Genomic DNA, 1,127,626 nt, shown 5'->3' on the forward strand with positions numbered 1-1,127,626 from the left:
GTATCCTGGAAACCCTATTTCCAAAATACCTGGGAGGCTTACACTATTCCTAACCCCTTCCCAACTTTAAAGTATACAATGGACCATCCATCCCATATGACCCCAGAGCAGTTCTTTCTGCCCCAGGAGTCTTGTCTTGCTTTAATAAAACCACCTTTTTGCACCAAAGGCATCTCAAGAACTCTTTCTTGCCCATCAGTTTTGAACCCTAACTTCTTTTCTACATCACTTTGGAAAAAAGAAAAGAACCATTTCATTAAACAGTTGAATGGTGGGGGTGGGGGGTGGCGTCCAGCCCTTGGTTTCCACTTAGGTCATGATCTCAGGGTGGTGAGATCTAGCCCTGCATCAGGCTCGGGCTCAGGACCTAGTCTGCTTGTCCCTCTCCCTGTGCTTCCCCTGTCCACCCTCCAACCGCTCATTTTCACTCTCTCCTTCAAACAAACAAATAAATAAAATCTTTAAAAAAACCACACAGTCGGATTGGTTTCTGGGAGAATGAAGTTGCTAAAATAAACCTCAAGATTTTGCTGGGCCTTTGTGCTTCTACAGAAGTTACTGTTCAGCTGAACAACTTGACATGCTCAGGGCGAAAGCAGCAGAGCTGCAAACAGGGGTCAAGGGAGATGAATAATACTGTGGGTACTATACTATAATCAGTTAAGATTCTGGAGTTCAGGGAGTGGTATAGAAGGAAGGAAAAGGAAGATAACCAACAGAGGCTGGAGCAGAGTTGCAGAAATGGTTGAGAGACAATATTTAAAGGATAACTAATATTTAAATTTTAATTGTTTTATCCCAAGCGTTTGGTAAAGTTGGCTTTAGGCAAAACATGAATATGAGCTGTTCGGATAAAATCCTAATCAGGAAATAATAATAATTACAACAGCAACAATGGGGCGCCTGGGTGGCTCAGCGGGTTAAAGCCTCTGCCTTCGGCTCAGGTCATGATCTCAGGGTCCTGAGATCGAGCTCCGCATCAGGCTTTCTGCTCAGCAGAGAGCCTGCTTCCCCTTCTCTCTCTGCCTGTGTCTCGGCCTACTTGTGATCTCTGTCTGTCAAATAAATAAATAAAATCTTCAAAAACAAAACAAAACAAAAAACCAACAACAATGATTAAAAAAAAAAAAAAAGATGTCATTTACTGAGGGTTTGGTACGTCCTGGGCTTTGTGCTAACACAGACAGCTACACTATGCATATCACAGTCACTGAAGGAGACAGTAATTTTCCCCCTTTATAGGTAAGGAGGCTGAAGCTCAGACAGTTTAAGTAACTCCGTCAAGGCTACAGAGCTAGTACACGGCAGGGCCTGGATTTGAAACCAGGCACTAGGCTCTTTTCATTACACCATACTGCTTTCCTGTAATCCTCCCTGCAGTGTTATTACAAAACCGCTCTAGATGCTAATGATAACTGACAAGAACCCCCTGGTACTCTAGGGCTGCCAGTTCATAGTCAAACGGTGATAACCATCCAAAGTTTTCCCATACATGAGTCAGATCTGTTTCCTATGGTTTCTACCCCTAAGACTCCCATCAGCTGTTTCAGCCACTCAAAACAACTCTAATCCTTCTTCCATGGAGGAGACGCTCTAATATTGGTGTGGTATAAAATTCTTCTACCATGTCAGACCCTACAGTATATGCTTTCTAAGAGCAGGCATATCTGAATTGCACGTGGCTTTATTCCCAGCCGCCCAGAACATTGCCTGGTACCTACAGGAAGCATTCAACAAGCATTCACAGAATGAATGAAGCAAGGCCAAATTTGGAGGATACAGAGTATTTCCGGTGGAACAGCAAAGGTATGAAAGATACCACCTCTTACTTTCTCTACATATCTCGTCTTATGTTCATACTACTTCCTCTAAGGTATTTTCACCAAAGTCATAACAACAACCATGTTAATAGATACCTGAAAAAACTGTAAGAGGCACGGCTTTCAGAGACTATGTTCAGGTGCTGTTTCCACCCCATTCCCTCAACTACCTACCCCTGTTTCCAGTTGGGCACTCTTCTCCTTCAAGCTAACCTTGTGGGACTAATACAGCCTAAAAAGAGACTGTCATCTCATTCTTTATACATATACTTTATATAACCCAAGACCTGACCACTATGGAGAAATGAATTGTTATTCTACACCAGTAACTGCTGGAGATATAGATGTATACATGTTTTATCGATAAACTACCCATGAAAAAGTAATTTTTCAAAAGTTAAGACATACCAAAGCCCTGGCGATGGATATATGGGGAAGTAGCCCTGGAGATAAGGGAGTGCTGTGGGGATTTTCAGCATAGATTGCTGCCTTTGCAGCTCTGTGGGGTTAAAACAATACGAGAAATTGTCTAGTCTTGGATTCACTACAGACATTTCCCGATTTTCAACAGTTCAACTTACGATTTTTCTACTTTACAAGGGTGAGAAACTGATACTCATTCAGTGGAAATCATACCTTGAATTTTGATCTTTTCCCAAGCAAGCTGAGATGGGATACAATATTCTTTCGTGATGCTTGCAGCAGCAGCAGCAGCAGCTCCAACTCAGCCCTACAATCCCCAGGGTAAACAACCCACGTACAGCCATTCTGCTTTTCACTTTCAGGGCAGTTCTTCAGTAAAGTGTTATTATAAAATAGGCTTTGATTTAGAGGATTTTGCCCAACTGTTGGCTAACGGAAATGTTCCGAGCACGCTTAAGGTCGGCTAGGTTAAGCTATGATGCTGGACAAGCGTATTAAATGGATTTTCAACTTACCATATCCAACCCCATCGTAAGTTGAGGAAATCTGAGAAGAGGAAAAGCTGGAACAGGCAAACTGTGAAGCTGAAAAGACGTTAAGAGAATGTCAGTCAAGGGGAGGGACCCCTCATCGTGGTTGCTGACCGTGCCTAGAAGGCCTGCACATGAAGCTTCAAGCTGGGCTGCCAATCATCATCTGGGTCTGCAGTCGCTGGTAATATTTAGGGATACGTTCCCTTGGCTTCATTTGCATTTTTGTACCGCTGCTTGGCAAGGGTCAGATCTTGAAGCTCTCTGGGTCTTGGCCTCTTTTTACCTGTGAAACGTGGGGCTTGCCTCCCAGTGGAGTTTCTGGCTCGCACTCGGACTCGCAGCAGCACACCGTTGTGGAAAGCGGAGCGCGCGGCCCGGTTCTTGAGGCTTTCGGCAGAGGCTGGGGAGGTACAGGGAGCAGGAAGGTGTGGTTCGCTCCGAAAGAGCGTGGGAAGGGGGCGCACCACAGGGCGAGCCCGGCTTAGCAGCCCCGGCGCCGCCGCCACCTGCGGGCTTCCCAGCTGCGCGGCGGGGCGGGGACTGCGGGGACCCATCGCTATCCAGCTCCCGCGGCTGCCCGCCCGCAGAGCTGCGCGCACACTAACTGTTCCGTGGCTCACCGGCCCCGCCCCGGCGCGCGGGGGCTGGACTTCGGCCCATGGGCGGACCCCGCGCACGGTCCCGCCTCCCTCCCCGGGTCCCGCCCAGCGGCGCAGGGGGCCGGGCTCCGACGAGGGGGGCGGCGGCCGCGGCGGTGACAGCCGCTCCCCGCCCCTGAGGGTCGCCACGTCCCTCACGTACCGCCCGGCCCAGGCGCGGAGCGGCGACCTGGCGGCCGCGGCTCCGGCACCTCCGGCGGGGCTCGGCATGAGGCTGGCGCGGCTGCTGCGCGGAGCCGCCTCGGCCGGCCCGGGCTCCGGGCTGCGCGCAGCTAGCCCCGCCGGCGCCAGCCGCAGCCTCAGCTCGGATTCGGGCTCGGGGCCGGCGCCCGAGAGCGGCGTTCCGGGCCAGGTGGACTTCTACGCGCGCTTCTCGCCGTCCCCGCTTTCCATGAAGCAGTTCTTGGACTTCGGTGAGTGGGGCCCGGGCCTCGGGCCTTTGTGCGCGGCCCTGCGCGGGGAAATGCGGCCCCTGACCCGGGCCGGGCCGGGCCCGGCCGACGCGGGCCCCCTCTCACCTCCGGCGCACCCCCTCCTCCGTAACGTCTCTCCCCCAGCGCTTGAGACGCTTCCTTCCCCCCTTGCGGACAGATCCTCTAGCTCAGGTGCTGGCGCCGGCGGGCGGCACAAATAACAGGGGGCGTGTGCCTTTTGACTGTGTATTGTTGAAAAACAAACCGGGAGGGCCGCGGGCGGAACGACCTCCCGCCTTTCGGCGCACGTGTGCAGAACCGCGCGCTCTGCCAGATCCCTTCTAGAGGCAAGTGTGTGCACACCTCCGGGAGTCGTGTTCGGATTCTTCACAGTTATGATAAATTCTCAGCTTTGTACAATGATGATTGCATAAAATTGACGTGATGAACGGAGAAGCAAGTTATAACTGGCCCGAGTGTTTCATAGAATGTTTTCCTTGCCGCTTGCCTAATAGCGTTTCCACCAACAGCACATTCATTTCATCAGCAGCAGTCTTGAGCACGTGTAAAGTGCGTGAACACTAGTGCTGTGGGGATTGCCACATTTCACCTTGCAGAAGCGACTATCCACTTCGCTCTTCCTCTGGTGGACGCTTCTTGATTTTCTCTGGAAAGGATGCAACGGATTGCAGAGAAATTTGCAAAGTTAGGCTTTTAACGTAGACTTCTCATAGAGGGGTTTGGAGGGGGAAGGAAAAACTAATAAACCAATAAAGTAAAATTTCAGTAGAAAAATTTATCTTCTGCATTGTGAGTACTGACTTAAGTCTGTAAGGGATTATTAGTGGGCTTAAAAGATATCAGCATAGCTGGCAGCTTTATCTTAAAATTGTGTACAGTGGCAATTTTGGGGGACATGGGGGGGCAAAGCCCTGGGTTTTTTGCTTTTACCTTAAAATGATTGTAGTGTGATTAAGGGGTGAGTTTGGTCTTGTTCACAGTATCCTATTAAATTTTCACAAGAAAATGCTTTCCTTTAATTCGGCAATTCCTGCTATGGACAATCTAGTTTTTGTTTTGTTTTGTTTTGTTTGTTTGTTTGTTTTTTAAAGATTTTATTTATTTATTTGTCAGAGAGAGAGAGGAGCGAGAGTGAGCACAAGCAGACAGAGTGGCAGGCAGAGGCAGAGGGAGAAGCAGGCTCCCGGCTGAGCAAGGAGCCCGATGCGGGACTTGATCCCAGGATGCTGGGATCATGACCTGAGCCGAAGGCAGCCGCTTAACCAGCTGAGCCACCCAGGCATCCCTGGACAATGTAGTTTTTGCTAAGGTTGCCTCTTGCTAAAACAGCAAGATTAAATTCTTGAGTTTAAAACACATTGCTGAAATAACAAGTTAGTTTTACTTCATATAGAACTGCTTGCCAAAGGCTATTCTACAACTGTTCTGCTTAGCATCTTGATGGGAGTGGAAGAAGAGCAGACTTCTTTCCAGGAATCACACAATTGAATAAAACCAGGTAGGGGGCGGGCAGTGAGTGGTTGGGGAGCGGTGCTGCAGGGATTCAAAGCTTGAAGATTGTTGCTCTACAGGCATTGGTATTTTTTGCTTTCTGCTGCCTGAAAGCCCTCCTCTACATTGAGTCTTGCTTTTCATGGTTCCCAAGCATCTGATAACATTTCTCTGTTTATCTTAGACAGGTATTCGTTTCTTATAAAGCTGGAGTTAGGAAACAGATTTTCTAAATAATAGCAGCAACAGGTTACATAGGGTAGGCTTTGGCAGGTTCTACTCTCAATTAGATTCCACGCCTTGCTCAGACTTGCTCAGGTTCCCTTGGTTCTAAGATGATCCCAGTAAAGATGCAAGTGATGGAGACAGGAAAGTATCTTCATCACTCTACAAAGCAATTGGAATGTCAGGAATTAGGAGGTCATTTAGGATGCCTCACAACCCTGGGTTATCTTGTCCCTTGCCTCCTCTTCCTTTCCCTCTCATTATGGTGATGCTGCCACTCCGACATTGCCCAGTAACTGTGTTTCTCCCTGCCTCTTGGCTTCTGTGCCTTATGGCCTCTACTTATTGCTGTTCCTATCGTGTTTGGTTTTAGGATCTATGAATGCTTGTGAAAAGACTTCATTTATGTTTCTGCGGCAAGAGCTGCCTGTTAGATTGGCAAATATAATGAAAGAAATAAGTCTTCTTCCAGATAACCTTCTCAGGACTCCATCAGTTCAATTGGTACAAAGCTGGTAAGATTCCCATTTTGTGTTTGCAATTTCAGTGGGCTTGTAGACTTCATGTAGGGTGAAAGCAAATACTTTTTTTACTCTTCAGTGGAGTCTGTTAGTAAGAGTATTCCCCTTCCTTTTATGGGTATATCTAGGCTTGTCCCTTGAATCTTGGACTCTACCATAACTTGGCTTTGGAAAAAAAAAACCAATCAGAACTACACAGAAGTACACATACTAAACTTAGGATTTGTGTTATTGAATATGCAGGATGTTACAATAAAAAATATCTACCATGTGTTGATGGTTAGGAATTTATATATATTACCTTTAATCTCTTCAACAACTCTGCTCATTAATCATTTTTATGGCCATTTTATAGATGAGGAAACTGAGACACCTACAGGTCTTTTGCTAAAGGCAGTACCAATCATAGTGGAGCTGAGATTCAAGCCCAGATTTGTTTCTTTCTACTATACCATGTTATAGTCAGAATGATAAAATGTATTAAAGCGTGTATATATTTTTTAATAAACTGAATTTGTTTTATTGCAGTATATCTTTATCGAACACAAATGTTAAAATCTTTTTTCTACCATTTAAAACTAATTAGAAGTTAGAGGAATCATATAAGAAACTATGATCTCTCTTCCGAAATATGACAGTAGGGGTGCATAAATATGTGGTCACTTAAATACAGCCTTTCTTGGTAATCTTATTAATTTAAGAGTACTAGTCTCTTAAGCACTATACATTTCAAATGAATGAGTTTACCACTGTTCAGTCTTAGATAGAAAACAAAAGGTAGGTGCAAGATTTTTTTCCAGTTATTATTCATGGAGATCTTAGCCTTTTTTTGTAGGTATCATAGTTTGTAGGAGAAACTGATAGAACTTTAATTTTAAAAGACAAGTGAGGGGCACCTGGGTGGCTCAGTCATTAAGCATGTGCCTTCAGCTCAGGTTATGGTCCCAGTGTCCTGGAATCAAGCCCCACATGAGGCTCCTTGCTTGGCGGGAAGCCTGCTTCTCCCTCTCCTGCTCTCGCTGTCTTTCTCCTTGTCAAATAAATAAAATCTTATTAAAAAAAAAAGCAAAAGAAGTATGATTGCTATAATACGTCTTACTGAGATGCTTGCTATCTGTAGTTCAAATACGGGACAGTTATAAATATGGTTTAAAGAAGAGGCATTTGTTTAGGAAGTATGATGGAATATAAGTGAGAACATGTAGCTTTCTGCATATTCCTGTTTTAAAAATTCTTTGCTAAAAATAGAATATGCTACATTTTGAAATCTAATCTGCCCTCAAAACATTGTAGGTGCTCAACTGTCTTTTGAATACAGAGAATATTTTTTTTTTTTGCCAGTGAAGAGAAAAGTGAGGGTTAAAGCAAATTTCAGAATCACTTGACTTTAGAATGCTTTGGACTGCAGAGAGGCGCCATGCTTGTCAAGAACAGCTTTCCAAACCAACATATGGATTTACAGATTTTTAAAACACTTTCATTGCCTGCTGGATCCCTACTAAAGATATTTGTAGATCAAGTGCCAACCGAGCAGCCAAAGCAGACCCTGTATGTTTGAAGGTTACTGAAAAGTAGTAGTGAAGTGTTTTCACCTCTGGCCCTGTACCGCTATTGTGCCTGGCAGCATGTCCTTGATGAAGTCATTTGGCTCTCCTCATTTTGCTCTGTCTTTAACAGGTGATTTGCCACCTTGAATTGTTAGGTAAATTAAAAACCTGCATTTTCATGACTTTTGTTTTTGTTCAGCTCTGTTTAAAAGAACTATGTGGTAAATTATTTTAACAAGTGTTTGTTGACTGGATGTTGACTGGACATAAGCTATTAACCTGGAGCGTGCATGCTTCCAAAGGATAACCGCCTTCAGCGCCAGCCGATCATTGCCAATGCAGAAACCCTGTCCAGATCATCTGACTTTTGTGTATTTAAAGAAGAGTCAAAAGTCTAGATTTTTAATGTAGAATCTCCCAGTTTTGAAAGATTGCAACTAATTAAACATTTTTTTTTTTAAAAAAAAACACTCAAGTCCTGTAAGGCATATAGGTTTTAAAGCTCAAGTGTTAAGTTAGACTTCTAGACTGAGGTAGGCAGGCTTGCACATTTTATTGAAACTGAGACAAGGGGCGCCTGGGTGGCTCAGTGGGTTAAGCCGCTGCCTTCGGCTCAGGTCATGATCTCAGGGTCCTGGGATCGAGTCCCACATCAGGCTCTCTGCTCAGCAGGGAGCCTGCTTCCTCCTCTCTCTCTCTCTCTCTGCCTGCCTCTCTGCCTACTTGTGATCTCTGTCTGTCAAATAAATAATAAAAATCTTTAAAAAAAAAAAAAAAAAGAAACTGAGACAAGTCATTTGCCCCAGATCACATAGTCATGGTAACAAACTCAGTTCTCATGACAATCAGCATTTATAATGTAGAGTGGTAAATTTAAGATAATGAAAAACTAATTTAGAGTATATAACTTAAAAAAAAAGAAGTTGGAAATCTTAAAATTATTATTTTTAAAGATTTCATTTATTTATTGAATTTATTTGAGAGAGTGTGCTCACGCACCAGCTTGCACAGAAGTAGGGAGAGGGGCAAAAGGGGAGGAAGAAGCAGACTCCCTGCTGATGGGGTGGCTCCATCCCAGGACCCTGAGATCATAACCTGAGACAAAGGAAGCCACTTAACCAACTGAGCCACCCAGGTGCTACAAAATCTTGAAATTTTTTTTTTTTTTAAGATTTTATTTATTTGACAGAGAGAGAGAGAGAGACAGCACAAGCAGGGGGAGTGGCAGGCAGAGGTAGAAGGAGAAGCAAGCTCCCTGCAAAGTAGGGAGAGCCCGTTGTGTGACTGGATCCCAGGATGCTGGGATCATGACCCAAGCCGAAGGCAGTCGCTTAACCAACTGCATCACCCAGGCACCCAACATCCTGAAATTCTTAATTTAACCTATGTTTTTAGGGAAAAAGGCACTTTCTACTACTTTGTGCCAGACTTTGCTTAAATGTGAATGGGTCTAAAAATCCTACTTCAACCATAATTTGTAGCAGTATTGTAAATTAAAAATAAAAAGATGTTAAAATTAAAAATACCTTTTTTAGTATTTTTATAATATTGAACTTTCAAAACGTAAAAGAACAAATTTACCCCACTGATTTGCATTTTAGGTATATCCAGAGTCTTCAGGAGCTTCTTGAATTTAAAGACAAAAGTGCTGAAGATGCTAAAACTATTTATGAGTAAGTTCACTATTTTGATCCTGTTCTGAATATAATTTTTATACTCTTTAAATGTCATATAAAAAATATAAGTATATCGAGCTTAAACCTGCTATTGGGTCACTTTAGGGAAATGAACTTTCAATTTCTCTCCCCTCCAGAACATACGATAGTATGTGTCTATAGAAGCTCATGTAGGTATGACAAATACCATAAGGCAGTAAATACAAGAAAAGACACAGTTAAAGTGTGGTGATCAGTGGAAATCTAGATGTGGCCTCAGAGCCATTTGGAACTGGTGAGGACTCAACCTGGAGAGTGCATGCCACCTTCAACTCTGGCAGATTATTGCCAATGCACAAACACTATCCAGATTGTCTGATTTTTGTGCATGTGTTTAAAGAAAAGCAGTAAACTTAGACTTTTAAAATCTCCCAATTTTGAAGATTGCAACTAATTAAAAAAATTTTTTAAAATACTGAAGTCCTATAAAAACATATCTATGAGTCTCACTTTATGACCTTTGGCCTGTAAGATAATGAAAGAAATGTAACCAGTTTAATAACCAGCATAACAGAATTGATAAACCCAGGTAGTCCTCTAAGAAGTTACCTGCTTATTCCAATGAATGTTGCTCAGAACTTAAAGACTACTTCTTTCACTGTCCTCAGAGTTCACTACACTTTTTTTTTTTTTAACTGTCTTTAAAGATGATGGCAACATTTCACTTTTTAAATGTGTTTTGGTCTGAAAATAAGATCAAGGATTTACTCTCTGCCTACGTATGAAGCACACTGTGTATTAAATCTTTAAAACAATGCTATTGAGTTAATGCTGTCTGTGCACAAAGAAGTTAAGAAACTTAGGTAGCATTGAACTCAAATAGCCAACTAGTGGTAGCATCAGGATTTGAACTGAAGCCCTATTTCTTAAAAATAAATGTTATGCTACGAAACCTTCTGAAAATGGTTAGAGCTGAATCTAAAAAAGACGGAGAGCGATCAAGCAAAATAATACTGTTTGGGGTTTTGAGAAGAGAGAAGTGAAATAAAGGGTGACTAGAAATGATGAGTTGTTTGTTGTTTTTGAGGAGTTTTCTTGTTTGTATTTGAGATTAGCGGTTTGGTTTTGAAGCAGATTACAACTAGGAATTCCAAAAATATTCTGAGCCGTGAGAGCATCATTGGAATAAGTTAATAGTACTCAAGATGATGACTTTGAATGGGAAAGCACTCATTCAGAAGTGTAAATTCTCATGGGTATGTTGCAAGATGGATTTTATTATTTCATAATTAAGACTTTTCTCTTTTATTTAGGTCTTTAAATGCAATAATGTCTTCTAAATGACGGAAGTGGGAAGGCTGGGTGACTCAGAAATTTTTCTTTTAACACAACAGTAGACTCTTCCTCTCCCATTTTTAAATTTAATAGATTCAATGAAATTAGAATTTCTTTTACTTTTCTCAGTGGTTCTTTCTCTCTTGGAACCATAGGGAATAGTTCCCCAAACAGGCAGGCTTTATTGGTTCATTCATCTTTATTCCTTACAGAGCATGTGTTCCCTAGAAGCAAGCGCTCTGTCTTCTCTTAATGCTGAACATCCCAGGAATACTATCCTTATTGGGAGTGCTTAGATGATCTGAGATAGTAATGGTTAAAGAAAACCCTTAACATTTTTAGGATTGTGTTTTGTGGCAGCCTTATTTTTTAGGAGTTCCAAGAAAATAAGTTTCAAAAGTTTTATTTTGGAGAATTTTGTACTGTCATTGATTTTGTGTATTTATGATCTAAAATTTATTTAAATAAGCATAAGAAAACATACACCAGTTGTCTTTTTTATTGTATCAGGAATTTCTTGCCTAGTATAGGTTAGTTAAACTTACATTTTAGTATTAAATTCACTTGTCTAAACATTTGGCAATTTTGACAAGTCAGGTTTGTTTAGCTTTACAGATACTGTGATCCGGATCAGGAACCGACACAACGATGTTATTCCCACGATGGCCCAGGGTGTGATTGAATACAAGGAAAGCTTCGGGGTGGATCCTGTCACCAGCCAGAATGTTCAGTACTTTTTGGATCGTTTCTACATGAGTCGAATTTCAATTAGAATGTTACTCAATCAGCACTGTAAGTATCCAGAAGTCAAGAGAAAAAGCAAAATGAAATGAATATATACGTATATTTTAAACTTATTTAGAAAACTTCTCTTTAGAAATATTTAATTTCGCTTTTTTGTATATTAAGTAAATTACCATACAAAGGAGGTATTTTCATTGAATGTAAAATACTATGTGGGTATTTAAGGAAAATATCTACTGTTTGGTACCATTTAGAGAAACAGTCTTCAAATCTGGAAAAGGCAGTTATAGAGAGTTATAGCTTATTTTGTTGTTGTGTTTTTTTTGTTTTTTTGGTTTTTTTTTTGATAGCTTTATTGTTTGGTGGAAAAGGCAAAGGAAGCCCAGCTCATCGAAAACACATTGGAAGCATAAATCCAAACTGCAATGTAGTTGAAGTTATTAAAGGTAAATATTTATATTTCTCCTTTCAGGAAAGATGCAAAAATTAAAATTGTTGAGTTTTTCTTTTTTTTAAGATTTTATTTATTTATTTGACAGACGGAGATCACAAGTAGGCAAAGAGAAAGGAAGGGAAGCAGGCTCCCTGCTGAGCAGAGAGCCCGATGTGGGGCTTGATCCCAAGACTTTGGGATCATGACCTGAGCCGAAGGCAGAGGCTTCAACCCAGTGAGCCACCCAGGCGCCCCGGGTGTTATTTCTTGCTATTAAAACAATTATTTATATCTTGAGATAAAATGTTAGGGCAAATATATGGATTTGAAAATAAGTTTATGACGTTAATTGTACATTATATATAGAATGAATATTTTGTTGATACACTTTGTTAGGCAAAGTATGGTGATACTGTGCGGGTATCTGTTTCACTTCAACAAGTATATATCACCCTATACGAGGAGCCATAATTCATAATAGTTTGGTTTGCATCTTTCCACACTTTTTCCTCTTATGCCACGTATACTCCTATACATATGTAATTGTTGGTCTTACATTGTTTGTTTTGGAAAATGGGTGCTATATGTATATTTCTCTACAAGGTTAGAGCCATCATTCCATGTTCAATATATATCGATACACTTCAGGGTTTTGAATGGCTTCATGGGTATATCAGAATGTATTAATCTATCCTTCTGTTGCTTCATGTTTAGGCGGTTTTCATTTTTTTTTTTTAATTACCAGCAGCAATACTGCAGTGAACATCTTTAATATCTGCTGACTTTGCTAGTATTTTAGAAGGAAAGATTCCTAACATTCAAGACATTTAAAATGCATTTAAAATTTTGATACCTCCAAAAAGGTATCAAATAATGAATGAGAGTGTCTGTATTCTAAACTTTCACCAACTCTACATGTTTGTTACATGTATTGTAAATAGTTCCTTCACCTTGCTGTTTTTACTTTGTTTATGGTGTCTTCTATTTTGATGTCTTTATTTTTATATAATCATATCTGTCATTTTTCCTTCATGGGTTTTAGGTTTTGTCATGTCATACTTAAGAAGATCTTCCCCAAATAAAATAATTGAAGTATATTTTCATCTATAGACAGTTTTAAAATTTCATTGATCAATACTATTGCCACCTTAATGCATGATATAGAAGTAAATTTATTTTAATGCTTTTTTTGTTTGTTTTGATTCACACTAGATGGCTATGAAAATGCTAGGCGTCTGTGTGATTTGTATTATATTAACTCTCCTGAACTAGAACTTGAAGAACTAAATGGTAAGTGTGATGGTGTCTTTTCCTCAATGATTAGTGTTGTAATTATCTGAGAAGCAGTGATAAGAAGAATTTAGATGTGTCTTAATATAAAAGGACTTTTCATCAACTTCTTTACTGAAGATGAAGGCTGAGGGAGAGCAATCATGTTAAGAATTATTCGCGTGCGCGCGTGTGTGTGTAATTTTGTTGGATTCTGTTCGAAAAGCATTTGGGCTCTTCTTCCCCATTTTGTTTATATTTAATTGATGATGTTAATTCTTTCCTTATTTTTGTTTCTGTTTTGGTTGTAGAAAAAATGATGCCAAGAAAATTACATTTGACTGTTATATGTACTCCAATAATGTAAAATTCACCCTTTAAGAATTCTATTTCCTGAGTAGTGAATCATTTTTTATTGTTGAGGAAGTAAAAAGACTGGCGGTATAAAAATGAAAGAAAAATGCTCTTCTGTTTGAGAATCTGTTTATCTCTGATGATCTTTTCACCCTGACTAGTACCTTTTCAGACGAGATCGGGCGCGTTCAGGGTGGTATGGCCGTAGACGACTAGTACCTTTTCAAAAAAAAAAAAAATTCTGATGTCTTGGAAGGAGGTTGATAAATCTGATTGTGTTTCTGTGGGGGTGGGGTAGTTGGGTAGAGGGAAAAACAGTTACTAAGTTAAGATGTCCCTTTAAGAATACAATTAAATAGGCTTTTCCTAAACTGTATTCTGGACCTTACAGTGGGAGAACAGTGGAAGAAGTTCTTCACTTGAAAATAGAATTGCTTGGTGTTTTTCTAAAGCCATATTAACTCTTTTGTTTCATAACAATACCACTCAGTAAAGAATCACAATGCACAAATGATAGTTTAGGAACCTGAACTGTGAGCAGTTTCCAGGTGTCCCATCCATGTTTCCATGGGGCGGTTTATTCAGAGGAGAGTCCAATTTATTGGATCAATTAGAATTCTAAGGTATGGTGAGTCTTACTCCTTTGCTCTACTTAAAGTTCTGTTTTACATACTTCCTTCTTGCCGCCCTCCCCCTGCCCTGCCACTGCATCTCCAATTGGGCTTCTAAATTTAATAAAATGTTTGTAGAATTCATATCCCTTGATACATTGATGCTAGCTTAATTTAATTCAGATCTGTATCCATAGAAATGCCTGAAATAAAACAGAAAACATTGCATATGGTGAAACATTTAAAAAATGGCTTTTTAAAAAAATAGTATATTGATGTGACTTGGACCATGGAACTTAGATAAGACTTTAACACTTTTGTTTTGGAAAATAAAATTCTGACCTTAAGGCCCAGAGTCCTTTTAAAAGACTCACCATCATAGTGAAAATGGGAAGCTGGGTTGGCTAGACAGTTATGCAGGATCACAAGAATGACTGCAAACTCATGTTGTCACCCTCAGTTATAAATCTTTGTGAATGTGGGGTCAAACACTAACGCAGTGAAGAACCGGGATGGCAGTTCTCCCCCAAATAATACTACCCTCCATAGTAAATGTTTTCTTTTCATCACTACACAATATATTCTTGAAAATGCTTTAAGCACATCTCTCTGTACTTTCATATTTTTCTCTTCTGCTCTGTAGCAAAATCACCAGGACAGCCAATACAAGTGGTTTATGTACCATCCCATCTCTATCACATGGTGTTTGAACTTTTCAAGGTTTGTAAAATAGTATTACATAACCTTTATCAGTCCTTTCCTGAGGTTAGGGATCTGCTCTACCAGGTTTTCCTCCCTTGCATTTCAAGATGTCATTTCATGCTCAGTGTCATGTCACGTTGCTGGAGATCAGCGTTTTATCCATGCTGATGGGAACTTCAGTGTAGTGGTAAGCTTGTACTTGGAAGACAGGAAGAGTTGGGCCTGAATTCCAGTTCTGCCATTTAATCTCTGTGTGACATTGGACAAATCAGTCAACGTTTTTGAGCCTATGTTTCCTCTTCTATAAAATGAGGATAATACTATCCAGGTTGTTAGGAAGATTGGGAGTAGCCTACTAAGTGTCCAGAACAATGGTAGCTCAGTGTAAGTGTTCAATAAAGTTCTGTTTTTACAAAATAGAATATTTAGAAGAATGGTTCTCAATTTTCCCCCTTAGAAGACCAGAGTCCAACTATTATATATTTGTGGGGGGGTTTGAGAAAGTCATTTATATTGACTTACAGGGCTTTTGCTATTATATTCGCTCTTTACAACAAATTTCAAAAACCAAATAAAATTATGCTAGAAATGTTGAGTACTTTATCCCCCAATAACCCACCAGTGACACTTGGTGATACACAGAAAAGTGAGTGATGAGGAGTGGTACAGGTCCTTGTAGCTGAAAATGACTGCCCTAAATCGAGCCTATATAGTCAGTTTCTCTTACTTTAGTTACCGTGTCTTGAGCCAGTAGTCATCTAGTAGAGAGCAGAGGTGACTTTCAGTCTGATCGTGTAAAAGAAAAATACTCTGAAACACAGAAAATCTGACTGAATTCTTAGAACAACAAGAGTTCAAGAATGGTCTTTTGTTGCTAGGACAGCAAGAATGTATCTAATACCTTAAAAAAAATCTTTCTATCCAACTGTTTAAATAAATAAGCAATTGGTACTTAAAGGATTAAAATTAATTTTTTCCTTAAAATTTCAGTTACTAGAGATCTTATTCCCCATGATGCTTAATAAAAGAAGTATCATATTCTATAATATATTTTACATAGTGTCATTAATAATGGCTTTCATTTGGAACCAAATCTTAAATAGCCTTTGGTAGAAACGGTAGCATCTTTTCCCCAGGGATACTCAACCCTGATGGGTATGCCTTGGTCACACACTCCTATTTCCAAATTCAGTCCCATCTTTTGCCTTTTTAACCGTATCAAGTTTTATCAATTTCTATTGCAATGCTACATGTCATGTTATCTTTTCGTGCTTATACTATTTTGGCATTGTGTACTGTTTATCCTTTAGGAATTGATCAAAAGAGTTTCACAGTGTAAATATCCTTAGTTTTAAACTAGTGGAGAATTGGATTAGTTTCTACATCATAGTAAGACCACTGCTGTGAATACTACATGAAAAAAATTTTTTTTTCCTTCAAAGTAATCTGTGGCCATTAAAATGATTCTTAAAAATAGGGACAAAACTTTTTAAAAATAAGGTTTGCTTGTTATCTACTAAATTATAGATGTATTTGGATAGAATCTTCAGCTTCAGTGTAAACTAGTCAAAGTGATGAGATGCCTGGTTTTGGAAAATGTGCAGAATTTAGTTGAAATCTTTAAATCAGAGTATTTCAAAAGTCCTCCAAAATTGACAATAATTTTTAAAATTCTTCAAATATAAGAATTGTGATACTTTGGCCTATCTCCAACAAATTAAAATTTTTTAAAATTTCATATTATATATATATATTTGAAAATTATAATTAATCTTTTTTTGAAGTTGTATTTTGAATGGAACCCTAATATATTTCAGAATGCAATGAGAGCAACGATGGAACACCATGCTGACAAAGGTGTTTACCCTCCTATTCAAGTCCACATCACACTGGGTAATGAGGATTTGACCGTGAAGGTAAGTGCTTTCTGGCTTGTTTGTTTGTTTTAATTGATGCACAGGCATGTACATAATTTCCTGAAGACATAACTTATTCTTGGGAGAAAGAAATCCTACCTCTGATCGTTAATAAGCACATTGCTTCAGGGCACCTGAGTGGCCTTCTGCTCGGGTCATGGTCTCAGGGTCCTGGGATCGAATCCCACATCGGGCTCTCTGCTCGGCAGAGAGCCTGCTTCCTCCTCTCTCTCTCTCTGCCTATTTGTGATCTTTCTCTGTCAAATAAATGAATTCTTTAAAAAAAAAAAAAACACATTGCTTCATTTATCTGGCAGAGTCTGGAAATTATCCCCTGAGTCTGTTTCTATTCTGGTCCATAATCCAGATTATTCAAGGAAAAGTAAATCCTGAAGACAGACAGGTTAGCAGTGATCTTGAATATCCACTTGGATAAGTAAAAGCTAAAAAATCAGAATGTTCACAGTGTTATATAGATAGTATATAATGTTGCATTTTTAAACAATGTTTTTCGATCTACTTTTATTTCATTTGCTTCTCATAAAAGCTCTTTACTTAGGAGCACAGATAATCTTATTGTTGATTTTACAGATGAGGAAACTAAGACACAATGTGTAGTTCATAATTTCAGAGCAAATAAATGCCACAGAACATGAAATCAGGCTCTGACTCCAGGGTTTTTCTACTTCATCGTTCAGATAGTCCAGTTTCTTAGAGTATGATGATTCTCTTTTTTAAATAGTCATTGTAAATTTTGTTTTAAAGTAATAAATGCAAAGAGTTTAAAAATCAAATATATTAGTTCCTGGCCATTTGTGGGTCACTATTTTCTTTTAGTTATTTTTTTCTGGGACTTATTGGGATATTTTTCAATTAGCAATAATCGCGCCTCGGATAAACCTCATTGGCTACGATACTGCCACTGCGCAAAGCTTGGGATATATTTCAGTAGTACACTGATATTACAATTTCTGAAACACAAAAATTTTCAAGAGCAAATACTAGCCTTCTGTTACAATAGCTGAGGAGTTAGCTCTTTTAGAGCACCTCCCCTCCCTGACCTAACCTCCCCTGCTCTTTTCCCAGTATTTAAGTTCATACTTGAAATTCTAGATTGAAAATAATCATCTTGGAGAATTTTGAAGGCATCTACTGTTCCTTATTTCAAAAGCATATAATTCAGTTACTCAGCCGTCAAAAAAGAATGAAATCTTTGCCATTTGCAATGATGTGGATGGAGCTAGAGTGTATTATGCTAAGCGAAATAAGTCAGAGAAAGACAAATACTGCAAGATTTCACTCATATGTGGAATTTAGTGAACAAAATGGATGAACATGTGTGAGAGGGGGAAAAAAGAGAGGGAAACAAACCATAACAGACTCTTAATGATAGAGAACAGCAGGGGGTTTGATGGAGGGAGGTGGGTGGGGTGTGGGTAATGGCAGATGAGTATTAAGGAGAGCACTTGTTATGATGAGCACTGGGTGTTGTGTGTAAGTGATGAACCACTGAATTATATTCCTGAAACCAATATTGCACTGTATGTTTACTAACTAGAATTTACATAAAAATTTGAAAAAAATGTTAAAATATGTATAATTCAGTGGTTTTTAAGAATATTCACCACTGCATTATTTCAGAACATTTTCATCACTCCCAAAAAAACCTCCATACCCATTAGCAGTCACTCCCCAATTTCTCCTTCTCCCCAGTCCTTGGCAACTACTAATGTATTGTCTGTATATGGATTTCCCTATTCCGGACTTTTCATAAAAATGAAATTCTGCAGTATGTAGTCTTTTGTGACTGACTTCTCCCACTTGATATAATGTTATAGCAGGTATCCGTACTTCATTACTTTTTGTGGTTGAAGGATACTCTGCAGTATGGGCATGACACATTTTGTTTATCCATTCATCACGTTGATGAACATCTGGGTGGTTTCCATTTTTGGGGTGTTACGAATAATGCTGCCATTCATGTCAAAGTCTTTGTGTGAACATAGGTTTTCAGTTCTCTTATGTATACACATAGAACTTGAACTGCTTATAGGTAACTGTGTTTAAGTTTTGAGGAATTGCTGAACTGTTTTCCAAAGTGATGATACCATTTTACATTTCCCCCAGCAACATATAGAAATTCCAATTTTTCCACATCATTGTCAACATTTGTTAGAATCAGTCTTTTTGATTATAGCCATACTAATGGATATGAGTGATATCTCACTGGTTTTGGTTTGTGTGGGTCATAATTTGAGTATCTTTTCATATGCTAATTGGCCATTTGTATATCTTTGAAAAAGTGTCAGTCAAGATCCTTTGTTCCTTCAGTTTTTATGTGGATTGTCTTTTCATTGTTGCTAAGAGTTCGCTTCCTGTATTTTTTTTTTTATCATAGATACTAGTTCCTGATAAGATGTATGATTTGAGGGCGCCTTAGTGGCTCAGTGGATTAAGCCACTGCCTTCGGCTCTGGTCATGATCTCGGGGTCCTGGGATCAAGTCCCACATCGGGCTCTCTGCTCAGCAGGGAGCCTGCTTCCCTCTATCTCCCTCTCTGCCTGCCTCTCTGTCTGCTTGTGATCTCTCTCTGTCAAATAAATAAATAAAATCTTAAAAAAAAAATGTATGATTTGAAAGTGTTCTATTCTGTGGCTTATCTTTTCACCTTTTTTTTTTTTTTTAAGGATTTATTTGAAAGGAAGGAAGAGAGTGCGTCCCCCTGCAAGGGGAGAGAGGGAGAGAGAGACAGAGCACATGAGCAGGGGGAGGAGCAGAGGGCAAGGGAGAAGCAGACTCCCCGCTGAGTGGAGAGCCTGATGGGGGTCTCTATCCCAGTGATCGTGACCTGAGCCAAAGGCAGATGCTTAACCAACTGAGCCACCCAAGCACCCCAGTTTTGTTCTTCTTTAAATGTTTGGTAGAATCCACCAGTGAAGCCATCTGGGCCTGAGTTTGAGAAAATTTTGATAACTAGTTCAGTCATTATCAGTTTGTTCAGATTTTCTGTTTCTTTCTTTCTTTTTTAAAAGATTTTATTTATTTATTTGAAAGAGAGAGAGAGAGAAGACTGTGCTGGCAGGAAGCAGGGGTAGAGGGGGAAGGAGAGAAACTCAAGCAGACTCCATGCTCAGTGGAGCCTGATGTGGGGCTTGATCTCATGACCCTGAGATCATGACCTGGGCTGAAAGAAAAAGAGTCGGGCACTTAGCCAACTGAACTACCCAAGCACCCCAGATTTTCTGTTTCTTCCTGATGTCGTTTCTGTAGTTTGTGTCTTTCTAAGAATTTGTATATTTCACCTAGATTGTTTAATTTTTTAGCATAGAATTGTTCATAGTGTTCCCTCATAATTCTTATTTTTGTAGGATTGCTAGTAATATCCCCACTTTCATTTTGACTTTATCAGTTTGAGTCTTCTCCCTTTTTTCTTGGTCAGTCTAGCTAAAATCTTGTCAATTTTATTAATCTTTAAAAAAACCCCAAATTTTGTTGAGTTTTTGCCATTGTTTTCTATTCTTTATTTCATTAATTACCCCTCTAATGTTTGTTATTTCTTTCTTTTGCTTGCTTTGGAGTTAGTTTGCTCTTTTTTTATTTTCTTAAGGTGGAAATTTAGGTTATTGATTTAAGGCCTTTTATAGCTATAAATTTCCCTCTACTGCTTTCTCTCTATCCTTAGTTTTTTTAGCATTTTCATTTATCTCAATGTATTTTCCAATTTCTCTTGTGATTTCTTCTTTGACCCATCTGTTCTTTAGCAGTATATTGTTTAATTTATATGTATTTGTTAATTCCCTCACTTTTTTTCTGTTATTGATTCCTAATTTCATTCTGTTGTGGTCAGAAATATAGTTTGTATGATTTCAGTCCTTTTACATTTATTGAGACTTGTTTTATGGCTAGCGTATGGTCTATGGAGAATGTTACATATCCTGGAGAATGTTTCATGCATACTTGAGAAAAATCTGTATTCTGCTGTTGTTGGATAGAGTGTTCTATAGATAGTACTTAAGCCTAATTGGTCTGTAATATTGTTCAAATCTTTTGTTTTCTTGTTAATCTTCTTTATAATTGTCATATCCATTTTTTGAAAGTGGGATATTAAAGTCTCTATTATTTTTTTTAAGATTTATTTATTTATTTATTTGACAGATAGAGATCACAAGTAGGCAGGCAGAGAGAGAGGGAAGCAGGCTCTCTGCTCAGCAGGGCTCAATCCCAGGACCCTGGGATCATGACCCGAGCCGAAGGCAGAGAGGCTTAACCCACTGAGCCACCCAGGCGCCCCGTTACTAACTATTGTTGTGACTTGTCTATTTCTCTTTTCAATTCTGTCTGCTTTTGCTTCATGTATTTTGGAGTTCTGTTAAACTATATATATATTTATGATTTTATGTCTTTAATATAGTGGCCTTTTATCATTGTAAAATGCCCTTCTTTGTCTCTGATAATAATTTTTGTCTAAAAGTGTGTTTTTATCTGATTTTTATATTACCATCCCAGCTTTTTTTTTTTTGTTTTCTGTTTCCATAGTGTATCTTTTTCCAAGATTCTACATTTTTTTTTTAAGATTTTTACTATTTTTTAAGTAATCTATAGGCCCAATGTGGGGTTTGAATTCATAACCATGAGATCCAAAGTCACATGCTTTTCTAACTCAGCCAGACAGGTACCCCCCCAAGATTTTACTTTCAACCTGTTTGTGTCTTTAAATCTAAAGTATGTCTCTTATAGACAACACATGGTTAAAGAATGTTTTTTTTTAATCCAGTCGGCCAATGTCCACCTTTTAATTAGACGGTTCAAGTCAGTTTCACTTAACATAATTACTGTTAATGTTGAATTTATATTTGCCATTCTGTCATTTGTTGTGTATGTATCTTATGTCTCTTTTGATTATTTCTCTATTACTGATGCCTTTTTTGTTAAAATGATATTTTCTCCCATTTTCATTTCCTCCTTCTTTCTTTTATTACATTTCTTTGAATTATTTTCTTAGTGGTTGTCCCAGGATTACAATGAACATTAATTTATCTATAACAACCTAGTTCAGATTAATACAAACTTAATTACAATAGTATACACAGGCTTTGTTCCTATATAGGTCCATTCCCTCTCCCTTCCCATCCTTTGTACTGTTACTGTCATGAAATCTACATTGTTAAACTTTGTATATTCAGCTACCCTGATTGAGAATTATGTCCTCTGAAACTGCCTTTTCAATAAGATAGGAGAAGAAAGTTACAAAAAATACACCTACAGCATCCTTTGTATCTACCTATGTAATTACTTTTCCTGGTGCTCTTTATTTCTTTATGTGGATTTTACTCTCTTGTGTTCTTTCATTCCAGGCTAAAGGATTTCCTTTAGTTTCTGTTAGGCAGGTTTACCAGCGATGAACTCTCAAGTTTTGCTTATTTGAGAATGTGTTGGCTTCTCTTTCATTTTTAAAGGACAGTTTAGCTAGATATAGAATTCTTAGTTGACTGTCTTTCTTTCAGCACTTTGAAAATTTGAATCCTACCACCTCTGCTGTCTATGATTTCTAAAGAGAAATCAGTTGTTAATCTTACTAGAATAGAATCCTTTCTATGTAATGAATCATTTCTCTTACTTCCTTCAAGATTTTTCTTGGGTTTTGACAGTTTGATTATGATTTGTCTAGTTACGGATCTCTTTGAGCTTATACCGGAGTTTGATTAACATCATTTTTTTTAATCAAAACTGGGAAACTTTTATCTTTGATTTTCAGGTATCCTTTCTGCCCCCTTTTCCCTCTCCTCTTCTGGGATTCGCAGCTTGTACATGTCAGTACACTTGTTGGAGTCCCACAGGTCTCTGATACTCTTTTTCTTCATTTTTTTCCCCCATTTTTCATTTTTTTCTTTCTTTTTTTCAATTTCAATTGACTTGCTTTCACTAGCACTGATTCTTTCTTCCACATGTTCAGATGTGCTCTTGAGCCCTTCTGAATTTCTATTTTAGCTATTATCCTTCTCGACTCTAGAATTTCAGTTTGGTTCTCTTACATAATTTCTGTGTATTTTTTTATTGCTGTTCTCCATTTGGGAAAGCACCAACCTTGTCCTTTAGTTCTTTAAAAATGGTTTCCTTTAGTTCTTTCAAAATATTTAAAGTAGCTGATTTAAAGTCTTTGTTTAGGGACTCCGGGGTGTTTGAGTTAGTTAAGCATCTGCCTTAAGCTCAGGTCATGAGGGGTCCTGGGATCGAATCCCATATTGTGCTCCTTGCTCAGCGGTGAGTCTGCTTCTCCCTCTGCCCCTCCTCCACTCATTCTCTTGCTCTCTCACTTTTCTGCACTCTCTGTCAAATAAATAAATTCTTTAAAAAATATATAGATTTTGTTTAGTAAATCTAAGTTTCCTCAGATATAGTGTCTATTGATTCTGTCTTTTCCCCTTTGCATAGGCCATACTTTCTTGTTTCCTCTCATCCTTATAGTTTTTGTTGAAAATTAGACATTTAAAATAATACAGTGTGATGACTCTGAAGATCAGATACTTACCCTCTCCCCAAGATTAGTTGTTATTTGTTTGTTTAGTGAGTCTTCAAGCTATTTGTCTAAAGTCTTTATTCTTTAAATTGTATGGCCACTAAAATTTATTTTGTTAGCTTAGTGGTGAACTAATGATTGGACCAGAAGTTCCTTAAATGCTTGTCATCTCCCAGTCTTTGTAAAGGGTCTACATCTGCATATTGGGGCACACCTTCAACACTCAGCCAGGCACTTGACAACTCTGACTTAACCTTTGGGTCCTGTGTACAGAACCTCAGTCTGCCAGAGATGAAAACTTTCCTGAACAGGAACAGAGCCCTGGGTATACATATGACCTTTTAGATTCCCAGGATATCCTCGAGCTTTTCTAAGCCCCTAAGGACATCTGATTTGCTAACTTCCTGTTAAGGTTTTTGTTTAGTCTGTTGTTTGCATAACTGTTGTACACTGCCCTAGGCAGCCTTCAAATTAATTAATTATCTCTAACTGTTTTTGATAAATGTTTCTGAGGATGGGAAGTGGGTGCACACAAGACTTTCTGCATTGGTGAGTATAGAATCAGGCCAAAGAACGATAGCCTTCCCAGTGGATACCATGCTGCCGGTTTCACTCTTGATGGGAGATGGGGGTGGAAAGAAGCCAAGTTAAAACACCACAGAGTCTGTTGTTTTTCTTGACTAAATGCTCCCCAGGTTGCTGCAAGCCTTTGGTTAATTTCTAGAGTTCTGATCAAAGTTGACTCTGACAGTATTTGCCTTTTTCTTGGTGCTTTGATGGATGAGACACTTTTCCTTTTTCCACTGTTTTTGCTGACGTAACTCCTGCTATTCCTTTTGAGAAGACTTCTGCTTATTCCAATTCCTGTTCTTTTGTATACGACCAGTTTTAAGTGTCAGGTTTTGTTGTTTTGTCTCTTTTAACTAAAGCTTTTAAGATCTTTTCTTCAGCTCTGTTCTGATATTTCTTAATGATGTGACTTGGTATGGGTCTTTTCTTACTCATTGAGCTGGGCCCTTTAGAATTTCCACTGTTTCCTTGGTGCTTTCTTCCCTACTGCTTCATTTTCTGATAGTCCCATTTGGAGGATGTTGGGCTTCATGAATTGATCCTCTGATTTTTCTTATCTTTTTTCTGCTGCTTTTTATCTCTTTAAACTTTTCATTCTACTCTGTGAGATGCCCTCAACTTTGAATTCCCAACTCTTGTATTGAATTTTTGTTTCTATTATCTTACAAATTTCCGGGAACTTTTTATTTTTTATTACTCCTTTTTTATAGTATTCTGTTTAGTTTTACCTTCTTTTATCACTCTGAGGATAATAATAGCTGTTTTTTTCTAAAAAAATTAATATGCCTTAACTCTCTACACTGTTTCCTCTGAGTTTCTTTTTTCTGTTTATCTCTCTTAGCTGTTCATTTAAAAAGAGTGATGCACACATAAATGTATGGCAAATACCATCTGTTTGCTAAGAAAGTAATGTGAATGCATCACTTTTTTTCAGCCTAGATGCTAATGTATGTCTATTTTTTGGTTGGTTATGTGTCAGCTACTTGCTTGTTAAGGTTTACTTGATTCAAAATAAATCCCACATGTCTTCTGCTTGGGGACCTCAGTTGTGCTACAGCATTGCCTTTCTCCTAATCTTTTGCTGTTTTGTCTTTCATGTGCTTTTGCATGTTGGTCTGTAGCTGTTTGCTTTTACTTGCGGTTATCCATCACAGTGGATTAAGAGTCACTGAATTCTTAGACACTTAGCAGAGACTTGGCCTGTGCTGGTGGGCAGGATTTGTTTGGGGAATCTGTCTCTTTAGTGTCAAGAAAGTTTCATAATGACCCAGCGATTCCATTCCTAGGTATATACCCAAAGAAATGAGAACAGGTATTCAAGCAAAAATTTATACAGGAAGGTTCATAGTAGCATTATGCATAATAGCCAAAAATTGGAAATGTCCCAGATGTCCATCAACTGATGAACAGTTGAATGAAATGTGGTACATCCATCTGATGGAGTATTGTTGGGCCATAAAAAGAGATGAAGTATGGGTACCTGCTCCAGTGTAGCTGCTAGCTACAATACTGAAAAGATTACACTAAGTGAAAGAAACCAATCATATCATACAATTCTATTTATATGAAATGTCCAGAATTGGCAAATGTATAGGGACAAGAAACGGATTAGTAGTTGCTTAGGAGTCTGACCAAAAAAGAGTCCAGGGTTTCTTTTTGAAGTAATAATATTATAAAATTTGTGGTGAATGTTGCACATATCTACTTATATATTAAAAACTATCGAGTTTCACAGTTTAAATAGGTGAATTTTATGGTACATGAATTACTTTAATAAAGCTGTTAAAAAAAAAGGAAAGGAAGACTCAGAAGGGTCTTGAAAAGGCTGTTCTAGAAGCCCCTGTAAAGGCCCTACCCATATTAGGCTCTTCCTCCACACATCCAAGGTCACATGACCAAATCTCCTGTTAAATAGATGCTTGCTTTAATTTCTTCAGTAGAGTTTTCATCCCCATCACTAGTACTGGATTTTCAGGATCAAGATCTGTTTTTAATCCCTCTATAGAAACATAGAAAACTAGGACTAAATGATATATATTAGAAAGTCAACAGGATGGCTTATAGTTGAGTTTTTAAATAGTCTTTATATAGTCTTTCTTTCCATTCTTTTAGTTTATTCAATTTTTTGATATTTTTCACCTTTTTTCCGTTGGCTAAGAATCCTGTGAGAGAGTTGTTTTTTTCTGGCTGATGACTCTAGCTGCTCTTTTAGATTTGGTGTTTGTGCTATACTCAGTAAATAAAATAAGTGTTAACAGCCACATGTCTTTCGAATTAAAATGTCAGTGTCTTGATTCATTCCCTATTAGTGATTTTACAAACTAGACATTGAGAAAGCTGTTGAGGAGGAGACTTCAGGAGCTCTGGGTGAGTTCAGGGTTAGTAAATCTCCTGCCTTTAGAGCTGTCATCAAGTTAGTGGTTCATTTCCCTTGTATCTGAAATTCCCACAAATTACCCCAGGGAGGCCAGTGTCTTGGGGAACAGGAAATTAGGGATGGCAACTCTTGGTTAGATGACATTGCAAAGTGGTGATTTCATACACCAAAGAGAAAACTTTAAAAATAAAAATTTTGGCAAACTTCTCTTTCTCAGCCTTTCGGTTGACATTACTGTGTATCACCCATCTCTTTTGTAATATCTTTACATTTCCTTGGCATAGGCTTCTTCTGATGATTCTCGATTTTTTCTTCAAATTATCTTGATCAGAAGTTTAATTTTCACATATCTTTCTCAACATATTTCTCATCAGACTGCCATTCTTCTTAAATATATACAGACCAACTGTCTGTCCCTCTCTGCCATTAATCCCTTTTCCCCTTTTTTCAATGAATTCAAATCTTCTGGCATAATATCATCTGTTACAATTCCATTAGAAACTCTTTCGACCTCTTTAAAAATCTGGCTCCACTTTATTATGTCTTTGGCTGCAAAGCAAAGGAGGTTAGCTTTATCAGTTTTTAGTTACATTCTTATGGCTTAGTTTACCCCCTTCACCTGTAAGAAGAAGACGCTTCTCGAAGTCACCTTTGTCCTTTCTACTCAGCTCTCTGCTTTTCTCATACTGGCCTCTAGCGAGAAATTACTTCTTGTTTCATTTGATTGTTGTCGCCTTTCTGGCCAAAGGTTAAGGAAAATCAGGAAGTATTTACTGAAGTCTACTTTTTATCTTAATATCTATTCTAATACATTGTTTACTTACTTAATATTTACAGAACACCCACACTTCTTACTCACATTGCCAGTAAATGTGCAGCAGAACATTAAATTAAAGGATGAGTAATTAACAAATTGATGGATTCCAGAAAATACCCAGAGCTCTTTATTAATTTTATGAAAATAAATCTCTTCACTGGACTTTGAATTCATAGCCAAAAACAATTTCAAGCATGCTTATGTTCAAGTTCTAACTAAAGTCTTTGTATATTTTTATACTGTAATTTTCTAATTGTGGATGTATCAGAGGCAAGCCCTCAAGTGGTATTTCAAAACATATTTTTATTTTAAAAATTAAAATCTATGTCATTTTCACTATGAAAGTAATATATATGCATACTGTAAAGATATTTAAAATTCATATAAAAACTCAACTATAAGCTATCCAGGCTTGACCTTTTTTTTTTTTTTTTTTAATAATGCTCTTTTAAACTTATTTGTGATCAAGTTTTTGATTTTTTTGTCTCTCTCTCTTTTTTTTTTTTTTTTTTTTTGAGTAGTCTCTACACCCTGCGTAGGGCTCAAATTCATGACCCTTAGATTAAGAGTTGGATGCTATACCAATTAAACCAGCCAGGCACCCCCAGCCTACTGACTTTTTAACTGTTCAACACTATCTATCCATCTACCTACTTATTCACTCATTCACATATATGTGTACCACACATGCACACATACATGTACACATACACGTTAAACCAGATTTGTTTGTATATTAATGTTACACATAGTAGACTCAATTTAGATTTTGTGACAAAGGAAAATGTACAATAATTTGGAAAATAAGGCCCCATTAACTGTAAAGAAAAACAGAATGAAAATAGTCTCTAAATAAATTACTAAATTCAGCCTAACATGTGATTTGAGTTGAGAAATGACATTAGAACAATCCAAAGACCAGTGTACTCTAAACTCAAAAGGAAGTTGTCTGGGGGGGGCGGTCTGTGCTGCCGAATAGTATTATGTGGACCTCTTTCACCCCGGTACCTACAGTTCTACACAATATTTCATGGCTCAGTGGTTTTCTATTTTAGAATGTGCTTTAGTTTACTTCAGTAGTCCCCTTTTTAGGTTATAATCCAGTTTTAGCTATTCTGCATAGTGCTGTGGTGGATATTCTCATACATACTTTGCATACTTCTTTGATTATTTTTTTAGGATAAACACTGTTGGGTCAGAGGGTTCATGCATTTTGAATCTGATTGCCAGACCACCCACCAGAAAGGAATAACAAATTCATTGTTACATCCTGGGTAGACTTAGTTTATGCCCCGTTCTATGCTCACTGCACTGTGGATGTGTGGCCAGTGAGAGGCAGAGCCACAGCACTGACTCTGTATTATGATGGAGCTTATTATGCATTAGAATTGTGCACATTGGAGGAGTTCTATGAAGTCTACCAGTGAGGAAAACGTTTACACTCACAACTTGGATTGTATAGTACTTGTTTTGAAAAGCAGTACTTTCTTTGGGCACCTGTGTGGCTCAGGTGGTTAAGCAGCTTCCTTCAGCTCAGGTCATGATCTCAGGGTCCTGGGATCGAGCCCCGCTCTGGCTCCTTGCTCAGCGGGGTCTCTGCTTGTCTCTCTCCCTCTGCCCCTGCTCTTGCTTGTGTGCTTCTCTCCCTCTCTAATAAAAAACAATCCTGAAAGAGAGAGAGAAGGAAAGAAAGAGCAATACTTTCCCATCAGCAGTTAAACTGTGATTGTGTCTTGGTGTTTTGCTGTTTATGGGACTTGGTCATAAGGCATGATCCTTTCTCACCTTAGATGAGTGACCGAGGAGGTGGTGTTCCTTTGAGGAAAATTGACAGACTCTTCAACTATATGTATTCAACTGCACCCCGGCCTCGTGTTGAGACGTCCCGAGCAGTGCCCCTGGTATGTGATCAAGAAATAACAAAGTGTAAAAAAAGAAGAAAGAATTGAATGTGTTTCTGTGATTTGGAAAAAAAAAATCAAATGAATACCAAATAAATTACCAAATAAATCAGTTAAGCAATTGTGTAGGGTATCCATGAGGGAGAAAGGAAACTATTAGAAAAAAACACTTTACTCTGAATTCAAACAGCCTGTGGCTCATTTCTTCATTTGATTGAAAAGAGCACAAGACAGCAAATATTGTTTTACAGTTCTTACTGCCAAGCTGGATAGTGATATGTCAGTAGTTTCATGTGGTTAACCACATTTTGATATACTATGTCTAATAGGAAGACTGAGTTACCAGTTTTGCTAGCATTTGGTCAACACTGATTGAATCTTCAGTGTTGATTTTTTTTTTTTCTCATGTACTTATAATTAGAAAAAAATCTCATAATCTGGACCCAGAAAAAAGCCTAGAGTTCTCATCACTTAATTGCCCACCTGGAAAAGGCTCAAATTATAATTGTTGTGGTGGTATTTTTTATTGATTTCAGTCACCTGTTCTCGGGTTTCCTTGCTTTTAAAGCGTTTTGCCAAATATCTGACCTGTAACTTGGGGAGAACTATTCTTTTGGGCTTTGAAACTTCTCTGGCATATGTGCTGGAATTAGGCTAGAACAGATGAAATGCAGTATAAAATAGATGGATCTATTTTAGATTCTTCCTAAGAAGTTACTAGAAGGACTTAGAGTTGTACCTGTTACACAGCACAGTTTCCGTAGCTCAGCTGTAATCTAGTTCATGTCTTACCATACTTTTAAAATGATTACGCCAGGACTGCGCTGCTCACACACAGTTGTGTATGCCTCCATGCACTGGCAGACAGACACAGTCAAATAACAAACATGAGCCCCTTCTTAGATTCTGATCTTATTGTAAGAAGTAAGGGAGGGAGGGGTGTATAAATCACAGAGCTGTGGGTAGGGATGGTAAGGAATCCAGGGCTAGGAACAGGAGAGCTGTCACCACCCTGAATTGAAGGGAGAAGTTGTTAGCGGAACCCAGAAGAAAGGATAGTAACCAAGCAGCTGCTTACACTCAAGGGGTCTAATCCCAAGGGAAGCTACCCTCAGCGGGAAGGAAACAGAGGAATGACTTCTGTGACTGGACTCCCTCTGAGCTCCTGCTGGGTTCCCCATTGTCTGGACCCACTGGAAGCAGAGGGCAGGGGAATCGTTGATAGCATCCTCTCAGGGCAAGGAGCCATGTGGAGAATGGGTAGTTGATTTGGAAGGGTAAACAGAAACTCTGGTCAGAAAAGCCAAGGAATAAACAAATGGGAGAGGTAGATGAAACCAGAGCCTACATTTGTTAACAGCACTCTGATTCCTGAATCTGCGTAAGCTCTTAACTAAAGTGTTACATTGGAATATCATTGAACGTCTGGCTTGGTGATAAAAACTGTTTTTACACTTGTCCAAATGTTCTGCTTTGTATTAAAGAATTTTAAGATTTATTCAGGTAAAGAAGGCCATTCCAGGAACTGGAGACAGGATGAACAAAGACACAGAAATGAAAAATAACATTTGTTTGAGGAACTTAAGAACTGGAGATTTGGTCCAGCTGGACTAGAAAGTGAGAGGCAGAGACCTGAGGTCTTGAAAGTTCTTTTTAGAAGCTTGAATTTTTATCTCAAGGCAGTGGGTTGGGGATGGTAGGCAGGTAGGTCATGGTGTTAGTGGCGATGTGCTTTGAAGGTTTTTAAACAGGGGAGTGATTCGTCAGTGAGTGACAGTGGACTTACTATTGATCTATCCAGGTTCAGAACACAGGCTGAAAATTCATGGTATGAAGTCAAGAGATGTATCTCTGAGACTGCCAACAAAGCTTTTTCTACTCTTGCTCCTAAAAGAGAGAACATGTTTAATATGATATTGCCAAAAGCAGTATTGGGATACCCTAGAGGAAGGCAGCAAAGAAGAGCAGTGTGCTGTTCTAGGTCTACATGAGTCATTTTATAGAAAAAAGAAAAATGAGTTTTAAATGACCAGAGGGGAGCCATCTAATGTAGTACCCCAACTAGGCTTCAGCTTGATCTGTATTAGTGGTTAGGTATTAATGAGCTCTTAGATGCAGGCTCTGATAGCTTCAGGATACTCAGAAGCATTCATTTTAACTAGAAAAGTATTTCACTGTGTGGCTTTCTGAATAGAATTTCACTTTTCTCATCTCACAGGCTGGGTTTGGTTATGGATTGCCCATATCACGTCTTTATGCCCAATACTTCCAAGGAGACCTAAAGCTATATTCTCTAGAGGGTTATGGGACAGATGCAGTCATCTACATTAAGGTAATAACTGTAGTCTTTTTGATTTAATGATAATTCTTTTGGTTATAAGAAAAGATGCCAGTATTTAGCTGTAATGAAATTTTCTTCTACCTCATCACTGTTAAGATGTAAGAATATGGTTTTTACATAGGATTCCATGTATTTTCAGAAATGATCTCCTTAACTGGGGGAAAGGACACACTCTGACCTGTGATGATCACAACTATAGCTGTTAACAGAAAAAAAGTCGGGCTGAAGTGGGAAATCACGTTATATGTTACACAAATTTAATGTTAATGCAAAACACATGAATGGGCATTGATCCCCCAATCTTTTGATGTACTGCTAGGGTCTTTTCTCTGTATATGAGTCTGCAGATTCACGTTTCAGTTGTCTCTCCTTCAGAAGCTATACTTACCATGCATTGTTTTGATTTCTTTAAACAAAGAAACAACCAACTGCATAGTCTTTTTATTTATATGTAGTCCTTTACAGATGTCTTCTGACTCAGATCTGACAGCAATCTGTATATAACTTTTACTTCATGAGTCTTTCCAAAGCATTCATCTTAGTTTTCAAAGCACCTCCACCTACCCTCCATCTATCCATCCATCCGTCCATCCATTTATTTATTTGTCTGTTTATTTTGCATTTTGTTTAAGCAATACTTGATTAAATTATGTGATTACAGTAATAGATGTGAGTGCATAAACATATTTGGGAACAAGCACAGGGGACGCTTGTCTGACATATAGCTTACGTGGTGGGAGCAGAAGCACTTAACCTGCTGGCCTGTGATGTTCCATGTGTTTATCTGAGTTCAACATATTTTACAGGGTTGGAGAGCCACCGAGCCCCACCAGCCCCCTGGATTGGTTAAGCAGTGGGCAGTTGGTGCCTAACTTAGTGACTCCACGTTTCTTGTTCCGGCCACTAGATGGCACCTGTTTTATAGGAAATGGTGAAGACTGTAATGTAAAAAATAAGTTTATCCAAAAAGGTTAAATTTTTTCAAGATAATAATTCTTTCTCTTTTCTTTTAAACCATCTCAATTGTGAATAACTTGAAAAGGGCAACATGAAGGTAACATTTTTATCACCAAACATAACATTTTTTATCTAGCCCATAAATCAAGTTCCGGTAGTTCTGGCATATTTAAAGAGAATATGTAGGTGAAAGGGGTTTTTTCCCACTTTGTAAAAAAAGCAGAAGACCAGAATCTCATAAAATCATTAAAATAAGGGGCCTCCTCAGTGGCTCAGTCTGAATCTTGATACCACCTCAGGTTGTGATCTTCAAGTCCTGAGTTCAAGCCCCCATTGGGCTCCACAGTGGATGTGGAGCCTACTTTAAAAAAAAAAAATTTTTTTTAAATCAATGTCAAAAATTTCCTTACCATTATCAGAATGAAATTTCCTGTTCAATATTTTCTACGTCTTGGGAATACCCATGACCTAAGGTCAGAATCCTACTAAAATACCTCAACTTGAAAAAGATAAGGAGGAACATGGTTTATCTCAGGTTCCAGAAATTTGCAGGAAACTGAAACAAAACAGTGTGAATCAATGGTAATGATATGTTGGAAATGTGAAATGATGCACAATGCAGGTATCCCATCCGCTATAACTGAAATTGGTAGCTTGAATGGCAGGAGGAGAAGACACAGGGTCAAACCCAAGGCCAAGAATTTGTCAGTCAAAAGCCTTAGACATAGTTTTGTATTTATTGATAATGTTGTTAAGATGACTTTTCAAAGTCCGTGACTATGCTGGAAAAAATAGTATTTTTTCTAACAAATAATTGAAATAGATTTCATGAAATGATTTTACAAATATGTATATTAAGGTGCATACGTCAGTTTTTCTGCATTTACACTTAAATGGCTTTTTTAGTTAACCAGCTTCTGTTCTGGGTCATGTTTTTATAAGAAGCATCTCCTATACCTATGTAAAATTTCATTCCAGCAGCTTCCAGGCTGTTTGGACAATTACTGCAAACAAAAAACTCAATCAATGTGCACACCAAGCAGTGCCATAGACTTAGTCAATAATGCATTGCAAATATGTACATTGTTTCAAAATGTATATAGATGGTGTGAATGATTAATAAAGTACAAATTCAATAAAGCACTGTTTAATTTGGAGTAACCTTTTGCCACTGTATACTTTCTCAAATAGTGGATTCTAAAAAAAAAAATGCCAGACTTAGGTCCCACTTTTTCTTTCAGGCTTTGTCAACAGAATCGATAGAGAGACTCCCAGTGTATAACAAAGCTGCCTGGAAACATTACAACACCAACCATGAGGCTGATGACTGGTGTGTCCCCAGCAGAGAACCAAAAGACATGACAACATTTCGCAGTGCCTAGATACGCTTGGAACACCTGGAAAATCCAGATGTGGCTTTTGTATTAAATTTGGAAGGGATGATGTTCAGAACTACATTATACCAAATACTTCACATGTTTTTTTTTCAAAATTAATTATTTGGGTAGAATAAATGGAAAGTGAATTCCATTTATATCTGTTAAACCTCCTAAAGAATGAAATTGTACCTATTTTGCACTTATATTTTCACAGTTAATTGAGCATATTTTTAAACAACTGCAGTTTTGGTCAACTTTCCTCTTTATGGTAGACTTCAGAAGCATGGGAGTCTTTGGGTTTCTGCAGAAAGCTGTGTGGTCTTTTCATTTATGTGTGTTGGAAACCTTTCCTTAATGATTCTGATTAGCTAGTTAGCCATCCACCTGTTTTTTGGAATTCTGCCATCCTTTTTACTCTGTAATGACAGCTGTAATAAGATGGTCTTCAGATGTACCAGTGAGTAAGTAGAAAACAGTTGCCATGTAAATGGGGCACCAGCCCCCTTTCAGCATCTACATGCATCACCTTCACTCTGAAGTTGATTTTTCATTTTTTAATTCCATTGCAGAGGATTGTAATGGGTTCCCTGTGGAGCTAAGCCAAGATCATAAGCAATCTACTCTGAATGTGCTTGTGATTAGTGCCGGGGGAAATTTTTATACTAAAAACAAATTAGCAGCGGCTAAAATTCTAGAGAAGAAATTGAGGTGGAAGTAGTGAGTCCACAAAATTGAACTATTGATTATTGAGATTACCTAGGGGAGCTTTTGAGAGACAGAGTTTTTTGGGGGGGTCCGACTCCAGACATACAGAATCAGACTCTCAACTGAGTCTGGGGCCCAGAAATATCAATTTTTAGAATGCTTTCCAGGTGAGTCTGTTGCCTCACCTAGTTAAGAAACCACCCTTTTAAAGTGAATGTTATAAAGTAACAGAGATCTTTAGGTTTTGATTTTCACTTACTGCAAGGTCAGGCTTCTAGACTCCAGGAGAGACCAACACTCTCAGGCCTGGTGCAATTAAAAGCAGGTAGACAAAGTGCATGAGAACAGTCAGGTAACCGAAAAATTAGAACCATAAAAGCACAAGTATTGATGAAGAACATGTATTTTATAAGAACTATTTAGACTTTGTTATCAGGAAAATTTCAACCAGGGTTTATCAGCAATTCTTTGCATTCATATGGTGATTTCTAGTTTACAAATACTTTGGTGTAATATGATAACTCTGTTGGGCTTTACAACAGATGTAGAGCAGGTGGTATCATCCTTGTTTTGAGACTCAGAGTGTGGCCCAAGGTTGCACAGAATTGGAGTCAGGGCCTGAGTGGTCTCTGCTGATCACTGTTAGCTGCCAGGTCTGGGAAGCCGTGAAATTAGGAGACTATGTTATTAGTCAAACCTCGACTTTTAAGGTAACAGGGAACTATATTGAAAATGAATTTTAAAGTAAGATTTTAAATATTTAAAAAACAACCTTAATACTTAAAGGTGGGAACTTTATCTGGAAAATGCATTGGGCTGAAACACCTCATTCTCAAAAGGATTATGTAAGTTTAACAATTCTGTATAAATTTGTAAATCAGAAGGGATGGAAGAGGGCAGTGAGTCCGGACCGCTATGTGAGAGGTGATAGTCCCGAGCCTCAGGGCGGATGGTTTGCCTGGGCCTTCTTAGCCAATTTGACCAAATGTTGGAAAAAGAGAAGTTTTACCCAATATAGCATTCCTTAATTATGGATTTTGTGAAAAATAATAGAATATGCTAATGGTGACTTATATTAGTCCAAGGTGTTACAGTTTATTAGCTTTAAATTACACTTTTTTGGTAATGATGAAATATTTTAGAATTCTTTGAATCAAAATACTTTCTTTCCTAAATGAGACATTTGTATAACTGACATAAACTTGATGCTTTACTTATAAAACACTTTCCCTCCCTCCCCAAAATTAAAGTTTTTCTCTATTTATGAGCTAACAATAATGTTTTTAAAGCAAAAGTGAAATGTTTTCCTTTAGCTTCTTTTTAAGCTATAGCCTCTTTTTTACTTTGTTATATGGTAATGGACAGAAAATTACATAAAAAAGTGTTGGAGGGGTAGCATTCTCTTCTATGGTTTCAAATCATTGTGCTACCTAGAAAGTTTTTAGATTCTTAACCTGTTTTCTCCACCAGCATTTAGTGTGATGCCATGTAGATACAGAAGTATATACAAGGATGAGAAGTGGATACTAAGTGATTTCTTCTTATAACCTGGGCATTTAATAAATGTGCCAACATTTTTTAGGAAGATTCGCAAAAATATTCTGCCCTATCCTTAAAATACTGGCTGACTTTAGATATCTTGATACTTAATAGTGATCACTTTCTTGCACTGTGAAGTTTTTACATGAACATGTTGAAGTGGAAGTCTACCATATGATATTATAAAATGTTTTGTGTGTGGCAATAAACTAAAAACGTGGACCAACTCTTACTTTGAAAATTAATTGGGTCAATTTAGGGTTTTCTAATATAATTATATTTTTAAAATTAAAATCTCTTTCATTACCAAGTGTCAGTGTTCCATAAACATTCAAATAGTTGCAGCTAGGTGGCTCACATTGAGACACTGTCTTCAGTAGAGGAAATGTTTGGAACTTAGGTCTCTAATGTGTATATTCTAATGGAGAAGGCGAGAGGTAGAATTTGTATGGTTTGAGTTATACCAGGTTTTAAATATCCAAAATCTACTGATGACTGACTCATTTCTTAAGTGAAGATCTTCTGTTGTGTGATTTTTGAAAGGTTGTATTAATGTGCTCTTTGAATAATTTCACAGTATAAGTAATATAGGAAGGGCCTTTATTTGACTAGCATTACCCTCTGTACCCTCAGTTGAAGAGTCAGAACTAAATTTAGTCAAAGGTAGATTCCTGTCTTTATTCCTGAATAATGGAACATGATGGCAACTTCCATCATTGTTAAATCCAGCAAGCTCTATAACCAACTCCATAGGTGAAAAAGTGGAGAAACCAACCACTAGTGTTTCTGTTCCTTTGTGGCCCGTGAGTGACTCATCAGAGAGGAAGCCAGAAATCAGTCAACCAGTTTCAGTTTGTGTCTTCAATTGCTTTGTCATAAATGTAAAGTTTTCACAGATGGGTAATCGGGATTGAGCTAGCTGGTTTGCAAATAGGGCTTTTCCTGGAGGAACTTTACATCCTATGTGATTAACTTCTGACCCCAGTGATTAATCTTCTTACAGCCAAGCCCAATGCTTGAAAAAATACTATAATGAGGTATGAAGGATTTTATATATGTCAAAAAAGAACACACGCTGGTTTGCTGAGTTTAGGCATTCTAAAACTAGACTGCCCTTTTGTTCTATTTACGTGTTTGGAAAGAATTAGACATCACCACACACTTTTTTTTAATAGTCTTCACATTTCTTTACCAATTTCTAACCATAGGATTTTAGCAGGAAGAGACAAGACTGCCGTTTTGTTTCTTTAATTTATAACATAAAATTTAATCTGTATGTGTGTGTGTATTTATGTATATATAGATACACACACACAGTATGGGACACCTGGGTGGCTCATTTGGTTAAGTGTCTGCCTTCAGCTCGGGTCATGATCCTAGGGTGCTGGGATCGAGTCCCATATCAGGCTCTTTGCTCAGTGGAGAGCCTGCTTCTCTCTCTGCCTCTGGCTGCCACTCTGCCTGCTTATGCTCTCTCTCTCTCTCTGTGAAAAAAATAAATAAATAAAATCTTTAAAAAAAAAAAGAACAGTGCTTATCACTTAGCGCACATGATATAGGTGTATATTATTATTCTTATTAATACTCTTTCCTCACTGGGGCCAGTATTGTACATAGTTATACACAGTCCAACTGTAATTTTAAAAAGTTTTTCAGCAGTGAGGTTATGTTTTAATGGGTTTGGAATATGTTTCTACGTCCCTTCATTCTGGTGTAAATGGCCCATTTTCCCTGCAAAATGTTAGCCCTTTTTTTTTTTTTTTAAGATTTTATTTTTTTATTTAGCAGAGAGAGATCACAAGTAGGCAGAGAGGCAGGCAGGGAGAGAGAGAGGGAAGCAGGCTCCCTGCTGAGCAGAGAGCCCGATGCGGGACTCGATCCCAGAACCCTGAGATCATGACCTGAGCCAAAGGCAGCGGCTTAACCCACTGAGCCACCCAGGCACCCAGCCCTTTTTTTTTTTACCTTGCAAAAGCTGTTATTTTTATTAGGGAATGGTAAACAGCTATCTTTTACTCTATTAAACTACAGATTTTTGAGCAAAAATAGACAGTTTTCTTTCCAGGAAGGTAAACTAGAGAAACTTTCCTCTGAATGTTACATTCATTTGGGAATTATTTTCTCAAAGTCTAAAAGTGTACTTCCTGCAGTTGTCACATAGAATATTGCGAGGAATTCTGTAGTTTGGAATGGAAATGTTGACATTTGATTATAATAAGTTCAAAGTGGTGAAAATTTCCTTTCGGAAACAGTTTATGAAGCCAGGACATTTTAAAAGTTTAACTCATATGTAAAAGGCCACAGTATTCTTGCCTTGATTTTATACTTTGATGTCTTCCATTATAGAATCCAATATACAATGGCTATAGAATTATAATACTGCTTAAAAATATGTATTTGTCTAAAAACTTTAAAAAGTCCATCTGATTACATAACTGAAATAGAACGAAATAGAAATTGAGTGTCATTTATTTTACTCTATTACAGTATAAAAATAATCTGATTTGATACAAACTATTTCTTTTCATCATTTACTCTCAGTATCTCCCATAATTCCCAGTACATAGGAGTCACTTACAACTGTATGTTCTGTGAATGTGTAATGAATCATGAATTCATCATGTGCCCTTTCTCAAAATGAACTCACACAAAAAGGAATCAGTGCAATAAAGAAAACTCTAAGTAGTAACCAGCACAAGAAACCTAGCCAAAGGATAAAATACAGAAGAAAAGAAGTTGAAGGAATAGCAAAGCTGCACTACTAAAGCTATGGGTTTCTTTTAAAGTATAAAGAAGTAAGTGAGTTGAAAATGGAGCTACCCTATGACCCAGCAATTGCACTACAGGGTATTTACCCCAAAGATACAAATGTAGTGATCTGAAGGGGAACATGCGCCCCAATGTTTATATCAACAATGTCCACAATAGCCAAACTGTGGAAAGAGCCCAGCTGTCCATCAACAGATGAATGGATAAAGATATGGTGTGTGTATACACACACACAGGAACATTATGCAGTCATCAAAAATGAAGTCATACCATTTGCAACTATGTGGATGGAACTAAAGGGCACCGTGCTAAACGAAATAAGTGAATCAGAGACAATTACCATATGATCTCACTGATACGAGGAATTTGAGAAACAAGGCAGAAGATTGTAGGGGAAGATTGCAAGGGGAAGATTGTAGGGAAAATGAAACAAGATGAAACCAGAGAGGGAGACAAACCATAAGAGACTCATAATCTCAGGAAACAAACTGAGGGTTGGTGGAGGGTAGTGGGGAGGGATAGGGTGGCTGGGTGATGGACATTGGGGAGGGTATGTGCTATAGAGAGCACTGTGTATTGTGTAAGACTGATGAATCAGATCTGTACCCCTGAAACAATACATTATATGTTGATAATGAAATTTTTTTAAAAAATAAACACTATCCTTGAAAAAAATTTTAAAATAAATAAAAATAAAAATTTTAAAAAATAAATGAGCGAACACTGTTAGGGTAGGTGTGGCAGCAAAAAGCAGGAGGCGGTACCTCTGGGGAGCCTTTGTAAGCTGCCTCAAAAGGGCTACTGCCAGTAATGAATCATGGAACACTACATCAAAAACTAAGGATGGCTCACATAACATAATATCAAAATAAAATAAATGTAAAGAACATTCTGTGTAAAAGCAAAAAAGGGGGGGAGCAGACAAACCAGTAGCAAGGACTAATCAGGGGAAAAAAGGCCCAAATGAACCGTATTTAGATAAAAACAAGAAAATACAACTACAAGTAGAGATTGAAAATAATTGTAAGAATACCATTAACTGGGGCGCCTGGGTGGCTCAGTGGGTTAAAGCCTCCGCCTTTGGCTCAGGTCATGGTCTCAGGGTCCTGGGATCAAGCCCCACGTCGGGCTCTCTGCTCAGCGGGGAGCCTGCTTCCTCCTCTCTCTCTGCCTGCCTCTCTGCCTACTTGTAATCTCTGTCTATCAAATAAATAAAATCTTTAAAAAAAAAAGAATACCATTAACTTTCTGATCAAAATTTTGAAAATGTAAAAGAAATGGATTCATCCAAGAGATTTTGGCAATTTAAATCAACCAATAACTACTAAGGAAATAGAATTAGTAATAATTAGTAATCATAATGACAACTCACCAAAGAGGAGAAGCGAGATGGAGGAAATCAGAGAGGGAGACAAACCATGAGAGACTGTGGACTTTGAGAAACAAACTGAGGGTTTTGGGGGGGGGGGGTTGGGTGAGCCTGGGAGGGCACATATTGCATGGAGCAGTGGGTGTGGTGCATAAACAATGAATTTTGGAACACTGGAAAGAAATAAAATGAAAAAAAGAGAAAAGGAAATGACATCCAAAAAAAACCACAAGAAGCCGATAATTCCTTTTTTTTTTTTTAAAGATTTTTATTTATTTATTTGATGGAGACACAGTGAGAGAGAGAACACAAGCAGGGGGAGTAGGAGAGGGAGAAGGAGAAGCAGGCTTCCCTCTGAGCATGGAGCCTCATGCGGGGCTTGGTTCCAGGAACCTGGGATTATGACCTGAACCAAGGGCAGATGCTTAACCAACTGAGCCACGCAGGTGCCCCCAGTAGTACCTATGTTAAAGAAACTTCTAGAGAATAGAAAAAGAAAACCACCTAATCCATTTCATAAAGTTTGTAAAATCTCAAAGCTAAACTTCGTCATGAACAGTATGGAAAATCAATTTATATACTAATCTTATGAACATAGAGGAAACGTTTTCTAGTAAAATAGGAGCAAACTGACATAATAGTGTATAAAAAATAATACGTCACAAACTAAGTGGGGAATTCAAAGATGTTTCAGTATCTGAAAAATTTTATAATTTATCATACTACCAGTTAAAATTCAATATTCAATTATCATATGGTTTCACTTATTTGTGGAGCATAACAAATAGCATGGAGGACAAGGGAAGATGGAGAGGAGAAGGGAGTTGAGGGCAATTGGAAGGGGAGGTGAACCATAAGAGACTATGGACTCCGAAAAACAATCAGGGTTTTGAAGGGGCGGGGGATGGGAAGTTGGGGGAACCAGGTGGTGGGTATTAGATTGCATGGAGCACTGGGTGTGGTGCAAAAAACAATGAATACTGTTACACTGAAAAAATAAATAAAAAAAATCAATATTCAGACAGAAAATTCAATACCATTTTATTATTTTGAATTAGAGTTTAGTCATAAAAACAATGGCTTGACTCACGATACAGGCCACTGCTGGATGTTACAATCAACTGGATGGTGGTAGTCAGATGTAAGACATACCCTGGAATTGTCTGTTGGCTTGAGTCCGTGTCAGCCCTGCCATGGACAATGTAATTAGTACCAAGTCCAAAGCTTCACCGTTTGCCAGGCAGAAGCTCTTGCCTGGGGCTTCCTCCTCCTAACTCTGATCCAATACTTTGAAGTATGGAAGACAGAAACATCCAATGTCTTTGTGTTTGGGCAAACAAAGTTTGTAAAGAGGCCTAGTGTTTTTGACAAGCACAAACTTTTGTGCTTTTGATAAAGCTTAACCTTTCTCAATCTGTAGTAGCAAATCTTCACTTTGGAGAAAAATCTCTTCCATCTCAAAATCAACCTTCAGTGACCAACAAAAGCAACCAACAGGAACAATCACCAATGAGGAACTATCAGGCAATTGCACTTTTTCTGTAGTGCCCAGCTGACCTTGATTTTTGCTCTTCGGTCAGGGTATGTTTTCACAAAGCCTTAGTTAACAAATGGAAGTTACAGTTAAGTCCTTGTAAGCAATGCTTCTCAGACATCCATGTGCACAGATTCTTGAGAAGGCACAGATTCTGATTCAGCAAGTCTGAAGTGGGGTTTGAGATTCTGCATTGCTAACAAGTCTCCAGGTGATACTATTGCTGCTGGTCCATGGATCACACTTTGAATAGCAAGGGTTTAGAGACCTTGGGATAAACTGCTATCAGTATCCCAAGAGACTAACTGAAGAGATTAAACCAGTTGCAGTGTGAGTGGGGAGCCAGGTAGATCTGGTAAGATGTTAAAAGTACCCAGAAGGGCTAGGTTGGATCCATTCCTGATACTCAAGAGTACTTGGCAGGTGTTGCCATGACCTTGAGATCCAAACTCATTAATTAACTCTGGTAAAATCTGGGTTATAAGGATCTTTCCTAGTGGAACATGTGACTAGTGAAGTCCTGATTAATGCAAAGAAGTGATGCCCATGTGTAATATTCATCATTTCATAGGAGGTTATGGGTGATGACAGCAAACTTTGGTGGACAATGATAGTTTCACTAGCCTCCTTATTATCTGCTCTAGGCAATAAGCAAAGTAATGGGTAGTGGGAAACAAGGGACCAAGACCTAAAGAGCTGGCACTGAAGGCAGTGTGAGATAGGCAGGATTTGGTATAGCCCCTTACAGGAAGGTCTAAGTGATGGTTTCCCATCATGTGGATCTAGTCTCCAGGATATAGATCTTGACAGAGTATAGATCTTGACAGGGCACAAAAGAAATAGCCAATAAGAACTCTTATACCTGTGAAAGTAATGTTTTGCAATAATTTAGCAGATGATGCGGTAATTGAGCATAATCTATTACATGACTGTCCCGTGAGTGGGTGACTTCTGAGGGTATAGTGAAAGAGATTTAGTTTATAACCTGGCTGGAACAGTGGATGTCCTTGTCACTATTAATAGGCAAAAAACATTCAAATCGATATGTGGAAAAATCCTCCTGAGATTTTGATTGTGGTATGTTAAATCTGCAGATCAGTTTGAGAATTCACATCTTGACAACACTGAGTCTTTCGATCGATAAATCTCAATTTATTTAGATCATCTTTGATGCTTTCATCAGCTTTGTAGCTTTGAGCATACAGATCCTGCACACACTTTGTTAGATTTAATCTACGTATTTAATTTTTGAGAGCTAATATAAATATTCTTTAAAAACCTTTTTGTTCTCTAATTGCTCATTGCTAGTATATGTCACCCTTAAAATCTCCAGTATATCACCTCAGAATAAATCATGCTTCTGAAGTTTTACTGAGGACTGGAGATAGCCGAATAAGATACCTTCCCATTTATTTCATTTGGTCCTTGATGTGGTCTTCATTATTGAGTAAATGGCAGTATGTCCAATGAATGTCATGACCTTGCCTGCCTTTGTAGTCCCCTCCATCTAGACTAGCATTTGTTTGACTTCACTTGGGAGGGTCAGCAGTATAATTTCACCATCCTGCCTTAGGGCTGTTGAAATTTTCTTATGCTACGATATGGGCTCACTAGACCATTTCTCTAGTTCTGTCTTTAACTGAGGTTACTTGGAGCTTTATATTGATTATGTCCCTATCCATGCATCATCAAGGGCATTGATCGCTGAAGCCCTTCTGTCACTCATCTCCATAATGACAGACAGGAGATGGCTTATTAAACAAGTACAAGTGGGCGCCTGGGTGGCTCAGTGGGTTAAAGCCTCTGCCTGCAGCTCAGATCATGATCCCAGGGTCCTGGGATCGAGCCCTGCATCGGGCTCTCTGCTCAGCAGGGATCCTGCTTCCTCCTCTCTCTCTGGCTGCCTCTCTGCCTACTTGTGATCTATCTGTCAAATAAATAAATAAAAATCTTTAAACATAAAAAAAAAATTTCTTGGCAAAGCAAGTACAAGGTTTGAAATCTTAGCCCCACAGCGATTTGTAGGTGTCATGCTTGACATTCTTGAGGCTTTTAGAGAAAAATTTTGCCTCTATGGACTCCCTTCCTGAAGAAGGAGACACGGGCTGGGGCGCCTGGATAGCTTTGTGGGTTAAGCATCCAACTCTTGATTTTAGCTTAGGTCATGGTCTCAGGGTTGTGAGATCAAGCCCTACATTGGGCTCGGTGCTGGTCATGGAGCCTTCTTAAGAGTCTCTCTCCCTCTCCCTTCTCCTCCCTAAAAAAAAAAAAATTAGGAAACTTGGGATTGGTTGGCCCATTTAGTTACTAGCACAACTTTATTACTCTCCCCAGCATCTTACTTCAATCCATCTATTTGTTCTATGTCAGTCTTCTAACCTATAAGTGAAGGCCCAGTCAACAGGAGGCACAGGTCAGAAGTGAATATCATAATGCATCCCTCTATTCTACTCTGAACACTCAAGGACACTGGAGACCTTTATGTAGGATACACATGCCTACAGGAGTCTTTGAGCTTAAAGATATGTATATGGACCTACATAGACCGCTCACTAGTCCACCCTCTTCCTCTGAGTCAAGGCACTGTGCTCATTAAAGCTGTGCCTAATAGGTTTCCTTAGATTTTAATATTAATCTTTGTCCTGTTAATGCCAATATTAATTGTTACAAAATAAAATCACCTACCTTGCTTCCCTCTCGCCAACACAGGGGTGGGATCGTGGAATGATATTTACCACCTGTTTGAAAAGAAGTAGGTGGATATCAGCATGTAGATATTCACTAATCACCTGCTCCCCTTAAGAACATGGTAGATGCCATAACCTTTTAAAAAATTTATTTATTTATTTATTTATTTATTTGACAGAGATCACAAGTAGGTAGAGAGACAGGCAGAGAGAGAGCGAGGAGGAAGCAGGCTCCCCGCTGAGCAGAGAGCCCAATGTAGGGCTCAATCCCAGGACCCTGGGATCATGACCTGAATGGAAGGAAAGGGCTTTAATCCACTGAGCCACCCAGGCTCCCCATAGATGCCATAACTTGTACTGCCCAGATCACCATTCTCCCCAAAACCTATGTGTCACATTACACCTACACAAACCACACACACAGAGTTTGTGTGACCATAAAACTCTTCACTATTATAGATATAAATCATTGACTTCTGTGGATATCCCAAAGATGGCATCTCTGGTGCCCCTGCTTAGTCCTATGCCTAAATGGGTCAATGATCAATCATACTTGATGGGAATTTGATGCCTGGGGGAAGAATTCAAGCCGGTTTAACAACAGATGACAGATTTGAGTATATAGTCTAATTCGGAGTGTATACTGCAAATATTGATTTGTCCCAGTAGGAAGTTGGGTGCTGTAGCAAAACCAAGCTTTTGTCTGCATCATCTGGGAAGTAAAATGTATAATATCTCCTCTCTCTTAGAACTTAATCAGATGTTTAGTCAGTATCCACAGCATCCACATGCCAGGGATGATGTAATAAATGCTTGCTATTTTTGTGGTAGCCCACCATCTTTTGAAGGGTCTTTTGGTATCTGAGTAAAGCTCCATGTTATGAGTATTGTTCCCTCAGGTCTCCTTTGCTGCTAGAATACAGACAGCAACTTGGTTGCAAGGGCAAGCCATCTCTCACAATTAGAAACATCAGCAGCATGAGGAACAAGCTCTGTGCAGTTTCTCATATCGCTGGCATGATCTGTGGCACCTCTATCTTGCTTTCAGAAAGAGGTCATTGTGGTTGCAAGGTTAAGTTCCTGAATCAGAAATGGCGACAGTGCTGGTGTTGGTAGGTGTGGCAATAAAGTTGAGTTCCCAGGGTTCTCAGTGGTGACAGAAAGAATAGTAGTGATTTTAGCCCCCCTCCTCTTTTTTTAAACTTTTTTTCCTTGTCCAGGTGAAATTCACACAACCTAAAACTAACCATTTTCAGTGCAGTTCAGTGGGAGTCAGGACATCACAGGTTGTACAACCACCACCTCTATCCAGTTCCAAAGCATTTTCATCACCCCAAAAGGAAACCTTGCATCCATTAGCAGTGGTAGTTTCTTTTTCATGTTAGTTTTGTAGGATGATTTGGGATATTATTCTTGGGAACTTACTGAGAATTTCTTTTCTACAGTGGTATAATTATGCAAAAGCAAAAATATGCAAGGGTAAGTCTATAGAAACAGTTTGTGCCTAAATTAACTCTTGGACATATTGTCTTCAAAGGAATGTTTCAAACCAGCCAAAGACTAACATCAACATGCTTACATTTGAGTCAATTTTAACTTAAAAATCCAAAATCGTAAGGGCATTGGTTTTTTTATGAGTTTGGAAATTGAATCAGAAAATTGTGAAAATAGAATTGGTTAAGTCATGTCTACGGTTCTGTCTGAAACCACCGTAGGTCACACTTCTCTCTAAGGCACAGTTTGAACCAGTTGAGGATTATGACTTTGACATGCCTCCCGTTGTCTTGCACCCCTCAGCCTGCCTCACACCAAATGAGATGCGCTGTTGCCCCTGGGCAAGCCAGCTCTCACTGCCTGGGTAGTGCCATCACTGTAGCTGCAGGCCTTCAGCCAACGCCAAGTTCCCTGTTCCTTCTGACCACGCAGATGGACTGAGATGGGAGGGGCAGGCGTGGGATAGCAAATCCAAAACTATGGCACTAGGGATGAGATTGGCCAAACTCCAAGTCGAGGATGATCCTCTGTCTGGCATAGCAGATCCAGCCCTAGGGGAGTAGTTTCAGTACAACCAACTTCAAGGACCCCCAGGCAGCAGGGGAAAGAAGCAGTGGGTGAGGGAGGAGTAGTGACTGAAGGAAATCTCAGGAGGGGAACAATAATTAGCAACTGACATTGTATCTGTAGCTTCCATTTCAGGACAGTCTACCATATCCAGGGGATACTCACCCTCTAATGTGTTTCTTGGGCAATTATCTAGAAACGAATATTTTTTACAAGAGCTGTGTTCAGTATTAGACTATAGTTGTTTAAGCAGTATCAAATGATGTGCAGTTTTTGTAGTATAAAGCAAAAGTCTGAATTAAGGATCATTAATACTAGCCTACTTAATACTTGACTCAGCTGTGGGTGAACCCCCAATGCAAAACGCTAAAAATAAAAGGTAAATTTAAAAGTCCCATCAAGCTAAATTGTGCAAGTGTTTATGATTCTTTGTGCTTTTAGTCTGTCCATGTGAAACCCAATCCATAGATTTACCAATCTATGGTACCCAAACTTATTTTTTATTCTTTTAGATTTTATCTTTTCACTTACTCAATTATCTTCAATATGATTAAAATCTCTACTATTCTCTATTATAGGTTATTCATTTTTGTATGAGGCACTTAAGCCCCTTAAAAACAATTAAAGTATATTTATTTTATGATTGCTTATCTATTGAAATATATTTTTGAGTGCCTACTGTATACCAGGCATTATGAAAGGCACTGGGACAAAAGGATGGCTTTTCCACGTCATGGAATTAAACTTCTCTTTCTCCAATTCATTTAATAGCCACTCAGTTGATTGGGTTTCATTTTCAGTTCGAAAATTTGGAGGCTCAGCGCACCTGGGTGGCTTAGTTGGTTAAGCGTCTGACTCGATTTCAGCTCAGGACATGATCTCAGGGTCCTGGGATCTAGCCACATGTTGGGCTCTGTGCTTAGCGTGGCGTCTTCTTGTCCTTCTCCCTCTGCTCCTCCCCCTGCATGTTCTCTCTCGCAAATAAATAAATAAATAAATAAATAAATAAATAAAATACTTAAAAACAAATAAAAAGAAAGAAAAAAGAAAATTTGGAGGCTCATAGATAATTGGGTATTTTCTCTTTTTAAAAAATAGTTTTAATTAATTAATTGATTGATTTATAAAGATTTATTTATTTGGGGGGCAGCGGGAGAGAGAATCTCCAGCTGACTCCCTGCTGAGTGGGGAGCCCCACAAGGTACTTGGTCCTCCAACGCCTGCATATTTTCATAAATTACACTCAATTGTATAACTTTGAATTTCTATAATGAAAAATCATATTAAGTCCCAAATCATGGAAGGTTATTGTGACTTATTACAGCAGGCAAAACTAAAAATATCCTTGCCTTGGAATCTGTTTTCTTACAGGGTTGGAATTAATAGTGGGTGTTTTGAAGGTTTACTAAATGCACTTTCAGTTTCAGATCAGCAGATAGCAGCACTTGATTTCAGTTGGAGGGAAAGTTGCAGAGGCATTCTGTGTAATGTTATGACAAGTACACTCAAAGCCTCCAGCAAATGACTTTTTTTTTTAATTTCTTTTCAGCGTAACAGTATTCATTGTTTTTGCACCACACCCAGTGCTCAGCAAATGACTCTTAAAGTGAAAACTTAACACATTCAAATACAAGATACCATGTTTTGTCTTAGAAGGGGGAACACAGTGGTACTTTGGCCAAGTACCTTTATGAGACTGACGCGCTCAGTTGCGCTAAGGAGGCAACTTGGCCAAGTACCTTTAATTTAACAAGGTAAGAGATACCTTTTATTACTCTTCAGTGTAAACAACAGGACTTCTCCTGTTAAGGAGCATATAAAGCACAATCTGAAATTTTATTTACTATAATAGAAAGAAAGTGTTATGTTTTTCTCTGATTAACTTTTCTCAGGAGCATTCTAAGTGACATGAATTTGATTTACTGCAATTTGCTGTATTACTGCTGCAGACGCTAAATTAAAATAAAGACCACACAGAAGAGGTTCTTCCAAACAACCCAAAGAAGTAAAAGGAAACATTCCTGTGTACTAGGTTTATAAAACGAGTATATGCATTTTCTTAAATGCTCATCACCATTGGAAGGCATGACTATCCTGCTGTTCATGTTTGTGGTATTGTCCCCAAAAGGAAACTGAATTATCCATTCAACAAATGTGCTAGGCCCTATGCTAAATACACAGCTTCCTGACATTGGGTACAAGTTGCCATACACATTCATTTTCAATTTCCAGCTGAATGATCTCTTGTCCAGTTATATTTTCATTATGATTTCTGGATTAGGTCCATTCAACAGTGGCTTTTTTCTTTTTGTAAGATCTATTTATTTATATATTTGACAGAGATCACAAGTAGGCAGAGAGGCAGGCAGAGAAAGGGGGGGGAAGCAGGCCCCTCATCGAGCAGAGAGTCCAACGTGGGGCTCAATCCCAGGACCCCGGGATCATGACCTGAGCCTAAGGCAGAGGCTTCAACCCACTGAGCCACCTAAGTGCCGCAATAGTGGCTCTTATTGATTTGTCTTCCCTGAAATGGGTCTACTATGTCACCGATTAGTTGCCCCTCTTGTTCCATAATTATCATTTGACAGACAAATAGGCATCCAGTGTGTTCAGGCATCCCATCTCCAGCCCCATGAGGCCCCGGTCAGACCCCTGAGCACCAGGCACAAACACCTCCGTAGGGATCCCAGCACCATCCGTGTGTGCTCCTATCACACCCCAAGGTTTTGTAGCCTCACATCTTCCCTTTTGTTCTCCAGTCCTGGATGGGACTGAAAAATTCTCTTTTTTTGCAGGTATGAATCTTTGAGCCACCCCACAAGGGTCTTTGGTTCTTTCAGTCTTCCATCACCTGTGTAGTCAGTTCCCCCACATTAAATCTCCCCTGTTTGAAATACTTCTGTCTTCATTATTCTCCTTGACCAATACAGCTGTGAAAATAGCAAACATGTATCTGAAGCTTTATTTCAACAGCAGAGGAAGGTTTTATTTCCTAGGCTATGTGTATGATTTCAAGTTAAATACTTGACAGGATCTTGGGGTGTTGGTGGCAAAAAATGGAATCATTAACTTTCAAATAATTTTAAAATAGGGTCAATAAAATCAAAGATTTAGGATGGAAGAAGAAAAAGCCAACAAATCCCTCACATTGCATTCATCACTAGTTTGGATTCATGATTCCAAGTCCATTTAACAAATTAAATCCTGAGTATCAAATACTTTACATTTTATAAATGTAAATGTAAAATCAGATTACTACTTAGATCTTCATATTTTCTGTGGCCCTCGCATTGAGCATTTTCCTTTGTCCCCTCAAAATAGCCAAAATGAGGAGAGTGGGAGATACAAGATTCCAGTTATGGAATGACTAAGTTATGGGAATGGAAGGCATAGCATAAGGAATACAGTCAATGATATTGTAAGAGTGACGTAACAAGACAAATGGTGGCTACACTTGGGAACATTAGGCTAACATTGGGCTAACTTGGGAACTTAGCATAATGTAGAAACTTGTCAAATCACTAAGTTGTATACTTGAGACTAATGTAATTTGTGTGTCAACTATACTAAAAAAAAAAATAGCCAAAAGGTGAATCACAAAATACTAAAATTTAACTGGGATGAACTAGATAATTAATCTGCTTTGTCCTTTAACCATTACAGAAATGGAATGTGTAATTAAAAATTTACAAAAAAGAATCTCCAGGCCCAGATGGTTTTGCTGGAGAATTCTATGAAACATCAAGAAAAGTCAACATCAGCTTTACACAATCTCTTCCAAAAAATGGAAGAGCAGGGAACACTTCCCAATTCATTTTATAAGGCTAGGATTACTCTAATACCAAAACCAGACAAACACAGTACAAGAAAGAAAACTAAAGACTAATACCTCTCATGAACTCCGATAACAAAGTTCAACAAAATATTAACAAATCTAATCCAACAATGTATGTAAAGAAGTATATAACATGAAGTATATACTATATGGAGTGGGATTTATTCCAATATATAACACTGGCTCAACATTTAAAAAATCAACATGAACCACTATATAAGCAGGCTAAAGAAGAAAAATCATATGATAATATCAACTGACACAGAAAAAGCATTTGATGAAATCCATTCACATTCAGAATAGTCAGTGTCCCTACTTGGGATCTGATAGTGTTGACTCCACCCTTAGGCAACTTACCCATCCTTGATACTCCCCTATGTAAAAACAATGCTTTCATATTTTATGAAGTAAGAGGTTGGATTTTTTTTTAAAGATTTTATTTATTTATTTGACAGAGAAAGAGAGATCACAAGTAGACAGAGAGGCAGGCAGAGAAAGAGGGGGAAGCAGGCTCCCTGCCAAGCAGAGAGCCTGATGTGGGGCTCGATCCCAGGACCCTGAGATCATGACCTGAGCTGAAGGCAGTGGCTTAACCCACCGAGCCACCCAGGCACCCCGAAAATAGTACTTTTCTAAATAAATAATGTAGTTAGAAAGTTTGTAATTATTCCTATGGTATACACTTGTTTGGATTAAACCAGTAATACCATAATATTTCTGTTTCCAGGATCAAACATTATACTTTAATGTTTGAATGAATACATTCATTATATAACCCGGATAGCAATTTCCAGTTCTAGTGCTAATGTACTTTCTGGCTAAAGCTGAAATTCTTAAGAGCAATTAACTAATTCATGAATTAATATTGCTTAGGCATCAGCCTCTAGAACTAAATGAGATGATGTATGTAAAATGCTTATCACATTTCCTGCCATATTGTAATAATAATGCCACATTGTAACATAATAAATGACGGCCATTATTATTAGTACTGTAAACTAAAGATGTCATGAGTTTTTCTACAGTGATTATGGCCACAGATAAATTTTTTCTTTAAAAAATGTAAAGCATTTTCAAGCTATCGATAAGTTTCTCAAATGCAAGGTCCCATATGCTGGGACCTCTTTTATGCTTTTGTAAATCCTATTAATTCTGTCAATCTAAAGTCTGATTAGAAAGTTTACCAGTAGATTTTTTTCCATAGTGGATGGACATCAGCCATATACAGGCTGCATGTGCATATCAGTAAAAACAAATACTGCCAGCTTTAATTAACTAGTGCTTTAATTAAGCCTTTGGTACAGAGAAGTTGTGTCATTTGGGTACTGTGCAACACAGATGCTGAGACAGAGTTAGGAAGGCAAAGGTCTAGTGAGAGTTACCTAGAACAAAATTTAGAGATGAACTGGGGAGGAAACAATATGGGACAGAAAAAACCTCTGACCATGTTGCAGGCCTGACAGTCTTAATTGAAATAACAGGCTGGCTAGGAGCAAAGATTGACCATGAGGACGCCCACTCAGGGCAGATATGGCTGGGACCCTCTCCACACTCAGTCATTCAAGGCGAGGGGGGCTGGGGTAGGGTGCTACCTTGGGAAGGAGGCCTTAACTTAAATACTAAACCAGAGCCAGAAGGTACCAACAGATGGAGCATGTGGGCTAACTGCATCCTTTACAGCTAGCCAGGAAGTCCTTGGGGGAGGAACTGAGGAGCACACCTCCATGAATTCCTCAGAACACACGCTGGAAAATCATAGAAGCAAAATCCCTGTTTGACCTTTTCTTGCTGCCTTTCTAGGACTCACTTCTTTCTGTGTTAAGCCTCCATGTTAGCGTGACTTTCACCACTTCCACGCCGCTCTCAGGCCCAGGGGAAATCATTCTGCTCTTTCCCAAGTTGCTCTGGGAAGAGGCAGGATTTGTGAGGTTGACCTGGGTTGCCTGGATCCGTAACTTAGACACCTCACTCACTCTTCTTCTGGGCATAAGAAAACTATCAAGCCTTGCCTCTATCCTGGGCATGCCCACATTCTCCTCTGTTCTTGGATTTCCAAACTTATTGAGTGTTTCTCCTCTCTCTTTCTCCAGTCTGAGCAAATGGATGCAGTTCAATGAATCACAGGTGAAGAGGAGAGGAAGCAGAGGGTGTGACAGGATCGACAAAGGCAGACCCTGACTGAAGACAGCACAATTCCCCCCCGACCATCTAATTTTTATGGCCTGAGTTCCGTCTGGGCCTAGAATATTTTTATGTCCAAAGGCACAAACTTTAGTATATGTGATGCTGAAGCGAGGACAAAGGCACAAGCTTTAGAAATGTAAAAAGCCTTTCCTTCGCTTTTCTGCTGTGATAACCTTGCCTTTAGTCAATGAATGCATTTACTAAATGCATTAAGAGCAAAGAGTAAAAGAAACTCAGAAAAGAAAAATCTTAGGTAACATCTCAAAATATTATGCCGCCACAATGAACATCCAAGAATCCTATCAGGACCTGTGGATGAGGTCAGTGAAACTTTGTTATAGTCTTTGATGATTTAGGGAGAAGGGAAAAAGACCAGATGATCAAAGTCAGGAAAAAAATAAAATCTCTATTTTTTTTTTTTTTTAAGTCAGAAGAAAAAGGATGCTGCGAATCATAGATTGGTAACCAAATGTTCCAATTTGTCTGGGGTAATTCCAGACAAAACTCATCTCATTTCCTTTTTTTTTTCATAGTTTGTCTTAGTCAGGCAAAGGCCTTAAAATAAGATATCTGGACGGCAGGAAATAATTTGACAGTCTCCAGAGATATCTCTATGAATAAGATGCAAAAATGAAGACCAGAAAACTGAGGGGCTGGTAGATTTGTGATACAATGAACCACTATTCCCAGTGAGACTGGGACATGGCCAAAGTCAAGTGGTCAAGATGGAGGTGGCTATGGAGATTATGACACATAAAGAAAGTTGGATGGAACTGAGAATATGAAGCCTGAAGAAGTCTCGGGGAACACGTGGTAACCTAAAGATGAGAAATTAAGCACCTGTGATGTGTAGGCTTGTTCCGTGGGGCTGAAAAGAAAAACTGGGAAAATTTCTGGTAATTAGAATTTGTTTCAAAAGCAAACAAAAAAACAAACAACAGAAATAACCCCTAGGACATTGTGAGGTAGTATGTTTATCAGCAGCATGACATTATGGAAGAGATTCATTCATTCTATTCAATGTACAGATTGCCTACACTCCAGACATAGAGAAATACAGAATGAGATTAGATGACTTCCAAGAGCTCGCACAATTCTGAGCAGCTATGATTCTATTCTTTAAAAAAAGGAGAGTGCTAAACCACAACGAAGAGAACTGCCAGGTTTTCAAAAAAATGTTTTATATGATTTACAGAAAAACTAGTGATTCAGAAAGAGTTTTATAAAAGTTCGTGGATATACCCAGAGCCAATTTTATGGCTCACTACTGGCAATATTAATGGAAGCTCTAATAAAAGTTATGATATATAGTAATAAAACACCTAAGCATGGACTCATAAATCATATTCCAACAGCATAAGGAGGTCATTTTTCCTTTGTGATTTAATACAGTTTTCCACAGGAGACCTATAAACCCCCAGTATAGGCTAAAGACTGAGGTTAAACCATGCCATTTCAGAGATAAAATAGCAATGAATATGTAGGTATGAAAAAAAGTGAACTCTAGATTTACAATGTGGAAATTGTTTAGTCACCCCATTTGATAGCATAAGAACCCAGGAGGTTGCTTATTGGGTTCTCCTAACTTAAGATTTAATAAGTTGACTTTCCCTCATTCAGCTCTACCAAAATTCTAGACGGATGTTTGAGGAAGCATTAAAACCTACTAGGTTTGCTCACCATCATTATTTTTGCATCTCATCCACTTACCCTGCCATCTGATATCACACAGCTACCTTATTCACTCAGGAGCTACTCCTCTGATCCCTGATAGGGCTGTCAATCATAAGACCTCCCCACCCCTGCATCTCAGGTATGACTTTGGCGGGCCAAGTTTTCCCATCCACCTCGTGGTGGTTAATTTTATGTGCCTATTTGATTGGACTAAGGGATGTCCAGATGGCTGGTAAAGCATTGTATCTGGGTATATCTGTGAGGGTGACTCTGGAAGAGATGAACATTTGAATTGGAAGACCAAGTAAAGATCCTCCTCACCAATTTTGGTGGGCATCATCCAATCCATCAAGGGGCCAAATCAAAGAGGCAAAGAAGGGCAAACTGCTTATCTCTCTGCTTGAGCTGAGACATCCATCTTCTCCTGCCCATGGACATCAGAGCTCCTGGTACTTGAGTTTTTGGGCTCAGACAGGGAGTTACCTTATCAGCTCCCCTGCCCCCCTGCCATTTCTCAGGCCTTTGGACTTGAGACTGAGTTACACCACCAGCTTTCCTGGTTCTCCAACTCTCCCAGCCTGCAGTTCATGGGACTGCTTGGCCTCCACACCTGGTGGTTCTATTTCTCTGGAGAAATAGTGACTTGTCCAGAGGGTACCCCCATCTGGCCCTAACCCTAACCCTAATCCTCTCTCAGCAATTTTTAAGGGATGCAAAGAGAAGTCTTAGGGGAAGCTTGTTTCCTATTATCACAAGCACTAGAGACTGAGTCTGGAGATATGGGGGACCCATCTTTATCACCACAAGAAAAGAGCTTCCCTGGGAGTAAACCAGTGCAGAGAAAAGAAGAGTCCAGAAATGGGAAGAAACAGAGGCCTAATAACATCCTTTGAGTTCCTGAATCCAGCATGACTGAATCCGTATGAAGGCCTGGACTTTTCAGAATCATGAGACAACGAATTCTCACCTACTTAAACTAGTTTGAGTTCATTTCTGTCACTGGCAACCCAAAGAGTCCTAATTAATTGGATATGACAGTTACTTTTATGTCACTGGTTTAATTCTAGTCATTTTTTGGTAATTATCTTCAAAGAACTAGTCATCTTGAGTAAGAGATCTTTTCATTAGGACTTATTTCATTTACTTATTTTTGAAAGGGACCCATGTAGGCACACTAATTAGGAAGGAATAATGTTGAGCACCAAAGCCATCCTGGGATTTGAGCTTCTTTCCCAAGTTAAAATGAGTTCGTCATTGTGATGCGATAATAAAATATATTTATCCCATCTCCCATGTTCTTGAGAGATGTAGCTAACACCCACCAGAGATAGGATCTAGATACTCTTTCCTTGAGTCCAGATGGGGCTTGTACAGCCCTGATTAGTGGGGAAGAATGGGAGAGATACCATGCAGCTTCTGAAGCTGGGCCATAAGAAGGACACAGCTTTTGCCTGGCTCTCTCAGGACACTTGCCCTTGGAACTCAGCTTCTATGCTATGTGGAATCTCAAACCAGCCACAAAGAGAGGCCCATGAAAGGGAAACTGAGGGTTTCAGCTGACAGCTGATATCAACTTTCAGACATGTAAGCAAACAAGCCTTTAGATGACTCCACTCCCAAGACTTGGAGTCTTACAGCTGAGGCCCTCATGCTTCCCACTGTGGCCCGTCTAAAATCCTGACTCTTCCAAACCATGAGAGACAACAAAAGATTTTTTATTTTAAGCCACTAAGTTTTAGAGCAATTGTTAAATAGTATTAGATAACTAACATGGTCATCTTAGTTGAGATGACAGACGACCAGAAATACTTATTTTGCAGAAAATACTTATTTTGCAGAAAAGGAAAGCTTTATAAGGATTGAAATGAAGTAACTGGTTTTCTGGCTATAGTTTGGAAATTCATATAGACATTGATTTCTATCATTTGAACGGTATACTTTTGAAATTGAAGCATCATGTGTTACTTGGGAGAGGTCATTACTTTATGTAACGAATCAGTTAAATAAAAACAAGAAGGTACACTAATTTCAAAGATGTCATGATAATACCTTGGGGGAGGTGCAGTAAAATACAACAGTATCTGATTGTTTTCTTTTGCAGCTCTGAACACTTTTTCATTTGTAAAAGATTTACAAGATCAGCTTCTACATAAAGGGAAAACAAACAAACAAACAAACAAAAACAAACAAACAACAAAAAAAACACAACTCCACAAATCCATTCCTGAAAAATTCTAAAAGAGAGAGGAAATGAGAGAAAAGAAAGAGCCGGAGCCTGAAAAAGCTTCAAAGTTGCCATAGGAATCAAATCCCAGGCCCAGTCTCATGATTATGCAAATCATTTCAGGTTCAGAGGATTAACTAATACACTCAGCTGAGAACCTTGTCTAAAAGAATAGTATCTAAACCTGCACCCAGAGCAGCTAATGAGAGCACCTGTGAACTGTCACCTGCTCTGTTCTTCTGGACCCTTCTGCTCTTCAGTTCTTACAGTTTCAATTCAGTATTCACATATTTTCTACAATAGAAGTTTCACAAAGCATTATGTTCTTTAGGGAAATACCGGAATGGAACATAAAATATTCTGTTGTGCAAAAGCAATAGCAGCGGGTAGAGTTCACAGAAACTAGTAGAGACCAATATAATGAATTATAAGCATGCCTGTGTTTAAAGCAATTACTGATTAACAGAAGCAACAGAACACAAAATATGCTTCTGTTTAGCTCATAAAAATATACACAGTATCAAGAAAACCATAAATAATGATTAGATGATCCAGGGAATTCAAATGCCAGGTCACATTTTACTCCCCCCTCCTTTGAACGTCAGGTGCAAAGAAGCTAGGTTAATCATATTCTTTCACTTATGTCATACTATAATCGGTCTTTTTTTCCAGCCATTGCCTCTATTTTTACTCCTTTATTCCTGCTCCCTGCTCCCCTCTCTACCCTCCCCCCTTCATAGCTACCAAGAATAATATGCTTGGTATTTGTCCTTGGGTATCTAAGTATCTTGAAAAATCTAATACTGTTTTTGTGTCACTTGATCTTGAAAACATACGTTAGTAGGATTACGCTACACATCTCAATCTATTTCTTGCCTTTTCCACCAAACACTGGGTTTTTAAGCTCTTTCTCTGTTGCTGTATGTAGTTCTGGTTCATTATTTCTGACTGTAGCCAAGTATTCCTTAGTGTACTTCTGCTGCACTGTAATCCTCCATTTCCACCATATGAATAGCTTCCAAATCTCTATCATCATAAACAACCTCATGATGGACATCTGCCTTCTTCATGACATATATGTGAGCTGTTCTACAGAAAGTGAGGTGGATTACTTGGTTATTTGATATATGCATCCGTAATTTCACCAGACTGTTTTCCAAGATAGCCATAGGTCTACCCCAACCTTCAGCAGTAAGTGAGGGTTGTTTTCCCCACATCCTCACCAACACTTGGTATTGACTTTTGACCTTTTCAGCTATACTATGTTACTATGTTAGTTTGCATTTTTCCTGTTACTTGTCATTTTGGATCTTTTCATGTGATTGTTGGCAATTCGGGCTTCCCATTCTATCAACCTATTTATATTTTTCTATTGGACAATCTTGTATTTCTTTTATTGATTTGGTAGAGTTCTTTTAATATTTCAAGACTAGCACTGTCCAATAAGGTAGCCATTAGCCACATGTGGCTATTTAAATTTGAAATAATTTAAGTTTAAAAATTAAAAACTTAGTTCTTAGTTATATTATCCCCATTTCAAATGTCCAGTAGCCTGATGTGGGTAGTGGCAACCATACTGGATAACACAGACACAGAATGTTTCCTTTATCACAGAAAGTTCTAAGGGACAGCACTGTTAAATATTTTAAAATATTTAAATAAAATATTTAAATAATTCCTTGTCAATTTTTAACATTGTAAATATATTGTCCGAAATGATCAACCAACTATAAATCATACATGGTGTCTTTCATTGAATAAAAACCAATAATATTCATATAGTCATATCTATTTTTTAAAGATTTTATTTATTTGAGAGAGAATGTGTGCACTGGTTGGGGGGAGGGGAAGACAGAGAGGAAATGGGGGAGGGAGAGAGAATTGAGCATACTCCACGCTGAGCACTGAGCCAATGGCAGGACTTGACCTCATGACCCTGAGATCACCACTTGAGCCAAAACCAAGAATCTAATGCTTAACCAACTGATCCATCTGGGTCCCACTCATTAAAGACTTTTAACTAATTTTAATAAGATTTTCCAACAAAAGTCCAATGCATTCTTTGTTACGTTAATTTGAGATGGAAGATCTAGAATACCATCTTATTGCATTTTACCAATTCCAAGATGTATTTTGTTTTGTTTTGCTTCATATTTGAACATCTTTGGAATCAGGATTCCTCTTTAGATCAATGACATCTAGCAGCCGTACTGGCAATATTCACCTCCATCTTGACCCTTAGTGATATATAAAATAGTGCTACCTTGAACCATAGATGGTTTCCCATGTTAAAAAATAATAAAATATATTTTTTTAGTTAATATTTTTTTACCTGTTGATTTTCTTTACCTTTTGTTTTCTTTTGTTTAGTCTCTTGAAATCTCCAACCGATCAAAATCAAAACTTACCACCATTTAGAAATACTCATTCACTTTCCAAATTATTACATGCACTACTTATTCTAATACTTGATAATAAGTGGGCATTTCTACATTTTTCATAGACAGAGCAAGTTTATTTTCTTGTTTTGCTTGTAGTTTTTTAAATGAAGTTTTTTTTTTTAAAGATTTTATTTATTTGACAGACAGAGATCACAAGCAGGGAGAGGCAGGCAGAGAGAGAGGAGGAAGCAGGTTCCCCGCTGAGCAGAGAGCCTGATGTAGGGCTCGATCCCAGGACGCTGGGATCATGACCTGAGCCAAAGGGAGAGGTTTAACCTACTGAGCCACCAAGGTGCCCCTTTAAATAAAGTTTTTGACAAGTATAATAGATAATATAACAAATTCTCATAAGCTGACCTCCCAAATGAATAAATGCTGACATTTTGTATGTGCTTCAATTCTAGTTCTTCTTTTCTTTTTAATAATAATCAATGGTAAATTTTCTATTTTACTGATCAGTTTAATTTATTTTTACTTGATAACAAATTATTATTACAAACAAAGTTAAAGTTCCCTGTTTTTCTCTTTCCATTTTCAAATCTCAACCTCCTCGGAGACAACTACTCTCTTGAATTTGGAATGTCACCAGTCCATATTTTTTCTACTTTTATTACATAACACTGGATTCCAAAGTAACATGAAGTATTGTGTTACAGATTTTAAATTTTTACTTGTATGACAGTGCTGCAATGACTTTGAATGTACTTCCTTGTTCATGTTCAGGTGTAAAAATTTTTTAACCACATCTATTTCTTCAATAAAAGCAATCTGTTCCTTAAAAGACAAAAAAATAGGGACGCCTGGGTGACTCAGTCGTTGGGTGTCTGCCTTCGGTTCAGGTCGTGATCTCAGGGTCCTGGGATCGAACCCCGCATTGGGCTCCCTGCTTAGTGGTAAGCCTGCTTTTCCCTCTCCCATTCCTCCTCCTTGTGTTCTCTCTCTCACTGTGTCTCTCTTTGTCAAATAAATAAAATCTTTAAAAAAAGAAAAAAGAAAAAATAGATAAGTTCTCTTACTCTTTTCAAAAACAAAATATAATTGACAAAACTCTAAGAACGTCTTTTCTCCCCTTTGTATAAAATAACTACAGTGTGCTAGTGCATTGTAATGAAGACAGTCATTGTAACTACATTCCATGAAAAACTCCTACCCAAATGTCAACTTTATTCAGTTGGAAATGATTTTTTAGGGAACCCCCTGTGTCCTCTTTTCCCCCCAAAAGCAAGCATAGCCTAATCATTTTCCATAAAATTCCTTTGGCAAATACAGATTTGCATGACTGTTACATCAAACATATTAAAATTTCTGTGATCTGTGCTTCTGTCTACAATATCACTGCATCGTTCAGTATGTAAATCTAGTATGTGTCTGAGCATTTATATTATACCCATTTCTATAGCAACAGAGTAGATTTTATAAGCTACATATATTTCATGGCAATATTTAATTGTACAAAGAATTACTACATTTCTATCTTCTTCAGAAAGTATACTGCAGTGTCCTCCAACCACAGTCTTCCTTTTTTAAAAATTTAAAACAATGACAATGCACGTAAGATAAAAGCCAAAGTGTGTCAAGGGGCAAACAGTAAAAAGTAAATCTCCTTCCTACTCCAGACTTTAAGTTCCCCAGAATCTGTCTCAATTTACAATAGAGTAGCTGTTTCTATGATGCTTTATGATAGTCGATAATAGGGCCGAAGTAACACTAATGAGAAAAAAATAGTCTAAGATAGTCGAATGAATCTGAAAATAGACCTGACTTTAATGATTTCCATGCATGGCAGCCTTACCAGATGACTTCAAGGAATGGTAGGTGTTCAGGTTTTTACAAATATTTCTTGGTCCTCACGTGGACCAGTTCCAGAGTGGCTTGTTCTCGTCAGTGGTTTGGTACCCATTTTGGAGCACAGTATCTAAGAAATGGTTCCTCATGCCCATACTGGAACATACCACACTCTTACCCTTGAGCCCCCACACAGATCATTTACTACTATTTACTCTGCCAACTTCTATTCATTGACTGTTCTTTCAATGTCTACCAAACACTCTCAGGTGACCCCATGCTAGATAAACCATAACTCCTTTCAAATGTATTCTCTTCTCAAAAAATGAATAAATGTTGGTACTATTTGGTCCAGGGAATTCTTTACTATTCTTAGGAAACTTTGAAATTGTATCCATAAATATTTTTTGTTTTTTCCCCATTTTAATTCATTTCTCTGTTTTATGCATTTAAGTTTAATTAGTTTAATGTAATTAAATTTTAATTAAGTAAATACATAAGTTGGTGCTCCTGTTCTGATTTGTTCCATTTTCTACTTCTACATCGACAGCCTGAATTTATTTTTTAAAAAATGGGGTGGAGGGAGGGCAGATAAAATGAACATTATGGTAAAGACAAGAATTCTATAGCATTGGTTTATTTTCATAATTGTTAATGGGATAGAGACAGTCATGCGTGGGGGAGCCTGGGTGGCTCAGTGGGTTAAGCCTCTGCCTTTGGCTCAGGTCACGATCCCAGAGTCCTGGGATCAAGCCCCGCATCGGGCTCTCTGCTCAGCAGGGAGCCTGCTTCCTCTTCTCTCTCTGCCTACGTCTCTGCCTATTTGTGATCTCTGTCTGTCAAATAAATAATATCTTAAAAAAAAAAAAAAAAGAAGAAACAGTCATGCAAGGAATTGATGAGCAACCAACATTCTAAGCATGGTCCCAAAAAGGAAACACCATGGACTTCTGCAATGGTCAGACATGGCATTTTTATTAAAAAATGAATTCACAAAGAAAATGGCATTTCATAATCATGCATAGATTGCCTTGGGAGCTATCATCCCTTACTACATACCATAAATAAAAATAAATAAATAAATAATAAAGCAAAACCAATGTTTAATTGTTCTTTTGTGTTTTTCTCCCACACATTTCCAAAGATAGAAATTTTCCCTCCTATGAAGTCAGTGAAAAGAAAAAAAACTATTTTTGAAAAGTATTCATTGAATCCAGATGAAATATTAACATGCAGACAATATTATTTCTTTAATAAAATTAATTGTAAAGGCAAAGTCTGTATAATGGTTTTTATCCACAAAAGAACTTGTAGTATGATATGTAGCATGAAACTCGAAAATATTCATACTTAAATCTCTTCAATAAATCTTTGAGCAACCATTTGGTTTTTAGCTGTAATGTGTCTGTAAAACTGTACCTCTCCTTTCAATTACCCATTGTCATTTCAGTTACTTTCTGTACTCATTCACTTAGAGATTGAAAAGACATTATCTAAGGGCAAAGGAAATAATTTCAAGTTTCTGAATTCAATTCATGCGCCTTCATTTCTTTCCTCTTTCTCTCCCTGCTCCCACCTCTATCCCAGTCCCTCTGTCCCATTTAAGGGGTGGGCTAGCATAAAACTCGGAAAAGGATTATCTGAGTCTCTCTCTTGCAGTAGTTTTAGGTGGCAATGTGAAGAGAAGGAGTCAGTTGGGACCAGGCAAAGAAATTAAAGACATACAGAAAGTCCATGAATTAGCTGAAGTTAGGACAATTTGAGAACCCAAATAGAGAACAAGATAGTAGGTGGCAGCAGCCAGAGCAGTAGGAGCAGACACAGCTGGGCCACATGGCGAACATGTTTTCTGCTAGTGATGGGACCAAAGCCAGCTTCATGAACATGTGACCATGAACACAGTTCAGCCCTTGATTTAATGTTCTGTTGTCTCTGTCTTGAAATTTTCATTAATTTTATCATTGAGATAGCCTCAGTAAGCATGTCTGCCACTCCTTACAGCCTCATTATATACCATGTTCACAGAGTCCCAGGAGCACAGAAGCCTATGGATCTGTGATGCTTGGGAGTGTAGAGACTCAGAGCAAGTACCAGGTACCATGGTATGTTTAAGGCTGAGTAAACAGGGCACTCACAAAGGGCCACACTTACCGTCAGAACCAGAACTGTTTTGAAAGCACAAAGAATGCAACATGTGGGTTTTGTTTTTTTTTTTTTTTAAGATTTTATTTATTTGTTTAAGAGGGGCAGGGAAGTGCAGAGGGAGAGGGACAAGCAGACTTGGCACTGAGCGCAAAGCCCTATGTGCAGCTCCATCTCACGACCCTGAGATCATGACCTGAGCTGAAATCAAGCGTCTGGTGTGCTCAACTGACTGAGCCACCCAGGCACCAAGAACGCAATGTGTTTTAAGAAGCATAAATGAGCGGGGAAACCTATCATTTCCCTTCTTATTCATGTTGCTTCCCCAAGATGGGCAATCACTTCCACTGAAAATGATGACATGGAAGGAAAGGAAAGCAAAGACAATCCAGTCCTTTGTCTTTCAGTCTTTCCCTGCTCATCAGGAGGCTAAAGGTAGAGGCTGTTGGTAGGATGTGCACAAATGAAGAAGTGAAATAAAAACAACTGAATTAGTTTTGCGTGGCATGTTCACTGCTCTGGTAAGAATGCAGTATATATGCCCATAGGAACTACAAAATAGGAAGTGCGCAAGTTTGATGATTGCACTATGAGTTAAATGCTCTTATATTTACATTCAAAACTGACATTGCCTCATATAAAGATGAATGGTAAAAACCATGCTGATGCTTTACTTAGAATGATGTTAAATAACATATTTTTGAAAACTCATGACAATTTGAGAGAGAGAGATAGCAAAAGAAAGGAAAAAGCTTTAAATCTTAGGACATAGAATGGCAGTTTCCTTGCTTTTTGATTTAAAGTCTCCACATTTTCAGTTTGCTCCTGCAAATTATGCAGCCAGCCATGGAGGGGTCTGCACAATTACACGGATCTAGGAGCCACCTGTATTCTGAATGGCTCATGTGTCCAGTCCCCTCAGGGTTGGCTGATATCTTATTCTTCTGTGAGGTTTAGGAACTTGATTTTTCTGGGTCCCCATGTGTCCTAGCTATGATGTCCCTGTTTCCTTATTTGGGCAAGAATACTTACAATAGACTTCCTTAATCTGAGACAACCAGAGTTCTCTATTTTTTTTTTTTTTTTGGCTAGGATATATATTTTTAAAGATTTTATTTATTTACTTGTCAGGGAGAGAGAGATAGAGAGTACAAGCAGGGGGAGCAGCAGGCAGAGGGATAAGCAGGCTCCCAGCTGAGCAAGGAACCCGATGAGGGACTCAATCCCAGGACCCTGGAATCATGACCTGAGCCAATGGCAGATTCTTAATTGACTGAGCCACCCGAGAGTCCCCAGAGTTCCCTATTCCTTACAATTAAAAGCATCTAACCGAAAAAGCACAAAATATGGTATGAATTTTAGTTAGTAAATCATACATAAATATTTTCATTCTCAAAGTAAGTGATGCTAACTTAAACATGCTGCATTGGAAAAAATAGATTTTTGTTTAAAATAAAAATAATTTAGCTTGAAAAATCTGTATGAAAAGCTGTGCAAGTGCAATATTGCTAGACCAAAATCCTTTAAAAAATCAGCAAAATGAATGAGGGCCCTGGTCCTTTCATCAGACATGTGCCCTGAGGGATGTCAGCCTTTATGTGTGTTTTAGGGGAGACATATCAGGTATCACATGATCACTGTGGCTTTGGTCATAAACAGGACATGGCCTTCAATGGAAGCTGAGTCAGTGAGGACATTTCCCTCAGCACAATCAATAAGAAGAAGGAGAACAAATGTGTGGAATTTGATTGAGGAGGCCAGCGATGTTTTGTGGACACCAGCGAGCAAACCAGAAAGCTTGAGAAATATTGCAAAATGTACAATATGATAGAGGCCATGAACCACTACCAGAAAATTTGTTTTATCTTTATAATTGATCCTTTTGGGATTTCCTCCGTCTTGAAGGGGGCAAAATTTACTTACTGGAAAATTTGAACATTTTAGTAAAGTTAAAGCTGTAAGGGCTTATTTAGCCAGAGCAATTCCATCCAGTTAAACAGTGATTTTGTTGTTTATGTAGTAAAACTTAAACTGACCCTGCCCCCCATCCCCAATCAGGAGAACCTACTTAAAAACAAGTCCAGGAAACCAGTAAAATACAGTCGACCAGTCCCAGATAACAGAGCCCAAATACAAGGGTGGGTCAGGTCAGGTAGAGATAACAGAGCCCGGATGCAGGGATGAGTAGGGCCAGGTGGAGACATCCAATCAGTGGGGGGCGCATACTGTCTCCCTAGCTACCAAGGAGTGTGGGCTTATAGGTGGCCTAGTCACCCACAGTGACTTGTGTCCCACCCCATTATATGAAATTTGAACCTTCAGTTAACATTACTGAGTTCCATGAGTGCCATCTATGAACGATGGTTAATAGCAAACAGTCCTTTAGGAATTTAACAGGTGGCAGCTTTCAGCTTCACTTGGTTTCTTTAGAGATCTATGCTGAAATACCAGCGGTCTGTGTTTATAATATGTGGCTTTCTTCTCACAGCCAGTTACATAGGTGCTGGTCCTTTACACAGAGAAGTAACTGTATTTGTTAGAGTTAATAACTTTTAAAAATAGAAGCAGCAAGAGTTTAGGTGACATCACAAGGAACAAATCTGGAGGAGTTAGAGGTGTTCGGGTGTAGGAGGCCATGGTAAGGCTTGAGATGAGGACCAAACCAGGCCCTGACTTGTGCCTCCTTTAAAGGCTGAATAGCCGAACAAAAGGCTTAGATCGATAAAGTCGAGTAGCACTGAGAAAGGGTCTGTGCTGTGTGTTGTGCACTCACCTACATGACTTCCCACACGTTTGCTAGTCAGATAGAGACGATTTGGTCGGGGTCCGAAATTCTTGGCTGGTCCTTGCTGTCCTTGCACGGGCTATAGACGACACCACTGTAAGACCGTGCTGTGCTTACATAAACTTTGTCTTGAGTGGCCTTGAAGTCAGTACATCTGGCACTAGAAGGTCTGCTATTGGTGCTTGGGAAATAAATAATGGGAAAGCTTGAAGGATTTTCTGTGCATGTTGCAAACTCTTTAGTAATCAGCTAAAAATAGATGATTGTCTCTGTTAGCTATAGAATGCTTCACAGCCTTGAATATAATTGGCACTATTGGACATCCTCCTTGGTGGTCCTCCTGCCCCCATCTCTTTGTCTCTTAATTTCTTTTCACCATCCTCTTACCCTCACGTTCCTGGTCGATTTGTCATGCCGGCCGCGACATTCGGGTTATTTAGATTAATTACAAAAGTCAGTATTTTGGACATGAGTTCCCATAAACCATCTCTGGGGGGTGCTGCTGTTGAGGAGGAATACAAGGCTGAATGGAATGTCCAGGGTTTTCTTTATAGCAGAAAAGTATAGGAAGAAAGAAGGTATTAATCATTCAGACCTTTAAAATTGGCCATTAACTCGATAAACTGTATATAGTTGTAACATTTTCTTTTTCGGGTATAAATTGCTTACCTAGTTGATTTTAATCTCCTATATGGTTACTTGGTAGGAGGATGGGCTACCAGTTATGTAACTAAGTAAGTGGGAGGAGAAGCAATGATAGACCAAAATAATGGTGTGAATACAGTACATGCATGCCAAAAAAACGCTAGAGCATTGGTTCTCAAAGTGGGGTCCTCTGGGAGCTTGTTAGACCTGCAGATTCAGAGGCTCCTTCCCCCGACTTCTACTGAATCAGAAGCTCTCAGTGTGGGGCCCAGCACTCTGCTGCATTTTTGACAAGCCCTCCAAGTGAGTCTGTTGCATAAAAAAGCTGGAGAACTTCCATGCCAGAGGGCAGTGTGAGCTGAGCCTGGTTGCTTCTTTGAGACCTCCCCACACAGGAACCAGTCTTGGTTTCAGGTGTGTCCGTGCTCTGAACCCCCAACCATGGGCACTCCTTGTCTGTGTCAAGGTACTTACTGGCTTTATTCAGTTCTGCTGCTGAGGCTTAGCAAATTTAAGGATCAAACCTTTAATCTTAGGAGATCATCTGCTTTTACACTCAAGTGAACTAAAAGAAAGAAAATTACTCAAATAATTTACATATTCAAGAGAGGAGCTTTGGAAGGACCAGCACTAAGTAAGTCAGATTATATGTAAGAAAGCGTTGAGGAGCCGTCTACTCATTTAAAATGAAGTTCTTTTTGGAATGCCATAATGCTTATTATAAGCAATTAGCCAAATTGGACTAATCTGCATTAATTTTCACATTGGTCTTGTTGACATTAGGGGCTGGAAAGGTGAATTTTAGCTCATAATGATGGCAATTTTTATAAATATTGGATTGCTACCTCACTTTGCTTCATCTCTTTGTCAAATACTAGAATCATTCAAAATTAATGTTCAAAGGGTCAAAGTGGCCTCAGGAAGAACACATTCAAAAGCTCCTACCATCAGTACTGACTAAATGGATATAAGAGGCAACTTGACCCTGAGTCCTATGCTATGCAGGCTGTGCTCAGGCTCCACTCCAGACTCAGGGGCTCCCTTGGTGCCTGAGTCTTGGAATTACCTGCCTGACAGCCCTGAACTCACATCCAAGGCCAAAATAGGCCTCCTTCTTTGGGCTACCTTCCTGGTGTGGGCTACAGTTTCAGGGTATGTACCCCTAGAGCCAAGGAGTGTCTATAGGGCCTCTTTGCTGGGGAGGGGGCTCAAGCTTGGGTGTGTGGGCTGGGGGTGGGGTCCACAATCATGTGTTTAAGGAGAGAGCTGGAGGGTGGGAAGAAAATGGGCAGGCTTTTTTGGTGAGGGGCCAGTTTTCCCTGTTCTACTATGAGAAACTTGGAGGAATTCAATAATTCTCATATTAAAAACTGACCTCCTAAAGCACTATGAAGACAGAGTATATTCTTTTTTAACAGCTTACTGGCTTGATTTATAATTCTAAATATTTAGATGAGTAGTGTATGGACTTCATTGGCATTGTTGCTCCATGCCTCTCAATTCTTATAGGTGGGCTAGTCACCCACAGTGACTTGTGTCCCACCCCATTATATGAAATTTGAACCTTCAGTTAACATTACTGAGTTCTATGAGTGCCATCTATGAATAATGGTTAATAGCAAACAGCATCGGGGGTTTGTAGGTGAACTTGAAGAGCAGTCCTGGGGTAATGAGGAAGCATGTCAGCTCTTCTGTTCACAGTGAACACCTGCTTTAGGTAAGACAAAGGGAGCAAACCATGGATAAGTCAGAAGAGAGGCATTTAAAATGTACCAGAAAAGTACTTCAAGGACTATAACATGGAGTTGGGCTGCTGGCATAAAAGATCAGCCAGTGCCTTGGCATGGAGTATCTAGGGGCAAAAGGGAATAACATCATGATCAATAAGAGTTTAGGCTCAAAAAACATGCATGTTTCTTCAACCTTGGACCTGATGGTTATTAACTGTGTGATTTGGTGGGGGGAGGGGATGTATTAACTTCCTCTGTACTATAGTTTCTCCACATGTAAAATGGCAATAATAGTGCCTACCTTACAGAGAGGTCGTGAGAATGAAATGCAATGGAAATGAGTGTAGAGTGCCTGAGTGTAGAGTGTAGAATGTAGGGTGTCTGGCACATTGTAGGCATCCAATCAATGACAACTGCAATTCCCATTATTATTATGATGATGATCATTATTATTATTATTCCCTAAGGAAATATTTGCCCATAGGGATCATAGGCAAACTTTCAAGTAAAAAGCAAACTCTTTAAAATGGATACATTCCTAGAAACATATAAACTAACAAAACTGGAAGGCATCCATATCGGCAAAGAAGAAGTCAAACTCCACTCTTTGCATAAGAGTAGATACTCTACGTAGAAAACCCAAAAGACTCCACCCAAAATTGCTAGAACTAATACAGGAATTCAGCAAAGTTGCAGGATATAAAATCAATGCAGAGAAATCAGTTGCATTTCTATACACTAAAAATGAGGCAGAAGAAAGAGAAATCAAGGAATTGATCCCCTTTACAATTACAACAAAACCCATAAGATACCTGGGAATAAATCTACCAAAGAAGCCAAGAATCTATTCAGAAAACTGTAGAACACCTATGAAAGAAATTGAAGAGGAGACAAAGAAATGGAAAAGTGTCCCATGCTCATGGATTGGAAGAACAAATATTGTTAAAATATCTATGCTACCCAAAGCAATCTACACATTCAATGCAATCCCTTTCAAAATACCATAGCATTTTTCATAGAGCTGGAACAAACAATCCTAAAAATTTGTATGGAACCAAAAAAAGACGCCGAATAGCCAAAGGAATGTTGAAAGAGAAAACCAAAGTCAGAAGCATCACAATTCCAGATTTCAGGCCATATTACAAAACTGTAATCATCAAGACAGTATAATACTGACACAAAAAAGGACATGTAGATCAATGAAACAGAATAGAGAACCCAGAAATGGACCCTCAGGTCTATGGTCAACTAATATTTGACAAAGCAGGAAAGAATATCCAATGGAAAAAAAAAGGCAGTCTCTTCAACAAATGGTGTTGAAAAAACTGGACAGCCACAAGCAGAAGAATGAAACGGGACCATTTTTCTTACACCATACACAAAATAAACTCAAAATGGGTGAAAGACCTAATTATGTGATAGGAATCCATCAAAATCCTGTAGGAGAACACAGGCAGCAACCTCTTTGACCTCGGCTGCAGCAACTTCCTGCTAGACATGATTCCAAAGGCAAGGGAAACAAAGGCAAAAATGAACTATTGGGACTTCATCAAGATAAAAAAGTTTTGCACAACAAAGGAAATAGTCAGCAAAACTAAAGGGCAACTACAGAATGGGAGAAGATATTTGCAAATAACATATCAGATAAAGGGCTAATATCCAAAATCTATAAAGAACTTATTAAACTCGACATCCAAGAAACAAAAAATCTGGTCAAGAAATGGACAGAAGACAGGAACAGACATTTCTCCAAGGAAGACATACAAATGGCTAACAGACACATGAAAAAATGTACAACATCACTTGGCACCAGGGAAATACAAATCAAAACTACAGTGAGGTACCACCTCACAACAGTCAGAACGGCTAAAATTAACTACTCAGGAAATGACAGATGATAGAGAGGATGCAGAGAAAGGGAACCCTCTTACACTGTTGGTGGGAATGCAAGCTGGTGTAGCCACTATGGAAAGCAGTATGGAGGTTTCTCAAAAAGTTTAAAATGGAGCTACCCTGTGACCCATCAATTGCACTACTAGGTATTTATCCAAAAGATACAAGCATAGTGATTTGAAGGGGCCAAATATGGAAAGAACACAGATGTTCATTGACAGATGAATGGATAAAGATGTGATGTAGATATATAAAATGTAATATTACTCAAACATCAAAAAGAATAGCCAAAATATGGAAAGAACACAGATGTTCATTGACAGATGAATGGATAAAGATGTGATGTAGATATATAAAATGTAATATTACTCAAACATCAAAAAGAATGAAATTTTGCCATTTGTAACAATGTGGATGGAACTATGCATCCACATAGTTGCTATGCAACTATTTATGCTATAACATATTTATGCTATGCAAAATAAGTCAGAGAAAGACAAATACCATTTGATTTCACTCATATGCGGAATTTAAGAAACAAAACAGATCAACATTGGGGAAAGGAAAGAAAAGTAAAATAAGACGAAAATTGAGAGGGAGGCAAACCATAAGAGATGCTGAACTCTAGGAAACAAAGTGAAGGTTGCTGAAGGGAAGGCAAAGTGGGGAGATGGGATAATTGGGGGATGGGCATTAAGGAGGCACTTGATGTAATGAGCACTGAGTGTTATATGCAACTGATAAGTCACTAAATTCTACCTCTGAAACTAATTTAAAAAAAAAAAAGTAAGCTCTTCAATGAATTCAACTCTCAGTCCCAGGATAAACACACACTGAACCTAAGAAAGAAAAGACTTTAGGTCACACCACAAGAGAGCAATGGCTTCATGTTCTAATGGGAAAAAAGCCAAAATCTAGAATGGTTTTGGTTTATCTAGGAATATTCACACAGGAATTGTAATAACTCTCCATTTTACTCCACTTTTGCTAATGGAATTTGCCATTAGTTAGTTTAATGCAATGCTAGCTTTAACCTCACAGAGCCCCAGGTTTGCATCCTAGAATTACCATTTACCACCTGACTCTGAATAAGTTACTTAGTTTCCTATTCTCTTAGTTCTCTCATCTGCAAAATGGACACGCTAATAATAAAACAATAGTTTTGCTACTACTTCATAGTCTTGCTGTGAGGATTGCATGCAGTGGTGTATCGAGTCAGCTCATATTATCTTGATCAATTGTTAAATTTTCAGGATTTTTCTAGATCACTTGTTGAGCCATTGGGTAGCCTGAAATTAGCCATGTTTGGAATATTTCTGCCATGGAGATCTGCAAATATGCAAATCAGTCCCTTTTCCTTCCTGAGAGGTATAGTACTGATTATATGTGATAAATATTTGAAAGACTTAGCACTGTACACATCACAAAATAAGACCTACATTAAGTTAAATATTTTTAATGTTTTACTGAGTTCTTAATATATCTAGACATCTATTTTAGGTGCTGTATAATGTACTACTAGAAGAAGGTAGGCTATGGACAGATGAATCAGGCAATTGTGGGTAAACTTGGCCAAAATACCCAGTAGTATCCTTTCCTTTCTTAGTGTGTACCTTTAATAATGAAGCAAATAACACCTACTTTTAAAATACAAAATAAAATAGCATAATTGCACAGTGCATACTGCCCCAACTGGATTATTATAATTTATTGCGGGATTTGCCATGGATACCTGATAATGTACACAATTGATAAATTAAGACATAATAGGAAAGAAGATTTCTTTTTTCTTTTTTTAAGATTTCTTATATAGGTCTGTCAGAGAGTGATTCTCATTGTACAAAAATTGTTTAAATTAAATGACGACTTAATTCTCATAAACACTACATTTTTTTATTTTTTCAGCATTGTTTCTTGTATGAGAAGGACACTGTAAGACAAGAGAAAGAGGAAGTGGTGCTCGGTGTTGGAATGTGTGTTTCACTCTTTGCAAACAAGAATCCACTTTTTCCTCTCTAATTTGACAGCTTTTTAGAAGCAGCAAGTCATACATTTGGAACAATTTGGATGATACCCAAGAAAAATAACAGACTGGATTATGAGAATCTTTAGGTACATTCCAGGAAAACAAAACAAAACAAGTCAACTGGGAGTAATTGCTTCAGGTAGGGTTTAGGCCAGAAGGATGACTGGTGTTTATCTGCCTGTGATTTTTTTACCAGCTATAACAAAGTATATTTGCAGAGCTTCTCACATTTCAGTGTGCATAAGAATTTTCTGAAGAGCTCATTTAAATGCCGGTGCCTAGGCCCCACCTCAGAGAGTCAGCTTCCTTAGGTCTGATAGGGGTCCAAGAACTTTTTTTTTTTTAAGGTTTATTTATTTATTTGAGAGAGAGGGAGAGAGAGAGCATGTGAGCAGGAGTAGAGATAGTGGGAGAGGGAGAGAACGAATCCTCAAGCAAACTCCTCGCTGAGTGAGAAGCCCAATGTGGGGCTCAATCCCAGGACCCTAAGATCATGACCTGAGCACAAATCAAGAGTTCGGACGCTTAACTGAGCCACCTGGGTACCCCAGGAACTTTCATTTTTAACATGCTCCCAGGTGATGCCAGTGCTGATGGTCTGTACTTTTTAGGAGCACAGCTAGGGACCAATAAAAAAATATACTCCCATAATTTATAGAATAGGACTTCCAAACATGGTCAGCTTTAGAATCATTACTTAATGAATTTTTTATAAATTCCAAATTGAATCCCTACATGGGACCTGCTAAATCAGAATCTCAAGAGGTGGGCCCCCAAAATATGATGAATCTGAGATACTGTAATGTTAAGGGGCTCCCATCTACTTACTCTTGAGAAGCCAATTTCTTGGTCAGGACAGATGAGATTTAATGGCTATCGCATTTTGAAACACATGTTGGAAAGAGATAGACCATAAAATTCAAGTAAGAAACGTATTAAAAGGGCACAGAAGCCAATCAATGGCAAAAGGAGTACTAATTTTGAGCAATAAGATGAATGACAATACCTCATTACAACCTATAGTTAAATATCTATGAGTCCATATATATATAAATTATTGAATGAATAAATAAATGAGATAACTTTAAAGAAGAATCCCAATTAATAAATGTAAAAGAAATGAAGGAAAAAGAAAATCCTGTTTTCTATGTTGTAGTGTTACATAAACACTACAGGAGTAATCATTGTAAGCAAGATTCTCTGATGGATATTAATTGGTGGAAGAAAATTTGATGAGAAACAAGATATTTGCATAGTGTCAAAGTATTTGTCCACAAGACAAATATTTATTAGTTTCTAAGGAAATATAGTAAGTTTACAGTGGAGAAACCCAGAAGACACTTCCCTAATCAAGTGTCAAGGTGAATATCAACAATAACAATTTATCATCATACACCTCCTCACACGATGCACTGAAAAGGACACACTTCTCTAGTATTTGTGCCAAAAATGATTTACTTCAATCTAGTTGTAAGAAAATATCAGACAAACCCAAAATGATATAACTGACCATAACCTTCAAAAGTTTCAAGATCATGGGACACCTGGGTGGCTCAGTCAGTTGAGTGTCCAATTTTTGGTTTTGGCTCAGGTCATGATCTCAATGGTCATGGGATCTAGCTGAGTGTCACATGCTCCGAGCTCAGTATGGAGTCTGCTAGAGATCCCCTCTCCCTCTCCCTTTGTCCCTCCTTCCACTCACTTTCTCTCTTTCCAAGTAAATGAATGAATGTTTTTATAAAGTGTCAGTGGGGCCCCTGGATGACTCAGTGGGTTAAGCTGCTGTCTTTGGCTCAGGTTGTGATCTCAGAGTTCTGGGATTGAGGCCCACATTGGGCTCTCTGCTCAGCAGGAGTCTGCTTCTCCCTCTCATGCTCCCTCTGTGCTCTCCTGTCCCCCTTAAATAAATAAATAAATAAACAAAATCTTTTTAAAAAAGTGTGCCAAGGTCATGAAAGACAAATAAATACTGAGGAACTATCACAGATTGGAGAAGACTAAGAAGAAATGAAAATCACATGCAATGTGGTATGCTAGATTGGATCCTGGACCAGAAAAAGGACATTATGAAGACCTATTATTATATTCAAGTAATAGTCTATAGTTTCATGCATAGTACTGTAACAGTATTAATCTCCTAGTTCTGATCATTGTACTGTGGTTATGTAAGATGTTAACATTATGGCAAGGTGGGTTAAGTTATATATGGTAACTCTCTGCACTCTTTTTGTAACTTTTTGGTGTAAAATTATTTTGAAATAAAATTTTAAAGTTTCAGCTTGCTCTACCTTATGAAAACCCATTGCCTAATCAACTCTACTACTTGCCTCACCAATCTATGGATAAACTACAGGAATAGTTTCACTTGGGAAGTGGTCTAACAAAAAGCAGAGAAGGCTTTACAAACAAGAGTCCAGTGGCCTTCTGGAGATGGGGGTTTTCTCACTACACTCAGCCAGCCCCTCCCCATGAGTTGCTACTGCATAGGCTAAAAAAGTGTGGGAGCAGCCACAGGTTCCTATCAGAATTTCCTGGACTTTGGACCATATGTGGAACTTCTGTAGCCCCTGACCCACAACTTTGGGACACTTGCCACTGAGCCTGCAGCACCATCCCCCAGGCATTGTTGCAGGAGCCAGCAGATTTCCACACCTGGGGCTCTCCGCTTTAAGGAGATAACCGGTGTCCAGTAGCAGCTTTAATATTCTATTTCTTTAGATGGCATTTTATTAAATGCAAAGCTCCTTAGACAGCAGTGTTCATGTTTTCCCCACATCGATACTGTGTCTCACATCCAGTCATTCAAAGTCAATCTGATTTATTTCCAGTGGTTTCACTTTGGTTGCTCTTTGCTATTCTCACTAATAGGAAGAGCTCGTTTCACTCCATTAGATTTCTCATTTACATAGCGGAGCTTATATTTAGTTTTACCTAACTTGGTCTTCATGTACGAAGAAGGTGAAAAGATGTTCATCTGCGTTTTCCAAGGTAGAGGATCATTTCCTGGTCTTTCTGGGAAGTTGTATAATGGGGAAATTAGTGGAGGTTGTGGAGATACAGATTGAGTTTGATTTCTGGATGTGACTTTTACTGATAGTCTGACCTTCCACAGGTCTCTTCATGTTTCTGAGTCTATATCTCCTCAATGACAAAAAAAAGACAATACAAGTAAAGTTTTTGAATTATTATGAGAATTACATGAAACAATATATGTGTAGAATTAAAGCTTAGTCTCTTATTTACTAGATATTATAAAAACAATCTAAGCTACTTTTTGGCCTGGACTAGGAATAAGGAAACATCTAAAGATAAGGAATCTTGCAGAGAGAGAAAGCTGTCTCTGTCCTTGTTGTATTTTATTTGTACAAATGATTTGCAGTCAGTGGCCTTACTTTGAGCCAAAAAGGAAACAAACAAAACCAAGAGCCAGTTTTTAATAAGCCTAATGTAATTATCCTTTGTTTTATATTTCAAGTGACTAACTTCCTCTTGTTGTTAATTTGTTTTACTAAGACTATCTTTAAATTTCTGTTGGGGAACCTTTAACCTCTAAGTTAAGAGAATTGCTGAAAATCACTAAATACATCTTTGGTAGGAAATAGTGGAACTCCTGAGATTTATGTCTGACTCTTCCCTTAGGTTGTAAATTTCATCACAGAATTAAAATTAGGGGATGGATTTTGTTTGCACATTTTTGTTTGTTTGTACTCCATACATGTTGAAAAATGGGAGAAGTGGGGCGCCTGGGTGGCTCAGTGGGTTGGGCCACTGCCTTCGGCTCAGGTCATGATCTCAGGATCCTGGGATCGAGTCCCGCATCGGGCTCTCTGCTCAGCAGAGAGCCTGCTTCCTCCTCCTCCTCTCTCTCTCTCTCTCTGCCTACTTGTGATCTCTCTCTGTCAAATAAATAAAATAAAACAAATAAAATCTTTAAAAAAAAAAAAAAAGAAAAAATGGGAGAAGAAAGCATTGAATCTATTTTCCTTCCAGCAGCTTTAGTGTTTGGAGTAAAGAAGTAAGTCTAGCTTGTTTTTGATACAAATTCAGTATGAAGTGTGGTTTCTTTATGACACCCAAACACTTTAAACACAGTAGGTAGTCAATAAATAAATAGTTTTATTTCTCTGTACCCTTATAGTTTGTGGCTAAATATCACTTTGCTTTTATTAGAAACTTTGTTGTCCCCATTAAATCCACTCCAATTTGTTTCCATCCTTCTCTCTTCAGGGCTTAACATTGTCCTTAGGTACAATAAGGCAACTTTATTTTAGAACAGTGGATTTCAGAATTTCTTTTTTTTTTTCTAAAATTTTTTTCAGTGTTCCAAAGTTCATTGTTTATAGACCACACCCAGTGCTCCATGCAATACGTGCCGTCTTAATACTCACCACCATGCTCACCCACCCTCCCAACCCACTCTCTCCAAAACCCTGTTTTCTCAGAATTCACAGTCTTTCCTGATTTGTCTCCCCTGCTGATTTCCCCCAACTCACTTCTCCTCTCCATCTCCCAATGTCTTCCCTGTTATTCTTTATGCTTCACAAGTAAGTGAGAACATATGATAATTGACTCTCTCTGCTTGACTTATTTCACTCAGCATAATCTCCTCCAGTCCCATCCATGTTGATAAAAAAGTTGGGTATTCATCCTTCCTGATGGAGGCATAATAATCCGTTGTATATATGGACCATATCTTCTTTATCCATTTGTCTGTTGAAGGGCATCTTGGTTCTTTCCACAGTTTAGCCACTGTGGCCATTGCTGCTATGAACATTGGGGTACAGATGGCCCTTCTCTTCACCACATCAGTACCTTTGGGGTAAATATCCAGTAGTGCAGTTGAAGGGTCATAGGGTAGCTCTATTTTTAATTTCTAAAGGAATCTCCACATTGTTTTCAGAATTTCTTTTTTTTTTTTTTAAACTAAAACACTTCATTGAGCCTCCTGATGACAGTGGTAGAATCACACGTTAAGAAAATACCTAACAAATTCTTCCTCTAGCCCTGCCTGACTTATGCAATCCTTTTGCAGTAAGTTATTGAAGGCTTTTTGTTAAACAGCAACCCTTTTTCAGGGAAGAGGGTATTTTCAAACTAACGTCAATCATAAACCCTTTAGTAGAATTAGCCAGCTAGATTACTGGTGACCTGCTGGATGGAAACCTAAGTCTAGTGACTTAGGTTTCCATCCAACAGGAAAAAGAAGGAATGAGATACAGGGATGAGGATGTTTTGATCCTGCATGCAAGTTCTGCTTATTGTGGAATCTGGTAATCATTCTGGGCAACTAGAGAAAATAATGGAAACCGGGGGTGTAGGCCAAGGTTCCATGTGCTTGAAAGAGGCCAGAATTGCTTAGTAGTGCTTTAACAGATTGATTGGAAATAATAGGAGTGATTTTTGATTGATAGATCAATGTATTCATCTAATCGAGCTCATAATAGTTGAGTAGATGGCCATACAAGTTGGTGATAGGTTAGGGCCAAAATGGGTGGATGTTTTTATTTATTTATTTTTTAAAGATTTTATTTATTTGAGAAGGTGGAGGGCGAGAGAGAGAGAGAGAGAGAGAGAGAGCAAGAGCAAGCTTGTGTCTGTGCGTTCGGGGGGGGGCGGGTAGATGGAGAGAATCTGTAGACTCTGTGCTGACTCTGTGTAGACTCTGTGCTATCTCTGTGTAGACTCTGTGCTGAGCCTGGAGCCCCATGCCAAACTCCATCTCACGATCCTGAGATCAAGACCTGAGCCGCAATCAAGAGTCAGACACTTAACTAAGTAAGCCCCCGGGGTACCACTGGATGGATGTTTTTAGAGATTAAAGTAATAGGTCATTAAAGAAAGATGCTGACAATGGGTTGGTGAGAGTGGGAGTTGGTGCAGAAAGAGAATAGGTATACTTTTTTTCTGAGTGGAGAATTAATTCTTTAAGTCAGGGTGTTTAATTAAAATTAATTAATTAAAAGAAACACAGTCTTGTGCTTATAATTTCTAGGTTTGACTCTGGCTCTACTGTTAATTTTTCATGTTTCTAAGGGCAAGCAAAACGCTTTTACTTTTAAGTAAGTTTTTTTCAACTCTAGAATAGAAACTGTAATACCTGTCCCATTTCCCTCACAATGAAATAATTAATGTGAAAGTGCTTTATAAAATGCCATAAACCTTCACAATTCTATAGATTTTGATAATTTCTGAATTTATCCTAACATGAGTCTTTTGTTCTTTAAGAGCAAAAGCTAAATAAACAAAAACAACATCCATGCAATATAGAATTATCCCTGCTAAGAGAAATCGTCTTACTACTGTTTAAAAAAAAAGAAAAGATGGGCAATACATCATTAATACCCATTTTATGCATGTTTTTGCTTGATCCCATATTTATGGAAATAAACCTAGTAATTTTGATCATGCTAGTTATACATACTTAAATGGTTTATAACTGGAATGGTGTTTTGTAACTCAACTAATGGGGTAAAAATCTGTCTGTAGGGAGGTTATAAATCAAGAGTTCTGCTACTACTAAAGTAGTGATTTTAAACTTTCTTCAAAGTTCTGCTGGAATTACAAAGTCAGACATTAGCCTGACTGGTTGCCAATCAAGGAAGCAATCTTCACCAGGGTTGGCTGACATCTGCCCACAGCCTGCAGAACAACCATCCAATGAAACCACAATTTCCCATGAGGTGAGAGTAAATGAGAAACTAAAATATTTATTAAAGTAACATTTTAGATACACTAATACCCATGCTTTTGTCTGTAGCTAAGCAGCATGAGTAGGCTACTTGAGTTCAATTACATTGTGAAGATGTATACAGTTTATTTAGTTGGAGAAAAATAATAATCACAGAATGGAATCACAAGGTGGATGACTCACAGATAATTACTGTTTTTTTGTTCTAGGAAGTACAGATATAAGTGGCATATCTGGGAACTAATAAGGATATGACCCTGAAGTTTTCTTTGGGCCTATTAAATTTATTTATTGCCAAAAAGTAGAAAGACCAATAGCTCAGGGTGTTGGGATTTTGCTAATTGCTCTGGCGGTGGTTGGCTTGCAGTTATTATTGATGCTTAGGAGACTAACAACTGTCTAGATTTCAGTCACACTTGCCGTGATTCATCTTTGGGAAATAATTCAATAGGACACTGCGAGTCCAAAAGGCAGAATAACTGGGGGAGACAAACCATATGAGACTCCTGACTCCAGGAATCACACTGAGAGTTGTGGAAAGGGAGGTGGGTGGGGGGATGAGGTAACTGGGTGATGGGCATTAAAGAGAGCACGTGATATGATGAGTACTGGGTGTTATAGTCACTAATGAATCACTGAACACTTAAAAAAAAAAAAAAAGGCAGAGTGGAGAAAATTCTTCCTGGCATGTCCCTTGAGTTTCCCAGAGTCAGTTCTTTTGAATAGGCTCCTGATTTCTGACCACAAATGAGATGATTTTTATCAAAAGTTTACTATTTAGATACTCTCAAGAGCAGCTGCATAGACTTTTACTTTGGTCAAAGCATGATCTTCTTGGATAACACAATGCATTAGGAAGCAAGAAGGGTAGGGTCAATTCCTAGTTTCACCACTGGTGAACTGGGCTGTCACTCGTTGCATTTAATATTTTATTGAAAGTCTCTATAGCATTCATTAAACCTTATTTATTGAGGGCTCACAAGGCAGACAGCCCAATACCAGAAGTTTTATTAATATCTGATTGTATGTAGATTTTAGTTTATATACTTAGTAGAGAGCACTACAGAATATAGTTACCTTGTGAATGAGCTTATATCTACCAATAAAAGGAAATTGAGGTAACTGAAAAAAACGTATATAAATGTATTAATGTACATAATGTATATAAAAACCATGTTTTCTAGTGTCTGTATTTGAATCTTTACATCTGGGACTTTGCTGACCCTGAAGATAGCAAACAACTCCTCTTTCATGTGCAGTCATCCGGTACAGAGCCCTTACTTCCAGCCTTTTTAAGGCTCTTACACTCTAGACCACTATTTCCCTAATCACTCTTGCCTTAATCATGCCAGGGCCACCCCTCAGACAACTTAGGACAGCCTCTATGCCCCCGAGCCTGCTGAAATTATTCAAACTAGCCTATCTTAAACTGGCTTACTCTTGTCTCTTCTATTCCTTCCCACAGACACCACAATAAATGTCCCTGGCTGCAGTTTCCCCTGCTTCCCCTGCCTCCTGACCAACCCTGGTACTTTCTCTTGTGGCCCTACATGCTGTGCTGTGCCTCCTGTGTTTATGTGGCTATAAAAACATGACAGTCATTTCTGCATCTCTATGTCTTACCATACCTGAGTAAAACAAATCCTGGGTTTACTTTTATAACAATATATTTAAAATGGAGAAAGCAGGCATAAAATATTTAGATAGTTTAAGATTACATAGTTCATTTGAAAACGAATTACTCCTTACCTCAAAGCTTATTGATTCAGTCTTCCACTCAAAAATAGATTGGGCACTTCCGACATATAAGGAATTGTTTTAGGGAATATAAGTCCACCTTGTCATAACAAACAAAAGAGACAATCTGTTATTTAACTCAAGCATTTTCCTACTTTATTTTCAATTTCTATTTGATATTTTCTCTGGGTTTTCCTATTGGAAGCCCTCTCTACCTGCTGTAACTTTCTTTCTGCTCCCCTACCTACTGTTTTCCCAAATTAGCACTTCCCTGCTTACCTTCCTCTTCCCCCTAGCATGTGTGTATCACACTGTGGTGCACCTACTCCCACACCGGGCATGCTCATGCCCCACTCACACACCCCTCACTGGTACATTACAACCCATCTGATGCCTGGCTAAGCAAATTTGTATTTCAGATCATGACCTATAGATAAATAAATTTATAAGAAACTTGGCTAGTTACTTGTTTTTATAGGCATTTAAACCTTGCTTATTTATAACTGATAGGTGGGATTATTGTCAAAGGAAAATATAAAACAAAGAAAAGTTCACAGGTACCTGAAGAAATGTACCTGTGGGGATGTTTATTATCTATCTACACTCTTCTGATGGTGTAAATCTTGGGTCTCTTAACATATAACTCATGCACAAAGAAAGCATATACAGCAGGTTATGTTGACCCTTGACATGGTGACCTGTGAAAATGATCATCTCTTCACCCCTCCTGAAAGGAGAAAATGCCTCAATAAATCAAGGTATTGATCAGTCAGGGTTTATAGAACTCTGAACAGAGACTTGACAAAATGGTGCCTTAAACAAGAAAAGGGCTTAAATTTCTTCCAAAACCAGAAATCTGGGGATAGGCAATATAGGGCTCATGCAGTTCCTCAAATACTCAGGCTTCTTCTATTTATCAATTTCATCATCCTTAGGTTTTGGCTTTTATCCTATGGTCATAAGATAGCTGCTGCCACTCCAGACATCTTGTCTGAGTTCCAGGAATTAAAAAAAGGAAAGGGAAAAGGGAAGAAGGCACTTTCAGGTGAGTCTAACCATTTCTACTGAGGTACAGGCTTTCCTGCAAAACCCAACCAGTAGATTTCTGTTTGTATCTCTTTGACTAAATTGTCACTTGGCCACAGGAGCATAAAAGTTGTATAAGACACAAAAGTACCCAACAACACAATTAGGTATTTACTTTCTTCACTACAAATCAAGTTTTTGGTAGCAGGTAAGAATGAGAGAAAAATGGAAACTAGTAGGCAACTCTCAGTGTCTGCCATACTTTTCAACAAAAATGAAATCAATGGTCCTCTTGTTAGGTCAGATAATGGTGTCAGCATCACCACCTGCCCCCTCATGTAGCCTCCCTCAAACAGTACAAACATCAGAAAGAAAAAGTAAATTTATATGCAAATAATATTTCAGCACAGCCTGGAGATAGACAATGTCCAAACTTCAAAAATAACTATGAATAAACAAAGAATAGTCAAATCCCAGAATGCAGCTTCTCCTAGTATCACCCCAACTTTGTTGCCACGAGACTCTTGGGTGAGCAAAAGCAGACTCAGAACTATAAGGAAGGCAAAATAGGGAAATTAGTGAAGAATCCTAAGTTTGAATTATCCTACGACCAGAAAGACTAAGTCCACTCTAAGCCTGGAAATACTAAAAAAAGCATCCAGGGTTGAGCATGGATATAAAAAAGGTCTTCATGACAGTCATTTCTCCATCTGTGAGTCTTGCCATACCTTATTAAAACAAATGCCTGGTGCCCTTCTGTAACAATACATTATTCAAAACTGGAGAAATTAGGGAAGGAATCTTGAAGAACGGTGATTTAAAGGGACCAGCAGGGGGCGCCTGGGTGGCTCAGTGGGTTAAAGCCTCTGCCTTCCGGTTGGTCAGGTCGTGATCTCAGGGTCCGGGGATCAAGCCCTGCATTGGGCTCTCTGCTCAGTAGGGAGCCTGCTGCCCCCCCTTCTCCCTGCCCCACTGCCTGCCTCTCTGCCTACTTGTGATCTCTGTCTGTCAAATAAATTTTTTAAAAAATCTTTTAAGGGACAGGCGGGATTTAAAACGGCAATCCTTGAAGCTCATAGCTCTGGGGGGAAAAAGAAATATGAAAAAGGAAGGGAAAAAATCCCTTTTGGCAAGTACAAGAGGGAAGAGGGAAAAAAGAAAAGGGAAAAACAAGAAAAAAGAGAAATCTTATGTTTCTGCAAGATAAAGGAAAAACATAAAAACAAAGGACTCACAGCCTTATTTACCCCATAAAAACACACCCCCAAAACTGTCAAAGTACCTGAGCTTTGATACACCAGTATGAAATGATGCCATTAAGAGGTGCCTGGGTGGCTTAGTTGGTTAAGTGTCTGCCTTCAGCTCAGACAATGATCCCAGGGTCCTGGGATCAAGCTTTGCATTGGGCTCTCGGCTCAGCAGGGAGGCTGCTTCTCCCTCTGCCTCTGCTGCTTCCTCTGCTTGTTCTCTCTCACTCTCTCTCTGTCAAATAAATAGATAAAACCATTAAAAAAAAAAAGAAAAAAAATTATGCCATTAAGCTGAGAATCTCTAAAACACCCCAATTCCATAAATATGAACAAATGGAAAGTAAAGTCCATATAGAAATATAGTGAAAACAAAGAAATGAAATTTCATGGCTATCAACTGAGGCAAATTCTCCTCTGATAAGACAACCAATAATAAGAAGGAAACTATAAAGAAGAAAACTGTAAGTTCACATATCAAGCAGAACTGAGTACCTTCATATAAGGATTTGGAAATATGAGAAACTGTTTTAAATTAGAAGTACAAAAAATAAAAATAAAATGAACAAAATTAGAATAAAGGAAAAGCTTGATTGCATTTAGAAAAAAAAAATAGAAGTAAAAGGTAAAATGAAGAATAAATTACAAGTTGCCCAAGGGAGAATAGATTCAAACAATTTAATAAGTAGTATTGAAAGAGAGTGAGAAAACCCTGGAGAGAATGAAAATGGCTTGAATAAAGTCATAAAAAGGACCAGAGGGAGAGAATCAGACTTGAAAGACAGGCAAAAAGGGAATAATTTTCATGTTAACAGAGACCCTGAAGAAAAAAACAATAAAGCTGAGCTAATATTTTAATTTTTTTTTTTTTTTGAGAGAATGAGAGAGTACAAGAGCAAGGGAATAGGGAATAGAGCAGAGGAAGAGAGAGAGAATCCCAAGCAGACTCCCTGCTGAGAATAGAGCCCAACATGAGGCTCATTCTCATGACCATGAGATCATGACCTAAGCTGAAATCAGGAGTTGGATGCTTTACTGATTGAGTCACCCCAGTGCCCCAAAAGAGATAATATTTTAAACTATAATTCAAGCTCACTTTAGAGAATGAAAGACTTATATCTATACGTTCACTGGGTACCAGAAAAAATTAATCCAGAGTGATTAAACTCTTAAGACATATTCTAGTAAAACTCATTAGATTTTAAAGACAAGTATAAACCATCAAGGTCTCTAGGCAGAAATATCAAATAATTTACAAAGATAAAAGAATTAGACCAACTGCAGAAATTTCAAAACTAACATACAAAGCGAGGCAACAATAAAACAAAAATTTTTAAAACCTTAGTGAAAGGAATTGTGAAACAAGTATTTTATATCCAGCTAAACTGTCCTTCAAATATCAAGCATATAGAAAAATCAATTTACATAATTTTAGGGAATTATGTGCCCTTTTTCTTTTTTAGCCATTTTTTGAGGAATTTGCTAGAGGATAAATTTCATAAAATCAAATCATGACTAGAAAAATTTCAGTGCAAGGATGGATGGTGAACATTTAAAAATATATAAATGCCCCTGTAAGACTCAAACAGTAGGGGCAAGGTTGGAGAACAAACATGCAAATGTTACCTGTTGTCACAAAATAGAAACATTGTTTCAAAATGAAAAGTTATAAAGTAAAATTCATGACTGCTTTAGAGCTGACATTAGTGAAAATGAAATTATCTTTATGGGAGGCTGGTAATAGTAATATTTCAGAATGTAATGTTGTATGGATCTGGAAATGAAAAACCAGAAATAGCAAGCATGGGTAGTATGACCCAAAGAACTGCTCTAAAGATGAATCTTTTTTTTTTTAAGATTTTATTCATCCATTTCACAGGTAGAGAGACAGAGAGAGCGGGCACAAGCAGGGGGAACAGAGGGCAGAGGGAGAAGCAGGCTCCTTGCTGAGCAGGGAGTCCAATATGGGGCTCCATCCCAGGACCATGGGATCATGACCTGAGCCAAAGGCAGACACTTAACCAAATCTAATAACAATGATCCAAAATGGAATAGAGGTCATAGGAGTTGGCCCTGAATGAAATCTCCCAGAGTGATATTAGCTACATGGTGCATGAGTCAGATTAATCCACCACATGTCAGCCATTGGATCCTCATCAGAGCTGGCTCCAGGGCAACGTTGGTCATCCTAAATACAGTGTATATCTCCATTTCTCCACCGCCTGTTCCAACCTATCCGTCTATTCATCCTGTCTCCTTGACACCATATTTATCTAAGAGATTTCACCTTCAGATATAGATCAAGAACATAGCCTAAAGAAATAGCCAAAAAGCAGTATGGTACTTGTGATAATGGTACCACATTTTTACTTTTCTTTCTTTTCTTTTCTTTTTTTTTTAAGATTTTATTAATTTATTTGACAGAGAAAAATCACAAGTAGGCAGAGAGGCAGGCAGAGAGGCAGGCAGAGAGAGAGGGGGAAGCCGGCTCCCCACCGAGGAGAGAGCCTGATGAGGGGGCTTGATCCCAGGACCCTGAGATCATGACCTGAGCTGAAGGCAGAGGCTTAACCCACTGAGTCACCCAGGCATACCCTTTTCTTTATTTTCTAAGTGTATGTACAAATCTTAGGGTATATATGGATGTTTTTTGTTTGTTTTTGTTTGGTTGTTTGAATGTGCTGAATACACTTGCACTGGCCTTAATTCCTAGGTTAGTCACAGACTGTGGGCAGCCACTGTAACTATTCCAGCAATGACTTCAAGTACCAACAGCAAAACTTTCAGAATTTATTTTTAGAAAAAAAAATCACTGTTCTGAAATATGGAGGATGACAATTTTGCATTGATATGGTGTATTTGCTTATATTATGTACTGTGTTATTAGCCACTTGTAATTTATGGGCATCCTATTATTTCTTTTTCTGTTTTTAGATGAGAATAATTTTTAAGTATCTTCATATTTTTACTCTTGCTTGTCTTCCAAAACTATTGGCACAAACTAAATTTTTCTAATTTTCATGTCTCAAACTCATTGGACAGAGTTTCCTTTGTTTTCTGTCATCAAGCAAAGTATAACAAACAAAAAGTATCATAAGGCCACAGGATTCTTCACATTCACCCTGAGGAATTATTGGGTCCTTTGAGCTTTGCACTATTATTTTTCTAGATCAACTGCTTTGGAGCCCAAAGCTAGACTTTTACTTTTTTTTTTTTAAGGGTTTTTTTTTTTTAAGATTTTATTTATTTATTTGGCAGACAGAGATCACAAATAGGCAGAGAGGCAGGCAGAGAGAGAGAGAACAAAGCAGGCTCCATGCTGAGCAGAGAGCCCGATATGGGGCTCTATCCCAGGATGCTGGGATCATGACCTGAGCCGAAGGCAGAGGCTTTAACCCACTGAGCCACACAGGCACCCCCAAAAGGTAGACTTCTTAAAAAATTAGTTTGTAAATACAAATTGCCATGACCTAAAGTTTTCATGTTGATAGGCAAAAAACTGTACTCAATATAGTATAATCAGAGACCAGTATAATCTAGGGTTTCTTAAAGAGAACATTTCTATAATATGGACTACCCACAAAATTAATGACAATTGTGCCTTAGAATTCCAAAACTCCGTCTCCCCACTTCAATATAATGGTTCAATGTGTATACACTACTCTCCCTTGGGACATTGATTTTTAAATGTTGTACATGATATCTGCACATTTCAGTGATTGAAGCACCTTAAGTTTTTTGGCTACTCATGATATAGGGAGACATGGAAAACAGTTTGGGTTTTCTCATTTTGTAGTATTTCATCATTGTTAACAAGTTGCTTAATGCCCAAAGGACTCCTGTGTGAGGAAAGGAATGCTAACCATTTGTACTTTGTCTAAAATCCAATTTAGAAACTCTTAGACAATTAACAAAACTCCAAATATTCATACATTACTAAATAACGTATAAATTAAAATTTCATATATTTAACAAAATAAATTTCTGTATGTAAATATTGATGCTAAACTTAACATTTTTTCTTTCGTCTGAAGCCACAAGTCTAAAATACTAGATTTTCTTAAATGTTCTAAACACATTGAAAAACAGAAAAACAAAAATAATATTACAATAATTATAACACTGATCAGCACACCTTGTTACAAAAGTATTTGTACAGTATATGTAGATTTCTTTCTATTTTTTAAAGATTTTATTTATTTATTTGAGAGAGAGAAAGAGTGAGAGACAGCATGAGAGGGAAGAAGGTCAGAGGAAGAAGCAGGTTCCTTGTGGAGCTGGGAGACCAATGCAGGACTCAGTCCCAGGACTCTGGGATCATGACCTGAGCTGAAGGCAGTTGCTTAACCAACTGAGCCACCCAGACGCCCCTGTAGATTTCTTTCTTACTTGTCTTTATTTATTTTTAATTCTTTTTAAGGTTTACTTCTCAAGATCTCTAGCATTATGAGAGGTTAAGGGCTTGAGATAAAATATCAGTGTGGATGCCAAGGTGACTTACCTGAGTCCATCATCCAATTGGATAAGCTTTTTTAAACAGTTAGACTTTATCCATTGCCTCAGGAACTAGCTACATTGTTAAAATTATTAACTTTGATTCATCAGATATGTTCTAAGTTTTTTATGATCTAATCTTTTCCCCCAAGTGGCTTATCTTCATAGTACAGATGTTAAAAAAAAACATACTTTCCTACTCTGTTTGGGTGTCTTTTAAAAAATACAGCTTTATATGTCCTTTTTGCAATTGTTATTATGAGTATTTTTCTTTTTTCTTTTTTTCCCCTTTCTTTATCATACAATGTAGGAGAAGTCTATTTTGCAACTACCCATTTTGAGTCATTCAGATCTTCCTCAATTAAATCATTTGCCTTTGAGTAACTTCGTTTTCTGTCTCACCAACCACTGAGACATTGAAGATTTTTTTATCTTCATATACAAATGTTAGAAATAATTATAATATAATTATAAATAGTTGATGTTTGAATGATAAAATATATAGTAGATAAATAATTGCAATGATAAAATTCCTGCTTTTTAGGAATTTTCAAACTAAAGTAGCTAAAATAGATTGGAATATATCTATAAGACAACACCTTGGATTTTTAAAACTCTTAATATTTTAGGCCCCAGTTGCTTTCCTCAGAGAATAATAATACTTGTTCCAACTATTTTGAGGGTTATCATGAATTCATGGCTATGTGATCCTTTTGTAGATTACTATCTACATTATTATATTTGATATAAAGGCTAATCTTGATCTAGTGCATACTGATAATGCAATTAAACCACACATCTGGACACAATGAATAGCAAAGGGGTATGTACATCCCTCTGTGTCCACATGTCTATGGTGAAACATGACTAAAGAAGGAAAAAAGAAGAGTCATAAAAGAAGATTCTATTGTCACTCTCGGGATATCACCAGAAAGGATATAAAAAAAGAGAAGACAAGGAGTAACATAGTAAAAACTTAAATACATTTAAGAGGAGGGGGAAAAAGGTTAAATGTGAACTTCAAGAAATATGGATTCTCAGTGAATGATTATTCCATGAATGAACAAATTTGGATAGGGTAGCAGAAAGTCAATAGCTTTTCTTCTTGTACCATTTCTATAGAAAACCTTAGGAATAGGATAACCACAATGAGTTGGTTGAGGTAGGAGTATTGATAAAAAGAGCTTACCTGCTTTTGACAGAGAGGAAAATTATTCTTGGAATGGAAGTTGGTCTGCAGGGAGGAAGGCTAATGTGGCTCCTTCCTAAAACTACTGATTTTATATTCTTTATCTTTGAATCAGTTGAGATTTTCATTTCAGACATTCATCTCACTTTTCAAGCTGTTTAAAGTTTAAAATTAGCATCATTACATCAGAACAAAATCTCTTGCTAAGTCATAGCTCAACTTTATATATTCAGTGGATTTTTTAAATCCATGAATCACCATATAGTGTTGATGGATGACATACCTTCATTCCTACACTCCTTGCCAAGTAAATTTGTTTTTTTTGTTTAAATGTTTGTTCTTGTCATAGTCTAAATTTCAAGCATATTTCCACAACTACTAAGGAGTTGTGGTTTTAGATCATGATTAAAACAAAGATGGATCTCCCTATATTTTTCTTTTGTTCCAATGTGTTTAATTGTGTCATTTTTGGAGAGTGTAGCAAGTACCACATATGCTTCCTTGGGAAGAAACAAAAAATTCAGAGATTTTATTAATTAGGGTACCAGCATGCTGTGCTTCTTTCTTCATATATTTCACTTCCTGAAGTCATTCCTCCAGTAGCTGGCTAAAGCATATTTGTTGATTCCTTGAATGTATTTATTCTGCCTTTATACTCAGGTTGTTCAGCTGTGTTTTTAAATGTAAGGAAAAAATAATTTTTTAGAATTTGAAGAGAAGTCCCAGGACAACATGTCCAGAGAGCACACGGGTTCGGAGCAGAAGGATGGAGGGCCCTAGAAACAATGAAACCAAGGGAAAAACCATCTGACATGTTTGAGCATTTGGAAGAATTGTTGCTTACGCATTGCACAGCTTTGTTAAAGCATCTGGGAAAAATAAAGGTGCACAAAAATTTAATTTTTAAAAGAGGCAATTATTAACTCCAGAAAAAAACAAAAAGTTATATGAGAAAGAAGACATCACAGTGAAGTACTTGGGTTACATCAAGTTATACATATAGCCAAAATAGGATGAATATTGATTATAGAATTTGACCCAAAATATTATAGCTCAATTGGGAGGATGAATTCAAGGGAAAACAGAGGGTATAAGAGACCTCAACTACCATAACAAAAGTTTATAGTTCCCTAACCCTGTGTTTTAGCAACAAATCATGATGATTCATTGTAAGTAGAGTAGTCATAATTTATCACATTAAGACACTTTTGAGAGTAAAGGAGACCGTTGGTAATAATTATGCCAAGATAACAAGCATAAACTGGAATTGGCTAGCAAACTTGGTATATGTCATTGTAATTATAAGCATATTATTTTAGAGGTAAATGCTAATGAGACAGCAAATTAAGTTGAAAATGTCTCTAGGGAATGGGATTGGTGGGGATAGAGTAGAACAGGAGACTGGTGATTTTTAATATAAGTTTTTTAATGTTATTTGATTTAAAACAATGATTATGCATCGTTTTGATCAACTTAAAAATTAAAATTTAGAATTAGATTAGTCTTGCCTAGTTGTTTTTGGTATGAACCAGAATGTCTCTTACTGTCAGCCAGAGGCCATATCTGAGTTCTGCTGTAATATTTATTTATTCTATTCATTTGATGTTTCTCCCTCTAAGAAAAGATGTAATTGGCTAGTAAATACTCAGTTCTGTTTGTCTTTCAAAAAGGGATTTGCCACAAAGTAGATGCTTATTAAATAGTTGTTAATGAATAAAAGAAAGATTCGGTAATAATTTCAAAGGCAGAAGAACTTTCTTGAAGCCAGGTTTATGGACGATATTTTCAAGTACAGGTGTAATGGTCAGGCAGGCTTATTCTGAGTGTCTGGGATTCACCAGATGGCGATTCTGTAGACAACTTGGAAAAGGGAGACATCTTTGCAAAATTTAACTTTAGAGAGAAGAATTTTGACATTCTTGCAGATATTCCTTTATGACAATGTTACCTAAAATAATAAAAACTAAACTTTTAGAAATCATAGCCTGTAATGTGTGCCTTTAGGGATGAAGGGTTTTTGTTTTTACAGCCAAATTGATGCTTGTTAGTTTGTAACTTCCCCCAAATTTTTATATTCAGTATTTTCTTCCTTGTTATTTGAACAATAAGATTAAATCTTGGAGGAAGAGGGACTGAACATATTTTCTTTTGGGAACCATTTTCATAACCTAATGTACTATACTAGGAGAGCTTGGATCAGTGATGAACACCAGAGGGTAAACACCCAGTTTAGAGTATTTGCAGTAGAAATAGGACCAACAGGTCATGAAACTGCAGCTCACTATTTCTCAGGATATTTGTCCTCTAAATTGAAATTATTATGGAAAAAAAGTGGAGAGAGAAAGAAAAAAATTATGACTGGAAGTAAAACAGAAACAAGAAAGAAATGAGGGCAGTAACACAGATACATCTTTTGGAAATCAGATTGAACTCAGCATACCTAACTAACATCTTACTTTTTTAAGGAGAGTCCTCTGTCAGAAACAAGCACAAAAACTTAAAAAAAAAATGTAAAAACCACTCTTCTTAATCTGAAACCATGCTTTCTCAATGTGTAAGTATTTATATTTCATCAGTTCTTCGAAGTAGGGTTATTTCATGATGTTTTCCTTGATCCCCAAAGTCTATCTCTGATATAACAAATTCTGGCTAAGTGTTTCTCTAATGCCTAGCATCTTCGGTGACAGCTTTTATTACTCATATGTAATTTTCTGTTTACTTGTCAGTATCTTTCACTAAATTTCAAGCCATGGGAAGATGCTATTCCGTTTTGGTCACCATTGAATGCCCCATGTTCAGGGCTTGGCACATAGGGAATGTTCAATCAATATTTGCTGAATAAATGAATAAATTAATCATGTTATTCTTTTTTACTTTATATCTACAGGAGCCACTGTCTCTGAAAATAGCGTGTGTTCACTGAAGACTTGACTCAGACAATAAATTTGTGAATTTGGCTACTGTCAAAGCTCTCCAGCCAGACAGAACAAGACAGTGGATATTGTGACAGCTTGTAGGCATTTCTCCCAGCTTAGGGGAGCTTAAAGCAGGTCTCAGGAGCAACTACAGAGGGCTGGGCCAATTAGACAAAGGGAAAACCTAAGATTAACTTTAGCCCTTGACACATCCTTTTTTTTTTTTTTTTTCTTCTGTGACTGTTAGCTCATTGCCTAAGCTATGAAGCAACTCTGGGGAAATATAAATTATAGCAAGAAAGTACACTATATCCTTCACCTGGCAACAGGCTTAGTAAATCTGGCTTATTTCTGAGCTGGTATGTGCTGCCTGGATATTGTGATCTGAGCTGTTTCAGACTGTAATAACCAGGAGGGTTTTTCATTATCTTTGGTAAGAATTCAGTAGCAATCACTTAGATTAGCCACAGTATTTAATTTATTGAGGGAGGAGGTGGTGGTCACAGAGGATAGGACTCAAAAGAAGGGTAAATGATGCTCTGAACCAGGGATGATGTCCCTATTTCTTGCATAATGTGCCCCAATCCCAATGAAGGTAACACTACTTATCACTAGTAGCAGACATGTACATTATTTTATTTTGATTATTGTTGTTATAATGAGGATAGAATTCTACCAGACTATTAGTGCTCCCTTTCTTGATTACCTTTGTGTGATTTGGCAGATATATTTGAGAAGTAGTAGTTCCTAATCAGGAGATGGAATTTGAGCTATCATCATCAATAAGGATTGGGCCTTGCTCTTGGTTCTGTCATTCAACAAATATTTACTGAACACCTATTATGGGGCCAGACATTATTCTAAGTACTGGGAAAATAATAGTAAATAAAAGAGAAGTTTTATTTATCAAGCAAGACAGACAATAAACACTAAATAAGGAAATTGTGTGGAATATTTAAAGGTGATAAATGACAGAAAAGAAAAATCAGGGAAAAATGTACAGGCATGTGAGTATGCAGGGTGGGGAGTCACAATTTTAAATGGGGAGAAAAATATAGGCCTTATTGTAAGATGGCATTTGAGCAAAGGCTTGGAGGTGGTGAGGGAGTAAGTTTGGAAGGCATATGGAAGAAGAGGCCCTGCAATGGGCACTTTACTATTGTGTTTGAGCAACACCAAGTTGTTGTGGTTCAAGGGGAGAGAGTGAGGTGGAAGGTAAGAGAAGAGATGAGGTATGGGGAGCCCCTAGAAGACTGTGAGTAGAGGAATGACTTATCTGAGTTTCGTTCAGAAGTCTGAGTGCTATTTTGAAAATGATGTCTAGGGAGTATGGCAGAGATGACTGGCAAGTGACCCAAATCCATTCTCCTTCTTCCTCAGTGTAGAGTTGTCAGTGGAAGTGGCATTTCCTAATCATCTTGGAATGCAGATATGGTCATCTGATGAGGAAAGAACAGAGGTGCCATTGGCCAGAGAGCTAAATGTGCACTGGCAAAAGGCTTTAAAGACTTGAAATTGGCCTCTGACTATTGCATAAGAAAGAAGTCAAGGTGCTGTTCTTTAAGCCACTGAGATTTGGGGGTCCATTTGTTATGGCATCCCAGCCGACCCTAACTAAGAAAAACGTCAAGGACAAAACCAAGAAGACCTATAAGAAGCTATGGCACTAATTTAGATGAGAGACTATGGTGGTTTGAACCACGTAGAGGTAGCAGAAAATGAATCCTAATATATTTTGAAGTTAGAGCCTACAAAATTTCATGACAGACTGGATGTGGGGTATAACAGAAAAAGGGGAGGCAAGTTTGATTTTATGATTTAGGGATTGATGCATTATAAGTTTGGGAAGACAGCAGATGAAACATTTGAAGGGATAAATTGGAATTGAGTTGTAGATCTATAAATCTGAAATAATTTTTAGTCTCCAAGTGAAAATGTTGAATAGATATGTAGACATATAGGTTTGAAGTTCAAGGAAAATGTCTGGCCAAGGATATTGATTTGGAGTCATCAGTGTGTAAATTGGTGAGGTCACCACGAGAGTGAGGACAGCTACAAGAAGAGGTCAAAGGACTGGGGCCACTTCATCTTTATGAGGTCGGACAAAGGAGAGAATCAGCAAAATGACTAAGTAGGAGAAATGAGAAAGAAGGAAAAACAAAAGTGTGGTGTGCTGGAAGATACTGACCTACTATGCTTGGATGTGCAGAGGTCCATGCTAAAGATCATGACCCACAAAATGTTTCCTTGCCTCTTAGGAACAAGGGAAAGACATGACAACCAGTGAGACTATGAAGAGAACAACCTGTGGCCCAATAAGAAAGAGCTGAGAGAGCAGAGAACACTCTGGAAACAACAGTGGTAGGCTGGGAAATGTATGGATTCTGTTCTGTGAAAGAAAAGAGGGAGATAAAAGACATTTTTTGAGCAACGGTGATAATCAGTTTTATGTTTTAGATGCATTTTGGAGAAGATGAAAATTTAGTAGGTATTTCTGAGACCAGTAAGCTGAGCAGGAGATGAATCCTTCATCTTGAGTAGACTTGGGATCAATATCCCAGTGACTTTAATCAAGCTGGGATTAAGGGGTTAACTGAATCCAACCTTCCCTTCCACCTCTAGTCCTTCATCTGTGCCCTTGATCTCAGCAAGTGACATCATATTCTACTCAGTTGCTTTTGCCAGAATCTGTTAATTATTTTTAATACCCCCATCTCCCTCATCCTGTAACCAATCCTGTAACTAACTGCTGAAAATTTGGGTCTCTTAAATATTAAATACCTCTCAGGTTTTTCTATTCCCCTTCAAAAACTATGCTGCCCTCTCACCTGAATCCCTTCAAAATCTCCTGGCTGGTCAGTTCAAAACAGATATTTCCCACCCTGCCCAGTGTTCCTTCTGTTCATTGATGACATTGGAGGCAGCAGGGCTTTTAAAAAACAAATCTTGTCATATCACTTCCTTGCTTCTCTTACTCCTGGGTTAAAATCCCGAGGCTGACCTTCTGGGCCCTATATGGTCTGATTTCTGCCTCCATCACCAGCTCTGTGCATAAACAAAAAACACTTTGCTGAATGAATGAAGGAAGGAAGGAAAGATGTCTTTTGAGCTAAGGCTCAACTTGAGTAAGTTATTTACATATTCAAAACCCCAATTTCCTCATTTATAAATTGAGAACCATAATATTTCCTTCACTAGAATGCTGCTAAGTTAAACAGTAAGATACCATGTTAATAAAACCTAAGCGTTTAGCATTGCATGATAGTTTTGATCATTGTAAGTGAACCAAATTGGCACTTGGCACAGAACCTGATACATACACTCAATATGTACTTGTTGTTGATGATAAATCAGCACTTTGGAATCGTAATCACCTTGGTGACTATTTCTATAGAATTACCTATAAAACCCCATACCATCTCATTTGATGCTGAACAGCAAGGTATGCATGGCTACTTACAGCATCATACTGCTGCTCATTGCCTCCAAAGACGGAAATCAAGTTCAAATTCCTCAGCTTGGCATTCACATTTGTAGTCTCTTTAATATATATCCTATGCTCCTGAGAAATTAATCTCAAACAAAACTTATTGGATTTCTGCTTGTGTTAGGTGCTAGATATTTAAATTTAACTATTGAAGGCTTGTATGATGTGGTTTCAGTACCCCAAATCCTGACCCTGAAAATACACCCCATTGTCTGTGGTAGCCATGGAGGTACACTGCTCCAATCGCCCTTCAAGACAACATACTGTAGGAAGCACAGTTGACTGCTGCCTCCAGCTGCCACAGCTTTGGATTCTATACCATGCTCATGCCAAGACCACACTTTTGCCAGGCTATACTTAGCCCATGAATGACTAGGAAGGGGCACTAGAGCAGTGCACTAAGGGCTAAGGCTCTTTCTGTCCATCTTTCTTCCTCTCGTATGTGTCAGACCTGCATCATGGTCTAAAGGTGCTCTCTGCTTCCTTCTGTGCTCTCCTCTTTTACCCTTGACAGGTGTCCTCCACATTAATCCTTTTACATATCTAATCCCATTTTAGCATCTGCTATGTTAAGAACCCAAACTAACACAGGTGCTACCAGGAGTTGTCCAAGGTAATTGGTAAGATGGGGCTTTTTTAAGTCAGGGAATTATATGTCACTGTGTCCTTAAAAAGAAAAAAAAATATGTGTGCCTGGGAATGAAGAGCAAAAGCAAAAGTGGCCCCACTTAACCACCATTTTTTTTTTCAATTTGTTTATTTTCAGAAAAACAGTATTCATTATTTTTTCACCACACCCAGTGCTCCATGCAATCCGTGCCCTCTATAATATCCACCACCTGGTACCCCAACCTTCCACCCCCCCACCACTTCAAACCCCTCAGATTGTTTTTCAGAGCCCATAGTCTCTCGTGATTCACCTCCCCTTCCAATTTACCCCAACTCCCTTCTCCTCTCTAACACCCCTTGTCCTCCATGATATTTGTTATGCTCCACAAATAAGTGAAACCATATGATAATTGACTCTCTCTGCTTGACTTATTTCACTCAGCATAATCTCTTCCAGTTCCGTCCATGTTGCTACAAAAGTTGGGTATTCATCCTTTCTGATGGAGGCATAATACTCCATAGTGTATATGGACCACATCTTCCTTATCCATTCGTCCGTTGAAGGGCATCTTGGTTCTTTCCATAGTTTGGCGACCGTGGCCATTGCTGCTATAAACATTGGGGTACAGATGGCCCTTCTTTTCACGACATCTGTATCCTTGGGGTAAATACCCAGGAGTGCAATTGCAGGGTCATAGGGAAACTCTATTTTTAATTTCTTGAGGAATCTCCACACTGTTCTCCAAAGAGGCTGCACCAACTTGCATTCCCACCAACAGTGTAAGAGGGTTCCCCTTTCTCCACATCCTCTCCAACACATGTTTCCTGTTTTCTCCACATCCTCTCCAACACATGTTGTTTCCTGTTTTGTTAATTTTGGCCATTCTAACTGGTGTAAGGTGATATCTCAATGTGGTTTTAATTTGAATCTCCCTGAGGGCTAATGATGATGAACATATTTTCATGTGTCTGATAGCCATTTGTATGTCTTGATTGGAGAAGTGTCTGTTCATATCTTCTGCCCATTTTTTGATATGTTTGCCTGTTTCGTGTGTGTTGAGTTTGAGGAGTTCATTATAGATCCTGGATATCAACCTTTTGTCTGTACTGTCATTTGCAAATATCTTCTCCCATTCCGTGGGTTGCCTCTTTGTTTTTTTTGGCTGTTTCCTTTGCTGTGCAGAAGCTTTTGATTTTGATGAAGTCCCAAAAGTTTATTTTCACTTTTGTTTCCTTTGCCATTGGAGACATATCTTGAAAGAAGCTGCTGTGGCTGATATCGAAGAGATTACTGCCTATGTTCTCCTCTAGGATTCTGATGGATTCCTGTCTCACGTTGAGGTATTTTATCCATTTTGAGTTTATCTTTGTGTACGGTGTGAGAGAATGGTCGAGTTTCATTCTTCTACATACAGCTGTCCAGTTTTACCAGCACCATTTATTGAAGAGACTGTCTTTTTTCCACTGTATATTTTCTCCTATTTTGTCGAAGATTAATTGACCATAGAGTTTAGGGTCCATATCTGGGCTCTCTACTCTGTTCCACTGGTCTATGTGTCTGTTTTTATGCCAGTACCATACTGTCTTGGTGATCACAGCTTTGTAATAAAGCTTGAAATCAGGTAACGTGATGCCCCCAGCTTTATTTTTGTTTTTCAACATTTCCTTAGCGATTCGGGGTCTCTTCTGATTCCATACAAATTTTAGGATTATTTGCTCCAGCTCTTTGAAGAATACCGGTGGAATTTTGATCGGAATGGCATTAAAAGTATATATTGCTCTAGGCAGTAGAGACATTTTAACAATGTTTATTCTTCCGATCCAAGAGCATGGAATGGTCTTCCATCTATTTGTGTCTTCTTCAATTTCTTTCATGAGTGTTCTGTAGTTCCTCGAGTACAGATCCTTTACCTCTTTGGTTAGGTTTATTCCCAGGTATCTTATGGTTCTTGGTGCTATAGTAAATGGAATCGATTCTCTAATTTCCCTTTCTGTATTTTCATTGTTAGTGTATAAGAAAGCCACTGATTTCTGCACATTGACTTTGTATCCTGCCACGTTGCTGAATTGCTGTATGAGTTCTAGTAGTTTGGGGGTGGAGTCTTTTGGGTTTTCCATATAAAGAATCGTGTCACCTGTGAAGAGAGAGAGTTTGACTTCTTCATTACCAATTTGGATACCTTTTATTTCTCTTTGTTGTCTGATTGCTGTTGCTAGGACTTCTAATACTATGTTGAACAAGAGTGGTGAAAGTGGGCATCCTTGTCTTGTTCCTGATCTCAACGGGAAGGCTGCAAGCTTTTTCCCACTGAGGATGATATTTGCTGTGGGTCTTTCATAGATAGATTTGATGAGGTTCAGGAATGTTCCCTCTATCCCTATACTTTGAAGCGTTTTAATCAGGAACGGATGCTGGATTTTGTCAAATGCTTTTTCTGCATCAATTGAGAGGACCATGTGGTTCTTCTCTCGTCTCCTATTAATTTGTTGTATCACATTGATTGATTTGAGAATGTTGAACCATCCTTGTAGCCCAGAGATGAATCCCACCTGATCATGGTGGATAATCTTTTTAATGTGCTGTTGGATCCTGTTTGCTAGGATCTTGTTGAGAATCTTAGCATCCATATTCATCAGTGATATTGGTCTAAAATTCTCCTTTTTGGTAGGGTCTTTGCCTGGTTTGGGGATCAGGGTAATGCTGGCTTCATAGAAAGAGTCTGGAAGTTTTCCTTCTGCTTCAATTTTTTGAAACAGCTTCAGGAGAATAGGTGTTATTTCTTCTTTGAAGGTTTGGTAGAATTCCCCAGGGAATCCGTCAGGTCCTGGGCTCTTGTTTTTTGGGAGGTTTTTGATCACTGCTTCAATCTCGTTATTAGATATCGGTCTATTCAGGTTGTTGATTTCTTCCTGGATCAATTTTGGTAGTTTATATTTTTCCAGGAATGCATCCATTTCATCTAGGTTGCTAAGCTTATTGGCATATAACTGTTGATAATAACTTCTGATGATTGTTTCTACTTCCTTGGTGTTAGTTGTGATCTCTCCCTTTTCATTCATAATTTTATGAATTTGGGCTTTCTCTCTTTTCTTTTGGATTAATGTGGCCAATGGTTTATCGATCTTATTGATTATTTCAAAAAACCAGCTTCTAGTTTCATTGAAAACTTTCTACTGTATCTCTGGTTTCTACCTCATTGATCTCAGCTCTAATCTTGATTATTTCCCTTCTTATGTGTGGAGTTGTTTTGATTTGTTTTTGATTCTCCAGTTCTTTAAGGTGTAGAGAAAACTGGCGTAGTTGGGATTTTTCAGTTTTTTTGAGAGAGGCTTGGATGGTTATGTATTCCCCGCTTTGGACCGCCTTTGCTGTATCCCATAGGTTTTGGTCCGATGTGTCTTCATTCTCATTGGTTTCCATGAATTATTTCATTTCTTCTTTGATCTCCTGGTTGTTCCAAGCATTCTGAAGCAAGGTGGTCTTTAGCTTCCAGGTGTTTGAGTTCCTTCTGAACTTATCCCAGGGATTGAGCTCCGGTTTCAAAGCATTGTGACCTGAGAATATGCAGGGAATAATCTCAGTCTTTTGGTATCAATTGAGTCCTGATTTGTGACCCAGTCTATGGTCTATTCTGGAGAAAGATTCATGTGCACTTGAGAAGCGTGTGTATTCTGCTGTTTAGGGTGGAATGTTTTGTATATATCTATGAGGTCCATCTGGTCCAATGTGTCATTCGATGCTCTTGTTTCTTTACTGATTTTCTGCTTCGATGACCTATTTCTGACAGAAGTGTGTTAAGATCTCCTACTGTTAGTGTAATCATATCAACAGGACTATTTGTCTTGATTAACAGTTTTCTTATGTAATTGGCTGCTCCCATATTGGGAGCATAGATATTTACAGTTGTTAGATCGTCTTGGTGGAACGTCCCATTAAGAATGATGTAGTGTCCTTCTGTATCTCTGACTAAAGTGTTTAGTTTGAAGTCTAATTTATCTGATTTGAGAATCGCTGTAACAGCCTTCTGTTGAGGCCCATTGGCATGAACGATGCTTCTCCATCCCTTCCCTTTCAGTCTGGGTGTATCTTTAGGTTCAAAATGGGTCTCTTGTAGACAGCATATGGATGGGTCCTGTCATTTTATCCAATCTGCAACCCTGTACCATTTTATGTGTGCATTAAGGCCATTCACATTGAGAGTGATTACTGATAGATACGTTTTTACTGACATCGAGTTACCTTTGAAGTCTTTCTTTGTGTAGACTGTCTCTATATTTCTGTCCAATGCTATTGTTGGGATTTTTACTCTTTTATAGAACCCCCCTTAATATTTCCTGCAGTGTCGGCTTGGTGGTTGCATAGTCTTTTAAGCCTTGCCGGTCTTGAATAGTCTTTATCTCTCCATCCATTTTGAATGTCAGTCTTGCTGGATAAAGTATTCTTGGCTGCATGTTCTTCTCATTTAGTGGCCTGAAGATATCTTGCCAGCCTCTTCTGACTTGTCAGGTCTCTGTGGACAGGTCTGACGTTATTCTGATGGGCTTCCCTCTGTAAGTAAGGAGCCTCTTTGCCCTGGCGGCTTTCAAGGGATTACACCTACAATTATAATTCCTCAATTTGACTATCAGGTGTCGTGATGTTTTTTTGGAATGTATCATCTTGGGTGGAGACCATTCGGCCTCTAGTCCATGAAGGCTGGTTCCATTCGTGAGATCGGGAAAATTTTCATGAAGGACTTGTTCCACTATATCTTCTAGACTTCCTTCTTTCTCCTCCCCTTCAGGGATTCCAATAATTCTGACGTTGGAACGCTTCATGGCATCATTTATTTCCCTGATTCTGTGTTCGTGGTTTCTAGGCTGTTTGTTCCATCCTTCCTGCTGATGCTTTCTCTCTATCTGTTTGTCTTCCAGATCACTAATTCTATCTTCTGTCTCCGTTACCCTAGCTTTGAGAGAGTTTAGATTAGATTGGAGCTCATTGAGAGCATTGTGAACCTCCTCCCTGGTAGCTTTAAGCTCCGCCCTAACATTGTGAACATCCTTCTGGTTGCTTTCAGGTCAGCCCTAATCAATTCTGTTTGGTCATCCGTGGCTTTCTCCAACCTAGCTATTGCCTGGATAATTGTTAGCCTGAATTCTCTTTCTGACATATTGTCTATGTTGATAGCCGTTAGCTCTGTTGCAGAAGGTCCATCCTCTGTATTGTTCTTCTGTTGGGCATTCCTCCTCCTAGTCATTTTGGTGGGAGATGACGAACAGATGTAGCTGGATGTATCATCTGTGGTGCAGTCAAGGTGCACCCTGGAACACTTCTGAGCAATCAGGATTCCCCACCCAAACGAGAGACAAAAGAAAAGGAAAAGAAAACGAAAAAGAAAAGAGAGAGAGAGAGACAGGAAAGAAAGGGAAGATGAAAGAGAAGGTTCAGCCCAGATGGTCCTCAAGGTAAGATTTATGAGTAGACAAATAAAAAGAGAGAAGAAGACTGATACAAGTGTATTGCAAGAGAAAAAAAATATATATATATATGCAAATAAAGGAATAACCTCATCAAAAAGAACCCCAAGTGTAAGATATATATGCTATCACAAAAACACAGAAACACTAGTGGAAGAAGAAGATGGGAGAGTTCTTATAAATTCTGTGTGTGCGAGGATGTTTGTGTTGATTCTTCATGGATGTATCTTGATATATTTGTTAAAGGACTCAACTTTCCTAAGATAAAGGGGATTACAAATTGGTTTATCTATAGGGGTATTATTGATTGGGGAAAGGGCAATACTTTGAAGCTTAACTCTATATGAATATTAAAGGATAAAATAAAAAAGGAATAAACTAGGCTAAACTAAACTTAAATAAAAAAGAGGACTTCAAAAAATAAAAATGCAAAAGAAAAGCATAGGTGTATGTATCAAAAGTTCAGGTTAGAAGGGTATTATGGAATTTGATGTACTGTACAGCTCGCTGTGATGGTAAATACGTTAAAAGAATTATCTATGTGTAAAAAAAATAAATAAATAAACCAGAATAGTGGGAGTCAGTGAACAGTAAAAGTTTTCCTATGAAGTAGTGGTTGTTCTCTTGTAGTCCTTTATTTTTTTCCTCTTTTTTTTTTCTTTTGGATTATTTTCTGGGGGAGTGGCCTGCCACGTGGGTTGCCAGTCAATGAAGTTTCCTGAGTTGAGTCCTACAGCCCCCGCTAGGGGGTGGGCTCTGAAGAAACTGTTTTTTTTCAGGTTTTGGTTCTCTGGCGGTTTCTCTGTTTGTTCACTTTTTTTTCTCTCACCTTTACCGCCTTTGATGGTTTTTGTAGTTTTGGATGAAAACAAATCGCACCCTGATCTCCCTCTCAGAGAGACGCCTCACTCTGGGTGTAGAGCCTAAATAAGTTCCCCCTTGGCCACTGGCAGAGCAGGTTGAAAGTTGCAGACCCTGGGGACGCAGGATCTATTGCTTGTACCCAAAGCCAAGGCAGTGGAGTCTCTGGGAGCTCCCGACCGCCAGAGAGGTTCCAAGCAGCAATTGCACCCTGAGAGTTTGCCGCTGGCCTGGGCTGGGAGTGCCTGGTCTTGCTGGGTGTAAGAGAGCCCGGCTTGCGCGGGCCTCTTTCAGGGGCGGCTATTGGTCGCGCGCGCGACTCAGGCACTGAAAACGGGGCACAGATCCAAGTGCACCAGGCTGGGCTTTTGCACACCTCTGTCAGGGGAGAGTTTGCGACGCACGGCTTAGGCTTTGAAACAAAGGCGTGGGTCAAAGAGCCGGGATTTTGTAATTCTGTCAGGGGAGTATGAGTAACTTGCGTGTGAATCTCAGGCTTTGTAGTAGGGCTCGTGCGTTCTGCTGACCGGCGTGGCTCCCATCCCCACACAGGAGCCAGAACCCACGCATTCCCTGGTGTGCTGGCAGCTTCGGGACCAAGAGCTGGTTGCTCAGCCACACTCTCTCTGCCTCAGCGCCGGGGAGGCTGTCCTGGGACCAGAGACTTAAGCCCCTGTCCCTAGCCGCCCCGATTTCCACAATTTACCCCCTCGATCCTTTGCTCTTTTGGAGTGCTTTCAACCAGTCTCCATGTTAATGCTATTCCCCAAATGCAGGGCACTCTTGCTTGTATTTGGGTATTACTTTCCAACTGGTCGCCTCTGGTGGCTCCTTCCCCCTTTTGTTTATCTTCCGATATCAGTCCGCCGTTCCCAGTCCGCTTTACCTGCCCACTGGCGTCTTCTGCCCCTGTAGAGATCCAGACCTGTATGATTCTGATCTCAGGCTGATTTCATAGGTGAATGGAGTTTTTTGGTAGGTAATCAGCTCACTTTGGGGTACCGGCTGAAAAGGCGCCTCCTCCTACTCCCCCGCCATCTTGTCCCCCTGCCTTCCCACCATTCTTTTTTTAAAAATAATTATTTTTATTAACATATAATGTATTATTTGCCCCAGGGGTACAGGTTTGTGAATCATCAGTCTTACACAATTCACAGTACTCACCATATCACATATTCTTAATGACCCATCATAGCATTATATACTTTTCATCCCCACAATTCCGGACTCTGCAAGGTTGAAGGTTCTAAGTCCCATAGGAGGTGAATGTGCAGGGGAACACTGAACTACAAGTTATACTGCTGTCAATGAAATTTGAACTCTGTTTTCAGGAGCCCCTCACCACAGTAAAAGCCAAAACCATTTTCCCCTCCTTGATCTCAAGCCCTTTCATTGTTGCTTGGGAGATTGCCTTGCTCTCCTTGGAAAGACTTATCATGTGAGATATAAACTTTTTCATATCCTCTTCATGCATGGGTGTCATCACTAAGATGACACTTCTTATTTTTCACACTTCACACTTCTCACACTTCATCACTGGAACCAATTTAGAGTGAGGGGTCTGTTGCACCTCTGGGGTTGACCACAGCCGGGAGATATGAGAGCAGGAGACAAAGGAGGGAGAGATCTAGCCAGCTGCTCTTGGTCCTTCCTTAACTCTCTATACCCTCAATTTTAGGAAATAAATTCCCCAGTCTCCAGAGTAAAAAGATGTTCCTGATCCACAGCACTGAATTAAGAAAATTGTATTCTGTACTTCCTTCAAGTAAGTATCCTTCGCTAATTTAAGGTAATATTCCCAAAGGTGTAAGACTAGAAGAGACCCCTCAAAAATTTAGGAATTTAGCATCCTGAATTTATGTATTTTTTTACAGCTGCCATTAAGATCCTGTTTCTTCAAGGAACTTAAAAAAAAAAAAAGGAATGGAAAGATAGGAAATAAAATAAATGCTCTATCACACTGTAAGGGAAAGGGAGGGAAGAGAGGGGACAACGGAGTTGATTGTTATGTACTGAGGGCCTACTATGTTCCAAGCCCTGTTTTCTCTTCATTTAAACGCACACAACAGTCTCTTCAACAAATAGTTTTTCTGAAAACCACACAGCTACATGTGAAAGAATGCAACTCTATTACTTTCTTACACCATACAGAAAAATAAACTCAAAGTGGATTTAGGACCTAAATATGAGACCTGAAACCATAAAAATCCTAGAAAAGAGCACAGGCATCAAAATACTAGAAAGAGAGACATCAGTCATAGCAACATTTTTCTAGAAATGTCTCTTGAGACAAGGGAAACATAAGTAAAAGAAACTATTGGATCTACATAAAAATAAAAACAAAAACAAAACCCAAAAATCAAAAAAACTTCTGCACACCAAAAGAAACAATCAGCAAAACTAAAAGACAACTTACTGAATGGGGGAAGATATTTGCAAATGACATATGTGATAAAGGTATTACAAAATATCCAAAATATATAAAAAAATTCTACAACTCAGGGAGAAGCAAGGTGGCAGAGGAGTAGCAGACTAAAATGACATCAGGTCCCAGGAGTTCAACTAGATAGTTATCAAACCATCCTGAACATCTACTCAACAGGAGAGAGAAGAGAAGAAGAGCAGCAATTCTAGGAACAGAAAATTGACCACTTAAAGTAGGACATGAAGAGAAGTGAATCCGAAGTGATGGGAAAATAGGCCACAGGGGGAGGGGCTGGCTCCCAGCAAGCAGTGGAGCACAAAATCAGAACTTTTAGAAGTCGGCTCCACTAAGGGACATTGCTCCAGAGGCTAAGCAGGGGTGGAGCCCTCACAGGGACAGTGTGGTCTCAGGTCCTGCGGGGTCACAGAAAGATCAGGGGTTTCTGAATGTGGCAGAGCTCCCAGGTTTTGAGTGGGAAAACCAACTACAGAGACAGAGCCAAGGAGGGAGTGTTCAGAATGGGGTTACCTTAAACTGTGATCTAAGGCACAGTTGAGCCACTGCTCTTTGAACAGGGACCCCACAAGTGGCAGATCCGGAGAGACCCCTTCCTTCCTCCTCCAGGAGGGATGGTGTGGGATCCAGGAATCTGCTGGTTTTGGAGAATCCAAACAGGGCTGTGCGCCAGAGTCAGAAATGCTCAGTCACAGGCTGGATGAGTTTGGAGTGTGGCCAGAGACTAGGGAGGTGGGAGGGACTGACTGCTTTTCTCTGAGGCCACACTAAGGAGTGGGACCCCAAGTTCTCAGCCTCTATGGGGCTGGAGACTGGGAGGGCACCATTTTCATTCCCATCATCCAAAACTGTACAGAAAGCGTTCAGGGAACAAAAGCTCCCAAGAGTGAACCTGAGCAGATTACTTAGTCTGGCCCCTGGCAAGGGTGGTACAATTCCGCTTGGGCAAAGACAATTGAGAATCACTGCAAAAGGCCCCTCCCCCAGAAGATCCCAAGAATATCCATCCAAGACCAAGTTCACTAATCAGTGAGAACTGTTGAACCCTAGATCTAGGGGAAAGCAATTCATGGCTTTTTTTCCCATGATTCTTTAGTCTTTCAAAGTTAAATATTTTCAATTTCATTTTTTCCTATTACATTAACCAATTTTCCCTCTTTCTTAATTTAATGTTTTTAAACTATTTTATCTCATCAATACCTTTTTAAAAATCTTTTTAAAATTTTCATAGTTATATATTTTTTAAAATTTTTTTATTTTTTATTTATTATAAACATATAATATATTTTTATCCCCAGAGGTACAGGTCTGTGAATCACTGGGTTTACACACTTCACAGCACTCACCAAAGCACATACCCTCCCCAATGTCCATAATCCCACCCCCTTCTCCCAACCCCCCTCCCCCCAGCAACCCTCAGTTTGTTTTGTGAGATTGTCACTTATGGTTTGTCTCCCTCCCAATCCCATCTTGTTGCATTTATTCTTCTCTTACCCCCTTAAGCCCCCATGTTGCATCACCACTTCCTCATATCAGGGAGATCATATGATAGTTGTCTTTCTCTGCTTGACTTATTTCGCTAAGCATGATCCGCTCTAGTTCCATCCATGTTGTCGCAAATGGCAAGATTTCATTTCTTTTGATGGCTGCATAGTATTCCATTGTGTATATATACCACATCTTCTTGATCCATTCAACTGTTGATGGACATCTAGGTTCTTTCCATAGTTTGGCTATTGTGGACATTGCTGCTATAAACATTCGGGTGCACGTGCCCCTTCAGATCACTACGTTTGTATCTTTAGGGTAAATACCCAGTAGTGCTATTGCTGGGTCATAGGGTAGTTCTATTTTCAACATTTTGAGGAACCTCCATGTTGTTTTCCAGAGAGGTTGCACCAGCTTGCATTCCCACCAACAGTGTAGGAGGGTTCCCCTTTCTCCACATCCTTGCCAGCATCTGTCATTTCCTGACTTGTTAATTTTAGCCATTCTGACTGGTGTGAGGTGATATCTCATTGTGGTTTTGATTTGTATTTCCCTGATGCCAAGTGATATGGAGCACTTTTTCATGTGTCTGTTGGCCATCTGGATGTCTTCTTTGCAGAAATGTCTGTTCATGTCCTCTGCCCATTTCTTGTTTGGACTATTTGTTCTTTGGGTGTTGAGTTTGCTAAGTTCTTTATAGATTTTGGACACTAGCCCTTTATCTGATATGTCATTTGCAAATATCTTCTCCCATTCTGTCAGTTGTCTTTTGGTTTTGCTCACTGTTTCCTTTGCTGTGCAAAAGCTTTTGATCTTGATAAAATCCCAATAGTTCATTTTTGCCCTTGCTTCCCTTGCCTTTGGTGATGTTCCTAGGAAGATTTTGCTGCGTTTGAGGTCGAAGAGGTTGCTGCCTGTGTTCTCCTCAAGGATTTTGATGGATTCCTTTCTCACATTGAGGTCCTTCATTCATTTTGAGTCTATTTTCGTGTGTGGTGTAAGGAAATGGTCCAATTTCATTTTTCTGCATGTGGCTGTCCAATTTTCCCAACATCATTTATTGAAGAGGCTGTCTTTTTTCCATTGGACATTCTTTCCTGCTTTGTCAAAGATTAGTTGACCATAGAATTGAGGGTCTATTTCTGGGCTTTCTATTCTGTTCCATTGATCTGTGTGTCTGTTTTTGTGCCAGTACCATGCTGTCTTGATGATGACAGCTTTGTAATAGAGCTTGAAGTCCGGAATTGTGATGCCACCAACGTTGGCTTTCTTTTTCAATAACCCTTTGGCTATTCGAGGTCTTTTCTGGTTCCATATAAATTTTAGGATTATTTGTTCCATTTCTTTGAAAAAGATGGATGGTACTTTGATAGGAATTGCATTAAATGTATAGATTGCTTTAGGTAGCATAGACATTTTCACAATATTTATTCTTCCAATCCAGGAGCATGGAACATTTTTCCATTTCTTTGTGTCTTCCTCAATTTCTTTCATGAGTACTTTATAGTCTTCTGAGTATAGATTCTTTGCCTCTTTGGTTAGGTTTATTCCTAGGTATCTTATGGTTTTGGGTACAATTGTAAATGGGATTGACTCCTTAATTTCTCTTTCTTCTGTCTTGTTGTTGGTGTAGAGAAATGCCACTGATTTCTGTGCATTGATTTTATATCCTGACACTTTACTGAATTCCTGTACAAGTTCTAGCAGTTTTGGAGTGGAGTCTTTTGGGTTTTCCACATATAGTATCATATCATCTGCGAAGAGTGATAGTTTGACTTCTTCTTTGCCAATTTGGATGACTTTAATTTCCTTTTGTTGTCTGATTGCTGAGGCTAGGACTTCTAGTACTATGTTGAATAGCAGTGGTGATAATGGACATCCCTGCCGTGTTCCTGACCTTAGCGGAAAAGCTTTCAGTTTTTCTCCATTGAGAATGATATTTGCAGTGAGTTTTTCATAAATGGCTTTGATGATATTGAGCTATGTGCCCTATATCCCTACACTTTGAAGAGTTCTGATCAGGAAGGGATGCTGTACTTTGTCAAATGCTTTTTCAGCATCTATTGAGAGTATCATATGGTTCTTGTTCTTTATTTTATTGATGTGTTGTATCACATTGATTGATTTGCAGATGTTGAACCAACCTTGCATCCCTGGAATAAATCCCACTTGGTCGTGGTGAATAATCCTTTTAATGTACTGTTGAATCCTATTGGCTAGTATTTTGGTGAGAATTTTCGCATCTGTGTTCATCAAGGATATTGGTCTGTAGTTCTCTTTTTTGATGGGATCCTTGTCTGGTTTTGGGATCAAGGTGATGCTGGCCTTATAAAATGAGTTTGGAAGTTCTCCTTCCATTTCTATTTTTTGGAACAGTTTCAGGAGAATAGGAATTAGTTCTTCTTTAAATGTTTGGTAGAATTCCCCTGGGAAGCCATCTGGCCTTGGGCTTTTGTTTGGAGATTTTTAATGACTGTTTCAATCTCCTTACTGGTTATGGGTCTGTTCAGGCTTTCTATTTCTTCCTGGTTCAGTTGTGGTAGTTTATATGTTTCTAGGAATGCATCCATTTCTTCCAGATTGTCAAATTTGTTGGCGTAGAGTTGCTCATAGCATGTTCTTATAATTGTTTGTATTTCTTTGGTGTTAGTTGTGATCTCTCCTCTTTCATTTATGATTTTATTTATTTGGGTCCTTTCTCTTTTCCTCTTGATAAGTCTGGCCAGGGGTTTATCAATTTTATTAATTCTTTCAAAGAACCAGCTCCTAGTTTCGTTGATTTGTTCTATTGTTTTTCATTGTTATATTTTATCCCTTCACTGAATTTAACCTGATTTTTTGTATACATATAGGTTTTTTTTTCTTTAAAATTTTGGGATACACTTTCTTCTAATAGATCAAAATGTGCCCTAAATATACCCGCCTGATCATATTCTTTCCTCTTTTTGTTTTATTTTATCAACCAACTTCTTATCAATTCCTTTTTTAGAATCTTTTTGAATTTTTATCTTTACAGTCATATTCCATCCCTTTATTGTGTTCACCCTTATTTGTGTGTGTGTGTGTGTGTGTGTGTGTGTGTGTGTGTGTGATTTTCCACCTATAAATTTTGGGAGGTTGTTTCTTCTAACAGAACAAAATACACCCAAAATCAAGTGTGTGGCTCTCTTCTATTTACCAATTTAATAACTCTCTCACTATATATATATATTTTTTTTTTTCTTTTTTCCCCCTTTTCTTCTCCTGGTTTCAGGTCTCTTTTGATTTGGCTAGTGTATATTTTTCTGGGGACCTTGCTACCCTTTTAGTATTTTGTTCTCTCATTCACCTATTCTTATCTGGATAAAATGACAACGTGGAAAAACTCACCACAAAAAAAAAAAAAAGAAAGAAAGAAAGAAAAAGAAAAAAGAAAAGAAAAAAAAGAAAAAAGAACAAGAGACAGTACTGATATTTAGGGATGTAATTAATACAGACATTAATAATATGTCAGAACTAGAGTTCAGAATCACAATTATCAAGGTGCTAGCTGGACTCAAAAAAAGTATGAAAGATATTAGAGAATCCCTTTCTGGAGAAATAAAATCACTTTCTGGAGAAATAGAAGAACAAAAATCTAACCAAGTTGAAATTAAAAAAAGCTATTAATGAGATACAATAAAAAATGGAGCCTCTTACTGCTAGGATAAATGAGGCAGAAGAGAGAATTAGTGATATAGAAGACCAAATGATGGAGAATAAAGAATTTGAACAAAAGAGAAATGAACAACTACTGGACCACAAGGGGGAGAATTCTAGAGGTAAAAGATACCATGAGATGAAGCAATATTAGAATAGTTGGGATGCCAGAAGAAGAAAGAGAAAATGGGGCAGAGGGTATATTGGAGCAAATTAAGGTAGAAAATTTCCCTAATTTGGCAAAAGAAACAAGCATCAAAATTTAGGAGGCATAGAGAACCCTCCTCAAAATCAATAAAAATAAGTCCACCCTCTGTCATGCAATAGTAAATCTTAAGAAGTCTTAGTGACAAAGAGAAAATCCTGAAAGCAGCTCGGGACAAGAGGTCTGTAACATACAATGGTAGAAATACTAGTTTGACAGCAGACCTATCCACAGAGACTGGCAGGCCAGAAAGGACTGGAATGATATATTCAGAGCACTAAACTAAACTAAAATATGCAGCCAAAAATACTATATCCACCTAGGCTATCACTCAAAATAGAAGGAGAGATGAAAAACTTCCAGGACAAACAAAAATTTAGGAATTTGCAAACACCAAACCAGCCCTACAGGAAATATTGAAAGGGGTCCTCTAAGCAAAGAGGGAGACTAAAAGCACCAAACCAAAAAGGAACAGAGACAATATACAGTAACAGTCACCTTACAGGCAATACAGTAGCACTAAATCCCTACCTTTCAATAGTTACTCTGAATGTAAATGGACTAAACGCTCCAATCAGAAGACACAGGGTATCAGAATGGATAAAAAAAATAAGACCCATCGATATGATGTCTACAAGAAACTCATTTTAGACCCAAAGACACCTTCCTATTAAAAGTGAGGGGGTGGAAAACAATTTACCATGCTAATAGACATCAAAAGAAAGCTGGGGTGGCAATCTTTATATTAGATAAATTAAGCCAAAGACTATATTAAGAGATGAGGAAGGACATTATATCATACTTAAAGGGTCTATCCAACAAGAAGATCTAACAATTTTAAATATCTATCCCCCTAAAATGGGAGCAGCCAATTATATAAAGCAATTAATCAACAATAAGAAACACATCAAAAATAATACAATAATAGTAGGAGACTTTAACATCCCCTTACTGAAATGGACAGATTATCTAAGCAAAAGATCAACAAGGAAATAAAGGCTTTAAATGACACACTGGACCAGATGGACATGACAGATATATTTAGAACATTCCATCCCAAAACAACAGAATACACATTCTTCTCTGGTACACGTATGGAACATTCTCCAGAATAGATCACATCCTGGGTCACAAATCAGGTCTCAACTGGTACCAAAAGACTGGATCATTCCCTGCATATTTTCAGACCACAATGCTCTGAAACTAGAACTCAATCACACGAGGAAAGGTGGAAAGAACTCAAATACATGGAGGCTAACGAGCATCCTACTAAATAATAAATGGGTCAACCAGGAAATTAAAGAAGAATTAAAAAAATTCATGGACACTAATGAAAATGAAAATACAACTGTTCAAAATCTTTGGGACACAGCAAAGGTGGTCCTGGCAGGAAAGCATATAGCAATACAAGCCTTTCTCAAGAAACAAGAAAGTTCTCACATACAAAACCTAACCCTGTACCTAAAGGAGCTGGAGAAAGAACAGTAAAGAAAGCCTAAACCCAGTAGGAGAAGAGAAATAATAATGATCAGAGCAGAAATCAATGAGATAAAAGTCAAAAGAACAGTAGAACAAATCAATGAAACTAGGAGCTGGTTCTTTGAAAGGATTAGCCAGACTTATCAAAAACAAAAGAAAAATGACCCAAATTAATAAAATCATGAGTGAAAGAGGAGAGATCACAATGAACACCAAAGAAATACAAACAATTAAAAGAAAATATTATGAGCAATTCTATGCCAGCAAATTTGACAATCTGGAAGAAATGGATGCATTCCTAGAGATGTATAAACTACCAAAATAATACAAATAATACATTTAATTGCACTAATAATAATTAATTAATTATTTGCATTAACAATAATGCAAATAATACATTATATGGTAATAAAAATAATTTTATTTTTTAAAAAAGATTTTATTTATTTATTTGACAGACAGATCACAAGTAGGCAGAGAAGGAGGCACAGAGAGAGAGGAGGAAGCAGGCTCCCCACTGAGCAGGGAGCCTGATGTGGGGCTCGATCCCAGGACCCTGGGATCATGATCTGAGCTGAAGGCAGAGGCTTTAACCCACTGAGCCACCCAGGCACCCCTAAAAATAATTAAAAAACAAAAAGAAATTCTCTAACTCAACATCAAAAAAACACATAATCTAATTTAAAAATGGCCAGAAGACTTGAACAGACATATCTCCAAAGAAGATATGGCCAATAGACACATGAAGAGACTCTCAACATGACTTATCATCAGGGAAATGCATATCAAAACTACAATGAGATATCACTTCAGACCTGTCAGAATGGCTAAAATTAAAAACAGTGGAAACAAATATTGGTAAGGATGTAAAGAATAAGAACCCTTGTGCACTAATGGTTGGAATACAAACTGGTGCAGCCACTGTGGAAAACAGTATGGAGTTTCTTCAAAAAGTTTAAAATAGAGCTACCTTACAATCCAGTAATCACACTACTGGGTATTTACATGGAAAATATAAAAACACTAATTCAAAGTGATATATGTACCCTTGTATTCTTCCCCAGTTGAACCCCAGAAGAGAGCAAAACTAGGCCAACACCTTGAATGTACACTTATGAGGCCCTGAACAGAGGACTCAGCTAAACTGTACCTAGACTCTTGATCCAAGAAACTATGAGATAGTATGAGAAACTATGAGATATTTACTAGCCTAAAACAAGTTCAATTTTGGCCTTGCTCCCCTCATTATGCACCAATAGATGATAATACATTGCTAAACTACCCAAAAGATGTTAAGCATCTTCTAAATGTTCATTATTTAGTGATGTAGAATTCTACATAACAACTTAACAAAGTGTCAATACAAGGCATCCTTTTTTATTATTATTAATTATTTTCAGGTTTTGCCCCAGGGTACAGGTCTGTGGATTGTCAGGCTTACACATTATATAGCACTCACTATATCACATGTCCACAACCCAGTGTCCACAACCCAGCCACCCTCTCCACACCGCCACCCCCCAGCAACCTTCAGTTTGTTTTGTGAGATTAAGAGTCTCTTATGGTTGTCTCCCTCCCGATCACATCTTGTTTCATTTTTTCCTTCCCTAACCTCCAAACCCCCCACCCTGTCTCTCAAATTCCTCATATCACGGAGATCATATGATAATTGTCTTTCTCTGATTGACTTATTTTGCTCAGCATAATACCTGCTAGTTCTATCCATGTCATTGCAAATGGCAAGATTTCATTTCTTTTGATGGCTGCATAGTTTTCTATAGTTTGGCTATTGTGGACATTGCTGCTATAAACATTCGGGTGCACGTTCCCCTTTGGATCACTACATTTGTATCTTTAGGGTAAATACCCAGTACTGTAATTTCTGGGTCATAGGGTAGCTCTATTTTCAACTTTTTGAGGAACCTCCATGCTGTTTTCCAGAGTGGCTACATCAGCTTGCATTCCCACCAACAGCGCAGGAGGGTTCCCCTTTCTCCTCATCTTCGCCAATATCTGTCATTTCCTGATATGTTAATTTTAGCCTTTCTGACTGGTGTGAGGCGGTATCTCACTGTGGTTTTGATTTGTATTTCTCTGATGCTGAGTGATGTGGAGCACTTTTTCATGTGTCTGTTGGCCATCTGAATGTCTTCTTTGCAGAAATGTCTGTTCATGTTCTTTGTCCATTTCTTGATTGGATTATTTGTTCTTTGGGTGTTGAGTTTGCTAAGTTCTTTATAGATTTTGAATACTAGCCCTTTATCTGATATGTCATTTACGAATATCTTCTCCCATTCTATCAGTTGTCTTCTGGTTTTGTTCGCTGTTTCCTTTGCTGTGCAAAAGCTTTTGGTCTTGATGAAGTCCCAATAGTTCATTTTTGGCCTTGCTTCCCTTGCCTTTGGCGATGTTTCTAGGAAGAAGTTGCTGTGGCTGAGGTCAAAGAGGTTACCGAATGCAAGACATTCCTATAGAGTATCTTTGGCTGTGGTCCATTTTGGTTTAGTTGCTCTATAATCAGCTTGAGAGGTTGATTGTTGAGGAAAAGTGCCTAACAGTCATAATATACTTTAGTCTGATCAGATAGGATCATTGATGTCTGAGGATTTAAAAATATCCAATTGACTTATTTTCTTCCCATTCATACACTCCATCTCCTGTAACATTTCCCCAATTTCTCTACAGAGACTAAATTTAACTTTATTGTTTTATTTTTTATATTGCTCAAATTCTTCCAATCAACATCTTTCATAAAGAGTTCTATGAAGTTTCTCAATCTCCTCCACAAGACTACTTACTCTTTACATTTAAATATCTTTGAATGCATAAAATTACTTTATTATGAAAACTATATATTATATATATAATATGTATTATAAACTATATATAATGTATAAACATATATAATATAGAAAAGAGAGGAAGAATGGTAACATTTGTATTAGTCAACCAAAAATTTAGAAGTTACATATTTTAACTTATTTCTATATCTCTACCACAATTAGTATTTTTTCTGTCTCTTTGCTAAACATTTAACTATTAATATAAATCCATTTATCCTATGGTTGTGTAATTGACAAGTTATTATAAGAGATGTTTTTGGCAAGTTATTATAAGAGATGTTTAAGAACATATTTCCTAACTTATCCTTTTAATGACATTACCTTAATAGAGAGGACTTTGTGTCAATGCTACTCATTTTCTGCCCTAAGGAAATCTAGTTCTCTCATTTGTCAACTTCAGCTGGGAAAACCCACTGGGCCAAAATCATTAAACCAACAAATAATTCTGCTACCAGTTCCCCAAGAGATGTGATTGGCCCTATCTGTACAGTGTCAGAGAAACACCACAGGAAGACTTAAAGATTAAATAGTTTAGTATTAAACTTGCTGACAAACTATCCCGGCAGATTCCTGCCATTATTTTATCCTGCAGAAATCCAGTTTTAACAACCTATGACATTTCAAGAAGAGTATTTCTCCTGTAGATTTTGATTATGAGTACAGCACTCAACATATTCATTATGATGGATTGAGCAACAGCCCTCCTTATCTTTAGAATATGCTGAGCCCTGATGCTTTAGATTCCAAACTCAACTCCAAATGTCTCTGCAAATTAAAATAGTTTTCTGAGATAGTTTGAGATGTTAATTAAGCACAACAATTAAATAGATTCTCCCCAAGATTGGGGGGGTCCATTTAAAAACAATTAGTATCACCTTCTTTCTTTTTTTAGTATCACCTTAATCATTCAATAAACATAGGTAATCTTTGTCTTGAGACCAAATGGTGGAAGAAATTTCCCCACTTCCAACATACTGGCTCCACTCAACAGGAGTTGAACTGCCTGTGTATCATTTGTATTATAGGCCACAAAGTTATTATTTTAATAACAATAAAAATAAAATAATAACAAAATAATACAATACAAAATAATACAAAAATAACAAAATAATAACAAAAATAGTTATTATTTCAACAAAATCTGTACAGTGGAATCTCACTATTTGCCACTTGCTAATAAAAAAACATAATTTAAAATACTGTCCAAAGGGACTTAGCATGAACTATCAGAATGTCACAATGGAAAGCTGAAAGTCCTATAAAATGATCAAAATTTCAGCATTTGCTCATTCTGAAGTATAGCCCAGGTATGAGATGAATGATCCTATTGCTGCTTCAAGGGACTCCCCATCTACTGTGTAACTTCTATGATAAGGAAAAAAGTCATTAGGGTCTCCCTTCATCAGAGCTAGATGAAATTATTTTCTAAAACCAACCAATTTAGTTTTTCATCCTGTTTATGTGCATCTACATGAAGTTGTGCCTCAGTGCTCCCCACTTTGTTCTACCAAACATTTAGAGCTCCAAATTTTGATGCTTACCAGATTTCCAATCACTTTCCTTCTCCTTCCTTTTCTATCCAAAGAATCTGGCTCATTTCATACAAAAATATATAAGGTAGGTTGGGTCTAGTTTGCTAGTGTGACTCACTTCACAAAAGTATGATGAATCCTGACGGATTTATGAAGATATAAAAAGAATCTTCATCAGCAAGTCCTGCTCTTGCACCCAGACTATGACAGAGCTTCCTACACCCCAGGAAGAGAGCCCATCTGGTTCCATTCTCCCTGATGCCTTAACGTCATTCTCCTGACAATTCCTTTTTAAATATTCTTTTAAGTCTAATGGTTTGAACTTCAGTGAGTCCCAAAATCACCTGGAGGGCTTGTTTATCAGTTTATCAGGCTCCTCCCTCAGAATTTGGGATTCATTGCGGTGGGGGAGGCCTGAGAATCTGTAGAGGCAATAAGTTCCCAGGTGATGCTGATGCTGCTAGTCCAAGGACCACACTTTGAGATCTATGGTTTTAGGTGATGCTTCTCAACTCTGACTGGACATTAAAACTATCTGCACACATTTTTTCCCCTTTACTGTATTTATTTTTATTTATATAGTTTTTTGTTTCAAGTCTTTGTTTTAAATTCCAGTTAGTTAACGTACAGGGACTGGAAGAGATGATGCTGAGTGAAATAAGTCAAACATACAGTGTAATATTAGTTTCGGGAGTAGAATTTAGTGATTCATCACTTACACATAACACCCATTGCCCATCACAAGTGCCCTCCTTAATACCGATCAGTCATTTAACCCACCCCACCTCCACCTCCCCTCCAGAAACCCTCCACTTGTTCTCTATAGTTAAGAGCCTCTTTCATGGTTTGCCTCTCTTCACCACCCTTGCCCCCACCCTGGATGTATGAGAAGTCACATGTGACCAGGGTCCTCCCATGACACAGGAAATCAGAATTTCTTAGGCGTGGGCCCTAGGGGCTGGGTTTTTTTTTGTTTGTTTGTTTGTCTTACTCTTTTTTTCTTTTAGCAGCTCCCAGGGGATTCTAATATGTGACCAGGGTGAGAATTGCTGCAATAGGAGGAGCTGGTGCTAAAAAGAGATGCAGTTTGGGGAGAGATTTTTAAAAAATGTCTTGACGCAAAACCTTCTCCAGAGCTTTTGCCTTTTAAGTAAAGAATGCATCCCTTAATATTTTAGGAACATTAAAAATATTTCAAAAGCCATTATACATTAGTTTATGTCTCTTATCCCTGGAACTTATTGGTGTTCAATAAACAATAAAGAATTATATTAGCCATAATAACAAATCTTTCATTTCTGGTTGCTGCAATTAGGTGACTAGAAATTTAATTATGCAATTTCTTATGGCAAGATAAATGTACCATTTTCTATGAGAGAATAAAATTTGCAAGATATGAGCATACCAAAGACTTAATAAATGACATGGAAAACTTAACTATCAAGAGAGTAATTATCAGGAGACCTCAGCTGAGTAAAATCAGAGCCTCTCAGTGGATCTGAGCTATGAATAAATGTGCACTGGGGTATAAGTCTCAATTCCTCCTAATAGACAATGGGATCTTACATATTTTTTCTAAGATACCTAATTTTAAATATAGACCTTGTCTGAAATTTTAATACTCTGACTGTGAAAGTTAGAAGCAATGTACTGGATTCTCATTCCACAAGACTATGCAGATTCTATGGGAAGAAATCAGGTTATTGTGACCTGTTTGCTTGCAGGTCAGGTTTTTTTTCCTGTGGCCGAGCACAGCACTGGGCATGTAATAGATGCTCCAGAAACATTCGCCACATTTAACTAAATATTGTTGCTCTTTTTCAGAGGAAGTAAATGTACTTTTAAGGAATTTTCCTGTTTAATTTTTATTTTTTAAAGATTTTATTAATTTATTTGACAGAGAGAGATCACAAGGAGGCAGAGAGGCAGGCAGAGAGAGGGGGGGAAGCAGGTTCCCTGCTGAGCAGAGAGCCCTATGCTGAGCTCAATCCCAGGACCTGGGATCATGACCCAAGCCGAAGGCAGAGGCTTAACCCACTGAGCCACCCAGGTGCCCCTTTTAATTTTTATTTATAACGATGTAATAGATGCACATAGTTTAAAAAGTCATGGCTTGTGATAAAAATGATCAGTCATTTGTTCCATCCTCCCTCAACCCCCAAATTCTGCCCCCCAGACACTATCATTTTCTGGTCTGCCAACCATTTCTTCTGAAGTTTCTACCCGTATTTGTGCATCAAAGTCCCTACAAAAAATTTCTTGATAGAAAACTAATAGTATATTTTGATTAAAAAAATTTTAAAGTGGAGTTTGATAGAAACTCATTGGGCAGGAGGCAACTGTCCAAATGAATTCAGTCAAATGAGTTCCTTAAGGGCTTTTGTCCTTGGGTTGTACTAGGTCAGTTGCAGAGAAGTTAGTCATGGGGTGGTTTAAAAGTTAACAGGGTCTGGGGAGGGATTGGTGAAGTTTTGTAAACTCACATTTATCTGGGGCCATTGGTTTGGTACCTGAGGCAAGACTAGTTGTTGAAACAGTGTGTGATGTATGCTTCCAGAGCACGTGAGTCCCTGAGAGCTGCTATTTAAGGAACTCTTGAAGATACTGACATTGAAAGTGCAAAAGATAACATATTAGAAACTTTTATAAATTTATAAATTAGCCAAGACACAGAAAAGATGCTTGTTTCCTACTGTAAGTTCTACAACACTAAGGCAAGCACTGTTCAAAGTACTCTTGATAACAAAACTGTTTAACTCAATGTTTCTAATTTTTTAAATTATAATGGGCTATATAGATACTAATGTTACTATTATTTCCTTTCCTCTTATGTTTATAACTAACAGTAAGAGTTTTAATGTTTTGACAAAAATTTTACAGGTCATGGAACAATCATAATTTTCCCACCAGCTTTAAGATTGCTTTGCAGAGTGTAGCACCTACAGGGAAAGCCAGAGGGAGATGGATGTTGAGAGAATGAGAAGGAAGGGGGAAAAAAGGCATCCATGGATTACAGTACCTACAGCCAAGCTGCAGCCCAGAAGGGCTACTGTGCATACACTGCCAGGCCACTCAAGGATAGGCACATAATCCCCTGGTAGGTGGGCAGAAAATTATGGAACCTATGGACAGCCCACTGATGTCAGCTATACCCAGGCACAGTCCACTGCAACCTATGGACAGACCACCTTGCAATTTTTTATGGACCTACTCCTGCTGGTTATACTACTCCAACTGCCCCCCACCCCCACCCCAGGTTTATAGTCAGTCTGTCCAGGGGCACAGGACTGGTGCTTACGATACCACCACTGCTGTGGTCACTACCACCCAGGCCTCCTATGCAGCTCAGTTTGCATATGGCCGTCAGCCTTCTTACCCAGCCTATGGGCAGCAGCCAGCAGCCACTGCACCTGCAAAACCACAGGATGGTAACAAACCTGCTGAGACTAGTCAACCTCAAACTAGCACAGGGGTTTACAACAAGCCCCACTTAGGATATGGACAGAGTAACTACAGCTATCCCCAGGTACCTGGGAGCTACGCATGCAGCCAGTCACGGCACTACTGTCTTATCCTCCTATTAGCTATTCCTCTACATAGCTGGCTGACTACTTATGATCAGAACAGTTACTCTCAGCGAACACCAATGGGCAGCCGAGCACAATGGACAACAGATTTCCTATGGCAACAAAGCAGCCATGGGCAGCAGCTGCCCACTAGGTACTGCCCCTTGGCCCTCTCCTCCCCACCAAACTGAATCCTACAGCTAGGCTCCAAGTCAATATAGACAGTAGAGTAGCAACTACGAGTATCAGAGTTCATTCTGACAGGACTACCACAGTAGCATGGGTGTTTATGGTCAGGAGTCTAGAGGATTTTCCTGATCAGGAGAGAACCAGAGCATGAGTTGCCCTGATAATCAGGGCAGGGGAAGAGAATTTTGTTGATGGAGGCATGAGCAGAGGTGGGCGGGGTGGAGGATGCAGTGGAATGATGGCTGGAGAGCAAGGTGGCTTCAATAAGCCTGGTGGACCCATGGCTGAAGGACCAGATCTTGATCTAGGCCTACTTGCAGATCCACATGAAGACTCTGACAGCAGTGCAATATATGTGCAAGGCTTATATGACAAAGTGACTAGAGAAGCTGGCAGACTTCTTTAAGCAGCATGGAGTTGTTAAGAATAACAAGAGAACCAGACAATCCATGATCCCTGTCTACTTGCACAAGGAAACAGGAAAGCCCAAAGGTGATGCTACAGTGTCCTATGAAGAACCACCAACTGCCAAAGTTGCCATGGAGTGGTTATCTGGGAAAGATTTTCAAGGGAGCAAATTTAAGGTTTCTCTTCCTTGTAAGAGGAATGGCATGTGGGGTGGTATGCCTCCCTGTGAGGACAGAGGGATGCCACTGCCACTTTGTGGAGGTCCAGGGGGCCCAGGAGGTTCTGAAGGGCCCATAGTCACATGGAGGCTGTGGAGGAGACAGAAGTGGCTTTCCTTCAAGGGGGTCATGGGGTTCCTGAGAGAACCCATCTGGAGGAAGAAGAAATGTCTAGCTGGAGACTGGCAGTGCCCCAGTCTGGGTGTACTGAAACTTTGCCTGGAGAGCAGAAAGCAGCGGTATAAGGTCCTGAAGCCTAAAGGCTTCCTTCCATCATCCTTTCCACACCCTCCTGGGGGTGGGAGGTCACTGTGGCAGAGGTGGCCCTGGTGGCACGCTGAGAGGAAGAGGTGTCCTCGTGGACCACGGTGTTCCTGGTGGAGTGTTCAGAGGTGGCTGTGGTGGAGACAGAGGTGGCTTCTGTAGTGGCTGGGACATGGACTGAAGTGGCTTTGGTGGAGGAGGGCAAGGTGACCCTAGTGGGCCCCTTGGACCTTTGATAGAACAGTTGGGAGGAAGAAGAGGTGGGCATGGAGGACCTGGAAGAATGGATAAACGCGAGCACCATCAGGAATGTAGCAATGCAGAAACACGCAGAGCTGCGTTGACTGCCAGATATATATATTTTTTAAACCAGAAAATGTTTTAAATTTGTAATTCCATATTTATAATGTTATTATGATTACTCCTTACTGTACTTTAGTATTTGCCACCATTTGTGAAGAAGCATTAAAAGAAGTTAAATGGGGAAAAAAAAGATTGCTTTCCAGTTTCAGCTTGCATGGCCATGTTTATGGTGCCACGCTACTGTGCAAAGAATAGCCTGTAAATGAAATGGAGAACCGCGTTTCCTCTCTTTTCCCTACACCTGCCTGCCCTCTGCTGGAGGTGCCAAAAATTAGTGATATTGACCAAAGACTCGAACTACACTGTACAGGTGGTCTTCAACCTTTTATTCTTCCCTGCCCTACCCTTCACTGCCAGCCTTGAGGGGATGCAAAGCATTCCCATCAGAAGCAAGGATGTTCCAACTCTTAGCTGAATTAGTTGTTATATCCAGATTGTGGAGAAGACTGGTGCCATTAAGCAATCACAATCATATAACCTAATTCTCTTAATTTAATTCTGGGCATGGAGTGTAACCTTCCAATAAAGCCTACTGTTGGAAGAGATGTTGAAAGTTATTTTGTTCAACTATTTTTACTTTTATTTCTATTGCATAACTAAAATTTTTTCCTGCATTCTAAAAGTAAGCTCAGAGATGATAACTTTTCAGCCTGGACTGAATTTTTGACTTGTGCCAAATTTTTATTGACATTTTCTTCTCTCATTCAATCTCTGTAATTGTCCTCATAGCTTGGACAATTACTCCCAGAAATGTGTAATATTAAGAGTGATGTAAAGACATCTGTTATGACTGAGATTAAGAACTGTGTAACCCTTTGGTGAGTGCTGTGAAGTGTGTAAACCTGGTGATTCACAGACCTGTACCCCTGGGGATAAAAATATATGTTTATATAAAAAATAAAAAATTTAAAAATTATTTTAAAAAAAAGAACTGTGTAACCTTTCAGTTTCTTTTCAGAACTTCCAGGTCCACTTCCAGACTCTGAATTCTGAGATACTGCATTTATCTCCTCTTTCACTCCTGGTCATATCTACACCACACCCTCCACAGTTTACCCTCCCATATAAGGTGATGCCATTTCTCTGCCTAGTGCTTTAGCTCTGGCTAAGTCCACAGGAAATGCTGAACATTCTTTCCATTAAATGTGTGAATAAAATAATATATTTCATTTCCTTAAAGAAGAAGCTGTTGTTCGTACCACTTGGTCATCAGAACTGGACTTGAGATCCAGGCAATCTATGTATCTATAAACTTCTAGAATTCTGTTAAGAACTCTTGGCTCAAAACGAGGGGCAGAGATTATAAAACATTTAAAGATATGAAATTTAAAAATCCTTCATCTGCCTATCTCATGTTTTATTGTTGTTAGTAGTTTACATGTAACTTAGCATACAATGTTGTTTACTCTTAGTTTTTTTTTTTTTTTTTCTTGTATGAATTCGACTCAAATCTCTGACCACAAGGAAAACTATTATCATGCCCATTTTATACTTGGGGAAATTAAGACAAATGGAGAAATGAAAAGAAATATCTGATTTTATAATAGATCTGGGAACAGAATACTGAGGAGCCACTGATTTATTTCACTTCTTTAGAGTAGCAATTTTGTTTTGTCTTTCTCTTTCCTTCCCTCCCTTTCCTCTCTTTCTTCCTTTTTCTTTCTCCCTCCTTTCCTCTCTTTTGTTTTCTTTTTTGTTTGTTTGTTTGTATACTCCTTAAAGTAGTTTTAAAAAATCATGTGACTTCTCACACATTTTTATGTTAACATCTGAATTTTTTGTCCTAAATTTAAATAGTAGCAAAGAATGTAATTATATTGTAAATATTGATATATTTTTTAATTTAATTTTATTTTTTTCAGTGTTCCAGAATTCATTGTCTGTGCACTATACTCAGTGTTCCATGGAATACGTGCCTTCCTTAATAACCACCACCAGGCTCACCCATCCTCCCACTCCCTTCCCCTCCAAAATCCTCAGTTTGTTTCTCAGAGTCCACAGTCTCTCATGGTTTGTCTCCCCTGCTGATTTCCCCCAACCCACTTCTCCTCTCCATCTCCAATGTCTTCTGTGTTATTCCTTATGCTCCATAAGTAAGTGAAACCATACAATAATTGACTCTCTCTGCTTGACTTATTTCACTCAGTATAATCTCTTCTAGTCCCATCCATGTTGATACAAAAGTTGGGTATTCATCTTTTCTGATGGAGGCATAATACTCCATTGTATATATAGACCATATCTTCTTTATCCATTCATCTGTTGAAGGGCATTTTGGCTTTTTCCACAGTTTGGTGACTGTGGCCATTGCTGCTATGAACATTGGGGTACAGATGGCCCTTCTTTTCTCTACATCTGTATCTTTGAGGTGAATACCAGTAGTGCAGTTGAAGGGTCATAGGGTAGCTCTGTTTTTTTTTTTATTTTAAGATTTTATTTATTTGTCAGAGAGAGAGAGAAAGCACAAGCAGGGAGAGCAGCAGGCAGAGGGTGAAACAGGCTCCCCACTGAGGAAGTAGTCCAATGTGGGACCTGATCCCAGGATGCTGGGATCAGACCTGAGCTGAAGGCAGACATAACTGACTGAGCCATCCAGGCACACTAGGGTAGCTCTATTTTTAATTTCTTAAGGAATATCCACACTGTTTTACAAAGTGGCTGCACTGACTTGTATTCCCACCAACAGTGTAAGAGTGTTCCCCTTTCTCTACATCCTCTCCAACACATGTTGTATACTGTCTTGTTAATTTTGGCCATTTTAACTGGTGTAAGGTGGTATCTCAATGTGGTTTTTATTTGAATCTCCCTGATTGCTAATGATGATGAACATTTTTTCATGTGTCTGTTAGCCATTTGTATGTCTTCTTTGGACAAGTGTCTGTTCATGTCTTCTGCCCATTTTTTGATGTGATTATCTGTTTTGTGTGTGTTGAGTTTGAGGAGTTCTTTATAGATCTTGGATATCAGCCCTTTGTCTGTCATTTGAGAATATCTTCTCCCATTTGCCCCTTTGTTTTGTTGACTATTTCCTTTGCTGTGCAGAAGCTTTTGATCTTGATGAAGTCCCAAAAGTTCATTTTTGCTTTTGTTTCCTTTGCCTTTGGAGACATGTCTTGAAAGAAATTGCTGTGGCCTATGTTCTCCTCTAGGATTTTGATAGATTCCTGCTAATGTTGAGGTCCTTTATCCATTTTGAGTTTATCTTTGTGTATGGTATAAGAGAATAAGAATGAAGACACATCAGTCCAAAACCTATGGGATACAGCAAAGGCAGTCCTACCATCAAATATATAGCCATCCAAGCCTCACTCCAAAAAATGGAAAAATCCAGAATACACCAGCTCTCTTTACACCTTAAAGACCTGGAAAATCAACAACAAATTAAACCAACCCCATGCACAAAAAGAGAGATAATCAAGATTAGAGCAGAGGTCAATGAGGTAAAAATGAGAGATACAGTAGAACACATCAATGAAACTAGAATCTGATTTTTTGAAAGAATCAATAAGATCGATAAGCCACTGGCCAAACTAATCCAAAAGAAAAGAAGAGAGGACCCAAATTAATAAAGTTATGAATGAAAAGGGAGAGATCACGACTAACACCAAGGGAATAGAAACAATCATCAGAAATTATTATCAACAGTTATATGCCAACAAGTTAAGCAACCTAGATGAAATGGATGCATTCCTGGAAACCTATAAACTTCCAAAACTGAATCAGGAAGAATTTGGCAATGTGAATAGACCAATATCTAGTAATGAGACTGAAGCAGTGATCAAAAACCTCCCAAAAAACAAGAGCCCAGGACCTGATGGATTCTCTGGAGAATTTTACCAAACATTCAAAGGAGAAATAATACCTATTTTCCTGAAGCTGTTTTTAAAAAAATAGAAATGGAAGGAAAACTTCCAGACTCTCTCTATGAAGCCATCATTACCGATCCCCAAACAAGGTAAAGACCCCACCAAAAGGGAGAAAGACCCCAACAAAAGGGAGAATTTCAGACCAATATCCCTGATGAATATTGATGCCAAGATTCTCAACAAGATCCTAGGATCCAACAGTACATTAAAAAGATTATCCACCATGACCATGTGGGATTTATCCATGGGATGCAAGGGTGGTTCAACATTTGTAAATCAATCAGTGTGATAGAACAAATCAATAAGAGAAGAGGGGAGAACCACATGGTCCTCTCAATTGATGCAGAAAAAGCATTTGACAAGATACAGCATCCGTTCCTGATTAAAACGTTTCAAAGCATAGGGATAGAGGGAACATTCCTCAACTTCATAAAATCTATCTGTGAAAAACCCACAGTGAATGTCATTCTCAATGGGGAAAAGCTGACAGCCTTCCCTTTGAGATCAAGAACACGACGAGGATGTCCACTCTCGCCACTGTTGTTCAACATGGTACTAGAAGTCCTAGCAATGGCAGTCAGACAACAAAAAGAAATAAAAGGTATTCAAATTGGGAAAGAAGAAGTCAAACTCTCTCTCTTCATAAATATTGATATTTTAACAAAAACCTATTACATTAATCTTTTATGTATACAATATAATTATGAGAGCAATTTTATATATACTGTATTACTTTTAAAAACGTATGAACAGGGGCGCCTGGGTGGCTCAGTGGGTTAAGCCGCTGCTTCGGCTCAGGTCAAGATCTCAGGGTCCTGGGATCGAGTCCCGCATCGGGCTCTCTGCTCAGCAGGGAGCCTGCTTCCTCCTCTCTCTCTCTCTCTGCCTGCCTTTCTGCCTACTTGTGATCTCTCTCTGTCAAATAAATAAATAAAATCTTAAAAAAAAAAAACGTATGAACATGTCATTTGGGATAACATGGATGGATCTTGAGGGCATTAAGCTAAACAAACTAAATCAGAGAAAAACGAATACTGTATGATCTCATAGACAGAACACAGTTTGGTTGCCATGGGGGGGGGGAAGTAAGGGATGGAGAAGTAGGGGCAATGGCAAAATGAGTGAAAATGGTCAAAAGGGATAAATTTCTAGTTTTAAAATAAGCACGGGAATGTAATATATAGCTTGACAACCATATATTAATGAGATTATATGTACAAAAGTTGCTAAGAGGGTAGATCTTAAAAATGCTCACCACAAGAAAAAAAAATATAATGATGTGCAGAGACAGATGTTAATTGGATCTATTGTGGTGATCATTTTGTAATAAATACATATACCAAATCATTATGTTGTACCCCTAAAACTAATGTTACATGTCAATTTTATCTTAATATAAAAAAATGAGTAGTATCTTTTCTAACATTAGGAAATATTATTTTGTTCCTTTCTCCTTGAACTTGAATTTTTACTTTATTTTACCCACAAAATTTTGTTCTTTATATTTGAAAGCTTAAAAAAAATTAATCATCATACTTTTTTCCACAAAAAATATGTGTACGTTGAAATTTAAAATATATGCTTCCAGGTGCCTGGGTGGCTCAGTTGGTAAAACAACTGCATTTGGTCATGATCCTGGAATTCTGGTATAGAGTCCCGGATTTGGTTCCCAGCTTCATGGGGAGTCTGTTTCTCCCTCTGACCTTCTCTCCTCTCATGCTATCTCTCACTGTCTCTCTCTCAAATAAATAAAATCTTTTCAAAAAAATAAAAAAATAAAAAATAAAATATATGCTTCCTGTATTGATAAAGCTGAGTGTTATACAACTGAACATAACATAAATGCATTGTTAAATTTAATAATTATTTAAAAATGTGAAATGTTACTAGAATTGTATCTCTTTTTTTAAATTTAATTTTGTTCTTTTTTCAGTGTTCCAAAACTCATTGTTTGTGCACCACACCCAGTACTCCATGCAATATGTGCCCTCCACAATACCCACTCTCTGCCCCATCCTCCAAAACCCTTAGTTTGTCTCTCAGAGTCCACAGTCTCTCATGGTTTGTCTCCCCCTCTGATTTCCTCCAACTCACTTCATAGATCTTCTTTTTCCTTTTTAAATTAGTGCATATATCAATAGATATATATTATTTATTGCTAGAATGTGACTGGATTCTGTGGAATTGACAGCAAAAATAAGTTATTAGTTATTTTTACGTGGAAGGCTTTCAAAAGATGTATTAATGACTGTTCACTGTAGAATCCACAAACCATTCTTGTTAAGCTAATGTACATCTGAGAAATACATCACAGGATAAAATAAACTGGTAGTAAGTGGTTGACCAATGAGAACAAGCAGGAAATTAAATGCATCCAAGTAAAAATTGAATATAGATTTTCCTTAACTAAATATCTTTATGAAATATTTAATTACAAATTTTCTCTTATGAATCCTAATGAATGTGTAAGAAAATATAAAATAATAAGTTGCAATACTCTCTAATGCTTGAAAAAGTAATATTGATCAGCAGAAATACTCGGGGGGAATTTTCATCTCCTCCTTCTTAAAATTATGCAGCTGAGACATAGACCACTGCTTTGATCAAGGTGGATTTGCTGGAGGCACTTGTAACCAGGGGATTCCAAATGAGTAAAGGATTTGCCTTTAGTTTATGAAGTTAGGAGAGGGTGACTAGGAATGAGAAGCTGGGAAAGAGACTGGGCACAGTGCTTTGACCAAGAACGTGTTCTCAGGCAGATTAGATATAAGCATGATTAATATGGAATTTGAGGACCTGGAAATGAATTCCGTTTAAACCCACACAGCTGCCCTATCCACCCCAATTTGAAAAGCACAATAGAGACCTAAGAGACCCACAGCGTATTTTATCTAAACTTTTTAGAAAGCCCAGGAACACAAAGCCTGGCTGGGCTGTTCTGTGAAAGACCTTCACACAAGCTTGAAACCTTATGTGACAACAGCCTTGCTCAGGGAACTACATTTCGGACTGGATACTGAAGTAGTAGGCTAGAATGCAGAGCAAACAAAACATGGTAGGAGACTATATCCTTGTTTTTAATATCTTTCCATATTTGAGTGAAAATTTATTTCCATAAGGAAAGAAATGAAAGTTGTTATATGTGAACTGGTTGCCCAGCAAGTATTATAATAAAAACCAGAATGTGAGGGCAACATCCAGACAAGATCGTAATCATCTAAAAAATGTATCTGCTTTAAGAAACTTTGAAGGGCTGGACTTCAATGGTTAAATATGCGTTCTTTTTAGTGATCTAGAGATGAAACAAATAAAACTATCATGCTATTTTTCTAAGGCATTTAATAAATGTATATATTATAATATAGAGTATCACAATTATGATTAATACTTTTTAAGGTGCTAGAAGACATTTCATTATATTTTAATGATTTTTAGCCTCAATTTTAAAATTGCCACAAATTTGTAAAGCATTTATAATTTTTTTGGAAAAAAGTCAATCCTGCAGCAAAAATGAATAAAATTGAAAACCTGTCCTTGAGATTTAGGAAATGTAGTTGTGTAGATGGCATGCTCATTGATAAGAAAAAGGTGGAAATGTGTTGGAAATAGGGCTTTGATTTTTTTTTTAAATGTTTACTTGGCCTATACATTCACCTTTATTTTTGTCATTCTATACCATTTCCACATGTGTGGCTAAGATATACTTATTAAACTCTCTGATTAGGGTGGCCTAATTCTTCTTCTTCTTCTTCTTCTTCTTCTTTTTTTTTTTTTTTGTTTTACTACTGATTTTTTAAATTTATTTGTTTTTTCCAGCATATCAGTATTCATTGTTTTTGCATCACACCCAGTGCTCCATGCAATCCGTGCCCTCTCTAATACCCATGACCTGGTTCCCCCAACCTCCCACCCCCCACCCCTTCAAACCCCTCAGATTGTTTTTCAGAGTCCATAGTCTCTCATGGTTCACATCCCCTTCCAATTTCCCTTAACTCCCTTCTCCTCTCCATCTCCCCTTGTCCTCCATGCTATTTGTTATGTGGCCTAATCTTCTAATTTAGAACTTTTTTTTTTATTCCTGGAATTACTATTTTCGTATGAGTTCAAAGAGTGTGTTTTTCAGATTTACTCATACTTGTGATAATGTTAAATGAATAAATCTAAAATACAGAGATAAAAATAGAAATCGAATGAACTGTGATTCTGAGGCTAGATAACTAAACTAATATTTCCATGTTGCTACCGAAGGGTGTCTCCTTAGTTGGAATAATATTTTATCAATGTTTTCTGCTCCTCTAAGTTCTGTGAAATAATCTGCTACAATTCAATAAAATTACAACCTGAATATAGGTTGGCATACTTGTATTTATAAAGAGATTCCTGCCTGTGATAGTCTGGCTTCAAGATGGCATCAATAATCCCTACCTCCTGATAGTCACAGCTTGTGGAGTCCCCTCCTATCTTGTACCAGGCTTGGTCAATAGACTATGGCAAAAATGATGGTATGTTATTTCTGAGACTATATTATAAAAGACACTGCTCGGCTGTCTCTCATCACTCAATCTAAGGGAAGCTCTGTTGTGAGGGGCCCAGGTGTTGCTAAACTTATTCTGTGCCCATGTGAATGAGTTTGGAAGTGGATCCTCAAGCTCAAGTAGGGGTCTTGAGAAGGCTGCAGTTTGGCTTGGTTGCACTCTAATGGGTAACCTTGAGCCAGAAAAAAACTGGATTTTTTCAAAAGAGTATACTAGAGGATTGAAAAAAAATTGTATGACAGAGTCCCTGTCTCATTTATCTTTTTATGCAATTACTTACTGTTTTTTAATGTAACAGTTCTATGAATTTGGATAAAAGCCTAAAGTTGTACAACTACCACTACACATTCAAGATATAGAATGAGTCTATCACCCAAACAATTTCTTTTGTGGTCAAAACCTCCACATAACCCTAGTCCCAGCACCCTCTGATTTGTTTTCTGTCTTTATACTTTAGTTTTTTCCAAGAATGTCCTATAAATGGAATCACACAGTATACAGCTCTTCCAGCTTTTCTATTTTTATTTAACATAATGCATTTGATATTTATCCAACTTTCTGGGTGTATCAGTAGTTTTTTCTTTTACTGCTGAGTAGTATTCTTTTGTATGAATACGCTATACTTTCTTTATCCATTCACCAATTGAAAGACAATGGGCAGTTTCCAGCTTTGGGTAGTTATGAATAAAGCCACTATAAATATTCACATACAGGTTTTCATCTTCATATTTGGCTGAGCCATATGGGCTGGGAATATGAAAAGTCTCAGACAAAAATTATGCCTGGCATACTACTAGATGTACTCTAGTGTTATTACCATTCTCCTGTCCCATAAGAAGCCATGGAGTTTAAAGGAAAAGTTCCCCTTTGTGGGCAGAGATGCTAGCTGACCACCAAACATTTATGCTCCCTTCTATACTACAGTGCCATTGGGAAGAATTTGCCCTGTCATGAGCTATACTTTCCTGTCCAACTTAGTTAAGTATAGCCATGTAACTATGTTTTAGAGAATAGAACATTGCAGAATTGCTGAAAGTCACTTTCAGGCTTGATTAATCAAAGCTCCCCATGCTCTTTCTCCTATACCAGCTAGATGCAAATGTCCACAGTGTTCTGGAAATTTGGGTATTTTAGATGGCACAGTCTCCACCAGCCTGGATCCCTAATGACTGTGTAGAATGGAGCTCACATCCTTCTATCCCCACATCCTGGAACCAATTGGATTATTTCATAAGCAAGAAATGAACTTCTATTTTGTTTCAGCTATTATATAGATTGAGGTCAATTTATCACAGCAAATAGCTAACCTTAAGTAACATTTTTTCCTTTCTTTCCTTTGTCCAATTACCTGGTCAACATGCTCTGATTATGAGATTTTTTTTTAACCAGATCTACCAGTTGTCTGTCAGTCATTCATAAGAAGCATTGTTCTACCATTTATATGCAGGTGAAGGTGAGAAGCTAAAACCTAGATGATATTTATCTTATTTCTTTTCAGTGTTATAAAGATCTTATGTGATGCGTTGAATCCAAATTATTATCTATGGTTGCCTATAATGCTCTGTTGGAAAAATTTCTAAGGCAGTGTCCAGGCTAATAGAAAAGAACACTGTGGTTCATTGGCAATAGTGTCATGGGCAAGTGAGGTAAGAGTGATGGCCCAGGTTCAAAAACTCCATCATCGCTTGGGTTAAATCAATGTCCATGGATACATTCAGTAGAATGTTCCTAGAAATATAACCCAGATTTTTAAGTCTCAAATAAGAGACACTTACATTCAGACAACATCATTGCCATAGCTTTTTATTTATATGAATTGTGTGATTTATTGGCAGCCTTGATAGGTGATGTTATGCATGAAGTTTAGACTTGCCTCTGCCTAGATTCTGCTTGTTTAGTCTAGTAATCAGGTATTTTCAGGACTCAAAATTTCTACTAAGACACTTTGAAGGCACACAGACTGCCCCTAGCTGAGCAGTGGCTCAGCAAATGGTTTTATTTTCCAAAATTACAACCCAATATCTTTAATTCTATGACCAAGCAACTCTTGGTCTGGCTTATAGACTGGCCTAAAATACAAGGCAACAAAGAATAGGAAACATTCCTTAGTCAAGCTGTAAGGGGTTAAAAAGCAGACAGATCCCTAATTTCTACTGTGGGAACTAGAAATTACTTACAGAAGTTCTCAAGTACACAAGCAGGGAGAGTGGGAGAGGGAGAAGAAGGTCTCCTGTGGAGAAGAGAGCCCAACGTAGCCCAATCCTAGAACCCTGGGATCACAACCCAAGCCGAAGGTAGATGTCTAACGACTGAGCCACCCAGGTGCCCCAACAAGTGCTTGGCTTTCTTAAGCTATATTCTCTTAGTTACTATTTTCTAGATGATGAAATGATAAAGTTTAGATATCTATATCTGAGTCCAACTAATACTGTACCCCTCAAAAATATTAGCACAATCTGTTAAAAAAACACATTAAAGATTTTCCATTTTCATGAGATAGGAAAATATTGGCAGCATTGGAAAGAGTAATATCTTTCAACACAAAATAAGATTGATGTTAGCCAAGAAATTCAGGTAATTTCTAATCATGAGGAAAGTCAAACATATCTATATTGAAGGACATTCTGCAAATAACTGGCCCAGAGTCTTTTAAAAATGTCAGTCTCAGGGCACCTGTATAGTTCAGTGGGTTAAAGCCTCTGCCTTCGGCTCAGGTCATGATCACAGGGTCCTGGGATCAAGCCCCTCATCGGGCTTTCTGCTCAGCAGGGAGCCTGCTTCCCCCTCTCTGCCTGCCTTTCTGTCTACTTGTGATCTCTGTCAAATAAATAAATAAAATCTTTTTAAAAAATGTGTCATGAAGGAATTGGGAAAAAAAAACTCTGAAGAAGTTGCTTTTGATTAAAAGAGAACTAAAAAGGTATAACAGCTAAATGCAACATGTGATCTTTGAATCTTGGATAAAGCAGAATAAAGACAAAAAAGAGGAGTATTTTTTGGTATGTTGGAGAAATTGGAACATAAATTTTATATTAGATAATAGAATTGTATCAGCGTTAAGTTTCTTGAGTGTGATAACTTTAGAAGAAGGTAGAAGAATGTCCTTTTTCTTAGAAGATACATGCTGTACTATTTAAGACCATGGTTTCAAAATGTCTATCACTCTCTCAAATGTTTAGGAAAAAAATATGTGTGTGTATTATACATGGAGAAATAAAACAAATGTGGTAATAGCTAGTGAATCTAGGTGAAAGGCATATAGGCATTTATTGTTCTAGTTTTATAACTTTTCTGTAGGTTTGAAAATTTCAAATTAAAATTTGAGGAAAATAAATGAACTAGGAAAAATTTAGATCATTTATATTTAACTTATTTTTATCAAATTTCAAGTTTGATGGCAATTGGTAATCTTAGATGTTTTAAGTTATAAAAATATATGGAAAATTTGGCAAGTAGGGAGAGAATTTATCCATTACCCTATCATTTCTAATACAGATATTATACTTTTTTCTTCCTTCCCAATTTTTTCCTATGTGCATACATAAATGACATCACATTGCAACAATTTTAATTGGATAATCTGAATCATTTTCACCTAGTTTTCATCTAGTTTTCCACCTAATATTATATCCTAAGTATTTTCTATAATATTATATGTTAAGCACTCACAACAACCACTTTTAATAATTTCCTGGTAACTTTTGAGGAAATACATGCTTTCTTTAACAATTCCATAATTCAGGTTTCTAATAAGTTACTTTCAAAGAGTAGCTTTTTCCATATAGTGGATTCTAATCTTGGCATAGATTTCCACAGCTGAGGTGGCTGGATCAAATGACCATTTATGGAGGACTAGAAACACTCTGCCATGATTTATTCTTTTAAACTCCTAGTGAGTTAATGAGAGCTTACTGAAAATGAGTCATTCCAAGCAGTTACATTTCTTTGGGCCTAAATACTTTTTAGATTTCTAACACCTCTTCCTTGTCTTGTCCCTGTCAACTAGTTGGGGGACTTTGCGTCTTTCTTTGCCACAAACCATTCCTTTAGATGGCTTCTTTCAAACTAAGATCCTGGACACCAGAGGTCAATGAGAGTGGTAGAGGGTCTTTAAACTTTTCAACATTTCACCAGCCTAACAGAAATCATACATTTACTCACAATGAAGTTCATGTGAGTGAGCTTAGACCTGCAGTTTCTGGCCCCAGCTGAGCCTTGATATAACAAAATCTTGCCCGACAGCTCAACTGCAACCTGAGTCTCTGAGCCAGAACCCAACCCTGCTGCTCTCAGGTTCCTGATCCCATAAGATTTTGTGAGATAATACAAGTATGTTGCTTTCAGCTGTCAGTGTATAGAGTAATTTATTACATTGCAATAGATTAACTAATGCAGATTTTGGAAATGGGATGTGGCCTTAACAAAAACATGAAATAGACAAAAGACTTGAACAAGTGCTTCATAAAAGATGTCTAAGTAATTAATGAGCTTGTGAAAAGGAGCTCATCATTAGTCATCAGGAAAAGGCATATTAAAGCCCACAGTGAAATACCACTACACAAACACAAAAACACAAAACAGAAAGGTTAAAATTAAGCAGATTGACTATTCCAAGTGTTGCCAAGGATGTAAAGTAACTGGACTCTTATACATTGCTGGCGGGAGTATAAAGTGGTGCAACCACTTTGAAAAACTGATAAAATTAACAAAGACCTACCTAGAGCCGGTAACTACACTCCTAGGTTTATACCAAAAGAACTGATTGCATATATCCAAAAGGATAAGAGTACGTAAGTGTTCTTAGCAACTTCATTCATTATATGCCTAAACTCCAAATAACCAGGAGAACAGGTAAACAAAATGTGATGCAGGCAATGGAATACTATGCAATAAAAACAGGTGAAGCATAGTGCAGCAACTTGGATGATTCTCAAAGACATCATTTTGAGCAAAAGTAGTCTATCCTGTATGAGTCCATTTACCTGATTTTCAAAATCAGGTAAAACCAATCTGTAGTGATAAAAGTGACAGTAGTGGTTCCCGCAGGATTGGTAAGTTGTATTGGCTGGAAGATAAGAGGGAAGTCTTCAGGGTGATAGAAATGTTCCATATTTTGATCTGGATGGTGGTCTCAGTGGGCTATACATGCATGTCTTAGCCCATTCATGTCACTATAACAAAATATCAGAGACTGGGTAGATTATAAACAATGGATATTTATTTCTCACAGTTCTGGAGGCTAGAAATCTGTGATCAGAGTGCCAGGATGGTAATGGCCCTCTTCCAATGACAGACTTCCTTTGTCTTCATGTAACAGGAGGCAAGGGAGCTCTTTTGGGTCTTTTTTATAATATATATGCCCTCATGACTTAGTCACCTCCCAAAGGTCCACCTCTCAATACCATCACCTTGGGGATTAGTTTTTAACACATGAATGGGGGGCATATTCAAACCAGAGCAATGTGTAAAAAAAATTTCACAAAACCATACCCATAAGATTTGTTCATTTTACTATTATGTGTAGATTACATCTCACTGATACCTTGTTAAAAAAATTTAAAGTCTTCGCTGTGGTCCATAAGGCCCTAGGGATAGCATCTTTGGCTCCCTCTTTGACTTCATTTCTTGGCACTTTTCTCCTTATTCATTCTCCAAACACACTAGCTTTCTTCCGGGTCCTCTAACACATCAAGCGTGCTGCCACCTTTGGATTGTCTTCCCTGTGTCTGTAATCTCTGTCCTCAAATACCATCCTTCACTTTATTCAGGTCTTTGTCACAGTCACAGTTCTCTGGAAAACAGAGCCTCAGGCATGGACTGTTAGTGCTTTATTTGGGAGGTAAATCCAACATAGCTGGTCACTCAGTGTGTTTGTTTCCTAGGGCTGCTGTAACAAAGTACTATGAACATGGTCTCCCTAAAACAATAGACATTTATTGTCTTGCAGTTCTGGAGGCTAGAAATCCAAATTAAAGATGTTGGCAAGGCCACATGCCCTCTGAAAACTGTAGAGGAGATCCCTCCTTGCCTCTTCTGGCTTGTGGTGTTTGCTGGCAATCCTTGATGTTCCTTACCTGGTAGATGGATCATTCCAGTCTTCCTCTCTGTCATCATATGGCCATCTTCTCCCTCTGTGTCCTGTCTTTTCTTCTTACAAGGGCATCAGCTGTATTAGGTTAGGATCCACCCTGATGATCTCATCTTAACTTGATAACATCTGCAAAGACCATCTTTCCAAATAACATTCTGGGGTTAAGACTTCAGCATATCTTTTGGGGAACGAAGTCCAAATTATAACCCTTGGGAAGCAAATAAGTTTGGTCACACAGGTTGACTTCAGAGATGCTGTATGGAGAAACCAAATACTGGAACAGTCCATCAGAGGGAAATAAAAAGAGGAAGTTTATCTGCCCAGAATATCCAATCTCCTGTCTCCCTCTGGCCAAAGTTCATTCAGGGGAAATTAAATCCTCTGCATTTCTGTATTTCATCCTTTAGCCCCAATGGCAGTTGCTCAGGAGGCAAGGCCTATGACTTGGCATTTCAGCTGAATTTGGAGAGGGTTGGGAGAGCAGTCAGATATTCTAGACCTGTGGCTTGTGATCCTCAGGCAGAGAAACTACAGGGGTCTGCATGGAGTCTGTTAGCTGCTATAACAGCCAAGAAAAGCCAGTGGCTAAGGATGAGACAGGTGTTGTGTACATAGGCCCGTGCTCTGCTCAGACATTGCATTATCAGGAAGGTCTTTTCTGACTACTTTATATCAAATAGAATCCCCTTCATCATCTCTGTATTCCCTGATTTTGCTTAATTGTCCCTTGCAGAGTATCCCCACTGGACAGATCCTATATTTATATATTTATCTGCCTATATCTTATTTTCCCACTACAATATTCCATGCAAGTTGGGTATTTGTCTGTTCTCTGCTCCTCCTTCAGTGCCTAGCATAGTGCCTGACACATTTGTAGGAGCTCAATGAGTATTTACTGACTTAAATGACTGGATGAATTAATGGTGTAAAGAAATGAAAAGGGTTCCATCTCTACAGTCTTTTGGGAGGTAACTGAGTGGGTGGCAGTGCCCTTATCTTAGGCACAGACACACCTATCACAAACAGGTCCAGGTCTAGGTTCACCTGAAGGCAAAGCTCCACTGAGGAGCTGACAGAATCAGGGCTGTGAAGTCTCTGGTCCATGAGGCAGAGGAAGGGCTGATAGAGTTGGAATCTCCCCCTTGTAAACTCGAAGAGTTGAAAGGGTGTGGTCCCCCCTGCTCTGCAGAGACACAGCAAAGAATCCAGTTATTTCTTCTTGGCATCTTCCTAAGCCTCCTGAGTTATTTTCTGCCTCTGGAACTGAACTAGTACTTCTAATCCAGAAATGCTAATAAATGTATCTTCTTTAGTAGTGTGGCACTACCATATTTTTTTATGTGAAAATTGGCGCACCTAAACAAAAGAACTTAACTCATTATTTTATTGTACAGCCAAAATTTGTAAATGAAAACCCTCTGTCTTACTTCCTTCAAGTTCTGCATGCTCTTGGTTTAATATAATCAATAAGATTTTTAGTCACAAACTCTCTTTTCTGTACTTATTTTCTTTACGGAATCCACTATATAATCTATTTTTGAAATATGCTGGAGCCCATGTTACAGATGAAACGGAGATTACAGATGAAAAGGAGATTGTCACAAATGTTAGGTGGCTGTAATTCACTTGAAATTGTTTTCATGGTAATTTTCCCTATTAATGTGAAAAATGTGTATAATAACAAAGGCAGAGATTTTTCTGAGTTGGATAATATACTATGCTTCTCTCACATAATATCAAAAAGCAATGGCAGCTTGTTTTTTCACCAAAATAGATTTACTCCACTGGAAAATAGGTCTAAGACTAATGCTGTCACATGGTGACATTTTCATCCCCCCAAACTATTTACCCAAGCTTGTTATTGCCACTTTACCAAGTCAACTTGAAGAAGTGGCATATGGAACACTTCCACACATAAGGTGGCCTTCGTTCAGGCTTTAACTCTGGTGTGGTGCTGAACCTGATTAGTTCCGCACCTAGTTAGAGCAGAGCAATTTGCTTACCAATAATCACTGGTTCCTGGTTGCAGAGGAACTGTCCCTTCTGAAAATATGGCCAGGTGGAGGATTCAAGCTCTTTCACAGGCAATTCTCTGTAAGCAGGGGGCTCAGTGAACTGATAGAAATCACTGCCAGTTTTCTTTACAGAGATCAATATGCTTCTTTAGAATATAATTTTACTTCTGGAGCAAAAGACTTTTCTTCTCTTTTAGGACTTATTTCCATAACTAAGTCATAAATTCTAACTCTCAATAATATTTTTTTCCAAGAAGGTTTATTTTAACTATGCCTCTTGACTGTGTACTTTAATTTACCTTTCAGTAAAACAGAAGACTATTACTGCACATAGCCTCTTTTTAGGTAATATAAAAACTGACAACTTAAAATTTTACATTAGTTCACTCTGAATCTGGAAACTGGAAGGCAGTCACTAGATAAGCCCCAAGGCAATTTTTCGTTGTTTTACATATTACATTGTTTACTTAATTCCAGTGCCCCCAGACTGAATATATCTAAAATGAAATTAAAACTAATAGCTAATTCCTTGTTAATTGGCCCTTCTATGCCATAATGATAAAAATACCAAAAATAAACAATTCTGCTTCTAAAACTCACAAAGAAGCCTAATATTGAGCTTCTAAATATGGGTCATTTATGACTTTGCCTTATTGATAAAAATTTTTATGTTATCATAACCAAAATGTTAGCCACTTTCTTATCTCTGCTTATTGTTGTTTTAAGATTTTAATTCCAATAACCTCCTTCAAATTGACCAATTTTTGAAGTTTTAAACCAAGACCACAAATTTTATTAAAACCCACAAATTTGGCCTCTCCTAGTCAGTTATTTTTAATTATGCATTTCTTTTTCAGAAAGCTCAAGAGACCATGTGAGCTACACTTTCCTAATGAGTGTGGTATTCCTTACAGCTCCCAGATGAATAGCCCTGCCTGGAAAAGGCAGTTGTGTTGGTTGAGTAGGCACTAATGTTGAAGGTATGGAAAAGAAGTTGGCTTGATTCAATTTTCACTAGCCTGTCACAGATGCTAAATTCAAGTTTCATCTGGGGCACCAAAATAGGATAGATATGAAATTCCAGAGGGAGGTGCTAAGACGCAGGCTTTCAATGAAAATACCAAAGACCAGTTTCATGAGTCTACAACTTCTCACTGAAGGAAAAAATAAAAGTGCCTAGGAAGTGGAAACTGAGGGAGGATTTCATAAGGAGTATTTTCTTGGTGAGAGCAGTGTTATGACTCCTACCACCAAGAGTGGGTTAAAGAAGGGCTTCAATGGGCCACTTAGAGAACAGTTCCCTAAAGTTGAGGGCATGGGGACCATGCTCTCATTTGAAGAATGACAGAGATAGGTAGACATAGAGTGAATGGAGAAAAGATTGTGAGACCATGTCTGAAATAATCCTCAGGAAACTTTAGTGTTTCTTGTGGAGGCAGACCTTCCCTTATATCCCATATAGTCAAAATTCATATTTAACAGATGCCAAGACCCTTTAGTATAACAGATCTCAATTGATTGTCACCAGGTTCCCATGAAATTCAGAGGGCAGAGGCTATTTATCTGGATTGTACAGAAATTAATCATCACAACGGTAGTTAAGAGTTATAGAGCATACATTATGTGCCTGGAACTTATGCTGAATCCTGTTATCATCCTATTCATGCATAATACCATTAATGTCTCCACTTTACAGACGTCAAAACAGGGTCTTAGACTAAGTAATTCATGTAAGGTAAAACAGTAGAGAATGGAGCTACAACTTAATCTTGACTGTCTCCCAAATTCCTAACTTTGGATCTCTGCTCAGATGAACAAAATGGAACTTGGACATTAAGTAACTCACTCAAAGATCTACAACTAGTAATAACTGGCATTAGTGAACTTGGGTCTTGTAACTTTTTCTCATCTCATTGGAGATCTTCAGTGAAGATATCAGCTTTCTTATAGTAAAAGAATTCACTAATCTATAGGAAGAAGATTAAACAAATATTTTTTGTCAATGAAAAAACAGGCCTCAAAGGAAGATACTTTAAATAAATTATATTTTGTAGTTATTACATTTTTTTTAAAGATTTTATTTATTTATTTATTTGTCAGAGAGCGAGCGAGCGAGAGTGAGCACAGGCAGAGTGGAAGGCAGAGTCAGAGGGAGAAGCAGGCTCCCTGCAGAGCAAGGAGCCTGATGTGGGACTCGATCCCAGGACGCTGGGATCATGACCTGAGCCAAAGGCAGCTGCCCAACCAACTGAGCCACCCAGGCGTCCCTAGTTATTACATTTTAATGAGGGTATTTTTAAATATGTATAGCACTTTTCCCTTCCAAGTAGAAAAAGTAGCCTATAAAATAATGCTTTCAAGTTTGTATGAATGCATGTATCTCTCTGTCTATCTATAGTTGAGCCTTGAACAACATGAGTTTGAACTGCCGGGGTTTCACTCATATGTGGATTTATTTAGATAAATCCAGATGTACAGTAAATGTACTTCCTCTTATGATTTTCTTTTTTAAAAAAATACTCATTTATTTATTTGAGAGAGAGCATGCACATGCATGTGTGAGCAATGGGAGAGGGAGAGAGGGTCTTAAGCAAATACCATGCTGAGCACTGAGGCAGAGCCCGAGGCAGAGCCTCGGCAGAGCTGATCTCATGACCTCCAAGACCATGACCCCCAAGATCACGACCCCGGCTGAAACCAAGAGTCGGATGCCCAACGACCGGACAACACAGGCATTCATTCCTTATGATCTTCTTAAAAACTTTTTCTTTTTCTAGAAGAAAGAAATTCTTTGTTGTAAGAATATAGTGCACAATACATATAATATACACAATGCAGGTGAGCTGACTGACTGCTATTGATAAGGCTTCTGGTCAACAGTAGATTATTGGTAGGAAAGTTTTTGGCGAGTCAAAAATTATATGTAGATTTGGCCACACGGAGGTGGGGGTTTTGGGGACGCAAGGGTGGGAGGGTGGAGGTGTGTGTGGTGTGTATGTTTGTTCCCCTAACCCTGTCTTGGTATAAGGGTCAACTGTATACATAATTGAATGTAAGTAGCTAGTTATATGCATATTTTTATGGGTGTATATGTGATTGTACTTTTTTAAAATAGAAAATTCAGAATAAAATGCACTAAAGTATTAGAGTTAAATTATTATCTCTAGGTGGTAGAATTATGGGGAACTGTTACTTTTTCTCCTATAGTTTTCTTTGTTTTCCTCCAAAAGATCAATGCATGTTCTTTTTATTTCTTCTACGAGACAGGTTTATTATTTTTTATTATTATTTACTTTTTCAGTTTTGAGATATAATTTGTATATCACAAAATTCATCCATTTTAAAATACACTACTCAATAACTGTTAAATTTACAGAGTTGTGCATCCATCACCACAATCCATTTTAGGACATTTCCAGTTCCAAAAAAAGATTTCTTGGGCCCATTTGCAGTCACTCCCCATTCACACCCTCCAGACCCAGGCAATTCCAAATCTACTTTCTGTCTTTATAGACTTGCCTATTCTGGAAATTTTATCTAAATGGAATCACAAAGTATGTGGTCTTTTTTAGTCTGGCTTGATTTACATTCTTTGAAGGAAAGAAAAAGAATAAACATTCTCTGGTTTTTTGCCTTTCCCAACAAAACCAAAAAAAAATCCCTTATTTTCTTCCTCTTCTTAATGGAATGATCATGCAACAGCTCCTTTACTTTTATAATTCTTGACCAGCAGTCAAATCCCTTTTAGACTACAGGAGTAATTTGTAGAACAGCAAATTTATTCCTGACATTTAAAGGGTTTCTTCTATCTTTCTTCCACCCAAGTTTCCCTATTTTTACATATAAAATTATAACCATTTTGTTCTCACCTGGGCATCATTTTTTTACTTGCCTTCTATTCTCATTCTTTTGACTGAACCAGTGACTCCATCTCCAAGTGCAAGGGCTTTGGGACCCAAATCTGGTTCAAGAATCCTCAGTATAGCAGCTGGGCTCTTGAGAGCAAATTATCAATCTTTCCTGAGGCTTAGTGTCCTTGTGCTAGTGAGTATACTGGAGTTACTGGTACTTACCACTATGGCTGAATGGGGACATATGAGGGCTCTGGGTAAACCAATGATCCAACTGCTGCTCCCTTGAAAGGATATTCTTTAAATAATTCTTCAACTTCTATTTCAAGGAAAGGCAGATTCCCCATAGAGAAAATAGTGGCTTTGATGTTCCATGCTCCCTGGAATACACATTAGGATCCTTGAGCTCTCACTCCCACTCCAAGTAGCTCATCAGTGTCTTCCTTGCAACCCAATCAATACTCTCTCTGAAAGTACTGATACATACAATGTACTGTGTTTCATTACATTTTCAGAGATATTTGTCCCTTTTTGTGGAGTACTGCCTTGGGCAGCTGTCCTTCTGGCTTGGCTTCATAGAATGTTCTGAAGATTAAATAAGATAACACTTGTAGAGAACTCTGCATAGCATCTAACGCTTGGTGGATGTTCAATAAATGATGACTATTATTAGTATTATGGCCAAAAACTATGTCAACTCAGAACCTCTGGTAATGACACGTCATATGAAGTCATTTTCCCTCTAATTCCTTACATGTATTCTGAGTGAAGGCATTTTGAGAAAGCATTTGTTTGAAATGTTCTCAATAGCTCTTTATAAATGAATCTTAATAAATACAGGAGACCCATTTCCTCCTTCATACCTCTCTCATTAAAAAAAACAACAACAGAAATACATTTGGTACTCTCTGTATACTATAACATTTTAAATATTACTTACTTAAAACATGATAGAAATGAACAGGATGGAGGTCAACCCAGGACAAGTGCTGAGCAGGGAGGGTTGCTGAGGGAATATGCTGGCAGGTCTGAAACCAGATCCTGGCTATTAAGCAGAGGGGAAAACGGCAAATTCTTTGGAGCAGTTTTATTAGGATAAAAGAAATCCAGAATGCACCTGCTGTTTCATTCTCCAATCCTCTGGAAACTTCTCTGAGCAGGGGACTGAGGGCAGGGCAGAAGAGAAAAAAAACCAAAGTGAGGTTAGCTATGCGATGTTTCTTTCTCCATTATCTATCCCTAAATCACACCATAAATATAAACAGCGTTTGGCAATAATCCAGAAGATTTAACTTGTCCCCAAATTCCTAAATAACTGTTAGAGCTTAATTTGATTTTTGGCAGAATGTAAGCAAACAACTTCTAGGCACAACATTTGTTGTGTGCTCCCTACCAGAGACAAGCCCTAGTGACATGTGGGGCCAACCATCCAAGTTCACCTGAGGGCCTTGGGATCTTGCCGGCCCTCCCCAGACCCCCAAACCTCAGTTCTGCGTGTGGCTCCACTACTCCCCATTCTTAACTGTGTTTCTTTTCATCATGCAGGTGATGGAAGCCCCGGGAGGTCCCGGGCTCAAGGCCAGAGGCTGGGGCTTACCATTCCCTCAGTCACCGCTGATCACCACTGCAGCCCACTGGCTTCCCTTCCCTGCTTCCAACCACGCCTGCACCGGCTCTCCATTCCATTGCAGCCCTACCTCACCCTTCAGGAAAAACTGTCCCCTGGATTCCACCCTCGGTGACTAGAGTAGGTATTCCCACCCCAAGCCACGGTAACCTCCTCTTCATTCATTTTTAAAGCGGAAACGGGAAAGGTGAGCAAAAACCTCCAGCAAGTTTTGACACCCGCTGAGGAAGACTAACGGGTTTCTAAGGAAACAGAGAGGCAGCAGCCATTTTAGTGGCATTCGCCATATGAAAAATATATACTCTGACAGCCACCCCCTCGCCCCCTCCCCACGCGTGGCGCCTTCCCTCCGTCCACGCTTCTGAGGCCCGGAGGTGAGGGGCGCGGCCCAGGTCTCCCCGAGACGTTGCGATCACCTGTCGCAGGTGGCGGGCCACGCAGGGTCGCCCCTCGTCCCCTCCCCGCAGCGGGCGGGACCGCGGGGCTCCCCACCCCCCGGGCGCCGCAGTGCAGCGGCGGGCGGGCGGGCGGCTCGGGCCCTCCCGGTCCCCGCGTCCCGCCCCTCGAGTCCCCTCCCTCGCGGGCCCCCCGCCCGGGAGGCCGCGGGAGCCCGCTGGGAGGGCGGGCCCGTCGCCGCCGCACAGGTCTCGAGGCGGGCGGTGAGGAGCGGGTCCGCGCCGCGGGCTAGGCGGAGGCGGAGGCAAAGCGAGCGCGGGAGGTCGCCGCAGCCGGGGACACCGCGCGCCGCTGCCCAACATGGTCGCTGCGCACGCTGCCCATTCTTCCTCTCCAGCCGAGTGGATCGCCTGCTTGGATAAAAGGTAGCTCCGGCAGGGCCCCCCGCCGAGCCTAGGCTCTGCGGCGCTGCCCCTGCCCTGAGACCGCCGCGGGAACTACCGCCCGGGCCGCGGCCCCTCACCTGGGAGCCCCCGGCCGGGCCCCGCGCTGGGGAGGGGGCTGAGGAGCCGCGTCCCGGCCGGGGTTGGGGCGGGGGGGGGGGAACCGGGACCCCCGCCTCCCGTGGGTGCCACCCGCACGAGATTCTTCCACGTGGTGGAGAAAATGCAGGGCAGTGGGGTGTGGAGGCAGCGCCGGCGCTGCAGTCCCCCCAGCCCTTCTTCACCTTGTTGCCCCCCGCGCGCGCCCGCCAGCCCGCCGCCGGCCCGCCGCTCGGGGCTGCGCTCTTGGGTGGGGGGTTATTCTCCCTGGGCATCACGGGACGGAATAGCCTCGTACCTTCTTCCGGGTGTTCAGACCGTAGGGGTAAATGTAATTTAAGTTTTAAGGAGGGGTGCGGGGGAAAGGCAGGTGCGGAGTAACATTCCTTTTTTTGTTCCTGAAAGCAAAGTGTGAGGGACCCAGCGGAGCTGTCAAGTGCCTCGCTGAAATTCTCAGCTCCTGCCCCCGCAGCCGCTTGCTCAAGGGCTGTGTTAGGAAGGTCACGCGGGAGGTATTCTTCTGAATACCTGCTTCTCGGGAAAAGACCCTTACTCTAAAAAATTAAAACCGTAAAACACTGTAACTCCCGACGGAAGCTCTATAATGAGGAGGGTGCCCCGATGTAACTGCGAGCTGCAATTGTTTCCAGGCTCTGACAGCATAATTTTCTGTTTGTCCAGATTGTGGGTTTAACAGTAAACATTACACAGTATGTTAGCAATTATACTTTATTACCCTGATTAAAAGGTGATGCATCTGAACTTTTAAGAACTGAGCGAGAGATCTTGCGGAGTGAACTGCCTCTGAATTTTTGAGTTGGATGCGGCAGGGCAATGATTCATGTCTTGCAGCTATCTGCATGACATCTCTATTTGCATTTGTGTGAAATATTTTGGGCTCTGCCATATTGAAATTTTTACAATTAGCAGATTCGTAACCAGATCAAACTTGAAAATCTTCAGTGTGACATGCTCTGAATATTTTACTATTATAGGGCTTTGTCGAAAAAAATTAATTTGAGAAAAGCTAAATGTGGCTCATTTGAAAAATTAATATATCTGAGAAATAATCTTTACTTTCAATTACCACACAGTAGCAAGATTTTTTGGCAGGCAGTGCCCTATTTACTCGAAAATGATATGTACTAATATTAGAAGAATTGGTTGCAATAAATAGTAAGAGAATTGAAGTGATGGTTAAATCATACTGAATTATATAGAGGAACTAAGAGCATATTTAAGTGAAGAGCCTGCTAATGTGATAAGTAATCTAAATTTAATAGTTTAGGAAAGATGAATTATAAAAGAAGAGAAAAATCAAGCTCTTGTACTTGACATATAAATAGTAATGCTTCCTCACGAGTGAATTTTTTTAGATAATAGATTACATATTTCTATTTTCAGAAATGCACGACATGCCATTTTTTGAACAGTCGGTGATTCACTGGAAATCCTTTAGTCAATAAGTACTTATGGCAAAATCATAGAGCAATACTAAAACAAGTGGGGTATATTTGATTCTGTCTTTTCATAATGTGTATCTGCCCAAAATGATTTTGTTTGAAATGTATTTTTAGAACATAGAGCACAGTCTAATGCCACCATTCATAATAGGGAAAAATAATCTATCAGAAGTGGGAAAAGCCTCCACAAATACTGAGCCTAGCATTCACAGAATGCAGAAAGTGGATAATCAGTAAGTTAAGGGTTTTAGGCCCAGAGCGGACAGCTCCGATATTGGACATGTCACTTTTATTTCCTTGAGTGTCTGAAAAATGGAGATAGAACTATCTGTCTTACCAAGGATTAGTGGACCAAACAACAACAGCAAATGGCGAAAGTACTTTGAAAACTGTCAAGTGCCATGTAAATATTTTATTTTTTGGTGTTAAGATAACCTTGCATTTTCTGCAGTGTTGATGCTGGAATTCCTTTGAAGAACAGTTAAGGAGTGGCAATCTCATTTTAGAGGGCCACTAAAGGGGTACTTGTTTTGAAGTTGAATTTTTACTTAAGTTGTCTGTTAATTTTGTGGGGGAGGAAGAAGTTAGGACTTTCTAACTGATGGCAGTTAAGACTGCTCTTGGTATTTCTGAGAAATGCAATCTTGTTTGCTTATTCCAGGTACTGTGTTGGCATTGGGGATGCATGAGTGGTGAGGAGGGAAAAAAAAATGATGAGTTGCTATTTACCTGGGGGATAGGTGGTAGGGCTGGGATATCTACACACACAACCAACCACAATGCAATGACAAGGGCTTTCACGGAGATGTATGAAATGCTTTGGGAATGCAAAGGAGAGAGTCATCAGCTCTGCTTGGCCGGGATGCTTCCCCCTGGTGCATGCCTGGACCTTGGAGGTTGAGGGAAATTTTATCAGAGAATTTGGGGAGAGCATGCCAAGCAGAGGGAGGAATGTGAACAAAGGCACACAGGTGTGGCATATAAATATGCTAATTTCTTCCCAACCACAAATTCCTCTTGTGACCAAATCTAGAGCATAGGAACGTATGCTCCATTTTTCTAAAACTTTGGATTACAGACATCTCAAGCATAAAACACACACAAAAAAGAGGGTATGGCACAGGAACCCCTATGTACTGTTTGGGGATATGATGCTGGGACCTTTTCCATAGCAGCGAAATATGGTTTAGGTATAAGCATCAAGCAAGTGGCACCTGTTGTGGACAGCTAGAAAAAGAGGGACCCTCTTGGGAATAATAAGAGGAGTTAAAGTAGAAAATGCATGAGTACAGAAGTATATAATACAAGATGAAACAAACAGAATAAGAAAAATAAAGCCTTAGAAATGTTCTGTAGTAATGCCTAGAAGGTTGTAATAGACGGGCAATGCTATATAAACTTACACGGGGGGAGGGAACTGAAAAATATATAGATATGCAGATTAGGTTAAAGAAAGAAAGCCCAGAGTTTTTCATGTACCAAGTGTCCAAGTTCTTGGACTATGGTGGAATCAAGGGGATGAGATTGTATAAACACCAGTCTTACAATCGGAAAGACATTGAACATTTGGATGGATAAAAAGATATTGAAAAAATTCTCAGCAGACATATTGTTAAGCAAAACAAACTTACCACTGTTTCTCTGATCTTAAAATTTTTTTCTAAGCAGGGGCGGTAATTAGAAACATATTACATGGTACCCACTATTTGGGATTTAGGATATGTAAAATGTCTTTGTGTATGTGTGGGTGTGTCTTTGTGAGCTGATCATTGTTTAATTTTAGTGAAAATATTTTTCCCTTACGGATTTAAGTTTGCCACCTATGAATTTAAGACCCATTTGTAGGTCATAATCTTCATGGTTGGTAAGGCAATATTTCGAAGATATCACACACATTCACATATGTATAGTGAATCACTGCCAACATTCATCACTGTGGAGCAGGGGCCAGATCCACCAGCTGCTAGCGTGTCTCCTGAGCTAAGAGTTGTTTTTAGATTTCTGAATGTTTGGAAATAAACCAAAAAGAGATTACTGTTTTGTGACCCATTAAATTTATATAAAGTTGCAATTTCAGTGTCCATAAACAAAGTTTTATTGGAACACAGACACACTTATTTGGTTATGTGTTGTCCATGGCTGCTTTCACACTACACTGGCAGAGTTGAGTAGCTGTAATGGAGATTGTGTGGCCCACAGAGTTTAAGGTATTTACTGCGGGCGTGCCTGTGTGGCTCAGTCGGTTAAGGTCTGCCTTCAGCCCAGGGCATGATCCCGGGGTCCTGAGATGGAGCCCCACTAGGGCTCCCTGCTCAGTGGGGAGTCTGCTTCTCCCCTTCCTCTGCTCCCCTTCCACCCCTGCTTGTGCTCTCTCTCTCTCTCAAATAAATAAATAAAATATTTTAAAAAATAAAAGAAGTATTTACTGTGTAGATCTTTGAAGAAAAAGTTTGCTATGTCCCATTACAGATGAGAGAATCTGGCTGATTGACAGAGAAACCACTGAAAGTAAGGGAAATGGTCTTCATCTGGGAAGGAGTTTACCATATTTGATTTCTCATTCTGCAGTTAGAAGTGTAGCTTTGTGGGACAACCTCAGTTGATAGGCTTATTTGAGGATCACCGGTGATCACAGGCCAAGGCAGAAAATGAAGTCAACGTATAAAAATGTATAAAATGTAAAAGATGTATAAAAAAACAAAACAGCTGAGGAATCCTTTAAATTATTGATGTTTCATTTTTAAAACATGCTTCTTCTACAGTGTCATTGCATCTGACTTAATCCCCAAATAGATGTTGAGTTAACTCTATTGATGTGATTGAATGAAAGTGAAAGAAATCAAGGAACAAATTTGTTAAAAACCAAAATGCTTTGAGGCAGACATGCTGAAGGGGATGACTCAGAATCAAAGAAGACTCAGACACGGCCCCACCATTCAAGAAGACTGAAGATCAAAGAAACATGCAGAGCAGAAGACTGTCACTGGGGAAGGCAGGTGTCGACCCACACCCAGGCATATCCCAAGGGGGATAACGCTGGTGAATTTCCAGTGTTCACGGCTGGTCTTGCAATCTCAGATGCCTGATTTGTCAGCACATCAATAATTAATACATTTTTTTCAGGGGCCTATACAAAGGCACCAAACTCTCAGAGATTGTAAAACCAGAAAGACAGTTTATTAATTTGAAAATAGGATGAAAGGGGAAGACACTCACATCCTTTGGCTGATGTACTCCTTCTCTAGGCAAGCTGTGTGGGAGATCCACTTGTTACCAGAAGCTGGTGTTGTACTTTTACAGTGAGAAACAAAGCTGCCAGGAGATCAGGACACTTACAACTTTTGGCCAACTCCCTCTCTTCCTAGAGGAACAGAGCCCAGGAATTGAATTATAATCAGAAGATTGTTCTGGGAATCCTTCAGGACAGCTTGGCTGTCATCTCTTCCAGTTAGATGACCATTACAGGTGCTCCCAGAGCACACTTTGTCCAACACTATAATATCACAAGCCAGACTCCATCACAATTTCCTATTTCCTTCTTTTGCATCCCTTGATGTCGGTTTCTGTGTTTTATTCATCATTTTACCTTCAGTTTTACTGCAGCACCTTGACTGTAGATAAGGTGTTTATCGGGTAAAGGTGAGATGACCAGATGCATCCTTCTTCTCCGGGATGGAGTGGCCTCTGCAGTCTTGCAAGTGAGTCCTTGCACTGGCCCCACCTTTGTCTTGGAAAAGGCTTGGATGGGCACCATGAGCATCTGTCTCTGCTGCTCCTTTTGTGTTTCCTTGTCTGTTGTGACTACTTAAAAAAAAAAAAAAAGACATTGCATAATTCTATTCTGATCTATTACAGAAAAAGGTTATTATGGAAAATTTCAAAATACACAAAAAGAAGAGAGAACAGGATGTTTCTCTTATACAGCCCCCCACCCAACAATTATCAACTCACAGCCAATCTTGTTTCATTAATCTCTCCATTCATATCCACTACCTCCAGGATTATTCTGGTGCAAGCCCCAGAACACAGTATTATTTTATCTGTAAATATTTTAGTATATATCTAAAAGGTAAGGACGCTTTATGATGAAAACAATATCACTGTCACACGTTGAGAAATTTGACCTTGGTTTCCTAATATAATCAAATACCCGGTCAGGGTTCAGATTTCCCCATTTATCATGTAACTTTTTCTTTCTTGCAATTTGTTTGTGTTAGGATCCTCATTGTTTCTATTTAATTGATGATGTTTCTAAGTCTTTTTTAATTTCTGGGTTCTCTTTCTTTTTCTTCCTTATAGTAAATTTGTTGAAGAAACAGGTTTGCTTTTTTTTTTTAAGTCTGAATTTTAATTATGCCTCCATGGTGTCTTCTAATACGCCCCTTTATCCCCTGTATATTCTGTGAATTGATATTTGGATCTAGAGCTTCATTGGATTTAGATACGATTTTCTGGGAACAATACTTTACAGAACTGTTATATACTTACATCAGGAGGCACATAATGTCAAGTGATCACTTTTCATGATGTTAGTGATATGTTGTTTTTAAAGTTTTCTTGGTGCCTGTCTTATATGCAACTTACTGGAGGACATCTCACTGTAGCCCCAAATACATGGGAGCACATGACATATATGTGTGGAGCAGAGGATAACGCAGCCTACTCTGTAATCATGGTTAAATTCTGTGGTGCTGATCCTGACTGCCCTAGGATTTTCAGAAATAGTCAGGCAGAGCTGGACTCAGACTGGAGACACGTGATACATGGTATGCCCATGGAGTGGTGGGCCAGGAGAAGGATGCCTAAGGTCCATCACACCCTCGGCCCTGCTACCTGGTCTGAACATAGCCTGGGTGCTTTGAAGAGTATTCAGAAGAAGAATGGTACTCAGCAAAGCAAATTCTGCCTCCTTGTTTTAGTTTATATTTCCCCAGATAGACTCTGGCTATTCCAGTGAGGGCAGAAAGAACAGATTCTTTTTAGTTCAAATTTCCTGTGATTTTTCTATGAATTTTTAAGATTTAATAGCCTTTTCATAGGAGTTGCTTATTTTCCTGGATCACCTTTCCAACCCCAGGCAGCTAGTTTTCCTTTAGTCAGATTTAAATACAGCTTTATCCATCTTGAACAGTGGCTGTGAAGAATGAATTTTCCTTCCAGCACCTCTAATTCACAGATGAGGGAAAGAGAAAGGGAGAGGAGAGATATTGTTGGGAGTACTGAGCCCGAGGAAAGAGAAAAAGGATGGATGTAACTGGGTGGGGAAGATGACAGAGAAAGACCTAGCCAAGCTTACAAAAGCAAACACTGACTGGTTGGAGTGGAGGGACCTGGCTACCGTGTTTACTCAGCTGTGTCCCTGTACATCCGTTTGCTTCCCCTGCACAAAAAGAGAAACAGAGTGTTGTTATTACCCTCTTTTCTTTTCATGCACGCTCTTTCCTGAAGTACCCTTTCGTTTCCTGTGCTTTCACTATGCAGATTACTTAAACCCCGTATCCTTGCTTTATCTTCTAGACCAGATGCATTTTTGTCTCTCCACTGGATATTCCCACATCAATGCCCCATTCATATTTTGGAGCAGATATTGTTTTTCCTCACCTACCTCTGCTATAGGGTTGGGAAAGCAAAATACTTACCTCTTAAGCCACCATAGAGGCTAGGTGACTGTGTGACATAGTTCTGGCCAATGAGACATAGCAGAGTTCTGCTATAGAATTTTGGGAAAGATTTTGCTTTATTGATGAAGAACAGTTGTATTTGCTACCCCCATTCTTCTTTCTGTCTGGAATTATGACCTGAGGCCTAGGCCTTTGGCAACCATATTGTAATCCCAGAAAGTAGAACCAGGAGAAACACAGACTCTAGTTCTGACTTTAGGTACTAATTTTAGATTAATCATTACCTACCTTCAGATTTTTGATTTTGTGAGGAAACAAAATCCTATCTATTATTGCTGTCGAAAGTATGCCTAATGTAACAAGTTTGTATTCAGCTTGTCTAAAACTGGCTTCTTCTTCCTTGGTCATCCTCTCCGTTAGTTTCTCCTCCTTACTCCTATTTTATGAACACTAATCTAATTCTCAAAACTTTGACCTTTCCTATGTCCCTTTTTACTACTAACCAGTCACCAGTTCTCTTGGCCTTTATATTCTACTGCATTATTTCAGGGCCGTACTATCTGGATCTGGATTCTCTCATTGTTTCCCTCTCCCACTTTGGAACATGTGATATATTCAGATCAGCTTCGTTTTAGGGTCAGCCAGACCTATTCAAATTCTGTCACTTTCATCCCTTAGCCATGTAATCTTGGTAAAGTTATTAATCTTTTTGAACCTTAGTTTCCAAATCATCAAATGAGACTACAAAGGCGAAGTATATGGCTGTGTTGACGTTTGTGGGCTAATGCAAGTGTAGCTGCATGATCCTCTCTAAGTAGAGAGCACAGTGTGGGGTTAAGAGTTTGGGAACCAGGGGTGCCAGGGTGGCTCAGTGGGTGAAAGCCTCTGCCTCAGCTCAGGTCCTGATCCCAGGGTCCCGGGATCGAGCCCCGCATCAGGCTCTCTGCTCAGTGGGAAGCCTGCTTCCTCCTCTCTCTCTACTTGTGATTTCTGTCTGTCAAATAAATAGAATCTTTAAAAAAAAGAGTTTGGGAACCAGACTGTATTGGTTCACATCCTAGTTTTGATTTTATTAGTGGTATAAGTTTGGGCAAGTTATTCAATCTAGTCGTTGTTTTGTAGATTCCTCAGGATTTAAAAAAATTTTTTTAAATTAACATATGTTTTATTTTTATTAACATATGTTTTATTAACTTACAATGCATTATTTGCAAGGTACAGGTCTGTGAATCATCAGTCTTACACAATTCACAGCACTCATCATAGCACATACCCACCCCAATGTCCATCACCCAACCACCCAATCCCTACACCCCCTGACCTCCGCAGTAACCCTCCATTTGTTTGCTGAGATTAAGAGTCTCTTATGGTTTGTCTCCCTTCCAGTCCCATCTTGTTTCGTTTTTCCCTCCCTTCCCCCTACAAACCCCCACCCTGCCTCTCAAATTCCTCATATCAGTGAGATCATATGACAACTGTCTTTCTCTGACTGATTTATTTTGCTTAGCATAATACCCTCTAGTTCCACATATATATAGCTCCATATATATATATATCTACATATAGATATATACATATCTATATCTAGAACATATATCTAGTACGATATATATATAGATATATATATCTATATATATATACCTATATACCATTATCCATTTATCTGTTGATAGACATCTAGGTTCTTTCCATAGTTTGGCTGTTGTGGACATTGCTGCTATAAACTTTCAAATACAGGTGCCCTTTCGGTACAATACATTTGTATCTTTAGGGTAAATACCCAGTAATGCGATTGCTGGGTCATAGGGTTTCCTCAGGATTTTCTATGTAGACCATCTTTTTGTCTGTGAATACTGGCATTTTTATTTATTTTTTCTGATCTTTACATCTTTTATTATTTACTTTTCTTACCTTATTACATTGGCTAGGATTTCCAGGGCAAAGTGGATTAGAAGGGTGAGAATGAACTTCCTTAAATCAGAAAATACTTCTTTTTCTTCTATTTGTTCTTTCCTTTATTTTATTTTTAGATTTTATTTACTTATTTATTTGGCAGAGAGAGAAAGAACAGACAGAGTGGCAGGCAGAGGGAGAGGGAGAAGCATGCTCCCCACTGAGCAGAGAGGCTCCCCTCTGAGCAGAGAAGCTCCCCATTTAGTAGAGAGCCTGACATGGGGCTTGATCTCAGGATGCTGGGATCATGACCAGAGCCAAAGCATACACTTAACCAACTGAGTCATCCAGGTGCCCCCAGTTGGTAGAGCCTGCAACTCTTTTTTTTCCCCCCTTATTTAAGATTTTATTTATTTATTTGACACAAACAGAGCGTTTCCTCTATTTTAAAAAGAGATTGGACAGTATTGATTTTATTTATTTTTAAAATGTTTTATAGATTATAAAACATATCATCTGGCCAGGAGTTTTCTTTTTGGGAAACTTCTTGATGACAAATTCAATCTCTTTAGTAGTGTGCTACTCAGATTTTCTGTTTCATCTTATATCGGTTTTGATAAGTTATTTCAAGGAGTTTATCCAGTTTTTCTAAGTTATCCAACTTATTAGCATAGAGTTGTTCGTACTATTCCCTTATTATTCTTTCAATGTCCTTAGAATATGTTGTGATGTTCCCCTTCATGTCTCATATTATTTAATTTGTGAATGCTCTTTTTTTTTCTTAATCAGTCTTGCTAGGAGCTTCCCAATTTTCTTAATCTTTTAAAAAACCCAACTTTTAGTTTGAGAAATTCATTGATTTACGTTGCCCACCCCCCCCACCATTCTTATTCTACTTTTAGATTCAACGTGATCTTTTTCTGGCTTCTTAAAGATGGAAATTTAAAAATTAATTAAAAATTTTCTTTCCTAATATAAGCATTAAAGCTATGGTGTTTCAAGGTCAGCACAAAGAAGGAAGCACAGTTATATCATTACTTAGCATTTACCAATGGAAACTATTTCTTCCAGAGAAGAACAATTAATCAAGAAGAATTAATCAAACAGTGGGTAATTGTTTGATTAATTGACCCCTTTAACCTCATGAAAAAGATACCGTGCAATGTGATGAACAGTATCCTCCACAATATCCCAACAGTGAATTCAGCAAGGAGTTTCCTAGGGCTCTCAGTTTATCATGATAGCATAATACCAAAGAGACATTAAAGGAGAGTATTTCTCTCATGGGGCCAATATAATAATATAGCTTTCTGATGGTCTGATTTAATCCCAGGATAGTGAATCTTGGAATTCTGAAAAAATAAAATTAAAAAAAAAAATCCCAGGATAGATTTTAAGATATTTTAGAAATGGCTGAATTACTTCACTTCCCGGAAACCCTCCATAAACACTGTTTTTCACATCTGAGCTATTGATAATTAACTGAGCAGCAATGACTTGGAAGTAATATTTCCAATAGATACCTGACATGCTGATATTTTGTGTTGTTGGTTAGATGAAGAGTAATATGACTTTAAACTCAGCCAAAGTAGATGGAAAATTACATCCTTATTGACAGCCAAACAAGGATATATGTCTTAATTGTGGTACAGTGCTTCTTTTTGAGGATGTGGGGACAAGAGTGTATCCTCAAGGAGGAATGTTGGTGCCACTCTTAATGCACAGACAAATGGTGGTCGACAACCCATGGGTTATGCCACAGAGCATGTTACCATGTTCTTTAATTGTTAGGACAAAAAACAAGAAACATGTGTTAATTGCAGTGAAAAAAATTTGTTTAAAGTGTGGGGAAAGGCAGAGAGAGAGAGAGGGAGAGAGAGAATCTTAAGTATGCTCCATGCCCAGTGCAGAGCCTGATGCAGGGCTTGATCTTATGAACCTAAGATCATGACCTGAGCTGAAATCAAGAGTTGGATGCTTAATCGAGGCACTCCTGCAGTGAAACAATCTTAAAATGAGTAGTATAATTTTCCAAAACCCTTTCATTGAATAAAATTGTAACATGTAAATATTAAACATATTAAATAGAATGAATTGCTCTGTAGGATTATTACCTATAAGTTGGTTAAAAGTTCAGGAACCTCTCTTTAATCTAATTAACTGTTGGAAATGTTGAAAACAAATAGATGTTGATGGAAAGCAGACGTTATTTGGAACCTAATAATTTGATTCTTTTTTTTAAAAGATTTTATTTATTTATGTGAGAGAGAGAATGAGCATGAGGGGGCAGATGGAGAGGGAGAGGGATAAGCAGACTCCCCACTGAGCAGGGAGCCTGATGCGGGGCTCAATCCTTGGACCCTATGATCACAACCTGAGCTGAAGACAGATGCTTAACCCACTGAGCCACTCAGTGAATCAATATTTCAGAAAATCAATAATTTGATTCTTGATATTATATGTGACATTTCAATTCTGTTTAAATTCCAAATGAAGGCATGAATGTCTTGCCTTCAGACATTCAGACTCAGACATTTAGGTATTCAGACTCTGACAAACTTATTCTTCTAGTCATTGATCGGTTATATATTGGTTATATATATATAGATTGGTTATATATATTTAGTGCCTGTGATTGGTTATATACTGGTTGTCTATATATTATAGAAAAAGTTGTGTTCTTGAATTTTACACATTTTTTTTATCAATTCTTTAAACAAACTTGGAATATAAGAAAGTTATATCTTGAACATCCCTTGTCACTCCTTTTATCACTCCTCTACCTGTATCCTTCTCCTTGCCTCCTGTCCTCTTCCTCTTTCCTCAGCCCAAATGTGCTGTAGGGAAAAGATCTGACCTTAGTTTTCTACTTTCCTGCTGTCTGTTCATTCATTCAGAGTTTTTACGCTCTCCTTTCCAAGTTTATACATTCTTACCAGGGATAGATTAGTAATAAAAACTGACAAGGTCTGTGACCTCGTGAATTTAAATACTAGCTGGGTAGACATTAATTAATTCAGTCAGTCTTTGAAATTGAGTATCTATAATGTGCTGGTGCATGGTAGGGATGGAGTAGCTACTATGTGCTACTGTCTCAGGTGATAAGGAATCCAGTGATGAAGAAAACAGGAAAAAGCAGGTGCTAAAAAAATGCTATGAGGCCAAAAGTAAGAGGATTTGGAGTGATGGAGTAAGAGGACAAACAAATCTGTATGACAATGTCAGATTATAAGAGCAGCAAAGGAAAACAAAGCAGAGACCAGGGGAAGAAACTCAGGCATGGTGCTGTTTTTAAAAAGGTGATGAGGGGTGCCTGGGTGGCTCAGTGGATTAAGGCCTCTGCCTTCTGTTCAGGTCATGATCCTGGGGTCCTGGAAATCGAGCCCTGCATCGGGCTCCCCACTCAGCGGGGAGCCTGCTTCCCCCTCTCTCTCTGCCTGCCTCTCTGCCTACTTGTGATCTCTGTCTGTCAAACAAATAAATAAAATCTTAAAAAAAGGAAAAAAAGAGGTGGTGAATTCTTTCGGCAAAAGCAACATCTCATCAAAGATCTTGAATGAACTGAGAGACCACTTAATATGAATTTAAATCAGTGTAATCATGCTTTACTAAATAGGTAAATGAAGTATTTTAGTGCCTGTGATAAGGACACAAGCTGAATAAATACGATGCCACCCCTTTGTTTGGTAACAAGGCCTTATTTTGCAAAAGTGCCTTATATTATATAGTAAATTAGTGTCTATGGTAATATTGCAATATATTATACAGAAGCAATATATGCTACAGATAAAGATAATTTCAGAAATTGGTGAAAGGGATAAATTGTGAAATTTTGGTTTATTCTTAAATATTATTATTTAAAGCTATATTTGAAATATTGTCCACTTCAGGTTTTTAAAATTTTTAAAAATTTAAAATATTTTTTATAATAATTTTTGAGGAAAAAAGAAAGCTACTCCTAGAGAACTAATGAATGTAATACAGATCAGGAAAAGTATGATTATTTAAATGAACTTTAAAGGATTTTGTGTATGTGCTTTTGACTGGCTGCTGACAGTTAACAAATAATGGTATCAATATCCCCATTTTACTGATGGAGTTTTGGGTTTCATAGTTAGCCAGTTTCACAAATTCAGTAATGAATTTGTCTGATAACTGTGGGGTCAGTGTTCTCTAAAACAGGCCTCTCAGATAAATATACCAGAGCAAGAAAATGGTTCTGGAAACTTAGAAATCCGAACAATTTCTCATTTGGGGGATTTGTTCGGTATCTTAAACAACTTTTCTGTCATGATTCCATCCTCTGCTTTTTGATAGTGTTTTTAAATTGAATTCTTATCATATTTTCCTCATCAACTGATTAAATGACATGGTGATATGTTTGTAAGTTTTTTCATGTTAAAAATTGAAGACAATTCGAGAATAGTCTCTGGTGATGCAGCACTCATCGTAAATATTCCCTAATGGTAGTTAAAGATCTGATTTGTAGAGTTAGAGCTATCTAGTCACTAACCAGGCTTTAACATTTTATTTACTGAAAAGAATTCAAATACTTAAACCAGGAGTACCTGTTTAATTATTCAGATCATCAGAGCATAAAAGGGGAGCCCTCTATTGATACAAGAAGGTGCAATTATGAAAAATAGCAAGGAGATCATATAACAAGGCAGCTTCATCTGTAAGACAGACCTCTGAAGCATGGACAAACTTGGATGCCAACTGAATGAGAGTACACTTTTATTGTGCTGTTTCATTTCCTTATGCTGTAACTGTACATTATCAGCTTGTGAATGCACCTTATCTTTTCCTCAATTGAATTTTACTTTATCTCTGTTGCTTTGTTCCTACCTTTTCAGTACTTCATTGGATATTTATCTTAACAGCTTTAGAGGTTCATTTTAGAACTCAGCATTCAATACATTATGGATATCAAAGTGAAACTCATTTAAAAAAACCCTTTGTGTGTAGGTGACTAATACTCTCTGTCTCTGTCATTAGAAGTCCTAGCCTTGAATGCCCACAGGTAAAATGAACAACAACACTGCTCCTCTGAGGAGCTTATGGAAATCAAATGTGGACACTGCTGAAGTCTGATATTGTTTTGGATTATCTGAAAGAGAATCAAAGATAGTCAAATTGCAAACTGAAATAATTTTAAAATATGTACATTTTATTCATCACTTTTAGGGAAAGGGTGTAATTATTAGGGAGAAGGGATAGTAAGTGGCAATAAAATAAGACAATAGGATGGAATGATTTTGAAAATTTTGGAAAGTATCTGAATAAGTAGGATAGCATTTGAACCTATTTCTTTTGAATCAGGACAAGCAACCCAATCATAAAGTTGATGTTGTGTCCTGAATTCTACTTATTTCTATAATTACATAGCAGGAATTTCATTGATGGGAGTTTTATCTCATGGGATTTATATTGAAGGAATTAAAAGAGATTTAAAACAATGAAAAATGAGCAAGGAAGGAAATTATAGGGGAAAAGGAAAACATTAAGAAAATAAATAAAAGCCCACTAATGTTTACATGCTGAAACAGCATGTTAGCAGCATGGTTCCTTGACGTTACTTATGACATGCTTGCTACTCTCCTTACCCCCACCCTCCCCTTGGTTTGTGAGAGCTGTTGCTGGCTTGTGGCTGGGAGCTGACGGTTCACACATCCCCTGCTTCTTTCTGAGAGTGTTCCCAGTTGACATGTATTGACATGTATTTCTCCTTCCGAGAAGAAAATGATAGGGGCTCCTGAAAGGTAATGGACTATGATTTAAACTATATTTTAATTGAGACCAAACCAAAGAATTTATGCCTTATAGTTATTAATTTACTTCTACAAACCCTATTACTGGGAATTAAATGGTCATAAATTTTAGTGTGTTTTCCTACAGTATTTTTTTCTGAGTATTTTTTAAATTGTTTGAGCTCATACTTTTAAGACTTCATGCCTCTTAAAATTAACATTAGAGGATGATCATTTTTCTAAGTTATTAAAATTCTTTATAAATATAATTTTTGGCTGAAATGATGTAGATCATACAGCCTAAGTTTTTCCTTGTTGTCAGACGAGTAAGACATTTAAACATGACTGTCGCTATTATCAATAATGCTTTAACCTTTTATATTAAGATTTCCTGTGTTTTGGATTATTTCCTTAGGTTAGAGATGCCCATAGAACTAAATTAGTTAATGTATGTGAGGAGATTTTAAGATTTTTTATACATATTTTCAAATTGATAGTTGCTATCATTCATATTTTACAAATAAAGAAACAGAGGTTTGGGTCAGAGTCACAAAGAAGTTAAGTGCCAGGGACCAACATGGGATGAAACCCCATTGCCTTTTGACTATAATGGTGTCCCAACTATGTTCCTCAGAATATTAGTAGGTAATGCAGGAAAAAAAGGCTCAAGATTAAAAAATATATATGTAAATGTCTAGTTAAAATTAAATAAGATCTTTTTTTTAATTTTTTTTAAAAGATTTTGTTTATTTATTTGTTTAGAGTGAGCAAGCAGGGGGAGGGGCAGAGACAGAGGGAGAAAGAATCTCAAGCAGACTCCATAATGAGTGTAGAGCCCCACATGGGGCTTGATTTCACAACCCCCGAGATCAGCCAAAATCAAGAGTCAGACACTTAACTGACTGAGCCACCCAGGAACCCCAAGTAAGTTCTTTTTAAAAGTCCTCACAGCGCTGGACGTCACCATAAAGATGATCTGTGACTATAGAACACTGGAGAACTGTGTGCTCTAATCTCTCTTCCTTAACCCTCTGCTTTCTCACTGCACTCTGTCTTACTTCCTGAATCTCCTTATAGTGTCTTAAGTGCCCTGGGGTTGCCAAGATGACAGTCTCCTTTAACTCTTACTCTTAACACTGCTCTTCCTACTCTGAGTGAGCTTCCAGGGGCCATGTAAGGGGCCATCAACCCATTGGATTTGCCCAAGTAATTCCTAATGGGTTGTTTCTTGTCTACCTCTCTGTCTAGTCTTTTTGGATTCACATTTCTCCCCTGACCTCTGTCTTGTACCCCTCTTGAAGGCCAATCTCTTAAACAGAACAAGTAGACGGACACCTGGGCCCATGCCTTGAGGTGGGCACAGAATGCTAGGGCAGTGCCTTATATTTCTCTTCTTCATCTTGCATCTCTTTCTTTAGAGTCTTAGTCACAAACTCCCTAACAATTGATAAAGTAATTTGAGCTAATGTGTTAAAGAGTTTAACATTTAAAGGATACCAAGAGATGGCAAAGCTTTAACCTAAAGGAAAATGAGATGAAACTCACACAATGAGACTATTTGCCTGGTGGCTCTTTTTGAGTCATATCACCTAGATGTGCACTTTCTAATGTAGCCCTAATCCTAGCATATCTACCCAGGACATACCATTTCTCAAGTGTTTTGTCCCATTAAAGACTTACTGTACATGGTTTCTAAATTATAAGAACCTCAGGTTACTCAGAGTGCTGAAAACCTGATGAAATCTTAAAGTTGATGAGGCTAATCTGTTTTAGAATACAAGATTCAGTTCTGGATATACAACAATAAGCAAACAGCTGAAAGCCAAACAGTATAGTTGTCTATAGTGAGTCTTTAGTTATCCAGGATCATAAATTTTATAAAAATTTATTTTTATTAATCCTTCAAACTTGGTGTAATTTAATAATTCTAGTATAAATGGTCTTTAATGGTATTCACAAGTGGTATTTAATATGATTGGTTTTCTAAAGTATACTGAATATAATTTTTCTTTTACTTGGTGATTGAGGCTCAGTATACTGAACATAAATTTGTATACTGTGTTATAATGCAATTTTGAACTGTGTGGATGATCTGTTTCAGCATCAAATACTCCAGTGTTGCTCCCCCTCCTTTGCTCCCCCCACTTTAAAAATGTTTTAGCCTGCTTTTGTTTCCTTTACCTGACTCTCCCTTATTGCCCAGCAGCTGTCACTCTTTGCTTGCTGCCCTCTAGCTGTCTCTCCTGTCTCCTTCCCTTGCACAAAGATGATATCCTGCTTCTAAGCCTTTGGACTTAAGAGTCCAGATTAGCAGGTTTCTTAGAGCTGTTTGTATAGTATGAATGTATCTATTTTGCCCCTGAGGATTTCTCTTCTGAGAAAAGTATATGAATTTCAGAATTTTGATATTTTAAGACAGCCATTTTGGTTATACAAAGACTTTTAGGCTTATTTGCTATACGATCTCACAGCTGTGATTTTTTTCTTAATAACTGAGATTTCCAGATAAATATCTTTTTAATAATTGAGACATTGCTTTATTCAGCAAATATTTATTGAATTCTTAGGATTCTTTAGGTAAGCAAAATAGAAGATCCCACCTCTCCTAGATCTTACATTCTAACAGAGGAAACAGATAAAAAACAATAGACATAATAAACAAATAAGTTACATGTTCTGTTTGAAAGTAATAGGTGTCATGGGAAAAAACACAATGAAAATAAGAAATCAGGAATGCTAACTGGGGTGGTGAGGATTGTAATGTTAAATAGGTTGGTCAGAATAGGGTTAATTGGGAAAGTGTGATTTAAGCAAAGAGGCAAGGGATTTAACCAAGCATATGTTTAGGATAAGAATATCCTGGCAATGGGCATAGTCAGTGTAAAGACCCCAGGGTTATCATGTATGGATTGCTCTAGGAACAGTAAGGAGGCTTTTGTGGCTAGACTGTGGTGAACAAGGGAAAGATTAAGAGAGAAAGTGAGCAGAGAATGAGGGCAGATCATATAGGAACAGCTATTACAAAAGCCTCAGCCTTTACTCTGAGTGAAATAGGGAGCCACCAGAGGGTTTTGAGCAAAGGAATAGTATAAACTGACTTTCATTTTTTTTTTTAAACTGACTTTCATTTTTACAAGATTACTACGATCACAATGTTGAGAAGAAACTGTTGGGAAGGGAGCAGTGGTGAGAAAAGGGAGACTGTTAGGAAGCTATTGTGGTGATCCAGGAGAAAGGTGATGGTGATTTGGATTAGAGTGACAACAGTGGAGATGTTGAGAAGAAGTAGAAGGCATTTGTGAAGTAGGACCACTAGGACATGAAATGAGTGTGGGAATCTGTCAGAAACAGGAGTCAAGTATACTTTGAAGGCATCCTTTTTGGTCTGAGGAATCAGTAGGATTGTAGAGCCATCTGTTATGATGGAGAGGGTTAGAGGTAGGGCATATTCAAAGGGAATGAGAAGTTGAATTTTAGACATGTTGAGTTTGAGATGCCTATTAGACATTCAACTGGTGATGTTGAGTAGGAAATTTGACATGTGACTCTGAAGTGTAGAGGAACAGTCTGAGTTGAAGATGTAAATTTGGGTATCATTAATACATAGATGACATTTAAAGCCTTCAGACTGGGGAACACTAAGGAAGTGAGCTTTAGAGGAGGACCAAGGATTAAGTACTGCCATCTTCCAACAAGAATTCAGGGAGAGAGGAAATGACCAGCAAAAGAAACCGTGTGGGAGTAACCAATAAGGTAGGAGGAAAACAAGGAAATGTGAAATATTGGGGTACCCACTGGCTCAGTTGATGGAGCATGTGATTCTTATTCTCAGAGTCATGAGTTCAAGTTTATGTTGGGCATGGGGCCTACTTAAAAAAAAATGTGGAATATGTCTTGAAAGGCTACTGAAGATGTTTTCAAATATTCAGATCTTCAAATGTCAGATACCATGTTGACAAACATGTGGAAGAAGAAAGACTACAGCCTGGGTTTGCATTTGAGGTTTTGTATCTTACAGATGACATAGCTAATAGGTCTACTTTTCTAGCCTGGTTGACAGTTGGGAGGGTTGCAGACTCTGTGCCAGGTCTTGGAATGTTTTTATGAGGAAGACAGCAGGACTGAAAACAAAAATAAAATACCTCTCACACAGGGTGCAGGGCAAATGGAAATCCTGCAGCCTAAACTAGAATGAGGTCATTTGCCTAAAATGTGGTTATATGGAAAGTCCATGTAAGGAAAGATGAAACATCAATGTATAGAGGTGTAGAGGACAAGAGGTAGTATGACGTGAATACAGTTATGAAAACTTATAGGGTGTTATTTCTCCCTAACAGATGGAGAAAAGAACAGGGAGTCAACATCACTGTGATAAATACTGAACAGCAAGGAAGCAAACTATCACAGCTGAGGCATTCAGGCTGCTGTGAAACTCAGAAGTGATATTATCAATAAAGCCAGAGTTGGCAAGTATTTAACAAATAAACAACATATGGCTCATTGGTTGCCATGTCCCTGGAAACATCTCCTCTCAGGAGAAAAGTATGCCTCTGTAAATGAGTTTCTGGTTGGTGTACATTGCTTTTGATACATATGACAGTTGTGAAATTATAATTACCCAGTTTACTTAACCAAAAATTCTGCTTAAAAGACAACTATACAGTTGTGGACAAAGAGACTCAATTCTTCCTATTTCTTCCATTAAATACAACTAAAAACCTTGGATGTTATATATAAAAGAAACAGAAAAAGACTCTGGAAGGTGGAGAGAAGGCAGACTGGCTTGGGACTTCTCTATCTGAAGAAGACATCATAGTGAGTTCCTTGAGTTTTCTTCTTGCTTTATATATTCCAGAGTGGATACTGGGAATAGACAACAATCCAGAATACCAATGGACACAAGCCACCCCCCCCCCAAAAAAAGCTTTCAGAAAAACCTGCTCTTTTGTGGTAAGCAAAGGAGCAGCCTAGCAAGACAGAAAAAAATTTAGATAATAACTGCTTTAAATAATTAAATAAATACTCTGCTTTAACCAGACACCACAGAAAACACTGCAGGCTCACTTGAACCTCCATCAGTGAAGACAGTGCGGAGCCTAAACTTTGACCCTTGCCTAAACTTACTGTGATGAAGCAGCCCTTCCCACCTGGAGTTTAAAGGAACGATCATAAAAATGCTTTTGTAAGCAATTATGAATATACTTGTAACAAATGAAAAATAATGTATAAGCAAAAACAACTTAGCAAATAAATACAAAAAATAAATAAGAACTGCATGGAAATTTTAGAACTGAGAAATGCAACAACTGAAATAAAAATTTCAGTGGTTGGCTCAACATCAGAATGGATAAGACAAACGACAGAACCAGTGAACTTGAAGATACACAATAAAAACTACCCAATTTGAACTATAGAGAGAAAATAGACCAAAGAAAGGAAAGAGACACAGGGGCTTGTGGAACCGTAACTAATAATCTAACATTCATGTCCATTGGTGGCTTGGAAGGTGAGGAGAGAGTGGTGCTGGAAAAATAATAGAAGAAACAATGGCTGAAAATTCACCAAATCTGGCAAAAGAAATAAAACTACAGATTCAAGAAACTAAGTGAATCCCAAAGAAGATAAGCCTAAAGATATCCATGCGAAGGTAATCAAACTTCTGAAAATTAAAGACAAATAAAAAGTATTTCAAAACAGCAAGAGAGAAATGATACATTATTTAGGGGAAAAACAATTAGAATGACAGAAATTTTTCATCAGAAATCATAGAGCTCAGAAATGGAACAACATTTTTTCAGTGTTTAAAGAAAAAGTACTGTCAACCCAGAATTCTATACCCAGTGAAAATAGCCTTCAGGAAAGAAGGGGAAATCAAGACATTCTCAGAAAAAGAAAACTAAGAGGATTTGTCATTAACAGATCTAACCTAAAAGAATGACTAAAGGAAACTGAGAAAGGAAGGAATCTTGGACTATCAGGAAGGAAGAAGGAACAATGAAAAGAGTAAAAATATGGGACACAAGAAAGAAAGGAAAAGAAGGAGATTGAATTAAAGCTGCATAAATGTTCATAAAACAAATGAACTTGGAGATCAGTGGATATTATGATGATAACTCTTCATATTAGTGCCTTTCTGTTTACACTCTTTATAAAACACATTGTTTTCTTTTAATACATCAGAACCCCATCTTCTAAAGAAGCCACCCTAAAATGTTCTTGTACCACCTACTTGGGGTACAAGAATAATGTTAAGTGATGAATGTGTGTGAAGCCTCTTCTGTTTACTGTCATATCCAGCAATTCTCCCTCTTTAGCAATCCAGCCACCCCTCATGTAAGTTTCCCAACTCAGGTATTGACTACCCTTACCTCGGCTCTGCTGTTTCTTTTGCCAGACTCTGACAAGAGCCACACTTTCATCGCTGAGAACTCTTTATGGAGTCTCAAAAGTGGTTAAAAATAAGTTCTTTGGCCAAGGGGTGTCTCCTCCATTCAGCCCTTATTCTCACATACCCTCTTCAGCTAATAATTATGAATGATCTGGGATTTTTAGAATCTCCAGAGGCTGAATTTGTCCATATAGTGAGACCTTCTGTCTGGGGCTGGGGCTCCACCTATCCCCCATCAGAGACAGAGGACATAAGAAGAGATGGCCAACAATGGACTTTCCCAGCTGATAGATGATAATTCAATTTCCCCCTGGCTTTAGGCTTCCCATATCTCTACTTTGCATTTGGACCACGCCACTATCTAACTCAAGATCATGGGTAGGAATCACATGGTGTAAATTAGTGCATGTGAATGTGTCCACTGTTTTAGTTGATGTGCAGATAGAGAAGGGAGGAGTGAACCAATGACAAAACATTGGCTCTTGACCTGGGAAATTCAGCCATTACTATAAGATACACAGGGAGGTAACAACATGCCTGTGGGACCATGGAGGCCAGTGTGTTTTTTTGAGAGTCAAGTGGTAAATTCAGCCTTGTCTTCTAGTTATTGAAGAAGAGAAGGCTTTAACTTAATATTTTTTTTTCTTGAGCCAAGATCTCCAAGATGAGAACCTAGCATGAGCCTGTGAATGGCAAAATGAGCCTTGTTTTAGCTGCAGGAGCCAGTCGGTTGGAGAGATCCTGGAAGAAGATCAAGGCCTCAAATCCCAAAACCTCACTTTGCCCTTATGCCTTCCTTACTAGTGTATATCCTCTTCTGCAACTCCTTGCACTGTACTAGCCATTTTCCTTCTCTTTTACTCACACAGAAGCAAGGGAATAATTTTGTAAAGCATCCTTTATGCAATGCATATTAATTCATTAACCTTACATCAAGCAATACATTATGTGTGACTCTGATGCTGAAGCTCATTTCTAAGAAAGGACAGAGAATATATGGAAGTTACCTGAAACACAGAGACTGGACGAGTAGTCAGAGGAGTGTTTAATATAATGTTCCTATTGCTATGAAGGACCAGATCAGACTCTGAGAACACACACAGGGTCGTCATAAGTCTGAGAGATCAGATCAGATTTCCTCAGAGTAGGGGGAATGAAAGCAGTGAACTCCATTTATTCAGGAATACATAAAATATGAATTGATTACTTTGACTCAGTGATATATAGATTAGGAAAAACTGGCCTGCAAATTTCTATGTCTAGATAATATAGGTAAATTGTTTGAAGGAATTTGTTATAAAGAATTTTTTAAAAAGTTGACTTTTCTGGTTTTATGTAATGAAATATTGTCCAGTTCATCCTTTTTAAAAACTTTTGTATGTTGATATATATTATAAAGTTTTGAATGTATACATATTCATATTTTTGGATTTTTTAAATTAACATATAATATATTATTTTTGCAGGGGTACAGGTCTGTGAATCATCAGGTTTACACATTTCACAGCACTCCCCATAGCATATACCCTCCCCAATGTCCATAACCCAGCCACCCTATCCCTACCACCCCATACCCCAGCAACCTTCAGTTTGTTTCATGAGATTAAGAGTCTCTTATGCTTTGTCTCCCTCCCTATCTTGTTTCATTTTTTACCTCCCTAACCCCCATGACCCCTCACCCTGCCTCTCAAATTCCTCATATCAGAGAGATAAAATTATTTGTTCCATTTCTTTGAAAAAAAAAAGATAGTATTTTGATAGGGATTGCATTAAGTGTGTATATTGCTTTAGTACCATAGACATTTTCACAATATTTTTTCTTCCAATCCATGAGCGTGGAACATTTTTCCATTTCTTTGTGTCTTCCTCCATTTCTTTCATGAGTACTTTATAGTTTTCTGAGTACAGATTCTTTGCCTCCTTTGTTAGCTTTATTCCTAGGTATTTTATGGTTTTGGTGCAATTGTAAATGAATTCAACTCCTTAATTTCTCCTTCTTCTGTCTTGCTGTTGATATGTAGAAATGCAACTGATTTCTGTGCATTGATTTTATATCCCGACACTTTACCGAATTCCTGTATGAGTTCTAGCAGTTTTGGAGTGGAGTCTTTCGGGTTTTCCACATAAAGTATCATATCAACTGCAAAGAGTGAGAGTTTGACTTCTTCTTTGCTGATTTGGGTGCCTTTTATTTCTTTTTGTTGTCTGATTGCTGAGGCATAGTACTATGTTGAATAGCAGCAGTGAATGGAGGAAATCCCTGCCATGTTCCTGACCTTGGGGGAAAAGCTCTCTGCTTTTCTCCCATTGAGAATGATATTCACTGTCAGTTTTTCATAGATGGCTTTGATGATACTGAGGTATGAACACTCTATGCCTACACTCTGAAGAGTTTGATCAAGAAAGGATGCTGTACTTTGTCAAATGCTTTGTCAGCATCTACTGAGAGTATCATATGGTTCTTGTTCTTTCTTTTATTAATGTATTGTATCACATTGATTGATTTGCAGATGTTGAACCAAACTTGCAACACAGGAATAAATCCCAGTTGGTCATGGTGAATAATCCTTTTAGTGTACTGTTGGAGCCTGTTGGCTAGTATTTTGGTGAGAATTTTCACATCCAAGTTAATTAAGGATATTGGTCTGTAATTCTCCTTTTTGATGGGTCCTTTGTCTGGTTTTGGGATCAAGGTAGACCGGCCTCATAAAATGAGTTTGGAGGTTTTCCTTCCATTTCTATTTTTTGGAACAGCTTCAGGAGACTAGGTATTAATTCTTCTTTAAATGTTTGGTAGACCTATGACCCAGCAATTGCACTACTGGGTATTTACCCTAAAGATACAAAGGTACTGATCTGAAGGGGCACATGCACCCCAATGTTTATAGCAGCAATGTCCACAATAGCCAAACTATTGAAAGAACCTAGATGTCCATCAACAGAGGAATGGATAAAGAAGATGTGGTATATATATACAATGGAATACTATGCAGCCATTAAAAGAAATGAAATCTTGCCATTTGTGATGACTTGGATGGAACTAGAGGATATGATGCTGAGCGAAATAAGTCAATCAGAGAAAGACAATTATCATATGATCTCCCTGATATGAGGAAGTGGAGAGGCAATGTGGGGGACTTAGGGGTTAGGAAAGGAATAAATGAAACAAGTTGGGAACGGGAGGGAGACAAACCATAAAAGACTCTTAATCTCAGAAAAACTGAGGGTTGCTGGGGGAAGGGGGGTTGGGAGAGGGTGGTTGGGTTATGGACATTGGGGAGGGTATGTGCTATGGTGAGTGCTGTGAACCTGGCGATGCACAGACCTGTACCTCTGGGGATAAAATACATTATATGTTTATTAAAAAATTAAAAATTAAAAAAAAAAAGAAGTTTGGTAGAATTCCCCTGGGAAGCCATCTGACCCTTGTTGGGAGGTTTTTGATGACTGCTTCAATCTCCTTACTGGTCATGGATCTCTTCAGGTTTTCTATTTCTTCCTGGTTCACTTTTGGTAGTTCATATGTCTCTACGAATGCATCCATTGTCAAATTTGCTGATGTATATATAGTTGCTCATAATATGTTCTTATAATTGTTGTATTTCTTTGGTGTTGGTTGTGATCTCTCCTCTTTCACTCATGATTTTATTAATTTGGGTCCTTTCTTTTTTCTTTTTGATAAGTCTGGCTAATCCTTTCAAAGAACCAGCTCCTAGTTTCATTGATTTGTTCTACTGTTCTTTTGACTTCTATCTCATTGATTTCTGCTCTGATCATTATTATTTCTCTTCTCCTACTGGGTTTAGGCTTTCTTTGCTGTTCTTTCTCCAGCCCCCTTAGGTACAGGGTTAGGTCGTGTATGTGAGACCTTTCTTGTTTCTTGAGAAAGGCTTGTATTGCTATATGCTTTCCTCCCAGGACCACCTTTGCTGTGTCCCAAAGATTTTGAACAGTTGTGTTTTCATTTTCATTAGTGTCCATGAATTTTTTTAATTCTTCTTTAATTTCCTGGTTGACCCATTTATTGTTTAGTAGGATGCTCGTTAGCCTCCGTGTATTTGAGTTCTTTCCACCTTTCCTCGTGTGATTGAGTTCTGTTTCAGAGCATTGTGGTCTGAAAATATGCAGGGAATGATCCAATCTTTTCGTACCAGTTGAGACCTGATTTGTGACCCAGGATGTGATCTATTCTGGAGAATGTTCCATACGTGTGCTAGAGAAGAATGTGTATTCTGTTGTTTTGGGATGGAATGTTCTAAATATATCTGTCATGTCCATCTGGTCCAGTGTGTCATTTAAAGCCTTTATTTCCTTGTTGATCTTTTGCTTAGATAATCTGTCCATTTCAGTAAGGGGGTGTTAAAGTCCCCTACTATTATTGTATTATTTTTGATGTGTTTCTTATTGTTAATTAATTGCTTTATATAATTGGCTGCTCCCATGTTAGGGGGATAGATATTTAAAGTTGTTAGATCTTCTTGTTGAATAGACCCTTTAAGTATGATATAATGTCCTTCCTCATCTCTTATTATAGTCTTTGACTTAATTTATCTAATATAAAGATTGCCACCCCAGCTTTCTTTTGATGTCTATTAGCATGGTAAATTGTTTTCCACCCCCTCACTTTAAATAGGAAGGTGTCTTTGGGTCTAAAATGAGTTTTTTGTAGACAGCATATCGATGGGTCTTATTTTTTTTTATCCATTCTGATACCCTGTGTCTTCTGATTGGGGTGTTTAGTCCATTTACATTCAGAGTAACTATTGAAAGATAGGAATTTTGTGCCACTGTATTGCCTGTAAGGTGACTGTTACTGTATATTGTCTCTCTCTGTCTCTCTTTTTTTTGGGGGGGGGGTTTGGTGCTTTTAGCCTCCCTCTTTGCTTAGAGGACCCCTTTTAATATTTCCTGTAGGGCTGGTTTGATGTTTGCAAATCTTAAGTTTTTGTTTGTCCTGGAAGCTTTTTATCTCTCCTTCTATTTTCAGTGATAGCCTAGCTGGATATAGTATTCTTGGCTGCATATTTTTGTTTAGTTTAGTGCTCTGAATATATCATGCCAGTCCTTTCTGGCCTGCCAGTCTCTGTGGATAGGTCTGCTGTCAAACTAGTATTTCTACCATTGTATGTTACAGACCTCTTGTCCCGAGCTGCTTTCAGGATTTTCTCTTTGTCACTAAGACTTATTAGGTTTTACTAATGGATGACAGGGGGTTCACCTATTTTTATTGATTTTGAGGAGGGTTCCCTGTGCCTTCTGAATTTTGATGCTTGCTTGCTTCACCAAATTAGGGAAATTTTCTACCTTAATTTGCTCCAATATACCCTCTGCCCTACTCTCTCTTTCTTCTTCTGGGATCCCAATTATTCTAACATTGTTTCATTTTATGGTATCTTTTACCTCTAGAATTCTCCCCTTGTGGTCCAGTAGTCATTCATTTCTCTTTTGTTCAGCTTCTTTATTCTCCATCATTTGGTCTTCTATATCACTAATTCTCTCTTCTGCCTCATTTATCCTAGCAGTAAGAGGCTCCATTTTTTTACTGTATCTCATTAATAGCTTTTTTAAATTTCAACTTGGTTAGATTTTAGTTCTTCTATTTCTCCAGAAAGTGGTTTTATTTCTCCAGAAAGGATTCTCTAATATCTTTCATACTTTTTTTGAGTCCAGGTAGCACCTTGATAATTGTCATTCTGAACTCTAGTTCTGACATATTACTAATGTCCATATTCATTAGGTCCCTAGCTATTGGTACTGTCTCTTGTTGTTTCCTTTTTCTTTCTTTCTTTCTTTTTTTATTTTTTTGTGGTGAGTTTTTCCACATTATCATTTTATCCACATAAGAATAAGTGTATGAGAGAACAAAATACTAAAAGGGTAGCATGGACCCCAGAAAGATATACACTAATCAAATCAGAAGAGACCTCAAACTGGGGCACGGGGGAAGAAAAGGGGAAAAAAATAATATATATATATATATTAGACTGGTAAATAGAATAGAGCCACACACTTGATTTTGGGTGTGTTTTGGTCTGTTAGAAGAAACTACCTCCCAATATTTTATAGAAGGAAAATTATACACACACACACACACACACACATATATATATATATATATCACAGAAAATAAGGGTAAACATGATGAAGAGATGGAATATGACTGTAAAGATGAAAATTCAAAAATATTCTAAAAACGGAATTGAGAAGACAAGAAGTTGGTTGAAAAAAGAAAAGAAAGAAGAGGAAAGAATGTGATCAGGCTGGAGACTAGAACAAAGCCATGTGGTAGATTTAGGGTACATTTTGATCTATTATAAGAAAGTGTATCCCAAAATTTTAAAGAAAGAAAAAACCTATATGTATACAAAAAACGAGGTTCAATTCAATGAAGGGATAAAATATGACTATAACAATGAAAATTTTTAAAGATTTTTTAAAAGGTATTGATGAGATAAAATAGTTTAAAAATTTTAAAGTAAAAAAGGGGAAAAATTAATAAATGTAATAAAAAAAGAAATTTAAAATATTTAACTTCAAAAGACTAAAGAATCATGGGGAAAAAAACGTGAATTGCTTTCCCCTAGCTCTCAGGTTCCACAGTTCTCATTGATTAGTGAACTTGATCTTGGCTGGATATTCTTGGGATCTTCTGGGGGAGGGGCCTTTTGCAGTGATTCTCAATTGTCTTTGCCCAAGGTGGAATTGTACCACCCTTGCCAGGGGCCAGACTAAGTCATCTGCTCAGGTTTGCTCTTGGGAGCTTTTGTTCCCTGAATACTTTCTGTACAGCTTTGGACAACAGGAATGAAAATTGTGTTCTCCCAGTTTCCAGCCCCGTAGAGGCTGAGAACTTGGGGCCCCACTCCTTAGTGTGCCCTCAGAGAAAAACAGTCAGTCCCTCCCGTCTCCCTGGTCTCTGGTCGCACTCCAAGCTCACCCAGCCTGTGACCGAGCATTTCTGTCTCTGGCGCACAGCCCTGTTTGGAGTCTCCAAACCCAGCAGATTCCTGCCATACACTCCCACATTGCTCCTCCTCGAGGAGGAAGGGGGGGCTCTCTCTGGATCTGTCACTTATGGGGTCCCTGCTCAAAGAATAATGGCTCGACTGTGCCTTGGATCATAGTTTAAGGTAATCCCGAGCTGACACTGCACTGCACTCTGATACCTGGGATTTCTGCCACCCTGAGACACCCCTGGTCTTTTTGTGTCCCTGGGGGTCCTGAGACCACACTGTCCCAGTGAGGGCTTCACACCCCACTTAGCCTCTGGAGGGATGTCCCTCAGTGGAGCAGACTTCTAAAAGTTCTGATTTTGTGCTCCTCTGCTCCACTGCCTACTTGGAGCCAGCCCCTCCCCCACGGTCTATCTTCCCATCGCTTCAGATTCACTTCTCCGCATGTCCTACTTTCCAGAAAGTGATCGATTTTCTGTTCCTAGAATTGCTGCTCTTCTCTTTTATCTGCTGTTGTGTTTGTAGGTGTTCAGAATTGTTTGATAACTATCTAGCTGAACTCCTGGGACCTGATGATATTTTGGTCTCCTACTCCACCTTCTTGCTGCTCCCCTCCTTTTGGGGCATTTTTTGATCATGTTAATAAAGAAATTCTGTATACAAATTAGCAGAAATACTACTCAACTTGTAAAAACTAATGCTAACTCCAATGTCATGACCATTACCATTCAGGATTCCTTTGTTCACCAGTAAATACAGTTTATTTCCTTACATGCATCTTAAATAAAGTAGATACATTTTTTGAAAAGACTTTACTTATTTATTTGACACAGAGAGAGTATGAGCAGGAGGAGAGGCAGAGGGAGAGAAAAAGTAAGAAGCAGACTCTCCACTGAGCAGGGAGCCCAATGCAGGGTTTGATCCCAGGCTCCTGGCATCATGACCTGAGCTAAAGGCAGAGGTTTAACCAACTGCACCATCCAGGTGCTCCAAAGTAGATAAATTTTTATTTGAAGTTGAATAAATATGGAGCCTGGAGAAGTATCATACCCCAAAGCCTATAGCCCTACAAAGATTGGTGAATTCCTTGCCTTTATTTTGTTTGGCTTTCCAATGGAAATTTATTCAAAGGATGGTAGGTGAGATGGGTGTGGCAGGATAAGGGTGGAAAATATGATCTCACCTGTCGAATAAAAGGGTAGTAGTTAGACAAGATCCTGTTAGATATAGCTGAGAGTATACTAGTGGAAAAGACCTTAATTTAAGGTTTAATTTCTGGCTGAACTCCAGAAAGCACTGACCTACCCCCTTTTCAGGGACTCCATTGGGGAGTTGTATTCTATGATGTGTGGACACAGCATCTGTCTAAGGTGCCTTCCTTTTTGGTAATGGAGACTGACATAAAGCTCAATCTGTCCATAGTGCTTTCAGTTTCACTGAAGAAGCAAAACTTTGAAAACCTGGCAGTGGGCAATCTGGTCAGCCACATCAGAGCTGGAGCCAGCAGTGAACAAGGATCTGAGGATTTGCTCTGGAATGGGGAATTTCTATGTGACCACACATTCATTTGTATAGCTGCTGCAACAAATTACCGCAAGGATTCTCTAAACAACAGTATTGTCTCACAATCTTTGAAGTTAATAGTTCAAAGTCAAGAGGTCTGCAGGGCTATGCTTCCTCTAAAGGTTCTAGAAGAGGATCCTTTCTTGCTTCTTTCTACCTTTGGTGGGTACCGGCAATCCTTGGCATTCCTTGACTTGTGCTGCACTGCTCCTGTTTCTGCAGCCATTGTCACATGGCCTTTTTTCCTCAGTGTCTGTTTTTGTGTGTCTTCTCTTATAAGGACATCAGTAATACTGGATTTAGACTCCACCCTAGTCCAGTATGACCTTCTCTTAACTCATCCCATCTGCAAAGACACTATTTCTAAATAGGGATACATTCTGAGTTCCAGGTGGACATATATTTTTGCAAGACAGTATTCAATCTAGTACAGACAGTGATAATAAAACTCAGAAAAGAACTGACCCACTCCATTTGCCCAAACTATTCTCAAGACCTCTGTTTACTATTCTGCAAACCCAACATCTGCTTCACTTGTCTCAGGAGAGAGAACAAGGGCAGTCTTTTTGTCTCCAGTGCCTTGTCATCTCTCCAGTCCAGAGGGTCGAGATCAATATGGCTCTGGGGAGGCTGATAGCTGAGATCAAAGTGATTGTGCCTATGCTAAGTATATACAGCTGGATGCTGAAGTTCTCTGTGTATGTGAGTTTGGGTCCAGACATGGCAATGACTTCCTCCTGTTTTCTACTGACCTGAGGAACATCAGATGTGGATAAAGCTAGCAAAATCAGCAGAGAACCTGGAGATGTCTTGTCTACTGCTTGTGTCCTGGCTTCCCTTATCTTACATTCTGGCTGCCACCATGAGCAGGAGAAAGTGAAGATAGCTGAGTGGACTGTCGGGGTTTGTGGGGAATCTGCATATTGTTAAGAAACTTCCTGTAATCTTCAGACCTTGGGTTCTGGGTTGTGAGCGTCAGGGGAGGACACGAAGTAGCTGTCACTTCTGAACCCTGTGCATAGCCAGACTTTCAGAAGGTCAGGATTTTCCTGGACTGGGATCTGAAGGCCATTTTGTGTTTTAGGGCTGTATATGAATTAGAGCTCTTGTCTCTTATCATTTCTAATTTAAAAAGACTTTTTGCAAATTTATTGTATCTTATAACATATTTTGGTTGAATTAAGGATATGAACTCTCAATTTTATTTTATATGTTTATTAAAAACAGCTTTATTGAAATAAAAGTTCATACAATAAAGTACACATGTCTAAATTACACAATTTGGTGAATTTTGGCTTATGTATCACTTGTGAAGCCATGGTCACAATCCAGATAGCAAACCTACCCCTCACGCCTAAGTTCTCCAGTGCACCTTAATATCTACTTTGGTCACTACAGATTAGTTTGCATTTTTTGAGTTTCATATAAGTAGAATCATTTAGTAGGTAGTCTTTTGCGGATGCTGTTTTTGCTCAGCATAATCGTTTTGAGATTTACCAATGTAGTATGTAGCAACAGCTTCTATCTTTTTATTTCTGATTAGTATTCCATGGGGTGGGATATGCAGAATTGGTTTCTTCAAACATCCATCGGTGGACATCTGGGTTATTCCCAGCTTGGGGGCTGATACAAATAAAACTACTATGAATATACATGTAAAACATATAATAGACTACTATACCATAGGGAAAATAATTGCAAAATAGCAACAATATAGTGTGTATACCGAAGGACCCATACTCTTCTCACTTTTCCACAGAAGCTGGTCTGGCCAAAGTTACCTGTGAGTTCGTTATGGCTGAATCCAGGTAACCTGTGTTGGTGCTCATGTTACATTCCCTCCGTAGTCTTCGACTCCTGCAGCCCCCTCTACCCTCAGCTTCTGTCAGTTTATTGTCTCACTCTCCTGCAGCTAGTATGAACTCATTCCTTGTCTTCATGCTAGCACCTGTATGTGTGGGTGTTTTTTATTGTCAATAATTCTCTTCTTTCATGTTTCAAACTTCTTGTCACTGATTGTTGCTTTCTTTTTCTTTTTCCCAGTCTGTGCTTGATGTTCATTGATAGCTGACTTTGAGATAAGATTTTAAAAATTCTTGCACCCTCCATGTCTATGGACCCTTATTTCTATGGTGTTGAAAATTAAAAAAAAAAAAATAGCTGGCAACGTGACCACTGTTACCTTTGTTTTCTGAGAAAGCAGAAAGAAAATAGTATTCTCTGGGGTTTCATTTTCAACTTGTTTTTCTTATGAGGCAACTTTCTCGAAACCATTTCATCTTCGTCATGGATTTAACAGATGTGTCTGCTAGAACTCCCAAGTTTGAATCTGCAGCGCAGCTCTGCAGACCCTCAGGCTTTATGATAGTTCTGTTTTTATCTGTCATTAAGATGTGTGTTGTTGAAAATTCACAACCAAGTATTGTTTCTTTGTTCATGTGTTTATTTTTAACCCTCACTGATCATGTCAATATATGTTTAATCTACCCCCATTTTAACTACTTGCAAGAAATGATTTCTGTTCCTGTTTTTATCCTACTGCTTGATTAAAAAATCATGTTAACCTCTGACTTCCAGTCAGTTCAGCCATACGTTTTGAACTTAGGCCAGTTTGTTGTTTGATGGAATTATCTAATGGGAGTATCTCTTCAGTGTGTTTGCCTCTTTTTTTGACCAAGAAAAGTTTTGGACATAACTATTGGGTAGCATGTTTTACCCACTTTTTCCTATCATATGCATTTTTACCTTTCAAGATGATTCTGAAACCATCCTCGAGGAAAGCTACAAGCAATTTCTGCATTTCTTGTTTGGTTTTGGTTTGGATTGTTTTGCTTTTAGCCAAGTCTGCTGTCTTTAGCTGCAAAAAATTCTGGCAACTTTCCTTCAAAATGTGCATAATTGAATGTTGTTGTAAGAGTCACATTTCTGTATAGTTATAGCTCAGGATTTTCCCAGGCAAGATATAAAAAGGTTTGGGCTCATTTTTATCTCCACAATGATAAAACATGTATCTGAAATAGACATACGAACACATCTTATGCTTCTTAGATCTACCGTTGTGTGTACCAGTAAATAATTGTCTGTGGCCTGAGTGTGCCAACATCTTCACTGTCAAGTTCATTGTGGAAAGTTTAAAGAGTGACATTAGGTACCATAGTCTTCAGTGATTCCTGATGTGTTTTTTTTTTAATTTTTAAAATTAAAAAAAAAAGATTTTATTTATTTATTTGACAGACAGAGATCACAAGTAGGCAGAGAGGAGGGTAGTGGGAAGCAGGTTCCCTGCTGAGCAGGGAGCCCGATGTGGGGCTCCATCCCAGGACCCTGAGATCATGACCCGAGCTGAAGGCAGAGGCCCCAACCCACTGAGCCACCCAGGCGCCCCAGATTCCTGACGTTTTGATGGAGGAATTTTTTACTGACTTGGACAAAGTGTATGCACTGCTTGTGCACAGATGGGTCTAAATTTCTACCAGGTGAAATCTTGGAAGCTATTTCAGTCAGGGAGCTCATTCAGTCAAGGTCATTAGAGGATGAACGCAGCAACAGATAGTCACTCATACAGGAGATGCATTGTCATTTTAAGATGGAAAGAGGAAAAATACATCTATCATTAAAAAAAAAACCTTAATTTTGATTGCTTTTGTTATGGGGACACTCACTAAAACAGAAAATGTTTTTATAATCTATTTATAATCTCATGTTTGTAAACAAAACATTTTATTTATCACATTTTAAGCAATTCCAGTAGGAAGTTGCACTAGTTTGTGGAAGCCAGTAGATTTTTTACAGCCAAAAGGGGGGAAATAAAAGCTTCTATGGATTCATCAAGAAATCACACTTTCTGGAGTGAACACTCAGGCGGAAGAGTGCCAGCTGTACGCGCTGGTGACGATAGCATAATCAGTTCTCGCCAAAGACATTGCTCACTGTTTCTGCACTGCAGGGTTGATTCTGGGGATTCCCATATAACGTCAAAGTACCAAATGTGCAGTATTTTTACTGACATGTAAAAATTTTTATGACCTACTGGTTTTCAGGAAGAAACTTGACGTTGGCCAAGATGGAAAGCCAGAAGTCGACTGCATATTCATGTGATAAGTTCTTTTAAAAAAAATCAAATCTCAGAAATTTTAAAATTTTAAATGAATTTTTTAAATCCCAAAAATCTTTCAGGAAAATTTATGCTCTGAATAGAAGCTCCCTCTGTCCCATGGCTGCCCTTTCATTCTCAGGCAGTACTGGATATCACTAGGGATGAGTATATTTCCTGAGAAGCACAAACAGCAGTGGGGAAACACAGGCTTTAGATCTCTATTTCCACTTCCTGTGTGTGACTTCAAGGCAGTTGTCATGGGGCACCAATCTAGAAGAGGTTCTGAAACATCAACAGAAATAAGAAGTGGAGAAAATTGGGCTTACCTAGGTTTCCCAGATGAAATGTAAGACACTCAATTAAATTTGAATTTCAGAAAAATGACAAATAATTTTAAAATATAAATATGTTCTGTTTCGTGCATTGGGACATAATTATACTAAAAATTATTCATTCTGTATCTGAAATTCAAATTTAAATGGGTGTCCTGTTTTGTATTTGCAAAATCTGGCAACTCTAGACTTACCACACTCTTAATACAAAGGATGCTGTTTAGGACTGGTAGATGCACTATAATGAGGTGCTGAGAGAGTGGATTAGTAAGGTGCTCATGTCTAACCACAGACAGTTTAACTCTCTTCTAAAGAAGGTGGTACTAATTAAATGCAGGCTTAGTTTTTGTTGGCATTATTCATGGTATGTATATGTACAGTTTGGATGTAGGCTTGCATTTTCACTGAGTAGGATATGCAGAGCTGGGCCATGGCCGAGTTGCTTGAGGGAACACAGGAGTAGCTAAGGGTTGCCAATGCCTGGTCGTCCTGTGTATTCCCCTATCCTGCTCTCAGCCTTTCTGCTAAGTAAACAGTGAACTAATATAGCCAGAGAATGTCTGAAATGGCCCCCAGTTGTCAGCTTGCCTGGGGCAGTCACACATCTCTGGTGGACCTGATTGAAAATAAGGTGGGTAGGAGTAGTCAGTGGACCAGGTTCCAGTTCTGGCTCCTTCTTCTGACTGAGAGATTGGGGGAAAGTTACTCAATACCTCCAGGCTCAGTTTTCCCATCCGCAGGATAATAGTACCTACCTTAAAAGAGTATTGTGAGGATTAAATGAATTAATTTATGTAAAGCAAGTGTTGGCTTCTAATAAGAGTACAATAAATGGCAGATGCTCTTTTAATGTTATTTTCCAAAACAATGTGTGCCAGATTGTATTGAATTGTTTGCCTATGGTGTTATTGTTTGCCTTATTTGAATGTACCCATCTTGAGGAGAGTATCATGGTGACATACAGTAGGCACTGGATGAATGCTAAGGTGAAGACTGTTACCATTTACTGTCACTCCCCCATTGGTTCCTGAACAATCACACTTGCAGACCTGGTCCCTTACGCCACAACTTTCCAACTGAAATGTTGGTCCTTCGGCCTGAGGAATTGATTCCCTCAGCCTTTGAGGTGGCCTGAGCATTAGCAGGTAGTTGGGGAACATTGATCTGTTTATCTCAGCCATTTTCTTTCTTTCTTTCTTTTTTAAAAATTTTTATTTATTTTTTAAATTTCTTTTCAGTGTTCCAGGATTCATTGCTTATGCACCACACCCAGTGCTTCATGCAATAAGTGCCCTCCATAATACCCACCACCAGGCTCACCTAACCTCCTCCCCTCCTCTCCTCCAAAACCCTCAGTTTGTTTCTCAGAGTCCACAGTCTCTCATGGTTCGTCTCTCCCTCCAATTTTCCCCAAATCCCTTCTCCTCTCCATCTCCCCATGTCCTCTGTGTTATTCCTTATGCTCCACAAATAAGCGAAAGCATATGATAACTAACTCTCTCTGCTTGACTTATTTCACTCAGCATAATCTCCTCCGGTCCCGTCCATGTTGATACAAAAGTTGGGTATTCGTCCTTTCTGATGGAGGCATAATATTCCATATTATGTATGGACCACATCTTCCTTATCCATTCGTTCGTTGAAGGGCATCTTGGTTCTTTCCACAGTTTGGTGACCGTGGCCATTGCTGCTATGAACATTGGGGTACATATGGCCCTTCTTTTCACTTCATCTGTATCTTTGGGGTAAATACCAAGTAGTGAAATTGCAGGGTCATAGGGAAGCTCTATTTTTAATTTCTTAAGGAATCTCCACACTGTTTTCCAAAGTGGCTATATCAACTTGCATTCCCACCAACAATGTAAGAGGATTCCCCTTTCTCCACATCCTCTGCAACACACATTTACTGTCATGTTAATTTTGACCATTCTAACTGGTGTAAGCTGGTATCTCAATGTGGTTTTGATTTGAATCTCCCTGATGGCTCGTGATGATGAACATTTTTTCATGTATCTGTTAGCCATTTGTATGTCTTCTTTGGAGAAGTGTCTGTTCATCTCAGCCATTTTCTATGAGTGCCATGACTTTTAAAAAGGTTGGAAGTCTCTGTTAGGCAGTAGTGTAAAAGGTTCAGTGGTTACAGAGTTATATATATATATATATATATATATATATATATAGTTTGGTACAACTTGTGAGAAGTAAAACAGGTTTTAGATTTTTGCTAGCTAGCCTGCTAGATAAAGATTGGAAAATATGCAGTAGATTGAGGTTGTTTGAGGAGGTTACAATTGTGGGTGAGATTTCCCCCTAATATTTTTCCCAATGCATTTCTGTAATTAAGAGGGGAAATAAGTATTATTTTTAAAACTTTTTTATTTTTAGTGTTACTTTTAAAATGTTAATTTACATGTACCTTCACGTAAGTTGTTATAAAAAGTACAGTTGTTATATCATAAACAATAGAGTGGCCTAGGGTGAGGGTTAAATAAAAGTGTACATTTAATCTATGAAGAAAAATGTGTTTCTCAAGGAAAAATAAAAAATGTTGTCCGTTCATGAGAAACTAATAACTGTTGAAATTTAGACACTGATACAAAGAGAATTTTTGAATTCAGAGGCTAAAAAAAAATCAACATATTTAAAATGGACTAAAAAATCATTTCAAAATTCATTATAAAATGGACTAAAGTCCATAAAAATGGACTAAAAAATCATTTCAAAATTCATTATAAAATGAATTTAATGAGTTAAGGATTCACTCAATACTACTGTGTTTGTTGAGTGACTATGTGAATAACCAAGCACCAATTGTGTGCCAGGCCTCTGCTAAGCAACCATAGTGTCAGATATGTGGTCCCTATTCCAAAACTGCCCATGATCTGGGAGAAGAGTCAAGTTTATTTTTCTTACCAAAGCATTTTGTGTTTTTTGTTTATTTGTACTAGTTGGATTATAAAGCCAGGATTACTAATTTGTCTTAAACACCTGCTTCCTGGATTTGTTCAGGAAATGAGCATATTTCCAACTCTTCCAGGAAATGTCGATAACCACCTTTTTATCTCTTTCTTGGATTAAACTCATTAAATTTACTTCCATTTGAATGTCTAGAGTGTTCTCCTTTCCATTTAGTATTCTTGGCCCACCCAGAAATGTAGTGTCACTTTTTGCACATTTACATTGCTTTTCAAAGATCGTTTCTATTGGTGTGGCATTTTTTCCCCCAAAAAGTTTATTGGTGTCTGAAGATCTCAGATTTTTTACTGTAGATGATATATTAATACGAGAAGAAATCAATATTGTAAACAAGTGGTCATGCCACATGAGTAAAAAACCACAATTACAAACACATATAGAAAAATTACTATTATAATCAAATAAAACCATAATAAAATGATCTGACACATTTCATGATTTACATATCTGTACTTGGACAGCAGTGTAATTAGGGACAAATGGTTCATATGATGTTCAAGTAAATGACTATAATTAGGATTACTTTCATGCAGTTAAGCCATATTTTTAGTCATTCTGTGTACCCTTTCATCATCTTCACACGCCCACTGACACTTGCAGATGGGAAAAGACAAAGGTCTGGAATCTTACTCATACAGCTGGTGGGCCCTGTCATCCATCTTTCCCTGCCTTAGCCCTGAGAGTCCCTATGTCCTCTTGGTGTGTCCCCTCAGCTCTCAACCTCCCTTCTCCCAACAACAGTGCCTTTTCACTCAGAACTACATTCTGCTCTACTCTACCATCCTGGAGTGGTGGAATGAGGCAGCAGACACTTGAGAGCCAAAAGAATGAAGAATGCCTAGTTACATGAGGAGGGAGACAAATGGTGAGTGAGGAAGGAAGTGGACTGTGAATTATATAAATTTTCTGTGCTTCCCTGATATCTGGGAGAGCACCTGCAGAAAGGTAAAATGAGAGGTTGTCTAAGTTAAGTGCATGTATAACTTATTGTCCAAACTGGGATACTTTCGAGAGTGAATGGGGGAGTATTAACAATTTCACTGGGACCATAGGTATGAGCCATGATTGTCTCAGGGAAAACTGGACTTAGTGCCACACTATTTCTAAGTGGGCAATGGAGAGAGAAGAAGAGAGTTATAGTTATTGTCACACCTGAATGAACATGAAATATGGAGCTCTAGGGCTCTGTCCTAATTAGTCTCTATACCTTTTGTCCCTTTCTCTTCCAGTTCATTCCCTGTGAGAAGACAGATTTTCCAAATTAATGCTATAGTTTTTTCAGGGTCTTTAAAATCTCCACTGGTCCCCCATGGTTAGCAGAATAAAGTCTGTACCCTTACCAGCTGGCTTTCCAGCCCTGCCCCATAGGGTTTCAATCTTATTTCTCAGTTTTCCTCTTTGAGAAACCATTGGAGCTTCAAACCATTGAAACTACTGACAACTATTTACCTGTAATTTGTTACTCCATGTCTTTGCTCGTGCTTTATCACCCTGTTGCCTGGAAACCTACCTTATGTTTTTACTTATACAATTTCTGTCCACTTTCCATGACCCAGTTCAATTTTCAGCTAAAATGCCGTGGAAAGCTGAGAACTGGAAGAAAAACATTCTCTGTGAAGCCTTCTCTACTCGCTCTTGTCTTGTCCAGCTCTCCATCCCCAGGAGTTTGTATATAGATATCTGTGTACCTTTATATGGACCCACAAGACTGCTTTCATCCTTGCATTAGCATCATTTAGACAGAGGTCTTAGATCCCCTTATAGATCAGAAGTTGCTTTAGGGCATAATCAAAGTATCATTCTTCCTGTAATTCTCAAAAGCTTTGTACTTGGTCCACACACAGTGGACTTGTTGAATAAAAGAGGTTAGAGACTGAAATTCAGAATTCTAATAATGTTCTTTATCTTTGCTTGGGTGAAGAAAAGCTCTGAGACAAAGGTAATTCCTATTTTGCTTGCTCAGAGACTTGGGACTGGTGTGGGTGTGAGCATCTAATTCTTGCTGGCCCTGAGGAGTGGCTCCTTATTCCTTATAGGAGGACTAGAAGAGGTGGACCAGATTCTGGCATTTAGGAAGGCTGTTATGACCTCTCAAACTAGATCTATTTGTTAATCGTAGACAGTCACAGTATTCTGTTACTAAATGGACTATACATGACTGTCACAAGGCCTCTCTCTGATACAGGCATCAGTCTGCCACTGGCCCTTTGGGAACTCTGTCTGTAGGCATCTTATTGCCTGGGTAGTCATAATCACTGGATGCAATCATTCAAACTTACCTGAAATTATATGCAGGGGTGGCTTTCTTTTTATGAAACCAGCACTCTAGATAACAGCCTACCTGGTTTGGACTATTAATTCTGATCACTTTGGAAACCAAAATGACTAACACTATAAAGAAAGACTGTCAAATTGAATCTTCACCCCTGACTAATCATAATCTCTGCCATATGTCCTTGGCACAAATTGTGTTGCTGCCTGGGGCACTTCATCCTCTGCAGTGAGGCATGCTGGAAATTTGTATTGGTGAGGACTGCTCTTGCCATTTTACACTCTGAAAGGGTACCAGAACCTAGTTCCAAAAAGAATGAAATTCAAGGCATCTATTTTCCCTAGTATTCATGGGGTTGGAACTATAGATATAAGGTGTCTTAGATTTGGTGGGTATGACACAGTTTTAGCTGACAGGACCCTATAGTACATAATCTCTAGTTTATAAGCCATAGCTATACCATATAGAAAACATTATTGCAACCAAATTCCTGAGTGTACTTTGACTTAGCCCTAGATCTGGAAGCCCCAGTCCTATTTGGTCAAGGTATTTAGATTCTAAGATGCAAAGTACCTGATTTATTTTTATTTATTATTTACTTGTTGGCTCTCTACATAATTTCTCTAGACTTTTCTAAAGATGGACAGAATCAGAGAGATAATTTAGCCTCATGGCTCCCTTTTGGATAGGAGGAAGCCAAAAGTAGAGAGGTTAAGGAACTGCTTGAGGTAGTACAGCTTGTTAGTGGTAATGCTTAATGTAAGTGACATGATAACACTTCCACCACATTCTTTTGGTCACAGAGTCAGTCTGGAGCTATTAGGAGGGCAAATAAGTCCCAATTCTTGATAGAGATAATGGCAAAGCATGTGTGGCCATCTTTAACACACCATACTTATAAAGTAGAAATTTTGCTTCATAACATTTACTCCCCTTTTAATTGAAAAAAAATTTCAGCTATTCTTTCTTCATTTTTTTTCTTTTCTATTTTCTCTCTTTTTTCTTTCTGAAACATGCAAGTTAAACTCTTAATATTTTTCCACAGTTCAGTGAATCTCCATTTATTACTTTTTATCCTTTTTTTCTCTCCGTGCTTTAATTGGGATAGTTTCTACAGCCTGCCTTAAGATTCACCATTTTGTTTTTCTGCAGTGCCCAATATACTCTTAAGCCCACCCAGTGAATTTTTGTCCTCCTTTCATATTTATAATGGTTGTTTCAAAGTCCTTGTTTGTTATTTTCACCATGTCTGGGTCATCTCTGGGTCTGTTTCTCTTGATGTTTTCTGCTTATGAGTCACTTTTTTGGTTTGTTTCCTTGCGTGTATAGTGATTTCTGATTGTATGTTGGAGATTATGAGCTCTGATACAGAAAGTCTCAGATTTGTTACTTTATTTAAAGCCTTTTATTAAAGCTTATTTTTGAGCCTTGTTGGTCTAGATCTTGGGCTAGAATGGCTTTTTTGGAGTCTCAGTTGAATGTCCAGGCTGATCAGTGAGATCTGTCTACCCTAGCTGGCCAGAGCTGTTATCTCTCAGCACTGTGTAACCTCCAATATCCCCATTCGGCTTCTACTACCTAGGAACTATTGTCTACCAGGCCTCTCCATGAGTATTGACCTGCACATTTGCAGTTAATGACTCAAGAAGACCCCTATGCTGAATTTTGGAGCTCTTTCTATGAATAGCTCCCTTCTCTTTAGTTTACTGCACTGCAGATTCCAGCCACATCAGCATCCATCAATTCTGATTGTTGCCCCACCAGCCCCATGAGACTGCCATGCTCTAATTGGGTTCTCTTTCTTTGCCTGTATTCCAGATAGTGACCCATGCAAAACTCCAGAGTTATTTTTTGGATTACCATTTGTATTCCCCTTCTTTCTGGTATCATAGTCATGTGTTACCATTATCCCAATACCTGAAAACAGTTGCTTCATGTCTTTTTTTCAACTTTATGTTGTTTACTGTGGGAAGGTTAGTCTGGCACCAGTTACTCTTCTTTTTATATCGAGACAGTTTTTTTTTTTAAACAAATAAGACATTTATTTTATTTTTAAAAGTATAAATTGTCATTCTATATCATGAAATGACTCATCTATAGCATCAAATATAGAGATGATTTTGCTAGTGAACTAAAGACACCTATAGAGTGGGGCACCTGGGTGGCTCAGTCAGTTAAGCATCTGCCTTTGGCCCAGGTCACGATCCCAGGCTTCCAGAATCGAGCCCTACATCAGGCTTTCTGCTCAGCTGGGAGTCTTCTTCTCCCTCTGCCTTTCACCCTGTTCATGCTCTCTCTCTCAAATAAATAAATAAAATTAAAAAAAAAAATAAAGACACCTACAGGGCTTTCTTTGTTGTCTTAAAACCCGTTAGTTTGGGGCACCTGGGTGGCTCAGTGGGTTAAAGCCTCTGCCTTCAGCTCCAGTCATGATCCTGGGGTCCTGGGATCAAGCCCCATATCAGGCTCTCTGCTCAGTGAGGAGCCTGCTTCCCCTTCTCTCTCTGCCTGCCTCTCTGCCTACTTGTGATCTCTGTCTGTCGAATAAATAAATAAAATCTTTAAAAAACAAAAACAAAGACAAAAAAACCCTGTTAGTTTTAGGTCAAAATGGTACGTATCTACCTTGACATGCTAAGTTCTTTGTTCTGTCTTGAGTTCTTTGCTGAAAGCCCTGGAATTCTGTTATCTAGTCTTCCTTATGAGAACTGACCACTTAAGCCTTCAGAATCTCATCACCGATGCAGAGACCTGTCTTCATCCAATGGGTCTACATACCAGTTTTTTAATTCCTATCTACTATATATCAATTAAAGTAAAATATAGGCCCACTTCCCCTAATTTAAATATACTTATATCCATTACAAGTATTGTGGGGCAGGAGATATTAGGTACCACAACAGCCTGAGTATCTCCATGCAAGAATAATAAACTCCCTTGTAGTTGTTGGTGCTATATTGTGTATTCTAGTTTAGAACAATTTTGAATTTGGGCCTAATTCAGTGGACTTTTCTGAGAGCATCTTGCTTGAAAATGGTATCTGTTCTCTTTGTTTCTGGGATATAGCTTGAGAACTGCCTTATTTCCATTTCCCATGTAGTTTTTACCTTCAGAAAAGGCTGAGTAATATTACATTTGTGAATATTTAGGTTTCCTTAATTGGTCATGAAAATTAGCAGGGGCTCACATGAAGAAAAATATAAATGGATCCTCTAAGAAATCTTCATGTGTACATAGGCTGTTATTGAAGTGGTTCTTTGTGCTTTCTTTCACTGAGAACACCAGCAGTCTGAGGACTCATTATTACTCTGATCTGCTAAGTGTGGTAGAAAACAGCAAAAGCTTTGTGAAACAGATAGTTTCTTATCCAAAAAGTGATCTGATTTCCTTTAAAATAGTATTAACTTTTAATAATAATCCACTCACATGTACAAATACAACAAGCACAAAAGTATATTTATTCTTCAGCAATGTTCATTGGGCAGCTACTCTATACTAGATACTGTTCAAGGTACTGGAGCTATAGCAGTAATCCAAACAGAAAAAAAACCCTGCCTTCCTGGAGTTTACATTCTAGTGGAGACGATCACCCAAATAAATAATTTTTGTTACTATAAATACTATGTTAGGAAGTGTCCAGTGCTATAGAAAAAAAAGAATCTTGGGTCAGGTATTGTAGAAAAAAAAGAAAGTGGGTCAGGAACTGCCAAGAGAGCTGAGTTAAGGTGGGCAGCCAGGGCAGGCTCACTGAGAAGAGAATTGGTACTCAGGCTGGCAGTAGGTGAGAGGTGAGTCACACCAGGATCTGGGGACAGAGCAACCCTGGCAGAAGGAATACCCATCGCAAAAGCTCTGAGGTGGCCCATGGCCTTCAAGGTGCAGGAAAAACACACACCTGTGGGTCTGGAGAAGGGATTTAAGGGGAGTAGTTGAAGAGGAGGTTTCAAAGGAAAGATATCAAGCTTGGGGGCCAGACTATTCACTATTGTAGTACCATACCCACTTCTCTTTTAAAGCCAGAGATTTCCAACCAGCTGATCCAGCAAGGGGAGGTGTTTTCAAAACTCCCTGCTAAATAAAATATTTTAAAAGTGGGGAGGCAACGCCTGAGCGGCTCAGTTGGTTAGGCATCTGCCTTCCACTCAGGTCAGGATCCTGAGATTGAGCCCCTTCCTTGGGCTCCCTGATAGTTAGGGAGCTTCCTTCTCCCAGTCCTCCCTACTTATGCTCTCTGTCTCTTTCTCTCTGCCTCTCAAATAAATAAATAAATCTTTAAAAAAATCTTTTAAAAAACCCTCCCTGCTAAATCTTTAAAAACAAAACAAAACAAAACCTCCCTGCTAAAAATGTGCTTCTCTCCAGTGCTTCTCCTGGGCTTTGTATCCTGCACCTCAGGCTGGTTGGGAGTGATGAAAGATTGAGAATCATTCTTCTTAGGTAAACTAAAGTCCTCCTAGCCTCTGCCCCCATCCTCCATATTTTTCCTTTCTTTCTGCTTCAAGGGTGTCCTTCAAGTTGCCCAGTAATAGAGAGCACTAAGATAGGAAGTTTATCAGAAGGCTCTGATTCAAGAGATTCCTATTTTCTAATCCTCGTGACCCAAAGCCCCGAGAGCTCTCCAAATATTTAATTATACCAGTGGCAGTTTTCTGAACAGAGTTGTCTCAAATTTGAGTATAGCATTAGGTATGTGGAGTGATTTTTGAGAGCCCTGTTTATTATAGAAGAAAAAAAAGTCATCACTTCAAACTTACCTGGAAAGCATTTTAAAGAAGCATTAGTTATCTGAGTCATGCTAAAAGCCATTTAAAAAATTTAAGTAGCCAAAAGAAATTATTTTTAACTTAATGCTGGTAGAGCAGGTGTATTGCTTAGGGAAAATTATGAAAACTTTATGTGCTCTTTGGGGTCCAGCAGGCAATTTGGCTGGGGTCCTGGACCTCCGGCTGGGGGTGTGTTGTAGAGAGACTTGGGCCCAGCATGAAGATCCTGTACTGAGTTTAGATGCTCAGGTACCATCAGAGAAAATTTGTTTTAAAAGGGTCTGTTACAAGTGGACAAGCCTGTACTTTGATTTTATATTTTCATTTTAATTGTAATAAGACAAATGGCAGCACACTGAGCCTCATCTAAAAGGTTTCTCTCTTTCCTTTCTCACTAACAGCAGCAGGGTGGGCATTATTCAGATGTTAGCGGGGCTGTCTCTGCCCTCTGCCTGAAGGCAGGCTCTTTCAACTGTCTGAATAGTCCCGGGCCCCAGACCTGGCATCTCACACCATGGGACAGATGACAGCGTGGTCGTCTGTGAAAGCGAGGTGGCGGTATTCTGACCCCTCCTCTTTCTCTGCTAGGGCCAAAATGGTAGTCCAGAGAGACCTGCAGGCACAACTCTCTTCTTTGGGACACCAAGGGGGCAGTTTTCACTTTATTCTTTCATAAAGACATAAAAGCAAGCAGGCCTGATTTCTAGCCAGGGAAGCACGAAGGCCAGGAATGTGCAGACTTCACGTGCTCTGCTCCCTGACGGCGGATGTGCGGGCCATATTTTGGAAGGGTCACAGAGGTCTTGGTGTGCCTTGTGACAGTCAGTCTTAGCTGTGAGGATAAAAAGCTGTAGTTGCTCCTGGGTCTCAGGATCCATCAAGGGGATTTGTTTGAGAGTCACCCTGAACACGGGCTGAATCAGGAGCCTAGAGAGGATTTCGGCCATTGATTGAGTCAAGGGGTGTGTGTGTGTGTGTGTGTGTGTGTGTGTGTGTGTGTGTGTTTAAAGAAAAAGACATTTTCACGGGTACTTCTTAAAGATGGTAAGCAGACTCTATACAGGACAATAGGATTTTACAGTTGGAGTGAGAGATTAGGTTCTACTCTGAGTATAGCTCAGGATACAAGAAGCGGGGCAGGGGGTGGTCAGGGGGTAGAACATTACTAAGAGGAAACATCAGGTGTAAGGGGGGATTGGGCCAAACTGACCTAACAGGATTCTTGCTGAAGACAAGGTTGATCAGATATCACCTGGGGGATGTGGCAGGATGAGAAACCAGAGCCTATGTCAAAGTGGTCAGATATGGAGGGTGGGAGGTTCTGTTGTTCCATGAACTTAGTAGGGTTCTTACTAAAACTGCATTTCATAAGGAAGGGCACAGATGGACCTAGGAAAAGATTCAGAAGTCTAAGTAAATTTGGTCAACAAACAATCCTTATCCTTATAAGCATGTATGTGTGTGTTTGTGTATGTGTATGTGCACATTTGTGTGTGTGTATCTCTGTGTGTATGCATCTCTGTATGTTTGTGTCCCTGTGTGTATGTGCCTCTGTGTGTGTGTGTGTGTGTGTGTGTGTGTGTGTGTGGTGATGGGTTGGTGAGTAAGAAACTCATAGGGAGAAGAGTCATTCAGCTGATCTCCAGGGGGAGGAGCTGTAGCTATACACTACATTTTTAGGACTAAATGAACAGTGATGGGTCTGTAGTCATAAAAAGACAAATTTAGGAAAGGACTGATTTTAGGAAGAATATACAATAATGCCTGCATTAAGTCTTTGTAGAGTTTTTGTCCTTGAATGATGTCTTTTCAAGCTATCACTTCTTAAGTGATGTTCCTCTTCAGAACTCCCATTCCCTTCTTTCCTATTTTAATTGTGTTTCTTATCACATTTCACCTTGGTAATTGATGTATGTGTACAAATCTTCCTAATTCAATTTTAACTTCCTTGGGGCAGGGGTCAATGCCTTGAGCGCCTTATTCTCCTCTCATATACTAAGTAAATATTTGCAGATTGAATGTATTTTCAACAACTTCTTTCTGAATTTTGTTGACATTGTCAGTGAAACTTGTAATTAGTAAAGAGTAAACCTTTCAGTATTCTAAGTGGTTAATAATCATATAATTAAAATTATAACATGATGAATGGTAAACATCTTGAGTTTCCAAGACTTTTGATATATCCGTGTTATCATCGGCAGTATAAATACACATGATTTTAGTATACTAATACTCATCTCACCTCCATCTCAAATGTTTTTGCTGGTAAAATACTGTTCATAATACCTGCTTCATCTGACGGGGCTGTGATGATGACAATTTTCAAAGCCCTTTGGAAAGTAAATTTTGTTACAAAAAGATAAGATTGTCAATCACAAGGTGTTTGAGATCCTATGGTTGTTATAATAAGAGAGAAAAAGAAAAACACACATGCACATTTATCTATAAAGGCTTCAAAAGGCATATGAGAATAATAGTACATGTTTTTAAGTACTTTATTCCTTGTTTTCATTAAATACTTTTTTTAAAAGGTCTTTGAGACTAATAATGATAATGATGAAGATGATGATACTAATAATAATGATAGCTTCTGCAGCATTTTATAATTTATAAAATTATAATATTTTGGTGTTATCTTGGATTTAACAGTTTATTAGGGGAGAGGACCTGCTCTTTATAACCCAAAGTTACTGTTAAAATAAAATGAGTCAAAACCAACCGTGAAGTCATTTTAATGCAAATGGACTTAACATTACACCAAATGTTCTGAAATACATGTACTGATTTTCACAAAACATCTGGAAATTTAAAAAAAAATGCAAGTAAAGTATTTGAGGAAAGAAAGCATTCCATACATTCCCACAAGATGACAATATTACTATAGTACGTTAGTGTTTCTTGGCTGAGCCTTCTGCTTATGATAGTGGGAAGGCAGCTGGGTAGAGAGCAGTTCTGCGTGTGTCTCACCCATTCCCTCCTCTCTTCCCACACTTTGCACGCCCACCATTCTGATTGCTAGGTGTTGGAATCTGCTCTCCTGGAGGTCTCCCAGACCTTCTGCAAGTGTTAGCACTGAGGGTTTTACTTAGCAGATTGACAAGGAGTTGGCCTTCCACATGACAAAGGGTTTACCAATATTGATTATCACATTGCCAAACAATAGAAGTCATTTAAGGGGAGATGTTTTTGCTGATTTTATGGTTATTGCATATTTTTTCTCAAATGTCTATGTGTTATTATTTTGTGCTTTAATTAGTGCCTAGATAATCCTAAATTGACTGTATTAGTATTCAAGAGCATATTAAACTTTCACACTGCCTAATGAATGCAGGCAGCACTGGGAATCCAGAACATTTACTATCCCTTGCACGCCCAACTTCAGTAGTTCCCAGGTGTGCCTTTTCTGTGCCATAAAATAAGGTCCAGATCAGAATATAATGGGCACCCTCATTACAGTACTTACCATACAGTATTCCAATTTTGGTTACATGACTCCCTCCCCCAGTGGATTGTGAGCTTCTTGCGGATAGGGTTGTATCTTGGTTACACTTGTTCTTTCAGGGAAAGGTATCTAATATACAGTAGGAAAGCAATAAGCAAATGTGCAAACATAAAAGGATGTGTTTGGTGGAGAGTCATTTAAAATTCCATAGATTTTGATAATTCATACTGCATTGTGAAGTCTTATTTATTTGAATGCCATTAATTTGAAAGTTAGATGTAATAAAATGTTTTATGTTAAAACCACTCCTCTCAAGATCATAAATACATTCTAAGGAAAATGATATTTTTTGATACTGCTAAATAGACATTATTAACCTTTATAATTTATACAGCACTTAACATAATTACATTTTAATAGAAATATTTTTAGTTGTGCCTTTTGCTAACTTAGATGGGTTAACATCTGTCTCACCTTGCCATTGGATTTAGGAAGTTTTCAATGACAGACTGAAATTCATTCTGGAAGAATCAAAGAACCACAGAAGAAAAATACCAAAGCTAAGTAGGAAAACAGTGGATCAGTGGTTTATAAAAGATGAGAACCAAATAGTATATCCCAAGTGAATGAATAAATGAATTACAGTATCTCCAAGAAGACAAAATTTACATGCATAAAATGTGAACTATTAACATCATGAAATAAGAGGCCAAGAAGCAATGTTATCTATTGGATTTCAGAGAAGAGAGACAAGGTTGTAAGGAAGAGCTCCATGAAGGAAGTGAACCCTGAACTGGACTTAAGGAAATGAATCAAAGTGAGAAAATAACTTCCTATCTGCATTGTTTCTTTATTGCGGTGGAACGCACAAACTTAGTGGCTCCGAACAGCCTACTTTTATTATTATCTGGCCCTTTCCACGGGGCAGGATCCAGGACATGCTTAACTGAATCCTCTGCTCAGGGTCTTAAAGGCTGAAAGCAAGGTGCTGACTTGGTGGCGTTCTTTCCGGGGCTTGGGGACATCTTTTATGCACACATATTGTTGCTAGAATTCAGTTCCTTGCAGCTGTAGGGTGGAGATCCCTGTTTTCTTGCTGGCTGCCAGCCAGCGTCCTCCCATATTCTTCACCTTGCCGTTCTCCTCCAACATGGCTGCTTCCTTCCTGCAAGCCACCAGCAAAAGAAGCCCCCACTTCCTCCACCCTCTTTCAAATGATCCACTTGATTCCGTCAGGCCCAATGGGAAAAATCTCCCACTGATTAGAGACCTTCATTATATTTGCAAAATCTCTTTACTTTTGCCATTTATCATAACAGAATCACGGGAGTGAGAGCTTTGCACTTTTGCCATGCTCTGTTGACCACAAGCTAATTACAGCTCCTGCCCACACTCAGGGGGATTGTACAAGGATGTAGGTCACGAGGGGTCACCCTACATTCCTGTCTACCACACTGTCTTCTTCTGTAAATGACTCTTATTTGAACATGTTTCAAAAGTGAGGTGTGATGGTTTTTTGTTTTTTGTTTTTTAAGATTTAAAAAGACTGGGCCCTGGGTGTCACATGCCAGGCTAAGCAAAAGAACTTCTTGAACTTGGAGCTTATACTTAGTTCTACTTGGGGGACCAGCTGTACACAGTTATTAAGGGAATGGAAACCATCCTAGAGTGAGTTATAATTAGAGAAGCCCACATCATCATTTTAAAAGCAAGAGCTTCCTAACTGATCTCTTACCTGCTGGACTTTACTCTCTCACATCTGCCTTGACTTGTCAAGATGATCTTTTCAAATGCACATCCAACCCCGCCATTATCCTTCTTAAAATTCCTGTCCTGGCTACTAGATGGAACCAAGCTCTCCAGCCTCCTAGGAAGGGGCTGCCATGTTGTTCAGCTTCATGTCCCACCCAGCACCAGCTCCATGTGCCCTTCATGCACACTCAGCTGGGGCAGTAGCAGAAGAAGCTCAGAGAGGGGGATGGATTTGAAAGGCATTGAGCTGGTAGAATTACCTGGATGTGTGGGGGTGAGGATGAGTAGCTCCATGCATGCGAAGAGGAGTGCATGTGCAGTAGCAAATGTAGGAGAGAAGAAGAGTTAGTTTGAGGTCACCCTATAACATCACCACACACCAACGACTTGTTGCAGGCATGACCCTCTACTGGGTACTGTTAGATCTGTAAAGAAGTGCCAAGCATGACCTCTGCAGAGAGGAGAATCCATGTGGCATTAGGAAATTATGGATTCACAAGAGAAGAGGGACAACAGAAGGATTCCCACCAGTGGTGGATTACAGAAGTGGAATAGTAAAGATGTTAGTTCACAGCTGAATGCAGTTTTCTGCATTCCACCAAGAACCCAGTAAAAGCAATGACAGATAAAACATTGCTTTTCATTGTTTTTGAGGCTTAAATGTGTAAACAGTGGATGACATCATTAGGACCTAATTTGGGGCAGCTTAAAGAACATATCAGGAAGAGAGGTTTCAAAGTTGTGCTGGTTATTTCAAATTAACTTTGTCTTTTCAAGTGTCTTTCGTCACTTGACCTTACACAATCTGGTTATGAATCTTGAAGTTCTTTTGTGCTTGTTTTGGACTGTATGAAAGTACCTAAGTTTTTCTTCTGCTGCTTTCTATTTCTTCTGAGGGATTTGGCCCCAAAATGTGCTTTCCTGTCCTGGTCTGCCTTCCTGATATGAGGCACATTCTAGGGAGAATGCACAGAATGGGATGCTTGTTTTCTTCTTAACAGAAGATAGATTCTAATCTCCACTTGTCTTTTCTCCTCTGTAACAAGTGGAATCCACCCTACCAATGCCACGTCCATTTCCAGCTCATCTGATTCTTGTGTTCCTCCCGTGGTTGTTTGAATGCTGTCATTGCTTTGGGCCTGCAGGCTAGTGCCAGTGCTGCTGTGGCAGCAGCCTGTGGAGGGCACACAGCTGCTTGCTGTGACTGGGTGTGACTCCCTGCTGGTGCCAACACTGCTTCCCATGAAGTATGCCCTGCTGGCATGACTCCTCACCAGGGGGTGCCTCTGCCGGTTGCTGTTGCCCTAACTGCATGGGAAATGCATTCTAACTGGGCACACAAGGAACTTGCTGAAAGTCATTTGTACCCCCTTGATTAACTGCTGACGTTCTAGCCCCTCCTTCAAAGCCTCTTCACTTTGGGATCATACCTTTTGGTAGGGAGTTGATAAAGCCCTCACAAAGGGCCAATAGGTGGAAGGAGGCACTGGTCCTGCTGTGCTGCTATACCTTCCCTGGTGAAGCCTGAAAACATAGCACTTCTTCCAGGAACTTGGCTATCTCATGAACTGGACAATAATGTGTCAGGATTTCTCCTCCTCCTCCCTGGAGAACAGGATCCAAGTCCTTTCAGTAGAGGTTATTGGGAGGCTAGTTGTAGGCATACTCTTTGAGTCTAATTTTCTTGGACCTGAAAGTGTCATGGAGGTAGGTGAAAAGCCTCTTAAGTAAGCTTTCATGAGTTCAGGTCTTCCTTTTAGTGACAGGTTATCTGCTCATGTCCTCCAGAAATGGTCCTTTCTCATGGTGGGATCTGTCTTCCTCCTACAATGTCCCAAGTTCTTGGGACCCTGGCACATCCAGTCCTGATCTCTGTGTTAGTGACACTGTGGTAACAATCCGCCAACCCAACACACACACACACACACACCCCAAATCTCAGTAGTTTCACACAATGGAGTTGTATTTGTCACTTGCACAGTCTCCATCTTGGGGCTATAGCATCTGAAACACAGGTCTTCTGTATTAATTTCCTAAGACTCTCAAACAAGATACCATAAGCCAGATGGGTTTAAAAAATAGAAATATAGGGGCACCTGGGAGGATCAGTGGGTTAAAGCCTCTGCCTTCAGCTCAGGTCATGATCCCAGGGTCCTGGGATCGAGCCCCACATCAGGCTCTCTGCTCAGAGGGAAGCCTGCCTCCCCCTCTCTCTATGCCTGCCTCTCTGCCTACTGGTAATCTCTGTCTGTCAAATAAATAAATTTTAAAAAATCTTAAAAAAAATTGAAATATATTCTCTCACAGTTTGGGAGACCAAAAGTCTAAAATCAAAGTGTCAGGGCCATGTTCTGAAGGTTCTAGAGGAGAATGCTTCCTTGCTTCTTTCTAGCTTCTGGTAGTTGCCATCAGTCCTTGGAATCGTTGGTTTATAGATGCATCATTTCTATCTCTGCCTCTACCTTCACATGGCCATCTTCCCCATGTCTCCGTGTCTCAATTTCCTTCTTTTCATAAGAACAGCAGTCCTTAGATTATGGCCCACCCTAATCAGTATGACCTCATATTAAGTTGATTATATCTCCAAAGATCTTATTTCCAAATAAGGTCACACTCACAGGTATCAGATGTTAGGACTTGAACATGTTTTATAAAAGGGAATGCAATTCAACCCATAACACTGCAGAGTTGTGGCTGACACAGAAGACATCCCATGGCTTTTAACAATCTCATCTCAGAAGTGATATATTCTAGTTTTGTTCACAGCCCACTAGCCACAGCATGACTCCAACATAACTGCAAGGGAAGATGGTAAATTCAGGGAAGCACATGGGTATTTAGTGAGAATTACTGTCTCAGTCACATCCTTGACCAGCTCATTTATTCTGATCCCAGAAGGCTCTGGAGCACATGAGACTGGATATTTCTGTGTACTGTGAAATATCTGTCAAGGAACACCATATGATCCTGCAAAGCATATTGAAGAAATAGACTTGGAAAACTGAGCAAAGGAAAGAAAGGAAACAGTTTATATAATCTGCAAAACTATCCCATATTTGTTTGGTTCTTTGGTTCATCTTAATCCAGAGAATACAAAATCATGAGCAACAGGTTGGATCTAGTCCATAGATACTATATGTGTGAACTACACAATGTTTAAGAAATGTAAACAAAGATCTAGATATCTTTCCATAAATGATTGGAAGATACGACAGCATCTGGGCCCATGTTTCCACAGAAAAGCAGTAATAAGGAAAACCCTGCTCATTTTATACAATTCCATCTTTGCAGTTAACTCTGCTCCCCACCATTCCCTCTGGTATTGCCCACATTGGGGCTCAGTATCAGCTCTTATTTGTCTTTGTGCTTTTACCATTGTTTTCATGTAAGAGAGATCCCCCTCCCCTTATATTTGCTTCTTTTTGCCCACTTGATTTATCTGATTGACCACTTCAGGCATTTGTGTTTGTGACTTCAATGTTAAGTATTACATAAATTTTCATATATTTTATCACATTGGGGTGCTTTTAATGGGTTAAGCAACACCCAAAAGCTTGAACTGTACTTGAATTCATGACTTGGAGGCTGATTCCTGCTTTAGCCATCTGCAGAGGAAACACTCCACCTATGTTTCCTTCACTCTCTCCACTACTGTGGTAACACAACACTCTGACACTGACCTGTGAGTTTTCCACACCAAGCAATTCTGAGACACTGGATCTTTTATAGTTCAACTCAACTCAATTCCATTCCATTCTGACACAGTCTACCTAGCGATAACATCAGATCCCACAAGTTATGGGCTCAGTCCCACAAGACTGTCCCATTGGACACACCTCAGATGCCAGTCACAAATCCAGATTGTCACCTGTGCTTCTGATCAGTGGGCTGTGAATCAAAGAGATTCCTAACCACCTCTTCCTCAGGTTTAATTTGTTAGAGTGGCTCACAGACAGCAGTTTACTAGATTGCAAATTTTTTTTTTTTAATAAAAGGATATAATTTTGGAACAGCCAGACAGAAAGATGCACAGGGCAAGGTATGGGATGGAGCACAGAGTTTTCATGCTCTTTGTCAGCATGCCATGCTCCCCAAATCTTTACATGTTTACCAACTGCAAGTTCTCTGAACCCCACAGTTGAGGAATTTTTATGGAGGCTTCATTATATAGGCATAGTTGATTAAATCATAGGCCTTCAGTGATTGACTCAATCTCCAGACTTCTCCCCAGAGGTTAGGAAGAGGGGCTGAAAGTTCTAACCCTCTAATCATATGGTTGGTTCCCTTGACAACAAGCCTCCATCCTTAGGTTACCTAGGAGTTTTCAAAAAATTACCTTAGTAACATAAATGCAGTTGTAAAGAGAGGATCTTTTTATGAATAGCAAGACACCCATTCTACCTTTATGTCTCTGAAACACTTCGGGAACTAAGGACAAAAGATCAACTACAGTAACAAAAGATGCCCCTATGGCTTCTATATAGGAAATCACAAGAGTTTTAGGAGCTGTGTGTCTGTTTGATTTGTTTGATCAAATCTGACTTGAGACCAAATATGCATTCCTTACTATAAATCAGAGTATCACACCATCTGAAATAATTGTGACTTAAGATGAATGGTTGACAAAAGCCTGGAAATACCTGTGATGGGGATAGGTGTATAAATGTTTGCAGTGAAATACTTGCAATTGGGATGGCTGCATAAATTTGGGTCTAATTAACATAATGCATGTTGACTGAAGTAAATCCTTATTGATACAGCTTTTTCTGCCTTTTCTCCCCTTTATAGACCATTGGAACGATCCAGTGAGGATGTGGATATAATCTTCACAAGGCTGAAAGAAGTTAAAGCTTTTGAGAAATTTCACCCAAATCTCCTTCATCAGATTTGTTTATGTGGTTATTATGAGAATCTGGAAAAAGGAATAACATGTAAGAAATGCAGCTCCAGGGGTGTATTTTCGTGTATGGCTTGTGATCATTTGTAGTTATCCCATGGGGATAGATAGTACATGGAGTATTTATGTGCCCAATGTTTGAGCTTCAACCTAAAGTATTAGGTTGACATTTCCCTTTACTTTGTTAATTCAGTTCCCTGTAGGCTATTTCCTTGACTTTGTTCACAGCATGTAAATGTTCTTCCAGGATAGCCTGGAAGATGGAACTGGAAGGATGTACTGATTCATATATTCAGCTAAATCCTTAGAAACTCAAATAGTTATTTATTTATTTTTTTCAAATAGTTATTTTCTTTACCCCAAGGAATATGTGAATTTGTAGGATATTAAATAAAGATAAAGGACTCTTAAGGAATGTTAATAGTAATGTCTTGAATTAGCCTGAGTGGTATTTATTTCAGGTGGGAATAAGGGGCAGGGAAAGAAAACAAGAGGGTGGCAGCTGCATTACCAAAAAAATTATTTTCTTATTAAAAAATAATGCTTTTCCATCTGTTGGGAAGCTTTTATGATGCAGTAACAGAAAGCTCCCATCTCACTGGCTCGGATATCTATTACTTCTAAAAGGAGGGGAAAATCTATTACTCATTCAAGAAGTCTTGAGATAGAATGGCTTCAGACTTCTTAATTAAATGACTTGAAGACATTACCAATGTCACATTTCTCTCCCATTTTGTTTTTGTATATGTTTTGCTGTGCATCCTCAGGTGTTGGCTTTTGCTCTCAGACTTGACCCAAGTGATTCTAAGACAGCTATAGCAATTAGAGGCATTACATGTTTTGGGAGGGGAAAATTCCCACCTACCCCTCATGGTTCTTTTGACTGGACTAATAAACTGACATAAGACAGATTAATGGGAGAAAAAATATCAAATTAAATTTCATACATTATGGTGGTCTCATACTTACGGGACCTAAGAAGTGACCAAGACAGGCTGTTTATGTGCTTTTTAGATAAAGAAACAGTACGTTTGTGGAAAACCAACAAGACAAAGAAACTTAGACTTAGGTACTAAGTAGTGAAGAAATAAGCAGAGTTTGCTTATATAGCTTCTCAGTTGGGAATTCTCTATGTCTTGTGATAATGATATCTACCTCTTGGTGCAGCAAGCGTTCCTTTCGCATGGGAGACTTACTTCCTGTTTCCTAGGGGTCAGAGAGGAGGGTAAGAGTGTCCTTGCACTGGCTGTTTCTCAAGTAACTTTGATTCAAAATGATCAATATGCCACTTTGGAATATTTTGGAGTAATCTACCCTGAACCCCATCACATGACAATATAAAGCTATTCTGCTGAAGGTCTATTTCTTCTTGTATCTGTTTTCAGAAGTCTCCCAGTAGACTTCCTGTTTCATTGGCCAGAATTACATGCTTACATGCTTACAGTGACTAGTGGTCATATGGTAAAATCAGCTTATATTTGATATATTTACCTTACTGTTTCTTTTTCAGTATTTCGCCAGGGTGATATTGGAACAAACTGGTATGCTGTCCTGGCAGGGTCTTTGGATGTCAAAGTGTCTGAAACCAGCAGTCACCAGGTAAGATACTGTATTCTTTTCTTTTCTTTTTCTTTTTTTAAGTAGGATTTATAGGAAGGGGTTTGACAAGTGTTTGTTGAATTCTTTTATTAAGTTCTTCAACAAACATACATACTGCATGTCTTCCATGGTTTGAGTATGGTGACAGGTGTTGGAACATGAAGTGCAAGAACACGATGCCTGCCTTCCAGGAGCTTGCTATCTATTGGGAAATGCAAACGACTCAGTTGCAATGCAATAAATTCTGTCATATAAATTGAAATGTGAGCAGAGGGGACAGAGAATCAAGTTTTTCTAGGTTTCTCCTCAGATCCTTCCTCCATCTGGTATCCTCACTTCTCTTTGTTGTAGAAGTGGTCCCCTCGTCAGCCTTGTAGGCACTGCAGTGCTACAGGGGAAATGCGATTGATGCAGTCCCTGTAAATCTCTCTCTCTCTCTCTCTCTCTCTCTCTCACTGTTTCTCTGCCTCATCTTATCAAATGTGGAAGGGCCAATAATATATTTTCTTTCTAAAGTGTGGAACGTGCTTGCTTGATCTTCATTAGTGACCTCTGAGGAGCTTAACATCCTAGTAGATAGAACTCATTTTATCTCCTTTCCCCCGACAACATTTGTGAATATTTAAAATTGGACCTAGACTCCCCTTTCACATCTGCAGTAACCCTTGCTCATCCTTACTTCATGAGGTCCAAACGTACAGAACTTTCCTGTTTGGAGCCAAGAACCTTGAATCTCAAAAGGACAGCCCCTAATTGCCACCTTTGAGCCTGAGTAGGAAAATGGCCCAAGTTTTCTTTCTGTGTATTCAGGGTTCATATAAAAACTACAGGAAGAGAATTGGTGAACTGTAACGTCAGAAAGAATTATCAAGAGAAATTTATAAATCAGTTAGAGGGACAAATAGCCTGCAGCCAAATACCACGTTTAAGACAGTGCTTCTGAGCCTATGTAACACACTTCAAATGTGAGAAACATTTATGATGCCCTAAATTTGAGATTTTAAATATTATAGGAACATATGTGCATAGTGGAGTTATGGGCAACCAACCACCGAAAAATGGAAAAGTATCCTAAAGACTATCGGTAAAGTGGGCATTTGGAATTTGGACCATAGTTGCCAATGTTATTCCCATTGTTATGGATGGTTAGAGTCTCAGGCCAGTACCCAAGTCCTGCTTAACCCATAGATACTTTTTCTGTGGATCACTGCATAGAAAGTTCCATTAAAAAACTGCCTGGGACCTGTGCCTTTCAACCTTGTTGGGACTACCCTACTTTCCCTCTCTCACAGAGTCAGTTTTCTCCTGGAGTTCAGAGGGTCAAGGTGAGAGGTGAGTTTTTTATTCTCGTAAGATGCTTCAGTTTCTTAATGGAACTGAGACCAAGTAAGCATTTCTGGATATCTTTCATGTGCAGGGTGGTGTTCTAAGCACTTAATAGGTATTTATTTCCTCCTTTATTCCTCACAGCACTCTATAGTTCCTATTACTGTTCTTGTTTTCCAGATAAGGAAGTGAGGCCCTGACCCGTTAAACAACTTGCCCCAGGTAACAGCCTAGAAATTAGGGGAACCAAGAGTCAAACCCAGGAAGTCAGTCACCTGAACACAGTCTCTTAGGCACTGCTCTGTGCTTTTGACTCAAAAGAAATGTGATGACTCCTGCATCTTCCCTCGCCCTGCTATTCATCACCTTTTCAGATTCCCCCTTGTCTCTTATCTCTGCACACCTTCCACCTGCAGACTGCTGGCCTGGTGGGGCCCCTCATTCCTTGCTCAGAGCTGTTCCCGATGCTCACTGTGATGAGGGCTCACCTTGTGGAGGTGTGGAAGGGACAGGGCCTAGTAGAGGATGGTTCTCCTCACGCCCCTGGGTAGTCCCGAGTGGGTGATGATGGAGAAAGGGGAGGAACTGAAAAGGGAAGGTGAGGAAAGAGAGGAAAGGGGAGCAAGATGAGAATTAAGGAGGAAAAAGGTGAGAAGGGAAGGAAAACACAAGGAGGAAAGAGAAGAGGAAGAAGAAGAAAGGCAGAGGAGATGTTCCTAAGGAATGATAAATAACATCAGCAGGGATGTGCTGAGACATCAGATGTTCAAAGCTGGCATGAGATTGTGATGGTATTAAAATAGGATTTGGCCGGGGGCTCCTGGAATATTTCCCTGGACCAGTTCTCTCTCAGCATGGGGTTCTCACAAAGAATAGCTGAGTAACACTTTGTTTTTACCTGTGGGGTTTTTAAAATCTTAACAAACCTTTCACTTCAACTGTAGTTTTGACCTTAAACACATGCTGAGAACTTTCCTAAGCTGGGCTTGGTCTTGTCTTAAGTTGCTAAGAGTTTTAACTTTATACCAAAGCTGCCTTACTGCCTCTGTGTATGTCACCGGACATTGTCCATCGAGGGTTTTCTGGACTAATTTCCATCATTAAGCTATATAGAAGAGAAAGCTCATTGACTTCTACATCCTCCAACCCTCCAGAGAAGAGTATGAGAAACACGGAGGGCCCGGCTTCCATCCAGCTCAGACAGTCACCTGCACGACATGGTTGCCCCCTTGGGAGGAAGAAGCTAAAGAGAATGAACAAGGTGGCTGAATCTCCTCCCGTGGCAAGTTGTTTGACAGGGAGAAACAAAAAAGCCATTTCCACCTGTGCTGGCCTTGTAATGGGCTCTGGATCTCTGCCTACTAGTGATGTGGCCAAATCAGGGTAATGAGTTAGCCTATAAGAATAGGACAGTCTCTAAGTCAGAGTTCTCCAGAGAAATGGAACAAATAGAAGATGGGTGGATGGATAGATAGATAGATAGATAGATAGATATTTATCTTAAGGAATTAACTTACATGATTGTGAGGACTGGTAAGTTTGAAATCTGTATGGTAAGCCAGTAGGGTGAAGATCAGGCAAAACTTGATGCTGCAGTCTTGAGTCTGAAAGTTGGAAACCTAGGCAGAATTCCTGTGTCGCAGTCTGAAAGCAGAACTCCATCTTCTTTGGGAAACCTCAAGGGAAACATGTTTGCTCGTAAGTCCTTCAACTGATTGGATGAAACCAACCCATATTAGAGAGGATAATCTGCTTTGGTTAAAGCCTACTGATTGTTAATGTTAAACAGTATCTGTAGATTACAATAAAATGTAGGCTAATGTTTGACTGAACAACTGGTAAAGTTAACTTAAGTTAACTTAACCCTGGTTAAGCCAAGCTGACATATAAAATTAACCATCAGTTACCCCAATGGGGAGTGAAATGAGCTTGGGCCATGGGAGAAGCAAGGGAAGACCTAAAATTGCTACCCCTAGAGACCAGAAGCAACTTTGCTAAGTGCCTTCAGTGTAGCTTACTTGCTAGGGGTTCTGTGTGCATCATCTTTCGGCATTCATGCTCTGTTTTACAGCTGGGCTTGAAAACAAGGCTCAGTGACATTAGGTGTACATTTCCCTGGGCCACACAAATGTACATGGTCAATTGAAGATTTGAATTCAGGTCTGACAAACTCAAAATTTCATGTTCTTCCTGTTGCTCACACAGGAAAAAGGGTAAGCAGGGCAGAAAAAGAAAAAGAAGAAAAGTTAAAGGGACTAAGAGTGGATTAAGGAAAGAGAAAAGAGGTAACAGCACAGAAGAGTGAATCTTTAAAAGTGAGTAGGGCTGTTGCTAGCCTGTCCCTCCATTTTCATTCAAGTTTCTCCCTGGCCTGTGTGCCTTTCTTCTCATCTGAGAGTCAGAAGTCAGAGATGGTAGTGATAAATTCCAAAAATTATCTCTGAGTTTCAGAGATGCCCTTTAACCCCTCAGTAGGATGTTAGCTCGGCGGGAATATTGGGATAAGAGCAGACATAGATCGTGGTAATAGAGCGCCCCTACAGGTGTGTGAAAAACACTTTTCATGCATTATTTCATTGGTTGCTCAACTACAGGGCCCTTCCCCCTTTAGTGCTATCATTAGTGTCATTTTACAGGGCGATGCTAAATAAAGGCCACACAGCCATTAGGTATCAGAGCCAGTTCTTTGTGGTTGTGCGGCTCAGGTCCTTGACCATTACGGTTGTACAGCTGCCACCCAGAAGTAATAATGAATGTGGAGTGAAGCTTTTCCCCTGTAGCTCCCTCAACCATCCACCTGATTCTAGCTCAGAGCTCCACATGTCTCACCTCCGAGTCCACCTTGCAGACGTTTGCTCCACCTAAGACAAGCTCTGCTGGGATGTGGGGCTCTCTTTACACCACCTTTTAGATCATCAGTTAAATGAGTGTGGCCCATCTCTTCAAAAAGGTTTCTAGGTTACAGGGTGGGATAGGTACGTAGGGTTGCTAAGGGAGGGAGATTGAGGCCCTGTGTACAAGGTGGAGGTGACAGGATTGGAGTTTGTGTTGATGGGATGTATGGGGCCTGAAGGAAAGTGAGGATTCTGACTCAGAAGAAGGGGTAGGTGGTGATGCCAGTAATTGAAATAAGGTGCACGTAAGAAAGACAACCCTTCACAGATTCTGAAATAGTATTTTTATGTCATACGTTTATTAGGCATTATTGATCTGATGGAATTTTTTTCTGAAGAAAATCACCCTATTTCTTTTATATGGTGATAGGAAGATAAAACTACACATAAATTTGAGGAATACGAAGAGCATAAATATTTTATTTGGCTTATAAATTTCTATTACCTTTCTGCCTGCCTTAGGATAATACTTTTTCTCCTTTTTCATCATTCCCTTATACTTTTTTGCACACTGGGTTAAAAAAACACAGCTTCTTGCCTTCCCTATGGTTGGTTTGCCAGATTCTTCTTTAGTTCTTTGGACTCCAGGCTGAGGGTCACTCACACTTCCTTCTCACTGGTGGCATGCTAGGAGGGTAGCGGCAGTAACTCTCCTCATTTAGAAAGCATTTCATTTACATTGTTTTGTTTGAGCCATCCTAGCAGGCAGGCCCAGCTGGATTGTATCTTGCTCAAGTCCCAGGTGAATGAGTGGTCTGCTCAAGATGACACAGTGGTGACCCACAGAGCTAGAAATCACCATGACTTCATTACCCAATCCATGCCCTGCTCTTGGCATCCTTACCTTTAACCGGCATGTGCAGCCATTTGCCTGGGTGTCTGCAAGGGGTCTTCAGTGGGCACTTGCTCCCGAGAGTCTCTAGTGTCCGTGGGTGGTGGTGGTGGTGGATAGATCCTTCTTTGCCCCCTTGGATCACTGGTGCCTAAGATTCTGACAAAGAGCTACTGATTCCACATTTCGGAAAAGTATTAAAATACAAACACTCCACTTAGTGGTAATATAAACTTCAGGCCCTTTCCTGGGAGGGGAGGATAAAGACAAAAAGCCATTGGACTGTGGGGAGCGAGGATGGCTCACCTCCCAGTTTCGCCTGGAGCTGGTCCACCCGGTTAGTTTAGAAACCACAAGTCTGCCAGCTGGGGAGGCATGACCTAGCAGACAGACTCTGGATCGCCCTGTGGGTCTGCTCCTGACTCAGGACACATCAGACAGTGGTATAAAATCCTACTGAGTGCTGGTTGGAACCAACTTCTCTCCCTCTCACACACTCCCTTAGCAGAGCCCCAAGCCAACACTGTCCTGCTTCCCTACTTTCCCTTCGGGTGTGTCCCCCCAGTCTGAGGTTTCAAGCCGGACTGGAGGAGAAAGACAAAAGCCTCTGGATGAAGAAAGAGATAAAGGGCCCTATGTCTCAGAGACCTTCCCTGAGGGGCTGATGTTACATTGCTTTCATTTCTTTTGCTATGGCCTTGAAACTGTGTTTGTGCTGAGGATTTTGGGAAAAACAGACTATTCGAGTTCTGTTATTTTGATGAACTTTTAGAGACTGCTATCCTTGGAAATATCTTCCTGTAAATTATATTGCTTCCACTACTCCATAAACAAAACCTTCTCTCAAAACACCCATACCCCATGTCCATGTGTAGTTGTCAGAAGCACCTCTTCCAACTTTGCAGGTACCTTTTCTGCCTTGGCTATTCTTTGTCTTACCCCTTGAAGCTCCGTGTGCTTACCAAGGGGACCTGCCCACAGACCATGCCACCAACCCACAGTATCCAACCTGGCTCACATGCTCATGTAATTTCCACTTGGCAGCACCAATCCCATCAAGGATTCATCCTCCCAGTTTCCACTGATACCTGTCCCCATGCTCAGTCTCTCACCTACGCCTAACTGGGACACAAAGCCTTCAGATGCCCACAGCTGAACTTTGTACTCAAGAACCTGCCTGTCTTTGGCTACACTTTTAACTTAATGGCTTCTAAGTTGGAGATTTTACATTCCTACTAGAATGAATAATGCTATAGGTGTACGCTTTTCTTGTTAATATTTGCATGGATTTTGGGTGAGAAGTGAACATTGGAACAAGTGATACACAGTGAGTAGCAAACTCAGAAACAATAAATAAGCAGCCATACTTAATTCTGTGACTGTGTGTTTCAGAAAGAGAAAGATAGGGCCCTGTTTTTCTCTGCAGATTTTATAAATGAATGGCTTTTGTTTTTGCATGGTAATAAATATTTAAATCCTAGAAATATATCAGGTTTAATAATTAATATTTATACCCAAAAAGTGCATTTTTCCAGTCATGTGAAAGAATTTCTGATGGCTGTTTAGTGACTAGGAGTCCATGCTACAAAATACAGAATAAGATGATGTATTAATTCATTAAAACTTCTACATCTCTGTAATAGACGCTTTTTTAAAGTGTGTTTACCTAATACAACACAGCAGTTAAAATCAAACCTCTTTTCAAATCCTCTCTACCACTTCATTGCTGTGTGACTTTAGGCAAGTTAGATTACCTATAAGTTGGGGATAATTCCTACCTTAAATGAGCTAAAGTCTATAAGCCACTTAATACAAAGCTTGCCACAGAGCAGGAGTTCTGGTACTTTTTTCTTACTAATTCCTAAAGGAAGTATTTGTAGCCCAGAGTGGAGGGCTGCCTGTTGCAATGCCTGCAATGTTCTCATTTTATCACAAGAGGGCAGTGCTAGCATAGAGAAAGCAGGAAATGTGCGCCGTATTGGAATGGCAAGACTTCAACGATCCATATTGTTCAGCCATTCCGTGGGATCCGAGAGCCCTGGCTGCTGTTGGCACGTGGATGTTATCCACCCTCTCATCTGTTTCTGTGACATTCTCTGGCAATTTTTGGTCCAGTTTTGGAAAACTATCTCTCATTGGTACTTCCCCTAAAGTAAAATGTGGTTTTATTTGCCCTCTCTTTGTCTCTACATCAAAGACGTTTGTAAATGTTGGGGTTTTGTTTATGAAATTTGAAGGACGGGCATGTCTCTCTGTCACATGGCTCTCTCTGCCTTTCTGGCTTAGCCTGTCTGACATTCTCATTTACTCTCATTTCACCCCATTACTTTCAGGCAGAGAACATGCTGTCATGAGGGAACCTTTTCTAGACCATTTAATGAGCCCTTGAAATGTGAAAGCTGCCAACTTACCATAGTTGTTTGTCATGTCCTGTGACTTGTCTGCTCAGGTCATGCTATTGGTTAGGGACGTATCAGGAGTTTAGCTAGCATCCTTCGTGAGGCCCGCACGTGCTGTGGTTTGTTTTGTTGCCATTAATTCCTTGTTTGGGTGGATGCAGCACTGGCTCTGCAGCAGTGAAGCTGGCCTCTCTGATTCAGTTATCAGAATGCTAATGCTGGTCCATTCTCATCCAAACTTCCTGCAGCCGGCTTGAACGATCTTGCTAAGCTGCTTGGAGCACCCTGATGCCAGCCACGTGCTGTCAACGTAACAAACCTGTCTTCGCTGTCTGTTAGGAAAAAAACACATGTCACTTGGGAGTATTTTGCCTTTGTGCTTTGTAATAAATTCTTCAGAGAGCACATGCAGTTTTAATGTCTTGACAAATTCAGAGCTTAGGTATCTTTACATTTTTATATTTTAAAAGGATTTGGAGCACTCAGTAAATTCCTGTACTTAATTGAAGCTCATGAAATAAACCCAGGCACTACCAGACTTAATGACAAGTGCTGCATACAGACCTAAAATAAAAATCGTAGAAACACCTGCTTTGTAAGAATTTATGTTTCAGGGTCTACGCACTTAAAGGACCAATTTGTTCCCTGATGTTAAACCCAACGTGTGGTCAAAACAGTACACATGCTATGAGACAGTTAATTTTTCTTGAGTCATTAATATATAAATGATTAAAATATGCTTGCTTAAAAAATCTGATATCCCTTGAAGTTACAGGAGAGTTAAGAAAAAACCTTGATGTACTTATCACAGAGAATTCTTATGTCTGTTTTGATGACTGTTAGTTATTTTAAATTTCGTCAGATTGCCTGTAACTCCTGTAAGCTGGATTTCAGCAGATGTGTATACACATTTGCAAGGTACACTTTTTTACCTCAGGTATCAGTGATGCGTAGCCTTTGGCTTAACACTATTCCTATTCTCATAGTGTAGCTATGTTTATAATGCAACAAACAAAACGTTTCATATGACAACGCCTGCTTTAAGAAAACCTAGTATATCATAATTCAGATGTACAAAGCAGACAAATTAAGGGGTGATTAGTAGCAGCACAAAAGGATTCTTTGATTTGCAGCAGGATTCGTCAGAAGGGTTCCTTTGAATACAAGCTCCCCCAGAGAGCTGAAGTGTTTTGCAGATCATTCAAACCACTTGACATCCGGACTGAGAGACAGAGAAACTTGGAATTTAAGTGTTGAAAAACCGTCGTTAATTGAAGATTAACACAAAATGAATGTGGAGATTCTCTGTTCCTTAAATAATAGAAAAATATAATTTGCTCTTTAGAAATGTAGTTAACCTATACATGTACATCAATATGACTAAGTCAGAAATCTTTTCCATTATGTATGGAGCATCTACTGTGTGCCAAGAACATACCAAACTGTCTACATATCATTTTATTTATATTGAATCCTGCTAATAATCTTAACAGAAAGGTGGTTCCCATTTCATAAATGAGGGTATTGTGCATCCTGGGATCATTCTACCCACAGCTACAATTGGCAGAGAAGAGTTTTGAATGTAGGTCTACAATGCTTTGCTTTGCTATGCTTATAATACAAATGCTATGCTTTCCTCACCGCACTGCCTGCAGGGCATTTTCCCCACCAGGAATGGAGCTATCGGACTCTGGGCACCTCCAGGTCTGTGTCTTTTGTCCACTGTCCCCTGCCTTCCATCAGGGTAGCTTTGGTGACATGGTTGCTAACTTACTTGACACTAACTTTTGTGAATGGAGATAATCAGACCCAGCTTATCCCACTGAAACACATATTGTGCCGAGATAGTGTTCATGATTTCAGCTGGTGCATAGCTGGGTAGAGGAGGAGAGCCTGGAAACTGGACGCCATTCATGGTGGAGGTAGGAGTTGTCTTGAGGGCATGTTCAGGCATGCTGGGCAGGACATAAGAGGAGGCTGAACATTGGAGCAGCATGGCCCCCGGGTTAGTAGGATGAAGGGCTGAAGAGGTCTAACTAGTGGTCACATGATGGGCAGGGAGTCAGGCCCAGTGATGGAAGAGGGTAGCCAGGTGTGCTGATGAACAAGCCTGGCCACAGAAGGGTTCTGGGGAGGGACTGGGGCCCAGAGAGCACGGTCAGAACCAGGCAGTTGGCCATTTTGAAAAGAATTAAGATACTAGGCGGTTACCAAAGGAAAGCCATGGAAAGACAGAAACTCCGTCTCCCCAACCGAGGTAGGAGCTCTATAATCAGAATTGGGGCAGAGGATCAGAGTGGGGGGAAACTGATGATTGTTTACATTTCTTCTAATGAGAAAGAGAGTTGGTGCCCCTGCCTGCATTGGATTTGATCCACTGGTGAGGATCAAGCAGACCCCAGTATTGGAATTGGAAGGTTAGAGGGGGAGCAGTGCTATTTTCTATTTTCCTAGAGACTTGGACTCAATATATGTGGATAACTATATCTATCTATCTATATCTATCTATCTATCTATCTATAGACTGGCTGATTGAAAAAAAACCTGTGTGGGTTTAATTATCATTTAATTGATTTTCCTACTGAGCCTTGGCAAGCAGTACTTCAATTTCATATGGTGATTAAAGAGGTATACAGAGAGGTGTTTAAACTGACTAGTTCTAGTCTTAACTCTTCTGCTTGCTAGCCAGACCCCTGGACAGGTTCCTGAACATCTCTGGGCCTGATTTTCCTCAGCCTATGAAATAGCAGTGATGTTGCAGGATTGTTGTAATATTACTGTCAATGAGAATATCCAAAATTTATTGAGCATTTCTTTTGAGTCAGGCTCCATGTGAATCAGTTTTTTTTTTTTAAGATTTTATTTATTTATTTGACAGACAGAGATCTACAAGTAGGCAGAGAGGGAGGGAGAGAGAGAGGAGGAAGCAGGCTCCCCGCTGAGCAGAGAGTCCCAGGACCCTGAGATTGTGACCCAAGCTGAAGGCAGAGGCTTTAACCCACTGAGCCACCCAGGTACCCCGTGTGAAGCAGTTTAAATAAACTGTTGTGAGGAATAAACAAGGCATCATAGTCGAGACACCTGGCCCAGTGCATGGCACATGGTACTCCACTAGCACACACGGATTCCCGCCTGCAGGCCCACACAGCGTAGGCTGTGTACTGTTAAGGGTAAGTGGGTGAATAAGTGTTCTAGAGGATAGGAAAAGGAGGGATCAGGTTGACTGACAGGTGAAAGACAGTTGCATCAGATGAGATGAAGGAAACAGATGACATGTCAGTGACATGCCACAGGTCACTCTTTTGTCGAGCTCCCTCACCCCTGATAGAGTGGAATTGGCCTCAGAGACCCAGTATGCTCTACTAACACAAGGAATCTTTCCATGTGTCACCCAAGGGGTATTACACTTACTACGTGTCTGCTGCAAAGCAGAAAGTGATAAGCTGCCATCTGTCCCGATTGCAGAAGTCCCCTTTGAGAATGCTGGTTCAGCCCAGCACCTCCCCAGAGGTCTCCGTGTAACCCAGGACTCGCACAGCCATGTCTGGCTAACCCAGTCTCTTGTTCTGGGTTGCCCCAGAAGCTGACCTAGAGTCTAGGATTTAGTCGCAAGTGGTTTTTTTGAAGATGACCCCAGGAAACCTTGTAAGGGAGTGGGGACGTGAGACGAGGAGGAAGGAAAGCCAATAAAAGTGTGGTGAGAGGATTTCAACTGGGCTCAGTCTTCCAGGCAACCGTCTAAGAAACCATGTAGGGTTAGGAAGCCAGTATACTTATCTTCCTACTTACTCTCCTGCCTCTTTGGCGGAGGTCACCACTTACAGGCCTTGACTGCCCACCACTCTGGCCTCAGGTGGGGCAGTGCAGATGCCCGAGAGAGCCACACGTGTGTATGGCAGCTGTTCAGAAAGCTGTGGTGACCTCGGGGGTGGGCTGAGGCCAAGAGTGGGGGAGGTCCCACAGGACTTCAGCCGCATCGGCTACATCTGCCTTCCTATGCTGCAGACATTCCAGGTTTTAAATCTACGTTTCATGTTTGAAAATTCTTAAAAGAAGTTGCCATCTTATCACAAAGTAGAACATTTCTTGGCTGTTGTTAATATTTTATATTCCCTGAGCGGGTGCCAGCCAGTTTTTTCAGCCTCTGTGTCACCGTAAATATTTTCTTGCTGGTGGCCTTTCTGTACCTTCATCTGTGAATGAGCAGAAAACAAAACAGCCTGGGTAGTAGTCTCTGTTAAATAAGTACGGAGACATGAGCAGATCTCTAGAGTATGTGTAAGCTTTAAAGAAACAGTGGTATTCCGTTCAGAAATGGACACTTTCAGCTGCAGGCAAAGGCACGTGATGAGCCTAAGTGTAGAGGTTCCAGCTTGGAATTCTGACCGTAGGGATCTGGTCGGATGTGAGTGTGGGCCCGAGTAAGACTGCTTCCACTGCATGGACTCACATTCATCCTGCCTTTCAGTGTACATACTGAGCAACCTGTCTGAGTTCTGCTAAGTGAGGGCTCACAGGAATGCAAATGTCTCTTTTGGATAACTCTCTCCTTAGCACATCGCCATGCCCTGTCTGGGAATCAAAAAAAAATATATATATATATATATATATATATATAGAGAGAGCACTCTAAAGTGGACTCCAAAGGTAGCGAGTGATCTTTAGAGCGAAAATGTTCTTCTTAGGACCCTTATCTTTCCAGTGCCCAATCCATACTTCCCAAATCTATTCAGATTTCTAAGTGCATTTGTCCTAAAAATACTGAGTCTGCTGAAGGTTAAGTTTGAACTTAGAAGCAGTACTCCTTTCAGGTGAGGTTTTCCAGTCCTACTTTCAAGATCCTATCTTGTGTTTGTGACGGCCTGACCTTAAACTGAAGAGGATGGTGCATGAAGGAGGAAATGTGGAAGGACGGATCCCATACTCGGTTCTGGTGGCAGAGCGAGGGACCCTGGAAATGAGCCAAGGTGCTTGATCAAAGGGCCAAGGCTAGGAGTGTCCCCTTGCAGAGGTCCTGACCTATGACCTGCGCTGACAATGCTAACAGGACTAATGTTATCTATGGAAAGCACAGGGAATGTTAAATTCTCCCAGGGACAGCCAAGAATGCCTTCAGTCTTTTGTCACAAGAGCTGTTCACTAGCAAGAGGCCAGGCTCATGTGATTTTTCACAGCCTGTGTCATTCTTTGTATACCTTTTGGTGACAGACTACATAGTCAGAGGTAGGAGGCAAGAGAGAAGTCAGTTCAACCCATAAAAATCTACAAGTAGCTCACGAATAACAGATCTTCTTAGTTCTTTTGTGTTATACTGTGTGGATAACCTTATATATTTAAGCTACAAAGATGGTAGCAGGAGTGTTATTATTGGTACATCCCTGTCAGGTTTAAAATAGAATTTTACACTGGAAAATACAAATTAGACAAAAGAATCCTTTCTGAAGTGTCCAGATGAGAAAGGAGGCAAGTGGGATTCTCAAGGGAACCTGATAGTCTAAAGAATTTATGGAAGTCCGTGATTTATCATAGATCCTTTCACGCTTTTATTAGAATTTGAAAATTACTCAGTTACCTAACTCACTGAACATTGATACTTCAGTTCTGGGGATATTTTTATGACTGAATTTGTTTGCAGTTGCCTCTTTGGAAAATTTATTAACAGGCTATTCTTACACTTTCCCCCAATCTTTCTTTCTTTTCTGAGATATTGATTTTATTTTCCTGAACACAATTGTATATGGTAATATCTGGGCAGAAGCAATTTTCTATGGTTCAAGGAACTGGATTCTTACGGGCATTTGTCTTAGTAATGTGATTACAGAGTCACTAACTTGATCTTAATAACATTTGCCTATTATCGTGTATTAGATGCATGAAAGGAAAACTGTGCTTTCTCACTCAGAGATTTTCCCTTGTGTATCTCCCTTAGTGGATAACGCCCTGCAAAATTAATGTCCAGGTGACTTTGAGGGGCTATTTCCCTTATTTGAACTAGTTAGGATTAAATACAAATATTATCACCAATGTCACATGCAGATTGGGAGTTGCTTTTTTAAGTGTACCTTGAGAAACTAAAATCATTGCTTCCCAGCATTTTATAAACTAGCCACTACTGTCCCTCTTCTGAAGCTGTTTTTACTCTGCTGTGGCTGCAGGAGGCAGCACGATACAAAAAGCTTGGAATCCACAGCCAGAGAGCCGTGGTTAGACTCTGACTGTATCCCTTACTGTGTGTGTGGGCAGGGGCCGTGTTAATCAACCCCCACCCCGCCCTCAGTCTCCTCATCTCTTCAAGACAAGGTGACGGGACAGCCCCCCTATTCCAGTTACCTACTGAAATATCATAACTGGATCCTCTCACTAAAAAACTCCATTTATTTTCAAAAGATTCCCTCTTTTTTTTCTTAAAACAGAAAGTAGTCCTATGGAAAGATAGTCCTGTCCGCAGAAAGACTTGAACAAGGTTACTACTCGCAGCTTTATTCATAATATCCCTAAACGAGATCAACTGAAATGTTCATCCAGTATGATAACAGATAAGCAAAGTGTGGCGTATCCATGCAGTGGAAAAGTGCTTGTCAGTAAAAGGAAAAAAATTACTGATCCATGCGACAATGTGGATGAATCTTACAGACATGATGTTGAGCAAAAGGAGCCAGACACCAAAGAGGGCATATTGTCTGACTCTTCGATTTTTTAAAGATCTTATTTATTTATTTGAGAGAGAGAGTATGAGAGGGGGGAGGAGGCAGAGGGAGAAGCAGACTCCCTGCTGAGTGGGGAGCCCAACGCAGAGCTCCATCCCAGGATCCTGGGATCATGATGTGAGCCGAAGGCAGGTGCTTAACTGACTGAGCCACCCAGGTGTCCCTCATCTGACTGATTTTGCATGAAGTTTTAAAACCAGCTAAACTCTGGGTGCCTGGGTTGCTCAGTTGTTAAGCGTCTGCCTTCAGCTCAGATCATGATCTCAGGGTCCTGGGATGGAGCCCAGCATCAGGCTCTCTGCTCAGCAGGGAGACTGCTTCTTCCTCTTCCTCTGCCCTTCCCTGCTGCTCATGATCTCTCTCTCAGATAAATAAATAAAGGTCTTTAAAAAAAAATAAATAAAGCCAGCTAAACTCCCTTATGGTAATAGAAATCAGAACACTGATTCTCACTGAAGGGAGGGTCTTGACTGGAAAAGGGCATGAAGGGAATTTCAGAGTAATAGGAATGTTGTATGTCTTGATTTTGTTGGTGATTACATGGGAGTATGTAGTTGTCAAAACTTGGGTGCAATTGAATCGAGTGCTTTATTTTGTATAAATTATGCTTAAATTCAAAGAAAAGGCAACTCACCCTTATCAGTTAAATGTTTAATTTTCTAATGACCAATTTTGGGGATTCTCAGGATGCAGTGACCATCTGTACTCTGGGAATTGGGACAGCTTTCGGAGAGTCCATTCTGGACAACACACCCCGCCATGCGACCATCGTTACCAGGGAGAGCAGTGAACTGCTCCGCATCGAGCAGAAGGACTTCAAGGCTCTATGGGAGGTGAGCCCCAAGGCTTCTTTGTCAATTAACGTAGTTGCAGAAAAGAAAGGGAGCTGCCACATGGATAATGGCATTACAGTCAAGCCTTAATGTGTTCTGTTCTGAGTCGGTAGATGGAATTTAATTTTCAAAACTTGTTTTTGAAATGAGTGAGTGAAAAAGCCATTTTGACACAAGACATTCCCCCCCCTTTTTTTTAATTTAGTGCTTGCTCAATTTTCTGTGGTTTGACATACCTTATAATTATTTCCTGAATGACCATAGAGTGTTTTATGTATTTCCTCCCTCCTATTCCACAGATGTATTCTTAACCAGCGAACAAAATACTTTGACATTTTCTTTTGCATTTTAAAAATCATCGTTGACATGTTCCCTGGTAAAGTGGAATGAATGGGGTTAACATCTGCTTCATTTAAATGCTTTTAAAAATGATGGGCCCTATAATAAGGTATGGGAAACGAGGGACATAAAGATGTCTGGTGACTTGCCAACTTCAAAATGCATAGGTGGCACAGCGGTGGATGGAGCCAACGGGCACTGGGGGCTTTTGCATTTACCACTGCTTACCAGCGCCTCTTAGGGGCTTCATTTACAAGAAGTGGGGGGAATAAATCATCTAATATGCAGTAACGGCAAGTGAAGCACTTAGAAAGGCCCAGCTAAGCCTTGCATCTTTCACGCTCATTCCTTTTCAGTTCTGCAAGCTTCTGATTTTAACCTGTGGTTGTTCCTTATCTTTGTCCTTGGCTCAGTATGTCCAAGTGTTAACCCATCGAGCTGGCAGGCTTTGCAACTTGTCCCGGTGTGGCTAAGATTTTAAACTTGATCTAAAAAGAATTTTGTGTAATCAAATAGTTTCCTCCAGAGCCAAACAAATGACAGATGCATTAAGGGAGCCAACCTGCAGGTGAAGGAGTGATGCTTTGCCTTAAAAGTCCTGTAAAGCCTTGGAAGGCCTTGGTGGTGAAACCTGTTACTTTTATTCTTGGCAGTAGTGAATAAATTGCGGGGTTGCTTGTTTGAAATGTTCCTCTTAGAAAATATTAAAGAGCTCCAACTGCTCTGTAAAGTTCAGAGACAAAAGCTAGTTTTAGGAAGGCAAAGCCAAAGTAGGTTTGCATGAGGTGTGTGCGGTGAGGTTTTCTGTCAATTAAAAGGGACCAAGCTTGAGGCAAATAAGTCTTTTTTTTTTTTTTTTTTTTTTTTTGGATCTTTCATGTTTAAAAGGTAAACTGAAAAAGTCTTTTCCAAAAAAGAAAATTTGGAAAACCGGTTTAAGAACAAAAATGATTTCCACCTGTGATGTATGTCATTATAACTGCTTTTGTCTGTCATGATTTCTTCAGGTTGCTCATTGAGGATGGTTTGTGGAAATATTTAAAATTTTATTTTAATTAGGAGCTCTCAGTACTATGAAGGAAGTTCTTGACAAGCTGCTATCTGTGAACATTTTTAAAAAATTTATTATTAGAAAAATTGTCAAACATACAGAAAATCCAAAAGGATAATACAAGCTTGGCAGTTGCTAACATATACAACTCAGCTTCGCAGTTGCTAACATATAGCCAGATTTGTTTCATCTTTGTTTTTTGGTTTTTTTTTTGCTGAACCACTTTAATGTAAATGACAGACATTATGACATTTCACTGTAAATATTCAGCATAATCTCCAAAAAGTTAGAATACCCTGCTACATACCCATAACACCTTCATTTCACTTAACAAAACTAAAGATAATATCCTAATATCTAATACCCAGTCCACAGTTCAAATTTCCCCGTAAATACCCATAAATATTTAGTCAATAACTATCTTTGATTTCTGTTTTATTCCAAACCATGTTCAAATAAAGAATCCCATATTACATTTGGTTGTTATAGCTCCGTCAGTCAGTCAGTCAGTCTCTTTCTCTTGCCTTTCCTCCCTCCTTACCCCTCTCTGTATCTCTCTTTCTCTCCATGACATTGACTTGTTAAAAAGGCCAGGTCAGTTTCTCCCAAATTCAAGATTTGTTTGATTGTTTTCTCATGGTATCTTTTTGCACCCCTACCCCAGGGTCTCCTTTAAATGGAAGTTAGAGCTAAAAACTTGATGAGATCAAATCAAACATTTTTTGGCAAGAAAGTGTCAAAGGTGCTACTGAGTACATCAGGAAGTTCATCACATCTGCGAGCTTTATTATGGGTGATGTGTTAGTTAGATTAGTGTGATCCTGCAGTTAGAGTGCACTTGAGTGCATTGCAGGGCTCTTTTCCACAGATATTTCCCTTAAATGAAAATCACTAAATGGGGATATTGATATTGAGGGTGGTCTTTGATATCCCAAACCTTGCCACGTGATTCTGCAGCTCGGTGGGTCCAACCCTTCCTCTGTGACCTCAGAGCAGATTTCTGATCTCCCCCGCCAGTGTCTTAAGTGAGCTGAAAAGAATGAACAGAGTTTTTGTCTGACTTCTTAATTTACAGGCAGGGGACTGAACCTCACAATGAGTAAGAGATTAATCAGACACTTCATTTATTTGCCTGTTCATGTAACTCAGTACAGAGTGCAAACTAACTGCTCAGTCATCATTTTAACTGGCTAAAATGAAAATGCAAGAGACTCCATTATCTAGAAATCTGCATGAGTCAGGAATTTATTAATGGGCACAACGATGCACCTATACTATGGGATAATCCTAAGAAATCATAAAATTCTAAATTACCTTCGAAATAGAAAAGACCGACTTAAATTTATTCTACCATTCATTTCTCAACACACATTCGTTGAGCATCTCCTGTGTGCCAGGTGTGTATATAGCAGAAAACGAGATTGGCTGGGCTGGTGCTCTCCAGCAAGGGCTTCTGTTCTACTCAGAGAATGCCGAAAATAACCTACCGAGTCATAATATTATTTCAGAGTAGAATATATCATTATCATTAAATAGATTTTGTCTGAATGAATGGTCTACTTGTACATATAGCACTGATCTGCTAGCAAAATATCTGATATTCAGAATACCTATTCCTTGATTATGTCAGATAATTGAGTTTATAACTCAGCCATTTATTGCACTCAATTGCCATTAATTACTCATTGGCAAAATTAAAATTCAAGCTCGCACTCTCAGCTGAAGTCTAAGATAGATCTGCCCACCAAACATTAAAGGGAGAAGATTATGTCAGGAAGGGTTCAGGTAGGAGCCTCACTGCGCTGTGAGATGGTGGGAAGAAGGCAGCAGAAAGAGAAGCCAGATAATGCCTCTCCTGGTAGCAAGGTAAGGAACTCAGTGTTGGGTTATAGGTCAGGAATAGTAAAAATTAGATAACCTGAATCAAGGATCTAAATGTGTGTGTTGGAGCGCCTGGGTAGCTCAGTGGGTTAAAGCCTCTGCCTTCGGCTCAGGTTGTGATCCCAGGGTCCTGGGATCGAGCCCCATATTAGGCTCTCTGCTCAGCAGGGAGTCTGCTTCCTCCTCTGTCTCTTTCTGCCTCTCTGCCTACTTGTGATCTCTGTGAAATAAATAAATAAGAGCTTTTAAAAATAAATGAATGAATGAATGTGCGTGTTTATCTCATTTGACTACTTACTTTTGGAGAATGTTATGGTGGGTCCACTGTGCAAGCACCCTCTTGTTTAGCTTTGTCTCCTTATCTATGTCCTGTTGTCATTTAAAAGGGCTGGCAGATAAAACTTGAGGGCTAGGTTTCTAAGTTACCTCTTCTAACTCTAAAAATTATGATCTGTAGCCACTACTAGGTAGCATAGTCTGAAAGTAGCTCTTTAATAGGCTGAGCAAATAGTCTATTTTAAATCTTCCACTTGGGACTTGAATGGCAACACAAAGCTAGGGAATCCTGCTTCCTTTCCTGACCAAAGGCAAGTTTCGCCGGCTACTCTGCAGGAAGAGAACAAATTCAGAGAACTACATGTGAGATTTTGAAATCCTATTCAATTTAATCCCAGATACCTCTTGCTTTATATTGTCTATTATGTTGTAAGTTAAATTCGTAGCACCCAGTGTATTTTAAAAAGTTATTCCCATAAATGTAACCAAAAGCATTATTCGATAGCCTCTACAAATACATCAAAGGAAGTATTCCCCAAGATGGAACTGAGGTCGCAGCTTGATGCTTTTCTTTGCATTCTCTGTCTTTCCTAATGAACGCTGCTTTCTCTCCTCCTCTCCTTCCATGTTCCAGTTGCTAACTTATGGTCAGATTTGAGAGCATTGGGTTGCTCCATCTTAAGACATGGTCATGTTTTCTTAATGTAAGTGGATTATGGTAATTTTATTCAGAGTTGGTCAATAATGCATCCCCCTTCTTATGCATCTGTGGTATTAGGACTTAATAAAATACATGATCCAGGACATAAAACATCTCATTTTTCAGTAGCGTACGGGGGATGGAGAAAGAAGGAAAAGGAGAGGAGACGGGAGATAGTTTTTTTTTTTTTAATTCAGTTTTTTTTAAAGATTTTATTTATTAGTTAGTTAATAATTTGACACAGAGAAAGAGAGCGTGAGCAGTGGGAAGAGCAGAGGAAGAAGGAGAAGCAGACTACCCACTGAGCGGGGATGGGGGGACTCGATCCAAAAGCAGCTGCTTACCTGACTGAGCCATGCGGGCGCCCCCATCATATTTAGTTCTTGAGGCAACTGTAATTTCAACTTTTTGGCACTAATGTCATTGCATACCCTCAGTAAGGAAGTTAAATGGCAGAGTAGTGAAGGGTAGGCTTGGGAGTTTAAAGCCAATTATTAATATTTGGCCCAAGATTGTGGGCATTTATGATTGCTTGTGGCTCTTGGACTAAATAAAGAACTGGTTTACTGTCCAAATCCATGAGTTTCTTCCCAGCAAATATAGGATCAAGTTCCCAGTGCTTACAAATGACTACAGCAATGGGCTTTTTGTTCTTCTTGTTGACTTTCTATCTAACGTCGTGTCTGTATGAGGACGCTTCCAGCTTTGCAGCATGTTTTGACATCTGTACATTGAATATCCCAAATACATGAAATTGAATGATGAGGTGAGTCCAGTGTATTCAGGAAAGCAGATTCAAGAGGTACCCTCAATCAAATTCATAAAAGACACTACTGAGAGGTCCTTGAACGAGTGGTCTGCCCCCTGCTTCACTGTGCTTCAATTGCATGAGCATCTTCTGGCCAAAAGCTTTCCTTCACAGTGAGCCATGTTTGAGCATGTTCAAAATAATAATACGTGTTTATGAAGAAATCATTTGAAATTTAAAGACAGCAATAAAATGACAGAGTCTAAAAATAAAGGCAATATTTAAAATTTATAGTCTGACCCATGCTGTAATAAAAGTGATTTCTTAGCTGTAATTGTCACTCAGAAACTTCTTGGCACACATTGTGATTTTATTCTAACTAAAGGATCCCATGTCACCGAGAACCATTGCTCAGACATAATGATTGATACAGGAGAGTTTATTTCCCAGATGTGTCTGCGGCCTCAGTAAATATCATTAAGTGACCAAAAATCTATTTCAAGCTTTATGGGATATAAAACTGAATGATAAAATGAGGAAATAAATGCATGTTCTGTCTTAGCCAAAGAATGCAACTTCTAAACAGGAGTATTTCTAAGAGTATGAATATTGTTGCAGAAATATGTTTACATCTGTCTCTACTGCCTGATATTTAAAGAGTTTTATTTCTCGATTCTACCAGTTATGTTGATAGTTGTGGAACTGAAAAGCCTTTGAGTTATTTCCATTCACTGCCTCTTCTTGGACTGTGCAGGGAGAAAAAGTCCTTTTCCATTAATAATCTTCAAGGCACTGTGAGAATGGGAAGTATTGAAATAACAGCAGCTTAGCCTTTGCTGGCGCGCTTTAAAACCCTTATTAGAATAGTATACTTCTCAGAGGCATCTGCTCCTGCCTTGAATAGACTTGATGTTCCTGTCAGTCTCAGGCTGTCAGAAAAATTAAAGCCAAATACTTAAAACATAATATCAGAACATAAAAATCTCAGAAGTCCTTTATTTATCATGCACATCATTTCAAATTTGTTCACTTTTACTTAAACGGGAGGCTTCCAAGGTGGGCTGGTATTTCAGGTAAATATTCAGTGGCCCTGAGCAGGGAGACCAGACTGCATGACCCAGCCTCAGACGCACAGTCTGCCTGTTAGTACACCTCATCGGAGGACTGGCTGGAACCTAAAAGCCAAGGGACGTGCTTTCTCCCAAGTCAGAAGTCTGTGCTTACTTTTGGCAACTTTGGAGCTTGTACTGTAGGGTTACTTCCCAGGCCAGAAATTTGCATCAAAGGGCTAAGAAAAATACATCCAAAAATAAACATGAAAGCCAAGATTTCATGCCAGGAACTCCAGCCACACACATCCTGTTGGCTGGTTGTCTTGACTCTCCTCACAGTTGTGATTCTTTTAAACGAAGCGGAAGCCTGCTCCGATGACTTGGACCTCATGTCTGCTCCAGGGTCTCACTCCTCTGTCCTCGAGCTTTTCCATAGCGTGGCGCAATGATTCAAATCCAGAAAGGAAGGGAGTGAAGTTATTAGGAGGTAACTAAAGTTAAATATATGTGTATGTGTAGAGGAAGTCTTTTCCTACTGTCTTTGGCTGCCTGAGCTTTTCTGGAGAACCACCAGCACCAGACTGAGATCCTTTTAACACTAACAGATACAAACAAGGAGTTATCGGCAATGAAGGTGTATTTTGTTGTCCAGATAAAGGACAGATATTCACTGGATGTCTGGGAACTCTGAGAGACTGGAAAAGAAGGACATATGCCCTATCAGGTCAGAATGGATCTTTATTTATTCTTTGGTGGGGAGATGTTCTATGTCCCAGTTTGCATTTTGGTTTGAGGAATTACACTGTGAAACATCTCTGGCTTTCCTAATTATGTTCCACCAGACCTAAACGTAAAACGGGACTGACATAATTTGATTTCATCTTTGTTTGTGATGCATGTGTGTGTGGAGGGAGGAGTGGTGGCTCATCTTTTCCTAATTGTGAAGGGTATGTTTGTTTAGCCTGATGATCTTAAATACGTTTCTAGATAAACAAAGATAGTTGTTCATAACTAGCCAGTTACATTGATCACATTGATATTAAATATATGTAATTATCTGGTGACATATTTAATGGTACATATTAAAAATGACTTTGGGCAAGATAACAGATTGAGAGTGATGGTATTTTGTCCCCTGGATGCTCAGTGGGTATTTTGCCTGTGGCTCTCAGACTATATGAATTCCTTAGTGTTTATGGGAACACTGTTACATTATTGATGACTTGAAGTCATACCAGCTCTGCAAGCTATGATTTTACTATTTCTCAGAAGATGATCAGGGGGTCTGAGCAGATCAAGGCTTGGCTGGCAGGTGCCAGCAATGTCCAGATGCTGTGGGTAAACCTGTAAGCAGTAGTCATCGCTTCTTAGCCGGTGCTCTTCTGGGGGTTCATTTCAGGAGTGTGTGCCCGATCCTAGGATCTTGTAGTTGTTGTTAGCAGAGGTTCTGGAATGCCTCCCATGGCCGTGCATTTGCCAGCTCACCTTGGACCCCTCACCACCCCCCAATCCCCTGGGATTTTATCTTGCAATGGCCCTCATTACTCTCCCAGCGAACCTACCCCTCCGTGTGGCTGCTAAGGAGCTTCTCAACTCCCTGCTGATTGAAGCCACTTTGAAAATGTCATCTTTTAGAAACTCCTGTCGTAATCAACAAATATCTTCTTGGTTCCCTCCAAGTGCAAAATGTATCACATCTGTCCTGCTTTACAGTTTAGTGCAGGGGACAGACAAGCATAAATATTAATCACCCCAATATAAGACAAACTGGAAAGTTCTCTAAGGAAGATCCAGGCCAGAGGGAGTGATTCATTTCCATCCGGGGTATCATTTCAAACGAAGACAAAGAAATCGGGCTCTGAATTCTGTGGCTAACAGGGCTATTTTTCAGCATCCCTGAAGGATTGGGGTCAGTTAACCAAATTATGGCATTTGAGGCAGTCTTGTCCCAAGGGACTGACCACACAGAAGAGGCAGGCTTCTTCACTCCTGCTGTTCCGTGTTCTGTCCTCTCCTCCAGTGACAGGCCCCTGGGCAGGCTTGTAGGGGTCGGCCTGCCCTCTGAGGGTGTCATGTGTTGCATTCCCAAATACCTGGCTTTGTGTTTTGTTTGTTGTTTGGTCATCATCTAGAGAAATCCGCTCTGAGGTTTAATGAGTCCCGCAGGCAAAGGCAGTTCTAGTTGGGAAAACTTTAAGAACTTGAGACTCAGAAGGAACTCGTGGTATGGACTGGGGGATATTGTTAAGCTCTTTATGTGTAGAAAGCCCTGTGGTCATGGGACTCTTCTGTTCTCAATGGGCCAAATTCCACTCCTGTGTAGTCTCTAGGCTGCTGCGGAGAGGTTAGAGCCCAGTCACTGGGGCAGGGTGTCTGACACCGAGGAAAGAGCAGCAGGAAATCCTGTCACAAAGTCAGCCTCTCCAAATTCCTGCAGGCTTGCCGTGGTTGATGTTACTAACCTCAGTGTTTTGAGCTGTCTGGCCCAAACCAATAAATGCAAGACAGACCTTCTAAAGGCTATTGATGTGGTCAAGTGGTCTGGCCTGAAATTCTGATCTATTCCTGGTTTATCCCAGCTTTGCTAGATAACTTTTTGGAAAGCTCTCCAGCTCCTGGGCCACCTATCTATAAATGCAAAGATAGCTTTATTTAAATGCTGCCTTGCTGTCAGGAATACTCCAAGTTAATGTTGATTGCTTACTTAGGTGCCTTATGAATTGGAAATTTTAGTACCCCCCCCCCTTTCCTTTAGGTTTGCAAATTCAAGAAGGCAAAGCCACAGATTATGTGACTGGAAAGTACAAAGTCTAGGCAACAGCTCATACCGTATCAAATTATATCATTAGAAAGGCAGGAACTTATTGGTATTTTTCCTCATTGAAAGTTGTAATTCTTAAAACTACTTCCACATTAGAATTACCTGGAAAGCTAGTTAAACATTCCCATGTGTGGGCCTTCCCTAGAACAATGAAACCAGAATCTCTAGAGGAGGGGCCCTGGGTATCAGTGGCTCCTTCAAGCTCCCCAAGGAGGCCTACTGGGCAGCCAGGGTTGAGAACCTCTGTCTTCCAGCAGCAGGCTTTGGTAAGTGGGCACTGTGTCCCTTTGCATCTGCTTCTGCACTTACTTGCCTCGTGTTTTTGTTCTGTGCTAAGGCTGTATGATTGAATAATATGCCTGTTCTTATTTGTGTTAAATCTCCTAGTGTAATTCTTCCTTCTCTCATATAGACATTCTACTTCCAAATCATGGTTCCTGCCAGATTTAAATAATAATGGCCATCAGTACTTTAGAGATAGAGTGAGTGGGGTTTTTTACTTGGGGGTCTGTGATTAGAGGTTCCTATGTGGTCTGGTTATTAAAATTGTGAGAATCGGGGGACCTGAGTGGCTCAGTGGGTTAAAGCCTCTGCCTTCAGCCCAGGTCATGATCCCAGGGTCCTGGAATCGAGCCCCACATCGGGTTCTCCGCTCAGCAGGGAGCCTGCTACCCTCCTCCGCTCTCTCTCCCTGCCTCTCTGCCTACTTGTGATCTCTCTCTGTCAAATAAATAAATAAACTTTTTAAAAAAAATTGTGAGAATCAAGTGCAAAATCCACTCCCACTACCCCCCCGGCCAATTCAACCACCCTACAAGCACACATTCTCTCAGCTGTCAGAACAATCTTCTCATTACACATCATGTAGCTCCTGGAAAATTCCACACTGTACCTTTGCACAAGAATGTGAGTGAAAAAGGCAAGTAATATCATAGCACTATTATGAAGAGAGTTTTGAGCCCATGGGCCCCCACAGAATGTTGAGATCCCTGACCTGTCCCTCAACTATACTTTGAGAATGACTTCTTTAAGATAAATTCCCAGAAAAAGAATACTAAGATGAAGGGTATGAAAATATTTATGTCTCTTGATAAATATGACCACATTTATTTTCAGTTGCTTTTATTCTGCCACCAGGAGTATTTGAGCATGCCTATTATATCCAGCCTTAGCCAGCATAACCCTTATATATTTTCCTCTGTTAGAACAGACACTGTTATTGTCATTGTGTTTCTTTGATTACTGCTGGGATGGCTGAGATTTTCTTATATATACTTTTTCTGATTAGATTTCCTCTTTCAGAGACCATGTTACTCACCCATACATTGACACTTATTAATCAGTTTATATGAATGCTTTATTTGACCAAGCTATTAACCCTTTGTTTTAATTTCTGCAAATATTTTATCTCGGTTTGTTGACTTTTCATTTGTCATGACTTTAAAGTACATAAATTCTGGGGCACCTGGGTGGCTCAGTGGGTTAAAGCCTCTGCCTTCGTCTCAGGTTGTGATCTCAGGGTCCTGGGATTGAGCCCCACATCGGGCTCTCAGCTTCCTCCTCTCTCTCTGCCTGCCTCTCTGCCTACTTGTGATCTCTGTCTGTCAAATAAATTTTTTAAAAAAGTACATAAATTCTAAATCCATAACTCTCCAAGGAAAAGACTATTTTGTGGGTTAAAAATTTTAAATTTGTTTTATAAAGATATTTTCTTTCATTTGTAGCTGATTTGAAAAAAAATCACATGATGTAGGCAATAACAGTGTTTTTAGTCAGTGGTGCTGTCGGCATGAATTGAATGAGTTTTTAAAACTTTCTTCATTGCTTCTCCTGCTTCAAAACATTTATACATGCTCTTACAAATTCATATTATTGGCCCCCATTGTTTCTTATAACATCTATGTTTATAACCTATGTCTTATAACCTTATTTTAGCAAGAGTATCACAATTTTCTTCAGATTTCTTTTCTGGATATTTGTACCATGACCTGTGTCCCTTCCACTGCTCTTCTGCTTCAGTTTCTGTGAAGATCCCAGTGATTTAAGGGTGGAATCCTCCAGCTCTTAGTTCCCACTGACCCTCCCCTCCACCCCCCATACCCCAAACATTGCTCTAAGCTTTGAGTCTGAGTGAAACATCAGTGTTACTGGGATACCTTCTGAAGTTAGTGAATTGAGTCCTCTTTTTAAACTTTATTCTATTTATTTATTCATTTGAGGGGGGAGGTGCAGAGGGAGAAGGAAAGAATCTCAAGAAGACTCCCCCTGCTGAGTGTGGAGCTTGACCTGGGGTTCAGTCTCATGATCCTGAGATCATAACCTTTGCTGAAACCAAGAATCGGGGGCTTAACTGAGCCACCCACACGCCCGAAGTGAGTCCTCTTCTTTGAGCATCTATAACTGTTTGTTTTCTTTTCTTCTCTGCCCAGAATTGTATCTACCTCTTTAATAGTTCTAGGGAAAGCACTGCTCTTAGCAGTAAGTGTTAATGAAAATGGCTTTTCATTTTTAGTTCCTTGCTATTTGTTGTGGGTTTTACTTTATTTGTTTAGAGGATATTTTTGCTCATGCTTCACTTTATCTAAAAAATTCATAGAATTGCCTAGTACAAATATACTGAAAAAGGAAAAAACCTCTCTATAATAGCTTACATTATATCTAATCCCTGCTAAAAGCCTAAAAGAACTTGGAAAAGGGAAAATGTAGTAAAATGACCAGATACAGCATTTAATAAAAGATCTACCTAGTCAAAGTACCTGGGTGGCTCAGTGGATTAAGCATCTGACTTTTGATTTCACCTCAGGTCATGATCTCAAGGTCCTGGGATCAAGAGCATCTGGCTCCATGTTGGACATGGTATCAGCTTGAGTCTTTCTCTCCCTCTCCTTCTGCCCCTCCCCCCTCTCGAATAAATAATATTTGAAAAGCAAAAAGATCTCCCTACTTAGGAACATACACAACTTTGTGAACAGTGCTGCAAAAAGTATCTACTTATCAGTAAGTCATGAAGTTTTTAAATAGCTTTAAAAAAATGTTAGTGTTCTACTTCTCTGAAAATGGTATTGCAGAGCACACTACCGCCATTGACATTTTCTTTCCTTAATTACCAAAGGTTTGGTCATACATAGCAGATGGCATATTTAATGAGGTTAAAATTAATAAATGAAAATTAATAAATTAAAATCATTGCATGACTTCCTGATAGTAATAATTGCAAGCATGTACATAATAGTCTAAACTAGTATGAGTCCTGACATGGTTAAGAAATTTTTAGAGACTTTTAGTAGAGTTGGCATTCCATCTTCATGACATTCTCTTTCTTGCATTCTGCCTGTGGCTTCATCCTTTCTTCTCCTTCATTCTAACCCCTTCTCCAGACTGCATTTAGGTCTGAAATGTCAGACTTCTCTTTTTTCCCCTCCAACTTTTTATTCAAAATTTGAACACTCAGAAAATTTGAAAAAAAGACCAGTAGGAAATACTAAGTTTACTTGAATATTTTAGGTTGATTTTTTTTCCCCTCCCTGCTTCTCCCTGTCCTAGCCAGCCTCCTTTTATAATCAATTGTGTGTTTATCTCTTCCTTCTCAATTCCACCTCACCTTCTCCATGACCTCCCTTGCCTTCCCTCTTGTCTAGCCAGTGTGAAGGGAGGCAGCATGGTTTTTTAAGACCAAGGAACGGGAATCAGCCCAGCTCTGTGCCCAGGCAAGTTACTTCACTGCCTAAACCCCTCTCCCCATTTGTAAAAGGAGGTTAACAATAATCCTATCACAAATGGTTGAGAGGATGGAAAGGATCTAAAGCCAGCAAACCCTTAGCCCCACAGATCCATGCAGATGGAGGAGTTCAGACAAGTGCATGCTTGCTCAGACACCTAGTGTGCTGTCTCTGCTGCCCAGGGATAATGTTCAAACCATCTACTTTGGCATCCAGAACTTTCTAAATGTGGCCATACATCCTTTTCCAGCCATATTCCCTCTATTAACTTATCCAAATATTTTTCTCAACCTAAATCATATCTGCAAGCACTAGTTGGGCATTCGTGAAATGCCAGGTGCTATGCTAGGCACTGGGCACATGGATGTGAACAGCATGTAGCCCTCAAGGAGCTCACAGTCGAATGGAGGTAAATATGTGAAAATACATTTTAAAATCAGATGATATGGGGCGCCTGGATGGCTCAGTGGGTTAAAGCCTCTGCCTTCGGCTCAGGTCATGATCCCAGGGTCCTGGGATCGAGCCCTGCATCGGGCTCTCTGCTCAGCAGGGAGCCTGCTTCCTCCTCTCTCTGCCTGCCTCTCTGCCTACTTGTGATCTGTCAAATAAATAAATAAAATCTTTAAAAAAAAAAAAAAAGAAAGAAAATCAGATGATATGAGCTATCGCAGAGGCACATACAGGGGCTGGAAGTGGAGATGGTACCTGCCAGGGAGAGTCCCAACAGTTTCCAGAGAAGGTCTCCTTGTGTGTATGGTCCTCCTAAGGCTGACAGGAAGGTGACTGACAGGAAGACGTCACCAGACACAAGCAGAGGATATAAGTGCTACCATGGGAACATGTCTGTTTTGGTGGAACACGGAGGAGGGGTCGTAACAACCCTCTCACTTCCAGGACAAGCTTGCCTCCTTCTCAAGCTCTTCATGGAAAGAAGAGCCTGTCCGAGCCGACTAGCCTTTCCTGAGGACAGCAAAGGATTTTCATCTCCTTGTTTCCCATCCCGGAAGATAACCCCCATGCCCCCACCCCTTCTCAGCCTCTCACCCCCCAGTTCTTCTGGACTCTAGTGCCATGCCTGCTTGCTCCCTGGGGCAAAAACACACTACAAGCCCCCAAAATGTTAAGGCCCCTTTACCTCCACTCACCTCCTTTCCCCACCGGTCCCAAGACCCAGTCCAATTGCTGTCTCCCTTAACATCTGCCCACCCCAATGACTAAGGACCATTTTCTATAGAATCAGGATACACATCAGACCGTATAGTCTGTTCCCTCTTCATGTGGGAGAATTCTGAACATTTATTCTGAAAAAAGTCTTTGCAGAATTTGTGATGTGAGAATGGAGAGGATGGATAATTTTCACTGTGGCTTTCAGGCTGAGACATTGGTATCCAGAAACTCTTCTTGTAGTGAAAAGAAATCATTAGGAAAAATGCCAAGTTCTAGTCTCAAAACAGAAATGCTTTGCAGTAAGAGGTTCTACCAAAGCCCGTTTTAAAACAAATATTTCTAATCCATGGATCCATCGCTCCTCTAAATAGAGCACATTGAAGTATTTTGTATCCAGTTCCAAAATGATTAAACTTTAATGATAAGTCTTCATGGAAGTGTGGTTTTGTATTTTCAGTTCCATACCTCTCCCCCAAAGCCACATATAATCATGCCCACACTGCTAAGTAGACACCTTCAGACAATGGTACTCCTAAAAATTAACCACAGCATGGCCCATCATGCAGAACAATAATTGTCTTTGTTTTTTATTTAAAGTAATTTAATTTACTGAGACTAGGTAATACATACACATGGTAACTAAATTGGCTAATTGAATTTAAATTAAAAAAAAATACAGCAAAATGTATATAATGAAAAACATGCTTTTCTCTCACCCCAGCCCTAACCACCAGCTCCCTTGCCAGAAGCAACCCACTGTTACTAGTTTCTTCTCTAGAATATTTTATGCACAATATTCTCTTTGCTTGGTTATTGGGCAAGACGTCCAAAGCTTGCATTTGATTCTTTTTGTCAACCTCTTGAGAAAGAAAAAAGTTTTAAAACTTCTAAAATTATCAAGACATTTTGAATCAGTCTTCACACAAATTGACTGTGACATACCTACCAGGAATTGAGGTTACCTTTTCCTTTTCCTTTACTATTTATTTAAATTCCAACAATTTGAATCTGCTGTCAGCATATTGTGTGACGTTATAAATCTGAGAACGTTATTACAAAATGTGACTGTGTTTCAAATAGAAAACTCTAACCAAACTTGTAGGAGTCTTTAGTACAATTTGTTTTAATTTTTAGTTGCTACAAACAAGTAAATGTGTCAAAAATTCAAAGTAATATACATGTTTAATAATATTGAAAGTATAAGAAGTAAATAAAGAAATAATACCTCCCTCAGTTTAAAGAGAGGTGTTTAATCATTGTAGCTATGGGATATCACATTGATACCATGCTAGTAAATAAAACATGGGAAATCCTTTTGCCATTAATTTTCCAAGTATTTCTCCCTGTAAATAACCTCTACATATCTTTTACATTTCCTGAGTAGATGTATATGTACCGATCAAGACATACATCCCTTGTGGTGTAGATGACCTTGCATCCATGGCCCTTGAGAGAATAAATATGTGTGTCGACAGTGCAGCTGTCATGAATTGAGTTCATAAAATTGGATTTGTTTTTTTTTTAAATTTGACATATTATTCTTGCTTAATTTCATTGTGCTGACCATGGTTTCAGTGCTATAAATCAGGGAGAATGTTTGCCCACAAAAGAAAGAGAGAGCAGCAGTAACAATATGAAATATTGCCTTTGTTTTAATAAAAATATTTCTTTTGGGGGGTACCTATCTTCTTTCAGCTGTGTTCTCTGGGACTTATTTTTTTTATAATTTTTTTTTAAACAAATCTATGTTGACTTGATGTAAGGGATAACATAAAGCTCATAAAACTTAAATGTGAAACAGAAGAATGGGTGAGGTATGGTAGCAAGAAAACTATTTTTAAATGCAAAAAAGTAGGACATGTATATACATGTTCAAGCAGTACACACAGAGTTGACTATGTAATTTGTGGGGCCTGGTGCAAAATAAAAATGTAATATCCTTTATTCTCCCCAGAGGAAGAAATTGTCACTAACGGTACTAAAATACAAAGCTTTTTCCTTTCTCTTGCATTTTCTATCTCAACCGTCATGCTGCTTATTTGCCACTTAATGTTCTAAGTAAAGAAAAAATTAAATTACTAGCACAAATTTTCTGTTTGTCTTCCTATGGTGCAATGCCAGTTTTAAATGCAAATATAAGGACATTTAACTTATATGTGGAATCACCAAAGTGATATAATTTCTATTTCCTGACTTGTACATGCACATGTATTATATTCTTACTGGAACAGTAGAAACCATGCACAAAACTAATTCAACTGTTTTTACTTCAGTTCTTGATGCACATGGCTTCTACCCACACTCTCAATCTGCAGCTGACAGATCGCTAATGCAGGACTCAGGAAGAGGAACTATGGGTTGGCCCAGCTTTCTTTTCCCTTCATGTCATTATTTTCAGCGTAAGTGGTTGGCTCATACAGGGAAGTAATATGAATAAGAACGGATATGATAAGAGTTTCTTTGTCAATACTACCGCCCTCCTTCTGTATTCAAAGCAAGCTCTGATTAGAATGGGAATTGGGACCTCTGGGGCCCGTCAGCACCTGAACATGCTCATTGGCAGATGTAACATGCTCACTGTGTAGTTGGGTTGAGCTGTGTGGAGCTCCCAGGCCTCACGAGTGCACCTGAATCCTGTTCTCACCAGGCATCGTGAATGTTCTATGTGAAAGGGGTGTCAAGGAACCGTGGACAGGCACATGACCCTGTCCCTGCTCACCTACATGCCCCAGTGTTCCATTACACTTCATTGCAGAACACAGGTTCAAAGATAAAATCACTAAGAATTCCAGGATGGTGATAGCAGAGCATTACACCCAGGGCTCAGGCCCTTGAGCATGGGGCCCTGTGTGCCTGTGAAGCCAGCCCTGAGTATAGAAATTCATTAACTGAATGACGCTCACATTCCCAATTATTTCAATAGCTTCTTCAATAACATTTCCAACTGATATAGCTATAGAGAGGTAGATATGTACATATATAGAGTGGTAGATTAAATATGGCCACCAATTCACCAACCAAGAGGGGGAGTCTGCTTTCCTCCTCTTGAATACCAACAGGCTCTGAGACGTGCTTTCACCATGAGAATGCTATGGGAATGACTGTGTTTGACTTTGAGTGTTGGCCTACAGAGGCCTACAGTTTTTTTCTTGCCCATGGGGAGCGCTTCCTCTTTTGTGTGACGACACCTGAGAAGAGGAACCATGTGGGTCATTCCAGCCTTTTCAGCTATACCAGCTGAGGACCCAGAGAACTGAGTCCATTCAGTCTCAACCGCTCCCAGCTGGTTGCAGCCTCCTGAGTCAGCCCAGGTAGGCTTATTAACAGAAGAACCGCTCAGGAAACCCGCAGAATCGTGAGAAATAATAAACAGTCACCATCCTACATCATTAAGTTTTGGGGTGTTTTATTATGAGCAATAACTATATAATAGTATTGACATTAAAAACATTTAAACTGGGGCACCTGGGTGGCTCAGTGGGTTAAGCCTCTGCCTTCAGCTCAGGTCATGATCCCAGGGTCCTGGGATCGAGCCCTGCATCGGGTTCTCCGCTCCTCAGGGAGCCTGCTTCCTCCTCTCTCTCTCTGCCTGCCTCTCTGCCTACTTGTGACCTCTGTCTGTCAGGTAAATAAATAAAATCTTAAAAAAAACAACAACAACATTTAAACCTATATTCTTCCACAAATGAGATTACATCATTCATATTATCTCTATCTTGCTTTTTTCTATTTAGTGGATCTTAGAGATCCTTCTGTCTCAGTGCATTCAGATTAGCCACGTTATGCTAAGAGTTTTTCATCGTCTGGATTACCATAATTTATTTAACCCATTCGCCTGTTCATAGACAGTACATTGGTTTTCATTCTTGTAAACAGTGCTGCCCTGGACAGTCTTCTACATATATCTTGATGTATTTTTATGGAGTAAGTCCTTACCTGCGAACATTTTGTGAAATTTACAAGTTGAATTATTTTCTAATTACACTTTCGAAAGTTAGCATCAATTTATACTTCACTGCATATTTCAACAATGTGTAATTTCAAACTTTGAAAATTTTGCCAGGAAAAAAAATTGGTATCTTCTTATTATTTTGTTTACCTAATCATGAGTGAGGTTAAGCATCTTTAAAAATATTTCCTGGGGCGCCTGGGTGGCTCAGTGGGTTAAAGCCTCTGCCTTCAGCTCAGGTCATGATCCCAGGGTCCTGGGATCGAGCCCCGCATCGGGCTCTCTGCTCAGCGGGGAGCCTGCTTCCTCCTCTCTCTCTCTCTCTGCCTCTCTGCCTACTTGTGATCTCTGTCAAATAAATAAATAAAATCTTTAAAAAAAAAAATATTTCCTGGTGGTTGTGGGGTTTTTGTTTTGTTTTGGTTTGGTTTGGTGTTTTTAGTTTGTTTTGGTCTGTGAGTGAGTGACTAGTTTATATCTTTTGTCCAGTAGTCTACTGGGTTGTATCTGCAGTTTCTAATAGTATAAAAGCTCTTTGTAAATTAAACATGCTTCCTTTTTGCCATATGTATTAAAATATTTTCCAAGTTTTTTGTTCAAGATGTATTTTGTGACCAGACACTTAGGACTAGAGAGACATTTTTTTACTTGCTTTATGATTTTTTTTTCCCTCAAGGCATTTCATTCATTAATTTTTTTCCTCTAATCTCTTTTCCTTGAACTATGCCCCAGTTGTACCTCCCTAAGGACATATTACTATAAAAAGAAAACTTTTAAAAGATATTTTGTTGTCTATCACTTCCCTTGGAAATTAATTTATCCGTTTAATGTTTTTATCCTTTTGCTACTTCAGGGAAGTAGCAGGTACTACAGGAGGTGAATCCTGAATTGGTTTGTTGCTGGATCTTGTTGACTACAAAATGCAGTTCCTAGCACTGATTCATCCTTATCTCTTTGGGGAAAACTGAAGAGAAGAATGCCTTTAAAATTATATCACATACTGTTTTTCTTGGCCAGATCAATGGCTTAGCCATTTCAGTACATGGTCCCTCATTCTTTTTACGGATCAGATATTTTTAGTGGGACATCTTAGAGGGTTGGAGCTAAAGAACCTGGATGCAGAGATTAAGTAATTCCACCTTCTTGCCTGGATCTGATAATTCCCATACACAATGCATTGCTTGTCAGTGGTTCTAGGAAAATGGGATATAGTCATGTGTGGAAAGAGCAGAGGCAGCTCCAAAAACCTTGGGGGAGGAGATTGATAAGAATGTCTATCAATTGGGTGCATATTATTAAGGTAGGGGAAGAGAACTACTTTTAATTAAAAACTTGATTTGGAGAAGCAAGCTAAAATGGTGGTGGAAAGTGCTGATAAACAGTAAGAAAGAGCTAGTGAGCTCCTCTTCCGGAAAAGTTTGGAGACCTCTTTTAATACATAGCAATCCCCCTTGGAAATAGATTAAAATATTTGTCAAAACCAAACAGCTTTCAGCCTCTTTGAGAAATGAGAAGGCTGTCAAAAGATTGGTTTTCAATAAAGGGAAATATTCTTCCTTTAAACATCAAAATATTTTGGGGGGCAGTTTCAGTAGCTCAGTCAATTAAGTGACTGACTTGATTTCTGCTCAGGTCATGATTTCAGGGTTGTGAGATTGACCCTTGCGGCAAGCTCCATGCTGGGTGTGGAGTCTGCTTAAGATTCTCTCTCTCCTCTCCTTCTGCCACTCCCCACCCATTCTCTTAAAAAAATATATTTTGGGAAGAAATTTTTATAGATTACTTTATAATCTCCTTCTCCTACTCTGTCTTAGGTAAAATACTATATTTTGTTTTCTTCTATCATAATTACTGTGTCATCCTGATAAGTTAATGTCCTTATATTGTGCTTTAGTTAGCTGGTAGAAGCCCTTAGGGGCTTCTAAGCTGTGTGGCTTTTGCCCCATGCTAGAGTACAACACTGTGTAACAGAATTCTATAGTTTTTCTGTTTTCCCCTTTGTTCCAAATTCCTGGCTCTCACTTTTCATAGCAATCAATATTCTTGTCTGTAGAAAGCCATCTTTATTACTTGTCCCTCGTGATCTTTCTCTGATAAGTGTTTGGAAACAACATATTCACACTTTTAGCGTGGTGTCTAAAGCAAGAGTGAATGACCTTGAAGAAGTGAGCTGTTCACTCTTGTTGCAGGGTCATCTACCACCTCTGATGTGTAAAATACATGGCATATTTGGTTTGGTGACTTAGGTGACTTATTTGCAACTCTTAATTGTGTTCAGATTGATTAGGAGACCTCTGGATTAATGATGTATGACTGAAGGGATTTAAATCTTTATAATACATTATTTCTAAATTATGTGTCAACCTATAAACATTATCCTATGGAAAAAATATATATATGCACACTATAAATATACAGGATATGTCCTATGAATCTACATATAAACACACACATATATCTATGAATATATATTCATTAATACATAGGGGGGCAATTTCTAGGGTGGAAAAGCACATGGCCTGGCTGTCATATGAAGTTGAGTCAAATGAGATTTTACTGCTTTTCGGCTGTTTGATATTAGGCCAGGTGTTTGTACCTTAGTTTTCTCATTTATAAAATAAGATAAAATACAGCTTTGCATGGTTGTAGAGTATCTGAGCATCTAGCACATGGGTGAACATTGAGTGAAAGAATTTCATTAAATGATAACAATTTTAGATATATATATAGATATATATATATGACTTCATATTCATTCAAATGTTTTATTAATGTAAACTATTAGAATACATTCTCAATAGTTATAATAAACTAGTCTTTTACCCTTATTAATATAAATATATAATTATAAATCACCAGAACAAAACTCCACACAATTGTATAATAATAATAAGCTCTCTTAACAGTTATCCATTTCTGATTCAGAAGTCAAATTATCAGTGGCCGTGAAAAACTGGAGTCATGAAGGAGCTCAGGCTAGCCAGTTTCTCATTCCTCTAAAGTTTCCATTTCCAGATTGGAATGTCAGTCTAGGGTGAAAAGAGGATGAGATTGAGTATCAGTCAATCTTCCAGACTCTCCCTGTCCTGAAAGAAGGTGATATTTCTAGCAACTCCAGATCTTCATATATATATATATATATATATATATATAAACTCCAGTCATATATATATATATATATATATATATATATATAAATAAAATTGTTATCAGGCAAGGTAACTCCTGACCCATTTGTAATGGAAATAGACTCTCCATGCAATTAAAGATGTCACATCTCAGTGTAGATGCAGGCTTATTTTGAAAAATGCAAATTGATAAATAGCAAACAATCTTGCCTACAAAAAATTTCATAGCAGCTTCCTTTGGGTGCCAAAACTTTCTCATGTATAGACATGTAGGCTTGCATAAATATGTGCAAAACACACCCACTTCTATGTACCTACATTTAGTTCTATGTACCTACATTTACTAATCCAAGAGATTATGCCAGAGTAAGCTGAAGAAGGCTTTGGTCTCTGTGCTTTGAGGTTAGAGGTTTGGTGCTTTGGCACGACCAGAAGTCAGCTGGAAGGGGGTCAGTGGAACAGCCTCTTGGTTGTAGCTCTTGGTCACATGACGTCTCAGATGTGAGACACTAGTGTAAACTCACAGCCCTGATCTTCCTTTCAGTTGGTGTGATAAAACAGACTCTGTTTGGGTGTTGCCTGGTAGATGAAAATAATACACCGCTGAGTGAGAACAGTATTGTCCTGAGGCGTGGCGTCCTTTTGACTTCCTCCCCCAGATGGAGCACTTCCTGCTTTCCAGCTGAATGATGAGTCATGTGGAGAGACTTGAGGATGTGACACAGGAGATGGGTCAGGCCCTAATTATTTGAATGGTATGAATGACAAATATGTGCATATTCCATCCAGGTAAAGCCAGGAAATGAATGAAGGGCTGGAAATAGCTCATGGCTACATGGCAGCATCTCCCAAGGCGAGTGGTCTAGTGCCTTCAGCCTCCCAAAGTGCCACATCAAAGTAGTAACGTTTACCAGCATTCTCACTGCAAATCTGAACATTCTGGTGCTTATTTCTATTTCTTTTTTTTTTAATCTTTTTTTTTAAAGATTTTATTTATTTATTTGACAGAGAGAGATCACAAGTAAGCAGAGAGGCAGGCAGAGAGAGAGAGAGAGGAGGAAGCAGGCTCCCCACTGAGCAGAGAACCCGATGTGGGACTCGATCCCAGGACCCTGAGATCATGACCTGAGCCAAAGGCAGAGGCTTTAACCCACTGAGCCACCCAGGCGCCCCTGCTTATTTCTATTTCTTGTGATTTCTGGTCACTGGTAAGTGTCTTCTGAGTTACTTCAGAGGGACAGATTTGTGAAGTGTCTGTGTACCTGAGCTATACCTATGTCTGTGCTCTAATAGTGACATGTGGTCAGAAGAACCATCATGCAAGAACACTCCCTGGGGTGTGTAAGGAAGATGACGCATACTGCCTACTAAATCCTGTTCTTCTAGAACATAAGCATTAGCATTTGCTATATGTCAGGAGGCACTTATATATATTATTTTGTTTTATCCTAATTATGACTTAATGAGGTAATAATAATAAATAAAATTAGTGATATACCTAATAAGATAAGAAAGCTCCTGTTCTTATTTTATCCCTTCATGCTATTACATATCATTTCCTACAAGAAGTAGCCATGTTGGAGGGATTCCCTCTGGTTTCCCGAAAGCTGAGATGTGTTTATTATTCTGTATATATCACAGTGTGAAAGAACATCCTCCTAAAAAATGGCCTCCCCATTTCAATCTCAGCACACTTCACAGAGAGTCATGTTAATGGTCCATCTTTCTAAGATGATCAAATAGTCCAACCTCTAAATACACTGGGAAGTTGGGGTGAAAGGTAATCTACCATTTCCCACCTTTGTTCTCCCTGCAACTTGTTTTTTGTTGAGACTGACCTAGAGAAAATGAAGTATGGTGTATTATATGAGTCAGCTTTTGGATCTTTGATTTATGAATAAAAGTAAAGAAGAATCCAGAGGCAGTTTTTTCTAAGGAACTCCTGTGTGTGGTATAAAGCGAATATCTTTAAAAAATGTAAGATCTTTCTAAGCATGCCAGTGATGAAAAGCTTAGCTCCAGAGCACCTGGGTGGCTCAGTTGGTTAAGCGTCCGCCTTCTGCTCAGGTCATGTCATGATCCCAGGGTCTTGGCATTGAGCCCCACCCTGGGCTCCTTGCTCAGTGGGGGCTATGCTTCTCCCTCTGCCTCCGCCCTTCGCCCTGCCCATGATCTCTCTTGCTATCTCGGTCTTTCTCTCTCTCAAATAAGTAAAATCTTCTAAAAAAGAAAAGTTTAGGTCCTTTTACCACATAGGCATGTTTTTATTGTAGGAAATCTCTTTGGAGATGATTCCAGAGGACTTTGTGTATACGTTTTTGATACAATTTGAAGGTACTGTGCACACCAAACACTTTTGCTGCCCTATGCATTTTGTTTACACATGTGCAAATTTATTTAAAGTCCAGAATGGTATTGCACATACATAGTACACCACACACACAGTCATGGGAGAGGTTAGAAAGAAGAATTACATGAACCATGTATTGGAGAAAATCAAACCCCGTTTATTTATACCATATGTTGTTCTTTACTACTCTTATTTTTTTCTTAAGAGCCACAAATTATGCCAGTTTCCAAATATGGGCAATAAATAAGATTGTCTCCTTACCCTTCTCCTGATCCCTGTATACCAAAAAACAGCTCCCTCCTGATATAGTTCTTCAACTTATCCAAATTATCAGTAACAAATTGAGGATCTCCATCTATACTTTTGTTTTTCATGAAAGAAATATATTGTGGAAATTATGGATAGTTAGAAGAAATTATTAGTTTCCTTATAAAGCCACTTTTTTTCTACCATCTTAAGCTTCAAGGAGAAACTTCCATTTATTCATTCATAGCATATTTACTGAATGTTTAGTAAGGGTACATCATAATTCAAATGACACCCAAAAACTATGACATATGTGCCTTGGGCCCAAGGAGGTGACTCTCTAATTCAGGAGATAAGTCACATACATATGAAAAATTGAGTATTAATATAAAATTAGAAGTACTAACATTAGGGGGAAATTAATGGTCCACAGAATGATGAAATGGTCTATGTCATACTTTCCATCTTCTTAAGTGCTGAATACCTGTTTTATTTCTAGTACTTTGTCTAATACTTGTGTTTCATCTGTAATTCAAAGCCTGAATAAAATCTTACTTCCTCCATTGAAAACTTTGAACATGAGGAGAATTATGGTCAGATTATCCTTGGGTCTAAAGTACTTATTATGTGCCTTCTTTTCCATTAAGCATTTGTGTTTAATTGCTTTTTGCTTGTTTATTACTCTACTCATGTGAGAACTGGTAGCGGGAGTATAGCTACTTACACATCTTTAAAGAAAGATTTCCCTCTAGGAAAAATAAGCTATGCTCTTAACTGAGCATGCCATTCTGAAAGGCAAAGGAACAGGTAGACATCCACGTGACAGGACAGATCAGCTAAATCAACCTGGCTATCAATGGAGTACTGTGTTTCTACTAGGTCTCCTACGCAACACTTGTTCTACCCAGTTAGCGATGAATCACTGATTCTTTGGTCCTCTGTGCCTTTCTCTTCATGTTTGATAATTTTACTGACCACTTTACTTCTTATCATTATGTCATTGGTGGGGTGGACTACTCAGTGATGGTCAAGTCTTGACTGAGTGGAATGTCCATAGTCAGTGACTATCACATTGTAGGCACTAAATTAATATTTACTAAATAATTAACTGTAAACACTTAGATGTAGATTTTAATCAAAATTAATATTATAGTTCCTTTATAGAAAAGAAAATCCACTGGAAAAACACCAAAAGAAGTAGCCCTTTCCTTCCTCTTTATGCTGTTTCAGGGAAACTATTTTGAGATGTCTTGGTAGCTCAAGGACATCCTCTTGTCTTCCTAGTTGGGAGCTCCAGAACCAGCTCCAGAGAGCTTGGAAGGATTTCCCCAAGGCTACCATGCAAGGCAGTGGCACAGCCAGGCCAGCTTTGGTATTTCCCCATTGCTGGCCCACACCTGTCCCTTTAGAAGAATCTCTGGACAGGAGTTAAAAGCACATGTGATAAGGTAAAGCTTTGTATTAGCTATGTTTCCAAAACTATTTTGAGAATCTGATAAGAGTCACGGACCTACCCTCTCCTTAGAAAAATGCATACATACAAAGCTTTGTATATAATTTTAGGCATGAACTTCATGAATCTCATCCAATGACAAATATCTAAGTAGGTTTCATGATGCCCATTTCAAGAAGTCATGATACAGATGGTATTTGACAGGAAACATTCTACCTATTTCTTAACTCTCCTATACTCTAATTATACTTGAGTAATTACAAGACCATGCAATGTGGATAGTTACTACCACTTCCCAAAATGCCCATTTAGAATTTAATTATTAACGAGGGAACAATTCCCAGAGCAGACATCCAAATCTACGTGTTGGCTGAAAACACACCCACCCACCCACACACACACACAAACCCATTCCTGAGCATAAACTATTAATTTAAAAAGCATCTACTTTACTCAATATAAAGTCAGTTTAATGACTTGAAATTTTGGGTTTCCTGTAACTACCTAGTCCTCCACTTAAAACTTTTTATTGTCCCTCCCTTTCTTTTTTTTTTATATTAATCACTGTCACAATGTGTATCATTTATTAAGTACCTAGTCTGGAGCCTAGAACGTTAGTTGTGAGGCGAGTATATATAAATCATTTGCTATGTGTAAAATATTCCGAGAGACAATGGGAACAGCTTCCCTAGAAGATACAGTCATGATCTTTTTCCTCAAGGAGATTATGTAGGTCTTGGGTATTTACTGAGTGCTAGTCAAGCTTCAGGCAAGAGAGACAGAGACAAAAATAACTTTTAGGTAGGGTTAACAACATGGAGGAGGTGAGGGGTCTGTACTGGGCTTTGGAAGGTAAGTGAGATTTGAGAAGGCTGAAAAAGGGGAGGGTATTTTAGTCAATTCCAGTTATCTATTGCTATATAACAAACTACCTTAAAATTAGTCACTTAAAACAAACACACTTTTTTATTTTTAAAATTCAATTTAGTTAACATATAGTGTATTATTAGTTTCAGGGGTAGAATTTAGTGATTCATCAGTTGCATACAACACCCAGTGCTCATTATATCAAGTGCCTCCTTAATGTCCATCACCCAGCTACCCCATCCTCCTGGCCCTCTCCCCTTCAGTAACCCTCAGTTTGTTTCCCAGAGTTAAGAGTCTCTTATGGTTTGCCTCCCTCTCTGATTTCAACTTATTTTGTTTTTCCTTCCCTTCCCCTATATTAATCTGTTTTGTTTCTTAAATCCCACATATGGTTTTTGTCTGACTGGCTTATTTCACTTAGCATAATACCCTCTAGTTCTATCTACGTCATTGTAGATGGCAAGATTTCATTCTTTTTGATGGCTGACATGGAGAAAGGGGAATCCTCTTACACTGTTGGTGGGAATGCAAACTGGTCTAGCCACTCTGGGAAGCAGTATGGAGGTTCCTCAAAAAGTTGGAAATAGAACTACCTGATGACCCAGCAATTGCACTACTAAGTATTTCTCCAAAGGATGCAAACATAGTGACTCGAAGGGGGCACCTTCTCCCCAGTGTTTATAGCAGCAATGTCCACAACAGCCAAACTATGGAAAGAACCCAGATGCCCATCGACAGATGAATGGATAAAAAAGATATGGTATACAAAACAACCACACTCTTATTTTTCTCACAAATGTGTAGTTTGGATAGGGCATGACAGGGAGGTAAGGGTGGGAGAGAACAACTTATCTCTGTTCCACTTGGGATCATCTGGGGACAACCTAGAGGATAGCTCTGCTAGAATCAGCTGCAGGCTCACTGTTGGCATGTCCCTTGGTTGATGCTGGCTGTCAGCTGACCTTTCCACATGGCTGCTTGGCTTTCCTCTAGCAAGGAGGCTAGAAACAAGAGTGAATGTCCTGAGAGAAACAGGCAGAAGTCCCTTCGGTTTCATGACTTACCTTGTAACTTACCTATTGCTACTTTGGTCATATTCACAAGTACACCCAGATTCAAGGAGAGGGAACATAGTCCCAACCTTTGACTCATTAACCTCACATTGTAGGAAGAGCATGTGGGATGGGAGATATTGCTGGGGTCCTTCTGGAAAACACAGCCTGCCACACAGGCCATGGAGGTATAGCAGTGAGGTTATAGTGGTGGTGAATTTAAAGGTGCTGAGGAATCAGTTTGGGTGGAATAGAGAATTTGTAGCTAGCAGCCTGGGAAAATGGATAGGAATCCAAGCAAAAGAATGTGGACTTGGATCTGTTGACACAAGTGAGTCTTCAGAGTTTTTGCTGGGATCACAGTGACAATGAGAATGATACAGCTGTAGAATATTCTGTCGTGTGAGTGGAGGTTGAAGATGGTACCATAACCGAGTATGTCTAAAGTCTGGATATGCTGTGATAGGGCCATGCCTTGGGGGGTATAGTCTAGAAAAAGAGAGACCTTGCCAGGGAATATAGGATGTTAAAAATAATTGGATAAGCGCAGTAAAGGAAAAGAAAAAGGGATAATGTCACTCTTTGGAGCTAAGTAGAAATATAAACTCTATTCTCGAGGACATGAAGATATTTATAATCCTTATCCCATTTGTGAACATTCATATTCATATATTTCATTGCAGCCATTTTGATTTTCACTTTGTGTTTGATTTTGAGATTGTGGGCCTGAATCCCCATTTATAGAAGAGAAAATTAAGTAATTACCCAAGTGTCCTATACTAGGAGCTCTTCTCTGTTAAGGCCAATCTGTGAAGGCCTTCTCTGTGGCTACCAACTAAATCTTGAAATCTGTGCACATTTAATATTTACAGAAATAGATCTTGTTCTGACACCAGGTGGCTGGCTGGCTTGTATCTGACAGCTGCTAGTACTTTTGCCATTAAATTGTTCATCCTTTTAAGGCAGGGTTTGTGTGGTGTTTGTGTTATTTGCCTTACACATAGAAGAAACTTCTTCTTTGAGGTTGAATACAATTGATGTATACGTAAGGCGAAGACTCTCCTTGAACATATAAGTTTCTGGTGGGTCAGTATACACTGCTGAGTAAGTCTACTTGCTCCCTCCTGCCCAGCCCCAGGAAGAGGTAGAGCAGACACAGCCTCCCAAGAGTAGAATGGCTGTGACCTCACCCTGTCCCCTCTTGGAAATCTCATCTCAACATCCTAAGCTGGGGTTGTGGGACCTGGGGCAGAGGCTAGGGTTCAGGCTGTAATTGTGTTGATAGTCGAAAGTTTTCAGATGCCACACAGGAGAATGGGTCTGAAGGATAAGAACTCCCTTCCATCTCGGGCTTTTTTACCGTGAAGGCAGTCTGTGCTTTTCATGGAGCAAAAATTACTTCTGGACTTCTCACCTCCTCTTATTTGCCTCCTTCCTCTCCTACACCCTATGGTGAATCAGCTGTATCCTCTCAAGCATGAGATTCAATTACTTTTATTGTTAGGCTTGGCTATGATTGTCTTTAATAGTCAGAAAATTATCCAGCATCTAAAAAGCACAATTAAAAAATTCAGCCACAGTGTGTCCCTGTGAGTATTGGCTGGCAGCAAAGAAGTAATTCTTCTGAGCAGTTCTTATAGACATTTGGCATTTAGTACTTGCTCTCCAATTTTTTTTTCCCCCAAATGGAAGCCTGGGGTTGTTTCTTTGTTTCCACTCCATTCAATTGCAGGCATATTTTAACCAATCTCAAAATGAAAGGATCAGTTTAAAGTCATCTTTGAGGTAGAAAATGTTTTGTTGCTGATAATCCTTACTTTCTATGTACACCACCAATCAGACATATGAACACTAAGCATGTTTAGACCCTGGTTCTAACCCTATATAAATTGACATCCTTGGGAAACTTACTTAATTCACTAGCAACTTGTCTTCTTCTTGGGAAAAAGGAAAGAACATTCTAACCAGCCTTATAGATAGGCTGATACTAGTGCAAATGATACTGGTGAAAAAAGTACTCTAGGAATCATTGTGGATGATAGTAACTTAGGGCATTTGCAGTAGGGATCATGTGGAAGTCCTTCCAGGGCACGCTGGAGCTGCTTTGGATTATATGGGGACAGGGAGTCCTAGAGCTTTATGGACCTAAAGTATTTCTGACAAACAGCAAGTGTTTCATAATATGCCATGGCTCAATCCATGTCAGAAGAAGTCATTGCCTCCTACACTTTCAGGGAGCAGGAAGCCAGGGTAGCAACACTTAATGAATGGCCAGACAGCTCAGGGAACGTCCCTGCCTATGTTGTTTTGAAGGAGGCCAACCAGTTTCAAGTGGGCAGGATTAAAATGCAAACCAAGCCCAGATTTTTTTTTAATTAATATTTGATGTTTGCCAATCAAAGGAAAGGTAATAGAGTACAGCAAACAGACTTCTTAGAGCTATGATGTCACCTGGACTAAGACATCCTGCCTTGAGATGGCTAGGGACAGCAGCTGCCACCACCACCCCGCCCCTGTGGCTTCTAGGGAATGAATTTGGCAAATGAAAGAGAAATATGGAAATATTCCTCAGACATGGCCACAACTTTTGGTAAAATGCATAAACATAAAACTGACCATTTTAGCCATTTTAAGTGTACAACTCAGTGGCATTAAGGACATTTGTCATGTTTTGCAGCCATTACCACTCCTTCCAGAACTTTTTCATCACCCCACAAGGAAATCACAGACCCACTTAGCAGTCACTCCCTGTTCCCCCCTCCATCCAGCCCTGGCAACCACTGAGCAGGTTTTTTAGGGAGAGCACTGAGGTTGGGAATTAAGAGATGGGGCTCTTTTCAATTCTGAGCGGACTCCTGGCTTTGTGTTTTCCAACAACATAGCAGCCCCCTCCTAACAGCATGATGGCAAACTTATAATTCATGACTCCCTTCGCAAAAATTTCAAAACAACTGTGTTGAGTGTAGTTATGTATCATAAAATTCACCCATTCAAGTGTGTAATTCAAGGAGAATCTTTACAAGATGGCGCAGCTATCGCCACCGTCCGGTTTCAGACCAGTTTCCTCTTCCTGCTTCGATCCCTCATGGCTGCTGGTAGTTAATCCCTTCCCACCGCCCAGGCAGTCACGGATCTACTCCCATCTCTAGAAATATGCCTTCCCTGGACATTTCTTATCAGTGTAATACTGTGACACGTGGTCTCCATTTCTGACTCCTTTCACTGAGTAGAATGGTTCTGCAATTCACCTGTGGTGTAGTATATGTCAGTAGATTTTTTTTCATTGCATTATTCTGTTGATTGAATGTACCACCTTTTATCTATCCACTGACTTGAAAACATTTTACGCACCCACCATACTTTGTTCATACAATTCTGCGACTCTGTGCAAACATTTTAGAGAAAGTTTCTTGTCTGCAAATTCTAGAGGGTTATAGTGTCCTCTGATATGCCCACTCACTAAGGTTCTGTCCAACAAAAGTCCCCAGGGCAGATCCAGATTCTTAGATCATTCATTTATTCAGCAGATATACGTTGAAACCTCACAGCATGTCATGCTCTGTGCTAGACACAACAGATACGTTCAGCGCTCTGGCAGTTTCTGCTCGAAGTCCAGAGACAAAGCTCTCATCACACTGTGCACAGCTCCCCTTCTGGTGGGTCAAAGGAGCAGTAACCGATGTTTGGTCACTGGCAACTTTCTTTGTTTCCCCGCTCCCCCACACTCTGCCCTGAACCTCTCACTCCTCAAATACTGGATGCTCCTCCACAGTGCTCTCAGTTCACCCCGCGTGTCCAGCGCATTTTGTTTGATGTCTCCTCTATCTTAGAATGGTGTCTCTGTATATACCTTAAGCGTGGAAATGACTGATGAATGAATGACTCTTACTGATGAACACATGAGGGGATAAAGGAGCAAACAGAAGAATTAGGGACACTGGCCCCTTCAGATCTCTTGACTTCTAGACATGACTTGTTCCCTCTCTAGTTGGGGTCAGCAGTTACACGATTGCCTCTCCAGAATGAAGGCGCGAGTACACAAGGGAAAACACAGTAATCTGGAATTCTCCCTGCTCCTTGGAACATAGGCTTGACATAAACTTCTTATCACTATCATTGATATTTTAATAGTATCCCTAGGGTCACTCTCCAGGCAGACTATTTAGGGAAACAATATGAAAATCATCTTGCATGGCAGGGTGACCGGGCCCAGATGCCAAAGATAGTGACTTAGAATGGCTTCTCCAGCCTGTCTCCAGGCCCCTCCCTGCTCTGTTCTGTCACCACCCGGCTCACACTCTTAGCTTCCTGCCCTGGGTCATCCTGCCTGACCAGAAAGCCAGGAGCCAAGGGGACAGGACACATCCTGTGTATTCTTGTGGGACGCTGGGCAGAAGGTGGAAGAGAGAAGACCCAGGAGGCTCCACCAGGCAAGGTGTTTCATGTGGAGAAGAAAACAGGTGGTTCTTGAGGGCTTTGCTACTTGCCAGTTCTGGTGGCTGGGGTCTAATCAGAGTCCCATTAAAATTATGGGGATAAAACATTAAAAAGGGAAGAGACATGGAAATGCCTAGTCTTGGAGATTACTTAAGGTTACTTGAAGCTTTAAAAATAGGCTATAATTATTTTAAGATTATGTTCTTTTGTAGGACTAAATACCTATGTGTTATCTACTTTAATAGGACCATGTTTTAACCTCATCCATCTCAGGATAACTGTGGAGATTTATTTCCATGGTCATTTTTATTCCATGGTTGGGGCTCAGTGGTTTGGTCCATCATAGAAACATAATTCATGGCTTGTGGCCATCGTACCACAGTGGAGGGTCTACTATGGGCTATCATGTCCCTCCACCCATTACAGGAGGACTATTCGGCATTCCTGGATGAACCATAGCCTGCTGGGTTCCATGTCTTATTGGCAGAGAAAGATTGAAATGCTAGTTGGAAAGAAATTACCTTGGGTTTGGGTTTAGGTTGATTCTATTTTTGCTTAGCATCTTTACCATTTAAAATGTGCTCATGCTTGAGGCACCTCAAATACATTTTATCAATTCTAAATTCATATACAGAGATACTTTTCTCTGAGTGAGCTCCAGTGAAAATGCAGTGACACCTGGTCCTAATCTTGTGAATCGAAAGTCAGAGGGAACAGTCTTTTTTTTTCCTTCTTGACACTTTGCTTTTAATTCACACTGGATCCTTTCTGTTGAGTTAGTAATTTCATTTTAAGTATAGAAATCAAGTTTAATTAAAGCTTTCTTGCCATTTAAAATAATAATTTGTTTATTTAGCATTCTTAATTACCTTGAGTAAATTGCCTATAGAAGCTCACCTAATTCATTTGTTTGTTCAAATTATTACTGTCATTTGCATATTTTGAAAGACACCACTTTAATGAAACACTGGGGTGAAGGCAGGGCAGATGATACTTTCTGAGGCAAATGCTCAGGCAATGGTCTTTCTGCTCAAGTCTGTTTGATCAGCTGGAAGGTTTGTATCATCCTACTGAGTTTTCACAAAAGATCAAAGTCTTAAAAAGCTTTAGTATCGGAAAATCATTAGAAATGAAATGGGGGGGGGGGCAATATAATGAATGTGAACAGCATTCAGCCAGAAACTGCCACTTAGGCCTCTCCGGTTAACTTCTTATAACAAATGCAGATATGCCTCTCCTTAACCTCAAGATTTGTTCTTGCAGGTTGAGGGTATATGTAACATTTCTAATGCATTTGAGGACCTTAAGATAATTTGTTGAAAGGCTTTCTGTTAATAATGGAAAAATGTGATGTTGAATAAAGGCAACAATTTTGTTCTGAGGGTATTAGAAACATTTATCAGTGTTAATAGCCAGCTATAGGAGAGTTTAGAGAACTTATATTGATAAATAGGTAAGAATGATTTTTTTATTTGGTTATCAATTACTTTACATCTTAAGAATGGATCTTAGCTCATAATCTTTGGGAGTGCTATTTTTTACTGTTCTTTGGGAACTTTTCTCTTTTTTTAGCATGGAGGAATGAGGGATTTCTTCACAGTTCTGCACAAGTTTGCAGGATACTTTGATTGAATCAGTTTCTGATTTACTGATTTTAAGTAAATCCTGAGCCTCCTAAACTTTAGAAACTGACTCATAGTTCCCACTATAAAAAAAAAACCAGTTTGATAGAGCATAATAGAATACATTGCATTAATTTAAGTATCTCCAGCTTTTCTATTGCCTATAACTAAAATGTGGAAAACATTCTAACAAGAGCCCTTCATTAGTGTTTGTTATATACTAAGAGCATCTCTGAATGATGTGGCCAGAAGGCATATCTCAAATAGGAAACATTCTCTCTTTTGTACTAATGGATTATTTGTAGAGAAAGCACATATGCATCTTAGGAAACACTAGTATTAAAGGAAATGAATAACAGAGCCAGTTTTTGATGTTTGCACTCCAATTTAAAGGTCTATGATAAAGACAGGATGATTGTTCCTTTTGAGCCTGGTTGAGCCTGCGTCCTACTCTTCTGTCTTTGTTCATGAAGTCACAGCCCCTGGTCTGCCATTAATAGGGCTTGGGCTTTTAGACCTTCTCCCTGTTGTAACAGAGAGGATGCTGACCTCATTCTCCAGAGCCTTGCCAGGGTGACTTAGTAACCCGATGACCTTGGGCAGGTTACTTCCCTGGACTGGTTTCCTCATGTGGAAAGTGGTCATCTGTAGATGAATTTTAGACCCTTTTTAAGGGCATTCTAATTAAAATTCTAGGTTTCCAGTGGTAATGGATTATCTCTGATCCATATTTCTACCCACGGTCTCCATGCACCCAGGTGTGGGATTTGGGGAAGCCAATTCCTGGAGTCCAGGTGGAGTGAGAAGGTATGAATTAAGGTGAAGCAGGTGGGCTCACAGGGTCATCAAGCCTACTGCCTTACCATGCTCTCAGTTCTGATAAACCCACCTATGTCCACACACTGAACATTTGACCGCACCTGGGCCTGTAACTCTCCCCACTCCTCTTCTGGGGTAGAGGAAAGTAGGGATGCTGGAAGGATCTTAGAGATGCAAATATCTGGAATATGCTCTTGGTGTCTAAAATAAAATTCTACCTTTGTTTAAAGAACACAAAAGAATTATTTTCCTCTTGTTTGACTTAGAAAACAAAAAAACTCTAAACATTGTGACTTGTAAATGTTTATTTTTTTTGCATTAGTAAAGTATTTTATTTTTTAAGCTACAAAGTAAAACTATCAATAAATATTCCTAAAAATTCAAACCTTATACAAAAGATGTTAAGTAAAAAAAAATGAAAGTCCTTTCTACTACTATTGGGGTGGGGGGTGGGGTGGCTATCCACTACTAACACTTCTGTTTGGATATTTCCCAGACATTTTCCCATGCACCTATCAATGCAGTTACCATATATGCCTGTCTTTTTGCCTTAAAAATTGAACTATACTGTAAACACAATTATACAAACTACTTTTTTTTTTTACTTAAATGTCTTTCATAGATATTCGACTGTGAGAATACTTATAGATCACAGCAAGGTATGTGTTCATTAAAAACAGCTGGACTTGTTTGTATAACTATGTAGACATAATAAATCATATAAAAGCAGTAGCTCAGTAGATAGTGTCAAACTGTAACATACTTCATCTTTCTGTTTTAGGAATGTTAGTGAGAACTGACCATTCTCTAGGCAGCCTGGGGTTACTTGCCCTGAACTTTGTTATAAGCTGGTTCCCAGAACGAAGATAACCTTGTTCCTTAAAGTAGTTCTCTATTAGCTATTCTGATGAATAAATATATACTCATTGTCCATAAGCTAATATGTAACCCTTCCAGATTTTATATTTAGGTATATGCATTTTTAAATTTTGCCTGTGCTAATGCCATGCTTACTACATGTCAGGCTCAGTTCTAAACACATTCCAAATTTAAACTCATTTGATTCTTATAACAACTCTATGAGGTAGGTACCCTCATCCCATTTTAGTTTCTTGTGATTTTTCCATCTAACCAATTATGTTATCTGCAGAAAATGGGAGTCTTATTTCTTTCTCTCTAACCTTTATTCCTTTTATTAATCTTTTCTGCCTTGTGCTGGTTAGGCCCTCCAGCACCAGGTGAGTAGGAACTGGTGAGAGTAGACATCCTTTTCTTGTTACTGATCTTGGGGGAAAGCATTCAATACATCATCATTAAATAAGATTACAGCTGTAGATTGAGGAAATCTCCCATCCATTTTTAATTTGCTGAGAGTTTTGATCATGAGTTCATATTGAACTTTGTTAGATGCTTTTCTGAGTGTATTAAAATTCTTTATGCTTTTTTCTTTTTTATTCTGGTAGTATATCTATTATAATAATTGATTTTTAAATGTTAAAACTGTGTTACATTCCTAAGATAAACCCTAGTAGGTCATGATGTCAAACAGGATGATTATCTTTGTATATTCCTAAGTTTTATTTGGTAATATTTGTTAAGGAATTTTTGTATCTATATTCATAGATGCTGAGCTGTAATTTTCTTTTTTCATAGTATCTTTGTCAGATTTGGCATCAGGATTAAGCTGGCCTCATTCAATGAGTTGGGGGAGCTTCCATCCTCCTCCATTTTCTGAAAAAAAGTTTGTGTAAGATTAATATTATCTTTTCCTTCAATATTTGATAGAATTCGCCAGGAAACCAGAAAACCTAGAGTTTTCCTTATGGGAAAGATAGTGTGTTCAATTACTTTAAGAGAGATTGAGCTATTAAGATTTGTAATTTCATCTTATGTTGATTTAGTTAAGTTCTATTTTTTAAGAAATTTGTCCATTTTACCTAAGTTTCCAAGTTCATTGACATAAAGTTTTTATTATAGTTACTTATTATCTCTTCAATATATTCAGATCTCTAGAGACATCTTTTTCATTCCTGATACTAATTTTTATTCCCTCATTTTAATTTTTCTTGATCAGTCTAGCTACGAATTTGTGAAATTTATTGATCTTATAAAGAACTAAGTTTTGGTTTTCTTGATTTTCTTTATTGTTTTTGTTTTCTTTTTCATTATTTATGCTTTTTTAAAAAAGAATCATTATTTCCTTCTGTCTGTTTCCTTTGTATTTAATTTGCTCTTTTTTCTAGCTTCTCAGTTGAAAACTTGAGTCACTGCTTTTTGCCTTTATCCTTTTCTACTATGAACACTTACAGCTATAAATTTCCCTCTCATTACTTAACTATGGCACATGAATTTTGATATATTGAATTTTCATTACTTTTTATTTCAAAATACTTCCCTCAATTTCTTCTTTCATTCACGAGTTGTTTAAAAGTGTGTTCTCAATTTTCAAATATTTGGGGTTTTTAGGTATCGTATTGTTACTATTTTTAGTTTAATTAAATTATAGGTAGAAAATGTATTTGGTAGAATTTCAGTCATATATAATTTATTGAGACTCTGTTTATAGCACACCAGTTGTCTGTGTTGGTGAATGTACCATGTACACTTGCAAAGAATGTGTATTCTGCAGTTGTTAGGTGTAGTGTACTGTAAATGTCAAATCAGCCAGTATAGTTGATAGTGATATTCAGGTCTTCCATGTTCTCACTCTTTTTTTTGTTTGTTTTGTTTTTGGTTTTTGTTTCGTTTTGTTTTTATCTTGTTGTTCTATTAATTACTGAGAAAACAGTCTTAAAATCTCCAACTATGATTTTGGATTTGTCTATTTATTCAGTAATTCTGTCAATTTTGTTTCAAAATATTCTATTATTAGGCACATATCCATTTATTCTTTTTACTTCTTTCAGATGAATTCCCTTTTTTATCATTATGAAGTGTCCGTATGTCTGGTAATACTCTGCTTTAAAATCTAGTTCGTATGATAATATAGTCGCTCCAGCTTTCTTTTTTCTCTTTTTCCATGCTTTTATTTTCAAACTATCTGTTCCATGTATTTTCCATGTATTTAAAGAATATGGAGAACACATAGATGAGTTTTAATTTTTTACCCATTCTGGCAATTTCCATTTTTAATTGGAGTATTTATCTGTTTACATTTAATACAATTATTTATGTGTTTGGATTTAGATTTACCAGTTTGCTATTTGTTTTCCCTTCATGCCACTACTTATTTATTCCTCTCCCTTCCTTTCCTGCTTTATTTTGATGTAACTGAATACATTTCAGAATTCTGCACTAGTTTGGTTCTTCAGGAAGCATGTGCCAAGATGAAGTTATATGTGCAAGATAAAGAGGAGAGAGGCAGGCATCTGACATCTGTGAAAAGAGGGAGCAAGAAAGGAGAATAGGTAGAAAGAACCTCAAACTGCATTATGATTTTTAGAAAGTCTCTGCCAGCCTGCTGTACGATTTTGGTCAAAGATTGTTGATAGATGAGTGTTGCACTGGGCAGAATTAGCCAAGTACACATATCCCTGTCATGTTCAGTCACTGACTAACTGCAAAGAACATAGCTTTGATTCACTGACCGTGGATCACAAAGGGGCTGCCGTTGGATGGTGTCAGCAAAGTGCACTCCTCACAGCTGATTGTCAAGTTTCTTCTAGAAGGGAAATCCAAGTGTGGCACCTTCATAGCTACCATAAATTCCATTTTAGTTTTTCTATTGGCTTTTTAATTGTCTCTCTTTACATTCATTTTTAGTGATTGTGTAGAGATTACCATATATATTGTTAGCCATTCACATTCTACTTAGAGGTGACGTTGTGCTGCTTCACGTCAAGCATTGAAATATTTCAACCACATCATTCCTCCATCCTCTGTGCTGTTTTGGCCACGTATTTATGTTACATCTATTTATGTTATAAGCCCCATGATAAAGTGTAATAATTTTTTTTAAAAAGTAGTTGTATGTCTTTGAAAGCATTTCAAAGGAGTGTGTGTCTATGTTTCTGTGTGTGTGTTTTATACTTACATATTTACCATTTACCATTTTCAGTGATCTTCCTTTCCTTCCATAGACCCAAATTTGTGGAATTTATTTTTGTCCTGTAGAATTTTCTTCATCCTTTTAAGTAGTGCAGATCTGCTGGCAGTTAACTCTTTTAGGTTTTATTTTTCTGAAAATGTCTTCATTTAGCCTTCATTCTCTAAGAATATTTTTGCCAGATATAGAATTATGGCTTGACCATTAATGTTCCTGTTGACATTATAAAGATGTCATTCTTCTATGTTCTAGCCTACATTACCTTTGATGAGAAATTAGTATAGTTTTATCCTGTATATAATATGCCATTTCCCCCTGGTCGCTTTCAAGATATTCTCTTTGTCTTTGAATTTTAGTAGTTTGAATATGTGCCCTGGCATGGGTTTGTATTTTGTTTTGTTTTTACTTATCCTGTTTGGGATTCACAGAGGTTTTCAAATTTATAAATTTATATCATTGTTTTTACCAAATTTTGGCAAATTTGGATTATTATTTTTTCAACTTTGTTCAATTTTTTTTTTCCTTGTCCATTCTTTCTTCACCTGTCATTCTGGGATCTCAATTACACATGTGTTATACATGCTATTATATCCCACTGGACCCTGAGACTTCGTTCATTCTTAAAGTTCTCTTTGCTTTTTCACAAATTGGATAATTTATATTGTTTATCTTCAAGTTCTTTGAGAACTTTTTATTACTTTTTTCCTAATCTGCTGTTAGATCATCCAATGAATTTTCTTTTCAGATTTTTTTGTTTAGTTTTGGAATTCCCAATTTTTTTAATAATTTCTCCTTCTCTGCTGAAATTTCTATTATATTCTTTAGCATAGTTATAATACCTGCTTTAAAAATCCTTGTGGGCTAATTTCAGTATCTGTGTCATCTTAGAGTTGGTCTATTTCTTTTGAGGATGGGCTTTCCTGTTCTTTGCCTATCTAGTAATTTTGGAATGTATCTTGGACATTGTTAGTGACATGTTATAGAGATTCCAAATTATGTTACATACCTTTTAGAGTATTGATTTTCTGTTTTAGTAGGCAGTTAGTCTAACACTCAGATTCCAAGTTTGTCTTCCCTGTGATAGACAGCAGCAAAAATCTGTTTAGTTCTTGCCATCTTAGCTGGGATACTTGAAGTCTGCTACATGTGTATATAGTATTGGGAGGAGTCAGAAATTTGCTCAGATTATATGTACTGAATTTGGGGCTTCCCTTCTGTGTCTCTCTTCTTTCTGGGGCTTCCTCCCACATTTTATAGCTGCTGCATCTCTAATTTCTCAAATAGTAAGAGGGCAGAGATCTAACCACTATGTGGAACTGACTGACTGGGTCTCCCTTTAGATAAAAAGCTCTAGAACATGAGTAATTTATCAAGGGCCATTCTTTCAAGTGTTATCCTCTCCACACCCCCGGCTCCCCCTCTCCCATTAGCTCTTTCCTGTTCTTGTCACTCTCCAGTGCCTTCAAGTAGCAGTTGTTTTTTAATATTTTATCCAGGGTTTATGATTGTTATTTGTGAGAAGGTTGGACTGATATGAGTTATTTTTATGACCAAAAGCATTTTTATGACCAAAACCCACTTTAGAGATGAATTTGAAAGACACATTACATTAAGTTTAAGTACCTTACCCAAGGTCACACGGTTGGTAAGTGGCAGGGCTGTTATTTGAACTCAGGCAGTTTGGTTTCATAGTCTTAGGGTTTCTTCCAAGGGTAGACTTTAATGGTATGAATTTTCAGGACAGTGGCAGGAAGTATAGTCAATACACCTGGACTCGTGGGGCCTTACAGTGTTACTCTCTTATGCATTGGGCCATTGTCAAGATCTTATCACTCCGTGGATACTTCTCATGTCTTTGGGCATTTACATTATTTTATATGTAAGTTTACACATAATTTGTATTCAAGGATTATGTTGTTCTTGGTTAATATGTTGTCTCTAGTTATGAGAAATCTCATATACTCAAGATCTTGTGATGTTACTTAGAAGTTAGTGAAGTTTATCATGTGGTTCTTTTAGTGATTAAAATAAAGAAAACTTTTGAAGGAAAGTAACATCAACAGTAATATAATGAATGTATAGAAATTATTTATTGAAGAAACTCAGGACCATAATTATGGAGTAGTTGGCTTTTAAAAATGTAAATCTAAGATTAATTTAGCTGGTGCAAACCATAGACATTGGACCAAGCTAGAGTATACTTTGTTTTAGAGTTTCTGCTCCTTGTTTCTCTTTTCCTCCTCCGGCCCAAGTCAGTTTCAGTTAACATTCATGAAATGATTCCTTTTATCTTATTCCTCTAAACCTTGATATTATCTTCACTTTGCATTTACAAATCTGACTTGCTTCATATTGATTCACCATAGTTTGTAAGCTGGTTTGTAATGAAATCTTATTTGTGGATGTTACTCTCAAACTAAAGGAAAAGGCCTATGTAATTTGCTTTTGGAATTCTCTCACATCCCACACCAGTCCTCGGGTACCATATTTATGCTGACCGGCCAGTAAAGAGCAGAGGTTCAATACTTGATTGATTGATGGTTCTGAATCCCAGCCAGTCAGTTCTGGGAAGGTGGGCTTATCTTCTAAGTTTAATGAAACTGAGCCCTTGAAGGCCATGATAAAGATTTTGGCTTTCATCCTAAGACTAACCGGAAACGATGCAGAGTTTTAAGCAGTGGTGCGACAAGCCAGATTTAAATTTTTAAAATAATTACTCTGAATGTTTGTAGAGCAGTTCAGTATAACCAAGTTCTAGAGGATAGAAATTAATATAAATGATTAAAGTTTCACCGGGATATCATCTAGAGGAACTGATATCCCAGAGAGTCTTCAAGCAGAACTCCCAAGTGTATTTCTCTCGACTGCAGTGTTGAAGAATGTTGAGAAACAGAAAGTTAGAGACAGTTTTTTTTTTTTTTTTGGTCAAGGGCCTGGAATGTGAGTATTTTGCTTGTCTGAAAAGAAACATTATATTTTTATAATGAAAAATTAAAGCAATGTAAGTATCAAGGAATTAGGAATTAAAATTAAAAAACTACTAAAAATGGCAAGTCTACATTTTATGCCTATATGGAAATGGATATCATAATTTATTAATTTTAAAAAGCAAACTTGGGGCGCCTGGGTGGCTCAGTGGGTTAAGCCTCTGCCTTAGGCTCAGGTCATGATCCCAGAGTCCTGGGATTGAGCCCCCGCATCGCATCGCATCGCATCGCATCGCATCGGGCTCCCTGCTCAGCAGGGAGTCTGCTTCCCCCTCTCTGCCTGCCTGTCTGCCTACCTGTGATCTCTGTCTCTGTCAAATAAATAAATAAAATCTTTTAAAAAAAGCAAAATGAAAGATGTAATATGTGTATAATTATGAAAACGATCATATTTTCTCTTAACAAAAATATACAAAAATGAAGTTGAAACTTGTTATACTTTATTATCCACCAAATTCTGTTGCTTAACAGCTGTTAAAAAGTTATGCTGCTTAAAATGAGAAAACAAGCCTAATATTATTTCAGTAATCATGAAAATCTGGGCTAAAAGCATTGAGATCCTGCTAAGAGAGCAAAAAATTTGGAAAGATTAAAAACTTTCATATGAAAATGCACTCTGACGTGTTTCTTCTTCCCAAACATTTGTGGAGATTGAGGAAATTCTAAATGTGTCTTAAAGCAAGGAACTGACAACTCCAGAAATAAATACAGTTTTGGCTCATGCTTCAGCTGCTACTTACTAACAGGTTATAGCAAGGTTAATAATGATTTGTTTGATTGATTCCCCCAAATTTTTGTAGATTTTTGTCCTTCTCATATGTAACTTGCTAAATTATAGCACTCATGTTCCTCATTAAAATTAACACTAAAGGATGCATATATAAAACAAACATGGGTGGAAAAAGAAAGATTTCTCAGGAATAAAAGTCAGCCAAAGGTACACTGCCCTATGGGCAGCAAGTGGGGTATCAAGTTACTGTGGTTTTGTAAACAGTGTCAAGTCTGTATTCTGGGCTGAAAAACTGGCAAAGGACAGCTCTCCCTCATATTTCCTGAGGTCCTTTGCACCATTTTAAAGGATAAATCATAAATAGACCTTTGAACTAAGACAGTCTCGCTGGACCTATCCTTTTGCGACTGACTTCCAGTCTCAATGGGATATTGAAGGGGAGGCTGGATAGAATAAACAGTGGAATCCTTGTCCGGGAATGACTGCCTGGCAATTGTTTCATGGAAAACAGGGAGGGGTGGGGGACAACAACCCTGCTCTGTTCACTGGCTCTTTAATTTAGATTACCAATGATAAAGCCGGGGCTACGGCTAAAGAAAGGTAGGATGCATACGCAGAAACATTAGTGCTAATATGCTGCAGAAAGACAAGATAAATCAGCCCAGCTCTCATACATCACTGAGGGAGAAGCTGATTGCAACTTGACCATGTGCCTGAGTAGTCCCATCAGTGAGAAGAACAGAACATGGATTAAAAAAAACTAGAATGTACCCTTAGGGCTACTGCCGTGCTGGACCTGGAGGAAGTGTCTGGTGTAAGTTTCAGCTTGTTTTATCCACGCATTTACCAGTGTGTTCCCACGCAGGGAGCTTGTTTCTCTTTCTGTGTTTTCATGAGAGCTTCAAGCATGTTTATTTACAGCCGTAGACTTCATTTCGTACGGATTTAATATCAGCCTAATAAAGTTCTTACCAGAGGACAGTTTAGCCCAGTGTTTGTCCAGGAGAGAGAGAAACGTGAAAAAGTGATGGTTCTCCTTACTGTCTATAGGAAGCCTGTGGGTGAGTTTTTGGTTTTTGGTTTTTGTTTTGTGGGGGAGGTGAGGGGTTAGAGAGGCAGATTTTAAACTAAAAACTCCGTACTTTTGCCATTCACTTAAAAAAAAAAATGTATTGGTAACCCAGCATTTCATTCCTCCTGTGGTCTTTTGTTTTTGAAAAACTCTGTTTGAATATGTAAGCCAGACTGCTCGGAACGCATTATATTTTATGACTGGGATGTTTGTATTGTTTCATATCTGTTATTAGACAAAATAATCATAAAGGGTGTTTTCTATGGACCTTTTTATATTCCAAAATTAAATACAGATGGTAATTTCCAGCAGTTTTAAAAATTTGTCAATTATTTAATTTAGCATCACTTAAGCATCTGCACAGGGAGAAAGCTGAGATGGTACAGAAGCTGAATAAGCATTGATTGCTCGTCTGAATTGCATCTTTAAAATTTTTGCCTCAAATCTCTGATTTCACAGTTTATTTTTACCAAATTAGATTATCATATTTCATTATCAAGACTGCAAATGGGTGGAACCCTCTCAGATATCCTACATTTCCCGTTAAAACAGTGTGCAAAGCGCCTGCTGATTGTTAGTCTGAGGGAAATTCTCATGCGGGCTCCCCGAGAAGATGGCTTAAATAATGCATGGGTAAGAGTGAAGCAAGATGGAATTTATGGCCCCAGACACTGAGTTCGGGCTTTTGTTCAGAGGAGAGACTACATAAGTGTGAGCATATAACATACTCCCAGGCTCCAGGGGAAGGGCGTAACTGAATGAAATTAGTGGCCACATGGTGCTGTCCACATGTTATTCAAAACAAGCCTAAAACAGTCCACAGAGCCTAAAGTGTAGTTTGAGGAGGGGAGGTAGGGGAAACTGGAAGTGTCAACGGCAAACAGATTCCCCTGACTGAAAATTCCATGGGACAGACACAGGAAGTGAGCGTTCGGTAGGGGGCAGGGTGACCCTAGAGAGAATGGATGTGTGGCTGATGAAAAGCAGCATGGCAGTCTTGTTAGGAAAGAATAAACCTTGACCAAACTGCAGCATTCTATATATTATGTCTTCCATCTTGTCCTAATTAGAGGAATATGTCTGCTGAATCCTAATCTCTTTAATTGTTGATAGAGCAGGCATGCGATTTGCTATAAATACACATGAGCATTCATTTCTGAAATAATGGCTGTTGCCAAATATATTAGACCGACAGGAGTGCAGGACTAGGGAAGGCTGTGCTGAATAGTTGAGTTTTGGAGGTAATGGACCAGTTGAGATTCATTGCACAGCTGGGCCAGCAGCTGCACCCAGTGCTCTGTCAAGTTTGGCCTCCAATTTCCTTGAACTTGTCCTTGTTTGCCAAAATGATGAACATAGCAAGAGCTCGTTTCAAATGAGCCTGCCGCAAGCAAAAAAGACCCTTTCCAAGGCGTCTTTGTCAAGGTATGTAGTCAACAGCAGCAGTGGCCAAATGAGGTATTGATTAGGGAATGGGAAGTTTGAATAGTCATAAAAATAAAAACCAAAGGCAAAGTGGTAGAATGAGGTAAGCTGGCAGAAGACCAGAGGACATTAAAAGGCTGCATTGGGTCATCACTGTCCTAACTAAAGGACATATGGAAAAATCCCATAATAATATCCAGCAATAATTATCTTGTAGTTAGGAAAAAATAAATAGGCCCGTAGGTTGGAAGGCAGCCCAGTAATCTCAACGCCTTTTTTCCTAACATTGTATTGTTCTGATATTCCTTGGGACCGGGTCAAGAGGAAGTGTCGTAGAAAACATTTTATATTAAGATGCATCCAGTGACTAAACAATGTGATTAGTGGCAAGCCAAAATAAGAGTAGCAAGGACCCTCCCTCCATTTCTTGGTCCTGGTTTGAGCAAGTATTTATTTAGCACGTGCTACATATCCAGCATGTTCTAGATACATACTCTAACTAAGTGGGTTATAAACTCTTTGAGAGCAGACTAGTGGATTATACTTCTGTATAAATCCCATTTCTTGAAAACCATTGCCTTGATATTGTAATAATAGCAAGTCTCTCTACTTCCTTGACTTTGGAGAGATTAAATATCAACTCTTTGCCATGCAAATGCCTTATTTTCCTGCTCCAATGAAGATGACTCTCTTCTTTTCGGATTTGAGAGCTAGTGACTTGAGCATTTATAAGATAGGTGATTTGGGACAAAATACTTAACCTCTGGGAGAGTCTGTTTCCTTGTATGTGAAATGAAGAAAGTAACACTCATTATGCAGGACCGGGAGGAGGAGAGATGCTTAGCGCAGAGGCGGTGTTCTCCTCCTTCACAGGGAATAAGCAGGATAAGTCACCATATGGACTGAATGCCCGCTGGGCATGGAGGTGGGCATGGGGAGAGAATGAGGAGGGCAGGAGAGAAGCTGGCTAAGAGTCTGTTACAGAACCTTTGGTGAGAATATAACCTGAGACAGGATGGTTCCAGTGGAAACACAGAGAAAAGGATGAATCTGAAATATGTTTTAAAGGGAACATTGACAGAATGTGACAGCTGATTACATTAAAGTAGGATGAAGAAGAATATTATAAAGAAGAAATAACCATGGTGCCAAGGGAAAAGGATTATGGGTTTGTGATAATGGCAAGGTTGGGTGTGTGTGCACGTGTTCCTGTGTATGTGTCGGGGAAGGGGCGGTGTTTGTTCTCCAAACCCAAAAAGCTGAAACAATACGGTTCTTCAGGGACTCATAAACCAAGAAAACATAAGAAGAAAGAAGAGGAAATTGGAATGCCTAGTTAACTTATGTAAAGGGAAAGAAAAAAATCAATAATAAACCAATAATATAAGACTATTGCTGACAATAGAGTGAGAATTCAAAGGAATTGCTTAAAATGGCAAATCTATGTTTGGAGTTTTTCCCAGACAAGACCCACAATCATCAAATAATAAGGCTCTTCTGCAATCTTGGAACTTATTTAAGTTTTCCTGAGTTAAAAAAAATGCTACCGAGAGGATACAAATAGTGTCAGGGTTGGGAAGAAAAAGAGCGTGAGGAATGAAAATTCTCAAAATAGCTTGGTTCTAAAGAGGCGATGGAAGCCAAAAGGTAGCTGGTTGACCTTTCAGAACTTAACCATTCATTATGACTTGTCAGAAAGTGTCAGGAAGTTTGACAACTGTTATTCCTTAAATAATTTGTTGTGATTTTTCAGGAAACTCAAGCAGAAATCAAAACTATGCCAAACCAAATGGTTGTGGACTGGCAAATAGGTTGTGGTCCAAATGCTCATTTGTAAACCCTTTATCGGAACAATGTTGTAAACGTCTTCAGGTTCCTTTACGAACGTCTATACAACTCATCCTATAGTAGAAGTCATGTACGTTTGCAATAAAAATTGATAGCTAAAAGACTTTTATGTTAATAATTAAAATACAAGCAGTATCTTAAGAATGGAAAATGTTTTGAATGCCAGTACTTGGAGAAGTGCAGCTTAATTACAAGATGGTGTGGGATGTGGCTTTTTTGTTGTTGTTGTTATTTTTATATCTTTTTTTTTTTAATTTCTTTTCAGCGTAACAGTATTCATTGTTTTTGCACCACACCCAGTGCTCCATGCAATACATGGGTATTGGGGAGGGCACGTATTGCATGGAGCACATATTGCATGGATGTGGCTATTTTAAAACTTATGTCCACTTTCATTGGTTTTAAGAGACTTTGATTTCTTTAATTTTGAAATGTAGCGATTTTCTTGTCCTTTTTTAATGAATTTTACCCCTAATAGTACCTGCCATGTTTTCACCCATTGAAAAAAGAAGGTGAATGAAGATGAGATAAAGAGGTGAAGAAGGGGGACACCTGGGTAGAAGGGGGACACCTGGCTCAGTGGGTTAAGCCTCTGCCTTCAGCTCAGGTCATGATGTCAGGGTCCTGGGATCGAGTCCCGCATCGGGATCTCTGCTCGGCAGGGAGCCTGCTTCCTCCTCTCTCTCTCTCTGCCTGCCTCTCTGCCTACTTGTGATCTCTCTTTGTCAAATAAATAAATAAAATCTTTAAAAAAAAAAAAAGAGGAAGAAGGAAAGAATGATTTACCTAAGGTAGCTGGGACAAAAGTTAAAAGAAAGAGGAGAAAGAGCAGGTTTGAAGAATGGGTGAGAAGGATATTGCATGAATGGAAATTAAGGGAGTTCTGACATTGAGAAGAAGAGTGTATGAGAATGCGCATGTCGCCCTTAAGGAGTGAAAAGGGGAGACCACTGGGCCTGATAGCTCACTGTATCAGCCACCAGGGGGTGCTTCAGACTCAGAGACGTTCTTTCTTGAGTAGGCGACATGCTCATGTGACTGATAGACTTGAGGATAGGAACTTTGGTCCCCTTAAGTTTCCCCCTTTTAGCCCCCTCTTGTCCATGCCTTCCCTGTTTGGTGTGGATACCATGGCCCATCGTTTCAACCACCCTCTTACCAATATTTTCAGTTCTCCCATTCATTCATTCAATAGAGATGTATGGAATGATTCCTATTTGTCAGGCATTGTAGTATTAGGTACTTAGGAATGAACGAAACAGATCTTGCCAGCCCGCAATGCCTACCAGGCCAAATACCATCCCTTAATCAATGCAGTTGTGTGCTTTCTCCTGCCTACAACCAGACTGCCAAGCACTGCTTGAGAAGATCATACCACTGTCCATATTGATGCTGTGATACATTTATGACCTCCAATCTCAATTGGACCCCTCAGTATAGCTCAGTGATCCTTATATGTTTTCCTGATATATTACTGACATTCTCTCCAACACATGTTTGAAGACTTTCAGCTTTTCTCCAACCTTTGATCAAGCCACATCAGTAGATAGCCTCTCATCTCCGCATTCAGGATTTCAACTTCCTGTCACCAGACGGATTACCTGCATAACCCAAATGAAACTAATTGCCTCGAGGACCAATCTGCTTGGTGATAGTCAAATCTGACTCCAGAAAGCCTTGGAAGAGAATGGAGGTCTTTACTGATAGTTTCTTGAGGAGTCAACAAGACCAAAAGAGGAACTAACCCCAGAACACATAGTCAGATTTCCTAAAAATTGTTTTTATACATCTTCCTCTCCGAAGTCTGGCTCCTTGTGGCAGCTATCAATTTGTAGATGATTCCTGACTTAAAGTGGTTCAACTTAATGATTCTGTGACTTCACAGTGATGTGAAAGCAATATACATTCAGTAGAAACCAAACCTCGAATTTTGAATTTTGATCATTTCCCAGGCTAGGGATATGTGGTACCACACTCTCTTGTGATGCTGGGCTCCCAGTTGCCATGTGATCACAAGGGTAAATAACCAATACACTTAGAAGCATTCTGTGTTTCACTTTCAGTACAGTAGTCAGTAAATTATTATGTGATGTTCAACACTTTATTACAAGATGGGCTTTGTGATAGATGATTTTGCCCAAATGTAAGCTAATGTAAATGTTCTGAGTGCGTTTAAGGTAGGCGAAGGGGCTCAGCTAAGCTATGATGTTTGGTGGGTTAGGTGTGTTAAATGCATTTTTGATTTATGATACTTTCAACTTCCAGCAGGTTTATTAAGATGTAACCCCATCATAAGCTGAGAAAGATATATATCCTCTTTTTCTTCTCTGCCTCCTCACTTGCCCCCACATTAATTAATCTCATCTTCCTCCTGTCTGCTCTCATTCCTTCATAGATTGAACAAACTATCTTGGTGTTTGCCATTTTCCTCCCACCCCTGACCTCAGTCAGCACAAGTCCTAGATAGTTCAGCAAGCAAATTATCCTTTTTCTGAGTAAGAGCAAGGCATTGCAAATATTGGTGACTTAACACACACATATTTTTTAATTGTCCACTTGTGTTCATGTATTCCACCTTTCCCCAGGTTAAAATAGAAGAGGTTTTCCCTCTTCTGATTTCTCACCTGTGTTCTACACCTCATTCACTCCATATTTTGGGGGTGCTAGCTTTGTGCACACTTTGCTCTGTTTCCTGTATCTTTCACCTTTTTATCTCTCGTAGAGCCTTCTCATCAGAGTGTCCAGGGATGCTAGCTGCTCCAGTCTTAAGACAAAACAAAATAAACCAAGACACAACAAAACCTTCATCTTTCTTACATACTCTTTCATCTCCTCTCCTAACTTTTTCTCCCCTTCTATAGCTCAACTTCTCAAAGGGTCTTTCTACCTTTGTTGGGTCCTTCCTTCCCAAACACTCCTCAAGCCACCATGATTTAAATTCTACACCAGCTACTTCATGGAAGCCCTCTACCTAAAGGCATCCACTGCCTATTTGTTCTGAATGTGAAGAGGTTTTACAGTCATTAATCTGTCCATAGCATTTGACACTGTAGATCACCATCTTTTCTGAAATACAGTTTTCCTGTAGCTTCTCTGTTCTTTCCTATGTCGTGGTCTCTGTGGGTTTATCTTTCTCTACATACTATTAAAATATAGATGATATTCAGGGGCCCTGTTCTTTTCTGACTTTGGGAGGAATAGGGTGGGAGTTCCATCCATTCCCAAGCCTTCTGTTAATACTACATGCTACATTGACTTCTGTGCTTGGGTCACAGATTTCTGCTTGGAGATCTCCTCCAAACTAGGGATTTGACCCCAGAATGGGGGATTCAGGAGGTCGGCAATAATTTGCTAAATGCTTCTTCTCTCTCAACACACTTCCCTTAAAGGCACCCCACCACCATTATTTATTCTGTTACAATGATCTCCTTTGGGGCTGAAACACTAACTCTGAAATCTTCTTTCATTCTTTCTTACTCTATTACTTATAGATAAACTTGATAGAATTTGTTCCTTTAATAAACCAAAGTTTTGGAACTCAAAAGCCTTTCTTGTATGAAAATTGGTTTTTAAAATAAAAAGTGCTTTGACTTCCTATGCTTTGGATTAAAATATATACATGTATATTTTTATATATAAAATTATATATATATAATTTTATTTTTATATAAAAATATATAATATATAACATTATATATATAATTTTATATAATGCTTTATATAAAATTATATATAAATGTTATATAATGCTTTGGATTAAAATATATACATGTATATTTTTATATATAAAATTATATGTGTATATAATTTTATATATATACACATATATATATGTATATATATATATAGATACCCACTTGGCTCTTTTGTTTCCTTGAGGTAATTGAGTGATCCTGAAATAATGCAGGGGTTCAGCCGGGCAGAATGTCAGAGGAGCAATGGGACACAAACTCTTTCATATTTTAACCTACACTGGAAAGCAGAAGGTAAATGATTTGGTTTACTTATGGGGTGAGGCACCATCCAAGAGAAAAGACTTTTGAGCTTAAACATGAAGGTCCATGAAGTATTCTTTTGCTTATCTGAACAGATTTCTCATCATCAGAAATTGTATCTGTATCACTTGATAACCAGAAATGATTGGAAGATTCTAATTTTCAGCACTTTGTGAGTAAAATGGATTTACAAGTGAGGATGTGGCTACATTTTGGGTCTTTCTAATAAATTGTGGTGAAAGAACGAATTGAATGGCCTACTCCAGCTTCACCCTGATCACGTGGGCACAGACTAATGTTCATCCAGGCCGATCTATAAAGGCAAGGGGGTAGATGTTTAAGAAATTGTTTGGGGGTTTTTTGCTCATTTTTTTAAATTTAATTTTATTGTTTCATCATTCCAAGAGTCATTGTTTAGGAAACTATTTTGAACCTTTGAGCTTTAACTACATTTTGGAAAGGCTTCATGGGACATGAAAGAAGTCTAATGACTTAGGACAGAAAAATAAATTTTTCTGCTTATTTAAGCTCTAAAGCTGTTTTGTTGAAGAATATAGAATATATTTCAAATTTCATGAGAAAAAGAACGTGGAATATCTTTCATAAATTCACATCGTGTCATACCTAAGTTAATCCCAATTTTAACTGTTAATCAGTGATGGAGAAACTGGAGAAGGTGGGACATGCTTCAGTTGCTGGGCTCTTATTATCCAGGCATGCGACTGCAATTTGAACAGATTGGACTCAAATAAGCAGATTATTGGACCACCTAACAAAATCAGCATCCCAGTAATCAATATCTGAAATAATAAAAGCATGAATTAAATGTTTTTTGATCAATATTATTCACACAACTCATATCCTTAATGATAATGCTTAACTGAAAGAAAGACCTTTGCTTCAAGGTTCATTTGCAATCCTCTCAGAACTCTAAATTTGTTTTGACATCCCAGTGCTTCTGGAAAATATGAGTCCTGTATTTCATTTTGTGGAATTAGAGCAGACTGCATAATAACATGCTCTTACATAACACAGACCATTTCTACTTCTTCATTCTAAGTTTTAAAAAGAGAGCTGTGGAGGGGCACCTAGGTGGCTCAGTCGGTTAAACCTCCACCTCCTGGTCTCAGATCAGGTCGTGATCTCATGGGTAGTGAGATCGAGCCCCACATCAAGTCCCACATTGAGCATTATGCTCAACGGAGAGTCTGCTTGACTATTCTCTCTCTCTGCCCTAACCACCCCCCCCCCATCTCTTTCTAAAATAAATAAATAAATCTTTAAAAATACAAAACAAACAACAAAAGGAAAAATGTAGGGTTTCAGGCAGAGTAGAAGAAACCTTGGAATGGGGAGAGGGGAAGAGCCATGCGTATCATTCTCTCCGGTTCATTGTGCTCATACCGTCTTTAAAGGTTCGCCTTTTGCATAGAGATCCAGAAATTGAAAGCAGCTATTTGTCTGAAGCTGACCTTCCCTGTTAATTAGAGGACAGAATTATAGTTCAGCTTCCCCATAACTAAGAACTAAGAGTCCTATAGTTTTTCCTAATCTAAAAGGAGAATGTAAGAAGGGCTTTAAACTCTTAAAAAAAAAAAAAACCTAAATTCTAAAATTCAGCATTGAAATAAATCTAAGTCTCTATTAAGTCACACTGGGAGCATTGCAGTAGGAAATGTCTGGGGAGGTGGTCTTCCCAAAACACCAGCGTCAGGGCAAATCTGTAGACATCCTCAGCTCATGCCGCAGGAGAGCAGCACGCAGAGCTGCAAAGACAGCCAACATGTCTCCACCACTTAGTGTTTCCAGCAAAATTTAGCAAGGTTGCAAAATGAGTCCTGCTGGTATTCAGGCCCTTCTAGGCCTCTGGTAAGGATGGCAGCTCTTCTGGAGACCTGAACCGTGCTGTAATCATCACGTATGTTATTTTGCCGTTAGAACTAACGGAACTTCACAGGAGTTTCTGATGTTCTTTCAGAAATCGGAGGGCAGGTGGAGGGAGAACCATTCAGACAAATCCATACAACAGTTGAGGCGAGTCCTAAGTTGGAATAAAACAGAGGCAACCTTCCACTGCCCCTGATGAACTACAGTTCACAGCATCAGACGAAGACTTTTGATTTATTTTGTCATTTTTGAGACCTAACAAATGCTACATTCCCCAGCTAATAGTATTAGCCAACTAATTTCTTTCAAGGAGAAGTTACAGAAGAATATTTGTCCTTTGAGATGTCTGTCAGTCAGTCTTGGAGGAACTGGCTGAGAGGGACTGACACTTTACCCCATGTCCTTTTCGGTTATTCACATGCTAGTTTCCAGTCAGGCATTGACTCCTATTGTGTACTAGGCATTATTCTGGGCACAGTATTTAGAGCAGTGAGTGAGACAGATTTATGATCATGGTAAAGTGTCCACCCAAGAAAGCCTCTTCAAAAGGCACTTTTATTAGCATGTGAGCTCGGTATCATCACTTTATATTGTCTATAGCTCATGTGAAAAAGGAAAATTTTCTTTGTTTTAGTCACAGGAGGTTTGGTTTTTTAAAACCCCAGGAATGCCTCTTTGACTTGAGGGTACACAAGGACATTTAAGTGACACAACCCAGGTCTCATCTGTGCAACTCAGTCTTGAACGTGAACGACACTTGCAAGAACTGAAAGCAGGCTACATGTAGAGGTAGAACTCTTCAGATATTTTTTTCTAGAAGCAGATCCATCTACTTTTGATTCAACCAAATGTCGTGACTCCTAAGTTTTTACGTACTTTAGAAAGGCTTGACTTCCTGCAAAGTGTTGCCAAAAAATGAAAAGTAACACCAAGAAAAAGCCCCAGTCAAGGGCCTGGCATCTTGTAGGTGCTTAGAAAGTGTTTGTGGTACAGACTCTGAAGCCAACCAAAATCTTTTTCTTTTTTTTTTTAAAGATTTTATTTATTTATTTTACAGAGAGAGATCACAAGTAGGCAGAGAGGCAGGCAGAGAGAGAGAGAGGGGAGGAAGCAGGCTCCCTGCTGAGCAGAAAGCCCGACGCGGGACTCGATCCCAGGACCCTGAGATCATGACCTGAGCCGAAGGCAGCGGCTTAACCCACTGAGCCACCCAGGCGCCCCTACCAACCAAAATCTTAATCAGATGCCAAAGGTGGGGTTCCAAAACAAAACTGGCTTTCTTTCCCCCTAAGTGAATCCCTAGAATGATTCATTTCTTTCTGTAAAACGTGAATACTAATCCTCACCTCATGGAGCTTTTAGGCAAATAAGATAACCTGGGAAAGCTCTTCATAGACAGCTAGAAAGTTTACTATGAAAAAAAAAAAAGCCCAAGGCCTTGATAAATTCTTATGCATTGTGTTCTTGTTGAATAGCAACAAGTTAAAAAGCAAACAACTAGTATGTGGTTTTTTGAGCCTTTCCAGTGAAAATATTAGAAACCTTTTTGTTAAAAGTTCCTTCCCTAAGGGTAATTCTATACTTATATATTTTGAGGAAAATAGTAGGAAACAAACAAAGTCCAATATCTTGAATAGAGTTAAGGCAAGATTTTGTGTATTGAAAATCACAGAAAACTGGTTTCTGATACTTGGATATCTTCAGTGTTGCTGTGTAAAGCCTGTGGGGCTAGGCAGTGTATTGAGATTGACTCAATCTTCAGATTGTCAGCGCAATTGCTAAGCCGTTTGGCTCCTTACTCATTTGGTGATTTTTATTGAGCTGAACCATACAAAATTCCAGATATTCAACAACCTTGGGCCCACAAAAATGACAATTTCATCCATTTAGCCTAATATCATTATAGTTCTTTTACTGAATGGGGGTTCTTTTGTTTATCTGTTCAGCCTGGTATAGACATCCAGAGGACAGAGATTGTGTCCGATGTCTAAACTGAAGTCTGGGCGTCTGAGCTCAGACAATATAAAATATGAAAAGGAGGCATTAAAGGTCTTTTCATATGAGTTGCAGGTGCCATTTCTGGCACCCTTCTTGGAGACAATGCAATGGAAATCATAGGTGCTTGGTCACTGGGGACGCCTTACAGGGGAGCTCCTCACTCCCAGCGAATGTTCAGCTCAAGCTAGGAGCCATCCCAGAGGCTCTGGTGTCACCTCAGGTGTACTGCTCCAGCCCAGAGTCCCCTTCTCCTTCCTATTTCCACCTCCATCCTTCCTAACCTCACCCTGCTGTCTCTGCTGCTTTTGCCTATAGCTTACCCAATTAAAGGGATTTAGGGTAACCGCTGTGCTGCTTTTTAAGCCTTTTTTATGGTATCCTGTAGAATGGCAACCCATAGTAGGAATGCATTTTACATCATGACCCTGTACTGCTGTATTACAAATTTAAATAGTGGATTTACCTATATCCGCATCTTGTATACAGGTTACCAAGCCAATGACCAGTTTTGAAAAGCTGTCCAGCTTGTCTTTTTTGAAACAAGGGTCCAATTAAACTTGTGAAGACTTTAAAGCTTCATGGGAGAGAGAAAAAAATGCCAGCTCAATCTTTAAGCTTTTTATCCCCCTTAAGCAGCTGTGGTCTGTATCGGTTTATGTCAGGATTTGTTTTCCTATTCCTGTTTTTGAGAGGCCACTACCAAGCCGATGAACCCTAAGATGGGGCTGTGGGTCTGTAACAAAGTTCTGAAACCCATATAATTAATTCTGGATGGCAGTGGCTCATTCCAGTTGCCGTGAACTGTTTTAGAATGACCAGGAGTGTTGCCGGCCATCTGCTTCTCTGTGCACGGATGTAGCCAGGTGAGGTTATTTACCTTTATGCCTGTATCTTATTCCTAAAATGACATTATGATTTTATCCTATCTATAAGTTGAGATTTAAGTTTATAAAAATCCCATGCAAAGCTATCTAACTGTATACCAAAGATTATGCTATCTGGATGAGCAGCTTGGGAATATGTAGGTTTTGATCCAAACCTTTGAAATGGTTTGAAAAGGGCCATAGCACCATTAGGTCAGTTAAAACATTTAGTATAAGAATTAAGGAAAATAAACACCCCTTGCCTACCTCAGGGTTCAGATAACTTACCTAAATGTGGCTTGGCTAGTGCCCCACTGCTTTTAATTCACAGAAAGTCACATGTGTGTTCTGGGGTGGGGTGTTGGGGGCGGGGGAAAGAGACAGTTACTTCTCCCTATGCGGCCCCATCATTATCAAACTAGGCGATGGTATCCGAAACCCTGCTAATTTGCAGGAATGAGGGACATGAATAAGACTTTTCTTATTTGGGTGACTTCAGAATGGATTCAGAATGTTGCTCGAAAGGGAAACTGGTGAATTCCCTTTTCTTCCATTTGTCCTGATTTTGGAGGTGTAGAGGCTCTTGACAGACTGTTTTAATGGGTATTGGCATGCCGTCTGCTGGTGAGAGAGCTGACTCAAGTGAAATGTGGCAATCATAGGAAATTTCTTTTTAAGAACTTGGAGAAATGCCTCACAGAGTTCAGGGTTCGAAGGAGTGTAGTTGAGGGCAAGGCACAAAATCTAGGTGATTTAGCTCAGCTTCTTACCCATTCTATATCACTGAGCAAATCACTTAACTCTTTTGTGCCTGGGCTTTCACTGGTGAAATAGAAATAAGGTCCCTGTTTCCTAGACCTCCTTTAAAGGGATATTATACATTTTGACAAAAGGAGGAAACCAATTGCTTTTGGTACTGAAGGAAATTCTAAAGGGGAGTTGCAACAATATTTTGAAATGATAACATTACAGAGATAAGAAAATGACCACCCAAGGCAAATATATATTAAAACTAGGGTAGGTCCTTCGAATCCAAAAAAACATTCATTGGGAAGTTACTATACTTCACACACTTTCCCATTTATTTTTCCCTGGTTGTTTAATCTTCCCAGCAGGCTGGGTGGCAGTTGGTTACTGTCCTATTTATGATTGTATAAATAAAGAAACAGGCTTAGAGAAGCTAACCAACCTGTTTGAGAGCCACACAGCAGGGAAGGAACAGAGCCCAGGAGCCAGCCTTCTATTGACAGGTCCTTTTCATGGTACACCACCTGCCTTTGAGGTGATATTGAAAGACAATAGAACTAAAATAAAATAAATCTAAAATTTGATTTTGAAGTAAACAGGGTAATTAAAATACCTGTATTTATTTATTTTTGCTTTTTCTATTTTATTTTCTTTTTCTTTTTTTTTTTTTTCAGTGTTCCAGGATTCATTGTTTATGTACCACACCCAGTGCTCCATACAATATGTGCCCTCCATAATACCCACCACCAGGCTCACCCATCCCCCCACTCCCCTCCCCTCCAAAACCCTCAGTTTGTTTCTCGGAATCCACAGTCTCTCATGATTGGTCTCCCTCTCTGATTTCCCCCAACTCACTTCTCCTCTCCATCTCCCAATTTCCTCCATGTTATTCCTTATGCTCCATAAGTAAGTGAAGCCATATGATAATTGACTCTCTCTGCTTGACTTATTTCACTCAGCATAATCTCTTCCAGCCCTTCCATGTTGATACAAAAGTTAGGTATTCATCCTTCTGATGGAGGAATAATACTCCATTTTATATATATGGATCATATCTTCTATATCCATTTGTCCATTGAAGGGCATCATGGCTCTTTCCATGGTTTGGCGACTGTGGCCATTGCTGCTATGAACATTGGGGTACATATGGCCCTTCTTTTCATTTCATCTGTATCTTTGGGGTAAATCTCAGTAGTGCAATTGCAGGATCCTAGGATAGCTCTATTTTTAATTTCTTAAGGAATCTCCACACTGTTTTCCAAAGTGGCTGCACCAACTTGCATTCCCACCAACAGTGTAAGAGGATCCCCTTTCTCCTTTCCAGAACTTGTTGTTTACTATCTTGTTGATTTTAGCCATTCTAATTGGTGTAAGGTGGTATCTCAATGTGCTTTTGATTTGAATATCTGTATTTAGTTTCTAAGTTGTATCTCAGTTTCCGCCTTTTTTTTTTTTTTTTTTTTTTTTTTGGTCCTTCTCTCCTGGAGTCAACTATTTTCTCTTTAAGGTATAGATAATCAGATTGTTTCAACCAAATACATCTGTTGGTTGTTAATGCTTTTGACTGGTACTTTTAGCCCCTGTTAATAAAACTCTTCAGAGGCACATAGGTGCAATAATTTCATTCTCTTTTAAAATATATGGCTGACCGGCTTCTGATGCATAATCTTAACAGCATTGTTATGCCTGTCTTTATAATTTACAACTTCTAGGTTAAGGAACTTTTTAAGCCAGCTGGATGGACTGTCAGTTGCCAAGCCCTAGTTCTATATTTTTATGATGTATGACTTAATACTTCTGGGGGTTCTGTTGCAATCATACTGTCCTGTTCAAGCATGTAAATCTGTTGTTTCACCAAATGTGCCCTTCCTTTGCCATGAGTTGGATATTATGTTTTTGAAATCTTCTCCAAGGCGATGAAAAGCCGAGCAAATACTTGCTTTTCTTTCCAGTTTCCCAAGCAGCAGTGGTGTTGCAAACCCTATTTCTCCTAGGCTCTCTTTGTCCATGAACAGTTCAGACTGACTAGAACACATTTATTGAATGCCCATTACTTGGGTGCATTAGTCAAATGCAATTGATTGTTATAATACAGCACCAGCTCAGGGGAGGTAATGGGACTCTTTAATTGAAGATGCTACTTTAGAGGACAGAGTGTAAATCATTGAATACAAAATCCAATGATTTTTTTTCACAGAAAATACAGTGTGTCTATGATTGCATCCTCAATACAGCCAGACAAAAGAGAGATGGCTGATATTCAAGACTAGGCATTAGGAGATTCCTAAGAACCTTTTCTAAGATTCATCCTATTTTCGTCTTGTCTTGAAATATTCTCATGTTTCCTACTAAAACCTTGGTTCAGAGGGATGCCACTATGTATATGCATACATGCACATTTAAGATTGCAATTAAAATATAGGAGAATTTATTAGATAATATTTTAGAAGCCAAGAAGTCTCAACTGTCTTCCATTTGTTACAGCCTTGACATAGTCTTGGGACCATATTTTTAGAAAATATTAGCGCAGCTCCAAGTCTTTCCTCCTGGCCCTTCAGCTGCTACCTTTCTTTCCTAATCCAACAATTATACAGAATCATTTAGCATAAACTAAAGATACATACAAGGGCAGCGATTTAAATCAAGATTTTCTTGCTGCCATTGAGTTTAAAGAAAAGAATTTAGGGGCTCCTGGGTGGCTCAGTTGGTTAAATATCTGCCTTCAGCTCAGGTCAAAGTCCCAGGGTCCTGGGATAGAGACCACACTGGGCTCCCTGCTCAGCAGAGTTTGCTCCTCCTTCTCCCTCTTTGTCTCCTCCTCCCTGCTGCTGTTCTGTCTGTGTCTCTCTCAAATAAATAAATAAATAAAATCTTAAAGAGGGAGGAAGGAAGGAAGGAGTTGAAAGGCCAGTCCAAGACCTGGAAGACAAGCCACTCCCTACTCCAGCCAAACCTTGTTCTTCCAGGCTTCTTTTTATACTTTTTGGGGCTGCGGCCCCAACTGGACCCAATCCCCTCACACACTCAGGACTGACCTCTCAGAGCAAAGACCTCTCCCTTCTGCCCTTGCTTCCTGCGCCTTGGGAAACACCCAGCTGAGGGCTGGTCTGAAGCTCTTCCTTAACTGCTCTTAAGACCCTGGAGAGCATTGGGTGTGAGGGACCGCCCATCTTGGGAGACAAGTAAATCTCCCTAACTATTGAAAGCTAGTGCTGTGTGATTCCAAACGTATCAAAAGCCTGTAGTGTGAACAGATCCTCATTATTTTTTGTTCCCTTGCTCTAAGATGATTCCTAAGAATAGAGGCAAATAGACGAAGAAACCTTGTCTGTGACCCCTCCGTGACTCAGCCAGCATTGCAAATTGGCTGTGGGAGTTGGGCTTTGAATCTGTTAGAACAAATTTCTGAAGTTGGTGCTCTTTGCATTAGAATCTGCACTTCCAATGAATTAATTCTGCACCCACCTTGTGTGAAAAACAAAACATAAAGTTAGAGAGGCGGCAACACACAGCTCGAGATGGAGAGGTTGTGACACTGGGGCTCGTTTTTCTCCCTTACTTTTGCCTAGGTCCCTCCTTCCCAGTCTCCCCCACTCATTTTCTTTTCTCTTTGTCCCACTCACCCGCAAAGTGCTGATGAATGGGTGCTGATGTGCCCATTCACGTTCTCATCTCTCCCTTCACTCTAGACATTCTCATGTCCGGGTGAGTTTGGACCCAGAAGGATTCAGTGCGCGTCAGCAGCAGCACACCTATTTCTAATTTGTTCATTTCTGGGAAGGACTGAAACCGCAGCTGGGGTACATGGCGACTTTCCATCTTTTAACTTTGTTTTTACAATAAGAATGTATTATTTGTGAAATTCATTAAACATATATAAAAATAGGAAAGTTGCAACTAAGTTTTCTGGGAAGAGCACACTGAAATTGCTTCCCAAAGAGACTGTTCAGGAAACCAAAGGTGGGCGTGATGGAAGTTTTTCTTTTTTTATTTTGGTAGTGGTTGGTCTATTTATATGATGAATCAGGAGAGGTTTTTTCCCATACTTTTCGGGAAACATACCTGCTTAGCCTGCAGATGAGGCAGGAATTGTATGCCGCTGGCCAAGGAAGCCACGTATCTGCAGAATGAAGAGAGTGGGGACTGTCATGCCCAATTGCTGACTGGAATCAGAGGGCCCCTCATCAAAGACGGGTAAACGTAAAGTGGTCCTCAGATCCTACCGCCCACATCCCTTCCCTGCTGCCTCCAGAGCTTTGGTGGACTTAGAGCTCAGGGTAGCTTAGGGAAGCTCAGGGGTCAGGGCTATTCTTAGCTTCAGGAAAGCGGGTGCTCTATAAAGAGTGCTTCTTTAGGCTACTGACCATCAGGCATAGTCCTGCATCTTCCTGGACACCACGGTTTCTGTCCATAAATGCAGGTTTTATAGTAATTACTTGTTTGTATGTCAGTCTCCCTGTTACCCTGTAAGCTCATTCAGAGCAGGAGTTGTATTTTGTTCATCTCTGAATCTCCAGCCCCAGTACAGTGCCTGACAGTTGATGCTCAAGAAGTGACTGTTGAATGAATGATGTAAGGTCTGAAGTTCAAACAATTGGTTTACAAATGAACTTTTGAGAATTGGAATTTTCCTGTGGTTGGATAGAAGAGAAAGGCCTAGAAACATAACAGTTAAAAATTGCTACAGTTAAATTCAGATGGCTAACTGGTTCAGTGTTTTGGCTTTGGATCAAGCAGCCGACGTTAAAATCCTGGCCCCTCTATTTACCAGCCCCTGACTTGACCTCCCTCCTCCTCAGTTCCCTCATCCGTAAAATGCAGATACCAAAATTATCTACCTCCCAGGTCTGGCTGTTAGGATTCAGTGAGACAATTAATGTGGAGCTCTAACAGCAGGGGCACACAGACAAGTTCATTCATGGTTCATTCTTAGCAATTGTTATTATCCAGAACCTTTAAGATATGAGTCATTCTAGTTGGTCAAGTTTTCTGAATACCCCTTTAAACACCAAAGTGTTTCTTACCGAACTAATTTTGAGACAGAGCTTTTAAAAATGGCTTCTCTTTCCTGAAACAATGTAACGAACATCTTCATCTTTCACTCGGGAGCATTATCATAAGCAAGCATTATTGTCCTGTGCCTGACAAAAATACCACCCCAGCGTGTAAGCATGTGTACGGTTGATAGGCTTTCCAGCTTCTCTGCGTCTTGCGCTCTTCTGTCTGACCTTCTAGAACAGTCTACTGACTACTCTCAATGGCTTGCTTTTAGTACCTTCTCTCACCTCTAGAATTTTCTTTCCTAATATGCTGTACTCAGACAACCAAGGATATTTTAATTGTATATTAATAAGAGTGATTTGATAAGGCTCTGAATGAGCTTCCTGATGAATAAAGGGAGTGATTTTTGCAGATTCCATACTGGTTATCTCCTATTTGCCATCAATATTCAACATATTTATGACAGATGAAGTCTTACCATATATGAGAGTTCTTGTTCTATATTCTCTCTTACAGTCTTTGTTTTTAAAAGAGTTTATTTGTTTGTTTTAGAGAGAAAGCAAGTGTCAGGAGAGGCAGAGAATCTCAAGCGGACTCCATGCTGAGCATGGAGCCTGACACGGGGCTAGATCTCACGACCCCAAGATCATGACCTGAGCCAAAATCAGAGTCAGACATTTAACCAACTGAGCCACCCAAGCTCCCCAATTTTCTGTTCTATAGTTTTAACTGGAACTCAATATAATGCCCTTGGGCTGGGTTAGACTTTTTAGCACATCTCCTTAATAGAAAGAAGCAGCCTGTGCTACTGGGTTCAAGTCCTAGATGAGCTACTTGATTTCTTTAAGACTGACTTTCAGTTGTCAGTGGGGCTTAATAAGAAGGACTTTCACTTATGTTAATGTATATTGTTACTGTAAAGTGCTAAAATTGTGTTATTAGCATTGGTGCTACTCTACCATGTTTGCAGTTTTGCTTATTGTATTTCCATGGATCTGGAATGAAAGAGAACACTATATATGCCTCCTCAGAGAAATTCATCAGCAGCCTTGAAATGAAGTACCTTCCTTTAAAACGTGATAAAACCATTGTGAAGTGGGTAATGAAAACACCACCCTGTGGTGTTCAGTAGGCAAGAAGAGGAGGAGAAATCCCTTTTTCTAGTACATTTTGCCTGTAAGCTTTTTTGTGCATACAGATGATAGGAAAGTGTTAAAATACATATGTGGCGTGTTTATGGATTTTAATCGGGAGCTGTTGATAATTAAATAGATCTAATAATTTTTTCTAAGTTTATATTAAACTTCTCAAATTTAAATTTATTAAGCTTATTTCTGGACTAGCCTTTCCTGGTGTGCACAGTATGAAATCCTTAGGAATTATTTAGCTAATGTTCTCTTTCTCAGTTTTGAATTTGTTTTGCTTACGCTTTGTTTTCTTTCTATATCTCTCTCTCATATTCACTTCCTAATCTCTTTAAAGCTTTATGGGTATCCACCTGAAATGAATTCCTCTTTGCTGTCCTATGTCTCCTCAGGCTAGCTAACCTTGTGGTTGCCTTCAGGAGGGACCCACTTTTGCCTTTATTGTACAGTTGACAGGCCCCATTCAGGGCCTGTTTTACTCTGTTATTTTATAGAGTGCAGGAACTTTAAAGGTGGTCAGGACTAAAATTCATGTATCGGAAAGACAAGGAGACTTAATTTAAACCACAGAGAATTTCAAAATGTACTATGAGAAGCCACTGGAGGAGGAGGGGGTAGGCCGTGTACTATGAGGGAAGCATATGGAATTCAGAATCTCAAGGTCTGCACTTACACATCTTGGTCCTGCCAATTGATAACTGTGTGAGTCACTTCAGCTCGGAGACTCAGTTTCTTGCTTGGTGAATGTGGGGATAATATCTGTTCTATCTGTATTGTAAGGCTGGGTAGAGTTCAAGTGAGCTGCTCCACCATCGTTAGGAAGGCATACGCTAGTTCCAAGAGTTCTAAGGGGCCAGCTCCTTGGAGCATCAGGCCATTTTCCTACTTTTAATTGCTTTAAGTCAAATGACTGCACTTACCCATGTTACATCATTAAATTTTAAACTTAACTTCTGATTGTCCACTGATTTGGAAGGATGGAGAGGGGCAGGGAAGCAGATGCCCAGGCACATGGTAAGACATCAGACCTAGGCTTGTTTTAACGCAGTGAGTTTCGGAGTGGCTGGGCGGTTGAGCATGTCTTCTCGGCTCAGGTCATGATCCCAGGGCCCCGGGATCCAGCCTCACATCAGGCTCCCTGCTCACAGGAAACCTACTTCTCCCTCTCTCTCCCTCTCTCCTTCCCCCTCTCTCTCTCTCTCTCTGTCAAATAAGTAAATAATATCTTTAAAAAAAAAGGCAGTGAGTTTTATATGTATAAAAAAAGAAGCTTCTCTAGCTTCAAGGACCTTAACGCCATGCTTTTCTGCTAAGAGCTCAAAACCATTTAAGTCAGAGATGAAGACTCTTTAACAGAAAGATCTTCTCTTTGGTCAGACATGTGATAGAAGAAGGACAATAGGGCCTGTCATTAAAAAGTCTGCTGGGTAATTACCTGGTGAAGTTTTTACCCAGATGTTCTTACTCTCCCAGAAGATGTCTTTGAAAAGGGTGGGTTTGGGTGGAAGCCTACTCCAGCTAGCAGCGCCTAAGGGAGGGCTGAGAGACACAGAATCAATGCACTCAGGATTCTCAGGACCACGGAAAGCCCAACCCAAATCTAACCTCAGGCAGTGTGAAAATGAGATGCAAAGTATGGTGTGGAAGAAAGCAAGAGTGTCCAGTCCTTCCTTAACTTGTATTTAGGGTAGTGAAAAGAACAAGCCACATCTAGAGTCAGTTTTGAGTGGAAAGGGAGAGTGATATAGCTCGTCAGTGAAATAATTGGACACAGGGTGCCTGGGTGGCTCAGTGGGTTAAGCCGCTGCCTTCGGCTCAGGTCATGATCTCAGGGTCCTGGGATGGAGTCCCGCATCGGGCTCTCTGCTCAGCGGGGAGCCTGCTTCCTCCTCTCTCTCTCTGCCTGCCTCTCTGCCTACTTGTGATCTCTTTCCGTCAAATAAATAAATAAAATCTTTAAAAAAAAAAAAAAAGAAAGAAAGAATTGGACACATGGTGTTGGAACAACAGCTGGTACCAGACCAATTTTTGTCTTCATCAATTAGGCATCTTCTAGTAACTAAACTGCTTACCACAGCAATTTTGTTACAAGCATGACCTGTGATCACAGTCTTTAAATTCCGCTCTACCCATGTAACTCTACCCCAGGACCAGGAAGCCAGCAGTGAGCTGTTAAAAAGTAGAAAGCCGTTCCTTACTGGGGGACCACTATGATAACAGTGTCTCCAAGTTGGAAGCCATGAAAATGGTTTGAAATATTTTACCTTCAGTTACAAGACCTTAATCTCATGTTGACCTTGGACTGTAATTTGGATAACTTGCACTCGTATTTGCCATTTGCAACAGGGAAGTAGATTGCTTAGAAAACTTGTGTTTGCAGTCTGTAGATGGTGTTCATGCATTGGAACCTACATCCCTGTCTTGGGTTAATATTTGTCGTGTCAGTGCTGAGTTTGCCCAGAAGATGGGCTTTTTCTTGAAGGAGCTCATGCGAGATCCCTCTGGCTTCTTCATGCCACTGTGTCAGGCAGTGCTTTTTTTTTTTTCCTTAAGATTTTATATATTTATTTGAGAGAGACAGAGACAGAAAACACAAGCCAGGGAGGAGAGGGAGAAGCAGACTCCTGGCTGAGCAAGGAGCCGGAGGATAGAGAGCTCGATCCCAGGACCCTGAGATCATGCCCTGAGCCGAAGGCAGACGCTTAACCAACTGGGGGCCTCCAGGTGTCCATAGGCAGCACTTTCTTACTTAAGCCTTACCTAGCTACACATCCACAAACATTGCCCCTTACATTAAAAGCCTACATTTGTATTTGAGCCATTCCTACCACACTCCAGAAGCACTTTTTGAAAATATAGCAGGGCTGGTATTCAGCTGGTCCACACCTATCGGCCCTGGAAGAGTTTTTAGGGTCAGGGTCCATTTGGAATGGTGAGTGTGTTTGCTATTTCATTTGTTAAGTATTTTGAATATGGTCCCTGTGATACGGTATTAATTTTATCAGGTAAAATATATATCCAACATACTTCAGCTTAGCGGAGTTCAGTTTTGATAAGAAGAGGGACATTTATTTAGGGAATTTTATGGAATTTGAAAAATCATTTGTATTTTTCTTGCTTTATCTAGTCTCCAGTGAAACTGAACAGTAATTTGTAGCAAACCCTATTTTTGCCCAATTCCATATACTTTGGCCTATTTCTGAATTCATCTGCAGTGGCTGTGGCCTGTCCCTCTGCACATGGGCATTGAGCTTCTGTGGCTCTCTTCTTCTGTCTGGTGGCTTTCTTTGGTGCTGAGGGATCGTCACAGTCAATGAGCCAACAAAAAATTGTCCGAGATTGATGCCTGTGGGTCAACATCCAACATATGAAGGGTAAGGGTGGATGGGTAAATGCCCCAGCTTCCTCGTCCCTCCCCAAGACAACTTTGAGGTATGTTCTGGAGGCTGGAAAGGTCCCAGAAGGTTCCTGAGTCCACTTTTCCTCAGTGGGTGCCCAGGGGGATGGAGCTCCAGTCACCCTTGGCAGTAATCCACTTGTTAACACACCCATTATCCCCATTATTGGCTTTTCTCTCTTCTCTGCCTCACTTCCCCACTTTCTTCCATGTGCTTCTTGAGATCACCTCCCAAATACTCCCTGAACCCAAGACCTTATCTCAGGGTCTGTTCTCAGTAGAAGCCAATCTAAGATACAATTGTTTCCTACCATACCAGGTTCCAGCTTTTGGCCACCAACACCACTACATCTGTTAGAAATGCAGATGATCAAGTCCTGCCTAAGCTCTAAACCCTAAGTGGTTTTCTCTGAATCCAAGATCGCTGCCGTAGCTTATCACCCTTGAGCAGCCTGGCTGCTTCTGCACTCCTGAACTGCATCTGAGATATACTATGTGTTTTCCAGATGCTTCCATCTCTTCATTTCTCATTCCCCGACGCCCCCTTGTCTCTGCTTCCCTGCAGTGCTGCTCCTCTGTCTGGGCTGTTCTTCCCACTGTCTGGCTTATCCACTCCTTCAAACCCTCAGCTTCCCAGGAACCTTCTGGAACCTTTCCAGCTTCGCCCAGCCCCTCTAACTTGTCCCTAGACTGTGCCACTCCCTCAAGAGCTTTGCATATTTCAATGATGTGACTTATTTTCAATGATGTATTTAATGTCTGCCTTTCTCTAGACAAGGGATCTGCAAACGGTTATAGCTTTATGCAGTCAAATGCTCTACCACTGAGCTATACCCCCGGTTATAGCTTTATGGAACACACCCACACCCATTTGTTTTCATATTATCTATGGGTACTTTGGAGCTATAATCAGAGAATTGAGTATTTACAGCCGAGACCATACAAATCACCAAAATTCTCAAATATTTGCTATCTAGATCTTTACAAAAATGTTTGCTGATCCCTCCCCTAGACTAAGAACTCTGAGGGTGCAGTCTCTTCCTCATTTTTGTGACTTGGCTCCCAACACAGCCTCTGACAAAACAAACAAACAAACAAACAAACAAACGAAAACCCAGGCATAAATAAATACTTTTTTTTTTAAAGATTTTTATTTATTTATTGAGAGAGAGGTAGCGAGAGAGAGCATGAGCAAGGAGAAATCAGAGGGAGAAGCAGACTCCCCATGGAGCTGGGAGCCCGATGTGGGACTCGATCCCAGGACTCCGGGATCATGACCTGAGCCGAAGGCAGTCGTCCAACCAACTGAGCCACCCAGGCGTCCCAATAAATACTTTTTTACTATGTGACTTGAAACAAAGTTTCCGCAAATGTTACCCTTTTGCACCCTTCTCTTGTGAAATTTGCACGTGTGTTGTGACAGTGCTGTTCATAGCAGGTAAAGTACTTCCAGACCTTTAGATGATGATGTCATTCCACTTACAGCTCTTTATCAGACAGAAGACAGATTCCTATCTCCATTGTAATGTTGACTAGTTTTTTAAGCAATGTTTTTACTAAAGAAGTAAAGATTTCGCTACCCTCCCCCCCCTTTTTTTTCTCCAGCCAGGAGTTTCAGACCAAATGGGAGGTGATGTGTACCATATAGAGTGTTTTCCAGAGGACTACTTGGTTAAAAAGAACCCCACTCCTGTAATTTTTGGGGGGGGAAACACGCCCTAGCTAGATTTAATTTTAGAATATCAGTGTATAATCAAGTAAAGAAAGATAATAGCTTTTATTTGAATGATACAGGGTGTGAAAATGTACATGCTTCATGCTGCTTTTACAGTTTTTCACATACAAATTTTATCATCTCACTCTTTTACTAAAAAAAAAAGAAAAGAAGAAGAAAATGAATTACTGTTTCCCTGGGCATCTCTGTGATGCCCAGAGGAATTTCTTGAATCTGGTTTATAACTCGCCATAACTATCTCCTGTTATGCTCTAGGATAGGGCGTGTAAAACTAAGGCCTGTGGGTCCAGTTGACACTGCTGCCTGTTTTTGTAAATAAAGTTTTATTGGAACACAGCCACACTCATTTATTCAAGTATTTTCCATGTATTCCAAGTATTTTCAGGTATAATGGCAGAGGTGAGTGGCTGTGACAGATTGTGTGGCTTGCAAAGCCTCACGTATTTACTCTCTGTCCCTTCACAGAAGAGAACTTGATGATCCTGCTCTAGGAAACTTCTATTAACCATGACCATCTGCTCTCAAACTTTTTCATGTCTCTGAGCCTTTGCACATACCATGCCCTCTGCCTGGAAAAGCATTCTTCCCTTTCCTGCTTAGAAAACTCATGCAAGGAATGTCTGGGTGACTCAGTTGATTAATCGCCTGCCTTTGGCTCAAATCATGATCCCAGGGTCCTAGAATCGAGTCCCACATTGTGCTCCTTGCTCAGCAGGAGACCTGCTTCTCCTTCTGCCTGCTGCTCCCCCTGCTTGAGCGCTCTCTCTTTCTCTCTCTCTCTCTGTGTCTCTCTGGCAAGTTAGTACATAAAATCTTTTTTTAAAAATTTAAAAAAGAAAAAGAAAGAAAGAAAATAAAACTCATGCAAGCTATCAACGCCCTGCATGGTTTTCACCTCCTTTGTAAAAGTTCTGAATTTCCCCAAATGCATTTTTTTTTCTTGTCTGGGTTCCCATAGCACTTTGTACAGATGTATAAAGCACTTATCATTGTTATTTGTACCATAATTCCTAGTTTTTTTCTTTATCTCCTACTAGAGTATAAGCTATAGGGGATAAGAGTGTATATCTTTATTCAGTGTATCCTCCAGGTGCTTAGCACCAAGTAAATACCAAGAAGTGGTTGATTAATGTCAGAAGGTTGTATGTTATTAGCCAGTGCACAGGAAATGTATGATGTTAAAACAGAGACACATAGAGCAGTTGGAGGAATTATAGAATTTTTAAAAATATTTTATTTATTTATTTGAGAGAACGAGCATGAATGGGGGCAGGAGGGCAAAGGGAGAAGGAGAAGCAGGCTCGCTGCTGACCAGGGAGCCCAGCTCCGGGCTCGATCCTAGGATCCTGAGATCATAACCTGAGCTGAAGGCACTTAACTAACTGAGCCACACAAGCTTCCCTAGAATTTTTAACTGTAAAGTATTTAAAAATTGTCCTGCCCTTACAGAGGGGGGAAAAAAGGTGGGGGCGTGGGGAGACTTGCCCACGCCGGCTCAATGGCACCCCCTCACAGAGAACCTGGGTAGGGGGCTCAGCTAGACATAGTGTATTAATTGGAGAGTGAACTGCTTATTAAAATTATTAATACTTAATTCCATGGTCAAGGAAGCAGAGAATTTGTTGGTGGGCAGGAAGCAGATCAGAGAATTTTATAGCTCCACCTTTCATTTGCAGACAAATAAGTTGATTTTTTACCTCCCTTAGTTTTTATTTTCGGTAAATCGGGATGGTTCTCATTCTTTGATATTGTTTCTACCTTTATCTCTAAGTGTCGAACTCAGTTTTTAAACTTGTTTTGAATCCATCGTGGGCTTTGCAATAGCAGTTTTGATGACCTGGCTTGCCACGACCAACTTAATGGTTTTCTTCTCTTCTATGAAAGATTGAATTCAAAATGGAAAGCAGCTTTTTTCAAGAGTTTCCCATATTTATCTGAGGGTTGGTGATTTCATGTTGCTAGAGCCTGTTACCTGCTGGATGCTTCATACCCTCCAACTGCCTAATGGGGAGAATTTGATCTGGCGAAGAGCCCAGTCGTCCATCTTCCTGGGGCTGGTAACCACTTATGGGGTGATAAGGATGAACTTTAATCGACTTCCTAGACACCCCTTCATTAAGAGAAAGAAGAGGAAAAGACAAAAGGAAAGAGTGAGAGCTGACAAGCAATTTCGGAGATTGATAGTCAGTTTGGACCCAATTTTAAATACCAGTAAAATCCTATTTGTCATGTCAAACATCTATTTGAATGAGAACTCACAAACTAAAATCTCTTTTCTAATATTTATAAAGTTATGTTTTAAGAGTTGTGACACTCATTTTTTCCCTTACTACTTAGCAGAAGAGGTCACATGACATTGTCTGCTTTCAAGTTAATGGGCTTTTAATATCTTTTGTGCATGTTTTATAATGAAAGAAAACCATTTTTGCTGGATTTCCATTGTTAAAGCTTTGGCAGTAATACTTATGCATGGTAATAATGTCAGTAGAGAGGTCTTGTTTGCTTACAAACAGATTTCAATTGTTGAGAGACCAAATTATGTCCTGTTGCTATAAACATGGGCAGTATTTGGTCTCTGTTCATCAAGCTACTTTGTAATTAGGATTGCATCCAAATAACAAGTGCCTCTTCTCCCATGGAGGTCATTTCAACTTGCAATTTTCACTGACGGAACAAGGTTTCATAAGAGGACATGTCTATGCACAAGGATGAGCTTAAATCAAAAGTACACATGTATATATACATTCAGACTTAACCAGTGCTTCTCTGATTGTGTCTGGCTTATTAGTTTTTAGTGTCAGTGAGCAAGAATGTTTTTAAAATACGGATAGTCATTTTATAAAATTCATTTCAAAGCCAGTATTTAAACTTTTAGATAGTAAATGAATTCTCTCAGCAGCTTTTGTCAAGGAAAACTTACTATAGTTTGCAAAACTATTTAAGGTTTTTCTGTGTATCTGGAGTTCTATCCACCAGTTTTTTCTGGAGAATGCCCCAGGGTGTGCTGCGTATTTCTCTGTAGCCCTAAAAGAAAGAAGAATATATGCTCTAATGCTTTACAGCTGTCAAACTAAAAAGCCACCAGGGCCATCTCCCAAGATCGAAAGCAAGACTTGAACAACCATCCTAATGGTAAACAGTGAACAGAGAACATGTAAGGCAGGAACTGAAAATAATTTAGAGGGTTTTTATTTTGGCAGCTGGGGTTTTGACGCCAAATCCCTGATTTTGTCCTAGGAAAGCTGGTGGTGACATTTGCAGTGGCTCTATTTAAGGAGAGGAAGTTTGATGACTGATAAGAACCAAGGCTCAAAGTCAGGGATTGGATGACTGGCGACAGCCATTTCCACAGCTGTCCTTGGGGACCACTGGGAGACCTTTTGTTGCTTCTTCTGCCTTGTTTTAGGAAAGCAGATTTCTAATCAGGCTGTCCTACAGGAGACCCTCAAAACATTTTCTTCACAATGAAGTTAGGCTCTATATAAATGAGTCTTACTTTGAAGTGTGACCAGTCGTGATTTTTTGAGGTATTATTCTCCCACTTCTGTAAAGAAGGAAAGTGGTGAAGGGGGTTAGAATAGCATGCATTTAGGACTTCATCCATAAGCCTTCCTATTCTCAGGGCTACCCTACCAGGGTGCCGATTCCCTCCTCCATCTCCCTGATCCCAAATATTAGCTCACTGGATGCATATGACAGGCACATGGAAATCTGACATTCTGAGCGTCTTTAAACCAAAAGAGACCACTTACTGTGAGTCCGTGAGAAGCAGCGAGTGAGTGCTTTGAGAATATCCCCACAAATCCTTCCCTGTTTTGCTTTATCCTGCAAGGAAATGATCTTGTCTCATATTTCCTATCCTTTTACTCAGGACCAGATACATAATTTGTCCAGCACGAAATGAAAACATGAGGCCTTTGTTAAAAATTATTAAGAATTCTGAGCCAATAGCAGCAAGCATTAAACTAAGCACAGCACCCTTCTGAATGTGGGGCTTGGCGTGACTGCCTGGGGCGCCCATCCCTGAAGCCAGCCTGGATTTTATCTTTTCTTATCTTTCTTATTTAAGACCTTACCTGAACTTCAACAATAGGCCCTATGACATCCCACTGGTACTACATTTCAGGCATGTGTCCCTTGGTGTTTTCTGATCTCTCTCAATCTCTTGATGCATATTTTGTGTCCCTTTGCTCCTATTCCTTCTCCTCTTTTTTCTCCCCACTTACTAATTTTTAAAGTACACTTTACTTCTTAGAGCAGTTTTAGCTTCACAGCCAAACTGAAGGGGAAGTTCAGAGCTCTCTCGAATCCTGCCCCTCGCCCACACACAGCCTCTCCATTATCAGCATCCCCCAGCAGGGGGGTAACATCTGTTACCACGAATGGATCCTCACTGCACCCAATCAGCACCCAGAGTCCCTAGTTTTTATCAGAGTTCACTCTTGTGGTTGTATATCCCATGAATCTGGACAAACGTTGTCATCATTATGGTATCATACAGAATATTTCCACTGCCCTAAACATCCTCTGTGCTCCTTCGTAAAAGATATTTCTTTAGAAGTCAGCTTTGATTTCTTGATTTTATGTCCCATTTCCTCATCTCACTGCCATGACATCTGTGTATCTCAAAATTCCAGGCCAGTATGAAGCTAAAAGGCTCATGTTGGAAAAGTGAGACTGATTGCAAGAAACAAAGGGCCAAATTTATTGACAGTTGTTCTGCGTGGTGGGAGCAGAGCAGATGGGGCGCATCAATGGAGGATGCACGTGCACGGGGGGTGGGGGGGCGGCAAGGGGTGCCTGACGTCATCCTTTACCCTATAAGCAGACTGTAGTACAGAGGCTCAGGTAAAAAATAGCAAAAACTCTGCAGTCGGTCTGTCCTTTTTCCCACTGGCATAGAAAATTCTGGTAACAATGAATGCAAGAAGCTTTATCCAATCTACCTGGAGAAAGCGGAGTTGTGTAACTTTGCTGTCCTTCGGAGCAGGTTCCCCCAACATGGAAGGTGAAGAGGAATTCCTCCCAGGCAATTCTCAGAGCCCGAGAGAGGAGAGGGGAAGCTTTCTTTAAAAACGCTGGAACTTATTCGGATCAGCAGGGCCCTCCTTCTTCCCTCTTTGCTTCTTCCTTCACTCGTGTTTTATGAAATGACCACCAAGACCAATTTACATGGTAAAAAGAAATCACAGCGACCGAGAAAGAATATATGCAGTTGTCCTCCCTTTGTTTGCCCTGTGAATGGTCGGGGATGGAAAGGAAGGTAGAGAGTGGGAATCAGGGCTGGTTGGGAGTCTGAGGGATGTTACTGGGTTTAAGCTGGCAAAGTCACCTGGTCCCCTGGGACCTCTTCCTCAAGGTCGAGCAGGGACATCTACATCATCCCATGAAGCACGTTCTTTTTATGGATTAATGGGTTGTGTTTTGGAATCAAGTTATTTATTTGGCTGCATAATCCTGGAAAAGATGATGTCAGACCTTATTTAGTTACTTTCGTTAAATGTGTTCGTGGCCTACCTTCAGGCGCAGCTGGGATGGACAGCTCCTACGCACATCAGTGCCCCCCCCAAACTATTCTCGGCCTCCATACCCCAGGACTTCTTTATAAACCACAAAAGCTTGCACAACCTAAGCTCAGGATAGTTGGGAAGTTTGCGGGGAGTTAGTGAGCTGGAGGTACCCCTCGAATAATGGGGGATGAGAGTCTGGAGATCAATCTCCAGACTCCCGTGCTTTGGAGACCGAACTCAGATGCACTCTCCAAGGATCCCCAGTAAGAAAAAACCAGCTCAATAACGCAGTCATTACTGTCTATCCCTCCCTCCTTGACTCATTTTTCCTGTCCTTCACTCCTGCTTGCTGGTTCACCTCCCAGGAAGCTGAATCCAAGTCCTAGTTTCAAGCTCTTCTTGCAGGGGAATGCAAATTAAGTGCCAGGCTAGCATGCATTTCTGCCAGCCTTCTGTGTGTCTTGGTTTAGCTGTGGCATTCTTTCATGTACAGGTCTTCAGACTTTGAGCTGATAACAACTAAAAGTGAAAATCAGAAAATTAAAAATATTTTTATGTTGAAAAATTTCCCAGGTGTTGATACCATCTCATTATATATATTCACCTAAGCAGTAAACTTGATCAGGGTCCCACTCTTTGTCAGGCACCAGGATATAGGCTGGGGCTAGAAGGAGAAGTAAGGAGTGCTTCCTGCCTGATGGGAGTATAGGGTCTACCAGAGAGAGATGACGCTAGAAACCTGCACAGAGTATAATGAGAGCACGATGGCGGTGGTCAGTTATGCGTCTATGGTTAGGGGTTGTGAAGGGTGAGTGGTGAGAGCCAGTGGTGCAGAGCGGGGAAGGGCATGACAGGGCAGGGTGAAGCCTAGCAAAGACATACTTGCCTGGAGGTGCGAGCAGGGGACCACGGCAGGGGTTGGGACACAGTTTGAGGTTCAACTTAGAACCAAGAGATGAAATCGACCACTGTGTGAAAGACAGTGGAAGTTGACAAGGAGCTCAGGAACATTCCAGAGACATCATGAAACAATAGCACTTGGCAAAGCAACTCCGCGGATGACTGCCCTAAGCATGGGAGTGGAGCATAGGGCTTCTCACTCAGGATTCTAAGCTCTCTTTTTCTTTTTCTTTTTTTTTTTTTTTAACCCTTTTTAATGTTATGACAACTGTATTTCTGTTTTTCTAAAATGAGTTTCTTGATTGAGTTAGGACCTCAAGGGCACAGGACAGCCGCTGTCCTGTTCAATAGGATGCATTTGTTCAGGGCAGATCTTAACTTTCTTTGTCTTCCTCAGAAGAGGGGGCTCGAGGATTGCCTGAAAGGCTTGAAGAAATGTGAAGCAAAAGCACCTTTACTGAAACTTGGGTCCTTTCGGACACAGTTGCCAAATCCCATCAGCATGCTTTTTACTTCCAAAAGTACTCCCCAGTTTCAGCCCCGCTTGTTGGAACATTGACATTTATAGTGCTATGGTCTTAAGTTTTAGGTCCAAGCCCGCAGGAGATTCTGCCCCAGTCCTTGGTAAAGCTGCTACTTGAAAGTTCCTGCTTTACTTCATTGTTCCAAAGACCTCTTTGACACTCTCGAGTTTAAAGACATGAAGAATCAGAGAAAACATCTCTGTGTGCCGGAAGGACATGTCGAGGGCAGGACCTGTCACAGTTGTCAGTTCTCCGTAATTTCCAGGGTAATCCCTAGCCTCATCTATAAGCCACTGTGCCATGCACCTTTTTTTCCCCACTTCTTCCTTTGCTTCACGGAACCTTCTCACTACCTATTTGAAGTGGAGTCATCTGTGGAGAATGTTAGAGTCTGAAGGGTACCTGTACAGATCTGTATCAAGGCCTTTTTGAGTTCATGTACAACTTCATCGTGGATGCTTTCATGTAAAAACATGTAGTACATGTCTGCCCAGGGATTCCAGATTCTTTGCATTTTGCAATTTTGCTTTCTTAAAACGACTTCCAAATTTTAAATCCCTTTTACTACAAGGCTTACAGTAGATAATCAGAGATAAGCTTTATAAAAATTCCAATTCTGGTTCTTACACTTTTCCTTCTTTCTCTTTTTATTCCAGGGGAAAGGGTTTAGTGGGAGTAGAAAAATTATTTTGTAAAAAATGGAAAAAAAAACCCTGAAGGTTTATTTTGGAAGCACATATAAGTGACTCTGTCCGGAGAAAAAGGGGGAAAAAATGATAGACTCATTTCAATCTGAATAGGGATTTAGTCTGCTATGAGCTATTAGACTGACTACAAGAATGAAGATTTAATGAGAAGAGAAAACTCATCTGTGACTTTGTGATAAGCAGGTGCTGAAATCTGTCATTGCTTTGAGGGGGCATTTCAGAGAAATCCAAAATAATGGTATCAATGTCTTGCCATCTGTTTTCTTATTCCAGTTTGTACCAACCTTTTAAAAAACACTCATTCTTACACAGGCATCTGCACACACTATTTTGGCCTTTGAAGTGGGCAATGAACATTGCATAACAATTATCATAAAATTGGACTTGAACTGTCTTGAACTTTCTGCGTGTTCATTGGCTGATTGAGGCTTTGTACATTGAGTCGTCTTCAAAGAATACCAAACAGAAGAACTGAGTTTTGAATTTTCTCTAGAGAGCTCCCTATAGCTTCTGGTATGTGAGGGAAGGTGGGAGAGAGGGGTGATTCGTTGTTACTTTCTGGGTCTGTTTTAAACGCTCTGTGGTAACTTCCCTTTAGCCCAGTGGCTTTCATGTTTTCTGTTCTTTGTTTTTAATCTTTTGGAGACAACAGCTGGATTCTGCTTTTAGTACTTACTCCCGATTCCTGTCCTGTTGTGAGCCATTCTGGTGGGGTTGGTTTGGTTGGTTGGGGGAGGGGAGTTTAGCACGTGGCATGATGCTACTTTTCCATAGTATTTAATTAAAAGTTTGGTTTTTTTGGAACTTGTTATCGGCAGACTGCTAGAAAATGGAGCCAGTGGATATTTGCAAGGAGTCTGAGATCCCATTTTACCCTTGTAGCCTCCCCATCCAAGGGTCAAGTGCTTTCCACCAACTGCTTTTGGTAAAAGTCCACAGTACATGCTTCACTTGAGATAAACCACATGTGTTGATTTGTAACTTACGTGAACAGGCCAAAAGAAGACGTATTTCCTGAAGTTTTGTTCACAGTTTTCTGTGATTTTAGTTTTTACTAAAATGGTTGAATTTTAGGTACAGCAGATCTACTTCTAACTTGGTTCTCTGAGACTGCCAATTGTGGATTTTATGCTGACATAATTTGTCCCTAAAATATATATGCTTGGGTCACCAAGGGCATTCAGAGATGATTATCTTACTTTTGTATATGGGAAGGAAGTGGTTGGGGAGAGGAGGAATATAAATAACACTTCCCCCCAAAAAGGAAAAAAGTCAGTAAGAATTTGCCCCAAGGTCATTCAGAATGATCGTCTTGTCCAGATTATGAATTTATAGGATAAGCTATATATTTATGACAATTTTAAAAAATTAATCCACTTTTGATCAGAGTTCTCACCTTTCCCATTGCCATGATATCCTCTTCTATCACAGATTTATTTTGGAAAATTATAGTGAAAATGGAGCCTTTTCTGGGAAATAAGCCAGCAAAGAGAAAGAGATGCTGTTAAGACATTTTCTGAGAAATCAAATTTTAAACTTTATTTTTTAATCCTCCATTTTATGCCAGATTATGTGAACTGCTGAACTTCATACAGAACTTAACATACAATAAGAAAACAGAATCTACAGAAACTATCAAGATTTATTAACCTTCTTTTGAGGTCTTTGATTCATAATGTCCTTGTCAAAAATAGGACCGAATGAAATTACCCAGCGAATGAAGCATTTTAGGATTTGTGAAAAAAGTTATCTTAATCAGTTTTAGTGGTTTTTTTTGATATAACATATTTTCAGGGTAGATCATTATTGCACACTGAATTATAATCTACAAATTAGAATATAATTGTGCAATTTGTGTTTAATTCTCTTGCTCACATTTTATATTAGGCTTATTTCTTTGCAGACTTACAGTATTGTGAGTTTTTCATAAACAGCTATTTAAAGCCATTCACATAATCAAAATAATATTTATAGATATTCAGAAAATGATTAATCTCAGGATTGTAGCAAAGCAGAAAACCTTACTATGTAGGTTTGCCACCTCCCCCAACAACAACAACAACAAAAATTCGAGTTCTGGTCAAGTTCCCTGAATGAGTGTAGTGAAAATTAGTTTCTTTTGGAAAGATCATACAATTGAAAGACTAATTTATATTAGGAGGGCACACTGGGCTTGGCAGAGGGCATTGTGAGAAAGCAAAGTGTAATTTTCCTCCAAACAAAGACAAGCTTGTTGGAGAGCATGCTTTATTGCCTGGAAATTCTATATATATGCAAAGTTGCTCATCAATTCACTGTTGGGTTTTATGTGCTTGGTTTCTCCTTTTGTTTGGAAAAATCAAATGCTGAAGAAAGTAGGCGTAGCTCTGCATGCTATAGGCACAGAGAAACCCACACAGGCCAATTCTCCTGGTGTGCGGTGTTCCTGTGTGGGGAGTTGCCTGTGGGAGGGACGGCCAGACTTGGCTTCCTGCAGGTAAAATCAGGGTGTGTGCTTCAGCAGAGCCCACCCAGAATTTCCAGAAAATGACTTACCGGCATTTTTTTTCTGATCCCTCCCTCTGGCAGCCAGGTGGATAGATTTGGCGGGTTTAGTTTCACACCCCGAAGTCCACAGTGTTCTCTCTTTCTTTTTTGAGCTGCTTTATGGAGGCATCATTCACATACCATACAATTTGCCCACTTGAAATGTACAATTCATTAGCTTTTAGTCGGTTGTGTCACTATCACCACAATCAATTTTAGAACATTTTTATCACCCCGAAAAGATAAACCACACCCCTGTTAGTGGTCCCTTGAGAACCAGATTGGGATAAATGAATTCAGTGAAACAAAGGTGAACATTCATTTCAATGGGAGGCTTTCAAATGAGAGTTATCTTTAGAATCGCCTTCTTCATTCGCTATTTTAGCCTCCCGGTGTAGCAGCTACATCCAATACTTATAAATAGCTCGTGGACTGAACTGTACAGTGTGCAAAGTGCTGTCTGTCAAACTGCAGGTAAGAGGCCTGACGGGTAGCATGATAGGTTGGGGGCAAGAGATCCCCCAACCTCCCCCGGCTCAGGCCACTGGCCTCGGGGAGAGGAGCTGTGTTATTTAGCAACATTGTAGGGCCAGGCTCACAGGCTGAAAACCTGGGCATCTGAGCGACCTGAAAGAGCGACCTGTAGAGTCTAGTCTGGGGAAGTAGATCCAAGCTGAGAAGAGGGATGTGGGTACCAGAAGATTCCCTTACAAGAATTGTGGGTTTGGTGGTCAAACATCAAGATGGAAGATGCAGGAGACAAAGATCTGAAAGGTGGAGATCATGGTCAACATCCAGATGGGGATGAGGTCCATGTCTGAGGAAGGAAGAGCTGGAGTGGACGTAGGAGAGCCAGGAAGAAGTGCCATGTGGCTGCCAAATCCTGTCCCCTGTGAATGAACCCCACGGGCCAACACTGCATGCACCTTACACTTGGTATCCCCTAGACCACCATCTCTTTGCTCTGTTGATGTAGCCCTCGTTCTTCCTTTCTTCTCTCCAATCTCTCCACCATCCCCTTCCCTTCATCAGGGCTGCCTCACTCTGTGGGCCCATTTGGACAGGCTCTGGTCAACATAATCTCTTAGACTCAAGTCCTTCCCTTTAGCCAGCTCCTTACACCCATAGATGAGACCAAGAGGCACTTAGCCAGGCTTTTCAGCTCACTGGGATGCAGAGAGGCTGGAGTAGCCCACTTCCCCCTGAAGGAGAGAGCAGAGGATGAACCAGAATGTCATACTTGGAAGAGTTGAGAGGTGGGTGGAGGTGGGGTCCAAATTTAGAGTCCCTCACCTGGCCGCCTTCCTCCTGGGCTGTCCACCTGTCTGTCCTAAAAGGTGTCATTTTCCGCTTGACACTTTCACTGAAGGAAGGAAAAATCCCTTTTGTCTGGGTTAGCTGTGTACCGTGCAGGAAAGTGGTTGGCAGTATTTCCTTTCCCAGTGAGGCTGCTAAGGAATTTTTAGTAAGGCACTCCTCTGTTTTCTAAAGTTTCTCCTCTCAAGATTGTTCTCTCTGAGGCAATATGGTATGATTTTTCCCTAAAGCTTAAATATACATCACTGTATTCAATAGATGTTACTTATAAGGTACAGATATATTGATTTGGGGGGAATGTAATGTTATTTTTAAAACGTCAGGAATTTCATTAAAATCTACGACAAAAATCAAGAATATCTGTACATTACAAATATTGGAAAGCACACATTCATGCTTTGTGCTTTGGGTCTCCAGAAGCATTGCACGCTTGTATCATCTTGTTTAGATGTTTGTGTTGACTGGTAGAAATGTGTTTCTCTCCTTCTAACACTATAGAGATCATTTATAGGAAAGTCTGGTGTAAGCATATTCTGAATGGGTAACTGACATCTGAAGTTGAGGTTCTAGATTGCAGCAGAAATCTGTTTTTGTGTGTGATCAAAGGTTAATCTGTGTGGGACAGTTAGACTCTTCAGCTCTGTTAGCATTAGAGATGGGACATCTGGTGTCCTTGGGCGTCATGGGAGCTGAATGCACTCCCCAGAAAATCTAGTTACAAAATCTTTAAGGGCAGTGGCCAACAACCAGCATGACTGCTGAAAGAGCCTAGAAAATTCTAACTTGATAGAGGATGGCATTGAGGCCAAGGGGATCCTCTGACCTGGTGAGTAGGGCCTGGAGAAAAGGCTTGCCAACAGTGAAAGAACAAAAAAATTGAACTAGATGAGTGCATCGCAGCTTTGGGTCATCTGTAAGGTGTGGGCGGTATTTCAGGCTAGAACTAGCAGTGTAAGGGACAAGAAATAGCCCTTATGGAAGAGAGGCAGACAAGGGCAAGGCAGGCTGGGGACTGCACCGAGGGCCAGCGGGAAGGGGGGGAATTATATTTATATATATATATATATATATATATATATATATATATATTCCTATATTCCTATATTCCTAAAGGAGTAAAGGCAGGAGGAAGTCCAGGTATGGGAGTCATGTGAGGCGGGACTCAGAGAAAGCTGTGGCTTTGCAGCCCTGAGGTGTCATCTTTCCACCCTCTGCATCCTCTGCCCAGATACGTGGACACCTGGCACCCAGGGGCAACTCTGGACCTTCCCAGCCAGTGGGGACAGAGCGTCCCCTCCAATGAGGACTTGCTGGAGGGGCAGAGGCAGTGGACCTACAAAATGCAAGCAGAATCCGGGACTGAGCCGAGCTGGGGAAGGCAGACGTTAACAGAATGAATGCATTAACAGTAATCCTTTCAAGTTTCAACTCCCAAATTCTTTTCATTTTTTGGTAACTTACAATTTTGTCATGATTTAAAGTATACCCAGGGAAGTTGGAAAAGAAGTATAAAGAACTCTCTCAGACTACTCTGTTTCTGCCCTTTATGTCTTGCCGCACTTGCTTTAGCATGCTCTTTCTTCCTCTCCCTCGCTCTCTATTTTTTTTCTGAATCATTTGTAAGTTAAGACATCGTATTCCTTTACCCCATAAATACTAAATATTTCAGGGCATGTTTCTTTAGAGCAAGGACATTTTCTTATATAACCACAACACAATTGTCAAAAGCTGTAAATCTGGAATCCTTTTAACACTAATAATATTCAAACACCACCTATAATGTTCCACAATTTCTGTTCTATTCTTCTTAAACTGACAGATTGAAATTTAATTAAATTTCTTTTTTCTTCTGACAGTGTTAAAGGAGAGCACACACACAATATTTTTTCTTCAGCGGTATTACACGGGAAGACTTTGCCAAGGTTACAAATGTACAGTTGGCAGTCAGTGAGTTACAACATAATGACACCAATTAGATAAAGCCATCGGAGAGATCAAAGAAATTTTCTGAGTGATACGCTTGCATATTTGTTTGCCTTGGAATTAAATTTTTATAGTGCTATCTCATTTTCATGATTATAACTGAAATCACCACTTGATAAGACCTGTGTATATGATCTTTATCTTCTTGCTTTATGTAAGGGAAGATATTTTGATGATGCAAATTCAATGAATTTTCCAGATTTCCCCCAATTGGCCCCCAAATGAGGTATCTAACCAAAAAGCAATGGGGAAATATGTTCTGATTGCAAAAGCCATCCAAAATATATTATTAGAGGTGAGGGGGCGGGGCGGGAGGATAAAACATCATGTACCAAAAGATCTCATTTTTTTAAAGCCAGTAGATGGATAGATAGATTGATAGATAATGGTGTGTGCCTGGAAACATTCTGGATGTTACAGAAGAAATGAGTATCAGTGGTGATTAACTTGACAGTGGATAGGTGAAGGGTAGTAGGTGAAGGGTAACAAGGGGACAGAATTACTTTTTTCCATTTACACACCTTGTAGTATAATTTTTTATCACATGCTCTGACTTATTTTATAGAAATAAAAATTTATTTTTATAGATTCTATAAAGGAGAGGAGGGTGGGGTATAAAGAGAGACAGGGAGAGAGAGAGAGAAGAGAACAGTAGTTGGAATAAAACCAAATGGCAAACTTATTAAAAAACTATAAGCCCTAGAGGTAACAGCATTTGGCAGAATTATGAAAAAAAAAACAAGCTGAATATGTAAAACGTATCGTTTTCTACCTTCCATTATTTACATATAGCTGTCAGTGTTTTCAGCAAGATTCATGCATGGGTCTCTTAAAACTGAATTTTCACTAGTGTGTTTTGATGCTAATTCTGGCGGAGCCGACTGACCGCTTTGTTCCTCTGTACTTCCTTTTAAATTACAAACTTGATTAGTATCATAGATCTTGATGAGTTAAATTTAGGTTTTGTTTTTATCAACATCAACTGACCTTCATGCTCCCACTGCCGCCTCCCTGAAAGCAAGAGGCTTATTCATAAAGAACAGACAGACATCACAGAGATACTTGACCATGGACATCATATGATTTCAAGTGGCTTCTTTCATCGCATCTTCAAGTCATTAGACTTGCTTTTGTAGATCTTCATCTCCGTGTGTTAGATGTGCTTTTCTTTCAAGCCTTAGTTTTCTTAAATGGAAATGACCCCTTAGCAGAATCGGTGTGAGGAAAAAAAAATCATGATGTAGAGGGAATGGGAACCAATACTCATGGTGTACTCAGGCTGCGAGAAGGTCTGCGCGGTTGGCTCGTGCAGTCCTTCCATCAACCGTGTGGGGTATGTGGTAATAGTTCTGGTTTATTATTGAGGAACCTGAAACTTGGAGTGGTTAACAAATTCCCTCAGTTATTCATCCACTCAACAAATATCCACTGAAGTCCTGCTCTGTTGTAGGCTCTGTGCTCAGTTTGGTGCACGCAGGGAGAGAGAGCGTAGCCCTCTATGAGCCTGCAGCAGAACCTCTATGAGCCTATGGAGAAAGGCACGGAGCCAGCACAGGCACATATGGGACGTAACCGCACATTACCTGGGCACACCAATGGCAAAGACATGATGCCAGGAGAGGGAGTAACAAGAGACTCACATGAGCTGGGGGCTTGGCGGGTGCCGTTCTGAAGAGGCCATATGTAAACATAGGCGAGCAGTTGTTGGCAAGGCCAGTGGCAGGAAGGGCTTCCCAGACTGTAGGAAGATGCAGGAGATCCCAAGGGGAAAGCTCAATGTGCTGGAGTATCTGAAAAGGGCCAGTATGGTTGGGAAACTGAGGTGTGGGAACTGAGGCTGGAGGGGCAGGCAGGAGCCATGTTGGGTGATGCCTGGCAGGCCTCGTTAGCACCAGTGGAGGTTTGCAGAACTGAGAGGAGGTACCACACTTGCCTGGATCTTAAAGCTTGTGTCCCCCCAACTCTTTCAGGCTTGCCCCCTCTCATATGCCCTCAGACACATGGCACTATACTGTTCTCTTCTACAGTGTTTTGCAGAATGGCTAAACCACTGCTGCCACCACTGATACTTCCTAGTGTTCCCGCTAGGAGAGTTGGGGCCTAATCTGTTTTCCTGGGTGAGACCCCTGCATACTCTGTAGGGGAAACAGAGTTCAGATTATCTGAAGTGGAGAGATAATAGAAACGAGGTGCCATTCAAAGGATTCAAGGCATGTGATATTGCACGCTGATCAGAAGTTTCCAAAACCGCAGCTCTATGCCATGATTCCAAGATATGTGCAGTAGGGATATACTGGACTGGATTGACAAGGATGCCCCAAAGCTGCGTATGGTAGCTGGGAGCAGAAATCACAGCAATGATGATAATGAAGGGGGATGAAGAAAGCAAGTGCAAAAATGTGTGTGTGGGTGGAAAAGATGCAGGAGTTGGCAATCACTCAATGTGGATAGTCTCCAGGGGTCAAGAATAGTTGAAGTGAGAAGTAGCCTACTCCAGGCTCTTGAGCCCTAACAGTGTGCAAAACAGATAAAAGTCGCTGTCCTTGTATAGTTTCCATTCTAGCGACCAACGTGCATGCATATGGCAAAAGCTGGGATACTGTATGCCCCCAGGGGTCAGAGGGTAGGATTGAAGTTAAGGAGATAGAATAGGTGAGTTATGTATGGATGCTTCTAGAAAAACTTGCTCAGAAAATAACCAGACAAATGCATAGTGCCTATGCTCCCTTGGTTTCAGGTTTGAGAGATAAAGCCAGAAACTAAGGAAAAGTCTCTAAAGTGGGATGTTCCAATATCTACTTGGGCAGTAAGGTCTTCCTGCTTCCCTTTCTTAGTCCCTCTGGGCTGCTATCATGAAACCTGCATGGCTTCTAAGCAACAGAAATTTATTTCTCACAGTTCTAGAGGCTGGAAGTTTGAGGTCAAGATGCCCCTGACACTTTTGTGTCTTCACTCAGCGGGGGTGAGGAGGGGTGGGAAGGGACCTCTGTGGGACCTCTTATAAGACCCATTTCTGAGGGCTCCACCCTCATGACTTAAGAACTCCCCCCAAAGTACTCATCATCACATTAGGTGTTAGGATTTCAACTTACAGATTTGAGGGGATACATCCAGACCATAGCACCCCTTGAATCACAACTTACCGTCTCCCTCCTGCTCTGCTACTACTCTTCGTGCAGTTTATGGTGGAGCCAGAAAGCAAAAGCAAAACGGTGGTGCTTTGCTCTAATGGAATGATAGTCATGGGCTATTACTTACTGTGAAATGATCCTTAATTTTAGGTTTTTAAGTGATCAGTGCATCCTAATTTTGTATGATCAAGTGCTTAAATAGCACCTTCTTAGAATTTGCATGTTTCCATGATATGTATTACTGGTAGTACTGTTAGTTTCATAAGTGCTGGGCTCGATCATTCTAATTCAGAATAACTATATTAATATCCATCACCCTTAAAGATTGATAAGGTTAAATAAAATGTCAATCAACTTCATACACAGGAGGCAGAAGCTATTTATTTCAAGGTGCATAGTCACATTTACACATTAGATAGACTGTAGTAGGTCCAGGCTTAGTGAAAAGAGAGCTGTAAGGATCACTTGGGCAATACCAGCTCTAGAGCAAATTAATGTATAACTCAGTTAAGTAGCATTGACCTACTGTGTATGTGTCTTAGCATTAACCTACTGTGTATGTGCATTCTTAGCATTGACCTACTATATGTGTGTATGTCTTAGCATTGGCCAACTGTGTGTGTGTGTCTAGCATTGACATACTGTGTGTATGCATCTTAGCATTGACTTACTGTGTGTGTGTGTCTTAGCATTGACCTACTATACGTGTGTGTGTTAGCATTGACCTACTATATGTATGTGTATCTTAGCATTGGCCAACTGTGTGTTTGTGTCTAAGCATTGACCTGCCGTGCGTATGCATCTTAGCATTGACTTACTGTGTGTGTGTGTGTGCGTGTCTTAGCATTGACCAACTGTGTGTGTATGTGTTAGCATCGACCTACTGTGTGTGTGTCTTAGCATTGACCTACTGTGTGTGTGTGTTCTTAGCATTGACCAACTGTGTGAGTGTGTGTAATTTATCATTGATCTATTATGTGTGTGTGTTTTAGCATTGGCCAACGGTCTGTGTGTGTGTGTGTGCCTTAGCATTGACCCACTTGTGTGTGTGTTCTTAGCATTGACCAGCTGTGGGTGTGTGGCTTAGCACCGACCTACTGTGAGTGTGTGTGTATTAGCATTGACCAGCTGTGTGTGTGTGTGTATGTGTGTGTGTGGCTTAGCATTGACCTACTTATGTGTGTGTTCTTAGCTTTGACCAACTGTGTGTGTGTGTCTTAGTACTGACCTACTGTGTGTGTATTCTTAGCATTGACCTACTATGTGTGTGTGTGTTAGCATTGACCCACTTGTGTGTGTGTCTTAGCATTGACCAACTGTGTGTGTGTGTCTCAGCATTGACTGACTGTGTGTATGTGTGTGTGTCTTAGCATTGACCAGCTGTGTGTGTGTGTCTTAGAATTGACCAACTGTGTGTGTGTGTGTGTGTGTTTTAGCATTGACCAACTGTGTGTGTGTGTGTGTATCTTGCTTTCAATTTGAGTTTTCCTAAGAGAAGCTCATGGCTAATTTAATTACTTGAATATGAGAGTACATACTCACTTAAATTATAATCATCCCAGGGAACCCCCCAGAAGTCTCCAAACCTTTTAGTCATATTAAAGTCATATTAAGTCATATGTTGAGTGTGCTTCAGCAAGAAATCTGAGCATTTAATATCATTCACTGTAGGTCATTGGAGATTGTTTCACCTCTAGGAATCAAGTAATTTTACTCCTACTTCATATCCCCCTCTCTTACATTACCTCCAGATTCAGGTCTGCCCCCTTAAGGGCCCAGTGTGTTCCTTGTTTTTCCATCAAAACGATTCACCAGGCAGCAGCCAAAATGATCTTTTAAAAATACGTATCTGTTTTTGTCACTTCTCTACTTATATTGCTCCCTGTTCCATGAGGGCGATGTTCAGAATCTTCACTGTGACCCACAAGGCCTTACCTGTCCATCTCCCTCATACCGCTCAGCCTTACCACCATCCCATACCGCCAGCACACTTGTCCTTACTCCCCTGCCAGACCGGCCTCATCTCTAACATTAACACCTTTTCCCCCTCTACCTGGAAGGCTGTTCTCCATGCACCCTGCCCTGTACCCCCAAGGCTCCCCAACCTCAGATTCCCTGCCTTGCCCTGACTCTCAAATCTGAATTTGCCCCACACTCCATCACCCACCAGTAGGAGAGAGAATTTCAAACAGGTGCTTCTCCAGTGAGACTTATTTGCTTACCTGCAGGGTCATCTTGCTTGGGCTTTAGCCTAGACCTCTTAAACAACTCAGGGCTGGAAAACTTCCTCCATTAGAGCTATTATTGTGATTATCATGCTCCAAACTACTGCTCTTGGCAGGTTAGTCATGAATTAAAAATGGCCAGGAGTTGGCAAGCAGAATTTTGCCTCCATTTAGAAATATCTATCTTAGGACCAAAGGATATAATTAAATATCATTGAAGATGTGGCAATGGAAGTTCTTTGAGCCCTATTATGTGGATGCTATAGAAATTGAGAAACAAGGAAACAGAATAAATTGGCATAAGAGGTAAACCCAGGCCAGCCAAGGATCTGCTGTGGGAGAAGTGGTACATATGGCTTTAATGGACATTGGGGAAGGTATGTGCTATGGTGAATGCTGTGAAGTGTGTAAGCCTGACAATTCACAGACCTATACCCCTGGGGCTAATAATACATTATATGTTAATAAAAAAAATTAAAAAGGTAAACAGAAGAATTTTGCTTGAAGATTTCCATTTACAACCACTTTACTTTTCCCCTTCTTTCCTACTCTTCTTCACATAGTTGAGAATTCTCTGACTCTCTGAGAATTTAGAGCAATGTAGCATGTCCATTTTCACATTACACATTACACATCATACAGAAGTTACAAAAAAAAACTCTTGCCAAGAAACAGACAAAAGGGCACCTAAACTTTAGATCGCTATTACAAGCTCTTCTCCCAAATAATCCTAAAGCTTTCAGAGAAAGTACAGATGACCTGTTTGCCATTACATTTTATGAACTTGGCTTTAATAAGTTGATAGAACCTATAAGCTGGCAGATATAATGAGTGGAACATTAGGACAAGACATAGCCTCAGACCCCCAGAGCAGCCGTCTTCTGTTCTGCCCCAGTCCTGGCCACTAACTGCCGTGAGCCCTCATTAGCATGTCCCTGTTCTGAGCATATCCCCCATCCACCCCCATTTTCACAGCAATGCCTACCCATCATTCTTGGGGCTTCCTGTTTTTAATGCTGTTCTAGCACTCCTATCCCAGCCTAAGGATGCTACTTATGCTCTCCTTGCAACCTGATGATCTCCTAGGCAAGAGGGGTTGGGAGCAGGCGGGCTGTTGCTGGGAAGGGGTGTGCCCAAAGCTTATGGCTCGGCCTGGCTGCCTCTGGCCGGGCAGGAATGTAGTGACAGTCCTGTCCTGCCCTGGCTCCACTGTGGAGGCTTCTGCTAGCAGCCTGGAGAAGTCTTGGCAGCAGGCAGCAGCTTGAAGTACACTCAGAAAAGGCCTCACAGTGTGTCCAGAAGACCTTCACCTCCAGGGTAGGGAATCTTGCTCCACCAGGACCCCATCTTCTCTTGACATACAGGGCCCAGCTAGGGTTCCAGCTGCCAGCCTTCCTTTATTCTCTGTTAGTCTTGCTTTGTAAACTGAGACCGGCCTTTCAGAAGGGGACCTATCTCTGGTATGCCTCCTCCCCAAGCTGAAGCCACCCAGCTTCTGTATTCTGGCTTCTGGACTGCGGCTAGGTCACTTGGCGTCTTTGTGAAAATCAGCCCCTGCTCTGGGTAGGAGCAGTCCCAGGCAGGGGCTCAAGCCTGTGGTGCAGAGCTGGATTTACCCTCAGCCCCCTTTCCACCAGGTGGCCACTCTGCCAGGCTTTCGGCCAGCCCTCTTTAGTGTGGGGTCAGCTGAGAGACGTACCAGGTTTTAACCTTTCTGGAGACTGTCATCTTTTGTCTCTTCCTCAATAATATTAGCATAGCCGGTAGCACATCTCCACCTAGATTTAGGGACAGGCATCTAGCCTCACTGACCCAAGCATGCCATCCGTCTCCTCTACTGCATCCCACACCCCTCCTACTGCTTTCCTTCCTCCCTCCGTTCTAAGCCACAGACACTGACTTGGCTTTAAAAAACTGGCCTGTTATAATCCACAGATTCATTTTAAAAAATATTCTTTGACTATAAAGCAGTTCCGATGGCAAAAGGCTTTACTTATTTTTGTGAAATTACTTTTGGGCTTGCTCTCTTATGCCCTTCCTTTCTCATTGGACAGTTTCACCTTGTGGATATAAGAATAGGCAGTATACTATAAAATTACTTAAGAAAGTCTGTAACTTCGGGGCACCTGGGTGGCTCGGTCACTTGGGCATCTGCCTTTGGCTTGGGTTGTGGTCCCGGGGTTCTGGGATCCAGTCCCTCATCAGGCTCCTTGCTTGGCAGGGATCCTGTTTCTCCCTCGGCCTGCTGCTCCCCCTGCTTGTGCTCTCTCTCTCTGTCAAATGAATAAATAAAATCTTAAAAAAGAAAGGAAGAAAGAAATTCAATTACTTAAATTCCTCTTTCTCCACAGCCTCATTTAACAGACAGGCCCATAGATGTCGTGTAGGTCTTTACATTGTGTATATCCATAGCCTCGGGAATTGTCATGCAGAAAAGGTTCTTTCCTATAGCTGAAAGCTGTCTGCTTGGGAAACTCATCAGATGTAAGGTGATTATCTTGATTAATCCTTGGTTGTTTATTACTATTTTCAGCAACTATTTATTAAGTGCCTAATGTGTGCTGGGCACTTTTATAGATCTCATCTTCCCAACAGTTCTGAAAGATGGGATTTTTTATCTAGAAAACTGAGGTGACCAATTTACTCAAGTTCACACAGGTAGCAAATGGTAGGATCAGATTTAAGACCCTGTTCTTGTGAGGTTTGGATGTCTGCACGCTTTTCATAGCATCAGAGGTTCTTGGTTTTTTCCACTAAAGTTCTCCGAATGTAGAGGAAATCAATACATCCTGCCTGGGGTCTAGACCCTTTGTAGCTAGAAGTAGCCAGCAGCAAGCTCAAAATTTCTTTGAAGTCTCATGCTTTAATCTTTAAAATTTATGCAAATTTAGCTTTCTACTCCATAATATGAAAGTAAAAAAGTAATCCTTTAAACTACTTGACATAAAATAAAATTTAAGCTCCAGGAAGACCTTCTGTTAACCCCTCTCGTGTCCCCTTCTGCGCTGCCGGGTGCCACTCCAGGGATCCACACACCTCAGTTGGAGAAGGTCAGCATTGCACTGTGGTACGTCTCAGTTAAATTCTCTGAGAAACCTTCCAGGTATAGAGCAACCTGTTGCTTGGTCAATTCTCAATCACAGAAGTCTTTCTAACAGAGAGTAGAATCCTTATTCCTTTGTAGACAAATCCTAGATTGGTCTTTGTTGATTCTTCATGGAGATCTTTGAGGGACATCTGTCTGGCAAGAAGTTCAGGGATTAGACTTGTGATTTGTAAACTTTATTTTTTAGAAGCAAATGTCATCTTTCGGATGAATTTGCTCTTGGAACTCTAATTTATAAACCAGTTAGAAGGGAAGACACTCTAGTTGCCATAGGGGTAGAGGTTCTGCGTGCATGGTGCCCTTGCCTGAGGGTCCACCATGAAGCCCAGAGTTCTGCCCAAGGAGCCATGGACCTCATTCAGAGCACCCATTTTATGGATGGGGAGATTAAAGTCAGAGAGCTCAGAAGACTTGTCTGAGTTGACCCAGCTGACTAGGGACAAAGCCAGGAGTAGACCTTAAGAATGAAGTCTACCAAATTCTTCAAGGTCCCTTGAAGGCCCTTGTGGTTTTCTTGTCATGTGAACTGATTTCTTAACCACTCTAGAGGTCCTGGAGGGTTAGGGAATGGGAATGGTGAAGAGGCCTCCTGCCGGGGGCCTTCCACGGTGAGGAGAAGTATCTGTGGCAGCTAAAGGCCTAGCTCTTTCCCAGGTACATATTAGTGATATTTAAAAGGTTGAATGAGGCCATTTAAACTATTGATGTGTTAGGATGCATTGGGATGCAGGAAAGGGCTTTGCATGGAGAAGTCAACCAGGGCCTCAAGGAGGACATGGTCAAGGGACTCAGTCAGATCACTGCACGCCCCCTCAGCCCAGGTGTGGGAGGCATGTGGGAGTGACATTGCATAACCACCATGAAAATGTTCTGGGTCGCCTCTGAAAATCTGCTGACTCCAGTTAAAGCTGGCCTTGTGCTGACTTTCATATGGGAGCCTTGGTGAGTTCCTTTTGGTTTTATTCTATTTCTCAGAAAGCTTGGAGTGGCTTTTAAACTTCGATGAAGATATGAACCAACTCCACAATCTAGTTTTACTAATCAGTCATCTCTCATTTTTCAATTCATCACTGTAGCACCAATAAACGCTATTACAAAGCAGCCCAGTATCTAATCCCCCATTTCTCCCACTCTGGAGGATTTTATGGCCAAAGGGAATTATTCCCACCTACGTTCAAGAGAGAAGGGCTGTCTGCTCATTCCATTGCCATAATCATTCCGTGTTGCCGGGCCAACCACATTCTGATGATTGACACCGAATGCCACCGCAAGGCAATGCCACCAGTCCAGCCCCAGGCAGGCCACACAGTGGGTGATGGACAGGGACAACTAAGTCTCTCTCCCTCAGAGATCCTCAGCCACCTAGATCTCTTCCCTAGAGGCAGTCTTTGCTACAACTATCTTGTGTATGTGTCCAGAGATAGTCTATGCATTTACAAATCTTTATGAATATTCACATACACACATTGATTCTTTTGTCCCCACAGAATGGTAACCTACTCTACATATAGTGTGTGGTTTGCCTTTTTTAAAATGTCATGACATAATGTGGAGATCATTCCATGTCAGCAGGTAGTGCTCCTTCATTCACGGCTGCATAATTGTCCAACATCATCTCTTCATCTGGAAGTAGCCTGGGTGCCATCCACTTGTGGCCATTTGAGTTATCTCCTGTTTGATGTTGCTGTTGTTTTGTTTGCTGTTAGAGACAGATACGCATGTTGGCATATGCATTCAGGTATTTCAGGAACCCTAAGGGAGGTTCTTTGCTCAGTCAAAGGGAACAGACATTAAATGTGATGGGGGATACTTGCAAATTACCTTCCACCGAGGTGGTCTCATTTTACACTCCCAGAAGCAATGTACGAGATAACCAGCTGTGTGTTAGTAAATTTTTGGAAACTTCACTGGATTTGACAAGTGAGAAATGACTTTACATTATAGTTTTAATAAGCCTTTCTGTCATGAATGAGCTTCTGCATCTTTTCATATGATGTATTCTTTTATAGACTGCTTTTTAACTGGCGTTTGGAAAAAGAGATACTGCCCAAAGATCAGCAGTATGCAACTTATTTAGGAATCCCAATTATCTGATATTGGTTTTATTTCAGTTAGCTTATTTATCCTAATTAATATAAGATGCTCTGTATGGTGCTACATAAAAAATCAATTTTCCTGTTTTAGTGAATGTTTTCTTAAAACTGTCCCATCAATTTCAAATTTATAGGTATTAAATGTTTTTGAAAGATTTATTTATTATCATTATTATTTATTTATTTATTTATTTATTTATTGTAGAGAGAAAGGGAGTGTGTGCATGCACATGTGTGCCCATGGTGGGGGGAGGGGCAAAGGACTAAGAGAATTCAGGCAGACTCCCTGCTGAGTGCAGAGCCCAATACAGGGCTCGATCCCACAACCCCGAGATTATGACTAAGCTGAAATTAAGCTTAACCGACTGAGCCAACCAAGCACCCTATTTATAGCTATTAAAATTTCAACATTGTTTTTGCAATCTCCCCTATACCAGAAGTTATTCTGCTGAAACATCAAATGGAAATTATGGAAATGTTACATTTCTTAGTTGTGATAGTCATATTGTAATTTTGTTTGGGGGAAAAAAGAGTCTTTGCCTTTTAGAGATAACTACTGAAATATTTATGGAATAATCCCAGAAAGGGCAGGTGGATAGTAGTGTAGAGGGAAAAACATTTGGTCATGAGTTCATAATTTTTGAGGCTGGACATGAGGTAGGCCTTATTCTGCTTTTTTTTTTTTTTAATTTTTTATTTTTTATAAACATATATTTTTATCCCCAGGGGTACAGGTCTGTGAATCGCCAGGTTTACACACTTCACAGCACTCACCAAAGCACATACCCTCCCCAATGTCCATAACCCCACCCTCCTTCTCCCAACCCCCCTCCCCCCAGCAACCCTCAGTTTGTTTTGTGAGATTAAGAGTCACTTATGGTTTGTCTCCCTCCCATTCCCATCTTGTTTCATTGATTCTTCTCCTACCCACTTAAGCCCCCATGTTGCATCCCCACTTCCTCATATCAGGGAGATCATATGATAGTTGTCTTTCTCTGCTTGACTTATTTCACTAAGCATGATATGCTCTAGTTCCATCCATGTTGTCCCAAATGGCAAGATTTCATTTCTTTTGATGGCCGCATAGTATTCCATTGTGTATATATACCACATCTTCTTGATCCATTCATCTGTTGATGGACATCTAGGTTCTTTCCATAGTTTGGCTATTGTGGACATTGCTGCTATAAACATTCGGGTGCACGTGCCCCTTCGGATCACTACGTTTGTATCTTTAGGGTAAATACCCAGTAGTGCAATTGCTGGGTCATAGGGCAGTTCTATTTTCAACATTTTGAGGAACCTCCATGCTGTTTTCCAGAGGGGTTGCATGAGCTTGCATTCCCACCAACAGTGTAGGAGGGTTCCCCTTTCTCCGCATCCTCGCCAGCATCTGTCATTTCCTGACTTGTTGATTTTAGCCATTCTGACTGGTGTGAGGTGATATCTGCTTTTATACATGTTTAATCTTCTCCATAAAAATTGTAAAACTAAACAGGTAAGTATCAAGTTCCCATTATGTGCAAACCTTGGTGCTCTCCGCTGCAGAAATAGTTAATAAGTGCAAAGGGCCTGTCTGCTTGTTCTCAGCAAGAAGCCCAGTGCCTAGGACATTGCCTGCAGATAGTAGGTGTTCAGTACATACCTGTCCTAAAATCTGGCCCACCTTCTGCTTGCCCAAGGGCTGCTCTATTTTCTGTTCCCAGAACAGCAGCCCTGATGCAGCGCTCCATGCACGAACAACGGACCAATTGCTACAGAACTAAAGAAAGGCAAAGGCCCATTCATTTAAAGGGCAGGGAGGTGCTTCTGTGGAGGTGATGGCGACTGGCATTGGGGTTCCTGAGACAAAGGACACTCACCCCATCCGAAACATTTCCTAGCAAACCAAAATTGTTTCTTTAATTTAACACAGGTTATTTCTTTTAAAAGCCTGGTGTAAAGAGTTGCTAATAGTAAGAACTCAAAAGGCTGTTGGGGGGGGGGGTCAAGAAACCTTCTCAGAACACATCCCAATCCCCATCTGCTTTTACGAGCCTGCTTTGTTCAGAGTCCGGCATGACATCATGCCCAGTAATGTGCTTAATCAGTGCTCTCTCGTGAGGAAGAAGAGAGATGTTGTCATAGAAAGAAGAAAGTCACAACTAGGAAGCTATCAAAGGAAATGTCAGGAATTCAGGGTGATAGATTAGTCCTGTGGGTATGTTTGAGTGATTAGTTAACTCAGAGGCGGGAAAATCATGAATTTTAATGTTTGCATGCAGGTGTTAGTATAGTTGCCTCAGAATGGAAGAAAAAAGGATTAGAAGGGGAAAAAAAAAAGCTAGTCCCATCTTTACTAGAAGAAAACTCTTTTGAGGAACCGTCAATGTTACATTACAAACACCATTCAAATCTACCAAATGGGCCAGATGTTTGCTCAAACACTGCATGTCACCAGCTGCCCATTGCTACAGATGAGGCATTTCTGCTGACGCCTGTGTAACCCGCAAGCACATTTCAGAGTGTTGATTCTTTTGATGCCATTTAACACTTATGTGTCATCATAATTAGATACCATAAATATACATGACACCATGCAATAAATAAAATTGCCTGGCTTTCATTCTAAGAGGGGAGGAGGCTGTGTTTATTACCTGAGGAGACAGGATGTCTAATATCCATTTTGCATTCTTCGTAAATGTCACCCCTCTCTCGCTGGAAGCTCTAGATGGCTTTATGCTCCCCAAGCCTCATCCCTTCAACACAGCACAGACTTTGGGGGCTACTAGAGATCGCTGAGCCCCAGGTTTTAAGGCAGGCCTGAACCAAAAGTCAGGTGGATACAATTCAGAGGAATCCAAATAGTTCTAAATGAAGTCAAACCATTCTATTTGACAACAGACCAAAAGTTCTTTAGAGGTCACATAACGGGCAGGTGTCAGTGTAAAAGGAACTAGTTAAATGGAAGTGAATCAGCTTCTTTCAAAACAGACATCTTCCAGAGATGCATTTCTTTTTCCTCTGAAAGAAAGCTGATTCAGTACCATTCACCTATTAAGAAGGCAGCACAATTATTTGTATCTGCATCTATAAAAACCAAGTGTCTCTGCCTTCCACAAAAACCCGAGCATGTGTTTGCCAGAGTGAAAAGCAGGGCAAGAGGTAAAGGGAGAGGAAAGAATCCCACGCAATCGGGTTTGTCAGTCACGAGTACCTAAATGAACTGGCTCGCGTATTACCCCGTCCCTGGGCAGGGGCAGGGGGCCCTTCCAGTCTTATCCACCAAGACCCCTTATAACAGAGCGTCTTTATTTCAGAGCACAGACCACATTTGATGGCTTTGCAAATACTAGAGTCAGGGGCTTCCTGACACCCAGTGTTTTGGCTTTTTAGCGTGTAAATAAAGAGTGCTCCAAGTGAGTAAATCTCTGTGTGCTGAGTTTACAATCTTGTCTTTCAGAAATATCGACAGTACATGGCAGGACTTCTGGCTCCTCCTTATGGTGTTATGGAAACGGGCTCTAACAATGACAGTAAGTGAAAAATGTGAACATTTTGTATCTAAAAATTTGTCGTGCGGTATGTGTTTTCGTGTGACAAAAATTATGCCCTACACCAGCTTGACAGAGTAAGTCTCCAGACTCTTCTGTGGATAAACAGACCTGCCAGCCCACACTTGAGTTATTTTTAAAAAATTGTTCACATGGTATTATTTTGTGGTCCTTGCTGATTGAGGGAAGGATGCTCTGATACCAGTTGGAACTTCATACTTAAAATGCTTTCTCAGAATCTCTTCGTTTTATGTTGAAATCTAGTGGTTCTGTCTCTTTTAAAAATGGGATTTATGAAATGTATTTGTCTCAGTCACATCCAGACACCTGAAAGCGCAACCTCTTGCTATTTGGATGCTTTTGGTCAAGGAGAGAAGCAGGGCGAGCCGTTATTGATTCTTCACACATCATGGCCTCCTCTCACTCCAGGCCTTTTATGTGACCAGTCTCTCACTGATCATAAAAGACAGGAAGTTTTCCTCTGTGATATCCCTTTCTCATGGCTGCCCACTAGATTCAAAGAAACCCTGTGTCCTGAGTCTCTCTGTTCAAGTGTGTTGAGAGCATCTTTTTAGCGTTCCTGACTGGCCCTGAGACTTGCTTGTTGCCGAGTCCCTGTTTTGCGCTCTTGGATGTATATGCGTAGCAAGATACCCAGTGCTGAGGGTTTTGGAGCGGTTAGACACTGTGATGAGCCAACCAGGCAGTGCCTCCACACCAGGACTCTTCTGAGTAAGAGTCCCCCTTCAGATCTTCTCTCTAGTTCCCCTAGTTCCCACTCATTGCCAGACTTGTCACTCCAAGGTGACCCCCCTCTCTACAAGATCATAAGTGAGCTTCCTCACGTTCCCTGCCCTTTAAGTTATAGCTTCTGTGTAGCCTCTGGCCCCTCTCTCTCAGTTTCTCCTCCGTCCTTGGGGTGGGGTGGGGGGTTGGAGGAAGACAGGTCTCCCTTTCCGTTCCTTTCCTTTCCTTTCCCTTCCTTTCTTCCTTTCCTTCCCTCCCATGTTCTTGATTTTTCTTTCCTGGTTGATGTAAGGATGACCAGCTCATGAAGAGTCCTTGACTTGAAAGCCCAGCTGTGCTGTCTTCTATCTGTGTGGCCTCAGGCAAGGCACTTGACTTCTCTGTGCCTCGGTTTCATCACAAGATTGTTGTGAGGATTGAAGGAAGCCAAGCATGTCAAGTGTTTAGAGGGTGCCAGGCATGGAGTGAGCACCACTGTGGTATTAGCTATTATTTCCTCACCACTGGTCACTCTTAACCCCTCCAACTCTGGCTTCTGCCCTATACGTCTTGACTCAAACCATCTAAAGACTCCAGTGACCATCCAGTGCCAGGCTCCATCATTACCATTCCCCATCTCTCTGACTTTGAGTATGACTTGCCATGTGCAGGCTCCATTTTTCTGAGTTCCCAGGCTCCACCCCGCAGCCTTATCCTGGTTTTCTGGTATCTCTCTGGCCACATGTGTTTGGTTTCTTCCAAAGTACCTCTTCCTGTCAGTTTAGGTATTATCCAAGAGTCCAGTCTTGGCTGTTACACTTTCCCCATGACCATCCTTTCTTACAGTGGATACAAACTTCCTGAACCAATACCTCTGTTTGATTCTTCCCATGGCAGCCAAGCTTTCCAGAAGACTGCTGGTTCTCTTTCCGCCTGGATGTTCTGCTGGTCTCTTAAACTCACAGTGTCAGCAACAGAACACATCCTTATTCCCACAAAGCCCATCCCTCCTCCTGAAAGCCACATTTCCATTCCTACCTGTACTGTTCTTCTCCCATACCAGCCTCTAAACCTCAACCATTTTATGTTTTTTTTAAAGATTTTATTTCTTTATCTGTCAGAGAGAAAGAGAGAGGGAGTGAGGAAGCACAAGCAGGGGGAGTGGCAGGAGAGAGGAAGAAGGAGGCTCCCCGCTGAACAGGGAGCCTGGTGTGGTGCTTGATTCTAGGACCCCAGGATCATGACCTAAGCCAAAGGCAGATGTTTAACCAACTGAGCCACCCAAGAGTCCCTAAACCTTAACCATTTTAGAGTTTTTCCTTATGTCACCTCCATGCACTGAAGCTAATCACCCATCTGGTCCTTTGCTCCTTCCTTTGCAGGGTTCATGTTTTTCCTTTCTGTTCCCTCTGCAGCCACTTGCCCAAAGGCCTCATCACTCCTGACCTGAGGACAAGAATGACTCAGCTGGCTGAGTCTTCAGTATTTCACCTTTGGTCTATCCTACACCTGACTTATACCTGACTTAGACAGAACTTTTTAAATTTACTTTGTATTGTGAAAAATTTCAAACATACAGAATGACAGAGTTAACATCCATGTCTTCATCACTTTAATTACCATTAGTATTTTAATACTTAAATCTGATTTGTTTATTAATAACAATATGCACTAATATTTTAATTTTTATATTTGCCTTATTTCCTTCTTCTACTCACATACACACATTTCACCCCAAATACTTCAGCAGATAGTTTTGAAAATAAAGACTTTTCCATACACAACCCTAACACCATTATCACACCTGATATAACTGATCTGACTTTCCTTAATCACATCATCTACTGAGTCCATACTCCGATTTTCTCCTCTGAATGTCTTTGCTCAAACTGGACCTCGAGGACCATGCTCTTGCATCTGATTTTTATGTTTTAAGTGTCTTTTCATTTTGAACAGACCCCTCCCCAGCTTTTTTCTGGTCCTATCACTCTGTTGCTCAAAACATCTTAACGATTGCCCATTGCCTACCATGAAAAGTGAAATTCCAAGACTGCTAATGCCTTACCCCAACATTCAAGTTCCTGCATATCCCCAAATCATCTTTTCAGTGTTATTTCTCTGCAAATATCCTAATCTCCAGCCACTCAGATATGGTGATTTGTGCTATGTATTTATCTTATTGAAACTCCTAGAAAGGAAGCTTCTTACACTCTGTATCTCCTCATACAATCAACTCTGGTCTTTTCAAATGGTTGTTGACCAAATGGATCAAATAATGGACGGATGGCTGGGACTCAAAGTTTCAGAGTGCTGATATTAGGCCACCCTTACTGCTTCTGACAGATTTGGGAAATGATGGCGAACCTGCCCATTAAGATTCTGTCTGTCACCCTGCTTCCTGCCTAGGATTTTTATGTCCTGGGACTATCCCAGTGTGGGAGTCAGACTTTAACTAGGGAATGTTTCCAGATAGTCTCTTCCATTCTTACCCTTTCTATGTATTATACTACTGTCTATTAAAATGGGCATTCAATTCTTCTAAAGCCAGTAGTATACATCTTGTGTACCCCATTATTAAACACAGAATGTGCTGTTTACTCAGAATTTGGAACTACTTTATTTTTATGTCACAAACCACTTCAAACTGCCCTGAGGGTGAGCCATACAGACAAACCACCTGTGGTTCCGTTTCTCAGTGGAAAGCCACTTAGTCCACTGCACTGGAGGCATTAAGCTCTATGGGGCTGTGGGCCTTCCTGTGTGGCCACCCTGATCATGTTCGTCAGAGTCAACAGCCCCAAAGGAAGTACAAAGGACCAGGGCCTGCCTGTAGCTCACAGAATGTTCATAAATGAATGAACAAATGCATAAATGGATGAATGGTGAACTTTCTCACTGAGAAAACTGGGACACCCCTGGAAACAGACACAGCCACGCTCAGACCTGACTTCAGAGAAGCAGGAATTTGCTTTGCCCCAAATGGAAGTTGTGTTCTGGTGGGTTTTATGTAGGGCTTAAAGCTAGGTTTACAGCCCGGAGCATGGTGAGGTGGTCTGAAATATAAAAAATACGGTATGTGCCACTTAAGAGTTGACATGTCTGTTCCAAATTCTGAGTGTTCTGTGCCCAGCATAGAGGAATTAGTTGTTTGCATGGTGTAAATGAATCAGAGATGGATTTTTACCTCTGGCAAAGTAAAGCATATGGTAGAAAAACAAAATAAGCATGAGATTTTGTTGTCTGGCACACAGCCCTGCTCCTGATTCATTCATTTACTTATGTGCAGATTTTGGTGGATGCTGCTATTTTTCTAAGCAGCATTATGTAAGTTTTGATGGAAACACAAATTAGAAACACCCGAATTTTACTTTGTTTGATTCAGCAAAGGACTTCAGTTCCATTTTACAGATTAATCTTAAAATTCGTGCTCTTTCTCTCTCTTTTTCTTCCTCTAGGGATTCCTGACAAGGAGAACGTGAGTAGCACTCTCTCTGCCTAGCCTCTAAAAACTGTCCTAAGGTAAAAAAAAAAAAAAAAAATAATAATAATCGTGGTAACCCTACCAGTAAAGAGAGCTCTGCATCCACATTCAACAGAGCAATCAATATTTGTCTAATCTTATTCTGGCATCTTGGTGAGTCCCATTGAAATATGAGGGGGAGAAGGTCAATTGCTCTGACATGGTCGTCACATGTCCTTGATGTTAACTAGTCTGCAGAAAGGTTATTCTAGGGGCAAAGAGTACAAATACTAAGGGTTTTTCTTTTTCCCATGATGTAAACAAGCAAGTGAGCAAATCATTGCTTTAATAACATACAAAAAATTCATTGTTTTTCCTCAGTGGGAATACGAGATATGAAATATGGGGTCCGTTGATTTGATAATGTATCCAAGCTGCATGAAAGTCAGTATTTCTCTATGGAAGCTAAAATAAGTAATTGCTCTAATCGTTAAGGGCAGTCAGGTAAGAGAGTAGGTGTAGGACAAACTTTTCACCAAGAACCAGTACCGAGTGCAGATTCCAAGGATGGTAGTGGTGTAGTGGCATCGGCTTTGCATGCAAATAAGAATATGAATTATATATTAACTGGAATCTTAATTTACTCAACAACCTAGAAGGGTTAACGGTGGAAGAGTATATGGTGATTGATTTGAAGCGGTGCTTGGTGGCTCTCAGATGCGTCCCCTTTCATTATGTTCCTCTATTGCTGTACCCAAGTGGCAACATTACAGAATCATTACAGAATGTTCTGCTTTCCTTTCCCTGCTTTTAGTCCTGTGTCTGTGGACAGAGATACTGATTTCATTCAATTCAGATTATTTCTGTATCCCTTTTCAGAGATCAAACTCTGGTTTTCCTTATGTCTCCTTTCCATAATGTTGGCTTCAAGGGCCTACTGAGATTCTGGCCCACGGTTGTACCACCACAAATTTGGGTTCCAGACCCAGCAATGTCACTATGAATGTTATACCAAAATTTCACATGGCTTGGTTCGGGCAGATGATTTCAGTTCTAGGCTATGGGACCTCATAAGCGATTTGGCTCCTTGAAACATCCTTGCCTCATCTTTAATTGTGGATGTTAGTCGTGACCACCTAAGTGGCCATTATGAATATTGAATGGGATAATCTGTGGAAAGCATAGAGACTAGTCCAACAGAGCTCGTAAATGTTAAGACTATTACTGTAATTATTATCTTGTCAAGATTTGTATCATTTTCTCGAGATCTTTCCTCCTCTGAAAAATGTCGTACCCTTTTATGAAGTAACTATCCTTCTCTCGTTTATGGTTTTCCTCAAAATACCTTTCTTCAATGAACTTTTCCATTGATCTTTTGCCATTAAAAAAAAAAAATCTCTATATGTTGAACAAAGCTCTAGATAATCAGGTTCAAAGAAAGACAAAGCTTACAGTCTATAGTAACAGACTCATCCTGCCATGATTTTGGATACGGATGTCCCAAAGCACTCCAAAACAAATAATACATGGATCACTAGCCAAGGAAAGAGGATGAAAGAGCCTGGTGCTTCCTCATCAAGGAACCATCAGCGATGTGGAAGGCACACACAGAATGGCCAAGCCCTAGGAGGTCTAAAATGTTCTAGGCTTCAAAAGGAAGCTCTGTCTCTCTTAGGTCCCTCGTGACCTTTAGATTAGACCTCCCCACAGAGGGACAACAGGCACAATGTTCTGAGCAGAGGCCTACCAGCTGTCATCCTGAGGCTCACTTTGTAACAAAAATAGGAATTTGAAGTTTATGGGAAGTTAGATATATTGAGTTGTTAGCATGTTGCCCTGTAAGATTTAGGGGGCAGGCCAGGCTGTCTCCCCTATATTATTCATTACATATGTTCATTTGTATTTGTTTGGGTCATTCATTCTATGTCAAATTCTCTAGCAAACAGTAAAGCACCTTCTTTCTCTCTCCGCAAATAGCATGGATGTAATATCACCATGAGCTATTAAGAAAGCTCTCCAATGCCATCAGTCAAAGTAAAGCAAATGAGATGAAAGACATTCGAGAATAGAGTTGAAGCTCTAGAAAGATAAAAAGAAGCCTAAGAGCCTTAAAGTGGGTGTTAATTGGAATTTTTCCTTTATAAGAGACAAGTTGTGTTATGATGATTTCTTTTATCCTTTACCTTCTTTAACTACATGCTGGGAAATCTTATATTCCCTTTATGTTTCTAAATAGCAATAATATGCCTGTGGACTGAAATAAAAGCACTTAGACTATTGTTTCAGTGTCCAAACAGCTTCTTTGTGGAGAGAATATATTCTCCTCTCCAGCTCCTACGTTTGATTTCGTTAATCACCATGTTTAACTTTTAACCAAATATGCAGGCATCAGTAAGTGGGGTTTAACTGCCTTGCCAGCTCTGTTTTATTTCCAGATGCAGCCTCACCTTACAAAAAAGGAACTTTCTTTCTTATTCATAAATTGTGCTTGTGTAGAAACAAATGGGCTGGCAGTTAACTTGCTACATTATTTTGTTTACTACTTGCTGTAATTGATAGAGACATCATTTAGCTTGATATGACACAGGATACTGGAACCTATAAACTAATGGGTAAAGTATTAGAAAAATGACCATTGCGACAATAAAGTAAGTAGACTATTTTGATAACGTTATGAGTGTTTGGGGCTGTTGGTTGTACAAAAAAAATTATTCTCTTTGGTCTGTTCCAGTTGTATTTTTTCCGTCTTCTGTATATGCCCTATCAGATGACCATGTTTAACACAGATGCTAAAAATCACAATTACAAGAAAGCTTCATAGTTGAATGTTACCGTGGCCCTTTGGCAAAATGAGCTAGTCTATGATTTTCTGCTACTTCTGTAGATTTTGTTCCTGTTGTGCTTCATCCTTTTGACAGACGATTGCTATGGAGTTATGTAGTTTTAGAAGTTTATCCTTTTCTTCCTCAGTGTAGAAAGAGCCAGAAAATAGGCTCAGGAATATATTACAAAATAATCCCATTTCCATATTTATAAACATCTAGTTTCCAAAAGGATCATTTGAGGTCCCCATTTTTTAAGGCAGTTATAGCACTGACAGTGTGATTAGTGAGGTTCCTACTAAGTGTGGAAGAGTACTTTCCCATCGTAAAACACTAGTTGATCCAGCAATTCAATCAGTTATGGAAAAATCCCAAGTGTCCATGGACTGATGAATGCATAAAGAAGATATGGTGTGTGTACACACACACACACACACACACACACACACACACACACATACACACGTGCTGGAATATTACTCAGCTGTAAAAGAGAATGAAATCTTGCTGTTTGCAACATGGTTGGAGCTAAAGTGTATAATAACTAAAACAAGTCAGTCAGAGAAAGACAAATGTGATTTCCCTTGTATGTATAATTTAAAAAACAAAAGAAATAAAGGGAAAACGAGAGAGAGAGAGAGAGAGACCAAAAAGCAGACTCTTAACTCCTAAAGAAAAACTGATGAGTCCCAGAGGGGAGGTGAGTGCGAGGATGGGTCAAAGAGGTGATGGGGACTGAGGAGGGCACTGGCTGTGATTGCACCGGATATTGCATGGAAGTGTTGAATCCCTATATTGTACTATGGAAACTAACATTACACTGCATGTTAACTATCTGGAATTTGAGTAAAATCTTATCATCAATTCAGAACTCTAAGGTTTCCTAAGTACTGGAAGAACTGTGTGCTACCAATTAGTAATGGGCAAGCTCAGGAGTCTTGTAAAACTATTTGGTAGGTCTTATTTTAAGATGACTGAAATCAGCAGTTTGTCAAACCTTTAAAAATCATGGGTCATTTATATAAAGAAGAATTTTTAGAAATTATTATAAAGACACAGACTTTAAATGGCAGATGGGGAGGAAATAATTTACACAGCTGGAAAGTTCTCATTATGGAAAGGACAATAGGAGAATAAGAAGAGAGTAACTATTAGTGTCAAAAGGTTAGGAACGTTAGGCACTTCCAGGGAATATAATAACATTTATTGCTACTCTGTTTTAAGGTTAAAGAAAACAAATTAAAACTTTTCCTACCTATTAAATAACAATATCTTATTTTACTATTATGCACTAGCTATAATTCTGGGCCAGATGAAGGAAACGGAAATTGTGCATCCTCAAACAAACTTAAAATAAAAAAACTTGGGGCGCCTGGGTGGCTCAGTGTGTTAAGCTGCTGCCTTCGGCTCAGGTCATGATCTCAGGGTCCTGGGATCGAGTCCCGCATCGGGCTCTCTGCTCAGCAGGGAGCCTGTTCCTCCTCTCTCTCTCTGCCTGCCTCTCTGCCTACTTGTGATCTCTCTCTGTCAAATAAATAAGTAAAATCTTTAAAAAATAAAATAAAATAAAAAAACTCAGTGAAACCCATAAAAACCCTGTAAAACCTTTTAACTCCAGCTTTAGAACACCTACTGAATTCAAACCAACAGTTTCTGGGAAACAGTTCTTAAAATCCTGCTTTTAAAACATGATTGATAACGCGTCCAGAGCTTATCAAGACATCTTGGCCGGAGTTCACAGGTTTACAACCCGCGGCTGATCCCGTCTGCTCTAGCGCGAGGACAGTTAGCTAGGAGTGCTCTTCCAGTGCGTCTGTAACCGGCCGAAGGCGGGAACCTCAACAGACAAGGGCAAACCAACCAACTGTGAAGGACAGAAAAATCCTAAGCCTGCTCATTTTGGTTTTTTTTGGTTTTGTTTTGTTTTTGAATTTTATTTCTTTTCAGTGTTCCAAAATTCATTGTTTATGCAGCACATCCACTGCTCCATGCAATACGTGCCCTCCACAATACCCACCAGGATACAAAATCAATGTAGAGAAGTGAGTTGCTTTCTCATTTTGCTTTTAAAGGACACACTGCTTACAGCCCAGGTGAAGATTAGATTTTGCAGTGTTGCTGGCTCGGTCCCTCCCGGTGTGGGGAGTGTAAACACTCATTTCTTGAGCCGGCCTATGGGAACACGGGGCTGGGTGAGCCCACACTTACCCCACCCCACCTCCTGGAGAACACCAGCAACTTAATGTCGAAGGTGCCAAGGACAACATCAGCTCTTGGTCTCTGAAGAAATGTTTGTTTTTGTGTTTGTGAGCTATGTATTTTATAGGGCAGAATGCCCTTGCTGAGTCTCTTCCTGCTTTTTTGTTCCATCTGTTCCTCTGCTCTGTTACAAAGCTGATGGTGCCATCTCTCTCTCTCTCTAACTCCTGCAGTGGTACAGTGATTGAATATTTAAGATGAGGCATAGTTGCCCTTAATCTAAATAGTGAACAGTAAATGTGGGTAACAGCCTCAAAACCTCATCCCTCTGGTATCAGTTAAGCCATGTGTTTGTTTGTTGCATCTGAATGTTACCGGCAGTGTTCCCAAGACCTGCTTACTGTGAGTTTGGGGGGGCGACATGGCACATCTTGGGCTGTCCTGGGGTGCTGGTTCGTTAGTATATTTTAGAATTACTTTCCTGAGATTATGAATTACACTTGCTGATTATCTCAGTGCTCTCCTTTCGGTTTCTCTACAGTTTTTAGGTTTTTTTTTTTTTTTTTTTTTTTTTTTTAATGGAGTAGAACTTTTCACTGTCGCAATGCTGATGGTTTTCTAGGATTGCATGAGTTTTTCCTTGTTTTACCCAGCTGGGGGTCCGTACCTCCTCTCAGGTTTCTGTGTAATCAGAATTTGACTTCCACAAAATACCATGGAGAACCCAGGAGTGCTTAATTGTTAAAAATAGTGATAATAGAAGAAACGAGATTCCCCCGTCTCCCTAACCAACAGCTTCTCCCCTGCTCTCTTGAAAAAATGACACGGCCTTGAGATGAGGCCGCTCCCCACGGGGCCCTGCTGCTGAGAATTAGTTCCACTAGGTAGCAGGGGCAAGGAACACAATGTCATGTTAATGGTAATGTACGAGAGTGCTGATTTCAAAGTCATGGGAGAGTAGATTGCTGTCTCCAGAAATATTTTATCCTGTGCTGCAGGCAATTATGCTCATCACCAGTAACTTGGGGCTGCTGGCATGTTATCTCAATTGACGGTGAGAATAAATTAGATGGTATCATTTATGTTTGATGTATCTGAATTTTTATTGTTCTTCTTTTGAGAAATTGGAACCAAATTATTTGCAAAGTATGTCTTCTGTTTAGGAGAGCGATCTGTAGCATTCTCAGGTTGGATAAATTAATAGCGTGACTACGTGTCATTTAGGATTTGGTTTCTTTTCTAATAACAGTTCTGTGTCAGATAGCCTCCCCTGAGTCCATAGATATTAAAATATCCTGTGGTCATTCTCTTTACCTTTCAAAAAAATTACTTTGAAGGTAGATAAGTGATAGAGATGCACATATTCACATAGATATATAAACACATACATAGGTATGTATGTAGGCATATATATTTAACTGTTTTCATTCTTCAAAATTTCCAGAAAACGAAATGATAAAACCACCTTTGCTAATATGATCTAGCATTGTTCAGAATTCTTATTGCCAGTTTTTTTAAGTGTTTAAACTCTGTTCACTTGAATTTAGTTTTATTTTTTATTTTCCTTCAAAGAATGACTCAAAAATACCCACAGAAACATGCCATCTGTTTGGCTGAAAATCTTTAATTTAACAAACATGTGGTGATCGATCCCAAGCCCCTTGTGGTGCCACGAAAATAAAGAAAGCTTGGTTGATTCCTTCAAGGAGTTAGAGCCCCTGGACAGAGGCAGACATGTGAACACAAGCGTGTAAGGACAAATCATGGGCACACATGGTCGGGAGAGGGTGGGACAAGCAGTTAAGCTCCGGAGTTCTTCAGCTGAGTTACAGTCCCAACTCTGCCACTTACTCACCCCAGGAAGGTGGACACGGTAGTTAAGCTTACTCTTCCCGTTCCCTCTACAGAGCGGAAGTGACCGTAGTGTCTTACCCTAGGGGGCTTCCAGAAGGACTAATGAAAAGATTTATCCCAAGTGCTTATTAGCCAGTGCTAAGTACCTGGTATATACTCAGAGGAGACACATGGCGGAGTGTGCCCCCTGCCCCATGCACACACACCCTTCTCTTGAGTGGATTCTCCTTGGGGAGATGCGGAGGAGTTCAGAGCAGGCCTCGCAGAAGCAGCAACGCGTGTGTGCACTCCTGATGGAAAGGAGACGTTACCCAGGTGAAAGGGAAAGGATATTCCAGGCCAAGAGCATTGCATAAATAAAGGAACAGAGTACAAGAATTTTCTCTTTCAAGGCTAATTTCATCAGATCTAAAATAAAAAAACTTTTCATTATTTTAAAAGCTATATTTTGTACGATCCTTTTCAAGGTTCTCAAAACCCGGCTTCCAAGCTCCGAGTATTTTGGGAACCTAACAAAACATCGTATTTTTTTTTTTTTACTCTAAAACTTGATCTTTTTAAAATTGTAGATGGGGAATTAGTTTGAATTCGTTTTCCCTGTATTTGTACCTCCCAGTACCATGCCTTCTCTTTTAAAAATGACAGATCTAGATTGCTAATGTCTTTAGAGCCCATTGGTCACTCGGACCTCCAGCTCCTTTCTGCTTAATTGCCCAGTCAATGCTCCCACATTTCTGTGGTTCTCTTTTGTTCATTCCACCTCGCCCCCTGCCCCATGCACACACACCCTTCTCTTGAGTGGATCTCTCTGCAGGGCTTTCCATTGAATTTTGTCTTTTTACCTTTTTCACTTGTTGAGGTCATTTTAAATTTTATTCCACTTCTCCTAAGGGCCAGCCATCCCCAGCCAGTTGGGTATCATTGTCAAAATTATTAAGAATGCTTTTGAGTCCGTTTTCAAGGCATTAATAAGCATGTTAAATCTAGCAGCATTCAGCGGAGGACCTAACCTTGTGGAATTTAATTTGTTTGTGTTAATTTATTTGCATACATCATAAAATTATCCCATCTGGACATGAAAAAATAACATAGGAAAGCATACCATGAAAATACTGGGTAAAACAAGTGCTAAGTCATTAAATTAATGTGCTGCCTTTCACTTATTTGTAACGTGAGGGAAAAGGAAGGTGATAATTTTGTATCTCAGAAGACATTGGTAGGACTGAATTAGTACTTAGTCATTGTTTTAGTCTGTGTCCCCAAAAGTGCCTAAGTTTCTGTCCCTGACACTTGACAGCCTGCGACAGGACACAAATACGTCCCTTACCTCCATGACCTGGTTTCCTCATCAAGAACATGGTGATCCCTGACCTACCACAGTAAAAGAATTGTTGGGAGATCAAATAAGATAAGGCAGGCGGAAAATTCCAAAACTCCATAGCGCTCAAATCTAAAACAGATTAAGTTTCCCTGGAGTTTGATTCTAAACAAGATCACACCCTGGTCTGTCGTCTCAGCCCTCATCTCTCCAGCCTGGAAAGGAGATCCCTGAGGTTGGCAGTAGGTTCTGATTTGGTTTTGTTTTGTTTTGAAGATTTTATTTGTTCACATATTCACTAATTAATTTATTTATTTAGGGAGTGCAACAGGGGAGGGGGAGAGGGGGAGAGAGGATCCCAGGCAAACTTCACCCTGAGTATAGAGATCCAAGCAGGGCTCCGTCTCACGACCCTGAGATCATGACCCAAGCTGAAATCACGGGTGGGACGCCCAACCAACTGAGCCATCCAGGCACCCCAAGGGGAGCTTGGGTTCTGGGGAAGCATTATAGAGGTCCTCTTGAATCCTGTTAGGACTTAGTCCAATGCTCAGTTCTAGGAAGACTTCAGGATGCCAAATGGAAAGTCATTCATTTTAATGTCCATATAATTTGGCTCAGCCAGGAGGATGAAAAATTCCCATGTCACACCAAGTGCTCACTCAGTGCTGTAACTTGATAGCCTGGTTCCAAACAAAGTGAGGAAACCACACCCAGAGTTGACTACAAAGATGGACCAGGATAGACTAAGAACAGGAAAATGAAGATAAGCTGGAGAAGAGGCCTGGCCTGTTTGGGGGACACAGCAGAGCATCATGGATGTTTTCACGACCGCCTATCCTGGACCTTCTAGTTTTAGGGTATGTGAGGTTTTTAAATATGTTTCACCAATTCTTCCGCTCAAAGTATGAAAGCATTGCAATGTAAGACTGCCTCATAAAGGCATTTGCAATATAAATGCAAAAATAGCTCTGTCATTCTACAAGAAATTATTTTAAGTGCCTGAAAGAGGTAATGGTGGGTCTTCTGCCCAACCTCCCCGCCTTCCCTTAGGCTTTGTGTTTTCTCTCAGTGCTGGCTGGTTTAATCAGAAAAACACTTGGGCTCCCTCTGGTGGCCATTCCGGTGTTTCTGCACGTCTAACCTGAGAGCTGAAGATTTAGTTGTGTCGCATGCAATGTTTGGATGAAAGTGAAAGTGATAATATGAATAGTAAATATTATTTTCTTTTGTAAGATGACTAGCACTTGGAAGCCTCCAAATTAGTCAAAGTATCCAATTCATGCACTCACCCATTTATGTCTCCTCATCCAATATGTGATATTGTTGAAACTTGACTTTCTTAAAAAAAGAGGTATCTGGTCTGTAAGTCCACAGAAAGATACTGAGTGCCAATTCTGTACATCAAACAGATTTTCCCAAGAAGTGATTCTATTAGGTAGCAAGTTTTTGTAGAATGCTGCCTGTGTATTAGACCAGCATTAGTCTTTGTAGGAGCCAATCTACTACTTACCATTTTGAAAAACTATGACCACACTCTTTTTTAGCAGTTAGTAATATTATATTATTTCTTTTTCTCCTTTAAATCATATTCCTGCTCTGTTCACTCCACAGAATTTTATCCTATTGTAATATTTTTTGTTCCAGACAAGGTTACTTTTTAATTGTCTCAATGTGTTAGTTAATATACAGATTCAATCATGGTAACAAAGGCTCACGTGTAACAGTGTCTTAAAATAAGAAGATAATTTTTCTTCATATCAGCTGTCCCAGTGTGAGCTGTCAGGGATTAAAAGGCACCTCCATGTTGTAATGCATTTTTATGACTGAAAGTTTCTTATTGATTACCCTCTTACACTTTCATGTATCAAAAAGAAGTATATACATTTAAATTTAAGGGTTTTGAAATTTCTTATGACTCTAATTATCTATTAAAATATTTCTTCTGGCTTGAGTTATGACAGTAGTTGTACACAACTGTCAAAACTAATTTTTTTATATTTTTATAAACAATTATTAAATATTAAGTTAAATTATTATTGGAAATGCTTCATTGAATGACTTGGATGCTTTTTAAAAAAATGAGTTCGTTATCTATCTGCAATAAATTTAACTAATTGTGTTCTTCGTCATGGATATTATATATGTAGCACTGGGAAAGCTCATTCATATAAATCAGTAGATGAAAAGGAAATAGTTTTACATAGCAAGGGCACTGAATTCTTTGACTCCTAGGCAGCTAGGGTGGTACCTCCTGGAGAGAGAGATGGTGGAGTAGTCACAGGAGGGCTGTGGGAAGTGTTGCATTCTGGATAGATTGTGAAAATAAGAGTGATGGATTAGCCACGAGGTGAGAGAGAAGGAGAGGAGTTAAGGATGACTTCAGGGTTTAGGGTCTGACCATGTGGAAGTATGCAGTCACCAACAACTCCAACAGGGAAAGCTGAGGACAGAGGGGTCTTGGAGATCCAGTTTGAAAGTCACTGTCACTAGAAAGCATGCAGGATTATAGTTAGGCTTTTGTTGTGTCCCTCTGTCCAGTCAATAGTTAATGATAATAAACATCAGAGAGTGAAAATGAGATTAGATGTTGAGTATTTATACTGAGTAACATGTGCCTGGGGCATGAATAAAATTAGAATGTATCTTAAAAAAATAAAAATAATGAGGCAAAAATTAGTAAGGGTTTTATTAAGTTCATCTTCCCCCCTCTGTTATATTTTGTAGATTTTAGGAGAATTTATGTGTGTAAGTAAACTCTGTGTACAACAGCATATATCACCTTTCAAATTAATAAAAGGTTGATTTATGGGCTATATCAAGTACAAATAGTAAATGAATCAAGCTAACAAAGCATCGCTTAATAGACATCCTCAGGGACCTAATATAATGAATAGGTAGAGGGATGTTATTTGTAACTGAGCCCACAAATTATTTCTATATGAATCAGTGATTTTAAATGGCTATGGCCTGCTTGAAACAATTTGTTTTCTTAATTAGTTTAATCATTCTCTTTTTATAGTTTCTTATACTACTAAATGAGTTAATAACCCCCTTTTTCTTAAATAAATTAATCTTATCAGCCTAGCCACAAATATCCAATTACTAAAGCTTGAAGGATTGAAATAATGCCATAATAGGAGGAAAATGATCATATTTTGTGCAATCCTTTTAAAATCAACTAACATTTAGTAAGTGCCTACTATGTGCCATGCAGGCACATGCTTGGCTCTACAGAAATGAAATCCAATAAAACTAATTCTTGACTTCAAAGACCAAAACAGCCCAACAGCCTAAACAGCTTAGGAGAAAAATAGGTAAACATGTAATTATATTAGAATGGAGTACTGAGAGAGATGGGAATTAAGGCTAAAATCCTCTGAGCATTCTAAGAGCCATGTCACTGGAACACAAAGGATTTCCGAGAAAATGTTTCATTATTCACCCCCCAACATTCTCCCTCTTCACAAGAATGTAGTAACTAAATTACTGTGTAACTCCGGACTAGGTGAACTACAGGTAACAGAAATCCACATCAAGCCACCTCAAAAACAAACAAGAGGGCAAGTTGAGGACTCACATCCCTAGTCCATGAGAGGCACAAGTGTGGAGCTGGCCCTCTGCTAATAGAAGCCAAGGGCTCTACTTCTTTCTCCTTCTCCCCAAGCCTGGAAACATGGCCTCCACTGGTCCCTAGTTCTTTCCCCGCAGCTATAGTTAGAAAACCTTGGAGAAAGACACTGACTGATCTAGTAGTATAGGTGAGGCGGCACTTTCACCCCAACTCTGAGCAGTGTGGGTGAGATACCACTGTGGGCTCGGGTCTGAAGATGGGGTGAAGGTCCGTGCCCAGAAGAAGAGGGAACAGGAAACGGTAGCTGTTCACCACTCCCTCTCAGGGAGGCACATTCAGCTGACTGCTAAGAAATCAGTCCTCTTCCTCTAGTGTACTCAGATAACAACATAATGCAATCAATATCTCATTTGGGGTTAGTCTTCATCCCTTGTTTATGAAGAAATAGGACAGAAGCACTTACGAGAATAATGTTGACATCACATCTTGCAATAGCTTTGATTGCAATGAGCATTGTGCTTTAGAAATTCCATGCATTCCATTCAGTCAGAAGCATAATTTCTTTTTCACTGTCTTCTTAACATGTATGATGTGAAATTAACAAGATTTGATCTTGTTAAGTCTTTTGAGCTACTTAGATGTGGGTTCTGAACCAGTAGATGACATAAGCAATCCCAGTCCTCCTAGAATATTACAAGGATTCTTCCTTTTTTCTATCTATTTGATTTTAAGTCCTTAAATCCTATGAGCCAAATTTACATTCAGATGATTCATTGAGACTTATATTGTGTGCCTAAAAGGAAATGTTTATGCCAAGAGTCTCAAATGAAGTCTAGTGAAAGAGTGAATTTTTAAAATAATGGTTATCTTTCACTGATCATAAATGTAATAATGCTTATGTTGAATATTTGGAAACATAAATGTATTTTTAAAAATCTCCCATGGATGCCACCAGCCAGAGCTCTATGTCTTTCTATATTTAACATACAGAAACAAATATACATATAGAAACAAAATTCAGTTCACACTGCATAGTTTCATAGTCTACTTTTTTTAGTCAAGTTTTTTTAGCAGATTTTATTATCTAACATTGTCTCAACCATATTGGGAATGAATTTACTCTGCAAATGATTTATTTTTTCCAGTTATCTATATCTTGTCAAGGTTAGGTTTCACACCATCCCCTTCCCGTTTCCGGAATCATTTTTAGTTATCTTGCTGTTGTTCTTCCTTCATTTTTGATGTTCTAAGATTCCCTCTGGTATTATTTCCCTTCTGTCTGAAGAACTTCCTTTAGAAATTCTTGTAGAACAGGTCTGGTGGATATTAATTCTCCTAAATTTTCCTTCATCTGAGAATGTCTTTATTTTACCTTCATTCCTAAAGGATATTTTCACTGGATAGAGAATTATGGGTTGACAGTTTTTAAGCTTTAAGCATTTTCTAATGAACCAATATTGTTACATTAATGTTAGCTGAAGTCCATTGTTTACATATCTCCGTCTTTTTTTTTTTTAAGATTTTATTTATTTGACAGAAAGAGAGAGACAGAAAGAGAAGGAACACAAGCAGGGGGAGGGGGAGAGGGAAAAGCAGGCTCCCGGCTGAGCAGGGAGCCAACAGTGGGGCTCAGTCCCAGGACCCCTGGGATCATGCCCTGAGCCAAAGACAGACACATAACTGACTGAGTCACCCAGGCGCCCCTCTCCTTTGTTTTATGTGGCGTCCTTTTTCTGCTCCGGGATCCCATCCCAGATACCACTTTACATTTAGTGATTATGTCTCCTTAGGCTCTTTTTGGATGCTATGGTCTCTCAGATTTTCCTTGCTGTTGTTGACTCTGACAGATTTGAGGAATAATGACCAGGCATTTTAGAGAACGTCCCTCAGCTGGGATTTGTCCGATATTTTTTTCAGATTAGACTCGGATTATGGATTTTTGGGGAAAGACCACAGAGATATAGTCCATTTTCTTCATGTCATATTAAGAATACATGCTATCGATTTGATTTACCATTGACTTTGATTACCTGGTTAAAGTGGTATTTTCCCAATTTCTCCAGGGTAAAGTCACTCTCCCCCAAACCCATTTCCATACTGAACTCTTTTGAAGGAAATCACCGTGAACAGCCCACACTGTAGTATAAGAAATTATACACTACCTCCTTGATAGTGAATACCAACATCAATTATTTGGAATTGTTCTGCATGGAAGATTTGTTTCTCCTCTCACATTACTTAATTAAGTAAGTCAGTCCGTTATTTATTTGTATCAGTGTGGCCTCATGAGTATCTATTTTATACTTTGGGTTATGATCCATTACTACATTTCCTACTTATTTTGTTTCTCAGATTTTTTCAGTTTTTGGCAATTAGGAGATCTTTTGATTGGCTCCTGTGTTTCCTTAACATACTCCCATGATTGTGTTTTGTTTCGTTTTGTGATTTTAGATACTTCCTTACTTCCTGACACAACTAGATGCTTGTATATTCCTTGCCCCATCTTGGCAACTGCCATTGTGCCAAAGATTTTTGGTTCCTTTTATTGAAGAATGGTATTAGAAACCAAGATCTGGGTGGTAGGTTTTTACATCCCTTCAACTGAGACGTCAAGGAAATAGACAGGGTTTACTAACCTGTGCATATACACAAATTTATAAATATTTGTATGTGTACCTATATCTAGCTACTCATGAGTTCACACTCATTTCTCTAATTCTAATCCATTAGCACATGGATCAGTCCTTGCTTATCTGTACTTCCCACTCCAACAGTGAGAAATTTGACCTAAACTCTCTGCCATCTATTTGTCTAATTCCAGCATATATGTATAGTGGTTTTAGACTGATTACCTGTAACCCATGAAAAACATACTTTATCAACTAGAATAGAGTGCTCATATACAGAGTGTTTTGCATTTATTTTTACATAATCCAGTCATTTTGAAATGATTTAAGTCAACACCTTCCCCACCTCCCTCACCCCACTTCCTTCAGTGAGATTATGTCATGCATTTTTATGATCATCAAATTCTTTTTGTCACAGTCTGCATTCCATCCTGGGATTCCTAACTTCCTAATGATTTTTTTTTTTTTTACCCTGCATATATTGTTTTACTCCATGTGCTGTAAAGTTCTGTGGGTTTTGACAAATGCATAGTATTATGTATCCTATAGAATAGTCGCCCATGCTTCCCCTGTCCATCACTCCATATCCGAAGCCATGGCTATCACTAATTTGTTTATTCTCTCTATAATTTTACCTTTTTCAGAAAGCCAAATAAATGGCATGATATAGTAGGTAGTCTTTTCAGACTGGCCTCTTTCACTTCGCAGCATATATTTAAGATTCCATATTTTTGGATGGTTTGATAGTTCATTTCAGCAAGTGTTTCACACTCACATCCAAAGTCAGACTAGTCACATTTCAAGGGCTCAGTGGTCACTTCTAGGACCAGCTCACAGCTATACCAGCACCTAATAGTGGGTCTGGCACATCTTGCTGAGATGAAAGTATGAGGAAGTCAGGAAAAAGGAAGAGAATGCATGCTAAAGGCAGAGGAAGTGGATTGGGCAAAACCCCCCAAATGGAAGAGTTTTGGTGTCTTTGAGGGATTGGAAAACATGCTCAGCAACAGGAGCAAGGGGGAGAATGGTGGAAATGAAGCTGGAGAGATAGGCAAGAGGCAAAAGTATGAAGAAGCTTTTAAACAGCATTAGGAAGTCTGGATTTGTTCCAAGAAGAATAGGGAGCCATTACATGTTTTAAATAGAAAAGCTACATGATCAAGATTGGCTCTTTTTAAAAATCAGCATACTTTATGGGGCAGATGGGCAGGGGCATTTCCCCCACAAGGCAGTAAGGGTGGTGGCTAACCAGAAGGTTTATTTACCAGAGCTGCCCACCTGCTGGTCATATGGCCCTTAGCCTCAGTTTCGTTATCTGTGAAATGGGAATGTTAAGAGTACCTTCTTCAGAGGGACATTGTGAGTATTCCGTAAGATAATTCATGTGACTGATTTATTTTACATAGGCTAATACTCTCCAGCTCCATCCCTGTTGGTGCAATTGGCAAGATTTCATAAGGCAGTCAGAGAAACACAATACCACGTGATTTCACTCATATGTGGAATTTAAGAAACAAAACAGCAAGCAAAGGGGGAAAAAAGAGAGATAAAGCGAGAAAAGAAAACCAAGAAACAGATTCTTAACTATAGAGAACAAACTGATAGTTACTAGAGGGGAAGTGGGTAGAGAGATGGGTAACAACTTAAAAAACAAACAAACTTACTATTACCATATGACCTCCCTTGCAGAAAGGTAATTCACATGAAGCACTGAGCACATAGCATTCAATAAATACTCATTCTTATCCTCCCCTGAGATTGGAGTAGTCTCTTGTAGGATGAAGCTACAAACCTTCCTTCTTTCTCTTCTTTACTAGGCTCCTATTCTGGAGGGCCCTAAGCAGATAAGAAGAGAAAAGAATGGAACAGCTTTCCTTACCTCATAACCCCAAGTCAGAAAAGAAACCCACTTTCATTATCTTGTCCTTCACCCCAGTTTGTGATTACTTTTATATCCTGAGAACATTTTGCATACGAACCATAGAGTCCCAGTGTTTTCTCTGCTCTATACCTTCACGAAGATTTCCTATGGGCTCCTTTTTAAAAAATACTGTAAGATCACCGAGGCTTAAACTGCTAATGATAATTAGAGAGAAGTAATTCTCAAAATGGCTGTCTAAGTAAGAAAAAGCAATGATACTACCAACTAATAACAGATCAGCTGTTTATGGTGTGTTCAGGCATAATGAACCACCCAGGACATTTGACTTGCAGTTTTGAAATAAGATAATTTAGTACAGGATTAAATCACATGCAGAGTGTTTCCCTCGCTTCTTGCAAAAACATGTGAACAGCTGAGGCTGTACCCTTCCTTCCTTCCTTCCTTCCTTCCTTCCTTCCTTCCTTCCTTTCTTCCTTTCCTGCTACTACACCCTCCTCTGCATTCTGAAGGGTCCCCCACTGTGTAAAAAGAATGAAACTTTCATGGGCGCCTGGGTGGCTCAGTGGGTTAGCCGCTGCCTTCAGCTCACGTCATGATCCCAGGGTCCTGGGATCGAGTCCCGCATTGGGCTCTCTGCTCAGCAGGGAGCCTGCTTCCCCCGTCTCTCTCTGCCTGCGTCTCTGTCTATTTGTGATTGCTCTCTCTCTCTCTGTGTTAAACAAATAAATAAAATCTTTAAATTAAAAAAAAAAAAAGAATGAAACTTTCAGGCTTTACTCAGAAGAGATTTACTGTAAAATGCAGTCTACCAGGGCGCCTGGGTGGGCTCAGTTGGTTAAGCGTCTGATTCTTGATTTTGGCTCAGGTCACGATCTCAGGGTCTGAGATGGAGCCCCTGTAGTCTCCCTGCTGAGCAGGAGGACTGCTTGAGACTCTCTCTCCCGCTCTGCCCTTCCCTGCCCCACAGTCTGTCTCTAAGATAAATAAATCTTTAAAATGCAGCCTACCATTTCTTTAATTTTAAGCTGCACCGAGCAGAGATTTGTAGTGTTTCTAATGCCAGGTAGACATTGAGACAAGAAACCGGGTAGGCCGTGGAGTCCTCTCTTACTGTCTTGGGTGGGTGCCCAGAACAGGCCTGCGTTCCCCCTACAGCAAGTCGTGACCACGTTCCCACACTTAGGCTGTTCTATTTCATAGTTGCAAACAACCCTTCCTGAATCTGGAGCTTCCTGTACCAGCAGCAGACGGGAACGAGCTACTTGGTGTTTTCTCTAAAAAGAGCCTCTTAATCACCAGATCTTATACTGATTAACCTCAGTCTGGCTGAAAGCTTTAACAAGGGGCTAGAGTAGCTTTGCTTTGTGCAACCCAACATTTCATCTTACAAGAGATAGTGTGACAAGACGTCCAGAGGGGAGCTGGAATCTTCATCTTATTCCCTTTCCCCCCAAAATTATGTCCCCAGTTTAAGTTTCTAGTCAATAAAAGAACACAATAACATTTGATTCCTACTCATTGTGGTTGCAGATGTTTCAAGTATTTCTAAAAGCCTTTCAAATTACTTTGAATAAAAAGCTGCCGACCCTGAGGTAGAAATGGCAGGTTTCTAAAGTGTGATTAAGTCTCCATAAGCTTATTACTTCTCTAGTCATAGTAAGGCTTTAAAATTTGGGTTTCTTGTTCTTACGTACTCTCCAGAAAATTAGAAAAATACAGAAAGGGAAAGGAAGAAAAATATGAGTGTAATGAAATGTTAAAAGTTTCATATATTACACTGCTCATTTCTTTGGCCTTTGAAGATACACAGTTTGTGGATCTCATTGACATTGTCATCTGTACTCGTGCAACGTGATGATTAAAAGAGAAAAAGGAAGAAGACTGTGTTGAGGAGAACCTGGTTTATAAGCCAGCTGTGAAATGAACTGTTATCTTAAAGTAGTATGTGTGCTTCCCTGGCTCGTTTTCATATTTTACAGGATAGGCTTTTTAGGACTTGGATGTTTTTTGTTTTGATGAGTTTTGTAAAGGCTCAAAAGGTTTCTTGAAAACATTAATAGGTTTTTGCTATTCCGGGAATATCGCGTAATGTAAATCAGAGGTACTGCTGCTGTCAGGTTCCTGAGCCCTTAAAGGTTATCAAAATCATTGTATGTTCCTGGCCTGTATGGGTACTAAAATAGTGTTTATTATAGCGTTAGCCTACTGGATTGCTTGAGACAGAAAAAGAAATCTTTTAAAATTTCTAATCGATACTGACAAATACACCTACATGCAGAAGGCTGTTTAAAAGTCAATTTAGTGCATGATTTTCAATTCTAAGTGTAGGACAAAGAACTCTTTTTTTTTTTTTCATGGTAATTATTTTACCTTTCCCAACTGGGAGTTAGTTACTATGCTATTAAAATAATGGCTTGGGGCATTTTGCAAAGCATGCATTTAAAAGCCAGGGAAATGTATTTGTGTTTTCCTTTGGAAATTTTTGCCTTAATTGATTAATTTGTTCCACATTAATATTTATTAGTTTTACTACAGAAACCAATGGCTATATTCATATTTCTAGGACAAACTGCTTTGTAGACCTTCCTTGATACAAAGGAAATACAAAGGTCAACTTGAATGCTTCTCCCTTCCAGCCTCAAACACCTTACTTTAGATTTTGAACTGAAGACAAATGTTATTCCCAGGAAGGAAGAAGCAAAACGAAAATGGTCCCTAAGTTGATCGCCAACAGCCAATAATGTTATTAGTCTTTCTGTGTCTAACCCTGGAGAGCAAACCTGGAATTTGAAAAATGAAAAGAAGAAAAATTCCTTCCATTCTTTTCATAACGCTACCAGGTGAAAGCTCCACAGAGGTTTCTCCACGTAGTAATCAAATAAATATTTAATGAATAATCTCTATGAACAAAGCACCACAGGGACTCCGAGATAACAAGGACACAATTTTTTATGTTAAGGAGCTCATGTTGTACTTGGAGAAACAGATATGCTCATCACTTGGCACTAGCAGTTGGATGTTTGCGGTAATGGGGATTCAGGACGCGCAGAGCGGCGCAAAGGTCAACTCAGGACACAGCTGAGGTCTGCAGGAAAGGTACTCCATAGAGTTCCTCAAAGTCAAGACATTCAGGAACACTTTGACCTGAGGCTGAATCCCCCAGATGGTCATTGAATTTGCTTCATCTAACACATTGATTATACATCTTCAAAGCACAAAGAATGAGAAAAATCACCTGTCGTGGGCTCATTTTTCTTTTTTCAAGTGGTTTCTGTAGCTTCTTAGATTGTATCAGAGGGTGTCTCTAATTGGGCCAGTCTCATTTTTTAAAACATTTTATAATCCAAACCTAGCTTTATAACCAAACTTAGCATAATTTTACAAGACTAATTCCCTTTGGATTCTAATGCATCATTTTAGCACAGTACGGAGGACATTCTCAAATAACTATGGAATAAATTGATATTTACATGTTTTTATTCAAAATGGAAATATATAATGTGGTAGTTTGTTACATTATATGTTATTATAATTGTGTTATGTTACATTATTTTAAGGATTAATTTATACTAAATGGGATTGTCAGAATTATTGTTTGAAAATAGTTCCAGATTTTTAAGAGATGGGAATTTTGCCCTTTTTTTTCAGGATATGTAAGATAGATGTAATTTTGTGTATATATTATATAATATACATGTTTATATGTATAAATCTCTACATTCAGGTTTTAACAACCCAGGTTAGTAGCCATTTTTCCTGTTTTTTGTTTTCTTTTGTTTCTGTTTTTAGTTTTGGTTTTTTTTTTTTTTTATGAGAAGAGGATGCAAACTTTGGAATTTATTAAAGTTCAGATTTTAGAAATTTCGCACCACAAATTGAAGCTCAAGCGTGTGACCCAAACTCTGCCGGTCTTTGCAGAATCCTTTTCTTTTGTTGAAGGTAGCAGGGGAAAGTCTGGGTCTTAGGGTGAGTGGCAGAGTTTCTGGGATCCACTGTGTACGCTTGGTAAGTCTCAGTGATGCCCCAGGGCAGAGGACATGAGGGTGGGCCAAGGGAATGTGCACTGTGGTTTGGGGCTGGTTCCTGGTGGGGTCGCCTCTCAGCTTGTCTCTCAGGTCTTCCAGAGAGTCTCTGAATTTTTTTTTTTTCTTAAAGATTTTATTTATTTACTTGAGAGAGACACAGTGAGAGAGAGCATGAGCGAGGAGAAGGTCAGAGGGAGAAGCAGACTCCCCGTGGAGCTGGGAACCTGATGCGGGACTCGATCCCAGGACTCTGGGATCATGACCTGAGCCGAAGGCAGTTGTCCAACCAACTGAGCCACCCAGGCATCCCTGAATTTTTTACTATCCCTTAATAAATTCCTTTTCTGCCTCAACCATCTAGTATAAGGACAGAGATTAAGCTACACAGCAAATTCTGAACCTACTTTATGCCATTAATATTTAGATTCATATTGTAAATACTCCTTCATTTTCAAATACTAATTTCATAAATATTGAATGCGATTACTTTTCACCTTATTCCCTGAGGCGGATAATATAAGGTTATATCCATACTTGGAAACCTTATTAAGTGTTTATGTAATGAATTTGGTTGAGATGAGTTATTTGTCATTTAGAAACCTTAAAGTGTATTATTTGTGAATGTTAAGTATATTATTCAAATACCCCTGAAGACCAGATATATTTTCTTTAATAAATTATAAGCATTTAATTTTCTTGGAAGGTCCTTGAGTATATAAAGACAAAATAAATAAAAGTGGTTTGGAAATTATTCCCTTTAACTAGAAAACATACTAATTTATTTGGGTAATATAAATGTTGTTAGGCTGATGGCCTTATGATTACATCAACTTGACCCAATCTCGAGGAAGCACTCATAGCATTTTATAAGGGATTATGACATTGTGGATTCAAAGGGTGCTACTCGTAGTCATCTAATTCCCGGATGCTGTAAGTGTGGTTCGCAGCCCAGTAGCATCAACATCATTTGGCAGAAATGGAAAATTTCAGATCACACCCCAGACCAATGGAATTAAAGTCTGCATTTTAATGAGACCCCCCATGTGATTCATACAGATATTAAAATTTGAGAAGCACAAAACCCAGCCCATTGAAAAAAACTAAAGGCAGGGGGAGAGAAGCATAACTTAATAGTCCTCTCCATCAGGAAGTTTCTACTCAATTTCAAGTCCTTGAACCCACTTCTTCATACCGCAGTGGCAAAGGAAACAGCCAGTCATTTTCTTCTCAACACTCCTTCGTATACTTGAACACATAAGTTACCTTTTACCAACTCCTCACAAACCCCCAACCTGAAAATAAATTACCCCTTCCCATCTCACACAGAATTTTCTTTTCACTCACCTACAAATAAAATCTACTGGAAAGAATGAATCAATGAAGGAATTCTTCCATTCATTGAGTACTTATCGAGTAACTGCCGAGAGGTGTGGAATAGAACAGTGAGCAAAACCAAGTTCTTGTCCTTATGGAGCTAACATTTCAGTGGAGAAGGCACATATGAAAGAAGTATATAAAATTCGAGTGTGGTAATGCTGTAGGAAGAGGGACAGAGAGTGCCAGATATGGGGTGGGATGGGGTATACCATAGGACAGAAAGAGCATGCAAGATGTGCCGGCCTCATCTTACCCATGTCCTGCCCCTGGAACCAGCCATTTCTCCCAGGAAGACTTGATTTCCAAACTCAAGGTGTTCATTGTTATTGGTTTGGCCACTGTTTTGAAGCCTCATATATCTCTTTTCTTCCCCAGTGAGAATTCTGGGTTTTCAAGGACACAGGGATGATAAATTTAGATATCTCATAATTTTTTATGTGCTTTATCCTTCATTATGCATACAGTAGATTCAGGTTAACAATGCTATGTGTCTATCAATAAATGATTGTTAAATACTTATCTATCCTATGTATGCAATAGTACCCAAAAGGGCATGGAGGAACACCAAAAAGAGGGTGACGTAGCTTTTTTGTGCTCTGATATGAAAAGATTTTAAGACACATTAAGTGAAAAAAAAAGCAAGGTCAGATCAACGTGTATACTATTTGTATGGAAGAGGAGTAGGGGACAGAATATATATTTATTGGGTTGTATGTGTCAATTAATTGAGCATCTTCAGCACAAGAGATTTTTCTGGAATGTGCTATGCAAATTTTCTCCTGCTTTTGGACGATACCCAGCAAGATTCTGACCTCCTGTCTTCAGGGAAAGTACAGTTTTGATCAGAGCGTTTCGATATCATTCTATTTTTTTAGGGCTGGGGAGGGGCAGAGGGAGAGAGAGCAAGAGAATCTTAGGCAGTCTCCATGCCCAGAACGGAGTCTGATGCGGAGCTTGATCTCTGAACCCTGAGATCATGATCTGAGCTGAAATCAAGAGTCAGATGCTTAATCAACTGAGCCACCCAAATGCCCCTGTATTCATTCTATTTTAAGCTATTAAATACATGTCAACTTCCAGTATACACCATGCCCAGATTTAAATTTGATGTTATAAAGGGAAAGACTAGAGTGTTCTAGATCTTTTATTAACAAGCACTAATCTCATAAAAGTTTTGAGAATTGAACCATGTCTCTAAATCTTACATTCACTTTGTTTCCTAAAATTGCTCAACATTCTATTCCCAAAATAGGGAGCAGGCAGTGCTTAATTCTGACATTATTGACAGGGTTTTTTATAATGGAAGAGAGGGCAAATGATGAACAAGGCTTAAATTTGCAGAGAGAAGAGGAAAAGGAAGTATAATACCCCATAAGTTTATATTTTCATGAAAATCACAGTTGTGGGGGGTAAACAGGCCACAATGGACAGTGACCTCAGTGAAATATTATGGTTGGCTTATTTTGCATCTCTTTGCTCCTATTACTGAAATGAAGATTTACTAGTAATATTATTATCACTATGTTATTATCACTAGTAATAGTATTAGCACTGTGAGAAAATCTGGGCCTAATCCGGTTAATTCATAAGGAGAAAAATGAACCACTTTCTGTATGATCTCAAAGAGAACGATTTCGGCTGATAAAAATGGGTGCCTCTACAAAAAGTTGGCATTTCATTTTTTGCCTCCAAATACCTGGCTTAGGAGTATCTAATAGACAATGTAGACACACCTCCTAGAAAGCAAACACTGAGAAGATCCTATATGTGAAAAGAAAGATTAGTAGCTAATTAAGGTTCTCTCCCACCACTAGAAGAAATTAGAAACAATTTTTATTGTAGATTAGGGCTTGACAGAATCATTCTAAAAACATGTCATCTTGCTGCATTGCATTGAGATATGCTGGAGAGAAACTTGAACCATTTGCTACCACCTGCTAGAGAGCAGCAGTCCCAGACTAGTTAACACAACAAGCATCTGGGCAACCTTTTTCTGTAGGCGCTTCTTTGTTCCAGTTTCCTGGTCTCACCAAGCAGCCTTCAGACACTCGAAGTCTCTTCTGATCTATAAACCTGACCAAACAGACTACAACCTGAGGCTAAACTGTGGACTTCACTTCCCATAATTTAAAAGCCACTTTTTAAAAACATGAATATGCATATTAATTTGGTTGGATTGAGGAGTCTCAACTCAGTAAGATATACACATGAAATAATCCCCTCTCTCCAATGACCACTCTTAACTGTTGAATGGCACACTCTTTCTCACTGGTATTTGGCAACCATAAAAATACCTCCGTCTTAATCCATAAATTCTCATTTCTTTGGTCCCTAAAAATATTATTTCAGTTATTATGGATTAGTCATGTCCATTTTTTTACATTAAGACCTTATTTTTTAGAGCAGTTTAAGATTCACAGAAAAACTGAGGAAAAGGCAGAGATTTACCATATACCCTCTGCTTCTACACATGCATAATCTCCCCCATTATCAACATTCCCCACCACAGTGGTACATTTGTTGTAACTGATGAACCTGCATTGGTACATCATAATCGCCCAAAGTCCACAGCACGGACTATGGCTCACTCTTGGTTTTGTACATTCTTTTTTTTTTTTTTAAGGATTTTTATTTATTTATTTGACAGACAGAGATCACAAGGAGACAGAGAGGCAGGCAGAGAGAGAGGAGGAAACAGGCTTCCTGCTGAGCAGAGAGCCTGATGCTGGACTCCATTCCAGAACCCTGAGACAGTGACCTGAGCCAAAGGCAGAGGCTTTAACCCACTGAGCCACCCAGGCACCCCGGTTTTGTACATTCTAATGGGTTTAAACTCATGGATATATAGAGATACACAGATATATAATGACATACATCTATCATTATGGTATCACACAAAGTATTTTCATTGCTCAAAAATCTTGTGTTGGCTATCATCCCTCCCCTGCAATCCCTGACAACCACCGATCTTTTTAAATTAATTTATTTTTTAAATTAATCTCTATGCCCAATGTGGGGCTTGAACTTACAACCCCAAGATCAAGAATTGCATGCTCTATCCACTGGAAAAGTGAGGCACTCCTGATATTTTTAACAGAATCTACATGGTTTTGCCTTTTCCAGATTGCCATAATAGTTGGAATAACATATCATAGGCCTTTTCAGATTACTTATTTTACTTTTTTTGTGTGTGGACATTAGCTTTCAATTTCTTTGGGTAATTGTCAAGGAGCATGACTGCTAGATCACATGATAAGAGTACATTTAGTTTTGTAAGAAGATGTCAAATTTTCGAAGTGGCTTTCAAAGTCTTTCAAAGTGGCTACACCATTCCACGCTCCTACCAGCAGAGAATGAGAGTTCCCACAGCTCCACATCCTTGATGGCATTTGGTGTTGTCAGTGTTCCGGACGTTGTCCATTCCAATAGGTATGTAGTGATAGCTCATTGTTGTTTTCATTTCCATTTCCCTGATGACATATGATGAGGAACACCTTTTCTTATGCCTATTTGCTATCTGTGTATCTTCTTTGGTGAGGTTTCTGTTGAAGTCTTCAGTACGTTTTTAAATCAGGTTGTTTTCTTACTGTTCAGTTTTAAGAGTTCTTTGTATATCTTGGGTTATAGTCCTTTATCAGCTATGTCTTTTGCAAGCTTTGTCTTTTACTCCCAGTCTGTGGCTTGTCTTCTCATTCTCAACGTTGTCTTTCACAAAGCAAAAGATTTTAATTTTAATGAATCCAGTTTATCAATTATTTTTCTCATTATTCTGCCTTTGGTGTATCCAAGAAATCATCATCATACCCAAGGTCGCCTAGGTTTTCTCCTGTGTTTTGCATGTTACATTCAGATCTGTGATCCATTTTGAGTTACTTTCTGTGCAGGGTGTACACACATTCTTTTTGTTGCATGTGCATGTCCAGTTGTTCCAGCACCTTTTGTTGAAAAGACTGTCTTTGCTCCATTGTATTGCCTTCGCTCCTTTGTCAAAGATCAGTTGACTGTATTTGTGTGGATCCATCTCTGAGCTAACTATTCTGTTCCACTGAGCTATCTGTGTGTTGTTTTGCTAACACCATACTATCTTGATTACTGTAGCATTATAGTAAGTCTTAAAAAGTCAGACAGTGTCAGTCCTCTAACTTTTGTTCCTCTTCTTCAATATTGTGTTAGCTGGATCTTTTGCCTTCCCACATGAACTTTAATATCAGTTTGTGAATATCTACAAAGTAACTTACTAGATTCATTTTTAAAACTTCTAGCTTTTGTCAACATCTAGTCTCTGAAGAAATGTGACTGGTGTGTAGAGAGGTGTAGTTGGCCTTCTCCCACATCTGCCCCATTCTGCTCTGCTTCTCTGTGCTGGTCAATGGAGGAAGAAGGAAGGAAGACCTTTCTTTCTTGGAGTTTCTATCTCTCTGTTTACATTACCCAATCCATTATTGCATATTGTCTACCTTTTTATTAGCATTATTAATGGAATACAATTCCATTGTTAATATATTAGTCATAGTAAATTTAAAATTCCTGTTTGACAATTCTAAAGCCTATGTCATATTTGAGTCCGGCTCTGATGCTTACCATGTCTCTTTAGACTCTGTTTTTCCTTGCCTTTAGAATGCCTTGTAATTTTTGGTTGAAAGCCAGATATGATACACTGAGTAATAGGTACTGAGATAAATAGGTCTTCAATGTGAGGTTTTATGTTAATCTAGCTAGAAGCTGGGCATTGTTTAATGTTTGTTGTAACTATAGATACCAAAGTTTTCAAATTCCTCTAGTTTTTGTCCCTGTCGTATTTGGGCTTCCCTAAGAAACCCCTCCTTAGATAGAGCCTGCATGTTGTAACTCCTTTGGCTGTGATCCACTGTTTTTATACTGGTATGTTAGGAGCCTGTGGGGGAAAGGAGAGTGTCCTGTAAGTCATCATTAAGTCTCAGTCGTTGAGTAGGTATGTGTCTTGCCCAGTGACCTTCACAGCTGTTTCACAACATTTTTTTTTCCTCTTTAGGAGAGAGAGGAAGACTAGAGGGGGCTCTAGTCAGAGAAATGCCCTTCCCCCAAGTGAGATAAGACTCTGGTGAAATCTTCTCCCTGGAGACTAGGCCTTTGTTATGGAGAATGCTCCGCTGTATTTCACAGTGCTCTTCCCTTCTCCTGCCAGAGCCCCTAGAAGGTCTTTTTTGGCTCTTCACCCAGAGAACCTGGTGGAGTTCCAGGAGGTAAAACTCACAAAAGTGTGGGGGCCCACCTAAGTCACACCCCCCCTCCCAGAGTGTCTCACTCTCAAGTCACTTCAGCAATTCACCAAAATTACCTCTTTTAAGACATAAACTGAGGCATACTAAAAGGTTTTTTGTTTTTGTTTTTGTTTTTGAGCAAAAATTGATTTGAATCTGGCAGAACCAAACTGAATGATCAAGAGCGCTCTGCTGATAGGATCTCAGGGAGATACTTTGATAAGAAAAGGTAGAAGCAAAGTAAGGAAATTATTGGCTCACTAGGACTCCAAACCTAGTTAGTTGCCTATTGGATTGCTTATGCCTAGGTTTCAATCTCATAACCTGGAGGCATTTATAGGCTTGGATTTTGGTTTGCTTAAGTAAGCAAGTGTCTTGGCATTAGAGCCACATCCGTCTAAAGCTTTCTCTTCTAACTGAACATCATTTGAGGATTCCTAACAGTCTGTGGCTTCTGCTCCAGATGGGCAAATCTCAAGTTTGACCCTGGATTCCCTTCTCTCTCCAGATTTGGGGGCAGCAGTTTGCCCTGAGATCTCTATTCTCTGCCAGGCCCAACAAAAGCCATTTTCACCTCGTTTAGCTTTTTCTTGTTGTAGGGACAGGAGTAGCAGCTTTCTGTCTTTGCACATGTAGAAGCTGAAACTGGAAATCTATAACCCAATTTTGAACTAAAAACTTTAAGAAAGACTTAAAAAAAAAAAATGGCCTACAGATAGAAGCCAAAGAGCTCTTATAGATGATTTTTCCATTATTCAACAAGTGGAAAAACTTACGTAGTTATTTCAGAGTGGTGAAATCTGTTTATAAGTCTGACTTAGTTCTTCCTTTAATTTTGTCTGGTCAAAGAGTGCTGACACAGATGATAATTATTATAAGAATGAGATGTACCTTTTTAAGGGGACTTAGTTGTATTATTCCAAAATTCCAAGGAATGTAACTCCTAAGAGTATATCGTTTTCACTAAAAAATTGAATATAATTTTCCCCAGCTCCTGGAGCTTTCCTCACTTGAAATTGGAAAGGGGACTTTGAAATCCAGAATGTTGTTGCTTCTATTCCTTGACTCATATTGCCTCCCTCATGGTTTAACCCATAGAAGTCTTGCTCCCCGTCAAGATCAAGAGCTCATTCAGACCCAGTACTTCGTCTCTACTTCAGCCTCGCCTGTCGCTCCGCACACAACACACCTTCAGTAAATACTTGCATGAAATTGGACGTAGACTTCTGTGACTTTTTATGTGCCGGGTTGCCAGAGCTTGCCATGAGCTTTGGTCCCAATCTAGCTTGTTACTCTTATCTCTTGGCTTAAAATATTGTGCCTTGCAAAAGGCTTCTGTGAGCAAACACTTGAGTAAAATGAATTACCCCCTTTCAAAAGGGCCTGAATATGGTTTTTCACAAGACCTATTACCATGCCTTATACCTCATTGTAATCTACTGGGGAGTTATTGTGCGTTTTGTAATGGAGGCTAAATTCCTATTTTTCATCACCTGATTAGTATTTCTGAATTGGCTCTGGTGCCAAAAGGAATATTTTCCCTTACTGTTTCTCCTTTTCAGTAGTAATATAAATATAATAAAAAGCAGTAGAATACATCCCCTCTCCAGAAACAAACAAAAACCAATTACAGTCAATCCTGAGGGAAGTCTTCGGTAGAGAAAGCCAAGAAAAGCATAGAGGAAGCTGAATACCTCTGCTTTTCTCTGTTCTCTCTGTCTAGCTTTTTAGGATCATATTTTCACAGACCAGTTTGGATTCTTTCATGCCCAGGTGGGGAAGAGGAATTTTTCTCCTCAACGCATGATTGATGTGTTGAAATGTATGCAATTTAATCGGAGAGAGGTCCGCTCGTTTTAGGGCTTATTTGTGATGTGTGTTTTCTGGCTATAGGACAAAACTCTGGGCAGCCCCAGCAAACAGACCAAAGAGGCATTAATGAAGGCTCAGCCTGCTAGCTCATCGTCCACCTTCCTTGCCTGTGGCAGACAGGAAGAGTGCGTGGGAGGATGTGGAATCGAGGAAGGGGGATTCCCTGTCCCTGCTCTCTGGCCACTGCCGCCACCCTGCTGTGCACGTCCTGGATCCTCGGGTCCTTGAAGCAGCTCTTGCCCTTCCCGCCCTCAGCTGTATATCACGAGGAGGGCAACTTGGCAGAGAGTGTATCCCAGGCTGCTCTGCCATGGTTTTGCTTTGAGGGCTAGTTTTCTTGCTTTGATCATCTCACTACCCTAATACCACTGAGCTACTTCTTTCCCTCTTCTGTGTCACCTAATCATTTAGAAATGAAATTCCTTTCCTTCTTTCTCTGGCTTCTGGCTGGAGGGAGATTGAAGGCAGGCGGGTTCTCCCCTCCCTCTTGGAACTGGGAGGCAATGGCTTTCCCACTAGGACGTGGGGATGCCGGGGTTCCAGCTTCACCAGGATGCCCGACTCAGGCTCTGGTCCCTCTGTCCCCCCACCAGAGGGCTTCCTGCTTTGCTGACATCTGGTTTTGGCTTCGCGGTTGCCTGTTTACCCTTGCAGCTCCTCCACCATCCATAAAGCCTGTTTCCAGCATTGAATTCCCTCTGTGGGAGATCCTGAGTGGTTTCATTATCCTGCTTACTCTTTGACTGCTACCCATATCCCTGAGTATGTATATCCCTACCAAATATACCCTGGTATATTTGTCTCAGCCCGGGAAGGACAGCTCCTCGATGCCACATGTTTTATTGTCACAAACATGTTTTTTAGAAAGTTAATTCAGACCAAGCATGATGCATTAATGCTAATGTGTCATCTCAGTGGGTCACTGTGAATACTTATTGCTAAAAACTCATAAGGTCAAATCTGATATCTGATCTCTTAGAAGGGCTTAGATGCACTTTTCTCAATAGACTTGAATCAAGCAGAACATTAGCTCTTCAAAGGGTGAGCAAAGATGTCTCTCAAAAAAAAATGAGTGTGGGATCCGGTCATTGTACCTGCGGCATAGACACGGGAGTGGGGTAGACCTGCATCCCACCCCCGGATCTTCCAGGTCTTAGCTGAGTGAGCCCAGTCCCTATGTGTCTCTGGCCTTAGCGTTCTTGAGGAAAATGAGATAGCATAGACAGAGCTATCTCATAGGTGCACATGTGGACAACACGTGTAGAAAGCCTGGCATAGGAAATGCTTGGTCTTGCCTTTAGAAAGGCTGCTTTTCTTGTTTTGATTCTCACTAATGTTACCATGCTGCTTCTTTCCCTCTCCTGTTTAACCTAATCAGTTGTAAAATGAAATTCCTTTCCTCATTTCTCTAAAGCACAGCTAAGGTGAAATTCTTAAAAGGAACTTTACTTGAAAGCCAAGGGAAACCAAAAAGGAAGTAAGCGGATCCCAAAGCAATAAAGCCACGCTCACAATGGGGGAGGGGGGTCCCTGAAAGGCACTGGCCAGTGATTTTTTTTCTCAGGGACCTGGACTGCCTGTCACAGATGCCCTCCGTCTCACCACCTCTGGCTGCGAGGCATAGAACATGGATTCTCACCTAAGTAGATATAGTGTCCACTTTCAAAGACAGATTTTTATTCCCCCAAAATAAAACTTACCCTGCTTTCACCCTGCATGGGTTCCTTGGAGGTTTTATTTAAATAAAAGGACTGTCCCCTTCTCAAAGCATCCATTCATTGTGTTACTCCTGAACCTACAATCTTTGAGCCAGAAAAGGTTCTGAGAACGCTGCCTTTCAACAGATTAAACAGCCTCTGGGTCCTGGAACCGGTACTGGGATTATCAGGTTGAATGGCAACCTTGCGTACATTTTTACCTCTTTAGAAGTTGCAGATCAAAGGAACAATTCTGGTTGAAGCCTGAGGTCTCCCTTGCTTTCGTAATACTTTCTTTTGAGGGTTCCAGGGAATCAAAAAGGGAGCTATAGAAATTAACTAATCAAGGGACCACTTTTAGCATTCTGTTCAAATATAGCCACTTCTGCAGACACAAATAAAAAGATTCAATCTTCAAATAATGTTTTCTTGCTCCTACCAAAGAATAAATATTCATCAGTAATCCTCAAGCCTGGGCATCTTCTGGACCTCTCTCCCAGCCAGCCTCTCAAATACTACTGCAAAGGAAAGTTAACTTTCCTAGGAAAGAAAAGGTCCCCTCAGAAGCTCATCCCACATTCCTCTACTCTATTCCTCTTCTAAGACAAGAAGGAGAAATGGGTTTCTGTTATCTTCAAGAATAACCAGAAGCTTCTACAACTTACCTACATCACCAGGCATAGTCCTAGACATAGAAACCAACCCACTTAATGTAAAGAAGTGGGATACATGACTGCTGGGAGCTCCCAACTCGGCAATGATCAGCATGTTTTAACCGCTCACATTTCCAGAGCCCTGGTGCATGCTGGTCTGGTGCTTTTGAACAGGTTTTCAGGTGACTTGGGATCACACAACTCCGTCTTCTTTGAGGAAGTCGTACAAACACAGGGCATCGTCACTCTCCCAGCTGAAGGCCTGCCCTAAGGGAGTGTGGACGATTTCTGGGCCAAGTCAATCTCTGTTGAATTGAACCAGGCTGACATTCCTTGGCCTGTGCTGGTTGTAAGCAGTATGCTGCTGAAACACTATAGCTGTGCTTGACGCCTGTGCTCTAGTGATTTCAAGAGGAGGGAAAATAAGTCTCCTTGATGCATGGGAGGGGGTGGAAATGTTTAAGTAAGTCAGTGAGATTTCAGTCATTCAGAGTAAATCTGCATCTCATCTATGCTCTTAAAACTTTGTATTCTGTCCCCATTTCCTTAATTCTATTATAATGTCAAAGCAGCAACTCATCTGAAATTTGCTGTTGATAAAAAGGGAGGCGTATATTTATACATGTATATTTACATTTAGGTACATATTTTTAATTAATATTGACTTTTATTTCCTCCATTGATTCTATTTTTTTTAAATTAGGACTAGAGGGAAGATCTACCAGTTGATTTACAGTGTAATGGCTTGAATTTGCAAGAAGTAGGGTTTTAGTATAATGTGTAATAATGTCATATTAGGGGTTTTTTTGTTTGTTTGTTTACTGCTATAATGAATTACCACAAGCTTAGTGGCTTTAAACAACACAAATTAATAATTCCATAGTAGTGTAGGTTAGAAGTCTGAAATGGGTCTCACTGGGTTAAAAATAAAGGTGTTGGCAGCCAATTCCTTCCGGAGGTTCTAATGGAAAAACCGTATATTGGTTCACCTTTTCCATCTTCTAGAGGCTGACTTCCTTCCTTGGCTCTTATCCTCTTCCATCAGCAAAGCCATCAAAGTCAGGCCAAGTCTGACTCACACGGCTGTCTCTCTCTGATAACACTTTCACTTCCCTCTTTCATCTTTTAAGAGCTCATATGCTCACACTGGACCCACTGGGAAAGACCAGGATCATCTCCCTATTTTGAGCCTTAACAATCACATCCACAGAGTCCCTTTTGTCATGTAATTTAATATATTTACAGGTCCTGAAGATAAGGGTGTGGACATCTTGGGGGGGGGGATATTATTCTGCCTGTCACAATCTCATAACTAAAAATGCTGTCATTTCCTACCTTCTAGAAGTAGCATAAACCACATATTGATGGTTCTGCCACTATCTGTGGCCACACATATCTTTCTCCTCCATTTGGAAATGCCATTGCCAGATATTACAGAGAACTAGAGAGAGGGGTTTGGTAGCACTAATGGACTTACCTATGTAGCTGTGTACCAAGAGATTTTCCTGGGATCCTAATTCAGCAGCTTCATCTGAAGAATGTAGATAATGGTGGGAGCTTCATGCAGATCCTAGAGCTGTTCTGACAGCCACAGAATCCTGAAAGCTATACATCACTTTACAAATGAAAGGGAGGGTGCAGTAGCTATCCCAGTGTGTTCTAGGAACTTGAATACATAAAACCACCAAGAAGGATCATTTAGAAATTTAAAGTTTTTTCCTAAAATTACAAATTGCAAAAAAAAAAAGAATCTTAACTACATGACAGGATGAAATCGCTCATTTCCATTCTAAATCAATATCCCTATCTCCTGAGATAGGTCATTTTAATCTCCATACATGTTTATCTTATTTCGCTTTTTCTTCTGCTCTGATGTTTGTTGTGCTTTGAGTAGATATTGATTCCCTTCTCATTAAGCCTGCAAACATCTAGTCATTCCTATCTGTTTGGTTTTTTTCATTTTTAATAATTTATATTTAAATTCTGGCAAATTGAAGGTCTAATTTTGCCCTTTGAATGCCTCTGCATTCAAGTTATTCAGGCAGATTTTATCTCTTGATTTTTTTTTAATTCTACTTTAAGTTTTATAAAAATGGATATTTCTTATTATCCCCAACCCATAATTTTCTTTAGCGAACTTTTTGTTTAATTTTCTTTTGCCTTAACATTTTATTTTTCAGACACCTCTCATTGAACCTCACGTTCCTCTTCGTCCTGCTAACACCATTAGCAAGGTAATGGAATGTAGGTGGGTTGATGAGCCGTCAACTTAAGAAGTGGTTACTTCTTAAGTAACCGCTGGAGGTGGTCCGTATGTCAGAGCATCATATCAGGAAACCTTGGATACATTTTCTAGACACAGTAAATATCCAGTGTGTTTCAGTTCTTAAATAAAACTGTGACATGTCAGACAAGCGAACAATGTAAATGTGTGAATGAGTTGTATTTGGTGAAGCCAGAGTCAGAAAGTGATTTAAGTATTCATCTGGGTTTGTTTGTTTTTTTTTTTTTCCTTATATAATTTCTCTTTCTTCTTCTTCCTCGCCTTTCACTGGATTAAAATCCAGGTCCCTTCAGAGAAGATCCTCAGGGCTGGAAAAATTTTACGAAATGCCATTCTCTCTCGAGCACCTCACATGATAAGAGATAGAAAATACCACCTGAAGACGTACAGGTATGTGCAATAACCCCAAATCCCTGGGCCCTTCAGACTCATGTCCAGGGAAATTGGAACAAACTTGCATTTTCTTGTTTTCCATCCGCGGGCAGCTTGTTTTCTAATCCTCCAGGTTCTGGAACATCTAAGCTTGTTTTTGTCCCCTGCTTAACTTTAATTATCCTTCATATTCCCAGCAATTACTCCTAAACTAATTTGCTTGGGCATTAGTTTAATTGTGATAAACAAAGAGAAGAAAAATTTTTTTATTTATGATTGCTAATTTTTTTAGGCAAATCACTTACTGAGCATTTATTTACTCTTGAAGCCCTCTGCCAGACCAGTTTCCATACATTATCCTATTTCATCCTTACCACAACCCTGGTGGTAGGTGTTAGGCTATTTTTCAGACGATAAAACTGAGGCTCAGAGAGATTAAATAGTTTTCCTTGTCCAAGTCACAAGTCTAGTGAGTGGCAAAGCCAGGATTTAAACCAACCAACCTTGGTTGATGTCCAAGCACAGTGATCTTCAGTTCCTTCTATTATTCATTCATTCCTCAAATGTATTAAGTACCTACTGGGCACCAGATGCTATTGTGTTCTAAGCCCCAAGGATACAGGAGTGAACAAAATGGTTATATAATGTTCTTTACAGAGTTTATTTTCTATTGTAGGGTTTCATTCTAGTATAAATATAGTGAGATAGGCAACTCTGTATCACATCTATAATCATTTACAGTAAGGACTCATTAGAGCTGTCACTGGAGTTAAGACCTTATTTAGCTGAATCTTCTGGGATGACTGAAGAGTGGAGGTCAACTGAAGATTCATGTCTGATTTGGGTTTTTTTTTTTTTTTCAATTTGACAAGGATTTAGGAACTGGAATTGTCTATGTATGGCACACAAGTCTTCACTCTCTCTTTTCACCCATGGATCACCCTCATAACCCTCTCTCAGCAATCTCTCAACTCTCCCATTTAGCCTAGACATGACTTCAGAAACCGTCAGACCTGGCATGAGCCATGACCCATTTGATTCACATGAACCAAATTCCTAAGGCACAAGGAGAAGCTAGATGATGAATTTTAAAGTTATCATGAAGGATATATATCTTCCTAGTGACTATCAACTATGATAGAACCTGTAAAATTAGACCTGATTCACCCTACAGCGAACCTTCGAATACATGTGCCTGAAGATCCAGTCTTTTTCCCAAGGACGGAGAAAGAAAAACATGGCAAACTCTTCTCTGTACTCCATGCAAACAAACCCTCTTCAGCTCGTGCTTGTCATGAACATGTTTACAAGACCCAAACTGACAGTATATTTATTACATTAATTGGCCTCTTCTTGGATAGAATTTTGGAAATGAGATAGGATTTGAGAAACAGTTCAGTCTTATCAACACATTCCATTTCTTTTTTTTTTTTAATTTTTTTTTTAAGATTTTATTTATTTATTTGACCGACAGAGATCACAAGCAGGCAGAGAGGCAGGCAGAGAGAAAGAGAGAGGAGGAAGCGGGCTCCCTGCTGAGCAGAGAGCCCGATGTGGGGCTCGATCCCAGGACCCTGAGATCATGACCTGAGCTGATGGCAGAGGCCTAATCCACTGAGCCACCCAGGTGCCCCAACACATTCCATTTCTTAAGACAGATTATTCATCTAGCCCTTTGCATGTTGATATTTACCAGCTACCATTTTGGATTACTGCATTTGGAACTCCAACCCTAGAGGTTCATTCTTTTGAGTCTGTGGTCTCTACACACTGCTATAATTTTAAGAGAAGTAAAGGTTTAAAAAAAAAAAAAATCATGTGTCACATGTTCCCAGAGAGTTAGAACACCTTAACTCATTAAGAAATCTCAAAATCTCATATGGCTAAAGGACCTTTTTCTTTTGAAGTCTTTATTATTTTTTTTCCTGACTTAAGATATGACTATGCTTTTCCAAGTGTTGACTTGCATTAGGGAAATTCCATTAAAATATGTCATCTTTGTGACAAAATGGAAACCAGTAGTCAGAAACCATAAACTCTTTCTTGCTCCATAGTGTTAACATTTTAAATCCCTGAAATATAGGTGTCATGTCTGTTCCACACCCTATGACACAAATTAATGATCTGTTGGTAATAACCCATGGACTCAATTGAAAGCTGAAGGGATGATTTCTTTTTTCTGTATCCCAGTTTGAGTTCCTTGCCCCCACACCTTGTACTTCCCAGTTCCATCTCTCTCCTTCCTATTCTCCACCTCCTTATGTCACTGCTGCACTATTAGAGCTTTGAAGTCTCCCCAGATGCAGTATCATCCCCAGTGATCACCATGCTAAGGTCTGCTGTTAATTCTAAAGTGGCTAGAGATCATTAATGGAGGGGAAACCCAGTGATTCCATCAGATGCAAACGGCAAGACCATGTGTCTTTGCTCTGCTTCTGATCGCAGGATTCTCATACCCTGTACAAGGGCCCAGGTGCTCTGGGATCATCTCAGATCCTTTTAGTAAAGATAGTCATTGAGTTAAAAGCCACATGGATTTAATTTTTTATTCTTTTATATGACTTTTCCCATTAAGAAATTCTCAAATTAGAAGAGGCATGTTTCGACAGGTCATATGTTTAGGATGAATAGTAACTAGGTGCCCCCTTTGCTCATTGAAGTTCTTTATGGAGATATAGACTGTTTTCAGGGCAGCCCTGGAAACCTGATGGCCTTCTCAGTACATTTTCCTCGTGAAATATTCCAGGGTTGGACCTGGATCCGGGCATCCCAGGAGCTTGGACAGATCTCAGAGTGCCTAGAATATTAGAACTGGAAGTGGCCTTAGAGGCCATCTTTTCTTCCTTGTTTTTTTGTTTTTGTTTTTTGTGTTTGTTTGTTTTGTTTTGTTTTGTTTTGTTTTGTTTTGTTGCAGATGAGAAAACCAAGAATCAGAGAGTTTAAACGATATGGCCCTAGTCACATGGCTACTAAGTAGCAGACCCACTGCTGTATCTCATGACCCCTCCCAGGCTAAGCCTCTTCCTAAAGTGCACAGTGCCGGGAAACTTCCAAAAGGTTAAACTAGAGAGGAGCTCCCTGAACTTCACCCCAGAGATGGTGCCATCCTTAGCTGGGGAGGGGAGGCCACTAGTGACACAGACCCAGCTGCTCTGTGACTTCCTGTGTTGTCCCATAGGATCCACTCCTAAGGCTTCAAGATTCCATTTCCACCTTTGAATCATCATGCCCCAAACACCTGCCCTTCTCTCCCACCCCAGTGTGTGTGTGTGTGATTATATGTTTCCTAACTAATGCACAGAGTTTGCCCATCCCAGCAAACTTACCACTGAGGGGCAACTTGGGGGTGAATGTGTGACTATTACAGAAAGCGTGTGGAGCTCCTCAGATGACAGGCTCTGCCGCAGTGCTGATGCTCATTATATAGGACTTTTTTCAAAGAGATTTGCATCGCTAATTGCTTGTTTCTCCCAACACCCCTCTGAGGAAGATCAGTAGTATTACTTGAAAATATAAAGTGCTATATAATTTTGCACTTATACAGCGCCTTTTATGGAGCACCTCCAAGTGCCTCACAAACATTAACCCCTTCCTCGCAAGGCTCAGGTGAAGGAAGTCAGAATTCCACTTTGCCTTCCTTTTACACAGATTTTCTGGGACGGCCCTGAGGCGAAAAGGTTTCTGTCCCTGGGATTAGCTTGTTACGTCATGTTCCCCATCTAGAGCTGCAGTTGGTAATGCTCTTTTATTGCCTGCAAGGTTCCCCTGTGAGCCGAGTGGTTTTACTGTTCTGTGTGAAAATTTGAGAACCGGAGGCCACACTGTGCCGTGATTTGTTGGCATGAGGCCTCTTATGGTGGAAGAACGCAAGCATTTCAGGAAGGTCTTTCAAAAGCCATCTCCCAGCTTTCGTCTGCAAGGGGATGACTTCCCACCCTTTGTGTCCCCCTCTCCCTAGGCAGTGCTGTGTGGGGACCGAGCTGGTGGACTGGATGCTGCAGCAGACTTCATGCGTTCACTCCCGAACTCAGGCTGTTGGCATGTGGCAGGTGCTGGTGGAGGAAAATGTTCTCAACCACGGTAAGATGAGCCACGGTCCCGGGAAAACCCTCTGCAAGGGCTAAGTGCATTTCCCCCATGAGTTGTTGCTACAGTCCCACATGGTCAAGAACTATGATCCCTTCAGGGGCCTGCAGAGCTAGGATCCTCATTTAGCAACACAAATGCAGCAAGTGGAGGCGATCCGTTGCTCTGTTCCCCCATTGTGCCTTCCTAACTTGGGAGAATGTAGAAGGGAAAATGAAATTGTGGCCAGAGTGCATCAGTTCCAATTATGTTTATTAGTTTGCATTCACGGCTCATTGATCGTGTGATTATACTCTGAGCACAGCCATCCTGTCGCAGGGGCGGAATGAAGAGCAACGAAACGTGTGGCTGGGCTGATGGTGTGAAAGAAAGTAATGAATTCCAAAGCTGCCTTTTAATGGGGGTGTCATCTGGGAGGGCCAATTTGTACACACACAGGATGACCATATGGCTCGAATGCAGATTCTGATTCAGCAGCTTTGGGACGGGTCTTGAGGGTCCGTATTGCCAGCCCGCTTCTACCTGACGCCCATGCTGTGGTCTGGGATCATATATTGAGCAGCAAGAATCTACTCCTCCCCTGCATCTTTCTGTAGTGTCGGTGCTCCATCCTGAAAGGGGGCTTTAAAGCCTTAAGATATAGCAATAAGAGATTCTGAGCCAACTGACTGTCCCACCAAGATCTAAGTCTTTTTCTTTAAAAGGAATGAGAAAAAAAAAAAAAAAACTTTTAAAATCTCAACTGTTCCTTCTAAGGTTATATGACCTAGAAGCTTGGTCTAGTCAGTTTTGTTCAAACAACTAATTTTACTCTAAGTTTTTTTTTTTGCCCCCCAGTGCAGACAGACATGTTTACAAACAGCACACACAGAAAGAAAGGCATGAATCCTGATCCCTATTAAGTAGGGTTGTTTGAAGTCTGGGCTCAAAAACCAGTATAGAGCATCATTTAGCAGTTAGTTATTTTCCTGTTAGGGGCACAGGGCCCACAGGCTAGAAAATGTCACCAGAGCAATTTTTGCGGGTAGAAGTGCTCATCTCCGAAAAGTTGGCAGGCTCAGCATCAGACAGGGGCAGGGCGAGCTGGAACCGGGCGGGTCCGAGAGGGCGGCGAGGTGCCGGGCCGCGGCGTGGGAGGTCACCTCTTCCAGCTGCACGGCCATGGGCGAGGCGGAGGGAGGGCCCTAGGAGGCTCAGCACTTCGCTGTCACTTGGCTCTCGCGGCCGACACCGTCCCTTTGCTTCTGGTAAACGGGGCTGGGAGGCCGAGGGACACCGGGTGACGCCTGCCTTCATGTTCCATCTAGTGGACCAGGAGCACCACTTCCAAGACAAATATTTATTTTATCGATTTCTGGATGACGAGCACGAGGATGCCCCCTTGCCTACTGAGGAGGAGAAGAAGGAGTGTGATGAGGAGCTGCAGGACACCATGCTGCTGCTGTCGCAGATGGGCCCTGACGCCCACATGAGGATGATCCTCCGCAAACCGTGAGTGAGGGCGCGCTGGCGCCCCCTGCAGGTCCCCGGGGCCGCGGCGGGAGCGAGGGAGCCGGGCTGCTTTCCAAAGTCCCGGCCTTCACCAGGGGCCCAAGGAAGAGGCTCTGAGGGGCGACACAGCAGCGTTTGACCCCCCTCCGTCTTATTTTTGAGCTAGAGAATTCCATTTCCCTTCCGCATGAGTTAAAACCGTACAGATTTTTAGCGGTTGGTTCAGGATGTCAACACGGAATCCACCTATTAAACGACCTTTGGGCGATGTCGAACAGAAACTGCCCAGTTTCTGTGCCAGACTGCGACAGCCCCTTTCTTTCTAATGCAAGAGGACGAGGGTCATCAGAACGCCTTCCATCTCCCCCTTCCCTCTCAGCCAAAATCGCCCCCCCGCCCCCGCTTCAGTTACAACCCATCAGCTATGTTGGAGGATTCTGAAATGTTTAATCAGGTGGATTCGGGAAGAAGTTACTGAGCCCCTCTTTTACTCAGGGAGCTCTCCCGGTTGCTCTGGGGCATGCAGAGAAGCATATGCCACGGCCCCAAGCTGGGGGAAACCTTTTCAATAAGGGATGACTGGGCACTTGGTTCTGAGGCCACCGCATACAGGCTTGTGTTTTTCTTCTGGGAATAAAACGGCCCTCCACCCTGCGACCAGGGCGAGCAGCCATGGATGTCACTCTGAGTCACCGGCTTGGCCAGCCTCCGTTTATTAGCGGGCCTTGACAAGAGCATTGAACTTTGCATGTCTTTTATGTCCACTGGGCCCTTTCCAAAAGTGCCAAGTCCCTCAGACCAACTTCCCCAACATCTGCCACTTAGACCAACTTACAGTACTTCTCAGTGCTCCTGTTTCCTTCCTTCAGTGTATTTTATTTTTTTGTCAAGGTATGTCCCCTTGGTCAGAACTTTCTCTTGAGCCTTCATGTGCACACCATGTGGATCAAAGGTCTGCCCTGATTCCAGTTAGCACCATCATTTTTAGCTTTAGTACATGGGTTCTGATTTGGTCCTTTTAGCCTCAAAACCCTTCCTTCAAACAAAAATTTTATGGAAAAATCCAAACCAACAAACAGAAAAGCCAGGACTTCACTGACCTAATTATAAGTAGCATCTGAGAATATTGCCCAGGCAGTGGGTGCCGTATCTGCAGATCACAGGGGTGGAGGACTCAGATGAACACTGTGCTAACCCGTGTTTTCTTTCACATCAGCCTGCATCCCCTCTCCCTGGATCCATCCACTTCTTGCTGCCACTTTCATTCAAGCCAACACCATACAGTGGTTCTGAATCAGAAGTGGGACAGCTCCTAAGGGACATTTAGGAAGGAGAAGGGTGTTTTGGTTTCATCAGTGCTTGGGGGAGCACAGTTCTGCCATTCACCTGGCGGTGGCTAGGACCAAAGGATGCTCAACACACCCAACAAGACCTAGGACCCTGCACAATAAAGAGCCATCCTGAAACTAATGCTGCTGTTGAGAAACATTTCTTTAGGCTGGGAGTTTCTGAAAGGCAAAGGCACATCTCATTTTACTTCATTCATTCATTCATTTAACCAATATTCAATACACACCTATTTTGTTTTAGAAACTATGTTAGTTGCTAAGGCTGAAGCATCAAATAAAAGGGTTGCATCTCCTTGCTGGAGCTTTCTGCCTAGTCCAAGAGACAGACCTTCAACAATTATGCAAGGAATAATTTTATCATAGCTGTTGTACATGCTACAGAGGAAAATGTAGTGAATATTAATAGAATATAATATGGAAAGGGGGATTTAATCTGGCATAGAAGTTAGAGAAAGCCATATTCCTAGCTCTGTGCATTCCACCCAGCAGACCATCATTAACATTTGCTGGGTGAATGAATGGTCAGACGAATATATAGTCCCAGCTAATGTGCCCTCAGCTCTTTAGTTGCTTCAAGGGAAGCAGAAATGCCATTCGATTCACAGAGATTTTTGAGTATGGGCCAAAGAGGTTTTGTTTTGTTTTGTTTTAAGTAATAAAATGGTTCCTGCCTTTGGAAATTTTATAATCCAGTAGGGGGAGGCATTCCCAAATTAGATCCTGATGCAACAAACATTTATTGAGTGCCTGCTGTGTGCCAAAAACATTCATGCTAATTGCTTGATTCACCCCCACAAGAGCCTGAGAGCTGTTTTCATTGAATGACCCTTAGAAATAGGAACCTTGTTCTTGTGCTTCTTTTCTTCACTGAATTGCATGATCCTTGGCAGCCTGAAGATTCTTCAGAGAAAACTACATTCCAAAGGTTGGATTTTTCCTGTCAATCACTGGAAAGTACAGGTTTCACTAGTATTCCAAGACACATCTCTTGGGTGGCCTTGGGATTTTTCCTGTCTTTCCGGGTTCTGTGAAACTACAAATTGCAATCGAGCTGGTAGTTCTTCTGACTCAGTACTCCTTTTCTTTCTGTTGGAAAGACAGCCCCTAAGAGATGAGAGAGGAAAGTGAAAAAGTAGGAATCTCAGGGGACAGACTTTCAAACCCTACACACACACACACACACACACACACACACACACACACACACTTTTAGAGGAGAGTCTGATAATGACTTGTGGAGCTTCTGTTTTATTTTATCTAAGTGGAAAGGCAATATGCTTAGTTGACCAAGAATTGCCAGTATCACTGTTACCCTTAAAGAGACTAGCTAAGCACTTTGCTCCTCGAAACTTGAGGGCATGTTCAAAGGTCCTAGAAATGTGGACGTTTTACTGCCCAGACAGCCAAGTCATTAGGAAATGTGGAGGCAAGAGATGCATTGGCTCCATATCGACCAGGGCAGGACCCCCCCAATTTTTTTTAACTCAGCACAGCTGCATTTTATAATAGTCACCACTGCTGGAGGGGCTGCAGAACTCTGATAATTACTGGGAAAGAAATAACACAATATTCTTTGATGAGAAGATTACTTTGAGAATTTGATTGTATAATGAAGATGTTGCTTTGAAAGGTACTTCCCATTGTTCTGAATCTGAGACTCGCTAGCAAAAAAAAAAAAAATGTCACTTGTTTTGACAGCCTACTTAGAAAAATTCTCTGTTTATTACATTAACTGCAGCATTTTAACTGTCAGACTATGAAAGAATGTTCTGTAGTTTAAAAAACAGAATAGAGCTTCAGGGGAAATTTTTTGGCATACTCTTGTTGCTATTGGTATTGAAAAAAAAAACATACATTCTGAATGTGAAATTAGCTTTTTGTGTGGTGGCAGGCAGAGTGACTCACAATGCCCATCCTGGTTTCACAGGTGCAGACCTGGATGGCATTGGGGGGCAAGTACTATAGAACAGTGACAGTTTGACGGTACTATTGTTGTAGCTCACAGACAGGGCCATCAAATCTCAGATGAGCTCTCGGAGCTAATTGTTTTGATTTTGCTTTGTTTATAAGTCTAAAGACAAGAGGTTACCCTACAGCAAGTAAATACAGTGGAATTCCTTGCCAATAGAAATGTTCCTTCTGCTTACGTTTGAGCAGACTTCGGATAGGGGCCACAGGCAAAAAGATGTACCCTGACCAGATAAGCAGGGATTTATAAGCTCAGGGTCCCACTGGATAAAAAGAGGCTTCAAGGACACAAAGAGGGCTCTGGTCATACTTATATGCCCCTCAATCTCTTCTTCCAAGAAAAGTGAGTTATGATGTCCCACTGTTGGCATGATCCGTCCAAACCCAGCCTAAAGGTGGGAGGGAAATGAAATAGATGCCATTTGCCAAAGGTAGGTCTGCAGTTTTGAAATTCCTTACAAGTCTAGAAGCTTAACTAGTAGGGAAAGGGTTAAGTTACTTGGCTTGAGCAGAAGAGGGGAGAGAGATATATATATACATATATATATGTATATCAAAGAAATAATATATAAATATGTAAATATGTGTAACAAAGACATGATATATGAATACACACACACACACGCGCGCGCGCGCAGAATTCTTGGCAGATTCTGGAATCTTCCTAACAGGCCAGGAACTCAGAAAGTTGAGGTCCTTTATTTCACAGGATAAATTAATATTTTCTAACATATGCTATGGGGCATAAGTTTAAAAAGAAACAAATTAGATGATTAAATGATATGAGAAAATACGCGGTGGGAGTGGGGGTGTTAATCGGATCAGTTGGCTGCATTAAGGCAACCCCCACCTGCTGTTCCACACACTTGCTCTAGAGGGCATTTGAGAGGCTGTGTATTTTCTCTAAATTAGCAGAGCCTCTTTTAATTGGGTCTTTATCTGTCCAAACTGTTTTGAGGGTGTGAAATTTGAAATCCTGATAATTACAGGGAAATTTGCTTCCTCAGGGGAGCCCAGATTAGCAAGCCTAAAATCAGTGGTGCCTAGGGCTTTGATTTCTGTTGGGCTATGCCAAGAAATGTTCAAAGTTATGAAATTCATTCTCAGATACAAATCAGATGAAAAACGAAACATGACTTACAGACCCTAATCTTTATGAACTGAGAAATTCATTGTGAATCTTTTCTTTCACTGCATGACAAACTCTGCCTTTGTTTTTTTCTGGAGAGATTGCTGTGCCCTAAGTGAAAGCTTGTAAAATTTACCAGAAGAAATGATTGCATTAAGTGGGCCATTTCTTGGGTTTGGATTTGTTGCCTCTCCCCTATGAAGGCAATTTACTACTTAACCCTCCTGTTTACGTGCCCAAGCAGCCAACCACTGGATTACTGCCATTGAGATTCAGATTTGGGAGAGGGGAAGATGGGTGTAGCTGCCCATTTACAGCGTAGGCCTCATTATAAGATTACCTCAAGGTTTTAATGACTTTTTATTGTTAAAATCAATGTGTTCATTGCAAAAAATTTGGAAGCTACCTTAAAGAGTTAAAGAAAAATAAATAGCACCTGCAATCCCATCTCCCAGAGATAATTATCAGCATTTTGGTGCATATCCCTGTGGTCATTTTTCAATTCCTAACTTTTTGCCCTTAAAAATACATTGTGGTATTCTCCCTTAACCTTAAATATTCTTCCAGGATAGGATTTTTAATAGGTGCATAGTAGCCAGCCTTCTGAATGTCCCTAATACATTTAGTCCTTGTTGAATGTTAGGCTCATTCTCAAGGCCTTTCTTTACAGCAGCAAAATAATAATAATAATAATAATATCTTAGTGCTCTTTTTCCTGGAACAAAGAAAGAACTCCTAGCCTGACAGGAGTGCAGGGGTGGGCCTGGGGCCAGAAAGATGTCAGGAAAGTTCCAGCAGGGAACAATAAGCTGTTTCACACTGAATGAATGCCCAGACCATGAGTGCTAGTAAATGGGACTGGAGAGTTTGGCCCAGGTCAGATTGCAGGGGTGGGGGTGCGGTGTCTACTGTGTACCATTTGTGCGATGGTACAAATGCCATTCGGGGACCACTGAAGAGCCTTAAAGGGAGGTGTGGTTTGCAGTGAGTAGGTTTCTCTGCTATCTGTGGAGATGCTGAGACTAAAGACGTGATGCCAGATAGTGAGTTCTTTGAGCTTAAAAATTAATTCTATCATGAGAAATTAAGGACAGCATTTGAGACACATGCATTTGACCCACAAGACTGCTGAATAAAGTGAAGGTTAAGACGGAGCTCCAGAGCCCTGGATTCTAGTCTCACCAAATCACCAGTGAGTACCTAACATCTCCAGATTACAAATCTCTTAAATTGCAAAGCGAGTGTAAGAATACCTGCTTACCCTCTCTCAACCTCACAAGCAGACTGGAAACAGAAAAGGAAGTGCAGTTATATTCAATCACAGCCAACATTTATTGAGCACATGTATGCGAGGGACTGTGCTCAACAAATCTAATTCAATTTTTTCAACAGAACTGTGAGGTAGGTATTAATATCATCTCCATTTTGTGGATTCGGAAACGGGCGTAGGTTGAATCACTTCCCTGTGTTGGACCCAGGATTTGGTCCAGGTTTGTCTGGCTCCGGAATCTGTGTTCAGGACTGTGGTCTATCACCTTTCTCGGGCCAAAGAGTGTTCAAAATGTCCTCCGGGGTTTATTCTTAGAGCATTGATGAGGAAAGATGTCATGGATACTTTATTTAAAAATAATTATTACAGACTAACCTCATCTTACTCAATTATTACCTTATAGACCTGAATGGAATACAAGTGTTATCATCTACTTAGAAAAATATTCACATCAACTCGCTAGCCAGGATTATAAACAAAACTTAATAATTATTAGATGAATCACACTACATAGTATATATAGGGAACTTATATACCTCCCATCCTGAACCTCAAAACAACTTTATGAAATGAACAGGACTTATATTATCCACCATTTATACGTGGAGAAATTGAGCTTAGTAGATGTCAAGGGCTTTCCTTGACATCACACAGAAGTATATGTAGCTGAACTGTGTACCGAGTCCTCATGTCTGCTTACTCCAAATCCAGTTTCATTCCATTTTTTTTTTCCATGAAGAATATTCTTTTCTCTGTTAGGTTGCTTCAACTTCATCCTCTCTAGTGTATTTATTGAATGAGGAGTGAAATCCAAAAAAATACGCATAATCCCTCTGTCCCTGATTAATTAAGAATCAATTTTTGCAAGGAAAAAGTAATACTGCATCTACACAGCATCTCCCCCAAAACGTTTGTATTTTCTGTCTGCGGTATATATGCGTCAGACACAAGGGCAAGCAAGTAGCTGTCCTCTCTGACGCCATCCAGATTTGTTTTTCTCAACTTGCTGCTTAGGTGTCCTAAAGGAAAATATCTCTACTTGCATCTTTTCAGAGGTTTAATATTAAACTTCTAGTGTGCCCCTGTAGTAACCGCTTGTGCTGGTAGAATGCTGGGCATATTCAGTTTCTTTTTTGGAGGGGGACGTATTCAGTTTCTAAATGTGAAAAACCTTAAATTACATTGTCCTAAAAACACTTAGCACTCGGGGCTTTAATTATGGAAACTTACCCCATACCCTGATGGAGATGACTTCATTTCTCAGAAATATTCATAAGACATCTGCCCTTGACTGCAATGGTAGACTGTATTCATTTCTAACCTCACAAAGAAGGAAAGAATCCCCATGTTCCCAGGCATTCCTATCAGAACTAAAAAAAAAATGCCTGCTTTCATTGGAAGTAAACTTAAAAGTTCCTTTCTGGGTTAAAGATAAGGCAAAGGGGTGGTGGTGTGGCAGGGAAGTGAGCAGCTAGAGCGGGGCAGGACACTTTAAAGGTCCAGTCCCCAGTTTCTGGAGTGGCTCCAACCCTGAAGATCCAAGTCTTAAGAAGCGAGGGTCCTGGGAGGTGAAGAAATGAAGCACATTTCTTTGGTTTATTTGACAAGAGGGTGTGATTGACCCCAAACTTCCTTTAAGGGAAGTGGAAGAAGGGATATCTAAGATCTTAGGAGTGCTGGAAAATGTTCCAAGTCTGAGAAATGACTTAAAAGCTGGACAGTCAGGTGGGATGAGGTGGAGTGTTGCAAGAAAAATAAAGCGTTCCCACCCCACCCCTCAGGAAAAACAAATAATAAAGCATTTCCTTTATTCTGAAGCATGACCATGGGTTACTAAATATTTATAACATTGACTTTTCTGGGTATTCTCCCCACGCACCAGGGACAAAGTCTACTGGTCAACGGGTCTAGAAGAACTGGGTTATTTACTTTCTCACCAGCATATTTTACCACTGGCCACGCCAACGTGCTGCTTGGTGCCTGGACGAATCCCTCATTTTATCCACGTTCCAATAGCTGGGGAGCTCTGTCTCTGACCTTGATAAAACTGTATTTACCAGCAGCTTCCAATATCACCTGAGCCCTCCCATCCTTTAATGTATAAACTGCTTCTCCATCCATCCCCGTTTATTATCTTGTCTGTAACTAGACATTGCTGGCAGAATGCATCCCCTGCAGAAACTAGGCCTTCCCACAGCAGGATCCGACAAATCCACATCAATGCGGCACCACGCAGATTTGTAAAGAAGCAGGGATGCCTAATATCTCTCCCTGTGACATCTGGAGAAGGACAAGTAAAGACCAGGTCCATTCCCCGGCTGCCACTCAGAGCAGCGAAAGACTCAGTTCGCTTCCCCGGCCTCATCGGTTACTCTGTGAAGGTGCTTGGGAGTTCCCTCCTCCTGCTTGGGGCACAGTGTTCCCTTGACTCTTGAAAGCCAAATTGCCTTCAGTCCTTGGGACCCTTTCATTACTGTTTGAACAGGCTGGGGTCTGATTTGCAGGATCTCTTCTCCATTTTTTTCCCCTGTCACCCCCGTAAAGACCAAAGCACGAGAGGTGCTTCATTGCCACTGTTTGCCATGAGTAACCCGCTTTTAAAATGTGACTCTGTGCAGTGATTGTGGTGGGGAAGGCTCACTTGTAGTTGTTATCAGGTGCCCTTTGGTGGGGTGGGGGCTGGGGAGGACTACAGATCAAGAGCAGAGAGGTGAGTCTTTCCTGAGACGCTAGATGGCACAGCAGCTCTGAGCTGGCGGCCTTGGGAGAGGCTGGGCTGGCTCTCCTTGTCGCCAGCCACAAACCAGAAGAACCACCTGGGGCGGGAGAGGGACTCATATTGTGATTGACTCCTGTGGGCAGAGGTTGGCCGCCTGTGCTCCAGCTGACCTCCTCTCCAGGACTTCCCTCCACTTTCAGTCGTAACCATAGGCTGACGCCCCAGGAACATCAGTGAGTTTGCTCGTGGCCAACCTCCTGCAAATGCTTTTGTGGCTTTGTTAACCAGGAATATACTCATGTTTTTAGAGTAAGTCCACTCGCACCTTGCAGTCCTGACTTCTGTCACCTCATTAAAACATCTGCTGTAAACAGGACCGAAAAGTTCACTGCTACCTGGGTGGATGGCCAAATGACAGTGGCTTGCCCTGTGATCACGCTGACCACGTTAGACCACGGGGTTGTGTCTTTCTTTCTTTCTTTCTTTCTTTTCCCCCTTTCATTTTGAATGTTATTTAGGACTCAGAGACTAAACTGTTTTTAGGCTTTGTTCCATTCTGTTTCAAACAGCTGCCGTGGGTTTCTCCACAGCACCCAGCCAGTTCCTGTGGAAGCGTTTGCTTCTCTGGAGTAGTTATCAGTGACTGGAAGACTGGGTGGAGAATAAGCCAGCCACATGGATTTCTGTGCAGGTGTGGTCTAGATTCCCAACAGAGCCGCCTCTAAAGGCAGCAGAGACCGTGTTTCCTGGGAGGCTTCACTTTATGAGAGACACATGGGGAGCAGGCTGGCCGAAGCCACCTCCCTTCCACCCATTAGTTGCCAGACTAAGGAGAGTTTCCCAGGAGTGGAGCCTTTCTGGGTAGAGCTGCTATTCCTCCTCTGTGCCTGGCAGGAGGGCCCAGGTCTTCTCTCCCAGGCTTGTCCCTGGGCATTTGTCTTAGAGAGCAGGTCTTAAGTTTTAGCCCGACTGGAAATTCTGCACTGCCTCCCGCTCTGAATGGGGCATAGGAAAGATGGCCAACTGCCCACTGACCTGAGAGAAGCCGTCTTTTGGTGAACCACTCTGACCCTCTCCTGCCCTTGTCTTGTCTGTTGTCTTCCCCTCGTGGTAGTTTCTGGGAGGGTGGTGCTGTGGTGGCTTTAGTCACTTCTCAGACATTTTCTTCCTCTCTACTTTCCGTCACCCAAGAATTCCTAAAACTCTCTGGTCTGCCCATAGTACTATTTTGTGGTTTGTGGTAATGGTGATACATGTTTGTTTTCAGTGCTGTTTTGGATTTTAAAATACCTTTCCCATCGGACTGTTAGTATGGCAGACAAAAATATGGCCAAAAAACGGCTGAGCCCCACAAATGTTGCTTGGTCTGCGATGGCCCCCTCTCTCCAGGCTACCACTGATCTTGATTTAGTTAGACAGAGTGACTTTCGCTGGTCTAATGTGGTGATTTCCTCCTCACAACTGGATGAATAAAATCTATAATCCTATAGAAAATGTGTCTTTTCTATCATTTTATGGGATTTGAAGAGGTGAGGTTCAATATTCACATCCTATCTCCTTCATCCATTATTAATTTAGTAATTCATCATGACACAAACCCGTGCCATATCAAAAGTGAATTGTGTCATGGGCATTTCATCTGATTTGACCTTTATTAGGAAGGATAGCAGAGCACAAGCCCCCATTTCCCTTAGGCCACAGAACAAGAACTGGTCCAGAGTACTGCTGCCTTCTTCTTTGGGCAGACCCTGAGTTCAGCATGAATTGTAAGAACATGTGTGTCCATTCATCTGATGAGTTGGTAATAACGCTTTCCTGCACTTGGGCTGTATTTCCAATGTGTCGATACTTTGTGTATATTAACTCATTCAATCTTTATGATAACCCTGTTTATTATTCCCATTTTACAGAGTCAGAAACAACAAGGCATTACACCAATCACGTACCTAGGAAGTTCCCGATTTAGATCTCCAATCCAGTTGCCCTTTGCACGACCAGATGCTGCTTATCTTGAGAAGAGCAGACTGGAGTTATGGATATTTAAGCATTCTTGACTGTATGTGGTAATTACCACAGCAGCAGGACCATGTGTCATGGAAGAATAAGGGTTGCAGAACCAATTTTAGCTCGGAGAGATGACATCTGAGTTGGGCTTGCAGCAGAACAAAATACAGCGAAGAGAGGGGCATGTGGAAAGTCGTGGAGGCGCGAACAAGCCTCACATGTTGGAAGAATGCAGAGGTGTCTGGCATGGCTGGAGCAGAGTGCAGAGCCATGAGGGAAGGGGTGAAGGAGGGGAGACAGAGGAGTCCGGGAAAGTAGATTGAGGTCCGCCTTCCCAGAGCCTTGTGGGGGGATGAGGGAGCCTTTCTGGACCAACTGACCTTGTGGTACCTGTGGCTTATCTGGAAGGAGATGGCCAGGAAGCTCTTGGAGCTCAGGGACATCTGTTTGGAGACAAAGATTCAGGTCTCAGCATTACATAGATGAAAATTGGGGGGGGTTTCCCCAGGGAGAGAAGGGAGAACACACTGAGCACAGAGCTGACAGCAGCCTGGGGCGTAGCACAACCCAGGAAGTGAACAAAAGAACAACAGACCAGAGAAGGCATGAGAAGCAGCACTTTGGAAGGCAGGAGAGAGCCAGGAGGGCATCGGCTCGGAAGAGCAGGGAACTCCAGGCAGCGCTCAGCTGGCCTGGGGCAGCAGGGAGTGGAAGAGATTGCAAAAATTCTTTACATTCTTTCCCATCCTCACCTCTCCGCTCCCACACTCAGCGAAGGTCCTAGGATGACCCAGTGGAGACCCGGCTCAACAGCAGCCTTGAACCACTGTGTCAAATGCTGCATTGAGAATCTGACCACGTTCTTCATGCTAACTTCATGTAACTCTTGGATGAAATAGAACCATTTTCATTTTTTTTAATTGAAATATAGTATGAACAGTACAGAACTGAAATATCCATTCAATATGATGGGACTTATAGATTCTAAAGGCAGCGCTCTTTTTTTTTTAAATCGGTAAGAGTTGATCGCTATGGTGCTCACATCGAGACTATCATAAAAACTCCTCCTCAACCCAGAGACCTGCTCCCAAAACTTTGAAGCTGTCAAGATTTTACAGCTAAATTCCAACCCTTTCTTTCCCCAACTGAGTTTTCTTCTTCCCCACGGAGGTGAGAATGAGGCTTGCCAACTGTTTTCCCTTTTAGCCAGGCTTCTAGGAGGGTCCGTGCTATTTGCCGCTGATGTCAAGTAGCATGAACAGCAGGGCTGCTCCTCGTGCTCGAGAGCCATAATCCTATTACGCCCACCTGAGACTTTCACATTAGCTGCCTCTGTCGTGGGAGATGGGCTGAGGTGACTAAATTGACTTTTAAATCCCTGAGGGTCCCAGTTTCAAAATCCCCAGGTCTAAGTCAAGTAGTAGATTAGGCCCCTTACTGACAAGGCCTGGCTCCCTGAGAGCCCGAAAGGCCTTAGCTTTCTCTTCTGGTGTCTTTGGGTCCCACACTTCCAGAGTTCCATCCCTAAGCACCAACCAGGTTGGTACACAGTTGTGTCCTTCTTTGGTGAAGCTTCGTAGGAGGTGAAGCTGCCTGGCGTCCCCCTGGGTCATGGATTGGATACCTGTCCCTTTGAATAGTCAGGATTAGAAAACATACCCTCTGTGATGCTAGAAAAGAAAGATCCTATTCTTTTCTTATGTCAAAGCTGCCCTTCAAAAGGTAATGCGGGAGGTATGCAAAGAGCTTTTCTTCCTCCAGGTAGCCACACTTGATCTGTCAAGTCCCTCCTATGACATAGACTATGGCTGCAAAAGCATTTTATCCAGGCAATTATTTTAGAATATTTACAATTCAGTTTTGATTGCTCAGACTACTTACCCAATAACTCATGAAGTTTCAGATGTAATTTGCTGGCCCAAATTTCATACTTTATCTGTAAATTTGTTTAACTTCTTAAGCAAGGGTTTGAGCTTTGAATAGCACTTTGCTGGTTTGTTGGGTCCCCCCCCACGCCCCCCCCCCGGCTTAAATAAATATGCAGGTACTTTCATATTCACTACCTCTTTAGCTCTCACACCTGTCTCAGGAAGGTATTGTCCCCAATTTACAGATGAGGCTGACACTAATGTCACATGGCTGGTGAGTGGTTGCACTGAGGTTAAAACTTGATCTTCGGACTCAAAATCCAGTGCTCTGCTCAATACACCCACACCCCCGTATTTATTTGAACAAGGAACGCTTTTTAAAATGTGACATAATTAAGGATGAAACACCATCAGAAACACTTCATTGAGGTTTAAATGTTTAACATACAGTGACATTGAGGAATATCATAAATTGTTGAAATTTTAGAACAAAATACATAGACTGATGGTTATATAAAAGGTTACATATATGACCACCAGTTAGCTGAGAGTAAATGCTGTTTGTCCATCCATATAGCATTTTGAGAATTAATAACCCATTTGTTTGTTTTTTAAGTTTCAGAAACATGTTTGCTAGGGTTTCTTCTATTGCAGAGAGCACAAAAAACCCAGATTATTGACCAATCGTATCAATGATCACTGGTTTATCATTAAACACTATTCGCGATTCCAGAAAATCACAGACACAGAAGAAGACTAGGAATCTGCTCCGTCCTCTTCTGCCAAAATGTCCGTGATACCTTCATATCCTATCCTTAGAGGCAGGTAATTAAATATTAGTTTTATAATAATTAACAGAAAAAAATGTAGATACAACACTGATTGACATCTCATGGAAGACTGGTCATCCATGGGGCATCTATGGGTCTCATTTCGGAAATGAGAGTGTATACCTTCCTTCTCTCCCTTTCTTACTAATTAATCCCAGACATGACTATTTGCCTCCTGCTCATCTCATGCCCTCATTTCCTCAGGGGCAGGAGAGAAAATATTGAGTCTGTATTAACCCTCTATTTGAGCCCTGCGCTGGATGCATGTTACATAACCCAAAACAGCGACGGGAGCATTCTTCTGTTAGGCTAAGACATCACACAGGATCCCAAATCATTTGGATCAATCATCCAGTTGATGAAATCAATTGTTCCTAGATGTGTTAAAAGACAAGTTTTGTAGCTATTGATTCAGAGCAGTCATCACAAAGTGAGAGATAAATTAGCTGATTATAATGTGAGTAGGGATGTTCTTCCCTCAGATTGGAAGGGAAGGGTACTATGGGCACATTCTTTCATCAAGGAACCCATTCATTTCAAAAATCCCTTTAGGGATTATAATGGCATGATCTTTCCCTTTGTCAATATCTTTTTGCAGAAATTGCTCCTAAGAAATCCCCTTAACACATTACTGATCCCTGAATCCCATTTCTGTATTTCAAGTTTTTGCAATGACTTTCTTTCTCATTGTTTTCTTTTTACTTTTTCTCTTTGTAGACCTGGCCAGAGGACTGTGGATGACCTAGAGATTATCTATGAAGAGCTCATTCACATTAAGGCCTTATCCCATCTGTCTACCACAGTAGGTTGTCTCCTGGTTGAGCATCCTCGAGGAGGGTGTGGGGTGGAAAATGCACTGTTAGCAGTGGAGAAGAGTATTATGGTATGGGGGTGGTGGTGAAGGAATACCTGAATGCTACCTCATACCTCATAAATCACCCCCACTCTCCCTCATGAGATGCTAAGGAAGTTATACCCAAGAACAATCCCCAAACGGATCAAGTATTATCCTGTTGTTAGTGGTTGTCCACATGCCCTAAATCCTAAAGTAGTGTGAGTGAGTAGGACCAAAGAACGAACTTCATCCTTCCAAAACTGAATCTGGGTTAGACAAGAGAGCTAGGCCTTAAGAGGACCTCTGAGACACTTTCATTGAAATAGAGAGCCAGAAGAAGGAGAGACATCGAGATGGCCTGTCTTGGCCCACAGGGCCAGCTTTGCCCAGCTTTGCTGCCCTTTCAAAAGGAAGCAGAAGTTTCGAGAGAACATTGCTTCAGATGTTAGAGCCCAATAGCAGTACCCAAAAAATGTAGCGGAAAATGGCCCTATTGCTATATCAGACTCTGAACGTTTACATGATTAGGTTATTTAAGAGGGCAGTGGACAGAAATTTGGCCTCTAAATAGGGACAGAAATACCTCCTCCCATAGAAGAAATGCAGGAATGTGATTTCCAGGTAACAAGTCTCCTATATGCTAGTAATTCAGCAGCAATATAAACAGAAGTTGTTTCAATATCTGCAGATCATATTCTAAGGCCTCTCAGCAATATCTCCGTGTCTAATTTGCCTTTCATTCCCAGCTCACTAGATGGCGTTATGACATCACTTGCCGTGCCTAGGGTCATCCGGTGGTGGTGGTGGTGGGGTGGGGGTGTATTAGGTCTCCTGACAGCAGTGAGGAACTTACTTTGCCACAGCTCCAAGCAAAGGGCTCCAACCCTTCCCTCTTCAACTCAGAAGGAGCCGCCTTCCCATTCCTCACCTGCTGCACTTCTGGGGGTCTAGCAGCTGGTTTACCTACCTGCCTGCGATACTCAGGGGTGTGGTCTAGCCCAGCCGCCCTTCTCCCACACCACTGCCTGGTCATCCTCACTCTGTCCATTAGGGTGGGCCGAGGTCTAATGCCTGGGTGCCTCAGCTGGGGTAGTAGGCATCATGAGTTCGTGCTGTAGAGGGAAGTGAGGGGAGACTCCTTTCCCCTACCTGTGCTCCAGATTCCCAGCATTCCCCTGTTGGGACCTGCCCAGCGTGGTGGGATTTGAGAGGATGGCAGGGAGTCTCCTCTTCCAGCTCAAACCCCAGGGGCCCTGGCATTGTGGGAAATTCTCAGGTCACTTCGTTCTTAGGGAAATAGAGCCAAAATCTGGGGCTATAATTTAGAATTTTTAAAATAATCAGCTGTGTGGGAATATAAATCCTCTCACACATTAGGCTTAATTATTCACCTCTGAGGCATTGACTTGCCCAACACATGGGTAGCTGACTCAGTATGTGTGAGGAAAGGAAGGGCCTCTCACAGCAACAGAGTCTGATGAGATCGTAGATGTTCCCACCTTCTCACCCAGGCAGAGAAGCTGGCTAGTTCGTACACATGAAGCTGTGTTTTACATGGCTTCTGGGGAGATCATCTTATATATGAGTTAGCCTACAAAATCGCTCTTGTCAGAGCCTTAAGAATCTGGTGGCAAATCTAGTGAAAGTGGTTCTGCATGAGAGGAGCTGCCAGCAAAATGGGGGGTGGCTGTCTGGACATAAGGGTACAGTCAGCACTGCTTGGAAGGAGAACAAGTCCCACCCCACCCCCCAAATCTACCCATTCTGAATTCTTTCTCTTTTTCCTCTAGGTGAAACGAGAGTTAGCAGGGGTCCTCATTTTTGAATCTCATGCCAAAGGAGGAACTGTGCGTAAGTAAACGTGATGAACTTGTGCCCAGCGAGCCTCTTCGTGAGCACAGGCCCCAGGAACCTGACTGCAAATGCTTTCTTTTTTTGGGCTCAGGTCAGACTTAGTAGAATGTCGCGTGGTGGTTTGGTTTCTCCAGGACCTGGTTTGTTCTCAGCATGCGTTTGTTCTGCTACTGCATGGGGGTTTTCCTTTCCAGCTTGGTAGCTCTTGGTGGCTGAGTCCCCACTTGCTCCCTGCTGACTCGAGACAGTGTTTAAAGGCGGGTCGGGGGAAACAGTGACTTCATCAGGAAAGGACCCCACGCAGGACCTTTGCACAATGACTTCACTTCAGTTTGGTTTTCAGAGAATAAGTCTATCTTTCGAGATTCCTGTTAAAGCGATAAATGACCCTGCTTGCTTTTTATTCTCTCACTTCTGCGCTCAGCTCCAAGAGAGAATTTCTTTGCTCCAGATACTGATGCAATGCTAGTATATCATCTCTCCAGAACCCAAGCTGTTTAGTTCTATGCTGGTTTTTGGAAGCAAGAAACTGAAATTTGATATTAATAAATGTGAACAAAATTGTCTAGGCCATCATTTTCCCCGAGTTCTCCAAAATCACTCTTGAGAAACATGGTTCATGGTCTACTCAAGTCTGCCTTCTCTAATCTCCCAGGAAGAATCAGAAAGCACGTCAAGATGCTAAGGTTTGCAGATGTTCTGCAATAAAGAAAAATGTTCACTCCATTTAAATGGATACTTTTTAAACTTAGTGAAACACAAGACACCTTTTTAAATGGACACCTGTTAACTTTTCAAGAGATGTTCTTTGGAAAACCTTGCCCTTTCTTCAGACTGTGTTAGTCAATAAAGTAGGAACATGAATCATAAAAGCAAAGAGTTATAAAGACTGTATTTCAAAATGTTTTACTTTCAGTCATCAAAAGTGGTATTCCTAACATGTGTATTTATTTTAGTAAGAATGCTTTTCTCTACATTTTAAAAGTTCATTCAAATATTTTTTATTTTATTTAAAAAAATTTTTTTTAAAGATTTTATTTATTTATTTGACAGAGAGAGTTCAGAGGTAGGCAGAGAGGCAGGCAGAAAGAGAGGGGGAAACAGGCTCCCTTCTGAGCAGAGTGCCAGATGCGGGGCTCAATCCCAGGACCCTGAGATCATGACCTGAGCCAAAGACAGAGGCTTAACTCACTGAGCCACCCAGGCACCCCGAATATTTTTTATTTTTATCATCGCTGATGACTTACAGCATTCATTTTTTTCATTCAAACTCTTGATTGTTTTCATTTTATTAAAAATAAAATATTTAAGTATGGTGTCTGGGTAGCTCAGTTGGTTGCGTGTCTGACTCTTGGTTTTCCTTAGGTCCTGATCTCAGGGTGATGAAATCACCATACTCAGCATAGAGACTGCTTGAGAGTCTCTCTCTGCCCCACCCCCCATCCCTGCTCGCTCGCTCTCTCTCTCTCAAATAAATAAAATCTTTAAAAAGAATAGAGATTATTACAAGCACCTTTTTCATCTTCATCAAACACTAACATTATCCCATTTTTTTCATGTTTTCTAAAGAATGAAATTATAGAAACAATTGAAGACCCCTTGTTCCCTCCTTTATCTCATTCTTTTCTTCTCTCCCCAAGGTAACTCCTACCTTATATGTAGTGGGCATCATTCCAACCGATTTTTAAATAACGTGTCGATATGTATCCATAAACAATATGTAGTTCTGATTTGCATGTTTTCAAACTTTACCCTGGTGGTAAGATTAATTTTAAAAACTATTTTCTATAGCATCATAAGTTTTGATGAATGGTGGGAGAAAGTGTATTTATTGCTTTAAGAAATGGATTGCTAGTGCACTGAATTCTAGTAAATTCATATCGTTTAGAGCATAGCAAGTAGCACAGTGTTTCTGTTCCTTTCCTGTTCTATAGAAAAGGAGATACTATTCCACCTGAATAAGTTAGTATTTGCCAGTAATTTTTTTTTCCTTTTGGAATAAATGCATAATTCTGGGGACTTAAAAATGATGATTTGATAAGCTGTAATTTATATTGATGTGCTTCTATTCTTGTCACAAGTCTTTTCATCTTTTTGTATCTAGTGTTTAACCAGGGGGAAGAAGGCACCTCCTGGTACATTATTCTAAAAGGATCAGTGAATGTAGTCATTTACGGCAAGGTATATATATATATATATATATCTTTTTCTTTTTGAAACTTTGTTATGCTCCATTTACTAGTGTGGCTATAAGTATTAACAAAACAGTGCTACAATTAAACTTGCAACAACATTGTTACTCAATCTAGAAAAGACATTATGGCATCTCCAATCATAGATTATCTAAATTACATTCAGTAGAATTGAACCTTCTGGGACTCTTCTCCTCAGAGATGTATACATTTTAAATAAATACATAAAATATATGCATTTAAGTTAGGCCATAATCCATATTCCTCAATGAAAAAAAATAAAACATTATAGTGTAATTATGTAACTCTCAGCCCATTTATATATACAGTGTGTGGGAGAAAGGGGGTCTTGTGGTGTGAGGCTGAGTGGGTGTTTGCTCAGATTCGGGGACCCTCTTCATCAGAGTGTTCTGCTCCCTCCAGGGTGTGGTCTGTACCCTGCATGAAGGGGATGACTTTGGCAAGTTAGCACTGGTCAATGACGCGCCAAGAGCTGCTTCTATCGTCTTGAGAGAAGACAATTGTCACTTCTTAAGGGTAGACAAGGAGGATTTCAACCGGATCCTGAGGGTAAGTCCAAGGTGAAGTGTGGCCGAGGGGCATCTCCTTTTTCCTTATGCCAGACAAGCAAAGATGGTAGTGTGGTGCTTATCGAGCAGTACTGTTAATACCGAATGCTCTAAGAGTAAAGAGCCTTGGTTACATACCTGGTATGGTCTCTGTGCTTTTGTGCATTCTGGGACCCAAAGAGGGTATTCCAGTAAAGCTGCAAATGGAGTGTGTGCGCTGGACCAGATCATTCCACACATCCCTACCGGCCCCTGAGAATTAAAGAAAAATAAGGATTGCCTTGGCCAAATGTCGAAGTCTGAGACATTCTCTTCGGCAAGTCTGGCTTTGCCATGTTGTGTCCTTCCCCGCCTCATTCTCCAGCTCTTTCTCCATCCTAGACCCTCTTAGTCTCTACCTCCCATCTCTTCCCAAATCTGAACCTCTCCTGTATCATCACGCCCTCTCCTGATTTACTGAGTGATTACATGTGAGTGGGAATTTCCATCACTCATGGTTACCCCAACCAAGCATTTTCATTTCAAGTGTTTTATGTCAAATTGATTCGTACTACAGGAATTTCAGACTTCAGCCGGTAGGTGAAGAATAATTGGGGTGATGAAGATATGAAATCGTACTTAGGGTTGGTTCTGCAGATGGGCCTAATCTAAGCTAATTTAAGTATTTGTGAGTGTGGGTGATGTTGAAGAGAGGTGGTCCCTGGTCTTCCCCCCCCAAGACACATGCAGCACGCATGCGCCCATGCATGCACAACCCTTGGTCCCTTAGGAGGGATGACAGAGCTTGGGCTGGTGGCATGATTGTGGCCTTCTGGGGATGATGGTGATTTCCTACCACCCTTGGCCTGCCCAAGCTTGAGTTCACGCTGAGAGACTGTCCCTCGAGGATCACTTTGCTCTTCTCCCTTCCTGCCTCTCCCAGCCTTAGCTTCTTTCTCTAGCCTACCCTGATGTCCGAAATGCAGTTTCTGTGCTTTCTGGTACATTTGGCATTACTTCATGATGATTTGCAATTCCTTCTCCATTCCTTATGTAGGAACACCTATTTGTACACAACCTTATTAAGCATTTGCCTTTGGTAGTAGAATTTCTGACAACATTTGGGAATGCTTTTGTTTGTCTTGGGAATGCATTCCCTTAATGCAAAGGAAGTTAAATTTAAAATTATATGCCACCAAATAATATAGAGAAAAATGCCTCATGGAATTTGACATGGTTCTTAACTGATTTCTTTTAAAATGGGGGCCAAATGATGAGAAAAAGCATATTCCAATTTTTAACTTAATTGTTTAAATAACATTGAAATTTAGAGGTAAACTTTCATAACTCTTTGAAACTTACACACACAAAATTTGCACTCACCCAAAAATAATTCTTTGAAAGAATCAGATTGGGATCATTATGGATACAGTTTACAAAATTGGCCAAAATAACTGACAAAAAATTTTTAATACATTTCAAACAGATTTGTTAAAAAAGTAAACAGAGTTTTTTGATGAGAGAGAAAAGGTACAAACCCGTGAAAACGACACACCCTCAGAAGACAGTCAGAATACAAAGCCCACCACCTATTTTTGTAAGGATGAGTGCCCTTGCTCTCCTGTCTTCCCACAATGCCACCTCTCCGAAAGGTTTCTCAGAACACAACCCCCTCCTCTCTCCTCGGCTGTTTTTCTGAATCTGGGGTAAAAGCACAGCTTTAAAACCACGAGATGCAAACCTCATCTGGTCCTCTCCCTGACCGTTCCAGCCCTGACTTTGAAAATGACTTAATTTGTAGATGCAACAATTAGCATCACAAGCACCAAATGAGTTTCTGAAGCATTTGAAATTTTTTTCATTGTCTGAGAAAACAGCAGCATCTGTATGTGGTGTAATTTGTATTTACAGGACGTTGAGGCGAATACAGTCAGACTTAAAGAACATGACCAAGATGTCTTGGTGCTGGAGAAGGTCCCAGCAGGGAACAGGGCTTCTAATCAAGGAAACTCACAGCCTCAGCAAAAGTAGGTTTGCATCCAACACTGCAATTGCCAGACTATGATTAACCTTTTCACATGGTATCATCATTTCTACAATAGCATGCTCTCCTTTTTTGTGGAAGACAGCAGTGTGTGTGACTTTTTTCTCTCTATTGACTAATCACACATCTTGTGGAGGATAATGTATCATTTCTGGCACTGCGTGGAGTGTGGTGCTGCCTGGAGGAATTCAGAGGAGACTGTTCCCCTACTCTGCAGACGCTCTCTGTCTACGGTGTTCAGCTGTAATAGCTTTGGAAGAGAAGACGGGGAGAACAATGCAAATAAGAATGCCAGCCAGTGCAAAGGATGGGAAGGCCCCGAGGTGATGAGAACCTCTGGTATTTGAATTTCATGTGTAGGATTTCCCAAGAAGTGCTTTCATCTTATCGGAATGAGCATCTTGGCCGGGAACCCAGACTTCAAATATAAGACAGCCTATTGATTGCAGCCCAGAAACATCCATTTGTCCTTATCAATACCCAGTCCTGCTAACACTGAAAGGAGGTCTGCTCCCCATGTCTCGGGTTCCCTGTCTAACTTGAACCTTTTTCAGCTCTCTATGCTCAGTTCCATCTTTTGTTGCAACTCCTTGCATGAGGCTGTTTTCCCCATCAAAGGTACCAACACTCAAATAGGAAGACAGAAGAACAAGGAAATGTAGCTTTAAGAAATTGTAGAAGATTGCAGAATCTTGTTTTTAGTGTAGAGATCAATCTTCAATCTTGGAATAATAAAAACACCCATTCTGTAGCTAAAGAAGTGTCACCAAATAATATATTGAAAAAGAATGCCTCCCAAGTAATTTCCCTTTGTTTGCAACAAAAATGGGGTGTTCCTTTAATCAGGCTACTCACAGTAACTGATGAATTTATACTGTTTAGACTAGAAAAGCCCAAAGCTCAGACATTTTCATCTGGATGAATCAACATATTTTCAAAGAAGGCGGGAAAAAATAGAATAATGTTGGATAGCCATAATGTATTTTGCATGTTTTGTGTAATTCTTACAACAAACCCCTGTTAACAGATGGGAAAAACTTAGGCTCAGAGAAGCAAGTTACTTGCCCAAGATTACAAAGCTTGTAATGACAGAACTGGTGCCAGGTCCAGCTTGACTAGTTTAAATGCTTTTCTGCCTTCGACCATGAAGTTTACTATAGCCAAATACAGTATGTAAATACTGTATCCTCAACACTATCACCTAAACTTTGCAGACCAATATATTTCAAAAGGGCTGACATAAAACAAACTTTATTTAAAAACTACCCTTTCACATATAAGCTTATAAATTGCCAACCAGAGTTCTTTTTTTTTTCTTTTTCTTTTCTTTTTTTTTTTTTTTTGCTACTATCCATTCTTAAAAATGTTCTTACATAAATGTTTTTAAAAGTCATCCTTTGAGCCCATAGGGGATGAGATTGAAAACATTTTTTATGTGAAAGTTTGGCCCCTCCCCGTTGATTTTCCTTAGGGTGCTTAAATATATCTAGACCATTTTATAGTGGCAATCTGCATTCTTTAATAATGCCTACAATGTCTCAGGAAAAGTTTGCTACCAGAAAAAGGAAGCCTTGAAAATTCTCCTTAACCTTGAAACATTTGACCAAGAAGTCCCCTGGAGGCCCGCTTCCTTCACCTCTTCATACCACAGGGGGATGATCAAAAACGTTTGCTTGTTACAACATAGTCCATTCAGAGCGCCTTCCAAATATAGATTTTTTTTTTTTTTTTTTAGAAATCAAACTAAAGGGAACAGAAGAGGAGAAGCCCATGTATTCAATTTATTTTAGGCCTGGATCTGATTTCCGTTATATCTCCTTTTTTGTGTTCTGCAGACCAATCCAGATTTCTTATATAATTCAAAAACGTGTGCATGTTCACAGCAAACCATTTAAGAAATATCAGTCAGCGCAAAATAATGCAGTAGGCAAGATCAGCTCCCTGAAGAGGAAAAAGCCATTCTCTCAAGGGGCCCCTTCCCATGTTGGGCTTTCTGAAGCCAGACCAGAGTTAAAAGGGGGCACCATGTGAGTGAATTTTGGCCTGATGTTCTGGATAACTTTGATAATATGCCAACAATGCTGTCTATGGATGGACTTAGGAACTTTGAGGGCCTCTGTCTTTTCAGAAATCATCCTTTTTGAGCTCAAAGGGGGTCACCACATTGGTGCTGATAGTAATGTTATTTTTCTGATTCGCTTTTCCCCTGAGAAATCCAGAACAGTTTTTTATGTATGCATTTTAAACTTTCAAAACTGCCTGACTACCCAAGCCACTCAACTCTGAGGATGATATTAAAACGTCAGTAGCAGGACAGTGTTTCTCGTGATGAATAAACTATCTGAGGCTCTCTAACGTTTACCATTTTGGATATCTTCTGCTCTGTGGTTACGTGATTTTAGGAGGAAAGAGAAAATTTGAAGGGACTATTCCTGTTTTAGTTCCCGTGTTACTTTTTCCCGAGACTATCAATTTCTCAGCTCCATCCTGTTTGCAGAAAGATAGTCTCTTTTAGGCTTTCCTCCTTCCCCATCCTTTATTGTTGTTGTTCTAGGTGCAGAGAGAAGTGTCCTCATTTCTAGACTCGGTGTTTGGAAACGATTTTCTGTCACAGGCTTAAAAGCCCACAGCTTGGATAATGTAACCAATTGAGGTTTTCTTTAACTTAGACTAGAGGAGCTCCTTCATGCAATAAACTGAAGGGAGCCATGCTGTCTGGTGTTCAGGTCGCTCATTTAAACAGAGCTCAAGCAGAGGGCGTCTGGCAGCGTTCAGTGTGAGACAAAGCAGCAACATGATGTTTCAGCAAAGCTCAGAGCTGCAAGGTCACAGATGGCTACGTCTGGCCAGGAGCTCCTTGGCCCTCCCTCTCCAGAGTTCCCTACCCTAAGAGAGTGTCCACACCTGTACTACCCTCTGTGGAGCTGGGGAGGGAGAGGATGGGCGAAGGCAGCCCCCAGCTGTTACCACTAGAGGGAGCCATTTGTAGCAAAAACAAGATCCCGGGGCCTCTGCGATCCACTGGGTGGACAGTTAGAGATATTGTTTCTCTCTGATGAGATGATAGTTTCCTATCTTGGCTGCCCCCCACACACGTCTTTATTCTTCTTGGCCTGACATAATACGCTAACTAAGGAGTGTCCAAACCAAAAACACCAGAATGGGAAGCCAACCTGGCAGAGCTAAACTTCAGAGGCAGGAACGAATGTCCAACTGATTCCACATCTGCTCTGTAGCAAGCTTTAGAGCCCGCAGCCGCCTAGCAACAGCTGCCCAGTGCCCTGTCCAGTCCACGTAACTGGTGTTTGATCTGATGTATTTATACACTTAAGTAAATAAAACTTGTTTTCGGAAACAAACAAGCTCCCGTTCAGCATGTGTGGCCGGTATCTAGACATAGCCTCAATCCGGAGCATCTTGGATCCAGGTACCCACCCGGAGTGACACCACAAGACGTACACCTGTGCTCCAAAGCCAGCCCAGGCTCACAGCAGACCCTTAGTAACTCTGACCACAGGTCTGCAGCCTCCCCTTGCCAAGTAGTTTCTCCATCTGCAGAGTGATGATCATATTTAGCAAGCAGGAATAAGCCTGACGACATTGTTCAGTGCCCACCCAGCTGTTTGGGGCATAGTAAACACTCCACAGAGGCTGATGCCCTCTGTAACCCGGTTCCTTGTTAACGTGGTCAGATGCTACTCATCTCCCAGCTCGTGTGGGAAGCATGACCCGAGAATCCTGTGTTTCAGGAATTATTGAAGGACCTCAGCAATTTTCTCCATTTATGTGTCTGAGTCATTATAGAGACACCCTCTCTTTTCCTCGAATAGGCACCACCTACACAAGGAAAAACCCTTGTCTTTTGCCTTATGTATTCTGAGAAAAGAGTGACACTTTTGAGATTAAAATCGATTATTTTTCTATTCCCCCTTTCCTCTTCCAGACTCCAAAGCCAGGCTTCCTCAAAGATGTAACTCTTCAGCTCCTTTCTGGTCCTGAGTGCATGTATACACTCGCAAGCACCCACAGCATAGTCCTGGCTAATGGTCACCTTACCTTTCAGGGAGCCGGCATTTGCTGCCTCATTGAGTCCCAGGCTCACGCCACCCAGTCTCTGTTTTCTCGTGCACAGGGTTATAAGTTGGCTTGCTCCTTCTATACCCCTACAGGCAGGAAGTAAAGACCTTGACAATTAATACTTCACAATATTCTTGGGATCTCAACACACTTCCTGCAAGGTCTCAAACGGGCAAGGAAAGGGTGTTGGTGAGGAGAAAAAGAAATCTGGGCTCTTCTGGAGCTGAATTATACCACTGCTTTCTGAACATACGCGAGTTTTATTTTCGTTCTTGTTTTTCTTCCCATCATTTTGTTTTACGTGAAAACCCAAGCAGAAAAGCAAAGTCTGAGTTTTAGAAGAGGATCACTCAGATCATCTTAACGTATTTTGCCTATAGCTTTCATTCACTGTTTTATTGCTTTCTTTAATATGACTTTGAAATAACCCACATTCAGTTTAAAACATAAATCCTGTCCGGTGGATTGTTGAAACCCATGGATGGATCTTCTGAAATAATGACTAAAACCCCCACTCTCCCAAAATACAGATATTTGATAGTAAAATAAATTCTGTGAATTTTCTACTGTTGATTTATTTCCTATTCCGATGCTACTGGAGTTTATTTGCTCACTGGTGTTTAGGTTTTTGTTTTCCTTTCTCTTGTTTTATTCTTAGCTATGTTTCCAAAGCACATACCAGTGTACAGTTGGGAAAGACAGAACATTCCAGAAATAGGCAGGGGAATCCAATATGGGACTGAGATTTTGCTACAAATAACCCATATATGGAAACCTAGTTTACTGTCACTTCCCCTCACCATCTCCCCCTGCCTGACCTGAACTGCCCTGTGATTTACATGATCCTTTCCATTCCCTCAGAGCAAGGCTGAAGTTTCTCGGTTCCCAGCCTGCGAGAGCCACTTTCCAAGTTTTCTTTAGTTCCATGTAGGGAAAAAAGAATAATGTTTTAGTAACTACTTCAGTTTGTGGGAGTTTTCTTCATTGCCTTCCCGTGTGGCTTTGGCAAGGTACATGGTCCCTCTTACCATAAGGAGACTATAGGCCATAAGTTAAGTCATGATGGTTCACTGGGATTCCGAACATGAACAAATACATGAAAACAAAATAAAATAGAAAACATAAAAACCTTAGGCATGTAAAAAGTTATTCTTTAATGATTTGCCCACTTCTGAAAAACTAATGGTTTTTATTTCTTATCCAGGTATACTGTGATGTCAGGAACACCTGAAAAAATTTTAGAGCATTTTCTAGAAACAATACGCCTTGAGCCAGCTTTAAATGAAGCAACAGGTAAACACCGAGCAGTTTTGTGTGTCCATTAAATCCATGCAGAGCACTGTTTAAAAAAAAAACCCAAAAAACCTGAATTCATTCTCAGTGTGTGTAGCCACACAGTTTCAGGAGGAAGATATGTGTATTAACATTAAAGAACCTTCCTCTGTGGCCAAGTCAGGGAGCAATCTTTCTGACCCTCTTCAGCCCACCCCAGTTCTGGCTGTCCTTTGTAGATGGCACAGACTTGTTCATGCATTTTAGGAATAGCCTTCCATAGACTAGATTAGATTATCATTTAAGTCCTATGTATTTCCATAAAGGATTTGTGCCAGCTAAGAGTAAAATGGTTCTGTCTGCAGTTGCAGATTCTCAGGCTGCCCCAGGGTGGCACTGAACACCCCCACCTGTGCAATCCTGCTAGGGCTGTCATAACAAAGACCGCAAACCGGGTGGCTTAAACAATAGAGGTATATCATCTGCGAGTGCCGGAGGCTACAAGTCCAGGATCAAGGTGACAGCAGGGCTGGCTTCTTCTGATGGCTGCGGAGGAGAATCTGTTCGTGCCACTTTCCTAGCTTCTAGTGGCTTGCCAGCGACCGTTGGCATTCCTCGTTCTGTAGCTGCTTCTCTTTGGTCTCTGCCTTCATGTTCACATGGCATGTTCATGTTCACGTGGCATGTTCACTATGTGCCTTTGCACATAGCCTTCCCTCTGTACATCTGCCTCTGTGTCCAAATTTCCCCTTTTCATAAAGGATACCACTCATATTGGATTAGGGCTCAACGCTGATGCCTCCTTCTTAACTACATCAGCAAAGACCCTATTTCCAAATAAGATCACATTCTTAGGTAGTGAGGATTACAATTTCAACATATCTTTTCAGGGGGGAAACATTCCACTCATAACACTGCCTTATGGTGAACCAGTCTTCCTAATTACAACTCAGAGATTTGAGGATGAATGAGACAAATCACACCACTGAGCTACATGTTCAGAGTTACATACTGTTCTCCATTTCAGTTACCATCTTGTACATGACTTTGGAACAGCAAGTATTCAACTTAAAAAAAAAAATCCTATGTTACAAGCCTGTCTCAGAATAATAGGTTACTATTTTAAGCATGCCGAGCCCGTAGAACATTTATCACTAAAAGAAGTTCAAAGATTTATGTCAAATACTTAGTGACAGTTCAAAGCCCAGTTCCATCACCTTTGCAATATATTCAAGGTAAAGTCATCATTATTACTATATACCTCCGAAAAGTATTTTGCCACTGATTTACTTCTTATTTGATCTCCTCCTTCTAGCTTCTCATTTATACAGAGATAATTGGATTTGTTTTCATGCAGTACCTTAATTGGGGAGTAGTCTGTATAAAAGCCAGGATCTCTGACTCTAGAGCAGTCATTTTCAGTTCAATATTTGTTGAGTCTCCTGTAGGGCAGACTCAAAGCTGGGTGCTAGGCAAGGTGAACCCAAGAAGCCACCTTTCTGTCCTCAGGAAGTTTATAACCTGCCAAAGGACATAGAGAGATGTGCAAATAACTTGAGCATAAGGCAAGTTCTTCAGGAGGAGGACCAGCTGAGGGGACCAGGCAAAGTGTCATGGAGGATATAGCCTTGGGAGTGGCCCTCAGGAAGGTGGGAGGCTAGTAACGAGACACTGGGGACTAAGCCTACCGTACTGAAGGACAACATTAGTACTGACCTAGACCTAGAAGGACCAAGTGGTCTGGTTCTGCCTGACTATCATATATATAAGTGGGAGGAGGAAGGTAAGGTCTAGGAATTTAAAGACAGATCTTACAGGGTCTTCAGTGCAAAGCTAAGTAAGCACTAGGGAATGGTTGAAGATGTCTGAGTGAGAAGAATGTGAGAAAAACTTTTCTTGAGAAAGGAAAACCCTCAATGGACCCATTAGAAGGGGAGTCCTTACTTCTTAGAGGCATACATAACCTCTAATAAACCAAATTTCTAGAACCTGGCATCAAGAAAAATACAACTGATCTTTCCCCTCTGTTTAACTATTTGCCCAGAATGTGTGATTGCCTAGTGTAAGAAACAGCAGATTCTGTAAAGTGAGTATTGATTGACAAGGAAGATTCTGGTACATGAGAGACCATGGCATCTAAGGAAAGATCTGTAAGATCTTAATTACCCATGAAGAACAAATATATCCTTCCTTTTAAAGTCACCTCTGAAAGAGGTGGGGACTAGATTATTGCTTCTTCAAAAACTGAAGCCTAGAAATCAGTGCATTCCGTAGCTGGCATGGAGAATGTGATTCCTGACCCTTCCATTTTTGTTGTTAGAACCAGGTCAACATCATAATCTAATATTGAACTTCATTATCTGTGTTTTTTTCTGATTCCATTTTTCTTACATAGAATGTTCATGACTTGGAGATAAAGAACAAATCAGTATCTTCCCATCATCAAGAATATGAATGTTCTATACAGTCCTCCTCGACACTCAAAATAACCCTAGTACAGGCCCATGAAACATGGATGTTATAGGGTGGGAGACCTTGGCATTTCTGGGCTTCTAATACAGTGAGAAATGTCAGAGTCAACAGTGAAACTGGTTTTCATCATAGAAATGTACACCCCTGGGTCTGACAGTACCTTCTCTTAATTTACCAGAACATCTGTTTTCTGCCTAAGACCTATTAGTTTCCTAAACTTTTTACTTCTATGACTAGCATTAGTCATTTAGTGACTTGAGAAATTATTTTCTAGTAGACAATGATTTTTTAAATCAGTTCTCAAGTGTTACTGCCTGTGAGCAGAGAATGAGAAAGCCACATTGAAATGTGGGTGCTGGCTGGATACTGTGCTAGGTGACCAGCTCGCCAGCCTTGGGGTCCCCTCCTCAAATCTCTGCTTTAGCAAAATTTAAGCTACTATGTAGCATAATTCTTGTGAGACTCTTATAGGAGTTTACCCACCATCTGTAAAGAATATCTAAAATTTATACAAAGGTGATCCTAGAGATTAAACTTAGTCAAAGCCGAAGTTCTTTTGTACTTAAGGGGAAAAGTTCCATATAGTTTGTCTGGCAACTTCTCTGTGTCTTCTCTGGGACTGAATAATGGGACTAAAATAGCTGGTAACACCAAGTGAGGACAGTGTGAGATTACACTCATCAGTTACATGTAAATGAGTCTAATGTCGTCATGTGACTTAGTAGGGTGTTAGCAAACAGGACAGTGATGATCCTATTGTCACATGTAAATATATCAAATCAACACATTGTACACCTTAAATTTCCACAATGTTACATATCAGTTATATCTTAATTTTTAAAAACTGTAAGATCATTTAAAGCATAGACTTTGGAAATCTAATATATTCAATTAAAATTTGTACATTTTTTACCATTTTCTATTTGAAAAGTGACATGAATGTCACAAAGATCTCAGCTACCATCTTAAATGTGTCAGAGAGCTTCTGTTTTGTTTTTTGTTTTGTTTTGCTGCAGTTCCCACTCCTAGCCTTTATCTTGTCCTTTTTTTCCCCCTGCTTTTGTTTCCCTCACCAACTTTCTGCTCTTACCGCCTCCTTTTTCTAGAATTCCATTGTCCACTCATCTTTCATTGCTCCCTATGGAAACAAGGGGTAGAAAAGACATAAAGGAAAACAGATGTTGACAAAAGATGTATGGTGTAAGGTAGACAAAGAAATGACCAGATGTGAATCCTGCACATGTGGAAATGCCCATGGGTAGCTCATTAATTATAGGTATTTTTAAAATATGCATTGTGGCTAAGGTGACCAGCACTGTCTCTTTAAAATACTGTACTTTTTTGTTCACCGTCCTAAGACGTTGAGTTTTGATCTCAAGCTTGTGAACATTATTATTTTTAAAATGTAGTACCTCTATGTACAGTCAAACTCAAATCCCCCAAGCCAACGCAGAAGAACCATCGACCAAGAACAAATGAATAGATACTCTTGCCTTTCTAAAGCTTTCTGCAAAAACCTAATTTCTTTTTCTGCTCTGCTTTTCTGTAGATTCTGTTTTAAATGACTTTGTTATGATGCACTGTGTTTTTATGCCAAATACCCAGCTTTGCCCTGCCTTGGTGGCCCAATATCCTTTTGTGGTTTGAAGTCTCTATTCCCTTGAAGACACCTCGTATCTATCTGGTCATTATCTCATTTCATTCTCTGAAGGTAAGTCACAGCCCAGGCAGGGTCATGCTCTCCACCACTGTCAAACTGAAACACCCACAATTTTCCCCCCAGCGTAGACACCAGCCCTCTCTAGCAGGTTTGGTCGTGCTGTAAGGATCTCCTCCCTGTTACCTGTGTAGAGAAATGTGAGCCAAGTTACCTCAGGAAGGTGATACATAACTGGGAGGTAGGTTAAAGAAAGTTATGGAGAAGAGTATTCTTAGAGAATTCTTAGAGAGTAGGGACAGTTCCCTGACCTTGGAAACAGACACTTTACCTCTGCAGGATACCTGACAGCATGACCTGGGGCCTGCCTGCATTCTTCTTCCAAGGTCCAGGATTAATCCCTTTGCGCATAAATATGGGTGACCATAATGGGGTAGCTTTTCTTTCACACCTGTCCTACTCCACCCTGTCCTCCAGAAACCAAATGTATTCCTTCATTGCCATTTTTATTATTGTCACACTGACTGAAGTCACACAAAGTTGGAAATTCTAATGGCAGTTCCCCTGGGCAGCTGGAGCACTGACTTTGTTTGGGGCAGCTTTTCAATAGTCTGTTGAATTGACCAATTAGTACATGGTATCTGGCACAGAGAGAGCATCCAGAAAATCAGGTTGAATAAAAACGGTGAATGTTATTGAGTTACACCCTCAACTTCAGGGATCATGGGAAAGTATATTTTCCAATTTTGCTTTATATTTAAAGCAACAAAAATTTAGACCCCAAAACACTTTGACTTTTTGAGTAGTTAAATCTATTGAAGGAGAATGGCTTTTTTTTTCCCTCTGAGCAATCCAATCAATGTTGCATGTTTTTCTTTTTCAGAATTATAATTGCGCTACCTGATTCTCATTTTCTTGTTCACTCATAATTCTCTTTGAAGTCAACAGAATGTGTGAGGATGGGAGATTTGAGTTGAATGTGTTATTCAGAAGCAACTGCAAGAGTGAGATTTGGGTGTTTATTTGCCTGGAAACTATCTTTCCAAGTAATGACAGCTTAATGAGACTCACATACATTATATATTCTTTCTGGCTTATATTCCGTTTTTCTCAAGTAAAGTTAACACATTCAGGATCTCTCTGTGCTCTTTTAATCCACACATGGTAATCGTTATTAGACCTTTGAGACTTGTTAGAAGGAAAAAGAAAAACCACTACTGAGTTCTTTTTTTCCAACAGTTAGCATATCGATAAGATTTAAGCCAACAAAATGCAGAGAAGAGTGAGGGAATATAGCGGGCCCCATCATGCCATCTTTACAAGTAGGAACCCCAAGTCTTTGTTTTTGCCCATTCTGCTTTCTTCATTTATTAGCTTGTTCTGCTTTAGAGCTGATTGAGGATATTCATATCACTGATCTCTGTTTTTAAAACAGAAGTTCCTAGAGGGGAAGTCCATGCTATGTCCAGGGCGGGAGGGGTGGGGAAAATGGTAGTAGGTAGAGGAGAGAAAGTCGGGAAGGTGAACAGTGGAATCAAGGGAGGCCTATGATATCTGATCCCGGCTCTTCTCTCAGTAGACGGAGGGAATCCAGGATAGCTGGTGTCATCTAAAGTACCTAGTGCCCTCAGATCACCTCCTTCGTACTTGGCCCTACGAGAAGTTAGATTCTCTTCATTGCTCTATTTTGAACCAACTCTCTGTGTTAGGTATCTTGCTAACAACATTGACCCATATTTATCCTTCCAGGTGTCTACTGGGTTAGTATTAGCTTTGTCTTACAAACGAGGCTTCTGGGACTCAGAAACAGTGGGGTGACATACCCAAGGCAAGTCAGTGTCAGGATTCATCCAGGTCATAGGATTCTGAGCCTGGAGTGCGTCACTTTTTTTTCTCCACATATTATTTCTTTAAGAGCTTATCCTTTAGAGTTTAAGAACATTTCTTGACAATGCATTGCAGGATACATGTTTATCTGTGTTTCAGTTGACTCAAAGCAAAGTAGGCCTAACGTACTGAAACCAAATATATGAAACGTTCAGTAGAACTTTTCGCAATCATAGAAATATTCTGTTTCTGCTAGACCAGGATCCACTAGCCTTGAAATTCGCTACTGTGACTGAGGAACAGAATCTGTGATTTTACTTAATTTTTATTAATTTACATTTAAATAGCCATGTGTGGCTTGTGGCTACCATATTGGACAACATGTCTAGTCCTTAGATGGGAACAAGAGCCTCCAACAAAAATTGCTGTCATGTGATGCCGACCGAGGGAGGGTATCCCAGGGATGCCAGAGGCTTACCCTGCTGCAGGCTGGCCAACAGAAAGGGCTCGGTCCCTGAAGATCATGGCAGTGCTTCTATATTATGGTGAGGACTCAATTTTTAGTTCCCCTTTCTCTGTAGGAACATCTTACGTCGGCTTCTTACATAGGCTATGTTTGTTTGGTCATTGGTAACATAAACCAACTGTGATTGTCTTAAAGAATATAGGAATTTCTCAGAGGGATTTGGGGTCACTCAGAGAATTGAAGGGATCCTAGAAGAGCCCAGGCTTTCAAAAGGGGCCTTGGGGGCAAGAAATAAAGAGCTGCTTTGGGGCCAAATCTGCTCCAAGCATCCTAGGCTGATTCCCACATCCCTAGGAAGGAGGGTCGGGTTGGCCTAGCTCGGGTCCCTGCTGACATCTTGGTCAAAGGAAGGCAAAGCACTTTCCCAACAGTCCCCCAGAGCTTGTCTGTGAAGAAAAAGAGAGGAAATGGAGAAGTAAGTGATGAGCAGACCAAACAACTATTACCCATAAACTGCTAACACTTCATGCACCAGCCACAGGGAGAAATCAGGTAAAGCTGAGCTGGTGGGTTGATCCCCATATTATTAACATGAGAGAAGGGAGAGTAAAATACTTAACCTCGTTCCATTAAAGCACTTGGATTAAAGTGAGTTGCTTTGGCTGAGTCTTTTCAAAGTACTTAATATCTGTGACTGTGCCTAGCAGCCCTATGAAGAAGTCAGTACTGTCACTGCTCTTTTTCCAAATCAATAAACGAGGATAATGAAAAATTATGATTTGCTCAGAGAAAGGTAATTACTAGTACAGAAAAGATTTGAGCCCCGAGCCACTGACACCTATTTCTGTCCTTAATCCACATTGTATGTCACCTCCAATTTTGCTTTTAGCGCAGAGGAAGATGGTAGAACTCTCTTTAACATTAATATCTCAGGCCTTTTATACGCTAATGAGAGAAAAATCTCTATTCATTAGATATGCTTGGAACACGATTTCACCTGATGAATACAAGTGCTTTCTAATGAGTTTTTAAAATTATATTTGTTCAATTTCTGTACTTTTCATCTTCAGTTTCTTGAATCTTTTTAAGATTTGCACTTAAAATTCAGTAGAGTTTTCCACTGGTCTTTAAAAAAGAAAATAAAACCACCCATAACCCTGTCAGGTATTACCATTGTTAACATTTTGGTATGTATCCTTCCAGTCTTTTTTCTTCACAGGTAGATATATATTTTTATTTTTTTTTAATTCTTTTATATTTTTAAGTATAACAAGAGAATCATACTATAAGTAATTCTGTGTACTTTGTCATTAAAAAATATTTTATGAGTAGCTTTCTCTGCCACTAAATACTTCTCTGCAAATTTTTTTCAAAGTATAGATATCTTATAAAAGTGAGATCATGTTGTATATGCTTTTTAATAATATTTTCTTCTTCACTTAATAGCATGCTGTGGGTATCTTTTCAGACATGTATGTGTATGTTTATATTTATAAATGAAACTACTTTTTTTAAAGATTTTATTTTACTTACTTGACACAGAGAGAGAGAGAGATCACAAGTAGGCAGAGAGAAAGAGGGGGAAGCAGGCTCCCTGCTGAGCAGAGAGCCTGATATGGGGCTAGATCCCAGGACACTGAGATCATGACCTGAGCTGAAGGCAGAGGTTTAACCCACTGAGCCACCCAGGTGTGCCTACATCTTTTTTTTCCAACCAGTTCCATAAACTCTTATTAAACACAATGTGTCATATAGTGCTGGGCAACAAGGTGACGCAGATGCATGAGAAAAACATGCTATCATTTTCATTAACTCACAATATTATCTGGTAGATTTGTCGTAGTTTATTTTCTTAGCCTCTTTCTATTGGATATTTACTTTTTTTTTTCAAATTTTTTTTCCTATAACGAACACAATGGGCTGAATCAACATCCTTCCAGCTCAATCTTTGCCCACATGTAAGATCATTTCATTACTTTGAAAGTAGGCAAGGAGTAAGTAATGTTTTAATGCTTTTGATGTTTACTACAGCATTGCTCCCCTGGTGTCTTAATTATGTGTTTTATGATTAAACTCTAGCCTATTTTTTTTTTTTGTACAAATGCATGTAGTCCTGGGGCGCCTGGGTGGCTCAGTGGGTTAAGCCGCTGCCTTCGGCTCAGGTCATGATCTCAGGGTCCTGGGATCGAGTCCCGCATCGGGCTCTCTGCTCGGCAGGGAGCCTGCTTCCCTCTCTCTCTCTCTCTCTGCCTGCCTCTCCATCTACTTGTGATTTCTCTCTGTCAAATAAATAAATAAAATCTTAAAAAAAAAAAAACAAACAAATGCATGTAGGCCTTAGTTCAGTAAGTGATCACAACTAAGTTAATATTATTTTGAATTTTAATAACTATGTCCTTGATTTGGAGCATTTTTCGTATCATTTACTTTATGTTTCCAGCACCCAGCCCCCACATGTGAGACATAAAAAGGACTAGTGTGATATTTATTTCATTTTACATGTGGGAGAAATCAAGACACATAGAGCCAAGAGAGCACCTAAGATCACACACATCCTGGCAAATGTTTAGAGAAACTCCATGTAGCCCTAAATAATTCCAACTGCAGGGGACATTGTCCTTGTCATCAGTGCCATCTCAGTGGGTCAGTCTAGCTACTCTGTAACAGGCTGCCCTTGGCCATGGTTTGTTCTCGTATTGCAGGCCCAAAGTAGACTGAGATTCAAAGAGAGACTTTCTTGGGCTTCTCAAACTTTAGGAAAGAGAACAGGAAGCCTACAGCCCCAGTTGCCAGTGATGGCCTTCCTAAAATGAGTAGGGGAATAAGTCATATGTCAAAGCTGAAATGCATGGAGAGTCAGGAAAAAAAAAAAATGGTTCTATGATGGCATCACTGCACTTGTCCAACCCTGCAGCTTACCCTGCCGAAGACTTCTTGTTATGTCAACAAATACAAGTCTTTGTGACTCGGGACAGATTGTCATTACAGCTGAAAGCATCTTGAATGATTATGGCTTATATTTAAATTCATAAAAATGTAAATACAGCAATAATTTTGGCCAAATATTTTTTCCTAGTGTCTTAATTTCTTTTGGCTTAGTATACACAAATTCTCTGCTTTTGGCATGGAAAAAAATTCATTTCATTTCTTGAAGCAAAGAGGAAAAAAGAGAATACAGATTTGCTACGAAGTTTCAGCTAAAACTACTTCTCTATATATTGTATCCCTTATACAGAGACATAGCAAACGCAATAGCTTCCTTTACTGAAAAGGCAGGGCCTCCATCATTTATTTCACTGTCATATTGAGCTGGGACATTCTCTTTAGAAGTTGACTGAGGTTCCCTAGGAGGAACCTTTTTCAAAATTTGCTTTTCTTCTTGATGATTTACAAAACAGCATCGGGTTCTTATTCTCCAGATTAAGCCAAGTTTTTAGGAATATTATTTAGATGTCTAAGGAAAATTGTCAGCTTAAATTTTGTTGAAGCCAAATTTTACCATTGTAGTCCCCCAATTGTTTCTGCAAGTGTTTAATCCATATGCTACTCTCAGTGCAATTTATTTCTGCAGATATGCAACTTAAGACTTCATTTCCAATAAGGAAGACTTGCTTTGATCATGATATGATACGTCCTCTTTCTCAGAAAATGACCGTGTTATCAGATATTCTACAAAGTATTTTATGCCCATTTCTCAGCCTCATATCAACACCATGGGATGCGTACTCTTTTTACGTGAGGGGATGAGACTGAGGAGGTATGCCGTTTTACCCAAGTTCCATTGCTGGCAAGTGTTAGAATAGTAGTGGGTTGAACCCAGCAATGGGTTGTTAGTCCACATCCTACTTCTCTGGTGGGAATACTAGCCCCTGAGTTAAGACTAAAAAGAATAGCCAAGAACGAGAGGCTTCTAAAAATGCAAAGAATTCTGAAAATCAATGAGAAAAAAAAAAGTTCCAAGCAAGAAAATGGGAGGCACATAAAGAAAAATGACAACACAGAGAGTGGTCCTGGGAATTTCAAGTTCATAGGCTCACATAGACACAGGAGCAGCTGATGTGATGGGAATAGCATTACAGTTAAACCCAGAGAGGCCAGGTCTCATGGAAAGTTCCCAAACCACCCATTTAAAAGATTTCACTTTATTTCCAGGGGGCGGATCAATAATAATGACGGTGACTAACACTTGCTGAGCATTTAATATGTCTGCGATACTGTTCTGTATGGTATACCAGTATTGTCTCAGCTCATCTGTAACAGCAGTCCTCTGACATTTACTGATGAAGAGACTGAGGTTCTAAATGGCCGATTAACTGACCGACGGCCTCACGTTTGTAAGTAGGGAAGCGGGGAGATGAACCCAGGTGGTCTGATTCGAGAACTTGCCTTCCAAGCACATGTTGCGTGAAGGAAGGGATAGATTCGCAGCCCAGAATGTTGGGATGCTCCACGAAGGCAAGCAGGGTAGTAAAGAGACCCCATAACACGGTGGGAAAAGCACAAGGTCTGAAGTCAGAAGACCTGTGTTTAAGACCTGAGTCTTACAAGCTGTAGTACTTGGCAATTATCCTTGACCTTTCTGAACCCTGTCTGTATAATAGGGGTAATTATACCTGTCTTGCCCAGTTCATCAGGTGGATGTGAGGATCAAATGAGGCTCTGTGTGTGAAAGTACATTATAAACCTTCAAGCCCCTTATAAATAGTGCCCCATATAAATGCATTATTGTACCACCATGAAAGGAATCTAGCATCATGTAAAGGATATACCAATGCTTTGTCTAGTCAGTGGGCAGATGACCCCCAAAGTTTGTTTTCGGCTACAAGCAGCAATCTTGTATGCAAAGCAGGGCTTAAAAAACAACAACATTGAAGGGTATCAGTTTGAATGTTGATAAGTGTTTTATAAATAGCTGCATAATTAGCATGTACTTACTACAAAAAATATACATAATATTTTATTCCCTGTTGTAGGCTGTAATGAATCTGCCGCCTCTCCGTCCTAGGAGGCTTTCACTTACTTTCTCCATGATAATTTTAATATGTGGAACCATTATTAGCTGAATTAAGAATAAGTAAATGAGCAGTAAAAAAAAAAAAAATACAGAAAAATTACAGGTGCCTGTGGTGAGTAAGATAATAACTAGGTAAAAATATATGAAATAATTACAGTGTTTGAACGGCACAGCCGGCATGAGGAAAATGACTCAATGGAATATTAAGCCAGCTGTTGGCAGGGTAGAAAGACTGTAGCCTACACCGTGGCCTTCACCTCTTCAGATCCTCAGCCCTGATCCACACTGAAAACATTCAGTTTGTCCTCAGTCACAGTTGAGTGATGCCGAAGGAACCGGTCCAATTCGACAAAGAATTCAGTCATTCTGAGAGGCTGTGTTCCTATAGATTAAATACCCTGTAACTAAAAGATTCTATTTCAAAGATGCACCTGATATCTGGTACTTGTGTGGACCTAGCTCCTGATGACATTGAATATGAACGTCCTTAGAATGTATCCATGATCTGTATTTGACATCTTTTTTTTTTAAGATTTTATTTATTTATTTGAGAGACAGAGATCACAAGTAGGCAGAGAGGCAGGCAGAGAGAGAAAGAGGAGGAAACAGGCCCCCCGCTGAGCAGAGAGCCCTATGCAGGGCTCAATCCCAGGACCCTAGGATCATGACCTGAGCTTCGTGAAGGCAGAGGCTTTAACCTACTGAGCCACCCAGGTGCCCCTGTATTTGACATCTTGACAAAACAGAATTTCAGATAATTTAGATAAAGCTTTTAAGGAGCCATGATGTTTGTCTGTTTTTGAAAACTGTGTTATATATAGCACTCCAAACAGTGTAATTGAATTAAGGTAACCAGTCAATCAACAAACATTTGAAGCTTTTTATGATTCCCATTTCTGCTGTTAAGGATTCTGATTTAATGTTCCCAGATGGTGAAAAATCTTATTACCATAACAAGAGAAACCTCAAGTTAGGATTTGAAACCTCACGAATGTTTGGTTAATAGTGGTGAGTCACTGCTTTTTTTCTTTTTATGTAAGTTCTATGCCTAACATGGGGCTTGAACTCACAATGTGCCGCCTCCTGAGCCAGCCAGTCACCCCCAAGCCGCTTTCTAAATCAAGAGGTACTAGTTGGAACTATGGCAGAGAGGATCTAGTTCAGACATTAGGAATCCTATGCCTTCCTGACCATCAGATTGTCAGGGAGCTGCAGCAATTAATTCTTGATTTCCTGTATGTGCTTTGTCTTCTTTGTGGATTTTTTGGGATCAGTTTCCGCATCTCAGACTGATTTCCCCATTATCCGATAAACTTCAAATCCCCTAATTCTGCTGCATAATACATGTTAGCATAAAGAAATGTTAATATCAGACAAAATGTGCCAACAGAGACAGGTAAACAATGTCCTGGTGAGAGATAAGAGAACTGAGTTCTGGGACGCCTGGGTGGCTCAGTTGGTTGGACGACTGCCTTCGGCTCAGGTCATGATCCCAGAGTCCCGGGATCGAGTCCCGCATCGGGCTCCCAGCTCCATGGGGAGTCTGCTTCTCCCTCTGACCTTCTCCTCGCTCATGCTCTCTCTCACTGTCTCTCTCTCAAATAAATAAATAAAATCTTTAAAAAAAAAAAAAGAGAGAGAGAACTGAGTTCTAATATCAAGAATACTTTTGGTAGATTTGGAAAAACACTTAAACTCATTCTACCTCAGTTTCCTTACCCTCTGAAATTGTGGCATTAGAGATACAATCAAAGGGCTTTTGCAACTCACAGATTCTGTGATTCTGTGAATCATCTGAAGTCCACTCAGTGTGTCAGTGATGACTTTGGCCAACATTGACTATTAAGGCCTTTCCTTAATTGTATTTAAGATAAAAATGTAAGTAATTTTAGATTCTCTTACAGACTTTTTTTTTTTCACTTTATTTTATTTTATATCTTTTCAGTGTTCCAAAACTCATTGTTTATGCACCACACCCAGTGCTCCATGCAATAGTGTCCTCCATAATACCCAACACCAGCTCACCCAACCCCCCATCCCCTCCCCTCCAAATCCCTCAGTTTGTTTCTCAGAGTCCACAGTCTCTCATGGCTCATCTCCCTCTCCAGTTTCACCCAATTCACTTTTCCTTTCCTTCTCCTAATGTCCTCCATGTTATTCCTTACGCTCCACAAGTAAGTGAAACCATATGATAATTGACTCTCTCTGCTTGACTTATTTCATTCAGCATAATCTCTTCCAGTCCCATCCATGTTGATACAAAAGTTAGGTATTCATCCTTTCTGGTGGAGGCATAATACTCCATAGTGTATATGGACCATATCTTTTTTATCCATTTGTCCATTGAAGGGCATCTTGGTTCTTTCCACAGTTCGGCAACTGTGGCCATTGCTGCTATAAACATTGAGGTGCATATGGCCCTTCTTTTCACTTCATCTGTATCTTTGGGGTAAATACCCAGTAGTGCAACTGCAGGGTCACAGGGTAGCTCTATTTTTAATTTCTTAAGGAAACTCCATACTGTTTTCCAAAGTGGCTGCACCAACTCATATTCCCAACAGTGTAGAGGGTTCCCCTTTCTCCACATTATAACACTTGTTGTTTCCTGTCTTGTTTCTTACAGACTTCTATCTAACACTTTATTTCTCTGTGTCTTTTTCACCATAAATTCAAGCAGCCATATTGCTTCTTACCTGAACCCAACCGTCATGATATCAGGAGTCATGGCCATGCTTAATATATGTATGTCCTTATCATTTGACAAAATCACAGGATTGTGATGTAATTTATTTTCTCTGCTAACTGCACTTAACATAGACACTAGCCAAGTATATATTTCATATAGTGTGGTTAAAAGTATCTTATGTGGGGGGGGGGGGGAAACGTATCTTATGTATGTGGTTTCCATGGATCATCCTTTCTAAATGGTTGCTTGTCCTGGGGAAGAGCCAGGTTTGTATTCCCATGAGACTTTCTCCATCAAGTGGTTAATGGGTTGTTCTGGTTCTAGCCAAAGAAGGTAATGGTTTCTATGACCTTCCTGTTGTGTTTGAATTTATGAACAAACTATATTTGAAATGTTACTCTTTTTAGGTTTAATTGTTTTACATCATATTGAAACAAGGGACCTGGTGGGATGTTATTTCCCACCCCTAGCCCCCAACTGCTGTCTGAAGGGAATATAGTCTTTTCCCCTCTCTCCATCTTTTTTGTAAATGTTAAATAAAATCTAAAAATAAATCACATAAATCTTCTAAAACCTGGGGAAAGTGTTATGGGAATCAACAGAAGCCCCAACACATCCTCTATAACCATTTCAGGTATCATCAATTACATAAAGTCTTCTCTGTGTCCCTTGAGAATCTGATTCAACAGACTGTTCTGGAATGGAACAATCTGTTGCCTGTGGAGGGGCAGAATGCTTGAGCATATGCCTGGATTCAGCTTATAAAAGTACTATCACTACCACCTCCAGTAACATCTGTAAAGGGAAAGGGAGACTTTATGAAACAGCTCAGTGCTTCCTTTTATTTTTCCAGAGGCAAAAACACTTAACTTTCTTGAGAAAAGAAACCAAGCCTTATTCTAATCCCTGTGGATTTGGCCATTGCTGGATCCCAGGGGCCTGTGGAGCTATTCATTAAGAGCAGAGGACACTCAACTCTGGTTTAGGTATTCATCAGCTCTGGGAAACTTAGAGCTTAGGCAAAGGAAAAAAAAGAAAGAAAGAAAGAAAGAAAAAGGAAAGAAAGAAGGAAAGAAATCTCTTTCTCATCAGGATTTTTGCTTCCCAGATGCAATCATTCTCAATAATTTCATGAACCCAAGTGCTAACATCCAGTCACTGTTGGGGAATGGGGGTGATGACAATGGAGAGGGCCCTGTCTGGATTTATCAACCCTCCATTTATTTGCTGAACAACCTTGGGCAGATCCCTTCTCTCAGTTTCATCTGTAAGTATTTAGAGAGAGTGTTACGTGATCATGTCAGCACATGGAGCACATTTATTATAAACTATAAAGCTCCATGCAGGTTTAGAGTGTTACCATGTTAATCCTTCCAATCATGTGTTCTTTCCTTGTAGAAAAAAGACAGATTCCCCCGGAGGAAAGAAGTCAAGACAAAGTCCTGACCCACAGAGATAACGTAAATTTAGTGTCCTGTCCTAAGGCCTTATAGATTAGCCTCACGTGTGCTCCTGGTAACACTGTACCCAAGTCACAAGTGTTCACATTGTTTCCTGAGTCCAAGTCAGGATAACCTGGAGGGGCAGCTGGGTGGCTCAGTTGGTTAAGCCTCTGACTCTTGGTTTTGGCTCAGGTCATGATCTCAGGATCTTGAGATCAAGTTCCATATCAGGCTCTGTGCTCAGCACGGAGTCTACTTAAGGTTCTTTCCCCTCCCTCTCCCACCTCCTCTGCTGCTCCCACTGCTTGCTCTCTCCCTCTCTCTCTCTAAAGATAAATAAGTAAAATCTTAAAAAAAAAAAAAAAGATAACCTGGAAAGTTAGCATTATATCTGCTTGATAGCAAATTTGATAGTTCAAACCACCTCAGCCTCGTGCAAGTAAGAAAGACTCAATCTCTCTCTCTCCCTCTCTCTGACTGACTCTAAGGTGAACCTGCACACATTTTTCATTCAGTCAAGAATAACTTACTTGGTGCCCACCACATGCCAGATTGTGTTGCTAGCCCTTCCCCCCCAAAATAGTGATAAAATGTTGTGCCACACTGCAGTTCTTTGGAAAGAAAAACTGAGTTATGTGTGCTAGAAGCAAGAGGCCTAAGGGTTAATCAGAAAAGAAATAATTTTCACATAAAGTGATCTTTCTTCCCCCTTTTTTTTTATGGTAAGCTCAGAGAGAATTGTAGTAATACAGGTTGAGCAATTTTCTTTTTTATGAATCCCGTGCTCAATTTATGAAAGCCATTTTGCAACACATTTACATGCAGTAAACCTTTGCTTTAAGGTTCTGTCATTTACCTTGATCATGATTATTTATAGTCCCTTTAGAAAAGGCCCTTTACAGGTTTAGCTCTCAAGTACATCACTGCCACTAGGCAGTTCTCTACTGAGCCTTTGAGGTCATGGTCATAAGCTAAGGCACAGCCAGTCTTGCAGCCAGCTCTGAGGACAGAGAGGGCTGTTGTGTAATTAGAACTAGTTGGAATTAGGAGTCTTGGTCAAAACCAACTCCATACTCTCATCGTGTGATCCTGGCCATTTGTGCACCTTTACCATCAGTTTGCTCACTGGTAGGAAGGGAAGAATGCTTTTGTCACAAGACTCTAAAGTAGAATTTAACTAAGGTATGCTACTGCAAGATACAGGGTTAGTTATAAAGAGGAAAGTGTTCCATGAACTAATTGTCAGCAGTATGATCTATTATAAATCAGTGAAAAACAAATGCTATGCCTCTTCTAAAATCTTTCTTGATCACATATTCTATTCTCTCTAATGTGACACACACACAAATGTAAACGGAGAGCAGAAGCCTTTACCTGATACATTGGAAGACACTCAATTAAGTATTTATTGTCTTGATGGATAAATATAATTGCCAGCTGAAAGTCACTGTGCTGGGCATGGTACAGAATACAAGGCAAGTAATTTATCATCCCTAGGCCTCCAGGAGCTTATCCTTTTGTTAAGATGTCTAGCCGTTAAGTGCACAAAAAGCCAGTATGAGACAGAAGAAGGAGTTACAGTGTGTCGAAGTCCCTCCCCATATGCATACAGCAGGAAACTTTGCTCTTCTGAACACTAGGCGAGCCAGGCTTCCTCCAGCCCCATGCGCTCTTGCTGTCCAGCAGAACGTAGATGCCCACCTGGAAGGGTTTCGCTGAAACGCATACAATGAAGTGGTTCTATGGAAATAGGTGCAGAATCGTGGGAACCAAAAAGGGCAGGCAAGGCCCCACAAGACAAGCAACAGCAGGAAGCACTGTGTCCCCTAGAAGTGAAGGGCCAGGCGGAGGGCTGGCAGGGGGTGTGCTGGGAGCTGGAGCGAGGTGCAGTGGGAACCCTTGTCAACACGCAAGGCCAAGTGGGGCTGTGCGAGTCGGACTCCTGGGACCAACGCCCCGTCAGGGTCAGCAGACCCAAAGAGGGCTCCCTAGGCACTGGGTCCAGAGTCTTTCTGTGGGTGGCGCTTTTCTTGAGGGCCTGAGGAGAGAATCCTATCAGCCCAAGAGGCTGGCTTTCTGAACCTGGGATCGATCATTCTCGGCTTTTGCAAGCCGCTCAGTGGCGTGAGTGTGAATGTCTCGATCAAGTGTCTTCCTTGACTCCGCGGCACTTACCACGCCCAGCCCTCACAAGGTACGGAGCAGGAGAAAATGGATTACACCCTCAACAACAAGAGGCGTGTCATCCGCCTGGTGCTGCAGTGGGCCGCCGTGTATGGAGACGTCCTACAAGAGGATGACGTGGCCGTGGCTTTCCTCGAGGTACGTGGAGACCTCCCTTCCAAGAATACATCTTTGTCCCACTGTAGCAGGACTCGCCAGAAGCACGGGGCTTCCCGTAGAGGCTAGGACTGCAAATTCTGGTCTCTGTTAACATGTTCATCAGAAAGGTACTATGAGGGGCGCCTGGGTGGCTCAGTGGGTTGGGCCTCTGCCTTTGGCTCAGGTCATGATCTCAGGGTCCTGGGATGGAGTCCCGCATCTGGCTCTCTGCTCAGCGGGGAGCCTGTTTCCTCTCTCTCTCTCTGCCTGCCTCTCTGCCTACTTGTGATCTCTCTCTGTCAAATAAATAAATAAAATCTAAAAAAAAAAAAAAGGAAGAAAGGTACTGTGAGAGGAGTAGAGAGCAGCATCAGCTGCTGTCCTGCCCTTTTAGCCCAATAATGCAGCCTTGTCATGTATTTTCACTTGCTCCCTTTTCCTTTGCATTTTTTTTCTGTGATCCTAATCATGGGGTACCCGTCATGTTGTAGGCTGCTTTTTCCACTTTATATAAGGATTTTTTTCGATGTTCATGCAGTCTTTCTAGTAAAAATTCTTAATGACCTTTGAGTAGCTCTGCCACAGATGTGCTTGTTTTTCATCATGTTGAATATTTACATCATTTCTGGTTTCTACATTCCTTGGGTAATAGTTCAGGGAACGTTTTTGTGTAAGTAGGTCTGTGTTTGGTCACATTCCAAGAAGTGGGATTGTTAGATCCAACAGTACCTCTTTTTGAGTGGAGTGAAACCGATTATATTATTGAGGACTTTCTAGGACCACGAGGTAGTTCCAGAGGGATGTGATTTATGTCATAAACACTATTTTAAGCTGAACTTCCCTTTTCCTTCCCATGGCTCCAGCCCCACATTGCAGCATGGGCCCTGGCATTGAGCCCTGAATGACTCGCTCTATCCTCTGAAACTTAGATGAGGATCTTCGATGCAGGCAAAAGGCAATGTGGCTTCTATTTCTAACCTTATCAGTCTGTGTGTTCAAGACTGAATTATCAAAAAAAAAAAAAAAATTATCCTTTCCCCTCTTGAAGCATATAATTTGGCAGGCAGAGAGATGGGGAAGGGAGGAAGGCATCTGTAAGTGACCCTCAAGGCTGCAGAATGAAGTATTTTGAAAATATAAAGGAATAACTGTAGCTTGGGTCATACGTTGACTCCTGGCCACTACCAGTTGAAGAAAGGACTGTCTTGCAGAGGAAGCAGAGTGGGGTAAGTTGGCAACACCACAGCTGTCGTATTCCGCTGTGGAGGTCACTGCTCCTGAGCAAAGCAGGCCCAGCTGCTGCTGCCTGGTGGTCAGGATTGGTCCCAGGGCATCCATAAATTGTCCCTGAGTTGATCACACACTCAGCATGCATCAGTTCCCGTCCTGAAGACCATGCCTGCCTTTTGCCACCAAAAACTAACCACACCTAGCAGGAAAAAGTAAATAAATAACAAATGCTAAAATAGTTATTCAGAATAAATGTTAAAATTTCCCTGAAAAAATCTGAGGTGAAAAAGTGCTCTGACAGTGTAAGCTCTGAAGTAGCCCATTCTGAAACATCTTGTGACATTGCCTTTCATATAAATACCCTAGAAACAGTTCATCTGCAATTAAAAAAAATTTTTTTTTGAGTTTTTGCACTGTGGTGAAATATATCAAACATAAAATTTGCCACGTTGACCATCCTTGAGGGTACAATTCAGTGGTATTAATTAATTCACAATGTTATGGCACCATCAAGACCATCCATTTCCAAAACCCTTTCTCACTTGCAGTTCTGAATTTAGACATATGGTAACATTTTCTTTTTCTTTTTTGGTCTCCAGGCCATGCAACCATGGTCTAGAGATGCTAGTCAAGCAGATGACATAGGGACATATCTTTGTTGCTCGCGACAGAATCGTGTACCTTGGCAATTCCCATTAAAAGCCTGTGACCTTTGCCAATTACAGGAGTTTTATGTGTCTGTGTCAGATGATGCCCGGATGATTGCCGCCCTCAAGGACCAATTGCCCGAGTTGGAGAAGATTGTCAAGCAAATGTAAGGAAGGGCCTGGCTTGGGGTGTGTTTTCACCAAGTAAGTGTCTGCATCTCCGTCAAAACATCTTCCAAAATGTCCTTCGCCCCACTCCCCCATCACCGGAAGGTGAAAGCTTGGTTTTTCAGCAGCCACGTGGTGTTTCAGTTTGAGTGGACCGGAGCCTCAGGCTTGGGTGGTGGGAGAAGACCAGGTGAAGAGGGGAGGTTCTGCTCCGCTCCTTCTGTGGCGGACGGCTGCCAGGAGAAAGCGTGGGACAAGGCGGAGGTCCTACTGTTGGGCATCTCACGCAGTAAACTCGGGTTCCTTTGGTTTAAGGCAGTGAATCCAGTAATAGAATAGTGACATTTAAAGAAAGATGAAGGTGAATTACTTATATGGAAAATTCACTTTCTGCCACCAAGGTTGTTGCTGGTGAATGTTTGCTTCCCCTCTGCGAAAACATGGAAGGTTTCACAAGCTGTACTTTGAGCCTTCAGTAAATACCGGAGAGAATGTGTGCAACTAGAAAGATCTTAAAAGCTAGAAATCTTGGCTTTCAACATCAGTTCTGCAAGGGGTCTGCCTGGGATGTGAGCCCATCTCTTCGTGTGTCCTCTGTGCTTGGTCCCTTGGTCTCAGTATGAGGGTTGCTCAAGGACTGCTGTCATTTCGTTCTGTAATTTAAAAGTTCTATGCAAATGAAGCAATTCAAAATAACAGTACCGACGGTGTCAATTAATATGCTTTCTCTGTTTCTCGTAGTTCAGAAGATGCAAAGGCTCCACAAAAGAAGGTACATGCCCACAATTAGGACTCTCTAATTGTACCCTGTTAAGTAGCAGTTCTCCGGAAGTATCACAGTGCAGTAACTGAAAGTGATGTGTTTATAAATACAAAATATGTTTTCTCATGTCTTGACTCTGCTTCTCAAGTGTGTCTCCTCTGAGCTGCAAACATGCACCGGTCACTCTCCCCTTCCCGCTGTGGTTATTTTTACAGCACAAAGTTCTTTTGCAACAGTTCAACACAGGCGATGAGAGAGCCCAAAAGCGCCAGCCTATCCGCGGCTCGGATGAAGGTGAGAATTCTCTTCTAACTCAGAATCGTGTAGATTACTCAAAGTCCCTAAAATCTCTCCCCTGGGAACCCTCGGACTCTCTTAGCACCCCAAATGGTTCGGCGGAAGGTGCCCTTTTGCATTTCAGTTATTAATCCTCTTGAACTCTGGGCCTGGAGTGGAGGTGCTTGTCCACACTTCCTGGATTCTGCCTCTCCCTCGCTGCCTCTGTTCCCGGAAGGAAGGAAAGAGTATCTCAGGAAGTAGTGGTCAAGGCTGCCCACCTCCGGGAAGAGCTGGCAGGCAGATGGCTGGCACTTTGCGATGCTGTGCAGGGCAGAGATAGGGTCATCTGCAGAGCAGGACTCCAGCCCAGAGAGGGCAGTCTGGCCCCGAGCCCAGTATTGTTGGCAGCCACGAGGGAGGTGCACATGCCGACAATGACCATTTGGTTGCTTAAGCTTTGTCTCAGGAATCGCAACCAAAATAGAATGAATGATCATGACAAAACTCTCATCTTAATCACAACTGAGTCCTGTCATTCAGGAGCCCACAAATTACAGGAGCCGAAATTGCTTCCAGGGTTTACATTCAGAGGTGAGCCTCGAGGTGCCATGTTTGGGTTTGCTGAGCTCGACATTGCCTGAGCTCTGTGGCCCAGCCAGCCCCAAAGTACGCTAACCTGTGAACAAGTGTGTGGGAAAGTCAGTGTGTGTTCATGTCCCGGGCAGAAGCGCTCCTGTTTGCAGAGCTGTTAGCATTAGTTCCCCACCCCTCACTCCCTTCCCCCTGCCCAACCCCCCCACCCTCCTGCCCCAGCCAGACAGCAGCAATCTAGCAATCTGCCTACTGCGCAGCACTTCCTGGATTATGAAAAAGAAACTCTCAGGCAACGGCAGACCCGGCAGACAGGCCTAGATATCCTTCCTTTGTTCCATGTCTTCTCTGTGGCTTGTCCTCAAGCATGTGCTATGGTTCTTGGAACTGGAGGCAGCAGCCACGTACATGTGTACCTCTCCTTAGACCAAGGTGAAGGCCAGGAGTTTTGGAAGTGGGTGAGCTGACAATCCTGAGAGCGATGAGATGGTGCAAATTTGGGATGTTAGCCAAACATTCCCCCTTGCTGATGGTTTTCCTAAGAACTCCCAGGACAGATTTACCATATTGTTCCTGCCTTCCCAACAGTTCTGTTTAAAGTCTACTGCCTGGACCACACCTACACAACCATTCGGGTGCCAGTGGCTGCCTCGGTGAAGGAAGTCATCAGCGCAGTTGCCGACAAACTGGGCTCCGGGGAAGGCCTGATCATCGTCAAGATGAGCTCTGGAGGAGGTAACAGCCTCAATGAGCACCTTGGGTTTCCACAGAATGGAATATGCCATCCAAACAGAGAGCCTGCCAGGAGTTAGCGTGGCCCTTCCTCGCAGGCCCTGAGGGACTGGTGCTGTGTGTGTGCCCATAAATAACAAAATAATATGGTTAGAAGTGGGCTGGGTAAGTATCCAATATGCCCTATTTTGGAGTTATCCACTGTAAAGCAGGAGGTAAAGCGACCGACGGCAGCTGGAGCTGAGGACTCTGGGGTGGGTGTTGGCTTGGAGTTATTCCTATATAAACCCTAAGCAAAAAGCTGAAGGTCTTGGAGTTCTGAGACATGGGGACCCTAAGAGGGCATCTGGCTTGACAGGCTCCAAGACATAGGTTTCCAAAAGTCTGAAGTTGGAGGTGATAGTAGGCTGGTTCTTTCCAGCTGATGATGGTTTCCCTCCTTAACCCGTAGAGAGGGCAAGAGGCCAACTCATCAAATAAAATGAGGACGATTTTTCCCCATGGGACCACTTAATTGCCGTGTGCGTTCTTGAAATGTCATGTATTCATTTGCCATATATATTTACTGGCCAAGTTAGTGTGACTGGGACGGAAGGGATGTGTTGGGTGCAGCCATGTCCCCAAGCTGTTGCTAGGCAGGCACGGAGGTAGACAGTAAGTGGACAATTACAATCCATGCTGGCTAGAGGTTTGGAATGGTCGGCCTGTGTTGCATTGAGAGCCCAAAGAAGAAACGGTAAAGCTAATTTATCCGGAAATGATTTAGTAGCCACTGGAGGATCCTTGCTTCAGGATCGGGTAAACCATTTTTTTGCCATGTTTGAAGGCAAATGGTTCCCCTGATGCAGGATTTTTAAATGTATCAAGGATTCCCAAGATTTCCTCTCCCAGTCTCATAGGACCCAGGGTGCCTGCCTTCGCCAGTCCCTATGGCACAGTCTTTCCGCGGCTGTCCCGCACCCCTCCTTCCCCTCCTTTGGGCTGTGACGCAAATGTCTTGTCTACCTGAGGCCACCTCCTCCCTTTCTTTGATTCCCCTTCTAAAATTGTATCCTCTCTCACTTACGTATACTTTCTAGCTTCTGTCCCTGCTGGCTTTTCTCCCCGTGGCAGCTCACTCTCTGATCTGTCTTGTTCACCGTCTATGTCCCTCGCTGTGATACAAGCAAGCTCTTATAGGACTGGGATTTTTTTCTTTTTTCCTGTGTTGTTCCCTTCTGTATCTTCAATGCCTGGAGCAGTGTCCAGCATGTAGTAAATGCTAAATAAATATTTGTTGAATGAATTAATTTTCAAAATATAGGAGGCTTAATCTAGGCCAGGCCATTGCCCTCCAAATTTGGGAACCCATGAAAAAATACTAATGAATTTTACTTCTAAAGTCATCTGGGATCTCAGAAACCCCCTAAGTTTTCTAGAAGGGATCTTTCCATCTCCAAAGCGCTGGGCATTATTGCCATCTGGAAACATAATTTGTTATATAAATAGTAAGTGCGGTTTTTGAAGATAATTACAGCTGTAGTGCCGAACTGGGTGAATTGACCCGCGGGTACTTCCATTCCTGCTTTGTGGTCATTTTCTGATGGCATCCTGAGTGTCCTGTGCCTGCGTGAATGCTGGGTCTTTCCTATTCAGTGGGTCCCTTCAGTCCTGTGTTTTATGCAGTCGCTCTGCGTGTTCCGGTAATTCACCGAGCCGGCAATTTGTTGGTGTGATTAGGGCAGTGCAGCAAATCTCAGATGCATTTAATAGGCAATCTCATGCTTTTTATGTTCACAGAAAAGGTGGTGCTCAAACCTAATGATGTTTCAGTATTTACGACGCTCACCATTAATGGACGCCTATTTGCTTGCCCGCGAGAGCAATTCGATTCACTGGTAGGTGTGGATGGCCTCCTCGGAGCCGTGTCTGCAATCAGAAAAACTTGTCTGCAGCTTAATTTCGCAGTTACGTTGAACTGAGTTGCTAAAAAACTCCTGAATGCTCCTTGGCTGTTTCTTTTTCTGTGCTACGTGAGGTAAGCCTCAGGTGTTCATTTGATATGCTCAGACCTTTAGATTTTCTTTTGTGGAAATGAGTCAAAGTAGCCCCACTATCGGGGCACAATTCAGCTTTTAGACCCCCTTGTGGTAAATAACCTCCTAGAAGTCCCCCCAGTTTAGATAGTAATATTTAAAATCTGAATGCTGAAACCAGGAGAGGGAAAAAAAGAAACTTTTAAGACCAGACCTTGCGATCCATCACGTCCTCCGTGGGCTGTAGGGCAAAGCCACTCTCAGTTCTCCCTGAAAGCGCTCTGACTTGTGTAGGAAGTACCGGAGGCCAGCAGTTTCTTCGCTATGTCCCCCAGGCCTTTTTCCCAGGCTGCACAGAACTCTCTTCAAGCAGAGGATTAATCGGCCCATGCTCACTGCTGAGTAGCCTTCATCTGTTATGGAGACGGTAGGGTTCATTTCTGTTTATCCTCCAAAAATTAGACATGTTGGTGAGGAGCTCTCGCGCTATCTTGGAAATGCTGCAGGGCCAGCGCAGAGGAGAGGGAAGCAGTTTTTTCCATCTCAGGACACACGGGGCTGATTTTACTAAGAGAAGTGCAACAAGAGTGAGAGGTAAACAGCATCACATTCCAGGGCAGAGTTCAGCCACGTGAGTGCTGCGTAAATGCATTCATGTGTCATCACATCAGACATTAGAAGTAAATCAAGATTCCTCTCCTCTCGAGAACGTTCTAAAATTTTTTCTTAAGATTGTATTTATTTTTTGAGGGAGAGAGTGAGCAAGATAGAGAGAGGACACAGGCAGGGGAAGTGGCAGGCAGAGGCAGAGAGAGAAGCAGACTCCCTGCTGAGCAGGGACCCTGATGTGAGGCTCGATCCCAGGACCCTGGGATCATGACTTGAGCCAAAGGCAGACACTTAACTGACTGACCCCCCAGGAGCCCCCCAGGAGCTAGGTGGATTGTTGCCATGTCTTGTATCCCGGTGGAGGGGAGCTTAGCAAATGTGGCTTCGTTCTCTGACTGTCCTCATCCATCACAGCCCACGAGCGCCCTGCTGGCCTCCTCCACAGCTGCTAGAAGAGCCGTCTGCACACAGTCCTTTCATTTGTATTTTCAGTCACCTACATTTACTTCACTGCTTTCTAAAAGATCACTATTTCCCAGCACTGAGGGATTGGGGGGGGGGGGGGGAATGTCCTACGTGAGGCGTGCTGCCCTCTCGTGGAAATGAACACCATCAGAAACCAGGTGAGCAGTGGGCCTGCCACAGGTGCGGCACGATGTGTTTGTCCCACGGCCTTCCGCCTGTCTTGCCAGCCGGTTCTTGGCCGCAGCAACAGATGACCTGGCGTGTGGATGGGGTGTGCAGACCGTTTCCAGCTCCTTGTCAGGCAGACACTGACTTCTGAGGCCTCTGTTTCTTTGCACCTTGTCCTGCAGCCTTGCGAATTCTAGTCCTTGCCAGCCTTCCATGTTAAGGCCCAAGTAGTTGAAAGGCGTTTACTTTGCCGCAAGTCCTGGGGAATGTGAGCCTGTAAACTTCCTCCACGTGGTGCCCTGCCATTCGCTGGCCAGCGGCTTACATCATCGTACTAAGGAGTGGTTGAACCCCACCTGCCTCACCAAACTGGAGACGTGGAGCCTTTTCCAGCTTTCTAAAGATCTCCCTGAGGACAGTCTTTCTAGGAAGAATGGCACACAGGATGACTGTGCAGTACAGAATGTTGGCCAAACCCTTGGATCTATCAACACGTACTTATGAAGTGTCTGCTTTGTACTCAGTGCTCTGCTGCCTTCTGTGTGACTCTCAACCAGTCGTCCCAGAGGCTCTGTCCTTGCGATGGTTACGGTGACATTAGGGAGATGAGACTAAAACAGCCTGGAACAGAACACATTGTAGGGCTACGCTGTGTTGTCTAGAAATAACGGAGTGCCAGCGACTTACTCTCTGCCCATTGTATTTGAGCATAAATGTTAGTGCAGAGCAAATTATAATAAAATCCCACTGTACTGTAATTTGGTTGTACTCTTACCCACCCGCTAGTTCCTTAGAATTTTGTTTAGGGCTTGTGATCTCATCCAGGCATTGTGGATGGTTCTGGCTCTGGGATGGTCTTGAAGATGAGTCCTCCCTGTGCCTCCAGGAACCCACAGTGTAGTGAGGGACTCCAGGGTGTAAGAAGGCAGGGTGACAAAGGCCACCACAGAGCCAGGCACGGGGTGGGGGAGAGAGGGATGCTGGGGTGGCAGCTGACTTCAGCCATCTCTTTGTCACTGACGATCTGTGTATCCTTTTTATGTCTTGGGTTCTTGACTTGGAAATTGGGAGGGTAACGATGCTGTTCTTCCTGAGGGAAAGTACATGGGAGTTCTATGCCTCTGGGCAGGCAGTTGTGCCTGTTGTGCCTCATATGATGGGAAAGGGCCCCAGGACTATTTAGGAGAAAATGGAGCAAGGGGGTGCTTCCTGGGGGCCCCCGTGTCAGCACATACATTCCCCACTTCAGACGGAAGAACAACTTCGGCCACTCAAATCGCCTCTTCAGTGCTGCATGGGGGGAAGAGGCCAGCCTGCCCTTTGTCAAGGAGGGAGAAGGCTTTGGTCAGCCCTGCCCACTCGGAAAAAAAAAAAAAAAAGAGATTCTATGACTTTCAAAAGGGATGCAGGAATGATAGACCACCATCCATGACTGAAAGAATTTTACTTATTTCTTAATATTGGCATCTTCCCTGTAGTTGCTTGGTTTATCCCCTCCATGAAAAGCCGTAAGGCCTCAAGGAAAAGAGATGGGAGCTGGGTGGCTCAGTCATTAAGCATCTGCCTTCGGCTCAGGTCGCGATCCTGGGTCCTGAGATCAAGCCCCACGTGGGGCTCCCTGCTTGGCAGGACGCCTGCTTCTCCCTCTCCTACTCCCCCTACTTGTGTTCCCCCTACTTGTGTTCCCTCTTGCTGTGTCTCTCTCTGTCAATAAATAAATAAAATCTTTAAAAAAGAGAGAGAGAGAGAGATGGGAGCTGGGGAGCCTATGGAGGAAGAGACCAAAAGGGCAGTTGCATGGAGCAGAGGGCTGTGCACACAGCAGGAGCTGCAAGAGGGAGCGGAGAACATGGAGAGCCTGAGCCTGACAGGGTGTCCTCAGACCCAGCGTTTAAAAGTGTCCCCAACTTCAGGGGTGCCTGGGTGGCTCAGGCAGTTGAGCGTCTGACTCTTGATTTTGTCTCAGGTCATGATCGGTCGGTCGTGGGATCGAGCCCCACCTCGGGCTCCTCACTCAGCACAGAATCCCTCTGTTCTCACTTATCCCTCTCCCTCTCCCTCTCCCTCTGCTTATCCCTCTCCCTCGACTTCTCACTTCATGCTCTCTCTCTCTCTCTCCCTCTCAAATAAGTAAAATCTTTTTTAAAGACTGTCCCCAACTTTCTACCTAAGACTCACCCTGCTTGGAACCATTCTCCTTGCTTGTTTCCATAAACTACTTACCCATAACTTCAGGCCAGTTCCCTAAGTTTCCAAACTTTGGAATTAACGTTTTTCTTCGCTATTGTCTGTGCCCTGCATAGAGCAAATCAGGAACAACTGAGCTTAGCTCCCATGTCCAGACATCACTTGCATCATACTTTCCTGTGCATTTGCATCACCGTAGCACTTGTGGGGAGGGAACTCTTTTGGAAGGGGTTGGGAGTGGGGACCTCCTCTGTGCCAGGCACTCTGCTTATGTGATACAGGGACATTCTTCCCAGTCCATCCTGTTAAGAAGCGTGCATATCCGGTACTGCGACACCAAGTTTCCTGAGCTGGAAACAGACATGCGAGAAACTAGGGAATCGATCCCAGTCTGCGTAGCTAGAGTGGGGTTTGCATTTAGTCTGTTGCCCTCGAACACTGCTCTGTTGCAAAACCCCAGCTCTTTGTCTGGCACTCACAGACTTTCTAAAGCTGTCTGGGCTGTCTTTTTGGTTCCCCAAGGCTCTCTGATCCTGACAAACAGGTCCACTGACAGTTTTCTAGCCTTCCTGCATCTGTACCCGTCCTTTAGCAGACCAACCTGGGAGCTCAGGGGAAACCTTGCTGTTCTGACCCACCCAAGTTTGTCTGTTTAATCTTTTATAGCCTGGCTTCTTTCTCCAAGAACCTCTCCGACGTACATTCATCCGACATGCCCACTAACTCTCAAAATGCCCGTCCAGTCTTCCCACACGTTTATCCGTGTATCTGGGCATTGGGTGTGTGTCGATGCGTCTGTCTGTCCTTCATAGCCACGCATGAATGCCAGCAGCTGACTGTCGATTGAGTGTCAAGAGGGACTCCCTGATCAGAGCTTACCTTCCCTTAGCCTGTAAACTCGCAGAGACCACCTACATCCTGAATGTGTCATTTCTCTCGTGCCCAGAACCCAGTGAGCATTTATGGAACATAATGGTTATGGGTGCGACTGCTGATAGTCATGCTGGTAGAACTTGCATAATATTGATATTTCCAACTTAAATACCGAATATCCCAGTGTGGCTAGCATCATATTAGGGAAATCCTCTTTCAATTCATGTCCCTTTTGCAACTTTGGACATATATTACAGATCCACAAATGTCCGCATAGTATACGTAAGTTTCCAAGGCATACGAATCATACATTTTACTAAGGGAAAGCAGTCTCCGTCATTTCTCATAAAATACAAATGAGATCGGTGAGTCAGGTAGAAAGTTTTGAATGAGAGCCTTCCAGAAAGTAGCAGAAGCCCTCACCCAGAACGCCATGACTTTGTGGCTATCATTTCTAGCTCAGCATCGCTCCAAGAGTGGAGGGATGGGCCAGCATGGGTCATGTCGGTACCCAGAGCCCTCTGTCCGCCAGTCAGCTCAGGCCGTGTGTTATACGAGCTGGATAAGCAGGAACGTCACCGCAGTCAACAGCCCCACCACAGTTAGTGGTGCTGTGGCCAGATGTCCAAAAGGGCCATCCTGGTACCTGTTCCAGAACAGCTAGTGGAAAATAGGAGGAAAACATCTCCAAGGACTTCTTATGCCTTTACCAGAGAAAAGAGACTGTTTCCAGGGATCTCCCAGGCCCCAGGGTAAGGGGGACCCCCATAGGTCACTCCTCACCAAAGCTTATTTACCACAGTCCACGTTTTTCAGGCAGTGGACTTGATGATAGTGATCACGATGACTCTAAGGGTGGCACTGAAGGAAGTGAGCATTAAGAATAAAGGTGTCTTTCTCCTCTGGGTGACACTGGAGAGGTCCTGAAAGCCCCTCCAGAATCCTTTATCCTCAAAACTCCTTGAAGCATTCAGCATGGAGTACTTCTCTGTCCTGAGAGTCTGATCTATTTTTGCCTTCTTATTCACAGACTCCCTTGCCAGAGCAGGAAGGCCCAACTGTTGGAACAGTGGGAACTTTTGAACTGATGAGTTCCAAAGATTTAGCGTACCAGATGACCATTTATGATTGGGAACTCTTCAACTGTGTGCACGAGGTAAGTGCTTGCTGAGAGCGAGAGGAGGTACCGTTGTGATTCTGGACAAAGACTGCTATGCAGCCCGGTGGCAGACATGGATGTATGCAGCAAGATGGAAACCACACGATCGTTTATGGAAATACCGAGCTTATTAATAAAGCCTGTTACAAAGTCTTTGTGTCTTCAAGAAAAATCATAATGATTTAGAGTATCCTTCCTGTGCATGTCAAGCCAACAGCCCCTCGTCAATGGTTCTATATTTAAGAAGACCACTGAAGCCCCCTCGCCCCGTAGTACATAGCTTGAATCCTGGCCAGTGATGGGACTCACATTTGCTGACCCCCGTCAACTTGTAGTGACAAATAAAGAAGCCTCATTGGTGTTTTGATTGAGGAACAAAGAAATGAAATTGTTTTCTTTTCTTTTCTAGCTGGAGCTAATCTATCACACATTTGGAAGGCATAATTTTAAAAAGACCACAGCAAACTTGGATTTGTTCCTGAGGAGATTTAATGAAATTCAGTTTTGGGTTGTCACTGAGATTTGCCTTTGTTCCCAGCCCAGCAAGCGTGTTCAGCTCTTAAAAAAATTTATTAAGATCGCAGCCCAGTAAGTATCATTAGCTTAGAAAGAAAAAAAATGTTTGAGCTGCATTTTCATTTTTTCCTATTAGGGCTACATCTTTCAAAAAAGAAAGAAAGAAAGAAAGAAAGGAAGGAAGGAAGGAAGGAAGGAAGGAAGGAAGGAAGGAAGAAAGAGAAAGAAAGAAAGAAAGAAAGAAAGAAAGAAAGAAAGAAAGAAAGAAAGATAGATAGATAGATATAGGATCTCTTTAGGCACAAGGAACAACAATGGGGGCTTTAGAATAACTGAACTCTGGTAAAAGGTTAATTTCATCAGGCTTTTGTAATACCGGACATCAGTATATAAATAAATTAATACCTCATAGCATGGATACCAGAGTCAGAATCATGACCTCTTTGCTCTGAACTGTCCTGACTTTGTGCCTCCTCCAGTTTAAAGAGTCCTTCAGCAAAGTTCCGTCGTAGAAAACTTGTGTTGATGAGGCCTTTCGAGTGGCTGTCCCACAGGACACCTTCTCACCAGTAGAGGGCAGTGGAAACATGCAGGTACATGAGCACATAAAACTCAGCCAGAATGAAATCAGTAAAAGGCATAAAGGCGAGCTAACCTGGGACATGAAAATCATCTCCATCGACATCAGAAAAAGCAAGCAGCTTATAAATATTCTATTTAATAGCAGTTCATGGGAAACAATTTATTTACTGCAGGGGCCGGTTAGATTTCTCCCTGACATGAATTTAATCTTCTGCTATTTAGATATGCCTGACAACCTCTGTTTACTTCCATGTTTTTGGTATCACCACAATGCTAAAAATAAAATGCTAAATGTGGCCCATGGCTGGGAGACTTCTTTCTAAATGCAGGGAGCTTTCGCACAGGAAGGTGGGGAGCACAAGTAACCCCAGCTAGCAATTTTCTTGGGTCAAACAGTTTAGATCCCATACAGAGTCTGATTTCCAGAGCTAAACAAAGAAGTAAACACTGCCTGACATTTCATATGTATTAGCTTGCCAAATGCTTCAAATTATTTTGCCAAAAATTTGAGGGTTCAACAGGATATCCAAATTTTCAGATTCAAAGGCTAATCTCTCTTCATTTGGAAAAGCTGCCTTTCTGAAGAAAGATTTAGTAAGATGTTGCTTACAAATTTCTGGATCAAAGGATAGCCACTTTGCCGAGGAGACCGAACAGCCTTGTTGCAAGGGGCAGGTGCCTTGGCGTACTGGCAAGGGGAGGATTACGGAAACTGTGACGATACGTGTTTTCCCGCTATGAAGAGCACATTCTCCCTTCGCCTTAGCCTGGCAGTGCCAAATGCAACAAGGAGAAGAGAATGGCAAACTGCACCCCAGTGTGGGGGATCAGCAGGCCTTCGGGGGCCTGATCCTGTTAGTTGACAGTGGCAACGTAAGAGAGGCTTTCCATAACTTAGGAATTCTTTTTTAACGTTTATGCCTTTTTTATCTTTCTTCCTTCTGATTATGGGAATGAGTAGGCAGCTTTGGCCTTTGGTATAAATTGGCTTATGTTATTCAACCTTTCCTAAGCTGGTGCTGTCCCACAGTGGAGCTGTGAGCACGGCCCTGCTGGAGAAGATTGTAGACTGTCCTAGAGCAAGGTCTACAAGAACGAGACTTTTAGAGAACTTCAGCAAATTCCATGTAAGCTCTTTGACCTGCCCAGAGCTTTATGAAGTCGGGGGGGTTCAAGTACTATCATCTCCTTTCGCAGGGGAGACTTAGGCATGGGGACAGCTTGTGACTTACCTAGGGTGATGAGGTTAGTTGGGAACAGTTAACAGAGCAGTGACCAGAAAAGCAAGTCTGTATTCCTGCATGTGATTTCAAGAGCACATGGCTAGGACAAAGGCAAACACGTGCATATGATTATTCTCCCTGCCTTCAGCCCCGTGGAGGGGGTGGAGGGGGTTCCTCTGAAACTGCTTTCAGCCCCTGACCTGAGAGCCACTGCCCCCGCACAGCAAAGGCTTTGCTGACTTTTCCACCAGTGGTATAACACATCTGATAGCTTCTCTGAAAACGATTTTCCTCTTTCCACGCAGACCATTTAAGAACTACTCATTGCTTCCCCTACAAAGAGAACGCAGGCAGCAAAAGCAACAATTTAATTAGCCTTTCACAAAAATGTTCATCCAAACAGGATTTAATTATGATCCAGCTGACTTAGATAACCATATTGATTTGGGGTAAAGGATTTGCACTTGTTTCAAAATTAATTCTTTCCCTTTTTGAGGAACTGCTATGTAGGAGCTGGGGAATTCCCTTCTTTTTTCCTTTCTTTTCTTTCTTTCTTTTTTTTTTTTTTTCTTAAGTTAAATGAACTACCTGGGCTAAATATTGCCATTCTTTTTTTTTTTTTTTTAAAGATTTTATTTATTTATTTGACAGAGAGAGATCATAAGTAGGCAGAGAGGCAGGCAGAGAGAGAGGAGGAAGCAGGCTCCCTGCTGAGCAGAGAGCCCGATATGGGCCTGGATCCCGAGAACTCGAGATCATGACCTGAGCCGAAGGCAGCGGCTTAACCCACTGAGCCACCCAGGCGCCCCAAATATTGCCATTCTAATAAGAATCTTTGATCTTGCTCCACAATAGTCTTATTCCCAAATACATATTCATAAAGGCTCACAGTTGCCAAAGTGCATAAAGGGATCAGCCTCGTTAACATCGGTAAAACAGAAAATAAGGTTACTTTTTGGTCAATTGTTTGGGTTCTTTGTCAGCTTCATAGGGATCATGACTTGTAAGCTGATATTTCTCAACAAATTAGAAGGCTTCGAATGGCAGGTTAGAAATTTCCACGGGGGCAGCAATTTGACTTCCTCTTTCCTTTCTCAGGGGAAGGAGGCCTCAGGCTCAAAGTCCAAAAGTCTTCAAGGACATTTTGCTTCCCTCTTAACCTCATGCGATGTTTCCTTCCAGGTCCAACAAGGCTTTTAGGAAGCTCTGAGAGCATCCTAAGGATCCCTAGGGAAGGGGTCTTTAAATTCCTTCTCAAAACCTGAACCTAGATGGCTGGAACCATCCCCTTTCTAAAATTACCGTAGGAAGCCAGATAACTGAACATGGTCACCCGAGTGGAACTTACCCAGTGCATTAAATCTATCATTGCCTGTTCTCCTAACAAGTCCTGACGATTATTAATGACTATCAGAAAATAGAACTCTAATTTTTTTTTAATCGCACTCGAAAGTGTCATTTTACTCAGCCGTGTGCCTCTTGTGTTTCAGCTGTAAGGAGTACAAAAATCTGAATTCCTTTTTTGCCATCGTCATGGGACTAAGTAATGTTGCTGTGAGCCGCTTGGCACTCACGTGGGAGGTAAGCCTCAGCTGACATCCAGCTGTGACTTTTGCCTTAAGAATAAAAACACAGGCTCACCAGTGAGCTTTTTAAATAGAAATATCACTCACACTGGTATAACAATGGAAAAGGTGGGACCCTTTGAGGGAAGTGACCTGTCTCCTTTTTCCAGTTGCCTGAGAGTGTGAATTTCAAAAGGTATTGTCCTTTCGTGGAGAGGAAGGGAAATGCGGGGGTCTCAGCTTCTTGGTCTGTGCAAGGTAAATAATAATACATCTAGCTCCTGAGTAGAACATGAATCAACAACATTGCTGGGGTGATTTCAAAGGTTTTGCTCATGGATTCTGTTGTTTTCTGGAATGTCTGCTTATTGCCTTATCTGTAATTAAGAGAGGACAGAAGATCCATTTTTATCCAAGTAGTCATTTTGCTCTGGGGAAAATTAGCCAGAAGGCCAGCTGTTTGGCCCTGCTGAGTACTAAGTATCTCTTAACCGCCTGGCCGACCTCTCTGTGTGTGCAGGCACAACAGCTGGCTAATATTCAGGTTGCGGCAAAAGTTCCACAGGTGTGTTGTGAACCTCTGGAGGAAATACCATTATTGGTTTGTTGACAGTTGGGTATTTGTGCTAAACATCTTCGTTTTTCATCAGCTAAGTTACTCAAAATGTGCCCGACCCCTTACGTGTGGTATATAGTTGAAGAAATACTAATCTCTCATAGAACATACACACAAAAATAGACTCTTACTAAAAATAAAAAAGTATGTGTAAGTGGGACACAAAAAGAGGTCAAGGAGTAGATAACAGAGATTTCATCTGCGAGGGTGCTTTAAAGAGGCACCAAAGGCAGCTGTTTGCATCTCTAAATATTTTCCTCAAAACATTTCCTTCCCCATTTGCCTCTTGAAACTGTTTTCTTTCCCTGTCCCTCCTAAATGTTTCCATTGTTTATAGGACAGGTCCTCACAAGTTCCTCTGTCTTGGGTTTCTCTTAAAATTCCAGGCTGATGCGGCACACAGCAGCTCATCCTCTGAATATAGGAATGAGGGAATTGCTGAGGCCTGCGTGCCACGCAGCTGGTATCATCGTCCAGCGGGTAGAGGGATGCAGTTAGGGCTGCCACGAGGTTGAGGCGAGGAAGCCACACAGCAGGCTCCCCTGTCTTGAAGCCCAAAGCTCCTGGAATCTCTGGAAACCTAGGGTCCCCGTGCAGGCAGTCTGCCTTCCCCAGCCTGTTTGCAGCTTCTGATGCCTCCACTGAGTCCATAGGATTTGGTGGGGAGGATCTCTTCCAGGGGTCCTGGGGGGAGCCCCAGAGCAGGTAGAGCATAAAACAGCAGCCAGACGTTCAGGCCACAGAATGAGGGGGGCACTCTCTGAGTCTCCGGTCTTGGTCTCAAGAGAAACACTAGAGGCTGCTCAGGGGGGTGGGAGGGTGTGAGCTGCCGAAGGAGAGAGAAGGCCTGAATGGGCCCGTCCTTCGTTTTCCTGGGGAGGCGGAGGAGCCCCGCGGTCTGAGGGCTGCCCTTCTCCTCCTTGCGCGTTGCTGAAAGAGAAGATGAGCGCAGGCTCACTTAGAAGTCTCCGTTCTTTAAGGTGAGAGGTAATTACACCATCCTGTAGGAAGCACGTTCATCCGTCAGCATTTCTGATTTGAGTTTCTCTACCTGTACTTGCCGAGAGCCTCCCACGCTGCCCACATGGCTCCGGTGGAGAGCAGGAGGGCCCGGACACGAGCAGGGTGAGAGACCAGCCTGACCTCCCAGGAACACGCAGGAATCTGTCAGTGAACCGAACGGAGGGAAAGTGAACCGCACGGCAAAGGGAATGGTTCAGCATGGGAGGGAAAGACCAATCAGACATCAAGCAAATGGGAGTAAAATCCTGGAGCGGTTTCTCGCCCTTGGCAGTGCGCCCTCGGCAGGGCAGGGTAGTTCCTCACTGTGGGGCTGTCCTGTGTAACTGAGGCTGCTCAGCGGCCTCCCCGGCCTCCACCTACTATGTCAGTAGCTCCTCTCACTCTGCTCCACCCCAGTTGCGACAATTAAAAAAAAATGTCTGCAGACATCACCAAATGTCCCCCAGTGGATGCCGGTGAGGGGCGCAAAACTGACCCCAGTTGAGAACCATCGCTCTGGAAGCACAGGGTGTACATAGATTGTAGTGTTAAGACCCACAAGATTTGTATTACCGTATACCATCCGGTCTTTGACCCAAAAGTCAACTAAGTAAAGGAAGACGGGTAGAGCAACAGATCTAACCCAAAACGTAATCCACTTGTAGTTTTTCTAAAGTAGTCTATGTCCATGGCAAGTTACCACCTAAAGAGGTGATTTGGATACCACGTGTGGAATGAGATCCTTGCATCCCTTAATGCCCATCCTGGCTCTCATCCCGTTGGACATTCCCTCTGAGTGAGCTATCAGCTTCTCCCAAAACCTAACTCGAAAAGAGATACTAGGAAAATGGGCTTGGAAGATATGTGGGAGACTCGTCCTAGAAACAAAATAAGATTTTTTACAGATGCTTGAATGGGAATAGGACAAACTCATTCAGCCATGAGAGAGACAGAAGGGAGAGGAGCTCTTTTGTGAGTGCAGAGGCCTCACGGGTCAGTCCGTTGTTGCCAGTAGACTTCCGTGTGGGAAGCAGAGCTGAGCGGGGAACCTCCGAGCCCTAGAACTCAGTCAGGGATGCCATGGTCTCTGGAGCAAGGACACATCACGCTGCTCTACCTTGGTGTGGCCTGTCAGAAGAGAATAGTTCAAGGTCTCAAAGATCCCAGGACCCAAGCAAAGAGAGAACCAATAGACAGAAAGATGGCTTGATAATGGCCGATGGGCTATGTGGGTACAGCCAGTGGCGCTGAAGCAGGAACCACGGCGGGAGAGCCATCTGTGCTCCTATGACAGCAGGGCAAAGAAGTCTCGTGAGGAGTCGCTCGTGTGGAAAAGCGTAGCACGTGTGAGAGAGGCATAGGAAGGAGGCAGGGGATGTGAGTTCCACGTTAGACCGTCATCTGCTGTGTGACTTCGGGCATGTCGCTTAAATTATGAGACCTAATTTCTTCCATCTAGGAAACATGGGTTTAATCTATTCAAATAAGTGTTTAGGGAGTAGTGACTACATCCATGACACCCATCCAGGCACTGGGGTTATAACAATAAACACAACTGGCGAAAATTTCTGTTCTCATGTAGTTTACATTGCAAGGGAAGAGGAGGATTGAATGGGTAGTTTCTAAAACATTTAATCCTACTATTCTCTGGCCTAAACTCCTAATTACGGGAATCAAAGAGTTTAAATGGTAGGAGGAGGTAATCCCAAATCACTTGTGGTCTGAGAATGCAGTCCTCTGTATGAATAATTAGAAAACATCATAAAAACACAAAGACCAAAAAGCATCTGTCATTGCTTTTGTTTCAGTGAGATTAAGCGTGTTAAAAGGTAAGTTCTTTATGTTCCAGATGATGTCCAAATGATAAGCCAGATTACAGCCTAGGCTGTTTTAGAGATGTTTGATTAAGAGCTGGAGGAATACGTTATCCCTAGAAATGGTAACACATGGTACTTATCTAGATATCGAATCTGACATATGAGTGTGGCATTTTCGTGTCATTAACAGAAACTGCCAAGCAAGTTCAAGAAGTTCTATGCGGAGTTTGAAAGTTTAATGGTAAGTGACAGTGGCTCCTTGATTCTGTTCACTGTCTACGTTAATCCAATTTCTGATTAGGTGAATTGAAGTTCTCATTTCAGAAATTTTACCTGTCCTTGTATGACTTTAAGAAGTTTATGATCCCGTTTTAGTGCTGCTAAAACAAGCATGTCTGACTAATGAATGGTACCCGCAGGAGTCAGCTTAAAGAGGACTTATGTCCCACATAAGGTCAATTTGTGTAACTAAGAAAAGCAGTATAATAGGATCCTTTCCACCTAGAAAAGGTGGGCTCTGAGTTGGAAGCTGCATTTTCCTTGCCTTGCCAAAATTATTGTTCCCCATTGGCTGGGAGGTGTTTGCAGACAGAAAAGGAGTGAGTGGGAGCTGGTAGGAGTGAAGGGATGGTTTCAGGGAGGGAACAGGGGGCTGGCAGGGAAAGAACCCAGAGAAGTCCATGAAGGAAGGAGGCAGTGCTGGGGGCGGGGGGGGGGAGGGGGGTGTCCCAGGAAGGGTCCCAGGAAGGAGGCGGTGCTTCCAGAGAGGGGTTCCCAGAAAGGAGGCAGTTCTTGGGGGGGGTCCTAAGCTGGAGGCAGTGCTTGTTGGGGGGGGCGGTTCCAGGAAGGAGGCGGTGCTTTGGTGAGAGTAGGTGGGTCCCAGGAAGGAGGCTATGCTTCAGGAGTGGGGGGCTCCCAGGAAGGAGGTGGTGCTTTGGTAGGGGTGGGGGGTGTTCCAGGATGGAGGCATGCTTCTGGAGGGGGATTTGGTGGAGGGGGTGTTATTTTACATAGGTTGTGTTTGCTCACAAAGGGACTCTTCCCTCAATCCCTGCAGGCAAATCTCCCTCTCAGGCAAAAAAGCAAATAATTTTCATGTCAGAAGGGAAATTGTTTTAAAACAAAAATCAATTTAACTACATCTATAGCTACAGCTTCGTTGAAAACTATCTGCTTGGGGCAAAACAAGTCTAGGTGTGTTAGAAGGTAGAGGGGCTGGCATATGTGTCATTAGTCATTAACCAGCATCTCTCTGTTTCTCCTAAGGATCCTTCTAGAAACCACAGGGCCTACAGGCTGACTGTAGCTAAGCTGGAGCCGCCTCTCATCCCCTTCATGCCTTTGCTCATTAAAGGTAATTCTAAGGGAACACACAGGTCAAACCAGGGAGGGGTACATGGGGAAGAACATGGGCAAGAACCGGATCAGACCGAGCTCTTCGGAAAGAATGGTCCCATCCTTCCCCCTTCCTCACCTCCTCTGCCCCTTGACTTTTTGGAAAGGCTTGCGAAGATTATTGGAGGAGCAGGGATCTAAGATTTGGAAACACTTGATAGTGAAACCATGGGTTAGTTTGGAAATTTTACTAATCTCAGGTAAAGTGCTTTCAAAAGTTAAACACCCAACATAAAAGGAACGATTATCAGCTTTTTCCAACTGCAGTGTTATGCAAATCTTCCAGCATAATCTAATGGTGCTATTGTGGTTTCTTGGTATGACATATTTCTGTTAGTGATTAGAATGTGACTTTTATTTTTGTGCAGATATGACATTTACTCATGAGGGGAACAAGACGTTCATTGACAATCTAGTAAACTTTGAAAAAATGGTACGTACGGTATTATAACCTTATCTGCAATGTTTTATTTATTTTTTTTAATCAATCTGGATTTGCCCTAATGAAGGAAATAATTTCCATATACGCTGCCGTGTTAAAAAGGTAGTTACACATAAAGGAGCTTTGAAAGATTTGGTTCCAATTGGCTGCCTATTTTAGTCTGTCGATTCTCTTTTGTCAAACTGAATGGCGTTTGTGCTGCAGCTCCCAGCAGCCACTAGCTTCTGTGCCGCGTGCTTGGTCCTGGGCTGCCTGTTGCTAAAATGTACGAATGTTCCAGAGTGACTTCTATGTTGCTATTTTGTTGTAAGATTCCTAGAGCTAGACTTCCCCAGGATGCCTTTGAGTTATCTGCTGAGCACGTAGGTAAAAGGCAACGCCACAGCAGATCCTTCTTAAGTAGTAGTCATTGAAATGTATAAATAAATAAAATTTGCCCAAGTTCAGAGAAGGAACTTGAGAGTCTTCATAACAAAGACCACTTTTTGAAAAAGAAAAAGAAAAACAACAACACAGATGTGGAACTGGCGTGTATCTTCGGTAGTTTGCAGCTCCGCTCAGCCAGAAAAAGCCGTCATCTGGCAAGAGTTGCCTTGCCATTCGTTTTCTTATCTTCTGTGAGGCAATAAAGCAGGTCATGCCAAAACCTATCTTTAGCTACATAGTGCATGTTCATGGAATGCTCCATTGTCTTCTAAATCCTCTGGCTGCGGCCTGGATGGCTGGGGTGTTACAGTGTGATCTCTGCGTCGGTAAGCATCTGCCCAGGGTTACACTTTGCAGTGGGGAGTATGGGCTCTGCAGGAAAAGCTCAAGCCTGGAGAGTTAGGGAGACAGGAGGCTCAGTTCTCAGCTTCGTTCCTTTGTAGCGATCTCTTAACTTCTCTGTGGGTCCGTTTACCCAAGAGTAGATAGGGGTCCTGCCTGCTCCTTCTGTGTCTGGAGATTGTTGATGGGTCCAGATTCCTTTAAGCCGTATATAGTGCTACAGAAGTCTCCTCAGAAAAAGGTTCTTCTGGTTTCTTGAAATTCAGCTGGTATACTCGCTCCAGGAGAGCTGGAAACCTCCGGCAGTGATCTGTAAGGATCATACCATCCAGCTTTGGGAACGAGCTTAATGCAAGCGCAGCCTGGTGAAGAAGTCCAACAATTGTCAGGGAATTGAATTTCCATGCCTTAAGCTTGTTAGGAAAGAGCAAAAGAGTCCACACTCCTCAAAGACGCCCTGTGCTAGAGGGCAAGTATTTCCTCAGCAGTGTTCCCATCCAAAGGCAGAGTATGAGCATCTCTAATACTGTCAGTTTAATAAATCTTTGATCAAAGTAAAAAAATATTCTTTGCTCACTTATTAGTATGGAGAATTAAACATATTTCCCTGATGTCTCAAAATCTGTTTTCCAGAAATGAAAGATTTAGCGAATAGGTAAAGAACCTTCCAGATCACGTATACAGAAATGCAGACGAAGGGATAGCTAAGGCAACTATTTGACTATAAAATATACGTGTGCACAGAGGCGTAGAAGGCAGGGTTTCTTAAAGAGTTGACTGAGCTTCTTTTGATCATTAAAGTGAACAGAACAGGACAAACAAGAATAGCAAAAATACCTGTCAAGGAGAATGAAAGTTGTTTCTTCTAGGCTCTTAGATCTTGGTGTCGCCTCCATAACCTTCAAAGGAAGAGTATTATCTGATGGCTGTTGAGAGTTCCCCTCTCCCATTTCTCCTCTCCATGTCCACAGCAGTGGGCTCTTACACGCCTTGCCGGGAGGAGAGACCCGGCTCCTCACACCCATCTCTCAGAGATACTCTACTTTAACTTACTTAAAAGCACCTGAACCGGGGGTGCCTGAGTGGCTCAGTGGGTTAAAGCCTCTGCCTTCAGCTCAGGTCATGATCCCAGGGTCCTGGGATGGAGCCCTGCATCAGGGTCTCTGCTCAGCAGGGAGCCTGCTTCCTCCTCTCTCTCTGCTTGCCTCTCTGCCTGCTTATGATCTGTTAAATAAATAAAATCTTTAAAAAAAAAAAAAAAAAAAAAAGCACCTGAACCCCCGAGCTAGCAGTTGGGCTGTGATAGCAGGAACCTGAATTAACAGACTGACACAAGTGAAGTGTGTTTCTTTCTCTTGTGACTGTCTGAGCAAGTGGGGTGTCTCACGAAGGGGTCAAGGTTCCAGGCTTCTCCTCTCTTGCCATTTCTCCATCCACACTGTCCAAGATGGCAGACCACCACCAGGCCATGTCAGGTGGAGGGAAGGGGAGACAGAGAAGGTGAAGACACGCCTTTCCCTGTAAGGACGTGACCCGGAGTGGCACTCACCATTTGGTTCACTTTTGGCTGGCTGGAAACTTTCTTAGTCACATGAAAGGAAAGTTGGAATATGCGGCCCTGATTTGGGGTATCCATGTACCCACTAAAAATTAGGGGGTTCCGCTACTGTGAAAGAGAAGGGTAAAAGGATATACCGAAAGAGAACTGTTAGTGTTCCACTCTAGCAGCTATAAACTTTATTTCATTTGGTAAGTCACACCATGAGAAAGTTTAATTTTACAGTTGCCTTTTGTTAGTTTGATGTTACTGGAAAATGACATGGAATTTCAAAACGATTTAATTATGTTTTTTTAAACCTGGCTTTGACCAACCTGGCACTTTTCAGCTTTCCAACCTTCTCTCCCCGTAAACAAACCCACCCTCTGCCCCCAGAATGCCACCACTGCCACTTATAACTCCCACTAGTGGCCGCTGTTGTCCCCATGTGTCTTGAGGAAGGAGACATCTCTCTTTTCAGGTTGGTGTCCATGCCATTTCCCAATCATTCATTGCAAGGCCAAGGTGGTGAGCAGAGCTGGCAGCCTTTATGGGGCTGGGAGGCGGTCTCCCTGGAGGGAGACCCTGCCAGGGGCAGAAGTCACCAGGGTAGCCAGGAACACAGATGCCTGTTCTTGGTGGCAGCATTGCACAGACACAGCGAACTACTGTGCCAGCCCTAAGGATTTTTATTTTGAACCTTTTTACCCTTGAGGTATGAAATGAGGATTAGAGAATTTGTTGCATATTGGTTTTCAGGATTTATGAGTACGAACAAAAGAGAATTCACACTCTGATCCTTATGCAAAGAAAAAAAAAAAGCAGACATTCTTTCATTTGGGGGAAACATAAAGGAGTATTCAAAAAAATGTTTGAATAAAGCCCTTTGTAGCTTTCTATGGCATACATGAATATTTATAACATTTAGGAGGTAGACTAGCAATGGATTAGAGGATAATATGCTGGCTGGCTGCCACTATCCCAGGCTGCATAAAGCATGCTGATAGCCACGCTTGCTACTGTATTAGGAGGTTGGTTCTATTTCAGACATACCCATATTTAGGTGTATTTATTTATGAACATTATTTTAAGATAGTCATTTTATTTGGAATGAGAAGCATGGGGCAAAGCTTCTACACTCCTGGAAACATTAGCAGAAGCTAATTCATTGAGGAAAGAGAAATGCTTTGAATTCTTTTATTTCTGTGTCACTAATTATGGCATTACATAATTAGCAACGATATGTTTTCTATCACCAATAATATTATTACAAGATCCGTGGAGAAAGCACTAGGCTTATATCAAGCTATGGAAAAAAGAATCTCCAAGTAACAACTGAAATGTTCAAATACATCCAATTCTCAGAACTTTTCACACAATAGAAATCTATAAGAGGACCTTGAAAGTTTATTTCTTTATCTAGACCTCACAAACTGGGCTAAATGCGATTTTCCAAAAGATATGTTTCATAGCAAAGCAATCTGTGTTGACTGTTCAGGCAAAGGATTTCACCAGGAAATATAAAGAAATCCAATAAATAATCCTTGGCCTTTTGGAGATTATATATAGTTAAGAAGGTAAAAGCATAAAGACATGAAATATTAAAAGAAAAAAAAAGATCTAAGAACTAGTTCACAATAGTAATAAAAGAGATATCCAAAAGCAAAATGCCAGGAGAGGTAACTTCATACAGCTATATCAGGAGGAAAACAAAACCATGTTAAATACAATAACATAATACAATCAAATCCAGACTTGTTACTCTGAGCACCATACAGCCTCACCTCACTCTTCATCTCCTCTGTACTCAGTCCAAGTTGGCAAGACCAACCTTCTTTCTTTTTTTTTTCCCTGCCTCAGGGCCTTTGCACTAGCTGTTACCTTTGCCTGAAACTGTCTCCCTGCTAGTCTTCACCTGTCAGACTCTTTCTCATCACTCAGGTCTCTGCTCATGTGTCCCCTCCCCCGAGTGGTCTTTCCTGACCGCCCTTCAAACATTCTTCTCTCTCCCACACCCAGCATTCTCAGACAGATAACCTTGCCCTGGCAGCTGGTTTCATAATCTGAGACAACCTTCACTTGCCTCTCCATTGTCTGTCTTCCCCACTAGAATGTAAGTGTCCTGGACCAGGTATTTATCTGTTTTGTTCACTGATATTTCTCCAGCTCTTAAAAAGGTGTCTGGCACGTTGTAAACATGCAAGAAGTACTTGTTGAATAAAAGAATAACCCCATCCTATTTCAGTGTTGGACCTAGTGAGATAGGACAATACACTGAAGCATTTGTTTTCTTCTGAAACATTTTTAAAGGATTTTATATAGGGTCACCTGGGTGGTGCAGCTGGTTAAGCATCTGCCTACACCTCAGGTCATGATCCCAAGGTCCTGGGATTGAGTTTTGCATCAGGCTCCCTGCTCAGTGAGGAGCTGTTTCTCCTTCCCCCTACTCTTACACTCTTGCTCACTCTCTCTCTCTCCCTCTCAAATAAATACATTAAATTCTTTAAAAAAAAAAAAAAAAAGCACTTTGTAGAACAAAGATTTTATCCAGAAATGTTTTCTATTTTATTAGAAAATTTGATTAAGCAGAATGTCCCAGGCATTTTTCATTATTGACAGTTTCTGCAAGATGACTCCCTTAGCCTTCTGTTCCAGCGTGGACATTCTTCTTCTCCCCTGCTCTCTGTGGTGCTGTGTCCAGTCTTCACCATCCTTTCCTGAATGCAGAGATGCATGTGCAATACTCTGCATATGCCTGGACAGGCCCCTGAGCCACGAGGTCCTGTGGCTGGGAAATGTACAATGTATCACGAGCATCATGTACATTTCATGTGTGTGTCTGTATGTCGCATACCTCTTGGATAGAAAGATCTGTAGCCAGGGGATGGGGCTCAGGGCTCTTCCTCTGTACACCACAGAGGCTGGCTGAGCTCCTGGGCCTTTTTGTCTTCTACTTCTGGTCCTTACTGTGCACTTAATTTCTCTCGTGGACATGATCTTTGTATGTGAGAACTATATACATTTCTAGATCTTGTGGGAAAAAAACTCCTGTCCAAAATATATGAGGATCTGAGTAAAATAACCAGGTGATGTAAGTGTGGTTTTACACATGCTCGGCAAGGAATAACTGATGGAGATTCTTTATTTGATAACACACAGATGGGGACAGAGTCAAATCAGTAGGGACAGAAATAAGAAAAGAAGAGGCAGTGTGGGAAACAGGAAGAACACGGTTGGCAAAGCTCTAAGGGGAAGAGAAGGAAAGACAGAATCTGCTCAGGGTAGGCATTTAGAAGAGGCCTGAAGTCCAGGAGCGGCTTCTCAAAGGCCTCAGAGCAGAGAGGCAGCCTGGCCTCAGAAGAGGGAGGCTGTTCTGGAAGCTGTCTCTGTGTGGGAGGGAGGTCAAGAAAGTATAACAGGGCAAGATGGCATTGCCTGCAGGGCCTGCTGGTCTGAACTTGAAAAGAGACATGAAAGTCTGCTCCTCTTCAGGGATAGGAGAGCTAAGGGTCTGGACAGAGGTGGCCAGAGAAGCTGGAGACAGCTGTAAAGTCCTGCCGGGCTCTCGGCTTATCTGGACAGGCGTGAAGGTGTAAGTTGGCCAGCTCACTCCTGCAGGCTGGAAGCCGCCTGAGAGGTAAAAAGGGAGGCCCAGTCCCAACGGCCCAGCCTGAGATGAAGCCCCTCCGACACTTCATCGGGTTCAAGGGGAATAACTTAAGGAGCTGGAGGGAAATTTGTGCTTGGGACCATAGCCTCAAGGCCTCTTGTCTATGCCAGGCTGGATGGCAGACAGCCCCTTCCTTGGACAGCCTCTTTGCCTGTAAGCCTGACCCCCAAGAAGGACATTTCCTTCCGACTTGCTCTGTTTTCAGTTAACAAAATAAACACACGAGGATAGGTACAGAGCCCTACACTTGCCACCTGCTTTTCCTTCCTGAGCTTCCCTCTGCGAGTTCACATCCAGAGGGAGAGGTGTCAGCCTTCGTTTGGGCCTGTCTCCCAGCCTCATGGGTGAAGAACTGCGTGAACATATTAATTTGTGCAAATAAACCCCAAAGACCTAGACTGAGACTGGGTCTCTGGAAAAACGGTGGCTGTGTGCAATTTAAAACCTTTTCCATGGTTCTGACTGCGGACTGCTTTCTTGGTGAGAGGGCCCAAGCTGGCCATTGGCAGAGCAGAATCTAAGGTGGTGATTCCCAGCAGGGGGTGGGGGGAGCCCATGGAAGTCCTGTCCGGTGTGGAGAGTGGGGTTCACACTGCCCCCCCTACACTGGCTCAGAGCACCTTCTAAATAAAAGGAGTGAATTCTCCTTGCTTGGCCCCTAGCTTACAAACTGCTGTTCTCATAAGCCTGTTGCTAAAGGGCGTGTGTCATAAACCTCAGGTTTGCTGAGATGGGGAAAAAAGATGAGAAGCTTTGCCTTGGAGTAATCGAGTATTTTCTCACTGGCCCGGCCCCACTGCAAAGCTGACTGGCCTGCTCCAGGCAGGCCAACCGGCTCAGGCACGATCGTGAAACCTAGGGTGTAATCTTTGGCTTCATCCCTGCTGCAGCCGTTGGATAACAAAGCCTGTGTCTCTTTAAACTTCGTTTCTGCCAACCTTAACTGAGAACACGGGCAAATACGTGGCTGTCCGCCGTCAAAAACAACATGTAAGGCTTAAGTCCCTGAAGGACTGAAAGACTCTTAACTAGATAAATGCAGAATCCTCCACTGTGGTCCAAGAAAGCAAGTGCACGGCAACAGAGAGGGAAGCTGGGTCCAAACAGCAGCTCATGAAACAGGCTCGAGGTTTAATTCGCTAGTAGTTCGACAATGCCAGCAATGTGACTTTTTTTACATTGTGGGCTCAGATATATAGCCTCATTCAGACCAGGGAAGGAAGATAATCATTCTTCGGCTATCTGCTTTGCTTAATCTAGGGCACGATGCTAGAGGCTGCCCTAAAGAGACCCACAACTGTCAAATTGTTAAACTGAAAATTGTTAAAGAAACTGGGAATGTTTAGACCAAACCAGAATAGACCTGGGGGCAGAGGGGTGAGGAGATGTCCACAACGGCTGTCTTTAAGTGTTTGAAGAACTGTCCTAATAAGGAAGAACTAAATGGGGCGCCTGGTGGCTCAGGTGGTTAAGCTTCTGCCTTGAGCTCAGGTCATGATCCCAGGGTCCTGGCAGTCCCACATAAGGCTCGCAGCTCAGTGGGGAGTCTGCTTCTTTAAAAAACAAAACAAAACAAAAAGAACAGGAGGAACTAAATGTGCTTGTTGTGGCTCCAGAGCTCACAACTAGGATCAGTGGGTGAAAAGCAAAGGGAGACCAGCTTTGACTCAGAATGATAAAGAAATTTCTAATAGTCAAGAGATGTATAAAAATGAAGGTGGCTGTCCTGGCAGGAATGAGTCCCTCTCTGTGGATGGGTCCAAACAGCCGGAAGCTGGTGTTGCTAGGCAGGCTCTGAAAGGGATTGTGTACCTTGCAGACACCTGAAGAAGGGAACCTCTGAAGCCTCTGTCATGGGGGGTGGTGGGGGCTGCTTGTAGGTGCAGTGATTAGCAGCTTACTGCAGGTGTCCATGGGTGCAAAAGTGGGTGGAGTTAGTGTCCAGCTAACCCTTCTCCAGCCTTGCAAAAGCCTTCTGCAGGTGTGCGTCCCCTGGGATGCCAGCGGGGTTCACGCACGCTTATTGCACCATTGCCAGGGTTTACGGGGGGCAGCGTGACCATGCAGACCTCACAAAAGAAAACCACGGGCCTCATTGCAAAAGCCAGATTTGGATTTCAAACTTAAACTGAAGTTACCTTTGAGGACAATTAAAAAGGAAACGTCAAAATTAAAACCATTGTTAAAATTAATCAAAGATTTAGAAAGGTAGAATGAACTCCAGAGCTGGAAATTACTGATTTAAACAATTGTTCTCACATTTTAAACCGCATAATGAGCTAAAAAAGATGAAGCCTCAGAGTATAGCTGTAAAGAGTAGTCTAAAACCAAAGTCAGAATGAAATGTTTTAGCTTTCAAAACTAAAAAGCAGAACAATTACTCCCTGCAAAATGGTATAGGAAGAGGTTTCTGACCCCTGCTAATTGTTTTATTATTCTTCAGAGGGGCACACTGGCAGCCTTTCCCGGGGTTTTCGGTAATTACACTCCATTCAATATCTGAAGAATTACAATAATTCTACGCAGAATATACTTGTGCCCTTCGGATGCAAAGCCGAGAGAAGTGAAAAAACAACTTAAAGTAAATTAGCAGGGAAATTATCATGATTCCTGTTTATTTCAGGGCTCCATATATCAGAGGCTAATTATACATTGTATGTTACATTTTCTTAGAGGTATTTGTATTTCTGGTGCTGATCAACGGACACGCTGGTTTCTAGGGCCCTTTATGAAAACGAAATTCCAACTTTTCCAACTGCCTCTTTGTGTGTGAGAAATGATCCAGTGCAGACATGTGGCACCCAATGTTCCCAGAGTCCTCAGAGCAGTTGGGTTCAGCAGAACACTTAGAATGCTAAGTGTTCACATGTACGTCCTTCAGAAGCTTCCACTCTTCTGTGAATTTCTTTTCCTGCCAAGCAAGCTGGGGTTTTTTGCTTGTTTGTTTGTTTTTACCCGTAGAGAAGCTTTCTCGAAGTCATTTTCTATACTTTGGCAAGCTAAGGGCCCATGAGAGACAAAAGCAAAGACTGGAATTACATAGCCACTCAGAGATAAGAAAATCTCTTTTCCTGGCTGGAGCCTTATCAATTTTCTGCTGGTGTTAGAATTAATCTACTATCTCTGCTGGACCCCCTTTAGAGTCTGAACAGCAAAGGGGTCCTGAGACAATACACAGAGCCTGGGGGGCCCAGCTGCCGTTAAAATATCCCGAGCGAGAAATGTACATCCTAGCTGAGAAATGGTGCGTGGGTCTCACCGATGTTTTTCCTCATGTATCTGCCTTTCCTATTTTTTCCTCCTTTTTCCTTTTGTCTTAAACTAAGTTGAGTGTAGTGTAAAAAAATTCGCTTATAAGTCTTTATGGCAACCAAAACATCAAGAAACTAAGAGGATCACTTAGTGACAAAATTTAAAAATGTTACCTAAATTATGATCTGCTCATAAGATCGAATACCAACTCATTTTTTTAATGTTTGAAAATGCACGTGGCATGGAAAACAGTCACAATGCCAAAATTTCTATCAAAACAGAAAGATGTATGTACACTACGACTTCAGTTTTCTGAAAAAGATGCTTTTACATATTTATTTTAAAACATTAGAAAGAGGGGCGCCTGGGTGGCTCAGTGGGTTAAAGCCTATGCCTTCGGCTCAGGTCATGATCTCAGGGTCCTGGGATGGAGCCCTGAATTGGGATCTCTGCTTGACAGGGAGCCTGCTTCCTCCTCTCTCTCTGCCTGCCTCTCTGCCTACTTGTGAACTCTGTCTGTCAAATAAATAAATAAAATCTTTTTTAAAATAAATAAATAAAGCATTAGAAAGAAATGTACCAAAATGTAAATGAGGTGATATCCTAAGTGATTTTTACTTTGCTCTTAATGTTTTCTGCATTTTCTCATTTTCTAAAACGGGCATGAGGAAGTGTGACAGTCAGAAAGGGAAAAAAAAAAAAAAAGGAAGGAAGGAGGGAGGAAATCAAATAATGAAGATTAACATTAAAGCACATACATTTCCGGGGTGCCTGGGTGGCTCAGTGGGTTAAGCCCCTGCCTTCAGCTGAGGTCATGATCCCAGGGTCCTGGGACCGAGCCCCACATCGGGCTCTCTGCTCAGTAGGGAGCCTGCTTCCCCCCACCCTGCCTGCCTCTGCCTACTTGTGATCTCTGTCTTCCAAATAAATAAATAAAATCTTAAAAAAAAAAAAAAAAGCACACACTTCCTGCTGGCAGATTAGAAGGGTCGGTGATGCACAGTGTTTACCCAAATGTGTAGGTAGGATAGTCTGATTGTATTCAGTCAGTAGAATCTAATACCTCATTACAGAGTCCTGTTTACTGGGAGGAGGAAAAGCTAGCCCTTTTCCCCATCTTGGATAGTTACAAATTCTCTGACAAAAGTTTACCATGACCTTGGGAAGGGATGGTGAAAACTAGGCCTGAGGGGTAAGTCTCAGAAACAACAGGCTGATGTTTATGTCAGAGGCACAAGCGAACAGCTGGATGAGAATTATGTCGTGAGGATTCTTCCTGTGGGAAGCACCTTGCTTATGTGACTGTAGGTCCCTCTTTCAAGTCATTAAACCGGTTCTACGTCAGCCAGTGGCCTCCAGATAGTCAGTGTCTCAGAACAGGCTTTTTTTCATGGTCCCAGGTATTCCCACGATAGATAATGGCTTGTTTTCTTTTATGGATTATACGCTAACCTTCCCTGCATTTCACTTCTTTTTTTCTTTATTCTTTCTAGCGCATGATTGCAAATACTGCCAGAACAGTGAGATACTGCAGGAGCCAAGCCTTCAGTAAGTTAAATGCTGCTGTGTGCCATAATCTTGATCTGGGTGATCGAGTCCTTTTTAATGAGGCTATGGAGATATTCTAGAAGTCTGGACGATATCTGATCTTGTCAGGGACACTTTGGACCATGAATGCCCATGAGATAGGGGCCTTGCGTTGAAGGACTTTCTAGTTGTAAAACCTGAAACTAACCCTAGGAATATTGTTTTATGAATGAACTTCAAGAGAATAAATGTGCTTTTTCTGGTGTGGCTAGAGACAGCTAAGACACCATTGCCAACAAATCCCGCCTCAAACCAACTGTGTTTATGACTCACTGCTTGATGTTGAGAAATTCACATCAATTTCTGATGACTCAGCTCTGTCGTTTATAAACCGGGAAAGATATTATTTATTGTCTCTTGGGATGTTGCAAGAACGCATTTATATGTATAACTTGTTTGCAAAAGGCCCCATAGCAGGAATTCACTATTATATTTCTAGTATTCCCAGGTGAATTTAAGATGTTCCTCCTAAATCTGAACATATGGCACCGTAACTGGTACCATACAGTGCTTTAATATAAAACTATTACTACTAATAAACAGTGATCTTGAACTGGTGGGGATTAAGTTGCATCACAGCACCAGATCATCCTGCCAGACCAGCGCTACCGTCTCCTGGGCTGGGACTTGGGGTGGGGTGGAGCTTCGGGTCCCTTCAGCTGGGCTGGGAGTCAGAAGGCCGCCCCTATAAAGTTCTTTGCTAAATTCATTGTATGAGTCACTTGAAGTCATTTGGCTTATTAAGCCAACGTGATAATTTGAGATGGACGTGCTGTGGGGCTTACCTCCCCCCCCCCCACCGCCAATCAAGTAAACCTTGTTCTAAGAGACTAGAAGTTTCTCAGCTTACGAATCTGAGCTATCTTTACCCTTCCTAGCCCAGGACTGGCCCAAAGTGAGGGTTGGCTAACACAGGATGCCAGACCTGCTAAATGTTCATTTGTTAATGTATAAAGGAGGAAAAACCTAGGAAGAATAATCTTAACTCAGGGAACAAGTAGACCTTTAAAATTCTTATTCAAGTGGTCATGCTTCCTCTTCCTTCCAAAGTGAGAATAGTCTTGTACATCAGCAACTATCGCTGTGTGGATTCTAGAATTAGAGTGTCTCACATCTCTTCACCTAGTAATTTACGGTCTGTGTAAAGACATGGTCTTCAAGCCGTTATACAAGTGAGTATGAGAAAATCTAGGTGATGTCAGTTTACAACAAGACCCATGAATCCAGGGCCCTTCAGGAGGTCCAGGAAGGTCCTGAAATTAAACACAAAGTTTTTGTGCCTGCGAGGGTTTGTAGCTTTGAGGAGATTCTTAGTGGTTTCGTAGAGCAGAAGAGCTGCTGTAGACTATGTTTTGTTCCATAAGCCTCTTGGGAAGTACAGCCTACATTCTCCTCCATCTCCTAGAGAAGTCGGGGGTGGGGTGGGGTGGGGAATTACATAGCTCTCCGTAAGATGCCCACTGCGTTGGTTGAAGTTATCAGGAACTGCTGGTAAACAGCAGCTGCTCAGCGCTGAAGTCAACAGTCTATAGATAAAGCTATAGGAATAGATGCGTAAACATTGTGGGAATATGTACAATGTAATTACAGTATATTGTACATGGAGAGTACACTGCCAGGGAAAAGCGAGGAATTAAACACTGTGGTATTATTTATATGTGATAATTATACTGATGAGTTTTTTCTTAGAGTGAGTAGGGGCCTTTGTAACTTTGCTCTGCTTTTCTGTGTTCAGACCTGCACCCCTATCCTCCACCCCTGATGCAGATGGCATTCCAACGGTCTCTGCGAGTGATGCGTGGATCTAAGCAGAGCAGATGGACTGCAGAAGGCAGTGGGTTAGGAGGGGAAGAACCCTGGCGGGGAGGCTAGACTCCAGCTCGGTCACTCCCAGTGTCCTTCTAGATGACAGCCCCATGCTGCTGATGCATCTGTGGGGCGAGGTGGCCCGGGGCCCGGAGCACAGGTGCTGGGTCTAACCCGAGCATCTTCCCCCCTCTTGTCTGGAAATAATGTCACCGTTGTGAAATGAAGAGATTTCCCAGGAAAAGAAATCCAGATCGCACATTTCTCTAGAAAAGTAGGAAGATGGGGCAACTCCGGGAGGTGCCCTCCTGGGGGAGCTGAGGAGTCCTTTCCAAAGGGAGCCGTGGTTCCAGTTCCCCACCGTCAGATTTGGCTTTCCTCCTTCACGTAGATTCTCTGCAGAAGGCTCTGGGCCCCTGATGCTTCTTTCAGCCTGGTTTTAGAGAAAGCTGTTAACTTCCGAACTCCCCGGCTCACATGCGGGAGAGGGGGAGTGGATGAGAATAGAACAGTAACTGGGATTTCAGAACAGGTCGAACCAGGGAATCGAAGGTCTAGCGGACCTTGTGATTTCAGCCCGCGTGCGCAGCCTCAAAACGCACACGTGGGTGCAGGAGTGCTGCATGCCAGACTCCAGTAAGGAGGAGAGTGGGACTTGCTAATCTCACTGCCTTGTTTCAGTTCCACCAGGGTGTTCAGCGCTTTTGCTAGGGGCTTATGAACACCATGTCTTTTTGCCATCAGCCCTCATCCTGTATCAAAGGGGGCAGAGAGCTGAGTGTGAGACACAGGTGGGACGGAAAGAGGAAGCAATTTTAATGTATAACCGATGTAGAGCCATCAAGTGACGCTCTCACTTTTATTTGGTGCCATTTTTTTTTTTTTAACAACATGCAGTACAAAGGAAAATGATCAAATAGGTGATTCCAGGGAAGGAAAGGGTGAGAGAGAGGAGATGGACATCTATTTCAGTGAATATGGTATGTTGAAAGATTGCAATGGAACCTTGGAATCCACGATAACTGTAATAAGTAATTGGAGGAAACAGAGCTGTGTCTTACATGCATATATTACGCAATGCCAATTTGCTCTTTTCTCCTTCAACAGACCCCGATGCAGCACAAGCTAGTAAGAACCATCAGGATGTCCGGAGTTATGTACGGCAATTAAATGTGATTGACAACCAGAGAACTTTATCACAGATGTCACACAGATTAGAGCCTCGTCGACCATAGACATTTAAAGTGCCCAGAACAATGGTTTGCCTCCAGTCCACAGTTTTTCAAAAATGCCATTTACGCTACTACTGACTGTCTTGTCACTAGAAAATTCTACAAAACAAGCAGACACGCAGCCGGAGACATCTCAGGGCTGCGGCTTACCAGCGTCCTGACAAGAGAAGAAATTCTTTGACTTGCATAAAACGTTCGCACTCTAGCTTAGGACCCTCCAATTTGTGGTCACCCTATTTTATTTCCAATTGTGCCATCCTCTTTGCTGAAATATAAATTAAGTCCCACACGAAGAGCTTGGTGGGAATACCATTGTCAAGAGACATAGCACGTCCCTGATGGTTCTCCTCAGAGAACTGGCAGGGGAGATACGCTACAAATAGCGTTTACGTGACTACGTTTGTGGTGGTCTAGTTTCACAGTTTTTAATCTCAACACCTTGATTTGGAGCATGAGGTTGGAAGGTGTTGAAGAATCATGTAAATCTAAATCATAAGCTGTATTCTAGCATCTTCATAGTCTTACCTCTGAAGGAGTTAAACCCCACCACACTACTATAAAACATTATGGCTATTTATGTAATTTAGGGAGGACTGGTCTGTAATTTCTGAATGATATCTAGAATAATATTTATGTTTACAATGTAACTTTTTTAAACTTAACAAGTCAGGATTACATACATAAGAATTCCACTAAGAAACTCCAAGGTTCTAAAAATTGCCAGCGTTAAAATAAAAAAAAAGAAAGAACATTTCAAAAGAGCACAATATGCACAAAACATTTTTCAAAATTAAAATATTTTCCTGGGCATTAAAAACCTTTACTATTGGCTAATTATTATTACTGATTTAAAAAAAAAACACATATTTTCTGGACTTAAATGTTATTACAAATATCTTAATTTTCAGCAATTGTTTTGCACTTTCAAATAGATTGTAAATAGTTCACTCAATCAATGGTATAGAGTTATTTATTTGCTATATAATAGATATTGTGCCAAATGATTACTTTTTATTTATTTTATTTAGTATGTAATTTTGGAGTACATTTTTTTCCTCTTTTCACAGTTAGGCTACATTTAATGTGTAGGAATTGTATGTATGTATATCTTCTGTAAATAACAGCTAGTATCTTCATTAAATATAATTGTTGACAAGAAAAGGTCGTGTTATTCTTGATTCATGTAATATGGAAAGGGTAACCTTTTGGTATGGGGGGGTCCCAGCTTTTTTTAATTGAAATAAAATTCAGATACTATAAAAATCACCCTTTTAAAGAGCAAAATGCAGTGGCTTTTAGTATATTCACAAGGTTGTTCAACCATCATCACTAATTCTAGAACATTTTCCGCATTCCTGAGAAAAAAACCCATATCCATTAGCAAACGCACCTCACTCTCCTCTTCCCCCAGTCTTGGGAAACCACTGTCTGCTTCCCGTCTCTGTAGATTTACCTATTGTGGACATTTTGTATAAATGGAATTATATAATATGTGGCCTTATATGTCGGATTTCTTTCACTTGGCATAGCATTTTCAGGGTTAATCCAGCATGTATCAGTACTTCATTTCATTTTATGGCTGAATAATATTTGATGATGTGGATATAACACTTGTCAGTTGATAGATACTTGGGTTGTTCCACTTTTTGGTTATTAGCAACTACGGAAAGGCACGATTTTAGAACTGCCTGGTATGGGGCCTCATACCATTTCTCAGTGATTTAAGCACTTAGTAAATATTTGATGAAGAGATTTCTAAAATTCCTTAAAGTCCAAATATGTCTCTATTTTTTCTTGTAGCATTTTCCAGAGTGTGTTCCAGGCTATACTAGTCTCACAAGCTCACAAACTATTCCTCCAAAAACAGACACACAACTGCAAAGCAAAAAACAAAACCAGGATGGTATCTTCAAATAAATTTGTGAGCCCCTGCACAATACACAGCCCATTCTTAGAAACGATTCTCAATATTCATTAACATATTAAAGGCTCTGAGAAGTCCCACTGCAATCCCTCCTAACACACAGTGGAGGCTCATTTTGAGAAATGCTAAAGCAGGCAAATGACTTTCTGTGTTCATTCATATCATAGTTCAAGGTCCCCAAGGGTGTTGTTTTATGCAGTGTTAATCTCCTACTTAGTGGAGCATAATGCCTGGAATTTACTAGAGAATTTTTTTTAAAAAGTCACTGAATAAATTTTTTTTGAAGCCATCATTTTTCAGCATTTCACTGATAGGCCTCAGTATTGGCTGCAAATTTTCACCATTATATAGTTTTCCTTTCCTAGATAATTTTGAAAGCTGAGAAACGAAGCTGATAGCCTCTCCCTTGGGCATTCTTGCTCTTGTTTACTCTTCTTTACTTCCTTCCTTACTCTTACTTTGTTACTTAAAAGTTGGTATCCTAGGTGCGCCTGGGTGGTCCAGTCGGTTAAGCATTGGCCTTTGGCTCAGGTCATGATCCCAGGGTCCTGGGATGGAGTCCTACATCGGGCTCTCTACTCAGCAGAGTCTGCTTCTCCCTCTCTCTCTGTTGCTCCCCCTGCTTGTGCTCTCTCTCTCTGTCAAATAAATAAAATCTTAAAAAAAAAAAAAAAAAAGCTGGTATCCTATGTCTAATAGCCTCTTTCCCCCAATTTCATGGTGACTGACATCTTTTGACCTTTTAATTTAGTTTCAACATTATTCAAAATTAATACATATCCCCTTAGGCTTCCAAATGAGAATAAGGTAGCTATGGCAAAGTAAAAGAACTCACACTCTAAATATGAAGAGTAGTAGCCAGGCAACCTTTCCTGAAGCAGGAGATGCAGTTAATATTTTAAAACTTGCAAATGAGCCAAAAGAAAATGAGAGGCCTACAGGGTCACAAGAAGGATAATGAGGTTTGCTAGAAGACATGAAAAAAGAAGAAAGGATGTTTTTACCAAAAATGCCTGCAGAAAATTATACATGTGAGCATTTAACATATCTACTTAGCAAGGTCACTAGCACGATGTACAAGAGCTAAGCCTTTCCAGCAATTTTGGAATACGATACAGGTTAAATAGATTGCTCCTAAACTCAATGGCATTTCCTCTTAAATATCAATGCAGATCAATGACCACCACTTTGAGGAAATTAAAAGAAATGTATTCTGGTTTTAAAATGTGCTTTTATTTTTTTTAAAGTCAGCATAGGATATGCAGTGTGGTAAAAATGAACCCCTGCCTCGAATGGCTTTCTTTATACTGTCAATCTACAATGTATGACATTCCTTGCTGTGGAATAATCTTCATTTTCTCTATTTGTTTTATGTTGGGGAGGAAGAATTCCTCTGCCCTTCACGGTCCTTGTAGCTGGTCTAAGAATCAAATTGATATGAGACAGATTAAAAGGAGAAAATCAAATTTAATGGCTTACTTAGGGGGAACACCCACACAGACATGGAAATTTTAAAGACAGTCGAGCAAAATGAGGTCTATGTGTCATCTCAAACCAAGAAAGAGGGAATAGGAGGCTGCAAATGGAAGGGATGAAAAAAGAATGAAAAAGAGTAAATGTTTGGTAAACCCGCGTTTGCTGGGCCACTCAGAAACAATGGGACAAAGAGAGGGCTTTGATCGCGCAGGTCTTGCTGGGTTTCTCCCTGTCCGCAGTACGCAGTTCAGTATACCGTGGTTATGCTTGGTGATCGCTGTCTTGCTAGAGCAACTCCTCTGTTTAAACTCTTTCAAGCAGTTGAGAGGAAGGTGAAGAGCTTTCCCTGAATTTGCTGGGGTTTGATTGCTTTTTAACTTAAAATCATCTTCATGCCAAAGTTGCCCACCTTGGACAACCTGCCCTTGGGCCCTACACCTACATCGAGAACAGCATGGTGTTAGATGGTCAGGTTACTTATAAACTGACTTACAAACTTAACTTAAAGAACCTTTAACTTAATTAGACATTGTCAGTTAACTTACTATTCACTCGTTCATTAGCAAATAGTGGTTGAGGGACTCACTGAGTGCCAGGCCCTCTATGAGCTCCGCATTCAATGGTGAGAAAAACCAGAAAGTCCCTATTCTCCTGGAGCTTATCACCTCCTAGGGGAGACAGAAAGTTAATCAAAGAATCAAACATAATATAAAAACACTCCCAGGGAAGCATCTGGTGTTCACGGACATGTAATAAGGGGATTTGCACTGATCCGAGGTAAGGAAATATTTCCTGTGGAAGTGACGGTTGACCAGTACTCCGAAGGATGAAGATGCTAATGAGGCAAGAGAGAGAAGAGTATATCCTAAGCAGGGAATAATCTTGGCAGTGTGAAGGGCAGAAAGCTCACTGTGGCAGAGCCGAGAGGGCGCCGGGGAGCGTGCTCCAGAATGTGCTGGAGATACTAAGAAGCCTCAGAGCTGTGAAGACTTCCAGGGCTTTACAAGGAATCTCATGTTTGACTAAGAGCAGCGGAAAGTCACCGGGGTTCTGGAAGGGGGGCGAGGTTGCATTCCTCATGGTAGCCCTTGGAGGGCAAGGTCATTGCTTCATGTTACCACATTGCGGGGACATGTGGTGTCATCCCGAAGTCTTTAATAACTGTATTATGCAAGCCTGAAGGTAAGGCAGAGGGAATTGTGGATAATGACAAATATTAAAAGCAGCGGAGAACCCAGACACTCTCACAGAGTCAGACCATCCCCCCTCCTGACTCAGTCCACACTGGACCACTTTCTAATTTGGGGGGACAAGACATAAATAAAACATCATTTTAACCCTTTTTGAGTGTACAAGTCAACGCTATAAGTACAGTCACATTGTTGTACAACTCTCACCAGCATCCATCTCCAAAACTTTTTCCTCAGTCCATGCTGAAACTACCCTTCACACAAAACTCCACACTTGTCCTCCCCCAGCATGCACAATTCTACTTTCTCTCTCTCTGAATTTAGAGGTTACCTCCTATACATGAAGGAGGTTCTTTTGTGTTTGGCTTGCTTCACTTAGCATTATGTTTTCAAGGTTTATCCCTGTTGTAGCATGTGTCAGAATTCCCTCCCTTCTTAAGGCTGAAAAATACTGCCTTTCATGCATATACCACATTTTGCTTATCCATTCATCCATCATTTGGTTCGTTTCCACCTTTTGGCCTTGGGAGTAATGCTGCCGTGAGCCGGGGTGTACACGTATCTGCTCGAGTCCTAGATTTCATTCTTTGGATCTGTACCTAGAGTGGAATCGATGAATTGTACGGTGATTCATGTCTACGCTTTCGAGGAGTTGTCCTACTGCGTTCTGTAATTGCTCTACCATTTTATGGGCTACATCTGACACGGCTTCTCCCATATCCTCTCCTTGGAGACTGAGTCTGCCAGTGCATGGTATGGCTGCTGGGAAGAGTAGTGGCCAGGGCACCCAGGGCTCCATATGTAGCTCTCCAAGCCTGGAGCAGGAAGCTCCCATCAGCCTCAGGGTCCTCCTTTAAGCCAGCATGGCCCATGAGACAGTCTCAGCCCCAGCCTTTGGTCCACCCCTACTGCTTTGTTGGTTACCGTGTCAGAAGACCACTGCCTGTGGCCTGACATTGAATGACTGGAGGAAATGTTACTAACCCCAAGAGAATAAGGGCATGGGAATGGGAAAAGTGCCTGCCTTGCTTTGGCTCCTTTGCACGTGCTTGTCCAGCAGTTAGGGAAAGTCAAGGATGAAGCTACAGGAAGCCAGCATCTTTGTTCTTGGGCCAATTTAAATTTGGAAAGATTGCAGCCAGGCCCAGCTATAAAGGGAAGTAAGCACAAGGCACTGCGAGCTCATGGGCACCAGTATGGGAACTCCTCCAGAGCTGGCGAACAGAGAGAGGCTGGGGCCAGGGCATGGGAGAGATGTCAGATGTGCAGTAGTCCCCTCTCCTCAGCCTGGCAGGGCGGGTTCAGATTCTACCTTGGCAGGAAGAGTGAAAATTCCATAGGAGGAGAACCAACACAAGAGAATAATTGGAGCAAAAGTTGGCATAAAATTCTTCAGGACATGTTTTGCAGTACCTGAGAATAAAAGAGGATGGGAAGGCCCTCATAAGGTTTCCATCCGTTTAATTGCAGGCATGTGGTGAGAGCGAGAGTCTCTAGCAGGCTAAGGACAAGGACCTGGCCGGAATGGAGACAGCTGATGGTTCCAGGAGGAGTTCTGACATTTCAGGGCAGAGAGACAGAGTCTAATAGCTCAGTCTCCCCAGTGAGGAGAGGAGCTCATGGTGAGGAGAGACAGCAGGCCTGAGGGCAAACAGATTCTGCACCAGCCAAGATAAAGCAGCTTTAGAAGGATGAGGAAAGCAGTGGTTCATTCACACTGTGGAAAGATAAACCACAGCAGCAAGGGTATCAGTTGTTGCGTGTAATAGACAGGCTTCTTCAGAGAAACAGCAGGGATGGAATTTGTGTGCATACGAAAGGAGATTTATTTTGAGGAACTGCCTCACACAATTATGGAGCCTGAAGCGTCTAAAATCTGCAGTGTGGGCGAGCAGGCTGGAGACACAGGAGAGCCAGTGGTGCAGATTAAGTCCAACCTGTCTGCTGGAGAATGTCCTCGTGCTTGAGGAGGCCGGGCTTTTTGTTCAGTTCAGGCCTTCAACTGTTTGGACAAGGCCCACTCAGTTGTGGAGGGCTTTCTGCGTTCTCAAAGTTTACCAGGTTAAATGTTCACCTCATCCAAAAAACAAAACAAAAACAAAACAAAACAAAACAACCAATAAATTAACATGGAAAATGAACCATGGCCCTTAGTAATAAACCACCCCAAATTTAGTGCCTTAAAACAACAATGATTCTCTGGGTCAACTGGATCGTCCTGCCAATCCAGGTCAGGCTGGGTGGATCAGGGTTGGAGTCAGTCATGCATCTGCAGTCGACTGGTATAGGCTGGCCTCAGGTGGACTCAGGGATGCAGTCGGCTGGTACAGGCTTGACCTCAGATGGAATGGTTCATCTCTGCTCCACACAGCCTCTCATCCTCCAGCAGAGGAGGCTGGACTTCCTTACTTGCAGGCTGGGAAGGGTTCGCAGGGAGCAAAACCGGTAAGCGGTAAGTGAGAACTCTTGCCTCCCAGGCTCCAAAGAGGCTCACCCTCACTCTGCTGGCCAAAGTGGGTCAGGGCACCTGCCACGATTCAAAGAGTGGAGGAATGATTCTGTGTCTCGATGTGCAGAGCTTCAAAGTCCCACACACAGACAGTGGATACAGGGAGAGGAAAATGGCTGTCATTTTCACAGTCTGCTAGAGTGGGGCTAGCCCCAAAAGTGAGTGGCTAGAAGGAACACTTCTCTTGTTTGGGGCCAGTTTTTCGGGACCTGGTGCTTCTGTGGGAGAGAATCGAGCTCTTGGGGAAGGAACATGGAATATCAGAAAGATAACGGACTCTAAAATCAGGTGGATCTGGGTTTGACTCAGCATTTTCATGTGTATAGTCTAAAGCGGGTGCTGTCCCACTGCAGAGCTCTACTTCAACCAAGCTTCTTCTCACGGCCACAGCCTGCATCCCGACATGCGGGAAGCCTCAGCTGTGAGCTCGGGAACAACGTTGGTTAACCTCCGAGCTTCGATTTCCACCTCTGCTCACGGGCATCCTCATTCCTCCCTCATGAAGGCTGCCTGGGAATTCAATGAGTTAAGGTGTACAAAGTGCTTCGAACAGGGAGTGCTTGGCACTCAGGAAATTTCAGTGTCTTCCCTGCCTCTGTGCTGCAAGGAGAGGCCACAGTAGACGGAACTTCAGAACACTGGGAGTTCGCCGGAGAGTCTTCAGCCAAAACAATCGTGAAAGGATGGCAAAGGGAGGAAACCTACATGGCGGCTTCCAGCCATTGAAACTGACCTGAGGCAAAGGAGCCTTTGGAGAGTCTGGCCTTTCCCCTCATCCTTTGTCCTTTCCCCCAAAGGTACGCCAATAGCACAAAGTTTTTGCTGCAGTCATTGAAAGAGGATACTGTTATCTTGAACAGACCCATTTTATTTTATTTTTCTTAAGATTTTATTTATTTATTTGACAGAGAGAAATCACAAGTAGGCAGAGAGGCAGAGAGAGAGAGGAGGAAGCAGGTTCCCTGCTGAGCAGAGAGCCTGATGCGGGACTCGATCCCAGGACCCCGAGATCATGACCTGAGCCGAAGGCAGCGGCTTAACCCACTGAGCCACCCAGGCGCCCTGAACAGACCCATTTTAAAAGTTATTTGCAGCGGACTGGAAAACAGTTCAAATTACCAAGTGAAAGAGAGGAGAGGTGAAGAGAGAATAAGATTCGGGCTTTTTACCAACAGATCCAATATTCATGTATGAAGGAGGAGATCAGAAGCTAAACCAAGGGTGACACGAGTCACACACAGATCACACTAGGAGTTAGATTTTAACCTGACCGGGGTGTTCATTTACGTGTTCAGTCCACATCACCTAGAAACAGTTTCACACGGTGACGAGTTCTTCCCAAGGAAGGGTTCTTCATTAGCGGTTCTGATCTCCTCTTACCTGATGCTCACAGGCTGTCATAAAGTCCAGTTGTATTTCTGGCTTCAGAAATTAAATTGAAGGTATGAACCAGAGGGTCCACTAAATTAGAGATTATTGCCTGTGGCACTCTGTGTGAGTCAGGTGAAGCTTGGTCCTTTTAATTAAGAATTTGCTTTCACTAACAACATGAGCAAATGAATAACATTAAGTCAACATTGAACCCACTTGTGGGGGGAGGGGTGGTTGTGGGAATAACTGAGATAAGGTAGTTGTAGTATAGACCTGAGGTGCGGAATTCGCTTATGCGTCAGAATTAGCATCTTTGGAGCAACTGAAGACTGTCTGTAACACAGGGCAGGGAAATCTTTTGAGCAGCAAGAGAAGATGATTGCTGGGGTGGGAAAAGAGGAAATTTTGTACTTTCACTTAAAATTAGAAGAAAAGGAAGATCCGTAAGGAATACAGAGTTTTAAATAAAAAATTCTCTGAATTGGGGAGAGGGGGGTTGGGAGAAGGGGGGTGGGGTTATGGACACTGGGGAGGGTATGTGCTTTGGTGAGTGCTGTGAAGTGTGTAAACCTGGCGATTCACAGACCTATACCCCTGGGGATAAAAATATATGTTAATAAAAAATAAAAAATTAAAAAAAATTCTCTGAATGCTGGCTTTGGAAGAGAATTTTCAGGATATATTGGTTCTGTAATCAATTCTTTTCAACCTGTCACTTCACTTACCGTTTATTGAATACCTACTGTCTACCTGATACATGCGCACAGTATTTTGTTCTAAATACCTATGAGATGAATAGTCTTACTGTTTACTGATGAGGAAAACTGAGAGAAATTATCTTGCTCAAGGTCATATGCTTAAATTACGGCAGAGTTGGGGAAACCAAATGTAATCTGCTTCCAGAATATATGTTGTTAACTACGAGGCCACACTGTTTGACTCTCTTTTTGCCCCCAAGAGAACAGATTATCCAGGCTTTTGAAGCCACAAACTAAAAATAACAGAGAAGAGTTTAGGGAACCGAAGCATGAGATTAATTTTACCAAAATATTGTAAATGGAGTTTAGACAAGAGATTTGAGTGTATTTTTCTCTAAAGTTTGTCTTCAAAACCAAACTCTGTGTGTGTGTGTGTGTGTCCCTTCATAAAAATCTTATATATTGTATGTATACCATGGGAAGTCCTTAATTTCACAGGATGATATAATATTTCTCTGCATTTGTCATAAAGAATCCACTCATAACCAGGAAGACACTTCTGTTGTATTTGAAACACTTTATCTCTTAAGCCAAGTGGTTGTTTTCATATTATGCTCTTTGCCTTATTTCATTAAAATTGGCTCCACTGAAGTTGAAGTATTTTTGAGAGATGTAAATTAACTGAATATTTTGTAGAAAAGATGGAGAGGGGGTTTTATTACAGAATCCCATGGTATTTCATTTAAAAACAAAACAAAACAAAACAAAACAACCTCACAGGACCTATCTTGTCTTCCAAATCTTTCTTCTTTGCTACCCATCATATGGTGTCCTCTTCACATTCCCAATTCTCCATCCCTCTAGTTTGCAGATCATCCTTGGGGACCCAGTCATATTTTCTTTTTAATGTAAATCAAGTTAATTTTCCCTGCAGCCCTAGCTCCAAATATGAAAGTCCCCACTCTGACTGAGGATGAAGATGTTTGTCCTCAGCAAACAGAAGACCCTCCTGTTACCAGGGTCATTCTCTTTAGAAGGGCAGTATAAAAGACAATTTTTTTTTATCATAACAGAGAAAATTGTCTTATTTAAAACCCAAACTAGCTACGCTCCTATCTCCTAAAGGTGGATGTCATAATTCATACCAGGAAAGTAAACCTTCCTCTTCTTTCTTTCCATTTCAGGAACCAATGGTAAAAGAAAGAAGGAAAGACTGAAACATCAGAGTTCTCAGCAATTCTGCTGTGTTCTAGCACACATTCAGCATGGACATACATTCATGGTAACAGGAACCTAACCAAATCATTACCTTTCGATGTGGAGATAAATTTCCAGAATGCTCATTGACATCACTCTTCCTTTTTGTTATAATAAGCTTAGGGGACAGTTTTTCCCCTGCTACTTTTGACAGATCCTCAGAAGCTGCAGTGATATTTTTGAAGCCCTTCATAATAGCAAAGGATTTATACCAATTCCTAATTTCTTCCCTGATCTTTACTATCTTGATAACTGGCCTCTCAAGTTGTAGCAAACCTTCAATCCACTGGGCTATTCTTCCTGGGTACGCTTCCAGCACTATCTCTCACATGTTTTTGTTAGCTCTCAGGGGTTATAACTTCACAGTAGGAGAAAGAAAAAGTCCAAGGCATACTAGCACTAATTCTACTGTATTGACTGAGTCAACCATGAAAATATCCTAAAGCAGGCCTGCCAGTCAACTTGTCCCTCTATGTACTTGAAGTTCCCATTGAATCTTCCATTCAGTAACATGTCCTATAGGAGAAAAGTCTGCTTCATAGCAGCAGAGAAAATCCATGCCAGCTACTTAAAATAGTCAACATAATTTTTCATTCTTAAACCTAAACGATAACTAATGATCACCAGATATCTGAGAAAACTAGTACCATAAGAGATAAAAGTAAAGGGAAATAAAAAGAAAAACTGACTCCAGAGGAAACAGAAATAATTCAGGTAACTGAATAATAATAGTAATAATAACAGCAATATAATAGCAAATGTTTAGCTTGTGGAACATGACCAATAATAATACATAGCATTACTGAACACTGACTCTGAGCCAGGTCCTGTTTTAAACTCTTTGCATCTCTTTACTTATTTCATCCAAACAAAAACCCCATTATGGTCCCCATTTTACAGGTGAAGAAACTGAGGCCCAGAGAGGCTGATAAAATACACAAGGTCACTATGCAGCAGACCCAGGTCTATTTAATTCCTAAGCCCATGTTCTTAGTCCCTATGCTGTATTGCATTGAGAGCCTTCCTTTTTGAGTTTTAGATGCTTCAAAGTCCTCACTAACATCTACAGTGGGTTGTATGATGGATCAAGGGATCCATCAAGTTATCAAGTTCTTACCTACAATGAACACTTAAGTTCCAGCCTACTTGATGAAGACTAGGAAGTGGCCAGAGCTTGAATTTGATCCCTATCTATATATGTATTCGCGATAAGACTACCCAAGTAAAGCCTACAACTTCAAGAATACCTACTAAGAATCATTCACAGTATGTTAACACTGAAACTTGCTGCATCCAGATCCCTCAGGCCTGGAAATAATCTGAGTCATCTGGAGATACATCTGACACTACTTCCTCCAGTGGCTGGAGATGTTGCTCATAGATAACAAACTGTGTAATCTAATACACTGAAACTTGTTACAGGGGTTTGTGCAACAAATTTGCATGGCAAAATGATCCAGAAAAACTCGTTGTATAGACAGGGCATGGTTGGTTAAGTGAGTCTGAATTTTGATTACTCAACTGAAATAGTTCAGTAGGATTGTGCAAATCTGACATAATTATTTTGAAATGTTTTCCCATAACAATTTAGTAAGGTCTGCTTTGTATTAATGAAGTAAAACACTAAGACAATTATCCAGTTATTTCTACTCTTTTACTTTTGCCAGCTCTCCAGTGGTGAGGAGAACTGTGATATGTAGTAATATAAAGACTAACCTCATGCATAATGATTTAAAATTGCAATATGTGAACATAAGGACAGAAATAGGTGGCATATAAGAGACCTCATCTCATTGAAAATGGATGCTGGCACTATGGAAGGCCTGATAAGTAAGATGATGTGTGACACAAAGTGAAGCAAAGGCTTAATGAACCTCATTCTCTGATTTGAAGGTAACATGTCTAATTCTATTGTAAAAAACAAAGTCACCCCAGATTCTCTAGGTATCAGGGAAGCAGTGAGTAGATTTATAAGAAAAGAAAATACACATACACACATACACATTCTTTCTCTCCCTAATACATATATTATCTTTTATTATATATATTTGGTATATAAATGATATATACATACTCCATTTGCTTGCTTAAAAAAAGATCTAGAATCTATATCTTTTTAGAATACTGAAACTACGCTTAGGAAAATAAAATATTATGGTTATAATTTTTAAACAGAGAATATTTCTTATATCAGTGGAAGAATAGCCACTGAGAAAAAAGACTTAATTTCCTTTTATAAATAGCTGTGGATCAGAGTACAACAATAAGTTCTAACTCTGCTATTGCTGTGCATTTAAAGCCAAGATGATGACTGTATTGAAAAAGAGGGAAGAGAAAATCAATAGATTATTGCTTCAATGGAGCTCACAACAGTGCTGATTAGAGAACACAAATGGATTGCATAATAGTAAAATAACTATAAACTGGGGATGGATTTAAGCCTATGTTAAGACCATTCTTAACTGCATTGTATCTTTAGAAAACATGCTTTGAAATTACAACAGTAAATTAAATCTATTCGACCGCAAAATTTAATACATAAGAAATAGCATTTATTAATGATTTGGAAGAGGGAGTAAATAGCATGTTAATGAAATTTACAGATGATACTAAATTGGAAGGTGTTACAAACAACAATGTGGACAGGAGTTTAATACAAATGGGTCTTCAAAAGTTAGGGAAAGCCAATGGTGACCCCCCCCAAAAGCATATAGGACTTTATAAAAATATTCATTGAAAAAATTTCAACTTGAGAAACAATTATATAAGAGAAGTGTGGTTGGAAAAGTGACCTTGAAATTTGATCAGGATTTCTGATATAATAAACTGGTTAATCCACTCTTGAGAGGTCCTAGGCCCCTTACTGGGAAGGAGTCATTCCTTCGCTTGTTTATCCCCTCTGTAGGCAGACCAGAAGAACTATGGTGCTTATTTGCAGACTTTCTGGAGGCAAGCAAAATGAAGAAAACAGAGCAGGTAAAATAATTTTTAAAAATTGCTTATTGAGGAGAAAGGAAAGACTACTGAATAGGGAAGACCCATGATTACATACTGGTATCATCCTCTAATAATGTTTACACTGAAAAATCTATAGATACCTGAAAATTGTTTTAATAAAAGATGGTTGATGTCACTTGGAACTAATAATTACCTTATGAAATACAGTTCTTGCTTTTCCAGATATCAACAGATAGAAGAGTTTTCCTTCTTAATCCCATGTGCCCAAATCTAATAAATTTGTGATATTCTGAATGCCATATGGGATAAGATCATTGGTTTTCTTGGGGTGTCTGGAAGTTTAGGTCTGAATTTGCTTCACCCAGAAGAGTGAGATGGGTTATCTGGAAGCCCTGGAGATGCTAAGAAACTAAGTAACGTTTCTCCAGTGTCCCACCAGCTCATCTGGGGCTAAGATACAGTTATCTAGGGACGAATGCTTGGGTCTATTTATTGTCTCTGTTCAAGCAGAACCCTCAGTTTCAGACATATGACGATTTTCATTACATTTTCTATTTCCCTTAAGATTTCATGCTCCCTTTGAGTAGAACCTGCCACTGCCACACATGTGATGGAGGGAGGAGAGAGCGTTCCTGGTGGCCCAGTGTGATGCTGAGGGTGAGAACTGATGGAGGAAGATCCAGGGAAGGGGCTGAAGGTGCTGGAAGGAGGCAACGTCAGGCCAATGAAGATGGGGGATAATGTTGGTGAAGAAAAGCTGGATTAGACCGTGTGCCCTCAAGATCTTGGAGTGTATTTAGCAGGCAGCAAAGTGTCAGTAAAAGTGTTTTGAGTAAAGGTTTTTGAATTTTGATACAATTCTGTGTACTGTGTTGGATATTGCTTCCAAATACATGTTATTCCCTAATCAGACAGGCAAGCCACATAGGTCTTAACCTAAATTGCAGAAATGTTGACTAGGCAGGATAGAGAACAGGGCCCAGCAACATACCATTAGAAACCCTTTGTAAGGGAATATTGCACCCTGAGTGACATCAGCCCTTTTGCGAGTGTACCTTTGAAGGTGTTTTCAAACTGACAGCAATGTATTGTATTATACTGTCATTCGTTAAAATCCCCTTCTGATTTATAAAGTTGTCCTGAGAAACTTTGTCATGTTTCACTGAGGAAGTCCTCATTGTCCTCTATGATTCCCCGAGAGAAAGCCAGGCTTGTCTGGTACGTCTTGATTTCAATGAATCTGTGTTGGTTCCTGGTGCTCACATTCAAAGTACTTACTAGCTTTCTGTTTAATCATGGAATTTAATAATAACTCTAGGATTGGGGTGCCTGGGTGGCTCAGTGGGTTAAGCCGCTGCCTTCGGCTCAGGTCATGATCTCAGGGTCCTGGGATCGAGTCCCGCATCGGGCTCTCTGCTCGGCAGGGAGCCTGCTTCCCTCTCTCTCTCTCTGCCTGCCTCTCCGTCTACTTGTGATCTCTCTCTGTCAAATAAATAAATAAAATCTTCAAAAAAAAATAAAAATAATAACTCTAGGATCTTGCCAGAAAAGCATACCAACTGTTATATACTTGGGGAAGAAGCTTATGAATTCCTTGCAATAAAGTAGGAGTAAGAACAAATAGGAGAGATGGCAAGGCTCAATGCTGAAAGGGTATGAGAAACTCAGCTATGATTTGGTCACATGTTCGATCTAAGATATTCAAGAAGAATAGCATGGCAGATGAGAGCAAAAGGAAGCAGTGCCTAGGACTCAAGACTTGAAGATAAGTAGGCCTTCATCATGTCACATGGCCATCAGGCATTATGGTCCCAACAAAGTGATAGCTGCTGAAGGATAGGACTGGCACCGCACCCCACGTTGTTGGAGGTCTAGCAAATTGCTCTCTTCCCTCTTCTGGGTAGCTGTCCTTTGACTCTGCATCTCTCTCTCTCTCTCTCTTTTTTTTTTTTTTTAAGATTTTATTTATTTGACACAGAGAGATCACAAGCAGGCAGAGCAGCAGGCAGAGGGTGGGCGGGGGGGAGCAGGGTCCCTGCTGAGCAGAGAGCCCAATGTGGGGCTCGATCCCAGGACCCTGAGATCATGACCTGAGCCAAAGGCAGAGGCTGAACCCACTGAGCTATCCAGGTGCCCCTTGACTCTGCATCTTGAGGCAGGTGGGATACATGGCCAATGATTCCCTCCACCTCAGACTCTCTAAAATAGCAGTTCTCCAAATTCGCTCCAGGAACCCCTTCAGCGAGTCTGAAAGGTCAAAACTCATCTCATAAAGATACTGAGGTGTGATTTTCACTGTACCCTCTTATGAATGAACAGTGGGCTCTCCCAAAGCGTACATGTGGTGTGATGCCGCACCACATGAAACACAGAAGCAGATATGAGAATCCAATCGTCTTCTTTTAAACCAGACATTATAAAGATTTGTAAAAATATAAAACAATGACATTCTTCTCACTTTTAAAATTTTGCACAATATTTGTTTTTCATCAAAATATGTTTAAGCCAGTATAAGTGAATTTTAAATAGATTTCTGTTTTGATTTCTACTATGATAAATAGTGATAGATACAACTTATGGATACAGAAACCGTTTGGCACCCTCAAGCACGTTAGAGTGTAAAGGAGTTCCGAGACCAAAAAGTTGGAAAATCGCCTTATCTAAAAGAGCAAGCCCTGAAGTCCACCTCTTGCTCTGCAAAGGAAGACAAGTTGCTAAAGTTTTCCAACACTTTTTCCTGCCTTACAGTGTGGGATTATGTTTCCAACTGCCTGATAGGGTTGTTGTGAAGATCAGATGCACAGTCCATGTACAGCTCTTAGTTCAGAGCATAGCACCTGGGCATGCAGTAAATAGTAGCTGTCATTAGTCTGATTATCATGATCAGTATTCTTCTTGCTCCTGCTGCTACGATTACCACCATCATGAGGATGATTACTCCCTCAGCAACACCTTTACTCATTTAGCCAAATAATTTATTCCTTGAACTTGTTAAATGCTTTTGGGCCTTTGTGCTTATTGTTCCCTCTGTCTGTAATACCTTTCCAACCTTTCTGTCCAGCAAATTCACTCCATTCTTCTCCCATGGACGTGGAGGTTCCATGACCCCTCAAACCCATGTTATGTGCCCTACTGTAATCCCATATCCTTGCCTTCTTAAGAGCACACCACAGTACAATCACTTGTGTCTTTTCTGGCTTTTCCACTGCACTCAGCACACTCTGTGAGAACAGAGACCACGTCTTGGCCACTGCTATCATCACATGCTCAGCACAGTGCCTGCGATTTAGTAAATGCTTGCTGAACCAGTTTTGCCCAAGTCCCCAATTTCTCTTCGTGCTCTGCTGTTCCTTTCAGGCCCTGGAACCCTTAAGGAAATTTGGGACCCGAGATATTCTTGTGAATTCTTCGGTCTTTAAGTTAGATGTGAAAGTTAAGTTCCAACAATGACCTGGGCTTCACGCCTGATTTTAAGGTCATGGTGGCTTATCTTAAAAGATGCAGGACTGTGTGCCTTCATGTCCTGGGGGTTCAACATGGTGCAGGAGGGAGAAAACCAGCCTTTGGGCAAAAACTGGTAATTCCTAGCTAGGATCTAGACACAGACTGCTCAGAGTCTGCCATGGAGGATAGAGATGGCTGTAGAAAATGCTCTTGGGTCCCCATGTGCCTCAGAGTGGGAGGGATAATCAGAATGCTCTCTTCCTTGTAAGCTGCCTTTCCTTCTATCTTTAGTAGAATTTATATCTGCATGTCTCTGATCCTCCCATAGCTCGTGGCAGTTTCAGAATTTCTATTCCAGAGGAGTTTAGGGACAAAAATCTGAATGGGAGACCAGAAGACTTTTTTCTTTAAGCTCTATTTGCATAGCAAATACACTGTTTTTTTCCTGACATTGCATATTTATTTTGGAGGGTGTTCTTGGATATAAGAGGGTGCTAAGGACTCCCAATCCACCCCGCTGCTGACAGTACATCTATTTTTAGTGCGGAGACATTTGAAGCAAAGGGATAGGAAGGCTTGATAGGAGAGGTTTGACTAGGTCGCTTTTGGTATTGCTCTTCACATTTGTAAACCTACGCAGGTGAGAATCAACCAACACGTGCTCCAAAAAAGATTGGGAAGTTTGAAAAAGCAGAGTCAGCCATGGGACTAAGCACTAGACTATATTTATTAGGTCTGGGGCTCAAAGAGATCAGTAGAGTCATAAGGAAACAGGCAACTTGACCAAAGAAGAGTCAGACTTGAGGCGTCCAGGTTATCACACAATTATGCATTTATTTCAGCTATGGGCAGATACAACAGAAATAAGACACGACCTCAAGGAACTTGCAACCTGGTTGGGCAGATAAGAGAATGCTTCCCAGTTTATCATGTAAGCATATTTGTGAAACTCCGCTGTAGTGTTCACTGTTCCTGCTCCTTATCCTCTTTGTCTAATTAGGTAGGGGAAATCAGATGAAGGGAAAAATGGATGGGAAGGAAGGGGAATGTGGTGAAAATGTTAAGACACTTAAGGCATGTGCTTCAAGTTTACAGTAATACAGTTACAGTTTTAAAGCTGAAGCCTGTGGCTAACATCTCACCAGGCCCTCTTATTTTGCAGAGCAGAAAACCGGGCCTGTCTAGCAAAGCTCCCCAGCGGATGAGTGGCAGGACTAAAACTAGAAGCCAGGCTCACTCATGCCCAGTCTGAGGGTCTTTGCCATCACAATGTAGTGCCTTGTGAGGTAGACTGACTGGAGTCATGGGATACCTGAATCTATCCTGAGGAGTCTTAGTTTACTCTCTCACGTTCAGATGATTTTCAGATCTATTCGATTACATCAGGAATTCGGTTTGCGTGACAGTTTTCATCAATCCTCATTTCTCAGTTACTGAAATAGAATCCATCAGTGCTGAAATTCCTAGTTCTCACCAAAGGGAAAATTCAATAATCTGAAAAACAGACGAGAACGTGGTGTGTTTTTAGCTTATTTTCACCTATCCCTCTGCTTTCATATTTTCGACTGACGATTTGCGATTCTTTCTCTCCTGACCTCTTTTCTGAGTCTCCGTTTCATAGTTCAGGGGCTGCATCTCTACCTGTTTTTCAAGCCAGCTTCTCCCCCACAGATCCCTGTTCCTGTCAATGGCGCCACCCGCCTTCCAGTCACTCAGGCCTGAAACCTTCGCATCATCTCTGGCTCTTTCCTTCTTCTCTTCCACACCCCCAGCTTCTGTGGCCTCTTCCTGAAACGTGTCCCTCAATTCCATTCCTCCTTTCCAGGTCCATTTCCTACCCTCCTGCCCAGGTCCTCACAATCCCATTACCAGGTCGGGACAGTATTTACCGCTCTTGCTGCTTCCTAGTCTTGCCCTAGTAAAGCATCCCACAACCTCCTGGACTGCTCGCTAAGTCACCGTTCAAACACAAAACCCTTTGCTTCTAACTTCCCCCAGCTCCCCAGGGCCCATAGATGATAAAATACGAATCGAAACCCCTGGATAATGCTGCCTGTACCTTTGCAACCTTGCCTCGCCTTTCCCCCACAGAGCCATCCTTCCCAATCAACAATTACTTTTCTTCCCAATACTTACTGCTGCCTCTTGCTCAACACCTGGGATGAGTTCTTGTATCCTCATCTGAACTCAGTTTTGTTTAAGTCACGCAGCCGGGCAGCCGACCGTGACCCCTCCTCGAAATGCCTCTGTAAGTATCTACTGGTGGTCCCACCCAGCAGCCTTCAGCCCTATCTCCTAGAAATATCTTCCCAGGTCTGTGCCCTTCCCAACCAGATAATTAACCCTGCGGGGCCTGAAGCAGCCTCCCGTCTCTTCGTATTCCCAGCGCCTCTGACAAGGTAAATGTTGTCTGATAAGGACTGAGTTGACCCGGCAGGTGGTGGGAACTTGTTGAAATGAGCTGAAAGCCACCGAGAGGCCCAGAGGCCCGCCTCCCTCTCCCGGCGCCCCGCGCTGCAGGGCCGGTGCTCTTCCCACCGAGTTCCTCCATCCCCTCAGCCGGGCGGCTGCCTGGGCGCAGGGGCGCACCGAGCCCTCGGGGGGCGCAGGCCCGGGAGGCCGGCCCGCACGTCGGAGCCGCGGCCAGAGGCCCGGCCGTTCCGCGCTCGGAGGTAGGTGGTGCTGTTGCCGCGACTGTCTTCCTCATTGGCGCGGGGCGGAGAGGCGGAATGTTCAACTCCTGACTCGGGCGGAAGCGTGGGAGCCGCGCGGGCCGCCGTCCTCTCGACCCCCGGTCGCCGCCCCTGCCCTCGGCGCGCGCGGGGCCTCGGCGCCCCCGGCTGCTACTCGCGCCCGGCCCGGGAGCCAGGTAAGGGGCCGGCGGGAGGCCGCGGAGGGCGAGGGTGGGTGGGAGGCCCGCGGCGCTCGCGAGTCTCGGGGCCGAGGCCCTGGCGGCCTGCGGGGCTCCGCCGCGCGCCCTCCCCGACCCGGGGCCCGCGCGGGCGTCTGCGGCCCGAGCGAGCGTTGCCGGAGTTCCGCGCGGCGGCCCGGAGGCCCCGGGAAGTTCGGGCGGGTCCCCCGCAGAAGTTGGCGTCCGGAAGGGCGGGCGCAGTCTGTCGGGCTTTCCCGGCCCTGCGCGCGGCGCGGGAGCGGGGGCCGCCGCTTCCCCTCGCGGAACGCCGGGGCCCGAGCGCCGGAGCGCCGGCCTGGGCGCGGGCGACGCGGCCCCTCTGGGAGGCGAAACGCGAGTCTTCCAAATCAGGGCAGGGCGCGGGCCGCTTCGCAGCGGAGGGCTGTGCGTGCGAGGGGAGACCAGTAACTTCTGCTTTTCTCCCACCGCGAGCCGCCCTCCCCGGCCCTCCCCGGGACAGAGTGCGGCCCGCGCCGCCCGCACCCTCCAGCGGCCCCCTCTGCCTCCCACCGGGGCGAGGGTGCTGCTCCGCGACCCGGTGGCCGCCCTCGGCCCCCCGGGCTCTGAGACTTGCCCCCAGCCGGGAGGGCCAAGCTGAGGTCGGCGCGACGCTTGGCTGGCTCCTGACAGCTCGCAGACCAACTTTTCCAGAAACCCGGAGAGATGGCTCCGAATTGCCAGAATAAAGGGGGCAGGTCATTATTAGATTGCTGAAAGCATGTGTTTCTGATGTTTCGAGATGTTTGCAAAAGCGCCGTTTATGGAGGACTTAATTAGTATTTCTGTTAGTTTCTTAAATAACGAAAGCAACATCATTTGGCGGCCGGATCCAATGATACGACGATAAGCAGCTCTCTGTTAATAAGGGTGTATTAGAATCCACTTAACAATTAATGCGAGGATATCTGAGCTAAGATGGTTGCTAAAGTATGTTCTGTTTTATCCCTGAAGCTGTTTTAGGAGAGCCTTCTTGCTTTCTTGACCTCACTTGACGCTAACGGTCGGGATTCTGCGGATCCGAACCTACAAACACATTGAAAGACAAAAATAAACAAGTGCTTCAAGACAGTTAATGACTTCTTTGTAGTGGGCCTAGCTCCACAGTGAAATTTCATGTTGCTTTTTGATAAAAAAAAAAAAATGACGGATGCATTTTAATTATGGTTTTGGTCATTTGTAGAGCCTTTGTTTAAAGTTCCAGCTACAATAGTGAGAGATTAGGGAGATTGCAAATGAACATGAATTTGGTTTGTTTGGAAAGAGTGAATTAAGATAAAGGAAGATGGTCCCATAAAGCAATGTGTGCTGTTTATTTTCGTCTTTCACAACATAATTCCTATTATAACTTTTTTTTTTAACCTGGAAAATATAGTTTGATTCAGAAGTTAGAGTGGTAATAATTCCAAAGGAAATGATCACAGTGCAATGGCAAGGAGACTTTTCTTGTCTAGGAAAGCAAATAGATGACTGATCTTTTCTTACTGTTTTTGGGAACACATAAGACACATTAAAAAGAGAAATATCCAAATATTAAGCAGGAGGATTTGGATCTAAAAATGGATGGTCAAAGATCTTGGGAACTAAGGGACCTTCTTGCCAAATAAGGAAACTTGGCAAGCTGCACTGTGTATTTTAAGTTAGCACAAGAGTGAGTGTTATTGGCAATATATTGGCTGAGTGCCTATCTGGAATGAGCAGTGAAACTGACTTTGACAGGGCTACAAAACTATAAACAGGAGTTATGAGGGGTGTGGAGGGAATAATCTAGTCAGAGAAAACGCGCTGTTACAGTGAGGTTTTGTGAAAAGAGGTCAGACATACATGAAGCTATTAGTGTGGAGTCAAAGAGAAAAATGGACAGTTTTTAGAAATTGTTGGATTCAGAGAAAAGAGAGGAGAGAATCAATGATTTTTTTCTTTTTAAACCCAGAAAAAGGTGTTTGCGGTGATACAGTACTTCTTGGAATGAGATAGCCTTGTATCTGTATCCAGAGATACTGAAAATAAAAATCAATTTGGATCATTTGTTTTCCATTTTATTCTACCCAGGACAGATTGACAGGGAGGGTGTCTCATCTATCTAAATGTAATAGGAGTAGCGAAGGCATCTTTTGGCCTTACTGCAGGGAAGATTTAGGCTACTTCTTTTGTGGCCTATTAACCTTGCCCCACTACACACAAATAAGCCAGAGCTCCAGCTGTGACCAGAAAACTGTACCTGTTAAGGAAAGAGAGCTATAAATGTGAGAGCTTAGATTGGTTTGCCTGATACATGGGTGCTTTTGTGTGGGACCATCCTACGGACTGCTGAAGCATCGATTATGCCCTGTAGCAGTTAAAATAATCCCAACCCAGGAGAAGATTCTGCGGGAACAAAGCAGCCATGCATTGACACTCTAACCCCGCATTACAGTTGCTAATAGGAAATTAAAGCCTCAAATTGAACTTTAGGTGGATAATAAGCAATCTAGTGATTACTGTCATAAAGAAAGAGCTTGTTTAAAGGAAAAAAAAAAAAGACAGATTTGAAGGACGGGACGGAATGATATAGTGGAAAAAAGACCTACGATATGGTGGGGAAAAAAAGATACAACTTTGAAGTCAGAGCTGAGTTTGAGTCCTGGTCATGTCACTTGTAAGTTAGGTGGTTGGCTTGGGCAGTTTTCATTCCCTTCATTGTCTGTTTTTGCATCTGTAAACTGGGGACAGTGCTACCTGCTTGCTGCATAAGCCTATGAGACTACACGCGGAAATGCATGAAGCAGCATCGGAAACTTCAGCCACCATATTTGAGTGGTAGAGAAAGGTAGTTTTTCCAATTCTCGAGTTAGAGGCAGAGCAAGTTGCTTGTTCTATCTATACCCAGGTAGCTGGCCCCGTTCCCAAAGCATACTTCATGGGAGTGTACAGGGCTTGGAGGTTTTTGTAGCAACTCTCCTGCTTTAAGGGTTTGTAAAGCAGGTTTGTGATATTTGGGGGGAAAGAATCTGAAGCTTATTGCATTTAAATATCTATATGAGGAATTTGAAGAACTTGGGAGTTATACGAGTAAGGGAAGGTTATGACCTGGAAGACCAAAACCAAAATTACTTGGAAACGTTCTTAGAGCTGCCTTTGAGCACAGCTTGTCTTCAGGGGCTGACATCCTTCCTTCTGGACTCTGTAGAAGAAAACCGAAAAGAGAAGGCAAGAATCGCTATCTAAAGGTCATGGAGTGAATCTTCGCTGATGAAACTTTTCTACCAGAGTACCCTGTTGTGGAGAAGAATGTATTTCTTCAGGGATCTGTAAATAGAGCCACAAATACTCCCCCATGTAAACAAGCACTTTTTTAAACTTGTATTTCATCTTAAAAATTCATCTGAATGTTGCATTCTCTTCTGTACTGTTTGACTGTTGGACAAACCAGGACGGATAGACACTTGGCGTGTTTGTTCCCCCAGATGTTAAGGTGAAATGGAGTCTTGTAGGTAATGGAGTCTTGTAGATGGTGGTTTAGTCATACACCTTCTGCGCGGTGCGGCGTAGTCCGCGTGTGGGGGAGGAAGCGCCTGGCTCTGATGGTTGGACCTGCTCCATTAGGCTTTGCAGCCCCGCCCACCGCATGGGGTAACACGGTTCCATTTTGTGGAGAGAAGAATAGCAGTAGATCATCACCCAGAGTTTTTATTTTGGTGGTTATCCTGGGTCTTTAAGTGTGCACAAAGTTCTTTGCTTTGGGAACGGAGGAGAGGAAGGGATGAGGGGAAAGATTAGTTGTAGGATAGAAATCCGGAGTATGACTCTTGGCTTCCCAGCCTGTTTGGGAGGAGAAATTGAGGAGAATGGCCCAGTCATCTCCCATCATCTCCATCGCTGACAGCCATCACTGCTCCTCTGCCTTGCTGGGGACTCCCCGGTCAGGTTCATGTATCCCTGGGAAGGGAGACCATGCATCCTTTATAGTAGGTTGATTAGTCACAAAATACTCACAGGGTCGCTGTTCCGGCTGTTGCAAGAATCTCCTGTTCTGCGTGCCCATGTGCCATTGAACCCTCTCCAGGACAGGCAGCTCACTACTAGACAGAGTGGCAGAGTGCTTCTTAGGCGACTCTAATAACCAGGAATTTTTGTTGGAATTTTTAGATCGGTGAAGCACAATGTGGGGTCTTCCGTGGCCGCCTCTGGTTTTAACAGTCCCCGTTTGCTTTCATCTTATGTCGAGGTTACCAGGTTTTAACTGTCTTATTGACCCTTCTCAGGGCACATTTGTTCTAGGTAATTAGTCCAAGAGCACACCTGTTTGTTAGCTGGCAGGAGGGGTCAGATAGCTTCTGTCTGATGGAACGTGGTTAGGGGTAGAAACAAAAGCCAAGTAGCAGCAGCATTCGGGACAGCTAGGCCCACTGACTGAAGTAAGCCTTGTTTAGTCTTGTTTTCTCCCCCACCCCTCCTCCCACCCCCAAACATTTGTGAATTCCTCTTCCAGCCACTGGTAGAAATGTGCCCTCTCAATGCTCCTTTGCTCCCCCCCCAGACTCTGGCCCAGCTCTCTTCCCAGGCCTCCAGTCCTTGGACACGGTTCCTCTGCAGGGACCCCAGGTCACCCATCGTACCGGCCTCATGTTGCCCAGTTGGGCTTCTGTTTGAGCACAGACACATTTCCATGTGGTATTTCTGTGGCGTAAGTGCCCCCTGCCTCCTACGTTCCTCTTCCTCCAGTGTTTTGCCTCCAGTGACAACATTTCTGGCAGGGAAATGTGTCATGGAAGTCTGTCTTCGTTAATTGAAATATTAAAGGACAAATCAGAATGTTTCATTTAACTGGCTCATTTGTATTTAAACCTTGGCTCTAATTAGAGGGATTTGTCACTTGTACGGTCAAGCATAGACTCACAAAAAAATGAAACAGTAGCTGTTCTATTTTTTAAGAGTCTCAAAGTCTATTTCTCTCTGATAGTCACGACTAAAGAGCCTATTCACTGAGCCCAACCTCTTCTGCACAAGATCAGCTGCTTTTCAGGGGCAGCCTTGAAGGGAGGAAGGAGTGTCCATGGTCCACGATACTGGTTGGTTCTATTTGCATACCTATTCTCCTCTAGTTAGTCTTACAGATCTTTCTTTGCGTGGTTTAAAAACAAAAACAGTAAACGAACAGCCCTGCTTAAGAACAGAATGTTAGAATCTTTGCCCTTGCTGTTCTGAACAAAGACACCAAGTCAAGTTCTCCCCATCTTTTGAAGATTAGACTTGGAGGAGAAAAATCATTGTAGAACCATAAACCAAGTGGCATTATTTTAATACACATGAAGGTAAAGCACATTTTTGTCTTATTCACTAATCTATGTTAAGGAGGCTGAAACAATGCTAGCATAAATAAATATTAGAGCAGCAAGGTTGGCAGAAGACTTTGTTGAGGGCTGTTCTCTAAAAGGGTTTTTTTTCCCCCCCCTTTTGGTCCTATTCAGGTCATTCTAAAATAAATTAGTTTTCTTCCTATATTGCATCAAAAATAAACTTGTAATTTTTATGAGGAAGGGAAAAAGAAAAATGTCAGTTAAGGATAGAAAAAGAGGAAGAATCTGCATTCAGAAATTACAGGCTCGTGTAAAAAGTAGAAAAATCCAGAAAAAGTCCAAAGACCTATTTTCTAGTACACCTTTTAGAAGGTGGATTTAATTAAAGAGAGAGTTATGATTTGCAGGTATTTAATGACGGTGGTTACAGTTTCTTGAATCCATTTGATATGCAGTAGATAAGATCTAAAGGCAGACAGTGGCCACCACGGAAAATAGGAATACTCAAGGAAACTATCAAAGTGAATGCCATAATTGAAATAAGTAGGTCCTAGAAATTCTATCTAAAAAGTGCAAAAAAAAAAAAAAAGTATCGTCGTTTAATAAATTATTCTCCTTATGAAAAAGTTCAAAAGAAAATTGTGATTATACACTAATAAGATCTTGCAAAAGCTGTCCAGACCAAAAGCAGCAAACAGAGGAGTGAGGAAAAAATTAAAACATACACGGATAAGAAGGGACCAATAGTACATTTATTTATTAATCATTGCTCTGCCAAGCTACTGGAGATATAAAACGATTCTGAAAACAGAGGGAAGAGAACTATGGAGGAGAGCAGACTGAACAATGAAAGCAGAAGTCTATGATGATAAGACTTATTAACATAACTTGACAATGGTCCTTTCCATTTGTTGAGTATTGTTTACTAGGTGCTGAGCACTGCACAAAGCACTTTCACGTCTCCCACTTCCCAGCACCAGGCAGGATGGGTATTGTTGCCTGTGAGAAGACTGAGATCTGGGAAGTACAGTAGTAAGTTCACATTTGCTACTGGGCCAAGGTCTAACAGCTAGGAAGTTCACATATGCTACTGGATCTAACTGGGGTCTTTTCCCTGGACCATGCTGCTTTTGTGTTGAAATAGCTGTTATTGGGAAAGGACACTCCTTAAAGAACTCAAATAATATTCTGCAAACTGGATAACTTTTGAGCTAGCAACCTGGAGTCATTTGGTGAAGGAATGGAAGAGCTTTCAATTTTTTTTTTTAACTTATTGGGTCTAGAGAGGTCACGGTCAGAAAAGGTGATTGGTTCAATGGTTACCAAGAGCTAGAGACAGAGTTCAAACTTATTATCCATCTAAGCCTAGATCTTGTTTTGTTTTGTTTTAAGTTTTAGAATGTTAGCAGGATCTTTTCTTCTTTTATTTTGTTGTTTTTAATTCAGGACAAAAGTCATTTTTTTGGACTAGAAAACTGAAAACCTTAAAGTCAAATAATACTCCATTTAAGGTTTTCTGCCTCCATGTGGTTTCAGTTTTGACCGTTTGCTGATGGTGATAATATATGTGCTTTTAGCAGTTTAGTTAATAGTTAAAAATCTTTTTTAAATTTCGATTTTCACATTTACATTTTAAAAAATTGAACAAGTTCTTTTTTTACTATTCAAGTACTCAAGTGATTGGCTTCCACCAGCACTTGTTAGTGATTTTCAGCCTTTTCAGTGCTGTGACACCCTATTACGCTTTGATTTTTGTGATATCTCCACTCTGGCTTACCCTTCAGTGCTGTGTGGTAGATCCTTATTAATATTTAAAACAGTTGTGAGAGTTTATGAAACAAAAGTTAAAATGCTACAAAATTAGGACTGGGGATTGTTGCATGGAGAAAAATTGCCTTTCCTGTGTAAAAGCAATTGTTTTAACATGGTGGGATATAAACATCACTTGATTGGGTGTGCTAGGTAAATACCTTTGTATGGGTGACTCATTACATTTGGGTATATTCACTGGAGAACACCTCTGAAAAGTTAGACATAATTTGATCAGGTAGTACAAGATGCTCTAAGTGTGATTAATCAGCAACTCCTATTTTCCGTTCTTCTGATCATAACTTGATCCTCTTTGAGTAATGACTTAAATTAAGGGAGGATAGCTCAAGGGGAAAAATAAATATCTTCTGTTTTTTGAAAATTTGTCTTATACCACTTTGCTCTTACGAGAGACCTAAGTTAATACTTGGTTTTGCTAACTGAAAGAAATCTGAAGAGGATTTTCACTTTTAGGGAAAGAAAGACAAAAAGGGAAAATTGCATTCAGCATTTATTTTGCAGTGAGCTGTTGATAGAGGTGGGATGCACCCCAACCCCCTACCTCTGGTACAGTACTCAGCATCAAGCCACTGTAGCTTTGAACTGTCTGAGAGCATCTGTACTTTCTTTATCTTGATTTATTTACTGCATCCATTAGCAAGATGTGTCATAAGCTATCCGAAAGGCCTAAGAGGGGTTAATTTTGGAGTCTGGAAATAACTCAAAATTTTCTCCTTGTAAATTAATGGCAGTTGCTTTTTCGCTTTACGCCATTTTCTCTAATGAAAGGTTTCAAAGGAAGGCTGTACTTTCGGATAGTGGGGAAGACCTGTTCGTGGTCTGATACTCTATAGAAGGCAGTGGGGATTTCAGTCGGGTTTCTCAGCTAAGTCCATGATGCTTTGCAAGCTCACTGGAATTAAAACCTGTACTTGTACACCCCAGAATTGTTAGTCTCTTCAGTAATAAAGATGGGACTTAATTTTTTTATGTTCTCAATAAAACATTCAAGTAATTACATAGTTCCATTCATACATAGCAAGATGTATCACAAAGTGAGTAACAATGATTCTGGGAAGAACAGGATTAGTTGCGTCATCTCAAGGAATGAAGGGCCTGGAGAACAATACTTCTCAGAGGTCAGCCTTCCTCAGGTCAGTTTCAAATGTAAGCGATCCTACCTCGGTTCATCCATACTTCCTGGACTTGCTCTGTACAAAAGGTTTAGATTTATTCATATTGATCTCATCCTGGTTTAGATCTCTAGGCCTTTTTTTTTTTAGATTTTATTTGTCAGATTGAGGGAGAGTGCAAGCAGGGGAGGAGCAGAGCGAAAAGGGTGAAGCAAGCTTCCCACTGAGCAGGGAACCAGATGCAGGACTGGATCTGAGGACCCTGGGATCATGACCAGAGCTGAAGGCAGAGGCTTTAACCCACTGAGCCACCCAGGTGCCCCTCTAGGTTTGTTTTGAAAATAGCTTCTTTCCTCTTTGTCCTCCTCCTATTCCTCCTCCTTGTCTTCCTTCTCCCTTGGACTCATAGATACCTAATTCTGGAGTCCCAAATATATTCTCCTCAGTTTCCCAAGAAGCCTAGGCAGCAGTTTCCAAATCAGGATTCGCTTCACAATCCTCTGGGGGGAACTTGTAAACACTACAGATGTCAGATTTTACTTAGGCTGATTAGAATCTTTCTAGCTACAAAAAGTATAAGGGAAGAATAGCCAGAAACCATTCATTCATTTGTTCATTTGTTCATCCATTCAGCAATTTTTGAATGGAAAATGTGCAGCATGTGTGGCTGTGTACTAGGTGCTGAAGATCCAGATGTAAATAGAAATGAGTATTGCCTTTAAAGGATTTACAGTCTGGTGGGAAGTAAGTAGGAAAGCTGAATAGGTAAAGAAAGGTGCTGCGGCACAAAAGGAGAACTTAATTCTGCTTACAGGACTTGAAGCAGGTAGTCGGGGACAGGAGTTTCCTGGGCAGAGAAGGACATTCAAAGTAGAACTAGGTTATACAAAGGTATGGAGATGTGAGGGAGGTTAGCAAGTACTGGAAACTGCATGTAGTTCCTCATGTGTGTATGAGAAAACAAGAAGTAAAAGTTGTCGGTGGTAAAGGAGCACACAAGAAAATTTCCCAGAACTGAAAGACATGAGTTCACTGGGAGCACAGGCTGAGAGAGTTCACTCAATGTCCTACCAGTGAATGAAAGACTCTCCTCCACACGTGCTGTCAATTTCAGCTTTCGGAAGTGAATACAAGGTCCTAAAGTCATAGTATAAAAAGGATTAGTTACCAGAGCACAGTCAGGCTGCTTTGCAGCTGTATTAGAAACTAGAAGACTGGGGCACCTGGGTGGCTCAGTGGGTTAAAGCCTCTGCCTTCAGCTCAGGTCATGATCCCAGGGTCCTGGGATCGAGCCCCACGTCAGGCTCTCTGCTCCGCAGGGAACCTGCTTTCTCCCCTCTCTCTGCCTGCCTCTCTGCCTACTTGTGATTTCTCTCTGTGTGTCAAATAAATAAAATATTAAAAAAAAAATAAACTAGAAGACTATGAAGGAATACTTTTGAAGTTATTTCCTACCCGGAATTGCAAAGCCAGACAGGGTATCAATGAAGACATTTGAAGGCACACAGATTTAAAAAAAAAAAAAAATTGCATTCTGGATACTCTATTAGGTTGTTAATGGGAGATGTATGGTTAAAACAAGGGTATAAACCAAAAAAGGAAAAGCAGGGGATTCAAGGATGGGGGTTCTCACAGAGAAGGTGAAGGAAATTTTGGGATGATGGTGAAGGGAAGTTTCAGTCCAAGTCAGGCCTATATAGCAACCCTTCAGCCAGATTGACTCCAGATGAAGAGTACAGGAGGAATGTCTCTGAGAAAACAATAGAACATTCTCCGCCAAATTACCAGACATTTTCATTTTGTTAGAAGAGGTTTGCAGTTCTTGGGAGAGTTCGATGCAGTGCATACATGCTAAGCAAACAACAAAAACAGAGCAACTAATAACTCTAGGAGAAACAAAAAGTTATCCAAGAAAGGAAAAAATCACTGAATCCCACATAGGAGTCCTGAGAATATTTACTTTGTCTACAGTTGTCAGACTACTGACTATTGATTTAACTAAATGTTAAAATATATTTGGAAGTTGGGAGGATTGGCAACTGTGATGTATTTCTATGCAGGGATAAAGGGGATTTATGAAAACTAAATCCTTTTCTTCCACAGGGAGAAGTTAATAGGTAATATCTGAAATGGAACAATCGAGAAATAGCAATATGAACACATTTTGTAGAAATATAGAGGTAAATAGCAGAAGAAAATGCTAAAGTAGTCAAAATTAGTTCCTTCTGGAGAGAGAATTGGGTGTGGGGAGGGGTAGAGGAGCGTTCTATTTTTTATTATAGGCTTTGTAGTCCTATTTTATTTTTATACTTTGATGACATTAAAATAACAATATAGACCTCGCATCAGTAACACGCAAGGAATTTTGCAAGTGGTGCTTCAGATTTTGTTGAACCACCTTTGTAGCTTGCATGTTCTTTTTACCTACCTTTAGCACATTCCTAAATTTTATCCAAACTTTCTTCCTTTCTATAATTAACTGATATGAATTGAAGCAAAAGTTAATAAGGTAAATTGTTGACTCACATGTGTATAGACTAAAGCTGGATACAGTAGGTTTTTTTGCCCTGTATTTTTATGTAGACTGTAAGCTAGCTTTTAAACTTAAAGTGTGTGGGGGGAATCCTCTCTCTTGTCTTCTCCAAAGGGTAGAGCAAAGTTTGACTTTGTGTGGGGAATCAGCATTCGTGGGACATTCGGTTGGCTCAGTAGGTACAGCATGTGACTCCTGATCTCAGGGTTGTGAGTTCAAACCCCACATTAGCCATAGAGCTTACTTTAAAAAAAAAAAAAAAAAAAAAGGAAGAAAGAAAGAAGGAAAAAGAAATCAGCATTCCTCAGTGACATGATGTTCCAAAAATGGGCTGCTAGTCAGCTGCACGTTAAGATCTCTGAGCCGACTGTGTACAGCACTCAACAGAGCTTCAAGTTGTTTATGAAGAAAATTTGTCCATTTATATGGATACAAACTGCCCCCTCCACCTTCTTGTTTTGAAAATAGTCAAACCCCACAGAGAATAGAAAGAGTAGTGAAGCACTCCTATAACTTTTGCCTAGATTCATGAGTTCTTAACATTTTGCCGCATTTGCTTCCTCTCTCTCTATACCCATGCACTGTTTTTGAAGGTTGGGGGGAGGGTTGTACCATTTTAAATCAAGGTGTAGGTATAATGCTTAAATATGCCTCCCAGTAGGTCTCCCAAGAACAAGAACATCCTCCTACCAGACCAGAATACCATTATTATGCATGGATAAGATAATAGTACCTAATATATAGTTAGTATTCAAGTTTTCCTCAAATCCCAATAATACTTTCTGTAGATTTTGTTTTTTGATGCCAATATCCAGTCAGTGGTCAGTTACTGCATTTGGTCCTCATGTTTATTTATGTCTCCTCATGAAATTTTTCTGCCCTTTTTTTTTTTTTTTTTTTTAATCTTTCCTGACATTGACTGTGATGAGGACCCAGGCTTGTTGTTTTTGCATGTGTATGTTTTTGTCTCTTTGCTCCCTCATTGTGAGAATCTGGTTTACAATTTGGCAAGAACATGTATGCAGACTTTTGTCATCCACCTGCTTCTTATGCAGGTTCAAGATTTTAGTCCATTGTTCTCTTGTTTGTAGGTGTTGTTTTGTTTTTCCTGCTCATCTGTGGTTTGGCATGGGGTGTAAAGAATGACCACTTACCTGGATAATAGTAAAACTCCTTAGTCTGCAGAAAATATCACTGTAATAATCTCTGGGAGGGGTAATCTGTTCCTCTGGAGACAAACATAATATTTTTTTTTTAAAACCTTCTTGGCAGAATTCTTTGGATGACTTAATATATTGTAATCAAGGGCAAATTTTCTCCTCTTTAATTAAGTTCTGCTACAGTATACAGTCCAGGGAGCCACTTGTGGCAAACACTCGGCCAGCTTTTCAATCATCCCTCCGCAGAACGTTTGCTTTCGGAATAGACGCCCTGAACGTGTGTTGAGTTTACAGCATTTTGGCCCTCCCTGTGCTGGGATGCCCGGCCGCTTAGGTTATGTATATTTTGCGTGAAGTGAGCACAACGTGGAGAGACGGCGTGCCTCGGATACCAGGAGAGCTGTGCAAGCTTGCTACTGAAAGCATGCCTCCCGTCTGTCAGGGCTTTGTGATAGACCTGGTGACACAGTAGCCTTTCGCCAGAGCTCCTGGGGATGTGCAGGAAGTACCGTGACGGGTTTTGTCAGGGGGGAAATCTGAGCCATTTCTCTGCGAACAGCTGGGTTTCAGAGTCTGGACAAGTGGCCGTTGACTTTTGCACGGGCTGCCAGGGTAAGGGTTTTTCATTTTGATTTGTTCATAGCCTTGCTTTCCTTTCTCCTGTCATCAAGGCTCTTTCTGGAAGTTTCGCGGCGCTTGTTACACGTTATCTAAAGTGGGATTCAGAGGATTGGTTCTAATATGTTTATGATCCAACTTTTCTTTCGCTTTCTCTCCACAGATCTTGTGGGAGTCTAATCCTTTGTCATTATGAGATGTCGTCTCTCGGTGCCTCCTTTGTGCAAATTAAATTTGATGACTTGCAGTTTTTTGAAAACTGCGGTGGAGGAAGTTTTGGGAGTGTATATCGAGCCAGATGGATATCCCAGGACAAGGAGGTGGCTGTGAAGAAGCTGCTCAAAATAGAGAAAGAGGTAAGGTCTTCTGCTGTCAGGAATGGTCGCGATTGCACTTATGTAAGCTGTTCAACCCCAGTCAGAGGTCACGGGCTGTCAGGGACCTCTCAAGCCAGGCCTTTGGGGCTGATCCACGAAGCTGTTTCCCAGTTCCATTCTGGGAGCCCCATAAATAGAAATCCTTGCCACGTGTGCTTTAGGGTTGAGCTCTCCTAGGGGTCATTTGAACTGAGAGGATTTGTTTCCACGGCATGAAAGACCAAATGTTCTCTAGGCTCTCCTTGAGGGGAAGGTGAGGTTTCAAAAACCTTCTGAGGCTTCAGGCTTTGCCTTTTCCCAGGTCAGCCGAGAGGGGTCAGTAAAGAGTAACGTGTGAACATTTTTACTCCCTTTCTGTTTTGGGTTTTGTGAATTTGTGGCCATCAGGAGTTGTCTTTTAAAAAATAAAAAGCGTTATTTTTCTACTGAAATATAAATAATACTAGATTCTTGGATTTCACCTCTACTTGGACTTCATCTTAATAAAGAATTAACAGGTACTAGACAAACAGCTGCCCTATTTGTAAAATCAGAAAAAAGCCTTGGCTTCCTGAGTCTGGCACTTGTGCTGGTTCCGGGGGAGCACGCAACTCCTACCAAGACCCTTTCTCTTCCTTAGGAATAACACGCAGCGTGGTCCCTGGGTCCCCAGTTTAGTACCTGGAGAATAAAGCTAATTGTGGAGCTGACCTGCAGGGGCTCAGTGGCACTCGCAGCTTGTACCCTCTGGAGCTGGTTTTGGTCATTTCTATTTATGTCCTGTTTTGGCTAATTAATGTTGTTGTTGTTTTTTTTTTTTTTTTCTCTCCCCCCAGTGTCTTTTTAAAGGGAACTTTGCCATAAATATCTTTTAATTTCCCCTGAATGATTTCATTTTTGTTTTTTCCCATTAACTGCTGTCAGTGAACCACAGTAGTTGATTAGAGAAGGGGACCTGAAAGGCAACCTTTGTGGTGTTTCCTCCCAGCAGTGCTGTATGACTCTGGTCACCAGCTGGGCTTCCAATTTGTTGAAGCCAGGTGAGCAGGACTAAGATCTTTCTGCCTGGGTGTACCTGTAGGTTGGGGAAAGCGTTAAAGAGCGATAGCTTTTCACACCCGTGTGTATACAAAAGAGACCGGTGCTATGTAGAAAATGTTTCCTCCCCTGTATTTCTCCATCAACACGTTTTAAAATAGTAGCCACATAGTAAAACCATTTCTTACTCTGGACAGAGCCTAGCTGCTTTTATCTAGTGAACTCTTATGTCCTTTATAGGCATGCATTATTGTACCCATTTTCTAGATGGGGAAGTAGAGATCTGGAAAATGTATTAAGGTACCTCAGTTGGGGCAAGTAAAATCCAGGAGACCAGATCTCCTGTTCTGTAGTTCTGAACTCTGTAATCTGTAGTTGACCAGATTAAATAGAAAATAAACCAATTCCATCAAATTTATATTCAGAATATTTAAACCTACTAATGTTTGTAAGCATTAGGTCATGCAGGTTCTGTACAGGCTTGTTCTTATATGATTGTTGGATGTGAGAAAGACCTTTGAGTCCAAGAGCAGATTTTGCCAGGAAAACAGTAATTGCAGCATATTCACTCCACCCCCATTTATACATAATACCATTTATAATTTTATTTTTTTACTCTCTTTAAGAAAGCAGGAAAATGACATAGGAAAGCACGGGGTGGGGGGAAAGCAGGAATTGGAAACACCCAAGTCCGGCTCTTATGTAGGTTAACCTAGATGGGTTATCATTCAGAAATTGAGTTGATTTACAGTGATACAAATACAACTTTGGGGGCTGGTTTGTCAGTGACTGTCAGCGAAAAGGAGACGGGGTGAATTACTGCAGAGCATCCTCAAACTTACTGAGTCAACATGGGTTTGAGATAGAAAACATTTTGGCCAGGGCTTGGCAGTTATCGGGAAAGGCAATGTGCATTTCTTAGGTTGATTTTTGTTATGCTTTTTGGGCTGTGGATAGGCTTGCTGGCTTAGGTTTTCTAAGTGAGGTAAAAGTAGTCAGCTCTGGATTTTTTTCCAATGTGTAGATTCAGTTTTATGTTACTTGATCACTTTTGCCAAGAAGCAGTAGGACGCTTAATAACATGTTTGTAGCTCACTCATGTAACTCTTAAGAGGGACCTGATATCGGATTATGTTTTATGAACTTAGTGATGAAAGGTAGGTGGAGAAAATATTTATCAAACTCTTGAACTTCACATATGTAGGAGGAAAGAAGACCTTCTATTCTGACTTTTTTGTAGACCTCTAATTTAGGATGTGTTACTTCTCTCTGCGTTAGTGAATATTTATTACTTTTTTAATTTAGAAGAAAAGAAAAATTGAATTTACTTAAAATCTGTGTAGTTTTTTAAAACTTAATTTTTAAAAGGTTTTACACCTACAGAATAACTATAAGAATGGTACTATGAATTCTAGCATTCCCCTAGAATCACCACTTATTAACATTTTTCAACATTTGCTCTCTCTTTAAATATTATATTAATTTATATGTATTCATACATATTTATTTATTTTGAGAGAAATTGAAAGAGAAAGAGAAAGATTGGGAAGAGGGCAAAAGGAGAGAATCTTCAGACTCCTGCTGACCCTGGAGCCCGGTGCAGAAAGCTTCTCAGGACCCTGAGACCAAGAGTCAGACACTTAACTGACTAAGTCACCCAGGCGCCCCCATATTCATCTATATTTTATTGAACCATGAGATAAATCACAGATACTAGGTACATTTATCCCTAAACACTTTAGCGTCTCCCAAGAATGCAACCATAGCACAACTACCCAATTAGAAAATTTAATACTAATGCCATAATATTACCTGTCCTACAGTCTGTATTCAAATTCTGTGGACTGTCACAGTGAGGACTTTTTATGGCAGTTTTTTTCAACCCAGGATCCAATCAGGATCACAGATTGCACTTCAATGCTTTACCTGTTTAATCTGCTTTAACTGGGCGGTTTCTCTGCTCTTCTTTGTCTTTTAAAATTTGACATTTTTGAAGAGTACAGGACAATTATGTAGAATGTCCCTTATTTTGGGTTTATCTGATTTTCCCTTCCTCTTGCCTAGTTTAAGGTTATGTGGTTTTAGTAGGAATACTTTAGAGGTCATATGCCCTTGGCTTATTTTAATGGGAAACTACGATGTCAGTTTGTCTCGTTACTGGTGATGCTAATTTTGAACCCTCGACTAAGAGGGGTTTACCCAAATTCTCTACAGAAAAAAAAAATACCTTTTTTCCCTTTGTAATTAATAATTAAGCCTTTGAAAGATATCTGAGGTTATGTAAATATCTTCTTTCAACAAAAGTTACCCAATGTTTTGTGCATCTGTTGGCAACTCTTGTTTGAATCAGATGTTACTAAGACAGTTAACTGCGTAGACGGCAAAAAGTTCTAGCATAAATGAGAGCCTTCTTTTCTTCACTTATTTACCTGCTCCTTCACCAATTGTCTTATTGTGGACTTATGGATTCTTTTTCAAATTCAAAATGTTATATTGTATTACATTGTTTCTCACTTTCATGCTGAAAATGTCCCAATGCAAGAGTCCCTTCAAGTTAGTTCCCGTGTCTTTTGGTGTCTCCATCACTTTTTAGTATTTTCTTACTTCCTTGCACAAGAAGATGTTCCAGGCTGATCTAGTTCCTGCCTGATTGCCGGTATCAGTCATTTCTTCAAGAAGCCTTGGCTCTGGGTGCCTGATTTGGGACTCTGATATTTAGAAACCAAGATTTGGATACAAGTTTTGTTTATTGTAGACTTACTTTTATTTTTTAAAGATTTTATTTATTTATTTGACAGAGAAAGATCACAAGTAGGCAGAGAGGCAGGCAGGCAGAGAGAGAGGGGGAAGCAGGCTCCCCACTGAGCAGGGACTCCGAAGTGGGGCTCGATCCCAGCATCCTGGGGATCATGACCTGAGCTGAAGGCAGAGGCTTAACTCACTGAGCTACCAAAGCACCCCAAGTAGACTTACTTTTAAAAAAGAGCTGGGGTGTCTTGGTGGCTCAGTCTGGTTAAACCTCTGCCTTCGGATCAGGTCCTAGGGTCCAGGGATCGGCCCTGCATTGGGTTCCCTGCTCAGTAGGAAGCCTGCTTCTCCCTCTCCCACTCCTCTGGCTTATGTTCCCTCTCTCGCTGCACTCTAAAAGAGCCTTTGGGGTTACCTGTGTGGCACAGTTGGTTAAGCATCCACCTCTTGGTTCTCAAACACACACACAAAGGCAAATATGGGGGGTGATGGATATGTTATTTCCATTAATGGTGTGCCCGGCTAGCTTAGTTGGTAGAGCATGAGACTCTTAATGTGAATCCTTTCACACTATATGCATATAGTAAAGTCATCATGTTTAATACTTCTAAAATATTACAATTTTATTTGTTGATTATACCTCAGTAAAGCTGAAAAAAATTATTCTACATCTGTACAATGGCATTCCTTTGCATTTGGAAGAATATTTACGAATATTGAAAGAGCTAGGGAAATGCTCATTAATGTGGTAAACCAAGTTACAAAGCATTATATATGGTAAGATTTTGGATGCCTGCTTGGTGTTTGAATGGCTTTTTTATTTTTCTTATATTTCCTTTGTTTTCCGGATTTTTCTATAATGGTCTCATGTTTTTCCCCAACACTTTATTGTGAAAATTTCAAACAGAAGAGCTGGAAGTTTCCTAGTGAATTTCTATAGGTCTACCATCTAGGGTCTGTCAGTAACATAAATACTTGCTTCATCACATATATATTCAGCTACGTGTCCTTCTACCCATCAATCTGTTTTGATGCATTTGAATACAAGTTGCAGGCATCAGTATCTTTCCCCTTAAATACTTCAGTGTGCATATTATTACGAGAGTTCAGTATGGTTTACTCTTTTTCTTTTGAGGTAAAATTTACATACAGTGAGGGGCACCAATCACTCCATTCTGATTAATGTGAACACCGTGTGAGCCTTAGAGTTACTTTTATAATTGGAAGAAACTAAAAAAAAAAAAATTATAGCTCTGACAATCTATGTCACTTTCTCAGGATGTTCAAGTGAATTGAGTTTTATAAAACTCTTTAATATACCACAGATTACTAATTTTCCAGTCTCAATATGTGCCTCTAAAATGTTTAATGTCTATTGTTCCATCAATTTTCTGTAGCAGCGTGGAAGAATTTTTCAGTGGTAATTTAGTTAGTTGCAGATTTACTTACATTGCTCTGTTTATTTTTGTTTTAAAAAAAAAGTTCTCAACAGGGAAAGAAATACTATCTTAAGTATCTATGCCAAAGGTAAGACAAGAAGCCATTATTGTATCTTTTTGGTAAATTCTGGAGGAGTCGAGATCAAACCATAGTGCATAGGCAGAAATCGGAGCAAGGAGTGGATAGGGCAGAGAAAGACATTGTGGGTCAGTGTCCTCTTTCCATCCACAGACCACACATGGCCAAGAGTTCTTCAGCTTCACAACCCTTTTAGGAAGGCTTATTCAAAACAGCTTCATTCTGCTCTTGCAGTGTATTTCACGATACGTTGAATCAGACATGCCTACACATGATGTTTTTCTAACAGATGGAAACCTGCAAGTGTTTGTTACCTTGGGATCTGTGAATATCCAGCTGATTGTAGGAAATCAGACCTAAGTATGCGATAGGAAACATGATTCTTTTTGTTTCCCCAAAAGTACTGAAAGGAAGCAGAGTGCTCAGGAGGTGAAAGATGAGGTTTCATTTGCCTTTTGCAAAGCATCACTGCTTTTGTTTAAAAAAAAAAAAAAGTCTTACCAAATTTGTTGTAGAAGTGTTGAAAGCCAGATCAATTCAAGTTTCAAAACTGTCCCACACTGTAGATATTTATAAATAGAGAAGATCAAAATGTCAAAACAGGGCATAAGAACAGGAACTACCAAGAAGTTTTTGTATAAAGGGGGAAATACCTGTATGAAGTAGAAAATACAGTTTTGAAATTGACACAGAACTCAGAACTAAAAATAAAAGGTTTCGTCATACAGACTTTATCAACATGACAGCATTTGGTGCTTCACAGAAGGCTAGCAAATGTTTTTATCACTTTAGTAGCTCTTTGGAGGACTGATTTTCCTTTCCTTTTCTTTGCAGTTCTGTAGCTTTTTCCTAAGAAATTATTTGCATTTACTTTAACTGTAGAAATGCTATTTTAATTTTTTTCCTGTCTTGGACACAGTAAAGAAGAAGAAAACTGCATTTATTTTCTTTGTAAATCCTCTCAGTATTTAAATACATTGATAAAACAAATGTAAACAAAAATATCTTGCATACGAGACCTGCCATCAAGTTCTGACATAGTTTCTGTGGTAATTTGTGCAAAGTTTTTCCTGTCCTCAGTCAGAATTTACCCATTCTGGATTTTTTTTTTTTTTTTTTTTTGAGGTCAGTGGTTCTCAAAGTGTGCCCTTTGGACCAGAAGTATCAACACCACCTGGGAAATTGTTAGAAATGCAACTTCTTGGGCCTCACCTATACTGACTCAGGAACTCTGGTGTGTGGGGCCTGGTAGGCTGGGTTGTAGCAAGTTTTCCAGATATTTCCGATGCCCACTAGAATTTGAGAACTTTAGGTTGTCCCCGGCCAATCACAGGGCACATGCGTGTTATCAGGTTGTTAACTTTCGTTTGGAATTTTAGGTCCCTTGTCAAGCTGGTAGTGCTTGTTAGAGGCTTTTCAGACCCTGAAATTTACCACGTCCAGGTGACCCCCAGTGCACAGGCACTGCCTGGCTGTGTCCCTGAGTGTGATAGACGAAAGCTCCCTGCTGAGTAGGAAGCCTGCTTCTCCCTCTCCCACTCCCCCGGCTTATGTTCAGGCATATAATCTCGGGCAAATGCCTTCTGATTCCAGACCTTCCACTCTGGGCTCCTCACCTGCCATGTCTTTCGTTCTGACCTGAACTCTCACTTTTGTCTCCCCTTTCCATTTCTGTGACTGTATTCCCTCTTTCCTGCTGCTATAATGCCCTTGTCCTCCCTGCCTGGGCCGATCCTTCCTGCTCTCGGGCTTTGACTTCTTCCTTCCCTGCGAAACAGGCTCTGGTCCTACACGCATCCTTCTTCTTTTCATTCTGAACTCATTAACACTCGTACCACTTCCATGACTTGTGATGGTCATTTCCTCGCAACCCTAGGTCACTGTGAGCCTCCGCCACTTAACTTTTCATGTGAACATGCCTGGTCCCCTCATTGAAAAGTGGAGCTTATTCCTAACAGTACCTGTTAACTGTTGGTGAGAGGATTAGATGAGAGGACTCACGTCAGATGTCTCGAAGCGTTTTTGGCACATAGGAGAACCTGGATAACCGTCAGTGATCCATGGTATCTTCACAACCGTATTCTAAAGTCAGGGTGGCCGATCAGTGTCATGTTGGCTTCTAGAACCTTATGTGGGGGAGTCAGAGGCCAAGTGGACAGTCTGCAGGCAGCCAACAGGTGGAAGGGTGGGCGTGTACACGGCATAGTCCCCACCCTGTTGGGCGCTCTCTGAGGGCAAGGGCTGGCTTTACCTTGGTCGCCGGTGCCGTCACCATCCTCACTGTCTTTACTGTACCCAGTACAACGACCACCATGGTCACTTGGATAGGGCTTTTCCATTACTGCCCTCCTCTTCTTCACGGTCATGTTAGAAGACTGTAATCTCCATTTGATACATCAGAAATGACAGCTCAGAGAGATCAGGTAACCTGGCTAATACAAACAGCACCTTTCCTTGCCTGCCTTTCCTCACCCAGCGCTGTGGCCCCTTGTTCCCAGTAAAGTGTCTGGTCCTTGCTACTTGGTATCCTGACGTAGTCGATTTTCCTTTCATTCTCATCCTGTATCAGTGTGCCTACATCTTCTTCCTTTACTCCCTGAGCTGCAAGGGAGGATGGAACCCACCAGTCTTTACGTATGTGCCGGTGGTGACTTCACTCAGCTTCACAGTAACAGAACTCTTAGTTCCTCCTTTTTCTCTGAGGTATCTGCTGTGGGATTTTGACAGATGCCTGTGCTTTGCTACCTTTTAGCTGGCATTGCCATTTCCGCTTAAGAATTTTAAACAGTTCACTATGCCATACTTTGACTCTGTGCTACATATATAAATCCTCACTTGGAGAATAAGCAATTGAAAATAAATCATTTTATTTGGTAATTAATGTAGTCACCATCCAGAAGTAACTACTGAGCTGCTATCCATCAGCTCTTTTCCTCAAGGCAGTTCTGTTAGTGGAAGCTTATAATTTAAGATACCCCAAAGTGAACTGCTATCAAGAGATTTAAGAGGGTGCCTGGGTGGCTCGGTGGGTTAAATTAAACCTCTGCTTTCGGCTCAAGTCATGATCTCAGGGTCCTGCCATTGAGCCCCTCATCAGGCTCTCTGCTCAGCAGGGAGCCTGCTTCCCCCCCCCACCTCTCTCTCTGCCTGCCTCTCTGCTTACTTGTGATCTCTTTTTCTCTGTCAAATAAATAAATAAAATCTTTAAAAAGAGATTAAGAAATGAGACACATACTGACAAATGTACAAGTTAAATGAGTAAGCGTGTGTTACTGATCTTTCTGAAGGCAGCACAAACCTTACAGGAGAGGTGACCTTAGAGTGAGAAAAAAACCACGGGAATTGTTTCTCCTAGAATCAGGAGTTTAGGAAATCACCTGAATTATGTTTTTATGATGGCATGTGAAATGCAATTATACTAAGACAGACATCACTCTTTGCTATTTTTCACATTAACGATATGACTGCAAAACTGTTTTATTTGCAAGAGAAAGCCCCTATTCTTATTTTTGGTACTTAGCTGTTTTAAATTTTTAAAATCCTTTCCAAAACTTCATTAGATTACATGTTTCCTTGCACACAGAGGTTATTTTTGATTGACCATATGAGGAACATTATTGCAGCTGTTATTTCAGCTTTTCATTAAAGTATTATTGATCTCAGTATATTAAGCAATAAACATTTCAGTTACTTAATATTATTCGGTTAATTAATACCCAGCCATGCTCTAAATATTGTGCTGAACCAAACCAATGAATATTGGTTCCAGTAAAAATGTTATATCCTGACTGGTGTTATACAAAGCTAGGTTCTTGCTTCATAAAAATACTGTGGAGGTGCCTGGGTGGCTCAGTCAGTTAAGTGTCTGCCTTTGGCTTGGGTCATGATCCCAGGGTCCTGGAATTGAGCCCCACATGGCGCTCCCTGCTCTGCAGGAGGCCTGCTTCTACCTCTCCTGCTCCCCCTACTTGTGTTACCTCTCTGGCTATCTCTGGCTGTCAAATGAATGAAATCTTTAAGAAAAAAAATTGTGTTGGGTCGCTTGGGTGGCTCAGTCAGTTAAGCCCTTGCCTTCGGCTCAAGTCATGATCCCTGGGTCCTAGGATCAAGTCCCACATCAGGCTCCCTGCTCAGCCAGAAGCGGCTTCTCTCTCTCCCGCTCCTCCTGCTTGTGTTCCCTCTCTCGCTGTCTCTCTGTCAAATAAATAAATAAAATCTTTAAAAAAAAATATCGTGAAGCACAAATTGAATTTCTGAGAAATTCAAAGCCTAATAGAGAACAGTTGCAAAATTGGAGGAGAGGAAGAGCCATCCATGAGTATTTCAGACAGCTTCAAAACAGATATGATTGGCGTCAGTCTTCAGAATAGGATGCTCTCACTTGGGTAGTAAAAAGGTACCTGGAGTGCCTGGGTGGCTCCGTTTGTTAAGCATCTGACTTTGGCTTGGTTGGTGCTATCAGTGTCCTGGGATTGAGCCCCAGGGGTTGGCTCTGCCCGAGTCTGCTTGTCTCTCTGCCCCTCCCCCTGCTCATGTCCTCTCTCTTTGTTTATCTCTCAAATAAATAAAACTTTTAAAGATAAATAAATAAATAGATACCTAGAGTTTTCTAAGACAGGAAGCCATAGGAAATTAACCAAGATAGAGACCATCTGGTCATTTTTTTTTTCCCCCACTCATGCCTAATTCATGCTTCTGGTTAGGACATCTAGTTTCTATTTGGATACTGCATTTGATGACCTGTGAGATGCAGGCTGTTTAGTTTTGGAACAGTTTAATTCTTAGAAAGTTCTTTATAATATAACTTCCAGATGTCAATAATGGGCTCTGGCTCTGGGGCCACATAGAACAAATCTTACCCTCTTCTATAGATCAGCTTCTTGAGCACAGGATCTAGACCTTATTGATCTTTTATTTCCTGAGCTCACTATAAGCAGTCAGTCAATATATAGGTCATAAATAAATAGTCAATGTGATATTCATACCTCAGCTTTCTTCTTTTGTAAGATTTATGGAAAGGTTTTGTATTCCTGAGTCTACAAAAAAGAACACAGTTGGCCATTCGTATTCTACTTCGTACCCTTTCCTTCTCCATGTTTGGCTGAGTTTTTGAGTTCTTAATGCATCCATTTGTCTTTGAAAGAAAGGTTCTGTTCTATAGCAGCTAGGAAGGATTTTCCTGGCCATGGTTCTTACTTATTTTTTTTTTTTTTAACATGTTTCCAAAAAAAGGAATCCAAGATGCCTTTTTCTTAGCTCTGTGAATATCAGATGTTCATTGATTGATGACCTGAGAAAAAAATTAAGGTGTCCTAAATGAAACGAGACTGCTGGAATCTTAATGACTTGAGAATACGACTTGATCCCTGTTGCTGTTCTTCAGAAAATAGTGCTTGGTAAAATTAGCTCCATTAGAGCAGCTACACTGATAAGGATGAAAATGTCTGGTGAGGGCGCCTGGGTGGCTCAGTGGGTTAAGCCGCTGCCTTCGGCTCGGGTCATGATCTCGGGGTCCTGGGATCGAGTCCCGCATCGGGCTCTCTGCTCAGCAGGGAGCCTGCTTCCTTCTCTCTCTCTCTGCCTGCCTCTCAGTGTACTTGTAATTTCTCTCTGTCAAATAAATAAATAAAATCTTTAAAAAAAAAAAAAAGAAAATGTCTGGTGAGTGTTCGTGCAGGATCTGTTCAAGAAGGAGGGAACTGTATGGCTGCTGTGCTTTTAAAGAGAGATGATATTAAGCAATTAATGAACAAAATCAGTTTAACTCACTAAATTTTTAGAACATGTCGAATAGCGCTTCCTTTAGTGGGAAGCTGAACTGGGCCTGTTATTAGAGCTGTAGTTGGAGAGTCCATCTTCAGTAACAGGTGATCATTTAACATCATCAGATGGGTATTTTAAATACAGTCCATAGTTTAGTTGACATCTAACCTGACTTTTCCTAAACCAGTTCAACCGTGGGCAAATCTCTAAAGTTGTGAAAACAAACAACTTTTCCCCCTGAAAATCTCGGGACCGTTTCTTAACCACAAACCAAGGCCCCTATGTGTAAGCTGCATTCTTCTTTGGGAAACAGTTTATGCTCCGAAGAACCTGGGAACTGGGCAAGGCCAGAGTACATGTCTCAGAACAACAAGGATATGTCGGCAACTCCGATTCTAGATAGACTTGCCTCAAGTGACAAGCAGGCCAAGAACCGATTTTTCGTAAGAGATTAAGAAATTAATATTAACTGGATTCAGGAATGGGGAATGTTAAAAACGTAAATGCTGCCTTGTTTTAAAAATGTTTTAAGATTGTTAGCAGGTAGAATAAGTTTGTTTCTGAGGTTCCAGGGAAGAATTAAGAAATTAATATTAACTGGATTCAGGAATGGGGAATGTTAAAAACGTAAATGCTGCCTTGTTTTAAAAATGTTTTAAGATTGTTAGCAGGTAGAATAAGTTTGTTTCTGAGGTTCCAGGGAAGACCCTAGGAGCCCCCCAAAATCTCTCTCTCCCAAATGTAGGGTAAAGTCATAAAGTAGACATTTCTTGAGTTCCCATTATTGGCAGCCACTATTCTAAGCAGTTGACCTGTTTTCTATTTAATCCTATTACTAATGTCTCAGATTTGGTATTGTAATTTCACTCTTTAAGATAGTTTCTCCTAATAAAGCTACAAATACCACTGAGAAAGTTACTCAATGTGTTAGTAATACCTTAGAATGAATGACACGTGTTTTGTTTTTTTTTTTTCCTGAGCACACTTTTCGAGGTGAGGGATATATAGTTGTTGCTGTAGAAGACAGATCAGAACAGATTCCTAGGAAATCTCCTTTTTGGTATTCTGTCATCCAACAAATATTATTACATGCTAGGTGCTATTTTAGACAATAGAGCCATATCGGTAATAAAATAGACAAAAATCCATCTCTTTTTAGAGCTTACCTTCAAATGTGGGAACCAAAAAATTAGTTAAATTGTATGTTAAAACTTAAAGATGTCTACCCCTCTTAAATATGGGCTGAACTTAGTGACTCACTTGCGAAGATTGGAGTATAGCAAAGGAAACACTAGGCTTAGTGACTTTATAGAGGGTAAACCTGGCAGATGACACCTGAACTAAGGGGTTTGGGTTAATGTCGCTAGGGATAAGCCACGTCAACGCATGTACCCTTGATGGGACGTGATGAGAAACACACCCCATCTCTATGGTCTTCTTCCCCAAAACCTGTAATCCCAGTCTACTCGTGAGGAAAACATCAGATAAACCTGAATTGATGGACATTCTATAAAATACCTGGCCACTGCCTCTCAAGGTGTTAATTGAAACTGTCCCAATCCAGAAGAGGTTAAGGAGGCATAGAGACCAGACATTTGTTATCCCGAATTGGATTCTAGAATGGGGCGCGGTGGTGGGGGGGGCATTCGTAGAGAAAATGGTGATGTGCAAATGAAGTTCAGAGTTTAGTTAATGTGCCAGTGATGGTTTCTTAGCTTTGACAGATCTGAGTAGTGCACCATGTTAAAATTCGGGGAAACAAGGTGAGAGGGACTGTCTGTCTTATCTTTTCAAGTTTTCTATACATCTGAAATTATTCACAAATTAAAAGCTTATAAAAGTAGAAGTAAAAACACAGAATAAAGGAAATTAGGAGTACCAGCATGGGGTCAAGGTTGCAACTGAAAATGGGCTGGCCAGGGGAGTGCCTGGGTGGCTCAGTGGGTTAAAGCCTCTGCCTTTGGCTCAGGTCATGATCTCAGGGCCCTGGGATTGAGCACTGCATTGGGCTCTCTGCTTGGCAGGGAGCCTGTTTCCCCCTCTCTCTGTCTGCCTCTCTGCCTACTTGTGATATCTCTCTCTCTCTCTCTCTCGCTGTCAAATAAATAAATAATCTTTAAAAAAAAAATGGCTTGGGCAGGGGAGGCCTCACTAAGAAGGTGATTTTGAGTAAACGCTTGAAGGAAGTGAGAGAGGGAGCCCCATGCTTATATGCAGGCAAAGCTTCCAGGCAGGGGTTACAGGCAAATGCCAGGTGGGAGCATCGCTGTTGCCTTGGAGAAATAACAAGGAGGCCATTGTGGCTGGAGTGGCATGGATGAGGGGAGGAGAAACAGGAAATGGGGCCAGAGAGGTGACAAGGCTGAATGGTATAGGGCCTGACAGACAACTGTAGGATCTTCTGATTTAAATGGGAAAAGAGTGAGCAGGTGTATGCTTTGCCGAATGTTTTAGTATGACTACTCTAGATTCTCTGTAGAAAAGACCATATGGGGCAGAGGCAGAGGCAGAAAGACAAGTTAGGATTACTGTCCAGATGAGATGTATTTGTGTCTGGGGCCAGGAAGGTTACAGTGGAGGCAGTAAGAGGTGGTTGCATCTGGGGTATGTTTTAAAGGTAGACCTAATCGGATCTGCTCCCTGATGGGACCTGCCGTGTGAGTGGAGTCTTGGAAGGTTTGAGGCTTTACTCTGAGGAGATGGAAGAGGTATTAGCCATCTTGCGAAGTGGGGACAGATTTGTGAGAGAAGATCAGGAGTTCGTTTTTGATACAAGCAGTGAAAAATTGGAATTAGCAGCCTAAAGAAATACCATTTGTAATACAACAAAAATATGAAATAGTTGGAAACATCCCACATACCCATCAATAGGTGAATGAATAAACAAAATACTGTATATGGAGGCAGTGGAATAGTATTCATCCCTTAAAAAGGAATGACCTTTGGATACATGCTACAACATGAATGAACCTTGAGAACGGTGTGCTAAGCAAAAGAAGCCAAACACAAAAGGACAATTACTGTGTGATTTTACTTATATGAGGTACCTAGAATAGGCAGATTCAGAGGTGGAAAGCAGAACAGTGCTTACCAGGGGCTGGAGGAAATAGGGGTTTGTTACTTATTTGGTATAGAGTTTCCATTTGGGATAATGAACAAATTCTAGAAAAGGATAGTGGGGTTGGTTGCACAGCAATGTGAAAGGACTTGATGCATTGTGCACTTAAAGTGGTCAAAACTGTAAGTTTTATATTATATACCACAGCTGAACTCTAAAGTTCTACTTCTAAAAAATATGAAATACTAAGGGGTAAATTTAACAAAAAAAACCTGTGCAAGATCTTCTCACTGAAAACTGTCAAACTCTGCTGAGAGAAATGAGCGCAGGCCTTGGTAAATGGAGAGATGCACTGTCCATAGGTCAGAATGGATGCTGTTGAGACATAAGGTTTCCTGAGATTGATTTGTGGCTTCAGGACAATCCCTGTTATAACACCAGCCAGTTTTTGGTAGAGATTGAGAAGCAGGTTGTAAAACCTGTATGGAAAAGTAAAGGACCTGGCATAACTGCAGCACTTCTGTAGAACAATGTTGGAGGACTTGCACAACATACTGCCCAGTTTCATAAAGCTCCGGTTGCCAAGATTGTGGGGGATTCATGTCCTAGATCGACCAAGGGAACAGTTCAGAAGTAGATACATATTTGGTTGATAGATCTTTGACCAAGGAACCAAGAAGGCAGTCCAATGAAGGAAAGGACAGTCTTTTCAACAAATGGTGCTGAAACAGTTAGTGTCTATCCACAGGACCCTGAGAACCTACTGGACTGAGGAAACCGAGGAAGGTCACTGAGCAGTGATGATGGCATGTGTTTTCTCAGCCCTTTTCAGCATCATGGGGACAGGAGTGGAATAGACCGAGAATTGGGTTTTTTTCAGGGTTGTGGTTTTCCTGAGTACGGTGAAGTTAAAAGCACAAGAAGGGAGGTGAGGTTGGGTGCAGAGGAAGGGTTCTGTGATTCGCCAAGGGATTTCAGTGAAGTAAGGAAGGGAAGACCTCTGGGAAGGAAATGGCACCGAAAGGTGCAGGAACAGGTGATTCTAGGTCGTGAGAGCATTGGAGCCCGGGTACTGAAAGGAGGAGCTGGGAACAGAGGAGGTGGGACAGATGGGTTTTGGACTGTGGAGGGGTGCAGTATTGAAAGTGCTGGGTCATGGGTGTGGCCAAAGGAACGCGGGGACAGAGGTGTGGTGAAGGCCTAGACTGTTGCAGGGGAGTTCAAGGACTTGAGAGGACAAGTGCCAGAGCCTCATTTATGTGCATGTGAACATTCCCACACTGTGAGACAAGAATAGTAATTGGAGAAAATGACAGTGAGCCAGGAGCTAAAATCATCAAGAAATGAAGAGGAACTATTTGGAATTGTTGTGTGTATGTTGGCAACAATGAAGGATGATGGATGATGCAATCTAATGACCTAAGATTCAGCTCTGGGAGGAGGGGGAGAGCTGTCTGGAAGTCATACTGGGGAGCAGCAGGGAGGACACCCTGCTCACCTCCAGACTTGGTGGAGCTAGTGCTGAGAGAGACCGACCAGCTGCCATTGAGAGCGAGGCCTGCAGAGGAGAGCCCGGCTTCTTTCAGAGAAGATGAGGCAGAGTTTAGGGAGGAGGTTCAGAATGGAGGGGTGTAGCTGTAGGTGCAGCCTGAGGGCACCATGGGAGGGTTTCAGGAGCTGTGGAAGACTGGGGGAAGGAGGGTCTGGCTGGACACTCTGTGCAGTTAGAGAGGAGTTAGCATGTGGGAAATGGGGACCGGGTAGCCTGGGGCCCCTGGCTGTCTTGTGCTGAAGACATCAACAGGGATGACGGGCACAGTGGGATTAGTCCCAGGGTAGTCCTGTCAGACAGTGGTGACCCCGTCGTGGAGGTAGGCGCGGTGGGTGTTAGGGCTCCTCAGGCCTTGGACACAGGAGACCTGAGGAGGAGCATGCAGACTACGAAAATCTCTTCAGCCACAGAAGGGATTTTCCTTGACTCCAGGTTGTGTGACACGTGTCATCTGGAATTTGTCGGTGACTCTCTGAGGAGATAACTGAGAACGAGGCCATTCTAGAGAAACCAGAAAACTTCTTTCCGGCAGCATGTCCTTAACGGGGACTCTGTCCACTGGCTGAGATAGCAGTCAAAATATTTACGAAGACTATAGGATGAATTTTTATTGGCATGTTTTAAGCCAAATCGTCTATCTTTTGTTGAAGATGGAGGCATTAATTCCTAGGAAGCCGCAGAGCTAAGTGTTTTAAGAGCCTGCACTCCAGAGTCAGGCCGTGGACATTCAAATCCTGGCCGCACTGGTCATTACTTAACCAGGTCTTCGTTTCCTCCTCTATAAAATGGAGATAATAATAGGGCCTGCTTCATAAGGTTATTACGGGGGCCGGATGAGGTAATCTCACTTAGCACGCTTCCCGGTACCTAGTCAGCTTTCAGCATTTGTGACTGTTGTTATTAAGTTAGTTCAGCAGCTTATAGTCCGAACACACCCAGTGTTTGTACTCTCCTCTAGGGTTTGTTGAGTGCATTTCAGCATAGCTTTCTTTTTTAAGAGCGGTCGGTAACTAGGTGCTTACATTATCCTATTGTACAGTGTTTCCCAAACTTGGAAAACCCACGTTTTCTGTGGTATTTTCTTATCCTATTTTTTTTTTCATTTTCTTACCAGCCAGTAGTATTTCATCATTTACCTCATGCATTTGTGTCATTAAGTAGAATATTTTAACCCTTTAAAAGATATAATCCCTTCCCTTTCCCTATCCTCCAGAAGTTGGTATCTCCCCCCGCCCCCAGTGGAGAATTGCTGTCACATAGGACCCTCCCGATGGCATCATAGAACAATGTGGAGATATTTCTCCCCATACAAGTTTGGTGGAGGTGGGAAGGAATAATGGCACTTAGTGCTGATGAGAATGTGAGATCATGCTCACGTTCCTCTCTTTGTGTATGTGGCAACATATGAACAGTGAAGGATGATGCATTCTAATGACCTAAAATTCAGCTTTCAGGGAGGAGGGGGAGAGCTGTCTGAGAATGGTACTGAGCAAGGAGGACACCTTGCTCACCTCTAGGCCCAGTGGATTAGGTGCTGAGAGAGACCGGCCAGGGGCCATTGAGAGAGAGGTTTGCAGAGGAGAGCCTGGCTTCCGTCAGAGAAGATGAGTCAAAATTCAGAGAAATTTAGACTTTTAGTGGAAGTCTAAAATGGCATGACCTTCCGAAGGGCATTTTGGGGGATTCACAAAAGTCTTAAAATCAAATGTCATTTGACCCTCCACCCTCACTTGTGAGAATTTTTTTTGAGGGAATAACTGGAAAAGATGCACATGTGAATGTATTCAGAGTTGTGTATGGCCATGAAAAATGGGAAACAGTGAGCATGTGCTACTTTTATAATAATAAAGAAAACAAAACTGACCAAATACATGGAATCTTACTTATGGCACAGAGGCAGGGAAAATATAATTGGTCGCTTCTGTACACATAGGCACCTCCTTTGTAAAGTAAACTTTGAAGTTTACTTATGTATTTTTTTGATATTTTCTGCTTCACCTCTCCCAGAACATGGTTGATGACCCAGAATTTTAATCTCCTTATCTTTCTTTTTTCCCCCAATTTCTTTGCTGTCACGAAACTCTGCATACATATTGTATAAGTAAACATGAGTTCTACTTAAGAGTTTCTCCAGGTCTTAGTTGATAGCTGGAGAAACACTACAGACACTTTAAGTTAAATGTAATTTGCATTTATCTGGGCACTTGGCACCTTCCTTTTAGTATTCTTTAGGAATACAAATGGAACATTTGGTTGCTAACCAGTAAGGGTTTATAACCTTACTGGTATTTCTAGCTTGCTCCAGATCTGGTAACTGTAAAGGGGAGAAATCTGTCTTTGCTCTGTAGGTGAAAGTGTATAAAGAACATATAACTCAGTACTTGGGTGGTATTCAAAATGTGTCTTTTCCTTTATTATAGTGGAGGGTTTTTTTTCTCTTTGTTTTAGCAAACTCATAAAGGTTCTGGAATGTTTACCCACAGCCATTTGTCAGGATGAGTTAGGAAGAAATTTCCTTTTTAAGAACTGTATATAAACAGAGAAAAACATTTCACACCTGTTTATCTTAGCAGAGCCTGCAGAAAAGGGAGGGGGAGGTAGATTCTCTGTTAACTCTTCCATTCAGAGAGGAGTTTAGAAAAGAGAAAGATTATTCTATGACCTTGTCAGCTTTGGATAAGAGCACTCAGAGCCAGATGGAGGGGCCCCCACCACTTGTGTCTATACACAAAGACCTTCCCTAAATTTCTCTTTTTGAGCCCATCTTTCAGCTCACCTAGCTGAATTGTCTATGTTCATAAGATACTTCTGTAATGCATTTTCAGAAATAGACTTGGGGGTTTAGAATTTTTTTGTTTAACGAAAATCACCTCTCAGTTTGGGTCCCCATTTGAAACCGTAAAAATCTCTCTCATCCTAGTATTTTTGGAAATCTTGCTGGAGGGCGGGATGTGATATATTTATCTCCTCTAAAGGAATGTTTGAGGGGCTCCTGGGTGGCTCAGCTATTAAGCATCTGCCTTCAGCTCAGGTCATGATCCCAAGGTCCTGGGATCGAGACCCACATCAGACTCTCTGTTCGGCGGGAAGCCTGCTTTTCCCTCTCTCTCTGCTTCTGTTCCCTCTCGCTGTGGGTCTCTGTGTCAAATAAATAAATAAAATCTTAAAAAAAGGAACATTTGATCATCCTTTTTTATGATATTAGTAATTCAATTCTGTAATAAGTAAGACATAATTTAATACTTTTTTAACTTTAAGAAGAAGCAGTCCTTTTTAATACAACTTCTAGATCAGAATAAGTGGTGTTTTCTTTGATAGAATCCGTTCATAAGCTATATAAGAAAATTAGTCTGTTTTCCCTTCCGTCTGCTACCACGTCTCCTCACTGAGTCTGTTCCCACCTTACTTGGGTTTGAGCCTGCCTGGGTTAATGTCTCTGCCCTGTCTCTGACCGGTCCCCTGAGTGATGCGGGACTCACTCGCCAGCCCTCTGAGCCAACTGCGGACTCTCTCACCACCTGGCCCCATTGCCCTGTGGCTGCTTGTGGGTCAAACCTTCAACATCTCATAGCTTAGAACTACTCTACCTGGAAAATAGCAAGCCTGGGTTTCCTTCTCTGCCCATAATTTATCTTACCCCAGTCTTCCAACATCTCTGCTTTACTTTATCTTTATCATGACATCTGGCCTTTGTTCTTCAAACTCAGCGCTCCCTTTAAAAAAAACTTTTGTAATTGAAGGAGAGTCGACATACAATATTACATGGGTTTCAGATACTGTGCATAGTCCTTTGACTGTTACATACATTACCAAATGCTTCCCACGATTAGTGTAGTCACCATGTGTCACCTACAAAGTCAGTACTATGTTATTGACTAGATTTCCCCATTTGGATTCACTTGCCTCCAAGCCTGCAGGTTTCCCACCTTGTACTTCTTTCAGTGCTCACCTTGTAATCCTATGAAATCCCTTTTCTTTTCCTTGGCCTTCTACTCCTTGAAAACAAAGATGGTGGCTTTTTGCATCACCTTGAACTGTGTGTATTTTCTTAATACACAAATGCACGTTAACATATCGTTTCACAGACTTAGTTCTTTTTTTTTTTTTTTTAAAGATTTTATTTATTTATTTGACAGAGAGAGATCACAAGTAGGCAGAGAGGCAGGCAGAGAGAGAGGAAGGGAAGCAGGCTCCCTGCTGAGCAGAGAGCCTGATGTGGGACTCGATCCCAGGACCCTGAGATCATGACCTGAGCCGAAGGCAGTGGCTTAACACACTGAGCCACCCAGGCGCCCCCACAGACTTAGTTCTAATGACTTTTGCCTGTGTCAAAAACTAATAAACCTACCATCAGAGGACAAATGTTTAGAATGCCAAGGAACCCAGCTAATAGAACCACAAGGTCTGTGCTTTCAGGGCTGCACCCTCCAGAGTCTACACAGGCCATTGAAGGGGGCCAGGCATCACCCAGTGGAAAGTGCTGGAGCGGGGGAATGCTGAGAGGCAGCTGGCTGTTTGCTAGTCCCCCAGGGTTGCCATTATTAAGAACATGGTCCATATTGGTAGTTCATAGAGGCATCTGTGCTGCGGGTATGTTCTGTTTGGTCCACACGGTAGTCTAATTTTTAAAAAATTCGTTGTCAACATTTAAAGGTTGGATGATTTTAGGTACAAATCCAGATTAGCTTCCTTGAAAAAGAAGCAACCTGGATCTGTGTCCTTGACTGGTAACACTAGTGACTTTGATGAGGGCAAGGCTCATTTGGAAGTGTCAGGTTTTGTTTTTTTCTTTCAGACTGGTTTATTGTCTAGAGAGAGAGCATGCGCATGTCAGGGGAAGGGCATGGGGAGAGAATCTTGAGCAGACTCTTCGCTGAGTACAGAGCCCAACACGGGGTCTGATCTCATAATCCTGAGATCACAACCTAAGCCAAAACCACGAGTCGGACTCTCAACTGACTGAACCACCCAGACACCCCTGGAAGTACCATTTCTAAAGGGTTAGTGAAGTTCAGTACTATAATTTTATAATTAAATCCCATATAATAAGATGCAGTTTTCTTTAGCATTTAACAATGCAATCAATAAAATGAAAGACTTGGTCTTTTGAAAGTATTTATCTGTTAAGCGTATCTGAAAGACTAGGGAGTATTAAGCGGAATCTCTTAAGAACACCTAAAAGAGTTCCTTTTATGAAGTAGGTTTACATTCTTGTAAACTTCCAAACTTCCTCACTAATTTTTTTTTCCTAATAAAACATAGTGAAATTTAGTCTTAGAATTCATGGTGGCACAAAAAAGTTCATGTACCAATACAAACATGCAAAATATAAAAAATAAGAGCTGAAATGTACACTAAAGCAAGCAGCAGCTTTCTGAGAACTGCAAACACCATATCCACATTTGTTGAATTACTTCTGATTTGATGGCAGTATATTCCTTACCTCTGTTCGTTTTCCTGAGGTACAGCCATGGCAGTTATTTTTATGTGGTGAAGTATTAATGCAATGATTCTTTTGTTCCAGTCCTGCAGTGGCAATAAAGGAATGAGATGAAAACCAAGAACAGTGATAAGATAGATCACTGTCTCTTTTCTGTTTTCTCCTCCCATGTGAAGCTCTCTCCTTGATTCTCTGTTATTGCTGAGGAAAGCTACTCTTTAAAAAAAAAAAAAAAAAAAACTTTGAAAATTCTGGAATGTTCAGGCTGTACCTAGTCCTCTTGTTTTTACTTTTATTGCTTCTGTGATAGCGAAAGATAGAAAACACATCACATCTTATATATAGTAGAATATTATGTTAGCAGACATTTTCATTCCATTGAAAGGCTTCTCCCACCTGCAACTCTTTTAGGAGGTTTTTTGTTGTTGTTGTTGTTGTTGTTTTTCCAAAATATTTAATATATTTAGTTAAAAAAAAGTATATTTAAATATATTTAACTTTTGGTTTAATTGAAGTTTTTTTTTTTAATGATGAAGCTTATAATAATAAGATTTTATATGAATTGGCTCCTCAGTGATTTACCCTCACATGAAACTAATACCAAGGCTCTCACACACATCATCTGTTTTGCTATTTATTTTCTTAATAAATAAATAAATAATAAATAATAAATAAATAAACTTTCTTATAATAATAAGATTTTATATGAATTGGCTCCTCAGTGATTTACCCTCACATGAAACTAATACCAAGGCTCTCACACACATCATCTGTTTTGCTATTTATTTTCTTAATAAATAAATAAATAATAAATAAATAAACTTTCTTATAATAATAAGATTTTATATGAATTGGCTCCTTAGTGATTTACCCTCACATGAAACTAATACCAAGGCTCTCACACACATCATCTGTTTTGCTATTTATTTTCTTAATAAATAAATAAATAATAAATAATAAATAAATAAACTTTCCCCTTTTAGAGTATAACCTAAATATCCTTAATTGTACAGAAGAAATGATAACTAATTTCCCAGCATATACAGTACAGAACAAATATTAGGATAGTCCAGAAGAGTGCTTGTCTAGAAACTGCATCTGAATGAGGCAAACAGACATAAATCATTTTTGGCTACAGAAATTTTTATTAATCTCTTCTGGCACCTAATAATGAGACACTGTCCTCTTTCCCCCTAAGGCTTATTAGAAAAACACCTAAGTTATATAAAGGTCTTCTCTGTTTAGTTAGAGCGATATGCCTGCCGTTAGTCAAGGTAAGGAGGGGAGGATGGATGGCAGGTGCTTGGGAGAGTGATAAATGGAGAGAGATGTGACGAGAATACAGATCTAAGTCTCTGGGATGGCAGGAGATTTGCCTCAAGGGGTTTTCTGTTCTTTATACAATTACCATCAGAAAATGTTGGACCTGAAAGCCTACACTCGGAGGCCAGCTGTTTTTGCTTCCATGTTTTACGAATGGAGATATCTAGCCATGTCGCAGACTGTAAGATTAATTAGGTTCTGTTTCTTTTCTCTTTGTAGTTCTATTTTCCTTGAAGTCAGAATAATTCTTAGTTTATTGTACTGTTTACATTGAAGGAGATAAAAATCTTCTTTTAAATAGATGTGCCTGAAAGGGTAAGATCTGAGGTTAGTAACGTAGAGAGTCCAGTTGGGGGAGCAAGAACTTACTGCAGAGTTTTATGGACCTCTTAATTTTTTGAAATTACTTCCAGATTCCCTGTCCCTGTGTGACGGGTTTGTGGTGGGGAGGCAGTTTAGAAAAGCAGCAAATAAAAAATGTAACACAGAAATATCTTGTGTGTTGGAGACTTGGGTTCCTTGTGCACCTGAATGCAACCCTCATAGCCACGAACACTCAAGGAGCCACGCACGGGCACGCGCACAGCACACCCACACACTGCCCCCCTCAGCTGTTTACAAGAATTTGTTCTGGATGCAGTGATCTTACAGAGTAAAACGTGGAATGGGGAGTCTGTTCGACAAAGAGACTTTCCGGGCTTCTTGGAAGGCAAGAGAGTCCTTAATGGCAAGGCTTGACTTAGCAGTTGGTAGACATTATGCCGGTCTGTTTGCCTTTGCGTCATCATGGTCTGTGAAACTTGATTCACACTGCCTTCTTTCATTCAAGAAATTACAACTCCCTGTTATTTACTGAAAATATGATCAAAATAATGGTTTGAAAGCCATTGTAATTAAGTTTTATGAAAGTACAGTTTGTGGGTGCCTGGGTGGCTCCGTTGGTTAAGCAACTGCCTTCAGCTCAGGTCATGATCCCAGAGTCCTGGGATCGAGCCTACATCAGTCTCCCAGCTGGGGAGTCTGCTTCTCCCTCTGACTTCCCCTCTCATGCTCTCTCATTCTGTCTCTCAAATAAATTAAAAAAAAAAAAAAGTACTGTTTGCACAGTTAGTAAATCCAGTCCAGTGGGTGATACCATGACAAGAAACAGTCTTCAGTACAAAACAGTAGATTCTGTCCGTCAGGATCCGGTCAGGAGCCAGAAAGCACACCAGCAATTGGAACAGTGAAAAATTTAATACTAAAATTGCTAACTAGCAAAACGTCGACTACTATGAACTATCAGAAGCATCTAAAGGGTCGAGGACTGGCAAACGCAGGGGGCGCCTACCTGCCTTGGGCTGAGGGAGAACACCGCCGGCAGGAGCAGGCTTAGAAACGGCTCCGTGAGGCCGAAACGTGGACCTCCGGGGAGAGGATGTGACTGTGGAGGGCTTTGCCGAGCGGTCCCAGGCTGGGGCTGGCTGAGTAGCGGTCCGCTGGGATTTTAGCCACGTTCTCTGGGGAGCCGTGGGCCGGACTGGTGTGCGGGAAGCCGCCCCCGGGGACATGGTCAGCTGAAGCCAGTCCACAGAATCTTCCCACGGAGGTGCTAGTAAAACATTCGAGGGTGAGTAAATCGGATCTTACACGTGCTGCTGGCGACCAGGGCCAGTGGGAAAAAAGTCACACAGGAAGCAGGACTGAAAGTCTCCTTGGCTGTGCCTTGCAGTGTCCCTCTGGTGCCCTTTACAGACACAGCTGACCTTGTGCCAACTGGCGAAGAAAAAAATGTTTGTGGGGGTTGGTTCCAGTATCACAAGGCAGAACAAGAAACAGTAGATAGGGTGCTGAGGGACAGCAAATTATTAACTGGCACAGTTCTTGCCCTTGGCCACTTGGCTTCTGTGTATACCCTTTACACATATTTGAGTGTCCATATAATAATGAAGCAGCTCTGTGCTTTTATCAGTTAAGGTCAGCTGTCCTTCGTCCAAATGAAGTTCTTACCATCTCCCCCAAATAAGGAGACACACAGTGCCAGTATTCATTGTATCCTTTGCTGGCTTTATTAATTTCTCTTCGAATTCCATCATTGTCCCACTGAATACTCTTACCTAAAATCTAAATCACAAAGTTAACTTTTAACAACTTGTATGTAAAATATGGAGGAAATAGCCTTTCTTCCAAAGAAGACATACAGCTAGCCAATAGGTATGTGAAAAGATGCTCAGCGTCACGCATCATCAGGGAAATACAAATCAAAACCACAGTGCAATGTCACCTCACATATGCTAGTTTGGCTGTTATCAAGAAGTTGGAAGATCACAGGTGTTGACAAGGATGTGGAGAAAGGGGAACCTTTATACACTGTTGGTGGGAATGTAAATTAGTATAGCCACTATGGGAAGCAGTATGGGTTTCCTCAAAAGAATTAAAAATAGAGCCACCATATAAACCAGCAGTTCTACCTCTGGGTATATATCCAAAGGAAATAAAATCATTATCTTGAAAAGAAATCCATACTCCCATGTGCACTGCAGCATTATTCACAGTAGCTTAAGATACGGAAACAACCTATGTGTTGTTGATGGATGAGTACATAAAGAAAATGTGTTATGTAAGGTACAAACTTTCAGTTGTAAGATAAATAAGTCCTGGAGACGTAATATACAACATGGTGACTATAGTTAATACTAATGTGAAATTTACTAAGAGTTGATCTCAAGAGGTCTCATGCAAAAGGTAACTATGAGAGATGATAGTTATGTGTTAATTAGTACTATTGTAATTTCACAATGTCTATGTATATCAAACCATCATATTTATCTTAAATATATATAGTTTTTGTCAGTCATACCTCATTAGAGGTATGAAAAAAAATAAGGATAAGAAAAAGAAGAAATAGTTGATGTATACAAATAAGTGTGTATATTTAGATATGGATATACAGATACCAAGCAAAAGGAAAAATATACAAATCTACTACCATTGCTATTTATAGTTTTCATTTCTGTGATTAATCATGGTCTCTGGCTTTCTTTTTCCACTGCTCATTTTCTATTTCATTTTCTCCTCAGCCAAAACCTCAGCTGGCTGGGAGTCTTCGCCTGCTGGGGTGACCTGAATTTCATTCCTAAAGGTTCTGAGTCCTCAATAGTCCTACCTATTATTGGTTGTCATAGTGTTTCGTTAACTTTTATTCTTGGGCATAGAAGTACTAGGAGTCACCCCATAGAATCCCCTGGGTTTCAGATATAGACTTCCTTGCCCCCCTGTTTGGCAATAACCCAATTTTCCTTTGGTAATTGGGATTCATTGCTTTGGTCAGTAGAGGAACTTTTTTTTTTTTTTTGCTTGTTGTCTCAGTGACATAAAAAAGCTAAAATAGGCAAGTGGCAGTATCCTGTTTCAGTTCACTGGGATCATTATTGCATCCCCTGGTGGAAGAATTTCCATCACTGGGGGCTAAGACCTCCAAACCAGCAGAGCTCAGAGTTGTTAGGATGGGGAGCAAATAATCTGTAAATAGATTATTAGATCTAATACTGATAGGAACCAGTCTCACTTCCCTTTCTTTTATTTTTTCTTTTTAAGATTTATTTATTTGAGAGGGAGAGAGTGCAGAAATGCGAACACAAGTGGGGCAGAGGGGGAGAGAGCATCTCAAGCATACTCCCCACTGAGTGCAGAGCCCAAGGCTGGGCTCTGTCATTCATGACACTGAGATCATGACCTGAGCAGAAACCAAAAGTTGGATGCTTGGCCAACCAACCACCCAGGGGCCCCTCCACTAGCCTCTCTGGATTCCCAGATCCAGTGGCCTCTGATTCTAAGCATACATCTCATCCTCTAACTCAGAAGTGCATTTAGGATGTTGTCTCTCAACTTGATGATGTAACCAAGACTTCCTGAGCCGTTCCACACTTCTGTTAGGCTAGCTGCTTCTGAGTGAATTGATAATGTGGTGAGACAAATTAATCGCAGGGGTTTGAGCCCGTTGCTGCACTTCCTTTGCTGTGAAATGGTTTCTTCCATCAGAAGCCGTGCAGTGCGGGATACAGTAATGGTGAAGGAGGCACCACATGGCAGCTGGTGAAGATTTTGGCAGTGACGGTCATTACTGCTGTTCAACTTCAATGTGGGGAAAGTCCGTGTTATTGGGCCCACACAGAGTCTCCATCCCTGTCAGTGGTAGTATCACCTGTGGTCATACTTGGTCTACAAATGAGAATGGCCACAGAGTTTTTCAGAGATGCAATATTCCTTTTTAATGTGTTTTTCACTGTCTTAGCGAAAGGAGAGTCTCTGTTCCTTCTCAGCAGATGGAGTTGGGGTAGGTGGGTGGAGATGCAGGTTGCATAGGATAAATCCACTCCAACTTTCTTTTCTTCCTAAGCCTTTAGATTCCTTCCTTCATATCATGCCATGGAAGTTCTGGCATCTCAGCCTTATTACATGTAGGCTACCACTGGGCTCAAGTATCAGTCAGCCAAGCAAGAAAGATATTAAGCTTCATGAGCTTCATGAGCTTATGCATTAATCTAGAATCCCTAGGAAATGCCTCTATATCCATGAAAGCAATCCAATCTAAATGTTCCCACTCTCCTCTAATACCTTTGATATTTACTCCTCCCATATTCCTGGGTTGTTCCAATATAAACAAAACCTTTGTGGTTTTTTTGGCTGTAAATTATTTCCTTCTGGGTGTTACTATGTACCTGACCTTCTGAAGCATCTTAAAATTTGAGGACGGGCGGGTGGTTGTGGCAGATCTTGAGGAGAACGGGCATCCCTTTGCAAGGTGTCCTCTCCAGGTGAGGCTATCCAGCAGAAGTTGTCCAGCAAAAGAAGGCTAATATCTCTCTTTCTTATTTTTTATTTTTATTTATTTATTTATTTATTATTTTTTAAAGATTTTATTTATTTATTTGACAGAGATGTACAGAGAGAGGGAACACAAGCAGGGAGAGGGGGAGAGGGAGAAAGGGAAGCAGCTTCCCACCAAGCAGGGAGCCCAACGTGGGGCTTGATCCCAGGACTCTAGGATCATGATCTGAGCCAAAGGCAGACATTTAACGACTGAGCCACCCAGGCATCCCAGGAAAGCTAGTGTCCTGAGACACAAGAGGACAAGCTATTTCCATAGGTAAGGGAGCCTCAGGATGACTTTAAGGTTAGAAATTGTTAGTTTCATCTTGAATCCAAGAAGATGTACCCCTTTCCATGTGTCACGTCCCATTCTTCCTCGATCAGTACACTAAATTCCCCAGGAGGAACTTGGTGAGGCTGTGGATTCAACTGATGTCATTCAGCAATACACACAATAAAGTTTGTTTTTGACTTCTGTAAATATCAGCCCTGTGGCTACAGTTAAAAAAGGTTCTTTTAGATCTGTTATGGAAGCTTTGTGCTCCTTAGACTATGACTTGGACTGGGGATTAAAGGACCTGAACTTGTCATTTTCTTTTGGTCAATACCTCCTTGCTCTCGGAAGACTTCCTTCGTCCCCGTAGTCCTTCTGTTCATCATTACTGCCATAACGGTCAAGGACAGCAGCCACTCTGACTTTCGGGCCTTTTAGTTGGAACTCCCACTCACAGGTGATAGCCTGATCGATCTTGATGCCACTTGAGTCTGTGGATTATTAATATCCCATTTTCCATGGACAGGAAACTGAGCCCTGTATTCCTGCCCAAGCGCATGAGCAAACTCTAAAATCCTATTTGTGAAGGTTGATAGCCTGGGACCACACCCTGTACTAATTCTATATTAGTCAGGAGAATTAATATAGAGAATTATTAACTAGTAACAGATGGTAGAGACTAAACTCTTCCCCCCCAACCCCCACGGCGGTAAAGGGCAACTTGATTCAGGGATGCGACAGCCTCAGAAGCATGTCCATGCGGGAGCCGGGCTGGAGAGGCAGTAGCTGGAGTGGGTGGTGTCCGAGCGCACCGTGGCTCCGCGGGCTGAAGCCACTTCACCAGTCTTCCCGCCTGCCGGCTTGAGCTCCACGGGGTGCCGTGGGTTCCAGTGGTTCCCCGGCAGCTCCTCTCTGCGTTACCTGGGCCGGCGCTGGTGAACACACAGCCCCTGCTTGGGGGGCGGGGCGGTGGGCAAGCAGGCAGCGGCCTGGTAGGTTGTGGCTTCAGAAGCCCGCCACCAGGGCGCCAGGGCGCCGGAGAGGCGTGCTGGAGGCCGAGCACCCCCTGGATCCTCCCGTTGGCTGCCGTCGCTGCACTTTGAGTGTGAGAGGGCTGAGGAGCAGGGAAGAGATGCCCCTTCTTCTGACTTGCCTTGTGGGGACCCTCCAGGGCCAAAAATGACACCTGCCAACCAAGGAGAAGTGTTTATCAGGTCCAGCTCTAGCAGTACAAAGGAAAGGGAAGTGTAGGCACAGAGCTGAGAGGCAGGCGGTTTATACCTGGCATGTATTTATAAAGTACTAGATCATTTTGAGAAGAAACGATGTATCTTTTTTTTTCCTTCATACATTGACTATCAGCTGCCTGGTCGGTTTATTTATATATTTTGTGGACAATGTGCATGTTTCCTTCACTTTTAAATAGATCCCTTGTACAATATCACACATCTTACCTCCTACAAAAAAGCACGTTCTCATCATAATAAATTCTTACCCACGTATTTCAGTCTTCGGATCATTAATATCCCCATGAGTCCTGGTACTGTAGCTAAAGAATGTATATTGTCTTATGGTGTTTTGGCTAGGTGCGAGCTCTCATCACAGCAAAACAAAGATTTCAGATTACCCCGACAGCAGCCTCAGTTACTCATGTTTTTCTACCTAGAAGCCTCTATCTCACAGTTTGAAAATAGAAAACAAGTCAAATTTCAGATATGTCCCTTGTAAATAGAACTTCATGGCATTGAATGTACAAGTATGTTTTGGTCTAACACTTAAAATACCAGTACACACTGGAAATAGAAGGGAAGATGCATTTCATTCCAGAGAGGAGTTTTCTCAAAAGGCTTTCTTTTAATTTTGTAAATTGAAGGATGTACACTTTGAATTCTGTTTTAAAGTACATTATACAGGACAGTGTACATTGTAAGTGAGCTGAAAATTATACCACAAGCATAATTAAAAACAAATGCCTTGAAGCAATATAATTACATTTCTTTGTGGAACTTTTAATACATTTAATGCAAAGAATGAGATATTGTCTCTAAATATATATATTCTAAAAGCGCTTTGTGTCATGTTTTTGCCTGTGGCCCTTCAATAAGATTTATGTAAATTAGAGTATAGAGTTTTGGATTTCACACTATATAGTAGGGGAAAGAATGACCGGCCTAGGACACGACAGAGACAGTGCTGTGGTATCCCAGTGCTGGCACGGAAGGAAAGGTGGTGCCCAAAGTAACAAAGTAGGCTTCTTAATAAAGAGAATATTCATTTCCTATTTCTCTGGTCAGATTAGAAGGAGAGGGAGGACTCTGGTTGCAGAAAGCTGTGGCAGACTGTTTCGGACAGTGAAGCTTGCTTAGAGGAGCAGGGTAAATATTCGGTATGGCAGCAGCCATACGTTTAACTCTGACATTGACCACTACAAGTAGGAGGTTTGTGTTTTCTGGGTTTGAGAAAATGTAGTGGAGCCTGCCAGGATTGTTCGCTTATGTGACAGCCATGTGGTTTCGAAATGGACACTTATTCTCTCGCCAAACCACAGTCCTTTCTGGGTTGGTTTTGTGGTGGTTTGTTGTTTTGTTTTGTTTTGTTTTTTAACAGCAAGAGAGAAGAAGTAGGGGCTAGCATTATGACCACTCAGTAAACACCAGGATTTTGATTGCACAACAAATAAGGAGTAAGAAAGCAAATTTCCATTGCAGAGGGCCACCCAGAAGTCATTTCCCTCTGATGTCCTCAGCGAGCCTAAGAAAGAATGAAAAGGTGGATAGATGGACGTACACTGATTATGAACTCCTATTCCTGCATTCCATTTCCTACTTCTTTTACTATTATTTTTTTAAGATTTTATTTATTTATTTGAGGGAGAGTGAAAGTGAGAGAGATCACGGATGGTGAGGGAGAAGCAGGCTCCCAGCTGAGCAGAGAGCCCGATGCAGGGCTTGATCCCAGAACCCTGGGACCATGATCTGAGCCGAAGGCAGACCTTAAGCAACTGAGCCACCCAGGCGTCTGTTTCTACCTCATTTAAATATTCTTTTCATAGTTAAATAATTTAACGATTTACTACTCTTTCACCCTTTCTTTTAAGACTTGTTCTGCTATTCAAAATGGAGGAAAGAGAAGAAAAATATTTTTTAAATAATTTGCTTAAAAGCAGAATTTTGCTTTTCTGAGGATTCCATTAAAAAGATAACCTTTAGAATTAGCGTCTTTCAAATTTAATACCCCAACTGAAAGTAAGCATGTTTTTATTTTGAAGAGTTCTTGATGGGGAAGAAAAATGATGAAAACTTGTATGAATAGGAGAAAAAGCTAAAATGTACACTTTTTGTAAACAAACCAGACCCTTTTTCTTGGGAAGCCTGTTTTGAAAAATTGCCCAATTTCTAAAAGAGACGGGGACGGGGAGGAAGGTTCTCATCCCAGAAATGTATATATTGATTTGGAATGCAATGTTAGCAAAATTTATCCCAAGTTAGGTAGGGCAAAAGAAGTAACAGATGAAATCAGAAGCCCCACAATTTGCACATAACAACTAGTAGTAATACTCAAAATCCTTTGTTAAACTTTTCCCATTTACCAGCACTCTGCCAGTAAGTAACAGCTTAGCGAATTAGGTATTGTGACCTACACACAGGTGAAGAAATGCAGAGAAGTGATCTTACTGCCCAAAGACATGTCGTGAGGAGTAGGTCTGGAACTTGAACCCGGGCCCTCTTGGTTCTCTGTGAGCTGAAGCTCTCAGCTCATGGAAACCTTCCCACCCCTGATTATACATTTCCTGTTGACTCCTATGAGGGATTCAGTGAGTGCATCTTGTGGCAAAAAAAAAATTCATGAAAATTATTGAAAGAGCAAGAGAGCATTAGTTTCCCCTTAGTACTTGGTGTGTCTCACCCTCCTGCTTGAGGCCCTGCCCAGCATTTCTTGCTTGAAAGTCCCAAGAAGCAGCCTTGTGTGGGGTGGTACGTCTGCAGAAGATCCCGTGACAGAGCTGCAGGTGGGAAGCATTATGGTTACACTGACTTGAATGGAAAATTTCCACACTGTTCTTTGCAGTAGTTTTTCCCATAACTCTTTGGCCACTGTTTGAGATCATGATTTTGGAATATTATTGAGCTGATTCTTTCCTAAGAGAGCAAAATAATAGATCACGTCCTGCTCAAGTAGAATTCCTTTTAACGTACATTATTACACTAGCACTGGTTTTATGTGTGATAATTTGAAATGAAGAACTTTTGACTGTTTTGCAGTAAAATGGGACTCCAGGAACTAAGAAACATTCTTCAACTCAATTTTAGAAATATTAAACATGAAAAACCAACTTATAGGGATATGTAACATTGTATCAATAATTAGTGACATTCCTGGAGTGTTTGTTATGCTAAGCTCATAGCTGCCCCATTTCATTTCATTCTGACCAGAGCCCTGCAAGGTTGGTACTACCATGTCTCATCAAATCTAAGATGCTTTTCATTTAAAATGAGCCCTTACTCCATGCACCACGATGACAGAAAAAAGGCTGCCCGTGAAAGCTACAAAGGGACACGCATTGTAATACAACCTTAATGCTAGTGATACCTGGGGAAAGGAGTGTACATCTTAGAATCCATGAAATAACATTATTGCCAGATTTACATATGATAACACTGAGACATAGGGAATGAAATAACTTGTGGCCGATCATTGGTGCTGGGTAGCAGAGCCGGGATTGGAGCCCAGGTCTCTGCAGTGGGTTTTATGTTCATAACTGTTACATTTGTACTTTCACAAATGCTTTCTTTAAGGGATCTGGGAGTATTTTGAAGTGAAACTTTAATTACATGATTTATCTGTATTTGACCTATTAAAATTAAGCTGAAACTCCTCTTACAAATTTATACATAATTAGAAATTAGATTTGAAACCTATATAAGTGGAGTCAAGAACTTAGGGCCAAATATGCTAATATAAAGAGGACATGAAGAGACATTTCATAAAAAGATAGACTGTTCACTGTTGCTAAAGATAAAAACTAATGCAAATTCTCACTACTGGTGAGGTCTAGGGAAATGGATAGTCTCTTAAATTTTAAGTAGAAGGATACCTTGATATACTCTAACGTGCCTCTTTGCATTGTGTATCAAAACATGCATACTTTATGACTAGGCATTTCACAACTAAGAGCATATCCAAAGGTTAGGGGTAAACAGGTGCCTTTGATAAATGTATAAATGTACAGTGTTGTTTTTATAGCCATGAAACATTAGATGCTACTGAGATGTTCAACAGAGGACCAGGTAAATCAGTTCTGGTATTCTCATTTAATGAAAATTAAGCCGGTAAGGAAAATAGCAATCCTGATCCATACTTACTGACATGGAAAAATGTCCATAGTATATCACTGTTTTTTCCCCCCAAGAAAGCATCTTATAGACAATATGTATTTGCTTAACGAAGAACTGGGTTTTTTAAAAAAAGATTTATTTATTTAGTTTAGAAAGAGTGTGAGTGGGAACAGGGGCAGATGGAGAGAATCTCAAGCAGATACTCCGCTGAGCATGTAGTGCCTGTGGGGCTCAACCCCAGCACCCCTGAGGTCATGGCCCGAGCCAAAATCAAGAGCTAGATGCCCAACCGACCGAGCCCCCCAGGTCCCCCCATGAGAAACGGTTCTGAGATGCTCTCCAGTTAATTTCTGTTACTATATATAAAACACACACACACACAAAGTGTCATGAGCCTAGTATTTCTATGCTGTTGACTAGAAAGTAGCATTCACAGTTTTGTCCTAGATTCTGGAAGGTGTCCCTTTACCAATCTGGTACCCTTTTGTAAGATGAGAGGGTTAAAAAAATAGAATGGTAAAAATGATGAGAATCTTTCCAGCTGGAAATTTAAATACACCTTCGCTAAGGAGCAGAACGGCATATGATAGGAGAATGTGTTGGATCCCATCCAAAGTGTGCGAGTCTGTTGTGGTGCCCGGTGAGGGGGTGATGGGACTGGGACGGGCGCTGAACACCCAGCCAGGAGAGTGCTCTGCCCAGGGTGGGCCTTGCATTTCTGTCCTGGACTGTCTGGTAGGTGAAATGAGATCGGCAGTGTGAGAGGGACAGTCAGGCGGACAATTGTTACCATCCCTAGAATATCATTATATCAGTGTAGGACAGAATCTTCAACCACACCAGGATTCAGTGTTTGACAAGATTTTAGAATCTGCGCAAATTCTGTTGAACTGCGGTAATGACTAAAACAAGAATCCTGTTTGAGATTTTGACTCGTCTCTGAGCAATTTTGAAAACAACGTGCATATAATTTCTTAGGGATTATAATTACTTCACATAGTAGCGGCATTTGTGCAGAGTTTTTTGTCTGCTTGGATAAAACCCTTGGCTGTGTCTTCTAACTTGGTGAAAACAGCAGAGCAGCAGCAGTCCAAAGATCTTAAATCATCCTTGTGCATACACTCTGTTTTTCTGCTCTGGCTTTTACCCGCTAGAGGGGATAATGCATTGTCTCCGGGGAATTCAGAGGCTCTCCTATGTGCCTTATAGAATATGAAGGAGATTAAGTAATACAGACACATATAAAGTTCCGTGTATAGTAATTGACATTAGGTGCTCCATTAAACAATGAAATGCCACAGTGTACCAGTTCTTCAGGACATGTTGCCATGGATACCCAGTGTGATGGAGATGGGGAAAGAGTTGCTTAGGAATTCAACAATTTCATTTTGAGGTGGAGTGAAAAATAAACTGTCTAGAGATGAGAACCGTTAAACCAGTCACATATACAAATTGTTGTTTTCAGAATTGTCAATGAAAAGAAAAACACATTTCAAAATGAGTATCAATTAACAACCGTAGCCGGGCAGAATCCATCATTTCAGCTAGGAAGTGATGTGGCATTTAGATATTCTTAATAAGAGAAGGTATTTTAACCACAAATAAATAAATCTCAAAAAATCAAGTGGACAGAAGGATGACAGTAGGACAGTGGGAGGCAGGTCCCCTGAGGGTCTGCTCGGATGTGCTTGGTGTTGTGGACCCTCGGCTGGCCTATGGATTTATTGCAAAGCAACCGTTTGGGAAAGGAGCAAGTTTTAAGAACTAATAGAAGCAGTGGTAAGGATGGCAGCTAACTGAACTGATGTGGTTTCATGTCCTCCTCTGTGTCTGAGAGTAGTTTGCAACCAAGACCGATTCTAAACCCTCCATTTCCTCGAGACAGCCCCATGTCACCCCCAGCCCTCCCCAGGGGAATTCTCTCCAATGAATGCATTCCAAAACCAAGTCCCTGCAATGGGAGGACAGAGCTCCCGAGGAAATGGGTTTGTCCAGCTGTATTCCCAACCCTGTAAATCTTCTTGACAATGGAAAGGGTTTTGTTTGTTTGTTTTGGGAATTGGTCCTCTCTTCTCTCCATCTCTGCTTCTCTTAATTCAAGTCATTATTATCTCCTTCCAGCATCTGGCTATCTTCCCTTTCTGATCCATCTGCCATATGGATACCAAATTTAAAATAAAAGAAAAAAAGGAAAAGAAAAACAGATCAGAACATGCCATTTCTGCAACAGAAGCTTTTGATAGTTCTCCATTACCCATAGAATAAATTCTAACCCCTTAATGTGACATTAGGCCCTTTAACAAAATTTTAACCCTCTCCTGCTACCTTCTCCTCCTGCAGGTTGTGCATCAGCTTCAGGAGAGGACAGAACGTTCTCCACTGCCTCCCCCTGGAAAGTTCAGTTTTCCTTCTGTGTTTTCACAGAACTCTTTTTACACCTCAGGGGAGCCCTTGTCTTGGGCTGCTTTTGTGAGCCTTTCCCCTTCTCTCATCCGGCTGTGGAGTGGTGTGGTTGGGAGGAGGACTCTGTATAGTGCGGTGGCCAGAAACTCAGGCTTGAAAGTGGTCATCCTGGGGTAGAGTCTCTCGCAGCTGTTCCACTTACCCGCTTAGTGACCCAGGGCACATGACTTTCCCACCAAGTCTCACTTTCTTCATTTGCAAGCTGGAGAGAACATTGGTAGATCTCATATGCTTGTTAAAGGAACTGAAAGGGAGCATGGCCAGGAAGTATTTAGCACAGTGCCTCCCACGTAGTAAGCTTTAGACATATGTTAGGAATATGCACCGTGAATTGCTTTTCATGTCTTCCATTTCCACCTCCCAGTGGCACTTTACATATAGTAGGCACTCAGAAATATTTATTGATGAGAAACTGTGGCTCATTTCAATAGAAATGAGGTTTTAGTGTGAAGGTGATGAAATTTAAGGGACATTATTATTATTATAATTTTAAAGATTTATTTATCTGAGAGAGAGGACAGTGAGGGCGGGTAAAGGGAGAGAGGGAGAAAAGCAGATTTCACTAAATGCAGAGCCCCACTCCAGCAGGTCTCACAACCCCGAGATCCTAACCCGAGCCACATCAACAGCCTCACACTTAACCGACTGAGCCACCCAGGCGCCCCGGGAACATTATTTTTGAATGCTTTACCTAAATATTTGTGTATTCTAAGAGGAGGAAGTATGGTGAAGAATACGTATTTTATATGTAACTTCTAAATTTTAGGAGACCATCGCAAAATGATATAAACTTCTCAGAGTTCCTCACCCAGAGAGCTGAGGTCATTGTTTTTGTGCGTGGTCACAAAAGTAGTTCGGATCTGAAAACAGATTGGGTCACATGTAGAAAGATGATGCGCAATTGGGAAAGTCCAAGTGGATGCTGACTTCCTGGAAAAAGCTCTCGCAGTCCATGTTCACAGAAAGGACAAAGTGAAAGGAGAGTTGGTGGAAACCGTGAGAGTCAGTCAGAGGCCGTAACGTCTGTGGTGCTTCAGAAGTGTAACTGCAGTGATAATACAGTGAAGAGACCAATGGAAGCACATCTTCATAAAATTAGAGCTTAAGGTCGAAAAGAACCTCACAAGTCCGGTCTTCCTAACTTTGGCCGCACAGCAGGATGACCTGGTGGGCTTGTTAACATGCTTGTAGCTTGGTCCTGCTGGCAGGATTCTGATTTAGCAGTTCCACAGCAGAGCCTAAGTGTGTGTGTGTGTGTGTGTGTGTGTGTGTGTGTGTGTGTGTAAGAAATATTTAGCCCTGATGCAGAGGTTAGTGGACTGGTATTGAGGAACCCCTGGTCTACCCTAACCAAGGATTCTCAGGATGAGGTTATTTTCTCCATTGCCTGGTCATCTGGACACTTTAAATATCACTGATAATAGGAACCTTAGACCAAGGCACCTTTTTTTCCTTTCCTTTTCTTTAGTGTTGTTCTCTTTTAAAGGCCTTAGCTGGTTTTAGTTAGAATTTGCTACCCTTTAACTTGGTCCGCTGATTCTAGTACTGTCTTACCACCTGTGCTGTGTGGATTGGGTCTGGTACATCTTCTGCCTGGCAGCCCTCAGATTATTTGGAGACGGCTGTGATGCACTTTTTAAACCTTTTATTTAGGCTGTAGCGCCCTCTCCATCCTTACTGTGCTGTGATTTCACCTTACTTCAAAAGCCATTTACTAAGGAATTAATCTGCGCCAGAACTGTGCGAGATGTTGGGGGGATCTTAGAGCGGAACCTGGAGAGAGAAAACTTGCCGACAAACACCTTCCACACACAGGCAGTGGATTGAGGTGTGGGTTCTGGAGTCAGAATCTGGAATCCCTCACATAGCCACTTGACTAGCATAGTCCTTAGACGAGCTCTTTGTGCCCTGTGTCCTCAGGTCTCTTGGAAGGACACTACCAATACCTACCTCAGAGTACCTTCGGGCAAGTCTAGGTTTTCGATGCAGTGCTTGGCATACAGCAAGTGCTCAGTACATCCTGGCTCAGAGACATGCTTAGGATTATAATAGTGATAGGAACAAAGAGGACGGAACACTATGTGGAAGGCAGAGTGTGTCTGTTGCTGTAGTAAAAGTACCGAAATAAGGTTTCCGTGTACAAATTAGGTGAATGTATACCCACTCTAACAAGTACGTGGAGAACGCCTAATCCTCGTGGAATTAAATACGTTTATTCATGTCCTCTTCAACACTTACATTAATAATTTAGGTAGCACCTGACTCAGTTAGTATGATAGTAGAAGAAATAATTGATGTTGAAAGGCACAATAAGATCAAGAACCTGAAAAGAATTCCACAGATGACAGCGATGAACCAGGCGATGGGAATGCAGCATCTTAGACATAGACGCTGGAAAGCTAAGTGTTAAGTAGACGGTGAGGAAACTATGGCTTCCCAGGAGCACACTTTATACTTGGCTTACTCTGAATTAAAGTGATGTATTTGCTGGAGAAGCTGGTGTGATTTTTTTTTTTTTTTTTTTTTTTTAGACTATGGTAAGAGAAATTTAGGATCCTGAACAATGCAGACCATGCCCTGTTCTTCTCTGTTTAAACTTTTAGAGCTTCTTCTACTTTGCTCTTATTGACTAAGCTGTAGGGTAAGTTAGCTAACTTAGTTTCTTCATCTATAAAATGGGGATAATCCTGCTTAGTTATGTTTCTCTTGAATTGTAAGGATCAAATATAATGAAGGCAAGTGGTATTACTGTCACTCTGGAGAAATTTGTCATATTTAATTCATATGGCTCAAAACCCTTTTCCTTGATGTGACTGACAACATCTCTAGTTTTTATTAACCATCCAGAGTTTTAAATAACTGACATTTAAATTAACTAAAATTTTAGAGATTGTAGTACATACATTATTGTTCATCTTTAGATTCAGTAGAAATATGGGCATCGAAGTGGTTGATAAGTGGCGAATTATTTTCTACCTTTTAGTTTGTATATTCACTGACAATCCTAACTGTGCTAAACTGACCAAGATATTTTAGAAGTCGAACTGAATACCTTATCGGCGTCAGTGCTAAGATTATCTATAGCAAAGCAGCATGAACCTCCTCATTGAATAAGCTTGTGTTCCACTTTTAGGGAAAAAGGATACTGCAGCAATACAGGAAAAGAACAGGATGGTAGTTTCTTTTACCATCTTTGCTGCTGGTGACTTGTGCTTTTTATGGGGGGAAGGGGAGTGGGGAGAGAAGGCTCCTTTTTCCAGTTCTCTCTCTCTGTCCCTGTCTCTTTCTCTCTTATTCCACCATTATAACAACAAAAAATCATAATATGGAGATCAAGATCCTGGAGACTACCATTCTTCCTAATTACGTTTTAAACCCAAACATGAAAATTAGAATTCTTCTACACACAATATGACCGTTTCCATCAGCCTTAAATTGGCATTTTGGATTGTGTTCTACGGAAGAGCCTTGGTGGAGAAGGAAAGAGAGGGTGAGAAAGAAAGGAAGATTCTAAATGACAGTCTTTTGAATAGTGTAAGTTCAATCCCTAAAACAAAAAGCAAGATCTCTTTTTCCCCTAAATAATGTGCTCTCCAGCTTCACCTCTCATCCTGAGAAACATGAAAGAGAAAGTAAAAGAGGTGACCCAAATCACAGAGTGCCTTTGATAGGAGAAATTCAGCTGTTTTGAACACTTACAATCAAAGGAAGTGGTTTCCCTAATTACATGAACTATGTGAAATCTCTCAGAATAGCTCTTCCACCCCAGGATTCCTTGCACTTTAGAAGTTTGCATAAAAGCTCACATGGAGAATCAGATGCAAAGTGTTTGATTCAGATTTTATTAGGCAGAAGAGTGCCCACATCCGTCCTGCGGTTTGCCAGCTGCTTAGGTTAGGACCACTATACCTGGTTTTGATGTGGATATCTTTCAGACCCGCAACATTAAGATCTTTGTTCTATCCTTTTCTTGCAAGAGGCACCACTTTTCAGGAGCAGTAGCTATGAAAATATTCAGGAGCTTGGTCTTCCCAATTTCTGTCTCTTAACCTGAAAAGGATCTTGGCCATGTTTGTGCACTTTGCATGGGAAAACACAATTTCCTGTGTTTGTTGCTAGGGAGTGTTAAACTGCTGGATTTTATTAAGCTCTTCATTACATTTTTAAAAAAATGTTTTAAATACAATAATGATTTACCAGAAAATTTATATGCAGAATTCCCCATTTATTCTCAGAATCTAGAGTCAGGATCTGCCAAAACACTTGGCCTAAAGAATAATAGTGATTATGACTGTATTAAATCTTTTGTATTTTGATAGTCACCTTGTTATTGAAGCATACAGTGTGGTGCAGGTGTGTAAGGAAGAGAATTATAAATATCCCAAGTTCTCTATTTGGGGAGGCAGGCTCAAGAAGACAGAAGCATCCATTTTAATTAAAATGTCAGCTTGAAAAGATCTTTTTCTGGGCGAGTAATTTTATGTGTAAAGGAGATTGTCTAGTAATCATATATAGCAGTAAAAACTGGGTGTGGGTTTTTTTTGTCTCTTTCAGTGAATAGGTGTGTTGCTATTACTGTATTTTATATTCTGTTAAAAATCTGTGGGTCCTAAGAAACAAATGGGAGTGAATGAGCAGAAACAGAAGGAAATTTGATTTAGTCTAGTGTTTAAAGTACAGTAGTGACTTAAACTATAACCCACATAAGATTTTCTAATACTAAGACTCCTGGCTCTTGGGCAGCAAGGATTAAGTAAAAGAAAGTAAAAGTGCTCTTCCATCAGTCAACCTATAAAAATTTATTTGAACAATTACACAGCCATTTCTTTCTACTTTAACAGTTCTCATTTATTTAGGTAAATTAATAAATATTTGTAATTTTAGGATATTTAAAAATCTGAAAGTGTTCATGATTGAACTATGAGATTCCTTCTTTTATTCTGAACTCATAATTATGGATGGCTTAAGATTTAGCTATTTTGTGTATAGTCCAGTCAAGATAGTAAGAGAAAGGGGATTTGCAAAATGATGGAGGATTGATATTGTGGTTAAGGGTTTTGCTCAGTGGATAGATTTGCACATAATTGCGGTAAGGTCTGTTATCTTGGAAATCTATTTCAGTACTCAAACTGAACTTTTAATAGCTATTTTAGTCTGACTGTCCCAAACCTCCATTCTAAAAATCAGGAATTTGAGGTGCCTGGGTGGCTCAGTCAGTTAAGGGTCTGCCTTCAGCTCAGATCATGATCCTAGGGTTCTGGGATCGAATTCTGCATCAAGCTTCCTGCTCAGCGGGGAGTCTGCTTCTCCCTCTGACCTTCCCCCTCAGGCTTGCTTGCTCGCCAACCCCCTCTCAAATAAATAAATAAATCTTTTAGAAGAACCTTAATAAATCAGGAATTGCAAGTGCAGCATAGTTATGTTGGGTAGCAATGAATCCTGTCGCAGAGCCTGGGTCTTTGCTTCGTCGGTTTGGAGATCCCCTCAGGAGCTCGCTGTCAAGTTCCTACTGTGTGTACTGGATTTTAAATGACATTCAGCTGCCTACCCGAGGCTTGTTCTAGGAAGGAAGGTTAAATATGCTCCAACAATAGGCATCTGATAGCTTTTTAACATTAGCCCATTTAACATTCGCTTTTCTTCATAGTGTTTCTAGCAACTAGGGAAGTAGCACCACATAAATAACTTCTGTTAGGGTTTCAACCCAGTATCCTTTGCATTATCCTCGAATAATAGTGTTACTCAACTAGTACTTCTCCCATTTAGAAAGCACTTTTATGTCATTTCCTTTACAAATGATGGGACAGGTTTAGTATAAATTATCCCAAAATTTATACGGGAGAACAGAACTTGATCTCAGGCTTTCTGGCTCTGTTTACCCTTGATGGAACCTCAGCTTTGGAAAAGAGCTTACTCAACCGTATTTCTGATGCCCAAATCTCCTCTGCAGCATTCCTGTTACAAATAAGCATTTTGCTTCTGTTTGACTTCTGATTACTAATGATGGAGAACTCATTAACCTCCTGGGACAATCCATTTCATCTTTGGAAAACTGACCATCAGAAAGCTCTTCTCTAAATTATTCTGAGTCTGTACCACATGCTAACAGTTTTGGCCCAGCATTAAAGGAATAATGTAATACTGTAATGTGATTTTTTTGAAAGAATATTAAAATTATACTCGGGAAACTCTTACTAAGTGATATTTATTAAGTGTCTAATTGTCCCCTAATCCTTATCTTATTAATAAGTACTGTAATTCCATTTATTGTGACATTTAAGGTTTCTGCAAAATTTTTGAAGTTTTTTTTCTTTTGAAATCTCTTCCTAGTATTAAAAGTGACCAGTTCTTTCTTAAATAAAGGAACATAATTTGGAGATAGTATGCTAATAATAGGAAACTAGATTTCTAAATAGTTTCTCTTATTTGATGCACTTCAGTATCATGGTTCTTCTTTCAGCTTCTATCTTTATCTGTTTGTTCACTGTGCTGTACTTATAACCAGGTATTTCCATGTTATGTTTATTTTCCAGATTTTATTTTTTATATTAAAAATGATGCATGTTCGTTCTAAAAAAAAAAAAATCAAACATTATAGCAGCCCATAAAGAAGAAAAGCATTTCTCCTCCCTATATTCTTATGCTCTAAAACTTATCAGTGTATGAATAACTTTCCATATTGATTATTTTCTCTGCATTTCTCTGCTGTTCTAATATTTTTCCCTTCATAAAAATGAATCATATTTCCAGGAAGGGTAGCATGAGGGAAATTTGTGATAGAAGTGTCTGTATCTTGACTGTGGTGGGGAATACTTGAATATAGGTATGATAAAATTGTTAGGACTTAAACACACACAACTGCCTATAAAACTGGTGAAATTGGAATAAGGTCTGTGGAGTATATCATTGTCAATTTCCTGATTATGCTACTGTGCTATAGGTGTGCAAGATATAAACTGGGTAAAGAATATATGGGATTTTGCAGCTGCAGAGTTACCTCAAAATAAAAAGTTAAAAACTTGGATCACACTGTTATATGTATATACTGTCTTGAAATTTGGATTTTTAAACTTAGTATATTGAGACACTATGTGGCTATGTATAGAGCTCTTTCATTTCTTTTCGTAGCTTTTATATTTTGTGTTTAAATAGCATTTATTTACTCTTACTTATTATAGCAAATTATATTCTTGGCCCATGTACAATAAAAAAGTTATTGGAGATGTGGAGAAACATGAAAATGTTTTACTGGAAACTCTGAGATGAGCCAGATGTTGTAATTAGCAGACAATCTAAAGCAACTTTTATTAACAGGTTCAAGACCTTAAAGGAAAACATGGCCATAATGAAAGAACAGAATGGGAAATTTAGCAGAAAGAAAGGAACTAAAAATTCTAGGCATGAAAAACTGCAGTCTTTGAAGTGTATGTTTTATTAGATGGGACTTAATAGCAAATTACGGAAGCAAAAGGAAGAGTCAATATATATATATAAAAAAAATTAATAGAATTGGTCAAATCTGAAGAGCATGGGGAAAAAAAGACTTAAAAATTTAAAACTCAGGAATGTGAAACAATATGAGTCAGTCTGAAACATGTAATTGGACTCCCTGAAGGAAAGGACAGAGATATGAACAGAAAAAAATTGAAGAAATGATAAAGTGTCCCAGCTTTGGTGGAAAACATATAGGTCCTAAAATCGTTTTGATTTTAGGATAAATTGTTTTGCCTGCTTTCACCATTTGTGTTCGGTGTTGTACTGGAAGGCCTAGTCAGAGCAGTAGGATAAGAAAAAGAAGCAATGCTAAAGATTGGGAAGGAAGAAGTAAATCTGCCTTCATTTGCAGATGAAATCCTTATTTACATAGAAAATTTTAAGTGTTCAACTCTTAGAAGTGATGGGTTAATTTAGTAAAGTTACAGGAAACAAGTTGATTATATTGCTATATACTAGGAGCAAACCATTCAAAAAATAAAATTTAGAAAACAGTTTATTTAGAATAGCATAAAACAAAAAATACTGAGAAATAAATTTAATGGCAGGTATGAAAAAGTTTCCATGCTGAAAACTACAAAACAGTGCTGAAAAAAATTAAAGATGATCTAAATAAGACAGAAATCATGTCCATGGATTGTAAAACACACTATTGTTCAGCTATCACTTTCCCCTAAAAGTTGATTTGTGTAAGAAGAACATAGTTGGAAGATTCACACTTGATTTCAAGACTTCTTGCAAAGGCCCAGTAATTCAGATGGTGTGGTATTGGCGTACAGGCAGAAACGTAGATTGATGCAACAATTTCAGATTTAGCCCCTCAAATATTGATGTCAGTTGAATTTTAATAAACATGCCAATTCAATTAAATGCAGAAGAGGAAATATTTTTAGTAAATATTTCTGTAACAGTAAGCATACATATTTTAAAAACTTAACTCCTACTTCACACCATACACAGAAGTTGTTTTAAGATCCTTTATAAACCATAATGTAAAAGTTAAAATGGTAAAGTTTCTATAAGAAAAGGAATATTTTATAGTCTTATGACAGCCAAATACAGCACTGTATTTTTTTAATGATTTTTCTTAACATTTTCTCTAGCTTACTTTATTGTAAGAACACAGTATATAGTACAAATATACAAAATATGTGTTAATCGACTGTCTACGTTATGGTAAGGTCTCTGGACAACTGTAGGCTATTAGTAGTTAAATTTGGGGGGAGGGGTGTCAAAAATTTATCAACACAAAGACAGTGGGTACACCAATCCCTGCATGGTTCAAGAGTCAGCTGAATATAGACAATCAGTAAGCATGCATGAAAGTGCTCAATGGTATTCGTCATTAGGGAAATGCAAACTAAGACCACAATGAGATTCATTTCACACCCACTAGAATGGCTAAAATGTTTAAAACCAGCAACACCAAATATTGGTGAGAATGTAGATTAGCGCCTTCTCATACTGTTGTTTAGGGGAGTGTGGAATGGTATGACCACTTTGCGGTGTTTTTGCCTGTTTCTTCAAAAATTCACCTACCCTACCCTATGATCTAGCGATTCAACTTATAGATATTTACCCAAATGGGATGAAAACGTATGTTCAAAAAAGACTAGTATAAGAATATTTACAGCATCTTTAGTGATAATAGCTCAAAATTGGGAATAACCCACATGCTCATTAACAGGAAGATGGATAAATAAACAATATTGAGAAAATGGAATTCTAATTAGCAATAAAAAGAAAGAACTGATAAATGCAGCAACATAGATGAATCTCAAAAACATACTGTGTAGTAAAAAATCGTACCTGTGGTATGATTCCACTTATGTGAATTTTAAGAAAAGGCAAAACTAATCAATGGTGCTAGAAAACATGGGGCGCCTGGGAGGCTTAGTCAGTTGAGTGTCTGCCTTCGGCTCAGGTCATGATCTCATCCCAGCCAGGGTCCTAGGATCGAGTCCCGCATCCGGCTCTCTGCTCAGCACGGAGCCTCCTTCTCCCTCTGCTTCTCCTGCCTGCTGCTCCCCCTGCTTATGTTCTCTCTCTATGTCAAATAAATAAAATTCTTAAAAAAAAAAAAATGGCACTAGAAAACAACATTTCTGGGGCACCTGGGTGGCTCAGTTGGTTGAGCAGCCCACTCTTGATTTCAGCTCAGGTCGTGATCTCAGGGTCGTGGGATGGAGCCCCGCATGGGGGGTCCAGGCTGTGCGGGGAGTCTGCTTGAGATCCTTTCCCTCTCCCTCAGCCCCCCACCTGCTCATGTACCCCCTCTCTCTCTGAAATAAATCTTTTTTTTTTTTTTTAAATGAAAACAGTGCCTTTGAGGGGTGGAATTGACAAAAGGGCACATGGAAAGATAGAAATAGTCTGTATCCTAATTAGGATGAAACACAAATGCCTACATGTATCAAAGCACTTACATTATTCATTTAAGATCTCTTTATTTTATGATACATACATTTTACCTTTGCTAAAAAACAAAGTTCAGTTTTTTAAAAAGGCAAAAGAATAAGCCAGGCAAGTCTGTTGCCTTTTAAAGGGCTTCTCCCAAATCACCAATTAGTAATTTCATATGTATAAATATGTGCGTGTATATTCATATATGTAAAACTGAATATGAAATTATAATCTGCACACCATGTACTCCATGCATTTAAAGTGTATAATTAAATGGATTTTAGTACATTCATACTTACGCAGTTATTACCACAATCACTTTTAGAGTATTTTCACCCCAAAAAGAAATCCGAATCCATTTGCAGTAATTTCCCATGTTCCCTCAGCTCCCCCACAACCGAGCCCTGAGCAACCGCTAATCTACTTTCTTTTTCTATAAATTTGCCTTTTCTGGATATTTCATATAAACAGAATTATATAATATTTTACTTTTTGTGACTGGCTTCTTTGATTTAGCATGTTTCTGGGCTCATCCATGTGAGCATATCTCTACTTAAATGGGTTCCTGGACCTAATTCCAGTGTGCGGAGGGATTGTTCCCACACATACCGCATGCAGTTCGTGGACATCAGTAGGGTGTCCTCCCATTCAACTCAATTCTGACACAGTCTACCTGGAGAGAGCAGCAAACACAGGCTAAGCCCAGGTTTGACTGACTGACTGCAAGTCAGAGGTTTCCGTGACACCCTGCTTGGGTTCATTTAATTTGCTAGAGCGGCTACTAGAACTCAGAAAAACATTTTTACTTCCTAGGTCGTCTGTTTATTATAAAAGGGTATCAGCCAGGAACAGCTAGATGGAGGAGATGCACAAGGCAAGGCCCTATGAGGCTTCCTTCCCCTCATCAGGCCTGTGCTCTCCCAGCCCTGTTCACCAGCCTGGAAGGTCCTTACCCCCGTCCTTCTGTGTTACGTGGAGGCTTCAGTACACGGGCCTGATTGATTAAGTCATTGGCCACTGGCAAATGATTCACCCTCCAGCCCCTTTCCTTGGTCAGCAGGGAGGGGAGTGAAAGTTCTAACCCTCTGTTCACGTGATCATGTCCTGTCGTTGGCAGCCAGCCCCCAACCTTAGTTGCTTTCCAAAGTCACCTCATTAATATAACAAAGACCCCTTTCTCATTCACTCTCCTCAGTAAGGAAATTCCGAGGGTTTTAGGAGCTCTACGCCAGAAATGGGTAAGAAGACCTAACATAAATACTCATTATAAATCATGGTATCATGTACTGTCTTCCTTTTTCCTGTCAAATACACCATTCAAATGCCACATTTTATTTATCTGTTTATCAAATGATAGACATTTGGATCATTTTCTGCATTTTGGCTATTAAGAATAATGCTGATATGAACATTCGTGTGTGGACACAGGATTTTTCTTTTCATGCCACTATTCCTTGGAGTAGAATTGCTGAGTCACATGGTAGCTCTATGTTTATTGTTTGAGTAACCGTCAGTACTGTTTTATATTCATACTAGAAGGGCATGAAGGTTCTAATTTCTGGATAAATCATTACCAACACTTGTTATTCTCTCTCTCTCTCTTTTATATATATATATACATATATATGTACATATATATATTTTTAAAGATTATATTTATTTATTTGACAGACATCACAAGTAGGCAGAGAGGCAGGCAGAGAGAGAGGGGGAAGCAGGCTCCCTGCTGAGCAGAGAGTCTGATGTGGGGCTCCATCCCAGGACCCTGGGATCATGACCTGAGCTAAAGGTAGAGGCTTAACCCACTGAGCCACCCAGGCGCCCCTCTTTTTTTTTTTTTTTAATTAATTATTGTAGCCATTCTAGTGGCTGTGAAATGGAATCTCATTGTGGTTTTGATTTGTAGTTTCCCCGTGAATGCTGGTGTTGAGCATCTTTTCATGTGCGTCTTGGCCATTTGAATATCTTTTTTGGAAAACTGCTATTCAGATTCTTTACCTATTTTTAACTGGGTTATTTGTCTTTTTATTACTGAGTTGTGAGAATTTCTATATATTCTAAATACAAGTCCCTTATCAGATATATGATTTACAAATGTATCCTTTCATTCTCTGAGTTTCCTTTTTCATTTTCTTCACGGTGTCTGTTGAAGCACCGATTTTTTTTAACTTTGATAAAGTTCAATATACTGATTCTTTTGTTGCTTGTACTTTCAGTGTCAGATCGAAGAAGGCTTTGCCTGACCCAGGATCACAAAGACTTACTCTCATATTTTCTTCTAAAATGTTTTGTAGTTTCAGTGCATTGTTGGGTTTATGATCCATTTTGGGTTAATTTTTGTGTATGGTATGAGGAAGGACGTCCAACTTTATTCTGTGTATGTGCGTAGTAGCTTCTTACCTCTTTTAGCCAGAACTCTATTCCCATGGTCACGTACAGCGAGGAGCTGGTTGGGAGGTGACAGGTATGCTTGGGGCCTGGCCACCGGAAACAAAGCAGAAGGCAGCCGGCAGCAGTTGTCATGGCAGGTGCCGTCTTCACCTTTGACTCAAAAGACTATGCTACCAGACTTAGAAGGAATAATTCGAACCTGTCTGAAATACCAATTTGATCAAGAAGCATTCTGTAACTGGCTTCAGAAAAGACTTAACAGAGTTTTCTGGATTTTATTTGTTAATATGGTTTTCCTGAAGATAATGCAGAAAGCTGAAACAGATTGCTATTTATTAAAAGCACAGAATTTACTCTTTCTTGTGCCTCTGCTCAGCTATTTGTCCCCCTAATCTCTCTTTTTCTCTTTGTCCCTTTCCCCGCCCCGTCCCTGCCCAACCCCCACCCACACCCGTATGGGAGTTCTTGTCTGCCAGCTTTACATTATATTTAATGGGTTTGACATACGTACTGTTAAGTGGACACTTTGGCCTCTACTAAAAAACAACCCACTGTTCTCCCTGGCTCTTGGGTCATAGAAACTTCTTAACACTTCTTAGTCAAATGTTATGCTGTGAGAAGCAAGAGGTTTTGTCTCTTTCAGTCCAGGCTCTACCCTAGAGCCTATTACTTCCTTTTATTCTCTAAAGCAGTTGACATTGATTCATGATTTCCTGGTATCAGTAGGATGAGTTGCATGAGTAACCCGGATCTGGTGGAGCCTTCTCCCAGGCACGTTTAGCAAGCTCAGTGCTCTGAGGGTGAGGCTAGGCATCACTTCCCTGCCCCCCTTCACCACAGATCATCTTTTCTTACCTCCTAATGGTGCTTGGAAGCTGTGTACAGACTGTGTAACAGGAAATGAGTATTTGTGACTTTGCTGGTTTCTATGGAATGTCCCCTCCTGAATTTCCCCTCTTGGGTTCCTTGGTTGTGTTTCTCTGTGGCGCAAGATTGATGTTTGGTGATGAAGTGAACCAGAGGTGCCTCTGCCTTCACTCTGTCTCTTCTTGCCTGTCCTGCTCTCCTCAACTGAGCTGCTCATGCTGACTGAGTTGGTTAGAACAAGATGTTCATGAAGATGTGGTCAAGCTAACTTGTTAAAGAGAAAATAAAATCTGAAGCCATAGAATTCGGAAACCAAAGCAAATGTTGAAGACGCTTAGAACTGATCACAGTGTAGGATAAGTCTAAATGTTTGTAATGATCATGCTCGTAACCAGCTTAATACATTCCAGGCAGCTCTCTTGGTGCTTCACATGCATGAATTCATTTAATGCATAAATTCATATAATGCATAAACAATAGTTAATTCTATTCTAAAGCTCCTTTTCATTTTACATTTTACAAATTAAAACCTCTTGACATGGGGCACCTGGGTGGCTCAGTGGGTTAAGCCTCTGCCTTCGGCTCAGGTCATGATCTCAGGGTCCTGGGATCAAGCTCTGCATTAGGCTCTCTGCTCAGCAGGGAGCCTGCTTCCCTCTCTCTCTCTGCCTGCTGCTCTGCCTACTTGTAATCTCTCCCTCTCTGTCAAATAAATAAAACCTTAAAAAAAAAAAAAAAAACCGTGACATGCAGCCAGAGGAGACTAGGGAAACGGGACAGCTTCACGTGATATGGCGCCCCAGAGTGGGTCCCCAAACACATGGAGGACAGTAATGGAGACCCAAGGGAACTCCTAGGTCACTCAGTTCCAGTAAAGTGCTGTGCTAACAGAAGCTGTCACCTGAGCGAGGGCCATCCTCAGGTCTGTGCCTCTCTCAATCTACTCTCAGTCTAAAACCCAGCCTTCCTCTGAGTCTAAAAATTACTCCAGAATACTAAGTTTATTTTTTAAAATTTTATTTTAGAAGTTTTCCCTGTCCCCTAGTCCAGAGGTTTATACTAACATTCAAAAGGCTAGGTAGCTTGCTGTCTACACCTGGGGGTGTGGGGAAACCGGACCCTGGGACCCCAGTCCATGCATTCCCAGCCCAGTGCCTGTATTCACTCCTGCGTCAGTAGGAACACACTGCTTCCCACGGCAGCCTCCCCATGGGTAGTATCTTCATTTTACAGCTAATAGATCACTATAATCTGTGTTTTCTACTGGAAAAATAACCAAAAAAAAGCATGTTTGCCTTTGACATTGAGCCACTGGCCCTTCCACATTTGAATGGAGAATATAGTTCATATTTGACTAAACCAATACAATAGAAACCTCACTAGGATGAATGATGCCAGGTGTTTGGCAAAAAAGCATGGTGGCATGGTGGGGTCTTCTGTGACCTCTGACTCAGAAACCTGAGGAGGGGCAGAAAATAGAAACAAGAGCATGGCCCCATCAAATTCCGACCCATTCCACAGGTGCAGTAATCGGGAGGCTAGTGAGGCTAAGGTCAGATTCCTTACCCTGGGAGTGGCAAAGAGAAGTGATGTTCAGTGTCTTTCAGCTTGGCACTTGATGTTTTAAAATAGTAAGGGACTTGAGGAGGTTTATTTTGAGGCTTGAAGAATCCGGCCTAAGACCTATGGTCTTCCTTGGTGTGTTTTGTTCTTTGAATTAGAGGTTCTTCCGCCGGATATGATGATGACCGGAGTGCGCTGGATGGCTTACACCTTTCTCTTTACTGATGCTGTCATCACCAGACTCTCTGGTCTGTGCTCTGTCCTGCCCAGACCTGTGCTTTGGCCTCTTTCTTTTACGAGCTTCACTGTGCCGTTGCTGTCAGTGTTTGGATCTGTTTGCCAGCAACTCGTAGTCCTAGCTGGTGTTCTATATATCCGAGTTCAGTTCTGTGTATCTTTTAACGTTTTTTTTTTTCTGAAGCACTCTCAATACAATCCCTAGCACCTAACATTTTTTTTTCTTTTTAAAGGATTTTATTTATTTATTTGACAGACAGAGATCACAAGTAGTAGGCAGAGAGGCAGACAGAGAGAGAGGAGGAAGCAGGCTCCCTGTAGAGCAGAGAGCCTGATGTGTGGGGCTCGATCCCAGGACTCTGGGATCATGACCTGAGCTGAAGGCAGAGGCTTTTAACCCTCTGAGCCACCCGGGCACCCCTAGCACCTCACATTTATTGGGGAAAACCAGGTGCCTAGCATGTACTTTCCATTTAAATTTGGTCCTCACAGCTAGTTTAAGTAGGTATCAGCTTTCTTCATTTTACAGATAAAGACCAAGCTCGGTGACATCAAGAGACTTGCAGGGTCATGGAGTTCATACCTGGTAGCGCTGATATTTAGCCCCAGCAATTTCTGACTCCAGGGTAACCAGACGACCCTTCAGCTTTGCCCCAGAACGACCCTCTGGGATTGGGTCCAAATCCTGGCTGCTCCCTTGAGCCGCGTTCGACTCACCTGAGAAGCTTCCAAGAAGCAGCCACGCCTGGGCCCCCGCCCTGTATTAAATACATCAAATTTAAGGCAGAATGTTAGTGTTGAGAAGACTGTAGAGCATTCATTATGTCCTTTTTACCTACAGATATTGACATTTTATCCCAAGGTAAGCTGACCCCAGATCACACGGTTGCCCAGTGTCGGAAGAAAGACTAGAATGCAGATCTCTTGATTGTGATTCTGGAGTTTTCTCCGTACTCAGGTCAAATAAATATGTTTGAGTATTTGCTGTGTACAGAGTACACAGTATTGTCTGTATACTAGGCACATGTATCGTCATAGGTGAGTTTATTTATCCATATGTAACATCTAGAAATAAGTGTGCATGTACATGTGTACATGTACAACCCATACACAGCCATGTGGTTTTGGAAATCGATATTCATTTGTGAGGGAGGCAGTATTGCATCACAATTGAACTCCTGGTTTGAATTTTGGTTTAATCACTTCCTATACTATGGGCAGGTTACTTAATCTCTCTGTTCTTTGGTTTCTTAGAAATAAAGCAGGGATAGTAGTAGCGCTTACTTCATGGATTAAGTGAGCTCATGGATGGGAGGTGATGAGACAGTGTTGATGCGCAGGAAGCTTTCCATTAGCATCAGGTAGAGTAATGCATGAGTAAAGGTTTACTCAGCTTATAGCTTCTGGAACTCCATGATTACCTCATCTGTTGCCTACAAAAGAATTATGATAATGATACTATTTCTGTGACATGGGTCATCTGTATGAAATCCCTTTCTCTCAGCCTTAAAGACACAGGTGTACCTTTCTGGAGACCCTTAACAGGGTCTGTACACTCAAACTTTATAGTTCACAGTCTCCGTTCTGTCTTCTAAAACACGGTGGTGTTCTGATATATTTTCTTCTTTATCTCTGGGCCCACTGTTACATCCCAACCATATTCAGCCATGACTTTCTTTGTGTCTAGTTAAATGCGGTGGGCTGCCAGAGCTTGCTCTGAATGATGTAGGTTGGTATCTGGTACCAGTCATCTCTGGGTTTATATTTATTTACATGCAAAACAATTGCATCTTGTCTCTTGGGAGTCCTATGTAGTAGATAGTTTTATTCAGAAAATCTTGAATTATTTTCTCTTGGACTTAAAGTCTTGTACATGGGAAAAGTTCCACCTAGAGAACTCCACATATCAACTGATCTCTCCGGGGTCTTGTGCATCGTTGCAAGACATAAAAGGAATCCGTTCCGCAAACACTGCTTTAGTCAACTGGCGTGGAAGAATGGATCCTTTTACAGTATCATTAAGTACCATTTACCAGATGCCTTTAAAGGAGCTCTTTCTCTTCCTTTTTGCTCAGAGGTATTAAGGTATTAAGTAGAGTCACAGTCAGATTAAGGACAGATTAAGGACACTCACTGACTCTTCAAGAAAAGAGAAAAATCAGAATTTGGGGTGAGGCAGTGTTTGGAAATGAGATAAAAATCTGAACTGAAATGGATCTAGCAAGCAAGTTCAGTTCAAGAACACAAGAAGTTTCGTGAGTCAGCTCTAAGAATTTGAAGTGATTAGAATAGGCTATCATGAAAAGTAGTTTCCTGCTGTAGGAGATCTTAAGGCTCCCAAGGATATAGTAAATATGCCTCCTAGGCAAAGCTGGTAGCTACCCAAATAGATCCCGAGTAAGGTAGCTTCTGCTTTATGTGCTCAGAAATTTCAGCTTCAGGGCGGCGGACTCAGAATGTTAAATCATACTAACATATTTGACTTTGACTTTAGAATAAAATCATTTTGCTAATTTAAAAATTTCTATTTGTTGGTGAGTTCTATGGGAAACAAACTTACAAAGACATTATTTTATGAGTGTGGATTCATAGCAAGAGGAGTTAGTAATGGGACGCGAATGTATTCTAATACTATGTGCTGCTAGCAGTCTGATTTGTCTACCCTTCCCAGGAGGCGCCTTCTCCCTGGGAAAGTTATGATGCCTTAACCCCTTCCCCTACCTCTTCTCCCTGCCAGTGTTTAATGTCTTCAACTGTTTTCCAGGCCATGGTGGCTGACCATCTCTAACCATTACAAATATGCACATACATGTGTGCACGTGCAAATATGTTAATACTTTCAATCAAATTGTCTCCTGTCCTCTGGGCCTGGAAAGATCTTTTGCTGTAGGGTGGCTTTGTCCATCTCCAGTTTCACCCATTTAGATCAATCATTTCTCAGTTCCCAGTGAAACATCCCCGGTGTTTACCTGTCATTGGGAGTGTCCAGTCAGAGGCGGGGTGTCTGTTTCTTGGAATATCCCTAAGGGGATAACTTCATTAAGAGGAGAGTTGGGGCGCATGACCTTTATGTCGTAAATTAGTAACTCTTTAACCTCTGTAGACCTCACTGATCTCTTTGAAAGAGATCTTTGAACATTTGAAGCATTTTTTCGCTTTTTAGGAGTTACTCCTAGTGAAATGCAACATGAACATCAGCTTGGCATGTGTTGTTGTGTTGTCATGTGTTAGCAATTCCGTTGCCTAATTCTGTTTCCCTGCACGTATTTCAAATCCATAACCAAATGGAAGGGCTACTGTTCCCAGACTTGCTGCCCCATGCTGTCTCTCCACCAAAGCTCTTGCTGTTTCTTCTGCTAGGGATGGCAGACCTTCCCCTGCTATCCATCAACATCTAAACCATTCTACATGGTCCAGTTGAAGCTTTCCGTTAGCCCGTGCATTCACCATCTGCATGTGGATCCCCCACAGCACTTTGTTCTCCAGATGGGTGTTCTGCACTTCTCTTTTCCCTTTGATACTATGCAAGCCCTTGACGGTAGTGATTTATTTCTTCTCATTTGCTTACAATGCCTGTCTCATCCTTGTTTTCATTCATATCAGGATATAACACAAGCATGGGAGCTCAAGACGATAGCTGAATGTTAAGGGGAAGAAGCTTGGTTGTATTTAACTAGAAAACTCGGAGTAGAAACTGTGTAGAATATTTAAAAGATCAGAATTCAGTTATTAGGGAAATTTTAACAATAGAATAAAAGTCCAGCCAAGCTTAGTGGGATTAAGGGGTGAATAGAACGTGAGGAAATAGACTTTAGGATGAAATATTATTTCAAGAAGTTTTGGTGCTTAGGAAAGTAATTTGAGAAGGAGATGGCAGTCGAGGAAAGTTGCTTGTTTTTTGGAGAGGTGAAACTCAAGCATATTTTAAACCCAGAGGATAGACTTAGAAAGAGATTAAAGATTCCAGAAGGAACATAATTGACAGTGCATCATATCCTGAGGGAAGAAAGGGAGATAGAAATAACACAGGTGTCTGGGTGAGGTCTGAGGCAGAAAGACTGTGAACATAAGGTAGGAAAGCTGAAGGCAGTTATGTCTGTTTCCCCAGTGTGAGAGTATTCCTAGTAATCTGAGGATGACAGGGGTTAGAATAGCCAAATGACGTAAGACTTGAGGTTTATTATAGTTGACTTTTAAAAATTATCTCATTTAGTTTTTGATATCATCATTGTCTGTCTTCCTCCCCGCCCCCGTAGATTGTAAGCTCCCTGAAGGCAAGGATTTTGCTATCTTGCTCATCACTATCCTCAGCACCAAAAAATTGTGCCTGTGACATAGACAGTATTTGTTGGGTGAATGGAGAGTACAAAGGGGAGCCAGTTGGAGATACTCTAAATTATTGCTATCTTCTTTTCGCTTTCAATAAATGTACAGACTCTAAATATACCATGTTAATTGTCTCAGAACATTTCTGTCATAAAGGCTTGTGTAAAAACACTGAGAAACATAGAAAGGTAGTTACTGAATCTTTTCATACTTAGAAACTGGTAGAATGAGAACTAGAGCATTAGAGCCCTGGCAATATTTGACCAAGGAGTGTAACGTTATGTGTAGTATCCTGAGGCCCCTTTTGTTAGACAGAAGCTTAATCACCAGCAACTTGTGGATATGGCATTCACTATTAGTTATTTTCCCAATGTATATTCTCCTTGTCTTCCTTAAGATTCATGGATTGTTAGATGTGCTACTGTAGCTCAAAGTTACATTCCCCAGGCTTTTCTGACCTAGGAGGGAAACCATTATGCACCTTCCTCCCTCCTGCTTCCTGGGATGTGGATATAATGGTTTGGAACCCCAGGAATTGTATTGTGACCATTAGGTAACCTTGAAGGCAATCTAGGGCTAAAGATGGTGGAAGAGTATAGCTGTGGAGTAGCCATATTGGACTTCCTACAGCCTTCTTATTTTGAGACAATAGAAACTATTTTGTTTAAACTGCTGTTATTTTGGATCTTTTTCTTTCAGGAGAACTCAGTTGATTAGAAAGGAAAAGCTCAAAGGAATTAAGGGTAAGAGACCTCAGTGGATCAAATGAAGAGCAGTTTTAATGGGAGTAAGGATAAGAGGTTGAGGTCAGAGAGGGGTTTCTATGTTTGAGATGGGTGAGTAAGAAAAGAGTCTAAGGGATCGTGACAGGTTGCTAAAGCAGAATGCTGTAGTTTCCTAGAGAAGAGAAAGTCTAGGAAATGTATTTGAATACACAGGTAACCAAGCAGTAACCCTTTAGTTAGACCAGTGTGTCTTTGAATTTTGATTTCATGGGCTACCAAGGATCTCTCTGTACACCAGGAATCTTAATGATTCAAATTTGAGATGCACATCAAAATATTATTTTATTGTATGGCTTTCTTGTTGAAATGATTTAAAGCAAGTAGTAAAGATTCCAATTGTGGGGTTAAAAAAATTAAAAATAGGAAAATGGGAGAGAGAGCAAACGTAAAAAAACAAAATGGAAGCAGGAATGAGAATATGATAAGAACACACCCATGAGTTTTTCTCTATTTTTAGAAGTAGGCAACAGATTTGGGGAGAAGCTTTCCAGCAGTCAGCTTGAAAAATGTAACATGATAGGTTGTTACAGTAATCACAGGAGGGAGCAGTGGGATAAAAACAAATCAGTTCAGGAAAATTAGACATATTTCTTTTACTAAGACTATTTTACTTGAATTCTAACTTTATATGGTTGAATTACATAATAACATCGAAAGTTTTCTTTTAGGTGGGAGCAGAATATCAAGACAGGTTTTAGGAGAACCACCATAAATAAGTTTACACTGTACATTGGGGGGTTGACAGCTCTACCGAATGCCAGTTATCTGACTGTGTTTTCAGAATGACTGTTGTCTTTGCATAGACATAGGTAGATAACCAAAAGACTGAAAAATCAGACACGTCAAGAAAATTGGTAAGAATTAGAATGGTTAGGCTTAGGAGAAACTACCCTGGAAAGTAGACATTAGCCTTTAAGAGTTCTCTCTCGCTGTCTCCTACTGAGCACCAATATAGACTTGCATTTCAGTATGAGGATGAGTAAAAAGAAAGGTTATTGTGGTTGCTGCTGATGATTATTAGTTATTGGAAGCTCTTTTCACTAAACCTTTATGGGAGAATGCTCTTTTGCCTTTAAGAGTGGAATTGCTTTAAGGTGGGGCTTGTCGTTGGGGGCAGTGAGAGAAAAGACTGGAAGACTTCAGATCCCTTCCATTCCTTACTTTATGACTCCAGATTATTTTTACCATGACTTGTTAGGGTTTGGTACTTTAAAAAAAAAAAAAATTCGTAGTCTGGCAGGTGTCACCCACATACCTTTGTCATTCGGTATTGTTTGAGTATGCTGACAGAACCCAGAAATACTGAGATCATTAATTTAGCTGAAGAATCCAGGTATTCAAGATACTGTCTAAGTGTCATCTACAAGATATTAAAGGACTTTTCAGACTATTTTAAAATTAAATTTGCCTGAATTCTTCTAAATGATTTTGCAGATTTCCATAATAAATGTGGCAAACATTTCTCTTATGGGATGTAAATAATCAAACTCTGTTGCACTGTAGAGTAATATTATAAAGCACTTAGCTAATCAGATTGTGAGAGTCGCTCAAAATTCCTAACCATGTAATTTTTGCATAGAGAGAGGGTACTTCATGCTGTGCAATTAACTGGTTTTATTAGCTATAAATTTGGTTGTTGCTAGCTGGCCTGACAGGCTGGTGCCTGTGGAGAATTGGATCTTGGTTTTTGACTTGATACTGCACAGTCGAGTGTCAGGAAGGCATGGGAATTTGTAGGGGGGGCCGCCCCTGAGTCCCTAAGAGGAAGTCGATGAGGAATTGTTTCTCACACTTGTGTAACTACCTAAAGAGAGCTTCGGAATTTTCTAAGCCTGTTGTAATTTCTGGATGTTCTATAAACTAACATTCCATCCCATAATCAAATAAGGTTTATGAAGTAAAATGGGATGGTTTAGTGATTGTAAGCAGGACCTCAGACTACCTACATTGAAAGTCTGGCTTTGCCATTTATTGTGCCCCTAGGCAAGTTTTAAGATTTCTGTGTGCCGAGATGTCTTCCCCTGAGTAAGCAATAGTAGTAGATCCTAGGCTCAAGGTAGGCTGTGAGGGTTTGAGGGTTCAATCTATGTAACGTGCTTAGCCTGGCTCGTAGTAGGCACTCGCTAAATGGTAGTTGTTACTGTGGAGGGCTCTGCAGATTGGCATCTCTTTGTGAAAGGGCAGCTTCTAATAAAAAAAGGTTTAGATAAAAGGACTCATATTTTTATTGGGCTTTTTTTTTTTTTTGAGAGAGGGAAGCAGTACAAAAAAAGAGGCAGAGGTAGGAAATCTCGACTCAAATTTTATTAGACTTCAACTCAGCTCCTAGAAAATGAACTTAACTCCAAGACCCAGATTTCTTTACTCTTGAACATGATAAAATAGCTAACTTACTTGTGAGGGTCCTATAAGACAAGTGTTTTGAAAATGTTAAAGTGCTATAATTAGGGAGAAACATGGAAATATTTTTATCTAAACATGGAAAGGCACATAGAGTAAAATAAATGAAGTTAATTAAAACAAGCAGATTATGGCAGTAGAATCCACACTGGAAGAGATCTGAGTTTTCTCAGGAGCTTGACTTGAGTCTGAAGAATAGATTGATTATCAAGAAAGGGGAAAGCTGACAGAGAACAAAAGTAGCCTTGGTCAAACACCTGGCATTTACTGGGCACGGAGTAGGATTACTGCCCCCATCTTACAGATGAGGAGACTGAGGCACAGACAGCTTAAATAACTCCCTCAGAGTCAGCACGTTTGTAAGCGGCAGAGACACCACTCATGCTCAGGTCTGTTTCACTGTAGAGGATGTCCTAACAGGCTACAGTCCGTTACCTCTGTTCAGTTTATCAAAGATTTATTGAGTATCCAATCTGTGTAACGTACTATTAATAAGACATCAAGGGTTTTTTTTTTTTTAAATTTTTATTTATTTGTGAGAGACAGAGCAAGGGAGGAAGAGAGCACAAGCAGGGGGAGCAGCAAGCAGAGGGAGAAGCAGACTCCCCGCCAAGCAGGGAGCCTGATGTGGGACAGGATCCCAGGACCCTGGGACCCCAGTAAATGCCAGGTGTTTGATCATGACCTGAGCCAAAGGCAGATGCTTAACTGACTGAGCTACCCAGGGATCCCTAAGTCATCAGTTTTTTATAGAAATGGATAGAAATTTAAAGCATGAAGGAGTCTGAAAGATAATTCTGTCCAGTCGAGTCATTTTCTAGAAAGAGAACAAGGTCCACAGTGACCAGGAAGTTTTGGGGCCATCCATTTTGGAATTAGAATTTAAATTCCACCCCCCTGTCCCGTATTTGATTAAATTATATTGCTGTTCAGTCTTTTAAAAGCCTAATCCTTCATTAGTTCATACTTCAAGGCTTATTCAAGGGCTTTCTTTGGGATGGGGGAGTGGAGACTGTATGTAATTTTAGCACCAAATGATCTCAGTGACCAAGTTACAGGAGTTGTTTTGTGAAAAGCAGTGTGCCTTTTTTTTTTTTCTTTTTACCCCAGCTCATCAAATTAGGCAGGACTGTATGTAGACAGAAGAATGAAGAAGTGCACCATGCACAACAACGGAATGCAAGTTGTTTATAATGTGTTTGACTTTCTCATGCCATCACAGTGATACTCTCTTATGAACATGAAGAATGTTAGCCTTTCTGTGCTTTGGAACAATCTCTTAAAATCCCCATTCTTCAGTCTTCACTGTTCGTCTCATTCAGTGTTAGCTACCCTTCCGTCCTACCAGGTTAGCCTGCCTTGAGTCAGGGTTGTCCTTAACTAGAGAGCAGCCTGATTCCTGGAGGAGAGCCCAGGCTGCTGCCCCGAGCGGCCGCATGTGGAGTCTGCTGCAACCCACCAGGAAAGCCATTGAGCAACAGGCTTCCCGGCACGGTGATGTCTGCAGTAAATTCCACGTGGCTCCTTCCTGGGTGTTGATGAGGAGTGAGCAAAATGATTGGCTTATTTTTTTCTTCTTAGTATCTCTTGCCATTTTCCTTCTAAAGAAAAGTCTTCATGATGTCAAACATCCTTAGGAATATGGGCTGTATAATATTACAGAGCCTGAATTCAGTTCATTTACCCTTCTTTATTTCCCTGAATACCTGAAGGACAGCATTTAAAAGAGAATCTACAGAACTGTGAGAGTTGCTGCTTGTCACATGACTTGTTATTGAATGGGTCTCATTAAACTTAAAGTGATTCGGGGAACATGACCTGTGTCTGACATTCTGGCAATTAAATATGGGATTGAAAATCATCCAAGCCTACCTTTATAAGTTGTTCTGGTGGCATAGAATTTTTAGGAGCAGAGGGGCTGGTTTTCCAGCTTGCCTTACATAATAAGAAAACAAGCTTTTATTTTAGGAAAATGTTCTTAACCATGATACTCTTGGGGTAAAAATGCAATTAATTAAACAGTACTTTGGGGACACCTGGGTGTCTCAGTCAGTTTAGTGTTCGACTCTTGATTTTGGCTCCAGTCATGATCTCAGGGTGGTGAGATCAAGCCCTGCATTGGGCTCCGTGATGATGAGTGTGGAGCATGGCTTGAGATTCTCCCTTTCCCTCTGCCCCTCCCTCTGCTTACTCTCAATAAATAGTATCTTAAAAAAAAAAAACCATAGGGGTGCCTGGGTGGCTCAGTGGGTTAAAGCCTCTGCCTTTGTCTCAGGTCATGATCCCAGGGTTCTGGGATCGAGCCTCACATCAGGCTCTCTGCTCAGCAGGGAGCCTGCTTCCTCCTCTCTCCCTGCCTGCCTCTCTGCCTACTTGTGATCCCTCTCTGTCAAATGAATAACTAAAATCTTAAAAAATAAAACAAAACAAAACAAAAACCACAGTATTTTCTTGGCACTGACCCTGGTTTTTGTGGTATGGTGCATGTGAATCTTCTGATGACTGAAATAGCACTCTGGCTTGGTTATCTGTATCATCAGAGGCTGCAACAGAAGGCCAGTTCTGAGAGAGCTAGGGGTTGACTTTATAGACTTGTAAATACTGTTGTAGGGCTTTTTAAATCAAGAATTTCCCTTTGTCCCCTACCTTCTGCTGCTAAGTACAATAGTTCTGAGCTCTGTGGTGATAAAGAGAAGAGGTATGCTATACCGAGACCAGTAGCCGTGTCTTTTCGAACAGTCCTGTTGATAAGAGACCTGGTTGAATTGCTGTGGACTTTTAGGATGACTGACCTGTGCTGGCTCCTTTAACAGAAAACTAAAGGCAGGGGGGCTTATGAACAACAAACATTAATTTTCAGAGTTGTGGAGGCTGGGGGGTCTGAGGTCCAGGCATTAGCAGCTTCTGTGTCTGGTGCGAGCCCACTTCCTGGTTCCTAGATGGCCGTCTCCTTGCCACGTCCACAGCTAGTGGGAGGGGAGAGGGAACTCTCTGGGGTCTCTTTCTGTAAGGGCACCATCTCGTTCCTGAGGGCTCTACTCTTATAATCTGATCATCTTCCAAAGGATCCCCCTTCAGATATCGTGACCCTGGGAGTTAGATTTCAGCATCTGAATTTGGGGGGGGGCATACAAACATAACTGTACAGCAGGGAGCATCTGCCACGGGGTTCAGGGAGAACAGTAGGTATGAAAAGTGTGTGGACTTGACAAAAGGCTACCTTATCTTCAGAGGTGATTTTGGAAACAGAGTTGAGCCTTCTACCCCAAGCACAGTCAGAACTCTATATAACTTTTGACTCCCCCAGACCTTAACTACTGATAGCCTACTGTTGACTGAAAGCCTTACAGATAATGTAAACAGTTGATTAACACATATTTTGTATGTTACATGGATTACATACCATATTCTTATAATAAAGTAAGCTAGAGAAAAGAAAATGTTATTAGGAAAAATCATAAAGCAGAGAAAATACATTTAGAGTACTGTAATGTATTTGTTTAAAAAATCCACCTATAAGTGGACCCACACAGTTCAAATCTGGTCAGCTTTATATGGTTAGACGTATCGGGTAGAAAATTGTAAATGGAACGTTGACGATTCAGCAAGGCTCTGCATTGTGAATCTGAAAGTGTACAATGTCAAAGCAAGGGCATGCTTAGAGAATAGCAAAGCAGGAAAGGACTCTCAAGAAATTGTGCTCCTGTGATTGCCTTGGACTGCAGAGGCAAAGTGCAAGTCTTCATTCTGAAAGTTGAAATCAGCAATGAGCCGGTGAGCATACATTTCAGCTGGGGCTTCTACTGTGGTTATGTAATTGATTGACGGTCCTTCTTAGGAAATACCAGCCTTAGAAGCAACCCTTACGTGAAAGAACAGAATGCGTCCTGAAGCCAGTCTGCACCCTCTGGCATTTTACTCTTCTCACTTTGCTGTTCAGAGCAAACATTTACTAACACGGACTCTGTGTAGCAGTTATTTAAACAGACTAAATGTCATTATCATCAAATGCCATATGTTCATTCTGCGGATGAGATTGAGTGCTTCCTATGTATAAAGGATTTGACCTTTCTCCCTCATGCAGTATTGTACTAGGCATTTTACAAGATGAGCAGCGTAGGAAAGGCTTCTCTAAAGGGCAGCAAGCCGCAGAACCAAATGTAAGAAAGGAGAGGAGATCATTTAATAAAAGTGCAGATACTGAGTAGGTTGAAATCAATCTAGATGTCAGTTCGCAGCGCCCACATCTGTGGTCTTGTGGCCTCTCAGGACCTGTGGCCTTCTTCAAGAATAACTTAGGTGAACATGAATTTGCTCCAGACCCAGGTCAGGAGAAACTCACAGCTAAGAGCTTAACTTAACTAGTTTTTATATACCTAGGGTAGTTCTGGGAAGGTGAGGAAAGAGTGTTATTTCTTCCTGATCAAATCCAAGAGAAAAATCAGAATTTCCATGCAAATAAATATCTTTGTATTTATCTTTGTATTTTCCAGTCATATATATTGCATTCATGTATTGCTTTTTTTGATGAAAAAATTATATAGGTTTAGGGGCGTCTGGGTGGCTTTGTCAGTTAAGCGTCTGCCTTTGGCTTACATCATGATCTCGGGGTCTTGAGATTCAGCCCTGTGGGGCTTCCTGTTTCTTCCTCTCCCTCTGCTCCATTCCTCTGCTCGAGTATGTTCCCGCTCTCTCTCAAATAAATCTTGAAAAAAAAATCATAAAAATCTATATAGGTTTATTGTAGAGAATTTTAGAAATACATAAAAATTTAAAATCATTTATGATTCTTTCTGCTACCTAGAGATGACCATAATTAATACTTTGTCTTTTTTTTTTTTTAAGATTTATTTATTTATTTGACAGACAGAGATCACAAGTAGGCAGAAAGAGACGGGGAAGCAGGCTCCCCTCTGAGCAGAGAGCCTGATACGGGGCTCGATCCCAGGACCCTGAGACCATGACCTGAGCCGAAGGCAGAGACTTAACCCACTGAGCCACCCAGGCGCCTCTAATATTTTATTTTTTCTTAGCCTCTCTTACATATATAATTTCTTTTTTAAAAAAACGTGGGATTGGGCACTGGGTGGCTCAGTGGGTTAAGCTTCTGCCCTCGGTTCAGGTCATGGTCTCAGAGTTCTGGGATCAAACCCCACATCGGGCTTTCTGCTCAGCGGGGAGCCTGCTTCCCCCTCTCTGTGCCTGCCTCTCTGTCTACTTGTGATATCTCTCTCTCTGTCAAGAAAATAAATAAAATCTTTAAAACAAAAACAAAAATAAAAACATGGGGTCATCTCCTATCTTCTTAAACTTTGAGAGAATATACTGATCTTGGATCATATTGGTATTTTGGAGACAGAACTCTTTGGAGAAAGCCTTTGACCTTGGATGCACAATGTGAAAGACACTACTTCCTTTGAATGGTCGAATGAGCCACTTCTTTTTTTTATTATCATACTCTGATAGAATCAGAGAATCTTGGATTGGTCAGGACCTCAGAAATCAGGGTCCCTGGAATGTTTTAAATGTCATTTAAAGAGGGCAAGAAGGAGCAGTTGACACTTGTGGACAGTAGACGTGTACCTTGGATTTTATTATACCTACTGTCTTTGTTGTCAGTATCATATCACAGGCAGGAGGATACAATCCTGCTGTTACATGGAGGAGAATAGCTGTTGACAGCCTGGGAGAAAAGCCTGTTCCCAAGAGAAGATGTAAATAGAGCCTGCTAGCCTAATGACATGGGTCTTCAGAGATGATTTCTTCTGCTAGTGTTGTCTGTAGATCAATAGAGTGCTGTCAGTATCTTTAGTTTCTTTCAAAAAGGAAGTAAACTCACTTTTTATTGACTGTTTATCACGGGGCACTTGAGTTGTCTCAGTGGGTTACGTGTCCAACTCTTAATCTAAGCTCAGGTCTTGATCTCAGGGTGGGGAGTTCAAGCCCCATGTTGGGCTCCATGCTGGTCATGAAGCCTTCTTACAAAAATATACATATATATATATTTATCAAAAAAATACATATAGAGGCTATGTCAATGGAATGTAGAAAGTTTAAAAGAAGCCATAGAAACAGAATCTTTAAGGATTTTATGGTAGCTCTCCAATAGGAAACATTTAAATTTGGGTTTAGGTTGAAAAACTTCTAGTTATATAATAAGTCATGGAGATGAAATATACAGCATGGTGACTACAGTTAATAATACTGTAGTATATAGCCGAAAGTTGCTAAGGCAGTAGGTCTTAAAAGTTCTCATCACAAGAAAAAAGAACTTGTCACTGTGTGCGGTGATGGATGTTAACGACTTACCGGGGTGATTAGTTTGCAGTATATATAAATACTGAATCATCATGTTTTACATCAGAAAATAATACAATGTTGTCAATTACATCTAAATTTTTTTCAAAAAGGCAATCTTGCCAAAATAGAAGATAAGTTTTGAATTGAAGGAAAGGGGTTGCTCTGAAGACACTAATTGATTTAAAATCTTCTTTTAAGACTGTTTAAGACCTTTAAGACTTTAAAGGAAACAGATTAAAACTTAAATTCCTTTAAATTTATTTAAATTATGATATTCCATTAAATTTCCTTTAATTTAAATTATATTTAACTTAATCTCTCTGATTTGTCTGTTTGGAATCTGTATGCTGGATGACTTCTGAAAACAACAAACTGAGCTAACGGCTCATCGGTCCATATATACATGTAGAAAGGCCAGATAGAATAAAGCTAACAAAATACCTCCTCCCCCCTGGATCTGTTCGCTGAAATGCTTGTAAGCCTTCCCATAAAGGAAGAAGAAAAGGAGGAGGAAGGCAGGGGAGGGAGAGAGGAAGAAACCAGCCAGGCTGGAAACAGTAGGAGCAGTCACATGCCTAACTGTAAACACGGTTTCTGTGTAGACATTTTTGTGCTCTGATAAAGACATTTTTATGGATAGACTGTAGTTATCTCTCTTCTATATCAGATTGGGACTTTTTATGGAGAGTCCTTGAGCCAGAGTTAAAATTGTTGTTGTCTGCCGTAGACTTTCCTTGCATCCTTAAATCCTGATCTGAAAAAGTACTTATTGACCCATGAATATTTAGACCTTGAGTTCTGTAACTTTGAGAGGATTATGTATGTATGTGTGTATGTATGTATGTATGTATGTATATAAATATATGTAGAGAGAATATGATCATCTCTACAGAAGTCTAGAATAACATTTTTATTTTTTTGAGAGCTCTATTTTTAAAATTTTATTTAAATTCAATTAATTAACATGTAGTATGTTATTAATCTGAGAGGTAGATTTCAGTGATTCATCATTGCATATAAAACCCAGTGCTTATTACATCATGTGCCCTCCTTGATGCCCATCGCCCAGTCACCCCATCCCTCCACCCCCTCTCCACCAGCAGCCCCTTTTGCTTCCTGTGGATAAGAGTCTCTTCTGCTTTGTCTCCCTCTCTGATTTTGTCTTGTTTTATTTTTCTCTCCCTTTCTTCATGCTCCTCTGTTTTGTTTTTTAAATTTTAAATTCCACATATGAGTGAAATCATATGATAATTGTCTTTCTCTGATTGACTTATTAGTACCTTCTAATTCCATCCATGTCATTGCAAATGGCAAGATTTCCTTTTTTGATGGCTGCATAGTATTCCATTGTGCTGTAAGTACAGCTAGTTAGATAGATAGATAGCTACACATCACATCTTTATCCATTCATCCATCAATGGGCATCTGGGCTCTTTCCATAGTTTGGCTGTTGTGGACATTGCTGCTGTGAACATTGGGGTGCACGTGCCCCTTCAGATCACTACATTTGTATGTTTGGGGTAAATACTCAGCAGTGCAATTGCTGGGTCATAGGGTAGCTCTAGTTTTAACTTTTTAAGGAACCTCCATATTGTTTTCCAGAGCAGCTACACCAGCTTGCATTCCCATCAGAAGTGTAAGAGGGTTCCCCTTTCTCCACAGCCTTACCAACATGTGTCATTTCCTGACTTATTAATTTTAGCCATTCTGATTGTATTTTTTTTTAAGATTTTTTATTATTTATTTGACAGACAGAGATCACAAGGAGGCAGAGAGGCGGGCAGGAGTGGCGGAGGGGTGCAGTGGGGAGCAGGCTCCCCGCCTAGCAGAGAGCCCGATGTGGAACTTGATCCCAGGATCCTGGGACCATGACCTGAGCCTAAGGCAGAGGCTTTAACCCACTGAGCCACCCAGGTGCCCCTCTGACTGTATGTTTTAAACATTTTTTTTGGGTGGCAAAATATATATAGCATGAAAGTTGCCATTTTAACCAAATTTGGTGGCATTAATTGCATTCACAGTGTTGGACAACCATCACTATGACCTATTTCCAAATTTTTTCATCACCCCAAACAGAAACTCTGCACATTAAGCGGCAGCTCCCCATTCTATCCTCCCCTAGCACTGGTGTAACCTCTAATCTGCATTCTTTATCTCTGAATTTGACAATTCAAGATATGTTATAAAATAAGGGCCATGCAGTATTTGTCATTTTGTGCCTGGCTTATTCACTTAGCACAATGTTTTCAAGGTTCATCTGTATTGTAACATGTATCAGAACTTAATCCCTTTTTATAGCTAAATTAATATTCCATTGTATTCATATATCACATTTTGTTTATCTGCCCATCAGTTGATAACACTTGGGTTGCTTCTACGTTTTGGTTATTGGGGATAATGCTGCAGTGGGCACTGGCCTACACATCTCTGTTTGTGTTCCTAGAGTGGCATTTTGCAAACTGAGAAATATATAGATTCTTTATATATATTTCTTTATATAGAAATATTAAGTTATCTGTATTCCTGATGTTGATTAAAATTATTATTTCAGTGTAACTTAAGTATATACAATATAAAATGAAGAACTACTTATGCTTTTTTTTTTTTAAGATTTTATTTTTAAGTAATCTCTATACCCAACATGGGACACAAACTTACAACCCCGAGATCAAGAGTTCCATGCTCTGGTGATTGAGCCAACCAGCCTTCCCGGAACTCCTTATGCTTATAGCTCCTGTAAAATCAATACCAGATTTTCAGTTAAGTAAAAATAAAAGCATAAAGACAACATAACTAAAATGAACAATTTTCATCAAATTACATTCACTGAAAATCACTTTTGTTGATATCAATAGTGTAAAAAGTTACTTTTTTTTTTCCTGGCACAACGGACCGTTATAGTTAGCCTTCATCACTAGTATGTTTCCTTATGTGAACTTTTTAAACCACTAATCCATTATTTTGATGGGCAGTCTGTTTGCTAGAGTATTCCAAAATATAAATCTGGAAAACAACAATTTAAAGAAAAGCTTTTTGTTACTGTAACAGTTGCATTAACGAACTGTTGGCAAGCAGGTGCTTGTAAAGGCAAATCCACAGAACACACCCACTTGCTGTCAGGTGCTGATTGCTACAGCATAGATTTTAGTCACTTGGGCAATCCCACAGTTACTTCTGTTGGAGCTTGCTAGAGTAGGTAACATCATGATATTACTTGATCTTCCTTTATTGCAAATACCACTTACTTATTTAGCCTCTCTCTGATTATTATAAGACCATTTCTACGGAACTAGTACAGCACTCTATAAAGTCTTATGTTGTTTTTATGTTAAATCAAATTCTTAGTTTCTTAAATTAGAACTGAAAGTTTTACTCTGTGAAATAGTCTTTTACTTACAAATTATACCACAAGAATTTAGTTTTTCATAACTGTAAAAAAATTTTAAATGAGCATAACAATGGGACACAAAATAATGGTTGTTATTTTAACATCTGCATATGTTTACCAGCACTTGAAAGATAAATTCTGTTTCTCCAAGACATTACTTGGCAATATCTTAAATGTAAATATGAAAATTAGTTGGAACAATGAAAATCCCATGTGGTGCTGAATTATAAAATGGCCATCCAAAGATTTAGAAATTCTCTCTCTTTTTTTTTAAGTTCTACACCCAACGTAGGCTCGAAATTACAACCTGAGATCAAGTGTAACGTGCTCTATTGACTGAGCCAGAGATTTTTAATGGTCACAGAATTTAGATACCCCAAAGAATTCACCAGAACATAGCATGGGATAACATTCCCCTGTTTTGATAAACACTGGTCCAAACATTAGAGCTTGATTTGCATTAAATTCTAATGCTTTACTGACAAGGAGTTGAGTCGTGTTAAAAATAGGGGGGCTTTGTTTTCCAAATTTCACATCATATGAACTTTTTTTTTTAGATTTTATTGTTAGAGGGAGGGGGAGAGAGAGAGCACAAGAGGGGTGAGAGGCAGAGGGAGAAGCAGACTCCTCGCCAAGCAGGGAACCCTACTCGGGACTCGATCCCAGGACCCCAGGATCATGACCCAAGCTGAAGGCAGATATATGCTTCACCGACTGAGCCACCCAGGTGGCCCTCACGCGAACTCTGTCTTAAGAATAAAGTTCATTTATTATTTCTTAATAAGAATAGACTTGCCATATGGATGAATAATTGTCTTGCTCAATTAATGTATTTTCTTTCTGCTTGGAAAGCTAAACTATGGGAAAAAGGTTGTTTGAGGAACACAAAACCTGTGCACACAGTAGGCACTCAGAGAGTGTGAGAGGGGTGTTTTGATCGCTCCCTTCAGCACCTATGTCATTAAAAGGAAAACATTGGCAAAGAAACCTTGGATAAATATCTCATCCAGTCAATAATTTGCCTTTCTCTTGATTCCATATTGACCCCATGCCAACACTTAAACTTCTGTTTTGTACCTAGTTGTACCACCCTAAAAACAAGTTTGGAGTGTTTTAAAGAAATCTCAATTCTTATCCTGTGACAAAAAATTTGTAACAAATAATACTGATTTACATTGTGCAGATTCCCAAAGGGGAGTCACCTTTCTAACCAAGCCCTGTTCATTCTTCTTTAATTGCTTACCTGGAACAGGAAATTATTAACCTCCTATTTACTTACGGCCAATAACGTGCTTTTCATTTAAAAATATTGAATTTTTTTGTACCTAAGTGATTTTGTATCTAACTGTATTTATAATTCTTGATTATCTGTATTTTGTCTCCACAAAGGTAATAAGTACATGTGATTTAGTTAACTTAGAGAATGCCCTTCTTATAGACATTAGCAGATATACACTGCAGTATCTCTGTTTTTTCATTTAAAAAATTAAATTTATTATTTTTTTATGATGTCACTCTGCAGTAGAGTACTCTGGTATTTAATACATTTCAGATGTAAAGTAGGACTTCCCTACTTGCCAGGTCACCACTGAAGGTCAGGAACCTACCCTTACATCCTTTTCAGGACTTTGCTGTATATAGTATAAGAGCAAAAATATATTTTGAATAATCAGATAAATAATATCAATGGGTATTACCTGAACCTGTTTTAGCAATAGTTCAGAAATCCTCCGTTAATTTGGTGATGACTCTTCATCCAACCAGTAGAAGTTCGGTCTCCTACAAGAGACAGGATGCAGAATGTAAAAACACATTCATCTATTAGGAAGAGCGCTTTTCTGTAAACAGATAGGGCCTCTCACCTCGCCGCCACCCTCTTCACTACCTGTCATGCTGGCTTGCCTGGACGCACCCCTGCTTCTGCCCCCTCAACCCCATTTCTTAAATGTGGGAAAGTTTCAATCGAAATTCTCAAACTTTTAAGAAGGCTGCGAAACGCAGAGTTCTATCAGCAGCACATACTTGTTGAGCACGTATCTATCTTCGTAAATGTATGTAAAAGGAAATTGAATGGGCAGCCTATTTTAGGAGACTTTCATCTATAACTTTGTATTTGATTTTCGTGCAGGCAGAAATACTCAGTGTCCTCAGTCACAGAAACATCATCCAGTTTTATGGAGTAATTCTCGAACCTCCCAACTATGGGATCGTCACAGGTAGGCACGCATTATTTGACTTCTTTCTTTCCCCAGTTACCTAGCTTTTGATTCCTTAATATGCTAAAACGCTTAATATGAGGTTCAGTCATGAATTGTGCGCTACTGTCAGATGTCACTTTTGTTGCTATAAAGCATTAATAAAACTGATTATATCAATATAATTAAGAATGGTGCTTCCACTTCTACCCATGTTTAATTGTGCTAATTATATCTGCGTAAATGCTATTTAAATGCACTCGCAGCTGCAATACCAATATTTAAAGGTGCCGTTTAACTAAAATTTCATTTAATTAGCTGAAATGAGCGATGTTTTTTGTAACTCTGTGACCTTTTACAAATTAAGATTTCTTGAGCTGTTCGTGTTGTAATTCTTTGCAAGGTATTTTAGTCCCATTAGAGCCTTCTTTCTTCAAGGTCTCTGACATGAGAACAGTATTTTTCAGGTTTGGTCATCTGGGTTGGTAATGACCTTGATCTAAATTACCACATTTGGAACAGCGGTTTTATAACTGATGGGAATACCCTTTCCAAAGAGGAGCACACAGAAAATTTTGCCATATAAAAACAAAGACAGACACATATTTTTAATACTTTGTACTCGTATTTATACAATCCAATGAGCAGCTTTAGGTTCATAATAAGTATCACGTTCAATTCATAATAAGTAACTTTGGTCAGGTTCTTTAGTGTGGCTGTTCTTTGATTAAAGCAAAACCAACCAGAAAACCTTCAAAGATTAACCCCTGCTTCTTCTGCTGTAGTGTTAACTACTTGGATTGTCTTTACAGAGAATAACAACAAAACATCGTCCATAAAGAGCTGTGAGTTAGGTACTCTTTATAAATGATCTCTTCTGATATTTACAATGACTCCATGAGATAGGTAAAATAATTTCTATGAATAATTTTTATAAATAAGAAACTAAAACTCTAACTTAAGTACCTTTCCCAAGGTCATCCAGCTAGCGGTTGAACCGTTGGTAAAAATTTCTCAGGTTGATCTTACACAGAAGCTCCTCGTCTTGTCTAGTTTTAGACGGGGCTAGTTTTAGAAGGCTGGGTACGCTGGTTCTTACCCACCTAGGGACATGGTTGCTGTTACTTCTACCTTCGAGTAGCGAGCAGTTTAACATGCTTTTACTCTGATAAACAGCATTTTTACCTAAATTCTTAAGTGGAGGGAATTTTATCCCCATTTAGCTATGTTTAGATCTATGCCTTAAAATGGGGTAATGTGGCAGCTTTCAGTCTTGAGCCTGTCTATTTCCTGTTAACCTGGATACCTAAGAATGGGTTATATTATTAGTGTGTAAACCACATTTAATCTTTTAAGTCATATTTCTGATTTAAAATTTAATTCTGTCCCTGACCCACTTGCCATATTGCTTCCCCTTTCCTAGTCCATTGTATTTACTTTTAACTAGTTAGGTTTACCTTAAAAATCTGAATCCAGGGACGCCTGGGTGGCTCAGTTGGTTAAGCAGCTGCCTTCAGCTCAGGTCATGATCCCGGCGTCCCGGGATCGAGTCCCACATCAGGCTCCTTGCTCTGCAGGGAGCCTGCTTCTCCCTCTGACTCTGCCTTCCACTCTGTCTGCCTGTGCTCGCTCTCGCTCGCTCTCTCTCTGACAAATAAATAAATAAATAAAATCTTAAAAAAAAAACATCTGAATCCAATTTTCTTTCTTTTTCTTTTAAGATTTTATTTATTTATTAGAGAGCACCAGTAGGGGGAGGAGCAGAGAGAGAGGGAGAAGCAGACTCTCCCCTGAGCAGGGAGCCTGGAAAAGGGGTCTCAATCTGAGGACCCTGAGATCACGACCTGAGTCCAAGGCAGACGCTTAATGGACTGAGCCCCCCGCCCAGGCGCCCCTGAATTGAGTTTTCTGATCCTTGTTTGTGGCTTAAGTTACTATTTAGTAGCTGAAAGTGTGGCGCTCCAAAGAGATTAGAAACTGGGGTTCTGGTCTTGTACTTTTAGCCTAAATTAAACCCTTTGAGTGGAAGACTTTAGCTTTAATGAACTCCATGGACTATTCAGGAAGTCTTGTAGTTTCTAGAGGTAAGGCTGAGGAGTAGAAAAAGGAACTGAAGTCATGGTGTGAATTCCTTTTTCCAAGAGTTTTTTCTGAGTCCCGGGAGGATGTGAGGGACACTCACTGTTAGCCAGCATACTCAACCCAGTTCTTCTCATTCTAAAGATGAAGAAAGCATCCAAGGACTTGGGTGAGAAAGTTTGATTTCACTTAGTTATTTTATGGACTAGCCAGTCCTTTGTTTCATGCATTTTTACCTTCCCCAAATCTTTGGTTATAATTGATTAGTTCTTTTTAGATCTATAACTGTTTCCCTGTAGAGCCAAGAATAAGCAACTGTTAACATTAAACATTTCTTTTTTTTTTTTTTTAAGATTTTATTTATTTATTTGACAGAGATCACAAGTAGGCAAAGAGTCAGGCAGAGGGGGAGGGGGGAAGCACGCTCTCTGCTGAGCAGAGAGCCCAATGGGGGGCTTGATCCCGGGGCTCAATCCCAGGACCCTGAGACCATGACCTGAGCCCAAGGCAGAGGCTTAACCCACTGAGCCACCCAGATGCCCCAACATTAAACATTTCTTTAAAACCACACAAGTTTCACAATTGTCAGGAAATAGTAAATTATTTATTCATAGCTCTCTTATTGACCTGTGAGGTTGATTATTAAAGATACTTCTTAGCCAAGTTTTGGTGTTTTAAAATGTATTATTTTGATAAGGTTAATTTTGTTTCTGGAGATACTAATTTTAATTGTATGTTTACAAGTATCTACCAAAGAAATATCTGAGCTTTTCAGACCACTTCCTGCAGCTTAAAGATCCAGCCATGTTCTGGGCATACATGCAAACTGAGCCTAGTCTGGGAGCTCACATGGACTGGGCTTCTGCCTCTTGAAATGGACACAACTAGGTCTAATATGGGGATGTTAAGGGAGAAAAGAGAGACAAACAGGCAGAGAGACCTTGATCACTCAGCATAGCCAGCTCCCCCTTTTGAACTCTGTCACCTTCCTCAGATTTTGGGGTTCTGTGAGGGGTAACTTGAATGACTTGAATCCATTCCACTTGAGTTTGTTCCTAGGAAAGGTTGTTGCAGGAAGAAGCTGTTGGTGCTCAGATGGGGGACTTGGAAGAAAATTTATCAATCAGAATAGAATGTCCCTGGGAATTGGGAGATGTGTCTTGTCCTGATTCTGCCAAAGCTGCATAGATGGGTCTGATGATCTGTGTCTCCGTTTTCTCCTATGTGAATGAAGGGACTAGAGTAGATGATTCCAGGGTGGGAATGTGTATGTGTGTGTGCGCCCCTGTGTGCGCATGTGTGCCGAAACTTTCCATCACAGACTTAGAAAACCTGCTTATAGGGGGACCCAGGGAAGAGTCCAAGAGGGAGCTGCCACTTGGTTTCCCTTGGAGGGGAAGTGAGCATCTTTTCCCTAGATCTACAAAGAAATGGAGTGACCAGAACCTCAGACTCCAAAGTCAAAAGAAATAATTCAATAATGGATCAAGTTTTCTTTCATCTTTGGAAACCTCTTAATTCTGTACTACTCCCATTCTTTTATCTTTTTTTTTTCTTTTTCTTTTCTTTTTTTTTTTTTTAAACAAGTATTTACACAGATACTTGATGGCTGGGAGTGTAATGGTAATTACTCCTGGGAGGGAAGGTGCTATACACTGGGTCACGTGGTTCTTTTGGAGTCAATTTGGAGAGGAAGGCTGCACAAAGTACGTGGAGGCAGACTGGGTCCCAGGACTCCAGAGGAAGGTGGCTGAAGGTCTCAGGACCTGGGGAATTACATCTTTGTGCTCTACGGCTGCTGTCACCTCTTAAATTTGTTACTAATTCCACATGACCTCTTACCACTACTCTCAGAAAGGATACTAGTTCTATGCGATTCTTTGACAGACCCAAATCCTCATTAAAACTCCAGCATGGAGGGGCGCCTGGGTGGCTCATTGGGTTAAACCTCTGCCTTTGGCTTGGGTCATGATCCCAGGGTCCTGGGATCGAGCCCCACATCAGGCTCTCTGCTTGGCGGGGAGCCTGCTTCTCCTTCTCTCTCTGCCTGCTGCTCTGTCTACTTGTGATCTCTCTCTCTCTGTCAAATAAATAAATAAAATCTTAAAAAAAAAACAAACTCAAGCATGGAGAACATTAATTTTTAAGCGCCTGATTTCATTTCCTTGAACTCAATCTTGATGTATTTCAGTCACAGACACATCTAATTTGCATGTTTTGATGTTGTGTTGATCTTATTAGCCAATTAGAAATAAGTGTCACATTTTGTTAAAACAAATTCCAGACATTTACCTAAATTCATTTGTATTATTAGTTATAATCCAAATTAAGTTTACTTGGTAATATTATAAAGAGATTTTTGTGATAATGGTGTTTGTTTCAATAAGATTGTGACTATATGTTTACATTTTTCTTTTTTCTTTTCTTTTTTAGTGTTTACATTTTTCAAAGCCAGCTATGGTTGCCATAAAACTAAAAAGGAAAAATTAACTTAGAAATCAAGGGAAATATTTCCTTAATATGGTTCTTAATGACCCTTTTTTAAATGAATTAAAACAAATGTTTTTTTCCAAAGTCCAATAAACTGTGTTCTAGGGGGAAGTGAAGTGGTTTTTAAAGCATGTATCATGTGTGCATAAGGTGGGTCCTTAATTTGTGATGAGAAGACAAAAAGGATGAAATAATTATATGCCTTTTTAAAATGGTTTACCTACCAACATATTTAAAGATCATGTTTTACATGAAATAGTATACTCATACTGCCTTTCTTGCACCCTCACATTCGTGAAGCAATTTCGTTTCATAATGTATCTTCCACATCCATGTTTTTTTCATTATCTGAACCCATTTTTAAATTATCTTAACATGGTTTTCAAAGTACATCTCCAATGGGAAAACACCGCACTGTGTGTCTTCTCCACTCTCAGTACTGTACTTCATTCACTTCAGGCACTTCTGGTCACCAAGTGTGTGATAGTTTTCCCACACCAAGTGAGTCTGTGAGACCATCTGGGTGTTCTGCAGTTTAATTCACTTCTAACATGATCTACCTGGAGATAGAGTCAGATACCACAGGTTAGGGTTCAGTCCTGCAAGAGTTCCCCTCCCCGCAGCAGATGCCAGTTTCAAGTTCAGGTTGTCACCCATACTTTTGACTACTGGCTATAAATAGGAGGTTCCCACATGCCCTCTTTGGATTTGATCAAATACTGGAAGAGCCCATAGAACTCCAGGAAACAGCTTACTTATTAGATTACTGGTTTATTGCAAAGGATATATGAAAGGATATCAGATGAAGAGATACACAGTATGAAGTCCAGAAGAGTCCTGAACACAGGGTTTTCTGTTCCTTTGGAGTTTGGGGTGAGCCCTCCCAGCATGTGGATGTTCTTCTCCACCAATCTTGAAGTTCTCTGAATCCCATTCTTTTGGATTTTTGTATGTTTTGTTACATAGACATGGTTGATTAAGCACTGGCGTTTGGTGATTTTCAACTCCAGCCCTCTCCCCTCCCCAGAGGGAATTCTAGTTGGTTCTCCTGTAGAATAGCTCCCATCCTAAGGGGCTTTCCAAAAGGCACTTCATTAACATAAACTCAGATGTGGTTGAAAGGGGCTTTATGAATAACATGACACTCCTTTCACCTTGATGGCTCTGGAGCTAATGGGGGAAGCAAGGACAGTGACCAAATACTATAGCAGAAGATGCTCCCATTACTCTTACTGCTTAGAAAATTCCACAGGGACAGATAAATATTTCATAATATAAATCCCAGGATCACAAAATCCGCTTCACTGTAGTCTAAGATGTTCAAAATACAGTAGTTTAGATTTCTGTGTGTGCTATCTGGATACTCATCCCAAGCTTGAAGTATCCAATGGCGTAACATCAGGGTTGGTGGATATTTTAGTCCCACAGGGCATATTTATAACCATAACTGTATTGCTTTTTTAAGTGATTTTTAAAAAAGACTTTATTTATTTATTTGACAGAGGGAGAGAGACACCGTGAGAGCAGGAACGCAAGCAGGAGTGGGAAAGGGGGAAGCAGGTTTCCCGCTGAGCAGGGAACCCACGCAGGGCTGGAACCCAGGACTCTGGGATCTCCTCCACTCCCAGTACTGTACTTGTCAGGTCAGGGATCATGACCTGAGCCGAAGGCAGACGCTTAAGGACTGAACCACTCATGTTTTCAGTAATGGAGAGTTTGTAGGTCCAGAAGTGATTAGTCTGTGTTAAATTTTGTTTTGTTGCCTCTTCTTTTTTTTTTTTTTTTTTTTTTTTTTTGGTTTCTCACTCATAGGGGTAACTTGGTGAGCCTTTAAAATTTACCTTTGATTAAGGTAATCTCAGGCTCAGATATTTTTCACCAAATATGTTTTGCTGTACAAAATAAATTGAGAGAGTACCCTATGAGAGATTTTAGAATTTATCTTAGTAAAAGGTGACTCCCTCTTTTCTGAGGATTAATTTTTTTTGGTGGTGGAGGTGAACATTACTTTGTATTTGGCATCTATAGTAACTCTTAAAGGTGCTGAGAGAATCTTCTACTAAATGCTATTTTAGTAACCAAAAACTATTCAAATTCTGTATCACCAGGGATATTTTTATTTATAGAAGGCAGTTTACTTGTCTAGATTATGTGGTAATATAGATTTCTAAGGTCTTCATTGTTACATTCAACCAGACTATTTCATAGTAAAACTTAAAGCTCTTTGCCTTTCCTTTGTTCATCTAAGATTATCATTGTAATTTTATGCTATTTGGTGGCTATTAATAACTTTGGTGTAAAAGTAAAAATTATACAAAAATAAAAAACAGTGAATCAAACAATAGAGACTCTCATCAAGCAAATAGAATTTTTAAGAAATAGGACCCCATGGAAATTCTGGAGTAGAAAAGGAAATAATTTTTTTAAAAAATTCTCTAGGGCACCTGGGTGGCTCAGTTGATTGAGCGACTGCCTTTGGCCAGGTCCTGATCCTGGAGTTCCAGATCGAGTCCCACCTGAGGCTCCCAGCTCCATGGGGAGTCTGCTTCTCCCACTGACCTTCTACCCTCTATGCTCTCGCCCACTCTTTCTCTCAAATAAATAAGATCTTTAAAAAAAAAAAGTTCTCTAGAGTGACTTAACAGCAGATTTGAGATGAAAAAAATCAGTGAACTTAAAATTGGGCCAATAGAAATTATCAAGTCTGAAAAAGAGAAAAAACTTGAGTAAAGAGGAACAGAACCTTAAAGACCTATGGACGACATCAAGTGTACATCAAGTGTGTAGTAGCAGAGAGAGAAGAGGAGTAGAAAAATATAAAAATAGAAAATAGAAAAATAGATAAAATAAAGTAAAAAATAGAGAAGTATTTGAAGAAATAAAGGCCAAAAAAACTTCCTGAATTTGATAAAATGCATTTATCTACATACTGGAGAAGCTTGATGAACTCTAAGTAAGATAGATTGAAAAGAACCCATACCTAGACACATCATAGTTAAACCGTGTTTTTGTTTTTAAAGATTTTATTTATGTATTTGACAGAGAGAGAGAGAGAGAGATCACAAGTAGGCAGAGAGAGATGGTGAAGCAGGCTCCCTGCCACGCAGAGAGTCCGATGTTGGGGCTCGATCCCAGGACTCTGAGATCCTGACCCAAACCCAAGACAGAGGCTTAACCCACTGAACCACCCAGGCACCCTCAAACTGTGTTGTTAAAGACAAAGTGAAAATCTGTAAATAGCAAATAAAAACAATTTCTCACCTATAAAGGAACAATATGATTAATGGCTAACTTCTTATCTATAACAAGGAAGGCCAAAAGCAGTAGACATTTAAAATGCTGAAAGAAGAAAACTATATCCAGCAAAAATTATCCTTTAAAAATGAAGACAAAGCAAAGATGTGCTTGAATAAAGGATGAGAGAATTTGTTGCTATTAGTTCTGACTTACAAGAAATACTAAAGGCAGTTGATTCTTTAGGCAGAAAGAAAATGACAGCAGATAATAATTCAAGGAAAAATAAAAGGTACTGGAATGATAAATATGTGGGTCAATATAAAATACTCCGTATGTATATTTGTTCTTATTTCTTCTCTTAACATCGCTAAAAACATAAGATTGTATAAAGCAATAATTAGAACACTGTTTTGCTTACTTAAAAAATGTAGATGGAGCACCTGGGTGGGTTAGTCAGTTGTATCCAACTTGGCTTTGGCTCAGGTCATGATCTCAGGGGCCTGAGATTGGGCCCTGCATTGGGCCCTACATTATGCTCTGCACTCAGCATGGAGTCTGCTTGTCCCTCTCACTCTGCTCCTCCTCTCTCTCTCTCTAATAAATAATTTTTAATAGATTTTATTTATTTATTTGACAGAGAGAGACACAGTGAGAGAGGGAATACTAGTGGGGGAGTAGGAGAGGGAGAAGCAGGCTTTCCGAGGAGCAGGGAGCCTGATGTGGGGCTCGATCCCAGAACCCTGGGATCATGCCCTGGGCCAAAGGCAGACACTTAATGACTGAGACACCCAGGAGCCCTTCAAATAAATACATTTTTAACAAATGTAGGTATATTTTACAGTAATAGCATAAAAATGCGGGAGGGAATGGAGCTGTATCATTTTCTGTATTTTACTAGAATTAAGTTAGTGTTAAGCTGAAGTAGATCATACTAAATGAAGATGCATTTTGTATTCCCTTAGCCATCACAAAGAATGTCCACTCAAGAAATACAGAAAAAAATTGAGGAATTAAAATATTAAATAAAAAATATTAACACAGGAGGCAGTAAAAAAGGAGGAGATGAGTGAGAAGGACAGGAGACATGTAAAAAACAATATGACAAAATCAAATCCAACCATATCAAAAATTACATTAAATGTGAATGGTCTAAACTTCCCAGTTAAAAGACAGTGATTGATACAATGGATAAAAAAGCAAGCTCCAACTCTGTGCTGTCTACAAGAGACCCTCTTTAGATTCAGAGACACAGGTTGAAAGTAAGCAGATGGAAAAAGACCTACCATGGAAACAATAACAATGAGAGGAATTGGAGTAACTGTATTAATTTCAGATAAAATAGGCTTAAGAGAAAAAATATTATTAGAGATGAAAAAAGTCATTTCATAAATGATAAAAAGACCAGTACGGGGGCACCTGGGTGGCTCAGTGGGTTAAAGTCTCTGCCTTCGGCTCAGGTCATGATCCCCGAGTCCTGGGATCAAGCCCTGAATTGGGCTCTCCGCTCCTCGGGGAGCCTGCTTCCTCCTCTCTCTTTGCCTCCCTCTCTGCCTACTTGTGATCTCTGTCTGTCAAATAAATAAATAAAATCTTTAAAAAAAAAAAAAAAACCAGTACATTAGGAAGATACAGCAATTGTAAAGGTATACATACCTAAGAGCAGGTTGCCAAAAGACATAAAACAAAAACTGACAAAATTTAAAGGATAAATAGGCAATTCAGCAATACTTGATTTCAGCCCATTGAACAATACCTATTTTTTTCAAGCACACATCCAACATTCTCCAGAATATAGCATAAGTTAGGCTATGAAATAAATCTTGATATATCTAAAAGAACTGGAATACTGAAATGTATGTTCTCCAACTACAATAAAGTTAAGTTAGAAATCAACACCAGAGAGTGCTGTGAAGTGTGTAAACCTGGCGATTCACAGACCTGTACCCCTGGGACTAATAATACATTATATGTTTATTAAAAAAAAAAAAAAACACCAGAAGGAAATCTGAAAAATCCCTCCAAATATTTTGGAAATTAAACAGTACACTTCTGAATATTCAGTGAGTCAAAGAAGAAATCACCATAGACTTTAAAATATTTTGGACAGAAAGAAAAATGAAAAATGCAACATAACACAATTATAGGAGACAGGTAAATTAATACTTAGAGGGAAATTTATAACTTTAAACATCTGTGTCAAAAAAAGAAAGGTGTGGGGTGCCTGGGTGGCTCCGTTGGTTAAGCCTCTGCCCTGGGCTCAGGTCATGATCTCAGGGTCCTGGGATTGAGCCCTGCATTGGGCTCTCTGCTCAGCAGGGAGCCTGTTTCCCCCTCTCTCTCTGCCTGCTTCTCTGCCTGCTTGTGTTCTCTCTTTCTCTGTCAAATAAATAAATAAAATCTTAAAAAAAAAAAAAAGTCTGACATTGATCATCCAAGCTTCCATCTTAAGAAACCCCCCAAAAAGCAACATATAAACCCAGAGCAAGGCAAAGAAAGGAAATAATAAAGATGAGAGCAGAACAAGATAAAATAGCAGAAAAATAATAGAGAAAAATCAGTGAAGATAAAAATTTGATCTTTGAAAAGATAAATAAAACTGACAAACCTTCAGCTAGACTGACCAAGAGAAAAGAGAGAAGATATATATTAGCAAACTCAAAAATGAAGAAGACAGCACTATGGCTTCTACAGAAATATAAAGGGATTATAAAGGAATGGTGTCATCAGTTTTATGCCACCAAATTAGGCAATTTAGATGCAATAAACTAATTCCTATAAAGATACAAATTATTAAAACTGACTCAAGAAGAAACAGAAAATCTGAATAGACATATAATAAGTAAAGAAATTTGAATCAGAAATTTAAAACATTTCTATAATGAAAAGCCCAGACCCAGATGATTGCATTGGTGCTTTTTGTCAAATGTTTTTTGAAAAAAATGCCAGTCCTTCCCGTATTCCTTCAGAAAATAAAGGAGGAAGGAACGCTTTTTAACTCAATTGTGTAAGGCCGGTATTATCCCAATGCTAAAGCCAGACAAAAACATAATAAGAAAAGAAAACTTTAGACCAATATCCCTCATAAACATAGATAGAAAAATTCTTAACTACATACAGAAGGTCCCCAAATTACAATGGTTCAACTTACAGTTTTTTGACTATGTTGATGCAAAAGGAATAGGCATTCAGTTGAAACCATACTTCAGTACTTCAAATTTTGAGTTTTGGTCTTTCCTGGGGCTCATAATATGTGGTACCATGTTCTTCTGTAATGCTGGGCAGCAGCAGTAATGAGCCACAACCCTCAGTGAGCCATATGATCAACAACTGATAGGCTTAAAACCATTCTGTACCCATACAGCCATTCCGTTTTTCACTTTCAGTACAATATTCAGTAAATCATATGAGGTATTCAACACTTCGTTATAAAATAGGGTTTGTTTTAGATAATTTTGCCCAACTATAGGCAAATCTAAGTGTTCTGAGCACTTAGTTTAAGATAGGCTAGGCTAAGCTATGATGTTTGGTAGATTAGGGGTACTAAATGCAATTTTTAAAAGATTTTATTTATTTATTTGAAAGGGATAGAGGGAAAGAGAGAATCCTCAACCAGCCTCCCCACTGAGCACAGAACCCAGGGTAGGGCTCGATCCCACAGTTGTCCCTGAGACCATGACCTGAGTTGAGACCAAGAGTCGGATGTCCAACTGACTGCACCATCCTGGTGCCCTGCATGCATTTTTCAACTTAACTCTGTCTTCATCCTATGATGGGCTTATTGAGATGTAACCCCAGTGTAAGTCGAAGAAGAGCTGTATCAGCAAACTGAATCCAGCCACTTCTAAAAAGGATTATATCCCATTACCAAATGGAATTTATCCCAAAGATGCAAGGTTGGTTTAACATCTGACATCAATTAATGTAAGGGTACTATAATAGATAATAGAATAAAAAGATAAAACTTGTTGGCATAATACAACATCTGTTTATCATAAGAAATCTCAGTAAAGTAGGAACAGAAGGGAATCTTCTCAACCTGATGGACAGCATCTACAAAACCCCATAGCTAATGTCATACTTAATGGTGAAATTGACTGTTCTTCCCCTAAGATTGGGAACAAGGGAGTGAGGTTCCACTCTTTTTTTTTTTTTTTTTTTTGGTAAGATTTTATTTATTTATTTGACAGACAGAGATCACAAGCAGGCAGAGAGGCAGGCAGAGAGAGAGGAGAAAGCAGGCTCCCCTTGGAACAGAGAGCCCGATGCAGGGCTCGATTCCAGGACCCCGGGATCATGACCTGAGCTGAAGGCAGAGGCTTTAACCCACTGAGCCACCTAGGCGCCCCTGAGGTTCCACTCTTGCCACATCTAAGCAACATGTACTTCTACTGAAATTTCTAGCCAGTGCAATTAGACCAGAAAAATAAAAGGAGTCCATACTGGAAAGGAAGAAATAAAACTGTCTTATATGACATCCTGTGTGTAGAAAATCCCAAGGAATCCCCAGATTGATTGATTAATTAATTAAGAAACAATTTCTTTTGGGACATGTGGCTGGCTCAATAGGGTATGACTCTTGATCTTGGGGTTGTGAGCTCGAGCTCCACTGTGGATGTAGTGGTTACTTAAAAATAAAATCTTAAAAAAATAAAATTTTATTCACAGTAGAATCAAAAAGAATAAAATAGTTGATTCTAAATTGAATAAAGAAGTGTAAGACTTTTTACCCTGAAAAGTATAAAATGTTGCTGAGAGACACTACAGATATAAATAATATTGAGAAACATTACATGTTCATGGTTTGTAAGACTCATTTTTGTCAAGATCGCAGTTCTCCTCAAATTGATTGATAAATTCAAAACAATTCCTATCTCAATTCCAGCAGATTTTTTTAAAATAAGAAACTGCAAGGTGATTCTAAGATTCACAGAGAAATGCAAAAGATCTAGAATTTTAAAAGAACCAAAGTTGAAGACTCAAACTACCTCATTTTAATACTTACTGTAAATCTGTAGGAATCAGTGATGTAGTGCTCAAGGATACAGGCAATATCGGCCGAGGGACAGGCATGTAGCCAATGGAACAAAATTAAGAATTTAGGAGAAAAAAATCTTAACACTGATTGATAATTGACTTGCAATAAAGTGCCAAGACAATTCAATGGGTAAAAGATAGTATTTTCAACAAATTGTGCTGGGACGATTAGAAATCCACATGTGAAAAAGTGGTATTAAATCCTTACCTTAAACCACACACACAAAAAATAGGTCATAGACCCAACATGGGTCATAGACCTAAGTGTAAGAGCTAAAGTATAGAACTCCCAGAAGAAAAATAGGAGAAAATCTTTTTACCTTTGACTTGGGCAGAGAGTTCTTAAATATGACACCAAAAGCACAGTCCATAAAAGAGAAAACAATTAAGTTGACGTCATCAGAATTAATAATTTCTGGTCTTTGAAAGATGCTGTTAAGAAAATGAAAAGACAAGTTCCAGACTGGGAGAAAATGCTTACAGATCCTAAATCTGATAAAGGACCTGCTTCCAGAATAAACAAGGAACTCCTGAAATTCGGGATTACTAAAACAACCAAATCTTCAAGTGGGCAAACTATTGAAATAAACATTTTGCCTGAGAATATATACTCAGGTCTCATAGCCACGTGAAAAGATGTTCAACTTCATTAGTCACTAGGAAAGTGCAATTAACAATATGAGATGCCACTAGAATTCTACTCACCAAAACGGCTGTGATTAAGACACAAACAGTACCAAGTAAAGAAACTGAAACCCTCAGAGAGTGCTAGCGGGCATATGAAATGGTACAGCCTCTTTGGAAAGCAGTTTCACAGTTTCGTAGGACATTATTCCTGATAGCCCAAAATCAGGAACAGTCCAAATGTCTATTGACTGGTGAGTGAATAAAATAATTGTAAATCCACACAATGGACTATTATTCAGCAATAAAAAGGACCGAAGTACTGATACAAGCTACAGCATGAGTGAACCTTGGAATCGTCTTGTGAAGAGAAAGAAGTCGGACACAAAAGGCCACTTACTGCATGATTTCATTTATATGAAATACCCAGAAAAGATATCTTTGTAGAGCCAGAAATTAGACTGCGGGCCTGGGGTTTAGAGCGGGGCTTAACTGTGGATGGGCACAAGGGAACCGTTTGGAGTGCTGGAAAGTTTCTAAAATTGGGTTGTGGTGGTGGTTTCCAGCTCTGTCAATTTACTGAAAATCACCCAATTGTACACTGACAGGCGAATTTTATGGTATGTAATTTATATCTCAAAGCCATTTAAAAAAAAAAGATTTTATTTCTTTATTTGACAGAGGGAGAAAGCGTACAAGCAGGGAGAAGCAGGCTTCCTATCAGGCAGGGAAACAGATGCAGGGCTCCATCCCAGGACCCCAGGATCATGGCTTTAGGTGAAGGCAGGTGCTTAACTGATTGAGTCACCCAGGCACCCCAGAAGATTTTATTTATTTATTTAAGAGAGAGAGGAAGGGAGGGAGAGAGGCAGAGGGAGAAGCAGGCTTCCCAGACCCCAGGATCATGACCTGAGCTGAAGGCAGATGCTCTCAAAACCACTTTTGAAGGAATTTTCTCACTTTCTTGGGTTTTTTATGTGCTTGTGTTTTGAGGGCTCTTCTAAATCCTGATGCAACAAGAATTGATTTGTTTACCTTGTCACATAAATACTCTGCTTATGTATTTTAATCTTCTCTATCTCATTAGAATGACAGTTTTTAAAGAAATACCTATATACGTGCCTGCCTTTGTTTCAGATGTGTTCTTCCAGCACCTCCCTGTGTGTCTCAGTTCCATCCAGAAAACTTTTGAGTTCATCCTCAGTTGAAGTTTTACCATTCATTCTTTCAATGGTTTTTTCTTTAACAGGTATCTTTTCAGGAAGACAATAATTTTTAGAAACCACAGCCTGGAATGTTTTTTATTTGCTTTTAATGTTCTTTGGTAAATTCTTTAACACATTTTCTCAATGAGAATTTAGTCTTATTTTTAAATTTTTTTGTTGTTCTTTTTTATTTGGGTAGAATTGACATATATTAGTTTCAGGTATACTCAGTCTTATTTCTGAAAGGCACCTTGGTTTTAATTGTATGCTTCTCTTTTCCTTTGAAACTAGAATATGCTTCTCTGGGATCACTCTATGATTACATTAATAGTAACAGAAGTGAAGAGATGGACATGGATCACATTATGACCTGGGCCACTGATGTAGCCAAAGGTAATGAGACTTCCTGTATTCTTAGAGAATTGGTGGGGCACATTTTCCTATCGTGACATGGTGATTTAAGGACAAAGGTTTGTTACTCTGTGTCTTTAGATGTCCCCTTTCAGTCTGCAAGTAGCAAGAATTTTGCAACTTTTTATTTTAATTCCAGTATAGGTATGTAATATAGTGTTACATTTGCTTCAGGTGTACAATATAGTGATCCCCAATTCTGTGTATTAGTCCTTATCACAAGTGCACTCCTTAATCCTCTTCACCTGTTCCACCCTCCACCCCTCCCCTCTGGTAACCATCTGTTCTCTATAGTTAAGAGTCTTTTCTTGGTTTGTCTCTCTCTCGGGGGAGGGAGGGGTTAATAGATATTTTAAGTCACTGTCTTTCCACTTCTGCATTCCTTTTCTCTCTTCACTTTATTTCTTTCCCTAAAACTATGTTCCAACATAATCCATGACTTCAGGGCAGCCATTTTTGCCACATTTTGTGACATTGTAATTGACCAGCCTGCTCAACACATTAAATGGAAAGCTCATAATTCTGTTGTTCCGCAAGTCTCTTCTTAGACTCAGTACCCAGAAAATGTGATTTATTGTAGGATTAGTTCTACTTATTTTGTGTACATAATAATATGCTAAAAATCGTAACCACTTTCAAAAAAAGTTTTATTTGCCCTGCCATGTGAAAGCAATTCGGATTTTTATTTTCTATTTAATGTAAACTTGGAAATCACCCTGGAAATGAAATATTTTTAATACACAAAACCCCTAAACAAGGTGCCCAGTTCTTTTCCTCTCATAAATTCTGACATAGACTAATGCTTTCTAAAGCAATTTAAATTCCATTTATTTTTATCTCTTTTTTTTTCCATTTTCCTAACTCAAGGTTTCTGAGTTTTATTTATAACTGTCAAAGTTGCTTTGGAAACAACTTAATCTAAATAATGAACACTGATAGTTACATTTGTATTCTAGCAACCCCTAGAAAGCAAGTGTGTCCAGATTTTACCAGGGCAATTCACTCCTTTGCATTTTGCTCCTCCAATCTCTAAAAGTTTCTCTTTACAAAGCAAGGAAAAGGATATTTAGCACTCAGTAAGGAGAGCAACTCACACTCCGCTTTCACCGGGAAGTCATACAGTAATTTCCAAAAGTAACAGTCTTCCCATTGGGGAATTTTCTTGTCAGTTTTAAGTTTCATCAACACCTGCCAAATTCTTCAAATAGGGCAAGTGAAGAAAAATTTTTTTTTTAAATTTCATGCAAAATGCTGCTGCTGAACGATACTTCATTACCTTATAAGAATAATAAGCTCTATGTTTAGGATGGTGTACTTAAGGCTTTGGCTGTGTTAATTAACTTAATTGTGTATTCATGCATCAGGCATTTCCAATCAGCCTTAAATTTTTGCGTTCTTCAAGACATTTTCGAGTAACATCATAGTCATGTCTGTATGCATCAGTAGTTCACAGGAACCACGTGTTTGTAAGCCAAGGGACGTGTGTTCACTGGGAGCTGCATGAAGCATTGTGGAAATACACTTCCATAAATGTGTCTGTATATCTGAGCAGTCTTTGACTGAATGCACTTCACCTTACAGACCTTTGCATTTAGGGTGCTTAGCCAATTACACCATGGTATGACTTACTGGCATTTAGGATAGACATCAAACAAATCAACTGACAGCAGTCGCTCTGCTTCCTGCTGTACACATGCTTCTTTGCCTCCCTCCACCACCCTCCAACCCCACTACTTCCCCTCCCCTCTGCCAGGCCTGTAAACCTTGTCCCATAAAAACCTTGTCCCTCCCCGCCCTTCCCCAGTGCAGTCCCTGTCTAAGGGGCAAATCCCTTGGCTCCAGATCAGCTCAGTTATTCTGGGCTTTCTATCAGAAGGACAAAGAAGAGAAAGCAGGGTTCATGAAGTAGCAGACTGGAACTGGAGGTAAAGACTAGGGGTGGAGGGAATGAGATGAGAGAGGACGGGGGGGGGGTGCGGGGGTCTGGGGGGGGTGGCACACAACACTGTGTGCCAAATCGCAGCGCAGGAAAATCCCTTTCTCATGGCTGGTGAATTGCCCCGAGAGGCAGGTTCTCCTCTGTCTGGCCCCAGGTGAGAAGAGGGGGCAGAGAAGAGACTTATTTATTGATAGTCACAAGTAACACTTATTATTTAAAATGGTCTGTAAAAGGAAGAGGAAATCCGCGCTTTCGGAATGACTTCACCTCTCTCTGGTAGAACAGGGCACAGAACTCAGAGATGAAGCAGGAAGCCTTGATTTTTGTTGATTCTCTGTCACATTCAGCTGTACACCTTTCAGTCTGACCAAGATGGAAGACACAGAAGCAACAAGATGTTGAGAAATCAAAGAGTGAATAATTCATTTCAAATTAGAGTTGATTCATGCATTTTGAAGTAGGCATTGCTTAACATCACTGCTGAGAGAACACCTCCTCAAAGCCAAGAAAAAAAACAAACAAGCCTGTCTCCTTTCTGGGTAGGAAGGGAGGTGGAGGGCCGCTGGCAGGTGCATCTGAAAGTGCCGCGAGCCCCTCCCAGTGTGTAGGCAGAATGATTCAAGTGGGTGAACCGGGACCCAGTCTCAGAAGGGTCCTCACTGATTCCCCATCTCCCCCTTCAAATGATACCAGTCAAATCTTTTTTAGGAACCCTGAAGCTCAAAACTGATGATGGTGGTTTTTTTTTTTAGCCTTCTTCATTGTTCACTGCAATAAAAATAAGGCAGAGTTGTGGAGGGCTCTATAAAAACAGATTTTTATGTGATTGTGATTACTACTGTGTTTATGCACACTAATTGTAAATGCATACTGTACATTCTACATATATAACTTATGGTATTTTTCTCTCATAACATCTGCCATAAGGAAGTAAAGGCCTCTGTTTAAAGCTTTAGTATCTGAATGTTGTTTTTGGAGATCTTCACTGTCAGCCAGTGTTCACACTATGGAGCCCTGCTTCTAATGGTAATTAAGCAGATTCTACCTGAATTTGGTTCTTTTTTTTTTTTTTTTTTTTTTTTTTTAAAGATTTTGTTTATTTATTTGACAGAGAGAAATCACAAGTAGATGGAGAGGCAGGCAGAGAGAGAGAGAGGGAAGCAGGCTCCCCGCGAGCAGAGAGCCCGATGCGGGCCTCGATCCCAGGACCCTGAGATCATGACCTGAGCCGAAGGCAGCGGCTTAACCCACTGAGCCACCCAGGCGCCCCTGAATTTGGTTCTTAAGCAAGAAAGAGGTCACTCTGAAATCCTAGAGGTTATTAAAAGTTACCCAGGTTGTAGCTCTTGGATTTTCAGTGTGTAGTGTGGAGAATTTTGTGTTAGAAGAATGCTTTCCTGTATTCTAGCTATATCTTGGTTAAGATCGCTAAAAATTACTGATACTTTTGTGAATTTGACTCTTTTTCAGTCATTCTTGTATTGCAGGAGTTTAAATTTTTTAATTTTCTTTGTTCTTACATGACCTTCAATATCTAAAAATCAGAATGGTAGAAAAATAATAGATTATTTTAAAAATTAGCCTTTATAAAAATGAAATTTTCTATATACTCAAAAAAAGAACCAAAACCTACTTATGACATGTACTGGATAGTTCATTAGCCAAGAGCTTGTGTGGTTGTGGCAGTGGGGAGGCTTTTTCTTCCATTATTTAGAAAAGACAACTTGAGAAGTAAAGGGAAAGAAAATGTATTTCAGTAGAAAATACTCTTTTTCTTTATTCTAAGGAGGTATATGTTCCATAAAGAGAGAGTCAAATGCTACTAAGAGAATCACTATGAAATATGTGTCTTTTAAAGTATAATTTTGAGATATATAATATTTTATTCAAAATAATAAAACTATTTGTATATAAATTCAATTTACCAAAGTAACTTGATATACATTCTAAATATGTTGGAGAGAATTTTGGAGTACAGTTAAATAATAGATTATCCTGAAGATCCATCCCTATAACAGAGAATATTTTGTAACTACTGTAAATTTTTCTGAGTCCTTTACCAACCACAACTTATGAATCCAACCAGTTTCCCCCGCACCCTCACCTCCCCCAGGGTCTTACTGGAAAGAGGACTGAGAAAATAACGGGGTAGCTGCAGACATCCAAATGAAAGCCAAAAACCTTGGTCGGAACTTTGGCTGATTAGTCATTGGACCACCTCTTCCAGTTGTAACTGTGCTATTTTTGTGGAGACTACAGAAAATTAAGGTGTCCTTATTAGGTATTGTAATAGCTTTACCCACAATCAGGTTCTAACTTCAAAGAGATTAAAGCACATGAATTTTCCAGTTTTCCCAATGTAGACATATCCTGTCTCTATTTTATCAATCATATAAGAACAGAGCACATGAATTTCATTTCTGCCATTGAATCCTTTGCAAAAATATGAAAGGTAATACTGATGTTTTAAAATGGAAAGTTAATACCAGTGCAATGTTGAAAAAATGACATTAAATGCTGTTCTTCCTTTTTGTATGAAAAGGAATGCACTATTTACATATGGAGGCTCCTGTCAAGGTGATTCACAGAGATCTCAAGTCAAGAAATGGTAATGTAGTCCTAAGTTTTTATGTTGCCTATTTTATTATGAAATATATACACCTTGTTGTAGAAATAGGCTCATGTTTTTCATATCTTTTGTACCCTGATGTTTTGACTCATCATTGATACCATAAAAATCTTTCCAATGTTGATAAATATCAGAATTCTTTATGTTATTTCAAGAAGCTGTATAGTATTCCATTGTATAAACAGCACAGAATATGTATATTTGGGTTGTTTACATTTTTTTCTGTGATAAAAAAATGTTGAGCTTGATACCCCCAGCAAAAATTTTTAAAACATCCTTAGTTATTTCTCTAGAATCACTTTTTTTTTAAAGATTTTATTTGGTCATGTGACAGAGAGAGAGAGAGAGAGAGATCCCAAGTAGGCAGAGAGGCAAGCAGAGAGAGAGGGGGAAGCAATCTCCCCGCTGAGCAGAGAGCCCGATGTGGGACTCGATCCCAGGACCCTGGGATCACAACCTGAGCCAAAGGCAGAGGCTTTAACCCACTGAGCCACTGAGGCGCCCCTAGAATCACTCTATAGGAGGTATTGCTAGATCAAATTATGTAGTCCTATACTTGTAGTCTCCTATTTTTAGATGGTTCTCTGTACCAGCAGTTTTGAGTTTTGTTCTTTTTACTTCTGAATTATTTGGTGTAAACTTTTTATGTCCGTCATTTTACCTGGCGTAGTGCCCCAAAATGATCAACACATTTCAGAGTTTGGAAAGCAAATGCTTTCTTTTTCTTCTTTTTCTTCTTCTGTACTCTCTAAAGTTTATTTATGATCCTGTATTTTCTAATTTAGAAAGTGAGCATTTTAAAATGTCTCACAGATTAGACAGTATTACTTCTCAGTAGGAAAGTATCAGAATGCTTCTCTTATTATGTCATTTGGAAGTTAATGGACAAAGGCAGAGAGTGGGATTATGTAGCTGGCCCACACTAGCTCAAGGAAACTTTAGAGCTTGCTACTTTAAAAGAAAAAAATCTTTCTGTCAATCCCTTTACATGCTTTCCTTATATACAGGCTTTCTAAGTTATTCTTCTAAGTAAGGAGCAGGAGCAATACTTTTTTTGTTTTTTTTTTAAATCTTTAAATCACTGCAGTTAAAATGGGTGTATGCTAAGTGTGTGATCCTTGCAGTGGTTAGTCCTGGTAAGTAGAGGAAGAGAAGTTGGGGATCTGCCAGGGGCCCTTGCGGGGTCTGTGAGGTCTGCAGTGGCTCGGGGAAAGGGAAGTTCTTGGCAGCTGCCACTCATCAGTCATCCAGGTGGGACCACCTCCTCCACCCTGCCCGGCATCTGTGGCTGACTCTTCTCTCCTTTGTCTATGTCATCACTTATCCTTTGGCTCCTCACAGGCATAAACTTCTTGAAGCTAAACACTATTGAAACGAGTTGGCGAACAGGAAGTTGTTAGGAAATAATCTAGAATCGAGTAGGAAGTTTCAGAGTCTTATAAGTATAGATTTTTAGTTTTTTAGTTTGTGCTCAGAATTTCAATATACACAGCTTATTTGACTTACTTTTTAAAATTTGTTTTATCAGTATATCCCAAATATCTCATAGGATGGGGATGATTAAGTTACAGATTTTTTCCATGCTCTCATTATAGAAACTAACAACGGAGACTGTCTGGATTTTTACAAATTACAATTTGTGCAGTTACTTGATGAGAAAACATGTACATATTGAAAAATATTGACCTAACTTTTAGCAATTTTCTTTTTCTGAAACAGGGAATAATAGTCTTATTTTCTATGTTAGAAGTTTTTATGTTAGGTTGTTTTTTTTTTTAAATGAAGCACTTACTAATCTTATAATGAGAAAAAAGGTAAAGGTATTTTAAAAAGTAACTGAATATGATATTAACACTATTTTTATTTTTATTTGAAAACATGGATAGTTTATATATAGTATCACATTTACTCTTAGGCTATTTCTTGCCAAGAGTATATTCTCCCCACTTATCAAGGTCATTAGTAACAGCTGAGGAAGAACAGTTCCGCTACTGTGTTCAGGGCACTACGTGGTTTACAAAAGAAATGAGAGGGGGCACCTGGGTGGCTCTGTTGGTTGCTTCCAACTCTTGATTTCAGCTGGGGTCATGATCTCAGGGTCATGAGATGCAGCCCAGCACTGGGCTCCCCGCTCAGTGCAGAGACTGCTTGGGATTCTCTCTTTCCCTCTGCCCTCCCCCCCTGCTCATTCACTCACTCTCTCTCTCTCTCTAAAATAAATGAATAAAATATTTAATTTAAAAAAACAAAACAAAACAAAAAACCAGAACAGTTCTTCGAGGTCTACCTTGGGCCTCCTTGCCTCTTCCGCTCTCATTCACCCAGTCCCACAAAAGCCCCGTCTGCCTGTTAGCACGCCCAGACAGAGTTCAGCTTCAGAACCACGTGCTGTCTGCTTTTGGGATAGGCCACATAGGTATTTGTATGACCCCAAGATATATTGTGTCCTTGCTGATCTTTTCATTTCCTCTCCACACCCCTCCCCCCCCAGTTATTTCTGTACTACTTTTCTCCACGAATGGCAATACCAATTCCCTAAGCCAGAAGTGAGATAAAAAAGAAGAGTTTGATTGCAGAGCTCTTGTTCTAACCATTGTGCCGGATTGCCTCTTTATTTGATTTCATCCTCGAGTCCTCCCTCTCCCCCCACCCCCATCCCCACTGCCCCATTACTCAAGGCCAGTTGATTTGGTCTCCTAAAAGTTTCTTTTTCTTTCTTCTTTTTTAAAAGATGTTTTTGTTGTTGTTGTTTAAATTTGAGAGAGAGCATGAGTGAGAGAGCACAAGCAGGGGGTGCTGCAGCAGGAGAGGGAGAAGCAGACTCCCCGCTGAGCAGGGAGCCAGATGTGGGGCTTGGTCTCAGGACCCTGATTGAGATCCTGACCTGAAATGAAGGCAGCCGTTTAACCAGTTGAGCCACCCAAGCGCCCCTACTCCCGAATTTTTAAAAACGATTTCATTTTATTTATTTTAGAGACAGTGTGTGAGCAGGGGGAGGAGCAAAGGGAAAGGGAAGCAGACTCCCCATGGAGTACAGAGCCTGATGCAGGGCTTAATCCCATGACCCACAACCCACGAGATCATGACCTGAGTCAAAACCAAGTATCCAGCACTCACCAAGGGAGCCACCCGAACCCCCTGATCTAGCCTCCTAAATGTTCCCTGACTCCATCTGCTTCTCTTCTCTGCCACAGCCTTTGTATGGGCATCCTTAAGTCTCTCTTGGACTGCACCCGCTTGGGTGCATAGTGATCTCCTTGCCTCCAGTTCTCTTCTCTCCTGTGCTCTCCCCTCTGCACATTTGACCTTGTCATTTGCTTAAAATGGTTCATTGGATTTCCATTTCTTCCAGCCCAGGCCCCTGCCTTCCAAAATTGCCCTTTTTTCCCTTCTGTTCCTGACTTTCTGCAAGGCTCTCTTCTCTGCCAAAAAAAAAAAAAAAAAAAAAAAAAAAAATGCTTCCCTCCCATAGCACTCCTCTGTCTAGTTAGTCCCACCTTGTTCTTCTGGTCTTAGTGTGAGCATTTCTTCTGCAAACTCCTGACCTCCTTAGACTTAGATACCCCTGCTCTTTGATTCCAAGGCAATCTCTGTGTCTCTCATAGAATTTGTCCCACTTGCTTACATATTTAAAGAAAATTTAAAAAGTTTTTAAATGTTGATTCCAGTATAAACATACAGTATTATATTAGGTTCAGGTGTTATCCCACATGATTACAGACATTGGTTTCACATCTCTCCCAGGAGACTATACACAGGAGCCAGAGACAGTCTTGCTCACCTTCCTCTTCCAGAATATAGTACATGGGCTTACCCATAACAGGTGCTTGGCAAATATTTGTTAAGTGAGTGAATATATGAGTAAGTGAATGAATGAATGTTGTCCTTGCCTACAAGAAAATTACTCAATTGGGAGAAAAAATATATACCATGAAGTTGAAGACCTCCTCAACATCATGCTGAGTGTCTAGTGGCAGAACACAAGTAAAAATTTTGGTTCTTGGGACACCTGGGTGGCTTAGTGGGTTAAAGCCTCTGCCTTTGGCTCAGGTCATGATCTCAGGGTCCTGGGATCGAGCCCCGCATCGAGCTCTCTGCTTGGCAGGGAGTCTGCTTCCTCCTCTCTCTCTCTCTCTGCCTGCCTCTCTGCCTACTTGTGATCTCTCTCTGTCAAATAAATAAATAAAATCTTTAAAAAAAAAAAAATTTGGTTCTTGGGCATCCGTGTGGCTCAGTCTGTTAAGCATCAGTGTCTGGCTTAGGTCATGATCATGGAGTCCTGGGATCAAGTCCCAAGGCTGGCATCCTGCTCGCTGAGGAGTCTACTTCTCCCTCTCCCTCTGTTCCTTCCCCACCCTCATGCTCTCTCTCCAATAAGTCAATAAAATTTGTATTAAAAAGTTTGGTTCTCTTTACTACTACTAACATATGCTGCTTTTACTGGGTAGTACTACATTTGATTTAAACAAATGTTCAGAAACGTTTTAGTCAGCACCTCATGGAATTCGTTTTTTTATTCCTTTTTTAATGTCAGCTCCTTTTTGCAAAATCTTCAGTGCAGTAAATACTTCAGTTTTACCTTTCATATGCCATATGGAAGATAAAAGTTTACAGGGTTTTTCAGCATAAGATGACTCAAATAAATTAGGGTCATAAATCATAAATCATATATAAATAGGATTGTCATAATTTTTTCTCTTTTTTTTTTTTTAGTTGTTATAGCTGCTGATGGGGTATTGAAGGTAGGACTCCTTTTAATTTTTTTTAGAAGTATTTGTTAACTTCATGTGTAAGTTTTTGTGATGGATAATTCTTTCATTAATCGGTAGTAGAAGGTTGATACTTGTTTCTCTTTTCTCAGATATGTGATTTTGGTGCCTCTCGGTTCCATAACCATACGACACATATGTCCTTGGTTGGAACTTTCCCATGGATGGCCCCGGAAGTTATCCAAAGTCTCCCTGTGTCTGAAACTTGTGACACATATTCCTATGGTGTGGTGAGTTCATTTCTCATTTTTTTTGTTGTTGCTCAAGGAAATCTAAAAAATCAAACACCTCCAGAAGTGGGATACAGCAATTTAACACAGATTTAAGACAATAATGCTGTGTTTGGTGGAATGCTTAGAGCAGCGGCCTCAGAGAGGACACTTTCCTAATTGCCAGAATGTTGACTTGGATGACTTTTATGCATCTGAGTTATTTCGTCCTATGTCAAGAAGAAACCAATGCTACTTCCAAAGAACAATTAGATGAAACCTGAAATAATGCGGGGCCCGAGGCAGTCCCGTGGAGAGCGCTTTCCTGGACACATGACTGTGGAACATCCGTGTAAGTCAGTTGAAAGTGTGGGCCATCTGGAACAGGACTTCACTGTGATAAGTTGCTCAAACCACACCAGTAGGTCTGCCACATGAGTGAATTACAGATTTTTGAACGTCAACTATGAAAATGATTGGTGAGTTTCCAGAGAGTACAGAAGGAAGTGCACGTAGCTTTTATGGCCTTGCCCATGCCTGCTGCAGGTCTTATAAAGCAGTGTGACTCTCTGAGGCATGACTCGAAGGAATCATGAAAAAGTCACAACAGAGCAGCACAGAGAACAGGATAATGTGGGTTTGGGGGTTGCTCAGGGAATGGAGAGCACAGGAAAGACTCCCTGAAGGAGCAGAAGCTTCTGGAGGAGGGGTTTTGAGGTGAACCATTCTTGAGGAATAGCAGAAGGAAAGAAGTAAGTGGAATAGGGGGAATGGGAGGGGGGCGGGGTAGAGGGGCAGGGTGGTTCTTTGGTGGTAGAAGGAATTTATTTGTTGCCCCTTTCTGAGGAGTTCTTTTATCCTTAAAATACTGTGTATCTTTTAAAGAGTGCGAAATAGTATTTGATGCTCCTTCTCTTCAGGTCTCATCTCCCCGTCATACTGCCTCTATATTTGTATTATGACTCTCAAAGGACATTTTCATAGTGACAGGTAAAGGAGGAGAGAGATTTTGGCCCAAACTACCATACCTCCACTTCCTGGACTTCTCTGGTTTCTACCCAAAGTGACTGCTGATGGCCCAAGAGGAGACCTGCATTGTCATGTGTGTGTTCCTGATTCTCTAGAGGCCATCAGCCTCTCAGGAGTTACTTTTGGCTTCATTACTGAAGTCTTAGGCTTGTTTTTGTTAGCAAGCTGCTTCTAAATTACAATACATCTTTTTTTTTTTTTTAAGATTTTACTTATTGGAGAGAGAGGGAGCACAAGCAGGAGAGAGTGGCAGGCGGAGGGAGTAGCAGGTTCCCCGTTGAGCAAAGAGCCCCATACAGGGCTCCATCCTGGGACCCTGGGATCATGACCTGAGCCGAAGGCAGACATTTAACTGACTGAGCCACCCAGGCGCCTTACCAAATTAATTTAATATAATAGAGATGAGTTTTGTTGGCTATTGGAAAAAGTCATTATAGGAATGAGATATGTGTTTTCGGCAAAAGGCTAAAATTTTAAAGGTTGAAAGAAAGCAATAGCTTCAGGTGAAGTACCTCATTTCCCTTAATTCTGGGTCTTTCTAAGAATGAAGGGTAATTTAAATTGTCCTTTACCTGCTCTTTGGGCCCACTGTCTGTCCTGTGGAACAGGAACCAGCAAACTTTTTCTGTCCTGTTGTGTATTCTTTTGTTTCCTACAGCCCTTTGCAAGTATTAAAACCACTGTTCGTTCCTCAGCAGGCCTCAGTTCCCAGAGCAGGTTGTGTGGAGCCAGAGGGAGTGGGGAGGCCTCTGGGCTAGAGTGGGTCACAGTGAGTCAACAGGAGACCACGCTTCTCACACTCTCACTCGCCTGTCATATAGATACACATTTAGGCGGTTATAGTTTTTCAATTATTTTGCATATGAACTAGCTCTGGTATAATGCTTTTACTTTGAAAATTCTCCCCAAGTCTTGGACTTTCCCTATCCCAGAAACGTTAGATCTGAAAGACAGCTGTGGGTTCCAGCTAGAGTGAACTTTTAGTTTCAGTGTTATCTCACTTACGAAGACAAACCTCACACCGCCTCCTTCCAGGACCTTACAGTTGCCAGCGGCTTTTGTGTGCAGTGCACCCGCCGGCTTTCCTGAGCCAGAGTAGACTCTCAGTCCCCGTCACCTGTTTCTGAATATCAACTCGGTGTTCATGTTAGAGTCTTCTTTTGACTGGTGGAAACAGAAAATGCCTTTTCAGTGACTCTGTTCGAAAACAGTATCTTAAAGAGAGAGGTTTACTTGGAATTCTGATTACGCTCAACCCATAGCTCTATCAGCAGAATTCCACTCAGAAAGTTGCACATAAACCAGTTTCATTATAAACAGGAATTCAAGATCTTATTTACTTCTGACCCCTTCCCATTATGTTCTAGATAAACACCATTTGGTGAAAGAAATAGTATGAGGCATGCTTTCCAGAGCTTTTTGTTGAAACAATCACAGATTTAAAAAATTTTTTAAAGATTTTATTTATTTATTTGACAGACAAATCACAAGTAGGCAGAGAGGCAGGCAGAGAGAGAGGGGGAGGCGGCAGGCTCCTTACTGAGCAGAGAGCCCAATGTGGGGCTCCATCCCAGGACCCTGGGATTATGACCTGAGCTGAAGACAGAGGCTTTAATCCACTGAGCCACCCAGGCACCCCACAATCACAGATTTTTTAAAAATGAAGAAAGCATTGCACGGTCAAAGTAGGTATTAACTAAAAAAGCAGGAGGGATTGGTTAGTAAGGTAGGGCATGTTAGTTTTAGAACTTTGTAGTCCATAGACCGAAAATGTTGCCTATCTAGGAAAGCAATGTTCTAAATATGTTCTAAATAAATAACTAAAAATTATTTAGAATTTTTGATGTCCTTTCAAAAGTAGGTAAGTGACCAGGACCATTTGTCAGTAAAGGATCTCTTGGCATAAAGCATCCCATAGTTCATGAAGTGTCTGTTCTGTTCATTGTGCCTACACACATGCACACACGCACGCATGCACACAGTCTCGGACAGATGAACAAGACCCTAAAAGAGTTGCCCTTTTATAAAACCAACCTAAAAAATACCCCAAAACACCTAAGATATTTTTGCTTTTCATTTTTTTGTTTTTTCAGACTTGTGGTAAGAATTTAGCCCCTAGTATTATCAAAGTCCCTTGCCACTGCAGCTTGATAAACGTGGGTTGCTTCTTAACACATGGCCAGACTAACCAGCCCTGGCCAGTTTCAGAAGAAATGTGCTGCAAATGCCAGAAGTGGATCTGGTGATCCCTGCTTCAAAGCCGATAAACCTCGCGAGCCATGGAGCGGTTTCTCTCTCCATCTTACAAGAGAGGAGATTGTGCTACCCCCTCGTGATGCTCTCTGTTGAAGGATGGAGTGAGAGGAGGGTTTAGTATGTTGTCCACAGAAAAGAAAAGACTTAAAGAAAGCAAACATCATTGAAAGAATAAGCCTTCCGCAAACACAAGGCTTTGCCACTCTTTAAAAACAAAGCTGTCCTAATGACAGTGTAGAAAGGATTCCTTTCTCAGTAGCTTCTGAGCCTAGAACCACGACAGCGTAGCTTCAGAGTGAGCGTCCTGTGTCACTTGTCTGTGAGCCCCATTCCGGAACAAGCTGGGCTCAGGTAATGGCCTGCCATTGTCTGGCAGGAAAGGTCAGGAAAAGTACACAGCCTTGTCCAAGTTTCTCCGCAAACTGAAAATAGAAATTTTTCCTTGTGAGCACAGTTTAAACGTAAATACGTCTCAAGATAGAATGAGTTGGAAAGTATTTTTAAGGGGAAAGATCACAATCATGTTTGGCCTGCATCCCCATCACTGATATTTTCAGGCCTAGTTTAATATATTTTTAGACCTCTGCATGACTTCCTCCACAAAGGAGTGTTTTGTGCCGAGTGTCATTGTGTTTAGTGCAGAAACAGCTGTTGTCCCATCTCACACCACCTGCTTTTTGGTACATTCCTACACCTGAGGGATCAGTAAAAGGACCTCGGTGGGGGCTGGGGCTGGACTCCCACTAAAGCCTTCACAGCCATGTCCATACCTTCCTGTGAGCAGCTGTCACATAGCCCCTCAGCCGTCGGAGCTCTGCACACACGCACATGCGCACATGCACAGACTGAAGTGCAACTCTTACTTTTCTGGGGTTAGAACTTGTGGAGAAACAGAACTCGACCTCGGTAGATTTCGGATATTTTCCACCTGAACATTTGGGAGTGAAGAATGACATAAGTCTTTTTGTGTTTCTCTTCCCGAGCTCTTGGTTTTGCATTTTACCTCAACCCAGTCAGCCTTTATGTGTACTCCCATACAGTGGGTTGTGCCTGTAGGCTGGGATCAGAAAACAGGGGGCAGGGGGCCACCTACTTGGATATTTTGGGGTCTGGAGCATTTGATTTATTTGAGACTGATTCACTGTTCCCGTTCTCCTTAGGAAGGCCAAATTCATCCATTTGCCTGCTTTGCCTTCCCCTCTCCCTCCCCAACCTCCGCACCGGGGGAGTGGTAATTGCAGGGAATGAAGGGGCTTCATTTCCTGCTCAGCCCCCTCGATGCTGCGTCCCCCTCCTCTGTGCAGCCTGCATACCTGTTCTGGTCCTTTACTTACAGTGCTTGCTAGAATCGTCCCCTTCTGGGATGCCCCTTACTTTTTCTTAATCACTTCTGGGACTCAAATAGAATTATTCAGTAGCTCTTCTAGAGAAGTACCTTACACACTTGATTAAAAGCCCAAAGAGGCTTCAGTGAATTTTTTTTCTCCTGCTTGAACGGCATCTGCCAATTTCCCTGATTTTCCTGCTAATTATCTTCGTATTAGCCAGAGTTCTCTTAGCATGTCCTGATTCAAATATGACTGAACACTGGCTGAGGAAACAGTGGCTCTATAGAGAGAAAGGTCCATGGGACCTTCTTGAATGGAGTACGTGTTCTCAATCTACATTCTTATTTAGAAGTGGGCTTTTTAGTTTTGTTTTTAGAACAAGAGCAGTCTAACTCAAAACTGCTGAACTCATCTGCTTCTCACCTCTGCCATGGCTCCACCCCTGAAATATGGCTTCTCTCTCGCACTGCAGCCTTACTTCTCTAGAGTTACCTCACGTTAAGAGCTTGACAGTTGGGGTGAGGCAGCAAGTTCACATTCTAGCTCTGCCACTTGATAACGGAGTGTCTATGGGCAAGTTTGTCTAACTTTCTGAAGCCTTAGTTTCCTCATCTATAAAACGAGGATCATATGTATTCGCTGTATTGGTCGTAATCATGGTAACACCCGTAAAGAGTTTAGCAAAGTATCTGAAACGTAATCACTCAGTAAATGACAGTCGTTGTTATCAGGATTACTGATAAAATTATAATTGTTTTATCACTTCAAAAATATATTGGTAGACTTAGTTTTTGATGCCCTTTTGTATAAATTGAGAAAGTTACCCAAAGGTAAAGATCTCCATTACTTAGTATTTTAAATGAAACCCAAATCATTGGGTGTTTTCAGTGTTCCTAACATCGGTTTCTTTGGGCATTCCAGTGCAAATTTATTAATCATGCTCATCTTAAGGATTGCAGAGATATGAACACACACATAAATTTCACACACACACACACACACACACACAGACCCCTAGCCTATATATATGAACATAACATATATATGAGCATAACATATAAATAAAATGTTTATTACATTTTAAAACATATAATTATGTTAGAGGTGGAAGAAAATGACTCCCTTAGATCAACTCATTTTGAGAGATCTTCCTCCAAAACACACAATTTCATGTTACAGTTCTGCAAGTATCTACCATTACGGGGGGAATGGTTTAGCCAGTGGTTTGGATTTAGGGCTGAGTATTTTTTATCAGACCATTACTGAACCTTTAAAAATACAGTTGAATTCCCAGTTATTATCTTATAGAGAAGTTTATTGGTGATTGAAGGTAAAAAGTGTTGGACTAACAAAACAGAAAACCTAATTTGTGGGAATCTGTGAGAATTCTAGAAACTTACAAGATAAATTATGTAGGCCCATTGGTTTCATAAGTCTGGCTCTGAATGTTCTGATTTCTAGTTTTTTTTCTTTATAAAAATGAACAAAAAATGAATGTATCTGTGTGTGCTCATGTATGTATATGTATATAAAATATGTGTGTGTAGGTATATAATATTTAGAAGAAGTCCTCTGCATGAATATATATGTTTTGTCCAGGCTTCTACAGGTGGGGTTGGTTTTGTCTGGTAATTGGATACAGTTAAGTGTTAGATAAGTTTCAGTAATACACCAAAAATATAAAGTACAAGAATAAAAATTCCATTTTCTTTTTGTTCCAGGTTCTCTGGGAGATGCTAACAAGGGAGGTCCCCTTTAAAGGTTTGGAAGGATTACAAGTAGCTTGGCTTGTAGTGGAAAAAAACGAGGTAAGACTACGATTCTCCATTCAGGTACATAGATCAGAAAACAGTATTGGGGTTTTGCAAAAGACTTTTTCATCTTCTTCAAATTGAAAGTAAGTTCACGCTTATGGAAAGATTAGCAGTAGGAGCTAACACAAAGGGTCAAAGTGATGTTATTCCTCATGAATGGACCCTTTACATCTAATTGTTGCAGCTTCACGTCGTGATGCTGTAGATCAAAAATTGTACAAGTACTGTACTAGTTTCTCAGTCTCAATTGTAAAACCTAGGGGTTTGTTCTTAGTGATGAAAGAAGCCATTGCGTCCAAGGTAGGGGAACAGTTTAACTCCATCTCCTGCGTTTAGGACATCTTTTTTACTGGCCGGGAGTTGATCTATCTGTAAGAGACCTTCAGCTACTTCAACTTACCTCTCCCAGCAGGAGTCACTATAGTACAAGAAACTGTCGCTTAGATGAGAATTTCAAAAATAAAAGAAGAAAAAATAGTTTCAAAAAAGGGAAAAATTACAGTTTTGCCACCTACGTTGAACACTACATTGAAGATGAGCTCCTCACTGGAATTGGCGAGGCAGTGGCATAACTGTTCCCTTCTTCATGCAGAGCCTTTCCATTTCAAAAGAACTTCAGTGGCGTAAACACCGTTTGTGCTGTGTCCCCAGCCTCGCTTTTCTTCTTCCCACAAATTGAGGCTTTCAGTTAGTTGGACCTATGAGCCTACATCAGAGAACGTGGTACATTCATATCAAAGAGAGCAACTACATTTTGAAAGGTTTAAAATTGTGACTGAAATGCACAGGCATGGAAATCCTCAGCATAAGGACGAAGCATCCAGTAAAGGTACTAGGAGAACTTAGATCCCGTACTGGAAGCCCGCAGTTGTCTTTGCAATGCAAAACAACCTGATTTCACAGAGCTTCATTGCCAGAGCTGATCAGTGCCCTCCACAGAAGGTAAGCGCGCAACCCGAGGATCAAATAATTTGCAAAAAGGTGACTACGTGGAGATATGCCCTTTTTAACGCTATGAAAGAATTAGATTGATCTGCTCCCCATGTGAGCGCAGGGACAGACTACGTTAACCAAACAGCTGCAATTGACTAAGAGAGACCAAGTTTCCATAGTTTAGATCACATAACCCTAACCCTTATTAATTTGTCCTCCCGAGCTATTGAGAACAGATGAAATGTTCACGATGGCTGAACTTGATGGGAGAGAGCTGCCAATTTAAGAAAAAGCAAAAGGCGTTATATTCAAGAATGTGTCTCGCTCAGTGTTTCACAGGAGCTGTTCTGTTTTAATTAAATGTCCTGCTTATTCCTGGTGTGCTATTAAATCAGACCTTCGTACGCAGGATAACTGATATTTTCATGACATGAGAACCGGCTTGCTTCTGTTCCATTTTCTTTTGCCAGTGAGGTGATTAGATGTTTGGTTCTGGGTTTACACGTGAGGGTGAAGAAAGCGATTGACCTAATGTTGACTTTGGAGCGGAACACTCAATGTAACTTTTTTCCCTCTGTGTTGTTCCAAGAAAATTAGAAGAAAGTTTTTTAAAAGCTGACTGGATCCTCCAAAGATGTATAAGAAAAAAACAGTATTTTAAAATAATCTTTCCTCTAAAGGGTGGCAGAGGAGGTGTGCATCTAAAGCACTTTCAGAACATGAGTATCTATCGAGGATGTTTAAATCGGACAAGAAAAATGGATTTAGACGCTGCCTTTGGGTAGCTGGCTCGCGGGCCAGGAATCACCCATCTGTAACCTCGAGAACTTCGTCAGCTTGTACAGGAGGAGGCTGTTAGCCGTCCTTTCTCTCAGGGATTCCCGAGAGTCCAATGTTGCTGTCTCATCCATGTGTGACCTAATAGTCGGCTGAAAACCCCTGGAGGTACTCAGGTACCTCCCCTTCTGGGCACAGAATAGCAAGTTCAAGAAACCCCAGGTGGCGATGAGAGTTTTCTCAACTTTGGACTGAACTTAAGGAAAACTGGGTATTATAAGGCTACTTACCTGTCTACTCTCACTCTGTTCAGTATTTGTCAAAAATATTGAAATTAAGTCTAATTGTACTTTCCATTGTCACCATTCACAAAGGAGTCTTCATTTCATCTCGTAAGTATAGACACGTGTTACCAAAACAGATTCTGTTGACGTAAAATTACAACGATTGCCAAGTCTCAACTATACAGAACAAACTGAAGGGGTTGATAGAGGGGAGGTGTGGGGGGGATGGGCTAAAGGGGTGATGGGAACTAAGGAGGGCACTGGCTGTTGTACGTAAGTGATGAATCACTCAATTCTGCACCCGAAACTAATATTACACTATATGTTAACTAAGTGGAATTTAAATAAAAACTTGGGGGAAAAAAAGGCCAAGGACTTATTTCACTTCATAATAAAATTGAGACTTTGATTTAAAAATAATTTACAGATCCTTTCAACTTCTAATTATTTCATTTATTTTTACTTTGGAATACCTTGGGTTCTTGAGTTGAAAAGAGCGAGCCATATATATATATATATATATATATGTATATGTATATGTATATGTATATGTATATGTATATATGTATGTATTTTTTTTTTTTTTAACAGACCTCCTTTAAATAAAGAATGATGTGTTTAAACTTAGGGAGACATTTTAAATGTAAGCCAGCCACCCTAGAATACACCTATATCCAAATATTAGAGTTACTTTTTCTTTTTAACTTTTTATTTTGAAATAATTATAGGCTCACAGAAGTTGCAAAAATAGTAAAAGGAATTCTGTGTGTCCTTCATCCAGCTTCCCCCACTGGTGAAATACAGGTATTGGCCAATACCAAAACCAGAAAGTTGTCACTGATACATTACTAATCTTAACTAGACTCTGGACCTTATTCAGTTTCACCATTTAGATTGCTCTTTGGATCTATAAGAAGATCAATACTTTCTCAAAATATTTGAAGGTTTTTGCTTCTGACTGCTTAATAATGAAATAAGGCCTTCAAACAATAATTTTTCCTAATATTAAGTCCTATTAAAACTATATACATAAAGCACTGTTAAAGCAAAGACTGAACCTTTACAGAAGTCATGAAATTAGGAGGATATTACTAGTAAATTTTGTAATTCTTATAGACATGTGTATTTGTCTTCGTAATTTCTCTAAAACTCAGAGGTCATTCAAAGTATTCTGATAGCATAATTTCCATCTTTACAAGTTCTTAGATTCTTATAAAATATGTTTTGTTCTAAGTAAAAAACTATTTTTTTCTTCTAGAGAGACTGACACTGGGCTCGATCTCTTGGCCCTGAGATCATGACCTGAGAATTTTCCGTCACTTAACCAAACTATTGTTAATAGGCACCCCATACTGTTGACAGAAATCCTCAAAAAACTTAATCCATTGATGACTACTCTTTGGAAAAAAGATAATAAAAAATAATTGACAAAAAGTAATTTTTTTCATCTTACGTAGAAAACAATGCAGAAAAAGAATATGCTCTTTCAAAAATGTCATGCCTAATTTAGTGGTTGGAAAGTATTTTCATTTTAAATTTGGAACTTGTAAAATATTTAAGTTTTAAGTAGTGTGGCTAATCTGTGGCTGATAATCTGATTATTTCAGGATGTTTTAATGCATTAGGAATGCCCATCGTTCTGTAATCAGGACTCAAATACTTTGGATTTTCTCTTAAAGTACTTTTTTAGTGCACCAAAACAAACCCTTCCATTAGTGTCTGAGTCTAGATTTAACTGACATTTGCCCATATGAGATAATTTAAAATAATTTTGTCTTCTTTCATAATGTCTCAGATGCAGTAGCTAAAAAGTTTCTCAGTAAGAAAAGATTAACATCCATCCATATTCATCCAGGTCCCATTTCAGTTCTTAGAAAAATGTGAAAAAGTTGTATTGAAAATGAGAAATTACTTTCCCATGGGGTACATTCAGCTGAATAATTGCAGTCACTTTGTTTCTCTTAGTTGCCACTCCTAACCAACCATTGTATATAAATATTTTTAAAAAGTAAACGCCTGATTTTCCTTTTGGTCTTCATCAAAAGGTTTCCAGTTCACATTACAGTAAAATGAGAGTACAGCTGACCAAGTCTTCTCTACTCTATGGAATCAGTTAAAAAAAAAATGTTTAGCATAGCCTTTAACTTAGCGAGGGCCATTTGTTTATAAACTTTGGGGTTGTATTTATTTTGATTTATTTTGATTTTAAGTTTATCTGTAATTCTAAATGCAGATCACCTGTTTTCTTGCCAGGGCAACTGTTTCTAGTTTGTACATAGCCCTCCCCCAAATCTAACTAAGTTCAGTTTCAGTTTTTTTTTTTTTTTAAGATTTTATTTATGTATTTATTTATTTGACAGAGAGAGATCACAAGTAGGCAGAGAGAGAGAGAGGAGGAAGCAGACTCCCTGCCGAGCAGAGAGCCCGATGCAGGACTCGATCCCAGGACCCCGAGATCATGACCTGAGCCGAAGGCAGCGGCTTAACCCACTGAGCCACCCAGGCGCCCCAGTTTCAGTTTTTTATTTGCAAAACTTCTTTGGTAAACAAGAAAACTGCGGAGTAACTCATCTTGGTACTTCTTAGTGTTGTGGTTCTCAACTGTCACACCCAGTCCTCTCTGGAGAACAACTCTGTTCATGCTCCCTCTACTTTCCGGAAATGAAATTCGGATGTAGTACAGCGTACCCACACACATTGTATTTTGAAGTCAACATAATGTCCTCATTGTAATATACCGAAGAAATAAATACGTATTACTGTGTATAAATGCGCAGGCCTGGCCACAGTAGATGAGAAAATGGAACATTTTAGAGCTCGTACCTATGGAAAGATAGGATTCAACATCTACAAGTGCAGACTGGAGTCGAGTGGTCTCCACGATTGCAGCAGCATAAGCAATGCTGTTGTAGGTGACATTTTCCAAAAATCTCGGGAAGGTTATGAATAATGCAGACATCAGTCTGCCCTTGATTTCTTTTATTTGGTAGTTGCATTCTTAGTTCATTGCATCTGAAATCTGCTCAAAATATACTTTTGTGTTTCTTGTAAATCAAAGAGCGGGTCTAGAGCCAGAAAATGATTAAACCTCGTTTGATTGCACGTGGGGCGTCTGAAGTTTGGTGGAGTGCAAGGGAGTACTTGGTCGGGGATTTACAACGTAGTGAAAGATGTCCAGCATTCTTGACCCGCTCCAGGGGCAAGTCTCCAGTTTTAAAAATAAACAGAAATGCCTCCGTAGCTCCCTAAAGAGCCTCCAGGAGCATGGCAAGTCCTAGAGAAGCACTTTGGTAACATGTTGGCATAGGAGCGATGCTCACAGTGTAATCCTTGTTGTGTCCAGCCCTTGCACTAATGAGTCCTGTGTCCAGAATCTCTTACTGGCCAATCAGAAGAGGCCCACTTCTCTCAAATGATCTCTGTGCGGGTCTGTGCTGAAGATGTTTTCAGAGATGCAGCACCCACGGCCCAACTGGTCTTTTTGGAAGAACAGGATTAAACGTGTCTTTAGTGATGAGATATGATGAATCTAAACATAAATTCTCACCAGTCATCTATCAGTCTGTGGAAGCTTAATATTTAATGACTTGTTTGTGCTCTTCATGTAACTCTTTTAAGAACTTTCAGTGAGTATTTGCTTACCTCCATGAGTAAATCCTTGCTTTGTCTTTTCCTCTCTCTGTGATAGAGATTAACCATTCCAAGCAGCTGCCCCAGGAGTTTTGCTGAGCTGTTACGTCAGTGTTGGGAAGCTGATGCCAAGGTATATATCAATTTTTTGTTTGTTTTTTGGTCATTTCTCAGGATTCTGAAATTCCACTTATTTGGCTTTGAGGTTTTTAACACTTGAGGTAATAAGAGTCATTACAAAGCAAAGCTGCTGGTTGCCTCCCTTATCCTTAGAACTTCATGACTGGCTCTTTCTTACAGCCGCCTGGCACTGTTGATTCAGTAGAGAGAATTGCATTCCTTTGTTTTTAATCTTTAAGAAGCACTGTTGCACCTTCGTGTTCTAAAAATGGCCAGCACACAGTGCTTATTCTGGGCCAGGCACTGTTCCAAGTACTTCATGTACATTCGCTCATTGATTCCTCACAATAGCTCTATGTCGTAAGTTGTGTTTTTCCACCCATTTTACAGATGAAGGGTCAAGGCACACAGAAGTTAAGTCATGCTCAAGGCCTCAGCTAGTACATGGTGAGACTGGAGAATGAACCCAAGCGGTCTGAACCAAAGACTCGGCCACAGTAGCCCTTCTAGAGAAACCTGATACATACTCCTTGCCCAGATTCATGATGTTTTGAAGCTATCACAATAGAGTTGGAGACACTCCAAAATTTAGACTTTCATGTGGTTATCACATTTGAGCATGAAGGCCCACTTCCTTTCCCTGCAAAGATCATTTTAAAAGACTCACACACACATACGGAAATATTTAAGGATAAAATAATAGGCGAGTCTTGGATTTGCTTCAAAATAAAACTGAAAGGAAATAGGTGGCGGTATAGATTAAACAGGATTGGCCAGGATAGATTTTGAAGCCAGGTCATAGGTATATGGAGGCTTGTTACATTGTTCTCTCCACATTTGTGTATGTTCGAAATTTTTCATAATAAAAAGTTAGAAAGTAAGATCCTTACAGATAAAACACTGGAAGAAGAGACAGGCCCAAGAAATGAGCTGTAATTTTATAGTTCAAATCTGTCCACTTTTTCATGGAAGTAGATATATTGCAAATTGACTTCTTAAAATAGAGATCTAAAAACAAAGACTCAGGAGTGGAATTTCTTCCTTTGTTTAAACCCAATTCCAATCTGGCCCCCAGGAAGAATGCGTGCCAGTAACACATAGCATCTTTCTCTGGTGGGAAGGATGCACAACCAGTGAGTTTGAGTTCTCACCTGCCAGATCCCACCCGTTACCTAGCACCTGGGTCCACACCACCTCATGAGAACAGCTCAACACCAAGTACAGGAGCTTGTACAGTAGTGCGGCCCACAGAGCAGCCGGGTGCGCAGATCTGTGGAGCTTCTCAGCCCCGTGCGCTCTCTGTTGGCTCTGGCCTGCCTGTGCTTTGTTTCTGAGGAGTTTGTGGGGGCGGGTGCTTCCCAGATTTGCACATTTCACCTCTGCCTCAAGAACAGCAGCCTTCATCTTTGCTTTCACTCCTCTTCATCAAACTACCTTCACCCTTTTTTTCTTTAAAGGAGAATCTCTTATTAGTACTGTTTTTTATTCAAGAATTTTAACATTTTTAAGTTCCGTTAGTGTTTTTATTTAGTACTACTGTTTTTATTAGCATTCCATGACAAAGTTGCATATGTATGGCATGGTCTGCCCTACCTGTGTTTAGGTCCTATTATTTTAGTGTGTGGTTTGCAGAATGTGGGGGTTTTAAGCAGTAAGAGAAATGCCTGCACTTTGCAGCTAATCCAGCGGAAAATACACTCAGCTGTTTGCAGGCTTGCTCTAGAACATCTGTATTTTTTAAATGCTGCCATACTACCTTCTCTATACTCTTCTACAAGTTCTCTGTCCGTTGTGGCATATGTAGTCCTTTCTGCAATATTTTTCTGCTACTTAAATAAAAATTTCACTAGAATTATTTGCATTGAATTAGTTTAATGCAACTAGATTCTCTGTAATTGCAATTATATTTCAGTATGCAAAGCAGGTTTTGAATTTCTTAATCGGAAACTCTGTACTTCATTGATTAAAATTCTGAGAATATACACTTAAGGTGCATTAATTAATAGTGTAAACACGTAACACAGGAAGGACCTTAGACCTAGTGTTAATGCTATGAAGCTGGCATGTCTTTAACATATAGCAAGCTCACCCTTCTTGGGTCCAGTTGAGTCTTGTGTTCTAACTACGTGAAGTATAGAGAAAGTTTAAGATTTATTTTTACTTCCTAAATTCAGGGCATTTTATTCTGATACAATTAATATATCCCCCCAGTATTTAAGTATGCCCCAAACTGCAGTCTCCACTTCCAGCACTCTCGTGGCTGATCTCCAGACTGCCTTACACAGCTCCTTTCCCTGCGCATGCCCTCTTCTTTTCTTTCCTCCCTGAGGACTTTCTTGGCCAGCCTTCCCCGGCTGTTCTGTTTATCCCCGCCCTTCCTTCGTCCTCCTTTTCCTAAACCAAGTCCGGGCTACTGCCTTACCCTGTGTTGTTGTATTTTTTAAATGTCTCTTCTTCCTACACGGACTGCAGTCCCCTCGAGGGAACAGGGCTGCCTTCAGCACATCACACGCACTCAGTAAGTGGAGGCCCCTGTGTTGACTAAAGCAGCCAGACCAAGGCACCTTCTAGTTCTCTGGCTTTAAGTATGTAGCAATTCAGCCACTAGTGCTTGCCACTCCTGTGCATACAGAGAGAGCTATCACTGGCTAAAAACTTTTATTTCCTTTCTTCCCCCAGCCCTTGTGCTTTAAAGACATAGATGAAAATATTCAGCTCACCTGTAGAAAAATGTTCTTTTGCAATGAGGACGGTGAAGGGAATACAAGAGAAAGCTAGTATTGGGTGAATGTCAGGTCATGCCAATGGCTTATACCAGGTGCTCAAAGTGTTTTATCAAAGAGAAGGAGGAACTAAAGGTGCGTATCGTTTCCAGTTCTAAAATGGCATTTCTAAATAGGAAAAAAAAAAAAAAGAAAACCCTGAGTTTGATAGGAAGTAACATTTACCCTCATGTGATAAAGCATTGAAGGGTTTAAGAGCATTGCCCCTGATTCAGAAACTTGCTTCCAGTGTGATGCTAGGCAGTCCATACTTTTCTAAGATGGATTTTCCTTATCTATATAATGAAGATAAAAAGTAATGTATATAGATGCTTAATAGATGGTCCTAGTTATAATTTTTTTTTAATGTGAGCAAAATCTACATAACACTAAAAGGAACCTAAGCCTGGACCAGGTATTGTATTCTGCAACCAGAGTATTCATAAAATACCATTAGCACAAATTTCTACATTGTTGTGTTTTTAAAATGTTCACTTTGATAATTTCCATCTGAGAATATATTCTACCTATAAAATAAAAGATTTTTCTAGGGACACTTACCATCTGATTTCGAAAGAGTTTTTACTTTATTCCAAGAATGATTAAATGTGGGGGGAAATATTCTTTAAAAATTCATTAACCCCTCCTGCTGCTTTTCCGTGCAAAATGAAAATCCTGTATTTATAATTAATTCCTGAGCAAACAGCTCACTTTTCCTTTCATACACTGACACATAGTAGGAGGAATTAAAATGGGGATAAAGCTAAAAGAGGACAAAACAGTTTTCAAATTTCCTACTTCAGGCATTTACTTCTTTTCTTATTAGAATGCTTTTATGTGGATCGGTGACATTTAGCTACTTATGCCCTCTACTTACACACACACACACACACACAGGCACACATTCCTTTAAAAGAGTGCAATGCAGGCAGAACTCAGAATATGTATCCCAGTTTTATATTCCTAAAAAATGGAAAAATTGTCTCTCTTAATGTAGGAAGCACTCAAGTCCTGAGAGCAAGCTACCTCAACACTTCCTTCTTGTTTTGTGCTCCTAAATTAAAATGCATGTTTTAATTGCTGCAACTGTAATTTTCTCAGAAATGGTGTAATTATGAGGCGTGATGAAGAGAGAATGTGCATCATCCTTTTATTATCTTTCTTCCATTTTTGTTTTAACCTTCTGTCTCAACCTTAGCTGGAGTCTAAAGAAAAGACAAGTGGAGTTACTGCTAGCTAAAGAAATGCACCTAACCGCTTCTTTCTCTGTTTCTAGTAAATCATGCCTTTGAGTTTCCCAGCCCCAGAACGAGTCATGACATGGAATAAACACTGAGAACAGTGAAGTTAAAAATGGCTTGAAAACTGGGGAATTTTTCTCTGAGCAAGTGGTTGAGGCAATTTTGTTAGTTCTCATAACATTAACTAGGGTTTTCCCCATCATTTCATTCTAAGAATTTGAAACCTACAGAAAAGTTGAAAGAATTTTATAATGAATACCTCCCACCCAGACTCTGCCGTTAACTTTTACTAAACTTGCTGTATCCCTGGGTTTTTAAAGGACTTGCCTTTTCCTTTTAGGAGTCCTTCATCATACCCAAGAGAGAACTCATACTTTCCTTACCTGGAGAAAAACTAATTATTCCACCGTTAGGCCACACAATAGAAAAATGACATCTGCCTCTGTTCTTAGAAATAATTTATTGAAAATAAGGAATATGTTCCCCTTCAACCTGAGTGGTCTGACAGCCGTACTCTGACTCAGGACACTGCATGCCATTTTATTTGTTGTGCGTCGAGCTTATTGTTGTGTTTATGGATTTTCTCTTCAAGACTTACTTTAAGTCCCAATGAGTGATTCTTTTCTCTTCCTCAGAAACGGCCATCTTTTAAGCAAATCATTTCGATTCTGGAGTCCATGTCAAATGACACGAACCTTCCCGACCAGTGTAACTCATTCCTGCACAACAAGGCAGAGTGGAGGTGAGTAAGCCCCGTTCTGAGTCATGGTCTCCAGCTTTGAAGGACTGTGACCAGCTTCGCTGCATAAGAGAACCAGTGAACTTGAGGACAGTACTGACTTCTAAGCATAGAGCTTTGTTTGCTTTTTGTGCTCAATTTTTTTGGACATCTAATAAGGCCTCCCTTTCATATGTAAACAAAACAGCAATCTTCAAAGCTTGTTGCCTTATCATACATCTCAGTATTTGGAAAGAATATTGAAATCACATCTTCTGAGACAAAAGACAGTCACCAGACATTTCTCTGTACCACACGCTCTGTGTTAGGGAGTCTTGGCGTCTCTCCAGTGGAAATAAAAATACTGTTTGCCCAGGGATTTGCAGAGGGCTGTATCTGTTGATGGAGGGGGTAGGGAGACTATAAAAACACTTTTAAAAGAAAACTTTTGATGCTATAAATCCTATTAAATTTTGTCAAGTGTAAAACAAACTCAGTAATGAGAGAATTGTATTGTGTGAGTGGAAGAAGCAAGCCTGGGATGCGACCGTTGAGCCAGGTCACGTGCTGCAGGAATATAAATAGCATGTTTGGGAGCTGACATTATTCCTCCCTGACTCAGCAGAGATTTAAGTAACTTATCTCTGCTCCGGAGAGCCACAGCGGTAACACGACGCCTTACGCCACCTGCTGTTGCCCGGTGAATACTGCATGCACTCTGGAAATGATGGTGGTGGTTACTCCTGTTACTAGCCATTTCCTTGGGCTTTCTGTTTGCGTTTCACAATAATCTGATTTATTTTTATACTTTTGAAATCTCTATCCAGGACCAGTGAGTTAAATGAATTTTTTTTTTTTTAGGGAAACAAAAGTCATACTGTCTGCTTGAGTGTAGGTAATGATGGGTTTTGTTCTGGACTTAAATAATTAACAAAGCATGTAATAATGTTGTTTCCTGCAGGAAGAGGCCAGTGCAAGTCTAACACATGACTCCTCTTTTAAATCCGTGTCAGGGATTACTCTATACAAAGGCCAACCCTTCACGAGACTCAGGAGACCCTCTGTATTCTGACCTCAGCAATCTTACCTTAAGAGCATATAGTTCTGCCTCTTAATCTCTGGCTTCTGGTCCCTCAACAGTTGTGTATTTCTTCCTCGATCAGAGTCCTTGCAAATGCATTTTCTTCTATATTAAAAGTCATCCCTTTCAGCGGCATACCACTCCTGACACCCACATCCAACCGGGCTCCTATTCATCTGATAGCCACTGAAATAACATGTCTTTAAGGAAGTGTTTCCGCCCCAAGATGGATGAGGTTCCACTTTATGTGCCCTGGGACCATCTCCTTCAGAGCAGCAACTGCTGTTGGAGTGAATGAGCAACCGTAGTTGGTTGTTTAATCTGTGTCTTGCTGGCTGAAATGTAAAAAGGTCAGATAATTTCTCTTTCTTATGCTCGTTACTACACCCGCAGCATCTAGAATGTGCCTTGAACACAGCAGTGGCTCAATAAATACTAGGGGCAGGAAACAGTACAGTGATAATAATACTAAAAGACATTATGGTATCACACAAGGGTATATAAATATGTAAGCTAATCTGTTGACTATGCCAAGTGTGCTTCTGACGTTCATTCACTCAGGTGGTCCCGGAACCTCTGCTGGAGCCCCAGGTTCTTGGGCTGTGCTGTGGCGATGAGCAGAACAGCCCAGCACGGATCTGAGTGTCTAATGTAAACTATGAAATATAAATATACAAGTGACATTTCATGACTATTTTGATACGTGTGATGACAGAGAAGTACTGGATATCTGAGACTATACAACCATGAAATCCCATCTAGTCAGACAAGGTAATAAAAGGATTTCCTGAGGAGATGCTGTTTGGTCTGTTCTCCAAAAGACCGGTGGGATTTTAACCTTACTATTGATATCCTTGAGGTACAGTGTCTCAGATACTGTATATCAGAATATAGGGAGGAGTTTTCTATATAAAAATGTAGAAGCTGCATATGGTCAAAAGCAATACCCATCATAAACTGCTGTACAATCTATTTCCCTCTGTACGGTAGCTCAGCAGGTCTAAAAGTTTTTGGTCTCAGGACTCCATCACAGTCTGAAAAATTAGTGAGGGCTACACAGAGCTTTTGTTTCAATAAATTATATCTGTCAACATTTACCACACTCAAAATGAGAATGGGGAAAAAAGCATAAATATGTAGTTATTGATTCATTTAAGAAACAATACATCCTGCCTCTATGTTCAGCCAGCGGCTTTGCCACTTATCATGCCTCTGGAAGTCTGTATACTTGTGAGAGAATGAGAGTAGAAAAGGCACATCACGTCTTAATGTTATTCTGAAAACCAGTTTAACCTTTTGAATCCTTTGAAAAGCTCTCATGGGTCCCCAGATCACACTTTGAAAACCACTATAGTAGACAGAGTTGCTGTCTTTAAAATAACATTTTAATTATAATCTCATTATAAAGGACATGAAAGGCATTTCACAAAAGGTGGAATCAAATGGCCAATAAACATAGGAAAAAGTTAACCTCACTCACTAGTCCAATAACTGTAAGAGAACATAATTCATTTCTCAGACTGGCAAAGATATACATTATGAAAATATCCAGCATTATACGCTTTCTAATAGGTTGCTGGTGAAAATACTACCTTTCAGACCCCACCACCACTACCATTTTATTCCTAGGAAAATAAATGGAAAGGTTGTACAAGAATGTATGGACACCCGCTTACTAGCACGGCGCCATCTAGAAATGCAAATGAGAATGGCATAAAGTGCAATAAAAGATTTTTGGGTTTTTGTGGGTTTTATGGTTTTAAAAACTGATGATAGCTCCATATACAGAATAGGTGGGGCCATTCATGATAATACGGATCTGACAGATGATTTAAAAATAGAGATGAGGGTCCAGTGTTCCATTTTTTTTTGTAAAATAAACATGTTATGTGTATATGGTATGTGCACGTAGAGGAAAGTATCAAAAGGCCAGTGTCACCACTGGATAATGAAATTACGAGAGAGTGGTTTCTCTTTGGATAGCTTTCTGGCCTACAAACCTGGAAGTTGAATAATACATTTTTTAAATGCTTCACAATGAAAAGCTGAGGAAAATAACATTAATGTATTTTAGAAAAAAGCCAACAGTTGCCTCGCTGGCTTCCTCCTTGGCCATCTCTTAGGAACTAGTTAATCCTGAGAGCTGGTGAGGGAACACCTCTCTTTACTTGAACCATTAATCCAGTCTGAGAAGTCACAGGGCTGTTCTAAGTGAACCTGGCAATTGGTTAAAAACATAGGGGGTAATAATACTAATATTAATTAGAATAACAACACACACAGCTGTCATTCATTATACTCTTAGCAGACACTTGTACTGTTATCTGGATCATCTTGTATAATCCACATGGCAATCCGAACTTTTATCACAGATGCACAATATAGGGTCTGGACAGGTTGTGTCACCGTCTCAAAACACTCCATGTAAGACAGAGCCGGGGCTGGTACCCATTTGGTATGGTCCCATAGGCCTGCCGTGGCACACAGTCTGTGCAGTGCTGTTCCCGGACCTGTGGCCAGGGCCAAGCTTTCCACTCATTAGCACGAAGAGTTCACTTGACTCGACTCCTTTGAATGAAGAGAAATACGACAGAGCATGACTGTTTAGGTCATGATTAAGGCAAACCATCTATCCCACTCTGTGCCACATACTGGAAAGAATTAAATGCTTTGTCAGATCAACTGGATACTTCTAGGAATGACACATCTAGACTGTTCTCTTTCCCCTGACTTTTGTCTGGTGTCAGAAACCATGTGACTAAAGTCAAAAGCTTGTGTAGGAAATCTGGTGTTTCTGGCAAATGCTCGCTTTCTGGTACAGTTTCCTCACACATAGACCCAATGAGACACCCTGTCTAGAGAATTAAATTATTCTTCTTAAAGCTGTTTTTTAAACTAGGTTATTAAAAGCCACCTAAGCTATGTTTTCTCTTTTGACCCAACAGATGCTAGGAAAGTCATCTCTTCATCTTACCTTTTAGCTTCTTGCTCCTTTTACTGACTTATTAGCAATAACAGCGGTGAGTATTATGAACAGGAAGTGTGTCACCCTGTTGGTCATGTTTGCAGTTTTCATGGCCTCATGGGACTGTCGACAGACCTGTGGTAATCCGTACTAAGCGAGCTGTGTGGTGCTGGGACGGCGCGTTCAGAGCTGGGGCTCTTGGCAGAGTATTTGCTGGTTGTATTCCTCCTTGGTGATCAGAACACTCTCATTGTGGCATGCCTTGTTAAAAACAAAAAACAGATCCAAAAATGTAATCTACGATTTGGATAACTGCACAAATCATTTTATATATAACACTACTATACATATTATCTATTTATCGTCCTATCTAATATGGCTGTTTTTACAAATTGACCTCTAAAGGTAATTGCAGTTCATTCCCTGCTTTTGGCATATGGAAAATTGATACTAGAGGAAGTCAACCTCAGTTGGATCTGGGTTAAGAAAAAATATTTTTTATCAACTAAAATGCTTTTACTTACTTATAGAAGGCAATATAGGTACATCAACAGATGCATTTGACGCAAAACAATGCCTGGGCAACCAGGGAACCATAAGGGGACAGCTGTCACATTGCCCTCCTGAGGTTTGCTTGGCATCCAACACTCCCTGCCGATGCAGGCTGCCCAGGGGAGCTGGTGCTGGAGGCGCTGAGCCTGAAGAGAGGGTTGAGGAAGCACATTTTAGTCAGTGTTTGGTTTTCCCTGTCCCAGCTTTCAGCTTACTTAACAGTTGTTATCCAGAAGGGCTCAAAATCACAGTCGGCTTCCAGAGCTGAAACTTGGCTTAAATTCCGAGTGAACTCAAATGTGTTGGCTGAGGACCCTGATCAAACAGAGCCTGAGCACGCTCCGTCTCTCTGGCAGGGGTGCGGGTGGCCAGGCAGAGCACTGCAGACAGCAGACCCTGGCCCTCTGCCCCGGAGTGCACCAGGCTCTGCTGCCTCCTTCTGTTACCCTCTGACCCTCTCCTTTTCTCGGCCAGGGGGCTCATCCTTCCTTCCTTTGTTACAGAAGTTTTACCTAAGGTTTTCCACAGTGATTCTTCTCTCTCAGTCCTCCATTTGGAAAATAAACAGAAACTCATCTGTGAATGTGCATAATATTCTTGTCAGAAATACCCAGAAGTATAAAATGTGGATTTTAGGACAGTCACAGTTCTGAAAGATTGCTGATTTAGTGCCTTTCTTCAGGGTATGTAGTGTGACTCTACTTCTGTCGTTCTGTTGTTTTCAAATGGCACGAGGGAAAGGGCTGGAGTGTTGACAGCCGATGCTTTTACGCTCACTGCTACCTCCCTGGCTCTGAGGTGTGCCTTTCAGACAACCAGGGAGGCAAAGTGCCAGGCCCAGGTCAGACCCCCCTCAGTAGCTGTTCACTGTGTTGGATCTTGCCAGTTAATGCCCACAGCTTTTTGGTTTCCATTTAGTTCTCATCCACAAGGGCGTTGGAATAAGATGGCCATATATTCTAATCTTCCCTGGAGCTAAAAAAGCAGATTTGGGTTACATGTACCCACTAACTTCGGTCTGGCGCGGTACCTTCCATAGTCAGGGTCCCCCCAGCCTCATGCCCTGGAGCAGTGGGTCTGTCTCCGTGGCACCAGCTGACCTCCAGCCGTCAGCTGCTTCCAGGCCTTTCGGAAAGCCAAGGGAAGGAACTTCCAGCTCTCAGAGCGTAACTGAGACTTACACACTGTGACAGCTCTGAAAGAAGAAGACAGCTTGTGCTCAGCGATGTCAACAGTTCACTTCCTACAAAGGAGGGTTCCTAGAACTGGACATGCTCTAAGGGGTGAGCGTGGTCGGCCTATAGAGACTAAAGAGGGAACTTCCAAAAAAAAAATGATTAGACTTCGAAAGGCTCTTAGAGTTCATTTGGCCCACACCTGCCTGGTTATAAAAGTTACCTCAGTCTTTTATTAAGTAATGGAAATTCCTGGGCCCCACCCAGCCCGATTGAATCCTGAGCTCTAAAGAAGTGGTCCTTGGAATCTGTGTTTTTTGTTGTGTATTTATTAACAAGCTGCCCAGGTAGTTATTAGGATCAGGCAAGTGGGGAACCCTGATGTAAGATAATCATCACCCCCTATGGCTGAGGAAACTGGGTCAGTTAATCTGCTGACTGAGGTGCCCAGCCAGGGAACCGGCGAACGTGCATTTACTGGCGAAGTGATGAGGGTCGCCTAACCTGAGTATCATTTTCCCCATCTCTGTGGAGTTAGTGCCTGTTTCTCGGGGTTGTTACAAGCATAAGATGAGATGCTGTGTGATAGTGCTTTCCAAGCTGCAAAGGGCTACGTAAATGTCAGCGTTCACTGAGCAGCTAAACCAGGTGCAGCCCTGCAGCTCAGGCTCTACGGTGGGTGGGTCTTCGGTGCTTCGGTAAGGAAGTCTCTTGAACTTCTTTTCCCAAATGCAGGATGCCACAGATCTCTTCTTCTCTGGTAGTTTACAGTTTGGTTTCGAAGCTCGAGTTTTCCCAACCTCACAGAGAAAAAGGATCAGATTTCCAGTCACCAGCGGTTGAGGGGGGAGCATATAGGAGGAAGGTAGTTGTGACTTCTAGTCATGAGATCCGTTAAGTCCAAGGAATGTAACGTACAGCATGATGACTGCAGTCTTATATAGTATACACGTGACAGTTGTTTAGAGAGTCAATCTTAAGAGTCTGGTCACAAGAATATTTTTCTTTTTTTGCTTTCTCTGTATGAGATGATGGACGCTCACGGAATCTACAGCGTCATCGTTTCACAGTATATGTAAGTCAAACTAGTCTGCTCTACACCTGAAACTTCTGCAGTGACAGAGGTCCACTACATCTCAAAACTGGTGAAAAATAAAAGTGCAAGTGTTAACGTTTTACATTAAGCATTCTGATGAGCCACTAAGCGTTCAGTAACTCGTGGTGCAAAGCTGAGACTTAAACCGGTCATCCCCATGCAGGTGCGAAATTGAGGCAACTCTCGAGAGGCTGAAGAAACTCGAACGGGACCTCAGCTGTAAAGAGCAGGAGCTCAAAGAACGGGAAAGACGTCTGAGGATGTGGGAGCAAAAGCTGACAGAGCAGTCCAACACCCCGGTGAGTGCTCCCAACAGGGTGGCTCAGTCCCCCCACTTAGAAGCTATAGCCTAGCGGGGCAGCATGGCCGCCCTCCCCTGGCCCCCTCCCCACTGCCACCTCCTCACTTCCTGCCTCCTGCCTGCACGGGAAAGGGGCTGCCTTTACACTCAAGTAGCACACAGATCTAATTTCAATTAACAAAAGGCCAGAAATGTAAAAGAGAAGCTTAGCCCATTTCTGGCTCTTTCTCTAAGAATTGTTATTGTCAGTGTGTTTGTACGTTAGGATTACAAAAATAAAATGCAGTATATTTTCATACCATCTGTTAGATCCCCAGAGCGTGTGCCTAAAGGCTGATTAACTCCATGAAGTCCATCAGTAATTAATAAACATAACGCTGAGGCAGCTAGCTGTCTAAGAGTTTGATGTGGCAGAACTTAACCAAATCTTCCTCCTAAAAGAAAGCAAATTTAGTGACATATAAGTGACAAGCATTAATATTCCTTGCTCGATTTAGTGTTCTAATCATGGCAGCAAAAGATTGGAAAAAGACTTCCCTTGAGACAAGCCTCCAGTATTTACTACACTTAGGAAATACCTTGGTTTTCTTCCAAGTCTTCTGCTGAGTGGAAAATAAAAATTCTTTTTAAGGAATTCACTAAGTATATATTGCGCTTGTGCCTACATCTTGCCATGATATATTAAAGTCTAATCAAATTTTTAGGATTCTTCCCTATTTTGAATGATTTATCATTTTAGGAATTAAGTTTATCATTGGCTTTTTCAGGGTTTTTAATGGGGAGTTTTGTCCACTTTCAAATCACAAGTAATGGTGAGATTAGAGGTAAACTTGTTATGTATTTTAAATTCATTTTTGATAGTTGCTGTGGCGGTCACACAAAAAAGATACTTAAATGCCCTTCACTTGGTGATCTTTAAAAAGCTTTCCTATTTTTAAAAGCCTTAATCTTCATTAAGCAGCCAGTGCCCAGTTGCAAAGTATTTTCCAGTGTCTAAAGAATAAAATAGTTTTGCCTCCTTTTCCAATTCATGTGGAGAAGCAACCTGATATCCACAAAAGGAAAACACAGTGAAGTTAACTGTTTATTATCAGATTTAACTTTTTCCCAAAATGACTTTGGCTGTGCAGGGATTTCCAAAGTAAGGACTGAATTGCTACACAGAAAACTGCCATGGGACATTAAAAGGTATCACAATTTATAAGTTCAGTGAATTTAACTTGCCTCTCAAGAAGGAAGTGGAGGGAAGTCTCCTGTTCTGGTTGAATTGGTCCCAACTGGCCGACTCAGAAACCATCGCCCTCAGGGTCTGCGAGGAGCACGGCTTCTCCCCCAAGTTTCTTCCCCAGCTGAGGAGAGGCAGCTGATGGTCTTCTCAAGGCTCAGAGGTGTTTTTTTTTGTTTTTTTTTTTTTTTTAAGTACATTTAAATCTTAAGCTCTAAAGCACTGCATGTCTTGACTCCTTCTAAATGTAGCATTGTCAGAAAAATACTCTAAACTACCTATTACAGTCTGCCTTAGAATCTTTCTTTGGTTTATTGGCATTAGTTTTGCTAAGAAATCATGGGCTGCCTTGCACACACTATTGCTCTTAGTAACATAGTTGTGTAATAAATAATGAAACCGTAGGAGTGCTCAGTAGGTTGTCTGCTTGCATTTTAACTCCAGAAAACTTTCTGTAAAGGAACTGCTTCGAAGGCTACCATCTAACAATGGACAACATGAAGCATGATCTCAGAGATTTTCTTCCCTACTTTTTTTTTTAACCTATGAGGGCTAAGTTTTCTTTCTTAACAGTATTTGCTTTTAATGTCTCTTCTGCTTAGAGCTGGTATTTCTGAAGGAAAGAAAGTTTGTGCGCAGGTGTTTTCTAAGTAGGTATTTTGTTTCATCCTTACATCAGTTTCTAGTTGACTTTAAATGAGGTTTCTGAGAGAAAGATAAAATAAGCCTTTTTAAAAGGAAGTAGCTGGAGGCTTAGTCTTCCTGTATATATGTAGCCTCATCTTAATTATGAAAGTTTAACATTTATGTAACTTCATAAAAAATGGAATTATTGGATTTATTTCAAGGAAGGATGCTGTTTTCCTTCCTGAAATTAAAAAACTAGTTGAAATCATCTGGGCAGATGAATTCTCCCTACAAAATTTCGGACAGTGGTTTTTTTTAATGATTGTTATAGCTTGATGTAGAAATTTTATTGCTATTCAAAATAAAAACTTATTTGAGAGACATCTGTGTTGAGAACTTAACATAATGTGAGGAAGGACCCATGAAATAATAAAATAAATCAGGAAGAAAGTGCTCCCTAAGAAAATCTAACAATTGAAAACAAATCTGAAAAGCTGGGAAGTTTGACTGCAAGGACAGTAATATCCTGTTTCCGGTGTTAAAGGAGCTAAAGCAATTCTTTTCTTCCATATAACTGGTACTTTTTAGCTGAAGCATATGAAATTCTTCATGAGCTAACAACTCTGGCAATCTTTTCCTAATAGAGTAAGATAACTTTTTTTAAAAGCTCAACTCCAGGGGGCGCCTGGTTGGCGCAGTTGGAGGAGGATGCCACTCTTGATCCCGGGGTCATGAGTTCAAGCCCCACAGTCGATGTAGAGATCACTTCAAAAAACAAAAACAAAAACAACCCCCCCTCCCGAAAACTCCAGTTTAAAAATTAGGAAATTGGCCTTAAAATGTGTACTTACATCCAGGATGTTACGGTTACTTACCCCATATGTTACTTGTACATTTTTTATCATAAAGTTACCAATATTTAAGCAACACCAAAAATATAAGCCTCAATTGCTTATTCCTCAAAAGAAGAGGCAGTAACCCTTTTTAGATCATGCCAGTTCTAGCTCTGAAATATGATCAACACTTATGGGAACAGGTTAGCTGTTCAAAATAATTATATAAGGTAGAAAATAGATGTGAGAGGGGCAATTCCTAGAAAACAAATTCTGCTAAAAGGACACTTAGAGAATAAAGCAAAAGGTAACAGTTTAAATTAATACTAATTTCCTCTCCTCCCAGTTGTCATCTGTATTTATATACTTATTTATACTTAAGTATTAGAGACATCTAGAATTTGTTCACAAATGAACTATGTCATAAGTTGAATAACCAGTATTACATCTGGCTGTAATAAATAATAATGGAAACCAGTGAATTCTAGTCTTGTTTTTAGTTTAGATTCAAATTGTAATCTAGATAAAAAGGAGATTAATGGCCCAGATTTCCGTAGAAGGGTATTGACTACCGAACTGTTCTCATGCTTCCTCTAAGCTTTATTCTTTGGTACAAGGTTTCTTGATTCTTTTTTTTTTACTTGAGATTTAATCTCTACTTAATTTCTTTTTTAATTTAATAGTTAGCGAAATGTCTCCATGAAAGTGAAATTGGGAAAAATTAAGTGCAGTCCTCAAAACTACTTTTGTTTTAAGTGAAATGAGAGCTTAAAACTCGGAACTTCCTTCCCATGTGAAATTTGGCCTGTTGTGATGCTTTGCAAACTTTTGGTTGTGATTTACTCTGTCATTTATAAATTATGGCAAATACGCTGAAGCCAAACGTGCCATTAAATAAATTCTCTAGTAATTCCCTACATTCATTTGTTTCACTAATCATTTACCTTCTGTGCAGCACCCACTAATTTTGTGGTATCTGTTTGCTTTATTTATATTGGTCCTAATTTCTCTTTTTACTTCTGTCCTTTCTTCCCTCATGATAGCTTCTCTTGCCTCTTGCTGCAAGAATGTCTGAGGAGTCTTACTTTGAATCTAAGACAGAGGAGTCAAACAGTGCAGAGATGTCATGTCAGATCACAGCAGCAAGTAACGGGGAGGGCCATGGCATGAACCAAAGTCTGCAGGCCATGATGCTGATGGGCTTTGGGGATATCTTCTCAATGAACAAAGCAGGAGCTGTGCTGCATTCTGGGATGCAGATAAACATGCAAGCCAAGCAGAATTCTTCCAAAACCACATCTAAGAGAAGGGGGAAGAAGGTCAACATGGCCCTGGGGTTCAGTGATTTTGACTTGTCAGAAGGTGACGATGATGATGATGATGACGGTGATGAGGATAATGACATGGATAATAATAGTGAATGAAAGCAGAAAGCAAAATAATAAAATGGAAAATGTGTGGAAAAACGAAAGAAACTTGCTATCTCAGCCTGTACAAAAACCAGTAAGGAAGTAGAAAACTGAGCACTGAATTTTTAGGCCAATCACATTTCTATGACAGTCATTTCTTGAGTGATTTTACTTTTTTTTTTTTTCCCCTGCTTACAGAAAAATGGGGGGTTAGTGGGGGAATTAAAGCAGAAAGGTATATTTAATGAGTCAGCAAATGTGGTGCCTGATTATAGAAATCTGTGATTCTATTACAATATAGTAGTTTTAACTAATTACATTGTGGCTTTTTTTAAAAACAAATACTTTAATGTTTGTATTTGATTTGATTTCATTTATTTAATTGCTTAAGAAGACTTACATTTTGAAAAAGCACTCTTACCTCCTAATTCTTCTCTGACACTGATTTTCCTGTAACACACTACATTTTTTTTTTCTTATGGCAATACACTGCACTGTCAGAAATAATTGATAATGACTACAAAATCTAACAATAAAAAAATTGAGATGAAAGAAGACTATAACAAATACTTCTTCAGAAATACCGAAATGCCACGAATTTTCAATACTTAATGGCACAACTACTCACAGTAAAACCTGAGAGATGTTCTCAGTAATACACTGGAAGAAGAAATACTCTCATTTGAAGCCAACAGCAGATGTTGCAGGCTTTCATACCAGTGCTAGCCCTGGAATCTTCTGAACAACACTGTCATCCGAGGCTTAGTTTCTAAAAGGAGAAAGAGATGGTCTTAAAGGGCTACTTGCAAGCTGATATCAAGTGGGGACACAGACCCCCTCTGCACCCCCAGTGGGGAAGGAGCATCCTGGGTTCTAGATATATGTAGAGAGGTTTTAAAGAGGGAACTAAAGATTATGAAAGCAATGGCAAGGATAAGTTATACTTACTGAGTCAGAAGTATAGGATGAAGGGTCCTTTTTATATCAAATCCAGCCTTCCAGAGTGGTCTTTTTTTTTTTTTCTTTTAACCCTGACTCAGCCATGCCAGTGTTAAACAGAAGCAAATGTAGGTGTCTCTCCGAAAACCTAGTTCGCCAGAGTAATAGTCTCAGAATGTTATATTTGTCAAAACTTGTTTAAACTATAAAACACTGATTAAAAAAAAAAAACTACAAAACACTGTGTGTGTGTGTGTGTGTGTGTGTGTGTGTCCACACACACACACACACACAGAAAGGCCAAGGCACAAAAACTTTTTTTCAGCCTGTATTGGAAAAAAGTGCCATTCATTTGACTATTACACTAAAATACTTCTGATGGTTATTTTTATGGGAAATTTAAGAAAGTATATCATCACAGATATTATCTAATACTATTTCCAAGTATATTCAGTCATAAAAAGCTTCTCAAAATTTGAAACATGACATGCTTCTAATCCCTATTAACAGCTGAAAAATATCACAGAATGATCAGTACGCTGTGCCAGCTTTATTTGGAGAAAAATAACCATTAAAATGTTCTGGTTGTGAAATGTAGCATAGCCTATATACCAGAGTGATAAAGAGAAGAATCTGGAGTCAAATTAGGATTCAAAACGGCTGTGCAATCTGTTAAAAATTATTTAGCCTCTGTGTGTCTGTTCATTTTTGACATGGGAATAATAACAGGACCCACTTCAAAGGACTGTTGTGAGGATTAAGTGAAATAATGTATGTAACACAGTGTGTGTGTTTTATGAACACAGTACCAGGCCCATGGCAAGTGGTCAGTCAGTGTTAGCCAGCGAAAAGTTGCTAAAAAAAAAAATAAGTAGTTACAGTAACCTGGAGAACTAAACTATCAATCTCAAGTCATGCTTGTTGAGTCGCAGGAAATGGAAGTTAAAGTGAACGGCTTGCAGGAAAGGTAGAAGAGAACACTCCTAGAATATAAACCATATAAACAAATTTAATCTGTTGCTCTTTGAAGACTACGCAGCTGAGGAATCGGCAGACTCTTCCACCACCCACAGACTAGGTAAAAACAACGGATAGGCAGACCTTTCCCCTAGAAGATGGGTGCCCTAGGAGCCTACGTGGTAGCACCACGAGCTGGTGCTGGCAGTGCCCAGGCACGAACACGTAAAGGCATCCTGGCTATGCTCAGCAGAGCCGTGCTCCCTCCCTCAAGCTGAGGCCCTCAAGCAGAACCTCTGGGAGCCGGGCAGAGGGCTGGTTTTCAACTCTTGACTTCGGGGCACATCCGAGTCACTGTGGTCCAGCAACCTGAAGGAGAGAACCAAAGAGGAAGCAGTTTAAAAGCCTCTTGCCCATCTTTTGGGGTAAAGAGAAAGTCATCTGTTCCACAGATACTCACTGAGGCCCCCATCTGTGCCTGGAACACGTTCCAGGGCACAGCAAGGGGGCCATGCTTGCGCCACAGGATGTCCGCAGAGCCTGACATCAACAAAACAAATGCCTTACTAGTATGTAAGTGGTTGACAAGTGCATGCTGAGAAGGGGAGCGGGGAAAGAGGATGACACATGGGGGAGTGCCGCGGAGTGGACAGTGTGGGCAGAGAAGGCGGCACTGGTAAGGGGATCTCTGCGAATTTTGGGATCTGTGCACTTCACGTAAGAATGTAAACCCTCTCAGTTAAGAATCATCGTCAACAAAATTAGAACACATAAATAGATAGGAATAGAAGGAAACTGACATTTTTCTTCATTTACATATAAGCCTATTATAATTACACATAAAATTTTGGTGCCTTCATGAAAGTAGCCAATTAGGGCAAAAGAGAAAGGTAATAGGACTCTATACTCAGACTAAGGTTTTACCGTTAATGAGGTAATAGTTCCCAATCTCTCAAGTGCTGTCACTTTCCTCACCAGTATCCCCCAGGATGGCTGTAGCTCAGTACTCTACCAAAAAGAAACCTCATTGGTTTAGGATACAGCAGAATTGAAAGCTTCAGTGAGAAGCTTAAAACTGTTCTCCACTTGGAATTCTACTGTAATTACCACATGGCATTATTTTACTCTCTTGTTCCAAATCAGTGTCTTTCTGTGGGTTTGAACATCCCTAAAATCTGAATCATATAAACAGAATTTTAAAGTGGTCTCACTCTATCTGTAAAGATGATTTAGAAGATCTTTAGACTCTATTATTAGTTTTATCACTTCTTAAAAGAACTGTTTATTACATAGAATTTCTAAAGACGATGTTAATTGTGCTGCCTCTAATTCACTTTTCAGATCAGTTTTTGAAATGGCAAATTCTTGCTGCTGGATGTATTTCCAATTACCTGACTTACAAGAACGTACATTTATAAAGAGAATAAAGAAACCCTAAGAAATTGAGAGATTCAAAATAATAATTGAAACTCTGTGGTAATATTGTCAGAGTCCTACAACTGAGAATATAACTAGTCTTTTTTTCTGTATTCAGAAAGCCGATCATACAGAATTTGAGAACACCCTGCCAGCCACTCTCATCTGGGGCCCCTAATGGTGTTTGCAAGTGCTGGGGCAGAGTTTGGGTCCTCACAGGGACCAGGGGTGCGGTGGAGTGCCCAGCACCCCTGGGCAGCTCCACCCAGTGAAGGACTCCACCCACAGTACCAACAGCAGTGCCCCTCCCCCCACTGAGAAACTTGCTAACCCTGACAGTTTCAGTTCTCCAACTCATCCCCCCCCACCCCGCCCCTAAACAAACTTGCTCGATTCAAAAGACGCAGTTTCAAAATGACAGCTACTGTACAATCTGAATTATATAGGTTGGCGACATTTATCTTAAATCCCCACTTGTGGAAAAATGGTTTCTTTCCCCTGGTGGAAACTTCATAAAACAGCAAAATGTACCTAGGGGAGGGGCTCACTCTCCTCTATCACACTAACCCAAAATAAATAAAACAGAAACACATCCCTGAGGAAGCTTCGGTCCTGCAGAGCAGTCAGGTTAATTTAAAAGGGCCTTCTGTTGAAGGAAAATCACATTTTAATATTTTATACTTAACCCAGGGGAAGGGGTTGAAGGCACAGAGTACGCTTGTTTGGGATGCTCCGGAAAGGCTGAGGGCCAGCGTTCAGCCAGTGATTTCTAACAGGCAGCAGATTTGTTAGACCTAAGCAACTGCTGAGCTATTCCAAAACGGATCCCCATTAAAGTCAAGGAATGGGAGGCGAGGTGCGGCAGAGAGCTGGCGTGACTTCTCTGGGACATACAGAACTTTAGTCCTTGGCATGCTCTCTGGAGTAGGGAGCGTTTCGTACAAGCTCATTAGAAAAGCTATTCGGAGTTCAACATTGATACTTTTTTTGGGTTTTTGCTAACACTAGACTCGTTGCGGGTCTGTTAACAACCAGCAGTGTCTCACCACACCACGTTCGTAATAGGGCATCATTTTTCTATAATCAGGCACCTTTTGCGGCTTTGGAGTCAGGCTGTTTACCTGTTCTGGCTTTAAGCCTGGCCAGAGAGAAGAATCTGGTCTGTTCTCTAGATTGTGGCATAGCCTGCAAATAGTAGCATTTCTGCCATGGAAAACGAGTGTGCACCAGGGAAGCCGAGAGCTAGCGGGGTTCCCCTCGGGCTCAGCCGAATTGCATTCTGTGGCCTGAGGAGGGGAGGGGAGCTTTGGGGCATGTGATTACTGACTTTACAACTAGCATTTTCAGCACCTACCTTAATTATTTTATATAATGTGCAGAATAGTTTATCTTTTAACGTCAGGTACAGTACACTGCACAAACTGCTTTTGCACTCTTTGAACAAATTTTGTACTAAATAATAGAAAATATTTATACTGAGTGTGCGCTTTGAATAGAGGATGGCATTATCACTTTTTTTTTTTTAACAAAACCTTTTTTCCTCAACTATTCTATTACAATGTTATTCTGAGCAAATCCTATGCCAAATATCGTGTATAATGTTTGTATGGAAGATTCCGTTTCACTCATGTGTGGTAAGACGACTCAGATATCGATTTCGTAGTTGGAATTTGATATTCCAGCACGGAGTCCACAATGTATTCGGAAATCTAAGTTGGTGTCATACATTTCATTTTGATGTGAACTTTTCTCTGCTTTTCTTTGTTTTAAGACTCCATTTTGCAATAAACGTTTTGACAGTAAATCCCTTTGTTATGTGTTGCTGTGTATATCCGATCTTTGTTAGATTGGATTCCCAACATCCTTGGAAGGCATCACTGTCACACACATGCACACAAATGTGAGATTTTCTCTCCCGAAATCAGTTGGGTGTAAGTAACGAATCGGTCGAGTGACGGGACAGTCACGAGGTGGGTTTTTTTTTTTTTTTTTTAAATCCCCAAAGAATGAAAATCTTAAAGCTCACCCTACAGCAGACACTCACATGCTAAGAAGGTACAGAGAGCATAAAGGAAATGGTAAACCACGATGTGGCTGGAGATCATTAACTCTTACCCCCGGTTTTCCCAAATTCAAACCGTCTTGAAGCAGTGCCTGGCTCCTGCCTTCCCCTCACTGATTTCTGCCAGCCTGGGGCAGGAGTCCTGCCGGAGGGGTTAGCAAACCGAATCTATGCCTTTCCCTCTTGGAGTCATCTTCAGTCACTCTCAGAACTCTTCCCCTCTCCTTTGGACCCTAAAACCAAATATATTAGTTTTGATTAGTAGTGACATACAACTTTTATTTAAAAAATACTTATTTACCTATTTTGTTTAGCACACCATTCAGGGACTGTATACAGACAAAACACGACACATCCCCCCCACTCCCCAGAGAGGCTAACCTTGGTGCAGGGCAATAGTTCTGTAACTCAGTCTGTTGGTCCTCGAACTCTTCGGAGAAGTTCCTTATTTCACATCGGTTTCCGTGATGGGCAAAGGGAATGACACGTTTCTGCAGCTGTATTCAGCTGCTCTGTGAAGATGTAAGACCTGTCATATTTTTCTGTGATCAAATTCAGTTTTAGATTTTCTTCAAGTCATTTTCCTTTCTGCATCCTTGAAGCAGGTGAGTGCCTGTGACGATTCCAACATATGTCAAGTATTTCAGAGGAGGAGAGGGGCAATCCTGAGGGAGCGAGGGCACCTGGGTACATACAGAATAGCAGTGATTTCTATGCTTGCCACTTAGCTGTAATATTCAAACCCTACGCATTCAAATATATTGTAACTTGCGGGTTTGGGTTCTTTTTCTTTTTTTCTTTTTTCTTTTTTTTTATAATCTACTTAGCTCCCTAGAGATTTTGACCACTGCCAGAGAGAATTTTAAGCATTTTAAGCAAAGCTGTTAAGTATTTTCCTTTATCCTCCACCACATCCAGTGCTCCGGTAAGGCAAACGTGCCCACCTTCCTTCCTCCCTTCCTGTCCCCTACACCGTTTCGACTTCTTGCTTCTCCTCACCCAGAGTAGCTTCTCTATTCCTAGCCCTGTAGTACCCAGCTCAACCCACCCTGCCTTCCGTTCCCCCCACCTTAGTCTGTGAAACCCTCGCTTTTCCCTGGTAAATCCACAGACATTGAATTCTGTACCAGAGAATTGAGCATTTTAGTTACTGTACCTCGCAGTCGTATTCATTCAGCAACATGGTTCAACAAAAATGTACCCAGGATCGTATGGCAGGCACTGCCGGGCACCAAGTGAACCGGCACGAAGGCAGCCTTGAACTCCTCCATCTATAATCCATATTTGTTTCACCCCCATTAAATTAAAAGCTGCTGGAAGGGAGGGGCATACTTTTCCTAGCTGGGATTAGAGCATGTGAGTTCAAAATATTTGCAGATTAGAAGGATTAACTCACCCACCCTCTGATTTTTAGAGTAATAGTAAAAGCAACCAAATTCAACTTTTTTTCAACTCATTCACAAAAATATATTTTAACAAAGGTTGCAAGACACTGCCATGTTATGAGAAACCCAACCATTCTGGTGAGGTAAGTTAGTTAAGGCTAATGGCTGTGGCAGATTTTTTCATGCAAGACACAGGACACACCAGTTTTTTTCAGATCATGTAGGCATGTCTCATTTAGGCTGTGGCCATGGGCATCTATTCAAGCAAGAAGCTCTCTAGCTTTGAAAATGGTGCAGGCTAAAGTTCTTTTGCAGAGATGCCTTTCGTGTCTACACTTAACAGGGAGGTTAGTTGAGTTTTCATTACAGCAAATCTGCACCCTGGGTTTCTTGGGACAGAGTCCCATCTCACTTGTCCTTTTTCATCCATGGGTCCTAATATTTGGTTAATGCAAGTGAGTCATTTGCTTAACCACTTAGAAATTCTCCTGTAAGAAGAAGCATGCAAGTCATCTGATCACCAAGGGGTTGGTTGCTTTGGAATTTTCCTTAATGATCATATGATCCCCATGTTGACTAGGAATTTCAAAGGAGGCTCTGGTATCTGGCAAACGTCAGAAACTCCTTAACTGCCAAGGCCTGTTGCGGGAGGTGTGTGTGCCAAGTACCAAGAGAGGACACTCTCAAGATCTACGGTCCCACTGCCACAGCTCACCAAGTGCAAGGAGTTGTTACAGAGAAGAAGCTGGTGCCCGTGGTTGGCTTCTGTGGGCACGATGCTTGAAGCACTGCGAAATTCCCCATAAAGTCAGGAAAGGGGCTTCCCATTGAACGTAACCTGCAGGAGGAACCAAGCCAGAGCAGCGGCCAAAAGCTAAGATGGGAAGACAAGGGATAAACCAAAAAGACAATGATAATATTGCTTTTGTTTTTCACTGCATTCATATTTCCCATGCAGCTGCTGCCCTCCTTTGAGATTGGCTCATGGACTGAAGACGACGTGGTAAGCCGGCTTCTGTTAATGCCTAGTTTGGCCCCGGGCAGGTGGTTCAGACATTCGTCCACAAGTCACAAATGCAGCCAGAGGGGTCTGGGCCTTAGGAAAGTCGCACTAGGAGAAGTTGACAAATTCCTTGTTTTTCTATTTTTAATGCAGTAATGATTTAAAGTAAGGCCTCAAGAGCAAAGCAAGTATCTCTTCAAATCTTACAAGAGGATTCCACCTCCCTATTTGCTCTGAAAGGTATTCCAGAATACGATCATGAATACCAATGACAACGTTACAGGAGTGATCCAGGATACCAAGTGAACATATGTGAAAAAAAAAAAAAATTGATCTTAAGTTTTCCTAAAATACCAGGGATGGACTTGAACCACAGCGGAGAAAGATCTGGTAAAGGCAGTGCTAGCTGGGATTCGGCTGAACTGGGTTTCCTTCCTACCTCAGGCCTGTTTGGAAGTGACAGGTCCATCTTTACTCTGGCCTTCCCAAGGAGGAATGGCCATGAGCGCCCAGACATTCTCTGCAGCTGGAGCCAGAGGACAAGGACAGATTATTTTAGTCCAAAGGAAGTTCTAGACTTTACATGTGGGTAGAAACCCTGAGGGGCAATCCTTCTTAAGCTGTTGCATCTCGCTGTTTCTTTAGTGAAAGGTCCAGAGAATTCTTGATCAGAGACCCCAGGGGCTTATGTCTGTCCAGGTCCCCTGTATATGCTTCAGGTATCCGCATATGAAAAGCAGCGGTAATGCCAGCCTTAGCAAGTCCCCGGCCCAGGGAATAGACCAGAGGCCACAGCGTGCAAGCTCACTACCAGAAACTCTTGGGAAGGTCTGTTTACTTAACTCAACCTGGTTCCTGGACTGGGGCGTTCTCCTTCCTGCCTATGGCCTTCTGGTGAAGTAAAACTGCTTTTGATATAAGCTAACTTCTTTGGCTTATAGTATAGGGTGAGAAAACCTGGCGCCACTTGCCTCTACTTCTTCCCATTCCTCGGGCCTCATTGACTGTAAAGTTCCCACCAGCCCTGCTTAACAAGGAAAAACAACTTAGGATCTCCTTTATTCATGGGCCTGGATAGAATCTCTTTATCTCCAGCTGCAAAGCTGGCCCATCTCATTTGAGAAGAAAGTTTTTATTTTATATAGATAGATAGATAGATAGATCTTATTTGACAGAGAGAGACACAGCGAGAGAGGGGGAGAAAAAGGCAGTAAGCTCTAACAGTTATTTTTAGTCTTTGCTCTGAGGTCGAGTGGTTTTCAAGCCATGTAAATATAATCCCAGGGTCAAGGGCTCCCCAGAGAATTGCTGGGACTGGGTCTGGCCTCCCTTCAATCTATGTGAGAGGCTACCAGTAAACACGTGCCAAGTGAAATTTAAGGACTGAGGGTCACTGGGTCCAACTTCTTTCTACACAGGAAGCTCCCAGCTGTAACTTGTCTTGGGCCACGCAGCTACTTCCTGACCAGGCCTAGAACAAAGGGCACATTCTGCCCAGTCCTTCTGTCCACGGCTGTGCAGTCCCTGTTCCTCATACAGTTCCCGGGTACACCAGTACCCCTTGGCAACCCCAGAGACCACCAGCAGGGGAAGAGAAAAATCATTATAAGTAAGAGCCTTTTTGAAGAATTTTTTAAAAATTTCCCAAATAAGGAGGAAAACCAACATTCCCTTAAGTGTCCGAAGGCTTCCACGAGGAGGGCCTTCTCCTTGAAAGCTTAAAGTTTTAAAACCAGAAAACAAATGTCTTTCATTCTCCCTTTGTGGGTGAGTCAGAAAATTACGGTACAAAATTAGTTATTTTAATCGACTGAAAGTATGTTTTACTGTGACGGCTTGCCACTGAGCACTTGTGAATCTTGAAAACCATGTATGTCCTCTCTTTCACAGTATTTTTGGGTTCAGCAGCTCGTCAGAAAAGGCAAGTGGAATAACTTACCCTTCTTAATTCATGCAGTTAACTTTGCTCTGGGCAGGACTTCATCTAATGCTGTTCTGCCTTCTGATCCCTTCAGGGGACTCTTCAGCGGAGATGAGCATATATGCAAGCCTGTTCAAGGAAAACAACATCACAGGAAAGCGACTGCTGCTCCTGGAGGAAGAAGACTTGAAAGACATGGGCATTGTCTCCAAGGGGCACATCATTCACCTGAAGGTACCTCAGAGAGGGAGGACAGTTGGTCAATGATCCTTACTGAGCCCCCACCCCGTAGCAGACCCTGTGCCAGGGGCTGAGGATACACCCACGAACGCACGGGCTCTAGCAGTACTGAAATACTTACACGCCAGCTGATAACTAGCTGCCGTCCCTGTGGGACCCCCTACCTCCTCCTCATAGTCCAACAGCAAAAAAAGGCTTAACACTGGGCGTAGCAGAAGTCCCCTAGATACACCCACATATCACTCCAGGGCCTCCAGAAATCTCCAGTCTACTAGAAAAGATAGGTAGGTGTTAATCATGCAAGAAAGATCAAATGACAGCTGTAGGAAAGGCCACAAAGGAGGCGTGAGGTTGGCTGAGGGAAGTCAGCTGCAGAGAAGTTAAGGAGGAGAGCTGAAGGGCAAGCAGGCGTGAATCTGTGGTGAAGGGGATGCGGGGGCAAGGGGTGTTCCGGGGGTAAGGCACCGCGGGTGGAAAGGCAGAATGGGAGAAAGCTGTGTGCCAGGACTGGACACATGGCGGTGGGGTGCCTGCAGAATGGCCCTCCACCCAGCAGACAGGAGGTGACTTCATTTAAGCCCAGGAGGGCTAGGTACCCACTGGGAGTCCCTAAAGACACTGAATCTGTCCACAGACTGGGCAAAGGTGAAGCCACCATAGCACCTCACGTCGTGGGGACAGGCCTTCGGTTCGCCGCGTCTGTAATTCTGACCTGCACCTGACACCACCACGTGGGAAATTTGTCCTTCGATTTCTCAGGAAATCCTAACATGTCCCCTCACACCATAGTCTTGAACAGTTGCAAAGCTAAACCTGTTCCTGTTGGCTTTATTATTATTTTTTGTAGTTTAGCAACCAGATCTGTTTTGTCTTGCTCTTTAGTTACTCAAACCAGATAATTGCTGGCATCTGTGTGGACATTGTTATTAGTCAGAGGTCTGTTTCAAGAGAGATCTCAGGATAAAATCAGCTTTTTCCCTGAACTTCCTCAATCCCAGTGTGGGCGGATGGAGGAGTGGGCACAGGTTGGAAAGAAGAGAAATCAAAGATGGAAATGTTTTAAAAAATAAAAATAAAAAAAAATGAAAGCAGCTTCTTAGCCAAATCCATATCTCGCCAAGTCTCTACCTACATAACTACTTTTCCCTTTACTTTAGTTAGAGCCACCAATGTGGCCTTTTCAAAGAAATCCCCCCTGAGGTCCAAGGAGAACCCATCTACCTCTGTTCATGGGCCATGGACCCATGCAAGGAATATCTTCACAGCCCCTCAGCACTGGCTGGGTGATGCCTTAGCCTTAACCTCACTATCTTTTCCCCCTTAGGATATGGGTAGGAAACCTCATGCCTAAACATACATCGCAATGGCTGGCAAGTAATTTAATCTTGACCTCTGGCTGTGGGCACGTCCATCTTGAAAAGCTGAGCTGGCTTACGTGGGCTGCAGTAGGAAAAAATTATTTTCTCTGGTGCAGAGAAATTTTAGGGTTCCAACAGAGCAATGTGGTAAATCTTGTCCTATTTGGCAGAAGACAGATAAGATGCTCCCACATCCCCTTCCCCTCTGCTGTCTTTGATAAAGGACCCAACATTTCCTTAAGGAGCTGTCACGAGGAAAGCGGGTGGGGAAGCTGTACATCACAAAACCATAGTGATTTAAATATCCCGAGCTGGCCTAGGACAAAGTGCCCCCTCCATGCTGGCTGGTATCATTAGGGCAAGCGATGTCCAAACTTATTATTGTTCAGCAAAATCTGGGAACATGTACTCACTGCAAGTCTGGGCCTGTGCACATACAGAGAAGAATCCCACCCTCAAGGACTGTACGTCCCAGAGAAGAGAGAAAACATGTACATACAACTTCTCAGAAGAGCCTTGGAAGTTGGGAGCAAAGGAGCTATTCTCTCCCTCTGCTGGGGGGGGGGGCGGTTGGTGGTGGGGGACAGCGAGAGTGGGCTGGACCTTTGAGCTGGATCTTGGAGAAGGGCAGAATTTGAAATGTAGACAGGAGCAGGAAAGGCAAGAACAAGAATCCAGACAGAATAAGGAGTTAAGAGAGAAAGATACAGAAGAGAGTGTAAGGGAACAGAAGAAAACAGGTCTGATGCAAAGAGTAAGAGGGGACTCTGTCTGATGGAAGCCTCACTTGGTTGGGGAGGCCTCAGGCCCCAGAAGCCAGGGGGAGGCAAGGCCAGACCCTAGACAGCTCAGGGCTTCCGGCCAGGGGTCTGGCGTTTGACCCGCTCTGGGGAGTACTGGAAGTTTTGAGATCTGACATGTTTTAAAACTTTGCTTCTGGAAGTTGTGGAGTAGATTAGAAAGGAGAGGCTGGATTTTGAAAGACCAGTTCAGAGGTTATGACACAAAATAATAAGGCCTCGCTGGTGTCATGAAAATGGGAACAGAGAAGGGAAGGATTCCACGGGGAAGAGATCGGTTTGCATGCTCGAGGAGGAGAGCATAGTGAACACACACTGCGACATGGAATGAATGACCTCAAAACCGCCCTGTGGGGTGACAGTCACCAAAGGTCACATGTTGTAGGATTCCATTTATGTGAAATATCCAGAAAATAGGTAAATTCATCGAGACGGAAAATCGACTAGTGGTTGCCAGGGACTGGGTGGAGGAGGGAATGGGGAGTGACTATGAATGAGCACATGGTCCCCAGACATTTTGGAACTAGACAGAAGGGAGGACTGCACAGCACAGGGAAGCTACAAAACACTGCTGATGGAGCACACTTCAAAATGGTTAATTTAATGGTAGTGAATTTCACCTTGATAAATAAAAAGGAAAGCACAGCTGCACGTACACGCCCGACCACATAGTCTTAGGCTGGGATGCTGTCTCTGTCTGATGGTCCATGTGCCTTCAGGAAGGAAGGCTGTGGCAAGGAGAGGTCACAGGAACCTGGGCAGGAGGACAAGAGGGATGCCCACCCAGGAAGTAGGAAGAGGAGGAGAGAATGGTGTCACAGACACCAAAGGTCGAAAGCTTTATAAAAGCATAGTCTAATGCTGCAGAGAAGCCAAGAAACACACACATAGAGAAAAAGTCGGGAGGGGGTCAGGGCAGTGTACCTGGCTCGTGAAGTAGAGTGTCTGCCTTGAGCTCCTAAAGGAGCAGGCCAGTTATCCATGGGGATACCCCAGACCGCCGTGGAACTCAAGGATGAGAAAGCATATGGACATGAAGACTCTCCAGAGAGGGGAGTCGCTGAAGTCCGCCTAAATGCCCAAAGCATGGATGTGTTACTGGCCATGCATGGGGGGCTCGGCCAACATGTGACGCTCCACTAAACTCAGCGGGGTCATGGGTATGTCTAACAAATAAGCTTATATGACAGAGAAAGGTTAAAGGGAAGGGATGTTGGAAGCTTGCTCTGGGTGCTCTGGTATCCACTCATGGAGATATGAAGATTAAATAGTGCTTTAAGCTGGGCCTCTGAGGCTAGGACACCAGGTGACTACCTCCTGGTACCTGTCAGACGTGTTATACACACACACACACAAACACACACACACACTCACTCACTCTGTGCTGGCCACTCTCTGCTCTTTCACTAAGGAAAGCACAGTCATGTCTGCGTACTTTCTCAGAGAGACTCTCAGCCCTTAAATTGTGGGTCATGAAAGCAAACGGTTCTTCTGCCTACCCTTTTGCCACGCAGTTGTCCCTCTCAGCCCGGCTCAGCATCCTTCTCCCTGTGCCCGGAAGCCTTCACGTGGAGGGGCTGTGTGGAAGGAACAGGGCTGAACATCCCTAAGTGTTCATTACATTGTCAAATGTCAACAGCTTTCATTTCGCTTTGAAAAAGGCATCTAATTTTTCTCACATTGGCACTTTTTTTTTTACTCTCTATGTGATACGTTCAGTTCACAGAAGAGCTGGATTATACCTGATGAGTATAAAAAAAAAATCGTGATTTAAATTGTCCTCCTTTCCTTTAAGAGTTCTTTGTGCTTCATTGGGGGAAGAAGTGCTGGACACACACCCAGAGAATAGCCCTTACGATGCAGTAAATCCTTCCGCGAGATTTCAGCCTTGAGGAGTCTCTGGTTATATATTCATGTTCTTTGTCGTTTTTCCCGTAGTTACTGAGGGCGACAAGTGCACTCCATATACCAGAACATGAACTTGTCACAAGTAGACTCTCTACCAGGATTTGAAGAATGGTCTGAGATTTCCCATCTTTAAAATAACTTCCTGTTCCATTAAATAATGACAAACTACCTATAATACTTTGAACCATCACTTTTAGTCTCCATCGATGGTGGACAATAACATCCCCAAGATATTTTATGGGCTACATAAATAAAGATTGCCTTTATAGATGCACAATAATTTTAATCCTCTTGTGGCACTATCGGATCATTAATAAAGTCATGTGTTTCTTTTTTGTTTTCTGTTTGTTTTTTACAGTCAGCCATTGAGAAATTAACCCACGATTACCTAAACTTGTTTCACTTCCCACCACTAATTAAGGTAAGATTTTTTTTTTTCTACTGAGAATGTGCTATTTTATTGATATATGCACCTGCCACATCCACACCTAGATTTGCCAATGTCGGGAACTGTTGTTTGAAGGGAAATTTAATCATTATCTGTCCAACAAAAGGCCCTTTGAGTGAAGAGTACCATGAGCATAAATTGAACAGGCTTGATTCCTGTAAGTTGAAATATTAACAACATATTCATGATAAGAACAACACATGACCCCTTAGTGGTAAGGGGAGGTAAGTATTAACACTATAGGTTAGTGCAGTGGCCTCCCACCTGTCTCTGGAGACCTTTGTCCCACACATAAGTCACTAAAGGAATTCACACACTGGGGCTCTAGATTATCGCTAGCCCTGGGGGGTAGGTTATGGGGGGGTATTGTCTGAATGATACGTTAGCATCTTTGACACATTATTTTGAATATAGTCTAAAGGCGGATGGCCTATTTTGTTATACAATTAGTAGGTATTTGCAGTTAATACACAGAACTCCGCTCACTCACTCACTGAGGTTTTCCATCTCTGAGCTCCTGGAGGTTCATTCTGTTCCTCCGCTTGGCCCTTCCTTGTCATCTGCTCCAGCAGGCACATAGCCCCTCTCTGGAAATAGCTTCCAGACATCTTGAGTGTTAAGAAACTCTCCATCTCCTAGCGTACCTTCAGGTGTTAAGTGCATTTCTAGGGTAAAACTGCACAGTGCAAGAGGCATTGTAAAACCTTGTGAGATGGTGACATTCAATTTGTGGCGTGTGAGATGAATCATGTGGAAATGCTCTCAAAGGCTTACGGTGTCCTTTTTCTTGCTTTAAGTAATTGGAATTTGGAGCTTAATCCAAAATAACCAAATGGGAATCAGAAGGTTAAAATGGAAACACTAGTGCTGAAAAACCATCTCTTTTATATGAGAAGGAAAAGTAAAAACACAACGTCCCGTCTGGAATAAATAGTGCTGGGTTTTTCTGTTTTAGGACTCAGTAGATGAACCTAAAGAAAATGAGGAAAAAATTGTGAACCTTGAACTTGTTTTTGGTTTTCACTTGAAACCAGGAACCGGCCCACAGGTAAATCATATTTTAAATCCTTTGGATGAATTTCAGTCTAATCTACTCTTTTTCCCTCTTGGAACTCTATGATTTCATACACCTCTCACCTGCCCCCAATCAGCCAACACCTCAATTCTGAGTAAATTCACAGGCTTCATAAAATGGAATTTGGTTGAAAAGCTGCCAGCCACCTATTCCAGTCTGGGAATCTTACCCTTGTTCAGCGAAGAGTCTTGTGTGAGGCCACCGAAACCACCAAGGAAACTCACAGCAAAGTGTGGGGTGGGGTGGGGTGGGGGTGGAGGCATATCTGAGTGATCGTTCATGCTGCTGGGCTTCGAGCATCCCATCTTCCTGCGTCTGTTTTAGAATGCGGAGAGTGAGACGACACCCGGAGTCGAACTATAAGCAATATGGAAACCCAAGTTATCAGCTGGAAATAGGACAGCAGAGCCTTTGGCCAGCACTCTGATTCAGTCAGGCTCTCTCCCTTTATGTTAATTTTAGAATGTGGCACAGTTATTTGACCCAGGTGGCAGGTGAACTGGCATCACCATAGGTCTAAGGTATTTTGGATTACCGTGCAGAGGCAGTCATGACGGTTAACTGCTATTCATTGACCACTTACTGTGTTCCAGGCATATGGTACTGTGGTGAAGATGCTGTGGTGTAGATGCTGCTTCCCCCCATGTTACCAATGAGGGACCTGAGGCTCTGTAGGGTCAATGACTTACCCCAGGATTCCCGGGCTAGCAAGCAGCGGAATTAGGATTTGAACACAGGCCTCTGGGACCCCAGAACCAAGCTCTTACCTCCTGCACCATCTTTGCCTTTCCCTTGAGGCAGACAGGAGACCTTGTGCGTACAGCTTCTTACAACCCCAGCCCTCGTGGGGCTCGTGCAGGTGGCTCACGGCCTGCCACTGATCATAACTCGCTTATACCAGGCCATTCCTGAAACCAGCATTTGGGAGTGACTGGAAATGGTTGGGAGGGCATGAGTGTCACCCAGGGCTTCCAAAGATAAACTCGCTAGACATCGGACAGAGCGTCCCGCCTGTACCTGCAGGTCTACTCATGCTTCTGCTGAATGGAAATCTTCTTCTCCGTTGTTTGGCCACAGAAGCCGGCTGAGTGAAAGTTGCTCTGACTCCAGGTTTCTTGTATGCAAACACTTTCCTTTCTTTCCACGAGTGGGTCACTGTTCATTCCTGTCCTTAGCAGCAGCTACAGAAAGCGGGCTGGGAGAGGCAGATCCTCTCTCCAACAACCAGGAGCCCTTCTCACCCAGAGATTCTGTAAACTGTGGGCACTCCCAAGTCCATCTGATGGTACACAAATTACATACTTTATCCTGCCTTCTTTGATATCCTCAACTCCAAGGCACTCAAGACTTTCTTTAGACCATCTTATGGCTTGTAGGTAGTAAAAGAAGAGGGAAGAATTTTCTTGAGAGAGACTTGTCAAAAGCCGTCTCAACCAAGAAAATCATTTTCGGTTAACAAAGAAATGACTTGTTAATGTGGAAAACAAAAAAATCCATCTTTTTGTAAAAACTTGGATGGTATAAATGATCCTGGAGACCAACACTGGTCTGTTTTTGGCCTCAAGAGTGCAGATTTCTTGAGCCAGAGGTTTTCACAAGGCCTAACGTCACTGCAGTTTTTGTCAGGCGGCTGATACTTGATCATGCCTACAGACTAATAAGTTCAACTGTGCATTCAGCAGACATTTACTGAGGACCTGCTCTATACAAGAGGGCCAGAGAAGGCCAGAAGAGTGGCTGGCAACCAGTGAGAACTATCCCAGGTGCTAAACCAAGGCGTTTGAAGAGTTTTAAGCAGGGAGTAGATGGGATCAGATTTCTGTTTTTAAAAGCTCTCTGGGAAGCACAGGGGAGGAGGAACGGGAGAGGACCAGGCTACGGTGAGAAAGACTAGGAGCGAGAGAGGCAAACAACCAGGTGAAAGGGGATGAGGAGAGGAGGCGATGGCCGTGCCATGGAAGGGCCAAGAGTCTAAGGACTCTGAGATGGAACTGATCAGCTTGGGTCATCTGCTGGAAATGGGGTGGGGGACAGGGAGGAGTCAGGACAGTGCCGAGGCTTCCGGTGTGGGGAGCTGGACAGAGAAGGTTCTGATGTAATCAGTCAAGAGTGAAACGTACGATGTGGATGTAGTGCCATGGTGCTAAAGTATTAAGAAGTGACTGGAATGGGTGAGGTCAACCAGGGAAAGCTTTTTTGGAAGGGGTGAGTTTTGAAACAAGGCTTGAAGAGGTTCACGGTCATTTGCAAATTATTTTCTGACTATAGTATTTAAAGCTTATGCTTTAGAGAGAGTACTTCATTCTAAAGTGGTCAGGTTATTTCATAGATGTCATCTCATGTATCCTCCTGGCATTTCTGTGAGACGCATAAGGAACAGTATTGTCATCAGCGATCAGGAAACAGGGAGCAAGAGGCAATGTGCGGGCCGCCTCAGGTGAGGGGAGGAAAGAGCTCAGACTAGGAATGACATCTTCATTGTTACTTTCTTCTTAAACATGTGCTAGCTCTCATACATGATGCAACAGAGTTAAACCATCTGTAAATTTTCATAAAATACTCCTAGAATAAGTTACTGTCCAGTTCTAAGCTACCCAGTTATGCTATCTGGTCTATACCCCAGCATTATGAAACGTTTTCCCAAAAATGTGCTTTGAATTGAAATTCCAGTTCCCCACATGAAAACCCTGTTACCTTGACTGTTTTTTTTTGTTGTTGTTACCTTGACTTTTAAAGGTAGAAGCCAAAAAAAAAAAGAGACATCCTCAAAATCCCAGTCAACTGAGTTCTCATAAACCCATCCTCCCATAAAAGGTGAAGCCTTTCCATGACTAGGATAGGTTGCAAGAGGACACTAAGCACTCTGCGAGTTCTGTCCAAACCTGCGTTTGCACAGCAGGGGATCTGCTTGACCATTTCACCTTTTCTTTTACAAACATAGCGAAAGATGCATTCTAACTACAGCCACCGGGAATCATAGGACAGTGACTTTATCATGAAAATAGTAGCTACATTTTCCCATTGCCTCTAAGAAGCCCCACCAGCTCAACAACCACTTAAAATTGGTATGTTGTTTCAGGAACTGGCCTATTAGGAGGAGAGAAAGAAAACATGACCTTGGACACAAAAAGACAAATACATGTAGAGGAGAAAGCCTTTTGTTTTAAGACCTGTCAGCCTTTTGTTCTAAGGATTCAGATACAATTCCTTTTTTTAGCCGCATTTTCTTTTTTTAGCCTCATTTTACAACCAGATGGATTCTGGCACAAAAGTGAGGTTGATTTGCTCAACTGAGGAAAGCCATTCACATTTGAGTGGCTGTATGCCGGCGAGAGTGGCCCAGTGCCACTGCGTGATGCCTTGCTGTGGTCCGTCTTTCCTGCCACACCCTCTGAAGGGCAGGACCTCGGCAGGCTAAAAGCCCCATACAGACTTTGAGAATCTGCACACAAATGAAATAGGCTTTTTTCTTTGCTTTGTGAGGTAAAAAGGGAGGGAAAATAAGATCTCGGACCAAAGGTTTCACTGGCAATTTAAACTGACAATAAGTTAGAATGGGTTTTCCTACTGTTTTTGACCTATTTCTAAAAAGTAAATTAGTAATTTAAATAATGCTATATGTTGTGGCAACGCTGAAGTTATGACAGTGGAATTGGCGGAAACAGGGTCTTTCTCAGCTCAAAATTTTCCTGTGCTCAGGCTGGAAATGTTTGATAATGATTATTTCACACCTCTGCCAGACAGTGTGGTAAGTGCTTTATGAACATTTTTCTCATGTAATTATTATAAGCCACCGTCCCAGGGAATGTCATCCCTAGATCATGTCCAGAAGGAACTGAGGACGGGTAAGGTAAAATTCCCTACCCAGAGACCCTCCTAGTGAGGGGCCGGGCCAGTCGGAAGACTCAACCACTGTGTCATACTCCCCTTTCTGTAAAGTATCATTGTCCCCTCAAATAGGCATATGGGTAAAAAGATTGGTAAAAAGATAATTTGGGGGGGATCACCTAATACTAAATTACCACTTTTTATTTTGTGTGGGAAATGCCTTGCATTTTTGTAATCTAAGGCCTTCGACTTGGCACAAAAGGAAGAAGGCTTCCAGGATCTCAGACAGCTCCCTGAGCCGCCCCCTCCAGGGTGGCAACCACCCTTTTTTTACGACATAGTAAGCTCCATGGAGTTTATTATTATATCTCATATAAACTCGCCAGTCAAGGATATTGATTCTCAAATTGCCCAGGAATAAACTATCAAATCACCCAGCAGTTTTCTCACCAAGAAACTTTCTGAGACTGTGTCATAAAAATTCAAAAGCTGGGTTACGAAGGAACTATCTAGAGAGTTGCCCATTCCTTGTGCATGCCGGACAGTCACCGGCTTTGCCCCTCGAGTCCTAATTCCCTCATCTCCCCAGCGAGGCACAGAAACAAACCTGTGGGTCTGAGTAGACGACCACCACAATCAGGGGAGGAGCCTGGCAAGCCACACCCAGGCTCCCACGGACCCCGAGAGAGAGACAGGCTTCTGGACCCCGGGACTTCCTACCAGAGGACCATGACTTCGATTTTCTGTGGAGCGGAATTCTGAAGGAGCAAGTGAATGAAGAAGAGAAAATAAGAAGAACATTCTGAAGGTGTGGAAGCGGAATAGAGGTCCCCATCAGAGCAGAAGCCTTTTTCCGTTCACCCTGCCTCTTTGGCTCCTTCTGCACACAGCACAGGCAGCACGTGGGCCCCTTCTCCCACACCTCAGCAGAAGCAATTCAGTCAATAATTCTCCTTCTCTGGTGGTTTCACCTGGAGGTTAGAAGCCCTGCTTTTTACAAATACTTGCCACCTACTATTGTGCTTTTTAGGATCATGTATAAAATGTTGCATTTAATAAACTTAATTGAATCTCCAGGCCCTTTCTCAGAGTACTGTAAATATCAAAAAACTGTCAAATAGGGTTTTTTTCTCTATTGTGTAATTTTTTAAATGGATAGATAAACATGAATAAAATAACAGGGCACAAAGAAAAGGATTTTGTAAGGAAGTAAAAAGCCAACGTTCTTTGTAAATTTCAGAACCTCTACATGCAGTGCTTTACTTTGATATATCTTGCATTTATTACAAATGCAGTGTAAGGAAGTTTATTTCCCATGATCAACTGTTTTTCCAGGGAAAAACATAGACATGTAGACATACGTTTTGGTGTGCCTCAGTGTATCAGCCTGCAGGGTCAGGGTTCTATAAGAAACAGAACTTGTAGTTGACTGCGAAGGAGCAAGTGCAGCTTGGAATAGGGCTGTGTGACTTGCTGCATGTTTCTAATCGCCGTGGGGCAACACTTCCTGAAACGGGTCAGGCCGCTGCCTATAGATCCAGAGCGGAACCGCTTAGTCCATACTTGCCAACGGACTGTTAGTCACATGTAGAAATGGCACAGCAGAAAATGTCTACCAATGGGAGAAAACAGCCCTGATTTGTAGTGTTTGGAGATCTCTATGGTACAAATATTTTCATCGTGGCCAATTTCAAGTTACCAATCTGATGCCCCTGAACTTGAAGTTGGAAAGAAGGTGTGAGTGACCAGCTCATGAGGGGAGCTCCAGCACACAGCTGGATCACTTGTGGCCTTCTTAATCAAGACCCCGGATTCCTTTTGAGAAAGTGAACAGCAAGGAAGTATATGGGATAAAGCATGGGTTTCACCAGGTAACAAACACATTATTGTCGGTTTCCAGCTGTAATAATATGTGTAATGAGCTCACAGAGAGCTCCAGTTTCCTAGTGAATCCATAGTTGACTCAGATTTCCTTGGGTGGCCGTTGGTCCATATGGATACACTGACCGTATTGTATGGACCAAAAATCAGGATTTGGGTCTGTAATGGGTGAGAGTAGGCTTATGGAGATAGAGAAACAAAATTTAAGTCTGTGATTGTCTTTTTCAAATGTTCCAACAGTTATGGTTGTTGACTCCATGATGACAGGCACAGTTGTTCCTAAGAGAGGACATCTTTGCTTTTAGAAGCAAAGCCATCGAGGATCACTGCAGAGAGGTGACCTTGATAACTCACAATGGCTTGTGTTTTCTGAACCAAAAATTAGGTCTTGAAAATAATCAACTATAACAGGGACTGATAATTTGAAATGAAATTGAAAGCACTTCATTGGAAATGCAAAGATGTACGACAACCATATCAATCCTGGACATCAGGATTGGGCTGAGAACAGCTCAAATGGTAAACGCCACCTACTAACCAGACCAGTGTTGTTGTTTTGGTTTTTTGTTTTGTTTTGTTTTTTTACAAAAGTCATACTTTTGGGCATCACCTCTGAAGTCATGGAAAAGGAGGAGAAGTTAGCAGTCAGAAGAACTGTTTTTATATTTTGAGTGTCCTGGATAAAAGTCAATTTGCAGCCCATTTACCAGCATTTAAAAAATCTTACGCAGTAATTAGGTAAGCTAGAACACCTTCTATATTGGTTAAGAAATCCAGTCTTGAGAATAGATTAATTAGTCAAAAATCAATAGCAAGACTTATTTTTTTCCCCCAAGATAAATACCTAGTTACCTTCCAATTGTATTGAGAAACAAACAAACCAACCCTAAAATGAAAAAGCCCTTTCCAAACATGTCAGCTAACATCTGAACCATTTCAGGTAGTCAAGTATGGAATGCATCATATGAAAGTATGTCTCACTTGATTTCCTTCACTTTATTTTAACATCATCCCTAAAGTCCCTTTTTCGTACATCACTCCAATAACAAGCCCCCAAAAGGCAATATAACAACCTTATCTCTACTGGTGTCTAGTTGGCACCAATCCGCCCTGACCTTAGACACAAGCCATTGTTAAGGGTATAACGCATTTACATATTTTGCAATAAAACATCAGTTATTTGCATTACTGTGTCAAGTTTTATTTGATTCTTTCACCTAAAAATGACTCATTTTCCTTTCTTGTATTTTAAAAACCAACTACTCTAAGCTTGTTTGAGAATAATCAAAAATTGCCCATTTAGCTAGAAGTCATTTTCTTTTCAAAAGGCAAATGTTATTTAATCTTTCAGCTGTTCATTGTGCCATCATAAATACTTTCTTTTCAGCACAGTTGTGGGGACTGAAATGAGCCCGCTAATTGCCTCCCATTCCGACTGACATGTGGTGGTTTAGTGGAAAGAGAACACAGCGGGGAGAAGGAAATAGAAGGCTGAGAAAATGAGAGCTAATTATTTTCCCTGCCTCATGTCAGGCTCTGTGTCAGCCTTGTTTTTACAAACTGGAAGGTTGAGCACTAAATAAAACAAACCGGCGTCATGTTTTTATATACTGGCAGTGTCATGGAAGCAGCTGCACATCTCAAAGACAATATAATGCCTGCGTTCGCATGGACACCATCTGACAGACACTGTGAGCCACGGCTAATGAGGACATCACAGTGGTGCCAAGTGAAAGGTGCTGAATTATGTATGATTCTTCATCAGTGCAGCAATAGTCTTGTACATCATTATGAGACATTGTTTTGCCGAACAGATTAAAACATTCTTAGTTCCAGACCCTGCAACCTATACGCGCTGAAAGAGGTTATTAATGGAATTTTTAGGGAGAGCTTCTTGTGGGCTTCTTTTGGGGTTGCAAAACAAATCTCGTGGGACAAAGCCGCCAGGGGTCACGACACCGGACAGATAAAGAAGAGAAGCAAATTAACCGTACTTGCATTATCTCCTTTTTAAAGGCAGCATAATAAAATAGGGAGTAGCGGGCTTATCCGTAATGATAAAGAGCCCAGGTGCTCTCACGGGATGTTCCACTCTCCTGCCTTTCAAACAGCAGGTCCCCACAGCTGAGCTGCATAATAGCGACGCGTGTAAAGGAGCCTTCGGAGGCCTAAATCATCAACATCTTACTACTTTTAATACCAGCATGACCAACAGTTGTGCCGCATTTTTATTTCATCTTACGGTCCTTCTCACGTTGTCCAACAGTCACCTGCTAGGAAACTCTCCCGTTCTCCCCCTCTTGAATCTTAAAAAGTTTATTCTGACCTCTATTTTATGTTTTTAAAATGTCTCCTCCATACAGGCCTTTCTAAAGTGGAGGGGCCTCTCTGCTCGAATCCTGAGCCATCTCTGGTGATTTGGCTTTTTCTCCATCCGCTGGGGTGGGGTGGCGGGCGGGGGAAGTGTCCGGGGATGGGTGGGGGGAGACCGAGATGGGATTTTAAAACTCAGTGTCTTTACCATTAGACTAGGCGTGCCCAGGACCTTAATTCCGGCCCCGGCGCAGCTAAGTGACCTTGCCGCCAATCTCCGCACTTTTCTGAGATTCAGTCTACTAATGTAAAATGGAGATAGGGCTATCTACAACAGGGTAAGGCTGCAAGGATTAAGGAACGTGGACAAATCTCAAACCACCATGCCGAGTGAAAGAAGCCAAGTGAACAGAGATGCTTAACTGTCAAGTTCCAACTTGGTCAGGTTCTAGAGTAGGCAAAATGAGTCTATGGTGATAGAAATGGGAAGGAGGAGACACCGCCACTTGTGCAGGGAACCTGCACTGGGAAGGGACATAAGGAGACTTTCTAGGCCAGTGGGAATATCTAGTTTGTTTGGATGGGTACGCTGGTGCACAAGTTGTCAAAATTCATTGACTGGTGCACTTAAAAATGAGTGCATTTTTTGTTTGCGAAGTATACACCACCTCAATAAAAAAATACATCAGAATTGTTTTGTCTGTAATCTTCAGGTAGAAGGGACCTGTAGGAGCCTGAAAGCCTACAGCGCGCATATTTGTAAGCTATCGACTATTGTCTCTGAACTGCCTAGAACTTGAAACAATATTTAAAGTTAGTTTCTGTGCTATCTTCAATCCCTTTTGCTATCTGTAAAATTTACCTCTATATGGATCATTTCTTTGTACTCCCTCCCGTCTTTTTTTTTTCGTGGGAGGGAGAAGGGATGTCTATGTTTGGCATCACTTGTACTGGCTTGGAACTCCAAAGAATTTTAAACAGCTTGCAAAGAATGTAATAGTGATTTCTCACAAAGAGATACTTAATCTAGCATTAACTGAGTGTTGTTTAGGATTTCATCTTCACAATGTTAAGAGTTTCTGTTTTACTTGGCCAGTAATCTTAATTCAGAAAATTTTTTAACATAATTGGCAATGCAGAAGTGGTACAAATGGAATGCTTTCTGCTCCTCCATTAACCACACTTGCTTCTAAAATTATCCAGGTATTTCAGTGGCTGCCCAGATAAATAGTGCATATCCTGGGCACCCAACAGCACTGTCATTTTTTTCATCAGTTTCAAATGCAAAAACTCTGCTCTTCCCAACACAACTCCATTCAATTCTCATAGATCTGCACTGAGAGGCAGACAGTCCAGTTAGTGGAAAGTTTTGGATGACCATTTTCTGCCCTGTCCCAGGGCCCAGCACTGCTCCTGCCCCAGTACCTTTTTCCTGATTAGTAGTAGCATTTCCTCGAGATGTGCCTCAAGGTACAGATTTGAATAGCGAGAATGTTCTCTTAGGTGGAAATCTAGCTATGAAATAAAAATCCACAGTAGTCGGACCTGTCCCCACCATCTGCTTGTGCAACTGGGTGGGAGCGGGTTGTTTCTGGTTTGGAGAGTGGAAGTCATGCCTAGCCACACAGCCTAAGCCAGAGCTGGAGCAAAGTATTGGTGACTCCAAACACTGGCCAGATCAATCAAGGAAAGGAGCAGACAGTGGAATGGCAGCATCTGTGCTTTGAATAAGGATCTTTGTCAATAAGGGAGGAAAAATCAGCTATGTTGGACTTATCAGAGAATCGGTATTTTGGCCTCTGCCATGGACACTTAACAAAGGAATTCGCCAAGATAATCTGGACTGACTGTTTGCTGACTCTGGAAGGTGGAGCTCATCTGTACCGTGATTCTTACTTCCCTTAACCCATAACAAGGGAAAGTTCAAGGTTCAGAAAAGACTGAGGGTTTGGAAACCTGCTCATTACAGCAGCAAGAGAACACTTAGGATCAAGTCTGAACACCAGGCCTTGCTTTCTATGCGATCTTGCTCAAATTACCTGCTCTCTCTATGCTTCGGGTTCCTTGACAAGACAGGGCTCTCGGGCTGTCAACCACATGTCATAGCCATTTTCCTCCAGATATCCCCTGGTTCCTCCTGGTAGGGCTGCATCTGGATCTGTGGAAGCAGGAAAGGGCAGAACTGGTGTTATATAACCCATCTATGTCAGAAGATACACGCTTCTTCCCTCTTCTATTTATTTCATAGGACGGTCTTTGTTAATTTGCCACTGGCCACACCTTCTTCTTTTTTGCAACACTGGTAATTCCCAGGCACCAGATTTCTTCAGTACCCTCTGGATCCCCAAACTCCTGCCCAAGTATAGGATGCTCTGACCCAGGCTGCCTGCTCTGGCCAGAACCCTTTTCTAAACACACCGCGCCATCCTGCCTGTCAAAGTGCACTCGACTTTGGCCTAGTCTCAGTCTTAGACGGTTGCTGGACAGCGGGCCGGCTAGTCTGATTAACTATATTGGAGCTGTGTTGGGGACTACTATTGGTAACAAGAGTAATTATTGCTCCTTCCCAAGCTTCCCAAGCATTTAGTCCTGGCCCTGTGCTGAGTACTTTATTCACTTTACCTCACTTCACTCTCACCCAACACAACAACCCGCTTGTGTGTAAAAAAAACCACTGAGATTCAAACAGGTTGTATATTGGCTAAGGTTGCAGGGTGAGGAGTGACGAAACTAGGATTCCAGTTCAGGGAGCTGGACGTCCAGCTGTCCTCTTTCACCTCATGCCCTGCTACGCTCCTAGTAACGGCTTACTGTGGACTTTTTATATATTATTTCTATCTAACCATCATCAGCAGCACTTTAAATTCTATTTAAAGTGCTGGCCAATTCCAAATGCCATTTCAGACTGCCAGGGGTGAAATGGTTTTGGAAAAGGAGTCCGTTGAGGCCCCCATGGGCTCTGAGAATACAGAATTGTCTGTCAGGATTGAAAGTTGTTCTCCAGACGTCCACAGTGACTCTTGAATGTTTCCGATTCCAAAATCAATACCCACATTTCTGTCACTCACATCAACCAAAATTGATAGTTCACCCTGGCAAAAGTGAATGGTTTTTAAATCCGACCCCACATTCCCACGACCTGGTCCATCCCACTACCAAGAAATGGAAAAGCTAGTAATTTTGCATGTAAGATTGCATATTAGGCTCATAAATATGCAGAATTTTTACTTTTACTGATGTTACCGATGATTTAATTCACTTTACTGTTACTAAAACATTTCCAGTGATTGGCTGGTCAAGAACTCATTACATGGTGTCCTGTCTCAGTTGGGTCCTGTGGAACTCAGTACCTTGCTCAAATCCTGGTAGTTGTGAGCAGCGCTCATTGACAACTTAATGACCCAGTGGGATACCTGAGGTTGAGAAGAAATGGAGAAGAATTCAAAGAATTCCATGACTTTATTTGTGGGTTACTTTTCTTAACTAGGCATTGAAATCATAGATGCCCTGGAAAAACAAAAACAAAAACAACTAGCAATTATATCAGGGCACTGACAGATGAAGTTAATAATTTAGGTGAACACTGCATATTCTTTTCCTTTCCCACCCAGCCTTGTAATTTAATGAAATGGATAATGCCCCGTCCACCTTGGCTTATAATGCCTTTGAGTATCGTTTTATTGCTTCGGCACTATCTTTTATGGTTCAGGTAAAAGCCTCTCTTTTGGAAAAGAGAAACATTTGAAAAGTAAAAGGTCTGTCGCCCTGTTAGGGGGATCCTTGTTTTTCCAAGTTGGACTCTGGGGACCAGGGAAGAAGTTGCTGTAGGGGAGGACCTGTTGCCGCCACTTGCTTTTTCGGTTGTATTAGCAAAGTCTTCCTTGGTCCTTCTCCCACTTGCCGGTTGCTGACGGCTGGTCCCATGGTGGAGCGCTGAGAACCATCCAGTGAGTACATCCTGCCACCCACTCCTCCAACTTTGGAGCCAGGCAGCCTTGTGCTGTTAGTATTATAATCCCACCTCTACCACTTACTGGCCAGGAAGCCCCAGTAAAGTTCCTTATTTATCTGAGCCTCCTTTTTCCTCCCCTAATGGGAGAGCAAACCTAACTTGCAGGATTATTGTGGGTATCACACGAAAGAATGCCAGGTAAGCATCCAGCAGCATGCTGGAGCAGATGAAGCAGTTGGCAAATAGGAGTTCCCACCCGTCAGCCCCTTCGCCACAGAGAGCTGCTCTGAGCATGCGCGCAGGAGGGGTGATGGCCGGCCTGAGGTCAGGAGAGTTCTTGGGCTCTGACTAGGAGAGTGGAGCACAGGGAATTGGCCATTTCCACACAACCTGGGGTCTTTCATTTGATTTGAATCGCTTCATTCCCAAACTGGACAGGCAAAAGAAGAAGATACCAGTAAAATTCATCTTTTCTAAGGCTTTTTATGCTAGCACTGTGTGAGGAGGCTCTTGCCATTTCAGAGAAGAGCAATCATGACTCCAAACAGCCATTATCCTGCCCATTTATCTCGGGGCCCATGTTGCCAGGGGAGCAGTGGCTCCAAAACAAAGCAATACTGAGAGATTTGTCCATTCTGAGCGACTCATTTGACTTATGTTGGCCAAGAGCTCGGTTTTCACATTGTTGAATAGCCTTTTTCCTTCACTAATTGGCTCTCCATCTTGTGAAAGTAGCTGGGCAAAGAGGGTCACTCCCCTCAGGCATGGGCTCTGGTTGGTTCTGCAATTTGTCTAGAAGCTTTCGTAAAACACTGAGCTTCCCCAGCCCTCTGTTGAAACCAACAGGTTTTTCAACAGCCTCTTTGTTAGTGCTTTTCCGCAATAATTTTGTCTGAGCTTGCTCAGGAGACATTCCAGGTCTACTCCTACCAGAGTGTTTTCCAGTTTCAGCATGTAGGGTGCTCAGTACACTGTCCTTAACCTCTCAGAATCCTTCATTCTTCAAATAATATGAACGAAGGTGAATTTATGGTCCAGGGGTCCAGTTTGGTGCAAAGACATAGCTTATGTTTCCTTTGAATTGCACACACAGTTTGTTCCCCCACGTTTTTATTATTATTCATACAGCAAAAAAAAAAAAAAAAGTATTTATAAGGGATCTTCCTGTACCCACCTCCTATATTCAGCCATTAACATTTTATTCTGCTTGCCTTATTGCATATCTGTCAATCTATCACTCTAGCTGTATATCAATCCTTATTTTTGATGCATTTTAGAGTAATCTGCAGACATCAGTATACCTCCCCCTAAACAATTCAGAATGCTAGAGTTCAATAAGTACACACATCTTAAGTATACATCCACTGAGTCTTGACGTGTGTATGTCTCTGTAACCCAAACCCTTATAAACAGAGTAGTAGCACCCCCAGAAAGTCTCGCCATGTCCCTTCTCAGTCAATCCCCATATGCAGAAGCAACCCCTTTTCTGAATGTTTTCTACGTAGATTGGTTTCCTCTGTTCTAGAATGTCATCTAAATAGAATCCTTAGTATGTTCTTTTTTTTGTATGAGACTTCTTTTACTCACTGTCCCATTTCTGAGACTGATCTGTGTTGTTGCATGCATCAGTGGTTGGTTCCTTTTTATTGCTGAGTAACATTCCATTTTATGGATACATCATGGTTCATCCATTCTCCTAAGGATGAACACTTGTTCTGTTTCAACACTTTGCTGGGCCGGGGCGGGGGATGGTGGGCAGTGGCGGTGGCGATTATGATAAAGCTGCTCAGAAAAACACTAAGACTTTTTTATTCCTCTTGGATAAATACCTAGGACTTGAATTTATGGTCATCAAATAGATGTTACATTTATACATACAGATATATGTTTATAATAAATTGCCAAAACTCTCCTAAAATGATTGTATCATTTTCACTTCCACCAGCAATCCAGTAGCTCCAAATCCTGGCCAACATTTGATGTTATCAATCTTAGCCATTTGGTGTCATCTCATTTTGGTGACATTTTATTTTCTTTTTAAAGATTTTATTTATTTATTTGACCGACAGAGATCACAAGCAGGCAGAGAGGCAGGCAGAGAGAGAGGGGGAAGCGCGCTCCCTGCTGAGCAGAGACCCTGATGTGGGGCTTGATCCCAGGACCCTGAGATCATGACCTGAGCCAAAGGCAGAGGCCTAAACCACTGAGCCACCCAGGCGCCCCTCACTGTGGTGACATTTTAATTCACATTCCCCAACTAATGATGTAGGGCACTTTTTCACTATAGAATGGTTTTACTGAAAGTTTAATTAACATCATTTAAAAAAACCTAGAGGCTTCATGTAAAAATCCAGATGTCCAGCTTTTCATGAAACCTCAAAGTATCTAGCAAGACTAAGCTCATATTCCCACGTGGGGACAGTCAACAGAAGCTGAGTGGTGGCTGTCCCTTTAGGGCAGATGCCCTTTAGACCTCCAGAATCCTAACCCTTCCATCATTCCCCAACACATGGGCCAGTTATCAGTCACTATCTATCATATTTACAGTTTTCCTTCCTGTTAAGAGGAAAGTGAACTATTTCTTGAGCCCATATTACTATCAATACTTAAAAAGTGAAAGTTAGATCTAAGAGGGTCTTATATTTCAAAATGGGAAGTCCCCATTTCTTTGTGTGAATGAAAAAATATTCCAACAATGTTTAATATGTAAATTAAGTGGGTCTACTTTGAAAGATTACAGTTTAGGGTTCTATAATGAAATTGCCTGGCTTTACTCATTTTTATTATCTGCCTGGCTCCTTTAGGATTTTGAGTTTGTAACTCATGTGATAGAACATTTACACTGATGAATTATGTCTCATGACTGCACTGACTGGGAATTATTTAGATATATAAAGAGATGTAATTTCATGTCCTTTTCTCAAAAAAAAGGAAAAAAAAACTTCTGTAATATTTCATTCAGAAAACTTCATGTGTTATAAATGAGACTGAGACTAAAACAAATGGTTTCGCTTTCTGAAATTTCTATAATTTTGCTTTTAATTCCAGGATTGTAAGTGGAAAATGTATATGGAGATGGATGGGGATGAAATTGCAATAACCTATATCAAAGATGTGACATTCAACACTAACCTACCCGATGCAGAGATTTTAAAGATGACAAAGGTAGGGTTCTATTTACGGCTTAAAAGCTTTTTTGAATTCACAGATATCAAACAAAGACATTAAAATCCCCCAGCAGTGTGCTTTTGTGCTTGTCGACGTTCACATCAGCTCGGCCTCAAGCTGGCTGTTGAAAGGCACATTTTATTTAGCAGATTGAGATCATAATAGTTTTTTGTTAAAATTCCACTTATGCTGTGTGAACTAAAAAGTACTGCCAAAAAAGTGTCCTTTAATTTTTAAAAAAATTTTCTTCTTTATTTCTTTACACTTACTCCATCACTTACTAAAGGAAAGAAAATGGCATCATGAAAATATTTACCTCAACTTTGGGGTAATTTTAAACTTTGAAAAACTTGGAAGGTGGAAAGCCTTCTTGGTTGTCTTCAATTTCTTGAAGGACTAAGGGGAGGTTAGTCATAAGGCTTGTGTTGACGTCTTCTTGGCTTCTTTGAGTTCACACCTCTGGCCAGAGAATACCTCAGTGGTAGAAGTACATGCATTAAAACAGAGAAGACAGACTCAGAGAAATGCTTAGCTTCTCCTCAAAATGGGGGGAAAAAATCCAGTTCTCTCTCACTAATACTGAAAAAACACAGATGAGACTTCAATAGTAGAAGGTCAACAACTCAGGCAAATAACCATGATATGCATTGGACATTCACTCAAAACTTCACATAAGCCATTCTTAAGTATACTATGAACAGTGTATTTGGTTTCAGTGAAGAAAATGGGGTTTGTAGCAAAGAAGAACCTGGGTGCAAATACAAGTGGGGAAGTGAAGAGTCTTCAAAGCCACAGCATTAGACTTGCAAATGTGTTCCTTCCTAAGCATAAGATTGCTAAGCATCCAAGTCCTTTTAATTTACAAGTATATTCATCAAGTCGATTGATTTGATATTCATTGTTGGAATCTTCTGAGTAACTAGGAGTTATTTCAGTGGTGTTATTTATCTGTAAAGGTTACGCTCTGGTTTTAACTTTCCCTGATTTTGTTGGGACATATTATGATGTCTTGAAGACCGGACAGATGCTTGCTCTGTAACCCCCAACCTATGCCATTTGAAAGCAAGATCCTAGTCCTTGCCTGCTAACAGAAGGAATCTGCTCACAGCAAAAATGACAGGGTAGAGTTGTAAACCCAAATACAGGTGTTTCTGGTATAATGCCACATATGCACTCCCAAAGAAACACATCTTCTGCAACATCATACACCAACATTAACCGGGGTTGTAGGAAAAATAGGATTGGGGCAGACCATTCAAAATCTGTAGAACTTTTTTTAACACCAACAGCATCCTAACAATCCTCATTTTAAAAAGAAAAGATGAAAAAAAGGCCCTGTTAAATCTCTACTGCATGTGCTTTGTACCCATCTCAAGCCCAGTTGGTCATTTGTAACCTTAAAGCTAGAATGAAGGGGTGGAGGGTGGTTAAGAGAGTGGAGATTCACTTATAATAAAGACCATTTTCATCAAAACTAAAATAGGATCCGAGGTGTCAAGGTGAAAATATTTCCTTCTACCCTTCTAAGTTCTTTGGCTGGTCTGCTAATTAAAGTGACCTAAGACAGATTAGCAGGAGAAGAATTTAATTTTGTACACACAGGAGCCCCAAAGATAGGAGACTCAAGGGCAGGTCAGGCAGTTGGGGCTTATGTGCCATCCTGAACTGAGGAATGAGCCAGGGGCCTGGGGCTTCAAAGGGGAGGAAGGCAATTCACAGGAAGATAAGAAGAGCAGATGTTTGATAATTAGAAGCTTGCTGAGCCATGCAGATAGATCTTTCAGATAAAAAGTTATCTCTGATAATAGCTCTCTTTCTCGGCCAGGTGCCCTATCTAAATTCTTCTAGGCAGTTACAGGAGAAGTAAAAGTTTTCCTTGAGGCTGCTGGGTTTTGATGGCCTTTAGCTAAAAATACAATACATATGCCACAGCGACATGTTTTGGAGTGACATAGTCTCCCCTGAAAGGCACAGGCTTCTTCATGAATCCTTTGTTTTAATACAGTGGAGGAAATGTTGCCACAGTTTCATCTGTACACACAGCTTGGCAGCTGAATAGCCAGAAACAGGGAAAAGCCGAGGAGTTGTTGAAGCCCCTAGCTCAGCTACTGCTTGCACTCAAGTAAGGCACATTGGGGTCTAAATTGTTACGGCTTTCTCTTAAACATGAGAAAGCTTTCTACAGAATTGTAAAACATTAGCAGGAATAATGGCCTAATGATAGGATTGAGTGATATACCAGAGAAGGGAAGACTGTGGCACAAGACTGTTTATAATTATAGAAAAAGAGGTCTTATGAAAACCAACATCCAAAACATTAGCCTGTTGTGAGTCATCACATGTGAACCGACAGCAGGACTTTCACGATAATCTGTCATTATGCTCTATTTGCCAATTGCATATGGCGCAGCTGGCCTCAAAGATACATACTGTAGCAGGGCAGGCTCTACACCATCCTAACTTTTGTTTTTCAGCCCCCATTTGTAATGGAGAAGTGGACTGTAGGAATAATGGAAAATCAGACTGTAGAATGCACTGTCACCTATGAGGTAAGCTTGGCATTGGGGAGGGGTGGGGTACTGGTGGCTTTACCATCAGTTTCTCGGTGGGAATTTATTTGCTTCCTCTCGGGGCTTAAAATTAGAAGAGAAACTATTTAAGAAACATGAATATGGGAAGATTAACATAATTACTCTAACAAAATGTTCGTAGGCAAAGAGAACAGGATATTCTCACCCAATAAAGATTCAGGGAGTAATTCATCCATTTGTCAATTAATGACTGAACATCTTCTACATGAGACATAACATTTTAGGAACTGGGGGAAACCAAACAGTGACCAAAACAGTGTTTTGCCTTCTTGGTGCTTAGAGTTTAGGGTTGAGGATAGATCAATGATTCATCACAAGGATGGAGCACAACTTCTACCATCACCTGGCAGGCAGGATATCATCAAAAACAGATTCTATAGATTTTATATATAGAAAAATAGAAAAACTGACACTTAAAGAAAATATGCTATTAAAATTAAAATTTGGGACACCTGGGTGGCTCAGCTGTTAGGTGTTTGCCTTCAGCTCGGGTCATGATCCCAGGGTTTTGGGGTAGAGCCCTGCATTGAGCTCCCTACTCAGGGGGAGACTTGCTTTTCCTTCTCACAACCCCCCTGATTGTGTTTCCTCTATCTATGCCAAATAAATAAAATATTTTTTCAAAAAATTAAATTAGGGGCACCTGGGTGGCTCAGTGGGTTGGGCCTCTGCCTTTGGTTCAGGTCATGATTTCAGGGCCCTCGGATTGAGCCCTGCATTGGGCTCTCTGCTTGGTGGGAAGCCTGTTCCCCCCCCGCCCCGCCTGCCTCTCTGCCTACTTATGATCTCTTTCTGTCAAATAAATAAATAAAATCTTTTAAAAAATTAAGTTAAAATTCATACATTTAGCAAATACCTACTGACAGTTACTATTTTAGGATTAGTATAGACTAAATCTGTATTCTCTCTTGAGGTTTATATTCCAGTGGGAGGAGACTGATAATAAGTAGGTAACAAATATGTAGAGAGTGGTGAGTGGTAAGTGGTAACCAGAAAATAGTTGAGACTTGGGACATAAGACTGGGTGGTTAGGGTAGGCCTTTCCTCTGAGGAGAAGAAGGCAGCAGGGGAAGGCAAGCTCAAGGTCCTGAGGCACAGACGACAATGACAAGAGGGTAGGCAGGCAGAGTCAGAGAGCTTCACGGGGTCACAGTGAGGAGTCTGGATTTACTAAAAACACAACAGGAAGCCAATGGGGTGTTTTAAGCACTCTACTGCTTAAAGTAACGTGATTACATTTTTAACTTTAGCAATATCTTCATGGCCGGTGGGATACCCACTTTACAAGGTAGAAACCCTGCAGAAACATGGTGGAGGGGAAGCAGTAAGGCACAGAGTCTTGTCACACATGGATATATTAGCATGTATCTGCCCTCCAAAGGACATGTGTTTCATTCTTTCCCTCACTTACTCATTCAGGAAACATTTTGTAAGGGTTCACCATGACCTAGGCATTATATCAGAAGCTTACACCTGTTTTCTTGCATTAACCTTGCATCGGTACTGAAAGACAGGCAGCATTAGCTTCATTCGGCAGCTAGGGAAAACTGGCTCAGAGAGATGGAAGAAGTCCTGCGGTTGGGGTAGTCAGTGACCATCAGTGGCATCACAGCCGGGTCCTCGGACTGTGAATGCAGTTCCTGCTCTTCCCCGGTTGTCCTACTTGTTCCCTTGCCAGCAGTAAGATGAAGGAAATCGTTCTCAGATGGGCCTCCACGCTCCACTGCTGCGCTGTGACGGTCTTCTGAGTTGCCAGCTTGGCTTGGATTCGGCATTACAAATCCAAAGCCGGGCCACTCCTCTTGTCCGGGGTGACCTGATGCTGGAAAGTGACGAGCATTACAGCAGTTACTTATCCTCACCAGTCGACGAGCAGAGCTTGTCAGGGAGGAGGTGCCTGAGAAACAGAATTAATTGTCCAAACGTTGCCTGTAGGACACACAACTTAATGAGAGCTGTTGATTAGACTCTAGGCTATTCTGGAATCTGTTGACCCATGCCCGCTGTGCAGGACAAGCCTTCTCTTTAGCAACGGGACAGTTCTAACAGCCAGATTTCATCTCTGCCTGCCTTAGTTGTAGAGACAAACCACACTCAATTCTTTTCTTCTTTTCTCTTTCTTCTCCTTCCTCCTCCTCCTCATGGTCTGTGATGATGCTGTGCTACTTGTGTTTGTAATGGTCACTTCAGAGATTTTTTAAACATATTTTCATAACCATAATAAAACCTGAGAGGCTCTTGAATCTGATTCATGACACCTGGTGATGAAGGGTTTCAGAACGAGAAGGTGGTACGTCTTGGATCTGGTGTCCTCTCCTTTTTCTAGGTGCTATTCTTAACTCCCTATCCTGTCTCTCTTTTGCACCTGTTACTTTGCACCCTCCATGGGGATAATTAGTCCACCACGCTGCCCACAGTCACCCAGTTACCCGGATGATCTGAGGCAGTTGTGGGCAAAATAGTGGTCAGATGTTTATGTTTCCAGACCTGTCTTCAAGTACTTTTAACAGAAGAAATCACTTTTCGTTTCTTGGTAGACAAAAAGGTAAGCTGAGATTTGCCGAATAGAATACATTCTGAGGGAAGACAACCGCGTTTTGAACTACTCTGTAATCCACTAAGGACTAAAGTGGTTACATCATAGTACCATATTTAGGCCAACTGTACAAATACTTCACATAGGGCATAATAGTGTTCTAAGGAGTGATAATAGTGTTCTAAGGAGTGAACTCAAATGGCATGATAACCTGATTTTCTTTTCTTCCTATAAAATAAACATAGAACATTGGGTCGTGAGTTTCTCTCTCTCTCTTTTTTATTTATCAGAGTGATGTCCGAGCTCCAAAGAGCACGAAGCATGTCCACTCAATTCAGTGGAGCCGAACGAAACCTCAGGATGAAGTGAAAGCTGTCCAACTTGCCATTCAGACATTACTGTCCAACTCAGAGGGCAACTCTAGAAGCAGGTCTGACTCAAGTAAGTTAGATGTGTGCTAGACTCCAAAAACTTGAATATCAAATTCTCATACCCGGGATAAGTGCCAGCCTGTGAATAGACATAGATTTCTAATATAAGACTTCCTTCTTTTATTTTTAGAATATTGGTTTTATAAACAGACGATAGGCACAGTAGTATTTATGGACTTATAAGTGAGCATATCACAAGAAATTTCAGTATTTGGATGACTATAATAAAAGATGAAAATTAATGATTATGTTATATTGGTAAATAAGAATATATATGTATATTTATACACATGCATAAATTTAGTTTCCAAAACTGTAGACAGCGATATGAATCTTGTGGGTCCGGCAAACATTCCTATGAAGCCAGTGGTATCATTGGGGCAATTTCTTGAGACCTGAACAGGACGGATCCATCAGAGCAGAAGAATGATGGGGGAAGGGAGCGAGGAAGGAAGGGGAGGAGGAGAGAGACAAAAAAAGGTAAGGAAGGATAAAGAGAAAATACGAAATGTGTATGGTGGAGCGTGGTGACACTAATTACAGATGCTATACTGAAACAGATTAGAAATTACATAGGGGAAGGCCAGCTGACTTGCTGTTAAATTGGTCATTATTTGGTAGATTCAGGGAAGAGGTCCTGACCTTCACCTTTGCAGGTCCAGAAACAACCCAGAGATAGGCTCTGCGGGACTACAAGCTGACAGACGCGTGAGAGTTGGATGCATAAACCCCCATGCAATTCATTTTTTATCACAAGAAACACACCTGCCAATGAACCAGAAGTACGTGTTTTCTGATTAGTGCATTGTTTTTCCCAATAAGAAAACGTACTTGAAAAGCCACATCAGAAGGTTCTTTGGCGGCATGGAAAATAAAGTGCCCTAGGGCTAGGGTCACTGAGTTTTGAGAACCTAACTAAAGTGTCCTCTACTGTTGGACTAGCTTGTCGAGCGCACCGGGCCTTCTATGACCACCAGCCGGGGGCCCAGAAGCCTGGACAGTACTCATAGCTCACCAATAAATTTCTGACAGCACGCTGGACCTGTCTGCCTTTATCAACCCAGTTGACTTGGTTCTTTTCTTTCTCAGTGAATCGTGAAAAGACATTCTGGCCGCAATGACTGAACAGGAGTTTCTACCAAGCCTTCTCAGCCACAAAACACATTTTCACACACTCTTTAAGGCATGCTGTTTCTACACATGACTAACCCATGTAATAGGTGTTGAGTCTCTCCAGCACAGAACACTGCATTTCTAAGTTCTTTTATTTGCTAATTCAACCATCTTGTCGCGTATGTTTCCTATCATGCCTTAAAAGGACTTCTTTTTATAATTAATGTCCCTCTCCCAGTGAAGTAATATTTGTAGGGCACATTTTACTTCTGTAGGGCTTTGTTAGCCACAATCCTATTGGATCTCTACAACACTTTTGTGAAATCTGTGGGTGGGGGGGGGGGTCTTCTGTCTCCATCTCTGCTATATTTCTCTTTTACTAAAAGCTGTTTTTGTTTCCCAACCCACATGACACAAAGTAGGTGCCCTCTGCCTCCAAGTTCATAGAGTTTGAATTCTACCACTTTGAGAATCACCAAATAGTTTATCAGTTCCAATTCCAGATTCCCCAGAGTAAGACCTGTTTGTTGTTTTTGTCCAAGCCTTCTCCTCTGGACCAATTTACTGTCAGCAGAAGGAGGTGGTGGGAGGTGGCGGTAGGTGGGGTATCCCGTGGCGAGGTGGGGCGGGGCCGGGGGGGGGTAGGTGGTACACTGAACTGTCGCCATGTGGGTGGAGACAAACTAGGGACATTCCCCAAAGAGGACAATGGGCAGAGGTCTAACAAGTGTCCTAGATCCCTCTGTAATCTAAGTCTTTTGGGAGAAAGCAAATTATTTCTCTAAGAGCATTAGGAATGGTCAATACCCTTCAAATTCCCAGTGGAATGGCTTTGGCTCAACCTTTCCCTCTGATTATGATTAACAGGAGAGGTTGCAGGACAGGAGAGAGTGACCTCCCTCTGGGAGGGATCCCCCATCTGGCTCCCTAGTTTTAGCTAGTTTGCCTCCCTTCCTTCTCCCTCCTATATCTTTTTCCCTTTTGACATGCAAACTCCAAGGATACCACCTGGATCAGTTCAGATATTATTTCTTAACAGAAAATCCAACTTCCACTGACTTCCTCCCAAATGGACCAAAGTGTAATCCCAGGAACAGCCGTCTCAGGACCAATAGGAACTTGTTAGAAATGCAAATTCTCTTGGGGTGCCTGGGTGGCTCAATGGGTTAAGACCTCTGTCTTCAGCTCAGCATGATCTCAGGGTTCTGAGATCAAGCCCCACACCAGGGTCTCTGCTCGGCGGGGAGCCTGCTTCCCTTCCTCTCTCTCTGCCTGCCTCTCTGCCTACTTGTGATCTCTGTCAAATAAATAATTTTTAAAAATTATAAAAACAAAAGGAAATGCAAATTCTCAAGCCCAACCCCAGACCCCATGAGTCCCTACTGGGGTAGGGACCAGCCATGTAGGCATTCTAATGTGCTGAAACCATGGGTTTTAACTCTAATAAAATGTGCTATCTTCTGCAGAAGAAGGCTGGGCTCAGACGCAGTAAAAGCGGCTGCTTCACGCACATTAAGGACAAGGAACAAACCTTTGCTTCTTTCCACTCAGCCCTTCTCAGTCTGTCGCCTTTGCCTGCGGCCCAGCTCCTCCGCATTCATAGCCATCATGTAAGATATGGCAATGGGCAGAGGACACGAGGGGCCAATGCCTTCCCTGCTCTCACACTGACGGGTGACAAGGACTTGCCTACACACTCCCAGCAGATGATCTCTCAAGTTGCTCTGGCCAGAAACTGAGCTGTGTGTCCACTCCTCCCCCACAACGTCACTGCATCTGGCTCAGGTCAATCAAAGTCTGCCACTTGAGCCAGAATGTGTTCAGCCAGTGCACATGGCTCCATGAGGGGGTTGAACACTGAACAAAATCAGGGCTCTGTTAGAAGCTACAAATTCAGAGGAGTCAAGGGGAAGGCAAGAAGGCCCTGTGGTTGGGTGAGGCTGTGAGGAGTGTCTGGACACAGGTCACCGGTATCGGGACAAGTCACTCACCTCTGAGGTGTGGTCACCTGTGCAGGGCAGTGAGGGGGGCTGCTTGCTGGAGCGAGAAGTGGGCACGCTCTGTTCCCCTCCAGAAGCTCCGTGTGACAAGCATGGCAAGCGTTGCTCAGGGAAGACCAGGAGGGAACTCAGGATGTGGGCAAGATGACTTAGGCCCTGCAGAAGGCAGAAGAGATCCCAGGTGTGACTTGCTTATTCAGGGAAATAGAGCTTACTAAATGGTTCCTATTTACTGACCACTTTACTTTCACCTTCTCTTCCTGTTGGCCACGGAGCTTCATTTTTCACGGGGGAAAGAAAAACAAAAATCAAAGAAACAAACAAAAAACCCATTTCTTATTCCTGAACCTCAGAATTTCTCCTCTGGAGATGTGAGCTGTCTTTCTTCCAGACAGTCCCCAGCTGTCTCAAACTGGAACCCAATTTCTTTCATCTGCATTTAGGGTTCTTGAGAATTTATGAAAGTGCCTGCTGGCAAAAAAACCTTTCGTTTACTGAACATGCCCCTACCATCCAAACACATGCAAACAGCAATTTCTAGAAGTGATGACATGGCTAAGTGGGAAGAAGATGGGATTTAGATGCAGAAGGACCTGGAATTATTAGTTGAGAGACCTTGGGCAAGTTACCAGACTTTTCAAGCTTCAGTCTCCTAGTTTACAGAGTTGGATCATTTGTACTTATCCTGAGACCTTGGGGACGAGTGAATAAGATCATGTAAGTAAAGGCCTCTGGAATGAGGCCAAGCATATAGCACATACTCATTTAGCACAAATGCCTTATTTTTTTAAGAAGTATTTATAATAATAAAGGAAATATCCTTATACCTAGCCTAGAATTTCTATGAATGGTAAAAGCTGAGAGCATCCCAAGGAGGCCTGAATTATCTTGAGACAGGATTAAGAATTAGGCAGGCAGCTTTGCTGTGGCTTAAAAGAGGCTCATTTCCATTTCCTCTGCAGGTGCTGATCGCCAGTGGCTGGACACTCTGAGGTTGCGGCAGATTGCATCCAATACTTCATTGCAACGTTCCCAGAGCAATCCCATTCTGGCATCACAATTCTTCCCCTATTTCAATGACCAGGATTCCTATGCTGCTGCTGTAAGACGGACCCAGGTGCCCATTAAGTATCAACAGATTACACCCATAAACCAATCCAGAAGCTCCTCTCCTACTCAGTATGGACTGACCAAAAACTTCTCTTCTCTACATCTCAACTCTAGAGACAGTGGCTTTTCCAGTCTTCCAACCGACCGCTCTTTAGAGAGGGGTCGATACTCAGGTAGAAACAAGAACAAATATGATCGTGGGAGCGTATCACTCAATTCTTCTCCTAGGGGAAGGTACAGTGGGAAGAGTCCTCATTCCACACCTTCGCGAGAAAGATATTCTGGAAAATTCTACAGTGTTTCTCAGTCGGCGCTCAATGCTCAGCAGTCACCTGACTTCAAGAGAAGCCCAAATGACTGCCATCGACCCAGGACCATACCCGGGATGCCTTTACACCCTGAGACTGACTTAAGAGCCAATGAAGAGGAAACCAAAGTCAGTGAGGGAGGATGGACAAAGGTGGAATACCGGAAGAAACCTCACAGGCCCTCTCCTGCCAAGACTAATAGGGAAAGAAGCAGAGGAAACTACCGTGGAAGGAGAAACTTTTGATGAATTGAACTAGATGAGTTTTCCTAACTAGGCTCTTTTCTTTTTTTCTTTAAGACGTAATGGATTTTGATAATATGATACCTTCAGACAGAATTAGTAAAAAGACAACTTTTCCATTTTGGGATTTAGGAAATGCCTTCTAATTGAGACTACAGCCAAACCAGAGCCAAAATGTTGCCCAGGGATGATAACTAGATGTAGACATAACTGTGAATATCCCTCCTCACCCCCAAATCAACATTTTGAGAGGAGGGGAAATGTCACTTTATTTCCATAACCACTGCCATTCTGGTTAGCAGGGCCTGGACTAGGGGATTAAGTGAGGTCCTTGTCTTGGGTGCAGAACTTATAGGGGACACCAGAAAGCTCAGTGATCAAGATACATAATATTCTAATGCAATATTTAAATAAATGAAAATTAATGCAAAAAATTCTGTGATAAACAAAAAATCAGAATTCTCCATAAATACAGGATCAGTATTACTGATTTTTCCTCTTGTCTCAGGCTCCAGTATGGCTTGGCAAGGCGCTGTTACTGATCCTGTCTATTTAAAATTTTGGTATTTTGTTCATCATGAATTTTTGCATTAATTTTCAAAATATTGCATTAAAATATCATTTATCTTGATTACTGAGGTGTTGGGGTTTCTTGTTTTTCTTGAAGCCTCCTTAAATCTTGTGCCTGAGGCAATTACCTCACTTGCCTTACCCAAGTCTTGACACTGCTGGTTGGTATTTATTTTAGTAAGGTATTTGGATTTTTATCATGGTCAGAGCTGAAGTGATTTGGCTTGTCATTTTTAGGCAATAAAAAAGTTATTGAACTTAATGTTGATTATGATGCTTATCTCATTCATTAAGACTTATCAGAAAACAAAGATCTAAAATTGCCTAGGAAATTTGTGGTTACTGCTTCCCCAAAGCTCCCAGGGACTGCTTTTGAATATTATTTTCTATATTTTACCAAAGGAAAAGCAAAGAGGGAAAAACAGTCCGTAAAGACCTCCCGGAATGTTAGAAATCTAAAATCTTAAAGAAAACAGACACAGAGCAGGATAAGAATGTCACAAGCCACAAGCCAAAGAAATTTAAAATTACCAACATCCTTGTTAGAGCAAGAGAGTAAATACCATCCTTGCAGCAAAAAAGCTCCAAGTAGCTGGGGGTGAGGGCAGGGTGGGAGGCGAAGGGCACCTGCCTGCAGCTTAGGGCAGGAAGTATGAGACCCAACTTATGAAATTCTTCCTATTTTACAAATCAAAAAGTCAGGAGGTCAGAAACTTACACATCAAATAAATAAATGTTACTTTTAATATATTCTGAGATTCTGTTCAATATTCACTAACCCTGCCCTGCACAGGATTCTCAATGCTCTGGAGAAATTCGAATGACACATTGGTAATTTCCATGGGGTTGAGTTCTCTTCAATAGAACCCAGTCATCAGACTTGAGCGCATGTTCCCAGAGGAGCTGCGGAGCTGTGATATGGTGCCTGGTGGGGAAAACCGTCTTTGGGAAGCATTAAAGTAAAGGTGATAGAAAATGACCTTTATTTACAAGGCAAGATGTGTGACCTTAGCTCTGGTTCGACAACTCGGTTTTGTAAGTTGTAGTACATGTTTGCCATCTGCATTCATAAGCAAAAATGGTGGGGAGTGGTAAAATCAGGGTGAGGTACTCACTACAGTCTGTTTTCAATTATTTTCTTCTTGTCCTTTGAGTTTAAATTTAAAAGCAAATGGACTAATATAAAGTATGCTATCTTAATAGCATGCTCCTTCCCAATAGGCAATAAAATATTTTCAGTGATTAGAATTTTTGATTAGGTGCCTGAACACAGAACAGAGTCTTAACTGAATCATTCTAAAAGGAACACAAAGTTATGGCTTTAATTATTAAACAAAATGGGCACTTTAGACTCTAGTGTAAAAAGTGTTATACAAATGATTGCTTGTTACAGGCTGTTTTTTCCTCTTCTAGGTTTCTTGGGCTATAGGCTAGAGGATCCAGGCTGGTAGTGAAATGACCTAATGACCTCTGCCTAGTTAGTGTAGTAGCTGATCCCACAATGGTTATTCCAACAGCCCACAAAACTGACCACTTTGTGATATCTATTGAAAAAATACTTGTCAGCATCAGTGCTCCCAGTCAAAACCAGAATAAGAACATCAGGAATCTGTTTCTTAGTTGTAAAGCAAAAATAAGAGTTGTTCTTTTTTTTTTTTCTAATGATGTTTGTTCACCAAAAGTTGCTTACCAGGTAGAAAGATAAAAATAAGTCAAGAACAGAGCAAGGATTAATAGGATTTTTTTTTTCCATCCAACTAAATCAAGTTGCCAACAATGACAAACTATGGAACTTTGAGGAGACTGAAGTTAATTAAAAAAAGGGGGGGAGCGGTTGGAACTGTGCCTGGGTGGCTCAGTTGGTTAGGCATTTCTCTTGGCTCTGGTCATGATCCCAGGATCTTGGAATCAAATCCTGCATTAGGCTCCCTGCTCAGTGGGGAGCCTGCTTTTCCCTATCCCTCTACCCCTCCCCCCACTCATGCTTTCTCTCTCTCTCTCTCTCTCTCTCAGATAAATAAGACCTTTATAAAAATAACATTAAAAAGGATATTTTAAGAGAAAAATTATAGTAGAAACAAACTAAGAAAGTCTGTCTTGACTTCGGCATCTCTAAATGTAGGGATTCAGTGGTCCTTAAGTAGACTTTTTTTTTTTTTAAGATTTTATTTATTTATTTGACAGAGAGAGAGAGATCACAAGTAGGCAGAGAGACAGGCAGAGAGAAAGGGGAAGCAGGCTTCCGGCTGAGCAGAAAGCCCTATGCGGGGGGAGGGGGGGGGACTCCATCCTAGGACCCTGAGACCATGACCTGAGCCCAAGGCAGAGGCTTAACCCACAGAGCCACACAGGCGCCCCCTTAAGTACACTTCTGATGGAATCTTGAACTACTAAATCTATGTTGGTTGCTACCATAGAGATAGTCATTATTCCAGGCATAGCCCAAACAGAGCAAGATGCTTTGCAAAGTCACTGAATTAGCAATTCTATAGAATTAGCAATTCTAGAAATAGTCTGAGTCCTTTTTTTATTTTTTAAGTAGGCTCTCCACTAAGTGTGGATCCCAGTGGGGGTGGGGGATGGGGCTTGAATTCAGGATCCTGAGATCATGACCTGAGCTGAGATCAAGAGTCAGATACTTAACCAACTGATCTACCCAGGCACCTCCTCTATAGAAATAAGTCAGAATAATCAAGTAATCCCAAATCTGTAAAGGAAAACTGGAGATTATCGAGGACTACTTTAGAAATAAATATGAACTAGCAACTGCTTTCAACCAATAATCATTTAGTTCATAATATAATAAAAATTGAACTACAATATTTAATATTACTCATGGTAAAATTGAGAACAGTAAGATCTGACCTGGGGGGAAATAAGATTAAGAAAAAAAGGCCACAAAAGAATCCTTGCAGTGGCACAGTGATAATTGGTAAAATTTGGCATGAACAAGGCAAACTTTCATATATAAATTCTTCAGTGTAAAATTTAAATTGAAAAGAACTAGTCCCGTGGGGGGAAAAAATCAATACAATAAAAAATTTAATATAAAAATGAGAAACAATTTTATTATGTTAGATAGAAAAATCAGGAAATTAAATTGACAATTCACCTCATGAAATTCTTGGAAAAAAAATTTCTCATTAGTTGTATAGTTCTGATAAAAATATTTTATCCATATAGAGTCAAATGTCCTAGGGTTAAAAAAGCAAAATCAAAACGTCCAGTCATTCCGAGTGGCAGAATCAAAACATCTTGGACACAGCTTCGGGCATTCTGACTTCATGGAAACTTTTCCATTTCAGAAGTACCAACTATTTTATAAGTCTTGTAAGTACATTCTCCATAATTTATCAGTTCGCCTCAACAAGTTGGTACAGATATGGCATGCTTCTGAAATTGGGCTGTCAGAAACCACTCAGTTATAGGGTGCCATGAGTGGGTGGTGCTAACTTGTTCAGGATGGAGCCTCGTTGAAATTTTAAATTATAGATACTGTCGTTAGGAGGCTTGTAAAATCTCTTGGCACCACTGGCAAGACACTGGCTTTGAGAAACTTTGAGAAGCTACACATAGGCCAGGCTACCCTGGGGAAGTCTGAACATAAGACCTGGGTCTACCATCTCTGTCTATCTGCTACTACTGAAACGGGTTTGTAAGATTCCAGAGGTGCAAGAAGTGCCAGACCCATGGTCCATCTTGCCAAGACTTTAGTGTAGCAGGCCCCAGTGACTGTTTGCTCAATTGCCCTTTCCCTTTGTCTACTGAGCTGGCCAAAGAATGCATGGCCGAATCAAGAGGGTCACAGAATGAAGACGACTTATGACCTCATAGTTCATTCATTCAAAACTAAAATCAAGATTTATCTCCAGAACCAATGATCCATATCCTCAGCAGTGCCCCCAAAATGTTTTCCTTCCCACCTCCAGGAATCTCATGCAGGCCTCGAGATCCAGGAGACGTCTTGCTTCTCCCTCCACAGTTCCAGCCATTTTCCCCATTCTGTACCCCTCTTGCGGCCCTTTTATCACTCACTCCCTTGCACCATGACTTAACCCTTCAAACCCTCTCCCCTGAAGGTCCTCTGTGAGAACAGTGCAGTACTGCTCAAGAATGAGTTGCTAAGGAAGCAACACTAACCTCCCAGGTTTATCCCTCAGGCCTGAAACACATGGCCGCAAATCAGACTGGAAGTAGCAGTAATCTGATGAGAACATGGAGTCTTTCAGAGCTGGTGGGAAGGTTAGGCGACAGGTGTGGAGATAGCTAGGGGTGGTCAGTCTTGGAAGGCCAGAAGAAGGTGACCCACAAAAGAAAAAGTTAGCCTTACTTACTATCCATGCCAGGCCTTCACGTGGGGCACAATGTGTCCAGATTGTGGAGACCCCTTAAGCAGGACAATATCATCCAGCAGAGCCCCTTCCAAACTGACATTGAGAGTCCACTCAGTTGGGGAAATCTGAACTTGCTGTGGAGATGGTCATATGGTCCCACTCCTGCTTACCTCTTCTGCATCACCAACTGCCTCTCCCCCCAGCCATCAAATACTATGCCACAGCCACAATGAACTGCTCCCACGTTCCCTCTTGTCTTCAAAATGTTTAATCCCTCCATCCAGCTTCCCCCGCACTGCGTGGCAATGTCATCCTTTCGCTCCCTGCTAAGACATCACTGCCTCGAGGAAACCTCAGATCCGCAGGTCTGGGTAAGGCCCTTCCCTATGAGAACCTTTTGGTTACTCAATTATATGGATCCCCCACTATTATAATTGTCCCCAAATTTGGTTATCTGTATTCCTTACTAGACTATCAGCTCTATGAAGGCAGGGACTGTGCCTATCTTGATTACCAGTCTATCTCCAACATGTAGTTGGTACTCAGTCTATTTGCTGAATGAATGCATTAATTGATTAGTCTCTTAATCAGGCTAACAAACTATTATATCATCTAAATTCTTGTTCTAATCCTACGTTCATTGAGTGACCTTAACAGGAGTCTCTAGCCCACTTTGGAGTTGTATTTCTGGTATTAAAATAATTGCCATTCTGACTTTATACATCAGTCTTTTGTGAACTTTGCCAGTGTGAGTTGGCCCCCAAGAATAACTCTGTGACACTGATTAAATTGGGGGCTTATCACTGACAGCAGACTGTGGATATGCCAAGTCACCCAAGGAAAAGGTCAGTTCTCAAGAAGCAGCTCTTTTTATCGTAGTGAACTTCCCATACTTTCCATTTTGAATTTTTAGAGTATAGCACTATAAACACAGGCTCTCAATAAAGACTAGGCACAAGAATAAAAAACAAAATGAAACAAAACAGAGATACTCTGCATGTTAAAGAAATTCAAACATAGACATTGTCCTTGTCCTTTTAGACATTTAGAGTCTCACAACAAGGCTTATCCTTTCCAGAGGCCCAAAGTTCTTTTTTTTTAAAGATTATTTATTTAACAGAGAAAGACACAGTGAGAGAGGGAACACAAGCAGGTGGACAGGGAGAGGGAGAAGCAGGTTTCCTGCTGAGCAGGGAGCCCAAGGTGGGGCTCGATCCCAGGATGCTCGGATCATGACCTGAGCCGAAGGCAGACGCACAACCACTGAGCCACCCAGGCAGCCCAAGTTCTGTCTTTCTAATGACTAGCAATTGTTCCTAATCCTAGCACCCTTTCCAGTGCAGCTGTGACTGCTTCTAAAAGCACATAAAGCTTTACGGAAAGTCTGACCTGGCAGTTTTCCTTTCTTGTACCCAAAGGTACCAGGCGCGTTCCTGATGCCAGATGATGTCTGTTCCGGCTGGGACTGGGGGAGGCTTGACGTTGGTGCGGGGACAATTCAAGATCTGTCAGCTGGTTGCGGCTGATTATCAAGATGTCCAAACTGGCTCCTTTGCTATGTGTAAGCAATTTAATTTTGTGCCTAATTTTAATCTGCAGTGTACTGTATGTCTACATCTGCTGTGTTAAAGCATTCATTAGCATTTAAAGGGGGAGCTGATGGTATTGATCACTCTTATTAAAACCAAAAACAGTCATTCGGCAGTAACTGATGAGCATTCTCTTCAACCACTGAAGTCACAGCCAAAGTTGATACACTCAAAACACCGGCAGGAATGGAACATGCAGTATCAAAGCAGGGGTATTAAAGTGGCATCTGTGAGACGCATTTACGGTTTGTGACCACCCACCCAGCTCCCCGCTTCCCAGATTACGAGCTTCTCCATCACAGGAAACTTCATTTTTTCCTAAATTTCACCACCAGGCAGAGTGACTGGGACAGAATATGTTCTCAGTAAAGTTTCTGATGAGTGCATAAGTTAAGGAATGAAGGTGAACTAACCAGCATATGTTATATACACCATCTACATGAATTGCGTTTTTCTTACAGGCATTGTGACAGCTGTGTAGTGCTGTGTCATAAATCACCCCTCAGCTTTCAGTGGCTTCAATGTCATAGAGTTTCTGTGGTTCAGAAATTCGGGAATGGCTGAGCCGGCTGATTCTGGCCCGGGTTTCTAAGGAAGTGCTAGTCAAGGTGTTCACCAGAGCTGACTTCACCTGAAAGCCACCAAGACAGTTCTCTCACATGGTGTTGGCTGTTGGCAGGAGGCCTCGGGTCCTCTTCATGTGGGTATTTCCACAGGCTTAAGTATCCTTGTAACATGGTGGCTGGTTACCCCCAGACAGAGTAAGCCAAGAAAGTGGGGTGAAAGCCACAATGTCTGTTATGAGTTAGCCTCCAAAGTCACACACAGTCACTTCCCATAATATCCTCTTGTTCACACAGGTCAGTCCTATCAGCATGGGAGGGGACTACCCAACAGTGTGACTACCAACGGCTGGGAGTCAGTGAGTCACCTTGTAGGCTGGCTACCACAGACACCATGAAAATCTCTGTTACCCACTCCCATCAACTGCAGTTTGAGGTCTTGCTCTCTGGGCTTTGCTTTTTCAGCTTCTTTTCCATTCTCCTAGAATCCAAAATTTGAACCTGAGCAGGAAGGCATCACGAAAACTGTCAGAAGTTCAGTGCCCTCACTACAGATGGAGAAACCAAAGCCTGTCAGAGCAACGCCGGACCCAGCAGCTCGGCCAGTCACAGGCAAAGGCAGAGCTCAAGGCCACCCCTTAAGGCTCTCCTCTACACTGTTCTCATGGAAGCCTGTGCTTTGCAAAAATGTTTGATGGTATGTGAAATTGGTGTTGCTGAGGTCTTTATTTTGGTATAGTTAACACTTACTTTATTTTGGTACCGTTGAATCTTCTTAAGTCTCCATAGAAACTGGGGGAGTCTTTGTGGATTGGTAGGTATGACTAAATGCTTCTAAAAACCAAAGGCAAATACATTTCCTCTTTCTTTCATCAGGACTTTTTGTTTCCTCTGTATTTCTGGTGCTTTAGAGAAAGCATCTGTTTTATGGAATAAGTATTCCTAATAAAGTTGTCTACAGAGTACATTTTAATGCTCAGTTTGGTCAAGCAAACATTTGCCAACGTCCTACTATGTCTTCAACACTGGTCTGCATTCTCCGTGGTTTCCATTGTATATTCAGAAACAAATCTCAGGTAGGGGATTTATTTTCCTAGAGACTAAATTAGAAAGATAAAATAGGAAAGAGAAATCACTTATTTTGTGGACCAGGAGTAACTCCTTCCCCACTTCTTTGACCCTTTCTGCCCACCAGCCCCATTGCCTCTCCCTCTCCCTGCATTTCATCCCAGCCTAGGGCACCTGTACCTCTGAACATCCAAATTCTCAGGATTTAGCTTACACAATTATTCTTTGTGTCTTAAAAGAATGCCTAAAAATTCTTAGTTCCTGCATGTAATATAAAAAACTCAATAACGACCCATCTTTAAATTTGAGCCATTATAGCAAATCACTGCCTTATTTTATCAAAGAATCAAAATGAGTTAACTGGAAATAAGAGATCCAATGCTAGGTGGTCAACTTTCAGAAATCTCATACTTCTTATCAACTTACAGATGAAGTTCTGGGCAAACTCAAAGGAAAACAATACCATCTGCTTGGGGGATTTTTTGTTGTTTTGTTTTTGTTTTCATTTTTTTTAAATTGTGTTCAGTTAGCCACTGTATTGTACATCATTAAATTTTTGATGTAGTCTTCAATGATTCATTAGTTGCTTATAACCCCTAGTGCTCATTACAATGCATGCCCTCCTCAATACCCATCACCCAGTGACCACATCCCCCTACCCCTCTCCCTTTTGACACCCTCATTTTGTTTCTCAGAGTCCACAGTCTTTCATGGTTCATCTCCCTCTCTGATTTCTTCCCCTTCAGATTTCCATCCCTTCCCCTATGGTTCTCTGTGCTATTCCTTATGTTCCACATATGAGTGAAACCATATGATAATTGTCTTTCTCTGCTTGACTTATTTCATTTAGCATAATCCCCTACAGTTCCATCCATGTCAATGCAAATGGTGGGTATTCATCCTTTCTGATGGCTGAGTAATAGTAATAGTCCATTGTATATATGAATTACATCTTTATCCATTCATCTGTTGAAGGGCATCTTGCCTCCTTTCACAGTTTGGCTATTGTGGACATTGCTGCTGTGAACACTGGAGTGCATGTGCCCCTTCTTTTCACTACATCTGTATCTTTTGGGTAAAGACCTAGTAGTGCAATTGCTGGGTCATAGGATAGCTCTATTTTCAACTTTTTTAGGAATCTCCATACTGTTTTCCAGAGTGGCTGCACCAGCTTGCATTCCCACCAGCAGTGTAAGAAGGTTCCCCTTTCTCCACATCCTCACCAACACTTGTTGTTTCCTGTCTTAATTTTTGCTGTTCTAACTGGTGTAATGTGGTTTTGATTTTGTATCCTGCCACATTGCTGAAAAGACTGCCTTTGCAGTATCCCATGGTTTCGAACTGATGTGTTTTCATTCTCATTAGTCTCTATGAATTGTTACGGTTCTTTCTTAAAGTCCAGGTTGACCCAACCATTCTTTAGTAGGATGCTCTGTAATTTCCACATGTTTGAATTCCTTCCAAATTTTTTCTTGTGATTGAATTCCAGTTTCAAGGCATTGTGGTCTGATAACATGCAGGCAATAATCTCAATCTTTGGTATCAGTTGTGACCTGATTTGTGATCCAGTATGTGGTCTATTCTGAAGAAGGTTCTGTGTTCATCAAGAAGAATGAGTATTCTGTTGTTTTACGGTAGAATGTTCTGTATATATCTATGAAGTTCATCTGGTCCTGTGTGTCAGTCAAAGCTCTTGTTTCTTTGTTGATCTTCTGCTTAGATGATCTGTCTATTGCTATGAGTGGAGTGTTATGACCTCCTGCTATTAATTTATTATTATCAACAGGATTCTTTTATTTTGGTTAACATCTGGCTTTTGCAGTTGGCTGCTCCCATGTTGGGGGTATAGATATTTACAGTTATTAGATTTTTTTGTTGGGTAGACCCTTTAAGTATGATACAGCATTCCTCTAGATCTTTTACTACAATTTTTGGTTTAAAACCTAATTTGTCTGATATGAGAATTACTACCCCAGCTTCCTTTTGAAGTCCGTTGGCATGATAAATGGTTCTCCATCCCCTCACTTTTAATCTGGAAGGTGTCTTTAGGCTCCAAATGAGTCTCTTGTAGACAGCATATGGATGGGTCCTGTCTTTGTATCCAATCTGCAACCCTGTGCCATTTCAGGGGAGCATTTAGGCCACTCATGTTGAGAGTAACTACTGAAAGATATGAATTTAGAGGTATCATATTGCCTGTAAAGCCCCTAGACTGTTTCTATAGACTGTCTCTGTAAATTTCTGGTCCATGTTACTCGTGGGGTAACATGGGGTCTTGGGGTCTTTCTTCTTGGGGTCTTTCTTCTTTTAGAGAATCCTCCTTTATTATTTCTTGCAGGGCTGGTTTGGTGGTCACATATTCTTTCAGTTTCTGCCTGTCCTGGAAACTCTTTGTCTCTAGCCATTCTGAATGAGAGCCTTGCTGGATAAAGTATTCTTGGTTTCATGTTCTTCTCCTTTAGTACCCTGATTATGTCTTGGCAGCCCTTTCCGGTTTGCCAAGTCTCTGTGGACAGGTTTGACATTAATCTGAGGTTCTTCCTCCATAGGTAAGAAATCTCTTCCCCTAGCTGCTCTCAAGGTAGCTGCACTGGCTCTAAGATTAGCAGGTTTTACTATTATATACTGGGTCGTTGGTCTATTTTTATTAATCTTGGGAGGGGTCCTCTCTGCCTCTTGGACACAAATGCATGTTTTGTTCCCCCAGATTAGGGTAGTTCTCAGCTATGATTTACTCAAGTATACCTTTTAGTTCTCTGTCTCCAACCCCTCAGGCATCCCAATAATTCTGACTTTGGAATGTTGCATGGCGTCATTGATCTCAAGGGCTTCTAGTTATTTCTTCCTATCCTCCTCGACATCCTTCCTTTCTATCTGCTTATCTTCTAGATCACTAATTCATTCTTCTTTCTCATTTACCCTAGCTATTAGAGTATCCAGTTTAGACTGCATCTCATTCATAGCATTTTTAAGTTCAGTGTGTAGAGATTCTATATTGCCGCTAATGGTTTTTTCAAGTCTAACTATTGACTTCATAATTGCAACCCTGAACTCTATCTCTGACATCTTGTTTATATCCATATCTATTAGGTCTCTGCTTCTCTTTGTTCGGAGTTTCTCCTCCTAGTCATTCTGTTGAGGGATGGTTGAGGGAATGTACAGAATCAAAAATATCAATGATGAGCCAGGCAAGATGAACTGTAGGAAAATCTGGAGTGGTCAGAAGCCACCACTCAAACCCAGTGGAGTTTTTCTGCTTGGAGAGACTCAGATATGTATTCTTACATCTCAGGCTGACTTTGTGGGTGTTCAGGACAGTTTGGTAGATATCCAGCTAAATTCAAGGAACCAGTTGAAATGAGGTCTCCAACTCCTATGCCATCTTGCCTCCCTCCTCTCCCCATCTGTTTTTTACTGAGGTTTCATGATAAGAAACAGAGTCTGATCCTACCTAGTTCAAACAATTAAATTTATTTTAAGTAATATAAAATATATCATGGAAGAAATAATCACGATTAGAGTTAACATTTATTGACTGACAACTATGTGCCCAGTCTCAGTCTAAGGCCTTCCCTCATTAATCTTCACAATCAACCTTATGAGGTAGACTCTATTATAATTGAAGAAATTGAGGAATAGAGAGATTAGCTGTTTGCCCAAGGTAATTCGAAAAGTGGCACTGCAACAGGATATGACCCCACAAAGACCGGTGCTGGAGGGCTGCTCAGAATTCAAGGTGGCTCTCAAAACCTGGGTTGAGTCACTGGATCCTTGTCCCCATGCTGTACAATTAACGTGACTCATCTACGCCCATACGGCTGCTGCTTTCCCATGGCACCAACATCTGATGTTTGCTGCTCTCCTGTATTTCAGTCTGTACCAATAAGGCTTCCCATCACTGATGCCTCCTCATAAATGTTCAGCTACACTTCTGACCTTTAACTGGTAATAATTCCTTCCATATTCTTTGTTCGGTCCCCAAAAGAGACTGATTCAACTTGGCCCAGCTCATGTTACTGAGACAGACCTGAGAAGTCATGGGTTGCTCAGCAGATCCTAGGCTGGCTGAGTGCCCTCCCTGGTCCTATCAAAAGGAGCATGAGGATGGCAGAGGATAGGAGGTATGGCCATCGAGGCTGTAAGGTCTTGTAGGTGCAGTCATTTCTCTTAGAACAGGGTTTAGGCATACTTCTCCAGCACACTCATCCTCCTGCTATCCTAGTCTACACCCTTTACTAGAAGGGCATATTCCAAGTAATTGGCTGAGTTTAATAAGCATTTTCTTTGTGGCATTCATAAACGATACCAAGAAAATTATGCAGATAAAAATTTCCACTTTGTAAACAAGACTGGATTGTGAGCAGGAAACCTACACCTCCTCCCGTGTCTCTCCTTCACTCTCACATGACTACCACAGTCATAACACTTCTGACACCATTTGTGTGGGGCTTTTTGCCCACACTGAGTAATTCTGCAAATCCAGCGGGGTGTCCTACAATTTGACTCAATTCTGACACTATCTTCCTAGAGACCTCACAGGTTAAGGACTCAGCGCACAAGACTGCCCCTCCCACTTCAGACGCCAATCACAAGTCCAGGTTGTCACCTGTGCTTCTGACCAGCTATAAATCAGAGGCTCCCAGGCCACATCCTTGAGTTCAATAATTTTCTAGAGCAGCTCACAGAACATGGGAAAACAATTGACTTATTATATCATGAAAGGATATGATAAAGATACAGATGAACATCCAAATAGAAGAGATGCAGAGGACAGGCATGTGGGAAGGGGTGCAGAGCTTCCATGGCTCCCTGCTCCTCCTTGTGTTCATCAACACCAAGTTCTCCAAAACCCATACTACTGGGATTTTTATGGAGGCTTAATTACATAGGCATGATCAATTATTAACTCCACTTCCAGCCCCTCTCTGCTTTCTGGAGAATGGGTGATGGGGCTGAAAATTCCAAGTTTCTATATCCAGAGTAGGTCCTTCTTGTGACAAGCCCCACCCAGGAGCCCAGAGAGTTTCCTCATCAGAACAAACATTCCTACCACCCAGTAAATTGCAAGGGATTGAGAAGCTTAGTGTCAGGAATCAGAATCAAAACAAAATATTAGAACAAAAGATGCTCCTAGGTGCTCTTCTCACTCAGGAAATTACAAGGGTTTTAGGAGCTCTGTGGCAGCAACCCAGGGCAAAGACCAATATATATATATATATTTCTATTATTTCACAGACTGGATAACTTTATACTTTATATCTTTATAACTTTATAACTTCAATTCAAACCAATATTTAATTGGGCACTGACTAACAGTAACATCAAAGATTAACTTCCTAAGACTAAGAATAGAGTTTGTAGGATTTGAGAGCTAGGAAGGACTTACGGTTCCCAAGTGTCCCCAGACTGGGGTCAGATTTATTCAAAAGGTCACACATTCTTTAAAAAAAATCTTAAGATTGGTGTTTGTATTCTAACAATAATCTAAACAATACATGAGCACATTTTGGACCATCTGCATGGCCACTTCAAATCTATATACCACCACATAATTTTGGTAATTGAGTCCATTTTTTTGATTCTAAATAGCATAAAAATCATTTTGGTGGGCAAATAATAAAAGGAAAACTTGACAACATGCAAGAACTACATTTATGCCAACATTCACTGCACACAGGGTTTTGATTTCCCGGTGTTTGGAACAGAGAAAAATGGTAACAGAATTGAGTTAAGTGAAGGCACTACATTGATGATGGGAACAATTTTACTTCAAAAAACATCATTCTTTATACCCAGTTTAGGTGCTCAAGCTTGATTTTCAGCTTATAAATTAACTTGGGTTGTACAGCTGAATGACAATTCTGTATAAGGCAAGGGGTATATGTTTTCTTGGGTGGTGGTTTTTTAAAAGTAACATTATAACCAAAATAATTTATTAAATTTAATAATTCTTAATAACTTAATTTTCTTTTTAATTTGATGAATTAATTTAGTTTTTAGAATGTCATAATTCTTCTCCTTTTTTTTTTTTTTTTAGTTTTTATTTATTTATTCATTTAAGTAATCTCTGTACCCAATGTGTGGCTAAACTCATGACCCTATAGCTTGCTTACTGAGTCACATGTTCCTCTGACTAGGCAGCCAGGCATCCCAATTCTTTTTCTTTTAAAAGAAGAACATATATTATTAAAGTCTGAGGAACACTGATTTAGGATAACACTACTGATTTTCAGATGGAAGGCACAAGGCCCTGAAATAAAGAAACTTGTGAACTACCTAAGATAGGCACTATGACCTATTCATCCCAAGAGCCCAGAACTTAGATCTGTAAGGACCTATTTTATAACCCTTAAACTGTTTCTGCTTCCCTTCCCCCAGGGGATTCACTTAAAAACAAGTCCGGGAAACCAGCTCCAGGTAACAAAGCACAGATACAAGGGTATGTCAGGGCAGGTGGAGACATCAATCAGTGGGGGATTGCATACTGTCTCCCTAGCTACCAAGGAGTATGGGCCCCCGCCCTTTGGGAACCTTTTTGGCGCCAATCTAATCAAGGTGTAATAGGCTGGTTCAAATATCTACTAGGGTAAACTATAATTCAATTGGTCACCTAGCATCACTGTGGAGTTTCCTGTGTGTTTTACAATCTCATTGGTCACCTGTGTGTGGCCAGGCCCGACTGCATGGCCTTTGCCCTGTGAAACAGAGAAGGGTTGCCCTCTCTTGTAAGAGGTGCTTCCCCGAACGTTTGGTTAGATTCTTCATGCTTGGTGCGAAATAAAGCTTTGCTTGACCTTTGCTTTATATCAGTCTTGTTCCTTTAATCACGGACCCATTATTGGGGCATAACAGATCCTCAGTAAACCATGATTAAACTCAAGTGCCCAGGACCATGGCAAGATGGTAACAGAGTCAGGATTAGCTTTTCATACCTATCTTCTTTCCTAGACCCCACCCTGGGAGGCTTGTCAGTCCTTGCCTACCTGCTGGGTCACCTGTGACTTTCTGAGTCTTTTTTTTTTTTTAATTTAAATATATTTGACATATGACATTGTAAATTTGAAGCATACAACATGTTGGTTTGATAGATTTATATATTACAAGTGCCACTGTAATGATAATGAACACCTTTGTCATATCACAAAATCATAATTTCTTTTTAATGGTTGGAAAAATCAAGATCAAGTCTCTTAGCAAGTTTGGTGACGAGAATACAATATTGTTCTCTATGTTCACTATACTGTACATCAGATCTATAGAACTTACTACTTGTTGCAAGTTTGGGCCCTTAAACAAAATCTCTCCTATCTCTATTGCTCACCGCCACCCAGCCCCTCATAACCATTATTTTATTCTCTATTTTTATGAGTTTGACTTTTTAATTTTTTTTTTTATTTTAAAGACGTATTTGTGTATTTGAGAGAGCGCATGCAGGCACAGGAATAGGGTAGGAGCAGAGGGAGAGAGAGAGAATCTTTGAGCAGATTCCCTCCTGAGCGGGGTGCCCCCCAGCACTGGGCTTGCTCTCATGACCCGGAGATTGGGACTTGAGCCAAAACCAAGAGTCAGATGCTTAAATGACTGAGCCACCAAGGTGCCCTGAGTTTGGTTTTTTATTTTATTTTTTTCTTTTTTTTTTTTTTTTTTAAGATTTTACTTATTTATTTGTCAGAGAGAGAGAGCGAGAGCGAGCACAGGCAGACAGAGTGGAAGGCAGAGTCAGAGGGAGAAGCAGGCTCCCTGCGGAACAAGGAGCCCGATGTGGGACTCGATCCCAGGATGCTGGGATCATGACCTGAGCCGAAGGCAGCTGCTTAACCAACTGAGCCACCCAGGCGTCCCGAGGTTGGTTTTTTTAGATTCAACATATAAGTGATGTCATACAGCATTTGTCTTTCTCTAACTTGTTTCGCATAGCGCTATTTCCTCAAGGTCCATCCGTGTCATTGCAATGGCAGGATTTCCTTCTTTCCTGTGGCTGAATAATACCCCATTGTACACACACCACATCACCACATCTTTTCTGTACCCCCCACTCACCAGCACTTAGGCTGTCTCCATGTTTTTGTTATTGTGAATAGCACTGCAATGAACATAGGACTGCAGATATGTCTTCAAAATCCTATTTTTATTTTCTTTGGATATACACCCAGAATTAGGATTGCTGATTGTAAGGTATATCAATTTTTAATTTCTTGAGGAACTGCATACTGTTGTCCATTAGTTTTCCAACATCCTTTTCCTGCCTTTTCTCTCTCTCTTATTCTGAGTAGTAGCAATAATTGTAACTACAATTTAACCATAGCTTGCTTACTCGGGGTACCCTGTCGGCCTTGGATTCTGCTCAGGTTATGATCTCAGGATCCTGCTCAGCGAGGAGTCTGTTTCCTCCTCTGCCCCTCACCCGACTTGTACTCTCTCTCTCTCAAAGAAATAAATAAAATCTTAACTATAGCTTACCATGTGTGCCTGCCTGGTGCTTTATAAACATTACCCTGTTTAAGGTTTAACTAGACTTCTCAAATCTTAAACTGTCTTCAATTTTGTTTTGTTTACCATTTTGTTTTTCCCAGGTCTTTGCCTCTTAAAAGTTTTTTGTTTTGTTTTGCTTTAGCTCAGCAGCTTTTCAAGATGAATGGCTGCTTCATGTTCCTGAAGGCTGGCATTTTCAACCTGAATCACGCTGCTGTGTCTTCTGAATTAATGATACTTGTCTCCTGAATTAATACCTGTCCAGTCATTACCTGAAGAGCTTTAAAAAAAAAAAATTATTTATTTATTTGACAGAGCAATCACAAGTAGGCAGAGAGGCAGGCAGAGAGAAAGGAGGAAGCAGGCTCCCTGCTGAGCAGAGAGCCCATGGCTGGATCCCAGCACCCTGGGATCGTGACCTGAGCCAAAGACAGAGGCTTTAACCCACTGAACCACCCAGGCGCCCCCTGAAGAGTTTTTCGTTGTCTTTAAACAGAGATAGTTCATTTTGCTTGGGATAGAGCTGTGATGATTTGGTGCTTAATACAAGCCAGCTTGCATGCTAGTGGAAACCTCTGAACTGTATGTAGAGTGTTTTGCTGTGAGCTGCCTTCCGCAGTCCGGTTCCCTGAAAGAAAACATCCCTCTTCTTCTCTCAATCCATCATTTTTCATGGACAAGTTTTTCAAGCACAGACAGGAAAAGTACCAAATGTAACAATGTTCTTCCTTTCTGCAGTGTTTTATGGCCATGCCACAAATGCTGGGCCCCATATCCAGGACCACCACTGTGTAGAAAACCCTTATCTCTGTTCTACAGAGGAGAAAAGATGTCCCTGTGGTATTAGAAATATCTAGAGTGTTGTCTAAATTGGAATATGGGAGAATTTACGTTTAATCTTTAATTCAAATAAATCACTATTGTTCCATTCACAGCCATGTCATTATAAGACTGATTCCAATGCTAACTACAGAAAAAATAGAATGAGTGCTGTAGGGGAGGAAAAAGTTTTTCTCATCCCTCTTACAGTCTCTGGCTGGGTCTGAAAATTAAACGGACAAAAACCGATTAACAGGAGAAAAGCATACAATTTATAATAACAGAAAAATTTCCCTAACTTTATATATATCTTAAAAGAGAATTTCCCAGAAGATCACTATTCCCCCATCCCCACTGCAAATCTGTTACATAGGATGGGGATCACATAGGATGGCGATCTCAAACTTTGTTAGCAAGTTATTTTTGTTAACAAATTGTACTAAATAAAGTCTAGGCATATCTATAAGGTATATTTTTTCTGCAGTTCCCATAGGGGAGAACACTTTTCCTTTCGTCCCTTCTAGTTTCTTTGACGGATCTAATAATTAAATGCACATTGGACAGGTTGACAGGAGAAAAACAAATTTAATTCCATATGCACAGGAATCCCAAAGATATGGGTCTCCCAGACAGTCCGGCAACTGAGGTCTATATAGGATTTCAGCTAAGGAGAAACAGAAGCAGGCAGAGGTCTAGGACTTCAAAGTAAGGAAGACAATTCACAGGAAGGTGGGAAAAGCAGGCATTTGGTAAACAAATGTTCGGGGAGTGGATCAGTCTTTCTAATGTAAAAAGTTATCTCTGGTAATAGCACTATTGCTACTCTGTTCTGCTATCTAAAAGGGAGAGGTAAAGAAATGAAAACTGAATTTGTTAGGTCTTGATTGCCTTCAGCTCAACATATCCACATGCCAAAGTGGCACATTTTGAAGTCACATATTCTGCTCCCTGTCACTCCCCAGCGTTGAAGTTAAATCAAAACTGCAAAGAATGTTTTAATGTTGATTCTAGTTTAAAAACAAATTATTAAGAACATGAAAACCTAAAAAATAAGGAAGTGGTTATCAGTACACACTCTGGAGTTTGCTGATTGCAGCCTTTGAAAACAACACAATGCCATCAACAGGCAAGGAAGGAAAAGAAATCCCCATCACTTCTGTACTTACAGGGTGTGACCTTTAACCCTGGGAAAATTGATACATTTGCCGGTCAGGCTGGGTTGAGGGTAGGAAGCCCACATGAGCTCACTGGGTTGTCGGCCACTGAGAGTGCTGGCTCCTTTATGGAAGTCAAAAAAGACCAAAACCAAACAAAGAACTCTGACTTTTTTTGTTTTAAGGTTCCTCCAGAGATAATGTTTTTCTCCTTCCTTGAAGGGTAGCCAAATGTGCCACTCCCAAAACAAGCCTCTTTAGTATAAGGACTATTTTGAGCAAATCATTTTTTAAGAAATTGCAGATGCAGAAGAAGCTCTAAAAGAGTAGACATTACCCTTTTGTAAGCATAATCTACATTTATAAAGGAAATTTACATTAGCCGGAAGAGAGCTATTACCTTAACTTTTCCACCTGAGGGACTTCCCAGTAGGACAATCTTTCTTTACCAAACATACTCTTCTCACCTTCCCCTGAATTGCTTCTCCCTTTGAAGCTCCAGCCTCTATCCCAATGCTTAGCTCAGGACGATATACATCTCAATTGTCTAGTCACCTTTTGAAACTCAAATTTTTGTGAGACTCCGGTATGAATATATGTAATTAAGCTGGTTTTATTTTTCTCCTGTTAAACTGTCTTCTATTATGAGGGTGGGGAGGAGGTCTCAGCCAAGAACTCATAAGGCTAAAGAGAAAATTATTTTTCTTCCCCTATATCACCTTGAAAGCAAAGCCCTTAGCCCTTATTTTATTAGGATTACTACAAAATAAGAATAAGATAGGCATTTTTTTTCTTTTGAGAGAGGGAGAGAGGCGAGTGTAGGAACAGAGGGGAAGAGAGGGAGAGAGAGAGAGAGAGAGAGAGAGCGAGCTCCAGGACTCTGAAATCATGAGCCAGGATAAATAGTCTGACCCTGAAGTGACGGAGCCACCCAGCTGCCTCTTTAATAACTATCTTTAAAAGATAGAAAGACAGTTAAACTTCTGCCTTCCACTCAGGTCATGATCCCAGAGTGCAGATCAGCAGGGAGCCTGCTTCTCCCTCCGCCTCTGCCCTCCCCACTGCCCATGCTCTCTCTCTCAAATAAAATATTTCTAAATAAATAAATAAATAAATAAATAAATAAATAGAGGGTATCTATGTAAAGTGTTCAGTTCCTACCTGGCTCCCACTATTGGCTCAATAAATTATAGCTACCATCATGGTTGTTATTAGTATTCTATTCCATCTGAAAACTCAAACTGGCCAGGCCTGAGATGAAAACAGCAAAGCCCTACTCCAGCTAACACCCAGGTGAGCACTTAACGTATTTGTTTTAGTCTGTTCATCTTTGCTTGCACCGTTGTCCCCAGCCCTTTTCTTTGTTATGATTTGTTTTTATATTGCTCTAAGGGTGCTGTGGTAGTGGTGGATGAAATTTTGATTTCCCTAAAATTTTACAATCCAGTGGACTTTCTCCCCAGAAGAAACAACACCTGTTCTTGACTATATTAAGGGACTTGGATGTACATGTTTGATGTTCCTAAACACTGAATACTACAGTAGCTGGGTAAATGGCAAAATTCTGTACATTTTTAATGGATTCCAAGATTCTAATCTGGTATTACTGCACAAAAAACCTAAGTTTAAAGGTGTGTATGCGATGAGGTACCTGGATGGCGCATTTGGTTAAGCATCTGACTCCTGGTTTTGGTTCAGGTCCATGATCTCAGGGTCGTGAGACTGGGCTCCACACTCAGTGCGGAGTCATCTTGAGATTTTCTCTCCCCCACTCTCTTTGCCCCTCCTGCTAGTGTGTGCATTCTCCCTTCTCCCTCTCTCTAAAATAAATAAATCTTAAAAAAAGAAGAAGAAGAAGAAGATGTGTGTGTGTGTGTGTGTGTGTGTGTGTGTGTGTGTGTGTGAAAATCTGGAAAGATATATAATAAAGTATTTATCTCTGGGTGGTAGGATAATATGCACTTTGTCTTTTATCCTTGTTCTGCTCATTTCATGCCTCAAAAATGAGGGTGAATTACTTGGGTTTTTTTTTAGTTAAAAATGTACTTATGCAAACATTACAACTCACTGTCTTTAGATAAACTTAGTAGGGAGAGATTTTCTCTCCTCTGTCCGGTGGCTCCTTTTTGTGGTTCACCAGGCTCTGAAAAAATTATACCAGTTATCCACAATGTGCCCACTTTGCTGTCTACACCCCTATTCCAGCCACACCTTTCTGAAAGGTGACCAACACACCCTAGTACAAATCAATACCACTGCTACTGGAAAGATCTCCAAGTTCTTGCTCTATCAGATGGGAGCTGAGAATTTCGTCTTTGAGACTGAGACAGCCCTAAATTTCAATTTGTCCCTCAGGAGCTGTATCGTGTCGGACACACGTTCCCCTCCTACAAAAATGGGTACAAGAATCCTGACTTCACAGGAGAGTTGTGACTATGAGGGATGCACGTACAACTCCAAACAATGTACCTGGCCTGAGCCAGCATTCAACATGCAGTAGCTGTATTTATGACTCATCTCTGTAGCTACAACAGCAAACGGTCTTTATTCTTTCCACCACCCCCTAAGTAAAAACATCTCCAAACGGCAGGGCTCCTGACATAGCTTTGCCAGTGAAAGGGAACCAGTCTGCTCTCTTTGCTGCTGAAATGATGAAGATGCATAGATCTCTTAAGAGATTTTTTTTTTTAAGATTTTATTTATTTGACAGACAGAGATCACAAGTAGGCAGAGAGAGGAGGAAGAAGGCTCCATGCTGAGCAGAGAGCCCAATGTAGGGCTTGATCCCAGGACCCTGGGATCATGACCTGAGCTGAAAGCAGAGGTTTTAACCCACTGAGCCACCCAGGCGCCCCAAGAGAGTACTTTTTCTATATCTCTGTGTGAAACATGTAAAATCTCTACCTAGATCAGCTGATTTATTTATGCTCATCTAGCAGCTGATCAAATGACTACCAAATCATAAGTGTTACTGCTAATCCCAGAGTAACAAAGCTTTTGTCCTGTTTACCCTTCTAATTTAGGAACCACCTGTATTCATAAAGACCTTCTTGCTCTCTAAATCATTACGCTGATAAAATACTTACAGAGAAGATTCATTTTTCAGACTCAATATCTCTAAATCTTTTCTCCCCCTAGCTTTTTGACATTTATCTTTTAAGTCTGTATCTCTAAAATTGTCAAGGCTATAGCCAGAGGCCTCTCAAATCAGACTGCCTTGGCTCAGATTCCAACTCACAATTTTCAAACCATGTGATAAGTGACTTAACCCCACTGTGTTTCAGATTCCTCCACAGTATAAGATAATCGTAGTAGCTATCCTATCTCATAAGGTAAAGTGCTTAGAACAGTGAAAGCCTAGGCTACGTTAAGTAGCTATTATTATATGTGATCAATATTTAAAAAGTGAAATAGAGGGGCACCTGGGTGGCTCAGTCAGCTGTCTATCTTGGGGCTCAGGTCATGATCCCAGGGTCTTGGGATAGAGCCCCGCATTGGGCTTCCTGCTCTGCAGGGAGCCTGATTCTTCTCCCTCTGCTCCTCCCTGTCCTACTCATACTCTCTCACTCTCTCTCAAATAAATAAAATCTTAAAATAAAATAAAATAAAAGTGAAATATACTCCAGGAACATTTGCAACTCCATCAGAAAGGCAAACTGCCTACCTGCAGGATTCTCTTTTAAATGATAACCATTGTTGGAAAACCATTAAATGTGCATACAATTGTCATAGCAAAGAGAGCATGACATACATAGACAGTCTCTAAAGCAATTTCTGCATGACAGATGTTACTGGAAGTTGAGTGGCAGAACATTATTCACTCCTGTGGAGAAACCTGGTTTGGGGGTTTCCAATAAACTACAGTAATAACTAGTTGGCTCTGCCACCAGTCAAGTTCAGTCATCTCAGATGTGTCTGAATGCTGAGTTCCTTATTATTTGTTTAATCCCCGGTTTCCTCTCCTTTATCCCGGTGTCCCCCAGCAGATGTCCCCATGCAGGTGGGAGGACTGGAGGAAGACCAGCGGAAGCATACCCCACAAGGGGACACATCAAAACTATTCCCTGACCATTATCTAGAAACTGGCTGAGCTGATTGAAGGGCACAAAGTTTCTCTGACATTCTTTGTTCTTCCCTCCCCACTGGGCGCAATCACTCAAAACAAGGCTCTCCATGTGCGCTAGCGCCAGCGATGATTCTGTTACCGGTGTAAGTGATACTGTGGAGGATCAAAACCTCTGTCTTTTAAGCCTGTGTTTTCCACAAACCCAACTCCCAAAGATACTGAAGTTGTGCTTCAAAGACACTCATTTGAATTTTTACTTCCACGGTGCAATGCCCTCTGTCGGAATTACTATTATTACTCTGAGTCAGAAAAGACAATTTTCATTACTTGGCAATTGAGACGGAAAAAACCTGAGCCAGAAAGAACTCCTGACATTTCATATCTATAAGTTAGAAGAAACTAACCATACTCCCCTGAAAAACACATACAGGGGACGTGGAAGCAGTTCTGTCTAATTTTTTTATTCTAATGATCGTCCAGAGCTCTAAGAATCACACTGTTGGTTGTGATGGGTCAGAGGTCATGGAGGAGTTTAAGGTGTCTAAAGTTAGTGACAGTCTGTGGTGATTATATTTAACAATGGGTAAACTTCGGGTGTGGAAAAACAGAATGGGTCTACTGTTGGGACCCAAGAGTGGTTAAACCAAAGACAGCAGGGGTAGCGCAGTATCCACCAGCTCTCTGCTAGAGAAGATTAGCAGTCAGGAAATACCTCCCAAGTGATTTTCTGGCCTCCCCTGAGGAGCTATGCTCACAAAGGGTTTGGTTTTCCTTTCTCAAAATCCTATACTACTTACAGTCTGATGTTTACATTCTTTTTTTTTTTTTTAAGATTTTATTTATTTGACACAGAGAGAGAGATCACAAGTAGGCAGAGCAGCGGGCAGAGAGACGGGGGAAGCAGGCTCCCCACTGAGCAGAGAGCTGATGGAAGGCCTCGATCCTAGGAGACCATGACCGAAGGCAGAGGCTTAACCCACTGAGCCACCCAGGTGCCCCTGATGTTTACATTCTATTACTTGACTTTAATGAGACTATATAATAAAGTGTTAAAATGGTCTAATTGTTTCCGTATATTGGTCTTTTCTCATTATTCAACTTTCTCCTTATTAGGGTCATTGATAATATCCTTTGAACGTCCAGTAACTCCACAAAAGTAATAGGCACGGAGCAGCTGATACTCTCATCTCGACTGTATAAAAACACCAGGTTTCAAATGTCACACCAGCTCAGTTTACTCCTTCTTTCCACAGGTCAACAGGCAAACCAAACATTGTGTCTCATAAGACAAAATATATTAAAAAAAAATTTTTTAATTCTTTCTATAATCTCTACAGCCAACATGTGGCTTGAACTGGTGGCCCCAAGAAGAGGAGTCACACACTCTAATGACTGAGCCAGCCAGCTGCCCCAAAACAAAATACATTTAAATATTTAGGTATTCACTGCATTTTCAAATTCAGATTACTGTATAATGCAAAAAAATTTTATCATTTGATTTATGCAGAATGTGGTGCTAGAAAGGGATACAAAAGTAAATAAGGCTTCCTCAAGTCTATCTTCCAACACTTATACTAAGGTTTCCATATCTGCAATTTTGTTTTTTATTCTGAAAGCTCTCCTTTTCTTGTTCTGAGGGTTCCCTCTTTATAGCACTCTGTCCTTGTTTAATATCTTTTCATCCCTTTGAGAATATTAATGTAATATTTTCCTGTTAATGTTTATTTTTCCGTGTAGCGTCTCTGTTTGTGCCGAGTTTCCTCTATTTTTTTTTTGTCTCTATCATTCTACATGCTTTCCTCCAAAGCCATCTTTTAGAGTGAGGAAGAAAAGCTGATAGAAAGCTCTGAAAACCAGAGTGTAGCCTGTCAACTGTGTTCTCACTATAGAGCAGTAGCTTTCAAAATGTTTTGACCAGAGATTGCTGGGAAGATGACACAGTAGAAGGAACCTTACCTCACCTGGTCCCACAGATGCCACTAGATAACACTCATATCAGTATAAATGATCCAGAAGATGACCCGAAGACTGACAGAAAAACTCCACAAGTAGATGTAGAGAAGAGGCCACATGAATAGGGTAGGGAGAGTAGAGACCTACTGGAGAACTAAGCAGACCCATGGGGCTATCCATGGGGGGGAGGAACTACTGATGTGGTTCAGGGAGAGAAAAAGACTATTGTATAGGAGAGGATGAATCCCCATAACATTTGGCCTTAAAAAACCAGAGGGGCCAAATTTATTGAGTTCTTACAACCAGCAGGACTAAAAACCTGGAATGTTAGAAATCAGTGGGCTTAGTTCTGGGACAGCCGGGAGGGCAGGAGGAAACAGGTCCTTAAACTTAAAGAGAGCACAAGAAATTGTCTGCAGAATTACACCATAGAAGCAACAGTTTGAAAAATGTCTGGGATATATTGTAGAGAGAGTTATTTACCATCTCAGATATGTCCTGGAGTTACAGAGATCTCTGGGGGACTCCTCCAGCAACATAGGAGCAGGGAGGTGCCAATTCCCTCCTCTACACCCCAGCATAAAAACAAGGCCACTGGATGCCTGAGTAGCTCAGTCTGTTAAACAGCTGCCTTTGGCTCAGGTCATGATCTCAGGGTCTAGGAATCAAGTCCCTTACTGGGCTCCTTGCTCAGTGGGCAGCCTGCTTCTCCCTACACCTGCTTCCCCCTGCTTGTGCTCTCTATCTCTGACTGATAAATAAATGAAATCTTAAAAGAAAAACAAAACAAAATGTGGCCACCTGTGGGAACTAGCCTTATGCCTATATGCACCACCTAACTTCTTTACACCAAGCCCTGCCCCAGGCTTCATAGATCTGTCCTTTCCAGTCAGGCTTGCCTCAGCTGCTGTGGGTCCCCTCTCTCCGAGAAGACCACTGTAAATCTTGCTAACACATTGTCTCCTGGCCCATGTACTTTATGGGGCCTTGGTCCTGGAAATGGCAGGTCCCCTCCTGCAAAGGATCAGTGTGCAAACCATACTAAAACTGCCTGTTCTACCCCCACACACTTTTCATATCCACCGCCTCCAATATTCCCTTGGACAGAGCCCATTCAAAACAGGGTCATAAAACAGCAGTGTGCAAACAGCCCAGACAGGGGCCAGCAGCACTCCAAAGTGACTCATGACCTGGGAAGAGAGGAAAATAACCACACACACACCACTCAGAATGCAGCTCCAGCACTGCACTGGGGGCAGACACCTAGTCCGATCGCAGCTCCTGACCACCAATGAAAGCTTCTCAGGGGACAACACAGGGAAAATGCCCTGGAATTTGGTGCTACTACATCTCTGGCAAACACCTGGTCTCTGGTCTGACTCAACTCAAGACCAAGGCACCCTCAGGGTGGTCCAGTAACACCACACAGTCCCAACCTTGCCCATAATAGGCACGAGACTCTGTAGACAACTGGATGGAAAGAAAAGACAGCTCGGCCACAACAGCAATTTCTATGCAACACACACAGGAGATACCCCTGAAGCACCAGGTGCTGGTAAACAGGGGACACTATATGGCAGGGCACTATAGGACCTTTTCTTCATGCAGGCAACATAGCTAACTTTCCTAACACACCGAAATAGAGACATTTCAATAAAATGAGACAGAAGAATATGTTCAGATGAAAGAATAGGGAAAAACTACAGCAAAAGATCCCCAAGAAACAGAAATAAGCAATATGACTGATAGAGAACTTAAAGTAATGATTGTAAAGATATTCTCAGGACTTGAGAAAAGAGTAGAGGACATTAGTGAGAACATTAAAGAAGAGATGAAAAAAGAATAAATCAGAGATTAAAAACACAAGAAATGAAATTTAAAATACACTAGATGGAATAAACAGCAGACTAGAGGAAACAGAAGAGCAAGTCAGCAACCAGGATGATGGAATAATGGAAAGTAATCAAGTTGAGCAGTGACAGAAAAAAAATTATGCAAAATGAGAACAGACTTAGGGAACTCAGTGACACTATCAAGTGTAATTACATTCACATTACAGGGATCCCAGATGGGGGAAAAAAAAAAAAAAAGAAAGGGAGACAGAAAATATATTTGAAGAAATAATAACTGAAACTTGCCAAATCTGGAGAAGTAAAGAGAAATGCATATCCAGGAGGACAGAGATCCCCCAACAATATCAACCAAAAGGAGTCTGTACCAAGACACATAGAAATTAAAATGGCAAAAAGTAATGAAAAGACAATTTTAAAAGTAGTAATAGAAAACAGTTACATACAAAAGAATCCTCATAAGCATAAGAGCTGATTTTGCAGCAGAAACTTTGTAGGCCATAAGAGTGGCAGGATATATTCAAAATGCTGAAAGGAAAAAACCCACAACCAAGAACACTCTATCCAGCAAGGCTATCATTCAGAATAGAAGGAGAAATCAAAAGTTTCCCAAAGGAAAGTTAAAGGAATTCATGACTGCTAAACCAGTCCTACCAGAAATGTTAAAGGGCACTCCTTGAGTGGAAAGGAGGTACCATAAGTAAGAGTAATAAAAGTAAACACAAAAAAAGTAAACATAAGTGTATCTTTAAAAATCAATCAAGGGACTCACAAAATAAAAGGATGTAAAATATGCTACCAAATCCTCATAGTGGGGTGGAGCGGGGAGGTTGCAAAGAGTAGGGTCAAGCTTAAGTAACCATCACCTTAATGTAGACATGCAGAAGATGTTATATAATGAGAAGTCCAAACCAAAAGCCACTAAGATGGAAAAACTAAAGAGAAAAGAATGCAATTATTTCACTGAAGAAAGTCAAGTTATCATGAGAAAAGAGAGCAAGGGAAGAAAGAAACAGAAGTACTACAAATACAACCATAAAACAAGTAACAAAATGACAATAAGGACATACCTATCAATAATTACTTTGAGTGCAAATGGACTAAATTCTCCAATCAAGACACAGGGTGATAGAATGAATAAAAAAACAAAACCCATTTATATGTTACCAAAAAAAGACTCATTTCAGACCTAAAGACACATGCAGATTGAAAGCAAGGCGATGGAAAAACATTTCTCATGTAAGTGGGTATGAAAAGAAAGGTAGAGTAGCCATCCTTTTACTGGACAAAATAGACTTTAAAATAAGACTGTAAAAGAATTTAAAACAAGAGAAAAAGAAAGACAGAAAATAATCAGAAAAGGGATAATCCAACAAAAAGATTATAAATATTTATGTGCACAACATAGGAGAACTCAAAAACGTAAAGTAGTAAATAATAAAAATAAAGTAATCAATGGTAATACAATAACATAGGGGATCTTAACACCCCACTTACATCAATGGACATATCATCCAAACATAAAATCCAGTAAGAAACACTGACTTTGAATGATTCATTGGATGAGATGGACTTAACAGAAATATTCAGAAAATTCCATTCTAAAACAATAGAATACATATTTTTTGCAAGTACACATGGAACATTTTCCAGAACAGGTCACATATGAGGCCAGAAAACAAGTTTCAAAAAATTTGGAAAGACTGAAGTTATACCATGCTTTTTTTCTGACCACAATGCTAAGAAACTAGAAATGACCAACAAGAAAAAATCTGGAAAGAGCACAAATACCTGGAGGTTAAATAATATGCTACTGCATAATAAATGGGTCAACCAAGAAATCAAAGAAGAAATCAAATAATATATGGGGACAGATGAAATCGAAAACATACCAGTCCAGAATCTTTGGCACGCAGCAAAAGTGGTTCTAAAAAAACAGTTTATAGCTTTAACAGAACAGTAGTATTTTTAAAAATCTTTAAAAATCTTATCTTTAACAGTTTATAGCAATAACAGAGACCTACCTCAAGAACTAAGACAAATCTCAAACAACTTAATCTTACACCTAAAGAAGCTAGAAAAAGAAGAAAAAACAAAACCCCAAGCCAGCAGAAGAAAAGAAAAGAAGATTAGAGTCAAAATAAACAATATAAAGACTAAAAAACAATAGAACTGACCAATGAAACCAGGAGCTGGTTCTTTGAAAAGACAGCCAAAATTCATTAAAAAGAGAGAGAGAGAGAGATACAGAGAGAAGGAGTAAGGGCTCAATTAAAAATAATCAGTGAAAAAGGAGAAATAACTGCCACCACAGAAATACAAACAATATTAAGATAATATTATGAGAAATTATATGCCAATAAATTGGGCAACCTAGAAGAAATGGATAAATTTCTAGAAATATCTGTCTTCCCAAAACTGAAGCAGGAAGAAATAGCAAATTTAAACAGATTGCTTACTAGCAATGAAACTGAATCAGTAGTCAAAAAATTCTCAACAAACAGAAGTCCAGAACCAGATGGCTTCACAGATGCCTTCTACTAAACACTAAAGAAGAGTTAATACCTATTCTCAAACTATTCCAAAAAATAGAAGGGGAAGGAAAGCTTCCAAATTCATTCTATAAGGTCAGAATTACCCTGATACCAAAACTAGATAAAAACACTACAAAAAAAAAGAGAACTACAGAGGAGCCTGCATGGCTTAGTCAGTTAAGCATCTGACTCTTGGTTTCAGCTCAGGTCATGATCTCATGGGTTGTAGGATCGATCCCCATGTCAGGTTCCCTACTTAGAAGTAGGGAGTCTGCTTGAAGATTCTCTCCCTCTGCCCCTTTCCTCACTCTTTCTCTCCCTCATATAAATAAATAAATCTTTAAAAAGGGAGAATGAGGGGCGCCTGGGTGGCTCAGTGGGTTAAAGCCTCTGCTTTCGGCTCAGGTCATGATCCCAGGGTCCTGGGATTGAGCCCCACATCAGGCTCTCTGCTCCTCAGGGAGCCTGCTTCCCTCTCTCTCTGCCTGCCTCTCTGCCTACTTGTGATCTCTGTCAAATAAATAAATAAAATCTTAAAAAGGGAGAATGAAAACTAATGCCACTAGCTCTAATGAACATACATGCAAAAATCCTCAACAAAATACTAGCAAAGTGAATATACTAACACTTCAAAAAATCATCCATCATCATCAAGTGGGATTTATTTTCCGGATGCAAGGGTGGTTCAATATTTGCAAACCAATCAATGTGATACATTGCATCAGTAAGAGGAAGGATAAAAACCATGTAATCATTTCAATAGATGCAGAAAAAGCATTTGATAAAGTACAATATCCATTCATGATAAAAACTCTCAATAAAATAGATTTAGAGGAAACATACCTCAACATAATAAAGGTCATGTATGAAACACCCACAACTAACACCATACTCAATGCAGAAAAATCGAGAGCTTTTTCCCTAAGGTCAGGAATGACCTTTATACTCTCATCACCTTTATACAACATTGTCCTCAAAGTCCTCACCACAGCAATCAGGCAAGAAAAAGGAATCAAAGACATCCAAATTGGCAAAGAAGAAGTGAAACTTTCATTATGTGCGGATGACATGATACTATATATCAAAAACCAGAAGACTCCACCGGAAAATTATTAGAACTGATAAATGAATTCAGTTAAGGTCTCAGCATATGAAATCAACATACAGAAATCCATTCCATTTCTATACCCTATTAATGACACAGCAGAAGGAGAAATTAATAATCCCATTTACGATTGCAACCAAAAATAATAAAACACCCAGGAATCAACTCAGCCAAGGAGATGAAACACCTGTCTGCTGAAAACTTTAAAACACTGAGGAAAGAAGCTGGAGATGACACAAATGGGAAGACATCCCATGTTCATGGACTGAAAGAATAAATATTGTAAAATTGTCCATACTACCCAAAGCAATCTACAGATCCAATGTACTTGTTATCCAAATATCAACATCATTTTTCACAGAACCAGATCAAACAATCCTAAAATGTGTATGGAACCACAAAAGACCCCAAATAGCCAAAGCAATCTTGGAAAAGAAAAACAAAGCTGGAGGTTATCATAATTCCAGACTTCAAGATATACTACAAAGCTGTTGCAATCAAAACAGTATGGTACTGGCACAAAAACAGACACAGAGTTCAAGAGATCAATGGGACAGAATAGAAAGCCTAGAAATAGACCCACAATTGTATGGTCACAATTAATCTTCAACAAAGGAGGCAAGAATGTGCAATGGGAAAAAGATAGTCTCTTCAACAAAGGGTGCTGGGAAAAGTAGACAGCTACATGCAAAAGAATGAAACTGGCTATGATACACATGAAAAGATGCTCAGCATTACTCATCATCAGGAAAATGCAAATCAAAACCATAATAAGGGTGCCTGGATGGCTCAGGTCATGATTCCAGTGTTCTGGGATCAAGCCCTGCATCAGGCTCCTTACTGAGGATCCCAATGCAGGATTTCTTCCTCCTCACTTGTTCGCTGTCTCTCTCTCTCCTTTATTCTCTCTTCCTCTCTCTCTCAAATAAATAAAATCTTAAAAAAAAAAAAACCCACAATAAGATACCACCTCACACTTGTCAGAATGGCTAACATCAAAAACACAAGAAACAACAAGTGTTGATGGGAATGTGGAGAAAAAGGAACTGTTTGTGCACTGTTGGTAGAAATGCAACTGGTGCAACTACTGTGGAAAACATTATGGAGATTTCTTAAAAAATGAAAAACATAAGTACCATATAAATCCATAATTGCACTACTGGATATTTACCCCCAAAATAGTAATTTGAAGGATATATGCACCCCTGTGTTTATTGCAGCATTATTTAAAATAGCCAAATTATGGAAGCAGTCCAAGTGTCCAATGATAAATGAATAAAGAAGATGTGGTGTATATATAAAATGGAACATTATTCAGCCATAAAAAAGAATGAAGCCTTGCCATTTGCAACAACATGGATGGATCTAGAGAGTATGATGGTAACTGAAATGAGTCAAGATAAAGACAAATGCCATATGATTTCACCCATATGTGCAATTTAAGAAAGAAAACAAATGAATAAAAGGAAAAAAAAAAAAAAAAGAAGAAGAAGAGGAAGAAGAGACCAGAGCAAAGAGATGGTAACCAGAGGGGAGGTGGGTGGAATGATGGGTAAAATAGGAGAAGGGGATTAAGAGTACATTTATCTTCATGAACACTAAGTAATATATGGTATTATTGAATCACTATATTGTATACCTGAAACTAATATACTATATGTTAATTCCAATATAGTTATTTCCAATATAGTTACATATTGAAATTAAAAGAAATTAAAATTAAAATTAAAAAAAAAGTTTTGACCAAGTAAACAGAAATGCATTGTACATAATAACCTTGTATATGTGAATGTGTCTTAAAATTTTCAGAATACTTTATTGATACTTTCTTTAATTGCATGTGATATAGTCTCATATTTTCTTTTCTATTTTATGGACATAGCCAGCTAAATTGATTTCATGATATGTCCCCATAATTTAAAAGCTCTGGTAGAGGTGATGTCGCTGGGCTTTTTTTTTTGAGGAACGCTTGGTCAGACCTTCTGTCTTAGACCTACCAGGCAAGTACCTAAAAAATACTTTTCTTTTTTCCTATGTAAAAGGAACTTTCATGGGAAATTCAGAGATGGCCAGAAGTTTGGGAATAGGTATAGAAGCTGGGGGCCTCCATTTTTGAGATGTGAAATGTCATTAAACACCTGTTTTCAGCTGTGGATTCCCTCACTTCAGAGCCCCCTTGTGTTACCCACTGCAGATGACAAACCTCCGGTCTTGGGGGAGATGCCTGGGCCATAAATTTTAGCCATTCCTCTCCTTTGTAGTTCACCTGTATCCCTATTTAGAAATGTATACAATCTTGCCAATTCCTGAGTCTTAAGAATTCTATACTATAAATGGCAGTCTATTTCTTGGCATTCCTTATTGCTGTCTAAGGAATCCATTTTCTTAAGTTGCTTACCATTCTACCCTATCTTTTCCAGCTTCTAAAATGTTGATGCTTTTGTCTCCTCTCCTAACCTCTTTGATCTTATGATTTTCTGTTTTAAAAACAACCAACCAACAAAGGACACCCCTGTTACTCTGGGTTTAGTGGGGTTTGGGAAAGAAGCATAGCTGATTATTGGTATTAAAACCAATATTTTAAGCCAGGGTTTATTATATCATATTTTCTTAAAAATTAAAAAAAAATTATAACAATTATTTCCTTGTGATTAAAAACTTAGTCAACAGCATTCTAATATGCCTTTGTCCTTTCTTAATAGTTTCCCCACCATGGACATTCAGCTTATTTATAATATTTCCCAATTATAAATAATACTATAATGAACATCTTTGTATATAAAACCATGTTCTCATTTTTTTAAATATTTTATTTATTTATTTGAGAGAAAGCGAGAAGCACCAGCAGTAGGAGGGGGAAAGGAAGAAGCAGGCCCTCTCTTGAGCAGAGAGCCTACTCTAGGGCTCAGATCCCAAGACCCCAGGATCATGAACAGAGCTTACTTAACTGACTGAGCCACCCAGCTGCCCCAGACATGTTCTTGTTTCAGATTACTTCCTTAGAATAAATTCCCATTAAGGGAGATATTATGTGAAAAAAGAGAGAATGCAGATAGATGAAAGAACAAGCAAATACTCAGAAGTCTGCACCCATGATCCTCAAACTTTGGTTGCCTCAGAGTAGCCTGCAGGGCTTGTTAAATACCCTGCCATCCCTAAAGGGAATGATTCAGTAGGTCTGGGTTGGCCGAAAACTTTCATTCTTAAGTTCCAAGACCTTTGCTAAAGCTATAGTCACACCTGGACAATACTGATCTAAACCACAGAGTAGGGCACCTGGATGGCACAGTGAGTTAGGTACCTGACTCTTAGTTTCAGCTCAGGTCATGATATCAGGGTTATGGAGCCCCACATCAAGCCCGGCATGGGGTTCTATGCTCAGAAGGGAGTCTGCTTCTCTTCCTGTCTCTCTGCCTCTTTCCCACTAAAATCAATCAATCAATCTTTTAAAAAGTAAACAGAGAAAAATAGTCCTGAACAAGAGAAGGAGAGTAATTAAGAATAAATGAGATTGCAGCAGTGTTTGTTAGGTGGAAACCAGTCAAGAAAGAGCACTTTTATTTCCGACTGAAATAGGAGGTAGAATCCTGAGCCAAAAAAGGAGGTAAGTGTAGCATGAATAGTGTGATGAAAGGGATAAATGATCTGGGTTAGCCTCAGTGGCATTTAATGAAGGAACTGAGCTGGCACCCTATAAAGTATTAACCTGTAGAACTGAGAAGCCATCTTAAACTAGACATCATAACTTCAGAATGCTACCAGTCCTCACCATCAAATGAGGTCTGTTTTTTTCATCATATGAGGTTTTACAACAATGCTCAGCTGCCAGAGAAGGCTTACAGAGTTATTAGGGCAGCAGCACAAGCATGGAAGGAGCTAAGACTGATGGTGAGCAAGAGACTGAAGCAGTGGACCATGAGGTCTAGACCAGAGAGGAAAGGTCTAAGCATGCTGACCACCAGGCCCTAGGGCAAGAAAAGAAAGAGTGGTCAAAAGGACAGCAGCTTTTGGTAAAATATAAAGAAGGCCTTGTGCAAGTAAGCACATGAGCAAGCAAGAGACAGAACAGGAGACAGTTCTTAGGTCATGCTATTAGGTTGATCATTCTATGAATGGAACCATTCTAAAGTATGACAAGAATTTGGGAACCATTAGAACTTGGTATAGGGAGTCTGGTGGTAAGCAGTGGATGGGTCACTTGATAGCACTAAAATTCCCGAGGATAATGGCAAATCCTGGGTCACCACGAGGCTGGTTGATGAGAGCCATGGAAGCAGATAGTGGAATTGAAGGCAGGTGTGGCAGGAACCTCAAAAGGCTTTTGCATCAAAGCTGGAGACTAATGAACTGAAGTCAGTCATCAAGAGCTAAGAATATTTGTACAATGCTTTATTGTTTATGGTGGGTGAAGTGTGGGAAGCTGTAGGGTGTCATCTGGAGCCCTGAAATTGGCCGAGTGGTCGTGATGAGGGGCCAGGCCTGTTAGTTACAGGTGCTGACTGTTGGATTAAGATTCATGTTTAGGAGCTGGAGGGTAATGAGAGTTCCTATAAAAAAGCCTGAGGTCCACAGGGTTGTTTTTGGTACCCAAGAAACCCAGCCATCTATTAGCTAGGATGAAGGCTCACAAGGAGAATGCTGATGTAATATTGTGACCATTAATTCATTAATTCTTTCATTCATATTAAGCCAGAGTTGAGGAGCTACTGTTCTCCCCTACTTTCCCAGGATCATGGTCATTCTCAAATGTTCCAGGCAATCACTACCAATCCATTAGTTTGTGCTAAGAAATGAAGCTCTGTTGTCATTCTTGTGGTAGGTATCAGGAATGCTAAGTCCCTATTCTCAAGCATCTTAATGATGGGTGAGAACAGTTTAAGATACAAAATAGTCTTGATGGGAGCTCAGAAAAGGAACACCTAAGTCTAGGAAGATAGAAAATGACCTCTCAGAGGTCATTCTTCTATGTGGCAAAAGCTCTTTGAGACAGGTATTTCGTAGGAAGGAAGTCCTCAAAATGCAAATAAACCACTTAAGATGATGCAAACTTATTTCTCATTGGCTGCTATTTCTGGCCTACTTTCTGAGAAAAGAGTCAGCCTGAGAATAAGTGAAGAGAGCAGGAGGCCAAGTTGGTGGGGGGAGTATTTCATACTGGGCTGTAGTCCATTAGGTGCACCATGAAGAGTGGAACGTTTGCAAATTCCAGGGTGCCCAGCTTGTAGTGACAAAAGGTATAAACAAATACACTGCTCTTAGATTTTATTCACTTTCACTCTGCCTCTGGAATTGTCAACCTTTCTTTTAAAGAGAAGGACACCCTATCTCTAAAGACTTGGCCCAAAAAGGGGTGAGTCAGAAAAGGAGAAAGGACAGAGGAATGTTTTATGAGACCAACCACCAGTGTGTGTAGATAGACCACCTAGATCAAAATCCCCCAAGAACATTTTTAGGATGGTAACAGGAAGACTGCTTATGAAATTGGGCCTGCATGGGTTCTTGGGGAAATGTGACCCATTCCATAGCCAGTGTTGGGAAAGGGGGAAAAAAAAGAATACCAGGTGATAGAACAGATGATGGATCCTGGAGATTTAAGAAGAAATAAACAACTGTGTCATTGGAGAGGCCAAAGAAATGAAGACCAATAGGTAACAGGGCTGAATTGAAATTACTGAATTTTTGTTCAGGAGAGTCGTTGAGGAAGTGCAAGGAGGGCAACTATATGGTTGTGTGTGTGTGTTAAACCCTGTAGCTTACTAGTAAGAAGCTGGGTGGGTGGAGGAGAGATAGGAGACAGGGAGATGATTCAGTCCCTTCACATAGCTCCTTCATTCTTTGCCCACAATTTCTCTCTTCCTTTCTCTATAGGATCCTATGAAAGCTAAGGCCAAAGACTTATTTTTCTTCACAGTCCATGAGGGTTAATTCCTCCTTTTTACAGTAGTGAAAAAGCAAACTTACAAACGTAGGCTCATTCTCACTAAAAGAAGCCTTGTAAGGTTTTAACAAAAAGGAGACTATTATACTAGTAGCATAAAAAATACTATAACCAAGAAACTCTCCATAGGGTTTCCTAGCATGCACAGGTGTTCTTTGTCTTAATTCATTTAGCATTTACTTTCTGGCAGTGTGGGGGTGGGGGGAAGGAAATTTTCCACTTCATTTCTAGGTTCTGGGACTACCCTGTAAAAAAAGATTAACAGGGAGAAAGAAAACTAACTTAATTACATTATAGGAGCCCCACAAGAATATTACAGAAACAAGCGACTGGATTTGTGAAGCACTGACAAGACAAAAGGGTTTGGGCCAGGGGTAATAATACGGTGAAGGAATAACAAGGTTTGTTTATACAGCATCTTGGTCCTAAATTCCCAGAGATGTCTTCTACTCTTCTAGTATAGGGAGGGTGGCTTTCAGGAGATTTATCTATTGCTTTCAAGGGGCCAGAGGAGGTTCAGGGTATCCTTCCTGCACCAGCTGTTTCTCCAGTTCCTTTTTTGGGGGTAGCATATACTGAATCTCTACACCAGCTCTAATACTAAGATGAGAGCCATGAACAAGACAGACAGGCAGTTTATTTATTTTTTTTTTAAAGATTTTATTTATTTATTTATTTGACAGAGAGAAATCACAAGTAGATGGATAGGCAGGCAGAGAGAGAGAGAGAGAGAGGGAATCAGGCTCCCTGCCGAGCAGAGAGCCCAACGCGGGACTCGATCCCAGGACCTGAGATCATGACCTGAGCCAAAGGCAGCGGCTTAACCCACCGAGCCACCCAGGCGCCCCTTTCCCACAGTTTAGATTCTAGGTAGGGTGTGTGTGTTTGTGTGTGTGTGTGGGTGTGTGTGTGTGTGTTGGGAATAGTGGGTGAAACATATTTTAATCAAATAACCATGCAAACATCAGATTCTGAGAGGAACTGTAAGGAAAATAAATAGGGACAGGGTCTTGTAATAGAATAAAATAGGGCTTAGGGGAGGCCTCTCTAAATGTAATATGAGGCCCAGGAAGGTAACATCTGAAAAGACTTGAAGGAATCAGAGTACAGACATCATTCCATACAGACAGAATAGCATGTGCAAAGGCCTTGAGGCAGTTATGAGTCTGAGGTTCTTGTGGAGGAATCACATCGAGCAAGGGGATCACTAGTATAGGAGGAGCTAGAGGAGGTAGGCAAAGGATAGGGCATATGGGAGCTGGAGCAGTAGAAAGCTAATGAAGGACTTTTTAAACAGAAGGACAGAATCTAAGTTATTTGTCTAAAATAACAACAAACTGCTCTGGCTCCTGTATATCTACAGGAAATTTAGGAAATCACATGAGTATCCAAAGAGATGATAGTGGTTTAGACTAGAATGATGGCAGTGGAGATGGAGAGAAGTAAATGGGTGATGGATTTGTTGAAGTAGAATCTATACTATTTGGTGTAATTTGATGTGAGAAATAAGGTGTAAAGAGGAATCAAGAATAACACTTGAGTTTTAGCTAGCAAGTAGGTAGATGATGATGGCATTTACTGAGGTGGATGGAGATGAATGGATTTTCAGGAAGGAACCAACAGATCCATTACTGATATGTTTGTTACATTCAAAATGACATCAAACAGCTAGTTTAATGTAGGAGTGTGGAGTTCGGATAAAGTCTTTGCTAGAGATGCAGCATCAGGAATTATAGGATATAATGACTTCACTGACCAAGGGCTGAGATCATTTTTTTCCTCAAAGACATTCTGATAAAGTCACATCTTTGCTACTGTAAGAGCATGTCATCCCTCATGCCATCTCTCAAGTAATCCCCACATTCCTAAAAACAATCACTGCCAGTTTCATTTTGCCTTCTCTAATATTCTACTTTCATTATGATACAATTCAAAATATTTTTCCCTTGTGGTTTCTTTTCTGGCTCATGAATAATATTTAGATGTGTGTCATTTAATTTCAAAATAGTTGAAGCTTTTCTAGATAACATTAGTGATTTCTAATTTAATCAGCGAAGATACTAAGTATCAGCGAAGATACTATGCATAACTGCACCTTCTTTAAAAAAATTTTTTTTTAAGATTTATTTGACAGAGAGATGTGAGAAAGGAAATACAAGCAGCGGGAGTGGGAGAATAAGAAGCAGGCATCCCGCTGAACAGGGAGCCTGATGCAGGGATAGGTCTCAGGACCCTGGGACCATGACCTGAGCTGAAGGCAGACGCTTAACAACTGAGCCACCAAGGTGCCCCTCTTTTAAGAATGGTCTCTTTGAGACCATTTCATGATCTAGGATAAAATTTATCTTGATGAATGTTCCATTTGCACTTGAAAAGAACATATTTTGTTACTCAACAGTTGTTGGATGAAATATTTTGTAAATGTCAATTAAGTAAGTTGCTTAATAGTTTTTTTCAAAATTCTTCATATCCTGGTTTTTGTGGTGTGTGTGTGTGTGTGTGTGTTAGTTTAATTGTCTATTTTTGACATAAGGGTGTTAAAATCTATGTGTGATTATTAATTTCTTTAGGTTCCTCTTTAGTTTTGTCAAATTTTTCCTTAAATTTTCTTAAAAAAAATTTTTTTTTGTAGTTTGCTATTTGGTTTGTATACATTTAGTACTGATAGGTCTTCCTAGTGAGATAATCCATTTATCATTATAAAATATTCTTCTTTACCTCTGGTAATATATTTTATTTTAAAGTTCAATTTGCCTCAATATAGCCATTCTTCAAGTGGGTCTCTTTTAGATAGCACACTGCTTTAAAAAGTCTTCTTTTTAAAATACAGTCTGGAAATTCTGGCCTTTTAATTGGTGTATTAGATTCATTTACATTTGATGTAATTATTGGTATGTTGAATTCAGTTCTGTTATTTTGCTATTTTCTATCTGTCTCAACTATTTTTGTTTCTCCATTTTTTCTTTCCATCCTTCTGCTTGGTAAGTCACATTTTTTTTAAAGTATTCAATCTCTTAATTCCTCTAATAGCTTTATAGCTCTGACACCTCAAGCCAGTAAAACAGAAAATTTCTGCTTGAGTTCTGGAGGCTCCATGCTGCCTAAACATGGGAATATCTCTATAAATGTGGATCTCATCCACTGTGTGTAGTTCCCTTCTTTTAAGGCATGAAGCCCTCTCCTTAGTATCTGCCTACTTTTGTCCCCTCTCCAGAGTCTTCAAATAGTTGCTTGGCTACACTTATCCAGAGTTTGTAATCGTGATCCCTGGAACAGTTATTCTCATACTGGCTACCCTGTCATTAACAACACCAGAACTCTCAGGTCTGTCTTAATCCTTTAAAAATCCTTATTAAATGTAAGGGGATAGCCTTTGGTTTTATCCAAAAGAAAACAAGTCTCAGGCTTTGGAAGACAACAGCATCTAATTAGAATTTAATAATTATGCATTATATTTTATCCATCTATCATTTTACTGATGGCTCATGATACTGCTTTTCCAACTGTACCTATGATTTCAAGTTGTATACAAGCAAAATTGTGAGTCAATGTACAGAAAAGGAATAAAAACGAATAGTACCAGGGTTATACAGTTACAGAAAAACATGAGGCAACACTGCTGGAATGACTGAAGTTAGGAAAATACTGTTTAGTAACATACTTCCTCCAGCCATGAGGCAGTGGTGAATGGCAGTCTACAGTTAGGAAGAGAAGTCAGGACTCGAAATAGAGATTAGAAAATTCAAAGACTTAAGACCTTCAATCCAGTGCTATTGTTAAAATCAGGTTTTATAGCTTTAGTGTAAAAGGTTGTTGAGAATACAGCCATTCTATGAGGCTCTATCTTTGGTTCCCTGAGATTTTTTTTCTTTACAGGTTGTTAAATTTTGTAAGAATCAGTATAACATGTTCAATTCCACTTCTGATTTATGGGTTTTTTTATTTGATTTTTGCTTTTTTTTCCCAACCATTGTGAAGGTAGCTTTAAAATACCTCTATAAGTTCATTTGTTTGAAGGTCTCTGATGAAACTTCAATTTCAGAAATATCTATTGTTGCTTTTCTTTTTTTCTACATTGATCTCGATCCTGAGGAGAGTTATAAAATTTTCTTTTAAGTCATCTGACTCTAGTCCTGGATCAGGTCAATATCACCTGAAAAGTAACACTTCTGTTACCCGAAGAATATAAAGAAAATAAACCCCTAGGGAGACAGCATTGACTAGAGATTAGAAGAAGCTGTCAGAATGATAATCCAATTTAATCAGCAAACCTATTTCTAAACTCTGCTACCCAGACCTTTCTACTCTACCTTTTCAGGGGTTGGTATGACAACCTGGTGTTAATATTTATATAAGGAAAGAATAATTTTATTTTCTTAAGTGAGTAGGTTTTCATCAGTCCACTGTGTAGTAGCTGGTTCTTTGATCTATCCTGAACAATGGAACTAAAGAAAAAATTTCCAGTAATTCTGTTAAAGGCCTGGTATCATGAACCTGTGTCCTATTGTTTTGTTGTTTTCTGGCTGGTAGTAAGCTAAAGTTGAATCACACTAAAACACAGATTTTGGAATACTTAAATACTTTTGATGAGAAGCTAGTGGTCATTTGTATTATATTCTCCTGTATATAATGTATTTTTAAAAACTGTTTTTAAGGTTTTTCTCTACATCTTCAGTCTTCAGATAATTTACTAAGTATATCAGAGATGTGGCTTTCTTTGTATTTATCCTATTGGGATTCACTGAGTTTCTTGAATCTGTAAGCTTGGGATATTTTCAAATATTATTATTCCTTCAAATATTTTTCTGACCCACTCTCTGCTTTCCTTCTAGGACACCAGTTACTCATGTTACAATTTTTTATATTTGTCCAATGTCACTAAGTTCCTGTTCTATTCTTTTCCTTTTTTCTCTCCAATCTTTTTTCTTCCCTATTCTTCAGACCAAATAATTCCTAATCATCTATCTTCATGTTTACTTATTCTTACATCATGTCCAATTTTCTGTTAAGTCCACATTCAGACATTTACGTTATTTTCCAGCTGTAAAATTTCCATTTGGGTTTTTAAAAAAATATTTGATTTTTCAAATAAAATAAGAGATATCAAATATTTGATATCTCTTATTTGTTAATTACAAGATATTTTCCTTTACATTCCTGAGCATAGTTATAACAGCAGTTCTGCAATCTTTGCCAACTTCAACATCTGGGGAATCTTGAAGTCAGTTTGCATGGAATGTCTGAGTCTTTTTTTTTTCTTTTATTCCCTATATCTAGTAATTTTGGATTTTACACAAGACATTATTAATAATCATTGTAAAAATTCTGGATTCTATTCTTCCAAAGAGTCTTGATTGTTCAACAGAAAGTCAACTAGGCCTGCTTCAAACTCCAAAGTCAAACTCCCCTGCAGTTAACAGCAGCTGAAATCTGTTTAGTTCTTTTAGTCATGGATAAACTTCTTGGTTCTGTCTCATACATGTGCAGTTTAGGAATCAGGCAAAGATTTGGACAGAATTTATGTGCAAATTTTGAGATTATCCCTTTATCACTCTCTTCTGAGATTCTCAGTCAGTTTCCAGCTTCTGTGGCCACTTCGGACTCCGGTTCTTCAAGCTAGTAAGACTGCAGGTTTCTATTGGAATTTTAGCCTGCCTGTCTGGTGCCAACTTGGGACTGCCCCCGGTAAAAGTCATAATTGGGAAACACACCCAAACAACTAATCCTTTCTTTCAACTCCAAAGTTTCTGATTGCTTTTGGTCACTCTCTTTTAACTTCAGGCAACTGATTTTTTCTATGTCTTTGTTAAAAAAAAGAAAAGAAAAAAAAAAAGGACTGCTTAGGGACAGTATCTTTACTTTAGACTTTTACTTTATAGATAACTATACTGTATATTTTATACGTAACAGCTTTATTTTTTTTTAAAGATTTTATATCTTTATTTTAGAGAGTGCATGCAAGTCGGGGGAAGAGTAGAGGGAGAGAAAAAATCTCAAGCAGACTCAGCAGTGAGCACAGCACCCAACACGGGCTCAATCTTATGACCCTGAGATCACAATCTGAGCTGAAACCAAGAGTCAGGCACTTAACAACTGAGCCACCTCAGTGGCTGGTTGCCCAGCTGGTGCCCCAGCTTTATTTTTTAATCAAACTTTTGATTTTTGAGAAAGTTATAGATTCACATGCAGTTGTAAAAAATAAGAGACCCCATGTACCCATTACCCAGTCTCCACCACCCCCCCGCCTCCTCTGTGGTAACTTCTTCCAAAACTATAGTACCATATAACAACCAGGGTAAAATCAAGATTCAGAACATTTCTATCACCACAAAGATTCCTCATGTTGCCCTTTTTATAGCCATGTTTACTTCCCTTAGCCCTCAACCTCTCCTCAACCTCTCCTTAATCTCTGGCCAGCACTAATCTGTTCTCTATTTCTACAGTTTTGTCTCTTCAAGAATGTACATAAATTAGGGTGCCTGGCTAGTTCAGTCAGTAGAGTGTGTGACTCTTGGTCTTGGGGTCAGGAGTTTGAGCCCCATGTTGGGGATAGAGACTGCTTTAAAAAAATGTATATAAATGAAATAATTCATTTTGGGATTGGCTTTTTTCACTCAGTGTAATTCTCATAATTCATGCAGGTTGTATGTATCAGTAATTTGTTTCTTTTTAATAATAAGTAGTATTCTGAAGTATGGATATACAATAGTTTAACCATTCAGCCATTGAAAGACATGTAAATTTTTTTTCCAGTTTTTTACTATTATGAATAAAGTTGTTATGAAAATTTATGTAGGTTTTTATGTGAACATAAGTTTTCATTTCTCTGGAATACATGCCCAGGAGTGCAAATGCTGGGGCATATGGTATTTGCATATTTTGTTTCTTAAGAAATTGCCAAATTGTTTTCCAGACTGGCTGTGTCACTTTATATCCCCTCTGGCAATATATGAGTGATCCAAGTTTCTCTCCATCTTCAGCATCATTTGGTGGTATCATTGTTTTTTTAAAAGTTATTATTATTTTAACCATTCTGTTAGATGTATAGTGATAATCTCAACCTGGTTTTAATTTGAATTTCCCTAATAACTAATGATATCAAACATCATTTCACATGCTTATTTTTGTGTGTGTGAAATGTCTCTTCATATGTTTTGTGGACATTCGAGCTGGATTGCTTGTTTTACTGTTGAGTGTTGAGAATTCCTTATAAGATTTAGATAGTAGTTCTTTCTCAGATATGCAGTTTGTAAATATTTTGTCCCAAATTGTTTTAATTAAACTTAATAAAGTTTTTCTTAATTCTTTAAGTGTTTGGTAGAATCTCCTTTGGCTTGGATATATCTTTTATGGGAGTTTTAAAATTACACATTCCATTTCATTAATAATTATAGGTTATTCAAATGATCTATTTCATATTGGGTAATAATTTATTCAGCCTTAAAAACAATGAAATTCTGATTCTATATGAATGAAACTTGAAAGTGTTCTGTTAAGTGAAATAAGCCAGACACAAAAGGACAAATGTTACATGATTCCACTTGTATGAAGTACCATGAATAGGCAAATGAATAGGGGCAGAAAATAGAAGAGGTTGCTGGGGCTGGGGTGGGAGCAGGGAATGAAGAATTATTATTTAATGAATATAAAGTTTATGTTTGGAATGATGAAAAGTTCTGGAAAAGGACAGTAGGGATAGCTGTACCACACTGTAAATGCGCTTAATGCCACTGAATTACATACACACTTAAAAACAGCTCAGATGGTATACTGTGTGTATATTTTACCACAATACACAATAAAACAAGAACAAAACCAGTATACCAGAAGTCTTGATTCTGAGAAGACTCACAGGGTCAGATAAAAAGTGGTAGAAATGAGGAGAACCAGATTTCTACCCCAGATTTCCAGAGAGAAAAAATTACTGTTGTAATCTTGACAGAATTATAAATACTCCATGATGTCATAATTCACAGCTCTCTTTTGCTCTAACGGTGTTTACAAATTGCAGTTTTTTAAAAAACAAAAATAAAAATAAATTCTGCCATCAATTCCACATAATTTCTATATCCACCAATATCTACTTTTATTTCCTGGGCCATCAAAAAGAAATGAAAACAACCAGAACCGTCAATCTGACACAGGTATACAGAGATCCAACAATGAAAGAAATGGCATCCACAACTTTTACATGAGTGTCATCCAGTGTGAAAGGAATAACTCTAATAGAATACTCGGGCTAAGTTAGGTATCTCCTGGAACACTGATGGAGTTTTGGTATAAACAGATGTTTTGGAATGGGACACAAAGTTTCCACTCTAATTGTCTCCAAATGGTCCTGGTGAAACTTGTTTCTCCCAGCTTGTAATGCAGAATGATCTACTCCCTTTAGAACTTAATGAAAAGAATTATAAAAATTAGGGAAAGACTTTTACTGTTTCAAAAGGACCAACATCTGCAATTACAAATGTCACCAAACATCTGCATCGGTAATTGAGGGGATGATGGGGTGATATAAGTTGCAATGACAAAGACCTTGCTGATTAGGACCACCAGGCAATGCAGTAAAAGAGGCACTGACAGGTGTAACAGGGGTGAGTTAATGGCAACCAAAGATATCACAGGAGCCTCTTGGGCTAGATTTGATGAAAGGCTTAAGTTTGGGTTGTATCCTGAAGGCAATGGGGTTTAGAACAAAGGAACACTATAATAAAATTTGCATTTAGAAGAAGCATTCTGGCAGTAGGATGAAGAATTTTTAGGAAGGGGAAAAAATACACTGGATGATAGAAAACCTGGAATCTATTCCATCCATCTAGACAAGAAATAATAAGGGGCTAATTAAATACTGTTCAAGAGGAATGAGAGGGAAGATGAGCATAAAACTGGATATAAAATTTTCTTAGGCATTCAGAGAAAGCAAGAATAAGAAACCTATGGTAGAAGATTGTAAAATAATAGAATAAAGAGATTTAGAGTGCTGTCATTAAAGAAAGAGAATATTGGTGTCTTCAAAACTAAGCCAATGAACTACATTCATAATAGTATATGTCTGTAGATATAATTTAAAAACTGTGAAAACTACAAACTAAAATTAAAAGCCATGATCCCAAGAATCAGATATCAGAAGTTAAAGTACAACATTGGTCTCTAGTCAGAACTATGTAATTATTAGGGTGAAAACAAAGTTTAAGAAGACCTCATAGAGAAAAACAACCATAGGGGTACCTGGGTGGCCCAGTGGATTAAAGCCTCTGCCTTCGACTCAGGTCATGATCCCAGGGTCCTGGCCCCACATCCGGCTCTCCACTCAGCAGGGAGCCTGTTTCTCCCCCCTCTTCTCTCTCTGCCTATTTGATACCTCTGTCACATAAATAAAATCTAAATTAAAAAAAAGGAAGAAGAAAAACAACCATAAAACAAGTAACAAAATGGTAGTAAGTACATACCTATAGATAATTATTTTTAATGCAAATGGACTCCAATCAAAAGACATAGGATGATGGGATGGATAAAAAACAAGACTCACCTATCTGCAGCCTATAAGAGACTCATTTCAGATCTCAGGACACATAGAAATTGAAGGTGAAGGGAGGGAAAATCATTAATCATGCAAATTGATGTGAGAAAAAAGCAAGGATAGCAATACTTAGACAGGATAGACTTTTAATCAAAGACTAATGAGGAAAAGAAGGCACTATATAATAATAAAGGGAACAATACAATAAGAATATATAACAACTGTAAATACCCAACACAGGACAATCCAAATACATTAAACAATTAATAATAAACATAAAGAACTAATGAGTAGTAATACAATAATAGTAGGGGACTTTAACACCCTACGAACATCAATGGACATACCATCCAAACAGAAAATCAACAAGGAAATAGTGGCCTTGAATGACACTTTGGATTTAACAGATATATCCAAAATATTCCACACTAAAACAGCAGAATACACATTCTTTTCCAGTGTACATGGAACATTCTCTAGAAGAGACCACATATTAGGCCAGAAAGCAAGTTTCAACAAATTGAAAAAGATCGAATTCATACCATGCATCTTTTCTGACCACAATGCTATGAAACTAGAAATCAACCACAAGAAAAAGCCTGGAAAGAGCACAAATAAATGGAGGCTAAATAACATGCTGCTAAACAATGAATGGTTAACCAAGAAATCAAAAAGAAACTCAAAAAAATATATGGAGACATGGGGTGCCTGGCTGGCTCAGTCAGTAAAGCATGCGACTCTTGATCTCAGGATTGGGATTTCAAGCACCATGATATGGGCATAGAGCATACTTAAAATATATGTGTGTGTGTGTGTGTGTGTGTGTGTGTGTGTGTGTTTTAATATAAATATATTAAATATATATGTATATTTAAATATATATGTATTTAAATATATATGTATATACATACATGTATTTATTAGATGGGGGAAGGAGAGTGGGAAAGAGAGAAACGAAAATGAAAACACAACAGCCCCAAATCTTTGGAATACAGCAAAAGAAATCCCAAGAGGGAAGTTTATAGCAATATAGGCCTACCTTAAGAAGAAAGAAAAATCTCAAACAACTTAAAATTACACCTAAACGAGCTAGAAAAAAAAACAAAGAAAACATGAAAACTATAGAAAAAAAGGAAGAGATTAGAGCAGAAATAAACAACATAAAAACTAAAAAATAATACAATAGGTCAATGAAATCAGGAGCTGGTTCTCTGAAGACATCACCAATATTGATGAACCTCTAGCTAGACTTATCAAATGAAAGAAAGAGAGAGAGAGGACTAAAACAAAATCGGAAATGAAAGAAGAGAAGTAACTGCCACCACAGAAATATAAATGATTATGAGATTATGAAAAACTAGAAGCCAACAAATTGGACAACCTAGAAGAAATGGATAAATTCCCAGAAACATATAAAGTAACAAAACTGAAGCTGGAAGAAATAGAAAATTTGAACAGACTGATTACCAGCAATGAAATTGGATCAGTAATGAAAGACTGCCTAGGGGCACCTGGGTGGCTCAGTTGATTAAGGGTCTGCCTTCCGCTCAGGTGATGATCCTACAGCCCTGGGTTCCCTGCTCAATAAGGAGTCGTCTTCTCTCTCTGCCCCTCACCTTGCTTTTGCTCTCTCTCAAATAAATAAATAAAATCTTCAAAAACAAACAAAAACCTCCCAACAAACAGAAGTCCAGACAGATGGCTTCACAGGTGAATTCTACTGAATATCTTCTCAAACTGTTCTAAAAAACAGAAGGGGAAGGAAAACTTCCAAATTCATTCTGTGAGGTCAGAATTACCCTGATACCAAAACTAGATAAAAACACTACAAAAAAAGAGAACTACAGGGGAGCCTGCATGGCTTAGTCAGTTAAGCATCTGACTCTTGGTTTCAGCTCAGGTCATGATCTCATGGGTTGTAGGATCGAGCCCCATGTCAGGCTCCCTACTTATGAGGAGTCTGCTTGAAGATTCTCTCCCTCTGCCCCTTTACTCACTCTTTCTCTCCCTCATATAAATAAACAAATCTTTAAAAAGGGAGAGAGAGAACTACATACCACTAGTGCTAATGAGCATAGGTGCAAAAATCCTCAACAAAATACTAGCAAAGTGAATATAATTATACTTTAAAAAATCACTCATCACCATCAAGTGGGATTTATTTTCCGGATGCAAGGGTGGTTCAATATTTGCAAACCAATCAATGTGATACATTGCATCAGTAAGAGGAAGGATAAAATCTATGTGATCATTTCAATAGATGCAGAAAAAGCATTTGACAAAGTACAATATCCATTCATGATAAAAACTCTCAAAAAAATAGGTTTAGAGGAAACATACCTCAACATAATAAAGGTCATGTATGAAACACCCACAACTAACACCATACTCAATGCAGAAAAAACCGAGAGCTTTTCCCCTAAGGTCAGGAATGACCTTTATACTCTCATCACCTTTATACAACATTGTCCTCAAAGTCCTCACCACAGCAATCAGGCAAGAAAAAGGAATCAAAGATATCCAAATTGGCAAAGAAGAAGTGAAACTTTCATTATGTGCGAATGACATGATACTATATATCAAAAACCAGAAGACTCCACCGGAAAATTATTAGAACTGATAAATGAATTCAGTTAAGGTCTCAGGATATGAAATCAACATACAGAAATCCATTCCATTTCTATACCCTATTAATGAAGCAGCAGAAGGAGAAATTAATAATCCCGTTTATGATTGCAACCAAAAATAATAAAACACCCAGGAATCAACTCAGCCAAGGAGATGAAACACCTGTCTGCTGAAAACTTTAAAACACTGAGGAAAGAAGCTGGAGATGACACAAACAAATGGGAAGACATCCCATGTTCATGGACTGAAAGAATAAATATTGTTAAATTGCCCATACTACCCAAAGCAATCTATAGATCCAATGCAATCTTTATCCAAACACCAACATCATTTTTCACAGAACCAGAACAAACAATCCTAAAATGTGTATGGAACTACAAAAGACCCCAAATAGCCAAAGCAATCTTGGAAAAGAAAAACAAAGCTGGAGGTATCATAATTCCAGACTTCAAGATACACTACAAAGCTGTGGCAATCAAAAAAGTATGGTACTGGCACAAAAACAGACACAGAGATCCAGAGATCAATGGGACAGAATAGAAAGCCTAGAAATAAACCCACGATTGTATGGTCAATCTTTGACAAAGGAGGCAAGAATGTACAATGGGAAAAAGTCAGTCTTTTCAACAAATGGTGCTGGGAAAACTAGACAGCTACATACAAAAGAATGAAACTGTACCACTTTCATATATCATACACAAAAATAAACTCAAAGTGGATTAAAGAGCTAAATGTGAGACCTGAAACCATGGAAATTGTAAAAGAGAGCGCAAGCAGTAATTTCTCTGAAATGGGTTGTAGCCACATCTTCCTTGAAGCAAGGGAAACAAAAGAAAAAATACACCATTGTGACTACATCTAAATAAAAAGCTTCTGCACAGTGAAGGAAACAATCACCAAAACTAAAAGACAGCCTACTGAATGGAAGAAGAAATTTACAAATGACATATCTGATAAAGGGTTAGAATCCAAAATATATAAAGAACTTTTACAACTCAACAGCCAAAAGCCAAATAATCCAATTAGAAAATGGGCAAAGACATGAGCAGACATTTCTCTAAGGAAGACGTACAGATCGCTAAGACACATGAAAAGATGCTAAACACTTATCAGAGACATGCAAAAACTACAATAAGATACCACGCCTCACCTGTCAGAATGGCTAACATGAAAAACACAAGAAACAAGTGTTGATGAGGATGTGGAGAATAGGAACCCTTGTGTTCTGTAAGAATGTAAACTGGTACAGTCACTGTGGAAAACAGTACAGATATTTCCCCCAAAATATTAAAAATAGAAGTACCATATGATCCAGTAATCACACTACTGGGTATTTACCCAAAGAATATGAAAACATTAATTTGAAAGATACATGCACCCTTGTGTTTACTGTAGCATTATTTAAAATAGCCACATTATGGTAGCACCCCAAATGCCCTTGATACATGAATGGATGAAGATGTGGTACACACACACACTGGAGTATTACTCAGCCATGAGAATGAAATATTGCCATTTGCAACAACATGGAGAGAGCTAGAGAACATAATGCTGAGTGAAGTAAGTCAATGAAAGACAAATAGCATATGATTTTGCTCATATGTGGAATTAAGAAACAAATGAAAAAAGGAAAAAAGAGACAAACCAAACTATGGAAATGAAAGAGATGGTTACTGGAGGGGAGGTCGGGGGGGTGGGGAATGAGTGAAATAGGTGAAGGGGAACAAGAGTACACTTATCATGATGAGAATTTAGTAACATATAGAATTATTGAATCACTGTATTCTATACCTGAAACTAATATAACACTATGTTAAATATACTGGAATTAAAATAATTATTCTGTGAGTGATCTCGAAACACAGGGTGAAGTAGTTGTCTATTCGTTTGATAGGATTTGAGATCCACTTGTTTATGGCAAAGACAAAAAAGTTGTTCTTAGTGGTAAAGTTGTTTTGATACAGGAATGGAAAAAAAGACTTCATGTTAGTGTACTTGCTCTATCTAAAAAGCCACCATGTGCTCAGTGGTATACGGACATAGAAGTACACACACACATATATCTGTGTATGTACACATACAAACATAAGGTAGGAAAACAAGGGATCTGGCCTTCTCACAGCGAGGCTCATAATAAACTGAGCTCATCCCTATAATTACTATAATTCTTAAAGGATTATGTTTTAAATGCCTGCATTTAATAAATATATCTGTAAAATATATTTCAATACTTCCACATGCTTTAGTATGTTGAAATACAACAACTATTTAAATATTATGTCAGCAATATTGACGGTGGTTAAAGGTGCCACTTATTCCATGGTTGTAAAATAGCAAGAAGGGATTGTAGCAGAACTGGAGATGGGATGGATAGTGCCAGGAGGTTGTGAACTTTAATACTGATAAGCAATTTTAATACTGCCCCAGGATAACATTTCTAGATTTCGTAACTGGATATGATTAGGAGGTTGTTGGTTTTTTGTTTTTGTTTTTTAAGAAAAGGAACAGGAATGTGAGTTGCTTACAATTAGAGAAGTGATTTATGAATCATGTTAATTGCGGGCATCTCTGGAACCACACAATAGGAAAAATCATGTGCTTATCAGGCTCAATAATAATAGTCTGAATTTGTGAAATGGAAACCCTTGTAGCCTATGATAAGTATGATAATACCTAGAGCAAATATTAAAAATAATATATAAAGGGATATACTGCAAATTATAAATAAATAAAAATGGATTTTTTAAATGTTCAAGTAACCCACTGGAAAGCAGAAAAATAAAACAGAAATAAAGAAACAGGAGAAAAGATAGGAAATAAAAAATTAAGTGGCAAATTTAAGCCCCAATAATAGTTAAAATGTTTTGAGCACTGAGTACATGCCAGATATATATTCGTTTAATCACTCATGTCAACCCTATGAGGTAGACTTGGATTACTCTCTCCGTTTTATAGGCAAGATAATACAATTGAGATTGAGATTTACTTGCCCAAGATCATAAAACATGTGGTGGGTGGTAGAGCTACCATTCAAACCCAGGCAGAGCCCACACAATTTACCCTTACACTGTGCCAGAGGGCATCTGAATACCCAGCCCCAGCTGCTTAAGCACCATGTTTGATATCACGTGATAATTCTCTTCTGCTCCCAGATAGCACAGATTGGACACCTGACATAGGGGCCACTGATCCACAATATACTGTAGTGGCCCCATATACACATACACACAGACAAAATGAACCTAAGCCTCTCATTTTCTTTGGCTTGGTTTAATCTCTTGTTGATTAGGAGTATCAAGGTCAATTATCTAAAACTTGGAAAAATTAGAAACTTGGAAAAATTAGTAAAAACTGGCTGTTCAGGCTACCTTAACAAATATACCACAGGATGCATGGCTTAAGGAGCAGACATTCCTTTCTCACAGTTCTGGACGTTGGGAAGTGAATGATCAAGGTGCCAGCAGATCTAGTATCTGGTGAGGGCTGCCCGGTTTACAAATGGCGGTCCTCCTTGGATCCTCACAAAGTAGAGAGCAGGGAGAGAAGCAGCAAACTCTCTCATGTCTCTTTCTATCAGGGCAGTAATCCCACTCAGGAGGGCTCCACCCTCATGATCTGATTACCTCCAAACATCAGCTCATTAGAGATCTGATGTCCACATATGAATGGGGTGGGTTGGGTGGAGGGTGGGCATACAACATTCAGTCCATAGCACTGGCTCCATAAGTCATGAAGACTAGCTGGAAACTGGGAAAGCCTGGTTATTCTGTCTTTCAGAGTAACCGTCTGAAAGATCGAATCTAGTTTGTCACCAGAGTGGAAATGGCAATCTCATCTCTAACATGAAAGCCTGGTCCAGCTGGTTCGGTTTGGACCCCTCTTCTTCATTTCTTAAAATTTTATTTATTATTTGATAGACAGAGATCACAAGTAGGCAGAGAGGTAGGCAGAGAGGGCGGGGAGAAACAGGCTCTCTGCCGAGCGGAGAGCCCCATGCAGGGCTTGATCCTAGAATCATGACCTGAGTGGAAGGCAGAAGCTTTAAACCACTGAGCCACCCAGGCGCTCCTGGACTCCTCTTCTTCAGATTAGAGACTGGAAGCCAATTTCCTGTGGTTGCCATAAACATTACCACAAAGTTAGTGGCTTAAAACAACAGAAATGTATTTTCTCACAGCTCCAGAGATAAGAAGTGGGCATGACTGTGCTTCCTCTAGAAGCTCAAGGAGAGATTCTGTCACTTGCCTCTTGTAGCTTCTGGAGGCTGTCCTTGTACCTTGGCTTGTGGCTCCTCACTCCAATCTGTCTCCATTTTCAAATGAGCTTCGCTATGTGACTTCTCATCTGTCTCTTATAAAGACACTTGTCTTTGGGTTTAGGGACTACATGGGTAATCTAGGATGGTTTCCTTTCAAGGTCCTCAACTATATCTGCAAAGACCTTTTTCCTAAATGAACAGTTAGAATTTGGGTATTAGAACAAGGATATGTATTTTGAGGGGCCACAATTCAGCCCCCTGCAGGTGTCCTGGGTGTGGTACCAGCTGTTTTTTTGATAAGCCTAAGGAAAGGTAAAGTAGAATAATAAGCTTTCAGCTTTCTACCAGTGTTCCTTACTGAATTCTGTGGGTTGGGAGCCATGAAATTCCAGAGTGAGTGGTAGAGGAAGTACTAGTCCATAGCAGTTTGTATGCTTTGAATTTGAAGCCCGAAGAAAGCTGCTTTGAGATGAGCCATACCATTCACAAGGTTACCTTTGGGGACTCCAAAGGAGCTAAAGAGAAAAAGCTGAAATTCTGCCAGTTGACCAGTGGAATTGATGGATCATATGGTATCTGTGTTTAATGTTTTAACGACTGCTGGTAGGCTGGTTTTGAATTCTACACATCAGTGTGCAGATCAGACTTCTCTCTGGGTTCCCTCACCATCCTGAATTTGGTTCACTCCAGAAATTAACCAATCTATAGACAATCCCCAAGTCTCCTTTTAGCTAAGTTAAACTTCCTCTTTCTGCAACAATCCTCTTTCCAAAGAGCTGCTTAAGGAAGAGATCTGAAGAAGAATTCAAGGATCTGGAAAATTCACAACTATAATAGTTTAGGAGAAGTGGCCTATGCAATGAACGGAGGCTGCTCCCAATTAAAACAGAATTATTTTTGCACACTGGTTGTTTCCAGAAGGGGAAATGATCAAATTGAAAACAAACAAAAAGTTCTTTAGTAAAACCAAAAATCTTGCTGGTGCCTATGGGCCATGAGCTGCTCAGCAGGACTTTGCTACCGTATTCCAGAAGGCTGAGCAGAGCCTTTAGGATAACTGAGAAGCACTTCAGAGCTGGCTGCCCCATCAAGAGATCATCCCTTTCTCTGACTCCATTTTCCCTTCACATGCCATTTCCCCCATCTTTCATCCCCTCCAAATCACCCAAACTACCTCAGCCTCTCTTCCTCTGCTTTTGAAAAATCATTTGACCTCATTCCAGAGAATTTGGAAAGAACAAAAAAAAAGAAAAGAGATCAAAGAAAAATCACCATTAGCTCCCCTACTCTAGAAGAAATCTCTGCCCACATTTTGCTATATATCATTCTGGACTTCTTTCCTTCCCTCATTGTGTTCTTTAAAGTTATTATTACACCAGAAAGATAAGAGATAACAAGAGTTGGCAAGGATGTGGGGAAAAAAAAAAAAACAAAAACGGAACCCTTGCACACTGTCGTGGAAATACAAATTCGTGTAGTCATCAGGGAAAACAGTATGGAGATGCCTTAAAAAACTAAAAATAGAAATACCATATGATCCAGTAATTCCACTTCTGGGTCTATATCCCAGGGAAGTGAAGTCACTACCTCCAAGAAGTATTTGCACCCCTATAAAAACACTTTACCGGGGCAAATTTAAAAAGTCACAGAAAGAGAACAAGTTAGAGGGGAGTTGTGGTTCATAAAATGCAGACGGGTTATAGTTATAGTTCAGCTTCCATAACGTTGGAACTGACTGATTCAGTAATTAAAATAGAACTTTATTTCATCCAGTGTTTAATGATGTTTTAATACCTTATACAGTCAAATATTTCAAAATGAACAATGTTTATCCATGAAAAAACAAGTATTTCCTCTTGATAAAAATGACCAGATTTGCATCCATGTTTCCATATTCCCTTCTCTAACCAGGTATCTGATGTCTGCAAACTGACCTGCTTAACAGTACAGACACATAATCAAAAGCAAACATACCAGGAGAGTTTGGAGGGGCAGGATTTGTGGGCTAAACTGAATGAGGGTGGTAATGGGCTGGGCCCTCCCACAGAGTGGCTTCTGGCAATGGAAGGGTAACTTTAGGCCTTTTAGGTTTCTTGCCTTTGTACATCCTGAAAGCAGACACTGGGGAAGTAAATCCATAATTAGGGGGTTATTTAGAATAGAGATTTGTGACTTGACAGACTGCAACCTGTCTGTATCCACAAACACAATGAAACCCCTCACCAGCCCTTTGTCTCTGGGTATGCACGGTCTATTGAAGGTCTCTCATTTACTGAGCCATTTGGGTTCACATTACATTTCCTGAGAAGGAAGGGTGTATGGGATGGAGAACAGTACCTCTACGCATCTTAAAATGGTACATCTTATTAATTCTTGCACTCCTAGTCTTAAAATCAATCATCTTGAATTCAAGTTTGACCTCAGCTTCCCTCATTATTTAAGTGCTGAGTGCTCAGAACCTCAGGGTCAAGTTTCAAACCCAATAATAGGAAATGGAATTCTTTGTGCAAGGTGAATAAAAGCTACAAGACAACACATACCCATCCTTAAAGTTAAAGCTCTTTAATAGGAGACAGTATTTTAGAATGTTTTAGGTTTCAAATTTCATCTACAATCATTTTAGTTGGTAGTAAGTATTTTCCGAGTATTTGTTGCATTTACAACCCTCATACCAGATACTGTCTGTAGATGTCAGGTATGTGCCTATGAAATGTCATTCCCTGTTACCTGTTGTTGTGGCCTGGGAACCTCATCACTCTCTGCACACCGAATTTCCATTCTTACAATTTTTGTGTCTTTCATTTAAAATGAACATTTGGGGGGACGCCTGGGTGGCTCAGTTGGTTAAGCAGCTGCCTTCGGCTCAGGTCATGATCCCAGTGTCCTGGGATCGAGTCCCACATCGGGCTCCTAGCTTGGCAGGAAGCCTGCTTCTCCCTCTGCCTCTGCCTGCTGCTCTGTCTGCCTGTGCTCGCTCGCGCTATCTCTCTCTCTCTCTCTGACAAATAAATAAAATCTTAAAAAAAAAAAAAAAACTAAAAAGAAAAATGAACATATTGGGGTGCCTGGGTGGCTCAGTGGGTTGAAGCCTCTGTCTTCAGCTCGGGTCATGATCCCAGGGTCCTGGGAGTGTGGAGGCCCACACTGGGCTCTCTGCTCCGCAGGAAGACTGCTTCCTCTTCTCTCTCCCTGCCTGCCTCTCTGCATACTTGTGATCTCTGTCTGTCAAATAAACAAATAAAATCTTAAAAAAAAAAAAAAAAGAATCTATTGGGGTGCCTAGGTGGCTCAGTTGGTTGGGCATCTACCTTCAGCTCAGGTCATGATCCTTAGGTCTTGGGATGGAGTCAGGCATCATCCCTGCTGAGCAGGGAGCTTCTCCCTCTGTCCCTCCCTCTGCTCATGCCTTCTCTCACTCTCTCAAATAAATAAACAAAATCTTTAAAAAAATTAATAAAATGAACATATTTACAACATAGGATTAACATAATGACTTAAGACCTTTATGAGGTACCTAAAATTGCAAGATGAGCTTACATTCCTATTTATTACTTCCCTGTAAAGGGACTGCATATTTAACACTACAAACATAGATCTTAATCAACAGACAGGTTTCAAACTTCAGAAAAATTTTTATTATAAAATGTTTTGGAGCCAAAAGAAATAAGAAAACCCCATGGAAAGTAAAAATAAAAAAGACACTCATGTGCCCACCACTCACGTTTGACACTTTGCCATATTTGCTTCACACTGTTTATTTTTAAAGAAAGCATTAATGTTAGAGTAGAAGGCCTCACCTCTTCTCTTCCCTTTCCATTTTTCCCTCCTCAGTTTACTGCATCCTGTTTTAGCTTGTGTATGTTTTTATGTTTTCAAAACTTAATAGGTTTTAGGTTTCTTTTGTTTTATGTTTCTAAAATTTGCATTAGGGGCACAGTTGGCAGAAATGTTCGCAATTTACATTTTTGTTCAATATTAAGATTTAACTACATTGACGAAAGTATGCCATACCATTCATCTGAACTACTGTTCCAATTCCATTCTATGAATATACTACTGTTTGTGCATCCATTTCCCTTCTGAGGGGCATTTAGTTTAATTGCAATATTTTACTATGATACACAACATAATATGAATGAACCATCCAGCCATCCCTCCAGTCCCATTAGCTCTGTCTTCAAAATAATATATCTTAGAATCTGAGTTCTCCACACCCTAAAACTACCCTCGTTCAAGCCATCATTTTCTCCTCTGGGGCTCCTAAGTGCCTTGAGATTTCAATCCTCCTCCCCTTCAACATACAGTTCATACAGTCCATGGGGTCAGGCTGGGTCTCTCCATCAAAATGCTTCCCATCATACCTGGGATAAACTCCAAAGGTCTTCCCATGGTCAGGAAGACCCCACACGGTCTGGCCGCTCTCCCTCTCTTTCCCTAGTCCTACAGTCACAGCATACTTGGCGTTTTCTGTTGGGGCCTCACAAGCCTTTGAACCAGCTGTTCATTGGGCTTAAAACTGGCACTTCCTTATCTCCTATGACTTCTTCTCTTGCTTTACTCAGGCTCCTGATCAAATAATGCCTCAGAAAAGCCTCTCCTATTTTTCTTATCTCAATTAATTCTTCTTTCATTTCCCATCTCCCTATCCTGTTGTTCTTTTTCCCTTTTCAGAAGGAATCACACCTGAAATTATCTTGTTTACTTTTGCTCCTCTGCTAGGATGTGTACTCCGTGGCCTTTAGGTCTCTAGTTGTGTCTGGTATACTAGGCATCGTCAATACTTAACCTGAATGAATGAGAGAACATCAGTACAAGACTCATCACACACATTCTCCAGGATATGATCTTGAAAATTCCGTCCATGGCGAAGCGCAATATGAAATACGCATTTATACAAAACACACACCCAAACGGGACACACGGTTTGAGAAAACAATACTCACATGTATTACTTGTATTTTTTACATTATTTCTAAAAGAAAGAAAAAAACGTGCTGGTTGTAACCCACTAAGTTGATTTCATAATTCACGAAATGGGTTCTAACCCACAGGGTGAAAAACTTTGTTTTAGGGTATATACCTGGAAGTGGTTTTGCTGGGTTTTACTAAATACCCCTGAACTGCCCTCTGAGGTAAAAAAAAAATTACCTACTAACATTGCAGGAATTTCCTCATGTCCTTACCAGCATCTGGTCTTATCAGGTTTCTTAATTTTTACCAGTCTGAGTGAAACTGTATCTCTGTTTTAATTTGCATCTTTCAGTTTATTAAAAAGACTGATAGACTAGACATCTTAATCTTAAGTATATATGTAAACTATTTTCTAATGCCCCAAGAGAATTAAGAATTTTCCTATCAGAACTTTTCAGAGTCAAATGACTTAATCTTCCCTTACTTTATGCATTTCACAATCCCAAATCCTCACGTATTTCAGTGGCAAAAAACTGTATTCCTAAGGACACAGCACTAATGATGATTCTAGGTCTTTCACCTTTTATATAGTTGATCTACTCAACAAACATTTAATTGAGTCACTCACCACCCCCCTCCGCACCCCCCCAATCGCCACCACTGCCAAGAATTTCGCCAAACCAACCGCCTCTCTTGGCGCCTACCTTCGAGACCGTGAGTTCTTTGTCCCTTGCACTGTGACAGAGTGACCATGGGCAGGCGTGTTTTTAGAAAGGCTCGAAGACTCCGACCAAGACCCTCCCAATTCTTCCAATCCATTGTTCTCTCGTATTACTTGCTCACAAGTTTTTGTATTCAGTACATTCAGAGAGGAACGCGGTATGTTCACGCATGCTCTCACTGCAAAGAATTATTCCCGAGAGAAAAGTTTTTAAGGAGAAGATTCGAACGTTTTCATTTCAAGCACTTGTCTTAAATGTGAGATTATAACTAGTGTCTTTTACAGCAACCCAAATCATTTTTCTTCTTCTTCTAAAAGCTGCTTCCCCTACCCCTCGCTCTACAAAAGATTTAAAACCTCACACTTTATTGCGTCGGAACGTGAGGTTTGATTAAAAGGGCAATTGAAAACTATCTCACGGTCATTTCAATTTCGGTGATTATCAATTCTAACGAAAGAAAAGATGATCAAACCACATTAATAGTCTTCAGCTTCTATCCGCAACAGATAAATATTAAAGCCTGTCTGATCCCGCAGATAAGTCTTTACTAATGGCAGCACATTTTGGTCCTAATTTAAAACCCACAAGTCTTCTGTAAAACAACAACGCGGCTTCCTGTGCTTTCTGAAAAGAAACATCAAGATCTAACTCATTTGATTGCTGCAGATAATGATGTGGTTGCCAGATAAGAGGTGCCACACTCAGGGACATTGACTGGACTAATAAAGGGGGGGATTCGTGCTTAATTCTGGATTTTTATGTTGAATAACGTACACCGCACGCCGCAAGGACAGTGATAAACCCGCAAGACTCTCGGGCGCTGCTCTCCATTAGACCGCAACTCGACTTTTCCACTCCCAGCCCGGGAATTCATGCAAATCAGCCTGCTAACCCCGGGGCAATACGAACCGCTTTCGCGCCATTCGCTCAGGACCGTGCAGCCACGTAAAAAGAACGTCCTAGAGCCCCCAAAGCGCTGCTTTTCTGAGACGGACTTTAGAGTATTCCAAGGCTTCTACTTGGGGCTACAATATTTTGGGGGTCGCTTTTTTCCCCGGTGCGGAGAGGGTCTCGCACCGGGGCAGGAGGTTACCACAGCTTGCAGGACCTGCGCCCCAACGCGGGAAAACCGGCCAGAGCCCCGCCCCTCCGGGCCCGGGTCTGCGCGCCCCGCCTGCTGCAGCTCCGGCTTCTTCGGCTCTGCGGGACCGCGGCTCGCGGTGCTTCGCTCTCCAGTCCCAGAGCGCCGGCCTGGGCGCCAGCCGCCAGCATGGACGCTCGGCGCGTGCGGGTGAGCGCTAGGCTGCTGAATCCGAGGGGCGGGTGCGGTGGGTGCTGGGTGCGGGCCAAGTCCTTCTAACTCCGCGGACCGAGTGCTCCTTATCCACCGGTGGCGGTCCTGGGCGGTGCCCCTGTAGGCAAGCCCCAGATTTTATGCATTTCGCGTAATTCGGAGCCCGGGGCTGACCCCGCTGGGCGTGCGCCCCAGGCGCGCTGGCGGTAGGAGATTTGAGCAGTTTTCAGGTGGGTTGGCACTCCCGGGAACCCGAAGCCACGTGCGCCTGAAGTGCACGTGTGCTCTGGGCCGGACAGCGACTGGAGCTGGCTGGTCCCCCATTGTGTCTGCCGGCCGGAGCCCGGGTGGAGGGGAGCGCCTCCTGCCCTGCTCCCTGGGGGCTTTGCCCTGCAGCCTTGCAGCCCTTTCCAGCGTGCAGCTTGCGGGCGGGTGCGTGGCTCGCTGCGGCAACACCTAGCGCACTGGGGCGGGGGGGGCGCTTTGGAAGCGCTCCCGGCGGGATTTTGCGCCTGCCACACCAGCATCGGCTTTCTAACCGCTGAGGATTGGTGGGCTTGAAGTTTAAAGGTCTCCCAAAGTGGTCTCTTTAGGACTTGGGTGCGCCCATGGGGGGTAGGCATCTCTAGTTCTGGGCGGCGATGAAGGGCATTTGAAGGACCCGGTGGTCCAAACTGTTCGCAGACCATTTGCTCGTTTCCCACTCCTCCACCCACCAGCCTTACTCGCAGCTGCAGGACGTTGCCCTGAATGGAACGTTACATTTTGCTCTAACGGAAACCGGAACGTAGCGTCTACTCCAGGAGATGTTAGAAGATGGGGGTTGGGTGGAAAGGAAGAGTGTGACCTGCTTAAAATAAATAAAGAGTGACACACGTGGGGAGGCTGTGGTTCCAGTGGGGGGGTGGGGGGTGGGAGAGGGCGTGCTGGGGGCGTGGCTTCAGAGAAATAGCGCTTGGGTGTAACCCGGCATTGGCTTTTAGGTTGGAGAAAGCCGTGTGTAACAGGACTTGGAATCTGACGTGCCTGGGCTCCAGTTTGGGGCATCCTGTTAGGAGTAGTCCACTTAACCCCTCACGCCTCAGCTTCCCCGTTTGTTAGGTGGGAATAATGATAGCACCTTTCTTGCAAGGAATTAAACGTAATGTGAAAACATGCTTAGTGCCTGGCACGAATAAAACACCTGCTTAGTGGTATTAGTTATTACCTTCCTGCCAGAGAAGTTAATCTCAACCATGACCATTTGCCTTTTCCTACGTCTTTTCCTCTAAAACATGCATTTGCCTGCTAACTAACTCTTGGCGTGTGCTGACGTGTTAAAGCCCAGCTATGTTTTCCTGTCAACTTCAGTAGACTGCCTCCCTTGAGGCTGTCCTGGGCCTCTGACTGCTTGTAGGTAGATTGATGAGTAAATTGCTCCAGTTGTGCAAGGATCATTGATGTCCTGGGAGATTACAGAATTGGATTCTCCTTCCAGCTGTGTCATCTCGGGCACTCTGTTTCACCTCCCTGGATCCTTGAATTTCCTCACCTGGAAAATGGGGTGCTTGTGAGAGCCCTTTTAATAGGTAGTAGCATTACCTACGTCACATTTTTCTGCCTTTCTAAAAGGACAAAAGACATGATCATTTTATTTGCAAGAGATTGAAATCAAGTGCATAGTGTTAAGTGTACGAGGAAGGTCGAGAATGTGCTTTCCACCTGACACCTCACATCTTGGCTTTATTTTGTGGGGCCCATAGCAGAGCATGCCTTTCAAAGTTTTCAGTATGAGGAGTCATTTCTATTGTGTGACTGTATTTAAGAAAATTAAAACACAGGAACTAAAAACACGTAGGTCTCATTAAATGTTAAGAAATGCCAGAAATTGCTGTCTTTATCTTGAGATAGATGCTAATTGCATTTTCTGATGAGCAAAGCCAGGCTGTTTGGTGTTTATGAACAAGTAACCTAGGAGTAATTTGTGACTTACAGAAGGACTTCTAAAAACTTAAGAGTGGTATAGCAAGGAGACTTCAGAAAGAGCTGAATGTCATGCCGGGCTGGTAGAATGCTGAGGTGAAATCAGGCATTCTACCTGGGTTTAGAGTGCTATTTGACCTTTAACTTGCCTCCTTGTATGTTTGTTCACTTGATTTGTAAGGACCTTTGCTGAAATCCCTATACCCCTCTTGGTTAGAGCAGAACCAGCTTGAAAGCCTGCCATCTTGAAGTAGAGGTGCTAGCCAGTTTTTGTAGTTTGGGAAATTAGCATCACAGTACACAGCCCAAAGCTTATATAAAAAGACCTCATTAGCTTGATTTTTGGCTGAGGGAGAGAAATCACTCTACCATTTTGTACTTTTGAAATTTCCTTTTGGAAGTCCAATCTAATCTTCTTAATAGGCAGGTTTTAGGAGGTTGGTATTAAACCCCTTGGGAACTCCATATCACACATTCTGCTTGGTGGGAAGAGAGGTGGGCAGTGAGGTAGTTCTATAGATGTTTAATTGAATTGATGTCCTTAAGGACATCAATTAACAATAATTCCTTCAAAGGGGTCCCCTTTTAAGATTTTACCAGGTTTTGAAAATATTTTTATAGCATTTGCAAATCCTGCTTTTACTATGTAGGGTATAAGAAATGGATATATCTACTCTGCTGTTTGAACTACTAAACTCAAAAATGATGTCTTCAGTTAGTGTAGTAAGCGCCCGACTTAATAGCATTGCCATTTTCACTTGCAGCAAAAGGATCATGGAGTAAAGAAGAATGTAAAGAAATTTAGATATGTGAAGTTGATTTCCATGGAAACATCATCATCCTCTGATGACAGTTGTGACAGCTTTGCTTCTGATAATTTTGCAAACACGGTAAGTGCTGCCTGAGAATAAACAGAATTGAGTCTGCAGTGCCCACAGTGCCCCAAATGCTTTGTGCGTGATTAAAACCGCTTGCTTTTTGCCTGCATTTCTATACAGCCGCTGGAAAATACAGTATGCATTGTAATTTCATTTCACTTTTTGCTGTGGTTCTAGGTAGTAATTGTTGGAGGTAGATTAGCTACTTATTCTATCTTTTTGAAATGTCGCCTAACCTAACATGCCTGATGATTTGCCATAACAACTCAGAAATCATTTGTAAACCTCTGAACCATTTTTCTTTGTAACAAAAGCTGTTCTCTTGTAGTGCACTTGTAAATGTGATTTGCTCTCTGCACGGTTTATGGAAAATTGGTTCTTGAAAAAGGGGAAAAAATGCACAACCACATTTATTTATTTATTTTACAGAAACCTAAATTCAGGTCAGATATCAGTGAAGAACTGGCAAATGTTTTTTATGAGGACTCTGATAATGAATCTTTCTGCGGCTTTTCAGAAAGTGAGGTGCAAGATGTATTAGACCATTGCGGATTTTTACAGAAATCAAGGCCAGATGTCACTAAAGAACTGGCCAGTATTTTTCATGCCGACTCTGACGATGAATCATTTTGCGGTTTCTCAGAGAGTGAGATACAGGATGGAATGGTGAGTTTGAGAACCCATGTCAAGAAGTACGGTACATTTACAGGCATGACATACTTGGTTAAAATTTTTTTTTTCTTCTCATAATTTTCATTTTAGTCATGCCAGAAGATTTTGTTGACCTTTTTAAAATTTTAAGAGTTGTTTTCTTCTTTATGTCCTACAACGGTTTTTACTAATGTAGTCCTACTTGTAAAGCTTGAACATTTTGTAGGCTCTGAAAGTCTTGGGAACTGGGAAGATAAAATTGGCCAAACTCCAGGATTGACGGGAATCCCACATGTCCTCAAGATTAGCTATATTCCTGTTTTAAGTTCCAGTGCCCAGCCCAGTATTGGCTCAGCCTGGAGCAGGCCTTTTGGTAAATGCTGGTTCCTGTGGTGGACCTAGACCTCATTCAAAAAAACTTGTGATGACTCATGTTCAGGAGTTCAAGTGCACGGAATGACAGGGTCCTTCTTGCTTTCACCTGTGCTCCTTGGCTGCCTTTTCTTGTGCACGCTGCTTTACCTTTAACCTCTGCTGTTCTGCTCAGGCCACTGCTGCTGCTGCTGCATCTTGGTCCCGCTCTCCCTGAGCATACTATTTAGTTCTGCAGACTCTGGTTAGCAGGACTGTCTCAAAGGAAGCAGTGTGTCAACTTAACAGTCAGTGTATGCTCTTCAGCTCACTGGTCTGATGGGGAGCCATTCCCAGGGACCACAACGATGCTGCCATAAGTGGGAGCATCTGGCCAAGGAGTGTTTATCACCATCTGACTTGGTGGTCATGTAGCATTGCCTGTCTAAAAAGGGATGGTGGTCCAAAGCAGTGCAGACTGGAGCTCTTGCAGGGGCTGATCTGTACATCTGCATGTGACCTAAACATTGTTTAGGTCTTACATCCCACTAGCCCGAGTCATTTCTGGGCACTATTTCCATTCTTTGTAGATGCTGTTTGTTTCAATTAATAAGATACCAATCGATTCAAAGTCTTAAGAACCCATAAAAGTTTGTCATTTTCTCATCATCAGGCACACTAAAAGTACATGAAGAATACTAGAAATTGTGCAGGTTTTAGACATGTTTGAATGTTAAAAAAAAAAAAAAATCCAGTGGCTGTTCCATTTCTAGGATTTTATGGGTGATCTATTTTCTTTTCTCAATCAATTTTTTTTTCAGCCATCCCCACGATCAATTTAGAATATTTTCATCAGCTCCCCAGAAAACCCTTTCCCCCATCAGCATTCACTTCTCATCCTTTCCCAGTACCCTCAGTCAACAATGGACAACCACCAGTCTGTCTGCTACCATGATAGATTTTCTATTCTGGACACTTCATAGGAATGAAACCATATACTATGCAGTCTTCTGTAACTGACTTCTTTGACTTCATGGGAGATTTCCAAGGTTCTTCCATGTTGTGGCAGGTGCTAGTACCTAATATCTTTTTATTGCTAAATAATAGTGCGTGAATGTACGAAATTTTATTTATCGTCTTCATCAGTTGATGGGTTTTGGGGTTGTTTGCACCTTTTGGCTATTGTGAAAAAGCACTGCTATGAACGTTCACATAGAAGTTTTTGTGTGGACATAATACTCTCGGAGTATATGTATGAATGAGTCCCGTGGTAACTCTGGCCTTTTAACGAACTGACAGGCTGTCTTCAGCTGCACCTTGTACATTCCTACCAGCAGCGTATGCGGTTCCAGGTTCTCTACATCCTTGCCATACTTGCTATTGATTCAGCTCCACTAGTGGGTAATGAAGCGGTATCTTGTGATTCTGATTCACTTTTCCCTGATGGCTAATTTTACTATATTTTTAATGATGGAATCCCACTTGACTTTGGGAATCTCAAACACTTTTAAGTTTTAAATTTATAGTAAGTAGATTAGAGAGGTACCTCAAGTAGTCAAATTCATAGAGACAGAAAGTAGAATGGTGGTTGCCAGAGGTTGGGGGGAGTGGGGAGTTGGTGTTGAATGGGTGCAGAGTTTTGGGAAGATGAAAAAGTCCTGGAGATCGATGGTGGTGATGGTTGTACAACAGTGCAAATGCCCTTCATGCTACTGAACTGCCAGTTACAAATGGTTAAAATGATGAATTTCATGTTAGGCTTATTTGCTGCAAATTTTCTAAAGAGTAGATTAGAGCACTGAGGCACCTTTAACATATTTAATGCCAAGCACTGAAACCATGTTTGTGGGAGAACCATGCTTGTTTTTATAGGCATTTTTTTTTTTTAATGAAAGATCTATTTTTGAATTAAAAAGGGAGCTGGGATTTTCACATTAACAAAACAAACAAACAAAACAGACTCAGAACCACTGACCTAAGGGCTATGAAGATGGCTTATAAAGACATGTCTCAGATAGGCTAAAGGAGTTAAATTACCCTGATTATTGTATTTATTATAATTCCTGATTTGTTGCCCAGAGCTGTCAGTTAAACTTGACTATTAAAGTATTCCATTAAAATTTATTTGCTGTCAGTGTCTTTTGTTCAGAAGGGATTTTGTAGTCAGTGGTGCAGCCTGTCCGACAATCAACAAGTCGATAATGACTGCACTGTTCCTGATTCACTAGAGACTGCAGCCAGACCACACTGGCTATAGGACCCGCAGCCAGTGCCGAAGGTCCGGACCCCTCCGGGTGGCCATGAAGTTCCCAACTCAAAACACCAGGGGAGCCACCAACAAAAGAGCAGTGCCCTCCAAGCCCCCTGAGAATTCTGTGACTGATTCCAGTTCTGATTCAGAAGATGAAAATGGAATGAATTTTTTGGAGAAAAGAGCTTTAAATATAAAGCAAAACAAAGCAATGGTAGGTATCCGACTTTGTGCTAACACGGACCCTTCCCACCCTTTCTGTAAGCTGCTCATTGCTCATACCTATGTTCTAAGAATTATTTTCAGTGTGACTGAAGTTTTCACAATGTGTGCTTTAAAATGTGCTTCTTTTCCTAAATTAATTTCTCTTTTAATCTCTCAAAAGTCTTGGTAGATGTGTAAGTGAAATCAGAAACTTAAGACATGCTACTATAATTTCCAGAAGTTGCTTTTTTCTTTAGCAGTTATTCTAAACTAATAATTTCTGTTGAATTTCCTCCCCTTTTAGCTTGCAAAACTAATGTCAGAATTAGAAAGCTTCCCTGGCTCATTCCCTGGAAGGCGTTCCCTCCCACGCCCCAGTACAGTAAGTATAAATCCTTGTTTATATTACAGTATTTTGGACAGGTCTAAGATAGATTTTTTAATTTTATTTTAAGATTCTATGTATTTACTAGAGAGAGAGAGAGAGAGAGAACACGAGCAGGAGGAGGGGTAGAGGGAGAGGGAGAAGCTGACTCCCTGCTGAGCAGGGAGCCCAAGGCCCAGGCTCCATCCTAGGACCCCAGCTGAAGGCAGCCGCTTAACCACCTGAGCCACCTAGGCACCCCTAGATTTATTATTTTCAAATCCAGTTTCCTTATTTTGTGTAGTCCTCCAGACAAAGAAGTAGAGAAAACTTAACAGATCTCTGGGACCTCTTCTGTGCAAGCTAGGGCAGGTGTGGCCTCTCCAAGCCATGCTTCTGCAGAGCTTAATCTTTTAAACTTTTTAACTTTAATCTTTTAAACTTTTGAACTTTTTAAACTCTTTTTTAGAGTTTAACTCTTTTTTGTCTGGCTATTTCTCTCCTTCCTAAGTGGGACTAAGCTCCTCAAGGGCAGGGAGTAAAGACTGAATTTTTTTTTTTTTCTGTATCCCGCATTAGGATATTCCTTCTACATGGTAGATAAGTAATGATAGAGGTTTTTAATAACTGAGCATGAGAGATAAAAAAGGAAAAGACAATTTTTTAAACACGTCATGGCCTAATATATGTGATTATCTTCTGAGGAATTTAGCTGGTACAACTAAGGGGAGATTGATGTGTCTGCTGTGGTACAACAGGGAAGAGTTCCTTTCCCCATCTCTCCCTGAGGAGAAAGGAAAGAGGCAAGCAAGGAACGGAAGAAGGAAAACCATACATATATTTCTCTCTTGTGCCATGTAGAAATATTGAGTATGTTTCAGGGCTCAAGAGATATTGTAGAAAGGTTTTTTTTGTTTTGTTTTTTTGGGGTTTTTTGGAAAATGAGATCTGTTCTTAAGTGGAGGAATAAAAGGATCATCTCTCAGTCTGAGAGGAATGGCTTGGTGTTAGCAGAATTACAACAGCTGTATCATTTCGGGACTCACTTTCTGTGAATTATGGAAAGGACAGAGGATTAGTAAATGGAGCTCTCGTTTTACTTAAATAAAAATGTTCTTAAGGAAAAGGTGCCACTTCTCTTCATTCTGGATTAAATGGGTTGCATCACATGTGTTTTACTTAGCAGTCAAAGACACCGCGCAGGCGTACATTCCCAGGTGTTGCTTCCAGGAGAAACCCTGAACGAAGAGCTCGTCCTCTTACCAGATCAAGGTCCCGGATCCTTGGGTCCCTTAGTGCTCTACCCACAGAGGAGGAAGAGGAAGAGGAGGAGGATAAGTACATGCTGGTGAGGAAGAGGAAAACCATGGACAGCTACATGGATGTGAGTTTTCCACATTTTATGTTTGCTCTTCTGTTGGCCCAGTATCCAACACACAACACAAGGACCCACACAGCCTCAAAACCAGATGACCTGTTATAAACCTTCTCAAATCATTCAGAATTGTTAAATGTCCTATAACTTATTTGTGTATTATTAGTGGGTGAGAAGATCAAAGCTTGCTTGCTTTTTTTTTTTAAGATTTTAATTTTAAGTACTCTCTGCATCCAACATGGGGCTCAAATTTATAACCCCAAGATCAAGAGTCACATGCTCTACCAACTGAGCCACCCAGGCGCCGCACCCCCTGCAACTTTGATTTCAAGATTTTATTTTTAAGTGGCCAAAGCTTTTCTTCAGCTTCTCTTTCCATGGTGTCCCATTATCTTTAGTAAACTTAACAACTTGCTCCTTCTCCATAAGCTCTCAGAAAGATTTCTAGGTTGAATTCTTTGTGAAGAAATTACAAATCCTGTATCTGGGATTCAGAGCTGGGAAGAGCCAGTAAGGGCACCATTCTTTGATTTTTGTCATGCAGGAAGAGGACATACCCAGAAGTCGTCGTGCCGGATCCATGACCCTTCCGCATATAATTCGCCCCGTGGAAGAAATCACAGAGGAAGAGCTGGAGAACATCTGCAACAACTCTCGGGAGAAGATCTATAACCGTTCATTGGTACAAAGCTCTATACGTTTCATCTGTGAACATGAACATCTGTGAGAGAAAAGATAGCTTCTATCCTTAGAGTGTTGCTAATGTTAAAGGTCTTAGCATATGGGATACTATTCCTGTGTGTTTTTTCACATAAGGAGAGTTTTTTTAGCATCCTTGGGATACACATCTCTTAGTCTGCAGGAGTAGTATTTGCTTAATAAGCCTTTGGTAGCATTTGATCTTTTAATTTAGAAATGGATTCAATATATATTTATTGTGTATGTGTCTACATACACAAGTGCTAGGATATCATGGTGTGCTAAAAATAAAGATTTGGGTATGGTTTTTTGCAAAAGATATTTTCTTGCAGAAAACTAATTTTGATAATATTAACTGCTGCATCTGCCGACTGAATGAAATCACCATACTTGATTTATTTTTCCTGCCGTTGGCATACCCATGTGTATATAATTTGACATAGGATTGAAGGACTAATTGTCAAGACCCCATCTACAAAGAAGGATATTCTTTATGCCATTTTTCTATACAGAAAGCGGTGTTCTGTTCTTTTTTCCCCGTCTTATTTCCCTATTTGTAGGGATCCACTTGTCATCAATGCCGCCAAAAAACTATTGATACCAAAACAAACTGCAGAAACCCAGAGTGCTGGGGTGTTCGAGGCCAATTCTGTGGTCCCTGCCTTCGAAACCGCTACGGTGAAGAGGTCAAGGATGCTCTGCTGGATCCAGTAGGTGCCCTGAAGTGTGGTCCTGTGGGCTTGAAGGTCAGCCATGAGTAGAAAGGGCCAAAAAGGTTAACAGGGAAAGGATGGAGCCCTTATTGTTGTGGGGTGCACGTTTCAGGGGAGGCTGATGAATTCATAGTGTTAGTGCTGGATAAGTATGAGGTCCCCCGCCCGCCTCGGAGTGCGTGGTTGGGACCAGGCCATTCAAGGGAAATTGACTCTACCCCTGCTAGTTGCTGTGTAACCTCTGCTCGATTTCCTAAGAAGTATCAGGAGGACTAATGGAAATTAATCCTATTAAGCTTTCACTTTACTTAAAAAAAAAAATTTTTTTTAATGCAATTGATGATGCCTCTCTTAGAGTTTAAATAAGAATGGGTAAGTAAGGGGAGGAAAGTAAGACTGGATTTAACCGTGCGTTTTCACAATTTTTCAGAACTGGCACTGCCCGCCTTGCCGCAGGATCTGCAACTGCAGTTTCTGCCGGCAGCGAGACGGGCGGTGTGCGACTGGGGTCCTCGTGTATCTAGCCAAATACCATGGCTTTGGGAATGTGCACGCTTACTTGAAAAGGTAAACGGCCGGCTTTTCTCTCTTCCCCACCCAAATCGTACATTCATGTGTGTGTCTTAATAAAAAGATGTAAGAAGTGAGAGCAGTGGTTGTCTCCAGGTGGTGAGGACTGCAGGTTTTGACCGGACAGGGGCATACTGGGAGTCTTCGAATGTTGGAAATGTTTTCCGTCTTCCTCTGGGTGGTGGTGACGTGTGCGTGAAAATGCCCATTGTATGCCTCAGATGTGTGCACTTAACTGTATATACTGTAGCTCAAGGAAAACATTTTGAAAACTGAATTTGGCTTTTCAAAGAAATTTCTTAGGTTGAAAACCATATCCTGACCTGTTTCTTCTCTCTTTCAGTCTGAAACAGGAATTCGAAATGCAAGCATAGCATTTGGAAGATCCACTCTCTGCCTTTTACTGCGCCGATCTTCCTAAAGTTACTGGTTTAGTCACGTGATTGCAACCCGCGAGTTAAGAATTTTGATGATCAGTTTTATAGGAAACGCAAATCAAGTTAATCTCATTAGACCCACGTGTCTCTGAGCATCACTGAGGTATACCGCTAGCTATACTTCGCCCTTCTGCAGTTCCTCCTTTGCTTCCCCCCAACACACCCCATACCATCCCCCTTTCTTTCCAGTGGTTCTCTCCCACCATTTTGTTTCCGAATTCTCTTTAAATGGCAATTATAGGAAAGCATGTTTGATTTAATTGGCATCAAAATAGCCCTGGAATCCACCCATAAATCCAAGCACTTAGAAACACAGTAGTAATGTTAGCTAACTACATCTATTGAATTCCAGAGAACAGCCCTCTAACTTGTTTACGAGAAAGCAGTATAATTTTAGATTTAGCGTTCACACTAGTTGATGTTTTTTTAACGGAATCAAGGCACACAAGTCTTAAAACCATGTGGAAAAATTGGGTAATTGTTGGAAAGTGGAGTACATTACTGTGGATGCCTCTCATGAGACTATTCCATGTTTTGCGCTTCTTGTACAAGTTGTCCTGGGTGAGACGTAGTTGCTGCTGCTTTCTTCCACTACAAGGTTAAGTGATGCATCTGGATCTCGCAGTTACCACCCCCAAGGTCCAAGGGCAGGGCTCTATTCAAAATCATTGTAGAAAAGACATCCCAGGGAGTTAGGAGAGTGAGGCTTCAGGAATAGGCTGACTTGAATTCATGCTGTAAAACTTCAGCATAACAATAGTTTGCCAAGTTTATTTTGGTTTATATGTAAGGTGTTTCAAAGTAATTCCTGATCATTTTGCGTGGAAAATCAATAGTGATACAAGTCTACTACTAGTCTTGGCAGTGTTTGCTTTCTTGAAGTTATAAACTAGGCACAGGGTTCATGTTCAGCTTCTAAGCACTTTTATAACAATGAGAAGTGCCTTTTTAGAACTGGGTGACTTTCCACAATTAGTTAACTTGACATCTCTGCCCTTTTAGTTTTCTGGGCAGGTATCAAGAGTTGTGCCCCACCCCCCTCTCCTTTTGCATTAATCAAACCGTTTGGTAGAGGCGGAATCTTAAGTGTTTGTGTGTCCATTTTCTTTGCATGTGCAGCCTTTCCCTGTGTGGTTTCAGTGTTTGGTGCCTAATTGGACATTGAATCAATAAATGTAAATAGAGCTTTTGATTTGTAATGCTTTTATACAAAGTTTTTTTTATTTTGATAATAAAACATTCTATTCTAGCTTGTCTGCTTTTTTTTTATTCTTTAATACTCATTTTTACTGGATTGACTCCTATTTTTTTCCCTCGTATTTAAACAAAAGACCATTTCTACCTTTTGACGTAAGTTTCTGGAGGTCAAGATCCAGCTCTTTTGAACAGGACCTAGCTTGGTGATAGAACCAACCGTAGCTGTGATCAGAAAATCAGCTGAGACAGCTACATCCCAAGATAGAAAATAATAAAAGCTCATGAGGTTTTATAATACTGTTTTCCTTCACCATTTGCTAACCCAAAATCAAGCCAGGTATTGTGAAATCACAATAGTGATTTCACAATACCTGGCTTGATTTTATCAACCATTTGAATACCTAAGGCATGCTGTACCTCGAGGCCTGTTCCAGGACTGAGAAAAGCAAAAGACAAAAAAGCATGGTCTAAAAGCTCTCATAACCCAGTTTAGACCAGAATTGGCAAACTATAGCCTGTGGGTCAGATCCTACCATAGCTGATATTCACATGGCACTTGTACCAAGTATTATATTTTTAGAAAGTTGTTAAAAAAAAAAAAAAAGCAAATGGCCCTATGGCCCACAAAGCCTAAAATGTTTATGATCTGGCATTTCACTGTAGGTTTACGGACATATGCTCTAGAATTATCTCAGAAATCCTGTTCACTCCCCCATATTCGGGAAAGATGAAACTATATGAAGTTACACAAACTGGTGGTCTGGATAGATGCAGAAGGAACAGGTATGCTAATAAACTTGGGAATCTTAACCAAAATTCTAATTCAACCCATTTTTAGGGAGGTAATTGGGAAGGTTAAATTTTGGGGAGTTTGAAAAATTGATGGCTGTTGGGAACATTTTTGGCGTTAACCATGGTTTGTTGTTGTTTTTAAGATTTTATTATTTGAGGGAGAGCAGAAGAGGGCAGCAGGAGAAGCGGACTTTGCCTAGCAGGGAGCCCAGTATGGAACTTCATCCTGGGACTTCAGGATCATGACCTGAGCCAAAGGCAGTCGCTTAACCAATTGAGCCACCCAGGCACCAGCATTACCATGTTTTAATATGAAGTGGAACTAATGTGGTTCAAAAATAGTGACTAGCAGCAGCTGATTCTGAGACACCCTTAAAGGGTTGACAGACTAGTGGAGGAACTAAAAGTTCTGAGTAGGAATGAAGAGAGGAAAAGGCATTTTCTCAGCATCAGGTGTCTTAGAGTACTGATGGACCCATGGGTTTTAATAAAGGCTCCTATCTTACAAAAAAGAAACCCATCAGTTGAGCAGTCAGCCGTGCCTCGAGGCCCCGAACTTGATCCCACACACCCCAGTGCAAAGCTCCACACACCATCCTTAGGGTTGAAAGAACTTGAATTATAAGAGAAGTCTGTGTACTGGCTGAGCTGGTCACTTACAGAGGGGTGAAGTGGAAGGAGTGCGTGCCTCCAATGCCAGGCCAGCCGAGCTTCACTGGCCTGTAGGTAATGGAGAACCTCCCCAGGTTGCAGCCACTCATCTCGGGGCTTGATACCCACCTGGCTGGGGGTCCTGCGGTCGTTGACAACCACCTCGCCACCCACCATCCCCGCGGGACAGGTGCGCCTTAGCCTCCTGGGGCCCATCTGTGGGCGGCGCCTCTTACGCCTCGCGCAGGCGCTCAGCCTCACGGGTGGCTCCCTTTGCCACCTTGCCTGCCCTCAGGACGGCCACCTAGCCGCCGGACTCCCAAAGAGGTGCTGCTCCTCGATGGAATAAGTCCAGGAGCCGGGCCTGAGCAGGTGCATGAGCTGCTGCGGGATCAAGTCCAGAAGCTGGTCAAGGCCCTGGCGGCAGTAGGTGAACTTGAGGGAGGTCCGGTGCTGCTTCCGCTCCACTTCCGCCATCTTGTTGGCTTTTCGGAAAAGGAGAGAGCTCAAGATTTTTTGGTTATTTTTGTTGCTTTTAAGATTTTTATGTATTTATTTGACAGAGAGCTAGAGAAAGCACAACCAGGGGGAGCGGCAGAGGGTGAGGTAGAAGCAAGCTCACCACGGAGGAGGGAACGGAGTGCGGGGCTCTAACCCGCACCCCTGTCCCACCCATCACGACCACAGCTGAGCCGAGCCGGTGCTTAATGGACTGAGTCACCCAGGAGCCCCAGAGAGAGAACTCAAGTTTTGATAATTAGGTGTGAAGAGTACTTTACAACATTTATTCTCCAGGAACAGTCTTTACAGTTGTCTCTCCAGCCTGGGTTCCCAAGGTAGAGAGGCTGTCCACCTTGACCTTTACGGACTAAGGGTTTGAGGAATGGAAGAGGCTGTAGTCATAGCCTGCAGTGGTTTAATAACGAAGAGGGCCAAAGGCAGTAGGGGACGCTGCAAGAGGGGCATATTTGTGTCTTATTTTGCTTTTAAAAGAAGTGAGAGGGAGCTCTTGATGGCTCAAGGTCAGGTGGAAAATTGGGTTATTTGCATACCAGGGGAATGGAGTAAGAGTTCAGTGCTTTGAAGCGTAGCTGCCAAGTATTAGGTTCTGAGAGGAAAGTGATAGCAAGTCCTGAGGGGAATAAAAGGTGAGCAAATGTTATTTTATCGTAATGTTAACCATACATTTGTGGGGTAGTATCTTAAAGATGAGGAAGTAAATCCAGAGAAGTTGAGAAAAATGCCCAATGCCACATAGCTAAAATGTCAGAGCTAAAGGGTTGCTCCAGGGAGAAGGACTTTATCTTTTTTTTTTTTTTTTTTTTAAACTAAGCCGAGCTTGCCTGCCTTAGAAAGGCAGGAGGTGTTAATCAGGTTCTGTCAGTGAGAACAAGGGCAAACTGGGTGCCAAGGTGCCTTTTGCAGAAACTGTTAAGCAGAGGGAGACGGAAGGTCGGGGAGGGGGCTGAGAGCCTCTGTGGTCAGGGATAGTGGGAAACCCCGGTATTGGATCATCCAGCAGGGACATTGGCAACTCCTGAGGCTTTCAACGGTAGGGCGTTAAATTCCTGTGGGTAGCAGACAACCTTTTAAATAATCACAAGGTTGAGGGAGGCTGAAGAGAAGAGGGGACAAGAACTGAGACAGTGAAGAAGGCACTAAAGCTTGGAGTGGCTGCAAGAAGCTGGGGAATTTGCTTAGAGATGTTGTAAGAAATGGACTCTTGTCTGCAGAGAAAACTGGCATGTTCCAGATACGGGTCTCCATCCACTATAATATCAAGGTGGTGAAAGACTTGTTTGAAAGAGCAAGAAACAAAGGAGACACCATTTAGTGCTAAAAACCACTAAGGTTTTGTTTTTTTCAGTCTCCCTTGCATTTTGTTTTATAGGGTAGTATTTCTACTACAGGTACAACTTCTTTAGCATTAAGGAGGTCAAAACATTTTAAATGGCTATCCGTTTAATAATTTTTAAATAATATCCATTATTATATGGATGATACATATTTTACTTAAATAGCTTCCAAAATTGGGGTATCTGAATTAATAATCTTTTGCTATTATGAGTAATGTTGTAGTTAAAATAGAGTTCTAGAAAGTAAAGTAACCCTTAGTTACAGTGATGAAGGAAGGCAATAGCTTAGAAATTTTGGAGAGTGTGGGGCTGTTTTGTAGACCTAAGCTGGTAAACTTGAGTGCTGCACACGGATGGGAGGAGAGGAGGTGAGCTACTTGATTAGATGCCAGAACAAGAGACATGGTTCACTGTAGGTGGACTCCACCTGTAGGATTACAGAAATGCATCGCTAGCCAAATAAGAAGCAATGTTTTATGTAATCCTGTGCCTTGAATTTAAGGAAGTTTATTGGAGGTGTTCACATGAAATTACCTGCTGGTGATGCCTGATTGCGGCAGTGCTCAGTGCAACTTTATAAATATTTGCCAGAGGAAGAAAACTAGAGTTGGTTGAGCACCTCTTAGGTGTTGAGGCACATTGCTCAATATGGTATGTATGTTAGCTTTTCATAGCAGGTGTTTTAGAGATGAAGAGACCCAGTGAGGTTAAGTACCTTCTTTTTTTTTTTTTTTTTTTTTAAAGATTTTATTTATTTATTTGACAGAGATCACAAGTAGGCAGAGAGGCAGGCAGAGAGAGAGGAGGAAGCAGGCTCCCCGCTGAGCGGAGAGCCCGATGTGGGACTCCATCCCAGGACCCTGGGATCATGACCTGAGCCGAAGGCAGAGGCTTTAACCCACTGAGCCACCCAGGCGCCCCGGTTAAGTACCTTCTAAAGACTTATGAGCCCATGCGTGTTTGTTCCCCTAGCTTAAGAAAGGAGATAATAGATCAAACATTGGACTTCTGATGCACCTGTCTACGTCCCTTGATCATAATGCGTAATCCCTGCCACCTATAGTTATGTATTTATTTTAGTTTTTCCTGGATTGCTCAGTCCTCAAGCGGCTGCCTTCAGCTCAGGTCATGATTCTAGGGCTCTGGGATCAAGCCCCGCATCAAGGTCCCTGCTCAATGGGAAGTCCGCTTCTCCCTCCCCCACTTCCCTGCTTATATTCCCTCTCTTGCTGTCTCTCTGTCAAATAAATAAATAAATCTTTTTTTTTTTTTTTTAAGATTATTTATTTATTTATTGGACAGACAGAGATCACAAGTAGCAGAGAGGCAGGCAGAGAGAGGAGGAAGCAGGCTCTCTGCAGAGCAGAGAGCGCGATGCAGGGCTTGATCCCAGGACCCTGGGATCGTGACCTGAGCCGAAGGCAGAGGCTTTAACCCATTGAGCCACCCAGGTGCCCCAATAAATAAGAAATCTTAAAAAAACAAAAAACACTAGCTTTAAAAAACCAAAAAACTCATGGTTCATTCTGTTTTGACTATATTGCTTTATTCATCCCAGTCCACTGGATTCTGTTTTTTTTTTTTTTTCAAGATTTATTTGTGTATTTTAGAGAGAGAGTGCGTATAGGACAGAGGTAGAGGGAGAGAATCTCAAGCAGATGCCCCACCCAGCTCAGAGCCCAACGTGGGACTTGATCCCAGGGCTCTGAGATCATAACCTGAGCTGAAATCAAGAGTCCCAACTCTTTTGGGGGACCTGGGTGGCTCAGTGGGTTAAGCCTCTGCCTTCGGCTCAGGTCATGATCTCAGGGTCTTGGGATCAAGCCCCACATCGGGCTCTTTGTTCGGCAGGGAGCCTGCTTCTTCCCACCTCTCTCTGCCTGCCTCTCTGCCTACTTGTGATCTCTCTCTCTGTCAAATGGATTAATAAAAATCTTTAAAAAAAAAAAAAAAAAAAAAAAAGGAGTCCAACTCTCAACCATCTGAGCCATCCAGGCTCATGACTTGATGTCTTGAGTTTGAGCCCCACACTGGGTGTAGAGATTACTTAAATAAAAATAAAACTTAAAAAGAAAAAAATAAAATACCAGACATTATATGTCATTTGTACATACTTCAGTATTTCTAAAAGGTAATGATTCTTTTTTTTTTTTTTTAAAGATTTTATTTATTTATTTGAGAGAGAGACAGGGAGAGAGAGCATGAGCGAGGAGAAGGGCAGAGAGAGAAGCAGACTCCCCGTGGAGCTGGGAGCCCGATGCGGGACTCGATCCTGGGACTCCGAGATCATGACCCGAGCCGAAGGCAGTTGTCCAACCAACTGAGCCACCCAGGCATCCCGGTAATGATTCTATTTTTTTAAAAAAATCAAAATATCATTGTTAAACCTACATAAAATTAACAAGAGCTTTTAAATATCGAAAATGGAAGAGGAGCGCCTCCGTGGCTCAGTTGGTTAAGCCTCTGCCTTCAGCTTAGGTCATGACCCAGGATGGAGCCCCACATCAGGCTCTCTGCTCAGCAAGGAGACTGCTTCTCCCTTTCCCATTCCCTCTGCTTGTGCTCCCTCTCGCTCAATCAAATAAATAAATAAAATCTTTAAAAAAAAAAAATTGGAGGAGTGCCTAGGTGGCTCAGTCACTTAAGCTTCCGACTCTTAATCTCAGGGTTGTAAGTTCAAGTCCCATGTTGGGCTCCATAAAGGCTACAAAAAAAAAAAAAAATGGTATTTTAGGACACCTGGGTGGCTCAGTTGGTTAAGCATCCAACTCTTGATGTCAGCACAGGTCTTGATCTTTGTGTTGTGACTTCAAACCCCACATTGGGCTTAAAAAGTAAAAATAAATAAATACATATCAAATACAGATTGTTCAACTTTTCACTATCCTACACCCCTCACCCGTTTTATATAGTTGTTTTAATTTGAATTCAGGAGTCTTAACTCTTATTTATTTATCTACTTAAAATCTCTTTTAATTCATAGGTTCCCTCTCCCTTTATCCCCCTTGCAGTTTATTTGTTAAAAAAAAAAAAGACGGTTAATTTTCCTATAGAATTTTCTGCATTTTACTAATTGACCCATGGTCTTATTTAACGTGCTCCTCTTTCTTCTCTGTTAGATTCAGAAACTTGATCTAATTTTGATGCAAAAATACTTCATAGTTAATGTTCTGTACTAACATCAGAAGACTCTTACCATCCTGTTGTCTCCCTTTTATATTGTTATAGCCACTGATGAACACTTCCTGTACATTCTCTCTTTCCTTCTTCATTAATCAACTGCAAACATTCCCTAGTGGATGATTTAATTATCCAAGGTAGAGTTTGTACAGAAAAAGCATATTAAGGACTTGATTTGTTGTTTAACCAGTTTTCAGAATCAAAAATGAGGTTTCTGGTATCTTTCAGTGTTGCCTACCAAGGTTTTTGGGAGTTTTGGTGTTGTTTGTTTATTTTTAAGTATCATATGACCTCCTGAATTTTTCAAATATATGATGTGTTTCAATCCGTTGTAGTTACTTTTCTTATTAATGTCCAATTTTGTCGCAGTGGGAGCCTCTTCAGGTAGACTCCTGAATTTTTCTGATATGACCACAGTGGTTTTTTGATAGTTTCTTTTGTTTTCTGATAAGACAAAATGTTCCAGGCTTACCTTTTACATTTTCTGCTCCAAACCTAGACTCATCATTTCTCCAAAGTGTTTTGTTTTCAAAACACATTTCTTCCTTGTGTATCTGCTATTTATCTGTATATTATACATGTACATATATATACCATTATATAAATGTGCTTATATATAAGCAATTACATATTTTAGTATTTATATATTTACTAGTAATATATTAGTAAATCTAGAAAATATTAGTAAATATGCAAAAATTAGTAAATTAGTAAATATTAATAAATATACATCTATATGGTTTCAGAATAATATCAATATTATTACGAAAATATAAATCATTTACCGAGAACAGTTTAATATTTTTTTGGTTTGGTCCCCAGTATAAATCATTTGGTACAAATTACTGTTTTAAAAATAATTTGAACACTTCCTCTTTATGTGGTTAAACGACAAACTTAATACTCTGTTAGGTCCATTTGTTTTATTTTGCTTTTGATTTTAAAAACTGCTTTTTAAAAAATTAGGATTTAATTTAGTTTTATAAAGATGTAAAACAATTATATATTTTCAAAGTCAAGCTTACATACATAAAAACGTAAGATTTTTTAGAGAAACTAGATGGTATTTCTGTCCTTTCACCCTGATCCTCTCTCTCTAGGTAAACATTTATAAAATTTTATGACTCTGATTTTCATAAATGTAAGCAAATATGTCTAAATATTTGTAACCTCCTCTTGCCATCTCAGATAAATGGCAACATAGTTCTCACTACGTACTTTTTTCTATCTTGCCTCTTTTATTTAACTGTATTTATAGGAGAGAGAAACATTAACTCTACTATATATAGAATATTGTATAAAGAGTTCTGGAATATACTCACATACATGAGCATTAAACTAACCTTTTAAGTTTCAGATAAAAAGATGTGGAGGAGATTGCTTTTCTCTCCTACTCAGACACCCAAAGACAAACTGTTCTGTAAGTTTATGCTAGGGAAGTCAGTTTCTCTTTTCTTGCATGCTTAGTAGGCAAGCCGTTTCAGCAGGAACTACTGTTTCAGTTTTCTCTTATTTTTATTTGAGTACACGTTCTTAAAAAGACTGATCCTCAAGTTTGTCTTTTAAATTGAATAGCTGTAAATGTTTCTCACTTCTTGAAGACCATACAGTATGGCTTTTAAAAAGGTAATAATCACTGCTGGAGCCTGTCTGAATTTCCAAGACGTGACCAATTTGAGTATCCTAGTGCTTAAGGAGGAAAAATATGTAAATAAAATTCCTTTATGCAAATGTTTCCTGCAATTCTCATTGCCATCCAAATTCTTGTAAATCATGATAAACAGATGCTACTGAACTAAATGACTAAGTAAAATTATGGAGATAGATTCTATTTATCTTATTTTTCAGTGTTGGGGAGGGAGAGAAGGATATTAACTAAATTTTATCTGTCTGCATGATGATTAGGGCAGACACCAAGAGCTCTATTAATTGAGTTCAGCAAGGCGAGATGTGGGACTCTTCAGAATTGGAGAGCTGCCCTTGGTAAGGGAGAGGTTCTGTTGCAACTTAGTTTGCTTTATCAGAGAACTGTGTTTTGGAAACAATTCAATATCAAGCTTGCTGGATCTTCGCCTACTATTTAAATTTATGTTACTTTTTTTTCCTTAAAAAAATTGAAGTAAAATTCACTTAACATAAAATTTACCATTTTAACTATTTAAGAACGTGCAATTTGGTAGCTTCCAGTACATTGACATTGTCATGCAACCACTGACACTATGTAACTCCAGAGCATTTTCATCATTCCCAGAAGAAACTGGGTACTAATTAAGTGGTCACTCCTCTTCCCGTCACCTCCCCCAGTAAATGGCGCTCATTTACTTTCTGTGTTTATGGGTTTGCCTGATCTGGACATCCGGGAACATATAATATGTGGCTTTCTGTCTCTGGCTTCTTTCACTTAGCATAATGTTTGCAAGATTCATCTTGTAGTAGGTATCAGTACTTCAGTCCTCTTTATGGCCAAATAGTACTACATTGTATGGATATATCACAATTTATTCATCATCAGTTGTTGGATATTTTGGTTGTTTTCACCTTTTGGCTATTGTGAGCAGTCCTGTTACGAACATTTGTTTACAAGATTTTGTTTGAACACCTGGTTTCAATTCTCTTGGGTGTATAACTAAAAGTGGAATTGCTGGGTCATGTAATAACTATTTTTAATTGTTTTGAGTAACTGCCAGACTGTCTTTTCAAATGCTTGATTGTGTTCTTTGATGGACAGAAGTTTTCATTTTAACAGAGTCCAGTTTACATAGTTTTTCTTTTGTTGGTTGTATTTTTAGTGTTGTAGATTATCTAAGAATCTATTGCCAGATCCAACACTGTGAAGATTTACGTCCATGTTTTTTTCTAAGAGTTTTATAGTTCTAACTTTTTAAAAATAGATTTTATTTATTTATTTGTCAGAGAGAGCACGCACAAGCAGGAGGAACGAAACGGCAGGCAGAGGGAGAAGCAGGCTTCCCACTGAACAAGGAACCTGATGCAGGACACCATCCCAGGACCCTGGGGTCATGTGACCTGAGGCAAAGGCAGGCACCTAACTGACTGAGTCACCCAGGTGTTCCTAGAGCTTTAACTCTTACATTTAGGACTGCGATCCATTTTGAGTTTATTCCATATATGGTGTGAGGTAAAGATTCAGCTTTATTCTTTTGCACATGGATATTCCACTGTCCCAGCACCATTTGCTGAAAAGACTCTTCTTTTCCCATTAAATGATATTGGTACCCTTGTTGAAAATCAATTAATCATAGATATATGGGTTTATTTCTGGACTTTCAGTCCTATCCCATTGATCTTTATATCTGTCTATATGCCAATACCATACTGTTTTTTGATTACTGCAGTTTTATGCTAAGTTGCGAAATTGGGAAGTGTGACCTTTCACATTTCTTCTTTTTCAAGATTGTTTTGACTATTCAGGATGCTTTGCAATTTCATATTAATCTTAAGGTTAGCTTATCTATTGCTACAAAAATGGAAGTTGGAGTTTTGATAAGGATTGCATTTAATCTGTAGTTAAATTTAAGGAATATTGCCATATTAACAATATTAAGTCTTCTAATCCATGAACAGGGGATGTCTTTCTGTTTATTTAGGTTTTCCTTAATTTCTTTCAATAGTATGTAGTTTCCAGTGTATAAGTCCTGTGTCTCCCTGGTTAAATTTATTCCCAAGGATTTTATTCTTTGTGATGATATTATAACTGAAATTACTTTTTAAATTTTCAGGTCATTTATTGCTTATATATAGAAATACAATTCATTTTTGTATATTGAAGTTACTATTATTATTAAGGGAATTGTATTCCCACCAGTGCATCCTTGAGAATTTTTGCTAATTCTTTGGGTTTAACGGTCACTCTCTGACCCGCAGTCTATCTAAATGCTGAAGGATATTGCCACCCTCCTTAGTCTAACCTATCTGGGTCTGAGCATTTCAGCACTACTTTATTAACAAGAGGTTAATGCTCTTAAATTAAACATAAGGAATACTTTATTTGAAAATGCTGACTGAAATGTTGGGGAGGAGAGAAAAGAGAGATCTGGGAAATAAGTTTATATTCATCTTTTTTTTAAGTGTATTTTTTTTGTTGTTGTTCAGTGTATTTGGATAGTTATAAAAGTGTCTTTTGATTACTTATTATACAAAATTAGAGTTTCATGATTAAAATCCCCATAATTCTACCACTCACAGATAACTACAGTTAGTATTTGGGTTACTCATGGATACTGAATATAAGTATTGTTAACATTGCTAAGATTATGTTCTACATATAATGCCTCACTGTTAGGAAACATAATTTAAATATACTATAAAGATAAGTAATAGTAATTTTTTTTTTTAAAGATTTTATTTATTTACTTGACAGAAATCACAAGTAGACAGAGAGGCAGGCAGAGAGAGAGAGAGAGGGATGCAGGCTCCCTGCTGAGCAGAGAGCCTGATGCGGGACTCGATCCCAGGACCCTGAGATCATGACCTGAGCCGAAGGCAGCGGCTTAACCCACTGAGCCACCCAGGCGCCCAATAGTAATTTTTGACATTTATTTGGGACAGCCACTTATGGCAGGTTCTTTTTTTTTTTAAAGATTTTATTTATTTGGGGCGCCTGGGTGGCTCAGTGGATTAAGCCGCTGCCTTCGGCTCAGGTCATGATCTCAGGGTCCTGGGATCGAGTCCCGCATCGGGCTCTCTGCTCAGCAGGGAGCCTGCTTCCCTCTCTCTCTCTGTCTGCCTCTCCGTCTACTTGTGATTTCTCTCTGTCAAATAAATAAATAAAATCTTAAAAAAAAAAAAAAGATTTTATTTATTTATTTGACAGAGGAAGATTACAAGTAGGCAGAGAGCAGGCAGAGAGAGAGAGAGGAGGAAGCAGGCTCCCTGCCATGCAGAAAGCCTGATGTGGGACTCGATCCCTGAAGGCAGAGACTTAACCCACTGAGCCACCCAGGTGCCCCTGGCAGGTCTTTTTAATGGGTCCTTCTTTTTCTTTCTTAAAATTAAAGTAATGTGGGGCACCTGGGTGGCTCAATAGGTTAAAGCCTCTGCCTTCAGCTCAGGTCATGATCCCAGGGTCCTGGGATCGAGCCCTGCATTGGGCTCTCTGCTCAGCGGGAAGCCTGCTTCCTCCTCTCTCTCTCTGCCTACTTGTTGTCTGTCTGTCACATAAATAAAATCTTAAAAAAAAAATTAAAGTAACGCATGCATTTGGTTAAAACAATCAAATAGTTCTGAATGATTCATAATGAAAAGCACCAATGCTTTTCCTCTCTTTTCCAGAACCCAGTCCTACTCTCCTGGATGCAATCACTTTTAATTCCAATTTTGTAACTTTTGAGGGATACAAAACCCATCATATTTCAGATAATATCTCTCTCCTGATAGTCCTTGATTTATCAACTTTAGACATTATCTGTTGACCTCTTGACTTTTGCCTTTTTACTCATCACATTTCAAGGCCTGACCAGATATTAAGGGGCATTGGCCCTAAATATTAGGAGCAGCCAGAACTTCCTAAGTACTTTTTATTTGTCAGGTGCCCTGCTCTAAAGTTGCCATTTTAATCCTTATAACAATCTGATGAGTCTGTTTACATTATTCTAGTTTAAGGATGAGGAAGCAGAGGTTCAAAGAAGTATAGAAATTAGTCAAAAGGTAGCAGATCACATTTTCCAAAAAATGGCCATAGCAATATCTTTTGTCCCACCTGCTTTTCCAGAACACTGCCCTTCCCTCTTGCCTTGGAGTCTACTTCCCTCTTATTGAAACTGAGCAAGTGTTTGTAATTGCTTTGATGAATAGAACACTCTGGAAATACTGCTGCTTTATGACTTACGAAGCCAGGTTTAAAAAGGTGGAATAGCTTCTTACTGTCTCTTCCCTTGAGGGGATTCTTGCCCTTGGCATCCAAGTGCCATGCTGTGAGGAAGCCCAGGCTCCATGAAGAGGCATATGTTGATTTTCTGGCTAACCATGTCAATGAAGGTTCTAACCAGCAGCTGGCATCAGTCACCAGATATGTGAGAAAACAGGACTTGGAGTCATTCTGTCCTTCTAGTCTCCCAGCTGAGGCCCCAGACATTATAGAACAGAAACAAATTGCCCCCATTATGCCCTGTCCAAATTCCTGGATCATGGAATCTCTAAGTGTGACAAAGAGGTATTTTATGCCACTGAGTTTTGAGGTCATTTGATACACAGCAATAGGTTACCAGCAAATCAAGGCAAAGACATCTAGTAAGTGACAGCCCTTGGGTTTGCACCTGGCTCTGTCCATCTCCAGAATCACTCTTAGCCAATAGATTCCATAAATCAGAAGCCTATTGTATTCGTTTGCTAGGGCTGGCCATAAAAAAATATCACAGACTGGTGGTTTAAGCATATTTTCTCACAATTCTGGACACTAGATGTCTGAGATCAAGGTGTTGGCAGGGTTTGTTTCTTCTAAAGCCTGTTTCCTTGGCTTGCAGATGGCACCTGGTCTTGCCTTTGTGCTTGTCTGTGTCCTCTGCTCCTCTTCTTCTAAGGACACTGTCATATTGGATTACAACCCACTCATATGACCTCATTTTACCTTAATTACTTCTTAGAAGGCCTTATTTCCAAATAAAGTCACATTCTAAGGTACTAGAGGTTAGAACTTTAATATATGGATTTGAGGAAGACAGAATTCAGCCCATTAAAAACTATGCACAGGACATTCTGGTAGTCTTGGGCCTGGGGCTCTGGCTCCTATATGGTTTATCTACCTCCTGCTTTATCTACTTGCCCCCCCAGGGCAGTGGCTTTAGACCCTGGCTGCCCATCAGTATCTTCCGGTGAGTTCCAAACAGAAGAGCTATAGCTGAATCCTACCCCAGACCAATCAAATCACAATCTGTGGGGCAGGCCTGGGTATCAGCAAGTTTTAAAAGTTTCTCCATGATTCTAATGTGCAGCCAGAGTTGAGGATGACCTCTCTGGAATAGAGAAGAGGTCTGATGAGAGCAGTCAGTGAGCCAGCCAGGAGAAGTGAGGGTCACTTGAGGCAGCAAATTGTTGCTTTGTTTAGAGAAGGAGAAATAAAAAAATCACAGAGAATCCTTTCATGTTTCACAGTAGCTTAGACATGAGGAGGATGGGGTAGTAAGTGGAATAAAGAGCAGAAGATATGTGGAAATATCCATCCCACTAGTTAAGATTCAGAATTTTGTTTATAGGACATTGCAAACCAGAAAAGGGAAAAGAGGAAAGTACAAGATAATTAATGGAACTAAAGAAACGCACATGAATAACTAGTTTGGTATGAGTCTCCTCTATTGTAGCCTGGTCTTCATGATTTACTTTGGAGATTTGAAACTGAGCAGAATTTATTGACTCTATTTTATGAAATGCAAAAATCAACTGCTGGCATTATTGTTCAGTGTGGGAGCTCATTACCCACATGCCAGGCATCACAGGTTTCCATCTCCGCTCACAATCGGAAGTCAGAGCAGCCGCAGCCAGTCCCCACCTAGCCTTGCCTTGGCCACAGACACTCAGCACACCTCTACTCTGGACAGATTTTTCTTTCTTCCTGACTCCCAGTCTTCCCCTTCGGCTGTTTCTGGGACTGTATGTTGCTTGCAAATCGACATAGGGGATGTTGCCTATTCCTGAAGTCATTTATATTGGTATTACTACAGTAAATTCTTTATGAAATAAAAATCAATAGTCACCAACATCCTGAGTAGTGAGGAAAATAATTGTTTATGGCACTCAGCTTAAGCTGTTCTGGTAATCACGTTGAAAAATACAATATTTATTCATTAGATCAAATTTAATGAGGCCTCCTGGCAGTAATTATAAAAATTACTGTAGCAGTAAATTACTAATGAGTTGTGATGTGCTTCCTACCTGTGAAGAAGGACTGGGGGTTGAAAAAGCCTGCTACCCAGATGAGGATGTTAGGGAGGGAGCCCCACAGGCCTGGCGCTGCTCTCTCACCCAGGCAGGAAAGGATCAGTGTATCCAGACCACAAAAGCAAACAAGAGAAAAGACCAAGGACACGCAAGGGGTGGGGTGGGGGGGGTTTCTTGCGGCTTTGAACAGGACCAAGATTAGAGCATTCTTTTCCCCAAAGGTGAGCATCATCTCAGCCACTTGGAGTTGTCGGCATGCTGGGGTCACAGAGGAGCACTAATCTGATGCCTGGGAAGGACAAGGCTTCTTATTAAGCCTGGAAAACGATTCCAGACATATGCCGCCCTTCAAGTCTGAGGGCTTGACTCTGCCCGCCAAGGTGCAGGTTCGGCTCAGCGTTTTCAAAACCAGCCGCTGAGCGTGGCGCCTGCCCTGATGCAAGCACAGTTGATGGTTTTTACAAGCTCCTTGGGGTTTCTTCCTCTTCGGAAGGCTCAGAACTAGCTAGGATTTTTACTCTCCTATTTATAGTATGGAGCTAAGTTGTGTGTGTGTGTGTGTGTGTGTGTATGTGTGTTTTTAAGGGATGTGAATAATTAATTTGATTGCGAGTCTGTATGTAAAAAAGCCAAAAAAAAAAAAAAAAACCATTGATCTGAGGGCAGACACAGTTTTAAAAAATACTGTAACAATGAAATGGGAACATTAAATCTTGACAAGATATGGTTCAACATAGCTTTGTACTGTAGTTTTCTGGATTAATATAGACAGTGGATACCGGCTTGTCCTATAACGGGGCTACTGTGTCAGTTCACAATGGTAGCCTCTGTTCACCAGACACAGAACCACAGCCTGCCCCTGAGGGACCAGCCACGCCAGGTGAGGGCCCCCTACCCACCAGCAGCTGGAGTCTGGAAACCAGCAGAAACGCCCACCGAAGCTGCAGCGTAGCGTCCCCCTCAAAAGCCCCATCTCTGAATAGCAGGCAGGCTGTCGTCTGGAGTGACAGCTATCTATTCAGGTAGTGGCTGCTATTGTCTTCTTACTTGTAACACCAAGAGGATTTTTGTTTAACTTCAAGAATTCTGACAGCATCTCAGAATGTCATACTCCAGGCGGGTTCAACCCCGCCTTTCATGGGGAGGGTGCAGTGACATTAGAGTGTACGTTTTTTTCTTTAAATTGCAGATGCCTTAAAACGAGATTGTCAGGTTTGTTGGCTTGTCAGACTAAAGTATCAAGATTGTCACAGTGTATTATATCACTATAATATGATCATTGTACACGGAACTCATGAGTAATATTGTACTTAGTGGCAGGACTGACTCACATTAACTTAAGAACAGTGAAAGCCTCGCGTTTTACCAGACCATCTAGGAAGCACGGCTGGCTACCTTGTGAGAAGTGAGGTGGGAATGTCATCATCCCGGGAAGGTCAGGAAGCCCTCTGTGGGGAGCCTTCTGTGGCTAGCGGTGGCAAGCCAAGGGCCTTGCTTGGAGACCAGAGCAGAGGGGATTGGGAGGCTCCCCGGGGCGGCTGAGCGAAGCACCTGATAGGAACTCAGAAAATAACTTTGGGAAGGAAGGTGTAGATGTCAATTTGTGAGTTTTCTTCACAATTAAAATCACGTGTGGCTAAACTAGAAGCAGTTTGGAGAGGAGTATTATTTTAGCATCTGCCCTGCCCTCTGGCCATTTTTTCACTCATGCATTCATTCATCCATCTATCTATCTATCCATCCATCCATCAGGTGTTAATAAGCCCTATCTGTACCAGGCACTAGGCACCTGGTTATGTGGGTAACAGGCACAGTTCCGCCTGGCAGCTTCACAAGTACAAGTACAAATGAACACCCAGCATCCATGTGGAAAAAGTGCTGGGGAGGCCTAACATATTTTGAGGAAATGATGGGGAAGCTGAGGACTCAGAGGAGGAGCAGGATGGCATTCCTGGGCTGGGGAGTGCTGCATGCCCACGGGAACTGGTGGAAGGTCAGAGGAACTGGAGAGAAGCACTGACCTCTGGGGCCAGACAGACCCAAGTTTCACTGGGAGCCAGTCAACCTCTCTTAGTTGTAAGGGACGGACAATCTGTAAGGGCCCCAGCACATAGTAGAAATTCAGTGCATGGAAACAATTAGTCTTGCTGTTTATTGCTGTGTGGCCGTGTGAAGACTCCCAACTACCTGTTCTATGCTAGGTGGACTTTGGGGACAGGGGTTAGATAGACAAAGGTAAAAGCATGTGCAGGCATGACACCGCCCTTAGACCTGAAAGAGAATGCCGAAGAGAACAGAAGAGCTAGTACTTAACACCGATTCTGGAGAACAGTATCTTAAACTAAACATTCATTTACTTTGTTAGTTGTTAAACAATACCTTCATGTATAGTAGATTAGCTTGTATATCATAGTTTATTTGAGTGGTACTCCCTGGATTTGTTCAGTATAAAAACTACACAACCATGCTCAAAATCCCTGAATCCAATACACTGTTCTTGAAGTGCCTGCAAAGTGGTCAATTCAAAGTCTGTTCTTTTTTCCAAGGCAGACTAGTCTTGTGCCTATTGCTATTGAATAGTCCCTAAAACCGATAGGATTTACAGGGCTTATCTTTCCCAAAAGATGTTTGTAGATTCCTCTCACTAATGTTATGGTGAGCTGCATTCAGATTTGCCTTTAAGAATTGCTAAAGAAGTTAAATATTTATACCCTGAACCCTTCTAGAAGTCAAAGATGTCAGTGGTCAGAGTATTGGTACAGTTGGTTCTTTGACACCCATGAACTCCATTTCCCCAACTCTTGAAGTCAAGAGTTGCTTGGTGAGATGAAGAACCAAAGAGCATCCTTGAAATTCCTGCCACAACAGCATATCAAAGCATGGTTGAGATCATTTTCCTGGGTGAGTTTTGAACATATTTATAAAAGACTAACCTAGGTCTGGTATTCCAGGAAACTGGCTTGGTTAAATACATATTTTATTCCACTTGTCTTCTTCATTGATATCTTCCCCTAGTTATTCTTGATACTAGCCATTGTTGAGGGTATAATGTACTTCATTAGAATTCCTGCTAGGTGGGAATAGCTTTTTCCAGCCTGTACTACCACAAGATTATAAAGCTCTTATTGCTGTGAATTTTTGTCTAGAGGCAAAGCGTTCGCTGATGGGCTGACTGAGCTTTGTAACCAAAATGGCTGAACAAATGAGATGTGGGGATCTATCCTGGCTTATCACTTTAGAATGCATAAAGCGGGGAGTTCTAGGGAGGGGGGAATGGGGAAGAAGCAGGAGAGCAGAAACAGGCTGGAGACTCACCAGTCCTGCCAGGCACAGCTTTGTTTGGCCCGGACTGTCTGTGGTAGGCGAGGGCATACGCATATTCTCACGCGGCTCCACGCTCCCTTGCCTGCAAGCCCGCTGCCCCTGACTCTTTTTAGAGTGCCAGGTCTGAGTGTGGCTGAAAGAGCCGTCTGCAGAGCCTGCCACGTGCACATGGTCAGCTTTTTGTGGAAGCTGCGTATTGGGGGTACTTTAGAACTCAGCCTCTTTGTCCCACAAACAGCATACTTCTGTTGGTTTTTTCCCCCTAAATTGAACCACTCCTGTCCCTAATTGTGTCACTCCTGCTGTCACCTCCTAGTCATCAGAGCCGGTGGCATGGTTCTGATTGTGTTGCAATGCGTCCTTGAAGCATTCTTTTTGTTGTGTTCAATGGCTCTCCTTCAGCTCATAACACAGTGGTCGCAATGGTTTCCTAGGGTCACCCATTCTCTGCTGAGGACCAGCCCAGAAAAGCTCAGTCGTAATGAACGGGGCTTCAGACGGACAGACACACACACGGGCTTGAGAGCCCTCCTGGCTTCGGCCACTCTAACAAGATTTTGTCATTTGTGGCTTTTGCACATTGGAAAAACTTTCATCTCTGAGTTTCTATGGGCTATAAATACTTGGTAGGTTAAAAAGGAATCATTCAGAACATGAAATAAACATAACCTGGCACGTACACAGCAACACACCTCAACGGAGCCCTTCAACTTGTAGGCCAGAGCTGCAGGAATCCGAGACGGGGTTTCCTTCATCTCCTCTGTCTTTCACTTCCCTCCGGGGCCGGACACTGCTCTGGTTGATGACCTCTTTTGGTTGGATATTTTCCTAATGAGGCAGGAGGATTAGGTCTCCATGTTACTTACACCTTTTAACCATGAAGTGAAAACTGTTGATTGAGTTGAGATTGGGGGAAATTTGTACACTGTATAGAAAAAGTGATATGGAAAATCTGCATCTACTGCCAATCCCCAAATGAGTCTGCTCGTGGGACACTCTGTCATTCTGAAAATTTCTGAAAAATCCCTGCAATCCTGGTCTCTAGGACTTTATTTGTCTTCTAAGTAACTGCTTTATTATTTTTTTTCAGATTATAAAATAAATAGGTGGTTCTTGTAAAAAATCTTTTAGAGAAAGATAGACTCTGCAAAATAAAAATCAACCATATTTTCCAAAGATAGTATCATTAATATTTTGGTCCTATGCTTTGTTTTTTTTTTTTACATTGAGATATAAAATACATGTAGAAAAGTGCACAAATCATAAGTACATATCTCAATATTTAAAAGGTCTTTAAAGATAGTGTACATCCATGTCACCATCATCTAGATTAAAACATTTCTTGTACCATAGCGAACTCTGTTGTGCCCTCTCCTAATCAGTACCATTGCCGTGGTCTCTCTCCAACATGTGTAATGTACATATCACATTTTTATATTCCGTTCTCTCTGTATTATACTGTTGACTAGTTGTTTTACATTTATCAGACATTTTACAAAAATAAAGAAAATTCTCCATGGAATATTGTAGTCTGATCCTCTCACTTTATGTAGTATAATAGAATGTAAATTTTAAGTTATATAGTATTTATATGATAAAATATTTATATAAACTACCTTATAAAATATCAATAAAACCTCATGTTTACAGTATCACAAATATGTAATTTATATAATTACTCCTTTATATAGTGTCCTTCTGTGTCAGCAAACATAAAACATCTTTTGTAATGGCTGTATCCCATTATTAGGTGTACCATAATTTGTAAACTACTTCCCCATAGATAGACACTTAGCACTGTTCTCTTGTGATTGTATTTAAAAATTGCCATTAGGGAAGCATCTATGATCAAACTTATCCCAAAGGCTTTCTAATCCTATTTTCCTGTTATTAAGTGTGTAAATACTTCCACATTTTTGTGTTGTCCATCTCTTTTGGTCTTTTTCTAGCATGCAGACATCTTACAGCACAGCCGGGAGGACTCTGTGTGTGTGCATGCGTGCGTGCGTGCCTGCCGGTGTGTGCGTTCTGGGCTTCTGTTATGCGGTAGCCCCAAACCAGGCCAGTCTTGGAGCGGGATGGACAGAAAGTGTGTTTGGGTCTACTCACTATGTCAGGAGGTTTTAGAAGTCATTTAAAAATCCTCATCAGGTTGCATTTCCTTTCTTCACAGATCATTCTAGTCTTTAAATTCAAAGGAGCAAGAAAAAAATAAGGTATCTGGCTCAAGTCCTGTGATGCAGTCAAGTTGTTGTAATGTCACCCCTTCCACTTGACTGGAAAGCGCTGCCATGAATACACACAGTGCATTTTTTTTCTGCTGTAACCCATGAATATCACTGCCCTTGTTTCTCTGCATTAGCCACACCCCACCCCAGGCTTTTGGTGTGATACTCCTTGCTTTTTATTAGGACTTAAGAGTCTCTCATACAAAACTCCAGTGCTGTGGCATGGCACATTTGCCAAATTTTCATACCAGGGATTCATTTAAAAAAAATTTTTTTTAAAGACCTCTTTTATTTTCAGTCAAAAGGACAAGTAAAAATAATTCTCAGAGATACGTGTTTAAAGTAAAAGGGGTTTTTATTAGGATGTTTGTTTATATTGACTCTACAGAGTTCTTTTTAGTCTTGAAGCCACAGGGATTGTTACTTCTTTGTCGTGGAATCCCTAGATCTTTGTGGGAGGCCTAGAAGAAATCAGTTTCTCTTCCATTTAAACAAATTCAGTTCAATTCACTTGTAGTGGCTGAGCACAGCAAAATCTTAATTTTCTCAGCCAAGGAGAGCAAAGACTGCCTGGGAATTTTTAAAACATGGATTTAAAAAAAATTTTTTTTTTTTTTTTTTGTCCCAAAGGTATAGAAAGATAGATCGATGGACAGACAGACCTTCTTCTCCAAAGCAACAAAAGCTCATGAATTTTCTCTCCTAAAACCCTCTGCCCCAGGAGATTATGTATGAATGAAAGAAAGTAGAATTTTCTTACTGGCTTCAAAGAAATAGCCAAGCAAATAAATACTTGTCTTAAAAAATTCAAACAAACATCTGAAAAGTAAAAGAAATAAAATTTTGTCTTTCATGGTCTCATTACCTGAGGGTTAGTCATTGTTAAGAGTTGGTGTTTGTATCCTCTTTAGAAATGAAATATGGGATTGCACTATGCATATGATAAAGCAGAACGTTGTTTTCACTCCACACCGAATTGGATATTGTTCTGTGGCAGTGAAGGGGAGCAGAATATGTCACCCCCAAATATGCCACTTTGGCATGTGGAGTATTATATTAATCCTAAATTCCATTGAGACCCAGGAAACTCAGGAACAACTTTTACCCCTTCTGTAACTGCCTAAAAGAATTTAGATAGGGGGTCTAGCCCTGAAAGTGAGCTATTATCAGAGAGAACTTTTTATCTGAAAGAACTATCTACATGGCAGGGCAAACTCCTAATTATCAAACATCTGCTCTTCTTATTTTCCTGTGAATTGTCTTCCTCACCTTTGAAGGCCCAGGCCCCTGGCTCATTCCTCAGTTCAGGATGGCACATAAGCCTCAAGTGCCTGACGTGCCCTTGCGTCACCTATCTTTGGGACTTTTGTACATACAAAATTAAAAATTTTTTCTCCTGTTCATCTGTTTTATGTCACTTTAATTATTAGATCAACTAAAGAACCTAGGAGGGAAGAAGGGAAAGTATTTCCACCCCTATAGCAGAGCACCAAGAGATATGCGTGCCATTCTCCAATGGTATTGAACGATTCCATAGTATGAGTCCCTGTAATTGTTTAACCATTTTCTATCAACGAACATCTAGGTTTTCTACAGATTTTTCTCTTTAAAATCCTACATATTTATTCTAAATGTCTCACATGGTTGGTTAATAATTCTAGCCACAGATCTTAGGCAGGCTCAGGGATAGGCACAATAGGTAATTTAGTGAGTTGTTTTGTTTTGTTTTAAAATCCATTTCTATTCTTAGAAAGAAAGGAATGGGGCAATCCACAGCTAGTGCTTGGCCTGCTTACCCAGTACAAAAATGTCAATACAAAATCTCTTCTTCCCGTCTCCATCCCAGCCTCCCTAACTTCTTGATTCCACATGCCTTTCCCTCTCTCCACCCATCACATGGGAAGAAAGCGTTCCAAGAAAAAGCTTGGGGTTTGAACTAGGCTGATGTATACAGACTCATTTGGAGAAATGACTCCATTATATTTTTCTGGCTTTACGTTCCTAGCTTTCCCCTATAATTCTCCAAAGTCTTCTGATTGTTCTCCATCTGGAACATGGTGACTGTTGTCTGTGAGAGGATTGCCAGAGGCTGGAAGTTGATGGTGGATGATGTAACCTTGTAGCAATTTCACACCAAACCCGAACATTTCTGACTCTAAGAAGGCGCTCTTAAGCCAAATGCATGGCATTTGGAGTCTCCGTGTTTGTGTTCCCCTTTCTTCGTCATCCGTAAGCCCGCTGAAAACTGCGCACAGAGGTCAGTTTTCAGACATGTGTGTTAAAATGGCAGAGTTCTGGGTGTTGTGTTTATGCTGTCAGCCCAGGAAAAACAGACAAGATTTAGGAAAAAGGAAGGCTATTTACTAGAATAAAATACACGATAGTTCACATCACATATTTTCTTGATGGACACAAAGTGACATCCATACTGATTGACTGTCGGCGTGTGCCTCTCTCTCCTCTGAGCCAGGCTCTCTGTGATGGAGCAGCCCAGCTCAGGCAAGTGTCAGAAAGATGATCAAAAGAAAGAGCTGTCTGTAGTTGTTCCATTTCTGAAGAGATTGACAACTCACCCTAACAAAAGGAAACATTAGTGTGCTATTTGCGTCTCCAAAAGAGACTGTGATAAGATGACGTGATAAATGGTGGGGTGGGGTGGGGAGGGAGGTTGCCGTAAAAACACATAAGGTATCTAAATGGTGAAGAGCAAAGAAAACCTCAGCTCACACAATTGATGAGGCTTGTTTATTTTAAGAAGGCGAGTGGATCTGAGCTGCGGAGAGAGCCTGGGGATATCTCAGAAGACAGCCTACTTCTCTCCCCAGCGGTGCCCACAGCTTCAAGAGAAGTCTTAAATACTCCACGCCTTCCCCCATTGCATGCTTCCCCCTGAGGTGCCTTATTATGACCACTGATAGCTTGCACAGGAAGATACTGTGTACCACGGAGCAAAACCTACCCCTTCCACGAAACCCAGAGTGGGGTCAGGGGGCGGCACAGCCCCGGGAGCAGGAGTTTGTATATTGCATTCAAAGAGGGCATTTATTGGGATTTTGAAACAAACTGGTTGAAACTGGTCATGATCTCAGGTTCCTGGGATCGAGCCTCGCATCAGGCTCTCAGCTCAGTGTGGAGCCTGCTTCCCCCCTTCTCTCCCTGCCTGCCTCTCTGACTACTTGTGATCTCTCTCTCTCTGTCAAATAAATAAATAAAACTCTTAAAAAAAAAAAAAATAGAAAGAAAGAAAGAAGGAAAGAAAAGAAAGAAAGAAAGAAACTTGGGTGTATCCAAATAGGAAATTGTCCCCCAGAGAGGCTTTTCCCACACCTGCGGCCACTGTTAACCCCTCATCAATTGCAGGGATGGCACCAACTTCCAGCGTCTTCAGGTCATCTTGGCAGGCTCACTTCTAGAATGTGCGGGAGTAGATGTGTGGTGAACAGGTTGCATTTGGGGGTGAGAATGCTTTTGCGTTTGACAAATGACTCAAGTCCACATTGTACCTGGAGCACCTGCTTGCTGACCCTGCGTTTTCATGGCATTCCCAGCCCTCACAGGGCTCCTGGAGATTCTCCAGCCCTTGGCAAACTGGGCCCTGTCTAGCAGGTGATGGAGCTCTTCCAGCCTGGGCGGAGCTGGTTCTGGATCTCAAACGCCTGCTCTAGGAGCCCACCCCGGAGACAGACTGTTTCCACACAGTGTCCTCAGGGTCTGGGCTTGAAGTGGATCTGCAAGAAATGCTTGCTGAGCTTGGCTGATTCAGAGGAGCTGGGGGCTCTAGAGAGCCTTGTTTAGTGTGGATCTCAAGACAGGATTCTGGTGCAGCCTGGGCCTCCTCTTCTAGGCCCAGAGATCCGAGAATCTCTGCCAGTCCTTGCCATTTGCACAGACTGACTTTGGCTTTTGGAGCTTAAGGTGGAAACTGCCAGTGAATCAAGACAGGTTCTTCTTAATATATGCAGCTGAATGGCCAGGTGCTAGCTAGCAGGGTGGAGAAGAAAGTCTTCTGAGCTTTGTGTCCTGTCAGTCATGTAAGCACTGACGGAGGTGGGGGTAACATTCTGTTCACGATTTCTTGGTAGAAAACATGCTCACTATCAAATGTCAGTAATAACAATGGGGAAGAGTGGTTTTCTGATTTCTTAGAAACTGTTTCTTCCAGCTCTGTAGGTGCTGGCCTTTACGATTACATCCTATTTGATGACGTACTTCACTCTGTTTTTTGAAATGCCTTACTTTCTACAGAGATTTAATCTCAGGGTGATTAATCTTTAATCCCTGGGCTGTTCACATTCCATTTAGAGCTGTTCTATCAAAGATGACTGGATTGAGGGCTGTGCAGAGCCTTCTGCTCACGGTGATGGGAGGGCTCTAGTGAACAGGGAGTTGAGCTCCATCACTCTGTCTTTGCCCCCAACTCTCCTTTTCTACCTTGGGTTGCCTCCTGACTCCGTGACAGGTAACGAGATCCTCTAACCCCTGGAGCACTGAGGCAAACCAGCAAGTTTTTAGGAGGGTCTAAATCTAAAGTGATTTCGAAACAAGCAGTTGAGGGAAATGGCGAATAAGCAGAAAGTCCGAGAAGGAAACTCTTGCAAGGATAGGAAGAAGAAAGGAGGCAAAGAAGCAGGCTTCAGAGAAGACTCAGGGACATGGGAAAGGAGAGAGAGAGAAAGAGAACCATAAGAAGGCCAAGTAAAGCAATCAAATTACTTGAGTGAAAACCCAAACAAAACAAAAATGGCAACAACCAACCCCAGCCAACAGCGTCAAACCCGAGTCCTCCCCACATTTCCTGAGGGCAGCAACACCCACCAGGTGATCTGACAGTGACACCAGGTGGCTGATGAGGCCACACAGAGGAGTTAGCCTAAATGATTTTACCAGAGTAAGCCCAACTTTGTTTTATAAACCAACCTTCCGATTGCAGCAGAATTGTAAGAGACCTAGAAATCATGTAATTGGATTCAACTTCCTCATTTTGTAGTTGAGGACACTGGGTCCTCAAATTAGCAAAACCAGCCAACCAACCAACCAACACACACACACACACACACACACACACACACACACAATGAGTACAGTCCAGGCGTGGAGACAGAGACTTCATTATTAACAACTCCATGACTGCAGCTTTCGTTGCTATTAATCTTTAAAATATAAATGGATATATTTATATTTATATATTATATTTTTAATAGATTTTATTTTATATATATTATATATATTTTTTATATGTTTATTTATTTATATTTATTTATATATATTATATATTTATTTATACATAAATATAAATGCCTCTTTTGGACAGTAAGGGGCAACTAATATAAAAAAATTTTAGGGGCGCCTGGGTGGCTCAGTGGGTTAAGCCGCTGCCTTTGGCTCGGGTCATGATCTTGGGGTCCTGGGATCGAGTCCCACATCGGGAGCCTGCTTCCTCCTCTCTCTCTCTCTGCCTGCCTCTCTGCCTATTTGTGATCTCTCTCTGTCAAATAAATATATAAAATCTTAAAAAAAAATTTTAATGACTGAGTATTCTATATGTTCAATTTAGATGCACACAGGAAATTACCATATAATGACCACAAGGAAAATCATCACAAACATATGTACAGTACCTATTGAGATAAAATAGATTATTGAAGACAAAGCAAAATTTGACTAGTATTGTTCTCTATTCTGGAATGGTACAGAGAGCTATCTGTTATTCTGGGAGTAATGTCAGAGATAGTTCATGTGCTTCTGGTAGTTTTTAAAGAATGTTATGCAGAAGAATCATCAAATGTAAGAGAAAACAGAAAAATTCTAAATATTTTTGGTGTTTTATACAGTAAATTAGGATGTAAGGGTTTGTTTGTCCGAGTTATGTATAAAGATGGGTTCATTTAAATTATATAACAAATGAAGCATTTGAATGAAAAAAAGAAAAGCCATGTTCAGTATTAGAATGAGAACCAGCAAATGCTGAGCGTGCTGAATATCACCGTGGACTTTTGTAAAGCAGTTTGACTCTTGGACAAAAAATAATTATTACAGGGAGGAAAATGAAGAAATGAAAGTATTTGGGGAAGTCACACTGATACAGCGTATTGAGAACCGGTTCTTTACCTTAAACACAATTTCTTATGTGCCCATATCTTATAAGTTATTGAAACTAAAAGAAAAATCCTTATGGTTTCAGAGTGGCTTATGTAGACTGATTTGTTTTATTGGCTATTTTTTTTTAAATCTGTAAAGCCATTTCCTCCTTTGCTTTTGTCAAATTAAGGAGAAAAGAAAAACAAGAAAATGCTATGTTAAATGAAATCGATGACTATACTAAAGAACACACATGCCTTGCCACTTCTGTGAACTATTTCCCATCCCTGTGTTTACAGATCTTTCTCTCCGAGCATCTCTCTTCACTCCCTGCCAGTGATATCCCCTTACCAGTTATGAGACTATGGAACAGGCTACCCAGTGTCACTGTCAAGAGGGCAGTAGGGTACAGGACACACAGGGTCAGGCCTTCCAGAAGCACTGTTTCATTCCTGCACCTAGTTTAGCTCTGGAAACCCCTTATAGAAGCCACCACAAAGTAGGGTGGGGAGGGCAAGAACCCATTGCCTTGTCCAGCTTGCCCGGTGAAACCCCAGGTTATTTTCATCATTGTTCACAGTAGGGGCCCTGGTCAGATGCACAAGCTAGTGATTCTGTTGGAGCAGTCATGTTGATATTGACCGAACACTTATAATGTGTCCATGCATGCCTACATGAGTCCATATCATTAAAACAACATATGCAGAACACAATTACAGACTTTATATTGACAAACATTCTGACTTGGGCTGCTGCTGGTTTTCTGAACTGTCTTTTAACTGAATTGTTATTAAATACAAACATGCCCCCCCCTTTTTAGAGGGGGCACATGTTCCTTCTCTTGTTTTTGAAGCACTAGCTCATTGCAAAACATTATTATTCCATTTGTCCCAAATTAAACAATTTAATATTTTAGAAAAATACTTTCCCTTATTTAAATGAAAACAAGCAATGTAGTTTGCAAAGTAAAAGGCAGGGTTTCATCTTTTAGACAAAAAAAAAAAATTAAAACAGAGAGAAAGAAAGACATGTATTGTCTATTTGACAATCAAAACACTCCAATAAAATAAAATAAAATCGTAGTATCATAATAATGAGTTCTCTTTCAAATGGTTCGCTCTGAACTAAATTGTGTTCTTTATGTAATAGAATGACAAATGGTTTAATTCAGAATCAAATATTCATGAGCTGTAAGTGTGCTGCATCACCATCATAAACAGATACTGTAGCATGAAGAGAGATGGGCGCGAACAGAAGTGGACATCTGTGTTGGTTTTAACGGCATTGTGGCTTTAAGTCTAAGAGAGGGCAGAAAAAGAGTGCTGCTGTGGGGAGAAAAAATCGGGGGAGAAGAGAACCTAGATACAGACTTGTAGAGCTCCTTTTCAAATCAGAAAGCTACAAGCACATCCGGGATTAGGCCACATTGTGACAGAGATTTTTAGACATTTCAGACTGGATCCGGGTAGTATTTATTAGAAAAGACAGTGTGTAAACTGAGTTTGGGGTTTTTTCCTTTAAGGTTAGACTGGCTGATTACCATTACCAAATTACATATTCAAATTACCATTTGAATCTAAATTTAAAAATGAAGTGGATTAAAAAAAAATGAAGTGGATTCTGACTGTTCGGGGAGCTAGATGAGAGATCATCCTACATATCATCGACTTGGCCATATTGTTTGTCCTTTATGTGGCAGGACTTTGCGGGGAGACATGTCTGTGGAAAGAATGAGAATTGCAACTAGAAAAAACAGCTCTATTCTGCAAGCTCTGAGAGTCTTCTTAGACCTCTCTGGAACAAATTGATTAATTTGGAATAACAGATTTCTTCTTTTAGCCTCAGCCATACTGTCTCAATGCCACAGAGGTCTGTCTGTCTGTCTCTCATCTGACAGTGTTTGCCTCACAGCAGTGGAGGGGCAACAGTTCAGAAGGAAAGGGGAGTACGTCACTTGTCAAGGCTAGTGTGCAGATTCCCTTTGCCTTGCATGGGGTCAGATTCCACCATTTCCCAGCTGCTGCTATGTTCACACTTTTCTAGAACTCTTAAGTTCAGAAAAGGCTTACCACCACCCAGTATGTAAGGCAGTCCGTTGGAGGAGTTCTGTTTCCATCCCTGTGAGCAGTCATTTGGAGTTGCCTAAGAAATCTCTAAGAACTCCACAAAATTGAAATCAACTCTCCCAAATGGCATGAAGAGTTTTTGGTTATTAACTCTACCATCTCCTGTTAGCTAAGCTCATTTGTTTTCCCTCCAGAGAGAAGAGCTCTTGCATCTAATCATACCTAATCTTTCTGCAAAGATGTTTTCCTAAAAAAAAAAAGTGTAAATCAAGTTTTTCTAAATCTAATCATATGTTTTATGCATCAGGGGAATTTGGAATGTAAAGGAATCCCATGGTGCATCCTTCTGTAAAATGAAGATTTGCTCCCTTATTATTCATTTTTATAAATCTGAATAATTATTCATTGGGTTGAAGGAGGTATGCCTTTATTTAGGTTTTTGCATTTGGTGTCTTTCTGTTTCTTATTTTCAGTGAGCTCCCAAATGGGCACACATTCCATCTTTAGAGAAAGGAAACACAGCAAACATACTCTCTGATTCTAAGGTCTTAAGGAGTCTCCAGATTCTGTGTCAGTGGGTCATCATCTGATGGAAACCAGCAGAAAACCTTGCTCCATAAAGCTAGATACCTGTTTCAGAGCATCTTGGTTCTATTCCTTCCTTCTTTCCCTTTATCTTCGCTTTTGGAAGCTAAAAAGATACACAAAGTTCTCAATTTAAAATAGGATGGTGTCTACTAAAGCTTTATCTAGCAGGAATTCCCCAAATCAAGGGTCATGAAATTATTCAACCACCAAGGATTCGGGAAAGTCTGGGCTCTGAAGATGAAGTTAGAAATGAGGGAAGGTTTATTATTCATTTAACTCGGTAGAAACCACAGGGTCCCATAGCGAGGGAAGGCTTAGCAATCAGAGCAGAGTGAAACCAGATTCTCAACGTTTGTGCTATAGACCTCACTCCAGAGGGGAACTTTTTTGAGGTATTTTCCCAGTCCCCTCCCCCCAATCTACTGGAGCCTAATTAAAGGAAACAGTCTATAAGACACGTCTTGTTCCTGTAATAGAAAAGCAGGGCTTTTTCTTTCTTTTCTTCTTTCTTTTTCTTTCTTCTTTCTTCCATCTAGATGGGAAGTGAAAAGCATCTGATATTTGAGAAATGTAATTTTATAATTAGAAACCTGTCTTAGAAGATTTCCAGGCTCTAATTTGGGGAATTTCCCAAACCTAAATCCCCAGCCTAGAGGAGTCCAGTTCTATGTGCACCAGGCAAACTGGACAGTCTTTCAGTAAAGGAGAAGTGGGCAAAGGGAATTAAGACTCACAAAAAATCGATGTCAGCTCAAGTCCTTGGGAAAAGCCACGATATGAGAATAAAGTGGCTGAAAGCTGACTCAATCAGGGCTTCTCACTCTTAACGGGAATCAAATAATTCCAGACAGGGTTACCGGGTGCTTTGAATGCCAGCAGGGGGAGCTCTAACTCTGGAAACCTGTCAGTGGTAGCGGAAAGCTATTTACGGGATCTAGACCTTTCCATGTACTGTTGTTCAGCACCCCTGTGACTTCGGCCACAGAGGTCAGTAACAAGACACACAGGTAATGTCACTGAGCCAGAAACACGTCTCTCTTCCCAGGGTCCCTGGATGAGGAAAATAGTTAATACCGTTATAGAAACAGAGCTGACTCCCTGGCAGAGTAAGAGGCATTTTAGGAGCTAGTGAACAAAGTCTTCCAAAGACAGCAAGGAAAAAGCCCCTTCTTCCTCCTCTTTTTCCTCCCTCTGCTCCAGACACAGCTCTTTGTTAGGGACGTGGGTCTGATCCGACAGGTAGAAGATCCTTTTGGCAGGCGGGAGCCATCCCAGCTTTTGCAAGCTGCCTGCGGTTGGAGTGAACCGGATTTCTCCATGCCATCAGTCAGCTCGGGTCACTGCTGGGTCCCTGCTGCCAGCACTTTGGGTTCCTAGGAAGGAGAAACAAAATCCTTAAGCTGTAACTATTTCAGGGCCAAGAGACTCCACCTCCTATGTCTTCTGTGCTTGGTGTAGATGGTTCTACAGAGAGAGGAAGAAAGCCCCACAAAACTCAAGACACATAATATTAAAAAAAAAAAAAAAAAAAAGCCATTCCAGCCCATGAAATATCTGAGAAGCTGCATGGCTCAGAGCAGCATTTTCCCCTCCCCTGCGGAAGCTTTTACAAGTCCTAGGAATTCTACAGTTCAAATGAGTAAATGAAAAAATCCACTGAATTTGCTTTAATCCAGCCTTTCCATGATTTATCTGACCATGAAATATCTTTTCCTCTCCAGAGAGTACCTACACCCCAGGCCCTTGTGTTCTGTGGACCACACTGAGAAATGCTGAGTATGGATTAAAAAGCAAAATTCTAGGGAATGCACATGAAGAAACATGTGCATTCTGCAGATTGGCTCTAAATCTAACTGTCGCTATTATTTTTGAGCAGTCACCTAGCCACTCTGGTCCTTAGTTTTCTCTTCTGTAGAGTGACCATTCCTGTAGTTCTGTAAATCTCTGTAGCTCTCTGCTGGAAGGGGGAATGCCAAATACTCAGATACATTCAGAGTTCCTAAAACTTGTGTTTCTGAACATGGAAATTGATCACACATTTATGTTGAAAGGAAGTTGTGGACTTTTGTCTATGAATAGACAAAGTCATATGGCAAGAGGATATTCCTCTTTCTTTGTGTTTGGCTTGTAAACCATGCCAGTCCTGTGGCTCCTTCTGTGTCTTATCTCTCCGCTTTGTTTAATCTATAGAATGTCATTCTCTTTGCATGATATGTATAACACTGCAAGGGTTTTGTTGTGTTTTAATTCGTGTAATGAGAAGATTTTTCTATTCGAGGACATTTATGCAGAATTTTAACAGGGATTCCACGAATCCCAAGAATTTACAGGCTCCTCTGAGCATGATCCAGAGCACCTGCCCATGAGACTTAGGGACCGACATCAGTGAAACGGTGCAGGTTGGAAGGTATACACCTGAAGGTCTACTTCTAGGTATCTGTAAGGAACAATGGTTGGAGTGATTGTGTTCTCTGTGTTATAAGGACTTTTCTGCTCATTCCCCAGACCCTCATTCCCCACTTCACTTGGGAGTGGGAATGGTATTACCTTGAATGCTGTTCCTTGAGGATATTGATCCAGGAAGAAGGGGAATGGGGTTTGGCAGTATGACATTACTGGACAACCATCTTGCTCATGCCCACCCACAGGTGCTTGTTCAACAGTGTTGAACAAATCCAACAAGTACTGATTAAGTACCGACTATGTGTCAGGTGCTTATTCCCATTAAGTGAAAAGTCCTCTTTTCTAAGCTCCGACTCAAATTCTGGCTCCTCTCTGGAGACGTCCCTGATATTTCCAGCTTTCATGGGTATCTGCCAAATGCTCAACTGTTCTAGTTGGGGAGGGGGAGGGGAGGAGTCACACGATTTAGCACTCTTTATATTCTGCCTTTGTTGATGTGGTTTCATATGAATCCCTAACTAGGAAGTAAGCTTCACGAGAGCAGGGGCTATATCCCAACACTCTTTCCCTTGCCTGTGGACCCTCCATAAATGCAATTCATCAAGTCATAGCAAATCACAACCGAATCTGGGGAATCATTCTGACATCAGTTCTCTGCACCTCAGACTGATAAAATGTGCTTCTAAGCCAGTGATATCTGTTGTGCAGTATGTGCTTCTAACTGTTATGTCTGCTGTCCGTTGTAGTTGGTTTCTGTTTCAGAATTAGAGGGTCTGATTTGGAGTTTACTTGTATTTGTTATTGATAATATCGTATGCTAAGATTTGTTAAACTCCACAGAATTAAGTGCCTTTCTGGGTGGTCTCAGTTCATCTGCAAAGGCAACTTCCACTGATGTGGTCTTTTCCCTCGCTTTCTGTTTCACTCGTTTGTGGCTAATTATGAGGGTTTCAGTCAGTTCAGTGTAGCCACAGATGGCACCAACACCCCAGGTGGCCCAGAAGAGGATTTGTGGGGCTGTGGCGTCTGGGCTCCTTCAGAGAGACCCACAGGGGAATTAGTGATGTGGTTGTGGTTTTGTGTCCCCGTCCCTCTCACGCCTCTCCTCCTGGCATCCTTGTATCTGCCTCTGGAGCCCAGCTTAGGTGTTCCCTGCTACAAGGTTACTGCCCAAGTAAGGTGGGGGTGAAACATGTTCCCGGTGGGACCCCTCCCAAGCATGTCCTTGCATGGAAGATCGATCTTGGATATGCAGGAGTCCCTCACAAACCTTAACTCTGGTCTTTCCTAGTTCTCTCAAACTGTAACCTTCCCACGTTTTTACAGTCAACAAAAGGCTTTTGGGCACAGTGTCATGTGAGCTGCAGGATAATCAGGTGAAGTGGGGGACGTGTTGAGGACAGGTGACTTGGGCAGAGTGTGGAAGAGGTGACAGGACCAGAACCAGGTTTTTTGGACCCCCCGACCCCCCTCGCGTACGTTTTGCCTTCTATCGTGGTTCTTGACAGATCCATCCATCATCCTTGTAGTCTGTAATGGGGTCTAGTGGAAGAGTGTGCAGTCTGAACACCTGGGACTATAAGTAGGTCTGCCCCTCACAAGCAGGTGGACCGTGGTGACAATGACAGTAACAGCTCCCCTGTATTCAGTACTTTCTAGGTAGGAGGAATTGCATGAATGTTATCTCATTGGGTTCATACCTTTGGGCCACTAATACCAGAGAAGAAGTGGTTTCTAAATAGCAGACTATGTCCCACAGTTCTGGAGGCTGGGAGGTCTGAGGTCAAGGCATTAGCAGATTCTGTGTCTGGTGCGAGCCCGCTTCCTGATTCATAGAAGGCCATCTCCTCGCTGTGTCCTCACCTGGTGGGAAGAGCGAGGGAGCTCTCTGGGCACCGAGAAAGGGCACAATCCCTTTCAGGAGAGCTCCTAATCATTTCCCAAAGGCCCCACCTCCAAATACCATCACACTGGGGGTTAGGTTTGAACTTACGAATATTGGGGGGGAACCAACATTCAGTCTATCGCACACATGTAATACTCATGACAGCCCCAGAGGCATGTGCTGTTACCCTGTTCCATACTGGAGCTTAGAGTAGGGTTTCACGGTCACTAACTGAAGTTGCTTGGAAGAAAAGCCATGTTTTGTCTGCTTTTAGCTTGTGATTATCCACAGTTTCTTCACTGATCATTGAGAGGTTTAAACAAGATGAACAGGTGTCTAGCATGGTGCCAGACTGACCCACGGTGAGCTCACAATAAACACTAGGTCTTTCTGCCCTTTCCCTTGAGCCTAGGGAGTTAATCATGCCCCTCCCCCCGCCCCTGCCGCCCCCTGCCATGTAAATATTCCCTACAGTATAGTGCTTTGCCTAGCCGGTTCTCAGTAAATGTTCATTGAGTTAATTGGAAATCAAAGCTGAGAGTGAGGAAATCAGTCTGCTTTCCCAAGCAGATGGAGTAAATAAATGAAGCAGCCACACTATGGAGGCTGATGGTATCTACGTTGGAGCACAATGACACCAGAGTTGTGGCTTTGGTCCCCAACCACTGTTTCCTGGTTCTTTACCCATCGCTCTGGCTGTCGCTTCTTAGTCTCCTTCGTAGGTGTTCTCTGTTCACCCTCATTTTCCTGTATCTGAGGGTTCCATCTATGTTGCTAACTTTCACAGCACCACCTCCTTCCTGCAGGCACGTTCATATGAGCACCTCCCCAGCCCGGAGCCCCACACCTCATACAGAGCATATCCTGTATTGAAGTCATTATTCCCTCATCCCACTTAGCTGCTTTTCATTTTAAGCTCATTTGAATCATTTCATGTAATGATGGTTTTATTGTAAGGATACACATGTGAGAGAACCTGTTAATGCTGAAAAAAGCAAAAAACAAAGCCAGGCCCCGGGGGGAAGAGAAACTGTAGTGGATCAGGAAAAGTGGGACCCCAGAGCAGCTCTTGGAACATTAACAGCAGGACCTAGCGTGCTTTCAGTCTGGTTGCCATTCCTAGCCTCACTTAGCTGTGCTCTAGACTCTGCCCTGCCTTTACTTGTTGCTGCATGGCTGGTCCGCCTTACTGGCTGTGCGGCTTCTTTCTTCCTTTTCCTTTTCTTTTCCTCTCTTCTCGTCTCCTTTCGTTTCTTCTCCTCTCCTCCCTCTCTCTCTCTCTCTTTCTTTCTTTCCAAAGGCTCTGTTAACTTTCCTCTTCCTCATCTTACCCATAGCGTCTGCTTCTGCATAATCCCAGATTGCCTTGTCCCAACACTCCAGCTCATGGAGTCTCCAGCCCCTGCAGTCTCTGTGTATCCTGCCCGCTTTAGTCCCCACTGAATGTTACCACTGGATCCCTCTGAATCATCCTCTCCATATTTTTGCCGTTCAAACTCGAGAGACTCTGATTGCCAGGCACATCGTTTCTTACCAGGCCCTCTTGCTAGCTGTCGACCAGCATATGGATTGCCTGTCATGGGGTCAGATCCAATCCAGGCTATGGCCGAGGGTGGAACTGTTGCCCGGGCTGTCTTTCTTCAAGTGTGTTTCCACAACCCCAGTGTCCTATGTGAAGTGAAAAAATCATTTGTAAAGGATTGCATATTGCACGATTCCACTTATGTGAAATGTCCAGAATAGGCAAATTTGTAGAAACAGACCGGAGATTAGTAGTTGCCCAGGGCTAAGGGAAGTGGGTTTCTTTTGGGGTGATGAAAATGTTCTAAAATTGATTGTGATAATGGTTGCAGAATTCCATGAACATGCTTAAAGACATTGAAGTGTACACTTTTTTTTTTTTAAAGATTTTATTTATTTATTTGTCATAGAGAGAGAAGCGAGAGCAAGCACAGGCAGAGGCAGAGGGAGAAGCAGGCTCCCTGCCAAGCAAGGAGCCCGATGTGGGACTCAATCCCAGGACGCTGGGATCATGACCTGAGCCGAAGGCAGCCGCTCAACCAACTGAGCCACCCAGGCGTCCCTGAAGTGTACACTTTAAATGGATGAATTGTATGGTAAGTGAATTATATTTGAGTAAAGGTGTTTTAAAATAAGAGTGTTTGGTGGGGCAGTTTTCCCCAGAAGGGGCTGAGGACTAGGCAGGTATTATATCCATCTTAACTGTTTATCTTAAATAAGTGCCTCCACTTTTTACCCATTTTGCCAAATCTAAACTCTGAAATTCATCCTGATATCCCCACATCTTTCAATTTAATGATTACCTACTTCTCTGATGACAGCAGTAATGAGTGCGGTAGTTGGGCCTCAGTCTGGATCAAGTGCCCGTCCTCTGTGCTCCAGAAGCAACTCATGCATGAGCATCTTGCTTATTTTTCCATATTATAATTGGGGCCCTGCTAGCAAGTCTCTGAGGTCCTTTCCTCCCCATTCCTAGCATTCTACCTGGTGCTCTAGGTACCAATGACGTTTTCTTACGTGGATGGGATGGGTGGGTGGGATGGAATGAGGGATGAATGAAAGGAAAGGGCCATTGTCTCTACCCATAACTACTGCCTGCAGTTCTCTAAAATATGTGTGCCAGTGGGAGAATGAATGAGGAGTCGGTAGATCACAATCCACCATTGTGATCTACTAAAGAGTCTAAAACACAGATGATGTTGATGTGGTTTCGCCTGTCATTGTTGAAGTAGTTATCTGGGGCAGCTGACAAACTTCCAAGGACTCAGTTTCCACTCATTGTGATTTGAGTTTCCGACATGCCCTCTGGTGCAATATGCTCCTTCGGGTAAGGGCAGAATCAGTGCTAACAACACATTATAGACCTGATGTTTGGTCATTTCTCTTCTGTGCCAAGCCCCTTTACTGAAAGATCTGGGACATGGTGGAAAGGCAGAGGAAGGGAGAGAGGAATGGTCTTCTCAGAGAACAACGATTGATTTGAAATACGAAACAGCTTATTGATAAAAGCAAAGCCTAGACGGAAGGAAGCAGTTTGATATAGCACACTATCTGAAAAAAATCATGTGCATCTGTTTAGCACAATATACAACATAATGACAGCAATCTTCCCTGTTTGTATCTATTCATCTGATTATACAGAGTAACAATTCTTTTAGTTACACATTTATTTACCCAGGGATTTTTTTAATGGATAATAAGTTAGTAAATCAGATAGCATGTGTTCTGGATAATACTTTAGTAAACTGTCTACCACACAAGACAGTTGCAATTCACATTTTATATAACATCCAGTGTTCCATTAATACACATAGCACAATGTGAAGCTATGAGCAGCTCTTCAAGAAGGACAAAGCAGATTTTAATGATTATTTAATATTGTTTGATCTAGACACATATTATGTTGAAAAGCTACAGACTTCAGTCCTGCAATGCACCGCAGATGTGACGAGAAATGTGGACTATTTGAAGTAGAATCCAGTGGCCTTCTTTTGATGCAGTTGCCATGGTTGTTGGTACTCAAGTTCCCTGTCTTTGACTCAACAATTACATTATGAGCTTTTTCTAACTGGTGAAAATGCAAGCTTGAACCCCAAAATGAATATATTGCTTCATGGCAAAATAATGAGCCCTAAAGCAGAGAGGATCATGTTTAACTTAAGTAATTGAATATGATAATAAAATATAAATAATTCTTTCTGAAGTGAACACAGAAGTCAACAGTTTCTGGTCCTTTCCAGAATTTTGAGTGGAGCATGCAGTCTTACTGTTTAAGACTTGAATGGAAGATGGGACAAGGGCACTGTTAAGGAAAGGGCTCGCTGCTTCCCTGCAACAACCCCCACTCCCCAACACCATCCAGCCTGCCAAGAAAACGCAGCTGCTGCCCTTGCAAGGCCCACGTGTAAGGGCGACCTCTGCCTTATCCAACAATATCTACTTTCTCTTGTGCCTCATCACAAAGCTCATGGGGCTTCTCAAGGTTATTAAGATGAGATCTGTTGTGGGCTTAATGCCACATCGTATATCTTATTTAAAGAGAATCCCTTGGGTTAGATTTCACTGCACCTCACATTGTAGGGTATCCCTGGAATGGGATACCAGAACCCTTATTATTCAACCAGTCATTGAACAGAGAGCATTTGCAGACACTCTCTGGGCTGATTTGAGTCATTTCCTAAAGGGAGAAAAGTCTACGTTTTAGATCTGATCAGATATAGACACAGCAAGACCTTTCTGTTCCTCCAGTGGTGAGGCACATGACAGTATTATTGGATGTGGACTCATTGCTCCAAAACATGGCATTCACACTTGGCTTGTTCTTACACAGTCCCACCAGACAAGCTCCATAGCCAGGTCTCCACAGCTTTGAGAGGGCAGTTCCTTGGAATAGGAAGAAAATACATTGAATATTTGAGCTACTTTCTTGAAATAATTTAGCAAAATCACATTTGTTTTAGAATATTAAACAAATTGAAGATGTATTGGCGAGGTCGGGGGGACTTGGCATTAATAGCTATCTACTGTTACCAAGCATTTTCCACTTATTTTTCTCCCCTAATAGTCACAACGGCCTTCCGAGGTAGGTATTATCACCTCCCTTTTCCAGACAAGGAAACAAGATTCAAATTTACACAATTAGGCAGGAGCAGTGCCAGTCTCTGAAGCCAGCACTAGCTGCCTCCAAAGCCTGTGTGGTTTCTCTGTGCTTCAAGCCTTGCTGCATAGCAGTGTTCTCTGTGAGTTAAAAATATACCATTGCCTTTATTCCACACCTAGAGAGTCTGAAGAAATTCATCTGGGATGGAGCCAGAGCATCAGCATTTTTAAGAAATTCACCCAGTAATTCTACTAAGCAGCTAGGGTTAAGAACTACAGCATTACACTATACCACTCACAAAATTACAACCCCACTATAAGTTACATATATTCATCTGAATTATGTAAGGTCATAATTGACTAATATCATGCCATCTGTATTGGGGGACAGATAAGAAAATGTGGATGCCCTTGAACACAATTATCAATCCTTTCTATAAACTCCTCATGCATTAGGCATTCCACTGGGAGATTTAGGATTGTGTGGGCCTCTTTTATTATTATTTTTTTAAAAATTCCAGTTCAGCAAGCACCTTAATATGTTTTTAAATAAGCTCATTGAGCTATGTTCTAGTAGTGGCTATGTTATACCAAATCCATTCAAGAAACTCAAGAATAGAAATGATCAAATGAAACTGTATCTTTGACCACAGGGTCAAAAAGTTGGGTTAAAGTTTAAAATGTAGACATTTCTTTTTTTCTTTTTCTTTTTTTTAAAGATTTTATTTATTTATTTGGCAGAGATCACAAGTAGGCAGAGAGGCAGGCAGAGAGAGGAAGGGAAGCAGGCTCCCTGCCGAGCAGAGAGCCTGATGCTGGGCTCGATCCCAGGACCCTGGGACCCTGGGATCATGACCTGAGCCGAAGGCAGAGGCTTTAACCCACTGAGCCACCCAGGCGCCCCTAAAATGTAGACATTTCTAATCATTCATTTCTTTTTCTTCATTTTCATGATCTCAAAACTCTAATTTAATTGGATCTTTGTTTTAATAACTAGAATCTAGCTGTTCACCTGGTAAGTTATTCTGGTGCTACAGATGTCCATCTGTGGATGAGACACAGTAAAACCTAAATACTGTTAAACGTGGATTTGCTTTTGAATCAAAACTAACTTCTTTCTGTTTGTTTTTTTTTTTTGGTGCCATGAGTACTTTCTTTAACACATTAATACCATTACTTTCCCTAAAGCCATGAGGCTTATTTCTAAGGCACAAAAATCCTCCCAAAAAAACCCCAAACCAAAAAACAACCCACTCATAATCTAAGAGTTAAGTGTTGTAAGCAATATGGTTGTGGTTAGAAATATTAATGCTTATTGGAGGAAATGCTCCAAAATGTTAACAATGGCCACCCTTGTTGATTAGAGGTATATGTAAAAAAATGCAAACTAAACCCAAACACTCTTTTTTAGGTTTTTAAAACTGTTTGTATCTGTAGTCCTGTTTATTATTTTCTTGGAAGACAATAATTCCGGTTCATTTTCAGGAGTCTTTTTCTTTTCCCTCCCTCCGTTCTTTCCTTCCTTCCGTCGTTCCTTCCTTCTGTCCTGTGTTGTTCTTTTTTAAAATTGCATCTTAGCTCAATGACTTGCTCTAATAAAAGTCTTTTATTTTAAACATATGGGAGTAGAGATTAAAAACACTGGCATTTTTGCTGAAAATCTTCTAAAATGAACAAATATGTTTCCAAAGCTTTCTCAGACTTGAATTTCTTTGAACTACTCGGTTTCAATATACATACATACATACAGATGTGTGTGTGTGTGTGTGTGTGTGTGTGTGTGTTTATTTAATTATTTATTTACCCGATTCTGATTCCAGATTTCACTGAAGAAATAAAAGCAAAGCATTATGTATGGTTTAACAAGGAAGAAGATAAAAATAAGGAGGCTTAATTCCCACAAAAAACTTTTAACATCGCACTATATCAGGATTAAGAAAACAGATACTGTAGGGGCACCTGGGTGGCTCAGTGGGTTAAAGCCTCTGCCTTTGGCTCAGGTGATGATCCCAAGGTCTTGGGATCAAGCCCCGCATCAGGCTCTCTGCTCCGCAGGGAGCCTACTTCCTCCTCCTCCTCTCTCTCTCTCTCTCTCTCTCTCTCTCTGCCTGCCTCTCTGCCTACTTGTGATCTTTGTCTGTCAAATAAATAAATAAAATCTTAAAAAAAAAAAAAAAAGAAAACAGATACTGTAGCCAGAATGCCAGTAGTTGATCTTGGTCACATGACCTGAGCAAGCCACTTTACCTCCTTTGCCTTAGATGGGACTAATATTTGGTCACTTCCCAATGGGGTTGCTGTGAGGACTAAAGAAAATACATGAAAAGTGCTTAAAACCCTACCTAGCACTTGGTAAGTGCTCAATATATGATAAGTATTTTTGTTATTATTTTAGATGGAATAGATACTTAGGTCAATGGCAGAGCTAGTTAAATTATACAAAGTCACTGTGGATAGCCTATGTTTTAAAAAAGACTTTCACTCTTAATTGAATGTTCCTGAGCAAGGAGAGGGCTCATAGGAGTCAGGTAGTGGAAAGTGGGGAGCCCTGTTTCCTCTCCTTGCTTCAGGGCATGCAAAAATTTCAGTTGTTTTGTTTTTGTCCCTGGATGCTGCCCTGGGAACTCCAGGAGATACTGGAGACGAGTTCAGAGTTACATCCTAACAGCCAGTAGGTTATATTCCTGACCAGGGCCATAGGCTAGGATTTTAGCAAGAAACCATCCTCTGAGCCTAGACTTGAACAACACAAAGACCTTTTCCTTGGGGTACAGAAGGGTTGCAACACATTTTCTTCCCTTCCTCCCCCATCTCCTCCTTCCTGGACCCTCTTTCCTTCCTTCTCCTTTCTTTCTCATTGTCTTTCTTTTCTTTTTTTAATTTATTATTATTTTTTAACATTTCAGTTATTTTTAGTTAAAGAAAAACAATCTTTTCCAAGGGTGACAAAGTGAATTGAAAGTCAAAAGGAAGCAGGATTCCTTTTGGGTTGCTCAAAGCTCTTGCTCCAAAATCTGGAGGTGAGGAGAGAAGGCCCTCCTAAGAATGCAAGGGTGATTGGCCAGCAGAGGGATGACTTTGATTACTTGGGTCACTGGATTGGTCTAAGTAGTCTTTAACGTGATTTCCACCTGCCAGTTGGTTGACATGATTAATATCATTACTCCTACTCCTTTCTGTCTCTGAAGTGGCTTTAGTGTCTCTTTCACTTCACCATCTCTGACAAATAAGGTAGCTCCGTGTTGCCAGCACTCAGCTCCTCATTCTTTTTCTTTTAAAAAATTATCAATTCTGGAGCACCTGGGTGGCTCAGTGGGTTAAGCCTCTGCCTTCAGCTCAGGTCATGATCCCAGGGTCCTAGGCTCGAGCCCTGCATCGGACTCTCTGCTCAGCGGGGAGCCCGTCTCCCCTCACTCCCTCCCGCTTGCCTCTCTGCCTACTTGTGATTTCTGTCAAATAAATAAATAAAATCTTAAAAAAAAAAAAAGAAAATTACCAATTCTTAAAAAAATCCCTTTATATCACTGTTTGATCAATAAAAAACAATGAGTAAAAATGGATACCACAAAGCATGCCTTAATTTTATTGCTAATATAGCAAATAGCACACACTGCTTGTTCAGAGTTTGTATTCTGTGGCATGTAGGCTAGTATTGTGGGGTCTCCCTGAGAGATGAACCCTCAAGCATGCATAGACATAGTGTTAATCCTCCCTTTCCTTTTCCTCCTTCTCATCCTCAGGAGCCCTCCTCCAGCCTGCTTGGGGGAGGGGTGCTGAGGGAGAAGTTGTTACCTCTTTTGCCTAGGATTTCTCACCTTGCTTCAGCTTGGAGAACCTCTTAGAGCCCCTGGGCTCTGCTCTTAAGGAATGTCTTTCTTTTTTCTTTCTTTTTAAAGATTTTATTTATTTATTTGACAGAGAAAGATCACAAGTAGGCAGAGAGGAAGGCAGAGAGAGAGAGAGAGAGAGAGAGAGAAACAGGCTCCCCATTGAGCAAAGAGCCTGATATAGGGCTCGATCCCAGGACCCTGAGATCATGACCTAAGCCGAAGGCAGTGGCTTAACCCACTGAACCACCCAGGTGCCCCAGGAATGCCTTCCTTAAATCTCTATCAGCTTCTACTTAAATTCTGCATTCGATTATAACATTCTTTCTAGGAGCATTAAATATTATTATAAAAATGATTTTCAAAAAATACCCTTCATGTCTTCTCTTATAACTTGGACCACATTTTGAGTGCATGCAGCTAACTACAAGGCATTCTTTCTTTGGCTGTAAGTTTAGATGTCTTGTCTTCATTATGGAACAGTCTCACACAAGCCCCAAATTGCTAATATTTCACTTTGATGTCTTTCAATTCCTTAGTATATTATTCTTAAATCATTTATTAAAGTTTTTGACTAAGTTCCCTTTAATTTTTGCCTCTAGACTTTGGTATCCCCTCTGCTCTAAAGCTTATACTAATTTTCTCCTTAAAGAAACATAGTAGGCCTAAATGATCTTGTTTTTGCATATTTAGCCTCCACGATAGGTTTTTCTTTTAGTGATTACCATTCTGGGCTTGCCACCTACCCTAGGATAGAGAAACTTAACTGTCATTCCCCATGTTTGGTTAAGGACCGATAAGTCTTATTAGTCACAAGTAAGTAATCAGACCAGGAACCAAGAAAAAGGGCTTAAAATGATGCAGGGAGCCATCTTTTTATTAGAATATAGGTTTCTGGGGTCTGGATGGATCTCAGAAATAAGTAATGTGTGTTAGACATTTTCTAGATGAAGAAACCAAAGACCTAGAAGGTTACTTTTCTTGGTCAAGTGCCACACAAATGGTTAGTGGTAAAGTTAGAACTAAAGTCTAAGCATCCCAACACCTCCTAGCATAGCTCGCTCGCTTTCTTTCTTTCTTTCTTTCTTTCTTTCTTTCTTTCTTTCTTTCTTTCTTTCATTATCTCCTTTCCTTCCTTCAATGTTTATTCATGCCTACTATATACATGTTTCATAATAAACAAGGGACCACTAGTGATTTATCTTTGGAACTGAAAACCTGGACAAACATATGATCTGACAAGTAGGAGAGTGCTAGATAGACACAGAAATAAGAACAACTCTGGAAAATCTGACTAGTGTGGTACCTGTCAGTGTAATGTAATGTTATGTTATAACACATACCACGACACTTACTGTAATACTATAGAACCTTGATCCAGAACAAGGCAAAAAGAACCAAAGGACAATAAGAAAGTACACAAACAGTTTCAAACCCATACACAGAGATGGAGCCGCCTCAGATGTAATTCGGCAGACAATTAGTAGGCTGACGTTTTGGCAAAATTTCCAGGCATTTCCATAAATCCTTTTTAGATTCTTTTTCCCTCCAGCTCAGCAAGACGGTCACATTTTTCTGGGCCTCAGACAAACAATAACCTCCAAATGATATTTAAGAACAACCCTGTAGCATGACAATGGAGGCTCAACTCATCTTGGAAAAAGGAAGGTCACCATATGCCCTGTGCTCTTTGTGCACAGCCTTGCTGCCATTTTACCGCTGCCTTAGCCTTTTTATTTTACTTTGGGAGACAAGGGCTCAAGTAAAATGCATAGAGGGGATTTAGGATTAAGCATCAGTCTTCTTTCTCTCTAACCTGTAACATCTTTCATCCTAACAAAGGTGGGAGGAGCTGAGGAGAGAGCTAGGGCTAACAGGACTAGGGCGAGGAGGAAACCAGCAGACAATGGGGGGGGGGCAGGGGAGAGAGCCATCTTTTCTAAACTTGCTGTCCCTCTCACCCTCATTTTTTCTTCATCGTACAGAAGCACCATCTGTTCACAGACTTGATGCGTTTGCATTTGTTTTCCATTCAGTAACAGCTTATATAGGAAGCAGATTATGAAGAGAGCAAATATGCCACCGACTGGATCAGTGACTGTACATTGTTCATACCCCTTAAAACTTTGCAAAACACTGCACCAAGCTCTGTGTGGGTCCTGACCGGTGCCTAGCTCCGGTGTGCTGGCCTTGATTAACACCACCTGCCTTTGATTAGCCCCTTTATGCCAAAGCCTCTCAGTGTTTATGCACTTCATTTATACTATATTTTAAAGTAGGCTTAAATGATGTTTTCAAAAATTTTTCTGGCATGCTAGCTTAACAAGAACATAAACAATTTGAGGACGGGGAATTTATGGTCTGTTTCTTGCCGTATGTCCTTTTCTCCCTTTTCAACCAGAGAGTCAACTCTGTAATACATTGACATTTGGCAGAATTTCCAGATGTTCTTTTAAATATGTAGACTTATTTGATTGTACTTTCAGGACTAACATGTGAGAATAAATTACAGGAGAGAAAAGTAGTTACAGATATCAAAAGATCACTTTTTGCTCTCTCAAAATAGAAAAGATATAGTGTACTATCTTTGACATTTTTAGGCATCCCGGAGGAAATGATCCAGTTACAACGATCTTCATACTGGGTCAGGGTATTTCCCAGTTATGTGACTCTGATATGCAAAAAGACCCACATATAATTCCATTGAGTTAATATACTCAAGATTATTTCCCAAATATCATTGGACATTTCAGTTATTTAAAAACTTTCAACTATAAGTAATGCTGGGTCAAATTTTTGAGCACAGAGTTTTTTTTTACTTTTGGAATTAGTTTCTTAGACAATTTACAAGAAGGGGAATTATAAAATCAAATGTGTCATATTTTGAATTTAATTTCAAACTCTACTGTTTTAAGAAAAGTTTACTCTTTTGAGTAGGGATATGAAGTCAGGACCACCACTTCATCATTGCATTTGTACATCTTCACCCAGACTTTGTTGGATACTCTTGGTACATCATTTAACTAGAGTTTTTAGCTATCAAACAAAATTTAATCTTTACTTGTAAAGTACTCCTTTTAAAAAAAATTTATTTCTTTTAGAGAGAGAGCATCAGCTGGGGGAAAGGTCAGAAGGAGAGGAGCGAGAGAATTTTAAGCAGCCTCCACGCCTGTTGGAGAGCCTGATGTGGGGCGCGATCCCAAGCACCCTGAGATCATGACCTGAGTGGAAATCAAGAGTCAGCCTCCTAATTGACTGAGCCACCAGGTGCCCCTATTTACCTGGAGTACCCTTAAGATCTAAGAGTGTAAATTCTATGAAGATTATTCTTTAGGGGGTGCCTGGGTGGCTTAGTTGGCTAAGTGTCCAATTCTTGATTTCAGCCTAGGTCATGATCTCAGGGTCCTGAGATCAAGCTCCATGTGGGGATCTGTGCTTGGCATGGCGTCTGCTTAAGGTTCTCTCTCTCCCTCTCCTTCAACCCACCCACTCCTGAGCACATGCATTCATTCACTCTCTCTCCAAAAAAAAAAAAAAGATAAAAAAGATTATTCTTTATTTTTCTTAGAAATTCTGTGAACATTTAAACACTGCTAGAGTACATGAGTGAGTGAATTAGATACTTTCTTAGGACTTGAATGTACTTTCTGGTATTATAATAAATTCTGTACATACCATAAATTGCCTAGATATCAGATTACAAAAGTGCAATATGGAATTGTCAGATTTTAAACTCTAAATATCATAGATTAATAATTATGCACTGATTTCTTTTAAAGAGTCAAATTTAACTCTGATATAATTTTTGATCCTATTTCATATTTCCTTGGGAATTTTTACTGTGTTTTAAAAATTTAAATTAGGTTAGTGGAGCAAAATCTCAGCTGTCCATTTTAAATAGAAATTGCCATGTAGATTTCAAGAGCTATTTTATGTTGAACTACTTGTAGACTCAAACTTTTTTTTCACTTAATGCATCTAATTGCCCTGTGTTGATAGTGTACATTTCTTGGTTAATAATTTCTCTTTCATTACATTTGAGCATAATCATTTTTTTGTTTGAATAGAGCTTTTATTTTTTACTCAAAAGTATCTACGTATAAAATACATGCACAGGGCAACTTCGGTGATTATCATGGGGGCCAGGCTTAACCACAAATATGCTGCTGAGTCACTGGATCCTTTCCTAGGTGTGCTCCTGGCACAAGTACATGCTCTGACAATCTACTGAGAAGCATGAAAATCCTTTAACTTCTTGCAGAATGCCTTGGCCATTCCAGTGTAAAGCTCATAAGAACTAAGGTAATGGCTCCCAATTATCCGAGGGGAGATAGTCCTTAGGCAAGATTGTGAATTTTCATTAAATTTTATATTTCCCCAGCTTGACTTTTCTTGGATCTGTTATAATTTCTTTCGAATGCTGAGTCCATGCTAGTGTGCATAACTGAGATGAGGTTACATGGAGCTGGGTGAGTTGGGGGGAGAAAACTTGGCACAGTTTCCCTGCTGAGCAAGGAAGTGCAGACATTTTTCAACCGTTCCTGCCAAGGGGTTCCAGTGCTTAAACACAGGAGGGTATCAGATGTGTCCTTTTAAAGTCTTTCATCTGTAGCAGCTCAGAATGTCCATCGAGGTAGGACCAGGGTGTTATGGGAGTCCGGAATCCCCTCTTAGAGTCACTTACAAACCTGCAGATTTCTTTGACTTTTCCAGAAGTTTCCAGCACCCACTGTTCCCTGCTTCCATCCTGGCCTGGAGAGCGTTGCAAGTGAGAGTATGAATTCCTGCTGCTTATCTCCACAGCAAAGCAACTGCTCCTTGGATAACGCCTCACAGAAGGTATTCCAGACTTCTCTATTCTTCTTAAGCCTCAGTCTCTGTAGCAAGGATTTCCCTTGACCCACTTGTATTTGAGTGCATGTGAAGTCACTTGGATTTTGTCTTCTCTGTCACTTAGTCCCCTTTCCAGGCCTAACCTCAAAACATTCCCCTACCAACCTCACTCCCTCCCCTGAATTGTAGGTCATTTGCTACAGGGGGATGGTATGTGGATGGATTCTGAGGTGCTCACACAGATCCCCCTTCAAGAGCTTGCAGTGTGCAGCTGATGACTCCCAGCCAGGCTTTCCCAGGGAATCGGCCTTGGTCAAGTTCATGCATGCCCTGTGCCTGAGGCTGCCTGTATGTACTGACTGGCCAAGATGTGGAAGAGGGAAAAAGGCCCAGCAGCTTTGGCCCGGGGCTACCACATCCCTCTGCTAGTGCCTCTCCTCTCACTCCCTCATAGGTGGTTGCTGCTGAGAACCATCCCCCCAAAACCTCTTGCATGCAAATCTCAGTCTTAAGGTCTGTTTCCAGGGAATCCGATATATGTCGGGGCATAATTCAGGGGATGCCATATGCTACTTTGTAACAAGATCCTTTGTACTGAGTATGCCGTTTTTAGGTGGTGCTGGAACTCAAGAGGGACCAGTATATGGTTTTGAACTGATGGAGATATAAAAGACAAGTTAGGCAAGTGTGGGATCAAAACATCGCCTGTACTGCTGAGAAAGCTCATCCCAGGACTGGAACCTGTATCTGCAGAAATGAAGTGAAAGTGCCCCTGGTCCCAGCCACAGAGGGCTGGACCCCAGCCTGCCCCAGAGAAAAGCACAGGTGGGCGCGGAGCGGAAGGCGTGCTGTTGGCAGGCAAACTCTTCCTGACAATGACCAAGGCTTTGTTCTTTGTCTTTTTTAATTTAATTTTTATTTTTTAGCTTTTGTTGTTCTTGGTCTTGAACACATTCCTGAGCACATCACTCCACCTTCCCAGGGGAGGAAGGCATTGAGAGGTGAGCCCAGGAGTGTGATGCTAGGTAGCTTCCTACTCATGGAAGGTAAGGGAAACAATTCTCTCCTCAATAGGTGGCAACTTCCCTTTGGAATTCTTGGGAATTCAGTCCTTGAACAAGTAATTTTCCAATATCCTTAGTACCTGTCATGTGACAGGCACTGTTTTAAGGAACTCAGATGTGAACAACAGGCAAAAATCCCAGTCCTCTTGGAGGTTACAGTCTAGCGGGGACACAGAGATAAGCAAGAGAAGTAAGGAAAATATACAGTGGGAAGAGTAGTTATGAGGGAGCAAGAGAAACCATAACGTGGGGAAGGGTGAATGAGGGATCCTGAGAAATGGTGCCAGAAGGCTTGTGGAGAAAGCCTCCCTTCTACTGGAGTACAATGGGATGGGAGGGGTTAATATCGGCCCCTGGAGCTCAGCTGCACATTCCAGTTCCCATCCCCTCTGGCACTCTCTCTTTCCCTGCCCCACCTTCATCTCCACCCCCAAGAGATTCCTAATTGCTCTGTGAATAGGAGCACTCATTGCAACCCTGCAGCCTTCTAGCACATCCTCCTCAGGGGCACTCTGTCACTGTCACTACAGTGTAGTGACGGTCAACGGCCTTGACTGTGGCCTTGCTGGCGTGGTCCTTCTGGGTGTTGACCCCGGGCAGAAGTTCAGCATTCCTTATCTGTCTGAGTTTTGATCTTTGTCAGAGCCCAGTGCTGGTCTAGCTGGCTGCAAGTCAGCCAGCCCTGAAGGGACCTGTAGCATCTAAATCCAGTTAGAAGTCAGCTCACACCACCACCTTTGTACCTTCAGCTTTGCTGCTATAATATGAACCCTGGAACAAGAGATTCTTTCAGCAGTTGGGAACTAGGAATGGCTTGAGGGAGTCCTGGCATGGTGGCTATTTCTTATTTTTTGTTCCTCGTGCCTTCTTGGAATAGCACCCCGTTTCTTTGGGAGAGCTGCTTTCTCTACCTCTGTATATAGATCAAATGGGGAATTCGTACTTTTACATGATCCTGCTTGTCTTTACATAGTATTTGGTCACAAGGTAGTCCCCTGGCCAAGCTGGGCTAATCATGGAAGTCACTGCCGTGGTCACAGTGACATGTCCCCAGTACATGACTTAAGAAACCAATCAGAAACTCCATTAAGGTTTCAGTAACTAAACCTGAGTGGTAGAGCACTTTTTCCTCTTTGAGGAAAAGCTGGGAGATATGAGCCCATACTTGCAGCAGCCATGTCTCTGTTCTGTGAAGAAAACTGGGCTGTGGTAGCAGAGAGCGAAGCAGGTCTACAGAGAGAGGAAGACGTGAGAGTCGGACCAGCCTGTGTCCCTGGCTCCACGTATCTCCAGCCACACTCTTGCCCTGAGGCCCTTGAGTGGGCACTGCCCCATTTTCTCCTGAGCTGGGTCAAGTTGGGTCTCAGTCACTTGGAATCAATAGAATCATGACTGCTGTCATACTGGGGGAGAACCCAAAGAGTTCACATTAGCTTCCCTACATCTTCTGCCTACCCTTCTTTGGAGGATTACTTCTTCCATGAAGCTTTTGCTCTCTGTCGCAAGTAGAGTCGACTCTTCCTCCTTCCTTTGTGCCCACACAGCTCTCCATTTCTTCATTCTCATCTCTTCTTCTCTTTGTGGGGCTTATAATCCTTAGTGCACGTAACTGGTTTACCCATCTGTCCCCATGTAGCAGGTAGAGCTTGGTCCTCCTCTTATGTGTATTCCCAGAGTTGGCACCTAGGTGCTTAGTATATGCTTGTTGATTGAATGAATACATGGATGGATAGATGGGTAAGTACCACCACCATTCCGTGGATACCTCAGTATGCCCGTCCTTTAATTAAGATTTCAAAATCCACAGAGTCTCTGGGCATTGAACCAGTTCTGGGATTTTGGAAAGGTTTTGAGGTCTCTCTAGCTCGCTTGCTCTCCCTCTCCTTCGCTCTGTGTTTCTGTCTCCTCCCTTCCTTTCTCCCGCCCCTCCCCCCCCCCATTCGTCTCTTCCCATCCATCCCCCCACTCCCTCCCTTTTTCCTTCCCTCCCTTCCTCAGGCACACACTTCTCATTTATCACATTTGCCTCTTTGTACCTGATTTTTTTTTTTCTTTCTTTTGTATAGAGGCCATGTGCTTTCTAAGAGCGAGAGCCATATTTTATTCATCTTTACACCCTTTAGGGCACCCAGCACGGTGCCTGGAGGAAATGGAGTCCAATGTTTTTTGAATAAACTCTCTGTTTCCATATTTTGGGTTTCTCCAGTTTCTTCAATTTAGATCATTTACACAGGTTTCTCCAAAGGGATCTATATGGGAAGTCACTGACTTCCTCATTTCTAGATAAATTTTATATGTAATGGCATTACTGAAAATTGTGAAAAGAAAAAGGGATCTATGCACAATACCACAGTATTATGTCCAAGGTACGTATTACTACCATGTGGCAAGGTGCTCATCAAGAAACATCAGCTGGTCTGAAGGTTCTCCCTTGTGTGGGCTGTCCAGCACACTGACCCATCCTTTCAAATGCCAGCAGGTCCCTTCATCATTGTGGCAAAACCAAAATGCCAGTATAGTTAATTTTTCGAAATGTTAACCACAAATGCATCTTCTGGATTCAAAGAAAGTTCATTAGGTACTTATTTATTTTTACTATTTAAAAATGTTTGTGCCATATTATTATAAAAATTGTATATGCTCATTATGGAAAAGTCTGAAAAGACAAATAGAAATAAAAAGTATCTATTCTTCCACCCTTCTAAGTGTAGCCACTTTCCCACCTTGATGCTTAACTCCACTTCTCCATCCACATGTATGTAAATGGAAAGAGCATTGTGCTGCATGTTTTGTTATGTAACCTGTATTTTCTCATAACAATATATTATAAAACAGCTCCTTATTGCTGATAAAGACATTTATCTAACAGCATCTAACAGCATCTTTTTTTTTTTCAAGATTTTATTTATTTATTTGACAGACAGAGATCACAAGTAGGCAGAGAGGCAGGCAGAGAGAGAGTGGAAGGGAGGCAGGCTCCCCACTGAGCAGAGAGCCTGATGTGGGGCTCAATCCCAGGACCCTGAGATCATGACCTAAGCCAAAGGCAGTGGCTTAACCCACTGAGCCACCCAGGCACCCCTCTATCAGCATCTTCATTGATGGGCAGATTATTTTATTGTCTGAATGTACTCTAATGTATTTTCTCAGTCCCCTTGTTGGACTTTTGGTTGCTCCCAGCATTTATGGTACTAGCAGTGATGCAGTGAACCTCCTTGTTCCATCGTTTCATAACCTGTTGTTGTTTACTTATGATGATGAGCTCCGAGAGTGGAATATACAATTTAAAATCTTTGGGGACCTACTGACAAATGCCTTTCCCTGTAGCCTTTAGTTTGGGCTGCTTTTATGGGTTTCTTTATAGCCATTGAACCAACTTTTTGTCACCCTGTGGTGACCCCAAAGTAGTGCCAACGGAACCTTATTTTCCCCAGACATCCTCAAAACCTCTCCCAAATATCCAAAATTAGTTCTAGTTATTTTTTACCACCATTTTTCCTCAGAGTGACCTGTTTTGTTGTTTAAGGACCACCCTGAAAGATCAGAGTACAAAGGCACAAGAAATATTTTAAGTCAAGAAAAGTAGAAAAACCTATACAGAACCTCACAGACATGTCATAGAATCAGTGTAAGTTGATCTTTATGTCTCTTAAATTCTATTTTGAATATACTCATTATGTATCTTTAAAATGCTACTTCGAAATGCTACTTATTACTACTTAAGACGTGAATAACCCATTCTACATTAAAAACTGTACTGTTAGAAGGCTTCAAAAATATGTCCTATGTACAGTTTTTGAAATCTGGGACACCACTGCTATTCACCAGTCCCTTGCTGGCAAGCCTGAGGCAGCCAATACATGAAGCTGACACACATGTATCTCTCATGGAAGCTTCTAGAGAACAACCATATAAGGCAAGGGCCGGACCCAAAAAAGTCCTATATGCAGGTGATTCACAGCCCCTACTTATCTCTATGTGAGGTCAAAATACAAATGCCAAAATTTCACTTTCCCCAATGTTCTATTTTTGCTAACTGCATTTACCTTGCTCTTTTCCTTGATATCCTACACACGTCTGACATTTTAAAAAGGTGTTTTAGCCTCTGCATTTAAGCAAATTGGTCGACAGAACTCCCTGGTGAGTTGCAAAGTTGGAGTTAATATTCATGGTTTCCTAAATGTTAACACTACCATCAAAGCATCTTGTTCTGCCTTGGTTCCAGCTAAGTTTAAATTGTATTTAGAGTTACTTAACTTTTTTTTTTTTTTTTTTAATGAGTCCGTTAACTTGATCCGTTATTTCGCTATTCTTCTTTACATAGACAGTTAAATTATAATGTTAGTTTTAACATTATATGTTAGTTTTAAAAGCAGAGAATAGTCAGTTTGTGTTTGGACAAGAGAATGCTTTTTTGCCAGAGGTGAAGGTCTTCTGGGTCTTACGTTCTAGAATGCCTTCTTTCATAAAGAAGAGCAAGCTAATCTCAGGAATTCCTGGAGAATGTCCTTCATTTTAGTTGTTAAAAAATGCTAGCTTATTTAATAATCTGTTAATGAGAAGGCAAAGAGGATTGGTCACAAAGTGTGTAACATACTATTGACTTGAAAGTGACTCTGAAAAACAAGATCATGATACCTTATCAACATGAAATAACAAACGCAGTTATCTCCAGGTAAATATGGGTCATATTACACGTTCATATTTTTTCTTACCATTAATTGTTTCTTTGGAATTCCCACAACACATTCAGAAATGCCCACTACCATTCATATTGTCATACTTGTCAAGAGGAAAAACACTAGATATTTCTATCAAGATGATATTTTTTTAGAACCATTGCTGTTTCCTTATTTGTCAGAGAAATATAGGAGCGATGTCTTGTATTGAATGTGTAACCCAAATGTTCCCAATTCATCACTCGGGGTTTTCTATCACAATCGTCTGAGGCCCTATTTTGTTGAACAGTCCTGTAATTTCCACATCTCTCTGGCTCTCTGTTGTCTAATCCAGTTGTCTGGCTCCCGACCACTGCTGTGCTCTCCCCCCATTTTGTGACCACTTTCCTGCTCTGTTGTTTTCTCTGTCCTGCTTTATCTTGAGAGTGGACACAGATCCTTCCTGCAATCCCCCAGTGGAAGTTGACACCAGGCTATAATTTTTGAGGGCTTGAGAGTATGGGAAATGAATTAAATCCCAGAGGCCAGGACTGCAGACAGGATTGCTTTGAACATCTACCACCCCACCCATCATAGGGATACCCACCTGGACCCCTTTCTTCCTAGACTCTATCAACAGGACCTATTTACCTTTCTTAAAAGGGAGATAATGTCCCCTTACCTCACAGAGCATGTTTATGTTTCTCTCACTGGGGTCTAGACCCAACCTCATACAGATCAAGAAGGAAGAAAACGTTCTTCTTTAAGTAGATCTTCCTTTTTTTCTTTGTGTAAGAATTGTTTTTTCCCTTGGGGCACCTGGGTGTCTCAGTTCTTATGCATCTGCCTTCGGCTCGGGTCATGAGCCCAGAGTCCTGGGATTGAGCCCTGTATGGAGACCTGCATCAAGCCCTACCCTGGGCTCCCTGCTTAGCGGGGGAGGGCCTGCTTTTCCCTCCCACTCTTCCCTTGCTTATTTCCTCTCTCCTGTGTCTCTGTCAAGTAAATAAATAAAATCTTAAAAAAAAAAAAAAAAAAGAATTGTTCTTTCCTAGGTTATGGTTATTTGAATATGTTTACTTCTTTTAGGGGCACCTCCACCCCATGACTTAAAAATTCACTGGTTTGATATCGTGTATGTCCCAGAATTTGGGTTAGTGGCTCAGGTTTGAGAGTTTTGCAGAGGGGTCAATGTTGGGCTATAGCAAATCCAGTCTTCCAACATGAGGGCACTTCCTGTCCTATCTGGAGTCTGTGTTGCCTAAATCCATATTTACTAAGAAAATATTTCCCTGAAGGAAACCTAACTCAAAAGAATAGGTCCAGTTAAAAATCACATTCAACTGACATTGAAAAAGTCACTGAACTTCTCAGTCAGAATGTGTGCATTCTGCTCTTTCCCAGGAATAGCAAGAGTATTAGACATTTGCATCTCCGAACTTTTAATTTGCTCTGTCCAGTATGTATCCTCCAGGGATGGCAGAACATGTTTCTCAAACTTATGACCCTTAAATTTCTCCCCCCACAGAGTTACATTTCTAGAGTTCTAATCAAGATTGGATGGAGAAAGATGAGACTCTGCCTTCCTTGGTTAAGGGCACACAATCTACATCCCATTACTAGGATATGCTTAGCATTAAATTGCTAACCTGGCCCAGGGAATAGAGACAAGTCCCAGAAATCCTGTGATCTGGCAGCTTCCACATCGTGAAGCAATCTGTTCCACTCCAGATGGCTTTTGGCAGATCCAAGCATCCAGGATCTCTGGTTTCCTACCTTGTTCTCTCCTCGCCTTTCTTTCCTCATCCTGAGGAGTTCAGGCACATACACTTGAGAATTTTTCCTCCTTCTTACTTATCCCTTCAGAACCCTTCTTGAGGGTTCATTGTATTTATAAGAAAATACTTTCTTTTTGAAGAACAACTCTACCACTACTTATCAGACTTGAGAAGATTTTAACTTTTTGGTAAGGCAATGATCATGTAATGTCTAGGTTTTGGTAATGATCATACACAGTAATTTATCAGTAGTCAATAATTCATTCATGCACAATATAAAAATGTAAACATTGTCCTACTATAAATATTAATGTGTAACACTTTGCTTCAGGAGTTCCTCTACCATCCTTCATCTTTAGAGAATGAATCTTGTGTAGTGACCATAAACGCTTCCTCAGTAAAAGGTAAACATTTTATCATAGAGGGTCAGGTTAATTCTGTACTAAAAATGCAATTTGTAATCATAGCTACTTTACTTTAACCTCCTGGAGGCCTGTAAAATGACCTTTCTTCAAGAAATATTAATGAAAGGGTGCCTGGGTGGCTCAATGGGTTAAGCCTGTGCCTTCGGCTCAGGTCATGGTCTCAGGGTCCTGGGATTGAGCCCCGCATCGGGCTCTCTGCTCAGCGGGGAGCCTGTTCCCTTCCTCTCTCTCTCTGCCTGCCTCTCTGCCTACTTGTGGTCTCTGTCAAATAAATAAATAAAATCTTTAAAAAAAAGAAATATTAATGAAAGAGTAATGTGAGAGAACATATCTGCGCTAATAAAAAAACTGGAGAGTAGCATCATATACTATGTACATACACTATGTACATACATACATGTACATACACTCATCACAAGTATATCATTTAAAGAAGTGAGAAAACAAGATCCCTTCTGAGTAGATGTAGTCTCAGTTAAACCACAATGGCCAAAAATGAAAGTGAGATAGAAACTTATCCATCAGGTTATTGATCTCTGTCACAAAGTTGGAAGAGTCCTATCTACAATCTTGTTTAGTGATGGAATTAAGGAGGGAGAGTTGTTGTGGGGAAGAAAGAGAGAGAAAAGTTGTAGGAAAGTCAGTGAATAAATTTTCAAAAGTAAATGAGCTGTTCACACAGCCACTTAGATCTGCTCTTTTAGAGTCAACTGGAATAAGAACTAATATATATTTTTGGTCCTGACTTTATAAAGCTCATCTATGAGGAAATAGAACAGTGAAGACTTTATTTCACTTATTTGTGATTTCCCCAGTGATATTACTTCTAAAATTTGTCAGTGACAGAGACCTAGTGAAAACAAGGGAGTACATTCTCCACTGTCAGAAGAAAATAGAAAGTGACAAGAGATCAAGGGGTGGGGATATCCCTGTTGCTGAAAATAGAGAGCACAACACAGCTGAGATTGCTCAGTATTAGTAGTAATCGTTTTTGTGTGTGTGTGGTGTTCTCAGAACAGTTTTTTAAAAAACTCCAGGATAGCACGTAACACTTTGCATTAAAATCTTTTATTTGCAGTCCTGAGAAAGATTTGCAAACAACTAGGTCATATTGAAAGACTTAAGGTAGAAATTTGTAGACCCAGGAAATCTCAAGCTTTCTCCTCCATGGAATTGTGAAGTCTCTCAATACCATGGAGATGCACCCATTGGAGAGGTGTGGCTGCACACAGGAGGTGGTGTGGAGGCAATAATGGAAAAAGTATGATCCCTGTATCGGTTAGGATGTTTTTGGCTGCAAGTAACAAAACAACTTGACTAATGGTGATTTAAACCAATAGGGGTTTACTTTTCTCACATGGCAAAAGGAGAGAGACTGGTTATCAGTTCAGTTGCCCAGTATATATATAAAATGTTCAGCCTTTCCTTCATGGTGGCAAGATGGTTCCTGTAGCACCAGCCACCACAACCATATTCAAGGTAGTACCTGGACAAGGTAGTGCAATTGTTGCTTCTAGAGTCTTTCATTCATTCAACAAATATTTACTGAGAACCTGCCATGTGCCAGTACTAAAGTAGGCATTGGGAATAGAAAGATGCTGAGGACAAGGAGTAGAAAGGAAAACATTACATGTTTCCATCCTCTCTGTCAGGAAATCAGATGCCTTCATGGGAGCCTTCTAGAGACTTCTCTTATGTTTCATGGGCAGGAAATAGATATATGCCTCCTCCTAGTTCAATCACTGAGAAGGAGTAGTTGGAAGATTATAGCCTTACACCAGTCATAATCTTCTGAGGCTAAGGGAGGGACTGTTCTTCCCTAAGAACATGTGATAATCATAATTCCTGGGTTTTATGTACAGTTGCTGCCCCTATTACTCATTCATTCATTTATCCAACCAATAATTATTGAGCATGTGCTCTGTACCAGATACAAACTAGGTACTGGGAATTGAGAGGTGCATAAGATAAGGAGTTCCCAATCTCCTAGAAATGAAAACAGTGCAAACAGTTTATTGTAATGCAATGTGATAAGATAAATGAAGGTGATATTGGGATTGGAGAAAAGTCCAGAAGGAGTTATGAATTTTCAAGCAGAGAGGAGAGGGGTGGATTGAGGTAAATGAAGACTTCCTAGAAGAGGGGATATTACAGCAGGCCATTGGGGGATAAATGGGATTCCAGAGAGCATAGAAGGTTTGAAGGTAGAATAGAGGTTGTGTGGGGCTCAGGAGTCTCTGACCTAGTTGCAGTGGTCAAGGAGTGTTTGTAGTCTTTATTTCTCCGTGGAAGTCAACCTTTGCCCTGGTCAGTATATCGGCTAATCCTGCCACTGGTTCAAGGAGTGTGAGGCAATGAGTAGTAAGTTCAGGGGCAGGTTCAGTCTAACTTGGAGTCTCCTCATTGAACAAAAATCTCTTCTGTTAGAGTTGTAATCTTTTTAACTTTTCCCTTGTCCTGCCAAACTGAGAGACAGGAGAGTTAAAGTTCTCCATGTGGCATAAGAAGATCAAACCTTTCAAAGAATCAGAAGGGAGGGGACAGCATTCCCTTCATTGTTTCTGATACATTTCCAACCTGTCACCCTCACTTCAGTAACTTTATTGGCATGACAAGGCACACAAAGAGCTTTCCAACTGCAAGCTCTACTGCTCACAAGAGAGGGGGAGGCCTGAGGTTCCCCATTATATTCACGAGGGAGCTTCAGAGTAGGAAGGGGCCCAGGGTCTCTGTGCATTTTAGGCAAGTCCAAACAGTGCCCGACAAGGAAGACTTCCAAGTTCCCCCAAGTGCTAATCCATAAAAGACCTGGTTGGTTTTCTTTATAAACCTAATCCTTCTGTCAATAGCAGTTAGGAGTCTGAGTACACACTGCTTCAGAAGCACTGGGTTGTACAGCCCCTTTCTGAATTAGTCGCTGAGCTGGTACACAGCAAGCCCTTTAGAAAGCATGGGGTTATGACATCTGACCTTAGGGAAACCAAGTGACATAATCCAACTCTACACAAGTCTATTTTGGGTCTGACTAATGAAAATCCCCTACTGGGGATGAGGAAGGATCTCCAGCATTAGGATGTATCTGAGGGCATAAGAAGAGATTAACTCTGACAGTTTTATTTTGACCTAAAGATATTGTAGCTTAAAACATATTCTTGATCCCTATGAAAGGTAAATTAAATGTGGTCTTGAAAGGAGTGTCTTGAATTGGAGTAAATATTGCATACTGTAACCTGGTAGGGTGACGCCAAAGCTCCGACTCCCCATGTGCTTTCTCTGAGCTAAAAGAAGGGCTGCTGGGCTCACTAGTAATGGTCCTTAGCATCAGAGACTATAGATGCCTCCCAGCCTGGTAGGCAGGAGGTTTCATGGAAACCAGAGGTACCAACTTTTCCCTCCACCGCATGTTTGCAGGTGGCCACATTTTCCTTCAGTGCACCTGGTCACCATCTAGGAAATTCAGCTGATACGGGAGGCAGAAAGAAGACTGAGCAAACTGAGTGTCTGAAAATAGTTCTTTCTTAAGAAAGTGAATAATTGGAGGGATTTTAAGTTAAAAATAGAAATACAGTGTGAACCAGCAATCACACTACTAAGTACTTACCCAAAGAATAAAAAAATGTTAATTCAAAGAATTATTGTCTCCAATAGCCAAATTATGGAAACAGCCCAAATGTCCATCAACTAACAAATGGATAAAGAAGAGGTGGTGTTGTGATGTGTGTGTGTGTGTGTGTGTGTGTGTGTGTGTGTGAGAGAGAGAGAGATGGAATATTACTCAGCCATAAAAAGAATGAAATTTTGCCATTTGCAGTGACATAGACAGAACTAGAGAGTATAATGCTAAGCAAAATAAGTCAGAGAAAGACAAATACTATATGATTTCACTCATGTGGAATATAAGAAACAAAACAAATAAGCAAAGGGGGAAAAAAGGCAAACCAAAACACAGTTGGGGTGCCTGGATGGCTCAGTCAGTTGAGCATCTGCCTTCACCTCAGGTTATGATCTCTGGGTCCTAGGATCAAGCCCCACATTGGGCTCCCTGCTTAGTGGGGAGTCAGCTTCTCCCTCTCCCTCTCTCTCTGGGATCTCTCTCGCTCTTGCTCTCTCTCAAGTAAATAAAATCTTAATTAAAAAAAAAAAGGAAATGGACTCTCAACTATAGAGAACAAAGTGATGGTTATTGCAGGGGAGGTGGGTTGGAGGTGGGTTAAATAGTTGATGGGCATTAAGGAACACACTTGTGATGAGCACCAGGTAATGGAAGTACTGAATCACTGTATTATACACCTGAAACTAATATAACACTATAGGTTAATGAGTTGGATTTCAAAAGAGAACTTTTTAAAAAATGATGAACCAGAAAAAAAAAATATAAAGGGATTTTTAAATGGTAGGAACATACTAAGTTTTGAATGACATAAAAAGAGAAGTTATTTTTTCCACCAGAAAAAGATGTAAAAAGGAAGATTAGCAAGAGCCAAAAGGACAGAACTGTACTCTCTTTGTACAACTGAAGTATGCATGAGTTACATTTGCAAACATGGTAGAAAAAGGTGAACAAAATCCTATAAGATTCCAGATTCTACAGATCTGTTTTTCAGATATTAAATAGGAAAACTGAATAACAATGAATGAACATTTCTAGAAATCCAGCTTTATAAATTGCAAATAATGAAGAACATTATTATAGGAGAATTATTGTATAAGTTAAGCTATTTCTTATCCTAAATATTTCTTTCCATTTTACTGTTTATATATATCCAGCATATTGTGAAGAATATTTTTAAAATAGATTTTTTGTTTAAGAATAGTTTTAGATTTGCAATATAGTTGAAAATCTAGTACAGATGTTTCCCATGCAACACCAGTTTCCTCTGTTGTTAACATCTTATGTTAATATGGTACATTTGTCAAAACTAATGAATGAATACTGATATGTTATTATTAAGCAAAGCCCATATTCTCTTGAGATTTCCTTTTTACTTAATGTCCTTCTCTTTCACTAACCCATCCAGGACATCACATCACACTTAGTCATCAGGTCTCCTTAAGTCCCTGTAGAAAATAATAGTTCCTCAGACTTCTTTGTTTTCAATGGCCTCAACAGTTGTGAGGCATACTGGTCAGGTTTTTTTTTTTTTTTTTTTTTTTTTTTTCAGAAGACACAGGAAAAGTGCCATTCTCATTGTAGCATATCATGGGCAGATATCAACATGACTATGACTATAGCCTTGATCACCTGGCTGAGGAAATGTTTGTCAGATATCTCCATAGAGTGCTACTCTTGCCTCTTCTTTGCCTACCGCACTCTTTGGGAAGGCATGCTCTTTTTTCTATTTACTTACTTTTTTATTTTTAAAGATTTTATTTCTTCATTTGAGAGAGAGAGAGCACAAGCTGGGGGAGAGCAAAGGGAGAGAGAGAATCAGGCTCCCCGCTGAGCAGGGAACCCAAGAGGGGCTGATCCCACGACCCTGAGATCAAGACCTGAGCCGAAAGGGGGACTCTTCACTGAGTCACCCAGGTGCCCCAGGAGTGCTCTTTTGAGAATTATTCTCCTAGATTTTGTTTCATTCTTATCATTTTGTATGTCCTTTTCCTTCCTCACAGTAGGAGCCTGGAACTCTGTGCACAAATAAGAGAAACCAGCTTTCTATGCTCTTCTACTTAGAAGTAATAAAAAAGAAAGAAGAATCTTCTGGCACTTTGTAAAAGAGAATAAAAGCAATTAGTTTTTCCTTTTGAAAGAAGTACTGAAAAAATCTCTCTGTACACGGAATAGGACACATGGAATTTACTGTAAGGCTGGAAGCTGGATCACCATGATAATAGTTATTAATGGAAGTGGCAGTGGACCAGACGATAAGGTCATTACCTCTTCCTTCAAGAGTGCAGACCCTTGAGGACAGTGCTGGGATGATATTTCATTATGCTTTCCTGGTATTTGAGCATTTCTGTAAACTAATGTTTGGTTCCCTCTTTTCCAAGAACAAGCTGTAAGATACTGGGTCAAATCGTTTCACACTTGTTTGTTTGTTTATGGTGGGGGCAGAGAGAGAGAGAGAGAATCCCAAGCAGACTCCATGCTGAATGTGGAGCCTGGCTTGGGGCTGGATCTCATGATCCTGAGATCATGACCTGAGCCAAAATCCAGAGTCAGATACCTAGCCAACTGATCTACCCAAGTGCCCCTCATTTTACCTTTAAACCCTTAGTTCCACATTGTCATATAGGGATGCTATTACCTATTTTACCAACTTCAGTGCATTTTACAGATGCTCATGAAATTTGTGGGTGATGCTACATTGAAAGGCTAATATAGGTATATAAGCTCTTAGCCACAACTCTAAAATTAAAAAAAATATTCTAAAAATTGAAAGTTATTTTTATAACTTTCTTGGCAGCAAAACATGGCATGACCTGATATGAGGCTATTGATAATTTTTATTCATTTCATTTAGTACAAACATACATTTAGTTGCAGAAATATGAGTGTGTTTAATTATGGAATACTATCTATGATGCATTGGAAATATTATATAATATATAACATATATGCTCAATTATGGTTGCAAATTCCTAATATTTCTGAATTCTTTTTTTTTTAAGATTTAATTTTTCTGTTTGACAGAGAGAGAGACAGCAAGGGAGGGAGCACAAGCAAGGGGAGAGGGTGAGGGGGAAGCAGGCTTCCTGCTGAGCAGAGAGCCCAATGCGGAGCTCGATCCTAAGACCCTGGCATCAAACCTGAGCCAAAGGCAGATGCCTAATGACTGAGGCACCCAGGCACCCCACATTTCTGAATTCTGAAACAGATTGGTGCAGAGGAGTTTAGATAAGGGATTGTAAATCTTAATATGTCAAGGTATCATTATTTCTTCTCTGTCATTAGGTGGGACTTCTCTCAAACCTTTCTAAAACCACAGCCACTTACTTTTTTCTTTCTTCTTTGTGGAGAGTCACAGTAAACTTCTCTATATTTTCACTTGTGGTATAGTCTCAAAATTCTTCAATATTAAAGCTAAGAGGTATTTGGTAAGTGTTACTGTTCTAGATTGTCAGATGGGTGCTTGCCTACTACTGGTGAACCAGACCCCAAAGCACGTACACAGAAGGTCATCTAGTAATAAAGAGGTATCCCGTTAAGTCAGAAAGTCATCTGACCCCCACTCCCGCTAGACATCTCCCACTAGACGGCAGAGCCTCCATTCCTAGTTGATAATCTCTTCTCTGTGAGTAAATCCATTTGAGGGTACATTCTAAATCAGCTTTTATTGGATACTTGCTGTGTGTTTAAAAATACTGCTCTTAAAAAAAATAAAAATAAAAACACTGCTCTCCCTGGGGTGCCTGGGTGGCTCAGTTGGTTGTGTCAGACTCTGGACTTTCCTCAAGTCATGATCAGTTGTGGAATAGACAGCACAGAGTCAGCCTCTGTGCTCAGCGTCGTCTGCTTGAGAGTCACTCTCCCCCTCTCTCCTACCCCTCTGCTTGCTCGTGCCCTCCCTCTGCCTCTCCTTCTCTCAAAAGGAATAAATAAAATCTTTTTAAAAATACCATTTTCCCTTATCATATAATTTTTCTATCTACCTTATCACTTTTTTTTTAAGCAGAATAATTTTTGTGTGTGTGTATATAAAACCGGTATGTAAATTTGGGGCTTGTTCATTATTATCTGGAGGCCAATTTTTCTTCCCACTTATTTGGTCCGCTTCACCTGTTGATAGTTTGGGAAACATTATAAATGTTTTTAAACCTTATATAAAGAACTATCTTAATTAAACACAGTGCATCCCTTAGACTATCAATAAGCTGTAAAATCAGCTCTTCACCTTCAAATGCCTGATGGCTAATTTCATATGATATGCTGGCAACAGGCAGTCATAAAGTTGAAACTACAACAGGGTCCTGGAAGCGGATAGAAAAAAGTTCATTTTTTTTTTTTAACTTTCCATCTTAACTCTTAATTTTAAATGGCAAACCAGATATGACTTGACCTCTGAATTGTATTCCTCTTGTTTTTCTTTCCAGATGGCTCTGGGTATAAATAGTAGAAGCCTGACAGAGATACTTCAATTAATAATTTGTGCTTTCTAGTGAACGAATGCATCAGAATGTGGATGGAAATGTGAAGGCCACCGTAGCTCTATTTGCCCCATGTACTCACAGGAGGAGAACTGATTGGAACTAGCTGTATGGATCATGTGTAGATTATGTTATCCTTGAGGGGATTATATGTGTGTCCTAAATACAATGCTTTGTTACAGTTTATTGGCCCTGATCCTACTTGTGAGACCAGATTAAATTGTTCTCTTTTTGGGGGGCGTTAACTATTTCAGTCTGCCCTGATAAATTATAAAGCAAGCAAAAACACAGCACTGTATTTTTCTGGATTTTTACATATGCATTTATACCCACTGCTTGAGTCTCTTAGGGGCCTTAGTATATTCCGTAATTCCTAAATGACAAGGTAAAATCACAGATGGGTGAGAATAGCTAATCTGTTCCAGACAAATTCTTTACTCAACCACACCCAGCTGATGAGAAAACTCCTTCTCGTAGAATATTTTTAGCTAAGGTTTGAGTCAAGAGGAGAGTCTTACATTTTGCACAGACACAGGTATTCTGGCCAGAGATCACTGAGATAGTTGTGAAATTAGAATGTACTAAAAAGTCGATGCTTGTGACCTTCTCCCAGAAGAGTATGCTCTTTGAGTGGGTTTTGCCGCAGCAGAGAAAGGTGTTTCTCTGATATGTCCATATGTTCTCTTTATGTTGTCCTTGAACCTCAGAGTGGTCCTAATGAGGTTTCTGGGTGGTTTCCCCATGAGTATCTTTGCTGCAAATATTTTTGCCCCATAACTAACTGGCATAAGGCAACTATACAGAAAGACATTGAAAGGAGCTGGTTGACAGTTGGTTTGACAGTTTGTTGGTTCCATCAAGTGGCTGACAGTTTGGTTTCATTTCTCCATTGGTGCAGTTACATCCATTTCTGTATTATATAAATCTTAGCCCTCATAACGGTCTATGCAGTGGCACAGAAGTTTTGCCCAGCATTTCCCATAGAACTTTGGAAGGTATATCAAGAGTGTAACAATAGGCCAAGAGCAAAGAACAGTGAAGAAGGCTTTCACAGTGCAAATATGCACCCTAGTAATTATATACTGATATCTCTTAACAAAGGAAGAAATTTTAGTAAGAAAAGAAAAAGTGTGATGCACAAGGTGATGCATTAATGAGAAAAATATGTGCATGAGTAATAAAACACTAGGGAAGGGAGCCTGGGTGGCTCAGATGGTCAGTTCACTGCCTTTGGCTCAGGTCACGATCCTGGAATCCTGGGATCAAGTCCCACATCGGGCTCCCTGCTCAGCAGTGAGCCTGCCTCTCCCTCTGCCTGCCACTCTCCCTGCTTGTGCTTTCTCTCTCTCTCTCTTTCTCTCTCCCTCTCTCAAATAAAGAAAGAAAATAAAATAAAAACACTAGGAAAGAAAGACTCTGAAGACATGTGCTTAGGTACAACCCACATTTGCAAAGTATTGCCATGAATCCACACCCATTTTAAATGTGTTCAAATTTTTCAAACAATTTTATTGTGTTTCACAATAAAATCTTTTTAACTTTCTTATTAATGTTTCATGTTTCAATATGTCTTTTTCAATGAATGTCTCTTTTATTTTTTGTGATTTTTTTCTTTGATGGCAAAATTGCCTTACAGCCAATTAGTGATGTGGTAAACATGCTTCTGGAAAACATGCTTACTGTGAAAATACTGGCCACGCCTGAGGAAGTCTTGGGGACACAGACTGGGATTTCTTGGAGAGGTTTCCAGGGAGGAAACACACGTGGCTCTTGAGAAATAACAGAATGCACAAGGAAGAAAATTCCAGAAGAAACTGGGGCTGGTCAGAAGTTGCCAAGTCATATTTTAAAGAAATCTTTGACTTCTTTCCTAACTCTAAGTATCAGAGATTATCATACGTTTCAAACCTACCCTCCTCCTTTATGAAATTAGAGTTTTCATCTTTTGTCACTACGAAGAGTCCCTTTTGTGTGTTGAATAAGGTACTCTAACTTCTACATTTGTTACTCCTTCATACTGGAAACTGGAGGATGAGATGAAATAAATTCAGGCAAGAGTCTGAGAAATCTGAGATGTCAAAACAAGCATAAGACCCTTTCCCTCCATGAGCTATCCCCACGGCCCCTTTTAGGTTTGCACTCCGGAGAATGGTACAAGCGAAGCTAAGGGCGGAATGACAACACACGCTGATTTTTGTGTCCATCTTGAAATCTGATGCTAAAGCCGTCCATAAATCCGGTGTTGATAAGGAGGAAGAAAGTTAGATCATAAGCATGGGGCAGCTGCTCTCGGGCTCAGTCATCACAGTGAGATGCTGGTGGCGAGAGAGATCATGAGGAGTAATTTCTGGACTGTGCAGACTTCTATTTGGGCAGCTCCCAGAGATCTCTGGTTTGCTCTTAGGTCAAAGGCCTCGTGCAGCCATGCCCATTCCTCCTGTTCAAACATCTTGCAATTTTGGCAGTGGGATTACAGACAGTGAGGATGTATTGTTTGCCTGGGGCACTCAAAAGTGAGGAGGAAAGAATCACTGTCTTCACTGTATTCGTTTCCTAGGACTTTTGTAACAATGTGCCCCAGACTGGGTGATTTAGAACAGCAGAATTTATGGTTTCACAGTTCTGGAAGCTGAAAATTCCAGACCAGGGTGTCAGCAGGACCACACACCCTGTGAAGGTGCCTAGAGAAAGGCCTGTTCCAGGCCTAGCTGCTGGTAGTCCCCAGGCCAGTTCCTAGCTGCTGGTAGTCCCTTGTGTTGTGGTAGCATAACCTTAGTCTTCACATGGCTGCTTTCTGTGTACATGTCCCTGTGCCCCAGTTTCCCTTTTTAGAAGGACCACTGGTCATAACAATTAGGGGCCCACCCTAGTCCAGTTTGAGTTCATCTTCACTTATTTAATTACATATACAATGACCCTATTTCCAAAGAAGATCCCCTGAGGTCCTGGGGGTTAGAACTTAAACATAAGCATTCGGCAGTGGTGGGGGCAGTGGGGGGAACACCGCTCAACTGGTAACACTCATCAAGTAGATTGCCTTTATATAAACTTCTATTCTGACTCCTGCTGCTGCATTGGGGTTGTTTCCAGCTTCTGCAATGGGAAAGTGTGCCCAGGGAAATTATCCTGTCCAGAGGGAAGGCAGGCAAGGGACTGCTCTGATAGCTGCATTTCCAACTGGATTTTGAAATCATCTTCCTTCTTGGTGAGTGCAGACTGAAAGAGCAATAAAGACTTTTCAAACCTATAATGTCAGTCTTGTCAACAGAGGAAACATGCATCACTGCCCTTCAACTTCATCATCTCAAGGGCTTTAGCTGTGATTTTATGGCTTCTGTCATTCAATTCCCAGTTGACTAGGAGGGAAGTAAAGCTTTGTTTTGCCCTGTTCTTGAAGTAGCTGTGGGAGACTAGAGAAATAGCCATTTACAGAGGGAGCATTCGGAATTAGTGGACCAGGATTAATACCTACCAGGAAACCGGGATAAAAACGAACTCACTCAGAAGGCAGAGGGAGTCTTGCTGCTGGATGGAGGGGCCCTTGGCAGCTCCCATCCAAGGGTGGCCATTTCTTCACTCTGGCAACATCATCTAAGTTCAAAGTGACACAGAAAAACGGGTTGTTTTTAGGACTTTGCAGATTCATTCTCCTCTTAGCTTAGCTTCTCTTTCTTTCATAACTATCAGAAATTACTCCAATTTCCTACCCTGTGCAACTAGAAGCAGAGTGGGAAAAAACAGCTATACAGAAAACTAAAAACAAAAGCAAAAGTGACCCAATTAGATCATGTTAGGAAAATAAGAGCAAGAGGGACTATGAGTAAGGGAAATGGTTCATAGGAGGAGAAAAAGTGTTAGAACAGAAAGCTATTACTGAGTAAGAGGTTTACTCGATTGCAAAACTGTAATCAAAACATAAAAAAGTTAGTGGTCATTTCCCAAGTCTTTGCCTACAGTGAAGTCACTCATTGTAATCAAACCCTCAAGGAGTGTGAATCAAGAGAGGCAGTCCCAGTACATCCCATAATGAGTGAATGAGTGGACTCGAATCTGAAGCTTGAAAGGTGCCTTTCCCCAGGGAGGGCCACACGGATGCAAGAGGGTTAAGGCTCGAGGTTCTAAGGATTCTGTAGTCCCCCCGCCCAACCCTAGGAGCGTTTAAATAGGTATCGGTCATTGAATCCTTAAGAATAGGAGTGGCCAGCAAGATCTAGTCTGTCTCCCTTCTAGTTCCCTGTTCTCATGTGGAAGCTCTTGGGAAGAACATGCTCCCAGGGGTGTTTGTGTTGGCAAAATTCAGTTCCTGTGGCTGTAGAACTGAGCTCCCTTTTTCCTTCCAGGCTAATGGCAGGATCTGCTTTCAGCTCCTGGAGACTGCTCAGATTCCTTGCCACTTACTTGGCCTCTTCATTTTCAGACAGCAGTGGAGAACTTTCCCACGTTGAATCCCCTTTGTGCTTCTGGTCTTGGATTTTCTCCTTTTCTGCAACCAGTCAGAGAAAACCCTTTACTTTGAAAGAGCTCGTAGGAAGAGGTCAGTCCTAATATACGATGATTAGAGATAATCTCCCTATCTTAAGGTCAGCTGATTTGGAAGCTAAATGATATCTGCACAGTCTTCTCATTGCAGGGTTTGATTGAAAAACTGGGAGAAGGAGTTTGTACCTTAAGGGCTATGAACCTTTGGGGGGCTATCTTAGAATTTAACCTACTGCAGGGTCCTTCTTGCATTAGTGTTACTTCTCCTGAAATGGTAATAAACCAATTTGCTACATGTGTAGACACATTAAAAAAGCAGAAGACTGCAATAAAATTGCCTGATAAATTTTTCAAGATTGCTGCAGTGTTTATGTTTTTAAGATTTTTATTTATTTATTCGACACAGATCACAAGTAGGCAGAGAGGCAGGCAGAGAAAGCGGGGGAAGGAGGCTCCCCTCTGTGCAGAGAGCCGATGAGGGCCAATCCTAGGACCTGAGATCACGACCTGAGCCGAAGGCAGGGACCTAACCTACTGAGCCACCCAGGTGCCCCTGCTGCAGTATTTTTAAAAATTATTTTCTGTTTACAACGGTTCTTAACAGCTTTGCATTAACAGGATGATTATAAAACCAAAGTTGTAGGGTATCTCCAGCACTGGGAAAGCAGATTGTGGTCACTGTATGGAGACCAGTTCTTAGGAGTAATTGTAGGACTTTGTGTGACGCCGCTATCAGGCCAGCCCCATCCAATCTGCTGATTGAATAGGTACCTTAATACGACCATTCTGGTTTTGAATCTGAATTTTAGCAAGAACATAAACTCATGTCAAGGCTTAACTTTTGCTAGCATAATAATGAATCTTAGAAATAGAACTGAAGGGGTGCCTGGCTGGCTCAGTCATAAGAGCATGTGACTCCTGATTTTGGGGTCATGAGTTCAAGTCCCACATCAGGTGTAGAGATTACTGAAAAATGAAAATCTTAATAAAAAAAAAAAGAAATAGGGGCATCTGGGTGGTTCACTTGGTTAAGTGTCTGCCTTCCACTCAGGTCTTGATCCCAGGGTCAGGGAATGGAGCCCCTCTTTGGGCCCCCTGCTCAGCGGGAGCCTGCTTCTCCCTCTCCCACTCCCCCTGCTTGTGCTCTCTCTGTGTCAAATAAGTAAATGAAATCGTAAAACATTATAAAATAAAAAGAAACAAATGAAAATGAATAAATAAACTCACAAAATATTTTGGAAAAGATTGTGGTTCACAAAGACCAACATGAAAAAGACCTATTATCACACTACTTAACTACTTAAATTAAATTGCCTAAATTAAACTTAAACTACTTAACTACTGTTAAGTTTTTGCCTTTTTGACTCAGTGTTTTTTCTTCTTTTCCTGTGTTAGTCAGGGTCCAGTCAGGAGACAGAAATCACACAGTAATTTGGACAAGGAACATTTATTATAAATAACTATTAACTACAACATAGGCGTAATTAGGAAGGTGAAAAGAAAACCCTGTAAAGAATACCCTTGGGCTGAGAAGGAGCATCCAAGGGAGGAATAACTTTGAAGTGGTTGCTGGGGGCGGGGGCTTTCTCAAAGTGGATGCTGGCCTTCCTGGAGAAGATGACAACCCCACTGGATGGTGACACTCTCTAGGTTGCCTGAGCCAGCACTGGGCTACTGTGACTGGGCAAGCAGGGAACATACTACTGCAGGGCAGGTGCTCAGAGGCAGTTGTGTTACCAAGAGTCAGCTTGCTGGCAAGACAAGTGGAGGCCTGGGGTGATGGCATCCTTGTTGGGAAGGCAGCTGCAAGGTGGTCGCTGGTGGGGTGGGGCTGAGCACTTGCTGAGGGATTGTAGGCTCCAGGTGGGCTTGGTCAGAAGCCTCTGGCAGTGGTATAGGAACAAGAAGAAAAACGAAAGAGCAGTCTTGGAATCAGGAGAGGAAGCTTCTTCCTGCATTGTCTCTCCTCTGCCCTCTACTGACAAACCTAACATCGTGCTTGCTGCAAAGGAAAAGTGAGTCAAGGGCCGGACCTATTAAGGCAGAAGAGGTAATAGAGTAGATCAGGAGCTGAGAGGCAATATGTTGGCACACTGAGATGACAGCATATATCTCCTTTTGTAACTTGCTTTGTCTACTTAAAAATATACTAAGAACATTTCCCCATGTGGTAAAAAATATTCTTTACCACATAATTTTTAATGGGTAGTGATATTCCATATTATGGATGACCTGTAAGTTATTTAGCCAGCTCCCAGTATGGGGACATAGATGTTATGTCTAACCTCTAGCTATTATTAACAGTGCTGCCACAAATATTATAGTAGTGAATCCTTGCCATGTTCTTCTTTCTTTAGGGAAAAATCCTAGCAAGGAGATTCCTGGGTCAAAGTAAATACACTCAATGCTCTGAAATTTTCCTTCAGAAAGGTAACAGTGTGTTTTAAAGCAACAAGTCTTAGTAAGATTTCTGCACTTCATTTTTTAATGTGTTCTAATTTAAAAAACATGCTAATTAAATGAATTTTATGATGGTAATGAAATAGTCTTGGGGAAAACAATTCTTATAACAACATTTAATAATGAGTGATACCAAAGAATTATTTTAAATGATAATGAAGTGGCTATTAGTACAGTACCAAAGAGGGAGAAATACTCAGAACTTACAAATGAAGACCCTGATTATTCCAAACATAAATTTCAAACTGTAAACACAGAACTTATTGTAATGAACCATTTTTGTGTTTTACAAAGGAAGAGAGAAAAATGTGATAGTCTGCTCTGAAGGAGTTGCCTTTAAAAAAAAATCAGTGATAATTAGATTTCTACTCTTCACGTATAAAGATGCAGTGGAAAAAAATACCTCAAAGGAACAAGACATGGAATGAAGAAGGAGGGAAGGAAGGAAGAGAGAAAAGGAGGAAAGAAAGAGAACAAGAAGTCAGAAAGGTTAAGAAAAAAAAATAAAAACAGAGAGGGTACAGCCATTGTGGAAGACAGTATGGAGGTTCCTCAATAAATTCAATAATAGAACTACTGTATATCATCCAGCAAACCTACTTCTGGGGATTTACCCAAAGGAAATGAAAGCAGAATTTCAAAGAGGTATCTGTCTTTGCATGTTCATTGCAGCATTATTTACAATAGCCCAGGGATGGGAACAACCTAAATATTCACCCATAGATGAATGGGTAAAGAAGATAGGAGATATAGGGCAAGCACGCACGCACACACACACACGCACACACACACGTATATATATATATATATATATATATATATATATATATATATATACATATGTACACTTACATATGCATGTATGTGTGTGTACACGTGCCTCTATATCTGTACATACACACATATGCACACACAATGGACTATCAGTCCCGAGAAAGAAAGATCCTGCCAGTAGTTGTGACAACATGGATGGACCTTGATGCCATCATGCGAAGCGAAATAAGCCAGACAGAGAAAGACAAATACTGCATGATATCACGTTTATGTAGAATCTAAGGAGAAAAAAAGATAAATCCCTAGAAATGGAGAGTAGAATAGTGCTACCAGGGCCTGGGGTGAGGAGGGAGGATGAGGAGAGGTTGGTAAAAGGGTACAGACCTCCAGATGGAAGGCAAGTAAGGTCTGAGGATATGGTGCAAAACATGGTGACTGCAGTTGATAACTACTATATTGTACAATTAAAATTGGCCAAGAGAGCAGAATTTAAATGTTCTCTCCCTGCCCTAGAGATGAGTATGGGAGGTGATGGGTGTGTTAGTTAATTCAGTTGGGGCGGGGGTCCTTTCACAGTGTATACATATATCAAACCACCATCATGTTCACTTTAAATATATTATCATTTTATTTGTCAATTATACCTCTATGAAGCTGAAATAAAAATAAAAGGAGGCAGGAAGGAGAGAGTAACAAAGAAACAGAAAACTAGAACGGAAGAAAATAGGAAAGAACACAAAAGTAGAACACAGGCAGAAAAGAGAAAAGACATTTTTAAGCAAATTCCATCTCTGGGATGGTAACATTTAAGGGGCTAAATAACAAAACATTTTTGAGTACTAGGAATACGTAAGTTAAGAATGACGTGCCTGCAGGAAATGAGCCTTAACTGACCGCTTTGCCAGAGAAGTAGGGATGGCAGTGTTTTGGGGACCCTCATGTGTTTGGTTCTTGTCATCATGGCCGTCCAGATGCACATGGATTTCTGCACTTCCACACAGTCTCCAGTGCTTTCATTTGTTATAAAGGGCCGCAAAGTAAATGGCACAAGTATTTCAACAAAGAAGATTTTGGAGTAGACACAGCAAGCATCTCCACTGTGGGGCAGTAAAATTTATTTGCTGTTGGGTTCATCATGGTGACGAAGATTCTCCACAAGCCAAATGGGAATCTGTCCGGCCAAGCAGCCAGCACAATGTCAAAGCCGCTGAGGGAAGGCAAGTCTTCCTGCAAATGCCATCTTTACAGTCCTGCTAGAATGTTCTTTGGAGGCCACAGATTCGTTATGTTAGAAGGGATAGAGCAAGAGACATGGAAAACACTGGAAATGATCCAGCACTCTCTGGGCTTAGGGCATGGTTGCTGCCCTGAGCGTGTGCCAACGGGTATTTTGTTTGCACCAAGAATCTTCATGAAGTGGAGTGAAACTAAGTCGGTAAAGTTTGGGTATGGATGTTCTTTTAGAGTGTGGGGACTCATGCTATTCTTTGGGAAAAAAGAAATCCATTGTTACTCCATTGCTACTCCTTTGCTACTCCTCTACTATTTCCCCTGATCTATTTGGGAACTGACAAATTGATTTGATAAAACAGTGATAGATTTGTCGGATTAAGATAGTAATTTACTTCCATTAATTTGAGAGACATCAGTGTCTCACAGTGAGGAGAAATATGGCTACCCTGGTGGGATACATTTAAATTCATTAGGTTTTCCAGCTTTCATTTGAGACACTGAGACTTTTTCTTCTCAGCCGATAAATCCTTTCAATTTTTACTTCAAATGGCACTAAACAAGCACTCATCAATTTATATTTTAAATTCTCCTAATAATATCCAGTTGGATAAATCTGTTTAATTAGCAGTGGGTTGATGCTTTCTTGGCCCACTGCAAGTCCAGTTATCAGAATAAAAGAAAAGCGTGGGGAGCCGTTGGTTGGAAAAACATGCCTCCTACAATGGTGGGGAACAAGAAGAGACATTCTCCCAACAAATGTTAACCCAGGGAAAAAATTTGAATATATACAAAAGATTAAATTAACAATAGCTGAATGGCAAATGAGAAAGCTGCCACTGACCAGACTTTCTCAGGAGCCAACCTTTAACAATATGGATTATTTCGGATAATTCATGGTTTGCCACTCTTTATTCTTTGTCTCCTCTGTAATATCCAGGGCACATCTTAGACAGATAATTAGGGCATTATCATATTCCTTAACTAAGTCGGACAAATTGCACTGTGCTTCGTGGTAAACCAACCTAGGGCTCTATCATTAGCATTGTCTAATTGTTCCAAATAAAGTCTTTGCCTTTTTTATTACATCAACTTTATTTGTCAATACTCAAGAAAGAGTGACTGTTTCCTTTCCCGGAGGGCTTTGTGAATATGCTAGTCACTAGGTATTCTTACAGTTAACACAGGCCGCAGCATGGTAAAAAGTAAGAAAATGTAAAGGTCAAAAACATGTTTCTATTATGAAAAAAATGAATGCTAATGACATAATTTTTTCAGCTCATCAGGCTCTTTGCTAAGTGCTGCTGTTATTGCCAGATCAGTAGTGTATAACAAAGAAGTGCTTTCTGCAGCCTGCTTCATTAGTCTGCCCTGTAGGACCTCACCTCCAGACCTTTCACTAATCTGTTGGCCAGCTCAATAGTCTTGTTAGTTCTATTCACTTCTTCCTGCCGGCGGATTTTCTCAGCTGTAGCCCTCCCAGAGGCTGTGGCTAAGGCAGCCAGGTTTGTGTCTAGTTCCTTTAAATAAAAACAGTGAGAGACAACTTCGGACATTGTCAGAACAAGTAAAAATATCACCACTGACTTATTTTATATTGCAGAAAGTTAAATTATACAGTGTGCCCCAGAAGTAAACACAGCCGCGTTCGGGAGTCTGTGCCAATTCGCACAATGAGAAGGTGCAGTAGGGGAAATGGAAGAAAAGGATATTCGGCAGTTTATGTAATTTTTGTTGTTTGTTCAGAATAGCACCAAGGGAAAAAAAGAACGTACACACAAATTCAAAATCCTAGTGGGAAATGGAGAATGCCATTTTCTCAAACAAATTACCTGAAGTCATGAAGATTTAATACAATTGATTTGTGTGCACCATTAGTGCCAATAACACACTTAATACAGAGTGTCCCCAAACATTTTGCATTGAGTGCTGATGGCAAGATAAAACTCAGGGGAAGCTTTTAAGGTGAGATTTGAAGAGCTGTGATGAATCAACAGCTCAGAGGGAGGGAGCCAGGCCGGGAGCTGGGGTGTGCCAGCAAGAGCACGACTTCCAGCTGGGGATGTAATGGAGAAAGGGAGCCAAGGAGATTGGGGGTCCCATTGAGCAGGCTGTGATGACAATGGAGCTCACCGAGGATAAGTGGAAAGAATGGGTAGGCAAATGAAGGTTGCACGTGCACGTGTGTTCCAGAGCCTTGGCTCTTTCTTTGGGGGAGAGGGAAGGTGAGAAGAGGAAGATTTGGAACAGAAAAGGCAACTTTCGAGAAGAATCATTGTCCAAGTAGTGTTCAGGTAGCAAAAGAACCATTTTTGTGTGTATTATGGATTGGCTGCTCTCTTTCAATAAGTCATCTGCTTGTCTGATGTTTATAAAGTACTTCCATGAAGACAGGGAAACTGTGCTCTTAACAGTAAATTGGGAAGGCATTTGTAGATAAGGCTGTACAGAATTTTGCACGTGACATTTTTATGAAAAAACACATTAACCCTGGAAATAACGAGTAAGAACCAGAAAAACCCTCTTTAGGTAGGTAACATAGGAGAATCTCAAAGTTCCTTTGGGATGACTGCCTTTGCACCCAAGGGCTGTTGAGCTAGTATCAGTCTGTTTTATTATTAGGGAAACCGAGGCCAAGAGCTTGACTGGAAATGGGAAAAGAATTGTTCACAGAACCTTAGGGAATAAACTCAGTCAGTGTTTCTTGAGGCTATAGAGTTATTTTTTTAGACTGGCCCTGATCTAGACACTAGTTAAAATTCCTCAAGCCAGTTAAGCAACCCACCGCCCTCCGACCTTCTGAATTTTCTACATCTCTTCTTTTTTTTTTTTTTTTTAAAGATTTTATTTATTTATTTGGCAGAGATCACAAGTTGGCAGAGAGGAAGGCGGGGGAGGGGGGAGAGAGAGGAGGAAGCAGGCTCCCTGCTGTGCAGAGAGCCCGATGTGGGGCTCAATCCCAGGACCCTGGGATCATGACCTGAGCCGAAGGCAGAGGCTTTAACCCACTGAGCCACCCAGGCACCCTAACATCTCTCCTTTTTTTTTCCCAAACAGCTGGATCATTGTTACAGACCTACAAAACCAATGTAGACCATTAAACTGAATTAAGCGGAAGGACTAGAAATGGCAAATTCTGTCCCATATCTTATATTGTTAGCTTGCATTGTTACCTTCATCAAGTAGTACAGTTATCCCTCACTTTCTAGAATCCTCTATTAGCAGAATGGCTACCATATGCCAGGACTGCCTTAACAAAGTTCCACAGAGTGGAACACTGGACAATAAGCAGGGATTTATTGTCTCCAAGTTCTAGAGTCTGAAGTCCAAGATCAAGGTGTTGGCAGGGTTGGTAACTTCTGAGGGTTGTGATGTCAAATAGTTCCATGTCTCTTCCTGGCGGTCTGCTAGTAATGTTTGGTGTTCTTTGTTCACCTTGATCTCTTCCTTCACCTTCAGATGACATTCTCCCTGTGTGAATGTCTCCAAATTTCCCCTTTTTATAAGGACATCCGTAACATTGGATTAGAGCCTGCTCTAATGACCTCATTTTAACTTGATTAACCCTGTAAGGAGCCTGTCTTCGAATACAGTCACATCCTGAGGTGCTAGGGGTTAGTTAGCACCTCAACATGAGAATTTTGGGGGTGCACAGTTCAGCCTGTAACAGCTGCCAGGTGTCAGACACTGGGCTATGAACTTAAAGGGGAAGGATGGTAAAAAGATGAATAAGGTTTGGCCCCTGAACTCAGATGCTCACAATGTAGTAAGAGAGATGGGTTGATGTGCAAATGAGGGCAAATAAAAGAAAGGGATTTATAGCCAATTGCAGCTGCACTGAGGCTGAGGGGCTGAGAAGCTGAGTCGCTTGTTTCTGGGGTGTGGGAGGAGGAGGAGTGCAGTGACTGGAGCCTTTACTTAAATTCTCCCTTTATTCATGGGTCTGAGGGGAGTCTGTCCCCATCCTTCCTGGAAGCTGTTGCTGTGGGTGCCCCATCAGCCGTGAACCTAGCAGGGGCGCAGATTCTCATCACCTCACTGTCAGGTGCAGGCGATCCTCTGGTTCTGTGACTAAGGTTGGGCAGAGGGCAGGGCATGTGATGTTTGGGGTCAGGAGGAAGAGGAAACGCTGAGGGCAGGCACCTGCAGGATTTTGTCTTCAGCCCAGGTGTCTTAAGAACCCATGGGAACCCAGTGCTGTGGCTGGGAAGAGGGGTCTCTTCGGATCTCCTCTGCTTCCCAGTCCCTGGGAAGAAGGAGGCCCACAAGGTCTCTTCAGATGTCTTCCCATGCTCTAGCCTAAGTTCTTCCTGCTGGACGCCATTTGCTGCCTCCCCCCATTCCTCCTCAGTGAAAATGGAGAAGAGCAGTGAAACTCTTATGGGACCAGCCCTACAATCTTGGGACTTGGACCCTTTGTGAGCTATTACCAAATTTCAAAAAGGTGTGGTTCAACAATTCCTTGGATGATCATTCGAATTCATTCTGGAGGGAAAGAAAAAAGGTAGAAACTGGAAAGCAGGGAAAGGCCAGAGAAGAAATTCAGTGGGAGTGCAAGAGGAGAGGGGGAACAAGGAAGGGACTTCTGTGAGAGCAACAGAATCCAGACCTTGGGCTTTTATCCTTTTCTTGTACAAATCCATCCCCCACACTGCTTGTCAGAGTTGCATCTCCAAAGCATAGACTGACCACCCTCCCCTAAAAAAAATTCATTCCTGTTCCCCATCGTCTCTAGAATAAAGTCCAGACTCCTTGGCGCAGCACACAGGAATCTCTAGGCTCCTGCCTGCCTCTCAGACTTCTCCCCTGCCCCCACCTCCATCCCTGCCTCACAGAGTTTCTTTCCATTCCTAGAAGAAGTCGCGCTATTATTTCACACCCAGAACCTTGTAAATGCTGTTTTCTCTGCAGAATCTTCCAGGCTTCCACACTTGCTCCTCATTCGAGGATGTCACCTCCTTCACAAAAGCTTTCTCTGAACCCCAGGCAAGAGTAGTCACACCTCCACCCTCCTCTTAGTTCCCACAGCCTTGTTGCTCATCACAGTACAATACAAATAACATTATATTATAATTATATATGTCTCATCTGTCTCCCCCTCCAGACTGCGCACGACTGCAGGAGAGCTTTGTCTTACTCTCCTCGGAGGTACCAGCCTTCAGCACACGGCCTGGCATGTAGCTGATGCACCGTAAACCTCTGCCAAGTGCATACATATTTGTAAGGCTCAGGAAGGAGAAGGGAAGACAGGACAAAGCAAGAGAGAAAGGCAAAAAGACTAGGCGAGGGGAAAGAAAACACAGGAGAGGAAAAGCAGAAGCATCCTGAGTCTTCACGACTCGAAGACACCCCCTGCGCCCCCACTTCAGTTCACTAGTTCATTGAATAATTACGGTGTTGCAGGGCTAGCCACTTGGTGCTACTCCAGGAACTGCAGATATAGGAATAAAGAACATAGGGTCTGTCCTCAAGAAGCCCCCAGTTTAGGTGGTGTTGGGGAGAAGGGTACAAAGAGGAGGTAACCTGTGAAAGGACAACCAGTGAGCAAATCAGTGTTTACCACATGGTAACATGGGGGTGGGGCAGAGGGCAGAGGGCAGGACTCCCTACCAAGTGTGCAGGAGTGGAGGTGATCTGACAATGGAGTAGGTTTCCTGAGCCAGGATAATGAATGCAAAGCAAGAAAACAATAGGACGGGAACTATTGATGCTTAATGTGTAAAGTCTTTAAAATGTAGCACTTTCAGTTTCTAGTTTTACTTCTGAACCTAGCAGGACTGGCCCTGTTTCTTGAGGTTATCAATCTTCCGGCTCTCTTTAGCAGATTTACAACACCGATTGGCATATTTGAGGTTGGCCAAGGACTGCATGTAGGATTCAGCCACCGAAGCACTGTCTTTAGGTGTGATATTGATCGCTTAAACAGGAGAAAAAGGCTTATAATTTTATGTTGGAAACTTTGCGCTTTTTTTTTTTTTTTTTCTGAATTCATTTAGGTTTTTGTGAGTGAAGCAACAAGCCACTCACTCAGACCCGGGTCTGTGTCTCTCCAGTGCGTGTTGGACCCTGGAGATGAGAAGTGAGATGCTCGTGCTCCCTATGTAGATGGCGATGCCAAGAGCTCCTATCACGCTGCATTTCCTTTAGAAGGACTGGAGACTTCAAGCTGTCCTGGTTTTTTTTTTTTTTTTTTTTTTTTTGGCTCTCTTAGAATTCTGAGTCTGTTTTGTTGGACTCTGGTTTTCCCCTGACATTCTGAAAAGAAGTGCTAAACAGATAAAAGACAATGTCATTATTCCCCCATCTTTCCACGTGGTGGGTAACAAGACCTACCCCCTCTCCTACAGCGCGTATCAATGTGATTAATAGGAGAACAAACGTGAAGTGTCCAGATCCCTTTTTTTTTCAGCCTCCCTCTCTTTTTGTCCTTCCTTCCTTCTTTCTTTCTTTTTTTAAGCGCTGCCCTTTTCAAAACAAGGGGAGATTCAGCACAGTGCCCGTGCCCCAGCGATCCAGTGGTGTCACATCACTATGGCAATTGCTGCCCAGGGCAGGAATGCAGAGCAGCTGTAATTGTGCAACGCCTTATTGCTGGTGCATGTCAATCAGAACCTATGAATTGAGAAAAATTTGCTCTGTTCATTCTGTTAAATGATGTATCCAATTAAACCTGTTAGAATTCATGATCTTCAGTCAAGGTTAAATGAAAGTAGTTACTCCTGTCAGCTAGGTGATTAAATGCTGCCTACATCAGGCACATTTATGTGCAAAATTAAAATTTTGGTATAAAGCATGAATCTTTATGCATGCCAGTTAATTATCTTGCGGTTCCTCCACTTATTAAATGCCCACTGCATTTCTTCTTAATCATCAGCTTCCTTTCAAAACTTATTTCATACTTCACATTACACCACATTTCAATGTTTAAATGAAATGCTTTACCAATGAAAACTTTCTCTTTTTGAGGGTTTGGCTGTCCTATGCTACTGAAAATAATCATTATTAACATTCTCTCATTATTATGTACAAGTATTTCTAGAAGCCAGGTTGACTAATGCCAAGGCATTCTGGAAGTGATCCCTGTTCAGGCTCTACCACGGCGTGGTTGTAACCTGGGGTTTAGCTTCCTGCACACCCCCTTACCTCAAAACCACGGCAGCCTGCCCGTGTGCAAAGCCTCTCCTGATTGTAGGGTACTATTTCTTTTTTCCTTTCTGATCTACTTTCCAGTAGATCAGTACAAAATGAGCACAAAGATGATGATGAAATGATTTACTGCTGTACATCAAAAGTACATTAGAAATAGGCGGGGAGAATACTGCTTCTTCCTTTTTAAAAAAATAAAACAAAGACTTAACCACTTCAGGTCTCAGGCATACACAAATGTTGCCTCTTCTGTTGGGTTTTAAAATGAACAGAAAGTACAAAGTGGTAATGGCACAATCCCACAGTACCCGCGGTTCCCAGATACAGCGTTACGGAAGCAGTGGGACGCCACAAAAGCACGCCATCAAATACTTCTCTTAGATGTGTTTCACACTATAGAATCCACCTTTTTGGACCTTTATTTATTTTTACTAAGAAAAGCGCAACGATGTTTGCATAGAATTAAACATTTTGCAACCAGATTTCCCCTACTTAAGTTCTTTATTTCAGACACCCTTCTTCCAAGGCAGCTGTCACTCTGACAAATTTTTAAACTTAAGATAAATTCCTACTATTTAATTGTTTGGCAACAAATAACACCAACAAAGCCGGTGTTACTGAAATCAGTTTCCATCTTATTTAATTCTCTGTGTCATGTTTCCTAGTTTTAAAATCTTTTCTAACCTGAAAGCATCCCAGAACCCCAAGGAAAATATCTTTAAAGATAAAAATTGTAAGTTCTCGATTTAGTTGTTGCAAGTATTTAAATAAAAATACCTCCCATCCTCGAAAGTTATGAAATATTCCTCTTAACTGAACTTGAAAGGGGCTGATTTCCATGAGAATGAAAATAGATTTATTAACAAATGAAATGGAAGAAATGTTTTTCACTGAATAATATTAATGAATTAACCAGTGGTTGGTGACGCTGAGCAGCCGCCTACGTGGGAATGTGTTGGAAACTCATTTTCACTGCAAATGTGCCCTCAGACACACCTCGTGTCAGTAACAATACCCTGTTATCCTTGATTTTACCGCCCTCAATAAAACATACCAAATATTCAATGTAAATTTTTTTTAATGGTGCTGTAGTGCCAGTCTGTTGAAGAAATGATGGAACTTGAACTCTAGCAAATGTAGGTCCCTCCATTTGCTGCAGAGCCCAGCTTCATTTAGTAATGCTGGTGAGTGGACCTCAGTGATGGTGCGGGGGGAGTGGGCACTCTGTGTGACGGAGGTGGTTACTGAGCCTCTGAGTGCCGGGGTTGCGTTAGGCCCCTGCAGTGACTATAGGGCTGATCGCAGCCATCAGAGAATGACAGTTGGCTCCTCACCCTGTTAATCCCCTCGCTTGGGATCCTAGTTGACTCTTCATCTGTCCTTCCGAAGCTGCTCGGCTCCCTCTGTCCTTTGCCATCATTGGATCCCCTGCTTGGGTCAGAGCGCGGCCCTACTCAGAGATAAGGCAGGAAAGATCATTAGGGTTGAAGTCGGCTTGAGCCAGGCAGGGGTACTGGAGGCACCAGCTCACAAGGGTTTTGTCAATATAATTGAAACATAAGGGGCTGGAGAGGCTTGCATTTCAGATACATTTCAGAGAGCATCCCGCACATAGTTGGAAGAATCTATTGCTATTGCCCTCAGGGTATGGGAAGGTTTGGAAAGACCCCCTGTACGAGGAGCATGCTGGAGCAACAGTAGGTGGTAACCGAAATGCCACCTGAGAAGGGGACCATCAGCTAAATTTGGGGCTTTGGTTTTATTCTGGGGGCTATGCCCTGGGTCCTCTTCCCTCTTCACATCTTTGGTGCTTGTCTTGCTTCCACAAGATGAATGCTGAAGATGCTTTAAAGGACATTGATGTAAGTTGGTCCTAGATGATTATCCAGGGCACCTACAGCTTTCAGTCTGGCTCTGAGGAGGCTGCCAGGTGGGATTCCGGTACGGAAAGCTGGAAGCTGGAGCTCCCCTGAGTTCTGTCTTGAGGACTGAGAGGCTGGGAGAGAACACATAGCACGGGCAGAAACAAAGCCCGAGGATGAAGCAGGCAGCAGGTGAACAGAAGAGTAGGCAAATCTCTGTTTGAGTTGATTCTCACAAACCAGTCTCTTTTTGTGTGACCATGTGTGTGTTTTGTGGGTTAGATGTCAGAAAAGCAGTATCTTTCCTGGGACCTTTTTCTTTTCTTTCTTTCTCTCTTTTTAAAAAAATCATTTAGAAACAGGAACAATTTTCTGTTCAAACGGTCGCTGTCCCTAAGTGGCTTAAAAACTCCCAGTGGGAAGGACAACAGCCCTCTCAGAGGCAGAGTGGCCTCTGTCTGTGAGAAGTATTCACCTACGGGGATGCTTCTCTGGCTGGCTTTATCGCTAGCTTTGCAACTTGGAGATGTAACGTAGCTTGAAATCAACCGTGTGTTTAGCCCTGCTTTGTCAGCCCACCTAGCGACAAATCGGGCTGTTTTGTAGCCCCGCTGCTTTCCCAGGTCACACAATGCCATGGCAAGTAGAAGGACTGGGTCCGATTTAATCAAAGGCTTTTGATTTTACAAAGCTTAGAGCTTCGTTCCAACAGGGAAGCCTCTTCTGGGACAGGGAAAGACGGGGTTTGGCATGTAGCAGACACACACGGGTTTGAAGCTCCATGCAGAGAGATTGATTCACCTAAATCTGCCTGGCAGCAGCGTGGGCAGACAACCACCATGGCAGATGGCTCACACTGGGGATGGCGGGAAACCAGAGAAGGACTGCCACTTCCTTTCAGGGGACCGCTGTCCAGAGGTTGTAGTCTGCTGCACGCAAGGTCTCCTGCTGTTGCCATCAGTCCCTTTGCCACCAGGTGGGGGTGGATTAAGTAAGAATAGGTGGCGCTGCACCTGGGGGCTGGTTTGCAGATGGGCAGAGAGGGGCTGGCTCACCACTTGGCACTGTATGTCGGAAGGGGGATGGATGACTTCACAGGCTTGCTCTGGTACTGGGGAGATGCTGTGTTTCCACCTTGACAGTTTCCTGACCTGAGTTGGGAAAGGTGATTTAACCAAGAGGGGCCTCCCCTTTTCTCTACTTAAAATAGAGATGAAAAATTTTCCTCTCTCCAGTCTCTCGGGTATGAAGAGGAGGATGTCTTCGAAATAAAAGCACTGAGACTTCCATTGCCTTTACTGATGAACTGTGAATATTTTCCCAGGGAGCAAGAAGTTTCCTTTGAATGTAATTGGAGGCAACAAACAAACCAACAACAACAACAACAACAAAAAACCCCAGAGTCTACACAAAATTGATAGCTGGCAGCTCTCTGTGGTGGTCTTGGACTCATCTCATGAGCTCGTGGTCCCCTGAAATGACAGTCATGTGTGGGGGGCTGTGTGGCTCTGTTGTCCAGTAAGACAAGACTTGCCCCATGTCGGTTCTGTGTGAGGACTCTTGTGCTCTTGTGTTTGCTGTATTCAGGGGTACTAGGTGGGTGGGGACATAGAGAACAATGCAGACAGTATGACAGTGGCTGCAGTGGAATCTGCATTAAAAGTGGACTAAGTGGGGCGCCTGGGTGGCTCAGTGGGTTAAAGCCTCTACTTTCGGCTCAGGTCATGGTCTCAGGGTCCTGGGATCGAGCCCCGCATCGGGCTTTCTGCTCAGCAGGGAGCCTGCTTCCTCCTCTCTCTCTCTCTGCCTGCCTCTCTGCCTACTTGTGATCTGTCTGTCGAATAAATAAATAAAATCTTTAAAAAAAAAAAAAGTGGACTAAGTACCCCTGGGGATAAAAATATATTATATGTTTATAAAAAATAAAAAATAAAAAATTTAAAAAAAAAGTGGACTAAGTTACCTTTGGTCTTTTTAAAAAGGCTCCTTAGCCAATTTGGGCGGGCATGCCCCAGTGTAAGGGAGAACCAGTGTTTTAATACAGCTTATACTGTTTCTCCATGTTCCAACAAATTTGACATTGACAAGCTGTTTGGAAAATTAATTGAGAAAAGAAGAAAAGGTGGAAAGTTGTCTTAAAGGAACGGACCCATGCCAGTACATTGCTGCAGTAGCGAATAAATAGCAGAAGAGACTCATCAATGTGAAGGTTGTCTGTTAGTTGCTTCAAAGAGGTGGATGGCGTAGTCAATTGGTGCAGGTTACTTTTTTCTCCAGAACACTGTGACAGGGATAGCAGAATAACATTTCCCCCTCCCTGCGTCTTCTCACACTCACTCGGGCCGTTAGGCAGGAGGCTTTCTTGGAGCCAGGGCGTGGGGTGGTGTGGAGTGCAGACCTGCTTCAAGGTCTGGGTATGAAACAGGAAATATGGAAGAGAACAGGGCTGGGGGAAGCAGACCCTGCTGCCACCTCCAGATCCCCAAAAGAAAGAGTTCCTGATACGAGGGAAGCGGGGGACAACATTTAGAGAAGAACAAACTAGTTAGAAGTTAGTGACTGTGCTCCCCAAGGGGGTTTCTCCGCCGCGCCTCCTGCTGGTTGCGCGCATGCGTGCGTCTGTGTGTGCGGTGCGTGTGCCCACGCGGGACTGACCCTCGGAGGAGTCGCAGGTCTGAGCGGAGAGGAGCTCTGCTGGTTCCCGCGCTCTGGGCCCCTGGGGGCCGCACGGAGCTCCCTGGGGGAGCACAGGGGACTGTGGTTATGCTTTCACTACTGAGAACGTGTGGGCCGCTGGCTTGAGGGAGCCTCCCACAGCCCTCGTGGACCCTGGCAGGATGCAGGAGCAGTGATGTGCTTTCCTGAGGGTACCCCCTCCTCGCTCCCCCATCCCCCTCCTCGCCCCCCCCACTCCCCTTCTCTCCCTACCCCCGCCCTACTCACCACTCTCCCTTCCCCACCCCGCTGCCATGTGGGCATGAGCTAACCAGCACCTATAGGCGCCCTGTGGCTGGTGTTCAGGGAAGGCAGCCCCAGCACGGAGTGCTCCGGAGGGCCGGAGGGCAGGTAAGAACCGCCACCCTGGTAGCTACCTGCGCACAGGGCTGAGGACAGGTATTCCGGGATGTACGCAGTCCTGAAGATGCCAAGGAGGGCAGACAAGCCTAAGCACCATATGCCTCCCCTACAAGCTGTGATGCTGTGCATTCCTGGGAACATAGATAGCATGCTTCCTCTGGGAGACAGGGAAGCTTAAATTGACCAATTTACCCTGAACCTGTTAGGCAAACCCTGATTTGATTATGAACTGGAATATGTTTTCTGTTAGAGGGCTGGATGAAGGCATCAGTTTCTACTGAAACAGTTCACTTAGAGAAAAGTAAAGGGAATTGCAGTTTTTGAAAATCTGACTGGTGGATTAAGAAATATACCTATTTCAATACTTGAGACGCCAAAAGGCCTGACCTAATCTTAAACTTCAGTATTGGGAACAGAGGAGACACAGTTAAACACTTGAATCTCATCTGAAAACCTTGGAAATACATGATTAGTGTAGCCTTCAAACTGTCATCTGTATCAGGCCTGAACTTATCTCCCATTGTTCTCTGAATCCTGAACTTTAAAAAGTCATTTATATGTTAAAATATTTATTGAACACTTATTGTGTGCAGACGTTTGTCCAGATATGAGAAGGATAAAGTCATTTAAAATGCCTTCTCTGACTTTACAGAGCTTAAAGTTTGCTGTTTTACAAATGGTATGTAGATACTTCACTTGAGACATTTGTGTCATTAGAGTAATATTAAAGCAAAATGATGAAAAAACGATCTTTAAAGACAGCGAAACTCAGAACCTGGTTTAGCCTCATGTATGTGTAATGCCTTGGCTGGCCAAGTTCATTAGGAATTACGAAGATGAGAAGCAGCACAGCGGGATTAAGTGCAGAAAATCTGAAGTCAGGTGGTCTGGGCTTGGATTCCTGCTCCAGCACTCACTAGCGGTGTGGTTTTGAGCGAGTCACTCAACCTGTCTTTCCATTTCCTCAGGTATAAAATAGGAGTAATAATAGCCTACCCCAATAATATATCCATAGGGGTTGTTATGAGAGATCAGTGAGTTATCATATATGTAGCATGTTTTATGGGACCCAGTAGAGGGAATCCTAGGTATATGTGTGTATTTATGCCTTTGTGTAATACCTCATAATGCATGTGTTTCTTAAATGCTCTCTCTTTTCAGAAACCTAATCTTTCAAGTCAATTGATGTTGTAGTGCAGAGTATAAAAGGATCTCTTAGTTTTAAAATTTAATTTAGCAAATGAATTACATTAATCTTATACATTAAAAAATAAAATGGACCAAACAATCCCCTTAATACTATTTTTGCAGTCATTACATCTAATATGAAGTCTCAGAGTATGGCAATTGCCACAGACATTAAGGAACAAACATGGATAAAATACTTGAAAAATGAAGCACCGGATTTAGTTAAATATATGACTTTTTGAATTGGCTATGTGATAAGAGAGAGCCCGTTGATAAAGGACAAGAGAAATGCTAAATATGCATCGTGACAAACAGTGAAAAATTAAGGATTGTAACTAACATTAATTACATTCTAGTAAGATGAATAGGCTGCTCATCATTAATGAGAACATACACCTTTGTCTAAGTTCCACATCCACCTGTGATGAATGTGCTAATGGGGATAAAATACATCATAGTAACATTTGAATTAACAGCACACTAATAGATTGACATATGAGTATGAATAAGGCATTTAATCATATAAACTCTACCACACCCAAGAGCAAATTTTTCTATATTGCCTACATCACATCCAAGTGAGTGCAGAAAACATTATAGAGTCTTATTTTAAATAATATATTTAAGATACTGTTAATAGTGTATAATGTTCTAGAAAAAAAGGTTGACTCATTATATGCCAGTGAACTTAACTCTGGTGAATAAAAAGATTCTTTAATTCTGAGGAGGTACAGGGAAGCCACCCACTGCGTGCACTTCTCAAATCAATCTTTTAACTTTGATTCCTAATCATCAGTTTGTTATCAAAATGTTATCGGTTTCATACTAAACATAACACATGTTGAGGTAAAGTCAGTCTCCTGTTTTGAGGAGCGTTCTATGAAAAGCCAAATATACCCTTTTGGTTGATACCTGGTATCATTTCTATGGCAGTAGAATAGGACCTCATAAATAAGGTAGTGCCATGTTATTTTGATGGATGTTAGATTTCTTGTATATTAAGTAATATTATTTAAAGCCTTACCTGCTGTGATTAAGTATTCTTGGAGGACAGCAATTATGCATATATCACAACAATGGGGATAACAAGTGTATGTTTATAATCTAAATTCATTCCTGTTAAAGAAAAGATATGCTGTGTGATATTTTCAAGTAATCCCAAGATCATATACAGACCATTCTAGTTCTTAACTTACTTAAAGTCAGAAATTAAAAAGCATTTGATTGTATAATAATAATGATGATAATGATAATAATAATAATAGCTAAAACCCTTTTGAAAGACATTATAAATCACCAATCATTTATTCACTCCTGATGGCAGTGCTCAGACACATCTGAGGACACCAAAGATAAGGTTTTGGCTTTCAGGGACTAGCTGTGGGGAGACAGAAGTACCAGCAAGCATGCTAAAGACCTCAGCTATTGATATAAGCTGCATAGATTCTAGCATTGAGGTACTGTAGGAGGATGGTGGATGAGAATTGCTTTGGGGTAGGGTAATAGCTTATGAAGGTACAGAAGAATCCCCTGGCCAAAACACACACACACACACACACACACACACACACACACACACACACACAACATTGAGGAAGAAAAGGGAGGGGTAGGGTTTGAGACTGTCACTCAGCTTTTCCTTCTTGCTAAATCTCGCAGACATATGTTCAAGGGGCTGAGAAAAAGGCTGATATTAAAAGTGATTGTCTAACATGTCTTGACCCTTAGGAGCCCAGCAGTGTAGCCTGTGAAACAGAGTGGATCCATAGTGCTTCATCCACTAGGGGTTTTAGGAGGATCCTACTGAATGGAGTATGGAGTGGACAGAGTGGAAAATTGAATGTGATAATCAAGTTTACACAAATAATTATGATGAACATGTTGCAGTAACAGAGGTAAATATAAAATGCTACAGAGAGAGAAAAGAGAACAAAAAGAATCTTGTCCCTAACATTTGTAGACATTTTCACAAAGGAGGTAATGTGAATTGCATCATGAAAAAGGAATATGAAGGTGCCTGGGTGGCTCAGTGGGTTAAGCCTCTGCCTTCGGCTCGGGTTGTGATCCCAGGGTCCTGGGATCAAGCCCCACATCGGGCTCTCTGCTCAGAAGGGAGCCTGCTTCTCCCTCTCTCTCTGCCTGCCTACCTGTGATCTCTCTCTCTCTGTCAAAATTTTAAAAAAAACTAAAAAAAAATTTAAAACATAAAAGAAAAAGGAATATGAATTTTTCAAATAGAAGGGAAGAGGATAATTCCTTGAAGTAGAAGAGAAGGCACAGGGCAAGGTATGGGATAGGCCAAAAAGGGCAAGCAGGTCGATGTGGCTAGAGTATAGGTTTGCTGTAGAAATTAGGTTTTATCTTTTAAAATACAAAAATTTAGAAAATTTTCAAAACTTGAATACAGTTGACACACAATGTCACTTTAATTTCAGGTGAACAATATATTAATTCAGTAAGCTTTGCATTATGCTATGCTCATCACAAAGTAACTACCATCTGTCACCATCAGGACTGTTATAATAACACTGACTCTATTCCCTGTGCTGTGCCTTTTATTCCCATGACTTATTCCATTACTGCAAGCCCGTATCTCCCACTCCCCTTTACACATTTTGCCCATCCTTCCAACCTCTTACCTCTGGCAACCCTGTTTGTTCTCTGTATTTATAGGTCTGATTCTGCTTTTTGTTTGCTCATTTATTCATTTATTTTGTTTTGTTTTGTTTTTAAATTCCAGATAAGAGTGAAGTCATATGGTATTTGACTTTCTTAGATTGACTTATTTTACTTAACATAATACCTTTTAGGTCCTCTGGGTCCATCCATGTTGTCACAAATGGCAAAAATCTCATCCTTCTTTATGACTGCATAATAGTCTATCATATATAATATATGTATGTTTAATATATGTAACATGTATATTTTATATCTATAACGTGTACTTAATGTATATAACACCCACACCCACATCTTTTGTTATCTCTTCATCTATCAAAGAACATTTGGGTTGCTTCCGTATCTTATTATAAATAATGTTGCTATTATAAATAATGCATAAATAATGCAGCTATTATAAATAATGCTGCAATAAACATAAACATATCTTTTCACATTAGTGTTTTCATTTTCTATGAATAAATGCCCGGTAGTGGAATAACTAGATCATATGGTATTTCTACTTTTATTTATTTATTTACTTATTTTAAATTTTTATTTATTTCACAGAGAGAGAGAGATCACAAATAGGCAGAAAGGCAGACAGAGCGAGGGGGAAGCAGACTCCCTGCTGAGCGGAGAGCCTGATGTGGGACTCGATCCCAGGACCCTGAGATCATGACCTGAGCTGAAGGCAGAGGCTTTAACCCACTGAGCTACCCAGGTGCCCCTCTACTTATAATTTTTGGAGGAATCTTCATACTGTTTTCCATAGTGACTATACCAATTTACATTCCACCAATAGTGCACAAGGGTTCTTTTTCTCCGTATCCTCACCAATGGTCATTACTTCTTATCTTTTTTATTTTAACCATTCTGACAGATGTAAGGTTGATACCTCATTATGGTTTTGATTTGTATTTCCCTGACGATTTGTGATGTTGAGCATCTTTTCATGTGTCTGTTGGCCATCTGTATGTCTTCTTTGGAAAAATATCTACTCAGGTTCTTTGCCCATTTTTTAATCAGATTTTTGTGTGTGTGTGTGTTGAATTGTGTGAGTTCTTTATGTATTTTGGATATTAACCCCTTATCGGATTTATCATTTGCTAATATCTTCTCCCATTCAGTGGGTTACCTTTTTGTTTTTGTTTTGTTTTGTTAGGCTCTTATTTTAAGTTGATGGTTTCCTTCACTGTGCAACATTTTTCTAGATATGTCTCTTAAGACCAGAGAAACAAAAGCAAAACTATACTTGAGAATACATCAAAATAACTTAGGTCTTTTAAAGATGAGATTCTGAGACTATAGCAATCACTTTTTCAAAAGCTGCCTCATTGTGATTTAAATGTGCCCATCATGTTAACTACTTAGACCAGCATTTCCTAGAGTCTACTACATAGAAAAGTCTCATGGAGGAAAGTTTCATAAGCAACAGAGTGTATGAAATGCTGCATCCATTCATTGTATTATTTATTCATTGCTGTGTAACAAACTGCTCCTAAATCAGTGGTTCAAAATAGCAAACATTTCACTGTTAATGCTTTTGTGAGTCAGGATTTTAGGCAGGGCTCAGCAGGGACGGCTCATCTCTGCTCCATGGGCTGCCAGCTCGGGGAGCTCAATCTGGGATCCCAGATGGCCTCATACGCACAGTGTTTAATTTTTATTTTAGTTTATCTTTTTTTCAGAGCCCCTTTACAGCCTTAGTTGGAATCAGTGTTACAAAGACTACAAAAATGGCATTTATTGAAATGCCGCTTCCTCTGCATTTGTCAGAGCATTGGAGGCTACAAATCATTGTGCCAGAGTTGGCTGTGTGATATCAATCAAAGATGAAATAATTGCCTTGTTTCTTGTGTGATCTGATATCTGCATGAACTATGTATGGTCCAGTCTGTGGAGACTGCATGTTCTGGTTATATCCTTGTACACATGCACATGCATGGGTGTGTGCCCCCATATGCATGAGGTTTTGTTTAGAGTGGTATGCTTGCCCCCATTTCTCATGTTCTCTTCCTATATAAAAGGAACTAGTGGGTGAAATTCCTGGCCTCTCTGTGTCCCTTTATCTACTCTGTTCCTGGAGAAGTGGGATGACTTATTAGTAAATTTGGGAAGAATAACTTGGCCTGCTTGGTTTGGCAATGCTTTCTTGCTTTGGGGAGCTACCCTGCCTTCTGAGGACAAGAGTTTTGTTCTGCTCCTTTGTTGCCATGAGTTCATGTGGGCAGGAATCCTCCACAGAGCTGCCTAGGGCTAAGAGTACAAGCCTGCCAAATCTTGGATTCAGTTATAACAAGTCTCTTTTCCTAAAAGGCCTAATGCCATGTCCTCTAATTTGACCTTTATTAGTATTACTGGGATAATATTTTAATATACATTTTTGTTCTTTTCTTTAATTTCTCAAATTATCCAGAGCTGGGCTGGGAAGAGGGTTAATATTTATTGAGTGGACCACCTTATAGATTCAGTGTGGTGTCTGGGTTCAAATTCTATGACTTAGGGCAAGTTATTTCTCTTCTCTGGGGCTCAGTTTCCTTATTTGTAAAATTGGAATAATAATGATACCTACTTATTAGGTTATTTTGAGGATTAAATGAAAAGAATTTATAATACTATAAAATAGTCAATAAATTTAGCTATGATATATTCATTTGTTCTCCAGCCATTAGATTGTATTGCATATGGGTTTCTTTGGGTGCTGTGGTAAAGAAGACAGTGAGTGTGCTGCTTTTGTGTCACACACAGTTTAGTAATGGAGACAATAGGTGACTAAGTAAATGTATACATATATGAGGCAATTTCAGAGTGATAGATATTATGAAATAGCAAATAAATCAGGGGACAGGGTGATGTGTGGAGAAAGGGTACTTTAGCTGGAGTGGTCTTTCTGTGGTTGGCATGGCAAAAAGATGTGTAGTTGGTCGTAGATGGGCAGAGGATATGAGCAGAGGGAACCTCAAGTGAAAAGTCCCTGAAACAAGAATGGATTGTTAGTAGCAAAAAGTACAACCATATAAGCAAAAGCAATTTGCAAAGCTCACGTCCTCAAATATATCTTCTTTAGCCTTTTTCATGGAAATATACCTTCTTTAGCCTTTTTAGTCCTTTTAGTCCTCAAATACACCTTCTTTAGCCTTTTTCATGGAATTCAATGCTGTTAGTAATCTCAAAACACCCGTGGGTGGTTTTGTGCACCGAAATTATGAGTTAACCTCTGGATTTCTCAGATGGCTTCCTTCGTGGGCCTAAGAATGATTTTAGGGGTGTGGAGGATAACTCTTAATCAAGATGAACAAAGTCTTGGGGTCCATCATTCACAGAGAAGGAGGAAGGAAGGGGTTTATAAAACATTCAGAGCTCTTGCAAGGACTATGACTATGGTTACTTAATACCATGGGGGTCTGGCCTTGAGAGTGTAGCATCATATTCACTTAGGTCAGCACTCACATTAAAGTTAAAGCTCGGTCTCCACAGGTGAGGGGCCTGGGGTCACCTCCCCACATGTGGAGGAGGGATGACTAATGGCTTGCTGAGGTTTATTTGCCTGCTGGGTGTCCACAGCAAAGACAATTGCTTGGCTAATGAGTCTGATTACTTCTTTGATTCTGGGTATGGGGTTTGTTGGGGACACACACAAATTCCTTAATATGGTAACATCCTTCACTCCTCCTAGTACAAGAAAGTCTACTGTTTTGCTTATTTATCAATCACACTCGCAGTTGCTTCTTTAAAGAACATGTTAAGAGCATATGGAGAAATAAAAAATCTGCTAATTGAACAAGGCAAGTCTTTTAATGAGGTCCAAGGAAAGGCATCTGCCCCCAAAATATTCAAATGAGAAAAATAGCAAGAAATAGAGAGTATGTATTAGAAAGGCTGCAGATCTGGGTGTAAGGGCCTTGATTCTAGCTCTGCCACCTCTTAGCTAAACAAGTAAAGGGGGCAAAACGAACTTTTGTTGAGCACCGGCTGTATAGCAGATTTTGTGCTATTTGCTTTATAGAAAATACTGCATTTAGTCTTTATAGCACCTTATAAAGTAAATATTAATTCCCCTATTTTTACAGATGAAGAAACTGAGGCCCAATGAAATCACCTGTTCACATGGTTAGTAATAGAGCCTTGAGTAAAACCTAGAGCTGTCTGGCATCTATGATTGGACTCTTCCTAGGAAATTTTATCTATCTATCCATTGATCATACACACACACATGGAGATTATATATATATATATATATATATATATATATATATATAAAATCTCAAAATTGAACCACTTTTCACTACGCCCACCTCTGTTGTCCTCATCCTGGTCAAAGCCAAATCATTTCTCATCTGGGTTACCATAAAATAAGTTACTGTAATTACTGGATTAACTACTGTATAGATTACCTCCAACTAGTCTCCCTGCTTGTACCCTTGCTGTCTGTAATCTACTTTCAACACTGCAGCAGAATGATCTGTCATTCCTCAGTTCAGAACTCTTCCATGGTTTTCTATCTTACTCAAAGTGAAAGCCAGAGACCTTGCTCTGATCCACAAAGATTTGCATGTTTTGACTACTGGGCCACCCCCCCCACCCCACCCCTACCCCTGTGACCACTCTGACCTCATCTTCTTTCTTTCTAGTGCTGCCCCAGTCATGCTTGTCTCTTTGTTGTTCCTTGAACACTCTAGGCACACTCCCATTTCAAAGCCTGAGACCTTCAGTGGCCACCCTATCTAAAACTTTAAAGCCATTCAATTCAACACTGTATATCTTACTTCCTTGCTCTGTTTTTTTCTCCTTAGCTGTTATCATTACAAAGCATGCTATGTATTCAACTTATTATTATTATTATTATTATTATTATTATTATTATTATTATTTTGGTTGTTGTTGCTCTTTAGTGGTCCAAGGGAGGAAAATGGTGGTTGGGACAGGGTGGGAACAGTGGAGATGGTCAGAAGTGGCAGCATTAGAGATACATTCTGGAGTTCATGATTACAGTGCTGTGGGGTTGAATTTAGAGAAAGAGAGAAATCCAAGATGATGTCTTGGGTTTTGACTTGAGCAACTGAGTGAATGGTAGTACTATTTTCTGGAATACAAACATTTTTAGGAATTACTTTTTTTGATAGGCGAAATCAGCAGTTCAGTTCTAGCTATATTAGTTTAAGAGGCATATTAAACATCCATATAGACATCCAGTTAAATGGACATGAGTCTATACCTCACGGAAGAGGTCTGGACTAGAAAAATGAATTTGAGCATCATTAGCATATGGATGATATTTGAAGACATGGGGTATTTTGAAATGATTTAGAACGTGTAGCCAGAGAGATTTTTTTTTAAAAGGATTTTATTTATTTATTTGACAGACAGAGATTACAAGTAGGCAGAGAGGGAGGCAGAGACAAAGAGAGGGGGAAGCAGGCTCTCTGCTAAGCAGAGAGCCTGATGCGGGGCTCAATCACAGGACCCTGGGATCATGACCTGAGCTGAAGGCAGAGGCTTTAACCACTGAGCCACCCAGGCGCCCCTAGCCAGAGAGATTTACAAAAGATTGCTGGAGATGGTGCGCCTGGGTGGGCCAATCGGTTCCTAGTGACCAACTCTTGATTTTGGTTCAGGTTGTGATCTTGGGGTCCTGGGTTGGAGCCACCCCCCAGGCTCCACCCTCAATGGGGGTCTGTTTGAAGATGCTCTAGCTCCCTCTCCCCCACCCTCTGCTCACTCAAACACACAGTCTCTCTAAAATAAATAAATAAATAAATAAATCTTAAAACAAAACCAAAAGATTCCTTGAGCAATCAGCTCTTAGAGATTTAGTTTAGAAATCTAGAAAAAAGGAAATTCTTTTAGGAGCCAAGTCTAGGAGAAAGAGTGTAAGATGGGATCCAGGGCACAAGTTTACCAGGGCATGTGATTACAGACATAAGTAAATTTGTGGAATGAAAGGTGGGAAGTTGAAACGGTTTTCATCTGATTGCATCTATATTTCTCTGTGAAAAATATGACAGGGTCTTTGGCTGAGAGTTGGGTGGGAGGAGATATTAGAGATTTGAGGATTGAGGAGAACGTGCATAATAGTCATCTTGGGAGTAGGTTAATGAATTTACTAGGGAAGTTTCATTGTCAGATAGTGTTGAATACTCACTGAAGATTTTGATCATAAATTTGAAATGGATCCTGATAGCATGGTCGTGTGATTTTCTTCAACAATGTTCAACTGGTTGGTTATGGAGATACAGTAAGCAGTTAGTTGGGTTTAAGAGGATTTGGGGCAGTTGAGAGTGTTTGAAAATGGAATGGATCATAGAGACCAGGGTTGGAGGTGAGAGCTGTGAGGACTTGGGGAAGTGAAAGACAGTGAACACGTGGCCAGTTCAGTGGGCGGGCAGTTTCAAAGAGGGGTGCTGGAATGACAGAATGTGATGATCAGGGAGTACTTCACTGGAGAATGAGTTTTCAGAACTATTTATATTCTATTATACATCTGGCACTGTTATGGACATGGGATGTCACAATGAATGAAACAGATATCCATGACACTTAAAATCTATTGCATTAAACTAACAATAAACAAACTATATAATATGTTAGATGATGATAAATGCTACGGACAAAAAGAAAGCAGAGAAGAACAGGCACTATTGAGGAGGTCACTGCAATGTAAAATAAGGTGGTCATAGAAGGCTCTTCTGAGAAGGTGATTTTTTGCAAAGGATGGAAGGAAAGGAAGGAACTGACATCCAGATATCTCAGGCAAATGTAGTCCAGGTAGAATAATAACAGATGCAAGGACTCTGAAGTGGGAACAGGCCTGTGATTGAAAGGGGCAGCAAGGAGGCCAGTGCCCGAGAAAAAATGGCTAGGGAAGAGTAATAGGAGAGAAGGTCAGAGAGATGGGGGTAATAGAGATCAGGGGTCAGCTCGTATGGAGCCTCTACCAGATTGTGGAGGGCTTTGAAGGTCATTGCAAAGATATGGCCTTTATTTTGAGTAAGATGGGAAGCCATTGGAAGATTTGAAGCAGAGATGAGAATTATTCTTAAAGGGATCACTATCCCTGCTGTGTTGAGAGGAGACTGAAGGGAAACAAGGACAGAGGGAGGGTGACAAGGGCAAAGGAGGGAGAGCAGCTGGGCAACTCCTGCAGTAATCCTCGTGAAAGCTGATAGTGGCTTTGACTTGGGTGGTAGCACTGGAGATGGTGAAGAGTGGTCAGAATTTGCATACACTGTAAAAGTAGAACAAAGAGTTTGTCAGAGTCTGGGTGTAGGATATGAGATTGAGAGAGGAGTCAAGGAAGACTAAGACTTTTGGCCTAATCAACTGGAAGGTTAGAATGGACATTTACTTGGGTGGAGAAAACTGAGGGAGAATCAGATTTGGTTGAAGACAGATGTTGCTTTTGGCATGTCAGGGTTAAGATTCCTCTTAGGCTTGTGAGCAGAGATGTAGAATAAGCAGTGGGTATATAGGACTAGAGTTCAGAGCCTTGGACTCTAATTCATTTCTGTTTTATTCTGAAGTTAAAAATTTGAAAGTCACCGCAAGCCATGAAACTGTATGAGACCTCTAAGGAAGTGTGCATGGATATAGGAAAGAAGAGGCTGAATTGCTGAGGTGCATTTTCATGTTTAGAGTTCAGGGAGATGAGGAACAACCAACAGAAGTTACTGAGAAGTGTCTAGGAACATATGAGGAAAATAAGAGGGATGGGGTGTCTGGGAGCCAAGGCTTGTAATTATTGGCAATGTCAAGGCATAGGGTATGATAATATGTGTAGATGGTTGAGGTGAGGTGGAGGGACAGATCACTGGAGCTAAGGGTAAAGAGCTGTGTCAGGATGTTGGATGACTCCAAGGTTGATGTGAGGAAATGTGGCGAAGAGGTAGACAGGGAGCCATTTGTTAACATCAGCTGTGACTCCGCTAACCAGGATGTGGAGAGATGACTCAAGAGGTAGTAAAGTTTGATGACTTGCCTTCAAAAAGCTATGATTTTTGCATGAGGAAGGAAGGTTGAGAAGTTGTGCAGGGGTGCCAAGTAAACATCCCTCATCTCCCCATTCCCAGCCTGAGGTGCTTAGGGACAGGAAAGACACAGTTTTCAATTGAGAGAGCCGCTCGCAGTGCTGTCCTCGGGGAACAGCTTTGTTTCCCTTAGGAAGATACATGAAAGAGGAGAGGAAGAGAAATGTAGGTAAGTTTGCTGATGATGGTGAATTACTGAGAACACAGTGGAAGGGTCTGGAGTTAAATTAGGTAAAACCTGTATGGTTAAGATGCATATTATGGGGGAGAGTGGTGGTGGTGGTGCCATGGCAGCTGTAAGGCATTTGAGATTGGTGCAGAGCAGCACAGAGCAAGATCTCCAGCCTGAAGTTGGACACCTCATGGCAGCCTGAAGACAAGATGATTGAAGACCAGCCCAGGGCTGGTCACACCCACATGGGTAGGGTGTTGGGGAGTAGAGTGAATCTCTCTCTGATAGCTAATTATAATAATGCCATAGTCATCACAGCTGACGGAAATTTATCAGCAACTGGGCCAAAGACTGAGGGAAGTTTAGCTACAACAAGGCCAAAAAGTGATGAATTACTTTTCACCCACTGACCGTCCTAATAATTGTTGACAAACCAAACAACAAACTTTTGCTGATAAAAAGAAGAGATAGTGAGGAAATCTGGAAAAGAAAGAGGCGATCCTTCTATGAATGTCAGGACAAGGTGAAAGCATTCTTCTATTTGAGAGTGTGAAAGCTAGAGTGTGTGGAGTAACAAGGGCACAGGGGATCACCGCTATAAACCCAGGATGGGAAAGTCTTGTCTGCCCCAAATCTATCCCTTTATGGAATGTGTGGATGTAAAAGATTTTCCTGTGTCCTTTATTTATTATAATTTTTTAAAACATGAAAAATCACTATAATTAATACTGAAGTATAGAAATCCACAGTATAATCTGCCCAAATTACCAACTGTACAACCCTCATTTGATAGGTGTGGAAAGAAAAATCCAAAGATCTTACTGTCTTGTAGAAAGCCCCAAATAGGAAGAGTCAGTTGGTATAAATATGGTCTTTATGACTTCAAATCAATGGGATTTACTTCATGTAGAAAGTATCTATATCTTTTGCAAGAAAGTAGAGAAGTATACAGTGTAGCTGTTAAGATTCTGGGCTCTGAGGTCTCTGTGTGTTAGCATGATATTGGGCAAATTATCGAACCTTTGTAACTAGATATCTAACCTGGTATTAGTAATTACATGGGAGAGTTGTTTTGAGGATGGAATGAGGTAATGCATTATCTCAAGGGCTTCACAAGGTAAGATTGTCATGAACATTTTTTTTCATATTACTTTCTTTTATCTTCCAAAGGAAAAAATGACTTAATGCCTTAGAGTGAGTCAATTGAAGAAATTAGTGTTTTTCCTAATAACTCTGGATTTCTCAGGTTAAGTGTTCATCTTTGGCTCTTCAATGTCTAGGATAGTATCTGGCGGCACACAGTAGGCATTCAGCAACTGTTTCTTGGAAGGAAGTGGAATCCTTCTCCCTGAGCTTTGCTGCAACTATTTCCTACATTCAATTTCTAGATACCAAGGGATCCTTTGGCAAATGAAACATTTGTTTCACCAATTCCATTTATAAAAGGAAGTGATCTCGGACACATGTCTTCAATGAATTAGTATTTAATTATCTAACATCTGAGCCAATGTGCAAGCAATAGCTTAAGACTATTCATAGGAGTCTGAACTAAATAGGACAGTATTTTGTTGTGCTGACATCTATGTTGTTAGGAACGTTAATACCTAGGATGTGCCTCATTTGATGTCGGGAGACCAGTGGATCACAGTAAGGCACTGGGCTGCCCTGATGAGATGGGAGATGGGGAATTAGGGTGGAAGGGCTTATTGCATGAAAGGTAATAAGACTCTGTCCAGCATCACAGGGGAACTATTTGAGCTCACATCTCATTCTGAAAGTTCTTCTCCCAGGCAAAGTGTAGAACACTCACGTTGTAAGAGAGAATGATTAGAGAGAGGAAAGCTCCAAAGCCCATTGCAGTGGAAAAAGAAGTCCATCCTAGGGTATTAATTTGCATCAGTGTCTGACAGAGAGCATTTCGCAGCTGGAATGTTTGGGTGCCCCCCACATGCATATGTTGAAACCCAACCTGCAATGCGATGGCAATTGGAAATGGGACCTTTGGAAAGTGATTAGGTCATGAGTGGGGCCCTCACAAACGGAGTTAGTGCCTTCATAAAGGAGGTCCCAGAGAGCTCCCCAGCCCCTTCTGCCATATGAGGACAGAGAAAAGATAGCCACCTATGAACCAGGAACAGGCCCTCATCAGGCCCCAAATCTGCTGGTACCTTGATCTTGGACTTCCAAATCTCCGAAGTTGTGCGAAATAAATCTTGACTGTTTATAAAACACTCAGTCTGCGTATTCTGTTATTGTAACCCAGATGGACTAAGACAAAGCATTAGAATATATCTTACTCTTTAAGTACAGTTGATAATAGATTGTTTTTTATTTAGACTTAAAGCTATTGCAGTCAGAGACTGAGAATTTCCTCCAAGTCCTAATAAGGGCCGTGGTGCAAGGAAACCTTGGCACCTGAGAACAGCACAGGATACATTTCAGGGGGCCTCTCAAAGGGGCCTGATTCTCTAGGGGGCCCCAGGACAGGACCACCATCCAAGAACATTTCACAGATGCTAAGGATTTCCATTTGCCCCTGCTGAGGAACAACTGCACAATGACCACAATCTCTCCCATTGAGTTGCTATATGCCCTTGGGCTCAAAAGATAATTATTTATAGTTCTTATTTAAAAAGTGTATCTGTTACTCCCCAGTATCCTGGGGGGGTTTTGGTTGTTTATTTTTTCCATAAAAATTTCTGTTTAGGGCGCCTGGGTGGCTCAGTGGGTTAAGCCGCTGCCTTCGGCTCAGGTCATGATCTCAGAGTCCTGAGATCGAGTCCCGCATAGGGCTCTCTGCTCAGCAGAGAGCCTGCTTCCCTCTCTCTCTCTCTGGCTGCCTCTCCGTCTACTTGTGATTTCTCTCTGTCAAATTAATAAATAAAATCTTTAAAAAAAAAAATTTCTGTTTAAAAACTTTGTGAGACCATGTAGGAGGGCATCTTTTTGCTTAGGAGATGGATACTGAAATATTTAGAGCTAAAATATCAGGACATATTCAGACTACTTTTAAATCATACACACACATAGAAAAAGCAACTGTGATCACTGTCTTTTAACTATAGCTTTCTTTTTCAAAAATTTTTATAGATTTTTAAAAAATCTATAAATTGAAATGGAAATGGAAATCCATTAGCATCTGTTTTCTCCAATATTAAACAATTGGAGAAAAAAAACCACACTTGATATTGGTACAAACAGATATTTAGACTAAGTATACCTCACTTGTCTATTTTCATCAAGATGTGACTGCCCACAGGGATCAAGCCAAATTGGCAACAAGCCATATAGAACATTACCCCACAAATGCTTATTTCTGTTTGTTCTATTCATTCATTCAATAGATATCTGTTGAGCACTTGCTCTACGAGGGGCACAATTCTAGGTTCTGGCTAGATAGCTGGGTGGCAACGGGGCGATATGGTCCCCTTCTCTCACTACATATGTTAACTACTAATTAACAGAAATAATTTCTAAATAAAACAGATCTTTTGGAATGTATAGATTTATTTTTAAGAATGTCTTTTAAAAGACATTACATGACTTAAGTTTCACTGGAAGAGCATTTGTAAAACATACTTTATTTCTCTTTGTAGTTTTCTGAATCCTATAATTTAGGATTTTTGCCCTGGGGAGACAGAAAGACCAAACATTACTGTCCCGCAGGTATCAGAAGCAGGAAAACAGGAAGATTCTTTCGTTCAGTTTTGTAAATGAGAACGTACACAGACGTTAGGCTTGGTAATTATTTTAACCAGAATAATGGGATAAGTAATCCGAGAGGAACCTGTTCACATTTCCTATCAAACTTACAAAAAAAACCCCATGCCCTCTGTGCTGTGTGTTTATAACCACATTTGTGGCATCCCGGGCAGGCTCTTCTGGACTAGGTCATCTTCAGATACTTGTGGCTGTTTTATCACTTACTTCTGAAGAGCAGCAACCCAGAAAACTTTACCCCTGCCCGTTTTTAGCCTGCTGTAATGTCACCATCAAAGGACAAAGAGTGCCCTTCCAAATGATGTCTTTAATTTGCCAGATTTCATATCCCAAAGAACTTTCTAAAAGTGCATCCTATACTCCACACTGCCATTGATAAACTGTAGTGGGCCAGAAGCAGACTACCCCCTACCATGAACTAGAGAGGTTTTTTATAGAATATGGGAATCCATGATTCCTATGTTGGGTTTATATATTTTGTTTGCAAAATAATGGGTTTTGGGTTAAATTGAGGCAGGTGTGCTAATATCCTAGTGAAGTCTGTGCCACCTCCCTCCCTAACAGCAAACTGTAAAAGAGTTTGATGATAGTTGTCACCAGCATCAATAATTGTAACAAGGGTCTTGAATATCAATCAAAGGAAAGACAAGCCTTTTGATAGCATTAATCAGAGCTGGCTTCCTCCTGCAAATCATGCCAAAGCTCTTGGATTGCTGCCTGTTCCCATTGTTTTCTGTCTGGTAGTTTGGATGCAGATCCTTTCCCCCTTCCCCAATGTGGCCATAATGAAATTGGGGAATTAACTCAGAGCAGAGTTGTTCTAGTTTGGATGTGAAGGTAAACACAAATGGAGAAAGTTCAAATTATTAAGAAGAACAAACAGCCCTTGTTATTAAACATTAGCTGGCAAATGCAATAGACATGTACAATGTGCAGATATCACAGATGATTTCCCATACTGGCCAAAGGAACGATGGTCACAGGCGACAATGCCTGTGTACAATATCTCCAGGGAGAGATTTTAGGTATTTCCATTTTCAGCAGCCACACCAATATACCTAGTCTCAAGATTTTGAATAATACTCTGCTATCGCTAATACAAAGAGATTAGGAGAAACCTATGAGCTTGGATTTCTTCAATTATCGACCTGAATTGGACAATTCTATGCAACTTTAGAGATGCTGTGGGGACTGATCCGATCTTTGTGCTTCACTTCATTGTTGGGTAGGCTTTCTTTCAGATATGCAATCTATACAGGTCTATTTATTTATTTTAGATTCCACTTGGACCAATTACAAATGACAGCCAAGAACATGGCTAGGAAATTCAAACACTTCAAGAGTAGAATTTTCCAAAACAATACATGGCTTTAAATAATGCTTGAATTCAGGTAATGACAGAATTTTATGTGATGAGGAGAAAATGGAACAATAGGGATAACTTTTCAAAGGATCACACATCAGTGAAAGAAGATGGGTTAGAATAGAAAAATCTGCCCACTCAGTTGGAACCTTCATTCCAACTCCCTCTGTCAAAGTGCTGCTTCCCTTGGATTCCTTCAAAGGGGGTAGTGAAAAGAGTCCATGAACCCAAGAAGCAAGAGCAAAGTCTTTTGCCCCCTCACACACACATATCAAGTATATTATATATAAAATGTTCTAGCATTATGTACCTTTCCGTGGGATTAAAGCCATTGAAACAGGAACAAAATTCATATACTATAAGCATATGTGAGCACATTTATAGACCCACACAAAGCCAAAATAAATAGTTGAGAAATGAGAGATTCAATCAGCTGGCTGATTTGTCTAAATGCTGTCAAACAATCATTTTGATTAATATTTTTTCACTGAATTGACTGATATTTTTTAGTGACTAGAATGAATTGCAGCATGGCACACACATCTCATATGTGGAATTGCTATAGCTCCTTGGAAAATTAATTGATCAGCTTCTGCCATAATGGATAACAACCTATGTTAGAGATATCTCACATAAACAAATTATTATCCTTTATAATGTTAGCAGACTAATTAATTTTCCAGGGAGCTCTAAGTCCTAAAAAATATTACTAACTAGTGGTAAATGAAAATGTGTTTGAATTTCAAGTGTTTGAGTTTCTTATGCCTTTTATTTCATAATAAGATGTCCGTTTTCTCTAAGTACTAATAAATAATTACCTTTGTGACTGAGTATAAATCAGAAACTTCCTCATGACTTTGCTTATTTTTTTCTGCACTAAATAAGCCAGTCTTCAGATAACACAGACAGACAGATACACACACACAGACAAACACACACGCAGGATAGATTTTGGAAAGGATAATCATATCATCTTGAGAAAAATGTTGCTCCCAAGTTAAATTTACCTTAATTTGAAAAAGATAAGAAAAGTATAGAAGAAAACTTAAGAAGAGATAGAAATAGTTCATTGGATTTATAATCAAAATATGTAATCTTTCAAGAAATTGTAGGCTAAAAATTAATGTGACTCATATATTAATATTCATGCTTTTTCTTAGTGGGTCTCCTACCTCAAGGCCCACATGGCTCCATCCTGACAGAGTTTCTTCTATTGTCCAATTTCGGCAATCACTGCCTCAATGTCTTTGTTTCTCTGATGAGGTTCTATTTTCTGAATGGCAAGTTTAGACTTTAAATCTTCCACCTGAATTATTACAAGAGAGATTTGGTAATTAAGTTCTAACAAGATTTAAATGATATTAAAAACAGTCAGTTAAAAGGAAACACAGCCTTGGGCTTTGTTGTAAATTTGTATAATTATTTTTAGTCCTCTAGAGGATGCATAATTATGTTTCTGTATTTATAAAAATACTGCCTCTGAGGCACCAAAATGAATTTTACAGTATGCTGATTTGCATATTAATGTTATTCTTTGTATGTCAAAATTTCTTTGGTTGAAAAAAAATAAGATTTTCTAGGAAATTTTCAAAGTAACCACAAGGAGAATAAAGTCTTTTGATCTGTAAGTCTGGCAAACCAGTGCTGAGGGAGAAAGTTTGATAGTCCAAGAAAAAAAGAAAAACAACTTAGAAAGCAGACATATAAGACTAAACCTCAAGTTTAATATGCTCTTCACTTGGAAAGGGGTTGAGGGGCATAGCCAGGATGGATACCCGGTAACGTCTGTTGAGTACTTACTCTTTGCCAAGTGAGATCTAGTCACTTCACATGCTACATGCAACGATCATGGAGATAGATACTCTACCTTTCATTTCCCCATTTCAAAGATGGGGAAAGTGAGGTCCAGAAATAGTGTTAATGGCTCAAGGACACATAGGTGGCATTTTAAGCCAGGCAGTCTGATGCTGGGGCCTTAACCATTAACACTGTTTTATATTCTGGACAGAAACATAAGGAGGCACTAAGGACTTCTTTATGTTCTGAAGGAGAAAACATTTTCCTGTGAGACACACAAATACTGCCTTTGCCTCCTGCTGCTGGGTTCACATGCAGTGTTGGAAACACAACACAATTTTTCCCTGCAAGTGCTTTCATATCTATTTTATAAGCAAGTGCCCTCCCCGCACTGGATTTTAAGCTCCTCCACAGTAGAAATAGTGTTCTTTCTTTCCCTCTTTCCTTTTCCCTGCACTTAGGATTCAGAGTTAAGAGTCATCCAAATGAAACCAGGAAGTGAGTCTGTCTTAGTCCTTTCAGGCTGCTATAATAAAAATAGCATAGACTGGGAGGTTTAAACAGCAAACATTCATTTCATAGTGCTGAAGCCTGGAAGTCCAAGTTCAAGGTGCCAGCAGATTCTGTGTCTGGTGAGAGCCAGCTTCCTGGTTCCTAGGCGGCCATCTTCTCAATGAGTCCTCACAAGGTAGAAGGGGTCAGGGAGCTCTCCTGGTCTCTTTGAAAAGGGTGTGGATCTCATTCACACGGCCTCCACCCTTACGACCTAATCACCTCCTAAAGGCCCCACTTCCAGATATCATCACATTGGGAATTAAGCTTCAATGTATGAATTTTGGAGGATACAAACTTTAGTGTGAGCAGAGTCTCAGGAAACATCTGAGGTCTTTCTCCTATGACAGGTTTTTTTTTTAAATTGTGGCAAAGTATACATAACATATAATTTATTGTTTTAATCATATTTAAGCATACTAGTCAGTGTCATTAAGTGCTTTCACACTGTTGTGCTACCATCACTACCAGCCATCTCCACAACTTTTTCATCTTCCCAAACTTAAAACTCCGTATCTGTTAAAATAACAAATCTGCATGCCCCCCCTCCTTCAGCCTCTAGCAATCATCATTTGCTTTTTGGCTATCTGACTTGGACTACTCTAGGTACCTCACGTAAGTGAATGGTTAGTTTTCAACTGCAGGTTTCCTGACTTGCTAATTTTAGCCATTCTGACAGGTGTGAGGTGGTATCTCATTGTGGTTTTGATTTGTATTTCCCTGAGGCGGAGTAATGTTGAACATTTTTTTCATGTGTCTGTTGGCCATTTGTATGTCTTCTTTGGGGAAATGTCTGTTCATGTTTTCTGTCCATTTATTGACTGGATTATTTGTTTTTTGGGTGTTGAGTTTGATAAGTTCTTGATAGATAAGTTCTTTATAGATCCTGGATACCAGCCCTTCATCTGATATGTCATTTGCAAATATCTTCTCCCATTCCATAGGCTATCTTTTAGTTTTGTTGACTGTTTCCTTTGCTGTGCAGAAGCTTTTTATCTTGATGAAATCCCAATAGTTCATGTTTGCTTTTGTTTCCCTTGCCTTTGGAGATCTGTGTAGCCAGAAGTTGGTGAGGATGTGGAGAAAGGGAACCCTCCTACACTGCTTGTGGGAATGCAAACTGGTACAGCCGCTCTGGAAAACAGTATGGAGGTTCCTCAAGAAGTTAAAAATAAAGCTGTCCTATGACCCGACAATTATGCTACTAGGTATTACCCCAAAGATACAAATGTAGTGATCCAAAGGGGCACCTGCACCCCAATGTTTATTAGCAGCAAGGTCCACAATAGCTAAACTGTGGAAAAAAAAAAAGATGTCCATCAACAGATGAATGGGTAAAGATGTGAGATATATATATATATATATATATATATATATATATATATGCTTGTGTGTATACACATTGTGTATATGTATAAGTATATGTATATGTATATGTATATGTATATGTATATGTATATGTATATGTATATACACACACATACACACAATGGAGTATTACCCAGCTATCAGAAATGATGAATCCTTACCATTTATATCAACATGGATGGAACTGGAGGGTAGTATTTATCTGAGCTAAATAAGTCAGTCAGAGAAAGACAATTATATGGTTTCACTCATATGTGGAATGTAAGAAACAGAGCAGAGGATCATAAGGGAAGAGAGGGAAAATTGAATGGGAAGTCAACGGAGAGGGAGAAAAACCATGAGAGACTTTTTACTCTAGTGAACAACCTGAGGGGGGCTGGAGGGGAGGTAGGAGGGGGGATGGGGTAACTAGGTGATGGGCACGTGATGTGATGAGCTCTGGGCGTTATATGCAACTGATAAATTATTGAACACTACATCTGAAACTAATGATGTACTGTATGTTGGTTAATTGACTTTGAAGTAAAAAAATGAAAAAAAAATGGAAGGTAATTTTTCCTTGAGATAAAATCTGTACTACTTTAATGCAGAGGACTTAAGCTACTGGTCTCTTAAACTGTGCTCAGACCGTGAACAAGAGGTAGCTAGAACTGGGAAAGGTCAGAAGGGTCTGAGGGGTATGGATGAGACATGGCCCACATTGTTGGAAAGAGCACGAGGGTTGAGGGGCAGACCCCATAGCATGTCGGGGCCATGCGTGAGCTCTGCGACTTTTCTGAACGATTCTTTGTGGGAGAGATGATCAGTGCTTCAGGACTCCATGATTGCAGTGCTTTCTAGAACTGACATGCTTGGAGATAGACATGTTTTAGCAATAGGTGAAGGGAAGGGTTATGTTCACCTAACATGGACCTTGAGTCATGGTTTATACATATACTAAGGTAACTCTCGGTGAAATTTTATCTAACAATTTAAAAAATTATTTGAAGATGAAAATGTAGAAAGAAATGGGAATAAGCATGGTGATATTCTGTGGGCACTAGGCTGTAGAGGGTTATCTAGAACTCATTAACCTGGACTTTGGGAAAGATCTAGCTGTTGGATATAGCCAGTAAGAAAAATGTTAGCTTATAATACTTTCAGCCGCTTACAGTTCTCTTTATAGGAACTTTTGCCTTTTAATTGGAGGCTTATTAACATTTTCTGGATGCAAGAAAATATATTTTATAATGAAATAATTGCAAGCAGTAGAGCAGTCTATTTTGGGCAGAGGTTTCTCCTATAATTGTACTCATCTATCTACTTCTAAGGTTGTGTTAGAAAGTAGGAAGGCTTTTGCTCAGATCCTTAATTTGCCATTTACTCATTACCTATATGACCTTAGAAAAGTTACTCAGACTCTCAGAGTCACCGTAATGTGCTGTATAAAAAATAGTATTAATAACATTTACTTCAGGGTAGTGAGGATTATATGAATGTATTAGGTAAAGCTCCTAAAATAGCTGCTTAATGAATGTTACATCCCTTTCTCTCCTTTCCCACAGCCCTTTGTGAAGAGCTGTGTCTATTGCAAACCCATTTCTTAACCTAGTTTTAATTGTATTTTTCACCATACAATATTTACACAGGAGGAAATGGAAGTGTAGGGTTAGACAGAATGGCCTGGTTTGGCTTAATTGCACTGTCCCCAAGTGTGAACTCCTGAGGACCTACTTCTGGGGTCACCAGCTGTCCCAGTTTGCGCAGCACTGAGGGGGCTTCCAGGGCAAGAGACTGCAGTGCTAAACTTGGGAGAGTCACAGGCAAACTGGGATGAACTGTTCACCCCACCGACTGTATCTATGTCAGACAGTCTTCATTTCTTTTCTAAAGATAAATTCCCATGGACTCCCATGCTTCTTTTCTTGGTGGGGAGGTAAAAAGTGATTATTCTGTGCCTGAATAAACAAGGGAGAACTGTTCTACTTGGCAGTGAGAGAGAAAATGACCCACAAACAAAATTGTTGACTGAACATTCCATTGAGGTGTCAAACACGTTATCTGGGGGTATTTTACTTATGGACATCATCATTGACCTTACTTTTTGGCCACAGAGGAGTAGAAAAGAGCAAAAGATTTCTCAGTCTTTTTTAATACTATTTGGATCACTTTCTTCTTTATATAAAATCAAAAATTTTGTTGTTAAAATGGGTAGGATTCTAATCATTAGGGAAATGGAAATCAATACTACAGTGAGATACTCATTAGGATGGCTGCTATCAAAAACTCAGAAAAGAGCAAGTGTTGGTGAGGAGATGGAGAAATTGGAACCCTTGTGCACTGTTGGTGGGGATATAGGATGGTTTAGTGGCTGTGGGAAACAGAAAGAATTGCCATATAGTCCAGCAATTCCACTTCTGAGTATATGCCCCAAAGAAGTTGAAGCAGGGTTCTCGAAGAACTATTTGCACACCTACATTCTTAGCAGCATTTATCCCATTAGCTAAAACATGAAGGCCACCCGGGATCCCTCGACAAATGAATGGAGAAGCCAAACATAGCATATACATAGAGCGGAAGGAATATTATTAGCCTTAGAAAGGAATGACATTCCAACACATGTTGTGGCTTGGATGAACCTTGAGGACATTTTGCTAAGTCAAATAAGTCAGTCACAAAAAAGACAAATACTATATGATTCTCCTTGTGTGAGGTACTTGGAGTAATCAAAATCATAGAGACAGAAAGTAGCATGGTGGTTGGCAGGTGCTGGGGAGAGGGAGGAGGGGGAGGGGGAAGTTGTTGTTTAAAGGGTATAGAGTTTCTCTTTTACCAGATGAAGAGAGTTGTGGTGATAGTTGCACAACAATGTGAATGTATTTAATGCCACCAATCTGTACACTTAAACATGGTTAGAATGGCAAATTTTATGTTATGTCTATTTTGCCACAATAAAGAAAGAAACAAAATAGAGAGGACTGTTAGGTTTCCAGGAAGATTCTATTGCCTGTGCTGCCTCCTCCAGTTCTAGGCAGTGACTTCCTTTTGTTCACTACCATTTCTCCTATTACAAATGAGGACATTTAGGTACAGAAGGGCCCATTTTCTGCCGTTGGAGTCATAGCCAGGGAAATAATTTCACTAGACTGGTGGCTTCCTAAAGATGGTGGAGGAACTGAGGAATTGTGTAGAAACACTAGGTCTCTTTATTAATAATTATAAAACTCTCTGAGAGCCAACGGTCAAGAGTTTTTATAGCTCATCTTTTAATATTTCCATTTTGTGGGTTCGTTTCCTCTTCAGCCAGGCCAGTTCTGGTAAGGCTGGATAAAGGGGAGAACGGGGGTGAGGGGTAGCTATAATTTCCCAAGTACTTCATGCCAGTGATTCAGGGAACTGCATTTGTACTCTCCTGCAGCAAAGCAATGCAGATGCTAGTGCACGTGTTCACTTGAAGAACAAAAAGCAAACCGGAAGTGGATGATTTCAGCAAATTCTCAGCAGTCAATATTTAAACAGTTCCTCTTTATATATACCCAACTGGGGGGCCCGATGTTGAACCAGCAGCCTATATCATTTGCTGACTTGAAAGATTTGTATAAAGACAATTCAGATCATCAACAATACAGATTAAGATACATAAAATGCTGTCGGGATGGCTTTGATTTTTCAGAAATACATTACTAAGAAATCGATGTCCTGAGTTTGATCAATAACAGCAATACATGTGAATGCTTCTGTACCCCATTATTAAAACCACTGAACTGGTCTGGGAAACCAATCTATTTCCAACCACTTGGTGTTAAATAAGCCTTCCCCAGCCCCAAGTAGGTCTCTGTCAAGCCCGCGTGATGCTCCGTATGCCCCAGGACTATCTCTATTCCGGACAGTGCCATTTTGGAGTAATAATAGATCATCGGTGTCCTAGGTTTGGGTGATGCATCGCCCTGATGTGTCAGAACAACAGCTGGCTCAGTTTCTCTATGCTGGGAGCCCAGCAACAGCTGACTGCTCTGATGGATTACCTGCGTGGTACAGCCTATCGCTGTAATACATCAAGACACAGACCGAGCTGAAGGTGAATTAGTCAAAAGATAGAGTTCTGCAAGCTCCAAACCCAGGAAAAGGAATCCTGTTTAATTATAGAATGAAAGACAAAGTAGCTGGCACGAGGCTTGGTGAATGTCAAATGCAGGGCTATTTCTAAGATATAAGTCCCATTAAGTATGCAGCATTACCAGGTGAGGTTTGATCATTGCTCTGTTTTCTTGAGGTGTGATTCACATCTTGCATTAGCACACCACCCCCGCCAGAGCAGCTGGACTGAGGTTGGGACATACTTTTTCCATGTGTCATTGTAGAGACTTTTAAAATCCAGCCCTACTATAAACAACCAGACTTCTGTCCTAAGATCAAGTATTCCTTCCATAGCTTTCTCTTCCCTTGTACCCCTTTAGTCCAAATCCACCTAGAACAGAATGAAATTATGAAATGATAGTCTGTGCCACTCTGCCTCATGTGAGGTGGTTGAGCCCCTTGACATCCACTCACTCAGTTACTCATTTAACAAGTATTGATTAAGCATTGAACTTACTAAGATGTTTCAATTGCATATCATTAAAAAAAACTGTAATGGTTACAAAGTAAAGAGATTAATTAGTTCAGATAATGAGATGTCCAGATGAGGCAGTTCCAGGGTAGAATAATGCAGTGGAAGGATGTAGGTTCTTTCCACCTTTCTGTTCTGTCGCCTGGCTTGTCTTTAAGGCCTTTACCTTCATGGTTGCAGTTCTAGCCATCACACGTGGACGTTATAACATTGATCCAAGCAAGAGACAAAAGAAGGGACATTCTCCCGCATTCTTAACAGTGAGGAAAACTTTTTCAGAAGTCCATATCAGACTTCCCTTCCAGTCTCACTGGCCAGAATTGTGTCCTTTCACCCTGAGCAAACTATCACTAGTAAGAAGAATGAGACCACCGTGAATAGCAGGTTAGAGCTTGTCTTCCCTGAAGGATATTGCTACCTGGCAGAGAGTGAATAAAATTGAGGTTTTAGAAACAAAGAAGAGGGGTGGGAATGTGCTGTTTGGAGGGCAGTTCTAGCTCTGAAGACCAGGCGAAGCCTTTCTTAAGATCCTCGGGAGCCTCCAGATGGCAAGTTGTGGAAGACAGAGTGATGCATCATCCAAATCTCCCTTCAGGAATAAAGACCTATGCTAAACCAAACCAAACCAAACCAAACCAAACCAAAACAACACAACAACAACAAAAAACAATAAAAAGCCCCCTCAACAAAACCCAAAACCTATTCTACCAGCTTCTGGACAGTCCCAAATATCAACTCCCTACAGAGGAAAATTGTTGTTTGTCAAGGTCATACTCTTTTCAGGGTCAGCCTGTATCCCATGACTGACTGATCAATGTGAGGGTAGAAAGGCCTGGTCCTCTGGTTCCACTTGGGACAACTCTGAAGGGCCATCCCAGGTTCAGGGGTGGAACTTCCTGGTGTCTGCATCTTAGCTCAGTGTCTACTGCCTAGTCCGGCCTCCTCCCATCCACATGTGTTGATCCCAAGAACATCTTGCCTGCTGATCTCCAACTCAGAGTCTGCTTCCTGGGAAGCCTGCAACACAGGCTTGAATAGTCCCTTCAGACTCCATGATATGGAGCTACCCAGAGACGTGGCCATTCTTTCATGCCCGATAGTAATTTGGAGTATTGTAAATAGGCAGCTGAGTTTTGGACCCAATGAAGATTCTAATCTGCTACAAAGACCCTCCTTAGCCCCCAATAACAGCAATTTCTTACCCACTGTAGGTTCCTGAGGAAGGATAAAATGTGAGAACTCATTAGAATTTAGAGATTGGTTGGAACGATCGCTGTATTTCTGTTGTCATGAGCAGAAGTGGGTCAACAAATAGGTTATTGCCCATGTGGCATGTCATGAAAGTATTAAACTCAAAGCAGTGACCACAGATCTGCAGGGTTGACATCACTGTGGAGTTTGTCAGAAGTACAAAATCCAGGCTACCCCCTTGGATCCACTGAATCAGAATCTGTTTAACAGGTGAGTCCCAGGCACTGCTGATCCTCATAGTAACTAAGTTGATCCCTAGTTACCATATGCTCCCAGTTTTTTTCATTATGGTCATTAGTCTTGTGTTTGGATACTTTCAAAATGCTACAGATGTTTTCAGGGTCTACCATATGCATTTACTATACTTTAATTAATATTAGTTTATGTTGTTACAAGTAACGTAAGATTCTTGTGCACCCACTCTGTGTGTTTTGTCAGACTTTTCTCCACGCCAGGAGCATCAAAAGCCAGTTGACCTTCTTATGAGTAAGGAAGGAGCTAGACAAGAGGCCAGAGCACAGAAAAGTGATATGGGAGCTTCCAAACTCAAACCACACAGTTTCCCTCCAGGACAGAAAAGCATCCAATGCTTCTCATCAGTTAACTCTGGAGATGTGAACTCCTAACCACAAGCACCTCTTGTTCCATGAGGGCATTCAGCTTTCTGCTTGTTTGACCACAGAGATCTATTGAAGGAGGCAGATCTTGGGCCAGTGACACCCTGTGTTGGAGAAGGCATCCAAGGGTACTGAGCTTGGGGAAAATGTGAAGGGACGGTAGTTTAGCTCTGTTTAAGGGATAGTAGAGAGTCAACACAGAAGCAGAACAGTTCTGCTGCATGACAATGCTGGCCACTGGCCCAACCCACCGCAATGATGCAGAGCAGTGCTAATGCAGAGCCACGATGGTGGCCCTAAAAACTTGCCAGACAGAAGTGAGTGCCAGGGGGCTCTGGGGGCATTCTCTAGTGACCTTAGCTGTGGTCAGTGAAGACATGCCAGCCACAGGTACCACCAGTACATATGCACTGTGAAGAGCCAGTGCATTCCTGGGGCCCTTCACTTTTGAGATCCTTGGATCTTGAGGGTCTTGATCCTTGGATCTTTTCTGTACCCTTTGGTAAATGGTAACATCTGTGCTGAGAGTAAGTCACTTTGTTTTAGTTTCCTCATCTTTAAAACAGGGATAACAAACTTCACTCTAAGGTAAGGTTCTCCAGAGGTAAAAATGTTAGGAAGGAATTTTAAAAATTATCATTATAAGGTCTTATTTTTCCATTAATAGTCAGGAGGTTAGCAGAAGGGACAACAAGAAAGAGGGTTATTGTTGATGGGCTAGGAAGTAGTAACCTTGATCCTTAACAGAGAGACCTCAAGCACTGTGGCAACTGAAGAATATTAAGGATAAGTCAGGAGGCCAGGCACCTTCTGTTTTACCGTTCTATCTTTATAATGCATCACCTTCCTTGGCATGTCCAAGATGGCCTCTTTCCACATCTAGCCTTGCAGAAGAGAGAGCGAAGGACAGTCTCCTTCTTTATAAGGGCTTAGTCTAGTTCATTGCATTCATCAGTTCCATTTACCTCTCATTGGCCAGAACTTACTCACCTGGCCATCTTTACGTGCAAGAGAGGATGGGAAATGTAGTCTTTGTCTCTGTAGGTAGCAGAAAAGATTCTGTTATGTTGAGAGAGAAAGGGAAGACAAAAAATTCTGTTATTTTAAGAGCAAGGGAAAAGGTGATATTGGGGGACAGAACAGCTGCTGCCACACCCGGTACAATTCAAAACAATGAGACCTTCTGAGAAATGACCACAGGGAGAAGAAAAGCACATCCTCCTCTGCATTCCTGCCTTTCAACAGCTCCTAACTAGGACCCAAATCTGGGGAACAGGCCTCTCTTTCATTTTGAGTCCAAATAAAATTCCTCAGCAGAATTCATTCCTTTCTGTATTTAGAATGATGGAAAAACCCTACTCTTCTAGCACAATGTTAACATCAAAATAAGATTATTTCTAAATGGTAAAAGTAAGAAATTCCTAAGACATGAAAAGATGCTCTTGGAATTGAACTGATGGTAAATGAGTGTGGTTGAGAATTGGAAAGCAGTTCTTCCTCTTCCTCTTTTAACTGCTCTCAGGAGGAGAAAAATGGAAATGAGTATTCCTCTAAGATCATACGTAGGCAGGAAGCATGCTGGAAGGCCAATAGGCACCATTCTTAGTTACAAGGCTTGAAGTTTGAGAATGGTTTGTGGTCCATACAAGAGCTCAAAGTCCTGGTAAGAGATTCTCCAGGGAGTGGTAATTTGGGGAATCTGCCTCCTGCCTACCAGCAAGCAAAGGCTGCAGGATTAACACAGAGGTCCTAAAGAAGGTATTGACAGTTAGCTTTGAGGCAGATGTCACTTACATTACTGTGCACAATGGGAAGAATGATATGAAACAACATGATTAATAACCAGTGGGGTCTGAATCACTGGGGGCCCTTACACACACTTCATACAGACGAACAAAGGCTTGCTCTGTAAGTAATGCAGATTTAGCCGTGAACATTACTTGGTGTGTTCTTAGCTGCGGCAGCATGTTGCTTTATTGTTGGGGATTTTACAGGGGAGATGAAGCAGTGGGAGAAACAAAGGAGATACAGAATGAGGCAGATGAATATTTGAGTTTTTATGTTTGGTTCATAAAGACATGCACATGTAGGTCAAGCATGGAAGTATGCAAAGTAAGGATAAAAACTCGGAGTTATTGGCAGGGAGGGAGAGAAGATGGGCAATTATTGAAGCTGTTTCATCCTCTCTATCTTTTAGGGCACCGTTATGAATACTAAATGGATTTCCATAAGATATCCATAGTTTTTCCGTCCTCATCAGCTTATATTTTCTAAATCGGGAGACTCATGAAGAATAAATGTTACACTAAGATTAAAAAAAAAAAAAAAGAAAACCACAATTGTGTAAACAGAAAACTGTAGGTCATTTGATGAATTCCCAGGGGAATGATCCAGTCGGGTTGTGCCTGAGCATTTAATCATACTTCGTGTTATATTTCTCATCACTGCACAGTGCCGAGGCCTGCGTCAGTCCTGTTTCTGCGGCAATTTAGGGATTTAGTCTCAGCCCTTCCCATCTCTCTGAGGTCCAAGGCATATACAAAATTCATTGTAAACAAAGATTCTCGGAAGATGGAGGTGGGGTTCTGCTGCCCTTCTTCTGTGGAGAGCATAGGCTGATGAAGTAGATGTCAAGGTTCCCAAGGTTTCGCCCTCTTTCTTTACTCCTTGCCCTCCCTTATTTAAGGGCACCAACTGGTGTCAGACACTTGGGAGAAGGACCTGAAGAAGCTGTCATGCATGTCTTCAGTGTGCCTTGTCACATGGAGAAGACAGACCCAGAAACAGATTACCCCATATTGAGTGATGGGTAGAAGGAACCATGTACAGAATGTTCCGAAGGCAGAGTACGGACAGAATGGCTGAACTAACTCTCGCTGGGGGGTGACATTTGACAGAATTTTAAAATACAAGTAGGAGTTTTCTGGGAAACTGGAGAAGGAAAGGCCCCTTCTGGGAAGAAGGAGAGAGTGAAAAGGTTTAGAGTCTTGAAATATCAAGATGTATTTAGGGAGCGTTGGATGGGTTGATATGAACCCATAGAGGACACGACTGGAAGAGAAGTTGAAAGAAAGGGACCTTGATGCTTTGTTAAGAAATCTGGATTTGTTTTTGTTTTTGTTTTCCCATCTTATAGGCGATAAGACCGTAGTGGAGGGGGAATGTAGGGCTGAGGGGTTCCCTGACCAGAGACGGGAAGGGGCTTCTGCCCATTCCCCACCCTTCCCGTGGGAGATCTGACCAACCCACGGAAGGAGCGCCTTGAGGACTGAGAGGTGAGACAGTGGCAAACAGCTTGGAGTGCTAGAGAAAGAAGTCCAAACTGGGTACTTGCAGGTAGCCACTGGCTTGGTGACCCAGAGGGTGGTTGTTGTATACATCATTCAGCATCTAGCAGGAAGTGGAATTCATTCCAACTTTGGTTTGGGTAAAGAGACCTATATGAAGGGACTACCTCAGATGTGGGAGCAGGTGAGGGATATTGAGGCACTCAGACACTAGCTACAGCAGGAACCACAACTTGGGCTGACAAGGCAAAGGAAGATGCCATTGTTCTGAGCCAGTGAGGCTACCCAGAGGAGCTGGAGTCATGGAGGGACAAAGTGAGTGCCAGAGATAACCCAGAAGTGTAATGCCCAGGACAGAGGTGGGGGAGAAAAACACCACCTCTCTCCGCTCCAGGCCTAGGATTCCCTGCTGGTGCCTCTACTGGTTGAACCCAACCAGAGCCAGCTGATAAAGTCCAGGTAATGGAGTTCATAGGGTCAGGAGGCCCCTATGAACAGAGGAAGGCACCTGGGTAGGGATTGGAGGCAAATAGTCAGTTCTTGCTTTATCTGCTCTTTTCCCAAAGACCCTCATGGATGGGGAACTGGATCCCATGGTCATGTTGGCTCTTTTCTTTTTGTTGTCAATTAATCCCATATAATATCTGTTTTAAATCTTTTTGTCTGACAGACCCCTTTGAGAATCTGATGAAAACAATAGGACCTCTCCACAGGAAAGAAAAATCACATATGGATAAAATTTCCATTCAATGTATATATCCTCTAGAACCTTACTGCTCAAAGGGTGATCTGTACCTAGACCAGCAGACCTCACCTGAGAGCTTAGAAATGCAGGCTCCTAGGCCCTATCCTGAGCCTGAATCAGAATCTGCATTTTCACAACATTCTCAGGAGAGTTGTATGCTCATTAAAGTTATAGAAACAATGCTTTGGAAGGGGGACACAGCTTCAGTGTGGCTGGCTGAGTGGATGTGGATATATCAGTTAGGATGTAGGTTCAGCTGCAAATGAAAGAAAACCCAACAAAACAGTAGTTTAAAAAAGAGAGGGGTTTTATGTTTCTCATGTAACATGAAATCTGGAGTTAAATCAGTTCAGGGCTGGTTTCATGACTGCCTCACTATCGATCCGTGTTCCTACTCTGCCATCTTTTGTGTGTAGCTGTTGCCGTCTTGGCTGTCAGATGAGTCCCAGACCTCCAGGCATTGTCTTTGCATTCTGGCAAAGGGAAAAAAAGTGAAGTGAGCAAACCTTGAGCCCTTGTCAAGATTCTTCACAGAGCTTCTCCCCAGAAGCTTCTGCCGGCTACAATTTGGTATGGCTGGGTCTAGCTGCAAGAGGGGCTGCTGAGGTAGAGTTTTCTTCTAAGCTTCGGGTGAAATAGGGGTTATGTTAATAAGAAAGGAGAAAATTCTTATTGAAGAGAAAATTATCCAAATTTCTCCTTGGATGTACTAATGAAAATTACTAGCTCTGAAAATCTCCCTCTTTCCATCTCCTGTCACTGATGAGAACCTATTTATTCCATGTATTCTGCTCTTTGGAATCTCTTTGCAAAATAAGGTGAATTCAGAACTTCTTAGCAGGGGGCAAAATTGAATTTTAGCAGAGAGAAGTGGGAGATAAAATTAGAAACTGGTCAATTTGGGCTCCAGTTACTCAGAATCAGTAGCAGTTCCTTTAGGTACCAGAACCAAAGTATACTTTTGTAAATATAAAGATATAACTGCCTAAATACACCTAAGAAAACATAGGATATTTCAGATTTCTTAAAGAAATTGTGCCCAGATTTCATTTGTATGAATATTTTGTGTGTTTTCCCAGAAAGGAAAGGCAACAGCTTTTACTATACCTCCTTTAGTTAAAAACCACTGTTTTAGAATTATTACTCGTACGTGTATTCACTCCCTCTGATAATATATTTTCCAGGATGTTTTTCTTTATTTTTTTGTTAACATTTTAAAAATCTATATGGCATGACAAGAATTACTTAAGGGGAAGATAAGATTTCTATTTCTGAGTGTGGTGCTGTGATATGTAGGAATTAAAGCCCAGCTAGTTTCTCTTTATTGGTTCCAATATTTTAGCAGGACAAGGTAACATTTGTTGTAAGATGTACGTAACCGAATGCTAACTGTATGGTCTAAGGTGTTCAGTGATAGAGCAGATTCCTTAGTAAGACCAAATTTTTTGTCACTGAAGTTTTGAGCTATATCCTGTTGTTTAAAAGAAAAATAAATGTTGGTTAAAATACTTTCACCTTCTAGTATCTACTTTTTAATTCTTTTAATTTTTATATTTTTAAAGATTTTATTTATTCATTTGAAAGAGCACAAGCAGGAGGCAGGAGGAGAAGCAGATGCCCCGCTGAGCAGGGAGACCGAAGTGGGACTCGAGATCCCAGGACCCTGGGATCATGACCTGAGCAGTAGGCAGACGCTTAACAGCTTAACCCTCGAGCCACCCAGGCACCCCTAGAATCTGCTTTTTAAACCTTCCATCCCCTGTAGTTATCAACTACATGTACCAGGCCCCTAGAAACTAGTATGTTAAAACTGAACCAACTTGATGGGAGTAACTGTCTCTAGGGCGTGTTTTCTGAAGAGCACTGTTGAGAGTAGTGAAGTTATAAGCCTGCTTAGGGGTGTTGTAAAGCTGTTCAAATAGTAACTCAGCAAGTTTTATGAGTGGAAATGTAGTGTTCAAGTCACATTCTGCTTCAAAATGTTGTAACAAATACAAATGAATAAAAATTAATATTTACCAGCAAATGACATAGTAATTCCATATCTGGATTTTCAATGCAGATACTTTGAGAGTTCTACTAGCCCGTTCAGGCTCAGTCATCCTTCTTGAAAGGAATAAAACACTTATTTAGAAAAATTCTGTTTGTAATATGCTTCATGAATTCAGATGTTTTTTTTCCCAGTTAATCTAAATTATGATTTTTTTTACTGGATTGAAGTGGCCACCTTCCCTATGATCTTTGAACTGTCTGTTCTGGCAATAGAGATGCAGTATTGTATTAAATATTTGGCTAAAGAGAACAGAATTCTAAGGAGACCTGAGACTTGGATTAATGTTCTGGATTCTGAAAAATAATTTTTTATTGCCTAGTGTCCTCAAAATACTCTCAGTCTTTTCTGGGTTTCCGTGGAAGGACGTCTGAGAGAGGGTAGGGTCTCAGTCAGAAGGCTTTCCTTCTCTGTGAAGTCCGAGCTCCTGGCAGGATGCAAGGGGATCCTTGAGCTCAGGCTCAGCTGATGGATGCTGTCAGAACAGGACTCTGCATCCAGCACTCAAAAACAGGCCGCAGACCCTCAGCTCTTAAGAACTGGAAGGACCAGCCATGACAGTATCACGAGACTTCAGGCAACAGGTGTGTTCTAAGATTCATGTGAAGTGTTGTCATTCTGTTGTTCTTTTACAGTGAAACACTTGACTAGGTGACTGCACCTTGGTTAGTAGGTTCTGTCCATTCATCCAGTCAAGATTCACTCAACACCAATTATATCGTTTTCTCCCTGTGTGAGACTGGTGGGAGGAAGAGAGGATACAAAGAGGAATAGAGAATGGTTCCTGACAAAGGGGAACCCTCTTACACTGTGGTGGGAATGCAAACTGGGGCAGCCACTCTGAAAATATATGGAGGGTCCTCAAAGAGGTAAAAATAGAGCTACCCTATGACCCAGAAATTGTGCTACTAGATATTTATCCAAAGGATACAAACATAGTGATTCAAAGGGGCACCTTCACCCCAGTGTTTATAGCAGCAGTGTCCACAATAGCCAGCTATGGAAAGAGCCCAGATGTCCATCGACAGATGGATGGATAAAGAAGATATCTATATCTATCTATATCTATATATTTATATGTATGTATATATATGCACACATATATGCACACACACAATGGAATATTACTCAGTCCTCAAAAGGAATGTAATCCTGCCATTTGCAGGGATATAGATGGAACTAGAGGGTATTATGCTAAGCAAAATAAGTCAGAGAAAGACAAATGCATAACTTCACTCATATGTAAAATTTAAGAAACAAAACAGATGACCATAGGGGAAGGGAGGGAAAAATAAAACAAAATGAACGTGATAGGGAATCAAACCATAAGAGACTCTTAACTCTAGGAAACAAACTGAGAGTTGCTGGAGGGGAAAGGGTGGGGGATGGGGTAACTGGGGGATGGGCATTGGAGGAGGGCCCGTGATGGAACGAGTACGGGGTGTTGTGTACAATTTATGAATCACTAAACTCTACCTCCGAAACTAATAATATGCTACATGCTAATTCATAGATTAAACAAATTAAATTAAAAAATGAGAAAACAAAGAATGGTTCCTGACTTATTTGGTCATAGTAGAAGGTGTATGCCGAATGCGAAAGATCTTGCAGATCTACAAAGTGTTTCTCTACTCCCCTGCAAAACAGCCCCAATGCTGACTGCATAAATGCAAAACTGTACGATTTTGATTCAGCTTTCTGGTTTGCAGATATGTTGGAGCTAGTTCTAAAGAACCTATACCAAATATGTACCAATATTTATCTTTTCAGATCTACGTGAGTTGTCAACACCAAGTTGTACAAGTTGTACAAGCCCATGCTTATTTCAACTGTGTTTGGACAGTTGGATTACAATTTTTGAGAACTATACTATTTCGCTTCTATAAAAGTCACTTCTTTTATTGACCAGACATGCTCACTTCCACTTCGTTTCCACAAGTACGCGCTCATCAGGATTATTAATACTTGTATGATGTTGCATTCTTCCCCTCACTTTGGGGAAGAAGCTCTCCTAACAGCAGGGTCTGCCATGTTATATGCTGTTCAGACTTTCAGGCTTGATCCTTCCTGTTTCCAAGGCGTCTGTGGTGTTATTGGCATGTTAATTATTACAGCAAAGGATAAAATGTGCAAAATGGTACCCCCCTTCTTAATGACATAAATAAATGAAGCAATTAATTTTACACAATAAAAACAAGCAATACAATAACTTACAAATTTGGAGTTTCTTCATTATTACATCAAATTGCAAAATGGAAACATGTAATTTCAAAAGGCTCATAAGTGAAAATGGAAACACAGCTGATGCCGCGTCAGCTTGTGCGCTGGAAAATAATGTGGGGCTTGCGCAGTGTGGAACAGGCAACATCTTTTAGACGCATCAGGCCACATATTCAGAAACTGCAGATCTTCCTAGAACTGAGCCATCCCAATGATGCAAGTCATTCGTCCACTATAATACAGAGCAAAACAATAAAACTTTCCCCCTGTTTCCCTTCACATATTCGTTTGGAATTCCAGCAGCTACTTTGCTAAGGATGCTTATCTCCATTTATCTGCAGTTGCAGAAGCTGGAAGCCTATGATTGATCTTGTAACTTCAATATCTAGAGAGAGATAAGTAGGGAAGCAAATCTCCCGGGAGAGCTGACAACAGTTTTTAAAATGAAATGTGTATACACCAAACCTGACATCCTGTATTGCCCACCATCTCTGAAACCGTCAGTTTCAGGGCTGACATTCGGTTCTGTGTGTTTGTTTTGGTGAGTGAGAAAGTAACACATATTTTCTTTGACATCTTGTGCAATTTTACAAGTATTCAGGGCACACTCCCTCCTTTGCATGGAGAATGTATTTGCACAGTTGTCAGAATGACGGACAGCGGAGTGAGTGACAGGACGGAGCGTTGATCTTTGCTTGTTATTACATACAATAGCCTGGTAGGAATCATGATGTGTTGGTGAGACAAACTGTGTCCCATTCTGGAACATATTAAGTTTGTCTCCAGGACACACATGACTTCGCTAGGGTGTCGAACCTCATTCATAATAGATGCTAATCTCTTCAGGGCTGACTGATGACAGCACTTCCTGCCCTTCACGGAATTAGAGCTGGGTTTTATCAAAGGACTCAAACTGCCTGCTAATTAGACTAATTCCCTTCATCATGAATTATTTATTTCCATTGGTAACCGATCACTGTGACATTAATGGGTTCTGCTCAACTTGGTTTCAAACTAATACACACTAGGAGTTAAATGTTTAAAAATTCCTGATACTTCACTCCAGGTCAAGTGTATCTTTGGCTAGTATTTGACAGATTTGATGAAGTCTCCTCGGTTGCATTTTAGTTACAAATAAAATGGGACAAGGTTCCAGATTTGGTTTGGATGGAAAAACCAATCCATTTCTTTCCCTGTGCAGGTGTCTCCTGACTTAGTCCGAATGGTGCATCTTATTCCAGGCCATGCTATCTGTGGCGCATAGTATCTTATCAAGGTCAAACCACCATGTAAAAGTGCCGGTGAACCCCTTTAGGATGACAATATTTCAAAGTTGAACTAGAGAGTATGTCAGCTAGTAAAATTGAAGTGATGCTTAGTTCAGTTACTGAAATCTGTTGATAAAACCAGAGTGCAGGATCTTGTTTCCCTATCTGTAAAATGCAGAATACACTTTAAAAAATTAGAATGTATAGATCTAGCCCAGTGGTGCAGTTATTTAACATCTGAGGCTGAACAGGTAACTGTGTCTCAAAGCCCAGTCCAGACACCACCTGTGTCTGAATGTGTTTGCTAAACTGCTCAAATGAGCCACGTAAAAGGCCTGTTAGTTAGAATCACTGAGAACGGGATCTTAGAATTTGCATTATTAATGAGCACCCCATGTGACTTTTTTTAAGCAATGTGAGGATCACTGACATCAGTCTCCCAAATAATTGGTCCTCTTAGAAATACTGAATCATCGCATCAAATAGGGGACAAGACACTGCCCTCCAAGGTCAGGATTAGCCTTTGGAATTGGCTTCTGTGACAGTTTCGTCACACATAAAACGTACATCATGTCTATTTACTGATAAGGCAGATCATCAGCTAGGTCTGTGAATGACAGAGGTAAATGTTGAGACATCACACCTCTGCTCAGAGGACACACATGAAGAAGGCGTCACGTGGAGGGATAAACAGGCAACGTTCACCAGGGTGATGTGTATCAGGTGGGAAGGCATGCCGTGGGCACACATCGATGCACATTTTTGTGTTAGCTAGGAAGTACTGAATTTTGGAAAGTGGCCAAAGAAAAAGTAAAAAGAAAGTGGTATAATGAGTGGTAACTAGAGATGAGGTGACAGACACTGAACAAAGGCATTTTGTCAGGAGACAAAACCACAAATAACAGCTTCTGTTAAAAGCAGCAACAGTTCCAGGTGCACCTGGGTGGCTCAGTCATTTGAGCATCTGACTCTTGATTTCCGCTCCGGTCGTGGTCTCAGGGTCATAAGGTTGAGCCCCACATCGGGCCCCACGCTCAGTGCTCAGCAGGGAGTCTGCCTGAGTTTCTCTCTCCCTCAGCTCCTCCCACCACTCTGTCTCCCTCTCTCAAGTAAATAAATCTTAAAAAAAAAAGAGAGGGCGCCTGGGTGGCTCAGTGGGTTAAGCCGCTGCCTTCGGCTCAGGTCATGATCTCAGGGTCCTGGGATCGAGTCCCGCATCGGGTTCTCTGCTCCGCGGGGAGCCTGCTTCCTCCTCTCTCTCTCTCTGCCTGCCTCTCTGCCTACTTGTGATCTCTCTGTGTCAAATGAATAAATAAAATCTTTAAAAAAAAAAAAAAGAGAGAAACATAAGTCTATCAGTGAAATGAAGAAGTGCTTTTTTACTGTTTTTCTTTTTTTCTCGTGGAAAGACTCAGATAGCTTTCGATTTGTATTTTCGGACATACACACACGTTTAAATGAAACTTGAATTTAATTTCACTGTCTCACATCCCTTCTTAAGTCACTATGGGTTTTTATGCATTTTGTTGATCTGAACTTGTTAGCTTCCTGAATTGTTTTCCTCTTTGCTTCCCTTTTCATCTCTTACAAGTCACATTGCAGCTGGAGTGGTTTTAGCTTGAAGAGTTCATTCATGTGTTAATATCTGGTATTTTGAAAGGATCCCACCGTCACATCTTCTACAAGGCACAGTATCATTTTTTAAATCCCAGAAATAAAGATTTTCCTAAAAAAAAAAAAAAAGTCAGAAGTTCTGTGTAGGGATGGTCAAAGTAGCTCATGAGATGCTAGCCTGATTGCATCCTGTTGTTTCCCACATGATTGGAAAAGGCTGGCTCTTGAGAAGTCTTGTTAAAAATATTTTATCCTGCACATAGTGCATATGCTTCCTAAATGCTTATTAAATTGAACCAAAGTTTTCAATGGCTTCAGGAAACCATGTTCCAGCCTCTCCTTGTCTGGACATTCTGTCTAAACCTCAAAGAATTCTTTTATTGCTTTTGGAACTGTTGCTTCAAAATTTTTGTTAACGCAGTCTGAGGAACGGACACCAAAGAAGGGCAGTGGGACAGGACCTGAGGTCTGGAAGAGAAATCAGCTTGTGGCCCAGGAAGGAACCCTGGCTGTCAGGAGGCTTTGTAACCCCTAAAGCTGGAAGTAGTAACTGATCACATATGATACAATCTTTCATATTTCACCGGAAGGGAAAATAATGTGACCTATCAACTGGTGAGTTTTGGGACATTTGGGTCATTTACACAAGCATCTCTGAGTATTCTTTAACATATTTGTGGAGAAGAACCCCATAACAATTGCAAATGTTTTGCTGGTCATGTAGCTGGAAGTTTGGAGTATTAAATAAGAAAATAGATTAATTATGTTAATTTGGACTTTGAACTTTTAAGGTGTCATTTCCCCTGATAACTAAATTATTCAATCAATATGGGATAATTAACAGTAAGTAACAATAGAGAATAATTTAAAAAAATTAAATATCATAAATCCAAAGAATAGACCAAACCAAACTTATTGAAAGATGGGCCATTTGGAGAAAAATAACAATATTAGAAATCATCTTCCCTGACGCCCCTACATACTCCTATTCCTAGTCTAAGGAATACGTTCCCTTAAAGCAAAGCTTTCCAAAATGTATTCCAAGGAAGAGTCATTCCTGAAGATATTAATAGGTATTCTACAGGAAGTGGTGTATGGTCAAGTAAACTGGGAAATGTTATAAGAACTTTCAAACTTAAAAAAAAAAAATCTTGAATTTCTGTTTCATTCCAGAGGAGAGGCATTGGGACCAGATTTACCTTTCCACCATAAACAAGTAAAAAACTGGATAAAGTCTGGGAGACAGCTATTTCCAGACATCAGACAGAGGCAGGTCAGGGCTGGGGTTCCTGAGAGATGGGAACAAACAAGATGAGTCCCATTCTCACCCTGGTTTCTACTTGGAGGCAACTTGCAACCACAGTGCAGGGAGGGGAATCCCAAGCAGAGCACAGTGGGCTTGCTGAATTGAGGAAAAGCAGATTAGGGAGGCCGAGCAGCTTGGAAGTTGCAGATCATAATTCTAAAGAAAAGGGCACTTTGCAGAAATAGAGCTGCATGAATCTTCCTGGAGGACTCCCTTGCATTTTGCTAGTAATTATGTTGTGTGTGCATGGAGTAAAAAAACTCCCCATAAGACAGGGGAAAAATATAATTGGGACTTGTAAATTCACAAGGGCAAGGAGATGTTTAAACTCCAGGCAATGAGAGTAGAGAGTTCTCACTGGTCAGCCAAGGCATTCGTTGAAGACCACCAGAGGCATATGTTAATAGTAAGGATAGACAACCTCTGGAATAAAACTACACAAGATGTGTGATAGGAAAGCTAAAAAACGCAGGTCTAGAAGGGATGAAGCTGGAAAGCAAGTCATTGCTTGCCAAAACGAAGCCCACTACTCTTTAAAGGAAAGCAAACAAAAATCCAGACATCCAATAGCATAACATTCACAATGTCCATAATTCAATTAAAAAAACCCATCAAACATGCTACAAAGCAGGAAAGTGTAACCCACACCAGGAGAAAGTTAATCAAAAGAGACAGTCTAGTTCTACAGATGGAATTAGCAACGAAGGATGTTAAACCAGCTACAATAAATACATTCAAGTAAAGAAAAGCATGAACACAATGAGAAAATGGGAGGTGAAAAGAACTAGATGAAAATTTGGAGATTGAAAATACAGTATTTGAACCAAAATCTTCTGAATTTGGTGTGTAGAATTAACAGAAGATTAGGCACTAAAGAAAAAAAAAAAAACAGTGAACTTGAAGAGCTAGAAGTAAAGTCTATACAAAATGAAATATAGAGAAAAAATATATCGCTGAACAAAAAAGCCAAACAGGGCAGCAATGACTTGGAGGATGATACTAAGCAGTTTACCATATATGTCACTAGTGTCGCAGGGGAAGGAGAGAGAAAAGAAGGGAACAATAATATATTTGAATAAATAATGGCTAAAAAATTTTCCAAATTGGATTAACATTGTAAACCTTTAGGTTAAAAACAGCTCAATAACTCCAAGCAGGAGAAACTCTTATCTTTCTCTGCTTCTCATACTGACTGAGTATCATAGTCAAATTCTTGCTGACCATGGAGTAGATCTCGGGTAGAAAGAAAGCTTGCACGTTGGATAATAAACTTGATGTGCAGTGATCTTCAGGTCCACCACTGGCTGCCTAGCACTCCCTATGTTCCTTCCTACAAGGAGTTCTTATAAACAGCAAGGTCCTGGGGCCCCTGGGTGGCTCAATAGGTTAAATGACCGACTCTTGATTTCAGCTCAGGTCATGATCTCAGGGTCTTGAGATCAAGCCCTGGGCTTCTGCTCAGCAAGGAGTCTGCTCGAGATCTCTCCCTCTTCCTCTCCTTCTGCCCTTCCCCTCTTTGGGCTCTCTCTCTTTCAAATAAGTGAGTAAATCTTAAAAAAATAAAATAAAAAATAGAAAACCCAACAAAAAAAAACCTGCCAGCAAGGTCCTGAGGTATGGGCAAGAGTGAAGCATGAAATAAACACATCTCCCAGAGCATCCAGGGCCAGTGAATTAGGACGCGCCTACTGCAAGTCAGGCAGTGGGCACACTAGAGGTCTCGTGTCATCTGCTTTTCTTCTTGTCCTTTCTACTCACTTGCTTGCAATTCGGTTTTATTTTCTCAGAGAACTAAGGACATTTCCTGAAAGCAGTTGCTATGTTTTGGCCCATTTCCATGTGTAAGCATAGATGGAAGGCAAAGGGGTTTGGAGAGCCAGGAGGAGAAAGATGGGGATTGACATGGGCAGGTAAATACAACAGATGGTTCGATTATTCAAGAGGAAGCCATGGCGTGGTGTTAGGAAGGCCCTCAGAATGAGCCAGACCCAGCCCTACCCTTACGTTCTGTGAGATACTTGGTAAATTTCTACATCTCTGAACATTGGTTTCTTTATTTATGCACCTGAGATAAAAATATATACCTTATACATACATCCTAAGCACAATAAGTACTGCACACACACACACACACACACACACACACACACACGCACCCCTATGTAAGTTCATATCATTTACTTAATGAAATAATGTTCATATAATGCCTATTATTCCTCAGACACGGTAAGTGCACAAGAAACAGGAGCTGCCATCACAGTTTTCAAAGTTACCATAATGGTGGAAAATAATGAATCCCTGGTCTGGGAGCATAGAGTGTCTTCATAGGAGGAGGGATTCTGAAATAATCTGAGGGTGTCTTTGAAAACTCCTGCTAAGAGTAGAGGTACAGAGGAGAAATAATTTTAACACTACAGAACTCTCTTTAAGAAAAACTACAAGAGGGACGCCTGGGTGGCTCAGGTGGTAAAGCATCTCCTTTCAGCTCAGGTCATGATCCCAGAGTCTTGGAATCAAGTCTTGCATTGGGTTCCCTGCTCAGTAGGGAGCCAGATTCTCCTTCTGCCTGCTGCTCCACCTGCTTGTGTGCTCTCTCTCTCTCTCCCTGAGAATTAAATAACATCTCTCTCTCTCTCTCTCTCTTTTTTTTTAAAGATTTTATTTATTTGTTTGACAGGCAGAGATGACAAGTAGGCAGGGAGGCAGGCAGAGAGGGGGGATGCAGGCTCCGCACCAAGCAGAACACCTGATGCGGGCCTCGATCCCAGGACCCTGAGATCATGACCTGAGCTGAAGGCAGAGGCCCAACTCACTGAGCCACCCAGGTGCCCTGACAAATAAATAAAATCTTAAAAAAAAAAAACAAAAAACAAAAAATTGTAAGGTATTCTACATTGTCTTCATAGGCAACCTGATCACCTGATCCCAAATATGCTGAGAAGCAAAAGTGACTTTATACTGTGATGTTCTTCTTGTTCTATGGTTCTAATAGAAAGCCCATTTTCTTATAAAAGCAGATGTTACTCTGCACCTATGTGATGGTGTCCCCTGAAGATAAATGCATCATTTAGAGCTTTCTATATGTTCTATAGCCTGCACATGCTTTCTAAATATAGTAGTCAGATGATTACTTAATTTTGCTAGAAATGGCAGATTGTTGACAAAGAATCCCCGCTGAGTTCCAGTGCCTTGAAATGCAGCTTCTATAAAGCATATCATATCTGAAGAAATGACTTACAATGCCATTTGCTGCATAGAGTGACATAATATTTAACTCTGTCACTGAAGTATAATTGCCTTATTTTTACAATGTTAGTGCTCTATTGATAAATATAGATTACCTGAACAAGTCAGGCCTGCGGCAGGGGGCAAAGCAGTTGCAGAGAGCAGAGCTTTTAGACAAGGAAACTATCTCGTGCTCAGACAGACCATCTGTTCTCCGACAGTTGGTTACTCAAATGATGTATATTCAGTTCATACAAAGAATTCATTCATATAGCATCTTTTCCTTAACTCACAATTTAATAGACAGTAGATAAAGAAACGAAGCAATTGGTTTCATGCACCAGCGAGAGATGCAAAGGGACCTACACACATAAATCTTGTTGCCATTTTGCTTTTTGGTCATAGTGTGTAGAGGCAGTGTAGGTTTTTAGAATTAACATAGCCCCACTTTCTCTTACCTCTAGGATGAGTACGTGCACCCCTGTATCTCCTTCCTCCTGCATTTAGCCCTAGCTTTTGATGACAGTGTGCCTCATCTGTCAAGAGTACGAACTTACAGTACAGTGGAGAGAACTCAACAGCAGCAGTGTAAGCACAAAGGGAATTTATTGGCTGATAGACCTGAGCAGTCCAGGTGTTCAGACATATCCGTCAGATCCTTCTGCGTGTCTCTATTTGTCTCTCAGGTCTCCTTTCCTTGTTGGTGGTTCCTCTACGTGGATATAAGATGCCCATGACTAGCATCCTTACGGCTTGAGGTCCTGACATTTAAATAGACATTGTAAATTTCCTGATTGGACCGAGGCAGAAAATTAAAGAGCTACGTGCTCCAACCGGAGAGTAATTTGTTCCCTAGAACTGCTTTTGCTGAACAGTGCTTTGAGGTTATACCATCAGCTATGCTGACGTGTTTTCCACAATTTCTTCTTGGAGGCTCTCTGTAGCACGGTGTCCCCTTCATGAATTACTGCAGGATAAAGTTTTCACAGGAACTAGAATAATGTAATAGATTCATGCAACTACCTTTTTTGTTTGTTTCCTTTCTTTCTTTTTAAAAATATCCATCAGACTTTATAAATCTATTAGAAGTGTGTTTTCCTCTTTGCCTTGTCTAATTCGAAAGGTCAGAGACAAATTTGTTGTCTATCTATGGTAACTATGTAGGATATTATGAAACCATTTTGTATCCTAACCTTACCTGGTACTTAATTTTCCTATGTTTACTTTTATACTGTTTGATTTCATCTACTTACTTAATCTTACTTGTCCTACATATTTTAAAGCCACCTCAAATCATTTTCAAAGATAAAGTAGAAATAAGTATATTCATTCTTAAAACAATATATCCAACACCTGTGTAAAAGATTTCATATCTTGTGTTCACAGACTGACTCTGTAGGAATGTTTTCTGGAATCCCTCTGTGGCTCTTCTCACAGAAGCTGTAGTAGTTAAACTATAGGAACTCTGTCTTGTGAATTGCTTTAACTAGCTGATCTATAAATGCTCACTTAGTGCCTTCAGGAAGCCAAAGGGCAAATGCAAGTGGATTGGTGGTTGTATAGGAAGTTGTCTTGCTTCTGGCCAAACCCTGGTATGATCAAGACCATTTCTTGGCAGTGGCCAGAACTCATCCTTAGGTCTGTGATCCTATGGAAGCTGGGATATTCCTGGGGTGACCCCTTCCCTCTACATGGTTGAGGCATTGTTTATAAATACCAAGAAATCCTGGTGTTCACAGATTCATCTGGAACTCAAATCCCAGCCTTAAATTCTGTGCACAGGTTTCTGGAAGTGTTAGGAGGTCCCTAGTTACAAGGACCATTTAGGGGTGGTCCCAACATTTCAGTCTTACTGTTGGAAATGAAATCTAGGGATTTGCATGGAAAGTAGCTGAATATCCAAGGAACAACACTTAATTTTGTGTTGGTCACTGTATCAGTTAGGTTTTAGTTGTATGTAAGATAAACCTAACTCAAATTGGCTTACTCCATACAAAGGAATTTACTGGCAGAAAAATCCAGAAAGGAGAACTTTATGCAAGAATTAATCCAGATACTCAACAATGGCTCCTGTGTCTTCTAGTCTGTTTTCTTCTCTCTGCTCTGCATTGTACTAAGTCAGCTTCTTTTAAGGCTGGTTCTCTTCATTGTTGCAGAATGGAGGGAAGCAACAAGTGGAATCAGATGGGTCTTAATTCTCCTTCACTAAGAGAAAGCATCAGCTTTTTCTCCCCTATAGATCTCCCCTTAGACCAACTTGTGTCACTCAGCTCCGAACCAATCAAAGGAGACAGGTGAGCAAGGTCAATGTGTCCTAGCTGGGGAAGGATCAGGGACACCCAAATTGCATAGCTAGAAATTTCAGGGTCCTAGTAGGAGGAAAGGGAGAAATGTCTTAAGAGTGGAGGGTGAGGGAAAACAAAGAATTACCATCACTACTGTTTTAGGGAAACATTTTTTTTATGGCTCCATGAAGACCTGCCAGTGTCTGCCTGCAGAATATTGCAATGAGTCTTAAAGTTGAAATTAACTACATCATTGCTATTTTTTAACTTCCTGCATGATATTATGCAGGAAGAAGTTCTGTATAGTTAGAATCTGAACAATGTATTTTAAGGGAGTCCTAAGCAGATTATGCTAAGGCAGAAGGAAAACGGGTCTGCCTCATTGATACGAAGTATATTCAATTTCCCAGTGAACAGCCGCAGTGAGATTAGAGAAACTCTGGTAAACAGCTAGGAAGCCAGGCTAAGACTGAGAAGTGGAGGGAAGTTGTTGCCCTTGTACTGAGTGCAAACCAGTTGGAGGAGATGCATAGAGAACCCCAAAAAACAGTAACAAACATGCTGCCTGCCAGGACCCACCGAACAACCGTAGTTCAGGTCACAGAACTCAAGAATCCTCCAACTGGATATGATCGTGAGGTCCAGTAGACTTGGGTTTGAACAGCAGGTATCCCATAGCCTGGAAGTCTGTGTTGGTACAGCTAACACAGTCCACTGTAAGAGAGCCCTGAAAATAAAGGGCTCCATTTCTCCCTGATCACAAAGATCCTGACTGGGCTTTACCTTTGCTCCAGGGATGGAGCCTGGCTTTTTAAACTAAGAATCAAGAAAGCCTTAGATTTTGCAAAATCATTTCTATTGAATCTCTCTCCCTGGGTTCTTTCTGGCTCCTAAATGGTTTTGTAGCATATATCACAGCCTGTATATTTGACTAATAGTTTGCATGAATAATAAAATCTTCCAGAAGTAAACAAGCTCATATTTTTGCCATTTGTAAACTTTATTGCTATTATAAAATCAATGTTTTGCAACCAGAACCCTCGGCTGATCTCACCGACGGCAGTTGGAGCTGTTAACAAGGTGCTGTGGACTTTTCTCCTTTTCGGTGTGATTTCCTTTTCATATAAAACAGTGTGATTTTATATATGTGATAATCAGTCCTCACCATAAACATTTCAGGAGGTAGGCAAGCAGTGGCGTAAATAATGATATGCAAAGCAGTGTCTATATTGGTGAATGAGTGGTCCTCCCGGGCGAGAACGCAGACTTGGCTGAAATATGGCCATTTCTGGGGGTGATAGAGGCTTCACATGTGATGAAGCTTAGAAACAGGTAACCTCTGGTTACTCAGATCCTTGACCTTTCTTCCCTGACCTTCAGAATCATCTAGATTTGAAACTCCCAGAACCACCTCATCTTTTTCCTGATTTTGCCTTGGGCTGCCTCTCTCGTGACTCTGTGAGCTGACCCTTCATGCGGTCATTCTTGAACATGTCTGTTTATCAGAACTACCTGCTGTTTTTTTTTTCCCCCCCTTAGGGATTTAAAAATAATTTATGCACATGGAAAATAAAAATTTCAAACAGTGTAGAAGAGAACAAAGTGCAAAGATAGGTCTTTCTTCCTGCCTGGTCTTATTTCCTGATTATTTTAAAAATCATTTCTGTTTCCTATTGTATGGATGTGTGCTTCTAGGATACTCAGTAATACACTTATACTTAAAAAAAAAAAAGATTTTATTTATTTGTTTGACAGAGAGAGAGAGTGTGTGTGTGTGTGTACAAGTCAGGGGAGTGGCAAGGAGCAGGAGAAGCAGGCTCCTGCTGAGCAGGGAGTCTGACGTGGGGCTCGACCTCTGGACCCTGGGATCATGACATGAGCCGAAGGCAGACACTTAACCAGCTGAGCCACCCAGGCGCCCCTATGCTCATACTTTTATTCATAGTGTTTTGCAAAGTATTTAACAGCTGGCAAGGTGTAACTTACGAACTCATCAGGACTTTGGCCTATCCATGGTGCTAGAACAGTTTCCTGGGAGCCCCGTCTGTACCAAGCATTGACTTTCATTTGCAGGGTTATGGGGAGAAGTGCAGGAATATATTAGTTTCCTGGGGCTGCCGTAACAAATTGCCACAAGCTTGGTGGCTTAAAACAAACAGAAGTCTGTTGTTTTGGGTTTCTGAAGTCTGAAACCAAGGGGTCAGTAAGACCTCTGTCCCTCTGAAGGCTCTAGAGGAGAATCCTTCCTTTCTCCTTCTGCCTTCTGGTGGCTCCAAACATTGCTTGGCTTGCCACCACATAATTGCGGTCTCTGCTGCTGTCCTTCCCATGGCCTTCTCCTCTGTCTTGGCACTTGTCACTGGGTTTAGGGTGCATTTAAGAAATCTTAAATGGGGCGCGTGGGTGGCTCAGTGAGTTAGGCCTCTGCCTTCAGCTCGGGTCATGGTCTCGGGTTCCTGGGATTGAGCCCCTCATCAGGCTCTCTGCTCAGCAGGGAGCCTGCTTCCTCCTCTCTCTCTGCCTGCCTCTCCGCCTACTTGTGATCTCTCTCTCTGACAAATAAATAAATAAAATCTTAAAAAAAAAAAAAAAAGAAAGAAATCTTAAATTTCCCAGGTAATTCAGGTGAGGCTGTCTTACCGCTGCCTTAGGAATCATGGCTTTAGAGCTGTGAGTCATGAGCCTGGAGAAGGACCAGAATGGTGTGCGAGAGAAGGTAGTAAAGTTGCAAAGTTATCTTGGAGAGGGGTATTTACCTTTGAGACTGTTTAACTGATCTTGTTAATGCCATTAAGATTATTTAGCTCTCTCAGTACCATTAGGAGAAGACTGATTTTTGTAGTTTCTGAAAGAGATTGAATTTAGAAGACATTTTTGAAAGAGCCACTGGTCTCAGTAGACCCCAGGACTACAAAGATAGGGCTTTGTAAGATAGGGTTTACCCTGAGCTGGGTGGGTAAGTCTCAGAGAGCGTTTTCCATTTATTTATTCAGTCTCTACTATTGCTTTTCTTTCAAGAACAATTTCTTACATACATGAATGAGGCAGAAAGTGAGAGTAACATAGAGTTTACCGGCGTTATAAGGTCAGACTTGCTGGGGATCTATTGGCTCATCTGATGGTGTGCAGCAGCTGTCCTGCCCACAGCTCCTCCAGCGTCCACACAAAGTCCTCCTTCAGCTTCCCTGACTCCTAGGCAGGTGCGTGAGTGGTTCCTGGTGACGTGCGCTAGTTCTCCGCCCAGTGCTCCAACTGCTGTTGGAGCTGGAGGTGTGAAGGTGATGAGAGACTGAAGTGGGTGCCAGTGACAAATGGACTCGGGTTCCAGCTGTTCCTTGCAGGCTCCCGTCTGCCCTCACCTCTCCCTCACTTCCCATCCATTGTCTTGTTCTCATTGCTGGCTCTGCTGACTTCATGGCCATCAGCCGACACAGGGACAGTGGACCTACAGCTGCCTACTGTGCTCCAGTGATCAGGCAAGGCGAGGTCTAATCCCTTAAAAAAAGTCCTTTATGCCACTCAACGGTGCTCCACTTCTCTGATCAACCTTACTAATGCAGAACTTGGATATTGTATTATTCAGTTTTGTTGTTTTGGAGGGAATTTATTTGAGGACTTACTTCCCTGCTGTATTCTAAACTGGAAGTAGAAGCATGTGAGGGGAAATAAGGGTTATTATCCTGTCTTGCAAGGGTAGCCTGTCACAGTCCCAAAATACTAAGATGTCATCATGACCTTTCCAACATGGCCTCTCTTGGCTCCTCCCGTCCATCTTGACCTCCAGACCCTTAACTCCTTTTCACTCTGGGTCCCTTTCCAGCTTTTCTCATCTCCCCATTCAGGCCAGTGCCCAGCTCTTGGCATCCCGGGCTGTCTGCTTTTCTCTGCTCCCCCCTTTCTCACTGCCGAACTTCTTGACAGGGCAGCCAGCCCTGGCTGTCTCAATTTTCTTGCATTCTAGAAGGTCAGAGATTTCCTAAGCCTAACACCCATTAGGTCTCTGATGTGTTCACAGGATGTACCATGATTGCCCCACCTCTACTCAGAAAGCTTGTTTTCCTTCTCTTTTGTGGTGCTTATTACCTCTTCCTTTGTCTCTTTCTCTGCTCTGAATCATTCACAAGCTGTTCTCATCCCTCCAGACTCCCAGTACAGCCATCCTGAGGGAAGGAGCCTGTGGCGTGCTAATTTGTGGAGTCCATACGCGTTTGCATACATCTGAAAACAGAGGCCTTTGCCTTACTTAACTTTGTAATGTCTCACGGTTCTTGAATAATATTTTTATTAAATTAAAAACATTTTTAAACATTTGGTTATATCATCAGTTCCCTCCCCCCCCGCATCTCTCTATCCTTTCCACCTCTAAAGTGCATTTCTCATTTGAATACATAAGCCACTGGGGAAAAAATAGCATTGAGTATACTGTGCAAAAATCTGCTTTACAGCTAGATTTTTCAGGAACTTATCCATTCTTTATAGCAGTGCTGGAGGAAAAGCTAGTATAAATCAGTTTAAAACAGATACTAATGCCTCGTTCTTCTGCATTCAACTGCTATTCTTTATTTTCCAAACCAGCCAACTGTCCTGTCAACTCCGCATTTATGCTTGAAATCTTACCCGTTCTTCCAGGGTTGGCACAAATGAAGTCCCACTGTATCATTGATTCTTTTCTAAATGCCCCTTGATTGAAAACTCTCATGTCCACTTCAAAATTCATTAAAGTATTCATTCTTTTCTCTCTGATGATACTATTATATTATAATTATTTTCATGCTTATTTTCTATCTTAGACTTGGCAAGTTCCTTGATGTCAAGGTCACAAGGTTACAAGTTCACCACCACCTCCTTTTCATTTTGGTCCCCTAGCTTCCTCTTGGTAATTCTGTGCTTTGCATGTCTTAGGTATCTGGTAAGTGTTTTAAAATTTAAGTCAAATGGACAGCGCTTGAAAGACAGGCGTGAGACTGAGCCATCATATGAGATGAGGGACCAACTAGCAAAGCCACCTGCAGAAGATGGGGTGAAGACCATTTCTGGGTGAAATCTGTGGCATCTCTTTTCCCCCTTGAAGCTCAAAGTCCAAGCACAAAGCTCATGAGGATCCGTAAGAATGAGCAACCATGAGGAAAGCTTTATTTCATTGTGGGAGTCTAATTTGAGTGTCTAGATGAAATCTCAGCTCTTTCTTGATGTCTCTGTATTTCTTATGCCTAGAAGAACAGGCAGAAAATAATCTCGTGAGAAATTTTCAAAAAGACATTGAGAAGTTCTGTTTATAACCCTAGTTTGAGACCCAAGATACTGCTACCAATCTCCTTGTCTCCTAGCCAGTTCTATACTGAGTTTGGGACATAAACATAATTAAAGGAAAGAAAGATAACCTATTAACAGCTCTTCAAGGACTCCTTGAAACAAAGCAGAACCAAATTCCTTCTTTGCTTCCATTCTGATTAAAAGATTTTCCTTCTTATTTAAAACAGAGAGGATCATCCATCTTTCCTTAAAATATGGACATTTTTGTTTTAAGACTCCTAGGCTGAAGGTCAGTTTGGAGTATCAGATGGAGACAGCAAACCAGCCCAGATAAGAGTTTCCAAAGCTATCCATCACTTGAATAAAAGCCAAGCAGCAGGTATTGATCTTAATCCTGAAGACAGGTTGAAAGGAAGAGGTAAGGTCATAGCATCGCAGTTACTCAGGAATATGAAAGAGGTGAGATTATCATGAAGAGGCAGACACACGGCCAACCAGAACCATTGTGGACCAGGTGGAAAGGCACTAATGAGACAAGTCAGCTGTGACCTGCAAAGTCCTGGGGCTGCCTTTATGTCATACAAACCGGGGAACTCAAAATGGAAATCAGTGGGTTTAGATTTCCAGACAGAGAGGACAGGATTGAGCTTTACCTGGTGAGTCACAGAAAAGGATTACTGTCTAAGGCCATGAACTGAAAGTACGTTGATGACTTTGGCACAATCAGATTACAGTCTCCTGATAAGTTGCAGGTCCTTATTCTCCAGGCCATTCCTCTCTCCTGCCTTTCTGGGTCTGTATGTCCTTTGCAGATGTTTCTACTTCTTGGTGCGTAGGTCTCATGAATTTCCACCAGCCACTATCCTTCTCACCTTATGTGCTTTCCTGGGCCACTTTCTTGTTTTCCCGGACTACCCCAAACTATGTAGTAAGTGCCAATCTTAGTATACAGACTGGTGTGTGGGAAATACAGCTTTCTTGATTTTTCTATCACTTAAATTCTGTTTTGTATCCCTATTCTACTGAAGTGGCCCTTACCTCAAACTTTAAAATATTGTGGCAAAAACCTTGCTTTTTTGTGTGCTCCCTTTTGTATCTAGGTTATTGAAATAGAAAGTCAAGAAGAATCTCCCAGAACCTCCTTTTCTGTGCTGTCAGAGGCAATGAATGCAGAGCCAGGCTCTAATAGGGGAAGTGCCCATGGTGGTGGGGAGTAGTGGGAAGAGGACAGGAATAAAGGTACAGAGTGAGGTGTGGAGGGATGCATTATTTTTTTTTTAAGGTTTCATTTATTTTCAGAGACAGAGAGCATGAGCCAGGGGGAGAGACAGAGGGACAATCAGACGCCCTGTTGAGCAGGGAGCCTGATGTGGGGTTTGATCCCAGGACCTTGGGATCAGGACCTGAGCCGAAGGTAGACGCTTAACCGACTGAGTCACCCAGGCGTCCCAAGGAGTGCATTATTTAACAGTTCCAAATGGTATCTCATGGAAACAACTGCAAAAGCCAGCAGTATTTAAACCCACCCAATGGATCTTTTTTGTTTCCTTCATACTGTAGTTTACGTCTTTTGTTATTTTTAAGGACACTTTGCCTTCTTTTATCTTCTCTTTTTCACCTTCCCTGGGATGAGCCACCCACCCTCCATGTATGCTTCCAGGCCAAGTGGGTGCTTTCTCTCCCTCCTGCCACAGGCACAATGACTGTGTTCATTCTTATATTGACCACATATTCCAATTATAGCAATAAAGGATGTCCTTTTTGATGTCTATGGATATGATTATAACAATCCTCACACCTCATGTATCATTCCTACCAGAGACCCAGAGTTTTCATAAAAGGTACTATTCTGGAGATCTGGAGCTTGCACACTTTATTTAAGTCATACTTTTGAAATAGAGTTAACCAGTTTTGGATTTGTATGTTATAAAGCACTTTTTGTTGTGGTAAAATACACATAACAGCATATATACCATTTTAATAATTTTTAAGTGCACAATTCAGCATCTATTTACAGTGCACCCATCACCTCTGTCCATCTCCAGAAGTTTTCATTACTCTAAACCGAAACTCTGTACCCAGTTACTGTCTAAGAATTTCCCATGCCTCTTCCTCCCAGCCCCTGGTAATTAGTATTCTACTTGCTCTATCTATGGGTTTAACTCTTCTTTGGAGGTGGAGTCATCATCCTGCTTTGTCTGTCTCATTCCACTTAGCATGTTTTCGAGGCTTCTCCTTGTTATAGCATGTCTCAGAATTTCATTCCTTTTTAAGGTTGACTAATACTCCATTGTACACATATATGACATTTTCCTTATCTACCCATCTGTCTACGGACATTTGGGTTGTTTCTACCTTTTGAATATTGTGAATAATGTCACTGTGAATATGGGTGTATGAATATCTGTTTGGGTCCTTGCTTCTAGTTTTTTCGAGTCTATACCAAGATGTGGAGTTGCCGATCATATAACAATTCTATGTTTAATTTTTTGAGAAACTGCCACATTGCTTTCCTTAGTGGCTGTGCCACTTTACAGTCTCACCAGTAATGCACAAGGGTTCTGATTTCTCCACATCCTTGCCAAAACTTATTTCCTAGATTTTTGGTAATAGCCATTGTATGGGTATAAAGTGGTATCTCATTGTGGTTTTTTGATTTGCATTTCTCTAATGATTAGTGATATAGTAATGTTGAGCATCTTCTCCTATGCTTATTGGACAGTTGTAATATCTTCTTTGGAAAAAGACCTGTTCAAGTTCTTTGCCCATTTTTGAATTGGGTGCTTTATATTTTATTATTGTGAGTTATAGACATTTATTATATATTTTGGATATTAATCCCTTACGAGATCTATGTTTGCAGATATTTTCTTTCATCCATGGGTTGCCTTTTCACTTTCTTTATAGTGTTCTTTGATGCACAAATGTTTTTAATTTTGGTGAAGACCAATTAATCTTTTTTATTTTTTTTATTGTTGTTTCCTGTGCTTTTGGTGTCATATCCAAGAAACTGTTGCCAAATCTAATGTCATGAGTCTTTCCTCCTATATTTTCTTCTGAGAGTTTTATAGTTTTAGCTCTTATGTTTGGGTCTTTGATCCATCTTGAGTTGATTTTTGTCTGTGCTGTAAGATGAGAGTCCAAATTAACTCTTCTGCATGTGCATATCGAGTTTCTCCAGCTGCATTTGTTGGAATGCATTTTTAGATACTTAAAATGCATATTACACACTATTCTGTTTTCTTCAACAGTGTATGGAAAACAGCAAACCTTTTCTTGAGGGCTCTTTGTCACCTCTAAGATTGTTAACTCTTATTCTGTGCTGTATTACAGTGACTCTCAAAAGGGCTCTCCTATACTAATGACCTCCCACTGCTAGGCTTTATTTATTCCCAAGTTGTCATTGCTTTTATTTGTCCTCCTTTGCTATTAAACTATTTGCTGCCAAGCTCTTAGCTGTCATGTCTCCCCATAACAATGTGCCCATCTCATTTGTTTTACAAACTAACAAACCTGGTAGCTAAACTGAACAAGAACTGGATATAAACTTAAGGCCAGTATTCTCTGAGAAAGGAATGGATTCACAGTAGAGTAAATGAAATGATCTTTCATTAAAGGACTTTATGAGAGCTCTTGACTTTGCTGAGCGGTCACTGTCATTTATGTTGAGGTCTTCATCTATGTCTGATGTCTACATAATTAGGAATTACACACTGATGTGCTATTGAATGTTTAAAAAACCAGCTTTGGGGCGCAGCGGGGAGAAGCTTTCTTTTTAGTGGTTGCTGATTTCCACGGTGTAAATGCTACCTGGGTGGCCAATTTCAAGCTCCCAGGATGACATCACTGAATGTAGAGCTGGGAAGAGAGGTGTAGTCATGCATCATTTTTACTATATAGGTACAGCAGCCATGAAGAGTATAGGTAATAGTAAAATGTGGTGAAATAACTGAAAAGTGATGCATTTTGAGTATTTATCACCTTTATTACTATAGCTTTTAATGTAATTTTCTCAGGTGTGAGTTTATATAATCTAGTTTTTAATAAAATCCATATTTAACGACTGGCTCACAAAATTCCTGAAAATTTAACAGTTAGCTCTTCTGAGCTGGGACAAGCCAGCTCCAGCGCACGTCTGGCATTATGTGACTACTTTGCACATAGGGTAATAAAGTCATAAAACTGATTATCCCTCAGCCTTTGCACAGACTGAAAACTTTAAGAGTTTTTAAAAGTTTCAATTAATTAGTAATTGATTGGCATGGCTAGTTATTAATGGAAATAGAATATTCGGTTGGGATTCTATAGAATATTAGATAGCAAAAAATTGGGGGTTCTGATTTTATGCCAGTCAGTGTGATAAGGTCTTTGTTGTCCTTATCTTGTTGAATCTTGATAAGAACCCATGAGTCGGTGGTGATACTTCTGTCTCTACTCTATAGATGAGGAAACTGAGGTTTAGGGAGATTCCTGTGTTCAAAGACATACTAGGTTCTGAGCACACATCTTTGTGCTATCATACATTCAAGAATTCTTTACTGAAAGCACACTGTTTACTAAATGAGGAATAGCAAAAGGAACTGAGAGGGGGATAATGTGTATGGGCAGAGATGGAAGGGGATGAAGCTAGAGATACCTGAATGGCCAGACCACGCAAAACCTTCTAAGCCATGTTAAAGTTTGGTCTTTATTCAGGAGCATTGAAAGCCACTGAAAGATTTTAATTGTAGGATGTGAAATGCATTCAATTCTTCCTTTGAAGAAACTATCTGCATGGAGTGTGGCTCGGTGTACATAAGAGACTAGTTAAAAGGTCACTACAGTGATTCTGGCAAGAGATGATGAGAGCTTGGTCTGGGGTGGTACTGGTTTCGTGTGTCCACAGCTGGATGCATGGTGGTGTCATTCACAGAGATGGGAAAGAGTACAAGAGAAACACCCTACTGGGTACATCAAGAGTGGAATTTTGGACATATTGACTTTGTGCTTTCTGTTAAGAGTTCAAAGAAGAGAAGTTAAGTGAGAAGTTGGTACACCTACATTGGGGAGATATAAGTCATGCCCTTAGTCTCTGTGCTGCACTAATTACATTATGAGTTGGAACAGATAAATTTTGAGATCCTTTGAAACCTTGGCATTTCGTGATATTATGTTCTCTGACATTTGAAGTAGACATGAAAGAGAGCCTCTGCATCTTTCTATTCATGTCTCTCTAAGCTAATGGAAATAGGGTCTTTTCTTTGGATGGACTTTGAGACTTATCTCCTATAACACTGTTCAGTTTTTATGTTCACCATTACAGAAGAAACTCAGATGAGCTGGCTAAAGTAAATCTGGACCAGCTCTCAAGCCTGACAGAGCTTCCTGAGAAACTAGCCTGGACTGCACAATATGAGGGTATCCTAAATTCCATGTAAGGGCAGGAAGACAAATATTGATTGAGAACCTGCTATGGGTCTGACACTGTGCTAGGATCCAGGGCCCAATATAAATGAAATAGCCCTTGGCCCTGAAAGCCTCACAGTAATTGGGGGAGAATGTAAACACACAATTTTATTATAATTGGGATTTAGAGAGGTGTGGAAAAGGAGATGTAATGGTAAAAAAAACTGATATTTTTCTTTTGTTTCTCTTTTCTTTTAAAAAAATAACTTTTATTTTCCCTTTAAAAATACATGCAAATAGTTTTTAAAAAGCAAGCTGTTGTTGTTATTGTTGCTGTTGTTTTTAGAGACAGAGAGAGGGGAGGGGAGATGGGAGAGGGGGAGAGGGAGAGAGAGAATCTTAAGCAGACTCCATACCCGGCATAGAGTTGGATGTGGGGCTCAATCTCACAACCCTGAGATCGTGACCTGGGCCAAAATCAAAAGTAAAGTGTTTAACTGACCTAGTCACCCAGGGCACCCCCCAAATCAAATAGTTTTTTAAAATCTTGTAATAAAAACTCTAATCTCTGCCCAACCTATCCCCACCTCTAGTCTTATTTCTCAGAGCCAAATGCATTTAGCTTTTTTAACTGTTTCTCCCAGAATTTACCTCCATATTTCTAAATTATATGCTTATACAGCTATATCTTCATTTATCCATTTTATAATAAGACCGTAGTCCTCTTGAACAAGACTGCCTATTTTAGAATCCTGACTCTGAACAAACTAACTATGTAAACTTGGGTGAACTGCCTAATCTCTCTGTGTCTGTTTCCTATTCTATAAAATAAAGTTAACAATAGTGCTGATCTCATATGAACTAATCCTTAGAAAAGTGCCTGAAACTGGCATATAAGTGTTAGTGAAATAAAATAATATGAAAGTACCATTATCTTTGACTTCCTATGATGGTGATTGAGAACCTAGTTCTATTACACCACTGTGACCATCCACACACGGTACCCTTCTCATGCCCTACTGCAAATATATGGTTGTATCACAATATTTGCTTAAACCAAGAGTCAATATTTCCATTACTATGACTATAGGTAGATTGTCATTGTTGAACCAAGTGATATGCTACATGTATATTACCCTTTAACTTTTTGTTAATAATAGAGTTCATGGAGATTATAGAGGTTCCTGGTTTTCTTATAATTCTCCTTCTAGGTCTAAGATGGACTGGTGTTCTTTAACTTGGTACACATCAATTTTCCTGGGATATCTCCAGTCCCATGTACCCATTTTCTGGATTCCAAGCCTTTTTAAAAAAAAATTTTATTTTTTTTTAAATTTCTTTTCAGTGTTCCAGAATTCATTGTTTATGCACCACGCCCAGTGCTCCATGCAATACATGTCCTCCACAAAACCCACCACCAGGCTCACCCAACCTCCCAACCCCCTCCCCTCCAAAACCCTAGTTAGTTCCTCGGATTCCACAGTCTGTCATGGTTTATACCTCCTCCTCCAATTTCCCCCAACTCCCTTCTCCTCTCCATTTCCCCATGTTCTCCATGTTATTCGCTTAAGATTCTAAGCCTTTTTTGGGGAGGTGTGTCCTTCAGGAGCTCCTTAAGGTAGGAAGAATAATAAATTAATCATTTGAGCCTGCACATTTGAAAATGATCTCTGTGCTATCTTCGATGGACTGAATGTATTTGTCTTCCCACCAAATTCATTTGTTGAAGCCCCAACCCCTAGTGTAGCTGTATATGGAGTAAGGAAGTAATTAAGGTTGAGGTCATAGGGGTGGGGCCCTGATTCAGTAAGATTCGTGTCCCTATAAGGAGAGAGAGCAGAAAGCTCACGTGTGCGGCGCCTGGGTGCATCAGTGGATTAAAGCCTCTGCCTTCAGCTCAGGTCATGATCCCGGGGGCCTCAGATCAGGCCCCTCGTCGGGCTCTCTGCTCAGCGGGGAGGCTGCTTCCTCCTCTCTCTCATTCTCTCTGCCTGTCTCTCTGCCTACTTGTGATCTCTGTCAAATGAATAAATAAAATCTTAAAAAAAAAAAAAAAAGAAAAGAAAGCTTACTTGCCCTTACTTCCTCTATGCACAGATCATGTGAACACATGGCAAGATGCAGGCCTCTGCAACCAAGGAGAGAGGTGACACCAGACACCAGTCCTGCTGGCATCTTGATCTTAGACTTCTGGTCTTCAGAACTATGAGAAAATACTTTTTTGTTGTTTAAGCCACCCACTTTATGGTATTTTATTATATCAGCTCAAATAAACCAAGCCACTAGCCTCTTTTGCTTGATTGCTATTTTGGCAAATATAGAATTCTAGTTGGAAAATCATCGTCCTTCAGAGTTCAGAAGGTGGTGGCATTTTTGATTCCCATATCTTTGTATGTGGCTTGCTTTGTTTTCTATTTGAAAGAGTGTAGGAACATCTTTGAAACCCCAGAGTTCTGACATTTTACAACAAAGTGGCTTTGACACTTGTGCTTTTCATTCGTTCATCATGATGAGCGCTTGGTGATTCTGTCTAACCTGGAGACTCATGCCTTTATGTTCTGGGAAATTTTCAAATATCATTTTTTGATAATTGTACTGTCTCCATTTTCTCTGTTCTCTGTTTCTAAGAACTTTATTAATCACATGTAAGAGCTTAAAGAGTGATTCTCTAATTTGATTAAAGATTTTACTTATTTATTTATTTATTCATTTATTTTAGAGTGGTAGAGAGCATGAGTGGCGGGAGGGACGGGGGAAAAGAAAGGGAAAATCCGAAGTAGACTCCACACTGGGCACAGAACTGGCCTGGGCTTCAATCTCAGGACCCTGAGATCATGACCTGAGCTGGAATCAAGAGTCAGACACTCAACTGAAAGCCACCCAAGTGCCCCTCTAACTCTATTTTAAAGTCATTTCTCTGCTGTCTTCCATATGTATTTTTCCAAGATTTCATTGTAACTAATCTCTACACCCAACATGGGGCTTGAACCTACAACTCTGAGATCAAGAATCCCATGCTCCACCAACTGAGCTGGCCAAGTGTCCCTTTGTCTGTATTTTTTTTATTCACATTTCCGAAAGAAGTTAATTTTATAGAACAAAACTTCTACTAAATTTTTAAATCCCAGGTACTTTATTTTTAATTTTCAAAAGGTCTTTCTTGTCCTTTTTTTTTTTTTTCCTCGTAGTATCTTGAATTTGTTTTATGAACACATTATCTTGATCAGGGATGTTGGTTTTTTTTTTTTTTTTTTTTTAAAGATTTTATTTATTTATCAGAGAGAGGGGGGGGCAGAGAGCAAGCACAGGCAGACAGAATGGCAGGCAGAGGCAGAGGGAGAAGCAGGCTCCCTGCCAAGCAAGGAGCCCGATGTGGGACTCGATCCCAGGACGCTGGGATCATGACCTGAGCCGAAGGCAGCTGCTTAACCAACTGAGCCACCCAGGCGTCCAGGGATGTTGGTTTCTTTACTTAAGTTTCCTTCTATTCTTCTGTTCCCTGTATTGTCTCTACTGCTTCTTTTTACTTGCTTTGTTTTATTTGCTTCTTTTTATTTTGTTTTGGCCTCTGTCCTGCATGGTGGGGAATCTCCTTGAGTGTCTGCTGATCTTTTATATATTTTGAATACTGAGGCATTGAACAACAGTTTAGGAAACCTGTGTGTGGGGTGGGGATGTGGGGGTATGGATTTTAAGAGTGGTGGGCATCATTGTGGGGCATTCTGGATTTAAGCCGGCCTTTCTGTGGGGAGAGTCTGAAATGTCAGATTCTGAGGACTCTTCTCCGAGGCTATTCAGTTTTCTTGAGACAAGAGTCCTCCAGTTTCCTGCTTGAGAGACTTGGCTGCTGGCATTTGGGGAGTAGGGTCCATGTCCCACAATTCCATGCACAGATTTTTTACTTCACTACTCTGTGTGAGGTCAAGCCTAACTCCTACCAGGAACTGATTCTGAGATGAACCTGAACCATCCATCCCGTGGGCTTGGTGGGACGGACGGAGGGTGGGGTTGCAGCATCTGGACATCTCTCTCTGGCATTCACCCCTGCTATATCCTCACTCCGCTAAGTTGGCTCCAGCTCTCCCGCCCAGGTTTCATCTTAAAAAAAAAAAACTTGCAGGGCGCCTGGGTGGCTCAGTGGATTAAAGCCTCTGCCTTCGGCTCACTTCATGATCTCAGGGTCCTGGGATCGAGTCCCGCATTGGGCTCTCCGCTCAGCAGGGAGCCTGCTTCCCTTCCTCTCTCTCTCTCCCTGCCTCTGTGCCTACTTGTGATCTCTGTCAAATAAATAAAATCTTAAAAAAAAAAAAACAACTTGCTGAAGTCTCTCTTTCACTTTTGTCTCCTCTTCTGTCCTTTCTGTCCTCTTATATTAATACTTTGTTGTCATTCTAGAGAAATTTGGGGAGAAAGAGGAGACAAATGCAAGTTACAGTTCTGAGCCTCTCTCCTTTTTTTTCCCCCTTACATTAAGATTTGGAATCTATGTACTTTTTTTTTTTTTTAAAGATTACAGCCTGTATGCCAATTATTAGTTATTAGAATGGGCCAACTTCTCATTCATATGAATCGTAGTTACCCCAAACAGGCCAAAAAAAGAAATTTAGGATTCCCCCATCCTTTAATTATACCACTGTAAAAGATGTTTTATTAATTAATCAGACACTGTTATCATAGTATATTTGTAGATAAAGTGTCAGCAGGTTAGAAATTCTAAGACCCAAATCACCTTTAAAAATTTCTTTTAAAAAAAAAATGAAAATAAAAATAGAAATCTCTTTAAATTCTCCAAAGATAAGCTCTTTAGTATCTGACGTGGCAAATTCCCATGATCACTTAGGCTATCGTGAGTTTAGCTGAGACAAGTGAAGTCATTTTGATCAATGTGATGGATCCTAATCATATACATTTCCTTTGAATGAGACATGGTGGTGTTCTTTCCCTTTAGCTAGGGGTTTGAACAGCATTTTTGTTGGCATTTAAAGAGAGGTACTCATCTGGGGACCCCTGAAAGTTGTAAAGGAGCTGGAGTTGCGGTAAAATGCACCAGGTTCCTACGGTGCCGTTCTGGATAAAAGCAAGAAATTAGCTGTCATCCACGCCAAAGGAGTGGAGCCAGGCAGAGTAAGCACGCCCATCATTCTGATTGAAGTGGAAGAGAAGGGAAAAGAGCTTCTATTTCCTATCTGAGTACCAGGAAAGTAAAATAGAAAGGAAAAAGCTTTCAGTGCGTCAAGAGCAGTTAACAAATCCTAAAAGGGAAGGAGAAGTGGGCAAAACCACACTGCCTATAAGTTTTATTGAGAAAAAAGAGCAAAGTGGTTTATATACAGGGTAAAAAAAATGACGCTTTTTTTTTTTTTTTTTAAGAAAAGATAATAATGTGCATTACGGGTAAGAAACTAGTACTTAAAATTCACAAATTTTTATAGAGAGCTACACGTAGCATTCAGTACCTTCATGAAATTCTACTGACTTTTAAGAGAAGCACCTTTAAACTATAGCCAACATTGGCAAGAAATTCCATTGTGATATTCATAAGAGAATATTGTGATCTTGTAGAGAAATATTAGCATTTTGGTGATAATGAAGTGGGTAAGCTAACATCGTCAAAAGACGTAGGCGAGTCAGTTCCAGAAGGAACTGCTAACAGGTTTTTATTGACAAAATTTGCCGGGAGCCAAAGTTGAGGAGGAAGATGTGAAGAAAGAAAACTTCCTCTCCCTTCAATCAACAAATAAATCTCCCAGCAGTGAATTCTCATAATGACAGTGTTTTTGGTAAATTGTTTCTTTTCTTTCTATTTTTTTTTTTTTTTAGGTTTTTAAAAAAGTAATCTCTATACCCAACGCAGGGGCTCGTTGAGATCAAGAGTTGCATGCTTTACTGAGTGAGCCAGCCAGAGGTCCCAGTAAATTGTTTTCTTTAGAAAAGGGAAAAAATTCTTCTACTGATTTTTTAAAATCAGCAATACCTAGCTATCAGGGACCTTAAAAACTCATTTGTTTTTGGACTATAGTAAAAGCTGTTTATTTTCCATTCAAATGCCCCTCCCCCAAACTCTCAATTAATTGATAATTCTGTATGTTAGGAAAGCAATGCTAATTGGGATTTTGTAAAAGGTGCAGTGATGTCCCAACTCCCAAAATGGTTAACTTGAGATGTGCACAGTCCCAGAATTAGGAATATTTCATAGTTGAGAGTCCTTGTATTCCTGTTCCTGGAAAATGGTGTTATGAGTTGAAATGACCTAAGTCATCTCTGACTTGACTTATAAGTAGTGGTGTGACACTCCCATTCAAAGACCCTATGTCCAGGTTTTCCTAAAATGACTTCAGCTATCATATTTAATGAGCTATAAATGGTATGCCTAGATACTGGGAGGCTTTCTAAAATATATGCAGCGACTCAATGAACAAAATCACACAGTAGCGAGTCACCCAAAAAACATCACAGAGCTCAGAACGAGCTACCAAACACCTACCTTCATAATTCCTGCTTGTTTTTCCAGGTGCAAAGCTGAAGGTAAAAGAAGAGCTCCTTCGAGGCAATTAATATGGAAGGGATTCTTTAGGGGAAGATTCCTTTCTTCTATTTTTCTAATTTTCTTTAAAGGATTTAGTGGGATATGGGAGGACCTTTGGGGGTCCTTTTTATAAGAAACAGATATAGGTGCTTATTATACTACCAACTTTTTCATGTTCCTCCTTTCCTTTCTCTCTCTCCCTCTCTCTCATTTTAAATAATTGCTCTTCATTAGTCTGTTCCAGTGTCTAATGCTGAGTAACAAATCACCCCAAAACTTAGTGACTTAAAGTAACAACAGAAAGACAGTTGAAATGAGTTAGGTAGGGCATGGACCAGAAGTCTGAGGTCTTGGGTTCAGATGGCCATGGCTTGCAATAAATTAATGCCCAAGTCTGTTCACCTCTCTGAGTATTTGCCTCTCAAAATCAGGTCCCCTCATGGCCTCCTCCAGTTCTTTAAGTGGCTTTAATCTATAGCTACTCCCACACCCCGAAGCCTTTTGGTGATTAAGTTGTTGACCACTCTGATTCTTCTTCCTCTGCCTGATGCTGATCAGGGAATGTGAGACAGATTTGACTTTATATGACCCAATCCAAATGTTCACTGGATATTTTATTCTTTGATCTATTACCACGTTTTTACAAAGGAAAAATGGCTTGAATGATGGCCCTACACAGAACTGTAGAACCTTACAGCTGGAAGGGAATATAAAGGCCCACAAAGCAAGTTTGATTCTAAACCCACAGAGTTAAAAGTCATAAATTGTATACCTTTTCTTAAGATTAAAGATTACAGCCACCCTTTAAGCACTGATTTTTCCCCCTTAATCAGCTTTATTTAAAGATTGAATAAAATGTGTGGGTATAAAATTTGAAATAAATTTTATTTCACTCTAATGACAGTTGTCCTTGAAAAGAATCTCTTCAGGATGATAAACACTGATTCAGAGGATGTTTCACCTCTTCAAAACAGTTGTGAGACTCTACCCATTGAATTGCTTTCAGAACTTTTCACCAAACTAGCTCTTACTTGATTTTTTGGTTGATGGTCCATTTGCTGTTTCTCCCTCCCTCTCTTAGTGCTCTTCTTTCTGCCCTACCACTTTGGCTCTGGCACTTAAGCCTGCAGCTTTTAACAAAGATCTAAGAGACGCAGGAACAGATTCAGAGTGCTTGGGGGGACATAGGGACTTGACTAAGAATAGAAGCCATGACGCAAATAAAAAAATACACAATCTTGGAAAAGTTCATTTCCAAATGTTGATTTCTACTTTAAGTATTGCAACGAGGTTGGTACAACTGACTTTTAGAAGCATTTAATAAAGTGTTGATTCTTTTGTACAGTTCTAGGTGTTGGGTATATATCAGGGAATAAGATGTTGGGAGGTTTGTGCTCTTATTCAGGGAAGAAAGACTACAAATAAACAAAAAGAAAATATCAAATGGAGTTAAATGGTGAGGAAAGAATTAAAAATGAGATGTTGTGATGGAGGCAACTGAGGGTAACTTTGGCTTGAGGTCAGAGAGAACCTCTCTGAGGATGGGAAACGTGAGCGAGATTGGAATTGAGAAGTGGCCTATTTGGGTATTCAGGGGAACAACATCCCAGTGAATGCAGACAACAGCTCTAAGGCAAGAAGAGAAAGAATGACAACGTGAAGGCTGCACAATGGGGAGGAGGAGCTGAGAAGGGCAGGCAAGGGCATTAAAAGTCAGAGTCAGGGTGTTCGGGTGCAATGACACTGGGACATGTCTGGCTTAGGTTAAAAAGAACGTGGATGCAACAGAGACCTACCTACCTTCAGTAGGTGAATGGATAAACAAACTGTGGTACTTTAGCCCAATGGAATATTATTCAGTGATAAAAAGGAATGAGCTGTCAAATTGCAAAAACACATGGAGGAAATTTAGATGCATTTAACTAAGTAAAGGAAGCCAATCTGAAAAGGCCACATACTGTATGATTCCAAGGGGTTAGCAGGAGCCAGGGAGGATGAGTAGTTGGAGTACAGAGACTTTTAAGGCAGTGAAAGTATTCTGTATGGTACGATAATGGTGGAATAATGTCACTACATGTTTATCAAAATCCACAGACTGTTCAATACAAATGAACCTTAATATACACTCTGGACTTTAGTTAATAATAATGTATCAATATTGGTTCATCAGTCATAATAGTTGTACCATACCGATGCGAGATGTTGCTAATAGGGGAAGGGGAGGGAATATGGAGTTATATATGGAGGCATATGGAGTGCTCTGTACTTTCCCCTCAGTTTTTCTATAAACCTAAAACTCCTTAAAGAAAATCTGCTAGATAATTTTTTTAAGTCACTGAAACTAAGACTGAAGAGAAGAGCGGTTTGGAGACATTGCTGCAGTCCACATGAGGCCTACGTAGTGAACGGTCCTACAGTTTACTGAGGTGCGGAAAGGTCAGAAGTGTCTACGAGACATGCCCACGCGGAATTCTTGGGATACGGCAGGACTGATGATAGAGGTTTAGTTGCCGTCAGAATCTGGAAAATGTTGAAATTCACAGGACTGGATAAAACCAACTAGGAAATGAATGTAGATAAAGAGAAGCAAGCACTGACTACTGGTCACTTCAGTATCAAAAGTGAGAGCAGACAGGAACTGGCAAAGGAAGCAAGAAAGGGTGTCCAGGAGGTAAGAGAATTCCACAAGAGTGTCATGGCAAAAAGCCAAGAGAAAAATTGCTCATGCGCTGAAGAACCGTATCTAGAACCATTTAACACACTGAAGAGTCGTGTCTGGCTTCAGCTGTGAGAACCACAAACACCAGTTCGAGGCAACCCCTGTTTGAACGGCAGACTCAGCATCTCCCAGGTCAGTTCTGGTCTATCAGCAAGGGCACCATGGAGCATCTCCTCTGTGCACCAAGACCTTGCCCTTGGGTCCTCACATTTAATTTTTTTCTTCAGGAAGTCGCACAAGAACATGGGATTGGCAAACTATAGCCTGAGGGTCAAATTGGCTTGCTGCTTGGGTTTTTTTTTTTTTTTTTTTTTTTGTAGTCTACAATTGAAGAGTGGTTCTTACATATCTTAATGGTTGAAAAAAAAATCGGAGGAAGAATATTTTGTGACACATAAAAAATGACAAGAAATTAGAATTTCAGGGTCAACAGATTTATTAAAACATAGCCATGCACATTTTATTGTTTATTTTCTATGTCTGCTTTTGCATGTTAATGGTAGACTTGAGTAATTGGCCAGTACTGTCTGTCCTGCAAGGCCTAAGATATTTCCTACTTGTCCTTTTACAGAAAAACTTTTCTAACCCTTGGTGTAGAGCACAAAATTTACATTGCCATGTGTGAGGAGTGGTAGGCTACAAGCTTTATCTCTCTTCATCATGCATTCTGTTGGGCACTGCTTAACTTGAAGCCTTTTTTCTTTTCACCATATTTCCCAATATGGAGTATTTCCTACAAACAATTACTTCTGAATTTCTGCCTCCAGTTCTGAATTCCCTCCTGACTTTTTCCTTGCACGTCTAAATGCCTGCTAGATGTATCACTCAAGTGGTCCTTAAGCTCATCATATTCAAAATGGAACTAGCTCAATTCCTCTGATTATTTCTTCATGTGATACAATAAAAAAATTTTATATTTGCTCTTTGCCCCAGTTCCTGGCACAGAACCTCAAAAACTCTTGGAATTTCCTTGCAAATCAAAACTACAATGAGATATCACCTCACACCTGTCAGAAAGGCTAAAATCAACAACACAAGAAACAACAGATTTTGGTGAGGATGTGGAGAAAAGGGAACCCTGTTACACTGTTGGCAGGAATGCAAACCAATGCAGCCATTGTGGAAAATAGGATGGAGGTTCCTCAGAAAGGTAAAAATGGAACTACCCTATGATCCAGCTGTTGTACTACTGGGTATTTACCCAAAGAATATAAAATAGTAATACAAAGGAACACAAGCATCCCAATGTTTATAGCAACATTATCTACAATAGCAAAATTGTGGAAGCAACTCAAGTGTTCATCAATAGGTGAATGGGTAAAGAAGATGTTATATAAATACACACACACACACACACACACACACACACACACACACAGTGGAATATTACTCAGCCCTCAAAAGAATGAAATATTGCCATTTGCAACAATATGGTTGGAGCTACAGAGTATAATGCTAAGCAAAATAAACAAAAACAAGTACCATATGATTTTATTCATATGCGGCATCTAAGAAGCAAAACAAATGAGCAAAGGGAAAAAAAAGAGAGACAGATACACCAAGAAGCAGACTCTTAACTGCAGAGAACAAACTCCCAGAGGGGAAGTGGGTTGGGGGATAGGTGAACTAGGTGATGGGATTTTAAGGAGGGCACTTGTGATGAGCACTGGGTGATGTATGGAAGTGTTGAATCACTGTGTTGTACACCCAAGACTAATATTACACTGTATGTTAACTAAATGGAATTTAAATAAAACTTAGAAAAAATCTCTGGAATTTCCTGAGTGTTAAGAGCGTCTTTGTTACTCATAGCAAGCGCCTTTCAACCGTTCCTGAGTTTATGCTAGCAAGGTGGATCATAGTGGGCCTTTGAATAGTTTCGAGAAAGGGGCTCCCTGTACCAGAGAGACCAAACAAGTGATTAGAGGACTGGAACTTTCAGCACCTGAAAGTGAGTGGGACTGGAGATTGAGTGACCAGTCATTTAACCAACATGCCCACAGTGAAATCCCAGACACCCAGAATAACTCTGAAATGAGGAAGCTGAGGAGGTTCCTCATTGATGAATATATCGACATACCAAAAATATGGTATACCCCATCTTCAGAGGGGCTGAGGCTCCCATACTCAGACCCTTCCAGATCCCTGTGCATCTCTTCATCTGGCTGTTTGTATCCCTTACAGAAAATGGTCATTGTTAGGTATAATGCTTTCAGTGAGTTCTGTGAGTCATTATGGAACATAAAGGAAGATTATGAGGATCCCTGAGTTTGTAGCTAAGGCCAACAGAAGTGGGGGTCATCTGGGAACTCCACTTGTGGCTGCGTCTGAGTGAAGCTGTCTCGTGGGACTGAGACTTTTCCTGTAGGGTCTCTTTTAATTCTGAAGAGTGTCAGAATTGAACTGAACTGTAGAACATGCCATGGGTGTCAAAGAGTTGGTGTTAAAATGTATTTAGATAGAAGCTTCACCATAGAACCAGTCACCCAGGGTGCAAATCTGAGTGATTTTAGATTTGTTTGTTAGTCCACCCACCACATTCAACCACAGGGGAGGGCTGATTTCGCCTTCTAAAGATGTCTTGACTCAGCCTGCCTACTCCTCAGCCCCATCTCCCTTTCCACCTTCTACTGCCTTCGTTTAGAACTCCTCACCTCTCACATGGATTACAGTGCTCTCCCAACAGCCATCGCTAACACCAGTCTTGCCTCACCTCAAATTGATTCGCATGTATTCACCAGTGATCTATTGAAAAAATGCACATCTGACAAGGTCTTAAACCATTTAAAGACTGCCCCCTGCCTACAGCAATGGTTCTGAAGCCTGATGTACAGCACAATCACCCACGCAGTATTTGCAAAATGTAGATGTGTGGGCTACATCCATAGTGCTTGTGATCTAGCTAGTCCTACATGAAGGACAACAGGAGAGTATTTTCCCTGGAGTTTTTGGATCAATCACTTCAAGTATTTGTTCTCAACTATTTGGAATTCATGCTGATGAAAAATTAAATTGTGCAATTTTTTAGTTATTTCTGACAAGAAAAAGTAACATCTTTCACCTCACCACTTAAATCACAGTAGAATCTCATCATTCAGAAACATTCAAAGTACAAGGGTTTTGCAAATCTTCAACAGCCAGTCTTTTTTTTTTTTTTTTTAAGGCTGCAATTTGATGACTGACTAATGCTTGTAAAACTTAAGATCAAGTTTCCAAATCTTACTTCATCTTACCTGAGGTAAACCCTGTTCCAGGGTAAGTTCTTTAAACTGCCAGAAGGCATCTCTGAAGCAGCAGGGGGGCCGTTTTCAACCAAAGAGGGAGCTCATGTTTTAGAATGGATTCCCAGGGGTCTAAGTCAGAATACTGCAGATGTGGTGGGATTCTGTGCCATTCTTTATCAGAGATGTTGTTCTACAAAATGGGGACAATTCTGCAATAGCTCACCCACATGAATTACCTATTCCTATAACATCCTAGGTAATTTAAGTGCTACTTCTACTATTTCAGAAGAAATCATTCATTTTATCAGCAATACACAGGTGATTTGACCTTAAACTTCGGTAATTACAGTAATTAAAGAGCTAATACTACATTCACAAGCATGTGCAGACCCTCTCTCATTGCCTATTGTCTAGAAACCATTATGCTGCGTGTAGCTCTCTTTCTGTTCCCTGTTTCTTTGGAGTGCTTCCAAGATTCAGTCTGTTATTATTTAAACTCTCTCTGAATGTTGGTATGTTGGTATTTTTGTGCTCTGCCTTGTATGACTTATGGATTTTTTTTTTCCTTCTTGGTGAGAGATTTTTCCATATCCATTCACAAGCATTATTCATTACACCTGCTCCAAATATAAGGCCCACCTAATCAATCACCACTTCTGTATTTGAAAATCAAACCATCCTTTCTTTATTATATTGGGCAAATTAGTCAAATGAATGTTTTCTAAAACTTGCTGCCTTTTCAGGGCCCTTGGCTCTACGCCTGCCTTTCTCTATTGCTGCCTCCTCCCTCTTTCCTCCTCCTGTTTGCAAACAGTATCCGTTTCCTTTCACTGGTGTTCGGGGTGGATTGTGATCCTCCCGACTTTGTCGTCTGCTTCCCTCATCACACATCCTTCCCTGGGAGCACTCCCTTCCCAGGCAGTCTCCGGGACTTCTGCAGAAGGCTTCACGCCCTTCTGCCTCTGAGCAGCAGCATGGTGGGTCCCTTGAAATAAAGCAGGGGAAGCTCTCCTGTCTGACGGGTTTTCCTTCCAGAAAGCACAGCAAGGGTGCAATCAATATTCATCACTGAAAAATGACAAAATTTTATTATTATTATAATAAATTGATTGTTATTGCTATTATTGAGGGTTTGCTTGAGGCAAGGTGAAAAGAGAAAGAAAGAGAGAGAGAAAGAAAGAAAGAGGAAAAGAAAAAAAGAAAAGAAAGAGGAAGCTTATTACCTCATTTTCCCCTTACCTGTTCTCCCCCAGCCAACATTTCCCTTAATTTCTCTATTTTAGTTTAAGTTTAAGAAGGATCCCTTTGTTTTAAGAAACCAAGGTCCTTTGTGCCAATCCCAACGTTTTTTTCAATTAAGCTTCTTTAAGAGACAGAGAGAGAGAGCGCATAGGAAAGCATCTGCTGCCACAAAAAGTCTTGCGGCCAAAGCCTGTTATAGAGAACTCTGTCTAACTATTGTCCTAGCAAAGCACATGGCTCTTAGAATTGTGATTCTTTCTAACGTATGTGTTTATAAGCAATTAAACTCCAGTTTTAGGGAAGACTCACTAACAGCATACATTATTTTAATAGACATACTGTATTACTTTAAACCGTCTTCGCCATCTGCTCATCATGATTATAAATGCAAAAAGAACATATTTTACATTAGCATCAGAAACTAGTGTGATATTAGGGATTGAAATGCCCATATATGCTCTTTGTACAATACCGAATGCATCTGTGCTATTTTCCTTTTCTTTCCACAATGCAAATCAGGGAAAGAAGATGTTTGTTCCTTGTGGTATCTTTCTTGACATGGAAGATAATTTTTAGGACAGAAATTCATTAGAAGGGGATTTTGACTGACTGTCCAGCCAAAATGCTTTTAAAATTGCATGAGCTGATGTGACCGGCTCTTGCTGGCTCAATTTGGCTATCTGAGCTCCTCGCCAATGAGGGAGGGAAAAAAATACACCAAGGGCAGTAAATCTATTATAATCTTCTTTACTGTCCATCAGAGATACAATGCATAATGTATAATGGTGTGTTTCTTCTCAATAAATGAAGTTTATAAGAAGCATGAGATGCATGTGTATTGGTGAACACTTAATACGGAGCCGAAAAACATCTAGATCGGCATTGCTCGTTTTCATTTGCATCTTCATGGTTGGATGATCTTTTTAGAGAGAGACAATACGATCCTAATGTTGGAGGAAGCAGGGAGGAAGCACTCTGTTCTATTTTCTTAGCTGGGCTATCAGAGCATATTCGTCTCATAAGAAATGGGAGAGATGAGTACATTAGGCTCTCTAGTAAGTAGGATTTCTAGCCAGGATCTAGAAATGGAGGCCCCAGGAAAAGAGACTCAGAATGAGTTAAAAGAAGTTCACAGCGGCGTCTACTTGAAAGAATTTGCCCTCCCTCAGCAGCAAACTGGATTTATCATTTATTGGAAGAGTTCAGTTCACACTGTATTTCCAGTTCAACAAATTTAGGAACAAAGAGCAATAGCCATCTCCCCTATAGGTTTAGTCACTGTACGTCTGGTTTCTGTTTTGCATTCTGGCCGTATTGGACCGTACCGAATGAGAAAGACATGCATTTCAGGATGAGAAATGTTACAGACATACATGCTCGTTAGTTATGAGTGACCGTGGGCTCTGAGCACTCCAGGGAGCCCAGTAGTTGTCGCCAAAGGCAACTGCCCCCAAGCGGGCAGGACGGAGACCTGCAGCGGTCACAGAACAGCTCCCAGATGCAGAGAGCCATTGCTGTTCTTTCTCCTTGATTCTAGGTGAAAACAAACATACGAACAAAAGCACTGAAAATACAGTTCCCTACAAGAAAATTTCTGACGTCCCTTGGAGCAGCCCCATCTTCTAATTCTGTTAAAGACAGCTTCCTGGCTGTGGCTGCTGTCGTTTTGTGTAAACACTCAGCTTTTTGAGTCTTTGCCTCCCGAGCTAACGCAGATACAAGAGCAGCAGGCCTAGAGCGCTCCTCTCACCATCTTACTCCTTGCTGGGAAGCGTTCGGTGGCGTCCTCGGCCTGTTTATGAAGTCGCTGCTGAAGCCTCTGTGAGTAAAATCTGCCAGCTTTTCATTTTAACTTCCAGACCTCTCGGGTCCATCTGGTATCTCGGGCCTCCCACATTTCCCAGGACATTTACCGGGGGACTTCCGTATCTCCACATGCGGCCTGTGAGGATCTGGAGAACTCCATCTCGGACCCTGTCCAGCAAAGCACATCTTACCGCCATATTCTCCTGTAGCAGTGTTTGTTGGTTTGGGGACCCACAAAATGGCCTCTTCCCTAAATTTCAACAGAAAGCCCTATGCCCTCTTCAGTGACCTCAGATTCTGCCATTTTCTACTCTGTCAAGGCAAGGGCTCAGACTAAGAAACAGGCCCTTACTCACATGTGTAATTAGTGCTTCAACTCCAGGCCTCTCTCCTCCAAATGTCTTTTTCATCTCCACAGCCGTCCCCCCAGCGCCCCCCTCCCCCGTCCTTCTTAGATCGGCTTTCCTCCTGCCAGGGTTCCAGGAACTTTCCCCGTGTCCCCTGTGGCTAATTATTAAAACTCTGCCCCTCTAACTTTAGGTCCCTGAAATCCACCCATCCTTCCTTCCTTCAACAAAGGTAGGCTCTCACAGATAAAAGCCTCATGACTTTGGGATCTGAAATAGAAAGAAGAAATACTGTCCTTCCTTCGGGGTCAAGGTTCTGCCCCTCTCTAAAAGAAAGATTACTTCAGCTCCAAGGGATGGAGGATTGCAAAGCAGCAAGAATTGGGGTACTACAAATACCTGGGGTAACACTTTCAAATAATAATTTAACTTCATATGCATTAAGACCCCGTTCAAATTCCACCTTTGCTAATTGTACAAGTGAGATGTGATTTCTGCCACCTCTGAACTCCTGTGGCAGACAGCTCTCAAACAGGGCACAGAGAGTCTTGCCTGCAGCAGTTTCTCTCATCTCTCCAAAGGACACTGTAATCCTATTATCCTTCATTGTGCCTGATGCCGTACCTCTTCACATCTGTTTAATTAGGAGTTACAGAGCAATAAGCATTGTCTCTTATGGGATGGATAGGATAGACAGCCTCCTGGCATCTCCCTGAGGCTAACTGTATGTGCCACCTCGGGGTAAGTGTGGCATGCAGGTGGTGCTGAGAAACTGATGGGAGACACTAGAGGTGAGTCTGTGATTGGTCCAAGTCTTGCCTTTCACATTTGCCCAGCTTTTTGGACTTTTTAGATTCCCTGAAGTCCAGCGCTACAGCGATGTCTTAATGTCAGCCAGCTCTGAACTTGATTTCTAAACACCACGTCCAGTTGCTAAAAGGAAAAGATTGGATATTGAAGAAAGGGATCCCTAATCACTGCAGTCTTCCAGTGCCACCAAATTTGAAATTTGGAAGAGTGGTTGAATGACTGTGGTGCACTGGTCATGCAGAAACGCAGTTGTTTCTCCAAGAGATTTTAGGGTGTTTAATATAAACAGTATAAGTAAAATATTGCTCAAAACGCTTTAAACTGTTATTCTGATCTTAAAAAAATAATAATTCCTGCCCCTGGCCGAAAGAAATTGAGTAGTACTAAAGATTCCATGTCCTTCTCATCCTAAATTCCCTTCTAGTTTCTCCTCCAGAGGCAATTACTTTTAATAGCTTCTTATTCTTCCAGAAAATTTCTGTACATACACAAGGTGCATTTATGTAGGTACATAATATGTATATATCTTTTTTTTGAGAGAGACAGAGGGCATGCACATTTGCATGAGTAGGGGAAGGGGGTGGGGAGGAGATGGAGGGGCAGAAGGAGAGAGAGAATATCAAGCAGACTACATACCCAGTGTGGAGCCCCCCATGGGGCTTGATCTCACAACCCTGAGATCATGACTTGAACTGAAATCAAGAGTCGGACACTTACCTGACTGAGCCACCCAGGTATCCCTATAATCCTCTTTTTTCTAACCACAAAAGTCAGTATACTTTATATACTGTTACGAACCTTGCTTTCTCCACTTAAGAATGAATCTTGCATATGTTTATAGGTCACTATGTATAGCTCTCACTTGTTTTTTTTAATGAGTGCTTGCTATTGCATTATTTGAATGTTTCATAATTTATTTAGCCAGTTCTCTACTAAAGAACATTTAGGTCAATTATATTAGCAAGAATTTCTATAAATAAACCTCCTAAGCCAGACTGACCATGGGAAATCAAGGCCTCAGGTTATGCTAAAACTCGATTGGCTCAAACCAATGCACACTTCAATTTTACAGGACCCTCGGGGGTTGGAACTGTTACTGGCCCTTCTCTGTGTATAAGGAAAATGCGGTGGAGGGGTAGCTTTTCCTGGGCTAATGAGGGACATAGAGGCCCTTAAGGCTTATATGTAGCTTTGCTTTTTTCCCCATGTTCCAGCACTGGCTTAATTGGGTTTTAATGTCAGTTTTCCCTTGACCCAGCACTTGCGCTTGTCCTGGCCTATTGGATCAACGCTATTTGCCACCCTGTCCCTCAGACCATCCTGATTCTGCTCTGCTCGCTGCCCAAGCCTGTCTTCTCAATCCACTTAGTGTGTTTCACATTTTTGCAGCCACAAAAGTCTTAACTTGACCTCCAGGAGCTGTCTATGTCTGCCTTTTGGAGATAGTTTCTTTTCCACGTTTCTGGGACCACGTGTCTCCACTTTCTCACACACCCCCTGCCCACACCCCCTTACCCGTGGTTGATCTCTGACTTGAAGGCAGCTCCTCCCCTCGGCCCCTTTTGTTGGCTCCCTCTACTCTTCCCTGCCTGCAGTGGTGGATATCCCAAGGCTCTGTAATTAGTAATACTTGCTTCTCTAGCCACACTCGCCTCCCTAGGGGCTTGTGTCAGTCCCACCATCTGACATGGTTGAGCAAAGAAAACACCCAGGCATCATGCCTCCTCTCCTTTTCGCCTCTCTGGTGTCAATAAGTCCATGGATTCCACTGCTGCTACTGCAGTCAAAGCCACACTTCTCTCTAGGAGCTAGATTGGGCTGAAAACAAGGAAAAGCAGCAGGGAACAATTAGCCTAAGGAATAAAAAATGTAGTTGGTGTGGACCACAGAAAAGCTGGTGAGTTTCATGAACTTTTGAAGTTCTCATCTGAACAAGATCCCATTGCTAGCCTTGACTTCCACTGGAGAGAAAAGACAAGTAAGGTTTTGTGGCGACTGCTCGTGGTACATCCAGTCATTGCCTGGTACTGTCCCCTGCAGCCCACCTGAAAAGGTATCAATCCCTGGGAAGCCCAGGTCAAAGGGCTGGGAGGCGGGTCTGGAGTTGCAAGGTCTGATACAGCAGATGCTACCAAACGTGGCCGTGGTTGCCTTGTGGTTGTGGTTGCAATGTGGTTGCATTGTGGTTGGTGGGAACAGATATGTACTGCAAGTGTAAAACCCGCACCAAATTTTAAAGACTTCAGGCAACGAGAAAAAAAAAATGTGACATAACTCGCTAATGATTTTTAAGTGGATTATCTGTTGAAACGATACAATTTCAGATATAGGGAGTTAAACAAAATAATAATATTCAGTCAAAAGTAATTTCACGTGCTTCATCTTTTTAAATGTGGCTTCTAGAAAATTTCTATTACCTAAGTGGATGACATTAGATTTCCTTTGGTCAGCACTGGTCTAAAAGGTCGGATGGCTGGGGTTTTAAGAATCCTAATAGAGTTTTTACATTTTAATGACACACTATCCCCATAACTCCTGAAAGTTTACATTGTTCAAGAAATGTCCAAGGAAAGAAAACTATGATAGAATAATCTTGGGAGTCCAGAACCCTCATGGGAGACCATCTTTTCCTTCTAGGAATGAGTTTAATTTCCAGGCACCATTCACTCTGGTTATTGAGCAAACATGCTTTGAGTGCTGCCTGTGTGCCTGCCCCAGGGGGATGGTGATGCTCAGACAGGTGAAAAGGAGAATTTCCTGACCTTCAGGAGTTCATTATGCCGGAGAAACAGATCCACAAATAAACATCCAAAAGAGTTGTTTTTTTTTTTTTTTTTAAAGATTTTATTTATTTATTTGACAGAGATCACAAGTAGGCAGAGAGGCAGGCAGAGAGAGAGAGAGGAGGAAGCAGGCTCCCTGCAGAGCAGAGAGCCCGATGTGGGGCTCGATCCCAGGACCCTGGGATCATGACCTGAGCTGAAGGCAGAGGCTTTAACCCACTGAGCCACCCAGGCGCCCCCCAAAGAGTTATTTTAAGTGGAGGTTATATAAAGTCCGAGGGAGACCCATTTGTTTGGAGCCAGTCTTGATGAATAATATAGATGATTAAGCGGAGATTCAAAAGGAAACCCGAGTGTAAAGTAAGGAAACTGGTCGCTTGGTGCGACGTACACGATGACCCGAAAACGTGAGAAAATGTGAGAAGTGTGAGAAAAATGTGACCTGAATACTTTAGCCTGCTAAAGTGACCGCTTCGCAAGAGGCAATGTTGACCTGATCTTTTATGTATTAGCTTGTTTGTAAAAATGAAATCCCGTCCCTGTGTCCCTCCCCAATGGCTGCCCTCTTCCAGGGGCGGGGGCAACTTTTAGGAGATCCCCCCGTGGGCTGGAATGAGAACCAGCAGTGCCTGTCTCCATCCCTCCTCATTCCCCTCACAGAAGTGTGGGCATCATCTCCAAACGGCTTCCAAGCTAGGCCACTGCAGTCTGTCCAATAGAACAGCGAGGACATTTCTCTTATCCCAACACCTCGTGTGTAAAATTCAGGGGACTTCGACACGGACTATTGTGGAGCACCTCATAATCAGTGCCCACGAAGTGAAAATGTTTGGGACAAGGAATTACTTCAGTGATTCACACAGACTAGGAAATACACGTGAGACACACCTGTTAACAGAGGGCCTGACCACATGGGCGAGAGCGAGCAGAACCAAGTTTCGGGGCCCCGAATTACAGACTTGACTGAGTGATGTGCGGTCACACAAACATTTTCTCATGCCGGCAAACGGTGACAGCATGGTAGAGAGAGTGGCTGGTCAACTCCGGTGCAAACCATTAACCACATTAGAGAAAATAGCTCTGGAGAGGTATCGCTCAACGGTTTTTAACTTCAAAAGATGTCACGAGAAGAGCCACAAATTATTATTGCTGACAATTTGTACAATTTGTCCCTGGTGAAATGTGTGTGTCCCTACACTGCATCATTTTACATAACAATATGAAATATTAAAAAGGAAAAACGTTTTGTAATAAACAGCAGTTTTGCTGATTGCGGCTGATTATGTTAAGCAGCTTGTACTGTGGGTGTCAGAGGAGACTTAATAGCTCCTATAACTAATCTCCACGGCTGACCTCTCCCCTCTGCTGATGAAGCCTATTCAAAAACCTGCTGCCCTTTCTCATTTTCAGATCTTATATTTCTGAACTGTTTTGATCATGCATATATTTGCTAAAGTTGTTGTGTACAGGATTTGTGTGTGTGTGTGTGCCCATGTTTTAAAAAATACATACAATGCAGAAGGAAGCATTCCTGACAAGTCTGTCTTACGAGTTATTAAAAACAAAACTACGCAAACACTAAAAACATGCACGTGCACAACATTCTTATCAGATGCCAAAATGCCATTAATTATAACTAAAAGACCATTCCCATGTATGAGAGAAGCCATATGAAGGAATAGAGCCCCCCAATTTTTTACTCCAACTTTAAGATAAAGGGCAGGGATATCTGTCTGGGGAAGAATGTCATCTTGGTCATTTCATCAGCCTCGATGGCTGGTACTTAGAAGCAAAGTGCTATTCAATCATAAAGCAATTTCATTTTTCTGATAAAAGTTTTTGATTTAAATGGGATTTCATAGAGAACATTTTGGAGTGTGGAGAACTCCTCCATCAGTAAGTACAGATAAATATGTAAGTGCATATGTGTAAAGTGTCTCTAATTCACAGTTCACTCTTCCTCTTTTCCCCAAATCCAAAGGTGTTTACAAAACGGCAGGATAAATATAGTGGAAGGTGCCGGAAGCAAAGCTTTGAAAAGAGCAGAGGCGAGGTCTACCCCACATTATGCAAATGTAGCCATCCTGGGGAAATAAAATAAAGACAAAGGAGGGGGTTGGGAAATCAACAATCCGAAAAGTAAAGTGTATGAATGCAACTTGCTAGGGAAAAGGGTGGGCTCCATACAACAAGGTCACCAAAAGGTGCCGCTTTCTATGAGACAAATGCTGGCTGAAGCCAGCTGATAAATATTTCCTGTAGGATTTGAAGCAGGTTGCCACCAGCAAAACAAAAATCCCTAGGGGGCAGTACATAATTAACAATTTGAAGATGTGGCCGCGCGTCATTGTCTCAGAGGGAGCCAAGGAAGCCTACCCCAAAAGCACAAAACCCCAGTTCCCATATTAATCTCATGGTTCCCATATAGACAAACGTCAGTGTCTCCCCAGAGACTGGGAAGGCTCCTTTGCTCTTGGCTGGCAAACGTTTCCTGGTTAATGGTGTCATTTTCCTGTGACTTTCTATCAGCACCACCAAACCTGTTCCTCTAGTCTGAGTTTAGCAAAGCAAAAGGATCTTTTTTTTTTAAACAAAGAAGCAAAATCAGGACTGAAAGGAGAAAGCTGTTTCCACAGAGTGCCTGTCCTAGTGTTCAAAAGCTTTTTGCAACAGTGACTTCTTAAAACTTTTTCTTAAAGCTGACCTTTGGTTAAATTGGACCCAGAACGCAAACAAAAGCTCAGAGGACACTAACAGCCACAGGAAAGAAAAGAAGTCATAAAGAGGTTTGGGCGTGGTTTCAAAATGTCTTTGATTTGTTTCAAGACGGGTTGGATTTTGTAGGCAAGAAGAGTTTAGCTATCAGACAGAAAGGATAAACAAAGAAACAACTTTGCATCTTGGGGTGGCACTAGAGTTTATTCTAGAGAAGTCAGTAGTATTTTCCAAGAGGGTACATGCAGGGCAGCACCAATGTTGTGTAGTGGCCGGGGATACAACTGAGAAGTGGTGTGAACCGTTACTCAGAGCCCCAGATTTGAGGAAAGGAGACCTGGCTGACATTCCCAGCTCTGACACAGAAACCATATGCTCCCTGGGAAGTTTCTGGGCTTCTCCTGTGTCTTGGTTACTTCAGTTGCAAACTGAGTTCAGATCACTTGCCACCTGCCTACCTAATCAGAATATTGTGAGGGTTAATGAGATTTCGCTTGCAAAGTGATTGCCTCATCATATAACTCCAAAGTATTATTATTCATCATAAAGACACAGCTGCAATAGTGTATATTGTTACATACCAGACGCCATGCTTCTATTTTTAGCAACTTTGAAATGAGAGTGTCTTAGAATTATACAGTGGAGGGGACCGCCCCATGTTACCTGCCTTGGGGCTCTATTCTGGGGCAGGGGAAAGTCTAACCCCCCAAGACAGGCTGGCTTTTAGTCTCAATTTTACATCTAAAACAGAAACTCCTCAGTTCTCTCTCCAGAGGAAATTCCAATGTTATCATCCTGATGATTAAGGGTTATTGCTTAGCTCTGAAATGCTCCTTTTCTGTTTTAACTACAACAAACTCTTCCCCTTATTAATATGTACTTTAGTCTCTTTGGGGGAGGGGGCGCAGAGAAACCAAGTTCTATGCATTTCTGTATTTTCAAAATCTCTTCCTGGTGAGGCAACAAGCATATCGTAAACACTCAAGAAATGAGCATTGGATTCAATTCAATTATTTGCATTTCTGCATGTAGAAAGACTGAGGCTCCTGGGGTCTGGGGTGCCTGGGTGGCTCAGTGGGTTAAGCCTCTGCCTTGGGCTGGGGTCCAGTTCCACCTGGGGCTCTCTGCTCAGCAGGGAGCCTGCTTCCTTCTCTTTCTCTCTCTGCCTGCCTTTCTGCCTACTTGTGAATTCTATCTGTCAGATAAATAAATAAAATCTTAAAAAAAAAAAAAAAAAGAGCCTGGGGTCTGCAGTCTCAGCCTCCTGGAGGCTTGGGCTAGAGGATGACATAATCTGGGAGTCCTGGGTTAAGGGGTGGTGTGACTAGGTGCATGCAAATTTGGAAGGAAAGTTGTCTTTAAACCTTCTGTTCCAGAGGCATTTCAAAAAACCTATTGGTTGCTTCCTGGTGTTTTATGTTCTTTGATGCAGAGATTAATAGACAGATTTAATATAATTTTTCTAGTTACCAGTGCTATTTGGTCTGTAATTACTATATTAATTCATCTTCACCTCCCAGGCCCCATCTTTTAAAAAATGAGTACACCATTTGCTTACATTTCTACTCAAAAGGAACTTCAGTCCTCTCTGGTCTTAAAAAAAAAAAAAAAAATCCTGGGAGCTAGAAGGTTCTATCTGCATGTCATTGGAACTGGCTCACTTATATACACCCAGCTTTCAGATTCTCGGTAAACTTATTTGGCCTCTGGTCTCATGTGGTTTCAATTTTTCCAATACCACTGAGTCTTGATTGGTTTAGAGTTTGCACTTCTTATTGAAAAAACAAAGACAAGAGACCAATGACCCCTTCTGCCTTTTGTCTTCTCCAGCATTCCTTCCTATAGTGGAGGCTTTCTTGGGCTTCCCCTCCCCCAGCACTTGGTGTCCTGCTCTGACTCAGCTGCAGCCGAGGCAGCTCCTGTAACACTTGGACCCTGGGGAGCTGGACACAGGAATCCGGGCTCACAGCTCTGTAGCCCCAGGGTGCCAAGAGCGTTTGGTCTGGTGTGGTATCTCCCGCATCCCTCTCCGGCTTCAGCCTCCTTTCTTGTTACTCGCTGGTGGGTCGTGGAATTCCTTGGTTCTTGGCTTCTCGAAGGAAAGAATTCAGTCCAGAGACCTGAGAGTAAAGCAGTTAAAGCAGCAAAGGCTTTTATTTAGCAAAGCGAAAGTACACTGCAGAGATGGAGGAGCAGGTTGACCTGAGGGTGGGGAGCGGCTTGATGAGTTCTGTCTTATGTTTTCTTTCGCGAGTCTCTGGTGTCCTCTCTCCAATCTTGTCATCGTCACAGCACCCTCCGATTCGCCCCGGTCTCCTCTCTGGCAACCTTCTGCACATGTTCGTGTCCACCATCTTCTTACGAGCTCCTGAGTGAAACCCACGGGGTGAGGATGGGGGTGGGGGGGCAAAACAGCAGCGCAAATGATATTATAATGATATTAGGACAGCCTTAGGACTATGAGGGACAAGGTTTAAGGAAAGTGGGCATGCCCCAAAGTTGGGCTAGTCCTGATGGCCCCCATCTTCTGCTTATCAGACTGTGCCAAACCACAAAAGGGGTTGGTCTCTGGGCAGAGACTGGGTGGTTCCTGCAATTTCCCGTCTGCAGTCCTTTCGGCCCTCCTGTTCCTGCCTGTCCAACCCACTCCTATAGTACTGATTTCCATTCCTACACACACTTATAGCCAGCCATCTTCAGCAATCTGGCCTAATTTCTTCTATCTATCTATCTATCTTTAAATGCTTTTCCATTTGCCCTTCAGCTCTCACTGAAGACCTGAGATGACTTAGCTTGTTTCCAAGTTATTTGTTTGGTCTCCACACAGCTTTTTAGAATCTGCACAACTTCCCTGAATGGCAGTGCTAGATTACTTGCTGTGGTGGTTAATTTTATGTGTCAACCTGGCTAGGTCATAGTACGGAGACATTTAGTCAAATGCCAGTTTAGATGTTGCCGTGATGGTCTTTTTTTCTTTTTTTTTTTTTAAACATTTTATTTATTTATTTGAGAGAGAGCATGAGTGTGCACAAGCAGGGGCAGAGGGAAAGGGTGAGGGAGAAGCAGACTCCTGGCTGAGCAGGGAGTGGGCTGTGGGACTTGATCCCAGGGTCCTGGGATCATGGCCTGTGCCAAAGGCAGATGCTTACCCAACTGAGCCACCCAGGAGCCCCAGCTGTGAAGAAATTAGCATTTGTATCAGTAGACTTTGAGTAAAGTAGATTACTTTTCATAATGGGCATGGGTCTCATCCAATCAGTTGAAGCCCTTGAAAGAAAAGACGGATCCCCTGAAAAACAGGGAATTCTGCTTCCTGACTACCTTGGAACTAGAGCAGCAACATTAACTCTTCCCTGGGTCTCGAGGCTGCTGGCTCGCTCCTCAGATTTCAGACTTTCCCCTTCTCATAGTCACTTGAACCAATCCCTTCAATAAATTTCTCTCTATCTCTATCACTATCTCTGTCTCTATCTTTAAACTTTTTGTAAGGCTAGAATATAGATACATATATATCCTTTGGTTTTGTTTCTCTGGAGTATCCTAATTAATTTACTTGGTCTCTGAAACTCTGTTTTCAGTGAACCCTTTCTAGCCTGGGTTTGCTAATTTTTAATGTATATATATCCACTTATTTTTTAAAGTTATTTTTGTTTACTCATCTTTTTCTAAGGACCTTGAAAATAACTGATCACCTTGTCATTGTTTATTCCGAAGCCCCAGAATCATGGTGATAGTAATAACAATCACTCGTATTTGTGTAGGGCTTTACATGTACAAAATGCACTTAATCTCATAAAAACATGAGGTGGGTTAGACAGGTGTTACGACTGAGGAAGAAAATAGGATTTGGGCATCAGAAGTAACTTACCCAAGCTGATGCAGATAATACGTGGTGGAATTGAAATGGAAACTCAGGATCTGGTTTTCTTCCAGTAAATTTGAAACTTTTAGTTATTAATCAATTCTAAGATTCCAGCTCTTCTGCAGGCCTCATCATGCATCAGCCTGCAGAGCCTACGGGCTGAGCCCCAGGACCAGGCTTCACCCTGCACCATTGCGCCTACCCTTTCCCTTGGGCTCCAGCTTCTTCATGCCCAGATTTTGCCTGAGAACTTGAATCTATTAATACTGTGAGGGCTCCTATCCCCGACATTCTTAGTCACCATGCGGCCTCTCTCTAAGGCTGGAGAGGAGGCAGGCGGCACTGGATGGAACATTCTGTGCATTCTGCTAAAGGGCTTGGGCTCTACCTTTGGAGGTGCCTGGCTGTCAGGGATCCTGGGCAGCACAGGCTCCTCACTCTTGGTTTTAGAACTCCAGTGACCCCAGCGGAAGGTCAGAAATACCCTTCTTTGTTTATACATTCTTCACATTTTCATTCCAATGTCTTAGTAAAGAATAAAGTTACTAGCTGTTTTCCTTCTCTACAATCCCTACAAATGTCTAAAGAATTTAGCTTGGAATTGCTAGATCTGGGTCAGCGATGGGTTTAATTCCTGATTTCTTGGGGCTGAGTCCCATGACTGTGTCCTCAGCCCATCAGCGGGGGCATGACAGGCTGGGGAGGTAGGCAAAGGGAGTCCCGGGTCCCTGGCACTGGTCTGTAGGAGCACAGAAAAGCTTGTCTTGGCAAATTCTGGGGCTACGTGTGGCAAGAAAGCGTGCGAACAAGGGCTACCACCGCCTTCATTCATAAGCCTCTATTCTTGGGAAACCCAAGTTCTGAAAACAACACTGTCCTTGCTCAGTAAACCTTATTTTCTCTACAGCAAAGAGAAAGTGAACAGATTTGTTCCTCACCTCTCCCTTCTTTCCTATTGCAAGTTAGCCTGGAAAGGAAACCTCTTCTTCCACGCCCAGAAGATTCTGACGTCACATCACTGGAGGGTTCCCCAGTTCCTAAGGTTCGGGCTTCCCTCCCCTGCCAGGCCTTCTCCAGCCACCCTGCATCAGTACCAGAGGGGCATGGAACAAGTAGGGATGGGCCAGACTGTTTTAATAAATAATATCGATACTGTGAAAGATGAACAACAAGAGTAGTGACCACTGACTGAACGCTTGCCCATAACTAGGCATGTTGCTCAGGCTTTTACATGCGTTATTTCATCAGGGAGATGTTGCTCCCATTTTCCAGATGAAGCACAGCAAGGTTAGGTCACTGTCTAAAGACTGACAGCTAGGACCCAGTTGGAGAGATGGTTCTCAGCCCATCTAAAGGCCCCTGGCCTCCAGCGGGAGCTGCCAAATGATGAAAGTCACCCAGAGAATGAAGCCATTGTCCCTATGGGCTGGTTCTGGCTAGGTCTCTTCTAGAGTAGTGGTGGCTCTAGGTCAGCAATTCTAGACACTGAGTGTGTCCAAGGTCATCCCTGAGTGGGACAAAACTTCCTGAGTCTTCAGGTATCCTTGTCCTGGTCCTGGGGCTTCCTAAGTCGTAGAATGTCTCTGGAGAGCTCCATGAGGGCCACCGCTCTTGCACACTCGGCTCAGTAGTGCTCATCAGACACTAGCAGCCCCACCCAGCCTCTGCACTCTGGAATTATCCATCTAGGGCTGGTTAGGGGTGAGCGGAGAGAGAGTGGAGGGGGAGAAACAGGCCAGGTACAAAACTGCTTCTTCATTGCCTTTTCCTTCTTTTCTGCTGACTTCGCTCATTGTTCATAACTGATCCCACAAGATATCTGGGGACCCACCACCCTAGACCTCTTGAGGAGACAGTTCTGCTAGGAATGACTAGGACAGAAGCCATTCAAAATTGCAGGTCAAGCAAACACTTCTCATGCGAGCAAATGGACACATCCAAGTGCAATCTGTGTTCTTGGGACAAGAAGTGGAAAGAAAGATGAACAGTTAGGTGAGGTCTGCTCCCATGCCCTCAGTGCTACCGTTTCAGTGACACCTGGGGAATGAATGCAGCTCTAATTAATCTCAGAACAAAAGCAGACCTTAACCAGACCCTGAACCTGGCTCACTCCCCACCGGGAACTCAATTCAGAGTTCTCTCTTGCTGGGGCTTTATACATGAATCCCTGCCTGAAGGTACAGGTAAAAAGGGATGGGAGGATCCGAGACCTACAGCCGTGGGGATCCAAGGAAACCCGGAGGCTCGCTCAGGAAACCAGATGATTCATTGGTGGAATGTCATCCGTTTGCTCAGCTCCTGGGAGTCCTGTGGGCACTAATGGAGATCCTTGGTGTGTGGATCAATTGAAGGACACAATGGAAAAGAAATGTGCGCATACCGGACGTGGCTGCCTGCTCTTCCAGCTTTTTGTGCTTCAGATCGAGTGTCTGTGCATCTTTTCAGAGCTCTCCACTCCAGCAGGAGGGGTACCAGGCCTCCGGTCTAGGTCAAGGGGCTGTGGAGTGCACATTTTCTCTCTTCTTGCAGATAGGGCTATTGTGAGAGAAGACCTTTTTGTCTGTGGTTGTTAGGCTTAAAATCTAAGTGAGTCATAATATTTATTAGATCTTTAGAATAGGTTGGCTTTGGGAAAGGCCCATTTTTATTCCAAGATGGGTATTTGAGTGGTTTGGGGTACAATTATCCTTTTTGCCCATATACTAAGAAAATTTTCTACTTTCAGAACTTACATTCAGAACTCAGTGTGAAAAACCAGCCAACACTCACTTGTACACACACACACACACACACACACACACACATCCTTCAGTGAATTCTCCTATGGAAAAATAAACTTCCCAACATTGAATTGGAAGCAGTGTGGTACTGGGAAATCAGAAATCACCACTGGACCCAGAGTTTGAGGTATTAATGTGATTTGGTTACAGGGATGTTAGCATGGTCACGAAGTCACCATAGCGTTCTTACAAGTCATAAGCTTTTTTGGAATTATTTAGAAAACTCCCAACAAAATGCAACCCTCTTCAACTCCAGCAGGACGTTCCCATAAGAAGGTATGAATTTTAGCTGGTAGAACAGCTCAAGAAAATAAGTTCAGTAAAATCATTCTTTGTATTCATTGGTAAGCGTCCAGTTCAAAGGCAGGGTTTCCCAAAATATGGTCTGTGGGTCACCTGGGATTCTTCTGGGCCTCACTCTAGTTGGGAATCAGTTGGGAATAGCTCCCTCCAGTGATCCTAGGATGGAAGTTGGAGAACCTGCTGGGGTGGGTGGTCACCTCACAGGCTAAACATATATGCCTCAAAAAAACTGGGTTGACATCATTTTCTTCCTCGGTTGAGATGTATGAAGTTGGAGCTACTTACCTTGGTTAGTTCAATTCATCAAGCACTTATTGAATAACAGTGATGTACTGTCAAGTACACAAGGGTGAGCAGGGCCCAGTTCTTGTCCTCACTAATCTTATAACTGAGTAAGAAAGATCAGACAAATGCCCAAATCGATAGAATGCAAGGCAGAAAATGGTGAGATCTTCCTGAGAGAGATCTCTCTACCAAGTATCCAAAGTTCAGAGGAGAAAGTAGCCATGTTCTGCAGGGAGGACTAGGAAGCTATTGTTTCTGAGATGGGCTTTGAATGATGGGGAAAATCTCACAGATGGAGATGTTTGTTGGGTATGTTGGGGTTCTGGGAAGAAGGAACAAAGAGAGGGAAAGTGTAGAGGTTAAGGTGTTTGGGAACCACCAAGTAGTGGGTTTGAACTAGGAAGCTAGTTTAGAACCATCTCATGATTGTCTGGAATGCTGGGTAGGTGAATTTTTTTTTTTATTGAGATACGATTCACATGTCGTAAAATTAATTCTTTATAAAGCGTGTGATTCAAGGTTTTAGTATATTCACAGAGTTGTGCAACCCTAAAAATGATCTAATTGCAGAACTTTTTTATGAACCCCAAAAGAAACTATACACTTTTTAGCAGCCACTTCCCATTCTTCCCTCCCCCAGTCCCTGGCAGCCATTAATCTACCTTCTGACTATGGATTGGGCAGAGGAATTTGTACATACCTAAATCGGGAGGAGGGAGCTCCCACTTACCTAAATTGAGGTAAAACAGGCACATAATGAAATGCACAAAGCTTAAGTATTTTAACAAATATATACACTTGTCTTACTAATTCCCCCCAATGTAGAACATTTTCATCACCCTAAAAAATTCTCTTGTGGACCTGTTTGGCTAATCCTACTCCATAAGCAGCCTTTGGACTGATTTCTATGACCATAAATCAGTTTTGTATCTTCTTAAACTTCATGTTAATGGGAGAACACACTATGTGCTCTTTTGCATCTGCCTTCTTTTGCCCAAAATAACACTATCTTGAGATTCATTCTTGTTTTTGTTTGCTTCAGGAGTTCATCCTCTTTTCTTGCTAAATAGAATGGCGGTACCACATTTTGGTGTGTCCAAGCTTCTGTCTGTGGGCATTTCGGTTGTTTCCAGTTTATGACCAAGTGTGAACAAAGCAGTTGTGAAGTTTCTCTTTTGGAGGATGTATGCTCACCTTGAGGAATAGGAGGAGGTAAATACCGGGGAATGGGGTCGTTGTTCAGGGAGCAGCTAGTGATTGTTCTAGATCAAGAATGTGATCCCATCAGGACTAAGCAGTAAGAAAATGGATGCAGCAGCCCGGAAGCAGGGAGAATTAGGAATGGAGTTTTGGAAAATCAGTATGCACGACTTCCTTCCTGACTGGGAGTCAGAATATAGAGAGCTTGGAAAAGGAGTGGATATGGGTGGGCAGCGCAAATGGAGTATTTGCTCTGTACCCTCTTGGGTTGTAGGCAGCCTGACGGATGGAGCAGTACACTCATTCTTGCTTGTGGGAAAAGATAAAGGTTTTGGTTTGGGACAAAATAGATGGCTGTCTCCAAAAGGCCATTTCCCCGACACTCCACGAGCCCGGTTTGGAGTATCAGCCGAATGAATGAACTGCTAACAGTCATCTGATACTTGGGAAGAAGGAAAGGGCATCCGGCAGAGTGGGTGGGCTGAGGCAGAAGTTCACACACCAGAAATTAGCCCACTTGCTGGCCTGGCTGATTAGATTAGTTACTTGTGTAATGAGGTGGAGAATTTTATTCATCAGAAATTCTCCTCCAGAATTGCTCCCAAGAAAATCAGTCACAGCATGCCCCCTGATTCTCCCTCCCTTCCCCCATTCCCCAGGGAATCTCCTGGAGCTCCTGGACATGTTTATGCAAAGAGGATATTTATGGGTACTAGAAGCACAAGAGGGTTGTTGGATGAGAATTTAGAAAATCTGGGGGGAATATTTTTTTCAGTTACAATGCTGACTGTGAACAACTTTATTCATCAGTTTTAAAAATTTCTCTATCTGTAAAATGGGAATTATAACACGTTTTATATCTCTTCGAAGATATATCTCTTTACATGATAAAAACCAACATAGATCATAAATGCTAAAATACTTTGAAAAGGGTGGGCTCCCAGTTGCCTCCCAAATAATGAAATAACCTTCTATATCTCAATGGCCCAAACTGCCTTCTAGTTTATTCACTCACTACTCCAGCTGTGGCTGGCACTGGTCCTACACTTGTCCACAGCCGGGCTCAGCCTTTACCTCTGCCTGGTTTGTCTTCTTTCCCGTCCTGGTCCCATGAAAGCCTTCCTAAGGTCTGCCTCTCACACTAACTCCTTCCTAGAGTCTCTCCTTGTAACATTCTTCTGTTTTGCTTGGGGGCACCAGATTACAGTGGAAATCACCTGTACTTGAGATTTCAAGCCAACCCTGTGCAAAATGCACTGTCCACCCCTCCATCCAGAAAGTCCTGGAGGATTGCAAACTCATGGGCTCTTCTGGTTCCAAGTTCCTGTTCTCCGAATTTTTAAACTCTTTGTCTTACCTTCTGTGGCTCACTCTTCCTTAGCTGATAAGGGGCTTGACCCCACCTTCCTTTTTTATAATTTCCCATATGAAGAGCCCTCAGAGAAGGAGACACTGGTGTGGCGAGCTTACTAGAGAGCTGAAGCAATGGGTGAAGGTTTATATTTCTACAACCTAAATGTCATAATATTAAATCTTATGCAGCCTTACTCTGAAGAGTGTCCTGGTCACCTTGCCACAGGACCATTCAGTGAGCTTTTTTCTGTGGTGAAGCCCCTGCCATCTGGCCTGCCCCCCTCTGCCTCTCTCCCCCGCTTGCTTTGCCCCTTGATTCTCTTTTTCCACCCCACCCTTGCCCCAGATTCCTTTAGTCAGTTCTTTGTCTCCTAAGCTTCAGCTTCAGCTTTGTCACCTTTACACCTGGAATAGCTTATCAAATCATTTTTCCAAAGATAGTTTTTGCTTTAAATATATTTGCCAACTTTTAACACATTTAAAAAAAAATCTCTGTTACATTGACTAAAATTATGTATGATTATGTCTTCCAGTCTCTACCGGGCTATTTGCTCCTTCATAACAGTGTTTATTTCAGATTTCTATTTTTTAAAATTTCCCCAGAGTTTAAACCTAATGCTTTGCATGGAGTAGACCCATGCTATTGAGTGAGTAAGTGAATGAATGAAAGGCGATATCTTCTGTATATAACCCTGGAGAAAATGGAGTGGAAGGAATAGAAGCACCAGGTTTCCATGCTAGGTATTAAAATCTATCAGTCACCACCGGAAGAGATCAGGATGGGCCAGGAGAGCCCTCTGGGAGCTCCTTCTGACCCTCAATGAGCAGGTGAATGCTGGGGCCAGGTCCACACACGCTTGTGTTGTGCTTGAACTAGAGTGGCTCCCGTGACCCACGGGACTTGTCCTCTCCCCTCCCACTCAGAACCCTGCAGAACTGATTTCCTTCAGGGAGCTCAAGGTTGCCAACTTTAGGTTGTCCTTTTAAAGTACAGCTTTAGGACAGAGTCCCAAAAACCCAATGCCTCCTGATTGGACACATGGAACATGTATTTTATGAAAAAGACTCTGCCATTCGTCTTATACAAAATGGGAAAAGAGAAAGAAGACTATGGATTGAGCATCAGTGAAAGGGGCTCTACAACAAAGAACAGGCTCTTGAAATTGTCACAGAATGTGACGGTTCTTTAGTTCCTGAAATTAAAGACACTAATGTTTGTAGAGCTCTATAGTCAACTCACTAGTGAGTTCATTCAGGAGGTGCCTGACCTTACTACATCTCCACAATAAGCCTCTAAAGGAAGAATCATCACAGGCCCATTCTACAGATGAGGGAACTGAGACCCATAGAGGCAGATTTTCTGGGTGTCACACATGTAGGAAGGGGCAGAGCTGTGACCAGAAGCCCGTCTTCTGGCTCCAAATCTTATCCAAATCTGCTTCCATCATGTCGTGCTTCTTTACCTGCAGGATAGCTGTTGAGACCTGTTCATATACTGTCCATGATAGTACTGGGACCTAAAAACCTTAAAAAAAAAAAAAAAAAAAAAGTCCTTAGGAAAATATATAAAAACGATTGGCCTAATGAGTGATGCAGTGGGCTTAGCTGCCAATGGTAAAGTTATATTTTTAAGAGTAATTAAGCCCATAAGTCATTTGCTCCACTATATCTCCATTTTGACCCATTACTTGGAGCGACTAAACCTGTAGTGTGTAAGTCCCGTGTCCAAGAGAAGCACACAGGCTATCAGAAAGCTGGAAGAGAGGAACGTCGGTGTATGCTTTTGGCCCTGCTCCAGAAACTTCTTCCCTGGCTCTCTGTGCTATAACAGTCAGCAGAACATAATAGCTTAGTTCCTAGGTTTGGGAGTCTGGCTGGCACAGGTGTGAGTCCTGGTTCTACCAGCCACTTTGGGCAGGTTACTGAATCCTCAGAGCTTCGATTTCCTTTTTCTCATCTGCAAAATGGAAACACATCAGCCAAGTTCTTTGGTTGCAAGCAACAGAAACAGACTCCCTTATGCCAGGAAGGGAAATTTATTGAAGTGGCCTTCATTCTCCCGCAGAACTGAAGGGACAGCTGAGCAGTCAGGCCTTGTACAGGATAGAAACCTGGCAACTCTGTGGCTCCTCACAGCAGAAGAAACAGATATTTGGTCAACATTCTGAAACCAACATGACTCCACCCTGTTTTCCGTCCCGCTGTCACTCACAGCGGGCTTGAGTCATCAAGCAGGCTTGAGAAAGAAGGGGGAAGGGAGAGTCCTTCCAGAGCCATATGGAAAGGGTCAGGGGAAATTACTCAAAGAAAAGTTGCAGTCCTGTTTTTAAAAAAGGAGAAGGCAAAGACAGATTTACTACAGATTTAAAAATTAGTACTTGGTAGGTTTTTTTTTTTTTTAATTTGAGATAGAGAATGCAGGAAAGCATAAGCAGGGGTGCTGCAGCGGCGGGGGGGGGGGGTGGGGGGAGAGGGGGGAGAAAGAGAGAAGCAGGCTTCCTGCTGAGCAGGGAGCTCATGTGAGGCTTGATCCCGGGACCCTGGAACCATGATCTGAGCCAAAGGCAGATGCTGGACTGTTTGAGCTACACAAGCACCCACCCCAGCTTTTTGTTTATTTGTTTTCTGTTTTTGGGGGGGGCTTTTTTTTTTTTTTGGTTGTTTTGCTTTTGGTTTTGTTTGTTTGTTTGTTTTGGGATGAAAAGATGCAATACATTTAAAATACTAAGCACGAAGTCTGGCACACAGTAGGTGTTTGTTAAATATTTGTTGCTGTTGGAATGGAACAGAAGTGATCTGAGAAAGAATATGGATAACCCAAGGAGAAATAATAAATCAGAAGAGAAAAGGATTCAACAGGTGGCTTGGCAGGGCAGAGTAGGGACCTCTTTCTCCTCCTGACACCATGACCACCCCTAAAATACCATGAAATCTGTCATGAATGCCTTTAATTATTCGAACATTGTATTTTGTATAAGGAATGCTAAGTGTAAGAGCACCAATAAACTGACAGAACCGGAGACTATCTCACTGACTAAACGGAATAACAGATACGTAGAAACATCTATATAGAAAGCAAATGGCAATAAAGGTGAAGTATAAATGCTTCATTTTCAGAAAATTCAGTTTTAACAATCTAAGGAATAGAATGAATATTTTATAATTATTATGATGGAATCATTTAAAAATTACAGTAAAATGGTTTTCACTTATTCCTCTGTAACATGAATGAAATGTATTGGCAATTAACAATTATACTCTGATATTTCTGCATAGCACACTAACTGCAATGAACATTAATATTTATGTGTTACCCACGCTGTTACTGACTGGGCCAGATTTGGTCCCTAGATCCTCATTTCTCTATTCCTAGAGACATAAATGGGAGCTGCAGCTGAGCAGCTGAAGGCACATTTTCAACTGCTGTAGTGTATCATTCTTAGAGTTTATGTCTTGAAAGCTTCATAACCGTGGCAAATCAGCTCTCACCCTGGGAATGGTCTTAACCAAGTTGGAAGCTGTAACCCTACAGACAGTGCCAAGTGTATCCGAACAGTCACTCACCTTACTGGTGGAAACATGGTGCTCTTATTTCTAAAATCACAAAGTATTTAAATGACAATTTTGAACAACATGATATCTATCTACCTCTCTCTCTCTCTCTCTCTCTCTCTCTACCTGATCAAGTGGACATAGCTTCATAAATTTACAAAGCGACTACCCTGTGTGATGCTAGAGGATGTAGCTCTCCTTTAGTTCTCAAATCTGCATTTAATCCTGCACATTTCTCAGAATCTTTGTACAGAAGAGGCTTACTGTGTCCCTTTTGTGGAACGTCTTCCTCAAAGTACTCCATCCTGTAGCTAACAGAACTTGCCTTTGGGGGATTAGGTAATGCCTACGACAGTTAAAACAAACTCAGACTTCAGAAATGTGTCTTGCATCAGTTCTTCCTTCATTTGTAAGGAAAATGAAGTAGGAAAGTTTTAAAACCTCCAGTTGTTTGTGTTTTGTTTTTCGTTTTTAGAAATTCTTGAATGCTCACAATAGTGGAGAACCTCTTTGTATTTATTTTTATTTTTTATTTTTTTAAGATTAATTTATTTGTTTGAGAGAGAGAGCCCACACAAGTGGGAGGGGCACAGGGAGAGGGAGAGAGAACCCCAAGCAGACTCCAGACTCAGCACAGTGCCCGACAGGGGGACTTGATCCCACAACCCTGAGATCACCATCCGAGCTGAAACCAAGAACCAGCCACGTAACTGATTCTACCACCCAGGAGCCCCCATCTTTTTATTTTTTTAAGGTAAGTATTATTAACTTGAAATGCTTTTCATTATTGATATCATGTGACATCCCTTTAAATTAGTAAATTGTTTCATTATATTTGGGGGGTGCATGGGACCCAAATATGTGGGTTTAAGAGAAATAAAAACAAAAGGAAAATATGATTCTTGTTTGAATTGGAACATGTATCCTTGACACTTATATTTCTAAAGTGGTGAGGAGTTTTAAATTAAAATATCATCTTTGCCAGCATTTTAATGAATTTGTACTTGAATGATTATCTTTGTTGGGGTCCATGACACACTGCCTCATGGGATGCTGACGCATTTGGAAAAGTCTTAGGGGGAAATGAGGTTCCCACAGCATCAAACCCATTGCACTGCTCCAATGCATCTCTTAAAATTCTGGTCAGCCTCTCCCAATCAGATACTGAGAAGTAATGAGGCATCATGGGCAAAGTAGTAGCAAATTAGTGGTTTGTAGATAAATACATGCTCATCATTACTTGAAGGTAATAATATATGAGGTAAACAAACAGTAAATCAAACTCTTTAACCCTTCAATTACTTAAGATTTTATGTGAATAGTTAAAGTTTCCTTTTGAGCTAACTTTTTTCTCTTGTCTATGGAGAATATATGTTATCTCAAATAAATATATAAAATTTCCTCTCTTTTTCAAATAAAGTATCTAGGAAGCTACAGTATTGCCTTCTAAAAAATCGTGGGTTTTTTTTTTCCTTTACTGGGGTCTGCACCCTACCATTTTCAATGACTGATGCCACAGTACTATATGGCCCAATTCATAGGAAGTAAATATGTTCCCCGATCTTCTGCAATTTTAACATGTGATTGCCTGTTTTGCAAATGGTAGCACTGGATATGTGCTCTACTCTACTCCTGTTGTGTGCTGATTGGTTACTCTAAGAAACGTTTATACTAGAACAATACAAAATAGAAGAAGGGTGAAAGAGGCGAATTTGGCAACTTCAACTTGTTTCCCAGATTTGAGCCACGTTCAGACTGGCACAAAATAATTTTTAGATGATCACCAAAATGAAAACATAAGCTTTTAAAGATCTAGAATTTCTGGGCCATCTGGATGGCTCAAGTCATGATCCCAGGGTCCTGGGATTGAGCCCTCATCGAGTTTCCTGTTCGGCCAGGAGTCTGCTTCTCCCTCTCCTGCTCCTTCCCTCACTCATGCTCTCTCTCTCTCTCTCTAGCAAATAAATAAATAAAATATTTTTAAAAAAGATCTAGAATTTCTAGACCCTATATACTTCAATTTGATAGACACTGACTTAAACTATTGCAGGTGGGGGCGCCCTGGTGACTCAGTTGGTTAAGCGTCTCCCTTTGGCTCAGGTCATGATCCCAGCGTCCTTGGATGGAGCCCCGCATTGAGCTCCCTCCTAGCGGGGAGCCTGCTTCCTCCTCTCCCACTTCCCTGGTTATGTTCTCTCTCTCACTGTCAAATAAATAAATAAGATCTTTTAAAAAAGTAAACTCTTGCATGTGGATAGATCAATCCCTGTCATTATCCTTATTTCCCCCTCAAGAAGCATCACAAGAATATCTAGGGGACCCATTCCAAAGTTAAAATATTCTCATGGTCTGGAAATTGTTTCTGAAATTCCCATTTTTTAACCTCTCTCCCTTTTTTTTTTTTTTTTAAAGATTTTATTTATTTATTTGACAGACGAGATCTCAAGTAGGCAGAGAGGCAGGCAGAGAGAGAGAGCGGAGGAAGCAGGTTTCCTGCTGAGCAGAGAGCCTGATGCGGGACTCCATTCCAGGACCTTGGGATCATGACCTGAGCCAAAGGCAGAGACTTTAACCCACTGAGCCCAACCTCTCTCGTTTTAAAACATTTAGTTCCCCCCACCCCAGTCTGTAAACTGTTCATATATTCTAAGATAATAATTCAGTTTCCTCAGAATGGCCGGGTGATATGTATATCATATCCCATAATCTTATTTAGGGTTCTTTTCTTAAAAAAACAAATAAAAAACACCCATCTCTACCCATTTCCCTGAAACTGTCTCCCTGGTTTCCGCTTCCCACCATCCCAGGAGAAGAGCCCTAACTGGAGTCTGACCCGAGCAGGCAACCGTGCCCTGTGATGCGGTCTGCATGCTCACTTCAAATGTTCTTTCCTGCGATTCTTCTAACAGGAGGAAAGCGATCCTGAAAAATAGTGTCGTGAAGAATCCATCAGTTCTGCATTGACATGATTACATCGCGCTTCTCTGAAAGCTTGTCTTGAGTAGCTGTGGGAGGGTTCTTGGAGCTCTGGATACAGCGAGCGAGGGTGCTGTCAGGCAGGGTACCCCGGAGCCCCACTGCATGCATTCCCCGCCGGCCCATTTTCATTCTACATTTGCGTGATTGTCCTTGTCTCAACAGCTTACTCCCATGGTCTGGTTATGAAAAGATGCTTCATAGAAGCTGATGATTGCTTGATTCATAAAAACATGTATTTTTCGCCTTCCTCGCTTGTATATTTAATGACTGGCAGAGCAGAAAACTTTATATAATGAGGCAGTGTTATTGCCTTGGAAACATTGATCGCTTTCCTGCCTGACTCATTGTGTAACTCTTTCACGTTGGATAGGAATGTCATTTCCTGTTTCTTATCTCGAATATGCTCCCCTGTTCTCTTCAGCTGGGCATTGGCCATCGTGCCCGTCCTCACTGTGCCTGCTGACGGGTGCGTGCACCCCTGTTCCGGGAGCCGAATTTTTTGCCACTGTCCAGACTGCATTCCTAAGGGTGGTGAGGCCCATCCGTTATGCTTTCTACCAGAGTGACGGTCTCTGTCTGACAGCAGCCGGGGAGCAGCCAGTGGCTTTCAGTCCCCTTGTGCGGCAAGGCAGCATCCGAGAGGAGAACTCCACCCAGAGGACACGTTCATAGCCTAAGAAATCTTTTTAACCCTCCGGACCAGCAGGACTTCAACTTGGTCACATTCTGCACTTCTAACACTGGTGTCAGATTCTGGCCAGGGTCCCAAGAGTCAGCGTTGCTCTCACTCCTGTATTATTCTACTGTGTGTAATCCTGAATTTTGCCAGTTGTACTCCGTGTTCAAAGCACTGTGTGTGTGTGTGATTAAAACAAGTTCCAGTGCACATAACACAGTAACATCTCCCTGTTCAAAGTTTCCTTGGAAAAATATCCTATTGAAATACCTGAATTGTTGGCTCTGTCATCAGAGTATCTGGCTCTGAATGGTGGTTTCACCAGGTACTGCCTCTGCGGCTTTGGTCAGGTTTCCCAGGTACCTTCTTGGCCAGCTGGGTAGCCCGCAGGGCAGTTGGGTGGATTAAACGAGGTGATCACATCAAGCTCCCCAAGGAGCAATTGTCAGGGAGTAAGCACTCAGTGATGTGGGTTATTACCAGCCATTATTTTTCTGTAGTCTTAGGAAATGTTGATTTCTATATCCGATGAGTGACCTATACAGGCTTACATAGAAAAGGTTTTTTTCATCAGAGAAATAGACTTGGAAAATGCCTATCTCCTGGAGGCTTTCTTTGGGGGATCCTATAGCTTACTGGGGAGCCGCTCTGTATTCAGAGCCCTGGCTTCAAGCTCACCCTACATCTAATCAGGACAAAATGAACAGGACCGCTGCCCAGAGGTGAAATCTGTGTCAGATTCCTTTGCAAATATACATATACATATACATATATATATATATATATATATATTATTTTTTTTTTTTTTAATACAGCAGTGGTTTTTGAAATACATGGCAAGTCTTGCTTCTCACTCTGGGCAGGGTTTCCACTTAACTTGAAACCGAATTTTTCTCTCTCAATAGCATGCTTTGCAGCTGCCATTTTCTGGCTGCCCGTGGGTCGACATCCCATCCAGAAGTAAAACCACTGGGCCAATTTCTGGCCTGGGAGGGCTGTTCCAGTGTGTGAGGGTACTGTTCTTTTAAGGGCGGCTGCCACTTGAGTGCAAGTTCATTGTTTGAAACCCCAGCTGCACTTCATTAGCGTAATGACCGCAGACCAAGAGGAAGGCTTCCTGCCAGAGGTGACTCAGTGTAGGGTGAGATGCTGCTCCAAGAGAATGCAGCTCTACCACGGGCCGCTTAACCTGGACCCTGGCTTTCGTAGCCCAGGAGGAGCATTTTAGTTTCAAGTACTGTGGTTGTTTTCACAGGCCCATAAAGGGGATCTTTGTCAGAACCTAATCATTATCATAACATCTGAGAGGCCACATAATTCCAGTCAGTTCTGCAAAGAACCGGTGGTGTCAGTTATGCATAGAACTTGGAGCTGGTTTTGAGGGAATTCTCAGAAAGAAGGCATGGTTCAAGCCCTCTAGTAGCTTACAATTTAGTAAGAAGATAAGACAAGTCTAATCACCCATTATTCAAACAAGTAGTCCTTGGCTTTCTCTTATGTACCTGGAAATGGGCCAGATGAAGGAAAGCAGGTGCATAAAGCAGCCTTTGCCCTTGAAGAATGAAAGTAAAACGAACCAGAGTGATTCCTTTTATCCCTTTTAACTTTTTTACTTCAAAATAATTCTAAACTCAGAGAAAAGATGGGAGAGGAGCCCATCTCACGTATACCCTTTATCCAGATGTCCAGTCGTTAAGATTATTACCACGGTTGCTTTTCTATTATTCTTATCCTGAAATGTTTTTCTCCGTCTTCTTCCTCTTCCTCCCTCCTCCGCCTTCTTCCCCAGTCCTCATCCTTTCTTGTCTCCTCCCTGCTGCCTCCTTCTTCTTGTTTTTTTTTTTTTTTTCTATCCGAATCAATTGGAGGTAAATTGAAAACTCCTAACAATTTCCTGTGTATTTCCTAAAAGACAAGGACATTCTCCCACCTAATCAAAGAACAGCCAACAAAATCAGGAAATTAATACTGATATAATATTACTTATCTAATCCGAGGACCTCATTTAAATTTTACCAATTGTCCCAGTACTTGTCTGTATAGCACACAAAAAATTTTTCTCTGTAGTCCATTATCCAATCCAGGATAACATGTTGCATTTAGTTGCCTCATTTTTTTCCTATGTCTCTAGTCTCCTAATTCTGAAACACTTCCTTAGACTTTTCTTATCCTTTGCAACCTGGATATTTTTGTAGCATTCAGTTATTTTGTAGAATGTCCTTCAATTTGAGCTTGTTTCTTCTTGATTAGATTTAGGTTATGCATTTTTGAGAGGAATATCATCAAAGTGTTATTGTGTCCTTCTCATTATATCATGATAGGAAGAAAATGACATCAGTATGTCCTATCACTGGCCGTGTCAACTATGATCTCTGGCTGAGGTGGTGTTTGCCAGATTTCTTCACTGTAAATTATTAATAGCTGTTCATTGGTAATGAGCAAATGTCTCATGGAGCACTACCTTAAAATCATGTTAATATCTTACTTAAGCTCTCTGCTTATTTTATCATCCTTGCTTGATTCTTGCCTGAATAAAATTTTACTGCAATGGCTGCCAAATTTTGATTTTTCTAATTTCATCATTACTTCTGCCTTTGTTGGTTGTCCTTCTACTGAAAGGAAGTGTCCGTATCTTTATTTATCTGCTTATTTTCTTTGTATGACAGCAGTCTCCTGACTACCCACTTCCCTCTGGTCCTGAAGACCCCAAGAGTCTCACTGGCCTCCTGTAGGCCCTGATGCTTCTTTGGCTCCAGCCCTATTGGTGGTGCCCTCCGCAATATAACAGTAGGTACCATCCACTAACAAATATTTTTTAAAGCAAAGAAAAAGAAGAAAGGGAAAAGAAGAGGAAGACAAATGACAGCTGCTACAGTCTGAATGTTTATGTTCCCCTAAATTCATGTGTTGAAGTCCTAATGTTCAATGTGATATTATGAGGTAGGGCCTTCGGGAGGTGATTAGGTCATGGGGTAGGGCCCTCATGAATGAGATGAGTGTTCTTATAAAAGAGATCCCCAGGCCCCATTCCCCCTTCTATTTGAGGACCTGGTGAGAAGGTACTGTCTGTGAAACAGGAAGTGGGCCTTCACAGACACCAAATCTGTTGACACCATGATCTTGGACTTTCAGCTTCCAGATGGGTGAGAAATTAATGTTTGTTGTTTATAAGCCACCCAGTCTACGGTACCATTGTTATAGGCGCCCAAACAGGCTAAGACAATAGTCTTAAAAAGTAATAACTGTAAATTGTCTGAAGTTCATTCTGCACTCCACCATTCCCTCTTATTATTATTAGATTCAATTATTAGATTTCATTGTTTGGAGATTTAATGTTTAGTACTTTTAAACCCAGCAAATTATTGTACTATTTTAATAGCACTGTATAATATTTTTAAATTCAGACTCGAAGCAAATAACACATATAACATCTTAAAATAACCTGTATTTCTCCCATAAAGTGAAACAGCAAAATATTGACTGTAAGACGTTCCACATCTTTTCCTCTTTTTCATCCTGACTTGTTTCCTTGGTTCTCCCCTAATGATCAGTGCCAAGATTCATATCTCATGTTTAAATAAAAGAAATGCTGATGAAGAAAATTATAGGAGAAACCGTTTCTTCCACTCTTTAGTTGGGAGGTGTGTGTGTGTGTGTGTGTGCGTGTGTGCGTGTGTGTGTGTGTGTGTGTGTGTGTGTGTGTGTGTGTGTGCATGGTAATGTTGGTCTAGGAATAACATGGCAGAATGTCCATTTACACCCTTCCCATCACAAGACACTTAATCCTCTGCTTCCCCTCTCCTTTCTTTCCCCAGTAGATCCCCGAGAGGCTGGCCTAAGGAGGAGATATCCTAGATGATTGCTCCTGAGCAAAAGATATCATCTAATGAAAACAAACTTCTACAAAAATTTCCTGAAGAGGTTAAGACTGTACAAATAAGCATTATTACTATTTGACATAAACAGGAGTGTATGCTGGGTATATTGGTGACTGATGCATTTTAACGGGGTATCAATGAGTATTTCCTCTTGTTTAACCTGAGGACGGGCACCACTCCTGTGGGGAGGCTTGTCACCTACCAGCAGGGCCATCTGGAGAGAGAAATGTTTGGGGCTTTCTGTTCTTGTATAGCAGTGGGAGAAGAAGGCCTACTTCCTTCCCTGGCTCACTAAAAAGTCTTATTGAGACCTTGGTTGACTGATAACTTGGGTGGCAGATCTGCTGATCTGCCCCTATAATACCAGAGCAGAGGCAAAGAGAATTGGTGAAACGGTGGCCAGGGTCCCAGATGACAACAGAAGATGGGTCCCTCGCTTGTCTGGGGGCCTGAGAATTTGCCATAAATTGTAACTTTGTTTTTGTCAGCCCTGCTGCTTCATGGAGGACAAAGAGACACTCACATTGGAAAAATGCAGCTTGAGACCCCCAACCCAGAGTCAGTTGGTAGATGCAGCTAAATATGGGTATGCAGGCTAGTTGGCTACAGGAGGATGAGTCCATTGCCAGCGGGGCCCTGTGGAAGCTGCCACCTAGCCACCCTACCCCAAGGCAATGGGTGGGGACAGAAGGCCAACCAAGTAGAGGTCTAGAGGCTGATGGGTTAAAGGAGACATTGCTCCTTTGCATGGTCCCCTCCCTACCCCCCCACAAGCCCACCTGAGGAATCAGCATCTCAAAGGGGAGAAAGAGGGGCCTGAGGCTGGCACTCCCCTTGCCCCATACAATTTTACCTTGTACCAGGCGAGGAAGCAGATGATTTGAAATCATGGGTTTGAAGTTTTATAAGAACAGGACTGAAAGAAGATTGTTTTAATAAGCAAAAATAGCTAAAAATACATGCAGTCTGGTCAAATAATCATTAAGGGAACCATTACCCACAGTAAAAGGGAGGTGTGTCTTGAATAGAGTAGACTTAGTGTCGATTCTTATAAAATAAAATTCTTTAATGCTCAAATGCCAAAGAGCTGAGCTTTCTGAATAAGCTGTTTACATGGACATCAGTTACAAACATTTCAGAATGCTGTCCTGGCTTGCACAATTCTGCAAGGCAGTTTTCCGAGTGCATCTAATACAGATATCTGCTAGGAGATGCAGAATCGTGTTACTAACCTAGTGTCACAGCAGCAGAGGGGAGGGAGAGATGACTTCCACATGCAGCTTCCCCTGGGCTCTCCCGACAATAGGAAAGTTGCCAGATTGAGCCCAGATGAACTGCCACCTTCCTCTCACTTTGATCATTAGAGAAGGGAAATGCCTCAATTTCCTCCCCCAAGGTCAACCCACTTCTATACTGATTCTTTCCCCTAGCCCTAAAATACGCTTCCTGCATCAAAGCCTAAGATCTTTCATTTACTGGCCCTTGTTTGCAAGTTAGAACAGAAGTGGGCAGAGGCTGGCTCTCTTCGGCTTTGTTGTTATCATGCTGTTCACTGCAGTCACCGAATGCATTTCAAATAATATAAAGAATTAGAGCTACAAGGTGCGTATTTTCACATGCGTATCCTTGAACAAACACCCTTTTAAAAATGTTTTTGGTAGGAGCTTGGGACATAGAGTTTGACAAATTTGAAATAAAAGTCTAACTCTGCCATTCCCTGGGAAAACCCATTTGATTTCTTTCAGCCTCAGTGTCTTTACCCATGAAATAAGTGTCTTCACCCATGGGAAATAAGACCAATGTAATATGATCACCAGGGAGCATAAATGAGGTGACAGATTGAAACGTCCAGCACTGCCTGCCACCTTGAGCACCTCAATAAATGGAAGTTCTTTCTAGTCCTTCCTCACACCCAGCCTCTGGCCCAGGGATGAGCATAACAGAAGATACTCAGGCATTGTTTTCCAGCTCCTGGTCTAGCACTTAGGGTCGCCATGCCCAATAACCCATTCCTGCTAGCTTCGGTGAGAAGGGGGTTTATTGTAAGGACATAGGAGAATCTCATGGATTGGCTTTCCACATGGGGAGGAGCTCTTCATTTGTACTCCCCCATGATGGATGCTGGTACGTGACTCTATCTTGTCTTGTGAGGAAGTTCACTCCTCTTGGATTCTATATAACTTTGCGCTTCAGCTCCTGAAAGTTAGCCCAGTCCATGTTTAGGCTCTCCCATGTCAAATTTCTTGGAGGGCCAATCTTTTTGTTCCGATTTAGTGAGCATTTTCTCTCTGGTCAGCTCTGGTCAGAGCAGTAAACATGGCTACCTGGGCCTCCATAGTTAGCCAGGCTGTGGGTGTGCTGGGCGAGGAAAGAACTCCCATCTCTGCCACAATGGCTGTGACTGAGGGGGGTTTATGCTGTGCTCTGTAACTAAGGAGGTTTCTCAGAGGAAGAGTTTCCACAGCTCACATTGACTATAAAGAAAACACCATGTTTACATTTCATAATCAATTAAAAAATTTTTACCTGAAAAACAGTTACTGATTATTTACTATTTGGCAGGTATTATCTCAAGAGCTCAAATATTAATTCATTCAGTCTTATAACTGGTGGCTGAAAAAAAGATACACTGAATGACTCTGCATTTGCAGACTCTACTAAAAGCATAGAGAGGCGGAGTGGTTAGCCTGAGGACACACAGCTAGTTGGTAGTAGAGCCAAGATCTGAACTCAGGCAGTGTGGTGTGCAGAGCCCACACTCCAGACTGCTGTATGATGCTGTGTCTCACACTAACACAGCCAGTGGCCAGAGACGTCAAAATAAGTACTTAGGATCTAAGGGAGGGAGGGTATTACAACATGACACACACCCCCGCCCCCTGCTAAGCACTTTCAGAGATGACGCATTGGAACTGACGGTCACCTCCCCCTTGTCTTTTATTTTTGCTGGGGTCAGCAGGTATTGTCGAGCACCGTTGCACACTTCATGATACCTCGAAAGGGTTACATGTGCTAATGGTTCGGTTTTGCATTCATGTTTTTAAAACCTTTTCACCTCGGTAACATTTCCCATCTTCTAACAACACTTTAAATTCCATTTCTATTACTTGAACATCAGGCACAATTATGCCATTTTGAGTTTCTTCTTTGCAATTAATGCAATCATATGACACATCACTAATGCCAACCAGGAGTCTTATCAAAAAATAGTATAAATTATCATATTTCTATATACATTTGCAAATGTCTTATCAACATTCCAATCCTGTATACATTTTTATTAAAAAACACTCTCCGTGTTGGATTTCTGGAACTGTTCCTATCAGCTAAACTAGATCAGTTTACACGACTGTCTCAGTCATGGAGGAAAACTCTGATTGAAATTGGCAACTGAAATCAGGTTACATGAGATTTCTTATCCAATCAAAGGTGCTCTCTGAGCTATCAGAATTGCCTGTGATACTATAAGACCATTTCTCATATAGCTGTGTAGAGATAAACACAGATATAGATCATCTACATACATAGATATATAGGTGTATAATATCTACAAGGCCATTTTCTCATGTAAATAATGTTATATATCAATATATAGATATGTACAATGAACAAATTTTATATATAAATGCTGGTACTCAGTAATGAGCATATTGGGTTAATTCTTTAGAGGATGATCTGAAAAAGGCACGGTCAAAAGTTGCCCTAGTACCTCAGATCATTGGTTGTGTTTTGGTTTGATTTATGGAAAAATGGGTATATCAGCACAGAATTTGTTCCAGAGAATCAGTGTGATTTAAATTTTAGTAAGTCACAATTCCTCTGTTTCAAATATTCTGTCTTTAAATAATGTAAGGACAAAAAATACCTCCCTATATATAAGATGCCATTTTGCAGAAAGTACCTCCAGCTCAGCCTTTGGGGTAGAAATTCATGGGGAGGAATGGAAGGTATTTCCCACTGTGTTCTCCTCCCCTCATCCAGCTAAGGAAGGTGAACAGGTTTCTGTTTCTAATTTTAAAGCCCTTCGCGTAGGCTCCTGAGCTCTCTTCCATTCTTGTAGAAAGGGACAGCAGAACATGGGCTCTGTTGAGAAAATGAGAAGAGGGAAAAGGAAAGGAGGAAGGGGAAAGAGAGGGGTCTCCTGTTTGTCATATTAGAATCATTTCTAGGGTTGTTAGATGATCTAGGATGTGCTGGGGCTCAGGGACCAGGAGAGAATTTCTAAGGGAATACTGAGCAAGTGTCCTGGAGTACTGGTCAGGTGAGCGGACCCATCCAGCCCTAAGCCCAGGAGCACTCACTGGGAATTCTGTCCCTTGTGTGGGTAGGTGCTTTGCTATCCCTGTATATATTAGGTCTTTGTCTATTACCATTCTAGTCACAGTAGTGTAAGTCCCTCCATTTCAGGATACCATTGGATCATTTCTTAGTTGCACAATAGCAGGAAGCCCAGGCTGGGTCAGCTTCATGAATGTCCCACCTGTGCAGCTGGATGGGATCCGCAACACAGAAAGGTCCTGTGCTTGTGCTCTGCTGCCGTCTTCTCAGTTTCTTAATAGTTTTATTTGTAAGCTTTGTATTTTATAAATGAGGTCCAGTGGGACCATGGAACATGTGTATGAGCAGAGAAGATGATGCCATACGCATGTCCACTGTTCCTTGATGCCCCGCTTGCATATAGAATTCACAGAGTTCCATGAACATCGAATTCCTGTGGACACAGGATGCAGAGAGTTCTAGAAGACTCAAAAGAGAGTATGAGGTAAAGCATGGCATCCATGACTGGAGTAAATGAGGGTGCTGATATCTCTGAGAAGCTATTCTTTTCTGTTTGAACCACAACTTGCTTCCAACACAGGAAGGAGGAAATGGTGTTCTAAGAAGTCTCAAGGAACACTATCATATTCTTTCTTAACCATGTTTCTAAGATGATATTGAAGAAAGCTAGGGCAACCTATAATTCTTTTTCTTTTCAGTCCTTTCATACTCGTCAGCTAAAGATAAAACATTTTGGTCAAATGTGCACACATTGAACAGGAAGTAAAAGAGTAGAGGAAAGTTGGTGTAGCATCTTCACTGTTGGGCTAAGAATGGAATACATATATATGTATGAGTTAGGAAATAGAAATTGTGTCATTTCAGTGGTTCCACAAACAAGTTAAACATTCTCATAAATGCATTTAAAAGTAGAATTGCACAATATAAAGATGAACAGTAAAATTCATGCCAATAATCTGAAATTATAATTTTTCTTTCCTTAGAGTGAAATTAAATAACAAATAAACATCATAATCAGTCAAGAGAACAAGGCCATAGAGGAAAAGAAAAAGCTTTATATTTTAGTATCTTTAACAACGTTTTCATTTTGAACTAGAATTTGTGAATGATGTAGCCATGCGTGACCCCAGGGTCCCTCTAAGGCACTCAGTGGGTTGGGAGAGACATGAGTACTAGAATTTGGGGCTATGGGCCGACATTCCAGGACACTCTGGGCCTGGCTTAGAATAAAGTAGACACAGACCCCAACCCAAAAGCCAAAGTTTCCTGACCTTCGTTTCTTGACCTAGAATTACCCTCTGCAGTCTTTATTTTTAGTCTTGTACACAAATTCTCTTTCTCTCATTAACCTCTGCTCTGTATTTATTTCTTATCCTCCATGCAACAAACCTGAGCTTTTGCCGTGACTGCTTCTAAGTCCATTTTTTACTCTGCAGACCAAGTTTTAGCATTAAACCCTTATCTTTACCAGCCTCCAAGACGGGCCTGTGGCTTGTTTGGGCTTCACTCACTCCCTGCCTGTCCTATGATATTCTAGTTGTCAGGCCTGGAGAGAGCCTCCATTTCTCTTTCTATCGATAGCTTTTTTCTTCTCAGTTCATGAATGTTAGTGGTAGTGGTTCTTGGCGTGGTAGGAAGGGATATTGGAGGAAAACACGGTGCTTGGTTTTGTGCAGTCATTCTCCTTGGAACATCTCTGATGAGCTTTATCTGCTGGGAGAATTGCCTTTTTACCCTCATGAATATTTCCTAAGTCCACTATACTTATGTTTAATTTACAAATGAGTGTTCATTGGCTCTTTCTACTGTGAAGTGAGCAGAACTTTGAGGCAAATCGAGTCAAGGAATTCAAAAGAAAAAAATCAATAAGCCAATGAAAAAGCACTTTATAGTAAGCATAGAAATGTTGTGCTATTAAAGCTATAGTTGAGTTAACTATATAAACAATGCTGGGTGTGTATTGTGTCAATTCTTATTAATCAAAAGCATAATCAAATCTAATGAGCGTTGGCAGCAAATTCTCCTTTTATGCAAATAAATTGCTGTTTGTCTACGTATGAAAATAGATCAGTATCTCCCAGGGTGGAAAATATATATTTATGGTCCATTATAGTGGTTAAGAGCATGGTGTCAGGACTTCAAAACCTGGGTCCTGAACCTGGCTCTGGCACTTATTAGCTTCGGACCTTGGGCAAATGGTGTCATCTGGGAAATGGAAATAATAGCAGTGCTGACCTCATAGGACTACTGTAGTTTTAAATGAATTAATATGTGTAAAGTGCTTAGTTCCATGCCCTGCATATAGTAATTACCTGATAAATATCAACCATCCCCATCATTATTATTATGTATAGGATGAACAAGAAAATAGAACAGAACTCTGAGCAAGATTTTTTTTAAGTAATCTCTACGTCCAACATGGGGCTCAGACTCTTGACCCTGAGATCAAGAGTTGCCTGTTCCACCCACTGGGCCAGCCAGGTGCCCCTGAAAAAGATTTTTTTTTTTTTTTAACGTAACAGGGAGGCTTTGGGAGATTAAGAAGAGGAAAACAACAAAGTAGAAGGGAAGAAATGGATGTATTTCTACTTGCTTTTTGAAATTCACAAATAATTTCAACTTTTGAAATTATTTGTGAATTTCAAAAAGCAAATTGAAATTATTTAGAGTCGTTTTCCTTGGCCATGCATAGAGTGCTAGCACATTCACTGAGCATCTCCCTCTCTGATTATTATAATCACTATCAACTTAGTATTAAATCCAACCAATGAGCTTGACCCAGCAGCCATACATTGCTCTTGCTTTTCAATGGCTTCTTGTTCTAAAAAAAAAAAAAAAAAAAAAAAAAAGGAAAGAAAGAGAAAAAAGCTCCCTAATTTATGGTAATCTAATATGTGCACAGTGCTTCAGATATTCTGCTAAATCAGTGCAGTCAAAACCCTAAAATTTCCAGCATTCTCAGACATAAGTTGCATCAGCCAGCCTAGGGCATCGGTTGAAAGGTGGAGGAGGGAGGGAGAGAAAAAGAAGAGAATGCTTTATAATAGGGGGCTATTATTTCTTTTGTCATATTTTGGTTTCTTTAAAATTGTTCGGTTGCATTTAAGTCCCCAAGAGCCACAAAAATTATGTCGAACAATAGCAGGGATTTGTGAAAAGATTCCTTAGATAACATTTGAAAAACACAAGCAGCCCTTGAACCTTTTTGCATCCAGTACATCTGACAGGCTTTGTGAGCCACAGCCACCTGCAAGAGTTCTAAAATAGATGCTTTCATAAAACAGAGAATTCTCAGAATTGATGTGTTAATATCATTCTCTTAATTACTTGACATCTGACCTAAGTAGCGGTAACAAGATGATTTCGGCCGAAGTGAAAGCAAGAGTGGAAGCTGTCATTCACATATTTTTGGTCACAGAAAAGACAGCTAGTGAGGAAAAAAAAAAAAAAAAAGAAAAGAAAAGAAAAGAAAGAAACATCTTATGGTATCAGCTAGGCAGACAGTCTACCCAGCTGAAGTTCCCTAAATAATTGCTTAATCCACCGCTTCACTTTTCCTGTGTCTATCAGCCTAGGTTTTCAATAATACAAAGAGTTTACTTACCATCTGAAGGTGGCGGGAGGGGCGAGATTGGGAGGGGGTGTGGAATCTTCAAAGGAAAATGTGTATTATAGTGATTTTGTTTATGGGGATTTTTCAAAGCATGAAATAAAACATACAGAAATAAATATTGGTTTAAAAAAAAACACTTAGAAGCTCTGGGGGAGAAGAAAAATTCCAAATAATGGAAACTTCATTAAAAGATAGAAATTATAGGTCTGAAATTCAAGTTAAATCAGTAACTTCTACTAATCAAACCAAGGCTCCCTGTGTGGGTCACATCCCAGCCCATCTGCTTACTTCCCAGCCCAAGACAAGGTTTTATTTCCTATTTGTCTTTCTGTTTTTTCCCCAAACTGTCAACACTGCAAAGCCATACAGCTGTGGGTAAAGCAGCTGTGTGATATTCTGCCTCCCATACCGTCAACCAAATTATCTGCTCAGTTTTTCTTTATTACTGGTACTGATGGGATAAAATGCCAAGGGCTGGGGGGTTGGCTTATGTCCTCTAACTCTGGCTTATCGGGTCACTCTCTATTTAGCGCCTCTATTTGCTAATCTCCCCTTCAGTCTTCTTCCAGCCCCCCTCCCTTTTTTTTTCTGTCTTTTCTTCATTTTCTTCAGAGAAAGATCACATTGGGGATATCCTTTGAATTCCTGATTATTTCCTTATTAAGTAGCCATAAGCATAACCATGCACTTAAAAGTTCCCTTTCCCTTTTTGGAGAGTTATGTAGTACCACTGTGGCAGAATCATGCTTCGTTTAGCTATTTTCATACTTAACCATAAACAACTGCATGATGAAGATCTATACATAAATCTCTATGTTCGTTTCTGATTCTTTTCATCCAGATGCCCAGAAGCAGCATTGCTGGATAAAAGGCTATGAGCTTTTTAAAGGTTTTTGATGTATAATGCCAAATTGCTTTCCTTTCTGGATCTACGCGTGTAGGAGAGTCTAAAGCCATTTTTAGTCCATCCCCCATGGGAGGGAAATGTGTTTTCTTTTTCTCCCCAGTGTAATGCGGGGGCCATGTCGGACCTCAGAGCAGCATTTGCCAACTGGATCTGGGCTGAGCGTCCCTCGGGGTGCTCAGGACCAATACGGATGTCTGGTGCCCTCACCTAGGGATTGTGAGGCAGCATCTGTGGGCTGGTCTCCGGACTCAGACTTGGCACATCAGCAGGCTCCCTGGGGACATTCCTATGGCAGAGAAGTGGGAGAGGCATTCCCCAGGAGTTGGGTGAGCAGAGCGGGCAGAGCAAGGGCAAACAGTACAAGGCACTTGGGCATGTGCCTCCTAGGTGGAAACTTAGAATGAAACATTGGGATGGGGTCTGTTGCAGGGATCCCTAAGGCTGGACCCAAAGACGCACAGGGAGGGAGAAGGGGTTTGGGGAGGACAGAGGTGATTTTGAACGTAGGCATTCAAGAAGAGCCAGGGGAGTGTGAACACAATAGTTAGGGAAGGCTTCCCCGGAGGAGTAGAGCTGAGCTTGCTGACAGCTTGCCTAAGAACCATTCTCCAGTCCTTAAGTGTTCATACCGTTGCAGTTTCTCCAATAATACTGCAAATTCATGTTTTGGGCAGAAGGCGTGCCTGTGTGTGCACTTGCACATAGACATGAGTACATATTGCTGTATATGTACACGTATATACACACACTTCGCCCTAAAACCTCATATGCGTAGGTTGTGTGGTTTCATTAGATGGAAAATGCATGACTACATTCCTCCCATTAAAACCTTAGAGCATTGCAGGTAAGCCTAAAATTATCTTTAACTCTCATTACCTAACGCATACCTCCCACCCGCTGAGGTAACCATTGCCATCAGCTTGGTATGTGGATTTCCACAACTTTCTCTGTACATCTATATGCGTGTATAAAATATATAAAATCATAGTAAGTGTGACCACATTGTTTTGTGGGGGGCAGGGTGAGAGAAACAGCATTTTCCTCCATTCTAACTTTATTTTATTTATTTTATTTTTTATTTATTTTTTAATCTTTTTTTAAAACATTATTTATTTATTTATTTGACAGACAGAGATCATAAGTAGGCAGAGAGGCAGGCAGAGAGAGAGGAGGAAGCAGGCTCCCTGCTGAGCGGAGAGCCTGATGCGGGGCTCGATCCCAGGAGTGTGGGATCATGACCTGAGCTGAAGGCAGAGGCTTTAACCCACTGAGCCACCCAGGCACCCCACATTCTAACTTTATTTTAGAGGTTGCTGGATTTCAAACTAATTTTTAACTGCCTAAATAATATGAGTGCAGTCTCCTTGTAAATAAATAAAAAAGAAATCATAGATAAGGCGAAAATTTCCTTTGTCTGCCTTCTCAATCCTACTCTGCTCCTTTCCATAGGCAAATCCTGTCATCATTTTGGATAGCAACCCTGGCAATGGCTGTATTTTATAACTTCTCTGTGTCTCCATTAATTTCTCAACATCTAACTGCTGCTGGGTTCACTTGGGGAGACTTGAAACCATAAGAATATTTTATAGATTATCTAGTCCAGCCTTTCATGTACAGATACAGACACAGATCAAATGCCTGGTCAGGTCACACTAATTACCATGGCCTTGGTTTTTGTGACCCTTAGCCAGTGTGCACTTCACTTAATCTGTGTTACTTCTAGTAACTTCCATGTATATGGTTGAAATTGAAAGCATCCTTAGGAGCAACTCCATTCCTTCATTCCTTAACAATTTTTTTAAAAAAAGATTTTATTTATTTATGAGAGAGAGCATGAGCAGGGGAGAAGGGAGAGGGAGAGACAGACTCTATTTATGAAAGAGAGTGTGAGAGACCCTGAGCAGGGGGGAAGGGCAGAGGGAGAAGCAGACCCCCTGCCAAGCAGGGAGCCCAACACCGGGGCTCGATCCCAGGACCCTGAGATTATGACCTGAGCCAAAGGCAGACGCTTAACTGACTGAGCCACCCGGCCACCCCAGAAGCAATTTCATTCCTGAAGAATCTGTGCGATTCTCTCTTTTACCAAGATGTAAGCTTTGGGGAGGAAAGGCTCTAGGGAGGTCGAGCTTGTAAGAAGCTACACTTCCTGTGACTTTAAACAACTGAGAGCACCAGGAAGAGTATAGTCCTTGGGTTTGGCTCCTGCCACCACCATGGGTGAGAGGGGCCTTGGCCCCAACTCTCTGATTCCCTCTGTCGAGCGAGATTTTCATTCTGAGGCCAACCCTTTGGAGAGCAGCTCCCACCTTTCGGCTTTCTAACGATGCCAGAGGCAGAAAGCACAGCTGGACTCTTGAATTCCAGGGTTAGTCCATTTCCGGGATAAGCAGAAAGAAAAAAAAAAAGAGAAAAGAAAGAAAAGAAAAAGCCTTCGGCTCACAAAGTAAGAATCTTTGAAATGAAAGTTCAGCAGAGAGTAAATAGGGAGCCCCACAATGCCATCGCTGGAGCCATGTTTCAGAGCGCAAGGGCACTTCCACTCTGTCACGGAAAGTTGAGAGATTTCATGTTCCTTAATTAAAACCTATCTCAGGAGTCAGTGGGAGGCACCTGCACAGCCCCTACCTGAGGATGCCGATTTACAGAAAAACTTCCAGCCGTGGGATTCATACAAGGGACACGCTAGCAATTGTGAGTTTCTTTTCAAATCGGCTTCTGTCTGTCATACCTATGTAGTTACAAAATCAAAAGGGATAATAAAGTTCAATTGTATATTCACAGTTTGATATTTCTATTGACAGGTCTCACACAAAAAAAACACCATTTGAGGAAACTCGGATTCTGTGTCCCTCTCTGAAAGGCGCTGAAAGGCTCTCCCGGGGTTGCGCCTCCCCACCCAACAACCCCTCTAAATCCGAACCTCTCACGTGGCCCCAGCAAGGTTCAAAGGTGTCAAATTGGGCCTCCTCTCCCCAGGTTCCGTTTGTGATTTTAAAATATCCCTCTGATGGTGAGGGAAAAAGGAAACCACCCAGACCAAACCGCAACTGAGTTGAAATCCCAGCTCCTCGGCAGAGAAGAGCTGTTAACCCAAGCGACGCCACACGGCAGAGGGGCCGTCACGTGCCACCCACACTGGGGCCGTGCGACGACCAGGCTGACCCTTGCCTCTGCCCAGCTGCCCCCTCCTCACCCGCCAGAGCCCTCGCCAACTGCAGAGAGTTCTTACGCTTCAAAAATGTCAACATACTTCACTTCCGTGGGATTATCCTTCAAGGCCCACTAGAAAACCAACATGCAGGTGCCTGTAATTTTTTAGAGAAGATTTTTCTTGGAAAATAGGGGGGTGTGTTTGGCTGGTTTCAAAACCCGCAAGTCTGTTCTTGCCGTAGTGTATGGGACCAGGCTCATGCACGAGCAGAGCACATCTGAATGCAAAAATTAAATGGAGGAATGGGAGGGGGGAACAGGTGCTCTTTTATAAAGGCTAAATTCCATATTTACCAAACTGATTTGCATGAGGCATATTTTCAATGAAAATATTGCTACTCATTTTGCTGCATTTGTGCAACAGAAACATAAGGATGGAGCGGCAGAGGGGTGGGTTCTCAAGCTGTCTTCTTGTACCTACCCTTTAGCCGGCAGTGGAGTGGCACATTTGGGAGATTAGCTTTTAGAACCTCTGGCTTCCCACTGCCAAGTAAGCGGGACATTGGGTTTCCTCTAACCCATAATACAGCCTCTGTGGCAACACTTAGAGGAGACTCTAGAAGGAATAGTGAGAGGTCATTCACTCCATTGGCTGTCACCAAGGGAGAACATCTAAATAATCTCAAGAGAAGGATTCCGTTTTGTCAAGTTAATTCAATGCCTTCTCTTAGTAACCCAGGCCTGTATTAATCTTACCATCAAGAATCTCCTCCTGTTTCAAATATTTTACTTATGCTTTACTTCGTCTTCATGTAAACCCAAAATGGAAAAGTGCTACTGGCTGCGTAGATTATCTCATATACGTTCTTTTTTTTTAAAAAAAAGGTTTTATTTTTAAGTGATCTCCACACCCAACGTGGGGTTTGAACACATGACCTCGAGATTGGGGGTCACATGCTCCATGGACTGAGCCAGCCAGGCGCCCTCTCATTTACACTCTTAAATCAATCCTATGGCATGTATACAATTACATCCCCATTTTATGGATAAAGAAACTGAGGCAGGGAGCAGTGAAGAAACTGGCCCTATGTCACTCAGCTGATACATGGTAGGCCCAACATTTAAATCCAGGCATCTGACTCCAGAGTCTGTTTTCACCACCAGATGCTACCTCGCAGTTTCAGATATGGTCAGTTGCAAATGGAGTTATTAACAATGTAGTAAGGATGCCCCAGAGAAAGTGAACCCAGGCCAAAAATGAGAAGTAGAAGTCGGAATAAGGTTGGGTGAGCAATGGGCTGATGGAAGATGCTACATGGCTGGTCGGTTGCCTGTGTGAATATACACAGATTCACACACAGGTGGGCAGGTGGTGAGTAGCTTCCAAAGGGCAAGTCCGGTCTCTTGGGTCTTTATAGTCCAAGTTCTCCAGAGTGGGTTCCCACAGGACAAACCCAGTGGCCTTTTCTCTTTAGGGGACTCCTCAAGGGATTGAGAGGTTCCCCAGTCATGGTGAAGTTTCTACTTATCTGTGAGAGTTATCTGAAAAGGTCTTGTAGATTATCTTGTAGAGAAGTGAAGCTCCCAGAATGCTTCACTCTCTCTTTGTTGGAATAAAACTTAGATCCAGTCCAGACCTACTATGGGTCTTCCAGATCTTCTTTTCCCTGGGGGCCTAGAGACTACAGACAGAGCCTTGAGTTGCAGGATGAGGGAAGGGGCCACCCCCATTGATGGCGGTGTCTGACCTGTGAGGAGAGTACCTGAAGCCTTGCCTTTTCCCATTTGCAGCTGAAGTGAAAACACCCAAGAGAGCCATACACACCCTTGAGGAAGCTGACAGGTTTAGTGTTGGTGTCTGAGGCCAAAGAGAGCTTTCATTCCTTGCTGCTCAACTGCTTTGAAATAAGTAGTTCTTCTTTTGACTATTGAATCATCTAGTTCACTCTACAATTTCCTTTGAAGAGCTGTACAGACTCTATACAAGTTGCTTAGATAAATGGCTTGTTTTGTCTGACATCTTGGCTATCCAGCATTTCTGTTTTTGCAAGTATCAAAGCTTAAAATGGGTGGAACAGGCATTGGAAAGACTCAGAGCTTTCAGAACCACCTCACTCTGGTTTCTTGCACTGCCATAAATGTCCTTGGACTTGCAGTAGATCACCCTCTGAGATTTCCACACTGAATCTAGGCTCCACAGGGGCAAGACTATTGAGAAAATTTTCTATGATTGGAAATTAAAAGTTTCAGGGAAGATTTCCCTCACTAGGGAAAGAAAAGCAAATAAAATCAGAGTCCTCAAACTGTCCATGCAAACACAATTTAATTCTTTTTATAAAATTCCTTACTTTAAACAAAGCAGAACTTGAAGTGTGTTGATACCCAGTTCTCCAGTCCCTGAAGAGTCCCTTGTTCACTCAGCCTGCCTCAGAGACTCTCTGATTTCCATGACCTACAGGGCACAAGTTGTGATCTGTTTTTTTTGTTGGTTTTTTGTTGTTTTTTTTTCTGTTGCTATCTGTTCGTTTATATGTTTGTTTCTTAGTGGAAGTCCAGTGGGTGGAGGAGGTTCATATATATGCAACTAAAAATTTTGAAGAGTGAAACGTCATTTTAAGTGTCTCCATACCAGTGACCCCAGGCAGTAGTTCATCACTGCAAAGGCCAATTCTAGTTACTATTTTCACATTTATCATTTGAGAGAGAGTCTCTGCATATGTAAGTATATAACGTGTGGGCATGCATAGAGATAAATGTTTCCTACACTAATGGCAGCATACTATACACAACTCAACATAATGATTAACACCACAAACTCTAGACCCAGGAGTTTGGGTTTAAATCCTGGCTCTGCTGTATGACAGGTGTGTGACCTTGGGCAAATTACTAACCTCTCTGTGCCTTAATTTCCCCATTACTGAACCTGGGACATTAATGGTACCTATCTCATATGATTTAATGATTAATTAATAGATGTGGAGGATCTAGACCAGTGCCAGCAACAGAAATGGTACTTTTTTTGCTTTATCGCTTAACTGTCGATCCTGGAGCTTCTCTCTAAGTTGTGTAGATGTGGCTCCTTGTTTCTAAGGACTGCAGAATACAAAAATGTATTTAACCAGTATTTGACTGTTTAACTGTTAACTGCCTAAAAATTTAATAATATTAACTAACGATACCTATTTAGATTGTTTCTAGTCATTTGCTACCAAAAAAGTGCTACAATGGCCATCCACTGTACATACATATAAAAGTGAAAAGAGTTCCCAAAAGTAAAATTGCTGGGACCATCTCATCACATTTAAATTTTTGATAGGCATAATCAAACTTCCTTTCAAAAATGTGCTTTTTTGAAGCATACTGTAACAACATACAGGACTCCTGCCTGTTACACTCCTTCATCTTTACAAATCGAAGAGGTGAAACATGTCTCTTGGAGTTCACACACCTTTCATTCTGAGTGAGGCTGAACAGTTTTTCAAGTGCTACACCCATTTTTCTATTGGGTTTTTGGTCTTTTTCTCTCTGAGCAGTCTGTGTTTTAAACCAGAAAGCCCTTATGTGAGTGATTGGATCTGCCTCCTGGTTGATCTCACTTAAAGTCTCATTAGCCTGTGCAGAAAGGTTTTCACCATGGTAATTTTATTCAAAATGTTGAACAGTACAAATTTGATCACTGCAAGGATCTGTTAGCGCTCATGCAACCTGATCTGCCACGCTGGAGAATGAGAGTTTATTGCATCATAAAAATGTTACCCTCCACTTGCATGGGCAAGTATTGAAATTTTTATGAGCTCTTCTTAACTTAAGTTATCAATAAATAACACACGACTCTTGACTGAGCATCTGGATTGATGTGACTTATTTGATAAATCAACACCATAAAGAAGCTCTTGCTCAACGGTCTGATTGTCCAAAAAGAAAAGGAAGATTCCAGTTCTGACTTGCTAAGTTAGACTCCGACAGTGAAAAATAGACAGGCATTTTAGCCTTCTGAGAGTTGATCCTCACTGGTCAAGGGCATGGGGACATCACCATAATCACTCTGCACCCAGATGGTGGCAACATGATGAATCCTTCATAACCCCGGTGTCTATTTGATCTCCCCCAGAAGAGGCCAAGTTGGCAAAGGTCTTTGCCAGTGGTTTGCATGCTTTAATGGCTATCAGGATTATCCAGGAAGTTATACTTTTAAACAAACCCACAGGTGATTCTGAAGCAGGTGGTCAGAAGGCACACTAGGAAGCCCAGCGAGCAAAAGCCATGCTGGATTACTAAACCAAAATTTCAAAGCTACGTGGCCCAGGAATCTCCATTTTCATAGGCATACCTGCTCACTCTAGGGCACCCTGAGTTGGAAGAACCCCTGGAGGCACATTTCAGCCATGAAGAACCTGATGGTGTTGGAGGAGATTTTTGGAATGTGCCCTCCAACAAATGTAGAATTGTCGGTTTGACTGGAAGAGACTTTTGAGTTTCCCTCTTCCGCACAGCTACTCCTTGGGGGCTCAGCATTTGTGTTACCTACTTCCACCCCATGAAATCACAAAGCAAGTGAGGGACAAGAAATCCACCGACAGGAGAAACTGGCCACAATGGGAAAAGGAGAGCGGTGAGGGACCTCACTCTGAAATGTCCCTCTTTGACATCTTGCCCCGCCTTGGGAACACAGAGCCAGAAACCTGGTTTGAGTAGGTGTTCTCTGACACTCCAGTTCTACAAGTAGGGTTCCTGTTTTTATCTAAACTGTTCTGCACCTGAATAGGAGATCCCCTTTTGAGAAGCATCAGGTAAGAATAAGAGCTAACATTGAATTATGCCACATACAGTGCTAAGAACTTTTTATATGTGTTATTCCAACAACCGTAAGGGGTGGTATTGTTATTATTCCCATTTTGTAGATGAGAAAACTGAGACTCAGAGAAGTAGGGCTACATTTCATAAGTCACACTGTAGGAAAGTGGAAAAGGAATTCAAACCTGGTAGTCTGAATTGAGTCCCTACTCTTCATTACGCAGGATGCGTTGCCCACTAGCAGTTTCTGACCCTCCATCAGGTAGATCTTAGAAATTCCTACTCATACTGATCAGGCAGCGTGAGCTAATAGAACAAGCAGAGTCAAAAAATTCAAAAACTCTGGATGCCTCTGACACTGAAATCCTGTGCAAATCAATTTACTTTTACTACTTCCTTCTAATTATAGGTAACGGGTGGTGATGGTATTATGATATTTGCAAAACTGGCTTGTAAAAGTGCATGTACATGTGCATGTGCAAACATGATGGTCCTCAACAGTTTACAACATGCCTGGCAGACGGACCAACCCTAAAGGTATGAGAGATCCCTTTAAACCAGCTCAGAATGCCACCAGATCACCAGAATGGGTGGGAGGGTGGAATGCAGGACACCTGCTTCTTGTCCCACCTCTGCAAACACGTGTGACTTGGATTATGAGCCTATAGCTCTGCAGCTCATTTTCTCAACTCTAAAATGAGAGGAATCAATTAAATCAATAGTTCAGAAGTTTCAAAACTTAACATAAAATGCCTAATACATTCTCATTACTTAAAAAATCCAAACGATATGGAAAAAGTGAAAGCCTTCATTGACTCCCACCCCGCCCCACAGATCCCTCAAGTGGTGATTACTGTCAACAGTTTGGTGCAGGGGGTCACTCCACTCACTATCACCAAGCACGCACGTTTCTTTACCAATGTATAAATTCTTATCAGTTATGTAAATGGTATCTGATCAGTACTTTTTAATTCTTTTTTTTTTTTTTTAAATTCTCAGAACCCAGTGAAAGCTAAGTACCCTAGAGACTGTACAGGGACACAATATTTTGAATAGAAAATATTTAATGATATTCATGGACCACCCCCCTTGACCCTCATCCATGCATTCCTGATTAAGAAAGTTTATGAGAAGATTCCAAGGGCTCTCTAGTTCAAAAATGATGTCCTATAATCTGAAGGGCATTTCATGTTTCTAAGTTCTCCATGTCATCTTCCCTCCCACTCCTTTCCACACAAGAATTTTTGCTTTCAATAAAAATTTTAAATTTTAAATAAAATTTTGTTAAAATTAAATTGAATTTTATTTTTTATCAAAGTCTCATACGTATATAATTTTTAAAATTGTATGAGCAAAACTCATAATGCAAAAAATTATTTTCTTCAACTCCAAACCATGTTCACTACAGGCAACCTCCTGTCTTCCAGTTGATTTTTCTGGGATTTTCTTCCACGTTTCTGAATAATCCACTTATAACTGGTTTATTGAAAGAGCTCAACTAGATCATGTGCAAAGAGAAGATGGTCTTATTTTTCTCCCACCACAGCCTTCGATCTTTCCCGACTTTAATGCCATCTCAAGCAAATCCCCTAGCTTTTAATTATATTTTAGACAATGATTTTCAGGGATGAGTTATCTAGACCAGCTTGTATACTTCAATCAGATCTGTTCTAAAGCTTCCCCCGTCTCTCAGCTCGAGCCTGGCCTGTGGCTGAGTGGTACATAGGGACAGAGACGAGGCAGACGTGTCGGTCAGGGACAAATGCTCCCTCCAGTACATTTGTTCTTTTCTTTGCTTACTGTTCTACTGGTTTGAGGAGCCCATAGTAACCCAGAGGGAGTCACAATTCCAAGTTTCCTGGCACCTTACTGTGCTCGCTGGCACGGGGGTGGTTGAGAACAGCCCTGGCTGATGTTCAGGGGAAGAGTCATACTGTCCACCTGGTTATTGAGATCCTCCCCCTGTCATGAGGAAGCACAAAGACCCCACAGATACAGGCATGTGCTCTTTCCCGCATACTCCCTGTCTGCGATGTCACAGTCTGTTTCAGGGCCAGCCTTTGGCCACCCGGTCGGGTCATTTGTTGTTGACCAGGATTCCCTTTGTAAGCTTCCCTCATGAGAAGTGAACAGCCAAGTGCGCTGCTCAGAGCTCTGCCCACGGTGGGGCTCTCCCCTCACCACCAGTCCTTCAGAACCATTGCTCAGTGAGGTCACAGTGCTGCAGAAGTCCGATGGGAGGCAGCACACGTTCAATGCCAGCTGGTCAGTGAGTCTGGCCCAAGTTCTTTCCTTGTCTTCTGTTTGGCCAAAGTGGGTTCCCAAGAGTCCATGGTGTGAGTCGAGAGCAGCACTTGGATGCAAGAAGGTACATGGATGGGAGTCCAGGCCACCTTCCCGTGTAATTCTCTTGCGTGTCCCAGAGTTTCCTGGGCTAGCTCCTGGAGGATGCCTTCTGCACAGGTGACTGCTGTGCTCCATTTTCCATGCCAAGCTTTATGAAGTACTTCAATTATTAACTTCATTAATTACCGTAATATGGAACAAATGCCGAATATTTATGCAAGTAGTTTATGCAAGAGAAAATGCCTAGACTAAACACTCCCCTTGAGCACAGCCATATAGGAACTGGCGAATTCTGGGCAATTTCAGCTTGCAAAGTGCATTCACTTCTCCCTCCTCCATAGATGCTGCTGGTCCTCTTCTCCTGAATGGATGTGGAGCTTTGGACTGCACGAGCTTCCGGTTTCTTCCCCAGTATTGCCGGGACCTTCATTCATACACTAGATTGTGCCATCAGTCAAGAATTTGTTCTCCGGTTCAAACCCTCCCTGTCTGTGGAAGCTCTCTCCCGCAGGCAGGAACACAGTAGGAGTGAGAGTCCTGGGTCACCTCCCCCATGTTGCTCAAGAAAAAAGAACCCAAGCTTTCAAAGGGGGCCCCAGGCTTGTTTCTCTGTTCTACTCCATTGCTCATTCTCTCCTGGCCAGAGAGACACTTTCCTTCTCCAAATGGGTCCTCCACAGAGCCCCTTTACTCTTCAGTCTTAGGGCACTTCTCCTGGTACACCTTTCTAGTACAGTCCTATCACCAGCACTGTAAGCATTTGCCACAGCGATCACAGCAGAGCAAAGAGACGGTGCTTTCTAGTTCTTAAAAAGCAGAAAACCAGCATGTAAGATATTTCTGGTACTTCTTGCTCTTAATACTTCTTTTCTCCTGCTCTGACTTGGGACAGTGAGTGGTGATTATGATTATTTTATAACACAATGGAATGGATTATTAGAGCAGGAGAAAATGTTCCAAAGGAGTACTTAAATCCATCAAAGCGTCCCTTATCCAAGTTTGCTAACTTAAATGAAGAATTGTTAACAATATATTCCCTTTCATTTTTCAAACGTCCTTCCTGACCTTTTCTTGTTTCACATTTTGAAAGGAAATTAGAGTTAAATTGAGCTAGCCTCCTCCGAATCCAAAGGCTACTTAGTTCTGTATCTTGGGCTTGCCCTCGGCTAGAGCTGTCTACAAAACCCAGATCCTCTTTTCATGAAGGGGCTGCCAAAGTGCTTCCAGGGGCAGCAGGCATGAATAAATTCACATTCATACTAAATGAATAAATTCACGTTCATACTAAAGCCATGATGGTCTCTGGTGTGAGCTTGCTCTGTTCAAAGTCCATACAATTCTGAGCGCCTGGGAATATGTGCCTTTTCCACCACGTTCATGGACACTCTGTTAGACTTTTATTTATTTTTATTTTTTTAAAAGATTTTATTTATTTATACAGACAAAGATCACAGGTAGGCAGAGAGGCAGGCAGATAAAGAGAGAGAGGAAGGGAAGCAGTCTTCTTGCTGAGCAGAGAGCCCGATGTGAGGCTGATCCCAGGACCCCGAGACCATGACCTGAGCCGAAGGCAGAGGCTTTAATTCACTGAGCCACCCAGGCGCCCCTCTGTTAGACTTTTAACATACAAATGTAATAATACTTATTTGAATAAGAAAAAAGAAATCAAGATGATAGGAGAGGCAGGAATGAGTCCTATGAGACAGTGTTTCTGGAATACAGAGTTGATCTTGGAGAAAGGGTAAAAATCTGAATGACTGGGCTATTCTAAGAACCACCCTTTTTCTCTGTGGTGAGATGGTCAGAGCGGCGTCCCAGAGAAAGAGTTTGGGAGGGTCTCTAAATGATGGGTAGGAATCAGAAATGGAGGCAAGCTGGGCCTTTCGGGGAAGGGAAACAGCGGGAGCAAGTGCACAGGGCTGGGATGTGGTTTTGTGGGGAGCAGGCAGACCCACGGCACGGGAGTCGGGAGTTTGTGGAGGAAGAAGTGGGAGAGGAGTTTGAGCAGGGGGCAGGCTGGGCAGTGAGAGGACGCCATGTCTGGTGGGTGCAATTGTATCCTGGACACCGGGGACTCTTGGAAGGTTTTTGAGAAGGAGAATGGCATGTTGAAGAGAAGTTCTGGCAGTATGAACCTGCTGATGGGGTGTAGTGTTCTAGAGTTAAGAGAGGTCAGAGGCAGAAAGACCAGCCAGATGTCAAGGCCAGGGCAGCTGGAGTAGAGAGAGGCACTGTGAGCATCGTTGTGGTGGGCATGGTAAGGTCTCTGTGCAGCCATGCCCTCCTCCATTTACACATGGTCCCATCCCCTTTCCAGTGGTCATGGGGACTGGCTCCAGGGTGACTGGTAGAGGACACAAGCAGAGCCAATCAAAATTTTGGTTTGGAATGGAAGAGGCCACCGAGCTGGTCGTTGGCCACCATCTTCAGTCCTTGGGATCTGTATCTGTGGCAGGTGGGAAAGAGGTCAACCCATAGACAAATGTGAGGGAGTGGAGAGAGAGCTGACAACCTTGAGCTCATCTGGGTTCCTGGGTCTAGCTGTGCCATTCTAATTTTCCAAGCTACAGAAATCAAAATAATTCTGACACTTGCAGTTGAAAGAGGCTGAATTATTACAAACATTATTTTTGAAAGTCTCAGTGGGATTTGTGGGGCATAAAGAACATCAGCGATTGACAACTCCAACACTTCAGCCTGGGGATCTGCCAGCACGGAGATGTATGTATGTCTCTGATGAATAAATAAGTGAAGGAGTGAAGCCAGACAAAGGGAAAGTGTTAAAGGATGGACATTGTTTCCAAATATCACACGTTTTAAAAATACCGCTTTTTTTAGTACATTTCTGCCCAATCAATACCACACAATGACAACTCCCCACAGCCATGAAATTGGTGTCAATATTCATAGAGGAAAAAGACACTTTGAACCACGATGGTAAGTAGGGCATGAGAGGAAGCAGGCTGTGTGAACTGTCTGTGGCGAAAACACAAGCATTCCTCTTCTCTAGCCCTAGAAGGTAACTGGAAATATGTTTCGACCCCATTAAAAGGTGGTGGGACATCCTATACTTGGTGATGGCTTGCCTTGGCACAGAGTTCTTGCATTGCCAAGGGCTCACCTGAGGGCTTCTTTTTCAGAAGTTTGCTTTCATGTTTGGATGCATTCAGAACTTAAGCCAGAGCCAAAAGGATGTGACTCCCTGAGAAGATGGCTGCCCAAGGGCTTCCCAGCTCAGCGGAGTTATTATCCTGCATGCTGGAGCACACATTCCATATCCTCTCATACAGCATGTCACTGACACTCCTCCCTGGAGAAGTATGGTTTATGTCCCCTCTCCTTGAACTCAAGCAGGCTTTGGATTTGGTCGTAATGAAAGAATGAAGTGAATGGGATTGCATGATTTCTGAAGCTAGGTTGTAAAAGGCAGGCAGCTGCAGCCTCATGCTGGGAACACTGACAAGGGAGCCCTGAGCCACCGGGGATGCCATCCAACTGCCCCAAAGCCATCATGCTGAGAGGAAGCCCAAGTAGTCCAGAGGGAGAGAGCTCATGGGGAAACCTGAGACCACAAGAAGAGTAAGAGAAATGCCTGGCCAGACCCTGGCTGTTCCGGACACCCCACTGGAAGTGGATAAGTCCAGCTATGGACTGCAACTGCAGAAGAGAACTGCCTGATCGAGCCCTTCCTGAATTCCTGACCTACAGAAATCATGGGGATAATTTGTTTTTCAGTAATGATAACCAGAACAGTTATGTAGCTATTGGGAGGGGTTTTCAGCTATAATTAGATCTTCTGATATCCTGGAAAATTTGTCAGACCACAGATCTATCTTGCCAACTCCAGAATGTGCCCCCTCTCGGCATAATTAACTTTGTCCGCTCCAAAGAGCAAATACTTAGAATATCCCACATAGACAGTTGGAGCTGCTATACTACAGCACTCTGAGTCTGCAAAGAGATATAAAAACATAGTTTAAGGCTCCATTGAAAGATACATGTCTATGCAATTAGCAAAACTCAAATAGTAATTTGAATCTCCTAGATTTGTTTTTAATCATTCTTCCAACAAAGACGGAAAAAAATAAATTCTCTGTTGTTAGCTTTAACTACTGGAAATGTAAAACTGTTACATATATTCCGGTGTGAGGCTTGTTATAGTCTTAATTTTCCAATAACAATGAAAAATCTTTGACAGTGCACAGATTAGACACTGAATAAATGTTCCAGTAAGATTACATTATGTAGCTTTTGTAACTCAATGTGGTGGAATATTGCATTTTCCTGCCACTGAAAATAGAGTGAAATGCAGTTATTAGAATTATTGTAATATCTATATGCACATTTTCAAATATAAATGGCATACTATAAACATAAATCATTTAACTATAGTGTGATTATGTTGAAATAATACAACATGGACATAAATGAAGAGAGATGATGTAGCACTGCCTTCCCAGCTACACAATTTAAAATTCTACCCTGAAGATCAGAATTATAATCGAAAAACTGCGTAAATACTGTAGCAATAGTTTTAACCTGAGAAAAGCACCAATTTCTTTGAAACTGAAATTGTAGATATACATTCCTATTTATCTCACCAGGCACTTCCTTTGCACTGCACAAAATCATCGTCATATGACCAGCCGAAATGAGGTAGGATGTCAGCGTAAATCGGAGATAAAATTTAAATCTGGCGAGGTTGTTAAAACTAAGAAGAAGCAATGGTTTTGTTCGAAAGGTTCCAAATAAGAGGCAAAATTTAGAGGTCCCATAGTGTACCATCATCTCAGGCCTCAAGAAATCTGGAGGCTTTGGTAGGTAGCTTACAAGTCAAATATATAGATTTTCCACCTCTTTCAAAATGAGTGAACTTTGTACCCTCAGCTGCACACCAGCTGTCTGACCTTGCACGGACGCCGTAGCACAAGGGGGTGAAATATAGACTAGAAAAGCGTGAAAATTGCTTCTTGTTGTGAGGGACCGAAGCAGGAAATCAGCAGGGCCTGTCCATTGATTCCCACAAGACCATTTACAGAGTCACCAAAGCTGTGGTCCCAGTTTGCAACAGTGGTTGGTGATGAAAATTTCATACTCAGGAGGGGAAAGGCGAGGGGAGACAGAAAGACCAAGAAGAAAGGGCAAAAGCCTTCTGTAATCCTCTTGTTCTTACTGGTAATGCAAATCACTGACAGCCATAAGTAACCCTTGTGAGCCTTCTGGAACTTCTAGACCAGTCCGTCTCAGAAGTATGAAACCAATGCCACTGACCCTTCTTATGAGGGTTCTCTTTTAATGCCCCCTTCATAATCTTGAAATAAAATGCAAAACCTACCTAGACACAGAAATTTTTTAAAGCCCATAAAGTGCCCTAACTATAATATAAAGGCATAATAAAAGCCAAGTCATGTGGAACACCATCAGACGTACTTCGGTACAAAAAGACTCAGGTCTGAAAGCTGCGATCAACTACACACAGAGTCCCCCAGTGCACAGGCTATAAACGCAGACCCAGAGGGCTGAGTCGTTGTGTCGGCACATTCCGTATTGTGAGCTGTGTGGTGGTTGGTGGTGTGATTTTCCAAAACTAGGAGTAAGTTGTGCTCAAGTTCCAATTGAAACAAGAAAGCAGCCTTCCCTTGATTTGCATGATATTCCAGAAAAAGAGAACGTTATTGAAACCATGCACAGTACTTCATGTTTATATATAAATGAGTATTTTAAAAAAATGACTGTACATTCTAGTCTCAGTTGATCATAAATAAGCTTTTTGTCTGTGTGAGTGTCCAGCGAGGGATATTTGAAAGTCAGGCAGGAGGTATAGCAATTTTTCACGGTGTTGGGCCAAATGCCGTGGCCTCCACTCTCATTAAATGTCACTGGTGTCCCATACCCCCATCCTCACTATCATATCAACGACTCATTTGTCCCCGTGAATTTTCAAAACACTGCTGATTTAGATGAAGCACAGCTCTGGCTTTGATCTAGATGGGAGCACCCCTTGCCCAATCAGTGAGAGTCGGTCTTTTGCTGATTTTGGAGAAAGGAGAACTGGAGTTGATGAGGCCGGTGGAAAGTAGGTCAGAATGGGAGCCCAAACACCAGGGACTTTGAGGCTGGGGGAGGCGAGGGGCCAAGGGACTTTGCTGGGCTTAGGAAAGAAGTCCCATCCCCACAAAACTGAGTGCAAAGGCAGAATGTGAAAGTCTCAGTCAGGCTTGAGTTTCCCTCCCTTGTTTAGTAGAGTAAACAATGTTCATGAAAAGCTGGCCGAGATTGTGCTTCCTGAACCAGCCAGGTTACCTTGCGGCTGTGTGACCATAGCAAAACCCACACAAGGGGCTGGACATATTATTTATAAGAATCTCACAGCCTGTTGTCTCCCAATTCCAGCCTCTCCTCTGTCTCTGACTCTGTCATGTCTGGACTATGATGGGGAGGAAGACAGAATGCCAGACCCTGTGCTGTCTTAGGCCAAAGAGAGAAAGGCTCCTAACTGGGATTGTTTTTTCAGGAAGTCAGGAAGATTCCCCTCTTCACTGCTCTCATTTCTTCCTCCTTTCGGCAAATCTTTGCTCTTTCGTGAACAGGGTTAGATTCTCAGCATGGATGCCATCTGCCAAGAAAAAATGTCCTTTTCATATACAAGAAACAAAAGGGTGGATTTCCTGTGTCACGGAGTCCAAAGGTGTTCCATGAGTCTCCCATGAACACTCCCCATAATCATTCCTTTCCAGAGCTGGGCAGGACCCTGTCCAGAGCAGGAAGCCTGCCTGGCCATTTCAGAGCAAACTCAGAGCTTTCTCGCAGTAGGCACAATTTGGGGGTGGGGATTGTCTGACTGGTGACCCCACTTCAGAAGCAAATGAGTAAGCACAGTTGTTAACCCATTTCCTAGGCAGGTGATGGCAGGAGGGGTGACCTGCTTGACCCCACTCTCTGGCACATGAGACAGGCCCACACCATCTCTGTCCTCCCATGTCCATTCTGGGGTGTTCCGTGAGAGTAGGTATTGCTTCCTTCTCCCCAGTTGTTCTTCCTTCCTTTTCTGCATGAACCAATCCAACAGTGGACATGTACTGCTCCTCCATAAATCCCACACAGGCTAGGTCTCTCAAGCATAATTTCCCTCCTCATCAACCTGGGAATCCCTTATTAACTGAGCATTCTTTCTCCTGTTCAAGGCCAATTTTCTGTTCTTCTTTCCAATAATCTCTCTAATTCTTACCACAATGCTACTTGCTCCTTCCTGATGTGGCACAGTCAAAAGTTGGACTCATGGACTCGGAGCCCATCTTAGTTTTGTTACATAGTTGGTCAAAGACCATGGTGCTTGAGACCATGTACAACCTCTAAAGTACTCTTTCCATCACTTTTCCTCCTTTGGGTGCCCTCTCCTACAACAACAATATTTCCTTGGCCCTGGCTACCATGTCCTGAGAGAGCACCAGTTTCTACAGGCTTCTGGCCTCCACAGGAACTCCAGTGGTTGACTAATTGCTGGTGTCCAGAATGAGCTTAGTCTTTTGGAGATTCTCTCTGGGCAAATGGAAAAGAGATGAGGATCTTTGATTAGACTGAACATATATGCTAACATTCTCTATTTCCCTTCCAGAAAATCTTCAATATTTAAATGAATACTCTGTGTATGGATGGTGGCTTGCCCACGAACCTTCTGGTCCCTTTTCGCCTGGTTTTCTGTCTGGATTTTTATCTGAAATCTTTAGTCTCAAATATCCCAGTGCCCTCAATCACAGTGAAGCTGGTTTCAAAGAGGTTTTCACAACTTCTTTCTCACGGTAGATGGAAGTCCATGGTACACACCAGACTGTGCTTGGTCTGTTCATGGCTCCCTGTATCATGTACATACAATTTGGCACTCATTGGAATCATGAGCACCCTGGAACTGGGTCTAAGATGAGTGGTTTATGCTGAGATGCACCCATATACTGCCCCTGAGTCCTGGGATAGACATCGGGCTTAATCTCAGTTAACTGAAATCTCTCTGCCCCTGACCAGATAAAGCTTAGTCCAAATCCCATGCAGAAAGGGCAAGCACTTTTTGAAATTTCTGAAAATCCTAAAGGGCTTTAAATTCTCATATGCAGATCTCTGTGTGAGCTCAGGCTACCACTAAATTAATTCAGCTTATACTTTGCTTTATCATTTCATGGGCACTGTGTCCCTGGAGTATGAAGTCCAGCTCCTTTCCTTGACACACACCACAGGCACGTGTTCCTACGTTGATCGATTCATTTGTAAAAATGGTCATGTCCTCATGGAGCTTACGTTTTCATAAAGGATGATGGGCAACAACACAGAAAACAAGTAAATACATGGTCTGCCAAAGAGGGATTCGTGCGACAGAGACAGAGCATTGCGTGAAGATGGCTGCTCCATTAGGGAAGGGAATTTCATTTGTTTTGTTTTGACCTATTTGCAACACCTAGAATAAGGTCTAGGACAGGGTGTCGGATGAGTGTTTATTGGTTGAATGAAAGGGTAAAGGACATAGAGCAGTGGTGTACTAAGAATTGGCTCTCTGGGTAAAAGCATATGCATGTGTACGTGCCCATCGTAAATCTCACATTGTATCTAGATATATATCCTATAATGTAGGATGATTATATAATACATATTTTATATTTATATAAATATAAATTTATATTATAAATTTCACTACGTAAAGGATTTGTAGCAAAATGTTTATAAATAATAATAAAATACAGAGTTTTTTCACAATAAATTCTGCATGATATACCAGTTCTCTGATTTTTGCTGAATTCTGGCCCCCATAGCTATCCTCTGGTTGCAGTGGACAAATGAATCCAGTACCACTGTGAATGCTGACTGATAATTTTGTTTTCATTAAGAAAATGACAAAAGCAAAGTAATACAGATGTATATTAAAACTTCACCCTTCGATCAATGTTGTGAGTCACTTCTTTGCTGAATCAGAAAATAGTCTTTGAACACTGGAAGACTGTTTTTGTGACTTTTTGCACTGTCCACAATGTTGTAATAGCTATAGACATGATACTTATAAGTTTAAACTGTGTTATTGATGCTAAGTCTAGGTTAGTAAACTCTCCTTTGCACTTGCAGATTTCTGTGGTGTAAATGCTCCCACCATGGCCAATTTGAAGCCACCAACGTGATGCTCATTAACCACAGAATTGCAGTGAGACACAGCAGCACACTGTTACGCAGTGTTACCATGGTATGGGTTTGTGGTGTTCAGTAGGGGACAATTTTGTTCCCTAGGGGACCTTTGGCAATGTCTGGAGACCTTTTCGGTGATCACAACAAGGGGACGGGTTATTATTTGTATCTGGTAGGTGGAGGCCAGGGAGACTACTAAATATCCTACAGCAAAGAATTATTTGGCCCAAAATGTCAACAGGGCCAAGTACATCAAAAGCATAGATAATAGTGAAATATAACAAAATATTAGGAAGTGATGCATTTTGAGAATATACTGCCTTTGCTTTTAATATAATTTGACATATTTATTAGTGTAATTTCATATAATAAAATGAATTAATTCATTATATAATTTAATTTTTATTAATCTTGTGTTTAATAACCAATTTGCAAAATTTCTGAAAACTGAGCAACCAGTTCTTACACACTCACATGAGCCAGCTCCAAGGCACCGTGGAGAGAAGGTAGAGCAGGGAGGTAGTCGCTATTTTATATAGAGCAATCAAAGAAGTTCTTAGAAAGTGACTTGAACCTAGACCTGAAGCAAGTGAGCTCTGTGGGCATTCAGACAGGTGGAACAGCATCTTCAAAGGCTTGCCGTCAGGCACCTTGCTTGCCATGTTCCAGGAACACACAGAAGAAGTTGAGCGGGAGGGGACAGAGTGGAGATGGGGTCAGATGGGAGTCCACAGAAGGGTTGGAGCAGGGACGTGTCACAGACCAGTGCGTAGGGCAGAATTTCCTGAAAGGTGTTGGGTAATGGAGGAGCCATACAACAGTTAGATATGGAATGTCAGGTACCTCCATTCTTTTTTTTAAGATTATTTATTTATTTATTTGACAGAGGTCACAAGTAGGCAGAGAGGCAGGCAGAGAGAGAGGAAGTGAAGCAGGCTTCCTGCTGAGCAGAGAGCCCCATGTGGGGCTCGATCCCAGGACCCGGGATCATGACGTGAGCCAGAGCCACTCAGGTGCCCCAGGTACCTCCATTCTTGAAACACCTTTTGGCCACTTGCTATCTGGATTTACTACAGGCTGCCCCACCATACAGAGGGCAGAGCTGGGCACCCTGTGCTGACTCCCCTTTCCTCCTTACCCTTCCCCCTTTCTTCCCACCAACCTCCCTACCCCACAGGGCATTTCACCCTTCATCATCAAGAGAACTTCTGCTCTCTCTAGTGCTACCGTTGAACTCAACTCCAGACCCATCATTAGATTCAATTACACAAAAGGGCTAACTGTCCACCAGTAGCAAGGACCACGAGGGACATTCACCCTCCCAGCACACTGCTGAAGTTTACATCACACTTTCCCCTCTCTGATATTAACAGGTGAATGACCCACTGATAATTCTGTCAGAGGTCTCCCCCAAAATAAATTACATCCATTACTAAAAAGGAGGCAAAGTGTCAGTGCATCACTTTTGCCACCTGACTTGCAGAGTAGGTAGCATTTTAACAAGGTTTTGCTCTGTGCCTAGTGATAAGAGCTCACAGATTCCAGTGTGGCCATTATCTTGGGCAAATGATACCATCAAGGACATGTTCAATCCCCAGAAAATATCATCTATGTTTCTGCCCTTTTGACGCTCTGCATTAGCTCTCTTACCCCTCTCAACAACCTGTGACGGGACTATTATGTCTGTATTACAGATAAGGAAACTGAGGTTTAAACAGGTTAAGCAGCTTGTGCCGGGTCACACAGCTCTACAGGTAGAGCTAGGATTCAGAACTGAATGTGGCAACTCTTACCTGCCCTCCTTGACTCCCAGACCACTCCATGCTACAGCCCAACTGCATCCTGTACCGATTGTTCTAGAAGGTACACAAGCCTGGCAATTAAGATGAAGGAAAACACACTGGATCTTTTCCCCCCAAATTGTCATAGAAGTAAACAAAATAAGGACCCACCTTCTTTTAATTACAATCACCAAAGCAGTTTAAAATCTTACAAAATATCTCCCATAAGTATAGAATAGTTTTGTAATTTTGAAAAAGAAAGCATCAATTAATCTCGTATCGCCACATTGTCATTTGCTTATGTACATCAAAATTCAGTTTCAATCGGAATTGCCGCTGAGTGAAGCTGCATCGTCAACCCTTCATTCTAGGGCCACATGTTTCTTCCCTTGGTGACTCTTGATCTCCTCTTTTTGTAACAGCTGTTAAGAATTCCATCTTTCCCCCAGCTGGGAGAAAGGTGTGACCCTCTTGCAGGTTTCTCTGTCTCACTCAGAGAGTTGTAATATGAAGTTTAGTCATAGCACATTTTAGAGACAGGAAGTAGTCACAGAAAAAACCCATCACTCCAAACCAGTCTGCTTCTGAAGCACCAAATACAGTCTCTGTCCTATGCGAGTGTCTTGCTTACTCTAGAATTATCAGTCACCCTGCTGTTTTCCCATAACTTTTCATTAGCTGAGCCATAAAGCTTGAACTTGGAAAAGAGAACCGTGGGAGAGTAGATACCAGTGAGCAAACACCAGCTGGGGACAGCAGGATCTTGAAGCAAGTTTGCTACAGTTCTGCGGGTCTTGAAAGCAGACAGAATAAAGTCATATTTTCAATCTGCATGCCTTCCCCTTCCTTCTCTGAAAAAACACAAATCGCAAGATTTTGTAAGAAAATGCCACGAACAACAACAACAACAAAAAAAATCAAGGAAAAGACTAAATGAAAGAAAAGAGGAAAAAAACTAGATATATTAACAAATGAGTGAGAAAAGGAGTAAAACAAATGAAAGTACACAAATTTTCTTGAGGACAGTTTGACAAAAATATACAAAATCCATCAAAGTTGTGGATAACTTGGCCCATGATATCCAATTCTAAGAATTTCTCTTAAGTAATTAGGGAAGTCTATAAATATGTAGCTTCGAGAAATGTTTATCTTAACTTTTTTTGTAATAGAAGAAAAACTGGAAACAATATAAACATTCAATAGCAGAAGACTAGTTCAGAAAGTTCTAGTCTGTCCAACTGGTGGAATACTATGCAGCCATTTAAAATAATACTATGGCAGTTATTTATTGAAGTCAAAATAAATTCTTTAAATACTTTAAAGTGAAAAAAAAAACAGATTATGAAAAAATTATGAGGGAAATTCTGCTTATGGCCAAAAAAGGGTAATAGGAACCAGATTTATCCTGCTGCCAGAAACAACCAAAAAATGAACAAAATATAGGAACAGTGAGCTTCAAGATAGTACATATCAGTTAACCAAGAAGATTTCCCCAAAATGGGAAATAAATAAAGTGGGACCTACTTCCATTTGAGCTGCCACGAGTTTCTGACAATGCAAGGAAGACAAACCCAGGTAGGGGTCAGTGGATTCCTTAGTTGCAGAGATGGAAGAGAGAGTACATGGATGCGACGATGGCTAGAGTCTGCAGGGAAGAGTGCCTGAATGGAGAAAGCTTCACAGAAGGAGAACTCTGGGGATGTGTAGAGGGTCACTCTTGACTTTTCACCTGAATACTGATCAATGCTGGCATGTGAGGAAGCTTCATGCAACCAGGAAAAGATCGCTCAAAAGGATTAGAGAGAACAGTGCCTGACACACAAACTGGGCCAGGAATGTGCCTGTTCCTACTGAAATAGGATAGGCTGGAAAACGTGATTCATAGGGCCTTGGATGGTGTCTACCAAGTGGCTTTGTTGCACTAATGGAGAATAATTAACCCTAAATTGAGCACTGCTCCAATCCTGCCTGATAAACTTTCAAAGCAAGATCTGAACTGATCAAACTGTCCCAAGCAAGTTAACTATGTCACAAAGCTCAATAAAATTTATAGGAATACAACAACATCCAGCACATAGTGGGTAAAATCCACAATATCTGGCATCCAATCAAAATCACTAGGCATGCAAAGATGAAAGAACATACTACTCATAATGAGGAGAAAAATCAGTAACTGAAAGTGGTCCAGAACTGGCACAGATGTTAGATTTGGTAGCAATGACACTAAAAGAGTCGTTATAGTTGTGTTCCGTATGTTCAAAAAAGTTAACAGAGACATGTAAGATCTAAAAAAAAAAGCCTCAATCAAGCTTTTGGGGATTAAATATACAATGTCTAAGATTAAAAAAAAATACATTGTAAGAGATTAATGACAGATTACACATTACAGAAAAAAGGAAAAGTGACCTTGAAAACAGCAATAGACACTTTCCATAGAGTATCTACTACTACTATTACTACTACTACTACTACTTTCCCAGAGTGTGTCAACTATACCTCAATTAAAATAAATAAATAAAACAGAGTGAAAGGGAATTTGAAAAATCTGAACAGAGCATTGGTGAGCTATGGGACAATCCCAAGTAGCTCAATGTACTTGCAGTTGTGGAGTTCCTAAAGGAGAGGAGAGACATATAAGTACAAAAATGTTTAAGGAAATATTGGCCTAAACTGTTGGAGTTTGAGGAAAACTATACACATAGGGATGCCAGAAACTGAACAAACCCCAAGCACTCAAAGAAACAAGAAGAAAACTACATTAAGGCACATCGTAATCAAATTGCTCAAAATCAGTAGCAAAAAGAAAATCTTAAAGGAATTTAAAAAAAATCATGGTAGATGCAGAAGAACAAAAACGGAGATGACATCCAATTTCCTGGAAGCAAGGAGCTAGAGTACAGGATCTGTCAAGTGATGGAGGAAAAAGACGGTCAATTTATATCATGTATGCTGTGTTAATACCTTTCAAAAGCAAAACAAAATAAAGGCATTTCAAAAGCTACAAAAGCTAAAACAATTCATTACTAGTAGACTCACATTATGACCTTAAAAAAAAGAAAAACATTTTTTGGTAAAAGGAAAATGATTCTAAGTGGAAATATGCACCTATAGAAAGCAATGAAGTGCACCAGAAATGGCAACTACAATACATAAGGTATTTAAAATATTTTTATTAATATTTAAATTTCTTTAAAAGGACTTTGAAAGATAACTGACTGTTTAAATGAAAAGAATAACAATGTAGTGGGGGTAGATATAACACATGTAAAACGTATACCAACAATAGTGCAAAGGTCAGGTAGGGATAAATAGAAGTACACAATTGTTAAGATATTTATACTGTGTGTGAAATGGTTTTTTGTGATTTGAAGAAGGACTATGATAGGTTAAAGGTGTATACTATAAACACTAAAGCAAACACTAAAATTTAAAAGGCAAAAAATTAGAGAGTCTAAGCCACCAATGGTGACAAAATGTAATCATGAAAAATAGAAATTAATCCACAAGGCAGAAAAAGAGGAAAGGAGGAGGAAAGAACATATGGACTAACTAGAATACAAATAGCAAGATAATGATAGTTTTGAATCTAATCTTATCAATAATCACATGAAATGCAAATGGTCTTAATTCTCCAACTAAAAGGCAGAGATTATCAGAATGTATTGAAAGAGCAAAATCAACTATATGTTATCTATAGAAAATGCATTTTATTTTATTTATTTATTTTTTTAAAGATTTTATTTATTTATTTGGCAGACAGAGATCACAAGTAAGCAGAGAGGCAGGCAGAGAGAGAGGAAGGGAAGCAGTCTCCCTGCTGAGCAGAGAGCCCGATGTGGGGCTCGATCCCAGGGTCTTGGGATCATGACCTGAGCCGAAGGCAGAGGCTTAACCCACTGAGCCACCCAGGCGCCACTAGAAAATGCATTTTAAATATAAAAATATAAATGAGTGGAAAAAATATATCATGCTAACACCATTCAAATTAAAGCGGAAGTGGCTGTATTTAAAATATCAAATACTGTAGATTTCAGAGCAAGAAATATTACCAGGGGTAGAAAGGATATTTCATAATGATAAAGGATTCATTAAAAGGACATAATAATTCTAAATGTTTATGCCCTTAGTCACATATCTGCAAAATACATGAAATAAAAACTGAAAGAGCTTTCAGAGAAATGGATTAATCCACAACTATAGAGATTTCAACTGCTTTCCTCTCAACAATTGATAGAACAAATAGATAGAAAATAAGAAAGGATATAGATTAATTGGACATTATCAGCCACCTAAGTGACATTTAGAGAACTTTCCACCCAACAGCATCAGAATACACATTCTTTTCAAGTATATATGGAACATTTACAAAGATTTATCAAGTAAGAACTAAATGCCTATTTTAGGAAAGAAAAGAGGCATCAAATTAATGATTACAGCTTTGGCTTAAGGAACTTTGAAAGGATACACAGCTACACAAAAGGACGAAATCTTACCATTTACAGCAACACGGATGGATCTAGTGGGTATTATGCTGACTGAAATAAGTCAGACTGAAAAAGACAAATACTATATGATTTCACTCATATGTGGAATGAAAAAATGAAACAACTGAATGAACAAAGCAAAATCAGACCTATAAATACAGAGAACAAACTGATGGTTGACGCAGGAAAGTGGGGGTGAAGGGATGGGCAAAATAGATGTTGGGGAGTAGGAGATAGAGGCTTCCAGTTATGGAATGAATAAGTCATGGGAATAAAAAGTACAATGATCTTGTAATAGTGTTGTATGTTGACAGATGGTAATTACACTTGTGATGAGCATAGCATAATGTATAGACTTGTAGAATCACTATGTTGTATACCTAAAACTAACGTAACATCATGTGTCAAATCTACTTCAACAAAAAAATTAAAATAAAAAAGCTACCTACATGTAAACAACAACTACAAAAGAAAAGCAAAGTAAATCCAAAGAAGAAGAAGAAAATAAATAATAAGGATCAGAGCAGAAAACAAAACAAAACAGAAAAACAAAAAACAGGAAAACAATAAGAAAGTACAAAAGCTAGTTTTTTTGGAAAAGATCAGTAACCTTTAGCCAGACTGATCAGGAAAAAAAAAAAAAAAAGAGTAAAGACATAAATTATCAAAGTCAGACATGAGAGTGGTGACTTTATGATAGGTCCTATTAAAAAGATAATAAAGGGATATTATGAATAATTTCATGTGAATAAATTCAACTATCCAGAATTGGACAGATCCCTCAGAAGACACAAGTAACCGAAGCTCACTCAAGAAGAAGTACATAACCTGAGCCCAATATCTATTAAAGACATTGAATCTGGTGTTTAAAATCTTCCAACAAAGAAGACTTGCTAGGCCCAAATTACTTTCCTGGCGAATTCTACCAATTCTTTGCAAACTTCCAGATAACTGAAAAAGAAGATAGACTTCCAAACACATCCCATGAGACCAGCATGACTCTAATGCCAAAGTCTGACTAAAATATTACAAGAAAACTATAGACAAATAGTTCATTAACATCGGTATAAAAATTCTAAACAGAATTTGAGCAAGTCAAATTCAACAATATATAAATATGATATATTATGACCCAGGCATAAAAAATCAATGTAATTGAGTTATGTAATTCCTAATGTAATTCCCAATATAAATAAACTATTAAAAAAAACCATAAGATGATCTCAATAAGATAGACAAAACATATGACAAAATTCTAACACCCAATACTAAGAAAAACTCTCAGTAAACTGGGAACAAAAGTGAACTTCCTTGATCGGATTAAGGGCATCCGTGAAGAACCTACAACGAATATCATATTTATTAGTAAAAGACTAGAATGCTTTCCTCCTAAGATCAGAAACAAGACAAGGATATCTACCCTTACTACTTCTATCCAACAGTGTGTTGGAGATTCTAGCCCGTGCAGTATGGCAAGAAAAAGAAACAAAAGGCATCCAGATTAGAAAGATGAAAGTAGGGCTGTTTTTGCATATAAAGAAATTAAATCTACAAGGCAACTAGTAGAATTAAAAAGTGAGTTCAGTATGGTTGCAGAATAGAAGATCAGTATATATAAAAATCAGTACTTCTATACATTAGCAAAGAACAATTAGGAATTGAACAAATTTTTTTAAATACAGCATTTATAGTAGCTGAGAATTAAATCTGATAAAAAATATAAAAGACTTGTGTACTAAAAATTGCAAAACACTGCTGAGGGATATTTTAAATGACCTAAATAAACGGAGCCAAATACCATGATCATGGGTCAGAAGACTCAATATTATTAAGATGTTATTATCCCCAAATTTATCTAAAGATTCAAAGTAATCCCAGTCAAAATCCCAGCAGGCATTTTAATAGAATTTGACATGCTGATTATAAAGTTCATATGGAATAAATTGCAAAGGTCTTAAAATAGTCAAAACAACTCTGAAAAAGAAGAACAAAGTTGAATGAATAACATTGCCTGATTTCAAAATTTATTATAAACAAACAGTAATAAAGACAGTGTGGTATTGGCATAAAGACAGACAAATATAACAGAGTAGAAATGACCACAATAGACCCATGCATTTACAGACAACTGATTTTTTAAAAAGATTTTATTTATTTATTTGACAGACAGAGATCACAAGTAGGCAGAGAGAGAGCAGGAAGCAGGCTCCCCACTGAGCAGAGAGCCCAATGCGGGGCTCGAACCCAGGACCATGAGATCATGACCTGAGCCGAAGGCAGAGGCCTTTTAATCCACTGAGCCACGCAGACAACTGATTTTTACAAAGATGTAAAATAAAGAAAAGATAGTATTTTCAACAAATGATGCTGGAACAATTTAATATCATAAGCAAAAATAAATTAATTAATTAATGAATAAGAGAGAAGAAATTTGATGCACACCTTGCACCATATAAAAATTAATTTAAATTGGATCATAAACCCAAAAGATAAAATTCTAAGCAATAAAACTTCAAGAAAAAAAATCATAGGAAGACTTGATGACTTTGGATGAGGGAAAGGTTTCTTATATATGACACCGAGTGCTTAAAAATGTTAATAAATTGACTTCACCCAAAAGAAAAATTTCTATGGTACAGAAGATACTTAAGAGAATGAAAAGATGGGCCATGGACTTGGAGAAAATATTGCCATTCATATATCTGGTAAAGGACTTGCATTTGGAAAATATTTAGAATTCTCCTAACTCAATAATAAGAAAATGAGTGAAGAGGATGTATGCCGGCAGAGAAGCACACAAGAAGATGCTCAACATGACGAATCATTAGGAAATAGAAATTAAAACCATAACGAGATGTCTTTATACACCTATTAGAATAGCTAAAATGGGGACGCCTGGGTGGTTCAGGGAGTTAAGCCTCTGCCTTCGGCTCAGGTCATGATCTTAGGGTCCTGGGATCAAGCCCCACATTGGGCTCTCTGCTGTGGGGAGCCTGCTTTCTCCCCCACCCCCTGTCTGCCTCTCTGCCTACTTGCGATCTTTGTCTGACAAATAAATAAATAAAATCTTAAAAAGAAAAAGAATAGCTAAAATGTTAAAGACTGGCCATACCAAGTGTTGACGACGATATGGAGAAACCGGAACAAATAGGACAGTCTGTTTTTTTCCAAGTAGCAACTTCAGTGCAACATGTAGAAGTAGAAATCAAGCCCAATGGGGGGCCAAAAGTTTGGAAAGAGCATAATCGTTTCCTACCTTCTGATGAGTTTCCAACTAAGAGAGGATGGATGGTCTACGTCAGATTTACTGCCAGTGGCAATTCTGATAAACAGTCTTCTGTTTGGGGAAGAATTAGCTGCTGCATTATTACAGCTGACATAGTTAGTGACCTAGATAATTTTCTGGAATCAAAAGGATTGTGCAAACGCCATTGTTGCGTTAGAGCTAATGGCCGGTGAAAGGCGATATTAGAAGACCAAATGTTTTCCAAAGTCCCCATGCTCTAAGAAAGAGCTGCCCTCCAAGACGGGATATTTCAACTGTCTGCTGTTTGTAAAACACATAAGGACACTGTTGACTGTGGGGGGCAGGTGGGGAGGGCAGTATAGCTCAGCAGTCATGCCCACAGTTTTGGGAGCCAGACAAACACAAGCCAAGATCCCAGCCCCACCATTATTTTTCTCATCAGCCGGCTAAGAGTTCCAACAGTTAGTTACCGGATGGTACGCAGACGAAATAGTACATGAAAGGCACTTACGTTCAAAATGGCATACTTAGGATGATGTCCTTGATAAATTGTAGAATGTTTTGGTTCATTCATAAATGAAAACTACAGTAAGAAACCAAAATAATAGAATGTTAGAGTGGAAGGGCCCTTTCACCCCAGGGTCAGTTCAGCAACCTGGGGGCTGGGGGAGTGACACGGAGGTAGAGTCAGAGCCATTCTCCCTGTATCAAGCGTGTCCCCTGACACTGCACCGTGGCTTGGCCCGGCTCATTGGGATTCACTGTAAGTTCTTCATCAGCTCAAAAGCTTCTGCTGGGCAATGATGAGGATGTTTTAAGTAAGTACAAAATGGTCAGCCGAGCTGAGCTCACCAGGGTGCGCAATAAGTATTACCTGGGGATGGTAATTACATGACGGCACAGAGACAAGGCAAGAGACTAGTTCCAGAAGCTCCCTAGTGTGAAAATGAATCATGAATCCCGTTCTCGCTCACTCTTTTCTCTTTCACACACACGCACGCACACAGACGCATACAATCACACACACACACACACACACACACACACACACACACACACACACACAGTCTTTGTCTACTTTGCCTGGCTCAATGAGCATTTATGCAGCAAACCCATCTTGTTCTCAAACTGGAATGTCCTGCAATATAATTTATCTTTAAAATTCACTTCCACGTAAGGTTGTCTAATTGCTCGTCTGTACTACAAACAAGTAAGCAAAATGGTATGAAGAGAGGGGGAAAATTCTATCTTTCTGTTCTAGAGCAACATCAGAAGAGAGTGTCAGAAACCTGAATATTTATATGGGTGGAATGCTTGGTAAAGGGTGAGGCATGGCATGGCTTCTTCTGAATTGCCTTTACTGGGCTTCAGAATGCCTTTATCTATTTTCTCCAAGGCTTAATCACAGTGCCCTCACTCACTCTTCAGCACATATGCCACTTGTTACAGATTTCTGTACATCCATCTGCCACGTGACAATGTGACAGTGGGACCTTGTTTAACCCAGAGTAGCTCTGCCTGAACTGGGGGCTTGTGGCACCAGGACACATTATTTCAGATTTACAGACTACCTACCTATTCTAAAATACTTGCCTAGCTTGTTGTTTATAAAACAGAAGAGAAAATCAAGTCCTTAAATATCCCTTCCATATTTTGTGGCAGGTTGGTTCAAATTCCTCTTCTGCTTGGACCTGAGAGTCCACCAACTCCATCCCAGGTTGCAATAGAAGATGCGGAGGAGGGGAGCCAACATGGTGGGCAAGGATGCTCTTCTCGCTTCTCCTGGGGGATGTCTCTACAGTGTAGCTTCATTATTGAAGCACATCTCACCCAATACAAAACCACACACCCAAATGTGCTCCAAACGTAACTATGCACTATTTTCAGACTCTCAACTATTTGAGACTCTCCATACATCTGCTTCCCTCTCCACTATTAGAAATGATCAAGACTTGACTCTTTGTAATTCCACAAAATTCTCTTGTTTGTTCCCAATTCTGCCTCCTCTTCCTGCTGTATTTTCACAGGATAATGTAAAACAAAGTGACAGTGAAGTGAGGAAGGTCTGGTTCTGTCTGTGAAGCTAATCGAATCCTCCCAAGGCGGTTGCCAACAGCATCCTGACCCTTGCTGGGAATCTTCAATATTGCGATGAAAAGTGCAAATTGTAGTTCAAATACGTCTTTGCTCTAAGTGCATTGGGTCATTTACCTTAACAATGTGAATGTGCTCTCATTATCATGTTCAACTTGATTAGTGTATGGTCTAACATTTAAAAGTGCACTTCAGATAAAAGAATGTATAAATGCATGATTGGTTCCTAATAAATTGAGCAACCCCTTAGTGAACTGTGAGCCATCTAGAGAGGAACTCTTACATACCAGTCACAGAGATGGCAATCCAGACAAAAATAGACTTCATGTGTGTGTGTATGTGTGTGTTTGCATAGGGACACATCTCCCAGGATACACTGATTGCTAACTTTGTTGGAAAAATAACTAACAGAATTCAACACAACCAGGGAAATTAGTTGCTGGAACTGATTTAGGAGCCAAACATAAACAAGCACTATCTTTTGGCAAATGTTCAGCAACACCCAAATAGGAAAGTTCAGGAGGGCACGTGGTAAAATCTCCTACAGGAGCTTTCTCAACTGTTTTCTTCCAGGTTAAAAAAAAAAAGAGCCGACTTAGGATGTCAGGTTTTCTCAGTCACATAAGACAAATCCTGTCTCACCCTCTTTATCCCCATCTCTCTCTTTTTTTCTGTCTCTTTGGGGTTGGCTTTTACTTGCTAAACATATATTTTATAAAGTGTTAGAATAGGCAAGGGCCAAACAGTCACTCACACAGTTTAAATGTAGCAGTTTGGTATCTCACTTACAAAATATATCTGACATTGACTTCTGATTGGAACCTGAACCTTTTCAGACGACTAAGGCGATGTGCCTTTCTCCTTTATTTCTTCCTCCTATCAGATAAATCCAGGTGAATTTTAGCTGTTCCCTTGAAGAATTGATGTAATGACTTGGCGACAGACTAACCTATTCTAAGAAATTTCTAAGAAATTTTAAGAAATTTAATAAAATTAAATTTAATTTTAAAATAAAAAATAAATTAATTTATTAAAATTAATAAAAATTCTAAGAAATTTCAGAATTATGCGGATCTGCACATGCAACAAATGTATATTGGGTACCGGTAGGGGCAAGGGGAATGCAAGCAAATCTGAGCCACATGTAACGCTACAGGCAATACACACAAGAAAGGAATGCTCAGTGGAAACAGGATGGCGGGGAAGGGCTCATAAAGGAGATGAAACTTGAGATTGGCCTTAAAAGATGTGACTGGGCAGAGAGAAACCCAGAGAAGGACAGAGGACATTGGCGCAGGAGCTTCTGACTGAGAAAAAAACCCCGCGAGTCTGGGGTCTATGGAGGAGCCCGGCTGAGCCTGCAAGGAATCCACACATAGGGGGCTCTGATGACCCCGGGAGGCTGAGCGCCGTGAAACTGGCTACAGATGGGAAAGCATCGAGGCTTCAGAGGAAGCTGTGACTGCTGCAGAGAAAAAGGACTCTGGCCTGGGACATAGATGACATTATAAGGGAGACTGCCTTCAGGTAGAGTGTCTAAGGATGGATGTCCCCGGTGGGGCACGTGGGGGGTGGGGGGTAGAAAGGAAAGACAGTGATGAGACATGAGTAGTCTGAAGGCAGGACTCCCTGCCGTGCCAGATTCTCCAAAGACGGGGGTCTACACGCACGTACAACTCCTATATGCTCCACATCAGCCATGGCCACCCCTGCATGCAGGAGCGCAGGCTCTGTGGTCTCCTCCTGGCCTGGGGAGAATGTTGTCACTGCTGCCACCAGAATGCCACCAGAATGCTGTGGGAGTGATGCTGTGTGGCGTATGCAGCTGACACAGGGACACAGAGGGAAATAAGGTGCCACGCCTCTCTTCCTATGCCCTCCACATCTCTCTCTCTGCCATACACACGCCTTGAGAGCCCTGAGCCAGCAGGCATCCGTGCGGGGAGAGGTCACATACAGAGGCACAAAGAGACATGCCTGAGGAGCTGCAGCCTTTTAAAGCCATAGCTGTCTGAGTCTTCCAGCTGCCACCCCACACATCGCAAAGCAGAGACAAGGCATCCCGTTTGCACCCTGTCCTACCTTCTAGAATCCATCAGCACAAGAAACGGTCATCTTACGTCACTCACTAGGTTTTAGGGAAATTTGTTCTAAAGCCATCTTACCCCACCTCTTGACTCTAAACCTCCTAAACATACATTGTCTTTCTACAGCCCCTATTGTGGAGGTCAGCAGATTTTTTCTATAAAGAACCAGAGAATAAGTAGTTTCAGCTTTGCATTTACTCAGCCACTACCGTGTGAAAGCAGCCTTAGACATTACCTAAATGAAGGAGCCTGGTGGCTGTGTTCTAATAAAACTTTATTTATAAAAACACGTCTCAGGTTGAATTTGGCCTGGGGCCTCATTTGATGACCATCCCCCTTCCCCCACTGGCCTATACTCAAGGGTCATCAGCGGTAGGTCTCATTATTATAGTAGTACCAAGGTCAGTACTCTGGGCTGCACCAGGAAGAAGGGATGCAACGTAGGCCTCATGTCCCAGACCACATCAGAAAAGGAGCCAGAATGAATAAAGGGTCTGGAGTGACAGTGTTCCCCACCCTCTACCCGGACCCACTGGACCAGCCCAAACATTTCCGCCACCAGTAAGTTCCTCAGAGCTATCCTAGGCTGGAATCCTTCCTCCTCCTTCCTCCTATCTTACTTTACTCTGAATTGCCCCATATTGAGTGTTCAATGCTGTAATCCTGAGGGTTTTCCTGCTGGCTCAAAGCATAACTGATTTGTAAAACCCAGTTCCCTGTTGCGAAGCACTCGGAATTCATTTCAGAAAGCACGAGGGTGCTCTTCACCCATGATACATGGAACTCAAGGATGGGTAAGAATGCATCCCATAGTCCAATTCCTATTCCTTGAAACACCATCCACTGTGAGCCACAGAAAGTGGCAAGTAGGAGAGTACAATGGAGCCGCGCTTCTGTTCCTGCCTCCTGAGAGCGGAGTTGCTGTTGGGTCCTTGATATCTTTAAGTGCTGATGTTGCAATGATGGTGAAGTAAGCAGTGCCGAGTTCACAAGTTCACATCACAGAATACACCGAGAAAGAGGCCTTAATGAGAGACAGAAGGACTATAGTCTAAGCTAGCCAGAAAATTCGCCTCGCCTTCCTCCTGGTTTTACAGGATTCTCTAATAAGGGGATAACTTGGAGAAAAAGGAAAGAAACTCAACTAAGTGGAACAGCAGGAGTCCTTCCAGCAATCTTCCAAGCTGCTTCCTGAGCAGGCCTCCAGCCATTCAGCACAGCCCTGGAAGGCTTAATGAGAGCAGCCCCACACGACGACCCAGATACGGCCGCTTGGGTGCTGGTTTCCCATGGGCCCCATCCTGCCCCACCTCAGTGGGCCACTCAGAAGCCAACTGGACAGCAGGGATTCTCAGGGTGTGCGCTCAGCCCTGCCCGCTGCTATTTTCCTGTACATATCTATCTATCTATCTACAACTCTAACTCTGTAACTCTATCTGCATCTCATTCGCTTCTGTGTCTACACCCATGGTTTGTCTTCTGTAACGGGGCCATTGAAATGTACTTAGGAAAGTGTGCCAAGATAAACAGAGTTGGAGAACGGACTTAGGAGGAAAGTTTCCATTTCATCAGTCCAAAAAGCCATGGAAATGACAAGCACAGATGAGTTGAAGGGAAGGTATGTTGTCCTTAGAAGGTAGATAAAGACCCATTAGACAAACCGAAAGGGCTCTTGCGTACTGCAGCAGGGTAGAAATTTGGCAAGCTCAAGCCACCAAAGTAGAAATGGTTTGAGAATCTCTGAATGAGGGAAGATCCTTTCTTCTTCCCCTATCTGTCCCCTAAATCACGACGACTTTCTCAGGAAGCAGGACAGTGATTGCCACGCACTTTCCCCTCGGGTCTCAGAGGAAGGGGCATATCCTTTCAGAAAGCATTTGATAAAACAGATGTTTGTATGAAAGCCAGCTCTAACCTTCTGGGAAAAACTGTGTTTAAAAGAATCACTTTGATTTATAAAAGGTAGCAGAGTGCATTTCTGCTCTGAGATGCGACAGAACGGCCTCCTACAGAATCGGATTGTACTTCCCAGCCCAGAGCCCTGCATTTGTGCCAGGGGGTGAACACGAAGGGGTGGTCTGCAGAGCCTCGTGGGGAGCCAGCCTCTGACCACCTCTCCGTCTTCTCACCTGCTAAATGGATCTAGTGAACCAGCGTGGCTCCTTCGGCTATCACAAGTAAGGTCCCCGCGAGATCACATGTGGGAAGGTACTTCAGAAACTGTGGTGCTTGGCAGAGTTATTATTTTTTGAGATACTCGGTACAACTATAAGCAAAACTCAGGGGAGAGACAGAGGGAAAAAGGAGATGATGCGGAGACTAAGGTGGTTTTTTTTATTAAGCATTGATATAGCACTTGATATTTTCAGAGACCATAACAATCTTTTTTCCTGAGTTACTTTGACAGGTTAACTTTTCACTTACTGACCTTGGAGCAATTACCATGTCAAAACATGGCAGAAAGGGTAAAAGTTCAGAAAAGCAATAGTGTCGCTATTTCCCTTCTAGATGCATGAGGACATCAGCCGTTGAGAAATGGCTTCCCCTTCCTCACCAACCTCCCCAGAGATGTAAACTAGAGACAACATCAGTTAGAGTCCAAAACCAAATTTTCACAACAGTATTTCTCTCTCTCTGTTTTTTGTTTTGTTTTGTTTTAAATCACAAAATCAGCTAGGAACTTAAAACTCAAGGATTCTTATGAAACATACCAGATACAGCCTTCCTTTTCCTAAGCAGCACAGAAGAAGTCAGATTCTTGAGCTTTTCTCTGGAAAAGCGAGATCAGCCCCACCGTGAGGTCAGACCCTATGACCTGGTGGGAGCCCCGTCCCCTTCAAAGGGCTACTGGTGGCACACTGATCCTGTCTAGTCCCCAGCAGTCGCTGGTATCTTCAACACAAAGCTTTGGTGATTCTTTCCATTGCTGGAGACGGCGGCTTAAACTGAGGACATGCTTATTTGAAGACAGTGAAACACAAACAAAAGGTAACATTTCAATAGACTAGACAAATGTCAAGACAGATTCCTATTCTGAAGGGGAGACGTCTGGGGCCCTGTGTTAAAAGTTTGGTTTGGGCCTGGGCTGAGTTGTAGCGAGACTGGTTTGGGTGGGCCTTCTTACCCTTCCCTTAGCAGGGCCCAGAGAGGAAAGCAAGCACCTGGTCCTTGGCAGGGGAGGACCTGGGCAAAGTCCCTCTCAGTGGTGGCAGGCAGGGGCACAGAGGAGGAAGGACAAAGGGATGCCAAGGAGCATGAGGGACTGTGGGGCCTCCCAGGGGAAGGGCCAGTGCAGGTGCGCTCAAGGAAGGGCTTCCAGCTAACTGGGAGTTTTAAGTTTTCTTTTCTCACTGAAAGTCCCACCTATAAACTGCAGTCAATTTTAGAAGGTATTAGGTATCACTGTCAAGTGTGTGCAGTGCTTTGGGAAATTAAGGCAAAAGCCTGAGGGGAAAATACCTAGGCCCCTTTGTGTGGCAGGCTGGGTATTAGGATCCAGAAAGGGGGTGGGACACAGAAGCACAGAGCTGAGAATGCAGAGATGAAGGAGACCTCAGACAACATAGACACCCCCCACCCCAGCCCCTTAGTACAGATAAAAAAACAGGCCCTGAGAGGTTCATTTACTGCCCAGAGTTTGATGAAAAAGTTCCCATGTGCGGTGCATAGATCTGAGCTGCAATTTTCCTGCCAATCTCCACTCTGTTCCCTTCTCCAAATAAAGGGGGGTTGGGATTTGTCATTCTCTTTTCTCCCCCCCAATACTAAGATATATCAACTGAAAACTGGTTCAAAGCTGTAAGCCTCCAAATGGGTACAGAGGCTCATTGGCAGTGGGCAGACTCACTGAAGACTGTGCTGGGATTGTTTCCTCCTATTTTCCTCAGGTTTTCTCCGTCCTAACAGGTTTGTTTTGTTTTTACCATGTTCCCTGCTATCCCTTGACATGTTCTTGGTTGCTCAGTCTGCTTAATGTCTTTGGGAATATGTGGTCCCCCCCCCACCCCATTCGGCCAACATTTCCTGAGGTCCTGCTGTAGGTGCCAGGCATTGTTCTAGATACTGGCTGTGTGGTGGTGGGCATGTCAGGGAAGACCCTTCCCTCTGAGAGCACATGCTAGGGCTTTGCTGCCTCCCTCAACTTCTGGAACAGCCCTCAATGGCATAGTACAGTCTTTGTTTTCTACCAAACCCTCGATGGGTGTCTGTGCCCAAAGAGCTCGCCACGGGCAGAGGTAAACAATCTTGCTTCACTCAAGTTCTGTTCATTCTTCTTACTTCCTCCTTTATTTTGTCTTTTTTAATCAGTACCTTCTTTGTCTGTACCCTCCAGCTCTTACACCCCCGGTAACTCAGGAAGCACCTTTAAAATGCATGTGATATTGTAAACCTTTGAGAAATCTGTGTGCAGCTCACATGTGATATTGTAAACCTTTGAGAAATCTGTGTGCAGCTCTCTCTCCCATTCGGGATCCAGAAGCCAACTTAATAACTTGATCAATGCCAAGTGCAGATGACTTGGGAGTCTTTTCGGAAGTTAGGTCTCTACTATACCAAGATGCATCATCATTCTGGAAACACGGGGTAAGTTAAGGATCTATGAAGAGAAACAAGGAAAATCTGGGAAGCCAATGGAATTGATACCTTCAAGTCGAGAACTGGACCCTTTCCAGTACTCCGGCTGAACCCCACGGTGACTGGAAGCTAACTAACGGCAACACGGCACAAGGCAAAAAAAAAAAAAAAACAAACCAGGAGGCCTGCCCCCAAGTCTCCTTTTCCCTTTCAAGGCCTTGAATGAAGGTAAAATAAAACCTCCACCACAGCAGACCCTTCCAGATTCATTCCAGCGGAATCCACCTAAATCTTGGAAACATATTAGAAAGTCTTGCCAGCCCCAGGGCCCGGTGTAAATCTATAATTACAAATAGTATTGGAATCTGAGCACCCATAAGTCACTTACAACTATTGAGTCCTTAAGATGAACTGTATCACTTGTTTGTGACTTGAAGCATTAAAAAAGAAGAAAGAAAGAAAGAAAGATGAAAAAGGTGAAACAAACACATGAAATGAACCAAGCAGAGGTACCTCCGGGAGACACATACCTCTCTCCAAGCCAGGCCGGAAGTGTTCTTTTTTTTTTTTTTAAGATTTTATTTATTTATTTTATTTTATTTATTTATTTTATTTTATTCACAAGTAGGCAGAGAGACAGGCAGAGAGAGAGGGGGAAGCAGGCTCCCCGCCGAGCAGAGAGCCCGATGTGGAGCTCGATCCCAGGACCCTGGGAGTGGCACCCCCAGAAGTGTTCTTTAATTGAAAGTAATCAATTTCAGTGAACGATACTGAACCAAAGGCAGCCCCATCTACGATTGTGACAACTAAGTTCCCATATGGGCAAGAATTTCTGTACATGTGCCAAGGCAACTTTCCCCAGCCTGAGTGACTCACCAAGGGCCCGGAGGCATTACCTAGACTTACATATTCTTTCCAGTCCCAGAGAGACTACCGTTCCCCTTCTGTGTTTGCTCTTGTTTGTGTCATGGTCTGAACTGACAATAGAAGCATGTCAAGCAAAAAATCCCCAAATTAAAACAAAGTTGTCTAGAGGCTGTACCTGTGCCCCCTCGGGCTCTTGCCAGGAAGATGGATATAAAACCACCACACTTAAAAAAAACAAACAGACCCGCAAACTACCCACTCTCCTTGTTTTTTAGCCAATTCGTGAACAGAAGAGTCATTTTCTGCCTTGATTTCTTTAAACTTTGTGTTTAAGAAGGATAAGATGCCCATTTTGGAGGATGGTGGAGCACAGCCACCAAAATATTCCAGCTCTGTGGGTCCTATTCAACTCTTTTTTTTTTTCCTCTTCAGTGAGCTTTGCATAAAGCTTACCCAAACCCACATGGATTTCTATAATATCCAAAAAGAATGACAATGAGTGATGTGATGTAGGTGGAAAGTGCCTGAAGAAACCTAAATTGTAACAGGAAAAAAAATTGACATTTTAGATTTTAAATGTTACACAGTTTTTATAAAGCTTCAGTCAATTTATTTTATTTATTCTAATGAAGAGCATTACAACTGCTTTACCGCACTGAAGCAAGCATCGATCACACCATTAATCACACTTTGTGAATAGCCACAAATCAAGTTCTAACAGCAAGTCCTGAATCAGGAGCAATGAAGCATAAACTCCTTCACAATTTATGATCTCTCCAATTGCATCTTTTCAACCATTAAATTGCAAGATACCATAAATTTTTATCTTCTTCACTTCAGTCACATTATTGATTCTGCCGTGTGAAATATAGAAGCGCCGTAAATCTCGGCTATTGAATTAAATTTAAAGTCCCGACTTCAGAAAGAAACCCAACACGCTGCCGTGGCTGTTAATTTACACTGAGGAACAAATGATAGAAACATTAAAATTTAAATGGACAACAGGGATTTCTAAAAGCCAGAGTACTGTCAATCCTAGTCCTTGTCAACCTTGAAGGCTTTTTTTTATTATTATTAATTCAAATTTTAAAATGTAAAAAAAAAAAAAAAAAGAATTAAAACATTTAAAAGTGGAAGGAAGGGAAATGATCACAAGAATGGATCCTAGAAAGGTCCCTGTGTGGGAATGGCTGCCAATACTACTGGAGATTTTAAAAGGCAACAATGATGATGGCATTTCCCTCACCCAATCCCAGAGGATAGGTCCAGATGAACCCATGTGCCCCACATCCTCCGTGTCCTGAGTGCTGATCCCACAGAAGGCACTGACGGTCCCCAGGCAGCTGTGCTGTTGTCTCCGTCTGCCGTCCTGACTCCTGATACACTTGCTGCCCCGCTCTGCCCCAGAAGCCTGCCTTACCGGACTCCCTCGCGGTCTGGCTTTCTGATGGGTTTAGGGGACCAGAAGGACCGGCAGAATAGCAAGGGGCAGAATGACAAGGTTGGACTACTAGTTCTCCACTCCCTCCCTGCTTCGATGCCAGAGTTTGGGAGGGCTGGGACGCCTCCCTCACTACAGCTGCCATGTGTAGTGGTGGGCAGAGGGTACTCCCCTTGGCAGGAGCTCTCCTGGAGTTCCACTGACTCTCTTCTCCCTCTTGGCTCCCGCGGGCCTGGGTTAGGAAAGGCTTCACCCAGTTGTCCTTCTCCAGTGTCTCAGCACCCCTTCACGGTGCCCTTGATGGTGGGTGTCATGGTGCCCACCCTGCCCACAACTCCTAAACAGCTCCTTCATTAAAGTCTCTTCATTTTAACATCTAGAGGGGATTCTGCTTCCTGCTGGAACCTTGTCTGAGACAGGCAGAGCATAAGAAAGATCTTTAAAGGTCCAGAAAACAAGGAATGTCCACCTGGCATTGCAGCCAAACCAGAGATATCACACTCCCCCAAAATGGTGAAAGTCCTAAGTAAACCTGAACCACATACAGATTGAAACATGACAATCACGTTTTGACAGATAAATGATGCCAGCCATTCTGATATTCATGCATTGCACCCAGAGGGGAGACCAAGGACAGCATGACGAGTGGCCTTACTCAGAAGCCACCAGGCAGGTTGAGCTCTTGCAGCCATGGAGAATAAGGGAGAGGTTGCTGAGCAGAGGCCGGGCTGGAGGAGGAAATAGGGGCTCGCCTTAATCCACACCTACACAGAGGCAATCCAACGTCTGCTGTGATGTCCGGGGCTGGCTGGAATTTAGCAGACATAAGCAGGCCACCAGTCTGTTCTCGTAGGATCCAAAATAACCTTGCGGTGTGTGAGTAGTGATCTGAGGAAGCCTGAAGTGTCTTCTAGTCTTAATCTGCTTTCCCAGATGCATGCATTTTCTGTCTTCCAAGCCACTGTCAAATCTCAGACTCAGCTGTTTCCCCTCCAGGAGGGTGAGGCAGCTAAGCAGGTCATGGTAAAATAGCAGTTTTTCAAGACACTACTGGAATGTCCGTCTCATGATCCCTTCCCCGAAAAAAGACCAGGAACTCCTAGAGTTGAATATGCTAATTTCTTCAACCAAATGACAGTCTTGGGAGGGGTTGAGTGACTCTCCCAGTGTAAAACTGTGCCAGCCATCAGGACATCCCTCAGAGGCAGCAAAACCATTCTGGGACCAACTGAGAGTTGGGCATACTCCAACAGTCCAGGCAGATCCGGGCTGAACAAAATTTCTGGGATCATTCTTGATTTGACCAAAACCTATGTGAGAAGTAGAAGAGCAGAGACCTATACTGGCGTCATCTGTTTTTTATGTGTGCTCTGGACCCAGAGGTTCCTGCTCCAAAGTGATTGGATTCCCGGCAGTCTATCACAGTAATGCCATAATCTCAGTGGGTGATTTCGGATATCCAAAGGAAATGCTATGGCTTTAGAAGAGCCAGCAAACTGATGATTCTCAGGCCTTTCGCAAAACGTCCATTTAGTAAAATATATATTTACATGGCCCCAAATCGAAAACGCACAAGAGCGTAAGGTGAAAGGGCAGGTCTCCCTCCTAGCCCAGCACTCAGCCATCTGCTTTCCTTTTCCAGAAGCAACCACTGCTACTGGTTGATCTATATATCTGTCTATATATTTATGTATGTGTGTATCTATCTATCTAGACAGAGATACACATATGCACATGTGTGTGTATACATAGACTTCTAGAATATATTCTATTCATATACAGACATATGCATACATGTGTGTCTCTATATATTCTCTCCCCATTTTTACACAAATGGTAGGATATCATCTACACCATAGTGACCTAACTTTTTTTCATGTAATAATATGTCACGAAAGGACACTTGCACAAAAGGAACTTGTTTCCTGCTTTCAAGGCTGCAAAACAGTTATATAAGATGGACCATAATTTTTTTTTAAGATTTTATTTATCTATTTGACAGACAGAGATCACAAGTATGCAGAGAGGCAGACAGAGAGAGAGGAAGGGAAGCAGGCTCCCTGCAGAGCAGAGAGCCCAATGCGGGGCTCGATCCCAGGACCCTGAGATCATGACCTGAGCCGAAGGCAGAGGCTTTAACCCACTGAGCCACCCAGGCGCCCCTAAGATGGACCATAATTTATTGAATCAGTCTACTGTCAGGGGACATTTAGTGATTTCAAATTTCTTGCTATTACAAACAGCACTAAAGTAATGAGTTTATACTTACTGTTTCACAAATAGTTCACAGTTTTAAAAATTGGTCAAATATTTTCTAAAACTCTTATTGCTTTTCCTAAAATTTATTTTAGAGAGAGAGAGAATATTAGCGGGGGGAGGAGGAGAGGGGGAGGAACAAGCACACAGCACTGAGCAGGGAGCCCAATGTGAAGGTCAATTTCAGGTCTCTGAAATCACAACCTGAGGCAAAACCAAGAGTTGGATGCTTAACCAAGTGAGCCACCCAGGAGCCCTAAAAATCGAATTTCATATAAAAAAATGGATTTATGGCTTCTCTTTAAAAACAGAAGTTCTGGGGGCACCTGGGTAGCTCAGGTTTGTTGGGCATCTGGCTTGATTTCAGCTCAGGTCATGATCTCAGGGTTCTGAGATCGAGCTCTGCTTTGGACTCTGTGCTGGATATGTAAACTGCTTAAGATTCTTTCTCTCTCTCTCTTTCTGCCCCCTACTCCCTCCCCCTCTCTAAAAAAGAAAGAGAAATGAAAGTTCTGGCAGTAGGGAACTTCCCCTCACACACGGCAACAACCAGCTCAAAAGAGCTGAGCAGTAGGTGCCCCTTGGGAAGAGTTATGGGCTCTCCAGTTTGCCATATCCTCCACGCATGTTTGCAATGGCTAGCCTATCCCCTGTGGATGTTTGAAATCCTGTCTTCCTCGTAGCGGGGTAAGAATGGAATGACGTAAGTTGGTAAGGCACCCAGCCAACATGGTACTTGGCACTCTATGAGTGGTGGCAACCTTTCAGGGAAATGAGGTGTTTGTTAAAGGACCTTTCCCTTCCCTTCTCCTTCCTCTCCCCTGGGTCTGTGAGTTCCTGGTTCTTTAACCTTTCTCTAACCTCACTAGAAAGTAAACTCTATGAAAACTTAAACTTCTTATTGATTAAAACCACGATCCCAGCATCCTAAAGAACATAGGACATGCAAAATGAGTGAATGAGTGAATGAATGAATAACAGAAAGCAAGAAACGTCAGTAAATAAACTCTACTAGGATCTGCAGACCTCAACTCTGTACCTGTTTCTTGATGCTTTCTTGCTTTTATCCATTTTCCATAGTTTCCATTTACTTTCCCAATCCAAGCTTTTCCATATTTTCAGTTACATAAGCATTTTTTCCAAATTCCTGATTATCTTTTCCATTCTGTTCACTAACTCTTGTTTTTGCTTTCAGTTTCAACCTCATGATTTCAAACCAGAAGAAAGCAGATTAATTCCTTTATATGTTTCCCTGAAGCCATAAATCTAACATTAAATTCCAAAACAGCCCTAACATCTTTGAAATGTTAATAACCCTATAAAAATATTCACATTAGTCCAAATTATATGATTAATGTGGCATCTTCCCCATGAACATTTAAAAGACTTTAAACACATGACTTTGTGCCATTTGTTATGCGATACGAATTCCACCTTAGAAAATGTAGAAGATGAACAATGTCACCCGAGAAATGCAATTTTGAAATAAACACCAAAGACTTCACCCGTCCACAATTATGTTCCAGCTTGCTTTGTTACATAACCAATGGCATACCATGGATGTAGGATGCTTTAAAGCATAATTCCAGAGTGGTGGCCCGATGTCACGATGGCTCATTTACTCTTCACTTCGACTCCTGAGGCAGTAGGTCAGTGTGTTGGAGACAGTTTGACAGAGTTATAGAAACTCATTCAAACTATCTTAAACTAAAAGGGGCAGTTGTTGCGGAAGAGACACGAGTATCTCACAACATGAGGAAAGGAAGTGTGGCTCCATTCCAACAGGAACCGGAAGTGAAACTACAAAACATCAGCTACCAAGACATCTGCTCCATTGGTGGCTCAGTGGGTTCATGGTCTCTCATCTCAGCTTCTCTGTGCATCTGTTCCCCACTTCTTCTCTACTTGCCGACCAGCGGTCTTTGCTTTTCCCTCCACACAGATGATAGCTGCCCTACAGCTCCGAGTTAGTTTCTGATCCTCCTTCTTCAGACAGTTAGGAAGATTAACCAGTCTCTCACAGTCCTGGCACTGAGAGAGAATGTCTCATTGGCCCATCTTGGGGCAGATGTCTAGCTCAGTCCACATGAGAGAGGAGAATGACACTACGAACCACATTTTATTCTTTCACATTCCAACCACACGAACCAAGGGCAGCTTGCTGGAGTTTTGATTATGAATTACAGAAACCACCCAGAGAAGCTTGAGCAAAAAGAGGGGATCACAGAGGAGAGGCATGGATATCTCTTGGCTCAAGGAAAAGAAGTGCAGTTCCCTCTTTCCCCAGCTGGGGCACCCCTGTGCATGGAGAGGAGCCAGTCACATAATGTGTGGGGCCCAGGGCTAAATGGAAATGTGGGAATCCCTTGTTCAACAATTATTAAGAATATCGCTATGGAGAAAGCCAAACTGCCCAAGAGTAGGGCCCTTCTAAGCCCAGGGCCCTGTAGAACCAAAGAGAGTGCACATCCGTGAAGTCAGCCCTGAGTGGATGCTGGATCTTTGAAAAGCGAGGCCATAGGTAGACAAGCACTCCCAAAGTCTTTATTGTAAGCAAGTGCTATCAGTTTACCCATTTTATAGGGTGCTTGTGACTAACTCACTTGCCCAGGGCTGGGAAAGTCACTATAGACTTCTGACCTACATCTGCTACACCCCAAACATATTCTTTTAATTCTAGCACATTCCTTTTTCCCCAGCTTGGCATATAACAGGCCCTGAGCACACAGAAATTTCCAAAGCAGAAAAAATGATAAAACATTTATGGATAGGCTCCTAAATTCAACATTCTTTAATGTGATGATCATCCATTTAGAAAGCACTAAATCTCAGTGGTAATTGAATTACAAGGCTTTTAGGTCCTTCCAAATACAAGCATATTCTCACCATCAGTGTAATTTTTACATAACTACCCTAATTCCTAGAATTCTTTCTGAACCCCAGACAGAGAGCCCAATTGACATTCGCTTTCTAGGAATCATCACATTTTCAGGCATTGACTATTACTCTCAGTTTCCCTCCCATCAAGGCATGTGATAATTCTCCAAAAATGTTCTCCCCTACCTTTTTACTTTTAATAAATGTAATTGAATCAGCCCTGGGCAGAAGCATCTGGCCTTGGATTGCCATGCGGAGGTTTTTTTTTTTTTTTTTGGTCTGGAGGGCACATTTCTTGTTCTAGGGTCAATGAAATAATCAAAACCCAGTCCCTGGGGAGGAAATTTTATGGCTCTCATTTATTTGATCCACAATCTACTAAACTCCATGCCATAGTCAATCAGCTGCAAAATAAAGAAGGAGAGCACAGCTAGTTTGCTCTAGAAAAGGTAAAATCCATTGGATCCTGGGCTGGTTAAGTGAGAAATAGATTGATTAAACCTAGGTTGGGGGCCCACGGGGCTACAGGGAAAATGCCCAGTAGTTGGGAGCTCACTCATTTATTTTGCTCACAAACAGAAACTGCCTTTTGAAATGACAAGATGAATCCTAGTTAACCGGGTTTCCAACCCAGGCAATGGTGGAGATTGGCAGGCTCAGATTGTCAGAAAAGAACAGCAGGAAGGTAATGAAGGGACAGCACTTTAGAAGCAACGGGCCGAGGTTCACAGGGAGAAAGTGTCTGTTCAGAGGCCCCCACCACTGCCCCGCGGCCACCCAGAGCCATCTCCTCGGTGACCCACCCCTCACAGCCCTCACTTCACTGGGCTGGCCCATCCATTGATCTCTAATGCCTGCCTTGGTTAATGTAATTGGAATGTCAAAGAATAAAATGTGGTTAGTTATGCGTTATTCTCTTTCTCATAAAACTCACCCTTGGACAGAGGGAACCAGCCTTTGATGAGGACTGTCGCTGGGCTTCCAGAGAGCACTTATTTCTACACATTCTCTAGGAGACATTTGAAGCGTTGGAGACTCCAAGTTGAGCCTGAATTTAAATGAGTGGGACAAGGGTCAGCAGGTTCTCAGACAATTGTGTGATCGGGGCTCTAAGAACTTTTTGCCAGCCCACAGAAAGAGTTACCCCCCAAGGAGCCCTTACACACTTGCTGTCCCACTGGTCCTCCCCACTTGCATGGAGATGGCCATGGCAAAGGAAGGCTTTCTTTCCAGGGTTTACCTGGGGACATAACCCTCTTTACCCCAGTGCTGCTATGGTCCAAAACCATATGGCCTACTCTTGTTGGCCCTTCCATCTTTGGCCTCCAGGAGGGCAGGGACTAATCCACTATTTACCGCTGGGAGACTAGAACCCAGCCTGGCACACAGTAGGGACTAATACATGTTTGTTGAGTCATTAAATAGACCCAAAGACTATCCACGGAAAACACTCTGAAAAGAGCGATCTCAGCTAGTGTGACAGGTCTGAAATGGATATTATGAATACTATCCTCGAGGTGGGGAGTTGGTGAAAAGGGACATTCGTTTTGCTGGATTTTATTTTTTATCCATGACCAGGCAGTCACTGCGTTGGGCAGTGAGATGAAGTGGTAGCTGAAGCAGGGGCAGCCTGGGCATGAGGCTGAGGGAGGGTGTGAAAATGGGGGGAAAATGACGAGAGTTTAGAAATGGCTAAAATATGGGCCAAGCAGGGGCGCCTGGGTGGCTCGGATAGTTAAGCGTCTGCCTTCGGCTCAGGTCATGATCTCAGAGTCCTGGGTTTGAGCCTCAGGTTGGGCTCCCTGCTTAGTGGGGAGCCTGCTTCTCCCTCTGCCTGCTGCTTCCCTGCTTGTGCTCTCTCGCTCTTTCTGACAAATAAATAAATAATAAATAATCTTTAAAATATGGGTCAAGCAGGCATTGGTCCCCCTTAACAATATGAACAGACCTCAGGCTACATCTAAACCATGCCAAGGAGATGAGAGCCATTGTTTGAAAGAAGAGCTAGAGGGGACACACCGAGCATCCCACACTAGAGAGCGGGTCATGGAGGGCCTTCAGGTTCAAGTACAATTAGACACAGAAAGTGTCTGTGTAGGACTCCCCCAACTCCGCCCCTCCATTCAGAGGGGTGGATTCCAAATTCAAGAGCAGGTGGCCTGCCCCACTTCAAACCCACTACAGCTTTGTGTGTGTGTGTCTATTTAGAGCTATTTGCTATTAGAAAACCCGCGGAGATACTCTAAATTCATCTTTCTTCAAAAGTAGATGTAGCCTCTTGCTAAGAATAATTTGAGCATGAAATGGTTTTTCTGTCTAGTTTAAGCTGCTTCTGTGAATCACCAAAGTTGGAGTGGGTTGCAAGCATGTCAAATGAATCCTCCCACCCATACTGAACAGGCCTAGAAAAATGCCCCGAGAGACAGCAACCGCCTATTAAAACACGATAGAGAGACGCACAAAACGGACAGGGATGAGAGGAACCGGAACTCCCATCAGCGAACACCGAGAGCTTGCGGAATGAACGCCGCCCTCGATATATAACGAAGCAGGCCCTCCCACTGAGGGGCCACTTTCGAAAGCAAAACGATAAATATCTCAAAGTCACATCTTTTACTACATTTTTAGATGAATCTATAAATGCTGTTGATGCATGTGAAGTGTAATTATTTTTAATACTTCCCTTCCCCCCCTTCCCCCGGAAATAGGCCGGTTCTACCCTTTTCAGGCTTTTTGTACCAAAAAATGAAGTGTGTGTGAGATTTGAAGACCAAGTGAAAAGAGTTTCAGGTTAAGATATGGTATCCCCCCAATTTTAAATTATTCCTTGATTCAGTCACTCACCTGATCGTGGAAGGCCCAGACACTTGGAAATGCAAAATAGATTTCACACAGTTCAGGAGGAGAGTCTGGGGGAGTATTCTGGGCTGTCAGGAGACAATCCAGTAACTTCAATAAAGACAAACAGAATAAAAGGGCTGTGTTAAAATTACTGCAGCCTTGCATAATAGCTGAGCTGCAAAGATGCTACAGAAATGGTAATGAGTACAATAATGCCCTGAACTTGGAGTGTTTTTATTTAAAGGATTTTAATTAACCAGAAAATGAGCATTAATCCCGGCAACTTGGAAAATAACAACACGCCATCTATTGCCACAAGCAAAAAAAGGTAAGAGAAAAGAACAAGAAAATGTTATCTGGAGAAACAAGCCCTTTGAAAAATTGACAATTCGGAGCAGCCGCCAAAATCTCCAGTGCCACCACTTTCTATGGTGTCAACTTGCAATGGCTTGTGCTGTCCTGGATCGTCCACCCCTACATTCCCCAGAATCCGGTTATATTTCACACTCTGGTTTCACAACTTCAATTCGTTGAATGAAATTCGCAGTCATCCAGGATTTATATTCTGAAAAAATTCCTCTTGTTTCAATTATCTCCAACACTGGGGAAATCCGATGAGCCAAAAGCCCTCTGTTGCCTGCTACCTCTCCTAAAATAGGGATCAGCGGACAAACAAGATTCCAAGCGGGGGGACCTGTTTACCTATGAAGGTCTGGGTGGAGGAAATGCTGCCACAATCAAGTTCCCTACTAATGCTCTAAAAAATTGGTTGTTCTTCTCCACGGCTCGAACTATTTTTTGCAGTGGAGGAGGGCCTGGGTTTTTTAATAGGAATGACAGAAGCAGACCTCAAAATACAGAAGTGTCCTAAAGCTTCCCACTAGCAAGCAAGCACCTACAAAATGCAGGCAGTGAAAAGGCAAACTTCTACAAGAAAGTCTTTGAAATGCTCCCACACCGTTTTTTCCTGGATTTGCTCTTAGGATGCAGATTTCAAAGCTCTATGGCTATCATCTGTATTATCATGGACAGTGACATGACAGACAGAGTCACAGTCACAGAGCCTTGCACTGAACACATCCAACCCTTGACTTCACAACTGGTGCCTTGTCCAAAATTTCTATGGCCTTCCCAGCTGGAAATCACAATCTTAGACTCTGTCACACAAAATCTTGTCAATTCTACTCCGTAAATATCTCTTGAATCTGAGGTCCCCTCCATCCCTTAGTTCAGCCATCCAGCCTTCTCTCACTTGTAACAATTCCCATGAGCCTTCTCTCCCCCACAACTCCGCTTTTTTTAATGTGTGGAGCCCAACTCAGGGCTTGAACTCACATGCCTGAGATCAAGACCTGAGCTGAGATCAAGAGCGGGACGCTTAACCAACTGAGCCACCCAGGCACCCCAAACAAATTCCAAAAATCTTAAAAGGTCTTCCCACTGCGCAGAGTCCAGGATTGTCTCCAGTATTTTCTTCTTGAGAAATAAGTAACAGAATTCTCAGGCTTAAAAATTCCCATTGCTCACCAAACAAAATCCATATGGATCACCATACCCTTTGTAATCTTGCCCTATTTTCATCTCCCGCCCCTTATACAAATAGCCCATGTTCTGGACACACTGAATTTCTTAACATTTCTCACGGGCACGTGTTCTTGAATAATTTGAACCATTGTACAAGAAATTTGGCAAAATCATTTGTTGACGTGCCAGGTCCCTAGGCTTTAAGGGGGTCTTTCTGTGACCCTCCTCTGGCCATTCTTCTCTACCAGGCAGGCAGTGTGGAACCATGGTCACTGCCTGTCCAGAGGCTGCACATCCCCTTCTGGATCACACTCCTGGTGCCCAGGACTCCAGATCTCCCTGTCAGAAAGACCCAAGCCCGCTTCTATGGCTTGTGGAGACCTCTTTCCATGTGGATCCTCCAGAGGGCAGCCCACACCACCAACCTGACCACTTCCAGGACTCAGGGTGGCCAGAAGGAAGCTGCTTGCAGTGGGACTGGGGTAAAAACAGAGTCCACAAGTGGCACATGGAGCCCCTTGTAACACAGGTTACTGCTGGGGTGGGAAAAAAGGGGGTGGGAACCTCAGGGAGGTTCCTGAGAAGGACAACTAGGGATGGGGACCAGCTCACCTCCTGCCATGACATGCCGTCATGGAACTCTTAAGATTGTTAAAATTCAGAATTGAATTTGGTCTTCCGGGTCATTGTGAAAATAAATTCATCAAGGTAATGGAGTGGATTACATTTTATTCAGCACTTATTAGCTTGATTTTAAACCTTTAAATATTTAGATATACAGCATTTAGACCTTTTTTAGTACGGCCGCTTGGGCCCGACAGTAACCATCAGGGCAGCCCTGCTTTCCTGTTTAGCTATTATGTCCTTCCTCCTAATGGCTGCCTGGTGAACTCCTATACGGCCTGCAAAACCAATGACAAATATCACCTCTTCCAGGAAGCGTTTTCTTTCCCTTCTAAGGCAGAGTTAATCACTTCGATTTAACTGGAATTTTTGATTATAGACAACAAGTAACAACAGTACTTACAGTTACAGGTGCTAAAGTAGTCTTCCCTCTCTTCTTTTACATCTTCTTCTTTCTTTCTCCTTCTCCTTTTTCTTCTTCAATAAAGCTGTCCTCCTCCTCCTTCAATAAAGCTAGGGTACAGGAATGTACATGGCTTTAGACAGTCCTGGAGCCAGGAGGTGGGGTGCAGCCTGGTCCCCGGGGTTATGCTCAGCCATCTTCTGCCAGGCTTGTCTGCCACTCATCCACATAGCGGAATATGGTCATGCCACACTTAAGAAAATTAAGTAGGCTAGATAATCTATTTATCCCTTCAAAGATGCATGTTTAAAAGATTTGAGTTTTCTCTTCCTGAAAGTTTTCTATCTCTTCCAGTTAAAAAGGCAGCCCCAATAGAAGCCAATTTCTTTCTTTCCTTTTTTTTTTAAAGACTTTATTTATTTATTTGACAGAGAGAGATCACAAGTAGGCAGAGAGGCAGGCAGAGAGAGAGGGGGAAGCAGGCTCCCTGCTGAGCAGAAATCCAATTCGGGGCTCGATCCCAAGACCCTGGGATCATGACCTGAGCCGAAGGCAGAGGCTTTAACCCACTGAGCCGCACCCCCCCCCCCCAGAAGCCAATTTCTTAACGCCAATTCCAAATTCCCAAGGAAAGGACTCTGCTGTAAAGGCAGGAAGAACAAATACCATATCCTTTCAGGGTGGGATGATACCTTGAGATATTAACCCCCTCGTGTATACTTGTCTTTGCTCTCTTTGGTCAGAGGCATTTGTTGCCTTGGAGACTAGGGAGCAAGGAGAGAAAAAGCTATTGAATTTCAAAAGCCTTGGCTTTCATTTCATACAAGCCTAGTTCCTGAGGAGAATCTGGACTTGACGAATGTGTGAGGGTGAACACCAGGGCCTCATGCCTTCCTGGATACACACACACCCAGGAGACTTCGATCCGGCTGTTGCTGGAGCCGGGAGGATCTGGGTCACATTCCAAAGTGGTGAGACCCAGAGTCTCCTGCCCCCTCAGAGTGTCATGGTGTGGGAGAGCGAGAGTAGAAATGGTTAAGCAGTGTGTCTGGGCAGATGGGCCCTGAGAGGCCGCGCTGAGCATCATGGGAGCAGTGGAGAATTTCCTGTGTGCTGCAGACAGGACGCCTGACGAAGCCGAAAAGCCTCCTAGGCCTGGAGGCGCCATTGTGGGCACGTACAACAGTGACCCAGAGACAACCGGCAAGAACTGATAACAGCCATAAATGGTGACAGGGAAGGGAAGGAAACAGCCGGGACTCCTCTGCTTATGTTAAGAACCTCTGAGTGTATCTTTGAGGAAAGGAGGGGATCCCTGACTAACCGCCACGTGGTCGAATGGACGTTTGGAAGACAGAGCAGAGATTAATGTTTTAGGATTAATATTTTGAAAATAAAATACATTTTTCTCGATTATGGCATATTCCCTAGACAAGCAGTCTTGGGGAAATTAAAATGATGCATGCCTTGGAATTTGCATTTTCTCCACTGATTTAAACAAGCCTGTATCCTGCAGGCAGGATTGCCAGCATAATGAGGAGCAGCCTTTGCCCAAAGAAGTTAAACCTTCCAACTCCCTAAGGAGCATACTGCAGGTAGTGAGAGCTAAGGGGGTGCCGGGCAGGGAGGCAGTGGAGCTCTGAGGTCTGCAGGGAGTCAGGGTGGCAGTGAGGAGCCAAACGGTGAGTCAGGACCAGTTTGTGGAATTGATGGCTCTTCTTGAGCATCACATTCTGGACAGAGTCCCTTAAACGTATCTCAGGAGCATCTTACATGCTTGCAATTCGGTGCCGAATGGGAACGTCTGTGGTATGGGTGACCTGTGTTCTGGTTTTTAAAATTACGTTTAAACACAATATCCAAAGATTCTTCCTTTCCGGTTATTTCCCATTCGCAGCACCTACTGTATTTGTATCAAAGTTTTTTTAAAAATTAGGCAAGTTACCAGCTATGAGAGTCTCTCTGCTCTTAAACTTCATCATTGCCATGCGTTTCTCAAACATCTGAAGTCACTATTTCATTAAATGGATTATATTATCTGAGTAATTATCTAAGTCACTGAAGACTTCCAGGATAATTCCTGCTGTTCGTAATGGTGAATGTGAATTGGGCTGGAGAGCCAAACCAGGCCACCTTTGCACCACCAGCCTGGGGCTTCTAGCTCTTGCAGAGCAGAGTTTGGGTTTTGGTTTTTTTTTTTTTAGTTCATTGAGAACTTAATAATCTATTTTTTTTCTTTCCTTTGAAGACTTCAGGAAAGAAAGGGTCACTGCTTAACGTGAGGGACAAATTGGTACCGTCAGAAGAAAGGGCAGATTCGAATTGCACTGTTCTAGAATGATCTGACAGATGGGGACGTGAAGGTAAAAGCACACTCACCTCTCCCGCGTGCCACTCTCCAGGCTTCCTGCAAGGGCAACCCGCTGTCACTTCACACAACAGCAGCGAGCATCGGCAGAACAATAGATTTTGATTAGAAAAACACTAATGCCATATCTATTTGTTAATTGTAGACTGTTCACAATTCCTGTCAAATGTAGGATTCTTTTTTAAATTTCAGAGAAGTAATCATAGCCTCTGGAAATTTGGTGTGAGCGCTATCCATTCAGGCTTTTGTTTGCAGAGCCTGGGGTGGGGGTGGGGGTGGGGGGTGTGTACCCCAGGAGGGGGACGTCATGGAATAGTTGTCTTTCCAAGGGCACTTGAGAGAGCAAGTGTGGAGCTTACCGTTTTAATCACAAAGGATTAAAGATAACCATCTGAAAAGTTTCTGATCAAGATGTTTACATTTTCAATTTAAGCACTGGAATTGAGAGAGCACGTGGCAAAGCAAACGCAAAAGCCACGTTTTCTTTTCATTCTTTCACATGGAGCTGGAATGTTTCCTTAGTGGCCCAGGGTTTTCACATGGTTATTGTGTGCTGTAAAACGAAGGAAGGATGAGAAAACTATCCAAAGGAAGAGAAAATAAGGAAAACAAAAACCATGAGAGGAAAGACAGCTTTGGGGAGGGGGGAGGTTGTTTGGGGCGGTCTGCTCTGGGAAGACAAGAAAATTAAACTTGGGCTTGATTTAAACAAGAATGTTTAACAGCTACTGAACAGAGAGTACAGTAGAGTGCAGTAGAATAATTCTGATTTATTACCGTTCGGAGGTGGGGCTATCTCAGCTTGATCTGTGGCAAACAACTCTCCGAGGGTCCAACCTGCCTGGGCATAGTGGACAGACAGCTGGGGTAGGACCGCCTGCGATTTCTTGCAAGAGTGTGTGCAGGGGTGCATTTGGAGTCACTTCTCATTCTCGGGAAAGAAGGATCCAGTCACATTGAACCTAACCCAGTGACAGAGAGAGGGAACATGAAAACAAAGCCAGCTCTCTGCCAGGTCGTTGGATTGGTCTCCTAGTCTAGTCCCAGATTTGACTCCTGGCTCGGTCCTAATAGGGCATGGAGTAGAAGGAAGCATGAGTTGCTTGCAAAGAACCTCTTCAGGAACATGAATGTAACATGAATGTAAGAATGTGGCTCAAGCACACGTGTGCTTGGGGAGCTTTCCAAGAGCAAACCCGAGAGGAGAGCAGTCTCCTTCCCACCTTGCCACCCGAACAGCAGGCACCTTTGGTACTCTGGGGGCTGTGAGGGTCCGTGATAAAAGGAGCGAGACTGATACAAAGCAAAGGTCAAGCAAAGCTTTATTTCTCGCCAAGCATCGAGAATCAAACCAACCGTTCCGGGCTGCCTCTTAAAGAGAGAGCGGCCCCTCCCTGCCTCACAGACTAACTTTTATAGAGCAAAGGCCACGTGGTTGAGCCTGGTCACACACAGCTGGCCAATGAGATTGCAACATACAGAGAAAGCTGCACAGTCATGCTAGGTCACACACGGGTGGCCAATTGAATTACAATTCACCCCATAGTAGACATTTGCACTAGCCTATCACCTTGGTCAGAATCGGCGCCCAAAAGGCGGGGTCCACACTCCTTGGTAGCTAGGAGAGACAGTATGCGTGCTTTACTGATTGGATGTCTCCACCTGGCCGGACTCATCCCTGCATCCGGGCTCTGTTATCTCCACCTGCTCTGACCCATCCTTGTATTTGGGCTTTGTTATTAGGGACTGGTCGACTACATTTTACTGGTTTCCCCGACTTGCTTTTAAGTAAGTTCCCCTGGGCGGGAAGGGGGGTGGGCAGGGTCAGTTTAAGTTTTACTGCATAAACAACAAAATCACTGTTTAATTAGACAAAATCGCTCTGGCTAAATAAACCGTTACAGGGGCACCTTGTGTTTCCACTGGGGCGGAGACTCCTTCCCTGGAGGCCCCCGGTGGAGGGACAACCCATCACCGGCACAGACCTGCTTCAGAGCACTTGGAAAGATGGCCTCTGGGGACTTTCAAAAATACCTGGAGGCAAGTATCATTTGCAAGAGCCTGATGGTCAGATGGAGAGAACGGGCTCAAAAGCCAATGAAACAATCATTCTGTTCGCCAGATTTCCTGTTTTGTAGACTCTGATGTTTAGGTAAGTTGATCAGTGTCCTCATTCTAACATCTCACTAAATCTCAAAGCTTTCAATGACTCATTGCTGATTAAGTTCTATATGGATATAAACTGGGATTGTAAACACTCTTTAACAGCATTTTACAGGATTTGAAATTTAGGCACAGAGCTTTCTTCTTCTATTATGTATTCTGATGTTTCTAACTATGAAAGAACCTTAACAAATATAGCTCTTAACAGGCTTAAAAATGATTTATGCTTATATTCAATTTGCATTCATTTCATGCCAGTTATCTATTACCACACAACAAATGGCTCCAAAACTCAGTGGCTTACACTATATAAATATTGAAATGTCTACACTAAAAAGACTGACTCTTACCAAGTTTTAGCAAGGAGTTGGTGCCACTGGAACTCTCATCCTCTGTAAGTGGGGATATGAAATGGAGCAATCACTTTGAAAAACCGTGAAAGACAGTTGGCAGTATCTTACAATATTAAACATAGACTACCGTGTGTTCCAGTCATTCTACTCCTGCATATTTACCCAAGAGAAAAAAATCATAGAGCTGTGCAAAGAACTATGAATGTTCATAGCAACTTTACTTTTTTTTGGCAAAAGCTGAAAACAAGGGAAATGTCTGACCACAAGTGAATGGATAAACCGATTGTGGTATACCCATACAGTAGATATCCATATAGTGGTAACTCAAGTGAGAAAAATAAGAGAGAACGAACTACAAATACACCCAACAACATGAATAAATCTCAAATAATAGTGCTGAGTGAAAGAAGCCAATCAAAAAACAACACACACTGTATGAGTGCATTTGTGAAATTCTAGAACATGTAAACTAGTCTGATATGACAGGGAGCAGATCAGGGACTGCCTGGTTGAAAGGAGAGGGCAGAAGGAGAGATGATAAAAGGGCACAAGGAAACTTTGAGAGGTAAGATCTATTATATGCTCATTATCTTGATTGTAGTGATGGTTTTACATGTAAACACATAAGTCAAACTCATCAAATTAGACACTTTAAATACATACAATTCACTACATATCAATTCTGCCTCAATAAAAAGAATAAAATTTCAAAAAAACAAAACTAGCAGAAAATTTAGTGATTAAATAAAGCTAAATAAAATTTAATTTGCTCATTGGTTGGCAAACTGGACAGGGCTCGATGACAGAGGGTTCATCTCTGCTCCATACAACACCAGCTGTGACAACTCTTTGAGGACTCAGAACCAAGCTGGTTCACTCACAGGGCGACAACTTGATACTGACTCTAAGCTGAGAACATGGTCTAAGCTGAGTACTAGAGGCCTCTAGTTCCTCCCCACCTGAACCATCATAAGACCTGAGCTTCCCACCTACTGACTCAGTTCAAACTGCAAGTGTCAGAAGAGATAGCCAGGCGGAAGCTGCATAGGTTTTGATCACTTGGCTTTGGAAATCACAGAGTCCCTGCTACCAAAGTCTAGTAATTGGGGCAGTCACAAAGTCAACCCTCAGTTTCAAGGAAAGGGAAAACAGACTCTACCTCTTGATGATGAGCATCAGATTCTGGAAGAGTTTGTGGACTGGGAATTATTGTTGAAGTTATGTTTTTGGAAAATATGATATACCACAGTCCACCTTTGGACCAATAATTCACATTTCTCCTACATGCAAAATATACTCTCTCCTTCTCAGAGACCCCCCCAAAATCTTAATCTCATGAGGCTAGTGGACTCAGGCTTGAAGTCCAAGATCCCATCATCTAAAGCAAATCCAGTGAAAAGCAGTTTTTTGAGAGGTTTAACTTTCCTAAGAAGTTTCTTAAGAAATTAATTTTCTTCCAAAGTTAAATATACACCTACAGGGTCAGGTGTATACTGTGTTAGGTAATTACCCAAGAGAAATGAAAGCATCTTGCCATACAAAGAGGAGAGGCTCCTTGGGTGAAGTTCCTCAAGTACAGCTCCCCATGTGAAATTTCTCTTGATGGCAAATCCATGAATTACAGAGAAAGTTCTTTACCCCATACCAACATACAATGGTAGGAAAGCTACATGGTAAGATCTATAAATATTCTTGCTCAAAAAGAGAGAAAACACATGCACACAGAAGTCATTGCTCCATAGCAATTCTGAAATCCAGCTGGGCACATCTGTTCTGTCCCTTGATCAGGGTTCAATTCTACTGCCTGTGTAAAGGTTGCTCTAGCTCCTAACTCTGCTCTTTTGGCTCTTGAGTCTACAGTTCGAATTATCCTTTCCTTCCAATAAAATATAGCCCACATTTGTAGCTGAGTAATTTTTTTAGTTTGTGTGCTCTCTTTAGAAGTTCAGGGACCAAAGGCCAATTTACCCTTTGAAGTCTCTGTCCCCTTCAGTTCAAGTTGGTTTTGTTTAGAACAATATAAGTCTCTTAAAAACTTGAAAAATTCCTATGACTCTCATGGAAGTGCTGTTAGATAAAGTGATTCCACAGATCTCATCTAGATAAGACTTTTTCTTTCTTGAGCTACTGGTGAGGATGCTGATGGCTCACGTCCTTCAGATTCTTCTAACTTCTGTCGTCTAACTTCTGTTGTTTAACAGAATCTGTGAGTTACATCCTACAGATATTTAGAGAGTCTTTGATCTGTCTGAAAGTTTCCATGAGCACTGACTTAGAGATTTCTGTGGTCTTCACAAATTATTAAAGTACTACTTTGGAGTTGATCTCTGGCTCAAGGTCGTTCCTTAATTTAGGAATTCTGTGCCATCTCTAGAGAGGCTAAGAATGAAAAACAGTTTTACTTTCAAACCCAGAAAGCCCTGGCTCCTCTATATTTCCTTTAAATTTGCTTGAAAACCAAACTGTTTCTTATTTATTCATCTCTCTCTATCCTTATCGAGTCATACATAGATCCAGTTGGCACTTTCACAATTCAGCTTGGAAATGTTCTTAACCATATTTCCCAATTCATTGTGTACACTTTCTATTTTTTAAGTTACCCCAGATGAAATCCTGTTTCTACCAGACTTCAATAATTTTTTCTTCCCTTTCTTTTAAGATTTTATTTATTTGAGAGGGAGGGAAAGAGCACAAAAGCAGTGGGGAGGGGCAGATGGAGAAGCAAACTCCTTGCTGAGCAGGAAGCCTGATGTGAGACTCAATCCCAGGACTCTGGGATCATGACCTAAGCCAAAAGCAGAGGCTTAACAGAATGAACCAGGTAGATGCCCCTTTCCTTTCCTTTAGATCCTCACTCCAGCCTCTTCAAGGGCTATCAGGTCCCAACTAACGGTCTCGTCAAGGCCTTACCAACTTCTGCCCACCTCCCAATCCCCAAACTGCTATCACATGTTTTTGACACTGGATCACCCCACTTCCAGATGCCAAGATATGGTCCAAGTATATACTGATCTATGATAAACTAACTAAAACCAAGGGTTTAAAATAACCATAATCATTTATTATTGCTTCAGAATCTTCCACCTAGGCAAGGCTTAGTGGGAAATAATGGGAAACATCTCTGCTCCAGTCGGCATTAGCTAAGGCAGTTCAGCTGAGAGCCAGCAGATCTGCTTCTAAGATGGCCCATTCACATGGCTGACAAGATGGCGCTGGCTATTGGCTGGGAGTTTAGCCAGGGTTGAGGGTCAGGAACTGCAATATTCCTCCAAGAAGACCTCTCCATGTGGCCTGGGCTTCCTCATTATATGGTGACTAAAGGTAAGAGTGAGATTCACAAGTGATAAAGAGAGTTATTTTTTGATCTGAGGATTCTGTGATCCTCAAAAGTCACAGAACATCACTTCAGCTACACTTGATGAGTTGAGGTGGTCACAAAAGACTGACCAGGTTTAATGGTAAGGGACATAAACTTCTTATCTTGCAGTGAGTGTGCTTAGGTTCTGGAAGAACCTGTGGAATGAAAAATATTGTTCTGGCCATTTTTTTAAAAAATGCAATCTGCCACACATTTTTTTATTTTGTTATTCTTTTCATATTTAAAATGTTTATATGGAGGCACCTGGGTGGCTCAATTGTTAAGCATCTGCCTTTGGCTCAGGTCAAGATCCCAGAGTCCTGGGATTGAGCCCCGCATCGGGCTCCCTGCTCAGCGGGAAGCCTGCTTCTCCCACTCCCCCTGCTTGTGTTCCCTCTCTTGCTGTGTCTCTCTCTGTCTAAATAAATAAAATAAATAAAATCTTTAAATAAATAAATGAAATGTTTATATGGTTCAGAAGTCAATATTCTATGAAAAGGTATACTCGCTCCCATCTCTATCCCTATAAATGTTTTAGTTTTTGGTTTATCCTTTCCATTTGTTTTAAATTACACCCCCCACACCCTATACACAATGCACACACACACACACACACACACAGCATAGCACATACTCTTTTAATTTGCTCTAAGTGAAGTGTATAAAAATGCTCAGTTCAGTTGGCTTTGTAAATAAAAGACCGCAAGTATGCTCTCCCTCCAAATGATTTTTGCTTTATGGTTTATGCCAACTTCTCTCACAGGATTGGAGAGAGGATATGTTGTTGTTTTGCCGTCTTCTTTTAGGGTGTTCTTCAGTCCAGAATAAGGTCTGCCAGTTTATTGAGACCTCAGCAACACCTGACTCACCAATGGTAGAAGAACACACATAGGGAGCTGGACCTCAGGAGAGAATTCTAGGCTAGAGATGCAGGATATGAGAGTCATCATTGGTGGCTGGAATGGGCTACACATGAAAGGAGAGATGCCAAGACAAAACTGAGAAGTCATATCTTAAAACTGAAGGAACAAGTTAACAAATGCACCAAGGGGACTCAGAAGTGGCCTCAGAGATTGGAAGAGGATCAGAAGAGAATGTTGTCATCAAAACCATGGAGGTAATTGACTCTCCCGGAGGAAGAGGTGTCTGTCTACACCTATAGAGGAAAGGTCAAATGATCATTCAAAATTTGCACATGGTGGTGTGGTTTCTATAGGCTCCATGACGGAGTGAAAACATGATTTCGGAGGGTTGGAGAGGACATGGCAGCTAAGGAAGTGAAGACAGTACTGACGACTCTTTCAGAAAGCTTTTCTGGGAAAAGAAACAGAAGAAATGGTGAAGAGAGGAGAACATGGGACAAGTCAATTTTTAAGATGTGAGAAGCCAACATTTAAAGGTGAATGGGGCCGGGGGCACCTGGGTGGCTCAGTGTGCTGAGCCTCTGCCTTCAGCTCACGTCATGATCTCAGGGTCCTGGGATTGAGCCCCACATTGGCTCTCTGCTCAGAGGGGAGCCTGCTCCACCCCCTGCCTCTCTGCCTACTTGTGATCTCTGTCTGTCAAATAAATCAATAAAATCTTAAAAAAAAAAAATCTGAAAGGGAAGGGGGCACCTGGGTGGCACAGTCAGTTGAGCTCCAACTCTTGGTTTCGTGATCTCAGAGTCACAATTTCATGATGGAGAGGTCAAGCCCTCCATCAAGCTTCCCTTCCCCACTCTCTCTTGCTCTCTCTCTTTCTCTCTCTCTCCCCACTCTTTAAATAAATAAATAAATCTTTTTAAAAAAAAGGTTAAAGGGAAGAAATCATTAGAGGAGAAAGGCAGAGTCTGAAACATGGTGAAACAGGATAATGGCAGGTGAGAGCCGTTAGCTGTGGCCAGGGGGAGAGACACATTTTCCCTGAGACCAGAGGGAAGGAGACGGGGACGGATGTGGTCTTAGAAGAAGGACAGTGACAGTTTCAACAACAGTCTGCTTGGACTGCCCCTTCGCTCTCTGATATAGGAGGCAGGTCATCACCAAACTCAGGCTGTCCATCAGCATCACTGTCACCCAAGGGAGCGGGCTTCACATCTTCCCAGCTGATTAAAAGATCCCCGATTCCTCAGAGAAAAGTCCCACTTATTCATAGAAAAGAAGGGGGCAAATGTGAGCTTGGGCTATGCACCCTCTGGTCTTAACTTGGCTGTCTCCTGAGAAGAGAATGGAGACAGAAGAGAATTAAAACTCCATGCAGGGACAGGCTTCTGAAGAGGACCTCAAATGAGCTGAAGGATTTCGAGGTGTCCATCTGGGCAGAAGGTATGGATGGGCAGACAGGGCCAAAGGCATCCAAGGCAGCAGGTTGGACTACCCAGGCTGAGGTGGTTCTGACCGCCGCCAGTTACCTGAGCACTCGGTCCTCAGGCTGGAAGCACACTGGTGTAACCAGTAAGCCTTTGGAGGTGGACCGTCCAGGGACTATTTTTGATTCCCTCACTTTCTAGCTGCCATAACAGGTAAAAAAAACAAGTTAGTAATAGGAACCCCCAACCTCACAGGAATCTTATTATGACTCTATTATCCCTTAGCGGATGCATTAAAGTATCAAGCACTAAACGACAAGAAATGCTTAATAAGTGTCCCCTATTATTCATAGCAGGTGGACATTCTATGTTAGGCGTCAGAATTTGTACTTAATATGTTGGGCAGGGAGAATCCTGAAAGGTTTCTGAGTTTAGGAAATACATGGGCAGTGCTGTGTCCTAGGATGACTTGTGGGGTGGAGGTGTGTGAACTGTGTGGTAGCAGGGTGACGGTGGAGGGGGTGGGGAGTTCGGGTTGCCCTTTCAACATGACCAGGCGTGAGGCCATGAGACTTCTGCTCTGTGCCTAGTGTTTTTTTGTACAACTCAGACCGAGCTGTCTTTGCTCATAAGTTTTGGTTTACAAGTTTGCAATTAAGGAAGATGTATGTTCAAGCTGGTCCATGCCATCACAGGACAGTAAAATGCAGACAAGAATGATTACCTATGTGAGCACAGAGGAAAGCTTCAGGATAGCAGAATTAGTAATAGAGAAAGTGCAAATGTAACATCATTAACATTTGGGAAGTCTGAGTCAAGGGTATGTAGGAATTCTTCCTATTATTCTTGCAACTTTTCTGTAAGTTTGAAATCATGTCAACATGTAAAAAGAAGAAAGAAAAAGGTATCAAAGCCAGGATCCAGAGTCAGACCCTCTGTGTCTGCGGACTCGCTTCTGTCACAAATGACAGAACCGCCAATTCAAACTGATGCCAGCAAAGTGAGTCAACCCAAATCTTACGGTCCACGCAGCATACAGGTCCCGAGGAAGGGCGGCCATGGGCACGACTGGTGCCAAATGGCCAACACACATCACTGGGACTTGCTCTCTCTCCCCCTCGGAGCTCGGCCTTCTGCCTTGTTTGCTTCATTCTCAGCCTCTACCTGGTGGAGTTCCCGACTCATATCTCCTGGGTTTTGATCCAGTTGAAAAGAAAAAGGGCTCTGTCATCCGCGTGAGCGGTCTTACTGCATCTCATCGTTTGTGTCACTCACCCGCCAGAAACCTTCTCAGTGGTCACTTCCTCGGATTTGGCCAAGCTCACTGTAAGCTCATCCCTGGAGCTAGGGATGGTTCAGCTCCATTCAGAGTGTGTGTGCTGAGAGTGGGGATGGGCTTGGGTCACCTCAGGAAAATAAAAGGTGACCTTACCATAGGAAGGGCACATGGATCCTGGGAACACCAACACTGGACCCCCACAGATGCTACATTAACTATGGCTGCACGATAAGCCCCTCCAAAACTTCGGGACATAAAATGACAATGATGATTATTTGCTTGCAACTGTGCCATTGAGGCAAGGCTCGGCAGGAATGGCTCATCTCTGCTCTACTTGGTATCGCTGAGGAGGCTTGGCTGGTACTAGGGGTTCCGTTTTCAAGATGGCTCCTTCATAGGAGCAGCACGTTGGTGCTGGATGGGGGTGGCGGCCGCCTCTCTCATCCATGTGGGCCGCCCCGCATGGCTGCTTGGCTTCCTCATAGCACGGTGGCTGGGTTTCAAGAAGGAACATAAGTTGCGAGTCATCTGGACAGTTAGCGTCGCTAGCAGTCCCAGGCCCACAGCAGACTTAAGGGTGTGGAGAAATAGAATCACCTCACCGTGGCCAAATGACCCAGGATTTGCAGCTCTTTAATGCACCACAGATATGCTCTGTCTCATTTCCTGCTCCCACAACTGCCAGAGTAAAAATTAGGGTTCCAGTGTCTTAAAGCTTTGCTCTCACAGCAGCATGTCCTGAATCCCCACTAAACTCCGAAGGCCCTAAGTTAAGCATTTAAGAGCAACCTTATCCACTGGTCCCCGGAGCAGGGGATACTGCTCACATGTCCACAGAGGTCAAGCAGGTGGGCCATACCAGTGCCATGGAAACCCATGCTGGCGCATAGAGAAATGACATTTTACTCTAGGGACTGATGCAGAATTGATGCTTTCTATGGAGTCAGCTGCTCCTCAGCTCTGACCAAGCACTGCCAAGTAGAATTTAGGCCCTTGATGACCCAAATTTTCCATTTTCCAAGAGACACTGAAAATTTAGAGATTTACGTGAAATCCTTTTATTTTAAAATGCCGGCTCATCCAAAGGTCAAACAAAAATATCTGAAGGCCAAGTGCTGAAGTCCCACCACTTTGGGACTAAAAGGATTAAAAAAAAATTAGCATTCATTGTCAAGAATTTACGTACTTAAAAAGGAAACTCATAAAATCATTGTATTTTCCTAAGCTAATGCTTCAGGACATGATTAAGCTGAGTAATTCACTAAATATGAAATAGTATGGATTATTTCATATCTTAAATGTGATTCCAGTACCACCTATGATAGATTAGAGACAGCCTTAAATTCTTTGATACTCCCCCCATCTACAGGTGGGGTCTAATTCTCCTCCTCTTGATTGTGGGCTGGCTGTGATGACTTGCTTGTAACCAATAGAATGTGGCAGAAGTCAGGCTGCATGATTTCTGAGGCCAGGTCCAGAGATGCCTGGCAATTTCTGCCTTGGCCTCTTGGGTAGCCTCTCTCTGGGTGTTCCCTCTTGGAATCCAGCTGCCATGCTGTAAAAAGCCCAAAGCACATAGAGAAACCCTGTGCAGACACTCTGGTCAGCCAACAGCCTCCAAGAAATGCTACTGTAAGAGTGGCCTCCATGGACATCCATCCCAGCCGAACCGTTGACGATTGTGGCTCCAGGTGACATCCGACTGCAGCTGAACGAACCCCATAAGGGAACTGTCCAGACTAGCCCCTTTGGAATTCCTTTCTCTCTTTCTTTCTGATTTCATTTTATTTATTTTATTTATTTATTTTTTTAAAGATTTATTTATTTATTTGAGAGAGAGACAGTGAGAGAGAGCATGAGCGAGGAGAAGGTCAGAGGGAGAAGCAGACTACCCATGGAGTTGGGAGCCTGATGCGGGACTCGATCCCGGGACTCCGGGATCATGACCTGAGCCGAAGGCAGTCGTCCAACCAATTGAGCCACCCAGGCGTCCCCTGATTTTATTTTTTAAGTAATGTCTACACCGAATATGGGGCTTGAACTCACAGCCCCAGGATCCATGCACGTACTCGACAGAGTCAGCCAGGCACCCTTTGGAATTTCTGATCTAGAAAAATTATGAACACAATAAAGTGGCTGTGTTAAGTTGCTAATTTCTGGGGGTAATTTATGCCACAGCAACGTATAACAGGAACACTATCTGAATGTGTTTGCTCAGGAAAGTCAAGCTTCTCAGGCCTAAGAAAATGTATCTGTTATTGGCACTATTTCTACTTAATGTTTTCTTATTGGGATGGTTATGAAGGTTTACAGGTTAATTTTTAAAAGAGTAAAATGTCTAAACTAACAAAAAGTAAAATGTGTGAATCTTTTATTTCTTTCTTCTTCTTCTTTTTTTTTTTTTTTTTTTTTTTGCCTTCCTTTCCTGTTGTGATGGTGAAAACATGACCAATAGCTCTAAGAAAAGTATTACCAAAAATGTTTGTTCTCTTGTTTCTTTGTGGCAAACACCATGCATTTCCAAACAACACACTGTTGGAGGGTAAGCAGACTTTCAAGATGAAGAATACATAACCCTCTCCTAGAAAGATTTAGAGATTGTAATCAAAAGTACTCAAATTAATAGAATGGCTAATTATCTCATTAGTAAACTCAAGAACTAAAGATGCAACTTAAAAAAAGAAGTAAACGTGCCCAGTTAAGCCTCATACACATAGGAGAAAGAAAAGCTTCATGTCTGCCTGGAGAGCAACATAAAGAAGCCCACGTTTTCACGTATGGTGACCAGAGGTGGTAAGTGTTATAGTATGTGTTTTTATTTGTTTTTAAGATTTTATTTATTTATGTGACAGAGATCACAAGTAGGCAGAGAGAGGCAGGCAGAGATAGGGGGAAATAAGCTCCCCACTGAGCAGAGATCCTGATGCGGGGCTCGATCCCAGGACCCTGAGATAATGACCTGAGCTGAAGGCAGAGGCTTTAACCCACTGAGCCACCCAGGCGCCCCAATATAGTATGTGTTTTTAGAAGAAAAATGTATACCCATTCACTATTTTGCAATGCCCTACACCTCACTTAGCACTTCAAGTAACACGACGATTGAGAAATGAATCATTTAGGAAGAGAAAATGAAGTACTTACAAGTGGTACTGGATCCTTCCTCTGCTTCTATTTTTAAAGGAACAAAATATGAGACACTATGTCTACTCTTCTACCGAAGGAGAAAGATAAGATTCCAGAAATTTAAGTGTCAACTAGAAAGCTCTGATTATTCTGAAAACTCTCTGGAACCCACAAGCAAAAATTCTTCTCTTCAGCTGGGCTCCCAGCTGAGTAAAAATGCCCAGTCACTGCATTCCCTTACGAAGGGTCACCTGATAGAGTTAAAGTAATTCTTGTGATAGCCAGACATGATTTCCTTTTAAAGAATAATCTTTTAAATATGGGAAGATTTACTCTATTACTTAGCAGTATGAGAGACTGGTCATAAATGAGAAAAGGTGTGGGCTTGGTGATTTTTGACCTTGACTGTGCTAAGGAAACACAATCTGGAGAAAAGTCAAGAGCCAAATGGCAACATCAGTTACTTCCAGCCCTTAGCAATGGGGACTCATTGTGGGAAAACCAGTCTTGGCTACATCAGCAACCCCAGACCCCTACTTTGTAGAAGGAATACTGCTTGTCTTTTGCAACCATTCATCTTGTACTAATTACAATGGCCATTTTCCCATCTTGTAGCCTAGTAGAGGTCACGTAGCTGCAAAGCTACGTACGGGCTCCTGACTGGGAGCCGGCAGAGACTCGGGCTCTGTCAGTCACAGGAAGGGGAGGCAGGAAGAAAAGGCACAGATTCAAACAACGTTGACTATCCTTGGTTTCAGTGGCTCATTTCCAGCTTCCTGATGTGCTTGACTTTGGGGGGAAAAAACAAAAAAGAAAAAAAAAAAGTTTTGAGTTTTCTGCTATGAGCCAGAACACAGAGATATCGGTCAAGGAAAGAAGAGGACACACTTCATGGGAGAACGCTGTCTACCAGCGGCCATGGGAAGACTTGGAGATTCTCCCTTGCTGTGTAGGCAGAAAGTGAGGCCAGGTGACTGGATGTCTAAGGTAGGAAAAAACCATACTCCTCTTTCAAAGAAGGAGATTTGTTGTTCTCTGTTTCTGTTAGTCTGAGAACAGAAAGACAGTCTTCCAAGGAGCTTCTGGGGAGAAACACCAGGCGCCATGCTACCCCTGTGAGTAACCCTCTTGTTGAAAACTTCAATAGAAGGTGCCGGAGGAGCCCTGCCAAAATTCATCTGACACAGGCTTCCCCCGCTCTCTGAAAGTAGAGCCCTCCTATGAAAACTTCAGAAGCCAAAGGGCATAAAGGGAAGAAGTAATTACCGTAATTTCAAACGGAAAAATGTGAGGGTTCCCAAACCCAAAATAACCTCTTAGATTTCCTGATACCTGAGGACACATCTTGCTCACGGACGCACAGCATAAATGGAGATAAAGCACAGATGCTCTCAGACACGGTTCAGAGCTGCAGCATCTTGCTGTGAGCTGCTGCTGAGGGGGACCCCGGGGAAGGAGCCTGGGGGGGGCCCCTCTCCTTGTTGAGCTGCCTGCTGCTTCCACAGTGGCTCCTGGCAAAGCAACGTTATTTTCACTTTTCTTCTTTTTTTGTGAAAGCAAAATTCCTTTCCAGATTTTTTTTCGGTTAGCAAAAACAGGTACGAGCGTAGGTCTTTTACAAAAGCCAAGTCGTCTAACAGGAACTTTGGAAAAGCAGGGGATACCCGTCATCACAACCAGCTGACTGATGGACAGAGGGCACACGTGCACTCAGCAAGCATTCCCTGTAGGGCACACGAGAGTGATGGGAGAGGACAGAGCACACCCCTCCCAGGCGGGGTACCCAGACTTAACTGTGTCAACCCCATTACTGTGGGGGCTCCTGGGCTGCCAATCCCCAGGGCCTCACTGGTCTTGGGGTGACTTTTGTGCCCTCCTACCTCGGTCTCCTGCATTGTCAACTTCGCTCTATTCTCAAGATGTCTGGAACTACCCCTTGGGGGTGCTTTGAAAATTTTTAGGGGCGCTTTTAACCATCAAAATAACTATAAGGGGGGCACTATATACAGTTAGCGAGCAGGACCAAGGATGTGGGATGCCGTGCAATACATAAGCATTCCCAAACAACAAAGAATCATCCTTCCGTCCACATCCATCATGACTTCCAAATGATCCATTGCACATTCATACACATGGACATCATTGTATGTTTTAGCCTAGAACTTTCTTCCATTGTACATATAAACAGAAGATACTTCTGCATTTTGCATGATTTTATTATGCTCTGAAATTTCCGGTTGATTGAAGAAAGATCATCCCTTGTTTTGTTTGAGGCTTACCAAGAGCTGTCACTGTTTCTAAAAATCAGGGCATGACAGTAATGCTCAGCTCTAGGTATCTGAGATGCCAACAAGCCCTCTGTAAGTTGTCACGGGTGTGGGGACCGTGCCTACACTCGCACACAGTTGTGCACAAGCATTTCCATATTAAAATCAAGGATATTTTATTTTAAGTAACTTTCACTTCTCCTTTAGACTCTAATTGGGCAGACATAGGTTGTGCGTGAGGAGATTACACTACCTACAAATGTCACGTCTAGACAGTAAAGCGTGTTAACACAATGTTTTGGATGAGGTACAAGGCCCATTGGGGTTGGGAAACTATGATGAGCTGGAGTGTTTAGCACTTGGGAGTTTTTCACTTACTGACCCAAGTGTTCTCCTCCCTCTACCTATTCTTAACAAAATGCTAAGGAGGGAAGAAGGGGATGGGTCGTAAAAAATTATCACCCACAGAGAAGAGGTCTGTGGAGAAGCTTCCTGGTCTGAGGACACCCTCTAGCAACCTCACTTGATTTGTTGGATCCTTTTTTTCCGGGGCCTGACTGAGCCAGTATCTGCTGTCTTACCTGCTAGAATTCTCCCTGCCGCCTCCCTGTTTACTTGTGATCATGTCTTATCTTTCTCTCTTTTTTAAAATTCTGTGATTTGGGTTGTGTTCATTTCAAGTTCTCAACTCATCCCAAATTCTTTAGAAGAAAGATGCTATGTGAATGCTTATCTTTAAGGAATACGTAGACAGTCCATGAACTAAATGTTCGTACAGTCTAACTGTTCCTGTTTGGAAAGAAACTTGCAGATCGTTAAGTTTCTTGAGTCTTAAGGGCCCAACTTTGTTTTAGCTAATTCACTGTCTTCTTAAGGTCCAAACTTAATTTATTTTAGACCAAAGACACAGGTGTGCCCTAAGATCCTGCTTATAGGGCCTCGGGCTTTCTCACTTAAAACCACTTCCCAGATATATTCAGAATCTGACCAATTCTGAATCAAGAATATTTCCCAAATCAAAATATCTCTAAAATTTTAAGAGCGCATGTCTGCAATGGTATAATTAGAAAAAGATTCAATTCAAATCCAAGACGTATTTTTTATTATATGGATTAGAGGATGGGTATATAGTGAAAGCTTGCACTGTACTGTAGCATAGCTGTTTTCCACGGGAATATAAACCATAGAAGTTACACACTAAGAGCAGGCGAGGTGTCCCTAGTACGTATCCACATGTTGTGGCTTGGACCCCTAATTCCCCCAAGCAGTCTTCGGAAGCTGTGCTGTTCGCATGTCAGCAAACACAACAGAACATATGGACTAAGGCTTAGGTACTGCAATGACATAGTCTTTAAAATGGGCAACTATAAAAAATCCTTTGTTTGGATTTAGACTCTTGGTGTAGACTCTGAGGTTTAAAAAAAAAAAAATCCTTTACTATAATTACATTTTAAAATATAAGAAATAGGGGCACCTGGGTGGCTGAGTTAGTTAAGCATCTGCCTTCAGCTCAGGTCATGATCCCGGGGTCCTGGAATCAAGCCCTGCACTGGGTTCCCTGCTCAGTAGGAAACCTGCTTCTCCCTCTATCACTCACCCTGCTTTTGTTCCTTCTCTCACCGTCTCTCTGTCAAATAAATACAATCTTTTAAAAAATAAATAAATAAAATAAAATAAATCAAACACCAAAGAACCCAGCTGAGGTTAGGAAAGCAGTTAACCTATCTCTATGCCTCTGAAATCAACAAGCACACTAGGTAATAAACACTAAGTGGGCATCTCATTTTATTTCTGTGTAAAATGAAGCCGGACTCAGGCACATTAAATGGTTAAATCAGGTAAGAGAAGGTTTTAGGTTTTGTTTTTTGGTGGTTTTTTTTTTTTTTTTAAGAGATAATGAGGTACTTGTCTTCAACACATACTCACACAATCAAAAGCATTAGTACAGAGCAATGGAATGTGCGTATGCTTTAAAAAGAAATCTCAAGGAAAGTCAACACCCTCGTCCTTACCCCTACAGGCAGAGGCAAGTATCCCAGAGACCAGATTCAGACTTAGGCAGGCAGCAGAAGCCACTGGGCCCCGAAAGAGGAGCCAGAGAGGGGACCTTTTGGGGAAAACCCCTCCCGTGTGCCTGGCTCGAGCCTTCCCGTTCGGTCGTCTAAGGCAGCCCAGGAGTGGGGCCGGTGGTGGAGACTCCACTCACCCCTGCTGCTGATGAGGCAGCATTTAGTGCCGGATCCTGGCCCTGTCTACCGTCATGAACTGATCACTGGCGGGAAGCAAGGGATGGGGAGGAGAGAAAGGAAAGGAACAGAGACAAAGAATAAAGACTTACTCTTTCTCACCCTCCTTGAAACACCGGCTCCGGTTTTAACGTCAAATATCACAACCCAATAAGGTAGTGTGGGGTTGGGCAAAAGAGAGCTGGTCTGGTTAGTACTTGTTGAGCACTGATTTGGTGGCAAGTACCTTGTTTTGTACTTACATTATCTCAGTTACTCCCCCAGGAATCCCATATTGCCAGCACTCTTACCTGTCCCCAACCCCATTTTAAAGAGGGGATAAGACTCGGATGTCAAGTGACGAGCCCAGGATCACACAATCAGTGCCAATGGTCTGAGTGCAAGACCAACTCTTAGCTGCTAAGCTTTACCAGCCCCACTTACATCATTAGATCCCTGGTTTCACATAAAAAAAAAAAAAATACTTTATCTTATGTTTGGGGTCTTTGATCTGTGGCACGCCAAACATCTCACATATGTATTCTCTGTTAATCCAACAAACTCCCAGTGAATTCCAGGAGTAGGAAAAAAAAAAGTTGATCCCTAGATAAAGATTGGAAAAGCCACAAAACTTCTAGATTTCCCTTCAATTTCAAAATGTCTCTGCTTACTCAAGATTGCTAAAGACTCCTGCCTCGAGTCACTGCCCACTTCTCGGTGCCATTCGCCTCGGCCAGCAGGCCACAGCAGACTGAAAGCAGTTCTGTCTTATAGTTTCAAAGGGAGAAGAATAAAAGCAGCAAATACTTGATCCAGCTGTCTAGATGACTCTGGAAGGGACACAGCCCTCCCATCTGAGTGTGCTACCCTAACACGCCAGACACTGACGTATCTAAGGAATGCAATACGTATTTTTCTCTAATTCTGGTTTTTATCACACTCACATTCCTTGACCCATGACAGATACCAACTCTGGACGCCATCAGAGTGGTGTCCTGGCAGGGAGCTGATTTGAAATATTCATCTAGCTAGTGGACTTCCTAAAATGCACATCAGCACATAAAACATCCAAACGCCAGACTATTTAAAAACAATTCTCTTACCAGTTCTAGCTCTTTTGTTGACATGACAATCTCTCTCTGCATTTGGACAGTAGAATAACTATAAAAATATGATTCCCTCTGTAAGTATAATATAAAAATTATATAACATTATAAATGTATATGTTATAATTACACAATGTTATAAATGTAATATATGACATAGTATTATTGGGTGTAATAGATACATGTTATTGATATGTTTATATAAGTCTTGACTCTACTTACATTTATCTCATTATTCGACCACAGCTTCAGGCAAAGGAGAGCACCAGTGTTGCTGAGTCATCATTTCTGCAGTGTGATTTTCATGTATGTTTCCCTGCTCTCTCTAAGAAAGATGGCTTGCCCCTAGCTACAGGCCTTGTACCTGTAAGTGCCGGGAAAGGCTGTTACTCGTGAAGGATTTCACTCTGGCCCATAGGAGGGGCTTTCTGTCATGGAGTTTGGTAACAGCGGCAGATGCAACAGTGGTAGTAACATTTTAGACTGAGTCATCTGCTTCCAATTATTATCAACTCTTCGGTTTACTTGCCTTTCCAAACTCAGTTACAGGATTGCAAAGCCTAAAGTAGGTGACTCGTTAATGATGTAGTCTCATTAACTTTGAGGCAACTCCCGAAAGCCATTTTCCTCAAGTTGTACGGAGAATGCAAAATGAGCCAGCACGTTCGAACCCATTTAGGCAGTCAGGGAAGGTAAGCATACCCCCAGAAAATAAATCTTAAACCTCTCAAAGGATTAGAATTAAGCCAACATTGGATGGCATGGTTTACTGTTAGGACACAGTTATCGATATAGCTTGGGTATTTACATGCAGTAGCACAAAGTTCACATGAACAAAGTAATCATGGAAGTGAATGAGGGGAGCAGAGAAGAAATGGAAAATTAGAGTTTGCAAGCCCAGCTGCTTACAGGGGGACAGGCTAGGTCATGGCCGTGAGGGACGCTGTGAGCAGGGACATATCTGTAGGTGGAACAGTGCATCTGAGCCCTGCCTCAACATCAACAGCAGAAGGAGAAGGGGAGAGGAGTGGGAGGGTGATAATGACATTTGCTTTCAGTCGATAGTTCTTGAGGCTGCTGAAGGGTCCAACGATGTTACTCTTCTTCTAATACCTGCATATTTCGGGATTTACCATACATTAAAAAGTAAACACCATTTTTTAAATACTCAAAAAAGAAATCTATAAGGTTGCAAATTTTCAGCCTCAGTTGTAATGGAAAAAACACATAGAAATGGCTTTAGTGTGTGGTACCTAACCATAAGAATGAAGACAAATAGTAAATTCACTGCTGTCATTAATAAGAATGTCCCAAAGCTAATAGGGTCATGTGAAGTGTGGGTGGATTCTGTTTTTATGTCTCTGGTATTTAATCATAATTACATAACAAATTCAAAGTATGGGACATTGAGCCCTAAAATATAATATTTAGACACTTCCCCTGCCTCCCCACCGCCACATCCCTCACTTAGTCAGCATCAAGCAAATAGATGTTGAGATGCTCTGGACAATCTTTTTATTATCCTCTTAGCAATATTTGAATTTTCAGAAGTCAACCATCAGGCCTTATTCATCTCCAGACTCCTGAAACATAGCAGGAACTTTAAAACTATGTGTTCAATTAATGAACAAATCAGATTTTGTGCACTGTGTACTTCACCTTGACAAATCATAGAAAGTCTATGTATACCCAGAAAACAAATAATCCAATTTAAAAAATAGGCAGAAGACATGAACAGACATTCTCCAAAGAAGATCTACAGATGGCCCACAGACACGTGAAAAGATGCTTTATCATCACGTATCATCAGAGAAATGCAAATCAAAACCACAGTGAGATCTCACCTCACACCTGTCAGCATAGCTAACACCAAAACCACAAGAAACAACAAGGGCTGGTGAGGATGTGGAGAAAAAGGACCCTCTTGCACTGTTGGTGGAAACAGCATGGAAGGTCCTCAAAAAGTTAAAAATGAGAACTACTCTATGAGCCAGGGATCACACTACTGAGTTTTTATCCCCAAATACAAAAACACTAATTCAAAGGGATACATGAACCCCTATGTTTACAGCAGCATTATCTAAACTAGTCAAGATATGAAAGCAGCCCAAGTGTCCATTTATAGATGAATTGATAAAGAAGATGTGGTATATATATATATGTGTGTATATATATGATGGAATATTACTCAGCCATGCAAAAGAACAAGCTCTTGCCATTTGCAACAACGTGGATGGAGCTAGAGAGTATTATGCTAAGTGAAATAAGTCAGAGAAAGACAAATACCATACAATTTCACTTACATGTGGAATTTAAGAACCAAAACAAAACAAACCAGCGAAGGAAAAAAAGAAAGAGAGGGGGAGAAACAAACCAAGAAACAGACTCGTAACTATGGAGAACAAACTGATGGATACCAGAGGGGACATGGCTAGTGGCGGGGGGCGGGTGGATGGGGGAAATGGGAGGTGGGGATTAAAAAGTACACTTATCATGATGAAAAAAAAAAAACAAAACAAGAAAGCTTATGCATAGAAAATGAGTAAAATGAAGTTATTGGGTTAATTCAGAAAACTTTTACCAAAATGAGAAATGTGATGAGCCATGGAAAAATAACTATATTCCCCCAATTAAAAAAATAAATAAAATGTGATTCTAAATATACTTAGTAAATAACTTCTTCTGGAATTGACCTCAAATCAGCCCATTCCATTCCCATTTCCCAAGGCTATCACAGCTCTCTGGGAGTGAAATTGCAACAGACAATGCTCCAGCCAAGTGCCAGAGACTTATGTAATAGGGAAGTCAGATGCCAGCAGTACAACTATGGAAGTTCCCCCTCCAACAGGCTCCTTGAACTCATGAGTGTCTGGAGCCCTGGGAGGACTTTCCTTGAAGAATGACCCAATGGTGTGGTGTGAATCGACTTTGGGCCTCGGCAGAGTATTGTTCCACTCGTGGGGTTAACTGGAGGTTGATAAGTGGGGGTCATAGGTATAGATGGAAGGAAATGTCCTTAACATGCAGACAGCATGGTTGGCTGGGGAGGGCTATGGTCCAGGGTAAGTACTGAGCTCCCAAACTGGGCTCCTTAAATTTAGATGGACACATATAAGACAGAGATATTAGTTAAACAAAATGAAACCCAATCAGGAGGTAATTAAAAATATAGTCACCCTTCCCATAAGTGAATAAAGTCACTTACTTATTCATATCCCACAACACCATGCCCCCTTTCTCCACTCCTACAAGATAATAAAGCCAGTCCCCTTTACAGAAAGCACACATGTCACAAAGCCATTTCCTTCTGATTAAGAGTCACTAGAAATGCTCATCTTTCCACTTCTTGGATCAGCCTGATTTGGTGACAGCCCAAATGACAGAATAATTCAGTTGTGACAGGAGTACCGCAAGGGGACACCCTTGTCAATGGGCCCATCTGTCTGCTGTCATTCTCCATCCCCTCAAACGCTTAAGAGACTAGCCTGTTACTGAAAGTGTTATAAGCAGAGGGAGTTGCACTCATCCCCATTCCAAACTGGGTGAAGGAAGGTCCTGAACAGTAGATAGTGCTTTAGCAGAAAACACAGCTGTCGGAAGCAGAAGTGGTAAATCCAGAACTTCGAGCTCTCAGGGTGACTGTGGCCTCTCCTCTTTCTCATGCTCTAGAATTCCTCACAGAAGAACAATGAGATTATGATGTCCTGCTCTTGTTTCACAAATGTTCAGTGAACAGCTACTGTATAGAAAACAATGGGCTGGATATTACAGGGAACATAAAACAGTATAAAAATTCATGTTTTCTACCCTCAATGAACTTCAAGCCTAGTTAAGAAAAGCTACACACCCATAAAAAGTTAAGTTATAAAATGAAACAAGTCTTAGCTAATCACAGATCCCCACAAGTTCTGTTTAGAATTTAGAATAATTTAGCATTTAGAATGAGTTGAACGAATGTTAGGTAGCACAAATTCACTACTATTGACACACCAAATACCACCTCTCTGAAGCCCAACACTGAGGTGGCAGCCCACTCCCTCCTTTGGACCTCCATGGTTGTATTTCTTGTGTGTTAATCTAGTCCCTAGGGGCAGCCCCGAGTTCCCACATGCTACGTAGACACCCGGACATGGTGGAGCAGCCAGTAGCATCAGCTGAAGATGCTACTCACGGATCCCTACTCTGTTCTTTGATTTACTTCCTGGTTTCCCTTCCCAGGCAGCTTACCACACTTCACCGCCGTCATGTAGTACTCTCCCTGCTAAAACATAATGTCTCCAAGGGCAAGAGTTGGGTCTACCTGGGGACAGTTACAGAAAGAATGAAGGGGCTGTCATAACTTTACTCAAACAATCATAAAAGTAACTCGAAAATCGGAGAGTTCATAGACTAGTACCAAGATAACAGTTACCAAAACAAAACAGAACAAAATTAAAGAAAACAAATAGAAAATAAGAAGGTGATAGGAAAAAGCCTAACCTACCTCACAGTGTTACAGGTAATATTATTGTCCGTACATATTTTGCTCCTGTCTGCCTGAGGCTGTCCTTGTTTTACCTGCCATCTGGAAAGCCGTGGGCCGAAGACACCATCTTCAACGCTGCCGACCAGCCTGAGGCAGCAGCAGCCGTGAGACCTCAGCTGCCCCACGAGGAGCGATGTCCACCCTCATCCACAAGCAGCTTCTTCACTCCCCTCCAAGCCTTGTGTAGTTTCTCAGCTGCGCCCAAACACACAGAAACACCCAGGTGTCTCTCCACCTGAAATGGGGCCGTGGGGATGCTGGTAAAACCATGCACGTCTGGATCTCTGTGGTTCAGCTGGGAGAGAAAACACAAAAAATCAGAAAGTGGGAGACACCCCTATAGTTTCAGGGATGTGCAGTGATTCCTTCTTGTACCTATGCTGGGCCACCAGCTCCATTAGACCCCGGAACAGTCTACACACTCCTTGCTTTGTTACCACTCACTCTTTGGCAGTCACCGTATAACCAAGCGTTTGGATGAGGGACTCAGTTCTGGGCCACATGGGGAGAAGCAAATTTAAGAATTTGCCTTGCCAGGGTGCAGGTAAAGAAGCTAAGAGTCAAACTATGGTTGCTGTCTCTGGTCCTTTCCATCATGCTACACTGAGTCTACAGGCATACACGTGCCCGCACACGCACACATGCATGCACACACACACACACACACACACACACACACACACAGAGTGCCAAGGCAGACCTCCTAGTGCCAGGTCTGGATTCCAAACAGCTGGAGCAGAAAGCCGCCGTTGGCAGGAGCAGACAATAACAAGAGACACAGTATTGGGTCCAGATTGCCACGCAGAGTTCTTGGCATGGCCACACTGCAACCCTTTTTCAGGAGAACTGGCACACTTCCAGGCTTCCCCGGCCCTTTCCCAAACAGCAGATCCTAGACCTTCTGTGGAAAAGGAAAACTACTAGGTGAAGCCATTTGCTTCTGACTGTTTTCAAGCTACCAAATTATACCTTTTCGGTTAGGTCTCAGAGTGAAGCATGTTTCCCTATTAGTAAGAACAATGGTATGGAAGTAACGAGGCCCATTTGCTCACACGGTATAACTTGGAGAGAACTTGGATGGAATTATTCTAAGGTTCTCATGTTCCAGCTGAGAAAAACGGGTCATGGGGAAGTTATATGACTTGACAAAGTCACAAGGCCAGAGGGTGGCAGAGCTCTTGCCCTGTCTTCTAGGTCACATTCTTTATTCTCTGCCCTTGTGGCTGGTTTCACATCCATCATCAGCTCCCTGAAGTATCAACCTAATGTCCAAATTACAATTTTGCCATGTCATGTTCCCAGCTAAAGCCACCTGTCATTGTCTCACAAACGCAGCTGCATATTCTGACCCAGCTGCCTGATCTGTACAGACGGCCTGGATGGTGGGGCCTGGTGATGGTTTGAGTGACCAGGAGGCAAGAGAGCAATGGCTTTCTTAGGAATTCTTTTTTTTTTTTTTTCTTCTGAAAATCAACCAACCAGTAAGTCTCTATGGATAGTGGTTAAGAGCTGATGACTTTGCAGTACAGAAGACTGGGTGGAAATCCTTGGTCCACCACCTAACAGTGGAATGACCTTGTGCAGCTTCTTTACATTTTCTTAACCTTGGTTTCTGCACCCATAAAACACAAAAAATTACAGCTTCTGCACTGAGTTCTTATAGGGCTTAAATGAGATGATGCATAGCGCCGGCCAATGGCTCCTACTTACCTAATGAGTTTGATCTTTCATTTTTCTTTGATTCTGGTTTTTAATACACCGAGACAATACATAGTGTCAATATGCTGGACACTATTGAAATTGCTATTTGGAGGTAGTTGATGTGAAATAGTGTTACTGCGGAGTTCCTAAAATTTGTATCAACACGTGAAACAGAGTTACTGGCGGAGTTGTTAAATTGTGTATCAACACGAATAAGGGCATCAAGCACAGTAGGCTCTTTTTCAAAAGAGTTTTCTTATTATTTCTATTAAGGCTGGCTCCCTCCATCAACATCTTCCTCATCATCATCACCATCATCTTCATCTCCTTCCTCAACCTCCTCTTCATTCTCTACCGGGTGTCCAGCCACCATGCAAAGGAAATCTGCCTTCACAACGAGATTGGGCATGTTTATAGATCAGGAAGACGTAAAGCTATGCAGTTTCTGAGAGTAGACATGGCAGGGACACTGAAGATCAGAAGAGTGCTTTGTCTTCTAAGTTAGCAAAGGGGAAATATTTCCAGATACTAGAATCGCTTCTTCTTCAACTCTCCTAAAAGTTGTTGCCTCTAAAACGTGGGCCTTCTCTTTCTGAGAAGCTCCCAGAGAAGACAATATTACCCCCTTTCCCCTCTCACGTGTATTTTATGCCAAAAGTACACAGTTATGGGCTGGATCATCTCAGCCATTAACTCTGTCAACCACCTTCATTCTTTTTTTTTTTTTTTGAAGATTCATCCATTTATTTTAGAAAGAGAGAGCAGGCGTTCAGGTTGGGGGGGAGGGGCAGAAAGAGAGGGAGAGGGAGAAAATCTCAAACAGATTCCCCACTGAACGTGGAGCCTGACAGCATCATGAATCCCATGATTCCGAGATCACAACCCGAGCCGAAATCAAGAGCCAGACGCCCAACCAACCAAGCCACCCAGGTGCCCCGACCTTCCTCCTTCAAATGGCAGAGTCATAGCTGACAGACCCAAGCCTGTCTCTCTCTTTCAATCTCTGTGTCTCTGTCTCTATCTCTCTCTCTCTCTGACTCTTATCAAAATAGCTTTGGCTTCTAAAAAAAATTTTTAAAAAAGCCCAAACTCCTTGGTCCTTAAACACAGTAACAATGTCTTAAAAATGTGAAAAAAAAAAAAGTGAACCTGGGTAAAGCAATTAAAAATGTTTTTCTAGGGGTACCTAAGTGGTTCAGTTGGTTAAGTGTTGGACTCTTGATTTTTAGCTCAGGTTATGGTCTCAGGGTCCTGAGATCAAGCCCCTCCCCCTTCCATCCATCTCCAGGCTCAGTCGGGAATCTGCTCAAGATTCTCTCTCCCTCTCCTTCTGCCCCTCCTGCCCTTTCTCGCTCCCCCCCTCCCTCCTTCTAAAAAATAAAGAAAAAAGACTTTCTAATTATTGAAAAAAATTATAAGAAAGAACACTATTAAAAATTTTTTAACAACCTCAAGTGATAATTTTCTTTTCAAATTTTACTTTTATTCTTAGTTGTGTTAGTCACCCAAATTTGTATTAGTCACCCAAGATCCAGATTTAAAGTTTCTTAGCATAATCTTAGTGTTGGATATTTACTGTAAACATCTTGCCTATAGTATTATTTCTTAAATCTTCAAATTTTTAAATCATAGCAAAACAGCTTATTCCAACGCAAAGTACTATACTTTGCAGTGTTACCCCTTCGATTCCCTATCTCCAGAATGCAAAATGGTTTCCTTTCCTGTTGTATGAATTTTACTGTTTCAGCTTGAACCTGATCTCAGGACATAAGCCAATTTTCCTAAATTTGTCTTGTGCTTGTTAGCAATTTGGATTTGTCTCTGACAGAGGCTAAACAGGGTTTAGAATATTAATTTAAACTCTTGTGCTAAAAACATAATAAAAATCTTGGGTTTTGAGCTTAAGAGGCTGCAGCATTTCCATAACAATATGCAAAAAGGCTCTGTTCTTACTAAATGTACCATGGTGAAGTTAATCCTGAAAATAAAGTTGTTCTTTTTTTTTTTAATGTCTTGATACATGAACTAGTGATACTTGCTTCTAGCATAATCCCTAGCCTACTTAAAACAAAAGTTCTTGGCACACCACCATACCAAGGCTAACAGCTGTCAGCTAGTAAAGGCACTCACCAGATGTTGGAGCCCAGAGGCATCCAACAACAGTGATCATTATAGCCTTCAATCACCCCATTTAGAATTTACAACAAACTGAGCAGAAAGCCATTATTCCCACCTTCAGTATAAAGTTTTCCGCAGGCTGCAGCGAGCAGAGCCTGTAACGGACGGATACACCGTCTGCTCCAAGTTCTCTTCACTCGTCTGGGGAACTTCCATAGGTAGAAACATGTCACAGATAAAGTCTAGAAATACTGGGATGTTACTCGTTATTACGTGAGGGACAGCAAAATCCCTAAGGACGTGCCTCCAGAAAGGACTTCCGTGTAATTAAATGAAACAATAACAAATCATAATATAAGGCATAAAATGAACAAACATTATGAATTAATCATACCTAGACAATTACAACCCATATGGCTTGTTAAACCCAATCTGCTACCTGTAGTGACATCAACTGCACACTGTATGTTCAATGCTGTAGCCCTTTCTCCCCCAGGATGTAATTACTTCATTTTGTGCATGAGAAAATGAGATGTAAAAGGCAATGTGGTCCCCATTCGGGATCGTCTCAAGGCTCCCTTTCTGGGTCAAAGTCATGGCCGCCACGAACAGCTCCAAAAAACTTCTGAATCCCTTTCCTTGGAAACACTAGTTCCTTGAGGATCACGTGCCCTTCACCCTCCTCCCACCCCAGCCTGTGTTTGCCCCTGTTCTCTGCCTCGAGGCATCTACAGCAGGAAGTGAAAGGGGACACTCCCGCACCTTAACCAGGAAGGGAGAATGCATTGCTCCAGGGTAATTTGCCCCCAGAGTCAAAGGACACCAGTTCCCTGGAGAATGCCTTGCATTTGCTCTAGTAAAAGTAGCTATGGGACTTCGAAGACCCCACAACTTTCCCACTTACTACGGTCATGGCTGATCTGGAGCAAATTTCCTAATTCACCTGAAAGTCAGTCCCACCATCCCTACCATGGGAACAGCCATGACATCTGCCCGGGTGCTAGTCAGTGTCTGCTAACTGGGGAGGGAACCTCCATCCTGGAAATACCACGGGGGATTTGACTGTGTGGGAGACATTTTCAAAAACATAAGTCACTAAGGAGTTGCTGAGAATACTGGTCCACACGCTTGGTGTATTGCAAAATCGCCCCAGCATCTACCGGCAGGCAAAGCCTGGAGAGTGCCACAGAGCACAGAGGGATCTCACTGGCATGTGGGCTCAAAGAGCTGGAACAGAGGCCCAGCCAGCAGCACTGTCCCAAGCCACTCCTGCAGAGTAGTAGCAGGCACTGCTAATGCTCGAGGGCGACCAAGAGTGGCTACAGGCAGAAGAGATGATGGCTTGCTCCTTACCGGAGAAGCCACATGTCACCGGGCCCCTAGCGTTGAGCAGCGGGTCCTGGTGTCTGTGTACACCTGTGAGATCTACTGCCTCATTAGAAGAGGCTGAGAGAACCATGAGCCTCTGACCTGAAAGAGACCCACAGACTCAATCTCTACAAAGAAGCCTTAATTAAGCAATTTTCCCAGGATCCTAGAAAAGGAGAGGCAAGAGGCCTGTGTCACTATTTATCTTCTTATAACCAGGTACTTGGAGTAGTCCAATAATATCTCCAACAGAAAAAAATAATCCCCACGTTAGCTCTGTACAACTCTGATGACAGCAACTGTCTTGAATTCTAATTCATTGTTTACACCTGTCGGGAAACCCAGAGGCTGCCTCAGCCAAATCAAGCTCAGAGTCCATGGGGATGGTGGTGGAGTGGGGATCCCTCCTGGAAAGGAGCCAGAGCCCCTTAACTCCCGGGTCCCGAGGACCACCTGCCCCTAAGAGAGCTCTTAGCATCCTTGCTTGACCTACAGCCAGCCCGCCCTTTCAGGAATGCTCCAAGACACAGCTGAGACCACTTAAGACCGTTCAGACATAGTTTGTGAAGAACTTGGGGAGGACAAAAAGGAAAGCAAGAGAGATCTGGCTTCCAAGAGCCTGGGTTTGCATCTTGGCTTTCGCTTGGCGCACCTCGAGCAGCTGACTTAACCTCTCTGGTCTTCACGTGTGAAATGTAAACAATAGTACACCTACCTCATGTAAGTGTTAAATGAAGAAACACGAGTCAGATGCTTAGCATACAGCCTGGGCACATAGTAGGAGCTCAAACCCCCACAAAGGCGGCTTTATTTTTGCGGTTTTGTTTCTTTTCTGCCTTATAAGGTATAGCTTTTTCACTGTATCCACCCTGATCCAAGCTGTCATCAGCTCTTGCCTGGATTATTGGAATGGCTCCTAACTGTTCTCTTTCTTCTTTCCCTGCCCACCACCTGGAGCCTGTGCTCAACACAGCCACCATATTGTTTGTACCAGTTTCCTATTGCTGCCAGGTCCAGTTTCCACGCAGTTGGAGGCTTATAATAATACAAACTGATGACCTACAGTTCTGGAGTTTGGATGCTGCAAATGGACCTCATTGGTCTAAAGTCAAGGTGTCAACAGGGCTGTCAGCCTTCTTCTGGAGGGGATAATCGCCCCATCTCAAGGTCACCTGATGGCCAGCCTTACTTCCATCTGCCATCTTGATTCCCTTTTGCTGTGTAGTACAGCATGGCCATAGGTCCTGTAGACAAGGTCCCTGGACAGCTTTGGGAGCTATTATTCTACTACAAAGTGATCCTGTTGAAACATAAATCGGATCACAGCTCTCTCTGCCCAATGTTCTCCTCCCAGAGTCTGAACCAGAGTCCCATAAGGCATGCCAGCCCGTGCGCTCCTCGGCGGCCGGCTCTCTTCCTGTTCTCCCTGCCTCTGCTCTGACCACACCAGCTCCTTGCTCTTTACTGATTAACTCAACATTCAGGGAAAGCACCCGCTTCCAGGTTTTTGCATTTGTAAAAAGCACATCACCAAAAAAAAGGATATCCAACGTGCAACCAAGCATATGAAAATATGCTTGATTTCATCAGTAATTAGAAAAATATAAATTAAAACCACACTACATTACCATGGCACACACCTGAGAATGGCAAAAGGAAAAAGACAGAAAATGTCAAATATTGACAAGGGTGTAGAGCAATGGGAAACCTCACATGCCAGCGTAGTTTGCTACCACCACTTCAGAAAACAGTTTAGAAGCTTCTATGAAAGCTTCTACTTCTGTGAAAGCTGGTGCTCAGGCATACCCTCAGACTCAGGAAATGCCACACTATATTTTAATTGTTTATTAATCTGCATCTCCCATGACTGAGGCATGGACAAATTTAAAAACTTGTTCAAAGCCTCGTAGCTAGAAGTGCCAGAGCCAGAATTTAAGCCCAAGCAACTTTTGTGCATATCAACTCTTGGCCAGCCCACCCCAGCCAGTCAGTAATGAGAAGAAAAGTCAACGTTGATTTAGTGCATACAAAACATTAGGCATTTTTCTAAGCAAACTCTCTACTGTCTTATTTGAACTTCATGATAATTAAGAACGGTTAGGACCTTTTATATAAAGAATCTGATATAGAGAAAAGTTCAATAATCTTCTGGCATCACACAGTCCTTGCGTATAGTCAGATTTCAAACACAAACACTGTGACCCCAGAGCCCACAGTTGTAAGCTCTGTGTCATGGGGCCTTCGCTCTAATGAACCAGCCATGATGTCAGAGGGCCCTGGGGAGGTGGCACTTTGGAAATGCCTGGGCATTTCTGATTCCCATCAATGGACAGAGCTTAGGCCCCAGTCCGAGTGTACCAGTAAAGATACTCTATTAATACACCAAAATTAATTTGTCTCCAGATTGTTTTGACATTTACAATCTTTAAGTGCTCTTCAAATTCTCTAAGATTACCTACACATCTTTCTCTTCTGCCTTTAAAAAAGAATTAAGGGGCACCGAGTGGCTCAGTCTGCCTTCGGCTTAGGTCAAGATCCCAGGTCCTGCGATCGAACCCCACATCGGGCTCCCGGCTCAGCAGGGAGCCTGCTTCTCCCTCTGCTGTTTCCCGTGCTTGGGCTTGCTCTGTCTCTCTCTCTCTCTGTCGAATAAATAGATAAATAAATAAATATTTTTTAAAAAAATTAAGATTGTATCTCACAGTATAGAGTGACTATCAAAGAGAAGGATACCATTTGCCTCCCTCTTGGTGTTGTGCCCTTGCTCCACAGAACGTAACTTTGCCCATGACTGCTCCAAGGAGAAAGGAATACCTTTCCAGACTGAACACATGTCCCTTATTTACAATTCTCAAAGAAGAGAGAGATTGACTTCCTGTTTGTGTCCCCATACTCAGGAAATGGCCACAATAGGCTTCTCCCCACTCCCCACCCGCTGAGCTTCCTGGAACACCATACGGAGGGCAGGGGATGGCTGGTCACACAATAATTTAAGCCATCATGTCCAATGCAAATAATGTTCCTTGCCACTGGATACAACTGCAGTTTGCTACAATCCCACTCTAATCTACTAAGAGAGCTCTTTAATAAATTTGACAAAAGGCAGGATTTCACAAGGGGTCATACCTATCACCTGCTAAGTAGGCAAATGCCCGCAAAATGCATGGAGACAGATAAAGTTCCCAATAAAACATCCTGGAATGGGGGGAGCACCCAAAACGACAATCTTTGCTTTAGGAAAATTTCCCATGGAATCTCCACTTTTAGAGTTACAGAAACTATCAAATCCCTTCTATATAGTCAAGAACAGTGACCACTTACAAGAGGAAATGCCAAATTCGCAATGGTCTGCAGATGCTAGCAGAAGGGTAAATAACGGGCACAAGACTCTCTTGTCCCCTATTATCTCACATTGACAATGCATTTAACGGCTAAAGAAACGCTCTCATTTAAACTCTATGTCACAGTAAAATATTTGAAGTAGTGGAGTGCTGCACAGCCTGTTGCTTAGAGAACATCCGTTAGACTGAACCGGTTGGGGCTCAGAGAAGTTCCCAGGAAATTTTCGTTCCCATGCCCTCACCATTTCACTTAGCTGCTACATCGCTCCTCCCTATACAAGTATTATATACACTATAAATAGCACAAATGGATTTTCTAAATGTTGTGATTGAAAAGTGAAGAGGAAACATATCTAGCTTAAGGGTAAAAGAATAGAATTTTCCCATCAAAACTTTTCAGAATGAACAGTCCATTCTACACAATACCTACAATGGCCCTCTTACCCATTATTACATAGAGACATAGTCTTTAAGGCAAGTCCGTTCTTTGTGTATAGGATTCTGGCCCAGGGATTGAGAGTTTGGCCATTCCCATATTGATATCACAAGTATTATTGCTAAAGCAATTTCAATGGTTAAAACTACAGTAGACTATTATTAGACTATAATGAAATAGAGTATTATTAGACTATTAATAGACTATTATTAGACTATAATGAAATGCTTAAAACTACAGTAGACTATTATTCTGAAAATTTACAATTGAAGGAAAGTCTTAAGCCTTTTTTGTTTTTATGATATGAACTATATTTCAGAGTAACCAACTATGCTAGTTGCTGAAGGAAGCCTTTTGTTTTTTTTAATATTTTATTTATTTATTTTAAAGAGAGAGAGAGAGAGAGAGCATGTGAAGGGGGAGGGTCAGAGGGAGAAGAAGACTCCCTGCCCAGCAGGGAGCCTGATGTGGGACTCGATCCCGGGACCCCAGGATCATGACCCGAGCCAAAGGCAGTCATTTAATAAACTGAGCCATCCAGGCGCCTGGAGGAAGCCTTTTTTTAAAAGAAGAATAAAAAGAAATAAAAAAAGATTGAACTATACAATTACCATTTTATAAACCTTAATGTAGTAATTGATTCAGGCAACAAATGTCATTGGATGCTAAGAGTGAAAGACAGAGAACTAGATATTTTTAGGAAAGTACTTCTTGTTATAAGAGGAAAACCGCAGTGTTTAATGGAAGGGTCTGGCTGTCACCAGTTAAACTCAATGATCAGTCTTGGATTCACTAAACTTGAAATACGCAGGTGTGTTTTGTCTCCTAATCTGATGCAGTAGAAAGCTAAAGCCAAAATATTTCACCTAAATATTTTAAAGCTTTTAGAATTAAAACAAATACAAAAGACAAAGGAACAAACCTAACGTCATAATGAAAAAGGCATGAGATAAATCCAAAATGTAGATCATTCTACAGGACAGCCAAGTCAATGGTGTGAATTTAGAAAAGGGCCAGGGGAAATTGCTCTGGATTTAAAACAACTTAAAAGATATACAACCAGAGTGCCTGAGAAGCTCAGTTGGTTAAGCATCTGTCTGCAGCTCAGGTCAAGATCCCAGGGCCCTGGTTCCAGCCCCATGTCAGGCTCCCTGCTCAGCAGAGAGCCTGCTTCTCCTTCTCCCTCTGCCTACTGCTCCCCCTGCTCATGCTCTCTCCCTTTCTCAAATAAATAAATAAATAAATATTTAAAAAAAAAAAAAAAGACATACAACCAAATACAATGCGTGGGCCCCTTTTTGGATCCCTACTTGAACAAAACAACAAAAAAATTTTGAGGACAACTAGGGAAAATTGGATATGAACAAGATATTAAATGCTACAAAGGAATTACTGCTGGAGTGCTGGAAAAGCATAGTGATTACATAAGAAAATGCCATATTTGTATTAAGTTGCATACTGAAGAATTTACTTTAGAATATTTCAGCAACAAGAGAGGCTGGCAAATCAACTATGTTAAATTATGAGTAGGTGGTGAATGTGTAAGGATTCATTATCCACTCTCCTTTTATATATGCTAGAACTTTTTTATATTAGAAAGTTTTAAAAATTAGACTTTAACTTTGATTTCTTGAGGTTGAAGGAATAAATAATGCTGGAATAAAATCTTGGATATAAAATGGGAAGGCTAATTCTTAGACCCTGCTTTAGTATTGACTCAAAAATTCCACTTGCGAAGATTCTTTTCTGCCTTTAAAACTTGTTAATGATATGAACATTACTAAAACGGAGTCATGAAATTTCAGAAATTCATGAAACATGTATGGTTTTTTTGACTCAGAGTTTTTAAAAAGAATAATTGTCCTCTCCAACTAATCAGTTGACCATCGATAAAAAAAATGCACTCAGAATAATCTGAAATCGGCCAGCAAAAAAACCCAACATTATATTCAAGTCCCAAACACACAAAAAATATGAGCTTTAAAGTTCTCTGAAAGTTTAATGCTTCCCAAATATCAAGGAATAATGGTCATAAATATGCCTGCTATAGCTTTCAACACTATAGTTACTCTTAAAAATTTTAAAGTGGAGACAAGAATGATCTGTCATCTAGTTGATCAGTTAAATTTTTTTCCTATTTTTGAAAAGGTTACATGGAGAAGGTGGCAAAAGTTTGATTTTATGAAATACGTTTTTACAATTAAATTTATAAAATTTACAATTAAACTTATAAAAACCATAACTGATTTCATCACATGGTCAAGTTTTAAATACACATGTCAAGCTAAATCTAACTGCAGAAGTCCTTCTAGACCTCCCTGGACCCAGGCAATGCTGAGCCAAGTCTTGGTCTTGAAGCTAGAAAACACAGGAGCTAGACCCCACAAATGCACAAGCAACATGATTGACAACTACCTCCTTTTGCCTTAGCTTGTCTCAGAAATAACAATAAAGTCTTCCCTGACACACGGTCCAGAGATACAGTGGGGAGAGAAGATAGATCATATCCTTTCTACTGTTCAGAAGGAATTCCATATATAAATTGAAAGAAAAATACGACTAAAAATCAGTATGAGGAATTAGGCATGCCACAAAATATTTTTGTAATCAATCCACATGATTCGTGGTCCATAGTAAATTAAGTTTAATTAGCCTGCTTTGCTATAGACCTGCCACAAATTACTACTGGCTCTCGCTGTAGGGATTCATCACCATCCACAATAAAGTAGTTATTGGAGATGTAAAACAGAGCAGAGCTGGCTCTCACGACCATCTGGACAGATTTTCCTTTTAATTTTGCACTATAGCTTGATGAAAATATTAAAAACTGACAAGTTTCCATCTCATCAAGATTCTTCTGGCACAAGGAATCAAGACCCACTCAAACAAGCTAAGTCACAAAGGTCAAGGAAACAAGCTAGGGGGAAACTCAAGGGAGAAAATGGAGCAGGGCCCGATCAAAGACCAGCTCCAGGAATCAGAGAGCTATCAGAGGCAAGGTCTACCTTCCTTCTAGAATAGAAGATTCTGGAGAGATAGATTGCTGTCTTGACACCACAGTATCTTTGGTGTCTAAACAGAACCTGAAAGCGAGTAGCCACTCAGATCATGGTAGGATAAATAAGTGGATTTGCTTCATCTCTGTATCTCTCTCTCTCTCTCTCCTCTCGTACCAAACCCCAACACTAAATAGCCTTTCGTCCCTGCCTCTCTACATGCCCATTACAATTAATTGTCTTTTTCTCCCTAGATTGCCTTTCGATGTTCCACTATACACATGGCCACACTCACAGTCCCTGAATTGACATATCTTTAATTAAATCAATTACAGAAACAGAATAGGTCTCTCAGGACCAATTCCAAAATTCCTAGAGAGAAAAAAAATCTGAATGACTCAGCTTAGGCCAGGTGGTGTCCATTCCTGTTTGAATTGACTATGTCAAGGTAATAGTCAAGATCAATATAATACAAATATGTTCTCTGGGTCCATCTTCATGGCTGGATGAGGGTAATTCTTAGAAAGAGAGGTCATGGCCTGAAAGAGCATCCCAAATGGTATCCACTGAAATCTACTTTACTCATGTCCAAATGATCAAGTTAGGCCATACATCAAATTAGTGGATATTAGAGATCATGAGATCGTGTAGTGTCCAGCCGGGGCTAGAACCTCATCAGTGAGGGTGCTGCACCCCATTACTACATGGCACACTTCCATCTGTGCCCTCCCAGGACAGGGACTGTAGCTGATCTGCTCCTTGCTTATCCCTACTGCCTAGAAGAGTGCTTGGTACATAGTAGGCACTCAATACGCATTTGTTCAATGAATGTGGAACACTGTCTTAGTCCGTTTAGGCTGCTATAACAAAAATACTGTTGGCTGCATGCCTTAAACAACAAACATTTATTACTCAGCTCTGGAGGCTGGGAAGTACAAGATCAAGGTACTGGCAGATTTGGTGTCTGCTGGGAACCGGCTTCCTGGTTGGCAGATGACCATCTTCTCTTTTTGTATCTGTTCATGTTTTCTCTCTCTGTCTTCCCACTTCTGTCTCTGGTCTCTGTCTCTGTCTCTTCCCCTCTCCTCCTCCTCCTTTCCTCTGTGTTCTCCTTTCTCCTGCTTCAGCCTATAAAATATATTCAGATCTTCCCATTCTAAACCCATCCTGGATTAGGAGGGCTCCCATACCTCTATACTGCTCACCGGGACATGGATTTTTTTTTTTTTTTTTTTTTTTGTAATTTAAAAAAGTTTTCCCCTAAAAAAGACACAGACAAAAATATTTACCACGTGGGGGCTGTTCTTCAAGAAGTCTTGCCTAACTCACGCTGGCCCGCTAAGTGTCTCACGGGCCCTGGCCCACATCTAGAGCTGCATTTGCCACATGATGGAAAATCGTCTGCACACATGTCTGTCTCCCTCCAATTTGTCAGCTCATAGTGGGCAGGAACCATGGCTTTGAACTTCTTTGATTCTCTGGGTCCTAGCAGAGTCCGGTGGTAGGAGAATTCCACTAAGAGTTTGCTGGATCCATTGCCACTGTTAAGGCAAGGAGAGCCGTCTTCTATCACAGGGCAGCCTTGGCACCTATTGCACACCAAAATGGAAACAACACAGTAAGTGAGGGAATGACTCCATGTGTAGGCCTTGTAGTTTGTCAAGTCCTTGATTAGTCACTTACTCCTGAAAGGCATTTGCTGATGTTTATTATGGTTGCAATGTGTAAGGCAGTAATTCAAGTGAAAGAATCATGAAGGTCCTCTCTTGTGATCACTCATTTTAAGGTCTTGACGTGGATTATGGGGTGAAAAGCTCTGCGGTTCCCGACCTCTACAGAGCACTTTGACCACAAGGGCACTCTCCTCCCTAAAAGATGGTGTGTTGAAGGTGGATTTCTGACAAGAACCTCTTTTCTTTCATCACCTTCATGTCTCCAGCTTGTTTTGTAGAAGACCCTGAATGATGATGCTAGCTGCCCTCCATGGGAATAACTCCACAGAAAAGGGGGGGGGTTCTTCCCACCACACCATGGCTTGTGTAGATGCCCTCATCCATGAATATGGACTGAAGGACAGAGAGAATGAGCAGAACGCCCACTGACACTCAGGGATCCTAACAGTGGAATCGAACTCTCCTCCAAAATGAAAACAACACAGAATGGTGATGAGTTCTGATTGATATCCAATGTATGTCATCTATGACTTCGAAGGCAAACACAGCATTCCTTGGAAGAGGTCTGCCCTTGAAAGGGGTTAGAGCAGAGTGGGTCCCACTGCTTATACTTAAAAAGCTGTAGCACAAGAATTAAAGAAAAGCAGGCAGGATGCAAAGCCGAGTTCTCCTTTCTCCCCTGTGTGTATGTCCAGGGCTGGGGTGAAGGAGGGTTTTATATTCACTTGGGAATCTGGGACTATCTACTCTGAGTGGGTGCCTACGGTCTATGAGTTTGGAAGTTAAAGGGAGAAAAAATGAATTGGCATCATTTCGAGTAGGTCCGAGTCAATGAAACATTTGAGGGTCTAATGATTCTTGACTACGTGGAGGGCATGAGTAATATTAGTTTCTTCTTTCTTGTCCATCACACACATGCCTCCATCAATTTATGATGCATTTAAATTGTACATCAGCTCCTCCTTCCAAAGGACTAACGGTAGCTCTGCACAATGGAGTCCCTTTCCCTCTTTCGATCGGTGCGCAGCCCCACAGCTTCCTTGCCTCAATGAAGCCGCAGCCTGGGGCTTCCGAGGGGAGCCAGCTGAACTGGCAAGGGCCCATCCTGCCACTGTGCGCATGTACCACAGCCATTTGCATTTTTCTAATTTTGGATTCCTGCTTCAATAAGCGCATTGGACATATCTTGGCAGCGCACCCCCGTATTCATGCATGAAGGTGCCTAGTCCCAGGTTGACTAATCCACTTGTCTAAATTACATGTGTAGGGTGACCGTGGGATTTCCTGACCGTGTTCAGCTCGCTGCAGCTCTCTGACTTTTTCAACATCTCAAGTTGCATGAAGCATATGTTAGAATAAATCGACCGCCTTCTGCTGCTAGGGTTTGGCTCTGCTTCCAGAGAACTTCTGAGTGGGAAAATGGAATACGCACTCAGTATGCAAGATCTTTTTCTCTCAGCTGGACTCGAAGCAGAGAAGACAAGGAGGTTGAACCTGACTGTGGCTGACTGTGGCCCAGCATGCAGGAATCTGAAAGAGAAAGGAAGGGAAGGCAAGGAGGCATACTAATCGAAGATTCTCCATAGGGTTGCGATGGGATTTCAAGGGCTTCCACCCAAAAGAGTCGTCTGCCATGTGTTCATTGTTTCCTTTACTAAGGAGGGACATGGACCATTACAACAGAAACTCAAACTTGAACTGTAAAGATCTGTGTGATAGGATAGCTCTCCGTCGCCAGTTTCGTGAGGGTTGAGTCAGGCAGCACCCTGAGCTCTTTCCACCACAGACATGTGCACTCCCTGGTTCCCATGTGGACTGAGAGACTGGAGAGTTCAGGAAAATACAGCAGCCTCTGATGGGCAACACGGCTGGGACCCATCCTAGGGGCGAAGACTGGAGGAACCACACAATAAGGAGAACAGCAGATACCCTGGGACATAATTCAGCACAAGCAAAGAAGAGGTCTGCATGGTAAGCAAGCAGGGGCTTGAGGCTGGGGAGGTCTGGTGGCTCTCGCTCTCGGTAGAGGCTCTCTGTGGCCCTGGGCCTTATTCAGGCACCCGGGGGATTGTATTTGTCCTGGAGAGAAAGTGCTCTAAGTCTCTTGCTTTTACAGTTCCAGACTGTGCAGATCCTTGGCCTCTAAAGTTATGACCCTTTGGGGTTCAGTTAACCTAAGCCCGAAGTTCCAATAAGAAGCTTTCACCTTCTCCTTGTGGTCTTAAAGTAACGGGAGCAGCAGTGACCATGACCAGCTCAAAGCACTGGGACCTGGGGTCAGGACAATGAGGACAATGATGCAAACTGTCCTCACCCATGGGTAAGAACTGAGGCATTTGGGTTATACCTGGAAGAAATCATTAAGCATACTCATTAAGTACTCTAAGTGCTATGAAGGCTCATATACTTTCCTGCCTGAGACTGAGAGGGAACCCAAGGTACAAGAAGGAAGATATGGGAAGAGGGGAATGGTTAGAAAAAGGAAGGCTAAGTCTTTTTTAAAGAACTCACTCATATGTGGAAAAAAATTATGGCTGCCTTGAACTCACAGTCAAATCCAGAGATCTCAGTCCACTAACAGGAAGAATCCGGAAGGATCCAGAGTCCAAAGGACAGCACAAACATGGCTTTATAACCCCTTGCCTTCTGGTCTAGTTCCAAGTTCTTCTCTCACAGGGGCCAGAAGTTCCCTCAGCCTTCTTTCCTTCTTTTCCTGCCTCAAGCACAGCAGAGGCATGTGGATCAAACATCAACAGGGAATGGAGGTCTCTTGAAGGCCGAGATTCCAGCCTCCTTCCCCCACCCAGTTCCCCGACAGCTGGCAGCTGAGTAGACACTCTCTGGGAGGAGCTGGAAGAACTTCTCTGGGAATCTGAGAGCTCACGATGATGTCCTGCTGAGGGAAGGCCTTGGAGTGTCTGTGTGTGGGAATCAGGGCTCTCAGTCCCACTTCTGGTCATAATACCTTACCGCGTCAGTCCATACAGGCTGCCTGTGCCCAGTGAGGGCTCCATACCATCTGAAGTATGTTATTTTGACTAATTCACGGGTATGCTAAACCCATAACCAGAAATATGAGTAGCATAGAGTACATGTGCCCCATTCCCATCTAAGGCCAACATATAGGATTCACTCTGCGTAAACCCCCGAATTTTAGTGGCTGAATGATGCGTGTTGCCAGTGCAGGGCACATGTTGTCCCTCTACTCTCCTAACCCGGGAAGGCCTAGACTGGCCAGAGGCTCTGGATCACGTTTCCGTGAGACCTCTTACACCACATCCAGGCCACGGTGACAGTTGTGGTTCTTCCTGGAAACGAGAAAGAACCCCCACCTATAAGGGGACTAGTAAGCTATTGAAGACACCACAGAGAAGTGAAGGTACTGTGGCCTTTTAACCCAACCCTGAAGAAATATGTCTGTGGTATGCGGTGAACTAATAAAGAAGGTCTAGTTTACATAGATTAGATAACACCTCACAGTGTTTCTGAAGGGCTCTCTCTGACTGATTTTCACATTATTGCGTAAGGCCAATGGAGTAAATAAATGTCTTAGCTCTCCATTGTCCACACAAAGGCCCAGCCGAGTGAACTGAGCTGGAAGCTCTCAGTGGACAAGCCCTTCCAGCTGAGTCATCCTACACTGGTATTTCCCAAACCACGCACGGAGTAGGGCACCCTGGGGTACCATGGGTGAGCTCACAAGAGTACTGTGGGAAATTTTGAATTTTCAAATGAAACAGCAATTTTTATTGCTCACCATGCAGACTACAACTATTCAGTTCTTTGGACCAAACTATTTAGTAAACAGAACAAAGGGGAATTTCTTGGGGTCTAGTGAATAAATAACAGACTTCAGGGGAGCCATGGACAATAAAGCTTGGAAACACATACCCTACATGAATTCCCGGTTGGTGTGCTTATCTCACTCATCAGAGCTACCAATAATCTTTTTCTCATTGTTCTTAAAAATGAGCAGACAGGTCACCTGGGTGGCTCAGTGCCTTGTTACTCTGCCTTTGGCTCAGGTTGTGATCTCAGGGTCCTGGGATCGAGTCTCGCTGCACTGGGCTCTCTGCTCAGCAGGGAGCCTGCTTCCTCCTCTCTCTCTGCCTGCCTCTTTGCCTACTTGTGATCTCTGTCTCTCTGTCAAATAAATAAGTAAATAAATAAATAAATAAAATCTTTAAAAAAAAAAAAAAAAAGAGCAGATAACTGAGCATATCAGGTAAGGAAAGTTCCTAACAGGAGATACAGAGAAAACACACACACACACAAAGAGAGAAGGGGGAAAAAAGTAACTTGGGCAAAACAGAGACTCTAGGTAGGAGGAAATTTCAGTGAAGGAAGCAAGGAAGGAAGGAAGGAAGAAGGGAAGAAAAGAAAAAGGGAGGAAGGAGAGAGGAAAAAAAGAATCAAGAGGTTTCCAAGGGTCACAAAAAGAATCAAGGTGTTTCCTTTCTCTATGCAAGGCAGTCCTTTGTTAATATTACACACATATATCCAATCACATTTACTAAAGTACAGATAATCTCTGTTGCAAAATCCTGAAAAATCCTGACCATCACCAATACATCTCTCAATATTTCAGCCAGTCCCCGACACCCAAGCTCACCCTGCCAGGCTTAACAGATAATTAACTGAGACTTATATTCTACCAATTTCTGGGATGCATCCAAAGGCACTGATAATGACCTTTTTATATTCTCTGCTGTACTCTTGGATGTCAGTTAAAATCCTAACTATCTAGGGAGGGCTCCTGCAACATATGTACACCTCCCAATACAAATCTTGGTCTCTGGGTCTTATTTAAGCCTTCCGCATAATTCCACAGGTAAAAAAGAAACTACAAACAATCAGCAATTCATAGCCATATGAACATAAATAACATTCTTAAAATCAAATATGCCTCTGCCATGTCAAACTACTGCCATCATTTTATTTTAGTATTCCATTTTTATAGATTAAACACTGTCTATCAGGCAATTATGGGTATATTTTTGTGTTCTAACAAAAAAAACTAATGTCTATAAGAGGGTCATTTTGCTATTTAGTTTTCACATAGAATTGGACTAAATCATGGCAATTAGTGTAACGGAAATGTTTATAGCAATCTCCGATGGCAGTTCCACTAATGTAATGATTTAGCTCAAGCCCAGTAAAACATGAACATGTATCATTAGGATGAATTGGAATCAAAAGCAAAGCAACTTTTTGCTTACAGTAATTCAACATACATCATCTCATCAGCAATGCCAACTATAAAATTAAGGATATACAATTAGTCAATCAGACGGTTCCTGAATTAATTAATTAAGCAAAGAAAATCAGCAAGCAAAGACAGGACTACATCCAACAACATGCTTCCCCCTTTTGGAGCAATCCTTTCCATTAATTTTGATCTAGTTATTCAATAAATCACAAGATAAATCTTCCCCAGATGGCATTAGTGATTAGGACACCTCCCAGATCAACCTTTGCAAAATTCCTACATTTGTAGTCACCACTTCGGTTTCTCGTAAATTCACCCCCCAAGAGGTGACTTGGCTTTGTTTCTACATCTGAGAATTATTTGTTTTGTTGTCTGTCTGGCAAAGCTACACCTCTAATACTCCTCAAGGTTTCATTCAATAGCTGCCAACAGAACTATGCTAAGAAATGGGGTTAAACGTATTCCTCTGTTAGGAGGAGTCAGAAGGAATTCAGTAAACTCGAGGCTTAGATTTCAAAACAAGGAGTGTTACTGAAAATAAAGAAGATCATTTTGTAATGATATAAGAAGAATTGTAAAATGTCAGTAGTGGGATCTAGGTGCTTGGTATTATCAGTGTTCACTGTAGCGGTCTTTCAAACTTTTGGAAATTTTCAAAATATGATGTTGGGAAATATGTTCAGTTACGATGCATGACAACAACAACACAGAAGACAGAGGTGGTCAATGAAGTTAAATTGTCCTTACACAGCCAAGGAAGTCATAAGAGTAAAAACCACAGTAGAATCAAATAAGACACCTATTTTGTAATTTGGGGGGAAAGAACTAACAGAGTAATAGAACACACATAACAAACTAATCGGGTGGGGGATGGGAATAATAAAAACTTCTCAATCTCAATGCAAACAAGAAAGGAGAAAGAATGTAGAACAGCTGGGTTAATTAGAAAACAAATAACACAAGGTAAGGTATAAACCCAAGTATATGAGTATTTATACTAAAAAATAACTAAATGATGAAAGGACAAAGTTGGTCTGGTTTGATTTTTTTTTTATCATTATTCTGCTTAAAAGGACACACTTTATTTTTTTTTTTTAAGATTTTATTTATTTGACAGACAGAGATCACAAATAGGCAGAGAGGCAGGCAGAGACAGAGAGAGGAGGGAAGCAGGCTCACCGCTGAGCAAAGAGCCTGATGTGGGACTCTATTCCAGGACCCTGGGATCATGACCTGAGCCAAAGGCAGAGGCTTTAACCCACTGAGCCACCCAGGTGCCCCAAAAGACATGCTTTAAATAACAAGGGCACATATGGCCATCAGTTAAGGAATGAAGAAAGGGACACTAGACAAACAATAACCAAATTGAAAGCTATTCTAGTATCCATCAAAGTAGGCATTAGTACAATGAGCATTAACTGTTGTAAAGATCATCCCATAACTGTGAAAGGATTAATTCACTAGAAAGATATAACAAATTAAAAATATATGTCTCTACTATGATAGCCTCAAAATACATAAAGCCAGGAACTGGACATAGTAAAGAGAAATAGACAGATTGTGAGAGCTCTGAGGAGCTAACAAAAGAAAGAAAGAAAGAAAGAAAGAAAGAAAGAAAGAAAGAAAGAAAGAAGAAAGAGTAGGGATAGAGAGGATTCAAACAACATGATTAAACCCTCTGACTTACCTAGAGGACAGTGTAGCCAACAACGGCAAAATACATATATATACTTTTTAGGTGCACATGGACGACTTACTAAAATTTACGTTTGCCTGACTATAAACACATCAAACTAATTTTAAGAAGATTGAAATGGTACACAGCATGTCCTCTAACCATAATGGAATTAATCTAGAAATAAATTATAAAAAGATACATTTTAAAATCCCCAAATACTTAGACCTTAACACAAATACTGTGGCTCAAAAGAGAAATCACAATGAAATTAGGAAACATTTTGAATCAAAATGATAAAAATGTGACACATCAAAATTTGTAAGATATAATTAGAGCATACTTAAAAGAAGTATCATATCGCAACTTTTTATAATGTAACAACTATCAGGACAAAGTGAATTTTGGGCGAAGATAGATGAATAGACCGAAGGAACATAATGGAGTCCAGAAACAGATCTACCCATAACCCATCATCTGATTTATGACCCAAAGCGCCCCAGTGCGGTAAAAAAGAATTGTCTTTCCAATAACGGTCAATTGGAAATCCATATGAAAAAATAAATTAAAATGGATTGTAGCTGAAACAGGAAAAAAAAAAAAAAAGCAGCTTGGGATAAAAAGACTCTGCATGGGAAGAAACTTCAGTGAAGGAAGAAAGGAGGGAAAAAGAGGGGGGAGGAATTTGAAGAAGTTAAGGAATTTGCCTATAGATACAGTGTTTGATCTACAAAAATGGAATTCTAAAATAAAATGATGGCAGTAGTTTGACAGGAAGGAGGCATATTTGATTTTAAAAATGTTATCATTGGGCATCTGGGTGACTCAGGCAGTTAAACATCTACCTGCAGCTCAGGTCTTGATCCCTGGTCCTAAGGTCTCGCCCAGCATTGCGCTCCCTGCTCAGCAGGAAGCCTACGTCTCCCTCTGCCCCTCCTCCCACTCGTTCTCTCAATTCCTTTCTCTTTCACTCTCAAATAAATAAATAAAACCTTGGAAAGAAAAGAATGTTATCATTTATGTTCATACAGTCGTGAATTGCTGTGAGTGTTGTTGCTTGTTTACCTGTGGAGTTATACTGAAGACTTAAATAAGGTCCAGGATTTGGGTTGGGAGGTGCACATATGCGGCAGGAGTCCTCCCTAGATAGCTTTAGAGCTAAATGTAAAAATTAGCAATTAAGTTTCATCTGGAAGACAGCATAGTAGAATACCTTCAGGGTCTTGTAGACATAAACGAAAAGCAAAAATGAAAAAGAAAAAGACTGACACATCATACTAGGAAAGAATTATTATATAAAACTGACAAAAGAGAGTTTGATGCTATATTGTGAAAAACTAGTTACAAAACCATAACCTTATTATAATCCCAATTTTTAAGACTATATTTATATGACGTCCTATATGTGCAAATGAAAAAGGCTAATCACAAAAACGCTAATAGTGGTTATCTCAGTGTGGCAGGTGTGGGTAATTTTTATTTTCCTCTTTATATTTTTCTATATTTAATGTTGCTCACATGGACATATATTATTTTTATAATCGCTCAAAATAATATTTAATTCCTGCTGTGGTATGAATGTTTGTGTGTTCCCTAAATTCGTCTGGGGAAATCCTAATGCCCTAAGTGATGGTATTAGTAGGTGGAGCCTTTAGGAGATTAGCTTAAATCAGGAGAGGGAAGCCCTCATGAATAGGATTACCTTGTAAAAAGAGGCCCCAGAGATCTGCCGGCCCCTCTACTACGAGGTGACACAGCGAGAAGGTTCCTGTTAGGAGCCAGGAAGAGCGCCCTCACCAGAAGACCAGCACGCTAGTGCCTTGATCTTGAATTTCCAGCCTCCAGAACTGTGAGAAATGAATTTCTGTGGTTATAAGCTCCCCAGTCCGTGGTATCTTGTTAGAGCAGACCGAAAGGACCAAGACAATCTCCCTTTAAAAAGCATTAATTTTACTGACCTAAAACTGCATTGTTAATCACATTTTTAAAAACTGAAGACTTCCTTACTGCTGAAAGAACACATGAGCAGGTCACAACAAGCGGCTCAATATTTGGTTTAGGAAAGCAGTCTCTACAGGCGTTTTTCAATTTTTAATTTGCCCAAGGTCACACCGTTGCTAAATAATTGAGCTGAGATCTGAACCCAACACGGACCCTCCCTATAGCTCCAACCCCTCCTGGGAAACAGAGAAGCGTGAGCCTCAGACCCCTCGCTCCTCCATCTCTGTACTGCCCCACCAGCAACGAGAACACTGAAGCCGACAGGGCTCTATGGCGTCACTGAATGCCAGAATTCCAGAGGAAAACATGACTGAACAGTTTCCCAGCCAGGTGTTTGTAAAGAGGGGTTGGGCGGGGGCTGGGGGTGGGGTGGGGAGGGTGGATACTAAGGCAGGGATAGGATGTGTAAATGATGTCATGGGAGTTATGGTTTAAGACTCTATTACCAAGAGGATGCCTGGGGCACTCAGGTGGTTAAGCGTCTGCCTTCAGCTTGGGTCATGATCACATGGTCGCAGGATCGAGTCCCACATTTGGCTCCCTGCTCAACAGGGAGTCTGCTTCTCCCTCTGCCTCCGTCTCTCTCCCTGTCTGTGCACACACACTCTCTCTCTCTCTCTCTCTCACTCAAATGAATAAATATAATCTTTAAAAAAAAAAAAAAAAGGATTCTATTACCAAGGAATGGGAGCCTTCTATTTGCATACCATGGGCAACCCATTCACTGTGTGTTTACATCTCCTGGAGTTTATGGCAGCCTTACAATGTGTAAATAAGAGAAAATAATGCAAGGGTACATCATGGAACACTTCTCAATTATTTGCTTATCCTAAAAACATGCAACAAGCAGATAAGAGAATAAAGAACAAAGAAAACATAATTTAACTTGGGGTGCCTGTTGGATGCAGGTTCTTGGTGTTTGATGCCAAAATAAGGAAGTAGCTGTGTCCAAAGTTATTGCAGGCCACTTTCTCAAGCATTAAAAGAAGTCCAGAGCTGACAAGAGCTCTCTGCATTGAGGACAAATGACCAGGACCTCTATTCTCAGACTTGCACAGACTCTCCTCAAGTGAGGGTCATGATATGGGAGGACCATGGGACACCTCCGTCCCAGTTTAAAAAAGCCACCTGCCCCCACACAGCATAGTGACTTCCTGGACCCTGTGTCACTATCTGGCTTTTAACACTTTCCACCTGTCTTTGGGTTTATTTCTCCATCTTGTAGCTTTCTGAATTAATCAGGTGATAATTATATTATCATTTTGGTTGCTATTTGCCTTGTTTGTGTAAAATAAATAACATTTAATTGCCTAAGAAATAAGTACATCCTGGTTGTACTTATTACACCAATAATGCGTAATAATGCCAAACATACCACGTCCTCTTTGACTACCAGCCCCATCCCACCACCACCATCAACATGACCCCAGTTCATGGCACTCTCAAGAGACAAAACCCTGTAATCCATCTGATACGTATCCTCCTAAGCCTTTCTCAATATATTTAAAGGACAGATGTATGTGTAAATACACACCGTAATTATATGGTGATATCTTTCACACAAATGGTGTCATGCCATGATCTATCCCCTTAAAAATCTGTCTTGGCAGTCTCTCACCGACAGTACATACAACTCTATCCCTTCCCTGCTAACTCCTACATAGTTACAACTGCTGCCCAGCCTGGGGTACCCTTCCTTGTTTAACCACACCCCACCACTTTCAGCTTTCCACTCTCACAAACAATGCAATGAATGGTCTTGTATGTAAAACTTGGGGCAAACGTCCAAGCCTTTCTCTGGGACAAAAGTCTGTAGGTGGAACAGTTATAAACTATAACAGCTCCACCAAAAATATCATTCACACCCTCACCAGTCATAAATGAGAGAGTGTGTCCTCCCCAGTCCTTACCACTACTGGACAGTATTGGTCTTCCGGTAAACCCAGTGGACAAAAATGGTGTTTCACTGTTTTAATTTTCATCTCCCTGAGTATTAGGGAGGGTGAGCAGTAATTTTTAAATGCCTCTTTGCTTCATAGTTTCCTATATTCCAGTCTACTACTTTGATAAATTTGGTTTTGGGGGATTTTTTGTTTGTTGTTGTTGTTGTTGTTGTTTTTAAGAGAGAGAGTCGGAGGAGGGGCAGGAGAGAGAGAAGCCCTCACAATCTCCACGGTGAGCCCAGAGCCTAATACAGGGCTCAATTTCACAATCCTGAGATCATGACCTAAGCCGAAATCAAGAGTAGGATGCGTAACTGACTGAGCCACCCAGGAGCCCCAAGTTTGTTTTTTCCAGTTAAATCCATAAATCATCTGAAGTTTATTTTAACTGCATGTTTTGATAGGAGGAAAAGCCCTAATATTATTTATTTATTATAATCGGGCAGCCATTAATCTGCCCATCATTTATTAAAGATTTCCCTTTTTCCATAGTGTTTTAAAATTCCATCTTAAACCTATATAAATCTCTATTTCTCCTGAGTCAGCTCTGGAATCCGGTCTCTTCTGCTCATCTATTCCTAAGTCAGATACTATTTTAATTACTAAGCTTAATTGTATGTTTAAGGTCTAATAGGGTGACATTGGCTATTTTATACATTTTCTTCTTCAGATGAGTTTCAGAGACAGCATGACAAATTTCTCAAGAAAATTCCATTAGGATTTATGTAGGTTTCCTTTTCTGTCATTTGACAAAGTTTTATAGTTCATATAAATCTTACACGGTTCTTCTTTGATTTCTAAGTTCTGTTTTGGTTTTGTTTCTTAGCTGAGCACATATTTGAATTCACATCTGATGTGATTTCACTGCATTGTCAATCAACTACTACCTTAACCACCACACAAACAAAATCATCATTTTTGCCAGGTAGTCTCCACAACTTGTTTCATCATCATTAATATGCTGTTCACTTTCCTGGATCTACATTTTACAATTAATTTGGTCTGTAAACAAATAATAGGATAATTCATAAGAATATTACCAGTTTCTTGACTGTGGTGAGTGATGGGCAGACCTGTTTCCTATACCAAATTCCTTCTGTACTGGGCCCCCCACCTTGTTTCAAATAAAGCAGCAAAGCTTTCACTATTTCACACACAGGGGTTTTATATACAATTTCCTTTGAAAGCAAACTCCCCTGATGAAAAAAAAACTTTTTGTTTTGAAAATCACTGTCTTGCAGTATGAAACTCTAGAGACAACAGGCCATTTGTTCAAGGTTGGAACAAACTCAAGACTTTTACTAAAAAAACCCCACCATCTGGGCCTGCAGAAACCCTTGGGACTCATTTCCTTGTAGAGGTTCACGGTCTACAACCTACTATGTCTCCTCAGCCTGCTACACTGCACTTTACCTACCATCACACATTCTCTTAATTGCCAAAGTGTAACGATCAGCCTTCACTCAGCAGTGGAGACTTCGAACATTCTGAGTCTTCCTCAGAGACTCTAGTCTTTTCATCTGTGCCTACCAAAAATTGGCTGCAACTAGTGACATTTAGAAAAACTGCCTGAAGACATGCTAATCTATACACTTACCAAAGACTCTCAAATTCTATCCCTGGATGGGATTCAACAGTCAGAAGGATAAATATCAGGACCTTGTGAATTCAGCTCTGACAGAAATCACTTTTACTCAATGAAACATTGTGCTCTGGTTTTGATTTAAAGTCATTCCAGAAGTCATGAGCCAATGAATCAATGAGGGTATGAAAGAATAATTAAACTGAAAGAGAATCAGTTTGCAAAGTAAGAAACTATAGTTTTGTCACTGTAGACAGCTTTATTTAAAAGTGTATTAGAGGTGAGCTTGGGTGACTCAGTAGGTTAAGCATCTGCCTTCGGCTCAGGTCATGATCCCAGAGTCCTGAGATCGAGCCCTGTACCAGGCTCCCTGCTCCGTGGCAAGTCTGCTTCTCCTGCTCCTACTCTCTGTTGCTATCTCTATCTCTCTCAAATAAACAAATAAAATCTTTTTAAAATAAATAAATAAAAATCAAAGTGTATTAGAAAAAGAATAACAAATTTAGCCTCTTCTCCATCCAGCTGAATTCTGCACAGCCAAAATAAAGTCTTATCACTGGAAATACCTCAGGATTAGTTGGAAAGTTTAAGTTAAGTTCTGCAAAACATGTACTTGACAAAGAAGTTGTTCTCAAATTAAGTATTATTTCTATCTTTCACAACCCAAGATGCTAAAACTTCAAAACGAGCATTTTCTACAAAAGACTTGCTTTGTGTTTTAGTAAGTGAGTTAGCCCATTTTATGGATTATTTAAAATTCTGGGTTTTGTAATGTAGATTTAATGAATATTTCAGGCTGGACTCATTTACAACCTAGGTCCTTACAAGGGACACCTGCATTTTTTCTAAGACATAAAATAACTTGTATGGATATCATGGGTAGGAGAGTTGTCCGTTTCTCCCACTGTAGAAATGTATCAAAAGAGAAAAATTTTATTCATCGCTTACCATGTTTTTAAAAACCGTCCCTCGTGGCATTCCTTACTCAACTTTGATTAGAAAAGTTACTTCCTTCCACACACAAAAGGGAAAGAAAGAAGTGGGAAAGGTGGAGAGACAAAAGGAAGGCATTCCTTTCAGTATAAGAGACTATCTTCTGGGATGTTCTACACACTTGATGTTTAAATGAGATTTCTATATATATTATAATATTCTAAAAATGGTAGAACTGTTGGCCAGAAGGTTTATTTCCCAGAACTCTGTTGGCCAGAAGGTTTATTTATGAGAGAGACTCTGCTCTTCATACCACTCCCAGTGACTTGGCCATATAAAGATGGTGTTTCTACACTTTCTTCCAACTGCTCTGTTCCAACCCACTTGGGGGAGTAATGGTGTATGTTGGGAGGAGGGGTACCGTGCAACTTTCTGGGCACTAGACCGACACTGGTTGAATTTTTTGGTTTGTTATTATACATCTTCCTCCAGATTATTGTCTAACGAGGGCATATAAGTCTTTAATCCTGCACTATTTTAACATGAAGTGTTATCAGGCTATGAAGAAGGGATTTTCCTCTATAAAGCAATACAAAAATACGAGAGGGACTATTTCATATTTTCCATTCAGTTTGAAGAAGGAATACGTAACCATTTCTGATATCTGTTAAGTCTTGACATATTGAAGTCTTGACTTGGAATCCATCAGAGGAAGCCCGAAGTTTCTGGCGTTCTGTCTCTCTTGTCCTAGAGCGCACACAAGTAAACTGCCTACCCACCGTCGGATGAAGGCACTGCACGCAAGACCTATAAATCAGCAGGCAATGAAAATAGATTAGTAACTCTGTTTTATTGTAGTTTCTGCCTCAGTCTCTGCCAAGGGATTTCTGGAACATGCTAAAAAAAAAACCTCTTCCTAGCACATGGCTGAGAGAATGGACATTCAGCTAGTCATTAACGTTCCCTGGCTCTGAAGGCTGACAGAAACCCACAAACACACTCAATTCATCATCCTGCCAGATTCCCTAATATTCTTGGGTTCATAAAAAAATGGCTGAGAAGTTTCCAGTAGAAGAAACTGCAGATATGAATAAGAACCTGATGGGAAGCCTCACGCCAGGTCCGCTGTGCCCAAAGTACCATTAACAAGATCGAGCATAGACAAGGGACACTACAAGACAAATTTGCTCATGTGTGGCATAAGGCACTTCATTTTCAAAGTTCATTAAAACTGGAAATGAGCTAACTATGAAGCATTGAGGAAGTCCAGTCAAGCACAATAAGGTTTGGTTTTTTTTTTTTTCAAGATACAACCTTCCCTTCCTAAAACAAGTGAGTAGTGACCCACCTACAGAGGTGCTTTCCTTACACAAACATGAGCAACAATTGGACCTCAGCCTACTCTTTTGTGGGAAGGAGCACTCCATCTTCAAAGCATGTATTTATTCACTCAGCAAATATAATGACCATCTACCATGTGCCAGGCATACCAGAAATGTACCATCGGTGCTCTGATTTGAAACCATTAATGTGCTTTCCCGTAGAGTCACGGTCACTTGCATTATCACTGCTGCACAAACAGGAGGCCTTGCCCAGAATTCAGGACTAAGGGGTCCCTGTTCTTTAGAGTCCCTTATGGTACCTGGGACAGGCAGGCACCCTGAGCCCATGCCAGGACCTGTGTGTGTCCTAGCCCCCCTTTCCCACCTGTTGGGGGCTCCCCAAACCTATACTTCTCCCCCCCCCACTCTAAGATAGACCAGACGCCCCTGGGAGCTCCAGTACTCATCCCAGAGTGCCACGGCCAGGCACTGGTTCTCAGAGGGCCACCTGGCAAAGGCATGGCCTTTGCTGGCCAGTGTGACATTTTTTTCATGTGATTAGATGACACTGTGCATTAGAAGAGTGCTAACACTCTGATTTTTTTATAATGCAAATTGCTTATACAGACAGGTGGCCCACAAAAATATATATAAACTTAGGACTCTCTCACACCTAGGGACCTGTCTGGTCATTCAATCACTTCAATGTTACAAAAGAAGATTAGGTGCCTTTGAAAAGGAGTGATAGTTTATTTCAACTGATATCTTAGTTTAGGCTTAAATTCGTGAGCTAAAGAAATTCTTATGGGCAAGCCTAGGAACCTGCCCAATGTAATGGTATAGGGAAATGCGTCCTGATTACCAAGCAACTAACTTTCTGATGGATTTTTCCATCCTAACCGGAGACTATCTGTACTGCTCAATGTATACACTATAGAACTCACTTGTAAAGACAGTCAATTGTAGGACACCTGGGTGGCTCAATTGGTTGAGCCACTGCCTACTGCTTGGGTCATGATCCCAGTGTCCTGGGATCGAGTCCCACATTGGGCTCCTTGTTCAGCGGGGAGCCTGCTTCTCCCTCTGCCTCTGCCTGCCATTCTGTCTGCCTGTGCTTGCTCTCTGTCTCTGACAAATGAATGAGTAAAATTGAAAAAAAAAAAAAAAAAAGGACAATCAATTTTTTCATGAAATTCCCCCTGTAAATCCTTTTGGGAAAAATGCAAAGGAAACACTGTGCACATGATTCTGTCTTCTCGGTGTTTGACTCACGCTTGCGCCTTAGAGCTCCTAACTCAATACATTGCCTGTGATGGACCCTCAACAAATATTTGCTGAGCATCATTTTTAAGTAGAAAGTCTTTATTATGTATTTTTCCTCAAAGAACAAATGTTTGCAGGAGCTTTGTTGAGAACTTTTACAAAGAAAACAAAACAAGAAAGCTCTTATATAACATATGAGAATAGTTTCCTCAAGAAATTCTTCTGGCTTCATAATCTTGTCAGAACTGCCAATGTTTTCTTTGTAGCTCCACAACAACAACAAAAATGACACAGCTATCCACAACACTAAAAAAGGATTAAAAAAAAAAAAATGGAAAAATGACATGCAAATCTCCTGAAAATGATTCAAAAACTCTCACTCAGGAAAAGATTTTTTCCATCTTGGTGTTTCTCTTCTATGTCTCTGTTTCTCGCACACACTCATCACATGAACACACACACAGAACACAAATGCACGTAGCACACTCACAACACGAACACACACACATATACACACAACATGAACTAACATATAAACACAACACAAACATACACATACATAAAAACATAGACACAACAAGAACACACACACATACATACAACACAAACACACTCACAACATGAACACACACATACACACATCCATACGCACATACACACACAACACAAACACACACCCACACCCACCTCTCAAAGGTGACAGGAAACAAGAAGGCAGCATAGAGGGTATGGTTTAAGTCAATGCAAACCCGGTGAAAATAGCCAGCCACTTCCAAAACAGGCTTGTGATAATGTGAAAGGCAGGAGACATTTCCTGAACAAAACAGAAATTGAACTACTGTTCAGTTAACTAAATAGTTCAGTCATAAACTTAACAAGTGAGTAATTTTCATACTCAATATAAAAAGCAACACTCAAAGAAAGCTGTGTGCACGGACTTGCCATCCATGCCATCTATGCAAATACCTGTTCGGACTGTCTAGCCAATGTGTTGTATCTTTTATGTGTTTAAGTGTCAATGATTATAAACATCATTAGTCAGTATTACATGGTCTCCCTGAAGTACATGAACTCTTGATGGTTCCCGGCATTGTTTAATAGGCTCTTTCAAAACCCAATGTTTATGATCTGTTTCTTAAAAATATATTACACATGCTGGGAACAAATCAAAAATCTCAAGAAACAACTGAAATGTATCATCTGAAGAGTCCACTGCCCTCCTTGGGGGTGTCTGCAGGTCAGCGTTTTCACAGTTCAGTTGAAAAAATACCTACCAGCCCCTCCCCCCAATACCAGGAAATGGATAGACAGCCCTTGTCTCGCGTCCGCACTCAGAACGTGTACCTTGCTGTTCAGAGAGGTGACCTAACAGGCTGCATGCTAAACTTTGTTGAGTAAATCATATTTAAATGCGCCAAGAGAACTCGATACTATATTTAACATACCCTCCATGGAATAACCAATGCTTGTTTAATATATCTTGCTATGTAAATATAGAATTAAGGTATCAAATTATCCAAAAGCAAAGAAAAAAAAAAAAGCAGCAGCAGCAGAAGAAGAATTTGAATCCTGAAGCAGATCATCTGAATACTCTGTGCAAATCCCGGCTCTGTTTCTTCGCAGACGGAAGGGTAAACTGTGGGCCGGACAGCCCCGTTTGCTGACCTACAGAGATCCGGCTTCTGTCTTACCTCCATCGCTGTCCTTGCCGGACTTCAACAGAAGAGCTTCCAGATCGAGACAAAAGCCACTGAGGTGCCACCCTTGGTTAGGAACAATTCCCGAAACAGAGTCAGGACTGACTTGCTGGGCTAGTTGTCCGAGAACACCCACTCTGTGTGTCACCACCTTTCACCTGTGGTGGATGAGGGACCAGCCTGAGAGACCAAGGCGGCTCACACACAGGTGTTCACACTGGCACGGCAAGAAGAGCTTGTGGGAACCACCCCATCCTTGGATCGTTCCACTTAAAGGTTCTCCCCATCAGCCAGCCTCAGTTTATTCCCACCAACCATCTTACCCCATCCCTCCACCCGGTTCCTCGGGAAAATACAGATCCCTTCTGAGGGCCCATCTTCTCCATTTTCTCTGGACTGTAGCTTTAAAATCACCCCCCCACCCCCATTCCCCACCTCAGAGAGTTTCCTTGGGTCTTCATCTCTTCACTTCTGCCTGGCCTAATTTCCAAGGATCTTCCTCCAGATCCATCTGTTCTAAGCAAACAAGAATCCTCTAGAACTAACAATAATGTTCCAAAGCAGAGAGCTGCAAACATGTTTTTCCAGCTCCAGAAATGTAGGAGAATTCCCTAAAACAGAGAAGAAAAATCAGATGACCGGTGCTGTGGACTGAATTGCGTCTCCCCGAATCCATGTGTGTGAGCGTGAACCCCTAACATGGTGGCATGTGGAGATGGAGCCTTCAGGGGGTAATGAGGTTTCGATTCGGTCATCACGATGGGGCCCTCATGATGGGATGAGTGCCTTTAGATAAAAAAGACCAGATCGATCTCTCTCTCTCTCTCTCTCTCTCCCTCTCTCTCCCCTCCCCACCTCCTGCCTCACCCCAAGTGAGGATACAGCAAGAAGGTGAGTCTGGAAGCCAGGCAGAAAGCTCTCACCATCATTTGACCACACTGGCCCTTCAACTTCAGACTTCCAGCCTCCAGATGTCAAGGGATGGCAGTGGAACTTGATGCTGTCCCAGGCTAGAGCTAGTTTCTTCTCTGTTCTGGAGGTTTTCCTATCCTTTCTTCTTGGCCTCACCCTATGTAATAGACTCACCCACAAACAGCCCCCACCATATGCTGAACGACTGACATGGAAACATGTCTGGTTTATAGACACAAAAAGGACATCGGTGGTCGCTTAGAGCCAGGAGGAGCAATGAGGGAAAGAGAAGAACTAAGGGAAAATTTCCTTTCACGTTGACAAGTTGTTCCAAAATGGACTGTGGTGATGGTTGCCCATATCCGTGACTAGATGGAAAACCACTGAATTGTAAACTTTGGAGGGGCGAACTATATGCTATCCAATTACGATGCAATTGAGTCAAACTCAATTAAGCTGTTTCTGAAATACATAGCTGGGTTACCGCCGAGCACCCACTTTTGAGGACAGTGGACAAAAGCAAAGCTCCAAATGGATAACAGTCCCAGTCCTGCCCTGTGGCCTGGACTTGCCACTCAGGAAACAGAATCAGGGCCAGGGTCCCCAGTCTGGTTTCCCCTATTGAATCCCCCTCTGCAGGGGGTCACATCACAGTGTCAGAATCAGGGCAAGTTTCCTCCATCGTAAGCAGACTAAAAGGGGATCCCTTCCTCACACCCACAGCCACAGCCTGCCCCCGACAACAGGTTGCTTCGTCAAAGCCCCACTCGGGAAGGATGTGATCAGCAGAAGGGGTCATCCAGGTGGAGGGAGACGAGAGAATCCCGTCTTAGAAACCTGGTGGCACTCAGCAGGCTGCAGACTCTGGGCTGGCCTCTCCAGCAGGAGCACATTAGCAGGCAGATCTGGCAAACCGGTTTTCTCTCCTCCTGGCAACCCCACCTCCTGCCTGATTCCTATCCAAAGCCCTAATTAATAGGAATCCATATTTTCACACAGCTCTGGCCATTTGAATATGCAAGTGCCCGTTCAATGCTCCGAAGACCCCGAGAGCACATGGCTCTATACAAGGGCTCCCCAACCGCAGCCGCTGCCTCGCTGTCCCCATCCTGAGAGTGCGGCAGCTGCGCTCCCTGCAGCCAGCAAAGTGGGTCCCGTGCACAGAAGACGTGCCTCAGCTCCCATCGGCCATCTGTCTGGTTGGTGGGTATGCGCCTCGGCGCAGACAGACAGCTGCCCCTGACAATGGGGGGAGCAGCAGCACTTCCTCAGCGCCTCTGCCAACAAGAAAAAAATTTCCTGCAGAAAGAATATGTGAAATTGCTGCAAATTTTGGATGCAACTGCTATTATGCCTCCTTACAGCTAAATGATCACACTCAGTAGGATGGGTTCTGTTTAGCGACTGTAACAATTAGACACATTTATTCAGAATAAGACACTAACAAGGCTAAAAGACTATTGTCCTGGACAAAGAGTTCCTCTCCTATGCTCTCCCATAATAAATGATACCTTAAAAAAAAAAAAAAAAAAGGCTCTTTCAAAACACTCTTTAAAGGAAAATGACTGTCACTAATTACCTTGTTGTGAGCACAAATAAAAATCACTTTCTTCAAAAATTCCAACTCTAAATAAATTACTCCAGTTGGAAAGATGTACTCAATTAATTCTTTATTAGGGATGTTGTAAAATCTAAGTGATTATTCTGCGGTGCTACATTATAAAGTTAGGCAGTGCCAGGAAAACATTTATCACTTAGCTAAGTTACTAGAGTATTTACTTAGATCAAGTTTCAAAAGTTTAAAAAAAAAATCAAAAACAAAAACAAAGGCTGCAGGTTTATCTATATGTCAAGTTTCTAAGATAAGAAACACACACACACACACACACACACACACACACACACACACAAATGTAACTATAAAAGAAATTTCTCTTTTAAGGAAAAAAAACATCCAAATTTGCAAATGTGACTTCCTTGGATGCCTGCATAGTTATTACCCATCTGGGCTCAGGTGCACCCTTCCTGATCATCCCTGTGCTTTCATCAATGGTTCAATGATGTTGACACAGTTGTGAACTTTAGTTCTTTAGGTAAAATAACTCAGTTTTTTGGGCAAAGAGCTTCCTGAAAGATATGACACATAATCCAAAATGAGAAATTTTTCAGGACTGCTTTATTACAAATCTATCAGTGTCAGAATGATGTCCAATGGTGAGTCAGAAGAAGCTTTTTCAGTTTCTTATCTAATAATGGCTTAAATAAGATAGAAGCTTATTTCTCCTGGATTTGAAGGAATATGAAAGCGGGAATCCAGAACTGGTTTGTTGGCTTCTTGGCACAGGCTGGGATCTGTCTTCTATTACCCTGATATAAAATCCTCAACACATTTCACTTCACAGTGCAAGATGGCTGCTCAAACTCCAGCCATCGTAACCACGTTCCAGCCGGCCAAAGGAGGAATGGAAAATGAACATAACCACTTCCTTTAAGGACACTTCCTGTCACTGGCCTGCCTCATGCCTCCCCTCATTCTCTGTCCGTCGCTTTCTCCCCCTTTCCTTCCACAGGTATTGATCCCAAGAGGAACTGACTTGTGACAGACATGTTAGCAGCAACGCAATCAAGGGGGGCCCTTGCTAGAATTCAGGGAGGGCACAGGTAACAGGATACCCACGTTGGCCTGCAGCACCTCAGTCGATGTGTGTGGGGCCGGGGGGAGCAGGGAGAATGGTTTGGTGGAGGGAAGGTCATTCTTTGCAGGGGAGGTTTGACCTCAGACCAGTTCTTACCATTCTTGGTGTTTGCCAGGATGAGAGGAGAAAGAGAAGAGCATTCCGGGCAAAGGAAGGCACGTGAGCAACTGCCTGCAAAACCGCATGGCATGTTTGGAGAGCCTGCAAATTTCTGCAATGTCTGGACCACAGACAGCTCAAGAAGTAGATGGGGGCAGCTGATGGTGTCTCCAGTGACAGTCTAATGAGTCTGGACTGTAAGCTCTAGGTTCTCGCTACACACCTGTTTCCTGGACCCAGAACAACTGTGTTGCCTGACAGCTTGTCAAAACCGCAGTAACTCAAGCCCCACCCCAGACCTACTGAATCCGAATTTGCATTTCAACAGGCTCCACAGGTGATGTGTAGACAAGTAACATAGTTTGAATAGCAGGGTTCTAGGCCACTGGCACCCAGGTGCTGTGCACAAAACAGTCCCCTAGGGGTGTGGGAAGAACACAGTAAAATATCTATTATTAGTAGTCTTATTTAATCCTTTTTAAGTATATGTGTGCGTACGTATATCCTATTTAATGTATCCGTGCCATGCTACCTGTGTGTGATTTATAAACAAATATATACAACAGGGGTGCATGCTCAGGAATGTCTAGAGACCTCCAGTCTGAGCAACAGGAAGGCACCGAAGGCCTGACAGCAGTGTGGCAAATTGACTGGGGGAGGGCAGGACAGCAGATGGAGAGATCTGTTAGGTTTGTTTGTTTGGTTGGTTGGTTGGTTTTTTAATGAGCTTATTCCATTTGGCCAAGAAAGGTTTTTTTGTTTGTTTGTTTTTGTTTTTGTTTAAAGACTACTTTTTTTAGAGCAGGTTTTAGGTACACAGCAAAACTGAGAAGAAGGTATAGAAGTTTTCCCTATTCCCCTGCCCCAAACTTGTAACCTTCCACATTATCAAGGTCACTCATCAGAAAGGTTCATTTGTTACAATTGATGAACCTCTCTGGACACATCATTATCACCCAGAGTCCGTAGTTCACATTATGTTTCAGTCTTGGGGTTGTACATTCTATGAGTTTGCACAAAGGTACAGTGACATATATCCATCATTATAATAGCCTACAGATTATTTTCAAAATTAAAAATCCTTAAAAATCCTGTGTCCAGCCTATTCATCCCTCACCCCAACTCTCACCCCCTGACAACCACTGATCCTTTCACTGTCGTCATGATTTTGCCTTTTCTCGAATTTCATATAGTTGGAACAACACAGTGTGTGGTCTTTTCAGATTGGTAATATGCATTTAAGTTTCTTCCATGTCTTCTCATGCTTGCGAGCTCATTCTTTTTAGCACTGAATAATATTCCATTGTCTGGATGTACCATGGTTTATCAATCTATTCACCAAGGACATTGTGGTTGCTTCCAAGTTTGGGCAATTATGAATAAAGCTGCTGTATAAACATCTGTGTGCATGTTTATGTACGGACGTAACTTTTCAATTCCATTGGCTAAATCCCAGTGTGACTGCTGGATTGTATGGAAAGAGTATGTTTAGTTTTGTTACAAACCACCAAACCTTCTTCCCAAGTGGTATTTTGCATATCCACCAGCAGTAAGTAAGTTCATGTTGTTTCACATCTTCACCAACATTTGGTATTATTTTGGCTGTTCTGATAGACGTATAGTGGTCTCTCACTGTTGGGGGATTTTTACGATTTTTTTTTTTTTTTTTGACAGACAGAAATCACAAGTAGGCAGAGAGGCAGGTGGGGGGGGGGCGGGGAGGCAGGCTCCCTGCTGAGCAGAGAGCCCGATGCGGGGCTCGATCCCAGGAGCCTGGGATCATGACCTGAGCTGAAGGCAGAGGCTTAACCCACTGAGCCACCCAGGAGCCCCCTCTTTTTTTTTTTAATTTGAGAGACAGAGACAGAGAGAGCACAATTAGGGAAGAGAGGGAGAGGCAGGCTCCCCACTGAGCGGGGAGCCGGATGTGGGGCTTGATCCCAGGACCCTGGGGTCATGACCTGAGCTGAAGGCAGACTTAACCGACTGAGCCACCCAGGTGCCCCTCACTGTTGTTTTAATTTGCATTTCCCTGATGACATAAGATGTGGAGGATCTCTTCACATGCCTATTTGCCATCTGCCTATCTTCTTTGGTGAGGGGTCTACCCATTTTTTAATCTGGTTACATGTTCTCCTGTTGTCAACTTTAAGAGTTCTTTATATATTTTGAATAATAGTCCTTTATCAGATGTGACTTTTGCAAATTTTTTTTTCCCATTCTGCAACTTGTCTTCTCATTCTCTTAATGTCTTTCACAGAGCAGAAGTTTTTAATTTAATGAAGTCAGCTTATCAATCACTTCTTTCACAGTCATGCCTTTGGTGTCGGACCTAAAAAGGCATTGCCAATACCCAAGGCCACTTAGGTTTTCTCCTATGTTATTCTTTAAGAGTTTTATAGTTTTGCATTTTAAATTTATATCTGTTCTATTCTGTGTTACATTTTGTGAAAGGTGTCAGATCTGTGTCCAGATTCAGTTTCTGTCTGTGGATGTCCAGGTGTTCCGGCACCATTTGTGGAAGAAAATACCTTTATTCCATTACATTGCCTTTGCTTCTTAAACCAAAGATTATTATTCTATTTATTCAGGTCTATTTCTGGGCTTTCATTTCTCTTCCATTGATCTCTTTATCTATTCTTTACAGTACCAAATTCCTTGATTATTGTAACTTTAGAGTAATTCTTGAAGTCAGGTAGCATCATTCTCCCATCTTTGGTCTTCTCCTTCAATATTGTGTTGGCTACTCTGGGTCATTTGCTTTCCCATATATACTTTAGAATCAGTTTGCTGGTATCTATTAAATAACTTGCTTGGATTCTGACTGTTCGAGTTAATTAAGCTGGGAACTATCATCTTAACAAAATTGAGTCTTCATATCCATCAACATGGAATATCTCTCCATATATTCAGTTATTCATTGATTTTGTTCATCAGAATTGTGTAGTTTTCCTCACATAGACCTATATGTTTTACTAGATTTATACCTAAGTATTACATTTGGGGGAGTGCTAATGTAAATTGTGCTTTACATTTCAAATTCCATTGTTCATTGTTGGTAAATAGGAAGTGACTGACTTCGTGTATTAACCTTGTAATTACAATTTGATATAATCATGAATTAGTTCCAGGAGACTTTTTGTCGACTCTTTAGACATAATGAACTACAGAGATGACTATGCCTCTGCAAAGAAAGACAATTTCATTGCTTTCTTCTCAATATGTATACCTTTTATTTCCTTTTTTCACCTTATTGCATTAGCAGGGACTTCTGGTACAATATTGAAAAGTTGTGGTAGGAGAGAATGTTCTTGCTTTGTATCTGGTCCTAGTGTGAAAATTTCAAGTTTCTCACCATTAAATATGAGGTTAGTTATAGAGAGTCTTTATCTGGTTGAGGAAGTTCCCCTTTTATTCCTAGTTTACTGAGACCTCTTTTTACATACAATGAGTAGACCCGAAAACATGACCCATCAAGGGAAAGGAAGTTTTGGACTCTCAATGTTCATTTAGAGAAAGGAGTTCCTCAGAAGACCCCAGTGCTCTTTAATCACCTGCCAGCCTCTCAATGGGAGCAGGAGGACTTCTTTCATGCATGCTGGATCCCAGGATCCCGGGTTTTCCGTGGAAATCTGCCCTGAACTTCAATTTGCCTACCGAAGAGTCAAGTAGAGAGCACTGACCTGATCGTTCCACGCCATCATCGCTCTGTGGTTTTGTGCCATCACCTCACCTTCTCCCTTCTCTGGGAGATCACTCCTGACCTGAGAGAGCTCTTCGAAGCTGCTGTGCCCTAGTTTGAAAATGGCCAGCGGCAGCCAGAACCACCCCATGAAGCAATCCTAAAGCACCAATCTCTGCCCCTGATGCTTCCCTCTTGATAGATGCTCAGACACATTCAAGAATGAAGGTACTCTCATCACTTAGATTAAGGGGACCAAGTTTCTTACCAGTTTCCTGCCCTATTTCACACACCAGCTTCCACACTGCTTTTCAATATACTAAATGTTCCTAGGCTAAAAGTCAAAGATTAATCTAACCTGGGGTGCTACAATACAGCCTTAGAGACCCACCAATCAGAACGGATGCTGGCTTATTGCACTACTGGGTATTTACCTCAAAGATACAAATGTAGTGATCCAAAGGGGCACGTATACCCCAATGTTCATAGCAGCAATGTCCACAATAGCCAAACTATGGAAAGAGCCCACATGCCCATCAACAGATGAATGGATAAAAAAGATATGGAATATACATACAATGGAATACTACTCAGTCACCAAAAAAATGAAATCTTGCCATTTGCAACAATGTGGATGGAACTAGAGGGTATTATGCTGAGCGAAATAACTCAATCAGGAAAGACAACTATCAAATGATCTCACCGATATGAGGAATTTAAGGGGAAAAAAGCAGAGGATCATAGGGGAAGAGAGGAAAAAATCTAAAAAGACGAAACCGGAGAGGGAGACAAACCATAAGAGACTCTTATTCTCAGGAAACAAACTGAGGGTTGCTGGTAGGGAGGTGGGTGGGGGATGGGGTGACTGGTGATGGGTATTAAGGAGGGCACTTGATGTAATGAACACTGGGTGTTATAGGAGACTGGCGAATCACAGGCCCCCTAAAACCATACATTATATGTTAATTCATTGAATTTAAATTTTAAAATGTTTAAAAAAAAGAAGAAGAAGAAGAACGGATGCTGGCCTGGCCGGGGCACAGCCTAGCAACACCCTGGTAAGACAGTCATTGGTCCTTTGGCTACTGGACAGTGGGCCATCTGGAGGGTCACAGAGAGGAACCGGAGGGGGCTGCACAGAGAGCTCCAGGGAGGACTTTCTACCAGCAAGTGAATGAATATTTCAATATCGTCACAACCACTACAGCCATTCCAAAGTACATCAGTTGAATGAAGGACCTAAATGGGTAACATTTGGCTGTTTTATTAAAGCATTTTCCCCATCTTCTCTCCATTCTTCTGCATGAGACAGGGGGTGCCTTCAGACCACAGCCCCCTGGAGAGATGCCTAAAGAAATTAAATACACACATAGTTGCAGAATCGGTCTTAGAAGTGTTATCTGAACAAAAACTAGAACTATCTTAAAATCATGACGCAACCCTCACCATACTCTACAGATCTTGACTTTCCAGCTAGCACTGAATAAATGTACATTTTTTCATCCTAATTGTTTTCAGACCACTGACTAGAATTACAGCCTGAAAAGGCCGCTGTCATGTTCAGTATACATTTTTAATAGACATCTTTAAACATTTAGACAAAATATTATTTTTAAATGGCAATTCTTTAACTGGTAATGTAATTATCTAACTTTAAAGAAAAAAAAAAAAAACCCTGACAATCAAAATATTCTGTCACTGCTTTACCAAAGCACCTAAAATATCTTTTCAGCAAATGAAATGATTCTTTATTTTATGCTTTTAAAAATGCATTAGGGTAATTGCTCTGCAACAAATCACCTTCTCTGCTCCAAGCTCGGCTGCCACGTCTCTCACATGTCCATCAATTGTGCACATTGTCATGGTCTCCTGATGATCACCCAGGGTGAGTCTCCCAACAGCATGTTTGTAAGAGTATTCAGTTGAGCAGTCTGCAAAATAATTATATTTCAATGGAGATATTATGCTGTGAAAAAAAATCTATTATATGTCAAGTGCTAAATGAAGCAGTTATAGAACCAAGACACATTTATTGGTGCTTTTAATCAAAGCAAATAACTTTTGCAAGCTGATCATTCCATTGTTTTTTTGCAATTTTAATTTGCTTCTTTAAAAACAAAAAATATGTATACTTTTCAACCAGCAGTCGTCACTTTACTTCTGAATGAACATTACATTTTTTAAAAAATATTCTTGGTTCACCAACTCCATAAGGATGGAATCTACTTTTCCCAAAGTCCTATAGCAAACAATATACAGAACCTAGTCTCCCTACAAAGGCTGTTCTGAAGTCCACATTTTCCTTGAGTCCAAAGAGAGACCACGGGCCCCTTAACCCTCGCCACTCATGAAGTTCAAAGCAAAGGACATTTTTTAGAGGCTTCACATTGAATGCAAACCTGCTTTATTTCAACATGCCAGTCATTAGCACCACAACAGCCGGAGCTTATAAACTTACTTCTCAGGACTAAATTTCAAAACATTCATTTGGATTTCCAGAAAATTTTGATTATGTAAAGAAACCACTCCTTCAAATCTCAAAATGTAATATAAAGCTGCAGACTTTCACCATACCTTGGCAAGCCTGACCCCAAACACTCTGACCTACAGTATCCATGAACTTCTCATGAGAATAGTAGCTTACATTTCCTAAAGGCTTGCTATATGCCAGGTCTTACTTGAAATGGTCTATAAGCATCTTTTCCCCAAATACAGAAATCCTATCTACTAAAGCCTATAATTTGCCTAATTTACAGATAAGGAAGCTGAGGCTGGAAAGATTAAGTAACTTTTTTTGTTAAAAGATTTTATTTATTTGACACAGAGAGAGAGAGATCACAAGCAGGCAGAGAGGAAGGCAGAGAGAGAGGAGGAAGCAGGCTCCCTGCTGCAGAAAGCCCAATGTAGGACTCGATCCCAGGACCCTGAGATCATGACCTGAGCTGAAGGCAGAGGCTTTAACCCACTGAGCCACCCTGGTGCCCTAAGATTAAGTAACTTGTCCAGTGGTCTAGCTAGTTCACCAAGATGTCCCTGTCGCTGTTTAACAGATGTTGACCCCTAGCACCACACCTGCTCAAGAAAGCCTTCATCCACGTAAAACCACTCCAGGTCCTCCTCCACATCTCCACAGCCCACCAAACCGGGATGCTGGTCAAAATCACTGGGACAGAAAGTCTACCACTTCATGAAGACATAGGAAGCAGAGGTCCCAGGGTCTCCGGTCACCCCTTCCTCTGAGGCACAACAATCCTAGACCAAGGGAAAGTTCTGGATCACTTTCCTTCCTCCTCCTTTTCCTGCCTGCAATTTTATTTGCAGAAAAGATCATCTGAAATCCTACCCAAACCTCACGGTAGGAATTCCCTTTCTAATATCTGCCTGTTTTCCAAGCAGGGAGTGTGACTAATCACAACATTGTGATTGGAAGGGCCCAGAGAGGACTCTCAGGGCTGGCTCTGATTACTCAGTGCTCCTTCAGTGCCCCCTCGTGCAAGGCCACCACCAGGCAGGTGCCCGACTGAGCTTCTCCCCGAAATCCAGCACCACGGGCCACTGGAGGAGAGTGGGCGCGCTCCTGCCTCTGGCCCCCCCACGTCATGCCGCTGACCCTGCTGCTGACTCTCCACTCTCCCCCTCTTGTTCCTGCACCCCACCCCCAGCTCTACCCACTCGTTATCACTGAGCCTGGATGGTCTACAAGCCGACATGCAGATCAGTGCAGATCTGAGGAAGAGTGCTGACAAGTTTTTCCAGAACAAAGAAAGCCAAACAGATGGTAGGCCCTGGAAGAGAAAGCCATCTTGGGAATTGCAGAAAGGTATAGGTCTGTGAGAGCATGTGTGTGCGCGCGCGCACATGTGTGTGTGTGTGTGTAAGCACATCTGTGTGTACAGTATATGAAAAAAAAATGTTTTAAAGATTTTATTTATTTATTTGACAGAGAGAGATCACATGTAGGCAGAGAGGCAGGCAGAGAGAGGGGAAGGGAAGCAGGCTCCCTGCTGAGCAGAGAGCCCGATGTGGGGCTTGATCCCAGGACCCTGGGACCAAGACAAGAGCTAAAGGCAGAGGCTTTAACCCACTGAGCCACCCAAGAGCCCCATGTGTGTACGGTATATGAGATTCATGTGCATGAGGCCAAGGACAAAGGGATCCAGGAAATGAAACCAATAATCTAGTCTCAGCGTTCCAAGGAAGAATAAGGGGGAAATAACGCTGTTTAAAAGGAAGACATCATCTGTTGCTGGAGAGATCCCTAAAGTTTAGATCAAGAATTTTCTTCTCAGGATCACAGGAGCTGGGATTCTTTCAGCTACAGCCCTGAATACTGATTACATACCAGACTGTGCTAAGCAGTTCGCATGAATCCCAACATACACCCTGTGAGATATACACTATCTCCATTTTCCAAATGAGGAAACTGGGATTCAGGAAAGTTAGGTCATTTCCTCAATGTCATACAACTAAAACATGGTGAACTGGGAGTCAAGTTGGGCGATGTGAAAAGTTGGTGCTCTAAACTTGATGCTAGTAGTTCATCTTACTCCTAAAATTAAAAACACTGCTACGCACTAATCACCACCATTTTCAGCCCTTGATCCAAATACTCATACCTACTCTCACAATACCACAAGATCTGGGCCAAAGTTCTCAGATGCCACTGAACAAAAAATCACTGGGGGGTGCTTATTAAAATACTGATTCTTGGCTATGTCCTAGTGATTTTGACTCCTCTTGTCTGAGTTAGGTCCTAAGAATCTGCATTTCCAACTAGAATTCCTGCTGATTCTGATAGAGGGGCTCAAAGACACTGGTCTTATTTATGGCTCAGACTCCGTGTCAAGATAACCTAGATGTTTCTATCCTTACTAAACTTGAATTGACCTGCCTCACCATTTCCAGCACACTGTCACTAGGAGTAGGGATGTGAAAGTATACAACCAAAACAGCACAATTTGGAGCAATTGTTTCTTCCTTCAGGAATTTGTTTTCACATCCATAACAAATTAGTCTATTTCATAGAATCTCTAAACATACAAAAAATAAAAAGCAAGCCAATTTACTTCAAAAGACTGTAAGTTTTATAAGGTGCACTGGGCACTTATAAGACATGCAATTAAATACCAGTGGAAGGGCGCCTGGATGGCTCAGTTGGTTCAGTGACTGACTTCAGCTCAAGTCATGATCCCAGAGTCCTGGGATCAAGCCCCATATCCGGGTCCCTGCTGAGTGAGGAGTCTGCTTCCCCCTCTGCCCTTCACCCCGCCTGCATTGTCTCCCTCTTTCACTCTCTCTGTCTCTCTCTCAAAAAATGAAATCTTAAAAAAAGAAAGAAAGAAAGAAAAGTACCTGAGGAAGGAAGGAATGAATGAATGAATGAATGAATGAATGATGAAGTCTACCTGCCCATCATTTTGGACATTTCTACCTAACAAAGAAACTTGAAATCTTTAAAGCCGAATTTCTCAGACACAGCACTATTGATATTTTAGAGCTGTAATTCTTTGTCACAGAGGTCTCCTGTGCATGGTAGGGCATTCAGGGGCATTTCAGGCCTCTACCCAAGAGTCGCAGGCAGCAGCCTACCCACCCCTCCCTGCCCCCAACACAGGACAACCCAAAGTACCTCCAGATATGGCCAGATCACTCCCAGTTGAGAACTAGTGTTTTAAAAGAAGCAAATAAAAGTGTCGCATATTTTAATTGCTTTCAAAAGCATCTGATTCTTTACTCGTCACCATCTCCAACAGCATTATACCCTTCTTTCCCCAAAAAAGCTTTTTTTTTGGTGTGGGGGGGTGTTGTTTGATGAAGGAGGCAGGTAAGTACAAGAGCTAAATCGTTAATCCTTATCGGCCACTAAAGAAAGTCAAGAGAAAAGGACTGAAGCCTGAAGTATCAGTGTGAGCACAGGATCTGGAAATACGGGGGGCACCAGAAGAAATAGCTCTGAGTTAGAAGTGGCTGTCCCTGGAGAAAAAGAATGGAGGGGGGAGGAAGAAGGCGGAGGACTGTTGTCATTTGTTATAAGCCATTTTTTTTTTCTTCTTAAAGATTTTATTTATTTGAGAGAGAAAGAATATGCGCAGGGGCAGGGGCAGAAGGAGAGGGAGAAGCGGACTCTGCTCTGAGCTGGGAAGCGGGCTTGGAGCTCCAACTCAGGACCCTGGGATCAGGACTTGAGGCGAAGGCAGACGTTTAGCTTGACCGGATGAGCCCCCCAGCTGCCCGTTGTAAGCCTTTTCTCCTCCGTTAGCTCCGGGCATCTATTACGTCCCTGGAAGCACGAGCTGGCTTAGAGCCCTGCGACAGCGGGTCTCGAACCAGAGCGCGCACCGGGACCGGAGCCCTGGGAGGCCGGTGACCCCGCAGCTCTCTCGCCGCTTGCCCACGGGCTGCCGGCCATCGAGGGGCTCTCTCCGGCTCCCCCTGCAGAACCTGGGTGCCCATTAGGAAGGATGACAGTGAGCCTTGTGGGGCTGTCTCAGGCTTGCCGCGCATTCCACCGGCCCGGCCATGACACGCAATCTTCTTGCTGCCACCTGCTTGGGGCTGGGGGGCTTGCTGCGCCCTCAGACCCGAAAGCTTAGCTCCTGGAGTGCTCGCCTGTTCACCACCCTGTGCCTCCCGCGGTAACCGCCCACAGAGCCCTCCCTGGCCATGCGGCTGACCGAGAACTTCCCATCCCTTTATCACCCGGCTTGCCCTACTTTCTTTCATTCACAGCACTTGCCACTACCTGGAGTAACTACTTCCTTGCACATTCCCTCTCTCCATTAAACATAAACTCCAAAAGGGCAAGGGCTGTCTTCACCGACGTATCCCCAGCACCAAAGCTATGCCCTGCAAGTAGTAGTTAAGTGGAGGGACGGCTGAACGGGAGGCCGGGTGGATGTGCAAATGAACCAAGGCTTATTTGAGGTTTCTAACAAGGGAGCGCGGCTACTCCTGTACCCGACTGCAGAAATGTCCTCCTCTATCAGGGAAGGTCCACCTCTTTGCAGGCTTAGCTTTGGGAGGGACACAGTTGGAGCAGTGAGAGAGGATGGACACACGCCTAGCCCACAGCTGGCGATCAATCGGGTGAAAGGTGTCGCGGCCAGGTCACCCTCACGTCCATTAAATGAGTGAACGAATACCTTCCTGCTATGAATTGGGTCCCAGCCTTCAGCTTGCATGGGTCTTGGGTTAAGATCATTTCCAGGTGGCCCCAGATATTTCCAGAGATTGTTTCCTGTGTCCTCTTGCTTGCTTTACCTATCAGAGCCTGCCATGCCCCTCCCTCCTCCTCCCCCGTCAGCCCATTTCTGTCTGCAGGACCGCAGCTCTCAGGGAGAAGCCTACTCCGAGCTTCAACTGATGGGTTTCAGCCTGTAGTTCGCCTGCTCAAACAGCTTCTTGAAGCTCTGGACATCAGACCTGCAGGAGCACAGGAGGAGGAGAGCTTCTGGACTGGCAAAATAAAGACGGCAGGTGCACTTGACAGAAAGCTCCAGAAAAGGAATTGTCCTCTGCCTCATTTGTCCTCCTGGGATTTTCACTGAGGGAGGGAACTGAGTGACGACATGAGCAGGCAGGGCCACTGGAAGGTCTGTATTACTTACGTCTCCCGAGAGGAGGAAGCAAGCAAGCCACACAGGGCTGCCTGATTTGGTCTAGAGGCAGAAGCTTGGGAAGCTTGGGAAGAGCCCGGCCGGACTCTCGGCTGTGTTGGCTGCAGAAAAGGCAAGGCAGGGCCGGGGAAGCAGCTGGGGAGGATGCACTGGTTTGAGTAATGTTGATGGGCTCTGGGCTACAGGGTGCTCTCTAGCTGTGGTACCTGGTCCTGGGTGATGTAGGGCTGGGGCAATGTTGGCCTGGTGTGTGAGCTACATAAGGAGGTGGCTCAGAGCACGGGCTCTGGAGAGCAGGAGAGGGAGAAAACTTTGACCATTAATTTGACCCCATAATTAACAGATGCTAGGTAGACAAATACAGAATCTAAGAAAACACAGTGAGCACATCATCACCCACAATTAGCAGGCCTTCCCTTTACTTAACCTAAGCTAGACACTGCCGGCTAAAGAGTGAATGGCTAACAGATTCTAGACCTATCTGTCTCTCAGAGGGGTCTTTGCAAATTTGCTTTGTGCAGTCTATTGATTTCTGTCAGCACCAAAATCATCTTCAAAAACTATGTGGCGTCATTAACAAATCAAAATCTTTCATCATTCGTATTTCTAAAATTCCTTTAACAAAAAGAGTTGTACTATTGTAAGTCATGAGATTCAGAAACTATACTTTAGACAGAAAGGAAATGTAAAAATTCCAGAAAAAAACTCTCCTTAGAAACTGGTAGATTTTTATTTTACCAATAACATTAGAGACATCCATTTTAGAATCAGAGCAAATCCTTTTCTCAAATTAATAAAAATGAATAACCCAAAATCATAATAGACAATCAGACCTTGCTCTAATTCATACATATCCCATCAATATGGATGGTGAAATAGAAAAAAAGAAAGTTGACATAACATGATTTGATTTCAAAATGAATGTGAACCCCCCATGCACACAACTTGATGATATTAAAATATTGTTAAGAAAGTTTAATCTCGTCAAGATTTGAGTATCTGTGTCTTTGGTAGTATCAAAAATGTTCAGAGACTTTCACTGAATCTTATTTCTATCTCATTGTAACTTCTTATTTCTGAGCAGTGATACCAAATAAACCAATGTGCATTTATAGGGCTGTGCTGTCAGTGCCCTCCAAATTATTCTTCCTTTGTTGCCTAAGTCTCCAGGAAACACAGCAGAGCCATAAGAGCATAAGACTGGATTGGGTGACATGTATGAAATGATGAAAGAACAATTAAGAATTCAACTGGGTTGAGCCAACTACACTAAGCATCAGGTAGGAAACAAGACCAGGATAAAGTTCCTCAGAGGGATGAATTTCAGGTTGAGACACCATGACTGAATAGGACAGAGGGAAATGGAGGACAAGACCGCCATTTTTCCAAGTGTGAAAAAGGATGACTGAAGGGAGAGGGATAGGTATGAACTGCCCCAGCTGGTGAGGAAGCAGAGTCTGGAACACAGTGAGTCAAAGGGCTTGACATGATAAGTAATAGGGAGCTCTAGAGGGTTCTAGAAGGCCAGAGTGACCATTAAAAGCTGTGTTTGGGAGCAGATTGTTGGGAGCTATGTGCCATTTGCATTGGAAGTTCTTAGAGGAATCCAGGCCTAAGTCAGCAGGTCACGGGAGAAAAGGACAGCCCTGGAGACATTTTATTTTATTTTATTTTTTAAAAAATTTCACTTATTTATTTGACAGACAGAGATCACACGTAGGCAGAGAGAGAGAGGAGGAAGCAGGCTTCCTGCTGAGAAGAGAGCCGGATGCGGGGCTCAATCCCAGGACGCTGGGATCATGACCTGAGCCGAAGACAGAGGCTTTAACCCACTGAGCCACCCAGGCATCCCACAGCCTTGGAGACATTTTAAAGAGAGAAATAGCCCAGTATTCTAAATGAGGAAGCAGTACCACAGTGGTTCAGCCTGGGGGTCATGACTTTCAGGAGCCAAAAGAAGGCCTACCCCACCACTTACAACTGAATGGCCTTGCACACAGATTAGTTCTTTCGCCTGAGAAATGGGACGACGACACTCATTTCCAGGGAGTGGTGTGAGGATTAAAAGCACGGAAATGTGTTAGCACAGTGTCTGATACATAGTAAAAACCTGAAAAATGGACTCATAATATTTTTGATTGTTTACATTTTAAAAATTATTATTAGAAGATTCACTGATAATTTCCACACTTTCAGATGGGGGTGCTGGGACAGATTGTCCCCTTAAAGAGGTCGGCTACGTGTCCCAGTAAACTAAGAATTAAGCCAGTTGGCCCAGACAGCAAGAATTCAGGTGGAGGTCCCCAGGACAATTAAAACACCACTGTTGGGATCTAGGGACTCAAGTAGAATCCAGAAAGGAAATGTACTCTTCAGCAAATAAAATATTAGAGAAAGTGCTACATTTTACTTCCAAAGCCTATCTCTTGCAAGACAGTGCTGAAAAGAAAACTGACAGTTCTATGGAAAGCATATGTTTTGTTCTGGGATTTAAAAAAAAGAAAAAAAAATACTTGAAGCCCCTCTGGTTAAAAAATACAAAGGAAAAAGAAAAGTTTCTGAAATGTGATCATTCGGTCCTGAAACTTACCATAATTAGAACAGACAATTGAATAATTTCTATTTTTTCTGCTGGGTTTTGGCTTTCCTGGCCTTCTATAATAAAAGTTTGCAATAGTCAATTCTCAATTAGCTTTGTTCTTGGAGAGGAGCAGTGACATAGATAAAAACAAACTACAGATAATACAAAAATGATTTACTGCCACTCACGGCTCGCCCTCAGCCCCCAGCCTCTCGCCTTCTCAAAGCCCTGTGATCAGCTCCCGCGGCCCCCCAACGTGTGGTGCCAGAAGGAGACTGTGGGTCACACAGATAATCTACTCAAGGGTAATGGATTTGACTACAATTTAGCATTGATTAATTATAGTGTCCAATTTTAATTCAGTGCTATTCACTAACTAATTAGATAAGGTTTTTCTATGTTCTATTTTTGGCACAGAAAATTCTAAGCATAGGTACTTTGAAATTAGCAGTACTTTTGAAATTTAATAATTATTTATCCCCAACCTCACAATGAGCACTGTACCAGGGCCAGGAGACCTAACTTCTCCTCCGTCCTACCTATGACGGGGACTTTGCAACCCCAGCTAACCAATAAAGCGGGTTGGACGAGGAGGGTATCTGAGGTTGCTTCCAGAGCTATCATTCTAGTCTAGGTCGTAGTTAATAATGCTTAGCTTGTTTTTAAACATGTTTGCCCTTAGACCTGTACTCATAAATTTATGGCAGTGTTTCTTAGCCAGGGGAAGATTTGGGCCTCCCCGCACCGCCCACAGCCCTGGGGGACATTTGGCAATGTCTAAAGACAGCCTTATTGTCGTGACTGAAGGGGAGGGAATGATAACTGGCATCTGGTGAGTAAAAAGCCAAGGATGCAGCTAAACATTTTACAATGTCCAGGATCATCCTCCACAACAAAGAATTATCTGGTCCAAAATGTGCAGAGATCAAAAAACCCTGATACATGGGAAGGTTTTTTGACAGAGGTCGGTGGTCTGTGAATTACCCTATTTTGAAAGAGAAATAGAAGTTTAAATTACAGGATAACAGGATATGCAATTGGAACTTACTACTGAAGCACCAAAGATTCTATAAACATGAAATTCCAAAGTGACCTGCCACGTCACCAGGTAGAAATTTCTAAGAGCATTAGTAATAACTGGGTGAGCGATTCTAAAACCTGCAAGGAAGCTTCAAAAGGGTCACCGGTGTGGATATTGGGGAAGATTTATGAAAGCAATTCTTTGGCAGAGAGCTGCTGCCCCGTGTGACTCCAATCCCACCCTACCGGGAAAGAGCTGGATGGGGCTGTTTCGAATTCTGCCCTCAGAGGACCCCTGGGAGCAGCGAGCTCAAGTCTGTGGAGCAGAAACTCCAGGAAACACTGGACGAGGAGAGAGTGCATCTAGAGGGATAGGGCGCAGAGCCCTGCTCCAGGACTGCTGTTGGAAGGATCCTGCAGAGGAGGCTTTGTAGGGCCCAGGAACACTCTTAGGAGAAAAAGATTCATCTCAAGCATCCGCTAGACCCAGATGGTGCCAACCTATCTCACAATCACGCCGTCCAAGGAAAAACTTACCTGTACCTTCTTCCTTCCAACCTCCCTGAGAACAGGCCAGGGCAGGGGAATAGAAGTCTTACATTTAAACATATATTGAAACACTGATGAATATGCGAGACTAGACCTCTGTTTCGAAATCAAGGCTGTACCCCACACCACTGAAAACAGCATCTCTGGATTTGGGGCTCAGGCATAAGGAGTTTCTAAAAGTCTGCAGGGGATGGCAATACACAGTCAAGTTTGGGAACCAAAGACCTACGCAAGTCAAACTGAAGGAACTATTTGTCAATTACAGGGTGGGTCCACCAAAAAAAGTAGCAAATATTCCTAATTTATGTCCCCAACAGGATTTGGTGGGAGTTCGGGGTAGATGACTGACATGTTATACTCATCCCCCATCCACTGCTGTCCCCACTCACACTCTCGGCACCTGTTGTCTAGACCATGACAGCAGCCAGCTCACTGGTTTCCTGCTTCTGGACTTGGCTACTCATACTCCACATTGTCCATTGTCTCCTCTATCCACACTGCTCCCACAACCCAGTGATTTGCCGGGGCGGGGGGGGATAGACCATGCCCCTCCCCAACTTAAAACCCATCAAAGGCTCACCATTACCTACCTAATCAGTTCCAAGTGCCTCAACCTGACAACCCGGGCCTGCCATGGTTCATCCCATGCCAACACCCCTCCACCTTTACCTCCTGATCTCTTCATCTCTAGGCTCTGGGAACTCTTGAGTTAATAACATGTTTCCATATTCCCAAGCCACTCCATGCCCCAGGACCTTTGCCCATGCCTTCTCCTCATTTCTTGACCTGGCTAATTCCTGTTCACCTCTCAAGATCCCAACTCTGGCATTACTCCTCCAAGAAACCTTCACTGCCCCCACCCACCTACCCAACTCCCTTAAAGGTTGCTTTCAACAGGGCTCCTGTGTGCTCCAAAGTGAAGGGGACAGCATGTGAACAAGCACAGAGGAGACAGAGTATGGTAGGTTCTGAAGAAGCAAATAAACTCAGTATTACAGGTGCAGGTGAGAGATAATAATATGAGAGAGAGAGGAGTCCCAAACAGCCAGGCACTCGGTTTCTGTCACAGGGCGGATACACACAGCCAGGAGATGCCAGCACTCAGAAACCTGACATCCCAGGTGAAAAATGGACTCAGCCCATCAAGGGAGAATATTCTCTGCTGAAATAATAAAAACTGACATTCATCTCAAATTTTTTGAAAAACTCACTGAAAAAAGATGAATTCCTAAATTTGAATGATAAACAGAATCTCGGTGACTCTGTAACTACAATCACTTTCACAACCCTCGGACTTTGAAGAAGTTCCAGAAATACCTGGTGTTGCTTTGCATGAGAATGTCCAAGGATTCTCCTGGCCTGTGTCATTCTCAGAACCCACGAAATAAAAAAGAGTCCACATAACCATCTGCCCCCAAGATGATAGCCATTAAACCAGCCAGCCAAATTACAAATGGTTTCCTTTGCTGTGCTTTTCTGTTTCTTTTGCCTTCTTAGGTACAATACTTTTTAGTTCCTCTTCCAGTTGGTTTAATTGAAGAAAAGAAAATAACATTTGTTCAGCACACCGTTCAGAGTATTTCTGTACCTGTCCTCTTATGTAATATTCACAACAACCCTACGAAATAAGCATTATTATCTACCTCTTGCCAATGAAGAAACTGAAACTCAGGGAGATTAAGTCAGTGGCCCAAGATGACACAGTTAGTAAGATACTGTTAAGTTCCATAAAGCTGTGTCTTCATATGCCATGACAAAAATGGCATAAAAGAAAAAAAAGGAAAGCACAGGACCCAGCTGAACTCTTCCAAAGCTCAGGCCAAGTCCAAAGAAAGCACGACAAAGGGTGCAGAAGAAACAGCATCAGCTTCTCCCCGCTGAGTGCTGGAGTTCAACACACATGTCTCAAGGGTACTAGCGACTCTTGGACTGCCAACCTAATAGAAGGTTCTCATGTTTGTATTTCTTTATCAAAGAATGTAATTTCAGCCACAGAGCAGAGCCTTGAAGAAACAAAACACAAAGCCAAGAATATTTGCCGAGAATGTTTAAACAGCTCTGTTTTGAGATGTCAAATTGTACGCGCATGTGTGATCTCTTCAGCTAGCAGACTTTTTCTCCTCATCTAAAACCAGGCCATTATCAGACTGTTTCTTTCCTAGAAATTTCCCTCTACTGAGAGAATGTGAACTTACAAATCAGCTTCAGGAGAACATGCTAGAAGTTGAGACCACAATTCTCCAATACAGTCCCTCCTTCATCACCCAAACAGATGTTCTAGTGCCCGGTGTCTCAAAAGCGGGCCTCTCCAAAGTCTTAGCTACACTGAGAAATGGAGAGAAACTCATCTGGATCCAGCATTTCAGAAAAGAATCACTTGTAAAAAATAAATGTATATTTTAACTTGTAGTTTCAATGCGGGTTGATGTGGCCTCTTTGTACTGAAGACTCTCCAGTATGTGTACGAATCCAGGGGTGTCTTCTGGTTTTGGTGTTGTCCCTACTCATCACAGTCAGAGTTTAGCAGCTGAACACTCCAGACATTCCAAGGTCATCTGGCTAAAGAACACTGATCTTGCAGGATGAAATGAGAATGACACTCCAGAGCCAACCAACAATAAACTCGCATTAAAAAATATCTCATGGCACAGAAATCATGCCCAAGATTAAAGAGATGATAATTAAGCAGCTACCATCCCCTAATCTGAGGTCTGTATTTGTTCATCAAGGTTCACGGTTGTTTGTTTCCATCCTGGCTTTATGGAAAATAAACCGACCTAACATAAAATAAAGTAAAATAAAATAAGATGTTAGTGAATGGCTCGTGATACCCAAGGAGACACAATACTTCTATGCTAAATTAAAGAGGTTTTTTCCAAGGTCAATGTGAGCTTTGCTGTGTGGATTGTGTTTATATATAAGATACAAGCACTTTTTAAACTGTCTGAAAATACTGGTAATCTGAAAACTATGACTTGCTTAAAATCATACACTCTGTGATGTCTTTTCAATAGTCCCTGTGATCTTCTAATATGGGGAAGTGGTTTTTACCAAGCTAACCACCAGCCTTGAAATACCTAATGATGCCCTGAGACTGGAGGGAATCATTCCAAATTGCTCTAAATTGAACTTCCCATGGTAAGAACAAAGGGTGACACTTAACTCAAGGCCAACAGCCATGGACCTTGGGGGGTCCAATTTTCCACTCAGGATTCCAGTCTTGGGAACTTCAGGATTTTAAAGTACAGTACCTCAATCTGGCATGCAGAGTGAACTTGCCCATTTACCCAGAGAAAGAGGCCGTGTGGTGCTTTTGTGATTTTCCTGAGATTTCTCTTCTTTGCTGGAAGCTGGAGACCTCCTGGCTAGAGATGGATCTAACTGGGAAATTCTCCAAGTCACTCTCCCCTGTGTCATCATTTACCCAGACTCACCCTAAATTTCTAAATATTCTTAAAGATAAGCTACTTTGTTCTCAAAATGTGTGTCAGCATTCTATCCCTGACCTATCACAGCACATTATGAATGATAGAGCATATCGATTCCTCTCTGGGAAGAATCACATTTTACTAGGATATTTTTTGGTTGCAAGAAATAGAAATCCATTTGAGCTAGCTTAAGCAAAGAAAATGTGTATTATAAAAATTCTGGAGTAACTTAGGGAATTCAAGATTTGTTAAACACATTTCTTCAGAAAGAGCAAGAAGCAAGAAATTGAACATTGCTGGGAACCCCAAAAGCCAGCTTTCTGTACCTCAGCATCTACCCCATTTTTGTTTTCCAGCCTTCACGGTGATATTCTTATTGATATTCTCTTTGTTTAAGACAGCATTCACACCAGCCTGTGTGCTCTTGCCCCTAATTCCGTTTTTCAAGGAAACAGATTAGCTGGGCTTGGATAAAGAGCCCACCACTCAGCCAGTCATTTGTGGTTAAGGGGAGGGGTCATTTGTTCAAACATGGCTCCTCACACTGAAATAGTGGGACGGAGAGACAGACTTAGAAAATAATAGTACAGGATGCCCAGTTAAATTCAGGATCACATTAATAATAAAATATTTTATACTATACAAAGGACACTAGTATATTGTGAGATATTAATATCCTATAGAAAAACTTTCTATATCCTATAGAAAAACTTTCCATGATTAAAAGTTGAATTAGTCTCTGCTTGAGCCAGGCACAATATTCAACAGAGGATTTCTTAGAATTTTAATACACCAAGGCACTTCAATTCTCTGAGAGGAGGAATGGAGTGACAGTGTTTCCCAAGCTCATGTGACCTTGAAAAATCACCAAGGGCGTGGTGTTGCTCAGAACCTAGTCTGAAAAATGCTGACTTAAGGCAAATATATCAAGAAAGATGAATTATTCCAATTAGCAACCTCCTAGGATGTCTTGATATTAAGTACATAAGAACTCCCAACAATTCTGGAGGTAGCCCAGTGGAAATGTGCAGCATCGGTAAAACACACACTAAAGCCTTGCTCCTGCATCCTTGAGTCCCAGCCCTGATTGTTTCTCCTTTGTGTAGAGATTATTATCATAAAGGACTTGAGCTTTACTCCAAATCCCAGACATGCTCCAGTTTGAAATACCTCTATCACGTGTATCCTCTTGAACTTGGACGTACCAGTTTTGAAAATGTATGTGTGTCAGGAGGCAAGTATGAAAAAAAAAATCGAAGCTTGGAATTTACTCCATTGTAAGATCTCTAAGGACTTGTTATTACTGATTAAACAGGGTTAATTGGAAATGTAACAGCCAACTGGATATCTCATGATTTTCAAATTAATATTTGATGGCATTTAAATGTGTTTGTGGTTTTGTGGTTATGTTAAAAATAAACAGCAGAAAGAGAGAAGGGGGGGGGAAGGAGAGTTCCTTATCTGCCATGAAAGGATTTTGAATTTGCTTCAAAATAATGCAGGTGACACAGGGAGTGGGGGCCGGTGTGGATGGGGTGGAACTGGCTGGGGGCTAGTTGTTGTCCTAGTTGAGGGATGGGTATGTGGCAGTGGGCGGGGCTGTTCTTTAGATAGTCTGTTTATTTTTGTGTATGTTCAGAATGCTCCGTCGCAAAATATTTTAAATAAATAAATACATGGGGTTCGCTGCTCAGGGGAACTCGGGGGTAAAGAGTGGAAGTGATGGGGTGAGTCACACCCGCAGGTCCTAGAATGGGGTCTGAGTTGTGAAGTTGAAAGAAAGCGTGAGAGCTTGACTTCTTTTTTTTTTTTTAATTTTTTAAAAAGATTTTTTAATTTATTTCACACACAGATAGAGATGACAAGTAGGCAGAGAAAGAAGGAAGCAGGCTCCCCGCTGAGCAGAGAGCTTGATACGGGGCTCAATCCCAAGACCCTGAGATCATGACCTGAGCCAAGGGCAGAGGCTTTAACCCACTGAGCCACCCACGCACCCCAAGAGCTTGTCTTCTTATCTGCTGTTCCAAGTTCCATCCTACAGAGCATTTACACAACTGAGGAACCAAAACTAAAGAGGTATTTCAGTTCTGGTGAAAACCACTTTGCTGGGGTCCCAGACCATCTGGACACCGATGTGCACTCCCCAGGTTGGGGAGTTTGCCCCTGGGCTGGGTTTTTATTGGGCGGTCGCTCAAGGAGTGGACACCAAGGACTGAGCCTGTTTCATTTGTTGTCTGTAGAAACCTTGTCTTTCTCTCCACCGGGCTTGGCAGAATGCTGGCTGCAGCTCCCAGGCTGCTTTCTGTCACTCTTACCCAAGCCTCGGGGTTGCTGATCTTCATTCTCTCATACTGCGGTGACAAGAGGGGCTCTGCAAACCCTGGCAGGAACCAGGCCTTTCTGAGAAAAGCACAAGCATGGGGCAGAGCCGTCCCTCAGAAATCAAAAACACAGTAATGACAGCTCCTGTGGGACAATTTCCAACAACCCACAGCACCAGCAGAAGTGCCGAGGCCCACTCTATGCTCCATGAAAACACAGCTTTAAGGCAATCCTGGTCTGTGATTAGGTCTTATTCACGATCTGCTAGAGGCTTATGTGTTTAGGAGACGGGTTATCACTTTCCTGGAAAGAGTCATTTCCAGATCACAGTCCCGTTCTTGGTTTCAAGCCACAGGAATCTGGCTCTTCTCAGCAAGGTAAGAATTTCCTGATGAATTAAGGATGTCTTGGTAGCTTGCCTGCCTTAGGAAAGCTGGAGAACTGGGTTAACAAACAGGTGGGAACCAAGAAGGGAAGCCGCCAGGGCCGCAGCTAAAACCCACAGCCTCCACCTCTGAAAACCGAGAGGTGCCACCCTCATACAGACCTGGCCTTGATTGTTGTCCTTGTCCCTGCTCCTTTGCATCAGGAGCTCCAGAACTAAGTCTCAGCTCAGGCATCTGATCCCTGGGCCTAGGATCTCCCCACACCCTGTCTCCAGGGAAGAATGGGGACCGAGCATCAGGGGTTTTCCCCTCTCCACTGGCTTCCTTGGGAGAACAGTGATCATCGCCGTGAAGAATCATATGTTCCCCTCCAGTCCTGAATAGCTGAATGCATGTGCCCTTCAGATGCGGAAGATTTGACCCCCAGAATGATGCCAAAGGAGTTACCCTCAGGGCTCTACAAAAGAACAGCTACAGAGTGGGAGTGAGCCCTCCTTGTTAGGGCCAGTTTGGGGGAGGGGATGAGACGCTGATGAACAGCTAGGCTTCAGAGACTCAGAGGGGCTGCCTGTCTACAGCTAGGCCTTCCTCGGCCTCACCTACAGGCTTCCAATGTTGACGTTCGGTGCTTATTACACTCATTTTTAATAGAATGCCCTCAGTGAAAAGAAAGTGATGAATGAAGAAAGCAAGGGGACCATGCTGACAATCTGCCCTTCTCGTCCTCTTTCCAAAATAAATGTGGAGTCAGAGGTCTTTGCTGAGCCTGGAAAACTGCCCAAGAGACTTGACCCATTGGACTCTGCCTTTCACCATCTGGGAAGGAGCTCTTTGCCACTGCCCGCGGTGGCCAGAGAGCACTGTGGCTCTTGGTTGCACAGTATTCTCTTCGGTCATCCCTGCTGTCATTCCAGCACATACCACGCTCCCACAGAACCTGAACACGGTTACGGTCATGAGCCTGTGCTCATTTCATAAGGCGGTCAAGAGTTAAGTCAAGTCTGGTCTCTTCATTTGTAATACTCTGCAGTTCCCAGACGGAAGAATCCATGATTGCGTCTTGGACTAGTTCAGAATTAACCCTGCAGATCTGGGACAGGGAAGCAAACCCAGACTGACTGCTTCTGAATACTTTCTTTATTCATATCAATGATCAATGGCTCTGTCTCTGCATTCATAACTGCACTTGACCCGCTGCCTGACATGTGTAATTTGCCATGCGGTATATTGCCTTAGTGCTGCTCAAGGCTGCGATGGGGTAATCGCACTTCCCTTAATTGAGGGCACTTGTTTTCCCTTTGCCAATGAGGAGAGCAATTGGAAATCCTGCTGAATCCACAGTTCCTCTCGGAGGCTGAGGGGGAAGTTATAGCCATTTCCTTTTTCAAAGAATGCTTTCCGCAGATAAGCCAGGTGCCTGATAATCTAAAATACCATCCAAATGGACCCAGCCTGAGCTAATAGTAAACAAAATATCTGCTCATACCTGAAAACCAGGAAGCTATCAAAGACCACCAGCGTCCTGTCAAAAGAACTCAGGAGCTCTCTTGAATGGGCTCCCTCTGATCCAAGTTGATGCAATTTAAGTATAAAGGGGAATAATAACAGCAAGAGATTGAAATTCTTTCAATCCATAAGTTGTACTGATAGCAAAAAAAAAAAAAATCACTGTAACATCAGTCACATTTGAAGGATGCTAGGGAACCTACTCATTGTTTTGAAAACTGATAAAGGGAAAGAAGTACTTATTCTACTTTCCACATATAAATGATACACAGTAAAGGAGGGACATTTTCTCTTTACAGAAGTGTTCCAGCTGAAAAATAAAAAATAATTGGTTGAATAAGAAAAGTTTCACTTTGCAACTTTTAATAGATAAATGAAGAGAGGCAAATCTTGAGGAGATGTTCACATTGCAGAAAGACAGACAGATACCATGTGCTTCCTGAGGGAGGAACCCACCTCTAGCTGTGAAGTAGTTTTCCAAGAAAGAAAGAAAGGGAGGAAGGGAGAGAGAAAGAAAGATCAATCGATCAGGTCTACTCCAATCTGTAGGAAATATATAGGTTTGAGGAATCGTTAAATGACGCCTTGAAGATGCAATCAGTAAAATCCAAACTTTCAGAAACTACAAGACAAAGAAATTTCTTCAGCAATAGTTATATTACTTCTTCAATAATAACAAAAGTTGGATGGGCACCTGGGTGGCTCAATGGGTTAAGCTGCTGCCTTCAGCTCAGGTCATGATCTCAGGGTCCTGGGATCGAGTCCCATATCAGGCTCTCTGCTCAGCAGGGAGCCTGCTTCCCTTCTTCTCTCTCTGCCTGCTTCTCTGCCTACTTGTGATCTCTGTCTGTCAAATAAATAAATAAAATCTTTAAAAAAATAATAATAATAATAACAAAAGTTGGAGAAAAAAGGAAATGGATGAGGACCTATGTATCAAAAAAAACTGAGAAATTATAAACCATTTGCAACACATGTCCTTGATGCAGAGCCAAAAAATACTACTAAAAATTTTTAAAAGACAATCAGAAAATTTGAACAGTGGATATTTGATAATACTAAGAAATTATTCATTTTTAGATGTGATAATGAGTTATGGTTTATTTTTGTTTTTACTTATAATTTCTTATATCATAGAGATATATACCGAACTACTCACAGATGAAATGAAACTAAGTCCAAGATTTGCCTTAGTATAATCTTAGCATAATATGGGGAAGTGGAGAGATGGTAAATACGATTGATCATATTTTGATAATTGCTAAAGCCAAGTGCTTATAGTTCGTTGAACTATTCTCTCTACTTTTACATGTTTCTAAATTCTCATTTAAATTAAATTTTAAAATTTTTAATAATTACAGTTGAGGGACACCAGGGTGGCTCAGTTGGTTAAGCGCCTAGCCCTTGGTTTTAGCTCAGGTGATGATCTCAGGGTCCTGGGATTGAGCCCCACATTGGGCTCCATGGCTCAGCGGAGAATCTCCTTGTCCTTCTCCCTCCCCCTCTGATCCTCTCCCCACTTGCATGACTCATGCTTGCTTTCTCTCTCTCTCTCTCTCTCTCTCTCTCAAATAAATAAAATATTTTTAAAAATTGCAGTTGATCAAAATAATTAAACATGTAAAAAAATGCTATCAGTTCATAATAATAAACTCATCCAAAAAAAAAAAAAAGCCAAAAACAAAGCAAAGTTCAATGTAACCCCCAAATTTACACACATACAAAAAAATCTTTTTTGTCACCATCGGAGGGTCCTTTTCTCTATGAATTCTTCGAAGAGGCATAATTAACAAAAGAAATCTTTTAAGAAGAATTCTAGCCAAGCAGGTAGAAAGAAAAATAGAATTAGATCATTTTGCGGCCCCTAAGGAAATTCAAACAGAGATCATCAATGGATGTAACCATTGGAAGAAAGGCCCATGAACAATCTGACCACAGCATTACTCCGTAGATTACCTGGTGATCATGAGCAGAGAAGATCAATGCTGCAATGGTGGGTCACTAAGTGGAACAACAAGTCATTATGTGTCCTGATGTGATGCAGTGGGACGGACACAGCTCTGATAGTGCGTTCATGCCAAAAAATGTTGAATTCAATCCTTTTAAGCCTATAGGTATAATTTCCAATTTGTCCTAATTTCCCGTGTTTTCAGGAAATACGTCGGATAATGGGAAGAATTTAAATGGCACCATGATAAAACAAAGAGCCAAATCCACATGGTTTCTACAGGACATGTCAAAGGCATGGAAAATGTTGGGGGGCAGGCGGTACGACAAGGTGTCTCTTCTTTATTAAAATGAATATGAGCTGTAATAACCAAAATACGCAATCAAACAAAACCTTTCTGTTGCATGTGGGGTCTCTGGGAAGCAGGTTCTGAGACTGAGTGCAGTGTGTATGGTAGGTACTAAGAGTGGCCTTGGCCCATCTGTAATAGGGAGGGTAAGGAAGCAGGAATGGGCAGAGGGGGAAGATGAACTGCAATGAAGGTCCAAAGAGAACCTCAGCGGGGACCAGCAGGGCTCCTACATGTTGTCCTGATATGGCCAGGCAAACAGGCAATCTGTACTCTTTCACTAATCGGTCACTGGGGACAGGCAACGCCAAGAAAGACTCAACTTTGCACGAGGCAGCTCTCCCTAGCCGAGGCAGCCCTTGTGAGCCTGACATCCAGAGGCTGTCTGCCCACCCCACAGGTCTTTCCCACAGAACATCTCGTGGTCCATCTCAGCCAACCCTTCCACTGCCAGGATTCGCGGCTTCATATGTGTTCTTCAAGAAACTCCCCTGTGGTTCCGGAGGGCTTCCTTCAGGAAACTGCAGCCCACATGGCCGGAGCTAGTCTCAGGGCCACATCTGATACTCATCTTCGCTCTCTTTTCCCATCTTTTTTGGAGTCCACTCAACCTCAGTCTGAATATCCGGATGTCAGAGGCTCTCCTGGTAATGTGACCAGGATGGACCCTCACTCCAACAGGCTGAGTTGTCACACTTACCCCTTCACCATCAAAACTGGAAAATGCTACCAAGAGCCACCCCAGTGGACCACCTGTGTGCCAAACACATCCATCACTTTCTACGAGCCGTCCCGTCATTCTCTGCAGGTCAGGATCCCTTGGCTCACCCACTTCGATCTTGCCATGGACTCCAGCTGCAATAATTGCATCCACAAACCTTAAGCTTTTGGAGGCCATCAACCAAGATATCCTCATCCTGCTAGATAGGGTTTCATTCTTTCCCAACCAGGGCCCTGACCTTAATACACCAGTCCTGCCTTGGTCAGGAAAGTTCATCTTCAGAGCTCAGTTTCTCTGATGCTTACATCTTGGGCCTGGCCCTCAGTTCTCCCTGCCCTCCAAACCCTGGGAGTTGAGAGTTCTCCTGCTGCTGGTTCAAGATAACCTTTATACTCCTGCCTCAACTAGCCACGGGACATGGGCTGCCCTGGGAAGGGGCGTGCCTTTGGTGAGGCAACCCCAGGGGGCTGATAGGGAAGGTTATCTGCCAACAGCACTCCCAGCAGGGAGCGTAACAGTCATGGAAAGAGGATCCCTGGGTACATCTCATGGTCCTCCACACTCCCTTTTACCTTAACCCTGTTTGATCCCCTGCCCCCAGTTGTAAGTATCAGTAAAGAAATGTATCAAGACTTTACTGTTTATACTTTAAATATTTATTCCTTCAGGCACCTAAACTCATTTTACAAACATGCCTAGAAGTCTCATCAGAAACATACCACCATTTTTACCCATTTATTTTCCGTTACTAGTTTAAGACGTTAAAGCAATTTTAAAAGGACTTGGACATAATATTTATGATGTAATAGACATGGACTATATTGCTAGAATGCTGGGCACACTGAACACTCAGCTAATGTTGGAGGACAGACTTATTCATTCAATGTTTTTGTTAGTTCTTCTGGGATCTCACCTCATTTCAGAATCCCAACACTCTGCCATTTAAAAATCACCCAGAGGGGCTGTTTCAGAGAACACAGCAACATCCTCCTATCTTGACAGCTTCGGAGAGAGCTAACACTGTGCTTATAATACAACAGATGTGCAAAGCATACTCTGCGATAGACACTTTTAAAATCTTGGCAGTGAGTGACAAATCGGCCACATAATCTGTCAGAAGCCTGACCCTATGGGCTGACAGCAAAGCATTTCCCTTGAGAACATATTCTCCACTTAACCTGGAAAAAGGCAGCTTCCTCTTGAGCGGAAGAGGAAGAAGACAGCTGGCAAGGGATCGCGGTTCTAGACACAACCACAGCTTAGGTATTTCCCAAAGAGGAGAGGAGGTTGAGGTTGGGCCATTGTCCACTTCTGATTCAATCATCTTCAGCGCGGAGGCTCATATACTCTGCAGAGCATTACTATAGCTGAATTGGATCCGAGCAGGGTTCTAGATGAGCAGGGCTGTTTTCAGAGAAGATAGGGGACTACTTACTTTAGGTGAGTAGTTATTGTGAGCCATCAGTTAAGTGTATGTCACTGTCTGGAAGCTTCTTGGCTATAGTACCCTCCCCCTCCCACAATCCCTTGGTCTTGTTAGTTGACTGTCTCATGCTTATATTCCTTGCTTGTACAATTGCTCACACTTCTCACTGACATAGATAAGGATGTCAATCATCTCGTATTCAGACTTCTTTCTCACAAAATTCTAACCTCATCTTCCTAGGGCACTTGACCATTTCTGACTACCTCCTACATAAAGGAAAATGCTATCCCAGATGTTTCCCAACATTTCAACACTCTTGCCACCTGTTCTTTTACTTGGGGACCTCATAAATGATTGTCAGTTTCTTTTTATCTAAAATGAAGGGATTGGACTAAAATGATCCTGAGTTTCCTTTCAGTTCCAGAATTCTCTGATGCTATAATTTTTAACCATTCTTTTGCCCTGCTACTCTCATTATCAAAAGCTGTTACTTCCTTATATCATGGAATCCTTTAGCGTTAGGGTTATAGCATACTTCTATAATTCACGCATAATATTTATAACAGGAGTCATTTTGCAGATATAACGTAAAGTGTATAAATACGTGATTAGAAGATTGTAGGGTAATAGGGTATAATCTGATGATTTTAATGTATCATACAGCATTTTACAATATTGTTACACAATATAATGTATATTTTATGAGTTCTTGACAGCATTTTAAAAATCTTCTGACACTGCTTTTCAGGTTGCTTAAGATGTTCATTAACTCTCTACTACTTCAGAATAATCTTTACTAAGTGAAACATCTGCCCTCGAATCAGACTATTTTTATCCTATTTTAATCCAAATGATGTGTCTCTGCTGCATGTTAATAGGTGCTCCATACAAAAGGATTTTATAATCAAGTAAATTTTGGGAAAGGCTGGGTTAAACACAGTTAAACCACTTTTTACTGCAGGACTTCTCAGAGCCTTTATGTACTTTGAAAGGAGCCCCTTTCCAAACTTTTTTCACCGGCTATTTAACAACTCATGAAGTGCTGCTCAATGAGGTATTAGGCTGCCCTCTAATTACTTGATGCATACTTTGTATTCCAATCTAGAACTGGATTAAAACTAATAAAGGAGAAAAAAATTAATAGCTTTCAAGATTTTTCTGTTTGTCTTTCTTGGCCCCATCTGAAGTGCTTACATTCTCACCCTGACCATACCTCTGAATGCTTCTTCCAAGTCCTGCTCTTTTATTAAATCTGTTGGAACTAAATCTACGGAGAGAGAGGTAGGGACATTAGGAAGAAAAGGAGGAGGAAGTAAATATGAGAAAATGCTTCAGGAACGTTCCTCTGATGTTAAAAGCGTTGCTGAGAACAAGGCTAGTATCATAAGCAAATACTTTTTATTTCAGGAAGCATTTATGAGCTTTTATCCTTTCTCAGGGCTTAGCTTGTTAGTAAAAATGATGATAAAATGATTTTAAGGGCTACTAAGTCGATTTTGAACAAGGTGAACGTTCTTTTGAAACAACCTGGAAGTCCTACACATTTCTACAGGGCATGATTTATCTAAGCTTTCCTTTGATGTGTTGTTTTCTTCAGCATGTATGCCTTGCAGTCCCACAGTCCTATCACCAGAGAAGAGCCCACACTCGGCTCTTCTCCTGCCGGCTGCTTCTGAAATTCTGGGGACGCTTCACTTACTTTGCAAAGAAGGCAAGGACCATTCTCAAGACTCCCGACAACCACTGGTGCTGAAGCTAGATGTTTCCTCACAGTAAGTCCTCATTGTTTCCTTCATCCAACAAACAAGGTAGAGATGATTTGGAAACTGTCCCTGCTCTCAAAGAGCTTACAATCTAGCTAGAGGAGTCCAGCTGGGGATGGGAGGTACCTAAGAGAAGAATGGTCCGCTGAATGGATGGGAGTCACGGAGAGGGCATCCTGGAGGAGGTGTTAATTGGGCTGAATCTTACAGTGTCTCCTTGGTAGACAAAGGAAAGCAAATGGATTCATGAGAGAGGGCACAGCTTGAGAAATCTCACAGAAACATAGAGCAGCCTGCTGTCATTTGGGAACAGCTAGTTATTCCTGTAGCTACGACACAGAGCAGGGCAGAGCTGGGGAGCAATGCAGGCAGGCGCCATGTAGTGTATCATGCAAGGATTCAACTTTATCCCACAAACGATATGGAGCCACCCTAAAGTGTAATGCAAGGGGAAGACAAAAATCTAAGTTCCATGTAGAACAATTAACGTTGCAGTATGGTGGAGAACAGATTTGAGGGCACCGGTCTAGAGACTGGGAGAGCAAAGGGAGGGTGTGAGGGTCCAGGAAAGGGATGGCATGGCCCCAGTCGTGACAGCAGCAAGGAGGCTGCAAGGGGATAGCTAGAAGAAATATCAAGGAGGCAGCATACGTGCAACCAGTTCTCAGTTTTGGTGTGCAGCTGGAGCGGTCTGAAATTTCCAGCTTCACTGACCGGGAAGACAGAGGTATCTTGCCCCGAGATGAAGAATCCAGAGGAAACAGTGAGTGTTTCGGGGGCGGGAGGGAGACAGGATGGAAGAGATTCAGTTCCGTGTTTCAGTTTCTGTGTTTCTGATTGGGAGGGGCTTGCGGGACATCCAGGAGGAAGTGACAAGAGAGAACTGTATATGTGGAACTGAAGCCTGAGAGGGGTGTGGGCTGGAAACTGTGATTCTAGAATCGTTGTTGGGTCACTGGGTGGGGTGGAAGGGGATACTGGTTGGTATACTCCTGAGCCATTGTTCTACCCCTGGCACGACTGTCTTCCGTAGCGATTTACTACCTGCACCATTCAACTCAAGGCAGGTCTTTGAATCATTTCCTATTTGGCTAAATCAAATTTATTCTGTAAGGAAACTTTATGTCATTACTATAAATTTTTAAATGTCATTTGCCATAAATAGCAGTAAATATAAAAATAAAAAAAGATAGCAACTATATAATATATACTCCCTTATGTAATAGTATATATTACATATATAATAATACAACTTCTCTTATATATAAAACAAAATGTGACCAAATTACAAGAAGAAATTAACAAATCCACAATCATAGTAGGAGATATTGGCATATTTTCTCAGTAATTGATAAACCAAATCGATTTAAAAATAGTAAAGATAGGGAAGGTGTGAATGCCGCTTTTTCAAGCAAACATAGATCATCTTTCTAAGTTTTCCCATATACTAAGCCACAAATCTAAGAATATGTATTCTATCATCCAAAACCTCTATTTTACTGACAGTATATTCTGAGTATAGTGCTGTAAGCTAAAAATAAATAACAAAAGGGACACCTGGGTGGCTCAGTGGGTTAAGCCTCTGCCTTCGGCTCACGTCATGATCCCAGGGTCCTGGGATCGAGCCCCACATCGGGCTCTCTGCTCTGCAGGGAGCCTGCTTCCTCCTCTCTCTCTGCTTGCCTCTCTGCCTACTCGTGATCTCTGTCAGATAAATAAAAAAAAAAAATCTTTTAAAAAAAAAATAAATAAATAACAAAAAATATATAGACTTTAAAAAATTTTTTAAATAATTCATGGGTCAAAGATGATATCATAATGGAAATAGGAACTAAGATAATAAAAAGTACCACATACCAAAAATTATGGTATAATGCTAAAACAACATTTGGAGAGAAATATACAGTTTAAAAGAATACATCAGAAAAGAAGAAAGATTCAAGTAAGCTTAGAATCCAAATCAAGGAGCTAAGAGAAAAAATAAAATAAAACAAAACAAAAGCCTCAACTCAGAGAAACTAGAGGAAAATAATAAACATGAAGGTAAAAATGAAATATAAAACAAGTAGCAAAGAAATCAAAAGCTGGATCATTCAAAAGACTAATAAAATACAAATTTCTGCTTTTTAATATAAAGATATCCAGCTTTATTTTACATGGTTGCCTAGTCTTTTTTTTTTTTTTTAAGTAAGCTCTACATCCAATATAGGGCTTGAATTCATGACCCCCAGATCAAGAGTCATGCTCTACCCACTGAGCCAGCCAGGCGTCCTAAAATTTCTTGTAAGATGCACAAGGGAAGAGTCCTGCCACAAATAAAGATAGTAAGAATAGGCAGATATTAGGAATGTTCAAAAAGTACATCTGTATACAGTGGTTTGAAAATGAGAAATTTAAATCAACAACACTGAAAAATTATAAAATTAAATAATTTCTCAGAAAAAAATATAACATATGAAATGGACCAAAAAAGAAAGAAAAACATGAATAGACTTAGAACAACTATGTAATTTGAATTATTAGCTTAAACACACACACAACCACCTGTACAAATACCATTCCTTTACATCACCAACAATCAAAGTAATTTTTTAGAAGAGATATTACAATAGCAACAAAGCAGTCATGATATCTAGGAATAAATCTAATGAAGAATATACAAGGAAGAATTATAAAACTTCAATAAAGGACATAAAGAAAAACTGTAGGACATATATCCAGTTCACAAAACAGAAGACAACACATAACGATGATGATTCTCCCCCAAATTATTTCATAAATTCAATGTACTATGCTTCTGTTCAAAATTCTAAAGGAGTATTTCACATAAGTGGGTGATCTTGAAACTCAAGGAGAATATAAAGATCAAAGAACAGCCAAGAAAAACTTAAATCTAAAGGTGGATTCACCCTTTAGGAAAGATTATGATGAAACTGTAATATTTAAGTCAGTACAAGACAAATGAACAGAAAAGAAGTCTAAAAACAGACCCAAATATAAAACTAGAACTTGGTATAGGTTCAAAGAGGCTGTACAAGTCAAAGAGAAAGGGATGGATTACTGAAGAACCATAGGAAAACGAAACTAAAGCCTTTAGATATGAACATAGGTTACATTTATGACTACACGATAAGGAAAGATTTCGTAAATATAAAGCCAAAGTACAACCCGCAAAGGAAGGTACTGTCAGATCTAACTATGTTAAAATTAAAATTTTTATGATAAGAAAAAACCATAAACAATGTGAAAGGATAAGCCACAGGATAGATAGAAAAAGATGTTTGTTTCCCATCTGTAACTAACAAAGTATTAATGCCCAGGAGATGTTTAGAACTTCTACATATTGCTAAATGTTGCTTTTGAGAGTATAAATTGGCAAAAGTATATTAGGAACAATTTGGAATATTCAGTAAAACTGAACATAGAATTACCCTATGACCAGCAATTCTTCTCAGGAATCTCAGAGAAATATGGGCTCACACTGAGAGGAAGATGCCTCGGACATAGCATTGTCATAGGAACAGAAAAAAAAAAAAAAAAAAAAGGAAAAATTGATGGGGAAATGGATAAACTGGTTTATGCAAATACTTGAACACAATAGAGCTGCTAAAATAAATTATTTCCATCTACATATTTCAACATGGATAAATCTCAAGTATATAATTTTGAGTTTAAAAACAAAGCAATTTGCCTAAGAATGTGTTCAATACGATGCCATTCATTAAAATGTAAAACCCCACAGGACCATATATTGTTTTCTGATACATACAAACGTGGAAAGTACACCACGTACGCTAATAATGCTGGCTATAGTGGGTGCAGTTGTGCTCCTACTCCCTCTGCACTCCCTTTTCTGAAATTTCCAGCACCTTCTTACAGTCAAAACCCTCCTAAAGGATGGATGAGGAGGATGGTCAGCCCCACCCATCCTGAGGTCAGGCCTCAGGGCAGGCCTGAGTGCCAGGAACTTTACAATAAAACACAAGAAGGCTGTCAGGTAAATATTCTAAGCTCCTCAGCTCTCAGTGGAACAGCTCTGAGCCCTGTCTACACCGTCCCCTAAAGTCCCTTTTGGGACTGAGCCCAGCTGCCCACAGGAATAACCCGTTCACTGTCACACTCTCCACTGACTTCCTTTCCTTCCTGGTATCACTTTCCTTACTTCCCTACAGCTGCTGTTGAACCTGGGATCAATTTTCAAACTACCCCCACAGTATCGGGACAGGAGCTACCTTCGCGAAAGGGAAAGGGGAGAATGGGGTGGGTGCACGTTTTCACTGTATCCATCAAGTTTTACTTCTCAAAAAAGAAATATGAAGTAAATATTAGCAAAATGTTAGGGTGGTGGATTTATGGCTGTTATTTTATTTTGTATATTTTCTGGGCTTTCAACATGTCATAATTAAGAATAAAAAATGTGTCATAAAGTAAATGCTTGATAAATCCACGATAAACAGAACACTAGTTCTGTATTTCATTAGATCCCTACCCCTAGGGCCACCTCTGGGATATTTGAGGATCCAAGCAACTATTTTTTGCATTTGGATTTTAAAATGTAGGGGCACTGGGTGCCTCCGTCAGTTAAGCATCTTCCTTGGGCTCCGGTCCTGGGATCGAGCCCCACATTGGACTCTGTAAAGTTTTATAGGCGAGGTAAACACCAGATGAGGCAGGCGCAAGGCAAGACTTATTAAAGGCATCTCCTGTGAAGTTTCCGGTCTCAGGAGAAGGGAGGAAAGTCGCGCCGGGAGGAGGCTCGCACTCTCGGTTGAGGTGCCCCGACTCGGAGAGGAGAGTCGGGGAAGTCACACTGGGAGGGAGTCGGCGGGATCTTTTATGGGGCCAAGGTAGGGCGTGGGCTCACATGGTAAGGTATTTGGTGATCAGAGGGTATGGGGGGTGCGGAGGACTGATGCTCCTGTTTCCTGCATAGATATCAGGTTACCTGTGGAGACGTGACCGGGCCATACATCCTTTTGGCAGGAGAGTCAAGGGTTACGGAAGCGGGGGAGGGTGCTGGAAGATGGCGGCCCAGCCATCATTTCTGGCCCAACAGACTCTTTGCTCAAGGGGGAAGCCTGCCACTCCCTCTGCTCCTTCTCTGTCTCACTCTCTCAAATAAATAAATAAATAATCTTTTTAAGATGTATTATAAAATTCGTGGGCACATAGGAAGCAAAGTGATTTATCAATGAAGATTTAGAATGATAGAGAAGAGTTGTTTATGTATTTGTTACTATCTAATCAGGGCATGGGAAGGTTCACCATGGTGTGCAGTTATCATCTCTTCCTGTTCAGATCCAAGGACTATCATGCTTTTTCTCATCAACTGCACCATTCCTAGATAATTTTGTATATCCCATGCATTAAGAAAGGTAGCAATAGTGTCATTACTCACAGTTCATGGCTCATCGGAACTGGCTATGGTTCGGAGTCTCCTAATACCATTTATTTAATTGTGGTTCCTGCATCACTTAGGACATTGTATCACCAACCACAGAGCCCATGAACACAGATTTCCAATGACTGCCTCCAAGGTGGCTTACTGTGCTTCATTAACACCGACCATAAATGCAAGTCTCATACAGATTATTCAGGAAATGAGAATGATCATTCATTTTCTGGTTGTATTCTATTTACTACCTGGAATTTTATAGCATAGAGGTAGAACATGACATCATTCATCTTGAACTCTTTAGGCCAAATGACTGCATTCCTAAAAGGTAATCTCTTTCAATGTTGACAGAATTTCTACTTTTGACACAGGGCTACCAACAAGAAGAGTGAGTAAGAGGTGAGTGCATGGGGTATGAAGAGCTGGCCCATTCATTCAACCATGTCTGTTCCCCAGCCAGCGTGGCTCAAGCTAGACCAGGGAGAACATGGCATTGCCATATCCATCCAAGGCAAGAGACAACATCCATTGGAAGGTCGCACTGGTATTAGGGAGCAATAGTCTCAAAAACCCTTGGAAATAAACTCAGCCACCGTGAGGACTGCCTGATATGTGGCACAGAGCCTGTGGAGAGCATGGGGTGGCCACAGAGAGCCAGCATTGGAGGTGCCGTGGGGTAAAGGATGCCTACCACCTCCACTGCTCCCTTCAAGTACCAAAGCCAGAGGGAGCACCATGGTTGAAGCCAACACACACCACTCCAGTCCAGATGGTCAGCTGTGGACGACCAGCAATCTACAGCCCAAAATACATCCTCGCTTAGTATGAGTGAAAGTCACCCCCATCAGCTCTCAGCGCTATCTGGCAGCCCCTTGTCACACGATCCAGTGAAAGAAATATTGAGTTAATCAGGGGGAGCAACCTGCTTGCCAGAACACCCTTGCAGAACGAGGATGGTGCCACACGACCCACAGGCACAAAGTCTGGGGTTCCTCAGGGCAGCTCCCCAGAATGGGTGGAGGGTCAGAGAGAAACAGGGCCCCACCCAAGTCATGGTCCTGGCTCACAGACACCCTGCCAGGCAGCACTGCTGGCCCACTGACCTCAAATGGGACCTTGACATTTTCAAGGAAGGCACTCAAAATACAAGGCCCCTAAGTGTGGGGCACAGCGCAGGGGCCACTCATTCCCATCTCAGAGTAGAATAGTCAGTTGTCTCACAGATCTGTACTGTTTCCTGTGCATCCATTTGTAATTCATCCTTGGTTAGGAACTCATTGAAGAGAAGAATGATATCACAACCTTCATGTCAGTCGCAGCCTCTGGCTTCATGCTAACTTCCAACCATGCTTGTCTTACCCACGGACTGGCCAGATTCTTTCCTTGGAAGCAGAGTCCGAGAAAGGCCTCCCTGGAGGCAACACTTGTGGGACTACCACACAAGAAACTAAAGTGGAATCATTAAAATGTCCTCTTCGAGTGAACCCTCTAGGGCAGTATGCAGTGCTCAAACAGCCTCTGGTGTAACAACCAAGACTCGGGCTCTTCCCTCTGCCGCTTCTACACTGACATTCTGAAGTTAGCAACACCAAAGAACGGGGGTGTCATCTTATAGTCTGGGATCTTCTCAATATTCTGAAAAATTATGTTCTGCATCTTTGTGCAAATAGTGTATCTCATAATCCTTTTGCAAGGCACGTATGTTTGTGTGTGTCTATGTATGTGTCTGCGTATTTATGGATTTGTGTGTGTGTGTGTGTGTGTGCATGCACACACACACACACTCAAGCATTTCTTCCACTAAGCTTCATGGAGGAAAAACTGGAACAATTAATTCCTCTACCCAGGCTGCTAATTCTCTTTCTCTCTCCTACTCTCAGTCTTCTGGCCAATTTAGCCTTTCGCTCCCATTTTGCCTTTTCTCAGTGAAACCGCTGTGTTTCCGCTGTTGAGTGTCATTTCATTACATTTTAAAGCAGCCCTGCTACATCCTCAAATTAACTCTTGTCTGGGGGGAAGTGTAAATGGCTTATCAGTGCATAATGTACTTCGTCAAAAAAAAAAAAACCTCACTGTAATGTATATTTCCTCATTGTTGTGCTTGGGGGCATCAATTAATGTCAGAAGGCTGACAATCCTTTGAACACATCCCTTTGACTACAGATGCTCGTGTGACATTTCCTGACATCTGGGCAATGTTTTCTACACATAGCTCACTCCTCTTGCCCTTGATTTCCATGACAGTCTTATACTTGTTTCCTCACCCCCTTCTCCTTCTGGGGACAAAGAGTGTAACAGGAGTGAGTTCTCAATGGACTCTAAACCCCGTGGCATATCCTTCTCTTTTTCTTTCTCTTTCTCCTTGTCCCATAAGAAACTTACAGAAAATTGAAAGACAATAAAACAATGCTGTGTTACCCCTTTCTCTTACATTCTTACAGTTAGTCAGTGGTTCGGTTTTAAAAGAAAGCTTCTAAAAATTGTAACTTCAGAATATTTTCATCTTAATTTTTTAAAAATCAAGACTGTATGGAGAGGGACTTCCATTTGCTATGGAAATGCACAGAGTACTCACCAAGAATGGAAATGGAGACTAGGCAGACCACCTGAAGTCAGTTAGATGACCCACAGGGCAATAAGCCTAAGTCACTTATGGTTCATTGCATAGACAGAAACTGCACCAAGTCAACACTGAGCAAAGAGTTCAGAGGTGAGTTACAGAGAAAGTGTACGCCTGGGCTCCCATCTGGGACCGCAGATGGCATCTCTCCTTCTAATACCTGGTCCAGGTATTCCGAAGCCCTGGGGGGAGCACCCCCCCAATATGTGCATGTGGGCGCAATGCCCTCAGGCAGGCCTGGTCCTCTCTTTTTCTTTCTATTTGGAATGTCAGTGCTAAGTTCAGTTACAAAAACATAACCGATCCCCACTGGGAAAATCCAACAGATCCTTTCAGAACATGGACTTGTTTCCCCACAGCACGGTCTTACACATCTTGAGATGCATAGAAAACGCAAACCAGTCAGAAGGAAACCAAAAGGGAACGCCACGACAAATAAATGGAGAGGTTTTTCTTGCACCCCTGCAGAGTTGGAGTGAAAAAAAAATATTGCTTGTTTATAGAAATGTGACCTTGAGACTTCAAAGAAAAGAAAGATGCAGTGGGGGTCATTGGTGAAGGAAAGGCCTTTTTCTTAGATTTTTTAATGTCGGTTTTGTAAGTTGGTGAAGCCAAAGTGAGTTAAGAGATCAGTAAATTGATTTTTTTTTCCTTACTGGAAATCAGCTGAGGCTTACCATTCTTTATCATGTTATGGTCTTACCCTAGGCAAAAATATGGTTGCTTTCAAAACAAACTTGAGGGAGAGGGCAGATGGGACCTAGAAGGATTCCAGCATTAAAACTTCAAAGCCCTTTTCTTTGAAACAAATTTCCTTTGCACAAACTGTAATGAACATTTAAAGGATACTGTGGAACGACACTGTCAAAACGGAACCAGGAGACATCCCGCACTGCAAAGACACACGCGTTGTCAGTCCAAAACGGATTAGAGGCACGTCCAAGAAGCACCTCTGTGGTGACAAATTGCTCCAGGACCTTCACTTTTCAGCCCCAGTTAAATCTTCGTGACTATGAAACAGCAGTTTTGCAAGAAACATGGTTTAAGCTCTAATAAAACGTTTCTTCCCTGCTTTCCCTAGATGAATAAATTCAAGACGAGATCTCCGAAGTTTCCGCAGGAAAACTCCAGCTATGACCCCATCACCAGCCCCTAGGGTCCCAGGTCTAACGATGGTCAATATCACAATGGAACAGGGCTCCGCTTTGATATTCCATTTCACTCAGATCCCTGGAGCACATCTCCATAAACCAGCTGGAAAAGAAGAATTCTAATAACAGTAACAACCGCATCCTACTCGGTGATCAAAAACTGCAACTATGTTTTCCAGTCTGCTTGCGGTGATGGAGTGTCATCACTTGGAATGAAAAACCACGGATTATAGCCCCTGTGCCCATATGCTTTTGAGGCCCCCTTTGCCTCAAACCCAAAGATGACTTGATTTTTAAAGTGGTTTCTGAACTCCTGCCTCCTAAGCTCAAAGACACAATATATTTATTCAAGGAGAGCTCCGCAGAGGTGAAGGAGGTGATCCAGGGAGACTCTTACCATAACTTCTTCCCAACTGCCATTCATTAAACATGTTCCATCTCATGAACCATGAATCATTTCATTTTTAAGTACTCTTTTATTTCCTTTAAATTTATCTAAAACTTTATTAGATTCAGCTGGCACAGTCCTGACAGACAGCCTGCATACATTTTAAACCTTCCCACCGGAGAAGCATAAAACATTTAAAATCTATATTTGATCTGACAACAGCAGCACAGTGTTTGAATTAGAAACAGATTAGACATAATTGAAGATAAAGAGGACGCAAGCACCACTCCCACTTTGGTGAAGTGGGCTTTAAATTATCAGATTCATCCAGAATACATTACCGAGAAACATTGAATTGTTATCTTTAGACAGCCTTTTCTAAGAGTTTACAATTTCTCAGTTCAGTGAAGCTTACCACCAGCTTGTTATCAGAACAAAAAACGAAAAATCATTCGGTTCAGAGCACAGAACTGATCTCACCTCAAAAAGTACACATTTCCTTCTGATAACAGACACTTCATTGGACAGCCAAGGGGCTGCACCCCCCACAACCTTTTCAGGTCTTTCCACTTCCCAGGTAATTCCTGAGCAGGCTGCAAACTGGCACTGTTTACCAATAGGGCTGCCTGCCAAGCCCCGCCTCCATCTTTAATTAAACATCCGCAGGTCACTGGTATATTCACGTACACGCCCACTCACTCGCACACGCATGCACGGACACACATCTCGGCTTTGCCAGAGCCCTTCCACCTCGCTCATTAGTAATGGAGCTAAACTCATTATGCAAAGCAAATTTACCAAATTTAATTACTGAAAGTTAAATAAACAGGGTGCAGTATTTGGGGGGTTTTGTTTGTTTTAACAAACAAAATCAGACTTTGCAACACAAATCAAACGTGGACCAGAATAATTCCATTACAAAGTGAGTAACAGAGCACAAGCCTGTCTAGGTTACTTCTCATTAAATATGTCTTTACTCACGTCCAGTGGAAGACATAAATAGTCTCATAAGGCATCAAATCGCAAGTTTTCTAAAGACAAAAATAAGGATAGAGGAAGGGGGAGGACAGGATATTGAATTACTTTGGAAAAATTTGGGGTCCACTAGATCATAAAAATCTCAGAACCCTTTTGGTTAAGCCAAATCTTGAACTTAAAAGCTTAATTCAGAAGTTTCCACTGCAGGAAAGCAATAATTTTTATAAGCAACTAGAAATATTCCCATTCTCTTTCTCTCTCTCCTCCATCTTATTTATTTTCATTCTGCCAAGTTTTAAGGAGGAGGTAGGGGCTTTTGGAAATCTACGTTGAGACACGCATCAGATCTGACCCACAGTAGGTATTTGATAAACCATGGTAGAATTAAATGATTAATGTAGGAGTATCTGGCTTTGATTTTGCCACCTCCTATCTGTACTTTAATGTTTCCCTCAGCTCTTTCCCTAAAGCTCTTTCTTTTGTCTTCCGTGTTACCTCACTCGTTGGAAGCATTTTTTAATTGAAAAAACCTGAAGTGCTTTGTGATTTCCAAGTAATTTAAATTAGACCATGGAGGGAGAGTCTTGAAGACATTCGGGTTAAGACTGTCTATGTACAGGAAGTAGGTATGTGTACATGCATGCCAGTGCATGTGTGTGTGTGTGTGTGTGTGTGTGTGTGTGTGTGTGTGTGTGTATGTGAGAGAGAGATCAGGAGAGTCAGAAAGTTACTTCTAGCTACATAATCCCCAGAAGGCAGCCTTCTAGATTAAGAAAGGACACAGTTTTGGGAGTCAGAAAGGTCTGCATTTAAATACGAATGCTCTGACTGACCATAGTCCAACTACTGGACCCCGTTTCCTCCTCCTCACACGGGGAAAATGCCTCCCTCCAGGGCTGCCATGAGGTTTAAATGAGGTCACATCTGTTAGAAAGCTTCATAGGGTGCAAACTCTAGAACCTAAAACCGTGTGTCCTGCACACACAATGTGAAAAATTGGGGTTGTGTTCCCCAAATGCACTTTGAATAACAAAAACATCACAGTGATAGTAAACCAAAACTAAAACGCACGCATTTTACAGCAAACAAACATTTATCTAACACAAATGATTTTTACAAATGTATCTTTTAAATGCAAAAACAAACTCAGATATAAAATTTCTACCACAGCTCCTTCTTTTCTGAGAGTTTGCCAGACCAGGCACTTTGTATGATGCTGTGAGTTTGAAAAGTAGGCACCTTCTTCCCGCCCTGGTAAATCCATAGGATTCTTGATGAAATTCTCGTCTGAAAAAAAAAATTGTTTAGCCTATCCTGTATACAGCCCTGGTAGAAGTCTGCCCAATGGTGGTAAATGCTGGGAGACGAGCATCCATGGCAAATTCTTATTCTTCAATAACTTGTCTCACTTATCTATTCCAGTGACTTCTCTTTGCCACACCACTGATTCCAACCATTTCCTTTCTCCGGAATGCTGATGACACAGATTTCTTCTCCTGGAGGAACAAAAATATCCTTTGTTCTCGCTGACAACATGTCCCTTTGATGTCTCTGTGAGTCTATTCTTCAGCCTAGAAAATAATATTAATAATAATGCTCTTGCCAAATTTGGTCCTTAGCTCTGTAGAAGAACAAATTTGCTGCATGCAATCACGCATCCATGCAAGCAAAAGTTTCCACCTCACAAGCCATCCCATCACGTTTTCTTAGCTCTACTGATTGCATCGACCTGAGCACTCTTCACTTCCTTCGAATATTTCCCCTGCCCTTCAGAACTGCTCTCCCAGGCAAATGGAACAATTTGAAATTGCTGGCTAGCTCGCCTGCTTTCAGAACCAACTCCTGTTGACGAAAATACACTTTATTTCCATAAGGATGGATTTTTCTTAACCTTTTTATATCGTCTTTTGTGTCTCATATGTCCTCTTTTTAAACATATCGAAGAGAAAAAAATCATTTCAAATTCTGAAGCCACTCTACCAGAGGGTAGGTGACAGAGACTCAGGCTGAGGACAGCGAGCAGTCTCTTCTGACTAGGAAGCACCTTCCAAGGTTTTAATGGAGGCAGAGCCACCCTGATTATGGAGAAAGAATCAGTCACTCACCTGGTGGCTATAATCTGAGTGCGGCTGGGTGCCTTCATTTTTTTTTTTTTTAAAGTAGTGACTTGCTATTTTGTGGGTAGCTAGTAGTGTTTGCATTTGAGAGAAGAAAATGGAATTTGTTGTTGAGGAAGACCCTCTACTTAGTCAGTCGAGACCATTTTAATGAGGTTCTTTAGTCATGCAAATACCATGTGAGAGCATCCCCGTAGTTCTCTGGAAGACCCTGAGCTGGAGAAGTGACCCAGGCACCCAGGTTTCAGGCTGAGAGTCTGAATGTCCTTCTTCTGCATGTCAATTGGGCTTCTCAGCAACACTATCCTCTGTGGAGTCTCAGGAAGCCCATCCCCTCAGATGCAGATGGAGACCACCTGGGAGCCTGGGAGACATTTGTGGCTTTGTGTCCAAGCATTTTCTCCTGAGGAGTCAAGACCGGAAGTTGAACTCTCAGGGATTTGCAGGTCAGAACCCCTTTTCTGGGGACACAAAGAGGACCCTGGGTGATGGCCTTGGTCCCAGCCCCATCTGGACTGGAGGGAAGGTGTGCTCCCTGTGGCGTTCCCCACAACCCAGCAAGTGAGCCTCGGGGAAATGTACCCCACAGTCGCATCTGGGCCTTGGGAGACTCCCTGTGAAGAAAATGGATCCACCACTGTCAGTCACCCAGGAGCAGGGAAAGAGTGGGTGAGGACCAGAGGAGGGCAGGACAGGCTCTCTGTGAACCCCAGAGTCGACTGCATTCTAGCTCTCAAGGCCTAGAATGCCCCGTGTTGAGGCTTGTGCTGCCCTCACCACTAGGGAGCCTGTGGGAATTAAAAAGGAAGATTTTGGCCTGTGGGCTTTGGGGGACCCCTTCTGACAGCAGTTGTAAACCACTCCGTGTTGTCTACACAAGCCTAGCCTGAGTTACTCAGGGAGGTAAGGAGGGCCGCGGGCCCGCCCCAAGGCTGGAGTAGGCATGGGCTGGAGGTGGGCTGGAGAAAGGCAGGCGCGCCCACGAAAGCAGCTGGATCATGAGAGCCATCAGGAGTGTGAGCAGAGGGTGGCATCCAGATTAAAAGGCTGAGTAGAAAGAAACACTAGAGGGACTTGTTCTCAGGGACACTAGGACCTGGCTATCAGGACCCCAGATTCCTGGGCTTATTTCATGGATTACCATGAGGATACCTGAGGAGATAATTGAGGTCCCTTCCTTCGGCCAATGGGAGCTTGTGTTGTAGTAATCTGGGTATACAAAGGATAGGCCATTTCAGTTTCTCAAAATGCTTAAGCAACAGATGTCTAGGTTGGGTTCAAATTATTCCCATGGGGTCTTACTAAAATCAGGAGATCACCTACAAAAGACACAAGAAATATGCCCTTTTGAAACCTTTCTTCTGCATTAGGGGTTATATGCAACTGACAAATCACTAAATTACCTCTGAAGCTAATAATAGAGTATATGTTGATAAAATTGAATTTAAATAAAAATAAATAAATACAAATAAAAAATAAAAACATAAAACCTTTCTCCAAATTCAGATAGATCTCCCAAAGAACCAAAGGAATAGAAGATAGTTCTATCAAGATAAAGAATTAATAATAGCCTAGTACATGTATTAGAAAGTTTATGACTAAAAAAAAAAGTTTATGACTTACATTTTTGTTGGACTTCTAATCTCTGGAAATAAAGCATTCTTGCCTTGAATGTAGCCACTCAGAAACAGGGATGTCTGTGGGTCACAGAACACTGTCCTCTCACAGATCCTGCTTTCCACAGAGGAAGGCAGATTCACCAAGGATCTTTTTTGTACTGATACATTTCACCAGTATAGAAGACCTAAGTATAATATTTAGGTTTGAGAATGGAAATAAAAACATAATGTTAAGCCCCATGAGATAAGTATCTTCCCAAACACAGTGGCATAAAAGAGACCACCTTCTGATATCCTCTCTTTTCCTTAACTCAGCGAGTCTGTGAGTGATTTTAAAGCACTTGCCCTTGCTTCTGACTTTACAGAGCTGAGGCAAGGTCAGGTGCGAGCACAGCAGCCAGACACAGAATTTGCTTGAAATCAGGCCTCAAATCTAGAAGCACAAGTCTATCCAGCTACCTTTCTGTTTTCTCAGTTTTAACAAGCCCTTGTATGCTTCTCAAGTTCTAGCATATTCACCCCTGGATAATCACAAAGTTCATTTAAGGCAAGTTATGGTTTTCGAACAGATCTACCTTTGGATCACTTTTGGATGAGATTTACATAATTCAGGGGGAGAAATGGTCAAGTTATTTAACAAATCTGATAGTCATGTAGCTTGATTCAATTTTTTGTTTCTTGGTTCTACAGCTCTAGTGAGGTATAATTGATGTACTTTATAGTACACCTCTTTGAAAGGAACAGCTTAATAGATTTTAATTTCCATATATACCTATGACACCATCACCACAGTTGAGATAACAAATATGTCCATCATCCCCCCCCCCAAATTTTCTCATGGTCCTCTGTTTTTAACCAAGAAGAATGTATCCACTAGCTTTTACTCTCTGCTTCAGAAAGACAAATTGTCAGGAAATCAATTTAGGAGCCTTATTTGGCCTTTATTTGGACAAGTAGAATAAATACAAGCAGTTTGTTGACAATGCATTCTTAAATAAGGGAACAAAAGTATCTGTCTTGAAATGGCATTTTAGAAGAAGACGTCTCCATAGTAAACCCAGTTTGTCCCAGGAAGAACTGAGCTACGTGAAGGATGGAATTGACAAGGAAGCAACCATATTTTGAAAGGTCCCTTGGCTGTCCTCTCTTACAGGTCTGCAAATTTCTCAGAAGCTAACCTGGAGAAAAACAACAGATTTCTGCCCGCGGATATTCTAGATTCGACTCTGTCTCAGACTCAGTGATGGAAGGGAAACCCCTATCTTGGGTAGTATTTGGGGAAACCACATTTTATAACTAGCCTCTAATTAAATGCTACTTAGGAATTGTTTGGTAAAAATCTTAATATTCCAGATAAAGTAATGTCAATAGCCCTATTAATACTACAGTACAGTGATTTTCCCTTCTTTGATCTTTGTCTCAGCTGGAGTCCTAGATTCCTGGTTCTGCTGCTTCCTAGCTGTGAGTGTCCCTGGGTAAGACATTTCACATCTCCAGGACTCAAGTTCCTCATCCGTAAAATGGGACTCATGGTAATCACAGGGTTTCCATGAAGATGAGATCATAGAATAGGCACTCGATTCACATTAGCTGTTATGATTGTACATCTGCCTACTGCTTTTTCTAATTGTGCTATCTGCTGGAAGCAAGAGAGAAAAGTCACAAATTCCAGTGTTGTTGCCATTCTGGAGCAAGAATTTATTACTCACCAATTTTTAGTGGAGCCAGCCATTCGCTGGTGGTACCTGGCCATTGGCCAATGACCAGGATAAACTCCTGGAAGTCTCCAGGAGCCTTCTGGTTTAGGGAGAGAAGAAACGTCAATTGTGGGAGAGAAGTCCTCCACCAGTGCAGCTTCCCGAGACTAGAAGTCATTGTTGGAAAGCCTCAAGATTCCTCTTGTTCTCTTGCAAGGCCCCCCGGGAAGCAGTTCTCTAGATATGAAGTGGTCCCATGGGGGTCCAGCCTGTCCCTCTATAGCCACATAATCATTACGAAGTGTCCATCTTAGTTCTGGGAGCTTGTCCTAAGAAAATCATCCAAAAAGAGAAATAATAATAAAAAAAAAAAACAGTCATCAGAAAGTATACCTAATACTGATGCTAATAGTGAAGAGTTCTCAACAACCTAATGCAATGGCTAAATTTTGACACATCCCTGTGTTGGGATATAATGCAGGGATTTAGAGGGATAAGGGATAAAAGGATAAATACAAAGGCCACCTAGACAAAGAAAATGATTAAGGTTGATTATGAGGTTAGATTATGATTATCTTCCCCCAGAAAGCTCTAGTCAGAATTTTGGTTGAGTTCACTGTACTAGTTGCTAAGTATAAAACAGGGAACAAGACACTAGCCTTGCTCTCAAGGAACAGACAGGGGAAGAGCATTTTAAGCAGAAGATGTGAAGGCAGAGAGGAGTGATATTGCCATACTCGGGTATTCCTAGCACCATCAGTAACATAAGGCATGGTAGAACTAAAGAATTCAAGAGGCAGGGAAGAGACAGGCCCATATATCCCATAGCATTAAACTTTAACCTGTACATAACAAGAGAGCCCCTGAAGGATTCTATGCAAGGGAGTAGAAACGTTTTTTTTTGTTTTTTTTAATAGAACACTCTGGCAACCCCATGAAGGCTCAAGGCACTGGAATCAAGTAAGAGGCCATTGGGAGCCCAGTGAGAGATAATTGACCCACTAGGTCCAAAACTGAGCTCCTCATCTCCTGGCCCCTCATTCCCACCACAAACCCACCATCCGAACACTGCCCCCCATGGTAAATGGGTCGCGATGACCCTTCTCGTCACTCCTCAACTGCTCGCTCTCTCTCATAGCCCACGTCCTCCCCATCAGCAAGTGCTCTCTCAGCCGCCAGAGGGATCCTTTTAGAACCCGGCAACCAGGTCACTCCTCTACCCCATCTCCCTGAGACTTGCTTGCTTCCTCTCCCTTGCTTCTTTCCTCCTAAGAATTTATCACCTTCTACCAACACAGTAGGTGATTAGTGATACATATTTGTTAAAAGAATGTTTAGATGATGAAAGTCATTAACTAAGGGAGTAGACTTAGATTAAAGGGAGTCATTATCTAAGGGAGTAGATTATCTAAGAGAGTAAAAGAGAGAAATAGGTAGGGAGGAAACATTTTTGAGAATGACTTTGGAGGTGAAACTGACCATATTCAGTAACTGATGGAAAGATTCAGGAATCAGAATGACCTCCAGTTCTCTCACCTGGGCATCTGGATGAGTTGCCATAACCTGAGTGAGGGAGGGATGCAGTGGGGCAGGTATGAGGTATGGAACATCCTGAGTGAGAAGCCCCAAGGGGTGTACAAATGCAGGCATCTGGTAGACCACTGGGCAAGAAATCACAGGGATTCCCTCAGCCTACCAGACTTGTCCTGGCCTAGGTTCCAGATAAGGTCTGGAGAGGGGGAAAATCCAGTTCGGGAAGTCTTAAACTTTAGTGTACGTGTGAATGTCCCAAAGATCCCTACTTAAAGTTCACACTTCCTGACCCATTACCTTTGATATGTAAGGTCCATAAGGAGACCGGAAATCTGCATTTTAACTATTGCCCAGGGGATTCTGGTACCGACCATCCACAGGCCTCACTTTTAGAAACAAGATCTTGATTCTTCTCTCTCACTTCGATATCACTATTCTGCCTAGCTGTCTGAAAAAATCTTTGTTATCATTTTTTAAAGTCCAGACATTGTTAGATGATAATGCCGACATCCGAGTAGCATGTAGACTGCAATACTTCTGTGCATTTGATAAGGAATTTTATGATAACACTATATGTCATAATTATATTATAGAATGCAATAGCACATTCCAGTGAGTTACACATAATTATGTTAAAAGCAGTATTTAGGGCAATTACATCATTTGTTGAATTGTTATAATTTCATTAAGTATAGAAACCTATAATGGATTAAATTCAGGAATGGTAAAGTTTTATAGTGGCTCCCCTTGAGAAGTATTAAAGCATATGAGGCTCGTATTGTTCCGCTGAGTTCCAATTAGGACCAAACACAATAGGAAATTAGAGGCAATTTGCCTGGCATAACCTTCTTTGGTTTTGTTCTACCCCCAACTCCATACCTACCACCTTCCCTTCTGATAGGAAGCAGTCACTTACTCTGGTCTCCCTGGGCCTAATCCTCCACCTTCTAGACACCCTCACCTTCTCTCTAGCTTGCTCTCCATTCACTGAAAAATACATCTCTGTTTCTCAGAGCTTTGGGGGTCCAACTTCAGTTTGTTGGTTTTTTTTACAGACTCATATGATGACCCTGGCTGAGAAAAGCAAGGTCCATGAAGCCCAGGACCAGTAGCAGATCAGCAGCACTTCGTAGCTCTTTGGATATGTAGACTCTCTGACCTTACCCACTGCAGATCTACTGAATTAGGATCTGCCTTTAAATAAGATCCCCAGTTGATTTCTCTGCACGTGCAAGTTTGAGACACCCCACTCAAAAGTCTAGAGTAGATCAACCTGGTCCTCTTTCCTAATGAGGAAAACAATACCTAAATTGATGAGCCCATTCACAAGTGGTTAGCAGAATCATGCTAGAGCAAGAATGAGGCTGTTAGTATTTCACTAATAGCTACAATTAAGCACCAACTATGTGCTTTGCCTGCATTTTCTCTTTTAAGCCACTCAATAACCCTGCAATGCAATCAGTGCACCCACTTTCCAAGGCAGGAACCACAACACAGAGATGGAAACTTACTGAAGGTTAGAATTAACCAAGTTTCCTAACACCAGATCTTTCCAATTCCTACATCTATGCTCTCAAAACAGGGCTTTTTTTGTCTAACACTTAAAAAACAAATGGTTGGAATTCCAGGGTGTCAGGGTTTTGTGAAAGAATTATTTCTTCTCATTCCGGATCTGTCCTTTGCCCTCCCAACATAGGACCAAAGGACTCAAAAACACTTCCTCCCAAGGGAGACTTCTTACCTCTTCTTACATCCACCTGGTCTCTTAGCTTTCAAAGAATTTTACATTATTTCCCCCAACTTCCAACTCTTCACTGGTATGATGGTTAATTTTATGTGTCAACTTGATTGGGCTAAGGGATGCCCAGATAGCTGGTGAAACATTTTTCCTGGATGTGTCTGTAAGGATATTTCCAGAGTAGATTGTCATTTGAATACTTTGAATTACTTGTTTGAACTGAGTAAAGAAAATTCACCATCACCAGTGTGGACAGGCTTCATTCAATAGTTGAGGGCCCAAATCAAACAAATGGACAGAGGAAGAATGAGTATTCTCACGTGTCTTGAGTTGAGGCATTCATCTTTGCCCTCAGACATGGAGCTCCTGGTTCTCAGGTCTTCAGACTCCAGTACTCACACTGGTAGCCTTCCTGGTTCTCCAGCTTACAGACATCAGATCATGGAACTTGTTGACCACCATGATCATGTGAACCAATATATGTGTGGGGTGTGTGTGTGTATTTTTATCCTGTTGGTTCTGTTCCTCTGAAGAATCCTGATTAATACAACTGGGCTGAGTTATAGATGTTCCCGTTACCTCCAAACTGACTCAGCTGTAGCTCCCATTTGAATACAGAGTCCCACCTAGAACCAAGGGGAGCCCCACACATCCCTTACTCCCCCACACCCACAGGAGGCAGGGGAACCCTGTAGGAAGATTGACATCTGCAGCTGAAGATAATTGAGCTCCATTTATCTTCCTTGTCATTCTGGCAATGTCTTCTCCCATCCCAGTTTCCAAGTTGGAATTCCTTGAAACAATCAGCACAGCTTCTTCTTTAATGGGAAGTCTTACTTTTCATTTTTTTACTAGACTTTTTAATCCCTTTCTTTTCCATGCTTCCCTCAGGGTTCCACACCAGCTTTGTTAAAATTCCTGATACCCAAAGGCCCATGGTTCTCATCTTCTCCTTTCATATCCTCCCTAAGGCTTTATTACAGTTCCATTTTCTTCATGACCCAAACTACTCATATTCCTCATCCCATGTGAACAGTTGAGAACTACTAACTCCAGGGTTCTATAATTCTATGGCTTCTGCTTCTGTGAATCTGAGGCAAACACATTTAGCAAATAAAATGAAAAACAGAAGGAAAAAAATGCAGCTCCTCCAAACAATTTTCAGAGTGAAGAACTAAGTCCGAATTTCTGAATAATCTATGATATTCTGGCAACTTGGCTTATCATTCTTTGTCAACTGTTAACCTTTACCTTCCTCTGGATACGTTTTTTCAGGATAAACATTTAATTCAATGTAATATATATGAAATAATTATTTGAGACAAACGAAGTGAGAAAAATGTGATAGTAGAAGGGCCAACAATGTGAAACGAATGTTTACTGTTGATTATGAATATTTACTAATTATATTTAATTAATTAATTTTAATTACATTTAGAATTATTTTATTTATAAATACCACAGTTACTTCCTACAACTCTTAGCAAGCCTTCATCTCAGTCTCAAACCCTCTTCAAATGTTCTATGCCACCGCTCAGAAGCAAATCCCAAACACATATTTTAATTACGTATTATAATTGATCTTAAGCATCAGGAGAGAATCCCTTGCTCCATATATAGATATACATGTATATATATGTGTGTGTGTGTGTGTGTGTGTGTATATATAAAGAAAGAGAGAGAGATTACCTAATTTATACCATGTCTGCAAGATACCAAAACAGGTAAAGTATGAAACAAACAGGTGATTTAGTATTGTGTAGACTCAAAACAGATTACTTGGCTGAATTCAGCCCATCTTTTATTATCCACAACTTACCTGTGTGGAAAAGTCATCTGTGTAGTGAAGCCCTCCAGGGTAGGGGTAAAACCACCTGACCGATCGCCCAGGCCTTCACAAGTAGTGGCAATCCCTCCTCAAGGAACACAGTTACTTTAAAGTCATCTACAGATTCCAATATAGATTTTCAACAACTTGAGATATACAGAAGGATATGGTAGAGAATCTAGTTTTCACAGTCAACTGTGTCTACCACACTGACGGGTCTCCTTGAATGGGCCCAGTCCTGACATGTGGCACGGTTTCCACCTTGACCCAAGAATGTCACAATCTCTCGCTCCACTGTGTCTCTTTACACAGCAACACTGATCAATTTTTATTTCTCTATGGATGAGAACTGAGAGATCTTTGGTGTTGTTACTTGTTTAACTTGGCTGCTTCCAAAAGAATGCAGGCATATAATGGAACAGGATAGGAACAGCAAGATAAAAGGATAAAAAGATAAAAAGATAAAAAGGAATATGGCTATTGTCAGAAATGGGTACCTACTGAACTTGTCAACCAAATTCCTTAATGTCATTAAATTTAAAAGTGGGGCTTTTTAAATGAAAATGACCCTGATTGCTACCAATTTATCTCATTGGTTTTGACAATATAACCAATCCAGTTCTAGCATATGCGGAAAGGGACAGAATATGCAAGAGAAAAATGAGTAGAGGCTCTTTAAATCTTTTCAGTTAGATATTTGTACATTAATATGTAAAGAATAAAAAATGGGATTTGAAACACGTTATTTGATACAAAAAGTTATTTCGATTTTAAATATCCTTTGTCTTTTTTATTGACCCCCTCCTTTATGCATTTTATTTCCTATCTTTGATGTGCCTCCCCTAGCCATGTATTTCAACAAGCATAGTCAGTTTGATTGCATGATTATTACACTAAAACCCCTGCAAAAGTCCTTTAAGGAAATATGCTCAGATTAACTGAGATTTATGTAAGATCACAGTGCTCCAAAGTGGCCAAGTAAGAATTAGAATTTCTGTTTTCTCCTTCCAAGTTTATAGATCTTTCTACTAAATCACTACTACTAAGCTTTAAAAGTAGTCTACAAATACACAGAACATACTTAGGAGACCAAGCATCTTCTTTGATTTGTAGTTTGGAGCCCAGTTGGTGAAGAGCAATATTTATTATCTCCTGGAGGTAACCTCTCTTTCTTGAGTCCATATTAATCTCTTTGGGAAGCTTTAATTTGGCAGTTAAAATGGCAGAAATTGCCAGGACTGCATAGCCCCTCAATGAGTACTAAATGGGCTGAACCTTCCCTTCCTTTCCTGTCCTCTGCACAACTTTTTCCTATTTCCTGAATAAACTGGCCTAACTCTGTTATACTAACATGTAATGTGAGAAAATGCCAGCAGTTAATTAGGGATGAGCCTGTGAAAACTTGGGGGAAGCTACATGTTTCAATTATATTAATGAACACGCATTTGCAATCAAATCAAATGGATAAGCATTGTGTCAAGTTTTTATAAGAAGAGAATTGCATTTCACATGCATGAAAGCAACTCTCTTATAACTTACAAAATACACGACTAAAAATAAGCACACAGGAGAACCATTAAAATACTTATTATTTGAGTTAAATTAGAATTCTATGAGGATGGTTTCATCAAATGATTTGTGTTATTTTAATTTCCTTTCACAATCAACCAGATTCAAATTACTCTACCTGGCGGTTACATGGTAAAGGAAATGCTTTTTAAACACCAAACCCCATTTTTAAAATAACATCCATCATGGATTTTTTTTTTAAATATTTTATTTATTTATTTGATAGAGAGAGATCACAAGTAGGCAGAGAGGCAGGCAGAGAGAGAGAGGGAAGAAGCAGGCTCCCTGCCGAGCAGAGAGCCCGATGCGGGGCTCGATCCCAGGACCCTGAGATCATGACCTGAGCCGAAGGCCGAGGCTTTAACACACTGAGCCACCCAGGTGCCCCAATCATGGATTTTTTTTTTTTTTTAAAGATTTAATATCCACTGGAAGTTGGCCCCTAAATATCCTCTGATTTTTAAAGTTTTCTCAGATGCAAGAGAGACATATCTCAAAAGTCTCAAATGTTGAACATATCTCAAAATGTTTGATGGTTTAACAGTTGTCCTTGGAATTGAAAAGGATGATGCTAGACTCAGTTAAAAGTCAATACCTGTTCTTTAAAGTGTGTTAACTGCAGTGTGGAGCTCTGACACTCCTAGTCTGCATGAAGTTCTAGTTCTCCCACAGCCAGAAATTGCCCATGGAGAAGTAACTGCTTCATGAAATCAGTTTTATCACCCATCTGTAAGTAGCGGTATTTCTTCAAGTAGCTTTGATTCTTGTCAGTATTAATAGTGACTAATGGCATCCAGCTCAAGATTTCCTGGTACATTTCCTCCAGCACATACATCTGGGCCATGTTCTTTTCTAATGGGAAAATAAATTGAAAAAAATAAGTGAGGCTAATGATTTCATTTAAACACAATTCCGAATTGGAGGTGGACCAGAAGCTAGATTTTCTACCTTCCAAAGCCCAACCAGTACCCCATCAAGTAAGTGTAAGCGTTTCTATTACACAAGAGCTCTCAAAATGCCGTACATTAAATACATTTTTGTAAAGAGAACCTCACTTTAAATACAGTAGAGAATCTTGTTATTTAAGAGAATATGTTGCAAATCACTTGATAAAGTAGGGAATTCTTTCGGAAAGGGAAAAACTACACACTTAAGGTTTCTTTCATAAGGAAATAGAATAATATGGGTAAACCAGAACCTATTTTGGATTTCATAAGATCAGAAAAATATGCAACTGAGTCTCTGTGTAAGTGGGAAGTGAATTTTTTCACCACAAACATTCATAAACCATCAGATTTAGACACCAATAGAATGGTAGATAGAAAAGGAAAGACTTACCTCCGACAGCATCATCTCCTCACCACCACAGGGGCTCAAGGTAGGCAAGGAAACCCTAGCTGCCACTATTTCCAAAGCCCCCTAAGATGTCCTTATTGTAAGCAACTCAGGCCTTCCTCCCCAGCCCTTCAGGCAACCAGTAGACTGATATTTTGAGGAAGATGAAACCAAATAAGAGATGATTGTCCAGTGTGACCATGGGTGTCTTTGCCTTATAGTTCCTACTTACTCTCTTGGCTAAAGACATATTAATCCAAACATTGTTTGTGGTCAGTCTGTAAGGTCTACCTTCCATTTCATGCTTGATTCAATATTACATCATCTTCACAAAGAAAGTTGAGAGAAAAAACTGAGGACAGACTCAAGTATGTTTGGGAGAAATATGCCAGTTAATATGCCTAGAGACTGACTCTTTTCATTGCTGTTTTCTTTTTTAAAGATTTTATTTGTTTATTTGACAGAGAGAGACACAGTGAGAGAAGGAACACAAACAGGGGGAGTGGGAGAGGGAGAAGCAGGCTTCCCGCTGAGCAGGGAGCCCGATGTGGGACTCGATCCCAGGACCCTGGGATCATGGCCTGAGCCAAAAAGGCAGGCGCCCCTTTATTGCTGTTTTTATTCCAATATATCAATCACTTATCAAAACTTTCACTCTGTATGTGTAAGACACTGTACCAGACTCTGAGAAAAAGATGTATAAAACAAATTAGAAAGGTTTAGATAATGTAGTGAAATGTTAGAAGATTTATATATAACTTCAACTAGCGAGATGCAAGAAGAGTGAAAGAGGACAGAATTCAAGATGGCTTCATGGAGAAAGTGACACTTTAAAAATGGGTAGGATTGGGGAAAAAATTTTTTTTTAATGGGTAGGATTTGGAAATGTGAACATGACGGAAAGAAACCTGAATATCAGGAGTCTTGTAGAGTACTTTCATATGTGTTATTTCATTAAACTCTTACCTCACCTTCATGAAGATAATCAGTGTGATTGAGACTCCCTAGAAGCTCCTAATCCCTTTTTTTCCTCATGGCTGTGTTAGAACCATGTTGCTCCGTCTGCTCAATGACACGTAGACAGAAGATAGGATAGGTCTGTCCATCAGATACCATGTAATCCTCCACATTTTCTCCTCACTTATCAGTCAGCGCATTGCAAAGAATCCCCAGAAAATTCAAAGGAGGCCTTGGGATATTGCAACATCACAAATGAAATGTACTTAAGAAAACCTGAGTCACTGCTTATGCTAGATTTCCTCTCCTCACCAAACACACACACACACACACACACACACACACACACACACACACACACACGCTTCCCGCTGACAATGACTTTAGGCTTTGCAAGAGCAGGAAATAAATCTCTATTGTGTTAAGCAATCAGAATTTGGGGAGTGTTTCATCTAGCAGGAACTATCCCAAATGATACAAGGAGATCCTACGACCTTCATTTTAGAAAGGAGAAAAACGAGGCTTACAGAAGGAAGAGCAGACAAAAGAATGCAAGAAGCTAAAAAAGCTGAGAAAGTCCAAGTTCACAGCCCTCCATTATCACACCCCACCCAGTTTTCCACCTGCCACTCTAGGATTAGCCATGTTCCCAACATGCCATGCCTGTGCTGTACCACTCTGCTTATCCTGTCCTTTCCTTCTAGAATTCCCTTCCCCATCTGTATCTTTCAAATATCGACTAATATTTCAGAGTCCAGTGTAAACGTCACCTCAGTGATTGAACCTCAATAACACTCTCCCTTTGCCATGGGATGTGGTATAGATAGTGAAGGACTGGGGCCAGAACAAGGGTTCACCTCTTACTAACATGACCCTAAGCAAACAGCCCAAACTCTCTTGAGTCTTCTTCTTCTCTAAGATGGATTTAACAACCTCTATTTTATGGGACCCTTGCGAAGACAAGGTGAAATGATGAATGAAGCGGTGCCCCGGTACACAGAAAATGTGAAATAATATTTGCTCTATCTACTCAATAGCCTTTTATGACTCTATTCATTCACTTCTTTCCATGAAGACCGAACTCCGGCAGAGCAGGAGCCTAATTTTATTCATTGTCGTAGTCTTCATCTCTTATGTCGTAGGTATTCTAGTTAGATCAGGTAGAAACAACATTACACACACACACACACACACACACAGAGGAGCTTAATTCCATAAGTTTTTTTTGTTTTGTTTTGTTTTTTTTTTTTCCTCTCCTGTAAAAATCCAGAGATGAGAGGCCAGGGCTGCTAAGGCAGTTTCACAGATGAGTCAGGATCCCACACTCCTAGCTTTACTGCTTGCCACCCTAAGGATGTGAGCCTTGCTAGCCTTGTCTAAGATGGCAGATGGGCTCTAGACAACATAGATACATACTCCAAGTAACACAAAGGAGAGAACACGCTCTCCTTGATGGACACTCCCTGAAAGATGCACAGCCAACTCCGCTTACTTATCTTTGGCCAAAATTTAGTTGTGTGGCCCCACCCCATCGCATGGGAGGCTGGGAAATGAAGTCTTTAGTCTGTGCCTCTGTACATCCAAGTGATATTCAAAAGTTCTGTTACTGGGGCACCTGGGTGGCTCAGTGGGTTAAGCCGCTGCCTTCGGCTCAGGTCATGATCTCAGGGTCCTGGGATTGAGTCCCGCATCGGGCTCTCTGCTCAGCAGGGAGCCTGCTTCCTCCTCTCTCTCTCTCTCTGCCTGCCTCTCTGCCTACTTGTGATCTCTGTCTGTCAAATAAACAAATAAAATCTTTTAAAAAAAAAAAGTTCTGTTACTGAGGAATAAAATAGAATTTGTTACTGGCGGGACTACTAGTATTATCTGCTATATTAATATACAACTCTGCTTTGGAAAGGGATTTCAGCAGTGATATGGAACATGGAAAACCAAGGGGCAAAAGCCAGGAACAAGAATGAGAATTAAGGTATTGTAACAGTAATACTAACAAAAGCTACCTTGTTTATTTATTTATTTATTTTTTAAGATTCATTCATTTATTATTTTAGGGAGAGAGTTGGGGGGTGGGAGGCAGAGGGAAAGAGAGAGAGAGAATCCCAAACAAACTCCCCACAAAGCACGGAGCCTGACACGGGACTCAATCCCACAACCCTGGGATCATGACCTCAGCTAAAATCAAGTGCCTGACACTTAACCTACTGAGCCACCCAGGCACCCCACAAAAACCACCTCTTGCTGGGTGTTTACTCCATGTCAGCCACTGTGGTAAGTTCTTTATTCACATTAACTCATTTGCCACCACAATTTTTTGAAGGAGCATTATAGTTGGGAGCAGAACTCATCCTAATTTGGGGTTGTTCGGTGCCTTAAAACAGCAATCCTGATAACTCATGATTCTGTGGATTAGAAATGGGCCAGGGGGCACCTGGGTGGCTCAGTGGGTTAAACTTCTGCCTTCAGCTCAGGTCATGATCTCGGGGTCCTAGGATCGAGCCCTGCATTGGGCTCTCTGCTCAGCAGGGACCCTGCTTCCCCCTGTCTCTCTGCCTGCCTCTCTGCCTGCTTGTGATCTCTCTCTCTCTGTCAAATAAATAAATAAAATCTTAAAGAAAGAAAGAAAGAAAGAGAAAGAAAAGAAAAAAGAAAAAGAAATAAGCCAGGCTCTGTTGAGGCCGATGGTTTCTGGAGAGTTATGGACAACTTCACTCCCATGTCTGGAACCTGGGCTAACCTGGGAACGTGGACCAGAGTGCCACCTATGATCTCTCCAGAATGGCAGTGTGAGAGCCACAGGACTTACTAGATGGCAACTTAGGGCTCCCAGAGAGTGCTCCAAGAGATAGGAAGAGAAAGTTGACACTTTCTTGAGACCTGGGTCCTGAAACTGGCCCCAAAACACTCTGTCCTAGTCTACTGGTCAAAACAGTCCCAAAGCCCACCCAGGCTCCAGGGGAGGGGCCAGATCCCGCTCCTCAGTGGGACGCGTGGGGAAGTATTTGCAGCCATCTTTCATCTTCCACAGTACCTTGCCCTTCTTGATCAGTATCCAATAAATGTTTATTGAATGGTTCACAGATTTGGTTCGGTTCTAGATCCTGAGAAACAGCACAGTGGGAAGGGAGATTGAGTGGAGGAGCAGTTCAAAAATGAATCCACATCATCGGGGCACACAGAATCGGGTTCTACGTGAGGCAGATACGAGTGGAGTTTATTCCAAAACATGACCGGGAGAGAGTTAACCATTTGCCTCCATTTCCTACATTTCACCAGCAGTTTGAATTGGGTGAATGCCTTGGGGAATTAACTGGGAATTTCTCTGAGATTCAAGCTGATTCCTCCCTCCAATCCTAGAGACAAGAAGACAAAGCCAGACAAGAAAGAGTTATTGCCTAACTACAAGCTTCCTTGGCAAGTCTTAGATAAAGGAGGTAAAAGGCAGTTGCTGGAAAATGCCCCAGGGAGAGCTGTCAAGAAAAGCAGTACCTGACAGGTATCTTTTCTAAAATGTTTAGCAAGCAACTCCCTTTCCAAATGAGGCAACACTGGAATCTTGATGAGACGCTTCTTTCCTGCTAGTGGCATTTTTATGGACAGCATGGTCCCAACAAGTTGGGAAAGTCATCTCATTGTCATTCAGGACAAGTGGGGCCCCAAATAAAGAGATGGTTTTACAGTTGGTCTTGACGTTTTACATCAGATGCTAGTTCTAACTGATCTGATAGGAACCCTCAAGCATCCCGGACAAGCCACATAAAACCAAGTAATTGCAGTGACGACTCCCATTCATCAAAATCAGACTGGAGTAAGTTCTGCTTGTCCTGATAATGACTTGAAAATGATAAGTTAGTGAAATAAGCACTTAGAAAGACTTTTCCTTTTCACCCCAACTAATTGGCCACTTCATTTGTAAAGGAGTTTTGGCTTTCTTTTTAGCTAGTTTTTCATTTCAGCTATTCCAAGACTGACTAGACCAGAAATCTTTCTAGGGTGCAGCTAGACCTCACTAGCATTAAATTTCTTCAGAAATGAGTCTCACATCCATTCCTGCCAGGCCATGCAAATCCTTTAAAGGCTGTGAAAGTAAACACTAAACAGATCCAATTCTGTACAAAGAATAAAAATGGGCTTAAAGGAATTCAACCTGTGTATCTAATAAAAATCACTAGTAACCTTTCCAGAAATATGATATATTGAGTAAGCCTTCTACCGTTTTCACTTGATTCCTTAAGGGAAAATTTTATGCTACACTCACTGAAGGAAAATCAATACTTAATGGTTTTTGCTTAGTGAGTATGAAAAGCCAGAAAGTTGCTGCATATGTTTACAGGGAAGATGAGGTATTATGGGCATCTGTGGGAAGGACCAAGGCAAATTTAGCAAGTCAGGTGATAGCTGGTCAAATCAGACTTTGACCATAATGGTGGTATTGTCCAAGCATGTGGTGGGCCGACTGACTGAACTGTGACTGACCTTCTTTGACTATGTGAACGGGATCAAACAAGTGACTTCACTGGCCCTGAACAAGGGATTAGAAGTAATTATCCAGCCTCCACCTCTATGTAACCAACTCCTTTGGAAAAATCTCCATCCTTATCTTTTCTTGCTCATAGAGAGGTTCCTTAACCCAAGTTCTGTCTTTATGATAAGGGCAAAACTTCAAGGCACTGTCACCTGAACCAGCTCTAAGCTGCTCACATTCTTGAGGGATGGGAGAACTCAGGCCATGCATCCTTCACTCTCAAAGCAAGCAGACCATCTCACATACATGTCAAAGACTTTTTCTCCCTCAACATCGCTCTCACCAAAGCAGGTCCCCATTGCCCTTGGACTTCTAGCCTGGTCATCCATCCACTCAACTCTGTTCAGGATTACAAGACATTCTTTCATAGTGTATCAAAACCTGCCAAGCCAGACAACGTTGTGCAGAGTAGCATGATGGTCAAGGGAATGGGTTTGGCTTTAATTTGCCTGGGATGGAGCCCAGCTCTGCTACTCTCTAGCTACTATATCTTGGGGCAAGCTACTACCTTTTATGTCTGGCTTCGGCATCTGTAAAATGAGGGGCATCGCATTGGGAGAAAAATGAGAAACTGTAGTATCTGCACATTGTGCCAAGAAATATTAGCTCTCATTATGATTTTAGTTGCCAGTGGATATTCTTCCCTTTGGTTACCAGAAGGGGTGGGCAGGGAGGGCCCAATTTCAAGATGCCCTTTCTCCTGTCTAATTCCGCTCAGTGACTAAATTCAGGCCCTGCTATAAAAGCAGAACTGGATTTGTGGACGGTAAACATGAAATTATCTTTTCTTCGATCACTTTTTTTCTTAACCCCTTGAGGTAGAACATAATTCTTTACAAAAGAGCTTTTGTAAATTCTTTTTTTTTTTTTCTTTTTTTTTTTAATTAAAATCTGCCCATGGGGCGCCTGGTGGCTCAGTGGGTTAAGCCACTGCCTTCAGGTCAGGTCATGGTCTCAGGGTCCCAGTATGGAGCCCTGCGTCAGGCTCTCTGCTTGACAGGGAGCCTGCTTCCCCCTCTCTCTCTGCCTGTCTCTCTGCCTGCTTGTGATCTCTCTCTCCCTGTCAAATAAATAAATAAAATCTTTTAAATAAATAAATAATTAATTAATTAAGATTTGCCTTCTTGGGCGTCCACCTGCCTGTTCCTGTTCAAACACTTAGTAAGGAAAAGAACAAAAAAAAAAGGGGGGGGGAGTATCTCTCAAGGTCGTGTCCACTACAAACCACAGCTGACAAACACCAAACCGGTGTCTTCAGCAGGCCCGGAACAATTCTTCTGACAGACTGGCTACCCGGGTCTTAATTCATCAACATTCTTTGGTCGGAGCTTGTATTGAATACAGATTCAACCTGATCACTCAGGCTGGTTCAGCTCTGCCGAAGCTTTTTCTGCTCACCTACATCTGTCAGAGAAAATGGTCCATGTTTACCCGATGGAGAAATTCTCTTTCAGGAGGTAAGCATGTCAAAACTTAGAGGGCGTCAGGATCTTTCAAAATCTCTAGGAATTGTGCTTCCCAGAGAACCACTAAAAGCTGCAAACATTCACAGCCCGACTGATTTTAACCCTTCACACTGAGAAGGTGATGTCTCATTATAAATTGGGAGAGGCTTCCACTCACCGTCTCACCCTGGACGAGAAATATTTACCATCCCCATCAGCTGCCGCTAGCCTTTGAGCTGCTCTGTGAAAAGTGGGAAGGGGGGTGATGGTGGCAAGGGGAACCGAAATTCAGCTGCCAACCTCTGTAGCAGAAAAGATTTATCCCTTGGAAAATGTAGGCTATCACTGTAGAGATCCACCCCTTAATGGCTTTCAACTCTGCAGAAATTGTTGTCAGGGAGACTGAAGCGGGTGCTTGTCATGCAGAGACCATCTTGTCGGCAGGCTCACCCGGACCAGAGGACCGGCTCTAAGTTACGGGTTTCCACATCCCATTTATCCAGGCGCCATCATAACCAATATGCAATCGAACATACAAAAGACCTGATCTTGCCCATTAATGATAGATTCGCAAAGTGGGCGATTGAGCCTCACAATCAGCTCTCAAAGAAAATGCCGACGTCTCTCCCTGGAATTGGGATTGCTGGCACGAGACGCGGTGAATTGTTCATGGTCTTGCTCTCCCTTTCTCGGCAGCCCTATAGCGCTCATTATTTCTACCACACAATTTAGCCCTTGATTACATACTGTCTCGTATTGTTCTCTAATTGTTTCCCCACCCAGATAAGAGGTGGGGTTTCTTGAAGACGTCATTTTTTCCCCTAACATGATTTCTAGAACTGTCTGTAGTTACTTCCCTTAAAGCTCTGTCTAATAATGTTTCTTCCTCTGTGGTGTGTACTTCAAATCTACCTAGATGAGGGGAAGTAAAAACCTCAACCCCACCCCCACCAAAACATGCACACGCACACCCAAAAAAAAAAACCAACAGAAAAATAGGAAGTGTCTGAACATAGAATGCACGACAAAACAATGGAAATGCGTAAGAAAATATCAGTGAAGGTAAGAAAGTCAGTAAGCACGTGTTTCATTGGCCACCAACACCCCGGCCTCGTATAAGCACGTGCTTACAAAAGCCTCTTCACTCCTCTGCGTCCCCCTGTCCTTTGGAGAGGACAGCTTCTAAAATAATAACAATGACCATATACCGAACCGCCCATCCAGCTTGTCTCGGGGTTAAAGTGAGCGTCCTATAACCCACACCCATCACTTCTGGAACTGATCCTCTTGAAATGCAACTGCAGAAGCAACTAGGACTCTGTTTCTGGAAGGAATATATTATATCTCCCTCATTATGGCAAACAAAAAACCACCTCAAATAGTTTTAGAAAACCAAATGGTTTTCTTCCACCCAGACACTTCATGAAGCACAGAATCGACCACACTGCGAATTCCTTTTGACGCAAGGGATATGGGCCTGACTTCGGAAATGCACTCAGCCTTTCCCGGACCACAGTTTACAGCAGCCTGGCGAGTGGGCCCTGAATGGACAGGCAAGGTGTGCTGGGGTGGCGACACTCCCTTCCTAACCCTTGGGATTGTTGTACTCTCTCATTGACAAGTTTTTGTGATACAAATGCATGCTTTAAAAGGGGGGCAATGGTTTCTTACAAAACTTTTCTGTGCCGACTAGGAAAGACAGAGTCTGAAGACACATGAATTCCCTGACCCTCCTTAAATTCTCTGTACTCACAAAGGATTTGTAGACAGGCAGGCAGGTCCCTCAAGAATAACACCCACGCCCCACCCTTAGGCAGAAGCACATGTTTATATCTTGCAAAAGAGCGAGGCTTTCTGCCATTTTTAAGACACTTCAAAGGAAAGGGAATTCTACCACCTCCTCCAACTCACGGTTATCCACCAGCTGCATTAGAAAACGATTCTGTGTCCTGGATGATTCGTGTGCCGGGCTGCTCTGCTCCCTTATCCCTACCCTGTCAGGCAGGACCAGGTGGTACAAAATGAACATGCAAGGTGGACAGGGACATCTGGTGACTCAGTCAGTTGGGCAGCTGCCTTTGGCTCAGATCATAACCCCAGGGTCCCGGGATCGAGCCCTGCATGGTGGGGGGGGGGGGTCTTCGCTCAGTGGGGAGCCTGTGTCTCCCTCTGCCTGCAGCTCTACCTGCTTGTGCTCTCTGTGTATCAAATAAATGAAATCTATAAATAAATAAATAAATGCAAGGCCACTTATTAAAAATATTAGTAAGAATTTCAAGATGATAAACAAAAAAAAAGAAGAAGAAGAAGAATGTCAAGACGGTGACAACAGAGCATTAAACCAAGAGCGGTGCCCCATGTGACGGACCTCAGGGCAGAGCTAGGAGAGATGTGGCAAGCCCACTTCAGTCCGTCCTTGCCTCACCATCTTTTATTTCTTCATGTGTATTTCTTTTTATTTGTTTACCATTTGTCTTCCCCATCGGAATGGGAGGATCATAGATCTTGTCTGTCTTCGCCGACCCTGCGTCTCCAGCCTCCTTGCTAGGCGCCAGAGTCGGCATTCGGTTTGCGGGAAGAAGGGGATGGAGAGAAGGGGGAGCGGGAGGGAGGAAGAAGGAAAGAAAGGAGGGGGGAGGGGGGACCATTGGTTCTAGTTCATCCCCAGCCCGCCAACAGCCACACATCTATTTTTAGTTACTTTATTTCCCCTTGTACTTCGTGGGACCTCAGATCTATCGTGTCAGGGAGGGATCCAAGAAAAACCTGGAAGGAGTTAACAGAATCTCACGAACACTCCTGAGCACTTGCTACAGGATCCACATCGGTGCCTGTCCTTTAAGACATAGAATCTCCTTGGTTTCAGCTAGAATCTTCTGGCTGAGAGAAGCAGACACAATACGTGGGCTGCGGGACCAGGGCTGGGCAGGGACGGTGCCTGGAGCAGGAGTGTCTCTTCTGTCTCTCTTCATTTCCATCTCTCTCCCAGCACTTCTGCTTCGGCTGAAGCTTTGCTCTCTTCAACCCCAGGCTCTCAGATCACCCAGAATTGCTTTCTCCTCAAAACCCCAGCCTTCACATGCTCTCTTGGGCCATGACTCTACCTCATGACTTTTCACTGAAAAACACACCTCGAGCCACTCATCCCAGTATTCCAACTGGTCCAAATTTCCACAAGAGGTGCCTGAGGGGCACAGCAGATGGCAGGCCTATGGATGGGCTGCCCTTGCATCAGACATCACTTTGGCCCCAGTGAGTGGGATCACAGTGCAGGGGTGGGATCACATCACGTGGGCTATACCTTAGCTGTCCAGGGCGTGTGAGCAGAGTAACTCCCATTAAAGGAGTATAGGGGTGTCAAGAAACTTGCCACGCTCATTTTCCAGCACTCAGTCCCTGCAACAGCCCGGCCGAGGCAGGCAATATTACCTCCATTACTACCCCTACTCTGTAGGTACGGAGCTTGAAGACCAGAGAGATGTTAAAAGCACTTTGCTCAAGTTCCCACAGACGCTAAGCATCATGGTCAGAAGGCGGGTGTAGATGAGCCTTCGAAGCTCCTACAGGAAGCTGCCTCTGAACAGAGGGGAACAAAGCAGAAGGTGGCCCAGACTGGGTGGTACCCACTGTTTAATTCAGAACTGCTCCTTCCGTAAGAGACTCTTACTCATAGGAAACAAAGGGTTGGCTAAGGGTTGCTGGAGGGGAGGGGGGAAGGAGTGTGGGATAACTGGGTGATGGACACTGGGGAGGGTGTATGTGTTGTAATGAGTACTGATGAATCACAGACCTGGGCCCCTGAAAGAGCTAATATATTATATGTTCATTAATTTAATTTAATTTTTAAAATTCAAATAATTTTTTTAAAAAAAGAACTGCTCCTTCATACACAAATCCCCAAAAGCTGACCTCTCAGTGAGTACATCTACTTGTAGGCCCTAAGTACTTAACAATGGGAATTTATTGTCTTGTGGTTCTAGAAGCTGGAAGTCCACAATCAAGGCCTTGGCAGGGGTGCTCCTTCTGAGGACTGAGGGAAAGACCTGTTCCATGGTTCTCTCCTTGGCTTGCGGTTAGCCATCTTCATGTCCATGTGATGCTCGCCCTGTATAGTGCCTGTGTCCAAATCTCCCCTTTTTATACGAATCCCAGTCATGCTGGATTAGGGCCCACCCTAAAAACCTCAGTTTTAGCCTTGTGAAGGCCCCATCTCCAAATAAGGTCATATTCTAGGTACCAGGGTTTAGGGTTTCGACATACAACTTTTTGTAGGACCCAGCCCCTAGCAGTGAGCACACTGGAGCACTCACAAGGTTCCTGCTCATCACTCTCGTTTTCCTGTTCTCCGAATCAGGGCCAGGAGAGCCAGGGACAGGTAAGGCACACCCAGCCCTCACGTCCAACGCTGCCGCTCTTCAGACTGTTCCTGGAGGGCAGCGACTGCCTTCCTCAGCACCACGGAGCCTCAACGTCCACTCTTGCCTTCCCTCCACCAAGGCCCTCCTGCAGCCTTGTTTTTCAGTGGTGTCTGCTGCCAATTAACCTCAGTGAGGTCTTCCCGTCTCCCCACCCAAGTCCCCTCCCCCGCCACCTTCAGAGAAGGGCCTGATGGGAGCCAACGTCCAGTCACCAGGTGAGCCTCTCATAAGACAGAGAAGGCTCACACATGCTGTGTCAGGCGGGACCCTGCTTTTCAGGAAATATCGTCTACCCTGTTCAATAGGATAAGCTGATTGATAGTTAAGCATGGGTTCGGGAAACAGCCACCTACAAGGTATGAAGGGCCAGGGCAGCAATGAGGTTAGAATACAAGTCAGAGCAGGGTCCCCCAAATCAGTGGTATCTGCACAGGGAGCCTGAGAGGGAGAGGAGCCATAAACACTTGACCACGGATTAGTCGGCGTCACCCTCAGTGGTTGGCATGGGGGTTCAGACCTACGGCTTAGTTCAAATTCCAGCTCTGCCACCGACTGTACAGTATTGGGCAAAATTTTTAACCTCTTTGAACTTCAATGTCTTTATCTAGAAAATAACCATAATCACACCTACTTGGCAAAATTTTGGTGAGGATTAAATGAGGTGATATGTATAAAATATTAACACAGTACTGGGTTAAGGAACCTTCAAAAAGTGGTAATTACTACTATCACCATCACAAATTTTTGCTTAACAAATTTAACTTGCTATTAAATGTAATCTTAAGATTGCTGTTAGATTTAATCCTAAGAACAAGGGTACTTCTTACCCCTTCCTAAATTAATTTGCCTCAGTTGCAAAGAGACTATCAATTAAACTTGAACAGGAAATCCAATAGGTGGATTAGTAAGTCAATAGCCTTATAATAGTATTTTTCAGTCAATCTAGCAAACAAGGAGAATAATTCAGATTTGACAACCAACTACCAAACATCTGTCATCTACCAGGCATATTTTAAGGTATTAGTAAAACCCTTTTCTTTTTTATGGCTGAGTAATATTCCACTGTGTGTTTATGCCGCATTTTCCTTTCCCATTCATCTCTTGGTGGGCATTTAGGTTGTTTGCACAACCATTTTTTAGTTTACAAAATGTTTCCACGTATATCAACACATTTGATCCTCAAAAAGGCTGGCATCATCTCCATTTCCATTTTACAAACAAGAATACACAGTTAGAAAGGTTACATGTCTTGCTTGTCTAAAACTAAAGCCAAGATTACGTACATATAACATCTCAGTGCTGGCACTACACTCTCTCCTCTAGCAGTAACCAGGAGCAGTCCTGAGAAGCCTGCTGGGTGAGGGCAGCTTGGAAGAAGACAAGGAAAAAGAGAAAATAAAATTGTTCTCATGAAAAACAAATAGGACTATCACAAAGAGACAAGAACAAGAGCGCGTGGCTGAGCAACATGGGCAAGTAGACAAAAGCAGAAATTTCTTTAGAAACAGAAATTTCTGGAATAAAAGTTTTTAAGATCTTCGCATTTCTTTGATGTAAACCTTTTCCAGATTCCTAAAACTTTAGAAATATCTGCTGTATACCCAAATATCATGTGTGTGGAGGAGGGGTTAGTAGAAATCTAAGTAGAAGGGCTGAAACATGACTTCAGGGTTGACCCAAAAGAATGCATGCGTTGGGGAGTGAGGAGGTGACCAGACACTCAAGTGTTCAGCTCAGGACAGAGGAGTTAAGGAAAGTGAACCACACACCGGGATGCCCAGAGAGGTTGTCAGCCTGCACGGGGGACACCTGCACTTGGAGAGGCCTTCAACCCAATGTCATTTGAATTTCAGGGGACAAGCCAAGTGTAGTGACAGGTGGATAACAAAGTAATTTGGTACTTTGAAGAAAGATAGAATCTAAAGCACCTTTTTGATTGTTACTTGGGAAAAGTTTTCAGTTTGGAGTTCTATTGGCTAGAGATGGGACTAAAAGAATTTAACCAGAATCCCTCCTGGCTACACTTCCAAAGAACCTTCAAAGCCCTCACACTTCTTCGCAAGGGAAAGATCAGGCAGATGACTCTCATGACCAGGTTAATTCTGGGCACTATAAAGTAGCAGCTGCCCATGGAACCTTGTGGCCAAAATGTTTGCAAATATACGTACACTTAGAGCTGAAATGACGGGAGTATTGGCTTCCACCCTTCCTTTAGCAACAGATCCTTCTACTCAAACAAAACCTTACACAGACCACAGAGAGATATGAAGCCCCCTAACCAAAACCTGGGAAACACTCCTTAAAAACCTAGGACACTGGGGGATGGGGGCGAAAACACATCTTCCCTGAGAAAGTTTGTATTTTTTTCATTTTCAGTTACAACAGACAAGATAAAATTCTCAACAGTATGGTTTTGACTAATCTATGGTAGAGAGACATCAGAATAAAGGGGGAAGAGGTTATAGGTAGGGATTGAGGGCCTCTTCTGGGGTGACAGTAATATCCTATGACTTGATGGCCCTGTGAATTACATTTGTCAAAATGCAACAATGTGTACTTTAGATTTGTATATTTCATGGATACAAAGGTTATATCCAATGGGGGAAAAAACTGTAAGCAAATATTGAACCTAGTTAACGATATGCATGTTGAAGTGTTTAAGGAAAAGTGTACAGATGTCTACAAGTTACTTTGAAACTCATCAAAAATAAAGCAAGAGGACTGGATAGATGGATAGAGGGATAGATAAATGGATAGATGCGTGACAAGGCAGGGACAGTAAAGTGTTAACAGTACCATCTAGGCAGCTGAGCAAACAAGCTTTCAGCTTTGCTGTCTGCTTTTAATTTTCCTAACAAAATGTGGGTGAAGAAGAGTCCTTATCTTTTACAGTCTGTATTGAAATACCTATGGGTGGTATTATACAGTGTCTGGTTTGCCCTGAAATAATACAGAGGAATAAGTGTGAGGGAGAATAGAAGAACTAAGATTGGCTAAGACATCATAATTGTCAAAGAGGGTAACATGTACATGGGGTTCTTGGTCCGAGCTGCTGTCACAGAATACGAGAGGAATAAACAAACCTTTACTTCTCAGAGCGCTGGAGGCTTGAAAGTCCAAGATCAAGGTGTGGGCAGACGGCGTTCCAAGCTTCACACTCCCCGGGAGAGAAAGAGGAAGCAAGCTCTCTTGTCTCTTCCTGTAGGGGCCCTAATCCCATCAGGAGACTCCACCTTCGTGACGTAATCATCTCCCACAGGCCCACCTCTAACTACCATCTCCCTGGGTTTTAGAGTTTCAAAATCTGCATTTGGTGGAGGTGAGGGGGGTGGGATGTGGCACAAACATCCACAGAACACCAGGAGCTCATTTTACTCTTCCTTCTCTTTACTTTTGTGCATATGTTTGAAATTGTCACAACGGAAAATTTTTAGAAATGAAAAATAAAACGCATTACATATTTTAAGATTTCTCCTAATTTCTATTTTATAAATATGATAAAATATTATGTTAAAAAGCTTCTTAAGAAGCAATAAATAATACATTCTACCCTTTATGTCCGCTACAGTAATAGGTTCCCATTTAAAACGTTGAAGTTGCAATGATACCCTCAAGTTCATTTAACTAAAACCATGCCTAAAACAGAAGAGGCCCAGATCCCATTTTATTTTATTTTTTATTTTTTTAAAAGATTTTATTTATTTATTTGACAGACAGAGATCACAAGTAGGCAGAGAGGCAGGCAGAGAGAGAGAGAGGAGGAAGCAGGCTTCCTGCTGAGCAGAGAACCTGATGTGGGGCTCGATCCTAGAACCCTGGGATCATGACCTGAGCCAAAGACAGAGACTTTAAGCCACTGAGCCACCCAGGTGCCCCCCAGATCCCATTTTAAAAGGGTTTCTCCTTATGAAGCACCAATAAGGAATTCCAAGTTATTAAACTGTACCTGGGTCTGGTTCCTGACTTGGTGTCCCTGGCCTGACGTAAGAGGAAGGCTACTATTTCGGGAGTGGCTGCTGCCCCCAGTTATAGAGGACAACCCCAGCACCCTTTCCATGGGAGAGTCCCAGGCCCAATGAGTCCAGGGCCTTACTTGCACGGGGATCCAGGTTTTCGGCCTCCAGAGTCACTGGTCCCACATTTTCCATACTGCCTTTCTAGCAAAATGCTTGAACTCCCTCGCCAACAAGAAAAAAAAAAAAAAATCACACTTTGAAATTCATCAAAATGGAATTTCCCCTATATGTTCCCTATGCAATAAAGCTTGATTCAAAGAAGCGCCCCCACATTCTGATGTTTAGCCAAACCACCTCAGGCTTTACAACGGGGCCAGAAGTATGACAAAGTCCCACTTGGTTCCAAGAGCTTCCGACCTTCCTGCTTGCCATCAAAAAGAAAAGCTCCCTCTCCCCTTCTCCTTCCTCTCTCCCCCACCTCGGACTTTCTTGTGGTATTTCAAAACATTTCCTTATGAACCTAGATAAAACACGAACAATCAAGGATATGGAAAACTGGAACGTTGTTTCCTGGACAATTTGAAACCTAAAAATAAAGTAGAGCCTGTGTGTTCTGTTTGAGTTTTGGATGGAAGCCCAAAATGACTTTCTTTTGCACCTGAACTGGTTTGCTCATACCTGCGCGAGGGAACCCTTCTCTGGGTGGAAGTAGTGTGGGTTACAGCTCTGTGTGTTTTAGGCTTTGGGGTATTGTTAAAGAGCATTCGCCTGAGGGCAAGAGATGTCCCCCAGTGATGGATCACCGAGAACAGAGGAAATGTGTGGAGGGAGCGACCAGTCAGAAGGGACCAGATCGTGCAGCAGACATTAGGAGGTCAGTGGGCTCTGCCACTGGCGAGCTGGACATGGGTCTCCTGAAAGTCTGATTGGCACGCTGGTAAGATGGCCAGAGGACTTGTTAAAAAGCAAGAAGTTCATGTGCAACGGTGGGAGGCGCTGTTGTAGGTCAGGTGTTGGGAGACGACAGAGCTTCCCGTCAGCTAGACTGCATTGTAACCCTCTGAGAGAGGACTCCCCAGCCAGCCCGCCATGGGTTTAAAACCTGTCTTCTCCACTTTCCCTGATGGGAGACGTTGACTAAGGCTTCTGACTGCTCCAGGTGACTTAGAAACAGGGACGCTTCTAAAGTGGAGATAATCTCAGGCAACATTGACCGAGTATCTTCTGCAAGCCAGCTATGTTCTGAGAAGCCTATATTTAGTCTTTCTGACAACGTGTAAGTCCACATACTACTCTCCCTGCTGCAGGGAGCTAAGTAAAGGTCTAAAAGTCCTAGAGCTGCCCAACGGTGGAGCCTTATCACAAGTCAAGGAATTGGACTCCAGAACCCACTGGTGAAACCACTTGGCTCTCTTACCCCCCTTTTGGGCTCATTGTGCAACAGTGACTGTTCAGAAGACCCTCTATGCCCCCAAAAAAGTACTGAAAAAAAAAGTTACAAGTATTGGGAAAAAAGCTACAAAGTACTGAAGGAAAGTTACAAAGCAGTACTGAAGGAGTAGGCCTGTTCAGGCAGGATTGGAACAAGCAAAACCATCTTGCCCATGGCTAAGTTAGACACAAGTCCAACTGGGAAGAGAGAAGAGGGCGGGGACGCAGGGGAGGATGTCTAGAGGTTGAAACCACAGCGGCCACTAAGAGACAGTATGGGCAGCTGCCAGGTGCAGGGAGGGAGGCCTGAGGAGAGCCACAGGAAGTGCTCTCTGCAGGGAGCCCTCATAGGGTCAAGATGTGACTAGAAATTCCAGAAGTGACCCCTGCCTAAAAATATCTCAAGTCTAAGGCACTGAAGGAGGCTGGACAGAACAGTCACCACAGGCAAAATCCAGGGGCATCGTCACAATACCTCCTAGAAGGGGTTGGAAAAGGGAGGGCTTCGGAAAGCCCAGGCCAGGGTCAAACTCAGAACAGTGTTCAACTGCTGTTTCTTGCGTCTGCATTCCTACCCCAATATTTGTTACTTGTGTCATCTCCATGGAGATACTAACTGTAAAAAGCTCTTCAAAGTGAAAAATGTTGTGCACTTATTTCAGTGAGAGCAAGGAAGTAGGGTTGATGGAAAAGAAGCAGCCAGCTCGGAAGACAGCTCCAAGATAGAAAGAATTTGGAAATGAGATACAAGTGGGCCAGATCTCAAGGGTTTAGAAGATGAAGAAAAGAAATATGTGGAAGTCTGTTAAAGGCTGCAGGATGGACCTCGGGGTAGCTAGAAGGAGGGCTGTGTTCTCAGACTCTTTACGTAACCTAGCAGTGACCCCCACGAGGCCTGGAAGGGCCCATAGCTAAAGCTTAGCCCCACAAATGGGACAGCAGCCAAGAGCTACCCGCCGGCCACAAGCAGGCTGGAGCCCAGGGCAGGGTCTGAAACCACTCTTTGCTTTTCCCACCAAGTCACCGTGTAGTCTCTACACTGTCACACTCTTATGCGTCTCCGTCCTTTCTGTCTCTATCCTTCTGAGGGAGACGTGAAGGGAAGGGGAAACATCTCTGGATCTCTTCAAGACTCAGAGAGGTTGGAAAGCTCCCCACAAAGGGAGCCCCCAGAGGACGGGTCACTCAGACCACCCTGCGGACAAGGTAAGAACCACCATTCCCCCTCCACCCCTCGCCAGGGCCCAAGCCCAGACCAGTTAGTTCTCCTTCCGCATCCAGTGAGCACGAACTTGGTCAGCATGCAACCCTCCATCCTTCAACCGGAGAGACTCAGAGCCCAAGTCTTCATGCAAACCCATCAGCCTTCTCTCCATGGACAACCTCCTTCAATGAACCCAAGGATACCTGTAGGCTAAAGAAGAGGTGGGGTGACAAGATATTCCCACTGGGGATAGATGGAACAAACCAGCGGAAGACCTTTGAGGTGAGAGTGAGAGGCCCCCCAGCAATGCTGTCCTTCAGCAATGCGGTCCGGATCTTCAGAGTAGAACAAGACAGACTTCCTCTTGGTTCACATCAATCTCTTCTCACAGCTTGGCTGCGCTACTGATTATGAAAAGACTCCGCTTCCACCAGATGAGAAGGATCCCAAACAATAGAGAGAAAAAAAGAGAAGAAAAATGTGACATGCTACATCTAGACCACGTGTGGAAGTCAGCCTCTATGACTTCCATTTACCTAGCAAAGGTCAAGAGCAACGTTTTAGAAAGGATGATAACTATACCGAAGTTATATATTTCAATTTCTGGAACGAGGTATAAAGAAAAAGACCAAATGAAACAAAACATAAGGTATGTGTTGTCTTATTTAATGTCTAAAATGATCATTTCTGTGTAAAATGGTCACTTGAAACTGTTTTATAGGTGGCCTTCTTTTAGTGCCCCAAGCATGCAGATCTCATTCCTGCCTCTGAGCCCTCACACATGCTGTTCCCTCTACAAGAACTCCATGCTTTGTGTGACTTCTCTCCTTCATCCTTCAGGCCTCAGTCCAAATATACTCTCTTCAGTAAGGTCTTGGGGAACGGTCCCATTGAAATTAGGACCTCTCCCCTCATTGCCCATCCTAGCTCGCTGTTTCCTTCAAGGGCTTATCAGACTTGCAAACCTCTTTCAGTGTACTTTGATTTCTCCTACTGGAACGTACAGATTGCAGGCCCAGCAGTAGACCACAATGCAGGGCACCTCAGAGCGCTCAACGAAAATGCACCTAAATGAATGGAGGGAAGAACAAAAGGTGGGATTTGGGTTGGCAAAAATGTACAAGGACATTCACTTGGGGTTATGGGTTTTGGGGTGAAGACCATAGAGATAAAGCGCCATTTCCATCACATGAGATCAAGAGCACATGCTACCGACAGACGGGACTTACCACTGTTGATGTTGGCCTTGATTACCCGGCTGGAGACAGCACCTGTCAGAGTCTCCGCTATAAAGTTCCTCTTTCCCTCCATTCACATTATACTCTTGGGAAGCAAGTCACTGCCCACACTGAAGAGATGGGGAGTTAGGCACACCGTCTTGAGAGGGAGGTGTCTACATAAGTTATTTGGAATTCTTCTGCACAGGACATCTGCGTCTTCTCCTTCATTTCTTTCCTCAATCATTTAAATCAGTATGGACTCTTGGATATTTATTCTTAAATCTGGGTTATAATCCAATACAACTTCATTTCGTCACTCAAACTGTTCCAACCATGGCCTTTAGGAGTTCTTTCAGTTGGCTCCACTCTCCCTTTGCCGTACCTCCAATCAAGGGAAGTTTGGTTTTGTTCATTCATTCGTTTGTTTGTTTGTTTGTTTGAAGACCTTTCCTACTTCTCAGAACTACAGGGTGAAACCTTTGTATTCAACCATGCCTGCCATGGACCCCGGTTAAGGCAACCCTAGAAGGAGATAATTAAAAGAATGTCCCTGCGTTTTGTCCATGGAAGAGGATATTTCTACACTGCATGGTTCCCTAGTGCTCACTTTCATGGATCTTCTGTTTTGCTTCTCAACCCGAGGTCATTCGGCAAGTGCCAAGGGGCACAGAAAGCCACAGGACAGGAGAGGTGCTTGACCACAGTAGAAGGGCAACTATAGCAGAGCCTAAAAGACTGGACTAGCTGTGGCCTCCACACCAGCTGAGTTACCGTAGAGCAAGTCCCTCCTCATCTCTGAGCCCTAGTTTCCTCGTATGTTCCTTGCAGGACGTCGTGAAGATGAAAGCGAATGCATGTGAACGCCTAGCACAATGCTGGGCCCAAAACTGTTGCTTAAAAATTGGTGAGACTCAGAGAACAAAGAATGAGCGAGCTGGTCCTTTCCGTAGGGATCTCAGGGTCGCAAGGAAGAACCACCCGCCAGCTCCGGCCTCTCCAGCCAGCCAGGGCTCCGTCAGTTCAAAACCAAACAGATGACTCATGAATTCGAATCCATTCTTCCAGTCTCCGCTTCCCTCCTTCATGCTGGGAGGCCAAATTACAGTATTTTATTATTTTGCCTCTTTACTGTGTATTTTATTTATCTCTGTTGTGCTGCCTAGTTTTTGGCGTTTTTTTTTTCAAAAGCGCCACTTCTTCCTACCTGCTATTTGTGTTCTTGGTAAAACCACCGATCGCTATAATGTGCCTCTCCCAACGGTCAGGAAGATCTCCGCGCCATGTTCTTGCCACACTGCCAGCCTCATTAATGTGGAACTGAATCTGGGAATCCCATGTACCGTTTTGATTTATATGTTCTCTCGGTATGTTTGTCATTTTCCCAAATCAGACATTCAGCTGCTGGGTAAGTGGCTGCTCACAGTGGGCCCCACCAACCAACCATCCCCAGAGTGATAGTACTGGTGTCGCTGTTGTGGTGGGGGCATCCCAGACTTCTAAACTTACCTGAAATCCGGAAAGTCAACAACGCTACCGTCAGGTGTCCTCTGAGTACAGAGCTCGCAGTCACAGTGTCTGGCTTTCCTTCACTGAGCTCCAAGAGGCCAGGGCCACCTCTGTCTTGTTTGCCACTGTGTCCCCACACTTCAGCACGATGCCTGACAGATAGCAGGTGTTCAGTGAATGTTTCCTCAGTAAATGAATGAATGAATGGGTTTTCCTGAAAAGTACCCCCTCTGGCTTTTCTTTCATTTCCAGGTAGATGCAGAAGTGGTCTTCTCCATGGTCCAAAGGTTCGCTCCATTTGATGTGGCCTGCCATGTGGATTGTCTCCTAAATTGGAATCTGAGTTAGAAATTGGGAGGCCCCTCGAAGGGAAGGGAGAGAACCAAGATGAATTTGAATAAGAATGTTGCTTTCGGGATGCCTGGGTGGCTCAGTGATTTCAAGTGTCTGCCTTCAGCTCATTTCATGATCCCAAGGTCCTGGGATCGAACCCTGCATCTCCCTCTGCCACTACTCCTGCTTATGCACACGCTCGCTCTCTCTGACAAATAAATAAATAAAATCTTTTTCTAAAAAATGTTGCTTCAAACTAAAAGTTTGTATCGTTTCAAAATTCATGTTGAAGCCTGGTCCCCAGTGTGAGGATATTTGGAGGTGGAAACTCTGAGAGGTAATTAGGTCACACGCCTGGGGCTCCCGTGAATGGGAAGAGAGGCCTTAGAAAGACACCTGAGAGCTCTCTGGCCCCTTCCATCCTGGGGGGACACAGCGAGGAGACAGCAGGCTAATCAAGGAAGCATATTCTCACTGGGCACCAAATCTGCTGGCAAATGCACCTGGGACTGCCCAGCCTCCGCAACTGCGAGAACTACATTTCAGTGGATTATAAACCACCCATCTCCGGCATTTTGTTACAGCAGCCCAAGTGGACTAAGACAAATGCCCTCTCACGTCCTTCTCCATGGAGCCTGCCCAGCCAGCCGCACCACCCTTCCCTTCCCCGCCGGGGCACGTCGAGTACCCAGGTGCCTCCCGCCCACGGGGCCTTCCCAAGCCCACTGCCTCACATAGGGACTTTTGAGGCTCACCCACACGACAGATGCCATCCGGCCATCTTCTCTCTTCCGCTGATCCCCTATCATGACTTCACTTTTCACAAGTTCCTATCTTACCTTCCCAACTACACTATACCTTCCTTGAGAGCACAGACTGCCTCATATTTTTTTTTTTTAATATAATGAAAAATCTAGTGCAAGGCCACAGAAGCTCTTCCCAGAGGAAGATCAATATATTTCATGAGAGTCTTCAAGGGGTCATGCTGCCAAAAAGTTACAGATCACTCCTCTGTGTCCAAGACCTTGATGTTCCAGACCAGAGAGCTCTGACCCAGAAAGGTCAGCGAACACACCCAAGGACGTGAAACGGGTTGGTAAAGGGGCCTGCACCCCGACCCAATTCTCCTGACTTCTAGCGGCCACTTCTCCTCCAGCATTTACTGTCCTCCCTTTTCTGTTATAAAGAAATTTCCTTTGTGACACCCTTTGCTCTAACAGGATTTGACCTGCGCTGTTCCAGATGCTTTGCTCTGTTACATTTTAAGCACCTTCCTTTTGCCTGCTTTCCTTCACCCTAACGATGCCCGCAGAGATGTAATTTCTTCACTTCTCTGTTTCTATTATCACCTTAGCTGGCCTTTGCCCACTCTCCTTTCTGCTACCCGCGGCATGTCTCTGGGTGCCCTTTTGCCCTCCCATCCTGATTTTATGGGAAGTATTTATTTCCATGTTTTCTGTATTTGCCTGGATGTATTCTTACGGAGCTGATAGTAAGACTCTTCTGTCACAGCAGGAAACGACTGCTCATGGCAATTACGCCCGCTGTCTTCCTTTTCATTTTCCTCCAGCTCTTGATGAAATTGCGTTTCCAGAAACCCTATGAATTCTTTCTCAGACTCTTACATAACTCAGTATATTCAGCCATTTCTTTTTATCCGTATTTTTGTTTGTTCGGCGGGTGGGGTATTTGGGCTCATTTTCTCCCCAAATAATTTGGTGGCTATTTTACCTTCGGCTTCTCTCACGCCAGAGCCCGTCTCCTGCATCCGAATGGACAGTCCAGATTCAGGCACGTTTGGACAACGTTCCTATCATGAACTGTAGAATGAGCCTGTGACCCTGCCCATTCCTGTGCTGACTGAGTCTGTTGGACTGATTCCTTGTTGGGGGTGGAGGGGAAGTTTGTTGGTTTGTTGGTTTGTTTGTTTACTCTTCTGTGGGAAAGGGATTTTCATTGGGGGTCCAGTCTTAGGGCTATAGTTTAGAATGTGTTCTTTTGTTCCAAGTTTATATCCTTTGTATCTTTAAGTTTGCCACTTAGGTGATACTCAGTGTGTGTGTGTGTGTGTGTGTGTGTGTCTGTTCTGTGTGTCTGTGTGTGTCTGTGTTTGTCTTCTGGGAATGATTCTAGCGAGTATTTCGTTGGAGTTGAGATACGGGTTCCAACATCTTCTCCGTAAATAGATTGACTCTTGGAAATAATTTCTCAATTCCACTGCCCCCGCCAACCCCGCCCAGCCCCAGTCCCTTGCTCTGCCCCACTTCCAAGGTGAAGGTCCTAGTTCTGGGAAGAACACCAGCAAAATTAAGGCAAGAATCCCTTACAGGCTCTTACACACCACTCTGGGGTCCAGAAAAAGCCAGTAGCATCATGGAAAGTGGCTGGGGATGAGGCAAGACATAGTGCAAGAGAAGAGAATCCCAAAACAACTCAGATACCTGGGGGTCTTTTCTTTTGGCCCTTTATTTATTCCCTGAGGCCCAAGTAAGACTGGCTGATGGTATCTATTGAGACAAGGGAAGAAAAGACTCATCCCAAACCCCACCGAATTAGCAAGGGAGGTGAGGAGCGCTAACACTGAACCTGGGCTGTATTCCCTGGATGGGTCAGGAGATAGGGCAGGACAGATTCTTCGAGGAGTTGTGTGATGATCCCCTGGGAAGGATTTGGGGGAAGCAGAGGCAGAGAGAAAGGGTGTTAATATCCTCAGGGCTTTTCTTATGGCAAATTCTTGCATCTGTCTCATTCCCCTCTGTGCTTGGGACCCTGGTGAACTTCGAAACCTGCCGGGGATGCCATCAAAGTTTGATCGATGTGTAAACTGTATTTTTGCTGTAATGAGAATACATACTGGCAAAGTCCGATAGATGAAATCTTGAGCTGAATGGGTCACAGTGTGCAGCCTGGGGTCTGGTACAAGTTCCTGCCAGTGGAAGGAAACAGATAGAGCATAATGTCAAGCCAGCCTGAAAAAGGGACCCCACATTCAATGCCGCTCACCAGACCTTTCCCCTTACGAATGTATAGGAGTGTAGCCCACCCAGCCAGTTAGCAAGTTCAGCACTTGGTGCTGAAAGAGTCAGCAAATAAATAATGTGAAGACTATTGAAAACTTTTTTCAATGTTCTCCTTTTTCTCCTTTGAAGAGGTGTTGACCTTCAAATGTGCTGCCAAAAACTCCAAGTGTTCAGAAGATTGCCACGAATTCAAAAAGAATCGGTAGAAAGCATGAGATGATTTTTAGAAACGTATAAATTAAAGAAATAAAAATAAATCATATGCACTCTCTTGCTCCCTCTGAAGATACCCAAGATTTCACCACTAGAAATTTGAGAAACAGTATAAAGGAGCAAACTTTGGCATCAGAAAAGGAAGGCTTTGAAACCAAGTCTGCCTTTCACATGACCCATAGCCCTGAGCAAGTCATTGAACTTCTCTGGTTCTCAGCTACTTTTTCCATACAGTGAAAAGGTTGCACCTCATCCTTAGTGAATGCCAATTCAAGAAAAACAAACATGTCAGTGAGCCAAATGTGTCCCTTTGTTCACTCAAAAATCTTTAATATTCTTTTATTTAATTTTATTCAAAATACAAATTATTGATTCCCAGGGCAAAAAAAGTTTTATTAATTACTCTATAAATAAAAGAATATGAATGATAATATAGTCATGGCTTTATTGAAAAGGTTGATATCTGGACATTTTTAAAGAAGAGACAATAAAGACACATTTGCTAATCTTTTAATCCTTACATCTAAATTGCATCCCAACATTCGCACAATACATTCACAGCCATTATCTCATCTCTCCCTCTAAGACACTATGAGAGGAAAGCATAATTATCACCCCCATTTTACACATGGTAAAACTGAGGCTAGAAATAACTTCCCAAGGACAGTATTGGGAGCAGAGTTGAAGCTAGAGTTAGTTCATTATATAAAATGTACAGAACAAATGTGATTTCTTTTTTATACTATATAACAAAATGTGTCAACATTTAGAAGATCTACATAGCTCAGTGAACCATTATGTTCTGAATGAACACTGAATAACATAAAATCATGCATGGGTAAGTGATCCACTCAAATACAAAACAGATCAATGGGTTATAACATAACAGATTATGAGAAGTTCATTGATCTGTTTTCAAATTTCTTATTGTAATTAACCATCCAGGAACCACACTTGTTGAGTCTGAGAGTAGTATCAATGATGAATTTCCATAACTCTCTGAAAAAACTGTTATAGGGCTGATTCCTGTTATAAGGCTGATTCCTACCTATCTGTGTGAAACTGGATTATTATTTTTCTTTTTGGTATACTTGAACTTTAACCAAAGCAACACATCTCAACAGAGTAGATGCAGAATCAGATATGAAAATCCAATTGTCTTCTAACAAATCAGACATTAAGGAAGTTTACCAGAATATAAAGCAATGCCCCTCTTCTATTTTTTTGTTTCAGCAAATAAAACTTTTAAAGATTTTTAGAGTGTTACTTGTATTAACATGTAATGAGCCTACTACTATTTTTTTTTAAATTATTAAATAAACATTTCAATCTTTTATCAGTTTTAATTTTTAACATGGTGAATTTAAATAGATAGAACCCATACAAGCAAAATCTCTCTGGGGTTCTCAATATTTTTTAGGAAAATAAAAGGCTCCTGAGACCAAAAACTATTAAGGAGACCACTATATGATGATAAAAGATTCACTTCACCAGGAAGATACAACAATCCTAAACTTGCATGCACTTAAAAAAAAATAGCCTCAAGTTATAAAGCATAGAAATTGGCAAATCCACTATCATAAAGGAAGATGTAATCCCATCTCTCTCAATTATTGTTCGGTCAAGTAGGCAAAAATGAGTTCAGAGTTTACATCAGTTGGGTCCCGGTGGCAAGATGATGCCACACCAATAGGAAGTGAAGAGACTTTAGTGAAATATTCACAAGGTATGGGTCAGGTTAAGTTACTCAACCGAATATGGATGAAGCAGCAGGTGCAGGGCTAGTGGCACGACAATGGGAGCTAAATGGCCCAGAAGAGGACTTGGTCACCCACACCAGTGAGAGCTATAGCTAAAGGCGAAGGCTGACAAGTTCTGCCACCTCTGACAGAGCGGCACCATCTTTGCCAAGTGGCCCCACAGGAGGAAGCTGCGAGAGCTAATGCTCTGCTCTCTCTCTCCACCTCTTTCCACCCACCTCCTCAAAACTCCATCAGTGGAGCCCAGAGACACAGGGCTAGGAAGTTCCTGACAGAGTTCACACAGGTCAGCCTCCTGCAGCACATACCAGGGTGAGGAAACCAAGAACGTAAATCTGAAGGGGCCAAAGGAGAAGATTCAACACAGATATTGCTGATCTGAACATCATTTACAGGCGAAAGGGTCACGGGAGGTAGAACCCTGGCTGCGGCCACTGGAGAACATGCATTCTTCCGAAGCACACCATGTGGCGCACTGACAGAAACAGGCCACAGTTCCAGGCCATGTCAACTGGAACCTTGTCCTATAACCATAAAACAATTCACTTGTGAGGGATGAGAAGTCGTTAACAAAAAGATGAAGGGGGAAACCACATATTTGGACATTGTAAGAAGAAACTTCTAATCAGGCAAGAAAAAAATCATGGGCATTAGATATATTCAGAAATTCATGATAGTGAAAATACTACACATGAAACCTTACGGTGCAGCAAAGATAGTACATAGAGAGAACTGTAAATCCTTAAATGCATAAGTTAGACAATTTAAAGACCAAGAATTAATGAGCTAAGCAACCAAGGACATTTTTTTTAAAAAGATAAGAATATAAATGCAGTTATGAGTGAAATAGAAAATAAAAAAATACAGAGATGCACAAAGCCCAGTGTTGGTTCTAGGATAAGATTTAAAAAAAAAGCCTCTGTGAAAGGTTTGTAAAAATAGGGGAAAGTGAGAAGACACAAAATCGCATCTTGCCTTCCTCCTTCCTGGCCTCGGAGCCCACCCCGCTAACCTGCAGCCCTTCTGTCTGGTACTCTTCCAGCGCTGGAAGGATGTATTTGAAATCCGAGCCTCTAGGAGTGGAGAACACGGGTGGGTGAGAGGCCTTGGAGAGCCCGTGGAGGTCGCACCCATTCTGCAGGCTGGCGCGGGCTGGGCAGCCGCACGCAGCCCTGGGCCCTGGGGCTCCTGGTCCCGAGAGGCCCCCTCGCCCGCTACAGGTGGGCAAAAAGACCCCCTGATGCAGGGAAAAAGCGGAAGTGAAGCTCCTGGGAGGAAAAGAAAGAAAGAGGAAGGAAGGCAGGCAGGCAGGCCGGTGCCGACCTGGGAGGTCCAGCAAGCAAAAGACAAGCCAGCTCTCCACTTGCTACTCGTGGGGTGCAGGTGTGTGAACCCCACCATGCAGCGGGACATGGGGTGCTGGAGGGCTCTCACTGGCTACCGGAAATCTTTTGTCATGCTGGTCCGGAGACTTACCTCTCAGTGTTTTTTTTCTTTTTGATTTCCCACTTGTCTTCTGCCATCTTCTCTTGCCTTTCCTGCAGACTCCTCGCAGACCTCGGTCGTCCGTATAACAGAGTCCTCTGTATGTGAGCCAGCTGGACGCGTGAAGGCCGGAAATAGAACACTCCCCAAATCGACCGAACCCCAAAGTTTTATAGGAGCAGAAGGCCGTGAACGCTAAAAAGAGTTGTGAGTCAGGTACACAGCCATCTATCTCCAGCTTCCATGTTCAGTGAGGGGAAGCGGCATTTCTAAACCGTAGGTGTGAAATGCAGGGGGGCTAGGACAGGTGCAGTTACCGGGGGTAAATCACTACCAGCCATGCCATCCACCGTAAATGCGGAAGAGCAACACTGCAATCTACCTGTTGTTACTGGGTCTCAAACCACAGCCAAATAAACTGGAAAATGGTAATACGGCAGTTCATGTTCTCACATCACAAGCCAGTGCCAGTCCTTTTGACTCTTCAAATGATCAGTCATTAATCTGCAAAAATACTCCATGTGGTCCCAACGAAAGCCCTGAAGTCCAATTTCTGGGAAATCCAATTCAGAGTTCAATTAAAAATACCAATATTCTTCATCCAGAGAAACATCTCCCAAATAACTCTTTCATTTCCAATTTTAATTAAAAGAACAGCCTAAGACATTGCATGTTCTGTCGCTTTACACACCCATTAAAACACAGAAATAGACTGCAAGCGATTGATGACTATCCTTGTGGCGAGGACTTTAAAATGCTCATCCTGATTACTTGTAATCACCTGAAGGAAATAAAATCTGCATCCTTATTTATCTAAACTCTAAGGGAAGAGACCTTGTTGGTTACCCAGTCACTTCTTCAACATAACAGAACTAGGACTTGAAAAAGAATTTTCTTCTGTTTCAATACCTGGGTATAATGAGTTGCCCATGGACCATGATAGTCTTTTCTGTATTTGTTAACCTTTAATCTGGATTATTTCTGTATATGCACAAAGTCACCTTTTATGTCTTTTAATTCTATGACATAGAAATCAGAAATGATCTTGATAATCTGTCAAAGTATCTGGTGAATATACTACATTATGATTTGAAAAACTACTCCAAGATTTGCATTATACAGGCAGTTTGTATTCCTACTATAAAACCTAAAATGCAGATAAAGTGGTAAACCTCCAGCTAAAGCATATTACACAAGACTGTAATTCTTGGGGGGCTTGGAGGGGCTCAGTCGTTAAGCGTCTGTCTTCCGTTCAGGTCATGATCTCAGAGTCCTGGGATCAAGCCCCACATCGGGCTCCCTGCTCAGCAGGAAGCCTGCTTCTCCCTTTCCCACTCCCCCAGCTTGTGTTCCCTCTCTTGCTGTCCCTCTCTCTGTCAAATAAATAAATCTTTAAAAAAAAAAAAAAAGACTGTAATTCTTCTGAATTCTTCTCAAGAATTTCCACGCACGGGGCGCCTGGGTGGCTCAGTCAGTTAAGCGTCTGCCTTCAGCTCAGGTCATGATCCTGGGGTCCTGGGATAGAGACCCGAATCAGCTCTGTTCAGTGGGGAGCCTGCTTCTCCCTCTCCCTCTGCTGCTCCCCCTGTCTGTACTCTCCTGCTGTGTCAAATAAATGAATAAAATCTTTAATAAAAAAATTACCATACACAAAATATGAATGTTTTCTTGTTGCAGCCTATTTTTCCTCCTTTCCTCCTCCTGAGCTTTGTTTTCATCAAAAATTGTCATGTAATCCATGATATGTCTTACGGCAAATAGTTTAGAAATACACGTGCAGGCCTGCGCTTAGGGTACCAGGGACTCATCTTATTTAAATGAAAACACGACGCTCGTACAAGAGCAATACTGAATTTTCACCCAAAATTGCACCAGCCTAGCATATAAATGATGTGTAAATGAAGTACTCCCTGAATGGGCATTAAATGAGCATTAAGAGGGAAGACCATAACAGTCCATCATTTCAATGGTCCCAGCCCAAAGGTGGTCGAGCCCCTTTGACACAACAGTGTGACAGCTTCATAGGCATTGTTTCAGGCTGCTGAATCCAAATTCGGTGGAAAAGAGGGATTAAAATAGGCCCAAAGAGTCACTGATCGCTGGACCCTGGCCCTCCGCCCCAGCCAACACAGTCCGTCAGTTTTCCAGATTGGGCTCCCCAACCTGGTCCACAGGAAGGAGGATTTTATGTGGTTTTGCTTTAAGTAAATAACAAGCAGTTGATGTGGAAATAAACCAATCAGTTAACTTTTTATTTGAATCCAAACTGGGCAGTGTTTGTGAGGTGCTCTCCAAAAGATTAAGAAGTGTTGCCTGGAACAGCTCAGGGGGAGTAGTCCCTCGGGAAGGGAGTCGCTGCCCCAAGCTTTGCCACAGAGGCTGAAGGTGTGTGGGGTGAATGCCTAATGATCGTCTTTTGCTGTGAGCGTTCAGAATGAAAATGTGCTGCCTTTTGATGACCAAGGATTAATATCTATACTGTACATTTTTCCCCATTAAAAGATGGGGAAATCCACATACAACAGTCCAATTCTGGTAATAAACCATCATTCCTATAGGAAAATAGATGCTCTCATGGGATCACCACACATCTCAGTACTTACTGCCAAGCCTTGAACATGGTAGGTACTCAACATTCTGTTACTCAAGTCAACCTTGAGTTATTTCTTAATTATCAAGGATGAATATTTAGTTTTCACCCACAAATTTTAACCCAATCCCATAGGCCTGCTTTTGTATCCTGTCTAGTTAGAGGTGGGAGTGAAATCTATGCTGTAGAACGTATCACTCAGTTTGTGAGAAATTTACCCAAAGCTGGCCTCATGGATATCATTCTCCACTCCCATCAACAACCCACTGAACAGTCTATTTCTCACTCATATTGTTGAATTTCTCACTCATATTGTTGAAGGAATATCTTTTAGATCTAATAAGGAAATTAAATATCTAAGTGTTGCATCAAAGAATATAGTTCCAGAAAATAAATATACATATGCATACACATACACAACATTCACATACATATATATGTATCTTTTTTCTACACACAGCATAGTCATCTGACCTCATATATTATTTTCCAAATAATCTTTTCAAGAGCAAGTTGTAATTTTTGTCATTTTTATGACATTCCTTTTTAATGTGTGACTACAATAATGTAATTTAACCTTTTCTTAATATTTAGGGTTGACTTTAGAAACACAAGTTAATGTACTCTCCTGTAACACAGTGGGGCTCTCGGGGCCTATTAGTGTACTCAGAACACCCTTTTTTTATTACACTGAAAGGCTTTGATGTGGGGGAGGAGTGTCTGTTTGGGGTTACTTCTTTGCCTGCTGCAGGGTCTCTGTCTCCCCAACCCAGAGAATGAGCGTTTCATCACTTCTTCCTGATGTCAGGTGTCTGCCTCTAACCCCCAACCCCAGGTGTCTTCCTCCTCACCCCCAACCCTTCCACTTTCTGCTCCCGAAATGCTTGCTAGAATGTTTCACTCACTCGTTTTTCCATTCTACAAGTATTTAATGAGGCTCTACTCTGTGCCTGGTACTGTCCTAGACACAGCATAGAGCCTGATTCATGTAACACCCACAGCCGGTGAGCATGCAAAGACATCAGTCAAAGGATCACAGAAATAAATGCAACGTCTCCTCTTAAGAATGAGGGAGCTATGGTATAAGAGACCCTGGAAATATCCAGGAGGCCAGAGAAACCTCCCTTGAGTAATTGACGCTTGAGCTGCCTTAAAGGGTTAACCCATGAGAAAGAGCAGGGGAAGAATTCCCAGCAGCGGACAACACAAGCGAAAGCCCTGTGGTCGAAAAAGGATGAAGGGAACCCATGACACGGGACACCCATGGCCGAGACCCAGACCTTTTGGGACCTTTTTGCTCCATTCTCAGAGCAATGGAGGTGTAAGTGGATGGGGAGACAGGTGACATTCAGTTCTGCATTTTGAAAACACTACGTGGGCTGCTGAAGGGAGGGCAATTTAGATGTGGGCAAGTGTGTGCTCTACAGCCAATAAGAGAGCGCGGCACCATCCCGCGATGGTGGCTTGGACTGACGTAGGGGTTCTCAGTGTGGGCTCTGCAGACATCTGTGAACTTGGGTGGGAAAAGAAGCTCTTCTTTATTTCCCCAACTCCGGCATGAAACTTAGTATTTCCTTACGTGATGAGTATAGACCGCACAGCACAGCAGTATCAGCAGCACGTGGGATCGCAACCAAGAGGAATCTCAGTTTGCCAGTCACGTCACAGTAGCCGTGGACATATCAAGATATCCGTTAAGCTAGTCACTCCTGGAAAATACTGCAGGTGTTAGGCCTGCCATGGTACTGTGTTACCCAAGGTATTAATAAAGGAACACATATGTTATTATAACTCAATTTTTAAAATATTCTGATAACTGTATTTTCAGCAAAATCAGTTTCCTTTGTAATCATATGTATTTTATTTAATGAATTTAAGTCTTTTTAAAATATTTTATTTATTTATTTATTTTTTACTGAATGAGAGAGACAGCGAGAAAGGGAACAGAAGAGGGGGGGTAGGAGAGGAAGAAACAGACTCCCCGCCAAGCAGAGAGACTGATGCGGGGCTCGATCCCAGGACCCTGAGATCATGGCCTGAGCCAAAGGCAGACACTTAATGACTGAGCCACCCAGGCGCCCTGAATTTAAGTCTTATTCTAAAAAAGAGCCCGTAGGTTTTGTCAGACTGCTAAAGGTTTCTACTGCACAAAATAAGTGAAGGACTCCCATGGATGGGGTGGGGTAGAGAGTTTGTGAGCTATTTGGGAGGTCAGTGTGGAATGACCTGGAATGGATGAGCTGGGATGATTGTTCCTAGGGGTCTGGCTCATGCAAGAGGGTGGACGGGCAAGCTCTAGTGTTTTACTCAAGACAGAAAATACTAGATGATCACAAGAACATCTATGGACAAAGGGCAAGGAATTTTGTTAATGGACATGGGTGTCCCGTGTCATGGGACATTTGGCCACTTTTTTCTCACTTTTTGGGTCTCCAGAAAGTTGCAGCTAACTGAGAAATATTGGTAAATAAAGTGTCACCATAAACAGACATACACAAAAAAATGGGGTGCCTGGGTGGCTCAGTGGGTTAAAGCCTCTGCCTTCGACTCAGGTCATGATCCCAGGGTCTTGGGATCGAGCCCCGCATCGGGCTCTCTGCTCAGCAGAGAGCCTGCTTCCTCCTCTCTCTCTGCCTGTCTCTCTGCCTACTTGTCATCTCTATCTGTCAAATAAATAAATAAATAAAAATCTTTAAAAAAAAAAAAAACAGACATACAGAAAAATATAAATAGGAATACTTAGCAAGAAAATTACAACTTTCGGGGCACCTGGGTGGCTCAGTAGGTTGGTGGCTGCCTTCAGCTCAGGTCATGACTCCGGGTCCTGGGATCGAGTCCTACATCCAGCTTCCTGCTCCGCAAGAGAATCTGTTTCTCCTTCTCCCTCTGTCCCTCTCCCCTCTTCTGCTATCTCTCTCTCTCAAATAAATCAATAAAATCTTTTTTAAAATTACAATTTTCTATTGACAAAACAATTTCCAGCTACAAAGTATTTTTAATATTCACAGACAAAACAGTTATTAAAAAATCTGCCATCTCCTCTATATTTTAAGACTTTATCAGAGGAACGAGTTTCTGTTCCTTGAGAATAGCTTTCATTAAAACCTGTACTTAGGCAATGAATGTCGTCACCCAGCATCTTCATTTTCTGGTTCCATCTCTCTATTCTATTAAGACCAAAAATTCTATTGCAGCTCCTTCAGAAAACAGAAACAGCATCAAACCAAATACCCTCATTATTTCTATTGCTACACAAGAGCAACATATTGACTTTGCCAAAACAATTAAACAAACTTAAATCATGAGTCACTAGCCAGACAGTTCCCTGATGACTTCATCCAAGCCTCCTGCCAGCTATCCCATCGGACATCTGTTGAATTCTGGGCAAGGGGAGGGTTGCAAGACAAGTTTAGATTCCCTGGCTCTCTCCATTCCTGTTTACCTTCAGAATTGTATAAACCTTCTCAATACGAATGCATTCAGAATGAAGTTTTAAATAGGAAAGTCAGAGGGTCTAAGCATGGTTTGCCCTCGGCTCTGCAGAACTTGATAGAAATGTCCTCATTTTCTACTGTTTTCCCTTCCGCCTGTGGAAAGAACGTGTCAGACAAGAATCAATTCCAAATTCAGTAGACGGTGTTGGAGAACTGTGTTTTCCTTGGGCCTGTCCCTCTCAGGTGAGCATGCACGTTGTGCCAACATTAGACTCCTGCAATGATGCTTTTCTTTTCCTTCTCTTTTACCCATGCACCAGGCTACAGCCCTTTCCTGCAGAAAAAAAATCTCAAAAGAAATCAAAACCTTCCCTATCAAGCAAACTACGATTTACACTATGCTGCATGAAATCCATCTGTTGTCCTGCCTTCAAATTTCCAGAACTTAATACAAAAGGTAAACATGTTATTTGATGAATGCACCTGCTCACTGTTCTATTATGACATCTGATCAGGGTCTCAAGACCAAAAAAAAAAAAAATGTTTTTCAAAGGCATTACCTGCTATTTTAGGCTGCTTCCTGAGAGAGCCAGTTCTCCATAGGAGCAAGCATTTCGACAAAAACTGGTTAGCTTTCAAAGAAAATTCCAAATTAAAGTCTGCTTGGAAGACCGGGCTTCCCGGCAGTAGGATGTGCTTAGCCAGGTGGCTAGACACCTTTCTCGAACTTTCTTTTTCTAATTTCCTATTTGCACTAAATGATATAAAGTCAATGTTGAAGTAAGGGAGAACTTAGAAATAAATAATGTGGCCTGCTTGTAAATATCTGTTTCACACAGAAAATGTGATCTACATTCTAGGGCACAGAAGGCATATTTGCTTAGCTTGTTTATCTAAGAAAGCAAAACAAAATCTGCATGTGTTAGAACTCTTTGAACAGTTCACTGCAACGCCTCAAAACACAAACCAGCAAAAAAGAAAAAGTGTATTTCACTGATACCAGAACCAAAAAAGAGGAGTGTCTCTCGAACAACTGGACCAGGCCCCCCCAACGCTATTAAAGATCCCTTTCTCCTCCTTTCTCTCTGCTTCTCTCCGCTGGCTGACTTCATTCTCACAAGTCACCCTTACCTACCTGGCTAGATCCAGAGCGACCTACCCTTCATATATATTCGCAAATTCCCAGCATCAAGGCAAGAGAGTAAAGAATCTCTTCTTCCCTGTGACCGGCTTCTGTTTTCATAAATGCCACTGAATGACACGGATCAGTCTAGTTCAAGACACGTGCCCCCTCCTCAAACCAGTCATTGTTCCCAAGGGATACAGTCTTGTGATTGGCCCAGCTCCCGCCAGCTTCCTGTCTGGTGACACGCACAATGCCAGGGATGCGAGGCCAAATTTTAAAAAAGGGACTCCCTTTTAAATCATATAGTAGGCCAGGAACTTCCTGAAATTCAGTCTCAGAAGGCAAGGAAAGTGCTGTGTAAACAGAATAATAAATGCTCAGTCCATTTATACAGCCCTCATGACTCTGTCTCTACCAGGGAAGGTTTCACCCTGGTATGACCCCCAAGATGCCAGGGATCAACAGAAGTTATTTTATATCAAAGGCCTTATTTCTGCAAAATGAAATTATAGTTGTGTGAATTGTTAATAACGATGCTCTGTGGAAAAGAATAATTCTCTGCTGGTCAGAGAGTACAAATTTTCTTTATGCCATTCCAGTTTTGAGTAAGTACTGGAAAGCTTATCTACAGCCTAGTGACTAGTTTATAATACTGTACGGTGTGCTTGAAATTTACTAAGAGGGTAGATCTTAAATGTTCTCACCGCACACACACACACAAGGTACCTATGTGAGGTGATGGATATGTTAATTAGCTTTATTATGATGCTTATTTTACAACATATGCCTGTATCAAAACACCATGTTGTATACTCTAAATATATTCTGTTTTTATTTATCAATCATGCCTCAAGAAATCCAGAAAAAAATAAATTAATAGAGCTCATTCTTAGGTTTTTACACACACACAGGAATAATTTTATAGTGACATTAGGTGAAGATTTTTTTTAATTCCTAGCATTCTCTAATATTCAAGTGGGTCTTTCAAAAGGTAAAACAAAACATGTAAGGGTTCTTTTTCTCATCATTTATAATAGGCTACATTAATAATTTTAGAGTGCCATTAACAATCTTTCCACATAAAAATAAATGTTCCCAAATTGTTCTAATTCAGCGAATGTCAGCAGTGCCCAGGACACTAAATGAGAGCACTGTAAACATGTGTTCTTGGTGTAAGAGGCTATTTCCTTCGTCACCCAGACATAACAGGGCAGTAGTGGGAGCCGATGTGAGGCGATTTTTCCGCTCAGTGTTGGGCACCACGACCAACCAACATACAGGACGGTGACCCAGAGGAGCGAGAGACCAGCCTTTACCCAGACCAGCGACTCCACCCCTCTGGGCCGTCCTCTCCCGGGCCATCAGATGGATAGGATGGGGGGAGAAACACTTTAAGAGGCTTTAAAGCTCTAAGATATTATAATTCTAATAAAATAAGTTAGCATAAAGGGGATGTGAAAGAGTCGTTTGTTGAATCACTTGAAGTAAAGCCAGTGGTCAGCCTCTCCTTTCTGAAATGCTTCCCCGCCCCTTGCCACCCTCTGGGCTGGGCGTCCAGGGAGTACATTGCGGTCCTTGTCCTCAAGGAGGACGCAGACTTGGGATGTAGAGGGGAGCCTGGTGTGGAAACAGATCATGAGAATGCAGTGTCGCAAGGGCTCAGGGAGGGAAGCAGCAAGGAGCAGGGGAGGAAGTGACTAACCACGCTGGGAAATGCCTCACAGACGGGATGCTGTTCCAGATGAGCTTGGAAAGGTGAGTTCAACAGATCATCTGTGCAGATGGCCATGTCTGAGGGAAGAAAATCTGGGCAGGGGAGAGAGCAAGTGCCAGAGGAGCCCAGAATGTTCTGAGAGAGGAAGTCTGGAGAGTGGACAGGTATGGGGACTTCCCTTGGAGGAGAGAGCCTCTGAAGGGCTTCACACAAGAGTTAGGCACGCTCAGACCTGCCTTGCAGAAGCTTCCTGGGAACAGTGTGGAGTGTGGGTTAAGGAAAAGGAGCCTGAGAACACTGAGCCATTGGGAAGATCCTGCATTAATAGCCAGCTGAGAGGGTCTAGGCTAAGGCGAGGACAGGGGAGAGACAGGACAGGTGCTACTGACAGAACAAGGTTTTCCCAGGGCCCATGAACTACATCATTTTTACCATGTTGCGGACCCTCTTCGTTTTAGGATCTAGGGACCCCTGAATTGAACTAACAAAGAACAGATTAACAGGAGAAAAGGTACACAACTTCTGTTAATATTTACCTGCATAGGAGAAAAGAACCGAACCTCAAAAGAGCAGTTAGACCCAGAGGCTCATGTACCATTTTAATGAAGGCAAAGGGCTTGGAGCTTCCCAGGGGTTAAACCATGGGGAAGTAACCAGAAAAGATACGGGGAGACTCATAGAAGACAAGATTTTCCTAAGGTTTGTCTATGAGAGCCTAACCCAATGTCAGCTCCCCACCCTGCCCTTCCCTTTGGAGGAGAAGGTACCTCCAAAAAGGGAAATTTATTCCCCACTTTGAGGCAGATAAAGGAAAGGCAGAGAACTCTTTAACACATCTGTTGATTCTCAATTGCCTTCTGCTCAAAATAATCTTTATACCAAATCAGCACATGTGGGGCTCCGTATTCTCACTTTCCTCACCTCCAAAATGAGGCTAAAACTTGACAGATTTGCAGCTCATAAATAAAATGACACAGTCCCTCTAAACCACTCCAGACAATATTAAGTGTTCAGCACACATAAAGCCCCATCAGTTTTGTCATCACACACCGATATCTAGCTCTCCCTGAGGGCACAGGGCAGGGCTGACTGGTCCACCCAGCCTTGCCGTGAGATCAAGGCAGGCTGGGCTCAGTGACAAGGGAACCCAGAGGGATCAAAGGTAGAACAAGCCAGACAATGAGGGAATAAGTAACCTCTGGGTACCAAGGGCCAAAGCTACAAAAGCCAAAATCTGTCATCTAGGTTAAGGCATTAGTGGGGAAGCAGCACTGAGAATCAAACTCAAGGAGGGCCAGAAGATGTGGAGACTGAGTAGGAAGCAAGGTTTCAAGAAAAGAGAGAAGGTCCAAAACTACTGCTTCTGTGGGCAGGGCTGAGGAGCCCAAAGGTGTGGGGAAACCCAACGAGTCAAGTTGGTTTAAAAGACAGGATGGATGGGAGTAGACACCCTTGACCCCCTCCCACTAGTGACCTTGAGGACACCTCCCAACAAAAGACTGAAGAACCTTCTTGGGAAGAATTCTCACCACTCTGAAGAAAAAGAAGTTTGAGCCTTCTCACCAGGCCTTCCAGGTAAAGGGACAATATTCAGTCCTCGTTGTTCTTTCCATCCAACCCTGAAGCTATGAGGGAAGAGATCATTGAGCAAAATAAGAACTGGGAACTTTTAGCTGGTTCCTTATTCTAAATGTTTTTCCAGTGTTAATCCTTTCACTCCACAACTCCATGAGGTAAACCCTGTTGTCATCCCCATTTTACAGATGAGCAAGATGAGGCTTACAGTTGGTGAGTAACCGGGGTGAGGTCATCTAGCCTGAAAGAGCCTGCTATGTGATGTAGGAGCGCCCCCAACCCCGAACCACCCACTCTATGCAGCCACTGGAGGAAGACACCTGGTGAGGCAGAGGTGCGGGGGGTGGGGGGTGGTAAAAATAGAGGAAGCGAAGCCTAGGTCTCTTCCTCTGAGACTGGAGGGAATGTGAGCAAGTTTAAAGAACTTGCGGGGAGGGGAGGGCAGGAGCACTCAAGAAATTAACAGTCCATATTTTTTCTGAAAAGTCACCCTGGTTTGTGTGGAAATATTGGCAGCTGGGTGATGGTGGGAAAGCATGAGGTCTTCTGGAAGGAGCCCAGGGCCCCGAAACCCTGGGAGAAGGGGTAGCAGTGGGCCCTGCCCTAATAAAGACTGGGTCTTCCCAGAACGGGGGCTGCTGATAAAGCCAGGAAGCCCCAGAGCCCTTTCTTTAACAAGACCCAGCCCCTGTGCTCGGATCTCTTCCAGTGCTGATTTGGGGCTCCAATGCAGTATCATGGGGCCGCGTTGAAATGTTTGCCTGTGGAGAAGACGTGTACTAGAACCTGCTGTTTATCACGTGGCTCCAGTTCAGCAGCAGCAGCATCTGGGAGCGGACTGGCCCCCACTCAGATGAACTGAGTCCGAATCTGCAGGTGAAGAGGACCCCCAGGGGATTCTTGTGCACCCTTGAGTATGAGCGGCACTGCTCCAGAAGGCAAACCAGTCAGCCCCAGAGCTACAGTTTGAGCTCAAAGTGAAGGGTCTACTGTCTCATTACCATGATTCTCATCAAGACAGAGATCTCTCAAGAAAGAGAAGTGTTGGGGCCTGGGTCCGCAATTCTGGGCATGGTCTGGGTATCAAAGTCCAGAGAGAGATGGAATGGGACACTTCCCCTGTGTTCCCTGAAAGGAGCAAAAGGCAGAGCCGAACACTTTGCCTTTGGGCAGGAGAGTGCTATGGTCACATATTCTGTGGCCTGAGGGCCGTGTTCACCATCCACCCCCACCCACCACCACCACCACCACCCGGTCATTACTGAGCAGCTCCTGTGTCCAGGCACTTCCTCGCTGCTGGGAAAGCCGCAGCAAACAAAACAGGCAAAAAACACTTCCAAGAAGCTGTCATTCTAATGAGGAAAGAGAATAAATGAATGAAACGAAAATACACTAGATGCTAGATGGTGTGAGAACTATGGAGGAAGGTAAAGCAGAAAGAGATACAGGTGATATCAGTGGTAGTTTGCGCTGTTAGATCTGGGGGCCAGGAAGGCCTTCCTGAGAATGTGACATAATATCAAGACCCAAAGAAAGTGAGTGTGCAAGCTAGACAGTTATCTAGGGGGAGAGCGTTGCAGACAGAATAAACAGCCAGTGCAAGGGTCCTGGGGCAGGAGTGTACTTGGCTGGCTTGAGAGACCAGGAGCCATCTACCACCCGAGAGGAATAAACAAGAGGAGTAGGACAGTTGGTCAGAGACTCAGCACAGCAGCGGATCCTGAAAAGCTTTACAGAACACAGAATTTTTGCTTTTTCCATGAGCAAAGGTGTGGTGTGGTCTGCCTTGTGTTGTCACAGACTCGCTCTGGCTGCCATGCCAAGTGTAGGCAGGAGGAGGGAGAGCAGATAGGAGGTGTCCACAAGAGTCCAGCCGAGAGATGATGGGAACCCGGAGCTGGGGGACAGCGGTGGCAATGATGAGGAGAGGCTGGATTCTGGATACCGAGTGAAGGTAAAGCCAAGAGGATTTCCTGTGGGAGGACTCCAAGGGGTTTGGCCCGAGTAACTGGAAAGCTGGAGCTGCCATCATCTGCGATGGGGAAGACCGCAGGCCGAGCTGGCCAAACAAAAGAATCCGGAGCAACAGCGCAGGGCGCAAAGTGCTCAAGGAAAAACATGTGTCATGTTTTCATTTCATGTGTTCTGGGATGAGTGGTTTTTAGTTTTAGTTGGAAAAAGCAGTTAGGTGTTCCCTCCTCCCCCACTTAAAAGGATAAACGAAAATATCAGATTACCTAGCCCTTGCCAGATGTCAACAGTGAGCTGGCCCCAAATGCCTTTGGGCACGAACACTGACCTGAGCACAAACGGTGACAAGCCCGCTCAACGCGGTGGAAACTGGGCTTAACCCCGAGCTCTGGTTAGCACTACCAGTCACGCTTCCTGGCACTCCCCTGGCTCCCATCTTGATTCTCTCAGAAGCAAACTTCAGTTCATGCCACTTGGTGCTCGGCTTCTTCAGTCACCCCTGAGAAGCGCCTTTCTCTGCCTCCACGGGCACTGATGGGGCCGGGAAAGAAGACCTGCCATTGGCACAATGTGGCCAGGCTTGACTGGCAGTTGGAGACCCCTCTTTCTTCTGGTTTCATTGAAAGCCAACTGACCTACAACATTGTATAAGCCTCAGGTGTACAATGTGATAATTTGATAGACATACCCACTGTGAAATGTTTACCACAATAAGCTTAGTCAAGGCGTCCTTCACCTCACGTGGTTACCATTTTGTTGTGGTTGTTTTTACGGTAAGAAAGCTCTACTCTCATAGCAACTTTCAAGTAGACAATATGGTACTGTCACCATGCTCTACATGATACGTCCCTGGAACTTAGTCATCTTGTAACTGAAAGTTTGTTCCCTTTGACGAACATCTCCCCTGGGCCCTGGTCACCACCATTCCACCCTTCCTGTAGTTCGATGTTTTTAGATTACACGTGTACATGAGGTCAAATGGCATTTGTCTTTCTTTTCTCTGTCTGATTTACATCACTTAGCCTCAAGATCCACCAACGTGGTCACAAATGGCAGAATTTCCTTCTTTTCTATGGCTTAATAATATTCCTTGGTATACATACGCCACACTTCCTTTATCAATTGGCCATCAGTGGGTGCTTGGGTTGTTTCAAGTCTTTGCTACTGTGAGTAACACTCAACGAGCAGGGGGTACAGAGGTCGCCTCAGGATAGCCATTTCATTTCCTTTAGATATACACCAGAAGTGGATTTGCTGGATCACAGGGTAGTCTTAGTTTTAGTTTTTTGAGGAAACTCCATACTGTTTTCCGCAGCGACTGAACCAGTTTGCCTTCCCACCCACAGTGCAAAAGGGCTCCCAGTCCTCCACATCCTCGCCAGCATTTGTCAGCTCCTGTTTTTTTTGTTTTGTTTTGTTGTGGTAATGGCCATTCTAGCAGGTGTGAGGTGACGTCTCATTATAATTTCGACTTGCATTGCCCCCAGAATGAGTGATGTTGAGCACCTCTTCATGGGTCTGTTGGCCACCTGGATGTCTTCTTTGGAGAAATGTCTATTCAAGTCCTTTGCTCATTTTTAATTAACTGAGTTCTGTTTTGGTTTGGTTTTTGGTTTTCGGGGGGTGGTTTCTTGCTATTGCACTGTGTAAGTTCTTTACATATTTTGGTTATTAATTCCTTATCAGACATAAGTTTTGCATATATTTGATCCCATTCCATTGGTTGCCTTTTCATCATTTTGATTATTTCTTTTGCTGCACAGAAGCTTTTCAGTTTGATGGAGTCCCACTTGTTGATATTTGCTTTAGTACTTGTGCTTCTGGTTTTTGCTTTCATGCTCCAAAAATAATCATTGCCAAGACTGATGTCAATGATCTTTTTCCTTATGTTCCTTCTAGGAGTTTTACAGCTTCCTTACTTTTGGCTAAGTCTATAATTCGTTTTGAGTTAATTTTTGTGAGTGGCACCAAGAGGGGTCCAAATTTCATTCTTTTGCATGTAGATATCCCATTTTTCCACTGTTAGGAAAACCGAAGAAACTGTCTCTTCCCCATTGAGGATTCTTGGCAGTTGGAGATCTCTTTTTTAAACCTTTATGAAAATCAGCAAGGAACATGCCAAGACCACCTGACATGTCCAATCTGGTTGTCCTCTTGGAAAAAAAAAAAAAAATTCAGTGACTTTATACACAGCCTTCTGAAGAACATTTGGCTGTCATTCCATTTCAGCACCGGGAATCCTTAAAAATCATCAACCGAATGACTTTAGAGAAGATAAAAAAGAGTCAACAGATCAGCTAGAGTTCCACTGCTCGTTGGGGGCAGAGCTGAAACAAAGACTCGTCCGCTCCTGACACCCAGGGCCTTGCGGTACAGCTGACGGCATGGCGGGGAGCAAGCTCCAGGTAGGTCGACGGATGGCAGGGGTCCACTAGATCTTGTAGAAAAAGAACTTTTGTACTTGTTTCTTATACATAGAATTGAAATTATATTTAACAGGCACTATGTATCTTTCTCTGGGAACATCCAAATTCCTGATTATTACTTCGACCTGTGAGATTTTAGCAAAGCTTCTCCCTCTGGAGCACAATCTAGAGTAGCCATACCACACGGCATCTTCTCCAGCTGCGCTGCTCAACTTTCTGTGGGCTTTGTCAGTGCCACGAAGCGAGAAGGGTCGAGAAGTTTCCTATTATATTTTATATCTTGTTTTTATAGCAACCTTAAAATATATCCGTGTTGGTGACCTCTACTTTCCAGCCCACCAGCCCTTTGACGATGTTTCAGTTTTCTTAGAAAGAAGAGAGTTTGACTGAGGGTCATCTTTGAGCCAGCCTGCACGCCAATGACCAAGGAGAAATGCTCAGTGAGGCACGCTGCAGGAAGAAAGAGAACATCCCCTCGTGGGCATCAGCCTCACAGGATGTGGGAACAGGAACACTCGGGCTTCGTAAGGAAAGTAGCAACTTGACACCCTTTCGACCATAATGGAGTCCCTCATGGAAGGTGTTGAAAGTTGCTCTGAAACACTTGTATTGTTTCTCTAAGTCTTTCTTTCCTTTCTTTCATGTCCACTTTTTAAAGGCTCCTATATCTTTTTTTTTTTTTTTAATCTTAAGAATAAGGTGTCTGTAAGGCTGGCATGAAGGATGTATTCATATGAGGAAAGAATCATTGTAGCTAAAGTTTATGAAGTTGTTTGGGGCTCCCTTAGTTAAGCGTCTGCCTTCAGCTCAGGGCCTGATTCCAGAGTCCTGTGTCAGGCTCCTTGTTTGGCAGGGATCCCACTTCTTCCTCTGTCTCTGCCTCTCCCCCTGCTTGTGCTCTTTCTCTCTGCCAAATAAATAAATAAAATCTTTAAAAAAAAAAAAAAAAGTAGGCACCTGATTGGCTCAGATGGTTAAGCGTCTGCCTTCAGCTCAGGTCACGATCCCCGGGTCCTGGGATCGAGTTCTGCATCAAGTTCCCTGCTCAGTGGGGAGCCTACTTCTCTCTCTCTCTCTCTCTCTCTCATGAATAAATAAATAAAATCTTTAAAAGAAAAAAGTGATCATGTTCATTATTAGCTTTAACTGAATGTTACAGAGGACTTTCCTTAGTAGAAAAAAGATAGTAAATGAGTTCATTCAGCAAAACAAAACAACAAATATTCATTAAATGGTTAACTTTAAAAAAAAAAAAATAGGGGCGCCTGGGTGGCTCAGTGGATTAAAGCCTCTGCCTTTGGCTCAGGTCATGATCCCAGGGTCCTGGGATGGAGCCCAGGACCCATCGGGCTCTCTGCTCAGCAGGGAGCCTGCTTCCTCCTCTCTCTCTGCCTGCCTCTCTGCCTACTTGTGATCTCTCTCTGTCAAATAAATAACTAAAATCTTTAAAAAATAAATAAATAAAATCTTTTTAAAAAAAAAATAGACTCATTGACACTAAATTCACCAGGTACCCTCCAATGCACTACCATCAAAATAGTATGATGAGATACAGAGAATATTTGCTTAATAATTCACCAACCAAAACAACCAAATGGTAGAATGTATCAATCACTGCTTTCTTTTTTTTTATCCAAGGAAAATGCAAACTACATTGAAATTACTAGAGCATTTGGAAAATCGGCAAAGACTAGCTAGGAATGTGCAACGGTAAATTAGACGAACTTCAGCCTTCGTACTACTATGCTCTCTCTCGGGATCTTGACTGTACACTGAGTACCTGATTTCTTTGAAGAGTTATTTAGTTATTTATTATTATTTAGTTATAGTTATATATAGCTACTTAGTTATAGTTATATTTAGTTATTTATTATTATTTAGTGGTAGATTTAATCTCTGCTCTTATATTCAAGTGTCTCCTCTACTTCTTATTTTGGTGGGGAGCAAAAACGTGAGTGTCACAGAATGCCCAGTCATGTGAATACGCACTCAATATTAACCCCAAATAACTTAAACAATGTGTTCTTCATAAAAATAGGCCCCTGTTACTCTCCATACTCCAAACAAGCATTCACACACACAAACACAAAAAACAAACACTTGAACGCCTTACAAATCACCTATGTGAGTTTCCAGGAGTATCCATTGAAACAATACCATAGGAATTATTCTAGCCTTGATTCCTGCCCTTTTAACTCATAAACACACAACCAATGTATGCCACCTGCCTAACAGCCAGTCTGATGCCTGTTAGTGACCCTCTCGAATATTCTGTCTTTATAAGTGCACATTCCTACCACTTACCCATCCCTGCCATCTCTTCCATATTGTCAGAGAAGATGCTAAACTGTCACGCCTCCAGCACTGCCCAGCGATCAAAGCTGGGCATGCCTTGTGAAGCCCCTGTGCTCTTTGACTGCAGTGCCCAGAACAGCTCTCAAGTCTCAGCCCCCTTGACTCTGGGCATGGCCACGTGATGGTCCTGATCAAAGGGCTATGAGAAGAAGGGAGTGTCATTTCTGGGATCTTCCAGGGCAAGGAGAAAGCAGCGTATTCCAGAGGGTAGCATCTACATGGGGGTTGGGAGGCTCCATTATCATGGTTTTGTGTGCGTGGAGCAGATCCCCCCCTACCAACCTGAGGGAGGCATGTAACAAGAGCCAGAAATGAAGGTTGTTGTGTTAAACCACTGACTTTGGCATTGCTTGTTTCGACAGCATCCTGATGGATCTAATGACTTGAGCTGGCATTGCTTCTGAGCCATCTGGACCAGCTATAAACATTCGGCCCATTCTCCAGCAAGCCCTACTTTCTGAACCTGGGGAAAGACACGTAGATTTAGCAGCACAAACCCAGAACTCCTCCAGGAGGTGACTTCAACCTCCTGCAACACCCCTTCTTCTGGTCCAGCTCCCCACACCCCCCCACCATGGTCTTCCCACTCACATTCCTGGGCATTCCAGGAAGATAACTAATGGTGACCCCTATGGTAGCCAAGATCCTCCTCCCAGGAAGTTCACATCCACTCACCAGCCAGCTCCCTCAGGCTACTCTCCTGGTTTAGCTGGCCTTCTAGCTCCTTTCCAGTCTACTCAGTGAATTCAATGCGCAGCTCATTTTTTCTCAAAAGCAGACCAAGAACCGCCTCAGGACTTGGAGATGCTACTTTGCTATCTCCTCATAAGAGAACACCCAGATTTCTGCATGCTCTCTCTCCTCCACCATAGAAGGAAGCAGCCACTTTCGACTGAGATCCTGAAGCTAAAATCTGAATGCAGCCCTGGGGTCACGGGGATGAGCTCACGTGCTGCACCATCCGTCCCAACTCAGGCCATTCCCATGCGATGTTCTGGCTTCAACTCTGCGCTGCGCCCCTTCTCATTTCCAGGGTTTCCCTGCCTGTCAGTTAAGCCTGCGCCCTCCTATTATTTTTAGATGTGATTTTACTCGTTACAAAGGGCTAGGGGTGGGGAGGGGAGCAATTTTTTTTTTCTTTTTAATTAAAAGCAGATGACAAAGACAACTCAGTCATGGAAAATAATAGGAGTCACACTGTCTCTCTGGCTCCCATTCGTGCATTTCTGCCATCAGCCTCCACGCAGCAGAGCTGCAGCAATGCTCATCGAGTCTCCCCTGCCTCTTCTGGCAGATATACGCATTATCTAAGCAGATGTCCACTGGGATTCCACTCGAGAGCTACTTGGGCTTTTCCGCCTTTCCACTGCTGCTCACAGAACAATTGCATTTTGGGGCTGGAAGCCAGCTTCTATGACTACCTCTGTGTTCCCCAAGAGGAGCCCAGGGCCAAGACAGGTTAAGGGGGAGTTGACGGAGAAGGTCCAGCCTCGCCAGGTCTCTCCATCCCCACCTTCTGAACCCTGAGCCTGCCTTCTCAATCCATGTTTCTCAGCCGCCCTCATTGTCCAAACGTAGACTGAGAGCTCCTGCAGGTGGGACCACCTCACGCACTCTGTTCCTGCTTCTCAGGGAGCTGCACAGACCGACAGATGCACACTTAGGCGAGGCACTGGTTTTTCCTGTATTCTCCCAGGCACTCTCGTCGTTTAGCTCCTTTCCAGTGACTGTTTTTTCCTGTGTCTCAACCAAATGTAACCTCGTGCATATTCTATGAACTTGGACATTTGTTTGCTTATCTGTTGGTTAACTCAAAGACAGTTTAATTCCAGATTTTCTTGTAAGGCTTCATTTAGATTCAGTCTCAAAGTCACATTATTCAATGTGTTTACAGATAAAATGTTCTATTACCATCAGAAGTCCTGGTCTCTGGGTTTAGGTAACTTACATGGGAACAGAAACTTGTTCAGATCATAGAGAATTTAGTTTTGCCTTATCAAACTCTTGAATTTCTTCCTTGTTTCCCAGAGAAGAAGGCCATGGGAGTGGGAGTGACCAGCTGAAATCACTTATAGGTTATCCATGAGACAAAACCTTGGAAGGCCTGATAAGGACAATTTTTGACCATGTCATATAGCAGACAAGAGGCCTGCATTCTGGAATCTCTGTCTAGCTCACTAGGAAAATTAGATTGTAAATGACAGAAACCCAAGCTAACGTAAGCAAAAAGGCCAACTTATTTGAAGGCTCACATCCCCATCTGGGGAAGAGCGGGAATGCCACTGACCTCAGAGACAGCTGGGACCAGGGACTTGCGAGCCCCCAGCAAGCTCTCTTCCCTCTCCCTCTCCCTCTGAGGCAGCATGATTTCTCCCAGGCTGGTGTTGTCCCTGTTGGGAAACCCTGAACTCTTCCTCAACTTCAGCATAAGCCCAAGGAATGATTCGGTTGCTCTGACAAGAGCAAGGGGCTTACCCCCATCCCTGGATATTGGGGGTTTTTCTCAGAAGAGAGGACATCAATAGAGAGCTCTTGGGTCACCCAAATTCACATTTACCACGATGATGCGGGACAATGGCAAGTTTCTTAACTTCTCTGAGCCTTGGTTTCTTTGTCATAGAATGAAAAGTTCAGGGAGGGGGTAAAAATAACACTTTGTTCAAAGATCTGTTGATTTTACATAGATAAGCAATGTTAATGGCTGGTGCAGTGCCTAGTCCATACGAAGCATCAATAAATGTTCATTTTTTTTTTCAAGGTGAGTCTTCAAGTCAAGGAAGAAGTGAGCGCATTAAAATGGAGAGGAAATTTTTTTTGGAGCACAGGGAACCAGATGAGAAATGCTATACAATTCAAAGTAAAAGGCATTATAGGAGTTGTTAAAAGGAAGGTAATTGAGCCTTAAATCATTCCCACCCATAAATCACCCACAAGATCCATGTTCTGGAAAAGGGGAGGCAGTATTAGCTTTTGGGAGCCTGGAATGTCAAGTTGACCAATTAATCTGTAGTTTGTGAGACAGTCTTTGCTATCGAGGGGAAGATTATTTGAGTCAAGTAACATTTTAGGGCCAACATAAAAAGAATTGTAAAAGATTTGGATTTTGATGAACTCCGAGGAGCAAAAGCTGCATTTGCTCCTATTCTCTTTATAACTTTTTGGAGTCAGGCCAGTGAACATACCCAGCTGTGCAGTAGGATAACTTGAATTTACTACTCGTTCTACAAAAATGTTCCCTATGTTGTCTTCCCTCATACACTTCATCCTTAAGTTTTATGAGAGGAAAAATAGACTTCAAATTCCACATTTCTTCGGTAAGACTTCCACACCAACGCAACGCTGAAATCAATAGATTGTAAAATTTCCAGTTTTCCCGAGGCTTTCCCAAAAGACTTTCATACATCTAAGGTTTGGCGTTTCCAGCATTTGAATCAATTTGACTCACACCAACATCTGTTCTTGATAAAATAATATGAAGCTTAATGTTTTCATGGGAGCACAGAATCAAACTCTACCCCCTCTCCTTGTCCTCATCTCTTTCTTCCATAGTCCCCACGTCATCTGCACCCCCAGCTTGTAAATGACCGTGATGTCTTGATGACAGCCTGGAGTTCACCTGCCCCCAGTTTCTATTTCCCCAGACACACGTGGGTGATTGAAGGCGGTGGCCACACCCCCCATCACCTGTGGTTTGTGGAGTCTTGTACTGCTGAATTTTCACCCTGGCCAGGTTCATCCCACCCCCTGGAGCTTTGACTCAGCCCAGATCCCGGCCCTAAGACCCACTCCCCCCATGAAGGCTTCTCCGCTCTTCCAGCACATGCGCATGCTCTCCTCTAACTCTGACTTACAGTCTCAGTACTTGGCTCAGCACTTTCAGCAAAGGTAGCCTCGTGTTGCAATTTAATATGTACATGTGTAGGTCTGGGACTTTGCTGTATACTTTTTCCTGGGACCAAGCACAATGCTGATACATAGAAGAGGCTCCGTAGATTTGTGTCTGAATGAATAAATGAGTGAATGGGTTGATGGAATGCTTTTCTGCATGGCTTGGCATCTTTAGTCTTCGGGAATCAAGGTCTATGTCAGACTTAAGTCTAAAGACAGCAGGTTTGGGCTCAACCCCATCAGGTGTTCTTAGCCTAAATTATATCTGGGAGACCCTAGGATCAGCATTCGGAGACAGAATGCAACAGGGTGCTGTTAGGGATGGCATGGAGCTGTGGGCAAGCACAGAGGTGGGCACTCATCCTGAGTCCTGGGTCAGAAACCGAGTAACCTGCACTCCGTCCCAGCCAATCACTGAAAAGCTGGTTCTGTGATATTGGGCAAGTCATTAAATCCCCCTGAGCCCAAGAACGTTCATAGACATCTACCAGTGCGTACACAGAGTGCCCCTTCTTTAGCGGAACACATTACTGCAGGGTTCAAGAAACATGCATTTGAAGGAGAGCGGGCCCAGCAAAGAGCTTCCTTCACTTGTCTACTACTTCAGAAGATGTGTTCAGGACCATGGGTGTTTAGGAGACTATCCTTTATGGGATAAAATGATTGGAAGCTGCTTCCCAGAAGTCACTGGACAATTGGAAGCACACTCTCATCCTCTCAAATGTTGCTGAAGACAGAGCAAGAAGTAGATAGGTCAGAACAGAAAGGATAAAGACCCCTTGACCCTTTCTGAACATAGTTGAGCACTACTAGCATTTTATTTTATTATTTTTTTCCACTACTAGCATTTTAATGAACATTGACCCCCTAGCCACTTGGTAAATAGCAGGCCTGGTTCCCTGGGCACTGAATGATGGTGACAATGACGGGAAGGAAAGGAAGAAGGGGAGGAGGAGGAGAGCTAACCTCCTTGAGAGTTCCCAGAGGCCAAGCTCAGGGCCCCAGTCGTTCCTTTCCCTAACCTCGCACAGGGTCTCTCTGTTGCTGTGGGCCGCCTGAGGTCAAGGACAGGCTACGAATTTGCTCATGGTCACATCGCTGTGTGTCAGAGGCATTCGCCAGTTAAAACGCACAGGCTAAGAGGAATCAGGGGTGTCAGGGGACAGAAAAGAGACACTGAGAGGGCAGATGGAAGATGCCCGAGGCTTGCCGGGGCCACACCTGCTGCACGTTAAGACTCTTCAAACGTCAAGTTCACCATTTGGTCTAATCCAGGTGTGACATTCTGCATCCCTGGGGAGCATGGGGGGTGAGGAGCGTGTTCCGGTGGGGCCCAGAGCAGCCGTGGAGGGGAGCCGTGGAGGAGCCGGGAGCGTGGGGCAGGGGCAGTCTACCAACGGGCACAGAAAGATTTCCACATTCAAACAACCAGTGTGCACATCAGTGTGTACCAGCAAAAGATGAGTCCTAGTTTAACCCTATGCCGATACAGAGCATAAGGTTTTTTGCAGTGTAGGAGATTAAAAAAGATTTTAAAGCCCTTTGGCAACCTTTTTAACCCATCTTTAATGAAGCCCCAGATGTCTCTACTGAGCCACCAGCACAAGCAATCTGTGTCTGGGAGGACATGGAGTCTCCCCCTCCACCGAGAGGAAGGCCATCCTGGGAGCGCCCTTGGGAAGCTGAGGCAAATAATTGTTGCGCTTGAACACAGTGGGTAGAGTTGTAGGGAGAGAGGAGGAGAGATTCCTAAAACCGTGGCCTGAATGTATCTCAACTTTCACATTTGTGCTGGGAAAAACACACCCAAAACATAACCAAGGGGAGTAGCTCATTCCTTCAGTGTTCCAAGTTTTCCTTCGGCCAGGGGAGAGCCTCACAGTTTGGGCAACTTCGGAGAAAATGGCCTCCTCCAGGGAGCGAGGGAAACGGGAGAGAGGTGAGGAGGGAGAAGGGGGAAGGGAGGACAGAGGAGGGAGGGGGAGGGGGGAGGGGGGGAGGGAGGGGGAGGGAGGGGGAGGTCCACAGGAAGCTCTGAGGATTGCAACGTTGCTGGGAGTCCCAGGAGAAAACAGTGAAAACAAATCACAAGTTTGCTGCTTTAGAGACAACCGAATTATGGGACATAAATTTGTCAAGGAAAACACGGACTGATATGTACATGTCATTTATGCCGTACCCTGGCACAGATGTAAAGAAGTCGGAGCCCAACAAGAGGGGGCTCCATCACCCGTACAGACGCCAAGCAAAAGTGTAAGGGACCCTGGTTTGAATTTTAAACCAAAACATCAAACCCTTAGTCAATAGTGACAGGGTAACAGTGAGAACTGGGCTATTTGGATGCAAAATTCACCCAAAAGTTAAATATTTGCACTGCAAAGATCCCACCTGTGGGCTCAGCATTCACAGTGGTGACACTCAAAGAGTGCCTACTGTGGGCGGGCACCTGTCCTCCTGCTGGTTGCTGTACCCCATACAGCAACCCCAAGCAGAGGGGGCGGGCCACAAAAGGGGAGCTAAGGGGACCACACCAGTACGTGCAAGAGTCCAGACTTGACTCCAGGCAGCCTGACTCCAGGACCCATCATTTCTTTGTATTTCTGTCCGCTTTGCTCATCATAGTGAACACTAACATTTATTGGGCCCTTGGTAAGTGCAAGGCACTGTCCTAAGTGGTTTACACATATTCACTTATTTAATTCTCATTGTGATGAGATGGTCTTCTCATCCTTTGTTTGCTGGTTTATTTGTTTTTGAAATGAGAAACCTGAGGCACATAGAGCTGATCTAAATTGCCCAGATCTCAGAGTATGGGGTAAAGCCAGGAGTTCAGAATTCTGTAGTCTGGTCCTGGGACTCCTGCTTCTGGCCTGCTGATAACTGTTTAAGAAACACCCAGGTCAGAGTGGAGGGAGAGCCTTCCCTGAGATCTTAAAAGCGTTAAAGAGTCCCGCTGCCTGGAATCTGATCAAGGTCATGGGTGGGGAAATTTTCCATCTGGCTGCCCACACAGAGGACGCAAGAATCATGGGAACAGAAGAAAAACATACCCATGGGTGTTCATGCCCTGCGAGCTAGGGCCCAGTTTAACAAACATGGCTTTGCCCTTGGTACCACCCTCTTGGCACAGGCAGGATGGTTCTCCAGCAAGTCAGGCACCCCCGTGAACTCTGTTTTCTCAAACAGATAGCCCTATCTACGTAATTTCCCAAGTGTGCTAATCCTCCCCAACTAGTCCCACGCGTAACCGGCACTCCAGCCTTCATCAGGGAACCCAAGGTCAGCCTGACTGCCAGCCTGCTCCAACCCAAACTCCCGTGGGATGGAGTCACATTTGTGGAAAGATAGACTTATGCTAGGTTCCATTCTTACATTTAGACGGACCACTAGAAAGCCAAATACCCGTGTTATGTCATTCCCCGCCCTCGCAGAATTTTCTTCCATTAAGTTGCATTTAGAGATTTTGCTGCCTACATTTAGCAAAAATCTTCTGTGAAGCAGTTAAAGGAAACTCTTACAGCCTCTGCAGTAGGAAAAAAAAATGGATGATATTGTCCACTGTATCACCCAGCCCCCATAGGAAAAAAACCCATAAAAAACTTCCTTTTTTTTTTTAAAGCTCAAATAAATTTTACTTATCTTGAGGAAATAGTATGTTTTGTCATTTCTGAGCATAACATTTATGTCCTATCTCTCCATCTCTTTTCCTATCTCCCTCTCACTTTTTAAAGCTTCTAGGAAGCTCGGAGTCAAACTTGAAATTGAAGGTATGGGCCTTTTTATTCTACACAAGGGGCTGCAAAACTTTTGTCATCTCACCATCACCTTAGGGAAAATTTTAAGGACAATCCCCTGAGTGATGTATATTTATTTCCTTATTTATAAATTATATGCATGTACCTGATTATATAGTATTACCTGATTTTTTAAAAATGTTTTATATGACCTGATATTTTAAAGCACAATACACACAGGGGCCAAAGTACATTGTTAATGCCTAAGGATATAAATCCATATTTCAAAGTATCTTCTAATGATTTTGAAATTGCCTTGGCCTCTTCTGGAAGAGGAGGCTAACTCGAGCCTTGACTAGACTGGACTGTCATTATACTGACAGTTAACGAGGTCGACAAAGAGCTTGGCCAGCCACCAGGAGAAGCATCAGCTGGGCCATTTTCTTCTTGGCTTGAAGGTGATACTAGCAGGACAGGCCAAGCCAGCAGTTTCTTTGCAGGAATATTTTTAAGTTACTCTCCTTCTTCAGTGACTTAACTTAAACACAGGTAATTTAAACCAGAATCCATATCACGGCACGATGCCACAGTCTTCCAGAAGCAACCCAGCCAGTGAAGGGGCTCTGCGGCCTCTGGGGGTGGGACGTGTGCCCATAACGTGCCTCAGGACACTTTCCAGTAGTGCCATGGGTCGGCCGAGGGACCCACATGACGCGCGCATGTTAGCTATTACTAAACCGTAATACTTCTCATTTTAAGATGAAAAATGACTCTAACCGAACATTCTAATGTGGGTTCTTTCAGTCCCACAATTGATCTGATGCACACCCCTCTGGAATCGGGTCTATCTCTCCCCTCCATCCCATTTTCTCTTATCCTGGTCCTGACCTCCTACTCACATGTTTTCCTCTTAGTCACTCTATTTTTGTTTCTACTAACTGTTATTTCTGGTCCCTTAAATTCTTTATAGAACTAGAGTGTGCCTTCCTACATGTCATGAACAAGATGGCTACAAGGAATGGTGCGAGAACATTTCTCAATGTCCATTCTGTTGCTTTAGCTAATCATGCATTGGGGGATCTATAGATTTGGAAATGACCTTTGGATTATTCCATATACCTATGTCCCCAGACATTTCAAGGTCATGGTCTGCTGGCATTCACTATCAATTAAAATGGAAATACTTAGTCTTTGACAAGATATTAAGTATTTACCAATCAGAATTGGGTTTGGTGACAGAAATCCTCAGAAAACAGTGACTTTATATATATATTAACAAAAGTTTTTATTTATTGATTTGAGAGAGAGAGAATGCTTGCACAAGCAGGAGGAGGGACAGAGGAAGAAAGAGAAGCAGATTCCTCGCTGAGCAGGGATCCTGATTCGGGGCTCGATCCTAGTACCCTGGGATCATGACCTGAGCCAAAGGCAGCCAACTGAGCCACCCAGGAGCCCCCCAAAAACAGCAACTTTAAACACTAGGGTTTTGGGTTCCTGGGTGGTTCAGTTGGTTGAACGATTGCCTTCTGCTCAGGTCATGATCCCAGAGTACTGGGATTGAGCCCTGCATTCGGGGGGGGGGGGTCCCAGCTCTGCGGGGACTCCGCTCTCCCTTTGATCTCTCCCTCTCATGCACTCTCTCACACTTTTTCTCTCTCAAATAAATAAATAAAATCTTAAAAAAAAAAAAAAAAAGACTAATCTTTTAAAAACAAACAAACAAACACACACCACGTTTGATTCTTTCCTCTAAAAGAAGTCTAGAGGGAGGTTCTAGAGTCTGGAAGTCCAGAGGCAGCTCCACAAAATTCTCTGGGACTCGGCCACCTTCAGTCACTCCCAGGAGGGGTCTTCGTCTCTGTGATCTGCAGCACCATGTCCATTCTCCAGGCTGATGGTACAGGACACTGTGGGGGGTGGCGTCCCTTAGGCACACACAGCAAAGGGCTGTCATTCCCCCACTCTCACCACCTTTCCCTGGGGACATTAAATGTCTGGGAATATGGAGTTTAGGAGAACAGCAAGCAGCCTTTGCCACAATCCGCTTTAAAATTTGCAAATTTCATTAGCAAAGCAGGATTCAGAATTAGCATTGCATTCAGGAGAATTGTCATTCTAGACCATCAACTTGTAACTAATTCTGGTCTTCCCCCCCCCCCCCATTCAAAGACCCATTATCAATTACCTCTCAGAGGTAAGAATCATCCCAGGAATACATTGTCCTTTGTAGAAGCCCTGGAAAATGTCTCTGTGAATGTGTAGTTAATACAGTCCTCCCAAAAGGCAAACATTTTCTGCCTAATAGAAACCACAATAGGGGTCTTCCTAAGACACGGTTGTACATAGGGTTTTGCAAACCTGATCCTCCTTCAAACGCATTAGGAGAGTTAAGTATTTAATGAAACTTGCAGTGAATTTGGATGGAAGAGACTTCGACCTTATGTGAATCATCTGCTTCCAGATTTGAAAGACTCACTTATCAGACTTTCCTGAGTTTAACGCAAGCTCGCTGGTGATGGTGGCAGATTACGACAGGCCTCTGAAGCAAACCCCAAATAGTAAAGTCCTCACGGGCCTCGGCTCCTTCTGGAAGTTTCAGCCACTTCCCTGTGACTCAGAGAGAGATGTTGGGAGAGGTGGTCCCCGCGATTTTGCTGCTTTCCCGTGGAATTGACTTCAACAGCCAGAGCTGGGGGCAGACGCTGAGCGCCGGTCTTCTGGTGCTGACCGCAAGTCAGGAACAGAATTCATTGTGCGATAGCACACATTTCTCATCTCTCAGATGCCAAATGCTCAAAGTATAAAAATACCTCCATGGGTCACTCACCAGAATAACACAGGCAGTGTTCCATTCATGAGCTCACGCTGCGTCCATGATGTCACACTCTAACCAGGAGGGCCCGGGCGCTTTGTAACGAAACCACCAGAAACCTGAAAACAGGTAGCTTCTCCTTTCCTGGGCCTCACTGCCCCCACCAAACCAGAGGTGCTTGTTTGCTCTAGTTGACAGAAAAAGTCCAGGAATCTGCATAGCTCCGTCGAGCTGGAGTAAAACATGTTGGGGACGGCAGTTGAATTTAACTGTAGCTTATGAGTAATGAAATTGCCACAGCAAAAGGTGTGGTTTCCAGAAAGCTGGACACCCCATGAGCACCTTCACTCATACACCAACATTACCTCCAAGTGCGTGGGGTGGGGGAGGGGAGGAAATCTCTTCCTCTGTTTTATGTTTTTGCCCCTCTCTGAATTTTAAGTGAAAAAGGAAAAATATAAAATCAGGAGCCTGCCTATCCCCTGAGACCTTTAAATTGAAGCTGCACCAAGCCCTACCCAGGCAACAATTTCACCCTGGCAGGAAAGTGGACTAAGTGACTTAATGGGTATTTTCCATCTCTAATTTCCATGATTAAAAGAAAGAGGTTGAGAGGGGTACATGTGGAGCCTATTGCGAGTTTGCCAATGAATCCTAATTTAGATCAAAGAGAGTCTATGTGACATTGAACCATAAACACCCTAGTGTGCGTTACTTCAAGGAAGTTGTTAGTGTGTCCCCGATGGCTATTATGTGATATAGTTGCACTCTAGAACATGCACCCTTTAATTACTAATAGGGAAGAAAATCCCATATGAGCAGGAGGAATGTAAATGAGACCTCTGCTCTTTTGAACATTTTATGCATTTGCCAAATTAAAATTTGCTGTGGACTTGGGTTTTCCTGGATCGCTGTTGGTAGTGATCATTTGGCTCATGGGATTAAATCCGAATTTCCAAAAAACAATTTCTGATCAGTCCGCAGATTTCAGATCTTCCTGCATGCTTTGCACTGAGACGGGGATCATCAGAACCAGACTGGGAACAATTTCTTTGAAGTTTTCAAAGGTAGGGAAGAAATCCTCTTTCGTTCTCATCTTTCCCCAAGCCGAGTGTTGCTTAGCGCAGGTGGAGGGGTATATGAGAGAGAGGCTTGGGGAGGCCAGACTCTCAGGATCATCCCACATTCGTGCACTGCCCCTAACATGGGCCTGTAGCTCTTGTGTAGAGAGGGTCGTGCTTTAGGGACATGGGTCTGATCACTGCGCACGACCACCTTTGTCGACGCAGGGTTTGCTCACACCAAGATTTCAAGATCAGTACGACCACAAATGTGAACTTGAACAGCACGATTTTAATGGTATTGCCTTCTCTCAGATTCTTCTCCCCTTAGCCTCTGTGCACAAAAGGACTGATAACAATTTTGCACTTAAATTAAAAGGGGAGTGTAGGACCACTCCATGTACAAAAGCAAAGACATTCTTTAGGCAGAATGATGACCCAAGATACTAACCATGCATCTTGTTCAGCAAAGCAAACTCCTTCTTTGCCATCTGTCTCATGCTACAAAGAGATAATAATAATAAAATCATTGCTTAATGAGTAAACTAAGTAGAGGATAATTCTCTAGTAGATCATATTGGTGTTCTTCTCCAAGAGATGCCATATTCTCAATGAGGCAGAGAACACAGGGGGGAGTGCGTGATCGCGCACAAACGGGATGCCTAAAATCAAAAACCAATGCAGCATATGTCAGTATTTAATGCCCCATCAAAGAAACATTCAACTTTTCAGCTGTAACCCAAATACAAATTTTCCTTACCCTGTCAATTAGCAGATTACAAAACTTCTGTAGCAGGAAGACCATTCTGCCAGCAAAGCCATAGTGTTTGGAATGGGTCCAGGTCAGACAGATGGCGTGGAAAAGGGGTGCGATGAGACGTTCCCGATCGGCACAGTCGACTGCTCTTCCAGGCAGCAAACGGAACCTTTGTAGGGCGGAGCCACAAGGTGAAGTGTGTCTCCCACACAGCCGGAGAAGCATACAAACGGCAGGAATCACCCAAGTAGTCAGTGACAAGCACAACCACCAGCTGGGGCAGGGGAAGCATCTAGAGAAGAAAAATATACAAACTATTAAATAAATGGAAACCTTGTTCTTTGGCACCTAGAAAGTGCCCTCCCTGCCCCCCACCCACATCGTAAGCCAATGGGCAGAAAAAGCAGAGCTCTGTCTTCTCCAAGATGTGATTGTTAAATTAGGGTGATAAAGAGTTCTTGCTGTCTTTGGAATGCTAAATATACTACAAACAATCAAATGATGTAAGCAGGAGGAAAAGACAAAGAATATTTACTACAACGTTACTCAGTGCCATCTGTACCCTGCACAGTCGATTTGCAGAATTGGCTCCCTTAAAACAGCACCTGTCCAGCTGCGCAGAAAGGCTTGGTTCAGAAGTCAATGACTAATGAAGTGATTATGCGTAGTAGTAACAGTAAGAGCCCACTGAATTTCAGAAGTGGGTGCTACAGTGCAAACACTCATTGATGATTCTTTTTAGAAATTTAAGAATTTAAATTCCCTTCCATTAAGATCAAAGTAGCAAAGCTACTTTGTTAAATTAAATTATTTTTAGGACAGTAAAAGCGTCTCTGTCACCGTCTCTTTAATGGCAACCGGCTGTTATAAGCACTATCAGTGCCCCTAAGCGAGGAAACAACCCTGCAAAGCGGAAGGATTCTCAGCAGTCACTGGTAAGAAGTTAGCGACCCAAGAAAGGAACCTGGTTATCCCCTGGCAGGAGCTGAAAGTTCTGCTATTCCAATACCTGGCGTCTGGCTCAGAAGCCGGGATCTCTGCTCTTCTATGGTGCTCCCACGGAGGGACTGAGTACTTGTAGCAAGTTCCAGTCAAACTTTGGTCTGCAAATAGAGACGTACCAGGTGATGAAGTGCAGATCAATCGGCCCAGTGCAAAAGAGCCGTTGGATGGATGTTCCTAATTTCGATTTCAGTGAGTTCCAGGGCTTTGCTAGAACACGCTTCCCCATGAAGGGATTTGCACCCAAACACAAGCTGGAGTCTTACTTTTAGGCAGTCCTTCCTGACGGTGTTTCTGTGTGACCAGGAACCTGGTTGTACCCTGACACCAGTTTTCTGCCAAGAGACAGAAGCCACCCATGGAAGGTGGTCATGGCACTTTTGATGCACACAGTGTCCTGCCTCCACCACATCCTGATTCTTTTCCTTCCGCTATTTTTGCCCACTCACTTATAGAGGCTCGGGTCTCTAGGTGGCAATAGCGTAGATAGGAAAACACGGAGGTCATTATCCTGAGGATGCTCGGCTAAATTCTTACCAGCTGCATTAGCAAGAGCAGACTCTGTCTTCATACAGAGGCCGGGTTTTCTTGGGCATGAACTTGTTGGAACAAAATGGGAGAAAACTCACGTGTTATGCCCTGTCTATAGTCGCCCCTGATTAGAGGGAATATAGCCCTGGCAACGCATTGGATGCCATAGAGATTTCAGAACCAAAGCAAGGTAGACCTGCCAAGCTTGGCGTAAAATTTTATGACTAGCACCACTGTTTTACTTCAGAACAACTGTAAGAAAGATGATCCAGGGGCACCTGGGTGGCTCAGTGGGTTAAGCCTCTGCCTTCGGCTCAGGTCATGATCTCAGGGTCCTGGGATCCAGCCCCAAATCAGGCTCTCTGCTCAGCAGGGAACCTGCTTCCCCCTCTCTCTCTGCCTGCCTCTCTGCCTACTTGTGATCTCTCTCTCTGTCATATAAATAAATAAAATCTTTAAAAAAAAAATGAAAGATGATCCAATGATTCAAACAACAAGCAACTCGGACATCAGTTTAAAGTTTTCGTTTTTTTTTTTTTGAAGATTTTATTCCTTTATTTGACAGAGACACAGCAAGAGCAGGAACACAAGCACGGGGAGTAGGAGAGGGAGAAGCAGGCTCCCCACTGCACAGGGAGCCCTATGCGGGTCTCAATCCTAGCACCCTGGGATCATGACCTGAGCCGAAGACAGACACTTAATGACTGAGCCACCCAGGCACCCCCTTTAAAGTTTTCAACCCAGGTCCCTGCCCTATATCCACACCCTGTGAAGAGAAGGGGGGAAAAAACACAAAAGCCCCATAGAAGTAACAATTGCCTATTTTAATGTTGGCAGCATACAAATGACAATTACGCTGTTAATTGATAGTTATTTCAATGAGTTGTCATCCATGTAGATTGTTCAGATTAGCAATGTTGTTTTTGCACTGTGACTAAGCCACGGGGTAGCTGCATAAAAACTTGTATTCTAGGGTAAGAACAGTCTAACAACTCAGCAGAGAAAAAGGGCCAAGCTCCTTTAAAGAGACAGCTGACTTTTAGAGAGAGGCTGGGAGATAGGCTTGTTAAAATGTGATTTTTAACAGCATGTTCCATTAATGAAGTGCAATGTTTCATTAAAGAAGTTTCTATGCAAATGAAGTATAAATAAGACAAAAGGCAGTAAAAGTGGGAGCAGCCTGGCTACCAAGCTCACCGAGGAAAATATCAGCGCTGCCTAGAACAAGGCTAACAGCTCCACGTTTGTCCCTAGAACACTGGCTCTCTCTCTCTCTCTCAAGCTCAGGACAACCGCTGGTTTCTTTTCAGAGCCCAGAGCAAGTAAAACCTGAAGAGGCCTGGCCTGAAGGAAAGACTTAGAACAAATCCACAGCCCAAGACTGAAGGGCAGTCATTAACCCTGTACCTTTAAAACAAAACAAAATGAAACAAAACAAACAAAAGAACTCTCCATCTTACTTATAAGTTTCCTGTGGCTTTCCAATTTTGCAAAAACAGATTGAATTTTGAAGTTTTTCTACTGTCTAGAAGCTTTAAGTTATAGCTGTTGATCAGCAACATAAAAAAGTGATCTCGAAATCTGCAGGCAACAGGTCAAGAGGGCTCGACTGGCCCCTCCTATCTCATGGGGCGTCCTTGTGGTAGCCTCTCAGGTCCTGGGGAGAGTAGCCTGTTGGAAGCAAGCAGAATCTCGAGGCCATGTCATGGAATTTCTGCATGAAATTGGACAAAAAGCATCATGTTAATCAAGTTTCTCTCGTTTCTTCTTAAATTAGGTCAAACCAACAAACCTGGTAATAATTCTTACTAAACTAGAGCAATATTCCTGTTCAGATCAACTGTACGTAATTAAAACAAAAACCCCTCACCTTTTGACAGGCATTTGCATGTCTGCAGGGTGCCTACACTTCACCCCCCACCCCCGCCCCTGACACCCCGCAGTACTGACATCGCTGCACTACTGTCCCACTTGAGGAAGCAGCAGACATTGGTGGTTTTAACCAATGTGGATAACGGATAGCTTCTTATAACTGGACTCTAATTTTCTGGGAACCACCCCTCATCCACACTCACATTCATGGTTTAGATGGACAGTCCCCCCCACCCATGCTCAGGAGTGGTCATGTAGCTCAGGCCAGACTCGTCAGGTCATTCCATTCCTTGGGCCACAGTATATGGGTCAAGGTTGAGCATAGAACCAACCTAGTAAGAACCCGTCTTGGAACTTTTTCTGGAAACTCCTAGGAAAGAGAAAGAAGCAGTTTGGTGACAACTTCCTATTTTTATGCCAGGCTTGAGGAAATAGGCAAATATATCATGGATAAATGAGAGCCAGTTTTCTCGCTGTCAGAGAAAAATGTTAACAGTATCAGGAAAGAAGGGAGGCTAAAGGAACCCCAAGATTTTGGGTTGAAATTGGAGGTACTGGTAGAAATTCGTGGTTTTTAAATATGTACCCGAAGAAATGGATGGATTTCTGATATAGTAGGAAATAAATATATGAGTGTATATGAATGCATTGGCATATTTCCTAGTTTGGTCTTCTGAGACGACATCCCAGGGATGATATGTACATCTAAGCACCCAGATCTTGGGTTGCAAATACCATTCTCCAGTAAAGGAACCAGGGCTTCAGGGAGACATGATCAATTCCAGGACTATGATAGAGAAAACAAAATATGAGTCTGTAACATCTCAAGGTGCCAGAAAGTAGGGAAGTGCTCCAAAATAATGAGGGAGGCCTATCAAAGGACTTGAAAGGGCTTCCAATATCCAAAGAGGAACAATTTAAATGACAAAATAAATAATGAGAGTATTGGATTATAATGAGTGTCCATGAGTCCAAAATGATACCAATACATAATTGAATAAGTCAATGGAGAAGGACAGCTCTTTTTACAGAAAAATGTCAATGAATAAATATAGATGGAATGAAGCAACTAGGAAATTACTATTAGAATAATATGATCATACTTGTTGCAGGCAAGATCAACTGATGATTTCTAAAATTAGTGGGCAAAGGTTTGAGGAAAAATAAGGTATTCATATAGCCTCAAATTATCTCCCCCAAGATTTTTATTAAATACGAAGGGAGATATTGTGAATTTTTCACTGAAGAAACGTAAATGACACCATGTTAGATTAACACTGCCAGATTATGACACCCTGACTCATGTACCCACAATGCAACGGACTGAAAGAGCCTATCATTTCTGAGATATTCTTAACACAAATGCATCATCTCAGTCTAATCAGAGGAAAACATCACACAGACTCAAGCGGAGTGATGTTTTACAAAATAACCAGTCAGTACTCTTTAAAAGTTTCAAGGTCATGAGACACAAAAATGGTTGAGGAGATGTCCCAGGATGGAGGAGCCTAAGGAGATGGGACATGGAAATAAGATGTGAGATCCCCAGTTGGATGCTGAAGCATATTTTCCAGGAAAAACGAGCAAAACTCAAAGTCTTTATGTTGGATCAGTGTTCAGTTCTTAGTTTCGATCACTGTACTTTTGTCACATAAGAAGTTAGCATTAGTGGAAGCTGGATTAAGAGTATTTCAGAACTTTCTGAATGGTTTTTGAAACTCCTCCATAAGTTTAAGGTCATTTCAAAAGAGTTTTTGTGCTATTTTGAACAGCATGGGGACTGTAGTTAACGATACTGTATTGCCTACTTGAATGTTGCTAAGAGTAGATCTTGAAAGAGCTCATCACGAGAAAAAACATTTGTAACTATAAATAGTGACAGAAGTTAACTAGACTTAAGGTGATGGTCATTGTGCAATATATACAAATATCAAATCATTACATTGTATACCTGACATGAATATATTATATGTCAATTATATCTCAGTTAAATTTTTCAAAAATTAAAATAAATTTTTAAAAGTTTTAGTTTTTTTTAATTAACAAGTTGTTGTTGCTGTTGTTGTTGTTGTTGTTGTTGTTGTTGTTGTTGTTTAAATACAATGAGTCAAGAGTCGCTGAAGATTACAGGGAAATGGGGCAGGAGGCGAGAGCTGCCAGGGCCTGGAGATAGGAGCTCCTGGACAAAACTATGACTGAAGCTAATTTACTCCAGGACTTTTTTGGTTGTTCCTGGACAAAGGTGCAAATAAATGGACTCTACCAAACAATACATTTAAATAAGTACAGCAAATGTCCAGGCCATTGAGAAGAAAGAAGAAAAACCCAGAGCAAGGAAAGAAGATAATAGTTGCATTCTACCAAATGTTAAAATAGTATCATTAGTATTAAAAAAAAAAAAAAAGTTTGCAAGTATGCTTCTCTAGTTTGCCCCACACTTCTGAACACCACGTCAGGATATCAGCTGAATTCATGTTTTATCTAGCGATACTACCTACTAGTGTGCCTGAGAAAGGCAAGAAAACTCCATCCTAAAGCATCTTCCCATCAGCCATGCCTTAGTTCATGAAATTCACAGCATCCATCCCCTTTGGGGTTAAGGCCCTGAAGATCTCTACTAAAATGTAAATCCTGTGGCGCATCCAAAAAGACTCATCCAGGTTCTGTCTGGAAGAGTAATACATTATCAATCATTAACAATTTAGCCACAATTTATGAACCAGATTAAGTTCTGCCCCCTCAGCCGATCTCAGAGGAATGAGGCAGAGGATCCGTAATTTGTAATGAAGGAACCAAGCAGAGGGAAGAATCAGAAGTATAAGAGGGGACACTTGGATCATGTGCTGAGACGTTGGGGGCCCAGCCTGAAGGTCCCACGTGGAGAGAAGGGAGAGGAGCACAGAGAAAAGGAATGGGAAAGAAGAATGGCGCAGTGCCAAGAACAACGTGCCCGGGGTTCCTGTACAAATTCACAGTACGAACAGAAGCATTGTTTAAGGGGTACCTTGGATCATGGCCGCCATGTACAGTTGTGCTGGTTGCTCCCAGACAGGGGCACAAGTAGGGACTAAAATCCAGCCCAAGTGGCTCTTCCCAAGCCGTGAGTCCAGGAGGGGGCTGCATGTGCCAAGGGGGATGCCTTGCTACAATTGATCCAAATATTTTGCAGTGGCAGCCTTGCATCAAAATAATTTCCAAGCCTTTTTTCTGGAGGGACAAGAGTGTGTTGAGACTCTCTGGTGGCACCATCTCCTTCCACTTTGGGGAGTGGGACAAGAGATCCTCTTGGCTTCCACATCCTCTTGGCTCCCAGGCCACTGTCACCCAGTTATCCTCCTAACGCTCAGGCTTGTTTGGGAGCTGACAGAGGGCAGAACAGGGGCTCTAGTTCTGGAAAGAAAGCAGCAGTTATCAAATTGCTTTCAGTGACACAACTACCAGAGCAAAGACTGTGCTGGAAACACTTTATATGCAATTTATCCTTCCGGGCGGTCACCGGAGAGGGACAATGGAGGAAGGCTTCCCTTCTACAAGTGTCCTCAACAAAAGTCAAGAATGAAACATCTTTATCCCCTTTGTTTATTTTCCCTGCCACATTATTGACTGCAAAAAAAGCAAAACAAAAACAAAAACAAAAAACAACAACAAAGAAAAAAACACTCGCCCAAGTTAGGGGAACCACCGTGTCCTGGCAGTTCTTTCTCCCTCTTGCTTTCAGGACAACGTTAATCTGCAGGGCTGCTTCTAATGTATTTTGACAGGGAGAAAGTGGCAACTTAGCCCATTATCCCTTTAGAGCAGAGCAGAGAGGCTTAGAGAAAACCCCACCTGGCCTTAGACTATCTTTCTTTCTTTTGTTTAAGACTTTTATTTATATGAGAGAGCGAGATGGGGGGTAGAGGAGAACAGATGGGTGGAGAGAGAGAGAGAGAGAGAGAGATTCTCTCCAAGTAGACTCCGCACGGAGCACAGAGCCGGAGGTAGTGCTCGATCTCGCGACCCTGAGATCATGACCCGAGCTGGAACCAAGAGTCAGATGCTTTAGCGACTGAGACCCCCAGGTGTCCCCGGCCTTAGAGTACCTTAGCTCATGAGGACAATCCGCAAATGCTCATTTTCATTTTGCCCAAACTCTCTCTGCCACTTTTTCTCAGGCCGGTAGTTGCAGCCCAGGCTCATCTGCTCTCCGCCAGGACTGGGCCGCTTCTGTGGAGCACCATTCCCCTTTGGAGACCCCCCAGTGAGAGCCCACTTCTTCGGTTTTTCCTTTCCATGTTGCTCATTGGTGACATTATGCAGATGCTGAAGGGAGAGGAGGCAGCCCCCTAAGAACTTTCCATCAGAGGCACCGCCTGCCTGGGTGCTCTTCCTGCCACAAGTCTGCCGCTGCCCAGAATGTTTGCATCGGGCTAAGTTCTCCCTACATGCAAGCCTGACAGCACCTTAAATTCCCTTTCCTCAATCACAGATCAGTTTTTTGTTGACTACCTATTATACTTACTCGGGTCTTCTGCTAAGCCCTGAGGAAACAGTGATGACCAACACAGACTCAGGCAGAGTCCTATCTTCTTCGCCCTTCTTACCTCTCCAGCCCCTTTCCACCTCCAGCTTTTGTCACTCCGCTGGGAAGCCTTCCATAAGCCCCAATCCCGGTCTCAATGACCCTCTCCTAGTCTCCCATAACATCCTGTCACACCCCTACAGCACTTAACACTCAAAGGGAACTCCCAGTTCCCAGGATTTCAAATAGAGCCAAAGGTCAGTTTACATCTCAACATCTCCTTTCATTTTCATCTCAGTTGTAAAGGACCACATAAAATAACTCCTAAAACGTCATCCCTAAGTGCTCCTCAAAGGAGGAAAAAATTGATATTCATGGCACAAAATCTGGAAAAAATAAAGTCTATATTGCTCCTAATGGCAAATGTGGTTGTGGATCATGAATCTGGTCTAAATCACTAAAATCCATAAAAATAGTTACAACTTGTTCATAAAACACCTCTTGCGAGACTTTCCAGAAGAAACTTTAGAAGGTAATAAAACATCAGGCAATGGGGAGTGCTGATTAACCCCGGAAAAGGCCTGAGAGGCTCTGCTTTGTTATCTTCATTAGGTGCCCCATGAACACCTGCTCCCACGGACAAGTGCCTTCGTCATCCAAGTTTCCAAGAATCACCAGGCAAAGGGCCAGAGCTCTTCCTGCCAGGAGACTTCTAGCCTAGATTTTATTTTTTAGTTGAACAGGGTACCTTCTCAGGTCTTCCTCCCCATTCCTGGGACATCAGAATGATTTTGGTAAATAGATCCTATAATTGAGAATTAAAACAGTTAAGATCCTAGGTTCAAAATTTGAAATTGAAACAAGACTTATAATTCATAGCGAAAGATGGAGAAGATGGAGAACCAAAGGAAAACGTAAGAAGAGGGGGAAAAAATCTCAAATAGGCTAAGAAAACCTTTTATGCCTAGCTTCTCTCATAAAATAGGGAGTCTTGGGGAAATTCACAGAATTTTGGATTCAGGAAGCCTTTTTACTCTTTCTCCTCTTTGCATTTTTTCCCCTTAAATCCATGAAAGTCTTGGCCCATTTCTTCAGGTTTTCCAGACCCATTAGCCATTCTGTATCACCGTGGTGTTTATTATAATCTTGAGCTCTTGGCAAAAGTAGAGGCAATTTTCCATCACAGTGAAACATTTGCTAAGTACTGACAAATACAATTTGCACATCTCCAAATGGAGCTAATTTTGACATGATAAAATAAAATAAGATTACTGAGTATCTGGGCTTCATAATGACCCATTTGACTTCACAAAGTAATTCAAAGGGAAGCAGAGAGAATCCACCAATTACTAACTGTCAAAAACATATTAAGAAGCATCATGGCGAGTGTAAAGTTATAAGGCTAATCTATGGGAACTTCTGTTCTCTCCCCAACCAATCTTCTGTTCAATATTGACTCTCTTGACAGGATCCTTTAATGCCTAAGAACTGCTTTAATAATCTTGAAACAGGCAAAAAATAATTAGCATATATTTATACCAAAAGGTGTATAGACATTGATACTGTGATTATATATCATAACAGAGGATATAATTCAATGTCCTAAAAGACAGCTTGCCTGAAAACATGTAGGAGATGATCTAGGGATGTGTGCAGGGACAGAGCGATTTGGTAGTTGGAAAATAATTTAGGCAGCAAGCAATGTGGTCTGCTTACCCAAACCACAGAGCAGATGTAATTAAAAGGGGGAATGGAAAATACTGTGGCTTTGCCTAAGAAAATTGGGTAGGGACTTTTTCTGACTATAATCTTCTCTTGTTACAAATGTCAGCCTAAGGAAGTATTGATGAAGCAATGGCAGATCTGTCCCAGCTCTTCCTCTTAACCACGTGGTATGCAGACAAACATCCAGAAAGACAAAGAGAGTCTAGGTGGGAAGGCTGGTAGATTTAGGTACTTCACCCGCTTTGATTAAAACCCTGTACTAGTCCCCTTTAGTCTTTAGCTGAATTAGCATGCAAGAGAAAAGAAGCAAAGAGGAGGAAAATAAAGAAACTATAATATATAAAAAATAATATCAAAAGAGAAAACCACGCTCAGACAAAACATGTCTGTCCTCCACCGCTACCACCACCAGGTTCCTGCAAAAGTAGCCTGGGGATCTAGGATCGAGTGCAAGGGAGCTCACCGCGCTCCCTATTAGACTTTATTTATTTACACTATATTCTTCTTGGAATTTCTTTCTTCAGAAAGTTCACATTTTACTAGAGACTTTCCAATAGCCCAATGTCTTTTTTTTTTTTTTTTTAAGATTTTTATTGATTTATTTGACAGAGAGAGACAGCGAGAGAGGGAACACAAGCAAGGGTAGTGGTATGGGGGGAGATGCAGGCTTCCCGCTGAGCACAGAGCCCAGTGCTGGGCTCGGTCCCAGGACCCTGGAATCATGACCCAAGTCAAAGACAGACACTTAACTGACTGAGCCACCCAGGCACCCCCAGTAGCCCAGTGTCTTGAAAAGAATAATTAGGTCAGAATAAATTTGTTGTATGTTACTATCTATAGTGACACCACCAGAGCCATAGCCAAGACTAGAGGCATCAGTTTTCTTCTGTTCCCCAAGGGGAAGCTGGGAGCTGGGGTGAGAGCGGGAGAAGCAAGAGGACCCTGGTGCCAGGAGCCAGGGAGATGGGACAGGCTCCAGCTGAGGGAGGTAGAGTGTGAGTTGATTACACAGATGTGCAGAGCAGCTCTTTGCTCTGAGTGCAGAATGACTATCACCATCAGTTTCTTTCTCCCTGGGATGGAAATTGAGAATAATCCACTCACCATCTTACTCAGTGGGCCCCGTCTCCTATGCAAGTCACACTAGTTCTTCCCAGTGGACATTTTGTACCCTCCCGTGGTGCAGCAAAGATGCAAGAGAAGCATCTCCGACGGAAGCAACAGAAGGCAAGGTCCACTTAGTCTTACTAGGCACAGGACCCCCAGCGCAGTGCCTAGGCTCACAATACATTTAGGGGTCCATGCAAATGTTTTAATTCATTTTCAAATCAGATGAATAAGGAACCCAGCGATTATGCTCTTCAGTGTCTACCCCCAAAACTGAAACAGGCATTCGAATCAGTACTTACACATGACCCTTCAGAGCAGTACTGTTCACAAGAGCAAAACGGTGAAGCCACCCAGTGCTCACCAGTGGACGAATGGATAAACAAGTAGTGTTACATCCATACAATGTAATATTATTCGGTCGTGAGAAGGAATGAAGTCCTGATAATATTCCCTGGTGAACCTCCAAGACGTTGTTTTAAGGGAAAGAAGCCAGACCCAAGAGGCCACTTACTGTATGATTCCTCTTACCCGAAGTATCCAGAAGAGAGAGATCCATGAGGACAGAAAGCACATGGGTGGTTCTCGAAGGACTGGGTGAAGGGGGTTATGGAGAGTACGTGCTCACTAGGTACAGGGTTACTTTTTCAGACAGTGTTTTGGAACCAGATAGAGGTGGTGACTACACAACTTTGGGACCATATTAAATGTCACTGAATTGCACATTTTTAAATGGTGAATTTATGTGAATTTAAATGTCACTGAATTGCACATTTTTAAATGGTGAATTTATGTGAATTTTATCTTGAGAGAAAAAGAAACAAATCCAACCTGGATTATATTTATCTGTGTACCAGTATTATTATGAGATATAATTCTTCAGAAAATTTATGAAGGGGCCCCTGAGGCAAAAGCCCCTAGAGCGGCCCAGAGGTGTCATGCTGCCTTGACGGACTCCGCAAAGCCAGAGCCGGCCGGAAGGAGCCTGAGATACCTGGGGAAGGGAGAGAAGGCACAGTGGCCGGAAGGCGGCGGATGAGGGACAGACCCGCTGAGGAGGCTGGTGAAGTCGGCAGCAGCCACGGCATAGACTCAGGATGCCATCTGAAGGCCAGTAGAGAGTCTTAAGAAGACTGGCATTTTTTGAAAAGTCACTCTAGGCTGCTGTTTTGGAGAGCGGACTAGTGAGGGGTCAAGAAGAGTGGCTATGGGGAACTCAAATCAGAGGGTTTGCTCTAATGTGGAATAAAGCAGAAAATGCTGGCTGCTGGCTGGGACGTGGGCAGAGGCGGTGTGGAGGGATGTGTGGTTCCGAAAAACGCAGGAGGTCTACAGGCTGGGTATGGGGTGAGAGGGATGGGGTGGTCAAGGCTCGATTTCCCTTTCCTGGAATGAGCATCTGGGCACATAGGAGGACGCTCTTCATTAAGACAGGCACTGACGGTCCACGATTAGGGGCAGACATTCAGAAAAGGAGTTTTGAACATAAACATTTTGAGGTACCTGTGAAATTTCCAACAGAGGCGGCAAATGGAGAGTTCAATATCTTGGCTGCAATTCAAGCAAGGAGCAGAGCAGGGATAGAAAACTTGGTTGCTGTCCATGCTTGGAGCAGAGGGAGATCACCAGCATGAACAAGATCATCCAGTAAGAGTGCAAAATAGGGAGAGAATTCAGCTCGATCAGGCCCTGAGAAAACCCAATATTTGAGTGTCAGGTAGAAGAAGAAAAGCTAGCGAAGGGAAAGAGAAGTAGAAAGAGGTAGAAGGAAACTCAGGAAGGCCATGGATTTCAAGGAAAAAGATGCTCAGCACTCTGGAGGTCAAGTGGGATGTGAATGTTTCAGTGTTACGTGGTTATGACGTGGAGGTCAATATCAACCTTTTCCAAAGCTTGTCAGAGGAGTGATGGGGCAGAAAGCAGATAAAAGTAAACAGAGAAGAGGAGGTGGAGAAAATGTGGACAGCTCTTTCAAGAAGCTGACCGTGAAGGTGTGCAGCCGGTGATCGGTGAGGAGATAAGCCACACCCCGACATCACTCACCCTCGCTGCCCATCTGGCAAAAACAAGGAAATTAGCAACATGGTGCTGCTAATGTTTAGGGATCAGGGACGAGCAGGCTGAGGTCCTTCTGCAGCTGGAGGTCTGACTGTCCAGCAGCTTGACAAGAGCCACAGCACAATCCTGCTAATTTTATGACTGTTTGCAAAGGGACAATGTTCTTCCCCCCTTGCAGAGCCAAACCGAGGAGAAACTTAAGTTTGCAGCTTTCTTCCCAGCAGCTTTCAAGTTGTGGGGGAAAGCCTCAAGGACACAGAAGGTCTGATTACAATGGATCAGAATCCAGAATGCCATCTTCGAATAAGATTGAGACTCTAGAGAAACAGCAAGCCAATGGCTTCTGTGAGCAATGGCAGAGGACACCCAGTGTCAACACTGAAGGCTGAGCCCCACTCCATAAATTTCCTGCACACTCCTCTTCACTATTCACCTCCTTCCTCCAAGACTCTCTTCCCTGTGTCCTCAGTTCAAATTCTGGGACTCAAGAAATACCCACAACTGTCCCTTTATCCTTTGCCAACCGAAGAAGGAATAGTCCAGCAGAAAGGAGCCCAGATAATACAAGCCCCCTGGTTCTGGGTGGTGTTTATACCTACTGCTCCTTCCAGTGTATGTCATCGGCCATACAATGATTTTAGGGGCAGAATATTAGTTTTTCCTTTCTCCAGAACTGTGACTAGAAAGTTGTTTGCATGTGTATGTTGCTGCCTCGTGGTTTCTAGTTTTTCTGTTTCAGGGTTGACTCATTGTCTCCAGGATTAGGGTCGACTTGAGGAGACTTGAGCCAGAAAGACAGACCCTCAAAAGCAAACTTCTGTTTTTTTCCTCCATCCCAAATTTGGCATATCAAGCAAGTCTTGAGCTTAACGCTAGAGCCTGAGCACGTAAGCCCCTATATTCTTTCTTTGAATGTCATAAAAGGTTTATTAGGTGCCCTTGTGCACATAACTCTGTGCCAAGCAGGCAGAGGGCCTACACTCAGGCTCTTACATACTTGGGATACGATGTTCCAGATGTCACAGCTGTGGACACTTAGCAGGGTTATGCTGGAGCTCTTGGAGGATAAAGTTTAAGGAGAAAAATAAAAGTTTTCCCCTAACTTTGAAATAAAGGGAATATGTTGTTATAATGGGAAAAGTACAGAAAATAACATTAATGATAGAATTTTTTTAAAAGTCAGAAAGGCCATTGCAGTCAGAATGTCATCAGCCTCTCTATTATCCTTTAGGACAGAAACTATGAATCAATCATCCTATCAATCATCCTTTTATCCCAAGTGCCGAGCACATAGCCCAAGGATCAAATAAGATTACACGTGGAAAAGAAAAGTAAATGGTAGTCTGAAACAGGGCAGAGATGTCTAGTTAACACTAAGCTACCAATGCAATGCAGTATTTTTAAAAAGTAGAGGTGTCAGAATTGGAAATAAGAGACAAAACTTTTCTTATTTGAAGTCAATAGGACTATCACCATAAAAAAATCTTACAGAATCCATAGGCCAACTATTAGAACTAGCCAGAAAATTAGGTAGGATTGTTCAAATCAGTTTACAAAATTCAATAGCATGCATATGGACCAGTATTAACCAATTCACATATTGAACTTAAAAAATAAAAAAAACCTGTCCCCACAGCAAAAACTAAAAATAAAACAACAAACAAAAATGAAGCTGCTGAGGGGGAAAAAAAAAATGTAGAAAGATGTTTAAGACCTTTCAAAGAGAAAAGTTCATAAAAAGAGCATTAAAGTGAAGATACAGACTCTCCGTGGAGAGGAACATAACATTCTTCCTCCAAATTAATATGTACATTAAACATGATTCCAGTAAAAATCCTAACATGATTCTTCAACAGGACTTGACAATTTAATCCTAAACCCACACGAAAAGCCGGGGCTCATGAATAGTCAAGACTATCTGAAAGGACAGCTTAGGGGTGAGCAGAGACTTGCCCTACCAGATATGGAGATGTGAAAGGCACGGCACGGATGGTATGATCCCAGCACAGGGAAGAAAGGACTGAAGGAGTAGATCCACACACAAATGGAAACTTGATCAATGACAGAAGTAGCATTACAATTAGTGGGGGAAAGGTTGGGCTATTCACGAATGTGCCAAGACATTCGTAGGAAAATATTAGACGTCACACCATAATGAGAAATACCTTTAAATTGGATTAATAAGCTAAACTGAAAAACAAAATCCTAAAATTTTCAGTAAATAAAACTCTTACAAAGCAACAACTTACACACAAAACACCATAAAGCTAAAAGACAAGCCTCATCTTGGGAAAAGATCTTATTAGCCCCTGTATCTCTAAAATAATACATACCTGGAATTCACTAAAAATGTTTTGAAAAGCAATGCAAAAATGTAAATAACCAGAAAAGCAAAAGAATAAAGGACTCAAATAGGCAATTCCCTTCAGAGGGAAAATGGATTGTAAACTTAGTGAAAATAGGCTCAACCTCACCAGAATACAGGGAAATGAGAATCAAAATCATGAGTTACTTCACACCCATCATATGGATATATGGCAATACTGGGGGTCTGCAAGAAAGGGTTTCCCCAATTTGAGGTTGGCTTATGCAGCTGACAGACCAATCAACTAAGGCCACTCTATCGGGAGTGGGGGTAGGGATGCAGGGGAAGAACTGGAGAAACAGGGCAGTCAGGAGGCCCCAGTGCAGTAACAGCTTATACTCCCAGCCCCAGATGACGGGAACACCATGGAAGAGAGCTGGGCTAGAGCCTTCTTTACAATATTCAATCCAAGAGGGTGGTCTACTGTGTAGAGACCTCTACAGTGAGAGGCTGTGGGGAGTAGCATACAGGGCAGGGGCTAAATGAGAGTTTAAAAGGTGGAACCCATAAGAAAACCACACGTTGTTTTGCTACACTTGACAAATGTCTGCTTATGCCTACTGGTATCAATTTCTTTATATATACCTGGCTTTTACCAGTTCCTTTTTAACTTCTTACACTTACTTTTCTCCCAAAAATCATGTTGCCAAATTTCAAAATAAAATTGTGTGGTTCTTCATCGGACAAAATATCCGCCAAGGCCAACGGTTAGAGAGGGTATGGGAAAACGTGAACTCCTACACACTGCTGGTAGGGCTTAATTTGGTATGTACACTGTACAGATCATTTGGCAATACTGATCACTTGAAGAATATTCTATTGACCAGTGATTGATGTTCATGATACATACCTCAAACACTCACACAAGTGCACAAGGAAACATATCGAGTATTTCACTGCAGCATTGTTTATAGTGAAAAATCTTAAAATAACTGAAACTTGCGCATCAACACAAAAAAGGAGAAACTGTATACACTTATTCAATGAACTATAACATTTTCAATGAATAGAGAAACAGGTGTTCACAAGGGTACATCTCAACATGAATGAAAAAACAGGTCTCATAATAATCTACAGTATGATACCATTTATATAAAGCTTCAAAAACATGAAGATAATCCTAGATATGCATATATACAAGCATATAAAACCATTCATGGTATCATTCTGATAAACAGAAAAACTGAGAGCAGCGGTTACCTTTGTAGGTGAAGGGAAAGACATGGAATGAGATAAGGCTCTTTAGATTTCACTGTAACTATAACTTTTTTTAAAGGAACAAGCAAAAGTGTGTAAAATACTAAAACTGTAAAAGCAGGATGGTGGATACACGGGTATTCATTTATATTGTTTTCCATATTTCTGTATGTTTGAAATGCTTTATAATAAAAAGGCACAATACGAATAATGACAGACAACTCACAGGCAACTAACTAGATCAAAGTGGATAAACACATTAATACAAGACGCCGATAATTATTTCCAAGTGTAGGAAGAGTATTGATTCCTCCAGGGCTTACATTTACTTAGTACTTAGCTATGTGTCAGGCATTGTGAAAAGTGGTTTACATGCGCTCATTTGTTTCATCTCCTCCATCACCCTTATGCTGATAATGCTACTATTATTTTACAGATTGGAAAGCCGAGGCTGCAAGTGAAGTGATAGAGTCCAAGATCACACAGCTAGTAAGCAGCAGAGCCAGGGCATAAACCCGGGAATGTCTAAGTCCAAAATCTGTGCACTGTGTTACAATGTGAAAAGTTTCACTTTTATTAACTGATTCAAGACGAAAAAGCCACAGGAATTTACCAAGAGTAAAAATGGGACAGATGCAACTAACTGAAGATTTTTAAGGGATTTAGGTGTAAGGAAGACTCGGTAGTTGGGGACACACAATTAAACGTGAGGCCCAGACTGAACCTGAATCTGCATAATGCAAATATACAGGGAAGAACATACAGTGTGGGACATTAACAACAAAGCTGGCATTGGCAAGAAAACCAGTATCCCTTAGCCCCCAGTACACAGCCCTTTCATAGAAGAGTTCTCAGACTGCAGGTGGACTTTCAGGCCTTTTCATCAGTCCCCTTGGGTCCATTTTACTGTCCCTTCAAGGCTCACCCCTTCTGACTTACTCAGGCTCTGAACTAAGTTCTCCCTCATTGAAACCTGACTCATCTGGCACTACGATCATTTTTTGTGGTATTTATACAGGACCAAGTCATCAACTATTTCAGACCACTGTATTTTATGCAAGAAGGAATTGTATCGCTGTTTAGATAGCGATAGATATCGCTGTTAGATAGATGTTTTAGTTGGCATTTTGTAGCAAGTAATTGTCTCCCAAACTTAAGGACTAAGAGTGGAAGTGGGGGAGGCTCCCTGTAAGGTTTTAAGGGTAACTTATGGAACCCAGGAGCAGGCAATGCAGACAGACACAAAACATTGAATCAAAAACGTTAAGTGATCCGCAATCAAGGAAGCTGTTCTGATCATCTTTTCCTTCTAGTTGTATGGTCTCTCATCTTTGCTTTATCCATGTTCCAAATGCAGCTTCCCAGGACATCGTTTTCTAATTCCAAATTCTCAGAAGAAATCACCTATTTGGCTCACATTTGACCAGATTTCCAACCCTTGTCCAATCCTCTGAATAGCTCTTTCCTGAAGGTAGCGGAAGTAATCCTCAGAAAATGGCACAAAAGTTGGGCAGATATCCCAAAGGTTATCTACTGTAACATTTCCTTTATTTCTGTTGTCTACTGGAGGCTTAGACTTATCTTGGAGAAATAAGCGGCATTTCTTAAGATTGGAACCACTGAATGCTCAATTCTTTCAAAATGAACCAAAGATTCTTTGGCAAAGAAATGTTAAAATAGGGATAGAATTCTACATCAGGGTGTAGTTTAAGAGGACACTTTTCTGTGCTTCATTCTTTGCTTATTTCCACCCTTTCTGTTGCCGCATCACATCACGCATTGTCCACCAACAATTTAGATTCTGTAGTTTTTTCACTTTTTTTTTTTTTCATTTAAAAAACCCCCTTTCTGAAGGAGGAAATCAATGCATGAACCATAGTCAAACAATGGAAACCCCCAAACACTGGAGCCCTTACTACAGAAAAACAAAGTCTTCAGTTAGTAACAGATGTGGAGGAGGAAAAAAAATGAGTTGCTGCTATAAGCCAGAAGACACTATGTTAAATGCTTACATTTTAATCCTCACAACAATCCTATGAGGGATACCACTGTTAGTTATCCCCTTTTTATGGAGCATGAAAAGAAGGTAAGGAAAGGAAGGGGAGTGGGAAAAGGCTGAAGGAAACAGACCTCCCACTCAGCATTTTTAACACCAAAAAACTGCCTTTAAATATAGTGATAAAATGGTAAGAATATAAGACAGCATATATAGCCGTTCAAAAATTCCAACTCCAGCTTCAAGGTCACTTAAATTTTTAGTCTTATTTTAATATTTATCTATATAAAAATGTACTTTTATAATGAGAAACTTGAACAGTTTTCTTTCCTGACCCCTTCTGGTCT

General features: G+C 41.3%; 5 protein-coding genes, 6 long non-coding RNA genes and 2 pseudogenes across 23 annotated transcripts; 6 read left to right on the forward strand and 7 right to left on the reverse strand.

Annotated features, from left to right (window-relative positions):
• The first annotated feature begins 3,477 nt into the window (after positions 1 to 3,477).
• PDK1 (pyruvate dehydrogenase kinase 1) lies at positions 3,478 to 36,001 on the forward strand. The gene is made up of 11 exons (XM_032355967.1): positions 3,478 to 3,848; positions 5,959 to 6,100; positions 9,255 to 9,326; positions 11,251 to 11,435; positions 11,738 to 11,833; positions 13,033 to 13,110; positions 14,698 to 14,774; positions 16,574 to 16,672; positions 28,744 to 28,854; positions 31,073 to 31,186; positions 33,394 to 36,001. Exons 1-11 carry the CDS (start codon positions 3,644 to 3,646, stop codon positions 33,532 to 33,534), a joined length of 1,320 nt encoding a protein of 439 aa, XP_032211858.1. The 5' UTR covers positions 3,478 to 3,643; the 3' UTR covers positions 33,535 to 36,001.
• Positions 17,432 to 17,606, reverse strand: LOC116598042 (annotated as a pseudogene).
• A 7,670-nt stretch (positions 36,002 to 43,671) lies between the features above and the next one.
• On the reverse strand, positions 43,672 to 88,152 carry LOC116597780. 2 transcript variants are annotated; one of them, XR_004288778.1, is made up of 4 exons: positions 87,941 to 88,152; positions 56,325 to 56,406; positions 44,129 to 44,185; positions 43,672 to 43,697 (listed from the first exon to the last, which is right to left on the reverse strand). It is a non-coding gene; the product is annotated as an uncharacterized LOC116597780 (long non-coding RNA). The 2 variants fall into 2 exon arrangements; XR_004288779.1 differs by lacking the exon at positions 56,325 to 56,406.
• Positions 88,153 to 93,175: 5,023 nt separating this feature from the next.
• On the forward strand, positions 93,176 to 142,045 carry LOC116597070 (annotated as a pseudogene).
• A 498-nt stretch (positions 142,046 to 142,543) lies between these two features.
• RAPGEF4 (Rap guanine nucleotide exchange factor 4) lies at positions 142,544 to 430,680 on the forward strand. 7 transcript variants are annotated; one of them, XM_032355960.1, is made up of 32 exons: positions 142,545 to 142,751; positions 174,259 to 174,307; positions 196,921 to 197,063; positions 198,540 to 198,628; positions 213,473 to 213,619; positions 307,636 to 307,708; positions 311,908 to 311,927; positions 345,233 to 345,286; positions 345,620 to 345,726; positions 349,667 to 349,788; positions 351,102 to 351,285; positions 365,140 to 365,224; positions 367,048 to 367,108; positions 369,216 to 369,292; positions 369,727 to 369,873; positions 371,763 to 371,878; positions 377,177 to 377,265; positions 381,266 to 381,344; positions 394,980 to 395,130; positions 397,086 to 397,174; positions 397,917 to 397,947; positions 398,154 to 398,232; positions 399,397 to 399,543; positions 401,320 to 401,417; positions 406,888 to 407,013; positions 407,426 to 407,604; positions 410,828 to 410,918; positions 414,528 to 414,578; positions 415,604 to 415,691; positions 416,101 to 416,165; positions 426,895 to 426,949; positions 429,902 to 430,680. In XM_032355960.1, exons 2-32 carry the CDS (start codon positions 174,294 to 174,296, stop codon positions 430,027 to 430,029), a joined length of 2,985 nt encoding a protein of 994 aa, XP_032211851.1. In that variant the 5' UTR covers positions 142,545 to 142,751; positions 174,259 to 174,293; the 3' UTR covers positions 430,030 to 430,680. The 7 variants fall into 7 exon arrangements, with proteins under 7 accessions (XP_032211852.1, XP_032211851.1, XP_032211850.1 ...); XM_032355959.1 differs by lacking the exon at positions 174,259 to 174,307; XM_032355961.1 differs by lacking the exons at positions 174,259 to 174,307; positions 345,233 to 345,286 and having other exon boundaries at positions 142,544 to 142,751.
• A 13,396-nt stretch (positions 430,681 to 444,076) lies between these two features.
• Positions 444,077 to 455,238, forward strand: LOC116597071 (translation initiation factor IF-2-like). The gene is made up of 4 exons (XM_032354335.1): positions 444,077 to 444,151; positions 449,413 to 449,525; positions 449,610 to 450,459; positions 450,716 to 455,238. Exons 1-3 carry the CDS (start codon positions 444,077 to 444,079, stop codon positions 450,448 to 450,450), a joined length of 1,029 nt encoding a protein of 342 aa, XP_032210226.1. The 3' UTR covers positions 450,451 to 450,459; positions 450,716 to 455,238.
• On the forward strand, positions 449,334 to 626,961 carry MAP3K20 (mitogen-activated protein kinase kinase kinase 20). 4 transcript variants are annotated; one of them, XM_032355970.1, is made up of 20 exons: positions 449,334 to 449,525; positions 462,457 to 462,649; positions 532,296 to 532,383; positions 547,323 to 547,424; positions 551,924 to 551,989; positions 556,724 to 556,752; positions 556,872 to 557,009; positions 563,323 to 563,409; positions 569,098 to 569,172; positions 573,798 to 573,904; positions 580,913 to 581,048; positions 592,862 to 592,906; positions 594,797 to 594,827; positions 594,922 to 595,061; positions 599,492 to 599,554; positions 600,537 to 600,629; positions 615,679 to 615,795; positions 618,273 to 618,347; positions 621,216 to 621,366; positions 625,432 to 626,961. In XM_032355970.1, exons 2-20 carry the CDS (start codon positions 462,491 to 462,493, stop codon positions 626,130 to 626,132), a joined length of 2,403 nt encoding a protein of 800 aa, XP_032211861.1. In that variant the 5' UTR covers positions 449,334 to 449,525; positions 462,457 to 462,490; the 3' UTR covers positions 626,133 to 626,961. The 4 variants fall into 4 exon arrangements, with proteins under 4 accessions (XP_032211861.1, XP_032211859.1, XP_032211862.1 ...); XM_032355968.1 differs by lacking the exon at positions 449,334 to 449,525 and adding an exon at positions 449,536 to 449,722; XM_032355969.1 differs by lacking the exon at positions 449,334 to 449,525 and adding an exon at positions 461,855 to 462,287.
• On the reverse strand, positions 577,941 to 581,634 carry LOC116597783. The gene is made up of 3 exons (XR_004288780.1): positions 581,350 to 581,634; positions 578,451 to 578,624; positions 577,941 to 578,187 (listed from the first exon to the last, which is right to left on the reverse strand). It is a non-coding gene; the product is annotated as an uncharacterized LOC116597783 (long non-coding RNA).
• LOC116597785 lies at positions 599,931 to 610,831 on the reverse strand. The gene is made up of 3 exons (XR_004288782.1): positions 610,718 to 610,831; positions 600,826 to 601,013; positions 599,931 to 600,257 (listed from the first exon to the last, which is right to left on the reverse strand). It is a non-coding gene; the product is annotated as an uncharacterized LOC116597785 (long non-coding RNA).
• On the reverse strand, positions 616,139 to 685,337 carry LOC116597784. The gene is made up of 4 exons (XR_004288781.1): positions 685,093 to 685,337; positions 684,166 to 684,361; positions 624,461 to 624,625; positions 616,139 to 616,257 (listed from the first exon to the last, which is right to left on the reverse strand). It is a non-coding gene; the product is annotated as an uncharacterized LOC116597784 (long non-coding RNA).
• Positions 685,338 to 685,389: 52 nt separating this feature from the next.
• CDCA7 (cell division cycle associated 7) lies at positions 685,390 to 697,181 on the forward strand. 3 transcript variants are annotated; one of them, XM_032355972.1, is made up of 10 exons: positions 685,390 to 685,474; positions 688,204 to 688,329; positions 688,747 to 688,983; positions 691,548 to 691,784; positions 692,079 to 692,156; positions 693,322 to 693,522; positions 694,058 to 694,195; positions 694,773 to 694,922; positions 695,356 to 695,492; positions 695,839 to 697,181. In XM_032355972.1, the coding sequence occupies exons 1-10, from the start codon at positions 685,454 to 685,456 to the stop codon at positions 695,867 to 695,869; spliced, it is 1,356 nt and encodes a 451-aa protein (XP_032211863.1). In that variant the 5' UTR covers positions 685,390 to 685,453; the 3' UTR covers positions 695,870 to 697,181. The 3 variants fall into 3 exon arrangements, with proteins under 3 accessions (XP_032211863.1, XP_032211864.1, XP_032211865.1); XM_032355973.1 differs by having other exon boundaries at positions 693,325 to 693,522; XM_032355974.1 differs by lacking the exon at positions 688,747 to 688,983.
• Positions 697,182 to 1,025,252: 328,071 nt separating this feature from the next.
• Positions 1,025,253 to 1,028,068, reverse strand: LOC116597786. The gene is made up of 3 exons (XR_004288783.1): positions 1,027,981 to 1,028,068; positions 1,027,484 to 1,027,548; positions 1,025,253 to 1,026,259 (listed from the first exon to the last, which is right to left on the reverse strand). It is a non-coding gene; the product is annotated as an uncharacterized LOC116597786 (long non-coding RNA).
• Positions 1,028,069 to 1,108,622: 80,554 nt separating this feature from the next.
• Positions 1,108,623 to 1,111,972, reverse strand: LOC116597614. Its single transcript, XR_004288691.1, has 4 exons — positions 1,111,919 to 1,111,972; positions 1,109,935 to 1,110,028; positions 1,108,929 to 1,109,217; positions 1,108,623 to 1,108,830 (listed from the first exon to the last, which is right to left on the reverse strand). It is a non-coding gene; the product is annotated as an uncharacterized LOC116597614 (long non-coding RNA).
• Positions 1,111,973 to 1,127,626: the final 15,654 nt, after the last annotated feature.

The sequence above is a fragment of the Mustela erminea genome, chromosome 8, assembly GCF_009829155.1.
Source record: "Mustela erminea isolate mMusErm1 chromosome 8, mMusErm1.Pri, whole genome shotgun sequence".
In the NCBI taxonomy this organism is placed as follows: domain Eukaryota; kingdom Metazoa; phylum Chordata; class Mammalia; order Carnivora; family Mustelidae; genus Mustela; species Mustela erminea.

Bases quoted from the DNA above. Each gene is read 5' to 3' on its own strand.
- PDK1 (XM_032355967.1), top strand. From the start codon at position 3,644: ATGAGGCTGGCGCGGCTGCTGCGCGGAGCCGCCTCGGCCGGCCCGGGC. The intron at 6,101-9,254 runs GTAAGATTCCCA...TTTGCATTTTAG, and splicing joins GTTCAATTGGTACAAAGCTG to GTATATCCAGAGTCTTCAGG. The intron at 14,775-16,573 runs GTTTGTAAAATA...AATATATTTCAG, and splicing joins TGGTGTTTGAACTTTTCAAG to AATGCAATGAGAGCAACGAT.
- RAPGEF4 (XM_032355959.1), top strand. From the start codon at position 142,687: ATGGTCGCTGCGCACGCTGCCCATTCTTCCTCTCCAGCCGAGTGGATC. The intron at 371,879-377,176 runs GTAGGTTTGCAT...TTTCTTATCCAG, and splicing joins AACTCACAGCCTCAGCAAAA to GTATACTGTGATGTCAGGAA. The intron at 395,131-397,085 runs GTACGTGGAGAC...TGCCAATTACAG, and splicing joins TGGCCGTGGCTTTCCTCGAG to GAGTTTTATGTGTCTGTGTC.
- LOC116597071 (XM_032354335.1), top strand. From the start codon at position 444,077: ATGGAGGAAGATCCAGGGAAGGGGCTGAAGGTGCTGGAAGGAGGCAAC. The intron at 444,152-449,412 runs GTTGGTGAAGAA...CCATCCCCTCAG, and splicing joins CAATGAAGATGGGGGATAAT to CCGGGCGGCTGCCTGGGCGC. The intron at 449,526-449,609 runs GTAGGTGGTGCT...CTCGGGCGGAAG, and splicing joins CGGCCGTTCCGCGCTCGGAG to CGTGGGAGCCGCGCGGGCCG.
- MAP3K20 (XM_032355970.1), top strand. From the start codon at position 462,491: ATGTCGTCTCTCGGTGCCTCCTTTGTGCAAATTAAATTTGATGACTTG. The intron at 594,828-594,921 runs GCAAGTGGAATA...TGATCCCTTCAG, and splicing joins TCAGCAGCTCGTCAGAAAAG to GGGACTCTTCAGCGGAGATG. The intron at 595,062-599,491 runs GTACCTCAGAGA...TGTTTTTTACAG, and splicing joins GGCACATCATTCACCTGAAG to TCAGCCATTGAGAAATTAAC.
- CDCA7 (XM_032355972.1), top strand. From the start codon at position 685,454: ATGGACGCTCGGCGCGTGCGG. The intron at 691,785-692,078 runs GTAGGTATCCGA...CTCCCCTTTTAG, and splicing joins TAAAGCAAAACAAAGCAATG to CTTGCAAAACTAATGTCAGA. The intron at 692,157-693,321 runs GTAAGTATAAAT...TGTTTTACTTAG, and splicing joins CCCTCCCACGCCCCAGTACA to CAGTCAAAGACACCGCGCAG.